Source organism: Schistocerca nitens, chromosome 2 (assembly GCF_023898315.1).
Source record: "Schistocerca nitens isolate TAMUIC-IGC-003100 chromosome 2, iqSchNite1.1, whole genome shotgun sequence".
Taxonomy (NCBI): domain Eukaryota; kingdom Metazoa; phylum Arthropoda; class Insecta; order Orthoptera; family Acrididae; genus Schistocerca; species Schistocerca nitens.
The window spans coordinates 599,370,362-600,368,941 of record NC_064615.1 but is presented as its reverse complement, the minus strand read 5'-3'; the positions used below and the strand labels follow the sequence as shown (position 1 = coordinate 600,368,941).

General features: G+C 43.1%; 2 protein-coding genes, 1 long non-coding RNA gene and 2 pseudogenes across 4 annotated transcripts; 2 read left to right on the top strand and 3 right to left on the bottom strand.

Annotated features, from left to right (window-relative positions):
• Positions 1 to 61,612: 61,612 nt before the first annotated feature.
• LOC126234512 (uncharacterized) lies at positions 61,613 to 148,102 on the top strand. The gene is made up of 3 exons (XR_007544742.1): positions 61,613 to 61,797; positions 140,156 to 140,275; positions 147,599 to 148,102. It is a non-coding gene; the product is annotated as an uncharacterized LOC126234512 (long non-coding RNA).
• Positions 148,103 to 183,687: 35,585 nt separating this feature from the next.
• Positions 183,688 to 704,454, bottom strand: LOC126235186 (transcription factor GATA-6-like). Its single transcript, XM_049943916.1, has 8 exons — positions 704,391 to 704,454; positions 435,543 to 436,494; positions 346,105 to 346,211; positions 332,890 to 333,306; positions 218,172 to 218,341; positions 208,452 to 208,616; positions 197,005 to 197,140; positions 183,688 to 187,106 (listed from the first exon to the last, which is right to left on the bottom strand). Exons 1-8 carry the CDS (start codon positions 704,422 to 704,424, stop codon positions 186,568 to 186,570), a joined length of 2,520 nt encoding a protein of 839 aa, XP_049799873.1. The 5' UTR covers positions 704,425 to 704,454; the 3' UTR covers positions 183,688 to 186,567.
• On the bottom strand, positions 232,141 to 232,258 carry LOC126238199 (5S ribosomal RNA; annotated as a pseudogene).
• Positions 703,905 to 975,016, top strand: LOC126236678 (uncharacterized). 2 transcript variants are annotated; one of them, XM_049946164.1, is made up of 6 exons: positions 703,905 to 704,306; positions 835,589 to 835,713; positions 926,939 to 927,175; positions 944,485 to 944,586; positions 954,733 to 954,857; positions 974,811 to 975,016. In XM_049946164.1, the coding sequence occupies exons 3-6, from the start codon at positions 926,963 to 926,965 to the stop codon at positions 974,860 to 974,862; spliced, it is 492 nt and encodes a 163-aa protein (XP_049802121.1). In that variant the 5' UTR covers positions 703,905 to 704,306; positions 835,589 to 835,713; positions 926,939 to 926,962; the 3' UTR covers positions 974,863 to 975,016. The 2 variants fall into 2 exon arrangements, with proteins under 2 accessions (XP_049802121.1, XP_049802122.1); XM_049946165.1 differs by lacking the exons at positions 703,905 to 704,306; positions 835,589 to 835,713 and adding an exon at positions 853,966 to 854,677.
• LOC126237651 (5S ribosomal RNA) lies at positions 766,539 to 766,656 on the bottom strand (annotated as a pseudogene).
• Positions 975,017 to 998,580: the final 23,564 nt, after the last annotated feature.

The window sequence follows — 998,580 nt, the reverse complement described above, 5'->3', positions numbered from 1 at the left end:
GGCTGAGTTGTAAGTCGTTTCAGATGACGCCATACTGGGCGATTTGCGTGTCGATGATTATGAAATGATGATGAAGACGGCACAACTCGTAGTCCCCGAGCGGAGAAAATCTCCAACCCAGTCGAACCCAGGCCTGCTACTTGGGAGTCAGACGCACTGACCACATACCTAAAGGGACGACATCAAGCCTTAATAGGCTACTTTTGTGTCTTTTCGAATGCAGGGGAGTAAGAACGTGTTCTTAGACTTCTCCGAAAATGCGTTGTCTGCAAGTGTTCAAAGCAGCCTTAGAACTGAGGACAGGTTTACTTTATCGTGATCGCAGAACAATCGTCTGAATGAAGGTATGCTGCGATGGTAGTGTCTACGTGCTCTCGCTTTGTTATAGAATACTGTGGGTACTATCACAATGCCGTAATAGGCTGGATCGAAACGCGACCGAGCGAGTTTGGGTGGTGGCTGCCACTAATTAGCCTCATTCTGGAAAACCAAAGTTCGAAATCCCCAATCGCCTATCTAGGTTTTGGTGTCCGCAATTTTCCGAAATCCCTTAAGATGAGTGTCGAATAGTTTCTATGGAAAGGACCCGGCCGATTTCCATACCCAACCACGTGCAGTTCTTGCCTGTGCCATGTTTACAACGATTTCATCGTCGGTACGATGTTATACACTAAACTTTCTTCATAACGCATCGTAAACATTAGCATTAAAGTGTTACTGATTATAGATCATAATCTGTTCATACAGTGGTATCTTAAACTGTCACAGCATTTCATATCTTTGCATTGTCTTTTAGTGAAAAAACTTAGAACTTACCAAATTTGTAATGGTAGTCAGGACTCGTCCTTTTTCTTTTTTTATTTCTCACGTTTAGTTCCGTAGGACCGAGCAAAGGAGCAAATGTCCATGATCAAGGAACGATTCAGTACATGAGACTAACATAAATAAAATAAAATTTAGACGAATCTTATCAGTATCAACAATACATCACAACAGAGTACAATATTAGTAAATTTTTTCCAGGACCTTCCCGACAGAAAAGAGGGAAATAGCCATAAAGGAAATTCCTCGGTTTAGACTTGAATGTGCGAGGATTACTGCTAAGATTTTTACGTTCTTGTGGTAACTTATTGAAAATGTATGCAGCAGAATACTGAAAGCCTTTCTGCACAAGAATCAAGGAGGTGCTATTCGAATGCCGATTAGATTCTGCCGAGTATTAAGTTAGTGAAAGCTGCTAATTCTTGGGAATAAACTCATACTGTTAACAACAAACGGCATTAAAGAAGACATGTATGGAGAAGCCAATGTCAGAATTCCCAGACTCCTGAACAGTGGTCAACAAGAGGTTCGTGAAATTACACCACATCTGCTCGAACTGGTACCGCGCAACCGCCACGGTCGCAGGTTCGAATCCTGCCTCGTGCATGGATGTGTGTGATGTCCTTAGGTTAGTTAGGTTTAAGTAGTTCTAAGTTCTAGAGGACTGATGACCTCAGATGTTAAGTCCCATAGTGCTCAGAGACATTTTGAACCATTTTGAATGATGGAGTATTCGATCTGCTGGGAAAACTTGAAGAAACTGCTGAATTAAGTTTTTGAGCAAAATTCTGAACACGGGCTTTCCATAACAATTTACTATCTTCTGAACTGCTAGAAATTTGAATCGTTCAGACTCGCTAATCATAGCCCCATTCTGTGTATTAAAATGTCAGTTTTAGTTGAATTGTGTGTTACAAACTCTAGAAGCTCAGTCTTGCTGTGATTCAGCAACATTTTATTTTGTAAAAGCCATGAACTTATGTCTCGAACTGTAGTATTTGATACATTGCCTCGATTGCATTCAAAGTCTTTCGATAACAGGCTAGCACCAAACAGAAATATTTTAGAACAGTAATGGTCCCAGGACTGACCCCTGAAGTACAACCCCACTTAACTTTGCCCCAATCAGACGCCACCTCATAGCTGTCCTCATTACTCTGAAGAATTACCTTTTGCTGTCTGTTCTTAAAGTATGAGAGGAACTAATTGTGAGCTACTCCTCTTATTTCATAATGGTCCATCTTGGGCAGTAATATTTTGTGATTCACATGGTCAAACGCCTCTAGTGCCTCACCGAGAAATTCTTAAGTCTCAGCTGAGGCCAAAGTGCACGTTTGACAGCAAATAATGTGAACTTAAAAGCTCAATTACTCTTACTTCAATAACTTTTGCAACCACTGCTGGCACACAATTGAGTCTAAAATTGTCTACCTTATTCCTTTCTTTTTTATCAAGTGGTTTTACTGTTGAGTACTTCAATCATTCAGGGAACTGACCATTCCTAAAGAAAACTTTACAAATGTAACAATCTACAGGGCAACTAGGCTAACATAAGCAGCGCAAGATTTGGTATGTAGAACATCCGCAGCTGGGACGCGTGATAGTAAATTCAGCTAACTAATTCTTTATTCAAACCAATAAATAATTAATGCTACTCAAGTGGATCTTTCTAAATTTATTATATGAAGTACAATGCTCAAGTATCCTGCTCGATGCCCTATCATATCTATAAGAGTCCCTAGTCTTCGGCGATTTAATTGTTAACTCAATCTCCTCCATGTCAGCATCAAAGTGATGTAGTTGGGCTAGAAGTTTGGAAAGCCATTTTCTGAGAGTGTTCTTTGATTCCCTGTAGTACAAGCCACTCTTAATGAAATAATGTCGAAAGATGTAAAGGAAATTTCAGAAGTATTCCAAGGAAGTGTATTAGGACCATTATTTTTGTCGTTCTGGGGCACATAAAAACGATGTAGTGGATAACGTCGGAAACTCCATAAGGCTGTTGGCAGATGACGAGGTTGTCTGTAAACAGGTAGCAACTCTAGAAGATTGTGCCGTAGTCCAGGATGACCGGCAGAGGGTGAATGGTGCAAGGACTGGCAGTTGACCCTGATCGTAAATAAATCAGACATAGTTTGCATAAATAGGAGAAGAACATTTGTTCGCTAGATTCTTCATTGTTGCATTAACAGAAGATGTAGGCACGATCAAACGAAGAGCGGCACATTTGATCACGAGATCGTTTAGTAGTCCCGAGAGTGTTAAGGAGATGCTGAACAAACTCAAACTCAAACTAGAGGCGTTGCGCATTAGTGAAGAATTTCCTAAAGAGTGGTCGTACGTCCCAGGAGCAGTCGGCCAACATATTACTTCGACCCACAAACGTTTCGCGAAAGGACCACAAGTAGGAAGTCTGAAAAATTAGAAATAATGACTAGCTTAACCGACAATCATTCCCACCACGCACATTCTGCGAATGAAAGATTGAAGGGAGTATTGCATGATGAACCCAAAAGCATTCTTCGCCACACACCTAAGGCGGCTTGTAGGTGTACAGGGGAACGGATGGTGATATCAAAAGTACCCTCCGCCACATACGATAAGGCAGCTTGCTCTGTATACAAGTCGTTTGACTGTCATATGGAGATACGAAAAGGCCGAGTAGAGGAAAATGAAACAAGCAAGTAATCCTCATAAATATAGTTCCGGAAACGAATGGCTTCTCCAATATGACGTACGAAGACTGACTGTATGGTCACTCTTTATACAGTCCCTAAGGACCCCAGCTGCTGATATGCACTCGAGGACAAACATTTTACAACAGGTTTTGCAAGTGGGCACCGTTCATGTGAAGGCAGGCAAGTGTCTTCATCGATACACGTGCACGTTCAAAAATTCCATGTGCGTTTGAAATGCATTAACAAGCATCCGCAGCGGGTTTCCAGAGTTCATCGACACTATCATTAGATCGACGGTACCGACAGGGCTCGACTACACGAAAGCTTTTAAATAGCACCACAGAAAAAGACTATAAACTGTTCACGTTGGGACACCACGATACTGGAGAGGCAAGACCGATACACTTGTCGGCGATTCGTGCTACGCATTCCTGAGCAGCTTCATGAAAGTGTGGCAGTACACCATCTGCTATCTACTAAATACGCATCCTTTCACCCAAAGCTCCAGCTTAACGGATTGACAATGTGGTAACATTGGCATGATTGCAACTGCGCATGCGCCGTACCGAGGAAACCATAGGTTTCTGGGCCTATGTTTACTAGATTTTTCTTCTTTCATTGTCCTCTGCTCTCCCCATTCTTTTTTTCCTATAACAGTGGCACACTCTGTAGATGGAGAGAAGTGAAGCTGTCTGTTCCCGTGTGGTTCGTACTGTTTCGTTCAGCGGTAGTTGCTGCACACGCCGGCTAAGATGGCGGCGCCGCGTCGCGCCGCCGGCGTCGCGGCAGCTGGCGGTGCCCGTGCCCGGGCTCCGTGCCGCCCCTCCCAGCGCCGCCGCGGTGCGCCGACAGCGCCGCGCCGCGGGATCGATGGCCGTCCGGCGGGCCGATATGGTAGCCAATCGCGGCCGCTGGCGCTGCGGCCATGCCGGGCCACGCCCCGCGGCGCCCCGCCCGCCCGCACCTGCTGCCGCTTATCTCCGCGCACTGACCGGAAGCTGCGGCTGCCGCGTGCGGCGGCCACTGCCAGCGCCACCGCGTCTGCATTTACAGCTTATACCTATCTGGTAGTATCTTCTCTAACGCAAAGTGAATCTCTCGGCGTGCTGGCTACTAAAATGGGAACACCAAGAAGGACAGCAAACTACGAAATGTCACTTATAGTATGAGTAGGATATTTGAGGGTATACTGGGTGTGAAGCGTAACACACAGATCTACCGCCGCTGGCAGCAAGGATGCCTCAACCCGGATGCGTATCTACATCTACATCTACATGGATACTTTGTAAATCACATTGAAGTGCCTGGCAGTGGGTTTATCGAACCACCTTCACAATTCTCTATTATTCCAGTCTCGTACAGCGCGCAGAAAGAATGAACACCTATATCTTTCCGTACGAGCTCTGATTTCCCTTATTTTATCGTGGTGATCCTTCCTCCCTATGTAGGTCGGTGCCAACAAAATATTTTTGCATTCGGGGGAGAAAGTTGGTGATTGGAATTTCGTGAGAACATTCCGTCGCAACGAGAACCGCCTTACTTTTAATTATTTCCAGCCCAAATCCTGTAACATTTCTGTGACACTCTCTCCCATATTTCGCGATATTACAAAACGTGCTGCCTTTCTTTGAACTTTTTCGATGTTCTCCGTCAGTCCTATCTGGTAAGGATCCCACACCGCGCAGCAGTATTCTAGAAGAGAACGGACAAGTGTAGTGTAGGCAGTCTCCTTAGTACGTCTGTTACATTTTCTAAGTGTCCTGCCAATAAAACGCAGTCTTTGGTTAGCCTTACCCACAACATCGTCTATGTGTTCTTTCTAATTTAAGTTGTTCGTACTTGTAATACCTAGGTAGTTGAATTTACGGCTTTTAGATTAGACCGATTTATCGTGTAACCGAAGTTTTACGAGTTACTTTTAGCACTCATGTGGATTACCTCACACTTTTCGTTATTTAGGATCAACTGTCACTTTTCGCACCATTCAGATATTTTTTCTAAATCATTTTGCAGTTTGTTTTGATCTTCGATAAACGACAGCGTCATCTGCAAACAACCGAAGACGGCTGTTCAGATTGTCTCCCAAACGGCCTCTACCAATACCATGGCGAACGCCAGAAATCACTTCTGTTTTATTCGATGACTTTCCGTCAATTACTACAAACTGTGACGTCTCTGACAGGAAACAACAAATCCAGTCACATAACTGAGATGATATTCCATAAGCACGCAATTTCACTACGAGCCTCTTGTGTGGTACAGCGGCAAAAGCCTTCCGGTATCGAGGCGAACTAAGCTTGGATGACACATACTATTGCATCATTCCACGCTGCTTCACCTCTATGTGACTGTTCATTCCTACTGGATGGCGAATGACTGCGTGTTATTCTCTCGGTAGGTCAAGACAGCGCGGGTAACAGCTGGTCTTGCGTTATCTTGTTGAAAGCTAACTTCATGGATACCTCGAACTTAGGGCATAGCCACCAGCACTAACACTTCAGAAATTCGGCGTGGTTATAATTAAAGTACAGCTACTCACAAAGGTCCAATGCGGGCTGTAATTATCATATGGCAGTGAAACTTGGTAGATATTCTAATGCGTTAATGCGGAATCGATTTACACTGGAATAAAGTATTTTCAGTTTTGGCCAGCAGGTGAAAATCTGGCGCTGTGAATGCGAGAAAGACGTATAGAAATCTTTCCAAATATAATGGATTAGGAATGGTACGTGAACAGAAAAGGTAATACAGGTAAGGAAGGCATAACGTTGATTTTATTATTAGCTGCTGCTTGCACAGTTTTTCGGTAAGAGCACCAGAGACGTCGACAAAATGCTGTACAGCGCCAGATTTGCACCTAGTGGCCGAAATTGCAACTGACTGTTTCCAGCATAAATTGCTTCTGCGTTTTACGCATTAGCATACGTTTTGCTGCCATACGGTAATTACAGCTCTAAAAGGATCTCCGTAAGTAGCTGCACTTTAATTATAATCCCCCCGGTAGAGTCCGCCGCCGGTAGCTGAGTGGTCAGCGCATTAGAATATCAATCGTATGGGCCCGGGTTCGATTCCCGGCTGGGTCGGTGATTTTCACCGCTCAGGGACTGAATGTTGTGCTGTCCTAATCATTTCATCCCCATCGACGCCCAAGTCGCCGAAGTGGCGTCAAATTGAAAGACTTGCACCCGGCGAACGATCTACCCGACGAGAGGCCCTAGTCGCACGACATTTATATTTTTACCCGGTATAAAGGCTGCTGTCTAAATTACCGGCTACGGGACGAAAGGTTTTGTTGTGTACGAAATGTGCACCTCATACTATCGCACAACGTGCTGGGCCCGTATGACGATGAGAAATGCGATCTAGTGACGTTCGATCTAAGCCTCGACAAACTGATACGTCAATCGTGATGCTGTAGACATACACAGAACCGAGGCTTCTGAAAAGACGACGTGGTGCGGCTTTTGTCTCCCAGTGCTGGCGTCGGGAAAACCAATCCCTCCACGCTTCTCTCTTTTCCCACGTCGAGGGAAGGCGCAACTATGGTCGCTGTGCTAATTGTCTGTGATAAACCAGGCGTCGTCGTGCTGTTCATGTGGGTGTTTCAATTCCAAGTCCCGTCCATCCTGGAGTTGACCTTCTGATATCTCAGGTAGAACTCGGTAAAAATAAAAAAGCACCCGTGGTCTAAGCGCAGCATCTTTGATCAGTCACCCAAATGTTCACAGTTCCGTGTTAGAATCCCATCCCTGTTTAAATTTTGAATAAAAATCGTCAGTAATGGCGGCCGAAAACTTTCGGCATGAGAAGTCACCCTCGTTTGCTACCGGTCCTGTGGAAAGGCGGAGGAGCGAACAGAGGTTCAGGGCACTCTCTTGCCCCTGGGGTTGGAAGATGCCCCTAAAGGAGGAAGAATCAGCATTGATCAAAGGCATGAGAATGCATAAGGCAATAGAAACCGAAAGATTACAGACACATAATGTGTATTCACAGGACATGTTGCCTGTAACTAAAAGAGTCATGATGATCTCCCCATTGTCAAACGATTCCGGACTAGTCCCCCATTCGAATCCCCGGAGGGGACAGCACAGGGGGAGGTGACCTTGAGAAGAACGAAAGGATAATGTTCTACGAGTCGGGGTGTGGAATGTCAAAAATTTGATGTTGGTAGGAAAGCTAAAACATTTGAAAAGGGAAATGCTAAGGCTCACTCTAGATATAGTGGGGGTCAGCGTATTGAAATGGAAAGAAGACGAAGATCTCTGATCAGATAAGTGTAGGGTAATATCAACAGCAGCAGAAAATGATATAATAGGCGTAGGATTCGTTATGAAAAGGAAGGTAGGACAGACATTGATTCATTGTGAACAGTTCATTGATTCGGTATCTCTCATCAGAATCGACATCAAACCAACGCCGACAACGATTATTGAGGTATACATGCCGACGTCGCAAGCGGAAGATAAAGAGACAGAGAAAGCATGAGGATATTGAACACGTAATTCAGTACGTAAAGGGAGATGAAAATCTAATAGTCATGGGGGACTGGAATGCGGTTATATGGGAAGTAGTAGGTAAAAGATTACGGGACAATATGGGGTTGGTACTACGAATGAGAGACGAGAAAGACTAATTGAGTTCTGTAATAAATTTCAGCTAGTAATAGCCAATACCCTGTTCAAGAATCACAAGCGGAGAAGATATATCTGGAAAAGGCCGGAAGATGCTGGAAGATTTCAGTTACATTACATCATGATCAGGCAAAGATTCCGAAATCAGATACTGGACTGTAAAGCACACCCAAGAGCAGATAAAGGCTCACATCACAATTTAGAAGTGAGAAAGAACAGGCTGAAGCTTAAGAGACTAGACAGGAACACTCAGTGCGGAAAGAAGTGGAATGCAGAAGTACGGAGGAATGAGGAGGAATGCTTGTAGTTCTCTGAAGCTATAGATACTGCTACAAAGGAATAGCACAACAGCCACCTCAGTTGAAGAGGAATGGACATCTCTACAAAGGGTAAACTCAGAAGCAGGGAAGAAACACATAGGTACAAAGAAGGTAACTGTGAAGAAACCTTAGGGAACAGAAGAAATATTTTAATGAAAGAAGGAAGTACAAACAAAATGGTTCAAATGGCTCTAAGCAGCATGGGACTTAACATCTGAGGTCATCAGTCCCATAGACTTAGAACTACTTAAACCTAACTAACCTAAGGATATCACTCACATTCATGCCCCAGGCAGGATTCGAACCTGCGACCGTAGCAGCAGCACGGTTCCGGACTGAAGTGCCAAGAGCCGCTCGATCACAGCGGCCGGCTGAAGTACAAACATGTTCAGGGAAATACAGGAATACAGAAATAAAGGTCACTTGGGAATGAAATAAATGAAAGGTGCAGGGAAGCTAAGCCGAAATAACAGCGCGAAAAATGGGAAGAAATCGCAAAAGAAATAGTTGTTTGAAAGACTGACTTCGGTGAAATTAAAAACAAGGGCAGTAAGTAACCTTAGGAGTGCAATGGGAATTCGCCTCTTCAAAGCAGAAGAAAGCACAGGTGGAAGAAATACACTGAAGGCCTCTAAGAGGAGAAAGATTTGTCTGGTGAAGTGGTAGAAGAAGAAACAGGATTCGATATAGAAGAGATAGGGGATCCAGTATTATAATCAGAATTTAAAAGAGCTTCGCAAGACTTAAGATCAAGTAAGGCAGAACAGATAGATAACATTCCATCGGAATTTCTAAAATCATTGGGGCAAGTGGCAACACAACGACTATTTACGCTGGTGTGTAGTAAATATCAGTCTACCGATTACTATCAGATTTTCGGAAAAACATCGTCCACATAATTCATAAGACTGCAAGAGCTGACAAGTGAGAGAACAGTTGCACAATTAGCTCAACATCTCATGCATCCAAGCAACTGACAAGAGTAATATACAGAATAATGAAAAAGAAAACTGAGGATGTGTTAGATGATTAGTTTGGCTTTAGGAAAGGTAAAGGCAGCAGAGAGTCAGATCTAACGTTGCGGTTGATAGTGGAAGCAAGACAAAAGTAAAACTAGGAGACGTTCACAGGAATTGTCGACCTTGAACAAGCCTTTGATAATGTCAAATGGTGCAACAAGATATTCAAAATTCTGAGAAAAATCTGGGTAGCTATAGGAAAAGACGGGCAATATACAATATATGCAAGAACCAAGAGGGAACAATAACAATGGAAGATCTAGCACGTACTGCTCGGATTAAAAAGGTTGTAAGACGGGGATGTAGTCTTTCGCCGCTTCTGTTCAATCTACACATCGAAAAAGCAATGAAGCAACGACGGTAATAAAAGAATGGTTCAAGAGCGGAATTAAAATTCGAGGAGAAAGGATAACATTGCTATCCTCAGTGAAAGTGAAGAAGAATTGATTCTGCTGAATGGAATAAATAGTCAAAAGAGTGGAGAATTTGGATTGAGAGTAAATCGAAGAAAGACAGAAGTAATGAGAAGTAGCAGAAATGGCAACAGTTGGAAACTTAACATAAGGATTGGTGATCACGAAGTAGAGGAAGTTAAAAAATTCTGTTACCTAGGCAGCAAAATAGCCCATGACCGACGGAGCAAGGAGGACATCAAAAGCGGACTAGCACTGACAAATAGGGCTCTCCTGGCCTAGCGAGGTCTACTGGTATCAAACATAGGCTTTAATTTGAGGATGAACTTTCTGATAACGTTATGTGGTAGTGAAATTTGGACAGAGAGAAAACAGGAACAGAAGAGAATAGAAGCATTTGGGATATGATGCTATAGGAGAATGGTGAAAATTAGGTGGACTGATAAGGTAAGAAATGAGGAGGTTCTCCGCAGAATCGGCGAGGTAAGGAACACACGTGTGTGGAAAATACTTACCAGAAGGGGGACAGGATGGTAGGACATCTCTTATGACAAAAGAGTATAACTTCCATGGTACTAGAGGGACTGTAGAGGGTAAGAACTGTAGAGGAAAACTGGAATACATCCGGCAAATAATTGAGGACGTTCATTGCAAATGCTACTCTGAGATGAAGAAGTTGGCACAGGAGTGAGATTCGTGAGGTGTCGCATCAAGCCAGTAAGAAGACTGCTGGGGAAAAAAAAAAACGGGGAGCCTGAGGGTGTAATATCTCGGCAGCTGCGAATTGATCGTTCTACGGGTTACAGATTCGATAGCCTTCCCCGCGGTATGGCTAACGTTGTGAGCGATCAGCTAGGTGGCGCCACGTCCACTTCGGTCTCCGTGGGCGCTGTTCCAGAAGTATTCGTTCCTGGCGGTGGCGAAGCACGTTCTTCAATTGAAGGTCCAAACCCCAAAGAATGGGATAGTTTTCCAAGGCCCCGTCCCAGTGGCGAAAGCAGCAGCTAGATAGTGGTATTGTTTTCTACTGATACCTCCAGGGGAGACTCATACAGCCAGCTCACTATATTTTGCCAGAAACCACAATGCTTATTAGTAAACGATGTTCGCCACCGCAGACCGTGATACAATCGACTGTCCGTCTGGATACTTGTATTGCTACAAACAAACTCATTTCCTGACTCAAGGGACGTGGCTGCACGGTCCTCTTGCACGTTCGAGGGAACGCTGAGTCTGTCCTCTCGGGTGCCAGTCGCGTGGAGCCGTTAAGATATTACATGGCGTTGAGTATGGCTCTCCTGAACCCATAGATTCCATATTCACATGGCAGCCGTGGGAACCTAACCGGCGCGAGTCATAATATCGAGGAAGGATAGTAGCAGTTTCTACAGCCCACCATCATGCCGCTGTAGAATACTGGCACTTGCTGGTGAATCATTCTCTTTCTTACGCGGAGCAGAACAGCATCTACACACAAACAACCAACACTCTAAATCTGATTTTAGAAAGAGGAGCCCCCCACGTAATATTTGTTCTCGTACTGAATGTAGATGGCGTTCCCAAACCTACTTTTTGAGGAGCCAATGGCATGCTAAACATTTGTATATCTAATCACACAGTACACTTCAAGCCAATTTCACCTACGTTGCATACCGCCTTCATGGTGTTACGGTTTCACGTCCAGCAGTCATTTTCAGAAATATGTGGGGGAAATCACCTCTATTTTGAGTCACGATCTCTTCAGCCGCAGACGTAGTGTGTCTGATTGCTACGCTGAACAAAAATAAGTCGAGAAACATAATGTTTCTTCCTAAAATAACTGATTATGGACAGTAACGCTCATCGGGGAGGGAAGGGGCTATCGATAGAATAACTGCGGAAGGGGAGAGGAGGTGGAAGAAATACTATGTACTGTCCGCCGCTCAGCACACGGCTGTCTGCGTTGTATAGATAGGAATGAAGAACCGGAGAGGGCAATGGAATGCGCTGCACACAACTGAGGACCTACCTGAACGAAAAGTGCCGGCTACCGGTAGCTAAGTCGACATGAACGATCTCTATAGAGCTGAGCCCTTAACGTGTTAGCTGTAGTTAAGTCCTGATGACGTGTTGGCAGATGACATGGCGGCTGGCTGGCACCACGGGAATCGGACAGCTTATAAGTTATGTAGCGGTTCTGAAAAGTCTCATAAAGAACATCTCAAACAAGTATAGGCTGTGCTGTGATGTTCACGGTGAGCATACTTCTTATTTTTTTTTTTGGGGGGGGGGGGGGGGGTAATTTGGCTGTGCACGCAGGTTAGTACTACCCCAGATGCAGCTTTCAGTGGAGTAGTGTGCTGCCATAATGGAGAGGTCCTAAGCATTCACATACTAAGTCGACTTACTCTGAAGACTTAATGGAAAGACATTTCTTTTGAAGTCAAGATCGCTAAAAATTATTTATTTCACGAAGACCGGTTTCAACAGAATTCGGAAATTTACAGTGCATACATATCAGTCACGTAGCGGGATCACGGTCCACTCATAACACAGCGTAGCACTTTGGTTTGTATCATGACTGGAATGTATTTCCGCTATGTGGCTGGTATGTACGCATTTTAATTTTCCGCAGGTCAGTTGATGACAGCAGGCTTCTGTCGAATCCGATCTTCGTGAAATAAATAATTTTTAGTGGCCTTGGCTTCAGAAGAAAGTCGTTTAGTTAAATCGACAGATAGCTCCCATCACATCAATTTCTGAAACCTGTACTCTCTTTGGTCATTGTCAAAGTAAATACGTAACAAAACTAATGTTTGTTCTTTAACACTCACCAAGAAGCCTGTAATATTGCCTTGTTTTTCTTTTCTCCTTTGTTGTTAAAACATTATGAATGTACTTCAACTGCTCTGAGAAAATCTTCATTGCCTGACACAAAAAGTGAGGCGCTCAAAAGACTTCGTACACGTACACACCGTCGGCGGGTACATCTGGTGGAAGATGCTGGTGGTTCAAGGAAGGCTGCACACTCCTCGTTCTGGTTACGAACTGCGAAGGCATGTATGTACTCACGCAGGCTGTCGGAGCAGACGAGCAGCCACTGCTGTTCACAGAGAAGACGCAGCACATTTGGGACCAATGTTTCACAGAGACAGTCCGAGAGGACTACCGAACCAGTTTCTTGGCAGATGCTTGACAGCCTTCTTGACACAAAGCATCGCCGTCCATCCCACCTCTGATGGTGTACCTAATGACCCAACGGAAGAGATAAATCGTGCAAAATTGGATATAATCATGAGAGTAGATTCTTCCTTGGTGTCCACGATGCTCCTGTAAGTCGCGGCCCCGGGCAGTACTGTAATAACAGCATTATTCTGGACCAACGGCGTACTCCATCCTGTGGTAGCCTATGAGTCAGTACAAGAACATCGCACAAGGCCATCATTTAACTCTTTCTGTTACTGCCCCTGCGACGTCGCGCAGACGATCTCTTTCAGTAGAACAGTGTCCTTGCACATCCATCTTGCGCACTCTGGCATGCTGTCCGAGGTGTTGTTCACCTGCCCGGACACTGAAATGACAAGCGTTCACTTCTTACAAGTAATACACCAGATCTTGGTTGCTCTTAGTCAGGTGGTGGCGTTGGCAAAACCACAAACAATTGCTACGAAGAACGAACATTTAGGATGGTTGGAGCTCATAGTGGAGTTACAAAACGGGTAATGGTTTGCTTATTGCCACTTCCAGGCCCCAAAGGTGGCTTCGTTATCGTATTGTATATTTTCATGGCATGGCTAAGTCTTCTTAACTGATCATCGTCTTCAGTTGCTGGGTCAGCAAGTAAATCTATTGCAATTTCTCTCCTTTAGTCACTTCTGGAATTTGTTATGAATTATCTGTCACAGTTAAACATGTATCTACATCACAGGGCAAAAATTAATTTCAAGTAATTTCGTTACTGAAACAGATGCATTTCACTGAGGATAAAATTATCAATTCCTGCCTACTGACGTTACATGTTGGACGGTTAGCAAAGCTTCGAAAATTAGTTTATTCCTTATTCTAATACTTTTGTACCATCTGAAACAGTTGTATAGATCCTATCTACCACCCCCCCACCCCCAAAAAAAAAATTGGATTTACTCATACGTAAATTGGTAGCCCATGCAAATGTTAAAAAATAAATTATTTTCAATATCTGCCATCCTCTGCACCTGAGTGGTCATCAAAACTGACTGCCATGCAGAGAACCCAGATTCAGGTCCCGATACTGCCAAGAATTTCTCTTACAATGGCGCAGGATACCCTCAGTCTCGTGACGCCAGTCGAAGAGCTACTTGACCGGCTCCAGGACGCGAGAATTGACAACGGCCTGGAGAGCGGCGTGCTATCCCACCGCCACTCCAAATCGCACCCAGTAACACCATTGGCATAAGATGACAAGGCTTTCGGTCGCTAACGACGGGCCCGCTAGAGCCAGTGGACGGATTTCAGTAGTTTTTATAAAACTAGTCATTTATTCTACAAGTATATCGTCAGGATATCGCCTCCAAATGCAACGCAATGACCACAGCATAAATGTAATGATTTAGAAGCATATACCACTAGGACAACGAAGATACCGGCCCTAGGAAAATTGAAAAGGCGTGTGGAGAAAAGAGAAGGAGCTATGTGAATATCAAGAGCTCAGATACAAAACCAGTCCTAAACAAAGAAGGGAAATTTGAAAGGTTGAAGCAATATATCGAGGGCCTATATAAGAGAGATGAGCTTGAAGGCAGTACGATAGAACTGAAAGAGGACGTAGATAAAGATGAGATGGGAGATATGATGCTGCGAGAGGACTACTGATAGACCTGGAAGAACCAGTCACAACAAATCTCTTCCACATGATATGCAAGATGTATGAGACAGGCGAAATACCTTCATACTTTAAGAGGAGTATAATAATTCCAGTTCCAAAGAAAGCGTATGCTGACAAGGGTGAATATTACCGAACTATCAGGTTAATAAATCATGGTTGCAAAATACTATCACGAATTCTTTTCAGAAGAACGAGAAAGCTGGTAGAAGTAACCTCGGGGAAGATCAGTTTGATTCCGGAGAAATGTAGGAACAAGAGAGACAATACTGACTTCTCTTACAAGATAGGTTTTAAAAAAGGGAAACATACATTTATAGCAATTTTAGAGTTAGAGAAACCTTTTTACAATACTGACTGGAATACTTTCTTTGAAATTCTGAAAGTAACAGTGGCAAAATACATAGAGCGAAAGTCAATTATAACCAGGCAGCATTTATATCTGTTGAGGGGCATGAAATGAAAGCAGTGGTTGAGAAAGGAGTGAGACAGGATTGTAGTCTGTGCCGATGTTATTGAGTCTGTACACTGAGCAAGCATTAAAGGAAAAAAATTGCAGTAGGACTTGAAGTTCATGGAGAAGAAATAAAAAATTTGACGTTTGCCGATAACACAGAAGTCCTGTCAGAGACAGCAAAGAGTATGGAAGAGCAGTTGAATGGAATGGACCGTGTGTTCAAAGGAGGATATAAGATGAACATCAACGGTAGAGGAGGATATAAGATGAACATCAACAGTAGAAGAGTTTTGTTATTTGGGCAGCAGAAAAGCTGACGATGGCCGAAGTAGAGAGGCAATGGGAAAAAAATGGTTTCTAAAGAAGAGAAATTTGTTAACATCGGTTATAGATTTAGGTGTTAGGAAGTCTTTTCTGAAAGTTCTTGTATGTAGTGTAGCCATGTATGGAAGTGAAACATGGATGATGAACAGTTTAGACAAGAAGAGAGCAGAAGCTTTTGAAATGTGGCGCTACAGAAGGATGCTGAAGATTAGATGGGTAGATCACGTAACTAATGAGAAGGTACTGTATATAAATGATGAGAAAAGAAATTTGTGGCGCAACCTTACTAGGAGAAGGGTTCGGCTGGTAGGACACATTCTGAGACTTCAAGTGATCACCAATTTAATACTGAGGGGGAATGTGGGGGATCAAAATCGAAGAGAAAGACCAAGAGATGAATACAGTAAGTAGATACGAAAGATGTAGGTTGCAGTTGTTACTCGGAGATGAAGAGGCTTGACAGGGTTGAGTATCATGGAGAGCTCCACCAGACCAGTCTTCAGACTGAAGACCAGAACAACAAAATGCAGTGAATTACTAATTGTAATGAGTACTTTCGAAGATGAAAATATGCCATTTCACTAGACCGTAATAGCTACCATCAATGCGACATAAGATGTGCACGCACGGGTCACTCAAACCATGTAAATTACGCGCCAGAGGTTTGTTGGCGCAGAGTTGCCGTCCGATAGTGGACAATATGTGTTGCCTCGGGTTCAGAGTAGGGCGAACTGGGTGGTCAAGGCATCATCGTGAGTTCACTGTCATGCTCGGATCTCTGTAGCACGATTCTGGCCTTGTTACATGGACAGTTATACTGTTGTACGATGCCGTAGCTGTAGCGAAAGATATAAAGCTGTATTTTCCGCCTACAGCCGTCTGAACTTCGTAGTCTTAAGCTGGCAACAGTGTCGCTAGCTGCGAGGCATCAACTTACGCCGACTTAACTATAACCATGTGCGCAGCGACAAAGGACCAGCGTTTGTAGGGCGGTTGGCAGGACATCCCTACACTCGGCACAGTTTGTTGGATGGAGTGGTCAAGGGGCCGGCTGTCGGGTGATCCTAACCGCCCGACATCCCGACAAGCAAATTTAACGGGTCGGTCGGTCAAAACACCTCCATTTTTTCGATCGGTCGGTTGGTACTTATGTACGGTCCTTAAGCAACGGTTTCGGGTGTGTCCCCACATAGAACGTGTGCTTCGAGTTCCGAGCTTTGTGAGCGTGCACGACGAGGCGACGTGGGCTGTTATACATCAGGCGAGGAGATTGCCGGGTCGCGGGAGCCGGTCAGAGGAACACAGGTTTACCAGTGGCCAAGTGGGACAGTCCATGTTCAACCGAAAGAACTATACTCGATGAGTACGTTTCAGAACTTTCAGTGTCGCAGTGAGCTTGAGCCGCGAAATCGGCTTTAATATGCACTACAGTCTGTTCAGCGCCGTTTGCCAAATCTTGTTTCGATTAAGTGCAGTCGACATTTACTTGGTGATCAATACTTGTCGACGACTTGAAGACAGTGGACTATTTGTCATGTTAATTGGTTTCCGCACGTTATTTGTTTTCGTCGTTTCTGGTTGGAACTAAATGTTTTGTCTTGTGGCTTAAATTGGCCATTTATCAGTTTGTGTCGCAGAGAGGATGGCGAGAATAATTCGTGTGGTACAGCTCGTCAGTTTGACCTTAGCGAGTGTGTTTGGTCTTAAGTTTGGTAAAGTGATATCTCGTAACTTGTCTTATTTGTCTCTCTGCCTCGTTCAGTTTTATTTTGATGAGGCTCCTCTCATTAGCGCTGTCCTTGCAAGTTTCAAGCTAATTGTGTCATGCTTGTGCCAGCTTTACCAAGACTTCCTGTTTAACTGTTGAACAACAGAATGAAATTTTAACTCTGCAGCGGAATGTGCGCTGATATGAAACTTCCTGGCACGTTAAAACTGTGTGCCGCACCGAGACTAGAATTCGGGACCTTTGCCTTTCACGGGCAAATGCTCTAAGAGACGAGATACTGGCAGAATTGAAACTGTGAGGACGGGTCGTGAATCGTCCGTGGGTAGCTCAGTCAGTAAAGCACTTGGCTGCGAAAGGCAAGGGTCTCGAGTTCGAGTCTCAATCCGGCACAGTTTTAATCTGTCAGAAAGTTTAGTGACTGTTAAACAGTTTACAGCTATTGCTGTCAGTTAAGAGTACTTTTGTCTTAACTTCTTCATCTTATTTGCGGGGATTAAACTATTTAAGGACCGGTTGTTGTGATTTGCCGTCGCATAGAAACACTATTTTATTTTCTTCTTGTTTTAATTTACAGGGTTTAAATCATTCAAGCACTTGTTGTTTTTGCTCTGTTACTCAAGGGTTAAGAGGTAGTTTCATAACATACAAGCACTGTTGTTTTAAATCGTTTGTTTTATTAATGGGGTTTAAATTATTTATTAGTGGCTTTATTGGTTAATCTGTAGTACACGCGATCTTGAAAGATGTATTCGTTTTGTCAGCTATTTACTGTGTGTATCTGTTAAGTGTATTTCCGTTTTATCCTACCAGCATCTGCGCTGCTTGTCCAGATCCTGTTCTAAGGCGCGTCCATTATTGTGAACTAGTGTCGGGGTTGAGTCCTGTTCAAGTTTGCATCATTAGAAACTCTAATGTTTTGGGCACCTGCTGGTACTGGTATTTAATTGTTTTGTCATTTATTGTTGTGCACAGTGCTGGAAAATTTAAGTACAATTTTCTTATAATGTGCGAATGTTGTTTGTTTGATGGCCTCAGACGAGTGTGAATCCCTAAGGGACCAAGCTGCTGAGGTCATCGGTCCCTAGACTTACACATTATTTAAACTAACTTTTGCTAAGAACAACACACACACTCATGCCCGAGGGAGGACTCGAACCTCCGGCGGGAGGGGCCGCGCAATCCGTGACATGGCAAGGGCGTCGTTGTACCACTCCCCAAGCACCTTGCTCTATGTTCATTTTACGATGTATTTAAATGTTTTAGACCATTCTGTGTTTCTATTGAGAATGCGAAGTAGTTGTAGCAAATTTGGGTTCTTATTGGAGATGTAGGATTGCTTTAGTCTTATCCAGATTCAGCTCAAGTTGAAATTAATGGCACCTTTGGATTGTTAGCTTCAGTTGTCCTTGAACCCCTTTCGTCTCTACTCTTACATTCCTTACCGCGTCTCGTGCCCGCAACACCAACAGACGACATTCAGAGTCGCGTTGAGCAGTGGTCATAATGTTTTGTCTGACAAGGGTATGTCTTGGGATGCTGCCCGCACCAGACTGCTGAAACCATGCCTCAAACTACACTCATGCTCATAAATTGAGGATAATGCTAAGCCGGCCGGAGTGGCCGATCAGTTCTAGGCGCATCAGTCTGGAACCACGTGACCGCTACGGTCGCAGGTTCCAATTCTGCCTCGGTCATGGATGTGTGTGGTGTCCTTAGGTTAGTTAGGTTTAAGGAGTTCTAAGTTCTAGAAGACTGATGACCTCCGGTGTTAAGTCTCATAGTGCTCAGAGCCGTTTGAACCATTTTTGATAATGCTGATACATGGTGAAACAACGATCTGGTGGGCGGTTTGCGTGTTTAAATCACCTCGGGGTATGACCATGCGGTGCATTTGACCTGTGGTCGTCGCACGGTGGCGCTGGCAGCAGTCCACATATGCAGAGGTGTGTTGGCGCATGTCACAGTACGGTGCAGCGAGTAAGTATGAAGACGTATTCAGACATGCTAATGGTGAGTGTGTGTTGAAAATGGCTCAAAGAACACATATTGATGACGTTATGAATGGTAGAATACTAGGGCGAGTGGAGGCTGGTCAAACACAGCAGGTCGTAGCACGGGCCCTCCGTGTGCCACGAAGTGTGATCTCAAGATTATGGCAACGATTCCAGAAGACAGGAAACGTGTCCAGGCGCTACAGTACGGGACGTCCACAGTGTACAACGGCACAAGAAGACCGATATCTCACTATCAGTTCCCGCAGACGGCTACGGATTACTGCAGGTAGCTTTGCTTGGGACCTTACCGCAGCCACTGGAACAGTTTTCTCCAGACACACAGTCTATAGACGTCTGAACAGACACGGTTTATTCGCTCGGAGACCTGAAAGGTGCATTCCACTGACCTCTGGTCACAGGAAGCCCGTAAAGCCTGGTGTCAAGAACACAGTACATTGTCACTGGAACAGTGGTCCCAGGTTATGTTCACGGGCGAGTCCAGGTATAGTATGAACAGTGATTCTCGCCGGGTTTTCATCTGGTGTGAATGAGGAACCAGATACCAACCGCTTAATGTCCTTGAAAGGGAACTGTATGGAGGTCGTGGTTTGATGGTGTGGGGTGGGATTATGATTGTTGCACGTACACCCCCGCATGTCTTTGAAAAACGGTCAGGTGTATCGGGACGTCATTTTGCATCGGTATGTCCGCCTTTTCAGGTCCCACCTTCCTGCTGATGCATGATAACGATCGGCCCTACCGAGCTGCCATCGTGGAGGAGTACCTTGAAACAGAAGATATCATGCGAATGGAGTGGCCTGCCTGTTCTCCAGACCTAAACCCCATCGAGCACGTCTGGAATGCTCTCGGTCGACGTATCGCTGCACGTCTTCAAACCTCTACGACACTTCAGGACCTCCGACAGCCATTGGTGCAAGAATGGGAGGCTATACCCCAGCAGCTGCTCGACCATCTGATCCAGAGTGTGCCAACCTGTTGCGCGGCCTGTGTACGTGTGCATGGTGATCATATCCCATATTGATGCCGGGGTACATGCGCGGGAAACAATGGCGTTTTCTAGCACATGTGTTTCGGAACGGTTTTCTCAACTTATCACCGATGCCGTGGACTTAGAGACCTGTGTCGTATTGTTGCCTATGTGCCTATGCAATTAGCGCCAGTTTTGTGTAGTTCCACGTTGTGTAGCACCACATTCTGCAATTACCCCTTAATTTATTAACATGAGTGTAGTTCAGCGAGGATCCCAATAGTTTGCTGTGTAGAGCCAATTACACCGACGTAGGTAGTATGTAAAACGTGAACTGTCTCGCTTTTTTTTGGTATCGATAGCTGTTTTTTTTTTTACCCACCTCAAATTTTTAGAGAGTCACATCTTACAACTTCGAAATTCGTGATGCAGTTTTGATTTGCAGTTAGGCAATGGACGTATCCGACACTTAATGGATATTTTAGGCGGAAGTCAGCTTGCATTCGCATCACTGTGTAAAAATACTCTACACAGCCACATTAATCTGAGCTGCTGTCAAAAGCCTGAATAACTGCCTTTTGCAGCGCGGCCCGCTGGGAGACGTGCAGGAAGATAGTCAATGAGTTTCTGGAAGCTACCGACATCCATGCCAAATCCAGTGCCATGGCCAGCTGCGCCAGGTTCCTCGGTTGAAGGTCCATGGCGCGGACAGCCCGATCGAGGTGATCCCACATATTCTCGACTGGGTTTAAATTAGGGAGTTTGGTGGCCAAGGGAGTACAGTAAACGCATACTGGAACTCTTTTAACCACGCACGTACGCTGCGAGCTGTGTGACACGTAACATTACCCTGTTAGTAGTTGCAATCGTGCCAAGAAAAAACAAATTGCATGTTAGGGTGGACATGCTCCCCAAGGATATATGCATATTTGTGTTGACCCATTGTGCCTTCCAGAATAACGAGATCACCCACGGAATGCCTTCGGCCTGGATCCTTCCGACAACTGTCGCAAGATATTTGCTTTCAGACGTTTCACGCCGTACGAGCCAACGGCCACCTGTCCGATGGGGCATGAAATGTGATTCATGTAAAGAGGCCAATGAACAGCAGTCAACATGGGTACATGAACCACGTGCCATACGAAGCAACTTCCGCTGACTGGACGTTGGAGAAGACACTGTTGGTAGCTCCTTCGTTCATGTGGGCGGTCAGTTGTTCAACACATCTCCGCTGCCGTCATTCAGCTCTGCCATCTACCGTCCCTGGAGTATCACCGAGACTCGAACTCGGGACCTTTGCACTTCGTATGAGAACAGATCTTGTGTCGTGCTTGGGTAGCCCACTCGGCACTTTGTTTTCCCTTCAATACAAATAAAATTGCCGCCTCAGTAGCTGAGCGTGTTAGGTCAGAAGATTCGCAGCCCTCTGTAATAACAAACTGAGTGCGGTATTCAACGATCAACTTGAAGAGGGGTCATACGACGTCCACCCACACCAAATGCCGAGAACAATACCGATAAAAAATTTTAAAAAATGGTAGAGCAGTTGCCTGCGAAAGGTAAAGGTACCGTATTCGAGTCTCGTTCCAGCACACAATTTTAATCTGCGAGCAAGTTTCGTATCAGCGCACTCTCCGCTGCAGAGTGAAAATTTCATACTGGAAATATCCTCCAGGCTGTGGCTAAGCCATGTCTCTGCTATATTCTTTCTTGCAGTGGTGCTAGTCACGGAAGTTTCGCAGAGCGCTTCTGTGAAATGTGAAGGGTCGGAGACGAAGTACTGGAGGAAGTGAAGTTGTGAGGACTGGTCGTGAATCGTCCTTTGGTAACTCATTTGGTAGAGCACTTGTCCGCAAAATTCAGAGGTCCGGAGTTCGAATCTCGGTCCGACACAACGTTTTAATCTGCCAGGAAGTTTCAACAACTGCACGCATTTCCGCATTTCCCCTCCCACTGCTAATGCTGTCACCTGCCGTCTATGAGTGGTTACTGCACGTTGACATCGAAGATTGTAGGTGGCCACATTAATGTGACTGGACCATGAATATATCTAAAAATTACTTCGGTTAGTAATCAGAGACAGAATCATGCTCTTTCAGTCTCATTTACGAAATCTGGTCACGTTACTGTCCACTTCGGTCCCTGGAATGATAAGCTGCACTTGAGTGGATAGCAAAAATAATTAATTAAGAATCCCGCATCTGGCTAAACACGTGTGTCCCATTACGGTATGGGACACTCTCTATGAAATCTCTGCATCAGGAGCTATGAAAAAACTAGAATGGGGCGAGAACACCAATCACGTCATATATATTTCCGTGAAATTACCGAGTGAATACGACATCGAGCAGTAATAGTACGTTTGCGCGCGAAAAGTTGTTCTGTTACGCAAGATGACGCCATATGGCGCTATATATTAACGGTGACAGCCGTGAAGCTGTTGCCACAGGCTCCCGTACCACGTCAGCAAATTAGAAGTGAGCTACGGGTTCATTACACACAACGTCGACTACAATACCTGGATGTGTTCAGCGACTGCGATGAGGAAAACCGGCTCCGGTGTGTGTCAGCGATGAAAGCTTGTCATTTCAGTATAGCGATGTATAATTGTAACAGACCAAGCTTGCGAGCAACGTCGCAAACTGTTACTGTGTTTAGTAAATATAAATTAGGGTTACAATTGTAAAGCAGCCACAAGCCGCCTGTCCTTTTCTTCATTTTTACATGTCTCATTCGACCAGCGCGAGCATCTGCAGAACTGTGGAAATGCAATATGTTACATCAACATACAATAAGATAAATTCACACTATCAACTTACGAGGTAACTTACGTATCCGAGAACCACACGTTTCAAATATTTTGCTGTATAGTGCCGCCGCGATACATGAAATGGAGTAAGCTGGTTGTGTTCAGCTAATTTAAACTCTCCGGTCAGGTAAATTTTAAGATTAAAGAGCACCACAAATCAGTTATTGTTGGAAAAACCTTGTCGGTATGCGCTTAACCACTTGAAACTACCTCACGAAGCCTAGCCGGCCGTTGTGGCCGTGCGGTTCTAGGCGCTTCAGTCTGGAACCGCGTGACCGCTACGGTCGCAGGTTCGAATCCTGCCTCGGGCATGGATGTGTGTGATGTCCTTAGGTTAGTTAGGTTTAAGTAGTTCTAAGTTCTAGGGGACTGATGACCACATATGTTAAGTCCCATAGTGCTCAGAGCCATTTGAATTTTCACGAAGCCTAATCTAATACAAAAAGCGGTAATATCACTAACCTATGGCAAAATATCCTCCCTATGAATGTGTGGTTGTTCAAAAGAACAGACAGCACCCGGAATCAGCGGCTGTAATACATTTTATGTAAATTAAAGGTGGAGGGGGGGGGGAGGGAGAAAAGAAATATATGGGAAGGAACTGGTAATGTCAGCTGGGGATTTTACGCACGCATTCATATAATCCATTAACCTCGATGGGCAATAAATCCACAACCCGCAGTGTGGATGCACAAAATCGTTCGACCCCCAGCGGGAATCTAAAAATTAGCGAGCATGGAGGACATGTGGGGGAGCTGCGGATAGGTGGTGCTAGGTGGAAATGTGAATAGACCGGGGAGTGTGCAGAGATATACTGTGCGCTTACGATAAATAAATGTGTCCGGAAGGCGCAATGGTTAACGCAACAAGCAGGAGATCCCTTGTTCGAGTCCGGGCTCGTCACGTATTTTCATTCGTCGCCGCTGGTTCCGCATAAAGTCCCAATGCAGCTGCTATCATTAGTTCCTTCCCTTCCCTTTCCTTTCCCTTGCCTCCACGCTCAGTTAATATAAAATATCCTCTGCTTTTCGTGCGTTCGAACATAAAAGCTAAAATACATGGTACCTGGTTATTAAAATAATTTTGCAAATATATAGTGAAATTACAAATTAAAATTGCCACTTTCATGGGCGTTAATACACATATAACATTTACATAACAGGTTGTTAAATCCATTGAAACTAACACATAAGCGTAGATGAAAGATACTATTCAGACACGGTGACGTGATCCCTCATGTCTACAACCATTACTTTAACACTCGTATATGTAGAGGAAGACATTTCCAACATATATATTTATTTAAAAGTTCATATTTCGTACATATTCATATTTGCGTATACTCATGAAGGCAACAAATTTAAAATTGCATGGAACTTCCTATTTAAACAGACGGCGATTAGGAGCACCGTTCATGTTGGATCTGCTGACCTCACACGTTTTTAATGTTCATAACTACCTCTTAAACTAACATAAAAATAAATTAAAATTGAGGCTTTTAGACATTGACTTACGTATGTTGTATTTGTAAAATCTCACTAAAATCGTTAAGCGCCACCTACAACAAGGCGTAAATGTTCGCAGAATTCGAGCATAGAGACATTATTCGTCTAAAGATTTCAGTTCATTAAGATGAATCTACGCTGATATTTTCAAATCAAAAGACCCGAAGTTGTGGAAAGTTGTGTGGTACAAACTGAACGACTGGCAGACAAACTAAGAAACACATACCGAGTCATCCTAGATGCCTTTCTAAGGTTGGCAATGAAGTGGTTTAGAGTTATTTACACTTGCAGTTAGGTTAAAACTTAAAGGGAGTGCTTTAAACGTTTAAATCCGTTACAAATAATTTTGGCCAGGATTTCGATACAAAAACTCCACTGTGCGGCATTAAGGTGGCAAACACAATAAAACAGTCAAGGTGGCCACCGTTAGTCTCCTCAATTATTATTGGATATGACTCATTATAATTATAATGTGAATTGCGGTTATACATACTGGGATAGTTAGTTTTCAATGTGGGACAGTGAAAATGATCATCAAATACTGTCAGCTGTAAACATGAATGAAAAGCGACATATACCACGCTTTATCTTCTGTCTGAAAGCCAGCTGAAAGCGCCAAGAACGTGCATGAGGTAGATAGAATAATAAAGTCACATTTTCACTATATACAACGAAAGGATAACGTTCCACGAGTCGGGGCGTCGACTGTCAGAAGTTTAAACGTGGAAGGAGAGCTAGAAAATCTGAAAAGGGAAATGCAATGGCTCAATTTAGATATAGAGGGGGCAGTGAAGTGAAATGGATAGAAGACAAGGATTTCTGCTCAGATGAGTATAGGGTAATATCAACAGCAGCAGAAAATGATATAAAGAAAGTAGAATTCATTATGAATAAGAAGCTAGGGCGGAGAGTGTGTTACTGTGAGCAATTTGACATTGTAAATAAACAAAAAAAGGGGGGATATGAGGCGCGTGAACAATACACACTGATGTCAGCATTTGAGAGAGGATGTGTAGTTGGGCTCAAAGAAGCCGTTTGGAGTAATCAGTGAATCGCTCGACATTTGTATAGGATCGACGCCCGTGTTCGACGATTTTGACAAGAACGCGTGAACCATGTCTGAACATAGCGTCAAGAAGGAAGCGGTCGACCTAGGGAGGAACGAGTAATCGTCAGAGAGACATTTAGAGACACGGATTCATCATTATCATCGATGTAAGGTGCAATTGGTGCTTCAGTGACCACAAGGACTATTAACAAGTGACTCACAGAAAGGGGCTGAGGTCACGGCGCCCCATCCGCCGACTACCATTCACCTCTGATCTCTAACAAGCCTGTCTGCAGTAGCGTCGGTCACACCCACCGTGGAATCACGTTGACTGGAGTATAATTGTCTTCAGTGATTAGACCAGCTTCAAACTGAGCCCCGATGACGCCTCGAGACGCCCTGGACGGCGGTAGGTTATCAACATGACTGTCGCCCACCATACCGCCCGAGAACCAGGAGTAACGGTCCGGAATGCCATTTCATTTCGTAGTAGGACCTGTTTGGTTGTCACTCTTACAGCATAGCGGTATGTCGACGATACCCAACGCCCCGTTTTGTTTCCCTTCATGGCAAGCCATCCTGGTCTTCATTTCAGCAAGAAATGCCCGCCCGCACACGAAGAGAGTTTCCATTGCTTATCTCATGCTTGCCGAAACCTATCTTGGCCAGCAAGATCGCTGGGTCTTTCCCCAAATGAGAACGTATGGAGCATTGTGGGCAGGGCCGTCGAACCAGCTCCGGATCTTAACGATTTAACGCGCTAATTAGACAGAATTTGGCACGATATCACTCAAAGGGACATCTTACCAACTCCAAAAATCAATGCCAAGTCGAATAACAATTTACATAAGGGCCAGAGGTGGACCAACGCGTTATTAACTTAATCACTTTGTGAAGCTCTTTAATATATCATCTAATTTTTCTGAAACTGTTATCATTTGTTTGTTCGTACGTTTACATCACATCTGCCGAGTTCCGTCCCATTCGGATAATTCCTTCGTGGTGCGTCTTTGTTTTTGTCTTACAGTATATTTGGCAATCAATAAAGCACTTCTATCTTTTGCACTGGAGCATTCTGAGAGACAGCATGTACTTTGCCACTGGTTAAAACATTGGATTCAATATGCTAGGTGCCCACAAATCATCTAAGGCAAATGTTGGAATCATTCCTTCGAAAATGACGTGTTTGACTTGTTGTCCCATTCCTGTTCATTCCGAACTCTTTAATGACCTCGTCTTCGACGGAACACAAAACTTCATTTTATAATTTTTTTCCTAACCTCCTCTTATAAAGGTCTGTTTCAGGAAAAAGTTTAAATCTACGTTTTATTCCTCTCTCTCTGTCTGTTTTTCTTTTTCTCTCTTATGTCTCAAACAAGGTCTTCGGCTCTGAGGAAGAAAGTACCTAAATTTGACTGATAGCATCATATGACTGTTTGAGAAAACAACATGAACCGAGAATCTGTGGTCTACATTATAGTGGAATAGTAGAGCAAAGATTCTCTGAAGACAATTTACGTAAATTGAGTCAAATGGTATACAACTTTATTGAGGAACGTGCGTTAATAAAATAGGCTTGCTCTCTAAGTTACACTACTGGCCATTAAAATTGCTACACCAAGAAGAAATGCAGATGATAAACGGGTATTCATTGAACACATATATTACACTAGAACTAACATCTGATTACATTTTCACGCAATTTGGGTGCATAGATCCTTAGAAATCAGTAGCCAGAACAACAACCTCTGCCCGTAATAACGGCCTTGATAAGCCTGGGCATGGAGTCAAACCGAGCTTGGATGACGTGTAACCAATGGCATCCCATACCACCACGCCGGGTGATACGCCAGTATGGCGATGACGAACACACGCTTCCAATATGCGTTCAACGCGATGTCGCCAAACACGGATGCGACCACCATGATGCTGTAAACAGAACCTGGATTCAACCGGAAAAATGACGTTTTGCCATTCGTGCTCCCAGGTTCGTCATTGAGTACACCATCACAGGCGCTCCTGTCTGTGATGCAGCGTCAAGGGTAACCGCAGCCATGGTCTCCGAGCTGCTAGTCCATGCTCCTGCAAACGTTGTCGAACTGTTCGTGCAGATGGTTGTTGTCTTGCAAACGTCCCCATCTGTTGACTCAGGGATCGAGACGTGGCTACACGATCCCTTACAGCCATGCGGATAAGATAGCTGTCATCTCGACTGCTAGTGATACGAGGCCGTTGGGATCCAGCACGGCGTTCCGTATTACCCTCCTGAACACACCGATTCCATATTCTGTTAACAGTCATTGGATCTCGACCAACGCGAGCAACAATGTCGCGATATGATAAACCGCAATCGCGATAGGCTACAATCCGACCTTTATCAAAGTCGGAAACGTGATGGTACACATTTCTTCTCCTTACACGAGGCATCACAACAACGTTTCACCAGGCAACGCCGGTCAACTGCTGTTTGTGTATGAGAAATCGGTTGGAAACTTTCCTCATGTCAGCACGTTGTAGGTGTCGCCACCAGCGCCAACCTTGTGTGAATGCTCTGAAAAGCTAATCATTAGCATATCCCAACATCTTCTTCCTGTCGGTTAAATTTCGCGTCTGTAGCACGTTATCATCGTGATGTAGCAATTTTAATAGCCAGTAGTGTATTACAATGGAGCAACAACCTAATGGGAACTGCTAAGTTTGGTTACTTGCTATGGGTGTCGGATAGGAAACTCCTAATAACGATAAGTTTCGCGATGAACACCGTCTCGGTAGCTGTGGTATCAGTGGAGCAGATTGCTAACCGAATGGGCGTTAGTTCGATTCCCGGCCAGATCTGACTCAGTTTTATGTTGTTCTTACATTCATATAGTCATTACTGACACAAAAGTCGCTTCAGACACACTGTCGTATCATCTTTCCGCTATTGAGATTGCTGCATGGGCATGACCCAAAAGCTAATAACTAGAAATAAAAAATTAATAAGAACTTTGCGATAAGGTGCAAAGGTATACCGCACCAAATTCCGCATCGCATACTAGAAATTGTTATACCTAGTACAGCAAAAATCTACACACAGTCCGTTTCAAAGTTGTTAAAAACAATCAACTGGGTTTTTTTTTACGACAAAATTAAAGACTTTTATGTGATAGTCTGTCACGGTTGCTTGCTCATGCTGTTTTCAATACGCTATTTCAGTTCACCGCTTACTACAGTGCACAGTCGAAGGCTCAGTTACTAACAATCTGCCTCTAGCAACGCCACATTATGTGCCAACTTCCTGATACTGCACACCATATTAGCCAACGTCGACAGTCTGTGTTTCTAAAAAGTCTGTAACTCCAAGAAAGTCTGTTGTTATGGGTTTATTTTTATACAGAATATTCGAATGCAGTGATGTATTACATTTAAAAAATTAATTTTAACCTTTTTCTTACAGCGCTATCGAAACTGGATAATGAAAACAAGTAGGAGACCAACGCTACTTAGTATTTAGCAAAGGATAGTTACAAGCAGTAAAATTAGAGGGTTCTCACTATTTAAATAAAGTTAACCACGTTTACATGGGTTCAAGGTGCATAGCCCATCAAAAAATTTGAAACACCCAGAAGATATGGACGGGTGTCAAACTAAAATTCAGCAGTTAGCGTATGTACGATGGATTACGACTTCTGGTTTTATGTATGTGACATAAACGAATATGACAAGCACTATATGTAATACATGGCATATCAAATGTTCTTGATAATGGTTCACTGCCGAAATTAGCTAATAGCACGATTTTCATAAAAGCACAATACAGCCTGCAACGGACAATCTATTCTTTTATTGAACAGTCCCACGTAAGTAAAATCGTACACGACGCATAATCGGATTGGAGAGGTATTTAACAAAGATAAGAGTCATTCGTATTTCGTTTCTACACTGAAGCGCCAAAGAAACTAGTATAGGCATGCATATTCAAATACAGAGATATGTAAACAGGCAGAATACGGCGCTGCCGTCAGCAACGCCTATTAAGACAAGTGTTTGGCGCAGTTGTTAGATCGGTTGCTGCTGCTAAAATGGCAGGTTATAAGGATTTAAGTGAGTCTGATTGTGGTGTTACAGTCGGCGCTAGAGGTAGCGTTGAAGTGGGGATTTTCGCATATGACCATTTCACCCTTGTACCGTGAGTGTCAGGAACCCGGTAAAACATCAGATCTGCGACTTAGCTGCGGCCGGAAAAAGATCCTGCAAGAACGGGACCAACGACGACTGAAGAGAATCGTTCAACGTGACACAAGTGCAACCCTTCTGCAAGTTGTTGCAGTTTTCACTGCTGGGTCATCAACAAGTGTACCTGTAGTGGACTGACAAGGCAGCCAGTCCACAGTGACGGGTAGCCGAAAGGGCACACGTACACACACGCCGACTGGCGCGAAGTCTGGAACAGGATTCGTAATGAATGTGATAAAGAAAAGAACGTAGCTACTAGAACACTTAACTTTTATATCGTCCTTTGGTATACAGCATTCTTGATGATACAAGTGAGACTATCTTGAGATACATGCAATGGTACAAATGGCGCCTTGCTAGGTCGTAGCCATTAACTTAGCTGAAGGCTATTCTAACTGTCTCTCGGCAAATGAGAGAAAGGCTTCTTCAGTGTAGTCGCTAGCAACGTCGTCGTACAACTGGGGCGAGTGCTCGTACGTCTCTCGAGACCTGCCTTGTGGTGGCGCTCGGTCTGCGATCCTGACAGTGGCGACACGCGGGTCCGACATGTACTAATGGACCGCGGCCGATTTAAGCTACCACCTAGCAAGTGTGATGTCTGGCGGTGACACTACAGTACCATTCAACTAAACATCATCGATATGGGCTTTCGGAGCCAAGGCCCACTCGTGTACATTTGATGCCTGCACGACATAAAGCTTTACGCGCCGCCTGGGCCCATCAGTTCCGACATTGGACTGTTGATGACTGGAAACATGTTGCCTGGTCGGACGAGTCTCGTTTCAAATTGTATCGAGTGGACGGACGTGTAAGTGTATGGAGATAAGTTCATGAATCCATGGACCCTGCGTGTCGGCAGGGGACTGTTCAAGTTGCTGGAGACTCTGTAATGGTGTGGGGCGTGTGCAGTTGAAGTGATATGGGGCCCCCTGATACGTCTAGATTCTGCTCCGAAAGGTGACACTACGTATGCATCCTGTCTTATCACCTGCATCCTTTTCATCTCCATTGTGTATTTCGATTGACCTGGGCAATTCGAGCAGGACAATACGACATCCCACACGTTCAGCATTGCCACAGAGTGACTCCAGGAACACTCCTCTGAGTTTAAACACTTCCGCTGGCCACCAAACTCCCCAGGAATGAACATTATTGAGCATATCTGGGATGTCTCGTAACATACTGTTCCGAAGAGATCTCCACCCCTTCATACACTTACGGTTTTATGGACAGCGCTGCAGTTCGCTCCAGCACTACTTCAGACATTATTTGAGTCCATCGCAAATCGTGTTGCGGCACTTCTGCGTGCTTGTGGGGGCCCTACACGATTAGGCAGGTGTACCAGTTTCTTTGGCTCATCAGTGTAGTATGCCCTTAGTTTTAAGGATTAGGAATTGTCGTAAGATAAATGAGGGTGAGGCAGTTGCTATTTGGTTTAAAGGTGATTTAAATCGGAAAAGTGTTAAGATTTTTGGTGATGTAACATTTTATTAGTGTAGTTGAGTAATAAACGTTAATAAAACAACACATTGGCCTTGCCAAGGACCAAGAGGTGATATTTATTCTTTTGTTGCACCTCTGGGCCCCTGGCTTCTCTGGGTCCCAGGGTTCGCAACACAATACCCTGATGACATATTGTATGTGTTGACAAATGTATTTAGGTGGTTTGGTTAGATGGTGGTGTGGGTGGTGAATTCGTGTACACGCTACATTGAGCGTAACTACGCTTCGGAGAGTACATGAGGGGCGTGGATAGCATGCAGTGTTGCCCCGAAATATACGCCTCATACCAACTCTGAATCCCCCCCCCCCTCTGCACCCCCGAGGACCTCACTACCCTTCCTCTCCCTCATCCCACATCTCCTCCTTCCCCCCCCCCCTTCCCCGTCCAGTCGCTCGCCCCTCCCTTTTCCTTCGAAATTCAACCCAAATGCCATCTACCTCTCTCTCCCTGTCCCCCAACAGCCATCCCTATCACATTGTCGTTGCTACCTCTTACTAGCGCTGTCCGCAGCTCGTGGTCTCGCGGTCGCGTTTTCGGTACCCGAGCACGGGGTCCCGGTTTCGATTCCCGGCGGGGTCCGGGATTTTCATCTGCCATGAGATGACTGGGTGTTTGTGTTGTCCTCATCATTTCCTCATCATTCATGAAACTGGCGAGATTGGACTGAGCAAAGGTTGGGAATTGGTATGGGCCCTGATAACCGCGCAGCTGAGCGCCCCACAAACGAAACATCATCTTACTAGAGCTCAGTTCTAATCCCCATCACTCTCCTCGCTCCATCTGTAGCTCCTTTTCCTATCGTCTACCATCCCATGGCAGATCCTTCCGAGTTCTAGTGAAAGTGTACAGTGCTCCGTTTTTAATGGACAGTGTCTCTTCTGTGTTGTTCGGTTTTGTTCCAGTCTTTTATGTAGTGTTTTAGCGTTCTTCATGTGTTTTTTTTTAACTGTGCTGTCTGACCATATTTCTACCACTGCTGTTAAATTATAGTCTTTCATGATACCCCCCTCCTCCACTACCACCCCCGACACACATCGTGTGAGACAGCGTTAGAAGCACCCTCACGGTATTTGGAATGGGCCTCGTTGTGGGCGGTCGGCTGGATAGTCCCTTATCCAGATTCGTGGAGGATTTGGATGTGACAGCGACCCCATGGTAGACCGCGCGGGAACGTGAGGGCATACATATTCGTCGTCACGTTACTGGTCGACAACATCTGACCTCCACAAGGGAGGAGAGTAGCGGCAGCCGGATTAGGGAATTACCATCCCATGCTTAGGCTGTCGTGAACACCACAACACATACGGTTGCGTTTGGAGTGGTGCCGTGGCCGAGAAGCATGCGCCGCTGGTAAGTTGCAGCTCACATGGTTCAGCGATGCTTTGCGATTTGGCGCTACCCTTGATGATCGTCATCGGCGAGTATGGTCGTGACTTCTGGGAAGGTCCCATTCTTCCATTTTGGAGAGGCACAACGGTGTTGCTCAAGGCTTCATGGTGTGCAGAACCATTGGATATCACTTCAGGTACCGACTGCCTTAGTTCAAGATGACACAACGGTACGCGAAGGATGTGTGTTAACATGTTCTACGTTCCATGTGACATATCGTTGTTCCAGTTTTCAACGGGACAGTTTTCTTCCACGTACAGCACGTGTCTGTAAGAAGTGTCTATGTGATGTTGAGGTGCTGGCCGTGTGGCCAAGCGGTTATAGGCGCTTCAGTCCGGAACCGCGCGACTGTGTGTGATGTCCTTAGGTTAGTTAGGTTTAACTAGTTCTAAGTTCTAGGGGACCGATAACCTCAGATGTTAAGTCCCGTAGTGTTCAGAGCCATTTGAACCATTTTTTTTATGTTGAGCAATAAAAGTGTTAATATTCTTGGTGATCTAAAATTTTATTACTGTAATAGAATAATAAACGTTAACAAAACAACACATTGATCTTGCCAAGGATCCAGAAGTGATATTTATTCTTTTATAGCAGCTGTGGGCCCCTGGGTTCTCTGGGTGGCAGGATTCTCAACACAATACCCTGATGGTATCTGTTGACAAATGTATTTAGGTGGTTTGGTTAGATTGCGGTGTGGGTGGCGAATTCGTGTACACGCTACAATGAGCTTTAGTCTCGAAGGTTAGTGTAAACAGCGTTCTCGTGTTTATTACTGTTACTACGCTTCGGAGATACCTAGATCCGTCTCTGATAGGACATATGCGACACCAGCTCGGACGTCAGCTTCGTCCCAGTACAGGTAGCCAGGACATCACGGACGAGTTACAACAATACGATATTGCAGTGGCTGTGTTATTCCGAATTACGGTGACTACAGATGTTATGAAAGACATGAAATGCATTCGCAGTTCAGTTGCGAATGTGGACTACCATCAGCTGTATAATGGAATGACGACAGTGAAAATTTGTGGCAGACCGGAACTCGAGCCCAGATTTCCCACTTATCGCTGGTTGACACCTTACCATTTGGCTATCCCAGCACGACTCACCGCCAGACGGTCCGGTACAAATCTTCGTTGTTGTCATTCCATCTCACAGCGGAATGTAGTCCGTATTCGCAATTGCGAATACATTTCATAATTGACAAGTGTGGGCAAAGTTCCCTCACAAGGAGATGCAACGACTTTAGATGGCTGCCCTTCCAACCGAATCAACGCCTGTGAGCAGGCCAGATGCGGAGCGTCGCCATAAACATATGTTGGCTCATACTGGCACATTCTTTATAAATTTCACCCGATTTTGTAATCACTGAAATAACATCACATACCCTCTCAGCTCGTGGTGTTTAATTACCGCCTCGCCTTTTGGGTACTTCACCTACTTTGCTAGGCAGTGTATAAAACCATTCATTAACGTCTCCTCTCCGTTTGCGTGGGACTTCTTTACTGGTAAACATTGACAACTGCTAGAAAGCTGAACGTAACCAGAATTCTTGGGGGCTTCGCACTTCGTCAGGCGATGACGCAAGAATATGTTTCTCTCTGACAGACGGCACAGTTTCCGATTAAAAGTAATCGATCGTTAGAATTATTCCTCTCTTCGTGCCAAGTAGACATCCATATTTTATTTCACTCCCTCTTACTTTCTGTTAAAATTATTATGATGTTAATAATTGTCTTTTGTCCCTTTTTTAACAACCTGTGTCGATTGTCCAACTCAACAGCAGCTTTTTAGATGCATTACCTACAAATGCGGAGTAGACATCATCAGAAAAACAGGTTCTTCTGCAACTGACTCACGTAAGTAAGCAGCTGATATCCAGGCCGTCCTAGAAGCGACATGCCGAACCACGAACCAGACATGGCTCCAGCGCCACGACGAGTGCCGTTGCTGCGGTTAGTATACACTCCTGGAAATGGAAAAAAGAACACATTGACACCGGTGTGTCAGACCAACCATACTTGCTCCGGACACTGCGAGAGGGTTGTACAAGCAATGATCACACGCACGGCACAGCGGACACACCAGGAACCACGGTGTTGGCCGTCGAATGGCGCTAGCTGCGCAGCATTTGTGCACCGCCGCCGTCAGTGTCAGCCAGTTTGCCGTGGCATACGGAGCTCCATCGCAGTCTTTAACACTGGTAGCATGCCGCGACAGCGTGGACGTGAACCGTATGTGCAGTTGACGGACTTTGAGCGAGGGCGTATAGTGGGCATGCGGGAGGCCGGGTGGACGTACCGCCGAATTGCTCAACACGTGGGGCGTGAGGTCTCCACAGTACATCGATGTTGTCGCCAGTGGTCGGCGGAAGGTACACGTGCCCGTCGACCTGGGACCGGACCGCAGCGACGCACGGATGCACGCCAAGACCGTAGGATCCTACGCAGTGTCGTAGGGGACCGCACCGCCACTTCCCAGCAAATTAGGGACACTGTTGCTCCTGGGGTATCGGCGAGGACCATTCGCAACCGTCTCCATGAAGCTGGGCTACGGTCCCGCACACCGTTAGGCCGTCTTCCGCTCACGCCCCAACATCGTGCAGCCCGCCTCCAGTGGTGTCGCGACGGGCGTGAATGGAGGGACGAATGGAGACGTGTCGTCTTCAGCGATGAGAGTCGCTTCTGCCTTGGTGCCAATGATGGTCGTATGCGTGTTTGGCGCCGTGCAGGTGAGCGCCACAATCAGGACTGCATACGACCGAGGCACACAGGGCCAACACCCGGCATCATGGTGTGGGGAGCGATCTCCTACACTGGCCGTACACCACTGGTGATCGTCGAGGGGACACTGAATAGTGCACGGTACATCCAAACCGTCATCGAACCCATCGTTCTACCATTCCTAGACCGGCAAGGGAACTTGCTGTTCCAACAGGACAATGCACGTCCGCATGTATCCCGTGCCACCCAACGTGCTCTAGAAGGTGTAAGTCAACTACCCTGGCCAGCAAGATCTCCGGATCTGTCCCCCATTGAGCATGTTTGGGACTGGATGAAGCGTCGTCTCACGCGGTCTGCACGTCCGGCACGAACGCTGGTCCAACTGAGGCGCCAGGTGGAAATGGCATGGCAAGCCATTCCACAGGACTACATCCAGCATCTCTACGATCGTCTCCATGGGATAATACCAGCCTGCATTGCTGCGAAAGGTGGATATACACTGTACTAGTGCCGACATTGTGCATGCTCTGTTGCCTGTGTCTATGTGCCTGTGGTTCCGTCAGTGTGATCATGTGATGTATCTGACCCCAGGAATGTGTCAATAAAGTTTCCCCTTCCTGGGACAATGAATTCACCGTGTTCTTATTTCAATTTCCAGGAGTGTAGATACATGCGGAGTCTGTCACAAATTAATAATTTGCACGTCTCAGTTCCATAGCGAATCCACAGTGTACTTCCTCCTCAGTACAATAATGGAACTAAGCTATCCTCACTACAATCAGAGTACGTCATTGCCTTATGTCCCACAGCTACGTTCTTAGACAAGAGGGTTCAAGCATTCACCTGTGTCTTTAGCTTGTAACCAAATCTAACCTCCTCATCATCTTTTAAATGATGTATATTACTAGGTGGCGAAAGGATAGTAGTTACATTTCCTGAGGGTCTACTATCAATTTTACCTGACATCATCGCGGAAGTTGTGACAGTTTTAAAATTTTATGTTGCGTCAGACATCATCCTTATGCAGCTACGGAGGAAATATTGATGTGTGAGAGAGTAGCGTTTTCATCTAGTGATGAGTAACACAAATCTGTAGCAGTATTTTACCGCAGCTCATTCTCAAGTTTTACATTATTTGACTACATACTTCCTTTTGTTCGTGATCACGCATTTGCTCACTCAGAAAAACGTAAACCCACCCACACGGGCTGATATTAGCACACTACCAGCTACGACCTCCGGCCAAACAAACATTCTAGTTTAACGACGTTGATACATCGAACAGAAGCCACTTCAGAAGCTGAAAAACTGCCAAAAGAACTGAGCCACTTACGGAAAGTTTCAGAAAAAACGACTACAACAACCAACAAATTTCGCAAGCTATTTCATCAAAGACACATAGGCAGAAGACCCCGAGGAGAACACGAAGAAGCAAGCGTCTTTGCCGGTCTGTGGCTCAGGAACAGGAAAGATTGGCTGGCTCACATAGAGGCAATTCATGAGGCCTGTGAATGATGATGTTGGCCTCAGGACGATACAGATACGCCAAGTACCTCGTAGATGTAAACAGTTTTGTGTTGGAACGACTGTGAGCAGTATTGAACAACGGCTTATAGAACATGAGATGTATTTCCGCCGACGGTATCCTGAGAAATCATCGGTAGCAGAGCATACTCTCAGAAACAGACACCGAATTGCATACAACGGAACATCTATTCTGAGACCGACAAATTGTTTCTGAGATAACATCATAAAAGAAGTAACCAAGATAAAAATTGTGTGACAACACTCTCAATAATGGCAGCTGTCCACAGCTAAGTGCAGCTTGGGACTCGGCCATCAGAAGGTTAAAGCGGGCGCCGCAGTCTTGAAACGACAAATTACCTGATATGGCACTGGGCTGGGCACCAGTGACGTCATAGGCGGTGGCGCGCCTGTATAAGAGAGGCAGCAGCAACCAACCGCGCCATAGTCACCAGTTGACAACGCTGAGGAGTATTTGGCAGAAACGTCGTGGATTTTAAACCACCTGCTGCGTTGTATTGCATTGCTGGTTGCGATACATTGTGTGGTTATTCAGCAGGCTAAATGGAAAGGCTCTTCTTCCTCACGTGCGTTGGCAAATTTCCTTCGCGAAACAGACCTAAGTGGCGCAGTGGCAAGACCTGCACTCGCACATTGGACGATAACGTTCTATTCTTCTTCCGGTCATATAGATTTGCCTTCCCCGGAGTTCCTTAAATTGATGAAGGCAAATGTCGCTTTGGTTCGTTTGAAAATGACTCAATTGGGTTTCCAGCTAGTCCTTTTCCAATAACGTCACCGTCGACGAGATGTTATACCTAATCTTCATTTCTTCAGTTCTTCATTCCCTTCTTCCTTTGCGGGGTGTAATGATGGCGCATCTCTCTATTGTCATGTTACTGTTGTGAGCGTATGTAAATTTAGTAACAAGTTTGAGCTATCGATAAGAGTGGCACATATATTACTTTTTGGCCTTGAAGAGCACTAGGGGGTCCACCGAACTTAACGTCTCGATTCGACGGAGGCTCGCTAATAATAAATTTATAAGTCCTGACTGCAGGAGATGCAGTGAAGGTGTCCGGAAGCTAATCTGCCGTATAGGCTCAAAGACTGCTGATCAGGAACTTGACTTCACCATTAGCCTTCCTGTTTCTGGCTAAATACAGCATCAGGATATAAATAGGCACCTCCAAGGCGAGCGTCACTCCACAGTCGTACATTGAGCACAACAACGGAGGCGGCTGGCGATTTTGAATAATAATCTTTAAGGAAATTAAATCATCTGTGTACTGTATATGGACTGAGAGTAGACAGAAGAATGACGCAAATACTGAGTAGCGGAACTGAGATTAGCGATAAACTTAAATTTCAAATTAGGGTCCATGACGTAGACGAAATGAAGGAAGTTTGGTACCTTGGAAGCAGAACAACACATGATGAACGAGCAACGAGAATATAAGGAGTAGACAGACAGTGAGGGAATTCTGCGATAAAACAGATCTACTGGCATCAAACGTAGATCTTCATTTGAGTAAATAATTTTTAGGAATGTTGATTTGGAGCACAGCATTGTAGGGAAAAAGATCATGAACTTTGGGAAAAAAGAGAATAGAACTTTCTGAGATCTGTTGCTGTAGAATGATGTTGACAACTGAGTGGATTGTTAACAAAATTGCAGCTTCTCCGCAGAATCGGTATGGAGTATATGTAAAAGACTGAATAAAAAGATGGACAGTGCGATGGGACATGTGGTGAGACACCAAGGCATAACTACCATGGTATTAAAGGGAGACGCAGAGAGCAAAAACTGTAGCGGAAGACAGAGATTGGTATTTACCCAACAAATAATTGGGGATGTTGGGTATAAGTGCTACCCTGAGGTGAAGAAAAATTGTTCAAATGGCTCTGAGCACTTTGGTACTTAACATCTGAGGTCATCAGTCCCCTAGAACAGAACTACTTAAACCTAACTAACCTAAGGACATCACACACATCCATGCCCGAGGCAGGATTCGAACCTGCGACCGTAGCAGTCGCGCGGTGCCGGACTGAAGCGACTAACCCGCTCGGCCACTGCGGCCGGCTGAGGTGAAGAGGTTAGCGCAGTAGACGAAGTAGTGGTGGAACGCATGTGTGGTGTCGTCCGCAGAACGAGGTCTCATGCAGAAGTTGGTACCTCGAGACGGCACTACAGGTAAAGACGGCCCCTGCCAAGTGCAGCAACGAACCAGAAGGCGTAGACACGGCCCCAAGTGTTCCCTTGCGCCGCCGCATCCAGTGTGGTGCCGTCCGGAGAACGGGGTGCCAAATCAAGGTCGGCACCTTGCAACGAAACTGCAGAAAACGATAGTCGCAGCATGCCGCACCGAGAAAACCGGCGTAGCTACGCCTCCCAGATCTTCACTACGCCACCACAGTCCATGGTGTGCTTACAGCTGAACAGAGGAACGCTCGGTCCTGTTCGCAGTCACGATCAAGACAACAGTATCGTCTTATATTCGTCGCCAGTGTATTAACTGTCTTAGGCAGAACTAATAGGAACATTATGTCTTCAGCCGGAGAGTCGTGTAAATTTGTCTGTATCAAGTGATACTTTAATATTCAGAGAACGTTCCTTTGGAAATGGGTTGTACTAAGTGGTAATGGACTGTACTAAGTAAACCTTCATATCCATATTGTAATAAAGTGAACTGATATTTTATGTGTTACATACAGAATGGGTGAGCGGCACTGCGGCCGCACGTGTAACTTTCAGGCTGCTGTCTCGGCGAGTGTATTTTGGTACGGCACAATAGCCTCTAAGTTACACGTGCGACTGCAGAGCCGCTCATCCCGTTCTGTATGTAATCAGCGGCCAGTTGTAAACATCGCTTACAACGACAGTATCGTAGTAGAGATCCGACAGCGTGAGATTAGAACAGTTATCCCGAGTGGAAGAATTGCACTCTGATGTGTTCTGTAATGAAGTGCTAAATGTTGTACGTGTCAGCAACAGTATCAGTTTCAGTTCATCTTTGTGCACACTATTTATTTCCAAAGTTAAGTATCTACCACGTTCAATTTTTAATAAGTTACTAATAATTTGTATGCATGTTCTTCCTGAAACAGATCTGCTACAATACGCCACGCACTATACCAGCGTGAAGACTACGTACAAGGGGTGATCAACAAATAACGCAACACTTTTTTTTCTGGAGGAAGGCTTTATTCAGGATTCCAATACACCGTATAATTCCCCCCTCCTTTGGCTACAAAACCGAGTTTTCCAACATAATCTGTGTTCAATCCGATGGCCTAACGCCAAATTACTGATATAAATCTACTGGTCGACGTCGGATCCAAAGCCTTGTTGCATGAATAACCTCCCCATAATCTACGTACTGCTTCTCGCAGAGTGCATCCTTCAATGGGATAAACATACGGTTTTTCGTTGTTCCTTATGATCTTCTGTTAGGCACATACAATTGGTTCAAATGGCTCTGAGCACTATGGGACTTTATATGTGAGATCATCAGTCCCCTAGAACTTAGAACTACTTAAACCCAACTAACCTAAGGACATCACACACATCCATGCCCGAGGCAGGATTCGAACCTGCGACCGTGGTGGTCGCGCGGTTCCAGATTGAAGCACCTCGAACAGCTCGGCCATAGCGACCGGCAGGCCCATACATTTCTGAGTAACCGAATTGGTGTCAGCACTGCCAACAGAGATGTTCAGTTGGGCAGCGAGATGTTTGATTGTGATCTGTCGATCGGTTCGAATGAGAGTGTCCGCACACTCCAACATTGCGGGAGTCAAAACTGTGTGTGCCCTGTCAGCAAGCGGAAGATCAGACAGGTTTGCGCGACCTCTTTGCGATGAAGAGAGATGTCTTGCCCAACGACTCGCCGTGCTTTTCTTCTCTTCCAGGTCTACGTAGGCATTCTGCAAGCACCTATAAATACTTGCTATGTTCTGATTTTCCGCCAAAACAAACTTAGTGACAAATGTCTGCCTGGAGAGCACCTTCATTATAGCCGTCATTGTGAAGGCTATTTGTAGCGCCCCCACCCATCGGGACTTCATGAAACTCCAGGGGCTGAAGCACGATTACTCCACGACGCCCCGCAATCTATTCCGCATTTTTTTCAACCTAACTTGGCCCTCATATATGACGACACAGCGATCTAAGCTGTCGTGTTCCCCCGACCGAAGGCACCACTATCACTTGTTGGAGAACAAAGAAAATCGCGCCGTGTTTAAACTTGTCCATTATTTCGTTAACTGCGGTCCTACGTGTGTCCACCAGTCGTTGTAAGAGCGAATTCATGCCCCTTGCACGGGTTAACGACGCCTTAAAGATGTCGTGTGTCAGCGACCAACGAACTTTAGATCCGGACGGCCGAATGTGGGTCAGTCACACCAGAGCGCAGCGTGTTTGCTTTTCCTCGATAACGCGCCGCCTGCGGGAGGCACTGCTCGCCTGGGGCGTTCCCCGCAGGCACAGGCAGGGGCACCGGGACCGTTACCCTCAGGCGCTGCTCTCTGTTGCTAAGGCATGTACTACTTGTTCCTTAAGCTACCCAACCAAACTATTTAAGTTAAGGTTCATTGCAGTCCTTATGACATTATTTTTTCCAAGTACCAACCCGGAACTAATTGAAAGTTTGTACAGCGAGCTGGACGATACAGGTTTCAAAGACACAAATGTGAGTACACAACACTGCATCTTGTAAACTTTATCTTACACACAGAAACTAAGTGTTTATCTTAGGAATAGTTCTAAGTTGCCGATTCATGTAGATGGTGATAATGGTTCAAATGGCTCTGAGCACTATGGGACTTAACATCTGTGGTCATCAGTCCCCTAGAACTCAGAACTACTTAAACCTAACTAACCTAAGGACAACACACATATCCATGACCGAGGCAGGATTCGAACCTGCGACCGTAGCGGTCACGCGGTTCCAGACTGAAGCGCCTAGAACTGCACGGCCACACCGGCCGGCTGATGCTGATAATAGTCTCTCACTCTTTTTTTATCCACTGTGTATAGAGTCGAGATGACGATAACACAGCAACAAGTGGCGTTTGGCATTCTCCGTTTCAACAGATGCAATTCACTTAACAATTATGACAAACGATTTTCTCGAGAATACGGCCCTGCAACTTTTACATCTCAGGTCATTCGACGATGGCACCAGCAGTTACAAGACATTGATCGTTTATTTAAGGGTCGCTCGCACGCGATGGTTCAAGACGTTGAGTTCATTCATCTCAGTTTGGTACGCAGTCCACAGAAGTCGCCTCGTCGTACCGAAGGTAGTCATTCCTCGTAAGACCAGTGTGTTCTGTAGTGAAGTCTATGTTTCAGACAATACAGTATTCGAGAAACTTCCTGCAAATTAAAACTGTGTGCCGGATCGAGACTCGAACTCGGGACAAGCCTTTCGCAGACAAGTGCGCTACAAACTGAGCTACCCAAGTACGATGCACGATCCGTCCTCACAGCTTCACTTCCCCCAGTACCTCATCTCCTACCTTCCAAACTTCACAGATGTTCTACTGCGAAACTTCACCACTCCTGGAAGAAAGGATGTTGTGGAGACATAGCTTAGCCACACCCTGGGGGATGTTTCCAGAATGAAATTTACACTCTGCAGTGAGGTGTGAACTGATGTGAAAGATCCTGGCAGATTAAACCTTTGTGCCGGACTGAGACTCGAACTCGGGACCTGGAAAAATCCTCCAAGCTTTAAGGTTCGCAATAGAGCTTCCGTAAAGTTTGTAATGTAGGAGTTGAGGTGCTGGTGGGAGTGAAGCTGTGACGTGATCGTGAGTCGTGCTTCTGTAGGCCAGTTGGTAGAGCACTTGCCTGCGAATGTTAATAGATCCAAAATTCGAGTCTCGGTCCAGATCATAGTTTTAATGTGCCAGGAAGTTTCATTTCATTCTGGAATTCAGTACTGATTTGCTACAATCCATCGTTACCGTGATCAACAACAACGTGTAGAGCTCTGGGAATTCATTTAGGCCACAGAGATTGAAGATAACAATATCCCTTATCGTTTAGCGTTGAGCGATGAAACTGTTTTCCATTTAAGTTGGGGAAGGCAGCAGCGACATATTTTAGTCGTGCACGGGAGAGACTCTCCAAAACTTCATATGCCTCTCGAGAAAAGATTTATGGCCCATACTTTTATTACACAAAAGACAGATACAAGGATCAAGTAATTGGATAAGGTGGAGAGCTACCTTTTCGCAAAATTCTTAGAATAAGCCGAAAATTTAAATTTTCAACAAGACGGAGTACTGCACGGGCATCTCCGTGTACGAACAGTGAGACACTGAGCTGTCCCAAAGATGGATCGACCGTAAGGGGCTCTCAGATCTCGCACTTCAACACTGCCGACCAACATGTGATGCTTTTTACTGTGAGTTTTTCATCAACTTTGAGTGAACTGCGATATTGCTCTGCAACAGCAGCGAACTCAGTAACATCTCACTTGATCAAAAATAACTTGATCAAAAATACACTATGTGATCAAAAGTATCCGGATACCCCCAAAAACATATGTTTTTCATATTATGTGCATTTTGCTCCCGCCTACTGCCGGGTACTCCATATCAACGACCTCAGTAGTTCAAATGGCTCTGAGCACTATGCGACTTCTGAGATCATCAGTCGCCTAGAACTTAGAACTAATTAAACCTAACTAACCTAAGGACATCACACACATCCATGCCGCATGCAGGATTCGAACCTGCGACCGTAACGGTCGCTCGGTTCCAGACAGTAGCGCCTAGAACCGCACGGCCACTCCGACCGGCCTCAGTAGTCATTAGACATCGTGAGAGAGCAGAATGGGGCGCTCCGTGGAACTCACAGACTTCGGACGTGGTCAGATTATTGGTGTCACTTGTTTCACACCTCTGTACACGAAATATCCACACTTAAACATTCCTAAGTCTACTGTTTCCGATGTGATATTGAAGTGGAAACGTGAAAGGACACATATAGCACAAAAGCGTACAAGCCGACCTCGTCTGTTGACTGACAGAAACCGCCGACAGTTGAAGAGGGTCGTAATGTGTAATAGGCAGATATCTATCCAGACCATCACTCAGGAATTCCAAACTGCTTCAGGATCCACTGCAAGTACTTTGACAGTTAGGCGGGAGGTGAGAAAACGGATTTCATAGTCGAGCGGCTGCTCATAAGCCACACATAAGTGGGTAAATGCCAAACGACACCTCGCTAGGTGTAGGGAGCGTAAACATTGGACGATTCAAAACGTTATGTGGAGTGACGGATCACGGTAAACAATGCGGCGATCCGATGGCAGGGTGTGGGTATGACGAATGCCCGGTGAACGTCATCTGCCAGCGTGTGTAGTGCCAACAGTAAAATTCAGAGGCGGTGGTGTTACGGTGTGGTCGTGTTTTTCATGGAGGGGGCTTGCACCCCTTGTTGTTTTGCGTGGCACTACCACAGAACAGGCATAAATTGATGTTTTAAGCACCATTTTTCCCACTGTTGAAAAGCAATTCGGGGATGGCAATCGAATCTTTCAACAAGATCGAGCACCTGTTCATAATGCACGGCCTGTGGCGGAGTGGTTACACAACAGTAACATCCCTGTAAAGGACTGGCCTGCACAGAGTCCTGACCTGAATCCTATAGAACACCTTTGGGATGTTTTGGAACGCCGATTTCGTGCAAGGCCTCACCGAACAACATCGATACCGCTCCTCAGTGCAATGCTCCGTGAACAATGGGCTGCCATTCCCCAAGAAACCTTTCAGCACCTGATTGAGCGTATGCCTGCGCCATACTGAATTCCAGCATTACGGAAGAAAGGCGCCACGAACTTGTAAGTCATTTTCAGCCAGGTGTCCAGATACTTTTGGTCACAAGTGTATATGAGACGAGTTCGACTGACATTTCGACTTTCATCCTAAATCTAATTCTGGAAAGCACCCCAAAACTGTATGTACATGCATGCAATAGACCGGACTAATCTTCTGAAAATGGAAGTAGTTGCAGTCTCTTCAGTAAGTTAAAATTTACTCCAAGTTCCAATGTTGATTAAGATATCTATAGGCCTTCAGGAATCCCCGTTCAATATTCTTCCTTAATACTTTCGGTTTCTTCTGAAGCGTTGTCGTCATCAAGTCGAATTTTGACGCTGGAGGCAAGTGTTAAATAAACTTAATTCAGTTGGTACTGGTCGCTAAATACTGCATTTACTAATGCGCCGTATAAGAAGAAAGTGTAGTGGCTTTGAAAACACACTGTATTCAATACTATCATGAAAATAAAAAGTAAATAACTGTAGGTGAGACATCTAAAAACTTACCTTTTGTTTTTAGGGCATGATGTTGTCACAGCAATCTATTTTCATTTAACTTTTTTATATGCAGTGACTGATTTTTCCCCATCCTTCCCCTATTCGAGTTTGTGTTGCATCTGTAACGACCTCGTCGTCGACAGTATGTTACACCTGCATCTTCATTTTTGTTATTACTGGCCGTCAATCCACCGAAACCGACGTGCAGAACCCGCTACTGGATAATTCGAAGAATACGCCTTATCACACGAACCTCACTGCGTATTCGTCAGAACTGATGTAACTAAACCACAGTAAGCCTAAATCAAAATATCCAGGCAGGCAAATTAATGTGTATCCTCCCAAATACAAGGACTGTTTGTCTCAACCACTGTGTCACATCACTTACACTTCATAGGTGATTCCATGAAGCGAATTCAACAAGAACATAAGATTAAAACTTCAATTTAATCTAAAATGAGTTCGTGTATCTGTAAGAAAGCTTGTGGTAATGATCTCAACCTAAACTGACGCACCCATCGTATTGGTTTTTCGAAGTGTACTGGAAGACTGTTAATGGAAGACTGTGTTATAGGTTGAAGTTTCATCTGATCCACTTTACGATCAATATAATTTTTTTTTCCGGTGTTACTCACAAGCAAGAACATCAGCCTGTAAATAAGGTAATGGATCATGAAAACTATTGTTTTGCATGTGGCCTTATACGGGTGTGAAACATGAACGATGGGAAAACAGAAACAGGTGCCCATGGGGTCGGGTGCTACAGAAAGATGGTGATCAGCTGGAGAGGTAGAGTTACCGATGAGGACGTGCTGAGAAGAATACACGAACCCAGACCTCTCTGAGGCATCTGTAAACAAGAAGAGACGAATTTGTGCGATATATTCGAAAAGACAATAACAACATTCACAAAATAGCAGGAGCAGATACTGAGTCAAGGAATCGCCAGGGACGACCGAGGCTGTCATAGATGCAGAAAATTATGAGGGAAATGGGATGCACTAAGTACGCGCGAATGAAGACGAAGACAGTAAGATGAGTGGAATGGCGTACTGCTGCAAACCAACCTCAGGATTGTCCAAGCCCGCATCTCGTGGTCGTGCGGTAGCGTTCTCGCTTCCCACGCCCGGGTTCCCGGGTTCGATTCCCGGCGGGGTCAGGGATTTTCTCTGCCTCGTGGTGGCTGGGTGTTGTGTGCTGTCCTTAGGTTAGTTAGGTTTAAGTAGTTCTAAGTTCTAGTGGACTTATGACCACAGCAGTTGAGTCCCATAATGCTCAGAGCCATTTGAACCATTTTTGATTGTCCACTAAAGACGAAGAGGTAAACACTAACAGAGAACACCTGCTTAAATTTTCTTGTTGGTGGCCAAGGTCACCAGCGGCATTAACAGCTCCTGCAAATGTTACGTCGGGCACAGATTTTTGACACTGCATCTGCGAGACATTACAATAATGCTACTGATGGTTACCGTCCCATTGTATATCGAACATGGATCAGACGAAACAGCAAATCATAAAAGATTACCATTTAACACACACACTGGTCACATTGTCTGCCCTTTTGCGCAATATTTAGTCTTACAGTGCGTTTCAGAGCAAGTGGGTATCACAAGCGGACCCAAAAAAGTCTGCACGTCTACATTTGCACTCCGCCTACTGCAGCCGAGGAGGGGCTAAAGGTGAGCAAATACGCTTACGTTACGCAACCAGCAGCAGCGACGAGAATGAACTACTCTTCAGGCGCATAATCGACCCTCTCGTGGTACGTGAGAAAAAAAATGATAACCTAATAAGAAGAAGTAGGTACTTAAATTACAAAATTTGTTACTGTTGCGTCTGATCTAGTGCAGCTGTGAAGTCATTAAGTCACTGAACATGTATTCAAGAATAACGCTGATCAAATCTACTCCCAGACATAACTGCAGTCGAGCGCTTCAAAAAGAGATACGGCAGATGTCTTGTCCTTTATTTGTCTCGTTCGGGTTTCTCATCGTTAACAACCTCGATGTCGACGGAAGTCGTAGGTTCCTTACTTACTTTTCCTACTGCATTTTAATGTCCCAAGTTAAAAATAAATGTCCATTAGGATTTGACATCTAATCGAAGACGAAAACTTTAGAAGTGAAAAATAAGATTAAAGTGGAGAAAAAGATCGGAAGTAATATCTACCGTGTGCTGTTCAAAGAAATCATGGCGGTATTCGCTTTGACTGATGTAGAGAAACTAGAGAACTCCCGTCTCTAGGTAAGAGGACAGGGAATTAATCCCGAACACAGGAAGTGGCGCTTTAAACGGCTTTTATTTTTATTTTGTTCGTCTTTGTTCTCTTCATTTGGTCTAGCCGGACATTACTTGACACCCCTTCGAGTTGAGAGCTGAATACTTCAAGCAGGGTTTTTTTTTTTTTAATATTACAGAAGGCCAGCAGCATTCTAACCGAACACGCTGAACTACCACGCCGTCAGCGCTCGACTAGCCATACGGGTCGTCGGTATGCGTGCGACAGCATGTGTACCTAACACGTTCCAAAATGCTGCCCATAAAAACAGGAGTTTCCGGTGCTCATACCTCGGGTCCTGTTATAAACAAAACGGTAGCGTAAAATGTTTTGGATAGCCCTTGGGCTAAGAACCTTTTTTATATGCCCAACAGAAGGAACGTCTTAGTGTCACTATCTTACAGTACAGGGCCAAAGTATGAATATTATGCACTTCCTGCTGCTTAGGCAAATGCAGCAAACCCGCTGGTCCTTTTGCATTTGACATGATCTGTAGTGAGCTTGAAGAGACTTATGAAGGCATCATTAATTCATGTGGTGGTCCCTCGGAAAACTCCACAAAAAGGGTTTTTACTAAATTTTCGCCGTCACCAGCGGAACGAAACCCAGCCGAGGATTCCAAGACGGCTATGCGTGGAAAAGGCTCAAATTTATACATTATATTACTCAGACGCCGATCTCGAACAACCTTGAAAATTTTCTTGATATCTTTATCCATTTGCAAGATACAGAGGTTCAAAGTTACGCTACTTCTACAAGTAAAACCGGAATGAGGCGAAATCTGAATTAAAAATTACCGCAGAAAATTGCTTAAAATTTAATGGTGTATTATCTAGGCATTTATCTAGAAGAGCCATCTCCCCGTTTCCAAAATCCGTTAACAAGAAACTCTTAAAAACTTGTTTTTTGAGTACCAAAACCCAGCAGCGGATTTCGAGACGGCTATGCACAGCAATTGACTGTAATTTTATAGTGTATTCCTAAGATCTCGATCTCTAACAGTTTTGAAGATTTTGTTTGTATCTTTATCAATTTATGAGATACACAGGTTCAAATTTACCCTGCATGTAAATGGAAAGAGTGCATGTAAAATCCGGTGTGAGGCGAAAACGTAGGTTAAAACGTGACGTAGCACGGAGAAATATGCTGTGTAATGACTCCATTATCATCTAGGAACCGTATGTTGTAGTACTGAAGCACATGCAAAAATTTTTTGCAAGTTAAATTCCGGTCTGAGGTGCAAAATAGTTTTGCTTTATTTCAGGTTCACACAAGCAAACTATCTAAATCTTACTGACAATACATTTATTTTGATATGAGTTACACGCGCTGCTGTAGCACGAAAAAGAAAAGAACCAGCGGAAAAATGTTTGTATCGGAGCACGAAGAGTGTGAATGTGTTCCTGTGTATTTAAAAGACTGACTGAAAAGAGGGGTATCAGTTGCCTCATTCTACGTTCCTCACCTTCCTTAAAAGTTTTGGCCTACGAACATATTCGCGCTTTTTTATGCTGGAAAGGAAAGGGCAGTGGCAGTGGCAAAGAGACGGAAAAGTAATAAATACTAGATGATAGTAGACAGTGGTTGTGCTATAGAAAGAGCGAAGGCGACAGTGACGCTGTGAGAGAAAGTGAGGGAAACAGTGGCAGTGGAACGTAGTTGACATGACAGAACAGTGATAGGAAAAGAGTGAAGGAGACAGTACCAGGTGGAGGGGCAGGATATAGAGAAAAAGAGAGTGGAAGTGGGTACGAACCAGTGATAATGAGAGACAGAGTATATGACAGTGACGATGAGGAAGAGAGAGATAGTGACAGTGCAGCAGCAGGAATGAAGGAATGAGACGGTAGCAGTGAGAGAGAACAACAGGGAGGCAATAACAGCGAGAGGAGGCTGTAGTAGTAGGATAGAATGAAGGAGACTGCGGCTTTGACACAGCAGACAATGAGCAACTAGGAGTGGATGGGTATGACCGACTTATAGCAGTGGACTTGTGGGTGCGAGTGAATTACAGTTAGGGGAGCTTGTAGACGTTTGAGGTGAGCTGCATGTCAAAAAGGCGCGAATATGTTAGCAAGCCAAAATTTTTGGGAAAATATTTAAAAGTCCTGAAGAAAGTAGAATGAGGTAACTGGTACCCCACTTTTGAATCAGAGTCTTTTAAATAAACAGGGACATATTCACATTGTTTCTGTGCCGATAGAAGCATTTTTACATTGGTTAAAATCTCATTTTCTTTTAATTCAGTTATGGCTGCGCAGACATTTTCAAGTGCTTTGCTATGAACTATCATACGGGAATATTTGGGTGACACTCAGTACTTCCATCTAGTCAACCCAAATATATCCGTATGAGCGGTTATTTTAATATTAAACAGTGAGAAATGGATAGGTAGCGGACACTATGTAGTGGAGAATTCAATAAATGTATATTTTAATCCAGTCAACATATCCAGCGAGGCAGACTGTTGTCATTCAGAAAACTTGTTTTGAATGTGAACCCGATTGCAAGTAACGTATTATTTATCAGTCACAGTCACAACATTATTTATGCAGCCATAACCGGTTTCCACATCACTGACATTGTCAGATTGTACTTACACGAACATTGCTATCATGTAACCTGTCCTGAGATTTCATCCTCAACGTAAAATCACGAAGTGGCTCCGATAATCACAGCAAATAAAAAACTATCTGATGTCAGATACTCAGAGCAGGCTACAGCTGTCTACATAACAATGTAATTTTGACTAATGCACGAAGATATTAAACGTCTATTCACAACCCTTGTTGCTCTGTCAATCTGTGGCAAAGGCAACCATTCAAAAAATTCCACCGAGGGCAGCTCCTGATTGGAGAAATAACTGAAAGATACACAGTTTATTCTAGTTCATTACATTGGAATATAAAGTTGTAAAACAATACATGATAAAAGTGTTGATGTTTATCTTATTATTATCGAATACACTGTAACAAAAGCTTAAGTATTTTCATATAATTTGAAGAATGTCTGTTTGGATTTTCCTCACTGCAGTAGGATCAGTTCGCTTTTAAATTGTACAATATTTCCAACATGGCGTATAATAATCTCTGAAGTATTGTTAAAAACTATTTTAGATATCGTTTAATCACGGTTTTATACTGATGTTCTATAACGTTTTTGCTAACATTCTGAGTATTTTAAAACTTATTAGGCCAATAAGTAGTTTTTTTCCAATATGTATTCTGAAACTTACTATTGAGCGTAAATACTCAAATTATACTGGTTTCCTCATTCCTAAATCAACTCAGCTATAACAGCCCGCCTCCATAACTGAGAAGTCATTGAATGTGACTGCCACATGGTGGGCCGTAGTTCGCTTCCATGTAATTTTCAGGATTACTGTTTTATGGGATGACGACAATGAAGAAGATTTCGGATTGGCAAGTAGAGGCCCCAGATTGAAAAGAATCAGATGCGTGTCAGAGCAGTGTGCTACCCACGTGCCAGTTCATTTTGATTTCCAGATGATGCCATACGCAGATGACCGACAGAGGCTGGTCAACGTATGGGACCTACACAAGACCTAGTTAAGTTTTGTGGCTATAGCCACGTGTACAACAAATGTAACTGAACTTAGCTGCTTCAGTGAATCTGGTGTTGGTTTCCCATATGAGCTTGTTATTTATCTTTACACTTAAAGACAGAATACTATCATCCTCTTGGGTTACGTTGTTTTAACCTTTTCATACCCCCAGTTACACTTTTAACGGAAATTTACAAATTAGAGCATTTTCATAATAAAAATATTCCTATAATGACACATTAATTGATTAGAAATGTATATTTTTACTTTTCCGCAAAGATATAGGGCTCACACAGTTGTGTGTGCCAGGACAATCTTACATAATTCAGTCCATTCTCACGGTGATATTCGCGAAGGTAGTTACAGTGTTACTTGACAAATAAGGTAATTATTACACTTCAGACATCTTGTTCTTGTCCTCATCTTGCAGTTACATTGCCTGCAGCAAAAAAATGAGGTGGAAATCATTAACAGTAGGCCAGGGCAGATACCCGCGTGATTTCTTACCATCACATGATACATTTGCTGGTTGATATATTTGGTGGATGTTCATCAGATCAGCTTACGTGTTCTTCACCGAAGTATGAAGAAATTAGCGCTTCTCTATTCACCTGTTGTAAACTCAGTGAAGTATTCCACTTTGAATTCATCAAATAAAGCTAGAATTTCCTTATCTATAAACCCTAAAAATAAAAAAAAACCTTAGGCATGTTACAAAAATGTGTAAAGCTAGTGGTAATACGATATATGGTGTGACAAGTGACCGTCGACTCTAAGTCATGAAAAGTTTAAGCTCACCCAAACTACACTGAAGCGCCAAAGAAACTAGTATAGGAATGCGTATTCAAAAACAGATATATGTAAACAGGCAGAATACGGCGCTGCGCTCGGCAACGCCTATATCAGACAAGTGTCTGGCTCAATTGTTAGATCGGTTACTGCTGCTACTCGTAGAATGCCAGGTTATCAAGATTCAAGTGAGTTTGGTGTTATAATCAGCGCACGAGCGATGGGACATAGCATCTCCGACGTAGCGATGAAGCGAGGATTTTCCCATACGACCATTTAACGAGTGTACGGTGAATATCAGGAAATCCGGTGAAACATCAAATCTCGGACGTCGTTGCGACCGGAAAAGATCGTACGAGAACGGGACCAATGACAGCTGAAGAGGATCGTTCAACGTGATAGAAGTGCAACGCTTCCGCAGACTGCTGCAGATTTCACTGCTAGGCCATCAATAAGTGTCAGCGAGCGAGTCATTCAACGAAACATCATCAATATGGTCTTTTGAAGCCGAAGGCCCACTCATGTACCCTTGATGACGGCATGACACAAAGCTTTACGCCTCGCCTGGGCCTGATAACACCGACATTGGACTGTTGATGGCTGGGAACATGTTGCCTCGTCGGACGAGTCTCGTTTCAAATTGTATCGAGCGGATGGTCGTGTACGAGTATGGAGGCAACCTCATGAATCCATGGACCCTGCATGTCAGCAGGGAACTGTTCAAGCTGGTGGAGACTCTGTACTGGTGTGGGGCGTGTGCAGTAGAAGTGGTATGGGAGCCCTGATACGTCTAGATACGACTCTGACAGGTGACGCGAACGTAAGCATCCTGTCTGATCACCTGCATCCATTCACGTTCATTGTGCTTTCAGGAGGACTTGGGTAATTCCAGCAGGACAATGCCACACCCCACACATCCAGAATTACTACATAGTGGCTCTAAGAACTTTATTCCGAGTTTAAATACTTCCGCTGGCTACCAAATTCCGCAGACAGGAACAAAAAAATGGCTCTGAGCACTATGGGACTTAACTTCTGAGGTCATCAGTCCCCTAGAACTTAGAACTAATTAAACCTAATTAACCTAAGTACATCACACACACCCATGCCAGAGGCAGGATTCGAAACTGCGACCGTAGTGGTCGCACGGTTCCAGACTGTAGCGCCTAGAACCGCTCGGCCACCCGGCCGGCAGACAGGAACATTACTGAGCATATTTGGAATGTCTTGCAACGTGCTGTTCAGAAGAAATCTCCACCCCCTTCTACCCTTACGGATCTATGGACATCCATGCAGGATTCATGGTGTCAATTCCCTCCAGCACTACTTTAGACATTTGTCGAGACCATGCCACGTCGTGTTGCGCCAGTTTTTCGTGCTCGCGGGGACCCTAAGCGATATTAGGCAGGTGTACCAGTTTGTTTGGCTCTTCAGTATAGTACAAAAAGAAGTCCATTAAAGTTCGGTCATTCGATAAGTCGCACACATGTAAAGGCTGTTAGTTCAACTTAATACCTAGGAATTACAACTGCGATCGACTTAAATTGGAACGATCATACAGAAAATGTTGTGGGGAGGGGGAACCAAAGACTGCATTTTATTGGCATTAGACATAGAACATGCAATGAATTCACTAAAAAGAGTGCCTACACTACGCTTGCCCGTCCTCTGCTAGAGTATTGCCAAGCGGTGTGACATAAAAAAAGTGTAAAGGAGTGTAGCTCGTTTTGTATTATCGCGAAAGAAGGGAGAGAGTGTCACGGATATGATAAGCGAGTTGATGTGGCAATCATAAAAAGAAAGGCGTTTTTCGCTGCTGCGAGATCTTTTCACTAAATGTCAATCACCGACTTTCTCCTCCGAATGCAAAACCATTTTGTTGACGCCCACCTGCGCAGAAAGCAAGTATCGTTACCTTAAGATATAACAATCAGATCTCGCAAGGAAATGTTTAAGTGTTGGTATTCCCAAGTACTATTCGGGAGTGGAACGGTCGGAAAAAAGTGTGAAAGTGGTTCGATGAACCCTCTGCCAGGCACGTAAGTTCAAATGGTTCAAATGGCTCTGAGCACTATGCGACTTAACTTCTGAGGTCATCAGTCGCCTAGAACTTAAAACTAATTACACCTAACTAACCTAAGGACATCACACACATCCATGCCCGAGGCAGGATTCGAACCTGCGACCGTAGCGGTCACGCGGTTCCAGACTGTAGCGCCTAGAACCGATGGCCACTCCGGCCGGCGGCACGTAAGTGTGAACTGTAGAGTAACCATGTGGATGTGGACGTACTTGAAAACGATTTCAGACTGTAACAGTGTTCTAGAATTCTCCATATTATAGTTTCGTATGCGACTTCTTTTGCAGATGCATCACAATGCCCCATTCGACTATCCTAATACAGATTTTACTTGACCGTCCCATTTTATATAGCTTCCTAGTGCTATCCGTAAGAACTTGTGCGACGTCACGCAGTTAGGACGTTCACCACTACTGTTGTAATCAGATACTATGCGGTTCTTTCTCCTTGATAAACACATTGTGTTATACGATGGTTATCCAGAAAGTAAGTGGCGATCGGTCACGAAATGGAAACCACTGGGAAAATCCGGTAAAGCTTTGCACAGTTGTGTTGGGCAGAGTCTCTAGTATGCCCGTCGATCGTTTCGCGTCGCTCTTTTCAGTTTTGAGTGAACAGTGAGCACGTAAAGATGCATAGAGAATAGCGTCTCCCGCCAAGTATGAGGACCTGGTTAGAGATTTCGCCTGTGTCATGCAGCCCACATAACACAACTGTCGAGCAGTTCCTTCTTCATGCCAATTCTCGGCCACACACTGCAGGGGCAATGAAGGCGCTCCTGCAGCGTTTCCGATGAGACGTGTTTGATCACCCACAATACAGTCCGTAATTGGCTCCCCCTGAGTCTCATCTCTGCTCACAAGAACCGCTGCCTATGAAGACAAAAATTTTCCACAGACAACGAGCTGCAGATAACTGGCCGAAAGCACAGGCGGCTGCTTTCTACGGCGAGGTTGTTGGAAAGTTGATACAACACTACGACAAAACTCGAAATTTGAGCGGAGACTACGTAGAGAAGAAGGTGGAAGGTGTACCTAACTGTTGCAAATAAAACGTTTCTGGTTTTTACTGTGGGTTCCATTTCGCAACCGATCGGAACTTACTGTCTGGGCAACCCTCGTATTTATCGCCATTTAAGGAGAGACATTATTCAATACACCAAGTGTAAATGATGTCCAAGTAATTCTGGATTTCCTTACTATCGTCTAACGGCAATACTTTTTCTGTACACAACTGCCTCATCAACGAACTGTCTTGCAACATTCGCTGTCCAGTGTAATGTACTGGGTTTTAATAGGGATATTTAATAAGTAGTGAAACACATTTTTTTCTCGGTCAGTTCGTTTAAGAAAACTGTTGTGGGACATCGTGGAATACTCCTGCTTCAACCACTATAGTTTCACGAAGTTCCGATAGGTGTGGGCGCTATACGTGGCTTTCAAAATATCTCTGTTGCGGAGCTGCAGAGAGCTGTCATTGAGTTTAGTTTGGTGGAAAACCAGAGCATCGCAGGTATTTGTAAGCGCTTACAGAATGTCGACGGAGACCTGGTAGTGTAGCAAAGCTCGGTGAGTCGTTGGGCAAGGCGTCTGCCATCATCGCAATAAGGTCGCACAAACCTGTCTGATCTACCGTGTCCCGGCCGGCCGCACACAGCTGTCACTACTGCAATGTTGCAACGTGCGGAAAAACTAATTTGAAATTAAAATTATATATTAATACCTTCAGCTGCTGACGGGTGTTGATATATATCAACGGGGACAGGTGAAAATGTGTGCCCCGACCGGGACTCGAACCCGTAATCTCCTGCTTACATGACAGACGCTCTATCAGGCTGAGCAACCGAGGGCACAGACTATAGTGCGACTGCAGGGACTATCTAGCGCACGCCTCCCGCTGGACCCACATTCTCACCTTATATGTCCACACACTACATTCATAGTGGTCCTACCCAACTCACTCATTACTCGTGGAAGACATTGTTACCAAGTCCCGTAAGAGTTCGGGTAATATGTATGCATCCGCACAGAAGAGGAAGGTCATGACCGGTATCGCCAGAACTATATACTTATATGGATATGGTGTCTGTTCTTTCGGACACCTCCGAAAGAACAGACACCATATCCATATACACTGCTGGTCATTAAAAATGCTACACCACGAAGGCGACGTGCTACAATATCGAAATTTAACCGACAGGAAGAAGATGCTCTGAGATGCAAATGATTAGCTTTTCAGAGCATTCACACAAGGTTGGCGCCGGTGGTAACACCTACAAACTGCTGACATGAGGAAAGTTTCCAACCGATTTCTCATACACAAACAGCAGTTGACCGGGGTTGTCTGGTGAAAGACTGTTGTGATGCCTCGTGTAAGGAGGAGAAATGTGTACCATCACGTTTCCGACTTTGATAAAGGTCGGATTGTAGCCTACCGCGATTGCGGTTTATCGCATCGCGACATTGCTACTCGCGTTAGTCGAGATCCAATGGCTGTTAGCAGAATATGGAATCGGTGGGTTCAGGAGGGTAATACGGAACCCCGTGCTGAATCCCAACGGCCTCGTATCACTAGCAGTCGAGATGACAGGCATCTCATCCGCATAGCTGTAACGGATCGTGCAGCCACGTCTCGATCCCTGAGTCGACAGATGGGGACGTTTGCAAGACAACAACCATCTGCACGAACAGTTCGATGACGTTTGCAGCAGCATGGACTATCAACTCGGAGACCATGGCTGCGGTTACCCTTGACGCTGCATCACAGACAGGAGCGCCTGCGATGGGGTACCCCAAAGACGAACCTGGGTGCACGAATGGCAAAGCGTCATTTTTTCGGAGAATCGAGGTTCTGTTTATAGTATCGCGGTGAACGCACATTGGAAGCGCGTATTCGTCATCGCCATACTGGCGTATCACCCGGCGTGATGGTATGGAGTGCCATTGGTTACACGTCTCGGTCACCTCTTGTTCGCATTGTTGGTACTGTGAACAGTGGACGTTACATTTCAGATGTGTTACGACCCGTGGCTCTAACCTTCATTCGATCCCTGCGAAACCCTACATTTCAGCAGGATAATGCACGACCGCATGTTGCAGGTCCTGTACGGGCCTTTCTGGAAACAGAAAATGTTCGACTGCTGCTCTGGCCAGCACATTCTCCAGATCTCTCACCAATTGAAAACGTATGGTCAATGGTGGCCGAGCAACTGGCTCGTCACAATACGCCAGTCACTACTCTTGATGAACTGTGGTATCGTGTTGAAGCTGCATGGGCAGCTGTGCCTGTACACTCCATCCAAGCTCTTTTTGTCTCAATGCCCAGGCGTAGGCCGTTATTACGGCCAGAGGTGGTTGTTTTGGGTACTGATTTCTCAGGATCTATGCACCCACATTGCGTGAAAATGTAATCACATGTCAATTCTAGTATAATATATTTGTCCAATGAACACCCGTTTATCATCTGCATTTCTTCTTGGTGTAGCAATTTTAATGGCCCGTAGTGTAAATATAGAAACTTATTTGCACAATGAAATTCCTCGCTGCTCATCTGGACGTTTCTGTTGGTACTGCTGACACACTAGTCCACCAATTGGGGTACCCGAAGTATGTGCCCGCTGAATTCCTCGCCGCCTAACAGGCCGTAAAGAACAACGAAGGACCGTATGTGCCGAATTGCTTGAGCATTACAAGGCTGATCGTGACAACTGTTTTTCGAACATCGTTATAAGCCATGAAACACGGGTTCGTCACTACGAACCGTAAATAAAGCGCCAGTCGTTGGAGTGGTGCCACACCATCTCTTCTCCGAAGAAAAAGTTCAAAGCTGCACACTCAGCAGGTAAAGTTGTGGCGACGGTCTTCTGGGACTCTTAAGAGACGCCTTCAACGTGTTAGTCGTTACAAAAGTGCCAACGAATGTTTCCTTGTCCATGAAATCGCAAGACCTCCACACAAGTCTGCGCAACCGAGAGTAGATCACAAAACGTCTGTTCTTCTGTTCTTCCTCATCCACCCTGCAATTCGCATCTCGCACCTTCCGACTTTCATCTGCCTGGCGCAATGAAGGATGCAACTCCGCAGGAAGCAGTGCCTGGATGATGAGACTATTGATGCAGCAAGACGATGATTCCGAGCCGACCAGTAGAGTGGTACCATGCTGGCATACAGGCCCTCCCAGTAGTGGGGCGTAAGGCTATCGCATTCAACAGAGATCATGATGAAAAATAGAATTTTGTAGCCAAAAGAATGAGAATAATATGGTGTATTTGAATCCTGAATAAAACCAATCAGCTCTCAGAAGAAAATATGTTGCATTAGTTATTGAACGGCCCTGTATTAGGCAAATACTACTACAGCTATCTGTCTTGGTGATCTAGTGGTAATGTGCGAATCAGTAACGTCGCGGGACAGAATCCCAGTCATATATCGGAATTTTTCAGTCTGCCTCTATGCTAGCCTTCACCTCTCAACCATGACCGCCCCGATAGCTGAGTGGTCAGCGTAACGGATTGCCGTCCCACGGGCCCGGGTTCGATTCCCGGCTGGGTCGGAGATTTTCTCCGCTCAGGGACTGGGTGTTGTGTTGTCTTCATCATCATTTCATCCCCATCCGGCGCGCAGGTCGCCCATTGTGGCGTCGAATGTAATACCTGCACCAAGGCAGCAGGACCTGCCCCGCAAGGGGCCTCCCGGCCAATGACGCCAAACGCCCATACCATACCTCTCAACCATGCGAAGATATGCCAGGAACAACTGCTTCGGATTCCACGCTAAACTGCAGGTCCCGTTTTCCCTGTAGGATTACTGGGATAATTTAAGAGCGCCCAAGCCTAATTGAAAAAACTGCGGGTGAACATCATTATTGAGGGCCTGCCAGCTCGTCATGCCATACGAACTTAGTTTCTATTCCTCCAACAATTCACATATTTGCGAAGACACTCTGTATGATCATACCTTTATTAATAGCTAGTCGACGATGTGGCACAATGCCGCATGTCTATGAAACCTAGAAAGATGAAATCTACCTGTTCAGCTGCATGTATAGTTTGCACTAACGAAGCAAGCTGTGTTTCACGTGATCGGTTTTTTTTTCTGAATCCATGCTTTTTCTCTGATAGATGCTTGTTTTCTTCCAGGAACGTCATAATTAGAGTTGTGAAACTACCGTAGGCTCTCGTAGACTACAACAAGTAAGTGTGGACTACAGCAGTTTTCCTAGTCGCTTTGATCAGTTAAGGCCGTAGTATGTGTTGCATACCTATACGGCGTCACTTCAAACTTTCTTTACGTATGCGATCCGTGTCTTACTTAATTCCTCTAAAAACCGGAAGCGGTGAACTGTCTAAAAACTGAATGAGGACGTATAAAACAGCCAGGTAACCAAAAGACCCGGCCAGGGTGTCCGAGCGGTCCTAGGCGCTACAGTCTGGAACCGCGTGACCGCTACGGTCGCAGGTTCGAGTCCTGCCTCGGCTATGGATGTGTGTGATGTCCTCAGGTTAGTTAGGTTTAAGTAGTTCTAAGTTCTAGGGGACTGATGACCTCAGAAGTTAATTCCCATAGTGCTCAGAGCCATCTGAACCATCACCCAAGAACGCTTTTGTTCTACATCGCTATCCTCCTGTCTGTTACTTAATACGAGTAAACAGTATTTATAGCAAAACTAAAATTGTCAATGTTTAATTCAGGTTTTACTGGAAAATTGTTGATTTGTTACATGAAAAAGAGGGATATTGTAGTAAAGATAAAGAAAACAATACAGATTTATCACATACCGCTCGAAAACACAATTTTCTTAGCAAAGTGGTAAAATTAAAAAAGAGAAAAACGCGATACAAAAATGTACCAAATATCGCTTCAATACTTCTTTGAACTTACGTAAAATATGTTTCTGTAATTTAGAAACAGCTTTGGCAATTAGAAACGTAGGCTTCCGTGACCTTTGTCACAGTTAATAAAATTTCTCAGGGTTTTTGACCGCATTGTCAATATGTAAAACTGCCAACGTTTCAGTCACTGTTATCAGTAAACAAAAAAACTCTGAATACGGTCACTTGCAACAGTGTCCGAAACGTCGGTAGTTTTATATATTGATAATGCGGTCAGAAACCCAGAGAAAAATTTATTGACAGCTTTAGCAATAATCACTAATAACAGGAAACTATTGCGTTTGATCATGCTGAAGAAGGTTCTATTGAGTACAAAATAGCGGTAAGTATTATATGTCATTATACTTTTTTTTAATTTCTTCTAATCCATCTTTGCGACTGGTACTGAAATCAGTGTAAGATTTTAGACAAAAATACAGTCTTGGTTGTGGAGGTTTTTATTTTCAAATATCAATGACGCGTTTCGCTTGTGATAGGCATCTTCAGAGTGTCGAAACGGGTCACGGCACATGCCATCTATTTTACCGATTTGTTTGCATCGTTCTATGGACGGGGTATGTCGTGAACAATTTCAATAATCTGAAGATGCCAACCGTAAGCGAAATACGTCATCGAAATTTTAAAATGAAAACCAAGACTATTTTTATCCGTATTTTTTTAAAGTTTGGGCATATAAATTGTACTTGCACCAGAAGTAATTGCTTTGGTTACATAAAAGCTCAGAAGTTACACGGTGGACAAATTGTTATTACTTATAAAGTCCAACTTATAGCCGACCAGGGTGGCCGAGCGGTTCTAGGTGGTACAGTCTGGGAGCGCGCGACCGCTACGGTCGCAGATTCGAATCCTGCTTCGGGCATGGATGTGTGTGATGTCCTTAGGTTAGTTAGGTTTAAGTAGTTCTAAGTTCTAGGGGACTGATGACCTCAGAATTTAAGTCCCATAGTGCTCAGAGCCATTTGAACCATTTTTGCAATTTATATTCTGTAGGGATATAAAATACACAGTGGACTGACAGTGAATGTGGTTCTAGTCGTGAGCAAAACAGACAACCAAACAAACAAACAAAAAAACAAAGGGAAATCGTCGGCTTCCATTTTCTCCCTTACACGTTCATTTACGTTTCTTTCCGTACCAATTCTACCAATACTACCGGTAATCCTATCAATTTACTACGCCACTTACGTAGTGCACGAAGAATACCGAATTGTAGTTTTGGTAGATATCAACTCTAATCATAACGTTTTGGCTTAGGATATGGTTTAGTATCCTGCAACAGATGGACGTTAGGGATACTTGGCTATAATTTTGTGCATCCGATGTATAAATATTAAAGTTTCATCCTGCATCAGAGCAGACGGAAAGTCATTAACGCATGAGAAACAACGAAGGATCCAAAATAGAATCCTATGATACATCTAAATAGCACTCAAGTCACATCCGTAACCCCTTCCGCTACCTGTGAAGTGTGAATGATGATGAGAGCGCAATGAAAGGTAAATAACTGATTCGCACAGGTTGCGATCTTGACTTGTCATCATGACAGGCCACCCCTACAGCAGGGGGTGGGAACCTGGGGTTACCCCTTGGCGGTAGCAGCGGCTGCTCCGGCGGCGCATCCCGGCTGTGTACACGGCGCGCTGTGTATGTACCGCGGCGTTGTATGCGTGCCGTGATAAGTTTATCTAAGTGAGATTGTGATGCTGGTAACCTTAACAGTTTTAGACTCAGTCGCGTCGCGCTGCCGTGTGGTTAAGGAGCTCAGCCCGTTGGAAGCGGCGATGTGGTGGGTGGTGGTCGGCGGGAACCCCGCCCGAGTGCGGACCAGCTGGCCCAGCCACGGCCCACGGCGGCCCCGGGGGCGGCGGCGGAGCGCCGGGGCCGCTTCTGACGACACCGGCCGACTCGGCTCTTCTCAGAACTGCCGCACGTAAGCAAGCAGCTATGCGTTTTTACTCAGCCCGCAACGGCTCCCCTTACGTTACAGCACATGCTTCACTACCTGCCAGTTACCTAGTGTGTCAAACATGTCCTCAAAAATGGTTCAAATGGCTCTGAGCACTATGGGACTTAACATCTGAGGTCATCAGTCCCATAGAACTTAGAACTACTTAAGCCTAACTAACCTAAGGACATCACACACATCCATACCCGAGGCAGGATTCGAACCTGCGACCGTAGCGGTCGCGCTGGTCCAGACTGAAGCGCCTAGAACCGCATGGCCACTGCGGCCGGCAAATATGTCCTCAGTTGATGCAAAATCTCCGGGGCGTGGGCAAATGCAGAAGTTAATCCGAGGGCGGGTGAGATTCTAAAATTACCGTTTTCGTTCTAACCGATTCGATGATTTTCGGCATATATAAGCATGTATAAGAACTAAATTTGGCAGAAGTCAAACAAAACGTAACCAATCTCAGTCGGTTGATAGGTGAGTTTTCAATGTTTTTAGGTGGCTTGGTTTGATTCCTAGATGGTAACCATATGTCACTATCATACGCTATGTATATATCTTTATATTATTAATATGAATACGACTGCCTCTACTTTCATTCAGAGACCTGAAATGAAGTCCTCCTTACGATTAAGCCCAAATTGACAGCATATCGTCGACGTCTCGTGTGCTCATATTTAACAAACTGCGTAAGCGACCGTTAATACAAACATCAGCATTATGCTTATCTAACTTGTTTGACCCTTTCTGCCCACTCCCGATCGTAATGCGTTGCATAAAGAAAAATTTCTGTACGACTTTCTTGCTTCCACAGCTCCAGATTTGAACCTGGTGGTCAAAGTTTGAACTAAATTTTTTTCCAGCGTCAATTAGTTCCGCTTTAACGCGTCACAATATCTACCAAGTTTCACTGCCATCTGATAGTTACAGTTCACATTGGACCTGTGTGAGTAGCTGCATCTTCATTATAACCATCTGATACTAGTAATGTTAGGTAGCCAATGAAAAATAATAACCTGAAATAGAAAAAATCAGAAATATTGAGAAAATCCCACTGGATAGTAGCAAAATTAATAAAGGAAAAGTATCAAATTAATACTCCAGAAAGTGGAGAAAGTGGAGAAACGGAAATAAATTTTTCAAAACCACAGTATTTCCCACATCGTTCGACAATGTTAAATCTCCCATTTACTAGAATGGCAAGCAATCACTGCAAGAAATGCGGGAGAATTTTGTAATAAAAATTAAGTCGATGCTCTCAGTTCCAGAAGGAGGCAACTGTTGTCCCTCTAGCCCCCTTTGCGATAGCCTATGTTCCGAGGCCTGCTGTTTACCGTCGCTGGTTTTTACCGGTGTGGTCCTACGTTTGATTTTCGGTGCTCACCTCGAATTTTTATGTGGAAGAAATGCCCGCAAAGAGCAACTCTTCGTGAAACGGACTGAGGCACTGATTCATTTTAACTTGAGACTGAATTTCATACTACAGTCAACCTAAGTCAGTCTAGTCTCCCAAGTACTAGAAAGAGCCATTATGGTGTTAACACCCATGCTCATCTCATTCGCATTCCGATATAAGGGAAATATTCCTTATAGGTTAGAAATGTCATCTTCGACCAAAAATACATAAATGCCACAATTTCCAGGTTTTAATAAATTTAATAATTTTAATAAATATAGCACAAACTAACCTCGAAACAACGGATCCAACAAATGTTTCCACATACAGCAGGCAGACAAGACACAGTACCTGCCATCTTCCAAAAATACTGCAGTTGCTCTATTTACACTGCGTGTGGACTGGGATGAAGCAGCTATACAGCCGTTGAAATTCTTAGTAACACCTGAGGCACGTGCGATATCAATTCGCTTAATGAACTTTTTTCATTTCATGTTATTTTTAAAATCAGTAATACACAATGATCTGACATGTAGCTCAATGGAGTCTCGACTATGGAGTAATACAGATATTTATCTGTATTTCTATGTGTTATTTACTTTTGGCAGTATCCTGTATACAGGATAACGTCAAAATTACGCCATGATATGGTTCTTTCAATAAACTATAGCTCCTTTCGTAATTGCTACCGTCAACCGGTCACTGCGTCTCATGACTTCCTGCATACATCACTTTCATTGAGAATTAATGTGACTCAAGAAGCACCGCGATGTTAAGATCAATCTTAAGAGCCGTCATTACTTTAATTTTAGCACTATGTAAAATTTCAGTACTTATTACTTTGTTGTGTACTGATCAACGCACGTTGAAATAAAAGCATATTAAGTTGAAGGCCAGTGCTGTAGAACGTTTGTATTAATAGCTGCAGAAATCTATTAATGAACTCGAAACTCCTAAATCAGGGCCCTTAGAGATGAACAGAAATCGCGTATGTTAAAGGGTGCGTCCAATATAGTTTAAACAAAAAAGAAATTAATTCGGAGTGAATATTCTTGCAATTTTGAATGTCTGCGTTCCGTTTAGTTCTGTGGATGTCTTCACAATTGGAATTCTAGCGGAAGATGAATGTCGCACTACTTATTGATAAACGGTAATAATATTTATAAAGGCTACGTTTATTGATGTCTGGATGTATTTTCAACGTAAATATTTTACGCTTGCTTGCAACACACTGATGTTCCCATCTGTAGCTGATGTAAGCTACAGTAATGTTGTTACGTGCGTTTTCTTCTCACTCGGAGAGACTTGGAACTTGTTGACATCTTGAGGATTTTGGATATCGTTTTAGTCCCAAAGACCTGTTCGGTCGGGATTTAGCGCAACTTGTGTTAGGGTATATTTTCGTTACCTTCTCAAGTTCTTTTTTTACGAATAAAGGTGTTATGAATATTCATCACGCTAAGTTAATCCTCCATAGTTTCTTGCATCGACCCACAAAAATTGTCATACAAATTTGTCAAATTATATGTCGTGAAGTACAATAAAATAGTAACGTCAAATAAACATTAAGTTAATAGACCCAATGTTAATTCAAAGAGACAAAAGCAAACTTCGAACTTATATCCAACTTAATCATAATTCAGCAAGATTTTTCAGTTCGAGATATGCCAACAGGTCAACACTACTCACTTAAATGGGCGATTATGAATAATGAAATAAATTGCATGTCAATTGTTAATAGTAATATTAAGCCCTCTACGTGTCACGGAAGATATCAACATTCAACACAACAGCCTCCTGCTGAATATACGTTATCCATTCGAGCCGCTGAACACTACAACTGTAGTGAAAGATTTAAAATCATCAAAAAGCGACTCCTCGTAGTTCTGTTACCAGTCATCCGCTATTCCATCTGCTACCGTACTTTTGGAACACACGTTTTAAGCATTTAAGAAGAATACAGGCCCTCATGGCGAATTATTTCTGTGTTAATACCGTTGTTAGTAATATTAACAGCACTTGAAGATACTTGTTATCATCATCTCCAATTTTTTGTCGGCATTTAGTTATTTGTTGAGAATCTGTCTACAACAGCGACTAGATAAAACCGAGCTATTCCGCTGCTGCTTTGAGTAATGACTCGTCACAGAGAAAGCACAGACATTAAGGCACAAGACATGAAACAGCGTGACGCAGCGTACCGCACGTCGGCAGAAGGTCGGTCGTGAGCGCGGTGCAGGCCAGATGCAGCTGGGCGTCGCTTACCGGTGTCGCTCCAGCGCCGCCGGCACGTGCGGACGTCGCGGCGGCGGCAGGTGGTGTGCGTCTGTGTGTGTGCGCCGCGTCTCCCCTCCCCTCCGACGCCTCTAGCCGCCCCCCCCCCCACAAGTCCCCAGCCCACCTCCCCACCTCTCTCCTGTCACTCAAAGGCACGGCGGAGCCATCTTGGCCGCCTCACGCCCACCTGGCGGTCTCCTTTAATAAGCTGCGCCGGTCTGCCAGGTGACTCACTCTCGGCGTCAAATTATCGGCGTCATAATCTAAAGGGCTGCCACTGACGCACCGGACTTTATTTACGGCAGTACTTAATACGCACTTCCCTCATTTTACCTTCTCGAAGACACACACAAATTCTCCGTCCTCTTCTGTACATAACATCTCCAGTTCACTGCGAATGTACACGTACCTCATTATGCAGGAAGATCTGCAGCGGATAGGCACTTGGTGCAGGGAGTGGCAACTGACCCTTAACATAGACAAATGTAATGTATTGCGAATACATAGAAAGAAGGATACTTTATTGTATGATTATATGATAGCGGAACAAACACTGGTAGCAGCTACTCCTGTAAAATATCTGGGAGAAAGCGTGCGGAACGATTTGAAGTGGAATGATCATATAAAATTAATTGTTGGTAAGGCGGGTACCAGGTTGAGATTCATTGGGACAGTCCTTAGAAAACGTAGTCCATCAACAAAGGAGGTGGCTTACAAAACACTCGTTCGACCTATACTTGAGTATTGCTCATCAGTGTGGGACCGTACCAGGTCGGGTTGACGGAGGAGATAGAGAAGATCCAAAGAAGAGCGGCGCGTTTCGTCACAGGGCTATTTGGTAAACGTGATAGCGTTACGGAGATGTTTAGTAAACTCAAGTGGCAGACTCTGCAAGAGAGGCGCTCTGCATTGCTGTGTAGCTTGCTGTCCAGGTTTCGAGAGGGTGCGTTTCTGGATGAGGTATCGAATATATTGCTTCCCCCTACTTATACCTCCCGAGGAGACCACGAATGTAAAATTAGAGAGATTCGAGGGCGCACGGAGGTTTTCCGGCAGTCGTTCTTCCCGCGAGCCATACGCGACTGGAACAGGAAACGGAGGCAATGACAGTGGCATGTAAAGTGCCCTCCGCCACACACCGTTGGGTGGCTTGCGGAGTATAAATGTAGATGTAGATGTGAGGCAGGCTGCAACTACACATGTGAGACGCCATTGGAAGTGTTCCTTTCGTGTGTCCACGGAATTCTCGTGGCGTCATAGTGGCGAGCAGAATCTACGTATTCTTGGCGATGTGTGGCGCACGAGACAAATTAGCAGAGCACTACTTCGCTGATTTACGTTGTTTAGCAGCCCTTTTTCTGTTTTCGCTTTTTCGTCCAATAGATGAAAGTTTGATTTTATTTTTTACACATTGTCATTGAAGGGTTTTACTTTTATTTAATATTGTCCCGGCTAAGTATCAGTTTGATTACTTTTAAAACCAACTGTTAAACGTGGTTAACTACACGTATAGTCTTCCCAACTCTGACAAGGAAACCTCCCCAACGCTCCCCCATCAGATTTAGCTATAAGTTGGCACAGTGGATAGGCCTTGAAAAACTGAACACAGATCAATCGAGAAAACAGGAAGAAGTTGTGTGGAACTATGAAAAAAATAAGCAAAATATACAAACTGAATAGTCCATGCGCAACATAGGAACGTCAATGACAGTGTGAGCTCAGGAGCGCCATGGTCCCGTGGTTAGCGTAAGCAGCTGCGGAACGAGAGGTCCTTGGTTCAAGTCTTCCCTCGAGTGAAAGGTTTACTTTCTTTATTTTCGCAAAGTTATGATCTGTCCGTTCGTTCATTGACGTCTCTGTTCACTGTAATAAGTTTAGTGTCTGTGTTTTGCGGCCGCACCGCAAAACCGTGCGATTCCTTACAGTTTGGAAAATATTCATTGACCTTGTTATTGAAGTCGCGAGCTATATTTGCTGGATTCATATTGCCCACGGAATACATCTCACGTATTTAATGCCCTCTCGTCTAAAGCAGCGAACAGTCAACTGTCAGCCAGGGAGCCTCGTCAACAGGAATACTCTCTCTTCCGTGTGCTGTAGTCGACTGACGTCGTGTGTTTCGATGTTTGTGTAGTTGTAGTGTCCCCATACTACGGCGCAGTTACCTCGCATCGGACGGACGGACTGACAGATAATAATTGACTGAAAATGAAAAATTAAACTTTTCACTCGAGGGTAGACTTGAACCGTGGACCTCTCATTCCGCAGCTGCTCACGCTAACCACGGGACCACAGCGCTCCTGAGCTCACATTATCCTTGATGTTGCCTATCTTGCACTTCGACTACTCAGTTTGTATATTTTTCTTATTTTTTTCATAGTTCCACACAACTTCTTCCTGTTTTCTCGATAGAGCGGTGTTCAGTTTTTCAAGGTCTATCCACTGTGCCAACTTATAACTAAATCTGAGGGGGGTGCGATGGGGAGGTTCCCTTGTGAGACAAAAAATCTTTAGTAGCTTTACTACCAACGACGAGACTTTAACCTTTCGTTCAATTGTTTTAGTTACCAATCGCTAATTTGTTCTTGGCAGAGACCACGTAACCATAACGTTTATTAATCTCAGTTAAATTAATGTTCAAGACTTGCATTATGTTTCAAATTAACAACGTCAGTTTATTGACAAGAATTATTAATAAATAGGTTCACTCACACGATCTCATTCATAGAAGTTCTTTAATTAGATATCTAAGTAGGATTCCCGCTAGCATCACAGATGTTAGATAATATGCTGTCACTTTCGGTAAATAAGTTATTTCTATTTAATATCCACAAACTGTCATTAACTATGATCACTAGTAGCGTGAAGTTAAAGTTTCCCCACTATCACAATTCAAAGTCGGAATCCGGTTAAAATTCTCAATTCAGTAAAGCGTTTAAATATTCACACGAATTGACATTAAAGCCAAAGAGATTACTATTCACCTTCCCGTTTATCTAATCGATAAATGTCCAAATTAAAGTCTTGAATTGACAATCATCCAAAACAATCTCGTCACGATCTATTCTTCATCCCCGTTTAATAAAGTCCCAATTGTTGTTCTCTACAGCTGCACGTCCTAAATAACTTCCGAAATAGAACAGACTAGAGACTGGAGTATCGTAATTACAACGTATGGCTATTTATACTTTAATAAACACTATCATTGGTGTCCCAGACCTACGTTCTATGACTATAATATTGATTTTCTTACGTATTGGAATAACTAATATTCTAATATTTTCTACTGTTTTCCCCCTTCCAATGTTTCTAAAATTTATAATTAAATTTTCCTTTTCTTTTGCTTTCTTCACTAGATATTTTCCTCTATTTGTTTTTTAGTTATTTTTCGTAATTACTCCTTGTGGAGGGACTTGGGTCATTTTGTGAATTGATATTTTAAGGACATGGGAGCTAATTTGGGAGCTATTTTTGTTTTTCTCAACAGCGAGAGGCGGTGTAGGTGTTACAGTTGCAATGTTTACCAGCGGAAAAATGCTGCTTTCGGAGCACAAAAAAAAAAAAAGAAAATGCGAATACGTTCTTGTTTATTTAAAAGACTCTGAGTAAAAATAGGGTACCAGTGCTTCATTCTACCTTCCTCAGTATCTTTAAAAATGTTCACAAAAATTTTGGCATGCCAACACATTCACGCATTTTTTAAACATGCAACTCATCTCATGCTTCCACAACCTCCCCTAACTATAATTCACTCACACCCACTAGTCCATCGCTACATTTCACTCCCAGTTGCCCTTTCTCACTCACTCATTCAGCCCATCTCATTCTCATTATCTCTTTGTGTCTCTCTCTCAATGTCTCCTGTGCCACAGCCACAGTCCCCTTCGTTCTGTCCTACTACTACTACGGTCTTTTCTCACAGTCACTGCCTCCCTCTTGTTCTCTCTTATTGCTAATATCTCATTCCTTCCTTTCTACTGCTACTGTCTCTTCTCACTGTCGCTATCTCTCTCTCCTTCGTTGTCAATGTCATGCACTCTGTCTCTCTTTATCAGTGGCCCTCACCCACTATCATTTGCCCTTCTTTTTATATGCCTCTCCCACTGGCACTGTGTCCGTCACCCTTTTCCTAGCATTATTCTTTCACTGTCAGCTATGTTCCTCTGCCACACTGTCACACTGCCATTGTCTCCTTCGCTCTTTCTACAACACAACCTTCGTCTACTATCTTCTAGATTTATTACTTTTCCATCGCTTGTCCAATGCTGCTGTCTTCTCTCTCAGCTTAAAAAGGCTTGAATACGTTCGCATGCCAAAATTATTGGAAAAGCTCTTTAAAGGTGCTGAGAATATATTTGCATTTTTTGTGCTTCGATAGAAGCACTTTTCCGCTGGTTCCCTTTCTTTCCCTGCTGCAGCAGGACATGTAACTCATATGATAAGAAATTTGTTTGGTCAGTAAAATTTAGACAGCTTGCTTATGTGAAACTGAAATTGCGCAAAACTAATTTGACACCTCAGGCCGGATTTTACGAGCAGAAAAAGTTTCATGTGCTTCAGCGCTATAACATGGAGTTCCCACACGATAACAGAAACACTTTACAGCATAATTCTCCGTGATACGTCACTTTATAAACTACGTTTTCGCCTCACACCGGATATTAGGTTCGTATTTTATGTGTACAAGTAGCGTAACTTTGAACCCGTATATCTCGGAAACCATAAAGGTATGAAGAAAGTTTTCAAGTTTTTTCTAGATCTGGATCTTAGAAATACATTGTAAAGATTACAGCCAATTCCAGTGTATAGTCGTCTCCGAATCCGCGTTTGAGGTATGGTACTCAAAAAATAAGTTTTTGGTGTATTTCTTGATAATGGACAAAGAGTTTTGAAAACAGAGAGTTGGTTCTTCTAGATAAATACCTGGAGTATATACCGTTTAAATTTGAGCAATTTGTTGCAGTCATTTATTATTTATATTTCGCCTTATACCGGATTTTACGTGTAGAAGTGGTGTAACTTTGAACCTCTGTATCTTGGAAACGGATACAGTTATTAAGAAAATTTTCAAGTTTGTCGACATCGGTATATTAGGAATATGTCGTAAAAATTTCAGCCATTTGCTGTACATAGCCGTCTTGGAATCCTCGGCTGGGTTTTGGTCCGCTGGTGACGGTGAAAATATAGTTCCTTTTTGTGGATTTTCTGAGGAACTGCCCATCAAGCTCACCGTAGACCACATCAAATGCAAAAATAACCAACCAATTTTATCCATTTTTCTAAGCATGAGAAAGTGTGTAATATTCATATTTCACCCTGTACTACAAAATAATGACATTAAGATGATTATTCTGTTGGGTACACAAATGGCCGCTAGTCCATGGGCTATCCACAACACTTGGCCCCACCTTTTTATCGCCAACGGAATCTGAGGTATGAGAACCGAAAAACCTGATTTTTATGGGCGGCGTTTTGTAACACATTAGGTATTCAAGCTGTCGCATGCATACCGGTTGTTAGACAGTAATTAATCCTCTTCGCTATCAGATTGACGTAAATAAGGGCACCACCTCGCTCCGAACCGCGAGCCAGCATTAAACTTCTGACTACTCCGAAGCCAATAATTATAAGACCTGTAGTATATAACTACATTGCGGAAGATTGTGAGATCCGACCTATGAACTGGAAGTGCTAGGGCTTACGGACTGCCAGCTGTTCATACACCGCCTACAGCTGGCTCGTAATAGCTTCCAGCGACGATCTCCACGAAGGTAAAATAGGACAGCAGTTTAAATTCAAAGGGAGGAATGAGATTTGGTGCAGCACAAGGATGTTGAAAATAAGGTGGGTGGAAAGATAAGTAATGAGGATGCTTTCCAAACAATAGGTGAAGAAAGTAACACATGGAAAGCAATGATAAGAAGGACTGTACATGTGTTAACACTTCAGGAAATAACTTGCATGCTTTTATGGAGAACTGTAAAGGGTAAAACCTGTAGGGTAGGTCAAGATTGCAATATGTTCAACAATTAATTCACGACGTTCAGTGTAAACGATGCTGTGAGATAAAGAGTTTGACATACAAGAGGATGTTGTGGCAGGTTGACTGGAACCAGTCAGGAGACTGATTACCAACGTGAAAAAAATACGTGTAAGTGCTAGCAGGACTCACGCACCGAGGGTTCCGTACACGCTTAATTATGCGTGTAGATAGTTCATTCATTACAGGAATTGAGAATATCGATCATTTTTGCCTGTTATCAATATCGATACTGGCAATATACTGCTGCTGAGAATTCCAAGACTTTCAAGAATGACAAAAATATATATTTTTCCTGTGAAAATTAACAATTTACAAGATGTGCCATTACTTGTACTTTGAAACGTTGCTTCATGTCAAATTTAATGATTCCTGGTCAAATGCAAGTAGTCAATAGGTTTTGATAAGTGAATGTGCGAGTATCAAATTTGTGACATAAATGGCCGTATCTTTTGACTGCGTTGTTTCAGAAGCTTCACTTTTTTACACCTTCAAGGAACCGTAGACCTCAGTATGTTACGAAAATTTCACATTGATACTTTTGCCCATTCATGAAAAAAGGGGTTTTTAACAGTCGATCAGAAAGACAAACAGAGAGAGGACAACGAAGTGATACCGTGAGGGTTTCGTTTTTACCGATTGAGGTATGGAACCCTAAAAAGACGAGTAGGGAAAAGTCACAGAAAAACACCACACTCCAATTTTACCTAAATGAATGGAATGTATGGATTTCATTGAACCTTCCCGAATTCGCGTCGTTCAGGGGACATGAACTGCAGCTGGCTACTGGAAGCACCATCTGATATAAGACCTCTTCTGCTGAGCGATTGCACGGTCACTGAACCACAACACTCACCAAAATACTGTAGGGTTAGGCGGAACTCCATGCCCGCGCACGGGAATACACTGGCTAATTATTCCAATTTTTCCGAGACAATTTCACTGATCACTGAGAATCAATCACTCCTGAGTTGACTCATTCAACACAAAAAATACTACTTCCACACCACTGGGCCTATTAATTTATTCATAAGAATAACCTCTCGATTCTTCCAGATCCAGTCCTCCAGACCACACCATAATATTATTTTACATTTAGACCTTCCTGCCATTTACTTAAGGCGCTCAAAACAAGCATTTCTATTGGCCTTCCCTGCTGCCACTACTCTGTAAAGTGGTGCTCCCTGCCAAGACTTAGGAAACTGCATTTCAACCTGTGCTGGGAATGCTGGGAAACACCTCTCGTTCTGGGAAACTCACAGCCCCTTAGGCCGTCTTCACGCCTTGACCACCACCTACGAGGGCAATTCAGAAAGTAAGGTCCAGTTGGTCACGAAATGGAAACGACAGTGAAAACCTGATGAAGCTTTGCACAGACGTGTCGGGGAGTGCCTCTAGTATGCCTGTCGATCGCGTCAAGTACCTCTTCTCAGTTCTGAGCACACAGTGAGCACGTAAAGATGCCTAGAACAATTGTGTCTCCCTCCAAGTACGGGTGCCCGCTGAGAGCTTGCAACTAATCTGCAGTACACATCATGTACGTGTCATAGATTTCCTTTTTCTTGAAGCTTCTTGACCACAACAAGGACCCTCCTGCAGCGTTTTCGATGGGAAGTGCTTGTTCACTCAAGATAAAGCCCGAACATGTTGGCTCCCTCTGATATTCGGCTCTGCTCACATGAGTCGCTGGCTATGAAAGGAACATTTCGGCACAAACAACGAACTGCAGACCAGCGTAATGAAGTGGCGGAAAGCCCAGGCGGTTATCTTCTATGAACGAGGGCACTGTAGAGTTGGCACAACGCTGCAGCAAATAACTAAGTTGGAGCGGCGAGTACGTAGAGAAGTAGCTGGAAGGAGTAGCAAACTATTGCAAATAAAATATTTTTAATTTTCTCTGTGATTTCCACTTCGCGAGCGATCGGACCTTACTTTCCAAATAGAAGTCTATTTGTAAATATTACAGGACAACCAGCACATCATCTCCAGGCTGAACAAAAGCCTCTGTCCACTGGATAGGCTATGGGAAACCGGTTCTGGTATGCACATTAGTGAACAAAAGAGCATACACGCGCAGCCAGGACATAGTGTGTTGCAAATTATGTGGACAACATGGTTTATTCGGCTACAGATTAACATATAATGCTGGCATCGTGTTTTCCATCCCGTCCTACTTTTCACTATGACTTACCAAGAAATACTGCCAGAATAAATATGACACTATGTAGCCTAGTGTGCAGCCCTGTGATTCATCCTCAGCAGATTAAAACTGAGTGCCAGATCAGGTCTCGACTTCTGCAGGCCACACAGTTATCCACGGAAGTCTCACGACTCTTCTCAGCTTCATTCCACCACCACATTTTTGCTACATTCTGAACGCTTAAAATGGTTTCCTGCATACATTATTTGTTCAACAGCATCTGGACATCCTATGTAATGCGTAATTAACTTGAAGAAGTCACACGAAACGGAGCTGGCAGTATAAAACGGGGCGACGGATACTGTGTATCAGTAGAGAAGCAGCAAGATCACAGTTGGGCTAGGCATTGGATGAAACCTGAGTAACAAATACGTCATGGACATTTCAACCGTTATAAAGCTGCCCAAGTCAACTGTTGGTGATGGCGCTGATTAATGGAAATGCGAAGGAACAGACACAGCTAACTAACATCTTGAAGAACTCATGTACTTATGGACAGAGACCGTCGCACATTGCTGAGGATACTTGTAAAAAATTGCATAAAATTAGGGGAAGGAATCACTCGTGAGTTTCAGAGTGCTACCAGCAGTCCAGGTAGCACAATGACTGTACATAGGGAGTTGAAAAGAATGGGGCACAATGGTTGACCAGCTCCTTATGAGCCACACATTTCTGAAGTCGATGCTAAGCCACGCTGGAGGTGGTGTAAAGACCGACCACTGGACCGAGTGGAAACAAGTGATTTGGAGAAATGAATCACACTATATCCTGTGGCCATCGTGTGGAAGGCTTGGTGAATGCCTTCACGTGTACAGTGCGGGCTTTCAATTACACATGAGGTGGCTCTTAACTTCGTACCCTCAGACTTGAAATATTAAAGGTTTTGGCTTGTTTCGTTGTCTAGGGGCTGGGATACGTAGTAGCCACATTATAAGCCAAATACTGCTGAGTCTACAGTATACAATATGAATAGACACATGAATCGAATGGTCGAAGGTTCCTATCACTCTGCAATTGCGAATTTTGAATGTAACATAGAAAGTTATAAATGAAAGACTGCAATTAAATAAAATCTGCAGGTACTATTTCGAACGACTTTAAATGATGAGTACAATAGCAGAAGTATCTTTCAGAATGCCGTTTATTACTGCAAAACACTTATTGGTGTCGATGGTCCAGCAATTAAATAAAATATAAGTTGAATAAGAGGGAAACAATGGATTCCTACTTCACGTAATCAGTTATGAACAACAACATAGCTCGCGAGATATTCACTTCCAAATACATACTACGTCTTCACTGCAGAAGCCACGGAAATCTCACAAGTGCACAAGTCGGCACGAAATATTTATATCTCCCGCGACCACTTGCAAACTGCTCCACTCTCCACGTATTTCCTGCGACCGTCCATTGCGCCTTCCTGTCCAGCCCTCCCCGTGTCCCGTGCGACCCGATGCTCCTTCCCCACTTCCATACAGTCTCTCCATTGTTCGGTAGTCGCCTACCGTAGTAACGACCACTGTGATTGGCTAGAGCACTCCCGCCATGTCTCCAAACCAACGCACACTCACAAACATATTGAAACACATACGAAATACTGGATTTACATTTAAATAACTTGAAATTAAATAAATATTCCTATGGCTGGTCCATAAACACGCTCTGACACACATTATTAAATACATAAACAAATCAAATAAACAAATATCAAAGGAATAAAAGCAAAAGTAGGCCAGTAGCCTAATGTCTATGTGCTTTCTAAAACACAGTAAATATGTGATGAATTTCTTCATTAATAGTATATATCGGATATAAACAAAGACATAGACGAATAAATATATATACAAGCATTCTGCTACCGTCTTTTCGTGTAACTGTGGAGTACTTATAGCCTGTCGCGATCAATAGTAATCGGCCACTTTGACCTCCAATAACTCATGTACTATTCAAATTACATGCCTGTAATTCATACCAATTTAGGCTTACACTAGAAGCTTTCTGAAGACATGTCGATCGACAAACTCGGATGAACCGTTTAGATGTTGGAAATTCGTTGCTGGGTGTTACTTGTATAATTTACAGTCAGATACTACGCTTTAAACTAATAAAGATATTGAAGATCTGATTACACCATCAGAATCATCGTGCAAATAATGGTAATGGACATGTTTCTTTTTGAGGTATCATGATTCCTCTGGCTACTATTAATTTTTACATGAACTGTGAAATGTCTGCCATTATGGTTTCACAAAGTCCGCCATCTTTGTCACTCCTCGCATACAAAGCTCCTTCATCGACAAAAACCATAGTCCATGACACCGCGTCAACATGGAATTCCCAGCCACGCGGTCGGCCTGGACCACGCGCTGGGGCTACCCCGCTTGTCTAACGTTCGGAACCACGCGGTTGCCGACGAGCCCTGGCTCGCCGAGCGGCCCGTGTGGCCACACCAACTCTGAACTTAGAATAGTTTCAGGCCGCCACAACTCGCCTGTTACCTCACAATAGCCAGCAGTGAAGTACAGTACGGTGGTGTTTTTCATGGTTACGATGTAACACTAGCGATGATGGTGCGTTACCTACCCTGTAGACGCTATCACTCCCCATTTTATCCCAGCGCCGGCTGACAGTTGGCCACGAGCTCGTCCGTGCCGGAGACGACGGAGACTACGTGTCCACTGCTCCAGGAGACCGACAGAAGTAAGGCTGAGTGACGCTATTGCAACCCAAAAGGCCGTTGTTATGACGTCTGTCATATCATCCAATTCTGAGGGAACTCTCCAGGTCTATTAGGTGGTCATTGTGTGGTTGGTCCTAGCCACCAACTACCACTCTTGGCATCCTTATTCAAACCAAGGAGCTGCCCAAAAGGTCACCACCGTTTTGATGACCATACTTGAGTATTGCTCATCAGTGTGGGATCCGTACCAGATCGGGTTGACGGAGGAGATAGAGAAGATCCAAAAAAGAGCGGCGCGTTTCGTCACAGGGTTATTTGGTAATCGTGATAGCGTTACGGAGATGTTTAGCAAACTCAAGTGGCAGACTCTGCAAGAGAGGCGCTCTGCATCGCGGTGTAGCTTGCTCGAGAGGGTGCGTTTCTGGATGAGGTATCGAATATATTGCTTCCCCCTACTTATACCTCCCGAGGAGATCACGAATGTAAAATTAGAGAGATTCGAGCGCGCACGGAGGCTTTCAGACAGTCGTTCTTCCCGCGAACCATACGTGACTGTAACAGAAAAGGGAGGCAATGACAGTGGCAAGTAAAGTGCCCTCCGCCACACACTTTTGGGTGGCTTGCGGAGTATAAATGTAGATGTAGATGTAGATGTAATTACCGTTTGAGAGCCGTGGCTCTAAAATTAACCTGGCCTAAAACTACTCATGCACAGAGGGATTAATGATAAGTAATTTCCGCCTCACTCTCGTCTTAGGGATACACAGAAAATCGAAATGCAGAGTTTTTAAAGGCTTATAGCTTAGCATACAACAATACAAGGTAAATAAATAATACAAAGTATATAAGTATACAGTTATTTGACGCCATTGATTTTGTGTCGCCTTGTATGTCGTTGTTAAATATTTTATTATGCCTGATGATGATCTGTGGTCCGAAACTGGTTGTACAATAAAGAAATTTTATCAGCAGCCCTTGGCGGCGAATCATGACGCTTTATAAATACCTTAATACTGCTGCACCTAGCGTTGAACGATTCTGTGTGCAGTTTCCTTCACAGCCAGTCTCCATCCCCAGACGATCATCATTACCTCACACAGAAAATAAGCCAACATACCTCATATTACAGTCAGATATATTTTTATGTTGCAGTGGTCTCTATCGCACGGGCAGTAATCATTTACTCTTCTTATTGCTATTGCAGTTACTACAACTTCTGCAAGTTTTGTGATCGTTAGCGGATGTATGCCTGTAGCTACCATACAACACCAAGAAAAATAAGACGCTGAATTCACACTGGAAAGGAGCAATCTTCAGATACCTAGTCAGCCTAATTAGGACGATTCTTACAAATCATGAAGCCAATTGTGGCAGGAAAGTATATAATCGCAGTTACCAAGTACATGGTGTGTTTGGCGACCTATGCTTTCTGACACGTTTTTGCTTCTATTATCGTGTAGATTCAACTGTGTCAGTTGTCCACCGTTAGTTGTGACACCCAAGTGTGTGACCATTGATACAGCAACAAAAAGTGACTCGAAAATTTGCCTTAGTTGGAAATTTGCTCGGTCCGATTCGATGGTAAATGAACTACGATGAGAAAGACACTAACAATTGTCATTTCCACACTTGAAACTCCCTGGCAGATTAAATCTCCAGTGTCGGAACATACTTTCAGATTTCGAAACCCATGTAGGAGGCCATCCAACTGAGAAACACTATCAGATGCAAAGTATCCGGACTCCTATTAGTGGATATTAACGTAAGGTGTGTCCTCTCTTCGCCTTTAAGACGACCTGAACTCTGCTGTGGACACATTTAGTGAGATTTCTCAATGTCTGTGGAGGCTTGGCAGCTGATTCTTCTTCAAGAACCGAAATCAGACGAGGTAGTGATGTTGGGTGCAGGGTTCTGGAGCGAAGTCGGCGTTACAACTCATCTCTTCATTAGGTTCAGGTCGGTACTATGGGCAGGCCAATCCTTTTGAAGAAAGTTGTTTTGTGTGTGTGTGTGTGTGAATTCCTAAGGGACCAAACTGCTAAGATCATCAGTCCCTAGTCCTACACACCACTTAAACTAACTTAGACTAAGTTATGCTAAGAACAATGCACATACCCATGCCTGAGGGAGGACTCGAACCTCCGACGGGGGGAACCGCATGAACCGTGGCAAGACGCCCTAGAGCGCGCGGCTATCCCACGCGGCCGAAAGTTGTTTTCCGTAAACCACTGCCTCACAGGTGCTGCTTATGACAGGATGCATTTTCATGCTGATACAATCAGCCATTGTCTCCGAACTGGTCTTCTGCTGTACGCATTAATCAGTGCTGTAAAAATTGTTCATATCCTTCCGCATTTAGTGTTTCCTTAAGCTCAATGCCACTAGTGAACCATTTCCTCTTGATTTCAGTATTTAATTTTTGTTTTCTGTTGCTTTGCAAATCTTGAATGCATAACATATTGCAGTTAAGGGGTCGAATTTGGAATCCTCCCGTTGTTACGATTGTGACACTATCCTTCCTGTTCTCCTACATACCCGTGATTAGTGTCGATTAAGCACTGTTCATAGCGAGTGCTTGATCCACATCTGAAAGTGGGACACAGATTCTTCTAAGGTCCTTCTTTGTTCCAGTCGTTTAGTGGAAGTGGTGAGCAGGCTAGGTGCAACACCACAAACAGCAAAGCATCTACGAGTATTTTACAGAACGGTAAGCTGGGGGACAGTCTTAGTTGCAGGTTGAGTATCTAACGGCGCCCAGGGCAAAAACAAAAAATTAATTTTCAAAATTTCATAAAATTATTGACGCAATTTAAAATTGTTAAGTGCTCTCATAATCTACTCATTAAACGTTTAACATAGCAAGTCAATACGATATTGCAGTGCCTTTGTTGTGCTCTACCGGGACTCGAACCCAGATTTACCGCTTATTACGAGAGGCAGTCTTACCATTAGGCTACCCGAGCACGACTCACGACCAGAGCCAAACTTCCATATGCGTTAACCATGTGTCTAAAACCTGCACTCGTTTTCGTCCTTCCATTATACAGCTGATGGTTGCCCATATTTGCAAATGCGAATAGTTTTCATGTATACTAAGTCAACTATTACAGAAACTGTGTATACGTCTAGAGACAGCAGAACTCAGGGGGTAGAAATCACACAGATTATATTCATCCAGTATTTAAGAATGATAGCACTTAGTGAATTGCAACAAACTTAACACATAATTTCAGAACTCTATGAAACTTTGTCTTGCATTTTCGCTGTTCAAGCAATTAAATTAAAGTATCAGTCATGACGTTTTAATTTATTACTATTTTACTACCAGTATTATTCACAATATGTTTTACAGGCAGTTTTCACATATATCATTGAAGGCACGCGCACAATTATATCATTTTACGATTGAGGCTTTTGGAGGTCTGACGTCATAATATGCCTACAAACGTAGCTTTTGCTTATAACGGACCGCACATTACCTGGACTATACCCGTCTAGTGTTTGATAATGAGATGACTCAGGCTTTAAACGTAATTTGACAACTTTCATAAACTTTTTCTCGCTCATATGCTTAACGTGAAACACTTAAGACAGCAACACTTTTGGAAAGTAATCACCCGAGTGAAGTTGCTTTGTACATGAGAGTTCGATTATTTGCATAATTGGGGCACGGCGGTACACCGTTATAAAACTGTAACTGAAAAATATTTCTGCTATTTATGAATTGCTTCTCAAGCACTAAGCGTTGTTACCCGAAGTGTATATTTAATGTTAAGTAAGTCTGCTGGTGCAACAGCGGCCGTTTGACACATTTAATAGTTCTGAAACACTTCTATTAATGAAGTTAGCACTCTAACAATCGTGTTAATGAAGCTGAGATCAGATTTAAAATTTATCTGTTCCTCGTGATGACAAGTGGAGCGCTGCATGTGAAGACTGAATCCTATCTAAAAAAAATATAAGAAAAATTAAATAAAATATATGTAAAGCGTGTTAATGACTTCTTCTTTTTCTGTTTGATAGAACAAAGTCGTAGTTAAGAATAAATGGGTATGTTCTAAGGTATATCTTCATCCTCTTTTCGGCATGCACAGAATCGTAAGACAATAATTTGGCGTTTCAAGTCGAAAACATGTTACCAAGATAAAGTTCACAGTTTGTTTTTTCGTTCTGAAGTAAACACCCAAAGAAAATTATTGGAAGCGATTACGTGGAAAAGAAGTGTCTGCTACTCTGAGAGACAGATCATAAAAGTGCAAATTTGTGTCTCCATTATTTCTAACCTCTGGAGGAACAAATATCAGCGACATTATCATTAATGGCACAAGGAGAGTAGAAACTTCACAGGAATATTCTGTGTTCTTTATTGCACATTGCAACGAAATAAACAACCAAGAACGTCTGAAATAGAATTGTCATTATTAAGGCTCACTCGTGTGTTGTGAGCACAGTTGTCGCTTGTTTTTTTAGCAGTGAGAGTAGGTAGACATAGAGATGCAGCAGACTGATTAATGCTATGGACCTCTATTTGGCAAGGGTGAGGTTGAAAGTCTCACCCGCTAATTCTAATAAAGAATTTCCGTGATTTTCCTAAATCATTTCAGGCAAACATGGAGATAGATTGTTCTGAAAATATTGCGGTCGATTCCTCTTTCCCAGATATCTACGAGACATTATAATATAAACTTACTTGCTTTTAGTTTTAAAAAAAAGGCCTTCAGTTGTGTCTTGGAGTATTCCAGCAAATATAGAAGTAAATACCTATTTCAGAAATACTAAACCAGATTATTTCAATTTGCAGAGTTTGCATAAGTTTGTGATTTAGATAAGCTCAAAATATTTCCCAAATTACGAGGTGGGAGGAAATGTAGCTCAAGTGCGTCTGTGCTCATTTATAAAAGGAATATTTACTAAACGTATTGCTAAATTACTCTGACAGTCAACAGCAGCTGGTGGAGATCGCATGTTAAAAATCTCAGATCGGTTCTGCCGGTGATTTTGAATCAATAATCATCTTGATATTTACGTAGTGTCCCTGTCTACATCGGAAAATAATAATTTATGATCCATCCCAGAGATATATATGCGACTCTATCAATAAAACCATTCCACAGAATAAAGTTTCATTCATTGTAAACTATTAAATAAATATAGAAAGAATAACAGTTTACTGTTTGTGTTATACCCACGACAAACCTAATAGTAAACACAAAGCGGAATGCAAAGAGCAAACAGTTCCGACGGCTTTTCCTGTAAGTGTTGTGAGTGTGTACTGAGACACGCAAGAAGTTCTTCCGTGAATTCTTTCCCGGCGTGTAGCAACCAAAGTTTACTGCCGCAGACACACTTCGCGAACGCATTTCATGATAAATGACCAGGAAGAAAGTACCAGTGCACGCAATCCACTGACACCACCATAATTGTTTCCCAAAAGCAGTATTGTAAGGCTCTTCAGCACGCCCTATTCCCTGTTCTTTGTTTCTGTTCTTCTTTCTGCAGCCACTCTCTAACCTTCTTCATACAGCACTGTGCTGCAGCAGAGACTAGATGACTTTAAAAACATCTCATTAGATCTTTTAGAGATGCAACCTCGAACACACATTTTGTGAGTTAGCGAACGACAAACAATGCAGTAAAGTGTTCCGAGTTCCAAATTCTTCGAGCTGCTCGGAAGCTTGGAAAATTTCAGTGATGCAAATTTCACCAAGTTAACTGTGCAGTAGTTTGCAGAACAATTATTTGAATAACTGTAGGGTTCTGGAGGACACACAGTGTATATGTTTTTGTTGCGGTCTTCAGTCCGAAGGTTGGTTTGAAGCACCTCTCCATGCTATTCTATCTTGTGCAAGTCTCATCATTTCCGAATAACTACTGAAACTACATCCTTCCGAATCTGCTTACTGTACTCCTCAGCGTGTTTGCAACGATGGCGTCTGTGAAATTGGAGGACGTCAGTAATGGCTGAGTTGAGATTCATGTGTAAGGCTCTCAATTTTTTGGCTACTACTTTGTAAATTGAGAGTGCTGAGATATCTGGTGTTTCCGGTTTTCCTTAATAGTGCTGAAACAAGGCCAATAAGTGGAGAGGATCGCAATTGATGCTTCTGAGATGTGGACATATAGGAAATCGCTGAGAAATTCAAGGATGGAGAAACGGACGAAGAAATCAACCCTTCAAGAACTCAGCGTGGAGAAGAGTGTGTACAGTATTTGTTTCCAACGAATCCTGTAGTTCTTTTATCACACAGTTCGACGACAGGAGGATAACTTGGGAAAGATGTTCACCCAACGCAAAGTCTAAATGAAAAAATTGCAGGAAGGAACACCGAAACGATGGATGGTCCAGATAAAGTGGAAGACTCATCAAACATGGAGCTAGCTACTCCGAGATGCAGAAGACCTGGAAAATGGAGACAGACTGTTAAGAGGATTGTGTGATGGAATATCGATGATGATGAAGTTTGACTTCCGAAGAAGGATATCCCAATGTGGAATTGCTACGGAAAAATCCACTGAAGTACGAATGCCGTTGAAGGGTCGCACAACAAAATAAACAATATTACTACCAAACCTCCGTCTCGAATCAACTATTTGCTGGAATGCTTGAAGAAGGGAGTGGAGCTCACAAACTGCTTCAGCATGAAGTTGGAAAACAATCTTGAAAGCAAGAAGAGGAAGAAGTACTTTAAGACGGACAACAGAGTGGAGAGAACTGTAAAAAACTGTGAAGAATCTGGCGACTTCAGGTCCTGCTTGAAAGCTATTGCAAATATTCAGACTCTAAGATCTATTCATAAGTAGTGCATTAAAATTCTGTGAAAGCTAGCGAGTCTTCGGAGATTACTTGGTTAAAATTATTAACTATATTGAGGAAACATTATCGGCATTAATTTTAGCTTCTATTAATAAAAAGTAATTCCGTTGTAGAATGGAAAATGATGAACCCTATGAAAAGAAAACTGTGAATTATTCGTCATTGATACCGATAATTTTCCAGTGTAGGTAATGAGTTATAAAATTAAAGGTGACACGATATTTACGAAAAAGGTGTTTGTTTATTGTTAGCCTTAAATATAGTCTATCCTTGAAATGGTATATCCTTTGACCATTTTTTAAAGTTTATATTCCGTATTTTTCGATGTCCACAATAACTGTTCATATGGTTGTGTACTGCTTGTCTGTTTGTTTAATTTTTATCATACCTATATTTCTTCCTTACGGGCAGCTTTCTGAAATCATCTTCCATGTTAGATAAGTCGACATAATCATTTCCACCACAAAATTGATACCAAAATAGACATGATGTGTTTAACTCGAAAGAGGCAAAGTGTTCAAATAACAGCCCATGTTTTCTAGTACATAAACAAGCCGAAAGCCTATTTTAGCACCCATCACCTCCCACTCATCTTGTTCCTTATCGCTGAGTGGATTGTGCAAAGTTCCGAGTAATATTTCATTCACATTGTGCAGGAAACTAAATTAACTTGAGACCCTAAAGAGTGGCACTTCATTACTTTCCTCTTAGACGACGCTGGAAGCATTTACGGTGGAAATCTCGTTCTTTATTTCATGATCTACTGCATGCATAGCGTTTCGCTCTCCTTTATCCAGTTTTTGATTTATCTGAACCTGGAACATGACATTCACAGTTTCGGTCTCCACAGGTTCCCGAGCTCTTAGGATAACAGATCAAACCGCCGGGGACGGGGGGTGGGGGGGGGGGGGGCAGAAAGAAGACAGTTAGTACATCGAAAGCGATGTTATTATTTTAGAACTGACAAAGAACTGTTGGATATGTTGGGCTACAGTTTCAAGAAGCCCAGACATCCATATCAATAACTGCAAGAAGGAAGAAGAGTTGGGGACATCTCGTCGACAACGAGGTCATTAGAGACGGGGGTCAAGCTCGGATTGCGGAAAGACGGCGAAGGAAATCAGTTGTGTCACTCCAAAGGAACCATCCCAGCATTTGTCTCGAACGACTGGGGGAAACCACAGAAAAGCAAAATCTAAATAGCTGGACGGAAATTTTTAACTCCACTCTTCCCAAATCCGAGTTCAACTTCTTACCCACTGAGTGACATCGAATAGCCCAAACGCTCATCCTTAATCGTCTTTTCTGAAAATCTACAAATACCTGCATGGAGTATAAAACTTCCTAACATAAGAATAAGAACATTAGACTGACGCTAAAAAATCGATACTCCAAAATATAATTAATTAAGAGTAATGAAATTTCGAGAATATATTAGTCTATGTAACATATTTAAGTGATTAACATTACAAGATCACAGGTTAATGTAAGGACGAGATTATAAATTGCAAAGTGAAATGCTGGTACATTAATTATCTGTGTAACCGTCAGAATGTTGAATGTATGCATGCAGACGTACATGCATTGCGCTTTACTGGTAGCGGATGCCAGTTTGTGGGATGGAGTTCCATGCCTCTGGCACCTGGTCAGTTAATATAGGGGTGCTTAATGCTGTTTGCAGATGACGCTGAGTAGTCGTCCAATAATGTCCTGTATGTGCTCGACTGGCGACTGCACTAGAGATCGAGCAGGCCAAGGCAACGTGTCGACTCTCTATAGAGCATGTTGGTCTACAATAACGTTATTATGCAGGAAAGCGTTATCCACGTAGAAAACAGGCCATGTAATGCTGTTCATGAGTGGCAGTACAACAGGTCGAGTCACTAGATTCACCTACAAATTTGGAGTCATGGTGCGTGGGATAACCACAGTAGTGCTGCTGTAGGACATCGCACCTCAGACCATAGCTACAGGTATAGGTCCAGTGTGTCTAGCAAGCAAGCAGGTTGGTTACAGGCCCTCAACTGGCCTCCTTCCAACCAACACACGTCCCTCACTGGTACCGAAGCAGAACCTGTTTCCATTAGAAAGCACAACAGACCTCCAGTTGCTCTCCAAAGAGCTGTCCCTTGACACCACTGAAGCTTAAATGGCGCTGTTTTGGGGTCAATGGAATCCAAGCTAGAGGAAGTCTGGCTCGGAGCTGTCCTCGAAGTATCGATTTGTAACATTTCGTTGTGCAACTGTGGTGCCAGCCGCTGTTCACATTGCTACTGTAGAAGCAGTACGCAAGCCGATGTGACCGAGTGGTTCTAGGCGTTTCAGCCTAAAACCGCGCGACCGCTACGGTCGCAGGTTCGAATCCTGCCTCGGGCATGGATGCGTATGATGTCGTTAGGTTAGTTAGGTTTCAGTAGTTCTAGGGAACTGATGACCTCAGATGTTGTCCCGTAGTGCTCAGAGCCATTTGAACCATTTTTAGAAGCAGTGCGATGCGCCAGAGCCATATGCCGAACATGACAGTCTTCCCTTTCGTTAGTGCCACTTGGCCGTCCGAAGACCAGTCTTCTTGCGACCGTACATTCTCATGACCACCGACGCCAGCAGCCATGTACAGTGGGTACATTCCTGACAAGTCTATCTGCAGTACCGCGGAAGAAACATCCAGTTTCTCGTAGCCCTGTCACACGACCTCATTCAAACTCAGTGAGATGTGGATAATGGTGTCTTTGTCGTCTTCAAGGTATTCTTGACTAACATCAATCCATCACGTCCTGTCAAAGGTAACCAGCGCTCACGACCACTACAGCGTGTTTGCATCCTCACAGTGCCTCATGCCACTATCGCGAAATTTGAATAGACATCATCTTTCAGATGTAGAAATACCCTTACCGAATTTAGTTTTTCTCGCACAACTCTTTCTTGGTACTGCGATTTCTTTCCGTCAGTGTATGTATTTGTAGCGATTGCTTAACTTTGTTATACGATTCGTAGGACACATGAGAAATGAAAAAGTTTGAGCATGCAATAATGAACAAAGACACACACACATCCGAGGGCAATTTTTATGGCCGTGAAATAACACATCTGAACAATTACGCTTTCAAAAGGGTCTGTATAATGCTGACGAACGAATTACTCTCTTTCACATAAGCTTCTGCCTTCATATCATCATAAACTGCGCTTTATTAAAGATAAAAAGTAGTACAGATAAATTCGTGCAATGTTCTCTTTTTTTAAATACTTGCAACATTTACAGCAATGTCTTCCTAAATATTGCATATTGTAAATAAAAATTTAAATTTAACATACATGCGAGGATTTAACACGATAGTAAAACATAGGAAGCGCTGAAAATAGTTCTGAGCCGATATATTTTCGTTTCAAGTTGATGTCTATTTACAACATAGTTACTTTCCCACATAAGCTGTCTCACTTTTATGAGGCCAGACAAGATTTTTTTTCTTAAGTTAGCAGTGCAGAACATAATTACTTTCACATACAAACATTCCAGACGACCTCAGTTTTCGGCAGTCTCAAAGTCGCATTATCACCGCTTGTTTATCTCCCTCGTTATCTGCAAAAGTCTTATTTCCCAAATTTGGAAGCACGTGAAAATCGCGTGAAGTGTGCTGCGACATGGATTGCACGGGGGCTACGTCAGGGCTTTTGAGCCGAAAGGCCGAAGCGGTTCCTGCAGCATGTGAAAGTAGATCGTCGCACAGTAAAGAGATCACTCCGACAACGTTATTGGCTGTTTGGTTGGAGCGGCAGGCCGCAGCAGACATCTGCACAGTGTCGTCTAACAAGGGTCTCGGAAGTTCAGTTCTTGACGGGACTTCGCAGGGTTGTAGTATGCCTGAAATGGTGTAGAACTTGGACAGAAAAATTCTGAGAAAAAAGGCACTAAAATTTTAGTAGCAGTTCATATACCAGTCAATTTATACCTTACGGCAGGACAACGAAATGTATGCGTATGTAGCGACCTCGTCTGCCATGCAGACAATGCAGGTTCGATCCTACGTTTGGGTAACTTTTGTCATTGTTTTAAAAATCATAACAACTTTTAAATAAAGTTAATGACCTAAAATAGTATCAATTAGATTTTTCAATTATTTTATTTATGACATGACTATTACAGCTAATCTGGGAAGCTAACGACAGGACTGTATATTGACTTTTTCAACCTTTGCTTAAAGTCTTATGTGGAAAAAGGACAGTTTCTATTAATTACTGACGCCTGGGGTGGAAAAGCAAAGTCTGAATTATGATGAAAAAAAAAGTACTCCTTTTGTTCAACCTTGTGATGCCTATTTTTGTACAAATCTAAACAGTCTAACTAAGCGAATACTATATTGTGCCTATCAGTCTGAAAATAATAGAGAAATAAATTCCCGTAAAGACTGTATAGAAATACAGTCAATAGTACGTCATCAACTGTCAGAGCCTTTTAATGTAATCATCCGGTATTCCTTGTACTCTTCCAGGCTTTCTGATGAAAGAAAAATTTTTATGAATGTTAACGAAATATCTTTTTCAACAGATCTTTTAAGGAAAGGTTGTTCTTGAAAAAAATAGTTCTTCATAAAATGTCCAAGATGTAAATTTTTTGTTTTCTGTGTTTCTATGGTAATTATCATTCTGGTTTCTGTATATAAAATACGATATTGACAAATAAAGACGATACTGTAAAATTTTTTATTTCAATAAAACTCTACCTGAAATTTCGTTACAGGGTAATTAAGCTTTAATTTACATCCATTAAAATGTATTTGAAATTATTCAACTTTTTAAAAAAATGATATTGCTTTCACCTCAAATATAATGTTGGTTAGCTATACAGTCATTTCATTATAAAATAAAATTCATTGTGATTTAATTGGTAATATTTTAGGTCATTAACTTTATTTAAAAGTTTTTATAATCTTTGAAACAATGTAAAAAGTCACCCGACGGTAGGATCGAAAATGGATTGCACGTGTGGCACGCAGGTCAGCCGCTGGCGCAGCCATTTTGCTGTGCGGTCGTAACGTATATATTGACCGGTATATGAGCTGTATGTAAGACTTAGAGCCCTTTTTCTCGGAAGCTTCTCGCTAGCACGCTTTAAAACTTTTATGAGCGGCCTTTGGAATCAAAACAGCTACATTAAACTTACTTTTCCAACACAACAGTGCCATAACTGAGTTACCGTGAATTTTGTATGACACGTCAGACAGACGAGGTCAGAAACAGCTGGGCGTCTACACTGACAAAATAACTTCTCTTGCGTTTTTATTATCTGTACTTTTCTTGTGTGGTAGCCATTTGTAAGGAAAGCAATTGATTTGCAGCTTTCGGAAAGTCACGTATAAGGAGCATTCAAATGAAAAACGAATACCCGCCACGACGAGACAATCGAATGGTTCCGTTCATAAATAATCACCACATGCTTTCAGACATTTATCTCACAGGCAGACGAGACGATGAATTCCTGTTTGCCGGCCCGGGTGGCCGGGCGGTTCTAGGCGCTACAGTCTGGGACCGCGCGACCGCTACGGTCGGGCATGGATGTGTGTGATGTCGTTAGGTTAGTTAGGTTTAAGTAGTTCTAAGTTCTAGGGGACTGATGACCTCAGAAGTTAAGTCCCATAGTGCTCAGATGCATTTGAACCAATTCCTGTTTCGTAGAACTCTATCCGTTGCTGACGGATACGCGACTTCATCCACTCGTGCACTTCCTCGTCCGAATGCAACCGACATCCAACCATGTCTTTTTTCATGTCACCAAAGATGTGAAAATCACACGGCGAAAGACCCGGGCTGCAGCAGCTTTCGTCCGACTGGTAGTGTGGGGAGCGGACGTTATGGAGCAACAAAAGGCTTCGTCAGCTCGTAGAGGTCCTCGAGTGTGGAGCCAGAACCAATGCGCAGCGCTATGGATACACTTTGCTGATGCTGTGAGGCGCCACAAAGTCAGAGTGCCCAGGGATGCTGTCGGACGGAATCATCCCGTTGCACGACAACGCCCTCCCCTACACCGTCAATCACACGAAGACCACGCTTCAGTGATTTTGTTGAGAAACGTACTTCGTATAAATGCTCAAATGTGTGTGAATTCCTAAGGGACCAAACTGTTTTAGTCGTCGGTCCCTAGACTTACACACTGCTCAAAGTAACTTAGACTAACTTATGCTAAGAGCAACACACACACACACCCATGCCAGCGGGAGGACTCGAGCCTCCGGCGGGAGGGGCCGCGCAATCCATGACACGGCGCCTCAAACCGCGCGGCCACTCCGTGCGGTATACTTCGCATAGCCCGGATCTTTTTCCACGTGGTTTTCACATCTTCCGTGACTTGAAGAACGACACGAGTGGACGAGGGAGTACATGAGTGGGTGCGGTTGTTGATCCGTCAGCGGCCCACCCCGTTCTATGAAATAGTAATTGTTCGTCACGTCTCCCTGTGGGTTAAATGTCTTAACGAGTGTGGTCATTACTTTCGAGTGGAACCATTCCAAGGTCCGTTGTGGCGAGTGTTTGGTTTTTGACTGCCCCTCATGCAAATTTCCGTCGTGCAATGTCTTTTCTTGCGATTTTGACTCTTCTCTCCGCAGTGCTGTTGCTCCAGGTCTCCTGAAACAAGTAAATGCCTAGCTAGCGGCTGCGCATATTGGCTCTCTGCGCGTAAATCGTTATGATTTGGCGCGGAACACAAGCTTATGGCGCAGTGCGAGGCGCCAGCCATCGATCTGTTCCAGGAAAAACAGTCTGGGCGGCATAGCGGCGGCGATATCCCGCAGACTCATACACTGACTCACCTCGGCACACTCGCCGCCATGGCGACAGCCGAGCACGTGACGAAAATATCAGCTGTCCTGAGCAGCAAAGTTGTTGCTCAGAGAGGGTTATCTCTTTCAGATGGAGTTTAAATTCGTATGAAAAATGACAACGCCGTTTTTACTCCAGCTGAAAGTAAATCACATTTCATTCCTTTCGCACCCACCCCCCCCCCCCAAAAAAAAATGATAGTTCATCACGTTGACTGTAAATAAAATTCTTCTCAGCTGAATAATTCAAGGAAAACGTTATAGTCCAGAAGCGTTTATTGTTCCTGTGAAAATATTTTATATGGAATAAGAAAACTAGACCTGTTTTTATAAAATTAATCGCAACAGGAGATTCAAGGCGAACATTACTACTGTTTGGAAATATCAAAAGATCTTCATGAACAACCAATACTTACAGTTTTACATATATGAAAAGTAATATTGAATTACCCCTAGCTGCATACAGGCGTTGATATAAGTCAACAGGGACAGTTGAAAATCTGTGCCCTTACCGGGACTCGAACCCGCGATCTCCTGCTTACATGAGAGACGCTCTATCCATCTTCTTTTCCTTTTTTTTCATTTTGTTCGATATAGTTCGTTGCGTTTGGTCTGGACGGACGTCACAAGACATCTGTTCCAGTTGATTGTTGATTCCTTGACTTTTTTTCTCTTAATTACAGAGAGCACGCAGCCCTCTGACCAAACACGCTGAGCTACCGTGCCGGCGATCCATCTGAGCCACCGAGGACACACAGAGGATAGTGCGACTCCAGGGACTTACCTCTGGCACGCCTCCCGTTAGACCCACATTCCCAACTTATTGTCCCGCACAATATTTATAGTGCCCCTGCCCATTATACTCATTACTCGCGGCTTTTTGCCGATTCCCGTAAGAGTTTGGGCACTGTTTGTGCATCCACACAGTAGAAGATGGTCAAATGGCCGGTGAGGCTTAGTGCGGGACAATAAGTTGGGAATGTGGGTCTCACGGGAGACGTTACAGGGATAAGTCCCTGCAGTTGCACTGTTCTCTATGTGTCCTCGCTGGCTCAGATGGATAGAGCGTTTGCCATGTAAGCAGGAGACCCCGGGTTCGAGTACGGGTCGGGGCACACATTTGCATCCCCGTTTATATATATCAACGCCTGTATGCAACTAGGGGATTCATTTCATTGTAATTTCATTCTAACGAGCTGCACGGTCACCGATGGTATCTGTTCTTTCGGACAGATACCATCTTCATAAATACAGAAGCTAACTCATAGGTCACAAAACCATATATGTAGGAGGACCGTTCAATTAGGTAATGCAACACATTTTTTCTCAGCCAATTTCGGTTATAAATGCAGGATTTTCTGTGGAACATCGTGGAATATTCCCGCTTCAGCCCCATAGTTTCATGAAGTTCCCGTGTGTAGCCACGCTATTCGTACCCTTCAAAAAAGCGTCCGTAACGGAGGTGCGTTCCATGCAGAGATCTGTCATTGAGCTTCTTTTGGCGGAAACCAGAATATCGCTGATATTCATAGGCGCTTGCAGAACGTCTACGGAGACGTGGCTGTGAACAAAAGCATGATGAGTCGCTGGGCGAGGCTTCTGTCACAATCATGACGAGCTCGCGCGAACCTGCCCGATCTCCCTCGTGCCTGCCCAGCCGCACAAAGCTGTGACTCCCACAATATGTTGGAATGTGCGGGCACTCTCATTCGAGGTATCGACGGATCACAATCAATAACCTCGCTGATCGATTGGACGTCTCTGTTGGGGTACTCAAACCTGTGCGGCTGCGGGGTTCATCGCTGCCAAGTATAAGACCATAAACAGCGTCGAAGGATCACCTGCGCAGAATTGCTTGCACATTGCGAGGCTGACAAGTTTTTGTCGGATATCGTCATCACAGGTGATGGTTCATCACTTCGAACCGGAAACAAAACTGCCATCCATGGAGTGGCGCCACACCACCTCTCCTCCGAAGAAAAAGTTCAAAGCCGCAACCCTCAGCCGGTAAGGTCATGGCAACGGTCTTCTGGGACTGAAAGGGTTATTTTGTTTGATATCCTCCCTCCTGGTGCAACGATAAACTCAAGCGTATTGTGCTATCCTCAGGAAATTGAAGAAACGATTTCAGCATGTTCGTCGCCACGAAAGTACAAACAAACTTCTCTTTCCCATGACAACGCAAACCTCGCACAAGTCTGTGCTCCCGAGAGGAGCTCACAAAACCCCATTGGACTGTTCTTCCTCATCCAATCTACAGCCCGGATCTCGCATATTCCGATTTCCTTCACATGCAGCAAGACCTTGGCTCCGATTTCGACCAGTAGAGCGGTGCCATTCGGGCATACTGGCCCTCCCAGTAAAGTGACGGATATTATGTTGACAAATGGGGTTTGTAGCCAAAAGAGTGGGGACTAACATGGTTTATTGGTACCTGCTTTCAGAAAAAAAGTCCGTCGCGTTTCTTATCGTACGCCTCTCGTTGATTATTTATGGAGGTAAACAAAAATAAAGGCACATGTTGTACACGAAGATTATATCGACACAGACATAAGGGACAACTAATTAATAAAGAAACACAAACAGTAAATGATGTTGCAGAAAAAAATGGATATTTTGACTATCAAAGAGGAGTATTTCGAGTCGCCAATAGTAGTAACATAATAGACTTCACTGAACCAAACGAAATTATTGGGAAATGTCTCCGAGAGGTTCCAAGATTTTTCTGTATGTTTGTAGGTTCCAAGAGATTGATCAGAAACACAGTTAATAATAAAACCACTGACAACCCGGACGTAACGCTAGATGAGAAGTATGTTGCAATTTGAGTAATGAAAAAAAAGGCACCTGAAAGGAATACCTTTCCAATAAAAGTGATTAGGTTGGAAGAAACTAATACTAAAGGGGACTTCAGAGGGAAAATATTCAAAATGCAAATGAGCCAAAGAAGACACCAAAAGCTGTAGACCTATGAGCCTCCCTTCAGTAATGTACGGTATCATGACGTCGCGAGTGCTATTTACGGCTGACACTGCTTCTCAAATTCCTGTTTCCACCCCCCTGTTTCAGCCAGTCTTCTTCGTAGGGGCCTATGACCGCCATTGCCTCACGGTCACTTTCCTTCTGTATTCAAAGTTTGGCATCCTCTCTTCCTTCTTCCTTGTAGCGACCACTTCCAAATTCGTTTTGACAACCTGTCGTCACACAATAACTGGTTTGTCTCTATTGCATCAGTTACGTCTTACTGTCCCCCAAAGTACGTCCTACTGTATTATTTTCCGCGTGGTACATCCACTAAATACTAGTATTTCTTCGAAACTCCATTTACACGTCCCTGTACGTGATGAGGCAATGTTCTCAACAATGGCCTTACAAATGATATGCTTTGTATTGTTTGTTACGTTGGTATTCTAAGAAACAGAGTTGTGCTGTCTTATTACTATTTTTTCGTTACTACTGGATTGTCTACATCAGCTGTGCTTCTGCTGTTGGATAACAGCGATACTCTCACTTACCTGAATGCATCACACTCCGGACTTTGTCAGTTCAGTGTCTAGGTCTTCCACATTTCTTTCTTGTTCTAGTTACTAAACATGTTAATTCTCAGTCCGCCTTCTTTTCCTTCAACTTTTGAAGTACCGGGGTATGTATCTCGTGTCGTTATTATCTACAGGCACAACAATCCGATCATCAGCAAAGAGAAGAGTGTACAAATTGTCAATTCCCATGGATATTGCCACTGTGCAAAATTGTTTCGTACATTTTAACAAAATATGTACCATTTGCATTTAGACTTGACGGCGCTCTTCAATTTCTGCAAATAGTCCACGAACCGGTATGCATTAATTGTGACGACGTGTTCCAAAAAGTCAATGACCTTCGGGCCCTTGCACTCAACGAAAAAGGTTGACTTTCCCGGAGCTGTCGTGCCTGTTATTTCGACTTCGCTGCAGAAGTTTCGCTGAGAAATCCTTACACATCCTTAAACAGTACCTATCTCTGCCCGGGCGATTTCCATATATTTGAAGCTCTGAAGAGGGACATTCGTGGCCACCGATATCCTTCGGGCGAAGTGCACGCCTGAGTACTACCATAGTTCCGTATGAAACCGTAAATATTTTATCATGAAGGCATTAACCGTCTTGTTTGACAGTGGAATAAATACACTGAAGCGCCAAAGAAACTGGTATAGGAATGTGTATTCAAATACAGAGATATGTAAACAAGCAGAATACGGCGCTGCGGTCGACAACGCCTATATAAGACAACAAGTGTTTGACGCATTGTTAGATGGCTTACTGCTGCTACAATGGCACGTTATCAAAATTTAAGTAAGTTTGAACGTGGTGTTATAGTCAGCGCTCGAGCAATGGCACACAGCATCTCCGAGGTAGTGATGAAGTGGAGATTTCCCGTAGAATCATTTCACGAGTATAACGTGAATGTCAGGAATCCGGTAAAACATCAAATCTCCGACACCGCTGCTGGCAGAAAAAGATCCTGCAAGAACGGGACCAGCGACGACTGAAGAGAATCGTTCAACGTGACAGAAGTGCAGCCCTTCCGCAAATTGCTGCACATTACAGTGCTGGAGCGTCAACGAGTGTCACCGTGCGAAAAATTCAAAGAAACATCATCGATATGGGCTTTCGGAGCCGAAGGCCCACTCGTGTACCCTTGATGACAGCACGACAAAAAGCTTTACATCTCGCTTGGATCCGTAAACACCGACGTTCGACTGTTGACGAATGGAAACATGTTGCCTAGTCAGACGAGCCTTGTTTCAAATTGTATCGAGCGGATGGACGTGTAGGGGTATGGAGACAACCTCATGAGTCAAATGGTTCAAATGGCTCTGAGCACTATGGGACTTAACATCTAAGGTCATCAGTCCCCTAGAACTTAGAACTACTTACACCTAACTAACCTAAGGACATCACACACATCCATGCCCGAGGCAGGATTCGAACCTGCGACCGGAGCGGTCACGCGGTTTCAGACTGAAGCGCCTAGACCGCACGGCCACACCGGCCGGCTCCTCATGAGTCCATGGACCCTACATGCCAGCTCGTGGAGGCTCTGTAATGGTGTGGGGCGAGTGCAGTTGGAGTGATATGGGACCCTCCATACATCTAGATACGACTTTGACAGGTGATTCGTACGTAAGCATCGTGTCTGATTACCTGCATCCATTTGAGACCATTGTGGATTCCGACGGTCTTGAGCAATACCAGCAGGACAATGTGACACCCCACACGTCCAAAATTGCTACAGAGTGGCTCCAGGAGCATTCTTCTGAGTTTAAACACTTCCGCTGGCCACCAAACTCCCCACACATGAACATTATTAGGCATATCTGGGATGCCTTGCCACGTGCTGCTCGTAAGAGATCTCAACCCCCTCGTACTCTTAAGGATTTATGGCCATCCCTGAAGGATTCATAGTGTCCATTCCCTCCAACAGTGCTTCAGACATTAACTGATTCGATGCCACATCGTGTTGCGGCACTAGGCGTGTTCGTGGGGGCATTACACAATAATAGGCAGATGTACCAATTTCCTTGGCTCTTCAATGTATATTAACAGTAATGGCGACTACTTTTGAAATAACAAACAGTTTACCACATTTTTTCCAGTCTGTACCGTTTTCATTGGACTATGCCTTTTACTTATGAAAGCACTATTTATCCTAGTTACAGTTGAATTGAAACGCTAATCATTTCAACAATACCCTACATTAAGTCTCTGCTTCTGCTAACGTTGCACTGTTGCTATTGCGTGTAGTAGTAGTAGTGTGTGGATGTGTGTGATGTCCTTAGGTTAGTTAGGTTTCACTAGTTCTAAGTTCTAGGGGACTGATGACCTCAGCAATTAAGTCCCATAGTGCTCAGAGCCATTTGAACCATTTTTGCGTGTGTATGTATGTGTGCGTGTGTGCCAATGTGTGTGTGCTCTGCCTGAGTGTGTCTCATGTTACTGCCACACTGAATAAAGGGATTCCACGACAAATATCTATGGGCACACTTTCTACTTGTCGCTAGTCCATTACACATTCTGGTTTTCTTCAACCAGATATTGTACGACGAGTTCCACCTGTTTCGTGTGGCGGGTTGCAACCATTTAAGAACCTGGACAGATCAAATAAATGGGGGAAATCAAAATTCGAGGGCGTGTTTCTATGTTTTTTAGTCCATTACATGTTCCGGTTTTCTTTAACGTGATACTGTACGACTAGGTCTGTCTGTTTTGTGGGGCGGGATGCAACTGTTTAAGAACCTGGACAGGTCACGTAAAAGGAGGAAATAAAAATTCGAGGGCGTGTTGCTATGTTTTAAAAGATCACTGACAGCAAGAGCAACGTAATGCAGATCAGAGGAGGTAAATAAGCATGCGGGTGGTTCGTCATACCCTACCATACTCGTGCGTGGAACAAGAAACATGGCGGTATAAAGCACCCGCAACCGTGCGGTACAAACTGTTGAAGAGATCTGAGTGATCGTAAATCGATGGACGGATATCTAAATATTTATAATACGGAGGGGCCGGACAAAAAGTAGTCCTTTCGCTCTCCGGTAATGTAAGGAATGGTATGGAAGGTAAAAAGCTGAAATTAATTCATGAGCAACTGAATTAAAGAAACCTGTCAAGTATCGTATAGCACCGACTCCTCGTTACTGACGATCGCATGTCGTGGGAAGACGTCCACGAGACATCGAAATCATTCGGCAGCCGTCCTGAATCATGACTTCTTGGCTATTACTGTAGGCAGCCGAAACATCGATAGTTAAATCACATCACGGCGCGGTTATAACTGAAATAGTTTCCAGTCGAGAAAGCCTATGCCACTATGTGGATGAGACTGGGAAATTCGGAACCATTGGGTCGTGAATCGTCGTACTGCAGTTGTAGAACGCTTGCAGGTTGCTGTAGATGAACAAACGGATGTAAAAGGTCGATTCGATAGTACTTTTCTACATCGTCTCCGGTGAGGCGTAACACAGACACAATTTCATCCAATGTAGACAATTTTTTTCCACGTCCGTTTAACAGCGGCTGTGGAGGGGCTCACCATACAGCGTTGAGAAGGTGGTACGTGAAAAATTCCCTGTCTGTACGACTTCGGAGATGGAATGTCCAACGCGGACCTACGATGTTACTGCAATCAGGCACGCAGGTTTCGCACTCCTCGCCCAATTCTCCGTTTGAATGTTCCTGACCAGTGCAAGATCTGGGAACGCGTTACAGCACATCACACGTAGAACTGTTCACTTAACTATGACGATAGGAATACATTTCTCTCCTATATAGCAGTTATGTAGAATTTCTGATCACCAGATTGTTTGCCCATACCTCGATTGTATTTAAAAAATTTCCAATGATTTAATGCGTGTGGAAAAGAGACCATTATTGGTGAAGATCTATCCAACTGATGTGGGTTGTTAATCTCGATGACCTTACGTTTAACAAGTTACATGACGAAGCATCTGACATTTAACCCGCTGGTCAGTGTAGAAGAGCTGACTCGACGAAGACTTAACCAAGAACGGTTTTTTCTAAGAAAGGCTTTCTTTTTTTCCATTTACATCTGGCGATGAGTAGCATATGACGCTGGCTGGGCACCGCCTCGTACTATATCAACGGCGTCGTTTGGAGGTGGTATGAGGCGGCTTGTGGATCAACATCGCTCTCCTAGTCGTTGCCCGTTTTCCAAACCCTATGCTTCTCATTCAAGCAGCTCCTCAATTAGCTTCATGACCTGACTGCATCGACTGCAGCCTTCCCACCAAGGGGAAAAAAACCACTGGCAGTATTAGGAATAGAACCTGCACCACCCACATGAGCTACAGAAACGGTCGCCGCTCAGCTACAGACTTCCACAAAGAGTACAACACAGAAAATTGAAGCACAAAATTAAAATTGAAGAACACATTTCTGTCGCAGAGCGCTTCCTAAGGACATTTATTGACACATTATTTCAGGAAAGCTTTCTTTATTTAATTGTGTTCAGATGGGACACATGTATTGTCACACTTATGGCCCTAACACATCAAGAAAGTCAGAATATATCGGTTGTTGGCTAACGGTTGCATTGAAAAAACTAAATGTAGATCACTACGTAAATAATGATCTACTCTACTGGCTATTAAAATTGCTACACCACGAAGATGACGTGCTACACACGCGAACTTTCACCGACAGGAAGAAGATGCTGTGATATGCAAATGATTAGCTTTTCAGAGCATTCACACAAGGATGGCGCCGGTGGCGACACCTACAACATGCTGACATGAGGAAAGTTTCCAACCGATTTCTCATACACAAACAGCAGTTGACCGGCTTTGCCTGGTGAAACGTTGTTGAGATGCCTCGTGTAAGCATGAGAAATGCGTACCATCACGTTTCCGACTTTGATAAAGATCGGATTGTAGCCTATCGCGATTGCGGTTTATCGTATCGCGACATTGCTGCTCGCGTTGGTCGAGGTCCAATGACTGTTAGCAGAATATGGAATTGGTAGGTTCAGGAGGGTAATACGGAACGTCGTGCTGGATCCCAACGACCTTGTATCACTAGCAGTCGAGATGACAGCCATCTTATCCGCATGGCTGTAACGGATCGTGCAGCCACGTCTCGATCCCTGAGTCAACAGATGGGGACGTTTGCAAGACAAAAACCATCTGCACGAACAGTTCGACGACGTTTGCAGCAGCATGGACTATCAGCTCGGAAACCATGGCTGCGTTTACCCTTGACGCTACGTCACAGACAGGAGCGCCTGCAATGGTGTACTCAACGACGAACCTGGGTGCAAGAATGGCAAAACGTCATTTTTTCGGATGTATCCAGGTTCTGTTTACAGCATCATGATGGTCGCATCCGTGTTTGGAGACATGCCGATGAACGCACATTGGAAGCGTGTATTCGTCATCGCCATACTGGCGTATCACCCGGCGTCATGGTACGGGATGCCACTGGTTACACGTCTCGGTCACCTATTGTTCGCATTGACGGCAATTTGAACAGTGGACGTTACATTTCAGATGTGTTACGACTCGTGACTCTACCCTTCATTCAATCCTTGCGAAACCCTACATTTCAGCAGGATAATGCACGACCGTATGTTGCAGGTCCTGTACGGGCCTTTCTGGATACAGAAAATGTTCGACTGCTGCCCTGGCCAGCACATTCTCCAGATCTCTCATCAATTGAAAACGTCTGGTCAATGGTAGCCGAACAACTGGCTCATCACAATACGCCAGTCACTACTCTTGATGAACTGTGGTGTGGTGTTGAAGCTGCATGGGCAGCTGTACCTGTACACGCCATCCACGCTCTGTTTGTCTCAATGCCCAGGCGTATCAAGGCCGTTATTACGGCCAGAGGTGGTTGTTCTGAGTACTGATTTCTCCGGATCTATGCACCCGTTTATCATCTGCATTTCTTCTTGGTGGAACAATTTTAATGGCCAGTAGTGTAATGGCCAGTAGTGTAATGTTCCAGTACAGCCGGCCGCGGTGGCCGTGCGGTTCTAGGCGCTTCAGTCCGGAACCGCGTGACTGCTACGGTCGCATGTTCGAATCCTGCTTCGGGCATGGATGTGTGTGATGTGCTTAGGTTAGTTAGGTTTACATAGGTCTAAGCTCTAGGGGACTGATGACCTAAGATGTTAAGTCCCATAGTGTTCAGAGCCATTTGAACCATTTTTTGTTCCAGCACAGCAGCTAATCTGCCGTCGGTAGGCGATTTTCCATCCCTGTGTTCACGCACGCCTCAACTTTGACCTAGAAACGCAATACACGGATAGTTAAAATATTAAAATACACAGAACAAAATGTATAAGATTCTCAGGCAGACTGAAGATTTATCTTCGATTAACAAATCAATGTGTCAACGGAACACAAATCCACAAATAGAAAGTTATGTTAAGTCCAGAATGAATTAGTACCACTCACACCTAGTAAGTATCCGGACACCCGTATCTAAAAAGGCGGAGGGGAGTACTGTTTTGACAGTAAAGAACAGCAGGAGCGGGCAAGAGACGTCAATGACTTCGAATGTGCACTAATCATTCGATGTCACCTGAGTAACAAATCAACCAGGGACATTTCAACTCCCCTAAAGCTGCGCAAGGTAACTGTCGGTGACGTGGCAGTGAAGTGGAAACGCAAACAAACACAGGCCAACCAAAACCAGGCAGACCTCTTGCACTGACGGACAGGCACTGTCGATCATTGCGAGGAGTGGTGGTAAAAATCGCATGAAAGCAGCGGAAGGAAACATACGTGAGTTCCAGAATTTCGGCTAGTGCGATGACTGTGCATAGGGAGTTGAAAAGAATGGAGAGCAATAGTCAAGCAGCTCCTCATGAGCCAAATATTTCTGTATACCATGCTAAGCGACTTGAGATGGTGTAAAGCATGACGCCACAGAACAGTGGTTGCCTGGAAACGAATGATTCGGAGTAACGAAACACACCATACCCTGTGGCAATTTGTTGGAAAGGTTTAGGCTTGGTGAAAGCCTATACAGTGCTACCTGCCATCACGTGTAGTGTCAACAGTGAACTACGGAGGAGGTGATGTTACGGTATGGCGGTTTTTCGCGGTTGTGGTGTAGTCCTCTTAAGGAGCCTTTTTTTCTTAAAAAAAAACTCTAAATGCGGATGGATGTGAACACTTTTTACAGCATTGTGTACTGCGTACAGGAGGGGAACAGTTCAGAGACGGTGATTATGTCAGCATGACAATACACCCCGTCATCAAGAAGCATCAGTGAATGACAATCTCCTACGACTTCATTGTAATGTTGTACTGGAAGTCCTTGCTAAATTGACGTGATAACGCGTTGATAAAGAGACTCTATCTCATACCATGACATGTGAAACAAACGTGTCACACCACTAGAGGCACTTTCGTCTCGGCAGTCACACGAAGAAATAGTTCTAAATTGAATGTCCAATGGTTTGTGGAAAATAACATTCCTGAAATGGGCTGGTCTGCCCAGAGCCCCGGCCTCAACCTAGTCTAAAACCTCTGGGATGAGTTAATAAATCGACCTCGCTCCAGACTTCAACGTCCAACCACTACCTTCTGTGGTTTCGCCTCTTAGGCAAGAATGGGCTGTTATTCCTCCACATACATGCAGACACCTCATCAGAGTTCAAGCCGTGATAAAGGTGAAGGATAGATACGCCTCATATTAATGTCCACCAATAGGTGTCTTGATACTGTCGATCAGATAGTGCATACATTTTTCAAAACACGACGGAAACAACAGCGGTAGCTCACGATAAACATGACCATTTACCGACTGTGAAAGTTACTGGCAATTTTTGGAAAACGGAAAATAAATCGTGCAACTGATCTGTTTTAGACTACTCTGAGCATGATAGTACGCCAAAACCCGATAAAGTACACAGAGCACATCAATCACATCATTTTCGTTCTGAATTGTTACTAAACGACAAAGGGTCTTACATTTTGTTTATAAGTTCCTCACTATTTGCTATTGTTCAATTTAGATCTATTTCTGCGTGTGACTGCCGAGACAAAAGGTGAAGGTCACAACCAACTAAATCTTGAGGAGCATATCTACAAGCGTCACACTTTTGTTTCACTTACCATGGTGTGAGATAGAGAGTCTTTATCAACGCGTTATCACTTCAATTTAGCGAGCACCCCGAGGACAACATTACACTGACGTCTTAGCAGATTGTCACCGCAGTACTGAAACGTGTTCCGTCGCCTCCAATGTCACATATAGCAAGAGATCGTGAATAATGCTATGAAATGTATTTTTGTGTTTTTTGTTACAATGACCCAGGAGACTGATTACAGGAACCATGTCGAAAGGGGTCCAGATTCTCACGATGCAGCAAAAAATTTTATATGAAAGAAGTCATTAGTTGTAATAGTTCAGTTTACTGCACCATTTTTATGGGTTTGTGGCTTGGGTTTTTGTTGTGTTTTCTTTCTTCTTCAGCTTAAATGCCGAAGGATATTTTTATTTTACTGTCATTATAGGCATACCTTCACTAATACAAATATTTTCATTGTGCACACGCAGAAGATACCAGTATATATTAATTTTAATCATTATTAATATTAAAACGGACAAATAATGGAATTTAAATGATAAAAGTAGAAAATTTAAGAGAAAGTAGCAAAAAAGCAGGCAAAAGGACATACAGAAATCTCATAAATGATAAGCACAGCAAGTGCAAAATAGCGAAACATTAATGGTTAGCTCGAACCATGCTACATTGTGGAAGTATCGATGACTGTGGGATAGCTTGTGCAGTAAGGACGCTGACCATATGATTTATGAGTCTGCAAGTCGGTGATTCAAGGGTGCTCACTATGGAACGATGGGATGTGCTATTCTTACGAACTTTTGGAAGCCATGCCATGTAGGTGGTCGAGGTGCCTGAGGCAGGAGATATTTAATTACATTCTCTTCCAGTGAAGACCGCTTGAGAAGTTCCGACGTATTCCTCATTATTCTCGATGTTTGGTCCCGTGATAATTTTTTATACGTCTCTTTCCCCTCCCTCTACTGCATCTACGCATCATAGTCAGTTCGTGACACAATGACAGTTGCCTGCCCTTACCAACTGGCAGGTCTGCGATGAGAGTTGCGGAACTCGTGAATGCCACTATGCTCAGCTGTTATTACGTTCGAGGTTGGTCGCATGAGTTCTGAAAGTAAGCGGCTCGTTTTACTGGGGATGTTGTGAACTGCTTACTCCACTGCACTTGTTGTGTCAGCAGAAGGGATACTCCGTGGCAATGGTGCAAAGATAAGTCCCTTCTTCATTGCCGACGTGGCACCCTCGTCACTGTTTCTCGTCGTCATGCTGATAACGGCAAGTTCTGTTGTTTTACGCTCTAGCCCATGTTGTTGCTGTGACAGCCGGCTTTTCCGTGGTTTTCCTCTGTGATGACATCTGCTGTGCTGTTGTGGCTGTATCAGTCCAGTCCCAGTGCAAAGCTGGGAGGGACTCCGTCAGCTGCTATTTCATGTGTGCTGTTCCTCTCTCACAAAAGAGCGAAGACTAGCGAAATATCTGGTTAGTCTTCTTAGTCCGCAAACTGGTCACTTTGTATGTAGAGTACGAGTGATTCCATCAGCCTAATTAAATGCTTGCATCTTGAAGAAGGAGGTATGATGGTCAACCTCGATGTGGTATCACATTCCCATCAAAGACTTTAGGGATCTGCTCTCCCTGTTATCTGATGGCACTGTTGTGGATTTACTTAAGAACACTCTGACGTCATCGTGTTTTTTTTTTTTTTTTGTATAACGGAGCAAATTTTAATCAGACGGATAGCGTGGTGATGGGAATCCCGTTAGCTCCAGTTACAGCCAACTTTTTTATGGACTATTTTAAGGGCATCACCCTGGGCACGACGCCTGCGAAGCCTAGTTGCTTTTATTGTTACGTTGTCAACGACGCCTCCGTTGTCTGGTCTTATGAACGTGAAAAGCTGGGAGAGCTCTTGGACTTCCATCGGCAACAACCATGACGAAACAAATTCACGATGGAGGTAGAGGCAGGTGGCCCCTTGCCGTTCCTTGACGTCTCCTCCGCGTTAGTGGGTATCTCAGCTACGGTGTTTCCCGGAAACCCACCCAAACGGATTGATATCTCCACGCTACCATCTACCACCACCCGTCGCAGAAATGTTCAGTTCTAACGATCTTGCTATGCTGAGCGGAAGCCTAAGCTCCCAAGTAACTGAGCGATTTACGGAAACCGTTCAAAGAAAACAGCTACAATAACAGCAAAATTTCGCGAGCCATCTTTCCGAAGACACGTAAATACAAGCCTCCCGAGGAAGACACGAAGAAGCTTGCGTTTTCACCGTTCTGTGGCTCAGTAACAGGAAAGATTAGCCGGCTCCTAAAGAGGCATAACATCGGTTTGGTGTGTAGAGCTCCAGCAGAAATTCGATAATTCATGAGACCTCTGAAAGGCGCTGTAGGCCTCAGAACGCAGATCGTATATAAAATAACGTGTAGGAGTGGACAGTACGTACTATTGAGCAGCGCCGAGTAGAACACGAGAGTTGGTTTCGCTACCGGTATCCCGAGAAACCAGCGGTAGCCGAACATGCTCTATAAAGTGGTCACTGTATCGCATTCGATGAGACATTTGTTATTAGACGAATTAATACGTATACTTTCTTGGATAGCGTCACAAAAGAAGCGATCGGAATTAGAATTTGTGACAATGCCCTCAGTAAATACGTGCAGCTAAGCACAGCTTGGGATCCGGCCATCGGAATGTCGAAGCGGGCGCGCCGGGCGTACAACGAAAACACTACCATGTGTGGCGCTGGAAGGAACACGAGTGACGTCACAGAGGTCAGCGTTTCTATATAAGGACGGCAGCAGCAGCCATGCGCCACTCAACCACTTGACAATGGCCGAGGAGCACTCGGCCGAAAGCTCGTGAGTTTTAGGCCACATAACGCGACTGGAAGCCCGAGAGAATTTCAGCAGTGTATATTGGCGTGAAACCATGCTCCTGTATGTTGATGATGCTGCTGAAACGTAGTAACCGATATGGATATAAATAAAAGCGGTGAAACAGTCCTCAAAGTACAAACTGGCAGTGGCGGCAGAATCATTAGAACATAGAATTCGAGGTGCAACATAAATGCTTAGTCTGATCTGAATTCGTCACTCTGTATATAATTTCAGTAATCAAAATTTTAACAAACAATTTTTCATACGTTTGTACAAATTCTGAAGTATTACGTTTCAATGAACAGACTAATGTGGCACAAAGTACGAAATTCTTCTTGGTCGTTGTTACCAAATAGAATACTGGTTACTCTGTCTACTGGAAGTGTGAATAGCACAAATATATTTCGAATGGTGTAACAGCTCTCAGGTACCGATAAGACAGAGTGCTGTGATCTAAAATTTAGATTCACGTTGTTAATCTCCACTGACTTTTTTCGTGATGGTTCAGAACTCATAATTTATTTTTACCTTATGACAATGATTGTCTCTCTTTGGCAGATACACACGCAAATAATGGTTTTTCACGATAAGTTAATTTTTCTTTTATTTCCTTGTTTCAAGTAATATACAATTATTGGAGCAACAAATTTAACAAAAATTCTTGCAGTTAAAATTAGAATTGTTTTTACTGATCAAGAAACAAACTTATTTCTTTTCTATTTCCTACAGTAAATAGAAAAAAGCCATTCTACATCTATAAAATGTCAGCATCACGCATCAGCTTCCAATTCAAAGAAGTGTTGATGATGGTTTATTATACTGAATGGCGAAGTAACAATTTTGATAATAAAACTCCTCCAACAATAACATATTGTTCATAGATCCTGTTACAGTTGAAAATGTTCATCCATAAATGCCATCTGCAATTGTGAAATGTGCTTCTGTGAGGGGTCAACTGAGCTTTTGAAATACCCCTTCGGATTTCAGAATGATCTGTATTATCTGGACTGACCGATAGTCGGATCGCTGATACTACTTAATAAAACTGTAGGGACGGGATTAATAATGGGAAATTAGTGGCTAGCAAACATGCTACTTGGGTGTTGCACCAAGGAAAAGAGAGAAAACAGGAGAATTATCTAACTAATAAATGGAATACTGGTCCAAATTAACACCTATTTATTATAAAGGTCACTGTTGTCACATACACGAACAAGAAACAAATACAGGACATATTTTTCTTGAAAAATTCAGGGGAACATGAAAATTGACATTTACTGACATGGAGAAGTTCAAATGTAATACTTAAATGACCTGGCAGTGACCAGTTGGGTTAGGTGAATAGGAAAAACCTGGTACCTTGCACATTAGTTATGAAAAATCAAATCTGTGGTGGACGCACAGTGATTGCGAGACTGCGCCACGAGGATGAAAAACTGTGACATGCAAATAACATCACTGGTCGAGTCATGAGTGAACCTTTAGTCACTCAAGAAAAGCATCAGATTTGTGGAAACTATTTGACGCTCACGACGCGCCCACAGGTACTCGATAAGTCTCATACATTTCCTGCCAATGCTGCAATTATTCACCATATTATGCATACATTTAAAATGTGGCAGGGAAATTTGCGTGCCTGTTTCATTTTATTTTGTTATCGATTCAATAATTTAGAGAAAGATAATGATGTTGATTGTTATGAACATTTTATTAATGAACAGGTACCACAGTTACTGGTAGTACGGTGCCCCATGTAAATGTTCTGTCCTCTAACGTGGTGAAGGACTCAAAGTTTAATGAATAAAACGTTCTCGGTTTTCCAGCCGTGTCAGTTCCAATAAAATCTTCGAGCTTTCGGTGACCATCTCCACCATCGTCGTCAGGAGTTCACTGACTGCAGAGGCTGCTACTGTGTCTCGCTTACATAGGCATGATGACATCATCAGCAGCTTATCACACAGACCCAATGTGGCGAGCGCGCGTTAAGTCGATCCGGGCAGCTAGCGGAGCTATTGCCCGTGGCAGCACTGGTAACGTCAGGTGGCGCCAGGGGCAGGCGCCACGTTTGAAACTGCCGCTCCCGCGTCGCGCATCTGTCTTCGCTTTCTTTCAATGTCCAGCGCCCACCCCCATGCCCTGCTGAGTGTGTATCCCTGGTCTTTGTTGAAATTGTTGTTGTTTAAACGAATCTCGGCCGCTTCCTTTATAACGGAGTCCCAATATGTAGACGCATGTGCCAAAACTTTTGTATTTTCTAACTGTATTTTATGTCCGTTTTGTAGGCAATGCTCCGCTATTGCCGACTTGTCAAGCTCCCTTAGTTTTATATGGCGCTTGTGCTCAGTACAGCGCTCCGCAACCGTGCGAATTGTTTGTCCGATATACATGCTGCCACATTCACAGGGTACACCATACACACCGGACACTCGAAGAGTAATGTCGCCTTTAACAGGGCGCAACATATCTCGTATCTTGTGGGGCGGGCCGGAACACTGGTCTTAGCCCATGTTTCGGCAGCAGACGTCCTAACTTACTACTAGTCGCTCCACAGTATGGGAGGAATACAGTCCGTTTGGCCTCTTCTACTGATTCTTCGTCGGTGGCCCTTGAAAGAGTTTGCGATGTCTCTTTTGCTGTATTTATTTTCCCCGAAAACACGTTTTAAGTTCTGCAATTCAGACTGTACGTGGTCATCGTCCTAGGCGACGTGCATGGCGTCGTCGCTGGCGGCGCAGCGTTCCTGTGTATCGCAGTTTGAAGGCTATTGACATTGATTTGGCTGGACAGTTTAATAAACAACAATTAATTGGAGGTCCAAATGTTTTTCGTGGACTCCATTTGAACTTTACATGTGATGTACAAGCAGTTTTTGGAGGCAGTACATGGCTCACGCTTGCTGTTGTATGGGGCAATCATGCGGATTATGGTGGCCTTGAGGCCTTTCCAGATGCAAATATTTTGACATGGAAGACATGGAGTATAGCAGAGACAACAGGACTTTTGGCTAAACAGCCTTATGGTACACTTGTTCCAAGCTAGAGGAGTGCGGACGCATAGCTCTGGGTGTCTCGCTGGGCGTTGGCTTGCTACGTTCACTTGTGTTAACGTGCCACAGCAATGCCTAGGCGACGTGCATACACTTGGCTCTATGAACCAACGAGTTCAGGGCATTTTTCTTGTGTACGGGGTAGTGGAAACTATTGGCGTTCAAATACCGATCAGTGCGTGTTGGTTTCCTGTACACTGAATGACCAAACTGGCCTCCTGCCTTCCGCTCAACCAAAACATCCAAGAAGGGTAGCTAGCCGTGCATTTCCATCTCGACAGCAAATTTAATGTTGGGATGAACACCATTCATATGATCGACGAACTGCTGTAGTGTATCTGTACTGTGAGGACTCAAACGTTCTGAATGTTTTTGGCGTTATGCGAAGACAAAATGTAATGGAGCTAAGTCTGGGGAAACAGGAAATGTTGCCGAGAGTGGTACTGTGCGGGGGAGACCGGAGGGCCATGTGACGAATTTGTGGAACTGGGGCTTCCAATGTGCGCCAGGAGTTCACTAGGTTTACAAGCTCTGGCTGTGTGTGAGGGACGCCGAGGGCGGAGGCCCCACGAGAAGGTGGACGGGCCTGTTTACACATGTTTCTTCAGAGCCGCTTTGGGGATAGCGTTCGACGCTTACAAAATAATGGGCCAGCCTCGCGTGCAGCATTTCCCCCAATTAGGGAGCTCTCAGATGCAAGTCTAGCGCCATAATCGGAAATGCATTGGACTGGAGTGACGTCACGATCACACAGTGAGCACTCTCCTTTTTTAGTAGTAGGGGAGCGCTGTATGACTTGATGAATCTGATGGTAATGCGCTATTTTTGACAGGACTGTGTTCTCAATGGAAACATCGCTATTGGGCTGCAGTGCTTTTGTAGTTTTTTTTTAAATTGGCATAGGACACTACTTGGCAGGAAACAGATCACATGCCAGAGAAGAAAGAAAGACATTTTTGAAGGTATTCGGCCGCCGACCGTAGGCGCGAATAGTCAGACGCTCAGACGCGGATTGGGTGGAGGGGAGTTGAAGATTCGATTGCCGACTTCGGTTGAGGTGGACACCGGCGCAGCTAAGCAGACCCGCAGGAGACTCAGCTGCGCTGTCGCCCTCATCTTCACTGCAGAGCCGCGTACACTCCAGTGCCATTCGTCATGGCGTACGGGAATTCACGGTGAGTGTCGCAGGTGGCACCGGTGAGACAGGGATTCGATACGATCGCTAGTCTCAGGATCAGGGTACACGTGTTGAGTGCATGACTTTCGTCAGCAGTAACCATCTTCAAAAATGGTTCAAATGGCACTATGGGACTTAACTTCTGAGGTCATCAGCCCCATAGAACTTAGAACTACTTAAACCTAACTAACCTAAGGACATCACACACATCCATGCCCGAGGCAGGATTCGAACCTGCGACCGGAGCAGTCGCGTGGTTCCAGACTGTAGCGCCTAGAACCGCTCGGCCACCCCGGCTAGCAACCATCTCGCAGTCACTGTTTCGTTGCGACGAAATCTTTTCACAAAATTAGGATCACAAATCTTCTTCTCAAAATTCCAAAGTATTTGTTGATTCTCACCTACAAAGGGGGAAATGACAGATAAAATAAGAAAAATTTGAGTTCGCACACAAAAATTAGGTCTTCGTTTTTCTCACGTGCTATTCGAGAGTGGAATGGTAGAGAAACAGTCTGATAGCGCTTGTGGGAAACCTCTGCCAAGCCCTTAAGTGTTAATTTCAGAGTACTCACGTAGGTGTAGACCTCGACAATATGCCGGTATTTGTTCTACTAGTACTCGCAGCGGTGTCTGAAAAGGGCAAATATAGATGACTAGTAGTTAGTCCCTTGATCGCAGGGCCATGAAGTTACAGAACAGTTAACCACGGAGGCATTCATGCGTGAGGTTCAGAATGAGAATGAACACGTCAGTTGCAACACCTTGCGTAATTTCTCCTGGTACGCTGCATAATGAATGTACGAATTACATCGAAACGTAATGCACAGAAAAACATATTTCTTCTTCTTAAAAGCGCAGGGCGTGGTGGTGCATTGAGGAAAGCAGCTCAGAGCCCCATCTGTCAACCCACATTTAGGTTTTTGTGGTTCCCCCAAATAACTCAGGGCGAATACCAGAATGGCTCCTTGGAAAGGGAACGGCTGTTTTCCTTCTCCCTCCTCCCAAAATCGGAACTTATACTTCGTCACTAAAGCCTTCATCCGACTTTAAACCTTAACCTTCCTCTTTTTCACCTTCAAAATAACCTTCAACAGTCAAAATTAACTTTGGATAACTTTTGTGTGTCACTTGGAAGCTATCAGTGAAGGACTCTTTTGGAGTACATAGCAGCATTGCCGTAAGTCCGTTAACTTGGCAAAATATGTCTCAGCATTTTACTACTTGGATAAAGGAGAGAAGTCTGCTGGTGTCTGAACCAGGGGGCGCAGTGGATATGTGAGACTAGTTACGCAGTGCTCAAGCAACAAGTTTCACACAAGTATCGCAGTGTGTGAGTGGAAGTTCTCCACTTTTTGGTCATGTTAATATATTCCTCCATATGCGCATGTACTTGCAACGCATTGTAATATAAGATGTCACTGGCCTATTTACTAGTCTTTTGTACTGTCCAGCTGACATCGCAACCACTCACAACTAAATGCTTCCAACACGCCAGAGGCGGGAGAAAGCTGGACTCATATAGAGCCAATAATCACTAAATTCATACCGTTATCAGAAGATTAAAACTTCGTTTCTCACTCCAACCAGTTTCTAAATCACCTACTACCCTCCCAGTAATGACGCAGGCGACTAGCCACCTGCAGGAAGTCCAAACGTCTATAGAAGCGATGGCTCTTCATTACCTAAGTAAGAGAGTGAGTGAGTGACAGAGAGAGAGAGAGAGAGAGAGAGAGAGAGGGGGGGGGGGGGGAGGGAGGAAAGGAGACAGAGAAAAAACAAATAATGCTGTCGATCTCGTCATCTGATGTTTCCAGCAACATATACACACATTGTATATGTCGAGGAGATCATCGACTGCACTCTATAACATATAAATAAATATAATTACACACACATTAGGGTGCATATTTTGTCTGGGAGATTTTCCCCCAGAATTGTAGAGACAGACTGTCATATAGAGGCAACACTGCAAAGACAGCGAGGCGAAGAGTCCTCCGGCCATGTTTTATGTCACCAAATAAAATTTGGATGGTGTATTATACTGGTGGATAATGTGTGAAAGAACTACAAAATAACATCAATGTTCGGTAGTTATAGGAATAAACGAAATTACCCCTGATTGATGTCCATATTTCTGTAGTGACTGTAACGTGTGCATTTAAATACTATAGTCTGAGATGGTCAGTTGAGTACCATTCATAATGAGAAGATACAATCTGGAAAATTAGTCTTCGCGAGGTTTTATAGACCTTTTACTATACATAACATACATGCATTACAGAACAAAAAGCAAAATCATTAGGAGAAATCCACCGATGCAGGGAATTGTTGGCTGATCGTAAGTCTATGAAATTAATACTTACGACACTGTCTATCTAAACATCTTTCTCCTGAAACATTTTATCATTCACTCATTATATAGACCCAAATTTTCCAAAACGACTATCCCTTTACAAAAAGATAACAAGATTTTTTCGTTGAATAATTTACACTTTGAATTTTTTACTTCGGGTATAAAGGGCTCCCGTTGTATTTTGAAGTTATAATTTAAAACCAGTATTTGTGTATTCACAGAAAATTATAGGCCATGCTATCCGTAATCCATAATTTCTAATGCGAATCAACAGTTCGTTTAAAATTCAACAGAAAGCAGCAAAAAATCATTGTAATAATGCCTATTGCAACTGTTAAAAACTGAAGCAATTACTTCAAAACGCTCATACAAAAAAGATGCTGTTTACCGTACCCTCCATCCAGCAATTACGTTTTCAATCACAACAAGAACGTACGATCTTATACTCCTGACGTTTAGGATATGTTACAAAGTAAATTGCCAGCCTTTATCAATATTTCTGGGAATGTCATAAGACAAAGTATGTGTCAAATAGAACGTGTATGAAACAAGCCTTACCTCACAAGCAGACAAATGCGTCTCCGCACACAAATTACAATTCAGTTACAGAAGATAAGTATAAATATGTACACCAATCTTCAGTCTTTTTTCCAGATGTCCGTTTAACTACACCTAGCGCACAGGGTGGGCATAATTCCGAAAAGGAATTCATCAACTGTACATCTTACAAAACAGTATAGCAACTCTCTCCTTTTTAGAAATATTGCAGAATGACAACATAATATATAGCGGCTAATTCCATTTGCAACAGAGATATTAAAATTACAAGAAACTCTTGCACATTCAGGCACTATTCCTTTCCATTCCTGGCGTCGATTTTAAAGAGCGTGCCATCATTGTGAATGCTAAAAAAGTGCTACAGCCTCTGTAGGTATCCTCAATCTCTTCGAACAGAACGCAACACTACTTGCAACAGTTGTCTACTAGAAACTAACATTGCTCCATACAGTACAAACTCTATTTTCCTCATGTTGTTAGAAGCTGCGAAATGTTTATAAACTCATTTAGATTTGGCTAATTCGTCACATCTGAAAATAATTAACTCCCATTTACTATGGAATCATCCTAGTCAGTAAAAAACAGATCGTTAACTGTCAGTCGTTTAATTGATTAACAAATTCTATGCTAGAAACTGATGGGATAAATGCTGTAAGAAGTGACGTTACAATCCGTTTGTAATAAATTCTTCTGATATTAATAGTGATACGGATGGCTCTCAGCCTTTCCTTCGATGTCAGAAACAGTCTTAGAAAGACTTGAATGAAAACTGGGAGGTGTCAGATAAATGTAAAAGACAATTACATGTCTCACCCAAACCAGATGTTCCTCAACTAGCCTAGTTTGGCTGCTCAGCAAGATATCGATGGGCGGTCACGCAAATTGTTGCTGTCCCGTGAACACCTCCGTCGCCTGAACTTAGGTGCTGGCAACGAACGCGAACGCGATAACTATGTCGACTGTATCCGTAACAGAAGTCGTGGTTGTTAGACTCCATGATAAAATATCGGCCAAGCCACCAACCTTCCCCTTCCTCTATAAAATCACTAAAATTTACGCGTTTCGAAGGTCAAGCCTTCATCATCAGAATTATTATAGAAGAGTCGCTAAAAGCGAGAAAAAGATTCTTGTATAATAATTCTGATGATGAAAGCTTGACCTCCGAAATGCGCAAATCTTAGTGTCTTGTACATTGTGAATAGGTGGTTGAGCCGACATTTTAACATTGGCTTCACATTTCACTACGAAAAAGAGAAGCAAGGGAGATCCACATACAACCTACAAAATTTCGACATATCCTTTCTGATGAATATAATGTATCTTCTGATACGTAGGAATTTTAAAAAAAGTTGCGAATATTTATTGGGATGTCTTTTATGGAATAAATTAAAATCTTAACTCGATATTTTGTTATTTTCTTTCTTGTCTTAACCGTTTTCTTAACAATACTTGTAACTTTTAACTGCTGTTTTCTGGCATGGACTGGATAGTGAAACGTGAACTTATCATAGTCCTTGTAAAATTTTGTGCTCATGTAATTACAGAAATTGATGAAAATGTAAGGAACGGGGAATATTACATTCGGTGCCACTTGCCTGGGAGTGGTTGACTGCTATATGAGGCTTTTTGCGGATGATGCTGTAGTATATCGAGAGGTTGTAACAATGGGAAATTGTACTGAAATGCAGGAGGATCTGCAACGAATTGACGCATGGTGCAGGCAATGATAATTGAATCTCTATGTAGACAAGTGTGATGTGCTCCGAATACATAGAAAGAAAGATTCTTTATCATTTAGCTACAATATAGCAGGTCAGCAACTGGAGGCAATTAATTCCATAAATTATCTGGGAGTAGGCATTTGGAGTGATTTAAAATGGAATGACCATATAAAATTTATCGTCGATAAATCAGATGCCAGACTGAGATTCATTGGAAGAATCCTAAGTAAATGCAGTCCGAAAACAAAGGAAAGAGGTTATAGTACAATTGTTCGCCTTCTGCTTGAATACTGCTCACCGGTGTGAGATCCGTACCAGATAGGATTGATAGAAGAGATAGAGAAGATCCAACGGAGAGCAGCGCGCTTCGTTACAGGATCATTTAGTAATCGCGAAAGCGTTACGGAGATGATAGATAAACTCCAGTGGAAGACTCTGCAAGTGAGACGCTCAGTAGCTCGGTACGGGCTTTTGTTGAAGTTTCGAGAACATACCTTCACCGATGAGTCAAGCAGTATATTTCTCCCTCCTACATATATCTCGCGAAGAGGCCATGAGGATAAAATCAGAGAGATTAGAGCCCACACAGAGGCATATCGACAATCTCTCTTTCCACGAACAAAACGAGACTGGAATAGAAGGGAGAACCGATAGAGGTACTCAGGGTACCCTCCGCCACACACCGTCAAGTTGCTTGCGGAGTATGGATGTCGATGTAGATGTAGATGTAGATATGGTATAATAAGTTTCTGAGGTATGACCCCGTTCGTAGCCACATTTTATATCTGTAAATTCGAGAATCGTGTTTCACTATGAGCGTGAGTAGTTCGCGACGTCCGGCTGCCACGAACGTAGTAGTGGTACTAATACGAACCTTCCCCTTCCTCTATAAAAGGAGATTCCATTTCCAACAGAGATATTAAAATTACAAGAAACTCTTGCACATTCAGCCACTATTCCTTTCTATTCCTGGTGTCGATTTTAAAGAGATTTTCTCGCCAAAATTTGATTTGGCAGAAGCCTAACTGTTCTATTTTAGATTATATTTGGCGAAAACCGACAGCAAATGACATGATATTATCCGAGAAATATCTCTGAAATGGAGATTTATAACGGCTGAAAAGTTCATAGAGATATATTCCATCTTATCAACTAAATGGAAGGCAGTTTTTTTTTGTCACACGCTTTTCGCTTTTTTACTCGTTTAGCATCTTCACTGACCCGTAATATATGTTTATTTTATGTAAATAATAAACGAATTATATAGTAGTTACAAATATGTTACTGTATTATTTTTTCTAGTGTTAGGTTCTCCTTTTGCAGCACAAGTTTCGTGAGGTTAAATCATCATTTGGTATTGCTTACGACTTCTGATGTTGTTAATCCATGTGTGTCGTCCAGCATATGGCAAAAGAACAAACTGCCTTTCATTTAGTTGCAAAGACGGAATACGTCTCCACGGATTTTTGAAGCAACTAAGGAACGACGGAAAACGAAAAAATAGACGATCTTATAAAGTTGTTTACCGTTTACAGTTCGGAATGTCACTAAAGCAAGGAGAACACTCGAATCAGTAATAATCTTTTATCGTATTTGTCACGATCGTTATAAAACAATCTCAGAGGAACACACACAAGAGTATCTGCCGTAATTTATTGTGATTTTGCCGGAAAATGGAACTATAAGATTAATTTATTGCTTGTTATCGTTATCATAACATTTGTAATATCATAGGAGACAGACGTATTGTTTTCAAATTCCCGAGGCATATCCTCACTGTTGGGATCGTCACTGTTGGGGTAAGCGTATTAGCTTGTTAACGGTCACTGTATTTTTTCTTAAACAATTACGGTAAAGTTTTGATCTCAAAATCATATTTATCCATCCATCATTTACAGTTTTAAGACCGTTTACCTTCGTCTGAATAACGATATCATAATAATGGTGAACGCAGTAAAACGCGAAAGGTGACGACAAATAACGACACTTAGCGATCAAGACAGTGTCGTAATCCTTTTAGCACTAAGATGACTGTGGCGATTTGCAGTGCCAAGTAGTTGAATTGCGCTTTGTCAGGAGATGGAAAGTTCCCTGAAAAAATTTTCAATTTCGCTAACCGTATCTTTAAACTACAAACAACGCTGTCCTCAAACTACAGGCAGCAATACAATTGTTCTGATCACGATAATAAGCAACAAATTAAGCTTGTTATATTTACAGACACAATCATCTGTGACAGAGAGAGCACGCGGTAAGCCCAGGATATGTGAAAGGCCACAAAGACTATGGAAGAAGGTTCTTATACTGCTTGTGGCTAGAAGATAGAGTTGCTTACAGTTTAAAAATACAGTTACCAAAGTGAGCGTTGCTTGTAGTTTAAAAATACAGTTAGCGAAATTGAACATTTTTGTAGAATGTGAAATGTCCTGATAATGCGAGATTCAAGTGCTAGGCACCGTCAACGGCCACAGTTGTGTGTCCTGGATTCCTGCAAGTCCAAGTTTCGCATTTATAAGAATACCAATATACCGCGGCTTGAAAGGCGTCGTAATCTGTCATCTTACGGTTTGATTCATTCTGTCTCCTTTGAGGATACGGCCGCTGGTCAGCGATATATCTCTAGGCATCAAACCGATTATCCGTATCATTCGAAGACTGAAGATAACCTATAGCAAGATGGCATACCACCTCACTGCGACATGTCTGGTTGAACTTTAACGCCAGGTACTTATCACGATCTACAAACAATGCCTTTGAATTTCCTCCTACGTAGCACCTTCAAGGTCAAAGCTTAAGTGTAAATGCAAGTTTTTAATGAAAGCGCTATGAAGCTGCAACATGTACCACGGTAACCCAGACTGTGAAGAGCCTCGGTGACACCTGGTTTAGGCTCGCTCTGGCTTGATTCCATGAAGTTCTCTATATCTTTGTAAAATTTTGGGGGTTTCTATGTGAGCTATGAAATAATAATTTTAACAAAAGGCATTCTGTGTCACTTGTGTGTAGCAGTTCATGTACGTCAAACAATTCACACATACTCGTAATAAAGCATACGCTACATTACACTGTATGATATAGTGATGTACAGTTTCTCATGTATGCTTTATAGATCACTAAATTCGTAAAACAGCCTTCCTACCTTCCTGCCAATTATTGTATCATTTAGTTCGTTAAAGATTAATTGAGGAGCCAGGGCTGATTCCACACCATGTACTCTGAAAACTTATGAGCCGCACCCATTGTCAGTTGAAGAACCCAAACAGTATTAGAGGAAGCACTGCATTTAGCTATCGTTGGTCACATAAAAAGACTGCGGCAAGGAATACGAGTACCCCATAAACCGCAATACGCCTCGTAGTCAATTCGACAACAATACACCGAAGAAGGCAGTTAACTCCGTACGACTGTTATTAATCCATTTATTTTGCTTTTTTCTTTTGACTTCCACTGTTCCGCGTTACAGCGGCGATGTCATTAATATGAATGGAAGAATGACTCGCGAGCGAAGTACTCGTAGATGGGTCTCTGTACACATGGATCAAAAAAATCTGGCCTTTCGTGCTGCCCTTTTTTGTATACGTTTAACATTCAGTGTTCCTTTTATTTCGTTGATTGGTTAATTTGGGGGAGAGCAGCAAACAGCGAGATCATCGGTCCCATCGGATTATGGAAGGATGGGGAAAGTAATCAGCAGTGCCCTTTCAAAGGAACCATCCCGGCTTTTGCCTGCAGCGATTTAGGAAAATTGTGGAAAACATAAATCAGGGTGGTCGGACGCGGGTTTGAACCGTCGTCCGCCCGAATGAGAGTGCAGTGTGCTAACCACTGCGTCACCTCGCTCGGTGTTTTATTTGGTATGGATCTCACGCTCGTTAACAATATGCTGTGATGGGTCGTGTTTTGCAAATAACGTCCTTTGGAGACTGACTGCATCTTCTTAGTTTCCTACTAATGAACCGAAATATAGCACATGATTTACCTACAATCGACTTTTTCTATTTAATGCACTCTAAGACGAAAGGAAAAAAGAAAAGAAAAAAGGCGCACCTCGAAGGAATTGTCAGAATCGAAAAAAAAAATCGTTCTATGTGATCTACATGTTCAGACAAACAAATCACTACAATTTCACAAAAATTAGATTATTTATTCAAGATAAAGAGCTTCACTTATCGAGCACATCGATAATGCGTTGGTACACATCTGGCACTTGTCCAAGCAGTTATTCGGCTTGTCACTCACTAGCAGACTTATTGGAAGTACACCTGAGGGATATCGTGGAAAATTCAGTCCAGCTGGCGCTTTAAATCATCGAAATCCGAAGCTGGTTGGAGGGCCCTGCCATAATGCTTCAAACGTACTCAAATACGGAGAAATCCGGCGACTTTGCTGGCCAAGTGAGGTCTGGCAAGCACGAAGACATGCAGTATAAACTCTCGCAGCATGCGGGCGGGCTTTATCTTGCTGAAATTTAAACCCAGCACGGTTTCTCTGGACATTGGCGCTCACTTAGAAGCGGGACTCATCACTGAAGACAATTCTCCTCACATCAATAAGACTGCAAGCCGAATACGTGTGGGGAGGCACCCCAGACAGCAGTGAGATGCCAATCTGTTGACCGCCATACGGTCTGAAAGCCAGGAGGTACGGTCTGGGGTGCCATTTCAGTTCGTAGCAGAACCTCTTTGGTTGTCATCCGCGGCACCTTTTCAGCACAGCGGTATTTCGGCGATATTCTACGCTCCATTTTGTTGCCCTTCATGGCGAGCCATCCTCGGCTTATATTTCAGGAAGATAATACCCGCCCTCACACGGCGAGAGTTTCTGCTGCTTTCTTCGTGCGTGCCAAACCATATCTTGGTCAGCAAGGTCGCAGAAATTTTTCCCCATCTGGGAATGTTTCGAGCATTATGGGCAGCGTCCTCCAATCAGCTTGGGATTTTGCGATATAACTCGCCAGCACGACTGAATTTGTCACGATACCCCTTAGCAAGGAACCCGACAACTCTATCAGTCCATGCCGAGCCGAATAACTACTTTCATAAGGGTCAGAAGTGAACCAATGCGTTATTGACTTGTTCAAAAAGTACGTGAAGCCATTTTTGTTGAATAAATTTTTCAGAAATTGTAATCACTTGTTTGTCTATACATGTACATCACGTCTACCGGTTTTCGTCCCAGGCCGGTAATTCCTTCGTGGCGCGCCTTTTTTTCTCTTGTAGTGTATTTTCATGAGTTGAGTCCTGCCGTGACTCACTGATACTGCAGTCATGTGATGACGCGTTTGTGCGTTTTTCGCATTGTGGAATTTCACATTTATCAACATTTAAACGTATTCCGAATCTTTGAACCACATTAAATTTTACGAAGCCGTGAATGGGTGTCTGCGCAGCTATCTTCAGATATTATTTCACTGTAAATAGCTGCAAAAAGTCTAAGTTCTCTATAAATATTGCCTGCCACTTTACTAATATTGGGTGTGGCAGGAGGAATAGTCAGTATCCGAGGGTATGACAGGAACGATCGTTCGAAACAAGAAAGTTTAGTAAACGTGGGCTCTAAAATACATTCTTATAATCTGTTAACAACTCTTCATTTTCGATACTGTGAAAAATACCTCTTCTACTGCAAGCTCCTGGTTTACCACAATTTGAGAGATGCTAGTATGGACCAAGATAAGAAAAAAATGTCCCGTACTCATGGGCTATAGAAATACGAGCACTTGTTTATTTTCGCTACTGTGAATCACGTATCTTCTACTAAACAAGTGTACATGTCTCTTGAGGTACGCATTTTAGTGGCCATTTTGCTACACATTTTTTGCTTCGAATAATCGAAAATTCACATGATGAGAGGGTGACTGTGTGCAAATACAGATTAATTCTTACAGTAAAAACCCAACACACTTTTCTAGAGCACGCCTAAAGCTACTTCTACGTCTATCGATGGCTCTCCATACGATTTAACATTCTCCGTCCCCCAAACTAAAAATCCTCACTCCATTCAAATATTTCATTTTATGCCTCATAGGATCATACTTTTGCTAACAATGATCTTCCATAATCCAGAGCCTGAAGCTACTCTTTCTACTTTCTATCTCCGAAATGCCGTCGTTATTGCCATAAACTGAAACTTGTATAATTCTTTAGAAAATGTTCAACCAATGTACTAAATCGATCTCTTGCAGCTGGTGTAGTTCGCTCGCAATTTCGCTATTTAGCGTCTGGTAGTGTTCGCTTCGAGCGCCTACAGCAGCTCAACAAAGACGCAACATTGTTTCCTCTGTTTTTTTCCGATATGGTTAGTGTTGTTATTGTTGCTGCTGATAAGATGTGGGACGTGCTGTGTGATGCAGATAACATTGCACGTTGTTGGCGGCTATCAAGTGGATGAAAAGTATAAAAACCTACGCATCTACATCTACATCCCTACGTGATTACTCTGCTATTCACAACAAAGTGTCTGGCAGTGGGTTCAATGAACCACCTTCATGCTGTCTCTCTACCGTTCCACTGTCGAACGGCACGTAGGAAAAACGAGCACTTAAATTTTTCCGTGCGAGCCCTGATTTCTCTTATTTTATCGCGATGATCGTTTCTCCCTATGTAGGTGGGTGCCGACAGAATATTTTCGCAATCGGAGGAGAAAACTGGTGATTGAAATTTCGTGAGAAGATCCCGTCGCAACGAAAAACGCCTTTGTTTTAATAATTGCCACACCAATTCACGAATCATGTCTGTGACACTATCTCCCCTGTTTCGCGATTATACAAAACGAGCTGCCCTTCTTTGTACTTTTTCGATGTCATCTATCAGTCCAACTTGATGCGGATCCCACACCACACAGCAATGCTCCAGAATAGGGCGGACAAGTGTAGTGTAAGCAGTCTCTTTGGTCGACCTGTTGCACCTACTTTGTGTTCTGCCAATGAATCGCAGCCTTTGGTTTGCTCTACCCACAATAGGTTATTTGTAATTGTAATCCGTAAGTATTTAGTTGAATTTACAGCCCTCAGATTTGTGTGACTTTTCGCGTAATCGAAATTTAGCTAATTTCTTTTAGTACTCATGTGACTAACTTCACACTTTTCTTTATTCAGGGTCAATTGCCACTTTTCGCACCATAAAGGTATCTTATCTAAATCATTTTGCAAGTCTGATGACTTTACAAGACGGTAAATGACAGTATCATCTGAAAACAATCTAAGACGGCATATACAAATCACGGCACTCCGCATTACGAGAAGAACTAGATCTGGGGCAGGAGCATCAGGGGCGAAAGAGGTGTTAAAGATGGTGAGATAGAAAGGTCAGAGGAAGAGATAAAATAGTTAAGGAAAATGTTGTAGCTATGTGGAAGCTACCGAAACCAGTAATTCTAGAGTTATGAGAATTAGTGTCAACCTGTTATGGAAGTAATTAACTCTTATACTGCCCATACATGTTTCGGCACATTTGGGTCATCATCAGTGGTGCACTGACGAGCCTAATGGTGCCGGCACGACAGCTCAGCTTGTTCGTTTCTGTCTAGCGCTATGAGCTAAGTTTTCATCGATGGTATTTGAAAAATACCACGCGAAATCTGCACACAAACACTGACGATAATCGAAGAAAAAAGGAAACTGAAATAAAAGCTTTAAAGCTAGTGTCTATACAATGATCAGCCGGAACATTATGAACAACGACCTACTATCGATTTAAACCCGTCAAGGCGATAGCAGCGTCATGTGGCGAGGAATGACTGCTAGTCAGACAAACGCACGGTGCAAGTAGTGTCACTGAGTGTGCTGTTCGTGTGTAGAATGGGGAAGCAACTCGATCGTTCTTAGTTTGACCGAGGGCAGATTGTGATGGCCTGGAGGCTCGGCACGAGCATTTGTCGGGTGCTGTGGTGAACGCCTTTAACATGTGGCTAAACCAAGGTAAAACCACGTCCAGAGGTTGTGAGGTTGGACGGCCACCCCTCATCAGAAGTGTCGGACGTTGTAGGCTAGGCAGACTGGTAAAACAGGACAGGCGGCGAACAGTGGCGGAACTAACATCAGACTTTAAAGTAGGGCAGAGTACATGTGTGTCTAAACACACAGAGCACCGAACACTCGTAACGAAGGACATCCGCAGCCGACGACCCATGTATGTACCCAAAGGAGCCGACGACCCTTGCATGTGCCAATATTAACTCATCGGCAACTACGACCGAAATCGGCACGTGACCATCGACAGTGGGTGTTGGCGCAGTGGCAGAGCGCTGTGTGGTCTGATGAATCCTGATACCGATAGCTTCTACATAATGCGGATGGGACGGTGCGAAACCATCATATTCCGGGGGAACAGCACCCTGACACCTGCACTGCGAGACGGAGGCAAATGGTGGCGGCTCCAATATGCTATAGGCAACATTCACATGGGCATCCATGAATCCAGTGGAGCTCGTGCAAGGAACCATGACACCCAAGGAATATCGTGCACTGTTTGCAGATCACGTACATCGTTTCATGAAGACCGTGTTTCCGGAAGGCAGTGGCAGTTTTCAACAAGATAATGCGCCATGTCACAAGGCCAGGAGTGCGACGGAGTGGTTCGAGGAACACAGTGGCGAGATCCAGTTGAGGTGCTAACCCCAACTCGGCAGATCTGAACTCGATTTGACACATCTGGGATGTGACAACGTGTCATCGGAGCCCATCGGCCCGCTCCGCGAAATTTACTGGAATTACTTGGTTTCTGTGAGCAGATGTAGTGCCAGCTCCCACCAGCGACCTATCAAGGCCTTATTGCTTCCATGCTATGATGCGTGGCCGCTGTTATGCGTGTCAAAGGTAAACATAACGGCTGATAGGTAGGTGGTCATAATGTTCTGGCTGATAAGTGTAAAAGAAGAGACAGCGGCATCGAATGGCTGTCACACCTCCAAAATTTTCGTTCTGCCTTTAATCTTGCCTTCACCGCTCAACGATATGAGAAGTGTCTAGAACACACTTGGTTCGGATTCCGCGTTAGGCTGTAGGTACACTAACCTTGGATGGATGTCTAGGGTAGATTAGGGATATGCATGTCACCGAAGTGGCGTCCAATTAAAAGACATGAACCTTGCCACTGAGTAAGATAAAATTAGTTACGGAGTACATTGTTACTAATGTCTGTAAAAAGCACACACGAAATTTTAGGCCTACAGATATTTTTTGTTTACTGTGATTATTACATTTTTTTCTAGACTGTAAGGTTTTCCAGATTATTATTGTAGTGGCGTAGCAAGACAGCCAAGCCACTCGGAGGTAGCCGAAAGGCACGCGTTAAGTTCACGCAGATTGGCGTGAGGTCTGGATCAAGGTAAAGTAATTATCCTATAAAGAAAAGAACGTAGTTCTTGGAATACTTAACTTTAATCCACAATTGGAGAACATCGCTCTTATTTAGACATTATTACACTGAATATAAACTGGTAATGGCGCCTCGCTAGGTCGTAGCAAATGACGTAGCTGAAGGCTAAGCTAACTATCGTCTCGGTAAATGAGAGCGTATTGGTCAGTGTAGCTTCGCTAGCAAAGTCGGCTGTACAACTGGGGCGAGTGCTAGTCAGTCTCTCTAGAGCTGCCGTGTGGCGGCGCTCGGTCTGCGATCACTGACAGTGGCGACACGCGGGTCCGACGTATACTAATGGACCGCGGCCGATTTAAAGGCTACCACCTAGCAAGTGTGGTGTCTGGCGGTGACACCACAATTATATAGCTTAGCACGTGCAACAAAATAACGTTTTTATAACCAGACGATAATGAATGTTTACATTGTCTGTTGAAACTGAACTATACAGGATTTTTGTTTTTAGGCTGAGACAGCTGAATATCTCGAAAATGACGCATTATACGAAAAAAATGTTTTAGGTGAAAAGTGGATATTAGTAAAGTGGACATCCGTCTGTGCTACAACTGGCCACCTTCTAACCACCCCTCCTGTTTGGGTGGGGTCAGCTTTGTATTTTCAAACGGGTACCCTCATTTTAATTGCGTATTCGAATCCTACGACAAAAAATACGTAAGGTTTACCGAAGCCATTGTTTCTCATTGTGGTAGATGGCGCTGTAATTAACAAATATCAGGTGTGCCTCTTTTATAATTAAGAGCTTACGTATTTAATTCTACATTTGATTTGCGATGTAAATGTAAATCTTTGTTTTCTAACTGTTAATATGTATGCTCGAAGTTTACTTTTCTGTGAAAAATTTAATTGTACAGTACAATATGGTTAGCCGTTTCACTGTGTGGTTAGAAACTACGTTTAGCGTGATCCAGGAGCGACGGCATGTATGTAACAGTTTTCTGTTCTCATCGGGATGTTTGATATCGGCCTCTCAGCATTAGGTTGCCTGATTTCGGAAATTATCCACGGTTAAGTGCGCCTGTCACTGTCACTTTTATGGGCATTTCACCTTAGTATAATGGTTGTGGTATGTATTCCACTGGCAGCCGCGTAGTGTCCAGCTTGACAGTTAGTACGGTCGGATGGAAACACACACCGAAATCAGTCACCCTGACGACGAGCTTCGAGGGCGTTCACCGAATTCAGGAATTCCAATAGTTTGGGATTCACCACAACGAACCACGTGGGGAACAGAAAACTGCATTACCATATAAGTAGATTACTTGTCGGAATTGTCAATGCCTAGCCATATTACTTGTACTATACAATCACTTGTACTATACAATCACACCCCCCGTGAACCATGGACCTTGCCGTTGGTGGGAAGGCTTGCGTGCCTCGGCGATACAGATGGCCGTACCGTAGGTGCAACCACAACGGAGGGGTATCTGTTGAAAGGCCAGACAAACGTGTGGTTCCTGAAGAGGGGCAGCAGCCTTTTCAGTAGTTGCAGGGACAACAGTCTGGATGATTGACTGATCTGGCCTTGTAACATTAACCAAAACGGCCTTGCTGTGCTGGTACTGCGAACGGCTGAAAGCAAGGGGAAACTACAGCCGTAATTTTTCCCGAGGGCATGCAGCTTTACTGTATTATTAAATGATGATGACGTCCTCTTGGGTAAAATATTCCGGAGGTAAAATAGTCCCCCATTCGGATCTCCGGGCGGGGACTACTCAAGAGGACGTCGTTATCAGGAGAAAGAAAACTGGCGTTCTACGGATCGGAGCGTGGAATGTCAGATCCCTTAATCGGACAGGTAGGTTAGAAAATTTAAAAAGGGAAATGGATAGGTTAAAGTTAGATATAGTGGGAATTAGTGAAGTTCGGTGGCAGGATGAACAAGACTTTTGGTCAGGTGTATACAGGGTTATAAATACAAAATCAAATAGGGGTACTGCAGCAGTAGGTTAAATAATGAATAAAAAAAATAGGAGTGCAGGTAAGCTACTACAAACAGCATAGTGAACGCATTATTGTGGCCAAGATAGACACAAAGCCCACGCCTACTACAGTAGTACAAGTTTGTATGCCAACTAGCTCTGCAGATTACGAAGAAATAGATGAAATGTATGATGAGATAAAAGAAATTATTCAGGTAGTGAATGGAGACGAAAATTTAATAGTCATGGGTGACTGGAATTCGTCAGTAGGAAAAGGGAGATAAGGAAACATAGTAGGTGAATATGGATTGGGGGGAAGAAATGAAAGAGGAAGCCGCCTTGTAGAATTTTGCACAGAGCATAACTTAATCATAGCTAACACTTGGTTCAAGAATCATAAAAGAAGGTTGTATACATGGAAGAATCCTGGAGATACTAAAAGGTATCAGATAGATTATATAATGGTAAGACAGAGTTTTAGGAACCAGGTCTTAAATTGTAAGACATTTCCAGGGGCAGATGTGGACTCTGACCACAATCTATTGGTTATGAACTGTAGATTAAAACTGAAGAAACTACAAAAACGTGCTAATTTAAGTAGATGGGACCTGGATAAACTGACTAAACCAGAGGTTGTAGAGAGTTTCAGGGAGAGCATAAGGGAACAATTGACAGGAATGGGGGAAAGAAATACAGTAGAAGAAGAATGGGTAGCTCTGAGGGATGAAGTAGTGAAGGCAGCAGAGGATCAAGTAGGTAAAAAGACGAGGGCTAGTAGAAATCCTTGGGTAACAGAAGAAATATTGAATTTAATTGATGAAAGGAGAAAATATAAAAATGCAGTAAATGAAGCAGGCAAAAAGGAATACAAACGTATCAACAATGAGATCGACAGGAAGTGCAAAATGGCTAAGCAGGGATGGCTAGAAGACAAATGTAAGGATGTAGAGGCTTATCTCACTAGGGGTAAGATAGATACTGCCTACAGGAAAATTAAAGAGACCTTTGGAAAGAAGAGAAGCACTTGTATGAATATCAAGAGCTCAGATGGAAACCCAGTTCTAAGCAAAGAAGGGAAGGCAGAAAGGTGGAAGGAGTATATAGAGGGTTTATACAGGGGCGATGTACTTGAGGACAATGGAAATGGAAGAGGATGTAGATGAAGACGAAATGGGAGATAAGATACTGCGTGAAGAGTTTGACAGAGCACTGAAAGACCTGAGTCGAAACAAGGCCCCGGGAGTAGACAACATTCAATTACAACTACTGACAGCCTTGGGAGAGCCAGTCATGACAAAACTCTACCATCTGGTGAGCAAGATGTATGAGACAGGCGAAATACCCTCAGACTTCAAGAAGAATATAATAATTCCAATCCCAAAGAAAGAAGGTGTTGACAGATGTGAAAATTACTGAACTATCAGTTTAATAAGTCACGGCTGCAAAATACTAACGCGAATTCTTTACAGACGAATGGAAAAATTGGTAGAAGCCGACCTCGGGGAAGATCAGTTTGGATTCCGTAGAAATATTGGAACACATGAGGCAATACTAACCTTACGACTTATCTTAGAAGAAAGATTAAGAAAAGGCAAACCTACGTTACTAGCATTTGTAGACTTACAGAAAGCTTTTGACAATGTTAACTGGAATACTCTCTTTCAAATTCTGAAGGTGGAAGGGGGAAAATACAGGGAGCGAAAGGCTATTTACAATTTGTACAGAAATCAGATAGCAGTTATAAGAGTGGAGGGCATGAAAGGGAAGCAGTGGTTGGGAAGGGAGTGAGACAGGGTTGTAGCCTCTCCCCGATGTTATTCAATCTGTATATTGAGCAAGCAGTAAAGGAAACAGAAAAATTCGGAGTAGGTATTAAAATTCATGGACAAGAAATAAAAACTTTGAGGTTCGCCGATGACATTGTAATTCTGTCAGAGACAGCAAAGGACTTGGAAGAGCAGTTGAATGGAATGGATAGCGTCTTGAAAGGAGGATATAAGATGAACATCAACAAAAGCAAAACGAGGATAATGGAATGTAGTCAAATTAAATCGGGTGATGCTGAGGGGATTAGATTAGGAAATGAGACACTTAAAGTAGTAAAGGAGTTTTGCTATTTAGGGAGTAAAATAACTGATGATGGTCGAAGTAGAGAGGATATAAAATGTAGACTGGCAATGGGAAGGAAAGCGTTTCTGAAGAAAAGAAATTTGTTTACATCGAGTATAGATTTAAGTGTCAGGAAGTCGTTTCTCAAAGTATTTGTATGGAGTGTAGCCATGTATGGAAGTTAAACATGGACGATAAATAGTTTGGACAAGAAGAGAATAGAAGCTTTCGAAATGTGGTGCTACAGAAGAATGCTGAAGATTAGATGGGTAGATCACATAACTAATGAGGAGGTATTGAATAGAATTGGGGAGAAGAGGAGTTTGTGGCACAACTTGACAAAAAGAAGGGACCGGTTGGTAGGACATGTTTTGAGGCATCAATGGTTCGCAAATTTAGCATTGGAGGGCAGCGTGGAGGGTAAAAATCGTAGAGGGAGACCAAGAGATGAATACACTAAGCAGATTCAGAATGATGTAGGTTGCAGTAAGTACTGGGAGATGAAGAAGCTTGCACATGATAGAGTAGCATGGAGAGCTGCATCAAACCAGTCTTAGGACTGAAGACCACAACAACAACAACAACATACAATCACATTTGCAACTCTAAAGTAAATTTCGAAAATGAATGTCAACCTTTAGAACACGAAAGTTTACATTTACGTCATAAATGAAATGTAGGACCAAATGCGCCTATTCTTAATCGCAAAAACAGTTAACACTGAATATTTTTCGATTACAACACCATCTGCCACGAATGGGAAACAATGTTCTGAGTAAACAACATGTATTTTTTGGTTGTAGAATCTGAATATGCAATAAATCTGGGGGAGGGGGGAGATTCCATTTGAAAATACGAAGTTGACCCCGTCCTCCAGGAGGGGTGGTTAGGTGATGGCGAGTTGTAGCACAGACATATGACCCCTTTACTAATATTAACTTTTAATCTAGAACATATTTTTTCGTTCGATCCGTCGTTTTAGGGACGTTTAATGGCCATGTCAGAGCAAACAAGCTGTACGTGAGGTATTAATTTTAAAGCGTGCCGAGTAGTCTGTATTTATTCCAAGAAATAGTTACACAAATAAAAGTGGAGGAATTTGAATAAAATCGTTTTGGGTGCAAGGCCACTTTGTTACAAAACACTAGGACAACCATCCATGAAGAATGCTGCTGCATACACGGTCCAAACTTTGGTATTGTAGTTGTTCTAGGGTTTAATAATGAATACTCAACATTATTTTAATTCATGGCGAGTAGTTCACGGGTGAATGGTCCGATGTCAATGTCCAACGGGCACAATTTTTCGGCAAGGGACCACGTTGCCATCGTTAGTGTAAGTGATGATAGCAACGTAGTCTCTTGCCGAAAAATTGTGCCCGTTGGAATGAGACGTCCGGTCGTTCACCAGTGAACTACTTCGTCATGAAGTACTCTTTCAGAAGCTGAAAAATAACATTATATTATTTAGATGCCATCGCAGCCTACGAACTTATAAAAAGGGTACAACTTTAGAGATTGAGGGTGTTGTGCGCCCGACTCCAGACTGCAAGCTAACGCGCAAAGAGTCTGCAGGCGTTTCCCGTAACATGGGCAGCGCGGCGGCGCCGGGACGCGGTGGTATATTACTTGGGCCTCCTCTGTGTGGGGATCAAAGGTGTATGTGCGTAAACACACAGAGGTGTGTGTTCAGGAACGGCCTTATCTGGCTGTCATATTTACCCAGCGAGATAGCTGGCGTGGCCGTCACAATAAGGTCCAAAATACGCGCCCGCTGCGCGCAGCCACCAGCCTTGCGCGTTCCGCCAGCGTCTAGGAATAGGCTGCGCTTCACGAACTATCTACTGGGCATTTCTGATAGCCTCTGTTAAGGTGATGAACGCATATCTCAAATAGCTACACGGGGTGAAAGATTGAATCTTCTCGTTACAATCTTCGTGTTTTGGAACTGTTTGATTCGTTTGAGTTAGGGCGTTCAACTCTAGGTCGTTAGCTGTGAACTCTCTGTGCTTTCAATGTTTGATTATATCTCTCCATATATTTTCAGGCGCTATTGTACACAAATATTGTGACTGTAGGTTTCAATAAGAAAAGCTACCAAACCATTATATGTTGTACTAGGCCGTGCTGAAAAGTAATGCCTCCGACTTTTTTATGCAGAAACCCTTGAAACTTTTTAAATAAAACAAACGTTTCCAGAATGAGATTTTCACTCTGCAGCGGAGTGTGCACTGATATGAAACTTCCCGGCAGATTAAAACTGTGTGCCGGACCGAGACTCGAACTCGGGACCCTGCCAGGAAGTTTCATAGCAGCGCACACTCCGCTGCTGAGTGAAAATCTCATTCTGGAAACATCCCCCAGGCTGTGGCTAAGCCATGACTCCGCAATATCCTTTCTTTCAGTAGTGCTAGTTCTGAGAGGTTCGCAGGAGAGCTTCTGTAAAGTTTGGAAGGTAGGAGACGTGGTACTGGCAGAAGTAAAGCTGTGAGGACGGGGCGTGAGTCGTGCTTGGGTAGCTCAGTTGGTAGAGCACTTGCCCGCGAAAGGCAAAGGTCCCGAGTTCGAGTCTCGGTCCAGCACACAGTTTTAATCTGCCAGGAAGTTTCAAAACAAACGTTATTGTCATTCTACACATTCACAGTCTTCTGCCACTAGAGGACTCCGGATTGTAGCGTGTAACACGGCGGTGTGTAACCTAACTATGTCGGTGTTTGAGAAAAGCGTGCTGCAATCGAGCTTCGAATTCGAAGAGTTCTTCCACATACGGAGCACCGTCTCCTTCAACACGACAAGGCCAGGCCACACACGAGCGCTGCGAAATCTGCGACAATCCGACGCCTTGGGTTCACTGTTGTCGGTCATCCTCCTTACAGTCCCGACTTGGCCCTTACCCATTTTCATTTGTTTCCAAAACTGATGAAACGGTGTAAGCAGAGGTGGCGTTGTGGCCCCGTCAACAAAGTCAAATATTCTACAGTGAGAGTATCAACAAAATGATGTCTCGTTGTGAGAAATATGTTCGTCACCAGGGTCATTGTGTTGAGAAATAAATACGTAGACATGAAAAATAAAGGTGTAGACCGTCAATAACGTTTGTTTTGTTAAAAAGCTTTAAAAAATTTTTGAGTGTATTGTCGGTCATCAGAATCAAAAGTCCAGGCTTTAATTTGAGTTACTGCTTCTTTCCTCTCTCTTAATGATTTGTATTTGTGGTTAATGCCAAGCTGTACCTGCCTGAAACCAACGTTAAAATGTAGATCCCGCACAACTAGATGTGTAACTCAGTTGAAAGTTCGGAGGATGGCGACGGCATACGATCTCCGAAAGGACTGCCTCTGCTAAACTACTGTGTGTTTCAAACAGTCCTCCGGGTTAACGACATCTCTGGTTTTTTACATAAATGTTCCTGCCACGCGACATTCCCCAAAAATGATATACTTGCCGAATATTTTCATGCAGCAAATCATCAGCGACAGCTTTTTTTAGAGTAATATTTTATTTCGGAGCTAGCTTCTGTCGTTCGATCATCTTCTAGCTAGCAGTCATCCAAATGTTGTAACCGTTGACAGCCAAGTGCTTTCGGCAATAAATACGATCAATACAGTAGACTCCAAATCATTAACTGCCTTTACATTAGTCTCATATCTGGTTTTTCTACTGGCACTTGACACATACTTTACCTTACTTTCAGGCGTGTGTATAGAATCTCAGAACGCCGTTATTTGGTAACTTGCATGTAAAGTACCAACGTAAAACTAGATACGGAATTTGTAAAATGCTAATGAACGCGCTATGTAACAGTTTGAAGACTGCAGTACTTTTATTTACATACCTCAAAATATTAGAGTTTCGCATGTGTACTGCCCAAACTACTCCAAAAATTAACTACTAGCTTTAATAGCAGTTTGTGGCGCTTTTTCGGCAACATGTCATCCATCACGTGCCTCGAGGCTAGGAGCAAAATTTACCGTACTTTCCTATTATAGATGGTGCACAAAATTCAAGCGAAGTTTCGTTCTAGTTAGCTTCATCCATCTTTCATGTTGAGAGATGAGATGTGGTCTTTAAGGCACTAAAGCTGTCGTCTGACGTAGCAGGGCTCAAACCTCCTTTCCGCGATGCTCACATAAATTTCGTGAGTTGCTTCAATCACTACAGACAAGTGTTGTTGTGGTTGCTTTCACAAGTTCACGTCCAGCTTCCTTCCCATTGTTTCCTGTCGCTAATGATACTGTCGTCAACAGCAAATTAAACAGGAATCTTCCTTCCCATTTTTACATTTTTACCTTCGGAATGAAAAGTACTGTCTCACGCCTTTCGTTCTATTGATTAAATGCGCTTTTGTAAACAAGACTGCTAACGCAGGATAGGGCAATGACCTCGATTCTCATTTTCGAATCCGAATAGTAATGAAATTTACATCCGAAAAGTTATCAGGTAATAGAGCTCTGAAGAATCGTGAGGATTTTTATAAATGTTCACGATCCAAACATTATTGTTTTCATCGTCCTCTTCCTTTGAAAAACAATAATAGTGATATAGCACGTTTACTGAATTGAAATTTCAGACCAGAAAAACACTTTTAGTAAAAACAGTGCATCGTAACATAACGCTTTAGTGATTCGGTTTGTTTACAAGGTGTGATCGAAAAGATTCGTTCGAAGTCCGTAGAGTCCAGAATCGAAATGTCAATCAGGCAAAATCTCCGTGAGCGCTGAGGCAATCATCCCACCGTGGCACCAGGTTGAAGACACCCGTATGGTAGAACACCACGTCCTGCTGTGTGAAGAAGTCCTTTATTGCCTTCTGCACATCATTGTCGGATAAGAATAATCGAACCTTCAAGGCCTTTTTTTAAGGTACCGAAGGCGTGATAACCGCATGGGGAGAGATCAGGACTATAGGGCGGGTGCTCAAGTGTCCCCCACTTGAGGTAGCGTAACTTCTGCGTTATGGCATTTGTTCTGTGGATACGTGCGTCATCATGACGCAGCAACACCCTGTGTCCCAGTTTTCCCAGAAGTTTCGTGTTAGCTGCACGTCATGAGTTCTCCAGTCTTCCGCAGTATCTTTCCCCAGTGATGGGGACGCCAGGTTACTTGAAACTAATAACCATTGGATGAGGCTGCCCTCCCAGATCGACAGTGTCTTGTGTTGAGCGTGACCAGCACTGAACTTCACGCACGATTCTACAACGGTGGAAATATGCATACATATTCTTCATTCTCTGATAGATGTCTACCGGTGTGTGTCCTTTTGCAGCAAGAAAAGAATAACGGTACGCTAGCCCTGTTTGGATGCATTTGGTAATAACCTCGTCGCCGGCCGCGGTGGACGAGCGGTTCTAGTCGCTTCAGTCCGGAACCGCGAGACTGCTACGGCCGCAGCTTCGAATCCTGCCTCGGGCATGGATGTGTGTGATGTCGTTAGGTTAGTTAGGTTTAAGTAGTTCTAAGTTCTAGGGGACTGATGACCTCAGATGTTAGTTCCATAGTGCTCAGAGCCATTTGAACCGTTTGAATGACGTCGCCATAGTTCAAGTTTTCGCATTTTCCGCGCGCACATTGCAAAGACACGAATGCCACACTAATCTTATACTTACATGGCGGTATATACCCGTATTGGAGTCGTGATATGTTGCATATACGCTGCAGCAGTACCCTCAAACGGAAACTTTTTGATCATCCCCTGCCCATTTTATTCCGGTGAACCTCCGTACCTATGACACACAGTCACGTAATATGTCATCACATATCCAGAACTTATTAAAGAAAAAATGTAGCTAGGGTGACAGAAATATTCAATCCCGTTTATCTCAAAGAGTAAAAGACAGTTCATAAATAAAACACTCACACATAACAAATTCTTTTCTTTGGAATAAATGTGGTTGTCGCTAGGATGTGAATGTTGAGAAATAAATGTGTAAACTTGAAAAATAAAGATGTAGAATGTTAATAATGTTTGTTTCGTTTAAAAACCTTCAAGAGTTTTCACACAAAAAATTCGAAGGCATTACGTTTCAGCAAGCCCTCGTAGATTACTCTTCCAAAAGGCAACAAAATGAAAACTGCTCCTCAGCCACAGAATTTTCTAAAAATACAGTTTAGTTAAACAGGCACGAAAAGATGGCAAACATAGAGATGAAATTATTAAAAGCAGTTGATATAGATGTGACGATGATTATTTCCAACGTGTTCCGTTTGGCTTGGATGTTTGTTTAGCTTCTGTATATCAGTGAAGAATGGTGTGTAGAGACTCAATCAGCTATGGGTAGTTGATAGATTTTTGGAATGCTATCAAAAATGGCACATGGGACAGAAGTAGAAGGTTACGATAACGGAATGTGTAATAGGACAGGTTCAGGGCATGCTTATGATGTAGTTTCGTTGTAGTAGGATTGCGATGGTAAGGTGCAAGGGGATCAGACAAGAGTATGCAGGAGGAAGAAAGTGAAATGGAAATGATGATGGAATATGTGCCAATTGTACTGAGACGAATACGGGAAGAGCAGTTAGTATCACCTGATGAAGACTGTGGGTCGTTCGAAAGGATACATGTTTTGGAGGACGGTTCTGATGGTGTCAAGGCAGACGGGCACAGTCAATTCATTTCTTGTGTGAGAGGCTTTTCCCTTTTAGAAGAATGGATCAAATTTGATGAAAGTATTAAACTAGAGTGAGACAGCAATTTCAAGTATTGTATGAGGAGATGATTAGATATGCAGTGGGGACATGACAACTACTTTACAAGAAGCACTTGGTGTCATGCCGTTAATTGAAAAGTCCGGGAATGTGGTAAGATGACGTTTTATATTATGTGGTTCTTAATCGTAAGTGAGTTCCCTTTTGTTGCATGTTAAGTCGACTCTCTGCGAATACACTATTACTTGTGTGATTTGGGGATTTCTTGGACTCTCAACCAAGCACGGCAATTCTAATGTGTTGCACTTACGTAGGTGTTCTTTTGTAGCTTCTTTGGCAGTAGAACATGTAGCCGTTTTATATTTTAACTATATATACTAATACCTTTTACAAGCCCACAATTTAAAATGGCTTCAGAACCGAAACTATACACTGACACGTTCCACATCATTACGAAGTGTTGTATTCATGATCTATGGAACAAGTACTAACCTAATCTAATCCAATCTAATCTCCCCAGTGTCAGACGGTGTGGTAAAATTTGATCACATATACAATTTTTGACGCCTGTGGACCATGATGCAACCAAAATATACTAAGTCGTTCAACATAAAACTTCTGAAACTCACTGAAAGTCTTCGGTTTGACAAGCAATGTCTACATTTGTGTCAAGATAAATCCCGAATATAATATTGCTAAGTATGGAATAAACAGCCGGCCGGGGTGACCGAGCGGTTCTAGGCGCTACAGTCTGGAACCGTGCGACCGCTACGGTAGCAGGTTCGAATCCTGCTTCGGACCTGGATGTGTGTGATGTCCTTTGGTTAGTTAGGTTTAAGTAGTTCTAAGTTCTAGTGGACTGATGACCTCAGAAGTTAAGTCCCATAGTGCTCAGAGCCATTTTATGGAATAAACGTACGTGGGGTATGGTAAGTAATGCACTTTCACATATGTACATTAAAGTTTTGATTTCTCGAACTTTCTATTTTTTGCCGTTTTGTTTCGTATCCTTTCGTATGCGCCTTTATGTTGTGGCCTCACTTGAGAAGTTGCGGAAGTTGGCTAAACACGTTTTACATTAAACCAACAGCCACATGCGGGCACTTACTATATTTAAACTGGCTCAAAATGCCTTAGCACAAATGCTTCTCTAGTTTGCATTCTCGGGGCTCTCCGATGTACAGTGCCTTTTGTTGTTGTACATTGTTCTTGGGCGCATTTCTTTTTATTTGAATCGGATTACGTTCTTAGAATTTGTGCCAAGACCGAACAATTGTGTTCTCGCACTGAAACAAAAGGAAGAGAAAATAAATCTAAGGATCGTAAGCCAATGGCTTGTGTATTTAAAATGTTAAAATTCTCAAATTTGCATGTGTATAGGAATTTTGCTTACAAACCTCAAAACATCACTGAAGTACGGCATTAAAGGTACGGCAGCCACGTGTACGTCTCAGATATGAATCATTGGAAGAGTCCCATGTGTCAAGGCACACGTCCGCCCCTGTGGCCGTGTGTACAGATGTCAGCGGACGGCAACTGTCGTAGCAAGAGACTGCAGACTTCTCCCGGCCGGCGACAGTGGCAGCGGTAGATAGGCAGACCAGTCCATCACACGAGCAGAGCCTGCGCGGACGGCCAGTCAGCCACGGCTGCTACCAAAGTACTCCACATCATAGGCGCTGCCATTTATCTGCTGTGTCTCCTTTCTTCCACAGGTGCTAGCCCACAGTTTAATGAGAGCCTCTGTGCAGTTTAAAGGAGGTATAGTGGAACTAATAATAAATACGAGGGGCGTTCAGTAAGCAATCCAAACTTTTTTCTTTTTTTTTCCTCAGCCAATTAGGATTGAAAACATGCGAAATCTGACATCCTGGAATATTCCCGCTTCAACCCTATAGTTTCATGAAGTTAAGATAGATGGAGGCGCTGTACGTAACCTTCAAAATGGAGCCTGTAACGGAGGTCTGTGTCAAGCTGAGAGCTGTCATCAAATTTCTTTTGGCAGAAAGCCAGATATCTGACAGTGAACAGAAGCACAGTGAGTAGCGAGGCGTCTGTCCTCATTGCAACAAGATCGCGAAAACCTGTACGATCCCCGCGTGCCGATCGCACACAGCTGTGTAATATTCCAATGTGTGGACACTCTCGATCGAGATGATCGACGGATCACAATCAAACACCTCGCTGGTCAACTGGACGTCACTGTTAGTACTGCTGACACACTGGTACACCAGTTGGGGCTACTAAAACCTGTGTGCCCGTTCGGTTCCTCGCTGCCTAACAGAAGACTATAAAGAGCACCGAAGGATCATCTGCAAGGAATTGCTTGCGCGTTACGAGGTTGACAGTGACAATTTTTTGTCGAACATCGTCACAGGCGATGAAACATGGTTTCATCACTTCGAAACGGAAACATAATTACAATCCATGGAGTGGTACTACACCACCTCTCCTTCTAAGAAAATTTTCAAGATCACATTCTCATCTGCTAAAGTCATGACGACAATATTCTGCGACTTTGAGGGAGTTATTCTGTTTCATGTCCTCTCTCATAGTGCAATGATCAAATCGAAAATGTATTGTGTTACCATCAGAAAACTGATGATGATGGTGATGTTTGGGTTTTGGGGCGCTCAACTGCGCGGTTATCAGCGCCTGTACAAACTCCCAACCTTTGCTCCGTCCAAATTCACCACATTCGTGAATGTTGATGAAATGATGAGGACAACACAAACACCCAGTCATATCGAAGCAGGTGAAAATCCCTAACCCCGCCGGGAATCGAACCCGGGAAACTGAAGAAACGACTTCTGTGTGTCCTTCGCCATAAAATTACAAACGATCTTCTCCTTCTCCTTCTCCATGACAAAACGTCATTGGACTGTTCTCCCTCATCCACCCTACACCCAGTATCTCGCACCTTATGACATTTGTTTGGCCCAATGAGAGATGCACTCCGCGAGAAGCAGTATGAGCATGTTGGGTAGGTTATTGATACAACAAGACTTTGGCTTTGACGTGTCCGTCGCGCGGAGTGGCCACGCCGTTTGAGGCGCCGCGTTACGGATTGCGCGGCCCCTCCCGCCGGAGGTTCGAGTCCTCCCTCGGGCATGGGTGTGTGTGTTGTACTTAGCATAAGTCAAAGTTAGTTTAAGTACTGTGTAAGTCTAGGGACCGAAGACCACAGGAGTTTGGTTCCTTAAGAATTCACTCATTTGAACTTTTTTTTTTTTTTTTTTTTTTTTTTACGTGACCGGTACAGTGCGGGCATTCAGCCCATCCTACTAAGCTGGAGCAAGGTCGTTTCATTGAATGGAGATTATATGGAAAAGTAGGACCTTTGGGCCTTTGTAGGAAGAAGAGTGCTGAATGGTTTGGTGTATTTGGATCCTGAAAGAAACCAACCCGCTTTCAGAAAAAATGTGTTGCGTTAGTTATTCAACGCCCCTCGAAATTTCTTCTTGTCTGTGCTGTTTGACGTCCATATTTCATTTCCGTTCAATGTTACATTGCAGACAAGCGCACTCAGAAAATACTTCCTAACATTTACAGCGTGACGAGTGAAGAAGTTCCTGATTCCAACATTAAATATCTCCAAAACTAAGATCGACACAGGAATGTAACAAACGGTATATTTATTCTGAAATCAGCAAGAATTTCAGACAGAAGTTTCGAAATAGTTCGAAAAGCTCCTAACAAATGGCGCTGTATTCGTAATATATAGCACCTATAAATAGTGTGCCCTAGCTCAGAGCGATCAGTTCCATCGCTGAAACGCAAAAGGTTAGCATACCGGAGGAACAGGAGGAAATCATCTGTTCCATTGAGAAACGCGTTTCCTGGTACTCGAATACTAGAGGTTAGAACACAGTCCTACTTCAACAAGGGAAAATTTTCAAACAGGTTTTAATGATCGAAAACCATTCGCATACTTCTAGCCAAATTCGAAAGACAGGCAACGGTGGCTGATAACCTAGCGGAGAATGTTGGCCGCAGGCAAACTCTAGCTACTACTGAAAATGTCGCCATCGTTTCTGTAATTATTCAGCAAAATCCAAGGAAATCCTTGCGAAGAACGGCAGCAGAGACTGGTTTGAAGCGTTTCAGCACGCAGAAAGTGCTTAGACAGAGCCCACACATGTTTCCATTTAAAATCTGAAGTCACCACGTCATTCCTACGACCTGTGTGACAGAGGGTTGACTTTGCGAAGCAGATTCTCACAATGATTGATAATGATGGATTTGATGTTGGCCGTATCTGGTTCGCAGATGAAGCACTGTTCCACCACTTTATCACCACATAGTTAGCGTTGGAGGGTCGACCAGGCACTGAGTGGTTTATGCATAATGGCACCAGACCACATCACAGTTCGCCCAATCTGACTCCCTGTGACTACTCTTAGGAAGCACGTTGAAAGCTAGTGTCTACCGGAACCATCTTATCATGCTGGACGAACTTGATTCGACAAGTATAGTTTCTGAATCTTTTCCGCTGAGACGCTACAGGATGTGATGGCAAATTTCATTGTTCGTTTGGACCACCTCCGTACTGTGAGTGGTGGACAATTTGAAAAGATTGTAATATGATTACAAAGACTGCATGCAGAGGAAAGCCGGCCGAAGTGGCCGTGCGGTTCTAGGCGCTGCAGTCTGGAACCGCGAGACCGCTACGGTCGCAGGTTCGAATCCTGCCTCGGGCATGGATGTGTGTGATGTCCTTAGGTTAGTTAGGTTTAACTAATTCTAAGTTCTAGGGGACTAATGTCCTCAGAAGTTGAGTCCCATAGTGCTCAGAGCCATTTGAACCATTTTTTGCAGAGGAAAAGTTTACTTATGCGCGCTGATACTGTACGAGCTGCACATCGCACAACGCCATCTTTCGGCAGCTTTTCGAATTATTCCTAAATTTCTGAATAACATCTGTATAAAATTCTAACAGCGTTCACAATCAACAAACTTGTTGTTGCACTCATCTGTCCATCTTAATTTTCGAGATATTTAATTTCTAAATCAGGGACAACTTCACTGAACACTCTGTAGATTCATATTCAGTGTCAAGAATTCTCTCTTTTTCAGAAATACTTTTCTTGCTACTGCCATGCTACTCTTTGTATTCTATGTACTACGGCTATCGTCAGTTTTTTTGCTGCCCAATTTATCTACTACATTTTTTGTCTCATTTTCTAACCTAATTCCACGATCATCTCTTGATTTGATTCGACTACTTTCCATTATTCTTTTAATTTTTTTAATGTTCATTTTACAACCTCTTTGCAATACACTATCCATTATGTTCATCTTCTATTCCAGGCTGTTTGCCGTCTCGAACACAATTACGATGTCATAGGCAAACCTCAAAGTTTTCTATTTTCTCACCCTGAACTTTAATTCCCCTTTCAAAATTTCTCCTTGGTTTCCTTCACAGAATAAATAGTGACAGCTCCACTGAGAACTCACCTGATCGGTGAAATATAATGTCTTCTGGATTCCATGAGCCGACAGTACACACGTGGACTTTTCGATCAACTAACACGCCTGAGAAACAAGAATAACAACACGGGGATAGGTTACAACCTTGTCTCATTTTGTTCCCAGCTAGTGCGCTTCTTTCATGTCCTCTGACTCTGGTAACTGCAGTAAGCGTATGTTTTCTGTGAAGATTGTTTTATCCCTGGTACCTTCGGAATTTCAAAGAGCTTATTCGAGTCGAAAGCTTTCTCTAAATCTACAAATGCTATAAACGTAGGTTTTCCGTTCTTAAACTTAAGTTACGTGGTCAGTTTTGCCTCGCATACTGCTACATTTCTCCGGAACCGATACTGATCTTCATCGAGGATGAGCTATGTAAATGATAACAACAGCGAAGGGTATACAACATTTTCTCACATTTCTTTGCTTTTCCAGATGTCGTATTAACTAATTTAAGGTCTTTTCATGTCAAATATGCAGAACATTTATTCACTGATCAAGAGCGAGTGATATTTACCCCCAACGAGGGATACGAATAATGGTGAAATCTGTCCAAGCGAATCATGTCCGTGCTTCTTATAGAGTGTAGCAACACTGAAATTGAAGATAATCACTAACCCTTTCAATGCAAATGTCGGATCTCGCCCGACATATTGATTTTCCGCTCGTATGTAGAAAGCAAGCAGAACGCGAGTAACGATGATGGCTTACTATTGAGAATGGAAAGACTTCTTCGCAGTATTTATTTCTTTTTCATACGGACTACATTGTTCGTGAAATTACAGCAACAATAAATGAGTACGCCTTAGCAAAATTACAGGAAATGATTCCACTAAAAATATTTCCAATGTGACACTCTTTCAAAGATGTTATCACAAAAAGTAAAGCCATTTCTTGGCTTAATGCTGAAAATAGCTCTCAATTCAACAGTGGAAGTAGGTGACTGTTTTACCAAAGACTAGCTAGACCGAAACCGTTTATTTAAGAGTGTTTTCTCTTGGATTTTTCATGCATCCACTAACAATGTTTCAAAACCAAAGCTTGGGAGTACACGGTTGGCAAAATACTAACAGAAAGCACAACGACTTACATATTTTCTAATTATGTAATATCATTTAGGAGAGGCATATATGAAAATATTTTAGAATATTTATTTGTAAAACAGTCTCTGGATTTCTCTGTAGCAGTTAGACTTCCATTTTTCCAATTTTTTTTATTTTCTTCTGTGACATATTTTAATGTTCATTTTAATGGGCATTATATTATGTGTTTCAGGCGTAAAATGAAGGGCTTGAAGAAGATGTAAAATTCAACAGTTCAGCCAGTGATTGGAGTGTCGCGAAGTTGGAACGCAGCTACATGTGGATGCTGATCAGCCTGTGACACTCATCCCAGGTCAGTACTTGCAAAGCTAGTAACTGCCAAAGCAGACTGTTACTTTATCAAACTTTCTTTCAGAAAGGATGTATTGTACAGCAGTTAGTCTGGACGCTGAATTTTTTTAAAGCGCTGAATGCAACATAGAATTGTGTTGTGCGTGGGATGCGTCGTTTTAGTAAATGCGACATGCAGCGGGAAACAGAGTATTTTTTACTCTCCTTAACAGTTCGCTACGTAAGAGATTTTCGTGATACGAACAGTTAAGGAGTGGCGATGTCACAGTTACTGATGAAACTGCATTCGACACGAAATACATACTCAAACGACCTAAAATGTATGGCAGTAGGAATGAAGATGTTTAGAAGCCATCAATTACAAGTTACTAGAGTTGTAAAAGTACCGTAGGCATTCATAAACTGTCAAAAGCAAACGCAGACTGCGGTAGTTTCCCTGGTATCCTTGGTTGGTTAAGACTGTAACCACGTTAGCTGTACGTTGGGTGAGTTGCATACCTAGTGGGCACTACTTCATCTGGGTCGTTTTGTTGGCGTACGCGATCATTGTCTTAGTAGATTCCCCTAGAAACCAGGAGCGGTGGACCGTCTCGGAGCGGACTTAGTATGTATAAGGGACGATGTAACCTACGGAATCCTTTTGTTCTACATAGTTTTCCACCCGTCTGTTTCTTAAAAGTGAAAGTGCTTATAGAAAATTTGAAACTGTCAATGTTAATTCAGGTTTATTCGAAAATTGTTGATTTGCAACTTGAAACAGAGGGATGTTTTAGTAAAAATAAAAAAAAAAACACGGATTTATCATATAGTGCTAGAAAACGCAACTTGCTCAAAGAAAAAGAAAAAAATCATATCAAACTTAACTTCAATAGTTCGTTGAGATTGTAAACCATGTTTCTCCTATTCAGAAACAAGTTTCTCACTTGCAATAATAACAGGAAACTCTTGTCTTCGATCATGCTGAAGGTTCTATTGAATACAAAATAACAACAATAATAACATAGATTTTTTATGTTTGTGTATGTAAACTGTATTTGCATCAAAAGTAATTTGATTGGTTACATAAAAGCACAAACATTACGCGATCAATTAATTTTTATTACTTATAAAATGCAATTTGTATTTTGAATAAACATTACGTACAAAACAAAGGGAAAAAAATAATAAGGAGAAGTAGTCGGTTCCCAGTTTCTCTCCCACACATTTGTCAATGTTTATTTCCCTATCAATGCTACCAATTGTATTGACTGTATTGTGCATTATAGCGGGGACCTAGAAACGACAGAGAAGCTTCGTCCCGCCGTAGCCCTCAGTGGTTCATAACCCCACAACAGGCCACAGCAGTCCACCCACCCCACCGCACCCCATACCGAACCCAGGGTTATTGTGCAGTTCGACCCCCAGTGGATCGCCCCCCCCCCCTCCCGACCCCTCTCCAGCCCCAGTATCTTCTCATACCAAACGAGTGTAACCACAAATGTTAGCGTGGTAGAGTGATGATGGTATACGCGTGCGTGGAGACAGTGTTTCCGCAGGAATCGTCGACATAGTGTAACTGAGGCAGAATAAAGGGAACCAGCCAGCATTTGCCGAGGCAGATGGAAAACCGCCTTAAAAACCATCCACAGGCTGGCCGGCACACCGGCCCTCGACACTAATCCGCCGGGAGGATTCGTGCCGGGGACCGGCACGCCTTCCCACTCGGAAAGCAGCGCGCTAGACCTCGCGCCTAGCCGGGCGAGCTAATGCTACCTACCATTTACCACGTCATTTATGTACTGTACCAAAACTACCGAACCTTACTTTGGGTAGAACGAAGACATGTTACATTTAATGAAAATCGTTGCAAAAGCAAAATATACGCAAGTGTGGCTATCTGAACCTGTATTCAATATTCTTTTATTTGAGGTTGTAACAATGTCTTACGTTTTTAAATTGTAGTCCAAATGCTAAAGGTTTTTAATGACACAACGGTAGAACGACAGAAGGAAGGTTAGGGTTTAACTAACCACCGATTACGAGGTCATTAGAGATAGACCACTAGTTCAATGTCCTCCTCCGCAAAGTAATCATACGGTCATTTTAGGCAAAACATGGAAAACTTAAATCTGAATGATCGGACGATGATCTGAGGCGGCGTCTTTCTGTATGCGAATCCAGTGCCTTATCACTGCCCCAATTCGCTTGGTCCTATGATACAGATACATCTGGAACGTAAAGCAGCTTCTTTGTGAAGCAAATAGGCCAAAATTTCCTTGATATATGTCAGGCCCAATATCCTGACTACAATGCATATGAGACGCTCAGTGCGAGTTTTTTTTATAATCGAATGAGCCGCATCATATGTCATCATTATAGCGTTCGTGGATAAATGAATGAGAACTCCACTCACAGAATTATGATTAAGAACAACAAAATCTAAAATTGCCATGTTCATAATCAAAATCCACTGAAAATAGAGAGACATCTAAAGATACGTTTAAGAATAGCCCTGCTAGAGCCTCGTGCAGATCATATAAGTAGATATGTTGGAGTTTTAAATGAATTGTTAAAAGTCTGCAATTCTGATTGGTCATTTGGAAAGCTAGAGTACAATGGCTACGACTATAACGTCCCCTTCGTGTAGATCTTGTGAACCAGCGTATTCATTTGCCACATTCGCGGATGACTGATCGAGGCAGTTTCACTACGGGCGGATAATATGTCTAGCGACCAATGGACACCACATCTCCGTCGGAGACTCTCCGTAGACGACAGATGTCCTAGTCCAAGACTCTCAACGGCAAGAGCCTACTGGAGCGCTTTCACGGAAATATAATTGCTGTCTGTTTTGTCCTTACCTTACACATCACTTAAATTTACATTCTGATACTGCCTAAATGGTTAAACATTATACACCAGAACGAACATGAAAAATTATTACCAGTAACTGGAAACAGTGTAAGTACGTGTACTGAAGCAAATAGTTTGCAAACCACTCTTAATGCGACTTGTTTCATTTAGTTGTCTCTGCCAAGTAGTAGATTTTCTTAAAGCTTCTCACCTGGATTACAGCTTCTCCACGAACCAAGTACGAGCGAGAGGGCGCAGAGGTAAGACGGCGGGGTTCGTACGCGAGAGGGCACCGGTTCATGACCCTGATCGACCTTACGGATTTAGGTTTTCCGTCGTTTCCCTGAAGAGCGTAATGAGAATACCGATATGGTTACCGTGAAAGGACGCGGTCGATTTCCATCTTTTTCAGATCGAGCCTTTACATGCTGTCAAGGGACCGCTTATGGTAGTTTGTAGAGGGAGAGGAGGGGGAGGCTAGACCATCCACCGGTTAGTCCCTCAGCCGTTAGGGGTAAAACCCAATGGGACTCGGGGCAAGTAAGGCTAGCAACCTGCTTCCCTGGTACTTTAAATATGATGCTGGCAACAATCAGAGCAAAATGCCTCGGACCTTTGGAGGTGACGGAGTCCCACCTCTAACTGACAAACCAGGGACTCCTAAGATACGACTTGGCAAACAAATGGTAATGAGATGGGGAGCTATTAATATCAATGGGGGCTACTCTGGGAAGAAGGTAGAGCTGGCAGAGGCTGCAAGTAAGATGGGGCTGGACGTTTTAGCTGTTAGTGACATTCGGATAAGGGGTGAGAAAGAAGAGGAAGTGGGAGAATACAAGGTCTACTTGTCAGGAGTCAAAGCAGGAATAGCACAATGGGGTGTAGGGCTTTACATCAGGAAAGAAATGGAACCCAGCGTAGTTGCAATAAGGTATGTAAACGAACGACTGATGTGGATAGATTTGACAGTGTCTAGCAAGAAAATTAGGATTGTGTCAGTATATTCGCATTGTGAAGGGACTGATCAAGATAAGATGGATAGTTTTTATGAGGCACTCAGTGATGTAGTTGTTAGAGTAAAGGACAAGGACAGTGTTCTGCTCATGGGTGATTTTAACGCCAGGATTGGAAATCGAACCGAAGGGTATGAAAAGGTTATGGGTAAATTTGGAGAGGATATGGAGGCCAACAGGAACGGGAAGCAACTCTTGGATTTCTGTGCCAGTATGGGCTTAGTAATCACAAACTCCTTTTTTAAACATAAGAACATTCACCGGTATACTTGGGAAAGCAGGGGAACCAGATCTGTCATTGACTATATAATAACAGATCAGGAATTCAGGAAGGCTGTGAGGGACACACGTGTATTCAGGGGATTCTTTGATGACACTGATCATTATTTAATCTGTAGTGAAATTGGGATTGTGAGGCCGAAAGTGCAGGAGGTCAGGTCCATATGTAGGAGGATAAGAGTGGAGAAACTTCAGGATAAGGAAATCAGGCACAAGTACATAACAGCGATCTCAGAAAGGTACCAGTTAGTTGAATGTAGTCAATTACAGTCATTGGAAAAGGAATGGACAAGGTACAGGGATACAGTACTAGAAGTGGCTAAAGAATGTCTTGGAACAGTAGTGTGTAAAAGTAGGAGGAAGCAAACAGCTTGGTGGAATGACACAGTCAAGGCAGCCTGTAAAAGGAAAAAGAAGGCGTATAAAAAATGGCTACATACTAGAACTCAGGTAGACAGAGAAAGTTATGTTGAAGAAAGAAACAAAGCCAAACAGATAATTGCAGCATCCAAGAAGAAATCTTGGGAAGACTTTGGAAACAGGTTGGAGACATTGGGTCAAGCTGCTGGAAAACCATTCTGGAGTGTAATTAGCAGTCTTCGAAAGGGAGGTAAGAAGGAAATGACAAGTATTTTGGACAGGTCAGGAAAACTGCTGGTGAATCCTGTGGATGCCTTGGGCAGATGGAGGGAATATTTTGAAGAGTTGCTCAATGTAGGTGAAAATACGATCAGTAATGTTTCAGATTTCGAGGTAGAATGGGATAGGAATGATGATGGAAATAGGATCATGTTTGAGGAAGTGGAGAAAATGGTCAATAGATTGCAGTGCAATAAAGCAGCTGGGGTGGATGAAATTAAGTCGGAACTCATAAAATACAGTGGAATGTCAGGTCTTAAATGGCTACACAGGATAATTGAAATGGCCTGGGAGTCGGGACAGGTTCCATCAGACTGGACAAAAGCAGTAATCACACCAATCTTTAAACATGGAAACAGAAAAGATTGTAACAACTACAGAGGTATCTCTTTAATCAGCGTTGTGGGTAAAATCTTCTCAGGTATTGTTGAAAGGAAAGTGCGAGTATTCGTTGAGGAGCAATTGGGTGAAAATCAGTGTGGGTTTAGGCCTCTTAGAGGTTGTCAGGACCAGATCTTTAGCTTAAGACAAATAATAGAGAAGTGTTATGAGTGGAACAGGGAATTGTATCTATGCTTTATAGATCTAGAAAAGGCATATGACCGGGTTCCTAGGAGGAAGTTATTGTCTGTTCTACGAGATTATGGAATAGGAGGCAAACTTTTGCAAGCAATTAAAGGTCTTTACATGGATAGTCAGGCAGCAGTTAGAGTTGACGGTAAACTGAGTTCATGGTTCAGAGTAGTTTCAGGGGTAAGACAAGGCTGCAACCTGTCTCCACTGTTGTTCATATTATTTATGGATCATATGTTGAAAACAATAGACTGGCTGGGTGAGATTAAGATATGTGAACACAAAATAAGCAGTCTTGCATATGCGGATGACTTAGTTGTGATGGCAGATTCGATTGAAAGTTTGCAGAGTAATATTTCAGAGCTAGATCAGAAATGTAAGGACTGTGCTATGAAGATTAGCATCTCCAAAACGAAAGTAATGTCAGTGGGAAAGAAATATAAACGGATTGAGTGCCAAATAGGAGGAACAAAGTTAGAACAGGTGGACGGTTTCAAGTACTTAGGATGCATATTCTCACAGGATGGCAACATAGTGAAAGAACTGGAAGCGAGGTGTAGCAAGGCTAATGCAGTGAGCGCTCAGCTACGATCTACTCTCTTCTGCAAGAAGGAAGTCAGTACCAAGACTAAGCTATCTGTGCACCGTTCAATCTTTCGACCAACTTTGTTGTATGGGAGCGAAAGCTGGGTGGATTCAGGTTACCTTATCAACAAGGTTGAGGTTACGGATATGAAAGTAGCTAGGATGATTGCAGGTACTAGTAGATGGGAACAATGGCAGGAGGGTGTCCACAATGAGGAAATCAAAGAAAAACTGGGAATGAACTCTATAGATGTAGCAGTCAGGGCGAACAGGCTTAGATGGTGGGGTCATGTTACACGCATGGGAGAAGCAATGTTACCCAAGAGACTCATGGGTTCAGCAGTAGAGGGTAGGAGGAGTCGGGGCAGACCAAGGAGAAGGTACCTGGATTCGGTTAAGAATGATTTTGAAGTAATAGGTTTAACATCAGAAGAGGCACCAATGTTAGCACTGAATAGGGGATCATGGAGGAATTTAATAAGGGGGGCTATGCTCCAGACTGAACGCTGAAAGGCACAATCAGTCTTAAATGATGATGATGATGGAAGACGAATAACGACTTGTAAGTATCCATAAAAAAATTTCCAGTTCATACTCCGTTAAAAACGTGCGCAATACTGACTTTTAAATAATTTTCTTGAAAGAAAAACACCTGACTACACTATATTTTTTCCTTTCCCCGACAGATATGGGGAGGGGTCGCCTCCCCCCCCCCTTCCCTCCGTTGCCCTGGACATGAGCTGCCTTGCATCCTGTCGAGGAGATACTTCCCTCCGTTATGAACTGCATCTGTAACTTTGACAAGTTTGGCGGCTATTGTATTGGCCTTTCATACATACTACATTGAGAAAACTCAATTCCGAATACAATTCGCAAAACACCACTTCCTCTTAATAGTGCGTAGCTGAACTAACTTTATCTCGGCGGATTGTGCTCTAAGAAAAATGTCACCCGATACGGCCTTATAGGAAATGAAACTTAGCTAAGTAAAACCACGTCCTCTGACAGGGCGTGAATTTCGGACCCTACACTCGATTTTAGAATTATACTTGCAAAAATTCAAGAATAAAAACTCTTTCAGCTTCATCCGTGTCAACATATGTGTAACAGTAGTAATCGTGTGGTGCAACAGACAAGACAATGCTGAACGTTTCATTGTAGGTGTGTAACTGTGAAGCATTTCTTGGCAAATATTTTAATATAATGCCGTTCACATCATCTGCACCGAAGCATGGAAAGTTAGACTCACTTCCGTTCTTCATTATTCTCTCCTTTTAAGTTTGATGTACACATGATAAAAAGTGGCTTACGTATCCGTAAACTGTGGTCCATATTAATCATATTGAACTCACATCAATTATGCTTCCGTTTAATGTGTAACAGCCGTATTCTCTTCCTTTCAGGATGCCGAAGACATTCATACTTCTCAAGAAACAAACTCGCAAGGATCGGAGGATACAACATTACCGCTGTCGGCCACAACAAGCACAAGTTGAAATTCTAAGCAGTCTGCGAGGGATAAGGAATTGTTGCATTTGAAAAATGCAATAGATGCCCTGAGGACAATATTAAACCATCCTGGCGAACAAGCCAGCTTCCTATGAGCACAGCTGCACAATATTCGGGGTCTACTCAGAGACTACAATACGGAGGCAATGGCGGATGTACAGAAAGTCATATCAGCGAAATGAGAAAGTTTCAAGTCTGAAAGTCGGAGAAAAGAAGCTATTGGCTACAAACACTATCGTGCTAAATATGTATATAGATAGCAGGCATTCAGATACGTTTACGTTGGTTATCGGTTTATCATGACACTGTTTAGTAAGAACTGTAAACGCTTTGTGTTATATCTGTATGTCAATTTCTATCGTTGTTGTATTTTATTAAAACGTACATGGCATAGAAAACACGTGGAAGAAATTTTCCAATGTTACATTTTGAGTTGAGTCCTATCAGAAAGAAAAAAAAAATACTATCTTTAATTTCGTTTTTGTAAATGATGTTACCACGTAATAGTATCTTCTTTTGTTATTAAATCTTGAGTTGTTTTAATAAGATACATACATTGTTCTGTACCATTCTTCGATGGCTAAACAGATTCACGTATCTTAACACAATAATTTATTTCGACAAAGCTTCCTAGCACCCCAGCCGGTGTCTCTTCTCCTTGCAGTAGCGGATTTGTACATTTTTTATTTCTGTTACCTAATACCATTTTCAAGCAGAAAGGGTCAATCCACTATATCAAACTTACGTACTAAAACCTTCATTTCAGAGACAATAATGGCGTTTCGGCATCTACAGACTGCCGAAACTGAAATGATTGCTGATTTAATTGTGAAAACAACAGTTTACGAAGCTATGTAATGTCTGCTGGGTGAGCAAGCCACATCATTTCCGTTTTGTGCTTCATACCAGTGTTCAGCCACAGACACCTGTAGAGGATCCCACCAGAAGGACCGAAACGTCAAGTTTGTGGAAGAGACGGAAAACGACGCCGACTAATAACCCGGAAGATTTTACTTTCGTTGACAACGGCTGCAATGGTCTGCCGCCTTACACTCACAAAACTAGTTTCGCAACGCTTATTTCTCAAAACGAATTTCGCAACACATTGTCACCGCGCAAATAAGACTTAAGTCTCTTGCATCAGGCATGCGGATATCGTTTAGGACTGCCTATATTTGGCTGGGCTAGAGTATGAGAAGACATTCTGGTTTTCCGCACGTCGCATGCTGCTCAACGATAACGGCGCCTCACCTAGCACTGTGACCGAGAAAATGGTTCAAATGGCTCTGAGCACTATGCGACTTAACTTCTGAGGTCATCAGTCGCCTAGAACTTAGAACTAATTAAACCTAACTAACCTAAGGACATCACACACATCCATGCCGAGGCAGGATTCGAACCTGCGACCGTAGCGGTCTCTCGGTTCCAGACTGTAGCGCCTAGAACCGCAAGGCCATGACCGAGGAAGATCGTGTAAGATAATACCCCCATGTAACAGCCCGCTGTGGTAGCGTTTTTCTACGTCACTAATTCTTTATTTGTCCCATCTCACCCAGTACCCTGTCAAATATAGATTACCGTTAGTCAAGGAGTCTTCGACGTATTCGTAACAATTTAAGACATGAGCTTAATCTGTGCATTAAAAGGTAACATGACACAGTGATAAGAATTTATGATAAACAAGAAACGGACCATAGAAGGTATTTAGTGTGTATGATGTGTTTCAGGAGGAATAATAGGCTAAAAAATTAGGAGGCGGTCATCATCATCATTCGTATGTCCCACACATACAGTATATTTATAATATATAATAAAAGCAACTGCATGAAACAAAAGCAAAACGACTAAATATTATCATTTAGGTTTCTAATCCATTCCATTGCTGTGACACTAGCATTCATAAAATCATTCTGTGCGCTCTTAAAGCATCGTAGGACGCACTCCTCTGTTATGTGTCTGATAGATTGTATCAATGCTCAACCGTCACAAGTCAGCGATTCCACAGTACTCCAGTTACAGAGTGAGTCAGAACACCAACCACACCCAGTGCGGATTCTGTTTAATTTCACCCACATTTTTCTGTCAAGTTCGACACCCATAGTTATATTTCTCGAACCACTTCTGCTCTTGGTAAACTCCGATGTGTTGACACTTCTTGTTCCAGAGATCTCTTACTTTGGTGTTAGCTAGCTGGTCAGCGTACAGAGGTGGCGGGTGTCTTGAACGAAGCCTTTTTCTTCGTAAGACACGTAGACGAGATGAAAGGGTAGTTCCTTATTCTCTTTTACATTGTGATCCTAAGCAACGTCTCAGTTCTACGAGCCTGTGGTGGTTATATATTGCTTAGCAGGGGAAGCTAGTAGACAGGAGTTGCTCTGATTGTACCAGTAATCACGTGCGTCCTGTTGCTGAGCTGCGCAGCGGTGAGCTGGTATAACAACTATTACACCACACTGAAGCACAATACTCTGCGACCGAAAAAACCATTGCAAGAGAAGATGTACGGAAAGTCCCCACTGGCTGTCCCGCAAAGCCACTGAATGATGTTGCTACGAGTTTTTATCCTGGTTAATGTGTTTTCCTGACGTTTTTTAAAAGGTGTAGTGTGGTCAAGTGTGATGCCAAGATACATGGGGTATTTGTTGTGATGGAGAATATGGCCATCAAGCTGCAGCTTGAGCTCCGTATTAGCTTGTTTGTTGTTGAGGCGAAACGCACTTACCTCGCTCTTACTGGTACTAGGCTACAGTCTCCATTTTTTTGATATATGTTGAGGGCCCCTAAGTTCTGTGTCAGTGTTCTCTCCGACTGGCCAAGCTGATTTTATAAACAAGCGAGAGCGGTATCGTCTGCGCAGCAGAATTTCCTTGCAGGTGTTTTTCGAAGTTCCGAAATGTAAAGCCTGAATAAGAGAGGTGCGAGAACTGAGCCCTGCGGAAGGCCATTATTTAATTTCCTTATTGGGCTTATTTTTTCACCCAAGCAAACCAGCAAATATCGATTGCTTATGATGTTATTAATAAGACATGCTGTTTTTCGGCATTTAATTATTTTCTGTAATTTGCAGATCATCCCTTCCCTCCAGCTGATATATGCCGCCGTAAAGTCAATAAAGGACACAGATGTTTTTAGTTTCTCATGGAAATCGGCCTCTATGAAAGTTGTGAGAGCTAATACATGATCGTTGTAGCTTCTGTGAGGCCTAATTAAACCTAACAGAGAAATCGGCCGAAAGCTTCGGGGGAGATCGGGTGGTTTGTTAGGTTTTAAGATTGCAACAATTTTTGTATTTTTCGGTTCCTTCGGAAGTGTTCCTGTCTACAAAATAACAGGGAAGAAGCAATTAAACCAGTATTTGGCATTTTCCCCAAGATGGAATAATAATTCTGGATTTATGTTATCAGACCCTGAAGTCTTGCAGCTTTTAAATTCTGCTAAAGCAACCTCTGTTTCATGTCGGTTGAATGACGAAGGGAATTTTGAATCGCTTGCAGAATGAGCTTTTAGATTTGTTAGCTCCTTTCTGATCCTGGAGGTATGCTGTTAATCATTGGGCGATATGGACGTCTTTACTATATGGTTAGCAATATGATTAGCTGAGTGAGATACCAAGCGTCTGATCACATTTATTAAAGGAACCACTCAATTTACGGAGCGAGGACCAAGCCTCCCTCTCGGACCTGTGAAAGACTATGAAGAAGTTCATCCGCAGTGTCACTGTCTCCACTTCTGTTATATTGTTCACACAGGTGTTCACATCTTCCATTCCACCCTAGGATATATTCTCTCCTATACCCACGAGGAATATATTTCTTAGCCGACTGTATCTCTGGATTCTGGTGGAATGAACCACATTTTTCCAGGTGGTCCGGGAAACCCTGTCAGTTCGACTTTCTAAAATTACATCTAGGCCGTGGAACTGTCTTCACCACTGCGATGGATAAGCCAATATTGAGAATAACAGATCTGTGTTGACTGTGTGGGAACCCTGGCAAGACTTTTCTTGATGCAGTAATCTACGATCGTGTCAGACAATCTGGGTTACGGCCACTCTGTCATGTAGCTGATCTGAATGTATCCAAATCCTTGACGTCAGAAACTATGAAAGGCTGTTATTTTCAGCCCAACCAACACGTGCATTACCACATTCATTGTTCCGTGCATACTTCCACTGCTCGTAGTAGCTGTTTAAATCACAAGCATAGACTGATGGATGGACATAATATGGTAGAACATCTGGCGGCCCCCCTACATTGGGTGATTTGTGGATGTTATTCATAGTGCGCTTATAGAAACAGTAAGAATTTCATCAGCGGTAGTTGCTGAGATTAGGTGTGTAATTAGCAACGCCATTAAAGTTGTAGTAAGTTGCACCAATAAGCCCATAGCCATATATCCTTCCTCCTTTACGATCTTTTTCGTCCGATTAATTGGTTTCCTTGATTAAAAACAGATTAATACTAAAAAGACAGTTTGACAAGTAGTCGCTTCTAACTCCTCAATTCCTTCTATATTTAGTTGCGAAACAAGGACTGAAGGTTCCAGTTTTTTAGACATTTGGTCCTGAGAAGGGCCCTTTGATAGCGTTTGGTTGCCTAAGTTAGCCTGCGTGCTTCTAGCCAGGAAGCCCAATAAAGGTCTGGCTGTCGAGACGCTCTAGCCCCTTCCAGTGTTACGCGGGGCGCACGTGCTGTATTGTACTGTGGACGCGAGCTAGAGGTGGTAATATCGACTGACTCAAGTAAAACATTCCGTTTAACATGTGTCCAGTTTTTATTAATTAGAGAGATACAACTGTTGGAATGTAACCTAAAGAATACTCACAGATGGTGTTAAGCAAAGATGAATGATTGAGTTCAAAGTCGATTTTCGTAAATTCCACTTCAGACTTCAATGCTCTCTCGGATTTTCTTTACAACACCACGTTTAGCTCCTCTGAGGTCGTCTTCACATTCTTTTATGGACGCAGCAGTATTCATAATCCGAACAATCAGTTCATATCTCGTGTTTACTTGTCCTTTGTAGCTTAGTTGGTAGATCTGTTTAAGGCAGATGACCATGAGGCAGAGATATCGAAATCAGATATAAATAAAGGATGTAAAACAACAATATATACATTTTAGAGTGATTAGAGGAAACATAAATTAGCACTTTTTAAGCGACAAAAATGTCGCAACTATACTGTTTTCCTGCTAGAGGTCCGTGAAGTTTTTGACGCTAGTGATCCGTAAAGTTTTTGACGCTAGTGATTTTCAAAGATGGTGTTAATATTACCGTGTGATGAATATTGGTGACCACCTCTGAATTTCTTTCTGCAGGGGTGGATAATAAAAATGTCGTGTGGCTAGGGCCTCCCGTCGGGTAGACCGTTCGCCTGGTGCAGGTCTTTCGATTTGACGCCACTTCGGCGACCTGCGCGTCGATGGGGATGAAATGATGATGAGTAGGACAACACAACACCCAGTCCCTGAGCGGAGAAAATCTCCGACCCAGCCGGGAATCGAACCCGGGACCTTAGGATTGACAATCCGTCACGCTGACCACTCAGCTACCGGAGCCGGAGGCAGGGGTGGATGAAGCGTTTATTGTACGACACACAGTCACCGCAGAAGAACTGGTTACCCGTTTGCTCAAGCTGCAGCCATGTTAGTGGTTGTTTTGAGCGTATTAGACAGTCATAAGCATGCAGGTTCCCGTTGTGCATTAATGTAAACGGATGGCATTTTCAGCGACATCTCTAAAACAATATTCATCACACAGCAGTTTGAACATCGTCCCTGAACATCACTACATCTAAATCTACGTGGCTATTCTGCAAATCACATTTAAGTGCCTGGAAGAGGGTTCATCGAACCACATTCACACTAATTCTATGCTATTCCACTGTCGAACAGGGCGCGGGAAAAGGAAAGAAAACTTATACCTTTCTGTGCGACGTTTAATTTCCCTTATTTTATTATGATGGTCGTTTCTCCTGTAAGGCTCTCATACGTTTTCTGGTGTTGCAAATAATTCACCTTTACTGTACTGGGACAAAGATGAGCGCACCGGATCAATAGTGAATGAGACCCTTGGCTCTGTGTTTAGTTCTATCTGTAGCTGACTTCTAGTCAGTCAGCTGCGCAGCGCTGGGGCATTCTTATTTGAGGTATAGTAGCTAGCATTTGAGTTCTTCGGAAAAAGAGATCTTTTTCTGTGAATTAGGGAGTAGCTATCTTGAATTGTTATGAAGATGAAAACTCATTTAATGTATAATTCTTTGTCGTTCTTTATATTGAGGGAGAAGAATATGGAGAAATTTTAAACGTAACGAAGCCATGCACAAAAATGAAATGTTTGTCAGAACTATTAACTGTAGAAAATCTTTGTCCCTTAGATAACTAATAACTTCCATGATTTGTATTAATTTGATCTCTTTGCTTTCCATTGTGTCACAAATTTCGCAATTGGTTGTGATGTAAGTAATTTTCGTAATGAGAGAATTTTGTAATTAAGAGGATCTACTCAAGTTGTGCAACCTTCGTATCAAAAATTAGAGCTTGATTTCTCAAGAAGGATTTTCTTTAGATCCACCTCCATGATTCATAGTAAAGCTGTGAAGATTTTGTCGTGTGTACATTGCGCCTTACGCAACACGAAGTCACAGATTTCTGACAAAAAAAAAAAAAAAAAAAAAAAATGGCGTATATTAAAAAGCTAAAAACCGCTTCGATTGCGAAAAAAGCACCTAGTGTTAAGTGTTAACCCAGGTTTCGGCGTAGATAACTATACCTTCCTCAGAACAACAATAAAACCCACAAGTGCCTAAGAAGACCTTTGTCAATGATTAAAAGAAGACCATAACTATACATCTTCTTAGGAACTTGTGGGTTTTATTGTTGTTCTGAAGAAGGTGTAGTTATCTACGCAGAAACATGGGTTAAAACGTAACACTAGGTGCTTTTTTCGCAATCGAGATGGTTTTTAGTTTTTATTATATTAACCAACGATTTCTGACGCGCTGCGATGTTGAAGGTTCTAAAATTTGGAGTAGATTGTTAATTTTTAGCTGCTGCATCTGCTGATTTGTATTTGCTTTACAGAACGTCAGTTCTCCAAACACAAAAAACAACATGATGAGCAAGAAGTAAGTTACTTTTATTTGAGGGCAAGTCTCACCTTGCATTCTTGTGTAGTCAGGATTGTCTGGCATCGTGCTAGCAAGCAGGTTAATTTTCAGTGAACAATATTGGTAATTTAAAACTATTATTTTCTTCCACATGGAGCAATAATTTATTTTTGTGAATATTTCTAATCAAACATTGTTCTTCATATCACGTGACGTTCATAATGTACGTTGGTGCTGAGTTTTAGTTACATAGTTTTCATTGAGCACACAATTATTTTCCTTTGGCAGCTAATTTGATTCATTTTCATTACTTCTAATTCTGCATTTTATTAAGTTCAAAGTTTTATTTCACTACAATGTTCACAACCGCAACACTGGGCCAACCAACAGTCAGTTTTGCTCAATAAATGAATACGATATCTAAAGTGCACGTTGCATGAGAATGAAGTTTTTGAAAGCTGTATATTCTGTCTTCTCACATGAAGAATATTTTTTATAGAGAGCTTACGCTCATTCTGTAGATCTGCGTTAGCAAAATACTTTCGCATTCGGAGGATAAAGTTGGTGATTGACATTTCGTGAGAATGTCCTCGGCAACGAATAACTAGTGTCAAAACTTTCATGGGACCATAACGAGGAAACGGTGGACCTGTGACTTTATGTCACGTAAAAAAATTTCCTTTTATCTCCTCGTAACACTCTAAAATTTTGCTGCGTAGTTTTTTAACATCCTACACAGCTGCTTCTGGCTACACCGTACACTCCAACATCTGGTTTAATAATCTCTGTCTTACCATGACGTAATCTAGCTGGTATCTTTTTATCTCCTCTAAATACTGTAATTTTAATATGTAGGTTTTTAAGAGTCTGAAAATTCAGATCACAGCTTAGCAATGCTAAAGATTAAGAATTCGTCCGGAAGAACTACTGTGAAAGGAAATGGGATACTCAGATACTGAGAAGTGATGACGTGCGTCATCTGCGGGTGTAGATTCCGTGATGAGTAGCACAATCGGTATTTCAGCTGAGGAGAAATCCACATCTCTAAAAAAGCCATGGCACCTGTTAGTGACCTATAAGAAAGGTAAGTACCGAGAAATTATAAGTAGCGGAAGGAACGCTTCAGCTGGTTGACGGAAGAAGGAAATACAAAAATGTTCAGGTGAGGCAGTCTTCCTCGAAAATCGGTTCTCTACATTTACCCAACAGGGTATCCCGACAACCTGCCGTCTTTTTTTCCAAAGGTTACCATTTACGTTCCTCGAGCATCTCCGTCACACTTTTGCATGTGTTACGACGACCTGTTACGATCACAGCAGCGCACGCCCGAATTCTCGATGTCCGTTATCACGCATTCTTGATAAGGAGCCCAGACGCTGGAATGATACTGTGAACTGATCGTACATGCACTTTGTGTACTATTCCTTTCAGAAATGCACTGCACTTTCACTAATCCGTCTAACAAATCTACGTCTTCCTTAATATTGATTTTGTGTGATCGTTTCATCTCACAACAGTATTTTCCCTAAATATTTAATAGATTGACGTGCTCTTGATGTCAGGGATCAGACACTTTTATGCTCTCTTTCATTGTTTTAGGCAACGGCTCGCATTTATCCGCATTCGTAGACACCATTGAACACACCAAGTGGAAATATAGTCAAAGTCTTTTTGCGTTTCCTTACCATTGTCTAACGGTGAGGCTTTCTTGGACACATCGGCATCATCAGATAACAATCCCAGACCTGTAGTGTGATGATCGTATTTCATAAATACCATCCAGCCATGTGTACAGATGGCACCTCCGCTCACTGCACATGACATCGTAATGAGGCCACCGGGCACAGGAACCCCATCTGTGAACACTCTATACCTGCATAACGGTAGCCTGGAATGGTCAGTCGAGGTACACGATAGAACACGCTGATAAAATTTGGAGAACGTGCCAAACTATATGAGGTGTATAAATTGACGCGAATGCTAGATAAATGGCACGCTGATGAAAAAATATTTCAAAGTTAGATTTAAGTGCTGGAGCTTTGAGCGCAGGATAGCAGTCGAGAGTTCTGCTGGCGATACCGTGCGTGGGAGGATTAACATGATGGCCACGGAACAGGTGCCGGCAACTCGCCTGTTCTCAAGTGAGTGAATCCGGCCACTGGCAAGAATTTAAGACTTACAGAGGATGGACATTCGTAAATAGGTTTGAGATCTGTAATGATTCAAGAAAAAATACTAGAGCAAATCCAATAATATCAAAATAAACACTGCAATACGATGCATCGAATAAAATTTCAATTTTATGAATGAAACATAGAAGTTTGAAACTGAAGCAAAAATAATAATTCCAAAGACATTTCAAGTATTAAATACCAGACAGTGTAGTCACGTATAAACAGTCAGGCGTTGGATAATAGCGTAGTACCATGGCAATTATCGCAACAAGCAGAAATACAATACATTCTTCAGTTCCTGCATTTTAAGTATTTCACTACGTAACCGTCGAACCAGAAGATTCCCCCAGATTTACACAAAAAACAGAGCGGTATGGCGTTTCTTATTTTCTTTTATTTTTGCTTGATTGTTTCGCTTATTCTAACTTTTTTGTTGTTGTTATAAGCACATGGACAGTAGATTCTTGCGTATTTATTTAAGTCGAAGCTGTGATTTGGGAAATATTGCGTTTACTATCGTTGGAAAAGAAAGCAAGTAAGTCTTCACTTCAAATATATATATATATATATATATATATATATATATATATATATATATATATATATATATATATAGCTTGTAGGATTTTTAGCATTAAAACGTTGGTCCATTTCGTGCATTTTATGACATTGTAAGGAACTCTTGCTTTCGGTAGTGATATCTCAAGTCCTCGCTGGGGAGAGCAGTAGGTGACTGGAGAATTCTGGGAGTGAAAGAGCTCTTGGTCGCAATGGAGAAGCGAGAACGACCCTTCTTTATGGGCAAATTAGAAGAGACGGTAGCAGAGGTTTACTTTGATGTCATGCTATAGGACGGCATAGGATTTGGTAATTTACTCATGCCAAAGGAAAGTTTTATAAGACTTCTCTTCTGAGGAATCGGAGATGCAGTCTTGTACTTACTAAAATTCGGCAATAAGTGGGATTTGTAACTTTCGAACTACCAATGAACGGTTAAAATATTGTGGACTGTACCACCATTCATGCTACGTTTTACGGAATATCAACTGTTATTCAATATTTATTATTCTGTAACCTTGTTTCAGTATATTTTGTAGGTTCACCATTTCTGAAGAACGTTACTTTATAATCTGAAGCACCTGTCAGAGTTAGGAAAGATTAAACTCTTGGTGCTTCCAACATTAATTTGCAAGTATTTTCCAGCTTTATCATTTTTAACCATTGCTCATATACGCAGTTTATTATTTTTAATTAATTGGCATAACTTTCCTGTGTATATCAGACTGTAAAATTACAATTTACTACACATTCGCTAGCTATCTGGAAGAGTAACAAACCCAATAAGTCGCAGGTGATGGGAGCAGTTAGCCAGCAGCCGCTTTTCAGTGAGGTGGTGGCTGTTTTCAGGTGTCTATAGTGTTCACATGGTGTAGGTGGGGCCCTGACACATGATACAGGAACCTACGGTCCGATAATATGCATTCACTTTTCATCTACAGAACACCAAGGGCGATCTATATCTGCAGCGAGCCAGTTCACCACCTCCAACACTCTTCACTTGTTTCAGTATGGTTTGAGAGGCCCTCCACGCGCATGAAAAAATTTGAAAGCTATTCTGGATACGTTTTTGTAAAATAATTTGTGGAACTTTCATTCGATATTATATCCTCTATAACGGTTTGCAAACAGTATCTCTTTCTAGGAAGAAATGAATTTCTAACTGTGGAGAAGTGCGAGTGATTTTATATTCCTTTTTATTTTAGACACGTTTATGCAATACAATATCAACAGTAGCCGGTTTCGGTCATACGTCGCCCATCTTCAGATTTTCGCATCCTAATCGGTACTTTTTACCAAGGAAAATTGCCAAACAACCGTATGTTTTAAGAAGTTATTTTATTCAGACAACCAGTTTCGGCATATCGTTAATGCCACCTTCAGGCCCCTACACACTCCATGTGTACACGGTCAGATATATCGATGGTGATTATCACACATGGACAGTATAGGGGCATGAAGGTGGCATTAATGAGTTCCCGAAACTTGTTGTCTAAATAAAATAACTTCTCGATACATACGGCTGTTTGGCAGATTTCCTTTGTATCTGACCTGCCGCTGTCCCGTATCCACATTGGATCAACAGAGATTTAATCGGCACTTGGTCACACAGGCATGTACGACAAGGCATTTGTGAATGCCTTATTCAACAAAGCCGCATTTGATGCGTAGAATCTGAAGAGCGCCATTGAATGACTGGAACTTGTTACTGTTGATCTCGTATTATATGAGTATCTGAAAGCAGTTTGGTTAACATTCTATAGAAAGCAATGCATAGGCTACAGTTTTTTTTTTAATTCAATTGACAGCATTTTGTTAATCAATTGACAGAGCGCAACATGGGGGGGGACAGGCATACGCTCCGCTGTTAGGAAATTTCCACTGTAGCGTGTTGACACTTTGCGCACCCAGCTAAACAACTGAATCGTGCTGAAATCGCGAGGCTCATTGAGTACATCTCAATAGTTTAGTCGAAATGTATCCGACCTCGAGTTGCAAGCGGTAACCATATGAGGCACTCTTTGCAAACATGTATGCTCGGCGTCAAAGCGTGATGTGGTCGACGCTAAAGCAGGTGTTGCGTGGATCTCTCCGCCTGCTCCCAGACGGAGATGTGACGCTGTCCTGGCCGCGACACGTGATCGCAGTGTGGGAGGCACAAGCGTAGCCTGGCGCCAGCGGAGTCCCCCTTGTTTGCCGTGCGCCTGGGCTCTACTCGGCCTGCCCGCAACACAGTGTGATACGCAAGATGACTATCTCACACCGTGCTCCACAATTTCCATTCCCCTCTATATCTAATCTTATCAACTCCTTATCGAGAACGGCTCTCCGTTTACAGCCTTATTGTATAATAGAGGAGAGAAAATATTTGTGCTGCATAGTAAATGATTCAGTAGTGCTGTTATCCTTACGAAGATAACGGTAGAAAATCTAAAGAAAATGTTAGTGTACCGTTCCAGTGTTTGGATACTGATATTTCAAAGCGTAGAGACGACCCTTAGCTATTCTGAAATTAGGGACTCCTGTCGAACAACGTACAACTACGGTAGGACTGTAGAAATAATATACTAGCAATTGAAGAAAAAATTTTAGTAGTACTGATAAGAAACGTTTCTGTTTTCATCTGAAGTGGTTTCTTCATGTATATACTCCTGTCATGAAGTTGTTCTGCTCTCTGCACTGCTGCATGGAGGAGTTCACGTAACAAACATATGAAACGCAAAATCTGCTCGAATTTGTTTTCCCGCAGCATTACGTAATTAGAGAATTGACGAAAACACTGAGTGGAGTACATGAAATAAAGTGCTGTTTAATAGATCAGTTCACAGACCGGTGGTTTTTCTTATAAACCTTTGAAACTTCCCCCTAGAAAAATTTTAAAATGACAGTGCTGGAAAACCTCTACGTTATTTGATTTTCAAACAGCTGAGCAGAACTGAACGTACTCAGACATTTCTCTCTTTACTTATTCTGATCAACACAAAACTGACACACAATATTTTTAGCGCAACGCAATCTGACTTTCAATAATCCCTACAAAAGAAAGGCCCTGACTATCAATAACCTATACCTTTCATGAATCACTTACCTCACAAAAATCTTCGTTACTCGAACTACTGCAATACAGCGAGCGCCAATAGTGCGAGCTAAATAAAGGATTCTAACTACTGAAGGCACTAACTACTGATAGGCATAGTTAGCAAATGAAAGATTTTGATACAGGACAAACAATGTGTTTACCTTAATAATGTTCAAAAGTGATATATATATACTACTTACACCTTTACAAAATTAACCTCTTTCGTGTAAATATGAGGTAAAGCAACAGGCAGTTCATGAAGTAGTAAAAAAAATTACAATCAAGTCAACAGAGCATATGTTCATGATATCCAGTATTACAAATTTACTCTTTCTGATGGACATACGTCCAGATCGTCCGCTCTCAAAATTCTACCATCTCTCTTCCCACGTCCACCACTGCTGGTGGTTCACCTCCAACTGCGCAACGCTACGCGCTGTTCACATCCAACTGCCCAACACTACAATAGCAAATATTCCAACAAAGCAAACCAGCCACAGACTTCACACAGCACAGTCAGTGATTTTCATATAGAGCGCTATGTGGCGTTACCAACATAAAAACCAAAACAGCCTACTTACACCTTTACAAAATTAACCTCTTCCGTGTAAATATGAGGTAAAGAAACAGGCAGTTCATGAAGTAGCAAAAAAATTACAATCAAGTCAACGGAGCATCAATCAAAATATGTCCGAAGTGGCAACCCATATGCACTTCTCACCGCTCGAGTAACATTACATGACACAGTAGACAGTAATTCCTCTCGATTATAGATAAGGTACGGTTTCTACACTTTTGTACGTTATCTTAGTACTTATTCGGTCGTGGTTGATAATTAAAAGAAATTTCATCATTATTGGCTTCGCACATTAAAAAGCGAGTCCTGGCCAATCATGATTAAACACGCCAAAAGTGTATTCCAAAGTGTATTTGCTTGTTGTTCAATTTTCTGGTCCTTCCACTTGCAGCTGCTACTGTAGTTGTTCTGATTGGTTATCCTCCTCTATATGAGGATCTGTTCTTATGGGATTTTATATAATTCATAAAATTTTATGCTTCGCACTAAAAGTTCTTTCCCGATATTTTTATTTCATTCTATACCTCCTATTTCAAATTATAAAATCCATGACTTAAAGTATTTAGTTACTCTCTCTGCCCTGTTTGCTGTTGAAATTCACAATGAAAACAAACTATTATGGATTCTAAATTCTCCAGAAGTGTTCTAGTACGTGTCTAAAAAGCTATCTGACAACGGTGTCCTTCGTGAGCTACCCCAGAAAATAGAAATCAGATGCCAAGTCGGCTGCACTTCATCTTATGTGATTCGTTTTGAATCCCCTCGACAGCGTCAGTTATAGGTGAACTGTTAGTTACAACACACAAATCCTCCACTCGAAATCTGCTAACTCACTGTTTTCCCTCAAGAGTAGTGCTTCATAGCTTTCTACCACGTACCAGTTTTCACACCAAGCTGTGCGTTCGTGCAACTTCGGCGTGACATCACTACGTCGGAAACGGCTGCGTTAATGTTTGCATTTGTATGTTATATTTTAACTTGTTCTCTGATCGGCAGAGAAGGGCTTTATGACTTTTAAACAAATACAAATATGATCTGGCAATTCACAAAGTGGTTGAGGCGTCACGTTAAAGGAAAACCTATTGTGTTAACTGATTCGTACGTCGCTTCTTAGTACAATGTAAATATAAATGAAAAATTATTGCATTTCACTTACAAACTGTGGTAATAAATGCACTAAACTAAACCATACATGCAGCAGGATCGTTATTGTTCCCATTCAACGTGAGTGTTACCAGTAACTCTCAGTCTTATAGTCTTAGGTGGAGATTTCAATTTACCAGGTATAGACTGGGACACTCAGATGTTTAGGACGGGTGGTAGGGACAGAGCATCGAGTGACATTATACTGAGTGCACTGTCCGAAAATTACCTCGAGCAATTAAACAGAGAACCGACTCGTGGAGATAACATCTTGGACCTACTGATAACAAACAGACCCGAACTTTTCGACTCTGTAAGTGCAGAACAGGGAATCAGTGATCATAAGGCCGTTGCAGCATCCCTGAATATGGAAGTTAATAGGAATATAAAAAAAGGGAGGAAGGTTTATCTGTTTAGCAAGAGTAATAAAAGGCAGATTTCAGACTACCTAACAGATCAAAACGAAAATTTCTGTTCCGACACTGATAATGTTGAGTGTTTATGGAAAAAGTTTAAGGCAATTGTAAAATGCGTTTTAGACAGGTACGTGCCGAGTAAAATTGTGAGGGACGGGAAAAACCCACCGTGCTTCAACAACAAAGTTAGGAAGCTACTGCGAAAGCAAAGAGAGCTTCACTCCAAGTTTAAACGCAGCCAAAACCTCTCACACAAACAGAAGCTAAACGATGTCAAAGTAAGCGTAAGGAGGGCTATGCGTGAAGCGTTCAGTGAATTCGAAAGTAAAATTCTATGTACCGACTTGACAGAAAATCCTAGGAAGTTCTGGTCTTACGTTAAATCAGTAAGTGGCTCCAAACAGCATATCCAGACACTCCGGGATGATGATGGCATTGAAACAGAGGATGACACGCGTAAAGCTGAAATACTAAACACATTTTTCCAAAGCTGTTTCACAGAGGAAGACCGCACTGCAGTTCCTTCTCTAAATCCTCGCACAAACGAGAAAATGGCTGACATTGAAATAAGTGTCCAAGGAATACAAAAGCAACTGGAATCACTCAACAGAGGAAAGTCCACTGGACCTGACGGGATACCAATTCGTTTCTACACAGAGTACGCGAAAGAACTTGCCCCTCTTCTGACAGCCGTGTACCGCAAGTCTCTAGAGGAACGGAAGGTTCCAAATGATTGGAAAAGAGCACAGGTTGTCCCAGTCTTCAAGAAGGGTCATCGAGCAGATGCGCAAAACTATAGACCTATATCTCTGACGTCGATCTGTTGTAGAATTTTAGAACATGTTTTTTGCTCGAGTATCACGTCGTTTTTGGAAACCCAGAATCTACTCTGTAGGAATCAACATGGATTCCGGAAACAGCAATCGTGTGAGACCCAACTCGCTTTATTTGTTCATGAGACCCAGAAAATATTAGATACAGGCTCCCAGGTAGATGCTATTTTCCTTGACTTCCGGAAGGCGTTCGATACAGTTCCTCACTGTCGCCTGATAAACAAAGTAAGAGCCTACGGAATATCAGACCAGCTGTGTGGCTGGATTGAAGAGTTTTTAGCCAACAGAACACAGCATGTTGTTTTCAATGGAGAGACATCTACAGACGTTAAAGTAACCTCTGGCGTGCCTCAGGGGAGTGTTATGGGACCATTGCTTTTCACAATATATATAAATGACCTAGTAGATAGTGTCGGAAGTTCCATGCGGCTTTTCGCGGATGATGCTGTAGTATACAGAGAAGTTGCAGCATTAGAAAATTGTACTGAAATGCAGGAAGATCTGCAGCGGATAGGCACTTGGTGCAGGGAGTGGCAACTGACCCTTAACATAGACAAATGTAATGTATTGCGAATACATAGAAAGATCCTTTATTGTATGATTATATTATAGCGGAACAAACACTGGTAGCAGTTACTTCTGTAAAATATCTGGGAGTATGCGTGCGGAACGATTTGAAGTGGAATGATCATATAAAATTAATTGTTGGTAAGGCGGGTACCAGGTTGAGATTCATTGGGAGAGTCCTTGTAAAATGTAGTCCATCAACAAAGGAGGTGGCTTACAAAACACTCGTTCGACCTATACTTGAGTATTGGTCAACAGTGTGGGATCCGTACCAGATCGGGTTGACGGAGGAGATAGAGAAGATCCAAAGAAGAGCGGCGCTTTTCGTCACAGGGTTATTTGGTAACCGTGATAGCGTTACGGAGATGTTTAGCAAACTCAAGTGGCAGACTCTGCAAGAGAGGCGCTCTGCATCGCGGTGTAGCTTGATGTCCAGGTTACGAGAGGGTGCGTTTCTGGATGAGGTATCGAATATATTGCTTCCCCCTACTTATACCTCCCGAGGAGATCACGAATGTAAAATTAGAGAGATTCGAGCGCGCACGGAGGCTTTCAGACAGTCATTCTTCCCGCGAACCATACGCGACTGGAACAGAAAAGGGAGGTAATGACAGTGGCAAGTAAAGTGCCCTCCGCCACACACCGTTGGGTGGCTTGTGGAGTATAAATTTAGATGTGGATGTATAAACTGCTTCGGTCCGTGTATAAAGATATCATCGTTGACCTGTCGTTAAACCTCAATCTTCCTTTTGTTCTGTCTCAAGGAATAAATTCCGTAACTACAATTCAGTAACATTTCGTGTGTTTTGGGACAGGTAGCATTCAAGTAGGCATAAAATTTACACTTAAGAAAATAGAAACTGACTTTTGCGTGTCGCATGCCATTTTCAAGTTCCTGCTGAGACAGTCGGACAGTTCACCGTGCTAGCTGTACAGTTCGCAAACGGAACGTCCTATGCGTCTTCCAGAACACAGCCATACCACAGACAAAAGCTTAACATGTCTTATGTAAACATTTACGAATGAAATTATCATATTAAATGAGATATAACGACGCTCGTTAACATGTAATTACGGAATATACGACTTTTAAAACAAAAATATGAAATATTGTACAAAATAGTATTTATCGAAGATTGTACATCTTATGTAAATCGTTAAATGTTTCAAAAAATTTAAAAAGTTGTGAAGCACAAATCCATGTTTACTTTGCTGTCCGTTCATGACTTTCAAAAAGCAAATATTTTCCCTACTCTCATTTTTCCTGTTTTTTTATGACTAGTGCTATAGACACCACAGTCTACATTGAATATATTGGTAAAAATTCCCATTTCACAATTAAATGAAAATCATCTAAATTCCCAGTTTCGCACATAGCAAACTCGAGCGCTATTTCATCACTGATTAGACGTCATAAATTTCTTTGACTTGAGATTCTCAACTCCCACAATAACCATTTTACTGTAAATCCACTATTTTTTGATAATGATTTAACGACAAGTTATTTTTGTTGCATTTTAAATAGAGAGCTGAATAAGGGTTTCATTGGTAGATGTTTGAGAAAAAAGTTACAAAGTTTCTAGATTTAATCAGATGTCTGTCCCACCTCTACATTCACCTATATGAAGAATGAGATCCTACCCACTTCTTCGGTTTCCATTTATCGCCATATTAAACTACGTATGCTATCACTGTTACAAATTAAACGGCGTTCAGCCATGAAGACAACGGGCGTTCATTCAACTGTATTTCAGTGTATTTTTGAGTGTTCTTCATCTGAGTCATTTCCCAGGTAATATTAATAGAAATAACACAGAAGAAATCGTTTAGCAATTACAAAACGTCTCAGATATGTTCATCCACTTGCAGCGCAAGACGTTTGGACTGAAGCGTTCTAAGCCCCGGAGAGGAGACGTTTACTGAAAAAATTCCGAGAACGTACGTTCAATGTAGAGACTGGTCTATGCTCTCATCCATCTTCTACTATCTTGTGTAATGTCCTATCGCTAAGTAATTATTGAACTGAATTTCTGGTTTGCATACTGTAGCATTTTTTTGTCCTTACTATTTAACCACTCGTGAATGACTTAGCTGTTCTCACAATGACCTGTGAGTTCTTCTGGTAAAGGTGATTCATTTCTTTGCTCATCTCTTTTTCTTACTAGTTCTTCATATCGTGCTGTATCCATCAACCTAATTTCTAACATTTTTCCATATACATACTCCGAAATGAAGATCAAACAATCAGAAATTGGATCTCACACTCTGCTAGCCGATAGCCATTCTTCCTAGGCAACATTCTCGAATGTAACACGAGAGAGGGATAAATCATTGCAGCAGACGATGACGATATAATGTGGTTTTCGGAATACAGACGTACATCTATAAATAGATAGAGATATTTATTTCTGTGTATCCATTGCAGACTTTCCGTCTTGTTACGATCGGAGAGCAATAAGCACATAAGTGGTCATCTCGCACACATTTTACCTTCTCTTAGTCTTCTGCGCTTAATAATCGACTAGATCGTTCTTTTAGTGGTTGTAGCATTGGCCAGACATAGTTCTGACGTGATTGTGGTCTTTTTTCTTTGTGAATAACAATAATATCCGACCACGATGCCCGATATAGCCCTCGGCCGACCCTACCTCATGCAGCAGCAATTGCTAAACATTCTTATCACAAACCATGATTGCCGGCCGCTGGTGGCCGAGCGGTTCTGGCGCTACAGTCTGGAACCGCGCGACCGCTACGGTCGCAGGTTCTAATCCTGCCTCGGGCATGAATGTGTATGTTGTCCTTAGGTTAGTTAGGTTTAAGTAGTTCTAAGTTCTAGGAGACTTATGACCTCAGCAGTTGAGTCCCATAGTGCTCAGAGCCATTTGAACCATTTGAACAAATCATGATTGACAGGACGAACGTTAACGCCAACTTAAGTATGAGTTAAACTCGCCTCCAATCCTGCAATCCTGTAATTCTGTGCTCCATCGCCGTTTGTCATGCAAAAGACGCCACAGCGTCTGCATCACAAGTTCGCTGCCCCAAATCCCCGCCATCACTAACTGCCGCCCTAGTCTCAAACATGAAGTTGTTTACTATGTAGAGATGACGCAAGCGGACCGCAGCGCCGCACCGCCACTTTGTATGAGCTGCTTTTGTGCAGCATTAGTTTCGTAACCACACAGTCTGCTTCGAAGTCAAATCGTTCCATCTACATCGACGTCGATTACACAGCCTGCTTTCCATTTCCGTCCTTTCTTAAGTGTCCCCTAGTTACTGCTGTGTACGTGATTATCTGTCCACCAAAGAACGATAAGGACACAGAAGACACGGCCGGATGTCAATGTAACTTCATACAAGCACACAAAGTCGGATGGTGTGTAAATTATAAGAGTTGCAATTCTCACAGGTAGAAGAGCCACTAGAGCGCATTAGTACTTTTCGTGGCTAGTGTTGTTACCAGGCCTGTTAGAGTATGTAATGGGCGTTTATAGAATCAGATGCATGGTGATCACTGTGAAGGACACGGGCATGCCGAGTACTTGTTTGAGTCGTCATTATCAGCACCTGAATGAGATTTAAAGGGGACTCGTTGTGGGGCCCCATTTGGCCGGTTAGTCGAATCGTAAAGTACACACGTTTGTGGGGCATTCGGGTATGACAGTGTCGCGGTACCGGACTGCATGGGAAAATGAGGGTAGGCATACTTATTTTCAAGGTTCCAGTCGACCACGTCCGGCCACCTCAAGGAAGGATCGCCGTACTGTACACCAAAATATCCCAACCCCTTCATATCCGCCCCTTCCATTCTGAACCTTTGGTAGGTGAGGAACAGCAGTTAGACTAGGGAATTACCCTCCCACGCGTAGGATGCCTTAATACCGCAACACAACCGGTTGTCGCCGGCCGGACTGGCCTAGCTGGCCGAGCGGTTCTAGGCACTACAGTCTGGAACCGCGCGACCGCTACGGTTCGAGCATGGATGTGTGTGATGTCCATAGGTTAGTTAGGTTTAAGTAGTTCTAAGTTCTAGGGAACTGATGACCTCAGAAGTTAAGTCCCATAGTGCTCAGAGCCATTTGAACCATTTGAACTAACGGTTGTGTTTATGGTGCCGTCGAGACCATAAGCAAGGAGTGTTGTCGGATAGCTTCGCATTGCGTTCAGCAAAGAGCCGCGGTTGTGCACCACACCGGAGGACCATTGTCGACGATTATGGCGGATACCTGCACAGTGATCTCACTCTTCCAATGTTTTGGAGATGAACAGCGATGTTATTCCAAGCATCATGGTATGGGGGTCTTGTGGCCGGTAGTGATTGAGGGAACACTGACAGCACAAGGGAACGTCACCGATATCCTCCGTCCTACATGTTATGTGTCATGCGACATTATCGTCGTGCCATTTTTCATCAGGGTAAAGCTCGCCCACACACGGCACGTGTGTGCACGGACACACTGCGTGATTTTAGGTTCTCCCGCGCTCAGCTAGATCCCCAGATCTGTACCCTGATGGATTATGTGTGGGGCCAGATCGGGCGTCAACTTCGTTCCAGTGGCAGTTCCGGGATATCAAGACCCAGGTACGACATCTGTGGGCGAGCTTGCCTCAAGAGAGGCGAATGGTTCAAATGGCTCTGAGCACTATGCGACTTAACTTATGAGGTCATCAGTCGCCTAAAACTCAGAACTAATTAAACCTAACTAACCTAAGGACATCACACACATCCATGCCCGAGCAGGATTCGATCCTGCGACCGTAGCGGTCGCTCGGTTCCAAACTGTAGAGCCTAGAACCCATGGCCACTCCGGCCGGCCCTCAAGAGAGGATACAAAGGCTTTGTGACATCCTTGCCAACCGAATCAGTGTAGGCATCCAGGTCAGAATGGGTGCAATGTCAAACTAGCTCATACTGACAAGTTCTTCGCAGGTTTGACTCGATATTGTAATAACAGTTATTACATAAGATATCCATTTCCTTCTCCACTTTAGGTGCTTCACGTTTTTTTGTCAGGCAAGCATTTCTCTGATTTAAGGAAACGAGTGTAACTGGCTAGGTGTTTGTTGCAGTTTCCCTCTGTGCGACTGTAACACTCGAGTGCGCGCTCGCCTGTGTGCACAGTGGAGGGGCACGCAGGCAGCTACCACGGCCGGCGGCAAACAAGGCGCGCTGCGCTGCCAGGCGTCGGCGTCGCGCTGGCCGCCGCGCCGCCTTAATTGCCGCTGGCTTTGGCCCGGCAGCAGCGCCCCCGCGTCACGTGACGTCTCGCACGACGGGGATTGCAACTCGGCTTACAGCGAGGTCGCGGCGCCCACTCACGTAATGTGCTCCGCCAACAGCACCTATTTTTCACCGTCACTTCTGTGTCGAGTCAGGATTTTCTTGCCTCCAAGCAATGATCACACTTTTGGACTCGTCTGCACAATGTATTTATCCGGGGATTGGTTTAATCAGGCTCTCTCAAAGCTAGTCCATCATGTGGATGTCTCTTCATCTCTGCTAGGGATCTACAATGTTGGCTGATTACCGATTCTGTTTCCGGTTTCACATCGAGATCGTCAGTTCTCGATTATAATCGACCGCGAAACATTGATATTTTTAACATCGATTTTAAATGATGAATATAAAGGGTGAACGAAAACTAAAAATTCATTTTCACTGTAACAATGTAATCAGTTCTTCTTTCGTAGGTCTCTGAAATGCTCCCTGCGGGAGGAACAGTAGTTATTGTTTCTTGAAAACTTGATGCTAAAACATCCGAGGAGATGCGTGAATAGCTCCGTCAAAGATGTGAAAAGATCCAGCAATAAGGATCAATATCAGACTTCTTATACACTCAAGCGGCATGCGTATTCATATGCAGAGATACGTGAACAAGCAGAATTCAGCGTTGCTGTCGGCAACACCTATATAAGACAACAAGCGTTTGGCGCTGTTGTTATATAGGTTTCTGCTGCTACAATGGCAGGTTATCAAGATTTGAGTGAGTTTGAATTTGGTGTTATAGTCAGTGCACGAACGGTTGGACAGAGCGTCTCAAGGGCTAGCGATGAGGTGGGGGTTTTGCCGTACGACCATTTCACGAGTATACCGTGAATATCAGGAATCCAGTAAAACATCAAATCTCGGACATCGCTGCGGCCGAAAAAAGCTCCTGCAAGAACGGCGAGTAAAGAGAATCGCAGAAGTGCAACCCTTCCGCAAATTGCTGCAGATTTCAATGCTGGGCCATCAACACCTGATAGCGAGTGAACCATTCAACGGAACGTCATCGATATGGACTTTCGTGTACCCTTGATGACTGCATGACAGAAAGCTTTACATCTCGCTTGGACCCGTCAACGCTGACGTTCGACTGTTGACAACTGGAAACATGTTGCCTGGTCAGACAAGTCTTGTTTCAAATTGTATCGAGCGGATGGACGTGTACGGGTATGCAGACATCCTCATGAATCCATGGTCCCTGCACGTCGTCAGGGGACTGTTCAAGCTGGTGAAGGCTCTGTAATGGTGTGGGGCGTGTGCAGTTGGAGTGATATGGGAGCCCCGATACATCTAGATACAACTCTGACAGGTCACACGTACGTAAGCATCCTGTCTGATTACCAGCATCCATTCATGACCATTGTGCATTCCGACGGTCTTGGGCAATTCCAGCAGGACAATGCGACACCCCACACGTCCATAATTGCTACAGAGTGGCTCCAGGAGCACTCCTCTGAGTTTAAACACTTCCGCTGGCCACTAAACTCCCCACACGTGAGCATTATTGAGCATAAAAATGTTCAAATGTGTGTGTATTCCTAAGGTACCAAACTGCTAAGGCCATCAGTCCCTAGACTTTAACACTACTTAAACTAACTTATGCTAAGAAAAGCACACACACACACATGCCCGAGGGAGGACTCGAACCTCCGGCGGGAGGAGCCGCGCGAACCGTGACAAGACACCTGAGATCGCGTGGTTACCCCGCGCGGCTGGATGTATTCCAATATCTGTCTTCCTCTTTAGTTTTTGTCCTGTACAGCTCCCTCTAGTACCATGTAAGTTAATCACTGATGTCTTAACACATGTCCTATCACTTTTCCATCCTCGTTACTATTTCCCATATGTTCCTTTCTTCGCCAGTTCTGCAGAGAACCTTTTCATTCCCTTTCTTATCAGTCCACATAAATTTCATCATTCTTCTACTGGGCCATATCTCACTCGCTTCGACTTTCTTCTATTCCTGTTTTCCCACATATCCATCATTCACAACTAGTGCTCCAGACGTACATCCTGAGAAATTTCTTCCTCAAATTGATGCCAATGTTTGATACTAACAGACTTCTTTTGGCCAGGAATTCCCTTTCTGCCAGTGCTAGGCTGCTTTTTAAGTCCTAGTTGCTCCGTGCGTCATGAGTTAGTTTGCTTCCAAGAAAACAGAATTCCTTAACTTCATGATCACCAATTTTGATGGTAAATTTCCCATCACTCGAGGTATGAATAAAAAACGCCTTCAGTCACAACTTTTCGTGTTTTATTCAGTACACGATACATTTCGGATCCTGTGGGTCCATCTACAGGTGTAAATTGTCTTAATACATGCTTTATTTTTTCTCTTGAATGAGATGAAATGCATATTCCTGTCACGAAAAGGTCTGATGTTAGGTTACGAATTTCTTAAGTCGAACGCGGAAAAAAAAGTGCGAAATAGTGAAAAAGATGAACGATGTAAACTTACCAAATAATCCAAGACAATGTACATGACCACACACTAGTCATTACAGAATTGTACATGATCTCCGACTTCTCATTTAGTATGGCTGTAATCCCCACGTGCAGCTATCAGGGCGTCGAGATGTTTTGACGAAAAAACTGTTTCTGGGGAATCTCCCTCACAAAGTTAGGTTTTATGTCATGCCACAAAGACACGACAATGGTTATTACAGAAGCCAGTTGACGACCAGTCATCTTCTTAACATGTTCAGGCCACCGTTTAAGCCGTGGAGGCGGCAGCAGCCGTCTTGCTTCAATGAAGAATTCCAAATTCCTCGCCACATGCATCCAGGAATAATTGTGCTGGGAAATGACATTGAGTTGCATGGAGTGAATCTACCTGCAGGTTCATTGGACTCTAAAATCTGTCTAGTGTAGCCGTCGCTACTCAGATTGCCGGCAGTACGCAGTAGTCGAGAACGCATGTTGTGTCCAATGCCACCCAAGCGCCATCACACTTCGAGCTTGCCTGATTGGTGTCGCCACCTTTGCAACTTACCTGCAAGGGTTCATCATTGTTACGATGGACTGACACAAGGCATGTTCGAAATGGCTACAGTTTGACACTCAGCACACCATCGGCGGGGTTTTAGTCCTCCTTGCCTTTACAGCCGTTTTTGGCTTCTGGATAATGGAATCTGAGGCAACAACATGCTGTCCATCAATAAAGCCGCGTCAAATGGTCGACGCAGTCCGATACACATTCTTACCGTGGGCTAAGACGTAGCGCTTTTTATAGCTGTAGTATCTCTTATGGACACTCAGAAGAAACGCGGTTACTCTCATTGTATGGTCATATAGTATGGTTCAGTAATTGTTCGTCTGCAGAAATGACGATCTTGCTACATCTAGTTCCACATGCCTATCACTCTCTTACCACATACAGAGCCAAAGCGTCATGGTTCGACATGTCCATTTTCCAACGGCCTATCTTTCTTCCTGTTGAGTTCACACAGACAATCAGATGACAAAAATCATGGTACAGCGATATGCACCTATAAAGCTGGTGGCAGGATCGCATACACAAGGTATAAAAGGGGCATCCATTGGCGGAGGTGTGACTTGTACTTTGATTTGTGATTCACGTGAAAAGCTTTCTGAAGTGATTACGGCCGCACGACGGGATTAACACACTTTGAAGCCGTAATGGTTGTTGGAACTAGACGCTTGCGACTTTCTATTTCGGAAATTGTTCGGGAATTCAATAATCCGAGATCAGCAATGTCAAGACTGTACGGAGAATACCAAATTTCAGACACTACCTCTCACCAACGATAACGCAGTGGGCGATGGACTTCGGTTAACGATCGAGAGCAGTGGTGTTTGCGTAGAATTGTCAGTACTAACAGACAAGCAACACTTGGTGAAATAAACGCACAAATTAATGTGAGACGTGCGACGAACTTATCCATTAGGACAGTGCAGCAAAATCTGGCATTGATGTGATATGGTAGCACGTGACCGACGCAAGTGCGTTTGTTAACAGCACAACATTGCCAGCATTGCCTTTCCCGGGCTCGTGACCAAATCGATTGGACCCCAGACGACAGGAAAACCGTGGTCTGGTCAGATGAGTCCCAATTTCAGTTGGTAAGAGCTGACGGTAGGGTTCGATTGTGGTGCAGATCCCACTAAGCCATAGACCCAACTTGTCAAAAAGGCAATGTGTAAGCTGGTGGTGCGTGGCGTGGGCTGTGTTCACATGGAATGGACTGAATTCTCTGATCCACCGAAACCGACCATTGACTGAAAATGGTTATCCTCAGCTACTTGGAGACCGCTTGCAGCCATTCGGGGACTTCACGTACTCAAAGAACGATGGAATTTTTATGGATGATAATGCGCCATGTCACCGGACCACAATTGTCCGCATTTGATTTGAAGAGCATTCTGAACAATTCGAGCGAATGATTTGGCCATTCCGATTGCCCAACATGAATCCCATCAACCATTTATGGGACATAATCAACAGGTCAGGTCGTGTACAAAATCTTGCACCGGCAACCCTTTTGCAATTATTGACATATATAGAGACAGCATGGCTCAATATTTATGCAGGCGACCTCCAACGACTTCTTGAGTCCACCCCACGTCTACTGCTGCATTACGCAGGGCAAAAGGATGTCAAACACTATATCAGGAGGTATCCCATGACAGGTCACCTCTGTGTAGGGGAGATGGTGTCCTTTCGAGACGAAGAATAATACTGGATCTCGTTTTGAAGTACCCTGTTAGTCTGGCAACTTTCCAGCAGATAACCCTGCCACAAAACAGACGTTTTTATCGGACAAGAGAAAATTTGCTGTTATAGGCATATCACTTCACTACAGTCGTAAGTGATTGTTAGTACATTTCTCCGTGTTTGTATTCACTCTAGAAAAACTGTCTAGTTACTGCAATATTCGCAACCGTTTGTATTCTCAGACTGACTTAAAGCATTTCCTCAGGTAAGATGATGAGATTTATTTCTTATCATGGGTTTTAGAGCGACGGTTAACTTTGAGAGATCCTCGTCATTGATATTCACGTTTGAAATCTACCAAATTGTTTGAATTGAAATCTACGTCTATTAGCGAGCTACCTCGCAATCTGAATAAACCGGACAGTAACAATTGAAACCACAAATTCTCTTTAACGAGTCGCAGCTTGTTTTTATTTTCGTTATTCATTTCAGAGGCTGTAACCTCCATTGGCAGATGGATCTATGTCAGGTAGCAAAACATGTATGGATTCTGTGTAACAGTTTTTGGCAGCTTCTGGTAGTGGTTGGAATCAGAAGATAAAAATCAAAACACTAATTCAGCGCTGGCTCAAAAGTTTTGTGGAGTTCTTTGATTGCAAATATGGACAGTAAAATAAATCTACAAACCTCGAGTGGGCAAAAGGTCCTTTTCCAGTCGTGCTTACGCCACACACACTTTATATCACAGAAGAACACAAAGATGTTACATTACAGGTTAATAAAGAATCCTGAATGCTTTGTGCTCCGCAAATTGTTAAAGGACATCTTGTAAACACCATGAACTGCACATCAAGTTGAACGTTATGAAGAATTTATAACTGACACTCATGTCATTGATGATACATAATATGCCACTGACGATGGGGTATATACACCGCTTTGGCTAGTAAACATTTTATGAGCAGCTTATGGTGTTACTCCCCAGTCAGTCTGGGCGTACTCATCGCTGTGGTGAGGGCGAAAGGTGATGCTACATGCTACTGGATAGGTTCCTGTAATTCATGTCCTCAAGAGCGTAATTCAAACTTGCAGTCTTTCCACAGGCTATCTAACGGCCACATTGAAATGCCTATCCAAAGATTTATGGAATGGTTGTCAAATTGTTCTAATAGTCATCTACATTCAGTAACCAACCAACAGTGACTAAAATATCTGAAGACATCCCCCATATATCAAAGAATTTATACACTGATGTGACAGAAGTGATCGGACACCTCCTAATGTCGTGTCAGAATTCCTTTTGCCTGGCCTAGTGCAGCAACTGGACATGGTATCGACTCAACAAGTCGCTGGAAGCACCTGCATAAGTACTGAGCCGAACTGCCTCCACAGCCGTCCGTAATTGCGAAGTTGTTGCATGTTCAAAATTTTGTGCACGAACTGATACCTCGATTATGCTCCATAAATATTGTATGGGATTCATGTTGGATGATATGGGTGGCCAAACTCATTCAGCCACATTGTCCCGAACGTTCTTCAAACGAGTCGCGAACAATGGCGGCCCCGTTGTCATCCATACAAATTCCATCGTTTAATGGTTTCAAATGGTCTCCCATTAGCCGAAATAACCATTTTCAGTAGATGATTGGTTCAGTTGCACTAGATGACCCAGCCCATTCTATGTAAACACAGTCCACTCCGTTATGGAGTCACCACCAGCTTTCACAGTGTCTTGTTGACAGACCAACTGGGATTGGGACTCATGTGGCCGGGCCACGGTTTTTCAGTCGTCATGGATCCACGAGCCCAGAGAGACCCTGCAGGCAATGTCATTGTAATGTTACAACTATGTAGACGATTAATTCCTCCACCTATGTCTGGGAGCTTTGTTTATTTGCTGGGCTGGGTACTAATAGGGGAGACGAGGACATTACGCTATCACCCTAGGCTAGCTCCAATGAGGTGACCAGGAGCGCGTGGCCGAAAGCAGGGAAGATTCTTTACTGGTGGACGCCTTTGTGCAGGAGATACTCCAAGAAATGGCGGAGTGTCAGACTATCTTAAAGATGCCTTAGTGACAACTCTTTGAGATCTGGCTATAACTCACATAAAATATTAATACAAATCTGAATACAATGGTGATGACAGAAATTAAGGCGTATCCATTGACACAATAGTGATTTCAGTATCTTTAAAACCACAAAAGTTAATAATTTGCAGTGAAGAAATATTTATGCATTGAACCTCTGAATGAACAACTTTTAACAGCTTCATGTGAGTTCAACAAACGTTATCACAGATCGTAGGATTGCACTATAGCTATCATTCCTAAAAGCTACTTAACTGTATTTTATTTATTGATCTACGACGTCTTTCGTAACTTTTTACTATGCAAATGTTTGTCAGAACGTCGTATTCTCCACACACACACAGTATGACATACTTGTCATACTTGTGTTTCTATTGAATGAACAGTTTGTTATTTTGCCAATAACTTTGAATGTTGGTTGCAAGTATTATTAAAAATTGTGCTAATTTAAACGGGGTTAATCGCATGTGTTAACAGGCACCACAGTTCAAAAGAGAACCAAAACACACTTCTGTCAAGAATGCAAAATAATTATTTAAATATTATTTATCTACAATTCGTTGTCATTTAACGCGAGAAAATCTGTGTAAGAATACTGGCACATATACTTATGGACAAACCTCTATTTACAGTTTTAGTAAATTAACTGAATGTGACAATGTTTCTGACATTTCTTTATTTGAATATTATTGCACTACATTATTTTATTCCTGAAATTCGTCAAGATGAGTCAGATCATGTCTAGATAATTGATGGGGATGGACTTCAGGCAACGGAAAAGCAGACAGTAGAAGAACACTAAGGGAGTCAGGTGTAGACTGTGACTTTTCGAGTGAAGAGCTCTAGGATGATTGTGAATAGCTTTACGTCCGTTCTTGTAGAACGGAGACCTGCCCGTCATATTGTGCTTCATTCAGCCGTGTGATGGATTCTGAGTGATTGACAGCTGCCACGAGACTTTAACTTTTGAGGATACTTTTATATCAAGTTCTTGAAGAAGGCAGCCCTGCACGAGGTAATGTGCGTGATTCTGACATGGAGGTGATAGATTCTAGGCGGTGAACGGCCGCTAATGTATTTAAATTTCTCAAGGGACTTTTATATTTCGAGGGGTCTGAATATGCTCCAGTGAAGTATTCTAGCTTTCACCTTTTGATTTACAGAACTAAGAATAGACAGAGTATGAGAAGCAAAGAATGGTATCATGTCTGATAATTTTTGAATCATCATGTTGTAATCTGAACTGATTTGAGCTGGTGAGCATTTCCCGTATTGTGATCACAAAATTGACTTATTTTTTGCGTGTTTGGTTTGGATTTTTGTTAACATTCTCATAACGTTCTCAGCCTAACTTTACTGCATATTATGAGGGTATTATTTTCTGTATTTTGACTGAATATCGTAGAACCACTTCCCATTTATGTGAGATGTCCATTCTTGAAAAAACATTCTTCAACATAATTGTCTGTTGCCTACATCAATTGCAGATGTTAGAATAGAACCCTTGTTATTAAATTATTCATTTAACTTTTATTTTGTATTTCTTTGTATTTTATTAACTGGCAGTTGTAGCCTGCGCACAGACAATTTGACTGCCGGATCACAGCTGCACGTCATTATTTAGCTTTGGAGCACGAAAGAGACGTGCTCGACTCTACCCTATGACTGCATCGCGCTATTCTTTCTTAAACAAAGCCGTGCATATACCAATTAGCTAATGTAAGAGCAGTACAGGCAAAGTCGCAGCTAGTTTGCTCGTATGGGCAGCTGTTAGAAAGAGCAACCACAGGCAACCACTGGGTATCGTCGCATCGTGCTGTTAGCAAAGGCGCGTCGGTCGTCTGCTGCCACAGCCTATTAATGGCAAGTTTCGCCGCAGTGCTAACGGATACGTTCGTCATACGCCCCACACTGATTTCTGCGGTTATTTCAAGCAGTGTTGCTTGTCTATTAGCACTGACAACCCTGCACAAACGCCGCTGCTTTCAGTCAAGTGAAGGCCGTCGGGTACTGTGTTGTCCGTGACGAGAGGTAATACCTGAAATTTGGTATTCTCGCCACAATTTGACACTGTGGGCCTCAGAATATTGAATGCCCTAATGATTTCTGAAATGAAAAGTCCCATGCGTCTAGCTCCAACTACCCATTCCGCGATAAAGTATGTTAATTCTCGTCTTGCGCTCATAATCACATCTAACACATTTTCACATGAATCACCCGAGTACAAATGACAGCTCCACCAATGTACTGCCTTTGATACATTATGTTTGCTATATTACCGAGATGTGTATATGTGGATGTCGCTATCCCACGACTTAGACACCTCAGTATACAGTCTATTTAAACAGCTGAGACCCACAATGTGAAGACAGTGGATGAACGGATTAGCTCATTGAAGCCATATGTATTGTTTTATCTTAGTAACCCTCGTCCTATGAATGAAATTCTTTGTAATGTAGGCAATGGAGAGAGGTTGTTTAAGCTCTTGGTTCTACCGCACAAGACTGTGCGTTCCGCCTGTCAGCGGCAAAGCCAAAATATTTAGACAGAGTTACAGAACAATTATAAGACTGAAATTACAATGAAATCCAGACCATTAGCTGCTTAAATCTGTTAACAACGAATATAGATTTAAGTGTCAGGAAGTCATTTCTGAAAGTATTTGTATGGAGTGTAGCCATGTATGGAAGTGAAACATGGACGGTAAATAGTTTGGACAAGAAGAGAATAGAAGCTTTCGAAATGTGATGCTACAGAAGAATGCTGAAGATTAGATGGGTAGATCACATAACTAATGAGGAGGTATTGAATAGAATTGGGGAGAAGAGGAGTTTGTGGCACAACTTGACCAGAAGAAGGGATCGGTTGGTAGGACATGTTCTGAGGCATCAAGGGATCACCAATTTAGTATTGGAGGGCAGCGTGGAGGGTAAAAATCGTAGGGGGAGACCAAGAGATGAATACACTAAGCAGATTCAGAAGGATGTAGGTTGCAGTAGGTACTGGGAGATGAAGAAACTTGCACAGCATAGAGTAGCATGGAGAGCTGCATCAAACCAGTCTCAGGACTGAAGACCACCACAACAACAACAACATAGCTGCTTACAGGCGTTGAGCAATATCAACGGGGACAGTTGAAAATGTGTACCCTGACCGGGACTCGAACCCAGGACCTCCTGCTTACATGGTAGACGCTCAGTCTTTCTTTTTTTTAATCTCATTTTTTTGCGTAATTGATCGTTGTATTTGTTCGGGGCGGACGCCCTACGACAGTTGTTAGGGTTCATCGTTGATACATTAACTCAGTATTCTTATTACAGAGGGCAGCTAACACTCCGGTCGAACACGCTGAACTACCGTGCCGGCAATCAACTGAGCCATCGAGGACACAGAGGATAGTGCGACTGCAGGGAATCATCTCTGGCATGCTCACCGTGAGACCCACATTTCCAACTTACTGTCCACACACTACATTTGTAGTGCCCCTACCCACTATACTCACTACTCGCAGCAGTCAATCTACCGATTCCCCTAAGAGTTTGAGCAATGTGAGTGCATCCGCGCTGAAGATGATCATTGGCCGGTAAGCCTTATCTATATGAAGATGGTATCTGTTCTTTCGGACATGTCCGAAATGTCCCCGTTGATATTTCTCAACGCCTGTAAGCAGCTAATGGTCTGGATTTCATTGTAATTTCATTCTTCGAGAGCTGCAAGATCACCATTGATATCTGTTCTTTTGGGAAGAACAGATACCATCTTCATATAAATTGTAAGACTTGTTTTCACCTTCATCTTGCATAGGTGTCGCCGTTAGTCACATCACAGTCTAAGGTTTTTGTGTGACCATATTGAAGAAAACTTTAACTAGAAGAATTAATTTAGTTCAAAAGCTTTTGCCCTTCGTATAATTGCTAATATTGGAAACAAGCGAATTAGCCTTTTGAAATATTTTTCGTATTTTCTCTCAATGATGTCTTATGCAAACTTTTTATTGCGTAGGTAATTAGTTACAGTTAGAAAGAAAATATTGATAGCACAATGTCGAACTGTAAGAATGTGTGTTCAACCACGGTCGTCAAGTAGATACTTCTTGAACTGTTAGGCATTTAACTGCACCATAATAAACATATTCTCTAATGAAATTCGTCGTAAATAATCCATTACAATTTGAAAAGAATAGTGATTTCCATACCTACAACAACAGAGGAAAAACAATGACCTGTATTACCCACAAGTAAAGCTGCCAGTGGCTCAGGAAAGGATTCAATATGCAGTATCAATAATTTTTGATTATATGCTGTAAAAAAATAAAATGTCTGACAGCTAGTAAAGCAAATACAAATCTAACTTGATATCATTTCTGCTGGATAACTCCTTCTATTCCATGAGCAAATTTTTATTTAAAAACTGGTAGTATGTAAGAAAATAAGAAAGAGAGAGAGATAACGTAGCGTGTAAGTGTAGTTGCAGGAGTAGAACTAAAACAGATGTTCATTAATGTTAAGGCTAATCATGTATATATATCCTGTGAACTTACTAGTTCCACATCATTTCTATGAAAGAATGTTCCAAATGATCTGTGCAAAATGTAACTAACTTCTAAAGCATCAAGGCTGCAGAGCGTTTTTGCTTCAAAACATCTGTATTTACAGCATATCTATACCTCGAGTACGTTACTCGTTAAGTTACTTGAACAGTCGATATGCCGGGAGAAGCTCAAGTTTTATGAGTGAACTCTGTATCAGTAAACATGTGAGGCAAATGAGCGAAACTGGAATTTAACAACGAGGTCATCAGAAACGGAGGACAATCTCGTACTGGGGAAGGCTACGGAAGAAAATCGGCCATGCCCCTATATAGGAACCATACCAGCATTCCCAGAATAGAGAAGTCACGGAAAATCCATACCTGCACGGAGATTTGATTGGCCGTCCTCGAGAATATGGTCCAGCTTCTGTCTTTTCACTGCGCCACCTCACTCGGTACCCGCCAGATCTTCAAATGGTTCAAATGGCTGTGAGCACTATGGGACTTAACATCTGAGGTCATCAGTCCCTTAGAACTTAGAACTACTTAAACCTAACTAACCTAAGGACACCACACACATCCACGTCCGAGGCAGGATTCGAACCTGCGACCATAGCGGTCGCGCGGTTCCAGACTGAAGCGCCTAGAACCGCTCGGCCACCGCGGCCGGCCCGCCAGATCTTTCATATGCAAGTGGTAATGTCAGACAGGCAATCCGCTTTCAGCTAGTAAATTGTACGGTAGAAATCTAGTTTCTATGGTGCCTGTGGAGTGAATGGATATGACATATGATCTCAACTGTAAGACTTTGTGGTCATTAATTGCCACATAAAGGTTACCCTTCCTTTAAAAAAAAAGGCCCAAATTAACAAAATACAATACAATTATTCTCAGTTTCGGTTCTACCGACACCCATACTTGTATAACGCAATGTAACATTTTGTTTAATATCTGTAATAGTTTATTATTGCTTTTGGTTAACCTTCCTTTTCCTGAATCCAACATGAATCATCCTAATAACATTTAATGTTTACCTAGTAAGCCAGACAGAAACCCAGATTTATGCTTTCGTATATGAAGTTGTTATATTTCGTTAAAACGAACATGCAACACCACAGTGTCGCTAATTCAGTAAATAAAATATAGAGTAGCCGCCGCCTCGAAGCTCTCGAGGTAACTTTCTCTCTCTTAATTGAAAATAATTTATCAATCCGTCTGTGAGATGAAAATAATTTATTAATCTAAAGAGTGGTTTTTTGTGAACATCTACTAGGAGTTGAAATGGCTTTTCTTTAAAAAGTTAATTTTAATTAGTCACGAGAATAGACAGTGTGCTGCACCTCATGCTTACTCTCTTCTATCTGATAAAAGTGTCACCTCAGTTAAATAAATTTACGAAATGTGTGAATCTGAAATAAGGAAATGAGATTTGTATTAGCTCTGTAATTATTATTCGGCTTCAAAATTACAAGGTCTTACGCAGTTCAAACTGATTAAGATTACTCAAAGCGCCTGCTGCACTAATCGCAGTCATTCAAAGACCAGGTCATTAACGTACTTTAGAAAAGGAATTGAAACAGGAAAACGTACTTGGTAAATGAAATACCGACTGGCTGAAACCCATCGCTAATTTATCAAATAAAATTTGTAAACAAAAAGAAGTCTGATCCACTGAAGCATAATCAAGTAGGCCACATTGCCGTAACTATCACTGTTTTTGGAAGATGAATCACGAGAAGCAAACATGGCGCGTCACACATTTAGTGATGGAAAAAGATTACTTTCGATTCAGAATAATCTTTCAGAGGAACTTTACAGTCACTATCAGTGAGACACCATTTCACACTGGGACAAAGTTCACCTTCGAAACTCGTCTTCGTCAAAGTGTGCCTAACATCTGCTCGTCTTCTCAGTCTTGCCTAGGCCGCACACTCATGAGAAAAGTTCAGCAGAAACATAAGCACTATCATAGCAGACACTACAGCGAAAGTCGATTAGAGGGTTCATAGATAAAAGCAAAAGCTGGAGCTCATCCAAGATCATCCTGCAGATACTTATTTAAAGAGTTAGGGATCTTCACTGTAGCCTCACAATATATGTATTCACTTATGAAATTTGTTATTAATAATCCGAACGGATTCAAAAGTAATGGCAGTGTACATGGCTACAACACTAGCAGAAAGGATCATCTTCACTACTCATTAAATCTAACTTTGGCTCAGAAGGGGGTAAATTATGCTGCCACAAAAGCCTTTGGTCACCTACCTAATAGCATCAAAAGTCTGACAGATAGCCACATAGCACTTAAAAGGAAATTGAAAGAATTTCTTAATGGCAACTCCTCCTACTCATTAGATGAATTTTTGGATATAGTAAGTGGGTAATTTCCCCACCATCCACAAAAAAATTAAAAATATTAAGTGTCATGTAATAGTTTGTGTAATGTAATATCTTGTATAGACACCTTTTATTAACCCGATACATTCCACATCATTACGAAGTGTCGTATTCATGATCTATGTAACAGGTACTTATCTAATCTAATCTTCTCATAGATAATCGATATGGAATAAGCTGAATTTATGAAAGTACCCAAAATACAGAACCAAGACAAAATTCAGTTTCTTCTTACCCATCTGTTGTTCTTCCATTGGCTTACTGGAGGATACTATGATACAAGTGTTATTTTTGACGAGAAACTTACTTTCTTATCCTTAAATTATTTCTTGGTATTAGTTTTACACGCTGTTGATTTCGAGGCAAGATAGATTGATCACCAGTGTGTGTGTGTGTGTGTGTGTGTGTGTGTGTGTGTGTGAGAGAGAGAGAGAGAGAGAGAGAGAGAGAGAGAGAGAGAGAGAGAGAGAGAGAGTTTGTAGTTACTTAAGTACTTAAAAGAAAGACCACCTGGGAGACATTTGTTCAGTCAATTACCTGATCTAAGATTATAAGCAATATTTTGAAAACATCATCAGGAAACAGGTTTTATTATTTATTGTGAGATACAGTCTGCATAGTAGATAATTCATGATCCAGACTAAAATTTTATCACCACATAAAAAGAAAAAACTAGAATAAATCACTCAGCTGTAAAGTTATAAGAATAATGACAGTAACATACGAGTTGCCAATGCAGTAAACTGTGACGTGTGCAAAAATGGTTCTAATCTACAAAAAAATTACAAATAGACAGAATGAGCAACTTAACACTATATTTAAAAAGTTTTTTCTGCAGGTTTGCCACAGACAAACAACAGTAAAATCAGATCACTTATCTATCAACCAACGATCCCCCTAGAACATGTCTTGTTCATCTTTCTTATTACACAATCAGCAATAACAACGCAAAAAAATTTATCACTACTTTACAGTCTGTTTTATGTTTTACTCTAAAATAATTATAACAATAACAACAAAAAATGAATAATGTGAACAACAGATCAATAATAGGACAAATATTAAATGTCTGTTAAATTTCCCTGCTTGTTGCAATATTCGTCAATTCTTAGATCATTTTCTAGGAGACAGTCTACGCTGCTGGCCATTCATGTTCGTGCGAGGTCACTGTATTAATGTTCCACTCATGATACCATTCCAGACAACTGCAAAACCGTCACAACGTCCATAATTTCTGCAACAAACCATTGCCTTTGTTTCTGGTATTGCCATGTAGTGTACATATGTGGTGCATAACTTCAGTGAAAGAAGTTTGCAAAATATTTTCTCAAATTTTCTTTGATGTTAGATTTTGTTCCTCATCTATTACTAAGGATACTACATGCTCAAACCAAGAATGCATCTTAGGACCAAAACTTATTAACTGATTTAATGAAATGACGAATTCCTTTTGTGGGTAATTGAAGTCATCCATAAATCAGTTTCTATTTCTGTATTTACACTGTGATGTTGTATGACGCTTGAAAACCTGCCCACAAACACCACCTTAATTTCCATTTAGAAAATGAGACATCTTTTTCAATAAACTCAAGTTTTCTGTTCCAATGTTTCCCAGAATGTTGTGTCATTACTATCTATTAAGTTGCAGCTAGCATTACAACATAAAGCACTTCACTAAATTGCTAGAAACTGAGAAGAAAAAGAAATATCTAGCTGAAATGAAAAACACAGTAAGTCAAGTACAGAAACACAATAACCTTCAATGTGGAGTACAAACCGGAATGAAATCATAATGTCTCTAAAACTACCGTTGCCTTCATTTTAATTCTGTATCATGGAATCTATCTACAAAAAGAAATTATGGGTGAAACTGCACTACATAAACAAATATCTCGGATGACAGCTATTTAATTCTTGTACGTCCTCATTCAGAAGAACGTTGACTCACTACCTGCAAACCAAGTGAGTGAAGAAATCATAGATGCCCTTCACCTTGAGTAAAGAATGGAGCTAACCTTTCTTCATCCATACTGCCATTACATGGTTGATGTTGCTGATATCGATAAAAGGAAACAGAAGCAAGCTGTGAAGTGAGTTAGAAAGAGGAGCACACATGAGTACAATGAAGGGGAGAGAGAGAGAGAGAGAGAGAGAGAGAGAGAGAGAGAGAGAGAGAGAGAGGAGGGGGCCGGGGTTAAGCACAATAGAGTACAAAGAAGGACACACACATCAATAGAAAGAAGTACAAAGAGGGAGACACACAAATAGAAGTGGAAACAAAGAAGGGCACACCTCGTCAGTGATGAGCACGCACACTCATACACAGGATGTGGTGGTGTTGTTTGTATTTCTGTGTAGTATGAGTAGGTCTTGCTACTGAGATGGGTGAAGAAGGAAAGGAAGATGTATCGTTTTGATTTCTCTGACTCATTCACACTAGAAATACATTCAGAGTGAAAAGGAGCTATTGCACATTGAAAATTTGCAGGCGATGAAGTTTAAGTGAGAAAATATTGCAGCCCACTGTTGTTACGCAAGTTAACGTTAATCTTCAGTCAAAACAAGATTTCTGCTACCGCAGTAACACATTAGTAGTTGACATCTCCTCGTCAGTATCTCTGTTTCCATCTACGTTTACTTAAAATGATTATATTTTGGCGAAATTACAAAGTACTGGAGAAGAGCAACACTTAACAAATTCTGGCAAAGACCCAGTGGCATGCTGTTAAATGCACTGAACTCAAGAAAACGTCAGTCTCTCGGCCGTTAAACCACCACTCGTAATGGAAATTGACTAGAAAATTATAGCTACACATATTACTGAACCTTTTTGGGAATCATTTTTACAGGTAATTGGTGTAACTGGTTAGTTATTATAACAAGATGAAAAGAAATTGGTAAGGACTTGTCTCGTCGGGGCAACCATGTGACGTGCTTCTTTTAAAATTAAGGACCAAGTGAAACATTTTACAGGTGCCACAAGTAAGTGTGAAACTAGCTCCTTTGAGGGCAACAACACGTTGCATTCTACTGACAAGTTCCACAGAACTCCTGTCGACTATGTGACAAGCTCTGCATACAACATCACAGTACAGCGACTACGAGATCATGCAAAACAAGCGCGTTTCGTGAGGGAATGTTACCAAGTACCTCGATCACGACAGGAGACCGTCGCTCGTATTTGTCCACAGCCCACCGGGAAACAGGCAAGAATGGGAATTAACTTCCTTACGACAGCCATAAAAACTACACAAAAGAGAGAAGGCTCACTGCCAAGCGACAAGGACACAACAGAGCGTAACAAAGTCGCACAAATGCAGGCACAGGCAGCAGTCTAACACGGTCACGATAAGTGAGACTTTTTAAGGCAGAAGCCTGCAACCGTGCCCGCCACTAAAGAACACACGCTGGCGAAATTACAGTTTTCATTACCACAGCTGTACCAGCAGGCCTATGAAGTCATGGAAACTACGGATGGGCGGTCCATGTTTTCCTGAGATATCTTGGTTGCGCCGCTGGCACCACCGTTGTTATTATTGTTGTTGTTATTATTGTGTAGGGAGACGATGTGCGGCGCGACGGAGACGGGCGACTGCGCAGGCGCCAGCAGCGGCGAGCGTTCCGGGGATTCGAGGCGTGGTGACTGCGGGGGCGGTTGGTGCTGTTGGTGGTGGTGCTGTTGGTGATGGTGGTGGTGATGTTGCTGCTGCTGCTGTTGGTGTTGGTGATGGTGGTGGTGGTGGTGCTGCTGCTGCTGATGTTGCTGCTGCTGCTGTTGTTGTTGTTGCTGTTGTTGCTGCTGTTGCTGCTGCTGTTGCGCGAACGTGTCGTAGAAAGCAGCGGTGGCAGAAGGGGTCGCGTGGTAGGCGGCCGGCGAGCCGTACAGGGAGTAGCCAGACAGCGCCCCCGCGCCGCCCCCGTTCAGTCCACCCACGCCCACACCGACGCCGACGCCCACCACGGACCTAACGTCGCCGGACACGAACGAGTCTGCAACAGCCACAGAACACACACATCAGCTGCAAGCTGCCCCAGCCCAAGTGCGATAACATGTTCGCAGAATGAGAGGAAGAACAGGATGTCCAACGAAGAACTACCTGATGTTACACTAAACGTGTCTATAAATTTATGAACAGCGTTCAGTGAAATTTTACTCCATTCCTCGTTAAGAAACTGATCCAGTGTCTTGGAAGATGCTGGAGTGTGGTAACGAATGTGCAATTGTTTTTCCAAATACAAAATACAATGCTTCCTTAATATTCAAAAAATGGTTCAAATGGTTCTGAGCACTATGGGACTCAACTTCTGAGGTCATTAGTCCCCTAGAACTTAGAACTATTTAAACCTAACTAACCGAAGGACATCACAAACATCCATGCCCGAGGCAGGATTCGAACCTGCGACCGTAGCGGTCTTGCGGTTCCAGACTGCAGCGCCTTTAACCGCACGGCCACTTCGGCCGGCTCCTTAATATTCATTTCTGGAGATATAGAGGAGAGGGATAATGCAGTCTTCAATCATCATACTCATATTTTTTTTTTACATTTACAGGCACGTGAGTGGGCATCGCCTTGGAAGATGCAGTTCACTTCTGGGAACGCTGTGTGCGTCATTGATATAAAATAACCACCTACACTGCTTTTCTGGACCTTGATAAAAAACTTTTATTCCTAGTTTGACGAAAGTAATTACTTAAATATACAATATAACTACCCAAGACATTACCGTGTAGGAAGATGACCATCTGGATTGCAAGATTCTCCTGTTTTCTATTGATAAGTCGTGGCTTGCGTCAAGGAACTGTGAAACTACATCAGTTGGATCAGTTCATGCGTTCCCATTAATTGGTAATCCATCTTTTTCCGTCCAAGCATTAGATTTACATTATGATTAGGAACGGAATCCCTTATTTGACTGCCTTGTTTATACTGTTTCCTACCCAATTATTTTTATTGTCATTGTACGCTAAAGGGGTATTTTAAGCCCAACACTGACTCCCATCGTACGCTGGTCTTCTGCTTAGATGAAAGTAGTTACTATGTCTTTCTGTTAGGAATGGGTCGTGACACGCGGAAATTTTTGCCAGACTCTTATTCGAATAAGTGTTTCCTGCTTTTCGCGAGTAATCGTCCTACCCACTAGACTGTCTGAGTTCTCAAGGGGCATGTGTGAATAGCGCAGCAGGGCAAACGGTTTTGGTGGAGAATCATGACTTGCTGTAGCACATATACATGTAAACTGCATTAAATTCATTGCTGTAAAATGGGCCATAAGGATGAAATCAGTCAAGATGAAATGAAACTATAAATCACTGAAGACTATTCAGAAGTGCTGAATCTGCAATGTAATGAATATGTCGTCACAAATGATAATTTTTTTCGTGAGCACTTCGTGATGATAAATGAGAATCAAACATTCGCTTACGTTCTATAGTGCTAATTTATTTCGTTGAGCAATTTTTGGCTCCAAAGGTTGTCAGAGTCTGATGATGGCCATTTAAACCGAAAATCGGTTAACGAAATAAATTAATACTGTAGAACATCCAGAATTTAGTGTTCTTCATATACAATTTATTTATTTATATATATATATATATATATATATATATATATATATATATATATATATATATATATATATATATATATTTTCTTTGTGTAGTAGGATTCGCGTTTTTTAATGGATACTTCTTTCCGATCTATCCATTCCTTTCATTCCAGTGAATGTAATTCACTTATGGACAGCCATTGAGAAAAATGTGGATCTGCACGTGCAATCGCTGTGCGATGTGACTGCCGACCACGCAGATGCATGAAGATTTGCTGACAAAGCAAATAATCTTGGGGGCAAACAAACTCGCGTCTACGATAGTGTTCCACGAATCATGTTGTGTACGTGAATAAGAAGCATGCGTATGATGCCTTCTACAGCAATCACCAACGGTAATGGAAAAATTTGCTACTCAGTATCAGTGATGGGGTTCCACCAGCCTGCTCCGTGTTCTGCCTAGGAGACTGCAAGTGCGTCTGTAACAAGCAATATGTCAAAATACGATCTTGTAGGTTATCACTCTCTCGATAGTTTATTAGTTTTAATCTGTGCATTACCGCGTGATCACAATAATTTGATCTCATAATATATTATCTGTACCCAGCCACATTTGACAAACTTTAAAAACACAGGTAGCAATAAAAGTAAAAGGTTTGTTTCCATATATTGCCAGAAAAGCGACAGTAATTATTTCGTTAGACAAATATATCCTCTGAAGAATTTAGAATTCCTTTTGTAAAAAACCACACTTTCTCCAGGTGACATATACACCTTACAACATTAAATTCATTGTAAAATAATCTTTATTTGAGAAATAATACGTCTGTCCGAATGTCTAACAAATCCTACGGCAATTCCCGTACTCGACTTCTGCCGCATGAAATTATTGCGAAATGACTTACTTAATTAGACAAACTCTCTCTAATTCTACATTTCGTTCTTTTCCGTTGAGTGCGTAGTTATTATGAAACTAACGATTAACAGATGAGTGTGGTGATCGATACACAATCAGCGGTCACATGGCCGCTGTTGAACGTGAAGGTAAGGAGACAGCAATATGCCCCTTGCTGCATACGCAACCAGCGTGACAAGGAAGAAACTTCTGTTGCCTACACGTCGCGGGGTATACTGATTGAAATAGAAGCAACACAAGCTTTCTACAGAAACTTCATAAACCAATGACTCATTTCCACTGGATGTAACTAAAATAATACCATATATATGGAAAATATAAAATGGTAGTGAGATTCCTAAACAAATATTATCCTGAGCAGGATGAAGTAATTAATGTCGCGGTTTGTTCTCTATTTTCTTTCCGGCTGAGGGAGCAAAAAATTAACCTCATCAACAGATATTAATAACAGCACTGTCGAGGGAACAACAATCGTGAGACAATTATTAATAAATTAGTTATATAATATAACTAAATATTGCTCAGTATTTTTGTTTATCGCGCTAAAGACACAGGATTTAGTAAGAAGCGATCGCAACACTTTCAATTGTTTATTTCTTCCCAGAATTGTTTGTGCAGTATTTTGAATAAAGTTAATGATTCTACCTCCTTTATTTCGTGACGGAGGCGAGTCCTAGCTATTTTAACTACAAAAATTTTATCTCGAGACATAGTGTCCATATTCTCTCATCAAAAAAATTATCTGACACGTACACATCCTTATTTGCTACTAACGACAGCTAGTAAGAAGTATCAGTTTCAAAATGGAGAATGACTATAGCTCAAACATATTCAATTATATATTTCTGTGGTTCACAGCAAGTATGTTGCAACTTGCACTCCCAAAATGTTGTCCACCGCCCTTAACTTACGAACTTCCTAGCGTACAGCGCAATAATAGCAAATATTCTCAGTGAATAGTCTATATGTCTCATACGCTTAGAGTTTAATAAGTGAAAGGTATCCAGAAATCAGTTTGCATTTTTTTATGTTAGTATCTCACTAAAACTCTGATAGGAGTAAAAATTTTAACTGTGTGAGCGGAGAGGGCGGTCCGCATCTACAAAGTCACGAAGGAACATCCAGTTTAATCTCCCTCGTTCTTTAAACTGAGTACACGAAGCTGTGAAACGCTTAGTAAACTGTGTTTTTAAGTAAAAATTTTATCAAAACTTACGTCGGTGGCACCGAACCGTCTACAAAAAAACGTTTCCCCATGAAAAGGACACGCGCACGCCTGAACCAGTGCAATATTCGAAACGGTGACAACGACATCACCTTCTGGTCACTTTCAAAAGTCACCAAGAGACCGAGTGCATGTTCAACAACGTCAGCTACACAGAGTTTAAGGAATGCAGAACTAAGAATCATGTACCTGTTCTTACTTGAAAATATCCTTTTATGAGAACGAATCTGGTGGCATTTTTCAAATTATGAATCTTTTAATCAAGTTGCTATTACTGGCACTAGTAGCACCAACTACGGTTGTGAGGCCCCGAGCCCTCCACACACACACACACACACACACACACACACACACACACACACACACACACACACACACACACACACACACACCGGTTCCAGAGGTGAAACAATACATAAGCTGAAAAATTCTAGGACTGAGCAGAGGGTTGATCCGTAAACGTACAGGTCCACTGTGTAATCGGAAGTATACAGAGTCCGATAGGTAATGCGAAATCGAACACTAGACATCACTAGAAACGGACACACCTGCAGAAAATGAGGTATGGAGTATTCTGTTGTGAGTAGAGAAGCAGTAACAGCAAAATGGATCGTCGGAGAGGACTGAGTGACTTCGAAATGGGAGGTTACCTAACAAATCCATTGGGGAAATTTTAACCCTTCTAAAGCTCTCCAAGTCGGCTGCTGGTGATATAACCGTGAAGTGTAGACACGAAGGAACAACCATACCTAACTGCTAAACGAGACCCAGGCAGACTTCAAGTATTGACGGGCAACAATCATCGAGCATTGCTGAATGTAGTTGTAAAAAATCGCATGAAAACAGTGGGAGGCACCATTCGTGAATTCCAAAGCGCCACCAGCAGCGCAGCAAACACAATGAGAGAGTTAAAAAGAATCAGGTATAATTGTCGAGTAGCTCCTCATAAACCACGCATTTCTATAGTCAACGCTAAGCGATGCTTGAGGCGGTGTAAAGGGCGACGCCATTGGCCGGTGGGCACTGGAAACGAATGATTGGGAGTGATGAATCACGCTGTGTCCTGTGGCCGTCGGATGAGGGAGTTTAGGTTTGGTAAATCAGTATCAGCAGTGAAGCATGGAGAAGATGTTTTACGTGGTTAGGGTGTGGTCCCTTTATTGCTCAACGGAACGCTAAATGCATAAAATATTAAATTTTGTAAAATTGGGTAGTGTGTATAGAAGTGGAACAGTTCGGAGACGATGCAAGATGTTTAAACCTCATCTTCCTTCCCTTCTTCCTTCGGAGGCGGTGATTGATTGTATCAGTATGGCAATGCGCCCCGTCAGAAAAGCAGCATCTGTGAGGAAATGGTCTGCGGACAATAATACTTCTGAAATGACTGGTCTGCCCAGTGTTCCGAACGATAGGCAGAGGAACACCTTTACGATGAGTTAGAAGGTCGACTTCGCTCCCGTACCTAGTTTCCAACCTCTGGTTTCGGATCTGAGGAAGAATGGGATGCCATTCCACCACAGACATTGAGACACTTCATTGAATTTGTCCCCCAGCACAGATAAAGTCGTCATAAAGGCGAAGTGTGGACACATCCAATATCAATGTGCGTAGATGAATGTAGTTTTAAACTCATTACTTAGCAACAGAGCCAGACTTAGAAGATAACTACCAATTGCAAATGATCCATAAAAGAACTATGTTCTTTGCTTTCAAGCTTCAAGTGGATACATTCGGTGAATTAACCTCTGTGTTGTCCATGTTGGACCGTCATTTGGAAACTTCGGCTGCTTATGGTGTCGAAGACCTATTAAAACAATAATCTGTTGTCAGACACTTATCTTTTCTTCCAATACGTGTATCGTGAGCTTACATTCTGATCTTAAGATGTTGTGTGGATTACATCATAATTTATTTTCGCTACAAACCAATAATTACTTACCACTTGTTATCATAACAGGGCACTGGAGCCCTACATTACGGACAATGACAAAGTTACTGACGAGCTATTTCAGCAAAAAGAACGACCTTGAATGTTCTTTCTGCTGGAATCTCCCATAAGTAGCTTGATTAGTGTTCGTAACTTAATGACTTCAGTGCTTCATTATGAGTATTAGTGACACAGATTGAGGAAGGACTTCCAAAAGTAAGCTATACCGTATTATGGCATGCGAAGTAACTCATATTGAATGCTGCACTACACTTCAAAGTGACGCAGATACATGATACTACTTTACAACAAATCCACTAAGTATCGATAAATAATGGTGATAAAATTCTGCCAATCGCTCAATTCCTCGATGATAGAAATCCATTTCTTGGTCAAAGAGGCATTCGATAATCCCTGCGTGGATGTCTTCGTCACTGAAAAAGCTGCGATTTCTGAGAATCAGTTTCTCGATTGCCTGGATATTGTCGTTTGTGGCGGACGTCGATGACCTTCCTCCCCCGTCAGCATCACCCTAGCCTGTGCAGCCCTGGTAGAATTGTTGGCACCATTTCTCTACGAAAGGTCGTGACACTGCATTTTGTCCATATACTACCATAATTTCATGGTGAGTCTGTTTGCAATTTAGACGTTTTACCCACCAGAATCGTAATGTCCCACGTATTCCAACTTTGTAGTACATTTAGAATTGCCGCGACCTATTACTCGCACGCCCGGACGCACCTGTTACGTGTCTGCACGGAAAGCGGAACATGTGCTGTCTTCTGACAGTGCACAAATCTTGTTGGGCAATGGTCGCAGCGTGGAACGACATGTGTAGCTTCATTTTTGAAATCCTCTCGTAACTTATTTGTACTGAAATGAAGGCTAAGACAGACAATTGGTACATCAAGAGAAATAAGTTCTAATGTAATGCACTGATCCACGTGAAAAAGAGGATGTATGCCCTCGAATCACGTCCTGGAAGAAAAGGGATGGACACAGATTATTGTTTTAATCTGTCGTTTACATTCGGCGAGAATCCTGCGTGTGGTAAGTCGTGCTTTAAATTATGAAAGCCGCGTTGCCTCGCAGAGCAAGGACTGATTAGCGGCTGTCGTGCGTCATGGCGTGTGTGGCCTAGCCAGCTCTCGCTGATAGCCAACCGGTCGCCGATATGAAACCTGCTGCACAGTCTCGGAGCGGGTTTCTGCAGGTAAGCCCCGCGATAACACCGACTTTGCAGTATTTCTTTCGCAGAGGACGTCAAGTTCGTTCCTTTTTTAAAAAAATTTACGCCGGCGATATGCTAAACACTAATGGCAACAACCGCTGGAAGACCAAGTCCCTGTTTAGAGGACATACTAGTTTTCTCGCATACAGTCGTAAAATTCAGTTACGCGACCCTTACAACGCACTGCTGCACATTACTTGAATCGCTTACGTGCCTTCACTTCAAAATAGTAGACCCTGATTCGAGAGTCAGGACATCAGCACTCTTGCTAGGGATGACCCATTTCCAAAATCTGATCCAAATGCGTTCCAGTGCTTTCCAGCTGCAGCACATGCATTCACTCAGTAAACGAAATCTTCTCATTCATTTGTACTGCCGTAATGCATCAGTCTGTTTATTGCACGAATGCAGACACTACTAGCTACAGGATATTTATTACTCAAATTCTTCATAAAAATAACTTTACTAGGGGATAACATCTCAGAGGTGACCAATTCCATGCCGTGCTACTGACGCGAAGATCTGGGTTTCGATTCCCGAAGACCGTTTCAGATTTCCATGGGAAGAAAAGCTCTCACGAGGAAAGTTGACAATTTACTGGAGTAAATATGCAGCGAAACTAGTAGACAAGCAGCCCAATCGAAAGACTTGCACTAGGCTGGAAGCGATACTGCGTGCATTTATTTAACTTAAAATTATACCTTTTGGTCATCAACTAATAAAGCCTTGCAACTTGACTTCATATTTTACGTCTTTCGGGGAGGTATTTAGTGTAGCGATTACAACAGGTACAGTGAACGCACGTACACTACCTGCTCAAAAGTATCCGGACATATATTCGTGTACTTAATAATATGCAGTGTGTCCACAGTTCGCCTTTTGACGGCTTGAATTCTCCTGTAGACAATTTCAGTGAGCCGTCTGAGCGTCTGTCGAGGACTTCCGGAAAGCGTTTGACTCGGTGCCCCACTGCAGAGTCCTAACTAAGGTACGAGCATATGGGATTGGTTCCCAAATATGTGAGTGGCTCGAAGACTTCTTAAGTAATAGAACCCAGTACGCTGTCCTCGATGGAGAGTGTTCAAATGGTTCAAATGGCTCTGAGCACTATGGGACTTCACATCAGTGGTCATCAGTCCCCTAGAACTTAGAACTACTTAAACCTAACTAATCTAAGGACATCACACACACCCATGCCCAAGGCAGGATTCGAACCTGCGACCGTACCGGTCACGCGGTTCCAGACTGAAGTGCCTAGAACCGTACAGCCACACCAGCCGGCGATGGAGAGTGTTCATGGGAGGTGAGGGTATCATCTGGAGTGCCCCAGGGAAGTGTGGTAGGTCCGCTGTTGTTTTCTAACTACATAAATGATCTTTTGGATAGGGTGGATAGCAATGTGCGGCTGTTAGCTGATGATGATGTTGTTGTGTACGGGAAGGTGTCGTCGTTGAGTGACTGTAGGAGGATACAAGATGACTTGGACAGGATTTGTGATTGGTGTAAAGAATGGCAGCTAACTCTAAATATAGATAAATGTAAATTAATGCAAATGAATAGGAAAAAGAATCCCGTAATGTTTGAATACTCCATTAGTAGTGTAGCGCTTGAACAGTCACGTCGATTAAATATTTGGGCGTAACATTGCAGTGTGATATGAAGTGGGACAAGCATGTAATGGCAGTTATGGGGAAGGCGGATAGTCATCCTCGGCTCATTGGTAGACTTCTGGGAATATGTGGTTCATCTGTAAATGAGACCGCTTATAAAACACTAATATGACCTATTCTCAAGTACTGCTCGAGCGTTTGGGATATCTATCAGGTCGGATTGAGGGACGACATAAAAGCAATTCAGAGGCGGGCTGCTAGATTTGTTACTGGTAGGTATGATCATCACGCGAGTGTTACGGAAATGCTTAAGGAAATCGGGTGGGAGTCTCTGGAGGAAAGGAGGCGTTCTTTTCGTGAATCGCTACTGAGGAAAGTTAGAGAACCAGCATTTGAGGCTGACTGCAGTACAATTTTACTGCAGCCAACTTACATTTCGCGGAAAGACCACAAAGATAAGAGAGATTATGGCTCGTACAGAGGCATATAGGCAGTCATTTTTCCCTCGTTCTCTTTGGGAGTGGAAAAGGGAGAGAAGATGCTAGTTGTGGTACGAGGCACCCTCCGTCACGCACCGTATGGTGGATTGCGGAGTATGTATGTAGATGTAGATGTAGAACGGCAGCCTATTCTTCTTCTTCTTCTTCTTCTTCAAGATCCGAAACCAGAGATAGTAATGCTGGACGTGAGGTCTTGAGTGAAGTCGACATTCTGATTCATCGCGAAGGAGTTCCATTCGATACCGGTAGGTGCTAAGGGCAGGTCAGGTCAGCCCCTTTCAGGAACGTTAGTGTCCACAAACAATGGTCCCACATGTGAAGTTTTATAAGAGAATATACTGTCATACTGATATCGTCTCCGAGCTGTTCCTCTACTGTACGCATTGAACAATGCTGTAAAATGTATTAGTATCCTTTCGAATTTAACATTTTATTCTGAATAAAGGAACCACACCATAACCACGAAAAACAGCCGCACACCATACCACCACCTCATCCGCACTCCACTTTTGGCACTACACATGGTGGCAGGCAATGTTCTCTAGGCATTCGACAAACCCAAACCCTTACATCGGACTGTCACAGGATAGAGTGGGATTTATCACTCAACTAAACCAACATTCACTGTTCGGTGTAATCGCTGGGCGTCAAGCGTCGCTTAATATTGACCACAGAAATGTGTGGCATATGAAGAACTGTTCGACCATTGTACGCCGTTTTCTAACTCCCTGCGCAGAGGCACTGTGCTATCGTAACTGCTGGTAGCACTTCGTAAATCTCAACTGATTCCTTCAACTAAGTTCTTGCCATCCCTGTCCGCCACTACATGACTGTTTAAGGAATATTCGCATCGCCTTTGAGGAACGCTTGAGAGGATGTGCCGCTGAGACAGACAGACAGGCAGGCAGGCAGGCAGACGGGCAGGTAGGTACCTGGGTGCTCCATCTTGACGATGCCGGATGCGGCGGACAGGACGCTCGGAGTGCTGCTACCGCCCCCGCCTCCGTTACCGCCCCCGCCAGCGCTGTCGCCCTTGGAACTGGAGCTCTTTGGTTTCCGCTTCCGAGTCTGTAACCACAAGAACACCAATGAGTCGCGTGCGCTGCTTTCTCTTCATAGTAGAAACATAATTATCCTCAATCATTTCTTGGTTTACAATGTACACAACAACTCTCAAGATGAATTCATTACAATAATCCTGAAAGATGTTCTTTCTTTCTGTGTTCTGTTACAGGTACAAGCAAATCCACATGTCTGCAACAGTAGGTCAGAATTCATGAAATGTGATCACTTAGCAAACCAAATATTCTCCGTAACTAATATTTACCCTATTTTTCGTCTTACGATTGTTAGTGAGGTAGTAATCAAAAGTCCTAGGTCCCAGATTCTACCGTAGCCACTACTTAAATATAGAATAAAAAAGAAACCAATAGCAAAGATGGCCTAAAACTTGCTGTACAGTCACGCTCATCTTGCCAAGCGTCTCCTCCAAGACGGTGTAGGACAGCGTTCCAGGGCAACCTTTTACTCTTACGAGATAGAAACAACCCCCAAAAAGCGGGAGAATCTGCAACGATCAACGGGATTATGATGTAGATGGCAAGAAAACCACTGTATGAAAAACACATCAGGTGTATCCACATGACATCCTTATAACTGAGGAAGTGTCATGATATCTCCATTGACAAAAGATTCCAGACTAAAACCGGTAGTGCACTTGCCCGCGAAAGGCAAAGGTCCCGAGTTCGAGTCTCGGTCCAGCGCACAGTTTTAATCTGCCAGGAAGTTTCATATCAGCTCACACTCCGCTGCAGAGCGAAAATTTCACTCCGATTCCAGACTAGTTCCCTATTAGGACTCCCGGGAGGGGACTGCCGGGGGCAAGGTGACCATGAGAGAAGCTCTGAATGACCAATGTAGCGATAACATCCTACGAGTCAAAGCATGGCATGTTACAAGTTTGAACATAGTAGGAAAGTTAGAAGATCTGAAAACGGAAATGCTAAGGTAGAATATAGTATGGATCAGTGAAGTGAAATGGAAAGACAAGAATTTCTGGTCGGACGAATATGGAATAATAGCAACAGCAGCAGAGAATCGCATAACGGGAGTAGGATTCATTATGAATAGGAAAGTAGGGCAGAGAGAGAGCTACTGCGAACAGTTCAGTGATAGGGTTGTTCTCGATAGAATCGACAGCAAACCAACATCGACAATGATAGTTCAGATACACATGCCAATGTCGCAAGTAGAAGATGAAGAGATGGAGAAGCTACACGAGGATATTGAACGGGTAATTCAGCACGTGAAAGGAGCTGATAATTTAATAATTGTGGGGGACCTATATCACGGTGGCAGGGGAAGGAACAGAAGAAAGAGTTACGGGTGAATATGGGTTTAGTAGTAGAACTAATTGAGTTGTGCAATAAATTTCAGCTGGTAATATCGATAACGCTGTTCAAGAGGAGGCGGTAAACTTTGAAAACGCCGGGAGATACGGAAAGATTACAGTTAGATTACGTCATGGTCAGGCAGAGATTCCGAAATCAAATATTGGATTAAAAGACATACTCAGGAGCAGATACAGATTCTAATCACAGTTTAGTAATGATGATGAGTACACTGAAGTTCAAGAGAATCGTCTAGCAGTGTCAATATGGTAGAGAATGGGATACTGAACCACTGAGGAATGTCACACGTTCGACGTTTGTTGACATCTCTAAGAAGAGCAGTCACAATCGTTACTCTGTCAGACACAGGTGCAAGGAAGGTAACTGCGAAGAAACCTTGCGTAACAGAAGAAATACTTCAATTAACCGGCGGAAGAAGTACGTACAAAAATGTTTAGGAGAAGACAAAAATACAGCAATAACACCTAGGAATGAAATAAACAGGAAGGACAAGGAAGCCAAGACAAAATGGTAGTAGGAAAATGTGAGAAATTCTAAAAAGAAATGGTTGTCCGAGAGTCTGAGTCAGTGCATAGGAAAGTGAAAACAATTTTGCGTGAAATTAATATCAAGCTCGGTAACTTAAAAAAGCAATGGCAGTTCCACTGTCAGACGCAGAGGAGGCAGCGGATAGGTGGATAGAGCATATTTATGACCTTTACGAGGGAGAGGGCATGTCTGATGATAAAATAAATGGGAGTCGTTATGGAGGACAGTCTTGAGAACCCGCATCACGACGAGAATGAAGGTGGCTAGGAGTCTCGGACTAAGGGGAAGAAGGTAGAGGAATGGAACAAACTTATTCATTGCAGATGTTGAGAATACCGTTGTTCGTCAGGTAAATCTGTATAATCGGTTTAGCTTAGGCGTCAGAAGTTCTTTATCATACTCCATTAAGACGACTGCCTAGATAGAACATGCTGTCCCTCTTCAAATATGACCCAAATCTACATTCGTGCTGAAACATTGTTTCCGAATTACCGTAGCTGCAGTGACATTGTTGTACGAGGCCGTAAGACATTTAGTCGGACTCAAATTCCATTACAAGTTACATTAGAGAGATTGTTAGTTTGGTGCCGCTGTCAGATACTACGTAGGCCCATTAACTACAAAGCAACAATCATAATCACGATTATCGCACTCATTCACTGTTTGTGTATATGTTCTTTGACAACACAATGATAACTGAAAAAAATGACCATTTTTTTACAACTTGTTACTATTAAGCTAAAATATATAAAACATGCAGGAGAGCTAAAGGCATTTGACGCAAAGATAGTAAGAGGAAAGAAAGAACGAAGAACAGGAATATATGTCGGGAAGTACTGACCGTAGCAGCTGCCGGTTTTTGTCTTGGAATGTATGTCGAGTCTACACCTCACAGCCACTTGCCTGCATTGTATTGCTGTTTCCACTGGCATGCGACCTTGCGACTGTGGCTCAGGCTCTGAAGATCATTGTTCCCCTTACAGAGCTCTTGTTAGTACTCACTAAGCAACATTATACAGCACTGTAAAGTTACAACTGAATTTTCACAGAAAATGTATTGTAACTACTGATATGCAAATATAGCACAAATCTACAGTTAGTTAAACCTAAGATTTTGAACTAAGGTAGATGTGATAACAACACTTCTTTGTTTATTTCCTTCACGTATTGTACAAAAATGAGTGCCACCAACGATATGGAAGCCTGATCATGAGGGTAGGAGGAACACACGCATAACATCGTCATTGATCAGTTCCCTTTTACCACGTTACACTCCACTTTACTCACAGTCTCTATGGGACCCTCTCTGTTTTGCACTCTTGAATCTCACTTTCCTTGTATTCTATTAAAGCTCTGAGATTTCATTTACTAGACAGATAGTTATTTGTCATTTTCGAATCCGATTGACTCTGCTGGGTATCAACCCTCGCGTTTTTAATTGGAGTTTACTTGTGATGCTAACACCATTTACCTTCTTTTCAGAATGAACTTTTAAATTGCTATTATGTTTCCGCAACACGTGTAGAATATTTCAGACCAAATTAAAATTTGCTCCTGACCGGACTCGAGCCCGGATTCCCCGCTTGTCGCGGGCGGTCGCCTTAACCACTTCCGCTGTCTGAACACGCCTTCAGGAGAGGCCCAAATCTCCATTTGTCAACAGTGTCATTACTAACTTGTGCTGGCACTATATAACCCTTTCCAAGAATCACAGTAATACACTGAGGTGACAAAAGTCGTGGGATACCTCCTAATATCGTAAGGAACCTCGTTTTTCCCGGCGTAGTGCAGCAACTTGACGTGGCGTTGGCTCAACAAGTCGTTGGAAGTCACCTGCAGAAATACTGAGCATGCTGCCTCCATAGCCGACCATTATTGCGAAAGTGATGCCGGTACAAGATTTTGTGCACCACCTGACCTCTCGATTAAGTCCCATAAATTTTCGATGCCGGGCGACCGTGGTGGCCAAATCATTCGTTCGAAGTGTCCAGAATATTCTTCAAACCAATCAGGAACAGTTATGACCCCGTGACGCGCCGCATTGCCGTCCATAACATGGTGTCCATGAATGGATGCAAATGGTCTCCAAGTAGCCGAAGATAACTTCAGTTATCCGTGCATTGGACCACAGGACCAAGTCCATTCCATGTAAACACAGCCCACACTAATATGGAGCGACCACCAGTGCCTTGTTGACAATTTGGGTCCATGGCTTCCTGGAGTCTGGTCCTCACTTTAACTCTACCATCAGCTCTTACCAACAGTAATCGGGACTCATCTGAGCCCCGGCCGCTGTGGCCGAGCGGTTCTAGGCGTTTCAGTCCGGAAGCACGATGCTGCTACGGTCACAGGTTCGAATCCTGCCTCGGGCATGGCTGTGTGTGATGTCTTTAAGTCAGTTAGGTTTAAGTAGTTCTACGTGTAGGTGACTGATGACCTCAGATGTTAAGTCCCATAGTGCTTACAGCCATTTGAACTCATCTGACCAGGTCACTGTTTTCCAGTCGTCTAGAGCCGAATCAATAGTCATGATACCGGGAGAGGCGCTGCAGGGGATGTCGTGGTGTTAGCAAACACACAAGCGTCTGTCGTTTGCTGCCACAGCCCATTAACGCCACTATCATGACGGATACAGTCGTCGTACGTCCATATTGATTTCCGCGGTTATTTCACGTAGTGCTCCTTGTCTGTTAGCAGTGACAACTCTTTTCAAACGGCGTCGGTCGTTAAGTGGAAGCCGCCGGCATCTGTGTCATTCGTGCTGAGAGGTAACGTCTGGAATTTGGTATCCTCGGCACATTCTCGACCCTGTGGATCTCGGAATATTCAGCTCCATACGACTTCGGAAATCGCATGTGTCATGTGTCTAGCTCCAACTGCCATTCCGTGTTCAGAGACTGGTAACTCCCGTCGAGCGGCCACAATCAAAAAATGGTTCAAATGGCTCTGAGCACTATCGGACTTAACTTCTGAGGTCATCAGTCCCCTAGAACTTAGAACTACTTAAACATACCTAACCTAAGAACATCACACACATCCATGCCCAAGGCAGGATTCGAACCTGCGACCACAGCGGTCACGCGGTTCCAGACTGTAGCGCCTAGAACCGCTCGGCCACTGCGGCCGGCGGGCAGAATGTGTGCAAATGAGTTCCGCCAGTACACAGTCCTTTTATACCTTGCGTACACGCCATCTGTATATATGCAGATCGCTATGACATGACTTTTTTCCCTTCAGTTTGTTGAGAGCACAAGGGAGGGAAGACAGACTGAGATCGGGTCCACTCCTGGAGGCGTACTCGCATAGCCGAAGTGGTTAAGGCGACCGGTCGCGGCAAGCGGGAAATTCTTCTTCGAGTCCCGGTCCGGCGCAAATTTTCATTTGTTCTAAAAAAATTCTCCAGCAGACGCAGAACCATAATCGCAATTTGCACTTCTTTCTTAATAGATTACAGGAGCTTCTTGTTAACGCAGTGTTTCACACTACACCGTAGTATTTACGTTCTGGTCATTTTCGATATTTCCTTGTTTTAGCCTTTTTAGGCAGAACGAAGCAGCGTGCTAGAGAAGCCAGGGGATTCGTGGACAGTCGGCGGCATGGCTGTGACGAGCGGCCGTGCAGTGCTGCGCCGCGTGTTTCCGCGGCGGTCACGAAGCCGGCGGCGGGCACGTCCGCCACACACGTGCCGACAAGCCACGACGAGTCTGCCTGTTCCCGCTCTAAATAACAGAAAGGCTTGCCAGCCGTCATCTGCGTTCTTGGCACCGACAGCGTGTGGCGCCCGACAGACCGGCAGCTCAAGCACGACACATTCGATCCTGCCAGTTACACCGACCACTGCAGGTCTACCACTCACCACTTTCTTACGTCGCGGCAATGTGGCAACCATGCAGTGCATGCAGTAGCCAGAACACACCACGAGTGCTGTGTCCTTAATGTAACCAATCGTGCAGTAACATAGCAGCGGAAAAATGTTCATATCGGAGCTCAAAAAAGGCTACTATGGTCCCGCTTTAAAAGACTGAAGTGCCCGAGACCAGCTGCCTCCATTCTTCTTTCCTCAGCGCCTTCAAATATTTTCATTAAAATTTTAGCGTGCGAACATATTCGCAGTTTTTTTAACATGTAACTCAATGTCTGTCTCCCACAAGATCCCCTAGTTGTAACTCGCTCACGCCGACTATTCAAAAAATGGTTCAAATGGCTCTGACCACTATGGGACTTAATTGCTGAGGTCATCAGTCTCCTAGAACTTAGAACTACTTAAACCTAACTAACCTAAGGACATCACACACATCCATGCCCGACGCAGGATTCGAACCAGCGACCGCAGCGGTCGCGCGGTTCCAGACTGTAGCGCCTAGAACCACTCGGCCACCCCGGCCGGCGCAGACTATTCCATCACTGTAACTCGCTCATACCCACCCGCTCACACTTACCTTACCCTTTCTCACTCACTCATTCAGCCCAACTCATTCTCATCAACTCTTTGTGTGTCTCTGTCACTGTCTCGTATCTCATAGCCAGTGTCCCCTTCCTTCTGTTCTACTATCACTGTCTCATCTCACTGTCACTGTCTACCTCCTGCTCTGTCTTATTGTTACTATCTCATTCATTCCTTGTTTCTATGTCTTCTCACTGTCATGGACTGCCTCGTTATCACTGGCTCTCGCCTACTACCACTTTCTCCTTCTCTTTATTCTCCGGCACTGTCTCCTTCACGCTTTTCCTATTACTGTTCCATCAATGTTGTCTCACTGCCAATGTGTCTCTCCCTTTCTCTCACACTGTCATTGTCTTCTTCGCTCTTTCTATGGCTCAACCACTGTCCACTATCTTCTAGTACGTATTACTTTTCCATCTCATTTCCACTGCCACTATATCCGTCTCTCAGCATAAAAAACCACGAATATGTTCGAATGACAAAATTGTCGGGAAACTTTTTTCATATGAAGGCAGAATGAGACGGCTGGTACCCCACCTTTCAGTCAGAGTCTCTTAAATCGGGAGCATATTAATCTTTCTTGTGGTCGATAGGAGCAGTTTTTCGCTGGTTCCCTTCTTTTCCCTGCTACAGCAAAGCATGTCACTCATTTGAAAACAACTTTATGGGTCAGTAAAATTTTGGTAATTTACTTACATGAATACAGAAATCATGCAAAACTAATTTTACACCTGAGACCGTATTTTACTTACAATAAAATTTTTCGTGTGTTCAAGTACTACAACGTTGGGTTATGATGATGATGAAAATACTTTATAGCATATTTCTCAGTGTTATGTCACTTCATAAACTACGTTTTCGCCCCGCACCAGATATTACGTGCGCATTTAATGTGTACAAGGAGGATAACATTGAATCTCTGTATCTCGTAAACGGATGAAGGTATCAAGAAAATTTTGAATGCTGTTAGAGATCGGGACCTTAGAAATATATCGTAAAGATTTCAGCTGTCTTGGAATCCGGGCCCAGTTTTGGTACCCAAAAACCATGTTTTTCGGGTTCACAGCAACCGCCCAGGAACAAAATGGTGCCTCCGTAAGCCCCTTAAGGTGCACCATAGGCCCCATATAATGTAAAAAGAACCAACCGATTTGTTCCAGTTGCCTGTGATGGACGAAGTGTGTAATATTCAAACTTTGACCCTGTATTGTAGAATAGTTATAGTAAGTCGATCCGGTGCTGGGTATACAAATTGTTAGCAGCCCCAGGGCTTTCCAAAACACTTGACCGAACATTTCTATTACCAACAGAACTCTGAGTATGAGGCTGAACACGTTAGATAGCGCTTGCTGTCGCATACTTGCCGATCGTCAGAGTGATACTATCTGATACTAAGTAACCGGAAATCTATTAGATATCTATCAGTGCACATTAATAAGGAGTGTGTCCACCCTATGCCTTTATTACGGTTTGACTCCTGCTGTGGACACTTTCAATGAGGTATATGAGTCTCTGTGGGAGAATTGAAATCAATTCTTCCTCAACAGACGAAACCAGAAAAGGTGGTACTGTGCACACTGGGGTCTGTCGCGAAGTGGACATTGTAACTCGCCCCAAACATGGTCCACGTGGTTCAGGTAGACACTCTGTGAAGGACAACCCATTTCAGGAACGCTACTGTCGACAAACTAATGCCTCACAGACGCTGCTTTATGATAGGGTGTACTGCCATGCTGAAACGAACAATTATCGTGTCCTAAATGTTCCTGTACGTGTTACACAAGGTGCTGAAACGTGTTCAGATTCTTCCGTAATTAGCGTTTTCTTAAGCTAAATAATCGCACCACACCCTAACCATGAAAAACACCTTAGAATCCTAAAACCACATCCTCAATACTTCACTGTTAGCACTATACATGATGTCAGGTAACGTTCTCCAGGTATTCCCTTCTATCGGACTGCCACAGGGTATAGCCAGATTCATCACTCAAAAACATTTCCAGTCATGTACCGTCCAGCGGCATTGCTCTTGACACCATCTCAAGCATCGCTTAGCACTGACCACAGAAATTCGTGGCTTAGGAGGAGTTGCTCCGCCATTGCATCCCACTCTTTTTTAACTTCCTACGCGCAGTAATTGTGTTGAGTTTGATAATGGCTGCTCTGTCTTTCATTATACCTAGTGATTAGTTCCGTGTTCCATAGGGGAGTTAGGAGACTTGTGATGAGGTACTGTATAAGCCCTGTACAGTTTCATGACTTAGGATGCAGATCTGTGTGTGCTTAAAGAACAGAAAGCTGGATAGTTTCACAAGGTGCGTTTCAGATACTCTTACCATTTTTATATTTCTTTGAGTCACTGTAAACGATGGCAACAAACTGAAAATTTTCGTCATCCTAAAAGCTGCTTACAAGTATTTACATTATTCTCCGGCTTACTGAGACAATACTGATTTTCTACTACCAAACGTAGAAATGTGGGAAATTAACTGCTCTTTACGACTGTAATACAACTTAGAAGTTTCAGCATCATTCAGTAGAGAAATTCGTAAAACTGTATCAGTTTCTTAACTCTGTATATATTTTAGGGTACAGTGAATTTTAAACATGCACTGTTGGAGATGTAGAGCTACGGTTCAGCACTGAGTGTATTGTCTATTAGGAGCGTTTAATGAACCAGAAGCAATTGGGGATCCAGGATTGAGTTATGGGGGACGGTGCTGTAAATTGAAAGATTTACCCGTAAATAGAATTGGTGTTACTTTTTTGTTTTCAGTCAAGTAACAAATACTTATGACTTGCAATATACTCATTAATGCAAAAACGTTAGCATCTTTGGATCATTTAGACACGTGGCACGTGGATAAAGTTGTTATTTTGTCTATAAACTTCTGTTTACAACAGTTTTTGTGAGTTATGCTGATAAAAACACACAGTCAGAATAGATGTAGCGCTGTTCCATAAAATACTGCAAATAATTAAAGAGACAGCAGTGGTTCTACTCTTTGTATCTCTCACTGGACAGCCTCGAGCATGTATTTGTCCGCCATTTTTATGTGTATAGTTGATGTAACTATTGATCTGTCACAAACTAGTCAGTACTTCTTCAGAATTCGAAGTAAACAGAATAAGGCTACACGTCAAACGATACCAACCTCAAAGACTATCACCTTGGAAAGTGTACACATAAGGAGAAATGGTCATTTAAGATGCACATATCATGAGAAATGTCAGTTTATTTGGTATATTTAACAGTTTATTTGGAATGTGTACTACTATGAGCATCTTTGCATGGCTAGAAAAATGAGTGACATGTATTCTTTGGCTACCAGGGGTTGTATTACTGAGTAGAACTCGGGCGAGCGAAGGAGCCGGAAGCAGTTATCGGCCAGAGACGGAGAGAATGTGTTGTGTCGTTCCAGAGTGAGGAGCTTAGATGGCGGAGGAGCCGCACAGAAGGTAACTTTATTTGATAAGCTCCCTGATGTGGCTGATGACAGAAAATTATTCTGACAGGATTTCATAGCGAGACGACACTTTTGGAACAAGGTAGTCGCGAAGTATTGTTATGTAAATATTTCATTGTATCCAACAGTACCTACCTGTTGGTATCAAGGGTGAATAATCAGTCATGTGTTCACCGCTAGTTAAAATATTTCAGTAAGGAAGGTGAAGAGTTAATCTCACGTAATTTAAAAATTGTACACAAAATTAAATTTTACGGCGTGTGGCAATGTCAAGAAATTGTCATAATTGGCGTTAGTGCGAGTGTTTGAAAATGATTCAGTATAATTTCAAAATATTTTCCCATTCATTTATAAATATCTGATGAAACTTACGCCCACTATTAGATGAAAGAAAGATTTGGTAAAACTTGCACTGTCACGTCTTGAGCTGCTGCGTGGACACTCAACAATATTTTTAGAGACAGAACGGACGTAATCTGGTAATGCAGCTGGATAAATTAAAGTAAGTAAGATAAGGCTGTTTGCCGCGCAGTGATTTATTTCAGATACTTGCAGTTTAGCACTTCATATCCTTGCAGTATGCAGACAGAGTAGGGAAGAGTTACCCTTTGGAAGGTAAGAAACAATTGTGGAGCCTAAACGAACCTTTTGAGAGAAAATTAGAAGCAGTATTCATTTAAATAATTTCACATAAATTCAGTAGACGTGTCTTTATGATATGGCATATTTTCATTACGCAACGTAACATACAGCCACGTTTGTGATTGTCTCATGCCAAAGCCATTGTGATTATTATTGATAAACATTCTGTACACTGAATCTCAGTTACAAATAGTCAGATACAGTTTAGATTACTTGATATCACACAAATTAAAAGTAATTTCCACAGTAATGTTCGTGTTTAAAAGTAGGGTAGCAAAGGCGATTCTAGATAAAACACTGAAATCGGAATTTAAAGGTATTCAACTTTTATGTTAATAGCGATAGGCTTTGTCACACGCAGTACAATCTTTTTAATTTGTTTCAACCTTCATACCTCAATTAATAAAGACGAAGATGTTAGTGGCGTAAGACTCAGATTCGATCCCGGTAGCCCCCAGTAATTTTGAAAAATCTATTTTGGCAGCCGAATGCCCGCGAGATAAGGAGTCAACTTGAAATAGGTGTCGGCCTCTTAGAGAAGCTAGTGGAGCGAGAAGAAATTACGATATACTTAGTAGAAAGCAAGAAATGATAGCGTGTTTCGTTTTAGATACACGTCAGCGCAGTTCTTTGGTCTCACCCTCGACAGCTATCGCTCTCTTATCAGCTGTTCAACTTGCGCAGAATGACAACTCGGCTAAGCCAGTAGCAGTTCGTCAAGGTAGGCTGTTCACGATGTACAAATCACGCAAAGAGCCGTAGAAACGCAGTTCATAGTGTGATCTACCTTCACTGTCTCCCCGACGTTGTCCGTAGGGTACAGACAGACGGAACACATACAGCGTCGGGCATTTAATGTTTGTAAGCGTGAAGTGGCCATCACGCACCTGTATGCTGTCCTTCTTCATGGCGAGCGGCCGGTTCACACCGTGCAGCTTGAAGTAGAGGCCGCAAGCGTTGCAGACGGGTTCCCCGGTAGCGTTACGCCGCCACAACGACGTTGTCGACGTCTGGCAGTTGGAACACGACAGCCCCACACGCCGCGATGCAGACTGTGGGCACAGGCGGAGGCTGCACTAACATAAACACACACACACACACACACACACACACACACACACACCAATACCACAACAACCATCACCATGACCACCACCACCACCACCACCACCACCACCACCACCACCACCACCACCACCACCACTCTACAGTAGCAACGAACATGTCAGAAATGGTGAATGCGAATTTCACTTGCCTTCTTGAATTTTCTGTATAACTCTGACCTAGAGTTATTCCACTGTCACCTACTATTACGTCCTGTTGCTTCTTTGACATCCACTAATTTCGTCTAACGACAAGGTGGACCGCGTGTTAGAGGGGTGTGCTGAAAAGTAATACCTCCGAATTTTGTACATGAACTCTTACAGCTTTTTAAGTAAAACAAACGTTATTAACATTCTACTTCTTTATTCTTCGTGTCTACATATCTGCAGCCGTCTACCGGTGACCAGAGAAGACGTGGCTGGAGACATTACTATTGCCCGCCATACGGTCCAACAGCCAGGAGTTGTGGTCTGGGGGGTCATTTCTTTTCATAGTAGGAACGCTTTGGTTGTCATCCGCAGCACTCTCACAGCACAGCGGTTCGTCGACGATATTCTGTGTCCTATTTTGTTACCCTTCATGACAAGTATTTCTGGGCTTACATTTCAGCAAGATAATGCCCTCACGCACACGGCGAGAGTTTCTCCTGCTTGTCTACGTGTTCGCTAAACGCTACCCAGTCAGCAAGATCGCAGGATCTCTCCCCACTTGACAACGTTTGAAGCATTATGAGTGGGGCCGTCCAACCAGTCCGGGATTCTGACGATCTAACGCGCCAATTGGACAGAATTCGGCACTATATCCGTCAGGAGGACATTCACCAGCTCCACTAGTCAATACCAAGCCGTGTATAAGGATAAGAGGTCAACCAACGCATTACTTACTTGCTCAATATATGAAGCTATTTCTCCTGAATAAACAAACAAATTTTTTTCTGAAATTGTAATCATTTGTTTGTCTGTGTATATACATTACAACTACCAATTTCCGTTCCATTCGGGTAAATCCTTCGTGAGGCGTCTTTTTTCTCTTTCTACCAGAATTAGTTTCTCTTTATTGGTTGTTGTATTAAAATTCCCCAAGAGTGGTTCTCTCGAAAGATTAATTAGACAGAGTCCGCCTGCTTAGCGGAGTGGTACCTCACGCAGCGACCCCGGGTTCGATTCCTGGCCGTGCTGGAAATTTTCTCCGCCCGTGGACTTGGTGTTATGTTATCATCATCATCATCATCATCACCTCATCACCACTGACGCTCAAGCCGCCCAACGAGGCTTCGCCTGAAATAAGACTTGCAACCCGGCGGCCGAACTTTCCCGGGCGTGACTTCCCGGACAACAATGGCACACTATCATTTCATTTCCATTAGACAGAATTCACATTTTGGAGAACACTGTACTGAGAACAGCACTGGAGGTAAAATCATGTAAGTCTGACAGGTGAATGAAGGATCCAAGTAAACTCATGCATATTTTAACAGTGAATTACGTTCAACAGTACGTTGTCAAGCAGGGTTTGTCATTCCATATTCTCTGAGTCGACTGATGTAATTTGGTTGTGTTCGGCACCAACACAATTGTTAGATTCGCAGTGTAAATTCATCTGACAGGGAAAGGGTATTACAAATGTTACAGTTCGTGTGATTTGAGCTTGTCAGGTATTTTTTTCACCTAGCTGGTTCAGCTATTAATTTACCCTTTGCAAGGCAATCAGTAAGAATAATCTCTTTCTTCTGTATCCGAGGAAACAATGACACTGTCTCATAAGACTTGACTAAAAATTGTTTCCTTTCTCGCATGAAGCGGCACATCTATAGTAGCAAGTCCGATGAAAATAAAACAGTAGGATTGTTGTTAACACATTGCTGATAGTTGGATTTCGCGTTCGCTTTTCGTCAGTATTGAACAAATGCGGCATCCATCTTACACAAACATTTCTCATAGAGAATTCTTCACGCAAAACGTAACATATTGTTTGTTCTGATATGTCTATGATGTGTGCTTTTTCGTACACCTTTAAATCGACAATTGTCGAATAGCGCATTGTGCATTTTCTCGAAGTTTTCGGGTGCGCTACTGTCGTGTACGTCCTTTAGATGGACCATCATTAAGAAATAAACGAATTCAACCACACATTGCTTAAGGGTTGAAAATTAAGGAGCATATTACCAGTAGCATTCACCGACTTTGGGTGGTAATTAACAGTCAGAAAAGAATTTCTATGAAAGCTCAGCATTCCACGAGATTCATTAGAACGAAAAGTACACAAGACGACTATTTTAAAAAGTTGCGTAAAGGAAAATATTTCGCAGATCAATTAGAAACTTTGTTTGCAATACTAACATACACTAATAAAACATAAAAATTCTTCCTGTTCTCTTACTCTAGCACATAGAATTACCATTCAATTTTAATTGTTTAATATCTTTCTAATCATTACATGCATTACATGAATTAAGGCTGATACAAAATTACGTTTTGTTATAGCTAACTTATGAAGCAAGGCAGTTTAAAAGACTATAGAAATATGCAGAAATGTCTGCTTATTAATAAGATAAGCAAATTACAAGCAAATACACGAGAGAAGAAGCTACTCAGCAGTTTCTACGCTACACTACGCAACACTACACTACACTACACTACACTAAGCTACGTCTACGACTACGACGAGCAGGCAGACAATGAGAGATGCAGAGACAGAGAGAGAAAGGGAGAGATCTAAGAGAAGCCTGGAGAGAACACCTACCAAGCGCCGGCCGGGCTTTTCTTCCAAAGACGCGTGCCGCGGGACCCCGTTTAGGGAACAGAAGCCTTTGTAGAAATCCCCCGCATCGTTCACTGAAAGACACAACAACGAACCAGTTAGAAGAGGAGCAGGCGCTGCGGGAACAGTGGTTTGGGGGGGGGGGGGGATTGAGCCCTTGGCAGAGCCGGGGGATTCCCACAAGGCACCACTACACTACATCTCTACGTTACCTTCCTGGTGCTCAGTGTAGCGAGCTGGTCACCACTTTCGGTACCTCTTTAATCGTCTGCGAACCTTCGAAGCGAAAAATACGAAACTACGTGTCATATGCAGCTCCATTAAGAGATCACCGGACCCGAATGGGGAGGTATTTCGAGTGCACATCCAGTCCGGTCTAGCCTGGGAGCTGACAAGGAGGTGTGGTATGAGGTTAGAGTTCACAAGGATCTCCTACGAATTATTTTGTTTATTTACTTGTTTGTCTGTTGTGCAGATACTAGGCATTCGTGACCAGCAACGTTAGACTTCGAAGTATAACTACAACGAAAAGTTATTAATATACAGCTGTAAGCTTGACAATGATCTGTGAAGCCTGTAATGGAATCGCCAATAATTTGAAGTACCCATTTATTCACATTTCTTTTTCCTTCGGTATATGGACAGCAGTATATTAAGGTACAAACTTTAGGACTTACACCATTCGGCCGTCGGCTACTGTGGCGTACGAAGTACAGGTCCGAGCCAGGTACTCAGTACGCCTAGTGGCGCCACGAAGACAGCGCTAGAAATATCGTGTCTTCGGTGTCATCTTGCACGTCGCAGACGAAGCGAATGCTAGCTATAGAGTCAGCTATGAAATTTGACTAACTGCAGCATATAAAACTTATTTCTTAACTGAATATTCATTTTCCACCACAAATTTTCCATCGCATGTCAGTGCGAAAACGAATAACGAAATTAAAAATGTCTTACTAACGGTTACCTAGTTAGTGGGCTATGTAGATCCGCAGGATGTATTTTGGACCTATCACATCCAACACATCGGTTGTCCTATACAGTAAACAGGAAATATTTCTGTTTGGAGAATCAGCTTTGGGTTGTGTATTATATGTTGTGGGGGAGATTCTTTGAATTGAACAGAATGTGAAAAAGTAATATTAACTAAAAAACTGACAAGGTCCTTCATAGCTATCATTTAAAGATTATCCACAGCTATCTTTTACAAATGATCTTTGATTCACTTTTGTGTTATCGAAATTAGAAGCTTTAGATGAAAACTCGACAACGTTTAGAAAAAGCAATTTTTTTTTCTTCAACTTTCAACGACATAGGAAGAATTTTATGGTTTTCCGAGGTTGTGAAGACTGGATCACTTCCCGCAATACCTGCGGTATCTAAGAACAACATTACTGATGAAGTGTTGCCAGTCTGCGAATCCAACGACGAATGCGGAAACTTACCACTCATAATCAAGATTTCTGTCTCTACACTCTATCAAATGAGACCAACAGTATCGTAGTCAGCATTGTACCATGATGATGAGATGGCGCACATTTCAGTATGTCAGGCAACAACAAATTGCCAATAATGACAAATCATTTCTGATTTGAAGCGAGGTAGTTGATTGTGGATGCTCAAAACAAACATTAATAACTATCCAGCGAGCTACGGAGCCACATTTAATAATCTTGAAGATAATCGTATAAGTTTTGAATTGCATTCAAAGGCAATTTACTACATTCCTTGTGAAGATACTTTTCCAGTTCCTTGAAATATGCAGGAGCATGGTGGCGGGCCTTTTCAAATGCAAACTGTAATGGCTCTACAATATTCGTTTCTGAAGATTGTGCAGTATTTCGTGATCATGCTCAAAAAATCAGTCTTTGGCATTTACAGTCCAGTGGATGGGTGATGACTATCGAAAATTCATTCCCCTAACTGGAAACAATGTTAACGCTATTTGAATAACACGACCACCTGCACTGGTTTCGTTGATCTTGATAATCACCTCTCCTCCCGGTTTGACTATACGAACCGCTGGAAACCAAGATTTGACCCATAAAACCATTACGAAACATACTGTGTTTCTCATAGTTGGTAAAAAAAAATTCTATATTCTACGCTTCCCCTAATGTTTTCCACATGTAGATCATGTCCTGCAAGGACAGTAGTCTAAACCCGTTATGGAGCCCCAATTTATCTGTGGTCCTGCTGTGGTATTCTACAAAGTTTCCAGACTGAATTAATAAGAAATAGAAAAACATTGTGGTTTTAATACTTCAAGGGCTGTACATAGTCTCCATTCACTTGAGTAAAACGCGCAGAATGTTCACATAATCATTCAGATACAATCATTCAGGTAAGTCCTTCTTCGGGACGTTTTCAACTTGCACGTCACACTGACTCGAATGTCGGTTATGCCGCCAAAGCACTGACTCTTCGTGTGAGTTTCTGCACTTCGTCGTTTTGTGGTAAGCTGCGTATTGATAACAGCAAGTCTGCTCACTCGTGATGAATTTTCCAAACAAGAACTGTCCGCGTTCCGCATTTCAGTCAAGTCGCTGTAGGCATCCATGAGTCGTGGTTTGTTTTCTGGAGTCAAGGTGTGCGAAACAAACTTTGCACATTTCTTCTCTTCTTCAAGACATTTTAGATAATTTTTTGAACTCCTGATATAGAGATGTTGTTCCATCGCGACTTATGGCGACAGCAACAAAAACCTACAACATTGACACACTACTGTCTCACGTCCACTACTTAACGCTACCGAGCGAGGTGGCGCAGTGGTTAGACACTGGACTCGCATTCGGGAGGACGACGGTTCAATCCCGCGTCCGGCCATCCTGATTTAGGTTTTCCGTGATTTCCCTAAATCACTCCAGGCAAATTCCGGGATAGTTCCTCTGAAAGGGCACGGCCGACTTCCTTCCCCATCCTTCCCTAATCCGATGAGACCGATGACCACGCTGTCTGGTCTCCTTCCCCAAAACCAACCAACCAACTTAACGCTGCTTACTCACAACTAATTCTGTTTCTGTGAGGATCTATAACCTCTAAATACTTTATAAAAAGAAAACATGGTCCACTGTAGGCTATAATGTAAACGTTCTTTATTTAAATCGTGTGATTAACTAATTTCGACAGTAAGTTAATTTCAAGCACATGTGTCATGTCACTTATTACGGAGTGTAATTATCAGGTTCTTTCTCCTTATCGATTCAGAACCAGACTCATATTCCTTAATTACATTAGGACTGAATCGACATCAAAAGCGTTACATCATCACATGTCACATATTGATAACTGTACTCCGAGTGTTATGCAGTGGACATGGAGTATAGTTAGCAACTTGTGACATGCGATGACGTAACGCTTTTGATAGCGATTCAGTTCTAACGTAATTATGGGATCTAAGGTCAGGTTTTGTATGGATAAGGAGAAAGAATCTGATAATTACATGTCGTAATACGTGACATCACGAACGTGCTTGAAAATGACTTCTTGTCAAAATTACCTAATCGCACGATTTAAGTAAAGAACTTTTACGTTATAACCTACAACGGATCATGTTTTCTTTCATTAAGAATGCACATCTGTTGTTTACAGTTGTGGGTTCACACTAATTCCGTAGTTACTGCGTTGACGTCGCTTATACGCCAGGCGTAGCATGCGTCTCTGAAATTTTTGAAAGCACGGTGGTCTATTTATGCAAGTTTAGCGAGAACAGATCGCTAAATGTATTCTTCCTCTCCCAATATAGTTGGCCGTAGAAATATGTTAAGTCCAATGCACACTTTCAGCATAGTGGTCTTCTGATGGAACCATATCCTGTCACTTTCTGTGAGAAATATGTCGTCTTCACCATTCAGGCTTCCGAGCGCGTTTCCGCGTTTGACTCAAATTTTCATTGCCACTGATGCTTCTTTCCACCTATGATATCCGAACACCACTACAAGAAATGCTCCCATGGAGTATTTATTAATTCACCTCTGCTCTATCGGAGTCAGTGGAAGAAAATGGTTTACCCTACACAAAGGACATACACGACAATTACATGCACTGGATCGAAGCGGTGGAACTTGACTATCGATATCTCTAGTAGACTTGTGACTGTTGTCACTCATGGACCCATCAAGCAGGCAGCGACAATTTGTCGTTGTTGGAAGTCCGTGACGTCCTGTATGACGGGTGATGAGCACCATGCCACAACGATCACAAAGACAGTGATTGATAGCTCAGGACACTTTCCAAGACTTTGTACTACGTGATAACAGAAGATAACTAATAAGGACGCGAAACAGGTTAAATTAAAAAACAGGCTCCGTAAAGTGCAATCATTGCATCTCTCGCTACTTCTTGCAGTGTAGAGGGTGACCCAAAAGTCCGTTAATGTTTGAAAATTCCTAATTCGCGAAATAATGTCGGTAGAGAGATACAAATTGAGACACAGGCCCGAAATGAAATGCCGTTTCATTTATTCTAAAAACGGGTGCAGAAACCGGCCAACAGATGGCGCTGGACAGCAACACATCAGGGACGCTACGTGGAAACACCCACAACTGCAGACTTTGGGCTACCGAAAATCGTAGAACTACCTTGGAAGCCCCACTGCATGACGAAAAAGTCACGGTGTGGTGTGGTGTGGATTTATCACATCAATCGTGTCAGTCCCTTTTCTTCGATGTAATGCGGAGTGCTGCTTTTCAAACGAGGTACGCCGATATGTTACAGAATCCTATCACCTCTAGCCTGGCCATTAGACACCTGCCGGAAGGTACAACCTTTATGCAGGACAGAGCTCCAACCCATACTGCTACATGTATGAAACACGACTGGCGCACATAGTTTGGTGATGATCGCGTGCTGAGGCGCCACTCCCGTCATGCTTGGCCTCCCAGTCGTCAAACCTCAATCCGTGTGATCTGGTTGTGGAGAGAGACTCAGAGGGCCATAGGCACGGGTTCCCAGGTAGATGCCGTGTTTCTTCACTTCCGCAAGGCGTTTGATACAGTTCCCCACAGTCGTTTAATGAACAAAGTAAGAGCATATGGATTATCAGACCAATTGTGTGATTGGATTGAAGAGTTCCTAGATAACGGAGAACGCAGCATGTCATTCTCAATGGAGAGAGGTCTTCCGAAGTAAGAGTGATTTCAGGTGTGCCGCAGGGGAGTGTCGTATGACCGTTGCTATTCACAATATATATAAATGACCTTGTGAATAACATCGGACGTTCACTGAGGCTTTTTGCGGATGATGCTGTAGTACATCGGAAGGTTGTAATAATGGAAAATTGTACTGAAATGCAGGAGGATCTGCAACAAATTGACGCATGGTGCAGGGAATGGCAATTGAACCTCAATGTAGACAAGTGTAATGTGCTGCGAATACACAGAAAGAAAGATCCTTTATCATTTAGCTACAATGTAGCAGGTCATCAACTGGAAGCAGTTAATTCCATAAATTACCTGGGAGTACGTATCAGGAGTGATCTAAAATGGAATGACTATATAAAATTAATCGTCGGTAAAGCAGATACCAGACTGAGATTCATTGGAAGAATCGTAAGGAAACCCAGTCCGAAAACAAAGGAAGTAGGTTACAGTACAATTTTTCGCCCACTGCTTGAATACTGCTCAGCGGTGTGGGATCGGTACCAGATGGGGCTGATAGAAGAGATAGATAATATCCAACGGAGAGCAGCGCGCTTCGTTACAGGATCGTTTAGTAATCGCGAAAGCGTTATGGAGATGATAGATAAACTCCAGTGGAGGACTCTGCAAGAGAGACGCTCAGTAGCTCGGTACGGGCTTTTGTTGAAGTTTCGAGAACATACCTTCACCGAGGAGTCAAGCAGTATATTGCTCCCTCCTACGCATACCTCGACAAGAGACCATGAGGATAAAATCAGAGAGATTAGAGCCCACATAGAGGCATACCGACAATCTTTCTTTCCACGAACAATACGAGACTAGAATAGAATGGAGAACCGAGAGAGGTACTCAAAGTACCCTCCGCCACACACCGTCAGGTGGCTTGCGGAGTACAGATGTAGATGTAGATGTAGAGTTACCTCAAGTCGTAAATCTAAGTGATCGTTCGATCTCATTACAAATGCAAAGAGACAACATCCGATGGTAACTTATCATACTTACTGATATGCTTTACACTGCTATTTACAGCATTGCTACGTGACCACAGTAACGATGACGGCCTACATTTCAACATTTGTTCTAAAGAACACCGTCGTTTAGAAAAAAATCAATTGTTTTGCTAATTTTTGCTTTTGTATTATATGAAGCGCCATCTTTCTGTCATTTTGTGCAGTTTTTTTTTTTTAGTTTCAGTCAAATTCAATGTGGTTTGAAGCAACAGTGTCAGGTTTTACTTGTCTACCTAGGGTATTCCGTGAAGTATGAATTTTAACATGTACACCCTGTACATCAATGCCATTCCTGACGAAGACCACAAGGAAGAGTGAAATGATGGAGCCTTTCATAAAACAACCCTAGCTGGAACCTAAGGTGCTGGCCACGAAGCTACCTCGCACGCATAGAAAGGCTGAAGCTAACGCCAGACCCGGCATACTCGCGTGTGTACCTGCGAGATCACTGCTGGCGCGGTTCCTCCGGCAGGCTCCTCCGGATGAGGAGGGAGAGGGACCGGACACGGGAGGGGTGTGGGAGGGAGGGAGGGAGGCAGGAGAGGAGGGCAGAGGAGGGCCGTGCGCTGCTGCTGTGCCTGTGGGACCCCGGCCTTACCAGGCGGCGCGGCTGCTTCACCAGCGGCCGGTTCATGCCGTTCATCTTGTGGTAGAGGCCGCACGCGTTGCACAGGTAGTGGCCCGTGCCGTCGCGCCGCCACAGCGGCGTCGAGATGGCGCCGCAGTTGACGCACTCGCGGCCCTCCGTCATGAAGTCGGCCGCGTCCACTGCAGCGCATGCCGACGCTCAGCCACAGCGCAACACAAGTACACACAAGACAAAGTAGACACACACTGCTGCCAGATCGCTGCTCGTTGATGACTCCCTTCCGTGTTTTGAGACCTGCCTGAAACTCTTAACTCTACCTGCTAAAATACTGGACTTAACAATGAAACGACATTCCTCTCATCAAATTTTTAGTTCAGATTGTTTTTCTGGCTGTTGTACTGCAAAAGACATTTTATTTGTCGTATTTTGAAGGGATAGTGAGAAGCAGGAGGATCATAAATTCCACATTGCACAAAATAGGTTGGTTAGATGGTGACTAAGGGACCAAACAAAGTGCTCGTCAGTCTCTCGATACACGAGGTGACTGGTAAGATGATTAGGGGAGGAGGGAGGGACCAAACAGCGAACTCATTGATCCTACAATCGAAGGTGACAAACTAAGCTAGGATCAACACAAACGTCACAGTCTATGAGAAAAGAAAAATGGCAAACAAAGAGACAAAGGGAGGGTCAGGTGGCAGGAAGAGTAAAGAACAGGACCGATGGTGGGGGGGGGGGGGGAGGAGGAGGAGGAGGTGGAGATGGAGGAGTATGAGTGACAGCAGCGGGCGCCCCAGAGGCGCTGCGCTCAATGCGGTGCCAGCACCGCCGCCGTCACATCTGGATCCGTACCACGATCACAACACAATTGGGACAACACATGAGGAAGATGACACGAGAAAAGGATAAACAAAATGGTAAAAAAGACAAGACAAAACGTAGGGAATAAGTGGGCACCCTTGTGGCGTGCCTTAGAGACAAGGCTTAAGGTCTCGCTAACCAACGCAAACACTAACCAAGGGGATGTTTCCAGAATGAGATTTTTCACTTTGCAGCGGAGTGTGCGCTGATATGATACTTCCTGACAGATTAAAACTGTGTGCCGGACCGAAGCTCGGACTCGGGACCTTTGCCTTTCGCGGGCAAGTGCTCCACCAACTGAGCTACCCGAGCACGACTTACGACCCGTCCCCACAGCTTCAACTCTCCCAGTACCTCGCCTCCTACCTTCAAAACTTCACAGAAGCATCAGTGAAGTTTGGAAGGTAGGAGACGAGGTACTGAGAGAATTGAAGCTGTGAGGACGGGTCGTGAGTCGTGCTCGGGTAGCTCAGTTGGTAGAACACTTTCCCACGAAAGGCAAAGGTCCCGAGTTCGAGTCTAGGTCCGGCACACAGTTTTAATCTGCCAGGAAGTTTTACTAACCAAGGAACTCCAATTCCGGAAGGAAATTCAGCTACTTAAATCTGGGAGGACGAACTACTTCAGCAAAGAAAACAGAGGACAAACAAAACCATGTAAGGGTCCTCTGCTAACATCTGGGACAAGATAGATGGCAGGGCATATTTAGCATGTACAGCCAAAATGTTGGAGCAGTCCAGGAAAACATTGATCACCACCCCACAATTACAAAAGATGGCAGCTCATCACAGAGTAAAAAACCACGACTCAACGTGGTACGGCCGATACGAAGACAGCAGAGGACGGTAGATTCCCGCCAGCAGAGACAGCAGGGCGGGGGATCGGAAACAGGGAAGCCAGTTCGATGTGTAAAATATTTGACTTTAGCCTAATAGGTCTACACGAAATACGTTTAGGAAAGGTTTGAAATTATGCTTAGATTCTGTTGGAAGTCGCTCAGTGCTCTCCTATGGAACACTCAGTATTACAGCCTGGGTAATTTGCTTTCCATTTTAAGCACAACCTAGTTTTTTCACGCATGTCAACGTTGATGACACCATGTCTCCTGAATTACGAGTCGTACAGTGATGTAATTTTGCAGTTACATTAAGTGACAGACGCAGATATTGTCTGAAAAGTGTGCTGCAAATAGAGTCTGTAATAAATAAATAATAAATTACGGCGTCGAGCCCGACGCAGCAGTTTTACTGCATGTACAGCGAAAACGTAGCAACCGATTAACTACTTTTCTTTCATCATTTTGTGGGAGGGTTCTGAGACGAAAAGTTTCATAAAGGTTTGAAATTATGTGTAAAGTTAGTTACAAGTCACTAATTGCTCTAATTCTCAAGCACTGGATGACTAAAGTCTGGGTATTAATGTGCGGTGAGTTACGCTGTCTCGAGACGTACATGTAGTTTCTAACTTTAATACCTGTCTTATTGGCGCTGCAGTCTGGAACCGCAAGACCGCTACGGTCGCAGGTTCGAATCCTGCCTCGGGCATGGATGTTTGTGATGTCCTTAGGTTAGTTAGGTTTAACTAGTTCTAAGTTCTAGGGGACTAATAACCTCAGCAGTTGAGTCCCATAGTGCTCAGAGCCATTTGAACCTGTCTTATTGCACAAAAGTTTTAAGATAACATTATATTCCTTCATGAGGACATTATACTAACATCACAAATTTTTAAATTCCGTCAATAATCACGCGAAATTTTGAAAATCAAAATTTTGTTGACCCTGTAGGCCGTCAGATTGGCAAGCAACTCATATCGGGTTAGCAGTTTAATAATGTAGATAGGGAGGTATACCATGACGATATGTAGATATACCAGCCAGGATTTTTCCTATGTCTGTGTCCCCTGTGTTCACACAGTGTCCCTGTCACGCTACACCCAGAGCGAGCGAGGAAAAGTAGAATGTAACGATCAGCCGAGGCCAGCCCACCACGGAACGCGTCGCTCCTACCCATATTGAGACGCGCGAGTGCGGACGAGAGTTAGTTTGAGCTGCTCAGCTATCATATTTGCCAAATTATAGGGCCGTTTACTGACTTTTTTGTTAGATTAAGGATTATTGTGGTTGAACTCGCAAAAAACTGACTAACTGATCACTAATAAACGATTTAAAATACCTAATTACTATTTTTATTTGAAATAGGTATTCCGGCTTTTGGGCAAAATGTCCGGCCATGTCCGGGTAAATATAACGCAGAGTTCTACTTTTCTGTTTTCGGACCTGGCAGCCCTAGTTGCAGCCGATTAGGCGCTTACCTGAACAAAATGTATTTATTTTCACTTGGCGCTAACACAACACGAAATAAACGAAGGTAAAGTACGGTATCACCCTCTTCGTGTGTCAGTCTTATAGAGCAGACGCAAGTCAATAAGAGCGCTCGTAATTGACACAGATCGATAGTAAAACGTGAGAGTTTCAAATACTTCTATTGCTAACTTAATTTAAAAATTGTCATTCACATTTATTTCCTTGCATCAATAAACGCAGCCAGTTCGACACCCGTACGTGGGAAGGTATGAATGTCCTAAAGGGGCGTTGTTGTGAAATGAAAATAATGTAATGGACCGTCAGTGACACAGCAGACAATCTGATAGCATGTTCATGCGTCTTGTATTGCTTTAATTGGTTTGGAGAGGAGCTGGAGGGTTTGTTGCTCCCGCTTCCTGCAACAGAAATCCAGACCAGATCACTTGAATCATGCAGAGGACCACCTCTAAAGATTAAGAACGACGAGCGTACCTGGTGAATATTTGTATGTTCCATTCATTCAAATACAACATTGTCTTTCGTACTATCAGATAAACATTTCTGGCAGTATTTCTTTTCAGTTAGAAACGATTATTACAATAGTTACACATATACAACACAGGGAGAATTCAGCAGTGTATAGAGTCGTAACCCTCGCAGTCTTTGTAAATGGGAAAGAACATAGGAAATGTGTAGAATTTTCAAAAGAAATTAACGTTATAGAGTCTGTGCATGTTGCCGAGGAGACGATATTGGTCGACGTCTGAATGGATTTCAAGAGACTAATCACGAAGGACGAGACCATGCTGCCAGTTCGGAGCATTAACTTGCTAACAGAAGCCTTTCCTCTTTTCTTATTCTAAGTGAGTTGTTTAGTCTTGGTTTCCATCATCTGCCAGCGTAAGAAGTTTCTCACATTCCTTCTTGGAGTTTGACCAATAAATAGCTTTCAAAAGTCCAGGGATTTTTCCGTTTTGCGAAACTTTCGTCAAACTTCTCTCCTCGACGACGAAAAGCTGTACAGTGTGTATCACTCAAACACGTGTAATTTTGTCCATGCTCTCTGACGCAGATGAGTATAATTTACGCCGACTAGAAACAGGTAACAACTTGGTACCCTGAAATTCATCTAACATGTTTTCGTAAATTGTGTTCTGTTTTCATAAATTATGTATTGTGACTGTCTGAAGTCCACATTGGTAGAATATATGATGGAATGAAACCCTCTGCGCGAACTATCACGGACATCAAACTTAGAAAATTAACGTAGTAATTGTGAGACGAGTACTTATTTTAGAAACGTTTTATTTAATCCGATGACCTTACAAGATTACTACGGGTGGGTTCCACAATTGCAAATAGATCATGCGTACAAACATGTCTACATACATTTAAAATGCTCATTCTTACATTTCCTCATTTCATAACGTAACGAAGATGGATGGCACGGCCAGGCGAAACAATTTTTTGTCCACAAGAACAACAAATTTTCAAACTTCCGGCAGATTAAAACTGTGTACCGGAGTGCGACTCTAGCCCAGACCACGAATTTAAAGTACCAGGAAGTTTCACGTCAACGTACAATTCGCTTCAGAGCGAAAGCTCATTGTGGCACCCTTGCAGCATAGCGGGTCGCCGACTACATTGTACGCACCATTTTGTTGCCTTTCATGGTAAGCTAACATGGTCTTACATTTAAACAAGATAATGTCCGCCCATACACTGCTTGTCTTCGTGCTTGCTAAATCCTACCTTGGCCAGCTAGGTCGCCAGATCTCTCCCCAACTGAGTACGTTTGGAGCATCGTGGGCAGGACCCTCCAACCATCTCAGGATTTTGACGACCCAATGCGCGAATTGGACAACATTTGGCACGATATGCCTCATCGAGACAGCCAGCGTCTGTAAGTTAGTGTCAAACTGAGTAATTGTTTGCATAATGGCAGACGTGGGCACTCAATTTGTGAAGCTGCTTATCTTGAATAAAACATCCATTTTTTTCTGAAAACGTAATCTTTTGTTTGTCTGCACATGTGGATCACATTTCCCGGTTGCCGTCCCATTCGGATAATCCTTTCATGATGTGTCTCTTTTTTGTCTTAGAGAGTATATTTTTAAAAAAGTTGTTACAGGCGGTAGGGAGAAAAGTCGGGGTTTAGCGTCTCATCGGCGGAAGAGAGACGGAGCGCAAGCTCGTATTAGGTAAGGAAATGAGCCCTTTGCCTTCACTGATGCAGGCGGCGGTTGAGGAGTGCTCCGAGCACGGACTGACGCCTGTCGCAGAGGCTACTGTGGCGGGTGCGGCGCGTGTAGCGTCGAATGTTGTGCTGACAGCAGCGCCGGCGCCCTGCAGGCAGCAAAGGGACGGGAAGGGAAGGGAAGGGCCGGGCAGACACGGTCGCGGGCCTGAATGGCGCCTTTGTGCTCCACCTGCTGGGGCGCAGGTGCCACACAGCGGCGACGCCCGTGCCCTCTGCTCTGCTCTCGACGCACTCAGGGTCCACCAGTCACTGCATGGGTCGCGTTCGTGACACGCTTAGCTTACTCCCAACTGACATCAAAATGACGTGTCACTCGATGCGACGGCTGCAGTCGGCGACTTTGGGGACGCCTTATTGATTTCCTATTACTTGATTCCTCTTGTACTTAAACTTACGTGTTATGGCAGTATGCCATTTGAAGGCAATGACACATCGAAGATTTCGCATAAACACGTCATCCTTGGTACCACTTATTATAATTAAAAGTCAATTAATGATGCATCGACGGCAACAGCATTCAGGAGACCCTAAAAAGAATGATAATTTTGTTCTGAATGCTATATATTTGCAGTGGTGTTGTGGTTAAGGACGTTGGGTGAAGGAGTTGCGTTCTCGCTTACCGCGCCCGGGTTCCCGGGTTCGATTCCCGGCGAGGTCAGGGATTTTCTCTGCCTCGTGATGACTGGGTGTTGCGTGATGTCCTTAAGTTAGTTAGGTTAAAGTAGTTCTAAGTTCTAGGGGACTGATGACTATACATGTTAAGTCCCATAGTGCTCAGAGCCATTTTGAAGGAGTTGCAGAAACAAATTCGCAATCTCCTACATGCTTTAAGAAAAGCTTTTTTTTTTTTTCATCTTCACTTTTGCAACAGATTCTATGACCTTATTAATGAAATACAAGTATCATCTGCTATACTCGATGTTATTTACATACAAGAGTGCACACACTCTGCAATGAGTTCCTTCCGTTTTGTGACTTCTGTCTGACTAAAAAACGAAGAACGACATTGCGCAACCACCAACAGTAGCATTTGCATTCTTGCTTGTCACAAATATCTTGCCTTTTTTTCTGAAGATGTACCGATTTACGAGGCTGTGGTTTAGCAGGAACCTAAGAACACAGTGTAAATTGCTGCAAGTGAAACGAGCAACAATAACATTCATGTTTCTCCTAGTCACAGATATTTAGCAAATTAAACCATATGGTTCCAGAGACCTTTTCAAGTCTCAAACATCTATGATGTATACATGCAGAACGAAGCGACGAAACAAAGTTTCTACCAAGGATAACGAGACCCGCGTTCGAATCCCGGATTTGGTACAAATTTCCATGCGTCACTTCAGTTTGCATATATACATCATATATTTGTCTGTTTTTCTGCCAATGTGTTGCGATTTCTGAGGGTCGACTCACGCACGGAAGAAGCTGTGTCCGTGTCAACTTCGTTATACTCTAAATTTTCTGCTGGACGCGTACAGGTCATTTTGACGTCAGCTCCGAGTAAACTGTGCGTCTCATGAATGATAGCCGTCATTGCACAGCGTACTCCCATGTGCCATTTGCACTCCACCTAACATCCAGATGATTCATTATTATCTGTTTCTAGCACGACAACGTTTTACGCAGTAGATAACGGAACCGACTTTCATCGCGAATTTATCGACTTCTGAAAATCTTACGATAGACTACTCCAATACAGATTCGCACTGTGTAACTCGCTCTTACAGAATGGGACAGCACGAATGTAAGTGGAGTGAAAACTATTTAGCAAAGGGCCCAATGCAATACACACAGTATTCAGCCAAATCATACCATTCAAAGCGAGTAATTTGATATCGAGTGTGTGTGAGAGAGAGAGAGAGAGAGAGAGAGAGAGAGAGAGAGAGAGAGAGAGAGAAGTGAGAAGCAGTCACACAACTCAGAGTCTGCAGCAGACACGTGTAGATGTAGTTTTACGTGTAGTGTGATACAGTTCAGTATTTAAAACATTGGGTTCCGAGACAGAGGACACACTCATTCGCAAAAATCTGGAAATACCTTAAAACTGGTCATCGAGAAATGGCTCTTGTCAGGATCTTAGAAGCTCAAAACGATCAGATATTTATTTCACACTTATTTTATTTAATGAAGTTCTGCTTTTTAGCTTTTCATTCGATAAATGCTTTTTATTCTTGTAGTCATTTGTGTGATTTTCGACAATACGTCTACAGAACCGCGCGAAACAAGGCTCTGCTAAAGACGACCTTGGTGCTTTGATTTCTCTCCTCCAGTTTTTAATGATGAAATGAATATTGAAACAATAGTGATTACAGGTTCTCCAACTCTGAAACGATGTTAAAATATAGTCCACTTGCTGTCTGTCTGCGAAAAAAAAAATTAACAATAGCTGCGACTGCCCACGGTCACAGTGAGATTTCCTGTTATCAGGCTTCTTCTAGAAAGGGGTGTCCCCTCCCAAACATTTGCAACTAATTTCCTCTTCGTCCGACTTGCAGTTCTTAGGTATTGTAATGGGAAGAAACGAGTAATCCACACAACCCGACCTACCCACTTAGGTTCGTAAGGGAAGTGTCCGCATCAATCGTCTGCAATTAGTAAGTAATAGTTTGACAAATATGAGTGAAGAACTGTAACCGTGTCAGTATTTCTCTATATTTCCTACATTTTCAAGCAGCTAATATTGTACATCTCTCCGATCTTCCCTTAAGCGCCTGCACTCAATATCCGTGGAGCTTCGGACCGTTTAAATTGAAGACTAGTAACTAAAAGAACGTTAGAAGAGCCTTGTGAACATCACAAGCATCTTTTCTGTTACAAGGCAAAATTGGACATCAGGTTCTGGAGCCAATTAGCTAGCTGGACGGTGGCGTGTTAGTGAACCAGACGGACGTGGCGAGGTTTCATTGAAAGAATTAAATTCCATTTCCTTCCTCGGAAATTTGAGCGTTGCGTTTCTGTGATACTTTCTCCTTTACTGACAAATAAACTGCATCGCTATTTTCTTGTGCGGAGCCTCGAGAAGTGTTAGGGACAATTGGAAGCGATGTACCACCTGTTACAGGATGAATATTTTCCAGTCCAGCACTCGGATCTCGGAATCATCGTGAAAATAACTGGATTGCTACAGGGATTTTAACAAATGACTTGGAGTGGTGAAAAGCTAAACTCTGTCTCGCTAGTCAAAAAGTGGCTAGCGAGCCTTATTCAGACTGAGTTCATAGTGTAACAGCGTAGAGAATTAACCTGAGTCCGCCAATAAATGTTTCCAATCAAATCCGTGGAGCAGAACGACGCAAAAGTGAATTCTGACCACGAAGGCGAGTGTGACTGCGTGACACCACAGAAGCTCCGAGTTAAAGGACGTAAAGAATATTCCAGTATGATAACCGAAGCTTTATGCAAATTTGTTTTTAAAGCTTTCCTTGATTTTAGTACTTTTACCTGTTACTAGTTGACATTCTCCTTACTTCAATTAATACTACATCACAGATGTGAGATGAAATAATCTCTCTTCCCCGACGCTAAGCAATACACTTGACGGAGCGCAAGCAGCACAGTTGTGCACGTGCTGCCACCTGTGCGGCGGAAGAGGTAACTGTCAGCTGACAGCGAACTGCTATTAGCGAACTTGCGGCCGCCGCACGTACCACGCCAAGCCGGAGTGGCGGGGCTTCCGGCCGCCTGCACCTCTGCTTGTACACTTCCCAACGCTGCAGTTACACAGTGCGGAAGGGTTTAGAGCTCCGTCATTACACCCCACAGTACAAGAAGCAATCCACAGGACTAACGAGAATTTCTATTTGTTTCAGTGCCATGGTGAAACAGTTTAAGAAGTCTAAAAGTCAATTCCGTTAAAACTCGTTTAGCCAGTTAATAGCGTACGTTACTTGAAACAGTCCCGCTCACTTATATCGAAAATGGTAATTTTACAGTCTTATACGGCCGCCCAATTTCTGCGGACGCCCTTGTGTAGAGCTATTAAAATACCTTAACTCTTGTAATTATGCTGTGGTAGTACTGAACGCGCGCTTATTTTGTCACTACTTCTTTAACAGTGTGATAAATGTGTGGACATTTCTGGCCTGATCGGTGAGCAAACACTTGAGTAGCGACACAGTGAACAAAAGCCGGCCGGTGTGGCCGTGCGGTTCTAGGCGCTTCAGTCTGGAACCGCGTGACCGCTGCGGTCGCAGGTTCGAATCCTGCCTCGGGCATGGAAGTGTGTGATGTCATTAGGTTAGTTAGGTTTAAGTAGTTCTAAGTTCTAGGGGGCTGATGACCACAGATATTAAGTCCCATAGTGCTCAGAGCCATTTGAACATTTTTTTTTAACAAAAACCTTAGTTGAACCATTGAACACTCCATGCAGAAAATGACTGGTTGCCTCAATCTGTGGTAAATAAGTGCATGTGAATTTCAAACACAGCTGTGCGTTTATTTGTTTCACAAACTGTCGCTTCTGTTGCACCAGTTCACGCTATAATTATACTTGATAATTTTGGGTAATATTTGTCTGCTTGTGCAAAAAGCATTAGAGTATAGCAAAATAGTAATTACAAAAATTGTTTTAAAAATAATTTACTTGCGTAATTGAACAATTTTTATTTCTACTACCTCATGAAATATCATTTAAGAATCTAGCCCCTCCCCCGCCCCTCACGGGTGATTAATTACCCCCGGATTGGAAATGGAAACTATTGCTCTATACGACACACACTGTGAGATCTCCCTGGCCACCCCTGTGGTGGATGACTTCACCTGCGAGTAAGTCTTCCTCCACGGGAGCTCGACCGTCAGTGAATAAGTAGTCGCAACCTACCGCATATTGGAAAAACTGATGTCATACGTGATAGCATTATCGCAAATCTGATTTCCAGGCATTAACAGATCCCTCTGAAGAGGTGAAGCGCCGGACTCTCATAAAAAATGTTTCCCGTCCGTGAATCCCGAACAATACAAATGAAACATAAGCATTTCGTAGATAAACGAGATTCAGCAATGAAGGCGTTCACAAATGTCGTATTTCGACCACCAGTGGCTCCTGATACATAAGGCTTTATTTACAGCTGCTATCCATCTCTAGACAACCTTCAGGTATCTTAAGGTTATTTACACTAAACCGCCAAAGAAACTGGTATAGGCAAGCGTATTCAAATACAGAGATGTGTAAACAGGCAGAATATGGCGCTACGGTCGGCAACGCCTGTATGAGGCAACAAGTGTCTGGCGCAGTTGTTAGATCGATTTAGTCCACGCACGAGAGATGGAACGCAGCATCTCCGAGATAGCAATGAAGTGGGGATTTTCCCGTAGGACCATTTTTCGAGTATAACGTGAATATCAGGAATCTTGTAAAACATCAGATCGCGACATCACTGCGGCCGGAAAAAGATCCTACAAGAACGGGACTGACGACGACTGAAGACAATCGTTCAACATGACAGAAGATCCCCCTTCCGCAAATTGCTGCAGATTTCAATCTGAACTATCAACAAGTGTCAGCGTGTGAACATTTCGACGAAACATCATCGAAATGGGCTTTCGGAACCGAAGGCCCATTCGTGTACCCTTGATGACCGTAGAACACAAAGCTTTACACCGCGCCTGGGCCCGTCAACACCGACATTGGACTGCTGATGACTGGAAACATATTACCTGATCGGACAGGTCTTGTCTCAAACTGTATAGAGCGGATGACGTGTGCAGGTATGGAGACAACCTCAAGAATCCAATGGACCCTGCATATTCAAGCTGGTATTTATGGAGTGGGGCGTGTGCAGTTGAAGTGATATGGACCACTGATACGTCTAGATACGACTCAGACAGATGACACATAAGTAAAAATCTTGTCTGATCATCTGCATCCATTCATGTTAATTGTGCATTCCGATGGACTTGGGAAGTTCCGGCAGGATTATGCGACACCCAACAAGTCCAGAATTGCTACAGAATGGCTCACCGGAACACTCTTCTGAGTTTAAACACTTCCGCTGGCCACCAAACTCCCTAGCACATCTAGGATGCCTTGCAATGTGCTCTTCAGAAAAGATCTCCACCCCCTCGTACTCTGATTTATGGAGAGCCCTGCAGCATTCATAGTGTCAATTCCTTCCAGCACTACTTCAGTGAGTCCATACCACGTCGTCTTGCAGCACTTCTGTATGCTCGCGGGGCCCTACACGATACCAGGCAGGTGTACCAGTTCCTTTGGCTTTTCATTCTGTATCAACTGAGAGGGCAGTATTAAAACTGTGGCGTCATATGGCATACTAGCCATCCTATGTCACTGCCGTCAATAATAAATTACATTACCTAGTCAACAGTTCAGTGTACCAACACTGTTAATCTTATCTACATGTTACAGTCAAGTTACACATTTCGTATAGAGGTACTCCATGTACTAGTCTGTATCTTTATGTTGCCCACCATGCAAGTTGTTGCAAATAATCTTACGATACCTGAGGATCACCTAGAGTTCGAGTCAATTATAAAAAAAAAATTGTTTACCAGCAGCTCTTGGTGGTTGCAATGTGACGTTTTTCAAATGGTTCAAATGGCTCTGAGCACTATGGGACTTAACATCTGAGGTCATCAGTCCCCTAGAACTTAGAACTACTGAAACCTAACTAACCTAAGGACATCACACATATCCATGCCAGAGGCAGAATTCGAACCTGCGACCGTAGCGGTCCCGCGGTTCCAGACTGAAACGCCTAGAACCGCTCTGACGTTTTTCAGATACATTATCTGACAATAAGTAATTGGACACTTGTTAATGGGGCGTGTTCACCCTTCTTCCTTATGACGGTTTGAACTCTGCTGGGGACACTATCAATGATTTGTCTGAAAGCGTGTAGACGAATCGTAGCCCACTTTCCCCGAAGAGCGAAAAACTGAGGAGGCAATCAATTTGGACGCTGGATTTGGCTCGAAATTGACGTTTTGACTCGTCCCAACTGTGCTTCACTGCGTTCAAGTTGGGGCTCTGAGCAGAGGAGTCCATTTGAGGAATGTTACTGTCCGCAGAACATTGTCTCAAGATGCTGCTTTATGACAGCGTGCGTCGTCATGCTGGTACAGTCAATCATCGTCTCCAACTGTTGCTCTTCCGAAAACAGTTCACAATCCTGTTCATAACGTACATTTAGCGTTTCCTTAAGCGCAATAAGGGATTCGCACCCCAACCACGGAAGACACCGAATACCGTAACACCACCTTCCCGGTACTTCACTGTTGGCACCACACCTATTTACAGTGAACATTCTCCAAGAACTCGCGAATTTCAAATCCTCCCACCTGTTTTCCGCAGAGTATAGCGTGAGTCATCACTCCAAATCAATCGGTTCCAGTAATCCACTGTCCAGTGTTGTCGGTCTTCACACCACCTCAAGCATCGCTTAGCGTTTCCTACAGATAGGTGTCGTTTATAAGGAGCTGTTAGACCACTGTGCTCCATTCTTTGTAACACTCTACGTACAGTCACTGAGCTAACTGGACTGCTGGCATCACTTTGTAACATACAAAGCGATTTTTTACAGACACCCTCCGCAATGCACGACTATCCTTTTCTGTTTAGCTATGGTTGCTCCTTCGCGTTTCCACCTCAGAATCGCATCAACAGTCGATTTGCGCAGCTTTAAAAGGACTGGAATGTCCGCGATGGATTTGTCACTCAGGTGACATCTAACGATTAGTCCACGATCAAAGTCACTAACCTCCCCTGACCGACCTACAGCGCTGTTTGTGTTTCTCTACCAACAATGCTCCCCTCGTCCTTTTATTGTTTCCAGTCCGCCTTTCTTGACATAAAGGGATGTATTCCGCATTGCATACGGGTATCAGGATACTTTTCATCAGACAGTTGTGCTTACGAGCTGCGGTAGCACTGCTTTGGAAAGTCCGAGTATTATGTGGGTCTTCAGACTTTCCTGGCGAGGCGTTGTCATCTTGGAAAATCGGATTTTCTGCCAGTATTCCGTGTCGTATTTTCACGATATTTTGACTGCGTAACTCGCAATGTTCATCAGGTGCTCCCTGAGGCCCGCGGACCACCTGTCGAACAGTGCGAATTACACGGAATATCGTGTAAATACGACGCGGATTACCGGCAGAAAACCCAGTTTTCCATTATAACAAGTGTATTACCAAAAATCTATTGTTCCATTCATTTATCTTCCAGTCTCCATGTTACTGACTTCAGAATAAATTATTTCGACAGGATGAGCTTTAAGTAAGCACTCATTCCGTTATCAGGCCACGAGTGGCCTACCGGGACCATCGGACCGCCGTGTCATCCTCATTCCGTTATCAGGCCACGAGTGGCCTACCGGGACCATCCGACCGCCGTGTCATCCTCATTCCGTTATCAGCCCACGAGTGGCCTACCGGGACCATCCGACAACCGTGTCATCCTTAGTGGAGGATGCGCATAAGAGGGGCGTGGGGTCAGCACACCGCTCTCCCGGTCGTTATGATGGTATTCTTGAGAGAAGCCGCTACTATTTGGTCGAGTAGCTCCTCAATTGGCATCACAAGGCTGAGTGCACCCCGAAAAATGGCAACAGAGCATGGCGGCCTGGATGGTCACCCATCCAAGTGCCAACCACGCCCGACAGCGCTTGACTTCGGTGATCTCACGGGAACCAGTGTATCCACTGCGGCAAGGCCGTTGCCGTGAGCTTTAAGTAAGTCTCATCCTTTTCTCGAATCACATTCCTTATTATAGATGGTGGTTCAAATTTGTGTACGGAAGAAATCTTGACAGCCATTTGTAGTGATCAATTTCTCCGTCCATTTGTGTCTGATTCTCAGCTTTCGGCCTCTAGAGCTGTCAACTTGAGGCAAGACCGCGACTACGCAGTACCGGTACCCGCAACGCGGCCTGGAGATGCAGACGAAGTGCTGACGGCGCCGCCGGCACGCCTAGAGGTAGGGAGGCGGCAGAGGCAGAGGCCGCGACTGCGCACTTGCTGCCCGGGCGGAATGCCGACCACGCAGGCGCGCCCACAACACACACTCACTCCCACGCGAGCCACACACTGTCGCTGCGCATCACTTACTGCCACATGCAGGAGCCGCCGCCACCGGGTCGTCGTCCAACACTCAGTTTTAAAAATCATTTTGTCGCTCTCCGCTAGGTTCTCGAGGGTCCATTCTCCTCAGTCAGCCACACAACGAGAGATTTTCATGACAGATTTTATCTCCAGCTGACGCAATGTCTTGTGGTCACGCTAAAAAAAATGTTATTGTTTTTAGTCCTGAGACTGGTTTGATGCAGCTCTCCATGCTACTCTATCCTATGCAAGCTTCTTCATCTCCCAGTACTTACTGCAACCTACATCCTTCTGAATCTGCTTAGTGTATTCATCTCTTGGTCTCCCTCTACGATTTTTACCTTCCGCGCTGCCCTCCAATGCTAAATTTGTGATCCCTTTATGCCTCAGAACATGTCCTACCAACCGGTCCCTTCTTCTTGTCAAGTTGTGCCACAAACTCCTCTTCTCCCCAATTCTATTCAATACCTCCTCATTAGTTATTTGATCTACCCATCTAATCTTCAGCATTTTTCTGTAGCACTACATTTCGAAAGCTTCTATTCTCTTCTTGTCCAAACTATTTATCGTCCATGTTTCACTTCCATACATAGCTACACTCCATACAAATACTTTCAGAAACGACTTCCTGACATTTAAATCTATACTCGATGTTAACAAATTTTTCCTCTTCAGAAACGCATTCCTTGCCATTGCCAGTCTGCATTTTATATCCTCTCTACTTCGACCATCATCAGTTACTTTTCTCCCCAAATATCAAAACTCATTTACTACTTTAAGCGTCTCATTTCCTACTCTAATTACCTCAGCATAACCCGACTTAATTCGACTACATTCCATTATTCTCTTTTTGCTTTTTTTGATGCTTTCAAGACACTGTCCATTCCGTTCAGCTGTTCTTCCAAGTCCTTTGCTGTCACTGATAGAATTACAATGTCATCGGCGAACCTCAATGTTTTTATTTCTTCTCCATGGACTTTAATACGTACTCCGAATTTTTCGTTTGTTTCCTTCACTGCTTGCTCAGTATACAGATTGAATAACATCGGAGATAGGCTACAACCCTGTCTCACTCCCTTCCAAACCGCTGCTTCCCTCTCATGCCCCTCGACTGTTATAACTGCCATCTGGTTTCTGTACAAATTGTAAATAGCCTTTCGCTCCCTGTATTTTACCCCTGCCACCTTCAGAATTTGAAAGAGTATTCCAGTCAACATTGTCAAAAGCTTTCTCTAAGTCTACAAATGCTAGAAATGTAGGTTTGCCTTTCCTTCATCTATTTTCTTAGATAAGTCGTAGGGTGAGTATTGCCTCACGTGTTCCAACATTTCTGCGGAATCCAAACTGATCTTCCCCGAGGTTGGCTTCTACCAATTTTTCCATTCGTCTGTACTGAATTCGCTTTAGTATTTTGCAGCCGTGACTTATTAAACTGATAGTTCGGTAATTTTCACATCTGTCAACACCTGCTTTCTTTGGGATTGGAATTGTTATATTCTATCCTTCTGAAATTTGGCTGAATTACTCCACGGGCATATCCGCAAGGAGTAATGAGGTAATTTTTTATTTTGATTTATTCATTAGTTATTGTAAAGAATGTGGCCAGGAACCCACGACAAAACGACATCTTTGTTTCAAACGTCCGCTACTTTATTCATTGTTTCTTTCAAAATTTCAAAAAACTGTTATTACTCCATGCGTAATATGCTACAGATTAAGAAAATTGTTCGCTTTTTGTTGTTTTTTTCAGATAATATTTGCAGACTCCAGGACTTTTTTGGGGTATCACCTTCGACCAGATTTGCGAAACAAGCGGCGACACTTTCTGCGCAGCCCACCCATCATTTTGCACGACAATGTGCGGGCGCATACAGCGCAAGCTGTGGCTGCTCTTTACGGTCAATGGGACCGTGAAGTACTGTACGTGAGTCCTTGTGACTGATTTGATTCCGAAGATGAAAGAACCACTTCCTGGCTTCAGAACTGTTCCAGAGATTCGACAGGCAGTACACCGCTCCATTCGCACCATCAAAAATTATTGCATCAAGAAAGCAACAGAACAGGCTCTGCTAACGTTATACTACGCCTTCCACATCACTGGCAACGGGTTCTACAAAACGCTGGTGACTACTATGAAGGACAGTAACAGGTGGACACGTGTAACTCTTTTGTATCGGTTGTTAATAAATAGTTGCCACTATTGAAGTTCCAACCTACGTACAAAAAATAAAACAACAACAAATGGCTAATCCATCTTCGACACCTCGGACTCTCGAAATCCCGTAGATAATGGAAATGGAATATAACTATCGACGGCGCAATGGTGGCTTCGTAATATTGAAGCAGTGGCAGTACGGTATCCCGAATAAATTATAAGTGCGAAAGTTTGTATGTTTGTCGCTGCATCGTGCTAAAACGGCTTGACATGGCGAGATCTTACGTCCTGCATTAACGCATAGGCTACTTTTGAATAAAGTGCGAAATTTGGAACAATAATTACTCTTACAGAAACCTATTTATTCTTTGAATTTTGAACTGTATCGTGTTTGTAAAACGCCGTTTAATATGTCATACATGATTCGACTGAATTTAATGAATTCAATCCTTGTACAGCCCTTAAAGATTCAAATGGCTCTGAGCACTATGAGACTTAACATCTGAGGTCATCATTCCCCTAGAACGTAGAACTACCTAAACCTAACTAACCTAAGGATATCACACACATCCATGCCCGAGACAGGATTCGAAGATGCGACCGTAGCGATAGCGCGGTTCCAGACCGTAGCGCCTAGAACCGCTCGGCCACACCGGCCGGCAGCCCTTAAAGTGTTAATCCGTATTTCCATACAAGCCCGTTGCATTTTAATCGCTGAGCGTCAGGCGTATCATAGCTTTTGAGACTCCTGAAGAGTCACAACGACAGTGTAATTCAAATGTTGTACGAGAGAGAGGCATCGGGCCTTTTATATGTAGAACGTGGTAAGCTTTTATTGAAGCTGGATTTCATCATGATATGCCAGCGTATCCGTTGACAAGAGGCGCACACGTGAGGGCAGATGACGTGTTGCACGTAAAAATACGTGTATTATAAAATTTACACTGCACCGAACTATAAATTGCTTATTTTTCTCTCTCCTTCGAGTTAGTATGTTATACAATCACATTGAAGCGGATGGACGGATTTCGATTAAATTTGACATGGAGATACCCTGTACTCTGAATTAACACGTAATGAACCTTTTCTGCCGAAAAAAATGATTGTTCTCGTGGAATTGTCAACGTTCCTGCTGTTCCCGTGCGATGTGTAACGTGATTAAAAATCCATCCATGAAAGTCAGCTATCAAATGACTGCGCTAAGTTAGAGGTAGAGTTTAGTTTTTTCCCTTGGTAAACGAGAGTATTGTTAGCGGTGTGTATCCTGTCAGCCTCTCCCATTGCCTCAAAATTTGGTGTTTCTGTCGTACGGTTTACTGGGCCGCTAGTAGCTCGCGCCTCAATACCCCCAAGAGATAACCTTTGTGATGGCGCACACGCGTGGATAGTGAGTTTCGGCATTAGTTCTCTTTATAAATAACTGTTTAACCACGGGTAACATTGCGCGGCGAAGCTAGTTGTTAATAAATATTAAACTTATGGAGGCCCCGTATGCACTGGGGGAGTAGAAAAAGATTCATACACGACGGCTTGAAAGCAGAAATTTGCGGACATCGATAGCTCTAGGAAGGCCTCCTCTCGTCTCGACGGATCGCTGTCGTAACTACCTGGCACAGGAGGTGTCCACAGATCTCCGGCAAACTCTGCTGCCAGCATAGCTCCGTGTAAGAATTTCTTCGGCATCCTCACTTTTTCGAGACCAGACAACGAGTTGTTACATCCACTATTGTACTCACTGCTTCTATCTCGCACTACATAAGGCTTTACGCACCTTTGATTCACTGAACAAATGCTCGGTAACTGTGAAAGACCTCTCAAATATAATTCTGGAATCCGAAAAAAGGAAAAGCCTGTACGCAGATGTTCTAGTACCACCTGATGTCGACAAGACGAATGCAAATCCGAAAGTGCAACGGCCGGTAACCAATATGTCCGACCCGATGAATTATGACCGGATAAAAAACAAGTGACCAAAGTATTGAATCCACAGAAGGCTATATTGACGAAAACAGTCATTTGTGCTGGGCTGTGCGAATCAGCTTGAAAAATTTGAGGCAGTTTTTTATATGACTTAAGAGGCATGTAAATCCAGTTCTTCCACACTCTCGCTCGATCTGGCTGGCCAAAAACTTCTCTAAGATCTTTGAATCAGCCCAATTGCCGGTCTTTGATCAGACATAATGGACATTGCACTTTTTAGACGTGGCCGCTGCTTGTGAACAGGAAGGGTTATCATACGATGTTCAGAGCCAGTTGCTTACAATGTTAAAAACTACTACCAAGTGGGTAACTAAGCAAGAATGCTGTCGACTTCCCGAAAAAAGAAGGATGGAGGTGACAGGCGTTTAATCGACGGAAAAAATGCCACAGTAAACGGTCTGAATGCACCCCGTATGTAACACACGTTCCCCAGTAACAGGTAGGATGAACCGCTTGATAGCTGAAAGGCAGAGGAGGTCACTTTCAACGCAGCGTCGCACGGTCTGCGACGCCTTGTCACCGTCCTCACGGCTCCCCCCGTCCGAGGTTCGAGTCCTCCCTCGGGCGTGTGTGAGTGTGTGTGTGTGTGTGTGTGTGTGTGTGTGTGTGTGTGTGTGTGTGTGTGTTGTCCATAGCGTAAGTTAGTTTAAGTTAGATTAAGTAGTGTGTAAGCCTACGGACCGATGACCTCAGCAGTTTGATCCCATAAGATCTTACCACAAATTTCCAAAAATTTTCAGTGCAGCCAATAAGGTGAAAATTCGGTATTTTCTGTTAGAAAATACTAATACGGGTCGATTCTATACGAATGAAAAATAAAAGTTCGTAGAGTACGAGGCACTTAATTAGCAAGCAATGAGTAGCTCTAAAAATTAGTAAATGGTGCATAACTTCCCCTATAATAGAATTTAAAGCGAGGTTCTATTAAGGACAACCAGTGACGGATACACTGCACAAAACCAACACCGTCGACCTAGGCGCCTTTCTATCTGTCAGAAGACTATAATTAATTGTGTAACTGCAATGATTAGGTGGCCATAATGGGTAAAGGTTACGTACAGCACTATGTTGCTGCTGTGAATGTGAGCTTTGGAACGTGAAGTAAGTATAGTTATCGAGATACTTTAGTTTTCGATGAAGACTTCAGTGGTCATGAGGTTTAACTACCCCTACACACAGACTGATCACCAGCACGTTTCTGCATCCTCACATCATGTGACACTGCAAAATCGTTTGGCCTTCAGTTCAAGACGCTAATACAAAACGTGATAATCTAGACTTTCGTGACAGCTATTCTCTTTCCCTCTTCGACAAATTCCATTAATCACAGTCTCTTTATCGATAACATTTGAATCAGTTACTTCTACTTCGAGAGTCAAATTTCTGCAAGAGTTAGTACCTCGTAAGGAAGGAAAGGGCAACGTGTACTACCTAAAATATTAGAAAGTGCACCAAGAACCCATTTTTACGATTGACCAATAATTATGCCAGCTCTAAATGATATAAAGGATTTTCTACGTGAAATACTGATCTGTGAACGTTCTCCTTGCTAGCGGTTAGCAGTTACATTTATGAGGGCTTATGCAGCAAGTTTCATTAATCTACTCTTTCGCAGAGTGCAAGATGCAGTGGTAACAGATGGAGTCCTTAGGTAACATTTCTGCTCCTCACACGTCATCAGCAAATACTCTAACTGATTGATATAAATTAATGACCACTGACAGTCAGTGCCTTTAATTCCTTCCTGTTTTGATTCATAGAGGCTGCAAGATCAACATAGTGTCCTAAAGAACGGACGCCACGTATATAAGACGATGACGACCAGTAATCCCTTCAGTGCAGATGCACACCAAGTTCGGACCCTTACGGGAATCGGCGAGATTCCGTGAGTAATCAGGGGCACTAAGTTGAGAATATGGGTCTAATAGGAGATCTGCTATTGTAGTCGATGCGGCTGTGGTGACCACTGTGTCCGGATGGGGTAGTGGTCAACGCATCTGCCTAGTGAGTAGCAAGCAGGGTAGCTCAGCGTGTTCGGTCAGAGGGCTGCGTGCTCTCTGCAATAAAAAAAACTGAGTCGAGGAATCAACGATCAACTTGAACGGATGTCTTGTGACGTCTGCCCAGACCAAACGCAACGAAATATATCTAACAAAATGAAAAAAAAGAAAAAGTGAGCAGGAGACCCGGGTTCGAATCCCGGTCCGGCACAAATTTCTAACTTCCGAAGTTGATATAAACCAATGGCCACTGGCAGCCAATATCTTTAATTCCTTCGTGTCTTGACCCTAAATGGAGACAAAAATATCCGTATCAGATGGCTGGCATAGACGCAGTTGACGGAGGCTGGCGGTGGCGCGGAGCGGCTGAAGGACGGGACGCCGTCTTGAGTGGTGTGTTTCGTCAGCCGCGGCACGCCCGACTGGCCAAGTTGTAGAGCAGAGGCACGCCCGTTCTGCGTGCGGCTAGAGCCCCAAGGCTGCACGGGAGCTTCATTATGACTCACGGTCGCACAATCACGTCTTTATCGTGTAAAAACGTGATCGTACGCCTGCCGCTTCTCCACATTCATCGCAGTACGCACGTTTTGGACATGTCAAGAGTAAGGCGACTTCGAGGTAGGTGGACAGGAGCAGCAGCAACGTACATGTGCTATCTCAGTGGCTTTGGACAAGTACCTGGAATGCAGGCGCTCGCTGCGAGGAGAAAGACATTTTAACAACACTATCTGCCTCAGACTGAAATCGGAAAAGAAGAGACGAGGTCAGCTGGAAGGCGTTGTGAGGTGTGTGTCCTTCTCATCAAAAGAACCTTCTAACAACCCTACCACAACAAAGGTCAAAAATTAATTATGACTGTAGTGTTGCTCACGCTGCTAAATATTGCATTTTCGGGCAACAACGAAGTTATATTATGTGGCAGGCGTCATTAGAGCACAGTTAATAATCATTTCTTGAAATAATAGATAAACTAGGCACTCATCTTTTCGTGTTTCCCACGCTGGTCTCGTTGTGAACTCATGGCTCAATCGTCGAAAATGTAGGTAGTGATGATTCCAAGCCCGGATGCAAAGAGGCCTAGGTGTTATTCTGCGATATTCAAAAGTTTTATAGATGGAAACCATTCTTGAAGATTAAACTTTTGCAAGTTCGGACAATGGTGATGTAAAGAAAGTAATCAGCACTCCGAATTTAAGTTACACTTCTCTTTTATTACTTTTGTTGCAATATCACGTAATTCGTTCCAAAACATCACTTCACAATATAGAACATACTTGAAAATATCTTCTTCACTGTTAATGTTCACATTTCATAAACTGACTACAATTTGCGTCTTTTTAACATGATGACCAAAGCTTGACTCTCTAATAACCGCTTACGCGCCCGAAAAGCAGAGTTACAAGTACGTCAATGATCATAGTGACAAAAGAAAGAATACACATAAGAGTAATATCATTGCAATATATACATATCGATATATCGAAGTACCTCTACATTAATGAAATCAAATCTGAATGTTGTCACAGAAATATGTTAACTATTTTACAGAAACACAGTAGAATATTGCTGGTATCGAGAGGTTCAGGTGAGGTGCCGTAATTGTTACGTAATTCAAGTACCATTATAACCTCCGTAAAATTCTATGGCAGAATGCAAAGCGAAAGCACGCGAAATGGTCCTACTTTACCCATACGCAGGTGATTGTAACAGATCGTATTTTAAAAGAACGGATAGGTGTTTCATTACTACTGTTTCACTTAGGTCAAATGGAAGACAACCGGAAAGAGAGAGAGAAAGAAAGAAAGAAAGAAAGAGAAAGAAAGAAAGAAAGAAAGAGAGAGAAAGAAAGAAAGAAAGAGAAAGAACGAGATGAAAGTCCTCTCTTCGACGCATCAAGTATTTAAAGCCACAACTACAAAACGCAGTTGCAGTCCTTCACATCCATACCTGCACCGACTCAAATGGTTTCTTGGGTTGTCGTGGAGGTATGTTCCGTATTTGAGACTAAATAAAAGACAGTCTGTTTGCTGTCATATGCGTTTCGCTTCTTTTATTTAAGAAGCATATTCAGTGACGATTTCCAATGTTGCAGTCGGTGTGTGTGGTCCTGAAGGTGTATTCATTCGGTCTCTACACTCCAGATCGCTGATTATCGGAGTTCATAAATAAAAGAAGTGAAACGCGTTCGTAAGAAACAAACTGCCTTTCATTTAGTTGCAAAGACGGAACATACTTTACTCGCTTCGAAGTATTTCCAAAGAGGCGGCTTCACAGTATATGATTACAGAGACCAAGCAATGAAAAATTGTTTTACTGTTTCGTAGATACGATCCCGATATGCCTTAAGTGTACTCGTATACACACACACACACACACACACACACACACACACACACACACACACACACACACACACACACACACACACACACACTGCTACGGCACAGTACGAATGTTAATTGAAGTTAATTGAAATAAATACGCGATGTGACGAATAGAAAGCTCACTTTTATTTAAAGCAATGATTATAATAATTAAACGCGATTCATGTTGGTCCTCTACATCGCAAAAGGCGGGACATGGTTCCTTTTAGTGTGTGCGGTCACCACATGCGGCAATGTACGCTCTGCGACGTGGTCTCATACTATAACCCGAACCTTCAGAGCGATAATGTCAGACAATGGTGGACGTCCCCTCATATGGTGAGAGGTGGGAGCACATAATGCACCCAGGAACACTGTCGAACGTAACCGTTTTGGTGGTCCAGCTGTTATGTGCAGAGTGGCATAATGTTCTCACCGACCAACGTGACGTGATCCCGTACTCCTTCCCCATGTACATCTGTTCGGAGAAGCGTTCGGCGCTGACTTCATTTTTGTGGGTGATAATGCGCGACCGTATCGGACAGCGCAAGTGGAGCAGCTTTTTGATCGAGGGGATGGTCGGCGAATGGACTGGCGTTCGCGTGTCCCCTGATTTAAATCGCTCAGGGCAGGTGTGGGATGCTTTCGGGAGACGCATTGCAGCACTCTATATGCACCAATGATGATGTAGCAGCTGTGAATCACGCTGGTGGGGAAATGGAACCCACTACCACTCCCTTAGGACATATTTTCTTACGATAAAGCAATCCGCCTTCAAGTGCAGGTTATGGAAGAAATTTTCATTATTAGAACTGAGCCAGGAAAGGAGACGTAATCGGTAATGGTAACAGCATGATTTACAGATTGAGAGGAACCGTATGGATATTGTTTTACAACGGAAGGAAATTAAGTATCGTATAGTTATAATTACGCTGTTCGCCATTCTCTTGGCTGGCATGCCAAACTTTTACCGTGTGTTCGAGAGTACAGGCGTGGGATACATGAGAGTCCGTCCTTGGGACGAGGACTTTAAGGCCGGAGGCTTCGTTGCAGTTTTGCGAGGAAAGCAGGCCGTGTGTCAGCGGGATAGCTTGTCTTCAGTCGCTGAAGCCAACAGAAGCACGACACTTCACGTGACATGCATTAATCAGAGAAACTGAAACTACAAAAGTTAAAACTGAAGCACGATGATAAAACTTCGGTAAGGAAGTACACGAACTGTGCGCGAAGAAAGAAACTTTTCCAATTAGGCTGCTGAAACAGCTCGTCGCAGACGCAAAGTCAACAGCACAGCACATCCTACCGACTGGGTTATGCGCTGGTAGTGTAAAATGCAAGAGACACTAGTTACGAGTTAATGCGATGTTTCACTATGTTTTAAGTGCAGTTCGGACTGATTATCTATTTCATCAAGGGTTTGTATGTGGAAACGCCTCAGCTGTTTACTTTTATTACATTGTCCTCAAACGGAGGACTTACACGTAGGGAGTTCAGAGAGTAAGTTATACATGTTGTCCCACGCTAAGAACATTGTGCAACGCAAGTTCCACATTGTCAGAAGCGAGTATATGTTCCGGGTTTCCTCCATACGTAGTTCTGATGCGATACGTTTAATAGTGGCATCACAGTGTGGGAGTGAAATGACACGACAACTTCGAAAGTGTTCCTGAGTTGACGTACGCGGGACAATACGATAGTTGCGGTCAGATCGTTTAAATTGCAAGCGGGGTCATTGTGAAATTATAGCTAAAGTGGATCAAATGCAATGTCGTGTGCCGCCGTGGTGAATTTGTGCCAATAAGATCACCAAGGCCGCACAGTCGTGGGTGATTTTGATCGAGAAGAAACGTCAACGACCACGGAGGACAATATTCAGGCGATCGAGAGAGTACACATATGGAAGAAAGAGATTTTCCAACGACGAGGACGTTCACACAACCGTTATCGAATGGGTCGGTGGCGAAGGAGCTGATTTCTATTGTCGAGGAGTTGAACGATAGCTAGAACGTTCACAGTGCTGTTTACAGAGACTTGGTCACTATCTTTGAAAAAATATAGTGTCACGTATATGTGCCACTATGAAGTGTAGTTACTTCACTGGCCATAATAATGTGTAACACTTTTTGAAGTGCGCTCGTAGTATATTGACGCCAAGTCAAAGTGAGATCATGCTCTCAGTGACAGATAATGTTGGCAGTATACGTACGGTTAGATACATTCAAAATGGAAAATATATATGCCGTTAGAAAAGAACATAGGACTGAAGGAATAAGGAGAATGATGCTCAGTTTCAGAACGTAACTTACTTTTCTCGATCACAGCATACTTAGTATCCCACTCACGATATACTGCCTAGGCATCTGTAGATTAAAAGAAGACTTTGGTGTACAATTCGGAATTTTGGTCAGTCCGCTTCGCCTCTCTTAACTTGAAAAGACGATTTCCTGAACCAGCCGAATTTGAGTAAGTTATTCTTGCTTCCTGGTTCACTCAAATACTGCTACAAACATTTTATTGAAAAGATAACAGCTATGAAAAGAGAAAAGCAGGCGCCAAGGTAATGCCATGTACCTTGACTTGCGAAAGGCGTTCGGTGCAGTTCTATACTGTCAAAAAACTTTCGTCACTATTGCCGAACAGTGGGGTAGAGTCATTGAATATGTGAGCTTATACGTACGGAGCGATTTAAAGTGGAGCGATCACAAATGGTGGTGGTGGTGGTGGTGGTGGTGGTGGCGGCGGCGGCGGCGGCGTTAAGTTCCTATGGGACCAAACTGCTAAGGTCATCGGTCCCTAGGCTGACACACCACTTAATCTTTCTTACGCTAAGAATAACACACACACCCAAGCCCGAGGGAAGATTCGAATCTCCGACCCCACGGGGAGGAGCCGCGCGGAGAGAGAGAGAGAGAGAGAGAGAGGGGGGGGGGGGAGTGGAGAGGGGGGGAGAGAGTGGGCAGGGGGCGGGGCTCCAAAGAAGAGCATCGCACTTCGTACTGGTTGATCAATAATCGAGAAAGCGTCACGAGATGCTAATCCAACTGCAGTAAGAGAGACTGCAAGATTGGACCAGTGCAGGACGGTATGGTTTATTTTTCAAATTCCGAGAGCGTACGTTCCTAGTGGAAACCACCTATGCTTAGAACACAATGAAGGCAAAAATCAAAGAGATTCGAGATCATACGGAGTTTTACCAACAATCGTTCTTTACGAGCCCTAGATTTATTGTGTTTGGTAGGGAGGACGCTGCATCTTGAAGTACTATCTGAATCAAGTTACATAAATATTTAGTCAGAGCTTTCTAAGGTTTGAAAGTGATACAAAGATTGTTAACTTGCTTTAAATGTTCAGAAATGTAAAAATATGCACTTCACAGATCTAAAACAGATAGTATCCTATGACTGCAGGGTCAACGAATCGCAACTGGAATTGGTCATAGAAATATCTGGGAGCAGCTTTTTATAGGGATATGTGATGGAACGAGCAGAGCAGGTTGTAGAAGTCAGTTAAATGATAGTATAGTAGGAAAGCGCATTCAGTCTAAAGAAAAAAAAACGCTGCTTGCAAATCATTCGTGCGGCCTCTTGTCAATATTGTTTACGTTTGTGGGACCCGTAGGAAATGGGATTAACAGGGGATACTGAAAGTATACAAAGAAGGGCAGCACGAATGGTCACAGGTTTGTTTGACTCATGAGAGCGAGTGACAGAGATGATGGTGCTGAACCTCAAGTGGCAGACACTTGTGCGTAGTATGCGTCTGTACAGAGACAGCCTACTTACAAAGTTTCAACAACCAGCTTTAAATGATGAATCTAGGGATATACTAAAACTCCGTAGCTCTCGCACCCAAATGGATCGTGTGGATTAGATTAATTTCAGCGAGCAAAGACACATTTTAACAGTCGTTCTTCCCGCTTTGCATACGTCCGTGGGAAGAGACTAACAAGGGAACCTGGCAGTCTCGGAAATTCAGTTCGGGATCAGAGTTCGTAGGTTAGCAGGATACCTCAAGTATGTCTATCCAAAGTTATAAAACCGCACTAGCCAGAATATTCTGAGAAAAACGGCTCTGAATTTTAACACACTACTGATATACCGATCAATCTACACGCTATGGCTGCACAGCGAAATGGCTAAGATTGTAGTGGGCTCACCTGCCAAGCCGGCGACCCAGGTTCGCTACTGCCGACGGGTAGCTTTTTATATTGTTTTTTACTTGTTTTAAAAAGTCACAACTTTTACATACACTTAAATAAAATATCTTCAACATCTGCGGTACTAGCGACAGGACTATGTTCTGACATTCTCAACCGCTGTTTAAAGTCTTATGTGGGAAAAGAACAGTTTCTATTAATTATTGGCTCATGTGGAGGACAAACAAGGCCTGAATTATATGACAAAATCTTTTGAGATGACGAGAAATTACCGATATGTACAATGAAAATGATTCCTCCCAAAACCCACTCCTCTTGTTTAACGTCGTGACGTTTATTTTCATAGACAGATAAAATTCTAAAAGCGTATACAAAAAATTGCGCTTATCTGATTGAAAATAATAGAGAAATAAATTCCCGTGAAGTCTGTATAACAATACAATCAAAGGTGCATCATCAAATGTCATCGCCAAGTTTTAATAAAATGATCCTGTAAGGCTGGTACGCCTGAAGGCTTTTTGACGAAACAGAAGTTGTTATGAATGTTAGCGGGGTATGTTTTCCAACAAATTTTAGAAAAAGGTTGTTCGTGCAAGCAAACATCCTTCATAAACTGAGCATGGTATCAAAATATCTTTTGGTTTCAACATTTTTATGATAATTATCATTCCGCTGATTGTATGAAAATACAAATTGACAAAGACGGTGGTGTAAACAGTTTTATATAAATAAAACCATATCCGAAATGGTTTTACAGTGCTCCCATCATTAAAATGCATTTGAAATTATTCAGATTTTTAAAAAGAAAATGTTTTTGTTGTTGTGGTCTTCAGTCCTGAGACTGGTTTGATGCAGCTCTCCATGCTACTCTATCCCGTGCAAGTTTCTTCATCTCCCAGTACCTAATGCAACCTACATCCTTCTGAATCTGCTTAGTGTATGCATCTCTTGATCTCCCTCTACGATTTTTACCCTCCACGCTGCCCTCCAATACTAAACTGGTGATCGCTTGATGCCTCAGAACATGTCGTGCCAACCGATGCCTTCTTCTAGTCAAGTTGTGCCACAAACTTCTGTTCTCCCCAATCATATTCAATACTTCATTAGTTATGTGATCTACCCATCTAATCTTCAGCATTCTTCTGTAGCACCACATTTCGAAAGCTTCTATTCTCTTCTTGTCCAAACTATTTATCGTCCATGTTTCACTTCCATACATGGCTACACTGCATACAAATACTTTCAGAAACGAATTCCTGACACTTAAATCTATACTCGATGTTAACAAATTTCTTTTCTTCAGAAACGCTTTCCTTGCCATTGCCAGTCAACATTTTATGTCCTCTCTCCTTCGACCATCATCAGTTATTTTGCTCCCCAAATAGCAAATCTCATTTAGTACTTTAAGTGTCTCATTTCCTAATCTAATTCCCTCAGCATCGCCGACTTAATTCGACTACATTCCATTGTCCTCGTTTTGCTTTTGTTGATGTTCATCTTATATCCTCCTTTCAAGACACTGTCCATTCCGTTCAACTGCTTTTCCAGGACCTTTGCTGTCTCTGACAGAAGTACAATGTCATCGGCGAACCTCAAAGTTTTTATTTCTTCTCCATGGATTTTCATTCCTACATCGAGTTTTTCTTTTGTTTCCCTTATTGCTTGGTCAATATACAGATTGCTTAACATCGGGGATACGCCACAACCCTGTCTCACTCACTTCCCAACCACTGCTTCCCTTTCATGCCCCTCGACTCTTATAACTGCCATCTGGTTTCTGTACAAATTGTAAATAGCCTTTCGCTCCCTGTATTTTACCTCTGCCACCTTCAGAATTTGAAAGAGAATATTCCAGTCAACACTGTCAAAAGCTTTCTCTAAGTCTACAAATGCTAAAATTGTAGGTTTGCCTTTCCTTAATCTTTCTTCTAAGATAAGTCGTTGGGGGAGTATTGCCTCACGTGTTCCAATATTTTTACGGGATCCAAACTGATCTTCCCCGAGGTCGGCTTCTGCCAGTTTTTCCATTCGTCTGTAAAGAATTCGTGTTAGTATTTTGCAGCCGTGACTTATTAAACTGATAGTTCGGTAATTTTCACATCTGTCAACACCTGCTTTCTTAGGGATTGTAATTATTATATTCTTCTTGAAGTCTGAGGGTATTTCGCCTGTCTCATACATCTTGCTCACCAGTTTTGTCAGGACTGGCTCTCCCAACGCTTTCAGTAGTTCTACTGGAACGTTGTCTACTCCCGGTGCTTTGTTTTGACTTAGGTCTTTCAGTGCTCTGTCAAACTCTCCACGCAGTATCATATCTCCCATTTCATCTTCATCTACATCCTCTTGCATTTCCATAATATTGTCCTCAAGTACATCGCCCTTGTATAGACCCGAAAATTTGTTATAATTTTTAAAACAGTTAAAAAAAGAAAGTTATCCGAAGGTAGGATCGAACCTGAACCGCCCGCGTGGCAAGAGCCCGCTACGGGCACAGCCATTTCGTTATCTTGTCATAGCGTGTAAAGTGACCAGCATATGAGCTAAGCGTAAAAGTTTAGAGCCCTTTTTCTCGGAATCTACTAACCTGCGAGGTACAATACGAGTAAACTCTGCATGCAGAGCATGCGGCAAGCAGAGTAGAGGTAGATGTAGAGTAGGAAAGAGAGAGGGCGAACCGAGATCGGCTGCATGTCGTGAGGAAGCTTGCGGAGTATCGACGTAGGTTGTAGTGTGTGAACGCTGGACTAGGCGCGTGTCGTCTGAATGTGTGGCAGGGAATACCAGCGGCGTGGAGCCGCGCTGCGGCGACGGCGGGTCCGGCTGACGGCACAGCAGGCTAGGGCAGCCAGGCCGGCTATGCGTCGTCAGCAGGCGGCGCTCGGCGCTGCCACGTGAGACGGGTGAGTCAAGGCGCCGCGCACTGACCCAGCTCACCGCCCACACTGCTCGCAGCCCACGTACACACCGCACGCCTCGCCTCTCCACGCCTCTCTTCAGTGCGTCACTCTCATAAGCCCATCACTGAGCACTCATTGCCGGTAGGTAACGAACTGGGACGTATAAATGCAAATACGTAAACAATAGATTCAGATCATAACGGACAGATCGTAACTTTGCGAAAATAAAGAAAGAAAACCTTTCACTCGAGGGAAGACTTGAACCAAGGACCTCTCGTAACGCAGCTGCTTACGCTAACCACGGGACCATGGCGCTCCTGAGCTCACATTGTCCTTGATGTTCCTATGTTGCGCATGGACTATTCAGTTTGTATATTTTCTCATTTTTTCATAGTTCCACACAACTTCTTCCTGTTTTCTCGATTGGTCTGTGTTCAGTTTTTCAAGGCCTATCCACTGTGCCAACTTATAACTAAATCTGAGGGGGGTGCGATCGGGAGGTTCCCTTGTGAGCACTATGGGACTTAACTTCTGAGGTCATCAGTCCCCTAGAACTTAGAACTAATTAAACCTAACCAACCTAAGGACATCACACACATCCATGCCCGAGGCAGGATTCGAACCTCCTACCGTATCGGTCGCGCGGTTCCAGACTGTAACGCCTAGAACCGCTCGGCCATCCCGGCCGGTTTACTGAGTCGAGATTGAGAGTAAATCGAAGAAACACTAAAGTAATGAGAAGTAGCAGAAATGAGAACAGCGAGAAACTTAACATCAGGATTGATGGTCACGAAGTAGATGAAACTAAGGAATTCTGCTACCTTGGCATCAAAATAATCAATGACGGACGGAGCAAGGAGGAGATCAAAAGCAGACTAGCACTGGCAAAAAGGGCATTCCTGTCCAAGAGAAGTCTACTAGTATCAAACATATAGGAAGAAATTTCTGAGAATATACGTTTGGAGCACAGCACTGTATGGTAGTGAAACATGGACTGTGGATAAACGGGAACGAATGAGAATCGAAGCATTCGAGATGTGGCGCTACAAACGAATGTTGAAAATTAGGTTGACTGATAAGGTAAGGAATGAGTAGGTTCTACGCAGAATCAGAGAGGAAAGGAATATGTGCAAAATACTGACAAGGAGAAGGGACAGGGTGAAAGGACATCTGCTAAGACGTCAGGGACTGACTTCCATGGTACTAGAGGCAGCTGTAGAGGAAGACAGAGATTGGAATACATGCAGCAAGTAATTGAGCACGTAGGTTGCAAGTGTTGCTCTGAGATGAAGAGGTTGGCACAGGAGAGGAATTGTGGCTGGCCGCATCAAACCAGTCAAACGACTGATGACTCAAAGAAAACGCAGTTGTACTAACAGTCACAACCCAAAATAATCAAAGTCCCAACACGCAACAAAGCGTCACTTACTGCTGAAGTATTTTTCAGGTTACCAGCCGCGTAGAACCATTGTCTAGGAGCAAAGTGTAGACACGTTTTCTCCTCGTCATCTTCATCTGAACTTCGACTGCAGATGATTGGCAGGAGACTTATCGAGACTGATTCGAAAGTACGATCTCGCTCTTTAATAACACGGAAAGAAATTGTCTTAACAACATAGTCTCGTAAGATGAGCTATTACGAGAAATGGGATGCCAATTTTTAGCATTGTTAACGCCTCTAATGTAGATACTACTCCTAACGACAATATAACAGAAAAAAATTGCGTCAGGATCTTTATAGCTTTTCCATGAATTTTTCCATTAAACAATGCCAGCTAGTGATTCGTTGAAGTCATTACACTTTGCTCCTCAAATAACCATTACACACTATTTCACTATGGAACAAGGTGGTTAACTAGATACAAGCAATAACGTCACACCGAACTGCCTTCTAAACTCACATACCGAAGGAAAAAATTAACTGTTTCCTTCTAGAAGCAAGAACACGTCTGAGGAAACATTCTCGCAGCATTAGTTTTAAGCCCACATATTGAATTTACAGCCCAACGAAATCGGGCTGGTTAGGCACCGCATTCTCATTCCTGAGGCGCAGTAATTAAACCCTGTCCGGCTGTCCTCATTTACGTATTCTAGGGCTCCGCTGAAATTTGTACTTATTTTCGGCACGGACGATTCCAGTTCCAGTGTGCTCGCACTCTCATGACCGGAGTCCTATCAAATACCTCTCTTTACAGACCCCTCCCCCCTAGCTCTCCCTGTCCTCAAACGTACAACTCGCATCAAATGGCAGTCTGTGTGGTATTCAGGTTCGACAGGTATTTCATAACAACTAATTTCATGTATTCAGTTACTCCTAAAATTAACGTTAATAGTAGCTTTTAAGGAAGCGTATAGTCGGCTTTCCTCTTCGCTATGCCACGAATGCAATGGCAAATAAACTAATATCAAAGAAAAAAAAGTGAGTCAAGCAGAAGACATGATCGACTGTCAAGGTAACTTTGTACAAGTACACATGGGAAGCTAAGTGAATGTCTAGAGTTGCAGTTATCTATGACACACACAAACTGGCCACCAGAGTGCATTAATGTTGTCAAATTCGTTGTTGTTTTCAGGTTCCGTACGGTATACCAGGTGAGTCAGATATGCACAGGGAGATGCCGAGTACTGCTGTCAGACAGCGTTATCAGAACATGACTGACTTCGTAAGGGATCTCACTGTGGCTCTCCATTTAGCATGCTCGTCGAATTGTGCAATAACCAGATTTGTGGGGGATTCGTATGTGAGAATGGCCCGATCTTGGATTACAAGGGAGAGTAAGGTCAGGAAAACTCGTCCTCAAGTTTCCGGTCGACGTCGACTGACCATCACAGTGGAGGATCGCCGTAGAGTGCACGATGCGCATCCTAACCCACTTCACTTCTGCGCCTAACAACCAATAACATGTAATGGACTTCGTGCAACATCGCGCATCATCCCTCACCATTGGTCGCAGACTAACAGCGGATGGACCAGGGAATTATCGGCCCATGCGTAGGCTGCCGTTAACACCGCTGCACATACTGCTGCTTTTGCAGTGATGCCGTGACCGTGAGGCACTGTTGATGATTGGCGTCACATTCTGTTCAGCAATGAATTGCGGTTCTGCGCTTCTCCGGATGAACATTGTCGGCGAGTGATCTGGGGAAAGACTCCATTCTTCCCTCATGTTGCCGGCCGGTGTGGCCAAGCGGTTCTAGGCGCTGCAGTCCGGAACCGCGCGACCACTACGGTCGCAGGTTCGAATCCTGCCTCGGGCATGGAAGTGTGTGATGTCCTTAGGTTAGTAATGTTTAAGTAGTTCTAAGTTCTAGGGGATTGATGACCTCAGATGTTAAGTCCCTTAGTGCTCAGAGCCATTTGAACCATTTTTTTCCCTTATGTTGGAGAGGCGCAGCGATGATACTGCTGGTGTTATGGTGTGGGGGGCCACTTGTATGACTTCAGGTCATGGCCGGTAGTGAATGAGGAAAAACTGACCGCACAACGCTACATCACGGAGATCCTGAGACGGTATTGTTGTGCTATTTTTCAACAGGATAATGTTCGTCCGCACTCGTCAAGTGGGTCTGTGATGTTGAAGCACAACCGTCGCTAAGAAAGATTCCTACATCTGTTCAAAAATGGTTCAAATGGCTCTGAGCACTATGGGACTCAACTGCTGAGGTCATTAGTCCCCTAGAACTTAGAACTAGTTAAACCTAACTAACCTAAGGACATCACAAACATCCATGCCCGAGGCAGGATTCGAACCTGCGACCGTAGCGGTCTTGCGGTTCCAGACTGCAGCGCCTTTAACCGCACGGCCACTTCGGCCGGCTCCTACATCTGTCTCCGATAGAACATGTGTGGGACCGACCCGAACGTCATTTCCGTCCCAGTGCCAGTATCAAAGACCAGTTACGACAGTTGTAGGCCAGCTTGCCCGGGTACAGGATACAAAGACTTCATGATATTCTTCCCAACCATATTACTGTACAGATCCAGCCAAAGGGGTGCAACGTCCTACTGCCAAATTCTTTTTAAATTTGACACGATTTTGCAGTCACTCTCTCAACCCATGAGATTTCTTTTTCTCGAGCCCTTTGGGTCCTTCACTTTTTTGTTCAGGTAGTGTATAATTTCTAATGCTTATGTGATTGTCATCGCAAGAAAATAAAAGATAAACAGTCACTTCTTCACCAATTACAGTATGTGATACCATTTTGCGTTCCTCCTAATGAAAGAGAGCCGCCGTACGCTGCAAGAGGCAAACGGCCATTCACGGTGTTACGTATTTTCTCGCGTGGCACGGTAGCCGCGAACTGGCTCAGAGGCACAGTATGCGTGTTCGAGCAACGGCTTCTCGGCCGTAACCTCTGCCTTGCCTCAGGACACGCAGTGCCGCGGTCCAGTCTGCCCGCCTTCACAGTCGGCCGTCCGTTGCACAGCCATCCCACCCCCCCCCCCCCACCTCCCGCACCCGTCGCTCACCGCTCTCCCTCCGCCCCCGCACGGCTCACCGTTGACGCGGCGCAAAATTTACTGCGGCCTCCGCGGACACGGGCTCGGGCTCGGTCTCGTCCCGCGCCACCCTTTTGCAGGCTGTCGCTTCGCGTCGCCCGGCCGGCCTGTGCAGGACGTGTTTATGACCGGCCGCGACACGCCTCACTACCTTCTCTCCTCGCGCTGTGTTCAGGCAAAAACAGACTCCAGCTGCCACACTCGTCAAGCTCCAGACAACGCCCCCAATCTGCTCTCGCTTTTGCCGTGTCGTGTAGGTGGAACTTTACTGCTGAGGGTGCGTAACCTTACACTTCCTTGAACTTGATACTTTCGCCTCCTTATCACCTCGGTCGAGGTTGGGGGGTTGGGTTGTTTTGGGGGAAGAGACCAGACAGCGAGGTCATCGGTCTCATCGGATTAGGGAAGGAAGTCGGCCGTGCCCTTTGAAAGGAACCATCCCAGCATTTGCCTGGAGCGATTTAGGGAAATCACGGAAAACCTAAATCAGGATGGCCGGACGCGGGATTGAACCGTCGTCCTTCCGAATGCGAGTCCAGTGTGTTACCACTGCGCCACCTCGCTCGGTTCGGTCGAGGTGGTGGTGGTTAGTGTTTAACGTCCCGTCGACAACGAGGTCATTAGAGACGGAGCGCAAGCTCGGGTTAGGGAAGGATTGGGAAGGAAATCGGCCGTGCCCTTTCAAAGGAACCATCCCGGCATTTGCCTGAAACGATTTAGGGAAATCACGGAAAACCTAAATCAGGATGGCCGGAGACGGGATTGAAACGTCGTCCTCCCGAATGCGAGTCCAGTGTGCTAACCACTGCGCCACCTCGCTCGGTCGGTCGAGGTCACAAACTGGCATGACTCTTGCACTGTTGTCTCGAAATTTCAATGCCTTCCGAAAACCACATCAAATACTGACGAATCGATTCCACAGACCGAACGTGAGGAGAGGGGCTAGTGTAATTGTTTAATACAAACCATACAAAAATGCGCGGAAGTATGTTTTTTAACACACACCTACGTTTTTTATAAATTGAACCACGTTAGTTTTGTTAGCACATCTGAACATATAAACAAATTCGTAATCAGTGCCGGTTGTTGCATTGTAAAATGTTAATTACATCCGGAGATATTGTAACCTAAAGTTGACGCTTGAAACCTCCGACGTTCAGTTGCGTGTTGTAACAAACATGGGCCACGGTCGGCGAGCAGCATCTGCAGGGACATGTTTACGATGACGACCGTGTTTACGAGTGTGGCTGTAGTGCACTGTCGCAGTGTTCGCATGTAGCGCTTGCTGCTATTGTTATTCTGCATTCGTCTCCGCACGCAGACCAACTGTAGTACACCGTGTTACCAGACGTCTGTGATAGTGTAGTGTTGTAGGAACTGTGACCATGGTGTATTCGAACTCTGAAAAGGCGGAGATGATACTCATCTATGGCGAGTGTCGACGAAATGCAGCTGAAACCTGCATGGTGTATGCAGAACGGTACCCGTACAGAGAGCATCCAACGTGCCGCACATTGCAAAACATCTACCGCCAACTGTATGCAACAGGTATGGTCGTAGCACGCAAACGGGTCCGTAACAGGCCCGTCACAGGAGAAGCGGGTGCAGTTGGTGTGTTAGCTGCTGTTGCCATGAACCCACACATGAGTACACGGGACATTGCGAGAACCGGTGGACTGAGTCAATGTAGTGTCATGCGCATACTGCATCGTCACCGCTTTCACCCGTTTCATGTGTCGCTACATCAGCAATTACATGGCGATGACTTTAATCATCAAGTGCAATTCTGTCAATGGGCATTAACAGAGATGCGTTGCAGTTCTACCTGTTTACCGATGAAGCGGGTTTCACAAACCACGGGGCAGTGAATCTACGGAACATGCATTACTGGTCCGTGGACAATCCTCGCTGGCTCAGACAGGTAAAGCGACAGCGACCGTGGACTGCAAATGTATGGTGCGGAATCATTGGCGACCACCTCATTGGCCCTCACTTCATTGCAGGGGCCCGAACAGCTGCAACACACATCGCGCTTCTACAGAATGATCTGCCAACGTTGCTCGAAAATGTCCCACTGGAAACGCGTCGACGTATGTGGTATCACCATGATGGTGCACCTGCACATTCCGCAATTAACACTAGGCTGACCCTTGACAGGATGTTCCACGGACGTTTCATAGGACGTGGAGGACGCATAAATTGGCCAGCCCGTTCTCCTGATCTTACACCTCTGGACTTCTTTCTGTGGGGTACGTTAAAGGAGAATGTGTACCGTGATGTGCCTACACCCCAGAGGATATGAAACAACGTATTGTGGCAGCCTGCGGCGACATTACACCAGATGTACTGCGGCGTGTACGGATTACGCCAGAGATTGCAATTGTGTGCAGCAAATGATGGCCACCACATTGAACATCTATTGGCCTGACATGTCGGGACACACTCTATTCCACTCCGTAATTGAAAACGGAAACCACATGTGTATGTGTACCTCACCCCTCATGGTAATGTACATGTGCGTCAGTGAAAAAGACCAATAAAAAGGTGTGGACGTAACGTGCTGTTCCAGTCTCTTCTGTACCTAAGGTCCATCACCGTTCCCTTTGGATCCCTACGTAATTCGGTGCTCTCCGATACACACGATCGAACAGCGGAGGAGTGGTACTCAAGCGTCAACTTTAGGTTACAATATCTCCGGATGTAATTAACATTTTACAATGCAACAAACGGCACTGATTACGTATTTGTTTATATGTTCAGATGTGTTAACAAAACTAACGGGGCTCCGTTTAAAAAACGTAGGTTTGTGTTAAAAAACATACTTTCGTGCATTTTTTTATGGTTTGTATTAACCAATTACACTAGCCCCTCTCCTCACGTTCGGTCTGTGGAATCGATTCGTCAGTATTTGATGTGGTTTACGAAATATATCCAGCGGTAATGTTAGGTGACTCACCCTATATATATATATATATATATATATATATATATATATATGAAATTCTTTTCCGGGAAATATTTTTTCTTGAAGCACTTTCAGTACAACACCATGTATTTTGGATCGCGTGTTTTTTCACTAGGCAATTTTTCTCAAACGATTGCAGAGAATCTTTTGGTTATAAACATTTGATTTTTTCCTATTTTAAGTCTCACAACACAGCTTGATGATAAGGTGGTTGTCTTTTCTTTATCGATCGTATTTATGAAGATTCTTTAAAAATCAGATAACTCTCTGCCCGTTGCTCGAAGAATTTTCGATGAATTAGGAATATTAATTGCGATTGGTAATCTAAGCGAAGCAGAAACTGGCAGTCTGAAATTGTCGTTATATTTCGAAATGTGCCCCTCAACCATCTGTAGAAGTATTTCAAAATCTTGTGAATTCATCTGGAAGGAATTAATTAATTCCATTCATGAAGACTGTTCCCATGTCTGTATGATCTTTACATGACCTATTTTTTTCTGCTAGTTGAAATTATTTTTCTAGTCTTTGTATAATTTGAAAGCGTCCAAACAAATAATATCTATCGTCCCACTAGAGAGAGACTCGTGTTCGTATCTGCGTTTGACTCAAGCAAAGGAGGAAGCCTAAAAGAGCAATCATTTGGTGTACTGATGCAATACGTACTTTCCATAAACGAAGTCAAGCTGCAACCCGTGCTGCGTTTTACACTATACGTAAATAATTAAAAACTACAGGTTTCCCTATGCAGTGATTCTGAAACGACTGCAATGAACTGGATACCATTCGAGCGACTTCAATGTTCCTAACCGGTTATCAAACCAGGAAAAGGGAAGCTACAATGTAATGTAGAATGCGAGCGACATTTCTTTTCTACCAGATCTCCACATCATCGACAGATGAACGCTTGGTTAAAAAGCAAACAGGAAAAAATTGACGAAACCTGGATTCGATACTACAACGTTCTGATGATTCTTAGCCAGACGCTCTAACATTGTACCACCTCGCCAGATGCAAATAAAGTAGGCCTGCGCTTTTTGGTAACTTTCTCGAGTTATGGCGGCTGTTCGCTACGTGGTAGTGACCTCGTTTCCACAACTCAGCTTTAATTCATCGCAATTCAGACCATTTATACTAAATGCTTATAAATTGCATACAAAAACATTTCTCGTGTATCTATTAGTGAAAACGGGTCAAAATACATATAGCAGTTCCTCAGATTAGCCTGCGTATACAGACAGGTGCCAGGACGCGACTTCAGTTTATGTACTTACATAGAAGAGAACATAGATTACAGTCCAGTGAGCTTTCAAGGTCGATAGATATAGAGGGGTTATCAGATTGCACAAACTTCGGGAACGAAACGGCAGGATCCTCTTCAGAGAGAACCTGTTGGCATTCATCTGAGTGATTTGGGAGATCTGCAGAAAACCGAATCTGGTGTTTTCTTGTGGATGAGACTGGAATTCAAGGTTGGAGGAAGACGGTAGAGCCGAGTACAGCTCGGTGCCCACGAGCTAAATGCAACCGGCCTATGGACTTGTCACCGACGGCTGTCTTATACGACCTCACTTCACCAGATCCTGCCGGGAGATTTAGGATTTTACCAAGAACATTGATACAATGGCAATCAGCAGTTCCATGCCACTACTTGCCACACCGTGCTGCATAAACATAGGCGATAAAAATGCTTACTGCCAAAAGGATTTGAACCAGTTATCTGTCGATCTAAGATCAGTTCTTTGACATACGTTAGCAGCTGCTGCTGTACAAAAAAGTGATTTATTAATTGGTCTCAACACCATCATTAGGAAGATTGCGTTATTCGCTTGAACAGTTTAATTGAAAATTCATATTAAGTTTATTTGATAAGCTCTTTATTTACGTCATTGTTTGCATGATAATGAAACAAATTACAACCTCCCACAGAAAGTATCGATTGAGGTAAATCACTATTTACAAATACTTGTAGCGATAGGATGGATAGCTAGATAGTTCGACAGAACTTCATTCTCTACTCGGACAAATAAGGAAAATTAACCAAACTTTCCCTATCGTGTGCAACGGGCTAGCCGCAATGGATACATCGGTTCCCGCGAGATCACCGAAGTTAAGAGCTGATCCAGAATGTTACGCGAGCAGCAAGATGGTGTAACATTCTGGATCAGAAACAAGGTGCTAAAGCTTTGTTTTTCTGTGTAAAAAACAGCCACACGCCATCCAACGAACACGACATGATGTTCGCTAAGAAAAAAGATGGCAACAGAAAAAAAAGAGCACTGAAAATATGTCACAAACAGCGTCAATAATAGCTTAAAACGTGCTGTAGCATACAATAAATAAGATTAAAAAAACCCACTGATGATGGTGATATTTGTCGCCGAAACTAGTTTGGGATAATAAAGAAATAAACAAATAACACGGTGTTTTGCATCAAGGCGGACTCAATTTTTGATATTACTGTTTTTCTATGCAAACACGGACCAAATGGAAGAGTTCCAAGATAATATTATTGGCTAAGATATATGTTTCTCAAGAAAGTCAGCGAAACAAGTGACAGCGACCTTTTACACAAGACGAGAAGGAATGTACTGTTGATGATACGAGCGGAACATGTTATGGCAAACGCTGATGAAGTTACAACTGTGTTTCGCTCGAGGCGACACCGCAAAAAAATATTTACACGTTCATTAATTACTTTCACATGAGACTGGAAGTTTAAAATGAGTTTTCGCAGGTCTGCACGGCTGGGTTTACAGTTTTCGACTGGCAACAGTGCTCCGCTGGTAATTTGTAGCCGACGATACGTAGGCTTATTCAACCCGGGATGTCGAAGAAAGCAATAACTGCACCAGTGGTGGCGTCGTAAACGTGCAAGTTTTCTGGCGACAGGCGCGGCGTTTTAGTGCGCCGTTAAGCGGGCTGTGACTAATACAATGGGGGCGATGCGCGGCCAGGTCGGGCGGCTGGTGGCTCGCTGCAGCGCGGACCTGCTGGTTCCAGGAAGAGCGCGCCCAGCCGCCCCACACTCTCTCTTGTGACACGGCACGCCGCGCAGCGCCGCCTCAGCTCGCGTAGCGTCGCCAGGCGGTAGCGGCGGCAGCCGTGGGTGGTCCTGCGCCTCCTCCGGCTCGCACAACACACCGGGCGCGAGCACACGCACACCTCCGAGTCTTTCTTATCCTGCGTCGCAGCTTAGTTCTCTCAATTTCCTACTAGAAACTGTTCGTCAGGTCTAAAACTGTCTCCTACCTATGTTTACATCGACTTCCCCTTCATAAATGCCCCATAAGAAGATTCCACTCCAAAGCTGTCTGCGTCTGCATGGTATAGAGGTCCTTAAAACAGAGTACTCGAGATCAATATTACCGTTCAGCATTGTGTACTCATAAGGAGACCGTGCGAACTTCCCCTCCTCACCAATTTGATTCATGTTTGCGGGATGTTCGGGGCACGACTAGAACTTCAACATATGCGAACAGGAAAACCCAATTCTCCACACTTTTCGAGAACATCGAGGCTGTAAGTTTTAGATGTGCTTGTATATCTTGCATGGTCGCCATTAACCAAAGAATCCGCACCCGAGCGGGATCTAATCTGACTACTGGTGCATCTTTTTCTTTATTCTCCCGTTATTCCAACAACAGGTTTATTGTGAGTGTGCAAAGTATCAATACTTAATGATGTATTTATTATTTTCATAATCTTTGTCTTGTAAAAAGGAGGAAGAGTTTTTTCCTAAATATAATGGATATAAAAACAGGATCCACAAAAACTTTCAATCACAGAATCACGTTTTCACTCTGCAGTGGAGTTGCGCTGATATGAAACTTCCTGGCAGATTAAAACTATGTGCCGGACCGAGATTAGAACTCGGGACATTCGCCTACGCGGGCAAATGCTCTACCAACTTTTTATTTTTTATCTCATTTTGTTCGGTATTGATCGTTGCATTTGTTCGTGGCGGACGTCCCATGACGCTTGTTCAAGTTCATCATAGATCCATTGACTCAGTTTTTTTTTTTTTTTTTTTTTATTACAGTGGGCAGCTAACCCTCTGACCGAACACGCTGAGCTACCGTGCCGGCTACCAACTGAGCTACCCAAGCACGACTCACGACCCGTCCTCACAGCTTCAATTCCGCCAGTAGGAGACGAGGTACTGGTGGAATTGAAGCTGTGAGGACGGGTCGTGAGTCGTGCTTGGGTAGCTCAGTTGGTAGAGCACTTCCCTGTGAAAGGCAAAGGTCCCGAGTTCCAGTCTCGGTCCAGCACACAGTTTTAATCTGCCAGGAAGTTTCACTTTCAATCACATCAATAAAGTCACTTTACTTATGTTACCGTATCTACATTTGCAGAAAATAGAAAAACCGCATAAAATTATTTTTAATCTCAATAATTACTGTTCAGAACCACCTGGTAACCAACTGCCTCATTGCGTTCAAGTTAATTATTGGTACTATTGTAGTAACTTTACTAATACTGTCTATAAAGCCATTGAGAGGTTTGAATGAAAAGTAATGTCTCCACCTTCGTAACTCTTCAACAGTTGGCAGCATTGGTATGCGGCTGGTACTGGCTTGTTCCGTAGCCTCTTATCTACAGCTCCAGTTGGCGGAAAGCCTTAGCAGTGAACTGTTGTGTTGTAACACTGTTAAGTATGGAACAATGCGCAGACGGTCGGTGAATTCGATTTAAGCAACGTGCAGTCACTGAATTCTTGACAGCAGAAGGTGTCACCCAAAGGAGATTCATCAGAGAATGAAAGCAGTTTATGGTAACTGTGTTGATGGGAGTACTGTGCGTCGTTGGGCGAGTAAATTTAAAGATGTTGAGGCGGGAACATCTGACCTGCGTGACAAACAAAGAGTTGGACGTCCTGTGACAGCAACCACCGTGTGACAGATTGATGAAGGACGATAGTCGTATCACTCAGAGAGAAATCGGCATATCACAAGAACGGGTGGGTCACATTATTGCTTTGCTTGACTGTCGGGAAGACCTGTGCACGATGGGTACCCCGGATGCTCACTCCTCAAATGAAAGCGCGCAGACTTTGCCAGGAACTCCTCTCGCGTTACGAGAATGAAGGTGACGCCTTTCTCCATTCAGTTGTGGCAGAGACGAAACGTGAGTATACCATTACGACCAGGAGACGAAACGACAATCTATGGAATATGGACACAAAGACTCGCCCCCAGAAAAAGAAATTCAAGACGCAGCCCTCAGCTGGAAAAATCATGGCCACAGTGTTCTGCGACGCAGATGGTGATATCCACGTTGATTTCCTTGATCGTGGAACAACAATAAATTCAGAGCGCTACATCACAACGCTGGGTCCGAAAGGAAAAGGGAAATTTTTTTGCTGCAGCATGACAATGCCTAACCACACGTTTCACGTACCACCACAGCAGAACTTCAGAGACTGAATCTCACCACAGTACGGCATCCTCCACCCAGTCCAGCTCTAGCACCGTCTGACTTTCATCTGTTCCAGATAATGAAAGTCCATCTGAGGGGACATCATTATGCTTCTAATGAAGACAGTGAGAGAACTGTGAGACTGTGGTTGCGGACAAGTGTCGACTTCTTCCGTAATGGCTTCAGAAAACTTGTTCATTATTGGCAGAAATGCATCCAATTAGCTGCTGATTATGTGGAAAAGTGGCCGGCCGGACTGGCCGTGCGGTTCTAGGCACTACAGTCTGGAGCCTAGCGACCGCTCCGGTCGCAGGTTCGAATCCTGCCTCGGGCATGGATGTGTGTGATGTCCTTAGGTTAGTTAGGTTTAATTAGTTCTAAGTTCTAGGCGACTGATGGCCTCAGAAGTTAAGTCGCATAGTTGGTTGGTTTTTGGGGAAGGAGACCAGACAGCGTGGTCATCGGTCTCATCGGATTAGGGAAGGACGGGGAAGGAAGTCGGCCGTGCCCTTTCAGAGGAACCATCCCGGCATTTGCCTGGAGTGATTTAGGGAAATCACGGAAAACCTAAATCAGGATGGCCGGACGCGGGATTGAACCGTCGTCCTCCCGAATGCGAGTCCAGTGTCTAACCACTGCGCCACCTCGCTCGGTAAGTCGCATAGTGCTCAGAGCATTTGAACTATTTTTTGTGGAAAAGTGAATATTGGTAATTAAAGATCACGTTCTGAGGATTATTTATGCGTCTGATTTATTAAAATATTCCCATCCAAACCCAATTAACGAAGGTGAAGGCATTACTTTTCATTCAACCCTCGTATATACCATGTTTGTAAGGAAAAAAATGACGAGGAAAACACATTTTCTTTTATCGGTTCTTATCCTCTGATAAAACATCATTTTATGCCTAGGAAACATACGACAGTACTCGTATACAATGTGCTTCCATTGGTCATTCGTAGGTAAATTATTTATTGTAGATCTCCATCAGCATGAAGCTTCTCTCAGTTAGATCGTTTACGCACTTGTGCTGGTGACGAAATATTCATTTCCGAGCAACTAAACTACGAAAGTTGTCTCAAGGAACTTGTCACTGAAATCAAATCTGGTAAAATATTAATTTCTATTAAAAACGAAGTGTTTGATCCCACTGCTGATTACTTTTTGGATTTGATCAGTTCTTACTTCAATCCTTTCAGTGCACTGACCATTTTGCTTTTTTATACTATTAAGATGAAAGCTTTCCACGCAGACAATAGGAAATAGGTACATACATTATTTTTCAGTTTAGTTCACGTAAGATGTATCACGAGCAATAACATGACATTTATAAACTTTTGAAAGAATAGTGAAATCCATACACGATGCCCTGGCTTCAGAATCAGCACAGAAACGTTTTTAGACCTACATAATGGCGCATAAAATACAAATAAATCTAATCTTCTTCTTGTGATCGTAATTCACATAAATATTTTCAAGCAATAAATACCTTTGACACCCACCTTGTTCCATGAAGCACGGAAAGAAACTGTATGAGATGATGCTTCGACAAGAGAGACTTGCAATTAGATCTAATAATTCAGTGATATTCTCGTGATTAATTCCAGTTTGGAATTCGACAATGTCGATTCCAAACGAAGAATTTTTCGTTTTTCAATACTGAAATAGCCATTCATGTGTTTTTACAGCTCATGTTTGCCTCAAAATAGGTTCTGAAAATGTTTTCATGTATCTGATGTTTGTATGGTAAATACAATACGTCCTTTTCCAGAACATTTTCAGTCTGAACAGGCGCATCTCTTATAGTGATCATCCTCAGTGGTAATGATTATCAAAGCATTAGCGTGTTTTATATCCTCAAGATTCTTTTCGCTCATCCAGCCTAATTTTGTAGTTGCTTACATCGCTCTTACAAAGCTCCTAATTTTGGTAAGCAGTTCCTCAGCTCCTGTTACGGAATTGTACTTTTTCCAGTAAATCACAACATGCTACACAGCCAGTGTGCCACTTTTATATACAATTAATTTACACATCCGTAAATTATAAACGTTTGTTGACAAATGGCAGTTTACTGCCGACTATTTCATGTGAATAATAGTTTAACGTCCCGTCGACGACGAGGTCATTAGAGATGTGAATAACACCCAAGTAAATGTATTCAAATGAACTCGAGGGAAATACTGCTAGATTCCCTCTAAAGTAACAGACTTCTGGAGCGGACCGAAAAGGAGCGCCACGGCTCACTCTACACCAGTCGTAAGGCCACTGAGCATGTCAGTCGACCAATCTGATCTGAGAAATGAGGACGCTTTCAGTGAAAGAAAATTAAGTAGACAACAGGCCTACATTAAGTAATGAATGGTTTTATCAGATAAATGTAATATTTTACGAAGTTGATGGCTTTCTTTTTTTCCGATTTTCTTATTTTGAAGACTTAGGCGCACCTTTCCCCTTGCCCTGATGACGTCATGCCTCGCAACAAGTGTTTAAAAGTGACAAGAGAGACATTCTTCGTGTAGATGGACGAGTTAATTTCCTCGTGTTATTTTTGCGTCGTTACAGTGCCTGAATAGCTTTATCTATCTTCCACTTTCCATTTCCACTTTGCGCCTTAAGAACTGTCAACAATAAAGACATCAGTAATCAATTTCCAGCTTAATTGATCAAGAACAATGTAATCCGGTGTAACAATACTGAACAAATTATCTCGGAAGTAGAATAAATACGGTCGATGCAACGAAAACGTGATAGCAATGACTGTATGAGGCAGACTGGCATATGTAAGGGAGGAAAAAACTGTTAACTTCCAAAAATATGCATCATGAGACCAGAAGAGGGGCTATGAAAAGCTGAGTATGGGTGTGAAACAAGGGCATTGGGAAAGAAAATGATTAGAAACCTTTCAGATGTGATGTTACAGGGGAAAGATTGGTCGACTCATAAATAGGAACGTGCTACAAAGAGTTAACGAGAAAAAATCCTGATGCAGAACGTGATGGATCGAAGAGAGAGAATGGCTGGACACACATTAAGACATGCGTTTTTCTGGAAACTGTAGTTAAAGAGACAGTGGTATAAAGTACTGGCACAGAAATGAGTATCGTAGAAGGTTCGTCGATTATGTGGGGTCCAGCAATTACGATAGAATGTCGAGGATAGGTGAAGTGTGGCAGGAATGGAGAGCCCCATAAAACCACCCATACCGTTGATGACCGAAACAACAATATTGTCGAAGGCGTCGGCTGGCATTTAGCCGAAGAGGTATACCGAAACTCTGAAAACTTTAACTATAATGGCACATCACAGACATGATTTCAGGACGTTGTCTTGATCGGCAGTATTCCTTCGTCTCATCCATAGTTGAGTAAGTGACTGCAAATGGTGCGTTGTACACCCTAGTAGATTTTTTATTTTCAACAATACAAAGAAACAAAAAAAGAAATTTTTAAGACAATGGTGCCTCTGGGATGAAAGGCTCAGCCAGCACTTAATGAAGTCTCCCAGAGAACGCCTGATTGAACTCTGAACTCAAGTGTGATTATGTTTGGCTTTGCACCAGTGTTTCCAGACGACGCATACAATATCAGCTGTCGAATGAGTCGTTTCCAACTAATCTCCTGCTCTTATCTTGGAGTATTTGTCTGCTGTTTCCCTGCTGCAGACAAGATGAAACAGGCTGACCGGTCGCTAGTGGAGTATTTCTGCTAGCAACAGTCACTGGTGACACGACAAACGAGCCGCACTACACATCGTTCCACGACTGATTCAGAACAGAGATTTGATCAACTAAGCGTTTTACTAAATTAATCCTTCTAGAACTCTTGTCTTTATGAAGTACTAGAAGTTTATAATATTTATACCACGTCAGAATATTCAGAAGTGCTCTGTACTGTTTTTTATTTAGCTCCCATTTTCCCGTTTTGGAACAAATTAGCAAATAACAGTATCCAATGTATACCGTTCAATAGTATACCTCTAGAATACTTCAGCAATAGTATCCTGTTTAATAGTATAGTATGCTATTCGTATGGGATATTACACTATTCGAAAAATTGTGTCATTCTTATCGTCAAGACATTTGCTGCTGCCAGTCACCTTTTTTTTACTCCCCCTTGGGAATGAAAGACCGCTATTTGCCTCTATATCATGCACGTGAATACTTTTTCAACACACTGATGTTTCACTTTTGCATTACTAAACCTTTACAGAAACGTGTAAAGATTCTTACATGGAAAAAGCTACGCTGATTTCCTTCCAAGAAAAATACCAAATCAATACTTAAGTAGCTACGTGAATTTGCCCACATGAATCAGTAGCGTTCTGAAGTAATGCGAAATTAAGACAGTAGCCAGCAGAAAAAGAAATCATAAAGTTGTTTTATAAATAACCTCACAGGTACAATTAGGAGGAAAGATAATCATGTAGTTCTTATACACTCGACGAAATAATAACTACACTCTGTTGAAGATATTTATCTTAGCTCAGTGTGTGATTTGCTGCCATTTTTGCTCTTGATGAGCGAAAGTAAACTGTAGAAGTGATGATTACCATAATTATGTGAATATCCAAGCCACAGGGCGTTCTAAATTCTGCATGTAAAGCTACAGTTCGCATCTTGTTGCACCTTTAGAACACGACAAGAAAGGAGCTGTAATCTGTCGCTATTGTACATTACACCGGTGTTTGTATAACGCTACAGAAAAACACACTCAGGAAGCATCACAATGTAAGACTATGATAAAATTGAAATGGAGGTTCGCGGCACGCGTATGACAGGCGGAGGAAGGAAATTGTGTTGTGGATTCAGATAGATGTAAACTTAATACCAAGAGTGCTTCGAAGGAGAGTTAAACGTCCCTTTCTATTTATAGTATACGAATATATAAATGATCGAGTGGATAACAGGAGGCCTTATCCAGCTTGGTGACGCTGTGGTTAGCACACTACAGTCCAGTCGCATTCTGGAGGACGGACGGTTCAAATCCGCGTCCGACAATTCTGATTTAGGTTCTCCGTGATATCATTAAATCACTCCAGGCAAATGCCGGGATGGTTCCTCTGAAAGGTCACAGCCGGTGTCCTTCCCCGTCCATGAAACAATTCGAGCTTGTGCTCCGCCCCTAATGACGGGACGTAAACCCCTTATCATCGTTCCTCGTTTCATGAGGCTTTGCAATCCATGCTGTTGTCTGTTGGGCTGAAAAGACAGAAGACTGTAGCGAAATACATCGAAAACAACCGAAGGCTCGATGACAGGTGTCGGGACCGGACGTAGATACTGCGCGAAAATAGGCGGAAAGATCCATCACTGTACGATTTCGCCCTTGATAAAAAATACCGTTACAATGCTTAGGAGTAACGTTCCGGAGCGACCTGAAGTGGAATGACTATACAAAACAATTGTAGGAATTCGAAACTTCCCCCGTCGTATCCACACTTTTTTATTGTGTGATAATTGCCTTGCGCGGTTCGATATTACATCATTTCCGTAGGCTGCAAAGAAGTATATACAAGATATCATGACTAAGTAATGGTTACGTAAATGTTAAAATGACACCGCAAAGCTTACTGGGAAATCTTACTAAATTTTAAAAATATAAATAATCTTCATGCTAAGATACTGTTGACAATACTGATATATGAGTATAATATCCCTCGTCGTATGCCGTGCACCACAGCCAGTACAAATTGATCATAATGCTATGTGGGGTTAATGCAGGTCATTCATAAGAGAGCGCTAGTGTAGGTAGTTCCAATAAAAAGCGGCGCGCTTCGCCGCGAGGGCATTTAGTGAGCGTTACGAAGATGTTCCACGAGCGCTAGTCGCAGTAAATGCAGGAGAAGTGTCGCGCACCACTGCCGACAGGTTTAATGGTGAAGTTCCGGGTCCGTGCGTTCGGAGAGAAGTCAGACAATATTTTACTGTCGGATATGTCTCGAGAAATCCCCTCGACGAGAAAGTCAGTGAAATTAGGGCTGATACGGAAGTTTGTTGACAGACGTTCTTGCCACGCACCATTCGAATGGAACCGGGAAGGGGAAACTGACTGGCACCAGAGGTGGTATCCTCTGCCACACACCGTAAGCTGGCTTACGAAATACTGATGTGCGAGGGTCGCCCAGAAAGCAACGCACCACATTCTTTTTCTTCGACAGTTATTTATTGAACACAATGAAACTTAAACACAAGAAAGAACGATGTTTTTTATACGCTCCCTACTTCTCCATGTTGTCTCCTTTCAGTTCAATGGCTTTCCTCCAGCTACACCCAAGGGCGTATATACCCTACCAGTACCACTTTCTTGATTGTGTAAGTCACCTCTTTGTCATCCTCACAATGTCTTCCAATAACGGCATCCTTTAATGAGCCCAACAAGTCTGGAGTAGCTACATCAGGTTTGTAGGGTGGATGAGGTAACACTGTCCAACCCAGCTTACCGATGTGTTTCCAAGTCATCAAACTTGTGTGAGGCCGAGCGTTATCATGCTGAATCAATAATGTGCGTTGCTGAGTGCGTCCACACTTCTTTTGCCTATTTACAGCTCAGTGTCAGCTGCCGAATCGTTATGCATCGGTTCTGGCAAATGAGCACATCAGCAAGCTGCTTCTTGTCAGATGTGACAGCCGTGAATAGCCTCCCCGGACCATCTTAAGTCTTGGAACTCTGCCAAACCGCCTTCTCGTAATAGCGTCACCCTCTTTTCCCAGCGACTAAACGTATTTCTGTGGACCGTAGTTGCTCCATACACTGCACACAAATGTTTGTGAATGTTCCCAACAGTTCAGTGACGACACGCTGCTTATAACATACGTCACTTATAAACGCCATCTTGAAACATTGCTTCAACTCCGCTATCGGTCAAAGAAAACGGAAAAATTGCACGTGCATTTGGGAAATTTCAAATAAAGCATACCGAAAGTTTCACGTTAGTACCATTGTTGATGACTGAAAAAAAGTGTTGCATTAATTTCAAGGTAGCCCTCTTGAATAAGAAAAGAGCGACAGTATGATCTATGGAAGATAGGTTCACGATATTAAAAACTCACAGGAATGTCATGTATGCATTTGGCCAAATACCACAGAGCACTTGATAAACAGAATGGTCAAACGGCCAGCACATAGTACTAGTGCTATCGGATACAGCATGTGGAAGTTAAGAAGATACTTCGTTAGGGGGAGCAAGGGGTGGTGCCAATTGTTGGGAAATAAAGTAGGTAAGCCCAACTCCCTCCTCCAAGCTCCCTGACCCTGTTGAAGCAATTCCTTCACACTTAAGGGAAGACCGCACTGGCGGTGCACCACGAGGCGGCTCTGTTCAGTATGCCGCATTTGCACTGCAGCAGCGCGACAATACGCAGCAAATTTTTTTAGTCGTACACGAACCTCCGAGCAAAATGGGCTAAAGTGACGCAGATCTGATAATAATTTCTCTGTAAGGTGAGAAAGAAGATTATAAATTTACGTAGGTGAACGTTGGCGACCTTGGAAAGAGTAACGATGCGAATATCTTTTCACGATCAGATTCAGCAACAAAAATAGAAACAAATACAGTGAATATATTCGTACGTGATGTTTACTCCATTTACTTGGCAGTTTCTTTCCAAATGCTGCTTTTTCTGGTACTATTCACGTAATGTTCATTTTAAGGTTATGTAATTCTGGATAGCCACTTATACATACAATTAACTTCTCATCGTCTGACGGCATTTTGGTAAACAAACTTTCATTTCGCACTTCAAAATGGCTACGTTGGGAAAGACGTGCAGAGTCGCGACACTTGCTACACCGCACTAGCGTCATCAGAACTACGCTACGCCGCACGACGCGTCCCCAGTTGGTCATCTTTCCCTCGCAGTGCAGCACCACGCAAGTCCGCTGCCGTCTAGTGCGTTCTGTCTCATACGATTTAATGTTAACGATATTTGGTCGCATTGTGCCGCACCGATCTGCTGCACTGTAGCTCCTTTCAGTACGGTCTTACCTTCACTCAATCACCCAACTCAACAAAAGAGTTAGCTACCATAAACGGACGAGGGGTGGACTTGGCGGGGAGGAGGCGGGGGAGGGGGGGTGAAGAAATTCAGCAACATCACGGTCGTGCTACTGCCGGGTTCCGAAATACTTTTGGGGTCGGCTTGTAAGGAAGAAGGATTATTAAATTTTCTCCCTCGTAAACAGCGTTAGGTATACGCCTGTTTCACCATTTGTTAATACGAGGGTAAACAGGTGTTTTAGCTTCAGTTCCCTGTTCAAATTGGTGAGGTTGGTGCAATCGGTGAAAAGCATGAGTCGCAGTTAGGGAATAAGCACGCGTGTGGTTTCGTTTCGATGAATAAATCTGTGAGATCATCTGTGTGGGGTCAACGCGTGGCATACACACTGCAAGGACTCCTACCGGAGGGACCTCCGCCAACAGCCAAGATCCCGTTGATCGTTGCCTTTTGCTATGGTTACTGGTCCCAAGTTTTTAAGCATGTCGGGCTTGGTTGTCTAGCGGTAAAACGCCTGCCTCGGAACCGAGAGCTCGTGGAATCTAATCTCGGTCGGACTACGGACTTTTCAGCCTTCGTCTTGACATTTCCATCACCGCAATAACGTGAGGAGTCGCTAGAAATGAGACGCGGTTCGGATTCTGCATTAAGCTGTAGGTCTCCTTTCCGCAGTTGGATAACTGGGTACGTTATGGACATGCAAGTCGCTGAAGTGGTGTCTAAATGCTGCAGTTGAGCCAGACGAAATTACTATTATCATTATTAGTATTACTGTGGAACGCCTCACTTCTAGTCGTGCAGTGTGTTGAAAGACTGCGGTTCAGTAGCGTCCGTGGTCTTCGGTCGGTACGTTACAGTGAGATAACAGTAGCTATCAAAGAGTAACTTTCACATTATTGAGAGTGTCATTTATATAAATCCATAATGAGCGAAAGGAGGCGAATCCTCTTTAATTTATCATTTTTGCAAGCACAGGAACAGAGCTTAAAATCTACTACGATACATAAACGCAACTGTGAAATGATAGCGCTGAGGAACGTCTTTCGCTCATTAGCAGTCGTTGCGTAACGTCGAGCGGTGGTGTCCTGCCAGGGATCACCGACTTGCTTCGCCGCTGGTGTGTGCGGGGGACTACCCTCTGTCTCTGATCTGTGACGGCAGTTGCGTAGCCGCGTGCGTGTCGTTGCTCAGTGACTTTCGTCATCTCTTATTATAATGCGAAGGAAACAGTGATCTTGTCTTTATCCCCACATTCATATCTCAGCCTAACTTCACCCGCTGTTTACGGTTCGTCGCATTGCCTTTAATTCCTGCGCATAGCCTCTTTCCTGTATCGTAATTTACGTCTAAACTTAAAAAATCATTTCAGTTTAGTTACTTCCTACCAGGTCACTAAACAAAGTGACAGAACGTAACTATGCTCCCAGAAACAAAGGACAGCCGGATAATTCTACTACTGTACAATTACGCCCTTAGAGACAAATCGCTGGAAACACTAGCTACTGAAAACCACTTCCAGTAATCACCCACAACGGTCTAAAGTGGAATTATCACACAAAGCAAATAACCGGGAAAGCAGAAGCCAAACTGTGATTCACAGGAAGAATTAGCCTTTACGTGAAAGAAGTGCCTTGCGAAACACTTGTTTCACCAATTCTTGAATGTCTTTGTAATCAGTCTAGGATCGTTACCGGGTTGGATTAATAGAGGAGAATGACGAGACCCAACGAAGAGCGGGCCGTTTCGTCACGGGACCGATAAGTCGGCGGCAGAGCGTCACAGATGTGCTCCGCAAATTGCAGTGGCAGACGCGACAAGAGGGGCGCTGTGTATTGTGGCGCCGTTTGCTATTGAAACCGCAGGCGGGTACGTTCCAGCAAGAGTTTGGAAACCTTCTACTTCCTCCCATATACGTGTCGCGAAGGTTTCTGGCAATTATTCTCCCCACTCACCATTCGCAAATGGAACAGGGAGGGATGGAGGAAGGGAGGGACCAGATAGTGGTAGCACATGCACCCCCACCAAACAGCATCATATAGCTTGCTGAGTATTGACGTAGTTGTAGATCGGGTGTGCCTCAAGAAAGCGTAGTGGCACCTCCAATGTTCTGAATATACATTAACGACTTATCAGCAAATGCTCTTGTGTACGCAGAAGTAAAGAAATGCAGAAATACTTGTACAAAATTTCCATCCTGCGCAATAAATGGCGGCGCTCTTCAGATGTGGATGAATTTAAGGTAATATCATTGACAAAGCTATAGAACATTACAAAGTCTGCTAACAAGTTGACGTAAGCATCTTGAGCATGTGATATCGAATAGATATTTAGGGGCGATACTAAGAAGCTATGTGAAATGGGAAGATCATCTAAAAGCAGTATCATAGAAGGTGAATGGAGATCTTCCTATCTTTTACATATGTTTCCATATGTAAACGCAGGAACGGGAAGTGGGCAGAAAAGGTCAAATAAGTGAGAAAGGCATAATGTTGATATTATTAACCGCCGAATTCACAATTCGTTCAATACGACGGCCGGAGACGTCTATGAGATGCTGTACAGCGCCAGATTTGCACTCATGGTCAAAACTGGAAGTAATTTTTTCTGGCTAATACCGGCTCCGCATTAACGCATTAGCAGCATATCTACCAAGTTTCACTGCCATACGATAATTACAGCCGACAATGGACCTCCGCGAGTAGCTGCGCTTTAATTATAACCACCTGGTAGTCGTCGCGAAATACTATTGGATTTCGGACTATCATGCTGCCATCATTGTTTAGCCGCACGGAGTGGCCGCGTGGTTCGAGGCGCCATGCCATGGATTGCGCGTCCCCTCCCGCTGGAGGTTCGAGTCTGCCCTCGTGCATGGCTGTGTGTATGTTTTTCTTAGGATAAGTTAGTTTAAGTAGTGTGTAAGTCTACGGACTGATAAACTCAACAGTTTGGTCCTTAGGAATTCACACACATTGTTTATATCGAGTAGAGATCGTGAGAATAAGGTAACAGATCAGGCTCAGCACAGAAGTATGTAGATAGTCACCTTTTTCGTATCAATACGCGAAGGGAATAGAAAATAAAATCGATAATATCGGAATGGTGCACCCTCTGTCATGCACTGCAGATTGGCTTACGGAGCAATGTATCTCCGTTGACGATGAGCTCACTCGTGACGGAGCATAAGCTCGCGTTGGGGAATGATAGAGAAAGAAATCGGCGGTGTCATAAAAAAATTACTAATCCTGCATTTACTGTAATGGATGAAGGAAAGCCACGGAAGATGGCCTTACGGAGATACGAATCAATGCGAGTCGAATGTGTTAACCACTGAGCCATCTCGTTCGGTAGGTGCATAACACTATATACACATTTTTCACCTGCCTCGAGATGACTGGGTGTTTGTGTTGTCCTCATCATTTCATTATCATTTATGAAAGTGGCGAGATTCGACTGAGCAAAGGTTGGGAATTTGTACGGGCGCTGATAACCGAGCAGTTGAGCGCCCTAAAAACCAAAAAACACCACCACCACCATCATCATCATGATCATCATATTCAAATGGAATTATGAGTCATTCAGACAGCGTGTATAGTTTTTGTATCTACTCATACTACTGCAGGCAGTACAAAACTGAGTGCATTGGACAGTAAAGATTACTACGGTCAAAACTCATAATTATTAATATGGCTTTACTGGTTTCGCCTGGGCAGTCATTTTCAAAGAGCCCACGGCTTGACTCTTGGGGGCACTGGCTTCTCGCCCGAGTCCCACAGTCATTAACTTCTTTCGACCCCAGTACACAGCGAGTGGTGCTGTGCAAGCGAGCCGTCTGTTGGTGGTCCAGTGGCGCCCTTGGAAATAAAGCGCAGCCAGTAACAGTTTCAGCGGAATTATGAGTGCCGGCAGGACTGCGCAGGCGACCACAGCCGCCAGCTCTGGAATGCATTTCGTGGCGTAAGCTATTTACGAGCCCAACGGCGGGTCGTAATTCCGGCAGCGCCTCCGCGCGTCGCAGCTGTCGTTGCGAAAGTGCGGATGCAGTCGACGGATGACTGGCGCGGCGGCGAGGCGGCATACGAGCGGTTAGCGCTGCGTGCGCACTTCTGTGGCGGGAAGACAATCAGCAGTCGGCGCGCGGGCTGTGACGCGCTGCGGGTCGAGCACAGTAGGTAAACAAACGACTCTGAGATATAACGGTACAACCAGGTGCTGAAGTGGCTCTTATCAGGACGTCGGTGGAAGAACGAAGCGTCCCAAAATGATTTGGAAAACCCGCAGGACATTCTCGTTTCATGTAAGGGTCGTCCAACAGACGCACACATCTATACGCTTATATCTCTGACAGTCTGTAGTAGTTTTTCATTGGCGTATTGTTCAGGTTAGGTTAGGTTAGGTTAGGTTCCTTCCAGGAGGGCGAATGTCTCTGTACTAAATCGACGCTCACTCCACAAGCGACAGTGCGAATTCACAAGACGCAGAAGGCAGCAAATATTGGCGGCCAGGTTGATGCCATGTTCCTTGACTTAGGGAAGACATTCGATACAGCTTCACGCTGTCGCTTAATGAAACAAATACGAGGTGCGGAATATCAGACCATCTTTCTGATTGAAATGAAGAGTTCGTATCAAACAGAACACTATGTCGTCCTTAACGGAGAGAAATCTTCAGATGTGGAAGTAACACTGGGCGTACTCCAGGGAATACTTAAAGGAAGCTGGATGTTCGCGGATTATGCTGTTGCATACACAGAAGTCTTGATGCTACAAAACTGTAAATAAGTGCAAGAAGACCTATAAAGAATACATGGCTGGTGCAGCTACTGACAGCTGACGATCAACATAAACAAATGTATGACGCTGCACATAAATAGATGAGAATCCCTGTTACTGTATGTTTACACGATTGCAAAACAGTCACTGCAAACAGTTATATGGTTCAAATGGCTCTGAGCACTATGGGACTCAACTGCTGAGGTCATTAGTCCCCTAGAACTTAGAACTAGTTAAACCTAACTAACCTAAGGACATCACAAACATCCATGCCCGAGGCAGGACTCGAACCCGCGACCGTAGCGGTCTTGCGGTTCCAGACTGCAGCGCCTTTAACCGCACGGCCACTTCGGCCGGCAAACAGTTATAAACAACTGCTGTATGAGAGTATACGTATGGAGCAATTTAAAGTGGAGCTACCACATAAAAAAACTCGTAGCAAAGGCAGTTTCGAGACATATTCACTGGAGAAATCCTCGGGAGTATAGTCCATCAACGAAGGAGGCAACTTGCAAAACCATCATTCGACCGCTACATGAGTACTGTTCGTCGGTCTGGGACCCATACCACAAGGTACTGATAGAGGGTATAGATAAGATCCAAAGATAAGCAGTGCGTTTTGACACAGGTTGCTCTATTCAGCGCGCAAGCTTCACAGAGAAGCTAATCTCACTATTCCAGTGGCAGTCCTTACAAGAGCGGCATTGTTCGTCACGTTGTAGTTTACCGTTAAAACACAGAGAGCGTACCTTCATAGAAGAGTCAACCAGCACATTGCTTCCTCCCACTTACACATTGCGAATTATCGCACACGCAAAACTACACAGATTGGAGCTCATACGGAGGTCTTCTAGCTGTTGTTCTTCGCACGCACCTTTCGCGGCCGGAGCAAGGAAAGAAGAAAGTTAAAATAATACAGAGAGTACCCTTCACGACACACCATGAGGTGGTTCGTGGAGTGTAGATGTAGAACTATAGTGTATGTAGTTTGTCTAAGTAGGGCTCATAACGGGAAAGGTATTTCAAGAAGGTGACTGCCACTTCCCTTCCATTGGCCTTTAAAACTTGACGGTGGTTTTCCAGTAACTTCGACACCAAACATCCGACCTTTCTTCCTTCCTAGATGAACGTTCCACAATTGAAGACTTTATTAGCGAAAGAGCATTTGTTTGGCAGGCTTGCCATTCTGCAGTAGTTATCTTGTAACATACGTGAAACAAGACAGAGTAAATAAATCAAATCTGGGTTGATAGGTTTTCAAATACATGTGCTGTTCCACTTCCCTTTACCAGCACTCCAATGCCCCATTTCCGTATAGTAACTCATTGGCAACAAATCTGCGAAAACAGCAGACAAGTGGCTGATTCCTAGTTGACGCCCACTTACAGCTCTTGCTACATAACTGCCAACTGACGCAACACTTTTTGTGGCCGGAACCTACACCAGTAGTTTCTAAGAAACAGGACGTACTGAACTATTTACACATGTATAACAGCCAAAAATGACAGGAAATAAAGAAATGGAAATAACACATGGGAAACGAGAAGAAAGGGAAAGATAGAAAAATGGAACTTTCGATGATTTAAAGGAATACAGGAAGAAATGAATACTCTTCGAAACGCTCTGCAGCGGTCCGCGAAGATACAGTGGTACAGTAATTGCGAAGTTATCTGAAGTTACGTACATAACACAGACTTACTTACAGTGCGACATATTCATCCCTTTTTTTTAATAAATTGCATACGCTGAAGCAAAAAAAGGAGTATCTTGCAGTGAATAAATGGTGTGTCGTGGGGCGATCACTCTGTTTTTAAAATAATTGAAAAGCCATCATCCGGTGTAAGGCGGGCAGTGGTAGTTTCATCTGGTGACTTCAGTTTGATATTTTATGGAAAGAACGACCATGAGAGGAGTTTTTTATATTGTTATTGGTTGTGACAATGATTTTATCAGATGGTCTGGCTCATATGCCATGATGTCCATATGGTTTTGTAAATGTTAATCCACGGTTCAGATCTGGTGATGGCAGCGTCAGAGTGCTGAAACCGGTCATCGAATAAACGATTGAAGCGATCGTGGCTTTTCAATTATTTAAAAAAAAAGGAGTATTGCCAGTCACTTTTTGATTGGTTACTGACACCAGTATTATTAATAAATCGAAATTGAATAATTTGAATCAGTAGACAGAAGTGGGCGGGGGCGGGGGGAGGGGGGAGGGGGGAGGGGGGAGGGGGAGAGGAAAAAGGAAAATGATTCCAAGGGGTTATGAGCAAGTCCAAACTAATGTGTTTCGTTATGACTTCGGGAATAACCATGTTGTTTCCACACGAATGATGAAAGAAAGTGTAAGTGGTAAGAATGAAGCAACAAAAACTTTGTTTATATATATTATTTGTTTCGTATGATAGATGAAAGCAAATACAAAACGTATTGCACGGCTTATTCTGTAACTACCACATTACTACTCAAACAATCAGGTGGGATTAAAGAAAAAGACTCTTAAAGTTTTGTTGTTTGCTGTATGTCTATACTGGGCACGAGATTATGAGAAGACGATTCGCTTCCCAATGAGGAACCGAACAAAAGTCTCTCTATCCAAATATTCGTAAACTGACGATAGTTCTCGTGAGCAGAATCATTCCGAGAAGCAATCATTTCGTCGGGGTATGGACTATAACAGCTGGTGACCACAACATGTCTGGTTTGCTTTGGTTCAAGGCAAACTAGTAGAGGCCGATCATTGACGTTCCAGGTTTAAAGGAGGTGTCCAGGTACAAATGTGATTGTGTTAGACTATCTGTCACTGCGGTAGGGTGAATCCGGCCTGTTAAGGAGACACGCCAACGCCAGATAAGCGAGCTGAGTGCCGGCCGCCGTGCCTTCTTTTCCGTGTGGCACGCGAGCCCCGCGTAATCTGGCGTCTACCCTAATGACGTGTCACCGCCAGGCGCAGCGCTGACAGCGACGGATCTGTTTCTCACCTGCTGTCGCCTCTGGAAGGGCACTCCCATCACGTAATTCAGACGGATGTGCCCCGGGTGGTTGAAGAACCGCGGCGCGCAGTTAAATACGTCCGTACTGATCACGATCAATGTTAGGGGACTGAACAAAACCATACAGAGCCATTCAGATGAAATAGGCTTTAAGCCTGGCAGATGAATCCAGCCAGCGGATGAAGATGAACAGAATATAATTAACAAGCCACAGCCTAGAGTGATACCGTGCAAGACAGAAGAGCGTGAGAGAGTGGTGTTGCAACGCGTTAACAATTATTTTCCGGGAGAAACTCAAGAATCAAATTATTTTCCAGTTATCCAGACAACTTCCTACACCAAACTACGCAAATTCGGGACTCTTCTTTCTTCCTCAGAAATGCAACACACACGTACGGTTCAAACAGAGAAAGACGATATTCGTAAGCAAATCATCAGATCCCAGAAACAATATAGCATACGAAGTGCTGAATCACTAGCTACGTCTCAGTGTTTTACCTTAATTGGCCGTGTAAAAGCCACCACAAAAGCTGTTTCAGACGAACAAAGCAAGTGTTCTAAAGAATGTACGCAACCTTCGCAAACCAATGTATACTCGGCTCTATACTAGTGACGTTTGTAAGACGCTTGCTTCAAATAACTCTAGAAAGACGTCAATTACTCGAACTGCATTTTTTCCAATAATAATATTGTAGTGGGATTTCTTACGCCAAGTCTGGAAAATCTATAAAGCAGATACGCATAATGAAGACTACATTTGAGCGTACCGCCAACATCGACGTCATATAGTACGAGCTCGGATTAGCAAAGAACCTGGTCGCGGCATAGTCTGCAGAACCACTCCAGTCTGCCTTGAGTGTTTCAGGAACAAAAAAAATCTTGAAGAATGTACCACTCTTTTTTTCGTAGTTGCTTCAGTTTTCTGTCAATATCTGCCACTACGGAATTGTAATCAATAAAAGAAATACACATTACACAAATATTACAACCCAATTGATACGAATTATCCTTCGAAATGAACCTCATTAAAAGAATTCAAGTAACAGTTTCAGAAAATTTGGAATCAAATCAGCCATTACAAAAGAATAATTTTAACAGGATTTTGTCCAGTTCTTTTCTACATCGGATTAAACATTCCTGTTCCCTGCACGTGTCGAAAAGTTGCCCTATTATAATTCCAGCATAAAGATATATCTCGTTTCTCAGTGACAGCTAAACTTCGAAATTCATCAAATTTTCGATAGGCATTGTATTTCTCTGTTGCAACTTCAAATTTTAACACCTTCAAATTATGTCACTATATTTCAATTAAGTATTTTTGGGTTTACACCATTTATGCTGTTCGCTCAGCACAATATCGTCCTTAACGTAGACAATAATGTGGCTTTGTATGTCTCCGTACGTAATTTATCCAATAGGACAACGCCACCTTATCCCAAGAGTTCCCTTTTAAGCTCCTTGAGCGGTAATATATACTAGACCATGACAGCACATTTGGTGAGCGCTGCAATCAATCGAGCAGTACTCTAAATTGTCGTAATAGTACCATGCATGCGTTTTCTTAACACACGAAATGCACTTCCGCAAGTGCTAATTTTTGCCTTCCCATTCATTCCGCGAATTTGGCCCATTTAATATCGTTCTGTGGTGCTACTTCCAGGTATTTAAAAGACATGACTTCCTCACTGTTGTTCACTACCGATGTTGTAATCAGATATTATCTGCCTCTTTCACCTGTGTAGGTGCCTTGTCTTACAGTTATACATGACAAGAAAGCTGCCATTCAGGGCAACACGTAGCTGTAGGGTTCAAGTTATGTATTTCTACTAGGGCAAAGTCCGTTGGCAGATAGACATTCGTTGGGTGCTGACAATACGAGTATACGATTTGAGCATCTTGTTAGTCCCGCTTCTAGTAGTCAGTGTAAGTTCTGTGTGGCAAGAGGAGGTTGGCAGAACTGCGAGAAACCGATTTACATGGAATGGTAAGGTAAGGTAAAGTTCCGCGTTCTGGACCTAGACTGGCCAATGGGTCTCCACCGACCGCCAACGCAATGGCGTTATTGGATGATGTGTGTAGGGCCATATGGTCAGCACACCACTCTCCCGGTCGTTATATTTCTGTACCTTGGAACCGCTACTTAGCGGCCGAGTAACTTCTCAGTTGGCCTCATGTGGATGAGTGCACGCTGTACCAGTCTTCGCACCACGGACAAATCTCTGACAGTGCCTGGAATCAAACCCGAGTGCTCCGCATAGTTTCAGCCGCGCTGACCTCTCAGCTACGGGGGCGGACAGTATTGAATTGTACTGAATCGAAAGTGAAATTAATGTCAACTAAAGGTAAACATTGGAAATGGGCTGAGAATATAAATGTTAACTAGCATATTCAGAGTAAATGTGGCAGTAGAATGTTATTTAAGGACTTATGGTCTGATCTGAAGTGGCAAGGTGAACGATAGCGTGTGGATAATTAACAAAAATTATCTTGAACGATGTTTCACCTCAACTTTTACGATTTTAATGGGAAAATATGGCAGAATGGTGCTGATCAGATTGAAAATAGTACTGTGGAAGTAGTGGCGAGAGCGAGAGCGTACTGAAGCTGAAAATCTAAACGAGGACAAGCGATTGGGAATAGGTAAACGCTGACAACTCTTAACCCTCTCTTCTTTACATGTGTATGCGTTCTTCTCCCACAGCTAAGTAATTTCTGACTATTTTAAATTAAATACACTGTCTGATTCAAAGTACGTGGACACTTACTAGAGAAGATTCACTTTCAACGACGTGTCTGAATCACCACGGAGTAAAGGCAGCACATTGTTTCTAAAGAGCCGAAACCAGGGAAGGTAGTGACGCTGGACTCTGCAATGAGGTCAACGTTCTAACACATTCCAAAGGTGTTCCATCGCGTTAAGGGCGGCACTCTGAGCAGGCCACTCAGTTCCCTCAGAGACGCTGCTCTGTGAAATGCTACATTGTAATGCTGGTACAATCAGTCATCGTCTCCGATCTGTTCCTCTACAGTACACAGTACAGTATCGTGTAAAAATGTGGACCATCCCTCCACATTCAGCTCTTTCATCAGCACAATAAGGCAACCACACCCTACCCACGGCAAACACCCCAATACTGTAGGATCACCTATTCCGCACTTACCTGTTGACACTATACACAGTGGCGTGTAACATCCTCGAAGCATTCGCCAAACTCAAACACTTCCATCGGGTTTGCACTTGGTACAGCGGTATTAATACGTCTAAATCACTCGTTTCCAGACATCCATTGTCCAGTAGCATTGCTCCCTAAGCTTACCTTATCGTCGACTACAGAAATGTGATGAGTAGCCAGCTCGATCATTGTACACCAATCTGTTTGGCTCCTTACGCACAGTCTTTGTGTTATCTAGACTGCTAGTAATACTTTTTAACTGCGGAGTGATTGCTTCCGCTGACTTGACGCGATTTTTTACAAGCGCCCTCCGCAGTGCTCGCCAATGTTGTCTGTTAAATTAAAGTGCCTCTATCCACAGATGTCCAGTGTGGACTGCAGATACAGTATGGCACCGAAAGTTGGTAGATATTCTAATGTGTTAATGCGGACCCGATGTACGCGGAGAGAAAATTAGTTCCAATTTTGACCACCAGTTGCGTATTTGGCACTGTGAATGCAAGAAGTCGTATCGAAATGTTTCCATATGTAGCGGATCGGAAACAGGACGTGGACAGAAAAGCTCAAAGAAGTGAAGAAAACATAATGTTGATTTTAAGTAAATATGTTATACAGAACTGCAACCAGTCACTTTTTTGAATAATTATGTTTTATTCCATGAACCGGTTTTCGAACGTTTTCAGGTTCATCTTCAGATGGTTTCAGGAAGTTATATCATTACTGGAAGCATAATGCTGGTTGCTGGCTTGCGATAGTATAGGCGGCTTTTTTCGGTTAGTGTCCATCTGTCTGCCTCCATTTTGATGTCCAGCATGCTGGAAAAGTCTCGCTGTCAAAGTGTAAATTAATATAGTTTGTGTATAAGTGTGTGTACTGATATAACTACTGGACATCAAAATGGAGGCAGACAGATGGACACTAACCGAAAAAAGCCGCCTATACTGTCGCAAGCCAGCACCCAGCATTATGCTGCCAGTAATGATGTAACTTCCTGAAACCATCTGAAGATGAACCTGAAAACGTTCGAAAACCGGTTCATGGAATAAAACACAATTATTCAAAAAAGTGAGTGGTTGCAGTTTTGTATAACTTATTTACATTCAATATACAGTCACGATTCTAAAATATCCTTAATAGAAAAGCATAATAGGTTGATTTTATTATTAACCGTCGAATTCACAGTTTGTTGGATATGAACACTGAAGACTCCGATGAGATGCTGTACAGCGTCAACTTTTCACCTGGTGGACAAAGTTTTTCCTAATTCTTTCGAGCTTAAATTGGTTCCTGATTAACGCATTAACATATCTACCATCATTTCGCTGCCATAAGGTAATTATATCCAACATCTGGCCTCTGAGTAGCTGCACTTCAATTACATCCACCTGGTACACGAGGTCTGTCCAGTCTTGGCTTAGTTGTGGGTGTGTTCCTTCTCGTTTCTACTTCAGAATCACATCACCAGTAGACGATCTGGACAGCTTTAAAAGGGTTGAAGTGTCCCTGATGGATTTGGTCCTCAGGTGACATCCAATGATTAGTACACGTCCCGTGTCACTGAACTCTCCTGCTAGATCCATTCCGCTGTTATTGTTTCTCTAATGACAACGCAATACTCCTCACCTGCTTTTATACCGGCGAGCCCAACACTGGTGTCATCTAGTGGTCAAATCCACATGACTTAGACGTGCCCCGATATTTCTGTTAGTGTAGCAAGAAGAGGACGGAAGCTTAGAGTTGGCTTACAAGGGAACCTCCCCATCGCACCCCCCTCAGATTTAGTTATAAGCTGGCACAGTGGATAGGCCTTGAAAAACTGAACATAGATCAATCGAGAAAACAGGAAGAAGTTGTGTGGAACTATGAAAAAAATAACAAAATATACAAACTGAGTAGTCCATGCGCAAGATAAGCAACTTCATGGACCGTGTGAGCACAGGAGCGCCGTGGTCCCGTGGTTAGCGTGAGCAGCTGCGGAACGAAAGGTCCTTGGTTCAAGTCTTCCCTCGAGTGAAAAAATTACTTCTTTTTTTTCGCAAAGTTATGATCTGTCCGTGCGTTCATTGACGTCTCTGTTCACTGTAATAAGTTTAGTGTCTGTGTTATGCGACCACACCGCAAAACCGTGCGATTAGTAGACGAAAGGACGTGCCTCTCCAATGGGAACCGATAACATTAGATCGCAAGGTCATAGATCAACCGATTCCTCCACAGGAAAACACTTCTGATTTATTCTATACGACACTGGGACGGCATGTGCGTCACATAATTGTCTGAAAATAAAAAATTAAAATATTCACTCAAAGGAAGACTTGAACCAAGGACCTTTCGTGCCGCAGCTGCTCACGCTAACCACAAGACCATTGCGCTCCTGAGCTCATGTTGTCCTTGATGTTGCATATCTTGCACATGGACTACTCAGTTTGTATATTTTGCCTATTTTTTTCATAGTTCCACACAACTTCTTCCTGTTTTCTCGATTGATCTGTGTTCAGTATTTCAAGGCCTATCCACTGTGCCAACTTATAACTAAATCTGAGGGGGGTGCGATGGGGAGGTTCCCTTGTTAGAATCGTCAGTCGACGACTCTCTCCTGTAGACAACAGCGAGTAATGAGGGAGTAAGCGCGGCTGGTGAGTTGTCAGAGCTGGGGGTTTGGCACAGTGCGTGGTGTGGAGCCGGCGGCGGCGGCGAGATAAGCGCGTGCGGGCAGCGCTATCGGCGCCAGCAGGCGGCAGCGGCGGCCTCCGCTCACTTCCTTCCTGGCCGGCCGGCCGGTCGTCTGGGTGGCGCAGCTGCGGGCGACGCGACACGACACGCCGTGTGACGCCGCCACTCATTGCGCACTGCCGCGGCGCCGCGCGCTCGCTCGCCGGAACAAACTACTGTAGCGAGGCGGCCGTGTTACTTAAACACGGAAACGCTGTATGTTGTTCGCTAGGTATGCCAGGGAGCTATGAATCATCCGCAGGCCAAAACTGCTGAGTGGAACCACACACCTGTTTACTGCTCTCATTTACTACACTACTGGCTTTTAAAATTGTCACACCAAGAAGAAATGCAGATGATAAACGGGTATTAATTGGACAAATATATTATACTAGAACTGACATGTGATTACACTTTCATGCAATTTGGGAGCATAGATCCTGAGAAATCAGTACCCAAACACCTCTGGCCGTAATAACGGCCTCGATACGCCTGGCCATTGAGTCAAACAGAGCTTGGATGGCGTGTACAGGTACAGCTGCCCATGCAGTTTCAATACGATACCACAGTTCATCAAGAGTAGTGACTGGCGTATTGTACGAGCCAGTTGTTCGGTCACCATTGGCCAGACGTTCTCAGTTGGTGAGATATCTGGAGAATGTGCTGGCCAGGGCAGCAGTCGAACATTTTCTGTATCCGTACAGGACCTGCAACTTGCGGTCGTGCATTATCCTGCTGAAATGTAGGGTTTCGCAGGTATTGAATGAAGGGTAGAGCCACGTGTCGTAACACATCTGAAATGTAACGTCCACTGTTCAAAGTGCTGTCAATGCGAACAAGAGGTGACCGACACGTGTAACCAATGGCACCCATACCATCACGCCAGGTGACACGCCAGTATGGCGATGACGAATACACGCTGCCAATGTGCGTTCACCACGATGTCACCAAACACGGATGCGACCATCATGATGCTGTAAACAGAACCTGGATTCATCCTAAAAAATGACGTTTTGCCAGTCGTGCACCCAGGTTCGTCGTTGAGTACACCATCGCAGGCGCTCCTGTCTGTGACGCAGCGTCAAGGGTAACCGCAGCCATGGTCTCCGAGCTGATAGCCCATGCTGCTGCAAACGTCGTCGAACTGTTCGTGCAGTTGGTTGTCGTTCTGCAAACGTCCCCATCTGTTGACTCAGGAATCGAGATGTGGACGCACGATCCGTTACAGCCATGCGGATAAGATGCACGTCATCTTGACTGCTAGTGATACGAGGCCGCTGGGATCCAGCACGGCGTTCCGTATTACCCTCCTGAACCCACCGAGTCCATATTCTGCTAACAGTCATTGGATCTCGACCAACGCGCGGAGCAATATCGCGATACGATAAACCGCAATCGCGATACGCTACAATCCCATCTTTATCAAAGTTCGAAACGTGATGGTACGCATTTCTTCTCCTTACACCAGGTATCACAACAACGTTTCACCAGGCAACGCCAGTCAACTGCTGTTTGTGTATGAGAAATCCTTTGGAAAATTTCCTCATGTCTGCACGTTGTAGGTGTCGCCACCGGCGCCGACCTTGTGTAAATGCTCTGAAAAGGTTATCATTTGCATACCACAGCATCTTCTTCCTGTCGGTTAAATTTCACGTCTGTAGCACGTCATCTTCGTGGTGTAGCAATTTTAATGGTCAGTAGTGGATGAAAGTGGACTGGTGGGGAAAAAACTGATCACGATAAATTTGCCTCAGGGGAAACTAAGATTATGCATGAGGTGAATTAATTTCAAGATGAATTAATTATGTCGATATACTGAATTTCTGCCACTGCAGACACTATGCCTGCCACGGTGGCCAAAGATCCTGGACATCAGGACTCCACACAGTTGTTGTTATAATTAAAGCGCATAGTGTAATCTGACTGTAATCATGAAGTCTATGATTCGAATCTGGCTGCAAGCTTTTTTTTTACTTTTTTAATTCAATACTTACTAACAAATAGAAATGTTAATTAATAAATATTGAATCAAACCATACATATTATAAAAATGGATATACGTATGTACGAATCTGTTTATTATGTACGTAAGTACCACATCTCCTCCTGAACCACTGGACCAACTTTAACCACTCTCGGGACACTCGTCACTTACTGTGTGGTGAGAATCGCTGTACCAATCAAAGGAACGGAGGTAAGAATAAAAAAAGTAGCGTAGCCCTCGACGCACGAATTCACAGCATTTATTCAACCAGTATTTGAGAATGAGAGAATTTAGTGACTTGCAGCATATTTTACACATAATTTCAAACCTCTACGAAACTTTCTCTCGCTTACAATCCCGACAAAATACTGAAAGGGAAATAAAGTTATCGCTAGTGCATTTTCGCTCTTCATGCAGCAAAACAGCTGCAATAGGCACGTCGTTTTAATTTATTACTTCTTGTGACTGCTGCCTGTATTCAGGACACATTTTTCACACGGTTTTCACCTATGTCATTGAATGTATCTGCAAAATTTGATCATTGTATAGCACATTTTTAAAGAGAGATGATGTCAGAGATTGTGCTGCGTGAAATCGCTTTCACGAATGAGCAGGACGAAATTCGCTACGGATACAAGTGAAATATGAGTACAAACATATGTGAAATATGTTAAATATATGTGAACCAAACGTGGAACACATATTACTATCTGGAAAGAAATACTGCTGGGGTACGAACCTGAACCTCCTTTTAGAATGGGGGTGATAATGTGGAGAGAGAAGGGTGAGGAACAGATGGATAGAGACGTGGGAGAGGACATGGACACAGTTATGAGGGAGGAAGAGATGGACAGAGGAAGGGAAGAGGAAGAGATGGACTGAGGGGGAAGGAGGAGGAGGAAGAAGAGGAAGAGGAGGAGACAGAAAGGCACTAGGAGATGAACTCGGGTGGGGGAGACGGAGACAGGGCGAAGGAGTGATGAGGATCAGGTGGGCAGAAGGTGGGTGGGGTAGCAGAAGGACAGGAGGAGTTAGACGGTCGTCGGTGGAGGTGGTGGACAGAGAGGGAGGAGGACAGGGAGATGAAGAGAGAGGAGGATGGAGGACATGGATAAGGAGAAGGGTAAGGAGGAGAAGAGCTAACAGAACTGGAATAAATACATATCTGGGCAACGCAGGGTGTTCAGCTAGTTTTTAACAAAAATAACATTTCTTAATTTTTAATCATTTTTCACGTGAAAAATAAAATTTGATACAGAAAAATTCGGAAAATTTTCCCTATCTTCTAGAGGGAGGACATGAGAGTAACACGGGCGCTTCGCAACAGAATGACTCAGCACTGTACTTACAGTCCTGGGTTCGTCTCATGAGTGGCTTGAAGGAGCGACCGTCCACGGCGCGAAGTTTGCGAGTAGTTCACATTTTCTTCCTCCAGCCCTTCCCCACCCTGGACCTAATCCTCACGGGTATTCTATGACTTCAAACGTATTCTACTGTTCGTCTGTGTGAGTGAATATTCAAGAACGGGCAGCTACGGACGGTGTGACATCACAAACCCTGGGGGAGGCGGAAGGCAATCAGACCAGTCTCGCGTCACTAACGTCTCTCTGTATTTATTTATTTATTGTTTTTTGCTGTTTGCAGCTTCATCTGTGTAACTGAAACTGACTCCTGTCGACGAACGGTGTCCAGTGACTGACAGGATGTTAAAAGAGGGTGGAGCTGCAATTCGCACAATGTTAAACGACATTAAATCCGAGAAGGATATTTGCAACACATCCGCGGAGAAAACGGGCAAGTACAGGCCTTGTGAAACAGACGGTACGTTATACTGTACTAGAACTGCACTGTGACACCATGCACCATGCAGCTACTATCACTTCATATTGAGGAACCTCTGTGCTATATCCTGCGACTGGATAGAGAGCTCTAAAAAGAGCGCTTGTTGACTGGACACATCAACACACAAAGTTTCGCCAAACCGCAAAATACGCCCGACTCGAAACCTGAATGTGTGACAATTTACCACAACGACGCTACGTGTTTAATGTCACGGACAGGATTTTAGACGACGCAACGGTTTCGGTGTTCTAGAATGGTCTGCACTTTGCACCAACTCCTAGGACATCCTCAATCCTTCATGTGATAGCTGGAATAGAACAGGCAGTCTCTAAATTTCCCAGTGAGATTGCAGAAGAGATTAGGCTGGACACCTCCATAATTTCAGCCCAAGCTCCGCCTAAGAAGTTCAGCATTACTTCAGCCAAAAGACAGCCTCTGCGAAATTTGAAAGCAGATAAGAACCTTGCCATTTTATCTGCCGACGAGGAGAATCCCCTGTCCTTCTCTCATGAACGCAAGATAGATGCATTTCTTGACGACCCTATATGCCAAACCGGTAGAGGCTCCGACAGACAAGATTCAGACAAAAACTCTAGACCCCCAAGAAGAGCTGTATTCTGACTAACTTCACCAATGCCTGCGGTTCTCTCAAGACTGCACCGAAGATTCACAAGGATCGGTCCCGTTTTCACTCCACAGTTAGAGACTTTGGAGCACTGGCCTATTTGCTGACTAAACATCTTACTTCACTGTTGGGATCTCTCGTAAGCAAATGCGATCATCATTTTCGGAATTCAGGCATTTCATAGGGTGCCTGAAAACGCTTTAACTACTAGCCATACTTGTTTTTGTAGCCTTATTATGAAAGACACTCTATAGGCCTCATTACAGCTTACTAGTACCAGGTTCAGGAAAGACACTGCGGTACTGTTTAAAGATGTGCTTCAACCTATTTCTTGTTAAATAACCACTATTTTGAACAAGACGACGGTGTCGCCATGGTAAGTCCTCTCTCTGTCTTTCTTGGTGGCCAACTGTTTCATGGAAGACTCCGAGAAAAAAGGGCTGCTGTCGGTAACTCTCCCTGCATCTGACGGTGTACTGACGATACATTTGTGATGTGGTCCTACGAAGTGAACACAATATGTCTCTCCAGCACTTGAACTCGTTCCATTAGAATATTTAGTTCGCCATGGAAGTGGAAAGAAGATTTATGGATGTTATGGTTAGAACAAAAGCCGACGGAATGCTGGGACACATCGGACACAGTGTCTACCGCAAACGAACCCGCACAGTCATATTTGCAAGCCAAATGCTGTCATCAAGCTGCACAATGCGGTAGCTGTCTTATGCTCATTGATACGCGGAGTATATGTGTGGTCTCAGATCCCAAAAGCCTGCTACGTGAGCTGCAATACCTAAGAACGGCTATTCCAATAAACAGATACGTAATGATTTCCGATCAAAGCGAGTTCTATGTAGGGATGTAAATGAAAATTCAGAGGTACGAGCGTTGTACAAACACAATGTATTCCGAATGTATTTTCTCCGGCTGTAGAGAGTTACCTGCTGCGGTAGTCACCATTGTATACACGGAACATATACATGTGAAGCAGTCATGTCACGACGTTTCTTAATAACATAAAGTAGCTCGGGTAACTTTTTCAAAATAGCGAACGCTCACACAGAAAGAATAATTCTAATTAGAACAATCCCAATTGCAAGAAATGGACGGTGCACATCCTGGAAAGCTTCTCGAGTCAACAGTGAAGCAGGAGAGACCAACGACACACACACACACACACACACACACACACACACACACAGTCGCGATTAGTCTGTTTATAGTTGCTTGACAGAGCCGTGAAAAGCATTAAGCTGGGAATCCCGAAATGCTCTCCAAGCGTCTTCCGCCACCTCTGCGGGAAAAAGCGATTCCAAGGATTACTTCAGTTAGTTCTCCGAATTCTGCTGTCAAACATCTGGTCTGTACTCTGTTGTCTGTTGCTGGTATATTCCAAAACCGCCAAGTTCTCCACTGAGGCAAAAACAGTCAACATTACACTGTACCCTGCGATCAAATAAAACAAAACATACTACAAGAGGCGAACTACGGCAACCAGACACACTAGATGTGGATGATCTGTTGCAACTGGAAGAGCGTTTACCTGTCGCGAGTGAAATCAGTGGGCACAGTTACACGTTATCTTACACGTGAACAGTTGTAAGTCACATGAACAGTCTCTTAGTTCACAAGCTGGAAGCTTATCATGTTGGAAGCCGGCCACTGTGGCCGAGCGGTTCTAGGCGCTTCTGTCCGGAACCGCGCTGCTGCTACGGTTGCAGGTTCGAATCCTGCCTCGGGCATAGACGTGTGTGATGTCCTTAGGTTAGTTAGGTTTAATTAGTTCTAAGTCTAGGGGAGTGATGACCTCAGATGTTAAGTCTCATAGTGCTTAGAGCCATTTGAATCATGTTGGCACTCATCAACAATGTTCAGTTTAGATCTAAGTTTACTGACTATATAAGGCGAGTCAATAAACTGCGATGCAGATGCGGGCTGTAATTATCGTATGGCAAAACTCGGTAGGTATAGTAATGCGTTAATGCGGAGCCGATTGACGCTGGAAAACAAATTAGTTCCAGTTGTGGCCACCAGGTGTAACTCTGACCCTGTACGCTGTTTATATTAACGTATGACATCCAGGCTGTCATAGCACAGACCGTGCGCTGGTAGTGAAACTGTTTTATGCGAATGGCAACAATTACAGCGCTGAATTGAGCGAGAATCGCCGACAGATAGTTCTGAGGAGAGGCTTGATGTCCTTAAATAGTTATAGAATACGGTAATGGAATTCGACAACAGGAGGTCCTATCCTAGTGGAAGTGATTGAAAAGGTTTCTGTTGCTGTAGCTGCCCTTGCAGCACGTGCCCCGGGTAGTGCTAGAGCTCGCGCAGTGTTAGCAGTATTATGAATCCCATCGTCAACGGTACGGAAAGTTCTGTGGTCTATTTTACACTGGTATCTATGCAAGATATAGACATTGCAGCAACTGAAACCTCACGATCCGTAGCAACATTCTGAATTTGCTCTTTTGTTTCCGGCATGGATCGACGTTCACGACATGAGGCCGGGCAATATTCTATAGTCACGAGGCCCATTTTACGCTACAGGTTGCAGTGGATACACGGAACTAACGAATTTGAGGTACTGTTAAATCGCATGTTGCGCATGAAGAGACGCTACATTCGCCGCATGTGACTGTATGGAGTGGATTCACAAGCTCATTTATTCCTGGTCCGTTCTTCTTTGAAGAGAACTTGTAACAACAACAACAACTGTACATATAATAATTTTTTCTTCTGATTTTCGATAAATTAGTGTAAGCAATGTTTTGATTTCATTTCTTTTTCTTTTCGTGTCATTATGTTAAAGAAACTGTAAGCAACTTTCGATGTGAATATTAATATTTATGTCAAATTTCAAGCAATGCTATAACAGAATTGAAGTGTAACCCATGTTGAATCTATTGTAACATGTTTAAAATTGTAATTGTGCGCCTGGTCCATACGTAGGCAATGTATTAGGATATGTGGAATGCAAAACCTTTGGTGAATACCCTGTCTGTAGGGGAGCGATAAAAGGTGGATGGCAGGCGAGCGCGGGAAAATGCACACGGGCGCGGCACGGCATAACGGGTTCAGCAATATAGTCGGAGTTGGGCATCGGTCTGAGAAACACGTTCTGGATCGAGGAGGCTCTCCTGGAAAACGTGATTTCATTGGGCCTCGGATGTGCCGTTTCCGACGACTATACAGCATGGCTATATTCTATAGGCACTAAATTGAAAAGGATTGCGACGCTAAGAAGAAGCAAAGTGCCGATACATCAAGAGCCACAGCTGTGATTGTATGTGTGCTTTGCGCCTCGCCATCTCGCCGCCCGCCAACCGCCGCATCGACACGAAAAGGTTGAATCTTTAGAATTGTATTCGTGTGGACCAGTGTTAATTTTGTTCCTGACTGTTCAATAACAACTTAACTTTTACCAGAATTGTCCTATCAATTAATTATCCTCATCACTAACCTAGACAGGGTCCTTTCCACATGTTGTGCAATCCGAGTATCCCGAAATGAAGATTTAAAGTTTATGTTAATAAGAATTACCTGCAGACCTATCTATGCTAGAAAGATGTTTAAGGAGCTTTATTGTTAATGAAAATATAAGCAAAGAACAAAGGTCTGACAAAGTTGGAAGATAATTTTGGAATTGGTTTAGTAATGAAGCTTAATTAATTTGAGACAAAAATAATGGTAGTTAAATGAGTAGTAACTCATATATGGTAAATCTTGAGTGCTTAATGCTTTCAATAGTTAATAGTTTCAACACAGTGATCATAACAGTTTCAGGGTCCCCCCTCCACTCTCTTCTTTTCTATTCATTTAAATTCTGAAGTGTACTGAACTGATTTGACCAGCAAAGTTAAAGTCAATATAAAACCTAAATTTATCAGTGTTTTACCCTTATTAAAATTGACATTGTATGTGTGTTTCAAAAGTGCTATTTCTAGGTTAACCTATGCCCGATTTCAGTCGGATCAATAGACAAAACGCAGTTTGTAGTAATCATTATAGTGTCATGTTGTGTATTTATAGCTTGTCCAAATTAGTACAGAAAGGGAAAATATTAGTTCAGTAGATTTTTCTGGTTCTAAAATTTTCCATATAATGCAGTATTACTACGTGTTGTTATGCTTGTACGTACATCCACTTGTACAAGGAAAAAACTCACTTAATGCCTAATTAGGCTGGCGACCGTATTATTAACAATTGGTAGCATCTGCTGTGTATGTTTCTTGCCCGTCCTAACGTGTAGTTGCACTTTAGACTTGCTTGACGTATCATTGTTGTTACTGAGTGGAAGTCTGATTGTGCCTCCATTCAGGTACACGCGGTCAACATATTTACTAAAATCCTTTCTTATAAGGTGAAGCCCGTCAACTTACCATAGTACAGGCTTTAAAGAGTTAACGTACGCCTGAGCGTAGACGTTACAAACTCACCTGGAGGGCCTGTCAGGTGTAGCTTTACGTCTGCACGTTATCGAGACCACTTTGTACAGCGTGTGATTCCTGATTTAGAAGAGAGCAACTGTTTGGAAATCGATGTTTTCATGCAAGGTGGAGCAACACCTCATGTCGCTGCTCAGTGAAAGAACTGCTCAGTGCAATCTTCCATGAAAGTGGTATTTCCAGTGGTTTTCCAGAGTCATGACCTACAAGATCACCTGACCTGAATCCATGATACATTTGGCTCTGGGGTATCTGAAAGAACCTGTCTATCAGAGACACATGTGGTCTCTACCTGATATGAAGGCCAGTATAAAGTAACACGTTGTACAGATTCCACTGGAACTGTTGCGCGAACCCGTTGGCTCAAAAAATGGCTCTGAGCACTATGGACTTAACATCTATGGTCATCAGTCCCATAGAACTTAGAACTACTTAAACCTAACTAACCTAAGGACATCACACAACACCCAGTCATCACGAGGCAGAGAAAATCCCTGACCCCGCCGGGAATCGAACCCGGAAACCCGGGCGTGGGAAGCGAGAACGCTGCCGCACGACCACGAGCTGCGGACGCGAACCTGTTGATCACATCGTTTTACAGATGCAACATCACGTTGCCCATATGTAATAAATTGTGGAAGTAGGGCTTAGTAACAAAGTCAACATTGTGATCTCTCAGTTGTTTGACGTTTTCTACTCACATCCCGTTCCTAACTCCTAAATATGGACACATCTACATAGGTGTTTCTTGCATTCAGTGTCAAATTAGCTCCTGGTGGGGGGAATTAATTTTTTTTTTTTTTTTTTTTTTTTTTTTTTTGCGTAAATCGTTTCCCCATTAATGTTTAGAGTATCTACCAAGTTTCGCAGCCAAACGACATTCACAGTTCGTACTGGACCTCTATGGGTAGCTGCCCTTTAATTATAACCACCTGGTATGAGTTCTCTCAATTAGGGGAAGCAAACACCTCCGAAGAGTCCTGTGTAACCGACAGAGGCCCTTAATTTCACACCAGTAACTGCATTATTATTATTATTATTATTATTATTATTATTATTATTATTATTATTACTGTTGTAATAATCAACACACAGGCCCAGTGTCTGTCAAAACTGATATGTCTTTTATTCCGGTGCATTCCTCAGGTGATGTCTTTGATATACAATTCTTCTCACCTTATGTTGCGTTGCTAGAGGGTCGCAAACAGAATCAGTTATCACAGCATTAGTCCTGCAGAGACTGTTTTGCAGCGAAAATGATCAGGTCATCTATTACCATCATGCTACTTTGAAATTTGTCGAGACTGGACAGACTCTTCATGTATACAACAGGCGGGAACAACATAGATTGACGAGCACACCGTTCGTAGCGGAGCTGCGGAGGTTTTCCCGCCGAGAGGCCGTTGCACGGTACTGCGACATTAATGGGGAATAATGACATCACGCAACTCTTACATTTGTAGTTTTCCTTCCTCGCGGGAATATTTTCAACAGCAGTGTATCAGTCAGAACTAGCCACCCTTAACTTCGTGAAATACAACTTCTTTGATATACTACGTCTTTTAAAAGAAAGGAAAGAAGTCCTGGGTTTAGGGCACAGGTTCAGACAGGTAATAGATAAATAACTTTTCCTGTCTTGAAACAAGGAACATATTGACCACTAATATTTGAATCAACACCTTACCGACGTTATTTATAGTTCCTTAAAAAATTGGATTCTTTAGTCGATATCTAAGTAATTAAAAAGGGGACATCTCATAAATGTAGGCGACTGTAGAAGCAAGGAGCCTTTGTTCATGCTCACCAACCTTGATGTAATGAAACTACGAAAACACCAGTTGTTTGATTGGGCTCAATTTAAACACTAGTCTACGGGAATAGAGTGCGGCAGTCATTCAAGATACAGGTTAATTCTTACAGTCAGCTGTAAACTGTTCGACAGTGACTAGTCGGAATTAATCTGTATTTTCACACAGCCACGCCCTTCCCGTGGCACTTTTCGACAAAATAGCATCAATCCAAAAGTAGTTCACTCACTGCTTCTCTATGGCCTGCATAATTTCCCTCTTTCACCATTTTCCGTACCTAAAACATGTTAGGAGGACTGATTTTACTGAAGTAGGTTCTGTACCTTACCTCACTAGAATAAAAATTTTAACGGCTCGTAATGTTAACAATTGACTAGAAGTGCTTGATTTAAAAAATCGATTAACACGGCGAAATCGCGAGAGAAAAATTAAACATGCTACAAATGGCACAGTGTTATGACATTAAAATAAGTTTAGAAGTGGACTTTAAGAAATAACTTTATGTATATATCTGAGTGGTGCCTGTTCTGTCGATATGTAAATTCCTGAAGAAACAGGGGGACGGTTCCACGATTTTTGTTTCAGCTTGAATGCACAAATATCGCCACAATTCCCACGGGAATCAGGACTTGCGGACAAAGTGTTTAATGGACGAGGAATGCTGCATTGCAGCGTGCGGTAAGTTCCAAATTTGAGTCGTTCAGGGACCGTGTCCCGATGGCCGAAGGCGTTAAGACAAACGCTCATGAGAAACGGTGAAATCGGGGTTCGAATCTCGGTCCAGCACATTTACCATTACGACAATGCCCTTGCGGCAGGCCCCCACTATTTCCCACCAACACTTTCCTTTTGCTTAAGTTTCTCCGTCCTACATTTCATGTATGCACGTAAGTAATGTTATGGCGTAACTTCCTGTGGAAACCGAAGTCCTTACTAACAGGCGGGTGGACTGAAGAAGGAAAAAAAGTGTCCGTGGTGTTAAAAGAATCGTTCACCTATTCACTTTAAATAATTAATTACGTGTATCGATTTCAGAAAAAGTGGATGATTTGTTCAAGAGAGAGCCCGCATCTCGTGGTCGTGCGGTAGCGTTCTCGCTTCCCACGCCCGGGTTCCCGGGTTCGATTCCCGGCGGGGTCAGGGATTTTCTCTGCCTCGTGATGGCTGGGTGTTGTGTGATGTCATTAGGTTGGTTAGGTTTAAGTAGTTCTAAGTTCTAGGGGACTGATGACCATTGATGTCAAGTCCCATAGTGCTCAGAGCCATTTGAACCATTTTTCAAGAGAGAGAGCTTTACAAACTGAGCAAGTCCACCTATGGCCCATACACAAACAGTTGGCATTGACGGGTAGAGTTGTTCGAAATCCTCCTGATCGATGTCGTGCAAAATTCTGTCAAATTGGAGCATTAGATCGTCAAAATCCCTAGCTGGTTGGAGGGCGGCCCTGTCCATAACGCTCCAAACGTTCCCAATTGAGGAAGGGAGAGATCTGATGACCTTGCTGGTCGAGGTATGGTTTGGCAAGCACGAAGACAACCAGAAGAAATTCACACATTGTGCAGCCGGGCATTATCAAAGCCCAGGATGGCTTGTCATGAAGGGCAAAAAAAAGGGCGTAGAATATCGTCAACGTACTCTTGTGCTATTAAGTGTGCCACGGATACAAGCCAAAGGAGTTCTGCTATGAAAAGAAATGGCGTCCCAAACCATCACTCATCGTTCTTGGACATTATGGCGGGCGACAGTCAATTCGTATTCCACCACTCTCCAGAGCGTGTCCAGAGACTTCGGCCTGCAATCTAATTGACTGGAGTAGAAATGTCTTCAGTGATGAGTCCCAATTCAAATTAGCCCCAATGAGCAGTAAAGATGTTTCTGGAGACTGCCCAGACAGTGGTGCGAGGGACAGGTGGGGGGGGGGAGAGGGGGGGGAGCAATCTGACTGTCGCCCACTCTACGGACGAACAACCAGGAATGATAATTAGGGGTACCATTTCTCTTCGTAACAGGACGTCTTTATTGTCATCCGCACATCCTCACAGCACAGCGACACGTCGACGACATCCTACAGCCCGTTTTGTTTCCCTTCATATCAAGCCGTGCTTGGCTTACATTTCAGCAAGATATTGTCCACCCGCACACGGCGAGAGTTTCTACCGCTTGTCTTCATGCCTGCCAAATCCTAGCTTGATCGGCAAGGTCGCCAGATCTCTCCCCAGTAAGGAATGTTTGGAACATTTTGGACAGGGCCGCCCTACAACCAGCTGGAGATTTTGACGATCTGACGCACCGTTGGACAGCATCTGGCAAGACATTCCTCATGAGGACATCCAACAACTCTGTCAATCAATGACAAGGTGAATGACTGCTTGCATAAAGGCCAGAGGTGGACGAATGCGTTTCTGTCTTGCTCACTTTGTGAAGCCTTTTCTCTGGAATAAGTTATCCTATATTTTTTGAAATTATAGTGATTTCTTTATTTGCACTAGTACATCACATTTACCTATCTCCATCCCATTTGTATTTTCCGTGTATTTAAATATCTTGACGGGTGCCCCTTTATGGGTATGAGTATTTTATCAAGCTCTTTTAAGCATTCCTGTGACTCGTCTAGCTTAGCGGTTATAGAGAGACAAATGTCTCTGAAACTCCGAAGGAAAATGCTGTAGTGCCAATTTGTGTTTTTCTCCGCCCGTAGTTGACTGTAGCCAAAAACTGGCCACTATGAGCAGGTGACTTATTTCGAAAAGTGACACCACGCGCACCTGACCACTTGAAGACCTGGTAAAACCTTGGGTCTGCACGGAGTCGGGATCAGCCGTGAGTATGCAAGACGTGTCACCGACTGGTTGGAAGGCGGTGTCTGTCGGTGTCGGTGCGGAGCCTTGAGCCCGGAGCCAGCCAGCCAGTCAGTCACCTCTGGCTATCGCAGGCTGCAGGCGGGCCGTGGCTCATTAGGCCGCAGGAAGCTCAGCTCTGCGATAGCGCGCCGGCCCTTCCGCCTGCGCTTGGGAACGTGTGCACGTGGGCGCGAGCCGGCCCGAGCAGAGCTGGGCGCAGCCGCCGCCACAACTGGGACAGCCTTGCATAACAAAGCCGCCCGATAAACGGCGCAATCTCGGCTCACAGCATCAGCCGCGATACGCGCTCGCCGATCCACCAAAGTGACACCACCACCGTTCTCGACCGTACAACTCTCGAGATTGCTGTTACAACTTTCGTCACGAGGAGAGAGAAAGTAGTGACCAATCCTAAGAGCGTTGAACAGGAACGCCTTTATTCTAGTCAGCCTCTATATTTATCTACGCTCCACCGTTCTGGCCTCAGACGGTCCAATCGGGTCCGACCGACCGCCGTGTCATCCTTAGGTAATAGTGTCATTAGGACGCGATATGGACGGCGTGGATTTCAACATATCGCTCCCCCAGTGGTTGTCGGCTTAGCGAACCTTGGAGCCGTTATTTCTCACACAAGTACACCACGTGATCAAAAGTATCCGGACAACTGGCTGAAAATGACTTACAAGTTCGCGGCGCCCTCCATCGGTAACGCTGGATTTTAATATGGTGTTGGCCCACACTTAGCCTTGATGATAGCTTCCACTCCCGCAGGCATACGTTTAATCAGGTGCTTGGATGTTTCTTGGGAAATGGCAGCCCATTCTTCACAGAGTGCTGCACTGAGGAGGGGTATCGCTGTCGGTCGGTGAGGCGCGAAATCGACGTTCCAAACATCCCGAAGGTGTTCCATAGGATTAATGTCCGGAATTTGTGCAGGCCAGTAGATTATAGGGATGTTACTGTCGTGCAGCCACTCCGCCACAGGCCGTGCATTATAAACAGGTGCTCCATCATGTTGAAAGATGCAGTCGCCATCCCCGAATAGCTCTTCAACAGTGGAAAGCAAGAAGGTGCTTAAACATCACTGTAGGCCTGTGCTGTGATAGTACCACGCAAAACAACAAAGGGTGCAAGCCCCCTCCATGAAAAACACGACCACATTATAAAACCACCGCCTCCAAATTTTACTGTTGGCACTACACACTCTGGCAGATGACGTTCACTTGCCATTCGCCATACCAACACCCTGCCATCGGATCGCCACATTGTGTAAAGTGATTCGACACTCCACACAACGTTTTTCCACTGTTCAATCGTCCAATGTTTACGCTCCTTACACCTAGCTAGGCGTAATTTGGCATTTACCGGCGTGATGGGTGGCTTATGAGCAGCCGCTCGACCATGAAATCCAAGTTTTCTAACCTCCCGCCAGTCATAGAACTTCCAGTGTATGCTGATGCAGTTAGAATTCCTGTGTGATAGTCTGGATAGATGTCTGCTTATTACACATTACGACCCTCTTCAACTGTCGGCGGTCACTGTCAGTCAACAACCGAGGTCGGTGTGTACGCTTTTGTGCTATACCTGTCCTTTCACGTTTCCACTTCACTGTCACATCGGAAACAGTGGACCTAGGAATGTTTAGGAGGCTGGAAATCTCGCGTACAGAAGTATGACACAAGTGACACTCACCTGACCACGGTCGAAGTCTGTGACTTCCGTGGAGCGACCCATTCTTTTGTCTCCCGATGTCTAATGACTACTGAGGTCGATATGGAGTACCTGGCAACAGGTGGCAGCAAAATGCACCTAATATGAAAAAACGTATGTTTTTGGGAGTGTCCGGATACTTTTGATCACATTGTGTAGCTCCTCAGTTGCCATCACGGGGCTAAGTGCACCTCGTTACAGACCATCCAACAAGCAAAAAACCGTGGCAGTACCAGAAATTGAACCCGCATGCTCCGTATAGTAGCCAGCTGCGCTGAACACTCAGGTACGGAGGCTAAGTTGTCAAAATCTATGATTTGATCAACTTTTGACTTTCTAGGAGCTCGAGTGATAGGGACACGCAGCCAGCCGATCTTACTGCTTTCTCTGTGTTGCCTGTTCTACAGAGCTTTGTCAAACGTGTCTGGCTACACGCCGGTAATACTGCACCCAGCACTGTGATCTGTCAATCAGACTGTTATTTCAAATGGTTCAAATGGCTCTGAGCACTATGGGACTCAACTGCTGAGGTCATTAGTCCCCTAGAACTTAGAACTAGTTAAACCTAACTAACCTAAGGACATCACAAACATCCATGCCCGAGGCAGGATTCGAACCTGCGACCGGAGCGGTCTTGCGGTTCCAGACTGCAGCGCCTTTAACCGCACGGCCACTTCGGCCGGCTCGCTGTTATTTCATTCAAGCTTCATACAGCACTGGTCATTTGTGATACATTTGAAAATTGTGTCCTGGACCAGGACTTGATCGCGCTTCTCTGACTATAGATATCAGGGCTCTCCCGATTGTGCAGCCTGGGCAAACATTGCGAACTTACTGACAGCTTCAACTTATAGACTTCCTTGTCGAATTTCGAAGTAACAGAAATTCTGAAGGATCTAATTCAAATTGAAATCTGAAATCTAGCTTCCACGTGGTTTCACGAAATTGTCTCAGTGTAATGCCGATACGTTTTCTTCGAATACGCAATGGTGACTAGAAATAAGCTATTCAAAAAACACTTGCTGTCGTTTTATTCATTACCAAGTCAGCCACCTAACGGTATTTTAACAATGTACGACCAACCTAAGTTTGACTGTAACCCATACACTGATCAGGCAGACACTGCGATAGCAGTATCATCTAGCGAGGGGTGACTGTTAGTCGGACGCACGTACAGAGCATGTAGTATCAGGGTGTGTGCTGTCGTGTGTATAACAGGGAAGATATATTTGAGTTTGATCCAGGGCAGATTGTGATGGCTCAGAGGCTCGGCACGAGCATTTCGGACTGCACGACTTGTCGGGTGTTCGAAGAGTGCTGAATGTCTTCAACACTTGGCGAAACCAAGGTGAAACCACCCCTAGATATCGGGGTGTTGGGCGGCCGCGCCTCATTACGGATATCGGACATCGTAGACTGGGAAGGATGGGCAGACTGGTAAAACAGGACAGGTGGCGACCTGCGGCAGAACTAACATCAGAGTTTAATACTGGAAGAGTACAAGTGTGTATGAACACACACAGTGCAGCGAACACTCCTAACGATGGGCCTATGCAGCTGAAGACATACATATGCCAATGATAGCACCTCGACATCGACAACTTCTACTGAAATGGGCACGCGAGCATCGGCACTGGAGGCTGGAGCAGTGGCACAGCGTTGCAAGGTCTGATGAGTCCAGAAACCTTCTTCATCACGCCGACAGAACGGCGCGAATTGGTCGTCTTCCAGGGGAACAGCTCCTTGGCACCTATACTGCGGGACGGAAACAAGCTGGCGGCGGTTCCATGTGGCACATTCACGTGCGCATTCATGGGTCCAGTGGAGTTCCTGCAAGGCACCATGACGGCCAAGGAGTATCGTACACTGGCTACAGACCACACACACCCCTTCATGAAGATCATGTTTCCCGACGGCATTTTGCAACAAGATAATGGACCATGCCACAAGACCAGAATTGTGATGGAGTGCTTCGAGGAACACGGTGGCGTGTTCTTATTGATGTGCTGGCCCACCAATCCACCATATCTGAACCCATGTGGGATGTGATTGGTCATGGTGGCAGAGTTCATCGCTACCCTCCCCCGAATTTACGGGAATTGGGTGACGCGCGCGCGCGCGCGCGCGTGTGTGTGTGTGTGTGTGTGTGTGTGTGTGTGTGTGTGTGTGTGTGTGTGTGTGTGTGTGTGTGTGTGTGCGCAGATGTGGTGCCATCTCCCTCCAGCGACCTACCAGAACCTCACTGCTTCCATGCCACGACGCGTTGCTGCTGTTATCCGTGCCAAAGGTGGACACGCCGGCTATTAGGTAGGTGGTCATGAAGTTCTGGCTGATCAGTGCATACGCCCGTTTGCCGTGTTACACCGCAGACTTCCCAATTGGTACACAGACGAAACTGTGCCGTAATGAAAATATAAAATAAAAGCATATTCTAATCCAAGTTAAGACAGCCAGTGAGGCATATTATTGTGGTTTTAAAAAATTATTTCGGCTGTAATCTCCGTTGGAACTAAAATACGATCTCTGAGTTTCGTATACGGCGTATCTTTTAGTGTCCGCAAAACATTTTAAGATGTAAGCACAGATAAATGACCAAGATCAACTAAACACTTTACCTCTCTTCGAAGTTCTGCAGTACAGATGGAACATATACACTATCCTTGACGTAGCCCCACAAGAAAGAATCCCTCTGCGTCAAGTCCAGCGACCATGGCCGCCACTTCAGTAGTGCCACGTCCAAAGCCAAAACACAGTCGGTGGAGCCTCTGCCGGCTTTTGTCCAAACTTGCTGGCAACCGACATCGCGTGTAAAAAATTTTATAGAAGAGTTTGTCCTTCACGTACGTACCAATCGTTTTAGCCATTTACCTACAGTGGTTATTTAAAACGTTTCATGGACTTTATGCAGCTGAAGACATATGGCTAAGCAGGGATAGCTAGAGGACAAATGTAAGGATGTACAGGCTTATCTCACTAGGGGTAAGATAGATACTGCCTACAGGAAAATTAAAGAGACCTTTGGAGAAAAGAGAGCCACTTGTATGAATATCAAGAGATCAGATGGAAACCTAGTTCTAAGCAAAGAAGGGAAAGCAGAAAGGTGGAAGGAGTATATAGAGGATCTATACAAGGGCGAAGTACTTGAGGACAATATTATGGAAATGGAAGAGGATGTAGATGAAGATGAAATGGGAGATACGATACTGCGTGAAGAGTTTGACAGAGCACTGAAAGACCTGAGTCGAAACAAAGCCCCGGGAGTAGACAACATTCCAATAGAACTACTGACGGCCTTGGGAGAGCCAGTCCTGACAAAACTCTACCATCTGGTGAGCAAGATGTATGAGACAGGTGAAATACACTCAGACTTCAAGAAGAATATAATAATTCCAATCCCAAAGAAAGCAGGTGTTGACAGATGTGAAAATTACCGAACTATCAGTTTAATAAGTCGCAGCTGCAAAATACTAACGCGAATTCTTTACAAACGAATGGAAAAACTGGTAGAAGCCGACCTCAGCGAAGATCAGTTTGGATTACGTAGAAAAATTGGAACACGTGAGGCAATACTGACCTTACGACTTATCTTAGAAGAAAGATTAAGGAAAGGCAAAAATACATTTCTAGCATTTGTAGACTTAGAGAAAGCTTTTGACAATGTTGACTGGAATACTCGCTTTCAAATTCTAAAGGTGGCAGAGGTAAAATACAGAGAGCGAAAGGCTATTTACAATTTGTACAGAAATCAGATGGCAGTTATAAGAGTCGAGTGACATGAAAGGGAAGCAGTGGTTGGGAAGGGAGTGAGGCAGGGTTGTAGCCTATCCCCGATGTTATTCAATCTGTATATTGAGCAAGCCGTAAAGAAAACAATAGAAAAGTTCAGAGTAGGCAATAAAATCCATGGGGAAGAAATAAAAACTTTAAGGTTCGCCGATGACGTAATTCTGTCAGAGATAGTCAAGGACTTGGAAGAGCAGTTGAACGGTATGGACAGTGTCTTGAAAGGAACATCAACAAAAGCAAAACGAGGATAACCGAATGTAGTCGAATTAAGTCGGGTGATGCTGAGGGAATTAGATTAGGAAATGAGACACTTATAGTAGTAAAAGAGTTTTGCTATTTAGGGAGCGAAATAACTGATGATGGTCGAAGTAGAGAGGGTATAAAATGTAGACTGGCAATGGCAAGGAAAGCGTTTCTGAAGAGAAATTTGTTAACATCGAGTATAGATTTAAATGTCAGGAAGTCGTTTCTGAAAGTATTTGTATGGAGTGTAGCCATGTATGGAAGTGAAACATGGACGATAAATAGTTTGGACAAGAAGAGAATAGAAGCTTTCGGAATATGGTGCTACAGAAGAATGCTGAAGATTAGATGGGTAGATCACATAACTAATGAGGAGGTATTGAATAGAATTGGGGAGAAGAGAAATTTGTGGCACAACTTGGCTAGAAGAAGGGACCGGTTGGTAGGACATGTTCTGAGGCATCAAGGGATCACCAATTTAGTATTGGAGGGCAGCGTGGAGGGTAAAAATCGTAGAGGGAGACCAAGAAATGAATACACTAAGCAGATTCAGAAGGATGTAGGTTGCAGTAGGTACTGGGAGATGAAGAAGCTTGCATAGGATAGAGTACCATGGAGAGCTGCATCAAACCAGTCTCAGGACTGAAAACAACAACAACAACAACAACAACAACAACATGGACTTTATAATTAGCCTTAATTTCAGACGGTTCGCTCAAAAAGGAAAACCTTTCTCGCGCCAGTAAAAATAAAGTGTTGATGAAAATTGATTTATTTGACTCTCGACAGCATGAAGTGAACAAAGGGAAAATATCCGGTAAATGTGCAATCTACTCAGAGATGCTCTGAAATCATTTGGTTTGGTTGGAACAGAGTCTTGTTGATATGTGATCAGTCTCAGTTTCGTGTATATTTATACTCGTAAAATCAATATGAAGCATATGTCACCGGATATTCTTTTTAACCATATGTTTTTCTAACTGTTCTATTCACTGGAGAACCGGGATACGAGTGTCTTTTTTTATCTCCGCTGTTTTTAAGAGCTGCTGGATATTCGTAGAATCTGCCCTGAAATCTAATTCTTGTACTTTTCTGTTCAGGTTCTCGTGAGATATGTGGCGTCTTTCTTGGCGTGTATCGCAATTAAGAAGTCCAACATTTCTTACAGACTTTATCCAGTCAAATAATCTTGTGACTATTCGCTCCACCCTTATCTCAATATACACCATTAAAGAGGCTCGATACGTGTCCCGTACCATATGGTATATGGTTCAGTATGGGCCGTAGAAGTGTTTTGCAGGCAGTCCCTCTTGTATACAGGAAATACAGTTTCCCAGTACCTTAACAAAGAATCCAAGCCTGTAATTTATGTACATCTGAGCCTGCGTTATCGTTCTACTTTATATTCCCATAAACTCTCACTCTTAGATAATTCACTCGCTCCGGTTGCAATTCAACCATGTCGTCAAGGACTACCATATTTTTGCTATACGCAGACAGTTGCAGTCACATAAAGAATAGTGTTCTACGGATCTTCACCAGGTTTTTTGTAGACTTAAGTCTTACAACAACGTTTCATACCAATACTCGTCATCGGCGCAAAGTCTAAGAATCATGGCTTAGGGCGCGGGTGAGAGACTAACCTCCAGCTTGCATCGGTCGTGGTATCCGTGTAAGCAGGAAACAAAATGAATCCATGAAGAGATTTTGTTGGTAGCACGTGAGTTGCGCGACCAACTAGGAGACTTAACGGGGCCTGCAGTGTGGGCTGTATTGCATATGGACGCGGTCGCGCGCGGCACGTTTTTCCGCAGTACCTGTTGTGAAATTTAAACCGTCCGCCGCGCTTATCTGGCGTTCGTGAATGGTGTCTCTGTGTTTCTTATCTCCGACATGTCACCTGCATCAATAACGAAACCCAAACACTATCTACGGTAAACAATCTACAGAAATGTTAAGCGACCAGCACGCCATCTCTGCTTGCATTTTGAGAAAATATTACGGTCTTTTCTTCTGTACAATACAGTCGTGCTCGTATGGTAATAGTATTCAAATTAAGTCTGAGTTTGGTTCTGGTGCACCAGTCAGAAAACTGAACTTCGAGTTTACTAAGCGCATTGTTAGCAGATTTGATGTTTACATCTCTTCCATGTACGATCTCGTAACCTTTTCAGTAACTTTAATTACTAATCGTCAGTGAGCGACTCTGTAAAAACCAAATAGAATATAGAGCGTTTACCCAGCAAACAACCTGGAGAGAGGGACTCTGGGGAGCATCAGATAGTACTGTGTATAACGAGTGGACGTCACGGAAGATGGAGTGAAGGTAGGGAAAGCTGGGGAAGAGAGAGATATCGATAAGGCTCAGTATGGAGTGACAGCTGGGGATAGTAACACTCAATTGGTTCAAATGTTACCAGCGCACAGTTTCATTACATTAGTACTGTCCCCTTATTTGTGCTGTTTCAACACACTCGCCTAGCAGATAGCTTAATAAGCTAGCCCTGCTTCTTCTTTCCTTGTGAATTACGTGATAACTTTTTCTATTTCCCTTCAGATAAGCTGCGGATATCACCACACTCGCTAATGTTTTTTATGCTAAAACCTTTCTTTTAGCTATTAGGTAAGTGTACTTAATTGATATAAGACTGCATTTCGAATCATGCATTAACCACATGTTAATGTATCTCTTGTAAGTCCGACAGTTTATGTTTTTCCACCTCGTATTGTAAATAATCAAGAATCGGTATGTTCTGACCATTTTCCCGTGACAAATTGCTCCTCTAGCTTTCATCGTTGAAGTACGTCACCGATCCACTCACTTTACAAGTTTGTTATTTTTCTGGTAATGAATGACAAGTGAGCAAATTATATATCAAAAGAAAACGGTGGCAGCTAATACAGTGTGACGGGGCCTCCATAACTAACACATTCAGGATATAGCTGCTATTACCGAATTATCCTGAAATCCAGGTGACTACAAGTAAGTGGCTTCAGTGGCGCAAGTATCAAAAACGTTGGACTTCCAATGCGAAAATGTTGACTAGCTAGAGGATGGGCTTTATCGCTCGTCCCTTATTGCGAGGTTACTTCTAGTTAAAAAGAGAAGGCCGGAATCCTAGTAAACATGGTATTCAACCATTTTCTATCCATCCAAAATATAAAATAGATGCTGCACCCGGTAAAAGACAGATTTGGTAATGTGTAATATTCTTTGAGAGTACATCAGCTGTTACATCGATCACTTTATACGTGTAGCGTGCAGAACAACGATGGCAAATACATATCGATGCCTGGGATAATCAGTGGTTGTCGAACACAGTCTCACAAAGAGGTGCAAATAATATTTAATGCAAGACTCTTTTTTTGTCGATGGCATTAACTCATCAAGGGACAGCAGCTATACCCTGGACAGTGCAGAAGACGGAAATGCGCCCATCATTTACTCCCAGACGAGATCGGTGGAGCTACTAATATCTCTCTGTGGCAGACATCGATCTAATCTCTCTTTATGTGACGTCACCATAGCCGATACGGGACAAGGCAGGCAGCCCCTGACGACGATCACTGGCGAAGTTGTCAAAAGCGAGTGTTAGTTCAAGCCTGACGCATCAAGAATAGTGAAAAAATTTTGAACGGGAATGTCGTCGTTGGCGCATAGTGGTTACAGATCGTTTTTTTACAGTTCACTTGGGCAGAGCATGTTCCCTTATGAGTAACAACAGTGGAAGTGATCAGTAGGGATCTCGTTCTATCTCTGAAGCATTGTGGAGGCTGCGTAATGGGTAGTCATGTATTGGCCTGCAGTGATAGGAGAAGTTACTGTTAAACCACATAAAATCATTTTTGGATTCTCAGCAGAAAATTATTCACCGCGCCTCCATTCACATAGTTCTAAATAATCAGTTTTGTACTGACAATGCCGTGACACAATGTGCATGTTCGCAGTTTAAAAGATGTGGATACCATCGGCACATAGTGGTTTGCATTGAAAAAACAAAAGCCCCATTAACCAGCTCCGTAAGCTGTCAAGAAATCAGAATAGTTTCTTCGCAAGAAATGGTATAAAACTGCATTCAGTGTTTATATCCACAGATCTCTAAGAGAACCTAGGCCGTCTTGGACGTCAAATGTTCCTATATATCTTATTACGTGCGTGTTGGCAACATACGATACTGTATTATTTTGCACAGTCCTTGTGTATAAAGAGATTATAGATTACACTGTAATTTTTTCACAAAAAATAATCATTTTATGCAAAATTTTCTTTGCCGTGGTTAATCGACGAAAAAAAATGTTTTTTTTTTTTCCTTACCTACAAGCGACGTCAGCGCAGTAGCTACGGTAGCAGCTTCAACTAACAACTGTAAACAACGGATGTGAATTCGCCCACTCACTTGAGAAAAGGTAGTGTGAAGTAGTGAACGTAGCGTAGTGTGTCAACACACAGTTTGCAGTGGAGAAACATCTCTAAACCTTGCGCTCAAGACATTTTGCAAATAGCTCTAAGCAGTATGGGACGTAACATCTGAGGTCATCAGTCCCCTAGACTTAGAACTACTTAAACTTTACTAACCCAAGGACAGCACACACATCAATGCCCGAGGCAGGATTCGAACCTGCAACCGCAGCAGCAGCGCGGTTTCGGACTGAAGCGCCTAGAACCGCTCGGCCACAGCGGCCGCACCAAGACATTTTGCAGAGCGTTTTGAATAAGAGAACAGTATGTATAAAGCCTTTCCCGCGCAGCCTGAGTCCCGAACGAAAACAAGGACGCCTTGACGCCTGCCGCGACTTGATTGAAATGCAAAACATGGACAATTATTTTCTGGAAAAAATCATCATGGATGACAGCACTTGGCGTTACCAATACGAATTTACCACAAAAAGACAAAGTGCAGAAAAACATATGAAGGATCAACACTTTGACCACATAATAGACTTTCAACACAATGTATCGGAGTTGAACAATATTCCAAAGAAGAACTTAACTGACAATTTTACATGGTTGTACAGGCGGGGGACCAAAATAAGTAAACACCATAAACACAACACATTACCATGCCTAACACGGCATGTAGAAACGGTTGGCATCAAAAACAGCTTCCAGCCGTCTTGTAATGGTTAAATACAGTTCCAATATTATTTTCAAGGGAATGTTATACCGTTCTTCCTGAAAAATAGTGTGGAGCTCAGATACCGCTGGCGGAGTTGGATAGCGACCACGCACCCTTCTCTCCAAAGAAAATCACAAAGGCTCAATAATATTGACATATAATGGCTGTGGTGACCAGGGGAGATGCGACAGTCATCTCCGTGCTCTCAAGACCAGTCCTGGGCGATCTGCGTTGTGTGAACGGGTGCCCTGTCGTCTTCGAATACAGCATTACTATTGATGAACAAGCATTGCATCATGGCTTGGACATGGTCAAAATGGTTACAGAATCCTTGGCAGTAGGCCTAATGCGATCCTTGCAGAGTAACCATGGAGCATGATAAGATTTTACAAATCATCAACGAAAGCTCGACATGTTTCATTCGTGGGACGTAAATTCAGCCAGAAGTTGGAAGCAGTGTGCAAGAAGACTCTTTCGGCCAAATTACGTTCTCCCTGGCCACATAGTCTAGTTTCTATGGCTTCGGCACCTCGTTTTTCTGTTACAGGTATTTGCATCGCTGGTGTGTAGTTCTGGAATTCCAGTTCGCTTTGCGATTCCCTTGTTATGGAGCTTTCTTCATGTTGGATTGGTACCAACGTGAAGAGAGCTAAACCTACATGAAGAGAGCTCCATTTCCTGCAGTGACTTTTGCTGCTGTCGGCCTGTTTTTAGTCACAGTCTTTTCAGTCATGTCCGTCAAGATAATTCAAAACACCGTTGTGATGCATCGGATGTTTTTCCTCTTTCCCTGTGTGCGGTATAAATCTTTGACACGGTGCCTCTTGAAACACCACACACTTCATCTACCTTGATTACAGAAACACTCACCATACGGGCACCGACAGTTTGCCCGCGTTCTAATAGACTCATGAAGCCTGTTCTGGCCATGATTGATACTTGACAATACACAGACGCCGTTCCTGGTCAAATACAACAGTGCAACTTGGGGGCTAGCGTAGAATACGTATTTCCGTATTTTTGTCCAACGCCTGTATGAACGTTCTGTGCTTTGAATCGCGGAGGAAGGGGGGGGGACTGTTGCCTTTCTCTGTTATGAATCCAGATCCAGTCTCTGAACTTTGACTGAGGGGGTAGTTGTGGAGACAGAAGAAGACGGCGCAGTTTCGTTAAAGGGAAGGCGGCGAGTCTACTCAGTAGACTACAGAAAGCAGACGGGGTGGCTGGAGAGACGTACGCAGCCACTCGTATCTGTGCGAGGGTGCAGTCCTTGCATGGCGTGGTGCGGCGCGGCGCGGCGGTACAGAAAGGGTTGCGCAGCCACGAGCGGGGCTTTTAGGCGCCGCCGCCCACTCCAGATGGGCCGATACGGACGGCATTACCGCCGCCACGGCAGAGCCGGAAAAAAGCGCTACTGTGCACTCGCTAGGTGCGCCGCGCTCCCACGTCGCCCGCCGGCTGCTGACTGAGCGACCCGCATCCAGAGACCTCGCTGCACGGCCTCGATTCACGGAACAATTCTGTCTGTGGCGCAACTCGCAGAAACTTAGGCTCCTCGGACGAAAATAGCTCTTTCCTCGCTCGCTCGAAATCGGATCGGTTCCTCCATGACGGAACAGCTACGTAACATTTCTAGCCCTTGTCGGACCTACTGCTTTACTTAAACTAGCGGCAGTTGTTACATTCTTACACTGAGGTGACGAAAGTCGTGAGGTAGCGATATGCACATGTACAGATCGCGGCGGTATCGCTATACAAGGCATTAAAGGGGCAGTGCATTGGCGGAGCTGTCATTTGTACTCAGCTGATTCATGGGAAAAGCTTTCCGACTCGATTATGGCCGCAAGACAGGAGTTAACAGTCTTTGACCGCGGAATGGTAGCCGGATCCAGACGCATGGCACATTCCATTTCAAAAATCTTTAGGGAATTCAATATTCCGACATACACAGTGTACTGAGAATACCAAATTTCAGCCACTACCTCTCACCACGGAAAAGGTAGTGGCCAACGGCCTTCACATAACGACCTAAAACAGCGGAGTTTGCGTAGTATTATCAGTGCTATCAGACAAGCAACACTACGTGAAATAACCGCAGAAATCAATATGGATGTACGACGAACAGATCCGTTAGGACAGTGCGGCGGAATTTGGCTTTAATGGGCTATGGCAGCGGACGACCGATGAGAGTGCATTTGCTAACAGCACGACAGCGACTGCAGCGCCTCTCCTGGGCACGTGACCATATCGATTGGATCCTATATTAAGTACTGGAAAATCGTTGGCTAGTCAGACGAGTAGCGAATTCCGCTGGTAGCAGCTGATGGTAGCTGATGGTAGGCTTCGAGCTTGGCGCAGACCCAACGAAGCCATGGACACAAGTTGTCCAAGCTGGTGGTGGCACCATAATATGGTCGACTCTGTTTGCATGGAACGGACTGGGTCCTATGGACCAACTGAACCGATCATTGACTCGAAACAGCTATGTTCGGCTACATGGAGACCATTTGCAGCTATTCATGGACTTCACGTTCCCAAACAACGATGCAATTTGTATGGATGACAATGCGTCATGTCACCGGGCCACATTTGTTCGCAATTGGTTTGAGGAACATTCTGCTCAATTCGAGCGAATGATTTGGCCACCCTGATCGCCCGAGATGAAACCCACCGAACATTTATGAGACACAATCGAGAGGTCAGTTCGTGCTCAAAATCCTGCGCAGGCAACACTTTTCGCAGTTATGGACGGCTATAGAGGCAGCAAGGTTTAATATTTCTGCAGGGGACCCAACGACTTGTTGAGTCCACGCCACGCCGTGTTACTGAATGCCGGACAGAAGCAGGTCTGACACGATATTAGGAGGTACCCCATGACCTTTGTCACCGCAGTATGTATCTGTCTTCGCGAACTGCGAGCTGTTAATAATCTCCTTACCCTCAGACATATGTATTCCTCTAAGCCACTGTACGGATTGCGGCGGAGGGTATATAATGTGACAGTGGGTATAGTTAAACTTTCGCTACTTGAAAGTCTCTCCATGAGAAACGAGTGATAGCAGGACACTGAAATTTCGTGGAAACATTTGTTAGGACATGTGGTAGATAAGTAATGAATGAAGCATTAAAATAAATATTTCAGAATAAAAAGTCTTAGTTGCGAAACCACGACGCTTTTTATTCTGAAATAATGTGAATCTGGTTGTTTTAGCACCCTGCGAGAATGGAATCGAATAATTTTTACATTGAAAGAAAGACTTAAATTTTCGCAAGAGAGGGAAACATTTGTTAACTGCGTACCATGTTTAAGTTTCAGGTTACAAACGTTGCTCATTATGACGACCATCTGCATCCACGATAGTCTGGAATCGTAAAAAAGATTGCTCTAATGTTGCTCGAAACATCTCGGAAGGGATGTTGGATACTTCGATCGCTATGCACATTTTCAACCTCCAACGTGGGTTAGCGCGCCGTTGATTAACACCTCCCCCCCTCCCCCCTCCCCCCTCCCCCCTCCCTCCCTCCCCTCCTCCCCTCCTCCCCCCCCCCCCCCTCTCTCTCTCTCTCTCTCTCTCTCTCTCTCTCTCTCTCTCTCTCTCTCTCACACACACACACCACCTCGGTATTTCTGTCTGTATGTAAAGGCTAATTTCAGGAACTACTGTAGCGGTTTTTATTCAAACTTCACTGATAGACTGATTCACGAGGAAGATATGTATATACAATTTATACCCGCTTTGCCAAACGTGTCATCAGGCCGCAGATACATACTGTTACTGTGTATGGATGATTTTAAATTCTGCCTGACACAATTGACAATTTGTCCCATAGATGAAAAATACTTCCAATTACTGCACCTGGATTTGGCTATTAGGCAGATTCCTAAACTGTAAGTCTCATCCCATATATTCTCGATTGGGTTTCCATCCACCCCCATGCCCAGACTACTGGGATTTTTGGCTGAAAATAAATGCGACTCTGCAGTAAGATGGATGTCAAACAGACTATCTACTGTTTGGAGCAGATAATAAAAGGTACAAAAAATCCATTACTATGGGATAATCGCTTCGGGATGTTTGCGAAAGTACATGCCAACGAGATAGCAGAATCATATACTAATCTTAATATTTTTTGTGGAGAATGAAGCACTGTAAAAGACAAACATATATAGGGTTTACTCATCTACATCCAAATTCCGCAGGACACTGCGAAGTGCATGGCACTCAGTGACAAGACGCCAAACCATTCAAAGCAGAATTATATACTCTTCTCGAGGCAACATATAATAAAGTTCAGTACCAATACTGTGAAAAGCTGCTAACACGGAGTTCTCCATTAAATGCGACGAAGTACAGAAAACGGATGCAAACAAAAATAGAGTAGAATGCGAACAATATACTTACAGTGCATTTACATCCAACGGTTCACACAAGGATTCGTAATAAATAAAAGACACAAGAAAGTCCGCAGAACACACAAAAACAGATTTGTAGTCGTTTACCCTACCCAGTATTACGGATGCAGGAAGAACGCAATCATAATACGAGTAACAACATTTATAACGCAATTCAGAACAGGCGAGAAGTCGTAGTCAGAAGCACACTGTGATGAAATCAACTTCTCTTAACCATGAAACAAAAACAAACATAGAAGACTAGAAATCAGCCAATAAGAAAGCCAGATGGTGGAGTGATAAACTTGCAGCGCTGCAAGTGTCGTGGCAACAAACCAAGGGCCTATCACCAGAAGTCCCTATATGGGTTCTTCTCCGGGGTGTTGGCAATTTCTGAAACCGATACTGTCGCCAGGAGGCCTTCAGAGCTTTATATTTACATTGATGCGGCGTAAATATTAAAGGTAGCCAGTCTAATGACGAGAGCAGGCGGAACTAAAAGCTCGGTATCTGAGTGTGGGTGAAAGCGCATCCGGAAATGGCCGTCAATAGCGGCAGGCCGGCATCTGGACAAGGGCGGCGCCGCACACGACACCGAGAATACCCGGGGGGAGGGGGCTGTGGCGGGACAGGAGCAGTTTATTTTGGGGGTACTAATACGGTGCCCGGCCAGCAGACTCCGCAGGCGCCACGGCCAGCGGAGAAAAATGAGTGCCCGCCTGGGCCGGCCGCGGCGGCAAAAAGGCGGATCAATTTGCCTGCGGAGGCGGCAGGGGCGGGGGAGGCGGCGGCGGGGGCGGGCGAGGGCGAGGGGTGGAATTTATGGGAGCGCGTCAGGCCGCAGACGCTAGCCAGGCGCCCTCGCTGCCTCGCCTCGGCTCGCCGCGGCCCGCAGAGGCCGACCGGCGACGGCCCACAACCTGGCGCTCTGGCGCTGCGTTCCGGATCAGACGCCGCCGTTCGCAGAAGGTGCGGCGGAAGCCACCGCCTCTTGCCGGTCTTTCCACTGTGTCTTCTGAGAAAGTGCAGCTCGCCATTGTGTCCTCTAAAGTACTTCAGGGAAGCTGAGTGTCTCGCGTACAGAAGGCATAAAAGGGCAATGCGTTGGCGGAGTTGTCATTTGTATTCAGGTGATTCATATCAAAAGCTTTCCGACATGATTATGACCGTACGATGGCAATGAACAGTGTTTCAAAGCGGAATGATAGTTGGAACTAGATGCATGGGACATTCCATTTCAGAAATTGTTAGGAGTATTCCGAGATCCTCGGTATCAAGGGTGCGTAGAGGATGCCACATTTCAGGCGTTACCTGTCACCACGGAAAACGCAGTGGCCAAAGGCCGTCACTTAACGACCGAGAGCAGCGGCGTTTGTGCAGAGTTGTTAGTGCTGACATACAAGAAACATTACGTCAAACAGCGGCAGAAATCAATTTGGGACGTGCGACGACCGTGTCCCTGGAAAGTGCGGCGAAATTTGCCGTTAGTAGGCTATGGCAGCAGACGGCCTACGCGAGTGCGTTTGCTAACAGCACATCACCTGAAGCGCCTCTCCCTGGGTCAGTGACCAAATCGGTTGGACTCGACAGGAAAACCGTAGCCTGGTCAGATAAGTATCGATTTCAGGTGGTAAGAGCTGATGATAGATTTCGAGTGTGGAGCATACTCCACGAAGCCATGGACCCAAGTTGTCAACAAGGCACTGTACAAGCTGATGATGGCTCCATAATGGTGTGGCCTGTGTTTATATGAAATGTATTGGGTCCTCCGGCCCAACTGCACCGGTCACTGATTGATTCGGCTACTTGGTGCCATGTCAACAGACCACAGCTGTCTGCGATTGGTTTGAAGAGATTCTGGACAGTTCGAGCGAATGATTTGGCCACTATGATCGCCCGAGATGAATCCTATTGAACATACATGGGAAATAATCGAGAGGCCAGTTGGTGCTCAAAATCCTGCACCGGAAACAGTTCCGCAGTTATGGACGGCTGTAGGGGGAGCATGGCTATTATTTCTGCAGAAGACTTTCAACGACTTGTTCAGTCTGTGCCACTCCGAGTTGCTGCACTACACCAGGAGAAAGGAGGTCTGTCACGAAATCAGGAGATATCGCATGACTTTTAGCATCTCAGTGTATATACCTGTGTTCTGTTTTTCTTTACGCGCCCGTATTATACTTCGTAGTAGACTTGACACAGACGCCCTGGTAAACTCAAATGATGTTTCTGAAATCTGCCGTATCGGTAGCGACTATTTTCTCCCTTTGTTTCTTTCCGAAAAGCGTATCGAGAATACATCCGTTTCTCGTTTCTCCTTACGGATTGCACCTTGCGTTTCACTACATAGCACGAAGCAACTTGTTGTAAGGACGCACGTGAAGTACGATTGGTGTGTGTGTGTGTGGGGGGGGGGGGGGGGGGGAGGGGAGAATGCGACAATGCGGAAAGTGTTCTAACAAGAACTACATTAACCAAACGTTTAACAAAGTGACCGGCGTAAACAGTAGACTTCGCTGCTTTATGGTGCCTAGTTGTGACATTCGCACTAGCATAACAACAAAGTGACACCGAAGTAAGGCCTATTCCAAGCTACGTCACGATATGTGGTGTTAGTGCATTCAGCCAGACGACCTATGGCGATCATGAGTCGGCTAAGTATAAATCTTTTCAGGTCAATTCCTAATTTCGGAGTCATCAGGCGAAGAGACATTGGACTATTTAACTAACGTCCCTGTCTATTGAAAGCCAATATAAGAATCCTTTATCTGTTCTTAAGAGATGTTGAGAAATTATTCTCCTGCAATGGGCTGTCACTGAAAACTCAGTATCAGTTAGTAATTAAATGGCATCTGAACAAAACCGACTGCATTAACTGAGTAACTCAGCAGAATAATTTTTATTCTTCCAAGTACAAAAATGCCGCGTTTCTAGCGATCGTCCATGCTGTAACAGTCAGAGCGGAACATGAGTCTTTTCTTGTTTCTCTAATTTTTTAAGATGAAAAACATTTGATGATCGCTGACATGAGGCTACTACAAAGATTAGAATCATAGGAGCTACGTCAAGGATTGAAACAGCAAAAAATAAATAAATAAATAAATGCTAAAATAAATTATCGACACGAAAGAAGACAGACTGCCGTACGTATAGACGGGCGAGGACCGTCAAAGACTGTGGCGGATCATTGTATAAAATCGCATTAAATCTATGAAAGTAATCACTCCCGAGCTCCAAAATGCTACCAGCGGTACAGCTAGCACCGTGACTAAGTATGGACTTGAAGTAAATTGGGTGCAACAGTTAAGCAGCTCCTCATAAGCCGCACATTTCTGCAGTCAGCGCTAAGCGACGCCTTAGGGGATGGAAAGAGTGAAGCCTCTAGACAGTGGAAGACTGGAAACGAATGATTTGGAGAGATGAACCAAATTATATGCTGTGGCAATCCGAAGGAAGCGTTTCGGTTTGGTAAATGGCTAGAGAACGTTCGGAGACGACGATGATATCAGCACTGCAATGCACCGCCAGGAAGCACCGTACGTCAGGCAATGGTTTGTTGACAGCAACATTCTTAATACTGACTGGTCTGCGCGAAGTCGCTACTTGAACCCAATGGAACACCTCTGGGGTAATTCAGAACGTCGATTTCGCTTCAGATCCCAGCGTCCAACATCGATAACGGCTCTGCGTTCGGCTCTCTACGAAGAAGGGCTACAATTTCTTTGCAGGCATTGAGCCAAGTCACTGAAACTGTCCGTAGGAGAGTTCAAGCCGTCATAAAGGCGAAGGATGGACACACTCCATATTAATGTCGACTAGGGAAAGTCAGAATACTTTTGATCATATAGTGAACACATTACGTCGCTGCCATGACTTACGTTTGTTGCGCAGCCTCCATACGACCGTCTGGTGCCAGTTCGACACTCTCTGCAGCGTTGCAAAGCAGCCAGTGGGCTGTTGTAAGCAGGTGACTCATATGTTGTCCGATGAGTTTATATAGGACGAATTACTATTAGTGTTGAGCATAGCATGTACTTAGAAATAGCGCAGAATGGGGTAGGAATGGAGATGACCAGTATCAAGAGAGTCTCTTGGCTGTTTGGCTACAGTAGCTGACAAGACTGTCTTCTGTACTTGGGCCGGTTTTCTGAACTGAAAAGGGAACCGCATCTACTCGCCATAACCGATTTCATCCAGATTTACCGTGTATGCAGGGCTCAGCCAGAAATAAAAGGAACCGAATTGGGAACCCCTGATGGCCAATAGTTTCGGAAAAAATAGCACTTTTGGGGCGATTCGGGCCCAGTGTGAGCCATGTAAGTTAGCGTATTTTTCAGGCAGTGGCAAGAGTACGCAACAGCAATCGGAGAGTTCTTGAGTCGAGTATACATGGGGAATTTTCTTTTATATTTGTTATTTTCAATTGTTACGTTACTTACACTGCAAGCAAACCGGAACAATCCCCAATGTACAGTTTTTATTAATATTTTCATAAAAGGCATGAAAGGAAAAGCAAAGGAAAACTTGGTGCATGAGTATGTGGCAAAATACAGGAAGGTCGTCATTACTTCATGAAAATTTCAACCTTATTCGAATATTTTGTTACTGCTATGAAGAAGCTTAACATGTAGAAGAACTAATTTCTTCTGTTAATTGACTAGTGGGGAAGACAAACAAATCGACATTTATACAAAGAGATTTTGCAAGATGACGGAGGTTTGTCATTATGTAGTATTAAAATGACTTTCTTCAGGTAAAAAATGTGGTCAAAAAGCTTCAAACTGCTCCTGTCTCATCGAGAGAGAAAAGGAAATCACAACCCGAGAAGACTGCATCACAATACATTCCATTGCCAACATTTGGTGAAGTCATGCGTTAGTCGTGGTTCATTATCAACCAGTGCAATAACAGAGAATTTTTTTTTTAGACGTGTCATATTACCGCCTTGAGCTGCTAGTAAAATACTTTAATTTATAGAAGCAGTTTCAGTCGTCTGACAATCAGGTTCGTAAAAGTATTTACAGAATCATGTTAGGCGAAGTATAAAATCGTTACCGTCAGTTGGTAAAACCATAAATTATACACTTTTACCATATCTTAATATAAATTACGTCGTCAACCTACAAAACCTGTGCTCGGTAGTGCACCCACGCACGTTGAAAATGTAATTGGCATTAATGCTGTAGACCGATTCGTACCACGCAGATTCATTGTTTTACCACCTAATGATAACGATTTCATATTTGACCAGACATGATGCTGTGAATGCTTTTATGAACCAGATGATGGTTAGACCACTGGAATTGGTTGAATAGTAAAGTATTTTATCTGCAGCTCAAGGCTGTGATACATCTCACAATCAATAAAATGTTCCCATCTGTCATGCCGTAGTCGAATGGATTTCACCTTAAAACCCAACGTTTCGTCCCCGTCTGCCGAGGACTTTTCAAGGAGGCTCGTAGCTTCTTTGAATATCCTGGGTCGCTACTGAGTACAGGAAAATTCTGTTTCCGCGTGGTGGCGTGACGACACGTGTTTCTAATACGCCAGTGCAATTGGTCCCTGTCGACTGCTGTGTGTCCGCTGTTGCTTTCACCCCACAGTAGAAGACTGTGTGTACCAACACGCTACCTTGAGCAGCGCAATCGCGTCATTAAATTTCACGCCCTCCTCCTTCCTACTGCAATTCCTGGGGTATTTTGCCATCTCTATGGCCTCTCTATATAACGTTTCATGGTATCCGCTTGTGGCTGCTAGAACTTGAGCTCTATCGAAATGAATGTGGTGGTCTCCTGGCTGCAAAGCATTTTCCGCAACATCTGATCTGTCAATCTCCGCCGGCCGGAGTGGCCGAGCGGTTCTAGCCGCTACAGTCTGGAACCGCGCGATCGCTACGGTCGCAGGTTCGAATCCCGCCTCGGCAATGGATGTGTGTGATGTCCTTAGGTTAGTTAAGTTTTAGTAGTTCTAAGTTCTAGGGGACTAATGATCTCAGAAGTCAAGTCCCTTAGTGCTCAGAGCCATTTGAACCACACTGGCGTATCACCTGGCGTGATGGAATGGGGTGCCATTGGTTACACGTCTCGGTCACCTCTTGTTCGCGTTGACGGCACTTTGAACAGTGGACGTTACATTTCAGCTGTGTTACGACCCGTGGCTCTATCCTTCATTCGATCCCTGCGAAACCCTATATTTAAGCAGGATAATGCACGACCGCATGCTGGAGGTCCTGTACGGGCCTTTCTGGATACAGAAAATGTTCGTCTGCTGCCCTGGCCAGCACATTCTCCAGATCTCTCACCAATTGAAAACGTCTGGTCAATGGTGGCCGAGCAACTGGCTCGTCAGATTACGCCAGTCACTACTCTGGTATCGTGTTGAAACTTCATGGGCAGCTGTACCTGTACACGCCATCCAATCTCTGTTTGACTCAATGCCCAGGCGTATCAAGGCCGTTATTACGGCCAGAGGTGGTTGATCTGTGGACTGATTCCTCACTATCTATGCACCCAAATTGCGTGAAAATGTAATCACATGTCAGTTCTAGTATAATATATTTGTCCAATGAATACCAGTTTATCATCTGCATTTCTTCTTGGTGTAGCAATTTTAATGGCCAGTAGTGTAAGAGCCTACGGAATATCAGAACAGCTGTGTGGCTGGATTGAAGAGTTTTTAGCAAACAGAACACAGCATGTTGTTCTCAATGGAGAGATGTCTACAGACGTTAAAGTAACCTCTGGCGTGCCACAGGGGAGTGTTATGGGACCATTGCTTTTCACAATATATATAAATGACCTAGTAGATAGTGTCGGAAGTTCCATGCGGCTTTTCGCTGATGATGCTGTAGTATACAGAGAAGTTGCAGCATTAGAAAATTGTAGCGAAATGCAGGAAGATCTGCAGCGGATAGGCACTTGGTGCAGGGAGTGGCAACTGACCCTTAACATAGACAAATGTAATGTATTGCGAATACATAGAAAGAAGGATCCTTTATTGTATGATTATATGATAGCGGAACAAACACTGGTAGCAGTTATTTCTGTAAAATATCTGGGAGTATGCGTACGGAATGATAATAGAAAATTAATTGTTGGTAAGGTGGGTGCCAGGTTGTGATTCGTTGGGAGAGTCCTTAGAAAATGTAGAGCTTTAACAAAGGAGGTGGCGTACAAAACACTCGTTCGACCTATACTTGAGTATTGCTCATCAGTGTGGGATCCGTACCAGGTCGGGTTGACAGAGAAGATCCAAAGAAGAGCGGCGCGTTTCGTCACAGGGTTATTTGGTAAGCGTGATAGCGTTACGGAGATGTTTAGCAAACTCAAGTGGCAGACCCTGCAAGAGGGGCACTCTGCATCGCGGTGTAGCTTGCTGTCCAGGTTTCGAGATGGTGAGTTTCTCGATGAGGTATCGAATATATTGCTTCCCCCTACTTATACCTCCCGAGGAGATCACGAATGTAAAATTAGAGAGATTCGAGCGCGCACGGAGGCTTTCCGGCAGTCGTTCTTCCCGCGAACCACACGCGACTGGAACAGGAAAGGGAGGTAATGACAGTGGCACGTAAAGTGCCCTCCGCCACACACCTTTGGGTGGCTTGCGGAGTATAAATGTAGATGTAGAATGTAGATATACTATAAATTTGGAGGAAATCCGTGTTGATGGGTATGCGCGGTCCCTTTCTAAGTACGCTAAGTGTGTCATGTTTAGGGCTCTCGCACCACCGTTGGAAAGTAGGACGTGGCCCACAGCCGGGGCCGGCGCGCCCACTTTGGCGACGCACTGGCGGAGGTCGCGCCGGCGGTTTGTTTTGGAGCGAGCCGTGCCGTGTCGCCACTCAGGCTCCGCCGGGAGGCAAGGGCAAGGTGAGGCGTGGCGTGGCGCGGCGAGGCGGCCGAGCGCCGCCCGGTAAGCAACGCACTTCCCGGGAAGCCGAGCTGACGCGCCTAACCAGGCCAGCCGCGTCAGCGGAACGCCGAGGTGCCCCGCCGCTGCCGCCACCTTTCACTCCCATGACGGTCGCAGACGCCCGCGACGGCCCGTATCATCACGCGGCGGGTCACGTCTCGCCGAGATACGCTCTTTACGTGAGGCAGGCCGAATCCGTTGTCCGGCAGTGTTTACACGGCGTCACGTCCAGCCGGCCAGCCCCGTGCGTCGCCGCGGCTTCTCTCCGGGCTCGGTGGCCTTGAAACCTGCCGCTGTCTCTACTCGCTCGTTCGGACCCTACAGCGAATCACCAACGAGCCGGAGTAAACATCCGGAGCGACCTGAAGCGGAACAGACGGCATAAAACTTGTAGGAAAAGCAGCTACCGTGCTGAGATTCAGTCCACGAATCCTAACGATGCATCAAGAAGGTAGCTTACGAAACCCGATCGATTCCTGAGTATTACTCATTCGTCTATCTCCAAGGAAATAGGATTAACAGATGTAATACATTTACGTAAACATCAGTACTCCGACATTCACACTTATTTGGTAGAACGTTCGTAGAAACACTTTCAGACTAGAATGAGATTTTCACTCTGCAGCGGAGTGTGCGCCAATATGAAACTTCCTAGCTGATTAAAACTGTGTGCCGGACCGAGACTCGAACTCGGGACCTTTGCCTTTCGCGGGCAAGTGCTCTACCATCTGAGCTACCCCAGCACGACTCACGCGCCGTCCTCACATCTTTACTTCTTCCAGTACCTCGTCTACTACTTTCCAAACTTTACAGAAGCTCTCCTGCGAACCTGCGAGTCATGCTTGGGTAGCTCACAAGGGGAGGCCGCCAATTGTGAAATTCAGATTCGATTCATACTGCGCATAATAAAAGCTCATGGCCAGAGGTGTAATGTGGCAAAGCACCAAGATGCACTTCTCAGCCGTTGTCGAGAAAATTGACAGTTAAAAGAAACCGTTGCGGTGAAATACTCTCTACGATTAATAGTTTTCTACAGCGTCGTGGCGCAGCGGTAAGCGCTCGGGTTCGTAATCCGAAGGTCGCCGGATCGAATCTCGCGCCATGCAACATTTTTATTATTAGTTTTTTGTAATTCAAATATATATATAAACTATTAATGAATTGCTTATACATGTTGGTGAAGGCGGATCGCTCTCCAATTGTACCGCCTCCATTTTTGCGTTTGTTTAACAGGGTGTACCAAAACTCTCTCGTCCGCTCTGATTTTCGACGATGTTATAAGTTGCGCTAGGGACCGCATCTACCTTCTTTCGAAGTTAGCAGGCAACTACGCTATTCTGCGGTGGCTCGTTTCGGCCCATTCAACATCTGTCCTTCAAGTGTAACGAGCGAGTAACGGAGTTTATATTTCATACCTGCCACAGCAAATTTGTGTTCGTGGGGTTTCTATTCTAATTCGAACGTTTGACTTACGCTATACGTATTCGTTTCGGAATATCGTTTCTACGTCTTCCGTTAACTATACGTGGTTAACATTATGAAGGCAATTAATAACATTAATGAAATACAACTTTGTTTGCGGAAAACATAATGATGTCCGAAGTCGCCAGTTTTTCCACGACAAACGACTTTCAACAACTTATTATATGCATAATTGTTGCAATTGATTACCGGGAATTTATATATATATATATATATATATATATATTTATTTATTTATTTATTTATTTATTTATTTATTGTGTGTGTGTGTGTGTGTGTGTGTGTGTGTGTGTATATATACACACACACATTTGAATTACAAAAAACAAATACAAAAAAAAGTTGCATGGTGCGAGATTCGATCCGGCGATATTTGGATTACGAACCCGAGCGCTTACCACTGCGCCACGACGCTGTAGATAATTATTAATCGTAGAGAGTATTTCACCGCAACGGTTTCTTTTAACTGTCGATTTTCTCGACAACGACTGAGAAGCGCATCTTGGTGCTTTGCCACATTACACCTCTGGCCATGAGCTTTTATTATGCGCAGTATGAATTGAATCTGAATTTCACAATTGGCGGCCCCCCCTTGTCAGATGGTAGAGCACTTACCCGCGAAAGGTAAAGGTCCCGAGTTCGAGTCTCGGTACGGCACACAGTTTTAATCTGCCAGGAAGTTTCACTTTAAGACTATTTTGCGGTCGCTCCATTATCGAATAGCACGTGCAAAAAATTAACACTTGAGCACTACATTTTAAAGTACTATTTAAACCATTCTGTAATTTTTCATATTACTAATCAAAGCGAATATTTATCAAAGAAGCCAAGCTTCTGTAACTCTTCGAAACTGCTACGCTATACTGTTTATAGCAATCGAATGAACATCATCTTTTGGAGGAATGCACAGCCATTTATCTGTATATTTCCTATATATTTCCTCTGTATAACCTGTATTTCGGCTTTCACGCCGTTATTGAGATCAACGATCTTAGACTATTAACGTATTTCGGTGTGTACTGCGCAGGATGACATATTTCACGCCATTATGAGTATAGTGCTTTAGTCGTTGATATTTGGGAATGTATCTAAATTGCTGGACAGGTCGGTAAACTAGGCATCTGAGCATGTATTTAAATGCCAACGGCTAAAGCACTGGACTCGACAATAGCGTGAAATAAAATGTAATACCGAACAGTACACAGCAAAATACGTTAAAGGTGTAAGATCATTGTACTCGACAATGGCGTGAAAACCGAAATCTAGGTTCTACACAGTAAATATACAAAAATATACAGTAAAATGGCAATGCATTCCTTCAATATATGCTGTATTACTGTGGCTCATCACCATGGAATGTAATCATCTGTCTAAGTAATGTTGTTGCGCCTTTTTGCTGTGTGAGTTCCGAGAGGTCGGAAGTAATCTTATTATATGCCTGTTTGCTGGCAATAATTAACGTATTTCTTATACTTATCGTGTTCAATTATTTGTAATCAATTACCTTCCTCATTTTCTTTGCCACGGACACAATTTTCATTGCCCTTTTTTTAATTCCAGTGACCGACCAGGAGAAATTGGACGTGGACCATTCGAGAGAATACAACCGAACACTATCGTAGATTCTTCTGTTGCCGAAGACAGAATGCACTGAGATTATTTTTTTTTCTTTATCTTACATAATTTCCTGATAAAATCTGTGCTACCGCTTCAGACCCGTATGTTTTCAACTGATAGGTCACGCATCATGAGACAATGACGACACCCAACATACTCACTGGCATGACGTGTTTCCACCGTTAATTTTTTGACAATGATGTATTTAAACATTCACGAATCCTTTTATATAGAATTATCTGTTTACTTGCATTCCACGATATTTCCATGAAAACAATTTTCCCATCGTCATTGTAAGGCACTTTTGCCGTGTTAATTGACTTAAACTAAGTCTTCTGTCATTAGCAATATTTTGTATCGTCGCTTACTGAAAAATTTTTCATTGAAATACCTCAGTCGTATCTTCCTACGTAGGTGGAAGTCAACAAAACATCTTTGGATTCGGAGGAGAACGTTTCTGATCAAAATTTCGTGAAGAGATTTCGCCGCAACGAAAAATGTCTTCGTTTTAGTGATTTCCATCCCAGCTCCCCTCTCAATCCGTGAGTCGTCTTTCATATTTCGCCATAATATAAAACGAGTTATGAAGTTTTTCGATGTTCTCCTTCAATCCTATCAGCTAATGTAGTCACTAGTTAGTACGACCGCGTGCTGTCCCCGAATTACTTTTGTGAAACTCTTAAGGCTTTTTAAATAAAACAAACGTTTTTAACAATCTTTATCTTTGTCTACATATTTGCAACGTCCTGTCGCTAGCGGGCTCCGAATTGTAACTGTAACATGGCAGTGTGTAACGCAACTATGTAAGTGCGTGAGAAACATCGTGCTCTAAACAAGTTTCTGACTACAAAACAGTTCGTCCACTCATGGAGCACCCTCCCTTCGACATGCCATGCCAGACCACACACGATCTGTAACAGTCCGACGCCTTGGGTTCACTGTCATCCGTCATCCTCCATTGAGTCCCGACTTCGCCCCAGAAGATTTTCGTTTGTTTCCAAAATTTAAAAACACCTTAGAGAACCTCACCTTCATAGTGATGAAGCGGTACGAGCAGAGGTGACGTGGCTCCGTTAACAAAGTGGAACATTCTACGGTGACTGTGTCAACAAACAGGTTCGTCTTCTCCCACATCTGATGGTTCAAATTTGAGTTGTTTACAATCCCTGAGAATTTAGCTGAATCGACAACCTTTAAAGTTGTATGATGTATCGTATAACAGAAATTTAACGATTTTATTGGTAGTTATGTGGAGGACTTCATTTTTTATGATTCGCAGTCGATCGTCACTGGTATTTTGTCACTGGTATTTTGTCTAAACCATTTTGTAATTCGCAGTGATCTGCTGAAGACTTTACTAGACGATAAACGACAGCATCATATCCAAACAAACTGAGAGGACTGCTCGGATTGTCCTCTAAACCGTTTATACAGACTGGGAGCAGTAGAGGGCTTGAACAGTTACTTGGATATCACATCTGTTTCACGCGGTGATTTTCCGTCAGCGGCGTCAAAATCCTTCTGGCAACAGAGAAGGTCCAGACAAGTGCATGGCGTTTCTCATTGGATTGTTTAGAAACAGCAAGGGCGCCACAGAGGTATTGATCAAATCTCCACTGGCAGACGCTACAAGAAAGGCATGGTGAAGCAAGGAGACGTTTACAGTTAGAATTCAGAGAGTGCATATTCCAAGAGGAGTCGAGGCGTAGTTATAAAGCTTTATTCGCTTGCATGCAGGTACCTGTCTATATTTACGGTACTCATTGAAACCCCTGAGATACAGTTCCGTAGCACGGTACTAGTGCAGGCAAAACGAAACTATAGTACAGGCCACTGATACAGTGGACACGAGCTGCGTCATTTTCTTTTGGCTCCACTATTAGCATGCTGCGGTACTGTAGCGCGGTGATATCAGTAAGTACCGTAAGTGTGACACGAATCTACAAACAAACAAAAGATAACTATTTTTTCTAGAGGATAATTGAAGCTTTACGGTTACACCTCGTGTATTACTGCTGCTAAGTCAGACGTTGTCCTCAACGCCCAGAGTTCATCAGAGACAGAAGTATCGTCAATGGTGCCCCAGGATGCTAGGACCGCTGTTTATATATATATATATATATATATATATATATATATATATATATATATATATGGTGGTCCGTTGATAGTGACCGGGCCAAATATCTCACGAAATAAGCGTCAAACGAAAAAACTACAAAGAACGAAACTCGTCTAGGTTGAAGGGGGAAACCAGATGGCGCTATGGTTGGCCCGCTAGATTGCGCTGCCATCGGTCAAACGGATATCAACTGCGTTTTTTTTTTAATAGGAACCCCATTTTTTATTACATATTCGTGTAGCACGTAAAGAAATATGAATGTTTTAGTTGGACCAATTTTTTCGCTTTGTGATAGATGGCGCTGTAGTAGTCACAAACGTGTAAGTACGTGGTACCGTGGACAGTTTACCAAATACGGAAAAGGTCGATATCATGTTGATGTATGGCTATTTTGATCAACATGCCCAACGGGCGTGTGCTATGTATGCTTCTCGGTATCCTGGACGACATCATACAAGTGTCCGGACCGTTCGCCGGATAGTTACGTTATTTAAGGAAACAGGAAGTGTTCAGCCACATGTGAAATGTCAACCACGACCTGCAGCAAATGATGATGCCCAAGTAGGTGTTGTAGCTACTGTCGCGGCTAATCCGCACATCAGTAGCAGAGAAATTGCGCGAGAATCGAGAATCTCAAAAACGTCGGTGTTGAGAATGCTACATCAACATCGATTGCACCCGTACCATATTTCTATGCACCAGGAATTGCATGGCGACGACTTTGAATGTCGTGTACAGTTCTGCCACTGGGCACAAGAGAAATTACGGGACGATGACAGGTTTTTTGCACGAGTTCTATTTAGCGACGAAGCGTCATTCACCAACAGCGGTAACGTAAACCGGCATAATATGCACTATTGGGCAACGGAAAATCCACGATGGCTGCGACAAGTGGAACATCAGCGACCTTGGCGGGTTAAAGTATGGTGCGGCATTATCGGAGGAAGGATGATTGGCCCCCATTTTAGCGATGGCAATCTGAATGGTACAATGTATGCTGATTTCCTACGTAATGTTCTACCGATGTTACTACAAGATGTTTCTCTACATGACAGAATGGCGATGTACTTCCAACATGATGGATGTCCGGCACACAGCTCGCATGCGGTTGAAGCGGTATCGAATAGCACATTTCATGACAGGTGGATTGGTCGTGGAAGCACCATACCATGGCCCGAACGTTCACCGGAACTGACGTCCCCAGACTTCTTTCTTTGGCGAAAGTTGAAGGATAGTTACTATCGTGATCCACCGACAACGCCTGACAACACGTGTCAGCGAATTGTCAATGTATGTGCGAACATTACGGAAGGCGAACTACTCGCTGTTGAGAGGAATGTCGTTACATGTATTGCCAAATGCATTGAGGTTGACGGACATCATTTTGAGCATTTATTGCATTAATGTAGTATTTACAGGTAATCACGCTGTAACAGCATGCGTTCTCAGAAATAATAAGTTCACAAAGGTACAGGAATCACATTGGAACAACCGAGATAAAATGTTCAAACGTACCTACGTTCTGTTCAAAAATGGTTCAAATGGCTCTGAGCACTGTGGGACTTAACATCTGAGGTCATCAGTCCCCTAGAACTTAGAACTACTTAAACCTAACTAACCTAAGGACATCAGACACATCCATGCCCGAGACAGGATTCGAACCTGTGACCGTAGTGGTCGCTGGTTCCAGACTGCAGCGCCTAGAACCGCTCGGCCACTCTGGCCGGCTCCTACGTTCTGTATTTTAATTTAAAAAACCTACCTGTTACCAGCTGTTTGTCTAAAATTGTGAGCCATATGTTTGTGACTATTACAGCGCTATCTATCGCAAAGCGAAAAAAGTGGTCAAACTAAAACATTCATATTTCTTTACATACTACACAAATTGTAATAAAAATGGGGGTTCCTATTTTAAAAATAACGCAGTTGATATCCGTTTGACCTAAGGCAGCGCCGGCCGTGGTGGCCGAGCGGTTCTAGGCGCTTCAGTCCGGAACCGCGCGACTGCTACGGTAGCAGGTTCGAATCCTGCCTCGGGCATGGATGTGTCTGATGTCCTTAGGTTAGTTAGGTTTAAGTAGTTCTGAGTTCTAGGAGACTGATGACCTCAGAATTTAAGTCCCATAGTGATGAGAGCCATTTTAACCATTAGGGCTCGTACGGACGCATACATACTGTCGTTTTTCCCTTGCTCTGTCTGCTAGTGTCACGGGAAAGAAAATGACTAATAGTGGTCCAGGATACCCGCAGCCAAGCACCATACTGTGACTGGCGGGATATGGTTGTAGATGTAGACATCATAAAATTGCCATCACTGGACACTCAGAGAAATTTGAGGTTGTACGGACGCTTATCGACAGTCTTTCTTAACGAGCATTTTTTCGAGAATGCAGCGGAAAAAAAGGTGGAGGGCTTAGCGTGGTACCCGAAGTACTCTTCACCATCCACTCTAAGGAGGTTTGCGGCATACTCCGAAGAGGTGGCGCTTGACGTGAAGGACAGCTATGGCTCGTTCAAAGTCATCAACTCAATCAACTGGTTGACATGAAGAACAGTCATGCTAACAGTGTATACAGTTTATAGTCACCAGCCTGTGTACCAGTGACAAGTGAGCTCCGAAACAAGGCTGGAGTATCACAGTAAATGATGAGATATACACCAATGCTGCTGCTCTACTCAAATGATGCGTAAACCAGCAACCCCAAGACGTTTTCTTCTTCTCAACCATAACACTAATTTTCACATACTCTATACAGTCAAAACTCGCGAAGTAAAAGTGGCAATACACATAAATGAATTGGACCCTTTTCCCGTTTTATGACTGTACTGCGTTACTCACCTTCCCAACGACGTTCTTATACTAACTACCTTTCATTCTTTCTTTCTTTCTTTCTTTCCCTCGTTTCGCTGTAACAAGCTCTGGAAAGAATGCCGTAAGAGACTACCTTTTACGTCTCACTTCAACAAACGCTGATATGAAGCGAGCATCTGTAATGACACCTGCCGGATGCCACGTAAGTGACATCGCCTACAGGTAAGTCCCATTGATCAAGTTTCCTCTGTAAGGATAGATACTGAATGCTCTTTCAGGACAAAGGGAGATGTAGCTTATTTCACTTGTTTAACCGTGGCGGCGGTCGGTGTGGCGGAGAGGTTCTAGACGCTTCAGTCCGGAACAGTGCTGATGCTACGGTCGCAGGTTCGAATCCTGCCTCGGGCATGGATGTGTGTGATGTCCTTAGGTTAGTTAGGTTTAACTAGTTCTAAATTCCAGGGGACTGATGACCTCAGATATTAAGTCCCATAGTGCTCAGAGCCATTTGGATTTAACCGTGGCGTTCTCAGTCAGTTGGAGAAGCTACATACGGAAATCTAACACTCAACCTCCCTGCACAACATTGCAAACAGAACAGAAAGAGGAGGGGGGGGGAGGGAAGACGGGGGGGGGGGGGGGAATAGTGGTGGAAGAAGACAAAAAATGGTACCCTGTACCACTACTAGTCATTTTCTTTCATGTTCCATTCGAAAATAGCTCGAGGGAAAAACGACTGACTGTTTGTCTTCGTACTTATCTTCGTGATCCTCAAGTGAAATGTGCGTTGGCGGCAATAGAATAGTCCTAAAAACATTTGATAGTACCAAATTTGTATTTCAAACAGAATCACAGAGTTCTGCCTTTGTAGGTTATAGGGTTTAAATTCGCAGATTGAAGGAAAACGAGTGAAAAGTTTCCACTAAATGTACAGACACGTTTAATTATCAGAACTGCACAGGGTGTTTAATAGGAAAAGGGGACATACACAAAGGGGAGCCAGTATTTATCCACAGTTTCTTTAGCAATATCAGAAAGGAGAACGGTGTGCAGGAGGTACTTATTGCCCCATATACTCGTAGGTAGCGGCGAGGGAAAGTGGAGAGAAGAAACTGCTACAGGGTAAGTGCCACCACCGCTATACAGTGCTGGTAACCATATCTACGGAATGGAAAATTGTTTTGTTATTCGTTAGGAACAATTAACGCTTAGGTACTTCATGTGAATTGAAACCTCAGAATACTGAAATAAAAATACCATGAAGTGATGGGCAACATTACAAGAAAGTACGGTCTTTCTCTCATGGTTTCCGTGCTCTATTGTTAGCTATTGGTTCCCTGAGTCTAAATCGGTAAAGCGGAAAAATGGCAGTCGTCAAATTATTAAGTGAAGCGACGTCTACCACTCAAATAAGGTGTTAGATATGACGTGATACATCCTGAGTATTTGCGTCATTTTCACGTGTAGGTTATTCAGGAACTGTGCTCCTGAGTAACACCTCAGCCTCGGGGCGGAAGCGTATTCATGGAGTACATTCTCAACTTGACTGTGACTACACTTAAAAGCTTAGAAGGTTTTACAGTGCACGACAACAGCCAGAAAATGCGAGAAGCGCACAGCAAAAAGAATTAGAGTAGACCTGGAAGAGAAAAATAGTACGAGCGTCATTCAGAAAGTAATGCCTTCAGTGTTTTTGTTTTGATTGAAAGTCTGTGGCAGACTGTCATGCGTAGTACTAATTTCTGCATCTTCCCGCTAATGTCATGTTGGTTTCAATGTCCTGCGACAGATAGCAACAGCAGGAAAGAGTTCCAAACTGGTGTATGATTTGGAGATGAACCATTGGATTCATCACTGATGAAAAAAGTGCAACAACTGAAATCCATCGGCGTTTGCTAAGGGTGTGTATTGTGACGATACGGTAGACGTGGTTACGTCAGACGAAGGTTACTTCTCTTCAGTGGTGATGAGAAGTGTACGAATGACGAGATACGTCCCAGTCGACTCTGCTCAGCTACCACCTCTCGTAATTAACGGCGTCCCCATCATCTCACAAGTGATCGTCGGTGGGTTACGACCAAGGAATCGTGTGCCCAGCAGAATGGCGCCTGTATACCATAGACAAGATGGGACGCGACCTTGGCTATCGGGAAGTGTCTATGTGAGTTGGGTCCCACGAATTTTTTAAAAAAGACTGTGAAAGGAAATTTGTTGGACTCTGCTGGACCATCACGAGAGTGAAGGACACCATTTTCTGGAACCATCATCCCCAGGTATGACATCACCACTAAGAGCCGGAATCGAAGAGGCATTCTATGGACTGGCGTCATGGGAACTCTCCAGCAAATGATCAGTCCAAGATACAGTCATCCGAAGACAAAATGAGGTGCGCAGTTTTAAGAGTTGGGAAGGGTGTGATTGTATTGGATGTCTCTGAAACCAAATCAAATGCCTGTTCGGTAGACTACGCTAAGATCGCAAATTTCTAGTCACGCCACAGAAGATGACAAACTTCCGCTTGCAACACGATGACGTTACCAGAAAGACATTTTCACTCTGCAGCGGAATGTGCGCTAGTGTGAAACTTTGTACCGGGGTCTTTACCTTTCACGAGCTAGTGCTCTACCATATTCATCTTCATATAAGGGCACACTACGCCGCAAAGTGAAAATTTCATTCTGGAAACATCCCTAACATTGTGGCTACGTCATGTCACCGCAATATCTTTTCTTCCAGAAGCACTAGTCCTTCAAGTTCACAACAGACGTTGTGTGAACTTTCGAAGATAGGAGCCCAGCAACTGGCGGAAGTACATAGGTCCCTAGTTCGGGTCTCAGTCCGGCACATATTTTTAATCTGCCGGGAAGTTTCGCGATAAGGTCAGATCGCACAACAATTTCATGACTATGGAACACATCGACAAATTTTGCTGGACTGTTCTACGAAATCCAGCATACAGTCCCGATTCAGTAACTTTCAGACTTCCATCTCTTTGGGCCTTAGAAAGATGGACTGCGTAGCCAACATTTTACAGACTCAGGTTCTGTTGTCAAACTGCAACACAGTGGCTAGCTTGAGCAGATTCAGGTTTATACGCGAGCGGTACTGTGGAAAAGCTAATAACGAATGGTGGTACGAACATTTTAATTCATTACCATACCTAATGAGGCAATATTTATACATACGGATTCGAGACAGTCTATGACTTGAGCGAGGGCACACTTGGCGAAACATGGCCCTTGATAGTGTGTCGTGGGGAGTGTTGTACAACCGCCGCTGCTGCTTAGTTCAAAGGTAATGTAAGTCACAGGCCTCGTGCAGAATGGACCATCCCACGAAACTTAACAGAGAAAAGTTCTTCTGTCGTTACTGTGGGAGGAGTGTGCCTACAACATCAACTGGGTTGTCAACATGGAAGGAGCCAGCGCAGGACACACACTGATGCCAGCAGTCGAAGAAAGGTCAACGGGTTACGTGGTAGAAGAAGTCACTTCTGGATGGACAGAGCTGGAGAGTAGGAGTGTCGTGCAGCCGTCTCTGAAGGATGAGCGAGGCCACGATAGCTGCAGTAAATCAGGTTCCAGTGTGCGGGTAAATTCCCCGTTTGTTGTAAAACTCTGATTTCTCCCACTTCTTTCGTCAGCATAGCTTGTGCATTGAAAGTCATTAAGAACACATGCATTTTTTACCCGAATTCCTGTGTCAATAAATTCTTTTGCGCGACAAGATCAAATAATAGCCTGTGTGTATGCTACCTTCATCCATCGAGAAGCTTTAGAATTGATACCTGATCACAATACCGCTGCTTAATCTTGCCAGTAGGACTAAACCATTGTTCTCCGACCCACAACGTTTCTGCGAACACTATTTCTATTAGAGTGAGCTTTTACAATTTTAGAGGATTCGTTGAGTAATCTAGGTACAGTACTTTATTGGGATATGGTATTTCAGTTAACCACACTGGCACAGACTGTGGAAATAATCAATGAGCCACGGGCAAATAATTAATCGTAGATGGAGGGGGTAAGTGTGAGGGTGGAGGGAGGGGGGGAGGAGGCCTGGGAAGGTTTATACCACAGTAAATATGTGGAAAAATGACAGTATGTAGCCAAATGTCATGTTGGGACTAACCTGATGCAAGCCTTTCTATTTAACGCCACTTCGGTGGTTACATGTCGATTTCGCTGCTTATTTTGTCAAGGGTTTTCCGAGGAGGACACTGGGCAGTGGACCAGGGACTTTGGTGGTAGTAGCCAGCGACGTTGACCACTTTTTTTGCTTTCTTTAAATCTGTTTCTTCGTTGTTATCTCGCCAGTGGTTCTTTGCGGATCTCACATGACTTCTTTCAAATTCCCTCGACGAGGAAGTCACTCGCAAGGAAACATCGCCAAATCGACAACATATTTTATTTTTAACGAGGAAAAACACAGACTTGTAAGATATCAGCTGCAGAAATACATAGCACAAGAAAGTTTCGGGCATAATTATAACAGTACGCAGCTTCTAAATATACAGCTTTCAAACCTCGCGCGCACTTTTTATTTTCCACTATCTCCGCCCCACTGGGGCCGCTGAATGCCCGCTCGCGAAGTACGGCGCTGCGAAGTGACAACCAGCAACTGAAGAGCTATTATCAAATGGTCTTCATTATTTTCGATTTGCAACTTAATCATGCCAATCACGTTGAAGAACACTGCAACTCCTACAAACGTATTTTATTACAAGGGTGTCAGCTCTTCAGTCCAAAGAAAATAAACGCCTGACAGCGATGTTAATGGCTGAATAGCGATACGACACTACTTTAACGACAGATCATTTCATTAATGTGCACTGCATTTGTGAATCGCAACGTGAAAGTGTTCAGAACAAAGACATCTCTGGCAGCTACTACAGGGTGCAAACCGCGCACTTTGACTAAATAAAGGAAGCACTATCGCTTCTTTATTCGTCGACATTATGTGCAAGTACCTGTCACAAATAGCTGCTCAGTAGTTCGCGTTCAGGTAGTAGGAAGTTGCGATGGGTGTGGAACGAGTGAAAAACAGCCGGTACGTACGGAGTTTAAAAGCTGTACATTCCGAAGGTCTTAATAGCGCATTTTTAGAATTATGACCAAAATTTTTGGACTGAACTCTTGCAAGTGTGCTTTTTTCTCCTTAAAATATCAAGTCGCGTTGGTGATGTTTCCTTATCAGTTCTTTATTATCGATCTGCAGTTTCCGTCAGCTCAATTATGACGGTGAGCGTGTGAAAAAATGACAGTATGTAGCTTAAATACTGCTTGTTTTAGTTACGGCGCTTTTCGTAGCTGTTGTAGCTTCCATAAAAAGAACTGGGAGGCATTATTTTCTGAATGACCATCGCACGAAATACACAGGGCAGAACAGAGGAATGTCGTGGTGCCGATGCAGGCAGGCAGGTAGCGAGCGGTACTCACTGGCAGTGAGTGCCGGCACGGACAGGGGCGAGGGCGAGGGCGCGGCGGGCGCCGAGGGGTTGGCAGCCCTGGCGCGGCTGGAGGCGGCCAGCGACGACACGCCGTACTGCTGCAGCGGCGACGCCTCGTACCCCCACAGCGACGCCTCGAACGTCGGGGCGCCGCCCCCGGCGCTCGACGTCGCGGAGGCAGGCTGCGTCGGCGCCGCCGCCGGTGACGGCGTGTAGGGCGAGGGCCGCGCGTGCGACAGGTGCGCCGCCGACGACACCGACACCGCCCCCGGGCTGCTGGCGCCGCCTCCGCCGCCCCCACCGTTGCTTCCCATCGACACCAAAGAGTTGAACCGCTGCGTGAACGGCGGCAGCGACGGCGCCATCTGGCTAGCCTTGTTGATGAGGCTGTAGTCGTCCAGCCCGGCTGCACGAGAAAAATGCAATGCCTCAGTGTGTGACCATATTCCTATACAGCTAGGGAAATTGGTAGAGTTACACCAAAAAACCTTGACCGGATCCTATCAAATACATTCCGATTTAGGAAGGACTTCATGTAAGACAGTAACTGCCTGGAAAATATTGACGCAGAGGGATTAAAGGCATTAGCTGCCAGTGGGTATTGATTAAAATCAATGGAGGAAGTTCAAAATTTGTGCCCAATTGGGATTCGAGCCCGGGTCTCTTGCTTACGAGTCAGATGCTCTGACCACTGTCCGCAATCATTGCAGCTGCACGGACTACCATAGCTCGCCTCCCATCAGACCCAAATTTTCAACTTATTAACACACTATTGATGTAGTGCCCATTATCACTACTCGTAGCATCACGCTGATTCCTTTAACAGTTCGGTCTTGCGGTCTTTGAGTGCATTCACATTGAAGGGATCATTGTTTGTTCGCGCCGAATTATATAAGTGGTGCCTGTTCTTTTGGGCATATTCAAAGAACAAACGCCACATATATGCAAAATATTCGTTTCTAAACATCCAGTTCCAATCAGAAAGAATTTTCTAACACAGCTTTGGTAAGCAGCAGAAGTTACTTTCGAATACAGGTCCGTCAAGAAAGGGGCAAAATGTCAAAAATTCTACTGGAAACAGTCTGGTTAGTAGCCAAGTACATGTGGTGTAGAATACGTAAACAAATAACTTTTGGTATTAACCAGAACTGTGCTGGAAAATGGACTTTGGCAAAACCCGGTCCAATATTAAAGAATATTTTTATCACAGCCTACTTGGTGTCATTTCTAAAGTTTATCAAAATCGAGGAACACAACAAACAGAAAATTTATTCTACTGGTTCCATGCCTGCGAGAAATGTTTATTAAAATATCATCATTATGCAGGTTTATTTTCAAAACAAAAAACAACCCGTTCCTGCAGGTGATGAATGGTTGAAGTATGTGATGGCTGTTGGGTGTGATGTTACTGGAACTTTTTAGGTCGAGATCTTACCACAGCGTACCTATCATATGATGAAATCCTCAGAAAGTTTGATAAATACCCAACTGGTGTTTCATGGTGTAACACTTTCCATTTCCATCAGTGTACTTCCTCGAGTCGAGATTTATCAACTGCTTACGGGATTTTTTAGACCTATGAACACAGTAGCCATCCCATAGTTTCCTATAGCTGTTCCACTTCAGAGTACAGAATTTTATTACAGAAACAGTTTTGGCTTTCTAATTTCTATCTCGAGTGAATATTTGTTTTTGCGATTTCTAACTCTGAGGCAATATACTCCTCCAGTCGGATCTCTGGTTGGATATCTCAGTAGAATATCGTCATCAGAGAAAATAAGATTGGCATTATATGTGCCGCAGCGCAGAATGTTGGATCCCTTAATCGGATAGATAGCTTAGAGAATTTAAGAAGGGGCGGGGATAGATGGAAGTTAGTGAAGTACGGTGGCAGAAAGAACAGGACTTCTTGTCGGGTCATTACAGGATCATGAATACAATACCAGATAGGGGCAGTGCAGGAGTAGGCCTAATAATAAATAAGAAACTAAGAATTGGGTAAGCTGTTGTGAACAACTTAGTCAACGCATTATAGTACTCAAGACAGACACAAAGCCAACATCCATCATAATAGTACAAGTCTGTAAGTCTACTAGCTCCGCAGATGAAGAGAAAAAAATAGGAGGAGGACATGAACTGGGGAACCACCTGAAGCAGGAGACACTTGATGAAATTCTGCACACAGTATAATTTACTTATAGCTGTCAAATGGTTTCAAAATCTTTCAGAAAGACATCTGAAGACACCGTAAGGCTTCAGATTTATAATATAACTGTCACACAGAGGTTTACAAATCAGATTCTATCCTGTAGACGTTTCTAGTGGCGTATGTTGACTCTGATAACACTTATTAGTTATGAGCTGCAGACTAAACCTGAAGAAATCGCAAAAGTTAGGAAATTAAGGAGATGGAACGTGGACACAGCTAATAAATCAGAGATTATGCAACGTTGAACTGAATGGTAGTTTTGTGAAATTATATACTGAAAGCAGCAGAAGATCAAACACGTAAAAAGTTCTAGTAAAAATCTCTTAAAAACTTAGAAGATATTGAATTTAGCGGAAGAGAAGAGAAAACATAAAAAGACAGCACATGAAGAATGCGAAAGGAATACAGACGTCTAAAAATGAGACTGATGAAGTGCAAAATTGCTAAGCAGGAATGGCTAGAGGGCAAATGTAAAGTTGTAGAAACTAACGTGACTACGGGAAAGACAGGTGCCGCCTACTGCAACAGTGAAGAGGCTTTGGAAGAAAGAGAAGCAACTGTATGAATACCAAAAGCTCATGTGGCTAGCCAGTATTAAGCAAAGAAGGGAAGCCTATATAAGGGAAACAAACTTGAGGACGATATTGCAGAAAGAGAAGAGGAAGCAGATGAAGATGAGATGTAAGAGATGATACTGAGAGAAGAATTTGACAGAGCACTGGAAGACCTATGTGGACACCAGGGCCTGGATAGGCCACATTCCCTTGAAATTATCAAGATCCTTCGGAGAGGCAGCCGTGACAAAATTATTCCACCTGGAGTGCAAGACACACGAGAGAGCCGAAATGTCCTTTAACTTTAGGAAGAATTCCAAAAAAGGTAGGTGCTGACAGGTGTGAATGCTGTTAACACTACAAAAAATTAACAAGACTTATTTGCAGACGAACGGAAAAATTGGTAAAACTCAACCTTACGGAAAATCAATTTGGATTCAAGAGAAATGTAGAAACACACGAGGCAAAACTGACCCTACGACCTATCTTAGAGGATAAGTTGCAGAAAGGCAAAACTATCTCCGTAACATTAGTAGATTTAGTGAAAGCATTTGACAGTGTGGACTAGACTAAACTCTTTAAAATGTTGAATGGAGCAAGGAGTGAAAAGTTATGAACAGCTTGCTTATAAACTAGACTGCAGTTATAGAGTGTCTAAGGACGTAAAAGGGAAGCCGTACTCAATAAGGGAGTGAGACAGGGTTGTAGCTATCCCCACTGTTATTCCATCAGTACATTGAGAAAGCTGTGAAGGAAACCAATAAAAAATTTGGAAAACGAATTAAAGCTCTTGGAGAAGAAATAAAAACTTTGCACTTTGTCAATGGCATTGTTATTCTGCCAGAGACAGCAAAGGGCTTGGAAGAGCATTTCAGTGGAATGGATAGTATCTGGAAGAGAAGTTATAAAATGACCGTTAACAGAACACGAATAATGGAATGTAGTCAAATTGAATCAGGCTATGCTGTGGGAATTAGATTAGCGAATGAAACGCTGAAAGTTGCGGATGAGTTTTTGTTATTTTGGCAGAAAAATAAATGATGACGGTCTAAGTAGGGGGGAGAAAAAATCCAGACTGACAAACAGCAAGAAAAGCATTTCTGAAAGAGAGCGATTTTTTAACGTCTGAAGTCGTATGTCCGGATTGCAGCCGTGTATGGAGGTGGAATGTTGGCTGTAGGAAGTTCAGAGAAGAAGAGAAGCTTTTGAATGAGGTGCTGTAGAATAATGTTGAAGATTACATCGGTTGGTCTAATAATTAATGGAACTGGGAGGAAAATTGTCGTTTTTACAGTGTCTGTGTAGGTAAATGCAAATATCCTTTACAGATGCCGGTCCAGTACAAGTTTTCACGTGTTTCTAGTACATGGTACAGCTTATTATGCATGAAGAAAATTGTGGCACAATTTGACCAAAAGAAGGGGCCAGTTGACGGTACACATCCTGAGGCACCAATGAATCGTCCGTTTGGTGATGGAGGGAAGATTGGGGGGTAGAAATTGTAGAGGGAGACCAAGGCGTAGATGAAGTTAGTAGGTTCAAAATGGATGTAAGTTGTGGTAGTTAAACAGTGTTAAAGAGGACTGCACACGATAGAGTAACGTGGAGAGCTGCATTAGACCAATCTACGGACTGAAGACCACATCAAGAAAAACAACTAGTGTGTATTACGATGGTCATTTTGCGACACTTTCCACCAGACGAGTGACGTTTATCCCTGTTCATAAGCATGCAACAAGCCAATCAGTGCTCGTGGAACATGTGGGCTGAAATTCCTAGAAACGGTGGCGCCAGATCGATCCAGCACACGTTACTGCTTTCGACGGCCACTTAATGCTCGCCCATTACGAGGCAAAACGAGATCGCTATCTAAACGACCCGCACACGGACAGTATTTTTTCTTTTCTTTTCTTTTCTTTTTCTTCTTTTCTTTTCCTTTTCTTTTTTTTCTTTTCTTTTCCCCCCTCCAAGTTCTGTTGTCACTTTAGGTCACATGTGAGCGTGAAGTGCAGAAACCTTGTTCAAATGGCTCTGAGCACTATGGGACTTAATGTCTGAGGTCATCAGTCCCCTAGAACTTAGAACTACTTAAACCTAACTAACCTAAGGACATCACACACATCCATGCCCGAGGCAGGATTCGAACCTGCGACCGTAGCGGTCACGCGGTTCCAAACTGAAGTGCTTAGAACCGCACGGCCACACTGGCCGGCGCAGAAACCTTGTTGTTTCCAGATAGTACATCTACTAGACATTTTTATTATTATTGGTCGTTTACCATTTTAACCTTCTTAAGAACCCAAGAACTTCTTCCTCTCTTCGGGTCACTTTGTGGCAGACTTAGCATGGCAACATCCCATTTTTTAATTATGTTTTCTAGCATATGTCTGTATCCTCGGTTCTTGTTCTCTTATGCATTTATGTGGTAACTGTATTCATTAGACCGTTCACGCTTTCCTCTCCCTCACACATTTCAAACCGACGTTGGTTGACTTCTCACCTATCACGCACAGATGTTAAATGGACATCAGCCGTCTCTTCCGTTTTCCGTTCTATGTTCTTCTACTCCACGGCGTGCTGAAAAGTAATGCCTCCGAATATTTTATGTAAAAACTTAAACTTTTTGAATAAAATTAACGTTATTAACATTCTATCTCTGTATTATTCATGTCCATGTAGTTATTTTTCAATGCAGCCCTCCTCGCGACGGAACATTTCTCCCAACGAGAGAGAAGTTTGTTCATACCGCTACTGTAGAATGTCTGACTTTGTTGACAGAGCTACAGTCTCACCTCTGCTTGCACCACTTCATCACTATTGAATTAAAATTCTCGAAAGTGTTTTCTAAGTTTTGTAAAAAGATGAAAATCGGATGGTTCCAAGACTGTATGCAGGAGGATTAATGACAGTGAACCTAATGCTTCAGATTGTTGCCGATACAGTAGCGATACAAACCGTCATATTACATACTACAATTTGGAGCCCTCTGACAGCAGATGGCTGAAAATATGTAGACGTGAAAAATAAATATGTAGAATCTTAATTTTTTTTTATTCAAAAAGCTAACGTTTTAGACCTCATAGCAACAAATAGACCGGAACTTTTCGACTCCGTGAATGTAGAAGAGGGTATCAGTGATCATAAGTCAGTGGTTGCATCAATGACTACAAGTGTAATAAGAAATGCCAAGAAAGGAAGGAAAATCTATTTGCTTAACAAGAGTGATAGGGCACAAATCGCAGAATATCTGAGTGACCACCATCAAACGTTCATTTCTGAGGAAGAGGATGTGGAACAAAAATGGAAAAAATTCAGAAACATCGTCCAGTACGCCTTAGATAAGTTCGTACCGACTAAGGTCCAAAGCGAGGGGAAAGATCCACCGTGGTATAACAATCATGTACGAAAGGTACTACGGAAACAAAGAAAGCTTCACCATAGGTTTAAGAGTAGTCGAATCATAGCTGATAAGGAAAAGCTGAACGAAGCGAAAAAGAGCGTAAAGAGAGCAATGAGAGAAGCATTCAACGAATTCGAACATAAAACATTGGCAAACAATCTAAACAAGAACCCTAAAAAGTTTTGGTCATATGTAAAATCGGTAAGCGGATCTAAATCCCCTATTCAGTCACTCGTTGACCACGATGGCACCGAAACAGAGGACGACCGAAGAAAGGCAGAAATACTGAATTCAGTGTTCCGAAACTGTTTCACTGCGGAAAATCGTAACACGGTCCCTGACTTCAGCCGTCGCACGGACGCCAAAATGGAAAATATTGAAATAAACGATATCGGAATTGAAAAACAACTGCTATCACTTAGTAGCGGAAAAGCATCCGGACCAGACGAGATACCCTTAAGATTCTACAGTGATTATGCTAAAGAACTTGCCCCCTTTCTATCAGCAATTTATCGTAGATCTCTGGAAGAACGTAAAGTACCTAGCGACTGGAAGAAAGCACAGGTCGTTCCCATTTTCAAGAAGGGTCATAAATCAGATGCGAATAATTATAGGCCTATTTCACTTACGTCAATCTGTTGTAGAATAATGGAACATGTTTTGTGTTCTCGTATTATGACGTTCTTAGATAATACAAATCTCCTTCATCATAACCAACATGGATTCCGCAAACAGAGATCATGTGAAACCCAGCTCGCCCTATTTGCCCAAGAAATTCACAGTGCCGTAGACACTGGCGAGCAGATTGATGCCGTATTCCTGGACTTCAGGAAGGCATTTGATACGGTTCCGCACTTACGTTTAGTGAAAAAAATACGTGCTTACGGAATATCGGACCAGGTTTGTGATTGGATTCAGGATTTCCTAGAAGAAAGAACACAACATGTCATTCTTAACGGTTCAAAATCTGCAGATGTAGAGGTAATTTCGGGAGTACCGCAAGGAAGCGTGATAGGACCTTTATTGTTTACAATATACATAAATGACTTAGTTGACAACATCGGTAGCTCCGTGAGGCTATTTGCAGATGACACGGTTGTCTACAAGAAAGTAGCAACATCAGAAGACTCGTACGTACTCCAGGAAGACCTGCAGAGGATTAATGAATGGTGCGACAGCTGGCAGCTTTCCCTAAATGTAGATAAATGTAATATAATGCGCATACATAGGGGCAGAAATCCATTCCAGTACGATTATGCCATAGGTGGTAAATCATTGGAAGCGGTAACGACCGTAAAATACTTAGGAGTTACTATCCGGAGCGATCTGAAGTGGAATGATCACATAAAACAAATAGTGGGAAAAGCAGGCGCCAGGTTGAGATTCATAGGAAGAATTCTAAGAAAATGTGACTCATCGACGAAAGAAGTAGCTTACAAAACGCTTGTTCGTCCGATTCTTGAGTATTGCTCATCAGTATGGGACCCTTACCAGGTTGGATTAATAGAAGAGATAGACATGATCCAGCGAAAAGCAGCGCGATTCGTCATGGGGACATTTAGTCAGCGCGAGAGCGTTACGGAGATGCTGAACAAGCTCCAGTGGCAGACACTTCAAGAAAGGCGTTACGCAATACGGAGAGGTTTATTATCGAAATTACGAGAGAGCACATTCCGGGAAGAGATGGGCAACATATTACTACCGCCCACATATATCTCGCGTAATGATCACAACGAAAAGATCCGAGAAATTAGAGCAAATACGGAGACTTACAAGCAGTCGTTCTTCCCACGCACAATTCGTGAATGGAACAGGGAAGGGGGGATCAGATAGTGGTACAATAAGTACCCTCCGCCACACACCGTAAGGTGGCTCGCGGAGTATAGATGTAGATGTAGATGTAAGAGTTTTTACAAAAAAAATTAGAAGGCATTACTTTTCAGCACGCCCTCGAATTTTAATATGTCTTAATTACTAGATTTCTGCTGTTGTTAAATCTAATATCCTCGTAACCAAGCTCCTTTCATTTATTTCTAACTTGCTTAAAATATAACTCAGTTCATCATATTTGTTCATATACACGCACTCTGATTTCACTACTGTACTATAGTGTACTAATTCAATTTCTTCTGGTAAACATGTTTTGTCGTAATTTTTCCTTTGTTCCGTACGCTCTCTCCACCTATTATTTATCCAACTATTATTTATCCACCCATTATTTTCATTTATTTACTTTCTCTTTGAGATCTGTAACTGCTGTTAATTTTTTCATGTATGTTTTATAACTGTCAAAAATTTGGTTACTTCTTCAGATATTCTTTAGATCGAAATTCAAGAGGATTGATTCATATGGCTGTTGTATTTGTATGCCTAAATCCTCCGCAAATCTAAGGTATTTTATTCTGTCATTTATATCCTTCCACCGAAGCATAGCTGGTGGTATTCTACATTCTTCTAGTTATTAATTCCAGTTCCTTACTATTATCTCGAACACATAACTGGTGACAAGTGGGGATAAACCACCACTTTACCAAATAGTTCAGTAATCGTGAACCGTATAAGTATTTCGATCAGAAGTTTCGAGAAGCCTCGTGAACCGAAGTTATTTTAATTTTCTCCGTTAAGAAATCCAACAGTGTTTTTAAAAACCATAAATGATGCTAATTTGTATTTGCATTACAGTGTTCTTTGGAGATAAGTATCCAAACATGCTTTGCAATTTATTATATCGTCAGCATATCGTACATTATATATGTATTTGAGTGTTCATCACATTTATAAAAAAATGCGTTTGCTAGAACTCCAGGAGCTTTTCTACTCTCTCGTTTCAATCCGTCATCGGTTATCTAGAAGACTTCAAAGACTTAATTGATGTTAGAAAGAAACTGCAACACTTACAGGAAGAATTCTATGCATGTATATGGGATCAACTAAGGTTTGAGTAATGGAGAATGCAGAGCATTTACAGAGAACGCTAACGCCAATTTTGAAAGGTTTCTCTGACCCGCAGGAGCGAATAACATTAAATGTTCTTCACTGCTCTAGGTTTCCCTCCCTTAGAAGATAAAATCTGACTAATAACAGCTTGCACAAGGGGCGTATAAGTAATCGATTTTTCGGCACCCCATCCATGAAGGGGCAAAAATTTGGACATTTGGTTGAAGGAAAATACACTTTTGCCGCGATCTTAGATTGATATGGAAATTAGAAGTCTAGTCAATATGTGCGACACACCGTCTGCTCTTAAATTTTCTGACTTTGACTGTAGTAAACAATTATAAGTTTGGTGTCTAACAAATGTGCTTTTCAACAGTATTTAAGAATGATGCACGGGAATTATAGTAAATAAGAACACGGTACTGAAGAGAGAGGAGCCTATTCGCAATTAACTTACAGAAATGACATGCAATATCTCAAGCACCGTCAAAGGAAACATGCGTTCTATTGCAAACCTAGATAAACAAATGGTCTGATACACGTTTTCCTCAGTTCAAGACAACAGTGGTTACTGGGATACATTTCTTTTACGATACTTCAACTAGCGGCCCAGTCGTCTTCTTCGGATTCGTCAAACATAGTCTGAAGCTAAATAGCGGTAATGGCATAATATTCTACAAAAATCATGTGTTAAAAAATGAGGTTCTGCAGCTTCGACCTTACAATTACCTGCCCTTGACCCTGTCTGCTCAACAGCAGAATAGTGGAACATACGCAACTGAGTCAAACGGCGGATTGTTGCTGGCACAATTAATTCCACTGCCGCATTCAGGTTACCTACAAGGAGCCGTATTTCAGCACCAAACCTGGGAACAAAGAATAGCTTACTGAGGGAACATAAGAAAACCTGCAACAACCAGCAGCTGCCAATTCATCCGAATCAACAGACTCCGCTCCAGGCATTCACCACTCAAAATAGCTAGCTGCATGGTGGGCCGTAACTTCAATTCCAGGAAGCCTGGACCAAGAATGCTACAATAACTCCCCATCGGAGTCCTTAGCTTTCTCGAAGTCAACAACAAACCGTGGGAACTTGATACGCCACGTAGGACTAACCATGGGAGATGGGATAACTTATTATAAAGATGAGGAAAAATTACCACTGCAGAGGGCACATGTGGCTTCCCAAAACGGACTTCAGATACATTGTAAAAAATAAGCAAACGCCGTCTTGGTCTCAGATCGTCTTGAGGCATCGCGCTGCGAAGTGCGGTTTGTCAAAACTGCACTTTCCGGCTCCAGACGTGAAGATGATATGCACCGCAAACTGCAACCAGTAGTCGATAAATAAAAAGTTATGATCCTGACGGTGTTTTCTTGGTTATTATAACAAACGGGTTACGGTTCTTTAGACATGGCGCCAATTATGGAGTTCAGGCATATTGCTGGAAAGAGTCATCAAAATTCGTTTCTTGGAAACCTCTCTGACTTCTTCGACTCTACAGCAGATGTGAACAACTATGTAAAAACGGTGTGTCTGTAAATTTAGAAGTAAAAATAAAATATGTACATCATTTACAAAGTGGTTTCTAAATGACATACGATTACTAACAACAATTGAACCCTCCGCAAAAGATAAGATTTTACGACATCTTTATTTCCATAGATTTCACACTTATGTTTCACCACGGTACTGACCTCGTATTTCGTAATAGTGAAAGGAAATAAGACGAGACCAGTATCGTGGTGGAAATTTAAGTTTCTGGGACACGAAAAATATGTCGGGAGGACAAGGCTCAGGGTTCGAACCACAATTTGTTGAGATGTCCAGGCCATATCATTCATCACAGCTGGAAAACACTGAGAGAATGAGAGTTTCAGGGAATTACAGTGAGGTGTCGGAATGGCTGTGGAGGAATGATAACTCATTCTTCCTCAAGAATCGAAACCAGAGAAAGCAGCGTTGTTGAACCCTGGGGTTTGTAGCGAAGTTGATGTTCTAACTCATCCCAGAGGATTTACACTGGGTTTAGGTCGGGGCACTGAGCAGACCGGTCTATTTTTGGAAAGGTTATTGTTCACAGACTATTGGTCACAGATGCAGCTTTATGACAGGGTCGTAAACTGCTGACACAGTCAGCGTCTCCGAATTGCCCCTCTACTGTATGCAGTACACAATGTTTTAAACCGTGGTCATATCCTTCGACTTTAGCGTTTTGTTGAGTACAATAAGGGGACTACACACTAACCACGAAAAATACGCCAATACTGTAACACTGCTTCCTCTTTTCTTCACTGTTGTTACTGCACTTGACGGCAGGTAACGTTCTCCAGGCATTAGTCAAACCCAAACTCTTTCAGCGCGTTGCCACAGGATATTAGCGCGATTCACCACTCCAAATCACTCGCTTCCAGTCACCCACTGTTCATTGGCGTCACTCTATACGCCACTTCATGCATCACTTAGCACTGACTAAAGAGATGTGTGGCTTGTGAGGACCTGTTCGGCCAGTGTAGCCCGTTCTTTTTCACTCCATTCGCGCAGTGACTGTGCTAGCTGGACAGCGGGCAGCAGTTTGGAGCTCAGGAGTGATCCAATTCCGTCGATTTATTCCTTTTTTTTTTTTTCAGCCACCGTCCACAATTCTCGATGGTCCCTGTGTGTCAGTACATGAGGTCTGCCTGGTGGTGATTTGGCTGGGCATTTTTCCTTCGCATTTCAAGTTCACGTCATCAATAGTCTTTTTATGTATATAGACTTAAGCAACGAGTAAAAATCTCTGCTCTCATGCTTACTAGGCTGGTGCGTTATCCACTAAGACACCTTGGCACAGCGTTTCATACAACTGCACGGATTACCCTGGCACGCCTTCTCCTCGATCCAAATTCTCACTGCCGCCACAGTCAACTTCAGATTTCCCCTTGTACACGAAAAGAATTGCTGAGGCTCTCAATGTTCTGAAAAAAATTTGGAAATTTATGGTAAATTCCTATAGGGCCAAACTGCTGAGGTCATCGGTCCCTAGGCTTACGCACCACTTAATCTAACTTAAACTAACTTACGCTAAGGACAACACACGGCCATGCCCGAGGGATGAGTCTAACTTCCGACGGAAGGAGCTGCGCGAACCGTGACAAGGCGCCCTAGACTGTGCGGCTACCACGCGCGACTCCATATTCTGGAATAGCACCTCCTGTCAGCATCGAACGTAAATGGGAAATCCAGTCTGAAACCCAGGTGTGGGAAGCTATACAAATTAAATGACACAATTTCAGAGAATTTACTGGACTCATGCAGATATGACTTTGTGTGTGTATGAACTGAAGCAGCGAGTGAAAATTTGTACCAATTCCGGAAAAACAACAGTCTGTACGGTAAGCTTTATAAGGGTTGGAATGTCCCTGCTGGATGTGTTACTCAGATGACATTCAACGACTAGTGCATATTCGAAGTTCTTGACCTCTCCTGACCGACCCATCTGCTTCTCTACCATCAACACAACACTCCCCGCCTTTACCGAGTGAGGTGGCTTAGTGGTTGGCACACTGCACTCGCGTTAGGGAGGACGACGGTTCAATCCCACGTCCGACCATCCTGTTTTAGGTTTCCCGTGATTTCCTTAAGCCGCTTGAGGCAAGTGACGGGATGGTTCCTTTGAAAGGGCACGCCCGACTTCCTTCCCCATCCTTCACTAATCCGATGGGATCAATGACCTCGCTGTTTGGTCCCCGCCTGTTCTCATATTGGCGCATGGCCTCTTCTGACGTCTAGTGGTCAATCCACATTGCTTCCGGATACATTTGATCAGACAGTCTAAACAGCTGCGAGACACCAACAGTACTTGACAGTCTGGCTGCTGTCCAGTCCGCGACTTCTAGTAACACATTTCGCAACACTTGGAGACGACAATGGTTGGGTCCGTCGTCCAAATATCGTGCATGAAATGTAATCAACGACCTTGCTAAACCCCGGGGAAACCTGTGAGATCTCAAAGGCAATAGCGAATTTGGCTGTCAAGTGTGTACTTGAGTAGTTGCAGTTTCTGGACAATTATAGCAAGTTGTAAGTTTACAGAGACTGGATGCGGTGAATTAGAGACGTACCTTGCGTCCACATGGGCGACGTTGCGACGGCCTGGCCGACGTCGGCGGCGCTGGTGGTGAGGTAGGACATGGAGCTGGGGTACAGCGTGCTCCGAGAGTACAGCGGGCTGCAACACCAACACAAGTAAAGCGTCAGAATAATCTGAACTCGAGGCGTCCAGGAGCTAGCGCCCTAAATCACTCAGTTGGAGGGCAGCACGATGTGGCGCCAACAATTACTGCACACGACAGTTACTCCTAACCAAAGCAAAGCATAGAGGCGGTTTCCTGGTTTTTAAGGGGCAGCCTACCTCAGCCCTCTTCTCCACCCCTGCTTGTCACGCAACAGTCTAGTCTCCGTTCTCTCTACGGTTCATGCTTCCTACATGTTACACAAAAAAGCGGACCAGATCCGACGATCTCGTGACTATCGGGTGTTACATCAATCGTGCATCACCCTACATTTCTACATTGAATTTAACAGTTTTTACTAAAATTATTTCAAATCATCAGCTTCAATAAAACATAACATATCGTAAAAAATTTTCAGAACCAAGTACCCCGATACTGTGGTAACGCCATATGTAATTCTTTTATCTCCAAACAGTATATTTAATTGGGTACGGAGATGTCTTTTATAGTTGTTTCCGTCGTTCTTTTTCTGTAGATGGTTATCTACAGTAGCTTTTAAGTCGATTGGCTGCTAAATTTCGTTTGATCACTTATTTTTTGGGAGTTTTTGCTGATGCCTGTACCTGCTAGGCACCACAGAGAACTTAAATGTGTTAATATTTGCAGCTTTTCAACACAATACACAGCAACCTCAAGCATTGATTACAGCCTGACAAGAACTGCTACGAGAGCGTAATTACCGTCCTCAGGTTCAAAGTATGCAATTGGTCCTCTCTTAAACTGTCCATGTTCTTAGTATTGTCAGTCTGAAGACTGGTTTGACGCAGCTTTCTCCGCTAGTCTCTACAGTGCAAGAGCCTCATCTCTGCGAGTGGCTACGAAGTAGTTCACCAAGATCCGACATAACAGTGAGATAACGAAAAGCACAAAGATCCAGCTTGTTAAAGCGCTCGTGTTTTTAGTCCTCTTTTACGGTTGCGAAACACGGACCCTTAAGGTCAGAAACAAGCAGCGTATTGAGGCAAGAATTGAGCGTTGGCGCCAGGCCCGCACGCTGTAGGTGAATGGGCGGGGGGAGGGGGGAGGAATTCTCGCTCTCTCCCCCTCCCCCTCCCCCCCACTCCCAAAATGTTTGGGTTTGGGCTTATACTAGATACAATGGAGATTTTCTAGTAGTATTGAGACTGACAATGCAGTAACACTGCTGTAAATTAAATCAATATTTATCTAGCAGTTATGCGGAAATTTGAGCTATTACCACTTTTATGAATATTTTAAGGCGAATGAAAACAGCAAATCAATTCTTGACCACTGCTAGTCTGATCTGTTAAAAGGTTCAATTGAATCTGTATATCATAGTTTAACAGGTCACACTAGGTAAAATTAGCTTTCCGGTTTGCTGCCTCGTTCCCCCCTCCCCAAAAAATCTTTCGTGGGAACCTGGCCGGTGTTGATGCAGGACGCTGCGTATGAAATGGTGTCACTAGAAAATAATCCTGGAAGGAAAGGTCGAGGGCACGAAGGAGGTACCAGCGACCAGGTAGATATATCAAATCAAGAATATCTCTAGTCAGTCTCTTCAACAGACTCAAAGAAAAGCTGGTAACAGTCCGAGATGGAGACGCTTGGTTCGTGGGGTCACAACGCTCAGCAATGAGCACAACGACCTATGATGAAGGTGACAATCCTGGCAATTCCTTGATGTTTCAGGATGTGTTCTATAAACCGATCCCTTCTTTTAGTCATGTTCTGGTATAAATTACTTTTTCTTCGGTTCGATTCAGAACGTTATTCTCAGTTACTTGATCTATAAATCTAATTGTTAACATTCTTCTGTAGCACCACGTTTCAAAACGTTTTCTTCTTTTCTCGTCTGAATTGCGTATCGTCCACGCTTCCATTCTGTACAAGGCTGTACTCCCGACAAATATCTTCACAGAAGATTTTCTAACACATTCGGTTTTAAAATTTTCGTTTTTTTCGTAAACTTTTTCTTGACATTTCCAGTCTATATTTCATATCCTTTCCATTCAGCTATTAGTTATTTTACTGCCCAAAAGGCAAAACTCATCATTTCTTAATCTAGTTCCCTGAATATCGCCCGATTTAATAAGTCTACCTTTACTATCCTTGTTTCTTTTTGTAGATATTCGTCTTACAGAATTTCAAGACACTGTTTATTCCGTTCAGCAGCTCTTCCAAATCACTTGCTCTCTTTTTTTTTCTTTTTTTTCTAGGGTGGAGCTCTTCTACACCCACACCGGTATGATGGCCAACACAAAGGTCAACTACCATCTCTGCATATTGCTTAGTTTCCACCAAAGGATGTGGATACTGCGGTTTTTGCATATGTCTGGTTATGATCAGCCATTAATACGTGCTCATCTGGAGATAGATTGGTCGAAAGTTGAACGAAGGGTACTGGTTTGAAGGGCAGAGGAAAAAAGTGCCAAGATAAGGCCCAAGGGGAAAAAAACCTCTGCGAGAGTCCTTTGCTGTTTGTGACAGAATTTTTACAATGTCATCAGTAAATTTCAAATTTTTATTTCTTATCCCTGAACATTAGCTCTTTCTCCAAGTTTTTCTTTGGCTTCCCAAAAAAACATGCTTAATGAACAGATTGAATAACGTCGCGAATGTCCCACAATACTGTCTTAGGCCCTACTCAACCACTACTTCGCTTTCATGCCTTTCGACTTTTCCGAATGACGTCTGGTTTCTGCACAAGTTGCGTATATATATTTCTGTTTCTGTATTTCATCCGTGCTACCTCCAGAATTTCATGGACTGTAATCCAATCAACGCTGTCAAAAGATTTCTCTAAAGCGTTCTCTAAATCTTCGTCTGCTTCGATTATTATTTTGTCCTGTATTAACTAAACGAAATACTTCTTTAACCTTGCTTCACAAACTTAAATATTACTGCGCTACCTAGGTATAGGGTTGTGAGTCCATTTTCTACTTGCATATCTGGTCCCAAATATGAGAAGCAGGCAAAGATAAACGTGTCAACTTTTTAACCTATCGATTCTAGACTTAAGCTATGAAATTTATCTGTGTTGACAATTTTGAGAGTATGTGGTATCTGTATATGGGAATGAAACTAATAGATTCATTTATTTTTGTCAGAATACAATTGGGTATTGCCGGCCATCAGCGCCGTACGATCGTTGCATTTCATTTCATTTCATTGCGCTCATCGGCAGGTACACTCATCACATGGCCGGACAAAGTACCTATTGACTGTGTCAGTCTATAACAAAACGAAACCTTGTATAGCTCAACTAACAAAAGTACTGAAATTATTAAAAACAACATAAAATAATAAGAAAGCACACGAATGATGAACGCTTTCCGCCAGTTTTTTTTTCTTGATTCAGAATAACAACTGACTTTTCATCGCTTGTTCTCTCTTAAAAAAGCTAGGTGTGTGACATAAAAATGCAGACATTCTCAGCTAATTTCGCAGGTGAAATGAAGGTATCTGTGGGAGAATGCCGACCCTGAACTCAGCAAGGATTCTGTCTGCTTCATAAATTATCTAGGCATATTCAATGTTCTTGTCTTTGAATTTAACCATTATATTACATGCGGTAATTGAAAATGTCTCTCTTTCTTAATCACTTTGTTCTGCCAAGCCCTTCAAATGTCCTCGTGTTTTCAGCTGAGTGCCACAGTCTTCTTCGATCAGCGTTGCAAATAGCTTATTAATTGTCATCGCAGGCGAAGGTGAGTAGCAGGGGACGTCGCTTCAAGATGACACTACAACTGTTCAAATAATCGGAGAAGATTTCAGGGAAGTTTATATTTTGTGATTATCGCCAGAAAAATGTCTAATATCCTCCTAGGTCAATAAGTTTTATAGGAACTTTGGTTTAAGTATTTGCCGGCCGGTGTGGCCAAGCGGTTAAAGGCGCTACAGTCTGGAACCGCGTGGCCGCTACGGTCGCAGGTTACAATCCTGCCTCGGGCATGGATGTGTGTGATGTCCTTAGGTTAGTTAGGTTTAAGTAGTTCTACGTTCTAGGGGACTGATGACCTTAGAAGTTAAGTCCCATAGTGCTCAGAGCCATTTGAACCATTTGTAAGTATTTGAAATTCTAAGACATGAATTGATATGTGCAGCCAGAAGCTGTATTTTCAGAAACGAAACGTAACAGCTTTGATAAAATAGGTTTGAAAACCGTTAATCACACTTCGACTTTCCGGATTTTCTCTATCGGGGAGTGTCTTGTACGTTGTTCACATTGCTGCCCATCAAGGATCGTGACTACGCAGATAATAGAGCCATTAAGAGGGGTCACTGAACGAGGGGGTAATCGCTTGTACAGTGAAAATTAATCTGTGTTCCGGGGGAAAAGTAGCGCCTTGACAGATAGAGCCGGGGCCAGACGATGCCAGCTCACCAAACGACTAGCGAGATAACGAACCCAAAACGGCGCTCGGCTGGCTGCGGAAGCCACCGTCACGAGAAGGCCGCGTTGACTCTGCTGGCTGACTTTGGCGGCCATTGCGAGTAAGAAGGGTCCTTGACGGAGCGAGTAATTTTCACCAAGTTTCATCTACGACCGATCAAGTACAAAGGCGTTTAGCGAAAACAGTACAAAATACATATAACGACTGCGATAAAAGAGATGACCCCGATGTCAGTGTCAGAAACTAATAAGGAAGCTCCAAGTTCTAGTCTGCGAGTGTAGTTTCGATAAACGTTTTAAATGGAATTAAACGCAATTTGTGGATCTCCGCCGCTCAGAGCTTACATATCCCCTGCACTCCACCTCGTCTTCCGTGTCGGGTTGCTTTGCACAACTCGCATCCTATACCATGTCCTATGTTTCCCCTCCGTGCTCTTCCTGGAGCACCTACTAATCCAGTACCCAGACGGGGTAATCCCGTCCGACTATTCACATTCACTCCTCTTATCTTCAATCCAGATGCCATGCCTCACTATACACCCCAATTCGATGTCACATGCACTTTCCAGCCTTGTCTATGCTCTCCTGACGCGTGTGAACCAACTCCCACTCAACACTGGTACCCGTCCTCACACATAAGCCCATTCTACCAATCATAGATAAAAATACAGTATCTCATATATTCCGTGATGTTTTTCCTTTCTACTTCTACCCCACCTTCCCCCGCAATTAGATTAATAAGGACCCCCCCCCCCTTCATGGTTGTAAACATAATCCCATCTTCAATGTGGTCACATTTAATGCACAAATAAACTTCCAGAAGCAGCGTGTGTGTTGAATCATATTATTTTTTCATTCTTTTATTTTCTTATATTTAAGCTATATGTAAACTGAATGGGTTATAGACATCGATAAATAAATTAACGAGTTGTTTTGTGGCAATGATAATGTATTGAAACAAAATAAGAAATACGCTCTTCAATTTATTAATTCCTGTATCTTCACCTGTTTTTATCGATAAGTGGTAACGTGTGGATGTATGCATGGATCCGTCGTACCAGCATTGTTAAAAAATGTGTATTTCAACCGTAATTTAAAAGTGTTATAAAAAGTTATTAGGAAAGCAAAATTTAGTCGTACATTTCAGATGTCCTATCTGTTCATCGTTTCACTCGCCGCCGAGATCCTGCATCAAGATGTTCGGAGCAGACAAGAAGAATTTACACGATATGGGAAACAGCGACCCTGCATCGACATTGTCACTATCACAACTGAACACAATGGAATTAATGTGAAGCCGTACGTAATAAAAATTATGTTTTTGACATTGAATGTTTTGATACTGACGGTCTGTTGATATCGGTATTAGTTAAAGTTCACCCAGGATTGTGTGCAGATTCATGAATTACCTTAAAATTTCTTTCAACTAGTCTTCCAATCAATTTTACCATTTATTCAAGCAATTATTATTTCCATTTCCCAACGGCCCATATATACCTATTCACGTGTAATTTGATTTATTACTACTTCCGCTCATGAAGCATCTTCACATATCGATTGCCTTAATGGCGACACATTAAAGGTTTAAACCTCCATTCGGCACATCAGTCAACACACCACACCTACGCGACTGGGAAGTGATCATTTTTTTTGATTGCAGTACCTCTTGAACAAGATACTGTTGCACTTGGCCTCGCGTGGCCGTTATAGGAAACACGTGGTGACGTTATAGTAACAAGTACAGTGATGACTACAAAGAACACACGGAACTGTGCAGGATTTCAAGACAGTTGTGGCTAAACTATCAAGTGTATCATCGTGTACCCGTGAAATATCAAGATAAAAATTCACGATAAGCCGATCGAAGCGCCTCCATTTTCAGGTGCAATAATACTGTGATCGGCTTATACCACCATCATCACCTGCTGTTGTTGTTGTTGTCGTCGTTTTTAGTCCGAAGACTGGTATGATTCAGTCCTCCTTGCTAGTTTATCCTGCAAGAGTCTTAATCTACACATGACTACCGCAACCTGCATATTTTTATATTTTCTTACTGTATTCGTGCCTTGAAGTCCCTCTACAATTTTTAACCCAACCCCCTCGCCCCCCCCCCCCTTCCCACGTACCAAGTTCTTACCATCACCAAATTAACGATTACTTCAAGCCTTAGGGAAGTGTCGAATCAACCAACCACTTCCTTTAGTGGGGATATGCCGTAAACTTCTTTCACTAGATTGATTCAGTACCTCCTCGTTAGATTTGATCTACCCATTTAATATTCATCATTCTCCTGGAGTATAGCATTTGTAAAGCTTCTATTCTATTCTCATCTCAACTCTTTATTGTCCGCATTTCACTTCGGTACGAACTATACTCTAGGAAACACCTACAGGAAAGGTCTCCTGGCACTTAAATTTATATTCGATGTTAACAAATTTCTCTTTTGCAGAAATGCTTTTGTCGTTACTTTTAGTCTGCATTTTATACTCTTTCTCTCGTTCGGCTATCACTTATTTTACTAACTAAATGCTAAAACTCGTCCACTACTTTTAATGTCTCGCGTCCTAATACTTTCGTCATCGCCCGAGTTAATTCGACTGCATTCCCTTACTCTTGTTTAGGTTTTGTTGATCATCTTGGTTCAAATGGCTCTGAGTACTATGGGACTTAACTTCTGAGGTCATCAGTCCCCTAGAACTTAGAACTAGTTAAACCTAACTAACCTAACGACATCACAGACATCCATGCCCGAGGCAGGATTCGAAAATGCGATCGTAGCGGTCGCGCGGTTCCAGACTGAAGCGCCTAGAAGCGCTCGGCCACCCGGCCGGCGTGATCATCTTATATCCTCTTTTGAAGACACTGCGCATTCCCTTCAATAGCCCTTTCACGCTCCTTATCTTCTCTGACTGAATTACAATGTCATGGGCAAACCTGGACGTTTTTATTTCTTCTTCCTTCACTTTAATTTCTTCACTTCAATTTCGCGTCGAAATTTATCCTTGATTTCCTTTACTACTAGATTAATATATAGATTTGATAATACTAGGGACAGTCTACACATCTCTTATGTCATGTAAATCACCTGTGTGTAACAAAGTTTTATAGAACTGTCACTAATGTATAGCTTTAAAATCAAAATTATCACCTTATGTGTTTTTTACTATAAGCCGTTGTAAGAACATTGGCCAAACGTAGCCCCATCCGCTTCAGGTACCAGTTCGTGGGGATTTGAAATAAGAAAACAGAACAAACAAATTTTCTAAGATAAAATTCCTACTAACAGGAGTTAATATTACTGATACAAACGAAACAACGTAGTCAGCAGGACCTGTAAGTTTAAGATTGTAGTCCATGTAACTACATTAAAAGATAAAACGTGACAATGAGAAAGGTGCCCGTGCGTAGATGAAGGGTGAGGTGATGCCGCCTGACAATGTGTGCTCTGTTAGGCAGCGTGGCGGCCGCACAAAAAACGCGCGGGAATGGCGGAGCGGAGGCCATCGCGTGGCGTCGGTAGCCGTGGACAGGCGGCGGCTGATAACGGGGCAACGTGAGTTGACGAGGACGCGCCTGTCCTCCGGCTGCGGAGAACGTGACGCTGCGCGATCCGCACCGCGAGATAGCAACAGTTCAACGCTCCATACATTCCGCCGGCACTGGCTCCGTACTCGTGCTAACAACGAGTATACGCTGACCGGCCCAGGTCATGCACATGATTCTACACTGCACAAAAGAAAGGAAGGGCCGCTGTTTTGAAACCCTGTTACTTTCCCCCATTGAGACGAAGAAGTATGAAATTCGGCTAGAAGGTGCCAACAACTTCCCTTTGACGTCACCGTCGGGATAGGCAACACTTCAAGGAGTAAGGTATCGACTCATACAAATAAAGGCCAGAGCTCAGAACATCGATTGAGGTGTAAGGAGGAGTTAGTGAGGTCACATTGGCAACAAATTTCACCATAATTCTGCCCGACGCCATTGCGGACGTGTCACACAATGGGAAGGTCACACCCCTCTTAACCCATCTCTTCCCTTCCCTTGCAGCCTTTCCGATGGAGATCAGAACCGTGACGTCTAGCACTGATATCAGGGGCTGAAAATTTATCAGGCACACCGCCGTTGAGTATCGTCAAGAAAAGACCTCAGGAGGGAGCATAAAGGGCGTCAATGAAACTACTACTTCCTCTGGGGCGTTTATTTACACACACTTCTTGTGCAGTGCGACGTGCAACAGAACTACGCTCTGGACACCCTTTCACTCTGCCGACAACCCCCAGGCGATTCACCCCTTCTGTAAGGACACTGCAGGGCTGAAACCCCATTGAAAGCGACCTAACCCCTTTGGAGTGTAGTGCGAATGTAATTTTTGCTCTGGCACACAAGGCAGAACCACTATGGACCCCTCAGGAGTGAAATGAAACCCATGGTTGTACTATTGACAGGCCATGGGAATTTCAAAAAAACGCCTACGTGAAATTGGGATAACAGAAGAAGACACCAAATGTAGAATGTGTGGTGTGGGCGAGGAAACCGCATCACACTTGATTTTGAATGCGAGGCATTGGAGATTAAAAGATACAGAATATTCGGATCAACCAGACGTAAAGAAACTGTGTCTAGCAGAGCACTGGTAAAGGACCTCCCTGCACTGTTCACGGCCACTGGTTGGCTTTACTGAAGATACAGGGAACGATGCCACAAAATAAACTCTGTTTCGGTGCGTGCAGCAGGGGGCTTGACCAATGTTGTTTCTGTTTTCCTGATAAAATCAAATCAAAGATCCCTCAAAACCATTCGGTGAAATTTGAACGTTATCCGAAGCAGCAGGCTTTTCAACCCTCTTGCGTTACATCCTCTTGTGGCGTCCAGTTCGGCAACACCCTAGGTATCACTTGCACACCTGTTTTGATCATTTTAAAAATGTACCTGTACAGAGAGAACTCTTGACCAATTCGTAGGGGCCTGCAGACAGGCAACCCCTTTTAGAACCTACAGCTGACTGCTGCTCCACTGCCACTAGCACCTGCTTGTGGGCATGAAGCATCTGAGATGTGTCTACAGGTTGCTTGCCTGCAGGCGCCTATGAATCGGTCAAGAATTCTCTCTTGTACAGGTACATTTTTAATATGCTCCACAATGGTGCAAGGATCGTACTGAGAGTTTTGTTGAACTGGGGGATCTTTGAGGCAACCTTTTCTGTTTTATTCATGCACATGTTATTGTCACACCCCTCGAATGTGTGTTCCATCCAATAGGAATACCATCTAAACAAATCCATATTTCGTGTTGTTGGTAGTTTGCTGACAATTACGTTAGTCAGCATATGCAAGGTGTTGTAAATAGTTTAATGGTACAATAATTTGATTCCCAAAATTTCATTAAACTGTAGCCTTTTTTAAAGATTACTTTGTGAGAGCCGTAAACATGACTTTCTATCAAACCAACTTTTATTCTACATTCAAGCTGAAGCAGAGTAATAATAAATGGCTGTAGGCGAACCGTAACTGCTGGACTGCCATGCAACGTTATCAGGTTTATTGTGAATTTCAAAACATTCCTGGCAAACTGAATATTCAGACACGTTTCGGGCTCGCAGTGAGTCGTCCTTCACCTCACTACACGATATTTCGACTTGGTGCTAATTTGTAAAAAAAAAAAAAAATTGAGGCAGATGTCACTATGTTGTTTCACCGCACTCTCAACTTATTTTACATTGGACCAAAATTTCTTGCGCAGGCTGACAGTGTCTCCATGGTAGCCATCTTTTTCCCTGCTAGCCAGCTTTTTTAAGTAGTACTAGCACCTCTTGAACCAAATTGTTTCGGAGTTATGCAAACGATACTTCCACACTTCTGTTTTGAAAATGATAAAATAATGGAGTTTTTATATTATCCCAACTCCACTCACAACATTATTCAATTTTCTATGGAAATACAGAAAGATGGTTGCCTGTCTTCTCTGGACGGTTTGACAAAATACTTCCAAACAGAGCTCACACAGTCTCGAATGTAAATGTTTTGCCTAAAGAGCTCACTTGTCTCATGACAGTTTTCAGAGGAAATGAATGTTCCACTCTGCTGACTAACAGAGCAGTATCAGTTAAAGCCAAAAACTAGGAAAAGGATCTGTTTGTTGACAATATTTCGTTTAAGACAATCATAATCGCCCAGTAGTCTCAAGCTAAAGTAGTTTCCGCTTATCATCTAAGACTATAGATCTTCTGGGCTCAGTAAAGTATGATACACTATGTGATCAAAAGAATCCGGATACCCCCAACAACATACGTTTTTCATATTAGGTGCCACCTACTGACGATATTCCATATCAGCGACCTCAGTAGTCATTAGACATCGTGAGAGAGAGGAATGGGGCGTTCTGCGGAACTCAAGGACTTCAAACTTGGTCAGGTGATTGTGTGTCATTTGTGTCAATACGTCTGTACGCGAAATTTCCACACTCCAGTGTTTCCGATGTGATAGTGAAGTGGAAACGTGAAGGGACACGTACAGCACAAAAGCTTAGAGGCCGACCTCGTCTTTTGACTGACGGAGACCGCCGACAGTTGAAGAGGGTCGTAATGTGTAATAGGCAGACGTCTATCCAGACCATCACACAGGAATTCCAAACTGCATCAGGATCCACTACAAGATAGTTGGGCGGGAGGTGTGAAAACATGGATTTCATGGTCGAACAGCTGCTCATAAGCCTTACATCACGGCGGTAAATGCCAAGCGACGCCTCGCTTGGTGTAAGGAGCGTAAACATTGGACAACTGAACAGTGGAAAAACGGCGTGTGGAGTGACGAATCACGGTACACAATGTGGCGATCCGATGTCAGGGTGTGGGCATGAGGAATGCCCGGTGAACGTCATCTGCCAGTGTATTTGGTGCCAACATTAAAATTCGGAGGCAGTGGTGTTATCGTGTGGTCGTGTTTTTCATGGAGGGGGCTTGCACCCCTTGTTGTTTTGAGTGGCACTGTCACAGCACAGACCTACATTAATGTTTTCAGCACCTTCTTGCTTCCCACTGTTGACGAGCAATTCCGGGATTGTGATTGCATCTTTCAACACGATCGAGCATCTGTTCATAATGCACGGCCTGTGGCGGAGTGGTTACACGACAATAACATCCATGTAATGGACTAGCCTTCACACCTTTGCGATATTTTGGAACGGCGAATTCATGCCAGGCCTCACCGAACGACATCGATACCTCTCCTCAGTGTAGCACTCCGTGAAGAATGGGCTGCCATTCCCCAAGAAACCTTCAAGTACGTTATTGAAGTACGCCTGCGAGAGTGGGAGCTGTCATCAAGGCTAAGGTTGCGCCAACAAGATACTGATTTCCGGCATTGCCGACGGAAGGCACCAAGAACTTGTGATTTTCAGCCAGGTATCCGGATACTTTTGAACACGTAGTGTACGTTACTGCGGAAGGCTGAAATTTACAAAATACTTTGGCATTTTCGTATGGCTTACCAGACGAGGCGCGCTTCGAGAAACGCTGCGCCGAACAGTAAAGCTGCAGTCGCCTCTTACAATGATCCACGTCTGGCATTGCTGAACACTCTGTATCCGCCGGACTTGAAGCGAGTGCAACAGAACACAACCGTTTTGACCACGGAAAGAACTTTTTGGACTTCATTATAGTACATACATATAATTTCGTTTCGCCCTCTATGGAGCACGTGGATGTCGGACTTTCTTGTCCTTCTTATCCTTCCAAAACTTCCTCATCCTTTCACTTCTGGCCTGTCTTGTTTCTTGGCTGCATGCGTTTTTAAGTTTCAAAATTTCCTTCCTGTGGGGTTCTTGGTCACGACATTATGTGTTTATTATTTTGTGCCTGTATGTAGTCGGTGTAGTTAGTAGTGGGTCGATACCTATCTCTATGAGGTCACTTTGGGTGACTACCAGCAACTGTATTTTGGAATGTCGGGCTCCGTTGATGATGTGTAAGATTTTCTTGGTCAGATTCAGAATTGTTCAAAAATGGTTCAAATGACTCTAAGCACTATGGGACTTAACATCTGAGGTCATCAGTTCCCTAGACTTGGAACTACTTAAACCTAACTAACCTAAGGACATCACACACATCCGTGCCCGAGGCAGGATTCGAACCTGCGACCATAGCAGCAGCGTGGTTCCGGACTGAAGCGCCTAGAACCGCTCGGCCACAGTGGCCTTCAGAGTTGTCCATTCGTACAATACGACCGTAGAATTTCATCTCTCTTTTCTGTGCATCTGAGGTAAAACGCTCAGTCAGCGAATACAATTCTCCTGACATTTTGCGCCTTCAGATACCATCTTGAGTTTTGGGCCAAAATATTCTTCTGAATTTTTCTACTTCTATTTTTTCGATGTCTTTGACGTTGGTGGATAATGAAGATGTCTGTAACATTGGTAAGTAAAGATGATTTGTCCACTGTGTGCAGTGCTGCTGTAAGAACAATCTTGTGATAGTGAACAAGTATAACTTTTATGAACTACGATCTTTTTGTGCTTCATTATTAGAGAATCCGTGGCGGCAAATCTGATGAGCCGTTATAGCGGGAGGGAGAGAGGAACGATGGAAGATTAAGGTTTGACGTCTCGTCGACAACGTGGTCATTAGAGACGGAGAGCAAGCTTGGATTGTTTCAAGCATGTGAAAGGAAACCGGGCGCTCACTTTCAAAGGAACCGTCTCGGTATTTGCTTCGAGCGGTTTAGGGAAATCAGGGAAAACCTAAATCTGGATGGTGGGATGCGGATTTGAACAGACGTTCTCTCGAACTCCAGTGGAGCGCGCTAACCACTGCGCCACTTCGGTCTGTCGTGATAGTGGGTACTACATGGATAATACCTGTAACACCGTCACTTTCACTGTTTGCTCTAAACGAAGACAGAGTTCGCCGATGGCCGCGGCGAGTTCCGCAGCTCCACCAGCGAGGCCACCGTCCGCCAGGTAGTGTCACCATGAACTGAAAGCATCGCGGGGCAAGAGAAGTCTTCGTGTCTTCGTCGGCTCACTTCACGACGACTGGAATATGCCCAGTCGAGATATTGTGGCTTGTAGTAATGACTGTCAGCTGTAAGCCAGATACTCGGCGCTTGTCGGTGGGAGGGCATTGTCATTACAGTGCACTGAGACTGGCAGGACTGTTGTCAACTGCTGTATTCCAACGGTCGTGCTGCCACCGCCACTCAGGGGATGCGCTGCCCATCGGGCGTGTCTGTCGCACCGAAAACCGGCGGCGCCCGCATATGCGCGCGCGTGCGCTCGTGGCTTATTACCTGGGCGCGAGGCCGCCGGCCGGACCAGGTGCGACGCCGCGACCGCACAAGGCGGTTTTTGCGCCACGGGCGACAAGCGCGCCGCGGCGAAGGCGCCTCCGTGACGCCACCGTAAATACGGCTGGCCTCAGCCCTCGCGCAGAGGTCGCGCGCAGACCCACTCCTGCTCGCCCTCCTGCCTGCGCGCTCGCCGTTTCCAGGTGTTGCACTACTCGAAACGGTTAGAACGGTTTTTTGCAGCGCTCTCGAGTTTGGAGATATAGAGGCTCTACCTGAATTTCACCGACGAAATTGCGGAAACTGGTCCGGGATAGTTTGAAAAGTTTGCAGAATCACCGCCAGGTGTTAGCGCTGGCGTACCTAGGTTTCCGCATAATAATAGATCTTCCTTTACGAGCCAACAAACGACGCGTTAGTGCTTACGTATAGATCCGTGGTATGGACACACTAACCGCTCGGGGTCCAAGGCGCCTTGCCACGGGTCGCGCGCGGCTCCCCCCGTCGGAGGTTCGAGATCTCCCTCGCGCATGGGTGTGTGTGTTAGCGTTAAGTTATTTTAAGTTAGATCAAGTAGTGTGTAAGCCTAGGGACCGATGACCTCAGCAGTTTGGTCCCATAGAAACTTTTACGTTTAAGTAGTTCTAAGTTCTAGGGGACTGATGACCTTAGAAGTTAAGTCCCATAGTGTTCAGAGCCATTTTGAACCACCACCAATCTTACGGTGTATGGTAGGATGTACCTACGGATATCTATTCCTTGTAGTGATTTACGACGCTGGGGGAAAAAAGAAAAGCAGTGATTAAGAACTTCATAAAGAAAGGTACGAAAGCAATGGAAATTCATGTCGATTTTCGCAACACACTAGCGGGACTCTGCTCCTTCATAAACATCAGCTGCCAAGTCGACAAACGAGTTTAAATTTGGTTTGGGGGAGCTTAGATCACGATTCACGTAATGGCCGGTCAAGATGTGCCATTTCCTCAAAAACTACTACAAAAGTGAATAAAATGGTCATGGATGATCGCAGACTGACAGCGCGAGAAACTGCTGAAGCTGTAGGAACGTCATCTGAACGGGCACGTCACATTTCAACAGTAGAACTGGATATGAGAAGTTATCTACCAGCTGGTTGCGCCGACCCTTGATGCACGATCACAAACGCATCACAATGGGAACGTCCGAACAATGTTTTACATGTTTTCAGAGCGATGCACAAGATTCTTTTGCTCCAGTTTGTGACCACTGCAGAAACTTGGGTCCACTATTATTCCCAAAGGCAAGTCAGTTCAAAGCAGTGCAAACATGTCGATCCACCACCACCACCACCACCACCACCACCACCAAACAAAGCAAAATACGGGCTCACGGAAAGGTCTAGGCGTCAGCTTTCTGGGATACGAAGGGGATTCTGCTGATAAATTATTTTCTCATGGATCAAAAAATTACGGGACAATACTACGCCAACCTCCTGTACTAATTACATCAAAAAATACGCGAAAATGCCAGGTTTGGCAAGGAAGGAAGCCCTCTTTCTTCAAAACAGAGCGCGCTCACACACTAGTGGCGTTGGCGTGGCAAAAACACATTCTCCCGATTTGGCTCCATCAACCTGCCATTCCCCCCATAAAGCTCAAAATTTTCCTTGGATGGATGGGCATTTCCTTCAAATGAGGAACTGATAGCCGAAGTTGGCGGGTATTTTGCAGCCCTGGAGGAATCTACTTTTTGATATGCGACAAGGCACTGGAAAATCGCTGGACCAAGAGCATTAGTCTACAGAAAGAATATATTGAATAATAAAATTTTACTGAGGTAAATCGCTTCTTTTTATTTCATTCCGAGAACTTTCCAAACTACCCTCATTATTATCTGAGTATAGTTATACAACGAACCACTGGTATCCGGTGACTCATTAAAAATTAATAATTTAATCATAGTTTATGCGTCTTAACACTCCAGTTACATCTGTTCCTGCGAAAGTACCTGCCAACAGTGAACATGGCTGTAATACGCAGCCGGCCGGAGTGGTCGTGCGGTTCTAGGCGCTACAATCTGGAGCCGAGCGACCGCTACGGTCGCAGGTTCGAATCCTGCCTGGGGCATGGATGTTTGTGATGTCCTTAGATTAGTTCGGTTTAATTACTTCTAAGTTCTAGGCGACTGATGACCTCAGAAGTTAAGTCGCATAGTGCTCAGAGCCATTTGAACCATTTTTTGTAATATTCAATTACCAAAATTTGCAGCACAGAGAGTAATCTAGCAACTCTCAGAGTACTAGTAGCATTCCGTGAATCCATACGCGATTTGTGTACCAGCCAACGCTTCATTGGTAAAGGTATCCCTACTACTGTGTATCGCTGTTGACAAACAACCAACACTGACGGAAAAACAAACCAGAGGCTGAACTGAGTAGTACTGAAGACAAACTTGGGGCGAAGAGTAGAGTGGGCATTATTGTTGTTAACAGCAAGTACCGTGAAAGAATGAAACAACTTTGTTTTCCGAACAAGACAGCACATGCCGTCGATATCTGCACTATACCGCAAATATTTGCGGTGCAGTACAGACACAATGATAAATGGACGCGATAAATGAAACGGAACGCAATTACTCTGCAACGAGGCACCGGAAACAATGTGCGCCTTGTATCAAAAGCCCTCAACAAACTTCGAAATTTCGTCAGTTAACTTCGGGTCCACCTTGCATAATGGGTAGCTCTTAACGGACTTGTCAGCGTAGGAACTTCGAATCTTGCCTTCAAATCACCTCCCCACCCCTCCCCAACTAATTCTCTGTGTTGCCACCAAAGACACACGTCGTTACCATTATTGTCGTACGGACAGCTTGAGTACCTAACAGCTCGAAGATTTTCTTCAAAGGCCTGAGTGGTTTGCCAGACATTGTACTAATGTTAGAGGTGGTGCGATCTGTAATTATATTGACTTGTGAAATGATTCACCTACCTGGCTGAGAAGAGAACTTACTCTTTAAAATGCAATCAACATTTGATGAAAACTACCAGTTTTCACACAGGGTGAGCGCTGAAAATCCTCAAAGCAATGCCAGTTAAAGCCTTACCAATAACCGTAACTCCAAATTATAAGGTTTGAATTTCTAGTCTGACGCTTTCTTACGCATCGGACGATTTGCTTTTACAAACTGTGTAAATGTACCAAAAACTGCTCTATGACAAGGAAGGATCTGCAACAACAATTAAAAACAGTCACGCTTTACAGAAAAGACGTTTCTATTCCTTTTACAATAAGCAAACAGCTTAAATCTTAAATGTTAAGTAAGATACGCATTAAGGTGAAGTCAGAAACAAAGCGTTCTACAACTGTGAAACATCTCACAGTGGAAGCGCAGCAACTAATATGTTTGAAAAGGCTGCGCACAGAATAGCGGTTTGGTGGCGTCTTTTATACCCGGTGCCTATTTGAGCTAGGAACACGGGGTGAAAACTCTTTGGTTTAACCGGGACCAGCAACCATTTATATAGCCATTCGAACAGGTGTCTTACCGTAGCTACGTGACAGTGTATTCAGCAAGGTTGGAACGATGAACCGGAGCTGGTGCCTATACAGATTGTGCGAATCGATTAATTCCTTTTGCTAAAGATTATAACTGGACTGAAATCAATGCCCAGCTAATGGCAGTATTTTTACGCGCACCGTTCTAATATTACTTGGGTTTTATGTGCTAAAACACTCTCCTTAAATAACTTCGGAGTGGAGCGAGACATAGTTCTAATTTATTCCTCTAGCTTATAGGACCTTGGTCTAAGATAATTTTCAACCGTTTAAAGAATTGTGCTTTGTTTGGATTTTACGTGCAAGAAATACATTTTCTGTAAATGTTTTTCGTCCGCCACTTTTTGTGTTTCAGACTTGAGTGAATCGGTTCAAATTTTGTGAGAAGGTAGACAAATACTTGTAATTAACGGTTGTCTAGAAATAGTGAATATGTCCTTGGCAGAGTTAGGGATGTGAAAGAGAGGAACTATCTTTTCTACTTATCTGGCAGCTTCAAAGACATTTGAATCAGAACATATACTTGCGTTTTTTGTGAGTTAACCCTACTTCTCTAGCGCAGTGAGCTCTCTTAGACCGATCCCTTGTTACATGCACGGTGAGGGGTGTAAGAATAAATAGTCACAAATTTACGTGCTTCTAGAGAGTGGGAAGCTTCTACAGTATGAAGTATCAGGGAGTGGGGGTGCGACTACAACAGGAAGGATCCAAGAGTGGGGATTCGTTCAGCCTAAACCTTAATGACACGTTGTGTTATAGTACACGATATGTCAAATGCCATGTGGGATGGTAGGATTGCATGAGTCGTATTATAGGATATAACATCATGTTACTTGACACGATTCATTATATTACATGACATGGTAACTAATACTAACAAATAATTAGCGGGAATATGTCAAGATGTTTTGATTTAAATGTCTTTGAAGCTGCCAGGTAAGTCGAAAAACTACTTCCCTTCTTTTACATCCCTAACTCTGCGCAGAACACAGTCGCCTTTTTTGTCCTACGGTAGGAACATTTTTCATTCTGGCATTAATAATGTCTCAGATCACATATCTTAAGCAAATATTCGACAAAATCCGTAATTTGTTTTCCGAAAGAGTAATATGCATATAGCAAGAAATATAGTGCTGACTGTTTCTGCAACCGGCAGCCTCCCGAATGAGAGTCGAGCGTCTTATCACTAAGCCACCTCACTCAGTGGGCGTGACTAAAGGAAAGCTAGTTTGTCTCTGATCCGATTTTTATTTTTGATTTTTGAAAACATTTTTATAATCGTACTTTGGCTCTTACTAGTACGTGGGGTTAATTCGAACGGGCGAGACACCAAGGAAAGCAGTATTAATATTAATCCTAAACTTTTACCGATCCTTTAAAAGTGGCCACTTTGTTCGACAAACAGCAGACACACACAGATGAATATGTGTCGTGTTAAGTACATATCCTTACATTATTCTGCTATTTCAGCATATTTGACGTAAGCTATATAAAATTACATGTCTCACATTATCTTACAGTATTTCGTTTTAGATTTCTTGCATCTCGCAGTGGCTTCTTCGACTGCACCTAAATTCACATATCAACTACCTTAAGCTACCGGAAAACTGGTAACGACACGTATCAGACAAGGCAGGCAGTACGTGCATCTGTGAGTGTATTAACTTGCTTTGCGTGAAAATAATATTCTGCAGAGTTCTTTTGGCTGAGTGACATTTAACGAGGCTTCGTCAGTGACGCTACTCACAACTGATCGTTCTGGAACTGTTTGACGCATTAGAAAGCCAAAAACATGTTAATGAAGAAACATCTACAGGCTGACTGCTTTTGCGGTTTGGAGGAAAGGAAGCTAATCAGTGTCACTATGGGTACCTTTGGAACTGATATTGTTTTGACAAAAGGAAAAATTCTCTGCAACAACAACAACGCTATCGAGAAATCGCCTGAAGAGAATCCATTAGAGATATTTCTGAATCATATTTTTCCAGACATATCCCAACTTGCTTGTACTTCGGCATACAAAACTTCGTTACTGCGAATAGGAAAACTTCATAGTTGGGGCATTCGTCTAAGACATTGCTAGGTGCCATATGCCTTAATGCCTGTTTTTTTTTTTTTTCCTTTCTGCTCCTTATAACGCCACAATACGTTTTCTGGAAGTTGGTGGTGAACCGAAGACACCTCAGGCTGCAATATGTTCATCAGCAATCCCGACTATTATGAACTACCATTGTTTCCAGTACCAGTTCTTTCGCTTTGAAAGTTGTAGAAAGTTAAAGAACACCACTGCTTTTAAAGATCCTTGTACATGTGTTATATTAAGACATTTGTCTTTCAAAATATCACGCCCTTTTTCGACGTACAACCGTCATGTAAGGAAGTCGCACCCGATATCCTCTAGAAATACGAGGGCGTGCTGGAAAGAAATGTCTCCGAATTTTTCATTTGAAAACTCTTAAAGCTTTTTAAATGAAACATTCAACATCTTTATTCTTCATGTCTAAATATTAATTTCTCAACATAGCCACCATAGCGACAAACACATTTCTCCGGGCGAGAGACCAGTTTGTTGATACCGTCACTGTAGAAAGTCTGACTTTGTTGACGGAGCCACAACCTCATGTCTGCTGGCTCCGCTTTATGAAAGTGGAGTCCTTGAAGGCGTTCTTTAAGTTTCGGAAACAGCTGAAAATCGGATAGGGCCAATTCGGGACGGTAGTGATGAGAGCGAACCAAAGTGTCGCATCGCTGCAGATGTCGCAGGTCTTATGCGAGATCTTGCGTTGTCATGCTAACGGTGTGAGAACGCTGAGAATTCCTAACTAGATTATAGCGCGCTGTTTCTGACGCACTGAGATAGTTACGTCAGACACCGCCCTCTAGTGGCACAGAGCTGCAGTTATATAGACATGAAGAATAAAGATGTAGCCTATAACGTTAATAACTTATTTTATTTAAAGAGGTTTAGAATTTAACCGGGGACGTTGGTCTACATTTGATTAACATTTATTTCATCTTCAGCAATCGATTCCCGTCATTTTATAGTTTAGCGGGCAGCGTGCCTAGATGGTACGCTTATTCCCCGGTTGCTACCCAGTACTGTGAGGAATTTTTCAATAGTGTGAGAATTTCCACGGGCTTCAATCACCCTCGTGACGACAACCCATGAGCTACATTTTGAAGCAGCAATTCCTGTTAGGAAAGAAGACGTTACCAACTGCGAGATCTGTGCGTTAACCATACGCCTCCCAAATACCACCGTCCAATGAGGGCTTAGGAAGACATAGCTTTGTTGGTCATCATCGTCTGGTCACCTAAATCTGATTTTGAAATTTAATCCGTCTCCGTAGCTGAGTGATCAGCGCGCTTGCTGGCAAGCCAAGAACCAGAGTTTGATTCTCGTTACTACCAGTGATTTTTCCTTGGTGGGAGAACAGGTACGGTGTGCACTCAGCCTCGCGAGGTCAATTCAGGAACTTCTCGACCGATTAGCAGTGGTTCGAAGGTCAAGAAACCCACGACGACTGAGAGAGCAGTGTGTTGATCACATACCCCACCACACCGCATCCAATGACGCCATTGGCGGAGGATGACGTGGCCAGAATGCAGAAATTTACTTACCTTTACCAAGATTCGAAACGATTACCTCAGAATAGAAAGCCACGATAAGGACACAGATTAAATTTGTTGAGTAAGAGGGGCGTTTACATTCATGATTTATTTATATAAGCTCTTGGGGTGCAGTATTATGCACCCACTTGGAAAACCACACTGTCGCTTTCGAGTGATTCAGATGGCGTAGAAGTGGTATTGTGCAGCTTTGTGACCCTGCACCAAGAACAGAAGTGATGTCAGTGAAATGTTTTGTTTAAGCGCCAGTCGACTGCATAAGTGCGACGCAATGAGATGGATCGACGTGAAGACGAGAGAGGAAGAAAAAGTAGCTATCGCGTTGGGACATGCACATGGCCACAACTTAAATGAAGTCTGATTACTGGTGCCTCAACGCCAACTGTCCACCGTGTCTTCAAAGAATGGTGCTGGACTCAGAGCGAAGTAACACAGGGGAGAACAGTGGTCGAAAAAAATATCCTAGCCGACAGAGACAGGAGACGAGTGGCACGCATTGTCAATGATAATCGGTTTGAAACCCGACAGGAATTGATGATGTCACTAAATGCAAATACATCTCTTCCAGTTTCCGGACAAACATTGCAAATGGAACTGCGTACAATGGACATCTGGAGTCTGATACCCCGGCAGAAACGACACACAAAGCCTGATGTCTTCAATGAACCAAAAAAAGAAACAGAAACTGAACAGTTAGCTCACTGAAGGCTTGTAGTGTGGTCAGATGAGTCCCGATTTTGCCTCTTGACGGAGCATAGAGGGTCTAGTTAAAACTGGGAGAGGTTCTGTGTTTTGGGTTGTTTCCGTGCTAACTGGGCTTATTCAGTCGTGTTACCACGAATATGGGCCAGAATATTTCTGCATTCTCGGTGACCAAGTGCTGATTTTTCGTCTACGTGTCCACGATCAGTATACTGTGGACACGCCCATCCTCCTAGATGATATATCAGCTATCTTCATTGAACATACTTGCAATCTGGTAGCTCTACGTGATCAAACAGTGGTTTAGCTGGATGTCGTACTTTAAGAAACTTTTGGACTTTCTTCCTCGCAGTATTGAGATACTCACCTAGGCTACAGGTGAAGTTGTAAGGTGTTGGCGTAATGTCCACTAGGGATGGAAATTTTTTTAACTGATGCGCTCACACACTGTGTGCCGGACCGAGACTCGAACTCGGGACCTTTGCCTTTCGCGGGCAAGTGCTCTACCAACTGAGCTACCCAAGCACGACTCACGCCCCGTACTCACAGCTTTACTTCTGCCAGTACCTCTTCTCCTACCTTCCAAACTTTACAGAAGCTCTCCTGCGAACCTTGCAGTACTAGCACTCCTGAAAGAAATGATACTGCGGAGACATGGCTTAGCCACAGCCTGGGGGATGCTTCCAGAATGAGATCTGCACTCTGCAGCGGAGTGTGCGCTGATATGAAACTTCCTGGCAGATTAAAACTGTGTGCCGGACCGAGACTCGAACTCGGGACCTTTGCCTTTCGCGGGCAAGTGTTCTACATACTGAGCTACCCAAGCACTACTCACGCCCCGTCCTCACAGCTTTACTTCTGCCAGTCCCTCGTCTCCAACCTTCCAAACTTTACAGAAGCTCTCCTGCGAACCTTTCATATCAGCGCACACTCCGCTGCAGAGTGAAAATCTCATTCTGGAATACTTATGTAATGCTGAATTGAGTACTAGATGTCACTAGAGACGGAGCCACCAGTATAAGAGCAGGCGAGGAGTATTTGTTGTCAGTGGAGAACAGCGGAATGAATCAGCGAGGTTAGTAATTTCGAATGTGGAGTACTTGTTGGCTGTCTCTTGAGTGACAGAAGCATTAGACATTTCGACCCTTCGAAAGCTGCCAAATCGATTTTTGTTGATGCGAGTGTGAAGTGGAAACGAGAAGGAACAGTCACAACCACAGCTAAACGAAACCAGGCACGCCCCATGTACTGACGGACAGGAAAACACAAAAAATGTTGTGGAGTAGTCTAACCAAAGACTGCATTTTATTAGCAGGACACTTAGAAAATGTAACAGATCTACTAAAAAGACTGCCTACACTACGCTTGTCCGTCCTCTTTTAGAATACTGCTGCTCGGTGTGGGATTCTTACCAGATAGGATTGACGGAGTACATCGAGAAAGATCAAAAAAGAGCAGCTCATTTCGCATCATCGCGAAATAGGGAGAGAGTATCACTAAATGATACAGGATTTGGAGTGGACATGACTGAAACAAAGGTGTTTTTCCTTGCAGCAGAATCTTCTCACGAAGTTTCAGTCACCAGCTTTCTTCTCCGAATACGAAAATATTTTGTTGACCTACATCTGGAGAAACGATCATCATAATAAAATAAGGGAAATCAGAGCTCGCATGGAAAGATATAGATGTCCGTTTCTTCTGCGCGCTGTGAGAGACTGGAATAATAGAGAATTATTGTGAGGGTGGATCCTTGAAACCCTCTGCCAGGCACTTAAATCTGATTTGCAGAGTATACGATGTAGATATAGGCCGTGGGACATTGCATTGGGTGGATCTAAAAAATCGGACGAAATCAGCGGAAGGGTTCACTCGTGAGTTTCAGAACGCTATGAGTAGTCTAGCTTACAAAATGACTTTGCATAGGGAGTTAAAAAGCGTTGGGTACAATGGTATAGCAGCTTCTCGTGGGACACACATTTCCAAGCGGCACTTGAGGTGGTGTGAAGTCAGACGCCAGTGGACAGTGAGCGATAGGAGTGATTTGATGAGTCACTGTAGACTCTGCGGCGATCCGGTGGAATTGTTTGGATTTGGCAAGTGCCTGGAAAATATTATTTGACGTCTCGCATAGTGCCAAAAGTGTTGTACGAATGAATTAGTGTTACTGTATGAAGTTACGTTTCGTGGTTGGGGTGTGGTCCTCTCATTGTACCTAAGAAGGCTCTAAATGAGGAAGGATAGGAACACACAGCGTGATTGATTGTATTGCGCACTCTGTCGTAAAACAACATCTGTCAGGCAATGTTTTGTGAACCATAACATTTCTGATAACGACGGGCATGGCCAGAGTTCCGACAGCCGGCTGGGGTGGCCGAGCGTTTCTAGGCGCTATAGTCTGGAACCGCGCGACCGCTACGGTCGCAGCTTCGACTCCCGCCTCGCGCATGGATGTGTGTGATGTCCTTATGCTAGTTAGGTTTAACTAGTTCTAAGTTATAGTGGACTAATGACCTTAGAAGTTAAGTCCCATAGTGCTCAGAGCCATTTGAACCACTTTTTTAGAGTTCCGACATGAGCCCAATGGGACATCTCTCTGATGAGCTAGAACTTCAACTTCACACCGCGGAGTCCAAGATCACTAACTTCTCTGGTTATGGCTTTGCAGGGAGACATTACTGAAAGTGTCCCCAATAGATTCCAAGCCTTCATAGAGGCAAAGGGTGCAAAAGAATCGTGAGAACACTACGACTGGTTCACCGCTTCCGGCTGGGTGTGCCGTAGGAGCTGCGAAGCCCGTCGCCGGTGGCGGTAACAAGAGAGGGCCGGCGACGGCCTGTACATGTGGACGTGGATGTGCCGGCCGCATCCGGCAGCTGGGCGGCACGCGCTGCGTTTAAGTGCAAAGCGTAATCGCGCAACGGGAAACCTGGACACGCGCCTTGCCACGCCGTGACGGCCACGGCCCAGCCGAGACAGGCGCTCGCCGGAGCACATCCCGCCGCCGCGTCGCCGCCACAGCCGCCCCTAACGGCCACCTCTTGTCTACGTCTACGTACATACTCCGCAAGCTACCGTGCGGTGCGTGGCGTGGGGTACCCTGTACCACGACTAGCCATTTTCCTTCCTGCTCCACTCGCAAATAGAGCGAGGGAAGAAACGATTGTCTGTCTTCGTGTCTCCGTACCAGCCCTAATCAAAAAATGGTCCAAACGGCTCTGAGCACTATGGGACTTAACATCGGAGGTCATCAGTCCCCTAGAACTAAGAACTACTTAAACCTGACTAACCTAAGGATATCACACACATCCATGCCCGGGGCAGGATTCGAACCTGCGACCGTAGCAGTCGCGCGGTTCCGGACTGAAGCGTCTAGAACCGCTCGTCCACCGCGGCCGGCCAGTCCTAATCACTGTACTCTTATCTTCATGGTCCTTACGTGTAATGTACGTTGGCGGCAGTAGAATCGTTCTGCAGTCAGCTACAAGTGTCGGTTCTCTGAAATTTCTCAGAAGTGATCCTCGAAAAGAAAGTCGCCTTCCCTCCATTGATTACCATTTGAGTTTGCGAAGCATCTCCGTAATACCTACCGATAGCAAATCTAGCAGCACGTCTCTGAATTACCTTGATGTCTTCCTTTAATTTGATCTGGTGTGGATCCCAAATACTCTAAAAATAGTCAACAATTGGTCGCACTAGTGTCCCATATGTGGTCTCCTTTATACATGAAACACACTTTCGCAAAATTCTCTAAATAAACCGACGTTCACCTTTAACCTTTCCTACTACAATCCTTACATGCTCATTTTATTTCATGTTACTTCATCGTCACTGCTAGACATTCAGTAGCAGCACAATACTGATGCTGTATTCGAATATTACTGCCTTGTTTTTCCTACTCATCTGCATTAACTTACATTTTTCTACATTCAGTATTAACTCCCGTTCATTACATCAACTAGAAATTTTTTCTGAGTCATCTCCACCAGCGCTGTTCGATGCTGTTCCATAAAACTGGAGACCGGGCGAATTCAATCCTGAAAAAGAGTCACGTGGGGAAGGAGTAATGTGTCACAATAATGTTGAACAGTGAGTATACATTAAGAATTTGAGGTCAGTGCACCGATGCAACATTATGCCTCACCAGAACGTAACACTTGGACCAACGAAACGATCATTTTGAACAACGTTGGAAGTATCCTAATACGACGAGAGGTGGGAATACGTAACACACCCTGCAATATTGTTGAACGTCATCATTTTATTGGTCCAGCTGCTATGGTGTGGGGGAGGCGTAACATTGCATAGGTGTACTGACTTCCATCTCTTTGAACATAATACACCCGCTGGTCAACGTCAATGCGACACTGGCCTCTTCCCCTACGTGCTTCTTTCCAGGGGCGCATTCGGCAATGATTTCATTTTTATGGATGACAATCACGACTGCATAGAACAGCGCTGGTGGAGGAGGTCTTGTACAGAGGATAACCGGCGAATGGAGTGATCTACCCGTTCTTTCACCTTTAATCCCATCGAGCGCGTGTAGGATGCATTGGGCAGAGGTACTGCATTGCGTCCACATGCATCAACGACCATCGGTAGCGCTGGTGGAGGAGTGGAACGCCCCATCAGAAGAACCCCTTACCTGTCTTGAGGCCAGCGAGCACGTTGCGGAGCATGCATTTCTGTCCGTGCTGACCATACAACTATGTTGTTGTTGTTGTGGTCTTCAGTCCTGAAACTAGTTTGATGCAGCTCTCCATGCTACCCTATCCTGTGCAAGCTTCTTCATTTCCCAGTACCTACTGCAGCTTACATCCTTCTCAATCTGCTTAGTGTATTCATCTCTTGGTGTCCTTCTACGATTTTTACCCTCCATGCTGCCCTCCAATGCTAAATTTGTGATCCCTTGATGTCTCAGAGTATGTCCTACCATCCGGATCCTTCTTCTTGTCAACTTGTACCACAAACTCCTCTTCTCCCCAATTCTATTCAATACCTCCTCCTTAGTTATGTGTTCTACCCATCTAATCTTCAGCGTTCTTCTGTAACACCACATTACGTAGCTTCTATTCTCTTCTTGGCCAAACTATTTATCTTTCATGTTTCACTTCCATACATGGGTACACTCCATACAAATACTTTCAGAAACGACTTGCTTACACTTAAATCTGTACTCGATGTAAACAAATGTCTCTTCTTCAGAAACGCTGTCCTTGCCATTGCCAGTCTACATTTCATATCCTCTCTACTTCGACCATCAGTTATTTTGCTCCCCAAATAGCAAAACTCCTTTACTACTTTAAGTGTCTAGTTTCCTAATCTAATTCCTGCAGCATCACCCGATTTAATTCGACTACATTCCATTATCCTCGTTTTGCTTTTGTTGATGTTCATCTTATATCCTCCTTTATATCCTCCTTTCAAGACGCTATCCATTCCATTCAACTGCTCTTCCAAGTCTTTTGCTGTCTCTGACATCGGCGAACCTCAAAGTTTTTATTTCTTCTCCATGGATTTTAATACCTACTCCGAATTTTTCTTTTGTTTCCTTTACTGCTTGCTCAATATACAGATTGAATAGGATTGGGGAGAGGCTACAACCCTGTCCCACTCCCTTCCCAACCATTGCTTCCCTTTCATGCCCCTCGACTCTTATAACTGCCATCTGGTTTCTGTACAAACCGTAAATATCCTTTCGCTCCCAGAACGTTATCCTGCCTTTTGTCATGGCCAGAGGACCATCAAAAATCGCGGTGACTTCAGTATAATCGTTGTCTTTGAATAAAAGTGGCACTTCTCTTCGTCTGATTGTGTATTTCTGTTACGAACCATACTGTAGCACTTCATTCTATGTATGGCCCAAATTTCATCGAGCTACGTTAATTGGCAGTGACACCTCATCCAAAAGTTAGTTTCAGCATTAAGTTTTGCACACCAGTGTAGTGTGCTAGCAGCACTTATCGAGCGGAGCCATCCGGTAAGTGAAGCAAGAAAGGCTTCCTGTTAGCTACTGCCAGTGTCGTTTTAGACTGCGCCCACTTTGGCCCACCGTAGCAGCTGACGAGTGGCTACTTTGGCGCCAAACTGTGGAGGCAGGCTTTCTCCGGCTTCCGCCCGCTTTCAGGTCAGGTCAGTGTGTGGAGCCGCGGCAGGAAGATGCTTGTAGCGGCCCGAGGAAGCGCCATTAGCGGGCGCGTGCCGCTAGCACGGCCTCTTCCTGCCCACCTGGACGAGTCTGCGGGCGCGGTTCCTCTCCACTCGACGAGGTCTCGGCAGCGTACCGCGTCGATCACTCTAGGGCAAGGTACAGCGCCAATTCTTTTTTGAACAAGATTTTAGTTTTGAAGTAAAAATACCTCGCTATTTTTTGGATCGCACGCCAGTCGTTTACGAGTTGTTTCTTTTCCAGAGGAAGAAACTCCCATTAGTTCGCTACATTTCAAAATATCAGCCAGTGACAGGAAGAAAATGCATTCTTAATTAAATTAGCTACCGAGTGAGGTGGCGCACTAACCCGATGAGACCGATGACCTCGCTGTCTGGTCTCTTCCCCCCAAAAAACAATCCAAACAACAATTAAATTAGCTATTGAAACACTGCGTGAAGAGTTTGACAGAGCACTGAAAGACCTAAGTCGAAACAATGCCCCGGGAGTAGACAAAATTCCATTAGAACTACTGATAGCCTTGGGAGAGCCAGTCCTGACAAAACTCTTCCACCTGTTGAGCACAATGTATGAGGCAGGCGAAATACCCTCAGACTTCAAGAAGAATATAATAATTCCAATCCCAAAGAAAGCAGGTGTTGACAGATGTGAAAATTACCAAACTATCAGTTTAATAAGTCACAGCTGCAAAATACTAACGCGAATTCTTTACACGCGAATAAAAATTTGGTAGAAGCCGACCTCGGGGAAGATCAGTTTTGATTCCGTAAAAATATTGAAACACGTGAGGCAATACTGAGCCTACGACTTATCTTAGAAGCTAGATTAAGGAAAGGCAAACCTACGTTTCTAGCATTTGTAGACTTAGAGAAATCTGTTGACAATGGTGACTGGAATACTCTCTTTCGAATTCTGAAGGTGTAAGGGGTAAAATACAGGGAGCGTAAGGCTATTCACAATTTGTACAGAAACCAGAATGCAGTTATAAGAGTCGAGGGGCATGAAAGGGAAGCAATGGTTGGGAAGGGAGTGGGACAGGGTTGTAGCCTGTCCCCAATCCTATTCAATCTGTTTATTGAGCAAGCAGTAAAGGAAACAAAAGAAAAATTCGGAGTAGGTATTAAAATCCATGTAGAAGAAGTAAAAACTTTGAGGTTCGCCGATGACATTGTAATTCTGTCAGAGACAGCAAAAGACTTGGAAGAGCAGTTGAATGGAATGGATAGCGTCTTGAAAGGAGGATATAAAGGAGGATATAAGATGAACATCAACAAAAGCAAAACGAGGATAATGGAATGTAGTCGAATTAAATCGGGTGATGCTGCAGGAATTAGATTAGGAAATTAGACACTTAAAGTAGTAAAGGAGTTTTGCTATTTGGGGAGCAAAATAACTGATGATGGTCGAAGTAGAGAGGATATAAAATCTAGACTGGCAATGTCAAGGAAAGCGTTTCTGAAGAAGAGAAATTTGTTAACATCGAGTATAGATTTAAGTGTCAGCAAGTCGTTTCTGAAAGTATTTGTATGGAGTGTAGCCATGTATGGAAGTGAAACATGGACGATAAATAGTTTGGACAAGAAGAGAATAGATGCATTCGAAATGGTGTGCTACAGAAGAATGCTGAAGATTAGATGGGTAGATCACATGACTAATGAGGAGGTATTGACTAGAATTGGAGAGAAGAGAAATTTGTGCCACAACTTGACTAGAAGAAGGGATCGGTTGGTAGAACATGTTGTGAGGCATCAAGGGATCACCAATTTAGTACTGGGGGGCAGCGTGGAGAGTAAAAACCGTAGAGGGAGACCAAGAGATGACTACACTAAGCAGATTCAGAAGGACGTAGGTTGCAGTAGGTACTGGGAGATGAAGAAGCTTGCACAGGATAGAGTAGCATGGAGAGCTGCATCAAACCAGTCTCTGGACTGAAGACCACAACAACAACATTGAAATATTAATAATAGTTATGTTCTCGTTCGTTGAATAGCTGATTAGTGCAGTGATGTAACGCTTGATAAATATGCCACTAACATATTCCTATAGAAAGATGGGGGGGGGGGGGGGGGCGCAAGAAACGTAAAAACTGTGAGAGTCAACGATGTTCCACGCAGACGTAACGACAGCAAAACGAGGGTTGAACCCTTGTCAGAAAAACCGTTGCTTTTGCGAAAAATTTTACTCCAAATATTAATGAGCGGTTGTACCCGCCAGGATAGGTGAGAGCGCTAACGCGCTGCTTCCTGGACTCGGGTAGGCGCACCAGCCCCGGATTGAATCCGCCCGGCGGATTAACGACGTGTGCCGGTGTGCCGGCCAGCCTGGATGTGGTTTTTAGGCGGTTTTCCACATCCAGCTAGGTGAATAGTGGGTTGGTCCCCACGTTTCGCCTCAGTTACACGGCTCGCCGACATCTGAAAACGTTCGCATTACTCCACGAATTACACTAGATTTAGACAGCTGGGGTAGACAAATTTCGTCCCGGGGGTACGGGGTGGTGGCAGGAAGGGCATCCGGCCACCCCCTTCAATCCTAACCTTGCCAAAATCCGTTCCTAACAATGCCGACCCTGCGTCAGTGCGGGACATGCCACCAGTGAAAGAAAGAAAGATTAATGAGCGGTTGTAAAACTTTAATTCTCTTTTCACTATGTCTCTAACGCAATTTCAAAAAGCGCAAGGAAAAAAGGAACAGTAAATATTACCAACACTTCCGTACGTAAGTCTGTGAATATTATCTATATCCCAAAATATTTTTCCTTCTTTCGGATTACGAAACATTGGAAATATTTTTTCATATTTGAACCGTTTACGTTACATTAAGTGTGTCCATTTTACCGGGCTGAACATGCCCGCAGATAAGAAAATTAAGTCACCAAACGTGTGGTCGACTGCATACCTGAATGTAAAGAAAGACGAGAAAAACGTTGTCACACAGGCACTACAGATTACGAGTGTATTCTTCTTAACAAAAATATTTCGATTCCTGTGTTTTCCGACGCAATCCCAAATCATTTACTGGAATCCTCGATTTAAAAAAAGACAGGATCTGGTACGACTGATGTCAGTTTTTCAGTCCAGACTGATCCTGTCGACAAAGATTTGACAACCTTTACAGTCGCAGAGATCGATCCGAATTTTTTCCATTACGCTTCGGATCGTAGGTTGCACAATAAAGAAAAATACATGTCAAAAAGTTACAATTACGTACACATTTTTGCCAAAATGCATGGTTCGAACGCCAAGTAATTCTTGCTATGTGTCTTCTTGTAACTTACCCAATATGTGCGTCGATATAATAACGAGACAGACAGGTCATAGCGTAAAGAAATTTAAAAGTTACTGTTTCCAGGATTGCCGGCCGAAGTGGCCGTGCGGTTAAAGGCGCTGCAGTCTGGAACCGCAAGACCGCTACGGTCGCAGGTTCGAATCCTGCCTCGGGCATGGATGTTTGTGATGTCCTTAGGTTAGTTAGGTTTAACTAGTTCTAAGTTCTAGGGGACTAATGACCTCAGCAGTTGAGTCCCATAGTGCTCAGAGCCATTTTTTGTTTCCAGGATTCCGTATCTCAATCGGTTTAAACGGAATCTTTATAGGATCACTTCCTTCTCCATCTGTCTGTCTGTCTGTCTGTCTGTCTGTCCGTCCGTCTGTTAAGACCACTTTTTCTTCGGGACGGGTAAACGTATACAACTGAAATTTATTTTACAAACTGAAGTCGTCGTTCTCTTGGCGGAGTAAAAAAATTATAAGGGTTCTACGTCAATGCAGTCAAAACATAGGGCCAGTTTTTGACATCTTGCCAGTATCGATATCGGGAACAGGGATAACCATCGAAATTCTTGATTCCCCGGATGGATCAACTGTCCATATGCAAAATTAAGTTTTTACGAAACCCTCGCCGAACGAGTTCTCTTCGCTCTTATCGGGATTTATTTAAGATATTACAGTCGCCTTTGAGTGTTACAATTATTTATTTATAAAATACATTATTGCTGTTTCGGCCGTTCAGTCTTTTTCAAGCGGAACACAGCGAAAATCTTGTAGTTCACCACATGTCAGAAATTATTAGGTATGAAGCAGAAGATTTTCGCTGTGGTGCACTTGGAAGTTGCTAAGTGGCTAAAATTGCAATAGTGGAAGTCGTAAGTCAGTAATCTTAACAGTCAAATGCGACGAATTTATCTTTCAAGAAGCTGCAGTGTAAAAAGAGAGACTAATTGCTCATCTCGCTCAACGATAAATAATAAACTGTGCAGTTTCTTGGTCATAATTATGTACCAGAAAAGCTACAGTTGGGAAGTCGTTCTCCTTGAATAACTACTGAAAATCCAGTCCGGAGATGTTACGAGATCAGCAAGTGGGCTGGAAACTTACTACTTCAGTCCTCTTGTACACTACTGGCCATTAAAATTGCTACACCACGAAGATGACGTGCTACAGACGCGAAATTTAACCGACAGGAAGAAGATGCTGTGATATGCAAATGATTAGCTTTGCAGAGCATTCACACAAGGTTGGCGCCGGTGGCGACACCTACAACGTGCTGACATGAGGAAAGTTTCCAACCGATTTCTCATACACAAACAGCAGTTGACCGGCGTTGCCTGGTGAAACGTTGTTATAATGCCTCGTGCAACGAGGAGAAATGCGTACCATCACGTTTCCGACTTTGATAGAGGTCGGATTGTAGCCCATCGCGATTGCGGTTTATCGTATCGCGACATTGCTGCTCGTGTTGGTCGAGATCCAATGACTGTTAGCAGAATATGGAATCGTTGGGTTCAGGAGGGTAATACGGAACGCCGAGCTGGATCCCAACGGCCTCGCATCACTAGCAGTAGAGATGACAGGCATCTTATCCGCATGGCTGTAACGGATCGTGCAGCCACGCCTCGATCCCTGAGTCAACAGATGAGGACGTTTTCAAGACAACAACCATCTGCACGAACACTTCGACGACGTTTGCAGCAGCATGGACTATCAGCTCGGAGACCATGGCTGCGGTTACTCTTGACGCTGCATCACAGACAGGAGCGCCTGCGATGGTGTACTCAACGACGAACCTGGCTGCGCGAATGGAAAAACGTAATTGTTTCGGATGAATCCAGGTTCTGTTTACAGCATCATGATGGTCGCATCCGTGTTTGGCGACATCGAGCTGAACCCGGCGAGATGGTATGTGGTGCCATTGGTTACACGTCTCGGTCACCTGTTGTTCGCATTGACGGCACTTTGAACAGTGGACGTTACATTTCAAATGTATTACGACACGTAGCTCCTACCCTTCATTCGATCCCTGCGAAACAGCAGGATAATGCACGACCTCATGTTGGAGGTCCTGTACGGGCCTTTCTGGATACAGAAAATGTTTGACTGCTGCCCTGGCCAGCACATTCTTCAGATTCTCAGCAATTGAAGACGTCTGGTCAATGGCGGTCGAGCAACTGGCTCGTCACAATACGCCAGTCACTACTCTTGATGAACTGTGGTATCGTGTTGAAGCTGCATGGGCAGCTGTACCTGTACACGCCATCCAAGCTCTGTTTCACTCAGTGCCCAGGCGTATCAAGGCCGTTATGACGGCCAAAGTTGGTTGTTCTGTGTACTGATTTCTCAGGATCTATGCACCCAAATTGCGTGAAAATGTAATCACATGTCAGTTCTAGTATAATATATTTGTCCAATGAATACCCGTTTATCATCTGCATTTCTTCTTGGTGTAGCAATTTTTATGGCCAGTAGTGTAGATACCATGGGCTTCTCTGTAGTGACGAGTATAGGGTATGATAGGAGACGGTAGGATGGCTAGATTGGGATAGGAGAGGAGAGACGGCCACTCTAGGTGGGCCCTTGGGGTGATCCACCGCGCATTACCTACGGCGGCAGTCAACAGGCTCGTTAAAAGCCGATTGCCGCGTCTGGGCGCAGCCACAGCCGTGATATCCCGCGGCTAATGCGGCGCGAGGCGAGAGAAGCGTCCAGCTGTTGCACAACGCGGTAGCTGCAGCAGAAACCTCGCCAGAAGACGCCACGCCAAGTCAAGTTCAGCTGAGGGAGCCTGTTTTGTCGCCGTCGCTGCTCGGGCGTTTCCCGCACACTCACACCGCCGTCCCCGAGGACGAGTATTTCACGGTCACCGCGCGCTGTCCTCTACGTAAGCTCACCGGACAGACACATTAGTCACCCCTAGAGCTGTTTATGAGCATCATTTAATGCCGTGGAGTTCCGCCCTATCGAACGAGGTGGCGCAGTGGTTAGCACACTGGACTCGCATTCGGGAGGACAACGGTTCAAACGCGCGTCCAGCCATCTTGATTAAGGGTTTGCTGTGATTTCCCTAAGCCGCTTCACGCAAATACCAGGCTGGCTCCTTTTAAAGGGTACGGCCGATTTCCTTCCCTATCCTTTCAACATCCGATGGGACCGATGACCTCGATGTTTGGTCCCTCCCGCAAATCAACCAACCAACCAACCAATTCAGCCCCTGTACTTGTTACCAACCTGGACTCCGTTAGGAAGTGAGTCCAAAAGGTTGTGAAGGTACGTCGCAGCCAGGTTAAGCCAATCGCTGAGGAATTGATCCTGCACTTCCACGAAATTGTGGGAATACTGACGTCTCCGTTTTACCCACTGTTCCACACATTTTCTATAGAGTTCAAGTCAGGTGATTCTGCAGGGCAGTCTAAATGTAGTAGGGTGGGGGAGAGTTCAGGAAACCAGTCACATATTCTACCAGCCCGATAAACTTTGCTGTTGTCTGTACGAGCCTTTGTGAGCAATGGCCTCGTGTGAGGTGACAGACTCCAAATGTTCGTTGCGTGTAGTTCCCGTCGTAATGTTTTGTCACTAACAGTTTGCGATGGACCTTTATTCACTGACTGCAGCAATTCCTGTCGGGATTTTGAAGCGATTTTGATTCACAAGCAGGTCACCGCGACGCCTGTCCCTCTCAGTCAGGACCAGAATTGTGACGGCGTGTTTCGTGGTCACATGGGTTACACCACTGCTTGTAGGCACGTTGAACAATCCGCAGCGAAACACTAACACATCCAGCAACTTCATACACTGTATGGTCATCGGTGTGGCCAAATACGATTGCCCCTCTCTGCCACTCTGTCACGTCCTTACATTTAGCCATGAAAAACATGGATGCCTCAGTGATTGCCACTGCCTTAAGCTCACGTAGAGGCAGTGCGCGCGCTGTTGAGCACGTGGTACGAATGCTGCACCATCTGTGAAGGCTTAACGATATATATGTGCGTGAACACTGATGTGACTTTTTTTTTTTTGTCCTTTGAGCTTGTTTCCTACACATCGGTACCTGGCTTTCTACAGCTCAATTAGAGACAGTTGCTGTGTTGAAAGAACACCAAGCCTATCTCCAGGGCGCGTGTTCCCCATGTCACGCTGGTTCCACAACGCTTTCAGTGGCACAACGTAACGCAGCCATCGGGACTGAAGGCTATGCTACACGCTGTTAGGCATACACAATAATTAAATTGTCACGAATGTGTATTTGTGCTTCGTAAGACATTATAGCGTGAAACGGAGGTTACAAGTTGTACAACTGTATTAAAGTTTCATTTTCCGAAACTTTCTTATACCGTTACTGCGCGGTGTACGAGAATAAAGACTATCGGTCCATTTACATTAAATCCGACTCCCTCTGAACTTATATGAAAGTAAATAATTACTTTCTTGCCACATCTTGTAACACACATTTCGGGAATTGTAGCAGTAAACTCATCGTCTTTAAAACAGAAATAAAAACACAAGTGAACCACTTAACACATTTTAAGCCTTTTATTTAAGACGAGTTTCGGAGGCTACGCTTCGTGACTGGGTGACAATTCCAGTGCTCACCTCAAGTGCGTTGCTCGAAACGCCTATTGATGGAGCAAAGCCTCCGAAAAATATTAAAATTTAATGAGTGTTTACTACGTGTTTTATTTATATTTTAAAGACGATGAGTTGGCTGTTACAATTCCCAAATCGAATGCTTCAAGATATATCAAGAAAAGAAACTCTTTCTCCCACATACGTTATCAGGAATTTCTGAAACAGCCTGCCTCCTCCGCCTCCTCCTCCTCCCCCCTCCTCCTCCTCCTCCTCCTCCCCTCTCCCACGCCCCTTTTCTCTCAGAAGGTAAATTCATGGACTGATCTCACCCGTTCGTATCTAACGGCGCAGCTAATGTGCGAATCTTCTTTACCTCTTCAGTTCATCGAACTTCGTAATGCTCACAAACGATCAACATTCAACTGTGAATTTGGCCAGTTTGAGCCTTTTACATACCTGTGATACTGTGGGAAAGTGATGAAAGAAATATAAATTGTTTGCATACAAATACTGCAGTTGGAAGCACTTAGGGCCTATTTAAGATACGACGAAGATAGAAATTACCTGCTCTAAAGCCAGTAGAAGGTACGCTATAATGGTCACATTACTTGTACACTCCAGCGAAGGTGATGTCTGTCTCCTTAACGGAACTAGCCGTATGAACATCGACAGTCTACTCTGAAAGACTATGCCTGAGTTATTCTTAAGAGAACAGGATGTATATATAGGTCCATATCCATAGCTGAACGGTCGCTAACACGTGGAGACATCCGGTTACAGTCTCCATACTGCCAAGAGCTTTTGCCGTGCTTGTCTGGGGCAAACAAACTCGTGTGGACACATCAGAACCAACTTTAACGAAAAACAGCGGCACCGATTTTGATTGAAAGAGAGGAGAACGATGTGTAACCCACATTCTCATCTATTCTGCTGTCCAAGTGATAATGCAGGCAGATGATAGACACGAAGTCAGCCTTTATCGTTTGGTCTCCTCTTCTAGGTGTTTTAGTGGGTGCTTAGAATCTGGAATGTTCAGTAGCCTTTAACAGTTATTCGCTCTACGTAATACCGGAGTGCTATGAAGCTGCAGCCTACACTATCGTAGCAGGACTTCCATTTGTAACGGTAAGAAGTGGGCAGTCCGAAGTAAAAGTACAGTATTGGTATTCGATACATGTCCACTTCTTCGCCCTTAGAAGCAAAATGTCTCGACGAACTATATAACTACTTTTTTTAAAATAAAACTTACATCTACTTGTTCTCCTTACCTTCATATTAAAGTGTTTTTGACAGTAATAGTAGTTCGGGAGATTCCTGCGCGACCAAGAGACTGAGTTTATGCTACTCGTGCAGACAGCAGTTGCCGAAATGGTTTGTTCGAAAGACCCCTAGTGTTGCAACATCCTATTAGCCGACCGCAGCTCCACGTGCCTTAATGAGATGACTAAAATTCTGGCATCGCATGTACATCCTCTGAATGTGTGGTGGGTTTTACCAGACACGTCAGCAAATGGTGAAATGTCCGACGCAACAGAAATTAAACTGCCATCGTTGTTGAGACGTGAGCTGAGGAATAGCATCGTTAGAGGTTTTCAAAGTGTTACCCTATACTTAAGAAGAAGAAGACGACAGTTTCGTAAAAATTTCCGACATAAAACCATGGGCGTGAAAACCAACTTCCCACATTTCCTCATTGCTCTGATAATTTAAGTTAAATTTCACTGTGTAGACATTCGGGGTTACTGCGTTCCTCTTTCAGCCAATTTAATTAAAAAATTCATCTCCCTATGATTTCATTCGTGCAGTACGTTCATCGTGACTATTCTATTTACTTTTTCTCCAAAAAACTGCAAAATAATATCAGAGTGCTTTTTACATTCAGCTTCTGAACTTTATTATTCGTAAATTAAACTAAAAAATATTATCCCTTTATTTACTTCCACTAGACAAGTTTCCTTGGTCTCAAGGTACCGTCACTGGTTCGAGCGTCCTGTTAGATTTAGCTGTGGGATTCAAATGTACGGCAAAGACATAAGAATGTTGATAGAAAAACGTTAGATTCTACGTTAATGTGCTGTATAAATACATAGAGTATTCGCAAAATCTGGTAACTTCGCAAAACAATTAATAAGCTAAATGTCTGGCTAACTTTCTGTACATAAATTAATGAAAATTACTTTAAGTTCACCTCCCACAAAAATCGACTCTCTCATTCTCACATACCGTATCATTGTTACTGCGAATGGAGCTGAACAAAAGATTGCCATCCTAGTCGACTATAGTGTCTAGCGTCCCATACAAGTTCCGCATTCCCCGCTGTTAGAAAACCAGCTGTCATCTTTGAGTGTTGTCAGTCCTATCTAATTTCTCTGACCTTTCAATTTGTGGAAAGATATGCATTCCACCTCTGGCAAAATTATGTACAGCATATTTAGTGTTTAGTTCTGTCGTCACATGTCAGTACTAGGAATGCTCTGCACGTAAAGTCTAAATAGACTATTTCATGTACCCAATTATGTACATAATGCCACGGACATCCTCGATACTGCCATCACAGGAGAGACGTTTTGTTTAGTTGTTGGTGCGTCAAATCCCTGTTTATCGAATAAGAAGGAAAAGTCGGAGAACTTAACGAGAACGAAAGCGAGGCAGTTACTGTCTTCTCCTCCATTGTTAGAAATCTTACCGGTGTTGTGGCAGTGCCAGTCATTAATTGCGATAAATAAGGTTCCACCTTTATAAATAATGCTATTAGTCTCGGAGCACAACTCTATGGCTTCAAACAAACAAGTTCCAACGTGGCTTTACGGCCTGCAGGAATTCCCATCGTCTACTAGGGATTGCTCGGATTCCGAAAAGGAGAGGGTTGGCTCTGAGCACTATGGAACTTAACAGCTATGGTCATCAGTCCCCTAGAACTTAGAACTTCTTAAACCTAACTAACCTAAGGACAGCACACAACACCCAGCCATCACGAGGCAGAGAAAATCCCAAAGGAGAGGGTAAAACGCCCCAAACTGTCAGCATCATTAGTAACAGAAGTTATTGCGGAGATGGAATTTCATTTACTGCAATAGACTAGTAGTCTGAGGTGTTAACAGTAAGACAGCACGATGGCCGTGTGATATAGGTGCGCCGGTCTTCGCGTTTGGACTACACAGAGCTTTTTCGGCACATGTGGGCGGTACCTAGGACAGGATGTCAGAGAATTGCGGGTTTTGCCTAATGGGCAGTAAGAATTTCCCCAATATAGGTGTCTGGGAGCTCGAGGTAAGAGCTGAGCGAATGCCCGCAAGGCCACAACAAAAGTACACCTGACGTCTCGACGGGGTCATTGACTGCCATTAGCCGTGCGCAGGTATCTTATTTATCGGTTTGTGGGTCAGTGAGGCGACGTCGCGGGCGCCTGCGCGGTCGGCTCTAAGCGCGACATCGTTCTGCATTGCAGTGCTCCTGGCATACGCCGCCAGTTCTTGCAAGCCAGCAAAACAGAGCTGCAACGTGCATGCCATCCGGCGCTCGACGCGGGCTTCCAGCAACAAGCTAACTGTAACGCCGGTAGTCGTAGCGACTCCTCTAATGTGGCTATTAACTGGAGAGAAAACACTTCAGCTACCACATTGCCTTAAATCCTCGCAGATGCGCGACATGATACTTTATAAAAAGAACGAGCTTCGGCACGTCGAAAACGGGAAGAATTTTAATTAATTTACAGTATTGTTTTCGGTGTCTATTTCAAAAGAAATGTATAAACCTTTTCGCAACAGACATTCTGGGAATGTACTACTGCCGATTGCCATCAGTGAAATGTGTGTACTAATCGGGAGCCAACCCGCTACACGGAAAACTGTCATCCATGCATTGGCCCCTTTCTCCTTTAACTCTTTCATCGGGTTTCATCAAAGATCGAATATTTACTCGACCTTTATTTTACCTCCTGGGCTCTCTAAACTAACAATTCTGATTAACTCGTTCTCGCAAATGTGACATCTAATTACTGGCACGAGTTGAACAAGAAACTGGTGGTCGATTCCTCATATTATAGTCTTCAGTATAAAGACGTTTACCAAGTTACAGGAATAAAAACTGAGGAGAAGCGGTGTCAGAGAGAATCTGCGTGATTCCTTATGCGATTGTATAGTCATTACATGAGCATCACGATCGTTCAGTTCGCAGCGGAAATGTTTGATCTTAACTCACAGTGCAAATTTCATTATCAGTTAGTTTACTATTTGCTGGGCTGGTGTACCGATAATCTTCCTTCCCATTTGGTATATGTTTTCTTCATTATTAATGTTATCCCCTACAAGTGTCGCTCTACAAGTTGCTGATTTGGAAACACTAAATTACATAGTGACGTGAAGTTCAATCCTTAAAACACATTAATTCAGACATATTTTGTACCGTAACACGTTTATGTTCCGCTCAGAGCTATAGAATGTTGCGTCTCAGATTCATGAAGAAAATTTAAGAGAAACACCTCATAATCGTGAATATTTGAGAGAAAATTAACAATTTTAATAAAGAATAAAAGTCTGGGAACCTGGATCAGTTTTCGGTATCACTTAACATTGATACTCAGCACACTAAGTAATTAATATAATATAAAAGTCAATTTCGACTCACTGTTGCAACTACATTTTCATCAGGCGTGTTGCTGAGACGACGTTGAAAAACTACTGAAAGATAATTTCATTTCCTGCCCTGGCTGTTACACAATCACCGATTAGCTGATTTCGGCTCTTTATCATTTTCAAGCAGAGTAGAGAATTAAGCCCGGGAAAATAATGTCACATGCAACATATGCGTTTTTATGTTTACGTACGTATGCAAAAATCTTACATTAAAGCGTTCACTAATATGAAACGTGTTCTCGCTCGCGGTTACTATGACAGTGGTTTATGTATTAAAAAGATCGAAAAATGTCGTCGTAAATTTATGTGCATAGGAGCAGGCACTTGAAAATGGTCAACACCCAAAACTATCTGTTCGTACAATAAGTGACAGTGATTGTCTAACAGTCACGGCTGAAAATGGAAATGTCTTTCAATAAATTTTTGCTGTGGCTCCCGAAAAGTAAAATCTTATACCCGTATTAGAGTAAACGTAGATCAAGGTACCTCTTTGCTGAAGAAAACCGCACACTTTCTATTATTCTTTGGTCACAAAATTTCTGATTTGCTGCGTATAGGTAGAGATCAAATCAATCTTCGGGACGCAGGGCAGTACTGCAAAAAGTGCATATTTTGCAACGACAGTAACTCGGTTTGAAAATGACTAAGGAATCTATGTATACCCCATTTGCCAGTATACAGGGCGTTCCAAAATTCACGTTACAAACTCCTAGGACTTGTAGACGGAAGTGAGTACATGTATTTTGAATAGGAATCCATGTCCGGGAACACTGCTTCCGTTGTACGACGGTTTCAATTCCGTTATTTAACTCATCCATTTCTGCTTGAGGAACTGAATGACGCGTGATGCAGTACAATTATTAGGTAACAATTCGAGAAGAAACATAACTATACATACATTTATCACTAAAGCACATTCGTCTGTCTTAAACTTAAATATTACGTGTTTACATTATACCAAAACAAAAGGAACTCAGCATACCGTAAGTACATAGAAGTACTGATGCATTACAACAGCGGCTCGGTGCACGAGCAGTGACCACCAACGTTGTTGCAGGCGCACTGCCTACGAAGCACGTTGTGGTACTCACTCTCCATCCCACTTCGTGTCTCTCCAATTTGTAGTGCAGCGGCCAGACTTCGTGCCAGCAGATTCTCAGATCTTCCTCTGTCTCTACAGGAGTCTTGTAAATTAAACTTTGCAAGTCAGACGTTAAGTGACACCAGGTGACCGTCTGACGCAGTACACGTCATCCTGTCTATACTACTGCGTAACAGGACGAGCAGCGCTGAGACTATTCTCCGTCCCTCAGCAGACGTGGACGCTTTACACGTCTGAATTGAAACTGTCGTAGCACGGAAATGGTGCGTTTCCGGACATGGGTTCCTATTCAAAATATTATGCACTCACTCTCCTCCACAAGTCATAGAAGTTTGTAATGGGAATTTCTGAACGCCCTGTATATTAGCAGGATAAAACAGTTCCGTTTTTTAAAGACACCTAATATGTTCTCTTAAAGGAAAGGGTTAGTTCTTACTTATTTAACCAGACCAGGCAGTCAGGTTGTTGATGTTTACTTGTGAGAGTTCGATCACTCGATTAAAACACGAAAATACACGAAAATAACCCATCTGGGCAGACAAATGCAGAGACTAGAAAAAAAACCTTGAACTGGTACTTATGAGAGAGGGTATAGCGTCCCCAGTGCTATATTACGAAAGACTTAAAAAACAGTATTTATAAAGAAGAGACATTTAAAAATTGAATAATATATTTTTATCATGTAGCCGTAAAACAATAATTTCTCTGTCGAGAAATGCAAAGAAATGCAATGCAAAGAAATATAACAAAGTGATCTAAAGAGACGACAAGATACGCTCTTTTGTTAATTTTTTTTAGTCGTCTTCACTTCTTCTCTTGTCTTGATTGTGTATAGACGGACATCTTGCGAGTGCTGGCAAATGTAAGCATACTTGTATGAGTTAAGCAGATATGTCCGCCTTCCTTGAATTAACCTGCATTCAAGTAATTGACAGTTCAACAATCGCAGCGGCCGATGCAGCCAACGACGCCATTACGTGGCGATATTAACTTATGAAAAATTAGCGGAAGCGAAATACTCGCCCGCTATTAACATAATATCAGTTTTTCTCCACAGCCGCACGAAGTTGCAGAAATACTTAGCTTTAAGATTCTTATTTTCAGTACCATAGCCGAGAGCCAGAGCCAGGACTCCGACTACAATACAGTTGTTAACGGAGGCAAGAAAAATACACTCGCGCGTGTGTGGGCCGCAATTGTAATTAATAACTAAAGATTTCTTGCTTTAAAGTGAACTGACTAGCCGAGGAAATTAATATGAAAAGTTTATTACATTGTTCAACTTATATGCTCATGTTTTAAGATTCAGCGAGTCTAACATTCATTAACGTAACAAATAATTTGAAATTAATATTGTTAAAAAGGAGAACTTCAGGAAAGCATTTAATCGTAAAATCAAAATTAAATGAAATATCATTTTTATTAAGGCCCACCACGTAAGTCGGCAACAATCAAAAAATAATAATAACAATAATAATATATTAAATTACGACGGCCGACGGACGCGAGAAAGGTTAGGTTAATGTGTAAGGAAACGAGGATCGACAGCAATGGAAACAATGACCTGATAACAAGTGCATCGAATTTAATTAAGTAGTGTTAGTGAAAGTATTTTTCTCTTTAACTGTACAAGACAAAACGCTGTCTACTCTTCTATCAAATGACAATAGCATATGTAATAGTGTTAGTTAATAAGATGCTGTCTTTTTTATTTTCTTTTTAACTGTAATCAAGGGAAGACAACTTGTGTAAGCTCATATGCGAACCGTCAAATGTCAGAACCGACATGAAACGGTCACGTCAATACATACGGGAATATGTTTTTGGGTGAATAGTTAAACAGAAAAAAAGAATACTGCAGAAACTGGATATTCATAATGTTCCAAACGAGGTGGTTTCTGGGTGTGTGTGTGTGGGGGGGGGGGGCGAGGGAGAGGGGGGGGGGCGGCAGGCGAGATGTGCGTGTGCACGCGCGCGCGCTCACGAACGAGGCAGCTAGCTAGAAGCCGACATTGTTTATTGCGTCTGTGGTGAGTCAATGTTTGTGAACCCTAATGACCACCCATTCTCTCGCTGTCTCCACTACATCTCGACTTCTGGTGCCGCGGAATTGACAGAGAACGGTACATTTCATAACTACCGTACACAATACTTTTTTCTTTATCTAGACATTTACTTTAATGTGTATTTTTAAAGTCTTCCACATTAAAACTGTCTGCCGAACCGAGACTCGAACTCGTGACCTTTGCCTTTCGCGGTCAAGTGCTCCACCACGAGACGAGGTACTGGCAGAAGTAAAGCTGTGAGGACGGGGCGTGAGTCGTGCTTGTGTAGCTCAGTTGGTAGAGCACTTGCCCGCGAAGGGCAAAGGTCCCGAGTTCGAGTCTCGGTCCGGCACACAGTTTTAATCTCCCAGGAAGTTTCATATCAGCGCACACTCCGCTGCAGCGTGAAAATCTCATTCTTCCACATTAGTTTCCATGCCTCTCTGTTACCGAGTTGCCGGCCTATGTGGCCGAGCGGTTCTAGGCGCTACAGTCTGGAACCGCGCGACCGCTACGGTCGCAGGTTCGAATCCTGCCTCGGGCATGGGTGTGTGTGATGTCCTTAGGTTAGTTAGGTTTAAGTAGTTCTAAGTTCTAGGAGACTGATGACCTCAGAAGTTAAGTCCGATAGTGCTCAGAGCCATTTGAACCATTTGAAGTGGCTGAGTTCCGAAGTCCGGCAAGTTTTCTAGATCCCTCTAAGACATTATCTTCGACCATCTGTAGAACAACATGAGCGATGACTGCAGATAAATTTTTAGAGAAGAAAAGGTACAACCACAAAAAGTATTCTTCAGCTACGGGAATAGCCCGAACTGTGTTGGACTCGAATCCAGACTATGACTTAACTTTAGTTTTACATTTTCGCTATGTGGGACAGCGTTGTCGTCAAGAGTGGGCGATCTAACATGGGTAATTTATGAGGTTTTATGCATTTTTTCTTTCCGTTCCATGTGAATCACTGTTACAAAGTGCTACGACATTTATTCGAAATGGAGCACTGGTGCGGTGATTGAGTGATGAACGTAATCAAGTATCATTCTGTGGACCTGATAGGGCAGGTCGTAAGGAAATTTGATCTGTTCGGTTGTCACATAGACTTCGATTTCAGATTTCTGTGCCAAGTATCTGACCCACGTCTGATTAGCGACGGTAATTCGATACTGAAAACGGTTGACCTCCGGTTTCTAATCTGCTTTCGACAAGTGTTTAATGCCCCGTAATTTCTGTTTGTATTCTGCAATGAAACATCCAGGGGGCATATGAACGTAAGTTCACTACTTCTCTAAATCACTTGTATAAAAATCAGATTGGCGGAATTCTTACGATCTCAGAAAATCTCTTATGTCGTACAACGATCCTCGACAGAATCTGTTCCAACTTTCAAACATTATATGTTGATGTTTTTGGTCTACCTAGTCTTCGAAGGTCGTTTATAATCACACGACCACGATGAAAGCTATTAGAGGGACAACAAAAGTTGACCGTTAACTCACTGCAAACTTTTAAATCACTGTGGATGAGCGAGGTAATGCAGTCGTTATGGCATTGGGTGATCGTTCGTTACGGTAGCGGTTTTGACCCTTGTCCATTTGCCCAAATTTATGTTAAACGTTGTTTCCCATAAATCGGTTAAGGCAACGTCCGGAATGATTTGTCTGAAAAGAATACACAATCCATTTCATTCCGCATCCTTCTTCAATACTAGCTTTTGCTCTCTCTCTACCTCGTCGTCGACGGTACATTACACCCTAATTTATCTTCCCACATTTTTAACCAATATACACTGAAGAGCCAAAGAAACCTATACGCCTGCCTAATATCGTGTAGCAGCCCCCGCGAGCACGCAGAAGCGCCGCAACACGACGTGTCATGGTCTCGACTAATGTCTGCAGTAGTGCTGGAGGAAATGGACACCATGAATCCTGCAAGGCTGTCCATAAATCCACAAGAGTACAAGGGAGTGAAGATCTCTTCTGATCAGCGCTTTGCAAGGCATCCCAGATATGCTCAATAATGTTCATGTGTGGAGAGTTTGGTGGCCAGCGGAAGTGTTTCATCTGAGAAGAGTGTTTCTGGAGCCACTCTGTAGCAATTCTGGACGTATGGGGTGTCGCATTGTACCTCTGAATCCAAAGTGGACATGAATGGATGCAAGTGATCAGACAGAATGCTTACGTACATGTCACCTGTCAGAATCGTATATAGACGTATCATGGGTCCCATATCGCTCCAAATTCACACGCACCCACCATTACAGAAACTCCACCAGCTTAAACAGTCTCCTGCTGACATGCAGCGCCCATGGGTTCATGAGGTTTTCTCCATACCCATACACGTCCATCTGCTCTATACAAATTGGAACGAGACTCGTCTGACCAGGCAACAGGTTTCCAGTTATCAACAGTCCAGTGTCGGTGTTGACGGGCACAGGCGAGGTGTAAAGCCTTGTGTTGTGCTGTCATCAAGGGTACACGAGTGAGCCTCGATGATGTTTCGTTGAATGGTTCGCACGCTGACACTTGTTGATGGCCCAGCATTGAAATCTGCAGCAGTTTGCAGAAGGGTTGCACTTCTGTTACTTTGAACGATTCTCTTCAGTCGTCGTTGGTCCCTTTCTCGCAGGATCATTTTCCGGCCGCAGCGATGTCGGAGATTTGATGTTTTACCGGATTCCTGATATTCAGGGTGCACTCGTGAAGTGTTCGTACGGGAAAGTCCCCACTTCATCGTTACCTCGGAGATGGTGTGTTCCATCACTCGTGCTTTCGAACGCACTTAAATCTTGATAACCTGCCATTGTAGCAGCAGCAACCGATCTAACAACTGCGCCAGACATTTGATGTCTTATATAGGCGTTGCCGACCGCAGCGCCGTATTCTGCCTATTTACATATCTCTGTACTTGAATATGCATGCCTGTACCAATTTCTTTGGCGCTTCAGTGTAAGTTTATATCAGGCTTGTCAAGGTTCATTCTGTAGGTAAGGCTTTGGATCTACACTAAGCATCATATCCCAGCACTGTTTCAAACATGTATTGCTCAAAGTCGCATTACGCAATGCTCGAATCAAAGCATTTGCGTTCCCCCTCCCCCACCCCCCACCCCCCACCCCCCTTCACCACCTATCGTTCAACAGCGGTCTTAAGTTATCATTATCATTCTTGCGACACCCATTCTACATTGTTGTTAAGATGTAAATTATTTATGAAATGGCCTTCGCATAATCCATATTCGAAATCGGTGAGAGTTTAATATGCGTTATTTTCCGATTAGTTCCCAGGGGGTTTAGGCGGTGTGGTCCGAGGCGTCCCGCGGGAACTTAATTGCTCGCCGGCTGGCAGTTGGCCGCCTGCGGAACGCTAGGTGTGTAGCCGACGGGATTTCGCAGCGTGGCGTCGTCGACGCAGACAGCGACGCCCGGGGGTGTGGTATGCGCGCCGTCAGCGACGCTCCCACGGTCCAGAGGAGCAACGGCCGCTCCAGGGACGTCACGCTACACCATCCCACCACTGCTCTGCACCAACACCTTTCCGAATCACCATACACAACGATATTTGTTTCGAGAGCACTAGCTCACGGTGCGTAGTTGCTTAGCGACAAGTAGCTTCCTTAACATCGGTTTGTTGCAGAAACCATGAGCGTACTCTCAATTCGAATATAATAGATTGCCTGGAGACCGAAGAGCTTCTGTTCACAAATCAGCACGGGTTTCGAAAGCTTTGCTCGTGCTAAACTCAGTTTTCCTTTTTCTCAATGGATATCTTGCGAAATATGGATTTCCTCTCAGAGAGGTCACAGTTCGTAGTGATAGACGGTAAATCATCGAGGAGAACAGAAGTGATATCCGGCGTCCCGCAAGGTGGTGTCATAGGCCCTCTGCTGTTCCTGATTTATATAAATGATCTGGGTGATAAACTGAGCAGCCCCCTTAGATTGTTTGCAGATGACGCTGTAATTTACCGTCTAGTAAAATCATCAGACGATCAATTCCAATTACAAAATGATCTAGAGAGAATTTCTGTATGGTGCGAAAAGTGGCAATTGGCACTAAACAAAGAAAAGTGCAAGGTCATCCACATGAGTACTAAATGAAATCCGATAAATTTTGGGTATACGATAAATCGCACAAATCTAAGGGCTGTCAATTCGAATAAATTCGTAGGAATTACAATTAAGAGCAACTTGAATTGGAAAAACCATATAGATAATGTTGTGGGGAAGGCGAAACAAAGACTGTGCTTTGTTAGCAGAACACTTAGAAGATGCGACAAATCCACTAAAGAGACAGCCTACATTACACTTGTCCGTCCTCTGCTGGAATACTGCTGCGCGGTATGGGATCCTTTCCAGGTACGATTGACGGAGGCCATCGAAAAAGTGCAAAGAAGGGCACCTCGTTTCGTGTTATCGGGCAATAGGGGCGAGAGTGTCACTGATATGTTACGCGAGTTGGGGTGGCAGTCACTGAAACAAAGGCGGTTTTCTTTGCGGCGAGATCTATTTACGAATTTTCAATCACCAACTTTCTCTTCCGAATGCGTAAATATTTTGTTGACAGCCACCTACGTAGGGAGAAATGATCATCATAATAAAATAAGAGAAGGTGTTCCTTTTCCCACGCGCCATTCGAGAGTGGAATGGTAGAGAAGTAGTATGAAAATGGTTCGATGAACCCTCTGCCAAACACTTAAGTGTGATTTGCAGAGTAACCATGTAGATGTAGTTGTAGATGTAGAAGGATAGCAGTCAGATTCGGTATTCCTAGATTCCTGGAAAGTGTTTGACATGGTGCCCCACTGCAGAGTACGAGCATACGGAATAGCTTCTCAGACATGTAAGTATCTGACTGACAGTGTGAGCAGCAAACTGCGGCTGTGTGCTGATGATGTAGTGGTGTAGGGAAGGTAAACTGTGCAAATAAGTATGGAAAACAATCCCGTGAAGCTCGAATACAGCATTAGTAGTGTGGTGCTTGACAAGTCTAGGTGTGAATTGCAAAGCTATGTGAAATGGGACGAGCACTTAAGGACGGTAGTAGGAAAGATGAACGCTCGACTTCGGTTTATCGGGACAATTTCAGACAGTGTTGTTCGTCTGTAAAGAATACTGCGTATAGAAAACTAGTGGGACCCATTTTTTAGTATTTTTCCAGTGTATGGAATTCCCAAGAGGTCGGATTAAAGGAAGACGTCGAAGCAATTCAATGGTACACTGCTGCATTTGTTTACGATACGTTCTGTCAATGAGCGAATATGACGGAGATGGAATGAGAATTTCCACTCTGCAGCGGATTGTGCGCTGATATGAAACTTCCTGGCAGATTAAAACTGTGTGCCGGACCGAGATTCGAACTCGGGACCTTTGCCTTTCGCGGGCAAGTGCTCTACCAACTGAGCTACCCAACCACGACTCACGCCCCGTCCTCACAGCTTTACTTCTGCCAGTACCTCGTCTCCTACCTTCCAAACTTAACAGAAGCTCTCCTGCGAACCTTACAGAGTGAAAATTCTCATTCTGGAAACATCCCCCAGGCTGTGGCTAATCCATGTCCCCGCAATATCATTTCTTTCAGGAGTGCTAGTTCTGCAAGGTTCGCAGGAGCGCTTCTGTTAAGTTTGGAAGGTAGGAGACGAGGTACTGGCAGAAGTAAAGCTGTCAGGACGGGGCGTGAGTCGTGCTTGGGTAGCTCAGTTGGTAGAGCACTTGCCCGCGAAAGGCAAACGTCCCGAGTTCGAGTCTCGGTCCGGCACACAGTTTTAATCTGCCAGGAAGTTTCAAGACGGAGATGCTTCGTGAACTCAAATGGGAACCCCTGGAGGGTAGATGTATTTCCTTTCCCTGAACTCTACTGACAAAATGTAAAGAACCGGCATCTGAAGTTGACTGGAGAACGAGTCTACCGCCGGTGGCGTAGTACCTTTCGCATAACGATCAAAAGATAAGAGAAACTGAGACTCGTACGGAGGGTAGCTGTTTCTCTCTCTCTCTCTCTCTCTCTCTCTCTGCTTTTGAGTGAAATAGGAAACGAAATGAGTAGTAGTGTTACAAGGTACCTTCTGCGCCGCACCATGCTGTGGCGTAAGGAATGTGTATAGGGTGACCCAAAAGTCCGTTAAAATTGGAAAATGCACGAATTCAGGGAATAATATTGACAGATAGGTGAAACGTGACACACATGCCTGAAACGACACGTGGTTTTGCTGAAAGCAAAAACCGGCCAACAAACAGAGCTGGACAGCAAGACCTCAGTGATGCCGCATCAGAGTCGTGTATAAAATGAGCTGCAGTGAGAAAGGGAGTCATATGCGCCGGCAATCTCAGCGTGTTGACTTTACCAAAAGAGCCACTGTTAGTGAAGCTTTACTATCAGGATGAAGAATGCAGTACTGCATCTTTACGGTCCTATCACCATGAGGATAGTCGAGTGGGTAAAGGTCCTGTGACAAGTATCACTGCGAATAAAATTATCACTAAGTTCGAAACCACAGGTTCTTTAGACGGTCGGTCCCGTAGTAGACGAGCAGACAAGTTGTATTGCTGCTCGGATAATTCAGGAAGAAATGTAGACTTTAGCGGGTTCATCTCCGCGTAGTGAAGTAGATTCGCACGTCGCTCCGGCATTCCACATACCACTGTTTGGAGAGCGCTAAGGAATACTCTCGAATGCTGTTCGTACAAAATTCAGCGTCATCATGAACTGTTACCCACCTATTTTGTGACGCGGGGAGCATTTGCGGTGTTGGCACTTCAAAAACGGGGGGAAGATGATGATGATTGATTGTCTAATGCGTTGTGGACCGACCAAGCCCATTTCACACACAGAGGGTCCGTCAGTACCCACAAGGACACGATCTGCGCTCTCAAACATCCTACAATTGTCACGGTCTGGTTTGGATTTACCACATCAATCGTTATCATACCCATTTCTTCCAAAAAATGCGGGATACTGCTTTCCCAACAGACAAATTAACGTATCCGAGGTACGAGTATTCCGATATGTTACAGAATCGCATCATGCCCAGCGTGGCTGATATGCTCTTGCGAAAGGTACGATTTTACTATTTTTAAGCAAGATGTCACTCCACCCCATATTGCTAGACGTGTGAAAGGTCTCGTGCGCACATCGTTTGGTGGGGATCGCGTGCCGAGACGCAACTTACCTCATGCATGGCCTCGCAGTCACCCACCAATCTGTGTGATTATTGGTTGTGGTGTTACCTGAGTCGCGAGTCTACCACGATCGTCCGATCTCATTAGGGATGCTAACAGACAACACAACTTTGTTCCTCAGCTACAGATACCGTCGATGAATGACGACTGACATGTTAAGCATTTGTTAGGAGACCATGGTTCTTGCTAAAATCGATTGTTATTTTAATTATTGCTTTTGTGTGATATGGTACAATCAGATTTTCCGATGACATCGTAATTCTGTCCGACAGCAAAGGACTTGGAAAAGCCCGCATCTCGTGGTCGTGCGGTAGCGTTCTCGCTTCCCACGCCCGGGTTCCCGGGTTCGATTCCCGGCGGGGTCAGGGATTTTCTCTGCCTCGTGATGGCTGGGTGTTGTGTGCTGTCCTTAGGTTAGTTAGGTTTAAGTAGTTCTAAGTTCTAGGGGACTTATGACTACAGCAGTTGAGCCCCATAGTGTTCAGAGCCATTTGACTTGGAAAAGCAGTTGGACTGAATGGACAGAGTCTTGAAATGAGGGTATAAGATGAACAACAACAGAAGCAAAACAAGAATAATGAAATGTAGTTGAATTAAATCAGGTGACGCTGAGGAAATTAGAGTAGGAAACGAGACAAAGTAGTATATGAGTTTTGCTGTTTGGGTAGCAAAACTGCTGATGATGGTCGAAGTAGAGAGGATATAAAACGTAAACTGGCAATTGCAAGAAAAGCGTTTCTGAAAAAAGGAACTTAACATCGAATATCGATTTCAGTAGTTGGAAGTCTTTTCTGAAGATATTTGTCTGGAGTGTAGCCCTTTATGGAAGTGAAACATGGGCGATAGACCGTTTAGACAAGAAGAGAATAAAAGCTTTTGAAATGTGGTGCTATAGTAGAACGCTGTTAGATGGGAGGGAGGGAGGGAGGGAGGGAACGAACGAGAGAGAGAGAGAGAGAGAGAGAGAGGGAGAGAGAGAGAGAGAGGGAGAGAGAGAGAGAGAGAGGGAGAGAGAGAGAGAGAGAGAGAGAGAGACGGAGAGAGAGAGGGAGGGAGGGGGAGAGAGAGAGAGGGAGGGAGAGAGAGGGAGAGAGAGAGAGAGAGAGAGAGAGAGAGAGAGAGAGAGAGAGAGAGAGAGAGGGAGGGAGGGAGAGAGAGAGAGGGAGGGAGAGGGAGAGAGAGAGAGGGAGGGAGAGGGAGAGAGAGAGAGAGAGAGAGGGAGGGAGAGAGAGAGAGGGAGGGGGGGGGGGGAGAGAGAGAGAGAGAGAGAGAGAGAGAGAGAGAGAGAGAGAGAGAGAGAGAGGAGTTGCTGATCGGCATGTAGTGTGAATGATGTGGTGGTTTCCTTCTATTGTTAATTTTTGTTATAGTCTGTTACAAGTGGCAAACGAACACACATCACTGTGCAATAAAACCCTCCTTGCCACAATAGAAGAACTATATAAATAACATCAACCCCAGAACTCCCTACGTCCAGTCTCAAAAATAAAATTCCCTCTTCCCCGTTGAGCCATGCGTGGCTCGTGTTCTCGCCATCATGTATTTAACCCTGTTTTTAACGTACTTCCACCTCACTACGTTAATTTAAATTACTTCTGTCACTGAGTTGCTGCTTTGCCTGACAATGAGCTGTGTTTGCAGCGCGTGTCGATATATCCCCTCTCGTAGTGTCTTTGCTCGACTGCTATTACTTCCCGGTCGTTGTCTGTCGTAAGGGAGTTCGGATCGCGAGTTCGAGCCTGCCAGTCAGTTGAAAAGAGTCTGGAGCGCAGTCCGGACCTGCCAGTCGGGGAGTTGCAATGTGACACTAGTGCAGTCGAGTTGGAGCAGCAGTGAGATCTGCGTCGACATGGCTCGCCCGACCATTGCCGCCACGCATCACTTGAGCTGGCCCACGGTCTTGGTGGATCGTCGGTCGGTCGTCCTACCAGATGTCGCGTTTTGGCTCGCCGATCGATCATGAGTCGGGTGTGTGTGTGTGTGTGTGTGTGTGTGTGTGTGTGTGTGTGTGTGTGTGTGTGTGTGTGTGGTGTCATTTCCACTGACGACTTGTCTTTACTGTTGTCGGCGTACTGGCAGCGAGTCGGTCGGTTGCTGTGGATCAGGGAAGTTATCTCCGCGCGTTTCAGTCGGCTCGATCCGCTGGCGGTCCCTGCGCAGTGTCGGAGCGCGTGTGGAGCTGTCCGATCGCTACGAGCTTCGTGGTTCACCGACCCAGGACGTCAAAGTTTAGTAGTGGTTTCAACTACCCAAGCCACGTCCATTCATATTGTGTGGTTCGTTTCGGTGGTTCGCTGTTGGGGAGTTTTCTTGTGAGCAACAACGAATGAAGTGTTCGGGATAGCTGCCGTCGGGTGGAATTGATCAAATTAATTTACCCATAGTCAAGTGCACCAGCGGAATTTTCTGCCTTGTAGCCGTTAGTGTTCTTGTTACCTGCCCTGGCCGCTAGCGTAGTTTTTAGGCAGTGTCTTTTCCTCACCTGTTGTTGCTGCCCAACATAGCATGTAGTTTTGGCAGCTCAGTTCACATACGCGTTTGTTTGGGGATAGTGGTACTTGTAAACTTTTTGGGGTCTTGAATTCTCGTGTACTCCGTCGTGGCAAGCAAAAGGTTGGTCGGTCGGTCCGTGACTGTCCCTTGGTTGGGTTCGCACGAATTAAGTGTAGTTGGACTTTTGTCTCGCCTAAGTGAAGAAGGGCAGACCGATCCACTGCAGACTCCTGAGTGCCGTTCTCTTAATTATCCTTTTGTCAGTTTTAATGTTGTTGTAATTTAACTGTATTTTATATTTTTTAATTTGGCAAGGTTAGTCGTGGGCCTTCAGCCCTGGAAACATGTTCTCAGAGTTTCCTTCAAGTCCAAACATTATCGCCTTCTGCTCTTGAAAGGTTATTGTAATTTCCTCTGAAAGATTTTACAAGTTACTGTGGGCCTTCCGCCATTGGTGTTGCAAAAAGGAAATTTTTAAACTTAATGTATTGTTTTACCGATGGTTGCAATGTATATTTCCTTAATTTGCAGAATTTAACTTTGCAGCCTTCAGCCATCTTATTGCGTTTGATTATCTCTTTCTGTGCACCTTGTGGGCCATCAGCCCTGTTAGCATCTTAAAACATTTTGGCCTTCTGCCTTCAGTAATCATCATAGTATATCTGGGATTTTGAAGATTTAATCCGGCGGCCTTCAGCCGCTCCGCATGCTGATCTCATATAAGTATACGATTTATCTTATTCCTAAATTTGACTGTGTGTCATGTCTTTTCAGAATTGAACTTATTCTACAGCATCTGTTTGGAGGCCTTCAGCCGCGAAGCAAATTTAATTCTTTCAAAAGTGTATTTGTGAACTAAATGATAATAAATTACAATTGTGAAATGAATCCGACCGCAACTCTCTTGGCCCTTTCCACAATCCTAATTACCTGTTATCCCTGCGTGATTTAGCGGGGGCGTTTCACCCGTACTACACATCATTCACTCTACATGCCTATTCAGTACTCTGCAAACAAATCGCAAATTTGAACGTGTGACGACAAGAGCGCAAGAAACAAGCATGTTACCGCGACGGAAACCACAATCACATTAAAATTGTGGGTAACATGCCAAACAACGTGATACATAATGATTCACGATCGGAAATACTCAATAAAGATAAAAATGTAATAACGTTTTTCTGTTGCAAATGACAAGCTGTAGACTGTGTAGCAAACACAAAACCACTAATATAAATATCCAATAGCTTCTTATGAGGTATGTGAACAAATGCATGCATCCATTTTATTTCCAAACTTACTCTAAATTTAGGAACTTTAGACATATCACAAATAAACAGCACAGAAAGCCTCAGCTCCGTGATACATGGCCCAACCCTGTTTTGTATGCAAATCAAACCAAAATATTTGATAATAATTGCTCATTTTACAAACGTAATTGTTTTGTACCAAAAGTTTCTTTAAAGGTTAACATGTAATAATTTTGTTGAAGGAAAATAAACAAATAAACCCACTGAAGATAGCACAAAAAGTGCTGAAACGTATCTGGGTGAGAACGAAAAACAAAGGTGTCTTGCATAAGACGGAATTCCTGTCCTTAGCAAGCACAGGAAGAAGAACTGCAACGTCCTCAAGACGATTATAAACTGTTTAATTTCAGCGTTATGAGACAGCGAATTCAATTTTAATCTTTATTTCAGAGGTTTATTGACAGTTCGCGAACAGTTACCGTTTGCAGCCTGCTTGACTTCAGTGGCGGAGCATCTCTTCTTGTGCAAGTAGGGGAACCACAAGGTAGACTACAGTACGTACCCTGCTAAGTGTATCTGAGATTATTATGTACCACTGCAGCGAACTGCTTGCTATATTCAGGCCGAGAACAAGCCCTTTTTAAATCTGTGTGGGAACATCAGTCTTAAAATGAAGGAAATGACAAATAGTAATCAGTTTTTGAAGTGACATACAACGCTTTTTTCTTCTTCTTCTTCTTCTTCTTCTTCTTCTTCTTCTTTTTCTTGTGCCTTTGCCCGCATAGGTGCAGGTCAGCATTTTAAGAACGGATTTGTCATGGTTAGTTTAAAAGGGGCTGGATGGCTTTCCTGTGCCACCCTGTTATCTCTCCCCCACTCTGTCCCCATCCCCCGTCACCCCAGAAGGTGTATGTGTACCCCAATTGTCTACATGTAGTGTTATCCATGTGAAAGTGAGCGAAAGTTTTCTAAATGTTTGCCGGCCGCTGTGACCGAGCTGTTCTAGGCACTTCAGTCCGGAACCGTGATGCTGCCACGGTCGCAGGTTCGAATCCTGCCTTGGGCATGAATGTGTGTTATGTCCTTATGTTAGTTAGGTTTAAGTAGTCCTGAGTTCTAGGGGACTGATGACCTCAGATGTTAAGTCCCATAGTGCTTAGAGCCATTTTTCTAAATGTTTGCTATATTCAGTGAGACTGCTATATTCAGTGTAACTGAGGCGGTACCTGGGTACTAGCCTGATATTCACTTAGTGGGATGTGGGAAACCGCCTAAAAACCATATCCAGCCTGGCCTGCACACCGTCCCTCGTCGTTAGTACGCCGCCATATTCGATCTGGTGCCGGCGCTTTTCCCCTCTAGGAAGCGGCACTTTGACATCCACGGCTACCTGGACGGGTTGACAGACAATGCTTTAAACCTCGTAATTTAGAAACTAATCAACGTTGAGACAAATTTATTTTCTTATGCTTCATACAAAGGCCCCATTGGTTTAAGTATTGGCCTTTGCTTTATAGACTCCCGCGCAGAAGGTAAGTGAAGGAAGGAGGGTATGGGGAGGGGGAGCGGGGTGTGGGGTGTGGGGGCACGTAGGATCGGCTGGGTGGTGGTCAGAGGAGGTGAACAGGACACTGCATCTTCAGTCAGGGATCATATTTAGCCTCTGCAAACGTGAATTAATTGATTCACCACGCTACATGTTTCCGAAGGCTAGCCTCGATACTCAGGTGCGTATTGGCATAGAAGAAAGAATCAGGAATATTTTGGCACTAAAGCAGCAGTGAATTAGAAATTAAAAAGTCATTTATGGTAAGCTGCATAACTGAACTACTCCCATAGGGGCACAACCAAGTTACGTCACGGTAGAAAGTTTTTAGGACGTGTAACAAACATATGGCTCGACTTAGGTAACCATAAGACATTTTTTTCTGTAGAAAAGCTACAATTTAAATCTTTCAGTTATCTACCGAGGGCACAAAGTGAAGAGTAGAAAATCTTCTGAAAATTAGAGAGAGAAGAACAAATCATCTCAAAATGGCAGCGACTAAACATTTCTGTTATCGGTAGTTGTTTGGGGTTACCACTGTTTTCACAGTTCCATTCTTTTTTTCAAAATGAGTAAGTTTGTCAGTTACACTACTGGCCATTAAAATTGCTACACCACGAAAATGACGTGCTAGAGAGGCGAAATTTAACCTACAGGAAGAAGATGCTGTGATATGCAAATGATTAGCTTTTCAGAGCATACACAAAAGGTTGGCGCCGGTGGCGACACCTACAATGTGCTGACATAAGGAAAGTTTCCAACCGATTTCTCATACACAAACAGCAGTTGACCGGCGTTGCCTGGTTAAACGTTGTTGTGATGCCTCGTATAAGGAGCAGAAATGTGTACAATCACGTTTCCGACTTTGATAAAGGTCAAATTGTAGCCTATCGCGATTGCAGTTTATCGCATCGCGACATTTCTGCTCGCGTTGGTCGAGATCCAACGACTGTTAGCAGAATATGGAATCGGTGGGTTCAGGAGGGTAATACGGAACGCCGTGCTGGATTCCAACTGCCTCGTATCATTAGCAGTCGAGATGACAGGCATCTTATCCGCATGGCTGTAACGGATCGTGCAGCCAAGTCTCGATCCATGAGCCAACAGATGGGGTCGTTTGCAAGACAACAACCATCTGCACGAACAGTTCGACGACGTTTCCAGCATCATGGACAATCAGCTCGGAGACTATGGCTGCGGTTACCCTTGACGCTGCGTCACAGACAGGAGAGCCTGCGATAGTATACTCAACGACGAACCTGGGTGCACGAATGGCAAAAGGTCATTTTTTCGGATGAATCCAGGTTCTGTTTACAGCATCATGATGGTCGCATCCGTATTTGGCGACATCGCGTTGAACGCACACTGGAAGCGTGTATTCGTCATCGCCATACTGGCGTATCACCCGGCTTGATGGTATACGGTGCCATTGGTTACACGTCTCGGTCACCTCTTGTTCGCACTGACGGCAGTTGGAACAGTGGACGTTACATTCAGATGTGTTACGACCCGTGGCTCTACCGTTCTTTCGATCCCTGCGAAACCCTACATTTCAGCAGGATAATGCACGAGCGCATGTTGTAGGTCCTGTACGGGACTTTCTGGATACAGAAAATGTTCGACTGCTGCCCTGGCCACCACATTCTCCAGATCTCTCACCAATTGAAAACGTCTGGTCAATGGTGAGCGAGCAACTGGCTCGTCACAATACGCCAGTCACAACTGTGGTGTCGTGTTGAAGCTGCATGGGCGGCTGTACCCGTACAAGCCATCCAAGCTCTGTTTGACTCACTGCCCAGGCGTATCAAGTCCGTTGTTACGGCCAGAGGTGGTTGTTCTGGGTAGTGATTTCTCATGATCTATGCACCCAAATTGCGTGAAAATGTAATCACATGTCAGTTCTAGTATATTTGTCCAATGAATACCCGTTTATCATCTGCATTTCTTTTTGGTGTAGCAATTTTAATGGCCAGTAGTGTATTATTGGTGATTGTGTCTCCAGACGGACCTGGTATCTGAAGCATTCCGTGTATGCCTAGTTCTTCGGCGTAATTGCCAGACTACCTGTTAGCGTCGTTTTAGGGTAACGCGAAGTGCAGGTCTCGGCAGGTTCCGTAGGTGGCAGCGCGCGGCGGAGCACCGGCACCTTTGACAGGACGGAGGTGGGGGGCGAGGCTGGGGACGCGGTCGATCGGCGACGTCAGCTCTGGAAGGCCGGGAGGGCGGATGTTTACCGGCGGCGGATGGGCCAAGCAGATAGCGTGGGCGCTCTCCGGAAACCTAGGCGCTGCCTTCCTCTGGCCTCACGCCGGCTCTCCTCTCTCCCTCTCTTTCATATTGCGAGAAATAATGTGTGGTAACAAACAAATGTTGAGGGAAAGACGATGGGAAAGGGATTTAGGACCGCTACTGTCGCAGGTTTTAATCCTGCCTCGGCCATGGATGTGTGTGATGTCCTTAGGTTAGTTAGGTTTAAGTAGTTCTAAGTTCTAGGGGGACTCATGATCTCAGATGTTAAGTCCCACAGCGCTCAGAGCCAAAGAAATTTAAGAGGTAGCACAATAAGACACATTGACTTAGCCAAACTGTCGGGCTTGGAAATCACGGGGAAGACTGACAGAGATACAAACTTGAATTACGATGAAACTTCCTGGCAGATTAAAACTGTGTGCCGGACCGAGATTCGAACTCGGGACCTTTGCCTTTCGCGGGAAAGTGCTCTACCATCTGAGCTACCCAAGCACGACTCACCTCCTATCCTCACAGCTTTACTTCTGCCAGTACCTCGTCTCCTACCTTTCCTTTCTTTCAGGAGAGCTAGTTCTGCAAGGTTCGCAGGAGAGCTTCTGTAAAGATTGGTTGGTAGGAACGAGGTACTGGCGGAAGTAAGGCTGTGAGGACGGGGCGTGAGTCGTGCTTGGGTAGTTCAGATGGTAGAGCACTTGCCCGCGAAAGGCAAAGGTCCCGAGTTCGAGTCTCGGTCCGGCACACACTTTTAATCTGCAAGGAAGTTTCATATAAGCGCACACTCCGCTGCAGAGTGAAAATCTCATAGAATTACGATATTCGAGAGCGAACTGTGGTTAATAAAAAGAGCAAGGGGTCTCTCTTCTCATAAGTCTGCACCATGATTTCCATGGCTGACTTCAATTACGTTGGTACGTCTTACTAGTCTACCCCGTATATACCTTGCCATCGACTTCATCATTTGTTTCTTTTTTCACGCGTTATTTCTCGCAAAGTGAAAAGGAACTAGTGGAAAGTAATTGAGAAGTTCGGTTTCAAACGGCCTACACATTCATTGTCCATAGAATTCTTAGTATTATATCCAACAAATTACTTCCAATACGATAGTTCGCGTGATTCATATGTGCCATTCACACTGAAGCACAGTCAATGGTTATGTTAGGATAGGAAAAATGCACTATTTCTCTTTCATTCCTTTTACAGATACTATTATTCACAAAACCCCCTCCATAGATGAGGTCGCTGACACATGCTTGACCAGTGGCTCTCGACTCTGAGGTACCCTGGTTCGAATCTTGGTGGTGGAAAATTTTCACTGTTAGTATTTGGTCATCAAGTGGGAGAGACGTGGTACTGTAAAATTCCTGATTACCAGACTTTGCGCCAATGCCCTGGGTTAAATTCCAAGCCTCTTCACAATGTCTCATGAAAAGCCTTTCTTGTATGTGCATAAACCAGTAACCGTGTACCTACCTGCTTCACGTGAAATGTAAACCTAAAGTCTCTAAAGCTAATCCATACTATGTTTATTATTACATCAAGCATTCAACGATAGCTCCGTGGAATGTTGAGTAATAATATTAAACGTCCTGACACTATTGAAGGTAAACCGTCCCTGTGATGGGGACCTTACTCTCGACGGCCCTCTTCGAAAGGAATAGGCTATGTCTTGGCACTAGGTTTCACCCTCTCCCTTCCTTTCATCTATAACACAAATCGGACACTCGGCCCAGTCATACGACGCATGTACACATAACACTTCGTAACAGGTTGCGAGATGACGAAGGCAAATCACCTCCACTAGGCCCCTGCCTAGAACGACGATGTAGGATTCTTGCATCTGCTCTCGTACGCTCATACGCTGAGTATCCGACTGCTTTGACTTTTGATTATTCATACACGTACGTTACGCGGTGTCGCCCTCGTAAGCGTGCCAGTATACGTGTAAGAAGGGCTATTCCATCTTAGCCCAAATCCGTGGCTTACGCACGATTGTGCTGTGGCGTTCAATCCGAAAGTAGCGAGCGATTTCGAATCGTAGCGAATATTTGGTCAACAAGGAGAAGAGAGATGGTGTCGTAAGGCTCCTTATCACCAGGCGTTGCTCCAGTGCCCTGGGTTAAACTGTAAATTTCCGTGTTATGCATCACTGTGTGAGGGCGTGTGTCGATGTAGTTGATGATGCGTAGGTCGAATGGGACGCTTAGTATTGAGATGAGAAGAGCATCTGCCAGCACCTAGTTTTATCCTCACTTCCTTTCAGCCGTAACAACGTTACACAGGCACTCAACACGGCCAACTACACAACAGAGCTGCAATCCAAGCACTGTTTAACAAATCGGAGGAAGTCATTTAGAAGCCACCTCAAAATAGGTCGGGACAGAAATAAAACGATTCTGCACCTGCCACCAACACGCTCATTTCCCAGAGTATGTGATGACTTGCCAGTGTTTAGAATTCAGCATAGCGAGTAGGTAATCCCTAGTCGTCGTGTACGTATCGAGATGATAAGCAGTTTTGCACGGTTTTAAAGTATCCTGTTGCTAGTTGATATTGCCATGAAATTACCTCCAATGTTTGTTTGTGTGTATGAAGCCTTCTCGTTCCATTTTATAATTATTTAAAGTTGTAACCATCTGTGTTCGATAAACAAAATTGTTCCATCTGTGGCTGGTTTCTTCTTCGAGCATAGTTACTGACTGTTCTACTTGTCATTAGTGACGAGATTATATCACTGTCATCTGCGAAGCGCAAACTGCTGCAGGCGAAAACTACAGCTATCTATAGCACTGCGAAGAGGCGTCATCATAGAGAAGTTTACAAAATCGCGTTGTAGTTATGCGATGAAGCTGCCTCCAGCGTACAGTAACGGTTCGGGATCGTGTTTCTTAATTTTGATACTGCACTTTTACATTAGGCACAATTTCAAAGGTGTTTTCACGAATACAAAGAAATGAAGTTTCCTCGATCCTTCACTACAGACACAGTTCATTGTTTCTGTTTCTAATAGAAAATCGGCAAAATGAGTATCTGGGCAATCTCGGGTTTGTCAGTTAGTTGCGTATAAATTGTCACACTTCCACGTTCAGTCGTATTCTAAAACGAAGACGTGTTCGCCTTGGTAACGCTGGTACTTTTACTACTGTCTGGTGTAATGAGATTAGCCGTTTTTTACTATTGTCACCAGAGATAGCTGGGAGAGGGAGAGGGAGAGAGAGAGAGAGAGAGAGAGAGAGAGAGAGACGCCCCCTTCCCCTGCCGTGTTTACCAATAGCCCGCCGGAGCTGACACGGCGCGCTCGCTTCTAAGGTAAGGTGGTGTGGTCGCCTTTGTGTGCCGTATCTGAAGAGGCGGCGGACCGTGGATAGTCAGCAATCGCGGGCGACCTTCACCTGGCAAGCGGTAATACCTCAGAGTTTCAATTGCACTATACGAACCAGAGATGGTAAAAGAAAAACGATTAAACGCAACTGTTGAAGATCCAGAGTTCTACCTCTACGTGAATACTCAGCAATTCACGCTTAGGTTGCAGGCATAGGGTTCATCTAACTACTTTCACACTATTGCTCTACCGTTACAATCTCTAACAGAGCGCGGGAAAAAATAACACAAATCTTTCCGTGCGATTTCTCTTATTTTACTACAATGATCATTTCTTCCTACGTAGATGAGTGTCAAAAAATAAATTTCGCATTCGGAGGAGAAAGCTGACGATTGAAATTTCGTGAAAAGATCTCGCCGCAACGAAAAACGCCGTTGTTTCAATGACTGCCACACCAACTCGCTTATCATACCCGTGACACGCTCTCCCCGGATTCGTGATAGTAGAAACGAACTCCCCTTCTTTGAACTACTTCGATGTTCTCCGTCAATCCATTCTGGTAAGGATCCTATGCCGCACAGCAGTACTCTAGCAGAGGAAGGGCGATCCTAGTGTACGCAGTATCTTTAATAGACTTGTTGCGTTTTCTAAGTGCCTATAAAACGCAGTCTTTGGTTTGCGTTCCCCACAACGTTATCTTCGTGACTGTTCCAGTTTAAGTTGTTCGTAACTGTAATTCCTAGATATGTAGTTGAATTGACAGCCTTCAGATTTGTTATGTAACATATTTGTTGGATTCCTTTTGGTACTCCTGCGTATGACCTCTAATTTTTCGTTATTTATAGTCAGTTTCCACTTTCAGCACCATAAAGATAGCTTGTCTAAATCATTTTAAAATTGATTTTTATCTTTTGATGACTTAGGCCACAGTAAATTGCAGCATCATCTGGAAACAATCGGAGAGAGCTACTCAGATTATCTCCTAAATCGTTTATATACATTAGGGAGAGCGGAAAGCCTATTTACACTTCCTTTCCGAACGCCCGAGATCACTTCTGTTTTCCTTTATGACCTTCCGTCAATTACTACGTACAGTGGCCTTTCTGAAAGGAAATCAAGAATCCAGTCACACACCTGAGAAGATACTCAATAGGCATGGAACGTCGTCATAATCCTCTTGTGAGGAACGTTATCAAACGGCTTCTGGAATCCTTGAAATATGGTATCAATTCGAGATCCCCTGTCGATAGCATTCATTACTTCGTGAGAACGAGAAACTAGTTGCGTTTCAGAAGAACAATATTTTCTGAATCCGTGCTGTCTATTTTTTTCGAAGTAATTCATAATATTTGAACACAGCATAGTTCTAAAATCCTACTGCAAATCGACGTCAGTGATACGAATCTATTAACTCATAGGATTACTACTACTCCTTTCTTGAGTATCGGTGTGGCCTGTGTAGCCTAACTTTCCAGTCTTTATGTATGGATCTTTAGCCGAGGTAGCTGTTCTGGTAAGTACGGTGCTCTCATATCAGCTTACTCTGAAAGCAATCTAACGGGTATATAATCCGGACAGGGAAGAATTCCGTTTATTAAAATGATTTAAGCTGATTTGCTACACCGAGGAGATCTACTTATAAGTTACTCACGTTGGCAGTTCTTTATTCGAATTCTGATGTAGTTACTTCGTCTTCTTTCGTGAAGGAATTTCCTAAAACTGTACTCCACTTTAGTGGCACTGTCACCGGTAAATTTACCTTTTCTGTCGAGCAGTGAAGGTATTGATTGTTCTTGCTGCTGGCATAGTTTACATAAGACCAGAATCTCTTTCGATTTTCTGGCAGATTTCAATACAGAATTTCCTTCTGTCTACACATCAGTAACATGGTATGGTGACAGGTACCGCGGCCTGTTTGTTGCATTGTAACTCAAATTCACTGAAGATGGCTATTTATAGCCGAAATCTATATATGGAAGAGTAATTAAAACTATAGGTATTGAGACTGATTGCTGTATGCCTCACCTTGCTAATAGTCTACGGTCGCTGTACACAACAGCTCCTTATGGACTAAAAATTGGTTTAAGTTATAACTTATTTTCTGCACTATCTACTAATTATTATGGTCGCAAGAGTATTTTACACATAAAATGAGTAGAGTGTCTTCTGCTTTGTAAAGTATTATTACGATCTAAGTACGACTGTCTCGATCTTCCTCGATTACCCAGGGATCTTCTTCAGATTCCTCGTTTTCCTCGTTTGTTGCTTCAAAGTCTGGGTCTACATCACTGTTATATATAAACACAGTATTATCTTCTTCAAGAAAATCTTCCTCTTCACTAAACTGTCCACCATCTGTATCTTTATCAGCTTCTTCAAGCAAATCACCCAGTGTGTGTCAAAATCAAACTCAGCACCACCCATATTGCGCTGATTTCAGTACAAAAAGACGATATTAGCACTAAAAGACGTCCATTGTGATATAAAATAACACACTTCTGACTGTGACTGAGTCATATTTTACCTATGATGACACGCTAAGATAAACCTAAACGATAAAATATATATGCCAACTATTAGAAAACAGGCACACCTAAACATCCGTAAAATTTACAAGAGCACCAGTGTCAGCAAACCGCTGGAATAAGGAAATAAATTATTCAGGCGTTGGTAACAACAATGTTTGCCATGAAGATGTTGACGAGCACATGTCGCTCATGTACCAGATTGACGGAAACCGCGAGGAGATACCAACTGCAATCGTAAATTTACTAGCGTTTAGTAATCCTGCGTTGAATTTCTTCCATTGTGAAAATGGTTCTACAACTTGCAAATCTAATGGTTACATGCTGTGGTAGTTGGTATGTAACGGAACTGAACCATCACTTCCACTATGGTGGGGAATATATTTAATACTGGTGGCCAACTAACACAGTGTGCGGCTCAGTTTTACATCCTTTCCTAACCCGGAATGAATTATGGTGATGAGCTGATCCAGATCGCTAATGTGTTTGGCACGTGCCAATACTCGTAGTTTCTGAAGCGTTTAAGTTTATTGTTTACAAGGCCTCAGTAACCCCACGTGGAGGAGTCACGACAATGGATGTTTACAAAACTGATTCAGCCCCCGTTCCGTGCTGACTCACCTCCCCAAAGCTTGAACACATCCCTTAGGCCACGGTAAACAAATTATCGGTCTCGAAGTGAGAGTTTCTGGACCCACTTTGAAAGGTAGTCTTTCTTCCGGTTAAGCATGAAATGGTATTCTTTATTATGCTCTATTTTCTTTGGCCAGCTACAAATAATGGAAAATATAAAACCAAGTTTCTTCAACCTAGACATAATCGTAATAATAGCAACACTAATAATAAGCTATAAATAGTTATGCTATACCAATATTGACCTACTCATTTGGAGTAGTGAAATGGAGTAACACAGACCTAGAAGCACTCAATACACTTACACGATCACAATGCCACAAATACAGAATACATCATATACATTCAGCAACAGAAAGATTCACATTAAGCAGAAAGGAAGGAGGAAGGGGATTTATCGACAAAAAAACCTACATTATGGACAGGTAGACAATTTAAGAAAATTCTTTATAGAACGAGCAGAAACTAGCAAAATACACAAAGAAATCACTCATATTAATACATCGGCTACACCACTACAATTTCATAACCACCTCTATAACCCTTTAGATCACATAACATCAACAGATACGAAGAAAGTAAATTGGAAAAAGAAAACACTACATGGCAAGCACCCGTATCATCTAACACAGCCACACATCGATCAAGACGCATCCAACACATGGCTAAGAAAAGGCAATATATACAGTGAGACGGAAGAATTCATGATTGCAATACAGGATCAAACAATAAACACCAGATATTACAGCAAGCATATTATTAAAGATCCCAATACCACAGCAGATAAATGCAGACTTTGAAAACAACAAATAGAAACAGTAGATCACATCACAAGCGGATGTACAATACTAGCAAATACAGAATACCCCATAAGACATGACAATGTCGCAAAAATAATACATCAACAGCTTGCCTTACAACATAAACTTATAAAACAACACGTTCCCACATACAAGTATGTACCACAAAATGTACTGGAGAATGATGAATACAAATTATACTGGAACAGAACCATTATAACAGATAAAACAACACCACATTACAAACCTGACATCATACTCACCAATAAAAAGAAGAAATTAACACAACTAATCGAAATATCCATACCCAATACAACAAATATACAAAAGAAAACACGAGAAAAAATTGAAAAATACATCCAACTGGTTGAGGAAGTCAAGGACATGTGGCATCAGGATAAAGTTGACATTATACCAATTATACTATCAACTACAGGAGTCAGACCACACAATATCCACCAGTACATCAATGCAATACAGCTACATCCAAACTTATATATACAACTACAGAAATCCGTAATTATTCATACATGTTCAATTACCCGAAAGTTCCTAAATGCAATGTAACATATACTGTACAGTTAAAAGGAAGTCACGCTTGATGAAGGTCCGCGTCTCTTTCCATTTTTGACCAGACATAACGTCTGAGAGAAGAAAGAAATAATAATAATAATAAATTTTTGTATTGTACACGATACACAGGACTAAGTGTATAGATGAAATTACTATAGTGCTACTCAGAAGTGAGAAACATTCTAACTGGGAACTATGGAAAAGACCAGTGAGCATCCTGCTTTACACCAGGTACCAATTGCATCAGTTGTTTAATTCAACCATGAAAAAAATCACATCAGCCGGTGATGAGCGATCAGCAAGCACGCGTCGTTCGTACTCCCGTGGTTTAAGCAGTACCTTCGCTACACTGAAGACATGGGTATAGAGTAAGACGCGAAGAACTCTACGGTTGTTTTGTTCGGATCAACGCCGCCACACTTTTTAATGAACTCCAATGTTGCAATAATTTCATTTTCAGCGCTTAGTTTCATATGCACATTGTTCCGGTTAAAGACTGCAAAAATACACAATTTAATTTTTTTGTCTCGTATGAAATTATTACAAATACCAGTTATTAGCACACACTTTAGTCTAAGAGCATCCGGACGAAATTCGTTAACCAATGACCATCGCACATAATTCTTCCAATAAACCCACAATTCCTAAGCAAATTTTCTTCTGTTTAAGTGAGTATCCTATGTATAAGATGTTGCAGTATAATTCCTGTAATAACACTTCTCTTTATCAGTTATGAACAAATTCATTTGTTGTGTTCGAAAGCTAGCCTTTTTGTATGTGAATAAACTAGTAACGCTGTACCTACCTGGTTCATGTGGTATGCAAACCTAAAATCTCTAAAGCTAATCCATACTATGTTTATTATTACAGCAAGTATTCAACAACAGCTCCGCGGAAAGTTGAGTAATAATATTTAACGTCCTGTGCATTCTACATGTGCGTTTTCTGTGACATTGGTTTTATGAGGATTCCTTTATTGATTTTAAGTGTATGCAGCCAGTAATAACTAAGTAACAGAGTTAAATTGGTAGGAGACATGGTTTAACGTTCTGTCGACGACTAATTCGTTAGGTAATATCATCAGATCTTCTAACGATGCTGCAAAACTTGGTACAGCGACATGGAAGTAAGCTCTCCTTTCACAGACGCTGGAGAATACGCGAATTCATTCTTAGCAAAAGCAGGAGTCTTCCTGCTGCTGTCTGTTACCTCACGGTATCACGGGTGGCGTAATCACTTTCATGTTTGGAAGAGGGATGCTGTTTTATGAAAATATAATATACGGGGACAAACAGTTTAGTACAGAGACCACAATTCCTTGTCACTCACTTATTAGCTGATTAATTTCATTAATGAAATACGACAAATCGAACGTTTTATCATTTCCAGTATGAAAAACTTACGTTTATCTTAGTTTGTCGTCGTAGGTGAAATATCACGCTGTCATAGTTAGAAGAGTGTTTTTTTGTATCACATTGGACGCCTTTAGTGCTAATCTCGTCTTTTGACACTGAAATTAGCACTATATGGATGGAGCTCAATTTGATTTTGACACTAAGACAATGGGTGATTTGCTTGAAGAAGCTGATAAACAAATGATGGAAAATTTAGTGGAGAGGAAGATTTTCTTGAAGATAATATTGTGTTTTCATATAACAGTGATGTAGATCCAGATTTTGAACCAACAAATAAGGAAGAGAAGGAATCGGAAGAAGAGTACCTAGGTAATCGTGGAAGATCGAGACAGGCCGTTTTTAGATCGCTATAATACTTTATAAAACGGAAGACTCGCTACTCATTTTGTCTGTAGAATAGTCTTGGTCTCATGATAATTCGTAACTAGTGAAGAACGTAAATTATAACTGAACCAATTTTGATTCCTTAAGGAACTGTTGTGCACAGCGACCGTAGACTATTGGGGAGGAGAGGCACACAGCAATCAGTCTCAATCCCTATGGCTTTAATTACTATTTCATCTATATATTTCGGCTATAAACAGCCATCTTCAGTGAATTTGAGTTACAATCCAACAAACAGGCCGCGGTACTTGCCACCATACAATCTTACTGGTGTATAGGCAGAAGAAAACTCGTATCTTGAAACCTGCCAGAAAATCCAAAGAAATTCTGGTCGAATGTGACTTACGCCAGCTGCAACACACAATCAATATCTTCACTGCTCGATAGTAAAGGTAAAGTTTCCGATGACAGTGCCACTAACGCGGAGTTACTAAATACAGTTTTACGAAATTCCTTCGCCAAAGAAGACCAAGTAAGTATTTCAGAATTCGAATGGAGAACAGCCAACATGATTAACTTGGAAGCAGATCTTCTCGGTATAGCAAAGCAGCTTAAATCTCTTAATAATGCTCTTAATGGTGACACCATAACGTCGATTAATTTGTCAGTTCCCTTGTCCTTTTGGATTCTGTCTTATCTGTGTATAAGTGCCTCATGCTACCGTTTAAGATCGGGAAGGGATTCGCAAGTAGAATCACTATATAAGTGAATAATCTAACTAAAAATTTGCTCTGTTGTGTCTACCTAAGAACGTACTATGCCCTCACAAACGTTTTTTGAGGACGTTGCAAAGTTTTGCCATAACTCAAAGCGGTAACTTTCAGCTACCATTTTGATAGTCGCTGGTGATTTTAAGTTAACTTATTATTTCAGAAGATCTACAACGGCCACAAGAAGTATACCTTGAAAGGAAATGTCTGTCATCCACTTTAAACTTTTTGCGAAAAGAAAATTCCAAAGGAAACACTTCGAAGACGTTACAAGTAATTTAGCTGCATAGATGCGAGCAACTTTTCAATACATAATACGTTCTTGTGAAAACTGTTAATGTATGCAGTAACTGGTTGAATGACATCACCTCGTGAAAAATTAATCAATCAACAATATTTAGTTCTAAGTGAAATGCGCTTCATTTACTGAAATGTCGGAAAATAAATTCACATTGTACACAGCCAAGCTGGTAATGCTCCTATATGGACACAGAAACAGTGTGATTCCGTGATGTTACGAACTTTCTGGGATGACGAAGAAGGATAAACGCATCAATCTGAAGTAAGGGACACTGTTCCGTAAACATCCGACACGAAAGTTATAAGCGAGAATCGTTCTGACACTTCTGACAGTGCAAATATTCTACTGCAAACTCTTTGCTTCCATGTTTTGGGAGGAGGTAGTATGGACCAAAATAAGAAAAATCGTCCCGTAAACATGGGCTCTAAGGTGCATACCATAATAGCTATGAGCATGTCCTGATTTTTGCTGCTGTGAAACATCACGGTCCTACGGAAGAAGTGCTCATAGCTCTTAAAGTACGCATTTTAGAGCCCATGTTTACTAGATAATTTTTTTCTTGTTTTGGTGTATACTACACGGACCCAAAATATGGAAAGCAAAGAACTTGCCTTGGAAGAGGTCACCTGTCAGAGGTAAAAGAACGATGTTTGCTTATAATTTTAGACTCGATCGTTTCCGGATCGGACCGGGGTTCCTGACCTCAAATTGATGCGTTTACCCTTCTCTATCAGCCCTGAAAGTCTGTAACATAATCACGGAATCGCTCTGTATGCAACGCTACAGGTTGAAAATACTATTCGATTCGTGTTCTGCTTTCCCAGCTATTCAGAGTTAACAATACCGCTAGCAATCTAAAATTGCTTTCGGGCACAAGACGAACGTAAAGCTACTGACCTGTATATCAACTGCCTCTACTCAACATCTTACACCGAACAGTCTTAAAAGATGATATACAGTATATGCCGTTTTCTATCCGAAATCTTACGTTGCCTTTATTTACTTTTAAAGTAAGCTGCATAATTTATGAGCAGCAGTTAGCTGAAGCGAATAAAAAAATGGTTCAAATGGCTCTGAGCACTAGGGGACCTAACATCTGTGGTCATCAGTCCCCTAGAACTTAGAACTACTTAAACCTAACCAACCTAAGGACATCATCACACACATCCATGCCCGAGGCAGGACTCGAACCTGCGACCGTAGCGGTCACGCGGTTCCAGACTGAAGCGCCTAGAACCGCAAGGTCACACCAGCCGGCTGAAGGGAATATGCTGAAAGCAGTAACGGTATGTAGTAACCCAAGCACGCAAAGTAGCACCATAAAGACATTATTTGTCTGAATTATCGGATCCGAGAAACTGTAATACGATCAAGTTTTGGATGGAAGAACTACTGGCGTTCTGGCTAGCCTGAACAGTGCATAACGAAGTCGAGTACCGCCAGAAGAGATCATCTAGTGTTTTAAGTCTCTCAAATCAGACAAACAGTAGCATTTATGTATATCGTCCTACCTTCTGCATAAACTTTCGCTGCTGAACTGTGCCTTCGTATAACTTTCAAGATAACGCAGAGGATACAATCGGAATGCCACCGTCTACCAATAATAGGAAAATTACTTGAATAGCACATCACCAATTATGTCGTATTCTTTGCAGCAAAAAGATCGTGGTCTCCACTCGATGCAGGCACGAACAAACACACACCCGCTGCCGATGTTGCTCCCTGCGGGTCGTAGCCGGACTTTAACCCTTGTGACTCCTCAGTCGCTAGCGCGGATTCAGCTGGCAACGGCACTGAGTCACACAGATGACTCACATGGTGTGAAATTTGCTCCAGGTTGTGCGTTGTGTGGTCAACAGCTCTGACCATATCTTCAAGAAGAATCACATTTTTTCGATTTCTGAGTTTGCTCTCACAATCAACGGAAATCTGTATTTTTTTAGAACACTTTAAACTACGGAAATCTGTTCGCACTACCGTTTCCTTCCTTCAACGCTGTTGTCAACAGAAAACTCTTAAACAGTATAGCTCCAGTGCGGCAACTATATTTGAGTTTTTTTTTTCCTCTCCTGCTTGCTGTAACACGCGTCAACCATACGATTGCGCATGCTGTCCGTCTTATCAAGTCTTCCACTGAAACAAGGAAATACCCGAATTGTTGCTTCAACAAACCAGTGGCAACTTTCCATTCGATATCTATCACAGCGGCGACCAGACAGACACAAAAGCTCGCTTAGCCATTACGAAGGTTGCGAAACACTGGCTCCAAACTGCTCAGTGGACACTAGGAACGTGCTGTTTATGTGGTTAACAATAGATTTTAGCAGAAGGCTTAAGTCGGATTAATATTTGTCTTTAACAATTACTTCTAATTAACAAATTAACACGAAAGTGAAAAGGACTTCACTGCAAGAGTCAGAAACGACAAAACAGTCTTATTTTCCTATCACGTATTTCGAAAGTATACTTCTGTCTAGAATACTGATGACATGTAGAGAAGAGGTTCCAGTGCGTATTTACACCAGAAAATGTCTATGCTTTATCAGAAATGGAATACGTACTGGTGTCAAGAAACAGGACCAATAGATACTTGACGGATTTCACTGTCACAAATTTTCTATTGCTCTCTCTATCTGTAGAGAGAAATGGTTATAAATTGGATACGAAAAGAAAGGCCGGTAGTCCGTTTTCTGGAAAAACCAAAGTACTGGGCACAGGCAACGCAGCAATCAAGAGCATGACTACAGAAGGGCAAGTACACAACGGGGAACTATTTTAGTTACTTTGAAGATTTGCCTGAGAAATTAAATCCTTGCAGATCTGTAGAAGGCCATAACCTGTTATTCTGATGTGTACATATTACGATCGTTGACTGTATATAGTTTTTATTTATTTAATAGTCTTTTAATGGTGTATAGATGAACGTCTATCGTAAACTCTTTCTAATATAATTATCTTCGGTAAATAGCTTGGTTCACAAATTAACGCACAAACAGACGTACGCACGCACTAACACTCCATGATAAGGGAAACTTGTACTACTTCATTCTAAAACCAGTTGCTTACAATAACTGATTCTCTCACTGCCATTAGATCACCTTTGTTTTAAACACTCTCGTATCAGAATTTCATGCCATATGACCATTCCATTTCATTCTACACTTCTAGTCCCACCCAGGATGATACCCGACAGACTTTGAAATATTCATAGACTAGACTTGCAAGACGATTTGTAAGGGTTTTTATGCGGGATATAGCGTGCTTATGGACTCCTCTGTTCCGAGTCCCTGCGGCCTCTTAATGGTCAAACAAGGCAGTGAATAATCGCACTGTCCTTCGTTATTTACTATTGATGACTCTCGTTAGCCAAATATTATAGAAATTTCACGCTTTGGAACAGAATTAAAGTATACGCCGTAGATGTTTTTTGAAGTAATAGTCTGTAGTGTAGAACTACATTTCCTCAGCATCTTACCAATGAACCGACGCGTACTCTTTTGTTACCCAACGCTGAATTTATTCGATCACAGTCTTACAGGCTTGTGGAGAACAGTAGTCTAAACTCTTTGTAAAGGTACCCGGCCAGTGTTTCGTTGATTTTTAAGGAAATCTGACAGGTGGCGTGTCTCACCATTTAAATGTGCTATGCAAATTGTAAGATCTATCTCAACCTGTAGGGTGATTTGAATACCACACTGCATTTCTTGGAACGCTTGTGTTATGGGCAATACTCTTTTGCTTTCCTCAAGGTCCTAGGTGAGTGCCCTCTAAGAAGTACTTGTAACTGTCGGAACCCGTTACTTTTGTAAAACTTGACAAAGGCAAGTGCATCCCAGGCACTTGCACACTCGTAGTCAATCTTAGCACTTCGTACTCATGGAAAGAGGGGGAGAGGAAAGCAGGGGTGGGTCCCGGGGTGGGGGAGCAGGGTTCTGGGAGCTGGTATTAGCGATCTCTACCATCCAAATCGTTGTTATATGAACGAAAACAGATAACAGATGAAGGCGACGTCCGTTTAACTGGTTTTAAATAGACGAAATTGAAGTCTTGTAGCTACAAATTACAAAATACAGTGCTACTGTGAACAATATAGTTTGCTTATTAATGTTGACACCGAGTGGTAACACCTCGTTTTCAGCATTCCCTGTTACACGTGCTAAATTGTATTACGAGTATACTCGCAGTAAGCTTAACGCCATGACGAGGTACAGCCGCGTTGCGATGTTCTTTGTTAACTCTTACTACAAGAAGATTTCAAAAAGGAAGTTACACATTACTATGGTAGGGTAAGTAACTCTGAATGCTGCACTACAGCTCAAAGTGACACATATACATGATACTATTTTTCCAACATAGTTGCCAAGTCTGTACACAACGATCGGAACGTACTGCCAATCGTTCAGTTTCTCGACCTTGAAAATTTCTTCCTTGATCATGGAGCCTTTCGAGAACCGCTGTGTGAGCGACCTCAAGGTTGGAAATTCTCTTCCTCTCCCCCTCCCCCTCCCCCCCCCCCACACGTTCCCCATACGTTCTTTCACATTTCCGAGAAAATGGAAGTCGCATGGGGCTGAATCTGGACCTTGCGATGGCTTCACCCATGTCTTTGCGGTCTTAGTCGAATTGTTGGCACCATTTCACTACAGCTCGAACGGTATTTTATTTGTCTATATATTGCCAGAATTTCAAGGTGAATCTGTGAGTAGTCTAGACGTTTCTACCCACGAAAATCGTATTGTCCCACGTACTTCAACTTTCCAGTACGTTTCCAGTGGGTGTGTTGGACCTTCCATCGAGCTACGGACCCCCTTGAAGATTTCTCCTGCAGTCGGAGAAGAAACGTTGGGAATCGACACAGAATTCATCAACCGACCACGGCATAACAGCCCGGATAATTATAATGGACCTCCAAGGAATATAGTGAATCAGTCATCGAACAGTCCAGACCGAAATCCAGAACGGCTTAATTCGAATCTAGCAAATAATCTTTCAGACATGAGCTAAAAATGATCTTGTTTTCTTTTGCATTCATTATGTCAAATGAAAAACGGCAGAGGATACGATGAAAATGTCTTGTCATCGTCAACGTGTGCTTCCACTGACGATAAAACGCAAACATATAAATGAATTGTAGCAGGCCCTAATATTGCTTAATTTTCATTCATCACTTCAGATTCATCTTCAGATGAGGGGTCGGGAATTTTGAATGATCGTTCTTAAAACATGATGCTGGACACTGTATGTTGATTCATTGTGACCAAGGATATGAACAGCCTTAACATAAGGCCATGAATTAAAGTATTCCCTGTGTTTCGTAACATTCAGCGCCCAGCATCGTGCTCTGAGAACCATCATGTCAAGTTCTACACGCCTTATCTGATGGTGAACCTGAAACTTCACGGAAACTAGCTAATGAGAATACAGTAAGAAGCAATAAGTCACTGCAGCTATCCGAAGTTGTAATTTATTTAATACGCAGATATTAATTTTTCTACTGTGTCCATAGTTGAGGAGGTTAAAAGCAAAAGGATGTAAGTGATAAAATAACGATTCAGAGGAAAAGAACTTTAAAGTTTGTATTACATTCAAAATACTATGTTCACGTGTTATATTAACTACAGTAACAATCATATGGAGTGGTTATTAATGAAGCAATAAACACAGTATCAGTCAAACTCAGAATGTTGTGCTCAATAACCTAGCTAGCACTGAGACCCCTCTGCCTCCAGGTTGTCACCAACATCCCTTTGACTCTCATTAATATCAGGCTTGAGTGATCCACAACAACGTAATACAATATCTCCTCCGATTTTCACGTATTACATTAATTAATACACTCGAATTTTACAGATTATAAATATAATGGATTAAAGGAATAATCTATGTTACATACAAGTACATAATTTTCAAGCATTCTCTTAGTGCACACACACACACACACACACACACACACACACACACACACACACACACACACACCTCTTTGTTTATCTCGTAGGCAGATTTTGTGCTTGGCCCTCCACTATGACAAAAGCATGTATGTGCACTTGGACCTCTTTGTACCCAAGGGCAAAACACTTCTTGTTAAGTAGTTCTTTAAATAACCGATAGGAAGCAGTTTAGATCATCTGGTAGACCCTTCTCCATCAAACAGATTAGTTCTTCCACTGCAATATGGTGCATAGCTCTCCAAATACTTTGTTTTGTCACTTACACGCCTCTACTTCGAGCCGCCTCAACTGAAATACTGACGTCACTGGGATGTATCTATTGCAAAACTGTTACTAACCAAAATTTTTCTGCTTCGATGCTATAGTGTTTTTATTAATATATGACTCGTATCAATACCCTAGGCAGATATAAAATGCTTGGCCACTAGTAGAGTAGCAGCGTGAACTGCAGTATCAGAAGCAACCAGGCATTGAAACCGCCCTTATTTTAATAAAAAATCTTTCCGATTGAAACAGTATTTTTTTTACTAATATATCGATAAGTGACAAGCTCAATCAAAAACGTAACAATAACAAATGGCACGTACCCACGGCTATCACTCGCGACTGAATCGATGCAAGACAGAAGAGCGGTGACGTGTGACGCCATCAGAGAGGAGTGCGGGCGAGCTGTCGCGTTGCCAGGGGGACGGCGTGGTGTGGCGGCCGCGCGCCGCTGAAGCGACATTTATCAGCACGCTGCCGTGATTCATCGCCCAGTGCGACACGGATCCAGCTGCGCGAGCTCAAGGCGACACCTTGCAATTTTACAGCGAACGCGCCGTCTGTTTCGCAGAGGCGACGAAGCGTTTCTATGACGCTGCACTCGCGTTCTGCCACAGGCGCACTCCCAATAGGAGTCACTTGACCGGCGCTGTCTCCGTCAGCACAATCTCAGCTAGCTCGCATTTGGACCTGTAGCTCTTATGCAACTTGGATTTTCCAAACAGAGTACGACTTCTACGATGCGACACTATCGCCTCCGTAATATAGACCCCCCCCCCCCCCCCCAAACAGTCGTCGTCGTATCCAAATTTTTCGTGAATGGAGAGTGCTACAAAGCGGTCTACTCATTTGCAAGACGCCGACTTTGAATCTGTTGTCGTAAATAAGCATAGACTCGCGAACCGCTGAAGTGATGTCTGATCGGAAGTTAACATCAGTGAGCCATGGGACATACAATAAGGTGACAAAAGTCATGGAACAACGATATTCCCATATCCAGATGGTGGTAGCATCACGTACACGCAGTATAAAAGGACAGTGCGCTGTCGGAGGTGTCATTTCTAATCAGGTCATTCATGTGAATTCGTGTCAAAACGCTCCCAACGTGACTACTGGCTGCACGACGGGAATTAACAAACTTTGAACGGGCAACGGTAGTCGGAGCTAGGCGCATGAGACATTTCATTCCGGAAATCGTTAGGGAATTCAATATTCCGAGATCCATAGTGTCAAGAGTATGCCGACTCTACCAAGTCTCACACGTTACCTCTCACCGCGGACAACGCAGCGGCCGATGGCCTTCACATGCCAACCGAGAACAGTGGCGTTTGCGAAGAGTTGTTAGCGTTAACAGACTGCGTGATATAACCGCAGAAATCTATGTGGGACGTACGACGAACGTATGCGTTAGGACAGTGGGCGAAATTTGGCGTTAGTGGGCTATGGCAGCAGACGAACAGCGTGGTATCGCCTGCAGTGCCTCTCCTGGGCTCGTGACCAGATCGGCTGTATCCTAGACAACTGGAAAACAGTGACGTGGTCAGATGAATCCCGGATTCAGTTGGTACGAGCTGATGGTAGGGTTCGAGTGTGGCGCAGACCCCGAAGCCATAGACCGAAGTTGTCAACAAAGCACTGTGCAAGCTGGTGATGACTCCGTAATGATGTTGGCTGTATTAGTATGGAATAGACTGGATACTCTGGTCCATCTGAATCAACATTGACTGAAAATGCTTATTTTTGGCTAGTTGGAGCCCATCTGCAGCCGTTCATGGGCTTCGTGTTCCAAAACAACGATGTCATGTCACTGTGCTGTAATCGTTCGTAATTGGTTTGAAGGACATTTTGCCCAATTCGGGTGAGTGATTTGGCCACCCAAACCACCCGACATGAATCCCATCGAAGATATTGGCACATAATCGAGAGGTCAGCTGGTGCACAAAACCATACACTGGCAGCACTTTCACAATTACAGAAACAGCATGGCTCAGTATTTTTGCAGGGGACTTACAGCGACCCGTTGAGTCCATGACTCGTCAAGTTACTGCATTACGCCGGGTAAAAGGCTATCCGACACGATATTGGCAGGTATCCGAGGACTTTTGTCACCTCCTGTATATGCGGAGGAAGGCAGACTGAGGTTTAAGGCTTCGTCGACGAGGTTATTATGTACTTGTTCCGACTGGGCGAGGAAGACGCAGGAAGTAGGTCGTGGTCTCTTCAAACAAAGCGTGTCAGCATTAGGCTTACGTCGTTCAGGTAAACCACAGCAAAAGCTACATCTGGATGGATGTGGAACCCCGCCTCTCCATAATACGACTTCAGGGCCTTAAAATCAGTTTTCCACATTTGTAGATTTTCTTTTATGACCTTAAAACTGAATGGTTATCCCATATGATCAGTGATATTCGCTTCTGAGTTGTCAAGAGTAAACTGCAACTAAGTCTCATTAGAAGATTCATTGAAGTTTCGAATCCCAAAAGGGGCGTACCCAGCCAAGGGCAGGGATGGCAGCTCCATTACTCTCCTTCCCTGTCCAAAAAAAATTTCGCAGGCTGAGCCCGGGTCCTGCCCCGGGAAATTAACAGACGCATCGGTTCTACATCAGTTTGAAGAAAGGCAAAACACGCAATGGACGTCAACTAGTAGCAAACATACCCACAGCCGTTCTCATAAAAGCCCAACAATTCCGTCACTCACCGTGAAGATAAATTAAGCAATGCCTCCCCTGCTCGGGATTGGGTCCGCACTAGAAGCTTTAGATTTTTCCGGAACAGAGAAAAGATGGAAGAAAGAAAGATTTAACATCCTTTTCACGACAAATTCTTTAAACACAAAAAAAGGCAAGGATATCAGCCACGCCATTTTCGCCTTAATCCGCTAAGGAAGGCAACGGAAGTCGTACATCAAGATAACCGCGCTGTCGTTTGAACCAAACTCCTCGTAGTTGCAAGTGCGCAATATGAACTGCGAGGCCTTCTCGTTCAATCTAGGACAAGGAGGTAAGAGACAAAATCCAATAACGCCAGCAAAACCGAATCAGAAAATCCCGAATAAAGAAGTGGAACAGTTTGTTGGAACAAAATTAATCGTCCATTCCATATGAGTGTACTCTGGGGTGCAACTTCAGGTGTGAACATGCATGCTGGAGCCTTCCTTTCACATGCCGAGCTCGATTCGTCGAAGTTGTCTAGGTTCCTGATCAGAATGTCTAGCCTATGATGTAGTTAATATCCGCCAAATGCACTTTCACCGACGTGCTATTACTCGTGAGCACGCAGCTGAGTTTCTGCGGAGTTCGTAAGTTATGAAAGAGTAAGCTACCCAAAACACAGAAACGTGAGCTGGGCCACATGATGTGCCAGAATAGCTCTGTCGTTTCTTGGCACAGGTTGTGAAAAGCAAAGGTCCAAGTTCTAATCCTTATTCGGCACGCAGGTTTAATGTCTCAAGAAGTCTCAGGGCTCAAAGTATTGACACTGTGACTAATAACTGACGGCAGCCGCTTTCATCCTAAGGTGAAATATAGCTGTGATCAGTCAGGAGTTAAATGGTGCAGATCTTAACTGAGGAAACGTGTATGTTGTCAGAGCGTAACCGAAAAGCTGAGTTACTGACTGGCTGACCACTTACAAAAAACATGAGTGAGCCAGTCACCCTGTCAGTACATTAAAAACGTCTCCCTAAAATTTTGTGGAAACAAGTTGTTCATGTCGCAAAACCTTAAAACTCTAACCATATTTGTTTGGATGTCACTTAAAATAGAGGGCAGATCTGTTGGCACATCTGCCACAGACCTCTGATATAAAAATAAAACACAATCTAATAAAATGTGACGCACTGTTCGGACCCATCACTATACATAGCTACATAGTGTGATGGCTATTAAAAATCTCGGAAAATATTGTATTAAAAGCAGAAGTGCAGCCTCTCTTGTACTGCACCATATCTAAAATCACTCTGAGCCTTTCCAGTAACCAGGGTGACACTCGGTTAAAACCATGGGTTTGGGTCTGTACATACATCACACCAAGGATCTCCAGCACACATTCCGCGCGGATCCCAAACGGCCTCGTCGTCCGTGGTCAGCTGGTAGAGAGGCGTTCCATAGGTGGACGAACAACGGAATGGTACCCTAGTGAAGTGGTAGTGTCGCAGAACTTGCTCTTCCCATGCACCATAAGGAATTGCTGCAGGATGATATGTGGTGGTTCTTCGGCCTGGGTACAGAGACAGGGTATTGGGCTGACCCTGTGAGCGCCTGTGGCCAACCTGATACCCTCAATGTGTACAGCATCAATGATCTTCAGGTAAGAAGGCCTTGTTGACCTGTACACCGTGTCCCTAAAGTCTAGCAGCGATCGCACGAAGGTCTTGTAAACTTGGAGCAGACGCACCCTGTCGGCTCTCCAGGAACTGCGGCTAAGACACTTCAAGATGTTCAGTGCCTTCTGAGCCCGCAAAGCGGAAGTATTGTAGTCAAAAGTCCCTGAGTACCTGAGCGGGAGCCTACGTCCTTACTTGTATCTCAAACATCTCTGCAATTCTTCACGGTGTGCGGAAACGTGAGGATTTTGGTGGTGAACCTTCTCTCCGATTAGGACATTAAGAACGCTGTCCTATGTGTTATTCTGCAGTAACCGAGTCCCAACATTAACCATCTTTGCTCGTTGTGAGCATTATCGACCTCATTAAAATCCTTCTAGATGCACGGCCTCGTCGACTTAAACAACACTTAAAATGCTATGACCGATGCAACACGGACGAAACCTCTCTTATTCTTTTATTTTGCCGTTATAAAGACAGAATTAAACAAAGGCTTTTCTTTCTTAAACAGTTTCGAGAACAGCGATTCCTCCATCACTCATCGCGTCCTCCCCCCCCCCCCCCCCGCTTCCTCCACCACCACCATTTTTCGTCTCATTCTGTCTTTCAATATGTGGATGTACTTAAGATGGCATTTGAAGACTAAGCCATATCCTCAAACGGGCAGTAACAGTTCCAATAGTAAAAGTAAAGTGACTGATGCAGTAAAAACGGTTTTATTCCGTTGGATATTATTACATCCAGTATCACAGCTGAGTACAATCGTCACTTAACGCAACTGTGCTGGATAATCACAGTCAGTGATCTTCTGCGAAGGTAGATGACTATTGTGGCTGTCAGTAGGTGCGGCTGAGTCTCTTATCAGCGAGCCACTTGTCAAGGGGAAGCGCAGCGTCAGAGGATTTTGATACTCGGACCTACGTCATTCTCCAAGACTCCTTCAGTGAGCATGTACTGGATCAGAGAATTTATTTTAAATATCTACACACATTTCTACGATTGACATATTTTACTCTAGTGCAGCCAGGTGGGATATTGAACTTTTCACACTTAACACTAATACACAATCACAAATAGGTTCGTATTTCATCAGTATCTTTCCGTGTTCCATTGTTTTTAGGGTCTCCTTCGATAGAGGCCAAAGACAAACGGCCTCCGTTAACATACCTAGAGATCCAGTGCTGGGTCTCCGCAATTCAAACTTGTGACAGGGACCCCAGAGACGTTTGCTTAAGTTCTTATAGCTTATTTATATTTGGAGTAGAAGTTACAGTATTAAATGTCAATTACATTTGATGAGTGCCCTGACCACCAGCTTTCAAATCTCCGTCTATTCATTTACGTTTACCGTGGTTTCCCTGAAGCACTTGATGAGAATGCTGATATATTTATAAGATCAGAACCGTTGTCCATTTCTTTTCTTTTGTGCTCCTCCATATGAGCTTGAAGTCCGTCATTAACAACCGCGACATGGATGATAACATCTTCTCAGATGGTCAGCCGAGTGATGGCGCCGTCTTGTCCCAATATTTCAATGAGTTTCGTACCCATCAACTTCGCCTGAAGATAATGGTAACGAAACTAGTTGAAACGTTGCACAAGACGACGCTATCACTCGGCTGATCATCCGGGAAGGTTTGGTCATTTCAATTCGCCGAGGAAGCCTGCAATAACATAAATCTCGACACCGATGAGGCATTGAACTCTATCGTTCGTCTTCCTTACCATTGTGCAACCAATTACAAATAGAATTAGCCAGAAAGTTAAGAAACACTGGAGAAGGTTAAACGTTTATTCAAGCATACTGTGCGCGACTCTGATGATGCAGTCCAGTTACATGAAGGAAGAAAGAAAGAAGGGCTGGGTTTAACGTTCCGTCGAGCACCAGGTCATTATAAATGGAGCACAAGCATAGGGAGAAATCAGCGGGATCCCCAACAAAAGAGCTATCCTGGCATTTGCCTTATGCGACTTATGAAACCACAGAAAATCTAAATCCCTCTGTAGGGAGTTCAGCCACCTTCCTGCCAATTACGAGCCCCAGTGACTGAGCGCTGCATGCGCAGCCAAGCTCGATCCACCTAAACGTAAACTTAATATCGCATCATTGAATGACAAACATAATTAGCAGGTACATTAGCGGGTGGCTGGAGACAACGTATCGTCAAAAAGTAAATTTACCAAACAGTATAAAAACTTATGACCGAGTGTCCAAACAGTTTCATCTCATGGAGCACTCCCCTGTATTAGTACAGTTTCATCTCAGGATATACACTTCGTATCAGTACAGCCCTACTGCTTTGTTTCACTAAACGTCATGCACACGAAACTGCAGCAGCTGTAACAGGAAGATCTGCAGCGGATAGGCACTTGGTGCAGGGAGTGGCAACTGACCCTTAACATAGACAAATGTAATGTATTGCGAAACATAGAAAGAAGGATCCTTTATTGTATGATTATATGATAGCGGAACAAACACTGGTAGCAGTTACTTCTGTAAAATATCTGGGAGTATGCGTGCGGAACGATTTGAAGTGGAATGATCATATAAAATTAATTGTTGGTAAGGCGGGTACCAGGTTGAGATTCATTGGGAGAGTCCTTAGAAAACATCAACAAACGAGGTGGCTTACAAAACACTCGTTCGACCTATACTTGAGTATTGCTCATCAGTGTGGGATCCGTACCAGATTGGGTTGACGGAGGAGATAGAGAAGATCCAAAGAAGAGCGGCGCGTTTCGTCACAGGGTTATTTGGTAACCGTGATAGCGTTACGGAGATGTTTAGCAAACTCAAGTGGCAGACTCTGCAAGAGAGGCGCTCTGCATCGCGGTGTAGCTTGCTCGCCAGGTTTCGAGAGGGTGCGTTTCTGGATGAGGTATCGAATATATTGCTTCCCCCTACTTGTACCTCCCGAGGAGATCACGAATGTAAAATTAGAGAGATTCGAGCGCGCACGGAGGCTTTCAGACAGTCGCTCTTCCCGCGAACCATACGCGACTGGAACAGAAAAGGGAGGTAATGACAGTGGCACGTAAAGTGCCCTCCGCCACACACCGTTGGGTGGCTTGCGGAGTACAGATGTAGATGTAGAAAAATATACACTGCACTGCCCTGTACTGAAAAGTCGAATGATTATTCTGCTTATTGCCCAATGTGAAACAGTAATTAGTGATATGCCATTTTATGGTATCTGCTAGTAACGAAACATTAGTATAAATCTGAATTTAGAAGTAAGTGTGCAGATGTCAACGAAACACTAAGAAACAGGCAGGGATGAATGCTTTTGTGAAAATAAGCTAAGAAATGCGTAGAAAATGCATATTAATTTGAGATTTGTGGAAGTGAATGAGAAATCCTCTTTGGAACCTTTTTTGGGAATAAAGCTGTCTAGTTAGGTTAGTATGTTCCTCTTTGGAACATCACGCCATCTTAACAAAACATATCAAAGTATACAGAACTACACCGAAGCGCCAAAGAAACGGGTTAGCCATATGTATCCAAATACAGAGATATGTAAACAGGCAGAATACGGCGCTGCAGTCGGCGACGCCCATATGAGACAGTTGATATATCGCTTACTGTTATTACAATGGCAGATATCAGGGAGTTTGTTATAGACGGCGCACGAGCGATGGGGCACAGCATCTCCGAGCAGCGATGAAGTGGGGATTTTCCCGTACGACCATTTCACGAGTGAATACCACGAATCCGGTAAAATATCAAACCTCCGACATCGCTGCGGTCGGAAAAAGATTCTGCAAGAACGCGACCAACGACGACTGACGAGAATCGGTCAACGTGGCAGAACCGCAACCCTTCCGCAAATTGCTGCAGATTTCAATGCTGTGCCATCAACAAGTGTCAGCGTGCGAACAATTCAACGAAACATAATCGATATGGGCTTTCGGGGCCTAAAGTCCACTCGTGTACCCTTGATGACTGAACGACAAAAAGCTTTATGCATCGCCTGGGCCCGTCAACACTGACATTGGACTGTCGATGACTGGAAACATGTTGCCTGATCGGACGAGTCTCGTTTCAAATTTTAGTGGTGGTGGTGGTTAGTGTTTAACGTCCCGTCGACAACGAGGTCATGAGAAACGGAGCACAAGCTCGGGTTAGGGAAGGATTGTGAAGGAAATCGGCCGTGCCCTTTCAAAGGAACCATCCCGGCATTTGCCTGAAACGATTTAGGAAAATCACGGAAAACCTAAATCAGGATGGCTGGAGACGGGATTGAACCGTCGTCCTCCCGAATGCGAGTCCAGTGTGCTAACCACTGCGCCACCTCGCTCGGTTCCAAATTTTAGTGAGCAGATGGAAGTGTAGGGGTTTGGAGAAACCCTAATGAATCTATGGACCCTGCGTGTCAGTAGGAGAATGTTGAAGCTACGTAATGGTGTGAGGCGTGCGCAGATGGAGTGATATGGGACTCCTGATATGTCTAGATATGACTGACAGGTGACACATACGTAAGCGTCCTGTCTGATCCACCTGCATCCATTCATGTCCATTGTGCATTCCGACAGACTTGTGCAATTCCAACAGGACGATGCGGCACCCCTCCCCCCCCCCCCACGCGTCCAGAATTGCTATGGAGTGGCTCCAGGAACATTCTTCCGAGTTTAAGCACTTCCGCTGGTCACCGAACTCCCCAGACATGATCGTTATTGAGCATGTAAGAGACGCCTTACAAATGCTGTTCAGAATAGATCTCCACACCTTCGTACTATTACGGATTTATGGACAGCCCTGCGGGATTCATGGTGTCAGTTCCCTCCAGAACTACTCCAGACATTAGTCGAGTCCATGCCACGTCGTGTTGCGGCACTTCTGCGTGCTCGCGCGGTCCCAGCACGATGCACGACATTAGGCAGGTTTACCCGTTTCTTTCGCTCTTTAGTGTATTTGCTGAACTTAAATCTTCTTGGATAGGTTGCAGTAATCTGTTATTAAAAACGTGTATACAGTACTCTGTAAAACTTATGCTATGACTGATGACCTCCGATGTAAGTCCTATAGTGCTTAGAGCCAAAACCTATCCTATGACGAAACCTGATTTTATCTTTGGTACATGCAGCAACACGCATACCCTTTGCACCTCGTTTCTTCTCATTTTCCAGTGCATTGTGGAGAATACCTTGTACCGATAATAAGAACTCCCCGACTCATTTACGTACGGAGGAGAGAAAAAATTAAGGTTGGATTTGCACCGTACGCTCTTTAATCATGTTATCCCCACGATCCCTGTACTAGTTAGATATACAATGGCGAAGCAGGGCTGCTGGAATGTCTACCTTCAATACAAGAACACTTACGGGTTACAGCAGCTTGTTGTGGCATCATAAGTGCGACTCTACATTCTGTGACGCTTGCTGTCAGCACTGCTTGATAAGCATCCCAAACAGTGGAGGCAGACCCTAGGACGGCTCACGTTATCTTTTATCCGGTCACCTCAGCAGATAGTCCAATTCATGCCGTAAAATCAGAAATGAAATTCGCCTTTCTAATTTTGATTTAACTTTTCCGTTCTGTTTCATATCAGCATTACCATTTGGCATTCAAAGCACATGACAGACTCCATGAGTTTATTACTTTCAAATTAATTGTGCAGAGGTCCTTTCACTATTAAAATGCATTTACTTGCATTTATACGCATTTAAAGAAGGGCGCTATTCAGTACACCTAATGATAATAAACAGGCATTTTTGATTTTCTTACAATCATCCAGGGAACAATATTTCCCTGCAGACAATAGCGTCATCAGCGAACACTGAAGAATACTGCCACGGTGCCGTTACGATTCTTTCAGGCATGCCGGACGTAACTATCCATTCTATTGAAGATTCGGTATCAAGTGTAGTGTACGAGTCACTAGCAACGAAGATCTGCTAGTAGCTGTGACATTCTGCCAGATACTCAGTGTAATAGTGCGAAGTGATATGAAAGAGACCGAAAACACTAAATCATTATTAGGAAGCCGAATGGAAGACAGCTATTTGTTTTGAAGACTGAGAAAATTTGTTGAAGTCGTCCTGAGGAAAACGCACATAAGATAGTGCGAGTTATCCTTGAGCAGTGGTCTAGTGTTTCGGGTGCTTATCAAGTAGAGCTGACCACAGGCGTCGAGTGCATGAAGAGGCGCGCTGCTAGTATCTTAACTATCCCGTAAGTGTGCTAGTGTCCAAGGTAGACTGTGTAACAGAGCTACAGCACTCATCGTATTCCTGGAACAGGCATCATTAACATAAGAAGATTAAGGCAAAGTGTGTGTGTGTGTGTGTGTGTGTGTGTGTGTGTGTGTGTGTGTGTGTGTGTGTGTGTCGACAGCGAGTTTATTAGCGTCCTTGCTCAAGCAGTCTAAGGCGAATGCGCTTGGAAAGTGTGTAAAAAGTACAAGATAAACTGAGACATAACAGGACACACTAATATTTCACTCACCTTCACGCATCCTCTTACACTATCACTCAAATTGCCTGCACTGTCGTTATTGTAAAACCTACTTAATAACAGAGTGAAGGCGAAAGAAGCATGATTACAGGTTAATTCTTACAACAAAGTAAGCAACCAGCCAGTTTCAGTGACGCATTTCTTAAGAAGAAATAACGCTGTTAACGTCATCGTGCGACAACTGTTTCTGTTTAAAATGTATATATAACTTATGCTGTACGTGTGATGAATTTCTTTGCGGCCTAAGTTCCTGGAGATGGCAGTGCCATCGGAAACCGTGAGGGCTATAACACCACCACCTTAATCATCAACTTTCGTTGAAACGAAAATCAGTCAACGTCACATGTACAGCATAAACTGTGTGCAATTTCAAACGTGAACAGCTGTCTCACGATGAACCAGTCGGTTCTTAAGATACAGCATTACTAGCAGTGGCTGAGTGCTGACTTTATTGGAAGAATTAACCCGTATTTTTAAACAACCACGGTCTCAGCAAGTCAGTTTTCGACAAAATAGCAGTAAGTGTGACTGTCTCTTTAGGCTTGCTGTTCGCGTTGTGTATCAATGATCTTGCAAACAATATTAATAGCATCCTCAGACTTCACGCAGATCATGCAGTTATCTATAATTAAGTACTGCCCTAAAAAAGCTGCCAGAGAATTATGTCTTGACAAAATTTAACAGTAGCACCAACACTGGCATCTTTCTATTAATGTTCAGATATTTAAAAATGGTGCCCTACACAAGACGAAAAACCTAGTATTCTGTGACTACAATATCAATGATTGAGAAATGGAATCTGACAACATATACAAATACCTCAGTGTAATAGTTAGTAGGGATATGAAATGATAACATAGGCTCAGTCGTTCTGGTTGACTTCGGTTCATTGGTGTGATACCAGTGAAATGCTGTCAGTCAACAAAGTAGATTGGTTACGAAATAGTAGTGCGACCCGTTCTACTTTACTGCTCAAGTGCTTGGGATCCACGTCAGAAAACTATCTGACGATATTTACCGTCGACGAAGGAGGGCGGTGCAAGTGGTCACATGTTTGCGTGACTCGTGGAAGATCGTCAGGGAGATCGTGGAAATACTGAACTGACAGATACTTTACGACAGACGCAAACTACCCCGTGATAGGCAACTTGCGAAGTTCAAGAACCAGTTTTAAGTGAGGAGTCTAGTAAAATACCACAAGCTCCTACGTGTCGATCCCTTATGGATCGCGAAGGCAAGATTAGATTATTTTCAAGCGGACAGAGGGGTTTAAGCCCTTATCCTTCCTGCGTTCCATATGTGAATGTAATAGGAAAAAGCTGCGATCCTCGACTACCAAAGGCGTCGATAGCTGCCTATTGTCACGGCACCGTCATCCTAAACTGTTGTGGTCTAAAATGGCAAACGAATTAAAGCAGCAGCTCATTATGCAGTTTTGCAAGCTATTACTGCTTTTTCTTTCTTTGAAAGTGAGACCCTGTCAACTTCATACTCATCAGTTACAGATATATTACGAAAAATAACAGTAATGTCCCCAGTGGTAAATGTGTCTGTTAAAGCAACGTTAGCTGTCGAGGCACCGTGGTTTGGTGGGGAAGTGCTGCTCCCATAGTAACCCAGTGTTTTAACCCTCTGTGAGGTTAGATTTATTCCTTTCTGTGAAAAATACAAATTTGCACCGTCGTAAAGAGTCCACACTGCGCTCAATAAGTTAATTCCATGGACTTTCTTCCTGCTAGAGCTAGACGCAGGTGGTATTCAGAGTATACAGTGTGTCCCAGGAGTAATGGTCAGCATTCCGAGATAAAACGCGAACGCTCGTTTGAAGCAGTGAACTGCACATGACGATATGCCCTGTTCGGAATGGTTTCCAAGCTAGAACACATTTAATGTACATTGTTATTTATGAAACTGGAGCCTTGCATACGATGGTTTCAGTTACACTTAATAAACAGAATGCAAAAACTTGTGCCGAATGATTCAAAGAAAGATAGAAAATTTTAGTGATTATAGAGAAATCGCAAAGGGAATCCCACAGGGTTCAGTTTTGGGTTCACTCCTATTTCTATGGCAGAAAGACGCCCTGAGCAAAGAGTCTGAAAGCAACGAGGTAGGTTGGGCTGGAGTAGAACGCCAAAGAGGTTGGGTGGGCAAGACGCACACATGCGCATCACTCGCCCAAAAAAGAGGTACACTGAATGTGTCCCATCTCGGAAATCATTTGGAGTAGGGCATATGTGCATACGAAGATTCTTTGCTTCAAATGAGCGTTCCTGTCATATTCCCGAATATTGACCGTTCCTCCAGGGACACCCTTATTCTTGGAGTATACATGGTGGTCCAAAAGTCCGTTTACATTTGAAAATTCAATATTTCACGGAATAATGTAGGTAGATAGGTAAAAATTTACACACATGCTTGAAGTACCATGGGGTTTTATTGAAACAGAAAAGTGCATAAATGAGCAAAAGATGGTACTTCATCTAATAGAAAAGTAATAATTTGCAAAAGAAAAGAATTTTTATAACAAATGCCCAACATGTCGGTCATCATTCATCAACAATAACTTTAGCCGAGGAACAATGTTGTGAACAGCGCTGAACAGCAAGACAGTAGGTACTGCCGTCGAATTTTGGCTATTAGAATCTCTAATGAGATCGGATGATTGCGGTAGAATTGCGACTCCAGGTAACCCCGTAACCAATGATCAAACGGATTGATGTCTCGAGACCTGGGAGGCCCAGCACGATGACAATGGCGGCTCAGTACGCGACCCTCACCAAGCGACGTGCGCAAGAGATTTTTCAGAAGTCTAGGAATATGGCGTGGAGCGCCATCCTTTATTGAACTATGTCATTTCATGTCTGTCAAGTTTTACTTCTGTGCCTACATTATTCCGTGAAGTATTGCACTTTCAAGTGTTAATGACCTTTAGGGTCGACCTGTAGATGAGTGTCATGTAATGTTGTACGCAGAAAGTGGAACCGATAGTATCCGATTTCAGCATTTGAGGTAAGCATTTTGGAGCATGTCACGCCGTTTAAATACCTAGCAGTTGCACTAGAAAGTGATATGAAATGGGATAACTATGCGACATTAATGGTAAAACGACTAGGAGTGGTGTGGGAGAAATGCATCGCCCGTGCCAAGGAAACTTGTACAGAATTCTGTTGCGACGAATCGTAGTGTTTTGCTCCGTGATCTGAGGTCGTTATCAAAGGTATAGATGTAGATTTAGATGTCTAGACCCTTGGAAAATCATACTGGGTGCCCCAGTAGGCTGACAAATGTTAGATCAGGGCTGTCCAACTCGAGGACCAAGTGCTGCCCAAGAAGTAAGCATCTATCACACGATCGGTAGAAAGTTCCATAAAATTGGGTTCATGTGAAGTTACGATAAATTGAGTATTCTAGATTTGAAGCTACAACCACTTGATGCTATTCTCTCGTTGGTACATCTCGTTTTCTTTCTTTTTACATAGCTTATTTTTAGTGCTGCGAATATTGTGTACAATCCAAAAATATTCTTCTTCTGTAGGGGCCAAGGTAAGCTAAAAGGCTGGATACCCAGGTTTGGTGAGCAGTGCAGAGAATGTGAGTGAGGCAGCGGGTTACCTGGTGTTGAGGCTGGTCTGCGCGTGTATGAGGACGGAGGTGGCATTGCTGACGGCGACGTCGTGCGGGTGGTGGTAGCCGTGGTGCAGGTGGTGCGCGGCCGCACCGTGGTGCTCGAGCGCGCCCGCTGCCGCGCCGGCGCCGTACATGTCCCTCTGCGGGTCGTGGCGCTCCTCCGGAGAGCCGGCGGCGCTCGGCTGCAGCGTCGTCAGGTGCGTGAAGCGCGACTTGTCCAGCTCGCCCACGGGCGACGCCGCCTCGCCGTTGCGCGACGACACGTCCGGGGACTCGGCCGACGACACGGAGCCCTCGTGCTGCGCGTGCGCGTGCCGCAGGTACTCCTCGGGCAGGTACTCCTGCTGAGGCGGCGGCTGCTGCTGGTCCTCCTGCTTGAACACCGAGCGGAAGACGTCGTCCTGGTGGCGCGAGTCACCGTAGTCCTTCACGGGCGAGAAGAGCGCGCCCAGCTGGTAGTGGTGCTGCGGCTGGTGCTGCTGCTGCTGCTGCTGAGGCGCGGGTGGCGGGGACAGGTGGTGGTGGTGCCGGGGCGTGTGCGGGTGGTGGTACGGCATGGCATCGTCGTCGTCGGCGCGCGCCTGCGAGACCACCCTGAGGTCGCGCACGCAGTCCAAGTACTGGTACTCCGCGGCGGCGGCTTCGGCTGCGGCTGCGGCGTGCGCCTGCTGCTGCTCGGCCGGACTGGGCTCCCCCCCAGCCGCCGCGGCCGGCCCGTCGTCCGCCGTCGCGGGGGGCGGGGCCAGGTAGTCCTGCTCCACGGCGCATGCGCCGCCCGCCTCCTCCTCGTCCTGCGCCGCCGCTTGCGGCTGCTGCTGGGGACTGCCCTCGGCCATCGCCTCCTGCTGCTGCTGGAGGCTGTTCACTTCCTCCGCGTACTCCAGTTTGTCCTCCCCGTCTTCCACGCGGACGGCGATGTAATCGCCGACGCTCGGAGCTAAACAGAGAAAGCATCGAGTACGTCAACACGAGGAAAGGCCAGCTACCGTGCGGTTACAAGATGTCCAGACAATCCCTCGAAACACTCGAAGTCATTAACTATCTACCGAGGGACGTGGCGCATTGGTCAGCACGCTAGATTCGCATTCGGAAGCGCGACGGTTCAATCCCGCGTCCGGCCATCCTGATTTAGGTTTTCCGTGATTTCCCTAAATCGCTCCAGGCAAACGCCAGGATGGTTCCTCTGAAAGGGCACGGCCGAATTCCTTCCCCGTCCTTCCCTGATCCGACGACACCGATGACCTCGCAGTTTGGTCTCTTCCCACAAACAACCCAACCAATTAAATATCTGTCAGAATGGTTACGCAGTAGTCTGAAGTGGGACAACAATATAAAACTAATCGTAGGTAGAAAGATGATGAATGAAAATTGTCTGAGATGAAAACATTGCTTGAGGGTTTTCATCTTTCACAAAACCCAAAGAAACTCTGGTCGTATATAAATTTAGTTCAAATGGTTCAAATCTCACTAAGCACTATCGCATCTGAGGTTACCAGTCGCCTGGACTTACAACTACACTACTGGCCATTAACATTGCTACGCCAATACGAAATGCAGATGATAAACGGGTACTCATTGGACAAACATATTATACTAGACCTGACATGCTATTACATTTTCACGCAATTTAGGTGCATAGATCCTGAGAAATCACTACCTAGAACAACCACCTCTGGGCGTAATAACGTCCTTGATACGCCTGGGAATTGAGTTAAACAGAGCTTGGATGGCGTGTACAGATACAGCTGCCCACGCAGCTTCAACATGATACCACAGTTCATCAAGAGTAGTGACTGCCTTATTGTGACGAGCCAGTTGCTCTGCCACCATTGATCAGACTATTTCAACAGGTGAGAAATTTGGAGAATGTGCTGGCCAGGGCAGCAGTCGAACATTTTCTGTATCCAGAAAGGCCCCGGGACCTGCAACATGCGGTCGTGCATTATCCTGCTGAAATGTATTCTTTCTCACGGATCGAATGAAGGGTAGAGCCACGGGTCGTAACGCATCTGAAATGTAACGTCCACTGTTCAAAGTGCCGTCAATGCGAACAAGAGGTGACAGAGACGTGTAACCAGTGGCACCCCATACCATCACGCCGGGTGATACGCCAGTATGGCGATGACGAATTCACGCATCCAATGTGCGTTCACCGCGATGTCGCCAAACGCGGATGCGACCATCATGATGCTGTAAACAGAAATTGGATTCATCCGAAAAAAAATAACGTTTTGCCATTCGTGCACCCAGGTTCGTCGTTGAGTACACCATCGCAGGCGCTCCTGTCTGTGATGCAGCGTCAAGGGTAACTGCAGCCATGGTCTCCGAGCTGATAGTTCATGCTGCTGCAAACGTCGTCAAATTGTTCGTGCAGATGGTGGTTGTCTTGCAATCGTGTTGACTCAGAGATCGAGACGTGGCTGCACGATACGTTCCAGCCATGCGGATAAGATGCCTGTCACATCGACTGCTAGCGATACGAGGCCGTTGGGATCCAGCACGGCGTTCCGTATTACCCTCCTGAACCCACTGATTTCATATTCTGCTAACAGTCATTGCATCTCGAGCAACGCGAATATCAGTGTCTCGATACGATAAATCGCAATCGCGATAGGCTACAATCCGACCTTTATCAAAGTCGGAAACGTGTTGGTACGCATTTCTCCTCCTTACACGAAGCATCACAACAGCGTTTCACCAGGCAACGCCGGTTAACTGCTGTTTGTGTATGAGAAATCGGTTGGAAACTTTCCTAATGTCAGCACGTTGTAGGTGTCGCCACCGGCGCCAATCTTGTGTGAATGCTCTGAATAGGTAATCATTTGCATATCACAGCATCTTCTTCCTGTCGGTTAAATTTCGCGTCTGTAGCACGTCATCTTCGTGGTGTAGCAATTTTAATGGCCAGTAGTGTACTTAAACCTAACTAACCTAAGGACATCACACAAATCCATGCCCCAGGCAGAATTCGAACCTGCGACCGTAGTAGCAGCGCGGTTCCGGACTGAAGCTCCTAGAACCTCTTGGCCACAGCGGTCGGCCATAATTTTGGAGACACCATCTTTGTTTAGAAAGTTTGAAGCATACATCTGATGTATGGCGACAGAAAAAGAGACTGTGACCACAGGAGACAGTGCCACAGGTTACCCCAAAGTCTGAACACAACACACGTCACGTTAACACATACAAATCGCCATGAGCTATCGATATAAATATAAATTGACTGGTCACAGTAAACTTGTTGCGTCATTCGCTATGCAGAGGCACCAAAATTAGTCTCCAGTCATTCGCAGACGAGGCAGGTATTGAAACTGCCTCAGTGCAAAAGCACTGCTTAACCCCATTTTCAAATATCCCTTTACAAAGGAAACCCCAGCAGAATTGTCCCAGTTTAATCCTCGTAGCACTGAAAAGGTGAGTTAATTAAGTGAAAGTCTCAGTGATGTTGAGAAACAGTTGAAATCGTTAAAACTGAACAATCCTCCAGGGCCCGATGCAATCCCTATTAGATTTTATACTCAATCCGCGGCCAAGTTAGCTTTTCTTGTAACTCAACTCTACCTTGATCTCTCGAACAAGAAAATGTGCCCTCTATTTCGAAAAGTACAGGCCGCATCCACTTACAAGAAGGGCAATAGAGGTGATCCAGGGCATCTAGGGGAGGCTGGCAAAGCTTATAGGTGACAGTGTAGTGGGTGGTGCTGGGATCACTCATAGAAAAATTCCTGTACTAGTTGGCGCTAGAGCTGCACCTGTTTTAGATTGAAGTCAACTGATAGGTATACCTGCTTAAAGGAAGTCCCTCTAACTAAGGAATTACCTTCAGAGGACGTCATGTTTGCAAGTACAGAAGAAATTAGCATATTTCATCAAAATATAAGACGTATTAGAGATAAAGTTAGTGTACTGCTTATAGATGTTGACTCTGAAATTGTTGGTATATCGGAGCATCACTTACGTAATTTGACAATTCAGAGGCTTCCTTTACCAGGATACAGGTTAGTTGGCTGTTTTTCAAGGAGTTCCTTGCAGGGTGGGGGAGTGGCTGTGTACGTAAAAAACATTATTCCATTTGAGTCCATAGACGCATCACGCCACTGCACTGAACCGATATTTGATTGTTGTGCAGGGGCAGCTGAACTTACTGAAACTAAACGTCTAATTGTTGTTGTTTAGAGGTCCCCTAACTCTGACTTCAAAGCATTTCTGCGCAAGGTAGAGAGCGTGCTTGATTCACTTTGTAGGAAGTACCAGAAATTAGTTATATGTGGTGACTTCAGTATAAATTTTGTAATTGATGGTGCAGGAAAAACGATGTTGGTAGATCTGCTAAATTCATATGATCTGATGCAGCCTGTGTTTTTTCCAATTAGGGTGCAAGGGAACAGTAGCACAGCCATAGATAATATTTTTATTCATTCTTTATTACTACATGGGCATTCTGTTAGTATAAAGGTGAATGGCCTTCCAAACTATGATGCACAAATTTTAACACTAAAAGGCTTTTGAACTCAAACAAATGTCACATATAATTACAAACTATGTACGAAAGTTAATCCAACATTAATAGAGAGTTTTTTAAACCTTGTCAAGGAACAACTTTGGCAGGATGTTTATAGTGTCGATAACATAGATGATAAATATAATGCTTTCCTCAACACATTTCTCATGCTCTTTGAGCGTAGCTTTCACGTTCTAAACTGGGCATTAACAGTAATAGGCAGCCCTCGTGGATGACTAGTGGGATAAGGATATAATGTCGAACAAAGTGGGAATTACATCAAAATGTTAGAAGTGGTCACTATCAAGCTACAGTAGCCCATTACAAACAGTATTGTAAGGTGTTTAAAATGTTATAAGGAAGGCAAAGAGTATGTGGTAAGCAAATAGAATAGCTAATTCACAAGATAAAATTAAAACCATATGGTCATTTGTGAAGGAAGTGTGTGGTCAGCAGCACAAGGTCGACGATATAAAGTCAGTTCGTAGTAAAAATATTTCTCTTACTGATAAATCAGATATATGTACAGTATTTAACAATCATTTTATGAGCATTGCTGGTAAATTTAATAAAAATTTAGTTTCTACAGGGAATCATAACTTTCTTGACAAATGCCTTTCTGAGATTGGTGTCTGAAATACTCCTCTGTGATACAGACAAGGGGGAGACTCAGTCAATAATTAAATCACTGTAGACTAAGGACTCTCATGGATATGATGGAGTACCTAGCAGAATATTAAATTACTGTGCTGCACATGTTAGCACTGTATTTAGCCATATTTGTAATTTTTCTTTTAGGAATGGTCAGTTTCCTGAACGGTTAAAGCACTCAGTAATAAAGCCACTTTATAAAAAGGGAGAAGGAGATAATGTAGACAATGTTAGACCTATTTCTAGGCCATCAGTGTTTGATAAGGTTATTAAAAAGGCTGTGTATGTAAGGATAATTGATCATTTTATATTACACGATTTGCTATCAGATGTACAGTTCGGCTTTAGAAGTCGTTTAAAAACTGAAAATGCTACATTCTCTTTTCTCTGTGAGGTACTGGATGGGCTAAACAGGTACTGTCAAGTGGGGGGGGTGGCCCACGGATCAGTGTTGGGGCCACTCCTGTTCCTTATTTATATAAATGATATGCCCTCCAGTATCACGGGTAACTCTAAATATTTCTGTTTGCTGATGACCCTAGCTTGGTTGTAAAGGATGTTGTGTGTACCATTGGCCCTGTTTCAAATAGTGCAGTTAATGACCTAAGTTCATGGCTTGTAGAAAATAAACTAACGCTAAATCACATTAAGACTCAGTTTTTGCATTTTCTAACACACAATTCAACAAAACCTGATGCTTTAATTTCACAGAATGGGCATATGATTAGTGAAACTGTACAGTTCAAATTTCTAGGTGTTCAGATAGATAGTAAACTGTCATGGAAAGCCCACGTTAGGATCTTGTTCAAAGACAATGCTGTCAGCTATACTATTCGAACGGTATCTGAAGTGAGTGATTATTCAACAGGAAAATTAGTCGATTTTGCATATCTTCATTCGCTTATGTCGTATGGTATTATATTTTGGGGTAACTCTCCCCTTTCTAAAAGGATATTTTTGGCTCAGAAACGGGCGGTTCAGGCAATAAGTGATAAGTTCACGGACCAGTCGACCCCTGGAGTTAGGTATTTTGACATTGGCCTCTCTCTCTCTCTCTCTCTCTCTCTCTCTCTCTCTCTCTATATATATATATATATATATATATATATATATATATATATATACACCTTAATGTCATTTCTTGTTAACAATATTAGTTTATTCCCAAGAATAAGCAGCTTTCACTCAGTTAATACTCGGCAGAGATCAAACCTACATTTGGATTGGATTTCCTTAACTTTTGTGCAGACAGGTGTGCAGTATACTGCTGCATCCGTTTTCAATCAGCTACCTCTCGGATTCAGAAATCTTAGCAGTAATCCACTCGCTTTCAAATCTAAACTGAAGAGTTTCTTCAAGGATCACTCCTTCTATTCTGTCGAGAAGTTCTTTGAAAAATTAAGTTGATTCTTGTTGTATTGTTGACTGCGTTTACTTAAACTTATGGATTGACTTTTTCGGGTTCATAAACATTTTATTATTATTTTTTATTCCTTTTATTTTGTAATTTCATGTACTGGCATACTTCACGACCTGGCAGATTTGCTCCTCAATTTGGTCCTACGGGACGTGACGTGGATTCGTTGTTGACTCTTAGGTCATATTCCGAGCTGAAACACAGAGAGGTATCTCGAACAAACTGACCTCCTCTTAAAAAATTGGTCATGTGAAACACAACTCGAATTGTATTCACTTAACGTATTGAACGCTTTGAATCGAAACAATCAGGTCTATGCAGTACTCTTTATTTCCGAAAAGAAGTTGAATCAGTACCACATCTACTCTTATTGTCTAAGCTACGATCATATGCGGGTATCAGGCGAAATTTGAGACTTGATTGAGGATTTCTGGTATGTAGGACGCAGAAAATTATTTTGGATGGAGAGTCCACGACGGATATAGAAGTAACTTCGTATACGTCCTAGAGAAGTGTGTTGGGTACCTTGCTACTCACTGTGTAATACTAATGACCTTGCGGACAATATTAATAGCAACCTCAGACTTTCTGCAGGTGATATAGTTATCTGGTACAAAGACTTTCTTTAAATGTTCAGAAACGCAAAACTTTACTCTTCACAGAACTAAAAATCGTAGTATCTTGTGATTATAATATCAATGACTCACAGCTGGAAACGGTCAACTCATACAAATACCTGGGTGTAACACTTTGTAAGGATATGAAATGGCGTGATCACATAGGTTCAGCCATAGGTTAATGCAGGTGATACACTTCCATTTATTGGTAGAATATTAGGGAAATGCAATCAGTCAACAAAAAAGAGAGCTTGTAAATCACTCGTGCAGTCAATTGTAGAATATTGCTCAAGTGTGTGCGACCCATACCATATAGAACAGGGCACAGGGCGTATACAGAGAAGGGCAGCGTGAATGGTCACAGGTTTATTTAATCCTTGGGAGAGTGTCACAAAGATGATGACGATGAAACTGAAGTGACGGATTCTTGAAGAAAGATAGATGTAAACTATCCCGAGGACGCCTACTTACAAAGTTTCAAGAAACGGCTTTCTATGATGACCCTGTGAGTGCACTACAAGTCCCTACGTACCGCTCCCACAGCTATTGTGAGGATAATATTAGATTAATGACAGCACGCACAGAGATATTTTAACAGTGATTCTTCTCGGGCTTCATACGTGAGTGGAACGGTAAATCAAACTAATAACTAATACAGTCGGACGTACCCTCTGCCATACACTTCACATTGGTTTGCTGAGGATATATAGGCTGTATATGGAGAAAGAGAAACATATGTATGTGAGAGACTGTTACTTCAGTCATTGGGCAGTTTGTCTAGTGCGAGAATTTAAGGCCTCACTGTCTGCCTCCCGTCATTGTAGTCCAATGGTAGTCAACCCGGTCCCTACTGCACACTAATGGGCGTTCCAACTTTCATGATAGGTGGCTGGCGGTACGGCTTTTCAAAACATCTTCATTAGGTTTTCATAAAATATTCACATAAAATATATGGCAAGTGATTATTGTTATATGCTTTAACTTTCTATTAATTTGCTTTACACATTTTATACACTAAAAGCTATTTCTCTGCTATACAAATCACGACTACTCTGGAACTGATGGCCAGTTAGGAAGTTTCGTTACTAGCAGAGATACAAAAATGGGCGTTAGTAAAGAGAGTTGACTATCCCTGCTGAGGTTAATTTGTTCAGAGATCGCTGACTGGAGTCTCTCGTATTCCATTTGTTGAATTCTTTATCATACTTCAGTATCAGCGCAACTATAGCTGTCATGGTCTTTTACACATTCGGTTGATGTTACTACGCAGGTGGCAGCTGAAACAGCAGACCGCTTTCAGCGATGCTCATTAGTTAGTGCTTGGTAACATCAGTGATGAAACTTCCTGGCAGATTAAAACTGTGTGCCCGACCGAGACTCGAACTCGGGACCTTTGCCTTTCGCGGGCAAGTGCTCTACGATCTGAGCTACCGAAGAACGACTCACGCCCGGTACTCACAGCTTTACTTCTGCCAGTTCTGTAAGGTTCGCAGGAGAGGTTCTGTAAAGTTTGGAAGGTAGGAGACGAGATACTGGCAGAAGTAAAGCTGTGAGTACCGGGCCTGAGTCGTGCTTCGGTAGCTCAGATTGTAGAGCACTTGCCCGCGAAAGGCAAAGGTCCCGAGTTCGAGTCTCGGTCGGGCACACAGTTTTAATCTGCCAGGAAGTTTCATATCAGCGCACACTCCGCTGCAGAGTGAAAATCTCATTCTGGAAACGTCAGTGATGGGTAATGTGAGACTTGTGTCGCTTTACAGACTTACAACAGAGCGCTAATGAGGTAATTCTATAAATGATATGCAAAACTAACATTTTTATGCCGGAAAATGTTTGGAGTGTTCTTCAGCACACGCCGCGGCTTCAGTATCACTGATGCGAGAAAAACAACTTACTTATACGTTAAATTGCTGTGAAGAATGTCTTAACGATGAAGTTCACGGCTCAAAATGCAATGCGTTGTACACGGTTCCCACAAAAATATGGAAACACCATGAGAAGTGCATTCTGGAATATAAATGCAGATGCTAGCTAAGCCTGCTGGTTGTGCCACTTTATTCGAGCAGAGACGGCACCTGTACAATGTCCACAATACGATGCAAGTGTCAGTCGTGGTCGAAACAGTGTTCTTTGTAGCTGTGAGAGCATTTTGTCGGAGCTATGTGAATTCGAACGTTGGCAAATTGTTGGTACTCGTATGTTGGATGCTTCGGTAACCAAGGTAGTGTTTGGGTGTTTGGTGTTTTGAGAATCACCATATAGAAAATTTATACTGCATACTGGGAAAGCGGAAAATAATCATTCGCTTAGTCACAACGCGAACCAAAGTGTGTATTGAATGATCGTGTCAGACGGTCGTTGAAGATGATTGTGACGAAAAACGAGGGCACGAAAGCTGCTAAAGTCACTGGAGAACTGAATATCCCGTACTCGCGAGCCATCTCAGCATCAAAACAACAAGACGGGAGCTCCAAAAGCAAGGAATTAAAAGGTGAGCTCGTATTCAAAACCACTCGTCAGTGACACAAACGTCCCTAATAGAAAAATGTGGTGCCGAAGCCATAAAATCTGGTCTGTGGAGCAATGGAACGAAGTCGTTTGGCCGGATAAGTCTTGTTCCACACTGTTTCGAGCTTCAGACCGAGTTTAGTCCCAACAGTGAAGCATGGCGGAGTACGGTGATGATTTGGCCAGCCATCCATGTATTCCGTGGACCCATGGTTACTCTGCAATGTCGCATTCCATGGTACACTATTTGTTCACCAACAGTGGTGCTGTATTTCAAGACGACACGGACCCTGTTCACACAGCACAGATCGTCGACGCCTGGTACTGCGTGCACAAGTATGGATTCTCGCGTCTCCCCTGGTCAACACAGTCAACACATCTCAGTATTATGTAATCTTTGCGGTCTACTTTGGAAGAATGGTGCGTGATCTCTATCCACCTCTGTCGTCAATGCCTGAAGATGTCACTGTTTTGCGAGATAGTGTTAAAACATTACTCTGGAAACCAAAAGGACCCGTATTCATCCATTTTTGTATGACAGATTTCCTACACCCTGTTAGGCGTGATTAAGTGTTGTAGTTCTGGTCATCCCCTGTATAACTAATTCATATAACGATTATTATAAAGGTATTAATTAACTAAAACAAACAGTTAAGCCGGCCGGAGTGGCCGAGCGGTTCTAGGCGCTACAGTCTGGAACCGTGGGACGCCTACGGTCGCAGGTTCGAATCCTGCCTCGGGCATGGATGTATGTGATGTCCTTAGGTTAGTTAGGTTTACGTAGTTCTAAGTTCTAGGGGATTGATGACCTCAGAAGTTAAATCCCATAGTGCTCAGAGCCATTTGAACCTTTTGAACCAAACAGTTAAATCGAATAGGGAATATATGGCTACAGGCTAAGACTACCAACTCGTAAAATGTTCCGACTCTACATGACTGTGCCTGAGTTTCTGTATGGACTTCTACAGATGGTTTCTTGATATCGGATTATACTCAGCCTTCACAGAAAAATAGGCTGTATTAAAATTTACCTTGAGTGTTTTACGAAGCTCGTAAAAGAATAATGCGTTGGTTGCAACGCTTATTACTATTGCAATAAGTTTTTATCTCCACCAAACGCAGTCGTACAGCTCAATGGGTGTCCGCCATACTGGAAATCTTCACGTGGGGAGCTCTATTCCTCGTCTATTCAAGAAATTTTTCCGCCATTTATCGGTTTTTCGCGTATGCTTGTGATCTGTATTTCAGAGAAGCCCTAAATTGCACCGTAGAGGTTCGGAGTCAATGTCTCTTGTAGGTGTCCCTGTAAGTGGCTGGGTAAGACAGTTAGAATGCTGAAGGAAGGAAAGGGCGTACGACCTTCAATGTAAATGTTTCTATCAATGCAAAATTGCGACATTACCCAGACAGTGATCCGCCATGAAGCCTCATACTGAGCAGCAAATCTGAGCCTAGTGAGAACAGGAGACTAGAGCTTTTGGAACTAAGGTTCCTAGAAGAATACTGCGACCTCCAAGTGCGGTAGACAGTCAATACAGAAGACGAGCGAAGCAAGAAATGTTTACCCAGATGGACAGAATTTTGATCATCATCCGTAATAGGAGCATATTCATCAGGCACATACTTTTAATGGGCCACGGGAGGTTGAAGAAGAAGAAGAAGACGAAGAAGGCCTATCAAAGCATTCCAGTAACCGAACCAGCTTTCGTGTTAAGGACAGCTTTACGAACTTCAGATCCGTGATCAAACTGTCATTTGCTTACATTTCTTGGGTTTATTCTCTCACAACACCAACAGCAAATTGTCACAACAACACCGCACTTGCAGCATAAAAAGTGCATGGGCTCGTTACACAGCCGCAAAATTTTAATAATAAGTTACAGAAGCCTGAAAATCGTTTCTGCTACGATTCTACAGGTTGAAGAGTGTATTATTTCCTAAATGACACACCAATACGATTAAATGATATGTACTGTAGTGCTGAGTAATCAAATACTATCGCCATTGTTTTGGAGAAAACGCTACATCATGATCTTTGATGACTATTTGAAATTAATAGGAGACATACTGCAGTCGCGAAAGACCCGACAGCCACGTAATGTTTATTTCACGATGAAGCAAATATCATTTACTCGGTAAAGAATTTTGGACCGATAGTAAACTGTATGTTGTCAGGACGAAGAGCGCTCATTCGCTATTTAAGGTCAGAAGCGCTCCAAGGAAGGGTAACAGACTCTTGTTCTCAGTACAAAGGTTGTTGCAAAGCTGTTCGTTTCAATTAAAACAGTGGGTATTGAGCATACGATTTTATTATTCCACAACAGCAAACATGACTAAAAAATGGAATCTCTGAGAAAAAATTAGACATGGAGAAAGATATTCCAACACTTGCGAACTAACAGATAATTGCTATCCGAATACACAGAACAAATCCTCGGATGACGACGTGGTAAGCTGTAAAACGATCGGTAGTAGTTTTACAATCAAATAAGACACAATGAATCAATCACGGAAGTAAAAGAAAGATTCAAGAGTTGAAATTAAACTTCAGGGTGAAATGATGACATGGTAAGGATTTGCTGGTGATATTGTAATCCTCTGAGAAAGCTAGGAAGTATTACAGAACTTGCTCACTCAAATCTCGGTCTACTGAGTACAGAATATGGATTAAGAGTAAGCAAAATAAAGACAAAATTGTGGAGAAGTGGCGATCAGCGACAAATCTGATTTTAAAGTTGGGACCTTGTTGTAGATGAAGTGAGGGAATTCTGTTGCCTAGGAAGCAAAATAACGTCTGACACACTGAGCGTGGAGACATAAGAAGCAAAACAGTAGAAGTTAAGAGAGCGTTCCTCTCTAAAACGGATTCATTGGTATCGAAGAGAAAGGAAAATATCGAATATGAGAAAGAAATTTCTGAGATTGTACATTTTGACCGCACAGTACTGTATGGAACTGACAATATAAGAAATGAGAAGACCCTGAGCAGAATCAGTGAGGAAAGAAGCATACGGGAAACAGTAACTACAAGACAGGACAAAGCATTAGGAAATGTCTTCCATGGTACTAGACAGGGCCACGGATGACAAAGTTGTAAGGACGGCAATATATCCAACAACAACTTGGGGTGTTAAGTGCTATTCTGAGTTGAAGAGATTGTCACGAGAAAGGATCGACAGAAGACTGATGACAAACAAAATTACAAGGGTGTTGAATTCTATCAGCAAGAGATAACCCTTTCATGAGATGACAAGATACCAGTAAAAGCAAAATTAACTATGTTCCACAGCAACTTTGTACCAGTATTGACCACGGTATCGAATTATGTGCCCTCACGAAGAGAAAGTGAGAGGCTTCAGGCATCAGAAATGAAGTTTCGTAGATCTACCCCCTAGAAGACTAAGAGCGCAGGTAAAAGAATGAGGAGGTGAGGAAGAAAGCCGGAATCAAGGTGTCCGTTTTAGACAGAATCAGCTCATCCATACTACGATGGTACTGGCCTGCAATGAGGTTGGACTTTAGAAGAACGGCTCGAATAAATTGGGGAAGAGAGTTGGAAGCAAAATGTCCCGTAACAAGACCCAGAACACGTTGGTTGACCAATGAAGACCACGTGCCAGAGGAAGGACAACGGTTTATGTTCTCCGTAATTTATACATGGTCAGAGGAAAGTGGAAGCGGCTCAAACAGTACCTGCGAAACTGGAACTGTACAATTATGATGATGATGCTCGTGATTCCATTCGCTAAAACCAAAAAGTATAATAAAGTGTAATTAAATGGGGAGAACTTTTGGATGGTCCAGAGTTTCAACTACGTACTGCACCAGCTTTTTGAAACTATTGGGTCTCGGGGGGGGGGGGGGGGGAGGGGGAGGGGAGAGAGACAGCTTTATTTTAGTTACCGTACGTCTCATCAGTTCGGTGACCTTAGCTGACTGCCATGTTCTTTAAATCATTTTCTGTATCTGAAACCCGACTCTGGAATAATCTTGCTTAAAGGATTAGAGAAATTAAAATCGTTTCAAACTTCAAAAGACAGCTAATGGCGCACCCTCTATTACAACAGCTCTCTCTTCTTACAGCTCACTCTCTTTAACCCTCTCTCCTCCTCCACTTTTTCCTCCCCTTGTCTACAGAGTTCTCTACTGAAATTCTCTTCTTTCCTGGCAACAACTGTCACTTTCATTATCCCTTACACTTCTTCTAATACCAAACAAGTCTTCGAAAGTGCTAAACTAAACAATATTCATCATTAATGCCTCCATTATTATTATTATTTCTTTCTTTTCTCAGACGTTATGTCTGGTCAAAAATGGAGAGTTACGCGGACCTTGATCAAGCGTCACTTCCTTTTAACTGTACGGTATATGTTATATTGCATTTAGGAACTTTCGGGTAATTGAACATGTATCAATAATTACGGATTTCTGTAGTTGTATATATATAAGTTTGGATGTAGCTGTATTGCATTGATGTCCTGGTGGATATTGTGTGGTATGACTCCTGTAGTTGATAGTATAATTGGTATAATGTCAACTTTATCCTGATGCCACATATCCTTGACTTCCTCAGCCAGTTGGATGTATTTTTCAATTTTTTCTCCTGTTTTCTTTTGTATATTTGTTGTATTGGGTATGGATATTTCGATTAGTTGTGTTAATTTCTTCTTTTTATTGGTGAGTATGATGTCAGGTTTGTTATGTGGCGTTGTTTTATCTGTTATAATGGTTCTGTTCCAGTATAATTTGTATTCATCATTCTCCAGTATATTTTGTGGTGCATACTTGTATGTGGGAACGTGTTGTTTTATAAGTTTATGTTGTAAGGCAAGCTGTTAATGTATTATTTTTGCTACATTGTCATGTCTTCTGGGGTATTCTGTATTTGCTAGTATTGTACATCCGCTTGTTATGTGATCTACTGTTTCTATTTGTTATTTGCAAAGTCTGCATTTATCTGTTGTGCTATTGGGATCTTTAATAATATGCTTGTTGTAATATCTGGTGTTTATTGTTTGATCCTGTATTGCAATCATGAATCCTTCCGTCTCACTGTATATATTGCCTTTTCTTAGCCATGTGTTGGATGCGTCTTGATCGATGTGTGGCTGTGTTAGATGATACGGGTGCTTGCCATGTAGTGCCTTCCCCTTCCAATTTACTTTCTTCGTATCTGTTGATGTTATGTGATCTAAAGGGTTGTAGAAGTGGTTATGAAGTTGTAGTGGTGTAGCCGATGTATTTATATGAGTGATTGCTTTGTGTATTTTGCTAGTTTCTGCGCGTTCTATAAAGAATTTTCTTAAATTGTCTACCTGTCCATAATGTAGGTTTTTTATGTCGATAAATCCCCTTCCTCCTTCCTTTCTGCTTAATGTGAATCTTTCTGTTGCTGAATGTATGTGATGTATTCTATATTTGTGGCATTGTGATCGTGTAAGTGTATTGAGTGCTTCTAGGTCTGTGTTACTCCATTTCACTACTCCAAATGAGTAGGTCAATATTGGTATAGCGTAAGTATTTATAGCTTTTGTCTTGTTTCTTGCTGTCAATTCTGTTTTCAGCATTTTTGTTAGTCTTTGTCTATATTTTTCTTTTAGTTCTTCTTTAATATTTGTATTATCTATTCCTATTTTTTGTCTGTATCTACTGCGACAGTAGAAGACACATTTACATGTTAATGGTATTACGATCGTTTCGTAAGCAAATGACGCTGCGGCAACAAACTACAAGTGCAAAATATATCTGCAAAGGTCACTGAAACTTTAGAATATAGTGTGATGAAATTAAAGAATGTTTAATTTTTCAAAGAACAGCACCACGCAACCACTAAAAGCTGTTGTAAATAACATTAATTCACAGACAACAAGTTTCAGTCAAGCGACCATCATCAGGTCACGGATGAACACTTTCTTTACACAAATGACAAAGTCCCCCGTCGCATTTTTCTTTTTCCATGTGAAGGACAATCACATGAACTATTGAAGTGTTGATGATACGGATTTCACCAACGGATAGACTGATTCACGAAAATGGTTGGTTTGTATAATTTTTTACCGTAGGCTACGCCAGGCAAGTCGTGCGGCCATGTGAAGTCGAGGCGGGCAGATTGTCAAGTTTAAAAAAGGGAGGAGACGGCGGTCGTAATGTAATTTATCGAAAATTTCTTTACTGTAAATAACTTTTTAGGCCTAGATCGCAATTTTCAGTATACAGTTACAGCACAATGACTTGTTATGGCTGTTTCCTACAGTAGTCTTCAGATCGTTTACAAGGGTAAAAATGTGGTGAACATGCGATGAAAATAATCATCATTAATTGTAGTCATGTAGTGGATGCATTCGTATTGTGGGTCAACGAGAGTATGTAGTTGGATTGTAAACAATAATCATAAATGTAAACGTCATCTTGCGAGATTATGGTTTAGCACCAGGCACGTTCATGATGAAGATTTTAACTTCGTACTGTCACAATCTTTTTGCCCAAAAATACGTTAAAATAGTTCCAAAATAAGTAATTCAGTAGTGTAATATAACACAACAGCTCCTACAGTGTACCAGTGATGAAAACGAAGCGTTGAGGCGTCAAACTCTTAAGTTAACGACTGTCATACAAGAAAGTGTATCACACGATTTTCGCAGAACAGCTGGCGCACAACTATCAGCATCTCACACAGGGTGTGCTGCCAATCACAGTAAACACCGAGACAGACCCTCACACCAACAGGCATCACTAGACAATTTCAGGCCAACCACTGCTTCCTCTCCCCTGCCCTTCCAAATTCCCCAACAGCCACTCCAACAGCGAAAAGTAAACAAAAAGTTTTATGTTAATTTAGATTAAGACAATCTGTTTTTAAGGAACGATTCAATGTATTACAAACGCCTGAAGAGGAGCAAAACATGTGTGAACCGCACTGTAATTCATTTAATTTAACGCAAAATAAATAAAAGTGACATGTAACAGATAAGACAAATAATTGTTCTAAATAGTTACGGTTCCCAAACTTAGCCAGTATGGCCACAATTAATTAAGAATGAATTCCATATTATTTTGAGGGTGTATGTACAGAAATGGCAAATTCAAAACCGACATCAATGCCCGAGCGAGACTCGATCCCGCGTCCTCTACAGAAGCATGTGAAGCTAGCCCCGTATCACTGAGTCCGGCTATTACGATAGTCAAAGGAACATAGATCTTTGCAACGTATATGAGATAGTATTTCTTGTCTTATCAGGTGGCATAGGCCCATTGTTATGAACCACACGCGGAAAGAAAATATCCATTCGTGAGTGTATTTAGAAAGTGAAACACGAACGTTTTACCCCTTCAAATATTCTAACCGTTCTTCCGAACATTCTGTAGCATACCTGAAAACGTCCGCAGAAAATCACCGACGTGGTGAGGTATATCCAGATCAACGTTGAAGAGTTGCTGCGTAGAGTAATAACCACACTGGAGCATGGATTAGTAAACACACTGGAACAGTCACAGCGGCACAAATACTGGCTCGGGGCTCGCCCGCGAATGAGTAATCTTCCCGACTGTTTGACGGCTGCAGGATCCCTTCCACCCTCTCCGTGTCTCTCTTAGCGCTCACTAGACGGCCACAATCCGGAGGAACCGCTGGGTGACTCACCTCAAATACCGGTATTGTGCCTACTCCGCGTGTTGTCCAAGCGGCAGTCGAAATGTAAATGACGAGTGGTAGCAAGACTCCCGATATTTTTAAGATTCACTTTTTTCCTTGTATGTCCACACATGTGACAAGCAAAACTATCTCGAGAAAGAGGCTGGGTCTGTCCCGCCTTTCATTTTCTGTGACTCATCGCGCGACCGCAGCTTCTTATCAGGAACCGGCGCAATCCTGTGCGTCTCGACATGTGCCAATTGCAGGATAACTACTTCTCTGACGGCTAGTGAGTAGTGTATGCGAATAGGCAGGTGAAGCTGAAACATCTTTGGAGTGCTCAGTAATACCGAGCATACAACGGGGAGAGGGAGGATATAATGTGTGGAGAGGAGGGTGGGGTGGAGGGTGTAGCGAAATATTTTTGAATTACTTTGGATAGATCTCTGGCGCTCAGACAACAAGGTCTGCAAACAAGGAACGTGACGAATACCGTAAGCAAACTCTATAAATTGAGAAAATCTTGGGAAGGTGGGAGGGATGAGAGAGGAGGGTGGGGGCGTCCTGTGCAGTGGGGCTCGACTCCGAGGTAAACTGATTCTAATACTGTAAATGGATGAAATTTTCTCAACATTTGGCCAACTATTGAGGTAAGGGACCCTGATGCGGGAACGACTGAGTCGAAAGGTATAACTCAAAATAATTCTTATCCTTTAATAGTAAAATACGTTTACCGGTACTCTTGTTGCTAAGATTGTAGGGTAGGCAACGTTCAAAAGTGATAGTATGGACCCAAATAAGAGAAATTTAATCTGTAAATATGGGCTCTAAAACCCATACTTGAAGAGCTATAACCACTTGCTCAGTAGAAGAAATGTTTTTCACACTAGCGAAGATGACCAAGTGCTCCTAGCTCTTAAGGTATGCAGTTCAGAGGTCATGTTTATTAGACAGTTTTTATTGCTTTGGTCCATACTGCCACCTCTAAAAGTAGCCTAACCATTAATCTTAGCAACAGCTATGCGGCCACACGTATTCCACTGTCAGGGGTGTCAGAAGAATTTTCGCTTACAACTTTCGACTGTGTCATTTCCGAACCAGGTTTCCTTGACTCAGATTGATACATTTGCCCTTCTCCTTCACCCCTGAAAGTTTGTATCATCGCCAATAAATCATCCCGTAAAACTATGGGCAAATTTCCCCGAAGAAGGAAGCGCCAAGTTTGGAGAACTACAAAATGCCGAACACTTATTGACTTGTACAAAACTCAAACAACCCACACAGACGACGAACTGTCTATAGTAAATACCAAATATTAGTTGAACATTATATAATTCTGGAAAGAGAGAGATACACGAAATATCGAACAGAACTACATTAAAATCATAACATTTACAAAATATTTTTGTCAATTAACTATGAAACACATTTCATTGCGTCATTTACTGCGTCGTAACCAATATTTATCATTAAAATATGAGGGCATTGTACATTACGCGAAGACAAGAAGTCCTTTGCAAAGTTACTTTCTCACCCTGTGATGCTTTAATCATATTTCCGATGCCAAAACTTACTGATTAATTTTATCTATGCTCCTCCTCACTATCGATGAACATTGCTGTCAGTGTTGGTTTTTCCGTTGAGAATTCTGTCACGTATAAATATATATTCGCAACAAAATAATGATGTAATCTATGGTCACCGGTACAAACAAATATTTCCGCTTTTACCTTTCTGCTTTTCTCCTTTCCCTACTACGTCCAGTATGCAAACTGTACTCCTACCTGAATGTAATTTTATCTTTCGACAGTGTGTCAGGCCATTTCACATTTTGGCACAGGAGCTGTAGTGAAATTTTGTATTTGTACTCTAGATCCCTCCAATATGTACTCGCATTTATCCACGATCGTTTGCTTCCGTCTCTTTGTCTATGTTGGAACAAACCTTCGAAAAACCTATTACTGACCTCGTCAGAAGTGATACAGAACACTGATCCTGAAGGCCCTGGTGTTCACCATTATTTAATCCAAACAAATCTTTCCTAGGACAAAGGAAAACACTAGATTGAACTCATCACATATAAAATTTGTGGCTGACTACTTTTTCAGTAAACATACTGTCAAATAACGATATTGATGTTACGAAATCATCCGCGAATATCGGTCAAAAATTGTATATCACTCTACAACAAATATTTCCAGTGCGTTTCCAGAATGAATTTTTCACTCTGCAGCGGAACGTGGGCCGATATGAAACTTCCTGGCAGACTAGAACTGTGTACCGGACTTTGAGTCGAACTCGAGACCTTTGTCTTTTTGTGGAAAACGCTTTAGCAGCTGAGCTTTGGTAGCTCAGTCGGTAGAGCACGTGCCAGTGAAAGTTCGTCTCGATCCGGCACACAGCATTAACCTGCCAGGAAGTTTCATTTCCAATACGCTTCCATTAGAGTTGAAGTTTGTTACTGACAAACAAGAGATCTTCAAAGGGAAATTGAATGATGTTCTGTCGAGAAACAAATTTCCCTGCAGATTTCATTTATGCGCGTTTTCTGTGTAGGTTCATTTAGTAAGCAAGAAAGCATCATAGAAATGGCCAAACAATTCCAACGGCAGACGCTGCAAGAGAGGCGTTCTGCATCATGGTGTGGTTTATTGTTAAAGTTCCTACAGCGTACGTTCCTAGAAGAGTCTATGATAGTTATCAATTTTAAAAGTTTGCTACATGTATTTTACATAATGTGTTTTTATCAGATTATGTTCTTTGCGTAAATGATGACTACATCTAGGCCGACAGTAGTGACATCTAGGGATGATGTAGGCAAACAGATTTCTGGTAGCTACTGTACTTCAGTAGCCAGTTGCAATAATGACTATGTGGACGATGCGGCCTATTCTACATCTTATTTTAGATCTATATGACGATGCTATGCTGATTATATTTATATGTTTTGACGATGACATTATGGCCATATCACTTTAGGACATGGTGTAAAAAAGGTACGTTTTACCGTATTTTCTGTACATCTCCCTGGTTGTATGATAGTATATTGTGATACGTATTGCTGTATTATGGTGAAAGACACACTGCTCACTAGGTGTATATATTTGTATATTATAGATCTGAGGATGGTCATTACGGACTGAAACCGGTCATCGTGTAAAGAATTCATATTGTGATCAAAGACCTGGAATAAAAAATATTGAACATTAATCAACAAATATATTGCTTCCTCCTATGTATGTCACGCGAAAAGATCATGAAGATAAAATTAGTTAAAATCTATATCATATGGATGCTAACCGGTCATCTTTTTTCCCGAGAACCATTCGCCGCTGGAACTGGAAAGGGGAGGAGATGGCAGTGGTTTGCGAAGTGTTGATTTAGGTTACATTAATTTTAACTCAATAAAATTCACAGTAACGTAGAATTTTTGATTTAAGCAAGATTCAGATCTGATGACCTAAACCGCCACTCTAATTTGAGTTTTCCAAGACATTTGCACATCGTTCCAGTCGAGTGCCGAAATAGCTTCTATAGGAAAGTCATGGTCAGGACCGTTCCCTTTCCCTGTCCATTATTAATCTTTGCAAAGTAAGTAAATTCTTACGCTTAATTTTTAACAACAATAAGCATCACTTGAGGGTATTTTTGTTCTGTCGTTGCAACTACAAAAATGCGTGATTTTTTCACCAGACGCGTTTAGCTTTATTGAGGTAAAGCATCATCAGTGGTCTGTAATTAAGTTATTTACATATTGATTTGCTTTGTAAATAACTTAATTACAGACCACGCATGATGCTTTACCTCAATAAAGCGAAACGCGTCTGGTGAAAAAAATCACGCATTTTTGTAGTTGCAACGACAGGACAAAAATACCCCCAAGAATTACAAAGCAACTAAGGACACTACGGCCACACAAATGAAGAAAATAGTCATCACAATTAAAACAACAGTTTCATCGTTATTATTTTCATTCCGACTTTCACATTACATCATTTTGATATTCTTGATTGTTTGTTCAATAATACTTCGGATATATACTGAAATATTGGAACCGTTATTATTTTCATTCCGACTTTCACATTACATCATTTTGATATTCTTGATTGTTTGTTCAATAATACTTCGGATATATACTGAAATATTGGAACCGTTGGAATAAATAATTGTTCTTTTATCAAAATAATTTTTTGCTTGACAGAAGCTTCAGAAAAGAGGAGACATGACCTTAATTACGGAACCGCAGAGGCGTTTCGCTGTAGAGATGGCTGGTACATTATTCTGCAAAAATCATTGCATTTTCGCGACAGGCTCAGCGGTTTATTGCTGCCCCACATCGGTCAATGTGATTAGAATTTCGAAGAAGGCTTTATTTTAACGTTCCATCACAGTCGACGTCGTTAAAGCCACAACACAAAATTGGGTTGGGCAAGAAAAAGACAGCAAATCTGACCCGTAATTTTTTAAAAACTTCCTTTTTAACTGTCTTTACACAGATACAAAACGGCGAATCAGGACGACTGTGCAAGAGTGGTAGCACCGCTTTTATCAAATAGCAGACACCTTAACACTGTGTCTCGTCGCTGCTGTTTAGGTCTAAGCGTCCTCCAGAAACGTCTGTACGTGCATTTTCGAGACGTGCCACGGGTCACGTTAACAGCACCTTACCGTCAGGAATGTGAGGTCAGATTCTGCTGCCTCTAGAGAGCGCACGAAGGCAGGCAGGCGGCGGACACACACACACACACACACACACACACACACACACACACACACACACACACACACAGAGAGAGAGAGAGAGAGAGAGAGAGAGAGAGAGAGAATGTAGCACTTTAGTTGACGGATTTGAAGGAAATGAAGCTGACGGCACAGGAGAAACCGTAACTCGCGTTTCAAACGTGATTGCAAAAAAAAATGGTTCAAATGGCTCTGAGCACTATGGGACTCAACTGCTGTGGTCATCAGTTCCCTAGAACTTAGAACTACTTAAACCTAACTAACCTAAGGACATCACACACATCCATGCCCGAGGCAGGATTCGAACCTGCGACCGTAGCAGTCGCACGGTTCCGGACTGCGCGCCTAGAACCGCGAGACCAAAACGTGATTGCCGGTACACTATAAAGAGCTACTGGCATGGTTCAGATCACACGTCTTCGTAAATTCAACAGATCCGCAGGGAATTTTTCACCCGTCTCTAGGTTCCTGCATTTGCATATCAACGAGATGGACCGAGTTTGACGCCTCGCATTGCGATGTCCAGTACTTTCAACGTCTCCACACACCCGCCACAAATACACACTGTTAATTCAAAGTGTGGGGCCGCTAGTCCCCCATCGGGCGCCTCCCAGGTGGCGGATAGGGGAAAGCCTCTCAGATATGGGTGGCACCGTGGAAATGAAATACCCGGTGGACCAAAACTAGCAACGTAGTGGCGTCTGTTCTCTAGTGTAGCGGCCTACCAAAGGCGTCTGCACCCCATGTCAGGGGCGGCCTGGAAATTATAGCACCAATCCGTTCTGAAGCAAGCGCTGCGATTATGCTTCTCACCTTTGAGTCATGATGTGTGACATTAATGGTAAATTTTCCGGAGTAATAGCCCCACAGTCGGATATCCGGGTGGGAGTAACTTTGATGTCCCAAACACCAAGATGTGCTGAGAAGAAGATGCAGATTTTTCAAGTCTGTCGCTCTCTAATCAGCAACGAAAGACTAGAAGAGATCGAGAAAGAGCTTACAGAAATCAACTGCAGTATTGTTGGTTTAAGCTAAGTACGCCGAAAGGGGGAAGACTGCCTCCGTTTGCACTCTGGCAACTTGCTTTACTTTTGTGGCGACCCGGAAGGAAATCTCAATGGCGTTGTGTTCTTAATTAACAAGAATATCACTGATAGAGGATTTGCCTTAGAAGAAACTTCAAGCAGGATAGCTCGAATGGTCTTTAAGGTGTCGAATAGTTATAAAATACAGATTGTTCAGGTTATGATCCCACCTCAAGCCACCCTGACAAAGAAATGGAATCTTTTTATGAAAGCCCGGATAGCACCTTGCAAAAAAGGCACCGATTGTCACTTACAGTTGGTTATTGGCGATTTTAATGCAAAAGTTGGCACCAAGAAACAAGGTAACACAGTGATGGGCAACTATGGGATTGATGACCGAAAGGTCAGAGGTGAGAGATCAGTTCAGTTCGCTGAGTACACCATCATGTCCATCATGAATACGTTCTTTAACAAGCACCCTGACCGAAAATGGACTTTGAGCAGCCCAAATTTCAGTGTCAAAAATGAGATGGACTTTATTCTGTCAAACATTCCGCAGATTGTAAAAGGCGTATCGGTGCTAAATCAGGTCAACGCCGACAGTGATCACCGTCTGGAGAGAGCAAGGGTCGAACTCAATGTAAGAGATGAAAGGAATAAAACTTATGAAAGGGAAGAGAAGTGCAATCAACCTCAAAAACCTGGAAGAACATTCGTCGAAATTCCAAGAAGTGCTCCAAAGCAAGTTCTACGCAACTAAAGATGAAGATTTGGCGGAAATGATTGATTAAAGTGCACAAGAAGTTGGGCAGATGACATCCGGTTTGTGACGCAGGTTAAGGACATCTTTGAGAGAGTAGACTCCTTAAAATGGCAGTGGGCTGGTCACGTCACGAAAAGACAGCAGTTGGAATAAGCTACTACTGGAGTGGAGTCCGAGAGAGCATCGGAGGCCTAGAGGAAGACCACCGGACCGATGGGACAAAGATCTCAAGAAGATCACTGGTAGCACGTGGCAGAGAACTGCCCAAGACCGTTCCACTTGGAGAGGACTGCTGAAAGCCTACCTGAATCCACGACTCGAAGAGGCCACATCATTTAATGATTGAACTGACTGATAATGATAATGATGATGATGATGATGATGATGATGATGATGATGATGATGATTATACACCTGCAGAGTCAGCCTGTTTGTCGGCGACTGGAGAGTACCGAGATGTTGAAAATTTCAGCACAAATTGGCCTAACTCCTGTACTGTAGGACATTGTGCTGACGGATTTAGAAAGCTTTTCACACAGCGCAGTAGGATTGTCTAGCTGCACATGTTGACTATTTAGGGAATTCACGAGAACGTATATAACATTTGGAAACACTAAAGCCGTTTTTTAACTAATCGTTCTCTTTTTCTTTTGTAAAACGCCTCAATTATTTCTTCGTAAGTTCTTACGAATTTTTTACTGTCTACCCGTATTATTTCTGCTGGAAGCTTGCTTAAATTTTTGTACTTCGCCTTATTTCAGTTGCTACGTTTGATTAATTTTCTGAAATATGCACTCCTAATATTATAATTGTGGCCAAAATGTGATAATCGATCAGTCGCAGCGTTACTGAAGAAACCTACCTAATATTCGCATTTCCCAAATACGAGTCCAGTGCATTATTAACAGTGCTGCAGCGATAGGTAAAATTGTACATTACTATCCTCAGAGTAATTTAAGATAACGAATATGGTAAACGAGAATCAAAACTGGATGCTAATCTCATGTAAATGTTCATGCACAATCATGGTTTCAATAGGACTTTCGGTCCTAAATCTAAGCTCCACTGCTCCTACTGCGTTACTTTGCGGCTCCGAATTTCGGCAGGTTACTTACTCTCGTCTGTCTTATTCCTAACGAAAGTGAAATGGCGCATTGCCAAAATCGTTTCTACCAAAAAAGTTAGATTTGTGAAAGGTAATCTAGAGGTTTAAAAGACGTGGTCTCATGTAATGTTTGTCTCAATTAAGGGTGACTATGGACACAGCTGATGTATATTGTGCATAATACATCATCTCCAATAGCTTGCCGATGTAAAAAATGGTACCATCTTCTTCGATCCCTAGCGAATTATCGCCATTACTGTTTGACGTTGCGCCCACAGTGATGTCGCTTTAAACGAATGCACAAGGGTCGGCGAAAGATCTGGCAACGGCTTTGCTAGATGGGGCAAACGTCATCAGCTTAAGCTATCCACAGAAACAAACAACTTAAGCTGCGTCGCACGTCTGTTCCTCGGCCTGCAGCATCGTTCAGAAACAGGATACAGCTTTGGCCCGTTCATGTCAGGCCCTTTCAAGGTAAGACATCAAATACGGCTGCAGAATGACAAAACTGGCAGAATACAGTCTTTGTAGCATTCCTCTGCCACCTTTTCTGACAGTGAAAATCACGTTTATGTTTATAATCGTTCCGCCGGGCCATAAATCTTAATGGTATGGTGGCTAAGTTAACTAAAGAAACAAAAGGACTAAGGACAAACTAAGAATCCAGAGATTTGGAGTTCCGCTCTTGTTCGGTCCTATAATTTTGTCTCTTATCGCCTCTTTGAGTTCTGTCAACTAATGTGGAAAAAAAAATCTCTCTGCACCGTTGTTCTGTGTCCAAGTTAAATTAGAGGTCCTCCTAAAACTGACTGGGTAAGTCAAGCATCCCACTTCGAGTACAATCACGAAGGTGGTGACGTGTTCGCTTTAGTTTGTAGTTTTAAGTGCTGGAAGCATTCGGTGGGGTAAAGATCAGTCTGTACACTCTGGCCAAAGCAAATTGCCGAGTCATTCCTTTATTCTCTTATGTGAGGTTTACGTTTTGCATTACCTTTGTTATCACTTCTATTCAGACAAGTGGCCATTCTAGAAAGTGGATCACTGTGTTTGCTAGCCTTTCTGATTTATTTTATTCCATGTTTCACTCGATAAGTCTCCATCACGCCACTGATTTAGAAATAACCGCCTTTTTAATTCTGTTTCAAATGACAAAAATTGCTGCATGTGACTGTTTTAGACTCCCCAGATCTCAGCGCATGCACTTATTTGTGCTGTATCTGCAAGAATGTAATAAGTCTTGCTTTTCCTAGATTCCGACGTCTCGTAATAATAATGCTTAGACTTCCAATATTAACTTCATCTTCTTGTTCTTCTTGTCCTCCTATTCCTCAACCTAAACTTCGGTGTACTCGTTCATATTTTCTACTTTATTGCAGTTAGTCTTGCTGTGTTCTTAACTTTTTTTGCATAGAAGCATCATAGAAAACTGGCAACAGGAATGGGAAGTAATAATAGGAAAAAAAGACAAGATGTACGCGATAATTCATCCGTCGGTCCCCCATTCCACGAAATCTCACACAGTCCCAGTGCATAGGCACCCCGCCTCCGAAATTGCCAGACTCAAATTTTACAACGGATGGTTGCGTGAACATGTTCACAAGCTGCATGTTGTAAGCCAACTTTCTGCACTTGGGTAGAATAAGAGGATGCAAATCGTCTTTTCTTTGTGTGGTCCAGAGTACTCAGAAACACCATACTGAGGTGACAAATGTCATGGGATAGCGATATGCACATGTACATAAGGCGGTAGTATCGTGTACACGAGCTATAAAAGGGCAGTGCATTGGTGGAGCAGCCATTTGTACTCAGGTTATTCAGGTGAAAAGGTTTCAGACGTGATTATGGCCGCACACAGACTTTCAACGCAGTATGATAGTTGCAACTAGACGCATGGGACATTCCATTTCGGAAATCATTCGGGAATTCAATATTTCAAGATCCACAGCGTCAATAGTGTGCCGAGAATATCAAATTTCAGGTGTTGCTTCTCACCACGGCAAACACAGTGGCCGTGGCATTCACTTAACGACCGAGAGCAGCGGAGTTCGCATAGTGTTGTCAGTGATAACAGACAAGCAACGCTGCGTGAAATAACCGCATAAATCAATGCGGACTGTACGACGAACGTATCGGTTAGGACAGTGCGGCGAAATCTGGCGTTATAGGCTATGGCAGCAGACAACTGACACGACTGCCTTTCCTAACAGCACGTCATCGCTTGCAGCGCCATTCCTGGTCTCGTGGCCGTGTCGCTTGGACCCTATGAGGCTTGAAAACCGATTAGTCAGACCAGTCCCGAATTCAGTTGTTAAGAGCTGATTGTAAGATTCAAATTTGGCGCAGATCCCACGAAACCATGGACCCAAGGCACTATGTTAGCTGGTGGTGGCTTCATAATTGTGCGGGCTGTGTTTACATGCTTTCCCCGATCATTTACTGTAAATGGGTATGTTCAGCTACTCGGAGACCATTTGCAATCATTCATAGACTTCACTTGTGGATGATAATACGCCACGTCAACGGGCCAGAAATGTTCGCGATTGGTTTGAAGAACATTCCGGAAAATTCAAGCTAATGTTTAGGACACCAAGATCGCCCGACATTAATCCCATCGAACATTTATGGGATATACTCGCGAAGCCAGTTCGTGCACAAAACCCTGCCACTGCAACACTTTCGCAATTATGGTTGGCTATAGAGGCAGCATGGCTCAATATTTCTGCGGAGGACTTGCTATGACTTGGTGGGTCCATGCCACATCGAGTTGCTGCATTACGTCTGGCAAAAGGAGGTCCGACACGATTTTAGGAGGTATCCCATGACTTTTGTCACCTCATTGTATTACAAGAACTTGACCCGCCAGGTTAGCCGAGAGTGCTAATGCGCTGCTTCCTGGACTCGGGTAGGTGCGCCGGCCCTGGATCGAATCCGGCCGGCGGCTTAACGACGGAGGCCGGTGTGCCGGCCAGCCTGGATGTGGTTTTTAGGCGGTTTTCCACATCCCACTAGGTGAATACCGGGCTGGTCCCACGTTCAGTCTCAGTTACATTGCTCGCAGACATCTGAACACTATCCCATGGATTACACAAGCCACAGACAGTCGGGGTACACCAATTCCGTCCCAGGGGGTACGGGGTGTGGCAGGAAGGGCATCCAGCCACCCCTTAAATTAACCTTGCCAAATCTGATTAACCATGCCAATCCTGCCTCATTGCGGGAAAACGGCACAAGCGAAAGAAAGAAAGGTCGTATTACAAGAACTTGTGAAACTTGGACATCTATTGGCAGTCTGCGTGACAGCTTTGACAGAAACATAGGATCATAAAATTTTGTACCCATCATAGAATATTTCACGCCATGTACAGATTCACTGCTGCCGCAGGTATCCATATTTAAGACTAACATGGACAGACAATGGTCTGCACAAATATGTTCTATAACTTTTGATTTTACACTCATTGTATGGTGTTTGTATAACGATAATTTCTTATCAGTACCTGTACATTTTATGTAAGTATGAGCTGGATTTAATGTGTAAGCTAAAGGCCAATAAATTCAATTTTTTAAATAATTATAATGTCTCCTCTACTATGATTATTGTATTTCTCCTTAGTACTTCTGCTCTTCGAAGTATCTTGTCGGCCGAAGCTGTCTGTCGACGATATCTTCAACATTCTCTCCCGGTTGCACGTTTCAGGAGCCTACTATCTTTTCTTTCCCAGGTTCTTTAGAATCAAAGCTCTTGACAATATAACACACATATGCTACGCTTGCAGTTCGTTCCGAACCGTTTCCTGATAGGCAGGCAGGCTTTGACTGACGTCATCAGTGTACCTTTCTACAGAAATGTTTTCTTTTACCTGGGCTTTATTGTCTTCATACACGCTGTACTTTTCCACAGCCTACTACGTAATTTATCACGACAGTTTCTCGCTTTCAAAAAAATGGTTCAAATGGCTCTGAGCACTATGGGACTCAACTGCTGAGGTCATTAGTCCCCTAGAACTTAGAACTAGTTAAACCTAACTAACCTAAGGACATCACAAACATCCATGCCCGAGGCAGGATTCGAACCTGCGACCGTAGCGGTCTTGCGGTTCCAGACTGCAGCGCCTTTAACCGCACGGCCACTTCGGCCGGCCTCGCTTTCAAAAATAGACGATTGCATTTGGTTTTTCGTATCTTGAGAATTTCACTTTTTCTCCTACTCATTTTAACCACGATAAACTGGGCCACTACCCGTGAAAGAAACATTTGAGTTCTCTAGTTCACCACGAAACACACATCTCTCTACCTTTTACATGAAGCTCTGCCCAGGTGACAGACATTCATCAGCTGAAATTACTTACCCCTTCTGGAACCTGTCTGTCAACTGTTCTCCGCTTTACCATGTCATTACACAACTCCAGAGATCTTTCATTTTGTCGTATGCACATTTCCCCCAACACAGTAATTTTAAATTACCGCTTTCACACTGCGTCGATATTATATCAATACTTTTATCGTTATTTTTCTTTTATTAAAGATACACTCTCATTCACCTAATATCTGTTTGATGTGCGCACGAATAAAACCAAAACGGACCACTACAGTTTTAGGATAGCCGTGTAGTTTCGTTGTATTCACTATTAAGTGGTCGTCTGGGCGTATATCAACTCCTCACTTGTGTACGTGGAAGAAGGTGGGAAAGAAAACAGCTGAAAACGAGTCAGTATGAAATTCAGTAGACAATGAGAAATTAGATAATTTATAATATCCTAATTCAGACTAGAGAAGCGCTACGCTGCCAAAGAAAATGAACGGAGCAGTAAGTGACGTAAGAATAAGACACCGTCATAAAGGCGCTGCCAATTTGTCTTGCCCGCATCTCGTGGTCGTGCGGTAGCGTTCTCGCTTCCCACGCCCGGGTTCCCGGGTTCGATTCCCGGCGGGGTCAGGGATTTTCTCTGCCTCGTGATGGCTGGGTGTTGTGTGCTGTCCTTAGGTTAGTTAGGTTTAAGTAGTTCTAAGTTCTAGGGGACTTATGACCACAGCAGTTGAGTCCCATAGTGCTCAGAGCCATTTGAACCAATTTGTCTTGCCATCCAAAACAGAGCGTACGAAATCTTGAAAGCTGTGTCGATATAATGCAACGTGATTTCTCTTTCGTTAGCTTAACCTTCCCGTCCCTTAAACAAAATGTAATACCGTATTTCTTACTGTTTCTACTGGTCTCACTTTGAGGTTAAATCTGGTTACGATGTCATTGGCAGGTAATTTCCCACGCTCGATACCTCATTCCACTCCAACTAATACAGCCCTTTTGTGTACGAGAAGAGTATAAGTTTCGCCAGGCACGAGTAGCTTAATTCTGTTTCTTGGATTAGGTATTTCCAGGCATTTGTGCTGAAAAATTGAGAAGCTGACGATATTGGCTAAACAGTATTTCGTATTAAAGTGAACGAAAAATATGAATTGGGAGCTACCGAATCCACAATTGAGCGTTGTTCCCAGTATGTGCAGTGTTTTCATTAGCTCTCCTCGTCTGTTGCCTGCTACCTCAGGCCGTTCTGATATTTATAAACATAACAATCTACGTTTCTGCAGTTGACTCTTTTATCTATAAGTCACTCACGATCGCTCCATGTTGTCTGAACTAATTTATGACGACATTTAGCTTACTTTTCGTTGGTATACGGTCTGCGTTTCAGAAATGAAACAGTTCGTTGTTTCTATAAGTCGTTACAAAAGCTTATTTTTGTATATCGCAATCTTACTTTAAAAACTTATTTATCTCTTATTCTCACATCCGAAAGAATAATTTTAAAACATTTTTCTGCCATTTGTTTCTTTTTTCAATCTGAGTGGCAGTATTTTAACTGGAATTATCATTATGCCATGGTAAGTACGCAAATTATTCCTTTTCGTAACAGCATTATCTCGTTTATCCTTGTACCGTTCCCACTTGCAGGGAGACAAATACAATACCTAGAACTGGGTTGGCTTAGAATGTATACTACTTGATTTCTGTGAGATGTCTCGAGACGCTGATTTTCCTTGGAAAAAAGTATAAAATGTATTATTTGTCAAATTCCTCGTTCACCATATAGTATTCTACAAAAAAAATACAAATTCGCTACATTAAATGTTTTATACACCTGTATATGTGTAGGGTGAGGTAAATGAACGTGATCCAAGTTGATACTGTACATGGAAAATCAAGTACCTTTACAGGATGGTCAGAAACTGTCTGATAAGCTTGCAAGGCTGTTGGAGGGTAGGTTGTGCTGAGAAATGACTGTTAAGAAAAAAATTCAATACGTTGCGCCGTTTACAAGTTACTTAGCATTGAAGTTAGCCAATTAGGCCACTGTCTGCGCAAATTTAAGCGGCCAGCAGGCGACTGTGTTGCCAAACGTGTTTTTCCTTTGATTCCTAAAACCGTACAAGAGAGCGATACAAAAAGTGGACGTGAGATGGTAGTAAAGATCGTATCCGAGTCAAAAGCTGACCAGCCCCGTGCACTATCATCTACGCTATGACAACAACTGACACTAATTGTACCTGGCGAGCCGCTTCAACTTGTGCGCACAACGGCCTGATTGACGAACTTCAGTGCTAATTAACTCGGAAACGGCGCAACGTATCGAATTTTTTTCAACAATCATTTCTCAGTACAACCTAACCTGCAACACCCTTGAAAGCTTATCAGACTGTTTCTATAACCACCCCGTGTATTACTTCAGCGTGCCGAATGAAAACCAGACACAAAGCATAAATGCGGGCAAGTGTTGGGCTTGTGATTGTCCAGTATTAATTAGACGATGTATTGCTGAATGAGCCAGAAAAAGTCAGATCACAAAGCTGTTTGTACATGTTTTTCCTGATCACCTTCAATATTAATCGCAAGTTCATTATCTACATACGGTATGTAATGTCGAACTTTCTGTCATATCACAAACGATAAAAGTATGACAACCTCAGCAGTGACAACGCCTCCGAGAGATCCCAGGACGTCGTAGTTTGAAGTGTCTTGTCGACCTTTCAGCGTACCAAACATGCGTCTGTGCGCGCGTGCGCTGGAAGAAATGTGGAGGTTAGAATTTAACGTCCCAAGATATTAGTGTTCCGAGATCGAAGTCATGTCTTTATCATTGCAGCAGCCGGTCCGGTGACTTGCAGAATAAATATGTAGAGTACCGGTACCTCTGAGTGAAAGTTTCTCTTTTATGTTAGTATGAGTTATCAGTACGTAACTGTAATCTTGACTCTAACATGTTTCATTCACGGTGCAGTTCCTGATGTAATGATACACCTCAACTGAAATCTGGAGTTTTTGATGTTGCACTGCATTGGCAACTGGACATTAATAGCCAGAAGCAGCGGAAGATTTCAAAGACACTCGCGTGATAATCTGGACGCAGACTTTAGCTTCACAGGCACTGTCGGACACGAGATATTTTGTGTAGCGGGAGAATACGCAAAGCCGAGCGATCTCCGAAGGCGATGACGGGATGTGTGCCGTATTTGCAGAGTGTAAATAAGAGTATCGTCTCCAAACAGACGATAAGGCGGTGTGTAGCTGCTATCTGGGACCCGGGTCGGAATGTCACACACTGCCGCCCAGCGTCATCTCCGCGCGGCGCCGTTCGCATCAGCGCGACGAACAAAGGACCCCGAGACGGTATGGAGCCCGCCCTCAGAGCTACCCGTCTGAGCTCCACCACTCATGTGAGAGATAAGGTTCATGCTGAGGACGACCCTGGGCTCAGAGTCTTATTCCTTTTTAAACACTTTTTGTTGAGTGTCCCATGGATGCGTTTGGAAGACGCAAGGATAAGCAGGAGGGAGGGAGAAAGGGGAACAGAGAGAGAGAGAGAGAGAGAGAGAGAGAGAGAGAGAGAGAGAGCGAAGGGAGTCTATTTGGGAATCATTCAGAGATCTAAATTCATTCTGAAGAGCCAAAACATTCCGATCAGCCTCAAGAAAGAGGTAATCAACGTGTGTTAACTCCCAAACATTGCTCAAGGAGTGGTCTCTGTAACACAGACTCGGCGCAACACAAGTTATCTTATGGTTTGACATGGTTAAAACGCAGATACTCCGTCTGTTGTACTGAAGCTTTCGATTCAGGAAAACCCTTTCTAGTAATCAAACAAAATAAAATTGTGATCTGGACTATCAAGGGTTTTTCTGAATCCACTGCTTCACTAAGGAAGAGTTGAAAGGCGTCTGATTGGGACCTCAGTTCCCAGTAATATACCAGACCCGTAAATTCGTGAAAGAATCAAGACAACATGTGCGATAAGCATACAGTGGCACTCAAAGTGTAATCGAGGTGAGATTACAAGACGGAACGCGAGTACATGCGTTCACAAAAATATTGGAGTGCGAACTCCTGATATGACATAGTGCTGGAAGGCCCAATCTACGTCTGCCGGGCTACAGAACTTGATCCAGACGCTACAAACTGCGCACCTTGGTGTGAAACGAAAGGACTAAATTCAGGAGTCTGTGAAAAGAGTCAGAAGTTGAACAAACAACAACAGCAGCAACTACTACAAAGTATTACTACTTACTGATGACGCCATGTAAAACAAACTGCACTGTGCTTTATTCAGCTGTTATTCTTCATGAAATGTCGGAGCTTTTAGACGACAGCAACTCTAAGAGGACGTACTTTTATTATTTAAAACAACCCAAAAATGGCGCTAAAGTTTCTAGTGCAATTATTTATCCGTGAAACAAACCAAGACGGATAAAAAATAGGAATTTGATTTCGCCCGAATATGGAGGATGAGCGAGTGTCTCGCAAAGTAAGATTTGCAGATTTTCAAATACTACGGTGTAATATTTGTGGCCCTATATGTGCTGTTTATCAGTTCATTTATTCGACCTGGATGTAGTTCTCAGCGTAAATTAAATCATTGGCTATTGAATCGAGAATATTGCGTGACATAATTTAACTTGCACATAGAGATTAAACTTCATGTTTGGTAGCAACATGTAACATTCAACATGATCTATGAAGAACACGTGGGCTGAAGGTGGCGACGTACTGCCGTAAACACCGTGACAAACTGCTTTGGAAGAAGAGAAAGAAGACGAAGAATAAGAATAAGAAGAAGATAACGTAAATATGTTAACACTATCTTCTGTAAAATGCGTAAATTGAAGTGCAACAGCTGAACTGTACAACGTAAAACGCAGTTCGAGATCCCGTTTATTCCCTGCGTATCTTAACTTGATCGAGCTGCTTCCAAAAGCAAGATGAGAAAACTGCAGAAAGATTTCAATCGAACGGCAAAAAATGCTGTCGAGGAAAAGAAACAAGATTCTAGAGGAAGACCGATAGCGAAACAAAGGGCCGCGAAACGAGAACTTAAGTATATGTTCCCACAACATATCAGCTGAAAACCTGTTACGGCTGGTGACGTCAGCAGCTAATCGTTTCCACTGCTGTCTCGCGATACCAGACGGGCCACATACTAACGGCTGGACGCGGTCAATGTAAGCAGGTGCCCCTCTGACACCTTGTCCCATGTTTCATAATCAGAATGGCCCAAGCATAATAGTTCATTATGTGTACACACAGCTTCCCAAAGAATTGTACTTCAATTGTTTTTCTTTTCAATTACACTCTAGAGCAGAATACCGCTTTCAGACTATGGCTAACAGTTGACTGCCTGGAATGGAAATAACCCGACCTTCCAGGTTAGTTACGTGCCTTTGGTTATTGCAAAAGGAGTTTTCCGTTGGCAAATGTTTGTTTCCAGTGGCAAGACAGCGTGCACAAACTTCATTATCGAAAATATCAGTTAGTCGTATATGAATTTACGGTTGCAGTGAGACCTTCCATGGTGCCACTATCAGCATTGTAACCCTTAAGTAATGCAAATTATTTGGCAGCGAAATGGAATGCTGTATTCTCGCATGTTGCTACAGATTTTTTTTTTTTTTTTTGAGCTGATTTCACTTACTTTCATCTTCAGTCCGAAGATTGGTTCGATGCAGCTCCTCACACTAGTTTATCCTCTGCAAACTTCTTTCCCTTTGCATAACTGCTGAAGTCTATAATCATATGAGTCTTAACTGAATTCAGCTCGTGGTGTCTCTGTATAATCTTCATCTCCCACCCGCCAACCTCTACCCTAAATTACCTTCCTTAGCAAAATAATTATTCCTGGACGGATCTTATCAACTGAACCTTCCCATTAGTTACGTTGTGCCATAAATTCTTTTACCCCAGTTCGATTCAGTACCTCCTCAATAGTTATTCGAGTTATCCATCTAATCTTTAGCACTTTTCTGCAACATCAGATTTGAAAATCTTCTATTGTCTGCATGTACAGTATGTGTAATAGAATGGCCTCGATGAAGCAAGTTTTTCCATGGAAGATTGATCTGCGAGAGAGAGTGCTGCTCATGCTACTTCATAAATTCTGAATCAAAACAGTTTGTAACTGATAGTTTCGTTGTAGAGAAACAGCTTAGGGCAGTGTATATTGATCGTTAGATTGTAGAATACTGACACTTAGATTCTGATGTGAAGTCGCGCAGTCCACCTTGACTAGCCAGATAATCCACGCATCCCAATTTCTGCACGGTCTAGTAGACTGTGATTTGTTCATGAATTGCAGTCGGAACTATCACTAACTTTACGTCTGAATGAGGAAGTCTTCCTCAACACCGCCTGCACATAAGTCGTCTTAAACTGCGTTCCCTGCCTCTGTACGTTAAATTACCTGTGTATTCATCGACTGAGACTAACAGAGGCTATCAATGGGCAGCTGTTGGTGCCGTAAGACTTCGATCCAGAATATGACTTTCGTTTTGACAGTACTCACTTCCGAATTATCAGTGTTGTATACATTATGTCATATGAAGAATGGGGAATGCTGAAACGTATAATTTCGTAAAGCGTGTTTTGATCAGTAAAATGTTTACGCAGATGTCTAGGAACATAACGGAACACATTGTCATCATGCTCAAATATGACTAGAAATATAGTTTTGCCGCCACCTCTGCCATCAGGTGTTGTCCTGGGTCTTTCCAACGATCATTTCTCGTTAGTTTTCCAACGCGCATCATGCATAAACATTCATACTGAAGTCTCTTATTTCTTATTACTTTTCACGTTTTGGAGTCAACTCTTAATTTCATCAGCTCAGATATGAGGATCATACTTTAGTGGTTCATTTCTCTTCATTAGTTCTTTCTAATATCTTCTCAAAACTGTCAAATTAATGTCACATGTAGCTTTTAATGTTGTCCTTGGCAAGAGAGTTAAGGTATTTCCATAAAGTATCATACTCAGAACTAAATATCTGGAAGAGGCTGTAACAGTTTGTGTGTTTCCTTAATTTTTCACTTTATCATATTTATCTGCACTTCCCACAATATGCCAGTTACAAATTTACGTTGTATTGAGAGTATACCCAAACCTGAATCTTAATTACATGCTACATATTTTTTATTTGTAATCCAAATTACAAAACTGTAGGCTCCAGCATGAATAAAGGTCATACAAATTGTTCGAGGCGGTTTCCCAAACATGAGATGGGGTGAACAGTGAGCAGTGTTAGTCCACAGAACCCGTACACCTAAGCAAACAATGTAAAGGGAAATGCAAAAACGCTCAGTTTATCCGCGATTGTTAGGATTTCAGAAACCACCTTTTCTTCTTTAAATGCATATGTACCAATAAATGTTTGTGACCACATTGTTCATAGCTTTTTTGCCTCCTGCTCTGTGTGTGTGTTTGAATGCTATGCAGTTCCATTCACTGCCTAACATTTCAGTGAAACGATCTCCTCTTTACTCTTCCTTGAATTATCAGCTGCAAGAAGAGATTTGTTTCATGTAATATGTCCTAAATAGCCACCTCTGCTGTACCGAGTCTTAACGCCTACTTTATCAGCAACCCACAACACATTAGCGCTTTGAAAATGCCTAACATACAGGGGACAATTTTCTGGACGACAGATGGCGATGCTCCAGCCGTCCACGAGAAGGCGGCCGAAGTGTCATTAGAGGCCGAGGGCCACATGGGCCTATTCTCTTCCGTAAGGCATGAGATCTAAAATAGGCCAAACTCTATCCTAGCACTGAGTAGTACCTACAGCAGTGCTCGGGCCAGACTAGAGAAGTTCACACCAAGTAAGTCTGCTGGGCAAGGTGCCAATTCCGCAAGGTTTCTATCAGTCAGGATTCTCACTCAAGAGCCACATCCACGATATCGCTGCCATTCGCATCTGACTTCAGGAGCTACCAGCTGCGGACTTAGAGTGTTCAAGGCCTCCTCACTGAAGAAGATGTGGAGTCTGTCGTTGTGGTAGACTTGTGGACTTTTAAATTTATTCCTGTTTAACTTACAAATGGCTACACTCTGGACAGACAGTTTTGCTCTCTACAGGACTCTAAACTTTTACAATGTGTATATTTATTGAACTTAGACTTAGTGACAATCTAACTGGTCTTCATCACCGAAAGTATTACTCTTCTGTTTCAAGAAGTGACTTGTGTTTCGTTTCAGTCCACATCGGAGTAGATTTGCTATTAATTTTTGATAAATAAATTTTTTCAAACATCGCTAACTGGGTACTTTTTGTGCCATTTTCGGCAGACATGTCAATCTCTTTCTTCTTAATTATACTAGACAGTTACTAACACCAGGTGCGTGGCCGTGTCCAGACACGCTGTCATCCATACACACCGCTGCTCGATGCATGCACCGCCCGATGGACGCAGGCCTGTCGGGGCATTACTATGATAAGGGTAACATTCACCTGGGCTACCAGGAGGCCTGTGGCAGTAATCTAAAACACCATGACAGCCCTGAACTACGAGAACATTATTGCGGAGTACCAGTATCCTTTCACGCTCGATGTCTTCTTCGATGGCGATAACATCTCGTAGCACGGTAATTGTTCTTGTTACAGGGAAAAATTGAGCTACAGTGGTCTGAGAAGCATGGTAATGAACTCGCGCTGATATCTTGGCCACTAAATTCGCCTGATCTGAACCCGATGGAACACATCTGTGACACTATCGGACAGAAACTTTGTATCCACTAATCACCAGTGCTCCAATTTATGAAAATTGCGTAAACTGTGCGTAGGCGTCTGGTACAACATACCAACCCCCCCTCCCCCTCCCAGAAACATGTTCATGACTTGTAGCACCTATTCTATTCCGTTAAGCAGATGGACAATATGTTTTGACTTATACGCATATACACCGAAGACCCAATGAAACAGTTACACCTAATATCGTGTAATGCCCCCACGAGCAAGCAGAAGTGCCGCAACACGACGCGGCATGGATTCGACTAATGTCTGAAGTAATGCTGGAGGGAACTGACACCATGAATACTGCAGGGCTGTCCAGAAATCCGTAAGAGTACTAGGGACTGGAGATCTCTTCTGAACCGCACGTTGCAAGGCATCCCAGATATTTACTACCAAAAACAGTCTTTATCACAATTTATTTATTACGGTGACCGGTTTCGACCACTACTGTGGTCATCATCAGACCAATGTAATGGTCGAAACCGGTCGCCGTAATTATTTGTAACACATTGATCACTGTTCACTCCCACAATGTATTCAAAAGTAACATCCCAGATATGCTCAATAATGTTCATGTCTGGGGAGTTTTGTGGCCATCGGACGTGTTTAAACTCAGAAGAAGGTTCCTGGAGCCACTCTGTAGCAATTCTGGACGTGTGGGGTGTCGCATTGCCCTGCTGGAATTGCCCAAGTCCGTCGGAATGGACATGAATGGATTCAGGCGATGAGACAGGATTGTTAGGTATGTGTCACCTTCCAGAGTCATATCTAGACGTATCAGGGGTCCATATCACTCCAACGGCACACGCCCCACACCATTACAGAGCCTCCATCAGCTTGAACAGTCCCCTGCTGACATGCAGGGTCCGTGGATTCATGAGGTTGCCTCCATACCCGTACACGTCCATCCGCTCGATACAATTTGAAACGAGACTTGTCCGACCAGGCAACATGTTTCCAGTCATCAACAGTCCAATGTCTGTGTTGACGGGCCCAGGTGAGGCTTAAAGCTTAGTATCGTGTAGTCATCAAGAGTATACGAGTGGGCCTTCGGCTCCGAAAGCCCATATCGATGACGTTTGGTTGAACTTGTTGACAGTCCAGCACTGAAATCTACAGAAGGGTTGCATTTCTATCACGTTGAACGATTCTCTTCAGTCGTCGTTGGTCCCCTTCTTGCAGCATCTTTTTTGGGACGCAGCGATGTCGGAGACTTGCTGTTTTATCGGATTCCTGATATTCGCTGTACACCAGTGAAACGGTCGTACGTAAAATCCCCACTTCGTCGCTATCTCGGAGATGATGTATCCCATCGCTTGTGCGCAGACTATAACACCACGTCCAAGCTCACTTAAATCATGATAGCCACTGTAACAGCAGTAACCGATCTAACAACTGCACCAGACATTTTTTTTCTTATATAGTCGTTGCCGACCCCAGCGCCGTATTCTGCCTGTTTACATATGTCTTTATTTGAATGTGCTTGCCTATACCAGTTTCTTTGGCGCTTCAGTGCAGATGTAGCTGTAGATGTAAATTACCTGGAAGGAGAATAATAACTTAAACCTAAAACTAGAAATATTAGTACTATCGTATGGCGTCTGTTCTTTCGGGCATGTGCGAAACAACAGACACCATACATATAATAGTAATATGCAAGTCTTGACAATATGTCATGATATATTCAGTGTGCAGGACCCTGACCTCTTGCAGGGAGCCTTGTGAGTGCTGCAAGTAATAAAGGCGGCGGTCGGGGGGGGGGGGGGGGGGGGGCGCGCTACGGAAATAGTGTGCGACAAGCTGGGAATTTGGGCTGAACGAGAAGCGTACTTGGATTGCCGAAACGTTTAGGACGACCAGCACAAATTTTCACCTGTCACCACTGAATTATTTCAACGCCTTCATGCGGCTGATATCGGTAGTTCGTTTTGATCACACTATAAATAAGTTAGTTATACGTTCCAGTGCATTAGAAACACTGTTTTCCCGAATAAGAACACTTTGATATCACGTTCATGGTAAATAAATCCGCAACAGTTGTAAAATAGTTTTATTAATGTAAGTCCTACACGGCAGAAGTTACTATATACTACCGATTTCTGTTGTCTAATATTTCGATCGATGAAGCCATTTTAGAAATGAGGCGGATTTTTCTACCTTGAACAGGTTGTACGAGAAACTGTTGTGGATGTCCCACAAATAAACATTTACACACTGGTATGAGGTAGCGTTGATCGCTTTCACCACACGAGGAGGCATGGTGATGAAGCTGAACTCGCATTCGGGACAACGGCGGCTATAATCCGTGCTCGGCCATCCAGATTTAACTTTTTCGTTCTTTCTCTTAATCTTTTAAGGTAAATGCCGGATTGGTACCTTTGCAAAGGTCCTGGCTCGTTTCCCTTCTAAGCCTTCCCCATTCCGATCTTGTGAAGTCTCTCCAATTATTTTGTCGTCGACGGTACGTCAAATCCCGTTCTCTCGCCATTCAGTTGCTTTGACGAGTGACAGCGTCTTGCTAGGAGACAAGTGAGGGTATCCGCTAGTGTCGTGTCACGGAGTGTGGGCTGCTACGTCACGCCTGGGCACATTATCTCCAGGCTGACGTCGCAAGATACTGGATATCGAGCTCGCAGCGTAGCCTCTTAATCATGCGCGTCGAGACGAGTTAAGGGAGTTACCGTTGGCCCACAAGCGGCTCGCGAGACTAAGCGACGTAGGCCTATGAACAACTGGCGTCGAATGACACCTGCAGTTGCATCCATCATCCAAAAGTCGTAGTGAGGCAGGCGGAGGTACAGAAGGGAATTCAGTGTTTTCTGCAGCTAGCACTGGAAGTGTCGCAGAAAGATCGTCGATCGTATAAAGGTGAAACGTCCCCAGCGTAGCCGTGACGATCTAAAATTATAGCCACTTTTATTGGTGGCTGCGTTTCGTTTATCTCTTTTTTCCCTTGGATGGACCTCGCATAGGCGGCAGCCAGCTCGGCCGCTGGGTTCAGGGCTGGTCTGGGTGCAGGCGATAACCCCTTGCGCTGTTTCCATTTCAGTCGGAGCCAGGTCGCGTGACCGTGCGTGAGCACCAGTGTTGGAGTGCGGGCCGCACAGCTCCTTGCCCTATATCTGTGCAGAAGACACAGCATCTCGCTCAAAAGCCATCAAATGTCGACAGTCGGTTCTTTTGTCCCCAGTGGACGTTGTTGCAGTGCAAGCATTGAATACCATACTAAGGACTACACCCTGTAACGGTGCGGCAATTGGTGAAAGGAAAACGTAACATTTCAGCACACATTTTGGAACGTAAATCATTGTACAGAATCTTATATTCATTGTTCATCTTCATTATCACCTTCATTTTCTGTTTCCTTAAAATTAAAAACCCACTACTGGTAGTAAAATCTAGCTAAAACCATCTTTGAAATAGAAAGTCTCTTTGATCAAAAACAAACCCAAAAAATATTAGATCATTTTGTGCAGACATCAGACAATCAAAATAAGAGCAGACACTATTACATGAAGTAGCCTTCAGTGAACCCAGAAAACACACAATGAAGGTTTTCAAAATGTCTTCCGTATTTCTTAAAGCTGGAAGATTCGCGTTATTAGAGGAAATGTGTATTTCCTAAATGAAGATTTCAAGAGAGGCAAAATAAATGAAAAAACTGTGGGACAATGAGGAAAGCATGAAAGACAGCCATCCGATATCGACAATTGTTCTACAAACCATCACCTAACGTCAGCTTATGACAACTAAGGGACTGCTCTGAGACGAAATAGCGTCACCGATTTCTGAGGCTTGGAAAGTCAGCGATCACACATCCATCCAGCAATATTATCAAAGTGGCTATCACCTATACCGCATCTGGGTAATATGTCTGGCATTCAAATTGGCGAATAGGCATAGCGTTTTCGTAAGGGATGCGTGCGTATTGTTGAGTTTGCACGAAAGGTATTGATGCAGCTTCGATCTAAATAATCGATTATTGGTCCATGTAATATGCTTAACTATTGCAATACCAAGGGTCAACGGTACTTTGTTCCCTCCATTTGAAAATACTGTAACCTAGTCAGTTACTTTATGGTTAAAATTTTGTAAAAAAAATGGTTATAATGAATACTTCTGATTCCTTAAATGAAAGAAAGTTTTCAGTTAAACTTTAACTCAAAAATTTAAGTTTCAGCAGTAGATGCTTTTCTCTGCGAACATAAATTCAGTGTTTTCAGGTTCAGAAGATTGCTGACATTAATCTCTCTTTGAAAAGTATGTTGCGAATAAAAGTCGACAACAATTAACGAAATTTTTCATTTAAAAATTTATTAGGGCGAGCACTAAGAGCCCCCTCCCCCCTACTTGGCAGTACACATTACTGAAAAAGTGTTGGTGTTGCTATGAGTGTGCGAAAAGATATTTTCATGTTCTAGATCGCATTCTGGAGGACGACGGTTCAAACCCGCGTCCGGCCATCACGATGGCTCAAATACGCGTCCGGCCATCCTGATTTAGGTTTTGCGTGATTTCCCTGTATTACTTCAGGCAAATGCCAAAATGGTTCCTTTGTAAGGGCACGGCCAATTTCCTTCCCCCTCCTTCCCTAATCCAATGGGACCGATGACGGTGGTTGCCCTTCCTCAAATCAACTAACCATCCATATCCTGGACAATACTAACAAATCATTACCTCTTTAATGTTCTTAGTCAACAATACTTAATGAATTTAGGTTATTTAATTTTGGTAAAGGACGTTATGAAAAATACCTTTGTGTTGCTAGGGTTAATGCATTAATTAATGGTTTTACATTGTGAGGAATACCATCCCTCTGTCGTATATTGCCGAGGAATGATTTGCAGCACCGACATCAAATTTATTTCTTTGTACTGTACGGGTTTCGGATGTTTTCACGCTTATTCGTTGTAGGTACATGCTTAATTTGTTACACAAGACAAATAGGAGCACTGACATTAGTTCTCACCACTCGAGTTTCTTTTCTTTCGAATGTCACTGCATTAATTTTTTTTCACTATGGGACTTAACTTCTGAAGTCATCAGTCGCCTAGAACTTAGAACTACTTAAAACTAACTAACCTAAGGACATCACACACATCCATGCCCGAGGCAGGATCCGAACCTGCGACCGGAGCGGTCGCATGGTTCCAGACTCTAGCGCCTAGAACCGCTCGGTCATCCTGGCCGGCACTAAAATATTAACACAATAAATTTTCAACTGAGTTTTCATGTATCACATTGGTAAGGTTATAACACAATAAAATGTTATACGAACCAAGAGTTACAGTCAATTTTTTACCGTCATTTTCAGATTGTCTCAGAATTAATCGATAGACTGTTCTTTTTGACTGGTGTAACATCAGGGACTTTATATAAGGTAATAACGAAAGGATAAGTCTGGAACGTTATTTAATTTGTTCTCACAGCCATCTGATAAATTTTGAAATATCATCAGTCTTCGCGTGAACTCATGTAACATTAAAATTCGCAACATACCATCCGAGATGGGACTCTTAACTGACTGCCTTCTCATGCGGCCAACTGGCAGACCGACGCGCCTTAGGAAGGCAGCGCCACGGGCTTTAGTTTGCAAGTCAGTTATTCAGGGTAAGCTGGCTTAGGTGCTATGGAAGTCACTTCCCACCTGTATTCAAAGAGAAGGACACTGTATCACGTTCAAACGATTGGCCAGCGTTACTCGTGACTGGAAACAAGTGAAATCAAAGGGAAACAATTACTGCACCCGAGCACCCCTCTCCTTTGACGTGCTACTCGCATCTCTCAGTTGCTTCCAAACATCTAAGGACCCGCAACAAATTTTTGGTTAAGCTATCAACAAACTGCGCGAAATACAATTACCATAGTACTTTAAAATATAGCACACGCAAAACGCAGTACGAATTCCTCCTGTGAAATGTTAGCGTTCATCTGTTAACACAGGGTGACCCCGGAGGAGTGGCCAGTATTCAGGAATATGACAAGAATGTCCATACGAAGCAAAAACTTTATATGGGCATATGCTCTAATCCGAATGGTTTACGAGATACCACAAGTTTAATGTACATTTATTTTTGGTCCAACGGCGTGCACGTCTTTGACGTTTCGTTCTAGCCCAATCTATGTCGTTGCTTTCAACCTTTCTTCGGTTAAACTAGCCCGTTGAACGTGCAGTTGTCCATGGTGTGTTGCGAGTGAAGTATTGCGAGGGATAAAAGCGTATCAGAGAGAAGCATCGGTTAACTGTGTTTATGCACTCTGTCTAAAGCGCTGGACATGTTCACTAATGAAGAATATGCAGATGCGGTATATGTTGATGACTCCTGCGGCCGGCCGGTGTGGCCGTGCAGTTCTAAGCGCTTCAGTTTGGAACCGCGTGACCGCTACGGTCGCAGGTTCGAATCCTACCTTGGGCATGGATGTGTGTGATGTCCTTAGGTTAGTTAGGTTTAAGTAGTTCTAAGTTCTAGGGGACTGATGACCTCCGATGTTAAGTCCCATAGTGCTCAGAGCCATTTGAACCATTTTGATGACTCCTGCGATGGTAGTGCTCTTGCTGCTGTATGAGAATACCGTCGGCGCTTTCCGACGCCAACTCCTGAGCGTAGAGCGTTTACCATAGTTTTCAGCACATTGTGGCAGATTGAAAGTGTGCAGGAACAGCAGTACATTGTTGAATTCTGACGTGCACGCTAACGCTTAGAAGTGAATGTGTTAAAAATGTGTATTTTTCCGTAGATCCTTTGTAAAAGTCATGTTGTGTAAGTTTACTAACTGCTGCACATGTCTAAACCTGACAATGTATTGAATACTAAAGAAAAAAAATAACTGTGTGTGTGTGTGTGTGTGTGTGTGTGTGTGTGTGTGTGTGTTAAATGTTTTCTATATCAGAAACCATTCGCAATAGGGTACGTGTCCACATCAAGTTCTTCACGTCAAATGATGGTTCCCGTCATATCCCTGATTATTCACCATTTTTGCTAAGACATACTGTACAGTCCATGATTTTTTCGTCAAACTGTGATTCGTTAAAGATTAACTCCTCATAAACACTAACAACAATGCTCCAATTATTCGTGACAATCAGTCGGTAATAATGTAGTTCTCGGGAATAGTAAATTACCTGTTCTTTCTATAATGATACGTCTGTTATATCAAAAGAACAAGAATGCAACAGAAGTGACCAGATTTAGCTGTAACGCGTGGTCTTGAATTTATGTCTTGCAGCTAATCCAGGCTGTACTCATAAAAGACATGAAAGGGAGGCAATAACGGAACGGAGTGAGACAGAGTTCCTCTTGCCTATCCTCAATTTTATTCAATCTACACATTGAGCAAGCAGTAAAAGAAGCTAAGAACAAATATAGAAACCGAAGTGAATCTCAAGAATTGAAATGAAAAGTAAGATTTGCGGACGTCATTGTTTGTCAGAATCTGTTGGAAATTCGTTCTGTTCAACTGGATCGTGTCTTGAAACGAGGTTGTAAGACGAACACACACACAGAAGAGTAAAGGTAATAATGTGTAGTCGGATAAAAGCGAGGAAACTGAATTAGGAAATGGCACTTTGAAAGTGGTAGACGTGTTCTACGTGAGGAGCAAAATAACTGACGACAGCAGAAATAAGATAATATTGCATGTAGACTGACAACGTTAGCAAGAAAAGACTTTCTGGAAAATAAAAATTTGTTAAAATGTAATATAAACTGAAGTGCTAGGAAGTCTCTTTTGAAAGTATCTGGAATGTAGCCTTGTACGGAAGTGAAACATGTATGATAAACAATACAGAACAGAAAAGAAGAATTGAAATGTGGTGTTACAGAAGTATGCTAAAGATTAGATATGTTGACAGGATAATTAATGTACTGAACTGAATTGGGGACACAAGAGCTTTAAGGAACAACTTGACCGAAAAAAAGGGATACACTTATAGAATACATCCTTAGACACGAAGGTATTCTTAACATTGCACTAAAGTGTGTAGGGGTAATAATTGTGGAGGGGAACCAATGGTTGACTGCAGGAAGCACGTTCAAAAGCATGTGGATTGCAACATTTACGTAGATATGAAAACGATTTGCAAAAGATAAGCTAGCACATGGGGCTGAATCAAAGAAAGTCTTCGGACTTCCACTACCATGTGAACGGATTCCCAAACGAGATTTTCGGAATTTCCTTCGGGAGTAAAGGAAGGGAATGTATGTTCTTCCACCGCATTCCCTTCCCCCACTTTCCACGGCAGAGCCTATATCGAAATAATCTGATGTTAAGACTCTCTTGCTGCCGCTATAGGAGAGATATAATCGAAAAAAAAGCTTTTTTGCAGGCCATCAGCCACATTCGATCAAACCAAAATGTCTGCATTTTTACACAACAAAAATTCAAATAAAAAAGGACCGTTCTCTGAGTGGCAGGCGATTTATCGCACAGAAGGCCCTGCAGCGGTCGCGGCCGCAGACGCAGCCGCAGCCGAGGCTGTTTGCATGCGGCCGTTGCTGACGTCACGGAGTGACCTCTGACCCCGCAGCTGCCTGGCCTCCACGCGGCGTGGCCGTCGGATTTTTCCTCGTGTCAAACACTTCACAAATCTAATAAATTAGCATCTCGAAATACTAAGGCACTTTACGTAATAGCGAGATCGATTCTTGAAATTATTTCGCCGTTTATTTATTGGACCGCTTTCTGCAAGGGTCTGATTTCTTCAAGAATCAGAAGGAGCTTAAGTCTTTGGAAAAATCGTTTAAAGTACATTTCGAATACTATGTACGAGAATATCAATCACTGCGCAACATGATACCATATTGTTTTGCACAGGACTTTGCCGAATCACATATACGAACAATCGTTGTAAAACACTTGCTGATGGTGGGGCAGTGTGATACTCTAGCCTTAAGAGCACGTAGGGGCAACGCCGTAGCCATTCTGATACAATTAGTCAGCCCTAATTCTATTAAGAATGGTTGAAACAAAGCCAAAAATGTCCGCAGTTCGTGGTCTCACAGTCGCGTTCTCGCTTCCCCAGCACGGACTCCCGGTTTCGATTCCCGGCGGGGTCAGTGATTTTCACCTGCCTCGAGATGACTGGGTGTTTGTGTTGTCCTCACCATTTCATCATCATTCATAAAAGTGGTGAGATTGAACTGAGAAAAGGCTGGGATTTTGTACGGGAGCTGATAACCGCGCAGTTGAGCGCCCCACAAACCAGTCATCATCAACATCATCATCATCATCATCATCAAACCAAAAATTCTGCGAACTGGCTAGGCGAAGACAGATGACACTCAAAACTGTATAATGTTTGCGAACGTTTAAGAGAGAAGCGACGTATTTTATCCGAAAATATCCATTGTGTAATAGAAGAACCGCAGTGAAAGAATGACATGTAGTATTTCGTTTTATTTGGTCAGTTCCAGTTCTTTATTACATTAGTGAAGCGACCATGCTATATCTTCCGCCAACGTTTTTGGGCATACAGCAAGATTTTCATTTTGCACAATGTTTCGACAACTGCCATAGCTGTCTTCATCAGCCGCTGGGAGCAACCAATTGGATACCCGAGAAAGTATTCTATCGTACAGGGAAGTTTACTAAGCGAAAACGGGAAAGCTGAAAGGTGGCAGGAATACATAGAAGGCTATACAAGGAATATGAATACTATGTTATAGAAGGGAAAGAGGAAACAGACAGAGATGGTATGGGTGATACGGTACTGAGAGAAGAATTTGACAAAGCACTGAAAGACATATGCCGAAACAAGGCCTCTGTAGTAGACGACAATCACTCAGAACTGTTGATACCCTTCGGAGACCAAGCCGTAATAAAACTATTCCACCTGCTCTTTAGGATGTACGAGACAAGGAATGAACGTAATAATTCCAATTCAAGCAGAATGTAAAAATTCGAATTCCAAAGAAAGCATGTACTGACAGGGGTGAACATTACCGAATCACTTTAAGAAGTCATAGTTGTAAAGTACTGACACAATTATTTGCAGAAGGATCGAAATACTGATATACGCCAACTCGGGAAACATCAATTTGGATTCCGGAGAAGTGATGGAACACGTGAGGTAATACTGACCATACTCCTTATTTACGAGGGGCGTTTGAAAAGTCCATACAAAGTCCGAGCGCTGGCACCACCGGCGCGTATCGAGGTCATGTTTAGTTAGTAGCGTCTTTGGAAAGGACACAGACCAATATGGCTGAAACTTGGTGTATTTCTTTGTGTTTGACATTCGTGTGAATCAAGGAGGTCGAGTGATTGTCAAAAAGTGGACGAAAAAGAATTTCGTGTGGTGATTAAACATTACTTTAAGAAAGGCAAAACGCCCCAGGAGACTAAAGAGAAACTTGATAGACATTACGGTGACTCTGCACCTTCGATTAGAACAGTTTGTAAGTGGTTTCAAAATTTTCGGAGTGACCATATGGGCATAAGTGATTCTGAACGTTCTGGATGCCCTGCGGAGGCTACGACCCCAGAAATTATTGATAAAATCCATGATATGGTGATGGATGACAGAAGAGTTAAGGTGTGTGAGATTGCTAATGCTGTGGGCATCTCGAATGAACGGGTACATAATATTTTGCATAAACATTTGGAGATGAGAAAGCTATCCGCAAGATGGGTTCCGCGATTGCTCACGCTTGACCAAAAACGGTATCGTGTGAAGTGTTGCAAGGATGGTTTACAGCTATTCAGAAAGAATCCGCAGGACTTTAAGCATCGTTTCGTCACTGTGGATGAAACATGGACACATTACTATACTTCTGAGACCAAACAACCAAAAAAGGCGAAGACCATTTCTTCAGCCGGAAAGGTTATGGCTACTGTCTTTTGGGAATCGCAAGGGATAATCCTCATAGACTATCTGGAAAAGGGTAAAACTATTACAGGTGCATATTATTCAGCGTTACTGGACCGTTTGGAAACCGAGCTGCAAGAAAAACGCCGGCGATTGGACCGCAAAAGACTCCTTTTCGACCACGACAGTGCACAAGCACACACCTCAGCAGTTGTGGTCGCAGAATTAATGGAAATAGTATTCCAACTCGTTTCACATCTCCCCCCCCCCCCCCCTATTCACCAGACTTGGCTCCCTCGGACTACTATTTATTCCCCAATTTGAAGAAATGGCTGGCGGGACAAAGATTTTATTCAAACTAGGAGGTGATTGCAGCAACTAATAGCTATTTTGCAGACTTGGACAATTCCTATTATTCGGAAGGGATCAACAAATTAGAACAGCGTTGGACGAAGTTTATAAGTCTAAAAGGAGACTAAGTCGAAAAATAAAAAAGGTTTACCCCAAACACGTAAGTGGTTTTTATTTTTGTACGGACTTTTCAAACGCCCCCGTATATGTATTACTGGACTACACACTTTAAATTTTTGAATGTGGCAGGCGTAGAAAAGAGGAAGCGAAAGACTGACAGGTCGTACAGGAACCTTACGACAGGTACAGGAGTCGAAGGGCAGGAGAAGGAAAGCTGTAGCCTATTCCCAGTGCTAGCCAATCTGTACATTGAGCAAGCCGTGAAGGAAAGCAATGAGAAATTTGAGAACGTAATCAACATTCAGGGAGAAGAAATAAAAACTTTACAATTTGTCGATGCCACTGTAATTCTGTCAGCGTCAACTAAGGACTTGGAATAGCAGGTAAACAGGATGGACAGTGTCTTGAAACAAGATCATAAGATAAAAATTACCAAAACAAAACAAGGGCAACAGAACGCAGTCAACAGTGTCGCATATCCACATTTCCCGTGACGAAAGAGATGGATAAAATGGTTGGTGACTAGGTACTGTACCTCGCCATCTCTGTGCGCCGGAAAAATTGCAGTGGCAAGAAATTTCTTCTACCACCAGGTGTAAAGGCTCCATGTTCCCTCCCGTGTACAAGCACTACTTTTCGCTTAATTTCGTTACTGTGAGACTAGCTAAAGAGCGTATCAGATTTAAATATACACACATTTTTTTGCTGCGAGCTAAATACGAGTTCCTCGCGCGAGATCGCCCCCCTTTATGTGGGACCGTAAAAACACGCCTTTCAGTGGACACATTTTTTTCCCTTCTCTTGTCCGCCGCCTTCATTTTTCTTGCCGGTAGCCAAGGAGGCGGACGATGGTTTTCCACAATTTAGAGGGGGGCGTGCTGAGAGCAATATATCGGGCGATAAGGGCGGCGCACGTGTCTGGTGGGCGGCGCGGGCGGCGGCAGTGGGCCGCGTTTTTGTGGCAGGTCGCCGCCTTGACCCGGCGGTGCGGCTCGGCGCGCTATCTCATCTCCGCTGCCATCGCATCGATGCGCGCGTGCAGCCAGACCTCCTGGCGCCCCTACTGCGCTAAACGCCTCCACTCCTCGCGGGATGTTGTGCGGCGCCAACGCCAAGTTTTGTTTCGCGAGGACAATGTTTGGAGTCTTTACAGTCAATGTACGCTGATACACCAACGATTTCATTAATTGCATAGGACCACGTTTATTGCTCCCCTTACTCAGGCAATAACACGCTTCTGATAAAGTAAGCCGCGCGGGATTAGCCGAGCGGTCTCAGGCGCTGCAGTCATGGACTGTGCGGCTAGTCCCGGTGGAGGTTCGAGTCCTCCCTCGGTCATGGGTGTGTGTGTTTTTGTCCTTAGGATAATTTAGGTTAAGTAGTGTGTAAGCTTAGGGACTGATGACCATAGCAGTTAAGTCCCATAAGATTTCACACACATTTGAACATTTGATAAAGTAATTATACAAGGTGCCGTCGATAAAAAAATGCAACACATTTTTTTCTGAAAGCAGATTGATGTTATTCAGGATTCCAATACACCATGTTATTCACCATTCTTGGGTACAAAACTCTATTTTTCAACACAATCTCCGTTTAATGCGATGGCCTGACGCCACCTTACTACGTCTTGCTTCATCAGTAACATCCACTTACTGCTTCCCGCGGAGTGAAACCTTCATTTGGTCAAACAAATGGAAGTCGGAACCTGTGAGATCCGGGCTGTTGGATGGATGAGGAAGAACAGTCCAATGACGTTTTGTGAGCTCCTCTCGGGTGCGCAGACGTGTGAGGCCTTGTGTTGTCATTGATGATGATGATGTGATGATGATGATGATGTGATGATGATGATGTGATGATGATGATGATGTGATGATGATGATGATGTGATGATGATGATGATGTGATGATGATGTGATGATGATGATGATGTGATGATGATGATGATGTGATGATGATGATGATGTGATGATGATGTGATGATGATGATGTGATGATGATGATAAGGAGGAGGAGGAGGAGGAGGAGGAGGAGGAGGAGGGGGAGTTCGTTTACATTTTTTGTGGCGACGAACACCCTGAAGTCACTTCTTCAATTTCCTGATGGTAACGCAATACACTTCAGAGCTGATTGTGGTACCGTGAGCGAGTACATCAAACAGAATACCCTCTTCAGAATACTAGAGGACTTTACCGGCTGAGGGTGCTGCTTTGCTCTTTTTCTCCAGAGGAGAAATGTTGTGGCACCACTCAATGGACTGCCGTTGTGTTTCCGTTTCGAAGTGACGAACCAATGTTTCGTAGTCTGTGACGACATTCGACAAAAATTGTCACGATCAGCGTCGTAACAAGCAAGCAATCCAGCATAGATGGTCCTTCGTTTCCGTTTATGGTCTTCTGTTAAGCGGCAGATAACCCAGCAGGCGCACACCTTTGAGTATTCCAAATGAAGGAAGAGTGTCTCAGCATTACTAACAGTGACGTCTTGTCCTGCAGCGAGATGTTGTTGGACTGTGCTCCGTCCATCACCTCAAATGAGTTTGTCCGCACGTTCCAACAATGCAGGACTCTGTTATAACATATGTTTACTTTTTTACTAATAACCAAGTAAAAACGGAAATAACAATTAGCCATACCAGCAGTGCTAAAATTTTTCGTTTCTAAATAAACCTTTTTTTAAAAAAGGAGTAATTTTTATTCGTAAAATTTCAGTTGGTTTGAAATACGAAAATGAGAAAAGCGCCGCTATTTTTAATAACAATGCCGACAGAAACTAGCAACAAACACGTGGCATAAGACTTGGTACAGCATTACTAAGACAATAAGGTTCATGTCACCATGTGTAATGGTTTAAGGTACACACGATCATGCAGTGAGCAGGACTTGCCGCCACTGGTCTATACTATCGCTGTCTTTGCCGGACATCCATTGCATTGCATTGCAAAATGGCGCCAAAGCTAGTCTAGAAATATTTTTATGAAGTGACGTGGCAATGCAGTACAGTGCATCATTTCCTTTGAAGGACTTTTCTGTCATTTCTATGAAATAATAAAAGACGGAAATTATGGTAGTAGTAATAAATTAATAACTTAACAATAGTTATTCACAATATTCAATAAAAATAGAAAGTAAATGATCTACTACCTGTTTCTACACAATATGCCTTTAAGTGCTTGTAGCCTTTGAAGACGGACAAATTAACACGAAATAACGGAGTTATCCAACCTCATTTTTCGCCATTTAGCACTGACTGTTCAAAATGCCTAAATAGTGGTATGATTCCCGATTACATGATCAATCGGTAGTAGCAACTGGTGATTTTTTGTAGTATTCTACCATTTATCACTTTTCAAGAAAAGCAGCGAACGGTGTACGGACTAAGTTTTCTTTTATTTCCCTATTTAATTAAATATTTTGATTCTATGCATCTTACAACCGAGGAAATCAAAATTTTTCAATCTTTGTACGATTTCTAAGTTTATTACAGGAATTAATAAGAATAAAAACTGAAACTCGGTTATTTCAGAAACCGGTTATTTGGAGTTGTTGTTGTTGTGTGTGAAATCTTATGGGACTTAACTGCTAAGGTCATCAGTCCCTAAGCTTACACACTACTTAACCTAAATTATCCTAAGGACAAAAATATACACCCATGCCCGAAGGAGGGCTCGAGCCTCCGCCGGGACCAGCCGCACAGTCCATGACTGCAGCGCCTAAGACCGCGGTTATTTGGAGATGTTTTAACATTCATGTTAAACTGGAGTGAAAAGAAAACGATACAACAGAAAATCTGTTGTTTCAGAGATACCCGCAGTTCCTACTATACGATATTGTGCTCTAACCTTACATTCTCAGAAATTTCTCTTCAGATTAGGGCCTATGTTTGCTATTAGCAGACTTCAGTTGGCGAGAAATGCCTCTTTGTCGGTGCTAGTCAGCTTTTTACCTCCTCATTCTTGTGTGTGTCAAGTGTTATTTTGCTTCTTTTATTCCTTTACTTCGTCTATTCCGTAGTCATCAATTTAGATGTTAAGTTCATCGCTAATTTCATTTTTGCTACTCCTCATTACTTTTGTCTTTCTTAGATTTGGTCTCAGTCCATATTTTGTACTCACTAGACTACCATTCCATTCAACTTGTCCTGTAATTCTTCTTCACTTTCACTGAGGATAATGTCATCCAATGACTTATCATTGATATCCTTTCACACTGAATTTCCATCCCACTCCCTAACCTTTCTTTTATTTCTGTCATTGATCATTCGATTTATAGATTGAACAGTATGAGCGAAAAGACTGCCCCCCTGCCTTCCACCCTTTTTAATCCGAGCACTTCGTCCTTGGTCTGAGTCATTGTTCCCAGATACCACTCTCTCCTTATACCTTATTCCCACTTTCTCACAATTTCCTACACCTTGTAACATTTTATATTATCGAACGCTTTTTCCAGGTCGACAAATCATATGAGGGTGTCTTGATTTTACGTAATTCGCGCTTCCATTAGCAATCTTTAAGGCTTCTCTGGCGTCCTTACCTGTGCGAAAGGCATGTTGACCATCTAATAGATCGTCAATTTTCTTTTCCATTACTTTCCAGTTTCGACAGCACGAAGAAAATCCGTTTCCTTTAACGTAGCCACAAAGTCGTCAGCATGGCTATAGAAATCTCTGCTTCGTAACATGACTGGCAGCAGCGTTCACTAAACTACTGTGTTGTGGCCGAGTTTGTTTGTCCTCTCGGATTAATTCGGCGGTGAGCTGCACCATTGTCGATCAATTATATGGTAGCACCGCATATGCTGCCATGGCAGGCTGCAGTTCTCCGTGAAGCATTAATTGTTTTTATTTCAGTCCCTGTATTACTACTTTTGATACTTTCTTAAAGACATTCCAAAGCTATGAAGCATGAGTTAGATTATATTTAACCTGATGTCTTGTAGAAAATGGCAGGAAGAAACATCATTAGGTAGCTAATAGTCCATTTCATTGACATATCTTTTTCCGAAACATCAGTTGACAGAAATGATTTGAAATTAATATAATGGCTACTTGATAAAAGGCCTTTCTAGTCAGCTGAATGTACTTATGATGACTCTAAGAACTTGAAGATAGTTGTTGAATGATAATTACAGCAGGAATTGAGGATTTTTACCCTGTTCTAACAGACTTGTGGCCTTTCTCATCACCTGAAAACATGTTCAGAATTATGTGACTTCTGTACTCTGATGGAAGACAAAGCTATCGAAATATCCATTCAGATTCTGATCAGGTTTCAACGTCGTGCAAAGACTGGAATATTGATTAAGTATTATGAAATGTAAAATTGTGAAGTTCACGAAACGAAAGAATGACATCAGTATCAGCGGGACACAACTGGAATCAGTCAACTCCTACAAATGCCTGGCTTAACGGTTTGTAGGGACAGGCAAAGTCTTGAGTGAAACAAGTACTATGAAACCTTCGTGCGAGCTGTCCTAGAACAATGCTACAGCGTGTGGGACGCATATCAAATATGGTAAACACAGGGTCTAAAAAATGAAATTAAATGATCGTATGGCATTGTTGGCCGGGATGTCCCATTCGTGTTTGGGCGACATGTCGGCGCCACATTGGGCGACTTGCGGCCGATGATGAGGATGCAATGATGAGGACTACACAATACCCAGTTCCCGATCGGAGAAACTCTCCGAACTTGCCGGGAATCGAACCCGGGCCGAGTGCATGGGACACAACCACGTTACCACTTTTTTTCTCATTTTTGTTCGCTTTTGTTCGTTGTATCTGCTCGGAGCGGACGTCATAAGACATCCGTTTAAGTTCGTTGTTGATCGATTAACTCAGTTTTTTTTATTACGGAGGGCAGCTAACCCTCTGACCGAACACGCTGAGCTACCGTTCCGGGGTAAAAAAACAACTTCATTAGGACAGTGACGCTACTCATTACGCTAAACCAACATCACGTCTCAGCTAAGCAGGCGAACACATAGACAAAGAAGAGTACGAAGTGTAGTCGCAGGTTTGTTTCACCACAAGGGAGAGCATCATAGATATGCGGGGAAATCTGAATTGGCAGACGCTAAAAGATACATGCAACTATCCCGTGAGGACCTGCTTAAATAGATTCAAGAAGCAAATTTAAGAGATGAATCTAGAAATATTCTACAATCGCTACGTATCAATCCCTTGGGGCCCGGTAAGACGAGACTAGAGTAAGTACAGCAAAGACCTACCATTCATGGTTCGCTCCATACGCGCCTGGAACGGGGGACAGCTCGAACATGTAAAGTGCTAAGTACGCTGTGCCATGCACTTCAGTGATTTGCAGAGTAGACAGCGACAACTTTTGTTGAATAAATTAACTGTTTGGATATTTCGGCATTGCTTAAAGTTGTGGAAAATGATATCGGAGAAATAGAGCGTGATTCAGCTGTAGCTACAGATGATTTATGCAACCACAATCATATCTGGCCTACAAACAGCACGCAAGAGATTTTCGTATTGTCTCGCTCGCACCGCGGGTGCTATAAGCACAACAGAAAAAATGTAAGGACGTACTTGCAAGAAATTTAACGTTGTTACATCTTGAACTGGGATACGTTTCCGCGTGAGGCAACGGCATTCGAGTAGTTCAAGGAAAAAATGCACAAAAGTGAGCTTCAAACGCGTCTCCACCCCCACACATTCGTCCCTAAGAGTCAGATTTTATACTATGCTGCTCGTGGCATTCCCTCCTACCACACCACAAAAATTTCAGACTATACGAACTATTCCTATTAACCTTTCTTCGTCGCTGTTGATTGGGCTATTATGGCACCTGCATAGTGGGCTGTTTTGTTAATATTATTAATTTAAATATGCCCTTTAGGGAAACGACTTCTGTAAACTTTACGTTAAAATTAATCAAGTCGACAATTCGATCCGAACTTAACCCTTACGAGCACAGTAGTTTCGTAGTTAGAAGGCCTGGCGAATACAATGAAGTACGTGTTTAATTTATACTGTTAATTGTTAGATAAAATTTATCATAGACGTCTGTTTTACAATTTTTAAATGCTCGACTAAGGCGGTGGCGTAGTAAGACCAGTCAGTGAAGATCAAAAACGGTCGGATGTCGGAAATAATTTGCAGTCGCAAAGTTTTGTACAGTGGTAGGAGGGAAATGCTGACAGGTGGCGACTGAGTGTGGGAATGGGGATGAGTTTGAAATTCACTTTTGTACGATGTTCTTGGATAAATCGAGAACTACGACCTCTAGCGAAAACTTGACCCAGTACAAAATTTAACTACATTGAATCTGCTACAAAAAAGTTACAACGATGTAATTGTTTACTTTATACAGTCAAAATTCACAAAACTGTTAGGTAAAATTTAAGGAAACAAGGAGTTTACAATTTGTAAGTGCTCAATTATGCCGGTTCTTTTTGAGGCCAGTCAATGAAGAACAAAAAAGGTCGAATGTGGGAAGAAATTTGTACCGTTGCAAATTACTGTAAAGTGATAAGAGGAAGTTCCGTAAATAACATACATCTGTGGGGGCTTAGAGGGGGAGTAAGCGGTGCGTTTGAACGTCACTTTTGCACGTTTGTCTTGAATAACTATAGAACTGCGACCTCTAACGAAAACGTAACCAAGTACAAAATGTGTTGTTGTTGTGGTCTTCAGTCCTGAGACTGGTTTGATGCAGCTCTCCATGCTACTCTATCCTGTGCAAGCTTCTTCATCTACCAGTACCTACTGCAACCTACATCCTTCTGAATCTGCTTGGTGTATTCATCTGTCTCCCTCTACGATTTCTACCCTCCACGCTGCCCTCCAATACTAAATTGGTGATCCCTTGATGAATCAGAACATGTCCTACCAACCGATCCCTTCTTCTAGTCAAGTTGTGCCACAAACTTCTCTTCTCCCCAATCCTATTCAACACCTCATTAGTTATGTGATCTACCCATCTAATCTTCAGCATTCTTCTGTAGCACCACATTTCGAAAGCTTCTATTCTCTTCTTGTCTAAACTGTTTATAGTCCAGGTTTCACTTCCATACATGGCTACACTCCATACAAATACTTTCAGAAACGACTTCCTAACACTTAAATCAATACTCTATGTTAACAAATTTCTTTTCTTCAGAAACGCTTTCCTTCCCATTGCCAGTCCACATTTTATATCCTCTCTACTTCGACCATCATCAGTTATTTTGCTCCCTAAATAGCAAAACTCCTTTACTACTTTAAGTGTCTCATTTCCTAATCTAATTCCCTCAGCATCACCCGACTTAATTCGACTACATTCCATTATCCTCGTTTTGCTTTTGTTGATGTTCATCTTATATCCTCCCTTCAAGACACCATCCATTCCGTTTAACTGCTCTTCCAAGCCAGTTGCTGTCTGACAGAATTACAATGTCATCAGCGAACCTCAAAGTTTTTATTTCTTCTCCATGGATTTTAATACCTAACCCGAACTTTTCTTTTGTTTCCTTTATTGTTTGCTCAATATACAGTGAATAACATCGGGGAGAGGCTACAACCCTGTCTCACTCCTTTCCCAACCACTGCTTCCCTTTCATGCCCCTCGACTCTTATAACTGCCATCTGCTTTCTGTATAAATTGTAAATAGCCTTTCGCTCCCTGTGTTTTACCCCTGCCACCTTCAGAATTTGAAAGAGAGTATTCCAGTCAACATTGTCAAAAGCTTTCTCTAAGTCTACAAATGCTAGAAACGTAGGTTTACCCTTCCTTAATCTAGCTTCTAAGATAAGCCGTAGGGTCAGTATTGCCTCATGTGTTCCAGTATTCCTACGGAATCCAAACTGATCTTCCCCGAGGTCGGCTTCTATCAGTTTTTCCATTCGTCTGTAAATAATTCGCGTTAGTATTTTGCAGCCGTGACTTATTAAACTGATAGTTCGGTAATTTTCACATCTGTCAACACCCGCTTTCTTTGGGATTGGGATTATTATATTCTTCTTAAAGTCTGAGGGTACAAAATGTAGCTACACTAAATTTCCTACAAAAAGATCGTGTTTATTTTTTCCATAGTACTAATAGTTTGCACATACCGAAGGAAGAGAACACGAAAATTTCGCGTGCGGTTTTCAAAGGCCAGATATAGACTACTGGCCATAAAAATTGCTACACCAAGAAAAAATGCAGATGATAAACGGGTATTCATTGGACAAATATATTATACTAGAACTGACATGTGATTACATTTTCACGCAATTTGGGCCTTGATACGCCTGGGCACTGAGTCAGACAGAGCTTGGATGCCTTTTACAGGTGCAGCTGCCCATGCAGCTTCAACACGATACCACAGTTCATCAAGAGTAGTGACTGGCGTATTGTGAAGAGCCAGTTGCTCGGTCACCATTGACCAGACATTTTCAATTGGTGAGAGGTCTGGAGAATTTGCTGGCCAGGGTAGCAGTCGAACATATTCTGTATCCAGAAAGGCCCGTACAGGACCTGAACATGCGGTCGTGCTTTATCCTTCTGAAATGTAGGGTTTCGCAGGGATCGAATGAAGAGTAGAGCCACGGATCGTAACACATCTGAAATGTAACGTCCACTGTTCAAAGTGCCGTCAATGCGAACAAGAGGTGATCGAGACGGGTAACCAATGGCACCCCATACCATCACGCCGGGTGATACGCCAGTATGGCGATGACGAATACACGCTTCCAATCTGCGTTCACCGCGATGTCGTCAAACACGGAGGTGACCATCATAATGCTGTAAACAGAACCTGGATTCATCCGAAAAAATTACTTTTGCCATTCGTGCAACCAGGTTCGTCGTTGAGTACACCATCGCAGGTGCTCCTGTCTGTGATGCAGCGTCAAGGGTAACCGCAGCCATGGTCTCCGAGCTGATAGTCCATGTTGCTGCATACGTCGTCGAACTGTTCGTGCAGACGGTTGTTGTCTTGTAAACGTCCCCACCTGTTGACTCAGGGATCGAGACGTGGCTGCACGATCCGTTACAGCCATGCGGATGAGATGCCTGTCATCTCGACTGCTAGTGATACGAGGCCGTTGGGATCCAGCACGGCGTTCCATATTACCCTCCTGAACCCACCGATTCCATATTCTGCTAACAGTCATTGGATCTCGACCAACGCGACAGCAATGTCGCGATACGATGAACCGCAATCGCGATAGGCTACAATCCGACCTTTATCAAAGTCGTAAACGTGATGGTACGCATTTCTCCTCCTTACACGAGGCATCACAACAACGTTTAACCAGGCAACGCCGGTCAACTGCTGTTTGTGTATGAGAAGTCGGTTGGAATCTTTCCTCATGTCAGCACGTTGTAGGTGTCGTCACCGGCGCCAATCTAGTGTGAATGCTCTGAAAAGCTAATCATTTGCATATCACAGCATCTTCTTCCTGTCGATTAAATTTCGAGCCGGCCGAAGTGGCCGTGCGGTTAAAGGCGCTGCAGTCTGGAACCGCAAGACCGCTACGGTCGCAGGTTCGAATCCTGCCTCGGGCATGGATGTTTGTGATGTCCTTAGGTTAGTTAGGTTTAACTAGTTCTAAGTTCTAGGGGACTAATGACCTCAGCAGTTGAGTCCCATAGTGCTCAGAGCCATTTGAACCATTTTTTGATTAAATTTCGCGTCTGTAGCATGTGATCTTCGTGGTGTAGCAATTTTAATGGCCAGTAGTGTATTTTTACGGGTTGCGTAAAACGACAGCGGGAGGTACATATGAATCATCCTGTGCATATGTGATACTTTAGCGAAACTGTTTAAATTTGGCAAGTGCGACCGCTGTATCAATGTTCTCGAGTAGCGCCACAGACCATCCTTCGTCTCAGCAGCGTTCAGGCATACGAGTGTTTCGGAGAGCTTTGTCTTCCGATGATGAATCAGCTCCTCAGAGCGGCGGCACGAGACGTGCTTCTTTTTTTCTGCTGTCCGGATACTGTCCAAGTAGAAGATATAATAAGCTCGAGGAATTATTAGAAAGGCTAGCAGCTGCGACGAAGGCGGCTCCCGTTTAGTATGCGTTTACGGGTTTTATGGGGCCGAACGACGTCCCGGATGGCTCTATAAAGCAGGCAGGCTGCGGAGGGTGGGACGCGGTGACCCCTGGTGAGCCCGCGAGAGAAGGCGCAGCCGGCGCCGGCGTCCCGCGCCGTGGGAATGCCGCGGCCGCGGCGGCAGCGGCAGCAGCGGCGGCGCTAAATCAGGGATCCGGCGCATAGCCGCCTGGCCGCACTGCACTCGCCCGGCCGCCTTTTTTGAAGACTCGACTCGCGGCCGGCTAATTAATGGTTATTGGTCGTATACGCTCGTTTAGCGGCCGCAGCGCCATCGTTAGCAGCCCGGCTGAGCTGTCGCCTTCTTTTTGAATTAGGAACGCGCAGTCACCCGGTCCGGTAATGAGCGAGGCGAGACGGAGTGGGACGCACACACACACTCGCGGGATGTACAAATCGGAGAGGCGTGGGCGCGCTGCACGCCGGGAAACGCATCGGCCCATTAGCATCCGGAGCTTTTTGTGCGCGCTCCAGTCGGTCGAGACACGCGCAGCCGCGCCACGACACCCGCGGAACTAGCGAGCGGAAATCCTTGTGACCTGAGACCACCAGATGCGCAACTTACACAAATATGTGCGTCAATAAACAGCGCAACCTGGAAAACACATTTTCTTTGATGGCGAAATTGAAATTCTGATATTTGCGGCAGTCGGGCATCGAAACAGGTTCAGTGGCGAAAAGTGAAAATTTTCCTTCGGCAAATCACCGAACAGCCTTATGCTTACAGAAGTTATTTTATTTACACAACCAGTTTCGGCATCTCATCAGTGCCATCTCTAGGCCTCTGCGAACTCCTTATATAAAGAACCACATACATCGATGCATGCATACAGCAGGAGGTATCAATACCTCGATTCCCTGAATTCTTTTGTGGAGTATGTACTTCGAAGACTTGAGTTTTGTCAGGTCTTCGAAGTAGAAACTCCACAAGAAAATCCACGGATTCCAGGTACTGATGACTACTGTTACGCACGCATCTATGTATCTCATTCTCTATTCATGGAGTGCACAGGGGCCTGAACATCGTATTAATGAGATGCCGAAGTTTGTCTTGTAAATAAAGTATCTTCTGAAAACATACAGCTGTTTGGTTATTTTATTTATTTTTTTATTTTGTAAATATCTGACCGGCCTTTGTTCCTAATCCACGACGGATCAACAGATAGTACCGTACCAGGACTCTAAGCCGGTTTCCCCGTTTTACGCGAGCGGTCGCCTTAAGCACTTCGGCTATCCGAGCACGCTTCACGCCCAACCCATCCCAAATTGTTAACTTGTCGCACGTCCATTATCCTCATTGCTCGCAGCCTCACGCTGTTTACCGCGTGAGGTCGGACGAACAGTGCATCTGCACTGAATGATCATTGATTGCGGTCAAGGCGCGTGTATTTCATGTGTCATCTGTTCTTTCTTGTGCACTGTGTACCCAAATGGGGATTCCTAGCATACGTTACGAAATTCCTTCATGTACCTCTCATCTTTCGGGGAGGTTTCAGTGGCAAGACTTCCACGCGTAATACCCTTTTAATGCAACTGGGTGGAACGACTTCTTTAAATGAGCGTCTGTAGCCACGCGACTGATCCCACTCCAGTCGTACGACTCGAGCTTCAGGACTCTACTGCGCTGTCTGTCACTCAAATCATAACAGAGCCCGCCTTCGGAAGACCAGTCGCTACTGTTCTCTTCCTCGAGGTAGTAACCACAAATATTCTTGTACGTAATCTCCGACTCCATAGTTTAATTAATGTTAAATATTAAAATTGTCTACCCAAGCTGCATCTCCTTAACTCCGCGGCCTAATGACTATTCGTGGCTCTAGCTTTATTCACTAACACTTTGAAAAAGTTTTTTTTTTTTTTTTTTTTTTTTTAAGGTCATAGCCTGTTTCACGGTATCATGCCTATCTTCAGATGGCTATCATTTCCGCTTACATGATTATTTTCGACAGCAGTATACCGTCCGCTCCTTCACTGTACAAAAATACTTTAATATTTCATGCTACTTTCTATGTCATTTTGATACTAAAAACATGTTCATGCGCCCGCCTTTACTTAGATATAAATGAAACAGTTGTATACGCTTTTCAAGAACCATGTAAAATGGTTCAAATGGCTCTGAGCACTATGGGACTCAACTGCTGTGGTCATCAGTCCCCTAGAACTTAGAACTACTTAAGCCTAACTAACCTAAGGACATCACACACATCCATGCCCGAGGCAGGATTCGAACCTGCGACCGTAGCAGTCGCACGGTTCCGGACTGCGCACCTAGAACCGCGAGACCACCGCGGCCGGCAAGAACCATGTATACGACCATGTATGCGCTGTTGCGGTATAAACGAAACACATTCTAAATAAATCAGTGTATATAATATTCTTCGTGTAGTTTGAGCTTAGAAATTGTGCTTCCCATTAAACTATTTTGATATAGTGCAATGAGTATCCAGTAAGCAAAAATATCAGTTTCCTATTCATTAAAGATCCAAACTAAGCAAAGAAAATGTCTAATTTGTCTTATGAAATGTAATGGCTTCATAATATTTCGTTAGAAGAATTTCCACTCCGGTTGGTATACCTCCTGAAATGAACTCGTGGTATAGTTCTCAAATAATAAGCTCATCCTAAGAGTAAAAGCATTTTTCTGTTATTAGCGTGTTGCAGCTCACGCACATTTTCTTCGCTTACTTTAGACCTTCGCTCAATGGTAAATTAGCTTTGCTTAGTGGATGCTCTTTGCATTGTATACAAAAACATCGAATGTAAACAACATGTGTGTAGCTCTATCTGGCATGAAGCATATTTTTTAAGAAATAAAACGTAGTATGTTGTACCCTATGTATTCTCTGTGCCATTAGCTAATTTAGACAGTCAGTCATTTTCAAGCACTTATCACAAACCTCAAGCTTCACATCATCTTTGACTTAATAGCCGGTACATATGTAACGGCATACAACTTTTTTATGCACGTGTGTAGCACAAAAACTATCCATTAGATTACGTCCACTAGTGACAGACACACGGAAATCTGCCCGTGTTATGATATGGGAGTCTTCTGTGTCTGTATTACTGATGGACGTAATCTAATGCACTTCTGAATTGTATTTGTGCTACACAAACACATGAAAATGTTGTGTGCCGTTACATATGTACTGGCTATTTAGCCATCTGAAGATGGGGCGTTCAAATAAAGCGTTTTAAAAGTATTTGTCGCTCGTAGCATTATTCACCCTTCAGTTTTGGCAAAACTAAGACCGCGACTTGAGTGCCTCCCCGCCTCACACTAGTACAATCTTTCTGAGGCGCACACAGATAAAGCGATATATTGAAGACAACGTTTTCTAGGTTGTTAGGCCATATCATGCTCCGCTTCAATTTCCTCTACACAATCGATGTTTCGACCCTTCTGTTGGGATCTACTGGTGTTCGCGGGTTAGATGACCACTGCCAAAGACCATTGTCGTATTGACTTATGTAGGGAGCTTTTCCACTCTTATTTTGAAGTGAGCTTATTGGGTACAATTCTTCCGGTTAGTATTGGTGGGCTATCGTCATTGGACAGAAAGCGAAATACGCGAAGAGAGGGCGAAATTTTGTTATAACACTATTGGCGCGCTGCAGAGATGGGTTCCTGGACTTTTTTTGTGTATATAGCTGCTTATATACTTATGGCGGAAAGATGCGAATATGCAAGACCAAGAATTTCTCCCCTATTGAAGTTAGATTCGTTCACGGAAATTTCAAGCACCTCCTTGACTTCTGTTCTATAAATGGTTTCCTTGACTACCACACGTACGTTGTTGTAATCAATGTCTCTGCTGCATTTCTACATTTGTTCTGCTACCAGAGATTTCAAATTTTGTTTTAACGGTGTATGGTGTTCATTCTCTGTAACACTTACTTTTGCTCTTCTGCCTGTTTCGTCTTCATTGCGCTCTCCCATAACCACACATTATTTCATAGACTCCCGCAATGTGGTAATCAGTTACGTTCGTTTTTGGTTATTTTGTGCTGACCGACAAATCTGGTCTACATATAATTTTTGTACAGTTGTGCTTGCTGCGATCAGTAACTAGAAAAGAACGGTAATCTAACAGAGTCAGAAGGTGGCTCCTCGTCCTGCTTATTAGCACAAATAATATTTCGTTCGAAATAGCTATGAACAAATTATCATATCCTATGGCCTTCTTTAAGAAATTCAGCTACTATTCTAAACTGCTATTGTCCCTGATACGGGAGACACGCCAAGACTGCTGAGCACTGCTTGCTTCTGGTCTGGGCGGTGGTCGCAAGCGATATCTAAACACCTACTTGTGTCTGCAGGCTTTCTATGCACTCTGTGCTCTAGACTCTTCTCAGATCTTCTGTAGACTGTCGCATCTAGGAAAGGGAGACCGACTTCATTTTACGCTTCCGAAGAGAAGATTTTGGGACGAAACTGATTTAAGAAATCGTGTAATCTATGAAACTCTCCTTTACTGTGTGGCTATACAACAAATATGTCATCCATATATGGAGCCAACGAGAAGTCTTTAGTGGCGAGTTATGTAATGCTTATTGTTCAAAAAGTTCCACAAAAATATAAGCTGCTACTGGTGACAAAGATAAGCTTACAGCAACAGCGTCAAACTGCGTGCGAGAACGACGTAACATCCAGCAGAAATCCCTTTTTTTTTTTTTCAAAATGTCAGCAAATCGCCAGGAGAGCCTGAAGAATTACATCAGCCTCAAACTGTTCATAAAATTCGCTTCCTCGAGACTATTAGATACTAACAGCGATGTATCTGCCGCGACTTTCAAGGAACAACAGACAGCCGTGGCACTGGAAGTTGAGTTTGGGACTCTGAATGCGCTGTTACGGTTGTCTCAGTCGTCCAATTGGAATGCACCCTTTAGCAGGTACCAAAGAGAAACAAGATTCGTCATGTATTCACGCTCACCTGGGTCCTGCCAATGTAGCTCCGGGAAAAGCTACCTAACCTACAGGGCGCTGGGGAAGGTGGACAGAGAGCCTCTGCAATTCTATACGAGCTTTAACCGCAGCACCACCTCACCAGCTCAGGCAGGTAGAAAAAACTGTCCCGATTTTCATACAAGCTATGTTTTTATTAACAATTTTGCAAGCTCTGTTCATTAAAAAATTAAAAAAAAAGAAAGAAGGTGTCAATCTAACTAGCATCTTCTTCATAAAGGTACAAAAATTACTCGTCTCTCTTTGGTTCGAGGAGTCCGCACTATTCGATTTCTCTGGAGCAATACCTGTTTCGTCAGAGGAAGTCCTTTAAATCCCCCATCGAAATTCCGCAAATTGATGGGGGAATTGACCAAATTCAGTGGCACTTTGAGAGAGGTCGTCTGCTGGAAAGACATTAAAATTCTGACAACATACTAATTCCCATTGATATAACAATGTTAATGGTAGTTGAACTCCGTGGAGCATTGTGTTACTTTAAAAAAATAAAGGAACCACACACTTCTTGTGCAGCTTTATTTACGCCAAACGCGTTTCGGACTTTCGGTCATCTTCAGCTGGCGTAATAGTAGATTTTCACCAGTTCAAAGTTTTCATCGACTGCTATCGAACGCTCCGGTTGCCGTTTTTTCTGTAATTCTGCGCTACACAAAAAGAAGCAGTGAAACTATAAGTGTTTGTGGTTTACTTACAAAGGCGTAAAAATGAGCTACATATTACATAACAAAAGGCAGTTGCAGCGTTCAAAATGCAGAAGATAAAAACGTTACTCTGGCGAAGATATAAATGTACTACGCCAATTGAAGATTGGTAAAAGCTCGAAACGCACCTTGGCATAAATCTGAACAAAAAGTAGCTCGTTGCTGTATTTCTTCAAGTAAGCCGATCCTCTTCGACTTCCTTGTACTGTATCTTCTATACTACATTCATAAAAAAAATTATTAGGGAACACAGAGGAATAGATTGACGTTTCGTTTCTTCCGATTATTTTAGGAATGTATTAGATAATTCGATAGACTGAGCACCATCTGTGTTGTACTGAGCAGTAATACGTGGTGTTTGTACGTATAAATTTGAGGATCCCTTGGAATCGCGAATTTGATGTCATTTTGTGTACGAGGATACTCTATTGGCTAGTACATCCTGATAATCACATTTTCCTCGAATCAACTCTTCGATGTAAATAGATTAAGTACGGCTTTTTCTGATTTAAGTGTTATGGTGCAGTAGCAAAAGTGTAACTTAAGCAAGTGCCACTAGTATAAGAAAAGTTTCCGGGAAACATGTATTACGACAGGTACAGCAGTCGCAGAACTACTTCTCAACGTACCAATCGCGTGGGTCAGGAACTTATTTCGTGGAGTAACGCTTGAGTTGCCGCGTTATAGAAGTATGCCGCCTGAGACGGGAACAAGTGAGTCGCAGCTGTCTGTACCTCTTGGTCGCTGTGGGAATGTTCGCCGGACAGGAGTGTCTTTAGACGCGAGATGTAATGAATCCACTACGGAGGACTAAACGGCCGCGTAACGGCGAGCTGAATCACCGTCACATGGCACGACACCGCCGAGCCATAGACCCGCTCTCAGACAGGATTGCGCAAGCCACACACGCGCTACCCAATGACTTACTCATCGATGCTTGTCAATGCCACACTTCGAGGACTGCATTACCTCTTGAGCCCAGTCCACTCATTCTCTTAAATTTTCTTGCAGGTGTCCGCTATGTTGATGGATCAGAATTTATACCGAGCTTCACACTGAAAGCCGCCGATACAGCTCTCTTAGTTTGCAAATGAAACACTTCTTGCGTGAAACTTTTGTCACGAGTTAAAGTTCACTTCAGTACTGTGGCTCGAAACCGCTACCTTGCGTACTGCAAGAGTGGTCACTCAGTTGAACCGTCTGGGAGTAGGTTTCAATCTACCTACTATTCTTTTTCATTTCTTCCAACCTACATAGAATTCCCCAACCAGCTATTCAAAGCAGCTAATGAAAGGGAGGGATGAAGAAATGTCATCTCCCCAAGAATCCTACAGAAGGAAAGAAAATACGTAAGAAGCTTACACCACGACTTTGGGATTGTTAGAGGCTGAGTATTGGCTCAGTTGAACAAATAGTACACCACGGGAAAACTGAAACTACATGGCCAGACGCGGATTAAAATCTATCTCGTCATAAGAGTCCTCAGTGTTAATGACTGCGCCACTTGTCTCTTAGCTGCACTTGCTCATTGTTTCGTATCATTTCCCGCAGGAGTGCTAGAATTCAACATCGCTGCGGAAGAGCAGCTCAGGAATGAGAGAGTGATACTAACGCGAAGAACCAGCTACAAAGTAGATTTTACTCGAACTGATAAGAGAGCGAGGATTGTGTAATTTGACGAGCATCTTCTACTAAGTTTTGGTGTGTGTAGATTGGAATCCTGAGCCGGTATACAGCCGTAGCTTGCTGCAAATGTGCAATGAAGCAGATATTTCGGTGAAAAAGAAGTTTCATCGAGGAACTAGAGTAACTTTACCCTGAACGTCTTTCTCCTCTGCAAGCCACCTCCCTTCTCTAGTATGTTCGTCACCCCATGCTTATGAATGTACATAATGTTAACAAATCGTCGATGGAGGACTGCAGTTAAAGGTTTTAGTAACGTGCTAATGATTGGGGAAAATGCACTCCATCAAAAGGGACGCAAATTTTATAAATCTTACGGGACGTACAGGTGGCGTTGATCCATGACAACGATTGGACTACCAGATATCTTTCTTGAACTGTTTTATCTCTAAACTGTAGATTATACGGGGCCTAATGGTATTTCTAGGACTTGGTGTGAGAGTTGAGAACGTGAGAGAATAACTTCACATAAAAAAATTCCACAAAGCTCCCGTTGTAATTGGTATTTCCAGAATTTTTTCGTTCTCTGTTGAAGAGAGACGCACGTGTTAAGGAAATGGACTCAGCAGTTATGGGACGAAGACACATAGCATTCACAACAATGTAATATAGAGAATAACTGTATACGTAAATACTAGCTTAGAGCCCGCTGCTTCACTTGCGTAGACTGTGTGGTCTACACGCATTCTAAACTTCTGAACATTTCACACTAATTAAAGCCATAGAAGCATGGTCTTTCGCTAACATACAATTGCCCAAAAAACGATTCTGGTAGCTGGAGTCTGAGGCATTTGTTAAACCCGCCATTTGAGTTCTTGTCGTGACATTTTCGCAGACACTTTTATCCCCTACCAGATATCTCTTTGGAAGACAAACATCAATTTTCATAGATTTAAATTTAAAAATGATTTAACATAAAGAAATAGTCATAAAAATGTTCATCCCCTACTCCATTCCCTTAGAGGTGAATTTCCAAAAACAGCCTCCCTTTTAATTCTAGCCGAGAAGTCAAATACCTGTTTTCTTAGATGTAACTTTTAAAATGTTTTAGTAGTTCTTTAGGACTGATTTATTTTTAAAAATCTCATCCACTATTTCAGGAGTTATGAATCCACAAATGCTGAAACCGGTACTTATTTCTTACCGAGTAACCAAATACCAATTTTCGTAGTTCTAGCTCCAAAATTGCATTAATAGCGACATATTTCAAAAAAAAACTTTTTATCCTGTATTTCATCCCCTTAGAGGGGGAATTTCCAAAAAATTCTTCTTAAACGATGCCTACAGTATAAGATCAACACCCTCGCTAACTTTCAAGTTTACTTCCCTAGCGGTTTGTGCTGGTCGATGATCAGTGAGCCAGTCAGTCAGAGAGGACATTTCCTTCTGTATGTAATAATCAGGCTCTACTCGAACCACATTGATCACAAATTAGAATTTGTGTAGAAGACATGAACGTAATGGTCACAGGACATAAGGGTCCTTCAGTAATTTCCTAATCCGCCATTTGGGTGTGTTTGCTGTGCATATTATTCCCTCATTTTCTTTTAATATTAACAATAACTTGAATTACTTACCTTGCCACTGGCAGGTTATCAAATCGTACAACAGAAGTAGCAGACTAATTGGTGTTACATCAGCTACTTTTGTTTCGGCAGGTTAATTACTAAAGGAAAGAGACGTTTTTATGAAAGCAGTCCTTAATCCGAAGGTTTCTGTCTTGACGCTGGAGTGCTTTACAAGGCATAGTCCCTATTGGAGCAGCAGTGCTAGTTGCACCCTAATAGCGACACACTAGAGTACTACCGATAGGTCTACCGATGAAGAGTTGGCCGATTTGAACATCGTTTATGGCTTCACTGGACGCAATGCTGAGCTGTTACTTCATCGACGGCAACCACATCACAATACTTCACTACGTAAGGCAGTCGATGGTGCGTCGCTATACGCACTACTGCCATCATGGTTGTAGACAATACCTCTTAGGGAGCAGTTCTGCATCTGTTCGTACTGTACTTTACGCTGTCAGAACAGACTGAACACACCATATAACAACATAAATCAATTATAGATCAAAATACAACGTTTCTCTACAAAGAAGTTCTTTAGAACCTTATATTCTCGCAGATATTGCTCGCCTTAGGAAAAAACATCAGAGTTTTCATGGAGTTCGAAATCAACAGGTTTCACATCCTCGAAACATCCTGTAAGTCTTGTTAGCACTGGGCAACTCGTACACTTGATAATTATGCCATTTTAGTATTTTATTGACCTCGTAATATTTCTTTCACACTGGCGTAAATGTCTATCGGCTCTGTGTGGTAACAAAACAGTATTCGTACGCTACCGCTATAGGGTGGAGATACGTTACCGCTCCCTATATACTCACCATATTTTCTGCGGTTCTCATCTTTTTATGATCCGTTTCTCTGTTCGTATCAGTGAATTTCAATTTCCTTGGCGTATTAAATGTGGAACCTTCTCGTCGTCCTCCTTCCACAAAATCTTTCACAGTCCATAAAAAAGATAGATTAATATTGGATTATGGTCGGTATATTACGAGAAAATTAGGATGGGAACTAATGTACCTAAATACCTGCGGACGGCGTACGATCAAGAGACATGAAGTGTGGTTTCCTTTCGATGATTGATTGCCGACATACGACAAGCAACGCGGCTATAGGGCAGCAGCTGTTATGACAAATGACAAATTTATTTTTGCTACGGGGAATTATACAACAAGGGCAGGATCAGCTGGGCCTAATGTATCAGTTATAGAACTTTTTAGTAACGGTAGGACAGCAGGCCAGTATTTAGTCATGGAAACATGACACCGGATGGTCCATGTGAGAAAAGTTAAAAATAACAGAAAGTCCAAGCGTGTGAAAATGGAACTGCAGGATAAATCGCTCTCCAGCGGCTTTCGATGTGCTAGGACAGTGATAGGCATAGACTGATGAAGCGCAACTTTTGAAGCGTCTCGCCATGTCATGCTAACGTTCACTTAGAATGAATTCACTACAAGTTGCTGATGAAGGGAGCTTCACCGCTGGTACATCCGTCACTAATCTTTTCAACATTGTCGCTCATTGTCTCAATGGCCTCCTTCATTATGTTCTGGGATAGTTCCCAAGCATTAAGTCCTTGTGGTATGTATTCAATAACAACTAAATCAGAAACTTTAGAATCTTTCTCTCAAGCTGTAGGATTGAATTGTTACGAAGTGTGCCATTTCATGAAATGGGTAGCTACATTTCCCACATTTGATACTGATTAAAAACATACAATGTTTCACCTAGACAGAGCTTCTGTCGCTTTCAAATCCATTTTTTTAATATTTATAGTTATGTGACAGTAATAGGAAGCTAACTCAATGCTAAAGTCTGGGCAGTATCAATTGGAATGAAATAAAAGGTGTATTCTTGCAAATGAAACTATATCTTGAGGTAAGCACAGGATCGCTCTATACAACAAAACTCTGTGACGGGAGTACAGAGAGCACTATTCTGCTTATTTTATAATTTATTCGGAAGCAAATCACAGCTTGCAACTACTGAGAAGCTACACAAAAATTATTCACTAAATCCGCGATTTTTGACACACAAAATATTTTTATTCACCGCAAAGGCGATCTTAACTGGTCACAACACGTTTTTCGTAATGGTTTGAAAACTACGTCTTCTACATAAAAAACGACATAAATTTAATTTACGCCTTGAAAATAATAGTTTACGTAGGTGCCAGTTGCGAACTGCGAGTTTTCGTCTCACGTGGCTGCCAGTAGCCATCTCATTGGTGCATGTAGCTCGCTCGCGTTTTGCGTTCATTTGTGAACAACTGTAATTTACTTGCAGCTGTGCGGCGAGATTTTCGTCGAGAATACAGCAGTGCTGCCCCTAATATGTAAGTGACGTATGGAACTCTTATTGCATGCCTCCAAGATAGCTTCAATACAGCCTTTTTTCCTGGATTTGTCTCCCCTTCCAACAATTTTGGGTGAAATGCGGCGCCGCATAGCAGAAACAGTTAATGTAGCGACTCCAGACATTCTCGAGGAAGTATCGGACGGATTTCACTTTCGTCTGGATGTCTTCCTTGTCTCTGTTCAAGAGAATATTGAACATTCGTGAAACATAACTAAAGACTTTGACCCTAAAGGTACTGTAAAAAAAGCTGCCATCGTTGTGGGTGCATGCATGTGAACGACAGACCCTTAGAAAATTAGATGGTCCACTTGTAAATAAAAGCTTTTTTGTGAGTTAACATTTAACCAAGTTTCTATTTGCATTCGTGTAGAAGATACACCGTTAGTCCAAATAAGTTTAAGACTGGATTTATGAAACCTAGAGAAACGTCAACATGATGGTTTTAATGCATTAGGTCTGCACCCCCTTGAGTACAACTCACACAACTTTCATACAACCAAGTGAGAATGCCGGAAGAGTCCTTTCGGATACTGTTCAACTAGCACGTCACATTGGGTTCAGAATCGCTAATGTGGTCAATTCGTTAACTATTCACTTGAATTTCTGCACTTTTTTTTTTAATGGTGGTTTCTCCCAGAAAAGAACTGTCCGCTTTATGCATTTCAATCAACTCGCGGTAGGTGTCCACGCGTCATTGGTTTTATTGCGAATCAAGGTGTGCGGAAAAAGCTTTGCACACACTTTTCTCGTCTTGAGAACAGTCTGCAGAATGTCTCAACACGTTTATTGAGAGATGTCGCTCCATTGCGATTTGTGACAAGCAACGTTGACACTATGGCCGTACCTGCACTGCTGAATACTGCCAGCTCACAACTGGCTGGTGGAATGGTTGATTGGTTGGTTGGTTGGTATGGGGAGAGGGACCAAACATCGAGGTCATCGTTTCCATCGGATTAGGTAAGGATGTGGAAGGAAGTCGGCCGCGTCCTTTCAAAGGAATTATCCCGGCATTTTCCTGAAGAGATTTAAGGAAGTCACGGAAAACCTAAATCAGTATGGTCGAGCGCGGATTTGAATCGTCGTCCTCTCGAATGCGAGTCCAGTGTGCTAACCTTGCGCCACCTCGCTCGGTGCTGCCCGAATGCGCATCTATTATTTGCAGTTGTTACTTGAAGCTGTCATCCTAATTACTGCGCTGATGTCGCTTATACAACAGGTATAAAATCAGGCCTCCGAACTTTTTTGGACGGACAGTGTAGTTTTCCGAAATCGGACAAATCATTTTGAAGCACCCCGCATTATGCAGACAGCAGGGCACAACGACCACGACGGTTGCCTAACCCGCTAGGGATGGAACCGGTAAGACCATGGTCGTCCCCTGTGACCGCTGTTTATAGAAGAAAGATCGAACATCGAGCTGTTTCCATCTGTTCCTTCCGATTGCCACTCAGTTTGTGCGGTAAAAATTGTGAACTGATCGTCTGTATATATAAACCTTCGTGTATGATATCAGCTATTTCCTATACTTTAAGACGTCTTGTTCGCCGTTGATTGTAGACAGTCAATGGCGAACATGTCATTGAAAAAATTCTACTTGACTGTGAACCTGGGCTATGAGGAGTTACTTCCTAGTTAGTTCCAATTGCTTTGAGATCGACATCGAAGATAGTCACCGAGCTAGTGGCAGAAACTGTCGCTCTCGTTCAGTGTTGTCAGAGCATACGTGGCGCCCTAGGCGGTTTCTGCACGTGTGCTGCTTGACCGCTGACGGCAGGCAGGTGTCGCCGGGTTGGCAGGCCGGGCCGGGCCAGGCCAGCAACCTCTTATCTGGGTACGGGCGGCGATGCCGCATGCGAATGCGGCGCCAACGATAGCCGGCCCGGCGCGCTTGTTCCGCCGCGATAGCTCTCGCCTGCATGCCCCGCACCACACCACGCAGTTTGGCTGCAACCGAGCGGCTCCACTCACTCGCAGCAGCGTAGACCAGCCCAAAGAGTAGCGCACCACACACACACACACGAGAGAGAGAGAGAGAGAGAGAGAGAGATAGAGATAGAGATATTGTTTCAAATGGCTCTGAGCACTAAGGGACTTAACTTCTGAGGTCATCAGTCCCCTAGAACTTAGAACTACATAAACCTAACCAACCTAGGGACATCACACACATCCATGCCCGAGGCAGGATTCGAACCTGCGACCGTAGCAGTCGCGCGGTTCCAGACTGTAGCGCCTAGAACCGCTCGGCCACCCGGGAAAGCTGGGTGGTGGTGGTGGTGGTGGTGGTGGTGGTGGTGGTGGTGGTGGTGGCGGCGGCGGCGACGGCAAGTTTCTATGGGACCAAACTGCTGAGGTCATCGGTCCCTAGTCTTACACACTACTTGATCTAACTTAAAATAACTTACGCTAACACACACACCCATGCGCGAGGGAGATCTCGAACCTCCGACGGGGGGAGCCGCGCGCGACCCGTGGCAAGGCGCCTTAGCGGTCGCGCGGTTCCAGACTATAGAACAGCTCGGCCACACCGGCCGGCGGTTTATTCAACAAAGTGTCAATTCTAACTTTACTGCAACGGTGCTGTTCACAGATGAGGAATCGTTTCAACGAAATAAGACTGTAAATTTTGACAATCGGTATGTATCTGCAGACGTCAAACCTCACGCAACTGTTGAATCAAGTCATCAACAAAGTTTTTCCGTCAATGTTTGGGCCGTCATTGTCGTCGACAGGATCAGCCTCACTTTCTTCCACCTAGGCTCACGGGATGAAACTGTTAAAATTTCGTAAAGAACGTTCTATCTGATCTGTTAGCAGATGTGCCGCTCCATCGATCAGTGTAAACACGGTCTAATACCTCCCGTGCTTCAGCTATATAATGCGCTGGGGAGCCGTCATGCTGAAACCACATACGATGTCGAACGTCCAGGGCCACATCCTGCAGTAGTACCGGTAGTTCCTGTTCCAAAAACGTTCGATATTTGCGACAATTCAAAGTACCGTCGATAAAATACGAGCCGTACGTTAACCTACCAAGGACGTTGATGGTCAACTTGTCTTAACAAGTGGGGATTTTCTACACTCCAATAACGCATGTAATACCGGTTAACAGTGGGGATCGTTTGCAGTTGCTGGCATGCCCATTCACGAAACACTACCCGGTTTTGGAAATCGGCGCCATGCAGTTCTTGACGCAGTGGCACGTGATATGGATTATACTTCCAACGACGCAGTATTGTGACAATACTACCTACGGACATACCGGAATCGCGGTGTAATTGCCTGGGCACTTATCCGTGCGTTGCGGTGATCTGCCGCTAGTGCAGCTATTTCAGTAGCTTCTGTAACACATTTGTTTCGTTTCGTTTCCTTTCGTGGGGCGGTGAATGGCTGCTACCATTCTTTAACTTCTGAATTGACTTTATATTTCGAGAGGTCTGAATGTGTTCCCCAGTAGGGCTCTAACTTTTCCCCCTTTTATTACGGAACTGAGGATGGACAGAGTGTGAGTTACTATTCCTTGCATTGCGAGTGTTAATTTGTGAATCACCATGTTGAATTCTGAATTATTTTGAGCTAGTGAATCTTTCATGTATTGTGATCAGTAAATGCACTTAGTTTTCGAGTATCTTTGATTTCAATTTAGTTTTTGGATTTTACTGCCATTCTCGAGACGCTCTGAACAAAACATAACTGCATTTGATGAAGGTATTTTCTGAGAGTATTTTCGCTGAATATTGTGGGACCACTTCCAGTTTGTTTGAGATATTCTTTCTTGAATAAATATTATTTAACATAATACTCTGTCGTCTGCATCAATTATACATACAACCATTGTTATTAAGTTATTCATTTAACATTTATTTTGTTCTCTGTATATTTTATTATCTCGCACTTCTAACCAATCGGTAGCCTATTTGACTGCAGGATCACAGCAGTGAGTTGTTATTTGCAGCGAATTAGCTGTGGGGCATTAAACCAGATTTGCGCAGTTCGATCCTGTGACTACATCGAGCTCTCTCTTTTAAAGAGAACCGTGCATAGCACAAGTACTTTATGTCCGATAACCACAGATAAGATGCCGCTGGTTTGCTCGTATGGGTTGCTGTAGAGCGGCTCAGCATCAGAAAACTGTTTGGTGCCGTCGCAGTATAACGGTCCCCATTGGTGTAGTGTAATATTTGGTTTCTCGATATGTATTAACAGCGACTGTAAAACAGGAAGACTAACCAGTACTCCAGCAACGACTGATCAGCGCTGCTGCATGGCGTTAGCAGTTGGCGTGGGCGAAGGCGCGCTGTCACTGCAAGAGTACCGGATATTCTTCGTGTTTTACAGTCGTTGTTAATACATATCGAGAAACCAAATATTGTTCTATACTAATTTCGGGCCGCTGTATCGAATGGGCTCGTAAAATTCTGATTTCACAATCGTTTCGTTTGTAATGGATAACAAATCGACGCTTTGCGTCGACACTGGCTGTCACATGAAAGATATTTATTTAAGCTGACTCTTGCTACACACTGCAATGATGAAAATGCAAAAATCTGCCGAAACACCAGAGAAAATTCACAGGACGATTCTTACAAAGGACACTATATATACAATTATATAAATGAAGGAGGAGGGGAGGGGAGGGGATGGGGAAGGGGCGGAAGCGGGAGGGGGAAGGGGGAGGGCGAAGGGGTGGGGGGAAGGGGGAGGGCGAAGGGGTAGGGGGGACAGGAGAGGGGGAGGTGGACAGGGGAAGGGGAGGGGGAGGGGGAAGGGGAAGGGGGAGGGGAGGAGGAGGGGGAGGGAATTATTGATATCAGCTGCATCAAGGCTCCGTGCAGCATCAGCGGCGACGAGTGAAAACGTGTGCTGGACCGGTATTCGAACCCGTGATGTCCTGCTTACTAGACAGCTGCGTTAACCACTGCGCCACCCGAACACTTTTAATGGCAGTTGCACGAACTATCACAGTACACCTGTCGGCCGATCCACAGTCCCGCCTAGCGCCACCCATCCGTAGTCACTGACCCTGTCCATGTACTCCATGATCCCTACTTAGATATTACCACAGGAGGTCGGGCGTAATAGTGCATCCTCACTGAATATGGTTGATATATTGCCCATCGAGGTAGAGCAGTTATACAAATGCGTGGTGTCTGTTTTTTTCGGTAGTAAGCAGGAGACGCCGGGTTCGAATCGTGGCCTGGCACACATTTCCTCTCGTCGTCGCTGATGCTGTATAAAGTTCTGATACAGGTGATATCACTAATCCCTTCCCTTTCCTTTCCCTCCTACTCCGTCAGTTTATACAGGGTGGTCCATTGATAGTGACCGACCCAAATATCTCACGAAATAAGCATCAAACGAAAAAACTATAAAGAACGAAACTCGTCTAGCTTGAAGGGGGAAACCAGATGGCGCTATGGTTGGCCCGCTAGATAGCACTGCCATAGGTCAAACAGATATCAACTTAGTTTTTAAAATAGGAACCTTGATCTTTTATTACATATTCGTGTAGGAGGTAAAGAAATATGTATGTTTTAGTTGGACCACTTTTTTCGCTTTGTGATAGATGGCGCTGTAATAGTCACAAACGTATAAGTACGTCGTACCACATAACATTCCGCCAGTGTGGGCGGTATTTGCTTCGTGATACATTACCCGTGTTAAAATGGACCGTTTACCAATTGCGGAAAGGGTCGATATCGTGTTGCTGTATGGCTATTGTGATCAAAATACCCAACGGGCGTGTGCTATGTATGCTGCTCGGTATCCTGGACGACATCATCCAAGTGTCCGGACCGTTCGCCGGATAGTTACGTTATTTAAGGAAACAGGAAGTGTTCAGCCACATGTGAAACGTCAACCACGACCTGCAACAAATGATGATGCCCAAGCAGGTGTTTTAGCTGCTGTCGCGGCTAATCCGCACATCAGTAGCAGACAAATATCGCGAGAATCGCTAATCTCAAAAACGTCGGTGTTGAGAATGCCACATCAACATCGACTGCACCCGTACCATATTTCTATGCACCAGGAATTGCATGGCGACGACAGTTCTGGCACTGGGCACAAGAGAAATTACGGGACGATGACAGAATTTTTGCACGCGTTCTATTTAGCGACGAAGCGTTCAAATGGCTCTGAGCACTATGGGACTTAACTTCTAAGGTCATCATTCCCCTAGAACTTAGATCTACTTAAACCTAACTAACCTAAGGACATCACACACATCGATGCCCGAGGCGGGATTCGAACCTGCGACCGTAGCGATCGCGCGGTTCCAGACTGTAGCGCCTAGAACCACTCGGTAGCGGCGAAGCGTCATTCACCAACAGCGGTAACGAATGGCTGCGACAAGTGCAACATCAGCGACTTTGGCGGGTTAATGTATTGTACGGCATTATGGGAGGAAGGATAATTGGCCCCCATTTTATCGATGGCAATCTAAATGGTGCAATGTATGCTGATTTCCTAAGTAATGTTCTACCGGATGGATGTCCGGCACATAGCTCTCGTGCGGTTGAAGCGGTATTGAATAGCATATTTCATTACAGGTGGATTGGTCGTCGAAGCACCATACCATTACCCGCACGTTCACCGGCTATGACGTCCCTGGATTTCTTTCTGTGGGGAAAGTTGAAGGATATTTGCTGTCGTGATCCACCGACAACGCCTGACAACATGCGCATTGTCAATACATGTGCGAACATTACGGCAGGCGAACTACTCGCATTCGTATTTCTTTACGTACTACACGAATATGTAATAAAAATGGGAGTTCCTATTTCAAAATCGCAGTTGATATCCGTTTGAGCTATGGCAGCGCCATCTAGCGGGCCAACCATAGCGCCATCTGGTTTCCCCCTTCAAGCTAGTCAAGTTTCGTTCTTTGTAGTTTTTTCGTTCGACGCTTATTTCGTGGTCCGGTAATGATCAGTAGACCACCCTGTATAATACGTTTCACACCTGCGGATTCCGCGTGGTGTCTATGCTTTCGGACACGATCAAAACAGGAAATGTAAAAAAAAAAAACCTACTCCAGCAGCTCAGTCAAAGCCATGAGTCTACCTTAACAATATTTCTTTTGGAGTGGAGACGCATTACTGCGTATACGCACCATTGAAGCATTCTTGTGACGTTTATTGAGGAGTCTTATGAAGATAACGGAGATGGAAATTTATTTCTTTTGATAAAAAATTTCGTCGTCTGTACCTGTTTATTCCAACATTGGATGTAAGCAAAATCTAAGCACTCGAATAAAGTTCTGAACTTCAGCGAATGTACGACATTACCTGCTACAACACACCGCGACGCACACATCTGTAGTATCCTCCTCATTTATCAGAAAGGCAGTTTGTGTTCTGATTACAGCGTGTGGAATTTTGAACTCTACGCCAAAGCCTGAAATGTTAATAAACTCCATGCTGTTATAGTATAAGATGAGAACGAGGCACAATGCTGTTACACATTTATTTCCCTGGTGCCATAGCTAATATTTGGACTGTCACTGCATGCTAAGAAACAAGTAACATTTCCTAAAACGTCCTCCATCTTCGCCAAATAGCAGCTGACAGTGGCGGTATAAGGAAACTTGGTATTCATATAAAACCAGAGATTTAGTCAATGACTATCTGGTACTTTGGGATAGGGAAGCACGTAATACATCACGTCAGAGTAATTAAGTTCGTAGAGAATGACACAGCTCGTTATCCGGCCTACTCACCGCAGGCTGCCACAGGTACAAACTTATACGAAGCTATGTTGAGCTATCTCCAACAGGAGAAATAAAATCCGCTGCTAATGTTCGAAAGAAATGTGCTAACAGAGACCCTTCGACAAACTGAAAATTTCGCAAATTTAAAACCAAGTACAGTTATTTTTCGTAACTCGTCACACTGCCTGCAGACACTTTACGCTGAATAGCCTCATTAGTGTTTTTCAGGTCTACTAAGAAGCCACTTTCTTGCCAGAACTAGTTTTACGGCAATATTTGAATTTTCTTATCTTTTGAGCGCATTCTAAGTGTAACGTAGCATTTTGCAACGCATCTTCCTGTGCAGGACAAAAAAAAAAGGGAAAGAGACCACGCTAGTTACGTATGTGCTTATTACACCAATTACAGAAACCGGAATTTTGAAGGTTGTAATGACTTCAACAAGAGACGATTTCGTAGTATATACAGGATGTTACATAACGATACCGACGAACTTCGAGGGGTTGTAAAGGGTATCTTGAACAAATTGAGGACAGGAACCCGTGTCCAGGAACGTCATCCAACGATGATACAGGACACTGAAGTTACAGGCGCCGTGTCTCCTGCCGCCAGGCCACCCCTTCGGCAGTAAAGGTGACTTTGTACGCTGACGGACCGTAGGCGGTACATCTCGCAATGTTGTCAGTTATCCTGTGATCGCGACTGAATACCACTATCGCCAGTGGAGATGATGCATTGACAGGCCTTGTTTCCTGTGGATGGGATGCTTTATTGCCTCGATGGATGACAGTTTCGGACACGGGTCTCCATCCGTAGTTTATTTTTCTCATGTATACCGGAAAACATAGGTTTTAGATGGTTTCAAGGAAAAAAATAAACCTCTGTTCGAAACTGTCTTCTACTGAGGCAACAGAGAATCGCATTCATAGGAGATAAGGTCTTTGTAGGCAGCAACTACCTCCATCTTTTCCCTGGCGATCGTAGCAAAGTAGCGTTTGCTGCCTACCGGCAGGTGCCGGCATCTGTAACTTCGACGCTCTATATCGTCGTTGAATGTTGCTTTTGGACACGGATTCCTATCCTCAATTTGCTCAATACACCCTTAACAACCTCTCTAAGTTTGTCGGTATTTTTTCGTGTATACTGGTGCCCCTCCTAAGAATCGATAGAGTCATTTACTTTGGTGTTTCGGCAGATTCTTGCGGTTTTGTTCTTGCAGTGTGTAGCTGGTTTCAGCCGAGACGAATAAAACTCATCACGCCCAATGTCGACAGAAAGCGTCTGTTTATTTCCAGTTGCAAACAAAACGGTTTCTAAAGCGGAATTTTATATATATACCCCTTCGACAGTGTGGTCCTAAATTAGTCTATTGCGAAATTCATTACATTAATGAATTATACATCCTGAGAAAGCAATATTATCACAACATCATTAGATAAGCAATATTTTAAATCTACCAGACTTCTATTTGTATGCTGGAATATTACTTCGCCACTTTTCAGTCCCACTTGATAATGGATTAACAAAAAACTGTAACCGGTAGTGGACTCAATAAAGTTGTACAGAGCAACTGGAGCAGCCTTTTCATTAAGTAGGCGATTTCTGTCTACAGAATACATGCATCTGTTTCAATAGACGAAAAGTGGTGGTTCCCAGCCATTAAATGCTGTACGAAGATGGAGAGAAGCTGTCACTCTTCAAAAGTCTCTTGTTTTTTGCACACCTAGTTCCAGGATTATTCCATGTTTGTCCTACATAGTGGCATTGACACCACACCAGTTTCAGGTGAGACGGTATACGCTTGCATTTGAGATTTAGTCTGAGACTCAATATTTTCTTCTGCATTACGTTTTCTTTACTTTTTGGTATTGGGATCACCAGCTAATTCATAGCGGTACAAGTTATATGTACTACTTTGTTGTTATATATTCATAAAGGAATGGTTCACGTGCCACACTGTAGTATCTAATTCTTCTGCTTTGAACTTTTAGTACACAAAGATTTTGTTAAGGCACTTGCGGCCGTTGTTTTTCACGCACTTCACTTATTGTGTCTACTTAGTTAATTTCGTAATCTTATTTCTGCAGCGGTTTCTCTACGTTCGCTTGCTGAAGGTTCTGCTCGATCCTCTTCTCTAACAGTAAGTTCATCTCCTTCATCTCTTAAGTTTTCTCTCTATCTCTTCATTCTCTTCCACTGTAAACTATAAGCGCTTCTCGCTCCTCATCTGCTCCAATTCTTGGCTTTCTGTTTCCTTCTTTCTGATTCACCATTGACAGTATATTAGCAGCCTGTAAAATGTTAATATCACTCAATACTCTAAAATACTTTTTATTGATCCACTCAATCGACCTTACAAATAATGCTGGCGCATGCATCTCGCCATGGCGTACCCTTTTAAGATGGTTCGTATCCCCTGCACAACAAGATAATGGAACATTGTCGAGCACTCTCGAAAACTTTAGAACATTCTCAAATCTTTTGGAACATTCTACAATTTTCTCCTACATTCCCTAATATTCTAGAAGAAACATTCTGGTCAATCTCTGCCACTTCGGCACTCTATTCTCAGCTGCTTCATCGACTTTCCGTAAGAATCGATTGGTGCGATGCCCTCTGCCGACACCCTTGTGTCCGAACCCAGCCCCTGCAGTTGCAAACAGATACCTTCATAGATGGGGGCTGGAGGGCTAACACACCATACAGCCCGAATTAAGGACCAGCAGAACAATTTGTTGACCTCAAATACCACCTTACAATATGTCTCAGCAGAGTATAAAGCAAAAATTGGTCGATATTCACTGTTATAAAGGGCGACAGGGTCATGGAGTTTAATGTAGTTTAAGGAGTTTATTAGTGACAATTGTGTTTGTACGCTTTAACTGAGCAAGAACTTTAGAATTTTGAGGCGCATTTTTATTTAAAAAATGGCAACTGCCAAAAAGAGTACAATAAACAAGTAACATATAATCACATTGAAAACATAATAAATAAATGCAAAACTTCTACGTCGTGGGTAAGTGAAAGTAAAGAAAGAACAGCCTGCAGAAAGGATTTTAGTTTTCAGTCCCGTGAATCAAACCTTCATGGGCGTAAATACAGAAGGCTCAAAGGAATTAAATTCGTAAGCATGGCTCTTTAGCACGGAATGGTGTTTAAGAAAAGTCAACCTTAATGAAGCAACAGATTTCTAAAATTCTTCGAAGTAGAATTACCGGAGGAATCATATCTAGGAAGCAAAATGTGTAAGATGTCGAAGTTAGGAGAGCGGAGAAAGCAATGTGCCCTAGCGAAGAAAGATTTAACAAAAACTTGTTCCCGGCCCCTAGGTCATAATAACGATTCTGAATATCTTAAATTGCACTGGACCGAGTAGAAGTGAAACGAGGATACTAGGACAAATTAAGAGGAACAAAAACTAAAAGTAATATTTTAGTGCAAAACGATACTACTTACTAAATGTGTACATGATGTATGAAATGGAGCTAGAAGTTTCTGGACGAAGCTTAACAGTGGAAGGGAGAGTCTGATAGGACCCAATCACGGCTACAAACTTTGCCAATGAAATGAGTGGTAGAAGGTAAAACTGCAGCGAAAGTGAAATATGGTATAATTTCGAAGACGCAGAGTACACTATGTCCTCATTTGTGCAGATGAAGAGATTGGCAGCCAGCAGAAGGAACAAAATGTTTCCAGTTTCGGAAATTTTCGTACTGTGTCACCAGTGTCGATGTACTGTGATAACTACCCTTTATTTTATTTTGGCAGTGGGAGTCAGTAAGGTGAATGAAATGGCAAGTGACAAACCCCACTAACTGTCTCAAGAACAAAACTTTTACTAACCGAAAATGCATACTTCGAAAGCACAACTTCATCGTCAACGCTCCAACTTATTTCTCTGAGAACTTCAAAGAGACAAAATGCCTGTGCGACTAAATACAAAACTGTTGATTGTAAGCGACAAATTTGAGAGAGCAACCGTATAGTGATGTGTATTAGGCAGCAAGACATTTATACACACAAATTTCAATCGCTATTGCTGGATAATGAAGGTGCCAAGATGTATCAAGGTGAAATTACAAACATGATTTATCCTGGATATAACATCGAGAGATAATGAAAACATATTTATGACAAACGATGGAATTTGATAATACGTTTGTTTGCATGGCAACTTTCCGCAGCAGCTGTTAGAATCTGTTACCACTGGTTATCTGTCTTGAGCTGACTGCAGTTTAATTAAAAATAATTACGCCAGACGCGTTTCGCTTTTGTTTATAAAGCAGCTTCCGTGGTTATTCTGCAAATTGGAGATATGTGTTTGTACATTTTTATTTTGTTTTTGAAAGGCATGTATCAAAGTACAGAATAACCACGGAAAAAGCTTTATAAATAAAAGCCAAACAACTCTGGTATAATTCTTTTTAATTAAACTGCAGTCAGCTCAAGACGGATAATCAACAGTAGCAGATGGAATTTGAATTTCTTATTTAACATGCAAAATTTACTATACATATGCCTATTTTAAAGATACTGCAGCTTAGAATATAACTGTGTGGACATGCGTAAGTTAGTCTGTCAGGGAACCTCTGCTATGACGCATATGGATGTGGATGAATGTGTACGTGTCCTCGTTTCAGTACAGGAAAAACAAGAAACACTTCAGACCATGCACGACCAAGACATGAAAAACAACGAGTAAATTCTGAATTTTTCGGCCGATAGATACGAACAGGCGGGAGTGCTGAGTGCGCACGTTTCGAACCGGTCTGTTATCATCAGGTGCCCCATTTAGAAACCAGTAATTATGCGCGGCCCCCGGGCGCCTGCAGCGCAATTTGAGCAGACAAACACGTTGCCGCAACCTGCGATAGCTAAACTTGTGCCAAGTGTCTTCCTACGCTAGTCGTCGAGGATTTAGTAAGAAACAGGACTATATATTTATAAGCGGGCTACAAATTCCACTGTTGACGTGAGAGGAGAGAGCAGATAGGTGGAAAGAGCGCACTGGATGCCTCTACGAAAGAGATGACTTGTCTGATGACGTGATAAGAGGTCCAGATCAGAATCAGAATTTAAAAGACTTAATTTGGAAGACTTAAGGTTGATTAAGGCAGAAGGGATAGATAACTTTTCATCAGAATTCCTAAAAAGATTGGGGCAGTGGCAACAAAACGACTATTCACATTGGTGTGTAGAATGTATGAGTCTGGTGATATACAATCTGACTTTTGGAAAAACATCACCACACAATTCCGAAGCTTGCGAGAGCTGACCAAGTGTGAAAATTACCACACAATTAGCTTAACAACACCCGCATACAAGCTGCTGACAAGAACAATACACAGAATAATGGTGGAAAAAAAACTGAGGATGTGTCAGATGATCAGTTTAGCTTTAGGGAAAGTAAAGGCACCAGAGGGCAGTTCTCACCTTGCAGCTGATAATGGAAGTAAGACTACAGAAAAATCAAGACACGTTCATAAGATTTGTCGATCTGGAAAAAGAATTCGACTGTGTCAAATGGTGCAAAATGTTCGAAATTCTGAGAAAAATAGGGATAAGCTATAAGGGAAGACGGGTGTGTGTATACAATATGTAAAAGAGCCGAGAGCGAACAATAAGGGTTGAAGAAAAACGCAGTGCTCGTATTAAAAAGTGTGTAAGATAGGCATGTAGTCTTTCGCCTCCTACTGTTCAACGTATACATCCAAGACACAGTGACAAATAAAAGAAGGGTTCAATAGTGGAGTTAAAATTCAACGTGAAAAGCTATCAATGAAAAGTTTCGCTGATGACATTGCTCTCGTCAGTGCAAGCGAAGAAGTTAATTACTTTTGGATACATCGTAGGAGCAGACAGTGATCAATGTTATTACTAATAGTTACTATTAAAATGTCTTGATCGCAAATTTATTTATTCTGGTAACCGGTTTCGACCACTCTGTGATCATCTTCAGACCAAAATGCTGTATGAGCGGGAGCCTCCTTCCGGTGGTAAATCACCAGCAGGCGGCTCCTGCTCATATAGGATTTTGGTCCGTAGATGACCACAGGCGTGGTCGAAACCGGTTACCAGAATAAATAAATTTGCGATCAAGACTGATTTTAATAGTAACTATTAAAGCGAAGAAAAATTACAAGATGTGCTGAATGGAATGGACAGTCAAATGAGCACAGAATATAGACAGAGTAAATCCAAGAAAGACGAAAGTAATGAGAAAAAGCAGAAATGAGAATAGCGAGAAACTTAAATTCAGGATTGGTGGTCACGAAGTAGATGAAGTTAAGGAATTCTGCTACCTGTGCAGCAAAATAACCCATGACGGACGGAGCAAGGAGGACATAAAAAGCAGGCTAACACTGGCAAAAAGGGCATTCCTGGCCAGGAGAAGTTTACTAATATCAACCATAGGCCTAATTTGAGGAAGAAATTACTGAGAAAGCATGTTTGGAGCACGGTACTGTATGGCAGTAAAACATTGACTATGGGAAAACGAGAACAGAAGAGAATCCAATCATTTGAGATACTGTTCTACGGAAGAATGTTGAAAATTAGGTGGCCTGATAAGGTACGGAATGAGGAGGTTCTGCGCAGAATCGGAGAGGAAAGAAATATATGGGAAACACTGACAAGAATAAGGATGACAGGATATCTGTTAAGACATCTGGAAATAACGTCCATGGTAATGGAGCTGTACAGGGTAAAAACTGTAGACAAAGATTCAATACACCCAACAAATAACTGAAGACGTAGGTCACAAGTGCTACACTGAAATGAAGAGATTGGCACAGGAGGGGAATTCGTGGCGGACCGCATCAGACCACTACGAAGACTGAGGACTCAAAAAAACAGACAGTACCACGGAAACACATGCGCCAGTACGGTCCTACATCATTTGTTCACAAAATATTTAAGACGCTCGGTGAAACTCCATACTCCATTGTTGCTGAACACCGTGCTTCAAGTAAGTAGTTTTTAACACACGTACACAATTAGTAAACCATTGCCAAGTCATGATCGACTTGAGAAGTGTTATTACAAGAGGGCTATTTTTCGAATATGCGTGGTCCCACGAAATCTGATCCTTAAAAGTCAGTAAAAATGTTAATCCTTGTGCTTATTGCCTTAAAATTGATTTTACGTCCCAAGAAACCTCCAACTAGGTAATACTTACGGAATTATCATTTTGATTTTACGAATTTACAAGTATCATGTGCTACTGATGAGTCAGTACGCAAGAGTAAATATTTAAGAAATCTTTTCCTCTCCATCTGCCAGTTAGGTGATAAAAAAGAGGCATTATTCTAATTTAAAAACGATCACTGGCAAATATTTTTTCCACGTTGTTATAATTTCTATATATGTTTATTTTGTGAGCTACTGTGACAACTACCGTTATATGGAAACGGAACATCAGTTGCACGTCTTTTTCGGGAGATGTTGGCAGTGATTATCATGTGAGATTCACATCGTATACCTTGGGATGTCATGCCGTTGCCGACTGTATGTTCGTCACATGGCTCGTATTAACGATGAAGATCCACAATATGATTACCCGATTGTTTTAGTCTTACACCGATTACAGTTCATACAATAGTCACTCTTATTACGTTATGGGAATTAGCATTGACAGATACTATCGAATTTTAATATCATGGTCTACTAAAACTGCTACATACTCCACCAATACCTGGATCAAAGTCTAGAGAGTGCGTCTTACAGTCAACATCTGCACTAAATACGTTATCCAAGCAAGCCAGAGAAAGCTGTTGGCAGCCAAAATATGTCATGTCCAAGAAGGGTTAAAGCCAGCGCAGAGCTTACCAGCCGGACACAATTACGATTCGGCCACATGGAGTTCACTGAAGAGATTACGAACGGGTGCTGGAAAATCTAAGGACAAACTAATGAAATGGGGATAATGACAAGGGCCAACACTGAATGAATGTAAAAAATACAGACAACGAAATAGCTGTGTGGATCGAACAACCTTCACGATTCTCTGTTATTCCAATTCCGTATAGCGCGCGGAAAGAATGAACACCTACATCTTTCCGTCGAGTTCTGATTTCCCTTATTTTATCGTGGTGATCGTTCCTCCCTATGTAGGTCGGTGTCAACAAAATATTTTCGCATTCGGAGGAGAACGTTGGTGATTGGAATTTCGTGAGAAGATTCCGTCGCAACGAAAAACGCCTTTCTTTTAATGATTTCCAGCCCAAATCCTGTATCATTTCTGTGACACACTCTCCCATATTTCGCGATTATACAAAACGTACTGCCTTTCTTTGAACTTTTTCGATGTACTCCGTCAGTCCTGTCTGGTAAGGATCCCACACCGCGCAGCAGTATTCTGTAAGAGGACGGACAAACGTAGTGGAGGCAGTCTCCTTAGTAGGTCTGTTACATTTTCTAAGTGTCCTGTCAATAAAACGCAGTCTTTGGTCAGCCTTCCCCACAACATTTTCTATGTGTTCCTTCCAATTTACGTTGTTCGTAATTGTAATGATGGTTCCCAGTTGCGTTGAAGAAAAATTGCTTATCCGTTGTTACTTGTTGTAGTATTTCCTTGAGTCTCCATTATATGGGCCATTAATTGGTGGCCGAGCGGTTCTAGGCGCTTCAGTCTGGCACCGCGCTGCTGCCACGATCGCAGGTTTGAATCCTGCCTCGGGCATAGATGTGTGTGATGTAGTTAGGTTAGTTATGTTTAAGTATTTCTAAGTTCTAGGGGACTGATGACCTCAGATGTTAGGTCCCATAGTGCTTAGAGCCATTTTAACCATTAATTAGAACATTAATATGCAAGGTAACGAGTTTCTGACGTCAGAGCATGAAAATTCAATTTTCTTAGTGTTTTCGGATTTTGAAAGCTGTGTTAATCATGTCAGGTATTCTGAACCCGCATTCGTGAAGTTGATCGTCACCTAAGTCACACGTAGGTCACTTCTACACTCCTGGAAATTGAAATAAGAACACCGTGAATTCATTGTCCCAGGAAGGGGAAACTTTATTGACACATTCCTGGGGTCAGATACATCACATGATCACACTGACAGAACCACAGGCACATAGACACAGGCAACAGAGCATGCACAATGTCGGCACTAGTACAGTGTATATCCACCTTTCGCAGCAATGCAGGCTGGTATTCTCCCATGGAGACGATCATAGAGATGCTGGATGTAGTCCTGTGGAACGGCTTGCCATGCCATTTCCACCTGGCGCCTCAGTTGGACCAGCGTTCGTGCTGGACGTGCAGACCGCGTGAGACGACGCTTCATCCAGTCCCAAACATGCTCAATGGGGGACAGATCCGGAGATCTTGCTGGCCAGGGTAGTTGACTTACACCTTCTAGAGCACGTTGGGTGGCACGGGATACATGCGGACGTGCATTGTCCTGTTGGAACAGCAAGTTCCCTTGCCGGTCTAGGAATGGTAGAACGATGGGTTCGATGACGGTTTGGATGTACCGTGCACTATTCAGTGTCCCTTCGACGATCACCAGTGGTGTACGGCCAGTGTAGGAGATCGCTCCCCACACCATGATGCCGGGTGTTGGCCCTGTGTGCCTCGGTCGTATGCAGTCCTGATTGTGGCGCTCACCTGCACGGCGCCAAACACGCATACGACCATCATTGGCACCAAGGCAGAAGCGACTCTCATCGCTGAAGACGACACGTCTCCATTCGTCCCTCCATTCACGCCTGTCGCGACGCCACTGGAGGCGGGCTGCACGATGTTGGGGCGTGAGCGGAAGACGGCCTAACGGTGTGCGGGACCGTAGCCCAGCTTCATGGAGACGGTTGCGAATGGTCCTCGCCGATACCCCAGGAGCAACAGTGTCCCTAATTTGCTGGGAAGTGGCGGTGCGGTCCCCTACGGGACTGCGTAGGATCCTACGGTCTTGGCGTGCATCCGTGCGTCGCTGCGGTCCGGTCCCAGGTCGACGGGCACGTGCACCTTCCGCCGACCACTGGCGACAACATCGATGTACTGTGGAGACCTCACGCCCCACGTGTTGAGCAATTCGGCCGTACGTCCACCCGGCCTCCCGCATGCCCACTATACGCCCTCGCTCAAAGTCCGTCAACTGCACATACGGTTCACGTCCACGCTGTCGCGGCATGCTACCAGTGTTAAAGACTGCGATGGAGCTCCGTATGCCACGGCAAACTGGCTGACATTGACGGCGGCGGTGCACAAATGCTGCGCAGCTAGCGCCATTCGACGGCCAACACCGCGGTTCCTGGTGTGTCCGCTGTGCCGTGCGTGTGATCATTGCTTGTACAGCCCTCTCGCAGTGTCCGGAGCAAGTATGGTGGGTCTGACACACTGGTGTCAATGTGTTCTTTTTTCCATTTCCAGGAGTGTATTTTCAGTATGGCGAGATCACCATGGCTGCCTGTAAACTCCAAGGATGTTGTGTAAAAATATTGTGACCGAGGACGGAATATCAGTAATAAAAATGTCCCTGATTTAACAGTTAAATTCACGGCCAGTGCAGAAGTTAATGGTAGATACATTGATAAAAGGGCAATGGCTGTACAAATCAAATGTACATTATTACAATAAACATTGTCGCACGGGTGCTCAATATCGTTTGTTTGACCAAGTGAAAATCTAGTTTACTCCTGTTCGTTTCGAAATCTCGCTCGTCATTTGTACCGCCCACAGTCACCGGAGCGCTCTCTGGGCTGCAAATAATCACACCGCAGCACACGTTCCGTGTGAACGACCTGAAGTGTTTCTAAGCGTTCAGCAGTGTGGTGGATATCACGTCCTCGTGTTTAAAGTTAAACGGGATGCGACAGTGATGAGTCCATCGGGACTGAGAGGCTCGGTCCAGCTCGTCGTACAGTTATTGTTTGTGCTCCCAGCATGTGTGTCCGGATGTCATACTGGTTAGCTCACAGCCGAGAGACAGTAGTGTGGGAGCGAAGGGCAGTATCTGTGGCGTTTCCCGGAAGCCGCGCTGGTGCCGGCTTATCAGGGCAGTGACGGCTGCGCTAATCCCCCAAAAGGCCCCCTGGGGGAGGTCGCGTTTGCACCGGCCTGTCAGTGATGGAGGGCGCATCCCGCCGCTGTGACATCTCTGGCAGCAGGAGGTTCCTCCTTGTCAAGCAGAGACCAGGGGCGGTGGTTCGTTGACGTACGTACAAGTATTTCTGTTTTGGAATGAACACAACTCCACATCCCCCATTTTTGACCAACGTAACTGCGACATTTCTCTGTCACAACTGATTGCATATCTCAGGAAAGCGTGATAACCTTTGGAATGATGAATAAAAATCACCGCCCGGATAACACTTTTTTAATTAACTGTCACCGGTTTGGATACGACTTGCACATCATCTTGAAGTCAATACAAAAATGATCGTAAAAATGATCGAATGGTCCTGCAAATAACATTACAACCTCAAGAACTTATTCATGCCTAGTGTTTCAAGGTGCAGGTTGTCATTAGTAGTAAAGTATATAACATGAAACTACTTAAAAATGTACAGAGGATGAACGATTACATAGTCTATCACGTGTCATGTGCACAAGTCAACATCCTCGCAGCAGAGACTAGATTAGATTTACTTTCATTCCAATTGATCCGTAGTGAGGAGGTCCTCCAGGATGTAGAACATGTCAGGAAAACAATACATGACAAATATTTACAACACAAACAAATAAGCTAATGTAACATTTTACAGGTCCCAAGTGGAATGGTCGTTATTTTTTAATGAACACTGTATGAAAGGATCATTTTACAGATACTAATGCACTGAATTTAAAATAAAAGTTTTTTATTTATTTATAAGGTAATAAACGGGTAATGCAACTACTATAATACTTATTTACATTGAACATATTACTGCACTGAAATGGTGCAGAAGTTAGATTGTACTTACACACACACACTTATTTGCAATGAACACATTACTGCTCTGAAATTGTGCAGTTGGTTCTACAGAGAAATTCATCAATGGAGTAGAAGGAGTTGGCCACCAATAAATCCTTTAGGCTTTTCTTAAACTGAATTTCATTGGTTAGACCAGTATATCCGTACAGTGTAAAGTGCATTGTTTTTAACGTCACATTTATATAATGTTTATATTGTCGTGCCTCATTCTTACTTTCCCAAGTTACATCTGAAGATAAAATGCTAGTAAGAACGAAAGCGTTCATCATTAATAAAAAATATTGATTTTGTAGTGTTTTCCATTCATTACAGGTTTCTGTTGGTCCCAAGACAGTTTCATTTCCGTACCGCATACGCAGTTGATACGTACACCACTAAAAGTACTCTGCGATGCGCTATAGCAAAAGACAGAAAATATATTGTACATATAAGGCACAAAAAGGCGACAGCGAGACGGGCCAAGACAGAAGCGCTGGAATAACAAGCGTGGAAAGTAGGAATACAGCCTTTCACCCCTACCACTCAACCTGTACGCCGAAGAGGCAATGACCGAAATAAAAGACGGGTGTAGAAGTGGGACTAAAATTCAAGACGAAAAGATATCAACTACAGGACTAACAAAGACATCGTTATCGCCAGTGAAAGTAGGGAAGAAAAAGGACTTTTTGAATGAAATCACCAGTCTTACGAGTACCGAATATGGATCGAAAGTACACCAGAGAAAGACAGGACTAATGAGGGATAGCAGCAATGAGACCAGCGACAAATTTGACATCGAAATAGGGGTGTCGTGTAACAGGCGAAATGAAGGGATTCTATTACATCGAAAGCAAAATAATACGTGATGCACAAAGCAAGTACGATATATTAAAGAGGTTTGTAGGAGCAAAGAGCGAATTGTGGGCAAAATAAATGTAAAAGTGTCAAACATAGGTCTTAATTTGAGGAAGAAACTGCCGCGAATGTACTCCTAGACCACGGAATTGTACGGTGGGAAAATCGGAGATGACAATATAAGCGCCTGGAATGTGATATTTTCAGAAGAATGCTGAAAATAATGCGTATGGATAAGAACTGAGGGCAACGATCAGAATCGCCAAGGTGTGTAAGAAACACTGCCTGGGAAAAGAACGGCCATGATAGAAAATATGTTGAGACATAAGGCAATAGCTTTTCACGGTACAACTGGAAGCCTTACACGCCAAAAACTTGAGGGAGGGGAGGTTGCAGGGGCGAAGAGGACAGTGATTTGAACGTGCTCAGCAAATTATTGCGGGCCTTGGGTATGTCTTACTCGGAGATGAAGAGGTTGACACAGGAGAACTTCATACCATGAAACCAGTCGGAAGACCAATGATTCTAGAAAATGGAGGATTATTTTCAAGCACTTATCAGCGCGCCCTGCTGATAAGGAAAATATCAAGATTTCATGAACCTAAAACGTTTAATGGACCTCTTACACTTTTCATCAATTTTTATGGGTTTTTCATTCCCGACGATAATAGTATGCGGCGACAGATATTGTTTTACATACATAGAAGTCACCATTATGACCGAGGCCCACTTCTGTTACTTGAATGTGTGAGAGAATTTCCCGTGTCACTAATCGCCCTACCCAGCAGAGAGGTCTAGCAGACAAGTATGGTGCATGATGGAGTTAAGACTACTTGTAACTCCATCTTCGCCATACTATTCAAGGAGGTAGCAACGTGAAACTAAGTTAAATTAAGGTTCAACGTCTAATCGATAGAGGGGACAGTAGAGCAGGAGAACTAAACCTGTATTTTCGAAGCAGAGATTAGAAAAGTTTAAGAATTCACCAATTTTCGCCCGAAAGACTGTACGGCTATCTTGAGAACCGAGCAGGAAAGGGAACTCTTCGATTAATTCAAAACTTAGTGCAAAACGATTTAGGAAAGATATCTGGTTATGAACTGTAGATTCAAACTGAAGAAACTGCAAAAAGGTGGGAATTCAAGGCTATGGGACCTGGATAAACTGACTAAACCAGAAATTGTACAGAGTTTCAGTGAGAGCATAAGGGAACAATTGACAGGAATGGAGCAAAGAAATACAGTAGAAGAAGAATGGGTAGCTCTGAGGGATGAAGTAGTGAAGGCAGCAGAGGATCAAGTAGGTAAAAAGACGAGGGCTAGTAGAAATCCTTGGGTGACAGAAGAAATATTGAATTTAATTGATGAAAGGAGAAAATATAAAAATGCAGTAAATGAAGCAGGCAAAAAGGAATACAAACGTCTCAAAAATCAGATCGACAGGAAGTGCAAAATGGCTAATCAGGGATGGCTAGAGGACAAATGTAAGGATGTAGAGGCTTATCTCACTAGGGGTAAGATACATACTGCCTACAGGAAAATTAAAGAGACCTTTGGAGAAAAGAGAGCCACTTGTATGAATATCAAGAGCTCAGATGGAAACCCAGTTCTAAGCAAAGAAGGGAAAGCAGAAAGGTGGAAGGAGTATATAGAGTGTCTATACAAGGGCGATGTACTTGAGGACAATATTATGGAAACGGAAGAGGATGTAGATGAAGATGAAATGGGAGATAATATACTGCGTGAAGAGTTTGACAGAGCACTGAAGGACCTGAGTCGAAACAAGACCCCGGGAGTAGACAACATTCCATTGTAACTACGGACGGCCTTGGGAGAGCCAGTCCTGACAAAACTCTACCATCTGGTGAGCAAGATGTATGAGACAGGCGAAATACCCTCAGACTCCAAGAAGAATATAATAATTCCAATCCCAAAGAAAGCAGGTATTGACAGATGTGAAAATTACCGAACTATCAGTTTAATAAGTCACAGCTGCAAAATACTAACGCGAATTATTTACAGACGAATGGAAAAACTGGTAGAAGCCGACCTCGGCGAAGATCAGTTTGGATTCCGCAGAAATGTTGGAACACGTGAGGCAATACTGACCCTACGACTTCTCTTAGAAAAAACATTAAGGAAAGGCAAACCTACATTTCTAGCATTTGTGGACTTAGAGAAAGCTTTTGACAATGTTGACTGGAATACTCTCTTTCAAATTCTGAAGATGGCAGGGGTAAAATACAGGCAGCAAAAGGCTATTTACAATTTGTGCAGAAACCAGATGGCAGTTATAAGAGTCGAGGGGCATGAAAGGGAAGCAGTGGTTGAGAAGGGAGTGAGACAGGGTTGTAGCCTACCCTCGATATTATTCAATCTGTATATTCAGTAAGCAATAAAGGAAACAAAAGAAAAATTTGGAATAGGAATTAAAATCTATGGAGAAGAAACATAAACTTTGAGGCTTCCCGATGACATTGTAATTCTGTCAGAGACAGAAAAGGATCTGGAAGAGCAGTTGAACGGAATGGACAGTGTCTTGAAAGGAGGATATAGGATGAAAATCAACAACAGCAAAACGAGGATAATGGAATGTAGTCGAATTAAGTCGGGTGATGCTGAGGGAATTAGATTAGGAAATGAGATACTTAAAGTAGTAAATGAGATTTTCTATTTGGGGAGCAAAATAACTGATGATGGTCGAAGTAGAGAGAATATAAAATGTAGACTGGCAATGGCAAGGAAATCGTTTCTGAAGAAGAGAAATTTGTTAACATCTAGTATAGATTTAAGTGTCAGGAAGTCGTTTCTGAAATTATTTGTATGGAGTGTAGCCATGTATGGAAGTGAAACATGGACGGTAAATAGTTTGGACAAGAAGAGAATAGAAGCTTTCGAAATGTGGTGCTATAGAAGAATGCTGAAGATTAGATGGGTAGATCACACAACTAATGAGGAGGTATTGAATAGAATTGGGGAGGTGTTTGTGGCACGACAAGAAGAAGGGACCGGTTGGTAGGACATGTTCTGAGGCATCAAGGGATCACAAATTTAACATAGGAGGGCAGCGTGGAGGGTAAAAATCGTAGAGGGAGACCAAGAGGTGAATACACTAAGCAGATTCAGAAGGATGTAGGTTGCAGTAAGTACTGGGAGATGAAGAAGCTTGCACAGGATAGAGTAGCATGGAGAGCTGCATCAAACCAGTCTCAGGACTGAAGACCACAACAACAACAATAACATCTGAATAGTGCGAAAAGTGGCAGTTGACCCTAAATAACGGAAAGTTCATCCACATAAGTGCTAAAAGGAACTCAAATTTCGTTTACACGATAAATCAGTCTAATCTGAAAGCCGTAAACTCAACAAAATACCTAGGTATTACAATTACGAGTAATTTAAATTGGGAGGAATACTTAGAAAATGTTGTGGGGAAGGCTAACCAAAGACTGCGTTTCATTGGCAGGACACTTAGACAATGTAACAGACCTACTAAGGAGACTGCCTACACTACGCTTGTCCGTCCTCTTTTAGAATACTGCTGCGCGGTGTGGGATCTTTACCAGATAGGACTGACGGAGTACATTGAAAAAGTTCAAAGAAAGGCAGCACGTTTCGTATTATCGTGAAATATCCGTAATGATATAGGATTTGGGCTGGACATCATTAAAAGAAAGGCGTTTTTCGTTGCGACGGAATCTTCTCACGAAATTCCAATCACCAACTTTCTCCTGAGAATGAGAAAATATTTTGTTGACACCGACCTACACAGGAAGGAACGATCACCCCAATAAAAAAAAGGGGGAAATCAGAGCTCGTACGGAAAGATATTGGTGTTCATTCTTTCCGCGCGCTATACTAGATTGGAATAGTAGAGAATTGTGAAGGTGGTTCGACGAATCCTCTGCCAGGCACTTAAATGTGATTTGCAGAGTATCCACGTAGATGTAGATGCACTAACTCATATGACAATCTTCGGCGAGCATGGTATCTACTGGGGGAGAGACCTCATGCTTCCAAATGTTTTGTAGAGAAACAGCGGTGTTACTCGCGACATTCTAGCGTGGGGAGACTCCGGGTATGACTTCAGGGCACTGTTGGCAGTGGCTGAGGGAACCCTCACGTTACAACGGTACGTTACGGACTCGTGTTGCCTCTCTTGCGACAGTATCGTGGTGCCATTTTTCAACAGGACAGTGCTCTCCCACACATGGCACGCGTCTCTATAAACTGTCTGCGCAATGCTGAGTTACCCCTGTGGCCAGCAAGATCCCCAATCTCTCCCTGACAGAACATGTGCGGGACCAGTTCGCACGTCTATTCTCTCCCAGTGCCGGTATTCGGAATACCAGGGACCAGTTAACAACAGTCGTCGTGTACTTTGCCCCAGGAGAGGCACAACAGCTTCACGACATTTTTCCCAACCGACCGAATGGGTACATGCATCCAGACCAGAGTTGGTTCAACATATACCCTCTCAACCCGTGAAGTTTCCATTTCGTTTCCTTGTCCTCTTCCGGGAGTTTCATTGCTTTTATCAGGCATTGCATCGCTTAGAAGCAGAAATACTGCGGCAGTTTTTGACCCGTTTAGCCTGCGCAGTTAAAGGGACATATGACAAACTTAGTGTGTGTACCGTCCTTTACATGGAAGCGGATAGCAGACTTACGGCAAAATTACTTACTGAAAATGTATTCACCACTGATTTCGCTTCCGGCGAAAGAAGGTCATTGGACGAGTACTGACGTAGCAACTAACGCTCGCGTAACGTAATGACGGCTGTCAGCGTGGCAGCAGAAGAGCCGTTACGAAACTTTCTGAGAGATTACTGCTCTACCCCAGAGTCGTGTCTTCCGAAAACAATCCTTATAACGACTCAGCTATCCAGGCATGATCACAGCTTCAGTTCTACTAGTACCACCCGCCTATTTCCCGAACTTCCTTCGTTTCAGGCATGGTAGTCCAAGCAACGTATGCAGGAGAGATTATCTAAGTTTGGAAAGTGGTAGAGAGGTAACAACTAATTTGAGATTGTCAATATTGATGTGTCTACATGGCACTGCGGTGAGAGTATTACCTACGAACGATTAAAGGTACCCGTTGAAGTCCAAGCTGGGCACATAGTTATTATGTACAAACCAACTAGAACATGAGATAGGCAAGTGGTGCGCCTAACATCTATATCAACATGAAATTCTTTTTCTTCAAGTTCATTTAACCATTCGAAACGAATAAGAATGAAACAATTTGTTTTGGTGTTGCTGCATATATGTCGGTCTTTTTGTCAGCACAATACTTCCTTCAGTATACACAATATGCCTCTATTGCTTAATCATTTTCGTTCCTCTTGTACGGAGGAGAATAAAAGCGATTCTGAAAAGTTTATGTTACCACTCCAGTCTCCATCTGCGCCGAATACCTAAGTAGCATCTCTGTTGTTCATAACTAAACACAACAAGACACTGTACTGTCTCCATAGAGACACGGTTCACGTGGCCGATACGTGGTTTGAAGTACTGTTAACGTCGCTACTATTAAGGACTTCTAGCACGAGGACGAAGATAGCAATAAACGATGCGAGTATTCAAGAAACAGACTTCGAGTAAGTCACTGTAAGTATTAATCGCGATAGCTGGTCCATGTTTCACGTGATAATGAAGCGTATTTCTAGCCCGTTACGAGCGTAAGAGCTTTCTTACACATTTATTCCAGATTAAAGTGTTCGTTGCCTTCTGCTTATCTTCTTCTTACGTTGCTCTCATTCTTCACTTAATACCGGCCGTGAAAACCTATGTCGCTGTCGTCTCACTCTCTCTCTCTCTCTCTCTCTCTCTCTCTCTCTCTCTCTCTCTCTCTCTCGACGCTAAACTCTAAGCTGCATTTTTTCTCAATTATGAACTCCATGTTTCCGATTTACCATTAATAAATACTCTGCGAGGAACTCTGTAAGATGCATAGTTTCGTTGTTTCGATTCTGTCACAGCTCAGGACCACCTACTGTGCAGAATGCTTTATTTAACACGGTATGGCTACTTTTGTCAGTGGTAAGTCGAAATACTATAGAATCGCATTATTTGAGTGTTGGTGTAGGTTTCTCACCGATGAACTTTGTTATAGGAGTCCCTCCAGTTCCGCGGAATTGGAGAACAAACAAGCCACCAGGAAAGACTCTATTACAGCGGAATTGTTGAGAAATGGAGGACAAATCCCCGTAAATGTCCTAAGTTGAGAGTTTTGGAAAACTGGAATAATATCTACAAACCAGTGACCGCGTTGACGCAGTCTTCATTAACGTAGGGAAGGCATTCAGTACATTTCCCCAGTGCCACCTAACAAACAAAATACGAACGTACGGAATATCAGACCAGGTGTGTGATTGGATTGAAGAGTTTCTATCAAACAGAACACAGAAATCTTCAGGCGTAAAATACATATAAATGACTTAGTGGATAATATCAGGGAAGGTTGGTGGAGCAAATAGATCACCCAATTGGCCAACATTAAGCTGGGTATCAGAAAAGGAAGATCTTGCGTCGAGATGATGTGGACTTTGTCACGAGTAATGGAAAATTACACGTCCACAAATGTGGTCGTTGCCTTCGTCGACTTCAAGAAACCCTATGACTCTGTCGATGGGGAAGTACTATTTGACATTAATAGAATGTCGAGTGGACCCAGAAACAGTAGAAATTATCAAGCAAACGCTCAACACAAACATTCAAAAGTAAGATTCGTAGGACAAAGAATTTTTATTTAAAATTTGAGTCCTACTGAATCATGGACGTTCCAAATTGTCTTAGACTGCCTCTTAGAGATTGCCATCCGAGGAAGAGAAAAGGAATTAGCCTGGAAAGACACAGTACACAAAAATGGTCATATTGTCAAGAAACACAAAAACAGCTGTGGAACAGATAAACACGCTGAATGAACAAACAGAAAAGCTGGCCGCCAAATTTCTTTCCAGAGAACATACCAACATCCGAACAGCGCCCTATCACTTAATAACAGCAGTACGGCAAGATAGAAAGTTTCAGGTACAGCAGAAGAGAAGCTAGCCGTTGATTTCCATTCACGCATGTGCTATAAAAGACAAAGTGTCATTAAGAGCTAACCTTGGGCACTTTAACACAGCTATCAAAAGCAAATGTCCGTACGAAATCGAATGCCTCAATGATGGGAAAGGCTGGACTGAGAGAAGTCGAGGTTTTTGAGCGCAACATCCTTCGGAATATAATGGGTCCTAAGTCAAGACATCGAGGATGACAAGAGCTATCCAGTGATAATGAACTGCTGGTGGATTGAATAAGAAAATGACTAAAATCCTACGGACATCTCTTCAGGATGGACGCAACCTGATTAACAAGTCCATTTTAGTTATACTAGACACTAGACCTAAAGCCTCCAGTAAATGGTTGAAAGAGGAAAGGGAAGACCTAAAGAGCAATGGACTGAATCACGAAGACATCTCCCACCAATCACGGACTATCAACTTTAAGGACTTTCATGGTGAGCAGAAGCAGGACGGCGGCGGGCAGAGAAAGAATGCAACTCTTTTGGGCTGCAAAAAATGTTTCCAGAAACGCCTTTTATTATTAATTTTATTTCGATTGGCTGGTGAAATTAGTGAGGCAAAGCGATGGCGCTTGCCTTGCTTGTAAGGAGAGCGCCGCGGGACCCGGACATCCTGGCCGGGAAATGACGTTTCAGTACTTCCTGCACAACATTCCCCTCAGCGGCACGACACTGTCAGTGCGAGATCTAGACCGATTCTCCTGCGTCAAGTGACATTTTTTCGCTTTGCTCAGTGGCGTGTTGGTAGGCGTTAAATTCTCTCCGTGGCATTTTATCGTTCACATGTCCTCACAGTACAGCTGAATTGCCTACAACTATGAGCTTAATCGGCATCTCGGACGCACTAGATCCCGAATGCTTCAACTAAAATGTTCTCTAGCACAGCCTTTCGACGAACCTAAAAGTGTCAGCAGCAGCCATACTAAGGCACCGCAAAACCGGGCGTTGCAGATTGCCTACATTCGCTAACATAATAGAGAGATTAAATGCCACCGTTATTTATGCTCAATAAGGAGTACAATACAGGGTGTTTATAATCAAACTTTCGCTACTTGAGACAGCGTAAAGAGGAAACTTTTTACCGCATGGGTACCCAACTTTATAGAAATATTGTTCAGACTGACTGCTTGTAGGATTTGCGTCGTTAGTAGTGCTAGTATCATGACTTTCCATTAGGCGACGACACTGGTACGGCAACGTGATGTTCGAGCTTAATCACCTGCGTGCATCACAGTTGCAGACAAAGTGAGCAGGACTTTACTTGTAAGCTGCTTTATCAAAACAACGGCAGTAGTGCTACTGTTCTTCGCGAGTATCGGCGCATTAAAGGAATATGGAGAGGCCCTCTATCCGCATTGGGGTTGAAGAACATGATCCGGAAGTTCAAATTAACTTGCGATTTGCGAACTGCACCTGGGACAGGCCGCCGGCCAACTTCGCCACAAATTGTTGACGTTACTGTTGCCGTGGCTGAGAATGCTGGCAATGCTTGATCTCCGAGCAGTGCAGCAGTTGTGGCACGACTGCTGAACATTTCAGTGCTGCGAATAATTGTGAAATGAAGTGAAATTATAAGGTTCCGGAGATCTCTTCAAGTCTCAAACATCTGTGATGTACATATGCAGACTGAAGCGGCGAATGAAAATTTAAATCATGGCCTTGGTATAAATTTTCATTCGTCGCTTTAGTCTACATATGTACATCAATTGTGAAATGGTATCTGTGCGGTTCCATGCTGCCGTCGATGCAGATGGTCGCCACTCTGAGCAACGTTTGCTAACTGCAAGTAAACATGGTGCGCAATTGACAGATGTTACCTCTCTTCTGTGGAAATTAAACTGTCTTTATTTCAATGGGTTATTCGTTATTTCTTTTCTGCATGTCCTTGCAACTATTTTCGTAAAGTTTCATGGTCCTATGGCCACTCGTTTTTCACGGCGGCCCTCTTAAGCAGCGAAAATTTAATTATAACCTCCCTTTATATCAGCATTACTCCATCAAATGTGCTGAATAAACAGACATGGAGGACGAAACTTCAGTACCTCAAGAAATCGGCATTATATAGAATTTAAGATTACCACACTGCCTTAATAAACCGAAGAGTAATAAAGTACGTTCACCTTATTTACATCTGGATAACAGTGAATGAAATCATCAAAGTTACTGATCTTTGCTAAAATATCACCATTTAAAACGTACGTCCGCAGCTCGTGGTCGTGCGGTAGCGTTCTCGCTTCCCGCGCCCGGGTTCCCGGGTTCGATTCCCGGCGGGGTCAGGGATTTTCTCTGCCTCGTGATGACTGGGTGTTGTGTGATGTCCTTAGGTTAGTTAGGTTTAATTAGTTCTAAGTTCTAGGGGACTGGTGACCATAGATGTTAAGTCCCATAGTGCTCAGAGCCAGCCATTAAAACGTACAGAAGTAGGTACGTTGTAAGTACCGATTTTAAGGAGCTACAAATAAACAGGAGTGACAATACGTACTAAAGCTGTGTCTTCTAGACATTACTTCCACAGAATGAAACGTCTAAGAAAATCAAAAGGACGAATAGGAAGCTAAAACTTCTGCACGATCATATTAAATCGAGAAAGGATCGAATCGTCATATTTCGTATATGCCATATCTGGAGTAAAAACTTTAATAAATGTGAATAAGTGTAAACGAATGACAGACGTAAAGAACAGTGAATGTTGCAACGGAAAATGTTACAGGTATTGATTACTGGAAATAAACCAATGAATGAAGAAGAAGAAGCATGTTCTGACGGACTTGCAGTGTTATCACACGGCTGGTCCAGAATAGTTCAAAAAAATGGTTGAAATGGCTCTGAGTACTATGGGACTTAACATCTGAGGTCATCAGTCCCCTAGAACTTAGAACTACTTAAACCTAACCAACCTAAGGACATCACACACATCCATGCTCGAGGCAGGATTCGAACCTGCGACCGTAGCAGTCGCGCGGTTCCGGACTGAAGCACCTAGAACTGCTCAGCCACCACGGCCGGCCCCAGAATAGTTCCGTACTGTTCACCACTTACTGGGCGATAAGCGAGTTTTGGGTGACAATTATTAAGACAAAGTCTTTTTCGTTGCAACGAGATATTTTCACGAAATTTCAGTCTTCAATTTTCTCCTTCCGGTGCCATAATATTTTGTCGACGCTCATCTACATTCGGAGAAAGGACTACCTTAATAAAATAAGTGAAATCAGAGCTCGCCCAGAAAGATTTAGATGCTCATTTTTCCTACGTGGAACGGTAGAGAAACAGTCAAAGTGGTAGTATGAACCCTCTGCAAAACACAGAAGTGTTAATTGCTGAATGGTCATACAGACTAAGATTTTTTTTGCGAGGCAAAAGGCAGTACTTTTACATCCCAGAAAAACCTTGCTTCAAACTTTCCTCTAAATGAAATGGCCTTCACGTTTTTCCCATCACTGTTTTATTTGGCGTCTCAATAACAAACTGATACAACAAACTGGATGCATTCTTTTTAAATCGATCTTAACTTTCGTTTATGCCTCTGCCTTTGCTCAACGTTCAGTAAATCGCTACACTCCTTCTGTACAAAGGCACACCACAGTCACTAAGTGCTCTTGCTTCTGGTACCCCTAAGGTGTGAGACTAAAAAGTAGGTGGTTTAAAAATTAATGTCTCCTGAGAATTAGGGCCTGAACAGCCCTCTGCACAATACCATCGTTCAACAAAGTCCCCATGTATTTTTGTATACTTGCGCCATCGTTAAACCCAGGCATCAAAACCAGATTGGAAAAATTCAGTGTTTTTCTTCTTGACTTAGGATTTCAAAGCTGTTGTAACCTCATCCGCGAAGAAAGCGTATGGGGACCCTGTAATGCGCATGCCTATACCGGTTTCTTTGCGCTTCAGTGTAGTATTTCAGTAATATTAAAGGTGCTACTCACCTTTAGTTTGTTAGTGATTCGTATTTTGTACACGCCAATAAGTGAAGTACCTTTGACACCTGCAAAGAAGCTATATGCTTCACACATCCTAAGTTTATTAGCAGTTTCCATTCTTCCCTTTTGTCAGATGTACAAGTTTCTTTGGTTTGTGGGCACAACGTCGAGAACAGAAAATACGCAGGCAGTTTTCGAGGACAGTGTCGACCGAAGGAGAGGCGCGGCTCATACAGTGGTTGTTGGCAGGAGTAGGGGGGGAGGGGGTCAGTATGAGCAGGAGGAGGCATCCTGAAGGACCACCGCCACGCTGCTTCGCCGCTCGTTGCAGTTATGCAACCGCCGGGCTGTGCAGTGTGCGGCCGCCTTGTGCTGCGCTCCGAGCAGAATGGGCGCCGACAAAGAAGCTCTTCACGGCACAGTTCTTGCCCGCCTCTCGCCTCTGCTTAACAGGGTCGACGCTCTCCTGGCGGTACCGTGTCGGCAAGAACTCAGCGCACACCTAATATGCACCACGTGTTCACAGTCGCCACAAACCCTGAGACCGGGGTGTGGCGAAAAAGGAGTCGCCCAGTTCACTATTTCGCCAGTCGCATTTTTCTTTACATTTCGACACGGATTTCAAAATTTACGTACTTACCTGAAGTATCTCGTGAGTTTTTCCTTACGCATATTTTCCCCTAATCCTTTATTTTATAAGTTCAGAGAATTGTTTTATTATAGTTTAATATTGTACGATGTTCCCTCGAACCGGTCCCGTCCCCTTCTGCTACCATATTTGTTTATCTCCTTCAGTTATAGCATGAAACAATGATTCACTGATACAGTTTATAACGTTAGCTTACGGTCAAATGGCTCTGAGCACTATGGGTCTTAACTTCTGAGGTCATCAGTCATCAAAGGACATCACACAAATCCATGCTCGAGGCAGGATTCGAACCTGCGACCGTAGCGGTGGCGTGGTTCCAGACTGTACCGCCTAGAACCGCTCGGCCACCCCGGCCGGCGCTTAGGGTCACCACACACTGTATTACAATATTTGTTAACTTAGAAGAAGCATCTGTAAAGTTGATAATTGCATCAGTGCTGCTTTACGTAAGTGAGAACTTCTTTCCAAATCGAATCCGCTTTTCTGCGTATTGACGATTGCTGAACAACGTGCAAGCACCCGCAGTGTAATAGATTGTTAAGAGAAAGTAATCAAATATCCCTCCGACAGTGAGGACCTTAGAAATCGAAACTGATCTCCATCGAGGCGCCCACTCGAGTCCAACATAATGCAATATATTACTGATAACTGTCTCTAGTCCTTGAAATTGATGTCAATTTTACAGCACTGTTGAATAAAACATGACAAACTACACTTAGAAAACAAGTGAAAAATCTTTAATCTACGATGAATCATCAAATATCGACTGTATACACACACACTTGTTGACCTACATGTGCAGCAAGTACACCTCAAAGGGCAAGGCACTCCCAGTTAGCGGCGATGTATCGGTTGGTTATAATTAAACTTTTTTCTATTTAACACGTTATAACACAGTAACTAATTACCGTACGAGTATCAAATTTGCTAGCATTAATCTCAAGAGTATGGTGTGCATGATTTCCATGCATTACATCACCACCGTCCAGTTCAAACTATGGCCACCAGGTGCCGTGATCAGTCATCGAGATTCACAGTCTCACACACCTTAGCAGTCGCAGTGCTCTTGTTGACGTGTCAACATAAGCCTGGACAAAAGGAGCAGGGTATTATTGTTGAAGCTCTGTTATCAAAACAACAGTAATACTGCAGCTGCACTTAGATAATATCTCCGGCTGAAAGGATTACGGAAGGGTCCTCTTTCTTCACCTGTTGTGCACGGCATGATAAAGTTCGAATCAACTGGAGAACTGGGTGTCGCTCCGGTTGCACCACACGTGGCTGATGAAATCGCCGTTGCTACGGCAGACAACTATGCGCGCAGTTCCCAATCAGGCAGTGTGTGTTCTGTATCACGACAGTTGAACATCCCGTGGTCCACTGTATGAAAGGTGCTTCGAACCATTCTAAAATGGTATCTGTACGAGATCCATATCGTGCAGCAGCTTGATGCACAGGACGTACAACGACGTGTTGACTTCGCTCTCCACTTTCTCGCAAGAACTGACGACGGCTCATTTTTCTCTGACGGGTGAGGTGAACACACAGAATTGCCGAGTGTTGGCATCTTCACCTCCGAACACTGTGTATGAAGTCTCACTGTATGGTCACGGCTACATTCATTACTGGCCCATTCGTTTTTCAACGGGTTGGCACTCAAGGACCAAAGATGTGCAGTGTGACTGGCCAGTGCCCCTGCAATATGGTTCGCCAGCATGTCATACCCTCCCTACAGGAGAGGGACGCATTGAACTCGACAGTTTTCATGCAAGATGGGACCGCACCGCACATCACCGATCGTTTCCAAATGTTTGGTAGGTACCACCACCTGAGCTCACTCCCTGTGATTTCTGGTTGTGGGGCTACCTGAAGGACAGGGTTTACCAGGGGAACATTCATACATGTGCTGATCTGAAGAGCAGCATATCAAGACAGACAGACAGCATATCTATGGGCATGCTTCTTTCTGCTGTGCAGAATGCAATTCTGCGCTTTCAGACTCTTCTGGACACTGATGGGCGCCATACTGATCCCCTTTTGTAGCAGTAACGGCACCGGTATGTAATGGTATGATGTACCGTAGCAGCGCATTGAAAGTGCTTCAATTGGATTGATTCTGCCTTATTTCTCTTCCCCATGTCCTTGAGATTAACGCTACCAAGTTTGATCCTCGTACGGTAGTTAGCTTCCGTGTTATATCGTGTTGAATAGGGAAAGTTTAATTATAACCAATCGGTATATTGTAGAGCTACATCCTGGTACGCTCGAAGCTATTTTGCCACGTGAATACAGTGTATTCTTTGTCTATATGGCTTCCAGCACTGCGATGAAAACGGTGGAGACTACTTGCCTTTCATTGAATGGACTGGAGCGTTGTTTTGAAGGGAATACAAAGTTAATATGCTTACATCTCGAATAACTCGAAAAATAGGCAACATGATTTTGTGCTTGCAATGCCTCTAACTGTCCTGAATATAGTATTTACTTCCATACGACCTTTGCTTGTGCACCAGGATTTGCCCCATACGATAATTCCATACGAGAGGTGAGGCTGTGTGGCGTGGACTGGGCGGTTTCTTTAGGTTAGAAGGCCTCGGGAATGTACGGAGTGGGCTGCAATCTCAAAGGGTGCATGGCAAATACTGGACGTGCTTGGATCAAGGAACAGTCGGAATTGTAGTTGTAAATTGTTGCAGTTATGCTGGGAAACTCCCTGAGCTGCAAGCGCTAATAGAAAGCACAGAAGCTGAAATCGTTATAGGTACAGAAAGCTGGCTAAAGCCTGAAATAAGTTCTGCAGAAATTTTTACGAAGTCTCAGACGGTGTTCAGGAAATATAGATTAGGCAGAATTGGTGGTGGAGTGTTTGTGTCTGTCAGTAGTGGTTTATCTTGTAGTGAAGTCGAAGTAGATACTCCGTGCGAATTGGTATGGGTGGAGGTTATACTTAACAGCCGAACTAAGTTAATAATTGGCTCCTTCTACCGACCCCCAGACTCCGATGATATAGTTGCTGAACAGTTCAGAGAAAATTTGAGTCTCGTAACAAATAAATACCCCATTCATACGGTTATAGTTGGTGGGGACTTCAACCTTCCCTCGATATGTTGGCAAAAATACTTGTTCAAAACCGGTGGTAGACAGAAAACATCTTCCGAGATTGTCCTAAATGCTTTCTTCGAAAATTATTTCGAGCAGTTAGTCCACGAACCCACGCGAAATGTAAATGGTTGCGAAAACACACTTGACCTCTTAGCCACAAACAATCCAGAGCTGATAGAGAGCATCGTGACTGATACAGGGATTAGTGATCACAAGGTCGTTGTAGCTAGGCTCCATACCGTTTCTTCCAAATCCACCAGAAACAAACGCAAAATAATTTTATTTAAAAAAGCGGATAAAGTGTCACTAGAAGCCTTCCTAAGAGACAATCTCCATTCCTTCCGAACTGAGTATCCAAATGTAGACGAGATGTGGCTCAAATTCAAATATATACTAGCAACAGCAATTGAGAGATTCATACCTCATAAATTGGTAAGAGATGGAACTGATCCCCCGTGGTACACAAAACAGGTCCGAACTCTGTTGCAGAGGCAACGGAAAAAGCATGCGAATTTCAGAAGAACGCGAAATTCCGAAGATTGGCTAAAATTTACAGACGCGCGAAATTTGGCACGGACTTCAATGCGAGATGCCTTTAACCCTCTACTGCCCACCGTGACTCTGAAGTCACGTCAAATTTTATCGTTATATTTCGCATTAGGATCGTTATTTCTTTCTTGACCAGTGTGACTTGAGTGTTACAATATGGCTGCTTTATACACAAACAATGTAACTGCCCACTGTGACCTCAGAGTCACAGAACTATTTTTAAAAAATAATTTTTTTCAAAAACAAAAATTCACCTGATATGTGTTAAATACATTATTCTCTAACATTCTGTGCATATAAATATTTTTTTCTACAGGAAATAATAATTTGGGCAATAGAGGGTTAATAGGTTTAACAACGAAACATTGTCTCGAAATTTGGTAGAAAATCCGAAGAAATTCTGGTCGTATGTAAAGTACATAAGCGGCAAGACGCAGTCAATACCTTCGCTGCGCAGTGCCGATGGTACTGTTACCGACGACTGTGCCGCTAAAGCGGAGTTATTGAACGCAGTTTTCCGAAATTCCTTCACCAGGGAAGACGAATGGAATATCCCAGAATTTGAAACACGAACAGCTGCCAGCATGAGTTTCTTAGAAGTAGATACCTTAGGGGTTGCGAAGCAACTCAAATCGCTTGATACGGGCAAGTCTTCAGGTCCAGATTGTATACCGATTAGGTTCCTTTCAGATTACGCTGATACAATAGCTCCCTACTTAGCACTCATATACAACCGCTCGCTCACCGATAGATCTGTACCTACAGACTGGAAAATTGCGCAGGTCGCACCAGTGTTTAAGAAGGGTAGTAGGAGTAATCCATCGAACTACAGACCTATATCATTGACGTCGGTTTGCAGTAGGGTTTTGGAGCACATACTGTATTCAAACATTATGAATCACCTCGAAGGGAACGATCTATTTGATACGTAATCAGCATGGTTTCAGAAAACACCGTTCTTGTGCAACGCAGCTTGCTCTTTATTCGCACGAAATAATGGCCGCTATCGACAGGGGATCTCAAGTTGATTCCGTATTTCTAGATTTCCGGAAAGCTTTTGACACCGTTCCTCACAAGCGACTTCTAATCATGCTGCGGGTCTATGGGGTATCGTCTCAGTTGTGCGACTGGATTCGTGATTTCCTGTCAGGAAGGTCGTAGTTCGTAGTAATAGACGGCAAATCATCGAGTAAAATTGAAGTGATATCAGGCGTTCCCCAGGGAAGCGTCCTGGGACCTCTGCTGTTTCTGATCTATATAAATGACCTGGGTGACAATCTGAGCAGTTCTCTTAGGTTGTTCGCAGATGATGCTGTAATTTACCGTCTAGTAAGGTCATCCGAAGACCAGTATCAGTTGCAAAGCGATTTAGAAAAGATTGCTGTATGGTGTGGCAGGTGGCAGTTGACGCTAAATAACGAAACGTGTGAGGTGATCCACATGAGTTCCAAAAGAAATCCGTTGGAATTCGAATACTCGATAAATAGTACAATTCTCAAGGCTGTCAATTCAACTAAGTACCTGGGTGTAAAAATTACGAACAACTTCAGTTGGAAAGACTACATAGATAATATTGTGGGGAAGGCGAGCCAAAGGTTGCGTTTCATTGGCAGGACACTTAGAAGATGCAACAAGTCCACTAAAGAGACAGCTTACACTACACTCGTTCGTCCTCTGTTAGAATATTGCTGCGCGGTGTGGGATCTTTACCAGGTGGGATTGACGGAGGACATCGAAAGGGAGCATAAAAGGGCAGCTCGTTTTGTATTATCACGTAGTAGGGGAGAGAATGTGGCAGATATGATACGCGAATTGGGATAGAAGTCATTACAGCAAAGACGTTTTTCGTCGCGGCGAGATCTATTTACGAAATTTCAGTCACCAACTTTCTCTTCCGAATGCGAAAATATTTTGTTGAGCCCAACCTACATAGGTAGGAATGATCATCTGAATAAAATAAGAGAAATCAGAGCTCGAACAGAAAGGTTTAGGTGTTCGTTCTTCCCTCGCGCTATTCGGGAGTGGAATGGTAGAGAGATAGTATGATTGTGGTTCGATGAACCATCTGCCAAGCACTTAAAATGTGAATTGCAGAGCAGTCATGTAGATGTAGATGTGAAGCTAAAATACATAATGTAGGTTTTACTATATTGCAACGTGGCTTTATTATGAGATCTGATAGCCAGATAGTATGTCCAACTTTTTTTTTTCTTTCGCGCCACACTATTGGTCAGAAATCCATCGTAACAAGAATTAGATTAGTTTATTATATGAACTTAGAGAGCAAGACTAAGTATACTATTAAAACAGCGGAGGATCAAGTAACGGAATATTTCGGGCCCTTTGCGGGAAGTGCACATACTAGAATCCACAAATAAAGTTTGTTTGATACTACCAGTCGAGCCTGAACACATACGGTCGTAGCCAATGATGTATTACAGGATAATATGACATCTAAATGCGTTCTTAGTGGCAAACTTCACAAATTAAAGAAATGTTTGAGAAAAGCTTGTGCAGTTTTGAGGTACAGCTATAGAAAAATTGTCTCTTAATTTATATGCGTGAATGAAACATATGAATGTCTGCTCCGGAGCAGAAACTGATTCATTTACGGTGTGCAGTCATTTCAAAGTTTCGTGTATTTGCAATGTAGCTAGGAAATGTTACCCTCTGCCTGGGAAGGCCCAGTGGGGATTATAAAGACGTATATGTGTCTCCTACACACATGTGGCACGCACCCTGTAAGAAACGGAAGCAAGGTTAGAGCTGAACTTCCCGTCAACCACAGGGGCATTAGAGACTGATCGCAAGCCAGACTTGGTATAAGGAGTGGGAAGAAATTCGTCACATACGTTTCAAAGAATCGTCCCTTCGTTTGCCCAAAATGCTTTAGGTAAAACACCCGTAACTTAAACCTGGATGACTGGACGGGGTTTTGAACCGATGTTCTCCCGAATGTGAGTCCAATGTCTTAACACTGCGCAACTTTGCACGGAGTATCCTTTGAACACGCATGGGAAATGAATTTTGGTTTTTTCTACCACATGGAATTCAGCTATCAGGAATACCTGCTGTATTATCAGCATCTCCAGCGGGATAGTCTAAACTTACAAAAGCGAGGACTCTGTACGTAACTGAACTATTAGTACAGCAACCAGTCTGTTTGTAACTATTTCATTAAATGCATTTTCCCTCCTCGGCTTCTCATACCTTTAGCAGTAGCGTCGTTCGGGTTGTTGCAATACTTGTATCGTTCATCTGGGCGCACTACTGCTGGCAGTCGTCAGTGTGAAGTTACTTGTACGGAGGTCTGAGGTTCCCCTTGACAGTAGTCACACCATGCTACACTCAGGTGACAAAAATCAGGGATTATCTCCTAATATCCTGTCGAACCTCCTTTTCCCCGACATGGCTTTGACTCAACAAGTCGTTGGAAGTCCCCTGCAGCAGTATTGAGCCATGCTGCCTGTACAGATGCCCGTAATTGAAAAACTGTTGACGGTGCAGGATTTTTGAGCGAAATGACCTCTGGCTTATGTTCCATAAATGTTCTATGGGATCCATGTCGGACGCTCGAATCGTGCAGAAAAACTGTGGCCCGGTGACATCGCACATTGTCATCCATAAAAATTCCATTGTTGTTACTGAATGGCTGCAAATGGTCTACGAGTAGCCAAAGATAACCATCTCCAGTCTGATCGGTGCAGTTGGACTAGAGGACACAGTCCATTCCATGTCAACACAGTCCACACCATTGTGGAGCCACCACCAGCTTGCCAGTGCCTTGTTGACAATTTTGGTCCATGGCCTCATGTGGTCTGTGCCACATTCTAACCCTACCATCAGCTCTTACAAACTGAAATCGGGACTCGTCTAACCAGGTCACGGTTTTCCAGTAGTCTAGGGTCCAACTGATATGGTCACCAGCCCAGGAGAGGAGCAGCAGGCTATGTTGTGCTGCACTCGCGTCGGTCGTCTGGTGCCACAGCCGATTAACTCCAAATTTCGCCGTAGTGTCCTAACGGATACCTTTGCCGTTCGTCCCACATAGATTTCTGCGGTTATTTCACGCAGTGTGTTGTCCCTGACAACCTGAAAACTCTACGCAAACGCCACTGCTCTCGGTCGGTAAGTGAAGGCCGTCGGCCACTGCGTTGTCCGTGGTGAGAGGTAATGCCCGAAATGTGATATTCTGGGCAAACGCTCCACACTGTTGATCTTGGAACATTAAATTCCGTAACGGTTTCGGAAATGGAATGTCCCGTGCTTTTAGCTCCAACTACCATTCCGGTTTCAAAGAGTATTAATTCCTGTCGTCCATCCATAACCACGTCGGTAACCTTTTCCCATGAATCACCTAAGTACAAATGACAGCTCTGCACTCCCATTTTATGCCATGTGTGCGTGATACTACCGCCATCTGTATATGTGCACATCGCTGTCCCATGACTTTTGTCACCTCAATGTTTACGATGGAGACGGAAGCTTTCGTTAAGACTTTAAATCAGAGGCGTCCTAGTAGTCGCTGTCTATTTCCAAAGTGACACAAAAATGTCTCCAGAGGAACTTGTAATAATCGGTAATCCCTTTATGCTCAATGTTTCGCGTTGCTCATTACACCAGCTGTCTACAACACGTCGCCGTGCATGCTGATTCTCTCCTGCCGCTTTCGTCGTTTTGTAGACGCCGTCCTCGGCCGGCTGGACTGTGAGCGCGTCGTTCCTCCCACGCTCGCTAGAGGGAACCGCCGCCTGCGCAGCACAGCTTGCGCTCGCCAGCGCGTCCATTGTTTCACCAGAGTGGCGAATGCTCGCGCACATCAAAAATTACAGCACCATTTTGTAGATATCCTATGGGCTGACTTTTAAAAATTCTGGTGCGTCTTCCGTAACACGTTTTTTGCGACACACATCTTCACTCACAAATCTCTTATCATTAGAAGTGCGTGGGGAAGTGAGGACGAAATCACCACAGTAATTAGTTCACCTAGACAAAAAGATTTAATTAAGGATCCATCGAGTGATCTTTGCACTTTGGCAGTTTCTATTCTTTATGTCATAGTTCCCATCGTGACTGATGTTTTCGTTACACGATGCTTTGGAGTCCCTACCTCGTCTTAACTGCTGAAGATGCCAAGCTCCCTCAGCACCTCTTTGACCGTTTGGTTAACGACGTGGTCTCTCTCTCTCTCTCTCTCTCTCTCTCTCTCTCTCTCTTCTTCCCCCCCCCCCTGTAGTCTGTACGCGAGTGTGTGTGTGTGTGTGTGTGTGTGTGTGTGTGTGTGCCGTGGATGAAAAAGAGACTTCCCTACAGAAATTGTAGCAACCAAACAGAAGGGTGGTGCGAAGACTGACAAGTAGTGCTCAACGTAGTAAACTGTAAGGCTGCAAAATTAGAAAGCACATTAATGGGCAGATAAGAGTGCGTGTTCAAATGGTTCAGATGGTTACAATTGAAAGAAAACAGCCCTCGGTCACTATTTTTAACGAATTAACCGGGTTTCAACACTGCTAGGAGTGTCTTTCTCAGAATTTAAATCAAAGATTCCGTACTTATATTCTGTATCAAATGTTTATAGTCATAATTCTGTGACCATGTTATAGACCATTCTTTGATTTAAATTCTGAGGAAGACACTCCAAGCAGTCTTTAAATCCTGTTAATTCGTTAAAAATAGTGACCGAGCGCTGTTTTCTTTCAATTGTAACCAATCACGGTCTCTGAACGTGCAGCCATGTACAAAATTTTGCGGTTCAAATGGCTCTGAGCACTATGGGACTTAACATCTGAGGTCATCAGTCCCCTAGAACTTAGAACTACTTAAACCTAACTAACCTAAGGACATCACACACATCCCTGCCCGAAGCAGGATTCGAACCTGCGACCGGAGCAGTTGCGCGGTTCCGGACTGAAGCGCCTAGAAACTCTCGGCCACCACGGCCGGCAGAGTGCGTCTTGACATAACGGGATTCAGTTGTATTACATAAATTCCTTGAAGTAATTATGCAGTGATAAGATCGACAGGCTCAGCTCGAAGTAAGGGAAATGATAGGTTTCTGTCATTGGAAGGATGCTGGGAAACTTCCGGGGAATCTGTCGATTGTCTTCGTGTAAGAGTGTTCGAGAATTCCGAAAAATTCCGTACGGTGACACGCTTGGCTTGGAAATGTCTATTCGTATTTAGCTTCATCGTAATGAATCCTGAATTTAATGAACAGTACTCGTTTTACGTATAAATAATTAAAAGATAATCAACATTACAAAGAGAAATAACCCGACATCTGGTCTTGCCACACCTTTTAAGTAGGTAGAGAATGCTACGAAGCGACCCAAAATAGAAGAATCACGTGAAATCTTTAGTAGACACGATGAACGGTATACAGGTGTATCAGAAGTATTCTGAGAAAGTGTAGAGCATAATGTTAACAAAATCGCATTCAAGACGCTGGCGCGTTATTGTAGAGTATGCTCCAGACCATGTGGCCTTTCGCAATTATTACGCTTGGCGAAGGATATCAAAGGAGGTTTGCTCCTAGGATAACAACACATCGGAATAACTCTTGTGAAAGCTTAAGAGGATTAAAGTAAGATTAAAGGGTAGCTGTACAACAATATCCTACATCCGTCATACATGTCTCGTAGACACTTTAAGAATAAGAGATCAGACCTCGTACCGAGATATGCACTCATTTTTTGCCTTGTTTCATATGCCAAAGGAATACGTCGAACTGCAACTAACACGAAATGTTATCTACAGCTTGTACATAAATTCGACTGCAGTTATAAGACTCGAAAATAATGAAAAAGTGGTGGTAATTGAGAAGGTAGTGTTATAAGGTTGTAGCATCACCTCATGTGATCCCATCTACGCATAGAACAAGTAGTAAAGGAAACTTATGCTCAAATATGAAAAACTGTGGCAGAGGACAGAGAGAAGATACAAAAATTTTAAGGTGAGAGGATGACACTGTAATTCTGTCATAGGCGACAAACATTTCACGGTGTTAGCGGAATGGATACTGTCTTGGGAAGACGTTATAGTCAACAAGACGACCACACACCAATCGGATTTTTGTAATTTTTATGGTGTGTCAATTTCAATACTCATATATCGATATCCCAAAACAAGTCGATGCAACTCCCCGAATTTTTACAGGAAATAGACTTTTAAGTTTTCCGAGCTCCTTTGATTGCCTAAATCAAAGGCAGTGTTTGCAAGTGCTGTGTGGCATTGTGATATAATGATCGCCTGCCAATTGTGCGACCTCGGTTCGATTCCCCACCGATTTATATTTTTAAATGAAGGTGTGTGTTCTACGATCATTTCCAAGAAGTGTAAAATATATAAAAATGGAAAAGAAGAAAATATCAGTGGCGCTCAAGACTGGTCATCGCTTTTTAGTCTCATTTAGGTCATATTCTTTTTCTTTTTTCTATTCAATTCGAATACTTAAATATATAATTCACCACGTATATAATTGTAATATACATGAAAATGCACGCCTTCTTGTTTCTAATTACATATCGCACAAAAATATCCAGTTTCATTGCAAATACAAATTCTGAACTGATTTTTTAAATAAAATATCAATAATAAAGCATTTTTTTAATTAAAAATGATTACGAACTAAACTTTTTTATCTTTACGGAAATACTCCTAGGAAATGCACTTTTTTTTTTTAAATTGACGACGGTTAGGTATCGAACCTAGGCCGCCCACATGGAAAGCTAGCGTACTAATCAAAGAGCTCCTCTACCCGGCGAAAAATCTGTCTTCATTTAGGGAATTAAATATTGTTGGGAAAACTTCAAAGACTGTTTTCTCGAGAGTTATTGAGAATGTCTCGAACGGCTCAGGGGGATTATTATTGGAGTTCTGAACTCATACAAAATATGGCGTAAAACAATGGTAATGCATTGTAGTTAAATTAATTCAAGTGAGTTGACTGAATCAGGTACTAAAAGTAGTTGGTCGTATTTGGTCAGCAAAGTAACAGATGGTAGAAGTAAAAAGGATGGAAAATATAGACCGGCACCTGAGAGGGAAAACTTTTCTGAGAAAAAGGAAAATGATGACATCAAACATAAATTTAAATGTTAGCAAGTATTTTCTGAAAGTATTTGCTTCCACTATAGGCTTGAAGTGAAACATGGACAAAAACGGAACAGAAGAGAATGTGTTGAGATGTGTTGCTACAGAAGAATACCGAAGATTAGATGAGCAGATCGAGTAACTAATGACGAGGTATTGGGTCGAAATGTGGAGAAAAAAGCTTTATGGTACAACTTACCTGAAAGAAGGGATCGGTTGATAGGACAGATGCTGAGCTATCAACGAATTGTCAATTGGGTAACCGTGAAAAGGGTAGGGGATAAAAACTGAGTAGGGAGACTAGGGCTTGAATACAGTAAGCATGTTTGAGTGGATGTAAGTTGGAATAGTTACACAGAGACAATAAGGTTTTCCATGGGGTGGTGAGCAAGGAGAGCTGCATCAAACCAATCTTCCGACTGATGATAGCAACAACAATAACAACCACTACCCATATTGCTTCCAGTCGATCATATTGCAGTCTGTCTTCAGGCGAATCTCTTCAGTTCTGGTAAATCAAATAACCACGCATAACAAACTGTTAAGAGAAGGACAAATCCGTGCGGATCGACGTGTTACGAGCTTAAGGACTAATCCTTTAATGTCGGATGATCAATGTTCATCCTGTGTAGATGTCTCACGCCACTGTGGGAGAGAGAACATACACATCAAAAAAAGTTTTGTATCTCCAAAAAATGGTTCAAATGGCTCTGAGCACTATGCTACTTAACTGCTGAGGTTACATGATGCGCAACTTCACTCCCGACGTCCATGGCGAGGTCCATCTTTGTAACCACGACACCATGCAGCGCGGCACAAATGGGCGCAATAACATACCGAACGGACCGCTCAGGATTGGCATCAAGTTGTTTTCCCCGATGAGTGTCACATATGCCTTCAACCAGACAATCATCGGAGTCGTGTTTGGAGGCAACCCGGTCAGGCTGAACATCTTAGACACACCGTCCAGCGGTTCTAGGCGCTCAGTCCGGAGCCACGCGACTGCTACGGTCGCAGGTTCGAATCCTGCCTCGGGCATGGATGTGTGTGATGACCATAGATGTTAGGTCCCATAGTGCTCAGAGCCATTTGAACCATTTGAACACCGTCCAGCGAGTGCAGTAAGGTGGAGGTTCCCTGCTGTTTTGGGAGTGATACTATGTGGGGCCGACGTACACCGCTGGTAGTCATGGAAGGCGCCGTAAGGGCTGTACGATACATGAATGCCATCATCCGACCGATAGTGCAACCATATCGGCAGCTTATTGGCGAGGCATTCGTCTTCATGGACGAAAATTCGCGCCCCTATCGCGCACATCTTGTGAATGACTTCCTTCAGGATAACGACATCGCTCGACTAGAGTGGCCAGCATGTTCAGAAATGAACCCTTTCGAACATCCGTGGGATAGACTGAAAAGGGCTGTTTATGGACGACGTGACCTACCAACAAATGGCTCTGAGCACTATGGGACTCAACATCTATGGTCATCAGTCCCCTAGAACTTAGAACTACTTAAACCTAACTAACCTAAGGACATCACACAACACCTACCAACAGCTCTGAGGGATCTACGCCGAATCGCCGTTGAGGAGTCGGATAATCTGGACCAACAATGCCTTGATGAACCTGTTGATAGTATGCCACGACGGATATAGGCATGCATCAATGCAAGAGGATGTCCTACTGGGTATTAGAGGGACATCTGAAGGTCTCGCTGTATGGTGGTACAACATGCAGTGTATGGTTTTCGTGAGCAATAAAAAGGGTGGAAATGATGTTCATGTTGATCTCTATTCCATATTTCTGTACAGGAACTCTCGGAACCGAGGTGGTGCAAAACTTTTTTTGATGTGTGCATTTTTCAAGACACAAAGGAATGAAAGACAGGAGCTGCCTGTGGGCGTTAATTTACATCAATGAGACAAGTTGAAAATTTGTGCCGCACTGGCTGTCTAATTTCTTTGTGTCTTGATTCATAGTGGCTGTAGGATCAAAATGATCACACAACATACGGATTATATTTTTGTTGATACTTAGCAGATACAGCACGTGACCTGGACTCCTAGCGTTCAGGCTGAGCTAAGGCAGCTGGTGATCTGCACGATTTGTAATTTGTTCTCGCGCAATTTCAGTACTCTGAACACACTCTCTGTAGTATGTGAATGTGACGTAATGCAGTGGATCCGAAATGGGCTCAATAGAGCAAGGAGCAGGCCTTTTCTGTTTCTGGCAGGCAAGAAGGCAACGTTTCTGTATTTTGTGGTAAACAGTGCGTTTGAGATTTATTGTGTTCCCATAAGAGTTGAACTTTATTTCATCTTTCACGACAGTTACGTACATGAAATTTATGTAATATTAGTTAGTCATTTATCGTACGTATTGTTAAGTCGAAGGATAGGAAAACAATATTGAGTAGTCAGAAATCAGCCCAGCAATTAGTGTAGAAGCTGGTTTGTTTTATAGTATTCCAGTTAAAGCTGAGATCCAAGTACTCAAGGAAAAAAGCATGTAGCGCAATCTACAATGGACTTACAACGTTCTACCACTGTTTTACTAATAAATGGTAAAAGTGTTCGAAACATACAGGGTGTTACAAAAAGGTACGGCCAAACTTTCAGGAAACATTCCTCACACACAAAGAAAGAAAATATGTTATGTGGACATGTGTCCGGAAACGCTTACTTTTCATGTTAGAGCTCATTTTATTACTTCTCTTCAAATCACATTATTCATGGAATGGAAACACACAGCAACAGAACGTACCAGCGTGACTTCACTTTGTTACAGGAAATGTTCAAAATGTCCTCCGTTAGCGAGGATACATGCATCCACCCTCCGTCGCATGGAATCCCTGATGCGCTGATGCAGCCCTGGAGAATGGCGTATTGTATCACAGCCGTCCACAATACGACCACGAAGAGTCTCCACATTTGGTACAGGGGTTGCGTAGACAAGAGCTTTCAAGTGCCCCCATAAATGAAAGTCAAGAGGGTTGAGGTCAGGAGAGCGTGGAGGCCATGGAATTGGTCCGCCTCTACCAACCCATCGGTCACCGAATCTGTTGTTGAGAAGCGTACGAACACTTCGACTGAAATGTGCAGGAGCTCCATCGTGCATGAACCACATGTTGTGTCGTACTTGTAAAGGCACATGTTCTAGCAGCACAGGTAGAGTATCCCGTATGAAATCATGATAACGTGCTCCATTGAGCGTAGGTGGAAGAACATGGGGCCCAATCAAGACATTACCAACAATGCCTGCCTAAACGTTCACAGACAATCTGTGTTGAAGACGTGATTGCACAATTGCGTGCGGATTCTCGTCAGCCCACACACGTTGATTGTGAAAATTTACAATTTGATCATCTGAATCGGGGAAGCACAGTACATACTGACGAAACTAAAATGAGCTCTAACATGGAAATTAAGCGTTTCCGGACACATGTCCACATAACATCTTTTCTCTATTTGTGTGTAAGGAATGTTTCCTGAAAGTTTGGCCGTACCTTTTTGTAACACCCTGTATAAATAACTAAGCGAATATCTGCTTGGTTACCAGTTCACAGTAAAAGAGTCGATGAACATAGTAACTCCAATGCAGATTGCACTACGTGTATTTTTTCTTTATTACGTGGGTCTCGTCTTTAACAGGGAGATTGTAAAGTAAATGAGCTTACGGACTAATCGCTAGGCTGATTTGCACCAACTTACTACTATTTTCGTATGCTTCGACTTTACACTTTCTATGCACGCACAGATCTTCATCTAAGCTCCTACCAAGTTCATGCGGTTGGACAACAAAAGCACGGAGCACTAAATCCCACGAGCTCATCATAGTCCCGCATGAAATGCTTAAAATAATTGCAACTTTAGTCTTTTATACAAGCGACTTTCCGATCAAAATCAACTACTCATTGGGACGCGCGTCACGTACCTATGCGTAAATGAGCAACCTACCACGCCGCGACTGCGTCAATGACGTCAGTGGACAGCTGACTGTGCCAAGTGTGGCGTTCTCAAATCCTGAATACGCAGCAGGCTGTGGCGTCGTCTGTTAACCTCGTACGTTAAGCTGTGCTAGCCGAGCTCACTTCCTTTGCGCGACACCAGGGCGCGGTATTTTTCCTACTAGTCTCCTCCTCCAAGAAAGACGAAATATCTGAAAGCTAAAAGGTACCGGTATTTACGTTTTACAATAACGGTACGTGGATGAGGAAAAGGCCTACCTCACGCATGAGTAAGAACGTTATAATAGATTGCAGGTTTTAAACGAAAATGGTTGCAACAGTAAAAAAATCATATCCATTTAAGAGGAAAAACAATTTTTTTATGTTACTTAGCACTTAGAAGAAAAACAGATACAAAGGATAAAGTAAAAGGGCGCTAATTATTGCTCTTTAAATATCGTTTGATGTGTTTGTAAATAGATGTCTTCTCGATTATATAAACGTAGATTTTTTTGCATGTTTGGACTACACGTTTGCTATTCTTCCAGTTTTCAGGGGTGTGGAGAATCTATCAGGCCACCTTTGTCAAGAAAAGACACTATGAATTTTGTGTCGGTCAAGAGCAAACTGCATTATCATTCAAGTGAACTATATGGTAGCAAGGACCTTTTTAAGTCTCAAACGTCTATGATGTATATATGCAGGCTAAAGTGATGAATGAAAATTTGTACCAAGGGCAGAATTCGAACCAGAGTGCCCAGCTCAGTAGGCAGAAGCGTTAACCACTACCCCATACTGGCACAGTGGCTTTGCACAACTGCACTGAGTACCTTAGTACGCCTCCCTCGTCAATCGAAATTCCCATTCACTTTGTATTCCCCATAAATGTCAGCCCACTTGGTTTTCCCAGTAAACTCTAACAACTTTTCGATTTTAGGGGGAATACCCAAGGAGGCTGAGGTGTGAACAGGAATTGGAATGAGGAGGGAGGCAAACAAGGCTAGTCCGTCCAGTTGTGCAAAGCCAATGTGCCAAGATGGCGTAGTAGTTGACGCTTCTGCCTACTGAGCAGGACACTCGGATTCGAATCGCGGTCTTGGTAAAAATTTTCATTCATCGCTGTAGTCTGCACATCTGTTATCATTGCTTGCTCCTACATCGTGCTACTATATTTCAATTTTTTCGTAAAGAAGATACTGCTTCAAACCCTCGCTTTCCCCATTCTGGTGCAAAACTGCAGAGCAGACAACTCTTACAACACAAGCAATTTGACGCTGACGTGTAAACGGAAATGATTGCTTGTGACCAACGGGATACAGGAATAAAACGAGCAGCACCGCAGTAGAGTGACTTGAGACAAGAAAATCGGTGGTCTAAAAGGCGCTTTACGTTGATGCGAATGCTCAGCGCCATGCACTGCACGGTAGATTGCGTACTATTAAGGGTGAACCGGTAGGTAGTACTCCACCGACACACTTTCAGAAGTAATAGAATGGACCAAAACAAGAAAATATTGTCCAGTAGACATGGGCTCTAAAGTACATACATTAAAAGCTGTGAGCACTTTTTCCGGCTTTGCTCCTCTGAAACACCTCTTCTACCAAACAAGTGCTCATAGCACTGAAGGTATGCATTTCAGAGCCCATATTTGCCAGACGTATTTATTCCCAATCAAAACTTGGAAATCAGCGTGCAGTAGAAGAGATGTATGTTTCACAGTGACAAAGATGAACAAGTGCTCATAGCTCTTAAAGTGTGAGTTTGAGATTCCACGTTTACTGGACATTATTTTGTTGTTTTGGTCCATATTATCACCTCTGAAAATTTCTGAGTGGAGTTCAGGTTCAATCTCTATATGTAGATGCAGAAAGTGATTTTCGTGGGATTAACATTTCGTACGCGTGCACGCCGTGTGAGATGCGTCCCAGAAGCGGTGACGGGGCAGACAGCGAAGGTGTCGGCCGGGCGAGCGAGTGCGCGCGGTGCGAGATTTACGAGCGCGCAGCGCAGCCTCTGCCGTCTGTGGCTGACAATGCGTGCCGCAGGTGGTTGCTCCGCTCCGGGGTTCAGCGGCCGGCGCGCTGCCGTGCTGTGCTGCTGCTGCTGCTGCTGCTGCTGCTTCTTTTACGCGTGAAACGTGCGTACGGCCGGCAGGGGCACGGCGCGCCCTGACCCGCGCAACGCGCAGCCTCTGCTCCCAGGACACAGCGGCTGCTCTGCTGGCGGGGCTCCACTCGGTCACTACCTGCATCCACTCCAACTCCTACACGACGATTCAGTGACCGAGGGTACAATGCGTACTCTCGCTATGGTGTACTTCATTTACTGATTCCATCTAAACGTTTCTTCACGAGTGCATTGGGAGAATTACTTGACACGAATAAATAAAAAAAAAAAGGAAGGAGGAAAGACCCCATCGACGACGACGTCGTTACAGGAGAAACACAATGTCAGATTGAGGAAGAGTGCGGCAGGCGCTGCTCCCCATTCTGTTCAAGGAAGGGGGTTGGGGTCATCGTATGTTACTCAACCCCCCTTCCCGAACCCCCCAAATGTAAATTTAAGTCACGCTCACTTTTAGCGAACACCAGGTACCTACGAATTTGATAGTTAAATATTTTTTTCTTGAAGAAATAATAGTCAATCAGTTGCAAAATGGAAGGTTTAGTTAAATTCCTTGACCTTGGTTTCAACGTTTATAATAATGTCTTCTTTAAAAGGACATGATAACAACATCGTTACGTGTTGTGGAGGTGTACGTGGAAATACAGCCGAAAGGCTTCGAAAAATATAAAATTTCACCTCTATAGTAACTAAAATATGCACACTATTGTTGTACAGTGGCAAGGTAATAGTAAATGACAACCACCATGAAGGGTATGATTTAATTCTTGTTGTTGCTGTTGCTGTTGTTGTTGTTGTGATCTTCAGCCCTGAGACTGGTTTGATGCAGCTCTCCATGCTACTCTATCCTGTGCAAGCTACTTCATCTCCCAGTACCTACTGCAGCCTACATCCTTCTGAATCTCCTTAGTGTATTCATCTCTTGGTCTCCCTCTACGATTTTTACCCTCCACGCTGCCCTCCAGTATTAAATTGGTGATCCCTTGATGACTCAGAACATGTCCTGCCAACCGATCCCTTCTTCTGGCCAAGTTATGCCACAAACTCCTCTTCTCCCCAATTCTGTTCAATACCTCCTCATTAATTATGTGATCTACCCATCTAATCTTCAGCATTCTTCTGTAGCACCACATTTCGAAAGCTTTTATTCTCTTCTTGTCCAAACTATTTATCGTCCATGTTTCACTTCCATACATGGCTACACTCCATACAAATACTTTCAGAAACGACTTCATGACACCTAAATCTATACTCGATGTTAACAAATTTCTCTTCTTCAGAAACGCTTTCCTTGCCATTGCCAGTCTGCATTTTATATCCTCTCTACTTCGACCATCATCAGTTATTTTGCTCCCCAAAGAGCAAAACTCCTTTACTACTTTAAGTGTCTCATTTCCTAATCTAATTCCCTCAGCATCACCCGACTTAATTCGACTACATTCCATTATCCTCGTTTTGCTGTTGTTGATGTTCATCTCACATCCTCCTTTCAAGACACTGTCCATTCCGTTCAACTGCTCTTCCAAGTCTTTTGCTGTCTCTGGCAGAATTACAATGTCATCGGCGAACCTCAAAGTTTTTACTTCTTCTCTATGAATTTTAATGCCTACTCCGAATTTTTCTTTTGTTTCCTTTACTGCTTGCTCAATATACAGATTGAACAACATCGGGGAGAGGCTACAACCCTGTCTCACTCACTTCCCAACCACTGCTTCCCTTTCATGCCCCTCGACTCTTATAACTGCCCTCTGGTTTCTGTACAAATTGTAAATAGCCTTTCGCTCTCTGTATTTTACCCCTGCCACCTTCAGAATTTGAAAGAGAGTATTCCAGTCAACATTGTCAAAAGCTTTCTCTAAGTTAAGTCTACTAATGCTAGAAACGTAGGTTTGCTTTTTCTTAATCTAGCTTCTAAAATAAGTCGTAGGGTCAGTACTGCCTCACGTGTTCTCATATTTCTACGGAATCCAAACTGATCTTCCCCGAGGTCGGCTTCTACCAGTTTCTTCATTCGTCTGTAAAGAATTCACGTTAGTATTTTGCATCCGTGACTTATTAAACTGTTCTAATTATTATGGAGGTGAAATTTTACATTTTACGAAGCCTTCCGGCTATATTTCAATGTAATTTCTCCAGAACATGTAATCCAGTTGTCACTATGTCCTTCTGAAGATGATGTTTTTATAAACGTAGTAACCATGATTGAGAGGTTTAAATAAACATTCCCTTTTGCAACTGATTGGCTGTTCATTATTTCTTCAAGAAGATTTCATTCTGCGGTTGCTACTCCAGCTAACTATAATATTTTAGTATATTTTTAACATAATAATGATAGTAATACGAGAGACGTTCATTACGTAATGCAACACATCGTTTACTCGGCCAATTTCGGTTCAAAAAAAAATACGGAATTTGCTGTGGGAGATTGTGCAATATTCCCACTTCAGTGTCTATAGTTACGTGAAGTTCCAATAGGTAGCGGCGCCATACGTAACCTTCAAAATGGCGTCTGTAACGCCTGTGCGTTACAAGCAGAGAGCTGTCACTGAGTTTCTTTTGGCGGAAACCCAGAGCATCGCAGATATTTACATGCACTCGCAGAACTTTTACGGGCACCTGACAGTGAATAAAAGCACGGTGAGTTGTTGGGCGAGGCCTCTGTCATCATCGGAACAAGGTCGTTTAAACCTGTCCGATCTCCAATGTACCATCCTGCCGAACACATCTGTGTCTCCTGCAATGTTGAAACGTACGGATCTTCTTATTCAAGATGACTGACGGATGCAAACGAACTTCTTCTCCATGGAAAGGCAAGACCACGCATGAGTCTGCGGATTCGAGAGCACCTCCACAAAACTCCACTGCACTGTTTCTTCCTCACCTACCCTATAGTCAGCAGCTGAATGTGCGCCTTTACCTGGCTGGAATGTTACAGATCAGGCCGAACGCGCAAACACATGGGCATGCTCTCGCTCAGTTAACTGAATAGTATCCCATGTTAAACCTAGCGCGCAGTTACTAGAATTTCTTTCCAGCTCCGAGTCACTTTAGTTGTAAGAAATACCAAAGATATATATAGGGCAAGTGAACTATTTTAGAAAACACTGTGAGAATGTTGTAAATTTTTTATTTTATTTTTCGGCCTCAGGTCACCAAAGAGATGCCATTAGTAGCTTCGACTTGGTGAAAAATCATCACTAGATGGTACTAGAAGCGGTATAAATGACGACGCGTGCATACGAGATCTGCCAGTCGCCAACTAGCTGCTGCTTCTACTCTTAGTATCATATAATTACGACTTGGGTGTAAGTCGAAACCGCTAATCGTACCACTTGTGTGACCTGAGGTTGGAATACATAAAAAAAATCAAATATTTACTTGTATTATCTGTATCTCCAGCATGTTGGGATTGAAACAGGCCTGCATCGTTTATCTGGTTAACGTCTGAAGTCGCACAAGAAGTTTTGTTTCTTTACTGATAACTAGTTCCGGACGCCTTGTCCATTATCAAACCATCCGTCTACACAATCTTGAATTACAACGAGACCTGCGCTTAACTTTACATTTTGACATGCGATGATGGTCGTGGATACCCGATTCTACATTGCCACGATTATGTTTTTTGTGGGCAGTAACTTACATGCACGTCTGGCTGTAATGCAAAACTTATTTACAAGGTGTACAACTCTGCTTCCGCCGTTTGCCGATAGGTGGCGACAACGGTAAGTAGCGGTCGTAAGAAACAGATCACAAACGTCAGGCAGTTAGCTTGGACCTCGGTCAAAATGACCTCATTAAAACATTAGTCGATTCATGTCTGCATCAAAGTTGTTCTTGATTGAAAATGTCAGTTTTCGAACCTAATTCTCGTCATTTGCGGGAGGTGTTACTGTTTTTGTTTCAGTGTGAAGAAAACAACGGTTGAGTCACATCGAAAGCTCTCAAGTACGTATGGTAAGGACGCTATTAGTGAAAGAACGTGTTGTGAGTGGTTTCAACGCTTCAAGAACGGTGATTTTAACTTCGTAGACCGGCATAGTGGTGGAAGAGACAAAGTTTTCAAAGATGCAGAATTGAGACATTGCTGAGTGAAGACTTTGGTCAAAATGAAAAAAAAAAAAAAATTGTTCAAATGGCTCTGAGCACTATGGGACTTAACATCTAAGGTCATCAGTTCCCTAGAACTTAGAACTACTTAAACCTAACTAACCTAAGGACATCACACGCATCCATGCCCGAGGCGGGATTCGAACATGCGATCGTAGCGGTCGCGCGGTTCCAGACTGAAGCGCGTAGAACCGATCGGCCACACCGGCCGGCCGCGTCAAACTGAAGAAGTATTGGCACCATTAGTGGAGTGAGACAGCAAGCCATTTCAAAACGTCTCAAGGCTATGGGCATGGTTCAGAAAGAAGGAACTTGGGTCCCATGTCGGCTGAAACCAAGAGACGTTGAACGGCGTTAGTGTGTTTGTGAAGAATTGCTTCAGTGGCTAAAATGGAAGGGATTTCTGCATCGCATTGTGACCGGGGACGAGAAATGGGTTCATAACGATAACCCTAAACGCAAAAAATCATGGGGATATATCCCGGCCATGCTTCCACGTCGACGGCCTTTGCGAATATTCACGACTCCAAAATCATGCTCTGCATTTGGTGGGACGAGCTCGGCGTCATACACTAAGAGGTGCTAAAACCAAGTGAAAATCACAGGTGGTCGTTATCGAACGCAATTAATGCGTTTGAGCAGAGCATTAAAAGACAAACGGCAGCAATACAGCGAGAGGCACAATAAACTGATTTTGCAGAACGACAAGGCTCGAGCCCACGTTGCAAAAGAGGTCAAAATGTACTTGTAAACGTTAAAACGGGAAGTCCTACCCCGAAAAAAAATGGTTCAAATGGCTCTGAGCACTATGGGACTCAACTGCTGTGGTCATAAGTCCCCTAGAACTTAGAACTACTTAAACCTAACTAACCTAAGGACATCACACACATCCATGCCCGAGGCAGGATTCGAACCTGCGACCGTAGCAGTTGCACGGTTCCGGACTGCGCGCCTAGAACCGCGAGACCACCGCGGCCGGCGAAGTCCTACCCCGCCCGCCGTATTCTCCAGACATTGCCCCCTCTGATTATCACCTGTTTAGATCAATCGAGCATGGCCTGGTTGACCAACACTTCCGATCTCATGAAGAAGTCACAAATTGGATCGATTCCTGGATCGTTTCAAAAGATGAACAATTTTTTCTATATGGGATTCGTACACTACCCGAAAGATGGGAGAAAGTAGTGGCCAGCGATGGAAAATACTTTTAATGGTACATGTGTAACCAATTTGTGTCATTAAAGCCTCAAATGTTGGGGAAAAAACGGAAGATGCAAAGTTGTACACCTTGTATATGGACGATTTGATAATAGAGAAGCCGTCAGAAACTAGTCATCAATAAATAAATAAAACTTCTTACGCACCTTCAGACCATTCCCCTAATAGTTATTGTAATTTTTTATTATCTGAAATCTGCTACTGGGTTTCAAAACGGCGCATCTTCCAATATAGATTAAAGATTCATTCTAGATTAAGCTGAATATTCAAGTTCTATCAACTGGCTAGCAAATGTGTGGAATACAGACGACATCTTATTTCATAATTTTCCAAATTAATAGTACTTCGAACTTAACGGTTTCAGAATGCCGAGACGCGTGACTGGACGACAACGATACAGAGCGCCGTCGTGACGCCTGACATCTAAACGTATAACATGTCAACTCTGACAAGGTCGATCTCTGGTACTTCAATCAGTAGGGAGATGAAGAACATCAAACAGTTGGTTTGTGTAATAAATAAGTCAGTGTGAACAGCATCTTGAAGCTGTGAGAAAGGTTTAGAGGCAGGAAGCGCAAAGCGGCAGCAGCTAGTTCACCTACCGGCCGGAGCGGCGCTGTCGCTGGGGCGCTGTGTTTACACTGGGGACGTGCCCTCGAGGCGCTCGCCGTTCGCTGACCTGCCGCACGGCACAGCTCTGCGCTTCCGTGTCTCACAAAACGCCGGTTTTCTCTCTGGGCATACAATGTTTCAAAACTGCTAAAAAACACGCACTCTATCGAACGGTAAAAACCCAGAAAGAAAAATGGCAGGAATGGATGAAAACTTTGGGGATGTGTCAATAAAAGCTGGAGGATTAGAATTTTGTCGTTCACACTATGTGTAGCAACTATGCAAATAATCGTAAGTCTCTATTACACAAACCTCAGTCACAGAAAAGTTGTCAAAGCGAAAAGAAGAAAGCAAGTACCAATATGCTTCAACGATTTTGAACAGTAATATCGATGTTTGACAGAGTTTGAAGGAGACAGTATGGAGCATGTATGATTTCACGACCGCTGATGAAGTGGTAATACGCATCTTACGTCCCGAGCGACGTTCTGAATCGACAATCGCGGCATTAATTAGTGTCCACAATGGCGACGCTATTACAAGTAAAACAATGCAATGACTGCACGTCATAATATTCTTTGGAGTTCATAGTATGTTCGGAACTATGTTAAACCAAACATTTATCAAAATTCAAAAAAGTACAGCAGAAACCGAATATTAGGTTCAGTGTTAAAGTTATGGACCGAGAATCCTATTCGAAGGGCTCTGCGCCGGGCGCCTGCGATTCCTCGAGCATGTGCAGTAGGCGCGATGTGTCAACAGCCACCGGTATCCAGTAGCTGCAGGCGCCAAGCCAGAAAGTATTTATTTTATTTATCATTCTTTTGCTAGTGTTCAGTGTATGTTGCCAGCTGAAATTTGGCTTGTGAAGAACGTTAACTAATAGTGGCATAGTGGCAAAAAAAAAAAAAAAAAAAAAAAGGGCGACCGATTTCGACATGGCAAGTCTGAACATTCCCTTGTGAAGTCAGGTGTCAGGCTATAGTAGTGCTCTAGAAGACGTCGCACTGTCGCCAGTCTCCTCATCACGGGTACAAAGCTTTCCCAGAACTCTCAACTAATCTGCGTCCTATTCGCACACACTACTGATTACACGAATTTGTTCCTCTCAAAAAGGAATCTTTAGTCAAACACCCAGTGGTTTGACTATGGGAACTGCACTTAACGGGTCACAGACAATGTGATCATCACCGCTACTGAACCGCAACCGTCTCAGAGGAGCTCTTCTGGGATACACTGGAAATGAGCGTTTGGCGTCATTGGCCAGGAGGCCCCTCGCGGGGCAGGTCCGGCCCCCTTGGTGCAGATCTTATTACATCCGACGCCACCTTGGGTGACCTGCGCGCCGAATCGGAATGAAATGATGATGAAGATAACACAATCCCCGATCCAGCCGGGAATCGAACCCGGGCCCATAGGACAGCAATCCGTCACGCTGACCACTCAGCTATCGAGGCGGACTCTGGGATACACTGTGTCTGCGTGAAGCACGTTAGGACCGCGTCTGTTGGCAGTACTGTCCTTCTCTAGTGTGTCCAGTTGACACGAGTCATAGCGAAGAGGCGGAGACGTCAGAAGTTACCGTGGTTCGTGATCAGCGGGCCCCCAATACTGTTGGTACACTATGAGATCAAAAATATCCGGACACCCCCAAAAACATACGTTTTTCATATTAGGTGCACTGTTATGCCACCTACTGCCAGGTACTCCATATCAGCGACCTCAGTAGTCATTAGACATCGCGAGAGAGCAGAATGGAGAGCTCCGCGGAACTCGCAGACTTCGAACGTGATCAGGTGATTGGGTGTCCCTTATGTCATACGTCAGTACGCGAGATTTCCACACTCCTAAATATCCCTACGTCCACTGTTTCTGATGTGATAGTGAAGTGGAAACGTGAAGGGACACGTACAGCACAAAAGTACACAGGCCCACCTCGTCTGTTGACTAACACAGACCGCGGACAGTAGAAGAGGGTCGTAATGTGTAGTAGGCAGACATCTATCCAGACCATCACACAGGAATTCCAAATTGCATCAGGATCCCACTGCAAGTACTATGACAGTTAGACGGGAGGTGATAAAACTTGGATTTCATGGTCGAGCGGCTGCTCATAAGCCACACATCACACTGGTAAATGCCGAAAGACGCCTCGCTTGGTGTAAGGAGCGTAAACATTTGACGATTGAACAGTGGAATCACGTTGTGCGGAGTGATCAATCACGGTACACAATGTGGCGATCCGATGGCAGGGTGTGGGTATGGCGAATGCCCGGTGAACGTTATCTGCCAGCGTGTGTAGTGTCAACAGCAAAATTCGGAGGCGGTGGTGTTGTGATGTGGTCATATTTTTCATGGAAGGGGCTTTCACTCCTCGTTGTTTTGCGTGGTACTATCACAGCACAGGCCTACATTGATGTTTTAAGCACCTTCTTGCTTCCCACTGTTGAAAATTAATTCGGAGATGGCGACTGCATCTTTCAATACGATCGATCAGCTGTTCATAATGCACGGCCTGCGGCGGAGTGGTTACACGACAGTAACATCCCTGTAATGGACTGGTCTGCACAGAGTCCTCACGTGAATCCTGTAGAACATCTTTGGGATGTTTTCGAACGCCGACTTCGTGCCAGGCCTCACCGACCTACATCGATACCTCTCCTCAGTGCAGCACTCCTCAAAGAATGGGCTGCCATTCCAGCACCTGACTGCACGTATGCCTGCGTGAGTGGGAGCTGTTATCAAGGTCAAGGGAGGGCCAACACCATATTGAATTCCAGCATTACCAATGGAGGGCGCCACGAACTTTTAAGTCATTTTCAGACAGGTGTCCGGGTACTTTTGATCACATAGTGTATCTCTATGAACAGCTGTTGCTTTGCTCATCCACAACAAGTAATGTTCATTTGGAAAGAGACGACGACGACGCCGACGACGATGACGACGACGACAATGAAAGGTCTCTGTTGGATTCCTTTCATGTTAATTTCTTAAATCTGTTGTCATTTACGGCATAAATTCCTCCTCTAAAATTACTGTGGTGTTTCTGACTATCTGGGAAGAGACTGAGCAGTGAAACGTGTTACTTTTACACATAAACAAGAACGATCTGTCACACTACTACACTTTAAAACACAGTTTATATGTCATTCATGCACACAGTCTCATTCGGAACCTACATCCGCTTTCTTTTATATCCTGTATATAAGATACTGTCATCCCCGTTCCATTCTGTGTGAAAGAATGAATGAGCAAATGTATTTCTAGTTGCATGCTGGATGGTAGCAGACAAGCCTGTCTGCTAGAGAACAGTAGGACCAACGTCGGAACAGGTAGCTACGCTTTCTTTTAAAAGCAAAGAGGTTTCTATCCTTAGTATGGCCCTGTCCGTCCCTTGTCATGTTGGTATAGGAAGCTGCCTCTCTGGTCACTTCCGTTGGTATTTGTGAGCCACCCTCAGGAAGGGACCACGGCAGTCTGTCCGCAGCGAGCGTCTGAAGTGGTAAGATCTCCGGCTAAGCGCGTGTCTGCTAAGTCCGTAGGACAATGGATTTCTTAAGATCAGCCTAACTGAAAATTTAATCACCTTTATTTCAGGTTTAGCTCTAAAATATCTTATGTTATCTTAAATTGCAACGCAGTGTAATTCGAGTGTGAAGTTCAGAATTTATTCCGGTAGTTGCTTTGTCACTACTTTGTGAGTAAAGTGGAACCACGTGTTGATCAGTAACTCTAACTAGCATCATCAATCTCCAATGCGAATGTGCGTGAGATTATAACGTCTCGTCTTGACAATATTTTTCAATATAGCAACTTTTCTTTATGTTCAACCCACGTGGGGTGTACTTTGTGAGACCAGTACCACGCGCTTATACAATTGTTTGACCCATCAGGTTAACAGTAAGACGATAGTAACTAGTTCGAGGTTTTTCTTTTGTAAATTGCTTTTCGATCTAATTTATTTTAATTATCAAAATTGTTGTGGAGTTACACTCTTTGTGTAAACCAAGTTGACCACGTGAAGCATGTGGTGTAATCATCAAAGTAGCCCTCAGCTATTCTTTTCGGGAAGATTTCACAGGGAGTTAGTATGAATTTAGTATACCAGTGTGTGGTAATTACATGAAGGACAGGATTGCGCTACAAACGTAACTTCTTTGGGGAAAATTGAATCGGTTGGTTGTGGTTAATTTCCTCTTGCATATGTTTCAACGTTCTTCGTGTGTTATTTTATGAATGCAGTGTTGTATGCAGTCTCCCAATCTTGGCTCCCTATTTTCACAGTCCTAAATAAGGCACCAGTTTAGTTATGAATCAAGTTTAATATGCTGAAATTTCAATGATCAATGTTAAAATAAATTTCCAAATATAAACTGATTTATTTCTTTTTATTTAAATTCTCTTTTATATATATATATATATCACCGGTTGTCGTATGACTATTAAAAGATTATAATTAATGTTAGTCTGGTTGGGAATTTGGTAAGCTAGGCTGGATACCTGGTGAAACAGTTGCGCAGTAATGCAAGGTTAACTTCCCCACATAGCTCACAGCTTTTAAACCGCTTTTATTGTTTATCAGTACCGCTTTCATAGCAAATTAAAACAACAACATTACAACGACGACGACGACGACGACGACGGCGGCGACGAAAATAAATCATCATCATGGTGAATTAGCGGCGGGGTATAACATGGAGGCCGGCCGAAGTGGCCGTGCGGTTAAAGGCGCTGCAGTCTGGAACCGCAAGACCGCTACGGTCGCAGGTTCGAATCCTGCCTCGGGCATGGATGTTTGTGCTGTCCTTAGGTTAGTTAGGTTTAACTAGTTCTAAGTTCTAGGGGACTAATGACCTCAGCAGTTGAGTCCCATAGTGCTCAGAGCCATTTTTTTTTATAACATGGAATTATGATGACATGATCATTTATTTATGTATACATTCGTGATTCGTGATGCGTTGCAAATAGTGTGTGCTATTCAAAGAATGTATACCCCGGTATGACTTTACTGCGGTACGGGCCCAAATGTATCAAAGATATATAAAAAGTGACTTACGTATGTGCCGCATCTCCTCCTAAACCATTACATCGATTTCAACCAAACTTGGTAAACATAACTCTTACTGTCTGGAAATAAGAGCTGTGGGTTAAGAACCACCCAGCTTCCATTGGGGTGGGAATGGCGTAGGAGGGTGGGAGAGAGGGCGAGATAGTACAGAAGGGGGAGGAGATGGACAGAGATATGGGGAAGGGAAAATAATGTGAGTGCAATATACAATGCTGCGACGGAAGTCTTGCAATACCTCCTAATATCGTGTGGGACCTCCCGTTACCCGGCGTAGTGGCATGGACTCAAAAAGTCGTTGGAAGTCCCCTACAGTAATATTAGCTACGCTGCCTCTCTAGACCTCCCTAATTGCGAAAGTGTTGCCACAGCAGGATTTTGATTACATCCCGTAAACGTTCGATGGGAATCATGTCGGCCGATATCGATGTCAAAATCATTTGCTCGAATCGCCCAAAATGTTCTCAAAACCAGTCGCGAACAGTTGTGGCCGCTCACATGACGCATTTTCATCCATAAAAATTCCATTGTCGTTTGGGAACATGAAGTCCATGATCGGCTGTAAATAGTCTCCAAGTAGCCGAACATATACATGTAAAAACAGCTCACACAATTGTGGGGCCAGCAACAGCCTGCATGACGACTTGTTGACAAATTGGGTCCATGGCTTCGTGAGGTCTGCGCACACTGGAACCCTACCATCAGCTCTTACCAACCGACATCGGGAGCCATCTGAGAGGCCACGGTTTCCGAGTCATCTAGTCCAACCAATAAGGTCACGAGGCCAGGAGAGGCGGAACAGTTAACGTTCTTCACAAGCCAAATTTCAGCTGCCAACATACACTGAACACTAGCAAAAGAATAATAAACAAAATAATGTCGTGCTGCACTCGCTTCGGCCGTCTGCTGCCGTTGCCCATTTCGCCGTACTGTCACAACGCATACGTTCGTCGTACGTCCCACTTTGATTTCTGGGGCTATTACACTCAGTGTTACTTGTCTGTTAGCACTGAGAACTCTAAGCAAACGACCCTGCTCTCGGTCCTTAAGCGAAGGCCGTCAGCTGCTCTGTTGTCCGTGGTGGGAGGTAATGCCTGAAGTATGGTATTCTTGATACACTCGTGACACTATGGATCTCGGAATACTCAATTCCCTAACGATTTCCGATGTGGAACGACCCATGCGTCCAGCTCCAACTACCACTCTGTGTTCAAAATCTTAATAGTGCTGCCATTAGCACGTAGGACATCTTTCCACATGATTCACCTGAGTGCTCCGCCAATGCTCTGCCCTTTTATACCTTGTGCGCTCGACACTAACGCCATCTATACAAGTGCATATCGCTATCCCATGACTTTTGTCATTTCAGTTTTTGTGACAGTCACGTAAGGCGACAAAGCCGCGAGTATAAACTAGCTGGTAAAAAAGCGTTCTTCTCATCATAATTCCTTATTATACCCCAATTATACCTTGCCGTTAACGCATCACAACGATTATCATTATCATCCAAACGAACATTATTCGCTGCAGCCATACAAGTATTGGTGGAAGATAATTAAAAATAGCAAATGACGAGACTCCGAAACAGTACGTGTAGGCATTTAGTGTACCGCCTTGGCCAGTTGCGCTAATCCCGCTTCTCTAGGAATTCAATAGGCGAGTAAAACTTTGAACATTAATTTCTGGAAAGCGCCTGAGATTCGCATCGTAGTAGACCAGCATTTGTTGCGTCTAAATATGTATTATAATCGTGTGAAAGAGGAGCAAGATCAGCGACCCGTTGGGTGTATATCTCGCATGTTAGATAAATTTTGGCCTCGCCGAGATTACATTGCAAGTTCCGTCGAAGTTACAATGTGTCTAGGGTAGATGTAGGGCAAAACAGCGAAAACATTCGAATTTTTTATTGTTTAATTTATTGGATTGATGCTGCTAGAATGACATCCGAAAGTTTCATAATCGAAACCTATCCATTAATAGTTTTAAAAAATTTCCTTTGGTCACCAACGCTTGCCATGCCCCTTTTCCGGATCTGTGATTCGCGCCTTCTCTATGCCAGACATCTTTTTGTGTTAATTTTTCCGTCACAAAGTCGAAACGAACTGCAGATGTATCTAGAACGCCGTGTCAAAGATTACACCCTTCTTTTCCTTTGTTTACAAATTAGTAACTTAAAATTAGATTGCCATTGTGACGTGCTAATAAACTGACAAAAAATACACTCATTACAAATATATTATGGAAAATTCATCAGGGACCATGTACATAGTGTGACAATTCAGCAAGGAGTGTAGGTAATAGCCTTCCACAGATGAGAATTCTCAGCACTTCATCCGTGACATATCGTGCTGCAAATATCTTCAGACAGAAGCAATACAAAGCCGTACGCCCCTAAGCATGGTTTGGCACTTGCTGTTTGAAATGTTATAAAGCCAATTTTCAGGTATCTAGCCTATCCTCAACTGCTGAAAAAATGTGTACATGGAAAAACACAAAATACCATTGAGAACTAGAATCATCTTAGATGGATGCATTGTTCAAAGAGAGTATATGTTCCCTCAGATGTGAAGCAGACTGTATGTGATGCCTGACTAGTGTCTAATAGTGGACATGTAGATAGGATTAACTGCCTGCAGAGATTAGGCTTCCATTCTGGTGCATTCATACTGAAGACACTCGGAACCATCGATGAAGCACGACTTGAGACAGATCAGGCAGCAGAAAAAAATGTACAAACAATTGTTAGGAAAAGGAAGTAGAGGAAGAGAATATTGCAGGAAGACAAGAAACAGAATGAAGATTACGGCTATGGACAGCATTAATGACTAGAGGTACGGCAATATTGTTGAAATAAAAACTTTAAATGAGATTTGCCGTAAGTAATTTTTTTGACATACATTACACCTTTCTCCGAAACTATAAAAGCTAACATAGTGAAATTTGGCAAAATACTTAAATATCGCTTACTGAATAATCCTCTGCAGCAATTGTCCTTTATCGTTTGTCTTGGAAGAGTTCTCCTTCACAGTATGAGGAAAATAAGGCAGTCTCGCTTAACATATAACTGAAAAATTAATTTGATAGTAACTATGAGCTTGAACAAAAATCTGTTGCACACTTTTTACCACCATTTATACTGAGGTAGCTGTAAAGTTTCAGCTCTAATACTTGATTAGTTTATGAGAAAAGGTACATTATATGTACACTGTTACGAAAACTTCTAATCGTCGTAAAATTGACGTCCATGAAAATTATCAAACAAAAACTGCACAGAATATAGTATTACCATGTTTTAACATTTTGACTGTGGTGTCGTAGGAGATAGCGGTGTTTATATGTCAGTGTGCATTTTGGCATACGTCTGCCCTTAAGGAGCAGTGTATAACAGAAGTGCCGCTCATAGTCGACTTGTAAGAATTCCGAAACTTATTGCGGATGCTGTCTCGGTCCTTTTCCCCCTTCCCCCCCCCTCCCCTACCCCTCAATGCTATGCTGCAACCGCGGCTGGGACATCGGTGTGCTTTGTCAGGTGGCACCAGCGGCGGCGGCGGCAACAGTCGCTCAGAATCGCAAACATGGCCGACAGGCGGCAGGAGAAGACGCGCAGCGCCAGGTAAGAGCAGAGGCAATTCCAGCGCGCGGTCGTTACGCGGTGCGGCGGCGCCGCTATTTATAATGGACGCCGTCATAATGCAGGCGGACTCACAAAGCGGACGTCTGCAGCCCGCTGTCCTGCCTTATTGTGTTAACGGCGCTCTGCCGGGCTCCCTGACTCTCCAATATGAAGCCGAGCTCAAAGAAGATTCTATCCTGCCTGCAAGACCCTCAGTCGTCCAAGGGCTGCGGGCATTCGAGTGTCCCGCTAACGACGACCCCATTTAGGTTCCTCTTATTTTGCATACTTGGCCAAATGCGGTTAATAACGTATCTTTTCTTGAAGAGCTATGTGTGGTATGGCTTGTGCGGAGCTCACACACAGCGTTTATGAGGACCAGGTAACGTTGTTCTCTAGCTGGCACAGAGATGGCGTTCACATCAGTAAGACTGCTTTTGTTAGGTTGGTGCATGTTGCACAATAAAATAGTGAATGAATTTTCATTTACAGAATAGTTTTGTGCATGCGAGTATTTAAAGCAACCATGTTTCTTTCAAGTGGATAAATTGGAATGCCGCACTAAGATGAAATCCTTTGTCCCTACGCCGTAAGGCCGACTTAAATTCATCCGTGGTTTAGTGAAAAAAATGCTCCTGTCAGCGTGCAAGTAGGCGAATAAACCCCTGTTTAAGAAAGACAGACTGGAATATGGGGTATCAGCTGCCTCATTCAAGCTTCCGCAGCACTTTAAAAAGATCTCCCCAAAAATTTGACATGCGGAAGTATTCGCGCTCTTTTTAACATGCAACTCACTTCCACAAGCTCCCCTAACCGAAAGTCGCTCACATCCACTAGTCCATCGCTGATACCAATCCACTACTAATTTCCCATCCTCACTCATTCATTCAGCCAAACACATTATCCCTGTGTTTCTCTGTCCCCTGCTTGACAGCCACAGTCTCCTTCGTTCTGTCCTCGGCCTACTACTACTATGACTACTACCACTGTCTCGACTCACTGTCATTGTCTCCCTCTCGGTTTCTCTTACTGTTACTATCTGTTTCATTCCGTCGCACTACTGTTCTCTCTTCTCACTTTCACTGCCTCTCCCTCGTTGTCACTGTCGTAGACAGTCTCTCATTTCAAGGACTCTTACTTGTTCCTCTTTTTTGGTTCTGCCACGTTTAGTCTTTTCCTACCACTGTTCTGTCATTGTCTGCTATGTTCCACTGCCACTGCCCCCCCCCCCCCCCCCTTTGTCTCACACTGCCATTGTCTCCTTCGATCTTTCTATACCACAGTCACTGTCTACTATCTTCCTGGGTTTATTACTTTTCAGTCTCAGTCTCAGTCTCTCTTTCTCTCTCTCTCTCTCTCTCTCTCTCTCTCTCTCTCTCTCTCTCTCTCTCTCTCTCTCAGCATAAAAAACTATGTTGGCATGCTAAAATTTTCGGGAAAACATTTAAAGGTGTGGAGGAAGGCAGAATGAGAGAGATAGTACCCCACTTGTCAGTCTTTTAAAACAGGATTTGTGCATTTTACCACTGGTTCCCTCCTCCTCCCTGCTACAGCAGGGCATGTAACTCATAGGAAAAGAATTTTACGGGTCAGTAAAATTTTGACAGTTTACTTACGTGAAATTAAAATAACGCAAAACTAATTTTACACCTCAAACGGGATTTTACGCGCACAAAAAATTTGCTTGTGTTTCAGTACTAGAACATGGGGTTTCCAGAACCTTCTGATACTACAAACGGACACACTTTACAGCGTATTTCTCCGTGCTATATCACTTTATAAAGTACATTTCCGCTTTACACCAGATTTTATGTGCGTATTTCACGTGTAAAAATAGGGTTTCTTTGAACCTTTGTACCTCGGAAACGGATGAAGATATCACGAAATGTTCAAGGATGTAGAAGTACATCGTTAAAATTTCAGCCTTTTGAAGTGCGTAGCCGTCTTTGAATCCGCGGTTCGGTTTTGGTACCCAAAAACCGTGTTTCTCGTGTTTTATCAGGAACCGCCCATAAGCCCCTTAAGACCCACCAAAGGATAATGCGAAAAGAACCAATCGATTTCCTCCAGGCCGGCCGCTGTGACCGAGCGGTTCTAGCCGCTTCAGTCTGGAACCGCGCGACTGCTGCGGTCGCAGGTTCGAATCCTGCCTCGGGCAAGGATATGTGTGATGTCCTTAGGTTAGTTAGGTTTAAGTAGTTCTAAGTTCTAGGGGACTGATGACCTCCGATGTTAAGAATCTGCGCCTTCGGTTGCAAAAGTTAAGAAATGTAACGAGGCCGCACTTATCTTTGAGAACATTAACGTGAACCAAGCAGACTAGTGCAGCGGAATAAACGAAGCTTCATAAAGAAGGACTACTGCGAGAATAAGGAGAAAATCTCTCTGCCAGGTATCGAAAGGTACTCAGAGCCATTTGAACCTTTTTGATTTCCTCCCCTTTCGTAAGCTGGAGGAAGTGCATAGTATTCAAAGTTTGGCCCTGCACTGCAGGATAGTTACAGTAAGACGTTCCTTTCGTGGGGTATACGATAGGTCCCTAGCCCAAGGGATATTCGAAAAAATTGACCCTACCTTTCTACCACTAGAAGAATCCAAGTTATGTGCCACTTAAAAGTCTTGGCTCTATGTACGGCTTTGGAACATATCAAGTAGCGCATACTGATGCATGCGTAACGACACACAAGAAATCTGCGCCTTCGGTTTCAAAAGTTAAGAAATGTAACGAGGCCGCACTTATCTTTGAGAACATTAACGTGAACCAAGCAGACTAGTGCAGCGGAATAAACGAAACTTCATAAAGAAGGACTACTGCGAGAATAAGGAGAAAATCTCTCTGCCAGGTATCGAAAGCCTGCATTTTCAGTAAAAAATGCACTTTCTTTCCGGCGTACTCCTTCTCTTTGAAGAAAATGCCATGTCAGGCGCAGACAAGGAGAGGTTACGATGTGCTCGGTGCACAATCGACGACACTCCCTTGCTGTGGGCCAACGTTGTCGACAGGAATCTGTAAGAGAATGCCTGGCCTAATGTACCCTTTTAGTCAAACATCGGGCCACTGTCACAACCGAATGCTCCACAAATCTGAATGCTGGACTATTCGACCAACCGGCTAAATGGAGACGCAGATCGCTTTGAATGTGTCAGGTGCCGACAACGTCGTCTCAGAAGAGTATGGAGCATTTACGTGTCCTCAGGAATCACACAACATCTGACGATGTTCATGCTTCTTGCATACCCTACCCTGCTCGGCAGCAACACTAAAAACGAACAACATTAACGCACTATGCCGGTCCCTCTGTCTGAAACTTACCTTTTCATTCAGCACTTTCATCTCTCTTAATTTTATTTTGTTGTTAATATACATCACGACAGCTTTCTTTGCATTACTTTAGGCGTATCGATTATGATTAGTTCGATTAATCGATATAATCATGATGAGCAGCCTTTCCCACCTTCGCTGTAGTGATTCCATTTATTTGTCAGTTTCTTTTTTGACCAGTGGGAAGCTTCTGCGGGTTTGCAAACCACGACTCTGTCCTGGTATGGAGGACTATTCACCACTCTGTTCCGTTCTATGATCTGTTCCGGGTTTGGTTGGTTGCTAGTTCGTGCATTCATCTGTTTGCGATCTGTGTTGTTGTGGAGACTCTACAATGAATAAGGAATTGGGTAAGGCTGTTTCATTTACTGCTCATGGCTGACTTCATCTAAAGTGGTTAGGTTACTTGTCACTGCTCGGTCACCATTACTCCTCGAGTCACAAGCGGGTAGTGTACTTGTCCGTAGTAAAACGGAAACTTGTAGGCTGCTCTTATTTGATGGAACGGATGCTGAATATAGCGCATTATGTTATCTTTTACATCGTCGTGAGGTAAATTTAAAGTCATCGGCCACTCCTGAATTATTAAATAGTTTCTGCTTTGTTCAAAATTGTGAACTGGGGACACGAGCTTGACTTGTGTACCTGTTGCTCTGTGCGCCAAAGTCGGCTTGTAAATCATTCGTCTGTGTTTAGTAACAGCATACACGTTTATCGATCTACTCGTTCTGGAATTATTTCGATCCAAAGCCTGTCGTTCTTTTCTATCAATGCTTGATATCACACCAAGCTGCGTCTTCTCTAACATCGTAGACTCGCTTCACGATCTGTGACGGTTTAGCAGTTTAGCGTATCGGAGATCAACTGTTGATTTCCAGTCATATGACATTAGTAATAAGTAACTTTTCTTTGCGTGCTGTAAGATTACGGACCCACACAAGATTGGTCGACAGATGCTATTTCGACGACTGCTGTTTGTTACATATCGTACAGACTCAACTCGCTTATTGCTACGCTTGTACATAAAGTCGCTATTGAGAATTCGTATTAATTTAGAAGGTTTGATTTTTTATAGTCAAAGTGAAAGATTACAAAACTGAGGAGACAGCCTCATTGCACAGCTGGACGCTCAAGAAGAAAGCAAACAGTGGTCCAATCTGGTTGACGATATTTACATATCCTCACTATGTAACATTCCAATGGAAGGGAAATCAAAAAGTCTCACTAAAGCCACACTAACACCTCGCCTACATGTCGGTGCTTATACAATCGCATTGGAATCGTGCTGAGTTGCATATATGCCACATCAGCACCCTCAGACTGAAATCTTTTGATCACCCCTTGTACGTCCATGCAAGCCCGTTTTCTTAGTGAAGAAAAGTCAGTTTCTAAATGGAAGGTCTATTTAAACCCCTTGACTATGGTTTCAACGTCTGTAAAAACGTCTTCTTCAGAAGGACATTAGTGAAAACTGGGTTACAAGTTGCAGCGGACGCACGTTAAAAGTAGCCGAAATGCGTAAGAAGTAGTTTTTACAAACATTGAATAGTGGAACGGTATAAATAAACCTTCCAGTTTGCAACTGATTGACTGCCTATTATTTTCTCGCGAAGATTTCATCCTACTGTTGCTGCTCGAGCCATGTACAAAATTTTAAAACCCTTTTCCATAGTTGCGCAGGTTTATGAAAGTGAGCGCGGTACTTTCTGAGCTGGAAGAATTATACTTTAACATAGCTTGGAGCTTTCAGGGCTTAATTATCGCTACTTATGGGGCATCGTTTTTTATCAGAACACACGTCCATCAGACTTTGATACCGGCCGACTAATTTACATTTACATCCGACCGTATCTACTGGGTGCTTCACTGTTTTTATCAGGAAGTGTGACGCGCGGGGTAGCCGCGTGGTCAAGGGCGTCTTGCCACGGTTCGCGCGGCTCCCCCAGTCGGAGGTTCAAGTCCTCCCTCGAGCGTGTAACTTAACACAAATTTCGATTCCAAGAAGTGTATTTGTCGGACTGGGCTAGAACCTGGAATCTTGACTTTCGCAGAGCTATACAGCTACGCTTCACAACCTAATGTCACAGCTTCACGTCTACCTATGGCTCTCTCCTACTTAAAAAAACTTCGCATACGCTCTCTTCCCCACATTCCTGGATTAGCACACCTGGAACAAAAATCATTTCTTCCAGGAGTGTTGGTCCAGCAAGGTATGAAAGAAATTATCTTTGTGACGAGATTTTTCGAGCTTTGCATGTGCCACTATTTCAAGGGTCTATTGTGAACATGTCAATCGGGGGAAAACCCTGTGAGAGTCAACTGACGTGAGTAGCTGATGACAGAGATCGCCTCCACTATCGCGAACTGTAACAGCGGACAGAGTTCAGACAACTTGAAAACAGCCACAGCACCCAGCACTACTTCATTATGGGCTACAGACGCCATTCGTTATGGGCTACAGTCGCCACCACTCCGCTGGTGCCACAGGCCACACACACACCACCTGCGCCCGGACGTTGGCACTGGACGCCCCAAGTATGGGATGAGGTCCGCGCTGGTACACGCCGCTGGCAAGGCACGATTACGTCGAAAACAGCGTGAGCCAAACAGCTCGCCAGAAAGGCACAGTTCTGGCAGGTGGGCGTATTTTCGTGTGGTGGTGCACGATACGGAAATCTACCGATCCATTTGTTTAGATACAGCAAGCCCTTAGAAGACCTGCAACTTCAGTACGACAACGCATCTCTTTACCGTTCCTTATTCATGGCAGAACGATTTTAGAAACACTTCACGAACATGAGAATGCTTGTGTGACTCTCAGAATATCTCGCCTCAGTCGTACTGAGCACATCGGGAACACCTCACGTGAGCTGAGCACTCCTCAGAATCAGCTGTGAGTAATATTCGTGCCTTTTGGACAGCGGTTGAGCAGTAAACTATCAGAACAGTTACCCAGCGTTTTTATTTTTTTATGCATTTATTTAATTTCGCAAGTCTGGTGATTCAGGCCCACCAAATGAAACATCCACAATCACTCAGCACTACAATTTTTATATCGGTAATACATGAGAAATAAGCAGAAAATTCAAAATGTAGACACTGCATAGAAGCTGACGAAATAATTGTCCGTGTCTTGGGAGTCGCACAAGCTTTTACAAGCAGAGATTTCTCCGAAACAGGAGGCTCTACTAACCAGGTGTGCTGTATACTACCTAAGCCACTAAATTGATACAGTGATTTTCGACAAGAAAAACTTAAGAGTGAGTGTCTCTAAGCGGAGGAAGATATTTTGGAAACGAATCAAGATCGGCGATTATTTCTCAGCTCACCATGGTACCTATGTGTTTCTGGGCAAGGAAAGACTTGCGAACGATTTCAAGAACACTGCTAACAGATTAGTAAAATCGAAGCTACCACTCAAACTATCTGAAGCCAAAGTATTTATTTTATAAAAAAAGAGACGAAGGTAGTGCCATCTGTAAAATCCAAACAACACACTTTCCTTCTCCGATCATTGTTGAAGCGAAGAAAACTAACAAATAGTTTCGAGGACACTGTTCGATCAGCTGTAATAAAAGCCAGAAATAGTGTAAACGTCAAAAAGCTCATGACGTGAAGACAGTAGACAGAGTTTTTGATACCTCAGAAGTAGTTAGAGTGTTCTATGGAAAGTCCCTAGATTGTTGCGATGAACATGGCAAAAAAAAATGAAGTACAGTACTTTAATGAACCAATTTATTAAACTATTATTTGTTCTGTAGGTTAACTAAACTAGAACATTACTGCTATAAAATAATCTGTAGTTGTACAGTTTATAATTAACCTGTAGATGTTCAGTTTTGGGTGGGGGGGGGGGACAAGATTTTTACATATTTTGCAATTGCAGCTGAAAGCTCTTAAGACATGTTTTTACATTATTGTATTATGAATCTTGAGTTTATTTGTGAAACATAATTTTGTGAGACATCAGCAATATATACCGTTCAAGGAATTCAATAAAATGTATTTTCTGAAAATTCTGTTGATGCTTACTTTTGTGAAAACTGTCCTCATGTTTGGCTGGTCAGAGGAAGAGTGGCGTGTAATAACAAGATTAAGATATTAGATGGAAAGAAGATAAAAATAGAATGGGATGAGAGAAGCATAGAGAGGGAAGCAAGGGCGACGATAAAAGATAAAGCTTTAATCTGCTCTTGAACGCAGAACCATTTTGACTAAGAGACATGTTATAGAGTGATATGTTCCATGGGGAGTAACCTTTTGTGTTGTGCAAAAGGTGCAGCTGACATTCGGGACGTAAGCTATATGGTACTTCATTTGTCAAACAGTGACAGGTATTTGACATGTGTTGAGACGTACTGAACACACTATTGAGAAACGATCCTATGAAACAGAGTGAGTGAAAATCACTCCGCCAGTCTGATCGCGTCCAGCCTAGTACTAGAGATCTGAAAGCACTTAAGATTGGTCTAATTTTGTTTCATTTGAAGTCGACATATTTTTCTAAATTTTTGGACTGCATGGAGTCAGGAGGGAGGTTTTCTGCAAGCTGCAAGAAGATAATTTCACGAAAATGCCCACCCACCAACTTTCGGCGAGATCTAAGGCTGACTAATTACGTTTTAGGGTTTAGTTTGAGATCGAGGTACTGTGTCCATTGTAATACTGAGCAAAGATCGCCATTCATGCCTGATACTGCAAAATCAATTTCTAAGGGCTAGGTTATATACAACTAGATAGCGTCAGCATATAAGTAGTAGTTACAAGAGCGAAACACAGTTGAAACACCGCTCGTATACAACGAGATAAGCAATGGACCTAGTACGGAACCATGGGGCTCTTTAAAGAGCACAGTTTTCCGTGAGGATTTCACCGATCCACAGATGATTTGTTGACGATATAAATGTTATGTGTTAAGATTAGTTGCTGATATCCACAGAGGGAACGTGGGTGCTGGAATGACGAACTCATTGGCTCTTCTACAGATTCACGAGGGTTCCGCAGGAACACGTTTGTGTTGTAAGTTTTCCCCAATAACAGCCTACAGTTTTTCTGCACAAATACCACGTTCAGTGCGATTTCTGTTTTAACTTTCCCAAATACGACGCGGCAGTTCAAATCCATTTGTCATTTCTGACTGGTTCTTTGATTTGGGGCGGGAGACCAAACAGCGAGGTCATCGGTCCCATCGAATTACGGAAGGATGGGTAAGGAAGTCGGCCGTGCCCATTCAAAGGAACCATACCGGCATTTGCCTGGAACGATTTACGGAAATCATGGAAAACCTAAATCAGGATGCCAGGATGAGGGTTTCAACCTCATTTATGATAAGTTTCATAGGTTACGTAGATTATAGTGATAGCGTTCCTTCCCCAATTCCAGGAATTTGGGATTTAGACTGAAGCTTCTAGCGGCGACGAGCTTTTTAACAAGGCGAACCGGTGAGTTTCGCGATCGTAGCCTATTTATTTCTAGTTGAGGTGTGTCAAGCTTTAGGTGAAAGCACTCGTCTCAGTGGCGAAAATTCCACTGGAGCTCTGATCGTCTCTTGTGTCGCCCTTAGCGTGTTAAATGACTTTACTGGCTACGTTGACTAACAGAGCTCGTCGATACAGGTCGGAAACAATACAACACACGAAGGGGGAAACCATGGCCCGCGGGCCACATGAGGCCCGAAGCAAATATCAATGCTTTTTTTTTTTCCTTCAAAGAAAATTCCGCACTGGCTGTATGAATGATTTTTATTAAAACTGCGACCGGTTTCGCACCACTTATCGGTGCATCCTCAGGCAATATACGCTATTTATAATATAGTAAAGTTGAACATTGCCCTGTAGCCCTGCACCGATAAGTGGTGCGAAACCGGTTGCAGATTCAATAAAACTCATTCATACAGCCAGTGCGGAATTTTCTCTGAAAAAATGTCGAGGTTTGACTGTGGTTGCCCGCCCTACAAAACAAGTATCAACGCGCCCACAGAAGTGGACACCATCACATGACCGGAGAAAAATAACTCCAAAACATTCACTTTATGCAAAACTGTTACAAATAGTATATTTTCAATGTGAAACTCCCGCCACACGATGATGTTCTCTCACTGGTCCATTCTGTTGTTAACACTGCCGCCCGTGCTATACTCAAACTCCTAGTCTCTCGTTCTTATAACTAGCCGACCTGTCAGATGTGCTGTCATCTTACGGCTACTCCAAATATAAAATGCAAAATTAATCATAAATTAATCATAAATTAATTAATTTTAAATTACGGAATTAACTATATACCTCCGACCACCCCCCCCCCCCCCCGACCCCGGCCACCAGCTTTTATTTTCTCCCCTCGGTGGTTATTGTTAGTGTTAAGTATATTATGTGAGTCCCAAAAATAGTAGTCTTCTTTCAATGCGGCCGAGGTAAGCCGAAAGGCTGGGCAACTTTGCGTTACACGCTGCGCTGCCCTTAGCAGTCGGCAACGTTAGCTTGTTGCACGGGTATGTTACGGAGTCATTCATTTGCGCCCCCGCCCCCACATCCACCCCCTCCTGTATCTAGTACCTGGATTGTTGCTGCCTCGGCTCGCGGCTGCAGCGACTGGCGCATTTATTAATTAAACGCGCCAGCGGCAGACAAAGAAGGACGGCAGACAACGGCAGTGTGTAGTCTAGGCGGGTTCCTTGAACCGGTCTCTGCGCACGCCGGCCCGCCGTGGGATAGGGCAGGTACATCACCAAGGCTGCTGGCTCCAGCAGGTTCCGTGAACCTTACGGGACGGCAGCCGGGACAACGCCTCCAGCTCGCCTTATCACGCCATCTCGCTTGCGCTGCCGAGTCGTAAAAGGCTCACACTTGTGCTTGTGTGTGTGTGTGTGTGTGTGTGTGTGTGTGTGTGTGTGTGTGTGTGTGTGTCATCGCACGTTTCGCAGTCATAAATCTCGGCCTCAGCGTGCTTGAATCAAATGCTTTTGTAAAAATGTTAACTGAGCAGCTCCCTCACCACTTTCACATAAAACGGCGAGCAAGTTCACTCACTCTCTTGTCTACTGAAGAAGCACTAGATAAAGAGCCTGCCACTCTACCACTATGCATTAAATGCGCTCTCGCTCTCTGCATAGATTAGATATGAAAAACATCCCTGGTGCTAATGAATGAAACAGCTTTTGAGGAATGAAACAACTGTTAAATGACTGAATGAAAGTGATATCTACAGTCTGGAACCACGCGACCGCTGCGGTCGCAGGTTCAACTCCTGCCTCGGGCATGGATGTTTGTGATGTCCTTAGGTTAGTTAGGTTTAAGTAGTTCTAAGTTCTAGGGGACTGATGACCTCAGAAGCTAAGTCCCATAGTGCTCAGAGCCATTCGAACCAATTTTTTGAAACCTCAAAGTTTTTATTTTTTCCCTGAACCTTAATTTCTACTCCAAATTTTTCTTTGGTTCCCTTTACTTCTTGTTCAACGTACATATTGAATAACATCGGGAATAGACTACAACTATGTCTCACTTCTTTCGCAACCAGCGCTTCCCTTTTATGCCCCTCAATTCTCATAATTGTCGTTTGGTTTCTATACAAGTTGTAAATAGTCTTTCGCTCCCTGCATTTTTATCCCTGCTACATGTTCCTACATTTCTCCTGAATTCAAACTGGTCTTCCCCGAGGTCGGCTTTCCCAGTCTTTCCATTCTTCTCTAAAGAATTCGTGTTAGCATTCTGCAATCATGACATATTAAACTGATACTTCAGTAATTTTCACACATGTCAGCAACTGTTTTCTTTGGAATTGGAATTATTACATTATTCTGCTTTCTTTGTAATTATTACATTCTTCTCGACGCCTGATTGTATTATGGTATTTCGCCTTCTCATTCATCTTGCACACAAGATGGAAGAGTTTTGTCGTGCGTGTCTCTCCCAAAGCTACCAGTAGTTCTGACGGAATATCGTCTACTCCCGAGGCCTTGTTTCGACTTAGATCTTTCAGAGCTCTGTCCAATTCTTCTAGTAGTATCATACCTCCCATCTCATCTTCATGTACGTCCATTTCCCTTCAAGAACGTGTCCTTTGTATATAGCCTCTATATACTCCTTCCACCTATCAGCTTTCCCTTCTTTGCTTAGGATTGGTTTTCCATCTCAGCTCGTGATATTCATACAGCTGCTTTTCGTATCTCCAAAGGTCTCTCAAATTTTCCTGTGCGTGGTATCTAACTTTCCCCTAGTGAAATATGCTTCTAAATCATTACATTCGTCCTCTTGCCATTCCTGCTTAGCCATTTTGCAGTTCATGTCAATCTCATTTTTTAAAAGTTTGTATTCCCTTTCGCCTACTTCACTTGCTGCATTTTTATATTTTCTCCTTTCATCAATTAAATTTCAATATCCCTGGTGTTATCCAAGGATTTCTACTAGGCCTTGTCTTTTTACCTACATGATCCTCTGCTGCCTTCACTATTTCATCCCTTAAAGCTACCCATTCGTCTTCTACTGTATTATTTTCCACTGATCTAGTCAACCGTTACGTAATGCTCACTCTGAACCTCTCAGCAACCCCTGGTTCTTTAAACTTATCCAGGTCTAATCTTAATTTCATACCTTTTTACGGTTTCTTCGGTTTTAATCCACAGGCCATAATCAATAAATTGCGGTCCGAGTGCACATCTGCCCTGGAAATGTCTTACAATTTAAAATCTGGTTCCTAAATCTCTGTCTGACAGTAATATAATTACCTGAAACCCTCCAGTGACTCCAGGTCTCTTCCACGTATACAACCTTCTTTTATGATTCTTAAACTACGTGTTAGCTGTGATTAAATTACGCTCTTTGCAAAAGCCAGGCGGCTTCCTCTTTCATTCCTTTTCCCCCAGTCCATATTCACCTACGTATAATTTATCTTATCTCGTCATATATTTCTTAAATCTCTTCATCACATGCGGAGCTAGTTGACATATAAACTTGTACTACTTTGGCAGGTGTGGGCTGCGTGTCTGTCATTGCTACAACAACGCGCTCACTATGCTGTGTGTAGTAACTTACTCGCATTCCCATTTTCTTACTTATTATTCATCCTACTCTTTCGTTAGCTCTATTTGATTCTGTATTTATAACCCTGTATTCACCTGACGAGAAGTCCTATTCCTTATGCCACCGAATTTTTCTAATTCCCACAACATTTAACTTCAACCGACTCATTTCCCTTCTAATTTTCTAACCTATTTGCCCGATTAAGGGATCTAATATTACACACTCCGATCCAAAGAATGCCAGTTTTGTTTCTCCTGATGACGACATCCTCCTCAGTAGTCTCCGCCCAGAGATCCAGATGGGGGACTCCGGAATATTTTACCCAAGACGAAGACATTATCATTTAACCATATAGTACGGCTGAATGCTCTCGGGAAAAATACGGCTGTAGTTTCTCCTTGTTTTCAGCCGTTCGGAGTACGAGCACAGCACGGCCGTTTTTGTCGATGCTACAAGGCCAGATCAGTCGATCATCCAGACTGTTGCCAATGCAACTGCTGGAAAGGCTGCTGCCCCTCTTCAGGAACCACACGTTTTTCTGGCCTCTCAACAGATACCCCTCCGTTGTGGTTGCACCTACGATACGGCTGTTTATATCGCTGAGGCACGCAAGCTACCCCCATCGACGGCAAGATCCATGGTTCATGGAGGGACCTCATAAGATTTTTTAACGTGGAGGAGAAACGATGATCGCCTGTTTCAAATCTGAATAAGGGCACCTCCTTTAAGTGTTCATGATTATTTTAACCTCGTAGATATATTTCTTTAAAAAATCACGATCACTTAAAGGAAGTACCCTTATTCGAATTTGAGACGGGCTCTTATCGCCACTCCCTGGATCCCTCGCGTTTCATTCCTGCTACCACGCACGCCCTCTGCTCCATCTCAGTCGATGCAGTGTTAGATTCACTGGGAGACAACTCTAACGACAGAACGTAGCACTTTGTCGCTAACGGTTTCATTGTTTAGTGAAAGAGTGAGTTTTTTCTCAAAATAAGCTACAAGTTAGTGATAAGGGGGAAACAAATTTTGAGAGGAGAAAATAGCAATGAAATACAGCACCCAGAATTTTGCGGCGGTTTTCGTCAGATGACAACATTTCACTCCTGTTTGGTGTAAACATCCTGTTGCTGTGGCAAAAGTAGGTCGGCCTCTTATCTTAATGGCAAGGCCCCTTTTCAGCAATTTCATTATGTTGTATGATTTTCAAAGCCATTTCCGTTGATATCGTAGTGTAAGCTGGTTCCCTTATCTCTTACGGTCCTGCTCCGTCCTTAATGGCTACTAAAATATGTCACCTTTAACTTGGTTGTAACAACCTGGCCCATCTGCGTTACAGGTTTACGAGAAGCGGCAACCCTTTTCGCATCTGCGGATTCGCAATCTACCTTTTTTTCCCTTCAATCGAAGAAGTGAAGGTTCACGAAGTGAACGGCAGAGCAGATCCTTTCTTTAATCAAGCCACGGCCAGTTCTCTTCTGCGACAATCTCAAAGATGAGTTTTTCACCTTCTCTGATTTATTTTACTGTGGGCGCGACATCGAAATTTAAAATGAAAAAGGAACAGTATGTAGCACATAGCACGGCGTTGAATACATGTAATGAATTTTCTGCAGAGCAAGATACATTGGTGCAGTGGTTCAACGCATACTATTCTTCGGTACAATATTCTTTTAAATTTGTGTAACAATTTTTTTTCCTTGTACAGGTGACTTAGTTGATAAGATAATGAGCCAAATTTTTAGCCAATACCCGTCGTTGTTCAATCTGTACATTGAGTAATTAGTAAGAGAGACCAAACAGAATTCTGGAGAGCAAATTAAAGTTAAGCGAAGAGAAAGAAAAACTTTCAGGTACGTCGATGACTTTATAATTCTGTCAGAGACGACAGTGAATTTGGAAGAACAGTGGTCGGAGTGAATGATGATGATATCTTCTTCAGTCCGTCGACTGGTTTGTTATCCTGTGCAACCCTCTTTATTTCCGCATAACTACTGGAAGGTAATTAATTTGAATCTACGTACTGTAGTCAAGCCTAAGAGTTCGTAACGGAAGAGAGGAAGATGTTCGGAAGCGACGATGTTGTCTACAGTGAAGTCGAAACGCTGGACAAGTGTAGTGAAATGCAGAAAGATGTGCATAGGATCGACGCTTGGTCCAGGGACCGACTATAACTGCCACTCAACATAATGACTTGTAGAATATTGCATGTAAATAGTTGGCAACAGCCGTTATTTTGTGATCAAACATGTGCCGAATAATCACTGGAAGCTGTGATATCCATTGGATACCTGGGAGAATACGTACAGAGCGACTTAGTGGAACGACCACATAGAGCTAAAAGTAGGAAAGGCAAATGCCGGACTGAATTCGTTGGAAGAAACGTCAGAAAGTGCAGTCCACTCACGCAGGAAGTAGAACAGAAAATCCTCGTAAGACTAATACTTTAGCATTGTTACTCATTCTGGAACGCTTAGCACAAACATCAAAAAAAGTTTTCATCACCCTGGTTCTCAGAATTCCTGAAGATAGACCTTGACTGTGGATATTGTATCACAGACACAGTCCCTTTGACTGTTCATAGATGTCAATAAACCCGCTCAAAGATGTAAACAACGATGCATGATCAAATGGCTCAGCACTATGGGACTTAACAGCTATGGTCATCAGTCCCCTAGAACTTAGAACTACTTAAACCTAACTAACCTAAGGACATCACACCACACCCAGCCATCACGAGGCAGAGAAAATCCCTGACCCCGCCGGGAATCGAACCCGGGAACCCGGGCGTGGGAAGCGAGAACGCTACCGCACGACCACGAGAAACAACGATGCATGAGCAGCACCTATTAGACGGAGGGGGTCCGACAGCCGATCAGTTCCAATCATTCCACCAGGAAGGAGGTATACGGCTCGTGTTGTCTGTAGTTCAACCATGCCTAAACGGTCAATACCACGGTTCGATCGGATCAGCATTGTTATTTTGTGTCAGGAAGGGCTCTCAACAAGGGAAGTGTCCAGGCGTCTCAGAGTGAACCAAAGCGATGTTGTTCGGACGTGGAGGAGATAGAGAGAGATGGGAACTGTCATGACATGCCTCGCTCACACCGCCCAAGGGCTACTACTGCAGTGGATGACCTCTAGCTACGGATTAATGCTCGGAGGAAGACTGACAGAAACGCCAACATGTTTAATAATGCTTTTCGTGCAGACACAGGACGTCGTGTCACGACTCAAACTGTGCGCAATAGGCTGCATGGTGCGCAACCTCACTCCCGACGTCCATGGCGAGGTCCATCTTTACAACAACGACACCATGCAGCGCGGTACAGAGGAGCCCGACAACATGCCGAATGGACCTCTCAGGATTGGCATCACGTTTTCTTCGCCGATGAGTGTCGCATATGCCTTCAACCAAACAGTCGTCGGAGACGTGTTTGCAGCAACCCGATCATTTTGAACGCCTTAGACACACTGTCCAGCGAGTGGAGCAAGGTGGAGGTTCCCTCCTATTTTCGGGTAGCATTATGTGGTGCCGACGTACGCCGCTGGTGGTCACCGAAGGCGCCGTAACGGCTATGCGATGCGTGACTGCCATTCTCCGACCGACAGTGCAACCATATCGGCAGCATATTGACGAGGCATTCGTCTTCATTGAGACAATTCGCGACCCAACCGTGCACATCTTGTGAATGACTTCCTTCAGGTTAACGACATCGTTCAACTAGAGTGGCCAACATCTTCTCCAGACATGAACCCTATCGAACATGCCTGGGATGGATTGAAAAGGGCTGATCCACCAACCACTCTGAGGGATCTACGCCGAATCGGCGTTGAGGAGTAGGACAATCTGGACCAACAGTGCCTTGATGAACTTGTGGATAGTATTCCAAGACGAATGCAGGCAAGCATCAATGGAAGAGGACGTGGTACTGGGTGTGTACAGCAATCTGGACCACCACGTCTGAAGGTCTCGCTGTATGGTGGTACAACCTGCAATGTGTGGTACTGATGAGTAATAAAAAGGACGAAAACGATGTTTTTGTTGATCTCTATTCCAATTTTCTGTACAGCTTCCGGGACTCTCGGAACCGAGGTGATGCAAAACAGTTTTTTGATGTGTGTAGTTAGGACTGATACAGGAAATAGAAAAGATCCAAAGACGAGCAGCACCTGTGTTGTGTTCATTTAGTAAGAGCGAAGGAGTCTCTGAGATGACCATTCAACACCAGTTGGAGACGGTAAAAGAGACGCTTTCTGCATTACGGTGTAGTTTCCCACTAAAATTTCGAGAAGGTACTTTCCTTTAAGAGCGAAGCAATATATTGCTTCCTACTAAGTATATCTCGCGGAAAGACAATGAAGGTAAACTTAGAGTCGAGCTCACTTGGAGGCTCACCAACGATCCTTTTTCGCGCGCACCATTCGTGACAAACGGGAAATGGGAGAAACCGAGAGTGGTATACAAAATACCCTCCGTCGCATTGGGGGTGAACAGTGAGTCTGCGGCTGTTTGCTGATGACATTGTGGTGTGCTGGAAGGTGTTGTCGTTGAATGAGTTTAGAAGGATACAGGATTAGTTAGACAATGTTGCTAGGTGATGCGATGAATGGCAGCATTCTTTGAATGCAAAAAAAAAAGTAAGTTAATGCAAAGAGAAGGAGAAACAATATAGCAACTTTACAGTATTAGTGCTGTTCTGCTTGCCATCGTCACATCGATTAAATACCTAGGTATAACAAAGCGATGTGAAATGGAACGAGCACGTAAGGACGATAGTGGGAAAGGCGAACTGTCGACTTCGGTTTATTGGGAAAATTTTAGGAAACTGTAGCTGTTCCGTAAAGGATATCTCGTGTATAACACTAGTGCGGCTCATTTCTGAGTATTCCTCGAGTGTTTGGAATCCCCACCACCATGTCTGACGGCAGGGAGACCAAGCAATTCGGAGGCGGGCTGGTAGATTTGTGACTGGCAGGTATGATCAACACGAGAATATTAGGGAGATGTTTCTTGAGCTCAAATGGCAATCCCTGGAGTGTAGAAGACGTTCTTATTGCGAATCACTATTCAAAAAAAGAACCAAGATTTGAAGCCGACTGCAGAACGATTCTACTCCCACCAACACACATTTCTATTTAGGGCCACGAAGGCAAGAGAAATCACGGGGCATACGGAAGCATATACACTACTGGCCATTAAAATTGATACATCACGAAGATGACGTGCTACATACACGAAATTTAACCGACAGGAAGAAGATGCTGTGATATGCAAATAATAAGCTTTTCAGAGCATTCACACAAGGTTGGCGCCTGTGGCGACACCTACAACGTGCTGACATAAGGAAAGTTTCCAACCGATTTGCCATACACAAACAGCAGTTGACCGGCGTTGCCTGGTGAAACGTTGTTGTGATGCCTCGTGTAAGGAGGAGAAATGCGTACCATCACGTTTCCGACTTTGATAAAAGTCGGATTGTAGCCTATCGCGATTGCGGTTTATCGTATCGATACATTGCTGATCGCGCTGGTCGAGATCCAATGACAGTTAGCAGAATATGGAATCGGTGGGTTCAGGAGGGTAATACGGAACGCCGTGCTCGATCCCAACGGCCTCGTATCACTAGCAGTCGAGATGACAGGCATCTTATCCGCATAGCTATAACGGATCGTGCAGCCACGTCTCGATCCCTGACTCAACAGATGGGGACGTTTGCAAGACAACAGCCATCTCCACGAACAGTTCGACGACGTTTGCAGCAGCATGGACTATCAGCTCGGAGACCATGGCTGCGGTTACCCTTGACGCTGCATCACAGACAGGAGCACCTGCGATGGTGTACTCAACGACGAACCTGGGTGCACGAATGGCAAAACGTCATTTTTTCGGATAAATCCAGGTTTTGTTTACAGCATCATTATGGTCGCATCCGTGTTTGGCGACATCGCGGCGAACGCACATTGGAAGCGTGAATTCGTCATCGCCATACTGGCGTATCACCCGGCGTGATGGTATGGGGTGCCACTGGTTACACGTCTCGGTCACCTCTTGTCCGCATTGACGGCACTTTGAACAGTAGACGTTACATTTCAGATGTGTTACGATCCGTGGCTCTACCCTTCATTCGAACCCTGCGAAACCGTACATTTCAGCAGGATAATGTACGACCGTATGTTGCAGGTCCTGTACGGGCCTTTCTGGATAGAGAAAATGTTCGACTGCTGCCCTGACCAGCACATTTTCCAGATCTCTCACCAATTGAAAACGTCTGGCCAATGGTGGCCGAGCAACTGGCTCGTCACAATACGCCAGTCACTACTCTCGATGAACTGTGGTATCGTGTTGAAGCTGCGTGGGCAAGTGTACCTGTAAACGCCATCCAATCTCTGTTTGACTCAATGTCAGGCCAGAGGTGATTGTTCTGGGTACTGATTTCTCAGGAACTATGCACCCAAATTGCATGAAAAGCCGGCCGCTGGTGGCCGAGCGGTTCTGGCGATACAGTCTGGAACCGCGCGACCGCTACGGTCGCAGGTTCGAATCCTGCTTCGGGCATGGATGTGTGTGTTGTCCTTAGGTTAGTTAGGTTTAAGTAGTTCTAAGTTCTAGGGGACTTATGACCTCAGCAGTTGAGTCCCATAGTGCTCAGAGCCATTTGAACCATTGCATGAAAATGTAATCACATGTCAGTTCTAGTATAATATATTTGTCCACTGAATACCCGTTTATCATTTGCTTTTCTTCTTGGTGTAGCAATTTTAATGGCCAGTAGCGTAGTTAGTCGTTTTTCCCTGCCTATTTGTGAGTGGAACAGGAAAGTAAATCATTAGTAGTGGTACAATGTATCCTCCTCCATGTTTCTGGTGCTTGTTTATGGATTCAGATACCGTAACGTGACTTACAGAGTTGAGATGTAGATTCGAAGCCCAACTGCGTGATTTGGTTTGTTTAGCACGCGTAAACGCGTTATTGAAATGCTCAACGGACCAGTGGAAGACTCTGCAGAAATACTGTGCTCGAGAGATTGAGCGGTACTTTCAAAATTTTGCGAGCTCGGAGTAAAAAGTCTGTCAGCAGCCAGCGTGAGTGATTGCCGACGCGATGTCAGGACGAGACGTCTCCGGCGGTGCTCCCCAGGGGCTGCGCTGCGGAGCGAACGCTCGTTGACGGCTGCCAGAGGGAAACGCGGCGCCTCTCCCGGGAGCAGAGCAGGACAGGGCAGAGCGGCTCGCTGCCCGCTGCCCGCCATGTGGCTATCGCGTGTCCCGCTGCGCCCGGCGCCACGCGACGCGACGCGACGCCCGCCCCCGCCTCCGCCCCCGCCCCCTGACACGCGATGCCGGCCACACGCCCACCGCGGGGCTCCCCAGGGAGCGCGGGACCGGCGCACTTGCCTCCCGATAGCTACTGCTGTGCAGCGCGCTGGAAGAAGCATCTGCCAGCCAGCCGAAACAGTCATTCTGCAGTCCCTGTCATCGCCGTTACGGCGTAACTCGCCTAAGAGGAGGCCATCCCGCGTCTCGTCGATTTCAGCACGAGTCAACGCACCTTTAGATGACGGGAGGGGGAGGGAACAGAGGAGGGAGAGACGTTGGTTGGTTGATTCGTGGGAGGAAACCAGTGACAGGAGTCATCGGTCACGTCTGATTAGGATAGGACGAGGAAGGAAATCGGTTGTGCCCTTTCAAAGGAACCATCCGGGAATTTCTCTGAAGCGATTTAGGGAAATCATGGAAAACCTAGATCAGGATGTCCGGACGCGGATTTGAACCGTCGTTCTCCCTAATGCGTAATGCGAGTCCAGTGTTCTAAACATTGCGCCACCTCCCTCAGTAGTGTTAGGGAGGAAGGGAAGAGGTGGTTGTGATTTATGGTGAACCTGAAGGTATCTCAAGTACCATTTTCTTCATGTGTGTATGGTATCACAGCCCAGTACCTGTTAAAGGACAAGCTAGTGGCTCCACCTCGGCTGTTCTCTAACTCCTTACGTTTCACGGGACTGGCCGGTTCTGAAGTGCTATGGGTACCGACTCCAAGTCGTAGCATATGCGACTATAAGCAGGAGAAATGGTAGTTCCAAATACAAGAACATGGACGTGCAGGGGTCAAGTTCAAGATATAATATTTGTTGAATGCAAAGGGGGCTCTGAGCACTATGGAACTTAACATCTGAGGTCATCAGTCCCCTAGAACTTAGAACTACTTAAACCTAACTAACCTAAGGACATCACACAAACCCATGCCCGAGGCAGGATTCGAACCTGCGACCGTAGCGGTCGCGCAGTTCCAGACTGAAGCGCCTAGAACCGCTCGGATACTCCGGCCGGCTGTTGAATGCAGTAACAGTCATTATTGCGGCTACAGGCACATTCTTGGAAGCTGTATTAGTAAACATCTAGTGTCTGGGAATGTGCCGCTAGACTCAACAATGACCGTCACTGCATTCGATAAATATTATATTTTAAAATGCACGTCCATGTTCTTGTTTTTGGAACTACCATGTCTCCTGCTTGTAGTCGATGATATTACAAAACGCTGTTTGTGGCTGTAGCACTTGAAATTGACCTGTATGGTTGAAACTGGCCAATCTTTCGAAAGGTAATAAAGTAAATTGGTTTGGTTTTGTTTTGCTTTAGGGCAAAAAGTAACTGGGGGTCATACGCGCCCAAGTGAAAACTGTAGAACACAAAGACAGAGGCGAGTTAAAAAACGACTATATGTCAGTCTCAATTGACATAACAGAAGACAGCTAAAAAGGGGCACGTGGAGAAACGGCTAAAAAGACACGATACAGAAAGGGATGTCCAAAACTAGAAATTACATGGCCTTCGCCATATTGCTTTGGCGGGTAAAAAGTAAAACGCGTCACTCGCTAAAACGGCCGATAACTCAGACGGCAAACCCAAGCGGGAACGTAAATGGTTAAAAAATGGACATTCCGTCAGGAAATGGCGGATAGTTAAAAATGGTTCAAATGGCTCTGAGCACTATGCGACTTAACTGCTGAGGTCATCAGTCGCCTAGAACTTAGAACTAATTAAACCTAACTAACCTAAGGACATCACACACATCCATGCCCGAGGCAGGATTCGAACCTGCAACCGTAGCAGTCCCGCGGTTCCGGACTGCGCGCCTAGAACCACTAGACCACCGCGGCCGGCAAGTTAAAACTTTGGCGCAATGTGTACAAAGTGGAGGGATAGCGCCATTTAGCAAATGACGATGGCTAAAACCGCAGTGCCCAATACACAGCCTGGTTAAAATGACCTCATCCGGGCGGGAGGGTCGTGAGGAGGTCGTCCAAGCCGCTGGGAGAGGATTAATAAGCCGGAGCTTATTCCCGTGAAGGGAGGACCATTGGCGATGCCAAAGGGACACCACCTCCTGACAGACGGCAACGCAGAGATCATCGGAGGGAATATAGGAAATAGCGGGCTGCGGTACGAGGACTGCAGCTCGGATGCAGCGTCAGCAGCCTCGTTTCCTGTGCAGACCGACATGACTAGGAACCCAGAAACATCGCACCGGCTCCACCGAGAGTGAGCAAGTGAGTTTTTCCTGGAGCCGCTGCACTAAGACATGGGCGGTTTACAGCGCACATAGACTTTGAAGGGCGCGGAGGGAGTGTGAGCAGAGGACACAACTGAAAAGGCTGTGTCGCCTGATGTACTCCGTGGCCTGACACAGGTAGAAGAGCTCCGCTGTAAATACTGAGCAATGTGCCGGAAGACGATATCGAAAGACACGAGTGTCAATGACGAAGCGCCACCCCCCCCCCCCCCTACAGTCAGTCAGAGAGCCATCAGTGATAAAGTAAATTGTAAATAAAAAAACAGCCGAGGTGTAACCATGAGATTGTCGTTTAATAGAATCTCAAGTAGTTCTCGTAACTCAACTTCGTTTATGTATGAAAAAATACAGTGTTGCGAGGCAAGATTCATTTCAGAACAGATGAAATCCGTAGAGCACGTACAAATAATACATGTAAATTCCCTCGATAAAACAAAAAGTGCAACCAGCCGTCCTTAATAACGCTATTTATTGAGAACAAGTAGCGCCGTTACCGGTTTTGACCCGACTAGTACGAGTCTCATTACTTTATTGTGAGTGCTACCACATTTCCTTCGCGTTTGAAATTACGTTTAAACTATGGCACACATGTCAAGCCGTCTGATTTTCGTTCCGGCCAAAATTCCTTAGAGTTGTGCAGTTTTCTAAAACATAACTCTGAGTAAACGATTATTTGAAAATGGTACAATGAAACATCGCTAAGTGACAGAACAGTTTATTTACTGTATTCATGTTTTTCCTGGTTCATTTTTTAAAATTATCCACTCAATTTGTTGACTACATCGATCCATGTTTTTTTGTATGAATCCTGTCTGTAATTTTGTACCCCACATGCCAACGTGCTAACAGCACAGCTGTGGAAATACCCCGCAGCTTCTCGTTTGCCGTGTGCCACTCGGGCCCGTGTGGAGTCGTTCTGAAAGCCGCCTTATGGCTTTCAAACCACGTCCGTGCCAAACAGACGGGAGACGAACAAGTGTGGAGACAGGCCTTTGTGATTAGGATCCTCCACCGCTTACATAGTATACTTGGGGAGTTAAGCCGTCATTGTCTGGGTGGTGGCCAAATGTCCAACATTCGCGTCTAACGTCTTCGCTACCGTGGGTTAGATTTTCTGTGTAATTTTCTCTGTTCCTTCTGTTTCATTTTATAAATATGTATTGCACTTTTACTGAACTTACAAAATCAAATTCTTTCCATGCAGACACGGAGATGAGCCACTTATAGTAAAAATACACTCCTGGAAATTGAAATAAGAACACCGTGAATTCATTGTTCCAGGAAGGGGAAACTTTATTGACATATTCCTGGGGTCAGATACATCACATGATCACACTGACAGATCCACAGGCACATAGACACAGGCAACAGAGCATGCACAATGTCGGCACTAGTACAGTGTATATCCACCTTTCGCAGCAATTCAGGCTGCTATTCTCCCATGGAGACGATCGTAGAGATGCTGGATGTAGTCCTGTGGAACGGCTTGCTATGCCATTTCCACCTGGCGCCTCAGTTGGACCAGCGTTCGTGCTGGACGTGCAGACCGCGTGAGACGACGCTTCATCCAGTCCCAAACATGCTCAATGGGGGACAGATCCGGAGATCTTGCTGGCCAGGGTAGTTGACTTACACCTTCTAGAGCACGTTGGGTGGCACGGGATACATGCGGACGTGCATTGTCCTGTTGGAACAGCAAGTTCCCTTGCCGGTCTAGGAATGGTAGAACGATGGGTTCGATGACGGTTTGGATGTACCGTGCACTATTCAGTGTCCCCTCGACGATCACCAGTGGTGTACGGCCAGTGTAGGAGATCGCTCCCCACACCATGATGCCGGGTGTTGGCCCTGTGTGCCTCGGTCGTATGCGGTCCTGATTGTGGCGGTCACCTGCACGGCGCCAAACACGCATACGACCATCATTGGCACCAAGGCAGAAGCGACTCTCATCGCTGAAGACGACACGTCTCCATTCGTCCCTCCATTCACGCCTGTCGCGACACCACTGGAGGCGGGCTGCACGATGTTGGGGCGTGAGCGGAAGACGGCCTAACGGTGTGCGGGACCGTAGCCCAGCTTCATGGAGACGGTTGCGAATGGTCCTCGCCGATACCCCAGGAGCAACAGTGTCCCTAATTTGCTGGGAAGTGGCGGTGCGGTCCCCTACGGCACTGCGTAGGATCCTACGGTCTTGGCGTGCATCCGTGCGTCGCTGCGGTCCGGTCCCAGGTCGACGGGCACGTGCACCTTCCGCCGACCACTGGCGACAACATCGATGTACTGTGGAGACCTCACGCCCCACGTGTTGAGCAATTCGGCGGTACGCCCACCCGGCCTCCCGCATGCCCACTATACGCCCTCGCTCAAAGTCCGTCAACTGCACATACGGTTCACGTCCACGCTGTCGCGGCATGCTACCAGTGTTAAAGACTGCGATGGAGCTCCGTATGCCACGGCAAACTGGCTGACACTGACGGCGGCGGTGCACAAATGCTGCGCAGCTAGCGCCATTCGACGGCCAACACCGCGGTTCCTGGTGTGTCCGCTGTGCCGTGCGTGTGATCATTGCTTGTACAGCCCTCTCGCAGTGTCCGGAGCAAGTATGGTGGGTCTGACACACCGGTGTCAATGTGTTCTTTTTTCCATTTCCAGGAGTGTAGGTTGATTTCTCATGCGAGTATACCTGCAAAATTTCTCCCTAACGCCTTAAATTGTCAGTGATTACAGTGTACGGCCTGTTGTCACCACAGTACAAGGTATAGCCTTTAGCCTTCACGTCGAAGACACTGACGTCACGATGAAGATGGTCCGTTTATCGAGCCTGTGCCGCCTGTACTGAAACTTATCAGGTCAGAGAGGAAGCCAGTAATGCAGTAAAAACTGAGAAATTAAAATCATGCTGTTCATTATCTATTAGTTGCCTCCGTTCCGGAATTCCGAAAATCGACGATCTATTACTTGTACCGAACAGGCAGCGGCCATCAGCATCAAATGGACTGGGGCCACTTCTCGTCCTTGTTGAAGACTGCTCTCGCTCGTGACGCCAAGTCCTCCCCACATGATTGCTTCTGCAAAATTCTAGAAAAATCTCTCTTGCCTCAAGACTTCACATGAAACTGTTTACCATCCAGCATCTCTTCGTTGCTTACCGTCGCTCCTTTCCCACAAAAACTAGTGCCTTATCGTCTTCTTGAGAATTGCCGTATGCTATAACTCAAAGGCAAACAATGTTAGCAAATGATAGTATGGTCGAAAGGGAATGGTGGTGACTGCGGTGTACTAGTTATTCTTAATCGACGATGGAGGAAAACTGTGAAGTTTCTTCCTTGAAAGCTAGAACACTATGTTCAATATGTCACCGTCAAGGTCGCCCGAAAATAAGCACCAGCTAACTAGTAGAAAAAAAAGGTGCTGACCTATTTCAGTGGATTCGCTAGGCGGTGACTCACTAAAACCAGTGATTTCTGAACTCGGCCCGAACAGGAGCTCATCGTGTTACGAACCCTATCAAGAACGCCACGTGCAGTGGCGAGCGAGAGGGGGCCCGCGAAGGCCAGGAACAAAGGTTGAGTCGAGAAGTAACTAACGAATATGCAGTCAGGTGACAGGTCTAGGATCTTTTGATGAGGAACAAACCTCTGTTCTATCCATAATTTGCCTATTAGTTTTATTTCGCTGTGTCTAAAAACTCAACAGCGAATTAAAGCTTATAAATAATCACAGGAAGTACCTGTAGATACAGGAAACAAAATCTGTAAACACATTTCGGCTACCGTCGTTTTGAGAGTAGTAAATAAATTTCTTAATGTGACGGAGGCCGTTAAAAAGATTTAAGTTCAAACGGAGCGTCTCCTTGGTCTTCACACGCGCACAAATACAGAAAAGCCGCCGTTCCAACGGCCGAGGCTGGTCCAGGTTAGGAAACTTCTGGGGCAAGAAGGAAACATCCAGTTCTGTGGCTCAGCTGGCGACAGCTAGCTTCTTGACTACCCATAAGCTGGCACCGGATCTACTTTTCTCGGCCTTAGTCACACTAATGTGAGGTGCCGAGCAACTTACAAAACCTCTGAGCATCGCGCTCCAGGACTTTCTGCAACATCTTGCACCAGCTGCCGGATCGTCGTCCACCGTCTCTTGTCCGTGTATTGTCTATACGTACGCTCCGCTACGTTGCGGTAAAGATTAACGTTCGACATAATGTTGCTCGTATTCAATCGACCTTACGGTCGTTGGCAATCGCAAGTATTTCGCGATACTGCGGGAGATCAGCAGCGCCAGACATGGGTAAGATAGACCTAAGTCTGAACCTCTTTTTGTAACGGAATCCTAGTTCTCATGGTTAAATATTTTCTCTCCTAACCGTTATCGAGTTAAACTTGTGTAGTTACATGTGACTTCTCTTTCTATATGTCAGTGGAGGTTGGCCTCGGTTAAAATTACGTGGAACGGTACTAATTTCAGAATATCTCTGTGTTACTAAATCTTATTTGTGTTGCGATTTCTACCACCTTTTCCCTAGTATCCATCCACATCAGTGTCTCTCTGCAAGTAGGGTCGTAGTCCATGCCTTTCCACGGCTTGTTACTGGGTAGTATACGAGATCCCGATGGCCTACCAATATTTATCTTGCCCACTAACCGAGACAAGTCCTTTTCATTCAGGTCAAAAGTGAGAGAGGAGCCGTTACGATAAACTGTCACTGTTTTTTTTTTTTTTTTTTTAACAGCATACACGTCCTTGGGGATTTCTGAACTGTCATACCAAGAACAGCAGGAAACCGCGTGCAAACCACGCAGCATTTCCAGTGGCACTTTGAGGAGGACCGTCTCCAAGAAGGGTTCCAAACAAACAGCGTGCAGGCCGGGGTGTGACAGGCGGGCAGACAGGAAGACGGACTATCGCTACAGCAGCCAAGCCGTGGCACGAGCCGGCCCGCGGGTCCCCAGAGCTGCGTCCTCCAGAGACCAGCGGCAGCGCCGGCGCGGCGTGGTGCCCGCTGTCAAGGCGCGCAGCTGGGCTCCAGACGCCGCCGCAGCCACTGGGCGAGCTGTTTGCCTCGCAGGGGAGCACCCGCTCTAATCTCCAGCATACCGCTGAGCAAAAACAAGACGAACTTAACTCAGAGCTCGAGTTAGGCAATCCAGAATTGCTGGAAGACTGTTATGATGCGAGTAACAGCAGTAGCCTACCGGTATTCTTTTTCTCTCTAACGACCTGAAGGAGAATGCTGAAGTGGTTAAGGTAGACTCCACTCTCTCGGAAGAAAGAAAGATGAGAACGTAGCCATCACTCAACACTGAGGTCAAAGCATTGAGAACACTCTTGAATTTTATAGAAACTGCTAAGGAAACTGGTTGCATCTTGGTAGAGGAACCATCACAGCGTTGATAAGTGACTTACGGAAATTCCACTAAACCTAACACGGAGGTTTCGACGTAGGTTTGATCTCTGGTCTGCTGACGACGTGTCCGATAGCTTAAGGCAATGTACTAGGGCTGTTCGGATAGTAAGGTCCGATCGGTCGCGAAATGAAAACCACAGTGAAAAATCAAAATTTTTTTTATTCGTCGCAGCTAGCCACACCTTCCAGCTACCGTCGTCACAGAAAGCAGCCGCCTGTGCTTTCCGCCAATTCTATACGCTGACCTACCTTTCTTAGTTTGTGCCAAAATGTTGTCTTCGTGGCCAGCGGTTCATGTGAGCAGAGATGAACGACGGCGGCAGCCAATTAAGAGCTGTATTGTGGGTGATCAAACACTTCCCATCGAAAACGCTGCAGGAGCGTCTTTATTGGCCGTGCAAAATGCAGCTGAAAATTTTCTTGAAGAAAGGAACGCGTGACATTTATCTTATGTGGGCAGCGTAGCTTCAGGCGAAATCTCTCACTGTAACCACATACTTAGCGGGAGACACTGTTATTTTAGGCATTTCTACGTGATCACTTTGCGCTCTGAACTGGAAAGAGCAACGTGAAGCGATCGACAGGCACACTAAAGACACTGCCCAACGCATCTGTGCAACGTTCCTTCGGATTTTCTCTGTGGTTTCCATTTTGCGCCTGATCTGACCTTACTCTCCGAATACTCCTCGTACTGTCTCGCCCAGTATATTCCATACTGCCTGATCTGCTGTCATACTATATGATTATAGCCCGCCCGGTTAGCCATGCGGTCTAACGCACGGCTTTGGGAAGGAGCGCCTGGTCCCCGGCACGAATCCGCCCGGCGGACTTGTGTCGAGGTCAGGTGAGCCGGCCAGTCTGTGGATGGTTTTTAGGCGGTTTTCCATCTGCCTCGGCGAATGCGGGCAGGTTCCCCTTATTTGCCCTCAGCTACACTATGTCGGCGACTGCTGCTCAAACTAGTTCTCCATGTACGCGTACACCACCATTACTCTACCACACAAACATAGGGGTTACACTTGTCTGGTGTGAGACGTTCCCTGCGTGGCGGGGGGGGGGGGGGGAGGGGGGCGGTCCACCGGGGGTCGAACCGCACTATAACCATGAAAAGTGGACTGCGGTAGGCGTCGTGGGGTTGTGGACCACTGCAGCTGCGGCGGAGACGGAGCCTCTCCGTCGTTTCTAGGCCCCCAGTTAACATACAATACAATTTGATAAAAAGTATCTGGACACCCCTATTTAATGAGCAATTTACCACTAGATGAAGTGAGAGACAGACCCTCCAGTATGAAAGGAGGCGGGGGGTATCATACTGTCAGTAGGGAAGCAGTAACTGCAGAATGGGCTGATCAGGAGATGTCAGTCACTTCGAGAGCGTGAACTCCTTATCGGAAGTCACCTGAGTAACAGATCCGCCAGGGACATTCCAGACCACCTAGAGACACCTGCGTCGACTGTTGGTGGTCTGATTGCCAGGTGGAACCACAGCTAACCAAGACTAGACAGACATCATATACCGACGGACAGCGACCACCGAGCATTGGTGAGGATGGTCGCGCAAATTCGCATGTAACCTGCGGCAGGAATGACTCGCTAGTTTCTAAGTATTATCAACGTGTCATCTAGCGCAATGACTGTGCGTAGGGAGTTAAAAAGATGGGGTACAATGGTCGAGCAGCTTTTATAGTCAATGTTAAGTGACACATAAAATGGTGGGAAGAGTGACAAACGAGTGATATAGGATGAGGTATCACACTACAACCTGTGGCAATCCCGCTTTAGGTTTTGAATTTGACGATTACGTAGAGAACGGTAACTATTATCAAGTGTTGTGCCAGTGGTGAAGAACGGAAGAGCGAGCGTAGCTGTGGACGGTTGTTTTCCATAGTTAGGGTGTGGTTCCCTTACTGCGCTGAAGAAAGCGCTAAATGCTGAAGGATATGGGCACATTTTACGGAATTTTTTACTGGGTACAGTAGAGGAACAGTTCGGAGATGATCACCGTATCAACATGACAACTGACCTGCCCAAAGTCCCGACATAAACCTAATGCGACACCCCTGGGGATGAATTACAACGTCGAGTTCACTCCAGACCACAGCTTCCAACATCACTGCCTTGTCTGGTTTCGGTTCTTGAGGAAAAATGGGCAACCATTCCTCCATAAACATTTAGACACGTCAGAGAAACTGTCCCCAGTGCAGTTCAAACCGTTATAAACGCGAAGGGTCGACTCATCTCATATTAATGTCCACTAATATGGTGTCCGGATACTTTCTATTAGCTAGTATAGGAGTCTTACCACGCAAAACATGCACGCATGCATCGCCGCCTAAGCCCTTCAATTTTTTTTTTTTTTTTTACTTACTCCACTTTGTATTATCGCAAGCAATTTTTGCCCCTCTGACAATCACCCTACTAGAAACTTGACTAATACTGGAGATCTTCCGACGTGTTCCACTAATTACGGAAACGTTACTGGGCGTTCTTATTTTCACCTTTATTCTAAAAATCTCCCATTTCATAATTCTTTCACCATCTATAACATGCTTTTTGTAACACTAAATTTCCATCTTAGGCACGTCTTCTCGTTCCCGACTTGTATATTGTCTCTGCATCACTACTCCGTATTTGCTTTAGAATTATTACATCACTGTTGGCGAGGAATTTTCTTTCGTAGTGAGCGAGACGACAGTGGTTCATACTCGGGAGCATCAGCAGCCACAACCAACCTCACGGCGGTTTCGATGTTATTCATGAGATTTATAAATATTGTGTGAACTAGCGATGAAAGAAGCAATTCTACTGTGTCCCCTTAGATTCATTTATCACTGCTAGGTACCAGGAACTTAAATCTTCTAATTACTTTAGTCGAATGGAATGAGTCAGTTGTTAGCTTAGGTTAGCATTCTTGAGAACAACTCTGACTCAGCAGGTTTCGGTCTCCAAAGTACTTTCAAATTACCTTGTGAAAATGTTTCCTGCAGCATGGCTCTCAATAAAGCTGAACGTCTTTTTGAAACAACAGCGCATTATGGCGCTGTCTGTCTCCTCGTGGTGACTTTACGCTTATCCATCGAAAGCCAGTTTCCACGGAACTTATTTTCTGGAGAAAGCTTCCCAGTACGGTAGGCTGGAAAAGTAGGTAGAGTTTAAATAGTTTGTGTGGAGTAATTAGAATCAGAATACAAGGTAGACTTGGACGGCGGAGAAGAAAATTGGTTGTGGACTTGGGTAACAAACAATGCCGTCATTCGCCTGAACAGATTTTGCAGAAGCGAACGGGAAAACTAATAGGAAGGTCAGCTGTGGACTAAACTCCAGTTCCCCTCAACAGGAATCTGGTGCATTAACTGTCACGTCAACTTACTTAGTGAGATACAGAGTGTTTCAAAACGATTCATGCGATCTCACAAGAGTATATCTTCTACGTGAATTTGAGGTGAATTTTAAATCACGCATTGGATTACAAAGTTTTAACTTTCAATAGAAATTATCTGATTTTACGAGGACATACCTTTTAGATGCATCCACTTACAACCTTGAGGAACTTTTTACAACTATATTTAGGAACAAAGTTTTCATTTACCCTTCACAAACTTTCAAGCCCCAGTCCATCGGAATTACGTCCAACACCCAATCGACAGTCAAACTCTATCCATACTTTTACGAACATTTTCGGTGTTACTGCAGTTATTACTGTTGCTGTACATTGTCGCAGTTCACCCAGTGTTGTTGGGGCAAACATACTGAGTCTTCGGCAACCCTCCACAAAATCACACACCGTGGCATCAGGCTACCTTCGGGGCCAACTGTGCAATGCAACATCCGTACGTCTCTTACGGCTAATCCACCGGTACGACAGCTCATTGTTAAAAATGCTCTGACATGCTCGTAACGGTGCGGAGGTGCTCCACAGTCTTGTGAAATATAATGACTCCAAAAATGGTTCAAATGGTTCTGAGCACTATGGGACTTGACATCTATGGTCATCAGTCCCCTAGAACTTAGAACTACTTAAACCCAACCTAAGGACAGCACACAACACCCAGTCATCACGAGGCAGAGAAAATCCCTGACCCCGCCGGGAATCGAACCCGGGAACCCGGGTATAATGAATCCTCCTGAAACACACAGACGCACGGAATACATTGCGTGACAAAAACGGTGCAGCACCCAGAAGACATGGTCGGACGTCAGTGTAACTTCGTACGCATACACACCGTCGGCGGCTATGTAAATAAGAGGCGCAATACTCTGACAGCTAGAATGGCCACCAAGGTGCAATACAGTCATTGGTCTTAGTGTTGGTACCAGGCCTGGGAGGGTAAATAAGGGGTACGAACAGCGTCAAATGTTGAAGCACACAGGCATGTCGCATACTCGGGTGACACAGCGTTATCTGCACCTAGCAGAGTTTGAAACTGACCTCCTTGTGGGAGTCCACCTGACCTTCTGTTCGAATCGTGCATTATCCGGATTCGTGGGGCAGTCGGGTGTGACAGTGGCCTGATGTTGGACTAAATGGGACCAAAAGGGTGTGTATACTCGTCATCAAGGTTCCGGTGGACCAGGTGTGACAACCACAAGGAAGGAGAGTTGCCTCGCACCATTGATCAGACAACAGCAGTAGCTGCAGTAACGCAGTGCTGTCCTATGCGTATGTCGTCGTTAACTCCCAATACACACAAGGCTGCGTTTGAAGTGGTGCTGCAACCGGTAAGCATGGACTGCTGGCTTCGAATTGTGTTCAGCGATGAACTGCGCCTCTGGACTAGCCCGGATGAACTACCTCGGCAAGTATGGTGACGACCTGGGGACAGGTCCCATTCTTTCAAATTTTTGGCGTCTTAGCGAACTGACGATAACGGTACGTCACGGACACCCTGTGTCCTCGGTGTTCCTTCTCATGCGACACTATCTTGGTGCTAGTTTTAAACAGGACAACGCTCGTCCCCGCATGCCACGTGATCCTAGGAACTGTATACACGATGCTGAGGTACTTCTATGGCCAGCAGTATCCCCACATCAATCCCCGATGGAACATGTGTGGGACCAGCTCGGACATTATATCCAGGATATAGAGAATCAGTTACAACAATTGTGGATCAGCTTGCCTTAGGAGAGATTGCAATGGCCTTAGGACACCCCCAACAGAATCAGTGCACGCCTTCAGTCCAGACGAAGTGCAGCGTCATACTGGTAAGTGTTCTGATACTGCCAAGTTCTTTGTACATTTGACTCAATTTTGCAATCACTAAAGTAACGTCACACACCCTCTGAATGCTGAAATTTCATTTCATTCCCTCCTCCCCTATCGGGTGCATTGCTTTATTTTTGTGAGGCAGTGTACGTCCACCTTCTCAGATTCGCAGAAGTTGTGATTAAGACGTGGAACCGAAACGGCGAAATGAATGGGCACCGCGTCGCGTGCCATGCATGAATGGTCCCGCGCAGCGACAATATTATCTCGGGGCCCGCGATAGCGGCGGAGCGCGTGTGCGGCGCGGCGACGATAGCGTATCACGGCGCCGGCCGCAGGCAGACTCCGCTATCTGCCGGCCCTAATGACCACAATACCGCCGCGCCGCATTAATTGTGCCGCGATACACTTATCTCAGCCGTCTTATCGAGCCTCTTCTGTTTATAGGCTGCGACCTAGCCTAAGGACGCTTCCTTTTTACAACCTGTAGTATGCTCGATGACTCAGACGGCGGCTACCACGCCGTATCTTTCGGCCGAACAATATAGAGGAGCGCCTAACCATTTAATTTACCAGTAGGCAGTACACTATCCAGACACAACAAAACCATGTTTTTACCCACAGCTTCGGCCGCGGACGCTAACAGCACATATATTGCACACGTCTCCTCCTCCTCCTCCTCCCCCCCCTTCCTTTCCATCTCCTTCTTTCTCCATCTTTCTGTCTATCTCATCCCTCCCCCCCCTACCCCCTTATTTCATTCCATCTCTTCCTGCCGCCTCTCAGTATATTTCCTCCCATCCTCCTCTCTTTCCAACTCCCCCTTCTCTCTCTATCAATCTCCTACTCCCCTCCCTATCTGTGTCTATATCCTCCGCTCATCCTTTTTCAGCTGCCTATTACGCCTGTCCGCCTCCCAACTGCTTCCTACACCTCCACCCCCCTACCCCTCCTCCTGCCCCATCTCTTGCCTCTCTCTTCCTTTTCCACCAGCCCACTATGCCTCTGCATCTTCTATCTGCCTCTTAAAAGACTCCTCTCTCTTCTTATCATTCTTTCTGACAATGTCTTCCTTCCCACCCCCTCCCCCTCACTGACCATCCCCTCCTCCATTCTTTTAATTCCTACAATTGAGTTTTTCACACACCTCCCATTTAAGTTGACTCCGCTACCAAGACGACTTAGTCAACGTATGTACAGTGATGCTGTCCCTTTCAGCTAATCGCATTTTAAGTTGGAATGCAGACACATGAGAAACTGACTTGTCGGAAGTAATAAACAGCTAAACGAGAAATAAATTAAAGGCACATGAGGATACCCAAAGAAATCTTTGACTAATGAACTCTTTCAGGTCTAAATATTAAAATGGAACTAAAAATAAATAACTGTGTAAATGTATGTCCATTAACATCGCTATACGGAAGTGAATTAGGTACAACTCGAAAATTTGAGATGAAGCGTATGTTGTATGTTAGCTCTCTCACGAGTATTCTGTACAGAAATTACCGGAATTACAAGCAACAGTTGTATTCTATCGTTCGGTTATTTCATCCATTTGTATTCCACTAGAAGTAGGGTAATAATCCCCAGATAAGTGCGTGTTATGAACTGGTTTCAAGCTGAAAGAAGAATTCAGAGGAGAAATACTATAATAATGAACAGCTGTTACTGACAACGACGTTAAAGAGATTTTACCAACAGCAGTGGCGGTCGAAGACTTCCGGCATAAGAACTCAGCCTCGTTCTGCCAAGGGCCTACTCCAAGAGAGAAAAGAAGCAGACAGAGGTTGAGGCGGCACACTGACCCTTGGGATGAGAAACTGCCCCTAAATCACCAATGATACACGGCATGAGGATGCAGAAGGCAATTAAAACCACTACATTGAAGAGACACAATGTGAGTCGACAGGACATGTGGCCTGTAATTAAAAAATTAATTTCCCATTTGGATCTCTGGAAGGGGGCTGCCAACGGGGAAGTAAATATGAGAAAAAAATTGTATAACTAACGAAAGGGTGACATTCTACGTGTCGGAGCGTGGAATGACAAAAGTCTGAAAGTGGTAGAGAAGCAACAAAATGTCAAAAGAAAAATACAAAGGTTCCGTCTAAATATAGCGTGGATTTGTGTAGAGAAATGAAAAGAAGATAGGATATCTGGTAAGGCGAATATAGGGTAATAACAGCAGCAGAATGTGTTATAACGGAATTAGGATTAGTTATGAATAAGAAAATAAACTAGGTGAGTTACCGTGATCAGTTCAGGAACAGACAGCAAACCGACACCAACAATAATAATTCAGGTATAAATACTGATGCATAAACAGAAGACGAAGAAGAGATTGTGACAGGAATATGGTACACGAATTATAGTGGCAATCAGTAAAAAAGAGGCTTTATCGTTGTGGCAGTATCTTCTCATGAAATTTCAATTATCAACTTTCTCTTGGTAGTGTGAAAATATTTTTTTTGCGCCCACCTACATAGGGAGAAATGACTATCATAACAAAATAAGAGAAATCAAAGCTCGCACGTAAATATTTAAATATTTAAGTGTTCGTTTTTCCCGCGCATTGTTCGAGAGTGGATCGCTAGAGAAGTAGCTTGAAGGTGGTCCGATGAAGCCGCTGCCAGACACTTAATTGTAAACTGCAGAGTAATCAGAGGGGGCATGTGAGAATATTGAACGATTAATTCAGTACGTAAAACGATATAATTTGATAATGATGGGGTACTGAAAAGTGGTAGTAGAGGAAGGAATAGAAGAAAGAGTTACGGGAGAAATAGGGATGAGAGACGGACTAGGACTAATTGAACTGTGCAGTACTGTATGGTAGTGAATAATGGACTGCGAGAAAAACGTAAATGATGACTATCGAAGCGACTGTGGAGTGATGCTATGGAAGGATGTTTGAAAATAGGTGGGTTGATAAGGTGAGGAACGAGGAGATCCACCGCAGAATCGACGAAGAAAGGAATATATGGAAAACACTGACAAGCAGGGACGAGATCATAGGACATGTGTTAAGACATCTGGGAATAGCTTCCACGGCACTAGAGGGAGCTGTAGAGGGTAAAGGCTATAGAAGAAGACAGAAATTGGAATATATCCAACAGAGAACTGAGGACATTGGTTGTAAGCGCTCGACATCGTGAGCTTTGGCACCCATACCAAAATAGGTTAAGTTGAGCAGAGTCAAAAACGACGGAAAGCTTTGGCTAAAGTAAATCTAAAATATTCCCTCCTAAAACATTGACAGTTCTGCACGAACGCACATGCCCACAAAATAAATACTTTTACTAGCCAGTTTTTGGGCGTTACACGAAAATGTGGCAAAAGGTTGGTGAAATAAAGACTACAGTATAACTAGAAATTAATGAGGCAACCATTCTGCAACTTCAACTTCGTGTATCACCGTAAGAAAAAACACTAGGATTATCAGTGGATTACTGCAGATATTATCGATACTAATTACTGTCGAAGCAGAATGCTTTCAGGCTCGAGAGCGGCATTATCCCCAATGCGATGGTTAATAGTGCTGACGAGCTCACGACCACAGAGAACCCTTTCCTAAATAAACAGAGAGTAACCGTAGGGCTTTCTGCTCCGCAGAACCAACAAAACTGGTTCATGTGTTGGAAGCTTACAATTGTGTCATCGCAAATGCCAGTGTATTGTTTTTGTTGCTTCTGGAACCGACTTCTGTGTTAAAGGTTCTGAAACTGTTGTTGCTTACGTAAATAATGTTATACCACATACACATAATTGAATACTAGTTGTATTTCACGCACATAGTACATTGTAGTGAAAGCGTTCTACTGTATAGGCTTTGTTTTTAAAATAGAACGATACAATAGCGTATTATGGTGGGTTGAACGTACGAATGCAGGACGTTCTTTCTGACCGGTGAGAAAAATGTATTTTAGCGTGTAACGTTATACAAGCGCAAACAGAGCAAGGAGGGAACACTGGCAATACTTATTTTGCTTCTATATTTTTCTTTTCTAATGTAGGTTGTGATACATGGCAGTTTGGTTGTGAGTTGACGAAGCCAACAAATGTGATGTCATAAGAATGGCTATAATATTTGTTTTAGCACTATTTTATGTTTACTGAATTTTGACAAGTAGTTTATGTCAGCCATTTTGATGACGCCGAGGGTCAAAGCAAACAGCTGGTATCGGTAAGTTCAAGATTTCCTCAACAAACAAACAAACATCGAAACAAATTCATTCTCCCAAGCTGGTCGAATCAGCTAGAAGAGACATAATAGACGAGATGACAATATTGTTGCCCCTGGAAGCTAGCTAGCCTAGAGTCGACAGTTGACATCTCTAAATGCAGTACTTGCCGGATTTGCATGGCCACGTGTAGAAGTCGATGGGGGTGTCAGGCAACAAAGGTAAGCGTTCTGGCGACAGCGCGGCCGCTGCCCGCGCAAAGCAGCACCAGTTGCAGATGTGGGCCAGTTGCGGCATGCTGGTGCGTTCGCCCTCACTCACAAGCCCAACAACACTGAGCCGTTTGCAGGCCCGTTCCCGAGCGGAATCGCTGCTCCTGCCCTCTGCTGGCGAGTGGACAAACCACCACTTTTCACTGATCGACTACTCACTTACTTTTGAGACAATTTGGATGTTGTACCCCAAAAGTAATGAATGATGTGCGGTGTAACGTGACCGACACGCCTTTATTTACCTAGCTATTTATGTATACATTTATTGCCACCTATATCTCTCTGGGAAGAGCGGGCTGTCTGAGATCAGGCAGGTAGTAGAACTCGGTCCTTTCTTGTTAGTCAAATTCCAGTAAGCTTGGTGCCAGCCGCGGTGGTCTAGCGGTTCTAGGCGCGCAGTCCGGAACCGCGCGACTGCTACGGTCGCAGGTTTGAATCCTGCCTCGGGCATGGATGTGTGTGATGATGTCCTTAGGTTAGTTAGGATTAAGTAGTTCTAAGTTCTAGGGGACTGATGACCACAGATGTTAAGTCCCATAGTGCTCAGAGCCATTTGAACCATTTTTTTTCCCAGTAAGCTCCGACTAGCACGATGGGGTTCCCTATCGGAGATACCTGGATCGGGTTTTCCAGTTGCACCATTTCCTTCACAACCATGAGAATCCGCCTGGAAACCTCGATTGTTATTGGGGTGCAGCACTGCATCTAATTTTAGCTTAGAACTGGTCATTACCGTCTTATTTTATGAAAGGGAGCTGATATGAGTGCACAGCCTCTCCGTAAAAATCTTTGTGGTTTTCTGGTATGTTCGCGCATGGTATTCTGTGTGGGAATCGGGAGTAAGGAACAAGTCTGGCATTCGACAGATTATATCCAGAAGACTGTGTGAAGAATACGTGACCGCTGTCTGTTAAGGGGGGTAGGACGTCAGACGGGCCGACTTGGAGCAGGAGAGGCAGCACAGGACATTTTAATTTCCACTGTCTATACCTTTACAAATACATCCACAAAACTTCGCCAGAATGACCAGAAAGGATTCAGGATTCATACTCATATCAGTGGAAGGTCAAAAAAGTAACAAAATACATTTTTTTAACATGTGAAATTTCATCATTTTTTCACTTTCTATTGGCTGCATTTGTTGCTATAGGTACACTTTTCTTCATAAGTAAGAGATATTCTTCGATGAATTTTGCACAGCATACAAATCATACTTACAGATGTATGAAACTCTAGAATTTTCCAAATCTATTAAAAACTGAGGTAAAAATTGAGATAATTAACTATAAAAATTTGAGTTTTTTTCTAAACATGAAGTTTAAAATGTAACAGCTCATTCAGTTTTTCATAAATTAAATAAATTCTAGATTTTCATACACCCTTAAGTATGGTTTGCATGCTGTGCAAAATTCACCGAAGAATCTCTCTTACTTATGAAGAAAAGTGTACCTATAGCAACAAATGGAGCCAATAGTAAGCGAAAAAATGATGAAATTTCACAGTTTAAAAAAATTTATGTTGTTACTTTTCTGAACTTTCACTGCTATGAGTATGAATCCTGAATCCTTTCTGATCACGCTGGCGAAGTTTTATGAATTTATTTGTAAAAGTATAGACAGTGGAAATTAAAATGTCCTTTGGTGCCTCTCCTGCTCCAAGTCGGCCCGTCTGACGTCCTGCCACCCTTAAACTGGAAGAATGATCAACGTACGGATTCAGACGTGTCATTCACCAGTCTAGGAGACACCTAAACAGTTTCCTGCACGCAAGCACCTCTCCCGCCACTGTTTATTATTACACTGAATTGTAATTTGTCCGCCTTGATACTTGCAAAATCACAGAATAGTCAATGTACAGATCAGGACACTGGAATAAGGAAATTGCAAGACACTGAAGAGATGGAGTAATAATTTAGGATAAGTTATGTCTCAGTAGTTTCTCCTGGAGGTAGCCGGTGAGAAAATTATTGGCATTTTCATCATTAGTACTTGGTCAGGAAGAAGAGGAGATATGGTGCTTCCTGGACATGACTCCTTACACCAATCTCTCGGGTATAATCTCCAGCTCTTCAGTACTCGTGTAATGCTGACTTGGAGCACACGTGACGGTTAACCGTCTGCCGAATGGGAACCTAAGCTCGCGTCTCGTTAATTGCTGGTCCAGAAGATTTTAAGTCGTAGCCGCCGTTTAGTGAAAGCGGACTCGCTTTCTCAAGTACTTCTCACACATCGTCTGAGCATAAAACCTACGACTGAGCTGTCTGTTCTAGAAAAGTGTACTTCCGAAGTCTTATGCTGACACTGTCTGGTGATTGTTGAAACAACAGAAAAGAAACAACGTAAGACACTTAAAGATCTTATCCCTATATTATTTATGTAACGCCGTCGTAGGGTGCACGATCATCAGAAGAGAGATGCGAGGTACAATCTTGTCCGCGTCGAAACAGAACAACATTCGGCATGCATTTTAGGCTTTCACATTTTCATATCTCAGTGCTTACCACATTCCACTCACAATCTTGGTTCCACTAATTAGTTACACATTACAAACGCTTTTACTAAAGCTAGTTGTCTAACTTGTGTTCTTCCTTTAACATTCCAGAATAAGTCGGGAATCTGATAATGCCATTGTTAAACACTTAGAGATCAATGGAACATTACACGAAAGAAAAAACAGTCAGTAATGAGTTTTGACACGAATAAGACTAACATAAAAGATTCAAATTAACAAGGCACCATTATACTCAAGGATAATTATGCTAATTACTCGAGCTTCGAATCGCAGACGTGATAAGAAGAGTAAAGTCCTTAGAAAGAGTAATAACAGAGCGATGGGAATGATATATATACAAGTGTGGCTTCAGAAAATGATTAATTCATTTCGTACATGACATACTTCTTTCTTGCGTGGAAGCAGTTTGTATTTCTTTTAGCAGCAGACGATTTTCTTATCTGGAGCGTTACGTAAGTTCCAGTCATCAGACGTTAGCTCGACAGTTTTTCGTATCGGCTAGACTACGCAGATCGAGAGTGACTGACGTCCACTATTTTGTGTCTTTCGATCAACAAACAAGTTTCACGTGACGCTTATAATTTGATGCAGGGCGAATAAAAACAACAGCCTAGTGAATGTATTTAGAAAAGAGAAAGTAGAAGACGAAGATGTTCAGCTGTTTCAGTGAAAACTTAACAATTACTCTTCGTAAAACAGAATTTGCATGCCTTTGCTTTTATGTGACACGAACGTGGAGTATATGTTAAAGGACATAGAATGATAATTACTCGTATTTAATTGAGGAATGTGTACAACACTTTCTTCCAAACGTTTGATTTACAACTAACTTTGGACCTAATCTATTGGTGATAAAATGGGGAGCGAATGATTCTGAAATGGAGAGATTCCCACAATTCGAGAAATGTAACACGGAAAGATTAAAATATTCCTGACCAAGCTGGGAATTATATTACTTCCGTACAGAGAAGTAGTGTTTCTTTTACACTGTGAGGACTCATTGAGTCAGTTTTCTAAGATTTATTCCTATACACACAAAACAAATGTAAAACAATATTCGTGAGAAAAAACGACAGAACTGCAGATAACTAATCTCAAAAAAGATGCACCTTTACGAGCAGTTAGATAACAATTATAACGATTCACCGACATAATTTTATTTCCACGAAGTGTTCGAAAGTTTGACTATATTTTTGTCTCATGAAAATTGATTTTGGGATCTAATTTCAAATTTGCTCTCTGAAGTTTCTCTGTTGGTTGTTTAAGTTTTCCCGCAGTACAGGGAAACAGTGGATTGTCATCAGCGAAGGAAAGTGGTTCAGCTATATTCAATGATAATTTCCCCAGTGATTGTTAATAGTAGTTTTGGTGATATGGAATCTTCTTGGTGCCATGTTTATCTATTCTGAGTTTCTAGCCGTCGAAATAAAGTCTAATGGAAACTCTAATACTGTCGTATATTTTCTGCAGCATACTGGGAGAAATTGCATCAGTACCATATTCCTCTATGGCTTTTAGTAAAATTTTATTAAAATGAGCCAAAATGTTTTTGAAAATCTATTAATACAGTGAAAATTGGTAATTCTCACTGAAACTACCTGGCATATGTAAAATGTGTGCCGGAGCGGGACATGAACCCGAAACCTTAACTTTAGTGGATAATGCTCTTACCAGCTGAGGTGTCCAGGCGCTACATCACGACCATACGATGCCCCACTCCCGCTTCCCGGCTTTAAAGTTAGAAGGGCGATCGCCCGTTGTGTCTGGACAGCGCAGCTGATAAGAGCATTGGTCGCGAACGGCAAGCTTCCGGGTTCATTCCTCGGTGCGGCACGTGTTCAGCTGCCAGGAAATTTCACAATAGCGTGAGAGTGAGGACTTGAAAATGGCCCACTGAGTGCCTATACGATACCATCACTTGATTTCACACGAAGACCTCAATTTTACACCGGTACGATAGTCCGAGACTACCTCTACGCGACGATCTGAGGAAAAGCGCATGTTCGGCCGACGAGATCCGCGAGTACGATTGGCCTAGGCTTTTTCTTAAGGTGCCACTCGAGGAGACTTCTTTAGTAGACCACTGCAGAGGCGGAAGAACACCTAGACTTTGTGTAATGTGTACAGCAGAAAGAGTCAAGCGTACGTCAGATTTTCTTTACCAAATGTATCAGAACTCATTGCGCAGATGCAGTTGTTTGTGCAACAAACATGGTGGTCACAATATCAAACCGTTTTTGTAGTTACTGGGCAACGGCCGTGCCGCAGTGGATACGCCGGTTCCCGTCAGATCGCTGAAGTTAAGCGCTGTCGGGCGTGGCCGGAACTTGGATGGGTGACGATACGGGACGCCATGCGCTGCTGCCATTTTTCGGGTTGCACTCAGCCTCTTGATGTCAACTGAGGAGCTACTCGACCGAACAGTAGCGGCTCCGGTCAAAGAAAACCATCATAACAGCCGGGAGAGCGGTGTGCTGACCAAACGCCCCTCCTATCCGCATGACATGGCGGTCGGATGGTCCCGATGGGCCACTTGCGGCCTGAAGACGGAGTGCTTTTTTGTAGTTAATTACGCCAGAGAGGTCACACTAGCACCAGAGTTAAAAATGTGGAGCAGCCATATTTCCTTGAAACATGGAAACGGATTGTTTGCGGACATTTATTCTTATGTAAAGATTTTTCTGCTGATTCCTCCTTGCATCCTCTAGAATAGTGTCATAGGAATTTTAGAACGTCATACCCAATGTGAACCACAGTTGTGAGAAGATATTTCTTGTTGTTTGTTGAATGTGCGCTGCGTTGGTGATTTGTGACATGTTAAATACTCATGCGAGCTGTGCTGAGTGCAGCGTGGCGTAATGGTTCATGTCACTGGTTGCGTTGCAAGTTTCCAGTTCCGGCCCGCCCACCGGCAAATATTTGTTCTTCAGTATTTATCAGTTCTGGAATGTTTTGGAAAAATATTTTGTAATGTTTTTACATTATGGAGTATTCGGTGTTTGTATAAATAGCAGCACTCTCTGTGCAGGAGCTCTGCTCGATTCTGTTCTGGCTGTACGCTGGCGCTCGTGATGAACTTTCTTTCAGTGCTAAGCGTTGTGTTTCATTGAGGACCCTGTTCCGTGATTTGGACTTGCGTGCGTATTTATGTTCCAGGCTGATTTAGGTATCTGAGAACTGTCTTCCGGTGGCAAAGCTTCTACAACGAGGCTATCAGTGTGTGCCTCGCCGAAAGATAGAGGCTGCAAGACGTCACTACTGCATTCCATCCCCCACGGAGACGCCAACTATAGGACTACCTTTGGGAGAAAGGATACACCCGACAGTTTGGCCTGACCACAGCTTCGGTCTCTAATCACCTCGATGCCTACGGGGCATTAAACCCTAATCTTCCTTCTTCTTTTTTATGATCATAGCTTCGCAGTTATCACTGGCAACAAAACTTCTCACTGTTTCCCAATACATTCGCTGTTGCCGGGGATCCATCTGTGCAAAGGGCAGGAATGGCCAGGTAAAAGTGACGTGGAGAAACGTTGAGTTAGCCTGTGAGGCGTCTGTGGACTGTTGAATTTCGTGAGTCATGCCTGTGAAGTGCAAAGGCCTGAGTTCGAACCTTGGTCCGTCAGGTTGGTTTAGTTTGTTTTAAACTCATCTAAAATCGTTTCATAATATATAGTGAATTAGTATCAAAATGTCCGCCACGATAGCTGAGTGGTCAGCGCGGCGATCTGTCACGCCAAGGGGCCTGGGTTCGATTCCCGGCTGGGTCGTAGATTTTCTCCACTCAGGGACTGGGTGTTTGTTGTCTTCATTATCATTTCATCATCATCAGTGGAAGGCAACGGGAAACCACCACTGGAATCACTTCCCTAGACGCTAATGGGGTGGACCTCTCTGGCGTGACTTCCCCATGACAAGACCTGCCATAAGCCAGAACACATAAGTAAAGAAAGTATCTAAATAATATTTATTGAAGTGCGTGTTACTTGTAAAAAAAATCGTGCTATCTGATAAGGCATAGCATTTGAGTTCGGTTACGGAAGTGTGGTTGACAGTCTTGTGACACCAAGCAGAGCATCCATGCCACAATAAAACAAAGGTTTATAACGGATGTGAGACAATAATCGGGGAGAATTACTTACAGTTACGTGTTATTTATTGTGGTCTTCAGGCCGAAAACTGGTTTGGTGCAGCTCTCCATGGTACGCTTGACGTAATTTTTTACAACTGGAATTAGGTACCAAATTACACAGAAACATGTGCGATCTACATTGTCTGTGTAAAACTGGCTTTCGTAACCTCGGTTTAATGCAGGACTTCCAGAAAATTTTAGTTAAATAAATCTCTTGTCGTATGCGGACTGGAAGTACTTAAAAATGTGGAATACTTGCGGGTTAACGTCTCAAGGACGCATAAAGGTCATTATAACCCATAACAGATGTTTTGCATTTTCACAGTGAAGTTAGTACACACCTTCTGACAGCACCTTTATGCACTATGTGAACATTTCCCCGTTATTCACCTAATATCCAACGTACTTACGACTGAGGCAGTACTACAGTGATACATTTAACAGCAGTTTGACGAATCGCAGTATTCACATTGTCAATATAGCGTACACAATTTTATTATATCTATTATAATACGCTTTTTCTTAACTCAGTTGTTTAGGAAAACGCTTGGAAAAATATTAGTTTCTTTCTTTCAATCTGTTCATTCATTTATCGTCCGTTCTCTCTCTGGAACTGTCATTGTGCCCTTTCTTTAAAATCTACTTAGTTTATTTTCTGCATGCATATGTGATTGTCTCTAAATGTGAAACCGGGAACAACTCTGCAAACCTGTTATAAATGTGGGCGTTAACGAATTAATAAGGTCTTCCATGGAAAGTTCGCCCAGTTTAGTCTGGATAGTGGGACATTATACACGTCGATGAAAGTTGTTTCTAGGATGTCTGCAACTTCAGCTGCCTTTCTAGTGAGTCAATTACTGTAATATCTTGTTACTGCTGGAAAAATTGCTGTGTACGTTTTGTAACCCGAGTTGTTCTCCATTTTCCCTATGCGCAGCCTGTTTAGGGAACGCTTGTGATGCTGAATCACGATCATCAAAAGCGGCAGAGAGAATCACGGTAGCGCAGCGTGATCAGAAACGTCCGGAAAGATGTAGACAAAATGACGTAAGTGACTCGTAGAAGGGACTGATAACAGCCGCAGTCGCCACGAGACAGCGCGACAGGACGCAATAAAGCCCCCAGTGGAGCTCACTGGCTTCCACCACTGTCCGCCCAGTAGACGCCGCACATGTAGCACGTCGGTGCAGCAGCTCTCATCAGTGCACACGCAGATCGACTGTTTAATGTCAGGAAACGTAGAGGACATCCTCGTTTGGAAAGCAACCAGGCTCTGTCCTGCAAATACAATCAAGGAATAAAGAGCATTGTGCTGGACACCTGACAACCATCCGTACCGGTCGAGACACGGAGAAAAGTGTTTAGAAATCTTAACGGTTCCTCATAAGCCACATATCACGTTACAAAACGCAGACCTCGCGTGAGGTAGTACATGTAGAGAGGCCACAAACTGCATGGCAAGAAAGTTGTAGACTGTGGTAACAATTTTTTAGTGATTATCATGCGTGGATATTGCCTTATGATGAAATGCAGCTACCGGCTTGCTTCCACCCTATGCCTAGTCACTATCTCGAAACGTAAGGTCTCCATCCACATTCTTGGGTTGTATATTTTTCTGCCGCAGTATGTTTGTCGAATTGCTACGTCACGTAGATAACTACGAAGTACTTGTACAGAGTAGAGCTGTATTTGTTTTTTAACGGATAATTACGGGAGTGAATGGAGTGGTAGAGGGTGATATTAGTGCCTGCACATAAGGCAACTCTCTCAAATACTGTAGCACAAAGAAGACTGCTAGGTCTACTGCCTGCGTCATCAACAATAAAGTCGCGTGTCGTATGTTTGTGAGCAGGGTAAGTACGCTCTCATCTTTTCTTCCCATCTGGTTTAAAACTGAAGATGAATATATCTTCCACCACTAAAAGTTGAAGGGGATATTCCTGTGCTGTACGTTCTCCAAATAGCTAACAGAAACCCCGGTTACAGAGCTACCTTGTTACCTGCGTGATATTTGCAGATGTTACAGTTTAATCTTGTTTCTCGTTGCGCGAATTTCAGCTTTTTAACACTCGGCAATGCAAAGTAACGGCAAGTTTCAACGACACTCTAACCGTTCGTAGCCCCCTACTATGAGAGATGATTCCAAGAACGAGCATTTTTCGTAACAGTGTGGCGGTGCTCTACTTTTTACGGTGGCACTAACGAGATATAAGTATGCTAAAGGCCCGGATTTGCAACCCATACTCATTTATTATGAAGATCTCGTCAAGCCAGGAAAGAGCTTACTGAACAATTTAAATGTCCTGAAACTGGTTTCAAATAATAAAAAACAATGTCGATGTCCGCGTACGGATGTTCCTTTACCATACCACTCACGTGAGTAAATGTATCGATGCCTGCTCACATCGACAGTTTTTTAATTTTTTATGCAAATGAGGTATTGCTGAGTAAATGTGATATTTTGCTTTATTGCTCATTTTTTGTAGTCTAAAAATACAAAAAACATTTATTTCTTTGTTAATGATAACCCTTAAACAAAAAGTCACATTTTGGGGAGTTTCCCAAAAAGAGCAATTGCTGCAAATATTTAGAGGGCACTTTATTTCTGTTCTGAGTCGTAGGTGCACAAGATTTTGAAAATAAACACTTAGTAGGCACAGTCGTTCTAACGACGATAAGACATTGTTGAGAAAGTTTGTACAGATACGGAAAATAATTTTCATGTCTTCCATTCTGCAAATGAGTTGCTTTTTAAAGATATTACAGTGTTTGACAAACAAAGAGTCACTTCGTCGCTTTGGTTTGTTTCTTTTTACTTTCCGCGGCCTTGCGCTAGCCGTTTATGATGATTCCAAAAGCCGTATTCCTGTGTTACAGTAGACGAAGCAGTATCTTCCTCCGATTCACTTCGGCAGTGCCGGCCGGAGTGGCCGTGCGGTTCTAGGCGCTACAGTCTGGAGCCGAGCGACCGCTACGGTCGCAGGTTCGAATCCTACCTCGGGCATGTATGTGTGTGATGTTCTTAGGTTAGTCAGGTTTAATTAGTTCTAAGTTCTAGGCGACTGATGACCTCAGAAGTTAAGTCGCATAGTGCTCAGAGCCATTTGAGCCACTTCGGCAGTTTTCTTGCTCACAAACCATACTTTCGAGCTATCGTATGGCTCGTCCTCATGCTGCTGGATCTTGAAATTGAAGGTTTTTAAATCTTGGATCCAATACAGCAGCAATGGCTGCATGGTCATTTAATTCAATCAACCCATACCTTTTCTTCAGCTCTCTCAATAAAACGTTTTTGCGTTCTTTGACAATTGGTGAGACTGGCGGGAATACTCTTCAGTTGTGTTGAAAACTAATAACTAATCGTATAATTTTGGGTACTGCAACATACTTTTGTGCTGAGGCTTCTCTTCTGGCATATTCAAAAGGCTTTACTTAAGCTGTAGGTTGGTTTATTTTTTCCATCTCTACAGCATCTGACATTTCAGGTGCTGAAATACTATCATTTGCGATTTCATATACCACTTTTCTCAAATTTAAGAAACTCTCCAACATGAAAAAGACCGGGTTCCACCTTGTTTTAACATCAGCAACGAGAGTCCAAACTGTGCCTTCAGAAGTCTTCTTTCGGATTTGTTTTATTTTTATTTTGTCTTACTGCGCAACACTATTTTAATCCAGTGCACTACTTCTCGAACTATAGATACAACTGTTTTAACGCCAGGTTCCCATTCGATACTAGCACTTTTCTTTCAATGCCGAGTAAGTGCTGAAAGAATGGTTCGATTCTAAAAGTATTCGTTACCGAAACAAAAGTATGTAATACTTCCTTGTATCGGGACGTCCCTATGTCCGCGCTCTCATTACAGCGCTAAACGAAACACGACATTCGGATCTTAGTTAAACTTCTTCATTTTCCATGCATGCATTTCTATGGGCTGTTTCCGTACCTGTCTGTTTCAAACATAAACAGAATCACAACTTAATCAGTCAACAAATTAAAAGTCTTTTTTAATTTTTGACGCGTTTCCATTCTTTTTTCTTTTTAACACTGAGTTTATACCATGCCGGGTCCCGTCCATGACGAGCCGTTCTGCGAGGTATATATACATAAAGTGCAAGGCCAATTATTCTTCTAAACCTGAGCAACAGTTCTTCTACATGCTCCTCTCCAGAGCCAAAAGTTTCGAATCCATATTGACTTACGACCCTATCTAGTTTGCTGAACATGTCAATAAATTAAACTTCGTCTGAAGTGGCCTTTGAAGGCCCAACGGTACCGCCCGCCCGCCATATCGTCCTCAACCGATAGGCGACACTGGATGAGGATATGGAGGGGCATGTGGTCAGCACATCGCTCTCCCCACTGTTGTCAGTTTTCGTGATCTGAGCCGCTACTTCTCATTTGAGTACCTGAGGGCACCCCGATTGCTAAGAGCGCTCGGCAGACACCCATCTAAGTGCTAGCCAAGCCCGACAGCGTTTAACTTCGGTGATCTGACGGGAACCGGTGTCATCACTGTGGCTAAACATATAAATAGTTCGACTACAATACATGAACGTGATCTCGAGTGATATTCTGGTAAGCTTTGGTATTGTACCTTTATTTACTGATCCCTGAAAACCAAGCTATTTCAATATAGCAGATATTTTTTAGACTGATATAGTAACTTTATTTAGACATTGTGTCGCTGAATGCTAGTTTCAGTACAACAATAAAATGTATGAGCAAATTGATGATGTGTTCATAAACAATCCATTTGGTCCAGCTGTTGCCAATTTGTTTATGGAGATTTTCGAACAACGGGTGCTGCAGACAACCAGTAAATGATTAGCTAAGTGTTACCGCTACGAGGATGACACCTTTGTATTATAGACTCATGGTGAAGAGGAGTTTGAATCCAAAAAAGTTGATTTACGATGGAGAATGAGGCAATGCGTAATTTAATTTCCTGGATGTCTAATGTGATCAAACGAGTGGACGGGAATTTTGGGCCATCAGGTGTACAGGAAAGTTACGCAGACTGATCGACACCTCCCTAAGAACTCCAACCACCACCCTAGACGGAAAAGAGATGTCATGAAAACTTGGCAGACAGGGCTTTTAAAATCTGCGAGTCAGTTTATGTACAAGACGAGTTTAATCACCTACGGTCGCTTTAAAGCATAACGGTTACTTCAGTAACCGGATCGAGCGCTCCTTCTAAAACGAGAGAAAAACAAGCTGATGAGGAAGAACGATCGCAAATTGGGGATGTTTTTCTGTCGTTTATTAAAAAGCATTGGGAAGCGTTGGCCAAATATGGGGTTGAAACTGTCTTTAGACCTATGAAGAAGATAAACGATTAAGAACTGCAGAAGTAGTACGGCATCCCTAGCGACAAGTATACATTGGAACCACAAAAATTAGTCTTAACACCCACTTAGATGAATACAAACAAAACTGTTACTGAGAAATTCTTATAAACTGCCCATATCAGAACATATTTTCGGAGATATACACCATAAAATGAAATTCAGTGAGATGAATGATTTATAAAAGACAACGCTTTACATGCGCGCAGATACAGAAGCTATGGAAATTTACAAGCAGCATAATAATTTTAACATATGAGAAGAAGTTACTAAGTTAGATAAAATATTGATGTTGACTTTGGGCCTATAGAACAACGATCAGTTTCCTTTCAAGAGAACTATGGCCCCAGCCAGAGATAATTACGCTGGTGACATCACGTGATGGTGTGTTGGTGTCCTATATGCGGCTCTGTGAAGTAGGGGAACACTTGGTCACTGCTACAGTTGCCGTTATACCTCCGAATATGTCCCCCAAAATGTTAGGGGACAGTTTTATATGCCGGCCACGGCTTCTCAGCCCGGGAGCTTTAAATGTGGTAAAAACATCGGTAGTAAAGTCTACACTATATGTCCAGAAACAAGCCTCATAGCCGGACGCTAATGCTTTCTTTTTTCTGAGGAGACAGTTAAAACTTTGTGATCATCGTTCGTGGGAGGTAGGTGATGACGAACTACCCTTACCAATGCGCGGCCAAGAGAACGAGGAAGGCCTCCCATATTGCCACCATGCCCATCATTGCCTGTATATAAGAAGGGTAGAAGGACGGATCCTCAAAATTACAGACCAATATCCTGGTTTGTTGCAGGATTCTCGAACATATTCTCAGTTCGAATATAATGAATTTCCTTCAGACAGAGAAGTTGCTGCCATGCGTCAGCACGGCTTTAGAAAGCATCGCTCCTGCGAAACGCAACTCGCCCTTTTTTCACATGATATCTTGCGAACCATGGATGAAAGGTATCAGACGGATGCCATATTCCTTGACTTCCAGAAAGCGTTTGACTCGGTGCCCCACTGCAGACTCCTAACTAAGGTACGAGCATATGGGATTGGTTCCCAAATATGTAAGTGGCTCGAAGACTTCTTAAGTAATAGAACCCAGTACGTTGTCCTCAATGGTGAGTGTTCATCGGAGGTGAGGGTATCATCTGGAGTGCCCCAGGGAAGTGTGGTAGGTCCGCTGTTGTTTTCTATCTACATAAATGATCTTTTGGATATGGTGGATAGCAATGTGCGGCTGTTTGCTGATGATGCTGTAGTGTAGGGGTAGGTGTTGTCGTTGAGTGACTGTAGGAGGATACAAGACGGACAGGATTTCTGATTGGTGTAAAGAATGGCAGGTAACTCTAAATATAGATAAATGTAAATTAATGCAGATGAATAGGAAAAAGAATCCCGTAATGTTTGAATACTCCATTAGTAGTGTAGCGCTTGACACAGTCACGTCGATTAAATATTTGGGCGTAAGATTGCAGAGCAATATGAAGTGGGACAAGCATGTAATGGCACTTGTGGGGAAGGCGGACAGTCGTCTTCGGATCATTGGTAGAATTTTGGGAAGATGTGGTTCATCTGAAAAGGAGACCGCTTATAAAACACTAATACGACCTATTCTTGAGTACTGCTCGAGCGTTTGGGATCCCTATCAGGTCGGATTGAGGGAGGACATAGAAGCAATTCAGAGGTGGGCTGCTAGGTTTGTTACTGGTAGGTTTGATCATCACGCGAGTGTTGCGGAAATGCTTCAGGAACTCGGTTGGGAGTCTCTGGAGGAAAGGAGGCGTTCTTTTCGTGAACCGCTACTGAGGAAATTTAGAGAACCAGCATTTAAGGCTGACTGCAGTACAATTTTACTGCAGCCAACTTATATTTCGCGGATAGACCACAAAGATAAGAGAGATTAGGGCTCGTACAGAGGCATATAGGCAGTCATTTTTCCCACGTTCTCTTTGGGAGTGGAAAAGGGAGAGAAGATGCTAGTTGTGGTACGAGGCACCCTCCGCCACGCACCGTATGTATGTAGATGTAGATTAGTGCAAGGAGTCGGTCTATCAGTCACACTGAAAGCAAAAATATCGACAGATAAAAGGAAGATAAGTGAAAGAAAGAAGAACTTACGGGAGGAGGTTTGGTCAGAAAGAATCAGATTCAATGGAATCCACGGTTGATTTAAAATGTGAAACATCCCCTTAGAAAAATTTATGAATGACTGTGCTGATAAACCTCTTACGTTATTTGATTTTCAAACAGCTGAGCAGAACTGAACGTACTCAGACATTTCTCACTTTACTTATTCTGATCATCAGTAAATTGACACACAATATTTTTAGCGCAACGCAATCTGACTTTCAATAATCCCTACAAAAGAATGGCCCTGACTAACAATAACCTATACCTTTCATGAATCACTTACCTGACAAAAATCTTCGTTACTCGAACTACTGCAATACAAAATGGTTCAAATGGCTCTGAGCACTATGGGACTTAACATCTGAGGTCATCAGTCCCCTAGAACTTAGAACTACTTAAACCTAACTAACCTAAGGACAGCACACACATCCCTGCCCCAGGCAGGATTTGAACCTGCGACCGTAGCAGCAGCGCGGTTCCAGACTGAAGCGCCTAGAATCGCTCGGCCACACCGGCCGGCTACTGCAATACAGCGAGCGCCAATACTGCCAGTTAAATAAAAGATTCTAACTACTGAAGGCACTAACTACTGATAGGCATAGTTAGCAAATGAAAGATTTTGATAGAGAACAAACAATGTATTTACCTTAATAGTGTTCAAAAGTCATTATATATATATATATATCAGTTCATGACATCCAGTCTTACACATTTACTGTCTCTGATGGACACAAGTCCAGATCGTCTGGTCTCAGAACTCCGCCATCTCTCCCCCCACATCCACCACTGCTGGCGGCTCACCTCCAACTGCGCAACGCTACGCGCTGTTATCAGCCAACTGCCCAACACTACAATAGCGACTATTTCAACAATGCCCACCAGCCACAGACTGCACACAGCACGTCCAATGATTTTCATACAGAGCGCTAGTTGACGTTACCAACATAAAAACCTAAATAGCCTACTTACAAATGGATTAGAAGTATTTGAGGTTGATATACAGGTATTGTACCCGACTCACTATCAGCAGTTCAGAGAGGCCACTGGAAAAAGGGGTTCTTTAAACGAGTGCCCAGACTGTAACGTTCCGAGAAGGACAGCCCGCTCTTTGGGTCCTCTCACAGCGGAGCCAATTGCTTGTGTCAGAAACGGCCGGGCCCGCCGGGTACTTTCTCCTTTATTATTTCCTGCGCGTCCAGGCGAGCTCTTCCGCCCGGGCCGTTTTTGCCGTTTGAGGCGGGGCGCGGGCTATCTGCGCCGGCGTTATCACGCGCCATGGGAAGTCACCCTCGTCACGGGGGCGGAAGCGATAAGAGGCCGCGAGCTGAGCCGCCGCATACGGGCGGAAGCCGCGCGCCTCTGCCTGCGTCCGCTGCCCGCTGCCCGCTGCCAGACCGCTGTCTGCGTGTGGACACACCCACTCTCCTAGGCCGCTCCGTGTCCTCACGGATCGCGTGCTGCGTCGGGCGCAGACACTATTCCGCACAAACGGTGCAATCTCACATCATCGACAAGGAGCTCACTGCCAACAGGCTCTATGATTCAGAATACCGTCTCGAGCTGATCTTACAATGGAAATGAACGTTTGGCGTCATCGGCCGGTAGGCGCCTTACGGGGCAGGTCCGGCCGCCTTGGTGCAGGTCTTATTACATTCGACGCCACACTGCGCGACCTGCGTGCCGGATGGGGATGAACTGATGATGAAGACAACACAACACCCAGTCCCTCAGCGGAGAAAATCTCCAACCTAGCCGGGAATCGAACCCGGTCCCCTTGCGACGGCAGTCCGTCACGCAATAATCTGTACTGAACAAACTAACAGTATAAAGGTACGGCCAAACTTTCAGGAAACATTCCTCACACACAAAGAAAGAAAATATGTTATATGGACATGTGTCCGGAAAAGCTTACTTTCCATGTTAGAGCTCATTTTATTACTTCTCTTCAAATCACATTAATCATGGAATGCAAACACACAGCAACAGAACGTACCAGCGTGACTTCAAACACTTTGTTACGGGAAATGTTCAAAATGTCCTCCGTTAGCGAGGATACATGCATCCATCCTCCGTCGCATGGAATCCCTGATGCGCTGATGCAGCCCTGGAGAATGGCGTATTGTATCACAGCCGTCCACAATACGAGCACGAAGAGTCTCTACATTTGGTACCGGGGTTGCGTAGACAAGAGCTTTCAAATGCCCCCATAAATGAAAGTCAAGAGGGTTGAGGTCAGGAGAGCGTGGAGGCCATGGAATTGGTCCGCCTCTACCAATCCATCGGTCACCGAATCTGTTGTTGAGAAGCGTACGAACACTACGACTGAAATGTGCAGGAGCTCCATCGTGCATGAACCACATGTTCTATCGTACTTGTAAAGGCACATGTTCTGGCAGAATAGGTAGAGTATCCCGTATGAAATCATGATAACGTGCTCCATTGAGCGTAGGTGGAAGAACATGGGGTCCAATCAAGACATCGCCAACAATGCCTGCCCAAACGTTCACAGAAAATCTGTGTTGATGACGTGATTCCACAATTGCGTGCGGATTCTCGTCAGCCCACACATGTTGATTATAAAAATTCACAATTTGATCACGTTGGAATGAAGCCTCATCCGTAAAGAGAACATTTGCACTGAAATGAGGATTGACACATTGTTGGATGGACCATTCGCAGAAGTGTGCCCGTGGAGGCCAATCAGCTGCTGACAGTGCCTGCACACTCTGTACATGGTACGGAAACAACTGGTTCTCCCGTAGCACTCTCCATACATTGACGTGGTCAACGTTACCTTGTACAGCAGCAACTTCTCTGACGCTGACATTAGGGTTGTCGTCAACTGCACGAAGAATTGCCTCGTCCATTGCAGGTGTCCTCGTAGTTCTAGGTCGTCTCCAGTCGCGAGTCATAGGCTGTAATGTTCCGTGCTCCCTAAGACGCCGATCAATTGCTTCGAACGTCTTCCTGTCGGGACACCTTCGTTCTGGAAATCTGTCTCGATACAAACGTACCGCGCCACAGCTATTGCCCCGTGGTAATCCATACATCAAATGGGCATCTGCCAACTCCGCATTTGTAAACATTGCACTAGCTGCAAAACCAGGTTCGTGATGAACACTAACCTGTTGATGCTACGTACTGATGTGCTTGATGCTAGTACTGTAGAGCAATGAGTCGCATGTCAACACAAGCACCGAAGTCAACATTACTTTCCTTCAATTGGGCCAACTGGCGGTGAATCGAGGAAGTGCAGCACATACTGACGAAACTAAAATGAGCTCTAACATGGAAATTAAGCGTTTCCGGACACATGTCCACATAACATCTTTTCTTTATTTGTGTCTGAGGAATGTTTCCTGAAAGTTTGGCCGTAGCTTTTTGTAACACCCTGTATATGCACAATGCAACAGTTCTTCAAGGTACCATTTAAACATAGCCAGCCTGTGTGGCCGAGCTGTTCTAGGCACTTCAGTCTGGAACCGCGCGACCGCTACGGTCGCAGGTTCGAATCCTGCCTCGGGCATGGATGTGTGTCATGTCCTCAGGTTAGTTAGGTTTAAGTAGTTGTAAGATCTAGGGGACTGATGACCTCAGCTGTTAAATCCCATAGTGCTGAGAGCCATTTTTTAAACAAATACAAATGATTGTTAGGTAAACAAAAATATTAGAATAACATTAAATACAACAAAATATAACACATTTTTTCCCAATGCATGAGAACGTGGATAAGAGTGTTGCAGCATGATGTGACGGGTAGGCATGGCACACCCCAACTTTGAGGGTCAAGGAAGACGCTGCGGAGATAACCGTCAAAAGTTTGTCGGTAAAAAGGGTTTCTGGTGAAGGTGCTATGCGCGGTCACAACTTTGTACCAAAAGTCAATGACTGTATGCGGACCACTCTGAAATAGGTATTCTAAAGCCTGTCCTCGAAATCAGATTAGTGTATGGTGTTTCGCAAGAGGGTAGTGAAATGTCTGGGGCAACAACAAGGAATCTGGCGTTACCGTCGTTGGCGGGGCACGGAGGTAAAAGCCCACGATTCGTTGGATGAGGAGCCATACGTTTCGTTTGAGGGGGCACGTAAGACGGTGCTCGTCGGTGTCTTCGAACTGACAGTCAGGGCAGAGTGGGGAGGTGGCCAGTCCTATGCGATAAAGTCGACTATTAGTCGGGAATTTGCCACAGAATAAAATATACCAGAATGCAGACACTGACGACGGTAAAAAGTGTGCATGCACACACCCCCAAACCGTTCGCCAGTTAATGTGGGCTCTGAGCACTATGGGACTTAACATCTATGGTCATCAGTCCCCTAGAAGTTAGAACTACTTAAACCTAACTAACCTAAGGACATCACACAACACCCAGTCATCACGAGGCAGAGAAAATACCTGACCCCGCCGGGAATCGAACCCGGGAACCCGGGCGCGGGAAGCGAGAACGCTACCGCACGACCACTAGCTGCGGACGCCAGTTAATGTCAGGGTACTGTAGCACCATGGGATCGCAAGGGTTGGACAGCATAAACAAACGATAATAATCTTTTGTACGGGTAGGACGTGTGACTGGAAGATCGGCCCGAACGTAGCTGAGTTCTATGAAACAATTGGCGACGTGGTACAATAATGAAGAAATATGTGCCACATTGATCGGTGGAATCTTATAGCTATCGGGACGTGACAGAAGTCAGCGATATCCACATATACAGATGACGTTGGTATCGCATATACAAGGTATAAAAGGGCAGTGCATCGGTGGAGCTGTCATTTGTGCTAAGGTGATGGGTATGAAACTGTTACCGAAGTGATTATGTTCGCACGACGGAAATTAAAAGACTCTGAACGCGGAATGGTAGTTGGAGCTGAAAATATGACACATTCCATTTCGTAAACCGTTAGGCAATTCAACACTCACAGATCTTCAATGTCAAGAGTGTGCTGAGAATTTCAGATACTATCTCTCACCATGGACTTCGCTCAACGACGAGAAAAGCGGCGTTTGTACAGAGTTGTCAGAGCTAATGGACAGGCAACACTGCGTGGAGTACTCGCAGAAATAAATGTGGGACGTGCGACGAATTTGTCGGTTACGATAGTGCGGCGAAATACAGCTTTAATGCGCTATGGCAGCAGACGACGGACGCTAGTGCCTTCGCTGACAGAAAGATGTCGCCTGCAGCGCCTCTCATGGGCTCGTGACCATATCGGTTGGACTCTAGACAACTGGAGAATCGTGGCCTGGTCAGCTGAGCCTCGATTTCAACTGGTAAGAGCTCATGGCAGGGTTCGAGTGTGGCACAGTCCTCACGGAACCATGGACCCAAGCTGTCAACAAGGCACTGTGCAAGCTGCTGCTGGTTTCATAATTAAGTGGGCTGTGTTTACACGGAATAGATTGTGTCCTCTGGTTATGTTCGGCTACTCGGAGACCGTTTGCAGCCATTCATGGACTTCACTTTTGGATGATAATGCGCCATGTCACCGGGCCACAAATGTTCGCGATTGGTTTGAATAACATTCCGCACGATTCGAGCGAATGGTTTGGACACCCAGATCGCAAGATATTAATCCTATCGAATATTTACGGGATATTCTCGAGAGGCCAGTTCGTGCACAAAATGCCGCTACTGCAACACTTTCGCAATTATGGATGGGTATAGATTACATCATGGTCAAGAAGAGATTCCGGAATCAGATACTGCACTGTAAGGCGAATCCAGGAGCAGACACAGACTCAAATTGCAATTTATTATTGATGAAGAGCAGGCTGAAGCTTAAGAGACTAGTCAGCAAGAATCAATACGCGAAGAAGCGGGCTACGGAAGTTCTAAGGAATGAAGGGATACGCTTGAAGATCTCTAAGGTTATAGACAGTTCAATAAGGAATAGTTCAGCAGTCAGTTCAGTTGAAGTGGACTGCACATCTCTAAAAAGGGCAATTGCAAAAGTTGAAATAAAACGTGGTTACAAAGAAGGTAACTGCAAAGAAAGTAACAGAAGAAAACTTCAGTTAATCGATGAAAGAAGGAATTACGAAAATGTTCAGAGCAATTCAGGAATACAGAAATACAAGTTGGTAAGGAATGAAATAAATAGGAAGGTCAGGGAAGCTAAGCCAAAATGGCTGTATGGGAAATGTGAAGAAATCGATAAAGAAATGATTGTCGGAAGGGAAGGACTGGCTCAGCATACAGAATAATCAAAACATCCTTCGGTGAAATTAAAAGCAAAGCTGGTAACATTAACAGTGCAATAGGAATACCACTGGTAAATGCAGAGGTGAAAGTGAATAGGTGGAAAAAGTACATTGAAGGCCGCTATGAGGGGAAATAGCTGATGACATGATAGAAGAGGAAATAGTAGTCGATATGGAAGAGATAGGTTATCCAGTATTAGAATCAGAATTTAAAAAAGCTTTGGAAGACTTAAAATCAAATAAATCAGAAGGGACTGATAACATTCCATCAGGATTTCTAAAATCGTCGGGGGAAGTGGCAAGAAGACAAAAGTTCACATTGGTGTCTAGAACGTATGAGTCTGGCGGCATACCATCTGACTCTCCAAAAAATATCACCCACACAATTCCGAAGAATGCAAGAGCTGTAAAGTGGGATAATCATCGGACAGTCATCTTAACAGCTTATGCATCCAAGTTGCTGACAAGAATAATATACAGAAGAGTCGGAAAGAAAACTGTTAGACGACGAACAGCTTGGCTTTAGGAAAAGTAAAGGCACCAGAGATGCGGTTCTGACATTGCCGCTGATAATGGAAGCAGAACTAAAGAAAAATCAAGACATATTCATGAGATTTGTCGGCCTGGAAAATGCATTCGACCATGTCACATGGTGTATGATGTTCGAAATTCTGAGAAAAATAGGACTGATCTATTGGGAAGGAAGGGTAATATATACAAGAACCAAGAGGGAACAATAAGAGTGGAAGACCAAAAACGAAGGGCTTGGATTAAAACGGGTGTAAGACAGGGATGTTTAGTATAAATACCGAAAAAGAACTGACGAAAATAAAAGAAAGATTCGAGACTGGAATTAAAATTCAAGGTGAAAGGATATCAATGATACGATTCACTGATGACATTGCTATTCTCAGAGAAAGTGAAGAAGATTTAAAGGATAGAATGAACGGTGTAATGAGTACAGAATGTGGACTGAGAATAAATCGAAAAAAGGTATTAGTAATGCGAAGTAGCACAAATGAGAATATCGAGAAACTTAACTACAGTATTGGTGATCATGAAGTAGATGAAGTTAATGAATTCTGCTACCTAGGCAGCAAAGAAATCCATGACGGACGACAAAAAGAGGACATCAAAAGCAGACTAGCAGTGGCGAAATAGGCGTTCCTGGCCAAAATAAGTCTACCAGGATCAAACTACTAGTATCAATCATAGGCCTTCATTTGAGAAAGAAATTTCTGGGAATGTACGTTTGGAGCACAGCATTGTATGGTAGTGAAACGTGGACTGTGGGAAAACCAGAACAGAAGAGAATCGAAGCATTGTGATCTGCCCGGGTTCCCGGGTTCGATTCCCGGCGGGGTCAGGGATTTTCTCTACCTCGTGATGACTGGGTGTTGTGTGATGTCCTTAGGTTAGTTAGGTTTAAGTAGTTCTAAGTTCTAGGGGACTGATGACCTCAGCTGTTAAGTCCCATAGTGCTCAGAGCCATTTGAACCATTTGAACCATTGTGATCTGGTGCTATAAAGTAACGTTGAAAATTAGGTGCGTTAATAGGAAATGAATGCGGAGGTTCTCCGGAGAATCGGCGTGGAAAGTAATATATGAAAAACACTGACAAGAAGAATGGACACGACGGTAGGACATCTGTTAAGACATCATGGAATAACTTCCATGGAACTAGAGGGAGATGTAGAGGGTAAAAACTGCAGAGGAAGACAGGGGTTTCAATGTATCCAGCAAATAATTGAGGACGTAAATTGCAAGTGATACTCTGAGATGAAGAGATCGGCACAGGATAGCAATTCGTGGCGGTCCGCATTAAACCAGTCAGAAGACTGACGGCTAAAATAAAAGCAAAAAAGGCAGCATGGCTCAGTAACCCCGCAGAGCACTTCCAACGATTTGACACGATATTAGGAGGTATTTCACGACTTTTCTCACCTCGGTTTATGTTCACCTCCTTGTCTTTGACTATTGGCTAAGAATTTACTTTCGTCTTGCACTTACAGAACGCAGCAAAACATACGAAGATTTCACCACAGTATGCCAAAGGGTTTCCAGAGAATTAGGACGTACCTCCATCTGATATATTCAGTTTTGAATGTACATATACACTAACTGATCAAAAGTTTCCGGGTACCTGTTAATGAACGTTAATACGGGATGTGGCCACCTTTCCTCTTTATTACGACTTGAACTCTGCCGGCGACACTTTCAATGAAATGTTCTGAATATATGAAGAGGAGTGGTTGTACATTTAGCCTCAAAAGCCGTAGAGATGATGTTTGATGTTGGACACTAGAGTCTGGAGCGAAGTCGACATTCTAACTCATTCCAGAAGTGTTCCAATCGGTTCACGAATGTTACTGTTCGCAAACCAATGCCTCACTGAAGCTGCTTCACGACCCAGGGAATAGTGTGATTCCTCACTCCAAATCATTCGTTTCCATTCATCCACTGTCAAGTGTCGTACTTCTTACATCACTTCAAGCATCGCCTAGTACTGACTACAGAAATGTGTTGCTTACGACGAGCTGCTCGACCATTGCTCCCCATTATTCTTAACTCCCTACGCAAAGACATTCTGCTAAATGAACTGCTGGTAGCACTTCGGAACTGTCTAACGATTCTCCCCTGATGCCATGGGAATTTTTGCAACAACCGTCCACAACAGGAGACAGTCCCTGTCAGTCAGTATATCTTGGTTTATCTTTGGTTGTTCCTGCGCGTTTCCAATTCACAATCATATCACTTGAAAATATGCTAACGGACTTTCTTTACTGAGGTGACATCTAATGACGAGCACGCTATCGAAGTCAACGAGCTCTGCTGACGGGCGCATTTTGCTATTACTTCTCTACTGACGTCACAAAACTCCTCGCCATGTTTTATTCTGCCGGGTCCAGATTTTGGGACATCTAGTGGTCAACTCGACATTACATACGGTTGTCCGGATACTTTTGATCAGATAGCGGACGTGTGTAACATTTGTGCGACTTGGTGGCTAAGCTGTTGTAAGACTACAAATTGAAAGGTTCAGTTCTCAGATAGTCCAGGAAATTTCTACCAGCTATCTCTGGTTTGATCTCTGGAAATCATTCGTATAAGTCGAAAATGCCATCTTGCACAGTGATTTGGAGCGTACATAAACTTTACGTCCTCCTTTAACAGTTTGAGTAAACCAGCGTACAAGTCTGAAGATAGCAAGGGCATACCACCTGCGAGGAATCATGCTTAGTAAGCTCTGACCAACTTTCGTGTTGGGAAGACCTATTTATGTAATACCATTCGAGTTGATACAGCTGAACTCAGCAGCATTGTTCATAAAACTGACGAAAATCGTTACCAGGATGTTATTTTCACCGAAATTATAATAAACGTCTTATGCGGATGAAGGCTGTCGTTGCGTTCAGTGCAGTAGGAGGGGACGGAAGAAGAGGAAGCTGCCTTACGAAACGACGCGGACACACTGCGGATTGGTGCGCCAAGATACCCGAAAAGATTCATTGTAATAAAATTATTGTCAGTCCTTTTTTAAGACTATCATTTGCAGCCTCTGATGCTAACAGCAGCAACCCATGCCCCCTTGCCGCTTGAGAGTAGTTTAAGAGGGTGAGGATCCTTTCTTTGTTTAGGAGGGTGAGGATCCTTTCTTTGCCCTGGTATCCAACTAGAAGTGGTTGATGCGGCAGTATTGTGAATGTCTGTGGCATCGGGATCCAGTGTACGATACATAGCTCGCAGACGTTTTCGAACTTTGGAATATTAGACAAAAAGAAAGAGGGGAAAGGAACTCTGTTGTGTAAGATGTCCTCGTCTGCTATGCTACATCAGTGCACAATTTATAGTAAGAGGTGAATCTGCTCTCAAGGTCTTTTTGACATTACATCTCTGAGTTAAGCCCAGCCAAAAGCAGTTATCTAATCACTGACGGGCTCTGAGGGCAAATGAGAATTCAGTGCTACTTTCTTGTCGAGGTCCTAGTAGAAGTCGCCTGACATTAACTTCTTACAACATATGAATGAAGTGGGCATATTACAGTGTGGACGACTGTAATGAGTTGCTCGCGAGGTAGTTTTTGTATTCTTGCTGGGTAAAAGGTGTAACGCAAAATCAAGGGACGGTTCCCAGGCGAAAACCACTCAAATAGCACCAGTGGAGACGACAAGACCAGAGTCTCTGTCCTGCTGAAGGATCGCCGTCAAGAGAGTCACGCGCTCCCACTCCATTAGTGACTGCTGATAGATTTCTATTTGTGATTTAAGCCCACTCAATTGAACGGCAATAGTGCAAACCATTCATTCTCTTCTTGGTGATCAAATTATGGTCATTAAAATCTGTTCCTCTACCGTATCCGAACGTGCTACTTCTGGATAGAGCTACTGGATCAGAGTGTTTCAGAAATCTTGCATCCGAGAGCGAATTACTCTGGGAATTCCTGCCTAATGGCTATGCAATACTAGGACGATGAATTTAATGTTTCTTCACGCACACCCGATAGTTTCTTCCTTTTGTTTTAAAAAGAATTTTGAGACCTATTTTGTTGAACCTGAAGACCAGGAAGTCACGCCACAGTGACCGAGAAGTTGCATAATGTCTCCTCCCGAAAAGGCCTTGAAAGCCCAACGTTACCGACCGGCCGCCGTGTCACCCTCACCCCACAGGCGTCACCGGATGTGGATACGGAGGGGCATGTGGTCAGCACACCGTTCTCCCGGCCGTATGTCAGTTTACGAGACTGGCGCCGCTACTTGTCAAAATCAAATGGTTCAAATGGCTCTGAGCACTATGGGACTCAACTGCTGCGGTCATCAGTCCCCTAGAACTTAGAACTACTTAAACCTAACTAACCTAAGGACATCACACACACCCATGCCCGAGGCAGGATTCGAACCTGCGACCGTAGCAGCAGCGCAGCTTCGGACTGGAGTGCCTAGAACCGCACGGCCACCACGGCCGGCGCTACTTGTCAATCAAGTAGCTCCTCAGTTTGCCTCACAAGGGCTGAGTGCACCCCGCTTGCCAACAGCGGTCGGCAGATCGGATGGTCACCCATCCAAGTGCTAGCTCAGCCCGACAGCGCTTAACTTCCGTGATCTTACGGGAACCGGTGGACCGACTGCGGCAAGGCCGTTGGCGTCATGTCACTACTTATTGTTTACTACTGCTTATGCGCGTGATTGACTGCTATCGGCTGCCAATAGCCCACTGAAAACTTACATTAACTTCACTTTCCGCCGCATCTTTTATCACCTTGAAATTTTTCGTAGCCTCTTTGGCTCTAAAATAGGGAGTGTAATAATCCCAGGAAAAGGAGTCTTATTTAATAACTAAATCTACGCTTAACTTCTTCAACATGCCCAGCCTCTTGACTGGGCTGAACTCAGCACTCCACAGCAGAGCAAACATTTCATTCTGCAAACATCCCCCAGACTGTGGCTAGGCCATGTCTCCGCAATATCGTTTCATTCAGGAGTGTTAGCACCGCATGTTGAGCAGGAGACTTTCTGTGAACTTTGGAAATGTCGAGATGAGGTTCTGGCGGAAGTAAACTGTGAGGACGGGGCGTGAGTGTAGCTCAGTCGGTTGGGCACTTGTCTGCGAAAGACAGTGGTCCCGAGTGCGAGGCTCGATCCGACGCACGGTTTCAATCCGGCAGGAAGCTTCACATCAGCACAGACTCCGCTGCAAAGTGAAAATTTCGTTCTGTAGTGTGGTAACAGTACGCATAAGCAGTAATAAACAACACCTAATGGCATTACACACCTTTTCGGCCACTGCCGCATGGGTTCCTCGTCTTCAATTTCAACAAAATAGGTCTTAAAATTCTTCTTAAAAAAAAAAGGAAAACACTAGGGCGTGAGCTTGAAGAAACAGGAAGGTCTAAAAAATAAACACCGCGCTAATGCAATACATTTTATCGTTTTTATAGGAAACCCAGCACAAAACACTTAATCTGTGGGTGTTCAGCTTACTTTTTTCCCCACGATCGACTTGAAAAACGAATTGGATTAGATGTGTTGTGCTGTTATCAGTGATTCCTTCATCACAAACTCTTCCCTGTTATCGGCGCTCTGCGCGAACCGAACAGTCGCTTGGTTGGTTGTGTGTCGCCACTACTGCAAGATATGCCTCCCGCTATACATCGGTGCGTGAACCGTCTCCTTAATCGGCTGGCCGCAACCGCGTCGGGATCAGGTTGTTCAGGGGAGAAAGTCACAGTCATTTGTCTGCAGCTTCTCCTTTTCCGAAACTGTTGGTTATTTTAAGTAAGGACAAATGGTGTCCACCAAGCACTGTGACAGCAGACAGCTTACGCAATAGCAATGTCGCAGTTCTACTTCAACACGTGTAGAAGCTTTACTACGGTGCTACGCTATGTAACACGTGTTACTGCTGTTATTTTGCAATCTGAAACTTAATGTAACCACTACTTCTTTCTAATGTATGTAGCACAGTATTTTTTGCGCGCTGCGGTGACGTGGATCTCCAGTATTCCATCAGTTGTAAAATATTTTTTCCAGTTTATACTCACATTACCCTCATCGCTTAACCAGTGGTTTTAAATTTATCCGAGCTTCGGAATGGAAGATACTATATATTCACATTTTACTGACTGGAGGAGAAAAGGCACGGCAGGCTAAGGCATGAGTGAATTAAAATTGTCAGTGCATTATAAAAATGGTTCAAATGGCTCTGAGCACTATGGGACTCAACTGCTGAGGTCATTAGTCCCCTAGAACTTAGAACTAGTTAAACCTAACTAACCTAAGGACATCACAAACATCCATGCCCGAGGCAGGATTCGAACCTGCGACCGTAGCGGTCTTGCGATTCCAGACTGCAGCGCCTTTAACCGCACGGCCACTTCGGCCGGCTAGTGCATTATACTGATTTAAAACAGTACGAGGGAAGAATACGAATATCGAGACACAAGGGGAGAATTAAGTACAGTAGTCACTAAAAATCGATTGTTCAGTCGTTCTAGAACTCAATAACCTGTCTGGTTTTGCGATCGCGACAAGATGCGACACTTTCGTTCACTACCCATTGGGTAACCTTGATGCTTTAATAACGCAGCTCAAAAGAAGATTCTTTTCTTTAATTTGATGAAATGAGTCATAGATACGCGTGGCATATACGTCCAACTAATCAACCAATATCGCAATTTCAGCATACCTTGTATTCCATACGTGCCGAGGAGCATATTAACTGCCTAACACCGAAAAGAGGCCAGTTTTTACGACATACATGCACACACTAATAGCATTATGTCAGAAATAATTAATACGATCTACATGGGAGTGGTAAAAACCAGACAAAAATGCCACCAAAAGTACTTTAGTTATGTTACAAGCAGCTGTTACAATACATCACAGCTTTTTTCAGCTAAAATATGATAAAAATTCTTTACAGACGAGTGGAAAAGCTGGTACAAGCTGACCTCGGAGAAGATCAGTTTGGATTCTGGAGAAATGCAGGAACGCGCGAGGCAATACTGCCCCCACGACTCCTCTTAAAAGAAAATAGAAGCACACGTTCATAGCCACATTATTTTATCCGACTAGAGAACACCGCAGCTGTTTTCTTAAATTACACTGTGGAAAATACTACTACCATCACAAGTTTTCTGAGACGCTTTTATTGTAGCATTACTAGTTACAACCTGAGTCCATCATCAGATGGTAGCGTTGATTTCTTTGCAAGTTTTACGTAACGACGCTTTCGTTACGCATAGTTTATAGACGGTTTTACATTTGCGTCCTAAAATATAACAAAGTTTTTGTGAATACGTAGTTTTACACTTATATATGCTCTATAAAACGTACTTACTTCATCAAAAGCCCTGATTTACATATCACAAGACAGAGGTTTGATTTTCTTTTACAGTCCATACTGATCGATGAACTGACTAAATACAAGAGGGGGGCCAGCCGCTGTGTCCGAGCGGTTCTAGGCACTTCAGTCCGGAACTGCGTTGCTGCTACGGTCGCAGGTTCGAATCCTGCCTCGGGCATGGATGTGCGTGATGTCCTTAGGTTAGTTAGGCTTAAGTAGTTCTAAGTCCAGGGGACTGCAGACCTCAGATGTTAAGTCGCATAGTGCTTAGAGCCACTTGAACTATTTGAACAAGAGGGGAGATACATTTGTTTACATCATCTGCTGATCTGATGTACCAAAGAACGTGATATGTGTACAGATATGGCCCAAAGATATTTCTTCAAAGTACAGATAATTTTATACAGTTAAACATTTAGTTACTTTAGTTTGAAAGATACTGGTATTGGACAAACAAGAATTTTTCTCTCCGTTAATTAATTATAATTTCTATAATTTCAAATTATACTCCTTGTATGAAATTTTGGAGTTACATTTTTTCTTATGCAGTCACGCTTTTTGTAAATGGGGCTGCCTATTTATAAACTCTCCAACAAATTTACCAGTACTACTTTTTCGGCAAAATATAGTATCTCTAAGTTTTCTTCGATGCTTAGTTCTGTGTTGGGACAAGTGAGTAGCGAAAATTCATTTATTTAGGTTGTTGAGCTATTGCTTACACAAAAATTATCTTCACATTCCGATGTATAGAATAATTTTCTATTTGAATCTTTGCTTGTAATCGAAGTTTTGGGGCTGAAGGGTTCGTTATTGTGCTTTCAGATTTTTCAAATGAGGTTAGGAGGAAGTTGTACTCCTTGATAACTTTTTAAACTTAGCCTATAATTTTAGGGTTCTTAAAAGAGCTTAAAAAACTCACCGGAAAGATAAAGTTTCCTTTTGAGGATGAAACCGATAATTGCATAAATTTCTCGGCTCTAAAAATTAGCAAATACAATTATAAACATAAATTTAAAATATGCATAAAACCCACTACAACAGATGACACAGTCAACAGCTCATCATGTCACCGCAGCAACACAAAATCGCATATTATATGACAACGCTCAACAGAATGGAAAAAATCCCTTTGAACAATGAAGATATACTACGAGAACTAAAAACAATCAAACTAATAGCCCACAATAATGGTTATAGCTCTGACACCATCACTAAACTTCACAATAGTAACAAAGCTAACTGTAAGTTCAAATAAAACCGTACTTTATCGCAAATAACTCCCCAAAACTCTGCATACCGATCATTGGTAAAGTGTCATAACAGATTGCAAACTCATTCCGTGTCAAAAACATCGAAATTAATATTTCCACAAACAATAAACTGAAAGGTAAAATTGTTCACAGCTTAAATTTAAAAACTCAAGTGCACCACAGGTCTGGCACTTGTAAACTAAATTGTTCTGTGTGCCCCAAATTTTACATTCACTAAACTGATAGGAGTTTCAACGTATGATACCTTGAATACATGGGTGCTCTAAGGCTCAGCAACCTAAATAAGTCAACTTTCGCTGCTCACTTGACCCAACACGAAAACACAGAGATAAGAATCGAAGAAAACTTAGAGATATTACATTTAGCCGAAAAAGAAGTACAGATGGTTTAATACAGGAATTAGAAATATGTAACCACAATCACAAAAAAAAATTGACTGCATACTGAATGATCAACTAGAATTATAAAACCAAATGTAGCTCCAAAATTTCATACAGCTCCTATAATTTGGAATGATACAAATAATAATTAATTTAGTGAGGGAAAACTCTTCGTTGTCCATTACAGCATCTTTTAAGCCGTAATAATTAAATGTCTAACTGTATAAAATTACTTGTACTCTGAAGAAGAATCTTTGAAGTAACTCCATGAGTTCTTTGGCACATAAAATCAGCAGCCGATGTAAACTAATGTATCCGTCTCTAGTATTTAATTCAGTTCATTGATCAGTATGGATTGTAAAATAAGTCTATATATAAAGGAGGGCTTTGGTGAAGTAAGTACGCTGTATAGAGCATTTATAAGTGCAAAATAATGTAATCACAGAAACTTCGTTATACTTTAGGGTACAAATGTAAAATTCGCACAGAAGGCAACGCTACCATATGATGATGGGCCGAGGCCTGAAACTAGTAATGGTACAATAAAACCATCTCAAAAAGACTTGTGGCTGGTTGTAGTATTTCACACAGTGTAATTTACGTTTATAACTTTTGTACGGTTAGATAAGCGTTTTGACAATGTTGACTGGAATATATGGAATATACTCTGAAATTCTGAAGGTAGCAGGGGTAAAACACAGGGAGTGAAAGGCTATTGCGAGTCGTTCAGAAACCAGACGGCAGTTATATGAGTCGAGGAGCATGAAAGGCAATCAGTGGTTGAGAAGGGAGTGAGACAGGGTTACATCCTACACCCTATATCATTCAATCTGCACACTGAGCAAGCAGTAAAGGAAACCAAAGAAAAATTTGGAGTAGAATTAAAGTTTAACGAGAAGAAATAAAAATATTGAGGTATGCCGATGACATTGTAATTCTGTCAGAGACAGCAAAGGACGTGGAAGAGCAATTGACGGAAATGGACAGCGCCTTGAAAGAAGGAAATAAGACGCTCAATAAAAGCAAAACAAGGATAATAGAATGTAATCGAATTAAATCAGATGATACTGAGGGAATTAGACTAGGAAACGTCACATTGAAAGCGATATATGAATTTTCCTACTTTGGCAGCGAAATAACTGAGGATGGCCCAAATGGGGAGGATACAAAATGTAGACTGACAATGGCAAGAAAAGCGTTTCTGAAGTAGAGACATTTGTTAACATCAAATATAGATTTAAGTATTAGGAAGTCTTTTCTGAAGATATTTGTCTGCAATGTAGCCATCTATGGAAGTGAAACGTCTACGATAAACAGTTTAGACAAGAAGAGAACTGAAGCTTTTGAAATGTGATGCTACAGAAGAATGCTGAAGATTAGATGGGTAGATCGCATAACTAATGAGAAGATGCTGAATCGAATCGGGAAGGCAAGGTATTTGTGGTACTACTTGACTAAAAGAAGGAATCGGTTAATGGGATACATTCTGAGACACCAAGGGGTCACCAGTTTAGTATTGGGGGGAAGTGTAGGGGGTAAAAATAATAGAGGAGACCTTGAGATGAATACAGAAAGCAGATTCAGAAGGATGTAGGTGACAGTAGTTACTCGGAGATGAAGTGGCATGCACAGGGGAGAGTACATGGAGAGCTGCACCAAACCAGCCTTCAGACTGAAGACCACAACAACAACATAGAAGTTAAATGATGTGAATTTGTTCAAAATGATTATGAACATGAATAATATAATTATCATGTACGACCTGTCATTCGTAACCGGAATAACAGGTCAGGAACAAAATTATTAATGTTAAAAAAGAAAGAGGGGAAGAAAGAAGATGAGATTTGCAAATAAACTTGCATATGCGGAGGGGACGAAGTCAAAAGTAACAGAAAGCTCAGTTGGGTAAAAGTTTCATTAATGCTCAGAATTTAATTGATCATTTTACTTGCTGCTATTCAGCTGTTAACATTTTAAGGTTATAATCGATACACGTATAATTAATCAGGTAAAAATTTAAGTCCCATTCGTTGTTCTGATTGCGTCTTACATTAGAGCTATCTGATCGCCTTAGTACTTTAGCCCATTTGCATTTACGAATATTTGCTCAGCTTAGGATTAATATGAAACAGACGCTAATATACACACACACGCACACACACACACACACACACACACACACACACACACATACTTTTTAATGTTTATCTCGAACAATGCAGTTACTGTGTCAAATATAAATTAAACTTAGTTCTAATCCCCTAGTTCTCTACCAAGGCAGGAAGTTTTTCTTGGTTGTAAGGCGAAGGCCCTACACGAACGAAGTTCTCCAGCAACCTGCTCTGCTCTCATGAGTAGAGAAGGCAAGATGTAAAAAATAATAAAGAAATAAACAAAAATAAAAAAGTTTCAAAATAATGTATAGTTTTGAAACTTCCTGGCAGATTAAAACTGTGTGCCCGATCGAGACTCGAACTCGGGACCTTTGCCTTTCGCGGGCAAGTGCTCTACCAACTGAGCTACCGAAGCACGACTCACGCCAGGTACTCACTTCTTTACTTCTGCCAGTAGCTCGTCTCCTACCTTCCAAGCTTTACAGAAGCTCTCCTGCGAACCTTGCAGAACTAGCACTCCTGAAAGAAAGGATATTGCGGAGACATGGCTTAGCCACAGCCTGGGGGATGTTTCCAGAATGAGATTTTCACTCTGCAGCGGAGTGTGCGCTGATATGAAACGCGAAAGGCAAAGGTCCCGAGTTCGAGTCTCGGTCGGGCACACAGTTTTAATCTGCCAGGAAGTTTCATATCAGCGCACACTCCGCTGCAGAGTGAAAATCTCATAATGTGCAGTTTTGTTTGATGATAAAATTCAGCTGTGTAAGAACGCGATTTATGTGACTAATATGTCACGAAACTCTGATTATCTTCTATTCTACAATTCATCCTGAATTTGCGTTGATCATAGGCTCTCTTTACATGCAAACATGTCATGACAGCAAGGCTATATGGAGGCAGCAGAATTGGTGACACTGTCATATCGAATTTCCTATGGTCAATGGTTCCACTTCGTGAAATCCTGCGGTTTCGAATGAACAGCAACATGTTGGGACTGCACATGGACCTAGTCCGTTGGCCTTCCTTTGCCTATGACGTGGAAGTTTTTGTTCTCATCAGGACAGGATGCCTTCTGGTATCTCACAACTCGACAAACAGGCCTACGTAATGACATGAAACCATACGGATTAATCTGAATAGCAGTCATGACGATTTTGACAAGATGGGCACGGAACCTCTGTGCGTTAACTGCATACTGTGCTGGAGGCCGAGCGACTGCGCCTGGCTTTGTGTCCCAGTAGAAACGCCGAGCCGGAGTATGCAGACAAACTAAAGCGACAGGGACGGGCAGCCCGAGTTGGCCGCCTTCCCTGCTGCGTTATCGCGGCAAGGTCAAGGTTTATCACGGCTCATAGCCAATCACAGAAGGGCCCCGCGGTCAGGCTACTTAGAAGAGAGTGTCTAGCGGCTAAGGCCTCGTTAAATATTGGCCCTGGCACGATGCGGCTATCTGGCCTGTAAACAATGCCCAAGGGACACTTCGGCCGGCTCATCACAACTCAGCTCATAAGACGCATTCAGAGTTGCAGTCTGAAGTATTTGTCACACTCAGAGCATCACGATAGGACGTCCAGTCCTATATTTCTTACTAACAAACCCTACAATCATCTTGCTGATATCAGAACTCCTGTTGTCGTTTTTCTGTGCTTGCTAATTAAATTGGGATTTTAAAAATTTCACTTTCTGCAAGACCTTACGTTTTTTACTTTTTCTTATTCTTTACCAAATCACGTTTCGACACCTAGGGGTCATTGACAGTAAGCCCTAAGTGTCATTTTATGCGGGATGAAGATGAACAAAACCGACAAACTGAAGGGACGGACTTCTGACTGGAAATGGAGCAAATAAGGGCCTATGAACATAGATCCGGAAATGCAGGGTTGCCACAGTAGATGGCGCTGACGAATGACAGTTCCTCTGGCCACGTACCGCGTGTTCTTCGTGTGTTGAAGGCTCGGTGATTGACGCACCGTACTGTAAGCAGCAGAATGATTCGGTATTGATATCGGGCACAAGCCGAGATGGTGTTTGGTACGGCCAAGCAGATGAAAACGGTCGACAGGCAGCACGGCTATACCAAAAACAAGTACCCTCACAGACACCAGCCACATCGCACAACATTTCGAGTCCTTTTTAGGCATTTCTGTGATCAAGGGTCCTTTCAGACAGACGAATGTGCTGGGAGGTGGAGCACTGTGCATACACAGGATATGGAGGACCAGGTTCTACAGGATATTGATACAAATCGTAGTACAAGCTCCAGGCAAGTGTCCCGCCAACATGGTGTGTGCCAAAGAAGATATGTATATCTTACATGACAACTGCCACTATCACTGTCACCTGCAACGAGTGCAAGGATTATCAGCAGCCGATTCCTCTCTGCGGGAAAGATTTTGTCGATGGTTTTTGCACTGGACCATCACAATTATTGGATTTCTGTCATCAGTCCTCTTTACCAACGAAGCAACCTTTGCCAGAAATGGCGTCATCAATCTCCATAACCGTCATCTGTGGGCTACAGGCAATTCTCGAGGAGCGGCTGAGGCGTCTCATCACCACCGGCATCAGCGTGTTGGCAGGCATTCTTGGTGACCACATACTTGCGCCAGTTCATGATGCGACGTGTGAACGCGTGCATTGTATTCCATGGAGGCCACTTTGAACACCAATTGTGACGTGGATGCGATGCAGCTCTGTACTGTGTTCTGGGACGACTTGTTGTCGTTGCACGTACACCATGTCCGGACACCACAAGACATTTTTCCCTCTATTTCCAGCGAGGAATCCCTTCCTACAGTTTGTCGGTTTCATTAATTTTCACCCTGTATTCTGTAAAATTTTTTTGAGTAAATAATTTATGGAGCTCTAAAACTATATCACGTGCCTTAATTTTTTTATTCGCGGGAAACTGATTAATTTTAAAGACTGGATTGTACAGGCTCGTCTTCTTTTGTGCGTTTTATGACTTGATAACCTGTCATCTAACTACTTTTATAGCTTGAGAGCATGTCAGACGATTATTTTGCAGTTGATATTCTGCCAAGTCATGAAACGCATAAAATTAGGACAACCTTTACAACCTAGCGTTTAAATTAATGTTTATTTAGGGGACAAATACAAAAAAATTAAGTACCCATGTTACAGCTTTTAGGCCTTAAAACAGAGAACAACCTTGTAGTTTTGCATATATTTTACAGAAACAAAACGATACCCTCTGAAGATGCGTCGAAACATGTTTTGGCAAGGAACAAGAAAATGAAAAACATTATGTTTTGTACAATACGAAGATTTTACGAACTGTGTTCAACAGACACTGTTCAGGACTAATATATGTGGGGTGCCCGCGTGCGCGCTGTATTTCTGATTGTAGCATTACGTAACATGTGTTCCTCGCCAAAGCTACTATTCAGCGAGAAAGAAAGTATGGAAGTAAATGATATCAGCTTGTTACGGTACTGACAGTTGCGCCCTGCGGCGGATCAAGACAGTAATATGAACGGAAATTAACGATGAATTCCATTTTTTGTCATTGCAATAGCTTATTTCATCAGCCAACATACATTTCGAAACATAGCTTCATTTTCAGATTTTTGCAATTGTCTGCTGAAATCCTGAAGACGAAGTTGTTCATCGAAACGTACACAGGATAACAAAATAAGCTATTGTAAATACAACAGACGGATTTTGTCATTAATTTTCACAAATGGCAGCATGTTGCTCCAGTCTTGAACGTGAGGCTTTTGAGCCCTTTGTATAAATATCGCTATAGTTGAGACTGTGAGGTAATGTTCGCGGAACGCAATGAAAACGGCAATGAATATGAAATGTAGTGTAGTTGCCTTACATTTTACAGCAACCTTTTAAAATCCAATCGCTGATATACAGTAACACAACTGCAGAGATATAATTTAAAAGGAAGGGTCACGTGTTTCTGGAGATGTTTTCTGAAAACTTTTATGGAAACCATTCCAGTCATAAAAGATGCCTAGCTGACAGTCTCCAAGGACCGAGTATGAGTTAAACCGTGCCACAAAGAGCCACTAGTATTTGTCTGTTGCACCTCAATAATTTGCAAACCTTTGTGTCATCTATGCACCGATACAGTTCCATTTAGTGGTAGTATTTGATAACTATAAACACAACTTCTTCAAATTATTACACACAAGCTAAGTGCTACACTAATCCATTTCTTTTCAACAATTTTAGAAAATTTTTAAAATTGAGGTAATTTAATCAGACGTTAAACGATTTACGACTTAGTTATAAGTTTATGATAATGAATTAACTCATATAATAACCGAACTGTTCCTATAAGTTCAAGCGAGAACATGTCGCCATTAAGCTCCTTACAATACGTATCAGTTGTTATTCGTTTTTCTTGTTAGTGGTCTCTTCTAATAATAAATTATACCCAAATTACAGTACGGGACAAATTTCCTGAGAAGCTGGTCTTGGCTAAACATCAGTTGCGACTCTCTCGTACTCAACGAACGCCGCAATGACATCCCGCCACAGGCAAATTACAGCAAAACAGTGCAGTACTAAAGTCTCTCGCCAATAATGTCTTCCTTGAACCACACACACTAACAAGAATATTAGACTTTAACGTCCAGACGGCGTTGAGATAATTAGAGATGGCCTCAGTCCACTAGAAACGCGATTCAGTCTCTCAACCTCAAGGAAAGACAGAAGTGTATGGAGCGCGAGACAAGAACAGCACTCAAATGTACAGCGAACAAATTACCTCAGTCGTTAAGCAACATAAATAGCATTTTTAAAAAAATGGTTCAAATGGCTCTGAGCACTATGGGACTTTACATCTATGGTCATCAGTCCCCTAGAACTTAGAACTACTTAAACCTAACTAACCTAAGGACATCACACAACACCCAGTCATCACGTGCATTTTAAGATTTGGGGTACGTAAACAAGTGAATGGTCAATTTGCAAAACGACTGTAGCCTACATTTTCATGATTTTGAATTACCAGTACAGCCAGTTCCAATTCCTAACTTGCAACGTTTCATAGCAAAATGACATTAGCTGGTATTTTCTGTACAGTATTTTCGGTAATAAAAAGGTCGTGTTTACCGACAAAACAATCTAAATCCACGACTTAAGTCGTTTTTGTTTTTTGAATAATTATAATTATTAACAGATTCATTCATAGCTTTAAGTTGGTTAAGTGGCTATATTACTTACGTTTATGTGGTAAACCTGTCATAAGTAAGTAGAAAACGACAATAGCATTTAATAGCAATGAATTACGTATTTGTGTTTTTGAAAAAATTACGAAAAAAGGAAGAGAGGAATTAAAATGAGTTCATAACGCACTAAAACGCGCAAAGCTGAACGGTTTGGAGCACGTAAATCACGTACGGAAATTAGTTTCAGTAACGCAAATAGCACCTGCTTTCCGGCAAGAAATCTGAATTTAATTTGGTTTCACAATATTTGTTGTAGATCACAATGCTGTAGCTTACAGACAGTGGAAATGTAATCAATAAAAGTCTTATTTACAATATATTTTCTCATATTTCTGATGCAGGAAAACATTTTTAAACTTGATTATTGAAAAACAGTTACCATAAGCAGTTAATTTCACGAGTCAGTTTGCAACTAAGAACGAACAAAAGTTGTTGTTACAGGGACAAATTATAAGTACTGCCTTTTTGACAAAGAGGACGGAAAGAAGAGCCTAGTACTAGTTGAGCTTTGTTCATTTATTACGTTAAGGATTCAGATAAACGGGTAGAGGTGTGAAAGAAAGCATTCCTCAGTATTCATTGTTTTACCGAATCAAGTGAAGGGATTACGTTAAGTTGCTGTTCATTATTGGCAAGTCTCCTAGACGCCATCGTGGAAAACATAAAATGCAAAAAGACGCCGGTACTCTTGCTTCTGTTCATTCTCTCGTTGCCTCTTTACTAAATAAACAAGCCCAGTCCGAACACTGACGTTTACCACTTGAACAGTGAAATAAGTGTAGAAAGTCCATGAAATGTTTCTTGACGAAGATCCTAACAGTGTTCCTAACCACTATTATCACAGCTACTTCAATAACCATTTACGTTTAAGGTTTGGTGGGGTCAGTGTAGACACGTGCATTTCGTGCGAAGAATTGAACTTCAAAGTGGAAAGCAGTCCTAAAAACGTGTAGCTGTAGCGAACTCCTAGTTCACAGCGTTGCAGTAAAAGATACCAGTTCAAACATGTATCATGACTGCTCCAGTTTGCTCTAGGCATAACATGAAAACTAATTCAGTATCCTCCCATCTAGCATGAGGGGCAAGCTAAAAAAAAGTCGAAAAGAGATATAACATTTTCTCCTCCATTATTTCTATACCTGTGTTTCATCTATTATTTTTGCCGACTGTTTAGGCCAGAATAACGGCAACATCGTCAGGTTTTAGAACCTGTAAGAGCCCGTAGGCGTTTTTTAACATAAGGCTTTAACATAAGGCTTTTCCTATCAGAGTACATTACTATCTGCCATCAGAGATGGACATTGCAGTAGTGAAAAGAATACTGAGACGTGTGGACAGACACTACACAGTGAAGGACCTATGTGTTAATGGAAATTTTACCATTACTATCGTTGAAATTGAAGACATTTATGGCTAGAACAGCTGGTGTCCACATTCCTAAAAAAATGCCAGTTGCCTAAAGACTCTGTTAGGGATATCCTCCTTGGTACAACCATTCATTGCAGGAAAAATTCAACATTCTTTCATCGTTGGGCCAAAATATCCACGTATCCCAGACCCACCTACCACACATGCTCATCCAAATGACATACGACCTCTCAGTGAAGGAAGATTAAGGATATACACAAAATGCTGAAGTGCTTCCATACAATGATGAACCCAAAGTATTTTATGAAAATAATTGCACTCTGAGAAATAAAGGTAAATGAGTAAGGTTGTAATTTGATTTGGAAACGTTTTTTCTGTATCGTAATGTCCCTAATGATTTAATTTTCTGTGTATTCTAAATGTGTTTTTCAATAAACAAAGTACACTGGGTGTCCCAGGAGGAATGGTCAACATTCAGAAATATGACAGGAATGATCAGGTGAAGCAAGATAGTCTGGTAAACATAGGCTCTAAAATGCAAGCCTTAAGAGCTACGAGCACTTCTTCATCTTCGATACTCTGAAACATATCTCTCCTATTGCAAGCTCTTTGCTTGGTGGTATGGACCAAAGCAATAACAAAATTTCCAGTAAACATGTGCTCTAAATTGTATTTCTTAAAAGCTATGAGCATTAGCGAAGGCTTTGCGTCTGCGAAACACGTCTCTTTTACAGAACAAGTGTTCGAACCTCTTACCGTGTGCATTTTAGAGACGATGTTTACTAGACTTCTTGCTTTGAATGATAGTACCTGACAGATCCCTGAATATTAACCGTACCTCCTCGGACGCTCTGTATATTATCTGCTTATAAATCAGAATTCTGCCATATAAAAATCACAGCTGAAGTTTTTAAACTAACTGAAAGTGAAGAGGTATATACAGTAATGTACTTGAATAACAGTTTTATGTAATTTAAGTATACGTGTCACAACTTATAAAAATTTAGTGCACTATCCACTTCAGAAAGAAAACAAACGGTTCATTGTTATTTCTGAAAAATTACTTCTTGAACTTACTTTTTTTTACAAATTCATGTTTCATATTTTAGCATTCATCACCAAGTTTACAAATAACGGCAGTTTCAGCAGAGAATTGCACAGTAAGACCTTTTACCAGTAAAATGTGCAATAAAAACGTAATCTTTAGAAATTATCTGTAGCGTGGTAGTGTTCAAAAATGCCGGATCCACAATAGGTTGATGTAACAGGTGACGTGCTTATGCGAGTCGGAGAACAGTGAGTGAACACTTGAAGAAATAAGTCTGTTTTTCGTAAACAGCCATGCGCGTTATAGAAACGGATGCATTTATGTGTGAGTGTGTGTGTACATGTTCCACATCTCCTCCTAAACTACTGGACGGATTTCAGCCAAACTTGGTACACATATCCCTTACTTTCAGGCAACACACGCTGTGGGGGTAATAAACAACTACTCTGGTTCAGGAAAAATGACTTAATGAACAATGTGCTATGTGAAAAGCTGCTGCATCAGGCATAACGTTTAAATTTATTACTTCTGTGCCACTAACTCTATTCGCAACATATTTCGTCGACAGTATCGACATATGCCGTTGAATGTACCTACAGAAATATACCATTGTAAGACACATAGTACAAGAGATATGATATCATAAACATTGAAGTGTGTGAAAAACGCTGCATCATGCATGAAGTTTTAATATGTATATTCGTTACTACTAAGACACTCTTAAATTGAGTCAACTTAATAAAATCCCAGGGATTTCAACTGCGAAGCGCAAATGCCTGTAGGCGAAAACAATAGCCGTCTATAAAGCTCTGAATTTCAAAGGTGTTTCCACGAATAGATGGAAATGAAATTATTTCGATATTACCCTACAAACTCTTCAACTGTCGTTTTTGTTTCTAATAGAAAATTAGTAAAATGAATATCCAGGCAATGTCACGTTTGTTAGCTAGTCTACTTACAAAATTCCAGAATAGTTGTTCATTAACACTCTTGGGAGCTTACTTACAGTTGCCGGAGAAACTGTAGATTACACTTACAGTCTGAAGCATTAACACAGTAGCTACGATTAAAGGGTGTCTTAATAACCGAACACTAGCGAACATACAAATACCAGCTGCATTTCGTTGATGATAGTCATCATGATAAGAATAGTAGATTTGCGATATAAAGATGAGCGTAGATGTCCGAAATCTACATCCCGATAAATTGTTTTTCAAAAGCATCAGTGACGGGTGTGGTCTTCTGCAGTAAACTTAAATTGACAAAAATCCAAGAGTTCACCTATATTCATAAGGGATAAATTAGCCTTCGGCTTATATTAATGACAGAGGCTTATATACAGCCATTCTACCCACACCTCTTTTGTGAATGATACATGTAGAAAACTTACATTGATTTGCAGAGCATCAATCCGTATTAAACGTTCACAATAACTGCAGTATTGTTTCACTGTGATTATGTCATAACGGAGGTTATACATATGTTTAGCAGACAGAAATACCGGGTGGTTATAATGAAGGTGCAGTTACTCACGGAGATCCAGTGTGGGATGCAACTATCGTATGGTAGTGAAACTTGATAGATATGCTATTACATTAATTCAGAACCTATTTACGCTGGAAAAAAATTAGTTCCAATTTCGGGCACCAGGTGCAAATCTGGCGCTGTACAGCGTCTAATCGACGTCTCCAGTGTTCATATTGACCATATGAAACGTCCCCTTCGGAAAATTATGTATTACTGTGCTGGTAAACCTCTTACGTTATTTGTTTTTCAAAAGATGATCAAAACTGAACGTACTCGGATATTTGTCTCTTTACTTATTCTGATCATCACTAAACTGACAAACAATATTTTTAGCGCAACGCAATCTGACTTTCAATAATCCCCACAAAAGAATAGCCCTGACTAACCATAACCTATACCTTTCATGAATCACTTACCTCACAGACTGCTACGGTCGCAGGTTCGAATCCTGCCTCGGGCATGGATGTGTGTGATGTCCTTAGGTTAGTTAGGTTTAAGTAGTTCTACGTTCTAGGGGACTGATGACCACAGCAGTTGAGTCCCATAGTGCTCAGAGCCATTTGAACCAGTTTTTTCACTTACCTCACAAAAATCTTCGTTACTCGAACTACTGCAATACAGCGAGCGCCAATACTGCCAGCTAAATAAAAATTCTAACTAGTGAAGGCACTAACTACTGATAGGCATAGTCAGCAAATGAAAGATTTTGATAGAGAAGAAACAATGTATTTACCTTAATACTGTTCAAAAGTCATCATATATATATCTATCAATTCATGACATCCATCTTTACAAATTTCCTTTTTCTGGCGGACACACGTCCAGATCGTCCGTTCTCAAAACTCTGGCATCTCTCTCTCCACATCTAACACTACTGGCCGCTCACCTCCAACTGCACAACGCTATGCACTGTTCACATCCAACTGCCCAACACTACACAAGCGAATATTCCAACAATAAGTCCAACCAGCCACAGACTACCTACAGTGCAGTCAGCGATTTTCATACAGAGCACCACGTGGCGTTACCAACATAAAAACCTAAACATCCTACTAACAACCAAATTGTGCAATCCGGATCAACGGTTGGAACAATCTACAAATCCTCCAATTTTTCGACGATAGGAATCCTCTCCTTGATCACGGAGCCGTTCGAGAACCTCTGTGCGAACGTCGTCGTCTCTGTAACATCTCGTACCCTCCAGATATTCCTTCAGCTTGCCGGAAAGATGGAAATCACATGGTGCAAAATCTGGACTCCGAGATCAGTACCGCCCACATCTGTGCGGCCTTGGTCAAATTGTTGGCATCATTTCATTACAACTGGTCGTACAATGCGTTGGTCTGTACATCGCCAGAATTCGCGGTGCGTCCGTGTGCAATTTAGACATTTTGCCCACACAAACCGTACTGTCCGGTATACTTCAACTTTCGAGTACGTTTCCAGCTGCCGCGGCATTTCGATTGCACACTGTGATACAACTGTTTTTTCATACCCGGAACGTGTACTCATTTCGGACAATGGGCCACTCTTGTTGCGCAATGGTCTCAGGGCGGACGACGAATTTAACTTACTTTCTGGAGTCCTTGCGTACCGCAGTCAAAAGTGTTTGGTACAGCTTTTGGGCGCCTGGAGATGAGTACCCGTGGCCCAGAATACACAGCTAATTAATAAATGCGACTGACTTCGGAAATTGTCTGTAACCTTTTTACACAAATGACATTTTTAACGGTCGTGTTTAGCTGGATTGAGTATATTATTATAACAGAGTGACATGTCGAAGTTTGCATATGTCTGCCGATGAAAAGAGAGCTAGGAAAAGCGCTGCCTTTTGAAACGAGAAATACCGACTGGCTCCGGCCATTTTGGACAGGTGAAGGGGACGAGGCGGTCGCTGCGGGGAGTGTGTAGTGGGGGCCGGCGCCTGCGCCTGCGTTTTACAGCCGGTTCGGGGACGGCAGGTAGTGTCCACTGCCGATTGGTGCTGCCGGCGCCCGGCGGTCCGAGAGGCCGCCCTCCAGGCCAACCGAACAACCACCTCCCACGGACTCTCTACACGGCTCGTTTCCGAGTAGAACAGAGGCAGCTGTCGTTAGGCGACACCTCAACGTCCCTTCAAGTACTTCCTTAGATGCAATGTACATCTGTTAGAAAAATTTATTTTCTGACGTGACGGAACATATTTTTTAGACATGTTTCCATTTCTCTTTGCGAAAGATACCCTAGAAACGGCTTGAACAGTTATATCCTGTCGCTCTGAAGTCCTCTATTTTCTTTTCCAGAGCTACCATACAATAAAAACTATCACCTTCCTGCTACCGTTTCTGCAAATAAAGCACTTTGCTCACTAGTACTGAATATCTTCATCCATATTTTAATAATGTCCCTTTTAGAGTGACACGGCACCAAAAGATAGAGGTACCTTGGCTTCACCAGTATTCTATGCCTCATTACAAAATCAGTCCCGATTACTTATCGCCATCATGTTCATATGCACCACACAATTTTAGCTTTGTTTTTATATTTTACCTTCAGCCAGACGGCCGTGAGGATTTCCGTCAGTTTTTTCATCAGACGGCCGTAACTCGCCAAGTTTTCAGTTCAGCCAACTTCTGGTGACTTCAATGCACGTACAGAACACGAACTTTTGTCCTCATCGAAACTCGCTCACGAGGTTACAAGTGGGATTAATTTTCCGAGGTGCCGTACTTCCAGTTTTATAAAGTGAATAGAAGTGTGCGGAAATTGAGTTTTCTTCTTTCAGTTCACTCAGTGGTTCGTTTACAAAATACTGGCATTATAATCAGGAAGAGCAGCAACCAAGACGCAGACACGACAGTCTTAAGGATCTCAAAACTGATTATTACACGTATAAATTTCGCGAATATACTTAAACTCCAACGCAGTTGGAAAGTATAATTATATATAACGCTATTATCAACATAGCCAAAAAACTATTCCTTTCTTGGTACATATTCAAGATGGCCACTCCACTACTGTGTTGCTAGGATTCAACGAAGGAACTTCCTCGCTGGCTTGCAGGTTTGTTTATCGTATATAGAATCAACAATTAACTTTGATTTTCCTGAACATCGTAAAGATTACGTCTTTTTATTAAAGGGGCAAACGAAAGGACAGACATTTACATGAAACGGTTTACTGAAAGAGATTTCTAGTTTTTCATCTTGCAGTTTTGGAAGCTCGCTATTTACGTTCGCGTTTGCTTGGCAATAAAGTTCTTTGTGGTTACTGCCTTGAACAAACTAACTTTTCGGTTTTTACTGCGAAAAAAATGTCATTGCTGTTGCACCATCATCACTGGTTATTTACAATTTCTTTATAAAGTAAGTTGTATAGTAACCAAGAGCATAAAGGTGTGGGAAGGATCATCATTTGCACCGAAAATTTATAAAGGGCTTACCTTCATTCCGCTCTTAGCTTTCTGTATCACTGTATTTCTTGGTTGGTGCAGTAATGACTTTATTACAGTTCTACATTTGCAACTGACAAACCTTTTGTTTTTGTATGCTCTATGTGAGAAATTTAGAGCTAAAAATGAAGTTACCAGAATGTGACTATGTACTGTTCATCAACATGTTGTATGCAGTCTTTTATTATTTACTTTTCTCAACCCGGTACTGTTAAAGTTGGTTTAGTTCCTGTTCTTTTTCAGGCACGAATGTATGTCTTCGACATAACTTTAACAGCAGTTTCTCTGGAAAGAGAAATAAACCATACACAAACCGTATAAAATCAACTGAAATAATCACTCGTAGACCTGACTTTGGTCAAGCACTTTCTGTATTTTTTTTATTGGAAATGATGATTGTTTCCATTCAATTATGTACTAGCTTTCACCATCTCTTACTTCTCATAGTCGTCAAAAAAAACCACTGAAATTTACAGCTTCAGTGAAAAATGTCTGGGTCGAAGTAAAAATAACAGAAACTATGTCTTATTCCTGGAGGTTGTTCACAAAATGTATAGCATTTTTAAATTTTTACAAGCGATCAATAGGTGACTATAGACAACAGATCATGACACCACTCAATACAAATACCTCTTTTTTCAAAAATCTGTCACTTCTGTCCGTTGTGTCGAACAAATTCATCGTTTCCTTATATGATGATTATTGATTGATTTTCATATCAAACGACCTGTTTCGTCTTCGCATGGGTAGCATCTACGGCCGAGACTGTAATAAATTATATACACAAACCTTCCTCGTCAATCAGTCTATCTATTGATGAAAACTGCAGACAGGAAGACGCTGCGGGGGACTTAAATTCATCATAGTTCAGTTAATTTGCACAAAATATTTGTAAATGATATGCATAAACCTTAGTCATGAGTTATTCTATTAGTGGAAACTGTATCCAAATCCCTACAGTAGCCTGAGTTTACCACAGAGAAAGAAAAAGGCGGCGAGCGATTTTACTTTATGCCAATTCATATCAAATACTGTATCAGTGGTCAACCACAAACGTTGAGAACCGGGAACAGCAGTCATTGCTTCGCGAATCAGTGTGGTGATTTGAATGAACAACGTATTCTCCACAGATGATTCTCACTTTTTTATCGTTACGTCCATAGAAAGCTAGACATTTCAAAACGATGTGTTTCGAAGGAATGAAGATCAATGGTCAACGTCCCATCGAAAACGTGGTGATCTTAATTCCTAGGTCGGTGCTCATCACTAGCGAATTCAGACTTTTAATTTTATAGTTATTGTACCATTAACATTTCTTTAGGGAACATCAAGGTAAAACTTCATCATATATTATTTTTGTGTCAAGTGCTCGCATCTAAATTTCTATTTCTGTCCATGGACAACACCGAAAAAGGAAAATGACCCAAAATAATAATTAAGTATTGACTGCGTTGAATAGACCTCACTATGCTTATGCTAATATAGTGCAAGTGTCTTAGCATTGGCTTCTTGCGAAATGCGTGGTATGGGTCGTCAGACTTGTAAGTGTTGGTGAATGTAACCGGTTGAAACGAGGGAAGCAAACTGAAGTGAGTGAGAGTAGAAGAAAAAATCTACCCTGCTCGGCTATAAAAGCAAAAAGCAGCCACCGTGTTATGGTACCTCTCCATCAGATGTCTCACAGCCAGCAGTGCTAAGTGGCCCCATTCAGCAGGACCATGTTTGGAAAAAGTTTTAAAAATCCAGACAGCGAGAAAACGAAAAAAATGCTAACTTTGTCATCATTATAATTATCATCATCGTCATCATCATTACCCAGAAAGTTCGGTTTCCAGTCGGAGGGACGGAAAGGCTTCCATGCCTAATAAGGTATTTCGCCGTTTTGAAATTCATCATAATAAACTTCTCTCGTTGCCCCGCAGGCCTTGCCGAACCAGCTAGGATCTTGGAGCGCCTTACTGCGCCAGGGTGATCTGCATCTGGGTTAAAAGTAACATGGGTGGTATGATGCAGCAGTATTTCCTTCGTGTAATGAATGGTAGGTCCCTTTCAACGCGTGTCAATGCAAAATCATATCCTTAAACAGAAAGGCAGAAGTAAATATATAGCATTTGTGAGATTACTACGTTACTTTGTTTAATTATTTAGTGAACGTACTATGAAGCGTTATAAATGAAATGAACACGTGAACCCATTGGAAGGGGAGGTATATGGAAGATGAAAAGTTGTTGGATGAATACTGAGAAATTTGCAGTATTTTTGTTCAGGGAATTGTATACAAATGCTGACACCAGCTACAATGGAGTTTGAGATCATTGGTTATACATGTGACAGTAGACATCGAAGAAAGGAGGTGACGCGTTCCTATGATATACATAAGCCGTTGAAGGAAAATAGGAATCACTGGAAGAAAGATAACGTTGGCTCCTGATATACTGTTGGATAGGTTTAAAAAATCGGTATTCATGGTGGAATGTGTCACAATTCTACAACACATACCCTTTAGAGGCCATGGAAGTACGACAAGAGTGATTAGTGCACACTCAGAGTTTTACAAACAGTCAGTATCTCCTCACCTCATACGTACATAAAATTGAACGGGAATTAGCTAATACTGCTACAGTGTACTCTCCTCCACGATCTGTACAGAGGTTTGTGGAGCATATAGGGTGGACCATTTTAGTCCATAGTGAGAAAAAATCGGGATGGACAAGAGATACAGCAAAATGCTTTAGATAAAAGTTGTAGGTGACAAATAGGGTCTACATCTATATCTACATGGTTACTCTGCAGTTCACACTTAAGTACCTGGCAGAGGGTTCATCGAACCATTTTCATACTACTTCTCTACCATTCCACTCTCGAATGGCTCGTAGGAAAAAGGAACACCTAAATCTTTCTTTTCGAGCTCTGATTTCTCTTATTTTACTATCGGAGGTGACCTTGAACGAGATTTTCAAAGTGATTTGATCGTTAAAGTGATTTTTTAAAATGTAAATCCTAATCTTTGATCCAAGATTAGAAAAGAGCCATGGCAATGTTCAATCAAGGCCAAATAAGCAAATATGTTTTTAGTTCTATTGGAGATTAACTCAAAATAGACGAGGAAGACAGCAAAATACTATGTTAAATGCAGACTGGAAGGAACTTAAGCGGACACGTATCGTTACCAACAACCATGATTTTAGAGGTAATTGTCGAAGGTCATGGGAATGCTGAATTTTGTTTCATGTAAACCTCTATTTGTAACGTCGGATTTGGAAAGGGCAAACAGAGATTCGAACTTTAAGTTTTAAGTAACGTGTTTATTGGCAAAAAAAAATACAACACAGCTTATAAATGTCATTGTGGCATTTGCAAGACAGAACAGAGATAAATAAAAGATAGGTCATTGATTTACATGTCATCGAATGAGTCTCCTCGATTCTCGTTCCTCGTGACGCTCCTTACAGTTTGTATCTAACATTGTATTTTGCTGTATCCCTCCTCTGTCCTAAGTTAATCCCTACAAGAACTAAAAAAAAAATTTGGATAGTTGACCTTCATTGAACTATCCATGACCTTGAATAAATGTTCCATTTTATACGTAAGATTTCTCGCTCTTTTCAAATCTTGAATCAAATATTAGGGCACTTAACTTTAACCTCCAAACCGCCTTAAAAACCACGTTCAAGGTCCATTAGTAGCAATGCGTGACTCTCTTCGCCACCTACAACGTTTATATAAAACATTTTACTGTATTTCATCTCCATCCCGAGTTAATGCACATTATGGGTTAAAATGGTCCATCCTGTGTACGATCATTTGGGTTTTGGTGCAGATACCAACCACTAATTAATGCTGTGTTACAGACAGATCTGTTTGCCTTTTCATCAGTTTGAATGAAAATACGTTGTGAAATTATTAAATAGTCACTGCGTTCACTCTTCTCAATCACGATGGACAGGTTTTTCACTTGATTTTCATTTTCCGTGAATGTGTATCAACATTACTTATATAAAATGTGCTACAAACAAATCAAGTACAACGACATTTACAGTATAATTAGTGAATAGCTATGACTGACAGCGTACTTTGCGATAGTAAAGATAGATGGGACATTTTGTTTGCTGTAAGACAATCTGTAGGCTCGCACAGGCAGGTGAAGTCCCCCCTTATTGGCTGCGAAGTGTGCGCATCACAGCTTCCGTCCAACACATATCGCTGAGCATTAGTGGGAAATCCCGTTTCGCGTCAAGTTTAAAAATTATTCCCATATAACATCTTTCAAATTTTAAGTACGTGATCTTTAGTAAATTAGGTACATGCTTGGAACTATGCAAAAACATCAGTATCTCTTTATGTTAGTAATGGACAGAAGTGTTGTGTATACCAGAACTTGCGTATTGCACAAACCAAACACTCCCGTTTCATGTAGATATACCAAATTTCCAGCTAGTCATCTTCGGTCAAGACGCACATCTCAGATACATTTATATTTCATCCTTGAAGACAGTACAAACAAATCGTGGACTCATCGTTCCCCAGTCGTCCTCTCGAGCTCATGTCGTGCATTATTGTAAGAGTCCCGAGTTTAGATTTATCATGGCGGGTGTGGAACCAACTGAGCAGACCAAGGGCGTGTGAACTGAGCGGATATGCAACGTAAGGAGATTAAGAGGATACCAAAGCGTGGCTGTGCCTAGCAAAACTTGAAGAGTGCCCTGCTGACAGTGTGAGATATCCGAGAGCTGTGAATTATTTATTAAATTTAGATACAAACGTATAGATTATTCTGCTTTTCTGCTCTTTACCTCGTTAAATCTTGTTGTGAGTCGTACCATAGCTCTGTTTTTTCCTTCAGACCTCTCTATGACCAAAAGACTAATAACTAATGAATTTTGTGAGTTCTGTCTATGTCAACAACTAGGGGCGATCTGAATTGTTATATTATTCTGAAACATCAGGTCAGCCAAGATGGCTTGTAAATCTTTTATTTATTACCGGTTTTGACAGATCTGTGCTGTCCTCATCGAATCTGAAAGTTTAATAAACAAACATTACAAGTCAATGTGGCTAATACACATTCAAATGGTTCAAAAGACTCTAAGCACTATTGGACTTAACATATGTGGTCATCAGTCCCGTAGAACTTATAACTACTTAAACCTAACTAACCTAAAGACCTCACACACATCCATGCCCGAGGCAGGATTCGAACCTGTGAAATAAACATACACTTCGTGGTCAAAAGCATCCGGACACCTGGCTGAAAATGACTTACAGCTTCGTGGCGCCCTCAATCGGTAATGCAGGAATTCAGTACGGTGTTGGCCCACCCTTAGCCTTGATGATAGCTTCCACTCTCGCAGCCGGGCAGGATAGCCTCACGGTCTAAGACGCCTTGTCACGGTCCGTGCGGCTCCCCACTTCGGAGGTTCTCCCTCGGGCATGGGTGTGTGTGTGTTGTCCATAGTGTAAGTTAGTTTAAGTTAGATTAACTAGTGTGTAGGCTTATGGACCGATGACCTCAGCAGTTTGGTCACATAAGACCTTACCACAAATTTCCAAATTCCCACTCTCGCAGGCATACGTTTAATAAAGTGCTGGAAGGTTTCTTAGGGAATGGCAGCTCACTCTTCATGGAGTGCTGCACTGAGGAGAGGTATCGATGTCGGTCGGTGAGGCCTGGCACGAAGTCGGCGTTCCAAAATATCCCAAAGATATTCTATAGGATTCAGGTCAGGACTCTGTGCAGGCCAGTCCATTACAGGGATGTTATTGTCGTGAAACGACTCCGCCACAAGCCGTGCAGTATGAACAGGTGGTTGATCGTGTTGAAAGATGCAACCGCCATCCCCGGATTGCTTTTCAACAGTGGGAAGCAAGAAGGTGCTTAAAACATAAATATAGGCCTGTGCTGTAATAGTGCCATGCAAAACAAGTGGTGCAAGCCCCCTCTATGAAAAACACGACCACACCGTAACACCACTGCCTCCGAATTTTACTGTTGGTACTACACACGCTGGCAGATGATGTTGACTAGGCATTCGCCATACCCACACCTTGCCATCGGATCGCCACATTGTGTACCATGATTCGTCACCCCGCACAACGTTTTTCCACAGTTCAATCGTCCATGTTTACGTAACTTACACCAAGCGAGGCGCCGTTTGGCATTCACCGGCGTGATGTGTGGTTTATGAGCAGCCGCTCGACCATGAAATGCAAGTTTTCTGACCTCCCGCATAACTGTCATAGTACTTGCAGTGCATCCTGATACAGTCTGGAATTCCTGTGTGATGGTCTGGATAGATGTTTGCCTATTACACAATACGACCCTCTTCAACTGTCGGCGGTCTCTGTCAGTCAACAGACGAGGTCGGCCTGTACGCTTTTGTTCTGTACGTGTACCTTCACGTTTCCACTTCACTATCACATCGGAAACAGTGGACCTAGGGATGTTTAGGAGTGTGGAAATCTCGCGTACAGATTTATCACACAAGCGGCACCCAATCATCTGACCACGTTCGAAGTCTATGAGTTCTACAGAGCGCCCCATTCTGCTCTCTCACGATGTCTAATGACTACTGAGGTGGCTGATATGGAGTAGCAGTAGGTGGCAGCACAGTGTACCTAATATGAAAAACGTATGTTTCTGGGGGCCTTTGATCAAATATTGTATATATTCTCATTTAAACACTATATACCGTTACCGAAATATTACAGCGTGGCTTGTGACATATTTACAGAAGACAAATTGCATGTCACATAGTATTACTGCGTAGTTTTACAATGAAAGGCAGCAAGGAACATCAGATGTCAAGTATAAATACCACAAATATAATACATACATCATGTTGTACTGATGACATTGCTATCCTGAATGAAAGTGAAGAAGAATCACAAGATCTGCTGAATGGAGTGAACAGTCTGGAATTAGAAGTAGCAGAAATGAGAACAGCGAGAAACTTAACATCAGGATTGATGGTCACGAAGTAGATGAAGTTAAGGAATGCAATAAAATAACCAATGACGGGCGGAACAAGGAGGACATCAAAAGCAGACTAGCACTGGCACAAAGGCCATTCCTAGCCAAGAGAAGACTACAGTATGAAACATAAGCCTTAATTTGAGGAAGAAATTTCTGGGAACGTATGTCTGGAGCACAGCATTGTAGTGAAACATGGTCTGTGGGAAAGCCGGTGCAGAATAGAATAGAAGCATTTGAGATGTAGTGCTAGAGACGAATATTAAAAATTAGGTAGACTAGTAATGTATGGAATGAGGAGGCTCTGTACAGAATCTGAGAGAGAAGGAATGTGTGGAAAACACTGACAAGGAGAAGGGACAGGATGATAGGACATCTGTTAAGACATCAGTGAGCCACTTCCATGGTATTAAAGGGAGCTGCAGAGGGCAAAAACTGTAGAGGAAGACTGAAATTGGAATACATTCTACAAATAACTGGGGACGTAGGTTGGAAGTGCTATTCTGAGATGAAGAGTTTGGCACAGGAGAGCAATTCGTGTCGGCTGTGTCAAACTAGTCAGAAGACTGATGACTCAAAAAAAAAATCACCGCTAGAATGACATCCTGTTCGTCGCTGCTCCGCTTATACAGGGTGTTTCAAAAATGACCGGTATATTTGAAACGGCAATAAAAACTAAACGAGCAGCGATAGAAATACACCGTTGTTGCAATATGCTTGGGACAACAGTACATTTTCAGGCAGACAAACTTTCGAAATTACAGTAGTTACAATTTTCAACAACAGATGGCGCTTCGGTCTGGGAAACTCTATAGTACGATATTTTCCACATATCCACCATGCGTAGCAATAATGTGGCGTAGTCTCTGAATGAAATTACCCGAAACCTTTGACAACGTGTCTGGCGGAATGGCTTCACATGCAGATGAGATGTACTGCTTCAGCTGTTCAATTGTTTCTGGATTCTGGCGGTACACCTGGTCTTTCAAGTGTCCCCACAGAAAGAAGTCACAGGGGTTCATGTCTGGCGAATAGGGAGGCCAATCCACGCCGCCTCCTGTATGTTTCGGATAGCCCAAAGCAATCACACGATCATCGAAATATTCATTCAGGAAATTAAGGACGTCGGCCGTGCGATGTGGCCGGGTACCATCTTGCATAAACCACGAGGTGTTCGCAGTGTCGTCTAAGGCAGTTTGTACCGCCACAAATTCACGAAGAATGTCCAGATAGCGTGATGCAGTAATCGTTTCGGATCTGAAAAATGGGCCAATGATTCCTTTGGAAGACATGGCGGCCCAGACCAGTACTTTTTGAGGATGCAGGGACGATGGGACTGCAACATGGGGCTTTTCGGTTCCCCATATGCGCCAGTTCTGTTTATTGACGAAGCCGTCCAGGTAAAAATAAGCCTCGTCAGTAAACCAAATGCTGCCCACATGCATATCGCCGTCATCAATCCTGTGCACTATATCGTTAGCGAATGTCTCTCGTGCAGCAATGGTAGCGGCGCTGAGGGGTTGCCGCGTTTGAATTTTGTATGGATAGAGGTGTAAACTCTTTCGCATGAGACGATACGTGGACGTTGGCGTCATTTGGACCCGAGGCCGCTGTTGGATCACCTGCTGCACTAGCTGCGCGTTGCCCTCTGTGGTTGCTGTACGCGGTCGCCCTACCTTTCCAGCACGTTCATCCGTCACGTTCCCAGTCCGTTGAAATTTTACAAACAGATCCTTTATTGTATCGCTTTTCGGTCCTTTGGTTACATTAAACCTCCGTTGAAAACTTCGTCTTGTTGCAACAACACTGTGTTCTAGGCGGTGGAATTCCAACACCAGAAAAATCCTCTGTTCTAAGGAATAAACCATGTTGTCTACAGCACACTTGCACGTTGTGAACAGCACACGCTTACAGCAGAAAGACGACGTACAGAATGGCGCACCCACAGACTGCGTTGTCTTCTATATCTTTCACATCACTTGCAGCGCCATCTGTTGTTGAAAATTGTAACTACTGTAATTTCGAAAGTTTGTCCGCCTGAAAATGTACTGTTGTCCCAAGCATATTGCAACAAACGGTGTATTTCTATCGCTGCTCGTTTAGTTTTTATTGCCTTTTCAAATATACCGGTCATTTTTGAAACACCCTGTATACTTTCCTTGCCACATCACGTGCCAGCAAGGCCACCAGGAGACGTCCAATCTCGGTATGGGAAGTGATCATAATGTTATCACCCATCAGTGTAGCGTGTGGGCATTAAGCGACGAACGTGTAAGAACACACTTTAAGTGATGTATGGTGTTGGATACTACGGATAGCGAAGGCAATCTTTCATGACCTTATTGGTACAAAAGCTCCAGCAGTTTTCAGGTGCGAAACCACGGACACATATACCAGGCTGTCCTAACGAATATTTACACGGCCCAGTCAACTTAATGTGACCACCGCTTATGCTCGATGTCACAAAGCAATAAGCAGTCAAGGGCGCTATCCAAAACCGGCGCCAAAAAGGCAACTGTTGTGCACCCCGAGCCATAGACAACAGGGGGTGAACAACGGTTACGGTCAAATAGACGTGCAACTTTTGAGGAATTGACTGCCCAGATGAACCAAAGGACTTCCAACACTGTCACCAAACGACCATTCAGCGAACGTTGCTGCGTATGGATGTCCGCAGCAGACCCCTGGTTCATGTATCCATACTAACGGCTCTACTTCAGCGGCAGAGACTGACATTTGCACGACAAAATCGCAACTGGCCGTCCACTGATCTGCAACAGGTGCCCTTTTCAGATGAATCACGTTTCACACAACATCGTACAGATGGCCGTTGGTGTTTACAGCGTGAAACGTCTGAAAGCAAACACCATGCATGCGTTATAGTCCGGGGAATGTTTTCGTGGCCCTCCCGGGGTGATCTCCTCACCCCCTCATTATGGAAGCCACAATGGATCAACACAAGTAAGCATCTATCCTTGGGGACGATGTCCATCTCTACATGCAGTTTGTTTTTCCTCGGCACGATGTCATCTACCAGCAGGACAATGCAATGTGTCGCACAATTCGCAGTGTACGTGCGTGGTTCGAAGAGCACCAGGATAAGTTTACCATACTCCCCTGCCCACCAGACTCCCCGAATTTAAACCCAATCGAGAATCCGTGAAACACTTCGATCGGGAAGCTAGCGCCATATCAACCGAGAAACGTAGCGCAGATGGCCGAGGCATTACAGTCGGCATAGCTCCACATTCCTGTCAGTACCTCCCAGGACCACATTGACTCTCTTCCTGCATGCCTCGCAACGATCCGCGCTCCAAAAGGTGAATGTTCAGGCTTTTGACAGGTGGTCACATTAAAGTGACTGGACAACATAAAACTCGTTCCTGTAACATAAGAGTCCAGTGTCTTAATCACTTTGCGTCCACCTCTTAACTCATATGTCGCTTCAATTTTAATGCGTTGTGTTAACAAAAGGAGGAACGTAACCGCTGGATCTGTATATAGCCCCAGTTATTCTAGGATCTTTTTTTTCACATATATTACACGAAAGATATTGTAGATAACCAAAGTTATATGTTGCTGCCTGCGTGTTTCCGTATGAACCAACTGTCAGTTACGTTTATAAGATCACCGGGTAAGAAATTTGTCACGGCAGTGTGCTCGCACAGACAAATCGTTAAGCCTTTACAGATGGCGCAGCGATCGATCCACGTGCTCAGCCACACGCGCACTGCCTCTGCATGAGCATAATGCAGTAGCGATCAGTGAGACCTTAATGTTTGCAGAAGACATTTTACATAAACGCGGGTAAATGCGAGGACGTGACAGAGTGGTGAAAAGGGGCAATCGTGTTTGGCCTTGGCTGTGGCCTTGCAGTGTGTAAAGTTAGTGGGTTTGTTGGTGTTTCGTGGAGAACTGTTCAAATTATCTACAAGCAATTTTGTAACACTACGTCAGAATTGTGGCCGGAATAAGATCCTAACTGAGAGGGACCGGTGACGTCGGTTTGTGAATCAAAATCGCTTCCAAAACTGGCAGAAATCGCTGGAGCCAGTGAATAATGGTCCATGCCCATCTGTAAACGACAAACCATTGCGACGGAAACTGCATGCAATGAACACTTGGAGTCTGTCACCTCGCAGGAGGCCATTGCTCACACAGACATATAAAGGCGACAACAGCAAAGTTCTCCGCGCTGGAAGAATATGTGACTGGTTTTCTGAATACTCTCTGACCGTATTAACCGGCCGGTGTGGCCGAGCGTTTCTATTCGCTTCAGTCTGGAACCGCGAGACAGCTACGGTCGCAGGTTCGAATCCTGCCTCGGGTATGGATGTGTGTAATGTCCTTAGGTTAGATAGGTTTAAGTAATTCTGAGTTCTAGGGCAAAATAACTGATGATGCTCGAAGTAGAGAGGATATAAAATGTAGACTGGCAATGGCAATGAAAGCGTTTCTGAAGAAGAGAAATTTGTTAACATCGAGTATAGATTTAAGTGTCAGGAAGTCATTTCTGAAAGTATGTGTATGGAGTGTAGCCGTGTATGGAAGTGAAACATGGATGATAAATAGTTTGGACAAGAAGAGAATAGAAGCTTTCGAAATGTGGTTCTACAGAAGAATGCTGAAGATTAGATGGGTTAGATCACATGACTAATGAGGAGGTATTGACTAGAATAGGGGAGAAGAGGAGTTTGTGGCACAACTTGGCAAGAAGGAGGGACCGGTTGGTAGGACATGTTCTGAGGCATCAAAGGATCACCAATTTAGTACTGGAGGGCAGCGTGGACGGTAAATATCGTAGAGGGAGACCAAGAGATGAATACACTAAGCAGATTCAGAAGGAGGTGCAGTAGGTACTGGGAGATGAAGAAGCTTGCACAGGATAGAGTAGCACGGAGAGCTGCACCAAACCAGTCTCAGGACTGAAGACGACAACAACAACAACAACAACAACAAGAACAACGACAACAAGTTCTAGGGGACTGATGACCTCAGCTGTTAAATCCCATAGTGCTCAGAGCCATTTGAACCATTTGACTGTATTACATTGCGACTGGCCTGCAAAAGCACCTGACTTGAACCCCATAGAAAATGTGTGGGACATGTTGGAAAAACGGGTAAATCGCCGACATTAGCATTACCAAAATTTGGTTGGATTGCGCAATATCAATCGTCAGCGATTGGCTTAACCTGTATGCGGCGTACCTGCACAGTCTCGTAGACTCACTTCTTAAGGGAATCCAGGTGATTATCGATTCCAGAGGCGGAATTACACGTCATTAAATGATACTCATTATTGTTTCTCTAGGTATGACTAATTTCTTGTCAATTGAGCTTACTTATTGTGTGATGGACATTTATTTTAATAATTTCAGATGTGTAATGGAGTCTTCATAATTGTGCTGCTCGCGCAAGGCGACTGCCGAGCTTGTCACCTACTCGGCAGCCACAGTTTTGCGTCAGCCTCTCGGCTGGTGCTTGCAAGCGCCGCCACATGTTTACGAAGCGGCGGAAATCTAGCAGCATTTTCCGCTTCCTGCTGCACGGCGGGTGCCTCGTGCGTTGCTCAACGCATCTTGTTGCGCTGTTCAGCGTGCTACAGTTCGCGTTGCTTGCCTCTCCGCCTTACGACGCTGCTTTCGCCAAAGCAGCCTAGCGAGGTTTGCGCGCAACCGTCTCGGTCGAGTAAGCGTCGAATGTCTAAGATTATGCTGTTTGTGAAAGAACGGAAAAAAGGAAATACTGAATGCTCTAAAACTGTCATGCAATTTTATTCGGAAAGTACAATTCTTACGTAATCGCTCACCCGCAGTCGTACTATTGTAACTCCCCAAACCAACCAATGACAAAAATCGTCTCAAACAAAGAAACCTTGTATTACACAATAACACAGTAGATGAGAAGCACATATCACGCACATACTTTTGCTCAAGAAGTAAATGATCAAATACCTGATTATAACAAAGTTTTGCAGCAAAATGGCAGGGGAAACGTTCATATATAAAATGACAGCTTACTGATGACAATAACATTAATAACCAATACATGTACGTCGGAGAACAGTATAGAGTACGCTCCATTTAGTAACAAATTAATGAAACGCCAGTGCATTCTGTTTTGCTGCATCTGCAGTCATGAAAACCATAGTTTCATCTACTGCTCCTATGTTTCCAATGAATTTTCCATATTAAAAGTTACGTAAAAATTGCGAAAAAGAAATATTATCTGCTTGACGGCGTCATTCACAGAAATTTGCTATGGATATTTTTCTTACCAATGCTCTTCTAATCATATAAGTAGCTTCTCTACTGCACAAAACTTTTACCATTTTTACCTTCACCCCTTCTTTCCTTAGCAGTTTCCTCAAAAGTAATAGATGTACCTGTTTCGTAAACGCAAAAATTATCTGTATGGTTATGGCATATATAGACTCTTTTTAAACGCTTATCGGTTGCAGAACTGCCGTAAGTCCAACATGACTAACCTAATTGTAATGCAACTATATATTTGGTGATGTTTGCAGATAATTTTCCTCGTTATTTTCTGTGATCTTCGATTTCCACAACTGTTTCGTCCTGAAACACCGAATCACATAATCACAGCGAATGAGTTTTTTGAAACCTGCATCAGGGAAAAAAATTATAATTACTGAGGTTACATATAGTACTGCAAACTATTCCGAAAACGCTCTTTTCAAAACAGATGCCTACAAATTATGCAGCGGCATGTCTTAATGCGAGCTGTAGACAATACATAGAAAATATCAAAATGCTGCTGGAACTATACGGAAACTACAGAACGAACGGTACACCGGCGAATTGTCAGAGGGGCTAATCCATACCACATACGGTACTTCGCTCGAAAGTTACAATGAAGCATCACAAGATATTTTATTTTATTTCAAGAATACATAACACCTGATGGAAAAAAGTCCTAGAACTATCGATTAGTACAGACAATACTAGATTTTAGAACGGAAATATATCTCCGAAACAAGAATCTTTCAATGACAAAGATAAAATAAAAAATAGGTGTAGATAATTTTATACTAGCACAAGTGCCACATTTCTGTGGGGTCTATTATTGCTGTAACTAATTAGGAAACAGTTAATTGCTCAAGAATGAAGTGAAAACAACTCTAGGACAGGATACTAGAAGAAACATTCAAATTAAATGTTACAAAATGAAGGTTACAAAAAATCTCAGATCTTCTCAAAAGCGCGAATTGTAACAAGGAGAAACCCGCCTTTCCTCTCTTCGCAGGAGAAGGAATTTCCTACCACCCCCCGCGGACCACCGCGTCATGCGCCGCCGCCCTGACGTGCGTCAGCAACCTCGTCTGCGGAGGACAGCTGTGGAAAAGTTTATATCAACCTAAAACCGTATATGTTCGTTTTATAGTGTCAAGATACATTTTTCTTGCTGCAATATAATATTTATTTACGTTCCAGATGCGTTTCCCCTATTACTTCAAACGCGTTTCCCGTGGATTCATTCTGGAAAATACAGTTCTGTGTATACTTATATTTCTAGGTTCCAAAAGTGCACATTATAGTTTTCACAGGACCAAAATGTTACAGCTGCTAATCTGTTTTGCAAAATCTGTGTTTTCCGTCTCTTGGTCGTAGGTTAGATGGTGCAGTTTCGAGATATTTTGATTTTGAAATTCCCAAACGTCGTTTTTCGTAATCTATATTATGTGAACTGTTTAACTACTAATCTGGAGGGAAGTTCCAATGTCTTTTACGAAACCCGTCAACGGTGTCAAGGTAGCACTGTTACAAGACATCTCTTGCCTCTTGCCTTATTTCTTTGCATACGTTTCTATTCATTACTTCTCCTTTGTTTGTTTGTGCGTGTGTGTGTGTGTGTGTGTGTGTGTGTGAATACGTTTGCAGATGTGAGGACTCTCATATTTTATCGATATGGATGAGTAACTGTATTGGTGCAAAATTATGGTGTGAACTGTTTCGAATCTATAAGTGAAAACAAAAGAGTATTTCCAGAATAAATTCATTGCAGAGTCCCTTAAAATAAAAGGCGACACGCGTCAAGAATGTAAATAAATATTATGTTGCAACAAAGAGAGAGCTGAAGTCATAACAATAATATTTATATACTTTCTGTGGAAAACGACCACACAAACAAACTCATAAAGAGTATGTATTAAGAAAGAAAATGATAGTCAACCGGTAGGCATAACGTAACTACCAAATTCTTTGGTAGCCCTACAGGCATTGAGAGTTGTAGGGTTTTTGGCTTCGAGTGCTTGCGTTTTCATGCAGTCAGCGGGACGCCAGGGTCTCGTGGAGGGAGTCGAAGTTTCGTGGAAGGGTTAACGTGAAATATTAATGAATATAAAACTTAAAATTAATGTAGATGATAAGTAAAGAAGGGAAATGTGATGAGCAGAAGAATATTAACTTCTAAAGCAGATTAAAACACGGTGGTTCAGTTGGTTAAAGATTGTAATTGCATGATGATAAGAAACGGTAATTGTCACATACGATATCTTATGTAATTTTCGTGACTTTCACGGGAAACCGTCAAGTATGACACTGGCCTTAGTAAATATTGTATTGCAAAAATACTGATGAGTGAGACTACCAATCAATGCTAAACGAATAAGTACTGTATTTAAGAATTTTGTTCGTTCTGAATTATTGAATATAAACCATACGCGTGCTATTATCTAACTTACCTGAAATGAATTATTACGTATACGAGGCACGAGGTCGGAGCCCTTAGGCCATCGATGTTTACCTGTATATAAGATCTATCCTCCAAACAATTAATTAAATTAATTAAATACAGGATAGATATCGTCTATCGATACATAGGAAGGCGAGGGGGATGGAAGCTACAAATGTTAAACCTAAGGAATAATGGAACAGCTAACGTGACACACTCCAGCAAAAGTTTGTCTAATGAGGAACAACTTACGATAGTGAGCCCGTTCGACGAGGTCAGGTTGGGGGCAGCACCTGTAGATGGGCGCCACTGTACTTGGTTTGAGCCGCACAAATCTTTACCCGATAGCAAACTTGACGGTAACATCGATTCGGGAGGCAGAGGCAACCCCGTTTGCACGTGTCGTGCGCGAACTTGTCGGAAGACTGACAGCACGGGGAAGTCACGTGTTAGCTGGCCGCCCGCACTTCGTCGTTCCCACGGAGATAACGGAAGGTGAAGCACATTTCCGGCCACAACAGCGTACAGATATCCACGCCCTGACAAGCGCCAGCGAGCTCGCCCAAATTTGCCACCGCCACTTCCCTTTTCCTGGCCGTATCGCCGAAGTAGGCGATATGCAAAACAAGGAGCGCAAATAATTTGAATCAAATGTCTGCTGCTCGAACCGGCCTCCAGTTTACACGTCAAGTAGATTTCACGCTGCATCACTTCATTGAATCATTGTAGGAACATTGTGATACTCGTATCAGGCTGAGCTGGTTTTATAGATCGTTATGCAACTCTGACGACGGACTGGCCAGCAAAAACAAGCTTATCGGCGACTGGTAGTGGAGAAAAATAAAGGCGGGAGAGTGGAAATAAATCCCAGCGCGAAGCACTTCATTAGGCGGGATGAGGAGCGCCTTATCGCGCAGGGGTTGCGGTCAGGCGAGCCTCCTGCTGCCGCAGGTCACCGGCAGACACACTTCTTGGCAACCGCCCGCCGACGTCTCCCCTGGCTCGCGCACGCTACTCTACTTGCCAGCAAGTTGCACTACTCTCCATGGCAATTGGACAGAAATATGGAAACACCAGAAACACGACACATTGCCATGGCTGATAGGGTGCAGGAAATCCGTTCGCACTCGGAACAGCTTCCAGTCGTCTCGGGATGGAGAGATGCAGGTCCTGTACGGTTCCCAAGTAAATCTTACACTATATTTCCTGCAAAATAGTGCCACGCTCGATTAATGATGACGGTGAATAGGAATCACACCACTTTCTCTCCAAAACAGACCTCAAAGGATCAATATCACTGACAAGGAACCCCTTGAGTGCGAAGTGGCAAAAGGCCAATGATGTTCACGGCATTCGACGCCCCACAAATTGTCTACCGAGCAAGCACAATATTTGTTGCTAAATGCAACAGGTAGTGGGATTGGAGGTATCCAGTGGTGACCAGAACACGAGTCTTCGGAGAATAGTTGAAATGCGTAGTCGACGAGTTCCTCATAACAGTGCTACACTGCTAGTGGTGTTGGTACAAAGCAGAACAATGGCAATGATAAACAAAGCAAACATTGCGTTATATTTACAGCAACAGTTGCCGAACTTGACATTTAGTCATAAAGGAACCCAAGGAATTTCACAGAGTAAGGAATAAGTGGCAGATAGAATATTAACGTGTAAGTAGGCTGTTTATGTTTTCTCATTGGCAACGTTACGTAGCGCTCTGTATGAAAATCACTGGCTGTGCTGTGTGCAGTCTGTGGCTAGTTTGCATTGTTGTCTGCCATTGTAGTGTTGGGCAGCGGCAGCTAGATGTGAACGGCGCGTAGCGTTGCGCAGTTGGAGGTGAGCCGCCAGCAGTGGTGGATGTGGGGAGAGAAATGGCGGAGTTTTGATATTTGCAAGAATGGATGTTATGAACTCCTATATATATTATGACTTTTGATGACTATTAAGGTAAATACATTGTTTGTTCTCTATCAAAATCTTTCATTTGCTAACTATGCCTATCAGTAGTTAGTACCTTCCGTAGTTTGAATCTTTTATTTAGCTGGCAGTAGTGGCGCCTGCTGTATTGCAGTAGCCCGCATCTCGTGGTCGTGCGGTAGCGTTCTCGCTTCCCACGCACGGGTTCCCGGGTTCGATTCCCGGCGGGGTCAGGGATTTTCTCTGCCTCGTGATGGCTGGGTGTTGTGTGCTGTCCTTAGGTTAGTTAGGTTTAAGTAGTTCTAAGTTCTAGGGGACTTATGACCACAGCAGTTGAGTCCCATAGTGCTCAGAGCCATTTTTTGTATTGCAGTAGTTCGAGTAACCAAGATTTTTGTGAGGTAAGCGATTTGTGAAACGCATAGGTTAATGTTAGTCAGGGCCATTTTTTTGTAGGGATTTTTCAAAGTCAGATTGCGTTGCGCTAAAAATATTGTGTCAGTTTAAGCACAGTCGTATATAAATTTTTAAAAAGGGGACGTTTCATATGTCGACCCTTAGCCTAGGATACCTCACTGGAATCTTCTGATTTTTTTTCTTGTAGTTTGTGTAATTAGTGTAACTATTGTTTATTGCTAGCGCGTAATTATAGAGAGAATTTCCTTTGTAGTTGCAGTCTTTCATTGTTGTACAGTAAAACAGGTGTAGCACGCATGTAGATTTGCACCAAGTATTTCGCAGCTGCAATTAACTAGATATTATTTTCAGTACTATGTTAATGTGTTCTCTTATTTTTGATCTTCAAATTGTGCTTTTCTGTGTTATCGTGTGAAATATTGTGACAATAATGGCGTGTGAAAAACGTAACACTAGGCTCCAAAGTAAACTGAGAAATAATAGTGACGACGAGCGTAGCTTACCAGCACCACTGTGTAATGAATTAACAGACATTCAAAGTAGTAATTTGATAATTGTGCATAGGGAAATGGAGCGGGCGGCAAATAATGGTGTAGACAGTGAAACAGGTAGTGAACAGGGATGCATTATCGATCGATCGGTCGGCAACAGCTCGCCTCAGGAATCCGAAATGACAGGACACAGTCTTGCAGATACTGTAGATTCAGGTTTTGGGGCCTCACCGTTTTCTCAAATAAGTCAAAACACATTTTCTGCTTGTCAAAATGTGAATGCTGCCGGTGCAAATGCACTGCCGAAATGCATAGAGGAACAGATTCCAGACACTAATACATTATTACTGCAATTAATGCAGCAAATGAAACAAAATCAGAGACAAACACAGCTACAGTTAGACACAATGGAACAAAATCTTCAAAAGTTAGACACGATGGAAGAAAATCTTCAAAAGTTAGACACAATGGAACAACACCAGAGGCAAACACAGCAACAGTTAGACGCAATGGAACAAAAGCTTCAAAAGTTAGACTCAGTGGAACATAAGCTTGAACAAACACGTGAAGATTTAACTACTGAGTTACATAACATTGAATCGAAATGTCAAAAAGTCTGTAATGACGTAAAAACACAAATTTGTGAGCATTTTCATCCTATTTTTTCGCGGCATGAAAATGCATTACAGAATCACGAAGCAGCCATAAAAGAACTGCAAACTATTGTTCATGAAAATCATGAGACCTTGCAAGCTAAAATTGACTCAGTTGCATCTACCGATTCGGTTACGCAACTTGCAAAAACTCAAGAAAACTTAAAGGACATAGTAGATACGATTTCAACACAAATCGACACTCTGAAACTTGGTACAGAAAAACACACTGAGGAAATAAGTACACTATCGGAAAAAGTAGCCGAACTTTCGGATCAGTTCACTAACTTATCTGCAAAGGTAGATGATGATCTGAATGACACAAGACCTGCAGCCATCACTGACACAGAAGAGTATGAACAAATTAAGAAATTCAAACAAAATCAGAATCAAATTAATACGCAATACAAAAGAGAAATCCGGGAAGTACAAGATCAGTTGGCACAAGTAATACAAAAATTTCATATTTCAGAGGACACTCGCGCCCCAATATGGAAAGAGGGACATAGAAATACGGAGCAGCCACAAAATAATAACACAGCGCATTTCGGAAATTATGAAAGAAATTGGCAAGGTGCACCGAATTTTGAAATAGAACCGCAGAAACGACGTAACAATGACCGATATGCGACTCGCCGATATGATGACTTTGACTATAAGCTGTTCATTACTACACGTAAATTTAAAACATTTAAGAATTCTGACAACGACATTCATCCACAAGCGTGGCTCCATCAATTCTCTCATTGTTTTCCTCCCAACTGGTCATTAGAGCACAGATTAGAATTTATGTGTGGCTATTTAGAGAATGAACCAGCTGTAAGAATGCGATCGGTCATTCACGAGTGCCACAGTGAAGGAGAATTTTATCATGCCTTCCTGTCAGCATATTGGTCTCAAGCTACACAAGACCGAGTAAAACATAGCATCATAATGATGAAACAGTTCGAACAATCTGAATTTTCCAGTCTTGTGAAATATTTTGAAGACATGTTGCACAAGAATCAGTACCTGTCAAACCCATACAGCCCCTCAGAACTCATCCGCATTTGCTTAATCAAATTACCTGAACATTTACGACATATTATTTTGGCAGGACGTTGCAAAGACGACATTGAAGCTTTTCAGGGACTGTTACAAGAACTGGAAATTGACACTGACAATCGGGGAACGCGAAAACAGGAGCACAACAATTACAGATCACATCCGTCAATTCCGCGATGACAGAAATAATATACGACAAGGCTATTCTTTCAACGTAAATCGTGACCGAAACAGACACCACCCGTATGACAACCGTTGGCAGAGTAGTAATAATTACAGGGAAAGATCACCTCTCCGCTGTGGTGACTATCACAGAGACAATCAGAGAAACAGACAATATGGTAACCAGAACTATTATTATCAAGGGAGACAGAATAATATCAGACACAACAGTTCAGCGCGCAGCTACGATTCAGGGAGAAATTCTCCACCACGTGACCGACAAGAAAGAAACTGTGGAATCTACCGACATGACGACAGACGATATGATCGTAACGACAGACCTGAATTGCATCAGAACTGGCGGGATTTAAACAGGGCAGGGCCTTCTCGGCAAGGTGAATTTGTAGAAGTTAGGTCTCCTAATCCCAATAACGACGCGCGCCAACAAAGGGACAGACAATGACTCGCACCGCAGGCAGCCGCATGCGCCAGCTGGCTCAGAGAAAAATAACATAGACGCTAACCTTGAGAAAAATTCCAGTATTCTTTACCGACGTATACCGCATGATAATTGCGTTGAAGTTGAAACTCTTCGTACTATGAAGAGTAAAGGTTTACACCACATTTCACATGTAAAACCGTTTATTGAAAGATAATCTGTTTTTTAACTTTGTCTTTGCCATAATACTTTTCACTTCACATTTCTAGTATGCATTGTCAGACTTAGAAACTGTTACCATGCAACAATGTTTGAAGTTAAATATCCAATCAATAACCAAGAGAACTTATTTAGACAGTAATTACGAATGCATTATTATAGTGAACAGACGACACAGTGCTATTGTGTGTGTACATTCTTGCATGTTAGTTGCACGATTACGTAACGACTATAAGGCTTACATACTTAGAACATTTACCAGTACTGCTAATGAGATTTTAATGCAACATTTTGGTTTACTTGAAAATACATTCTGGATTTAAAGTACTTTCTGTGAGATACCAGATGACACAGTGGTTAGTTTATGTGACAGCTACACGATTTTATCACGACGCTACTAATGAGTGACAATATACACTGTTGCTTTTGCAGTGTTTCTGTTTTATTTCTGCACAGTTTTTCTGTATTATTCTGGAAAGTAAAACATGTTTTAGTAGTAACTTTTGTGGTATAACTACAATGAGACAGCCTTTTTCGTAGCACAACAATACGTTACATTATAGTGCTTTTGCAGTGTTTCTGTTTTATTTCTGCACAGTTTTTCTGTATTATTCTGGAAAGTAAAACATGTTTTAGTAGTAACTTTTGTGGTATAACTACAATGAGACAGCCTTTTTTGTAGCACAACAATATGTCACATTATAGTGCTTTCTTGATCACGGTAAGGTATGTAATAACTACGATATCTATATGCAAAGCATTTCACTTTCGTTTATGATGAGGTAAGTACATTGACTTCAGCAGAACTTTGCTTACAGAGGACGATAACTACGACAGTTCCACAGAATTATCTTACAGCAAGACGCACAGTTTAGCGCTACAGGACACGTATTTGAGTGATTAATTTTGTACTTAAATCATTTATTTTTAAAGATATTTGAAGTACAGTGATACAGAGGTTTTCCGTGATACATTTCATTCCATTGCTGTAATCTGTAACACCTGAGGGTATAATTACATTAATCCTCAGGGGGGTACACGCTTACTTTGTGTACCATGTGTTTGGCAAGCACAAGGAGCCCTAGCTAATATGATATTTGCTTATACAACTTTACACATCGGTACCATATTTCTCTAACACACAAATTACACAGCTATCTGATCATTTAACTGAGAGATAAACTTTTTTTTACTACATCAGTGACACATGTTTACGCAATTACACAGTTGGGTAACTTCACACTTACGAAATTGTATTTTGTCTGTACTTTGTGAACTGTTCATATTTTATCGGACCCATTGTGATATTATGAGAGCTTCGAATGATATATTTGGTATGGGATCACGATTTTTAAAATACGTTTGAGGCAGATGACACTTTTGACATGAGCAGAGAATTTTTTTTAGGTTTTGAAATTATTGGAGGAAGCTACGACGATTTTGATATTTGACTGAGGTGTTATGATGTTATTATTATGATGACTATGTGTATTATGCTGTTGCGGTATGTTTATGATCAATAAGCTGATGCTATATGAGTTATTTGAGTATGCTACGTATCTGTTATCATGAAATATCGAAGAAGTGTCGACGAATAAGGTAAGGAATAATGAGTAGTGTTTAGGGACTCTGGTTTGTGAAAAAGGTTGTTGGAAACCAAGAATCGTACTTTAAGAGTTATGAAATGTATGTAAATGCGTGAATGTATTACAATGCCGACGAAAATTTTATGGACACTGTTATATTCATAGGATTTTGTTTCTACACATTTGCAACGCAAATTCTTGACCTGTGAAATATTTTTTTATGAGACTGCCACTGTAGCGGAAACTGCTATCGTAAATATTTCCGTAAGAAAGTTAAGTGACCACCTGCATGTAATGCATCGTGGGCACCCAGCTGTGTCAGACGCCTGGAGAAAAAGCCATTAGTGTGTGCCTTTTCAGAGGCACAGGTAAAAAAAAGAACAAAAGGGAGGCCATTATCCTTGCTATTGACATTCCTTTGTAGAAAACATCGTAAATACGACACCTTCAAACTTGAAAACATATCATTATACTGTGGAGCTCTTAATTTATGATATTTCCTAAAATGCCTAATGAAACGATGAGAAACATTTCACGGCTATTGTCTTGCTAGTTGAGAGAAATGCCATATGACTTGCTTTATATATTTATTTACTCACTTTGTTTAATATCTAGTTTCTAGCTGCAGCAGCATTGGTTAAAATAAAATTTAATAGATGTACTAATATAAATATTTTATGCATAAAGATCCAGTAAATAGTAACTTTATGATGGAATAAAAAAAACGAAGGAGCACAAAAAAAAACATTTCCCTTCACAGGAATTGCATACAGAATTTTCTTTCCAAGTACTTGGTAATTTCTTTTGTAGAATAAGTTGTGGTGCACCACTTTAATTACATAGATATTAAGATGTGAACAGACATTTCCCTTATCTGCATTGTTGTCTTTAGTGAAATATTTTTCTGCTTTTTCTGCTTTTTCATGATTAGATATAAGTTATTGCATTTGCTGCTGCTGCTTGCCAGGCATAGTACTACTAAATTTCACTTTACATTACTCTGTTAAGCCAGTTTTACTACTGATTTATTTCTCTTGTTTGCTTCTCATTGCGTAATATTAGTTGTAATATTGCAATTGCTTTGCCAATTTGAATTTTTTGTCATTGATGTTTGTGTTAATTGTTTTGTGCTGCTGCATTGCCTCATCCCTTAGTTTAGCATCTGAGCTCAGTAGATTTAAGTTAGCTTAAGATGGGGTAGGCCATATAAGAGAACAAGTTGTGATGAATTGGAAGAAATACATTGAGAAGCTATAAGAAAATGGTTTGGCCAAAACAGTATTTTGAAAGAGGATATGAACCAAAAAAGTAGCGTTTAGGGACAACAGGTTTAGGTGGGATTTTCTTGGAAATAAATGATGAAGTAAGATAATGGAAAATAAATAATGAGGTAAGAAATATGTGAACATATGTATACAGAAAGCATGTTTGAATAGGATTTTTTTGGTGGAAACAAATGTGGAAATAAGACGAAAGATCTATGGAATGAAGTTTTGGGTTGGACTGCAGTACCAAATGTTACACTGAAAACAAACCCTGTCCATTCCTTTTGTGTTATCCCACTATGTGTTTGTGTACCCTTGTGTATTTGTTTTCTTCCTGTCTCTGTGTAGTTTCATAGAATTTTTTCTTCTTCTAATACTAAGCTACATTCACTATGATGAGGAATACTGTTATCCTCAAATATAATTGGCATTAATAATATGTTATTTACCTTGTAAATATGCTTAGCATTATTAACTCTGTTTTGTTTTAATGCTTCTGTGTAAAGTTGATGTTTCAAAGTTATTCTGATCTTTTATGTATTTAAGTATCTCATAATTCCTGTAACACTCATGTATATGTTTATTTCTATTATTTTGTAAAGCCTGTATTACTACAAATGTTATCTGTATTATTATGTCTTTAATGATGTATTTTGTACCTTTGTAATTGTATTCTTATGTTATACAATTGTAATTGACACCAGTTCATCAAATTAAGTAACTTGTAAGTTCCATTTCACTGCACACGTTTCTGTTGGTCATAGTATATGGACAATATGTGAGAAGTAGGGACTGTTAGTGTTTGCATGTGTGTTAATAATTCAGCAAGGGACTGGATGACAGCATTGCTGGTTCTAAGGACAATTCCAAAAAAACTTTGTGAGTGCACAAGTGGTGGCTTATGGACTTGCTATATTGTCCGCAAGACTCTTCGATGGTGATTGTGCACCTGCACAGTTGCAACAGATGGCTGCTGGTCGTCTCTACAAGGACTGCAGTGGGTCTGCATCTTTGATGGCCCACCATTACCATTATTTCTACAAGGACTGCAGTGGGTCTGCATCTTTGATGGCCCACCATTACCATTATTTCTACAAGGACTGCAGTGGGTCTGCACCTCTGGTGGCCCACCAATACCGTAATCTCTACCAGGACTACAGTGGGTCTACTCTGTGATGACCTACCTACCAATACTCTTCAAAATTTCGACTGACTCTGCTGTGGGTTTGCTCTGTTCTGGACCAATACCTGTCTGCATGTCAAGAGTCAGCACTGTCTTTTCGTTGGAAGGACAACACTACTTCTTCAAGACTGCATGGAAATCTACTACTTCCGTGTGCATTTTCTTCTACTGCTCAGACTTTGAGAAAAACACTGCTATTTTACTGTGATGAACGATCAGGACTGTCTTTATGGACTGTAAGAAAATTTTAGCTTTTGACCAACATTGTATCAATAAGTGTGTGCTTTTGATTTCTTTGTTATTGTAATTATGAAAAATTTTATCAAATCATTATTGGCCACTGCCCAAAAGAATTTGTAAAATTTTTTGTTGGGAGCATGGGGGCTATGTAAGTAGGCTGTTTATGTTTTCTTATTGGCAACGTTACGTAGCGCTCTGTATGAAAATCACTGGCTGTGCTGTGTGCAGTCTGTGGCTAGTTTGCATTGTTGTCTGCCATTGTAGTGTTGGGCAGCGGCAGCTGGATGTGAACAGCGCGTAGCGTTGCGCAGTTGGAGGTGAGCCGCCAGCAGTGGTGGATGTGGGGAGAGAAATGGCGGAGTTTTGATATTTGTAAGAATGGATGTTATGAACTCCTATATATATTATGACTTTTGATGACTATTAAGGTAAATACATTGTTTGTTCTCTATCAAAACCTTTCATTTGCTAACTATGCCTATCAGTAGTTAGTGCCTTCCGTAGTTTGAATCTTTTATTTAGCTGACAGTAGTGGCGCCTGCTGTATTGCAGTAGTTCGAGTAACCAAGATTTTTGTGAGGTAAGCGATTTGTGAAACGCATAGGTTAATGTTAGTCAGGGCCATTTTTTGTAGGGATTTTTGAAAGTCAGATTGCGTTGCGCTAAAAATATTGTGTCAGTTTAAGCACAGTCGTATATAAATTTTTAAAAAGGGGACGTTTCAAACGTTTCTGCAAGATGAGTCAGCAAAATGTGTGGTGTCGTGTACGTTCGACTGTGCGGAAAGTGAACATGAGGAGTGCTTAACAAGTTAAAATGTTATTGAAACAAGTGTCGAAGCATGTAGTTCGTCATCCTTGTCAGATAGGGAGCCACAAAGCCCGTCTTCACTGAATCGTACTAAAGGGTAATCGTTGTCCAAGGAGCAGGTACTAAACATAATTATGTTCGTGGATGATAATCCGCAGAACAGCAAAAATAATATTATGAACAAATTTAGGATTAGTTCGTAGCAATATGATCGTGTGGTGCATAAAAAGAAGTACGGATATTCAATGCAGGACAAGGCGCACTTGTTACAAAACCTGGTATTTGAGCGTTTCAACGACGCCCGACACAATTTACGGGATGTGTATGGTAGTGACCTACTACGTCATGCACATCAAACTGCGCGCGACATAGATTACAGTGATTTCAAGGGATGCAGGGGATGGTTGCATAACTTCAAACAGAATTGGAAGACGAAATTTCAAATGAAGCGTCAACTTGATGATGCACTGCAAACTGCGGAGGAGGTCCGAAAATTTGTAGGTGAGGTAAACAAACTTACGCCATCCTTCAGTAAGGAATGTGTTTTCAATTCCGACCAATCGGGATTTGAGAAGGAAAGGCATCTGAAAGGAAACCTGGAAATTAGAGGTACCCCGAGAGTTGTATCAAGATCAACTACATCAACGCCTTAATTAATTCGTATACACTTATGCCAATTGTTAATGGGGATGGTAAATTGGCTGAAAAGTTATTCATTGTACTGCGAGAAGTTGGAGATTCTCTGCCCCCTACAATTCTTTCTCGTATGCGTGATCTTGCAAGGACAGTAGCGAATATTTATGTCACAGCAGGCAAGAGTGGGAAAATGAGTGTAAGTGAACTACAATTACGGTATGAGCATTGCTTCTAGCCAGTAGCTAGTCGAAATAACTTGCTTCTGCTTGATTCAAACGGAACACAAGTTGCAGAGGCTACACTCATCCTATGTTTGATAATGAGAGTCCTTAGCGACTTGCAGAAAACTTTAAACACAATTTCAAATCTTCTTTAAACTTTTCCTCACTTACATGCTGATCGTCACATACTTAACGCATTAACTCATTTGTAAAATAATCAGACGTTTGAAGCTGTTTTCCGCATCGGCGCTGCAGTCATGGACTGTGCGGCTGGTCCCGGCGGAGGTTCGAGTCCTCCCTCGGGCGTGGGTGTGTGTGTTTGTCCTTATAATAATTTAGGTTAAGTAGTGCGTAAGCTTGGTGCTGATGACCTTAGCAGTTAAGTCCCATAAGATTTCACACACACATTTCTACATCGGCGCTCGATTCGGAAGTGGTGAGTTCACTAGTATCCAACTGAAACTACTCATTGGTGATTAGGTTCCATAAACTTACTAAGTCGTGGGGATGTTGAATGCTGCAGTTAACGTAGTCAATTTCCAAGGAATTAAGATCGAATGATTTAACCATCCAGTCGTGGTGTGACAGGATGCCTAACTGTTCGTCAAACCAGAAACGTACGCGTGCAACCCCGTGAACACAGATCTTGTCATTTTGGAAGAGGGGAGTCTGCACTGTATGATCATCATAATGATGTAAATAAAGTGGCAACCCTTGATCATTGAGAATGATGAAATAACCGTCCTGGTTCACGCTCACGGTATCCTGAATGAGTGAGTATCGACTATACCACACACACACTGTGATTTAAACGTCTCATCTGGTGGTCGATGCACTCGACGCCTTGCACCACTTGAAAAGCGGAAAATCAGAAAATACGCAGCTACTCAGCACGCAGATAGAACCAGCAAACAGAATGTGGTAATACAAACTTCGTACGTATTGGTGTTTATTCCCATAAACAGGAATAGATGAAAGTTTTTTTCGCGCGCAACACGTGCCTCGCCGGACAACAGAAGACGCCTCCGGTCAAGTAGAGGCCAATTTCCGTGTCATTTGGCCACTGAAGACGTGCAAATAAGAGCAATGGCCTCGTGCGAGATACTCGGCTCCAGTGTCCATTACATGTATATTCTATCGGCATGCTTTTACTGGTAGCAGCAAATTCAGTACGGTTTGAAACAGATTGTCATTGACAAAGTGTGACAGTCATCTCCGCTGCCTCTCGGCTAGAATCCTTCTTCGGCCACTTTTCTTAATCCGTGATACATGGCTGCAAGTGTTACACCATTCCTTGAAGACTATTGGACAGTCCTCGTTGATGTATCAACAAATCGGGCAGCTTCATTCATGGTGTGGCCATGGGCAGGCCAGACACTAGAGCTCCTTTCCGCCCTTCTGTAACGTTTCCATATCGATCCATCTTACTGCGGTGATAACACGGAAACCACTGGTACCTTTCGCAGACAAGGCTTAACGTCAGCAGAGGAGGGACAAGTGTGTCCTTTTACGGAGTTGACTGATATTTTGTCCGAAATACCAATGTATACGTCTTTTCATTCTGCCAACATCCAGTTGAATGGAATAGACGCAAGGGTTGGCCAAAAATATGGAAACGTTGCGAAAAATGCATGCTTGAACATGCAGATGCTAGGCAAGTTTGTAGGTTGTCTTTGACCAGGAACGGCATAGCAGACCGTGATGCACGGAATACAGGCGAGAGAGCGCCCAGCAAAGGGTAGCCTTAACTGCACACTCTTTCGCCTATCTATCACCGTCTGTTGAATTTTTGGAATTTTTGATGGATTCTAACTCTCGATCTAATGGTTAACTGGTTATGTTCGGCCTATTGTCGTCCTTTCCGGATGCATATATTATGTGACGTGTGTATTCCACACCTGACTGAAAATGACTTGCAAGTTCGTGGCGCCCTCCATCGGTTATGATGGAATTCAGTATGGCCCACCCTTAACCTTGATGTCAGCTTTCACTCTCGCAAGCATATGCCCAATCAGGGGCTGGAAGGTTTCTTGGAGAATGGCAGCCCATTCTTAACGGAGTGCTGCACTAAGGAGAGGTATCGATGTCAGTCGGTGAGGCCTGGCACGAAGTCGGCGTTCCAAAATATCCCAAAGGTGTTCTATAGTATTCAGTTCAGGACTCTGTGCAGGACGTCCATTACAGGGATGTTATTGTCGTGTAACCACTCCGCCACAGGCCGTGCATTATGAACAAGTGCTCGATCTTGTTGAAAGATGCCATCGCCGTCCCCAGATTCCTGTTCAACAGTGGGAGACAAGAAGGTGCTTAAAACATCAATGTAGGCCTGTGCTGTGATGGTGCCACGCAAAAGAACAAGGGGTCCAAGCCCCCTCCATGAAAAACACGACCACATCATAACACCACAGCCTCCGAATTGTGCTGTTGGCACTACATACGCTGGCAGATGACGTTCACCGAGCATTCGCCACACCCGCAGCCCGCCATCTGATCGCCACACTGTGTACCGTGATTTGTCACTCCACACAAAGTTTTTCCACTGTTAAATCGCCAATGTTTACGCTCCTTACACCAAGCGAGGCGTCGTGTCGCTTATGAGCAGCCGCTCGACCATGAAATTCTAGTTTTCTCACCTCTCACCTAACTGTCATAGTACTTGCAGTGGATCCTGATGCAGTTTGGAATTCCTGTGTGATGGTCTGGATAGATGTCTGCCTATTACACATTACGACACTCTTCAACTGTGGGCGGTCTCTGTCAGTCAACAGACGAGGTCGGCCTGTACGCTTTTGTGCTGTACGTGTCCCTTCACGTTTCCACTTTACTATCACATCGGAAACAGTGGACCTAGGGATGTACAGACGTATCACACAAGTGACACCCAATCACGTGCCCACGTTCGAAGTCCGTGAGTTCCGCGGAGCGCCCTATTCTGCTCTCTCATGATGTCTAATGACTACTGAGGTCGCTGGTATGGAGTACCTGGCAGTAGGTGGCAGCGCAATGCACCTAATATGAAATACATATGTTTTTGGCCGTGTCCGGATACTTTTGATAACATAGTGTAGCACGCTTCAGCAATTGTGGACCCAAGCTATTTGCTTACCTGACCGTTCTCTAGTTGTGTCATTTATTCAGAGACAAGGATTGTTCAATCCCATCCATGTCGCAAGTTGATGTCATGACAACATATCTAACCTGATGATGTGGTTTCTAATCTACTTAACCTGTCGTTAAATAAATTATTTACAGAAGCAGCTGAGCCGTTATTAATCAAGGCGTCTACTTCTAGCTGCGGTTGTCCCTCATACAACATAGCTACGCTCTTTTGAGACTGCAAATGTGTAAAATTCTAAGACATTACACGAAACTATGATGTAAAGAAAATAACGAGTCACTTTATGATATATTAACAATCACAGCGTGCAGTCAGGTGCAAACATCGCCGTTTGCTGTATAGCATCGCCGGACGGAATATTAGTCGCCCTTAAAAGACCACATTGGTCGTTTTAACTGTTATGGAAGTGATATCAAGCACCCACATTACCCCCACTGCCAAAAAAAGTCACGAGAGCGAAGTGGGGTGTATGTGCCAGGCGGTCGTACGGAATCAGGGCTGTCAAAAGTCGACATGAAGACATGACACCAGAGTCAGTAAGGAGCTATCGTATCTGGACGTGCCCATCCAACGTAATGGGTGTGTGCAACGTAGTATCTTGTTCGTGTTGTATCACAATGACAGAAGGGAGAGAGTATAAAATTCGATGTCCGCAGGGAGCCTACTCCCCTCAGATAGCACCAAGGCAACCACTGGGTACTGATGAGAACAAGCGAATGTAAACAATCGAATCAATTGTTTGATGGAAAACATGCGGCTCATTCGGTTGTAGTTTTACGTATCGGTTAAGTCAGTCATTCATTCTTTTGGGTGAAATTAGCTTGTGATAGGAACCGAATGAAAACATCGTTTCCATAGGATTATTATTAATTCTTTTCGTTGGGGTGGAACCAGTGTGTGGAACCAACAGAAAGAAAAAAGTCGACACAGTCTGGCGCATTCAGTTCTGAGCAGAAACATTTGATCGGTTTGATATTGTTAAATCAGCATTGTTGACGGCATTCTATTATTACCGCTCGTCACTGTTATTGCTGTTCCGATATTTCCTTTTAGGGAATGCCACTAAGATTTTTTATTCAGTTTTTCGTCCATGTTCATGAATTAGATGTTTTCTCTATAGTGAACTTCGCGTCTAGATCAAAATGCCGAAACGCTCAGTGGTTTGGGGATGGAAGAAATAATACGACTAGACAACAAGGATCGTAAGATATGAAACCGAACTAATTCAAAAAATTCAACAAAAAATAAATAAAGATGACAAATATTCCAGAATGAGATTTTCACTCTGCAGCGGAGTGTGCGCTGATATGAAACTTCCTGGCAGATTAAAACTGTGTGCCCGACCGAGACTCGAACTCGGGACCTGAAGTTTCATGACAAATATTTCTCGCGAAAAGAAATACTTCCGACAAGTGACAGTGTATGCTGAAAAAGCAAGTGATTAAGCCACCAAAAAGCTGAAAAAATTTGTCTTTTAAGCTTTCTGTTCACGCTGCTTCAGCGTTTACTGACAGAGAATTATCGGTGAAGGATGCATACCAGCGGGAAGAGAGAGAGAGAGAGAGAGAGAGAGAGAGAGAGAGAGAGAGAGGCATAGCTTTAATAAATTTCAATAAAAAATTATTATTCATTCGTTTAAGCATAGATTTATAACGTAGAACCAATTACTAACCGTTAAAAACCAACGAAAAACCCACATTTAAAGCAAGAATATCGGAAATTTCGTATTTAAGTAAGAAATACATAAATTTTGAAAATAGTTCATTTATAGAAACATATTTTTATTCAACACTCCTTAAAATAAGATACGACGTTCTTATTTGAAAAAGTTGGCTACGCTAGACATGGTATAACCGAAAACGTTCAAAAAGTAAGTAAATAAAATCACTCAGACCAGGAGACGGAGTGAAAATATTCATATAGCTGACACTCGGTTCCCTCATATTAAGTGAAGCCACTCAAAGCTGGAGGGTCAGTGAAAGCATTTATATAGCTGGCGTGGCTCCAGAGACTAGTTTAATTCGATTGTATCATTCGACTCAGAAAACGGACTGAATGAAAAAAAAACAATGATTTTTGAAAAGGCAAGTTGGCTTTAGCTTTATTTACAAACACGATCCGTATCGCGGCATTTTAACTGTTTCATCAGATGCAATAAAATCAAGTCACGTTCCGATCGAGAAAAGTGAATGGGAACATGACTTGATTTTATTACACATAATGATGCATCTAAATGCTGCGAAACCTGTCGTGCCCATAAATAAAGTGACATTATCTTTTCAAAATGATGTATCCAGGCCGTAGCTGCACTGACTACAAGGTCTGCTGCGCAAAAACAATCGACTGATCAGTCACTACCGCTAAGTTTAATTTCCCCATCCGATGGTTGGATCACTACCAACGGTTCATGAGGTTAGGAATTTAAATCAGGATATTGACGTAAAGTCTGGTGATTAAGAATTTTACACCCCCACTTCACCACTCTCCCTCCCTGCCCATGCCAGCCAGATACTAATGATGAACATTTGTTCCATCGCCAGCATTCGGACCGATATCTCCGAGTCGAGCGTCAGCGGCCAGGTGTACTCGTTAGCAACATCGGCTACTGTGGCGGTTCTGCTTTCAGTAAATCGTTCATTAGTTCCTAACCTCTCTGTAACGTCCCCAAACTGTGGACATTTCCTTAGAATTATACTTTTATAATAAAGTCTTCGCATGGTGGACCAAAGAAAAGTGTGCAACACTGGAGTTCTTCTCCAGGCGTGCCCGAATTTCTAAATTCCTGCGGCTTAACCTTTGACGCTGACGGCGTATATCAGAGGTGCACTCCGGCCGAGGAAGACATGAAATACTGCGGCGAGCGGCGAGCGCAGGCCGCAGCGCAGGCAGCGAGCAAACAGCCGTGCAAAAAGAAGACCTGGAGCAGCCCGCGCTGGGCACACAGCGCTCTCCAGAATCTGGGACAGCGCCGGCGGGCTGGGAGCTGGAGCCGCCGCGTAACGGCCGCCTGTCCACAAGCGATTCGACTCTTGCCCCCTCTGGACAAACACAACCTTCGGACGGAGCATGATGCGTCCCTCAGGATAGCAACCGCCGCCCGGCAGCTATCGACAGTGGCACGATTCCATCATCACCGCAATCGTCCGACAATACCAAACCACTGTGCTGCTAGTAAGCTTCCTGGCGTTGCTTGGCACGCACAGCGGTCAGCAGGATGAGTTATGCTATTTTTCTGGTACGTTGCTGTGACATGCTTTTACAATGTTGTGGCAGAAGTCATGGGATGCTACCCGTCATCGTGTCGGGCCTCCTTTTTTTTTCAGCTTAGTCCAGCAATTAGATGTGGCATAGACTCAACAAATCGTTGGAAGTCCCCTGTAGAAATACTCCAAACACTGTTTTTTTTAAATGCATCTTTTATTCTACATGTTTGACATTTTTACAGTGTGTAGATACGTCCTTTAGGAACAGTATTTTCATTTCTCCACATAATTTCCATCCCTCTCAACTGCCTTACGCCATCTTGGAACCGGCGCCTGTATACCCGCACGGTAAAATTCTGACCCAACATGTTGGAGCCACTGTTTGGCAGCGTGCACAAGGAAGTCATCTTCAAACCTTGTTCAACGAAGAGAGTCTTTCAGTTTCCCAAAGAGATGATAGTCACATGGAGCCAGGTCAGGACTGTGAGGCGGGTGTTTCAGTGTTGTCCATCCGAGTTTTGTGATCGCTTCCGTGGTTTTTTGACTGACATGTGGCCGTGCATTGTCGTGCAACAGCAAAACATCATGCTTTTGCTGATGTGGTCGAACACGACTCAGTCGAGCTTGAAGTTTCTTCAGTGTCGTCACATATGCATCAGAATTTATGGTGGTTCCACTTGGCATGATTTCCACAAGCAAGAGTCCTTCGGAATCGAAAAACACTGTAGCCATAAGTTTTCCAGCAGAAGGTGTGGTTTTGAATTTCTTCCTTGGGTGAATTTGCATGATGCCACGCCATTGATTGCCTCTTCGTCTCTGATGAAAAATGATGGCGCCATGTTTCATCACCTGTCACAATTCTTCCAAGAAATTCATCTGCACCATTCTCGTACTGTTCCAAAAATTCGCTGCATACCGTTTTTCTTGTTTCTTTGTGAGCCACTGTCAACATCCTGGGAACCCACCTAGGACAAACGTTTTTTAACACCAACACTTTCAGTATTCTGCAAAGACTTCCTTCCCCTATCCCAACGTAGTGTGACAATTCGTTCACTGCGATGCGTCTGTCAGCAGTCACCAATTCGTTAACTCTCTGCACATTGTCTGGAGTGTGTGCAGTACGAGGCATGCCGCTGCGAGGACAATCCTCAATATTGCCGTGACCGCTTTCATCACGTAACCTGCTTGCCCACCGACTAACTGTACTGCGATCGACAGCAACATCTCCATACACCTTTTTCAACCTCTTGTGGATGTTTCCCACTGTCTCGTTTTCACAGCGCAGTAAGTCTATGACATCACGTTGCTTCTGACGAACGTCGAGTGTAGCAGCCATCATGAAGACATGCTGTGACGGCGCCACTCACGGGAACAGGTTGAACTAAGTTTGAAAACAAGCGGGAAAGATGTATCTACACACAGTAAAACTTCCACACATGCAGAATGAAAACTGTATTTTTACAAAAATAGTGTGCATTTCTTTTGGAGTGACCCTTCTATTAAGCCACGCTGCCTCTATAGCCACCCATAATTGGGAAGGTGTTACCAGTGCAGGTTTTCGCGCACTAACTGACCTCTCGATGGGCGACGGGATATCTGGGTGGCTAAATCATTCGCTCGAATTGTCCAGAATGTTCTTCAAACCAACAGCGAACAATTGTGGGCCGATGATATGGCGTATTCTCATCCATAACATTTACATCGTTGTTTGGGAACAAGAAGTCAATGAATGGATGCTAATGGTCTCCAAATAGCCGAACATAGCTATTTTCAGTAAGTGACCGGTTCAGTTGGACCAGTGCACCCAGCTGATTCCATGTAAACACAGTCCACACCATTATGGAGCCACAACCAGCTTTGGTCACAACTTAGGCCCATGGCTTCGTGAGGTCTGCGCGACACTCCAACCCTACCATCAGCTCTTACCAACTGAAATGGGTACTCATCTGACCAGGTCACGGTTTTCCAGTCATCTGGGATCCAACCGTTATGGTCACGAGTCCAGGAGGGGCGCTGCAGGTGATATCGTGCTGTTAGCAAAGGCACTGACGTCGGTCGCCTGCTGCCATAACCAATTCACGCCAAATATCATCGCACGGTTCTAAAGGAAACGTTCGTCGTACGTCCACATTGATTACTGGGGTGATTTCATGTAGTGTTGGTTGTCTATTGGCACTGACAACTCTACGCAAATGCCACTGCTATCGGTTGTTAAATGGAGGCCGTCGATCACTACGTTACCCGTGGTGAGAGGTAAAACCTGAAAATTAGCTTTCTCAGCACCCTCTTGTCACTGTGGATCTCGGGGTATTGAATTTCCTAACGATTTTAGAAATGGAATGTCCCATGCGTCTAGCTTCAACAACCATTCCGCGTTCAAAGTCTGTTAATTCCCGCTTGCGCCCATAATCACGTCAGAAAGCTTTTCACATGAATCACCTGAGTACAAATGACACCTCTGTCAGTGTATAGCCGTTCAGAAAAACTCATAGACTATGCAGTGGTAAAAGCAAGTAAGGTAGAGTTCTGCGTTCTGACCCTACACAGGCCAACTGTGTCCGACCGACCGCCGCGTCATCCTCTTGCCAATGGCGTCACTGGATGCGGTACCGAGGGGCACGTCGTCAGCGTACCGCTCTCCCAGTCGTTGCTGGGATTCTTGGCCTTGGAGCCGCTAGTAATCTAGCTCCTCAGTTGGCCTCGGGAGGCTGAGTGCACCCTGATTGACGGAGTAAATCGAGAAAGATCACAGAAGGGCAGTACGTTTTCTATTGTCGCGAAATAGGGGAGAGAGTGTCGCTGAAATTATACAGGATTTGGGATGGACATCATTAAAATAAAGACGTTTTTCGATGCGGAGGAATCTTCGCACGAAATTCCAACGACCAACTTTCTCTTCCGAATGCGAAAATATTTTGTTGACGCCGACCTACATAGGGGAAAACGATCACCGTTATAAAATAAGGGAAGTCCTCTCACGGAAAGATACAGATGTTCGTTCTTTCCGCGCGCTATACGAGATTGAAATAATAGAGAATTGTGAAGGTGTCTCGATGGACCCTCTGTCAGGGACTTAAATACGATTTTCAGAGTATCCATGTAGATGTAGACGTACAGCTCCTGCCACCAAGGAAAAATCCCTGGCGATATTGGAAATCGAACCTGGGTCCCCTGCATGGCAGTCAGCCGTTCTGACCATTCAGCTACGGAGACGGAGGAAGGCAATAATCATCGTCACCCGTTAATGTCAATTACATACTGATCTGTGACCGCCGAGGTACCCCAGCAGATTAGCAGCCTACATCAGAGAGTTATTCTGCTTTATAGGCAGCCATTAGGCACAGAAGGGCCTAAAGTCTTTCATGTCAGAAGGGAAAACCTTTTCCTGGTACATATTATTTACAAATTTTGAAAATTTAAGATAATTCTGGTTTATTGTTCGGTTTTGTTACATATTTTTAATTAGATTACATTTTTCGATCACTCTGGATCATCTTCAGATCTAAGTAGTTGTGTCAGCAACACGTCGTGTCTACTCAGAACCTCGTGTCAGTGTATTCTGATGAGTGGTTCCAAGAAGACAAGACTGGTTACTGATGCAACCACTTAGATCTGAAGATGATCCAGAGTGATCGAAACATGTAATCTAATTAATAATATGCCACTGAGACGGGATAATACATAAGAATTGTCTTAAATATCAATACAGTTGCGGAATCTCTCAAGATGATTAGCCGGCTGTAGTGAAAACCTTACTTGCTCATCGTTTCCTCCGGTAAGTTTTTACACTGCACTTTTAGTACCAAGTCAATGTTACAAGCGTAAACAAATGAACAATATAATTACAGTAAAGTATATTTCCATATTCCTAGATTTTACGTTTACCCTGCATTTGTGTTATTTTCTGTTGGTACTGTCGTAAGCCCTAGTCTTTCAATTACCCGATTCCCTGCCGTTAAAGGTTTCTTATTTACAACATCATCCGACGCTCCAACAATTTAGTTGCAACTTCCTATTTCTTTACTCTAGTTCATTTTATACTTGACTTTACATGTGTTGTATATCTTTTTACGTCGTTTTATCAATACTTCAAGTCATTTTAGTGATAATTTTCCAGGTATTTTAAGTCATGAAATCTGGAGGCTGTGGTTACACGTCTATTTTCATATTCATAAACTAAATTAATTGTCACTATAACCAACTGCTCCAAACTGCTCCAACTGGCCAAAACTAGAACTATCCATCGTAAGTCGATTCCGCATTAACCCTTTGGAAAATCCAACAATCTCCCTTACCACAGGATAATTACAACCCACAATGGACCTCCATGAGTAGCTGCACTTTAATTATAGCCACCCGATACTTTATTGAAAATATTTATTTCGAATCGCAGCAAATGTAAACAATTTGAATGAGGCTACGTGCTAACTGGATACGAGGGCGTGCTGAAAAATTATGCCTCCAATTCTTTTATGTGAAAATTCTTAAAGCTTTTTAAATAAAATAAAATTTACTAACACGCTAATTCTTTATTCTTCATCTCTACACTTTTATTTTTCAACATAGTTTTGGTACGAACTCATTTCCTCCAACCAGAAACCACTTTGTTGATACCGTCACCGTAGAACGTTTGACTTTGTTGACAGAGCCACAACATCATCTCTGCTTGTACCGCTTCATTACTGTCGAAGTGAAGTCCTCGAAGTTTTGGAAACAGATGAAAATCGGATGGGGCCAAATCAAGACTGTATGGAGGATGATCGATGATCCGCGGCGTCGGATTTTCGCGGATGCCGCAGAGCTCTTGTGCGCTCTGGCATTGTCATGCTGGAGGAGAGGGCGCTCTATGTGTGGACGAACACTTCGAATTCGTGCTTTCAGTTTTCTGACGGTTTTCTGAAGTAACTAGACTTACAAGAGTAAACATCAGCTCGCTTACGTTTTAAAGTTACGTTACGATTCGTAAGAAACGCATCGCATATATTTCTTTATTCTGTATGTTTATTCATACATTAAAGCGCCAAAGAAACTGGTATAGGCATATAGGCATGCGTATTCAAATACAGGGATATGCAAACAGGCAGAAAACGGCGCTGCGGTCGGAAAAGCCTATATAAGACAACAAGTGTCTGGCGCAGTTGTTGGATCGGTTACTGCTCCTACAACGGCGGGTTATCAAGATTTAAGTGAGTTTGAACGTGGTGTTATAGGCGGCGCACGAGCGATGGGACACAGTATCTCCGAGGTAGCGATGAAGTGGGGATTTTCCCGTACAACCATTTCACGAGTATACCGTGAACATCAGGAATACGGTAAAACATCGGATCTCCCATGTCACTGCGGCCGGAAAAAGTCCTGCAAGAACGGAACCAACGACGACTAAAGAGAATCGTTCAACGTGACAGAAGTGCAATACTTCAGCAGACTGCTGCGGATTTCAGTTTCTAGTGTCACCGTGCGAACTTCAACGAAACAACATCGAATGGGCTTTCTGAGCCGAAGGCCCACTCGTGCACTCTTGATGATCGCACGACACAAAGGTTTACGCATCGCCTGAGCTCGTCAACACCGACATTGGGCTGTTGATGACTGGAAACATGTTGCCCAGTCGGACGAGTCTCGTTTCAAATTGTATTGAGCGGATGGACGTGTACGGGTATGGAGAAAACCTCATGAATCCATGGATCCTGCATGTCAGCAGGACACTGTTCAAGATGGTGGAGGCTCTGTGATGGTGTGAGGCGTGTGCAGTTGGAGTGACATGGGACCCCTGGTAAGTATAGATACGAGTCTGACACGTGACACTTACGTAAGCATCCTGTCTGATCACCTGCACCCATCATGTCCATCGTGCATTTCGACAGACTTGGGCAATTCCAGCAGGGCATTGCGACACCACACACGTCCAGAATTGTTACAGAGTGGCTCCAGGAACATTCATCTGAGCTTAAAAACTTCCGCTGGCCACCAAACTCCCCAGACATGAACATCATTGAACATATCTTGGATGCCTTGCGACGTGCTGTTCAGAAGAGATCTCCACTCCCTCGTGCTCTTACGGATTTATGGGCAGCCGTGCAGGATTCATGGTTTCGACACCGACTATACATGTATTCATCAGAAAATCCAAACAATTATCTGTATTAACAGATGAACAGATTTTCGAGCAAGAACCTCTCGTATATAAAATACTTCATAAGAAGTAAAAATTACAATTATTGGAACTGCCATAAAATTGGTAATTCTCAATAAAGTTGTAGCTACATATCGTATATGAAAGCCGTAAGAGGAAACAGGCACTGCAGGTAGCATCAGAGTCTGAACTCACCTCGAATAGAAACAAGGCGACTACCCAGCTTACCTTTCCCACCCGACGGACGGCTCAGCATCTACAAACCTTCACTTCAGGAGTATTTGAGGAGAGATTTGGAATGTAACCAGGGGGTTGGCGCAAAGGCTGGTGATCAGGAACTATACGGCACCACCTCTCTTCCGCTTGCCGGCCAAATACTAGGAAACATCTTGCACCGCTAAGACTCGAACCGGATACCAGCGAGTCGACTGCCAGTGCAGACGCATGCCTAAGTGATCCCAGCTATGGGTGTGGGTGGTATTGCTTGTATCTAACACATATCAGTATTTAACCTATACAAAACAAAATAAGCTGTGAAGCGAACAGTGCTGAAAGTCGAATAGTGTTATTCTTTCAAGAATTCGGTCTTGGCGATCGAGTGGTAAGGAGCGTGCCTAGGTATCGAGAGATTGCGTGATCGAGTCCCGGCCGGCCCACAGAACTTTTTCGTTCTGCCTTTAATTTAGCCTACACACTTCAACGAAGCAAGGAGTTGCAGTTCGTATTCTTTGTTGTGAACTATGGATCCCTTTTCCCCTGTTGTATAACTGGGGTAGATTAGGGACACACAAGTCGCCAAAGCGGCGTCCAATTGAAAGATCCAGCGATTGAATTACACGAAATTATTATTAATTACAATAGCACTGATCCGGCAACTGCACAAAAACGGCTGAAAATATGAACAACACGCAGAGAAAGTTACATATGAGATGGGAGAATATTAATACTGCTCTACAGATGTAGAAGAAATATGAAATGTTTACAAGAATCTACGAACGGCATACGCATTATGCTTGTGAGTTAGGACTCAATCCAGAAGCTATTTTATAGAGTCAACTGCCAGGGTTCAGTGAGAACTTGTCAGAAGATAAGCTGTCAAATAACGAATTCTGTGTTGCTGTAGAAAGAAGAAAAAAACTTCTTCATAGGGATACTTTCTGATTCCAAGGTGGACGAAAATGAACCAAAAACGAAGACACAGAACAATTGTAGTCTTCGTAAAACGTAAAGGTAGGCTTCGGCGACCATTTTCAAAGTCAATAAAATTCTTCTGGGTTTGGGACTGCATTGTAGTCTTTGTTTAGAAATATATCGTAGGTATTCTCGTGATCATGGATTTCCAGCGGACAACACAGCGCAAAACAGTGCCTGAAAGGAAATACATCGGAAATTCCAAAAATGTTTGAAAGAGGTACAAACAGACTCGTCATCGCCAGCTTTAAACACTTACGTCATCTGAAAGAGGCGTCAGCAGCTCTAAAAGAAAACAAAAGTGCCATACTTCTCGACAGGCAGTAATTTTCTTTTGCTTTAAAAGCATCATGAACACGGCCTTCCACAGACGTGTTCGCTTCGCTGAATGCTCCTAACAGCGATCTCTCCTACAACGAAGACTAGGAGTTGACGAGTAACTTGTAGGCCAAGGAATTCGTGACGGTAAGTGAACTATGTCCCACTTCTTGTTACATTTTAGTGAGACAGGTAACGAATAAAATTGAAATTGGCATGACTTTTCACCTTGTTTCACTGAATCCGTAGCTGCAATTAGAACACGAATTTATCTTTTTTTCTATTTGTAAAAATATATCGGTTAATTTTTCTCCTCCCATGGATCAGATGATTAGTCTTTTAACTGTCAACAACTAAAGTTTGCACAATAGACCGTGTGTGGTTGTGCTGCAGGAAGTTAACGAAGTAATACACAACGTATTTCCTAGCATAGATAATATGCCATGATCTGTATATTGTTTAACAAGGTAAATTTTAAGAGTAGTGTAGGTTGCGAATTTCGTTATTAAGTTATTCTGCGTCGTATGTAAGACTGGAGCACAAAATGTGAACGCAGCAGCCATTCTATGACCAGAACTCATATTGCATCTTCAGTCTTTTTGTTATTACAACTCCAGAACTTCTTTTCAAATTTTTAGAGAATGAATTTTTGTGAAAAAAATTCAGATTTTATTAAAAGTCCACTAATCACCAAATATTATTACTTTTTTATCTTTGATCCTGCACCCTTAACGGCAGGGTGGTCTATTATAACTTGGTTTTTCCGTTTCTTAGGTACTTATAAACGTAGTCATTCTGAAAAACTTTTCGTTCCATAACCGTGTGGTCACGGCGGGCTGTTTGAAATCCGACCCATCTTTGCAGCCAAATGCCTTTATGCTGGTGGAAGGGCGAAGAGACTCACAAACGGAAATGTTTGGGAGGGGAGTACTACTTCTGGCATTTGCCTTGCAATCAACGAAAATTTCCCGAAACTCTTTATTGGAATAGGATGATGTGAGTTATTTTTAATTTGATCCTGGTGTTATGTGCAGTATTCTAAAATGTGATTGCCAAAGGTCATGTTTATATGCATTGTGACGTGACGGATCTAAGTAAATGATTCGCTCGATATACACAACAACGTATTTTTTAAAATTTTTGTAAGCTTATTTTCATTCTCTTTGCCAAAATGTAGAATGGTCTGTTTGAGATATATTCCATTATGGAGTCTCGGTACTTTCCAGCAAAATACAAGGCGAGCTAGTATTGCAACAGAGGCACTCCTAGTTGGCAATATGTGAGAGGGGATTACCAGTTCTGGTATATGCCTTCCAAGCAAGGCACCCCCCCCCCCCTCCCGACCTTCTCGCCCCAAAATAATGTGTGTGTTAGTGTGTTTGTGTAACTGTAGTTGCACAAGTGGCGAAGATGGTGAAGAGAGGGATTCATCGTCTGTTCAAACAACAGCTTACAAAAGTTTCCTTTGTGGCTTCTTTTCAGGGATAATATTCAGAAAAATCTAGTGAAAAATATTAATTTCATTTACCGTTACGTATCCCGGTGGCGCTCTATTTTCAGTGTTCAGAACTGATCATTGAATTTATGTCCACTGTTCCCCACATTTACACATCAGTATACTGTTTTTCTAAAGATACCGTGTACATCCTGTAGAACATAACGCATGTTTTCAATACATTTACGTGAAAAATCGCGTTTGCGTTAATTCGTTGCGTAATTCGCCTGTTACTGTATTATCAGCAGTGTCATTAGTATCGAGTTAACATAAATATCGTAAACATTAAAATTCATGTGCACGACAGGTCAGGCTAACCTGTTTCGCATCAGTCCACAAGAACGACAAGTAGATATGTCCTACCGAAGTACGGATATACATTCAGATTTCTGCAACTATGGAGTCCCTTTTAAAATACACAGACTTAACGCTCTTCCTAATACCTGCCAACTGTAACGTCCCCTGTAATACACAGGATGTTCAAGGTATCCACGGTACTGCAAACAGATTAAATAGCTAGAACTAACTGCATTCAGTGTCTACCAGATCTTTTGGCTTATATCCTCCTACAACGTAGGTTATAATTATATTTACGTACGATCGAGGAAATTACAAATTTTGTGACTCTGTATTTTTTCTGTTGTTCAATTCTGTATAGTTGCTGACACGTGATTATTCAATATAGAACAGTCACATTGAATCATTCGTAGGTAAAGCTGGTGGCATGTCAGACTTCGGATCATTCGTAGAATACTAGGGAAATACACTCAATCTATATAAAAGACTGCTTACAAAACATTCATGCTACCCATCATTTAATATTGCTCGTGACCATGCTCAACATTCTGCATCAGCGTATGTATCGCTCGCCTAGGCGTGTAAGCAATTATTCTACCCGCAGCCTATCAGTGGATGGCACGGGAAGACACCCTAATGTGTGTACCACACATGGGACCTATTTTCTGCCAGGGAGTTCATGGTGATTTGCAAGTTATAGATGTAGATGTAGCCGCTAGCTCTAAACGACAGCCATTTGTGTGTGTCTAGTAGGCCGTGCAGGCAGGGAAAACATCAAACCTTTCTGTCTTCTAATGCAAGCTGAGGCAGCGATCTTTCGTACACATGTATCACAACTATCAGACTAGAGTACTTCATCTTTCTTAGATTCATTCCCGTTGGACGACAATTTTACATTCTAGTAGTTACTCTTAAATAGGTCATATAATCGTCAAGGAGTCAGCAAGTCGGATGCATCTAAGGCACTACACTTTTAAATAGTAAAAGAAGTGGGATAACGTTGACAAACGCACTTTTTTCAACTACAGGTATTGAAAAAATCTGTATAGATAAGTCACAAGTCACCAAAAATTTACCTATGACTGCTTCGTACATAAACACTTGCTCTTGCAGCAACGTGCGGGATCGTGGAAGAGAGCAAAGCTCCAGCCTGCTGCATGTTACAAACTCAAAAAGAGTTTCTGGTAAGTTTATTTCATATTTTGCTTGCATGCCAAACAATTTGTTTCTTATGTCACGACACCCGTATTTCAAGATCAAACACATGAGCATTATATAACAGCAATGTCTACTGCTCAACTCACTGAACACCAAAAATCAGCGAAAATAAATAAGTTACACCCGAAGAAGAACCAAATAGGCTCTAAATGAGTAACCTATCGCATATTTTCTCGTAATTTTATCTCACATTTCCTTAAGTTTCCTTTCTCTTCACTTGGTATTCTGCGATTCGTGTTTTTAAAGATGTTAACACAATACCTATGAGTGATTTGAATGTCCATTTCCCCAAGCTCGGCTCACTCTGAAGCAAACTAAGGGAGTTAAATGAAGAATTTACACCTGAAATGGAAATACAGGGACACAAAAGCACTGTATAATGCACTACAATACGTATTTGGCTGAAGATGATGTTTAGCACACTTCCTGCATACATACACCACAATTCCGAATCAGTGATGTAATTAATCCGCGTTCGTTGGCTGAGAATATACGAATTCCATGTCGTCAAGAGAGAAACCTGGTGGATAATTATGTCAGATTGGCAGTAGTGCCAATGGTTTCTTTTTTTTTTGTTTTTTAATAAGTGTAATGTTAGCGAAATAAATCGAGCGACGGTTGGGGAATCAGAATAGATAATTTAGTCGATGTTATTGGGGTAGCAAAATAACTGAAGATGGCGGAAGTAGAGAGGTTACAAAATGCCGACTGGCAATAGCAATAAAAGTGTACAAAAGAGAAGTCTGCAAATTCCGAATATAAATTAAGTCTTATTGGAAGATATTTGTCTGGAGTGAAGACTTGTAGTGAAATGAAACTTGGACGATATACAGTTTAGACAAGAAGAGAATAGAAGCTTTTGCAACGTGTTGCTACAGAATAATGCTGAAGAATGTACAGGTGTGGACAAAAATATGAAAAAAAAACATAACCATGCCTAATACGAAGAAGAAACACCGTTGCCGTTCAAAACAGCTACCACTCGTCTCGAAAATCTTGAGCCATTCTTCCTGCAAAACAGTGCTAAGTTCAAATAAAGGTGATGGAGGTGTATAGCGATCTGGCACCCTTTTCTCCAAACTAGATCACATAGGTTCAATAATATTGAGATCTGGTGACTGCGGTAGTCAAGGAGGATTTGGCGAGTCATTCTTGCGCTCACAAAACCAGTGCCGGGAGATGTGAGCCGCGTGAACAGACGCCCTATCGTCTTGCAACACAGCACCACTATTTGGGAACAAAGACCGTAGCATGGGATGGATCTGATACCCAAAATGGTTACATAATCTGTGGCAGTAATGCGACCTTACAGAATAACCACGATATGGCTGCCCATATTAAAGTCGAACCTCGGCCATTGTTCACTCTTGGGACGTAAACTCGGCCAGAAGTCCTGAACAATCTGAAATGAGACTCGTCGTACCAAACAACTTTCTTCCACAGCTCCACACTCCATGTTTTATGGCTTCACCACTACGATTTTCTGTTACCGACATTTGCATCACTGATCAGTGCTAGTTCGCCCTGCATTTCCCTGGTTATGGAGTTCTATTCGAGTTGTTTTGGTGCTGATAGAGTTCGCGAGTGCGGCATTAAGTTCTGAAGTTCTGCAGGGAATTTCGCATCTGTCATCCTCTTATTTTTCGTCAAAATCCTCTCACACAACACACAGTTTCACCCGCGTTGTGATTGAGCGGGTGATGTTTTTGCGCTTGCCCTGTATGCGGTATAAATCTTAGATAACTTGCCTCTTGACATACCAAACACTTCCACTACATTGTTTACGGAATCACCTACCACACAAGGACCAACAATTTCCCCTCGATCAAATTTACTTACCTCCGACATAATGCACTCACAGCTGTACAGGACATTGCTATGAGCACTACTGACACTTGAAAAGTATTGAAGGCATTGAACAGGTGCTGTTCGTGGTCAAATACAACAGCACAATCTGCAAGCTTGGTTAGAATCTGGATGTACGTTCAAGCACGAATTTCTCTCCGTAGTTCCATATTTTTATCCAACCCCTGTGCTGCTAGATTGGGTAACTAATGAGGAGGTACTGATTCGAAATGAGGAGAACATAAATTTTTTATGTTGGAATCCATGAGATCCCGTAATGCAGCGGCCGTTGGATTTCGAGGAAGAAAGAACAGTGCTCAGTCCCGAACAGTCTGAATTTTGTTGCATATCGATTTCAACTAGTCGTCACCAGTGCATGAAACACCAGATGTGATCACACTGACGTGAAGTGCAAGTTCATGTAGTGCACAATTTGAATACAGAAATATACATAGCAATCATAAAAGATACAGGTAGTGGAACCGAAGTGATCGAAATTTAATACAAAACTGAGGCCTCGACCACTTTGATTACACTACCTGTATCTTTTGTAATGACACCCGTATGCATTTCTGTATTTAAAGTGTGGGCCACATGCGCTTGAACTTGACGTCAGTGTGACCACATCAGGTGTTTTTATGCAATAGTGACGACTATTCTATAGTTGAAATCGCTATGCAGTACATTCAGATTATTAGCGATTGATCGCTGTTCTTATTTCCTAAAAATAAATTTATAGCATAACATACTAGAAGAAGCGATCTGTTGATTGGACAAATGCTGTGGTATCAAGCAGTCTTCAATTTCTTAATGGAGGCTAGTGTGGGAGGTAAAATTGTTGAGGGAGATCACAGATTGACTGCAGTAAGTAGGTTGAACTGGATGGAGGTTACAGTAATGATACAGAGATGGAGATGCTTTGCTCGAGAGAGAGGAACGAGGAGGGCTGCATCAAACCAATACTCTAACTGAAGAACACAACAGCACTGAGGCATAGTTGAGTGACATTGTTGTTAAAGAACGGAAATTTTCATTTAATTCGAGGGTTAGGGGAAGGTAATGATGCAGTGGATGAGGCGGGTGGTGAGGGATGACAGAGGGCATCCCTAAGTACGCTTCTTTAAGTACGACTGTCAAAGAGAAAGATCTGGGGAAGCCACCACTCGGTCTACAGGCCACAAGTGCCCCATTGGGACCATCCGACCGCCGTGTCATCCTCAGTGGAGGATGCGGATAGGAGGGGCATGTGGTCAGCACACCGCTCTCCCGGTCGTTATGATGGTATTCTTGACCGAAGGCCCTACTATTCGGTCGAGTAGCTCCTCAACTGGCATCACGAAGCTGAGTGCACCCCGAAAAATGGCAACAGCGGATGGCGGCCTGGATGGTGACCCATCCAAGTACCGACCACGCTCGACAGCACTTAACTTCGGTGATCTCACGGGAACCGGTGTATCCACGGGGAAGCCACAGAAATGCAATACATTCTAAATTGACATTACAGGTGCTGTCGTTCATGTGTCAGGGACATGCGAGGGGCGCTCAATAAGTAACGCAATAAAAAAATTTCTCGGCTAATTTCGCTTGAAAAAATGCGGAAATTGTTTTGGGACATTGTAGAATATTCCCGCTTCTGCCCTTATAGTTTCACGAAGTTGCGATTGGTGGCGGCGCTATACGCATCCTTGAAAATGGCGTCTGTAACGAAGGCTTCGACCATAAATATAATAGACTGGCCCTGACGTCATTTTCGTGGCTCCAACATCTCTGGGCTAAAGTCACGTGAATGTTGGCAAAACATGATTGTTTCGTGTTGCGCTTATGGCTGTACTCAGCGTTTTGTCGGGGGAAATGGCATTACATTTCACGTGTGTTTCTATGGTAGTGCAGATGCGTTTATTGAAATCTGCTGATGTGACTTTTATATGTTTTTTACCCTTGAAATAGAGTATCACGTAAATTAAAGTGTTGAAAGTGATGCCTGTAAAGTCAGACTCATATTACATTTTGGAAGGTATCTGTGATAATTCGGTTACAGAACTAAGTATAACTGTTTCTCGTTCCTACTCATAGGTTCCCTAAGGACGAAAACCGAAGACTGATTTAGATACAGGCCTTGAAACGGAAAAACTTTAAGCCATCTGTACGTAGGCGCCTTTTGTATATACAAGGAGATTATAATAAGGTAAGAGCACCTATAGTCGACACATGAAGAGAATTTTTTTCTACCTTCTAATACTATTAAATAAATGTAGGCTCCAAAGTTATTTTCTGAAATTTCAAAGTCTCACCTTTCATCTAAAATAGCATTTTTTTAAAAACTGATAGTTTAAACTTTTGTAAAAATCGTAGGAACTGAACCTTTGAAGTGCACCTAAAATTGATACTCTAAAATGGACCTGCTCCTAAAGTCGACAATTTTGGCACCTATAGTTGACATAATTCCCATATCCCATTTTCTTTTATAAGTGACTAGAGCTCAAAACGCGGCGAATCCAATACTTTAAGTTTTGACACGAGCCTACTCTTACTGTTTAAAAGAATTTTAACGACATTTTACTTTAATTGATAGTTTATAGTAATTTCGTCCCGCTGCCCACCAGAGGGGCGTTCGATGTATTTGTTAGATTTTAGAAATGGTACTGTGAACAAATCCAGGTCAAATATAGTTCTGACATAATTTTTCGCAAATAAAAAAGTAATTTTTGTTGGAAGCGTTTGGCAGTCAATTGAGAAATGTGGGTAAAATACGATACAGACATAGGATGGCAGACCGCTGATTTGAAATCCCGCCACGTTTTGCCAACAGTCACGTGGCTTATGTTGGAGCTACACCAGCCCTATGGCTTCTGCACAGCAAGGCCAGTCTACTAGTATCTATGGTCGAAGAACGAAGGTACGTTCCAAGCAGAGATCTGTCATTGAGTTTCTTTCCGCGGGAAACCAGAGTATCGCAGATATTCAGGTGCCGCTTTTAGAATGTCTACGGAGGCCTAGTAGTGAACAAAAGCACGGTGAATCGTCTGTCATCATCAGAACGAGGTCGCGCAAACCTGTCCGGTCCGTATTTTTGCTGGCCGTAAAAGTGAACAACAGTATTTCGCGGGACTTGTGGGGAAGATGAACTCCTGGATTCTGGGTTCCAACGCTCTGAAACCCTACAACTGGCAGCAAAAAAGTCATTGGCAGAAATACGTCCGAACTCTGTATCAGAAGAGTGAAACGAAGTCCACCAGTTCAAGTTGGTAGGCTTCCACGGTCGGGATTAATTCGAATAAAACCGTTTAGAAAGAGTTATTATAAAACGGCGTCGAGGAAAATTATATTTGCTGGGCGTAAGAACTGGCAGTGAGTCGGGGCGCTGTAACAATACCAGTCAAGATAGATGTAACGGAACTTGAATAGCGTATTTGCCTCTATTGGTTACGGTAGAGAGATCGATCTTTTGGTCCTGTCTGTATATTTATATATAATATTGCATGAAAAAAGGCTGGGCGAGTGTAAAGCTATCGTTAAAAACGCCCGCCGCGCGATTTGTTACAATTTGGTCGTTCATAATAATAATAACATGCCTTTGAATACATTTAAAATATAACGGCGATACCTGTTTAGTGTTCTTGGAAATAATATGTAGTAAATTAATGAGTAAGGTAGCCGATCCTATAAGAGGAGGTAAAATTGGGCACATTGAGGTGTTTTTCCTTATATCGACGAAGCCGATGATACGGCGTCATTTTTCGTTTACTCTTAGAAATAAACAAGTAAAGAAGTGCTAATTAGCCGGCCGAAGTGGCCGTGCGGTTCTAGGCGCTGCAGCCTGGAACCGCGAGACCGCTACGGTCGCAGGTTCGAATCCTGCCTCGGGGATGGATGTGTGTGATGTCCTTAGGTTAGTTAGGTTTAACTAGTTCTAAGTTCTAGGGGACTAATGACCTCAGAAGTTGAGTCCCATAGTGCTAAGACCCCCCATTTTTTTTGAAGTGCTAACTGTGCGTAGTGAAAAAATATGGGGGCGAGTTTTAAATAACGACGGTATACAATCAGAGTAACAAAAGGACATTTAGTTACACGAAATCGGGGATAGCGAAGTGTGGTCATGAAATTGAGTACACCTACAGGGCGGTCAATTCCGGGATAATTCTATACGCATCTCACGAGGGACGCGGTATTGAGACCGCTTTTTTTTTTAATTATTTCGCGGAGAGCGGACTCCAGTTTCTGAAAAGGAGAAAAACTGTATCATTATCATTGACTGTTGGTGTCGAGCAACCAAAACTGTTCATCAAAGGGTTTCGATGGAACTTGGGACTAGTTAGGGTTGAGGCACTCGCATATACTCCACATCAGAGTGTGAATGAGTGGTGAATGCGAAATAAAACTGTGAACAAAGTTACGTTAAATAAAACAGAAGAAACGAGACAGTTGGTCATATTTGTTATTATTCCATAAACTGTAACATTTCTCATCGTTGTACGAAGCATTTATAGACGATCGTTATGACAATTTGCATCGAAGGGATCTCGTTACGAGTTAAATTTTGGGGACCTGGTCAAGAGGGGATAGTTCGTAGATCCTAACTACTGCAGCTATTCTGGAATCAGGTGCTACCGTGACTGTTGTGTATTGTCAATGACTAAAGGTTACCATATCTCATGCTCTAAGATCGACGCGCCTTTCCTCTTGGTATAACGGTGCCTCACGGCAACAACGACAACGCCGACGACTAAGGAAGATACGGTAGAGCGCCACCCCGCAGGCTCCGGCGCCAGCGACCCTCGCCCGTCGACCGCCGCCTGAGCTGGGAGCGCGCGAGCAACCGGCGCGGCGCGGCGCGTTCCGCCGTTGTCCGCGGGCGGCAGCAAATTTCCGTTTTACGGCGAAGTAAAGCCGCTTATCGCGGCAGATAAATGCTGCCTGCGGCGGGAGCGGCGGCCGCGGCCGGTGGCGGGACGCTGTCGTACGTGAGGCTCGCCGGGCTGCACCCGCTGCGGTGCGCTGCGGTGCGGGCCCGCTATCGGCAGGCAGCCCGCGCCGAGGCGAACGAGCGCGCGCGCCCGCGATAATCACCGCCGCAAGGCCGGAGTGGGGGATGATAGTGGCCAACAATCTCTCTTCTCGTGCCCAGTTGGGCCTAGTTTTTCCCCGGGTTCGGAGGCGGGAGGTCGCAGGACCGATCGCCGCCGCGGCCGGGCCGCTCCGCGACTCACCGCGAAGGGATGTCTTCCCCCGAGAGCAGACGTCATCGCGTCGGAGGGCGACGACCGCGCGGCCGCAGTCAGTGATAGCTCCAGAGTGATTGTGAAGTGAATTCGTGGCAGTGCGTCACCTTCCAGGATCAGTGATGTGCGTAGCGAGGCGTGGAACTACGTGAGAGGTAAGCACCTGTCGTGTGTACCGAGTCGGCGACGTCGCGCCTAGCGCCTCGGTGGGAGCACGTGCCGGCAGCGCGGAGACTTACCGAAGAGGCGCAGATAGTCCTGCCGGGCAGCCATGGTCGTCTGCGGCTAGTGCGGTAGTGCAGGGCTTACTGCGCGTCGCCGCCGGCGCGTCCCGTGCTGCGGCCTCTGGAGGGAGCAGGGAGGGGGGGAGGGGCAGCACGCGGGGCGGGGGGAGCTCGCGGGGCCCGCGGTTCGCCGACCGCCAGCCACCACTCCGGCTCTCGCACGCACACCCGCCCTTGCCAAACAAACGTAGCGTCCACCGCATTTTCATCCTTCGCAAAAAAATATCTGATCGAGTGAACATCCGCAATCGAGGAACACGTTTATAGAACAAAAGTCTGCTTCAGTTGCTAGTAATTTCTTAATTCATTCCACGAACGGTTTCTAACAGTAAAGCTTCATCTTCAGGTGCCACCAAATAATTGTGGGAACATAAACGTGCAGTGATCGGGTCAGTCAGTCATGGGGGTCACAACCATCTTAAACAAACGCGGACCGGTAACCACATTTCCGGTCGTGCTATCCAGTCGCGAGCTGTGGTTGCTGCCTTACGCTCTCACGCGTTTGTTTGACGTGGGTGCGACCCCAATGAATTACTGACCCGGCCGCCATACGTTTACGTTTCCATAATTATTTGCACGATTTTACGAAGAATTGCGCTAGCGCAACATATTTTTCGGCCTAAAGCCGCATATTCGGGCTACCTGTCGCTCGCCATAGTACTAAATGGTGCAAATGGCTCTGAACACTATGGGACTTAACTTCTGAGGTCATCAGTCCCCTAGAACTTAGAACTACTTAAACCTAACTAACCTAAGGACATCACACACATCCATGCCCGAGGCAGGATTCGAACCTGCGACCTTAGCGATCGTGCGGTTCCAGACTAGAGTGCCTAGAACCGTTCGGCCACTACGGCCGGCTCGCCATAGTACTGACGATATTCACTGAATAGTAAATGTTTACTAGGAGCGGTGGGTATACCTATGACGTCTTGACGTTGTTGCACACGATGATACAGCTTTACTCCGCGAAACCGGTTGCGTTTCAATAAACAACAATTTTGCCAGCTGTTAGCTGAATTCCTCCTAATATCATGCCTCTCAACAGTTGCGGATGCCCAGAACATAAAATATACTTTCTTATAATTATTTGAAGATGAAGCTTTATGCTTCGAATCCGGTCGTGGAATAAATTAAGAAATTATTGGCAACTAAAACGGATTTCTACTCTAGGCCGCGAAACCGGTTACGTTTCAATAAACAACAATTTTGCCAGCTGTTAGCGGAATTCTTCCTAATATCGTGCCTCTCAACAGTTGAGGACGCCCAGAACATGAAATATACTTTCTCATAATTATTTGAGGATGAAGCTTTATGCTTCGAATCCGGTCGCGGAATAAATTTAGAAATGTGTGGCAACTAAAACCGATTTTTATTCTATAAATCCTTCACAAAAATTGACATAGTTTCTCTTCACTCAACTTTTGCTGTCCTTTTCAATTGCATGGTATGTTACGTTATTACGTTCTAAAATTGTTCAAATGGCTCTCAGCACTATGGGACTTAACATCTGAGGTCATCAATACCCTAGAACTTAGAAGTAGGCCGGCCGAAGTGGCCGTGCGGTTCTAGGCACTGCAGTCTGGAACCGCGAGACCGCTACGGTCGCAGGTTCGAATCCTGCCTCGGGCATGATGTGTGTGATGTCCTTAGGTTAGTTAGGTTTAATTAGTTCTAAGTTCTAGGGGACTAATGACCTCAGAAGTTGAGTCCCATAGTGCTCAGAGCCATTTGAACCATTTTGAACTTAGAAGTACTTAAACCTAACTAACCTAAGGACATCACACACATCCATTCCCGAGGCAGCATTCGAACCTGCGACCGTAGCGGTCGTGCGGTTCCAGACTGTAGCGCCCAGAACCGCTCGGCCACATCGGCCGGCTTATTACGTTCACATTTTCACGTCAGGTCCGTCTACATGCAGCTCTATAAAACCAAATTTGTCAATCCATATGCTTTTCGCCTTCAATTTTTGTAAACGGCACCAGCACGTATCCATATTTTATGTTTTTATTATTGTATCAAATGGTGCATATTTGTCACAGGGAGTTATCCGCGATCCTTATTTATGTAAAATTTTCGATTTTTCTGTCCCAAATTTCATTTTATAACGACTTGTTTTGGGGGCGTTTATACAGTCGTTTTCCCTTCGCTCTATTTGCGAATGGAACAAAATAGGAAATGACTAACAGTGATACAAGATACCCTCCACCACGCAAAGTAAGTTGGCTTGCGGAGTATGTATGCAGATGCACATGAAGACATAGATGTCGAATCCGACCCATATTCACATCTGTTAAACAATAAAAATAAATTACAATTGTATTCTAATCACATGTTTACAGAAAAAATTCTAATTGCAATACAAAGTTGTAAAACGTCCGCGCCTTGTTGTTACAGAGGAGCCTGTCCTAACGGAACAATTACGTCACTCCCATATGAGGCGGTCTGTTCCAAAACTTGCCTTATCCATGATAAGAAATTTTACAGGAGACACAAAAAACCAAAAAATTCTTAATGCCGACAGAAACTGAACTCTGAACTAGGAAAGCATAATTTTAATAAATAAAGTCGTGATTAGTTGGGAATATAATAAGCTAAAATCATAGCTGCATGCAGTCGCGTTATAGTAGAATTTTTAAGGAAATTCGATTGATGCACAACGCTTGTAACGTTACAGAATGCCCTGTACTCGTACTGACGGATCTAAAATACAGTACTTAAATGTGTCATTTATAAAATATTCTAAAACGTTAAACACAAAATCTTAATGAGGAATGCTTGGAAATCTTTAATGTTCTGTGTATACTGTCTTGGAATATTTTACATATTAATTATTTCAGTATTGTATTTTATATTTGTTAGTACGTATAGAGGGCATTCTTTAACGCTCCAGGAGTTTTGCACGAAACAAGTTTCTATTAAAAAATGTTAACGTTTTTTTGTTGTATTAGGTTTTTAAAGCTAGGCAGTTCTCAATAACGTTTTATGTATAATGTTTTGCAAAGTTTTATGAATGAATTTCTCCTGCCTTGCGCTAGCACGTGCAGAGGCTACAGGCGTTTTGCACCAATCAAATTTCTTTTCGAGCTTTAATATAAACTGACTGATGCAACTATGGTTTTAGCACATGACACTGAATTGATTATTCCGTTAGGATGTGTTACTCTGTAACTACGAGGTGTGATACAACTATTGTATTGTAACTACATTAAAAAAATTTAGTTTTTGTAAACACAGGAAAGAATACAATTGTGATTTATTTTTGTTTTTTGAATAGATCTAAAGCTAGGTGGCGTTGGACAGAGCGTCATATTGAAATAAAAATAGAGATCAACACACACAAAAGAAACCAGTTTATATATTTGACAATGACACTTGACACTGTACTTTTACGTTAAAAACAGTTCTGGGACTTTCTGACTGTTTATAACCTGTATTCCAAGTAAATAAGTAAACATTTGGAATATTATTACGCTACAAAAACACAGAAAGCGTTGGAACTGTTTTTCACCTGAAAATACAGTCTACAGCATTTTATAGTATGTAAAGCAAAATAACGTAGACGTTAATACATAAGAATATATCAGGCCACTGATGAGACTTTTCAAAAAAATAAAGGCGTAACACGTGTGGCATAGTTAAATTTGTTTTAGTCGGTTGCATATAGACAGACCTAATGTGAAAACCATCAGCATTGCCAAGAAATTTCGCAATCGTGGTTCGTACAACGGATTCTGTCGTGCGTCTGAAGTTTCTGTGGTTTTAAGATTGTAACCAGTTTCGGTTTCACACGAACCATCTTCATATCTGAATATGTTTCTTACAAGAACTTTTATGTTAAAAACAGTTCTGGGACTTTCTGACTGTTTATAACCTGTATTCCAAGTAAATAAGTAAAAATTTAGAATATTATTACGTTATCTGAGAATACAGTCTACAGCAGTTTATAGTACACGTAGTAGGAACCTTGCATCTCATCAGTAAATTTATATGCTATGTCACAGAATAATATGAGATGGACGGGTTATTCATGTAACAAACGAACAATTTTAAAAATGCAAGCAATCTTGGATAATAACATCAGTTGTACGTATACACCCGATACACCATTGCCCTGGACAAAAATCGATTTTCAGAAACTGACTTTCGCCGTCGAGTGCATGTTAGTCCTAAAATGCTATCGATTTCTAGGTCATATGACTCAAGGCAGCTGCTAAAGATCCCTTGTGATAGAATATGGAGTCATATGATCCTGAAATAGATAGTATTGTGAACGGAGTAGAATGAGATCACAGCAAGTCACATGGATGGCTCGATGGATTTGAGTGTAGGGCGCGCGACATGTGTGTCATTGGCGGTAGAAAGGATAACGTCAGAACGGCTTCGAATGGCATTTTCAGACCATGTGGAATAGGACCTAAAATCTTTGAAAAGTACCAATTGCAGAGGCAAGTTTTACAGTACTTCGTAACTAGTAGCTGCTTTATAAAAATAATCATCATTATGTGGAATTACAAACCATGTATATCAGACAGAGAGAGCATGATTGTCTGCTGTCAGTCGTTGCACACCAGATAATGACATAAAGTTATTTATTTCTTAATTTCATTGATCGTACTCGATGGTTTTTGAAAACCAGCAACTATGTCTTTCATATCTAAACAATGAAACACTGCGCCAGTTGCAATTTTTCTTATCTAGTACGACGCGTTACGAGAATTTGTTCTCATTATCAAATGCAAATGTTTGCATAAGTATTTTATAAGCATGTGAGGTCTGCTTGTGTGTCGTTCTGCCTCTCCTGCCCTGCAACCGTCATTTTGTTGTTTTTGACTTCATATAAGCAGAAAGGCGAGTGATGGTGTGTGTCGATTTCCGCTCAATAAAGAAGGCACAGTAGGCTTAAAAAAATTGCATGACAAGAGAGGCAGTACAGCACAGACGTCCACCATTAGAGACACCTCGTTAGCTGAAGATTAAAAATCAGGCAAGGCGGAAAAGTCATTTGAAAATTTTTTTTGGTATGTCCGGACGAATAGAAAATTCTTTGAAATGCACCATCATTCTGAGAAAATAACAGACGCTTTTATAACGAGGCGACTGAAATTTAATAACAATTTACAAGAATGAATAATTCTAGCCTAAGCAAATTCTCACCAATTCCTTTTCAATGAAATGTAAGAAGTACCGACTACTTAAAACTGAAAGAGAAATACGCTTTTACAGAAGGCATTATACTCGATATAACTAATTCAAAGTAATAAGTGGTAGTTTGTGGTTTATACGAAATAGACGCTGCACACGAGAAAGTATGGGAAAACATTCGCAGAAGAAATAAAAAGCAATTGGGAGAAAAAGAAAGTAAAAACATTAATTATGAGTTATTACGTTTATTGCGCCTCAGTAAGGAATAACGATGTAAACAATAATACAGTGTGAAGTGTGGTGTAAGCGAGTGGGTGTAAAGCTTTTCATCTAAAGCCGGTTCAAGGTCTTCGGTTCTGTGTCCATTTGCTCCTAGAGATTTTTTAGTATTTTATGTGACTTACATCTTTTGACAAGTCTTGTGTATGTGTGAAGAAATAAACATCCGACTGCAAATTAAACTCTAGATCTCCTCAGTAACAGACTATGTGGAGGAAGGCAAGAATGTATCACCTCAAATAACTCTCATTCACAGTAAAGTATTTCACGTGAATAACAGCTGAATTTGCTGTTATGAATCAGACAGTTTAAGCCAAACGCTTCCATTCGTAAAACCATCGTCACTGCTTTGAAATGTCATTACAGTCACAAATGTCTTATTTTACTTACCATATACAGCGCGATATATACAAAAAAAGGGTCAAATGACTCTGAGCACTATGCGACTTAACTTCTGAGGTCATCAGTCGCCTACAACTTAGAACTAATTAAACCTAACTAACCTAAAGACATCACACACATCCATGCCCGAGGCAGGATTCGAACCTGCAACCGTAGCGGTCGCTCGGCTCCAGACTGTAGCCTAGAACAGCATGATCACTCCGGCCTGCCGATATACACAAAAGAAATATTGTTTAAGTTATCAAGATAAGGATTCTGAACCGTAAGAGGGCACAAAGAGGGGGATATTTTTGGAGTTTATGGTGGTGAAAAGGCATAAGAAGGAAACAAGTCAAATCAATAGACGACTGGTAGATTCTCTACTACGAGTTCAACATAGATCATCTGCCCTCAAAATATTGCGCCTTACTTTCTTCTCTCGATTATTTTTTTAAGTTTCTAATACGCGGTGAAGTGAACTACAATGACACTGTTCAGACAGCATTAAATTAAATCTTGACCGCCACTAGACTATGGTCGCTGGATAACAGTATCACTACGGTAGGGTGCAGACATTGCTATTTAAAACAAATAAGGTAAATACCAATACTCAAAATGTTACAATTCAATAACTGAGCTACTGACGCTACAAGTTTTACTATCGTTCCATGCTAGTGCAAATCAGCAGATATCATTACTTGCTTGGAGTCCACTTTCAAAATACGAGTACCAAAAAATACATCCCAGCTTCGAAATGAATAGAGATAACTGTTCAGACAATCTGGCTTTATGTGAACCACGTGTCAATACATATACGAAGAAATATACAGTGCACAACATTTCTCCTATTTTCTCCGTGTGACTTCATTTTCATGTTTATTGTACCTACAAACATCCTAAAATAGATGAAGTTGCCCCTGTTACGTATTGCTTTCCGTTCGGCACTGATTTTCATTTTCGAACAGTAGGCTTACTCTCTGAGAGCTCTTTAGTGACTTTTGTGTTTCAACATAGCTCTTCTTCGCAGTCTATATGAACACTACAACATGGATGGATCAATTTTTAACTGAAGGAGTAATTATACTGCAAACTTTTTCTAGTAGAAAGTTAAGTAATTCATATGAGATTCGAATTAAATTTTCTGGAAAATTAAAACATCAAAAGCCTTAGAGCTAAGTTTATTTTAAACACGAAATTGTTTTTTTATGAAACGTCGTATGAGATGTAGCGCGCTTTAGTCTTTCCCGAGCTGAGGATCTGTCCACCCAGACATATGGATTCATGACCCAGCCTGATTTTTTTTCACATAAAAAGCCACTACTGAGGTTTACGTCACGTAACCGACAGGAAAAACTTAGCGTGTAGTAAGTCGCTGGGATGTGTAAAAAGACGTTTACATGAACACCCATGGTAGCAGAATCAAGATAATTGTAGTTTTATAAATATTACGAATATGTACTGTTTCTTTAACTCATGAAATGCTCTTCTTCTGATAAGTGCCGTGACAGTCCAAGCACCTAACACAAGATAAACACTGATACTTTGAAAAGGGATACGAAAGGACATTTTTTCAGCGGATATTGGTTGTTATTTCACAAACAATGATGAAAATTAAATAACGAAAGATAAAATACTTCGCTGATCAGTTACTAGGAATATACAGTAGTATTTTATTTTAAATGTTGAGTGTACGCCGTCCACGATTTATAGTGAGGTCGAAATACCGGTATGTCAGGTAAATGCTGCTTCATGCTAGGTACCATCTAAGATTCATAACGAATAAAGAACATTCTCGCTGTCCTAAAATGAAAGAAGTGAATAATAATTTGCAATCGCATAACCGAAAATGGACGATTAGAATTTGACGTTCAGTCTAGACGGAATCAATAGAAATAGAATACAAATGTAGAACGGATGAGGATGTAGAACGTAATAAGTCGGGTTCTAGACAAATGAATAATCACTGCATCTTCCGTAAACGATTTATGCAAACAAAGGAGAGCCTTAATGTGGAGGGCCGGACGGGGACTTGAACCGTGGTCCTACCAAGTACGAACCTAATATGATAGCCAATGTGTCACTTCGCTCGCATTAGTTACTGGATTCAGCATCATAAGACTTCGACCGGTATTCGAACTGCCAGTATTTTGTTGCAAAATAGAGACAGTAAAAAATTAAACCTTCAAATAAAAACGCAGCTGATACAATACACCCACAACAATATGACAGCACCATAAAACAGCAAATCATAAAGCGGAGAACGACATAAAAGGTATACCAACACATGGCACACATTGACATTTGACGGCAAAGTAACCCACAGAATAGTAAACATTATGAGAAAACAAGGAACACGTGAGGCATACAACACGAATAATACACAACAGAAAAGATGACAGACACACAACACAATCTCAAATAAGCGTGGCAAAGAAGGTAGATTTCATTTAACCTCCAAAGATTATGAATCACAGGATGTGGGACATACATATAGACGTTTCAGAATAAGAAACTCTGAACATTTAAGAGCACTGAAAGGTGATAGCACACTCCCCACATTTGCAGACCACCTCGTTGAAAATAACAACCACCCTAGCGGCATTAAAACAGACCCTAAGGCACATTAACCATCATTACCATTTATTAACAAAAGAATAAAATTTTCATATCCATAACGATGTTACACAGAGCAAAAAACTCACCAATGATCTAACATTACGTTGCAACAGAACAATATTGAACACTGTAAGTGAGCTATCACACAACACACAAAAAACGTAAACACACACACGCGCGCACAAAGTGAAAATACAACTGAACCAATGCAAATTTCGCAGCTAACAATGTTAAACAAAATAGCGAGACAAATGACTGCCAACAGCATACCTCTAATGTAAAAGTGCGGCAGGTGTAACACAGCAGCGAAATGAGAATGTGTCAGTGGGTTAGAAAAGAGCGAAAAATAAACGTTGTTACAAAAATAGCACACGGTCTATAAATGCCACATCGTAGGAGATACATCTCCAAAACAAAATTAAGGAAATTTTATTGATGGCCACCGGTCGCTTTAAATATAGAAGAAACAACAACTCACTTAGTGGCCATATACTAACTAAGTACAGCTCAGAACAGGCTAACTGTACCTATGGTACACGCAAATGAGGCATGCGCCAAATTTTTATCTAAATAACTAGTTTTGTGATAACGCTCTAGGCAAAAAAGTCAATACAGATGTCGCCCTAACAGCCCTGCTTGCAGATGACGCGCTATATTAATATAGAAATGAAGCGGACTTCATTTGACAGCCATAGAGTGCACAAAATGTAAGAAAATGTAAACTCTAGCTGAAGTGTGTAATCTAAACAATAAAATGTAACTCTGATGTCAATATATCCATATTCCTAACCCAGATACATTTTTTATGTACATCTTTCAGAAGCAATAAAAGAAAAACCCATTAAAAATACTGCAAATGTTGTGAAACATGTTTGGGGAATAAAACAAATTGTGTTCTTGCAAAAAGGAGGAGCCTTTAATACTTTATTGTTAATGGTCAAATTTGTTAAGATTCTCCTCGCTGAAAGAATATCCATTGGTAGTCAATAACATTAAGTTATACCTTTCACGTAGAAATTTTACAGGGACAGTCTATGCGATGCTTTCTCAGTCCAATTTTTGCGTAGTCACATCAAAAGTGGCTTACTGCTTCTCTTTGCACTTTGTTTTCTCTTGCTTCAGTGCTTCAGTCGATAAGTAACGTGTATTCTATTCCACTGAACGTGATCGTCCCAGAACGACTTATGAGTTGACCAACCGTAAAACAACTGCCGATACTGCAGGGACGGATAGCGTTTCCAGTTGTTGTGCCACTGAAGAACGTAACTGCTCAGATTACATAGCATAAGAAATGTTCTGACACAGTCACCCGCCTAGGTCTACCTAAACACTTTTGTAATGTACCTGAAGAAACTAGAAGTTCTAACATTTTTAACTGAAATAAGAAAACCACATAAGAGAGAAGGTATGGCTTACAATGGAGAATACATTAGAAACTTGTCGCCTCATCTGATTTCTTCTTTTTGGGTTGCTTACTTCCCCGCGCGACGAATCATTTTTTTTTTAATACAAGTAACTCTCTCGGGTCAACAAACGGCTTCAAACCACCTACCGTTTTTCTGTCAGTTTATTTCTCTGCAATAAATATTGTATAGTTCTAACGTAAATAAGAAGCTGAAACACGGAAAACGAGCTATGCGAATTTTGTGCTTTTAATTTGTAATTCAGCCTTTTGAGTAATCGTCCATCCGAGTAGTTTTATACGTAACACTATTAGTCAACTCTTTAGAATAACACAATGGAACCACCAACGAAGCTATACTGAAATCGTGGTAACGATTTCATGTGTAACATACCACATATTCGCCAACATTTTATTTTCAAATAATGATCGTCAGTTGCTCCTTAAGCCGGTTGCGGACGTAAAACCCAGCGTGCCACGTAGTTCGCGCGCCTTCTCTGCACCCACACGTGTGATGGCCGACAGACAATACACGACGGGAATTTTTATTTGTTGCCCGTTGTCAGGTTACGAGCAATATACTGGACTGCCTACAGGTCACGGGAGTAGTTGTCCCCCTTGAATATACGTCGGAAAGCGGCTAACTACCGGCGTGTTATCTCCGATAACGTAAGCAGCATAGTTTCTGCCCCAGTGCTGTTTCGTGCCTGCCGACAGAAAAAATGTTTTCCGGGACAAAGTCAGGCTGACTGAACCACTAGTCTTGACTTTTCTACTTGACGATTCTTCTTGATGCGCCACCCGCTGAAGCTCCAGTATACTTGCAAGAAGTACTGTATTTCCTGCATTCAATTTTATAACATTTTTCAAAACAGAACAAGATAAAATATAATCTTCAGTGACATCGTATCCACTCTTGAATCAAGGTTCAAAACCAAAGAAAAATAAATGGCTCTAATGTGTATTGCATAGTAAGGACGCTATGACAGCCACTGGTTTATGAAGTTATTTTGATTGTCAATGGGAACATCTTTACTCATTACTCAATACCGTATATTTAACTTATAATCATTCAAGCGGTTCTGTCAATCACTAGCTGCGGTTTTTATCTTACTTTTGGATCTTAGCCATAACATTGCGGCAGTTTTTGTCTTCCCCGCTCATTAGTAGTCCAGGGGGTCCTTCATACCCTTACGGATAAGACCGTTTCCATCTCTCGTCACTGTCTGTTACCATTTTTCAAAAGTGTATTTCATTGTGTTCTATTAGTTATAAGTTCATAATGTTAACTAATAACCCTATGAATTATTAAAATCTTTCATAAATTGTCCAGATACCACAGAGCAGCAGTGTGATTCAAGATTCCAAGCGCCACGAAACAAATTACCAAGCATTTACGCCCGATGTTATTGCTTAACAAATTAAATTTTGTGACAGTACTATTACTGTTTCTCGACGATCAAAGTTGCTCGAGATTAGCTACACAAAGACGGAGAAAGAAATTTGCCGCGTGCTTAATGGAGCAACCAGCCAACTTTCACCTGGAGTGGTTCAAGAAAATCACGGGAACCTACGCCTGGATGGCCATAGAGAGATTTGCATCACATTTCTTCTGAATACGAATAGGAACTGAAGTATATTTTTTGCCAGTGTGTTCCAGATAATATTGATATTTTAGCTCATTGATGACTGTAACAGAAAGCACAGTTTGTTCTTATAGGTTTATTCAAATCATACATGACACTCAAAAGCCATGGAACTAACCGTTATCGCAATTGTCAATAAGCGAATTATACAACAGTTTCGCGCAGTCGGACAGGGTCATTGTGGTCGCCCATGACAAGTGAAGCTGAATGCGCCTCTCATAGGCGTCTTCCCAGTGTTCCATATGAGCTTCGAACCGAGACCTTCAAAAATGTTTACACTTGCATTACAGCTGCTGCAAGCATTGAAACCTGTTAAAAGGCAACGAAGTGTACAATTTTCTACCGACAATCATGAGAGTTTAAATGAGAACTGTCATTTCCAAACCATCGGTACATTTTGCGACGCATTGGCCCTTCATGTACATGTACCATTGTCAATGAATGCGGTAAAGGCATTAAAACAATCCGCGATTATAATATTGCATTAGACAATGCAGTATTCGGTCTTCATAGAATTTTATTATATAAACTTTACAATTTTACTCGTTTCGCTTTAAGCCACCTTCAGAATTTGTCAGATAAAAAGACACAAATGAGAAGTAGTTATCAAAAAAATGGTTCAAATGGCTCTGAGCACTATGGGACTCAACATCTATGGTCATCAGTCCCCTAGAACTTAGAACTACTTAAACCTAACTAACCTAAGGACATCACACAACACCCAGCCATCACGAGGCAGAGAAAATCCCTGACCCCGCCGGGAATCGAACCCGGGAACCCGGGCGTGGGAAGCGAGAACGCTACCGCACGACCACGAGATGCGGGCGAAGTAGTTATCTTACGGAGCACAAAGTATTACATATATGTACATGAAAGAAAATTTTACTTATTAAGAGGACATCGATACACAGTATCTCGTCAAGTATTCCAGTGTACAAGAACATTAAAGCTACTGTTTGTGACATAGACCGCTGTAAGTAAACCAAACTGTGGCCGTTAGGTTGCGTTCGCGCAAAAACGCTTTCGAATAGAGCATCTTATAGTTTTAGTGTTAGGCATACAGTCATTTTATAATATTGCGTCATATTTTAAGGTGGTTCCACGGCCAGATTAGTTCATAGTACATTTTATTACGTCTGTAGTTTTATTTATTCTACAGCAAATGTAGCATTTTGAGCTCTGTGTAGTAACTACTTCTCATTTGAGTCTTTTTATCTGACCTGAAGATGTCTTATGCCGCAACGAGTAAAACTTTAAAGTTTATATAATAAAAAGCCATCAAGGGAGGATGTTACATTGCCTATTGAATAAACAAACATCACACTCCCATCTGGGCACAACCATTCCACATACGTGTATGCTAAAGGAAATAGTTCATGCCAGCCCTGGAATGATTGAGTGTTTTTTTTTATGGTTTATCCACTTATTGGACAGAAAAGTGCATTCCTTCAATCATTTTTACACGGTAACTCTGTACGCTTTATCACAATAGCCCCACAACGGTTTCCGCAAGCACCGGTCGTTTGATATCCAGCATGGTGTGTTCATTCATGAGATCCAGAAAGTAGAAGGCAGTGGAGCTTAGGTGGACGCTGTGTTTCTTTACTTGCAGGAAGTGTTAGATGAAGTTTCGTACGGCCGTGTGGCTGTGTCGGTTCCCTTGCTTAAAATGAGGCTTGGATGTATTTAAGATATATATAAGATATAATAGAAGGAACATCAAGTAGAGTAGCAAGGCTGGATATTAAAATAACAAAAAGATACAAACTACAAATAGTCCAAGTATACGCTCAAATGGCTCTGAGTACTATGGGACTTAACATCTACGGTCATCAGTCCCCTAGAACTTAGAACTACTTAAACCTAACTAACCTAAGGACATCACACAACACCCAGCCATCACGAGGCAGAGAAAATCCCTGACCCCGCCGGGAATCGAACCCGTGAACCCGGGCGTGGGAAGCGAGAACGCTACCGCACGACCACGAGATGCGGGCTATACGCTCCTACAGAAAGTTATTCGGATGATGAAGTAGAAGCATTTTATGAAAAAGTAAAAAATGCACATAACAAAGGACGAGACTGCCACTTTAAACTGGTAATTGGGGACTTAAATGCCAAGGTTAGTATCAAAAAACCGTGTGATATCTCAGTAGAATCGATGAGAGGAACGAAAGAGGTGAAAGGCTAGTTCAATTTGCGGAAGAAAATAAATTATTCATCATGAACACCATGGAGAAGCCCAAACCATGAGACCCACAATGAAATAGATTTTATCATCTCAAATCACACCTAAATAATCAAAGATGTTTCACTTTTAAATCATTTAATACTGATAGCGACCATAGACGTGTAAGAGCGAAAATAAACATTAATACTCAACAAGACAACTAATATCACAGAAAAAAGGACTTATAGGTATGGATAAATTAAACGAAACGAACAAAGATTTTCAGTATGACCTTCGAGTGAGATTAGAAGAGTCAACAGAAGAAAATCTAGCTGAAACGATAATGGAAACTGCAGAACAAATAGGTGGACTGACAACAATTACTAAACAACCAGGAAAGTTAAGGGCGGTATCCAAAGCTTTACCCGTACAAAGACGAGTCACTTCTTGTGACAAGATGGAATATTCAAAACTGTTTAAGTGTATAAGGAAGAATATGAAAGCCGACATACAAAAATACAATGAATACAACATAAAATTGGCATTAGAGAATAAAAGGAGCTGCAAGAAAGCTAAACAAAAGCTGATGATTGGTAAAAACGACATCATAGTAACTGACGGCGATAATGGGCGCATAACGGAAAAGGAAGGAATTCTAAAGCATATAAAGAATTTCTGTAGTAAATTATATGAAAGAACACATGAACCACTAGGGAAACCATAAGCAGATGATGATGAAGTCCCAAAATCCTCCCCGAAGAAACAAGAAAAGATATAAACGAGATGAAAAATGGCAAAGCAGGGGGTCATGATGGTCTGACAATTGATATACTCATGCTTTCAGAGGAGGAAACAGAGAAAACATCTGGCTAAAGTCTTTAGTTCGTGTATACAGAATGGCAGCATCCCAACCTGCTGGAACAAAGCAAACATAATCTTCTGCATAAGAAGGGAACTATTCACGATCTGGAGAACTACCGCCCCATTAGCTTACTTTCTATTATATATAAAGTGTTCACTTAAGTCCTGATAAATCGCGTTAAAATGTTAGTGCAGACTGCACAGCCCATAGAACAAGCTGGATTCCGCAGTGGTTTCAGTAAAATTGGCCATATAAACACACTGCGTGAGGTAATTAGTCGAGCTAATGAGTATGAAATGCCACTATGCATAGCCTTCATTGACTTCGAAAAAAGTCTTTGATTCTGTCAGCCACATTGCAGTCATCCAAGCACTGGGCGAGCAAGAAGTATAACAAAATATATAAAACTTCTGCCAGTATCTCGTCTCCTACCTTCCAAACTTTACAGAAGCTCTCCTGCGAACCTTGCAGAACTAGCACTCCTGAAAGAAAGGATACTGCGGAGACATGGCTTAGCCACAGCCTGGGGGATGTCTCCAGAATGAGATTTTCACTCTGCAGTGGAGTGTGCGCTGATATGAAACTTCTGGCAGATTAAAACTGTGTACCCGACCGAGACTCGAACTCGGGGCCTTTGCCTTTCACGGGCAAGTGCTCTACCATCTTTTTTATATTTTTTTTTCTTTTTTTACCTTTTTTAGCGCGTTAGACCGGTTTTTTTTGCGCACAGGAGAAAGAAAAAAAATAGGCTGCTGATAGAGAGGATAAACATGTGTAAGGAGAAAAAAAACTTAGAAGAGGAGGAGAAAAGAGAAGTGAAATAAAATAGGAATACTTTCCGCGCCATGCTCCACTTTGGCGCGCCATCAGAACAAAATGCATTCTATCATTGACCATTGAAGGGGAATATGGAATCGTCCAGTCTTGGCTGGCACGGTTCGTTGAGATTCCAGCTTTGAGGCGGGTTGGTGAAAATACTCTGTAAATAGTTCGCGAAAGTGGCCCGATAGTGTCGATGTCGGCGAAGGGTGTGGTGATGTACTTGGAGGCGTGTCCAAAAGTCCGCCGGATCGACGATGTCGTCCCGGAAGAGGTAGTTGACAGCCATGCCACTGATCCATGTGATGGCGTGCCACTTAGCCGATGGAAAGTAGGTCGTGTCGGGATATATCATCATGGTAGGAGAAACGTGATGTGGTGGTACTCGGAGGTAGAAAGCCACAGTCTTCTGTACGAGGGTCCAGACAGCTGCTGCTGGCCCACACTCAAAACGATGTAAATCTGTATCTTCGACATTGCACTTGAGGCACAGGGGTAAGTCCACCAGTGCGATGCGATGCAGTTTCTGTCTTGTAGTATACTTGCCGTTGACGAGAAGGTACCACATAGAGGTGGTGTCAGTGGTGTGATATGGTTGGTGGATCGTTTTCCAAACTGTAGGCCATGAAACCTGGGGGTGACGTGTTTCGACGGGGTTGCGGGGTGGAGACTTTCGGAGAAGGCGGTAGATGTCACGGGTGGTCGTCTTCCTGGTCCTGGGGAGCTCGGTGCATATGTAGCTGTACTCCAAAAAGAAACGGCCGATATGTGACATCGGAGGTGGTATGTGTGCCAAAGATGTCGGTGGACGTCTCGAAATTGGTGCGAGCTCGGTGGTCAACATTCCAGTAACACTAGCATTTTGGCTTTTCCATAACCGGAGCATAGTATTGGTGTAAAGTGCCGTAGTCCTGGCTCTCACATTAACCAGATCGAGGCCACCATCCTGCTTCGGTAAGGTGAGAGCTCCGTACTGGACTTTGAAGATGTGTCCAGAACAAATGAAATAGCCGAAAGCCGCCTGTAATCTGGCTGCCATTGTCGCAGTGATGGGCAGAATCTGCGCTATATGGGGTATCCGGGCTGTCAAATGGGTATTGACGAAAGTGACTCTCTGGCACATATTCAGCGGGCGTAGTATGTGATTTTGTATGTTGGCCCGGATGCGTTGCAGCAGCGCCCGAAAATTGATCGCCTAGGTGCGACGAATGTCTCGCGTGTACACCAACCCGAGACAGCGAAGGGTGTCCACCAGCTGAAATGGGACTACGCTGTCTGCGGGAAGGCCGCGGCCGATCTTCATGGCGCATGATTTTGCCACGTTCATAGCGCTCCCTACCCCTGCACTGTACCGGGTAATCCACTGCATCTCAGCATGTACGTCGGCCGCTGAACGTACGACGAGGGCCAAGTCGTCCGCGTAAGCTCGGCAGCGGAACATATGATCCCGGAGTGGAATACTTGTCAAACGTCGCCGTAATCCGCAAATTAGTGGTTCCATCGCAATGGCATAAAGCACCGTCGACAAAGGGCAACCCTGCCGTACTGAGCGTTCAATCCGTATAGGTTCTGTAAGTCTGCCGTTGACGAGAAGTCTGGACGTTGCTCCACGAAGGAGCCGCATAATCACTTGCGTGAACGTCGGGGGAATTGCCATTCGGTCCATCACTGCGTTGAGGAATGCATGATTGACGCGGTCAAACGCTTGTTTGAAGTCGATGGAGATTAAAGCGCCGGGCAGCCGCGAGTGTGTTGCCACAGCGATCACATCTCGATATTCACTGAGGGCTGTCTGTATATTACCATCGCCGCCTAAAGATGTTTGTTCGTGGGAAACAATGTCTCGTAAGACATGTTTGAGTCGCACTGCTAGAAGGCGTGTGAAAATCTTGAAGTCGGAATTGAGTAACGTGATCAGCCGATAATTGTCGAGTCGTGTTCCTCCTGCGGGTTTCGGGACTGGTACAAGTAAGCCTTCCATGAACATTGGTGGCGGGTTCACCGCGCCGGACAAAAGTTCCCAGTACATGTCCCTCCATCGTGGCATCATCAAATCTTGGAAGGTTCTGTAAAATTCAAGAGGTAAACCATCCGGGCCGGGAGATCGATTCAGAGACCCCTTGGCCACAGCGCCTTGGACGTCGTCGGTGGTCACTTCAGAAGTCAGGAGGGTTGCAGCTGCTGCGTTTAGAGAACCAAGCGTCTCCTGGGCAACCTCAGCAATGGCCTCTGCACCGGCAGGTACTTCTTGATAGAAAAGTCTATAGTGCGTTGTGAATGCATCCGCAATGGCAGCTTGCGAAGTCAGCCGTCGTCCATCAGGTGAGTCTAAAGTTGTCATTAAAGTCTGTCGGCGTCGACGAACATTTTGAATGATATGATGCATAGAAGGTTCTTCACCGTTAATCCTATCTTGGCTGCGTGCTCGTACAATGGCTCCCTCTAGACGGCATCTGGTCAAGGTTAAAATCTTTGCCTTGATGCGTTGAGCTTCTTTTAGACGATCCGGGGATGGAGGGTGATCCATGAGTTCACGTAGAGCGCTATAGTAGAAATCAGTTGTATGGTGATTCCACCTGGCTTTGGCTCTGCCAAAGTGTGTCAACGTGCGTCGGATGGCCGGTTTTGCGCACAGCAACCACCACTGCAGTGTGGTCTCGTAACGCATAATGCGTTGAACACAGGTGTGCCACGTGTCGGTGACCTGTTGTCGACATTCAGGGTCCCGCAGTAGCGCGACATTGAGTTTCCAAGGTCCTGCACTGCGCCATATAGATTGTCGACGTAGGTTCATGGTACAGATGTAGATGTCATGATCCGAAAAGGCAGACGGCCAACGTTCCGCGTCGAGGAGAACTGATTTTAGAGCGTTAGAGATGTATATTCAATCAAGTCGGCTGGCGGAGTGGCTCGTGATGTGTGTATACCCTGGGCGGTCGCCGTGTAACACTCGCCAAGTGTCGAGGAGACGAAGGCGGCGGACGAGGAAGCGAAGTTCCGGACATGTGGTGAAATGGGGGCATTGGTCTGTGCGCTCGAGAACACAGTTGAAATCTCCACCTACAATGAGATGATCGTATCGGCCGAGCAATAAAGGCGTGATATCTTCTGAGTAGAACTGGGAACGATCCCTCCGCTTATCAGTGCCCGATGGGGCGTAGAGATTTATGATTTTGAGTCCTTCAACTGTTATGGCCACCCCTCGCGCTGTTGGGAGGTATGCGACATCGGAAACTGCAATCCCTTCTCGTAGGAGGATGGCTGCGCCTGTGTGTTCCATAGCTGCAGGGGCGGCGTACGTCTCATATCCATAACACCCAGTCCAAGTTGCTGTGCTCAGTTCTTGTAACAGGGCGATATCGATGTCCGCTGCTCTTAGCGTGTCACGGAGCAGTTGAAGTTTAGCGTGGGAGCCGATATTATTAGTATTGATAGTAGCTATTCGGTACGCCTGATGGGAGATCCGTGCTGCCGATAGGTTCGTAGCTGGTGAAGATTGTTGTGGTGGATGCTGGAAGCCCATAGAAGTCGCAGGAGTCGCCGTAGAAACTTCCCCCATTTTTGTGTTGGTCTAACGGAGAAACAGATCTCATGTACGCATCACATGGAGGTGGGAAATCCGTGTCATCCGCCCATGAAAAGTGTCCGACAGGTTTGACATCGGCGAGAGGTGGCAGCGCTGGCCGAGTCGGCTCAATTGCGTCGGTGACAACAGGCGTGCTATGTTCCATGGCTTCTGGGCGTGGGGCTTGCGCACGATCTCTGTTGGACGGTTCACCGTCTTGTGGATGACGCGTCTCCGTGGCAGAGGAGAAAGTGTTATCGTGTTCTCTGGCAGAGTGATGTGCCATCTCTTCGTCCTGCGGAGGGGGCTCAATAGTCGGTTCTGATGTCTTGCGGCGTTTTTTTCGTCGTTTGGGAGACTTCTGCTTTCGGCAATGAGCTTCGGTGTCTGGGGAAGGAAGAGATTCACATCGTTCCGGTACAAACGCCGCCGGTGCTATGATGCGGTCGTCATTCTCCAGAACACTCTCATTGGTATCCTTGTGATCTTCTAGCGTGGGTGTGTCGGCTGGTGGACATGTTCACGGGCGGCATCGCCGGTGTCAAGGTGCTGGGACGCCTCCGGGTGTATCGGACCAGAGAGACGCTCAGGAACGGCGTCTTGTGTGGGCTGGACGTGCAGTGTCGCCGCTTAGGTGACTGGAAGGGTGGTCGTGGTTCTGTCGGTGTTCGTATCGTCGGGCCTTAGTTGTGTGATGCGGCGTTGCAGGCATTCATTACGGACGTGGCCTTCTTTGCCACAATCGGAACATGTTCGAGGTTGTCCGTCGTAAATGACCACTGCACGGCAGCCGCCGATAGAAATGTACGATGGAACGTGCCGTTTGAGATCGATTCGGACTTGTATCACACCATTAAGCACCGGATACGTCGTAAACTGTGCCCATGTCTCGGCTACGTGGCTCTGGACTTTTCCTAACGGGCTTAGCGCCGATATGACTTCATCTTCATTCACCTCGAAAGGCAGTTCGAATACACAGATCGTCCGAAGGCCAAGTCCTGCATGGTCGACATCCACAGGCCCGACGTTTCCGTCGGAGTGCCGAAATTTTAGTCCATGTCGCGTCCTTTGAATAATCTCGTTGCAGGCAGCGTCGGAAGTCACCTTAACATAAACGACGCTGGTAATGATCGATAGGTGTATGCCGATGAGTTTGTCACGGGGGATCTTCACGTCTTCGCGTAGGAAGCGTTCGACGGCCAGTGCTTTGGGTCGTGCGTATTCATTTGAGAAGGTGAACTTAAGAGTGTTCCTCCTGTAAGAGTTGGCCATTAGAGCTTGTTCGACTGAGAAGCGCGGTGACGAGGAAGTAAACAAAACACTCCGCGCACGCAGCGGCGTGGACGGCCGAGCGCGGTGCGCACTGCTGCCCTGCCGAACGCAGACTGCGTCTGAGCTACCGAAGCACGACTCACGTCCGGTACTCACAGCTTTACTTCTGCCAGTATCTCATCTCCTACCTTCCAAACTTTACAGAAGCTCTCCTGCGAACCTTGCAGAACTAGCACTCCTGAAAGAAAGGATACTGCGGAGACATGGCTTAGCCACAGACTGGGGGATGTTTCCAGAATGAGATTTTCACTCTGCAGCGGAATGTGCGCTGATATGAAACTTCCTGGCAGATTAAAACTGTGTGCCCGACCGAGACTCGAACTCGGGACCTTTGCCTTACGTGGGCAAGTGCTCTACCATCTGAGCTACCGAAGCACAACTCACGTCCGGTAATCACAGAAGTTTCAAATCAGCGCACACTCCGCTGCAGAGTGAAAATCTCATTCTGGAAACATCCCCCAGGCTGTGGCTAAGCCATGTCTCCGCAGTATCCTTTGTTTCAGGAGTGCTAGTTCTGCAAGGTTCGCAGGAGAGCTTCTGTAAAGTTTGGAAGGTAGGAGACGAGATACTGGCAGAAGTAAAGCTGTGAGTACCGGACGTGAGTCGTGCTTCGGTAGCTCAGATGGTAGAGCACTTGCCCGCGAAAGGCAAAGGTCCCGAGTTTGAGTCTCGGTCGTACACACAGTTTTAATGCCTCTGAGCACTATGGGACTTAACTTCTAAGGTCATCAGTCCCCTAGAACTTAGAACTACTTAAACCTAACTAACCTAAGGACATCACACACATCCATGCCCGAGGCAGGATTCGAACCTGCGACCGTAGCGGTCACGCGGTTCCAGACTGTAGAACCTAGAACCACACGGCCACTCCGGCCGGCTAAACAGTGTTACAGAATACGTTTATCTGGGGCCGTTAATTGACACAAAAGGGATTTGAAACCTGAAATTTTTCGTCGAATTAAACTGGGTTGGAGAGCTTATGGAAGGAATGCAACAGTTTTCAAATATAACATGCCAGTCTACTTAAAGAAGACAGTTTTTGATTAGTGTGTCCTGCCGGTTTTAACGTACGGGTGTGAAATGAATTTTAAATGAATTTTTCAAAAGGAAACTTAGAACTGCTCAGAGAGCTATGGAAAGGTCAATGTTAGTCTCACTAAGAAAGATCAACAGAAAAGTGAAGACATACGAACAATAACAGAGGTAACATATATTATAGAAAGGGTTAAGACTCTAAACAGGCAGTGGGCAGGACATATTGCACGAACGAAGGATGGAAGATAGACAAAATCAGTTTTAGAGTGGAGTCCCAGAGAAAAACGAAGACTACCAGGGAGACCACCTGATCGCTGGGATAAGGTACTCAGGAAAGCTACGGGCAGAAGACAGCAGCGGACAGAGATGCATGGAAACCACCTCTTAACAATGTATTTCATAACTTAAAAAGGTTACATTTTGTATAGATTGAATTAGCTGAACAATAAATAAATAAATAAATATTCCCCTGCAAACAGCGTCACTACTGTTCCGCCTAACCGTATGCCCATTTTGTAATTTGACTCGAGTGAACCACCGCAATAAGAAGCCTAAAATAAAATTCCCCTGGAAAACTCAAGTAATCAGTATATGTATTATATCCGAGGCTCCATATTTAGCATCTGACTGCATTAAAAGTGTTCAGCCGCTACGGGTGTCTTTAGCCAAATGAAAGAACACAAAACGTAAAAGCAAAGAGTAAATGTTTGTATCTGCTCCAGGCGGTTATTTAAAGACGCACACTACGCAAAGCTATCGAAAATAAATTACCACACTGTCATATGAATTTATTCTAGGTAAAAACATAATACAATTTTCCACTAACGTTACAGGCACTGCGGCTCGTAAAACTAACTTCCTGGAAGACATTTAAAATGCCAATTATAGCTGCTACAGGCCTGGCGCAATTATATATCGATCAGTCCAGAATGAAAACGATTCAACAACTAACTGTTACTATTTATTTTTCTTCTTTCTTCCGTGACAAAGACGAGTTGTGGATGCTGTGACTCTCATACCACCATTTCACCCATCCACTACATTCACATGTCTCTCGTGTACTGCATTCTCCGATACGCGGAGCTGGGTGACGGTTTGGAAATTCTTTGAATTTTACGTTAAAGAATTTTATTTCAAAATTCTTAACAAAGGTGTTTTTCCTACCTACCGTATTTCTCCCACGGCTCAGTAGCAGTTTCATACTTTTTATACTAGCTTTAAATTTGAAGGTCATATTCTAACAGAGGGAAGAAAAACGTATCTGACTGAATTGTTACACGCGTTCAGAATATCCTAATAAATATGTGATGGGACTAAAGACTGCCTCGTGAAGGTAATGCAGTATCTCATTCAATACAGACATCACCTGAAGCGAAGGTAGCGTCTGCCGTGCATCAAAATAGAGTGACAGGCCCGCAGCTGTTCAAAAAATGGTTCAAATGGCTCTGAGCACTATGGGACTTAACTTCTGAGGTCATCAGTCCCCTAGAACTTAGAACTACTTAAACCTAACTAACCTAAGGACAGCACACACATCCATGCCCAAGGCAGGATTCGAACCTGCAACCGTAACGGTCGCGCGGTTCCCGACTGTAGCGCCTAGAACCGCTCGGCCACCTCGGTCGGCTCCCGCAGCTGTTGACGACAAACGTAAGTGACATGGTGCATCGAGTCTGTAGCTCTGTGAGTGCACTCGCAGGCAACTTGATACGCAAAGAAAAGATACGCTACCGTTCGACTACTCGACTGATCATCAGTTATTGGACTCAGTCAGGTTTGGTACATAGTGGTATCCGCCCACGAAAATTTAAAGTGAGTCGTGTAGAAGGTAGACGCCAGCCTCAAAATTATCAGATTAATCCTAAGGAAATGCCATTGACGCATGAAATAGATTGCTTACGAAACATTTTTTTCAAGCAATTCTTGAGTGTTGTTCATCGATGTGGAACCTTTACCTAGTTCGATCAACGGAAGGAAAAATTCACAGAATTTCACGACTCGTCACGGTTTTTTTTAATCAAATTTGGAAATTTGTGGTAAGGTCTTATGGGACCAAACTCCTGAGGTCATCGGTCCCTAAGCTTAAACACTACTTAATCTAATTTAAACTAACTTACGCTAAGGACAACACACACTCCCATGCCCGAGGCAAGACTGAAACTTCCGATGGGGAAAGCCGCGCGGACCGTGGCAAGGCGCCCAAGACCGGTCGGCTACCCCGCGCGGCCTTTTTTTATTTTTTTTATTTTTATTTTTAAATCATTGTCAATAGTATCACAGAAGTACTCAACGGACTGCAGTGTCAGACGTGCCAAACGCGAAACGTGCAGGAAGAGGGAAAAAAACGTACGCTATGCACCCTGCGCCATGCACCGAACTGTAGTTGCGGCGAGCAGATGTAAATGTGGGGATAGCTGACCTGAACCAACACTCGATTTCCGACAAGATGGTGCACAGCCACAATGAGCCAAGACCGTACGAGATGTGCTGGACATTGTACTGTTAAATTTTAGTGGCAGTACGACTCCCGTTTCTCCTAAGTATTACGTCTTTCGGGATTAGCCGAGCGGTCTGAGGCGCTACAGTCATGGACTGTGCGGCTGGTCCCGGCGGAGGTTCGAGTCCTCCCTCGGGCATATGCGTGAGTGTTCGTCCTTAGGATAGTTTAGGTTAAGTAGTGTGTAAGCTTAGGGACTGATTTCACACACATCTGAACATTACGTCTTTGTGGTATTTTTCTTCTGGAGCTGTCGCAGACAAATGTCACCAAATCCTGTGAACGGCATCACTGATGTGATGACGCGATCCACACAAAATTAACGCGAATATCGTTTTGATGGAACTTTTGTACAGGTTACATGTTGTATATGCCACTAAGGGAAAACATACTGAAAAAAGTAGAAAATCTTCTTGAATTTATGAATTACATTAGTGGAAAACAGTTCCTACGTTACTTTGTTCTGATCGTATGATACATTGAATTTTTGAAGTAGCTTTTGAGAAACTGTGTAATAACTTTTCATCTTTGTTCGAAATAATCTCTAATGACAGTTTTCTGGGCACATATCCAAAACCAGTGGTGTTGTTGATATTTTTATTTAGCGTGGGTCATGCGCTGTAGATCTAATGGAGAGAGATGGTGAAGTAAATGATTGTGGATTGTTTAATGAAACATTCGAACATTTGTATGCATTGATTTAGGGAAACTATGGAGCTATTAGCACCATTAAGGTGATGTGTATCCCTACGAGTTCTTACTGCCGAATGATAATCGCGAAACGAAACTATAAGACAAGATATCGTAGGTAAAAGCGCAAATATTTTATAAAGTTATTATTTTTATTTGCATACGGCGTGTCATCTTGAGGGATGATGCGTGTCTTCGACATGAGACAACGATCGGAGCAACTTCGTGAGAAGATATAACTGTTCAGAAGAGAAAATAGAAGCTCCAAGGGTTGCCAGCCTGCTTTGATGGGGCGCAGAATTTTTAAAATGATATACGTATATTAACAATGAAGATTACGAAATGTGAAAAAAATGTAATGTTCTCTTAAAACTCACAGTATACCAGACTTCTGAGTTTGATCTATCGTGTTGACAGAAGATCTGATTGTAATTGGTCTGACAATGTATAGCTGAGAAGTCAGTATATGGGTTATTGATTAAAAATTGACTTTTTACGTTATTTGATTAAAGCTTCAAAATGTAGTATAGATTCTCTTAACAGCAACTGAAGTGCAGTCGAAGTAGGAGTCCGAGAAGAGCCTTACAATCTAATGCAGTCAAGAACAAAAGGAAAAGCTAACGAAGAAGTGAATTAATAATATTCCACGACACCTTCATCCTGCCAAATGGCTCCAGATTGTTTAATGAGGCACCCGAGCGTTTGTCGGTATTGATTTAGGAAAGCTATAGAAATACTAGTATCTGTATTCTCCACTCATAACGTAGATTTGGAAGAGACTATAAACATCCCGTAATAGACCAGGAAAAACTGCGGTTTTGTAAGTGACGCATGTGACAACACTTCCTACGAAGAAGTCATAAAAGGTTATCCCTGAAAATTACGTAGAACAAATAATTCAGGAACTCATTCCTGAAGGAAGTTTATCACATTTTTTTGTGACAAACTTACCTGATCGTTCAGAAGATGTTCACATAGAAACTGGGATCAGCGATCACGAGGCAGTTGTTCCAACATCGTTCACCAAGGTACAAAGAGCTACGAAAACAAACAGGAAACTCTACTTGTTCAGTAAACTAGATAAGGAAGAGCTCGCCTCGTTTCTCAAACTGGCGTTAGAATCGTTTAATTCAGAAACGAACATGGAGCATGTAGGGGAACTGTACTATAAGTTCGGACGAGGTGTTGGTTCCCACAAAAATTATCTTTCTTCCAAAATCCTAAGAAATTCTGGACAGATGCAAAGGCATGCCATGGCGTTAAAATAAGTATCCTGATACTTTATGACGACCCACGGACCTAATTAGAAATATCGAACCGAATAACTAAATACTGATTCCGTATTCCGGTGGGCACAAAGAAAAATTAAGGGATTTTGCAACCATTCATTCAGTGTAACTTCGTAATGATGAAAACTATCTTAATGCGTCCTAATGGTATTGAGAAGCAGCTGAAATCGCTAAAACCTGACAGTTCTCCAGCGCCTGATAGTCCCTGTCAGATTCTATATGGTATTTTATGGTCAATTAGCTCCTGTTAAGACTCTTCTTCCCCTGCGGAGAGAAAATGACATGTAAAGGAAATATCTTACCGCTGATTCTTTGCCCAGGTAACTGTTCCCAGTGACTGGAAAAGAGCACCCCTTTCTACAGGAAGGCAGCATATGTGAATCATAGAGTTGTTCTACGTCATTTACCATCATTTGTAGCGTTGTACTAGAAAAGCTTCTGTGTCCAAATGCAGTGAGCAAAATGATCACCTCTCGCGAGAAACTCCTGTTGACGTACAGTATCCGAAGAGGGATTGGCAATCAGGTGTATTTGTGGATATAGGCTTTTGTCAAGCTATCGATTGGGTACCCTACCGTTGATGCAAAAGAAAATACGTTAGTACAGACTATGAAGCTATGTTTGCACTTGTATCGAAAATTCGCTAACTTATTATCCTCGATGATGAGTCCTTCACAGACAAAGAAGTAATTTTAAGTACGCTGGAAGAACTATGAAAAGATAATTATTGTTCATGTAATATGTTTGTGACGTAGAGCACTGTATTAGTAGTAACCTCACAGTTTTCGCAGACAGTGGGTGACTACAGGATTAATGAATCACAGCTGCAGCCAGTCTTATCACAGAAATGCCTCGGAGTAACAATGAGGCAAGATCCGAACTGCAACAATCATACAGTACTAGATGAACCAAATGACAGAATTAAATATGCCCGCATCTCGTGGTCGTGCGGTAGCGTTCTCGCTTCCCACGCCCGGGTTCCCGGGCTCGATTCCCGGCGGGGCCAGGGATTTTCTCTGCCTCGTGATGGCTGGGTGTTGTGTGATGTCCTTAGGTTAGTTAGGTTTAAGTAGTTCTAAGTTCTAGGGGACTGACGACCATGGATGTTAAGTCCCATAGTGCTCAGAGCCATTTGAACCATTTTGAACAGAATTAAATATGTCGGTGGCTACTTAGAAACGTTAGTAAGTTTACGAAGTACATAGTATGTACGGCCTCTGTTAGACTCTTGCTCGGGTACTTGAGATCCCTGTCACGGAACGGAGGAAGCAGATTAGTCTGTAACGTCCCATTGACAACGAGAATACCACAGATGGAGCACGAACTAGGTGTGGGGAAGGTTGTCGAAACAAAACTAATAAACAGTGCTGCAAGTGCCAAATAAAGCAAACCTTGAGGCGGGGTACCTTATTCACTCAAGAATAGCCATCCACCAATGCCAAAAAACTCCAAGAAGCTTGTGTGTTTCACACGGAAAATCAACGAGGACGCGGTGAAACAAGTGCGCATCAAAGTGAATACTGGAGGTCGAGGTAGGTTGCTTATAAACTCGAACATTGGTTTGAGAACTGCAATGCTTTACTAGGTATTGACTTTCTGCAGGTTCTATGATGCAGTCTTCCTACGATGTAACTGACTTAGCCAGCCAGTAATAGGAGAAAAATTACAGTATAAAGTGGACCTCGAACCACAGTGCAACACAGAAATTTCTCATACATAAACCACCGTCAGAGGAAAAGGAAGTTTTACTGGGACTGAATGAGGACTCAACTCTAAATTGGATTTGTACCCAGCCTTTGCACGGAAGTACATACCCTATACAGAGAAGCGCAATATCAACAAACCTCACAGTCCGGTGAAGGTAAAAGTAGTGAAGTTGAACTGAAACTTAGGTATATAATTTGCTTAAACAGCTAAAATCATAGTGCCTGTCGCTCAAGCCGAGAAAAATATCGTTTGTAAACAAATTGATGTGGTTTCACGTTCTTTCTTCATGAAGAAAATATGAGTGTATGGAATATCACACTAGCTTTGAGATGGGATTAAGGTGTTTCTAGCAAATATAACATAGCATATTATTCTTATCTTCAGATGTAAAAGTTAATTCGGACATATCCCAAATCAGTGTTATTACTACATATAAGGAGTTAGGGGCATAAGTGTAGATATCGTGACCATTGGTACCTTAACATGCACCCACTTCATAGCGTTAGACTACCTGATCTTTTGTATGGTCGTAACTGCACCACTAAGTGGACTATGTCTGTCAGTATAGACTAAACGTTTTGCACCCACATGTCCACACTTCAGCAGCTCACCTGCTGTTCAGGGGAAAATAAGCATTAATGGCTTCCTCTTGCCACACATACTGAGAGGGGTAATAACCAGCCTAAAAACATAATACTACTAATAGCTACAATTTTAAGTCCGAAAGTGAAGCAAATACTGATGTAATATTGATCAGTAGACTGTCCTCAGTCACCAATAAAATATCGGCACTTATATCCCTAACATCTTGTATAACACTGCCTTGGGATAGCCAATTAAACTTTTACATCTGAAAATTTCGCTCTATTAAGGATGAAATGTTATGTAGTATTTGCTAAGAACGCCTTAAACCAGTCACAAAGCTTGACCGATATTCCATTCGTTCGTATTTTGTTCATTGTTTCACATACGATGTAGGGTGTGTCAAAGTAGTTGCATCAAACATCTAGGGGTGATAGATCACGTCATGGGGAACGGCTTCTGTTAGGAACAAAACGTTGGCTGACCCATCCCAACAGGAGTCCATTTTAGTATTCGCCAGCTCTGCAACGACGATATTTCATTGAACAGCCAGGGTCTACTGACCAAGTGTGCTGCGTACTAACTACCCCAGTAAATTGTTAGACTGATTTTAAGCAAGAAAAGCTTAAAATTAGTGTCTCTAAGCAGAAAAAAGATACACTGAAGAGCCAAAGAGACTGGTACACCTGCCTAATATCGAATAGGGCCCCCGCGAGCACGCAGAAGCGCCGCATCACGACGTGGCATGGACGCGACTTATATCTGAAGTAGTGTTGGAAGGAACTGACACAATGAATCCTGCAGAGCTGTCCATAAATCCGTAAGAGTACGAGTGGGTGGAGATCAGCACGTTGCAAGGTATCCCAGATATGTTCAATAATGATCATGTCTGGGGAGTTTGGTGGCCAGCGGAAGCCTTTAAACTCAGAAGAGTGTTCCTGGAGCCACTATGTAGCAATTCTGGACGTTTGGGGTGTCGCATTGTCCTGTTGGAATTGCCCAAGTCCTTCGGAATGCATAATGGACATGAATGGATGCATATGATCAGCCGGCCGGTGTGGCCGTGCGGTTCTAGGCGCTTCAGTCTGGAACCGCGTGACCGCTACGGTCGCAGGTTCGAATCCTGCCTCGGGCATGGATGTGTGTGATGTCCTTAGGTTAGTTAGGTTTAAGTAGTTCTAAGTTCTAAGGGACTGATGACCACAGATGTTAAGTCCCATAGTACTCAGAGCCATTTGAACCATATGATCATACAGGACGCCTACGTAGATGTCACGTGTCAGAGTCGTATCTAAACGTATCAGGGGTCCCATATCGCTCCAACTGCACACGCCCCACACTATTACACACCCTCCACCAGCTTGAAGAGTCCCCTGCTGACACGCAGGGTCCATGGATTCGTGAGTATGTCTCCATACCCGTACGCGTTCCTCCGCTAGATACAAGTTGAAATGAGACTCTTCCGACCATCAACATGTTTCCATTCATCAACAGTCATATGTCGGTGATGATGGGCCCAGGCGAGGCGTAAAGCTTTGTGTCGGCAGTCATACAGGGTACACGAGTTGGCCTTCGGCTCAGAAAGCTCTTATCGCTCATGTTTCGTTGAATGTTTTTCACGCTGACACTTGTTGATGGTTCAGCATTGAAATCCGCAGAAATTTGCGGAATAGTTGCACTTCTGTCACGTTGAACGATTCTCTTCAGTCGTCATTGGTCCCGTTCTTGCAGTATCTTTTTCCGGCCGCAGCGATGTCGGAGATTCGATGTTTTACCGGATTCCTGATATTCACGGTGCACTGGCGAAATGGCAGTATGGGAAATTCCCCACTTCATCGCTACCTCCGAGATGCTGTGTCCCGTCGCTCGTGCGCCGACTATAACACCACGTTTAAACTCACTTAAATCTTAATAACCTGCCATTGTAGCAGCAGTAACCGATCTAACTACTCCGCCAGACCCTTGTAGTCGTATATAACCGTTGCCGGCCGCACCGCCGTATTCTGCCTGTTTACATACCTCTGTATTTGAATACGCATGCCTACATCAGTTTCTTTGGCACTTCAGTGTACTTTAGAAGCTTTACTCTTTGTTGAGCCTCCCCCTTTCAGACTTGTTCAACCTATACTTGAGTACTGCTCGTCATTCTGGGACCCTGACCATACAGGACTGACAGAGGAAACAGAAATGATCCAAAGGAGAGCAGCGCGCTTCGTCACAAGTTCTACAAACGACTTTCTGTGGAGGGCAAACACAGCTCAGAGATATTGTGAATAACAATTGAAAGACACAATAGTCATTCAAGTCATCATAAAAGTTATAACAATTAGAAAGTCCAGAATGAAGAGATGTTTTCAAAAGCCGCATAGCTGTATAGAGGTGCTTTATTCGCAGCTACCAGTTTCACGAAGGCATAGACGCATCACACAAATGAGTGTGTGGATTTTTTGAAATGGCAGAAATACAGAATCATAGTATTGGCATTCGCCAAAAAACAGCGACAGGAACTCACAGTGATTATATTTCCACAATATAGATGGACAACTACGGAGTCCCAGCTTTCGAGAAGTCATCCACATTAAGAGTCATAACACACTGGTAGGTTGTCATAATAAAATTGAGTACACCCAAAAATGCTTGTCAAAATGTATGAAGCTTGACTGCTGAAGGAGACAGGCCCAGAAAAAAGTGGGAAAAATATGAATGGGGGATAAAATGCCTAAAAATTAACTGACGCCTAGGGAAAGTACTATCAGTACATGGGAAATACCATGCAAAAAATGCTGCTCTAGTATGGAAGCGAAACGTCGAGAATGGAAGAAATCTGAAAAACAGCTTACCGGATAACCCCGCGTAGGATACGTTATAAGATCCGGTAGACACCAGCTGTATAAAATCAGTGTAAGTAAAACTTAAAATCCCGTGTGATGTGCGCACTTCCTCCGTATTGCTAACAGGTCGCTGTGATCTAATCAGCACATGAAGCGTCCGTAATTGTCCGTCCACATTATGGAAATGTAACCACTGTGAGTACTTATTACTGTTTTTTGGTGAATGACAATTCTATGGCTCTGTATTTCTACCATTTCAAAAATTTCACACAGTGATTTGTAAACTTGAAGATGAGTGTATACTGATTTGAAACTGGTAGATCCGAAGGAAACACCTTCACACAGCTATGCTGCTTTTGGAAACATCTCATCATTCTTGACTTTTTAAGTGTCACAATTTTTATGGTAATTAGAAAGGTTATTGACTGTTGAGAGTTGTTAATGTTATTCACAAGTTTTGCATCTACATATACATCTACATGTACATACACAGACCACAAGCCACAGTATGGTGTGTTGTTCGGCTAGTAAGGTCGAAAGCGTGTCGGAGATGATCATCCAACTCAATTAACAAACCCTACTGGAGAAGTGTCGGTGTACTGTTAAGATTCCGAGAGTATACGTTGCTAGAAAAGTCAACTATATGCTGCTTCATCATACGTACATCTTGCGAAAAGACGATCACGATACAAGTAGAGAGATTCGAGCGCATACAGAGGTCTGATAACAAGCGTTCTCCTCTCGCCATTCGCAACTGGAACAGGAAGAGGGGGAACGACAGTTGTACATAGAGTACTCTCCGCCGTTCATCATAACAGGGCTAACTGCATATACTTTTCAATCTTTCAGGGATGATGGAGAAAAGTGAATGTATAAATTTGAGATAAGGGACTTTGATCCGGGAAAGGCCAAGTCGAAAGTTATAAGCGGAAAGCCTTCTGATACCTCTGGCAGTGGAATACACGTATCGGCACAGTTGTTGCCAAGACTGCAGAGTGGGAAACTTTCAGAGGTGGTATTATGGACCAAAACAAGAACAAAATGTCTTGTAAACGTGCTCTCTAAATTGCATACCTTAAGAGAAATTACTTACTGGATATTTTTATATTGCTTTGGTACACACTACCTTCTCCATAAATATGGAAACCAAATACTTGGCAGTAGATGTGTTTCACAGTACTGAAGATGAACAAATGATCATAAATCTTTAAGGTAGACATCTTGCGAGCTCATGCTTACTAGGAATTTTTTTCTTGTATTGATCTATACTACCACCTCTGAAAGCAGCCTGCCCTACAATCTTAGCAACAACAGTGCCGGTACTCGCATTCCACTGTCAGAGGTATGATAACGATTTTCACTTATAATTTTGGATTCGGTCGTTTCCGGACAAGGGTCCCTTGTCTGAAATTAATACATTTGCTCTTCTCCGTCATACCTGAAAGTTTATAGTATAACCACGGATTCACGCCGTATATACAGGGTGGTCCATTGATCGTGACCGGGCCAAATATCTTACGAAATAAGCGTCAAACGAAAAAACTACAAAGAACGAAACATGTCTAGCTTGAAGGAGGAAACCAGATGGCGCTATGGTTGGCCCGCTAGATGGCGCTGCCATAGGTTAAACGGATATCTACTGCGTTTTTTAAATAGGAATAGGAACCCCCATATTTTATTACATATTCGTGTAGTACGTAAAGAAATATGAATGTTTTAGTTGGACCACTTTTTTGCTTTGTGATAGATGGCGCTGTAATAGCCACAAACATATGGATCACAATTTTAGACGAACAGTTGGCAACAGGTAGGTGTTTTAAATTAAAATACAGAACGTAGGTACGTTTGAACATTTTATTTCGGTTGATCCAATGTGATACATGTACCTTTGTTAACTTATCATTCCTGAGAACGCATGCTGTTAATGCATCATTACCTGTAAATACCACCATTAATGCAATAAATGCTCAAAACGATGTCCGTCAACCTCAATGCATTTGGCAATACGTGTAACGACGTTCCTCTCAACAGCAAGTACTTCGCCTTCCGTAATGTTCGCACATGCATTGACAATGCACTGACGCATGTTGTCAGGCGTTGTCGGTGGATCACGGTAGCAAATATCCTTCAACTTTCCCCACAGAAAGAAATCTGGGGTCGTCAGATCCGGTGAACGTGCGGGCCATGGTATAGTGCTTTGACGACCAATCCACCCGTCATGAAATATGCTATTCAATACCGCTTCAACCGCACGCGAGCTATGTGCCGGACATCCTTCATGCTGGAAGTACATCGCCATTCTGTCATGCAGTGAAACATCTTGTAGTAACATCGGTAGAACATTACGTTGGAAATCAGCATAAATTGCCCCATTTAGATTGCCATCGATAAAATGGGGGCCAATTATCCTTCCTCCCATAATGTCGCACCATACATCATCCCGACAAGGTCGCTGATGTTCCACTTGTCGCAGCCATCGTGGATTTTCCGTTGCCCAATAGCGGACACTATGCCGGTTTACGTTACCGCTGTTGGTGAATGACGCTTCGTCGCCAAATAGAACGCGTGCAAAAAATCTGTCATCGTCCCTTAATTTCTCTTGTGCCCAGTGGCAGAACTGTACACGACGTTCAAAGTCGTCGCCATGCAATTCCTGGTGCATAGAAATATGGTACGGGTGCAATCGATGTTGATGTAGCATTCTCAACATCGTTTTTGAGATTCCCGATTCTCGCGCAATTCGTCTGCTACTGATGTGCGGATTAGCCGCGACAGCAGCTAAAACACCTACTTGGGCATCATTTGTTGCAGGTCGTGGTTGACGTTTTACATGTGGCTGAACACTTCTTGCTTCCTTAAATAACGTAACTATCCGGCGAACGGTCCGGACTCTTGGATTATGTCGTCCAGGATACCGAGCAGCATACATAGCACACGCCCGTTGGGTATTTTAATCACAATAGCCATACATCAACACGATATCGACTTTTCCGCAATTGGTATACTGTCCATTTTAAGACGGGTGATGTATCACGAAGCAAATACCGTCAGCACTGGCGGAATGTTACGTGATACCACGTACTTATACGTTTGTGACTATTACAGCGCCATCTATCACAAAGCGAAAAAAGTGGTCCAACTAAAAACACTCATATTTCTTAACGTACTACACGAATATGTAATAAAAAATGGGGTTCCTATTTAAAAAAACGAATTTGAGATCCGTTTGATCTATGGCAGCGGCATCTAGCGGGCCAACCATAGCGCCATCTGGTTTCCCCCTTCAAGCTAGACGAATTTCGTTCTTTGTAGTTTTTTTTTCGTTTGACGCTTATTTCGTGAGATATTTGGCCCAGTCACTGTCAATGGACCACCCTGTATACACTGTTGGGTCATATTAATGAGACCACCTGTCAAAAGTCAGAATAATCACCTTTTGCAGCGCCGACCACTGGCGAGACGTGCAGGAAGAGAGTCGGTGAGGTATTGGAAGGTACCGACAGCGAGACGGAGCTATGCTGACTCGAGTGCCGTGGCCAGCAGCGCTGGGTTTCTCGGTTGAGGATCCATGGCACGAACAGCCCTGTCGAGGCGGTCCCACAGATTCTCGATTGGATTCAAATCCGGGTGGTTTGGTGGCCAGAGGAGTAAAGTAAACTCATCTTGTTGTTCTAAGAACTACGCACGTACACTGCGAGCTGGGTGACACGTTGGATTGTCATGCTGGTAGATACCATCGTGCCGAGGCATAGGAAATTGCATGTGGAGGTGGTCATGCTCCCAATGATAGATGCATACCTGTGTTGATCCGTTGTGCCTTCCACAATGACGAGAGTACCCATGGAATGCCACGAAAACATTCCCCAGACCTTAAAGCTCCCTCCTTCGGCCTGGACCTTTCCGACGTTTGCTGCACGGTGTTTGCTTTCAGACGTTTCAAGCCGTATAAGCGAATGACCATCTGTCCGATGGAGCATAAAATGCGATTCACCTGGAAAGGTCACCTGTCGCTACTCAGTGGAAGTCCAGTTAAGATATTGGAGTGCAAATGCCAGCCTTCATGACCGATGAACAGCAGTGAGGGTGCGTTCGTGAACCAGGCGCCTGCTGCCGAGGTCAAAACACAGCAGCGTTCGCTGAACGGTCGTTCAGGAGACATTGTTGGTAGCCGCTCAGTTCATCTGGGCGGTCAGAAGCTCAACAGCTGCACGTCTGTTCGCTCGCACCTACTGTTCATCCCTGTCGTCTATGGCCCGTGACGCACCACAGTTGCCTCGGCGCCGTGTTTCGACAGCACCACTTTGCCATGCACGGTATTCTTTAACCTAGGCGACGAACAGGTTAGCCGTCTTGGAAATGCTTCCACCGTTGGCCCGAAAGCCAATTCTCATGCCCGGTTGGATGTCAGAAACCGCCCCGTTTTCTCATTACGACAACGACTGCACTGTGTTTCTGCATTCCCCCAAATGTTCAAATGTGTGTGAATTCCTAAGAGACCAAACTGCTAAGATCATCGGTCCCTAGTCTTACACACTAATTTAACTTAAACTAACTTATGCTAAGAAGAACACACACACCTAGGCCAGAGGGAGGACTCGAATCTCCGGCGGGAGGGGCCGCGCAGTCCGTGACATGGCGCCTCAAACTGCGCGGCCATCCCCCGACACGCTTTGTATACCCTCCACTGTTAGTGCTGCCACTTGTCGTCTGAGAGTGGTTATTGGTTATTGCGCTTTGACGTCGAACGAAGGTAGTGGTCACATTAATGGGTGGGGGGTGGGGGGGGGGGGGGGGGGGGGGGTAGGACGTCAAACGGGCCGCCTTTGCGAAGGAGAGGCCCCACAGGACATTTTAATTTGCACTGTCTATACTTTTACAAATAAATTCATAAAGCTTTGTCAGCATGACGAGGAAGCATTCAGGATTCACACTCATAGCAGTGTAAGTTCAAAAACACGAAAAAATAATATTTTTTAAACGTGAAATTTCATGATTTTTTTTCACCTACTTTTGGCTGAATTTGTTGCTATAGGTACACTTTTCTTCATAAGTAAGAGAGATTCTTCGATGAATTTTGCACATCTTACAAACCAAACTTACAGATGTATGAAACTCTAGAATTTATTTAATCTATGGAAAAACGAATGGGCTGTTACGTATTAAAATTCGTGTTTAGAGAAAACTCGAATTTTATAGTTAATTATCTCAATTTTTACCACAGTTTTTAACAGATTTGGGAAATTCTAGAGTTTTCTACACCTGTAAGTATGGTTTGTATGCTGTGCAAAATTCATCGAAGAATCTCTCTTACTTATGAAGAAAAGTGTACCTACAGCAACAAATGCAGCTAATATCAAGTGAAAAAATGATGAAATTTCACATGTAAAAAAAAATTGTTTTGTTATGTTTGTGAACCTCCTCTGCTATGAGTGTGAATCCTGAATCCTTCCTGGTCATGCTAACAAAGTTTTATGAATTTATTTCTAAAAGTATAGACAGTGTAAATTAAAATGTCCTGTGGTGCCTCTCCTGCTCCAAGTCGGCCCGTTTCACGTCCTACCCCCCCTTAATGTGACTGGACCGTGTAGATGGAGGCCACATTCTCGTTGGCGAGTGGGTTGAGAGCAGTACGCAGCGACACAGTGAAGTGGTGGTCGTGTGCAGCAGTCTGTGACAAGCGACGTAGTGGACAGGGCACGGCAGCAGGCGGCGTGCTGCCCGCTTGTTTGCGCGAGGCGTTGCGCCGCGCCGCGCCGCCGTGTGTCAACCCGCAGGCCCCAGCGGCGGTTATCAGCTCGTGAGCTGCGCCTAGCGCCAGCCGAGCGCGGCCTGCTGTCTCCCTCACCGACGTGCGGTTCCCTGCTGTGTGCACAAAATCGTAGGACCTATCTCTACGTACGATATTATACTTGCAGGTCGTACTGAGATCTATGGCTTTTCTGCGTCAAGGAGGGTGTTTTTAGGCCATCACTACCAAAACTTAGGGATGGTCGTATTTTTGTCAAGGAACACAATATTTTTAAACTGCCTTTTGTGAATGATGCGAGCAAGTCGTTCGTAAGATTCTGCGAATTAATAACAACTGTACAAAATTTACGTTCCATTAAAGAAATGAAACTTAGTGGCAGATTAGAACTGTTTTCCAGGCATGGATACCTCCCTCGATAAGAGCATTGCGCTTGTTAGCCAAGTTTACGGGTTCGAGTGTTAGTCTGGCACTCAGTTTCAATGTACCACGAAGTTCCAAAATAGCAAGTATTTCACTAGATATCAAAAGGATACTCGAACAAAGAAACAGCATATGTTCAAACATTTAACATCGAGCCGTACAGGATCCTTCTTATCTCCGCAGCAAATAATCATTTCACTCTGTAAAGCACGGCAGGATTTCGTTTCATTTCATGAAATGTATACTTCACTGGGGCAGCCAGCTCAGTGCAGGGGATAATTACAGACTTATACACTTACATGCCCCCCCCCCCCCTGGACAAAAATGGGGAGAGGGTGGACAGCAGATCAAAGGTCCACCAGGTTCTTACATCACTACTGAAATGTGCTGAAGCTAGATCACGCTGAAACAAAGTGTTGCGGCGCACACCAAGTGATAAGCCGCCGAGCAATTCTCTAAGTTTGGTACGCACAAAGTAAGGTAAATTCCTATGGTCAAGGGTGCTGACAGAGTTCCTGATACCAAAATACATTTACCAGTTTTTCCTCCTCAAATGCTTTCGGAAACTTTTTGTTGTTGAGATGTAATGACAATCACACATGTGTTATCACAGGTCCTGATCTGACTATTCCGGCGGCTTAAGTAATAGGTACATAAGCATTAGTCCTCACACGTGAATAATGTGTGCGTGTGTTTGTGGAAGGGGGGGCAATTGGGATGGCCAGGCGAATGGATGGGAGAGAAGAAGTTGAGGGGTACGAATGTATGAGAGCAGCATTAGCATTTTGATGACGAAACGATTGCGCAGTTTCAATACAACATGCTAAATGAGGCGGTCTTAAGCCAGCTATATACGTCAGCGTTTTGTACTTCGTGAAAGTTTGGCACTCTCAGCGGTGATTCGCAGTAGTGTGTACTCGAGGAACATTTATTTTGTTCGTAGTTACTTTCTGACAGTAAGTGTGAGAGAATATGAATGAATATCTGAGAGCAGCCGATGTGTTTCCCTCATTACTAAATTGGGAGCTGAGAGCTCTTCCCCGCTGAGGTGCTTCAGCTTTGCCTTCCACGCATCACTAAAGCCAGATAGGGACTTTAAAATTTGATACTCTTTATGAGTTTGACATCATTTTCTGCAGAGAGTGATCGCACCTGTCCCGACATTGCCGGTATAATTTTCTTTATTTGAGTTGTGAGTTGCTCTTTAGTGGCGAGTGTTCCCGTTCACACGCCAAACTGCAACTCGCAAGACGTGACTATCATAGAGAGGCCTTTAACATACGTACTCGGAAGATTAGCAGAACAGATCACCCAGTACTTAACAGGATTAGCTAACGAGGCTTTCAGGCTTGGCAGGGTCCTACATTTTGGAAATCCTGTAACGCAGTAATCATCCAAAAATCGGCGTAGAGAGATTAGCCTCACAAACACAGTGCAAGAGAAGCTAATGTGCAGCTGCACACAGGCTCACAGTCCTCTTCAGTGCCTCAACCCACCACAGATCGGATTTAGGCAAGGAAAATCAATAGTCGAAACAATTAATCAAATTCTAGGAATTGTCAAAAACTCACAAGTGCGCCATCGCCATCACAATAGACAGTTCAGGTGCTTTCGACAACCTGCAATGGTTTGTAATGTTTGGCAAGGTTGAGACAAATGGATATACTACCGTTTCTCTGCAACAGTTTCTTAGACTATCACAGAGACTGGGTAGTAGAATGGCAGGTAGGCAACCGCAAAGTAGTTAAAAGGTTACCAAGAGTTGCTATCAGGAGTCGATCTGCGTCCATCTTCGGTCGCAGGTTCGAATCCTGCCTCGGGCATGGATGTGTGGGTTGTCCTTAGGTTAGTTAGGTTTAAATTGTTCGAAGTTCTAGGGGACTGATGACTCAGATGTTAAGTTCCATAGTGCTCAGAGCCATTTGAATCGTTTGAACCATTAAATTTTTATGAACACAAAAAGTGAAATACAGATAAACAGTAACAATATTACACCAGATGGAAAGGTTAAACTCGAGGGAATACATTTACCAGTTACACTAACATACCATGGTACAATACTTTACTTTTGCAGCTAGTACATGGGCAGACCTATTAACTCTCGTCGCAAATAGAACAGCTGTTAGACAATGACAAAGGGATGCACTGATTAGACCGTCAATGGCGTACGGCGCCACATCAGTAGTAGTACTGTGCATGGTGCCTGGAATATATCCGACGATATTTCTGTAGGTACCGAGGTGCAATGTGCTGGTTAAAGATGGGTGTACTGATGATGATGAAGTCCCATACTTCTTTACAGAGCGTATGGGAACGATGCGGGAGACCCGCAGCGCCGTACTAGGCAAGGTCCTAGTGGAGGTGGTCTGCCATTGCCTTCCTCCGACCGTAATGGGGATGAATGATGATGATGCAGACGACACAACAAGACCCAGTCATCTCGAGGCAGGTGAAAATTCCTGACCCAGCCGGGAATCGAACCCGAGACCCCGTGCTCAGGAAGCGAGAACGCCACCGCGAGACCACAAGCTGCGGACTGGGTGTACTAGATCAGGCTAACGAAAAATAATCACCAACCTTACTTCTGGCCCATGGAGACCTGTCAAGGCGATTGCGAAATCAGCGCTAAGGGGCGAAGAGTCTAAACATTTTTCCCCGACAGCTCGGAGACGTTGAGACTGAACACCTCGCGACTGCCGTTTAGTGAAAAAAATATGAGATTACCGACCATCGGACCAGATTTGCGACTGGATTCAAGGCTCCCTTGCAGATCGAACTCAACACGTCGCTCTTAGTGGAATAAAATGTACAGATGTAAAGGTAATTTTTAGAGTACCTCAAGGAAGCGTGATAGGGCCTTTACTGTTTACAACGTATATAATTGACTTAGCAGAAAGCGTTGGAAGCTCCTTAAGACTATTCGCAGATGATGCCGTTGCGCCGGCCGCTGGTGGCCGAGCGGTTCTGGCGCTACAGTCTGGAACCGCGCGACCACTACGGTCGCAGGTTCGAATCCTGCCTCGGGCATGGATGTGTGTGTTGTCCTTAGGTTAGTTAGGTTTAAGTAGTTCTAAGTTCTAGGGGACTTATGACCTCAGCAGTTGAGTCCCATAGTGCTCAGAGCCATTTGAACCATTTTTTTGATGCCGTTGCCTGTAATAAAATAGCAACGCCAGAAGGCAGTATCGATTTTCAGAACGATCTGCAGAGGATTGATGAGTGGTGCAAGTTCTGACAGTTGACCCTGAACGTAAATAAATGTAACATATTGCGCACACATAGGAAAAGAAATCAACTAATGTATAACTACGCTATTGATGACAAATTGCAGTAAAAAGTATTACCGTAAAATAGCTAGGAGTAACTATACGCAGTGACTTTGAGTGGAATGACCACATAAAACAAATAGTAGTAAAAGTAGATGGCAGACTGAGATTCATAGGAAGAATCTCAAGGAAATGTAACTCATCGCCGAAGAAAGTGGCTTACAAGGCGCTTGCTTGACGGTTTCTTTAGTATTGTTCATCAGTGTGATATTGTAACCAGGAAGGACTGATAGAAGAGATGAAGAGGATCCAAAGAATAGCGGAGTGTTTCGTCACGGGATCGTTTAGTCGGGGCGAGACCGTTGCGGAGATGCTCAACAGTGTTGAGTGGCAGACGCTACAAGAGAGGCGTTTTGCATCACGGAGAGGTTCACTATTGAAATTTTGAGAGAGCACCTCCCGGAAAGAGTCGGGCAACATATTACTTCCTCCCACATACATCTCACAAAATGACCACAAGAAAAATCGATAAATTAGAGTTAATAATGAGGCTTACGGACAATCATTCTTCCCACGCGCTATTCGCGACTGGAACAGAGAAGTGGGCATCAGCTAGTGATACCAGTAGTACTCTCAGCCACAATGCGTTTTTGCGGAGTATGTTGTAGATGTAGGTGAAACACGCCGAACGTAGCCGAAGCATGAGGCACTTCTTAACTGAACACGAATTTCATCCTTGGCACTTAAATCGTGAGACACTAAGTCAGACAGCAAATTGCACATGTGGTGAATTAGGAACCCCAGAATGTACAGTGCCCTTCTGCGGTAATTACAAAAACACCAGAGACTCATCACAGATACACAAGGTAATCACCGAGAGTCAAATATACGAATCTATTAGTACTGCAACTCTAAATCCACTGAGTAGCAACAGGTGGCCTTTTCAGATGACAGACCGCCACTGGCGTGTATGGCGTGAAACGTCTGAAAGCAAACAGCCTGCAACTATTGTAGGAAGGGTCCAGGTCGGAGGAGGAAGCGTTATGGTCTGAGGAATGTTTTCGTGGCATTCCTTGGATGATCACGTTATTCTAGAAGGTAAAGTGGATCAACATAAGTATGCATCTATCGCTGGGGAGCATGGAGTTGGTTTTTCCTCGGCAAGACTGCATCTGCCAGCAGGACAATGCAATGTGTCACACAGCTCGCAGTTAACAAGTGTAGTTCGCAGAGCATCGGGATAAGTTTACCGTTCTCCCCAGGTGATCAAACTCCAAGGATTTAAACCCAAACGAGAACCTGTGGGACCACCTCGATGTAGCTGTTCGCGCCGTGGATCTATGAATCCCCAATTGAAGTATCTAAACGAAGTAGCGGACGAAATCTCTAAAGCAAGTTACAAAGAATTTGTACCTACTAGGCCACAGGCTACAGAAGGCAAGTCATTATACAGCAAAAAGAGAGGATTCATGGGATGGAAGAAGAAGAAGAAGAAGAAGAAGAAGAAGAAGAAAGAAGACACTTAAATATTAACTGAATATGAATTTCAGAAACTTTGAGATCAGTTATATAACATTTAGATACATTAAGCCAAATAGTGATCGATTACTGTTACCGAAAGATCACTTTAAAACTGTACGAAAGTGTAGGTATTATTTGTAACAGTGCCGGTGTTACCTAAAGCACTATAAACTTGTACATAACCTTAGTTAGATGTAGCGAAATCAAATTACACTACAAATAACACATAATCAAGTATGGTTCTGACAAATACCGAGAAATTCACACTCAGATATCAAGGTGGCGTCTCTGACATCTATCATATCTTCTGTTTTTTCCCTTCTAAATCATCAAAATATCAACTTATATTTCCGTTTCACGAAACTGTTATTTTATTTTAAATAACTTTCTTTAACGAAAAAGAAACAAAAGCAAAAGAAATGGCCCTCCTCAACGTGGCGGACACGGCAACGGTGCGTGTGCCACACAGGAGCTGGCGGAGGCCAGCTTCGGCTCTTCCACGCTCGGCGGACAGGTGCAGTGGCCAAGAGGCCACAAACGATCCACCTCAAGAAATCAGGCGGTGGGTTTTATATCGACGGGCAAGTGGGAAAAAAACATCGAATAGTGCCGGAGATCTAATACTGTCGCCGTTTACGCGGGAAGTAGGACTAACAAATATTTTTTGAGGGTGGAAAGTTCTCACGTGTCTGTACGTCCTACAGAAGGTACAGGTGTAGACTGAAATACTTTCCAGACGGTTACATAATAATAATAATAGTTCAAAAATGGTTCAAATGTCTCTGAGCACTATGTGGCTTAACATCTGAGGTCATCAGTCCCCTAGAACTTAAAACTACTCAAACCTACCTAACCTAAGAACATCAAACACATCCATGCCCGAGGCAGGATTCGAACCTGCGACCGTAGTGGTCGCGAGGTTCCAGACTGAAGTGGCTAGAAACACTCGGCCACACCGGCCGGCAATAATAATAGTTCAGTGTGACTCAACGCCCAGTGCAAGTCTTTCAATTGGACGCCACTTCGGCGACTCAGGTGTCCCAAATCTACCGCAGTAATACTGTCGCTGAAAGAGGACCCACAGCTTACTGCGAAATCCGATCCACTTGCCGTTCCGGGCGAAACTTCACATCATTAGGAGTTAAAGGCTAGGTTAAAGACAGACAGAAATGTTCTGTGGTCCGATCGGGATGCGATTCCGCGACCGTTCGGATTCCAGGCATGCATTTGACCACTAGACCACCGGACCCGTAACGTGTGACCACAGTACATACCACAGCACACGCACTGAATGCAGGATAATTACTAAAAGGCATCCTCCAAATGCGCTGTTCTCACCTCACACCTTTCACAACCGCCGGCCACGGTGGCCAAGCGGATCTAGGCGCTCAGTCGGGAACCGCGCGACTGCTACGGTCGCAGGTTCGAATCCTGCCTCGGGCATGGATGTGTGTGATGTCCTTAGGTTAGTTAGGTTTAAGTAGTTCTAAGTTCTAGGGGACTGATGACCTCAGATGTTAAGTCCCATAGTGCTCAGAGCCATTTGAACCATTTGAACCTTTCACAACCAACATTCTCACCAAGAAGACACTGTTTTTCTGGAGGGAATCGATAAAGTGCATCAAAAATAGTGCGCTGCAGGCACACTGGAGCACCAAAGAAACTGGTATAGACGTGCGTATTCAAATACAGAGATACGTAAAAAAAAAAGAAAAAAAGGCAGAATACGGCACTGCGGTCGGCAACGCCTATATACGACAAGTGTCTGGCGCAGTTGTCAGATCGGTTACTGCTGTTACAATGGCAGGTTATTAAGATTTGAGTTTGAACGTGGTGTTATAGTCGGCGCACGAGCGACGGGTTACAGCATCTCCGAAATAGCGATGAAGTGGGGATTTTCCCGTACGACCATTTCACAGTGTACCTTTAATATCAGGAATCCGGTAAAACATCAGATTTCCAAAATCGCTGCGGCCGGAAAAAAATCCTGCAAGAACAGGACCAACGATGAATGAGGACAATCGTTCAACATGACAGAAGTGCAAACCTTCCCCAAATTGCTGCAGATTTCAGTGCTGTGCCATCAACAAGTGTCAACGTGCGAACCATTCAACGGAACATCGCCGATATGGGCTTTCGGAGCCGAAGGCCCACTCGCGTTCCCTTTACGACTGCACGACACTAAGTTTTACGCCTCGCCTGGGCCCGTCAACACCGGCATTGGACTGTTGATGACTGGAAACATGTTGCCTGATCGGACGAGTCTCGTTTCAAATTGCATCGAGCTGATGGACGTGTACGTGTATGGAGACAACCTCATGAATCCACTGATCCTGCATGCCAGCAGGGGACTGTTCAAGCTGGTGGAGGCTCCTTAATGGTGTGGGAAGTGTGCAGTTGGAATGATATGGAACCCCTGATACGTCTAGATTCGGCTCTGATAGGTGACACGTACGTTAGCATCCTGTCTGATCACCTGCATCCGTTCATGTCCATTGTGCATTCCGACGGACTTGGGCAATTCCAGCAGGACAATGCGACACCCCACACGTCCAGAATTGCTACATAGTGGCTCCAGGAACACTCTTCTGAGTTTAAAGGCTTCCGCTGGCCACCAAACTCCCAGACATGAACATTATTGAGCATATCTGGGATGCCTTGCAACGTGCTGTTCAGAAGAGATCTCCATCCCCTCGTGCTCTTACGGATTTGTAGACAGCCGTGCAGTATTCATGGTGTCAATTCTCTCCAGCACTACTTCAGATATTAGTCGAGTCCATACCACGTCGTGTTGCGGCATTTCTGCATACTCGCGGGGGCTGTACACGATATTAGGCAGGTGTACCAGTTTCTTTGGATGTTCAGTGCGTATCCTGGTAAGATGCTGATGCGCACAGATACTACGAGCGTCTTTCGAGTTGTCTTTCGCCTCATCATAACACATAACCTTATAGTGAGCTCAACGATTCATGCTCCGTACTGGGTCCAGAACCTGGCAAATAACAAACAATGGGTAATGCACTCTGAAGGTTTAGACCCATTGCGACGCTGGTGCTACAGAACGTTACCATTTACATACATCGGGAAGAGTAGCGGTAATTTCCAGAATAAAGGGACAGGTAACCTTACGGGCTCCAGTCCTGGTCCGATACACAGTTTTAATCTGTCATGTAGTTTCGAAACAGCGCACTGCACAGCGATATATTCATCCTGGGAATAGTTCCCTATGGCCTTAGCTGTGGCTGAGCTATTTTTCTACAGTATCCTTTTTCTGGCATTGCTAGTTCCACATGGTATGTAGAACTGCTCTGAAGTTTGGAAAACAGGAGAGAGGTATAAGCAGAAGTAAAGTTGTTAGAGCGAGTATTGAATCGCGCCAGGATAGCTCAGTCGGTAAGAGCACTGCCTGCGAAGGCGAGTTTCCGAGTTCTTACCCCGGTTCGTCACACTGTTTTAATCTTCTAGGGTATTTCATAACAGTAACTGTCCTGTCACATTTCCTTGAGGTACGGCGTCCGCTACTTTCGCTTCTGGTGATGTCTTACAACTAAGAATGACGTCTTGGATTCTGTTCGGTAGAAAATCATCAGTTAGTAGTTTCGTAGTGTCCAAGAGAACCGCTGTAAATCCATCGAAACACCAAATTTTTTGTATTGTTCTTGCTGTCTAGTTTCACACTACGATGCAGCTGAATGTCCAAAGGAATTGTATTAATGTCTCAAGCTCATCATAATACCATTTCCTGTATTTCGTATACCACTATTTTACGTACTATGCAATGGATCGAAAGTGTATTGGAAATCAAAACACATGGAGTCAACTTGAGTTTGGATCTTCAAGTACACATTCTATTTATTTACAGAGCGTTCTTTCATTCTTGAGCGTTTTGAGCTCACGAACATTTGCATACTAATTGCAAAGTTATGGTGTAAAAGCAAATAAAATTAGACGAAAGAAAATATGAATAAATCTTATCAGAAAACCACATACAAACATTACTTGTTTTAGTGGCTGCCTCTTCTAACTTCCTCCTCATTCACTTCCCCATTCAGTTATTTCCACAATTAGAGATCTTACATCCAGACAAGTGAATTCGACTCTTTCTAGAGAAAAAAAATCAATGAGAATAAATAAATTGTACTTGAAGTTAGATCCAAAAGGATCCTATATGTACCGAGCAAACACAACATAACGCGTGTGATCAACCTGACAAATAACACACGCGTCTTTCGATTCAGATTACTCCAATCAGTATATGTTTTTGTATGTGAACGCGTTTTGTTGTTCTCCTATAAACGCATACATTTTGTATTCAAATCAGTATTTTCACTGCAGTTCTCTGATTATCGACCCATGCCACATTGAACTCAGTTCCACAGCAATCACTAGTTTTCTTTTGTACCTTTCATAGGTTCAGCTTCAGTTTTTATTCGTACAGATAACATTGGGACTAAGACTGCACTACAGAAGGAGCCATCCAATATTAGATGAAAACTTCGTCCTTTTTAACTTCTTTCTAACTTAACGTCTTCAGATGGCAACTGTAATATGAACTATGTGATTAATCTGTGAAATTATTTTGTAGTCACCAGTTGTAGTATAGAGTAGTATGCTACCAGGAAGCTGAGATCAGTGTATTCTTAGCGTTGGGAAATTTCACAATGTAACTTTCACATTAGGCGTCACCATATCGTTCAGATGTCAATCCTTATCGCTGAACGGGCTAAGAATTTGTCTTCCACTGTATCAATAACTGTTAACGGTACACATCATGTACAAAGAAATAAAACTGAAAACGAAAGAATTGCTGCACGCCACAAGTTGTTTCCATTGTGAAATACTAATGGTTGTTTGCTTTTTTTCCATCAGAAACGGCAGCTGCCGTTTGAATGAAATTACGGAGCTACGTCGTAACATTTCTTACTCGATTCTACACACAGGATTTAATTTAATTACGTTGTTCAAGTCTGTTGAGTTAGTACTCACAGATTTTCGATCATCGTTTGTGGTTGTCTCGTACTGTCAGTCTGCTGCTCTCACGCTTCGTATCAATCAAATAACATTTTCAATTGCCTGCTGCTTTTATCACTATGGTAACTCTTTCCAGCTCTATTAGCTGTTGTGCTTTAACACAGGAATGGTCTTACATGTATTTTTAGAAACAAATCTCGATTGCTGCAAAACTTCAGATTTCTCCAAATAAATAAGTGCACATTAATTGTTTCATCCTATTGGAAATGAGATATGCTACAAATAGTTATTTGTTTATACTCGTTATTTGTTTTTACTCTCCTGAGGGCGGAAAAGCTTCTCTAACTGCTAATTTGTTTGCAAATTGTAACAAGTTTCTTCACCCTCTTTACTGTACATACCGGTTCCGCTTGTAATTACTGTTACCATATTAGAGCACCAACAACAAGACTTTTACGTCCCAGATTGTCCAACAAATTCCTTTAATGCTGTTCTGTGAGTGGTTGTGTAACGAAAGTCGCTAATCACTTCACCCATCAATTCCTTAGATTCTCTAGCACGACTTGAAATCACGTTCCTATTTACTTCAAAAACGTTCTTTGCTTCAATCGTAGTAGACCAGCTATAGAAATGAATTTCGCCATTGGCTACCCTTAATATATTTTTCCTTACAAGCTTGTAATAGGCATCAAGAAGTCTGTAAGTTAAATCACATAAAATTACGTAACATTATTTCTTTAACTTGGAAACTAAAAACACCAGTCATAAACGGTAAATAATCTTCGTTTCTTAAAAAATTAATGATAAAAAGGCATAGGTCAGGTGTCGAGCAAGTAATAATACAGTAAAAGTGTGGTGTATCGGACAATAATTTTGTTAATCGAACAGACATACAGGAAATGTAGCAGTGTGCTTCGTGGTTTCTTTAAGCGCTAGACTAGCAAACAGTCGTTATTTCGCAATCCCGTCTTGACGTTCAGAGGGCTGATAAGCCAAGAGCGGGCAGCTCTCGTCGACCCCATGGCCTTGCACAAGAATATTCTCAAGCAAAATATTCTCAGAACCACGCTACTCGAGAAGAAAACTGCTCCCCGCACTGTCAATTGATACAAAACAGAGAATGTCCAACGATGTAAGATGCATTCAGTTACTGCAGAAACTTGTTTCCATAGACTTGGTAGATTTATTAACTACTAAAATAACCATTTTTTTCGAAAATGCTGCGGCTTTTCTTACAACACAGATTCTTTTCTGAAAAGAAACAAAATTTTTATATTTGTTTATTTATAAGACAAATTATATTTAGTAAAGGTTTTTCTAGGCAGGGATGTAAACCAACACTTCATATGAAATAAACTGCGTAATTACTCAAGGCTATATAAAAGTGTAAAAGGTAAACTGATTGTCAAAGATGATATGCAACCGAGGCTAATGTTGCGTGTTACCACAGAAGTGAAAACTGTGTTTGTAAAGTGAAAGACAGTGCCATGTCACCATTAGAAATGTCAACCACTTATGGTCAATGACGTTCGAAATAAGCGTAAGCTTCAGTGATTTCTATCAAAAATCTCTATACTACCTGGATGTAGATCTCTGATTTCAGAGCATGGAACTTCGACGTGCCTGCAGATTCTGTCGTCTGCATGGTCCTTCACGTTGTATTCAGGCAAAAAAAATTCCATCGGTCTGTAAGTGATAAGGAATTCTGTACTTATTTCTGGCTTTAAACTTTATTTCAGTATGCAATGAACAGGTTTGTAGTAGTCCATGGCAGGACTCTTGCTGAATGAAGCACTAACTGATATAAACTGTGAATAATGCTTTTATTGCTCTTAAAAAGAACCAACATACAAGAGTCCGTTGCTCGCAGAGCCGTACAAAACCAGACGAACTAAACACTAAAAATATCTCAAACGTCACTATTTTTTGCTCTCGTATCCGCAGTCGTCTATATCGATACTATTTCATCGTTCCATTGCATCTTGCTGGGGGAAGGCGCCACAGGTTGGTGTGGAAACAGAATCGAAAACTATTTCCATTTTGCGTTCTCATGACATTTAGTCGCAGCCATGTTGTAATTAGACAAAAAGTGAGTATCTCTGACCGGTACATTCGGACAGCTGGAAGATCGACAATCTGATAGAATAGATTTCACTGGTAAGCTTGCATGCTTACTGGAATCAACTGAACAGAACAAAACGAAACAAAACAAAAAGATGTCTATGGTCAGTTACAAGGCTGCCCCTTGGAAAGCAAAAGCAAGTACTTCAGAATAATTACCAAAATAATTATTGGGAAATTGATCTTATTGCCATCTTTATGAACATTCGAAACTGTCTCCCAAATTTCTTTTGACATTTTACCCAAGCGTTTATTTTCTTATTCTGTCGGTTTCAGTGTGTACCACCATAATTTTCACGATGTTGGAAGATGTGAACGTAGCAGACTGTGTGAACAAATGAACTCGACGCAGTGCGCTGTACGCTGCTTGGACATTGGACGGCGAGCAGGCATTTTCTGGTGTGAACTGGCAACACTGCACGACTGGTGCGCCGCTGCCGCTAGAGTTGACAGTCTGCCTCGTGATGGGGGCACTAAGTACATTCTGACGCTCGTGCAGGGACGTTGGTGTCCTTGTGCAATACAGCAATGGGACTGAATTCAGTAAAATTTCACTCATGCAACATTCTCACAGCAAACGAGGAGCAAATCAAAATCATTTCTTTGGAAGAGAACGTCTTGTTGTTTCTTGATCTATCTGAAGACGGTGTCTATTTTTTTTCACAGGGTACACGACACTGAATCTACCTCTCTCTATCGTAATTACTTGATGCCTTCGTACCACACTCACGATCATTTGGGGCTGCTGTTGGGATTGCTCTTGAGCCTGCTCGTAGCTTCTAGCACCACATCCATCTCCCCCAGCCCCCTCCCTTTTTCTACCCTTCGTCAGCTTTGAAGCCTGTTGCGAATGCGTTGCTCTATCATCCGTTTGTTTTCACCTTTAAAGCGGCCAGACCCAAATTAAGAAATAATTTATCACAATTGTAGTTGTGGGATTCATGCATTCAATTAAAAAATTTTACATGTAATAAGGAAATAATTGTAATTTCGAACATATAGGAAAGGTATGCGTTGTTCAGATCAACCTTTGGTTGAGGACATTTTTAGTTTAACTGTAAGATAACTCTTATTTAATATATTGTTGTTGAGCTGTATTTTTGCCAGCTCTGTACATTGCTAATATAATCACTTTTATTTCTAAACTAGTTGCTTTCATCATCTAAGAGTGATGTTTAGCAAACTGGAAAGGAATTTTGAGTATATCGAGTATAACTACCGTGATGTTCACGAAGTTTCAAACTAAAAACGAGAGGGAATCGACGATACACACAGAAAGCGTTGTGTCTATGTCAATAGGCTATTCCCGACAATATGTGTTTGGCGTTTCTGTGAATCTGTATTCTAGAATTAAAAAGAAGATGCGATAATCCAGCGGCTACAATGGCTTTATAATGTATTACAGGACTGTTTGTATTGTTTGAAATGCAAGCATGACCAAGCATGGGCGACCGCAGAAATTTATCCAAAAAGGGTAAAATTCTAAAACTGCCGTTTTCCATACAACTGATTCGATGAGTCTGAGGAGATTTCGCCACCAAGTAACTGCGCAGAACTTACTGTATCTTAATCGATTGCCACTTACCCTTCAACATATTTTTGAAGGTGGATAACTAAACATCCCAAAAGATAAACATATTTCATTAGTGTATCTAAAGTGCATCATTTTGTATTATTAATATGATTATGAATGCCACCGTCTTCTGTGTAATGATTACGTTCCCAAACGATTAAATCCAGCGTATCCAACGAATTAGGAATGACAAGGTTTTCGATGGTTGGTTGATTTTGGGGGGAAGGGGGACAAATAGTGAGGTCATCGCTCCCATCAGATTGAGGAAGGATGAGGTAAGATGTCGGCTGAGACCTTTCAAAGGAGCTATCCCGGCATCTGCCTGAAGCGATTTAGGGAAATCACGGAAAACCTAATTCAGAATGACCGGACGCTGGTTTGAACAGTCGTCCTCCCGAATGCGAGTCCAGTGTGCTAACTACTGCGCCACCTCGCTCGGTAATGACAAGGTATATTTTATATCAATAATGTTAGAATCTTCTTCTTCTTTTTCATTATTTTTATGCTTGTATTAGGTATTTACCTGTTGCTTCCTCTTTATTGAAATTATTGATTTTTCCACCTTTTCCTCGGTCTTTCTAAAGATCATCTGGCCATTGGCTAATAATTAATCATTAATTTTGACATTCTATCATCTCTCAGTCTTGTGATACAGTCTCTCCAGTTGTTCCTGTATCCCTTAATCTGTTCATTTATTCTTCTCACTCCCTGTTCTTCCCTGATGTCAACATCACTCCTCATGTCGTGTGCACCCAGCTCCTCTTCTTAGGAACTGCATCTCCGATGCTTGTGTTCTTGGTTCATTTCTGTTTGTTACAGTCTGTGACTCGATTCTACGCGTTGGTCTTGATATCGTTTTGTAGACCTTAAGGAGACCTTGCTTTCTTACTTTGGTTCTGAGGGTTCTATATATTAGATTGTTCTATTAATGGAATTAAATCTTTCTACTTTCATTTATATTTCCATTTCTGTCTCATCCATCGTCAGTGTGAATATTAAAAAGAATCAGAAATAGAATGCATCATTGTCTTAATCCCAAAGTTGTCTTCTTATAATGTTGTCACTGAAAATAAAATGATAAAGAAATGAAATGAAGCTTGAAAGACTGAGAAAATCCTGTTAGATACCAACAAAAAATTCCACTTAGTGTATTCGTCACAATGGAGATATAGGAATTAAACTATAGATATCGATTATTCAGTTTTGGTGATATTTGTAACACTTCAGTTACAAAGCTTCACATCTCATCCATTTGGATACTTATCTGAAGCATACCTGGAGACACTTACAGTGTATTAGGTAGTGGTCTTCAAAATCTACTACAATTGCTCTGGCGTATTAAGCTGGGCGTTGCCTCAGCAAACCGCCACAGGTATAGTTTGCCCCGTACGAAAGTAATGTGTAGGTTGTACATTGGGGTACGTGGGTAGCCCTGTGGGAAATGTCGTCGACGATAGTGTGCTGGTGAGAAAGGAGAGGAATGTCTTGCGAATTACAGTCAGCCTCTGTGCACCAGCATAGTGGACTTTTTCTTTTTCTGCATATCGATAACGGGTTGTACGAGGAAGCGACAAAGAAAAGGTTAGGCGCCTATTGCGGCAATGTTCTGTAACTTGACTGTAAGATATTGACCAGTATTGCTGTCTCGGATCAAGGGGAAACGATTTAATTTTCCGTCAAGAATGTGATAACCAAACAAGTACAAGTGACGTAGTGATTGCTGAAGCCCTCGTGTTGCCCACCGCAGCACTGCTGGATCTACGCATCAATAGAATAGCAACTGTAAACTGCCCTCCTATTTCGAATATCTACGAGTGTTCAGTGAAAGTGACGAACGCACTTTACGTCCTGAAATCTACTCAGAGATAGTGAACGTGACGCAAACATAGCGCGATCTGAGCTTTTGGCTAACGATAGAAGATGCCAGGCTCACACGAAGAACAATGAAAAAGGCGGAACTTACTCGGAAGAACTCATTTGAATACTGAATTACCACATGAAATTATTAACCACAAACTTCACCACCTCGAAGTATAATAAACAGCATCTTATAGGTCAGATTTGTGCAAGGATAATAGTGCGTTGGTCGTCTGTCACCTACTTTGCTCAATAACCTGCTAACGTTTCGCAAATCTGGTGAGAGCAAGAGTTGCAGTTACGCAGTCTCGGCAGATGGAAATCTGCGAGTAGCAGCTATAACGGCAACTTACTTTCTTAGCCTAAAATATTTCACAAGGCAAGAAATTCAGTAGGGAACGCACATACAGCGTAACCGTGAATCAGTTGCAATACAAATGCAAGAAACACCTTACCCCATGAAAACACACTGCATAACACAGTTAAAGGATCACTTTTGCGAAAACCTGTAATTATTTCTCATTGCGACGTATGGTTTTGAAATTTGGCTCATAGATGCCAACAACTTTCCTCTGTCATGGTGAAAAAACATGGCGCCGTGCGACTTCACCCTCGGTGTCCAACAGCAATGTGTCGACACATGCGAAAAGATCAGAAGTTTAAGTCAGCGGGAAGGTGGATTAATGATGACACATTGGCACAAAATTTGTCGTAATTCTGTCCAACGCCACTGTGGACGTGTCACACGATGATTAAGTTGTCGCACCGTCCCTTACGTACATTTTGCCCCATCTTTTGATGCATTCGCGATGGAGATCAGAACTGCGACGCCCAGCGTTAAAATCACGTTGTTTGCTATGTGTGGCCGGGGAAAACGTTTCAGACACACCAGCGTTCATAATCCACACGAAAATCCTTCAGGGCGTGGCATAAAGGATGTCAATGAAACCACCCCTTCCCCTGAGGTCTTGATCCCCATACATTTTGAGGTCTAAAACGACAGTTCACAGTGCTCTAAGGACGTCGTGGGGAAAAAAAACCCCAGTGAAGGTAATTACACCACTTTCGAGTGCACTGCGACAGCAATTTTTGTTCTTGTGCACGTCGTGGCACGGAAAGACACCATTCAAAACCATTCAACGAAATCTGAACACGATCCGAAGCAGTAAAGGTTGCTTATACTCTTCCCGCCCTCTGTTTTGTTTCCTCCTTTGGAGGGGTGTGCAATTGACATATGCACGAATAAAATGGCGAAGGGTTCCTCTGAGACTCGCCCAGTTCAGCAACGCCGTCAGTGCCACCCGCCCACGTTTGTAGTGGACTTTAAAACTGTACTTGTGCACAGAAAACCCACGACCTGAGTCCTGGTCACCTGCTATTATGCCAGAAAGGAGAGGTGTCAAGTGGCTGCCTACCTGCAGGCGCCTACGACTCTCACCATGGGTTCCCTCTGCACAGGTATATTTTTAAAGTCCTCTACAAACATGGTTGGGTGGTATTGAGGGTGTTGCCAAACTAAGGCATTTTAGAGGGACCGTTTCCGCTTCACTCACACATGGGTCAATCTCGCATCTCTTTGTGATTATCCCACAGGAGGGCCGAAAAAACATAAGCACCTTTTATTGCATTACATAGCGTTCAAATTTCGTCGAATGGTTTTCAACAGTCCCTCTGCACACCAGAGCAAAAACTGCACTTGTACTGCTAGCCCTGGATATGGTGAAGTGTCCGTGGGATGTCAGCAATGTCAGATCGTCAGATTGTCAAGAACGTCGCTCTGTGAACTGTCGTTTTCGACCGAAATTTGTGAGAATCAACGAGTCAAGGGAAGGGGTGGTTTCATTGACGCTGTTTATGCCATCCTCCTGAGACCTTTTCGTATCGATTCCGAGCGTTAGTGTGTCTGAAACGTTTTCCTCGGCCACACATAAGATAATGGCGTGATGTTAACGCTGGACATCGCAGTTTTAACCTCCATTGCGGAGGCGTCGGAAGAAGGGATGAAATGTGGGCAACAGAAGATGCGACGACGTAGCCATCGTGTGACACTTCCACAGTGGCGGTGTGCATAGTTGTCTTGTGACTGGGTCCCAATGAGACATCATTAACCCACTTTCCCGCTAATATGGACTTCTGATCTCTGGCCTTTCTTTCGCATGTGTTGACACCTTGCTGTTGGAGCGTCACCGACACCTAGGGTAACGTCGCAGGGTGCCACGTTTTTGCATCATTACAGAGGAAGACCAAATTTCAAACTTATACGTCGCAAGGGGAAATAATTACGGGGTTTCGAGGAAGTTATTCTTTAGTTTTGTTGTTCGGCGTGGAGGCAAGTATACTTGGAGAAAGGCGTGAATTAATGAACTCACAAAATCTAAATGCAGTGAATAAACAGTGTAATTCACAAATAGATTAGTTACACAACTTCACCATGGTGGCGATGAATAAATATCGAAACGGAGTGTACTACATTGCTTCCGAATAACAACTTGCAATCACAAAAGAAATAATATCGTAGATCCTCTGAAAACTTTGTCGAGAGTGAAATAAGCTGCTTGTAAGTCATTCTAGTTTTCAGATGCTTAGCACAGGTCACCAAGTGTTCTGAATCAATGAAATGTGAGCAAAGAACCGACATCCTGTATGTGAAAACTGCATGTAAGAAAGACACACGGAAGCGATACAACATTACCTAACCTGACTTCCACATAGTTCCCTTGGTTACCAATCATGTGAAAGTTATTGCAGCACTTTCGGCTTGCTGCTTTCTCATCATTCTACCTAAGTTTGCTAGTGGAATGCGTTGTATTCACACCAGAGTCACCAAAATGGTTCAAATGGCTCTGAGCACTATGGGACTAAACTTCTGAGGTCATCAGTCCCCTAGAACTTAGAACTACTTAAACCTAACTAATCTAAGGACATCACACACATCCATGCCCGAGGCAGGATTCGAAACTGCGACCGTAGCGGTCGCGCGGCTCCAGACTGTAGCGCCTAGAACCGCTCGGCCACTCCGGCCGGCCTAGAGTCAACAAAACTGGTTGCTACAGTGTGTTGCTCCCGGTGACGAACAAGGAAGAAGAAGTGTCGTCATTTGTCCAGCCGAGTGTGGTGGAACAGAAAACAAATTCTGTCGCCTAGCGATCTCACTGGCCGAAGGTGGCCAAAATTCTCCCCTATCGGTAAGACAGGCATGCACTTTTTCATTTTCGCGACGGTACCTCGCTCTAGAAGAAAAAGGCGACATGTCAATGAACGTCTATGATTTAAACCGAGCGTCGTGAAATTTTGCGATGAATGAATGGCGTCCATTCCAAAACGGCCGTCTTTCACATTATGAAATGAATGAAAGGTCTGTGTAACAGATCCCTCCTTTGCAGCTGCCTATGTGTCCAATACCGTCACAAACGTTTCCCAACCTGTATCTATACTAAACACTGGGAAACCGTCGCATCTGTCTGTATGTTTGAACAAGCTAATCTGCAAAACTCCTAGATGAGTTCTCAGGGAGTTTTCATAGGTAAACAGAACGTAGCTTGGAGCAACGTATAGAATTTGTTTCATCAAAATCGGATCACGAAAAAAAGATATCTGATCTAAGGTTTTGTCTAAAATCGTTGTGTCTCTCTGTTTGTCTGTTCGAACACCCTAATCTCCAAAACTATTACATAAATTTTCTTGGTGTTTTCACAGGTAACTCGAGTGTAGTTTGGGGCAGCATACAGACTTTATTTCGTCACAATTGGATCAAGTAGCACAAAGATATTGTAATTTAAAGTTTTATCCATACTAATATTATTAATTCGAAAGTAACTCTGTTTTGTTAAGTTTTGACGACTAAACTGCTGAACCGATTTCGGTGAAATTTTGGTATGGAAATAGCATTAACCCTGAGCAAGAACATAGGTTAGGTAACAAAATACAAAAAAAAATGACACCTAAGAGAGTGAAGCAGGGAATAGAATACATTTTTTGCGTTAATAAACATAAACCACATAAAAACTTATTAAATTTATTGCATAATGCACACATTGTACAATGTATATTTACTTCAACAGCACGATGCACAGATTCTAGGGCTGTTGATAAAATGTTGATATATCGATATTCCCCCCAGAAAATATCCTTATATATTGGCAATATATTCTTCCCGGATGTATGGATATCAAAATGACAGTAGCGAGTGCGAAATTTTTATTTTATATCATATTTTTTCACGGTTTTTGGTAAATATTTGAAATTGTTCTTTCGAAATTGCACTGGAATATAATTTTATTACCACTGTGTGAAGGAGTTTTACTTCTTCTTGAGCTTTTATCACGTCCATTCTTTCTCTTTGAGTGTGTGAAGAAAGTATAGGTGGCATAAAAGAAGAAGTCGGATTACTATGGGGACGGGGGATGGGGGCGGGGGGGGGGGGGCGGGGGGGTGACAGTTTGAATAGAATAACGAGATATCTGGTGTGAAGAAACAGCAAAGCAGTTGCGTGAAAAAACAATTTTAACTCAACTAGCGTGCTATTCCTTCACACCGGCATTCTTCAAAATCAGTTGCTGCAAATGATGAACGAAAATCTAAATGGCAAGACTGGTCTTTGCGGCGGGTGAACACGTATGAGGGGAAATGTTGACGCATTCGGCGCTCGGCGCTACTAACAGAAACTGCAACGTTTAGCTTCACTACGCAGTTATCCTATATCAGCGTGAAAGAGGGTTTACTTCGACATGTATCCATTGGCAAACTAAGAAAATATGGTATGAGACGTTAACTGGAATGATATATTGCATGACAGTACACCAGATACACAGTTGTTAATTAACAACATAAGAGTCGACTAAAACAGTATTGTAACACAGGCTTTTCATCTGCGCCAAGTCCCATTACTAACTAAAAATTTTCAAGTTAAGTGGGTTTTTTTTTTTCCTCTAAGGGGGATAGATAGGCTGCTAGCTTGTTGATGTCGGAATATCTAACAATAAATCAATACTTAAATAAAGGACTCTAAAATCGACAGTACATTCACAATGCCCAAACGATACTTTTATAGGCCGATATGTCAACATCTCCTTCCTCCGATATATCAGTACTTTTTGTCTGCGTATCGTGAGCCGATTATGATACGTTTTTAAATATCGATATATCTGATTCCCGATATTTTTAAAAATATCAGCAGTCCTAAAAGCTACCACTCCTACCCGTGCCCCTCTGTACGCATAGCCTGGCAGCGAGGCTGCGCGCACCGCCGCATCGGGCGTAGTGTACCAGACGTTATTGGACGTACAACAGCTTGGTTATTGGCAATTACTCATCATAACAAAATTACTTATCTAAGAGCGCAGCCGCACTGTAAAGATAGTCTTATAAACATGTTCCATCTTACGGGGCAGCTAGTGAGTCTAAAATGGTTACTTATTAGAAACGATCATGGATACCAGTCGGTGTTGTCGCCACTGTCGTGACGTCCGCTGTTGTTACGTAGCATCGCACGTGACAGTCAAGGCCGCCATGCACTTGCGACATCCCAACTGCGTGCCGGAGGGGACGCTATACCGCATTCGCAAAACGCCGTCCAAAACGTAAGTCATCCTTGAATGTGCTTGTCTGCATACTCTCGACTCTGACTGTTCTTCTTACGTTGTACGTCTTCCTGCTCGACGAAGTGAAGACAGTAAACAATAATAATAAGAAATATTAGCAGTTTCTGCACGTAGACTTACCCAAGTACATGCTGCTGGAAATTTAAGTCAGTTGCAACAGGAAGCTCCGTTTGTCATACGACACTGTGCGGGAATAGTCTCGAATTGCGACATGACCCTGGTGTGTATTACAGGAACCTTCTTGTTGGTTGGTTGGTTGGTTGGCTGATTGATTCGGGGGAGGGGACCAAACAGCGAGGTCATCGCTCCCATCGCATTAGGGAAGGATGGGGGAGGAATTCGGCAGTGTCCTTTTTCAGGAACCAGCCTGGCATTTACCTGAAGCGATTTAGGGAAATCACGGAAAACCTAAATTAAGATGGCCGGAGGCGGGTTTGAACAGTCGTCTTCCCGAATGCGAGTCCAGTGTGCTAACCACTGCGCCACCTCGCTCCGCGAGCCTACTCCTCACAAAGTCCAGACTCCTTTTTAATCATGAAACAATTAGACAACACCTTTATTGGCTACAGTGGACTAAATTAGCCCTGCAAAGAGTATGGCGAGTAGGACTACACTAATCACACCTTTGAGGTGTACAGGTGTCCCAGGAAGAATGGTCAGTATTCATGAATACAAATGAAACGATCATTTGAAGCGTAAAACTTCGTATCGACATATCAGCTGTTCTGAATAGTTTCCGAGACAGAGTGCATTTAATGGTATTTTCTGCATTACACACATCAAAAAACGTTTCGCATCACACCGGTTCCCAGAACTCCTGAAGACAGACGTTGACTGTGGATATTGTATCACAGACCCAATGACTTTCACTTTAGAGATGTCACTAAACCCGCCCAAAGCTATAAACAACTATGCATGAGCAGCGCCTATTAGACGGAGGGGTCCAACAGCCGATCAGTTCAATTCATTCCACCAGGAAGGGAGTACACTGCTCGTGTTGTCTGTAGTTCAACAATACCTAGACGAACAATATCGCGGCTCGATAGCGTCCGCAATTTAAGTTTGTGCCAGGAAGGGCTCTCAACAAAGGAAGTGTCCAGGCGTCTCGGAGTGAACCATTGCGGTGTTGTTCGAATATGGAGACAGGAACTGTCGATGACATGACTCGCTGAGGCCGCCCAAGGGCTACTACTGCAGTGGATGACCGCTACCTACAGATTATGCCTCGGAGGAACCCTGACAGCAACGCACCATGTTGAATAATGTTTTACGTGCAGCCACAGGACGTCGTGTTACGACTCAAACTGTGCGCAAGAGGCTGCATGATGCGTAACTTCACTCCCGACGTCCATGGCGAGGTTCATCTTTGCAACCATACAGGGTGCAGATGGGCGCAACAACATTCCGAATGAACCGCTCAGGATTGGCATCACGTTCTCTTCACTGATGAGTGTCGCACATGCCTTCAACCAGACAATCGCAGGAGACGTGTTTGGAGGTAACCCAGTCAGGCTGAACGCCTTAGACACACTGTCCAGCGAGTGCAGCAAGGTGGAGGTCACCTTATGTTTTGGGGTGGCATTGTTTGGGGCCGACGTACGGCGCTGCTGGTCATGGAAGGCCCCGTAACGGCTGTACAATACGTGAATGCCATCCTCCGACCGATAGTGCAACCATATCGGCAGCATACTGGCGAGGCATTCGTCTTCATGGACGACAATTCGCACCCCCAAAGTGCACATCTTCTGAATGACTTCCTTCATTATAACGACATTGCTCGACTAGAGTGGCCAGCATGTTCTCCAGACATGAACCCTATCGAACATGCCTGGGATGGACTGAAAAGGGCTGTTTATGAGCGACATGACCCACTAACCAGCCGGCCGTTGTGGCCGAGCGGTTCTAGGCGCTTCAGTCTGGAGCCGCGCGACCGCTATGGTCGCAGGTTCGAATCCTGCCTCGGGCATGGATGTGTGTGATGTCCTTAGGTTAGTTAGGTTTAACTAGTTCTAAGGGACTGATGACCTCAGATGTTAAGTCCCATAGTGCTCAGAGCCATTTGAACCATTTGAACCCACCAACCACTCTGAGGGATCTACGCCGAATCTCGGTACGGGAGCGGGACAATCTGGGTCAACAGTGCCTTGATGAACTTGTGGGTAGTATGGCACGACGAATACTGGCATGCATCAATGCAAGAGGACGTGCTACTGGGTATTAGAGATACCGGTGTGGACAGCAGTCTGGACCACCAGCTCTGAAGGTCTCGCTGTATGATGGTACAGCATGCAATGTCTGCTTTTCAAGAGCAATAAAAACGGTGGAAATGATGTTGATGTTGATCTCTATTCCAATTTTCTGTACAGGCTGCAGAACTCTCGGAACCGAGCTGATGCAAAACTTTCTTTGATGTGTTTAATCAGTACATTACCAGGTTACACATGTACACATTTACAACTGTTAGTAAACGTTTCAACATGCATTTTACAAAGTATCAATTGAAACGTACATATTTTTGACACATTCACCTCAAAGCATTATCGTAAACGTTCCATTACAGCTGTTGTACGCTTCACAATAAATTTACGAACATCCCACCGTCAACTTCAGCGCATTTGTGCTCTCTTGGGAGAATATGTGTATCTTGTGTGAGTGCCTCCACACGTTCCCCAATGACGGCAGCAGCTTCCACCACGCGACGAAGCATTTCATCTCGCGTGTTCATCTACCGTTCGTACACTTCAGACTTCAGACAACTCCGTAACCAAAATCTAATGGTGTTAGGTCAGGCGATCTTGGTGGCCAGTTAATTGCACTACCAATCCAGCGATTAGGATAAGTGCTGTTCAGATGTTCCCTCACACGACTGGTAAATTGTGCAAGGGGTCCGACATGCTGGAAGTACATATCAGTGCGCGTGGCAGACCGTCCTCAAGGTGTTCAAGAAATTAATTTTTCCAAAAATGTAGGTAATTCTGTCCTGTCATTCGTTCTTTTAAAGTTACTAGACCTATCATACCGCTACAAACATTGATCAAAAGCCGGCCGGGGTGGCCGTGCGGTACTAGGCGCTGCAGTCTGGAACCGCGAGACCGCTACGGTCGCAGGTTCGAATCCTGCCTCGGGCATGGATGTGTGTGATGTCCTTAGGTTAGTTAGGTTTAAGTAGTTCTAAGTTCTAGGGGACTGATGACCTCAGAAGTTAGGTCCCATAGTGCTCAGAGCCATTTGAACCATTGATCAAAAAACAAACTTGGAAATTGATTTCCTCTGTAGCGTGTGGATTTTCCTGTGATGATTATTACGTAGGTTGTTGACTACATTCCGTGTAAAAGTGGCTTCATCATTTATTAGTATTCATGGAAGCAAACGACGTTTCTCAATTAACCAGTGACAAAACTCAAGTCGTGAGGCACTGCCACCATGTGAATATTGTGGACACGCTGTGTGTGAAGTGGATACAAGTTTTCCGCATATAATGGTCGCTGTACACGTGCTCATGGGACATAGATACGTACAGAAAGTCACCGTTTGCTGGTAGTAGGACAACGCTGCACCATTTGATAACGTGCTGCTGTTCCTGCACAGGTTGCTGAACTACACGTTCAGAAAGAAAAATTGGAACTTGGAAGAATACCTGTTTCACACAGTGTGCTTATAACTCTGGTAAACACTCTAAGGTAAGAAATTCGACGTATCCGAAAAGGATGCTAGATGACAGTGAACCCAAGGCGTGGGATCGTTGTGGGTGTCGCAGCTTTCTTGTGTGTTCTGGCATTGTCATACTGCATGAGAGGGTGCCCCACGTCTGGACGAACTTTTCGAATTCGAAACTCGATTGCAGAGCGCTGTTTCCCATACACCGACGTAGTTACGTTACACACCGCCATATTACACGCTGGGATTTGGTGCCCTCCAGCGGCAGAGTGCTGAAAATAGGCAGACATGAAGAATAATGATGTAGAATTTTAATAAAAACTAAACTAAACTCCTCCCGAACAGGTCATAAAGGCCGTGTCATCCTCAGCCCACAGGCGTCACTGGATGCGGATATGGAGGGCATGTCGTCAGCACACCGTTCTCACAGCCGTATGTCAGTTTCCGAGACCGGAGCCGCTACTTCTCAATCAAGTAGCTCCTCAGTTTGCCTCACAAGGGCTGAGGGAACCCTGCTTGCCAACAGCGCTCGGCAGACCGGATGGTCACCCATCCAAGTGCTAGCCCAGTCCGACAGCGCTTCACTTCGGTAATCTGACGGGAACCGGTGTTACCACTGTGGCAAGGACGTTGGCAGAATTTTAATAACGTGTTTTATTTTAAAACCTTAAAGATTTTCACATAAAAATTCGGTGGAATTACTTTCCAGCACGTCCTCATAATAATTCATAGCCACTTTCGAAACAATTTAACAAAAGTCTGTCGCATAGGGAACTGCTTATCACGTTGAACGGAGCACTGTACTCCAGGCATCTGTCAGACCAGCCAGATAGCTCATATGTAACACCCGTTATTCGTGCCAGCGTGAAGAACATTAGCGCTTCTAGCAATGAGTATGTGAACTACACAAGCAGACCTGAAATTTATGGACAAAAATTTTCGATTTGTAACAAAATAAAACGCCTACAGCAGTCCTTATGATCTTATTTATTGTGTAGCTACCAGTTTCGGTGCTTCAGTGCCCCATCTTCAGTCTTAAGTTGATGCTAAAGGACTTATCACGATACATATATACGATGCATCAGTGGCCAACATAACTGGTTTACGCCGACTTCCTGAAACTGTGATATTGTCTCTCCAACAATCAACTGTCAAGTGCTCAAACAACTCAGAACATCAACTTTTGGTCTTCTTATAAATGCCAGTTTTGGAAACAATCAAATCAATAACTTAACATACTTCACATATTTTCTCTTGTTAACCTTTAATGACAAATTTTTCCAGGATAAGTCATCACTCAGAAAGAAAGTACTGATTACACAACAGAGGGCATTGAAAATAGTACATGGTGTTGACCCACCATCATTTTATAGATACCTCTTCAGTGAGTTAGTAATTTAAACCACTCCTTCGCTATATTCATCAATGAAATTTGTTATATGTATTCCATCAAACTCTGAGAAGGATAGTTCTATCCATAGATGCAACACTACAAGTAAAAAACATCTACTAAAAAAACTTACATCAATGCAATGCTAGCTGTCAAAGCCACCCCTTATACACAAAACACATGGATTGTGGTGGAGGTGAAGTGTGCTACAATGTCAGTTATCACTTTGTAGGCAGCCGTGTTTGACTTTAGCTGTCTTAAATACAGCTTTATGCTTACTTCTTAGTAAAAAACCTAGCTCCATGAGCTCCTAAAATGGTGACATTGTGGTGTAACCGCCTCACTGGGGATAATATCTGCCGAAAAAAAAAATCAACGTGAAAGTCTTTACAAACATTAATCTTGGAGGAGGTAGCTTAAATAAAAGTTCTTAAGCCAGGATGGATGTAACTCAAATTGTTCAAAAATTTTGCCACGAACTTAACTTGTTTCTGCTGTCTGCTGCAGTTGATTCTACCAGTAAATTTCTTAAGTATGATAGTGGTTCTCCAGTAATGTGAAAGGTAAAAATGTGAATGAGGTGTACTCAGATTTAGAACTCTGAATGTTGACTGAATACTACATCACACAATGCAGCTCAAAATCTCACAATGTACTGGCCCCCTCACGAGATTTCTAACCAGTCTTACATACATTTGCTGACAACTGGAACATTGTTACACATGGTAATATCATTAATTATGGTCACAGAAGTTGTTCAAAATCAAAGGACATATTATTCAGTGGCTACAACTCAAATACATGAAATAGGATACAAGGTGGAATACATATCTGTCGTATTCATCGAAAAATGCGTGACATGATTCAAATAAACAATGATTACTACATTTTTATTGTACTAAAACTAGATTATTCTAAGTATGCCTATCATGATTCTTGCTTCAAATATCATTACATTATTTTTTAGTGTAGACAGGATTTCAGTATATAATCCAGTAGCTTAATAAACACTTTGCATGTATTATCAGTTTAGTTTTGTGTTGTGAACTGCAGTAATTACCAAGTAATTATATCCTGTTATGTTAAACAATAATATAGCAAGTTGACAGTATGACAAATAGAGTTGTTACAGGCTTCTAACATTATAAAATGCAGCATATTTGGTGCCTTTTTTGTCATTCAGTTGTTTGCAAATGAACAGAGTTAATCACAATTAAACAAATTGGCAATACATTTTCCTACCAATGGATGCACGTACTATTAGCGAATACTTTGACATGAAATTGTTGAAAATCTCACTTCAGAGTTCAAAAGACGAAATTATATGTATTGGTCTAATGACATAACGATTATTCAAACAATGCAAAAGAGCTTCGACATTGTATGAGGAATGGACTGTCGCATTTCAATAACCCCCACCCCCAAAGTATTGTGCAAAACCTTTGCAGGTAATCCATGTTATAGCTAACCACACATGATAACGTATACTTTCATACACATGATAGTAATTAAAATAAAACAATACATCATCTAGAATTGATGGTCATATGAAACAGTAATACAATGTTATAAAAAATCTCTATCTACTTTTTCTTATATAATACCGAATCAGAAAAGAAACTGCTAACCAAAAATGCTCAGTAGTTGAACACTGAAACATGCCAAGTGGATACTACAGTATCAAGGCCAATATTTCACACACGATATCTGTCCAACAGATTTAGTCAAAACCTCTGAAATTTCACCAAGCAGTCCTCAACAACATCTGCTATCGACTTAGCTCACCAATAACTCAAACACTAAGTAATTCTTCATCTTACACATTATTTTTACTGGTACTAGTAACATGACCGTCCGTGTTCAAAGCTAGCGAGCGACCCCTTTCTTCCAGCTTCACTCCCAGTATAACTATCAGATAACGAGCAGGAACCGTACCAATTCTGATTGGCTGACCATACTGATGGCCAATCAGAATACTCGCTCATGATCATACTCACGCCAAACCTGGCCTGCACCAATCCTTATTCATAGTCACATTTGCTTCATTCTGACATGCAAATGTTAAAGTAGTGCTTATTAAACGAAAACGAAAAGACAATAATTCTGGAAATATTCTTTAAATACAGATTTTACTCCGGCTAACTTTCTGGCTGCTCTGTTAAAATAGCATTCACACCTAGACATGCATCAGCAAAGTGGGTAAATCCCCTACGATCATTTTCCCACGACAGGCTTGTGTAACTCTTGCAGGTTACTTAAGACGGTATATAATGCACTATTGAAATTTGACTAATGTCCCACATACGCACTCTCATTTACTTACAGGCTCACATAACACATAATAAAATAAATACTGATTTTATGAGTTCTTTCTGAAGTTATTATAGATTTCATACTACGAAAATTGTAAGGTATTTGAGATTTTTAAACTAAATTTCAGTTAAATACCCTGATACTTCAGGTGAGTATTTCAACTGACAATCAAAAACAGGTCTTAAATGTTCCCAGGTGAATTTCCTTTCTTAAGTGTAGTTTTTCTAACTTTAAAGTAAATTGTTATATCTCCGATAATGTGTCCGCTAAAAAGCTCAGATTTTCACACCACCTTTCTATTAATAACAAAGTGCAGTATACAAATTTTGAAAGTGATTAAACAAAAACTACTATCCTTTATTTAGATTCTTATAGATGTTGAATGTACGAATTCAGCAAGAGACATTGAATAGCTTTCCCACGGCAGGCAGTGACAGCAGTGACAGATGCACGTGTTTCTCCGGGGTGGGCTGCTAGATGTCAGCCCCTGAAGTTGCAAACAGCAAGCTATCCTAAAACAAACGTTCCCTCGGAACAACTTGCGACGCTACAAAGGCTTAATGAAAAACAGGTCATGAGGTTTCAGCTAAAGCTTACATTGACAGTTCTTCACTCTCCTGATCTCTCATCAAAAATATCATTACAGTGCCATAAAAATTTGTCTAGTTCCTCTTTATCCTCTGTACTCAAAGCCTCAGCTTCCCCTATCCTTTTTACTAAAAGTTCAGTGTAAGAGCCATTAGTCATTTTTATTTATTTATTTATTGTTTAGCTAATTCAATCTATACAAGATGCAGCCTCTTAAAGTTATTAAATACATTTTAAGAGGTTTTTCCATGCATCTCTGTCCGCTTCTGTCTTCTGTCAGTTGAAGCCCGCAACTTTCCTGAGTTCCTTATCCCAGCGATCAGGTGGTCTCCCTGGTGGTCTTTGTTTTTCTCTGGGACTCCACTCTAAAACTGATTTTGTCCATCTTCCATCCTTCGTTTTTGCAATGTTCCGGCCCACAGCCATTTTAGAGTGTTAACCCGTTCTGTAATATCTTTTACTCCTGTTGTTGCTCGAATGTCTTCACTTTTCTGTCGATCTTTCTTAGTGAGGCAATTTGTCAGGATACACACCCAGAATGGGTGTATATATCATAGTATCCTCTATCATTAAATTTCTCTCCCCCCCCCCCCCCGATCTGATTCCTATTACTGTTATTTATCATCAGAATGTCTGTGTCCCCAGAAATTCGCCTCTTAGGATCAGTAAATGACAATTTCAACTCACTCCAATTAAAACTACCCAGTATTAAACTTTCATTTAAATCTTTAACCAACAGAGTTCCCTGCACAAAAAATATCATTTATCTTTGAAAACAAAAAACTTGTCTGGTAATCACTTTGTTCCTTTCCCTGTGGCACCTTTAATTTTTAGTCCGCTTACAGGGAACTCAGCAAAATTCTCTCCCTAATTTACTCTAAGGTTTTTGTTTTAGTTCCACCATAGGACTTCAAACGCCAGCCAGGCAAATACACTTGCAATTCTCAGTTTCAACACTCTAGAGATTCTCCACTTTCCATAGGCTGTAGTTTTGGAACTACAGTGTAATCTGCTGGCTCTTCATTAAGATCAAAATTCAACAGCCCTCCCCCCCCCCCCTCATTCTGGGTGTATATCCTGAAATATTGCCTTCAAAACATCATGCATTTCACTACTATTACCAACATTATCAAAATAATCGTAAGTAAACTTCAAAATTTCATCACTAATCAGCTCACTTTACTGGCACAACAAGTGGACACTGATGCACTGGTCTCAGCTGTATATGCAGATCATCATGTACTTCTCTATTCTTCACTAAATCATTATAAAGACCTACAGTTGTACTCTTATCATCATCTTTCACCAATCTCTGCTCTGTAATCTCAACATGAATCATCCCATGTAATTACTCACTAAGCATGACATCATCACCTTCAACATCAGAAACATCATCAACAACATCATTACTTAATCATCATCAATAACATCACTATTCGCAGCAAAAGTATCATCAACATCATCATTATCATCACACCTACTACTTATCCTATCTCCTGCTCCTTGAGCTACATGATTCTCAGAGTTAACACATTCGACCTCAGCACAAATATATTCACGATCCTCCTCTATATCTTCATCATTCATTAGCCCCACAAGATCACCATCACCATCACCATCACTAGTATCTTTAATCAGAATTCTGTTGTTGCTACAATATTCATCAAATAAGTTTGTCGAAACAGCATCATCATGATCATCATCAGCTCTTTGCTTCCTATTCTCTTCCTCTTCCACTTTCATTAATATATCTTCCCAAAGTTCCCTGCTAAACTCCATCCTATTTACCTGGTGTGAACTGCTGTAATCTCCACAGTAGGAACTACCTCTAAAGATTACTCTTCCTCTCCTAAAATTATTAGTCTGATTTTGGTATTTATTTTTTCTCACACCAACCCAACAGGCTCTCCATGAGACACTTAAGTTTTCCATTTCATTCTTTCTATTTTCAAAGTTCCTGTTATCAAACCTGCTATCATTACTTTCCCATTGCCTACTTCTTTGCTCATGACCACTTTCATAGTCCCTGTGTGTGTCATTCCATTTATTATTTCTTCTGTCTTCATCCCTGCATCTGTCATTCCAATGGTGATGCCTCCATTCCTATCATCATGATAATTCTTCCAGTCATCTCTTCTTCTGTCTCTGTCCTCATGATGATCATTCAGCCATCCTTCATTCTGATAAAATCTATGTTCCCTTTGCCTATCTCTCTGTCTCTCATTTATCCCCCATACTCTATCTAGTTCATCAACATATGTTAAATATTTTTCAGTAGGGTATTCTTGTCCATGTACTAACCCCCACTGTTCTTTATGTGTCAGTCGCCTCTTCAGTGCATCTATCTGTATTATCTTAGCAAATGTTTGAGCTCAGTGTACAAGTGATTTAAGTTGTTGTGCTCACAGAAATCTTTCGTATGAATGCTGCCTTCGGTGCCTTCTGTGTAACATGGTCCAGTCAAGAATTCTGATTTGATCCTAGCTTGTTTGGTTTCAGACCAACATTTTTCAACAAACACTTTTCAGATGCTGTGAAAGTCATATCTGTATGTGTATTCTGGTTAGGCTATGGAAGTGCCTCCCCATCTAAAAATTTCTTTGAAAATTTAATTTGCAAGTTGTCTGACATACTATTAGTAAAATTATCCCTACAGTGGCAAATGAAGTCCATGGGAAGGAGTTTCCTTTCCCTGGTAAAATTCTTTATGTTTGCGCTATACCATGTACTACCGTTGTTGCTATAAAAATTTCTTATTGCACCGATTGCATCTATCTTTGTCCTAACATTTGAGATATTGCTAACACATGAACCAACGTCACCTGACTTCATTAAATGTTCCATTTAATGCATTCAGTTTCAAATTAATACAGTCGTTTTCATTTTTAATCATAGAACATAAAGTTTGTAAGTTCTTTTCATTTCTCTCTATCTCACTGATCAGATCGTTCTCCATCTTCTCAGTTTTGTTTTTTGTGGAACTAATACGAGTTTCAAACTTACTGCGCTCTGTGTTTTAGAATCATTTAAATACATTTCCAACCCCTCAGTTACCTGTATAGTTTTCTCTGCCTGAACTCTGACATTATCTAAATCTTTTCTGATACATTTTAGTGCTTGACCTTGTCTTTCCAACTTTTTATCCCAATTATCTAATTTTTTCCTTTGTCTAATTTCTAATTCTATTTTTTAAGTTTTTCTCCAATTCGACTTTCTAACTTCTGACTTTGTTCATCTAATATCTCCCCAATGAGTCTTTCAAGCATATTAAAAAAGGTTGGTACTATCACCAACTATTTCTTCATTACTGATGCCTTAAATCAGTGAACAGATACTGTCTGAATCTCAACCTACTGCTTCTCCTTCTGATTGCATATCACTAATATTATCTTGAACTTTCTCCTCATTATCTTGTATCAGTCCGCGGCTCGTGGTCTTGCGGTAACGTTCTCGCTTCCCGCGCACGGGGTCCCGGGTTCGATTCCCGGCGGGTCAGGGATTTTCTCTGCCTCGAGATGACTGGGTGTTGTTCAAATGGTTCAAATGGCTCTGAGCACTATGGGACTTAACTTCTGAGGTCATCAGTCCCCTAGAACGTAGAACTACTTAAACCTAACTAACCTAAAGACATCACACACATCCATGCCCGAGGCAGGATTCGAACCTGCGACCGTAGCGGTAGCGCGGTTCCAGACTGAAGCGCCTAGAACCGCTCGGCCACTCCGGCCGGCGACTGGGTGTTGTGTGTCTGTCATCATTATTTCATCCTCATTCACTCGCAAGTCGCCGTAGTGGCGTTAAAGAACTTGTGGAGCGGCGGCCGAACTGCCCCGCGAGGGGTCTCCCGGCCACCAATGCCTTACCCTCATTATTATTATTATTTTCTTGTATCAGATTTACCACTTCCTCCACTTCCTGATTCTTGACCTTAGTATCATCGCACATCATGAAAATATTATTCAAAATCCCACAAACAAGAAAAAAAACACTCTCTAAACAAAACATTCATCATATAGCCTACTGAACTGATGAAGTTGAAGAAAAGATGAAACAATAGTAGATGATATACCTCAGCTGTTGTGATTTACAACTTGATTGCAACCAATGGTACTCACAGTTCCATAGTCCAGTTTCCTCATCCTCATAATTTTTTGGTCTCAGAATGTTTCAGCGTCCAGTCCATATTTTACTTGTCATATACAATCGCCTTTCAGCTTGATGTTAGAAAGGTACACCTGAAACTCAAAAGACGACTTCAGCACTTTGACCTGAATTAAATCACGAATCCAACTGATGTACCATACTGCGGTATAACCGCCTTGTTGGGGACAATAATTGTCGAAAAAATAAATAAAACAAAGTAGTAGTCTTTAAGAATGTCAGTCTTGAAGAAGGTAGCCGACATAAAATTTCTTGGACAGATGTAATTCAGAAAATGCTGGTGTGCACTAACTTCTCTTTGTTGCTCCAATGCAGCTGATTCTTCTTGTAAATGTCTTAAGTGCTAATAGGCTAGAGAACACCATGGTTCTCCACTAACGTGGAAGATCAAAAAATGTTTCACATGTCCTCAGGTTAAGAACTCTGAACGCTGACTTGATGTTACATCACACAGTGCAGTTCAAAATTTCACATTGTCCTGGCCCCCTCGCGAGATTTTTTTGGGGCTTAAATACATTCGCTGACAATTGGAACATTGTTACACATAGTGATTTCGTTAATTACCATCACAGAAGTTGTTCAGAATAACAGAAAATGTTATCATTCGGCGGTCACAATTGAAATACATGAAATAGGATACAAGGTCAAATTCGTAACTATCATCTTTATCGAAAAACGAGTGAAATGATTCAAATAAACACTGCCGATTACATTTTTGTTAATTTCACTAAACCTACATTATCCCAGGTATTCCTAACATGTTTTCTTCTTCAGATATGAGTACATTTTTTTTTAGTGTAGACGAAATTTCAATACATAATAAAGTAGCCTAAATAAATACTTTGCTTACATTCTTAATTTAGTTTCATATTGTGAATTACAGTAATTATGAAGCAATTAGATGTCATTATGTTGAACAACAGTATAACAAGTTGACAGTATGAAAAATAGAGTTGTTACAGGTTTCTACCACTATAAAATACGGTGTATTTTGTGCTTTTTTCTTATCCGGTTGCATGTAAACAAACTGTTCTAAATTCAACTAAATGAATCGATGGTACATATTTCTACCAATGGATGCACATACTATTAGTGAATACTTTGACATTAAGTTGCTGAAAATAACATTACAGAGTTCAGAAGACGAAATTACATATATGGGTCCTACCCAGTAACATAACAGTTAATCAAGCTATACAAATTAGCTTCGAAATCGTATGGAAAATAGGATGTTAAATTTCAACACAGATTTTTACTTTCTCATGGGTTGATAACAGAGAATGCTGATCAACTGCACCTTTCAAAGCTTCGTACATACTCTAAACATCCGAGATGTACGTAACAGACGGAAATAATGTTCGAGGAACAATAGAATATGTCTTTGGAAGGGAGGTAGACTGCCCCTTTCACTTGCCACCGTACCCCGCGCAACGTAAACCCAGTATCTTGTTGAAATATAGTGCTTTACTATACAGTCCAACTAAATTGTTGTACTATCCCGTCTGGGTACCGCATTCAAGTACAGCAGCAAGCTATGCCATCCGTCTAAAGCGCTTTACTATCCTGTCCGGGTATCACATATGGATACAGTACTACGCTATTCCATCCGGCTAATGCGCTTACTATACTGTCCACGAGTTGCTTACGGGTACAGCGCCATAATACGGCTTCAGTCTATCCCATATATAAGGACTAAAGAAAATAACTTAGATTTTCTTCTAGGACGGTTCCCTTCATATTTTTTGCTATGTTTTGATACGAAATGGAAGCATATGGTTAAACTTCGCCAGCAATATTCAGTTGTTGACGTTACTGTTCTAGCTCCCAGCAGACCTTACCAGTGGCTTTTAAACTGTATCATTGACAATGTGTGGAAGTCTATACCATTTCTTTGTGGCTAGTGAAGATATGGGCAGTTTACATGTCCTGGGAAGATGACAGACAACGCAAATGTGTTATTCTAAGAACTAGAAAGTTAGCAGTAAAAAGTTAGTAAATTAGAACGGTAGTCAAGAAAAAAGTGAATACAGAACGGCAACATAAAAGCTGTATGATTGTTTCCCAAAAGTGAACTGAAAGGAACTGATACGAAATAGCGAGATTCAAATGTAATTTTTAAGTAAGTTGTCAAGTTTCCGGCTAATAATGCGCGCGTAATGCAGTGGGTTTCTAAATTTGATTTTTTAAAATTGTTAAACAGACGTTTTTCTGCTGTCCGGACAATTTCGATTATGTGTTATTCTGGATAATGGAGAGCTCGCTATGTAGATGTAGATGCGTCCCGAGAGGGTACTGAAAACTTTTTATCTTTTTTACACCACATTGCTTCAAATTACTCGCGGGCGCCCATTATTCCGGTGAAAACGACTTCCATTATTTATTCATATGAGTTTCTGAAGTCCCTTCTTTGTTTTCAAAACGCATAAACCATTTCGGTACATATATACAAATGTACACTCCTGGAAATTGAAATAAGAACACCGTGAATTCATTGTCCCAGGAAGGGGAAACTTTATTGACACATTCCTGGGGTCAGATACATCACATGATCACACTGACAGAACCACAGGCACATAGACACAGGCAACAGAGCATGCACAATGTCGGCACTAGTACAGTGTATATCCACCTTTCGCAGCAATGCAGGCTGCTATTCTCCCATGGAGACGATCGTAGAGATGCTGGATGTAGTCCTGTGGAACGGCTTGCCATGCCATTTCCACCTGGCGCCTCAGTTGGACCAGCGTTCGTGCTGGACGTGCAGACCGCGTGAGACGACGCTTCATCCAGTCCCAAACATGCTCAATGGGGGACAGATCCGGAGATCTTGCTGGCCAGGGTAGTTGACTTACACCTTCTAGAGCACGTTGGGTGGCACGGGATACATGCGGACGTGCATTGTCCTGTTGGAACAGCAACTTCCCTTGCCGGTCTAGGAATGGTAGAACGATGGGTTCGATGACGGTTTGGATGTACCGTGCACTATTCAGTGTCCCCTCGACGATCACCAGTGGTGTACGGCCAGTGTAGGAGATCGCTCCCCACACCATGATGCCGGGTGTTGGCCCTGTGTGCCTCGGTCGTATGCAGTCCTGATTGTGGCGCTCACCTGCACGGCGCCAAACACGCATACGACCATCATTGGCACCAAGGCAGAAGCGACTCTCATCGCTGAAGACGACACGTCTCCATTCGTCCCTCCATTCACGCCTGTCGCGACACCACTGGAGGCGGGCTGCACGATGTTGGGGCGTGAGCGGAAGACGGCCTAACGGTGTGCGGGACCGTAGCCCAGCTTCATGGAGACGGTTGCGAATGGTCCTCGCCGATACCCCAGGAGCAACAGTGTCCCTAATTTGCTGGGAAGTGGCGGTGCGGTCCCCTACGGCACTGCGTAGGATCCTACGGTCTTGGCGTGCATCCGTGCGTCGCTGCGGTCCGGTCCCAGGTCGACGGGCACGTGCACCTTCCGCCGACCACTGGCGACAACATCGATGTACTGTGGAGACCTCACGCCCCACGTGTTGAGCAATTCGGCGGTACGTCCACCCGGCCTCCCGCATGCCCACTATACGCCCTCGCTCAAAGTCCGTCAACTGCACATACGGTTCACGTCCACGCTGTCGCGGCATGCTACCAGTGTTAAAGACTGCGATGGAGCTCCGTATGCCACGGCAAACTGGCTGACGCTGACGGCGGCGGTGCACAAATGCTGCGCAGCTAGCGCCGTTCGACGGCCAACACCGCGGTTCCTGGTGTGTCCGCTGTGCCGTGCGTGTGATCATTGCTTGTACAGCCCTCTCGCAGTGTCCGGAGCAAGTATGGTGGGTCTGACACACCGGTGTCAATGTGTTCTTTTTTCCATTTCCAGGAGTGTATAATTACCTAGCATTACGGTACATGCTGTGCAGTGATGCCAGCCTGCAGCTTCTGTAAAAACGCAGCCATTGCACGATTTCTTGTGTGGTAAATACTTCAAGCGTAATCGAAATTTTAGAGTAATCTTAACTAAATCTGCTTTCTCTCAGTCAAATTATTATTTGGATAGTTATTTGCCTAGTATGTTCATTACTGACCTAAATTTCCGTTTATCGCAGGACAAGATCTTTATACTCCAAGTTCATCCTCAACTCTCCGAAAGGCTATAATGTTTATAGCGCTACTGTTTCTAAGCTGTGTCTTGTTTCCAAAACAAAGAACGGCGCCAAGTCGGAGCGCCTCCCCTGAGCGTTATTAAATACAGCTGTAACTAAGCTCCGAAGCATCCTGCTTTATCTCTTGTGAGCCGTTGGAAAGAAGGAAACATAAAGGACCCCTCAGCGGATGTTAACCATTTAGTCTGCTGGCTGACACCGAGAAAAAGGAATCTTAGTGTTTAACGTCTCATAGGCGATGAGGTCAATGGGATCGTTTGGAGGAGGACGGGAAAGGAAATTTTCATTAGCCGTATCGAAGGAATCATCCTAGAATTCACAAGAAATGATTTATGGAAACCAGCTTGTTTGCAACAAATTATGTCGGGATTCGCCAAATGTAACTGGGGCTACTTTTCTCAGTATCCTCGACACCGAAATGTACACAAAGACATTACAGATTTATGAAGTTATTCGCAACTGCCATGTTAAATACATTAGGTGTGAAAATATTACCTATTGGTGACACGAATATTTCTGCCGGACCGCTACTCAAACCCGGATTTCCGCTTTGTCGAGAGCTTTCAGAGCACGCTTCCGGGAGCGACCTAAACTTTTAAATGTCGCACAGTCTACGACCCCATGGCTCTAAACTTCGCTTGGATTCCCACCACAGGGTTTCAAGGAAACAAAGGTATTCAACGTTTATCCTAACGATCGTCACTTTGCCCGTCGAGGCTTGTAGTACTTATTATAATATTAATACGTGAACACGAAAATAGAAGTACCGATTTTAATATTAAATGTACAAGAAGACCAATGATCCTTATATAATTCGAAAGGTACTTTGCCAGAGATGTGAACAAAGAAAAAATAATACACATATATGTAGCCGTTAAGAGTGGTAAAAGGAAGTACAATCATTCACGTCATATCACTGATATTTCAATCTCTTCAGCATTAAAATCTCCAATACGTGAACATAGAAATCTGAAGGCCTACCAAAACTCAGTTCAAAAATGGTTCAAATGGCTCTGAGCACTATAGGACTTAACTTCTGAGGTCGTCAGTCCCCTAGAAATTAGAACAACTTAAACCTAACCAACCTAAGGACATCACACACTTCCATGCCCGAGGCAGGATTCGAACCTGCGACCGTAGCGGTCGCGCGGTTCCAGACTGTAGCGCCTAGAACCGCCAACCTCAGTCCTGCGCACCGATCAAGTGCTATGGTAGAAATGACACGAAAGTAACAACTTTTCGTGAAATGGCATTCTAGGGGCTTTCATGTTTACATGGTTCATTTGCAGTGAAACATGCATGTCGGGCAACTAAAATGCGACAACTGCTAGATCGATGATGTTGTCAGCAGTAGTAACGAAGTCTGTAAATAACGTTGTATATTGGCGTCGTTATTTTGCTTACTCTTCTGTAAGAGTGACTGCGTGGTCATTTACTGGCTTTTTCAGAAAATTTGAAGTTCCTATATCTTAATTTCTTCATTTTGAATAACTACGACTCCCGACTTCCCTTAGTATGCGGAAAGTATATTTGTATTAAGCTAAGCCTCGAAGGAGAATGCTAACGGGTCAGAGTGGAAGACGCAGAGCTAGAAAGACACTATTTTTGTGTAGAGAAAGTAACAGCAATGTGGACATTCATAATGGTAATGCAGTCTGTTTTTAAAAAAATGGTTCAAATGGCACTGAGCACTATGGGACTTAACTTCTGAGGTCATCAGTCCCCTAGAACTTAGAACTACTTAAACCTAACTAACCTAAGGACATCACACACATCCATGCCCGAGGCAGGATTCGAACCTGCGACCGAAGCGGTCGCCCGGTTCCAGACTGTAGCGCCTAGAACCGCACGGCCACCCAGGCCGGCGCAGTCTGTTTTATTTAACGAACATAATATTAATAGTGACCACCGGAAATTGAAGTACCGATTTTTAAAATTAATTATACAAGGAGTCCAATGAAACTTATTCCAAATGAACTTTGCCGTGGATGTACACAAAAGAAAAAATCATGTGTATACATAGCCAGCAGGAGACGTAAAAGGAAGAAGACAAACACGTGTGAGAAGTTCTCCTTTGTCTCTGACTTTGCTACCTACTTCTACCAAGCGCAACGATCAGGTGCTATGGCAGAAACGACACACGAAAGTCACCACCTTTCGTGAAGTTTCTTCTAGGGACGTTCATTTTTAGATTTTGCAGTTCATTTGCAGTAACACACGCATTCCGGACAGCTTTAAGGCCGCAACTGCTACATGGTTGATGTTGTCAACAGTGGGAGACGAAACGTAGCAACGAAGCCGTCGAAGACAACAAACCTATTTTATTAGCACCCTTTTTTTTACTTACTATAGTCTAAGAGTAAAAGACTAACTCTGTTTCTGTTTTCCGCTGTCACCACAAAAATTCGAGCGTTCCTAATTACCAGTATCTTCATTTTGAGTAGCTATTAGCCTCGTATGTCTGGAAACTGTATTTTCTTTAGGCTGTGCCTCAAAGAAGAACATGGCCTGAAAGACGAAGAGCTCGATAGGCACTATTTTTGCGTAAAGGAAGTAATAGGAATAATGCAGATGTTGATAACGATACTTCTATTGTCTTTCTGAAAGATACATTTAAATGTACACTGAACACAATTCCAAATAAATTTGAGAAATGTAATTGCAGTTTGACGAATTTACAGTCCAGATTTTGTGAGGTGACTTTACGCGATACAACGGCATTCACATTGTGTTGTCATTAGGGTAAAGTTAATTTGCCGCCATTAACACAAAATTTATTTTTCAACGCAGTGTATCAAAGACTCTCTTCAAATGACCGAACAATTAAGTAGAAATCAAAGAATTATTTCAAGAATAAATGCAGCATTTACCACGGGTCAGTTCTGCGCCTAAAGTTTCAGACACTTTAAGATACATGACATTTGCTATCACACATCAGGTCCACTGATCCAATTTGTCGAGTTTCGATCAAAGGTGATGCTAGTTTTTAACAGTCTGAAGGAACAGACCATGGTGACGATCTTGCAGCTGCTGTAAATTTATGAAATGTATTCGCAGGCTTCACACTTAATGCAGTTGTAGGAAAAATTCCTCAATTTCAAATAATTTATGAAATTTATTGGGTCTTCATACCTAACGCAGTTGTCTGAAAAATTCCTCAGTTGCAAATAAATTTCACAGCCTCTTAGAGGCATTCCTAACTTCAAAAGGATTGCGTCGTATATATTATTACCACTAGGAAACATTTCGTCATTCTATCAGATTTTTCAAGAAAGTAAGTAATATTACAGCAGTCAGGTACTGCAGAATAAAATTTTTATGAAGAACTACAATGAATAATAAAGGCGTATTCACGCATTTATATACCGTTACCTGATTTGGTCTTGTAAAAAAGGTTTTCGTAATTCCTTTACGTGGAGCCACTAAAGTAACTTTCTTATAACATTAAAATTAGAATAAAAGTTCAGTTTCTAGCACACAAAAAACAAAGATAAAACAAAAAATTAACAGAAAAACGAGATCGGAACAGCAGCCAATACAAAATAGCAACAGCACAGACAGATATACATACATACTGCACGCATATTGTTACTGTCAGTAACGACATATTAAGTAAGTTCTTGAGAACTGTACATCATGCTGAAATTATCTGTATTGTACTCTTCTTGTGAAAACTAATTTATTTGCTAAGATCGCTATGCTAACACAGCTTCTGGATTTCTAGTTTCGGCAATATATATTTCCACCTTCAGATCCATAAAAGTGGGCAGTGGAAGTTACATCATACAATGCTTAAACCACTAGGTTACCTTAGGACTGTACAGTATGCATAAGAAAGTCGATACATTACAATGATATGCCAGATGTGCTATTAGAATGTATGTACAATTTGGACTAGGAATGGTACGAATAATCAGATACTTACAGTTGTACATACATTATGATATGTACCTGGCATGCCATTGTAATGCCTCGACTTTCTTATGCATATTATATAGTCCTAACGTGACAGAGTGATTTAAGCATTGCATGATGTAACTATCTCTGCCCGGTTTTGTGGATCCAGAAATAGTAATGCATACTGCCGACAGTTGTAATCCAGTGTTCTCCGAGGTGTTGGTCTCGTTACACAGAAATTCCCAGCTTTACAAGTGCGAATGAAAACGTTTTGTTGTTCCGAAATTGAAATATATTTTTCTTCATGTCTTAGTCAACTTTAGTTGCAAATCGCCGGCCGGAGTGGCCGAGCGGTTCTAGGCGCAACAGTCTGGAACCGCGCGACCGCCACGGTCACAGATTCGAATCCTGCCTCGGGGATGGATGTGTGTGATGTACTTAGGTTAGTTAGGTTTAAGTAGTTATAAGTTCTAGAAGACTGATCACCTCAGCAGTTAAGCCCCATATTGCTCTTAAAAAAAAAAAAATTGCAAATCCCTCAAAAGTAATTTCCATTAAAATGAAGTTAGATTTTTCAAAATAACAGGATATCACATCCATAGAACTTCACAGTTTCGTACAAATAAAGCTGAGTAATCAGCTTGGAACCGCATAGCCAGAACAAAGAAACTAAATAAACGAAGAACTGACTTCTCTGAAAAGAGCTAAGGAACTGTCTCTGTAAATGCGAACTAAAGCGGCCCCTCAACAAAAAAAATTTTCAAATGTGTGTGAAATCTTAAGGGACTTAACCGCTACGGTCATAAGTCCCTAAGATTGCACACTACTTAACCTAAATTATCCTAAGGACAAACACACACACACCAATGCCCGAGGGAGGACTCGAACCTCCGCCGGGACCAGCCGCACAGTCCATGACTGCAGCGTCCCTAGACCGCTCAGCTAATCCCGTGCGGCGCCCCTCAACGGTCGATAATATTGCGTAGTATTTCCTGAAGCATAATAGTATTCAACGTGTTGGTGTGAGACTGAGAGACTGCGCAGTAGTATCGAAAACTTCAAAAACTTTTGAAGAATTTTGAGTTATCCGGAAATATTGTGCCGATTGTGGGCAGTATTGCGCAATATCCTTCAGAGTCTCGCGTGCTACAGACACTGGATATCTTTGTGTCCCTCTTGGTTGTCGAAAATGGTTTCAGAACTAGACGAAAGATCGTTGTGATTAGAGTACTTTGAAATGAATAAATGATTGCCAGGATTGTGGGAAATAAGGCCAGAGGAGTACAAAAAACAGAAATGTTAAGAATGAATCATATGATTTGTTGTTCGGAAAATACGGGGAAAGTCCACGAAGGGCAATGTTTTCTTTAAAAAAAATATTGATGTAAAATTATAAATAAAGTATATATGGATAGAAGCCGTTTAGTGCACGTACTATTTCATGACACGTTTCCATAACTATATATCAAAACACCTGCACCTGTAAATTTAAAATCTTCGAAAGAAAGTGTTGTAGCAAATATGCAGACGATGACTTGGTGGAATTACGTCACTCATTAAAGTATTTTGATTTTTGATCATGAGAATTTGAGCGTCCGCCGAAATTTAACCAGGAGGGAGGGAGGCAGTGCTAGATTCTAAAATTTATATTTTTTTATGTAAAAGAGTTGGTCATTATGTCCCAGAGAACTGATGATTATCCACTCAGAATTTGCTACATGAACATTACTTCGAAATGGTACTTAGAACAATAAAAAAACTCTTCCCCAACAGGCCATGAAGTCCCAACGTAGCGTCATCCTCAGCTCATAGGCGTCACCGGATGTGGATACGGAGGGGCATGTGGTCAGCACACCGCTCTCCCGGCCGTATGTCAGTTTACGAGACCGGAGCCGCTACTTGTCAATCAAGTAGCTCCTCAGTTTGCCTCGTAAGGGCTGAGTGCACCCCGCTTTCCCACAGCGCTCGACAGACCGGATGGTCACCCTTCCAAGTGCAGGCGCAGCCCGACAGCGATTAATTTCGGTGATCTGACGGGAACCGGTGTTACCACTGCGGCAAGACCGACTTAGAACAACAAACGAACGACTATACACCAATTGCTAAAGCCGTAGTATTTTCTCACTGAGATCAGCCACGTACTGCCACATTTGGCTTACTGAGAAGCTTAGCAGAATCACAGGAGATCATTTCTGGAAGTATATAAGAATTTTGTAATGAATAAAAACACCGTATACCAGATTCCATGAGGGTGAGGGGGGAGAGGGGAGGGCAGGAGCAAATGCCTATATATGCGGACGCCTAAGTACGGTGATGTAGTTGTTGTTGTTGTGGTCTTCAGTCCTGAGACTGGTTTGATGCAGCTCTCCATGCTACTCTATCCTGTACAAGCTTCTTCATCTCCCAGTACCTACTGCAACCTACATCCTTCTGAATCTGCTTAGTGTATTCATCTCTTGGTCTCCCTCTACGATTCTTACCCTCCACGCTGCCCTCCAATACTAAATTGGTGATCCCTTGATGCCTCAACACATGTCCTACCAACCGATCCCTTCTTCTAGTCAAGTTGTGCCACAAACTTCTCTTCTCCCCAATCCTATTCAATACTTCCTCATTAGTTGTGTGATCTACGCATCTAATCTTCAGCATTCTTCTGTAGCACCACATTTCAAAAGCTTCTATTCTCTTCTTGTCCAAACTATTTATCGTCCATGTTGCACTTCCATACATGGCTACACTCCATACAAATACTTTCAGAAATGACTTCCTGACACTTAAATCTATATTCGATGTCAACAAATTTCTCTTCTTCAGAAACGCTTTCCTTGCCATTGCCAGTCTACGTTTTATATCCTCTCTACTTCGACCATCATCAGTTATTTTGCTCCCCAAATAGCAAAATTCCTTTACTACTTTAAGTGTCTCATTTCCTAATCTAATTCCCTCAGCATCGCCCGACTTAATTCGACTACATTCCATTATCCTCGTTTTGCTTTTGTTGATGTTCATCTTATATCCTCCTTTCAAGACACTATCCATTCCATTCAAATGCTCTTCCAAGTGTTTTCCTGTCTGTGACAGAATTACAATGTCATCGGCGAACCTTAAAGTTTTAATTTCTTTTCCATGGATTTTAATACCTACTCCGAATTTTCCTTTTGTTTCCTTCACTGCTTGCTCAATATAAAGATTGAATAACATCGGGGAGAGACTCCAACCCTGTCTCACTCCCTTCCCAACCACTGCTTCCCTTTCATGTCCCTCGACTCTTATAACTGCCATCTGGTATCTGTACAAATTGTAAATAGCCTTTCGCTCCCTGTGTTTTACCCCTGCCATCTTCAGAATTTGAACGTATTCCAGTCAACATTGTCAAAAGCTTTCTCTAAGTCTACAAATGCTAGAAACGTAGGTTTGCCTTTCCTTAATCTAGCTTCTAAGATAAGTCGTAGGGTCAGTATTGCCTCACGTGTTCCAACATTTCTACGGAAGCCAAACTGATCTTCCCCGAGGTCGGCTTCTACTAGTTTTTCCATTCGTCTGTGAAGAATCCGCGTTAGTATTTTGCAGCCGTGACTTATTAAACTGATAGTTCGGTAATTTTCACATTTGTCAACACCTGCTTTCTTTGGGATTGGAATTATTATATTCTTCTTGAAGTCTGAGGGTATTTCGCCTGTTTCATACATCTTGCTCACCAGATGGTAGAGTTTCGTCAGAAATGGCTATCCCAAGGCCGTCAGTGGTTCTAATGGAATGTTGTCTACTCCCGGGGCCTTGTTTCGACTCAGGTCTTTCAGTGCTCTGTCAAACTCTTCACGCAGTATTATATCTCCCATTTCATCTTCATCTACATCCTCTTCCATTTCCATAATATTGTCCTCAAGTACATCGCCCTTGTATAGACCCTCCATATACTCCTTCCACCTTTCTGCTTTCCCTTCTTGGCTTAGAACTGGGTTTCCATCTGAGCTTTTGAAATTCATGCAAGTGGTTCTCTTTTCTCTGAAGGTCTCTTTAATTTTCCTGTAGGCTGTATTTATCTTACCCCTAGTGAGATAAGCCTCTACATCCTTACATTTGTCCTCTAGCCATGCCTGCTTAGCCATTTTGCACTTCCTGTCGATCTCATTTTTGAGACATTTGTATTCCTTTTTGCCTGCTCCATTTACTGCATTTTTATATTTTCTCCTTTCATCAATTAAATTCAGTATTTCTTCTGTCACCCAAGGATTTCTATTAGCCCTCGTCTTTTTACCTACTTGATCCTCTGCTGCCTTCACTACTTCATTCCTCAAAGCTACCCATTCTTCTTCTACTGTATTTCTTTCCCCCATTCCTGTCAATTGATCCCTTATGCTCTCCCTGAAACTCTGTACAACCTCTGGTTCTTTCAGTTTATCCAGGTCCCATCTCCTTAAATTCTCACCTTTTTGCAGTTTCTTCAGTTTTAATCTACAGGTCATAACCAATAGATTGTGGTCAGAATCCACATCTGCCCCTGGATATGTCTTACAATTTAAAACCTGGTTCCTAAATCTCTGTCTTGCCATTATATAATCTATCTGAAACCTGTCAGTATCTTCAGGCTTCTTCCATGTATACAACCTTCTTTCATGATTCTTGAACCAAGTGTTAGCTATGATTAAGTTGTGCTCTGTGCAAAATTCTAGCAGGCGGCTTCCTCTTTCATTTCTTACCCCCAATCCATATTCAAGTACGGTGATAAACTATTTCAAATGTTCAAATGGCTCTAAGCACTATGGGACTTAACATCTGAGGTCATCAGTCCCCTAGACTTAGAACTACTTAAACCTAACTAACCTAACGACATCACACACATCCATGCCCGAGGCAGGATTCGAACCTGCGACCGCAACAGCAGCACAGTTTCGGACTGAAGCGCCGAGAACCGCTAAGCCAAAGCGGCTGGCACGTATTTCCAGTAAATGTATCAAATGTTGGACCATGAACACACAAAAAGTTATGAAAATCTTTTTTTTTTTTTTAGCTCAATTCTGTCAACAAGTTTTCGTTAGTGATCTTTGACACTCCTTTATCCAATTTTTCATGCACCTTTTTTCTGGTTGCAACAAAGTAGAGCAATCCTCACAGCAGAAGCGTCGTTTCGTCAACAGTCCGAACCTCCATATTATTGCATAACATTATTGAGCAATCTAGGGAGAACGTCGTTAAAATTTCACAATACTATTGCGCAGTATTCCTGACCGTCTAGGGACCGCGTAAAAACTGTGTTGAGGAGCGCTTGAATGACAGTTGACGTGCATGTTGCGCGGTTGGAATCCAAGAACAAACTGAACTGTAGCTGGCGCGTTTTTAAGTTATTTACAGCTTATCTATTCTGGGAAAACATTCCGGAAACACCTGGTCACTGATAGGACAACCGACCGGTTTCAGCAGCCGATTGGCCAGTCGACTGTTTTTTTCGTTCGAATGAAACAACAGAAACCAGTCTCTACGACCATGTCAGCTATATGCTTGTTTACACTTATTCTGCGGGTTTGAATGGTTTCAGTTAATGTGAGACAACCGACTGACATAAGCCTTTGACAGTAACCGTGGATGAAGGTTTTCACTCAGTCTCGGGGTTTGAGTGATTTAATTTACATACTTTTTCGGCCTTTCCGGCTATACATGAACCATGACCATTAGAGATAAATTACATGTGTTGTTTCAGAGAGAGGTGAATAAAAAGTATATTTCTAAAAATGTAGTATTTTCAATATTTACGTATTTATTTACATAAATATTTATTTACTCAAATACTAATTTTTCGTAGTTCTACCATTAAATATGGAATTTTGGTTGGTTTTAAAAGGTTAATAACTGGTTCTACGTTGTAAATATAGGTTTCAATTAATGAGCTATTACTTTTTTGTTTAAATTTATTAAACCTCTCTCTCTCTCTCTCTATTCCACTGGTTTACAAGCATCATCAATAATTATATTTCGGTAAGTGCTGAGGTGACTTAACGGAAGGGATATAATTTTTTTAAATTGTTTAGCGACTTAATCACTTGCTTTTTAAGCATATACTGTGACTTGTTCGAAGTTTCTTTTTACGATAAATATCCGTCATCACTCTTTAATTTTTCGAAATCCGTTTAATGAATGTAGTTTCATAACATGAATCGTCCTCGCAGATACTGTACATCGCACTAAATTTATCTTGAAGATCCCTTTTTATTCGGTCCTGTGATTTCTTCCGTTCCCAACCAACTGCACATTTTGGCATTCCAGCCCACTCACTGTTAGGAAAACTCCTGTTCATAAATGTGGACGAAAAACTTTACTAACACTACTTATTAGCATTCAATAAAAATCAAATATCGGAAAGACAGTAAAAATGACGACGGCGACAACGGAATGGACTCAATAACAGTTACCTAGAAATGGCAAAACCATCAAATGTTTAAGCTCAGAAATGAGCTCGCCAAAGTGTGTCGATAGCTTCCATTCGGTACACACTGGTTTCACTCGAAGAAAAAGAATGAATAATTGTTCGACCATACGTAAAACTACAACACACCGAATAGACTGTTTTCATATAGTTGCTCTCATAGTCTGGTTTCACTCAAAACCCGCCACCAACTTCCCCCGAAACGTAAAGCTACGGACTGAACCGATTGTTTCTATAGACCGGTTTTACTTAAAAGAATCATCCGGTAGGTACTTGAAATTACAAGCGAATAAGGCAATTGTTTTCTAACAACCGACTGAACCGACTGTTTACATTCGTTTGTTGCCATGGACTGGTTTCACTCAAAAGACTGCATGAATAGTGCAAATGATAGGTAAGGCTACAATAGACTGAATGGAATGTTTTCGTTCGTTCTTCTCATCACTACCCTTAGCGTCACTTAAATTGTTTTTACAAGATTATCTTGAGTTGCGGATTTCGTGTCGTGACTAAAAAGATTTAGAAGAATAACGGAATGGCTTCTGTTGATTATGAATGGCGACTTCCTGTCCTTCCTCGTCCAGTGGAAGCTTGTGCTCCGTCTCCAACAACGTAACCGTCAAAGGGACGTACGGGAAAGGCAGTGTCATTTTGCTGGTTGGCGAATGAAGTGGGGTTGTGCAGAAGTGAGCAAGCTGTCATGGCAGCAGTGGATGCTTGCAGCTGAAGTTGTGTGCTGCTACGATCTGTCTTTGTGGGTGCTACCATCTCTCTGTTGAGAAGAAACGTCCAATGTTTAAGATACTGAGCGACTAGATGTAGAAAGTCATGAACTACGGCATCTTAAGGCATTATACATGGTTGTCATTGCAAGCATTCTTTTGAGTCGTCATTGCCACTGTAGAGTCTCATAACAGGAGAAGCAAGGAAAGGATGTTGTTTGGTGGTCAGTATCTTCTTTCTACAATACCACCTACTTATCTTTAAGCACGTTGTTGTGGTACAATTTCTTCAATAATAGTCCATGTTAGCCCCACTGCTGGTGAAGTACCAGTCCCGGTATAAAAACTATGCTGTGGTCACTAGATACTGACTGACTCACAGCTAGATACTGTGACTCTGACTGACTGCGACTGCGACTCAAACTGCAACTGACTGGGCCCTCCAGTCTGTGGTGGCGATCTAAATACTGGCGGTCGAGAAAGCGTTGGCAGCACGTTTCTTGCAAGTCTGTCTGTGGCCTCTCTCATGATTGGCGCACTTGATTCAGAGACTATTATTGATCTTCTTGCAACCTCTTTGCCGACCGGTATGCTGGCGACAGCTTACGGCACACGACACTTGAGTCCTGCTTCTGACAACACTCGAAGAAGAGTACGCAAATTGGCAGTTTAGTCCTCTGATGTACGACCTGAGACGATAATATCGGCAAGGTAGTTTGAACGAAATGGTACTTTTGCAGTCAGCTGTTCCAAGTAACGTTGAAAAATGGCGGGTGCGGAAGCACTGTCGAATGGTAAACACAAATACTTGAACAGTTCTAAGTGTGTACTTACAACGAACACTTTCTGTGACAATTCATCCAATGGAATCTTCAAGTAGGCATCACGAAAATCTATCTTAGAAAAGTAACGTCCTGCACCAAGACTGTCAATGAGTTCCTCAGGGCGAGGTAACGGATAAGTGTCAACTACTGTCTGTGGGTTGACTGCAAACTTGAAGTCAACACAAATGAGGATTCGACGAGAAGGCTTAGACCATAAAACGAGAGGACTTGCCCACTGACTGGCTTGAATGGGAGCAATTACACCATTATCTTGCAATTCTTTCAATTCGCTGGCTAAAGCAATTGGAATGGGGCAGGCCCAGAAAAACTTAGGCTGTGCATTGTCTTTCAATGTAACATGCGCTATAAAGTTATCAGCTTTTCCTGTACTTTCTGGTCATAGCTGAGGCCGTCGGTAGACGGAACTAGGAATAGTTTTTGTATTAACCTGAACACTGGGGACCCCGCAATCGAAAGAAAGTATTGTAGTTTTCCAGTACCTTGAACACGATGAACTCGACAATGTGCTTGGAACTGGTCAGGTATGCGAGCGATTCTTCTTATGAGTCGTTATATTGCCGGAACGTTGGTATGCTGGTCAGCAACACTCCTTGGGCTGGTTGGTCGGTTGTGGTTGTGCGGTCGACGCAGCTTGTACAACCAAAAGTTGTTGTACCGTCGTTAATAGGGCAGCAATTTGTTAATTCTGAAACTGCAAACTTTTGTTAGATCCACCACATTGGCCATTTGCGGCTGAGGCGCAATGGCAAGGGGGGGGGGGGGGGGGGGGGGAACCAAGGTTTACACAAGTACGTTATAGCGAAAGAGCAAGCATAGCCTCTGAAAAGAGGAATTTTATTAGTTCTGCGGCTCCCCTCCTGAAGTACATGCAAGAACAAACAACAACTAATTAGCAAAATGATCACCCCTGCAAGCTAAAATGCCAGAGAAGCAAACAAAATCGTCGGCCCAGTTGATTGACTTTGATTTGCATGAATTATTCTCGTCGCCACTTATATGTTGTCGTTGCCATTGTAGAGCCTTGTACCAGGATGTTGTTTGGTGGTCAGTATCCTCTTTCTGCAATACAACTGCACACATCTATTAACAGAACAAGAATCTACTTATCTTTAAGCAAGTTGTTGTGGTACAATCTCTTCAACAACAGTCCATGTTAACCCCACTGGTGGCGAAGTACCAGTCCCATTATAAACACTACACTGTGGTCGCTAAGTACTAATTGATTCTGAGCTAAAGACTATGACTCTGACTGACAGCGACTGCGACTGCGATTCCAACTACAACTGACTGGGCCCCCCAGTCTGTGACGGCGATCAAAATACTGGCGGTCGAGAGGGCTTTAGCAGCACATTGCTTGCGAGTCTGTCTTTGGCATCTCTCCTGATAGGCGCGCTTGAATCAACGTCTATTACCGATCTTGCAACCTCTCTGCCGACTGGTGTACTGGCGACAGCTTACGCCAGCACACGTTCTCTCGTCACACATCTAGAAACAAGTACCTTCAAACTTCCTGGCAGATTAAAACTGTGTGCCCGACCGAGACTCGAACTCGGGACCTTTGCCTTTCGCGGGCAAGTGCTCTACCAACTGAGCTACCGAAGCACGACTCACGCTCGGTACTCACAGCCTTACTTCTGCCAGTATCTCGTCTCCTACCTTCCAAACTTTACAGAAGCTCTCCTGCGAAACTTACAGAACTAGCACTCCTGAAAGAAAGGATATAGCGGAGACATATCAGCGCACACTCCGCTGCAGAGTGAAAATCTCATTCTGGAAACATCCCCCAGGCTGTGGCTAAGCCATGTCTCCGCTATATCCTTTCTTTCAGGAGTGCTAGTTCTGCAAGTTTCGCAGGAGAGCTTCTGTAAAGTTTGGAAGGTAGGAGACGAGATACTGCCAGAAGTAAGGCTGTGAGTACCGGCCGTGAGTCGTGCTTCGGTAGCTCAGTTGGTAGAGCACTTGCCCGCGAAAGGCAAAGGTCCCGCGTTCGAGTCTCGGTCGGGCACACAGTTTTAATCTGCCAGGAAGTTTCATATCAGCGCACACTCCGCTGCAGAGTGAAAATCTCATTCTGGAAGTACCTTCAAGATTTTTTAAAACAGATCACTACTGTTTGATTTATTCCGTCTTCTGTAGGTGGAAAGGCACTTTAGTCTGCAGTGTTTGTGAATATTAGTTTCGTTGTACAACATTTTGACGGATTTGCATTTTGTAGTCGGAAATGAGGTCATTACTGTGTCTGAATAATAATCTGGCCTTTATTTTCGGTGTCAGTGATATGATTAATGAAACTTGACGTTGTCAGCTTGGAGCGCGCTGCCTATTCATTGTCGACTTTAATGAGTCGTCATCAGAACCAAAAACCCAGAAATGACAAAAAATTCAAAATTACTATTGGATATGAACAATTACAAAAATGTTAAAAATATTTTAATATTTAGTGTTTATATTTAGTAGTAGCTGATGAATCATTAGAGTCGAAGCCGGGTAACTATCATAAGTCAACCAAATGTGATCAAGACATTCGTGAATAAAAAAAAGTATCAATGACATAAGTCTTGAAAGGGTTTTAACATTTTGTGTCTAATTATAGACAGCGTATGTATCTTAATGTGTATCAGTTTTATTAATATAACCATTTATTTCAGTTGAAATTTTCTTCGCTCCATGATCAATGGCCCAAGTCAGTCATTGAAATCGTTTATTTACACTTCTGAGTGCAGCACTTGCCTTCTTAGATATATGTTTTTTTAGACATACGTTTTTTTCTTAGTACACCTTTGTGTGATTATAAACTTAAACCTCACACAGTAAAAAAAAGTCCGGTTACAAGCGACTCAGTTATTGTGCACACTAAATGCGAAGTAATCATCATCTGGTTAACCCCTAATCTTTATTTCTGTATTCTCTGTGAGCCGCGACTGCTCTCGCCACTATTTCTCTTCGGACAAAAATTGCGACAAAAATTATTTTATCGACGGGAAAGCGGGTCTGTGATGAAGGAAACAAAATAATATTCAGAATTTAGCCGGCCGAAGTGGCCGTGCGGTTAAAGGCGCTGCAGTCTGGAACCGCAAGACCGCTACGGTCGCAGGTTCGAATCCTGCCTCGGGCATGGATGTTTGTGATGTCCTTAGGTTAGTTAGGTTTAACTAGTTCTAAGTTCTAGGGGACTAATGACCTCAGCAGTTGAGTCCCATAGTGCTCAGAGCCATTTGAACCATTTTTTTTTTTTTTTTTTCAGAATTTCACGTCCCACCAACGACGGAGCAGAACGCAAGTTCGGATGGCATAAGAATGAGTAACAAAATCAGCCGTGTCCGTTTCACCGGAACCACTTCGACGGTCACCTTGGTCGAATTAGCGAAAAGCCGCGAAACTTAAATGAGAATGGTAGGAAGGGGCGTTTGAACCATGCTCCTACCGAATGCAAGTCCAGGGTGCACAGTAGTGCGACACCTTACTCGGCTGCCCTTCTGTGACTCTCCCCTATCTCTCCCTCGCTCCAGCTTCTTAATGATCCCGCGCTGTCAACCGCCAGTCAAGAATCGGTCGAACGAACGCTTTGCAAGCGACCTCCTTCGTGCGTGAATTTCTCTAGCTTCGGTCAGATTTATGTGGTCATTCCATCTCACATCGTTAGCAGACCATCCTGACTCATGGCTCAGTAATAAAGGTATGGTTTATACATTGAGTGTCAGCTGCCAATATTTGTACCATGTGCTGATCATTTACATATCTCTCTGAAATACGATGTCAATTCCGTGTATTGCAAAGCATCGTCTGCGAACACCGTCAGAGAGCTACAGACGTTATCCGACAGATCATTTACAATGTATTGTGGCCACCAGCGGCCCTTTGATTGTCCTAGTGTACACCAGACGCTATTTCTCCTTTTGACGACATATGCCAGTGACGTACTCAGTTCTGTTTGCTAGGAAGTCTTTCATCCAGTCGCTTATTTATTCGATACTCCGTACGCAAGTTCACTATCCGATCAAAAGTATCTGGTCACCATTATGTAAGGCGGCATTGACCACTAGGTATCGGGAGAAGCGGACCCACCATTATAAAAAGAGTGGGAACCATTGTGTTGTCAGTAAGTAGCAGTAACTGCAGAACGGGTCGTACAGGAGAGCAAAGTAACTTCCAACGCGGCCTAGTCGTTGGAAGTAACATGAGTAACAAATTCATCAGGGACATTTGAACCCTTCTAAAACTGCCCGAGTCGACTGTTGGTGATGCGATTTTGAAGTGGAAACGTGAAGGAACAGCCACAGCTGAACTAAGATCAAGCAGACCTCACGTACTGACGAACAGGACTCGCCGAAAATTACGAAAAGTGTTTGTAAAATGTCGCATGAAAACTGTGGAAGGAATCGCCCGTGAGTTCCTGAGTGCCACCAGCAGCCTAGCAAGCACAATAAGTGCGCGCACGGACTTAGAAGGAACGGGGCACAATGATCAAACAATTCCTCATAAGCCAGGCGTTTCTGCAGTCAATGCTAAGCGACGCTGTAGACGGGGAGGGGGTTTTAATTCGACGCCACTGAACAGTGGATGATTGGGAAAGAGTGATTTGGAGGGATGAATTAAGCTAAACGCTGTGGCGATCCGATGGAATGGTTTGGATTTGGCGAATGCCTGGGGACCGTCGCCTGCCATCATAAGTGGTGTCAACAGTAAAATACAGAGGACGCGGTGTTACGGTATGGTTTTTCGTGGTTACGATGTGGTCTCCTCTTCCGCTTAAGAAGGCTCTAAATGCGAAATGATATGAACACATTTTAAAGTGTTGTGTACTTCTTACAGTAGAGGAACGGTTCAGAGACGATGATCGTTTGCATCAACATGTCAGTGCACCCTGTCATAAAGCAATATCTGCGGGACAATGGTTTTTGGACAACGTCATTCCTGAAATGAACTAGCCTGCTCAGAGTTGCGACCTGAACCAGTGATAGAGAATGAAAGGCACGAATAAAATATAACTAAGATGAACTAAAACTAAATTTTAAAAAAATAATAAAAATTAATAAATTTAATGGCCACCCACATGGGTATGTGTAGACTCGAGATAAGCCGAGGCACATTTATCGTAGTGCGGGCAATGTACAGGGTGCCTCAAAAGGAAGTTTATATTTGAAGAGCTCTCTGCGTTTGTGCACCAAATCGGAGTAAGGAGGGGAGGGGGGGGAGGGGGGAAGGTTCACCGTTTGCTTAGCCTTTAAGAATCCAGGCGATAGCGAGCTTCTCGGGAGCGGAGCGTGCGTTCTGTGTGGGAGAATTTTACAAAAACGGTGATTTGGCGACTGTAGCACGGAGAAAATTTTTTGCAGTGAACGTCGATTGCATAACGTAAATGCTGCTCCAAATGTTCCCCATTTCCGGAAGGATCAAAACGTTGAAGGAAACCGGTCCAATACCGGCAAAACTGAAATGTGGGCGACCAAGGTCATCAAGAACGGACGAATGCGCGGGGAGTGTAAATCAGTCTGTTCGTGACGAGCCGAACCTCTTCACTCGTAAGCGTGTAAGTTCTTTAAATGAGCATACATCATCACTGTACCGTGTTCTGAAAAAATATCTTAAACTGCCCTCCTCATAAAATCCATTTGGTGCAAGAATTAAAGCCTTTGGATGGCAGACATAGGCTGCAGTTCGTTAAAGATGTGTCTGTGTTCCCTTCCCTATTTTCTGACGAGACTCACCTTCACCTGAAAGGTTACGTCAATAAGCAAAACTGACCCTACTGGAGTGCAACGACTCCTAAACAGCATCAGGAGAAAACCCTTCATTCCCCAGAAGTTACTCTATGAGCTCCGATATCGGCCGGAGGAATAACTGTCCCGTTCCTTTTCGAGGACGAGAGCGGTCGTGCGGTTCCAGCGAATTCGGAACGTTATGTGACGATGTTAAAAGACTTTTTGGTGCCTGAATTTCAAAACTTTCCTGGTTATAACCAGAGAACATAGTTTCAGCAAGACGGAGCCACAGCACATACGTCCAATACATCTACACTGTGTGTTCAAGAAATTTTACTTGTCAAATTAATCACCAAGCAGTGACATAAATTGGCCCCCACGCAGTCCAGATTTGAGTCCCATGGATATTTTCTTATAGGGGTATGTCAGATCTAAAGTGTGTGTCAATAACCCGGCTTCTCTGCAGTAGCTGAAAGAAAATATTCGTAGCGAAGTGGCAGCCATCCCAGTGTTTATATGTCGAGTCGTCATGCAAGATGTTAAATGACTGTCCCAGGCGTGCTGGAGTCGATTTAAATGGCATTATTTGTATCAAGTAAATTCTTCAACTGTATGTTTCTATACCAAAAAATTACTTGTCGATAGACTGTAACCTCTATTTTCTTTTGATACACTAAGAACAAACTTTCTTTTGAGACTCCCTGTAGAGCAGCGTAGCAAGAATAGGTCAGGGTGTAGGTATAGTTGCAGTTAGTCGGTAAACCTCAAAGTCCTCCGAGGCTGCCACTAACAGGTGTAGTAATATAAACTGGAAGTTATTCACTTGGAACTTTAATCAAATCCCTTTCATTTTATGCTGTGTTTTATTTTATTATTTCTACACTGTTCTTACCATACTTTGTAACTAAACATATAATATATTGCATTGTATGTTAACATAATTACTTAATACGTACAACTTGTTTGAAGTTTAAGACGACAAGTCTGAAACTTACGGCAATAAGTTGAATTGAATTGATTACAACATGTTTAAATTCCGTATGTACTTGTTTGTGGGCAGCAGAACGCTTGCTGCGCCACTCGCATTTGCACATTATATAGAAATTTGTATAGTATGTTATTCCCAGGAAACGTATTAGACACGCATGTAAACGTTTTTGTGTCTGGTAAGCTGTGGTTGGGAAACCTATTACGGGGTCCTCCACAAACAATAAGAGAATTTCCAATACAAAACTCATTCGTCACTCTCAAGTCAGAATGCTCTTTGTACGTGGATATGCGTAGCTTTGCGTATTATCACAGCATGTCGTTGTATTTGGATTCAACATCAAAGTTGCAAGCGCTTGACATGAGTTTCAAACTTAGCATGAGCAGAGTAAGGCCAGCGTCAAGCAGGTGTTTCTCAAGACATCTGAAAACTGGAAACGTGATGTATTTAATTATTTAAATTAAAAAACCATTTTACTGTCTCCTAAAATATTGATAGTGGAACCTTAAACAAACTACACACACGACTGTTTATAATACTGTGTAATAGCTTGTTGGTGCGATATATGAAATCACGAACATACGCATAAGATAGTAATCGGTTTCATTTTCCAACCAGATAAATCTTAAGTTCTAAATATTGCAATTACTGAGAAAATAGTAATCGGATTCTGAAGAGAAAACGCCGTCGAGTTCGTCTCTTATAAATACGATATTAGCAGTAGGAATTGTTATAGTTCAATTCGAAAAAGTGAAGCTGATATCGATATCTCTGTAATTAATACACTGCCTGTCAGCCTGCCTCTTATGGTTTTTCCATCGGAAAGTTTCTAGTCTCTCAAACTTTGTTTCCACTTCCTCAGTCTAGTGCCAATCCTCTTCTGGACATAGCCGACAAATTCCAGTTTTGAGATAATCTTATCACCATAAGGCTGAGCGGCTACTACACTGTTATATGCTTTTGAGTCCCTATCACCTAAGAATTTTGTGTAATAGACACCCTTTTTTTCACAGATTTTAATAGCTGCAGATGCGTCCATACTACCACTTGTTTCTTCATAATTTCTGTCATAAGTATGTTCTTCTTCGTTCCCTGATTTACATTTATAACAATATTTTGTTACAATCTGGAAGTCTATTACCTTTCCAGTAACCACACTGGTCACCGTAGCAACAGAATTCTTAAAACTGCAGCTGCACTTCTGCCAAATGTCGTCAAAAGCTGTGCTCAGTCATATCATCATTTCAACAACTTCGTTTGCAACACCCTTCTTTAACTCACATGCAACAGATTCCACAGCAACTCAAATAAATCCTTTATACTTGCTGATTTTACAAGGTGGGGGTGGCATATTCATCACAGTACACACAGTTTCTGCTGCAGTGTGTACTTTGCCGATAGTTCTTAACCCATAAAAATCATCTAACATTCACCTCAAAAAATTACCTTTACACTTATGAAATTCCAAAAATGAATTACTATGTTTTCAACTAGCATAATCAATGATAAGTTGCCTGGCTAGTCGATTTGATGCCTCACTGTTTTCACCTAAATTAACTAGCCCTCTGCGTACTTTACAACATACACATTCACCTAACGTCTTTGTTAGAATGTTAAAATCTATCTGAATAGAAACTAACCTATATTTTACATCACTTTCTTTTTCAGAAAACTGTGTTTCGCGACGTTTTATTTTTATCTTAGAAGCACTAATGGGTGTTTCTGTAGACACTCACGAGTTGCACTGCGTTTCGTTGTCTGTAACTTCACACGGCGCATGTTGAACATAATTTTTCCCTTTCTTGGATAATCTGTTACCAGGAAATCCACGTTTCTTGAAAACACTTCGTTTTGACGTCATACGTTTTGAGAAATGTATCTGTTTATTCGTCACTTTTCCTCAGAAAAACGTTAGCATTTCCACATTCAACGCACGTTCGTACCATCAAACGATACGATACTGATTTCGATAGTGATATCAATACAAACAATGTAATTTCACCTTAATAACACTGTGATCCTCAGATTTCTATATAAAAATTTACCGATTTTATCTAATATTGAAATAATGCATATACAAATTTTAAAATTTTCAACAGATGTAGACGATATTTTAAAAAAATAGTTCCAGTGCGAGTTTATAATATATATACGAGTGGTCCATTGATCGTGACCGGGCCAAATATCTCACGAAATAAGCATCAAACGAAAATCTACGAAGAACGAAACTTGTCTAGTTTGAAGGGGGAAACCAGATGGCGCTATGGTTGGCCCGCTAGATGGCGCTGCCATAGGTCAAACAGATATCTACTGAGTTTTTTTTAAATAGGAACCCCCATTTTTTTATTACATATACGTGTAGTACGTAAAGAAATATGAATGTTTTAGTTGGACCACTTTTTTCGCTTTGTGATAAATGGCGCTGTAACAGTCACAAACATATGGCTCACAATTTTTGACGAACACTTGGTAACAGGTAGGTTTTTAAAATTAAAATACAGAACGTAGGTACGTTTTAACATTTTATCTCGGTTGTTCCAATGTGATACATGTACCTTTGTGAACTTATCATTTCTGAGAACGCATGCTGTTACAGCGTGATTACCTGTAAATACCTCATTAATGCAATAAATGCTCAAAATTATGTCCTTCAACCTCAGTGCATTTGGCAGTACGTGTAACGACATTCCTCTCAACAGCGAGTAGTTCGCCTTCCGTAATGTTCACACATGCATTGACAAATCGCTGACGCGTGTTGTCAGGCGTTGTCGGTGGATCACGATAGCAAATATCCTTCACCTTTCCCCACAGAAATTAATCCGGGGACGACAGATCCGGTGAACGTGCGGGCCATGGTATGGTGTTTCGACGACCAATCCACCTGTCATGAAATATGCTACTCAATACCACTTCAACCGCACGCGAGCAATGTGCCGGACATCCATCATGTTGGAAGTACATCGCCATTCTGTTATGCAGTGAAACATCTTGTAGTAATGTCGGTAGAACATAACATAGGAAATCAGCATACATCGTACCATTTAGATTTCCATGGACAAAATGGGGGCCAATTATCTTTCCTCCCATAATGCCGCACCATACTTTAACCCGCCAAGGTCGCTGATGTTCGCTTCTCGCAGCCATCGTGGATTTTCCGTTGCCCAATAGTGCATATTATGCCGGTTTACGTTACCGTTGTTGGTGAATGACGCTTCGTGGCTAAATAGAACGCGTGCAAAAAATCTGTCATCGTCCCGTAATTTCTCTTGTGCCCAGTGGCAGAACTGTACACGACGTTCAAAGTCGTCGCCATGCGATTCCTGGTGCATAGAAATATGATACGGGTGCAATCGATGTTGATGTAGCATTCTCAACACCGACGTTTTTGAGATTCCCGATTCTCGCGCAATTTGTCTGCTACTGATGTGCGGATTAGTCGCAACAGCAGCAAAATCACCTACTTGGGCATCATCATTTGTTGCAGATCGTGGTTGACGTTTCACATGTGGTTGAACACTTCCTGTTTCCTTAAATAACGTAACTATCCGGTGAAAGGGCTTGACACTTGGATGATGTCGTCCAGGGTACCGAGCAGCATACATAGCACACGCCCGTTGGGCATTTTGATCACAATAGCCATACATCAACACGATATCGACCTTTTCCGCAATTGGTAAATGATCCATTTTAACACGGGTAATGTATCACGAAGCAAATACCGTCCGCACTGGCGGAATATTACGTGATACCACGTACTTATACGTTTGTGACTATTACAGCGCCATCTATCACAAAGCGAAAAAAGTGGTCCAACTAAAAAATTCATTTTTCTTTACGTACTACACGAATATGTAATAAAAATGGGGGTTCCTATTTTTAAAAAAACGCAGTTGATATCCGTTTAACCTATGGCAGCGCCATCTAGCGGGCCAATCATAGCGCCATCTGTTTTCCACCTTCAAGCTAGACAAGTTTAGTTCTTTGTAGTTTTTTCGTTTGACGCTTATTTCGTGAGATATTTGGCCCGGTCAAAATCAAAGGACCACCCTGTATATATATAATTTCTTCAAAAAATTTCAAATTTTATAATGAGATAAAATCAAAAAAATGCGATTTTTTTCCCATTCTAACTCATTGTAAGTGATCTTTGATTCCGTATGTAATCTCATCTTGATCATTCCAAACAGCTATTCTCATCAGCCACCCTGGCATACCTCTTCTTATAGTGAACAATTGATAAGTGACAGCGTCTTGGGTGATGAACAGAATGTTGTAATGAGCGAAGAACGAAAGCGCTTAAGTAAAGGAAGGAAACGTAAAGCTAACATTTGTGAGTGGAAAGACAATAAACGCAAGAAAGTGAGACGTGGTGGATCCTAATGTATCGAGAGGAAATGGTTCCGTCCCTGAAAAATTGCCTCCTGATGGTGTGAATAGGACAAACTTGTAGCAAATTTTATCCGACAATCACTAAGGAAAGGAAAAATTCATAACATCTTGCAAAGCACTGCAAAAAAGTTGACACGTAACAGGACAGTAAATCTTCTACCCATTTAACAAACTGCCAATTAAAAGTGCCAAGAAGAAAGACTTCAGTCACATCTGTCAGCATATCCCAGCTGAAAAGCGGGATTTCTTTCTGTAACTACCAAGTGAATAGTGGATCAGCACGTTAAACAGGAAAAATACGCGAGGCCATGTATCTAAGGAGGCTGGCAGCGTGTAAAGCCGTAGTGATGAGACAGCGATTAGTGTTAGAGAACATTTGGACATGAAAAAAGCACGATCTTTATGTTCGGAGGACTGTTGCACCTCCAGTGCGAGTGATACGTGAGTTGTCGTGCTGCACCATTCAGGAATTCCTGCTGAGGTCGTTGGCCTATGTTACGGTGATTAGACGCTCACAAAACGTTTCCGAGACCGCGTCAACGTCACGGTCGCAATCTTGTCGGTGATAAGTCCCTGCGGCTGCGATAAGCTGACTCGCCCGTGAGCTAGGTCAGGCTCTGCACAGCCGCGCGTCGGCGATCACCAGCCCGCGGGCAGCTCACACTTCTGGCGATGAAACGCAGATGTTGCCTGCACGCGGCAGACATCACTCCCGGGTCACGTGAACACAGGACTCTTTATTACTAAGGACGGGCTCACAACAATTTCTCGAATATGGATGCCAATAGTCAGTCATGCTTTCAATGATAAAATGATTCACGAGTGTAATGCTGGCTATTGATGTCCAAAGGGCACAATATTTCGGCGATCGATCCTGCCACAACCACTATGTCCACTAATGAAATGACCACCTGACAGCTCGAGATCAGTTATATCAGCGCTTTCCCTCTCCATCCCTTACTCTGCATGGGAGAAAGGGGAGAGGGGAGTTGAGAAGGGGAAAGGAGGAGGTAGTGAGCATAAACATTCCAATTTGAGACAGCAGATGGTTATTTTATCAATGCATCTCATATTGTCCAATTTGGACACCAACAGCAGGCAGTAAACTCGTGGATTACTTTGTCATCAAATACGACGGTAGAAAGTGAAGAACCATGCTTTCACTGTTCTGTTTATTTGATCTCGTGGTATGACGAGCGACTAATTTTGAGTATATACCAGAGTCAAAGTACTGAAATCGATATGAATGGTAGCAAGAAGGAAGGAAATATCAGAAGGGACAATAACAACAATGACAGAAAATACTACTGGAACGAAATGAACGGTACGCATATTCACTGCATCAGATTGCCGCTGACACTGCTATGTTGGCAGACTCAGAGAAGCAACTAAATAAAATACTTAAGGCCTTATGTTAAGAGATAGCAAAACAAAAAACAAATACCAAGAAGACAAAAGCCATGGTTGTAAACAAGAAACGAGGTAGAGGTAAGGCCTACATAAGAACAAGCAGCACGCAGCTCGAGCAAGTAAGCGAATTTCACTACCTCAGCAGCACTGTAGAGACTTCTCAAGGAAATCAAGAGAAGGATGGCACTGGCCAGGAGCGCCTTCCGAAATACGAGAATTATACGGAAAATAAGGTCCGACAGATCGTAAAATGGGAACGACAGTGAAGATCCGATGAACCTTTGCTCAGTTGCGTTGGGTAGTGTCTCTAATACGTCTGCCGATCACGTTACGTCAATTTTTTCAGTTCTGAGCGCTCAGTGAGCACATAAAGATGCCTAGAAAACAGTGTCTCCCGCCAAGTATGAGTGCCTGTGAGAGATTTAACCTCATTTCATGCAACGCACACAACGGAACTGTCATGCATTTCCTTCTTCATGACAATTCTTGGCCGCACATAGCAGGGGAAATGAGGACGCTGTTGCAGTGTCTCGGATGAGTAGTGTTTGATCACCCACCATACCTCTCGGACTTGGCTCCCTTTCATTTTCATCTCTGCCCACATGAATCGCTGTGCTACGAAGACAGCATTTTGGCGCAGGCAATACGCTGAAGCTAAACATAGAAACTTGGCAGAAACCACAGGCTGTGCCTTCTATGACGAGGATATTGGGAAGTTGGTACAACGCTACGACAAACGTCTTAGTCGGAGCGGCGACTATGTAGAGAAATAGTTGGAAGAGGTGGCTAACTGTTGCAAATAAAACATGTTTGATTTCCACTGTGGTTTCCATTTTGCGACCTGTTGGATCTTACTTTCCTAGTAGCCCTCGTAAAAAGAATCTTCCGCTGAACAAGCACATAAGCATACTAAGAAAATATTTGTAAATACCTTTGTATGGAGTGTCCTGACATGCGGATGTGAAACCTGGACGTTAGCAAAGCAGATGAAACCTCCCCTTGAAGCTGGGGAAATACTTACAGGTGGTAGTTGGTCTGACAAAAAAAACCAGTGAGATGACTGTTCAAGAAATAGGAGAGAAGAAAGAACTACTGAAAGTTATAGGCCAGCGCATAGCGTAATTCACTGGACTCTTGATTAGACACGATATTCTGTTACCAAACATCTTAGAAGGCAAGATTGTACGGAAGAAAATGAAGGGACGACCGAGAACAGCCTATTTGAAAAGTATGTTCAATGAGATGGAATGGTCTTCATACATGGAGATGAAGAGGACTGCTAAAGAGCGGAAGCTGTGACTGCAGAGACAAGGCTTAGCTTTTTGAAACAAGAAAAAGATCTCTTACCTTGTCAAACTAAAGTCTCTAATTATAAAAAAGGCTCTATAAATGTCGATGAATGTCATTGTAAAGCAAAGTTAAGAAAGATTTCGAACAAAATACCTTCATTAGACTTCGAGATACTCTCCATTATTGAGCAAAATAAACTTTTGAAAACGTTTATTAAGTTGCTGCAAACTTTCAGTGAAGGTTTCTTTTGCAAGTGATCGGAGTGTTGAGTTCTCATATCTTTCAACGTCTGGTTAAGTCGATGAAGACAGCTGTACACTGCGACTATGATGTTCAGATCAAACTGATAACATTAGTGACGCGTTCTGTTCAAAAATCAGGTCTCGAACAGATCCTTCCCTTACTCTCTTCGTTAATAGTAATACCATTGAGCACAAAGATCTATGATGTGAACATAGCGCAGAGCGGACGTTGTCAGCATCAAACGGGAAACGTTACATGGTGTTTGGTACGACGCTGACAGTTTGAGCAAAGACTGAAACTTTAATGTTAATCATACTTGCCCTGTTTCACATTTGTTTATTAGTAACAGCGAACGAGCAAATCTAAATACGTGAAAGGAGGAACAGTTGGTTTCAATGGGTACAGGGGTTGGAGATAATATGGAAACACAAAAAAGCACAGCTTATTACCATGCCTAGTAGGGTAAGAAACCTGTTGGCATTCTAAATATGCTCGAGCCCTCTTCGAATGGGTAAATACAGATCCTGTACGGTTTTCATGGGAATCTTGTACCATTCTTCCTGTACTATAGCAGCAAGTTTAGGTAACGGTGATGCAGGGGGCAGCAATCACGCACCCGTCTCTCCAAAATAGAAACAAAGGCTCAATGATATTGAGATGTGGATACTGTAGTGGCCAGGTGTGATGTGACAGTTCATCCTCGTGCTCACAAAACCAGTCCTGTACGATCCGAGCTATGTGAACAGTCCTGTACGATCCGAGCTAGGAACACAGTATTACCATTTGGGAACCAACACTGTACAACGGGACGCACCTGATCGGCCGAACTGGTCACATAATCCTTGGCAGCAAAGTTATCTTCAAGAGCAACCAAGGGTCCCATGGAATACCGCGATATGACTGCCCAAATTATGACTGAATCTCCGCTATTGTTCATCCCTGGTACGTAAATTAGGCCGGAACTTGGAAGCAGGGTGAAACAAGACTCACCCGACCACATAACTTCATTGTTCAATAGTTCGCCCTCATGTTTCTTGTAGCGGGCGTTTGCATCACAGATGAGTCGTTTCGGAATTGCAGCTCGCTCGGCAATCCCCTGCTTATGGAGCTTCCTTCATGTTGTGTTGTGTTTTTTTTTCCGGTGTTCGCGAGAGCGACATTCATTTCCGCAGTGCCTTTTGCAGCTATTGTTCTCTTACGTTTCGTCACAAATCTCTTCAATGGCCGCCTGTCACCATCAGTTAGCGCTATAGTCGGTATAAATCTTCGATACAGTGCCTCTTGGAACACCAAACACCGGCTTCCTTGGCTACGGAAGCATTGCGAGCATTGCGAGCACCAACAACTTGTTCACGCTTAACTTTACTTATCTCCGACATAATGCTCTCACAACTACACAGTACACTGTTATTTCACGACTGCAACGTATTAAGAACAATGGAAAACTTTTGTTCATGGTCAAATACAACAATGCAACCTGCAGGCTTTGCTAACATCTGCATGCGTATCTCGCTGTGCTTCCACATTCATCTAACCCGTGTAAATACTATAATGTCACGTGACCTGGGAAGCAGTGTGTCTAGGCGACAAAAATCCTGGCCGGCCGCGGTGGTCTCGCGGTTCTAGGCGCGCAGTCCGGAACCGTGCGACTGCTACGGTCGCAGGTTCGAATCCTGCCTCGGACATGGATGTGTGTGATGTCCTTAGGTTAGTTAGGTTTAAGTAGTTCTAAGTTCTAGGGGACTGATGACCACAGCAGTTGAGTCCCATAGTGCTCAGAGCCATTTGAACCATTTGAACCAAAAATCCTGTTATGTGCTTCTGAATACTCAAGTCATGGAAATTCGTACTCTGCTGTTAATACTCATATCTCTGGCATCAGTCTCATGGGTGACTGCCAATTTGTGCCAGATTTAGTCGTACTTTTTCGGTGCTATGTGTCATTTTAGATGTTGACAGTCGGCAGAAAAGTGATCAACAGTTTCCTTTGCACCTTGAAACCATTTTTTTAATGATATTGACCATCTAGGATCACGTTGACAACTTCAGTTCCTCTTCTTCCTTTGTTGTTGTTCCCTATTTTTCCATCATTGCCTCATTTTCTCCCCATGAAGTCTTTTCCTTTCTGCGCCGGCCGAAGTGGCCGTGCGGTTAAAGGCGCTGCAGTCTGGAACCGCAGGACCGCTACGGTCGCAGGTTCGAATCCTGCCTCGGGCATGGATGTTTGTGATGTCCTTAGGTTTAACTAGTTCTAAGTTCTAGGGGACTAATGACCTCAGCAGTTGAGTCCCATAGTGCTCAGAGCCATTTGAACCATTTTTTCCTTTCTTCTGTCCATGTTGTTCCCGATTTTTTATTTATTCTGCTTTGAAAGCCTTCCAAATTTAGTATTTTATTTTTAAAACGGTTTCTTTCTGCTATTTCTGGTTCTTTGATGTTGTGTCGTTCTAGATCTTTCCTTACTTCTGTAATTCATGCTATTGTCGATTTCTTCTTCCAGAAATATAGGAGTATTTGTTTTGTTTGTCTATTTCCATTCATTCTATAGAGATGTCCGAAAAAGGTTAATCTTGACCATTACTTCAGATATTTTCTCTATATTTTTGTAGATTTCCTCACTACTTCTTATTTTCGAACCATCTGCGGTTTTTATTGCGCCCATTATTTTTGTAATAATCCTTCTTTCCAGTACCTCTACTTTGCCGATATTATAGTTCATCGTTAGGCATTCAGATTCATATAAACATTCTGGTGTACCATTGTGGTGTAGTGTTTCAATTTTGTTTTTCTAGATATACATTTCCTGTTGTAAATATTTTTGGTCAGACCATATGCTCTTTCCAGTTTGTTAATTCTTACATCTCTTGCAGATTTTCCTAGTCCATTCTGTTGTATAGTTTCTCCAAGATATTTAAATTTATTTACTCGCTCTATTTTACCTATGTGTTTCTATGAACGTTGGCGCATTTTTTTTATATTTGTCATGAATTTTGTTTTTTCAGCTGAAGTTTTGAGACCAGTTCTGTTTCCTATTTTTTCCAGAAGGTTTATTTGAATAACTGCTTCTGTCAGGTTTTCTAAAAGTATTGCAAAATCATCCGCAAAAGCCAAACAGTTTACCTTAATTCCATTTGTTTTCCTTACCAGAGTTATTGGTTCAATTTTGTGATTTTTTTAGATCTGAATTCCAGATCCTTACAATTTTTTCTAGAACACATTTAAACAGTAAAGGTGATAAACCATCACCTTCTCTAGCACCAGTGTTTATTTCAAATGGCTGAGATACTTCTCCCATAAATTTGGCTTTATATATTGTACCTGTTAGTGTTTCACGAAATATATTTGCTAATTTTGATTTAACACCAAATTCTCTAATGACCTTATCTATTGTTTCTCTGTCTATACAATCAAACGCTTTCTTGAAATCAATAAATGACACTGTTACTGGTTTGCTGGTTAACATTCTATGGCAAATTATTGACTTTAAGTTAAAAATTTGTTCTGCACAGGATCTTCCCTTTGTAAAACCACCCCGATATTCTCCCAGTTGTTTGTCTAAAGTAACTACCACTCTGTTCAGGGGAATTTCTGATAATATTTTGTATGCCACTGGCAGAAGTGACATTCCTCCTTAATTATTGACATTTTTGTCTTCCTTTTTATGTAGAGGGTGGATTAATGCTGTTTCCCATTCAATTGGAATCTTTTCAGTTTTCTAGATGTTTTAAAAAAACAATTTCTTTTATAAGTAACCATTTAGTTTATAAGTAAATACATTTTATACTAGCGGTTTCGTGTGCCAACGTTGCAAGTACCGCCATTACCGTTTTTGGCAGTTTCTAAGAGAGACTCATGCTTACGTCTTGTTCCGTTGCCCTACGACACGACTCTTCCAAAATCAGTTATGTTCAGCTGCAGTGGCGGCTGCTGTGTAAGAGCACAAGAGCACATGAACACTCTAACTTTCGACACCTTGTGGATTTATTGATTATTTTTCTTTGAATGCTGTTAAACGTAACATAGATGCTTCAATCTGAAAGATACGGCACTTACATTTACGGCGCTACTGTTGCTCTAGACTCCATGAAAACTGTCAACAGGATCGCGAGCATACCTTTAGTTGTGCACGTTTAAAGGAGCTTTTGCGCGCGAGTAACTTGAGTGATGTAATTGCCTTAAGCGCCAAATACATACGGATTTGATGGTTCACAATGTCCACAGCTAGCCCTTGCCACTCAACTAGAAGTTTACATTAGCGCCACCAGGTGGTAGTATACTTTAATTCCCGTTCGCTAGACATAAATCCTACTAGATATAGCACATTCCTCAGATATGCTAATTCACTCACTCTTCCACTGTACTGCGGAATTTTTTACTGCCCTGACAGATCAAAACTGTGTAAAAATTCTACTCGTATTGCAGCTAAAAGTTAAGTAGCAGACAGTCAATATCAGTTACCCAGAAGAGCAACAATAAATAAATTATTTAATCCAACAGTAAACTGTTTGGGTAACGGTACAGAAACTCCTGAACGTCGCTCCAGTCAGTTCGTAGCTGGAGTGCAGTCCGATTTTTTAAACGAAAATATTTTGCCTCTACGTGAAACTATTCGTTATTCATTTTTACGAAACTCCTAACGTCGGTCACTCTACGTAGTTGCCAATTAAGAACAGCCCGTTTCACAGTTCTGAAAGTTTAAACAAAATCGCAAAATGCATACGCTTACCAAGCGATTTAACAAAATACCTCGCTGTCATCGTAGACATTCACCGCTCTTATCAATCAACCCTTACGAAATGAATATGAATTTCCATTTCAATAACGATGTCGAGCTTTCTCTGAAGTGAACACTGGTTGTAATTTTTCTCACAAGGTGCTTTCCTGACGAGCACATGCGGCGGTCGCAAATGCTCAGCGTTATTCATCTCTCTTACTTGTTTGGTTTTCGAGATGAATTTCTTTAACCGAACTTTTTGCGCCCAAAATGCCTCCAATAGATACTGATGACCTCCACTTTCACTGTTTCATACCAAACGTTGCTTCCGACGTCATGTGCTGTGTTCTTAGTAAATATGACAGAGATGTATTTGGTAACCATCGTTTATATTGCAGACTTGGTGCTGCCGCAGACACGGAACTGCCGCTCATTTTTGATATACACTGCGGCAGCAGTGCTCCACGCAGACACTAAGCTATTTTTCAATTCGATATCGGATGAGTACGAACTATATCGTTTATACTGATTTGTAACACAGTTTTTACAAAAGGGAGCGTATGTAGTGCAATAAAAATTGCCGATAATCGAAAAACGTCAACTGTTTTTTTAGTTTCCTTAAGGTTCTCGTTCAAATCGTTCAAATGGCTCTGAGCAGTATGGGACTCAACATCTGAGTTCATCAGTCCCCTAGAATTTAGAACTACTTAAACCTAACTAACCTAAGGACATCACACACATCCATGTCCGAGGCAGGATTCGAACCTGCGACCGTAGCGGTCGCGTGGTTCCAGACTGAAGCGCCTAGAAACGCTCGGCGACATCGGCCGGCTAAGATTCTGGGATCTATGAAAGGGTACATTATGAAACGGTACATTTACGGTCTCTTGTAACGTACAGCTATTTACTGAAGAATGTCGTTTCCTTTATGAACAAAAATGGGTAGCGAACAGCACAAGACCTGCCCTTTTGCAGAAAGACGTCGTATATATTATACAACAACGTGAAGTTTTGTTCACTGCACTTCCGGCCAAATCGTTGAAAGTAGAACGTAGGAAATTTACAAGACCTACATCGTTCAACGTACGAAAGAAGTCACCACAACTGCAGTTGAATAGATAACCTCACAGAAGTGATAATAAAACGTCAGAAGCAATAAAACCATTTCCCAACATAGAAGAAACCAGTTCTACAATTGTTAGTACCTCCGAGACAAGTATTTTCAACCCAGTCGCCTTTTTAAGAAAAATTACATTTACAAAAATATACATGTATTAGAAATTTGAGTGAAGTGCAAGAAAATGCGAATGATTAGACCCTGTACAAAATTAAGTGTCAAGGAAAGTGGCTATCATAATAACAGCAGGAGAAATATATGCTTCTCGGACATGAGATACTGTGTTTATATTCTATTGATTTAAAAGGCGGAAGCCGCAGTTATGAATAATTTGCAGCTTTTGTCACTGACTCAGTGAGATTCGGCTTCTTTTACATTTATTTCACGATCGTTCATGGCTCTTAATAATTTGCTGATGCTTGGGACGCAAAAATATAATAACCATTTCGTTAATCAAGTAGAAAAAAACTGAAAACAAACATTAATGTTACGGCTCGCCCTCTTGTCCCTAGGAGCGCTAGTGTCGTTTCAACCGTCAGACGATAACAACTTTCACAGCAGTGAGCGCGCAACAGTTCACTCGTATGTTAGTGTGTCGTGTTGTCAAGAGACGGGAAGCAATGCTAGCCGCTGTTAACATGGTCTACGGTTGGATCTGGTTGTTTGGCAGCAAAGGCAGTATTGTGGAACAAGAAAGACCTTGCTGGACGACGACCTTATTTATTTCATTATATTTGTTTTCAAATGTTATCATTTCATCGAGAGTAAATCTCATCATCATAGACTCTGTCAACACTGCAGAGGAATACGTATCGGGATATTTAATATATTTCAGTCTGGTATTATCCTGCTTGTCGTTGCCACACGTATTTATTTACGGTGGAAACACCAAGTTGTAATTACTACAGTAAGCTAATTTTGTAGATCAAGCAACGAATATCTATGGAAGAAACGACAACTGACTGTGTGAATGCGAAACCGCAAAGCGGCCACAAGTTACCGCGGCACACATCCGTTTCCTCTTTGGTTACTGTGAACTGTGACGAGGCTCTTTCTGTCTCGAAAGCGAACTGTTTTGAGAACAGTATTTGTACTTATAAACATGAAGACATCGGTCGTTGGTTCTGTTAGAAAATTTGAACCATTACAGTTCTGTAAAGAAGTAATGACGCTTTCAGTTGTATCGGAGAATTGGGAGTCGAGAAAATATTTAACTAAATAATAACAATTTCTGGTGTTGGAGGCGCAAAGTCTGCCTTCGGAAACTAGAACAACACATGACTTTATAATGTTGCAGACCAATGATTTTTATAACGCTAAGAATGCAGTTTCACAAGTTAATGAAATTTAGCTCACATATAGTCTATGGAGGAACAACGAAACCATTACATATGCAATGAAATAAAACATACCTCCAAAACAATTGCTGATAGCACCACATATGTACAGCAGTGGCCGGCTGCGGTGGTCTCGCGGTTCTAGGCGCGCAGTCCGGAACCGTGCGACTGCTACGGTCGCAGGTTCGAATCCTGCCTCGGGCATGGATGTGTGTGATGTCCTTAGGTTAGTTAGGTTTAAGTAGTTCTAAGTTCTAGGGGACTGATAACCACAGCAGTTGAGTCCCATAGTGCTCAGAGCCATTTGAACCATTTGTACAGCAGTGTATAACCATCGATAGCCTTGTCGAGAAGCGCCATGTCGTAACGAACATTTTTTAAGTGAAGCATATTTGTCGGCTCTGGTCAGATGAACAATGGCGGCTCCTGAGAATACATTCTGGGTGTTCCCAAATTTTTAGATGCAGATAAATTTGAGAGTGTGAAATTAATAGCATCTGCTGAATAACAGTTATGCTTATCAACAAGTTTATACAACTACAGCCACTGCCAATAATAATACCAACACTAATAATAATAATAATAATAATAATAATAACAATAATAATAAGATGCATAACTTATCTGATAAAAGAAAGCATTGTTTTTGTGGAATTTTGCTTTGTACGTAATTAACTACAGTTTAGGGCAACAACGAAATAATGTGTAAGCTTTCGCAACTTTCCATTTTGGATTTGTCTGTAAGTGGGAGTTTTCCTGCTTTTCCATTTTTCCTTTTTGGACAAATTTATAAGATCCCTAAGAGATATATGAGTTCACGAATTTACTTGGGGGCTGAAAAATGCGATATTCTTACGCTGCACCCACACAACAACTTGTGCTAACTGTACACTTCCTCGTTAAATGCTTTCTTGTAATCACGCTGTTTTGATTTCGTCATCCTCTCAATCAAAGGATCTATTCTCGGACGCCCTAGTTCCTTTGCGACTAACTTTTCCTGGTAATTTTCTTTTCTATTCCCAGAATTAGACTTTCAATCTGCAGCGGAGTGTGCGCAGATATGAAACTTCCTGGCAGATTAAAACTGTGTGGTGGGCCAAGACTCGAACTCGGGACCTTTGCCTTTCGCGGGCAAGGGCTCTACCAACTCAGCTACCCAAGCACGATTCACGAGACGTCCTCATAGCTTTACTTTTCTGTTAGCATTTAAAACAAATTCAACATCGTTCATGTTTACACTGCACGCGAAAGCCGATTCCCGCACAGTAAACAACCAACTCCAAACACAAAGTGTCGTTTGTGGAAATGATTAAACTCAAGTAGTAATGTCTACCAACATGGTCACATGACTAGAATACAAATGAGTCGCTGAGAGCCATAGGGGCCTAAAGCACACAGCCGTCGATCCCACATTTAAATGAACATCAGGGAAACCAATGATACAGCTTTTACTGAATTTTCGTATCTGTAGTGTGGGCCTACAGCACAGATAAATCTGACTCACCATAAAATCAACAGATTTCAGAAGCATGAATAAATGCCACAATCTCACAATCGATGGTGATGTGCTTTAGGCCCTTATGATTGTCAGCCTCTGAAATGGATTACTGGATTATAAAATTCGTAACTTAATATATTCCAACTCATTCAGAAACCTACAAAAAGATTTATTTTCAGTACAACTTTAACATATACGTCCGATCTATTTTTACTGCAATATATAGTGAGTATTTGTACAGTCCTACATTTTTGTATAATTTCTTAAACTTTTTAGCCTATGGTTGACCTCGCGGAAATGTGCGTTGATCTGCATATATAACTTTTTATATAATCGATGGCACCTAACTCTTACTAATTTACCCTTTAAAACTAACCATCATCTAATATTTTAAAAAGAATCTAATCATATTAGGAAAATAACCTACAAACATTGAAAAGTGATGTGAAGAGAAGAAATTTAAAAAAGTATATGATGACGGAAATAATGGAAAGATATGTCACTATTAATGAAATATATACAGGGGACCACAATTTTACCTATAAATTGACATACGAATGCTGCATTTGAGGTCCGTATCAGGTTCAGGCTCATAGTATGGACCAGTGACGAACAGTTGTTATATTAATATCCTGAGTGTGAAAAACAGTTCGTCTCAGCTACAGTGATTTGCAGCAGCTTGCTCCATCACTACCCTCGTTCTTTTGCGCTGTGCACTTTCAGGAAATTGGGTGTAATTATTTTAGTTATTAAAATTAAAGTGGCGGATGCGGGCGCCAGCTTAGGAAACGATGAGCCAGAAACACTTAATCTGACAATTTAATTCAGTCCGCGACAGTCGAGTCGTTCGTAGGTATATTTTATTCTTCCAGCCCATAAATCATATCCTGAGCCTCTAGGTCTTCTTCTGATGCTACATCCTCTTTTATAGAAGTCCATCATATAGATTATCTTTGCCAATGCATCTATGTGAGGACGACTGCACAGATCTTTCTGGAAACTACAGTACGAAGATTCTGGAGGGTTGCAGGTGCATTCCGGAAGATTCTCTCCTTTTGTTAATCCCAAAAGAAGGCAGCCTGAAAAAAAAGAAAAAAAGGAAAACATTAGACAAAATACATGGAGAAGCTGTCATTCCGGATAGTGCTGTTTTTGAAGAAATAAGGTGTTGAATGCTTATCTCACCATAGCAATACGTCCAGGATTTGTGTAAAATGTCTTTATGATATACAAACGCTGTTCAGATGTTCATGCTTCCATTCTGAAAAGTGAGTTGAAGTACTGTTGAGGGAGTTCCACAATTTTCAGAGCTACAATACAACAATATCACAAGGAGATTCATTTATGGTATACGATTAAACCAGAATATAGACACTTCCTGTCACCGACATTGCACCACCCTGTATTTGCTACAGCGTGTTTCCCTGCAAATAAGAGGATGCATGTCGTTTGCGGTACGATGAGTCTCCAGCACGTTTTGGATGAGTAGGTCAAGACTAGTTTCATGCCTCGCACGTTTCCTCGATCTTAAGCGTTTGAAATTTGTATGTGGTATTACCTAAACAAGTGGTTTATGAAGTGGACAGTGCTAACGCAGACACACCCTTCATCAGCGTGTCGTGGAAGCAAGAAGGGGGAGTTGGGGGGGGGCGGGGGGGGGGGGAGTGGGGCAGGCAGTCCATGACCCGGCTGACGCATGAATGTGTAGGTTCAAGCAGAGGACATTTTTTTAAAAAAATTGAGTTTATAGCTTCAGGGCTTTGTAAACTATTGGTTTACTTCGCAGGTAATATATATATAGATATAAGTATATGGACACATTTCCCCGGTTTTGGTATGAAGGAACCGTCCCCAAATTTCCTAAAATTATTTACGATACACCCTGTGTATAACTGAGCCTTTACACCCTATATACAAGGTGACTCACCTAAAACTTGCACCGCAAATATTACGGAAATGGAAAGGGTTATTGATGTTCGTTTTTCACAGAATGGATTGGTACTCAGGGGCCCGTCTTGTTAACCAGTCGACAGACTGAAATAATACTTAGAGAGTGCATTTTTTGTGCAAACATACACTTTTTAAATGGAACAACGCCTATTAAAATTAACAAACTCGATATAGGGTAAATTATAATGTCAGTGGTGTTTGTTGCAGGATTCTGGTGCAAGTCGTTTACGAGATATCGCACTTTGAAAAGTTCCTACGTCAACATCTGTAGAACAGCACAAGTTCATACACTAGTTATGTGGATTCTGACAAGTAACGACAAAACTGACCATCACAGCCGCGCGGGATTAGCCGAGGGGTCTAGGGCGCTTGAGTCATGGACTGTGCGGCTGGTCCCGACGGCGGTTCGAGTCCTCTCTCGAGCATGGGTGCGTGTTTTTGTCCTTAGAATAATTTAGGTTAAGTAGTGTGTAAGCTTAGGGACTGACGACCTTAGCAGTTAAGTCCCACAAGATTTCACAAACATTTGAATATTTGACCATCACATGCTGTGTTCAAATTAACTACCGCAGCGGCAAAACACACTTACAGTCTGGTATCGAAAGACTGCTGCCCATGTGCTAGCATTTCAGCGGAGATGTGTGAGCAGCCTGCATACACTGTGTGATCAAAAGTATCCGGAGCCCCTCCCCACCCCCCCCCCCACCCCCACCAAAAAAAAAAAAAAACACATACGTTTTTCGTATCAGGTGCAATGTGCTGCCACCTTCTGCCAGGTACTCCATATCAGCGACCTCAGTAGTCATTAGACATCGTGAGAAAGCAGAATTGGGCACTCCACGAAACTCACGTGCTTCGAACGTTGTCAGGTGGTTGGGTGTCACTTGTATCATACGCCTGTACGGGAGATTTCCACACTCTTAAACACCCCTAGGTCCACTGTTTCCGATGTGATAGTGAAGTGGAAACGTGAAGGGACACGTACAACACAAATGCGTACAGGCAGACCCCTTCTGTTGACTGACAGAGCCGCCGACAGATGAAGATGGTCGAAATGTGTAATGGGTAGACATCTATCCAGACCATCACAAAAGAATTCCAAACTGAATCAAGATCCACTGTAAGTACTATCACAGTAAGGCGGGAGATGAGAAAACTTGGATTTCATGGTAGAGCGGCTGCTCATAAGCCACGCATCACGCCGTTAAATGACAAACGACGCCTCGCCTGGTGTAAGGAGAGTAAACATTGGACGATTGAACAGTGGAAAAACTTTGTGTGGAGTGACGAATCACGGTTAATAATGTGGCGATCCGATGGCAGGGTGTGGGTATGGCGAATGCCCGGTGAACGTCATCTGGCAGCGTGTGTAGTGCCAACAGTAAAATTCGGAGGTGGTGATGTAATGGTGTGGTCGTGTTTTCCGTGGAGGGGGCTTGCACCACTTGTTGTTTTGCGTGGCACTATCAGAGCACAGGCCTATATTTACGTTTTAAGCACCTTCTTGCTTCCCACTGTTGAAGAGCAATTCGGGGATGGCGATTGCATCTTTCAACACGATCGAGCACCTGTTCACAAAGCACGGCCTTGGCGGAGTCGTTACATGACACTAATATCCCTGTAATGGACTGACCTGCACAGACTCCTGACCTGAATTCTACAGAACACCTTTGGGATATTTTGGAACACCGACTTCGTGCGAGGCTTCACCGACCGACATCGATACGTCTCCTCAGTGCAGCACTCCGTGAAGAATGGACTGCCATTCCCCAAGAAATCTCCCAGCACCTGATTGAACGTATGCCTGCGAGAGTGGAAGCTGTCATCAGCGCTAAGGGTGGGCCAACACCATATTGAATTCCAACATTACCGATGGAGGGTGCCACGAACTTGTAAGTCACTTTCAGCCAGGTGTCCGGATGCTTTTGATCATGTAGTGTATCATCGGGTGTACTTGTTATGTCTTTGTAGACAGCATCTTTCAGCTTTTCCCACAGAAAAAAGTATATAGGTGCCAAACCTGGGGGACAGGCCGGCCGAGGTATAGGTCCTCTGTGTCCAATCCAATGATTTTGAAACTATTCGTGAAGACATACTGTAATGCTTCGTGCGCTGTTGGCTGGACAGCCATGATGTTGGTACCTCAGGTTCACCTAGTCTGCAGATGAACGTCTTCTAGCATCCGTGGAAGATGGTCTGTTAGGAGGCCGCGATTCTTGAGCGCATCCAGTGATCTATCTCTCACTATACATTCGCGGTCCATGGACGCTGAGGTTCCAACTCACGAAGCAACGGGGACGGTCAACAGACTAATGATACATGTTTCGGCAGTTCACCTGATCATGATTGGTAAATGTGGCTTCATCACTAAACAAGATGCTTGATACTCCTCGAGTATCCTGTCTTAAATTAACACAACTCTCATTATCGTTTCCGTCCAGCTCTTCATGGAAAGAGATGTGATACGGGTGGAAACCATGTCGATTGAGAATACGTAGAACACTTGCCTGACTCATGTCACTTCCTCGTGCAATTGCTCGGGAGCTAATGCGCGGATGGACAACAACAGCAGCACGGGCGTTAATTCCCCCTCGTCTGTCGTCACTTCTTTCCTTCTGTTGCTTTGTCTAGGTGTTACGCTATCACTTTCAGGTAATTGGTTGAAGAGGTTGATAAATAATTGCCGAGACGTTTGACGTCTGTTGGGATATCTAGCCGCACGCACTGTACGTGAAATCGAAGTGCATTCCTCCTACTCTCTCCACACACCAGACCATGTCGGATTTTTCTGCACTGGTAAATCCAACCGTCCATTCACTATCCACAGCTTAGACTGTCACGCACTGACTGACTAGCAGGGTGTAATGCACTCAAGGAACACAAAAGCACACTATAAGCAAACATAACAATAACCTACCTAGCAACTACGCGTGTCAAATGGCACAAACAAGCGTCGGTGTGACATCGTTAGAAAATATGGTACCTTGTAAACGATTCGCATAAGAATCCTGCAAAAGAACACCACTGACGTTCTAATTTGCCCTCCTTTTAATTTGTTAATGTCCACAGGCATTGTTCCATTTAAAAACTGTATGTTTGCACAGAAAATGCACTTTTTAAGTATAGTTGCAGTCTGTTGTTATGCTATCAATACGAGCCCCTGACTACCAATCGATTCTGTGAAAATCACACGTCAATAGCACTTTCCATTTCCTCAAGATTTGCGCTGCAAATTTTAGGTGATTCACTCTGTACAACCGAGCCTTTGTCGTCACTATGCAAAAAGCACAACCAAGGGCTCACTACATCTCTAGACTCAAACAAATAGCCTTTTTTTTTTACAATGTATAGAATACGCTAACTTAGCGCCGCTACTTAGCACCCGTAGACTGTATGGCCCGCAGAGATTTTTTTGTTTTGATTTAATCGAATTTTTATGTTGTTCACAAATTGTAACACATTCTAAGCTTTTCGCGCTAATTAAGGTACTATAAGCATGGTCTTTTCCGAAAGTACTTCTAACCAAAAAGCGACTCCGTTAGATAGAGTTCGAAGTTTTCTTTTAATCGTGCCTTTTGCGTTCTTATGGAGGTATTTTCATAGCAACTTTCACCCCCTAACAAATATTTCATAATATCTAACCAAGAAGTGATTAACAATTTTCATAAATTTACCTTTAAAATTTTTTATGTAACGAAATATTTTCTTAAAAGTTGGCATCCCCCGTTGCACTTCCTTAGGGGTTGAATTTCCATAAACACTGAAACACGATTTTTTTAATTTCAGATAGGGAAGTCAAATACCAATAGTCACTGATGTAACCATAAAAACGGTTCTTTAGTAATTATTTATTTTCAAAACACTTTAACGCACTATTTTACCCCCCCCCCCCTTGTGGTTGAATTTCCAAAAATGTGGAAAGACATATTTTTCAATTTGCGACTGAGAAACCAAATACCAGTTTTCGTAGTTATAGCTTCGAAACTCCCTTAATAGCGACATAGTTTCAGAAAACCTTACGTCCCCTATTTCACCCACTTAGGTGCGGAATTTCAGATAATCCCTCCTTAACCGATGTCTCCGGTATGAGAGCCACATCCTCTCCAAGTTCTATCCTTTGCGGCTTGTGCTGGGTAATGATGGGTCAGTGATACATTGTGACCCTAGTTGAAGGTCCGAAAACAGTAAAACATGTATTTTTTATTTCTAACTGAGGAGTCAAATTTAAATTTGCATAGGTTTATCTTTATAAATGCTTTCATAATAAAATATTTTCATAAAAAAAATCTCATCCCTATTTCACTTCCTTAGGGTTCAGTTTCCAAAACCACTGAAACACTTATTTTTTCATTTCTGACCGAGATGTCAAATACCAATGTTAACATATACTTTAAAAATACTTTAGTAGCGCTTTAATAATCATATATTTTCAGAAAAAGATTTCGTCCACTGTAGTGTCGGCAGACTTGCCAACACTACGCACACTAATTGAAAGAGGCGGCCAAGATGCACGCGCTAACTCACGAAGGATGGAGTGAGGTCTGAAACAGGATTCGTAATGAATGCTATAAAGAAAAGTACGTAGCTCCTTGAATACTTAACTTTTAATCCATCCTTGTGTACATCGTTCTTGATGAGCCATCTGGAGATTGTGGCGATACAAGTGAGACTCTTTAGATACATGCAATGTTACAAATGGCGCCTTGCTAGGTCGTAGCCATGGACTTAGCTGAAGGCTATTCTAACTGTCTCTCGGCAAATGAGAGAAAGGCTTCGTCAGTGTAGTCGCTAGCAAAGTCGTCGTACAACTGGGGGGAGTGCTAGTACGTCTCTCTAGACCTGCCGTGTGGTGGCGCTCGGTCTGCAATTACTGACAGTGGCGACATGCGGGTCCGACATGTACTAATGGACCGCGGCCGATTTAAAGCTACCACCTAGCAAGTGTGGTGTCTGGCGGTGACACCACATCCACTATTTCACCACGTAGGGTTAAATTCCCAAAATTGCTGAAACAAGTATTTCCTCTGAGCGAGAAACCAAAAACCGAATTTAGTAGGTCTGGCTTAGAAATTCCATTAATAGCAACATTTTTCAAACAGCCCTTCATCTCCTATCACCCCCTTAGAGTTGGAATTTAGAAAAATCCCTTCTTAAGTGATGCCTACACTACAAGATCCACAACTTCTCGAGATTGAAAGTTTATATCCTTCGCGATCCCCCCATGAACCATGGACCTTTCCGTTGGTGGGGAGGCTTACATGCCTCAGCGATACAGATAGCCGTACCTTAGGTGCAACCACAACGGAGGGGTATCTGTTGAGAGGCCAGACAAACGTGTGGTTCCTGAAGAAGGGCAGCAGCCTTTTCAGTAGTTGCAGGGGCAACAGTCTGGATGATTGACTGATCTGGCCTAACCAAAACGGCTTTGCTGTGCTGGTGCTGTGAACGACTGAAAGCAAGGGGAAACTACAGCCGTAATTTTTGCCGAGGGCATGCAGCTTTACTGTATGGTTACATGATTATGGCGTCCTCTTGGGTAAAATATTCCGGAGGTAAAATAGTCCCCCATTCGGATCTCCGGGAGGGGACTACTCAGGAGGACGTCGTTATCAGGAGAACGAAAATTGGCTTTCTACGGATCGAACCGTGGAATTTCAAATTCCTTTAATCGGACAGGTAGGTTATAAAATTCAAAAAAAGGGAAATGGATAGGTTAAAGTTAGATATAGTGGGAATCAGTGAAGTTCGGTGGCAGGAGGAACAAGACTTCTGGTCAGGTGACTACAGGGTTATAAATACAAATTCAAATAGAGAGTACAAGTTTATGTGCCAACTAGCTCCGCAGATGACGAAGAGATTGATGAAATGCATGATGTGATAAAACATATTATTGAGATACGGGAGACGAAAATTTAATAGTCATGGGTGACTGGAATTCGATAGTAGGAAAAGGAAAAGAAGGAAACGTAGTAGGTGAATATGGAATGGGAATAAGGAATGAAAGAGGAAGCCGCGTGGCAGAATTTTGCACAGAGCATAACTTAATTATAGCTAACACTTGGTTTAAGAATCATGAAAGCAGGTTGTATATATACAAAAGGCCTGGAGATACTGGAAGGTTTTAGATAGATTATATTATGGTAAGACAGAGATTTAGGAACCAGTTTTTAAATTGTAAGACATTTCCAGGGCCAGATGTGGACTCTGTCCAAAATCTATTGGTTATGAACTGTTGATTAAAACTGAAGAAACTGCAAAAAGGTGGGAATTTAAGGAGATGGGACCTGGATAAAATGACAGAACCAGAGGTTGTGGAGAGTTTCATGGGAGAGCATTAGGGAACGATTGACAAGAATGGGGGAAAGAGATACAGTAGAAAAAGATGGGTAGCTTTGAGAGATGTAATAGTGAAGGCAGCAGAGGATCAAGTACGCAAAAAGACGAGGGCTAGTAGAAATCCTTGGGTAACAGAAGAAATATTGAATTTAATTGATGAAAGGAGAAAATATAAAAAGGCAGTAAATGAAGCAGGCAAAAAGGAATACACACGTCTCAGAAATGAGATCGACAGGAAGTGCAAGATGGCTAAGGAGGGATGGATAGAGGACAAATGTAAGAATGTAGAGGCTTCTCTCACTAGGGGTAAGATAAACACTGCCTACAGGCGCTACAGTCTGGAGCTGCGCGACCGCTACGGTCGCAGGTTCGAATCCTGCCTCGGGCATGGATGTGTGTGATGTCCTTAGGTTAGTTAGGTCTAAACAGTTCTAAGTTCTAGGGGACAGATGACCTCAGAAGTTAAGTCCCATAGTGCTCAGAGCCTACAGGAAAATTAAAGAGACCTATGGAGAAAACAGAACCAACTGTATGAATATCAACAGCTCAGATGCAGACTCAGTTCTACGCAAAGAAGGGAAAGCAGAAAGGTGGAAGGAGTATATGGAGGGTCTATACAAGTACGATGTACTTGAGGACAATATTATGGCAATGGAAGAGGATGTAGATGAAGATGAAATGGGAGATATGATAATGCGTGAAGAGTTTGATAGAGCACTGAAAGATCTACGTCGAAACAAGGCCCCGGGAGTAGATAACTTTCCATTACAACTACTGATAGCCTTGGGAGAGCCAGCCCTGACAAAACTCTACCATCTGGTAAGCAAGATGTATCAGACAGGAGAAATACCTCAGACTTTAGGAAGAATATAATAATTCCAATCCCAAGGAAATCAGGTGTTTACAGATGTGAAAATTACCGAACTGTCGGTTTAACAAGTCACAGCTTCAAAATACTAACACGAATTCTTTACAGAGGAATGGAAAAACTGGTAGGAACCGCCCTCGGGGAAGTACAATTTCGATTCCATAGAAATGTTGGAACACTTGAGACAATACTGACCCTATGACTTATCTTAGAAGATAGATTAAGGAAAGGCAATCCTACGTTTCTAGCATTTGTAGAATTAGAGAAAGCTTTTGACAATGTTATCTATAATACTCTCTTTCAAATTCTGAAGGTAGCAGGGGTAAAACACAGGGAGCGAAAGGCTATTTACAATTTGTTCAGAAACCAGATGGCAGTTATAGGAGTCGAGGGCCATGAAAGGGAAGCAATGGTTGGGAAGGGAGTGAGACAGGGTTGTAGCCTCTCCCCGATGTTATTCAATCTGTATATTGAGCAAGCAGTAAAGAAAACAAAAGACAAATTCGATGTAGGAATTAAAATCCATGGAGAAAAAATAAAAACTTTGAGGTTCGCCGATGACACTGCAATTCTGCCAGAGACAGCAAAGGACCTGGAAGAGCAGTTCAACGGAATGGACAGTGTCTTGAAAGGAGGATATAAGATGAACATCAACAAAAGCAAAACGAGGATAATGGAATGTAGTCGAATTAAATCAGGTGATGCTGAGGGAATTAGATTATGAAATGAGACATTTAAAGTAGTAGATGGGTTTTGTTATTTGGGGAGCAAAATAACTGATGATGGTCGAAGTAGAGAGGATATAACATATAGACTGGCAATGCCAAGGAAAGCATTTCTACCCATCTACATCTACATTCATACTCCGCAAGCCACCCAACGGTGTGTGGCGGAGGGCACTTTACGTGCCACTGTCATTACCTCCCTTTCCTGTTCCAGTCGCGTATGGTTCGCGGGAAGAACGACTGTCTGAAGAAGAGGAATTTGTTAACATCGAGTATAGATTTAAATGTCAGGAAGTCGTTTCTGAAAGTATTTGTGGGGAGTGTAGCCATGTATGGAAGTGAAACATGGACGATAATTTGTTTAGACAAGAAGAGAATAGAAGCTTTCGAAATGTGGTGCTACAGAAGAATGCTGAAAATTAGATGGGTAGACAACATAACTAATGAGGAGGTATTGAACAGAATTGGGGAGAAGCGAAATTTATGGCACAGCTTGACTAGAAGGAGGGATCGGTTGGTAGGACATGTTCTGAGGCATCAAGGGATCACCAATTTTGTATTGGAGGGCAGCGCAGAGGGTAAAATTCGTAGAGGGAGACCAAGAGATGAATACACTTAACAGATTCAGAAGGATGTTGGTTGCAGTAGGTACTGGGAGATGAAGAAGCTTGCACAGGATAGAGTAGCATGGAGAGCTGCATCAAACCAGTCTCTGGACTGAAGACCACAACAACAACAACAACATCCTTAGCGGTTTGGGCTGGGCGATGTATAGTCAGTCAGTCAGTCGATCAGTTATGCAGGACATTGCCTTTTGTGTATGAAGATTACCGTTAAGCACCATGCAGAATTTGCACGTATCGACTACAAGGAGGACTCCACTAATTTTTAATGCTATAAGTTGTCCTACTACATAACAGATGAAGATCGTTTATTTTTCTGGGCCATGTAAGTTATCAAACTACGTCCTTCGAACGACTGCTTTTCTTCTGATCGGAGTATGTGCAGCTTTCGAATGAAAATCTCTTAAGCTTCTCCCAAAATGATTTATCTGATGAAATATCAACAAAATTAATTAAATAATGTGATTCTGAGTTAAGTAACATGTTAAGCTATCTGTGTAACCAGTTGTTTATCAATGGAATATTTTCTGAATGGTTGAAATATGCTGAAGTTATGCCACTGTTTAAGGAGGGAGATGAAGAAATAGCGTCAAATTTCCGTCCGATCACTTTTGCGAGCATTCTCAAAATTTTTAGAAAAGGTTATGTACAATCGGCTTTATAACCATCTTATCAGAAATAACGTACTGTCAAAGTCGCAGTTCAGATTTCTAAAGAGTTCTGATATCGAGAAGGCTATCTACACTTACAATAAAAATATACTTAGTTCATTAGACAAAAAATTGCAGGCAACTGGTACATTTTGTGATCTGTCAAAGGCATCTGACTGTGTAAATCACAATATCCTTTTAAGTAAACTAGAATATTATGGTGTAACAGGAGGCGCTACAGTATGGTTCAAATCTTATATCTCTAACAGGAAACAAAGGGTGATATTAAGAAAGAGACATGTATTAAGCTATCAGGCATCATCCAACTGAGAACTAATTATATGTGTGGCCCCTTTTTCTTGTGTATATCAATGACCTTTCATCAGCAACATTAGCAGATGCCATGTTTGTTTTGTTTGGTTATAACACAAACATTGCAATAAATTGCAAATCAAGTGTAGTCTTAAAAAGATCGGCTCATAAAATATTTGTGGACATTAATCACTGGTTCATAGCCAATTATTTGTTACTAAATTCTGTAAAAACATACTACATGCAGTTCAGAACTTATAAGGGGTGTCCCACGAGTATATGCCTAACATATGATGACAAGCTGATAGAAGAAGTGGACAGTGTTAAATTCTTGGATTACAGCTTGATAACAAATTCAGCTGGGAGGAGCACACCACAGAACCGCTGAAGCGTCTAAACAAATCTCTATTTGCAGTGCGAATTCTGTCAGGCATAGGGTTCAAAAATGGTTCAAATGGCTCTGAGCACTATGGGACTCAACTGCTGAGGTCATTAGTCCCCTAGAACTTAGAACTAGTTAAACCTACCTAACCTAAGGACATCACAAACATCCATGCCCGAGGCAGGATTCGAACCTGCGACCGTAGCGGTCTTGCGGTTCCAGACTGCAGCGCCTTTAACCGCACGGCCACTTCGGCCGGCCAGGTCAGGCATAGGGGATATTAAAATGAAAATGCTGGCATACTATGCTTACTTCCACTCAATAATGTCATTTGGGATTATTTTTTGGGTAACTCATCAAGCCAAGTTAAAGTTTTCTGGGTACAGAAACATGCAATAAGAGTTATATGTGGTGTGAACTCAAGAACATTCTGTAGAGGCCTGTTTAGGGAACTAAGGATACTAACTACTGCTTCCCAATATACTTATTCCTTAATGAAATTTGACATTAAAAATATATCACCTTTTCAAACCAAAAGCTCAGTTCATGGAATCAATACTACAAATAAGAATAATCTGCACAAGGGTTTAAAGTCACTTACTCTTGTACAAAAAGGTGTGCGTTATTGAAAACACACATTTTAAATAACTTGCCAGCAGCAATAAAAAGCTTAACAACCCATAAAATTCAGTTTAAGAGAAGCCTAAAGGATTTATTGGTGGCCAGCTTCTTCTACTCCGTTAATGAATTTCTCAGTAGAACCAACTGATTTCTTTTTGTGTGTGTGTGTGTGTGTGTGTGTGTGTGTGTGTGTGTGTGTGTGTGTCTATACAATCTAACTTCTGCACCATTTCAGTGCAGTAATGTGTTCACTGTAACTATTGTAGTAGTTCTATTATATCTTTATTACTTCATAAATAGTTTTTAAAAATTTTAAATTCAGTGCATTAATGCGATCTTAGTAAATGAGTGTTGTAAAATGATCCTTTCATATAGTGTTCATTAAAAAAAAAAAAGACCGTCATTCAACTTGGGGCCTGTGGAAGGTACATTAGCTTATTTGTTTTAGTTGTAAATATGTGTCATGTATTAGTGCTTTTCTGACATGTTCTACATCGTGAAGGAACTCCTCACAACGGATCAATTGGAATGAAAGTAAATCTAATCTAATCTAAACTCGCACTTGAAAACGCGGGTATTGTAACTTGTAGTGATTAAAGGTGACAGCACCGCCGAACGAATGAAATTTTCACTCTGCAGTGGAGTTTGCACTGATATGAAAAACATCCTGGCAGATTAAAACTGTGTGCCGTACCGATAATGTCCGGCAGCTTGCTTTAAAAATTCATTAATGTAAAACTGTGAAATACATGGAAAGCAGCAACGTTGGACCCATGACTACAATATTAATAAGTCATAATTTGGATCAGTTACCTTATAAAAACTCTTGGGTATAGTAATTTGTATGAAAATGAAATGAAATGATCACGTAGGTTCATTCCTAGGTAAATAAGGTGGCTGACTACCGTTAATTGCTAATGACCTAGGAAAGTGCAATGAATCTACAAAGGAGATTGCTTACATAATATTCGTGTGATATACCCCAAAATATCGCCCTAGTATGTGGAACCCGCATCAGATACGATTAACGGATTATTTTGAACGTATACAACTAAGGACGCACGAACTGTCACAGGTTTATTTGATCTGCAGGTGAGCTTTAAGAAACCTGAAACAATAGACGCTTGAAAATAGACGTCAGCTATACCACGAAAGCCTGCTTGCAAAAATTAAAAAAAAAAAAAAAAACAGTTTTAAGTAAGGAGTACTCTACAACTCCCTACATCTGGCTCTCGTAGGGAACACGAAGACAAGATTAGACCAATTACGGCATGTACAACAACCATTCTTCCCACACTCCCTACACAAATGAAACTGGCAGAAGCCCTGATATATGATACTATGGATAGTACCCTCTACGTTGCACCTCACAGTGGTTTGTGGAGTATAGATGTAAGTATAGATATAAAAACATTTATTTCGTTTATCTCAGCCTATTACTGAATGACAGAAGCATCCACATTTCTTCTACCGCACGCAAGATGGGAAGAAATGATAACACAATGTACAATAAGAAGCATTCTCTGCTACGTATTGGCAACGATTTTCAGGGCATAAATATTGAAACGTTGTCCATCTCCTCAATTCTGAGGTTACGTTTAGAGCTCAGTTGCCGATACGAGAGCGTAAATGATTCATTCATCTCCCTCAAAGATTTGTACGTATAACTTCGGGGATTAGTAGTCAATGTGCCGGAGACGTTACGGATATTATCTCCAAAATTCTCTGAACAGTGTTGAAATAAATTTACCATTGTTTTGATTAAGTAATCACGAGAAGAGAATTGTTTCTCTGATTGCTTATAACTACTATTCCAAGATTTCTAATTGAATACGTCGGAGAACACGGGCAGAAACTTTTTAAGATTCCATATCGCCAAAAACAGTCGGTTTTTTGTTTACTTTCTGTATTATTGTACAAAATTTAAAAAAAAACGCGTTTAGCAACTGTAGACCAAGGTTCAAAGAAAATCATCAAAACTTTATTGTTGATTCGGTAGCCACGGCAACGATTTAAACTATGAACTCCATAAATTCTGACTGTTTTGCGGTCCGGCATCGGTAACTCAAGAGTGGGGGAACGTCTCCGCAATAACGCAGACATCTTTAGCCGTCACGTGACCATCCACCGCGGGGCTTCATTGACACCATGGGATCTGGTGAGAGTCTAGCAATTACAATCCTTTCGTTCTCTTCTGTATTTGAGATCAGATAAAATATACGACACACGCACGTGGCTCCGTTCATTTTGCCACGAACAAGGTTGCAAACAGAAGATATCTCTAGTTGTAATGATTCGTAATGAAGTATTTCAGAATTAATTACGACAAGAATGCTTACTTATAGAAGTCGCAGGGTCCAAACGATACATATTGAAAGTGCGGTCTGAAATCGATCATGCGACTCTGATGACGGGTGTTATGAGTATGTTTACGTTGATCACTACAGCAACGACGAAAGAAGGGCGTTACAAAAATACTTGTAATTGTAAAGGAGACGACTTACCTTATTCGTCGTCGGTGTTGTCATGTGAAAGTCCATTACGGCGGTCTGGATGGATAATTTGGAAGAGTCGAACCATGTATTCTTTCTGACACTCGTTCGTTTTCCGCACTGTCCGCAATGAAATTGTAACGGTATTTCAGCATCGAAACTGTTCTTAGAAGTTTTACACTCTTCGCACACCGCAGTGTCCACAGTCCCTTCTTTCCTCCTCCGGTAGTACTCCATATTTGCGACAAAAAGTCGAACAATTTTCTAATCTGGATAAACATGGAACTAGATTCTTCCATGTGAGAGGATCCGCCGAAAAAACGTCAAGAACACTAGACATCCCACTCACTAACGACATAAATCGTCTGGGTTTCCCTAGCAACTCACAAATAATTCGCGGAGGTATGTAATTTAGAGCAAGTAAGGGAACGGCGGAAAACAGTTAAAAATGACGATCACAAATAATTGATCACAACGCCCGCCACCGGTGTCGCATTATCGACTTCTGGTCGCACGTTCGATATGTATCATTTGGACCCAGCGATTTCGATAGGCAATCATTCTTGGAAATTACCGGTCTTGGGTATTGGAGCACCTTCGGTGGTGGAGAATATTCCGATCCGACGCACCCTGTGCGTCAGTCCCCTAGAATATGCCGAAACATCGAATAGGAAGATTCTACAACACTGACACCGAACCAGTGTCTGATAACTTTTAACATTAGTAACAATGATCGGGATTCTCGTGATACACAGTAAAATTTGTATAATTTATTTAATGTCTGTTACGCTCAACTCTTACCATAGTACCGTTAATCATGAAGTTGTGAGTGTTTTTAAGTATCTCTTGAAGTATATAACGTGTTTGCTGATCGCTAAATATCGGTACGTTAATCATGCAGTGTGTGCTTATAATGTAATGTAATAACACATAAAAGGCTCCATAATAGATATAAAAGAAAGTTAGAAAACCGAATTAAAAATTACGTGCAGAAATTAGTCATACAGGCCCAGATGGGCATCTCACAGAAGAATACAATGAAGTAAAGAAAAAATTTTAAAAAGTTAGTTGTATCTTGTGTTTTACGGAACTTCCTGCAAATTTCCCTTGGAACAGTTGTCACTTCTTCATTATCTCTCTTGCACTAGATTTTGAGGAATGTTCTTTTGTTAATCACAAGCGTAGGATTTATGTACGTCAATCATTATGCCCCATGTTTCTTCATTAGTTTGCGAGGAACCTGTCGCCAAAATTTTTAAAATTATTTCTTTCGCACTTTATATATTACGTTGTTTGCTTACAAAAATTCACATCTGATCATAACGATGCATGGTTTACATTATTTATATGTGTTCTTCTTTTTAAGTTTGAGCGACATAAGTGATGTAGAACAAAGATAAGTTGTAAACTGCATGTTGTAGGGTGGGTAGTGTTAACTTTAACCCAGATCCAGATTTCGTCTAGATGCTTGTGATAAACTTCCAAGACATGCTCTAAAACTAGACAGTACGACAAAAACAGAACGGCCTAGGGTTGAACCAAACAGTTCTCGCTCGTACCTCCAGTTTGACACATCATTGAACAGCCCTGACAGTGTTTCATAGAATTATGTAATTCTTTCTCTCTTGGGCGGTATGACGAAAATTTCATTCTTTAGTATTGGCGCAGTAAATAGGATGTCCTATCTCCAACATTTAGAGCGCTACATGAAGCACAGAAAATCAGACCTACTGCATAAAATGGCCGTTTCTTTCAGCGTCTACTACAGTCCCTCTGCAAAGCCGCAAAGTACTAGGTTGTGCATGTGCGTAGACAAACAGTGCGTTCCTGTGATTATTAAGTTAGTGCTGGGTGGGAGGTGGGGGGTGAAGGGGAGAAGATCCTAGCTACTGGAGACTTACTACAGTAAGTTCCAAAGGAATTTCAGGCTTTGGCTGCGAGCGGCCATTGATTGAAATCAGTGGAGAAATTTGAAAATACGTGCCGAACCGGGATTCGAACCTGGATCTCTTGCTTACTAGGTAGATGCTCTGACCACTTTCTACCATTCGTTTTCTTTTTTTATCTCCCCAAAAGGTCCACTTGCCACCGCCACATGTGTCAAAAAAAAAAAAAAAAAAAAGTGACTGCACCTCTTCAGGCGTTGGAGGCTGTCTATGCCTGTCCCAAAACAACTAACACATTACTGAAAGGGGGTAGGAAAGGAAGGAGTTAGAGGAAGAGAACACACAGGGGAGCGATGAAAACCGAAAGCAGGTGTGTGTGGACATCCTTTTGTGTACCAGAATTCCTTGAGTCGCTCGCGCAATCAGATAGTGGAACATCAAAACTTGTCTTCCCGAAATTTTTATGGAGATTCCGTTTGTAGTTCGTTCAGAGCATCATGTTGGCAAAATAACCGTCAGCACCTCATGGTTTGTATGCTCTAGCTGGAAGGCGGGTCATGAAAGACACACCATAGAAAATTTGGAAAGAACTGCTTGTATCTAGGGTTGTGAACAAGTGTACAGTGTCGATCATTAAGGTATGTCCAGTAACCCTGTTTCGATTTATTGTCGGGATCAAAAAGGTAGAGGACCGTATGGCCTTGTATCCAATACACAGCATCAGTTTCCGTTGCAGCGTAATGAATCACATTTGGGAATAAAAGCGCCTGGAAAGCGATCTGAGCAGGCGTCTGTCGGGTAAGGAAAGCCAAGGTACGCTGCGTGAGCCTCCAGACGTCAGACGACCGACCACATGAGTATCGGTGGACGTCTCTGTCGTCCACACCTCAGTGAACACACACGGGGTGCGTCAGCGAGGTGGATACGAAATGGATTTGATGCTGATGTCAAGAAAGCCTGCATGCACTGTCGTCCTTACACGACGCCATATGATCTGGGGAAACTTGTGTTTAATGGGATTGGGGGGCCGATGCATTTGTATTGCGTTGTGTGTCGGATCCATGGAGGCGATAAGAAGTGGAGGACGTAACTTAATTCCAGAAATGATATCTGAAAATGCTAAAAGGGGCATGGAATGTCTGGCAACATTGATAACAAGACTGGGGCTGACATGGAGACACGGGCATATTCATGTAAAAGTAGTTCAGTGAGACTCGTTTGGCAACGGCGCCGGACTTTCAGTTGGTAGCTAACAAAAAGTGCAATAACTCAGTCTGGCATGTGGAATAAGCCAACCCCACAACGCTCCTGTGGAAGGAGAAGGGGGTCATGTTGAACTTTGAATAACATCGCGCTGCAGAGAAAGGATCCCATCGCCTTCAACATACGACAGTCGAGGGTAATCAGGACTGGAAACACTTGTGCCACACGAGGGGTGCGAGAGGCCTGGTAGACATTCACGTATCACACACGCTGTGCAGTGTCGAAGGATCTAAGCCAGTGATCAACAAAGTCAGCCCTGATTGTTTGGAGGAGGTGTCTGGTGTTTGTTGCCGCCGAACGACGAAGATCATTCGTAAAATGAGTGCTCAAGCAGTGGATAGTGGTGGCCACACTGAGAGGAGCTACACATGCCTTAGGTAGGCCCTCACCACTGAGCAGAACCTCTATTTGGAAATGTTAAGAGAACTGCTCGATGCCTCACCTTATGTCGTCACCAATGTCAGAGCCACGCGGACATCATCTTCACTGTATACATAGAGGTCGAGATCATCATCATAGTCCCTGAAGTATACAGTATACAGTATTCGTGGACAGTGGATAGCCCTGTTGAATGGAGCGCTTGATCGCTGGAGACGCGGTGAGGCGTCTGTTATAGAGTATTCTTGAATTCACGCTGCTCAAGAGGCGCATTAGCACTATTGCTATACGAGCCAGAAAACCCATGTGGCTGAAGGAGCGTCTGCAAAAAGGTGTGATTGATATTGTCGAATGCCTGAATGAAACCAAGCAATGCCAATGCACCAGGCAGATGTCGAGACCTGGCGAGTGCAGTATGTCGCTGTAACGGCAAAGGGGCGTATGAATATTGTTGTCACCACCCAGGGAAATCTGGTCAAGGGACGTGATGCACTGTGCTGCCTTCTTCAGTCGTGATTCCAACAAAAGGCTGAAAATTTTCATGTCGTTGTTGAGTAGAGTGATGGCCCAGTAATGACAGATCTGCGATTGCCCTTTAATCTTTTATTTCTGTAGCCAATGTAAACAAACATATCTATAGCATGTACAACTTCTTTGAAACGACAATGAAAATATAATGTGCAGTGAAGAGGACGTACATCTGGCACAGCATGCACCTTTTAAAACTCTTCCGTTCTTGTGAGTACAATACACTGTTAGAAACTCATGTTTTTTACCTCTAAAATGCCTTTTCTAATTCAACAATTTTTATCATTAGCAAAAGACGCAAAATAACATACACTGCCCTTGGTCTGCAACTGTGAAAAGACGTCTATACTCTTCACTAACAAAAATCATGTAAATAAACAATACTCCACCTGAAGATAATGGTATGGACGGTCGAAACGCATAGTGGCAAAATAAACAAGTGACTGACGCTGAAACTTTTTCGTTTGTAGTAATTATCTTGGTCCAGTTTTTTCCACCTTGAAGAAGAGCATGTATACCTATGCTGTGAAAATCATGATCCTGCTTTCTCAGCCACTGGCGCACGGAATTTTCCAAGGTCTCTGCAATGAGCTTCTTTGAGCGGGCCAAACAGATGAAAGTCTGATAGTGCAAGATCCCTTTTTTTCTGGTCGGTGAATATTTTCGGTACCCAGCGTGCACAAATCTTGGAGTAGTCCAGTTTTCTTCATAATGGCCATCACACGGTCTCTATCGTTGGATACATTTGTAGTTACGCGAGAGTCGTCACTGCTGATTTGATCGACACGCTGAATGTTGTGTGAAGTCAGTGCAGTCGCTGACCCGGGCACTGCGTTGCGTCAGCCAACTGTGTTTGCCCTTCAGCTTCACTGCAGCGACGAAGCCATTGTCTAACTGTGCTGACGTCAGTCGTAGCTCCTCTCCACACACCATCTTCAGCCTTCCATGAATACAGTAGGCTGGAGCGAGGAATTCAATCACAGAACGCTGTCTTATGAATACATCAATGTCGGCCATTTTCTAAATTTACGCAGTGCAGCCCGTCGGTTGATGTAGGCCGCCGTCACTGGGGTGGTCTGTATCAGAAGGTTTGCCCAAGTGCCCCAAATTCATGATTACTACATTTCCTGACTGGCTAAAATATGCAGATGTTAAGCCTCTATTCAAGAAAGGGGATAAAGAGACACCATCAAACTACAGACCGACTTCACTTTTGCCAGCATTCTCAAAAATTTTAGAAAAAGTAATGTACAGGCAGCTTCTCAACCATCTGACCACAAACAACATATTATCAAGAACACAGTTTGGATTTCTGAAGGGTTCTGATATCGAGAAGGCTATTTACACCTACAGTGAAAATGTACTTAATTCATTAAATAACAAATTACAAGCAGCAGGTATTTTCTGTGATTTGTCAGAGGCGTTTGATTGTGTGAACCACAACATCCTTTTAAATAAATTAGAATTCTATGGTGTCATGGGCAGTGTTGCAAAATGGTTCAAGTCATACCTAGCCAACAGGAAACAAAGGGTGTCAGTACAAGGGACTAGTGAATTAAGTCATCAGTCATCATCAGAATGGGAAGAAATTGCATGTGGTGTCCCACAAGGATCCATCTTAGGGCCATTGCTTTTTCTTGTGCACATTAATGATCTCTCATCAGTTACACTGCCAGAAGCAGAGTTCGTTTTCTTTGCAGATGACACAAGTATTGCAATAAATAGTATGTCGAGTGTAGTTATAGAAAGATCTGCTAATGATATTTTCATGGATATTAATAAATGGTTTAAAGCCAACTCATTGACATTAAACTTTGAAAAGACTCACTACATGCAATTCAGAACCTGTAAGAGGTTTCCACCCAGCATATGCATAAAGTATGAAGAAGAGCAGATAGAAGAGGTTGACAGTCTTAAATTCCTGGGATTACAACTTGATAATAAATTCTGTTGGGAGGAGCACACCACAGAACTGCAGAAACGGCTTAACGAATCTGTATTTGCAATTCGAGTGTTAGCAGACATAGGCGACATAAAAATGAAAAAGCTTGCATACTTTGCCTACTTTCATTCCATAATGTCATGTGGTATAATATTTTGGGGTAACTCGTCAAGTCAAACAAAAGTTTTCAGAGTCCAAAAGCGTGTAATACGTATTATTTGTGGAGTAAATTCACGGACGTCATGTAGAAACCTCTTCAAAGAACAGCGTATACTAACCACTGCCTCTCAGTATATTTACTCCTTAATGAAATTTGTCCTAAATAATATATCTCTTTTTCCAACAAACAGCTCAGTTCATACATACAATACCAGGAACAAAAATGATCTGCACAAAGACTTAAAAGGACTTTCTTTAGTTCAAAAAGGGGTCCACTACTCAGGAACACTCATCTTCAATAATTTGCCAGCAAACATAAAAAATTTAATTACAAATAAAGGTCAATTTAAAAGGAGCCTGAAAGACTTACTAGCGGCCAACTCCTTCTACTCCATAGACGAATTTTTTAATAGAAACAAATGATGTATTGTATATATTCATACTATTAGTATTGTTATTTCAGCTAAAAAAAAAAAGTTGACATGTTCCACATCCACGAGGATCTCCTCAGCATGGATCTATGGAACGAAAATCTAATCTAATCTAATCTAACTACATTACCTGTTTAATGAAAGAGTAAAAAAATACGAGGCATTACTTTCTGACTGGCCCTCGTACAAATGGGGAGAATGTTGATCTTTTGCCGTTTCCACCTAAGTTCGGAAAAGTTAGTCTGTCAATTATTTTTTCTTAGCGGGATTTGCCTTCCCTTTTGTCTTCCCTTCCCTCAACTTCCCGTGGATTCCCGATTCCACGAACAGTGTTACATTTGTTGTTGGAAGCAGCTATCGTCATCCTGTGAATAGGTGCCTTTCCTGACTCGAATGTTTTCCACAGCCACTTAAGCAGCAAAGAAGTTTCGATTTTTTTAGTTTCTTGCTGTTTTCAATATTTTTATTTCGCGCGATATTGTATTCTCCGAAAGTTACATAAAAATTTGTAAATTAATACATGTAGAAATATAAACACTTTTAGTAAAATGTGGTTAGGGGGCTTAATGACAACGACCGTCATGACACTACCCCCATCCCCAAACCCCCCCCCCCCTTCACCCCCCCACCCCCCACCCCCCTAGCCGCGCTCTTCTGCGCTTGCACCCTGTGTAGTTCATGTAATTATTCATTCGTCAGCTGTGACCTGTCTGACGACATAAGGGACTGTCCTCCGTATTTCTCATTATTGAGTAGAGCTGATTTTCTGCACGTTTTCACGAAGTGAACCGGTCCTTTCTCAGGGCATGTATTTATCACTTGTATTTTCTTCTTGCTTCCAGAAACACCGACGAACCGGACTCCGACAGGCTCACTCGCTGAGCCGAGCACTCCCACCACCTCCATCGAGACGGGGTTGGACTTCCTGGTGTCTCCGCGATGCTACCAGCTGTATTCCGTCGCCCTGGTACGTATCCTGCCGACAATCGGTCACGAGACACTCATCCTCTGATGACTCTTCATGTCGCCTCTGTATTCTTAAAATCGCTATAAGTCTGTATCAGAGATTAATTTTCATGTTTTGCAATTCTGCATCTTCCCGTACCATTCGAAAAAGATACGAGAGTACAATAGCATGCTAAATGAAACTTCCTGGTAGATTAAAACTGTGTTCCGGACCGGAACTCGAAACCGGTGTCTTTGTGTCTTGCGGACAAGTACTTTGCCAATTGAACTACCCAAGTACAACTCACGACCCGTCCTCACAGCATTAAGCTTGCCCGCGGAGCAGTGTTCATGGATCCAGCCCGGGTCAGGCACAACTGAACAGCCGGCAAATGTCAGTAAATAAAACTTTACTTTGCAAAGCTCTAAACTACTGCGAGTAATTCCTGTACAGAGTAAAAAAGAGTGCTCCACAAATTTACCTTTCAACTTCGATTCTAAAATCGGGGATATATCATGCTTCTTTCAATTTTACTGGAAGCCTATTGAAAATAGAACCCGCAGAAAAGTGTTCTCCTTTCAGTACTATAGTTTAAAAAGGGATTATACAAGAGGAAATCTTTTTCGCTTTAAAATTCGTTGAGTGTCTGTCGCCTTCCCCATTTGAATGCATCCACGTTATTAACCACAAACCCCATGAGGAAGTAAATACAGGATAAACCAAAATTGGAGCAGTCAGACGCACCAGTGCAATTCACTGCATACTAGCAGCACAAGAATGTCTGTAACAAAATTTCGTCTCGTGCATATTTTTGGTAGATAACGCTCGTCAAAGAAAGGCAGTCTGTCAACACTGTAATCACATGTCCGACAAGCATCTTCATACAATATTGTGTAGCTGTTCGACACAGTTAGTGCAGTGATTACGGATTTGCGTTAGAATACTCGAGTTGAGTACTATTACAGGTTGGTTCAAATGGATTTGAGCTCTATGGGACTTAACATCTGAGGTCATCAGTCCCCTAGAACTTAGAAAAACTTAAACCTAACTAACCTGAGGACATCACACACATCCATGCCCGAGGCAGGATTCGAACCGGCGATCGTAGCGGTGGAGAGGTTCCAGACTGAAGCGCCTAGAACCACTCGGCCACACCGGCCGGCACTATTACGGGTCTAGGTGCATTTATTGTTCTAATTTTAGACTATGTGATGTGATTTCTCTCTCCTTAACCGTTATACAGCAACTACAGTACAGATTGCTGTTCACCCTGTCCGCCAAATAATTTATGTATATACAGGGTGTTACAGAAAGGTACGGCCAAACTTTCAGGAAACATTCCTCACACACAAATAAAGAAAAGATGTTATGTGGACATGTGTCCGGAAACGCTTAATTTCCGTGTTAGAGCTCAATTTAGTTTCGTCATTATGTACTGTACTTCCTCGATTCACCGCCATGATTTCATACGGGATACTCTACCTGTGCTGCAGGAACATTTGCCTTTACAAGTACGACACAACATGTGGTTCATGCACGATGGAGCTCCTGCACATTTCAGTCGAAGTGTTCGTACGCTTCTCAACAACAGATTCGGTGACCGATGGATTGGTAGAAGCGGACCAATTCCATGGCCTCCACGCTCTCCTGACCTCAACCCTCTTGACTTTCATTTATGGGGGCATTTGAAAGCTCTTGTCTACGCAACCCCGGTACCAAATGTAGAGACTCTTCGGGCTCGTGTTGTGGACGGCTGTGATACAATACGCCATTCTCCAGGGCTGCATCAGCGCATCAGGGATTACATGCGACGGAGGGTGGATGCATGTATCCTAGCTAACGGAGGAGAATTTGAACATTTCCTGTAACAAAGTGTTTGAAGTCAAGCTGGTACGTTCTGTTGCTGTGTGTTTCCATTCCATGATTAATATGATTTGAAGGGAAATAATAAAATGAGCTCTAACATGGAAAGTAAGCGTTTCCGGACACATGTCCACATAACATATTTTCTTTCTTTGTGTGTGAGGAATGTTTCCTGAAAGTTTGGCCGTACCTTTTTGTAACACCCTGTATATATTCACTTATGAAAGTTGTTATTAACAATCCGAACGAATTCAAAAGTAATAGCAGTGTACATGGCTACAACACTAGGAGAAAGGATGATCTTCATTACTCAAGGTTAAATCTAACTTTGGCTCAGAAAGGGGTAAATTATGCTGCCACAAAAGTCTTTGGTCACTTACCTAATAGCATCAAAAGTCTGACAGATAGCCATATAGCATTTAAAAGGAAATTAAAAGAATTTCTTAATGGCAACTCCTTCTACTCATTAAATGAATTTTTTTTCCTCAACCCCCTCCCCCCCCCCCCCCAAAAAAAAAAAATTAAGTCTCATGTAATATTTTGTGTAATGTAATATCTTGTATAGGCACCTTTTATTAACCTGACACGTTCCACATTATTACGAAGTGTCGTATTCATGATCTATGGAACAAGTACTAATCTAATCTAATAGTTGCTACTAACCACATCTAACTATAGGCAGTTACACCGTACAAATACACTGACGGGAAAAAAATCGCAACACTAAAAAATAATTTATGTAGAGTAATGGAATTTCGAGAATACATTTGTCTAGGTAACATATTCAAGTAATTAACGTTGCAAGATCACAGGTTAGTGTAAGTGCTAGGTAAACCACTGAAAATGTAATTGCTGTTACCTGTAGAATGTTGAGTGTAAGCACGCAAACGTGCTTTCATTGTGTTGTACAAGTGCCGGATATCAGTTTGTGGCGTGGACTTCCATGGCTGTTGCACTCGGTCTCTCAATACATGGACGCATAATTTTAGTTGTGGATGGCGCCAGAGTTTTCGTCCGATGATATCCCATACGTGCTCTATTGGAGACAGATCTAGTGATCGATCAGGCCAAGGCAACATGTTCACACTCTGTAGAACATTTTGGGTTACAACAGCGTTATGTGAGCGAGCGTTATCATATTGTAAAACATTCCCTGGAATGCTGTTCGTGAATGGCAGCACAACAGATCGAATCAGCAGATCGACGTACAGTTTTGCAGTCAGGGTGCATGGGATAACTACGAGAATGCTCCTGCTGTCATACAAAATAGCACCCCACACCATAGCTCCAGGTGTAGGTCCAATGTGTCTAGCACGCAGAGAGGTTGAGTGCAGGAAATGGCCTCCTTCTAACCAACAAACGGCCATCAGTGGAAGCGAGGCAGGACGAGCTCTCATCAGAAAACACAACAGATCTACACCCCGTCCACCAATGAGCTCTCGCTTGACACCACTGAAGTCATAAACGGTTGTTGTTTGGGCTCAGTAGAATACACGCTACAGGGTGTCTGACTCGGAGCTGTCCTTGAAGTAACCGATTTTTAATAGTTCGTTGTGTCGCTGTGGTGTCAATTACTGAAAAAATTGCTGCTGCAGATGCAGTAAGATGCGCTAGAACCATATGCCGAACACGATAGTCTTCGTTCTGAGTAGTGCCACGTGGCTTTCCGGAGCCCAGTCCTCTTGCTACCGTACATTCTCGCGACCATTGCCGCCAGCAATCATGTACAGTGGCTACATTCCTGCCAAGACTTCTGCAGTATCGCAGAAGGAACATCCAGTTTCCCGTAGCTCTATTACACGACCACATTCAATTCAGAGACGCTTTGATAATGGCGTCTTTGCCGTCCTAGAGGAATTCCTGGCTAACGTCAATTCGGCACGTCCAACTCACAGGTAGCTAACGCTCACGACCGTTACAATGCGACTGGCGAAAAATTTCAGTAGACACGATCATTCAGATGTACACTACTGGCCGTTTAAATTGCTACACCACGAAGATGACGTGCTACAGACGCGATATTTAACCAACAGGTAGAAAATGCTGTGATATGCAAATGATTAGCTTTTCAGAGCATTCACACAAGGTTGGCGCCGGTGGCAACACCTACAACGTGCCGACATGAGTAAAGTTTCCAACCAATTTCTCATACACAAACAGCAGTTGACCGGCGTTGCCTGGTGATACGTTGTTGTGATGCCTCGTGTAAGGAAGAGAAATGCGTACCATCACGTTTCCGACTTTGATAAAGGTCGGATTGTAGCCTATCGCGATTGCGGTTCATCGTATCGTGACATTGCAGCTCGCGTTGTTTGAGATCCAATGACTTTTAGCAGAATATGGAATCGGTGGGTTCAGGAGGGAAATACGGAACGACGAGTTGGATCCCAACGGCCTCGTATCACTAGCAGTCGAGATGACAGGCATCTTATCCGCATAGCTGTAACGGATCGTGCAGCCACGTCTCGATCCCTGAGTCAACAGATGGGGACGTTTGCAAGTCAACAATCATCTGCACGAACAGTTCGACGACGTTTGCAGCAGCATGGACTATCAGTTCGCAGACCATGGCTGCGGTTACCCTTGACGCTGCATCACAGACAGGAGCGCCTGCGATGGTGTACTCAACGACGAACCTGGCTGCACGATGGCAAAACGTCATTTTTTCGGATGAATCCAGGTTCTCTTTACAGCATCATGATGGTCGCATCCGTGTTTGGCGACATCTCGGTGAACGCACATCGGGAGCGTGTATTCGTATCACCCGGCGTGATGGTATGGGGTGCAATTGGTTACATGTCTCGGTCACCTCTTGTTCGCACTGACGGCACTTCGAACAGTGGACGTTACATTTCAGATGTGTTACGACCAATGGCTCTACCCTTGATTCGATCCCTGCGAAACCCTATATTTCAGCAGGATAATGCACGACCGCATGTTGCAAGTCCTGTACGGGCCTTTCTGGATAGAGAAAATGTTCGACTGCTGCCCTGGCCAGCATATTCTCCAGATCTCTCACCAATTGAAAACGTCTGGTCAATTGTGGCCGAGCAACTGGCTCGTCACAATACGCCAGTCATTACTCTTGATGAACTGTGGCATCGTGTTGAAGCTGCATGAGTAGCTGTACCTGTACACGCCATCCAAGCTCTGTTCGACTCAATGCCCAGGCGTATTAAGGCCGTTATTACGGCCAGAGGTGGTTGTTCTGGGAAGTGATTTCTCAGGATCTATGCACCCAAATTGCCTGAAAATTTAATGACATGTCAGTTCTAGTATATTTGTCCAATGAATACCCGTTTATCATCTGCATTTCTTCTTGGTGTAGCAGTTTTAATGGCCAGTTCTAGTATAATATATTTGTCCAACGAATACCCATTTATCATCTGCATTTCTTCTTGGTGTAGCAATATTAATGGCCAGTAGTGTAGTAACAGGCCTATTAACTTTCTTTTATGTCGCACAAACTCCTTCCTGGTGTTGCGATTTTTTTCCTGTCTGTGTGTTTTCATAGAGATATTAAATGGAGCAATCACTTAAGCTCAGCTGTATATAACGGAAATGGCACACATTGAATCGCTGATAGGGTACTTGGAAACTGCAATTTCTGAATAAATACAGCTTAAGTGTATGAGACCCATGTGAAGTTGGTCAACTAGGGCTCATCGAGCGCACACAAAAAAGTCCGATGATAATGGTCACAAGTTTGTTTGCCTCGTGAGGAACTGTAACAGAAATGTTAAAGAACCTACTTAGAAAACTCAGAAAGCAAGGATGAATACCCTTCAGCCGTCTACATATCGATCTCTTATAGAGGGGGCTCAGTCCGGAACCGCGCGACTGCTACGGTCGCAGGTTCGAATCCTGTCTCGGGCATGGATGTGTGTGATGTCCTTAGGTTAGTTAGGTTTAAGTAGTTCTTAGTTCTAGGGGACTGATGACCACAGATGTTAAGTCCCATAGTGCTCAGAGCCATTTGATAACATTACAAGTAGCCATTGGTTTTACTCTCCAGCCTTATTATATGTCGCAAATAGATGACATTCTGCCAGAGTATTTACAGAGTACAAATGTAAACGGTGAAAATATAAGTTTTTACAGAGATGTTCTGAGAATTAAGGTGGAATGTTGCAAGAAAGGCAACGTTTTCGTGTAACGATCAGGATGAGTTTAGAGAACCAACATTCCAGACATATTCTAAAATTATACAACTCCCGTCATGGAACATCAAGCCAGTAAAGCTGTGGTAAAATAATACACACATATTCGAAAAGACGGTGATTTAGATTCCCGTCTGACTAGATTAAGGTTTTCCGTGGTTTTCCCAAAGCGCTCAAAGCGAATGCCGGGATGGTTACTTTGAAAAGAAACAGCCGATTTCCTTTCCGAGCTTGGGCTCCGCCTCTACTGAACTCGTCATCAGCGGGGCCTTCATCGAACGTCTCGCGTAAGTAGCAGGAAAACAAAATAATGTCTATTACTCAGCGTACGGAGGAATGCAGTTTATTTTTATCGCACACTGTTTGCGAGAGAAATTGAAGGGTACTGAAATATAGGTACACCGTTTTCTCCGTTATCCTCTGTTATATACTTTATACTGGATTGTGGCGTGTATATTAAATATTTCGACTTTCGTTTTTCGTTAGTTGATCTCTATTTACTCCTTACGGCAAGTCGAGTAATTGAGATTTGTGTAAATTATTACCAGGAACCGATAGTCCCGAAGTCTATAACTAACGGGATCTATAGCAAAAAATTTTGTTTTCGGTTCAAAAAATGATGTTTCGTATGTTGGATTGACATTTAGATATAGAGCGTCAAGGACGCTGTCTCCGAAAACTGCAGCTAACCCACTCGTACGAGTGAAAGTCCACGAACAATCGTATTAGCCCGAAGACTCTTTTATGATTTTGATTTCAACATAGAGGGTCGGTGAGTAACGCCCTTTTGCCGTCGATGTCACTGTAGACTAGTTCAGGTTTACAAGGTCAGAGGAGGACATTAGACGTGGCCTTTCCTAGTATTTACATCGACATTGCCTGAATCGATACTCACCTGAAGCGGTTTTGGGACGCCGCGGAATACCAAACCCTCTCCCTCCAAATACGACTACCGAGTCCATTGTCTTAATCACTGCGACACCACGCTCGCTTTTTGCTCAACGAAATTACGTTGCTACGCTTCTGCCAGCTGCGAGTACAGACGTTACACAGCTTACCCGCATACCTGAACGGCTGCAGACGATGGCACATGGCCGGTCGGCGCATTTATGCCTGCACCTGGTCTGCGAATCTTCAGAGCAGAACGAGAACGGTGTAACGGATACGTGGCTTACCCGCATCCTTTCCCCGCGACTAGACCCGTACAGCTTTCATCTGTATACTACACTCCTGGAAATGGAAAAAAGAACACATTGACACCGGTGTGTCAGACCCACCATACTTGCTCCGGACACTGCGAGAGGGCTGTACAAGCAATGATCACACGCACGGCACAGCGGACACACCAGGAACCGCGGTGTTGGCCGTCGAATGGCGCTAGCTGCGCAGCATTTGTGCACCGCCGCCGTCAGTGTCAGCCAGTTTGCCGTGGCATACGGAGCTCCATCGCAGTCTTTAACACTGGTAGCATGCCGCGACAGCGTGGACGTGAACCGTATGTGCAGTTGACGGACTTTGAGCGAGGGCGTATAGTGGGCATGCGGGAGGCCGGGTGGACGTACCGCCGAATTGCTCAACACGTGGGGCGTGAGGTCTCCACAGTACATCGATGTTGTCGCCAGTGGTCGGCGGAAGGTGCACGTGCCCGTCGACCTGGGACCGGACCGCAGCGACGCACGGATGCACGCCAAGACCGTAGGATCCTACGCAGTGCCGTAGGGGACCGCACCGCCACTTCCCAGCAAATTAGGGACACTGTTGCTCCTGGGGTATCGGCGAGGACCATTCGCAACCGTCTCCATGAAGCTGGGCTACGGTCCCGCACACCGTTAGGCCGTCTTCCGCTCACGCCCCAACATCGTGCAGCCCGCCTCCAGTGGTGTCGCGACAGGCGTGAATGGAGGGACGAATGGAGACGTGTCGTCTTCAGCGATGAGAGTCGCTTCTGCCTTGGTGCCAATGATGGTCGTATGCGTGTTTGGCGCCGTGCAGGTGAGCGCCACAATCAGGACTGCATACGACCGAGGCACACAGGGCCAACACCCGGCATCATGGTGTGGGGAGCGATCTCCTACACTGGCCGTACACCACTGGTGATCGTCGAGGGGACACTGAATAGTGCACGGTACATCCAAATCGTCATCGAACCCATCGTTCTACCATTCCTAGACCGGCAAGGGAAGTTGCTGTTCCAACAGGACAATGCACGTCCGCATGTATCCCGTGCCACCCAACGTGCTCTAGAAGGTGTAAGTCAACTACCCTGGCCAGCAAGATCTCCGGATCTGTCCCCCATTGAGCATGTTTGGGACTGGATGAAGCGTCGTCTCACGCGGTCTGCACGTCCAGCACGAACGCTGGTCCAACTGAGGCGCCAGGTGGAAATGGCATGGCAAGCCGTTCCACAGGACTACATCCAGCATCTCTACGATCGTCTCCATGGGAGAATAGCAGCCTGCATTGCTGCGAACTGTACTAGTGCCGACATTGTGCATGCTCTGTTGCCTGTGTCTATGTGCCTGTGGTTCTGTCAGTGTGATCATGTGATGTATCTGACCCCAGGAATGTGTCAATAAAGTTTCCCCTTCCTGGGACAATGAATTCACGGTGTTCTTATTTCAATTTCCAGGAGTGTAATTTTCTTACTTTTCTCAGTATCTCACTTTCAATTCATAACTAACACAGCCATGAAAATTTACAAAAGAGTCCTCTATTATGTTAATAATCCTGTAACTGGCACTTTATGTTGTCAATGATCCTTTAGACATGGTATCCAGGACGATGTGTTGCATAAACCATCGTCGGCAGAAGTTTAATCTGTTCCTGTACATGTGCTGGTGTGTTTACTTCGGAGTTTTAAAACAAGAATAGCCGGCTAAATGACTGCATCCTTCACCTTTCAGCTTGCGCCGGCTTACTTTATCAAATTAATTTCCTTCTATTTTCAATTTCTCAATCCTTTGTCGACTTCCTGAAGATTTTTGCGTTACAAGGGTTGTCCAGGAAGTAATGCACCGAATTCTTTTCCTTCGTCAATTCTTTATTGAATATAGTGAGAATTACACACACGAAAGAACGGTATTTTATCTAAACATCCTGTTTTTCCATGTAATCTCCAGCCCGATCCATGGCCTTCCTCCAGTGCGAAACAAGAGCGTGTGTGCCCTGTCGGTATCAATCCTTGTCCTGGTGGCGGAGCCAGTGCTTCATTGTGTGAATCACCTCCTCTTCGTCGTCAAAATGTCTTCCACGAATGGCATCCTTTAATGGCCGAAACTAGTGGAAGTCCGAGGGGGCTAGGTCAGTTGTGACAGCCGCGGATGGTCTCCCCGACCGCTGCAAATCGTGGAGCTCCACCGAACCGCCTTCTGATGGCTTCACCCTCCGTGCTCAGCGACTAACAGTACTTCTGTCGACAGCTGATGCCCCATAGACTTTGCACAAGCGTTTGTGAATATTGCCCACAGTTTCTCTCTCTGCAGTGAGAAATTCAGTGACGGCAACGCAACGTACATCACCTACAGACGCCAGTTTGAAACTGTCCTGCAGCTACGCTATCTGTCGGAAGGGACGGAAACTTGGCGCGCTCACTCAGGCGACTTCAAATAATACATACGTAATGTTTCGCATTCGTAGCATTGTTTTCGGCTGAGAAAAAAAATGCGGTGCATTACTTTCTGGGCAACCCTCGCAGAACAAGCACAGTCTAGCTGTCAATTATCATTATCATCTTCAACATTTCTTTCCATCGACGAATGTTTGTCAGTGCCGTATGTACATAGATTGTAATTGATTGGGATGATGATACATTCGGCACATACTTATGACACTTGAAAAGTTTTCGAGAACATCCTGGCTAAGTTTTACAGTAAGCAGATATTTTGCCCCAGAGCACTTATGAAGACATTGAAAAATGTTTTTCAACGACTGCGTGGAAATTAAAATGTCAAATTGCAAGGTAAGCTTACAAGTTTACATTTGGAAGCGTATATTGTATTTTCTCTTTAAATACATTCTTTTTGTTTAATATCTTCTCTATCTCAATTAAGTAAAGTCCGAAACTATTCTCCTTTCTTTGAGAAGTGAAGGGTTTACTCGAAGTGAAACCGTCAAACCAGTTATTGAATTTAATAAAAAGATTTGCTATAGATTTCCAGAAATTTGTAAGGAAATCCTCATCGCAATAATGCAAAGCTTTCATAGTTGAATGAGAGAACATTTGTGCAACAGATTTGACCTTTTGTTTGTCTTTCATGAATAAACGATTGTCCTATACTTTGTACAAAAAATCACTTCTTTGTGTGTGATGCAACAATCCGAAGAGGCAGTCTTCTGTATTTCCAAACCTTTGTCCAGGAAATGGTTGTTGCAAGTGGTAAATTTCAATATGTGAGATGCATCAGCAAAGAAACTTGCGGGATTGGTAAAGATAAAATGCTTCACTGACGTACCTTCTGACTTCCCGTAGCGTATTGTGGGCCCGTAAACAGTTCAAAATGGTTCAAATGGCTCTGAGCACTATGGGACTTAACATCGATGGTCATCAGTCCCCTAGAACTTAGAACTACTTAAACCTAACTAACCTAAGGACAGCACACAACACCCAACCATCACGAGGCAGAGAAAATCCCTGACCCCGCCGGGAATCGAACCCGGGAACCCGGGCGTGGGAAGCGAGAACGCTACCGCACGACCACGAGATGCGGGCGTAAACAGTTCAGTTTGGCATGTTAACAAAGAATAAACGACTTTACACATTTTTCTCGAACGCTCGCAGATATTTGAACTTGCTTTAGCTCGCCCGTCACAGTTCAGCAGTTGCAGTGAAGGTGAAAACATTCGCAATAGCACACCCATGTTTCTGTTCACCGTGCTCACGACAGTAGCGGCAGCTGTCTCGCGATCGCAGAATTTTGCCCTTCATCGGAGTAGAGGTTGCGGTCAACGTTTGTGACAGGCTGAAATTGTATTACTGGCAGAATATCGACGATTTGCTAACAGTGGACGATTGCAAGAAAACTAGGAAATAGTTGGACAAAAGATGCTATTCGTGTAATAAGTATTAGCTGTCTTTAAAGAAGGGCCTTCGAGGAGATAATACCTCGTTTTCATGAACGTCCTTTCCATGGAGTATGGTTCGCTAGTCTTTTCGCTTACATGCATCCACCGGCCCGTTTCCACCTCCGTGGTTAATAAGAAGAGTTGTCCTTGCTTGAGAAATGCTGTTTTAAATCATCCAAATTCGTTCCCTGTTTAGTCGTACTGAAGTCATTTAGTCAGATTCTATGGACATTTTCGCATTAATCTCAGGGTACAGTATCATGTTCTCTTACCGACTTCAAACTATATTGCACAGTAGAGAGGCACTGCTTGCTCTTGATAGGGAGCACAATAGCTCCACCAAGTCCATTTGATATGGCGGAAGGTGTATCCCAGTTACTGTTAAAGTTCAAAATTAAGGTTAAATTCAATCAATCCAATCAATCAGTTATTAAAAGCACAAGGGGGCACCTTTTATATGTATTTCAGTGTCTCGACTGGTTGCACTGCCATAGCCACATCTAAAGATGAAATTGTGTAGTCTTGAAATCGATCATGTGAATTAAATCCACCAATAAAATGGCTGAACGCATTATCCAATAACAGTATATTAATGAAATACAGCTGAATGTACACAAGATTTTATCCATGAAAATTAAATACACGAGAATTGTATGTTTCGTTTCTCTACGTTAAAGTAATTTCCCAGAATTTGTTATCAGACAGAATGGGCACCACCAGACCTAACGCAAATTTACATACACCTGGGTTGGGAGTTTCGATTGTCACAAGACGAAGTGAGGCGGAACCTTCAAGCAATCAGTACACTTTGCTTTGTCTGTGCTGGTGTAGTGTAATGGAGCACTATACCTGCTATCTACCAATTACGAAGCATATTGCAAAATGATCAATGGAATATGAAGTTTATCACTTGTAGTGGGTTTCACCCTACCGCAATGCTGTAAGGGACCTCTCCTGAGACCGGTATGCTAATTTTGATACTTACATCATCATTTTGATTAGGTTAAGCGGCCGATATAGCGCCAGTCCCTACCGTGTTTGAGGTGATTGCACGAGCCACGCTGAATGAAGGAATGCTATTAGCGGCGTTGTCATGTGAGAAAATGTGGGCCACATTTGAATATATGCAACCTTTAGGCGGAAAATCGTAGATTATTACAGTTACTGTATAAATAATTTTTCATATTACGAGAAATCAGGACTTCAGTCGATTATAGGCACTGAAATAAATCAATGGTGAACACTGAAAATGTGTGCCTGACTGGGACTCGAACCATGACGCTCCGCTTCTCTAGAACGGTTGCCTTAACGGCTCTTGTTTTGGAAACGAAACAAAAGAACCTTTTTTTGAGTTTACAACGATATCATCCACCGCACGCTTTCACTAAGGAAGTGATACGCGTTCTCAAGTGACTAAGAACAAAAAAATCTCTGCTGGTGCGTTAGTATAAGCCCATTCCTCTCCGGCGCTTCTGCCTCCGGGCACGTCGTCTCGTAGAACTGAAGGAAATAAGCGTTTCATCATGGTCAAAGTGTGCCTCTTCGTCGTGTTTAACATCAGCTTCTCATACCCGGAACGATCCAACTGCGCGGAGGATCTCGTGACGCACTCCCCAGGAAATCAGAAAAATATTGTTGGTACTTCGGGTTGCACACAAGTGCTGTACGTCGTTCATGCAGGTGTTTCCTAAGTTGAGCACATTCTTCGGCCCGTCGCGAAGCTTGGGCTCGTAGCCATGTCGCCGCATTTGTCTTGGCTCGTGCGTAGTACGTTCTGACCGGGAAAATAACAATCGTAGGGCGAATGGTTTGTTTCCTATGTGGAGAAGGAAGGAAATCACCTTCTTCACTAGATGCCACACTTCTGCAGAGGGGCCACACATAAAACGGTTGGCGTCATCCTCTCTAATCTGACACACCTGGCATAGTGGTGAGTTCAGCATATTCATGGCGGGGGCAGGGGGGGGGGGGGATCTGGTGGATTATTTGCCGTTAATTAGCACGTTGTCAGTGTTTCTATGTGAAGGGTGTTATGGTGAATTGTGGAATGACGTACTGCCACATGGTTGGCGGGGCGCTTGCTCATGATTGTTCAGTAGATGTGGCGCACTGTCCCCGGCCCATTGGCCGGTAGATCTGTCATAACGCAGCTGTATTCAAGGGGAAAAGTCTATAATCTGATGAAATGGTTGGGAAATGTTCTTCATCATCAGCGGCTCATTTCGAGAAGCTGGTGCCAGTTCGTCGATCAAGAGTCCCGACAGACGAATCTGTTGTCTACCCTAGTTTCAATCACGCTGAGTTAAATTGCTAAAGTGCTATCCTGTACGTGTACGAATCCGAGGCCGTCTCTAGCAGTGGGTAGGGACCGCCTCGGCTATCCGGATACGATTCCCGTCCAACCCAAATCCTTAACCTGTCACGTGCAAGTAGCACATCATCCATTACCCCGACTACTCGTGGCATTCGCTAAGTTCCACAGGGATTCGGAAGATATGGTGCGTCCACACTGAAACTACCTAAAGCCATAGTCGTTCATACATATATGTGGTGTCCGTTCTGTCGGACATGTCCGACAGAGCCGGTCCTTGTGGCCGACCGGTTCTAGGCGCTTCACTCTGGAACCGCGCGACCGCTACGATCGCAGGTTCGATTCCTGCCTCGGGCATGGATGTCTGTGATGTCCTTAGGTTAGTTAGGTTTAAGTATTTCTGAGTTCTAGGGGACTGATGACTTCATATGTTAAGTCTCATAGCGCTCAGAGCCATTTGAACCATTTTTTGTCCGACAGAGCAGACACGACATATCTATATAAATATTTTTTCGTCGGCTAGCTTGGCACCTTGCATCATTTGAAGAGAGGCAAAATGGCGACTCGTCATACCATACTGCGCGCCTCCAGTCAGCTAGTATCCAGTTTCTCTGTTATTTGGCCCACTGAACACGTGCTACTTTATGTGCCTTTGCAGTGTACCCGACTCCAAATGTCTACTGCTTTCAGATTCCTACGCAATGTTGTCGATACTCCGACAAATCGGGCAACTTCTTTTACCGTATGGTATGGGCACACCCAAGCGACATATGTGGTTTCTGTCATTCTGTCACGTCTCCGCAGCGGTCCTTATTACCGCGCCGATTCTATACGGTATGCTCAGCACGCACTCACCACTTCACATCCGTGACTTAGGTCGGTGGTGGAGGACCAAGTGACACTTCTCCACCAGCTACAGCGCTCCGAAACGACCAGTGTGCTCTTTCAAGGGGATGAGTAATATTTTGTCTACTGAGCTTATACGCCTACCAAACCAGGACGGACGCTGACTAAGAGGATAACTGCGAAACTACGTGCCAGCGCTCTGGTAGTTAGGCATCAGCCGATTTCAGGTAGTACGTCTGTGATACGAGGTGTGGCTGTAAGTAACAATACCGATGCTGTCACAGAGTAAATACGCACGCCTCAAAGGTAAACGACCAATAGGTATGAAGCGTGAAGCCTTCTAAGTCGAATTCGGCATCAGTGTGACAGTGGTCTTCGTTTGTGTATGCGCTGTTATTCCATTTTGCCGGAAAATTGATAAGTGAAACAGTACAGCAACGAATTGACGTGAAGCTTCACGCGGAACTTGGAAAAACTGCTACTGAAACCTTTGTGTTACTAAAAAAGTGTATGCGGAAGACAGTTTATCACGTACGCCGGTTTTTAAGTGGTTCTAGCGTTTCCAAGATAACCGACAACATGTTCAAGACGATTGTTGTCCGAGACGTCATTGACCTCAAAAACGGATCAAAATATCGAAAACGTAAGTAATCTGATTCGATCTGACCGTCGCTTGAGTATTCAATCGTTTGCTGGAACTGTAGGTATTTACAAAGAATACGTAAGCCATATTCACAAAAACAAGTTAACATGAGAAAAGCGCCTGTAAAACAAGAGCCGAAAATTTTCACAATCTAACAAAACGAAGCTCGTGAAAATATTTAGAATGACACTTTGAATACCACTGAAAATGATCTGAATTTCTTGGAAAGAATGATAACACGTGACGAATAATGGTTTTTCACTTACGATCCGGAAGCTAAGCTCCAGTTGATGCATAGGAAGGGCCCCAGCATCACCGAAAGCGAAAAAAGCTCGAATGAACGATGACGATTGTTTTCTTAGATATTCATGAAATTTCTGTCTCTTCATTGGGTTCCTGAAGGTTAATCTATTAATCAACATTACTACCTTGAGGTTCTTGCTACACTCGTTGACAAAGTAAGAAAGAAATAACACGAATTATGGAAGAACAAGTCATGGGTTCTGCATCACGAATACCGCATTGTCTATTAAGTGGTATCTGGCGAAGTACAGCATCCTACCTTATTCGCCTGACCTAGCAACATGTAACTTTTATCTATTTTCCTAAGTCAAATTTGCATTAAAAGTTGCATTTCAAGTTGAAGAAGTGAAAGAAAAAAGAGCACGCACCACAAGGAGCTTGCAGAGGAAGACTTACAGCACTGATTCCACAATGGAAAATTCTCATGGAGCGTTGTAGGGATGGAGCAGGCGTGTAACTGGGGGTGTCAGTAGCTAAATATGTATGTTTCTGTAGTGCAATCCTTTACAGCAGTAGTCTCATTATTTTATAACTACACCTAGTATGGGATGAAAGTTAAGAAGTTCAGTTTAAGAGGTTATTTTCATAGGAAATATCGGCGACATTGTGAGCGCAATAAAAGAGTATTTAATGGCATCCATGATTTATTTGAAGATCCTACACAACGCTGGGGGGACACTGCAGGAGCCTCCACGAAGATTGCGTTCACCACTCGAACAACAAGCAATCGGGCGTCCCCTGGAAACGACCTAGTCGGCCAATCCTGCAAACACCGGAGCACCAAAACCAAAGATGACAAAACAACTCTCCGAAGAGACTCAAAAAAGGCCTTTATCAAGACCATCACTAGTGACAACTTCCTGCAATATTGAAGGCTTATCTGTAAATAAAGAAATTTTACTATCTGACATGTGCAAACGAAACAACTGTGATGTTTTAGTGTTACAAGAAACGCACAGAGCACCAACTAGCCATAGACCAAAAATACAGGGCATGAAATTAGTTCTCGAGAGACCACACGAAAGGTACGGAAGTGCTATATTTGTGAAACCGAACTTAGACGTATGCTCCTGTGCTCTGACCTGCGAAAAAAATATAGAAATTTGAACTATTGAGCTACATTCATGTACTGTAACATCCGTGTACAAACCACCCAGTGCGAGGTTCAAATTTACGGAGCCTGGAAATTTCCATTCAAAAAACATTAAAGTTGTACTAGGAGATTTTAACTGTCACGGTCTCGCATGGGGTTATAAAGAGACAAATGATGATGGCGAAATGCTGGAGACCTGGGCAGACCAGGCTAAACTGAAATTGATACATGACCCAAAGTTGCCTGCATCATTTAACAGCGGAAGATGGAAACGAGGATTTAATCCAGATAACATCTTTGTCTCCGAAAAGGTATCCCTGCAAACTGTAAAGCAAATCGAGGACCCAATTCCAAGATCGCAACACAGAGCAATAACTTGCTGCATTACTGCAGTAATCAAATCAGATGTAATGCCCTTTAAGAGACGCTTCAATTTCAAAAAAGCTCATTGGGAACTTTTTACAGAGGACCTTGATAAGGAGATCTTGGAAATTAAACCAGAGATACAATCATATGAAACTTTTATAGACCTCGTCAAGAAAATCTCTCGACGGCGCATACCTAGAGGGTGCCGCACCCAGTATATCGCTGCACTAAATGGTAGCAGCAAGGAAGCTCTGAAAAAGTATGAAGAACTATACAATAAGGACCCCTTCTCAGAGGAAACGATCCAGGCAGGTGAGACACTGATGTCTGGTATCTCCGAAGCGAGAAAGGAAAAGTGGTGCAACTTCCTACAAGAGACGGACATGAAGCACAGCAGTAGGAAGGCATGGAAACTGGTCAAAAGTCTCAACAACGACCCAACAGAACCACAACCAAATTACAGCGAAGTTACACCCGATCAGATAGCTCACCAACTACTCATGAACGGAAAAACTAAAAGGAAGATCAGGAATGGCAAAATTAAAAGAAAATTGAACGAGGAGATTAGCTTCCTAGCTCGCCCGTTCTTCATTCAGGAGCTACAAGATGCCATCAATGATTTGAAAAACAATAAGGCCGCTGGCCTCGACGATCTGAGATCTGAGCAAATTAAAAATTTTGGACCGGGAGTACAAGCATGGATCCTAGAGCTAATGAATAACTGTATTACAACAATGCAAATTCCTAAACTGTGGAGGAAAGCTCGGGTTATTGCGTTACTAAAACCAGGGAAAGACCCAGCTGAAGCTAAAAATTTCCGGCCTGTATCACTGCTTTGTCATTTATTTAAAGTGATGGAGCGAATGGTCCTCAAACGCATAGCTGATTATGTGGACAAAGCCCTCATTAACGAACAAGCTGGATTCCGACCAGGAAAATCATGCTGTGGCCAAATTCTTAATCTCACACAGTACATCGAAGACGGCTATCAGAGAGGAGAAGTAACTGGGGTCGCATTCCTGGATCTCAGTGCTGCATATGACACAGTTAACCATAAGTTGCTTACCCAGAAAGTGTATAATGTCACTAAGGACTACACTCTTTCTATGTTCGTGCAATGTCTGCTACAAAACAGACGCTACTATGTAATCTTACAATCTAAAAACAGCCGTTGGAGGACACAGAAAAATGGACTTGCACAGGGTAGTGTCTTGGCTCCAATATTATTTAACATCTATACCAATGATCTTCCCATCAGCCGCCAGACACGAATGTTCATATATGCTGATGATGCAGCAGTGGCCACACAGGATAAAACCTTTCAACAAGTGGAGGAGAATCTCACATGAGCCTTAACAGAACTTGCTACCTATTACGACGGCAATAATCTCAAACCAAACCCTAGTAAATCTCAAGTATCCGCCTTGCATCTTAGGAACAAACAAGCCAAACGGAAACTCCGAGTCATGTGTCAAGGGGAAGAGCTGAAACATACAAACAGCCCAAAATACCTGGGAGTAACATTGGACAGAATACTTACTTTTAAGCAGCACTGTCACAACACTAAAAAAAAAGGTCTGTGCCAGGAACAACATACTGCGGAAGCTAACAGGTTCATCGTGGGGAGCTCAACCACATGTTTTGCGCACCACGGGTCTGGTGCTGAGTATCTCAGCAGCGGAATATGCGGCGCCAGTTTGGAGGAACTCTGCCCACACTAAGCAAGTTGACGTCGCCGTAAACGAAACTGTACGTATTGCCACAGGATGCCTCAAACCAACTCCCACAGACATCATTTACCCCATCGTAGGCATAGCACCACCCACTATCCGCAGACAAGTAGCCGCCGAGATCGAAAGATCAAAACAAAAGAATGATCCTCGACACCCGATGCATATGCACCGAAAACAACGTGTCCGGCTGAAATCCCGCAGGAGTTTCATTGAAACTACTGAAGAGCTCGCCACCAAGCCCGCCGCAAGACGGCTATCTCTTTGGGAAGAAATGGTGCCACACTCCACAATGGAACTACTTGAGGAGGGATCTGCAGGATCTCAACTACCCTTTACAACTTGGAGGTCATTAAACCGGCTGCGCACTGGAGTAACTGGGTGCAAATCAAACCTATTTAAATGGGGTTACAGTGATGGCGACAGGTGTGAATGCGGAGCAATACAGGACTTGGACCACCTACTGATCTGCCCAGATATGTCTATGGCATACACTAAAGATGATATTTTGAAAGTCAATGACAAAGCAATCTACGTTGCTAATTTCTGGGAAGGGAAGATATAATTGGTGCATCCGGACACGGAAGAAGAAGAACACAACGCTGGCTGGTATGTACACTCCTGGAAATTGAAATAAGAACACCGTGAATTCATTGTCCCAGGAAGGGGAAACTTTATTGACACATTCCTGGGGTCAGATACATCACATGATCACACTGACAGAACCACAGGCACATAGACACAGGCAACAGAGCATGCACAATGTCGGCACTAGTACAGTTCGCAGCAATGCAGGCTGCTATTCTCCCATGGAGACGATCGTAGAGATGCTGGATGTAGTCCTGTGGAACGGCTTGCCATGCCATTTCCACCTGGCGCCTCAGTTGGACCAGCGTTCGTGCTGGACGTGCAGACCGCGTGAGACGACGCTTCATCCAGTCCCAAACATGCTCAATGGGGGACAGATCCGGAGATCTTGCTGGCCAGGGTAGTTGACTTACACCTTCTAGAGCACGTTGGGTGGCACGGGATACATGCGGACGTGCATTGTCCTGTTGGAACAGCAACTTCCCTTGCCGGTCTAGGAATGGTAGAACGATGGGTTCGATGACGGTTTGGATGTACCGTGCACTATTCAGTGTCCCCTCGACGATCACCAGTGGTGTACGGCCAGTGTAGGAGATCGCTCCCCACACCATGATGCCGGGTGTTGGCCCTGTGTGCCTCGGTCGTATGCAGTCCTGATTGTGGCGCTCACCTGCACGGCGCCAAACACGCATACGACCATCATTGGCACCAAGGCAGAAGCGACTCTCATCGCTGAAGACGACACGTCTCCATTCGTCCCTCCATTCACGCCTGTCGCGACACCACTGGAGGCGGGCTGCACGATGTTGGGGCGTGAGCGGAAGACGGCCTAACGGTGTGCGGGACCGTAGCCCAGCTTCATGGAGACGGTTGCGAATGGTCCTCGCCGATACCCCAGGAGCAACAGTGTCCCTAATTTGCTGGGAAGTGGCGGTGCGGTCCCCTACGGCACTGCGTAGGATCCTACGGTCTTGGCGTGCATCCGTGCGTCGCTGCGGTCCGGTCCCAGGTCGACGGGCACGTGCACCTTCCGCCGACCACTGGCGACAACATCGATGTACTGTGGAGACCTCACGCCCCACGTGTTGAGCAATTCGGCGGTACGTCCACCCGGCCTCCCGCATGCCCACTATACGCCCTCGCTCAAAGTCCGTCAACTGCACATACGGTTCACGTCCACGCTGTCGCGGCATGCTACCAGTGTTAAAGACTGCGATGGAGCTCCGTATGCCACGGCAAACTGGCTGACACTGACGGCGGCGGTGCACAAATGCTGCGCAGCTAGCGCCATTCGACGGCCAACACCGCGGTTCCTGGTGTGTCCGCTGTGCCGTGCGTGTGATCATTGCTTGTACAGCCCTCTCGCAGTGTCCGGAGCAAGTATGGTGGGTCTGACACACCGGTGTCAATGTCTTCTTTTCTCCATTTCGAGGAGTTATATGTGAAAAAGTAAATGATTTGTTAGATTCAGAAGAGATTATTAATGATTTATTAGTGTTAGGACTTACGTCCGACTGCAGCACATCAAGGAAATAAATGCACAGCAAGATGACAGAAGAAGGAACTGACTCAAAAAGATAAGGAAGTATTATATCCAAACAAACCTCTCTATGCAAACTTGTAATTTTATTGGAGCGTCAGCAACGAAATTTTTCTTAAAGGAAGAATTTCTTAGGAATATTAACCTTCAGAAGATGAGAATAAGTTAGGAAATTATCCTGATAGTGTTGAGGTGTAAAACTAAACAGAAAAGTCAAGTGTTGTTCTTTGTTCATAACTATGGCTATTCTGTGTCATAGCCTAAATTTGTATATTTGAGAGCCTTGTTATTATAACACTTTGATTTTGAAAGGGAGAGGTGGGGTTTTAATAAAGCAGAAAAGAATGTTTCATAAGGATAAAAGCCTGACATTTATGTACCGTAAAGGAAAATGCACCGAAAGTAATTTGCGCTAAAAGACTGAAAATGTCTAAATTGTAGAATCAAAATTTCAGTATACTTTTATAACTTGTGTGTAATTGTGATTTCATTGTTTTAATACGAGGCCTGTTCAGAAAGTAAGCTCCGATCGATTGCCAAATTGAAACCACAGTGAACATCAGAAATGTTTTACTTGTAACAATTAGCTACACCTTTCAGCTACTTCTCTACGTAGTCGCCGTTCTGACTTAGACTTTTGTCATAGCGTTGTACCAACTTTTCAATAGCCTCATCATAGAAGGCAGCCGCCAGTGCTTTCCGCCAATTCTCCACGCTGGCCTACACCTCGTTGTCTGTGTCAAAATGTTGTCTTCAAAGACAGCGGTTCATGTGACCAGAGATGAAACTCAGGGGGAGACAATTGCGGACTGTATTGTGGGTTATCTCACATTTCCATTTGAAAACGATGCAGGAGCATCTTCATTGCCCCTGCAGAATGCGGCTGAGAATTGTCTTGAAGAAGAAACAGCACGACAGTTATGTAATGTTAGCTGCATAGCTTCAGGCGAAATTTCTCACCAGGCCCTCGTACTTGGCGGCAGACACTATTTTCTAGACATCTTTACGCACTCACTGCGAGCTCAGAAATGAGAAGAGCGACGTGATGCTAACTGGGGTTATACTAGAGACACTACCCAACACATCTGTGCAAAGCTTTATCGGATTTTCATAGTCGTTTCCATTTCGCGACCGATCGGAGCTTACTTTCTGAACGCCCCTCGTATTATGTCTGTATGCATATGCACATAAACTGAAATGAATTTCCAGCTATGTATTTTTATGGGCGACGACAAGCAGTTGGCTCTCGCGTAACGTCACGCGCAGACAAAACGCAACTTCGGCTGAGTGAGTGGCACCCCGCTGTTGTTGCGAGCCAGAGTGTGGACTGGCGAGACAGGCCCCGTGGCCCCTTCCAAGGGCGCAAGTTCCTGCCTTCCTCCTTCGAGGAGAAGCCTTTCACTCGGTCCGCGACAGTAAATGCACACTGTTATAACAGAGTCGTATCGTCAAGTTGTATCATAAGGCGGCGACGACTACCAGACAGACATCTTCCACCAACATGGTTTGTATGGCAACAGTGCACTTGATTCATACAGCTGCCGCCTACACAACGTTCATGTTCCGCAATGAAGTTCTTACTGCTACTTCACTACTGTGTCGTAGGATCTCAAAGGTCGGAGAACGCGTACTGAAGAAAATATCATATTTGACCTAAGGCATCCGATTTCTATAGATTTCTGGAGACTGAAGACATGAGCGAAACGTGAAAATGGAGGAAACAAGAAAAAAAAGGTGGAGGAGACACGTAATTTATATCCTCCTCCAGGTATTGCTTTCATTGCTACCGAGTTTCGGTTGGTTTAATGTGCTGCGTAAATAACAAAAAAACCAAACAATAAACCTTTTGTGGCTGAAGAGTATTATTACAGGACTTGTTAGTCTTTGTTCCTATAGAAAGCTATACTCCGTTCTTCTCCATTGCCCCCCCCCTCCCCCCTCCCCCCCCCCCCGGTTAAAATAAAATGTGTACGCTCTGACATTGGTCATGGTCAATAACATAAAACATGAGTCTGCTTCACTGAAAGAAAGGAAATGCTAAGTAAAATGATAACAAAAACACAGATATTGGACAGGGACATTTTCTCAGCTAGTAGTTATATCCCTGTTCCTCTTATTACTGATTAATTGCTTTGTAAGTTGTGATCTCTCAGGTTTTCTCCGCGAGATAGATTAATAGTATTCTCCAGGGTGTTCTGCCGAGTTACTTTTTCCGCGCCATGCACTAAATTTCGACGACCGACTCAGCCCGTACTGATATCCAGCGAAACTCAAACGCTCTCTGCGTCCTCCCGGTATTGTGGGTGTGATGGCCAGTGAGATTTTAACAAAATGAGTGACGGACCACAAGCATTATTTGAACTAAAACCTCCATCTCTGTTTATTAGGTTTTTTAACATATTTATTTCGATAGACCTCTTAAATGTACTGTCACATAAATTTGGCATTTGCACCATGATACTGGTATCATCGTATTTCATTTCATGATTACTTTCGAGGCAGTGCTCGGCAACAGCTGACTTGCTCGGTCGTCTTAGTCGCGTGTTTCGCCGATCTTCCTTGCATCTCTCCTTGACTAGTCTCATAGGCTGCCCCACGTAAGACACGCAACATTCCATGAACTGCGATACACATCCGGATTTCGGAGACAAAGATCGTCCTTAACGTTAGGTACAAAAATAACGGACAACAGCGAGCAGAACTCACACTATAATGCTTCCGCACAAACTGAATTACGTATACCGATGATAATGACAATAATTTCGTGTGTGTTCATCGGCCTGGTACAAGGCTTTCAATTGGACGCCATTTAGTCTACTTACGTATCCCTAAACTACCCCAGTTATCCAATCACGGAAGGTGAACTACAGTTTAACGTGGAAACTGAATCACATCTAGTGTTTTGCAGCTCCTCACATCGTTGTGAGGCTACCCTAGGTTAGAACGAACACTGAAAAATCCTGGTCCGGTTGAGATTCTATAACGCGACTTCTCCGTTCCCAGGCACGCACACCAGCGATAGATAACCAGGCCTGACATTTACACCTGTAGTTCATCTACTATTTTTGATGAGTGATTTTGTATCAAAGTATGTGACATAATTGGTCACATCTTTTGATTTCATTGACTTGCAGGTTTAAATTTTTTACACCGTCAACAGACCATAGACCTTCGTTTGTTACATAAATTTCAACTTGATACCTGAGGAAATGCAGGCTTGGTAGACGGATAGCACAGTGATACTATAACAACTCCGTTTTTACCGGTTGCGACAAGGAATCTTAAAGAGATCTTAAAGAAATCTTTATTGAACGGAGCGAAAAACACTGGATGACATGTTTACGGAGGAGCCTACCGAAATTTCAGTATATGGTAGATAATTTATCCTTGGCTCCTCTTCTTATGTCTCAGTCTCAAATTCACGTTCTTGATGTAAACTGCGACACCTGTTCAGTGTGACGATGCTAGTACCTGTGTATTTGGAACATTATTCATAGCTGTAGGAATTCTTCGGCGAGGCTCTTATTGTCTGAAAGTATTCCTCTGTGGACCAAAATATTTTGCATCCCGCATCTCCTTTTACATTCGATGGTGAAGTCGCCAGGCGTGTGCGGTGTCTGTAGGTTTTCTATATATTCTGCGACCCAGGAATCGTCCGTTCTTCCCTTAACTAACAAACTGAGGATCTGGCCCTCTTTTTCTGGTTCCATGTGTATTACGCTGTATGCTACGCTTTTCAGACTTTAAATGTTCCAGGAACTCTTCACGTTTTTCCTCTTCATGTGGCCGCACCACAAATGTGTCACCCACATACCGATAGAAAAATATTGCTTTCAGCTTGGCAGGACTACCCATTACCAGGCCCTCGGTGTGTTCACGTTTTCCGTCGATCAGGAAATAAGTTGATGTCAGAACGTACCTGATAAGTTCTGTGAAACAGTCATGAAACTTTTCCGTCATTAGTTCCAAGGAATCAGAAAGTGGAACTCTCTTAAAGAGGAGACTACATCGAAACTGACCATAATATCCGAATCATGGGGTAGCAATTGACTGAGGCAATGCGCAAAGACAGCGGAATTGCGAATGTGGTGTTCATGCTTCTCCACGTATTCGCTGAGAATGCGTTTCAGGTATTTTGCCAGCCGGTATTTAGGTGCGCCAGTGTTACTAATTATGCCCTCAAAAGCCTTACTTCCTTGTGTACTTTAGTCGTGATAGTATGGCTGCACGTGTTTTAAGACCCTTAATTATGCTGCACTGTAATCTTGACTCATTGAGAATGGTTATCATCATCTTCTAAATTTTATTTGAGTATCGACATCTATCCGGCTCTATCCAACGTCATTCACAAGATCGAAAATATTATCGTAATCCACATGTGGCATGACAGCCGTAGCATTGCCCTTGTCGGATGGCAGAACTACTGTTTCTTCGTCCCCCCGCAGATTTCTCAATGCCACTCGTTCTCTGTTGGAGAGCTCACAGCACCAGAGCAAGAGAGTTGGGCCGGTCATCCAAATATTGTGCATAAAATTGGAACAATACCTCTGCAGAACACCTGGAAGCGCGCCGTTAACCAGTCGCACCGAGAAAACGTGAGACACTACATCACTTACATTCGACAGGGAGGAGATGCTCCACCATGTACACAAGTTGAATAAGTTCCGCCAAAAGAAATGGCGATTTCTCAGTAAGTGGACCTTCCTAATAAGCTGTCGTTATGAACAAGTTGTAGCTGTCGAAGCTGCATTGGTAAAGTACCGGAACTTCAAGCGCTGATAGAAAGCGCCGAAGCTGAAATCGTTATAGGTACAGAAAGCTGGCTGAAGCCAGAGATAAATTCTGCCGAAATTTTTACAAAGGCACAGACGGTGTTTAGAAAGGATAGATTGCATGCAACCGGTGGTGGCGTGTTTGTCGCTGTTAGTAGTAGTTTATCCTGTAGTGAAGTAGAAGTGGATAGTTCCTGTGAATTATTATGGGTGGAGGTTACACTCAACAACCGAGCTAGGTTAATAGTTGGCTCCTTTTACCGACCTCCCGACTCAGCAGCATTAGTGGCAGAACAACTGAGAGAAAATTTGGAATACATTTCACATAAATTTTGTCAGCATGTTAAGTCTTAGGTGGAGATTTCAATTTACCAGATATAGACTGGGACACTCAGATGTTTAGGACGGGTGGTAGGGACAGAGCATCGAGTGACATTATACTGAGTGCACTATCCGAAAATTACCTCGAGCAATTAAACAGAGAACCGACTCGTGGAGATAACATCTTGGACCTACTGATAACAAACAGACCCGAACTTTTCGACTCTGTAAGTGCAGAACAGGGAATCAGTGATCATAAGGCCGTTGCAGCATCCCTATATATGGAAGTTAATAGGAATATAAAAAAAGGGAGGAAGGTTTATCTGTTTAGCAAGAGTAATAGAAGGCAGATTTCAGACTACCTAACAGATCAAAACGAAAATTTCTGTTCCGACACTGACAATGTTGAGTGTTTATGGAAAAAGTACAAGGCAATCGTAAAATGCGTTTTAGACAGGTACGTGCCGAGTAAAACTGTGAGGGACGGGAAAAACCCACCGTGGTTCAACAACAAAATTAGGAAACTACTGCGAAAGCAAAGAGAGCTTCACTCCAAGTGTAAACGCAGCCAAAACCTCTCAGACAAACAGAAGCTAAACGATGTCAAAGTTAGCGTAAGGAGGGCTATGCGTGAAGCGTTCAGTGAATTCGAAAGTAAAATTCTATGTACCGACTTGACAGAAAATCCTAGGAAGTTCTGGTCTTACGTTAAATCAGTAAGTGGCTCGAAACAGCATATCCAGACACTCCGGGATGATGATGGCATTGAAACGGAGGATGACACGCGTAAAGCTGAAATACTAAACACCTTTTTCCAAAGCTGTTTCACAGAGGAAGACTGCACTGCAGTTCCTTCTATAAATCCTCGCACAAACGAAAAAAATGGCTGACATTGAAATAAGTGTCCAAGGAATAGAAAAGCAACTGGAATCACTCAACAGAGGAAAGTCCACTGGACCTGACGGGATACCAATTCGATTCTTCACAGAGTACGCGAAAGAACTTACCCCCCTTCTACCGCAAGTCTCTAGAGGAACGGAAGGTTCCAAATGATTGGAAAAGAGCACAGGTAGTCCCAGTCTTCAAGAAGGGTCGTCGAGCAGATGCGCAAAACTATAGACCTATATCTCTGACGTCGATCTGTTGTAGAATTTTAGAACATGTTTTTTGCTCGCGTATCATGTCGTTTTTGGAAACCCAGAATCTACTCTGTAGGAATCAACATGGATTCCGGAAACAGCGATCGTGTGAGACCCAACTCGCTTTATTTGTTCATGAGACCCAGAAAATATTAGATACAGGCTCCCAGGTAGATGCTATTTTCCTTGACTTCCGGAAGGCGTTCGATACAGTTCCGCACTGTCGCCTGATAAACAAAGTAAGAGCCTACGGAATATCAGACCAGCTGTGTGGCTGGATTGAAGAGTTTTTAGCAAACAGAACAATGGAGAGACGTCTACAGACGTTAAAGTAACCTCTGGCGTGCCACAGGGGAGTGTTATGGGACCATTGCTTTTCACAATATCTATAAATGACCTAGTAGATAGTGTCGGAAGTTCCATGCGGCTTTTCGCGGATGATGCTGTAGTATACAGAGAAGTTGCAGCATTAGAAAATTGTAGCGAAATGCAGGAAGATCTGCAGCGGATAGGCACTTGGTGCAGGGAGTGGCAACTGACCCTTAACATAGACATATGTAATGTATTGCGAATACATAGAAAGAAGGATCCTTTATTGTATGATTATATGATAGCGGAACAAACACTGGTAGCAGTTACTTCTGTAAAATATCTGGGAGTATGCGTGCGGAACGATTTGAAGTTGAATTATCATATAAAATTAATTGTTGGTAAGGCGGGTACCAGGTTGAGATTCATTGGGAGAGTCCTTAGAAAATGTAGTCTATCAACAAAGGAGGTGGCTTACAAAACACTCGTTCGACCTATACTTGAGTATTGCTCATCAGTGTGGGATCCGTACCAGATCGGGTTGACGGAGAAGATAGAGAAGATCCAAAGAAGAGCGGCGCGTTTCGTCACAGGGTTATTTGGTAACCGTGATAGCGTTACGGAGATGTTTAGCAAACTCAAGTGGCAGACTCTGCAAGAGAGGCGCTCTGCATCGCGGTGTAGCTTGCTGTCCAGGTTTCGAGAGGGTGCGTTTCTGGATGAGGTATCGAATATATTGCTTCCCCCTACTTATACCTCCCGAGGAGATCACGAATGTAAAATTAGAGAGATTCGAGCGCGCACGGAGGCTTTCAGACAGTCATTCTTCCCGCGAACCATACGCGACTGGAACAGAAAAGGGAGGTAATGACAGTGGCACGTAAAGTGCCCTCCGCCACACACCGTTGGGTGGCTTGCGAAGTATAAATGTAGATGTAGATGTAGAAAAACCAAACATCACATTAGCAGACCTGCGACGAGTACTCTGGCCATCACAATTAAAGTGTCACTCTTTCGAAACCCCGTAATTGTCTCCCACTGCTATACAGAAGTCTGAAATTTGGATCAACGATGCCTACAACAATTGTTCTGAACGGTTCTTAGTGGTTCCGCCCTGTAACGAAAGCAAAAATTGCTGTCGCGCTACACTCCAAAGTGTTCATATCGTGTTCAACGGGGTTGTAGCCCCACGATCCACGATGTCCTTAGAGAAAGGAGTGGGAGGGGGGTGTCAGCAGTGTATGAGGCTGTCAGGATCGTCGTCCTGTTGCTCATCACAGTGCGGACTGTCGTTTTCGACCGCGAAATATATGGGAATCAGTGCCCCAAGGGAAGGGGTGGTTTCACTGAAGCAATGTATGCCTTATCCGAAGGCCTTTTAGTATCGATTCTGAGCGGCAGTAAATGCTTTCCTCGGCCACCCATAAGAAGAGTGCGTTATTTCAATGGTGGGTATTTGTGGTCCCGACCGCTATCGCAGAGGCGTCAAAAGAAGGGGTGAAACGCGGATAAGAAGGATTATGACGATCTTCCAACACGTCTATGGAAGAGTTGTCAGAATTTTGGTGAAACTTGGTGTCAATATGACATCATTAACCACCCTCACACCTCACATGGACTTTTGAGCTCTTGCCTTTCTTTCACATGTGTCAACACCTGGTTCTTTCAAGCGTAGCCGGGTTCGAGGATGGCGTCTCAGGGCGCAACGCTTTTGCACCTTTACAGGGGAAGGTTGTAGTCTTCTGTGATCCAGATTGCAAACTTCTGCGTCGCAATGGGAGACAATTAATGGGTTTCAAAAATGTGACCCTTTAATTGCGTTGCTCAGTGTAGGATTAGGCGCCGTGCAAGCCTACCTCCAGTACGAGTGAGAATATTCTTGACACTCGATGAATGCTATATGTCACTTCGAAAAAGCATCTGCAGCTCCATGCCAAGCCAACTAAACTCTCCGCCAATTATTGGGAATTTGTTGACAATACAACATGGCCACAAGTATAATCAATGCAGATGAAAACGTCTGCATGCCAAAAAGCAAAATTCAGTTGCTTGCACAAAACGCCAAGACAAGATGCAAAAAGCCGTAATGTGATTTATATCACTACAAGCATCTGGACGAGGATACAACGAAGATCCTTACAAAAGCGCTAAATTTCGCCTCACTCCTATGTTGCTACCAGTAAAAAATTACCTAAGCCCCGTGGAACATGTAGCTTTACTCCCGTCAGAAGCGGCAGAAGAGTTGTTGTTGTTGTGGTCTTCAGTCCTGAGACTGGTTTGATGCAGCTCTCCATGCTACTCTATCCTGTGCAAGCTTCTTCATCTCCCAGTACCTACTGCAACCTACATCCTTCTGAATCTGCTTAGTGTATGCATCTCTTGGTCTCCCCCTACGATTTTTACCCTCCACGCTGCCCTCCAATACTAAATTGGTGATCCCTTGATGCCTCAGAACATGTCCTACCAACCGATCCCTTCTTCTGGTCAAGTTGTGCCACAAACTCCTCTTCTCCCCAATCCTATTCAGTACCTCCTCATTAGTTATGTGATCTACCCATCTAATCTTCAGCATTCTTCTGTAGCACCACATTTCGAAAGCTTCTATTCTCTTCTTGTCCAAACTATTTATCGTCCATGTTTCACTTCCATACATGGCTACACTCCATACAAATACTTTCAGAAAAGACTTCCTGACACTTAAATCTATACTCGATGTTAACAAATTTCTCTTCTTCAGAAACGCTTTCCTTGCCATTGCCAGTCTACATTTTATATCCTCTCTACTTCGTCCATCATCAGTTATTTTGCTCCCCAAATAGCAAAACTCCTTTACTACTTTAAGTGTCTCATTTCCTAATCTAATACCTTCAACATCACCCGACTTAATTCGACTACATTCCATTATCCTCGTTTTGCTTTTGTTGATGTTCATCTTATACCCTCCTTTCAAGACACTGTCCATTCCGTTCAACTGCTCTTCCAAGTCCTTTGCTGTCTCTGACAGAATTACAATGTCATCGGCGAACCTCAAAGTTTTTATTTCTTCTCCATGGATTTTAATACCTACTCCGAATTTTTCTTTTGTTTCCTTTACTGCTTGCTCAATATACAGATTTAATAACATCGGGGAGAGGCTACAACCCTGTCTTACTCCCTTCCCAACCACTGCTTCCCTTTCATGCCCCTCGACTCTTATAACCGCCATCTGGTTTCTGTACAAATTGTAAATAGCCTTTCGCTCCCTGTATTTTACCCCTGCCACCTTTAGAATTTGAAAGAGAGTATTCCAGTCAACATTGTCAAAAGCTTTCTCTAAGTCTACAAATGCTAGAAACGTAGGTTTGCCTTTCCTTAATCTTTCTTCTAAGATAAGTCGTAAGGTCAGTATTGCCTCACGTGTTCCAGTATTTCTACGGAATCCAAACTGATCTTCCCCGAGGTCGGCTTCTACTAGTTTTTCCATTCGTCTGTAAAGAATTCGTGTTAGTATTTTGCAGCTGTGGCTTATTAAACTGATTGTCCGGTAATTCTCACATCTGTCAACACCTGCTTTCTTTGGAATTGGAATTATTATATTCTTCTTGAAGTCTGAGGGTATTTCGCCTGTTTCATACATCTTGCTTACCAGATGGTAGAGTTTCGTCAGGGCTGGCTCTCCCAAAGCCGTCAGTAGTTCCAATGGAATGTTGTCTACTCCGGGGGCCTTGTTTCGACTCAGGTCTTTCAGTGCTCTGTCAAATTCTTCACGCAGTATCGTATCTCCCATTTCATCTTCATCTACATCCTCTTCCATTTCCATAATATTGTCCTCAAGTACATGGCCCTTGTATAGACCCTCTATATACTCCTTCCACCTTTCTGCTTTCCCTTCTTTGCTTAGAACTGGGTTTCCATCTGAGCTCTTGATGTTCATACAAGTGGTTCTCTTATCTCCAAAGGTCTCTTTAATTTTCCTGTAGGCAGTATCTATCTTACCCCTAGTGAGATAAGCCTCTACATCCTTACATTTGTCCTCTAGCCATCCCTGCTTAGCCATTTTGCACTTCCTGTCGATCTCATTTTTGAGACGTTTGTATTCCTTTTTGCCTGCTTCATTTACTGCATTTTTATATTTTCTCCTTTCATCAATTAAATTCAATATTTCTTCTGTTACCCAAGGATTTCTACTAGCCCTCGTCTTTTTACCTACTTGATCCTCTGCTGCCTTCACTACTTCATCCCTCAAAGCTACCCATTCTTCTTCTACTGTATTTCTTTCCCCCATTCCCGTCAATTGTTCCCTTATGCTCTCCCTGAAACTCTGTACAACCTCTGGTTCTTTCAGTTTATCCAGGTCCCATCTCCTTAAATTCCCACCTTTTTGCAGTTTCTTCAGTTTTAATCTACAGGTCATAACCAATAGATTGTGGTCAGAGTCCACATCTGCCCCTGGAAATGTCTTACAATTTAAAACCTGGTTCCTAAATCTCTGTCTTACCATTATATAATCTATCTGATACCTTTTAGTATCTCCAGGGTTCTTCCATGTATACAACCTTCTATCATGATTCTTAAACCAAGTATTAGCTATGATTAAGTTGTGCTCTGTGCAAAATTCTACCAGGCGGCTTCCTCTTTCATTTCTTAGCCCCAATCCATATTCACCTACTACGTTTCCTTCTCTCCCTTTCCCTACACTCGAATTCCAGTCACCCATGACTATTAAATTTTCGTCTCCCTTCACTATCTGAATAATTTCTTTTATTTCATCATACATTTCTTCAATTTCTTCGTCATCTGCAGAGCTAGTTGGCATATAAACTTGTACTACTGTAGTAGGTGTGGGCTTCGTATCTATCTTGGCCACAATAATGCGTTCACTAAGCTGTTTGTAGTAGCTTACCCGCGTTCCTATTTTCCTATTCATTATTAAACCTACTCCTGCATTACCCCTATTTGACTTTGTGTTTATAACCCTGTAATCACCTGACCAGAAGTCTTGTTCCTCCTGCCACCGAACTTCACTAATTCCCACTATATCTAACTTTAACCTATCCATTTCCCTTTTCAAATTTTCTAACCTACCTGCCCGATTAAGGGACCTGACATTCCACGCTCCGATCCGTAGAAGAGGTTCGCCACGAAACCTATGGAGCACTTACCAAGCCACCAATGCTAAGAGCCAACGTCTCCAAGAGAGAACTAGCAGCTTTGAGAAATCTGCAGAAAGACAAGGAAAATTTAGTTCAGTCATCCGACAAATGCAACGCTACGGTCCTCATGCCACGTGTAGACTACAGCAAGATTTTCGATCTTGAATGAAGTTGCATACAGACGGATAAATTCGGAATTCATTCGACAGCGAATTCTTTGTCATCCGCTGTACTAGCTGTAAAGTACTACCTATTAGTGACATATGAAAATTTGTGCTGGAGCGGGATTCAGAGCCGGCCGCGGTGGCCGAGCGGTTCTAGGCGCTACAGTCCGGAACCGCGTGACTACTACGGTCGCAGGTTCGAATCCTGCCTCGGGCATGGATGTGTGTGATGTCCTTCGATTAGTTAGGTTTAAGTAGTTCCAAGTTCTAGGGGACTGATGACCTCAGATGTTAAGTCCCGTAGTGCTCAGAGCCAGTTGAACCAGTTTATAAGCCATAAACAAAGAGTGGTAGTCGTGATGTAATTCCATATACTTTGCTTTTCTATTATGTCTTTGGCTGTATTATGTTGATTACTGTCGTATGTTTTTTATACGTATTATAAAATTCATGTGTTACAACTAGATTAAGAGGGACGCTATAAATTGAAATACTTCACTTGCATGTCTGAGAGGACAGACATTACTGACAATCCACAGCGATATGAAATAATTCGAAATTTATTCCCCTACTGCCAATTCCTTGACATCAGCTGTATTACGTATCGATGTACTACCTGTGTTCCGTATGAAAAATTGTACCAGATCGGGACTCAAACGAGCACTTGCCCTTATCACGGGCGGTCGCCTTAACGACTTTAGCTATCCGTGCACATTCCCCGCTCCGAACCAAACAGGGGACTATGGCGTAAGGATGTAGGCAATGTGACATGTGGAGGTTTGGGTCGGTCCGGGGAGCGTGTACAGATAGCCGAAGTGGTTAAGGTGACAGCTCGCGATACGCAGGATATTTGGGTTCGAGTCCCGGTCAGGCACAAGTTTTCATATGTCACTGATAGGCAGTACATCTATGCCTAACACAACTGATATCAAAGAATTCACAGTCAGCGAATAAATTTCGAATTATTTCATGCTGTGAATAGTCAATGACGTATTTTCTTGCTTACATGAAAGTAAAAACAGGTACAAGTCGACCCTACGAATATAATCGAGAGGAAGTTGTTGACCTTTTTCAATGATTCAGGCTTGTGACGTAATGTCATTTTTTGTCTTAAAAGACGAGCAGCATTGCCACCATGCACACGGAAAGAATTCCTCTAAGGGCCATATTTAATAACCTACATTCCAACTGGAAAAATACCTAAAACCACTCTCAAGAGATATGTGGAGACTTGTGAACACTGTACACGCATCAGTGAATTGCGGCTTCAAGATAAGGATGTTATGCTCAGTTTTGATGTAGTCTCCCTCTTTACAGGAGCGTACTTCCAGGTTCCGTGAAACAAATCGCGGAAAATTCAGATGATTGTTGGTGTACTACGGGAAATATTATGAACAAAAAAATGGTTCAAATGGCTCTGAGCACTATGGGACTTAACATCTGTGGTCATCAGTCCTCTAGAACTTAGAACTACTTAAACCTAACTAACCTAAGGACATCACACACATCCATGCCCGAGGCAGGATTCGAACCTGCGACCGTAGCAGTCGCGCGGTTCCGGACTGAGCGCCTAGAACCGCTAGACCACCGCGGCCGGCTATTATGAACAGTCCGATGGCGTAGCTACAGGTAGTCTGTTATCTTTCGTCATGGCGAACCTGTACAAGGAACACTTTGAATTAAAGGCAATAAAATCCGCCAAGTTAAAGTTTACGTGTTTCTGTAGGTATATGAATGGCACTTTTATGGTGCAGCCACATGGAGTGAAAAAATTTCAAGAGTTCATGAAACATGTAAAATTTATTCATCCTGTTATTCCCCAGGATAGTATCCCCAGAGGACACCACAAATTCGTCCAAGTTCTAGATTGGCAGCTCCCGGAAGCCGAACCGCCTGTGCCAATGTCCAGTAGACTGCCGGCTAGGAGGAAATGCTAAGCGAGTTGCGGCAAACAAGGAAGCTATCGCAGCACAGGGAAATGACCGAGTGCCCAAGTCTGCAAGCGAAGCATAATCCCTTCATGGTTGGTTGGTTGATTTGGGGTAGGGGACCAAACAGCGCGGTCATCGGCCCCATCGGATTAGGGAAGGAAGTCGGCCATGACCTTTCACAGGAACCATCCCAGCATTTGCCTGAAGTAATTTAGGAAATCACGGAAAACCTAAATAAGGATGGCCGGACGTGGGTTTGAACCATCGTCCTCCCGAATGCGAGTCGAGTGTGCTAACCACTGCGCCACCTCGCTCGGTTTAATGACATCCTGGGAGCCGAGAGATACCGTCATACCAGTGACAAAGAAGAGTTTCGTATGGAAGGCCATGCACAATCCAACATTAAGTATTCAGGTGTCGAGTCAGCAAAAAAGAGCCTCTTGGGGGTGAAGTTGTTAGAGTCTGACGTCGCTAGGAGACCTGACAGCGAGGGAAAACCGGGATACATGATACATGATGTCACAGCCATCCCCACCGCCGCAAAGTGCATGGGACAAGCCAACATAAATAACCCACCCCTTCTTAACAAGTACCTAATTGCTGAGTGTTGATTGCCAACTGCCCAGTGCTTAGTCTCAGCCCCTGTGTTAGTTGCAGCTGTCCAGTGTGAAGGAAGGCTGTGTAGGTCACCCTCGGCACACCTAGGTGTCTTCGATCATCTATAGAACCACGAGCCCTGCTGGAAGGACACCGCTGCTGCCAGCTGCACTGCTAACTTGTGAGGTCACACTGATGGAGTACAGAGGCTGCCATCACCCTGCAGGCCTGCTGGAAGCTTGACCTGAGTGACCTGGACACTGTCCATCATCTGCCTTCGAAAGTAGGGACGTTGCTGCTGCTCATCCAGTTCCTGTGGCAGACACCAAAGCTGCTGTCTCCTGTATCCTAAACAGGGATTGAGAGCCGACCCCTGTGAGCCAGGTGGTACTTCAGCTGGACCTGGGCCGAGACTCTTGAGTGCAAATCTTCGACGTCAATGAGAGCACTTTGAAGATCAATATGCAGAGCTGGAGGCCACCGGATTCTGTAGATCGACAGCCCCCTCGTGACGAAGCAGCCACTACCCAACGTTTTGGTATGCTGTTGGTACTACAAGTTGAACACGAGTTGGCTTTCCACTGCTGACAAGTCACTGCACCGCCATCCCGGCTGCGGTGCGCCGCTTTGGAAGACATTCCTACATTACTGCCTAATAAATGTGGTATTGTCGGTGATTTCTTCTTGGCGCTCTCAAGCAGAACCAGAACATTACTACTACATCCCAGCCATTTCTCTCCTAACGACTGCAGGAGTCTGAGACTGGACACCTATATTCTTAATACGAAATTCACGATTGAAGTTGAAAAAGACGGCCAACTGCTGTTCCTCGATGTGTTAGTTAAGAGACGAATGGATGTAGTCCTGGATCACAGCGTAAACAGAAAACCTATGCACACTGAGCTCTTATCTCCACGCCTCGATCCATCACTATCCATAACAAACAAATTCGGTGCTAAAGACTTTGGTTCATAAAGCTTGAACAGTATGAGACGAGGATAGTCTTGCTGAAGAATTACAACACGTACGAATAGTGTTCCAAAGCACAGATACTCAAAACATCAAATTGAATGGGCAATGCTATTAAAGTCAAGAACGCCTGAGAAAGAGGTTGAAACTGAGACCGTGCAAGAGAATCCAAAAATCCTGTATCTTCATGTTGGACCAGTAGGCCGGTAGACTCCTACAGAAAAATGGTATACAACGTGGTTTTGCTCCCTTCAACTATGATAAAAAGTATTCTTTGTAATGTTAAGACGACCTAGGTCTCTAGGTCATTCCATGCGAACGTGGCATGCTTTGCGTGGGGCGGACTATCAGAGCTGTCAAGGAGAGATGTGACGAACATCACGGACGCATGAAATGAAATACAATGAGAAGAGTATCGTGGTGGAAACTTCGAGTTTCTGGCACAGTATAACTAAGAAGTATATCGATATAAATGTGTCAGAAAACCTAATAAACATGGACGGAGATTTCAATTTAAATATCGCTTATGGTGTGGCACTCAGTTTCTTAAAAGCTCGCCGGCCATCACAGAGTAGGAAAACGGCGAGAGATCTTGCATTTCACGGAATATCAGTGCGATCTCTGAAAAACAAAAGAGCATCAAAGTGCGTCGAGAATATCGAGAATCAAACTCGTCTAGAAATAGCAGCGCGTGGTTAATAGTAGCTCACAGGCTGATTGGAGTCAGACAGCGAGTACATACAACAGCACAACTCGCAGCACCTGATGAAGGCGGCTGAGTGGTCATCAAAATACTGTGCAGTAAACGGAAACAACTCGTCAGAAGATCGGGAAACACGCCTTTACTTCATATTACTTTGCAAGTTATGTACTGTGTTGTGACCGGTCTATTAACGTGAGCGAATTCATTAAGCTCTGATTGAAGCCGTGCTCTGTAGTATGAATATTCATGATCCATTAATCAACTTTCAAACACTATCTGACTGAGAATAAATCTAAAGAAATGAACACAGTATCACACACAGTAGTTCTACGCAACGCAAAATTTTTATCCGTAACTAAAGTAAGTGTCATGTGACTAGGGCCTCCCGTCGGATAGACCGTTCGTCGGGTGCAAGTCTTTCGATGTGACGCCACTTCGGCGACTTGCGCGTCGATGGGGATGAAATGATGATGATTAGGACAACACAACACCCAGTTCCTGAGAGGAGAAAATCTCCGACCCAGCCGGGAATCGATCCCGGGCCCTTAGGATTGATGGTCTGTCGCGTTGACCACTTTTTTTTAATCTTATTTTGTTCGTTTTCGTTCGTTGTATGTGCTCTGGGCGGACGTCGAAAGACACCCGTTGCAGTTCGTTGTTGATCCATTAACTCAGTTTTTTTATTACAGAGGGCAGGTAGCCCTCGGACCGAACACGCTGAGCTACCGTTCCGGCGACCACTCACCTACCCGTAACTAGTACAATCGAATATGAAAAGTTCTGTAATCATTCTTAAAAGCCTCTCAGAACCATAGAATGTAATGCGGTTCTCTTCTAGATAGCTCGGTGTCAAGATATGATTTCCTTTGACAGTAATCGCGCTAGTTTAACCTCTGTATGATCTACCATAGAAAACACTTCACTGAAGTGACTGAATAATAATTCGCTCAAGTACAAAACCTACACTCACCACTGCAAAAGTTGTATGTCTTTCTACCATGTTCTGCACAAATTATTGCATGAGAAAAACATACATAACACAAAAATCTGCCACAGCAAAGCTTCGTCCCAGCATCACTGGTAAAAGTCACCTTTCAAAACTTGGAAATTATAGGTGGAGAGAGCAGCATGCACTCTACGTCACAAAAAATACGATGTGCTATGAAGGAATCATCCGAAAGGTATGGAAATCGGAAGACGTGATGCACATGTACAAGATAAACAAATGATTACAATTTCAGAAAAATTGTTGATTTCTTCAACATAAAGAGCTTCACAAATTGAGCAAGTCAAAAAAATGGTTCAAATGGCTCTGAGCACTATGGGACTCAACTGCTGTGGTCATAAGTCCCCTAGAACTTAGAACTACTTAAACCTAACTAACCTAAGGACAGCACACAACACCCAGCCATCACGAGGCAGAGAAAATCCCTGACCCCGCCGGGAATCGAACCCGGGAACGCGGGCGTGGGAAGCGAGAACGCTACCGCACGACCAAGAGATGCGGGCTGAGCAAGTCAGTAATGCGCTGGTCCACCTATGACCCTTATGCAAGCAGTTATTCAGCTATGCGTTGATTGATAGAGTTGTTGGATGTCTTCCTGAGAGATACAGTACCAAATTCTGTGCAATTAGTGCGTTACATCGTCACAACCTCGAGCTGGTTGGAGGGCTCTAAACATATTGCTCCACACGTTCTAAATTTGGGAGAGATCCGTCGACCTTGCTGGGCAACGTAGGGTTTGGAAACACGAACAGAAGTAGTATAAACTCTCGCCGTGCGTGGGTGGGAATTATCTTGGCGAAAAGTAAGCCCAGGATGGCTTGCCATGACAGACAACAAAATGGGGTGTAGAATATAGTATCGTCAAGATACCGCAGATGACAACCAAAGGGGTTCAGCTATGAAAAGAAACTGTATCTCAGACCATCCAGTTTGTTTGTTGGGCGGTATGGCGGGCGACAGTCAGGTTGTTCAGGGCGTCTCCAGACACGTCTTCGCTGGTCATCGGGGCTCAGATCGAAGCGGAACTCATCACCGAAGACAATTCTACTCCAGTCAATGAGTTCCAGGTCGAATGTGCCCGACGCCACTGCAAAAGGCCTTGTTGGTGTACGGAGGTCAATGGTAGTCGGCGGAAGGGGCGTGTTGAGCTCAGCCCCCATTTCAGTGTACCGCCTATTAATGGTCCTTGTGGTCCCTGAAGCACCAGTTGGATGTCGGTTCGATGACAATGACGAATCTGGGGCTCAGAGTGCCTCTCTGACTGCTCGACCCTCACGCTCTGTCGTCTCTCTAGGTCGACAGCTTCCTTCTTGGTGCTGTGTCTGACCATAGTTCACCCATTCCTGCCAAAATCGTCGAATAATAACATCGCTCCTATTCACGTGATTCGCCGATCGGTCCAAGCGCCTTCTGTGAGCCCAATTACTCGCCCTCTCTCAAATTCTGGTAACTGGGTATCTTGCTCAGCCTGTCTGTGAGGCACAGTTATTATCCAACTGAGTACACGGAATGAAATTCGCTAATAGTTTATGCCCTGGTATCGATATCCCCCTTGTATCCTATCTTTGCCAGCTGCACTAAGAAATTGCGCTCCACAGTCACCTTCATCCACCGACTGCTAAAGTTTACATTTCTGCATTTTCCATCAATACCTCTATGAATATCAATTTGAGACCAATATGCATAACCCCTTCGTGGTGCGTCGTGGTTTTCTTTATCGTCAACATGGCGTTGGTAACGTGATTCATTATTATGCATTAAAATTAATTTAATGATTGAGAAGTTGCGCTGTTCCCGCCATTGTAGATAATTTATTTGTTCGTGAGCTATATCTTCTGGGTATTAGTTTGCTAACATTTTTGTCGCTTCACAGCCACCAGTCTTGAAGAGCTCGGATTTCGTTTCGAAATTCTGCAGTAAGCGCTGCAAGTACTGCACCTAGTTTACCATATATGTAACCCAGTGAATGAACACGGCTCTTCTCCAATAAATGTGACGTTTATTGTTGGTTTCAAATTCGTTAACTCTCAAAGTTGACATCTCTTTATGAGGAACTCCACAATAATCTCTCATCCTCAATGTAAATATCAACTTGACAGCACGAGATATAACAAAAAAATGCTTATATCTCTTTCAGTCAAAAATCTTGTTCTCTTTCTTCCGGTAACATCAACCGCATTGTCACGGTGCGTTCTTTATTTGATGGCGCGCCCAGCTTCTCCAACCCGGGTTGCCGAACCACAGGATAATCAAATGGTTCAAATGGCTCTGAGCACTACGGGACTTAACTTCTAAGGTCATCAGTCCCCTAGAACTTAGAACTACTTAAACATAACTAACCTAAGGACATCACAAACATCCATGCCCGAGGCAGGATTCGAACCTGCAACCGTAGCGGTCGCGCGGTTCCAGACTGACGCGCCTAGAACCGCTCGGCCACACCAGCCGGCACAGGATAATCGCCGAGACAAAATGTTTAAATGTGTGTGTATTCCTAAGGGACCAAACTTCTAATATCATCGTCCCTAGACTTACACACTACTTAAACTAACCTATCCTAAGAACAAAACACACACCCATGCCCGAGGGAGGACTCGAACCTCCGACGGGAGGGGCCACGCATTCAGTGACACTTCGCCTCTAACCGCGCGGCCACTCCGCGCTCTCCGAGAGAACAGGTACCGCAACACGTGATGGAAATCTGCTATCATCAGCCCACCTTGAAGATGTGCTGCGTCCATCTGTACCATTCTACATTTAACAGTAATAAAAATTGCAGTTTGCTGTTTTAAGCTACTAAACTAATAAAAATACACTGCCGGAAAAATGGCAACACCAAAAAATAATTAATGTTGAGTAATGAAACTTCGGAAATACATTTGTCCAGGTAACATATTTAATTTGTTAACATCGCAAGACAACAGGTTAATGTAAGCTCAAGATAAACCATTGGAGATGTGAAATGCTGGTACAGTAATAACCGGTGTAACCACCAGAATGTTGAATGCAAGCGTCCAATGTGCATTCATTACATCGTATAGATGTAAGTTGGTGGGATGAAGTTCTACGTCTGTTGCACCTGGTTGGTCAACGCAGAGACGGTTAATGCTGGTTGTGGATGACGCTGTGGATGTCCCAAATGTGCTCGATTGGAGACAAATCTGATGATCAAGCAGGACAAGGCAACATGTCGACATTCTGTAGAGCATATTGGGCTACAGAAGCTGTATGTGAGCGAGCGCTATCCTGTTGGAAAACACCCCCTGTAATGTTACCCATGTATGGCAGCATAACAGGGCGAATCACTAGACTGACGTACAGTTTTGCAGTCAGGATACATGTAGGATAACCACGAGAGTGCTGCTGCTGTCATACGAAATCTCACCGCAGACCACAGCTCCAGGCGTAGGTCCAGTGAGTCTAACACGCAGACATGTTGGTTCCAGGCCCTCAGCTGCCTCCGTCATCACTGGCACCGAGTCAGAACCGCTTTCATCAGAAGGCAGAACAGACCTACACCCTGTCCTCCAATGAGCTCTCACTTGACACCACTGAAGTCACAAATGGTTGTGATTTCGCCTCGCACTACAGGGCTCGAAGCTGTGCTTGAAATAACCGATTTGTATCAGTTCGTTGTGTCACGGCCAAGTGCTGCTCAGATTACTGCAGATACCAGATGCAGTAAGATGTGCCAGAGCCATATCCCGAACACGATGGTCTTCCCCCTCGGTATTACCACGTGGCTGTCCGGACCCCGGTCTTCTTGCGACCACTACCACCAGCAATCATGTACAGTGACTCTTTCCAAGTCTTTCTGCAGAATCGCATAAAGAACATCCAGCTTCTTGTAGCCCTATTACACCACCTCGTTCACAGTCAGTGAGGTGTTGACAATAGCGTCTTTGTCGCCTAAAGGCACTCATGACTAACATCAACTCATCATGCCCAGTCACAACGGCAACTAGCTGTCACGACCGATACAGGGTTTATTTAAAGCAAACCTGATCTGCATCCTCCTAGTAGCGCCACTCTTATGCGACTGGCGTGAAACTTGAATAAACATTATGTTTAAGACGTACAGACGCGCCTACCAACTTTCTTTTATGTTGCACAACTCCTTCTTGGTGTTGCGATTTTTTTTTCCGGCAGTGTATTTTCAAGTGTGGCCACCATCATTCGTCAGTTAGGTAGACATTGGGTAGCACATCGCTTCACCACAGAGTGCATCATGTGTAACACAATACTGAATTAACACTGTTTATTAACCTTATAGTATCTAACAATGGATACACCGCGTGGGCTTTTAACATAAATGACATGAATCGAATGTGTCCGCAACTCGTAGACTAGTGGTGCCGGCACGGTAGCTCAGCGTGTTCGGTCAGAGGGTTAGCTACCCTCTATAATAAAAGACTGAGTGAACGGATCAATGAAGAACCTTAACGGCTATCATCAGACGTCCGCCCCGAACAAATTCAGCGAACAATGTAGAACAAAATGAGACAAAAAAAGTGGTTAGCGTTAGTGCCTCGGGATCAAGGGGTCCCGCGTTCGATTCCCGGCTGGGTCGGAATTTTTTCCGCCTGGGGACTCGGTGTTTGTGTTGTCCTCATCATTTCATCACCATTCCTGGAAGTGGCGAGACTGTACTGCGTAAAGATTGGGAATTTATACGGGCGCTGATAACCACGCAGTTGAGCTCCCCACAAACCAAATATCATCATCATCATCATGAATCGAATTCATAGCAGCGACAGAAATTTAAGTTTTCTGTACGTTTTCCAACGGTGCGTTAAGTAACCCGACGGATAGGAGAGGATGACTGAACTGAGTGCATAAAGCATTAGACTGAATAACTACAAGACGGTCCTGTGATCAGCTTATGATGACAATACGAATAGGTCCACACTTGTAATTCAACACCAAACTATCAGGCGAAATTTGCAAATACTAATATCTCTTGATGGAAATGTCTTGCACGCTGCGTATTAATAGTCACTACAAATAGCTGTAACGATCGCATGAAAATGCCAACTGCAATCATCAGCTCTGATCAGCTTACAATTATTCATGGCCGCGTCCAGGACGTCCGTCTAGTCTATTCAAACTTCGTCGGCGTCGTGGACCACTCAAGCACTTTAGCGCATCGTTGACCGAACCAAGCAGAACTAGCCAAAGGGTAAAACCTCTACTTCAGCAGTTTCTCACGAAGAGATAATTCCAAAAGCTTGCATATCCTATCAACACCTATTACAGGATATCTTCGCAAAATGCATGCAGAGAAGATTTCGTGATTTAAGCAAAACAAAACTTTGATCAAATGAAAGTGCTGTTTATCACACTACTTTCTACTTGTGATATTTCCCATGTCTGCAGACTTCTTCTTCACTTGTTATTTCAGTTATTTTTATTATATAGATATTATAAATTCAGACTTTTTAGGACTGATAGTTTATTTTGTTTTCAAGCGAACGTATTTTATCGATTGCTGCTAGGTATTATAAACTGTCTATAACATAAAGAGAATTATTTATTTGTACATATACTCTAAGCCAAAAAAAAACAACACACCACGAAGGAATTTCCCGAATATAAAAGTTCAAATAGAACAATTATCTGCGTCAGCCACTCTTTTCATTTTATCCTACGACATGATGTAAAGATATCTCTCTTGCCTCTCTGAGGCAAGGCTCTAAATCTTTACATTGTTATGATCTTTAGTTTGATAATGTTATTGATTCGTGTTCTGTAAGAAAAATTAAATTAAAAATGTAGATTTACGAGGAACTGCAGGGTTCTGTGCACTAGAACAGATTGTAAGTAACTCTACCACCGTTTAATATTTTTAATCTTGGAGTCACATAACTCTAACAAGTGCCTGTTATACTTTTTGTAGCCGTGTTGGGGCGGTCATTGTCTTGCTGAATTCTAAGTTCTGGATGGCTTGCTATGAATGGCAACAAAACGGGGTACGCTGTGCTGTGCTGTAAGGGCACTGCTGACCACAGCCAAATGGGTCCTGCTGTGAAAAGAAATGGCACTCCAGATAGTCACCCCCGGGCGTCGGGTCGCGTGGAGGGCGACAATCGGTTTGGTAACCAACCCCTGTCCGAGTTGTCTCCAGACACGTCTTCGGCCTGGTATCTCATTGACTGGAGTGACTGGAATAGATGTGTCTTCAGTGCTGAGTCCCGCTTTGAACTAAGCCCCAATGATCAGCGAAGACGTGTCTGGAACGTCCCAGACAGTGATGGGATACCAACCCGATTGTCGCCAGCCACATGGTTAGACAAACAGGTGTGTTGGTTGGGGGGCACCAATTCTTTTCAAAGTCGAATCCTTTTGGTTCTCATCCACGGAACTTTACAGCGCAGCTTTACGTCGACGGTGTTTTACGCCCCGTTTTGTTGCCCTTGACGTCAAGCCATCTTGGGCTTACATTTCAGCGAGAGTTTCTACTGCTTGTCTTCGTGCTTGCCAACCATGCCTAGGCCAGGAAGGTCGCCGGATCTCTCCTCAACTGAGAACATTTGGAGCATTATGGCCATAGCCCTCCAACCAGATCGGGATTCTGACGATCTAAGTCACCATCTGGACAGAATTGGCACGATATCCCTCAGGATCACATCCAACGACTCTATCAACCAATGCTAATTCGAAAACGGCTTGGATAAAGGCCAGTGGACATCCGCATTATTAGCTTGTTCAATTTGTGAAGCGCTTCCTCTTGAATAAATCTTTTCTTTTTTCTTAGAGTGTATTTCGTTAGAAGATTTGTAGTGTTTAGTGGCAGCATATTTAAATTATCTCTCAATTCGCGACTATGCAGCTGTCATCATCAGCATCAGCTTCTTTTCAAGGATAGGCTACTGCTTGTTCCGAACTCACAATCAAAATCATTCCCTTCTTTTTCAAGGCCTTCCAGTTTTCTTTTCCCTCTCAGCTTTTAGTTTAGGATCTTCTTGGGAATTATGTGACCTGGCATTCTCATGAGACGTTGTCTCCAATTTTCAATATACTTTTTTTATTTTTTTCATTCGTGTTGAAAATATTTAATTGTGTTCTGATACCTTCATTTCTGTTGTGTGGCCCTCCGTCCTCCTTAAGAACCTCATCCTGTTGTTTGAATTTTATTTCTTCGTTTTTTTTATGGTAATCAAGTTTTCAATGAATTTTATCCATAGTGGATGCTGTTGAACTCCGTGACTGTTCCTTTATAGTGAAACCTTCCCGTCTCCTCTCTACCTCTTTTGATACTCAATAACCGTCTCCTCTATATCTGTTTTGTTACGCAACCTTCCCTTTTACAATAACCTGTGAAACATTTCCTTGGGATTTCTATCTCTTGCTTAATAATAACAAATGAAATCTTCCCTTTGAAATTTATTCTCTTTCTCTATCTTCGCATACAAATTTAATTGCTCCTTATTAAAAGTGATTCTCTGATTATTTCGACGAAACATAGAATGTGTCGTCGTCGTGGCCCTCAGTCGTTGTCTGCAATAACCCAAAACTGTTCCTTACCTTTTTTACTGTTACTGGATCGCCATCTGATTGCTACATCGAACTGCGACATGAATATACTTGCTCTGTTTTACTATACTCTATTAGCTGCTGGTGGGCTTTCATAATAAATGGCTGTATTTATTACCAAAGCTGACGTTATTCTTTAATAGCAAAGCTGACGTTATTCTATAATTAATTTGACTGAAATTAGGTAATTCATAGTTAAACTTTTTCTTGACAACAATAAAATTTTGCAAAGTTTTACGTTGATGGTTTTTGGGATGGATTATAATTAGAAATGCAATACTGCTGGCAAAAGTTAATTATATTCTGAATGAAATGATTTTACAAACGTTCAAATGGGACTTACTTTTTACAATAATCTTACAAATAGCAATGCGCAAACATACCTTCAGTAGTCTTGAGTTTCTCAAAAAATTAATTCAATAATATTAGTTCCTCTTATTATAATAGTTAGCTGATGTCTCTCTACATCCGTTTATAATCTCTTGTAAATCATAGCTAGTGGCTGGCAGGCACACCGCTCCTCTCAACCTCTCGCTTCGGACCTGCTACCGACTCGCTTCACTTCTCGCTTACTACTGACTTCCTACGAACGCTAAAGTGCCGTTTCTCCTGCCAACAATGCTTTCTGGTGCAGACAATCCCTGCTACCATTACAAAATGTATCAATGCGCGGTCTTTCCCGCTCTTTTCTTAAAATGTATCCATACGCGGTCTCTCCCGCCCTTTTTAAAATTATATCAATTTGCGGTCTCTCTTGTCAACAATACTTTGGTGCAGACATTCCCTGCTACCACAATTATTTCGAACATGACAAATATTAATTATTCCTACTTAATCCTATTAATAAAATATAAATATCTTACATAAACTGTGATTTAACAATAGACAAGAGAAATATACACGTATTACAATAGGGTGTAGAAAAATTTCCGCTACCAGTCACAATAATCAAGTTTTCGCTTCCATAGGATACCACAGCAACTGCCGTCACTTTATAAAATTTCATGATGGTCTCTTTTTGCACTTTACAGACCGATGTTCTGCTAATGGTGCCACTTACAGCTTGTAATTTGTGTATTTTATTTTCAGTATCGGAACTAAAGTCAAAACTTATAGTACAGCCTAAATAAGAGATTTGAGAGACTTTTTCTAAAACCGAATTATCTAAAACAATTTTTGATATGTGTCTATATTTTCCTCGGAAAGACATTCTTTTCGTTTTATTACTAGAAATATTTTAAGTTCTGTTTCTTACATATGTCGTTCAGTTAGTACACTGATGTTTGGAGATCATCTTCATTCTTTTGCGTAATAATGACTTCACTTCCAAACGAAGCACATTCAGGTATTCCTCATTCGCTGTCTTAATTTGTCTGTTTACTTTACGTTTGCATTTGCGAAGTATGAAGGCAATGTAAATATTAAAAAAGGTAAGGGATAGTCCATAGCCTTGTCTTACAACTTGGTTTTTAATCAGTTCTTCAAATTGATTCCTACCTGTGATTATTACTATGCGTGCATTTTCGTAAAGACTTTTCATTACCTCTGTTAGGATATCCACATTCGGTCATAATCTTCTAAAGCCAGTTTAAATAGTCAAAAGCCTTCTCAAGGTCGATAAACGCCGTATGAGTTTATATACTAAATTCTCTTTGTTTTTCTATAACGATTTTAATCACAAACACGTTGTCTGTGTATGGAAGATCTCATCTAAATCTATAACAGCTTCTGTGATATTCATCATACAGTTATTTTCTATCTCTGAATGTAGTTTGCAGGCAGTGTTTAGAAGACTGACGCCATGATAGTTTCTGCAGTCATTGTGTTTCCCTTTCCTGAAGAGAGATATTACTTCTGCTGTGTACCAAGGGTCTGGGATATTGCAGTTTCTCCCAAGTTCACTTATTAATTGTAAAAGTCTTTTATCTAGTGATAAGTCTCCATATTTAATCAGTTCGGCGTTCACTCCATCTATTCCGATACCTTCACTGTTCTTCATGCCTTTAAAAGCCTCTTGTAGCTCCTCCATAGTAACTGGATATAAAGTTTCATTGCACATACTTTCTCCAGTGTAATCTTGGGTCTCCTGTGTACACTACAAGTTTGTATAAATATTTGTCCTTTGTTCAATGAGTGCAATGTTCAGTGAAGCAATGTCTGTTTCTCCCCTGTTCAGGGCTTTCATGACTTTCTATGAACATTGCCGTCTACCATGTACGACGTGTCCTAAGACACTTATTAACATATACCATGCCTCCTGGTGTGTCTTGTACACTGTTTGTTTCGCAGTGGTTCTCAAATAAGCTACCTGTTTTTCTTTAATGATATCTTTAATTCCTGTGTTGCAAATTCAGAGTCGACTTTTTCCATCTGTTTTCGTCCTTTTACCGAGTGCTTCTGAGGATGCTTCTACGATGCAGGTCTCAATACACTACTGGCCATTAAAATTGCTACACCAAGAGGAAATGCAGATGATAAACGGGTATTCATTGGACAAATATATTATACTAGAACCGACATGTGATTACATTTTCACGCAATTTGGGTGCATAGATCCTGAGAAATCACTACCCAGAACAACCACCTCTGGCCGTAATAACGGCCTTGATACGCCTGGGCATTGAGTCAAACAGAGCTTGGATGGCATGTACAGGTACAGCTGCCCATGCAGCTTCAACACGATACCACAGTTCATAAAGAGTAGTGACTGGCGTATCGTGACGAGTTAGTTGCTCGGCCACCATTGACGAGGCGTTTTCAGTTGGTGAGAGATCAGGAGAATGTGCTGGCCAGGGCAGCAATCGAACATTTTCTGTATCGAGAAAGGCCCGTACAGGACCTGCAACATGCAGTCGTGCATTATCCTGCTGAAATGTACGGTTTCGCAGGGATCGAATGAAGGGTAGAGCCACGGGTCGTCACACATCTGAAATGTAACGACCACTGTTCAAAGACCCGTCAATGGGAACAAGAGGTGACCGAGACGTGTAACCTGTGGCACCCCATTTCATCACGCCGAGTGATACGCCAGTATGGCGATGACGAATACATGCTTCCAATGTGCGTTCACCGCGATGTCGCCACCACGGATGCGACCATCATGATGCTGTAAACAGAACCTGGCTGCATCTGAAAAAATGACGTTTTGCCATTCGTGCACCCAGCTTCGTCGTTGAGTACACCATCGCTGGCGCTTCTGTCTGTGATGCAGCGTCAAGGGTAACCGCAGCCATGGTCTCCGAGCTGATAGTCCATGCTGCTGCAAACGTCGTCGAACTGTTCGTGCAGATGGTTGTTGTCTGTCAGGGATCGAGACGTGTCTGCACGATCCGTTGCAGCCATGCAGATAAGATGCCTGTCGTCTTGACTGCTAATGATACGAGGCCGTTGGGATCCAGCACGGCGTTCCATATTACCCTCCTCAACCCACCGATTCCATATTCTGATAACAGTTATTGGATCTCGCCCAACGCGAGCAGCAATGTCGCGATACGATAAACCGCAATCGCGATAGGCTACAATCCGACCTTTATCAAAGTCGGAAACGTGATGGTACGCATTTCTCCTCCTTACACGAAGCATCAGAACAACGTTTCACCAGGCAACGCCGGTCAACTGCTGTTTGTGTATGACAAATCGGTTGGAAACTTTCCTCATGTCAGCACGTTGCAGGTGTCGCCACTGGCGCCAACCTTGTGTGAATGTTCTGAAAAGCTAATCATTTGCATATAACAGCATCTTCTTCCTGTCAGTTAAATTTCGCGTCCATAGCACGTTATCTTCGTGGTGAGCTATTTTAATGGCCAGTAGTGTATTATTCCTGTCTATATTGATGTCCCTATTGACTTGTAGTGAAGCAAGCTTTTCTTGGAGTCTGTGCTGATAAGGTTTTCTAATTCTGTCTTCCGGAATATACGGTTGTAAGAATAGAAAAATGTGCGTAAGTGATAAATTGCGACCACGTATTTGTAAATAGTTAGATAATTAAATTATGCCAAGAAACCCTACATATTCCTGGCAAAATATGTATAATTTAATAATTTTCTTTATATTATAGACTGCTGGTGGTGTCTAGTATGCATAGGCGAAACGTGTTTGATCGAAAACAGAATAAACATTCATTTACAAAAGACGGAATGTACACGACAAACATAAGCTCACCGCACAAAAAATTAATCACTCTACCGTGCACTCGCAGATGAACTGTTAAACCTTTACAGATGGCACAGTGGTCGAGTCACGTGCGCAACTGTTAGCACACAGCACCTGCGTGACATAAGGCATTAGAGATCAGTGAGACGTTTGTATTTCAAGCAGTGTTCGTAAACATGGATAAATATAAGAAAATGGCGGAGTGGAAAAAAGATGAAATTGTGTTTGGCCGTGCCCATGGCCACACGACGTGTGAAGTTGCTGGATTTGTTGGTGTTTGCGGCGGACTATTCAATATGTCTACAAGAAATGGTGTAACACACATGGCAATGAAACTAAGTCGTCACAATTGTTGTCGGAAAAAGATCCTGACTGAGAGGGACCGGAGACGCGTTTGACGGGTTGTGACTCAGAATCACTTCCAAACTCTACAGGAATTTATGCAGGCAGTGAATGAAAGTCCACCCACACTTGTTAGCGAGAGAACATTGCGACTTGAACCGCATGTAACGGACGTTTGGAGTCGTTCATTCAAGAAAGGGCATTGGTCACACAGGCACAAAAGACGCAAAGCTCATCGGACTGGAAGAATATGTGCCTGGTTTTCTGAGCGCTCCTCACCTATTACATCTCGACTGGCTTGCAAAATCACCTGACTTGAACCCTACAGAAAATCTGTAGAATATGTTGGAACATCGGGTAAAACGCCCACATAAGCGTCCCCCCAGTTTGGTGGAATTGCACGATCCAGTCGTCAGCGACTGTCTTATATGGATACGCTGAACCTGAACAACTTTGTGAATTCAGTTCCAAGTGGAATCCAGGCTGTTAATGAAATCCAGGGGCGGAATTGCACGCTATTAAATGAATCCTCTAGGCGTGGCTAATTTTTTGTCCAGTGAGCTTACTTATTTGTAAACTATTAATAATTTACGAGGAGCAAATAACATCTCTTTTTACTATACAACACACTAAACCATTTTGTAGTGGCTGCCACAAACAATAGGGCTTTTTCTTTTTACTTTCAATTCCTTTGCGAGGGGCGTTTAATAAGTAATGCCGCATTTTTATTATCGGACAATTTCGGTTGAAAAAAATCGGAATTTGTTTTGGGACATGGTGAAATATTCCCGTTTCAGCCCCCAAAATTTCACGACATTCCAATAGGTGGCTGCACTATACGTTGCCTTCAAAATGGCGTCTGTAATGTAGATGCGTTCCAAGCAGACAGCTACCACTGAGATTTTTTTTCTATTGATCATTGCAGATGTTCGTCGGCGATTGCAGGATATCTGCGGAGACCTGGCAGTGAACAAAAGCACGATGAGTCGTTGGACGAGGCGTTTGTAATCATCGCAACAAACCTGGGACGGTCTCTGTGTGCCGACTGGCCACACACAGCTGTGACTCCTGTAGTGTCGGACTTCAGTGTGTTCGTCGCCACAAAAATGCAGACGAACGTCTCCTTCTCCATGACAACGCAGGGCTTCAAATAAGTCTGCGCAACCGAGAGGAGCTCACAAAACTTCAATGGACTGTTGTTCCTCATCCACCCAACAGTCCGGATCTCGCGCCTTCCGAGTTTCATCTGTTTGGAGCAATGAAGTATGCAATGCGCGGGAAGCAGTACGTAGACATTGGGGAGGTTGATGATGCAGCAAGACATCGGCTCCGACGTCGACCATATGGTCTCACAGGCCCTCCTAAAAAAGTGGTGTACGGCCGTCGCATTGAACAGAGATTATGCTGAAAGATAAGGATTTGTAGCCAAAAGTGTGGAGAATTATATGGTGTATCGTAATCTTGGGTAAAACCAACCGACTCGTGGCGATAACATATTAGACCTCCTGGTGACAAACAGACCCGAACTATTTGAAACAGTTAACGCAGAACAGTGAATAAGCAATCATAAAGCGGTTACTGCTCGATGATTTCAGCCGTAAATAGAAATATTAAAAAAGGTATGAAGATTTTTCTGTTTAGCAAAAGTGACAAAAAGCAGATTTCAGAGTATTTGACGGCTCAACATAAACGTTTTGTCTCAAGTACAGATGTGTTGAGGATCAGTGGACAAAGTTGAAAACCATCGTACAATATGCCGACCGCTGTGGTCTCGCGGTTCTAGGCCCTCAGTCCGGAACCGCGGGACTGCTACGGTCGCAGGTTCGAATCCTGCCTCGGGCATGGATGTGTGTGATGTCCTTAGGTTAGTTAGGTTTAAGTAGTTCTAAGTTCTAGGGGACTGATGACCACAGATGTTAAGTCCCATAGTGCTCAGAGCCATTTGAACCATCGTACAATATGTATTAGATGAGTATGTGCCAAGCAAGATCGTAAGAGATGGAAAGAGCCACTGTGGTACAACAACCGACTTAGAAAACTGCTACGGAAGCAAAGGGAACTTCACAGCAAACATAAATATAGCCAAAGCCTTGCAGACAAACAAAAATTACGCGAAGCGAAATGTAGTGTGAGGAGGGCTATGCGAGAGGCGTTCAATGAATTCGAAAGTAAAGTTCTATATACTGACTTGGCAGAAAATCCTAAGAAATTTTGGTCTTATGTCAAAGCGGTAGGTGGATCAAAACAAAATGTCCAGACACTCTGTGACCAAAATGGTACTGAAACAGAGGATGACAGACTAAAGGCCGAAATACTAAATGTCTTTTTCCAAAGCTGTTTCACAGAGGAAGAGTGCACTGTAGTTCCTTCTCTAGATTGTCGCACAGATGACAAAATGGTAGATATCGAAATAGATGACAGAGGGATAGAAAAACAATTAAAATCGCTCAAAAGAGGAAAGGCCGCTGGACCTGATGGGATACCAGTTCGATTTTACACAGAGTACGCGAAGCAACTTGCCCCCCTTCTTGCATCGGTGTACCGTAGGTCTCTAGAAGAGCGTAGATTGGAAAAGGGCACAGGTCATGAGTGATTTCAGGTGTGCCTTCGGGGAGTGTCAGAGGACCGTTGCTATTCATAAAATATATATATATATATATATATATATATATATATATATATATATATATATGACCTTGTGGATAACATCGGAAGTTCACTGAGGCTTTTTGCGGATGATGTTGTAGTATATCGTGAGGTTGTAACTATGGAAAACTGTACCAAAACGCAGGAGGATCTGCAACGAATTGACGCATGGTGCAGGGAATGGCAATTGAATCTCAATGTAGACAACTGTAACGTGCTGCGAATACATAGAAAAAAAGATCCTTTATCATTTAGCTACAGTATAGCAGGTCAGCAACTGGGAGCAGTTAATTCCATAAATTATCTGGAAGTAAGCATTAGGAGTGATTTAAAATGGAATGACCATATAAAGTTGATCGTCGGTAAAGCAGACGGCAGACTGAGATTCATTAGAAGAATCGTAAAGAAATCCAGTCCGAAAACAAAGGACGTAGATTACAGTACAACTGTTCGCCCACTGCTTGAATACTGCTCAGCGGTGTGGGATGCGTACCAGATGGGGCTGATAGAAGAGATAGAGAAGATCCAACGGAGAGCAGCGCGCTTCGTTACAGGATCATTTAGTAATCGCGAAAGCGTTACGGAGAGGATAGATACTCTCCAGTGGAAGACTCTGCAAGAGAGACGCTCAGTAGCTCGGTACGGGCTTTTGTTGACGTTTCGAGAACATACCTTCACCGAGGAGTCAAGCAGTATATTGCTCCCTCCTACGTATATCTCGCGAAGAGACCATGAGGATAAAATCAGAGACATTAGAGCCCACACAGAGGCATACCGACAATCCTTCTTTCCACGAACAATACGAGACTGGAATAGAAGGGAGAACCGATAGAGGTACTCAAAATGCCATCCGCCACACACCGTCAGGTGGCTTGCAGAGTATGGATGTAGATGTAGATGTAGATGGTTTCAGAAAAAAGAAAGTGTTGCATTAGTTATTGAAAGTCCCTCGTAGGTGGTGTATACAATTTGATATGATCCATTTAATTGGTTACGTGCAATATTTGCCATCAATATAGTTCGTTCAGATAATATTTTTCGATGATGGTTCATTTTTATTAAACCTACGTACAGTTTAATAAGGTGTTCGCAGGAGGTAGGCGTGCTATTGGCTCAGAACCAGCCCTGTACGGCTCTATTGTGAGCACCGAGCGAGGTGGCGCAGTGGTTAGCACACTGGTCTCGCATTCGGATTCCGGCCATCCTGGTTTAGGTTTACCGTGAGTTCCCTAAATCGCTCCGAGCAAATGCCGGAATGGTTCCTTTGAAAGGGCACGGCCGACTTCCTTCTCCGTCCTTCCCTAATCCGATGAGACTGATGACCTCGCTGTTTGGTCTCTTCCCCCAAACAACCCAAACCTATTGTGAGCAGATGGTGGCGCTGTGGTTGCAGAAGTCGAGCCAGTCGCCGGTGCCGGAGGACTGGAAGGAGCAGCTGGCGAGAGCTGTGGAGGACCTGCCGGAGGACGCCACGGTGCACGAGCTCATCAAGACCGTCGCCGCCCTGTCGCCGGACCGCGCGCGCACCCTCATACAGGTAGCGGCCGTTCTGCACATCCTGCGGTTACAACAGCCGAAGCGCATGAGAGTGGGACGGGGGAGTGAGACAGTCTAGCAGGATACGATCAATCTGTACACAGACCAGGAAGCAAGAGAAACCGGCGACAAATTTGGAAAGGAAATTAAAGTTGAGAGAGAAGAAATAAAAAAAAATGCGGGTAATTAGGAGTAGGACTTGAGCATCGAGGGTTCCGTGCAAATAAAATTATATTTACAGATAATTCATCCATCCTGAGGATAGAGAATATCGACGATTTTTGCTTGTTATCGATATCGATACAGGCAAGATATACTCTACCCATTACTGAGAAAAAAGGGTCTTGACAGACGGTCAGACAGAGAGTGTGATATAATTACAAATTTAGAATTACAAAACTTTTTCCTTTACTTCTACTGTGAAACCTTCGTTCTTGTCCAATTTCATTGTTGTAGGTCAGCGGGAAGTACGCTACAGGATTCTATTAATGAGTCTGCGATTATCAAAATATGTGATACAAATGGCCGTATTTCTTGACTGCACTGACTTAGATTTCATTTATTACACTGCCAAATAACTATAAACCTCACCAAGTGATGTAAATTTCAACTAGTTACATCAAACCGTTCCTGAGAACAGAAGGTTTTAAATGATGGATGGACATACAGATAGACGAGCAACAAAGTGATCCTATAAGCGTTTCATTTTTACCGACTGATGTATGGAACCCTAAAAAGTAACTTGTTTCATTATGTGGGACTGAAAATATAAAATATGTACAAAAATCAAGACGCGGCAACAATAATACAAGAATAAAAATGAAGTGCTCGGATTAAAAAAGGTGTAAGACAGAGATGCAGTCTTTCTCCATTATTGTTCAATTTGTTCGTCGAACAAACAATGACGGAAGTAAAAGACATCTACATCTACATGGATACTCTGCAAATCACATTCAAGTGCCTGGCAGTGGGTTCATCGAACCACCTTCACGGCCTTCCAATCTCGTATAGCGCGAGGAAAGAATGAACACCTATATCTTTCCGTAAGAGCTCTGATTGCCCTTATTTTAATGTGATGATCTTTCCTCCCTATGTAGGTCGGTGTCAACAAAATACTTTCGCATTCGGAGGAGAAAGTTGGTGATTTGAATTTCGTGAGAAGATTCCATCGCAACGAAAATCGCCTTTCTTTTAATGATGTCCATCCCAAATCCTGTATCATTTCTCTGACACTCTCCCATATTTCGCGATAATACAAAACGTGCTGCCTTTCTTTGAACTTTTTCGATGTACTCCGTCAGTCCTATCTGTGAAGGATCCCACACCGCGCAGTAGTATTCTAAAAAATGACGGACAAGCGTAGTGTAGGCAGTCTCCTTAGTAGGTCTGTTACATTTTCTAAGTGTCCTGCCAATAAAACGCAGTCTTCGGTTAGCCTCCCCCACAACATTTTCTATGTTTTCCTAGCAACTGAAGTTGTTCGTAATTGTAATATCTAGGTATTTAGTTGAATTTACGGCTTTTGGATTAGACTGATTTATCGTGTAACCGAAGTTTAACAAGTTCCTTTTAGCACTCATGTGGATGACCTCACAGTTTTCGTTATTTAAGGTCAACTGCCAAACTGCCACTTTTCGCACCATTCCGATATTTCTTCTAAATCGTTTTGCGGTTTGTTTTGATCTTCTGATGACTTTATTAGTCGATAAACGACAGCGTCATCTGCAAACAACCGAAGACGGCTGTTCACATTGTCTCCCAAAACCGTTTATATAGATAAAGAACAGCAAAGGGCCTATAACACTACCTTGGGGTACGCCAGAAATAACTTCTGTTTTACTCGATGACTTTCCGTCAGTTACTACGAACTGTGACCTCTCTGACAGGAAATCACAGATCCAGCCACATACCTGAGACGATATTCCACAAGCACGCAATTTCACTACGAGCCGCTTGTGTGGTACAGTGTCAAAAGCCTTCCGGAAAATCATAAATACGGAATCAATCTGAAATCCCTTGTCAGTAGCACTCTGCACTTCATGTGAATAAAGAGCTAGTTGTGTTTCACAAGAACGATGTTTTCTAAACCCATGTTGACTGTGTGTCAATACACCGTTTTCTTCAAGGTAATTCATAATGTTGGAACACAATATATGTTCTAAAATCCTGCTCCATATCGACGTTAACGACATGGGCATGTAATTTAGTGGCCGGCCGGGGTGGCCAAGCGGTTCTAGGCGCTACAGTCTGGAACCGCGTGACCGCTACGGTCGCAGGTTCGAATCCTGCCTCGGGCATGGATGTGTATGATGTCCTTAGGTTAGTTAAGTTTAAGTAGTTCTAAGTTCTAGGTGACTTATGACCTCAGAAGTTAAGTCCCATAGTGCTCAGAGCCCTTTGAACCATTTGTAATTAAGTGGATTGCTCCCACTACCTTTCTTGAATATTGGTGTGACCTGTGCAACTTTCCAGTCTTCGGGTACGAAGATTCAGGAGTGGGATTACGATTCAAGGTGAAGGGATATCAGTCGTTAAGTTCCGCTGATGACATTGACATGATCACAAGGGGAAGGCCTCAGACACGACCAACCAATTCCGTTCATTTGTGGCAGGTCGCTTGAGTACAATTAAAAATTCTTAAAATATTTTAGTTCAGTTCTCCCCCTCCCCCATTTTTCAGAAAACCACCCCTAAAGTTCATGACGCACAATCACCTCAGAATTGACAAGATCGATAGACAATTGAAAACTGAGCACTTTTCATAATGGTATACGGAGTCCGCAAAAGAAAATTTTTCTAGAAATCGAGGGAAAAAACTTTTTTGAATGCCGCTTATGTGCCCTTACCTGTAATGCTAATGCCGTGCAATGGACGTGCCACTGGCGTAGCGACCAAGGCATTTGGCTAGAGAGCGACTAGGCCCTACATTCATTTTTTCATTTGTAGTTATACCGTTTCAAAAGTGGTATGAATAGCAGGTAAATAAGGTGCTTAAATCAATAAGGAATAATAAAACGTAGGCAAAAAATTCTCAAACTACTTAGATTAGTAAATAATTAATATTTGAAGGCTCGTTACGTCAAAACAATTCCGAGTGAGAGTGCTTCGAAGACGAGTGTTCGACACACGTTATTGCATAAAGGAGAAAAACGGACTCTTGTCATAGCTTGTAATATACATAAAGCAACGCATTCGTACACGGTGCAATATCCCATCACGGTGCTAATTTCTCCAGTGCTTATAGGGAACGAATTATTATTAATTTCGTCTTCGGGGTATAGAAAAGGTCAATTGTTTACCGGACTCATTAAAAAGGTTTACGACACTCCCTCCAAATCCGGGAAATTGTCAAATTCACTTTACAAAACTCTACCTTGAGAAGATTTTAAAACCGCATGTTGCTGATAACAAGGTAATACCGCCACATTGCAAACCTATGTGCCAGCGATATGATCTTTATTTTTACCATAAGCTAAAAACTTTATTTCGAGGCTTCAAAATTGTAATGCGCTTCTGGAAACGCAGCCGGAATTACACATCCGCGTTGATGACGACTTACAGCATAACTCATAATCTAGTTTCAGCATAGATTTTTCAGGTAATGTTATCGTATGCGTGGTACGTATCAAACTGAATCCCAAAATTAAATCTTTTTAAATGTATACAAAGTCTGTTTTCTGCCGAATCTTCCAAAGGAATACTGTAATTTCATGAGTACTGCATTCATCAGATGTTCTTGGTGCCGTGGGCATATTTGCTTCGAATGTTCGTATGGCAGGTATCATCCATCTAGTTGTTCGAAAAAAATGGAGAATACATAACAGCGACCAGGACTGAATTTTTAATTCTTTACTAATCCAATTTGTTCGAGATATTTATTTCGTGACTTTGTTATTATTTGCTATTGATTTACTTACCTTATTAACTCTCCTATGCCCACCAATTATGAAACGGAAAAAATACAAATGAAAAAATTGAACGCACTTGGGATTCGAACACAGGTTCCTTACTCCACTGCCAAATGCCTTTTCTTTTTTTTTTCATGGGAAGGATAGCGCGTGAGGTTCAAATGGCTCTGAGCACTATGGGACTTAACAGCTATGGGCATCAGTCCCCTAGAACTTAGAACTACTTAAACCTAACTAACCTAAGGACATCACACAACACCCAGCCATCACGAGGCAGAGAAAATCCCTGACCCCGCCGGGAATCGAACCCGGGAACCCGTGCGTGGGAAGCGAGAACGCTACCGCACGACCACGAAATGCGGGCTAGCGCGTGAGGTGGAGGAGTGCAGAGTGGACAGGGGTAGCAACTCGACGCCTGGCCGTGGTATTCCCCTAGCCGTTAAGGGATTAGGACTGGTGAGGGGGAATCAATAATGGGACCTTTTTTATGCCACACCTAGAATATGTGCTACTAGCATCGTGCATTAAGTAAAGATAACAAATAATCCCGAGATTATTCTACGCCGTAGCAATACATATGCGGAAAAAGAAAATGTGCTACGTAGCACGACGCAGAGGGGTGTACCGCTGCTCTCCTTACGCTTGATCATCACGCATGCCGTGGGTTATTCCACCAATAGCAAGTCGTGTCCTAGTAAGCTCAGTCAGTGGGTATCTTCTCCTACCTGCTGACGTTCCACCTGCGTGAAAGGTTGCGTAGGGCACTCCCTAAGTAATTAGAGAAGTATTAGCTGTAATTCGGGTTCCGTATAATCTTACTAAGATCCTCTTGTAAGTACTTCCAAAAGTGCAATACATCTTTAGGTCCGTCGTGAAACAAATAATTAACCGCGTGCCCATGAATCCACATGACTGCGTTGGTTTTGGTGCGCGGGAAATGCAGTACATCTGGGAAAAGTAGAAGTCGAAGTTCAATATGCTCCTGGGTCACTCGTACAAAGAATACCAACATTTTTAGCACCTAGAGCGATACATATCTTCTGCTGCATCCCATCAGACGCTGCTCGTCCGTATGTGGTACACCGCATTTCGATAACTGGGGCGACTCAGCCATACGTATCTTGTGGAGCCGCGACCTGTATACCGCTGACTGTGACGTACCATGTCGATCGCTCGTCTGTAATCAGTGTAAATCGCGTGTATCGTCCGCCACACCACATTCCAACTAACTTGAGGGTTCTTTGCCTCCAGGACGTTTGGTGGACGCCTCCGTTGTAGGACGCGATACATCTCCCGTGCCGTCGCCTATTTCGTCATTGGTGATGTGACACGGACAAAACTGTGTTCAATGTAGAAGCGACCGAAGCAGTAAAACCGCGGGAGTATGTCTTTCGCCGTCAGAGAGGACGTAAGGGAGGGCAGAGCCAATGACTCCAGAAACAAACCCGTCAAACTTTCCGGGCTATGGCGCCACGGCTTGATATGCGAGCTGACAAACAGTGCCACCACTCTTTCGTGGATGTTAGCTTGACCAATACCCCCTCTGACTGGGGGAGGCGTCAACGATTCTTACCTGTTTTTGAAGAGCATGCCGGTACTAACATAGGCTCCAAATGCTGCTAATATACGCCCAGCCATCAGTAACGGTATTCGAAGTACATAGCGCTATGATCAAGTACGTCCTTTGAAGGCAGTAGAGCGTCCGTTGGCGATCTTGACCCGAATTTGTTGTAACAAGCGGCTGTAGTTAAGGGCCGCAGTATGGCGTACGTCTCGTGAAACTCTACTCCGAGCCGTTTGATAGTATCACTAAGCCGCTGTTGGTCGATACTCGCTGGGGCTAACCTGACTCTTCTGTCTATAGCAACCGATTTGGTGACACTGAAACAGCTGCCGGAAGCCACACTGTATGTGTCAATTCATTCTAGTGCGTTCGTTACATCATCAACGGCTGGGAGCACGAGCACCAGATTATCTGCGTATTCTGTAGAGCAGTCCCAGTGCCAGGGCGTAGACTAAGGTTGACCCATCGAAAGCTTGGCTAAAATCTAGTGACGCCAGCTCTCCCGGAATGCGGCGTGCCCTCTTTATAGCCGTTATGTCACGGTATCGACTCAGTGCTGTGTGGATGTTATTGTTGTCTCTAGAGAGGCCTGATCTAGTGAGATGACTTGAGGCACTGTCGACTGTATACTGGTCGCTAACAGTCTAGTGAATATCTTCATGTCGCAGTTTAGGAGTGTCAGCGCGCAGTTATCGTGTACTCGAGCGCCACCTGTCGATTTGTGGACTGGTATAATCGTTCCTTCTACGAAGCCTGCAGAGAGCGACAACGCGGGGGACGTAAGCTACCGACAGATATCCGTGCACTTGGGAGCCAGTAAATACTTAAAGGTTCCATAAAACTCCACTGGGAGTTCGTCGGGACATGTTCGACGCTCCTTTACCTATGACATCGATAACTTCTCATTCCATAATTTCATATTCCGTAATTTCATCCAGAAGCTAAGTTTGAAGTCATGTGTAACAATGTCATAAACCAGTCGTGAGATGCCTGTCACTGTGTCGGATGGGAACATTGAACCGAATACGGTCGTGCGTAATGGTGGAAGAAAGCAGTGTCAATAGCACGCTGCGTGGTGAGGAGGTAACCGTCTGCAGTAGTGAGGTCTCAATCAGCGCCCGTCGTCGTCGTTTACGTACTTGAATGACGTGGTACATTGCAGGTCGTTCCGTTGCTATTCTGTTGTGTGTTCACATTCGGACGATCGTCCCTACTATCTGTCGGCGCATAGCGGCTACGATCTGCGCCTTATCATGGTGAACAGAAGGAAAGATGAAAAGCAGGGAGGAAATGACACGTGAATTCGAAAATGATGTTGCTGGGATAAAAGGATGATGTGTGGAATTACAAGGAGTAAGATGAAGAAATGCACTTATACAAATCTGGTGGGAAAAGGAGTGCTGATAACGCAACTAAGTGAGATAAGTAAAAAATGGAAAGAGTAGTTTGACAAACTACTAAATGTGAAAAACAGCACTGAAATGGGAATAGAAGTACAGTATGAGAAAGTGGTCCTGGAAGAAGAGAAATACATTACGAAGTTATAAGTAGAAATAGCTCTGGGAAGAATGAAAACAGGAAAGTTACCCGGAATGGATGAAATAAGTGTGGAGATGATGAAGTCAGTTGGACCTATTGGACTACAACGGTTGCATATATTACTAAGATGCTTATGTGCCTGGAGAATGGGAAAAGCGAATAATAATTCCAGTGAAACTTACTGGCAGATTAAAACTGTGTATCGGACCGCGACTCGAACTCGGGACCTTTGCCTTTTGCGGGCAAGTGCTCTACCAACTGAGCTACCCAAGCACGACTCACGGCCCGTCCCGAGTTCGAGTCTCGGTCCGGCACACAGTTTTAATCTGCCAGGAAGTTTCATATCAGCGCACACTCCGCTGCAGAGTGAAAATCTCATTCTCGAAACATCCCCCATGCTGTGGCTAAGCCATGTCTCCGCAATATCTTTTCTTTCAGGAGTGCTAGTTCTGCAAGGTTCGCAGGAGAGCTTCTGTAAAGTTTGGAAGGTAGGAGACGAGATACTGGCAGAAGTAAAGCTGTGAGGACGGAGCGTGAGTCGTGTTTGGGTAGCTCAGTTGGTAGAGCACTTGCCCGCGAAAGGCAAAGGTCCCTAGTTCGAGTCTCGGTCCGGCACACAGTTTTAATCTGCCAGGAAGTTTCATATCAGCGCACACTCCGCTGCAGAGTGAAAATCTCATTCTAATAATTGCACTGTTCAAGAAGGGGGACGGAAAAATGTGTCATAACTATAGAGGGATCACACTCATAACATAAGTAGCAAAAATAAAGGAGAGGATATTGGATAGAAGATTGAGGGAAAAAGTGAAAGGTCAGTTAGAAGGGAAGCAGTATGGCTTTCGATATGGTAGATTAACAGTGGACCCAATCTTTAGTATGAGACAGTTGATGGAAAGGCATTGGAAATATGGGAAACATCTGCTGATGATGTTTCTTGACTTAGTAAAGACTTACCATAGTGCCCCGGGGAAAAGGTTTGAGAAAATCCTGGACAGAAACGGAGTTGGAAAACAAACAACTGAAATGCTTCAAGTAATGTATTACAAAAGTTTGAGGTGTGTCGAACCCAAGCTGGAAGAACTGATTGGTTTAGGAATATTATGGGGTTTAGACAAGGAAGAGTGGCGTCACCATTATTATTTTAATAGTGATGGATGAAATTGTGAAATATATGAGAGCTTCTCAAAGAGGACGGGAGATGAAGTTTTGGCCATTTGCCGGGGAACCAACAACAGGGAGGTACTGATACTAGAATAAATAGACATCTACAATGAAAACATCGGAAGATATGGAATTAAATTCAGTGTAAGAAGGAGCAAGGCTATTGTGATAACTAGAGGAGAAAGGGAGAGCAAAGAAAAAATTATCATTAAAGGACAGGATATTGAATTGTGGATAACTTTAAATATCTTGGAAGTGTGATACTGGAAAATGCAAGAATGGAGGCTGAAGTTCGCACAAGGATACAACAGAGCAATACATTTTACCTGTGTGTGAGGGGCTTAGTCTGGGGAAGGGGGATACCAATTAAAAGTAAGGGATGCTGTACTAGACGAACGTTAGACCTATGCTGACATACGCATCGGAGACCTGGCTAATGACAAGAAGAGAGGAGAGTAGTATTAAAGCTAGTGAAATGAAATTCGTAAGAAGTATTTTAGGGAAAACAAGGAGAGAGAGACAGTGAGAAATCAAGATGTTATGAACGAAACTGGTGTAGAAAAGCTGAATGAGAGAACTGAGAAGAACAGGTTCAAATTATTGGGACATGTAAAGAGAATGGAAGATGGAAGTAAACCAAAACGAATGATAGAGACCAAGTTTAAGGATAAGAGAGAGACCTACAGAAAATATACTGGTCAGCCAAAACATTGTGACCATTGTCGACCGCGGTGTTGAATGCCGCCTGGTGGCGTTGCGGACACGTGACTCGGTAACAAAAGTATGTAAGTGGAGCAGACACGGACTGGGGATCACTCTAGCGAAGATGGTGGGCTGCAAGTAGGAAAATCCATTGAGATAAGCGACTTTGACATTATTACGCAGACCCTGTGAACGAGTGTCTCTAAAATGGCGTAGCTGGTCGAATATTCACGTGCTTCTGCCGTGAGCATCTACGGGAAGAGGTAGAAGGACAGTGAAACAACCACTATTCGCTGAAAGGTTCGTCGTCCCCGACTCGTCACAGTACGAGGAGCTCGGAGGTTTGTCTGCTCTGTAAAATAGGATAGATGGTTATCTATGGCATCCCTGTCGAAAGAGCACAATCTTTCAGCATTGCAACTGTCCGAGTCTCAGAGCCAGAACCGAGGAGCATTAAAGTGAACTCATGTTGATGTCCCGACGACGAAATTTACCTAATGTAAATCCTGTGGAACCCATCTGGGTCGCTATCGGGCGCCATTGCCGCGTACGCTTGTCCGCGGCACGTTATTCGCACGAATTACATGACCTGTGCGTAGACATCTAACGCCAAAAACCTACCAACAAACTGCCATATCCCTGATAAGCGAAATCAGTGGTGTATTTCGTTCCACAGACGGATAAACAAGTTATTAAGCAGATGGACATAAAGTTTTGGCTCATTAGTGTAATTCATTCAATAAAAACGAGTTTAAGAAGAAAGAGTATGGACTGCAACAAAACAGTTACAGAAGAAGAATGCTGCAAAGACAGAGGAAATTGTAGTAGTATCATTAACGTACTACCCTGGTCAGATGCTGGATAAAAAGGAAACGAAAGCGATGACGACGACGACTACGACGAGCGGAAATGAAAAGTGTCACGTCAAGTACACACTGACCAAACGCTACCAATGGTCCAGTATTTCCAGGCCCTTGACATATGTTGATTAAAATTTCATGCGAGCTTATTTTCAGTACAAGAAAGAACCATTCCTACAAATGGAGGTGTGGGTACATCATGGATGTTGAGTGTGTTTACGGATCGATCACAGCATCCTCGGAGGCCGTGTACATGCAGCTTATCGCAAAGTTTCGGAATTGCATCATTGACATGATGAACATGGGAGCATTGTACCGACAGGTCGCACAGAAAGTTGACTGCAGTGTACTGACTGCAGAACGAATGGTGACAAAATGGAATCGGCGCAAATGTATGTCACAAAGGGTAGGTACGGGTTCTTCCAGAAGGCCTAAACCACGACAAGACTGTAGCACTGTTCTACTGGCCCTGACAAGTAGATGGACAAGAACGTTTGAAATCTGGAAGAGGTGACAGGCTGAGTGTCACCCCGAATCATCGAGAATAGAGCACTGGAAGCTGGAAGGAGATCTCCAGTTGCAATTTTCGTTTATCACTGTAATTACACCACAGACAACAGAGACTTGCTTGATGTAGAGCCATCGTCAACTAAGACCCTGAGTGGCATTCTGTGACGCTCTGCGATGGCTCTCGCTTCTGTTTATGGCGGTCGTATCGATGCCAATGTGTCCATAGACAACTTGGTGAAAGTTCACAGGAAGCAGCTATTCTTGAGACCTTTACCACTCCAACTCCTGGAATAACAGTAGTGTGGGGAGTTATGGCATATGACAGCATGACTGGTATTGTATTTGTTCAAGTGAAGCTGAATGTTCGTCAGTATTTGGCAAGAATGATAAACTCTGTACCAAATGTGGTATACGAGTATGAAATGACCAAGCTCACACTGCAGTTCATACCACAAATGTCTTGAGGAATGTACAGATCCTTGTGACTGTCCTGCCGGTTCCCTGATTTCTCATGTATGGGATGTGACTTACACACATTGCAACAAATAAATTAAGAATTACAATAACTGTTGAAAACTTAAACTAAAGGAACAGATATCCATTCTGTCTGTTGCACTTTTTACCACAAACGCAGGTCAGCCATTCCAGTGTTTCTGTGGTGAAGTCGTGCCTGTCTTGTAATGTGCCCCTTAACGATGTATCGAGGCGGACCAGTACCAGGTAGCCATTGTTTGCTCTTTGGCTCCCTGTCGGTAGCATCAGGGGCACCCTGAAACTTCCCCTTGAGACAGGCTCTTGTTGGAGATATCAAGGTCTGTGAAACTCCTGTTAATGTTGCATCACTGTCTTATGGGAAGAGAAAATGCTGGTACCCTCAAAGCTGGACCTGTTATTATGTGGGAGTTCATGACATTCTGATGTTGTCAAAGTGATGTCCAGTGATTATTAATGTTGAAGTCGTTGTATCGGTTGGCGACTGTTACAGGTGGATGTCTTGGCTTCAGTCTCAGCTGATGCCGTTTAAGAAAATCTGCATTGGCATGAATGAGAAGGGACGAGTTTCATTACATTTTTCCAAGTGTGATTTGAGCGTTACCAGTCGTCTGGTTTGTGACAGTGCCATATTATTCAGTAATGATGGCCACTGAAGCGGAGTCATTCAAATAGTTCCAGATACGGTTCGCATTCCCTGGTTTAGAGATATGTTGAGAAGGCTGGTATGGCTGCTACTGATCCAGACAGAAATATAGTATTCCGCAGCTGAGTATCAGAGGGCTAACAGTTGTAGTTTTGATTTTTGCTAATCATTTTTTCAGATAGCTATTTAAAGGCGAGTGTTCTGTCGAGCATGACACCAAGACGCGTAGGATGTGGGCTATGTTTCAGTGTGACACCATCGGAGTGAGCGACAAGATTTCTTTGAGCTTCTCTGTTGTTAAGATGAAACGATGTGACTTCAGTTTTGTTTGTATTCGGTTGGAGCCCGCATTTTTAAAAAAATATGCAATAATTATGCCAAGGTCTTCACTCACTACTTTCTCAGTTTGGACGAATCTCGAACGGCAGGTAGCGATGGCAAAATCATCCGCATTCATGAATTTCCGAGATGTTGTTGAAGATATATCTGAGATGTATACAGGGTGTCCCAAACCTTTACGGTGAAATTGAAACAGGTGATAGGGGGACGACAACTGATTATACTGAAATAGGAAACGAATGGTTGGAAATGTATGTTTATTGTGTTATGGACATAAACAACTACACCGCATAACAACAACATAGCTCATAGTAATGGTTCAAAGCGACTGCCTCCAGGCTCAGTGTATGTATTGCAACAGCTCTCGCAGTTCTGCCGCATTCTCGCAAAGATTCCGGGTGTCTGTTGAACGCTGGAACCGGCAGCAGATGATAAACTGCGTATACACTGACCACTAAACAGAAATATTGTACATAACTCGTAGCTCGTCTGTCATGTAACGACCGCATGCATAGCACTGGCACATTGATCTGTGTTGCACGCACACCACTAGGCAATCCGCTAATCCAGATTCGGGCGACGGCAGTTAAATGTGCTCGTCATAGGTGTAATTGAAATCAGTGTGTAGGAAGCAGGGCTTTGCTGGCTCCAGCCGACCACTGGGAGAACGACAGCGCATTATTGACCTTTGGGGGCGGGGGCAGATAAGGACGCCCTCTGCTCGCTTCCTCAGTCAGGGAGCGGAACTCACAGGCTAAGAGCCAGCTTCGACACCGACTGTGCTAAGAGCTTTTGTTAGCTAGAAGAGCACGCGTTTTACATGTCATTTCCGTGATCTGTGTCGCAATGATATGGAACGAGCAGTTGAGGGCTATCGTATTCTGAGCTCCAACAGAACGAGGTATCTCGAACAGAATGACCTGCTCCATACCTACAAACACGGAGACCGAAAACATCGATAATGTGAAACTCAACTATCGCATTTCTCACGAGACATCCTAAAAGCCATTTATCAAGGCAGCCTGAATGATTTACGGAAAGCATTTTACTCTGTACCAGACAACAAGTAGTAGCAAAAGTACCATTATATGAGGCATTAAACAAATTTTCTGACTGAATTGAGGATTTCTTGGTAGCAACACGCAGCAAGTTATCTTGGATGGCGAATCATCGTTAGAGGCATAGGTAACGCCATGTCTGCCCATGGAAGTGTGTTGGGACCCTTCTTGTTCGCACTGTATATTAAGAATCTTCCAGATAATACTTATAGTGACCTCAGACATTTCGTAGATGAAGCAGTTGTTTGTAATGAACTGCCTAACAACAGTTGAAGAAATATCCAGTCAGAACTTGATAACATTTCAAAGTGGTGCCAAAACGTAACTTATTTTATTTGTTCAAAAACGTAAAACTGCGCATTTCACAAAACGCAGAAACATAATAAACTATGACTGCAACATCAATGAGTTACAACTGGAATCATTCGTCTTCTACAAAACAAATACTTGGTGCAACACTCTATAGGCATATGAAATGGAATGATCAAGTAGGCTTAGAGTTGCGCTCTACCAAAACTACGGTTCAGTATTTTTCGTGCAGCACATAAATGATATGGTAAACGGTAGGATTACCTGTAGTATTGGTAATACAGGTAGAGAAAGAAACATAAATGAATGTGTGCGAGAGAAACTAGAAGCTGACGACTTCTCCTTGTTTTTCGTTCGTTTGTTTGTTCGTTTTGCAGATAATTTTAGGCACTCATAGTTCATTGTTAGTGTTTTGCGTATTTTACATCGTTACAAAATATAAATTGTATTTTAAAGTGCTGATAATTAGCTGATCGCCTAACTTCTGCGCTTTTGTGCAACCAAAGCAATCATTTTGATGTAAGTACATTTTGCTTCCAGAAAGATATAAAAGTCTATAATATTATTGTTGTTATTTTGTCTTCAATAGAACGTTCTTCATCTTGATCGAAGGCAGGAGTTTCCTGTTACTATTTATAAGTGCAAAAGTTGTTTTTGAATAGCAGAAACATGTTTTATGTAAGTTCGACCAAGTATTGAAGCGATCCAGAATGCGATTTTCGCTCTGCAGCGGAGTGTGCGCTGATATGAAACTTCCTGGCAGATCAAAACTGTGTGCCGGACAGAGACTTGAACTCGGGACCCGAGTTCGAGTCTCAGTCCAGCACACAGTTTTATTCTGCCAGGAAGTTTTATTGAAGTGATGTTTCATATACTTTTGCTTTGCGTTTTTTTTTTTTTTTTTTGAGGAAATTGGATTTTCTAGCGTTATACGATAAATCTGCGTTTTTTTTTAATTTTTACAGCAACATCCCTCTGTTTCACGTTACTAATCAATAATTTTCGAATAAAACCTGAATTAAACATTGACAATTTCAATTTTGCTATATATACTGTTTAATTTTAAGTAACAAATAGGAGGATAATAATGTAGAACAAAAATGTTCTGTAAGTTATGTGGCCCTTTAAGTATCCTCACTCAGTTTCTAGACGGTCCACCGCTTCGGGCCATAAGGAATCTAATACACACTGATCGCATACGCAGAGAAAGGGATCGAAATGAGGTAATATCCGATAGGTGTGAAACTCAACTAGCGTACAGGTAACCCGATTACGATCTTAACTGGCCAAGGCTACTGGGAAAACTACCGTAGTCTACGCTTACCTCTGATAGTCTACTGCAGCCTAAAGTAGTTTCGCAACTCCACGTAGGCTCAGTCGTAGCTAAGGCCGGTAGCAGACCTCGGATCATTGATATGATGCTGGGAAAATGCAGTCACTTTGCAGAAGAGACAGTTTACAAATCATGAGTGCATCCCACCTTAGAATGTAACTCAAGTGTGTGGGACCCATACCAAATAGGAGTGACAGCGGATATTGAAAGTATATGGTAAAACGCCGGGCCGCACGAATAGTTACATGTTTGTATGATTACGGAGGAGAGTCAGAGAAATGTCGGTAAAATTAAACTGACAGACGCTTGATGACAGACTCTCATGAAAGCTGAGTTACGAAGTTTCAGGAAACAGTACTAAGAGAAAAATCTAAAGATATACTTCACCCCCCACCCCTGTGTATCACTCAAGTAGGGACCGTGAGAACAGGATCAGACTAACTGCAGCACGCACGGAGATTTCTTCTTCCCAAGAGCCTTACGCAACTGGGACGACAAGAAATTCTAACATGTGATGTCATGCTAAGTGCCGTTTGCTACAAACTTCACAGTGGTTTGTGGAGCATAAATACTGATGTAGATATAGACCAGGAACGGTAAACCGAATTTCTGGTGACTATGGCAGTATTGTCTTGTTTGCACGAGAGAGAGAGAGAGAGACGGAGATAGAAACAAGATACACTCCAGTGTCCTTAAAACCGGAGTGCTACATGTGCACTGGATTAAACCGTGATCGATACGTTCTTTTCGAGAGTTCGCTTCGTATACTCTAGATCTGACAGTATTTATTTACACTGCGATGTGGCCGCACCAATATCTCTTAAAAACCAGCGTTCAAATTCTCTAACTACATTAAAAAAAGAAACTAAATTCTAATTTAGTAAGTTTTTTCTCTTCGTATCTGTGTTCTGTCATTCACACACATAATCACGCATTTAATCTGGTATCCTTCAAAATTTCATTCTTACATACTCAGCATTCTGAAACAATTATCTCTATAACTGAAAGTTCAAGAATGATAATGAACTCGTTAGTAAACTCCAATAAGAAGAAAAATTATTTTATTCGGTTTTAAATTACCTGTAGCTGTAATCATGCATACTGCAAAGGCAGCTGAACCAAGAGCTTTTAGTAACCATAGGATGCGAGTTTTCGAGTTCAGTCTGTAATCTATACGCAGCCTCAAAAACGGAAAGCAGTATACACTTTGGATTTCTTTGTTAAAACAGATTATATCTGCAAAATATGGCGCTCTAACAGGATCACCTTGTCATATTTTAATGATAATTGTTCGTCCAGAATTATTACGTAAATTTTTCTAATAATTCATTAACTATTCTTTCACTAGCAGAAATAGCACAATTTTTATTTTTACAGCAGTATTTACATTGCTTGCAGATTAATAATTATAGCGATCACAAGTCACATGTTTTTAAGTTGGTTAGTACCTCCAGGAGCATGTGGCAAGAGCGGGCCATAGATGGTTATTTTCCCCCGAGCAGCAGCTCAGGTTTGAAGTGTGGACACGTGGACGCAAGACGGTCATTCTACACTGACAAGAGAGTACACTTAGTAGAGCAGTTAGGACCGTGCAGAAAATATCAGTTTCCAAAGTTTGCGAAATATCTGTGCGAAGACTGTTCGCCACAGAGAAAAAACAACTAACACTTTAATGTATGTACATATTAAGGTACCACATGAAAATAATTGCACTTTACTCGTTACACCCTTTATATCCTAATTCTGTGTGCTTCTGATCTTTCACTCATCACATACTGCAAATTTGTATTCCTTTTAATTGCAGTATTTTGCTTATATATTATATATGTGCTGCTGCCATGTGCCATACGACAAAAAAAAGCAGGGGTTCAAGGATGCAGCTCAATTGTTGGATGTTTTTACCGGCCACCTGATTCCGCTTTGACAGTTCTAGAGTCATGCAAAGAAAGGCTACGATCAGTAACGCATCTACCCAGATGATGCAATACTAGTTGGAGGCGACCTTAACCTATCGAGTGTAGACTGGATGTCCACGGATTCATTGCAGGGGATACGGACAAACAGTCGTTCGAAGTACTTTTGAAAGCGTTTCTTGAAAACTGTCTTTAGCAGCTAGCTCGGCACCCGCACGCAATGGAAATACCTTAGACCTTTTAGCTACAAACAGGCCGGACCTTATCGACGATGTCAGAGTAAAAACGCGGATTAACAATCATGATGTCATTATAGCAATTATGGTTATGAAAGTTAAAATCAGCAAAGAGGGCTGGGAAAGTGTTTCTGCTAGAAAGAGCAGATAAGCAGTTGTTCGCATCTCACTTAGATAATGAACTGATATTACTTAGTTCCCAGTAACATTGACTTAGAGGAATTACGGGCAAAGATGTGGAGAGTTATGTGCGTAGTATGTGGATTAAGGATGGAAAAGACTCAGCATGTTTCAAATACGAAGTTCGGAAAATGCTGAGAAAGCAGAGGTTGTTGCACTCTCAGTTCAAAAGAGAACGTACAAATGACGACAGGCAAAGTTTAGTAGAGATTCGTGCGTCTGCGAGAAGATCTATGGACGAAGCTTACGACAACTACCACCGCTATAGCTTAAAAAAAGATCTAGCAGAGAACCCAAGAAAGTTCAGTTCTATCCAGTCACTTGTTGACCAGTCTGGCATTGCAGTTGAAGACAGCACAACGAAAGCCGAAGTTTTAAATTTCGCCTTCAAGAAATCAGTCATGCAGGAGAATTGCACAAACATACCGTCGCTTGACCATCGATCAGACTCCCGTATGGACGAAATGGTAATACGCACCCATGGCGTAGAGAAACAACTGAAATATTTGAAAACAAGTAACTCACCAGGTCCGAATGGAATCCCAGTTCGGTTTTTCAAAGAGAACTCTTCGGCATTGATCCTTAATTAGCTTGCATTTGTCGCGAATCTCTCGCCCAGAAATGGAAATGAACGTTTGGCATCATTGGTCGGGAGGCCCCTTACGGGACAGGTCCGGCCGCTTTGGTGCAGGTCTTATTACATTCGATGACACAATGGGCGACCCGCGCACCGTATGGGGATGAAATAATGATGAAGACAACACAACACCCAGTCCCTGAGCGGAGAAAATCCCCGACCCAGACGGGAATCGAACCCGTGCCCGTAGGACGGCATTCCGTCACGCTGACCACTCAGCAGAGCAAAGTCCCAAGCAACTGGTAAAAAGGGCGGGTAACTCCTGTACATAAGAGCGGTAAAAGAAAGGACCCGCTGCAGACTCCTTGAACACATTCTGAGTTCAAATATAATAAATTTTCTTCAGACCGAGAAGCTTATGTCCACGAATCAGCATAGTTTTAGAAAAAATCGCTCGTGCTAAACCTCAGCTTGCCCTTTTCTGCGAACTGTGGATGAAGGGCTACAGGTAGATTCCATATTTCTAGATTTCCGGAAAGCATTTGACACGGTGCCCCATTACAGACTGTTAACGAAGGTACGAGCACATGCAATAGATTCACAGATATGTGAGTGGCTCTAAACTTTCTAAACTGTAGAAAAGATTATGTTGTACTCGACTCGTAGTGTTCACCAGAGACGAGGGTATCATCAGGAGTGCTCCAGAGAACTGCGATAGGACCGCTGTTGTTCTCTACAGGGTGTTACAAAAAGGTACGGCCAAACTTTCAGGAAACATTCCTCACACACAAAGAAAGAAAATATGTTATGTGGACATGTGTCCGGAAACGCTTACTTTCCATGTTAGAGCTCATTTTATTACTTCCCTTCAAATCACATTAATCATGGAATGGAAACACACAGCAACAGAACGTACCAGCGTGACTTCAAACACTTTGTTACAGGAAATGTTCAAAATGTTCTCCGTTAGCGACGATACATGCATCCACCCTCCGTCGCATGGAGTCCCTGATGCGCAGATGCAGCCCTGGAGAATGGCGTATTGTATCACAGCCGTCCACAATACGAACACGAAGAGTCTCTACATTTGGTACCGGGGTTGCGTAGACAAGAGCTGCAGGAGCTCCATCGTGCGTGAACCACATGTTGTGTCGTACTTGTAAAGGCACATGTTCTAGCAGCACAGGTAGAGTACCCCGTATGAAATCATGGCGGTGAATCGAGGAAGTACAGTACATACTGACGAAACTAAATTGAGCTATAACATGGAAACTAAGCGTTTCAGGACACATGTCCACATAACATCTTTTCTTTATTTGTGTGTGAGGAATTTTTCCTGAAAGTTTGGCCGTACCTTTCTGTAACACCCTGTATATACATAAATTATTTGGCGGACAGGGTGAACAGCAATCTGCGGTTGCTTGCTGATGATGTTGTGGTGTAAAGTAAGGTGAAAAGTTGAGTGACTGTTGGAGCGTACAAGATGACTTAGACAAAATTTCTAGCTGGTGTGATGAATGGTAACTAGCTCTAAATGTAGAAAAATTAAGTTAATGTGTATCGTAAGAAAAACAAACCCTTAATGTTCGGATACAGAATTAGTAGTGTCCTTCTTGACACAGTCACGTCGTTTAAATATCTGGGTGCAATGTTGCAAAGCGGAATGAAATGGAACGAGCATGTAGGGACTGCGGTAGGGAAGGCGAATGATCGACTTCCGTTTATTGGGAGAATTTTAGGAAAGTGTGGTTTGTCTGTAAAGGAGACCACATGTGGGAGGCTAGTGTAACCTATTCTTGCGTATTGCTCGAGTGGTTGGGATCCGTACCATATTGGATTAAAGAGAGACATCGAACCAATTCAGAGGTGTGGTTCATATGTAAAGGAGACCACATGTAGGAGGCTAGTGTAACCTATTCTTGAGTATTGCTCGAGTGGTTGGGATCCGTAACATGTTGGATTAAAGAGAGACATCGAACCAGAACCAATTCAGAGGTGGGCTGCTAGATTTGTTACTGGTGAAATCGAACAATAGGTGAGTGTTACGGGGATGCTTCGGGAACTCAAATGGTGATCCTTGGAGGGAAGGCGACGTTCTTTTTGAGGGACACCATTGAGAAAATTTAGAGAAGCGACATTTAAAGCTAACTGCCGAACGGTTCTACTGCAGCCAACATACATCGCACTTAAGTACCACAAAGATAAGATACGAGAAATTAGGGCACATACGGAGGCACATACAAAGTCGTTTTTCCCCCGTTCTATTTGCAAGTGGAACAGGAAAGAAAATGACTAGTAGTTTTACAGGGTACCCTCCGCCACGCACATTACAGTGGCTTGCGGAGTATCTATGTAGATGTAAGGCAGTACAATGTGCTTGATTCCTTCAAATTTAAGTTGCCAATTGCTGTTCGATGGATGTGGAACTGATACACACTATCTTCTGTCATAATGAGAACGAGATATTCGTGAGCCAGTTATGTACGCTTATTTTCTTTCTTCCGTATTCGGCCACCTACAGATCACATGGAACATAAGGTTTCTTGGCCTTTCCTTTCCTCTCTTCCACAACCTCTCCATTCTGTCACTTCACTTCTTGCTCTACTTCTTGGAAATGTAATGTATGGACCTGCTCGTTAGTGGTTTCTTTTCAAATGCTCAAATGCTGTTCACCTTGCTTCTGAATACTTCCTCATTTTTGATCACCCCTAGTGTAATACCAGTTTCTTGTGTATCTCTTCTGACCTCTTATACCCACTTAGAGGTGAACTTTAATGGTGTGAAGTATTTGAAAATATTTTGCTTCGTCTGTGTTCGTCCTTTCTTGCTAGGTACCCATACAATTTCGACTGTCGTTTCCGCATTGTGTTTACAGTCTTCTAAGTAGTCTTCTGAGGTTCCAGAATTTTCCTAAGAATCTTCCTTCTTTCTAAGTTATTCCAACTATGCCATTTTATTCAGAATAAGACACTCCGAAGCATAGGGTCCCCCTAGTTTTATAACTGAATTATGGCGCCTGATTTTAACCTTGTAGGATATCGCTAGTTTATTGTGCACACTATTCAGTAGCTTTTTAACTCTCTTATTACAATATCTCTGGAGACCAAAAATCTCCTCTGTCGGAATCATAGTGGATTTCAGGACCAGAGGTCTTACAAAACTCAGCTTGCTCTGTTCGTCCATAAAATCCACTACGCTGTAGGCAGCAACGCCCATGTTGGTGTCGTGTGTTTCAGTAAAAGTGTTTGCTTCTATAACTTACAAAGTAATACGTGACAGGAAAATTTAATGCGGTAGGTCAATAGAAACGTTAAACTTTCTGCGGAGCTATGAACATAGTTTGTGTTATTTTCCAAAGAGTTACAGCAAATAGATACAATTTTTTAAATGGAACAATAGTTGTTTTTATCATGTACTGGAATCATTGAAACGAGCTATATACAAATCATTTTAAGTCACATTTCTATCACGTTTAGCTTGGGAGCTACAATCCTTCAAAGTTTCAGGTGCGGATACCACACGCTGTTCATAATACTTGAGTGTGTGGTGGTGGATGTTCTGATGGCGGAGTGTTGATATAAATGATGTGTTCAAATGTGTGTTCATGTTCCTAAATGCGCAATGCAATCCGCCTTCTAAAGGAGCGGCGGACGAGACGTAGCGTCGCCTGTGTCACGGAGCGACGTGCTTCCTCGATCACCTAGGATGACATTAACTCGATTCTTTAGATATCCCCACAAAAAGAAGTCTACTGGTGTTAAATCAGGCGACTGCACAGGCCATTCATGAGGACCACGGCGCCCCAGACATCTTCCAGGAAATCTGTTGTTCAGTTCTTACACAACAGTAAGCACAGAATAGGCTAGGAGACAATCGTGCTGTATCCACATACGGTGTCTGATGTCTAGACACGTATGTTCGAGGGGAGCAGCCAAACTGTCGACCATAAAAGCCCGATACATTTCACCTGACAGTACCTGTGAAGTAGTGTGGACCGATGATTTCATCCCCACGGATTAAACACCGTACATTAATGGACCACCGACGTTGATGTTCGTTCGACGGGTTGTACCCACCGAGGATTTTCTGCGTCTCAGTAGTGCATGTTTTGATGGTTCAGCGCACCATAATCTGTGAACGCGGACTTATCAGAGAATATAACACTCTATAATGAGTCCAGAGTGAAATTACGCATGGCCCATTCGTAAAAATTAACTCTCCGATTGAAATCGTTCCCATGCACCTGCCGGGTCAGTTACAGGGGGATACGGGTGAAACCTGTGATCCTGTACTACACGCCACACAGATGTAAGGCTGATACCAGCGACTGCAGCTACGTCTCGTAAGTTGAAATGGGGATCGTGAGGTATTGCAGCTAAAACAAACATCTCCGTATCCTCGCTTCTTGCCAGTCTTAGTCTGTGACTGCTACGCCTTCCCAGGCTTTCTCTTTCCTGAAGTTCACTTAAAACTTCCGGGCTGATAGGCCGTGGTCGAAGTATAAAACTGTCTCCTAAAGTTTCGTCTCCGACTGCGGGAGACATCATCCGATGATGTCTCCCGCAGTCGGAGACGAAACGTTAGGAGACAGTTTTATACTTCGACCACGGCCTATCAGCCCGGAAGTTTTAAGTGAAGTCAATACCGGCCGTGAAAGTTTACATTGTATGATCCTGAAGTTGTTGTTCAGCACGTAAGAACGTAATGGTTTCCGGAGCTCTTCTCCTGGGATATCTCTCGGCATACGCCATGACTGCTTCTGTGGCATCGTGTCGGCATTCGTAGATCATCAGCAACATGTCAACGTACTCGTTGTATGTTTACGCCATCTTCAAGTAGTAATCGCGGCACGCTGAACCCCGTTTGTGTGTGTGGTTCAACCTGTCGCGTATACGACCGCTTACGGCGACAATCGGCAGTCTAACAGTCTAACAGCGCAACAGCAGAGCAAAGATGCTTGCTCCATGACACCGACGACGTTACATTTCGTCCGCAGCACCTTCAGAAAGCGCGTCGCATTATGTACAGCGTGTGGTATTGAAACTTTGAAAGGCAGTAGCTCCCACACTAAAAGTGATAGGAATGTGGTTTCAGTAATTTTTCCCAGCTGGTTTCAATGATTCCAGTACGTCACAGAAACAACTGTTCTTCCATTTAAAAAATTGTATCTCTTTGCTGTAACTCTTTGGAAAACAATAATAAACTATAAATAACTTCACAGAAAGTGTAACGTTTCCTATGTTGACCTATCGCAATAAATGTTACGGTTACCTACTAATTTGTAAGTTACAAAGGCAAACACTTTTACTGAAGCACCATATAGATATATACAGGGTGATGCGAAATTCGCGCACTCGGGCTTCGCAGCGCGACTCATATGCCAGCGATAAAAAAATGTCTGTCACAAAATTTCGTCCTGCGAGTACATCCGGCAGAGAAAGGACATTAAACGGTAGCAATCTGGCAACACTGTAATCACATGTGTGGTAACTACCTCTGCCCGCACACATACGTTTTGCTGTACAGTTGGTGCAGTGGGTAGAGTTTTGGGTTAGCATGCAGGAGGTAGATGGTTCGATCCTGGGTTTGAGGCATATGCTTTTCATTTGGTAAATGTAATCCAGGTGGTATGGTATCTCTCATCTTAATCGTCAACAGCGATTGCAGCGGGTCTCTAGAAATCATTTGCACTTATATACAACAATTGTAAAAATGGAAGATTGGTCAGCTTTGAAAGAAGCCGTTTCCTCGTCGTGGGCGTGAATTTACTCACACCACTTCATCTATTAGGTGCGAAACCAGTTTTCTTTGTACCCTTCTCCAGTGATCATATAGATCATTTCCAACTATTATTCTTGCCTCGTTCAGGTCCATTACATTTTGTTAGGGTCTTACGTTACCAGCATGACTAGCAACATGCCCTGCGAAATATGCCCAAACTCGGTTACTATTTGTATATGTTATCACCATGGTCCCACTAATTATGCCTTTCAACACTGAGTCTGGTAACCGCATGCTGTTTAGTATGTATCTCGATGCATTATTATCATTATTCTATCGATGGGATTGTGGAAATATCATGTCTATTAACATTAGGGAAACAGTGTAATTCGAAACCGAACATTTCACAATTAGCGGTGTCGGGATGAATCATGCAGAGCAATATCTGTCACAGGGGTAATGCACGTCAGGTGGAACAGTGTGTAGGACTGACGGCGTGGTTTTGGTTCAAATGGCTCTGAGCACTATGCGACTTAACTTCTGAGGTCATCAGTCCCCTAGAACTTAGAACTACTTAAACCTAACTAACCTAAGGACATCACACACATCCATGCTCGAGGCAGGATTCGAACCTGCGACCGTAGCGATCACGCGGTTCCAAACTGAAGCGCTTAGAACCGCACGGCCACACCGGCCGGCACGGCGTGTTTATACTGTATGTGCTGTCCACCAGAAAGGGAAGTTGCGAGTAAAGTAATGCCTCTGTGACAGTCTCCAATGATAAATCAGTCTAATCTAAAAGCCGTAAATTCAACTAAATACCTAGGTATTACAATTGAGAACAATTTAAATTGGAAGGAACACATAGAAAATGTTGTAGGGAAGACTAACCAAAGACTGCGTTTTATTGGCAGGACACTTAGAAAATGTAACAGACCTACTAAGGAGACTGCCTACACTACGCTTGTCCGTCCTCTTTTAGAATCCGAGCGGTCTTAGGCGCTGCAGTCATTGGCTGTGAGGCTGGTCCCGGCGGAGGTTCGAGTCCTCCCTCGGGCATGGGTGTGTGTGTTTGTCCTTAGGATAATTTAGGTTAAGTAGTGTGTAAGCTTAGGGACTGATGACCTTAGCAGTTAAGTCCCATAAGATTTCACACACATTTGAACATTTTTTGATCTTTTAGAATACTGCTGCTCTGTGGGACCCTTACCACATAGGACTGACGGAGTACATCGAAAAAGTTCAAAGAAAGGCAGCACGTTTTGTATTATCGCGAAATATGGGGGAGAGTGTCACGGAAATGATACAGGATTTGGGCTGGAAATCAATAAAGAAAGACGTTTCTCGTTGCGACGGAATCTTCTCACGAAATTCCAATCACCAAATTTCTCCTCCGAATGCGAAAATATTTTGTTGACACCGACCTACATAGGGAGTTACGATCACCACGATAAAATAAGGGAAATCAGAGCTCGTACGGAAAGATATAGGTGTTCATTCTTTCCGCGCGCTATACGAGATCAGAATAATAGAGAATTGTGAAGGTTGTTCGATGAATCCTCTGCCAGGCACTTGAATGTGATTTACAGAGTATCCATGTAGATGTAGATGTAGACATGCGTACACATATCGAATTTTCTCATTGTAAACCACTAAACCAGAATGGCAGACGTATGGCATACACAAACGATGAATATGTGGATATGCTTCTGGTCTTTGGTTCATATGATAACTGGGCTAGTATTGCCGCTCGTGAATATGCTGCTAGATATCCTCGTGACGCCATCCAGATAAAAATGTGTTTCGTCATCTGGAGCTGCGCCTTCGGGAGTCAGGTTCTCTCCTTCCACCATCGCGTGGCAGAGGTCTTTCACGGACTTGCCCTACTCCAGCTACTGAGGAAGCTATTCTGGAGGTCATACACAAAGAATCTCAGCGAAGTACACGTAGCGTAGCAAGGCAGTTGCGTGTCTCGCAACGCACTGTCGTTAACGTGCAACATGAACATGGGCTGCAACCCCATCATTATGCTTTCATGCAACACCTGCATCCTGCAGAACGCCATCAGCGGATGCAATTCTGTGACTGGTTCCAATAACAACAGGAAGCCAACGATGACTTCGTGAACACAGTTATATGGTCAGAAGAAGCAGCATTCACTCGTGAGGGTGTCCTCAATATGCACAATGCCCACCATTGGTGTGAGGCTAACCCGCACATCATCCGTGACCATGGACATCAAGTTCGCTTTTGTATCAACGTCTGGGCCAGAATATTGGGCGACAGGAATTTGGGCCTCTACATGTTGCCTGACGGGCTGACCGCAAAAAGGTATCATTCATTCCTCTTAAAGTATCTGCCTGAAGCGCTGCAAGATATTCCACTACATGTTCGGCAGAGAATATGGTTCCAACATGATAGTGCACCTACTCATTCTGGAATCAATGTGCGATGGTATTTGGAATGAACATTTCCAGGGAAATGGTTCGGACATGGAGGTCCAGTTGTACGGCCACTGCGTTCACCTTGCCTAAATCCTCTGGATTTCTTCCTGTGGGCACACCTGAAGGAGCGCGTGCACTCTACTCTGCCGACGAATGTGGAAGAATTGGTAGCGCGTCTTCATGTTGCTCTTGTTGCTGTGGACGCAGCTTTGCTGCGTAGGGTCCAGAGCTGCATGATCCGGCGGGTTGCACAATGTTTGGACTGCACGTCGCTTTGAGCATATGTTGTTCTGAGGAGAACGTATCCTGTTGCGAAGATCATGCGGTCATTAATATAGACATTATTATTGTCACTGGTTGCTAATATGCGACATCTGATAGCTCACATTACATGTAGTATAAATGACAAGTAGCTGTTGTGTTATTGTACTGTACTGTCATCTTTAGTACCTCAAAATTGATATTGCTTTATAGTTATTCTGTCCTATGACGAGTCATTTGTTTCAACTTTCTATTTCTTATTTGTCTAACCACGGTGTATATTACAGTATGAAATGTCAGAATGAAATTAGCAAATAAAAGAGGCTCGAACCCTCGACCTCCTGCATGCTAGCTCAAAAAACTTTATCCACTGCACCAGTTCTACGGCACGATTAACATGCCCTGACAGAGATAGTTATCACACATGTGATAACAGTGTTGCCAGATTGCCGTTCTTTAACGTCCTTTTTCTGCCCGATGTACTCGCCGGACGAAATTTTGTGACAGGCATTTTTTTATCGCTGGCGAAGCCCGAGTGCGCCTATTTCGCTTCACTCTCTCTCTCTCTCTCTCTCTCTCTCTCTCAAAAAAGTTTTGCAGCTTTTCGGTTCCGAGAGTTCCGGAAACTTGGAATAGAGATCAACATAAACCTCATTACTGCCCTTTTCATTGCTCATGAAAACCACACATTGTATGGTGTACCACCATACAGTGAGATCTTCAGAGGTGTGGTCCAGACTGCTGCACACACCAGTATCTCTAATATCCAGTAGCACATACTCTTGCATTGATGCATGCCTGTATTCGTCGTGGCATACTATCCACAAGTTCATCAAGGCACTGTCGGTCCAGATTGTCCCACTCCTCAACGACGATTCGGCGTAGATCCCTCAGAGTGGTTGCCGGGTTACGTCGTACATAAACAGCCCTTTTCAATCTATCCCAGGCACGTTCGATAGGGTTCATGTCTGGAGAACATGCTGGCCACTCCAGTCGAGCGATGTCGTTATCCTGAAGGAAGTAATTCACATGATACGCTTGATGGGGGCGCGAATTGTCGTCCATGAAGATGATTGCCTCGCAAATACGGTGCCGATATGGTTGCACTATCGGTCGGAGGATGGCACTGACGCATCGTACAGCCGTTACGGCGGCTTCCATGACCATCAGCGGCGTACGTTGGCCCCACATAATGCCACCCCAAAACAGTAGGGAACCTCCACCTTGCTGAATTCGCTGGACAGTGTGTCTAAGGCGTTCAGCCTGACCGGGTTGCTTCCACGTACGTCTCCGACTATTGTCTGGTTGAAAGCATATACGACACTTATCGGTGGAGATAACATGATTCCAATCCTGAGCCGTCCATTCGGCATGTTGTTGGGCCCATCTGTACCACGCTGCATGTGTCGTGGTTGCAAAGATGGACCTCGCCATGGACGTCGGGAGTCAAGTTGTGTATCATGCAGTCTGTTGCGCACAGTTTGAGTCATAACACGGCGTCCTGTGGCTGCAATTAAAGCATCATTCAACATGGGGGCGTTGCTGTCAGGGTTCCTCTGAGCCATAATCCGTAGGTAGCGGTCATCCACTGCAGTAGTAGCTCTTGGACGACTTGAGCGAGGCATGTCATCGACACTTTTTGTCTCTCTGCATCTGCTCCATGTCCGACCAACATTTCTTTGGATCACTCCGAGACGCCTGGACACTTCCCTTGTTGAGAGCCCTTTCTGGCACAATATAACAATGCGGACGCGTTCGAACCGCGGTATTGACCGTCTAGGTATGGTTGAACTACAGACAACACTAGCCGTGTACCTCCTTCCTGGTGGAATGACTTGTCATCGGCTGTCGGATGCTCATGCATAGTTGTTTACATCTTTGAGCGGGTTTATTGACATCTCTGAACAGTGAAAGGGACTGTGTCTGTGATACAATATCCACAGTCAACGTCTATCTTCAGGATTTCTGGGAACCGAGGTGATGAAAAACTTTTTTTGATGTGTGTATATGTGTGTGTGTGTGTGTGTGTGTGTGTGTGTGTGTGTGTGTGTGTAGGGTGGTCAGTATGGAAAGCTGGTAAAGGTCTTACATAGTAGGTAGCGCTTAGAAATAATTGTTAAAAGAATTCGATATTTTGCGCCGCTTCCAAGTGAATGAACATTAAATTTAACCAATCAGGCCGTTGTGTGCACAAATTCAAGTGGCTTGCCAGATACAATTAGTGTCAGTTGTTCTCAGAGCGTAGATGATAGTGCACGAGACTGCTCAGTTCGATCCTTACTATGCCACGTGCCCAGTCTTTGTATCACACTCTCGTTCGATTTTAGGAAACCAAATGAAGAACACATTTGGCGACACCATCTCTGGTTGTACCCATGATCTTGAGCACATAATGGCCTGATTGGTTAACTTCAGTGCTAATAAACTCGAGAATGGAGCAAAGTATCAAATTTTTTTATTAACAATTATTTCTCACACAATCTTCCCTGCAACACTTTTACAACCTTTTCACACTGTTTCTGACCACATTGTCCATATACAGGGAGTTCCAAAATGATGCTGACAAGCTGTGATGAGACGTCATCCAATGACGTTACAGAGCAACGAAATTGTAGGCGGCGGCCCCTGCATCAAGACCACCCCTTCAGTTCCAAACGTGACTTTGTACGATGCGGACCGTAGACGGCCCGTCACGCAATTTTGCTTGTTAGTCAGTGATCGCCACTGATTGTCACGATCGCCAGTGGAGAAGATGGAGCTAACTGCTGCGTAGATAGACCTCGTCTCCTATGAATGCAATATTCTGTTGGCTCTGTGGGCGACACTTTCAGAAAAGGGTTTCATTCTTCAGTTAATTTTTCTCCTCTGTACTGAAAAACATTGGAGATTTTAGAAGCTCCCAGGACGTGTGGTTGGTCACGTGTTTGTTCAGTAAGCACAAGAGCGCTATGGATATGTTCATCAAACTGCTATGACAGACGCTCAGGAGAAGTTTACCGTTAAAATTCTGAGTGCTCATTGGGACTTACTTTATTCCGTCGTTGTGGTATAAAAGCCTGATCCCTGTCAGTATATTCTCAAATTCTTGTGGCGTCAGCCAACCCCTATGTCGTAATTCCGAAGTGTCTTATGAATCAAATTATCATTTGCACAATTTCCAATGACAGTGAAGGCCAGTTTTCGGAACAATTCAGTGAATCAAAATACACTCCTGGAAATTGAAATAAGAACACCGTGAATTCATTGTCCCAGGAAGGGGAAACTTTATTGACACATTCCTGGGGTCAGATACATCACATGATCACACTGACAGAACCACAGGCACATAGACACAGGCAACAGAGCATGCACAATGTCGGCACTAGTACAGTGTATATCCACCTTTCGCAGCAATGCAGGCTGCTATTCTCCCATGGAGACGATCGTAGAGATGCTGGATGTAGTCCTGTGGAACGGCTTGCCATGTCATTTCCACCTGGCGCCTCAGTTGGACCAGCGTTCGTGCTGGACGTGCAGACCGCGTGAGACGACGCTTCATCCAGTCCCAAACATGCTCAATGGGGGACAGATCCGGAGATCTTGCTGGCCAGGGTAGTTGACTTACACCTTCTAGAGCACGTTGGGTGGCACGGGATACATGCGGACGTGCATTGTCCTGTTGGAACAGCAAGTTCCCTTGCCGGTCTAGGAATGGTAGAACGATGGGTTCGATGACGGTTTGGATGTACCGTGCACTATTCAGTGTCCCCTCGACGATCACCAGTGGTGTACGGCCAGTGTAGGAGATCGCTCCCCACACCATGATGCCGGGTGTTGGCCCTGTGTGCCTCGGTCGTATGCAGTCCTGATTGTGGCGCTCACCTGCACGGCGCCAAACACGCATACGACCATCATTGGCACCAAGGCAGAAGCGACTCTCATCGCTGAAGACGACACGTCTCCATTCGTCCCTCCATTCACGCCTGTCGCGACACCACTGGAGGCGGGCTGCACGATGTTGGGGCGTGAGCGGAAGACGGCCTAACCTAACGGTGTGCGGGACCGTAGCCCAGCTTCATGGAGACGGTTGCGAATGGTCCTCGCCAATACCCCAGGAGTAACAGTGTCCCTAATTTGCTGGGAAGTGGCGGTGCGGTCCCCTACGGCACTGCGTAGGATCCTACGGTCTTGGCGTGCATCCGTGCGTCGCTGCGGTCCGGTCCCAGGTCGACGGGCTCGTGCACCTTCCGCCGACCACTGGCGACAACATCGATGTACTGTGGAGACCTCACACCCCACGTGTTGAGCAATTCGGCGGTACGTCCACCCGGCCTCCCGCATGCCCACTATACGCCCTCGCTCAAAGTCCGTCAACTGCACATACGGTTCACGTCCACGCTGTCGCGGCATGCTACCAGTGTTAAAGACTGCGATGGAGCTCCGTATGCCACGGCAAACTGGCTGACACTGACGGCGGCGGTTCACAAATGCTGCGCAGCTAGCGCCATTCGACGGCCAACACCGCGGTTCCTGGTGTGTCCGCTGTGCCGTGCGTGTGATCATTGCTTGTACAGCCCTCTCGCAGTGTCCGGAGCAAGTATGGTGGGTCTGACACACCGGTGTCAATGTGTTCTTTTTTCCATTTCCAGGAGTGTACAATTCGGGGTCTGCACAGGTTGTCGGTTCTGTTTATGTGTATTTGACTGAACCAAGCTGAATGGGGAATGGGGTCAGAACGTCTGGAAACATACAAAGACGAAAATCACTAGAAAACTGCCAACCTGAAGGTCAAACAGTATCGAACGATTACATTTTAATCAAATCTGCATTGGGATTTTCCCATCTTGGCAAAATATTTCCTAAATTATCGATGCTTCTGCATAAATGTTTTAATTACTTAGTATTAACTGAAAAAACTAATTACCTGTATCAAGATATTTCCCCTTTCTTGATCGGCTGTCATAGTTCAGCTTTTTAGGAATGCATTTCTAAGAAAGCATCGGAAAACAAGTTCAGCAGGTCTCTCATATGAGACTTCGTAGGATTTTTTTTTAATTATTGGCTTTCGGGTCGTGCCCATACAGCCATCATGCAGATGATACGTCAGTGCGTTGCGACAGAACGTACATCAGTTACGACTCGTACGAAGTTACACGGGCCTTAGACTTGTCATGTGACGCCAGGTAGGCGATTTTCGTGTCAGTAATGAGAATATACAGATAAGGAACAGACAACACTCAGTCTCCGAACAGAGAAAATCTCAGGCTCGGACCGGAATCGAACCTGGGCTCGTTCGGTTTCGCGGAATGACTTCAACAGAAGAACATGAAAGTAACATCGGAGATATGAGTATGACGAGAAGGTTCTCTTCACCTGGGTTTGTACATTTATTATCAGGTCAGGTACCATATCCTACCTATCTACATAGAATAAATAAGAGAACGGACGGAAAATGTGTGTGTGTGTGTGTGTGTGTGTGTGTGTGTGTGTGTGTGTGTGTGTGTGTGTGTGTTTGTATGTATGTGTGTGTGTGTGTGTGTGTGTGTGTGTGTGTGTGTGTGTGTATGTGTGTGTATGTTTGTGTGTGTGTAGTGTAGTGTAAAAGGGACACCAGAGCTCTAGTTTTGAACTGTGTCTGAACTGTAATGATCTGGAGTCGATTAGAGACGATGAAAATAAGGTAGATATGTTTACAATATTCTATACAGTGTGAAATTGTGCACGGTGCTGTGTAGGCTGGCAGATAAGTTCCCCGTAAGGGAAGACGCAATGTTCTTACAAAAGCCCCTGTAGGTGGGCCACGAACAACGTTGCAGCAGGCAACTTTGGCGGTAGACAGACCGGCAGCAAGCATTAGAGCCCAATTCCGGGGAGGAAGGCACGGACTTTTGAGCTGTCTTCAGATGAACTAGAGCTGCAGTTGTAGTTTTTAGTTGATCTCTTTACAGTATCTGTTTTGTAAGACTTCAAGTGTGGTATTTGTAACTTCATGAGGTTGATCTTTGCTGACAGTATTGGTTAAGTTTGATTCCGGTTACATGCAAGCGACGGAACCGGCCCGCAGCCATTGGTGCCACATGTGACTAGAACGTCGGGACACGTTCGAATTAATGAGTCACTGCACTTTCACCTGATGTTTTTTTTACGTCAGAATTTTTATTAGAGACTGATATAAAAATCTGAAATAAATCGGTCAAGAACTTTTCGAGATTTTTGGTAACAACGTTACCCAACATCTTGCCTTTATACAGGGTGAAAATTATTTAAACCGACAAACTCTGGGAGGTTGTAGGGCACATCAAAACAAATATTTTTCCCTAATGTCGTTTTTTCCTATGACGATTATTTAAACCGGTGGAGGCCGTATTACGTACTACGTAGCGCACCACAACCGACGAGCTGCACAGCGGGTTTATCAACAACAATATCCTAATCGCCGTATCCCGCATCATACGATCTTTGCTGCTGTGTACCAACGTCTGCGTGAGACCGGGTCATTTAGCAGATTACCTGGACAGGGACGCCGTCGCACGGTAAGAACGCTGCGATTTGAGGAAGCTGTCTTGCAGCACTTCAATCAGCACTCGTGAAATTGCACGTAACATGGGGACGAATCAGACGAATTTAAGAACAGCCCTTCGAGAAAAATTGTTACGTCCATTTCACTTACAACGTGTTCACAACCTGGAACCAGTTGATTATCCACCCAGAGCACAGTTTTCGCAGTGGTACCTGGAACAGTGTGAAATGTGTGGTGTCACCGCCAGACACCACACTTGCTAGGTGGTAGCCTTTAAATCGGCCGCGGTCCATTAGTATACGTCGGACCCGCGTGTCGCTACTGTCAGTGATAGCAGACCGAGCGCCACCACACGGCAGGTCTAGAGAGACGTCTTAGCCCTCGCCCCAGTTGTACAGCCGACTTTGCTAGCGACGGTTAACTGACAAATACGCTCTCATTTGCCGAGACGATAGTTAGCATAGCCTTCAGCTACGTCATTTGCTACGACCTAGCAAGGCGCCATTACCAGTTTATATTGAGCATATTAATGTACCGTCAAGAGCGATGTACACCAATTATGGATTAAAGTTAAGTATTCCAGCAACAGCGTACGTTATTGGCTATATTAATTACATTTCACTGTTCCAGACCTCACGCCAGTCTGCGTGTAATTAAACGCGTGCATTTCGACCTCCTCTAGCAACACGGTGTTGGCTCTTCTGCCAACACAGCAAAATGCATCCTACATTTCCATCCTCTGTGCTGTTTACCGTTGAAGCAACGTTCGGGCGTGATGGAGTCTTCAACATGCACAATTCGCATGTTTGGAGTGAGGATAACCCACATGCCACAGTTACTAGCGATCATCAAGTGCGGTTCTTCGTTAATGTGTGGGTCGGTGTTGTTGGGGACTGTTTAATTGGACCGTATTTGCTGCCTAGGCCATTAAATGGCAGGCACTATTACAATTTTCTCTCCAGAGAATTGCCAGAATTGCTGGAAGACGTCCCGCTCCCTACAAGACAACGCATGTGGTTCCAACATGACGAGGCACCAGCACATTCCAGTCGTCGTGTGAGTCGATTCCTGGACCGACGGCTCCCAGAAACGTGGATTGGCAGAGGTGGTCCTGTACCATGGCCTGCTCGATCCCCAGATATGTCCCCTCTGGACTTCCTTGTGTCGAGAGAGATGCGCAACCTTGTTTACGCAACTCCTGTTGCATCAGAAGAGGATCTGGTTGCCCTGATGGTAGCAGCAGCAGGAACAGTTCAGGATACTCCTGGGATTTTTGCCCGTGTCAGACAGAGCATGATCCGACGGTGTAACCTTTGTTTACATGTCAATGGAGGCATTTCTGAAAATCTACTGTAATAGAAATTGAGTTGTGTTAATGTGTTGTCTCTTGGTCATTAAAATATAGAAAAGTGTTTGTTGGTTTAAATAATTTGCCGCCAGAGAAATCTTCCTCTACCGGTTTAAATACTCCTCATAGGAAAAACTGGCATTAGGAGAAAATATTTGTTTTGATGTCCCCTACAACCTCCCAGAGTTTGTCGGTTTAAATACTTTTCACCCTGTATAGTAACATAGATTACAAGCTACACGGTTGCCTGGTACAGTCTGTCGTTACCAATGATAATCGACTGACCCATTCTTGCCGTAGGTTGAATTTAGTATATCTTAGATTGGCAGTGGGATTATACGCTCTAAGACAAGAAAACAACGCACCACGATGGAGCTATGAAAACTGATCACAGATTAATATTCGTACAGGTATCGACGGAAAATGCAAACTGCAAACCTTGGCAGTTGGCGGATGACTGTGTGACATTGCAACCCAATTTCACCCCACACCTGGCAGGGATAGTTGGAACATGTCAATACCAGAGCATAAAGTCTGCGAATTTCATTCCGTGCACTGAGCTGGACAGTAACTATGTCTCAAGCTCGTGAACAATATACTGTAACACCCCACCTGTCACTTATCTGGTTTTGGTGTGTGTTCACCCCAGGTAATTGAGTAACAGATCAACAGAGAGGGCAAAACTGCCGCAATGTCGGATAACGCAAAGAAAGTAATAAGGCCCTGTGACTCCTGATTGAACTGCGGTGGCAGTGTTGACACTGATTGATTCAGAATTGATCCCTTTTAATTAAAAAGGGGTGCACATTGATGTTATATTCAGCTATAGAACACCAGATGCAAATGTTGAACATAAAATTAATTAAGAAAGTGACTTGGGATTTCAACTACTTGATTGAAAACAGATGCAGTCGATTAGCACAGATTTATTTTAACTCACGGCCTTCAATCATCACATTACATGACTCTCCTAACAGGCAGTGGTAATAAATTGCCTTTGCGTGGAGTAAAGCGCGATAAATCAAAAGTAATTCCTATCGACTGGCCCAGGCATAATGCGAAGTACGAGAAGAATTCTACAATACACGGCCCATGAAACCCTCGTGGAAACTTTGCCGATGTGATCCAACAAATTAATCAGTGGCCGGAACGGCCGCAATATCACCGAATTCAGCGTGGCGGGGCGGGGTCGTTATGCGGACATCGGCCGACCTCGTGGTGCTGCAAGGCTGCACTCGTCTGTTCACTTCTAGCTATCTTGCTCAGTACATAGCTGAACAAAAATTTTCTATCTCCAAGCTCAATCGTTCCGTTTGCTAAGTCCTAAATTGCAGAGATGCCCACTCTCTCTCAGGCAAGCTGAGTAAAGAACGCCACGTCTGCACTCTAGGCAAGCTGGGAACTGAAGACCTCTACAGGGACTTCTCCCAGTCCGCTCTTCGCCTCGGTTTCCCCTCCAGCAAAATCAGTTACGCCAATTGCAGCGCAAGTCGCGTTAATTATGCATCGCTTCCCAGCGCCGACCAATGCCTGCTCTGGGAAGTGAACAAATTCCCACAAAATTTCCCTTCTTCTTAACTTCTGCTATTTAGCTCCTCCCAGGCCACCCATCAAGGTTAGCGTCTGCACAAAACACTAATTTTTCCACAATTCTGACTCCCAGGAGAGTGCTTCAAATTCCTTGGTCCTATGTTCCCATCGGAGGCCAGCGTATTTCATTCTGTCGTTCTTCACCTGATTTAGTACAGACTGTGCAGACCGTGAATTCAGCGTGAAGTTGCTATAGTCACGAACATGCATATTTTGGCCTCTGTTGACCACTCCATCGTAGCTTTGCGTGGCTTACTCACTTGTTTCACTGAAAACGGGACGATGGATATTTATCAATAGGCATACAAGTTCTCTGTCTTTAATGACTTCATGTAAGGGGCATAGTTCTTGCCATCTTACAATACACCAGATGTCAGCACTTGAGAGGCGACGTGTAGTTGGGCTCAGGGAAGCTGACTGGGGTAAACGACGAATCACTCGACATTTGAATAGAAGGGATGCCACTATTCAATGGTGACAGCAGGAATGGGTGAACAACAGCTGAACACAATGTCAAGAAGAAAGCGACCGACCTAGAGAGGCGACAGAACGTGAAGACTGAGCAGCCAGAGAGGCACTCAGAGCCCTGGATTCATCATACCATCGATCCGACATGCAACTGGTGGTTCAGGGACCACAAGGACCGTTAAGAGGCGGCTCACAGAAGGGGGCTGAGTGTCGGCTACCATTGACCTCCGTAAACCAAGCCCGTCTGCTGTGGTGTCGGGCAGACTCGGTCTGAAATCTCATTGACTAGAGGAGCACTGCATTCATTAATGGGTCCCGCTTCGAAATGAGCCCCGATGTCCAGCGAAGACGTGTGTGGAGCCGCCGCGGACAGCGGTTGTATACCAACCTGACGTCGCCCACCATATGGCCCGACAGCCAGAAGCAATGGTCTGGGGTGTCATGTCATTTCAGAGTAGGATCCCTTTGGTTGTCATTTGCGACACCTTTACTGCACAGTGGTACATCGGCGATAATCTACGCCTCGTTTTGTTGCACTTCACGGCAATCCGTCCTGGGCTTACATTTCAGCGAGGTAATGCCCGCCCGCACATGACGAGAGTTTCTACAGCTTGTCTTCGTGCTTGCCAAACCCTACCTTCGCCAGCAAACTCACCAAATCTCTCCCCACACCATCTACATCTACATTCATACTCCACAAGCCACCTGATGGTGTGTGGCGGAGGGTACCTTGAGTACCTCTATCGGTTCTCCCTTCTATTCCAGTCTCTTATTGTTTGTGGAAAGAAGGATTGTTGGTATGCCTCTGTGTGGGCTCTAATCTCTCTGATTTTATCCTCATGGTCTCTTTGCGATATATACGTAGGAGGGAGCAATATACTGCTTGACTCCTCGGTGAAGGTATTTTCTCGAAACTTCAACAAAAGCCCGTACCGAGCTACTGAGCGTCTCTCCTGCAGAGTCTTCCACTGGAGTTTATCTATCATCTCCATAACGCTTTCGCGATTACTAAATGATCCTGTAACAAAGCGCGCTGCTCTCCACTGGATCTTCTCTATCTCTTCTATCAACCCTATCTGGTACGGATCCCACACTGCTGAGCAGTATTCAAGCAGTGGGCGAACAAGCGGACTGTAACCTACTTCCTCTGTTTTCGGATTGCATTTCCTTAGGATTCTTCCAATGAATCTCAGTCTGGCATCTGCTTTACCGAGGATCAAATTTATATGATCATTCCATTTTAAATCACTCCTAGTGCGTACTCCCAGATAATTTATGGCATTAACTGCTTCCAGTTGCTGACCTGCTATATTGTAGCTAAATGACAGCCGGATAATTCCCTTGTGGTGTGCCGTATTTTTTTCCTTAGAGTGTATTATCTAGCCTATTGCTTTAGACTTGTGTATTTTGACGCGCCAATTAGACAGAATTTGGCACGATATCCCTAAGGAGGATACCAATCAATGCCAAGACGCATAACTACTTGCGTAAGGGCCAGAGGTGAACCAGCGTTACTGACTTGCTCAGTTTATGAAGCTATTTCTCCTGAATAAATCATCTAATTGTTCTGACACTGTAATCGTTTGTGTGTCTGTACTTGTACGTGTCATCTACCGATCTCCGTCCTATTCGGATACTTCTCTTGTGGTGTGCCGTATTTTTTTCCTTAGAATGTATTATCTAGCCTATTCCTTTAGACTTGTGTATTTTTTTTATTAAAATTATTATTTGTACATTTGTGTGTCATTTGTACGACCTGCGTAGTCCCTAACAGCGGGTCTGTATACTGAAGTAAGTACATAAAGCCAGGCGCACACTGCGATGGTGCGCAGGTGCTGGAGGAGGAGGTGTCGGTGATGGAGGACGTGGTGGACCACGAGGCGCTGGAGCGGATCAAGCGCATACGGCGCGAGCAGCAGACGGAGATGAAGGCGCTTGCGGCCACGGCGAAGCAGACGCGCGTCGCGGCTCTGGACGCGTACCGCCAGCTGATGACCCTCTACCCGACCTTCCAATGGGACCCCTACTATAGCGACCCCAACTACCTGCAGAACCTCGTCTACGAGCGGGTCAGTCGCCACTCACGTCTAGCAGCTGCTGCGAAACACATCAAAAAATTGTATCACACCTGCATACTAGGTGCTTCTGAAAACCTCTGTCAGCTGGGAAAACAAATAGAAAACTTGCTATCGACATAACCCACGATGTAAAGGAAAGCTCTCAAAGAAATTAATATGTTGTTGTTGTGGTCTTCAGTCCTGAGACTGGTTTGATGCAGCTCTCCATGCTACTATGTCCTGTGCAAGCTTCTTCATCTCCCAGTACCTACTGCAGCCTACATCCTTCTGAATCTGCTTAGTGTATCATCTCTAGGTCTCCCTCTCCGATTTTTACCCTCAACGCTGCCCTCCGATACTAAATTGGTGATCCCTCGATGCCTCAGAACATGTCCTACCAACCGATCCCTCCTTCTAGTCAAATTGTGCCACAAATTTCTCTTCTCTCCACTTCTATTCAATAGTTATGTGATCTACCCATCCTCATTAGTTATGTGATCTACCCATCTAATCTTCATCATTCTTCTGTAGCACCACATTTCGAAAGCTTCTATTCTCTTCCTGCCCAAACTATTTATCGTCCATGTTTCACTTCCATACATGGCTACACTCCATACAAATACTTTCAGAAACGACTTCCTTACATTTAAATCTATACTCGATGTTAACAAATTTCTGTTCTTCAGAAACGCTTTCCTTCCCATTGCCAGTCTACATTTTATATCCTCTCTACTTCGACCATCATCAGTTATTTTGCTCCCCAAATAGCAAAACTCCTTTACTACTTTAAGTGTCTCATTTCCTAATCTAATTCCCTCAGCATCACCCGACTTAATTCGACTACCTTCCATTGTCCTTGTTTTGCTTTTGTTGATGTTCATCTTATACCCTCCTTTCAAGACACTGTCCATTCCGTTCAACTGCTCTTCCAAGTTCTTTGCAGTCTTTAACAGAATTACAACGTCATCGGCGAACCTCAAAGTTTTTATTTCTTCTCCATGGATTTTAATACCTACTCCGAACTTTTCTTTTGTTTCCTTTACTGCTTGCTCAATATACAGATTGAATAACATCGGGGAGAGGTTACAACCCTGTCTCACTCCCTTCCCAACCACTGCTTCCCTTCCATGTCCCTCGACTCTTATAACTGCCATCTGCTTTCTGTACAAATTGTAAATAGCCTTTCGCTCTCTGTATTTTACCCCTGCCACCTTTAGAATTTGAAAGAGAGTATTCCAGTCAACATTGTCAAAAGGTTTCTCTAAGTCTACAAATGCTACAAACGTAGGATTGCCTTTCCTTAATCTTTCTTCTAAGATAAGTCGTAGGGTCAGTATTGCCTCACGTCTTCCAACATTTCTACGGAATCCAAACTGATCTTCCCCGAGGTCGGCTTCTACCAGTTTTTCCATTCGTCTGTAAAGAATTCGCATTATTATTTTGCAGCCGTGACTTATTAAACTGATAGTATCAGTAATTTTCACATATGTCAACACCTGCTTTCTTTGGGATTGGAATTATTATATTCTTCTTGAAGTCTGAGGGAATTTCACATGTCTCATACATCTTGCTTACCAGATGGTAGAGTTTTGACAGGACTGGCTCTCCCAAGGCTGTCAGTAGTTCTACTCACGGGGCCTTGTTTCGACTTAGGTCTTTGAGTGCTCTGTCAAATTCTTCACGCATTGCCGGAAAGAATGCAGCACCGTCAAAAACAAGGTCGTTTCATTGACAAGTGAACTGACAGTGTAGTGCATCATCGTAGACATATATGATAACGAATTCAGACCAAAACTCAGACACACGTCGGAGCAAAGGGTCCTCAAAAAGTCGGATCAATACAGTTTACCCCCACTCCATCGTTCCCCCCCCCCCTCCGCGCCCCGCCCCACCCACCCCCGGCACACACACTCTGGTGACAGGTGTGTACTCTCGCATGCGAACTATCATAAAGTTGTCGAATGGCATCCTTCGACAGATTGTCACAAGCATTTTGTTCCTTTTCTCGCAATTAGTCAATTGTTGTGAATGTATGCTTTCCCGGCGTATACAGCTGGCGAAGAGTTCTCGGGCTTCTCTGGCCAGAAGATGACGAGTATGTCACTCGTCGAAACGTCGCAGTTTGAAGACACCGCCACCCGGCTGGAAGCCCGAGAACTCTTCGCCCGCTAGTCAGTTGTTTTTCCAGGCCCTGGAGAATCATTAAGTTCCCACTTAATCACGTCCCATACGTGTTCAGTTGACGTTCTTGTTGGCCTGGAAAGTTGTCGTACACCACGAAGGGCACGTTACGTCGCATCAGCCGTACGTGGATATGCATTGTCCTGCTGAAAAGACACATCACCTTCCTGTCGAAGAAATGGTAGTAGCAGGAGGATAACAGCCGTTCAATGTAGTGGGCACAGGTTGCTTTACCCTGCATAAACACCAAATGTGACCACGAGCTGTAACTAATGGCCTTCGAGACCGTGTAGGCCATGGTGGTAGCTGTGTGTCTTGGGCGAATGCTCTATGGAACAGGCAGCTCACTATATCTACGCCATACACTTGCGCATCAATCACTCGCATACAGACGGAACCTACTCTGATTGCTGAAGACAACAGAGCACCATTCCAACCTTTAGTCAACTCTTTCACGACACCAGAACAAATGGCTCTGAGCACTATGGGACTTAACATCTGAGGTCATCAGTCCCCTAGAACGTAGAACTACTTAAACCTAACTAACCTAAGGACATCACACACATCCATGCCCGAGGCAGGAGTCGAACCTGCGACCGTAGCGGTCGCGCGGTTCCAGATTGTAGGACCTAGAACCGCTCGGCCACCCCGGCCGGCACATCAGAACAGCCATGCTTGATAGTGTCATGGTGTTAGTGGTAGCCTGGCCAGAGGGACACGCGATCTCAATCCCGCTGCAAGTAGGCGGTTCCCTACGACTCCTGATGACGCATTAGGTGCAAAATGAGCCCGGATTTCGTCCCTGGATGATGCGTCGATCTTGGCATGTCTCTGTACTACACGCACATCCAGAACCTGGTCTGCAGGTGTGGGAAAGTTCTACAGACCACTATTGAAAGCAGCGACACACCACCGATACATTGTGCCCAACAAATGCAGTAATCCGTCGATGGCTCTGAGCACTATGGGACTTAATATCTTAGGTCATCAGTCCCCTAGAACTTAGAACCACTTAAACCTAACTAACCTAAGGACATCACAAACATCCATGCCCGAGGCAGGATTCGAACCTGCGACCGTAGCAGTCCCGCGGTTCCGGACTGAAGCGCCTAGAACCGCACGGCCACCGTGGCCGGCCCGTCGATACATCCATCCAGCTTCCGGCAGGCCCATAATGCGACCACATTCAAATGGCTGGAGTTGTTAAACAGGATAACATACTCATTAGCGGTTCATGGTTGTACCCTAAAACAGAAGCCCGCCCGGCTAGCCCCACGGTCTACCGCGCTGCTTCCCGAGGGAGAAGGTGTGCCGGTCCCCGGCACGAATCAGCCCGGTGGATTAGTGTCGAGCTCCGGTGTGCCGTCCAGCCTGTGGATGGTTTTTAAGGCGGTTTTCCATCTGCCTCGGCGAATGCGGGCTGGTTCCCCTTATTACGCCTCAGTTACACTATGTCGACGATTGGTGCGCAAACACTGTCTCTACGTACGTGTACACGATAATGACTCTACCAAGCAAACATTTGGGGTTACATTCGTGTGGTATGAGAAGTTCCCGGAGGGGGAGTGGGAAGGGCGGGTGGGGATTGCGGGCCGAACAGCACAATAATCCTGGGTTCGATGTGGGGCTGCGGTGGGGTGGGTGGACTGCTGTGGGCTTGTGAATCACTCAGGGCTACGACAGGACGAAGCCTCTCCGTCGTTTCTAGGTCCCTGGTGTCACACACACACACACACACACACACACACACACACACACACACACACTAGAACGAATGTTGTAAACACAGTTCACCTCTAAACTCAGGGTAGTACTGCCTGCAGAGTCAAAACAGAGGGCCGTGGTGAGCGCCATCTGGTCGCCGATGACCGTGACAAGTGAATGGCCGGCCGCGGTAGCCAAGCGGTTCTAGGCGCTTCAGTCCGGAACCACGCGGTTGCTATGGTCGCAGGTTCGAATCCTTTCCTAAACATGGGTGTGTGTGATGTCCTTAAGTAGTTCTAAGTCTAGGGGACTGATGACCTCCGATGTTAAGTCCCATAGTGCCTAGAGCCATTTGAACCATTTTGAACAAATGAATAACACTACAGCCCCTCAGTATGCACATATTTTATACCTTGGTGCCACTGAACACAGTCTTTCAGATTGTTGCATTTTTTTCCAGAAGTGTATTTAGGTGCTTTGGTTAACAGTTGACGCAGACGTTTTATGTAACGAAACAGTAAACTAGTTGGCCCAGAAAGCTGCTAGGAGCTTACCTTGATACCCAGTCACAAATCACTGGCTTTTTACTTCAAGTAAAAATGGAATTCAAGTCCCAGTGTGAAGACGAATGGGAAACATCAAACGTAAATAAGGAAAACGTAAATAAGGAAAATATTATGGTTCGATATCTACTCTACATACCTCGTTTATCTTGGTTTCACTACATGTCAGTATACCGCATAGCTGTCTCTAAAATCACTCTGATGAGCTTCATTCGCGCCAGCGTCCCTTTTCATTTGTTTCGCCTACAAATAAGAAATTTTGATTGCATTAACTCCGACGATGGCGATAATAGTCATTTAACCTTCGCTTGTTCCACGTTGCCGGAACATAGAACACAATTCCTTGCAGAAATGAGTATCATTCCGTCCAAGCATTACTAGTGTTTCACTGCATCATATTAAAGCAGTTTTTAGACGTCTGTTAAGGTGTATTTCCGCAATTTTAAAATCTGGTCGCAGACGTACAGAGAAGGTGTAATCACCATTGTAATGGTTAATTTAAAAAGTTGTTCATATTTCAAAGAGTATTGACTGTACAGACAGGTATGAAAACATTTTTTGTAAGTAAAAATTTAATTATCACTTCTGTGTTTATAAATTAGAAAGTTGCTCCTTTTTTTCCTAGTAGTGAAGAAATGTTCCTCAGTTATTTGAAACTAATATGTTCATTTATACGTTTAAAAAATAAGTTCTTTCCTAATTGTTGATTGCTAAATGTGTACTCACGCTGAACACCAAAAAAAAAAAATATTCTGCGAATGGACCGACACCGAATCGACATAACGACTCACCCCAACTACCCCATCCCATTTCCGAGCTCTCAGAATACAGGATTATTCAAAAAAAGGAGCAGATTTCAAGCATTTATTCCTCGGAAAGCATAAAGGATGGAATCACAATCCTAACGTTCCTGACATCGAAAAATTCAGATTGCAAGGTTCAAACAGTTATGCGCTCATTCTGAGCACAATGTTTTATGGGAAAACCATAAAAACATTATCTCAATCCTTACTATGCACGATTCACTTGGTCTCTATCGAATTCACACCTTCAATAATTCAGTGTCACAGATCGTGAAGAGTTTAAGGCATAGATTAGATAAAAAATTTTCTTTCATGTGCCCCATATACAAAAATCGAAGGAGGTGAGATCTGCTGTCCACCGACAATGAAATTGATCATTTCCTCCTTCTCTAATCTAACGTCCTGCAATGGCCTTGTCCAGGTAACGTTAGGCGAAGTTAGAGAAGTGAGGAAGTGAGGCGGAGCATCATCTTTCATGAACATGAAATTACGGTGGATCACTTTGAAGTTGGGGAAATAGAGTGTTCATAGCATCTCTAGATACGAGATTCCTGTGAAACTGTTCTCAATAAAAAGGATTGGTTCATTTTGTTCATGATATAAGCGCAATGACGACATTGGACGAAATGTGGCTTTGAACCCCACTAGTCACTCCCCCCTCCCCCCCTTACCATCCCCTTTCAGTAAGACAAGTCCCTTCCCAGACCCCCCCTCCCGCCGTTCAGCTTAGCCAAGCCCCTTTCTTCCAAATAACACAACAGAAAAACATCTAAGACAACATTTAGCTCTCCAATTAACAGCTCAATATTTTGCTGTCCAATCACTTTTCTCAACTCCTTCTTAAGTCACACACCTTTCTCGGAGGTAGACCAATCAGAGAGCATCCAAACCAACACAGACGTTTAGCTCTTCCAGCCAAATCTGAGTCTTTTACTCTTCAGTCATATTTCTCAGCTCCTTAAGCCTTGCTCTCTTGTTTGGAAATAAGCCAGTCAAAGAGCTTCTAATCCAATTGCGTTACACATATTTAGATCTCCTGTTAAATCTCAGAATTTTATTGCTTTATCAGCTCATCCAGTGACATTTCTCATCTCCTTCTTAAGCCGCGCTCCTTTCTAAGAAATAGGCAAATTGGAAAGTTTCTAAGCCAGTTGTGTTATACATATTTAGTTGACACAATAACAGCTCAATATTTTGCTGCCATGGCAATAAACAGTTCATCAAATAGCTTCCTACTATTTACAGCCCTACGTATCAAAAAATGGTTCAAATGGCTCTGAGCACTATGGGACTTAACATCTCTGGTCATCAGTCCCCTAGAACTGAGAACTACTTAAACCTAACCAACCTAAGGACATCACACACATCCATGCCCGAGGCAGGATTCGAACCTGCGACCGTAGCAGTCGCGCGGTTCCGGACTGAGCGCCTAGAACCGCTAGACCACCGCGGCCGGCCCCTACGTATCATGGTGGTAATAGTATTTGTCGACTGTGAGAAGTTACATTTTTCACATTCTTCTTGTTATTCTAACTCTCGTTCTCCATCTTTTGAGACAAAACATGCATCTTGTATAGGATCCCAAAACACTTTCTGAAGTGTGGCCGAACAGTTATTTCATCACTGTCGAAATTTACAAGATTTTCGTCTTGATTTCTGATTATATACTTCATTCTGAAACGTATCTTGCACAACTGTCAAGAAAATGGGTAAATTTAGTGATTCCACAATCTCATATCCAGTTGGTACTGTAGGCCGGAACTTACGTAACGCGTGTGTAGGAGCAGCATCGTGTAATGAATCTCCAGAAATATTACAGTCAAAACACAGTACGTTAACATTCAAAATATTTACTGGACGTTCTGTTTCCTCTAAGGCTTCTTCTCCGATTATATTTCTCTCAAAACCTAAAACTATAGCCGGCCGCGGTGGTCTAGCGGTTCTAGGCGCGCAGTCCGGAACCGCGCGACTGCTACGGTCGCAGGTTCGAATCCTGCCTCGGGCATGGATGTGTGTGATGTCCTTAGGTTAGTTAGGTTTAAGTAGTTCTAAGTTCTAGGGGACTGATGACCACAGATGTTAAGTCCCATAGTGCTCAGAACCATTTTTGAACCTAAAACTATATTATTATCCAGCTTGAAATCAATATACAGGGTGTTACAAAAAGGTACGGCCAAACTTTCAGGAAACATTCCTCACACACAAATAAAGAAAAGATGTTATGTAGAAATGTGTCCGGAAACGCTTAATTTCCATGTTAGAGCTCATTTTAGTTTCGTCCACCTACGCTCAATGGAGCACGTTATCATGATTTCATACGGGATACTCTACCTGTGCTGCTAGAACATGTGCCTTTACAAGTACGACACAACATCTGATTCATGCGCGATGGAGCTCCTGCACATTTCAGTCGAAGTGTTCGTACGCTTCTCAACAACAGATTCGGTGACCGATGGATTGGTAGAGACGGACCAATTCCATGACCTCCACGCTCTCCTGACCTCAACCCTCTTGACTTTCATTTATGGGGGCATTTGAAAGCTCTTGTCTACGCAACCCCGGTACCAAACGTAGAGACTCTTCGTGCTCGTATTGTAGACGGCTGTGATACAATACGCCATTCTCCAGGGCTGCATCAGCGCATCAGGGACTCCATGCGACAGAGGGTGGATGCATGTATCCTCGCTAACGGAGGACATTTTGAACATTTCCTGTAACAAAGTGTTTGAAGTCACGCTGGTACGTTCTGTTGCTGTGTGTTTCCATTCCATGATTAAAGTGATTTGAAGAGAAGTAATAAAATGAGCTCTAACATGGAAAGTAAGCGCTTCCGGACACATGTCCACATAACGAATTTTCTTTCTTTGTGTGTGAGGAATGTTTCCTGAAAGTTTGACCGTACCTGTTTGTAACACCCTGTATATGTCACTCCACATCTTACCTTGAGAGTAGTCCTTGATGTTGTATGACACTATATCCTCAACAAGTCGGAAAGAATGTCATGGGGTTCAAAAGTTTCATTTTTTAAAGTATCTCTGTGCAGAATTTCCTAATTGCCCACTTGATTGTAGAAGTAATAATTATTGATTCTTTAGAGAATTTTCGGTATGGAATTGGTGCTAAATAAGTTGAGTAAGGTAAATTCGTACACGTAATGAGACAAATTTGGTGTGGGATTGAAAACAGCAGTTACAATTGAGTTTTCACCCGATCACATTCCTCTCCCAGACCATGAACACATCCCTGAAATCTACCCTGCCTTCCCATCATAATCCACCCTACCCAACCCAGTCACTTTCCTTACTCAGCTGGCGTCCCGCTCATCTCCTAACACCCGCATTCCACCCGTTAGATCCTTCCCACATAGACATCGCAAGGCCTTTTCCATATAACATCTTTCCCAATACTGCCTACAGTTACTAGGAGCTCCAATCATCTCTTACTCATAATTAAGTGACAGTAGATCGTTTGGTCATAAACATCATGAAGTATTTTATCTATTAATAAAAAATTATATCGAATTTGTAAAATTGTACGAGGGGTTGCAGAAAATGTGTCTTAATTTTTTTATCTGAAAACTCTTATAGCTTTTTAAAGAAAAGAACCCTATTAACATCCTACATCTTTATTCTTCATTTCTACATGCTTATTTCTCACACTCACTCTGGCGACGGCCCGCATCTCGTGGTCGTGCGGTAGCGTTCTCGCTTCCCACGCCCGGGTTCCCGGGTTCGATTCCCGGCGGGGTCAGGGATTTTCTCTGCCTCGTGATGGCTGGGTGTTGTGTGCTGTCCTTAGGTTAGTTAGGTTTAAGTAGTTCTAAGTTCTAGGGGACTTATGACCACAGCAGTTGAGTCCCTTAGTGCTCAGAGCCATTTGAACCATTTTTGAACTCTGGCGACGAAGATATTCCTTCTGTTTATTTGTAGATACCGTCTCTGTAGAATGTTTGGCTTCGTTGACGGAGGCACAACTTCACCTCTGTCCGCACCCCTTCACCACTATCAAAGTGAAGTCCTCGAAGGCGTTCCTTTAAGTTTCGTAAACAGATGAAAATAGGATGGGGCAAGGTCGGTCCTGTATGGAGGATGATCAGTGAGAGTGAATCAAGGTCTCGAATTGTCTCTGAAGAGCTCGTGTGTAGTCTGGCATTGTCTTGCTGAAGGAGGGGGTGCTCTATGTATGAATGAACTCTTCTAACTTGAAACTCTGTTTCTCACGCATCGACATTGCTACGTTACACACCGCCATGTTAAACGCTGCAATTCGGAGTCTTCTAGCGGCAGAAGACTGTGAATATGTAGAATGACAATAACGTTTGTTTTATTTAAAAAGCTTCAAGAATTTTCACATAAAAAATTCTGAGGCATTACTTTTCAGCTCACCCTCGCATAATGGTGTGGCTGAATGAATAGTGGCAATTCATCCGCTGCCACCTCTAATGAAAATGACTGCCATACAAATAAAAAAATGGAATCTAAATGGTGAAAAGCAGAGGCTGTCATTAATATTTCATCAGGGATTATTTTTAACTTTTTTTAATTTTTGGATTTGATGACGAACTACAGTCTCAAATATTGATATTTATTCCAGAAATTGAACTTAACTGTAAAAGGTATAGATGTACTACCTAAAGCGACATATGAAAATTTGTCAGGGACTCGAACTGGGACTTCTCGTTTATCGCGAGTGATCGCCTTACTACTCAGGCATCTCCAGACTGATTCAGACTTTCACATGTCTCACACACACACACAAACACGCGCGCGCGCGCATACACGACGAAGACGGTCTGTGACGAAAATGTCAACGATAGTCTATGACTTCTCGTTATCTTAAGTCAAAAGCCTATCACGAGATACGCGAGAGTGTGCAAATGAATTAATGATCTGTGAGAAGAAAGAACTATGTGTATAACATGTGGAATTCTGGATCGGTCCGGAGAGAGTACTCGGATATCCAAAGCGGCAAAGCGACCGGTCGCGATAAGCGTGAAATCCAGGTCCAAGTCCCGGTACGGCACAAATTTTCGTATGTCGCCTTAGGTATTACATCTATACCTACTACAGTTAAGTTGAATTTCAGGGGAAAATCTCACTTTTTAACCATTTTCTAAAAATGGTTCAAATGGCTCTGAGCACTATGGGACTCAACTGCTGAGGTCATTAGTCCCCTAGAACTTAGAACTAGTTAAACCTAACTAACCTAAGGACATCACACACATCCATGCCCGAGGCAGGATTCGAACCTGCGACCGTAGCGGTCTCGCGGCTCCAGACTGCAGCGCCAGAACCGCGCGGCCACTTCGGCCGGCAACCATTTTCTGTTTCAGTTTGAAAACCGTGCTTTAAACAACGTCTTTCAAATCAATTATTTTTGTGTGAGTTGTTAGTCGCCGGCGACGTGCAAAGACACTATGCTCTATGCTAAAGCATTGCACAGTCTTTAGTAGCCTCACGCTATACTTTGGAGGAGTAGTTGACTAGCCAATCAGGTGCCTGCGCGCTGGAGTTTGTAGGAAGCGTGGTCAAGTAACAGATGACACAAAACATTCTGTATTCTGCTTTCCGATTCTGCGTGCTGTTCTGGGCTCCTTGTTTCCGGAGTCGTTGGGACTACAGCCATTGCGAGGACGACGCGTGTACTCATACGGTGATTTGTATGATGTTTTATTTCTATGGCTATTTCTATGCTGCAGGACCGTTACAATCAGGCACTGCTTTGCGTAATATTTTATTGCAGAGTTTCAGTTTGATAGCTGTAACTTCATTTGTATCCAAGAATTAGATCCGTTGTTCAAACAGAGGGACTTTTCGTTCCGTGTTCAAGGACCAATACCGGTATTTCATTTATTCATCATCGACGCGCAAGTCGCCGAAGTGGCGTCAAATCGAAAGACTTGCGCCCGGCGAACAGTCTACCCGACGGGAGGCCCTAGTCACACGATATTTATTATTATTTATTCATCCGTGAGTGTATGGCACGGCATGTGTTACCTCGCCACTTATTTAACATTACTATGGGAATTTCTTTTTGTTCTGATTCTATGGCTGGTTCAAATAGCTCTGAGCACTATGGGACTCAACTTCTGAGGTCATCAGTCCCCTAGAACTTAGAACTAGTTAAACCTATCTAACCTAAGGACATCACACACATCCATGCCCGAGGCAGGATTCGAATTTGCGACCGTAGCGCGGTTCCAGACTGTAGCGCCTAGTTCTGATTCTAATGTTAGTGGGACTGTACTACGCGTGGTCCATTGGCGGACGAATGTTATCCTGATATTACAATTTCTTACTGAATTATTGAATAATTACATAATTTTAATTTTAGTTTCTCTTGATTTATTTTTCATTCCACAATCAGTTATGCGATTTATAAGTATTTCATGAGTTATGCGATTTATAAGTATTTCTGGCTTTTTCCCATGTGCTCTTCTATTCTTGTGCTGATATAGGTACAAGCTGTTAAACGTATTTTTCCTTCATCAGAATCGTTTTTCAAACAAACTGCCACCAGCAGAAAGATTTTCCAATTTTTGAAAAGCATTTCACAGTCAGTATAAAGTAAGTTAGTGGTTTCATGAAGTTCGAGACTTCATGCTGATCGAGACTGCGTGCTGATCTTGAACATGTTTAAAGTGATTGCTGTATTTCAGATACATTTGTGAACAGGTTCTAGGGTCTACAAAATGAGATCTTAAATCCTCATAGCACGTGTCCTTTCTATAAAGGAGGACATAGGGACACTAATAAATTTTTCCAAGAAATTACAAGATTTGAATATACGGTTGCGGTCAGTTAACTATAGAATCAACAACAGTTTTGCATCGTCCCCATACACTGACCACCCAGAACATTATGATCACCTACTTAATAGCCGGTATGTCCATCTTTGGCACGGACAACATGGGCTACGCGTCATGGCATGGAAGCAATGGGGTCCTGGTAGGTCGCTGGAGGGGGCTGGCGCCTCATCTGCACACAATCAAGTCACCTAATTCCCTTAAATTCTGGAGAGGGCGATGAGCTATGACGCCACGTTCCGTCACAGCCCAGCCTTATGAAATGGCGCATTGTCTTGTTGAAAAATGCCATTGCTGTCGGGAAACATGATCGTCATAAAGGGGTGTACGTGGTCTGCAACCAGTATACGATACTCCTTGGCCGTCGTGGTGCCTTGCACGAGCTCCACTGGACCTATGGGCACCAACATGAAAGTTACCCAGAACATAACGGAGCCGCCGCCAGCTTGTCTCCGTCCCGTAATACAGATGTCAACGAGCTGTCCCCTGGAAGACGACGGATTCGCTCCCTCCCACAGGCATGATGAAGAAGGTATCGGGACTCATCAGACCGTGCTACGCTCTGCCACTGCGCCAACGTCCAGTACCAATGATCACGTTCCCATTTCGGTCGTAGTTGCCGATGTCGTCGTGTTAACATTGGCACATGCATTTGTCGTCGGCTGCGGAGGCCCATCGTTAGGAGTGTTCGCTATACTGAGTGTTCAGACACACTTGTACTTTGCCCACCATTAAAGTCTGATGTAAGGTAGGCTTCCGCGGCCGTTGTCACTGTCAATAAAATTCTTCTGGCTTGTTGACTGCATTGTCAATATACATTGACAATGAGCTCAACATCCCAGAAGAATTTTATTGACATTAAAGTCTAATGTTGGTTCCGCCACAGTTTGCCGGTTGTCCTGTTTTACCAATCTGCTCAGCCTATAACGCCCAATATGTGTAATGAGGGGTGGCCACCCAACCTCACGACGTTTGGAAGAGGTTTCACCTTGGTTTCGCCACATGTTCATGAGACACACCACAGCACTCCTTGAACACCCGTCAAGTTGTGCAGTTTCCCAAATGCTTGTACCGAGCCTCCGAGCCATCACAATCTGCCCTCAGTCAGCCTCAGACAGATCGCGTTGCTTCCCCATTCTACACACGGACAGCACGCTCACTGATACTACTTGTACCGTGTGTGTGTGTGACTAGCAGTCATTTCCCGCCAGATGACGCTGCTATCGCCTGGACGAGTTCATTTCGGTAGTAGGTCGATTCTCATAATATTCTGGCTGATCGGTGTACGAGGTGCTTTCAAGTTCTAAGGCCACCGATTTTTTTTCTCCGGACTGGAAAGAGATAGAAACATGTGCATTGTTTTAAAATGAGGCCACGTTCATTGTCAACACGCCCCAGAGATGGCAGCACCGTACGGCAGATGGAATTTTACCGCCAGCGGTGAGAATGAGAACTGTTTTAAATACTTAAAATGGCGACGTTTTCCTTACTTGAACAGCGTGCAATCATTCGTTTTCTGAATTTTCGTGGTGTGAAACCAATTGAAATTCATCGACAGTTGGAGGAGACATGTGGTGATGGAGTTATGGATGTGTCGAAAGTGCGTTCGTGGGTGCGACAGTTTAATGAAGGCAGAACATCGTGTGACAACAAACCGAAACAACCTCGGGCTCGCACAAGCCGGTCTGACGACATGATCGAGAAAGTGGAGAGAATTGTTTTGGGGGATCGCCGAATGACTGTTGAACAGATCGCCTCCAGAGTTGGCATTTCTGTGGGTTCTGTGCACACAGTCCTGCATGACGACCTGAAAATGCGAAAAGTGTCATCCAGGTGGGTGCCACGAATGCTGACAGACGACCATATGGCTGCCCGTGTGGCATGTTGCCAAGCAATGTTGACGCCCAACGACAGCATGAATGGGACTTTCTTTTCGTCGGTTGTGACAATGGATGAGACGTGGATTGCATTTTTCAATCCAGAAACAAAGCGCCAGTCAGCTCAATGGAAGCAAACAGATTCACCGCCACCAAAAAAATTTCGGGTAACCGCCAGTGCTGATAAAATGATGGTGTCCATGTTCTGGGACAGCAAGGGCGTAATCCTTACCCATTGCGTTCCAAAGGGCACTACAGTAACAGGTGCATCCTACGAAAATGTTTTGAAGAACAAATTCCTTCCTTCCTGCACTGCAACAAAAACGTCCGGGAAGGGCTGCGCGTGTGCTGTTTCACCAAGACAACGCACCCGCACATCGAGCTAACATTACGCAACAGTTTCTTCGTGATAACAACTTTGAAGTGATTCCTCATGCTCCCTACTCACCTGACCTGGCTCCTAGTGACTTTTGGCTTTTTCCAACAACGAATGACACTCTCCGTGGCCGCACATTCACCAGCCGTGCTGCTATTGCCTCAGCGATTTTCCAGTGGTCAAAACAGACTCCTAAAGAAGCCTTCGCCGCTGCCATGGAATCATGGCGTCAGCGTTGTGAAAAATGTGTACGTCTGCAGGGCGATTACGTCGAGAAGTAACGCCAGTTTCATCGATTTCGGGTGAGTAGTTCATTAGAAAAAAAATCGGAGGCCTTAGAACTTGAATGCACCTCGTACTTCGCACAGGTTCGTTGCTATCGACTGTTCCAGTCAGAAGCTAACTCCTGTCGTTGTTTGTAAACGTTACGCATGGGAAGATTCTGTCAGTTGAAAGATAGCCAAAAAAGGTGCGATTCATAAACATGATAAATTTAGAACAGTTTACAAAATTATTGCGGAGGATTTCGCAGATCGAACAGCACAGAAGACGTAGTCAGAGATCGTGTTCGATTTCAGAGGAAGACTGAACACACAGTCTTCTAGTGTCATTTCTATAAACCCATAACACAAGGCAAACGCCTTGCCCTGTCTGCTCTGTCTGAAGAGGTTTTCAGGTGCACGTTTGTGTTATCAAAACGAGAGCCGACCATCGCCAGTGCATAGCAGCTTGGCTGGATATCACTGCTTGTTGGCCTACCTACTCCGTCCTTCAAGGCGTCGGATAGTTCATTCAGAATGGATTGTAGCATTTCAGTTGTAAATAAAGCACCAGTACGGACGTATAGCAGAGTGAACATCCATTATGCCTCGAAGAACATTCGCGATCACGATCGAGACCGCGCCAAAACATTACTTTCAGAAGGTTTGTGAACCAGGTAAGTAGCTCGAAGTAATACCGGACTCAAAGTGATATGGTGCGGACATGGGACAGATTGCCATTGACGGGTAGTGTTGAGGACTTACAACGCATAGGTCGTCCATGTTCGACATGTGCCACGATGATCAATGTCCTCGACTTCTCAGTTAAAGCAATCGTGGACTGAGTGCTCTGAATGCTGCAGAACCAATTCGGCGTTCGAAAAGGCTACAGCACGTCATGTAGGCCTATCGTATCAAACTCTCAGGGGACGATTGCATGAAGGCACAACTGCATCGACTTCGTTACAGATGGTCAAGAAATCATGCAGAATGGATGGCGGTGGATGTTGCTTATGGACGAAATCTGATAACCTCAGTCAATGTGTTTGGATACAACCCGGTAATATTGAACGCCTCGAACACTGTGTCCCACATATGCAACAAAGCGGCGATGAGTGATGTTGTGGTACGGCATTACATGGGACCAACACACATCTCGTAGTTGTTGAGGGCAGTCTCACTGCTGTTCGGTACGGGGACGAGGTTCTGCAGCTAACACAGGACTGTGTCGCCAACATTTTGGTAACAATCTCTTCTTTATGGATGGTGACTCGCGTGCTCATCGCACTGTTCTCGTTAACACATTGCTTCAGCACGCTAGTATCGCCAGAATGGAGTGGCCTGCCTGTTCCCCGGAGATGCAACCAATCGAACATGTGTGGAATCGATTGAAACGAGCTGTTTTTGGACTTCGACAATGCCCACGTATTCTGCGTGACTTACGCAGAATCGCCATTGAAGAGTGGTACAATTTGGACCAGAGCTTGCATGACGATTTCATCGATAGTACGCCTCGACGTATTCAAGCCAGCTTTCGAAGAAGAGGACGTTTCACCAATTACTGAAATTTCTCGGGAGTGCTGTGAAAAACCCGCCTTGGGAACGAGGCAACTTTGCCGTTACACTTTTTTTTTCATTTCGCGCTCTGGACACACCGCAAACGAATGTATACGCATGTTTCAAAGACAATATTTATTTTCCGCTCCATGAATTTCGAAATAAACGGGTGATGCAAAACTTTCGTTTATTTGCGTATTTCAAAATGGCTCTTAGCACTATGCGACTTAACTCCTGAGGTCATCAGTCCCATAGAACTTAGAACTACTTAAACCTAACTAACCTAAGGACATCATACACATCCATGCCCCAGGCAGGATTCGAACCTGCGACGGTAGCAGCAGCGCGGTTCCAGATTGAAGCGCCTAGAACCGCTCTGCCACAGTCGCCGGCGGCAGGAATGTGACTGCAAGTTGTGTGACGGTTTTAGAAGGACGGTATGTGTCGAAAAAAAAAATCCATGACTACAGTTACATGAAAATTCTAACTGTGAGTGATATGAAGAGATTTAATTTGCATAAACAAGTTAAATCATCACGTATCTTCATTTCTCTGATACTTCCGAAATAATGTCGGTTAAATTCTCCATTTGTATACATGGTATCAGAAACTGCTGCATCAATAGTTTACGGTACTGTGTAAGCGACTACACAAACGTGTTTTTTTCTTATGAGGCACATTTTGTTTTATTCAATTAAAATACAGCCAGTGGTAGGATTGTATCGTCCATTTCTTACTTTTATTGTGGCTTTAATGCCTGCATTTACGTTTCACCACAGTTTTCGTCTTTGGCACTGAAGTTGTAAATAAAAATGAAAGTTAGTGAGAGAACATAATCGACGAACAATGGCACACAATACAGTTAACTTCTCTTTGACACATCCAGGAATATAAGAAATTTAAAATACCATCCTCAATAATTGCATTCATTTTTTAGCAAAAGAAAGACTCTCAAATATGTAGAACTTCTAATGAACCCCGTAAATCTTAACAGGCACTAGCAGCTCTATGCACAAGTGAATTATTTATTTGCAACAATAAGTTTAGTAATTACATGCACGAGACAATACTTGACCTATATCTTACCCTGAATTGCTTTCTTGGAGATTAGGGTAGTGAATGAAATCTCCCAATAGACTATAGAGAACATTTTATTGCAGTTTAAATATTAACATATATCTTCAACTATCCACAGGATGCCGAGGAGAGAAGAGCAGAGCAGGAGAAAGTGGAGGATACAATTGAGCAGAACCTGGCAGAGAAGAAATTCTTGATGGCTGAAATTAAAGAACTGCGGGTGAGTTATTTCTTGTAAAATTTTCCAGGTTTAAATCACTTTTTACTGTAAATAAAACTGGTATAGTGTGCTGGAGAAAGTCATAGGACTAAAAAAGAATATAGCTGTTTTTGCTCTCAAGGTTCAACTTACTGATCAAGTTAACTCTGACACCCAATAAATCAGTCACAGCCGTATTGGATAGGAGTATATGGTGCCATCATTTATACCTTTTCATGAGTTGGCTCCAAACAATGTCTAGCAAACATACATCTGCATCTACCATTCCATGTGTGGTGGTGGTGGGGGGGGGGGGGACGGGGGGGGGGTACTTCATAGTAATAGCAACAGTTTTCCGTACTGTTCCACTCGCATACCGCCTGAATAAAACAATGATCTTCTATATGCCTCTCTCCGCATCCTAAACTCTCTTATATTAGTCTCATGATCCCTGCACAGTGTATACAGTGGAGGTAGACGCATGATCTCTCTCCTTCTCTTCCTCACATTTGGGGCTCTTAATTTACTGAACAGTGTTACCCTTCTTCTAAACATCCTCATGTAAGTTCACTGAGCATCTCTTTTAAACTTGCGTATCTACTACACTTGCCTATTTTTCCGCCAACTTTGAAGTCTTATTTGGGTCCTATTTTGGAGTCGAATTTTCTGCCAACTATGTTGTTGGATTTTTGTACAGAGTTTATAGTCGGGATTTTTTCGCCATCTTTAAAGTCGGATTTTTTCGCCGTATTTGGAGTCAGGTGTTTCCTGACAACTCTAGAGTTGGCTCTTCTACCACCTTCGAAGTCAGAGGTTTCCACAAAGTTTGGACTCTGTTTTCCCCATCAGCTCTGGAGTCGGAATCTACAGTCAGCTTGGGAGTCGGATTTTGCAAACAACTTGAGAGATCCCTATGTGATGTATACAATGGTGATAGCAAACAGTCGCACAGTCTTCCTTAAATATAGGTTCTCCAAATTTACCAAAGAAGGTTTCCTGAGAACTATATCAGGATTCTTTCAAACATTCCCATCAACTTCACAGAGTTTATCTATTATATGGACGTCATCCTGTCATGATTCTAGCAGTTTATGTCTGAATTCATTCTATATCTGTTGTCACCCACACTTGATACAGGCTTCAAACAATGGAGCAATACTCTCATACTCTCATTTAAATAGAGCTCTCGCTCATTATACAGGGTGTTACAAAAAAGTACGGCCAAACTTTCAGGAAACATTCCTCACACACAAAGAAAGAAAATATGTTATGTGGACATGTGTCCGGAAACGCTTACTTTCCATGTTAGAGCTCATTTTATTACTTCTCTTCAAATCACTTTAATCATGGAATGGAAACACACAGCAACAGAACGTACCAGCGTGACTTCAAACACTTTGTTACAGGAAATGTTCAAAATGTCCTCCGTTAGCGAGGATACATGCATCCACCCTCTGTCGCATGGAGTCCCTGATGCGCTGATGCAGCCCTGGAGAATGGCGTATTGTATCACAGCCGTCCACAATACGAGCACGAAGAGTCTCTACATTTGGTACCGGGGTTGCGTAGACAAGAGCTTTCAAATGCCCCCATAAATGAAAGTCAACAGGGTTGAGGTCAGGAGAGCGTGGAGGCCATGGAATTGGTCCGCCTCTACCAATCCATCGGTCACCGAATCTGTTGTTGAGAAGCGTACGAACACTTCGACTGAAATATGCAGGAGCTCCATCGCGGCAGCCGGCCGAAGTGGCCGTGCGGTTAAAGGCGCTGCAGTCTGGAACCGCAAGACCGCTACGGTCGCAGGTTCGAATCCTGCCTAGGGCATGGATGTTTGTGATGTCCTTAGGTTAGTTAGGTTTAACTACTTCTAAGTTCTAGGGGACTAATGACCTCAGCAGTTGAGTCCCATAGTGCTCAGAGCCATTTGAACCATTTTTGAGCTCCATCGCGCATGAACCACATGTTGTGTCGTACTTGTAACGGCACATGTTCTAGCAGCACAGGTAGAGTATCCCGTATGAAATCATGATAACGTGCTCCATTGAGCGTAGGTGGACGAAACTAAAATGAGCTCTAACATGGAAATTAAGCGTTTCAGGACACATGTCCACATAACATCTTTTCTTTATTTGTGTGTGAGGAATGTTTCCTGAAAGTTTGGCCGTACCTTTTTGTAACACCATGTATATAATGAAAATTTTTTCCGATTCTTTCTGCATTTCCTTATGTTCATGTAACGACGATACTGTCGCCTAGACAACAGTAAGTATCATGAGTGAACGATCCTGTGTTGCTGCTGAGAGAAAGTTTAAAAATTCGATCGCTGTGCAAGTGCAGTGAATTCAAAGCCTGCGCCTGCGCGTTTATGCGTAAGTGAAAACTTCTATGTTGTAAGTGAAACTGGCGGATCCTGTACAGAAAACAGTTACCTGGATATGCCTGTGCAACGGGTGATGCCTCAGTTTCATACAAATTCCACAAATTACACCTTCAGCAAGACAGAGCAACATCACACTGGGGTGCGGAGTTGCGCACTTTTTTTAATCAACTTCTTCCAACCCACTGGATCGGTCGTACATGACATGATGATACTGCCTTTTGCTCTTGCCCACATAGATCTCTGGAACTGACCCCCAAGGAGTTCATTTTATCGGATAGTATGGAAGTCCCGTTATGGGTCTCCTTTACAAAAAAATAATTCCAAAACTCAAAATGCACATTTCTGATGCATTCCCGTCAGCGATTCCACACATACTTCAGACTGTTTGGCACGAAATTGATTACGCTTACATGTTGTCCATGTTACCAAGAAGAATCATATAGGACGCCTATTAGGTAAGCAAAAAGAATTCGAATTTATTTTGGATTTTCTGTAATTGTTATGAAACATCCCCTTGAAAAATTATGAATGACTGTGCTGGTAAATTTCTACGTTATTTGATTTTCAAACAGCAAAGCAAAACTCAACGTACTCAAACAGTTTTTCTTTACTTATTGTGATCATCACTAAACTGACACACAATATTTTTTAGCGCAACGCAATCTGACTTCCAATAATCCCTACAAAAGAATGGCCCTGACTAACAATAACCTATACCTTTCATGAATCACTTACGTCACAAAAATCTTCGTTACTCGAACTACTGCAATACAGTGAGCGCCTATACTGCCAGCTAAATAAAAGATTCTAACTACTGAAGGCACTAACTACTGACAGGCATAGTTAGCAAATGAAAGATTTTGAGAGAGAACAAACAATGTATTTACCTTAACAGCGTTTATGACATCCAATTAAACAAATTTCCTTTTTCTGACGGACACACGTCCAGATCGTCCGCTCAAAACTCTGGCAACTCTCTCTCCACATCCATCACTGCTGGCAGCTTACCTCCAAAACTGCCCAACGCTACGCACTGTTCACATCCAACTGCCGAGCACTACACAAGCGAATATTCCAACAATGAGCCCAACCAGCCACAGACTGCTCACAGCGCAGTCAGCGATTTTCATACAGAGCACTACGTGGAGTTACCAACATAAAACCCTAAACAGCCTACTCATAGTTATCGCTGTATAGCTATGTGTTAAATAGTTAGTAATTGCTTTATTCTTTTTGAATAGCCCTGTACTACAATGATGCAAAATATTTTGCTGGCTTCTGCGTACTCTATTGCCTACGTGGAACCTGTTGTGGTTGCGGCCTTCAGTCTCAAGACTTGCTTGATGCAGCTCTCCACGCTTACCTGTGTAAGTGTCTTCATCTCTGGATAAGTGCTGACAACCTATGTCCATTTGAACCTTCTTATTGTAATCAAACCTTGGTCTCCTTCTGCATGTTTTTTCTCCCAATCCTTCCTTCCAGTGCTAAAATGATGACTCCTAAATGTTTCAGAATATATCCTATCAACTGACCCCTTCTTTTAGTAAAGTTATGTCCGTCCCCGGTAGCTGAATGGTCAGTGTGACGGATTGTCAATCCTCTGGGCCCGGGTTTGATTCCCGGCTGAGTCGGGGAATTTTCTCCGCCCATGGACTGGGTGTTGTGCTGTCCTCATCATCATCCTATCATCCTATCATCCTCATCGACTGCAGGTCGCCGAAGTGGCGTCAAATTGAAAGAGCGGCACCCGGCGAACGGCCTGCCCGACGGGGGCCCTAGCCATACGATTAAATTTTTAAAAAAAGTAAAGTTATACTACAAATTTCTTTTCTCCTCAATTCTATTCAGTACCTACTCATTAGTTACGTGATCTAAGCACATAAACTTCAACATTCTTCTGTAGCAGCACACATCAACTGCTTATTATCCATGTTTCACTTCCACGTTAGGTTATAGTCCAGACATGAAAAGACTGCGTAATGCTTAAATGTTGACAAATTCCTCTTCTTCAGAAACATGTTCTTGCTATTGCCAGTCTGCATTTTATATCCTCTCTACCTCGGCCAGAATCATCTACTTTGCTGCCAAAATAACTAAACTCGTCTACTACTTACAGTGTCAGTTTATTCCCAAAGTCTACCATGATCTGTTTTGTAATTTAACATGCAGATCCCAATAAACAGTCAAGTAAAATCAAACCAACGTTTCCTGGGAATTTGTTCATTTCAGTATTCTATTATACCATCTCCTCCTCCCCCCTCCCTCTCTCTCTCTCGCTATTCATCTCCTCCTTCTACTTCTTCTCTCTATCCTGCGGCCTGCCCACCTCCTCAGCTCCCTTGACCTGTTCACTCCCACCTGCCCCTTCTCTGTCCATCAGTCTGTCATAACTGCCACCGAATTGGGTAACTAGTGGTTGGTTTTTACGCCCACAGTATTTCGTACCAGATAGTAAGTAATACATGTATCAAATTTGATTGCAGTAGGTCCATGGGTTCAGGTGGAGATAAAGACGTTTGCACACGTGACATATATTACACATATGTCTCATTCTCTGCTGTTTTACTCCTTACAAATACAGAGAGGATGCGAATGCTGCAAGTAACCTTCATTACTGCCAATGACTGCACTTCTAATTACTTCTATATCTCCTTTCCTCTTGATAAAGTGAGGGAGTTTTATTTTGGTAGCCTTGGGGGCTTTTAGCTAGTTCACGAAAGGGAAGTTCACTTAAGGGAACGGAATAGATGTAAAGTTGTCTGCTGCTGAAAGCCATTCTTCGTGCAGATAGGGAGCAGAGGTGGTCAGCCGTGTCATCCCAGCAGATGCGTCGAGGAAGAGCAGCTTGCCCTAAAACTGAATTGTGTGAGAACGAAAAGCAATCCTTTTTATCTAAGATAATAATCTGATGTGCAGGAGAAAACGCAAGCCTTCAATGCATGGGAGCAACCGTTTAGCCCAACACGGCCTGCTATTTCAAATTCTAGTACCAAGCTCTCTGTTTGCCTCAAAGTCATTATTTCAGTAGTAATAGAAAGTTCTCGCGTATGCATGTAGAGATATTCTGCCTTCTTCCCCATGCGATAGGAGAAATACAGCTTATTGGTTACTGAGAAAAACCACGAAAGTAGGAAATTGTTAATCTTGTTTCTTAAATTATCATTGGTCGGAACTTGCAAAATCTGTTGCTATGGCCGGCGAGATCCTGACACTGGCAAGTCCTCTAAGACTCGTAGAGTAGATCTAGAAAACACTTGCTTCAGGGCGATGGAAGAGAACTGTAGTTGGAAGGCAGCTGTAGCAGATACTTGCCACAGGTCATTGCAGAGAGTTCCAGAGAGAAATGTCTCTGACTTAGAGCAGCATACAGAGGCCGTGCTCAACTTGGAATTTTTGAGCCACCGCTTCAACCATCTTCTACCCTTGAACAGCTTGCGCCAACGTTGCAGCACGAAGACGAGGTGAGTGTGAAGTCAGTTTATTTGTATCAGCGTTACATTCAATGAAGTCAGTTAATTCGTATAAGCATTACATTTCGCAGATCTGATTTCCACAGCCAGGTTGTTGCACCCATCTTGGGTTTAGGTAAGGGTATTAGTGTCCTTGTCTTTAATTCCCTTTCCCAATTTCTCCTTTTCTTCCTTTACTGCTTCTTCAAAGTACAGACCGAATAACATCACGGATAGGCTACAACCCTGGCTCATTCCCTTCTCAACTACTGCTTTCCTATCATGTCCTTTGACTCTTTAGAGCTGTACTCTGGTTTCTGTCGAAGTTCCAGATAACTTTTCGCTCGTCATAGTTTATTCTTGCTAACTTCAGAATTTCAGTGAGTGCATTCCAACCCATATTGCCGAAAGCTTTCTCTAAATATGGAAATGCTATAAAAGTTGGTTTGCCGCATTTAGAACGTAATAAATAACTGAAAATCGATTTGCGCTTGACAGAACCGGATGGAATGAAACGTGGAAACATTCCACACTGCATTTACTCCGCCGGCTTTCATACAGGCCGTCAATGGAATGGAACGGGATGGGACGAGACGTTAATGCTGGTGATGAGAACTGTGTTCTCGTCTTTCCAATCGTGTTATGATAGTGGATTTCGTGCTTTTGCCTCTTCTTAATCTTTTTATTATTTTGTGTTCTTTTCTTGACACATTCCCAATGTTCCATGCCTATTTGAATATATTTCCCATTGAGTGTTCTCACACAAGAGAGGCCAGATATATGAAATTGAAAAATGATTTAAGTTTTACAGTAATAACTGGTAGGAGAAAAAGCTTACACAGTGTACGCAGTTTTCAGGAAATATACTTTTCTAAATAGCGAAAAAGTCAGCTGCACTCGTATTGAAGGAGAAAAGCACAGTTCTGCTTTACTTTATTTGATGCTTACAAATAAAAGACAATGGACATGATAAACAGGCTCTATGTATTGGCTTATAAATATTATTTCATGCGATTATATCTACATATTTTCGCTAACAAATAAACTTCGACGCTTCCGAATATTTCGACGATACTTTTTCTGTTGTTCTCCTGCTCAGTATCTTATTATGCAAAGTTTATCAAGACCATACGCTATGAAGTTTTTTCTGATCATTAATAAATTCCAATGTAGCTAGGTTCTTAAATCTGATACTACACACATTAAAAAAAGTTTTGCATCACCCTGGTTCCCAGAACTCCTAAAGATAGACATTGATTGTGGATATTATATCACAGACACAGTCCCTTTGACTGTTCATAGATGTCGCTAAACCCACCCAAAGACGTAAACAACCATGCATGAGCAGCGCCTATTAGATGGAGGGGATCTGATAGCCGATCACTTCAAGTCATTCTACCAGGAAGGAGGTACACGGCTCGTTGTCTGTAGTTCAACCATGCCTAAACCGTCAATACCGCAGTTCGATCGCGTCCGCATTTTTCCTTTGTGCGAGGAAGGGCTCTCAACAAGGGAAGTGTCCAGGCATGTAGGAGTGAACCAAAGTGATGTTGTTTGAACATGGAGGAGATACAAATATGCCTCCCTCAGGCCGCCCAAGGGCTACTACTGCAGTGGATGACCGCTACCTACGGATTATGGCTCGGAGGAACCGTGAGAGCAACAACACCATGTTGAATAATGTTTTTCGTGCAGCCACAGGATGTCGTGTTACGACTCAAACTGTTCGCAATAGGCTGCATGACGCGCACCTTCGTCAGGGATTTTCTCTGCCTCGTGATGACTGGGTGTTGTGTGCTGTCCTTAGGTTAGTTAGGTTTAAGTAGTTCTAAGTTCTAGGGGACTGATGACCATAGATGTTGAGTCCCATAGTGCTCAGAGCCATTTGAACCATTTGACGCGCACCTTGACTCCTGACGTCCATGGCGAGGTCCATCTTTGCAACCACAACACCATGCAGCGCCCACCAACATGCCAAATGGACCACTCAGGATTGTCATCACGTTCTCTTCACCGATGAGTGTCGCATACGCATTCAATCAGAAAATCGTTGAAGGCGTGTTTGGAGGCAACCATCAGGCTGAGCGACTTAGACACACTGTCCACTTAGTGCAGCAAGGTGGATGTACCTGCTGCTTTGGGGTAGCATTATGTGGGGCCGACGTACGTCGCTGGTGGTCATGAAAGGCGCCGTAATGGCTGTAAGACACGTGAAAGCCATCCTCTGACCGATAGTGCAGCCATATCGGCAGCATATTGGCGAGGCATTCGTCTTCATGGACGACAGTTCGCTCCCCCATTGTGTACATCTTGTGAATGACTTCCTTCAGGATAACGACATCGCTCGACTAGAGTGGCCAAAATGTTCTCCAGACATGAACCCTATCGTACATGCCTGGGATAGATTGAAAAGGCATTTTTAGGGACGACGTGACCCACCAACCACCATGAGGGATCTACGCCGAATCCCGTGGAGGTGTGGGACAATCTGGACCAACAGTGCCTTGATGAACTTGTGGAAAGTAGGCCACGACGAAAACTGACATGCATCAGTACAAGAGGACATGGTGTTGAGTATCAGATGTACTGGTGTGTACAACAATTGGGACCACCATATCTGAAGGTCTCGCTGTATGGTCATACAATATGCACTGTGTGGTTTCCATGAGCAAGAAAAAGGGCGTAAATGATGGTTATGGTGATCTCTATTCCAATTTTCTGTGCAAGTTCCAGGAATTCTCCGAACCGAGGTGATGCAAAACTTTTTTTGATGTTTGTATATTGCGCCTTTTGTATCAGGGATAGTATTCCATTATCTCTTTTCCACTTTTCTGTATTGGGCTTAGCGAAGTTATGATGTGTTGTCGTTGCATCTAATATGTATACACCACCATATGTCAGCAGCCATTCATTTCAGTTCCATTGAAAACTGGTGTGAATTGGCCTTATTGGGCTACTGGACACTAAATGAAACGGCAAGTTTACTGTTTATTTATCTCCACGACGCGTTTCAAAGGTTTAAGCCTCCATCATCAGGTGGATTTACATTTGTTATTATGACATTCGTGTGTGTGTTGTCTTACGATTTTTTGGAGGAACTTGTGGCACTGTCTAGTGGAGGAACAAAACACTATTTCAGCCAATATGATTATTGTACTTAAAGTTTGGAAACTTTCACCTGATTGTATAAACGAGTATGAAGTTTAAGCTATTTTAACTAGTCAAATTTGGATTTATTTGCCACCTGAAGTATGTATTCCAACGCATGTATTCGACACCTCAAACCAAACATCTCCAAACCCTTTAAAATTTATTTTATAATAATGTTGTTACGCTGCATATTCTTAGTACTTTATGTTAATGTTTTCTCTTCTGCTGAGGAAGTATTGAATAGGATTGGTGAGAAGAGAAGTTTGTGGCACAACTTGACTAGAAGAAGGGATCGGTTGGTAGGACATATTCTGAGGCATCAAGGGATCACCAATTTAGTATTGGAGGGCATTGTGGAGGGTAAAAATCGTAGAGGGAGACCAAGAGATGAATAGACTAAGCAGATTCAGAAGGATGTAGGTTGCGGTAGGTACTGGGAGATGAAGAAGTTTTCACGGGATAGAGTAGCATGGAGAGCTGCATCAAACCAGTCTCAGGACTGAAGACCACAACAACACATACGATCCTTGCACCCAATAGTTTCCACTGGGTGTTGTGTGCTGTCCTTAGGTTAGTTAGGTTTAAGTAGTTCTAAGTTCTAGGGGACTTATGACCACAGCAGTTGAGTCCCATAGTGCTCAGAGCCATTTGAACCATTTTTGAATAGTTTCCAGACGCCATATTTGTTTACGAAATATGACAGTATACATGTGAAGTCTTTCGACACTGAAAGGAACCTGTGACCACTGGAGGTACTCTGTTTTACTTATTTTACGTTTGCCGTTAGATTTACGTTTAATATTTTGTCAAAAGAAACCCAAAACGATGTTCTGAAATAGTGTTTTGTTTTTCCACTAAGCAGTGCCACAAGTTCCTTCGAATAATCATAACACAACACACACACAAATGTCACAATAACAAATGTAAATCCACCTGATGATAGAGGTTTAAACCCTTGAAGCGCGTCGTGGAGATAAATACACAGTGACTGGTAACAGTAAACTTGTTGTTTCATTTACTGTCAATAACAGTCACTGTAAAGCCTAACCTAAAATGTTGGCATTTAAAGTTACTGGACACTGTCACCTGGTTGGAGGTAGAACCTATTGCGCGTACTTTTACTAGTTTAGTCCATCCATGGCAGGCGCCGCACAGTGGTGACAACACAGTACTCGCCGTCTGTTGCAGGAGCAGCGGGCAGTTCTGCAGAGCCGCTTGGATGACGGCTGCGAGCTCGACCTGGAGGAGGAACTCCGCAAGGCGCGGCGCGAGAACCAGCTGCTGCGCGACCACTACACCCACCTCTGCAGTCTGTAAGGCCCTGCCTGTATATTTCCGGTCTCCACTGCCCTTCGCAGCCTCCTCTACCTAGTTCCTGCTCTTTGCCGGTACCACGTGAGATCAGAGGGGGCTTATCCATGTCCATGCGTGTTTCCATAGGGGAAGGAGTCTCGTGCAAGTTCAAAATGGTTCAAATGGCTCTGAGCACTATGGGACTTAACATCTCAGGTCATCTGTCCCCTAGAACGTAGAAATACTTAAACATAACTAACCTAAGAACATCACACACATCCATGACCGAGGCAGGATTCGAACCTGCGACCGTAGCGGTCGCGCGGTTCCAGACTGGAGCGCCTAGAACCGCTCGGCCACCAGCGGCCGGCCTAGTGCAAGTGTTTATATTCTTACATGCATATTGTCCCAGGAAGAATAATCTGTATTCTGGGGATACGACAGCAATGATCATTTGGAGGAGAAGACTTCATATGGACACAGATCCTATTCCGAATGGTTTCCAAGTTGGAACGCATGTAATGTACGTTGTTATTTCTTTTCTGTGTTATTCAATAAATTGTCCTGTTTACACATGTATGTGACAACATTTAGTAAACATTACAACATTCATTATAGGATATGGGTTCCACCTTTACGCAAATACATTATGTGGTTTTTCAGGATCAACTCTGTCGAGTCCTGCACTGATAACTTGTCATCTGCAAACCAAGCGATGTAAATGTTAATTTCATCGGTGATACAACACATCCCTTAATTTTTTAAAACGTGTCTTTTGGCGTGTCAAAATGTTTTGCGAATGTATTTGTTACTATTCACATTTTGTTTTGACCGATCCTTCTTGTTTTGGATTTCGAGGACATTGCACGCACATCTTAACGTAATTTATTTCTTTATAAATGAGGAGGTATTGAATAGAATTGGGGAGAAGAGGAGTTTGTGGCACAACTTGACTAGAAGAAGGGATCGGTTGGTAGGACATGTTCTGAGGCATCAAGGGATCGCCAATTTAGTACTGGAGGGCAGCGTGGAGGGTAAAAATCGTAGAGGGAGACCAAGAAATGAATACACTAAGCAGATTCATAAGGATGTAGGCTGCAGTAGGTATTGGGAGATGAAGAAGCTTGCACAGGATAGAGTAGCATGGAGAGCAGCATCAAACCAGTCTCAGGACTGAAGACCACAACAACAACAACATGCCTTTTAACTTCGCAAGATGCGGTGAGCACTACGTTGTGTTTCCTAACCCCAGTCGGCATTCCTATGTTCCCGAGAAAGCTTGGCGCCGAATTTGAATTTTATTTACTTTTTCTCTTTCTTTCTGTGTGTGTGTGTGTGTGAGAGAGAGAGAGAGAGAGAGAGAGAGAGAGAGAGAGGTGTGCGTATGTGTATAAGGTCCTTTAGCTGTTTGTGTTGCTTTTGCTGTAAAGTTCCTTTAATGTGTTAAGTAATGTGCCTTTACAGAGTGTAGTGTTTTCATTTAAAACCTGTTTGCCTTCTGCTATTGCCTTCAGTATATGGAAGTTCTGTTCTATTGTTAGTTTGCGGTACAGGCTGTGGCTAGATTTCAGTATTTTTATATCTGTTTCTATTGTAATTGGTTGGTGATTATGGGCCAATAGGTTGTCAGCAAATGTGCTCTGAAGTCTTCTGATAGCGTGCTTTAAACTTCGTGCTTGTTTGTCCGATGTATACTGATTGACAAGTGTTGTATGTGAGTTCATATATTCCTGATGTGTTGAACTTATCTGTGGGTGTCTTCTGTCTTCTGAGTTTTTTCTATGTTGTGTTGTCTGTCCTGTATCCTACTTGATGTTCTTGTTTCTTCAGTATGTTGCCTATTTTGTGAACAATTTTGTTATCGTAGGTGAGAATGTGCCATTCTGCTTTGTGTCTGTGCTGTGGTACGCTTCTTTCTCGCATGTGGTCATTGTGTGTATGTTGTGTTGCTCTGTGTTGTGTAAGGTTTTTTTTGTGTGTGTTGTGCTTTCCTTCCTTAACTGTTAAAAATTTGTTGGTTTAATTTCTCCATCATGTGGGGCTTGTAACCATTTTCCTCTGCTGTCTGTTTTACTGTGTGTAATTCAGTTTGTTTACGGGTGTTCTATTTAATCTGTTGAGCATGAATCTGAAGCTTGCTTGCTTGTGTGCCACCGGGTGGTTTGCAAAACGGCGGAACCTATGTCCTGTAATTTAACTGCAAATGCGGAAAGAAAGGACGAGAGCCGCAGATCCAACAGATGAATATTACAACACGCATTTTGCAAGGTATCAATTGAAAGTTACGTATTTGTAACACATCCATCTCTAAGAATTTCGTACACGTCACTTGACAACTGTATGTTCAACGGGCTAGTTTGATGGCAGAAAGACGTCCGAGCAAAGAGGTTCAAAGGTACGAGGTGGGTTGGGCTAGAATAAAACGTCAATGACGTTGTTTGGATATGACACATACGTGCATGCCACTAGCCTAAAAACAAATGTATATTAAATGTGTTCTGTCTCGGAAACCAGTCGGAACAGCGCATATTTCCATATGACTTTTTTTTTTTTTTTTTTTAAATAAGCGTTGCTGTCATATCCCTGAATATTGACCACCCCTTATGGGACACCATGTATATCATATTTCGAAATTTTGCAGCCAAATTTCGGAGAATAAAGCACAATGAAAACTAGGTTCTCGAAAACGGCTAGGAGTTCTACAAATTAAAAGTTAGAGTGAGCCCAGAATAGCTTCACCGATACCGGTACTTATGCAGTTGGCGCACGTATGGGTGAGAATAACGGCTGTGGTGAGGGCTCCATTATGAGTGGCCATCGCAGGTACGGCAGATGCAGTTCGGCAACACAAATGCTTGTTTCTCATTACTTGAAAGCTATAGCTAGGGAGTCTGCAAATGACGGTATTAACAAATTAGGCAAGTACGGCCAATTATTCGACAAGTACATACCTTCAATGAGTAACAAAAAAGAATAAGTCGGATAAACAAAGGTCCAGACACAGCAAAACAAGTCTGACAACGTGACGCCAGAAGGAAATCTCATAAAACAAAAAATGGACACGAATGTAGCGTAGCAGAAATCATCTCTTAATGCAATACCGACAATATACACTGAAGCGCCAAAGAAACTGGTATAGGCATGCGTATTCAAATACAGAGGTATGTAAACAGGCAGAATACGGCACTGCGCTCGGCAACGTTTACATAAGACAACTATGTCTGGCACAGTTGTTACATCGGTTACTGCTGCTACAATGGCAGGTTATCAAGATTTAAGTGAGTTCGAACGTTGTGTTATAGTCGGCGCACAAGCGATGGGACACAGCATCTACGAGGTAGCGATGAAGTGGGGATTTCACGTACGGCCATTTCACGAGTGTACAGTGAATGTCAGGAATCCGGTGAAACATCAAATCTCTCACATCGCTGCGGCCGGAAAAAGATCCCGCAAGAACGGGACCAACGACGAGAGACAGTCGTTCAACGTGACAGTAGTGCAACCCTTCAGCAAATTGCTACAGATTTCAATGCTGGTCATCAACAAGTGTCAGCGTGCGAACCATTCAACGAAACATCATCGATATGGGCTTTCGGAGCCGAAGCCCACTCGTGTACCTTTGATGACTGCATGACACAAAGCTTTACACCTCGCCTTGGCCCGTCAACACCGACATCGGACTGTTAATGACTGGACACATGTTGCCTGGTCGGACGAGTCTCGTTTCAAATTGTATCGAGAGGATGGTCGTATATGGGTATGGAGGCAACCTCATGAATCCATGGACCCTGCATGTCAACAGGGAACTGTTCAAGCTGGTGGAAGCTCTGTAATGGTGTAGGGCGCGCAATTGGAGTGATATGGTACCCTTATATGTCTAGATACGACTCTGACAGGTGCCACGTATGTAAGCATGTAACGCCAGGAATGCATATCCTCCTATTTCGATCTATTGTACTATAAAATTTTTCCTTATTTTGTTACCTGAATATATAACATTTCTGTGTCTTTGTATATTGTAATAGTTTTACTATTTGTATATATATATATATATATATATATATATATATATATATATATATGCATTTATGTCGATGTTTAATTGGTTTGTTTTGTGAATATTATTTGTATTTATACACTGGGTCTGGCCTAGGGAAAATGCATTTATGTCGATGTTTAATTGGTTTGTTTTGTGAATATTATTTGTATTTATACACTGGGTCTGGCCTAGGGAAAACTATACTATCGAACGAATACATCGATAGGTCGTGTGGAGAACGAAAGTGTTTAGGATCTTTGGTAGTGTTAACTCTGCCGCGTGGAGCGCGGGCAGAGGGAGTCTGGCAGGAGTAGTGCGGTTGAGCAGGTGTGTTGTGTGACGCTCCCGCGAGTTGCCGCGCTTTCGGGGTTTGGCAGCATGTAATTGCGCTCGACTGGCTATAATAGTTTCTAGCACGGTGTCGCGGATGGGAAGCATTAGCTGGCACACATCAAGAGCCCGTTTCGGCTGGTGACCGTGTCGAGAAGAAGGCGCGCCAGCATCCAGCTTCTGCAACAGCGTTGGCCGACAATGATTGACTGTCGCCACCTCCTCGATCGACGACTTCAAACCTTCAATCAACCAACAAGGAAGACTAAAAGCACGTAAAGTTTCAGAACTGTATGGCAGACCTCATCTTTTAAAATTGTTGCATCACAAAATTACAGCAACTTAGCATGAACCTTTGTTGCTCATTGTCCCAATTGCATTGCCAAGCAGGGTCCCTTCCTTTTCCGAAATGAACCCGAGTGTCGTTGAAATTCAAACGCCAGCATTAAAATAATATAATTCAATTTCACTGCCTTAATTTCAAAGTTCAATTAAAGTATTCATAGCTGGCTACAATATTTAGATTACACGAGCACAAATTAAGAGTGCGAGTTTTGTTAGCATATTTTAGCTTACCTGTGACTGCAGCTCAGCTTGGTACGTACTAAATTTTACTATTGTTAATTGTTCAGAATCATTTAATTCAAGTTCGAAGTTAAATCTCTTATTTCTAAATTGCGTAGATTCAAGTAGCTTCTGAAATGATTGTTGAGGTAGCCCAAGACTAAATGTATTTTACTGAATTTCGATATGCTTCAGAAACAAAGTTCACTATTAATTTCAGTCACTAAACTAACTTTCAATTTTCCAGTTTTATTAATTCTTTTGCTAAATTAAGTCAGGGTGTAGCGAAATTTATTACTTCAGACAAAAATTCAGTTTTCACACAACACGTGTCAACCTTCAGTTGCCACGCTTTTAGTGCTAATTATATGTGCAATAACCTTTCTTTTTCAGTTATTATAGTAATTGTCCATAGGACTGGCGACCGTAATTTTCCCCAAATCTCAAATATCTAATTACCGCTAGTTAATTGTTAACGTAACGGCCGCACATTTACTTTCTTTATTAACTTTACCCCATTTCAAAATTAATTTCCACCAGTTTCATTTGTATTTTTCCTTTCATTTAGATGTAACCCTTTCCTCCCTCTTTACCGACAAATTAATTTAGGTGACGATTGCTTTTCCCAAATTCCCATTAGGTACATGCGGTTTAATTTTTCACTGTCATTAAGGTCGATAAGTGAGGGGGAGGTTACAAGCATCCTGTCTGATCACCTGCATCCATTCGTGTCCATTGTGCATTCCGGCAGACTTGGACAATTCCAGGAGGACAATGTGACACCCCACACGTTCAGAATTGCTACAGAGTGGCTCCAGGAACACTCTTCTGAGTTTAAACACTTCCGCTGGTCACCGAACTCCGCAGACGTGAATATTATTGAGCATATCTGGCATATCTTGCAACGTGCTGTTCAGAAGAGTTCTCCACCCCCTCGTACTCTAACGAATTTATGGTCAGCCCTGCAGGATTCATGGTGTCAGTTCCCTCCAGCTCTACTTCAGACATTAGTCGAGTCCATGCTACGCCGTGTTACGGCACTTCTGCGTCCTCGCGGGGCCCTACACAATACTAGAAAGGTGTACCAGTTTCTTTGACGTTTCAATGTAAAAGAAAGGACATGCGTCTTGTGGAGATTATGTGTCAGACGCCTGGCAACTTGTTCAGCAGTATTACGAAAATACAAAATTTTCTTCTCAATCTTTCACATCTGCCTTGAAACAATTATGTATTGGAAAATACTTCTATCTATGTCTTCCTCTCCGTCTTGATTCTCTGTATATTGTCATTGGATAGCTAGCAATTCCTGCAACCCTTTCAGAGTTTTTAAAGAAGGGTTTTTGTTTTCTACTTTACCTAATTTGACATAAATTTACAGGCATACTTATAATAACGCATACCTGATTACGAAGAACTTTCCCTCCACCTACGGAGCACAGAGACTGAGGTGCCATGATATCTAGTGGATGGTTATAATTAAAGTGCAACTGCACACACAGAGGTCGAGTGTGGGCTGTAATTATCGTATGGCAGCGAAACCTGGTAGATATGCTAATGTGTTAATGTGGAACCGATTTACCTTAAAAAGATTACCTCAGGTTTTGGCAACGAGGTGCCAATTAGCACTGTGAATGCACATGACGTGTCACATTGTCCTGCTGGAATTGACCTAGTCTGCCGGAATGCACAAAAGATTACCTCAAGTTTTGGCAACGAGGTGCAAATTGGCACTGTGAATGCAACAAAGACATATAGAAATGTTTCCGTACGTAATGGTTGAGGAACGGGACATGGGGAGAAGCGGCCAAACAAGTGAGAAAGGCTTACACACTTTGTTCAATATAACACCGGAAATGTCGACGAGATGCTGCGTCCGTAAAACTACGTGATTAACAGTTGCTCGCAGCAGTTCCGGTGGAATCTGAACAACGTTGTCCTGTCTATTAATCTTCATATCGGGTGGAGGACGAACGAGTCCATGGTAAACGCTTTCTTGTAGATATCTCCAGAGCGAAGAGTGGATTCAGATCTTGCAGGCCACGTGTCTGGAAAACCTCTTGGGACAATACGTTCATGGAAAGTTGCATTAAGAGGGACATGAAAACAGTGGTTTCCACACTGTTGCGCTCTTCCGAAGCAGGAATTGCATGCCGTAAAAGGAGGTCTCGATAACGTGCAAAGTCACGGTACATTGGACAAGCCCTCTGGCTGTATTCACTTCGAAACAGAACTGACCGAGAGTATAGGTGCTTCTCAATCCACACCACACAGTCACCTACGGTGAGTTGCATTGGCTCTTCGTGCACAAAATGTGCTTTAACAGTACCCCAAATTCGGCATTCTGTGTATTCACTGTACACTGTGGTGTAAAATGTGCCCCATCACTCCATAGAGTCTTGCCGTTGCTGCAGATCATGAGGTCTCAGGTGCAGCATCGCCTGTATCTTTTACGGGCACCACAAAACTTTCCATACTGTTGATCAGGGGATGGACATTTGTTTTGACTCTGCACGAGCTCTTGCACTATCTGGGACACGTGCTGCAAGGTCAGTCTTCTTTAAACCATTTAATGACATCTATCCTCTCCTCAGAACTTCAGTCGACGATACTCCTTCAGTGCACCACTGTAACTGATACCGTTCACATAAAACAGTTTCACTAACAGCACATGGCCTCTCTTCTCGATAGGCATACTATTCGCTCAATTTGTCGCTTGTCAAATGACAGCTTGAATGTCGTACCGTCATGCAGTGTACTGCCCCAGACTTTCACCTGATGGCCACAACTCGAACTAATGTTTTTTCCAGCTTAAATCGGTTACACGTTAACACATTAGCATATCTACCGAGTTTCGTTTCCATACGATAATTACGGTTCACATTGAACGTCCATGGGTAGCTGCACCCAGTAGTAAAGAGAGAGCAACGAGAACGGCCGCGCTGTGTAGCCGTGCAGTCTGGGGCGCCTTGCCATGGTTCGCGCGGCTCCCCACGTCGGAGGTTCGAGTCTTCCCTCGGGCATGAGTGTGTGTGTTGTTGTCCTTAGCGTAAGTTAGTTTAAGTTTGATTAAGTAGTGTGTAAGCCTAGGGACCGATGAACTCAGCAGTTTGGTCCAATAGAAACTTACCACAAATTTTCCAACAAGAACGCCGTAAGTGCGCAGGTAGGCAGGCGACAGGGAGGTGAGGTGGTCGCCCCTCAGAACAGAGAATGGAGTCGCCCGCCACTCAGGACGATAATGTGTTTCAGCACAAGAGCCACGTTATTTTACTCGAGCTCTACAGTGGCACAGGATATTTATCAGTTGTTTGCGTGAGAGTCTATCCACGTGGATGAGCTTGCAACCTGGGTGGAGAAGCATTCAAGCCAGGTAAAGCGCACACTCACAGGCTTGCCTGCCATCGACAACAGATCCGATACAGTTCTCACACTGTATCTACAGGTAAAACCACAGGAGTTGTGCGACGCGAGACAGAAAAGACCATCCACTAAGACTCACTTCACGAATATAATCGGAAATGGGAAAAAAACAACATTCCCCTTATTACACGCACCCACAACCATAGTACCGTCATCTGTGTTCATACTTGTAGCGTTTAGTGAAACACTGATAAAGGAGAGTGCACACCTAGATTTCATACTGTACACTCATCAAAAAAAGTTTTGTATCACCTCGGTTCCGGAAACTGTACACAAAATTGGAATATATACCAGCATAAATATCATTTCCGCCCTTCTTTGCTCATGAAAACCACACAGTGCATGTTGTACCACCATACAGCGAGACCTTCAGAGGAAGTGGTCCAGATTTCCGTATACACCGTTACCTCTAATACCCAGTAGCACGTCCTGTCGCATTGATGCATGCCTGTATTGGTCGTGGCATACCATCCACAAGTTAATCAAAGCACTGTTGGTCCAGATTGTCCCACTCCTCAACGGCGTTTCGGCGTAGATCCTCAGAGTGGGTGTTGAATCAAGTCGTCCGTAAACCTATCCCGGGCATGTTCGATATGGTTCATGTCTGGAGAATGTGTTGGCCACTCTGGCCGAGCGATGTCGTTACCCTGAAGGAAGTCATTCACAAGATGTGCACGATGTGGGCGCGAATTGTCGTCCATGAAGACGAATGCCTCGCCAACATGCTGCCGATATGGTTGCACTATCGGTCGTAGGATGGCATTAGCGGCGTACGTCGGCCCCACATAATGCCGCCCCTAAACAGCAGGGAACCTACATCTTGCTGCACTCGCTGTACAGTGTGTCTAAGGCGTTCAGCCTGACGGGGTTGCCTCCAAACACATCTCCGACTACTTTCTGGTTGAAGGCATATGCGACACTCATCGGTGAAGAGAACGTGATGACAATCCTGAGTGGTCCATTTGGCATGTTGGTGGGCCCATCTGTACCGCGCTGCATGCTGTCGTGGTTGCAAAGATGGTCCTCGACATAGACGTCAGGAGTGAAGTTGCGCGTCATGCAGCTTATTGCGCACAGTTTTAGTCATAACACGACGCCCTGTGGCTGCACGAGAAGCATTATTCAACATGGTGGCGTTACTGTCAGGGTTCCTCCGAGCCATAATCCGTAGGCAGCGGTCATCCACTGCATTAGTAGCTCTTGGGCGACTTGAGCGAGGCATGTCATCGACGCTTCCTGTCTCTCTGCATCTCCTCCATTTCCGACCAACGTTATTTTTGGATCACTCCGAGACGCCTGGACACTTCCCTTGTTCAGAGCCCTTTCTGGGACAATATAACAATACGGACGCGATCGAACTGGGGTATTGACCGTCTAGGCATGGTTGAACTACAGGCAACACGATCCGTGTAGAGAAATAGTGTGAATGAAAATGTTTCGATGAATCTTCTGCAAGGCACTTAACCGTTCATTGCAGGTAGTCGTGTAAATGTCCAGTGTGACCCGGAAGTCCATTAACATTTGAAAATGCGTTAATTCAAGGAATAATGGAGGTAGAGAGGTAAGACTTGATACACTTGCCTGAAGTGACGTGAGGTTTTACTTAAACCAAAGACGAGTGCAAAAACCGGCCAACAGATGGTGCTGAACCAACGAAGCTCATTTCACCCTCGAAGGATCTGTTAACACCCACAACTGCAGAATATCGTAGAGCTGTCATGGAAGCCCCACTGCATGACGAGAAGGTCACGGTGTGGGGTTGACTTACCCCATCGATCGTGATCGGAACCTTTTTCTTCGAGGAAATGCGAGGTGTTGCTTTTCAAACTGTCAGCGTGACGGGTGCAAGGTACCCTGATATGTTAACAGAATCATATCATCGCTAGCCTGGCTGATAAACACCTGCTGCAAGGTAAGACTTACAGAAAAAAAATGGTTCAAATGGCTCTGAGCACTATAGGACCCAACTTCTGAGGTCATCAGTCCCCTAGAACTTAGAACTACTTAAACCTAACTAACCTAAGGACAGCACACACATCCATGCCCGAGGCAGGATTCGAACCTGCGACCGTAGTGGTCGCGCGGTTTCAGACTGTAGCGCCTAGAACCGCTCGGCCACCCCGGCCGGTAAGACTTACAGAGGATGGCGCTCAACTCCATATTGTTACACGTTTGAAAGATCTCTTGCGCACATCGTTTGGTGAGTACTGCGTGTTGGGCCGTCACTTCCGTCATGCTGGGCCTCCCAGGTCCCCAGACTTCAATCCGCATAATTATTGGTATTGGGGTTACCTGAAGTCGCAAGGCTACTGCAATCATCAGACGTCATTAGAGATGCAGTTTTTCACCATACCTACTAACATGCTGTGCAGTGCCGTTCACCTCGTTGTCCCTCGACTTACACGTTTTTTTTTAGTGAATGACAGCCGATAGTTGAGTATTTGTTATAAAGAGCATCATCTTTGCTAAAAATCAGTTGATATGCTAATTACTGGTTTTGTGTCATACGAAGCTCTGTCGGTAATTTTGTGCAATCTTTTTGTTTCAATAAAATCCGATGCAATTTCAAGCATGAGCGTCAATTTTTAACTGTCTACTTACATTATCCCGTGAAGTGTTGAGTTTTGAAATATTAATGGATTTTCGTCACCCTGCAGACGTTAAGTGTAGATTATTAGCTTTCAGGGCAACCGCACAAAGTGGATAGGAGTAGCGCCTTTACACTATAACTAAGGGAAGATTATGCAGAGGCTTTCTCGTTTAGTAATCGCAGGTGAATATTGTTGGTTGCGTGATGACGTGCCTCGCGAAGAAGGGGAAACGTCTACCTGCACGTGTCGCCATTTATTAGCAGCAAGATCGTAGCCTACTGTGACTGCAATTTATCGTTCCACAATATTGCTACTCGCGTTGATCGCGATCCTACGATTGTCAAGCGAATGTGGAAAACAATGGTGTCAAGAGGACCATATTCAACACCATGCATGATCTCAAGCGCCCCACGCTACTGCTGTACGAGACGACAGACATACAGTTTGCTCGGCCGTGCATAACTGTACAGCCACTCCACGGACGTTGAGTCAGAGTGTACGTTTCCTTGCAACAAGACAAGTATCCGTACGGATAATACGATGTCGTCTGGAGCAAGGTATATGTATGGAGCACCATGAACTGTCAACACGGTGACAGCTGTTGCAGCTTCAAGTGATGCGACACAGACACAGGTGCGCCAACAGTGGTGCCACAAACAGCAACACTGGGCAGCACAGTAGCACTACCCTTTCTTTTCAGACGACTCCCGAATCTGAGTACACCATTACGATGGACGTGTCCAAGTGTGGAAAATGCGAGGAGGACTGATTTGCCAGATTGTATTTGCCATCGTCATATGTGCCTAGCAACTGGCGTGTTGGTACTTCTTCTTAACATAGTTGTTACATTTCTACGGTGTTATGGCCAGAAAATCACCTTACATGAGGTCCCATCTTCCAACAGGGTAGCAGCAGACCTCACATTGCCCATGTTGTCCTGACCTACCTCTTTACAGAAGGTGTCTGACTGTTTTCCTGGCCAGCACGTTCTCCTTTCTCAAGGTTTCTCTCCCTTTGAAAACACCTAGCCATTGGTTCCCTATAGTCTGGCACTCCACCACTTGCCAGGCACCAAGACTGATGAACTCTGCAATAGAAATGAACCAGTATGGAATGACATAGCCATAGCTGTCATCCGAGCTTAGCCAGGTAAGAGCAGTTGTTGCTACTGGAGCTGACGGCTCTGTGTACTAAGTATTTGCACACTATATAGCTCCTATTCACCTGCAAATTTGCTCATGCATCGTTCCTACTGAAGCCTGCGGAGGATGAATGGTGGGGTCGAAGTGGCCCAGTCAAACACCTTTGCCAACAAAACAGCGTCTTAATTAGCTTCTGTACGTATTATTTAGCGATCCACGGAAGAAGACATGCCTCTTCTCATTGACCCTGGCCATTAGTGAGGTATGGGTGACAGTATCCACCCAGAATGCTGTGTCAGCCCCAGCAATTCTGACAGAAGGCCCATGGACAGCTGGCAGCTTAGTAGGCCAGCTGTGTCATCAGCAGCGCACTTCTTCTCTTGACGATGACAGTGACCCTCTGTTCAGCCCCCTGTGCTCCAATGCCATTCACCGGGCTGGGACACAGAGACAGCTCTGTTCGGGATTCGACCCATTGCTCCTGCACAGGAGTCAGATAGTAGCTGGTGGTTTGGCAACAAGTTCCTCTTAGAATTCGGTACTGGCAGCAGCAAGCGACAGTGGCAGGCTGGCGCTGCTGGGGCACCAAGTCCCACCAGGAACTGCACTCAAGGCAGGGGGTGCAGCCCGGACTCGAATCTGTGGCTGCTGCTAACAACAATGCTCTATTGTCCTGTAGCCTGAGGTGGCTCTGGCATCATAGTGGTACTACAGAACTCAGCGGCGATATGGAGAAGATGGCTCGATGACGAGTCAATGACGAATCTGCTCTGTTTCAAAATACAGCACTAGTTGCACGTCTCCTCTCTCAGACATATTTTTTCCCTAAAACTCGTGGCTAGTCATGACGTTCATAACAGAGACTAGCCCCTGTTGCAGTGACATCGCCTCGTCCATCGCGGTGGCCATTGCTGTGCTGTGCTATTTTCTGCTGTGGTCAGCTGCCTTCGTTAAGCAACCTGCTTGCCTTTCTATTTATTCTGTCCTATGTGTTGCCAAACAGGTGGCTTCCAGCCTGTGGTAACTAATGGATTCCTTCTTGTGGCTCACTTACCAATTCTTATTACTTTTTCGCTAAGACTTAGACCTGTCGCTACACTGCTGTAATGTACCGGGTGATCAAAACGTCAGTATAAATTTGAAAACTTAATACACCACGGAATAATGTAGATAGAGAGGTAAAAATTGACACACATGCTTGGAATGACATGGGGTTTTGTTAGACCCAAAAAAAGTATTTCTAGACGCGTGAAAGATCTCTTGCGCGCGTCGTTTGGTGATGATCGTGTGCTCAGCCGCCACTTTCGTCATGCTTGGACTCCCAGATCTCCAGACCTCAGTCCGTGCGATTATTGGCTTTGGGGTTCCCTGAAGTCGCAAGTGTATCGTGATCGACCGACGTCTCTAGGGATGCTGAAAGACAACATCCGACGCCAATGCCTCACCATAACTCCTGACATGTTTTACAGTGCTGTTCACAACATTATTCCTCGACTACAGCTATTGTTGAGGAATGATGGTGGACATATTGAGCATTTCCTGTAAAGAACATCATCGTTGTTTTGTCTTACTCTGTTATGCTAATTATTGCCATTCTGATCAGATGAAGCGCCATCTGTCGGACATTTTTTTAACGTTTGTATTTTTTTGGTTCTGATAAAACCCCATGTCATTCCAAGCATGTGTGTCAATTTGTACCTCTCTATCTACATTATTCCGTGATTTATTCAGTTTTCAAATTTATACTGACTTTTTGATCACTCAATATATGCACAGTAAGTAAGATTACATTATTTGCTATCCTTCTTGATGCTGAAACTACAGAAACAATTGTGTGTTTACAAAACTCTTATGGACACATCCAAAAAAAATTGATTAAGATGTTATTCTGTCACTAAAGAGAATGTTATTTCTCTATGAGTAAAAGTTTTGACATCTTTACCATATCAGAAGAACATGATACAACTGTAATTTGAAAGCTTTGGGAAAAATGCTAGTCTTTGATCTCACTCAGAACATTAATCTGTTTATAAACTGATGGAGCTCATTGGTATGTCTGTCTCCTTGCTGTTACACAAATTTTAAGGAAAGAATAATTGTTAATCATACTTCCAAAATGTTAACATTTAATAGTGATGTTTTGCCATTTAAATATTTTATCCTATGGTTGATACATTCAGTAAACAAGCCCTTCATAAACCCAAACAGGAGGTAACCTAAAATTAATGTATTTTCGGAAATGAACTTAACTTTTTCAGAACTGTGTACGATTTTAATAACTAAACTAATTAATGGATATTCAAATATATCTCAAGAATAAGCATTACAACTAGGAAAAAGAAAGATCTGTAAGTGATTTTATTATCTGTATGAATAAGGATGACAGATCTGCAGGATAATTGACTTTTAAAATTTTATTTAAAATATTATCCACTTTGTGACAGCTTTGATTGAAACAGAGCTAATTGTTTTGATATTTCTAGAACAAAATAGGTTAGACCAACATAAAATTCATTTAATTCTTTCTTGTATATATTTCAGTAGACCATCTTTTGAGCTGTTTGTATAAGTTTTCTGCATTGAATTAGAGTGATTATTGAGAAAACTTGCTGTGCATATATTATTATGCTAATTTATTTATTTTTTTATGTTAGCTCATCATACTGCAGTTTGGTTAATTCATCAGTTTTCCCTTTCAACTACACTTGAGAATTTTTTAAACTGGGTCTCTGAAGTAATAATTTTGAATCAATTTTTCAAATAGAGAACATAATCTGCTATAAGATCTGTTGCACAATTATATTTGTGGTAAGCAGTTTTAACATAATAATTTTGTAGATAAACGTTTTTATATTGATTTATCTGAAAGTGTTTTAAATTTAAAACTGACAATCACATATAAACATCTACACCTACATCAATACTCCGCAAGCCACCTGACGGTGTGTGGCGGAGGGTACCCTGAGTACATCTATCGGTTCTCCCTTCTGTTCCAGTCTCGTATTGTTCGTGGAAAGAAGGATTGTCGGTATGCTTCTGTGTGGGCTCTAATCTCTCTGATTTTATCCTCATGGTCTCTTCGTGAGATATACGTAGGAGGGAGCAATATACTGCTTGACTATTCGGTGAAGGTATGTTCTCGAAACTTTAACAAAAGCCCGTACCGAGCTACTGAGCGTCTCTCCAGCAGAGTCTTCCACTGGAGTTTATCTATCATCTCCGTAACGCTTTCGCGATTACTAAATGATCCTGTAACGAAGCGCGCTGCTCTCCACTGGATCTTCTCTATCTCTTCTATCAACCCTATCTGGTACGGATCCCACACTGCTGAGCAGTATTCAAGCAGTGGGCGAACAAGCGTACTGTAACCTACTTCCTTTGTTTTCGGATTGCATTTACTTAGGATTCTTCCAATGAATCTCGGTCTGGCATCTGCTTTACCGACGATAAACTTTATATGATCATTCCATTTTAAATCACTCCTAATGCGTACTCCCAGATAATTTATGGAATTAACTGCTTCCAGTTGCTGACCTGCTATTTTGTAGCTAAATGATAAGGGATATATCTTTCTATGTATTCGCAGCACATTACACTTGTCTACATTGAGATTCAATTGCCATTCCCTGCGCCATGCGTCAATTCGCTGCAGATCCTCCTGCATTTCAGTACAATTTTTCATTGTTACAACCTCTCGATACACCACAGCATCATCTGCAAAAAGCCTTAGTGAACTTCCGATGTCATCCACCAGGTCATTTATGTATATTGTGAATAGCAACGGTCCTATGACACTCCCCTGCGACACACCTGAAATCACTCTTACTTCGGAAGACTTCTCTCCATTGAGAATGACATGCTGCGTTCTGTTATCTAGGAACTCCTCAATCCAATCACACAATTGGTCTGATAGTCCATATGCTCTTACTTTGTTCATTAAAGGACTGTGGGGAACTGTATCGAACGCCTTGCGGAAGTCAAGAAACACGGCATCTACCTGTGAACCCGTGTCTATGGCCCTCTGAGTCTCGTGGACGAATAGCGCGAGCTGGGTTTCACACGACAGTCTTTTTCGAAACCCATGCTGATTCCTACAGAGTAGATTTCTAGTCTCCAGAGAAGTCATTATACTCGAACAAAATACGTGTTCCAAAATTCTACAACTGATCGACGTTAGAGATATAGGCCTATAGTTCTGCACATCTGTTCGACGTCCCTTCTTGAAAACGGGCATGACCTGTGCCCTTTTCCAATCCTTTGGAACGCTACGCTCTTCTAGAGACCTACGGTACACCGCTGCAAGAAGGGGGGCAAGTTCCTTCGCGTACTCTGTGTAAAATCGAACTGGTATCCCATCAGGTCCAGCGGCCTTTCCTCTTTTGAGCGATTTTAATTGTTTCTCTATCCCTCTGTCGTCTATTTCGATATCTACCATTTTGTCATGTGTGCGACAATCTAGAGAAGGAACTACAGTGCAGTCTTCCTCTGTGAAACAGCTTTGGAAAAAGACATTTAGTACTTCAGCCTTTAGTCTGTCATCCTCTGTTTCAGTACCATTTTGGTCACAGAGTGTCTGGACATTTTGTTTTGATCCACCTACCGCTTTGACATAAGACCAAAATTTCTTAGGATTTTCTGCCAAGTCAGTACATAGAACTTTACTTTCGAATTCATTGAACGCCTCTCGCATAGCCCTCCTCACACTACATTTCGCTTCGCGTAATTTTTGTTTGTCTGCGAGGCTTTGGCTATGTTTATGTTTGCTGTGAAGTTCCCTTTGCTTCCGCAGCAGTTTTCTAACTCGGTTGTTGTACCACGGTGGCTCTTTTCCATCTCTTACGATCTTGCTTGGCACATACTCATCCAACGCATATTGTACGATGGTTTTGAACTTTGTCCACTGATCCTCAACACTATCTGTACTTGAGACAAAACTTTTGTGTTGAGCCGTCAGGTACTCTGTAATCTGCCTTTTGTCACTTTTGCTAAACAGAAAAATCTTCCTACCTTTTTTAATATTTCTATTTACGGCTGAAATCATCGATGCCGTAACCGCTTTATGATCGCTGATTCCCTGTTCTGCGTTAACTGTTTCAAATAGTTCGGGTCTGTTTGTCACCAGAAGGTCTAATATGTTATCGCCACGAGTCGGTTCTCTGTTTAACTGCTCAAGGTAGTTTTCAGATAAAGCACTTAAAAAAAATTCACTGGATTCTTTGTCCCTGCCACGCGTTATGAACGTTTGAGTCTCCACCCAGAACTATAACATGGTGGGGAAATCTACTCGAAATATTTTCCAAATTATCCTTCAGGTGCTCAGCCACAACAGCTGCTGAGCCCGGGGGCCTATAGAGACATCCAATTACCATGTCTGAGCCTGCTTTAACCGTGACCTTCACCCAAATCATTTCACATTTCGGATCTCCGTCAATTTCCTTCGATACTATTGCACTTCTTATCCCTATAAACACGCCTCCCCCTTCACTGTCCAGCCTGTCTCTGCGGTATACATTCCAATCTGAGTTTAGGATTTCATTACTGTTTACGTCTGGTTTCAGCCAACTTTCTGTCCCTAGTACTATATGGGCGTTGTGACCGTTTATTAATGAGAGCAGTTCTGGGACCTTTCTATAGACGCTCCTGCAGTTTACTATTAGCAAATTAATATTGTTATTCCCTGTTGCATTTTGCCTGCTCCTACCTTGCCGCGTCTCAGGAGGCGTCTTGTCGGGCCTAGGGAGGGAATTCTCTAACCTAAAAAACCCCCATGTGCACTCCACACGTACTCCGCTACCCTTGTAGCCGCTTCCGGCGTGTAGTGCACGCCTGACCTATTCAGGGGGACCCTACATTTCTCCACCCGATAGCGGAGGTCGAGAAATTTGCACCCCAGATCTCCGCAGAATCGTCTGAGCCTCTGGTTTAAGCCTTCCGCTCGGCTCCAAACCAGAGGACCGCGATCGGTTCTGGGAACGATACTATAAATAGTTAGCTCTGATTCCACCTTCACCAATTCCGCCAACCGCCTGTACGAACTGAGGATGACCTCTGAACCTTGACGGCATGAGTCATTGCGGCCGACATGAGCAACAATTTGCAGTCGGGTGCACCCAGTGCTCTCTATCGCCGCCGGTAGGGTCTCCTCCACATCTCGGATGAGACCCCCCGGCAAGCAGACAGAGTGAACACTGGCCTTCTTCCCCGACCTTTCCGCTATTTCCCTAAGGGGCTCCATCATCCGCCTAACGTTGGAGCTCCCAATAACTAATAAACCCCTCCCCCAGTGTGCCTGCTCGGACCTTGCTGAAGGAGCAGCCACATGTCCACTCACAGGCAGAGCGGGCGATGCCACACGGCCATACTCCACATTTACCCTCCGCCTCGTGCGCCGCGAACGCCGCTGAACCCGCCACTCCCCTTGGGGAGAGGGCGGCCCAACCGCGCCCGGTACCCGCGAAGATGTCTCGACAGCAGGGACAGTGGGTGAAGCATGTAACACCTGGGGTGTACCTGGCGACGCACCAGACTCCCCACTGCCACTACAGTCCGAGGCAGCAGCCTGAAGACGGCTGACCGCGGCCATCAACACGCTCAGCTGTTCGCGAACAGTGGCCAGCTCCTCCTGCGTCCGTACACAACAGTCACACATCCTATCCATCCTAAGGAATCAATTTACTGACGAGAGTTAATCAACTTTTAACTAGACTGCTAATGCACTAAAGGCGGCTGATTATTGACTAAATTGTGATTGCTAGCCACTTCTTGTAGAAAACAATGAAAATAGCACTACCTGTCTCTGGACTGTATTGAAAACAAACACTACCACTACTGGCACTATGGTTGAATAAAGGGACTCTCTCTGACTGTATTCAAAACAAACACGAAATCTATGGAACACTATTAATAGCACTCGACAATTAAAGCTTCCTAAAAGCAAAAACACACGGAAGAAGAAGTGATAAGTAAGAAAAATACAGTTAATACTTAAATTAAGGTAGCTCGCTGCACAGCAGACGTGAAGCAGACGGCGGTTAGGACGACATCAATTCAGGTAATGTTTTTAAACGACGTCTTTTAAAAACAATAACTACTTTTTCCAATTAAATATTTGATTGTGAATTTTCTACTATAGATAACTGAGTATTGTGATTCAGGTTATCTCTGCAAAAGATCTAATTTTAATTTTTGTATCCCCATATATAAAACAAACTATCTGTTGTCAGCCGTGTACATTTATGATAGAAGTGTTTGCAACTTATGTCAAATCGTATAACTCATTTGTGTCCTCATATATAAAAAAAATTATCTATTGTTAGCTGTGCACTGTCATGATAGAAGTCTTTGCAACTTATGTCAAGTTGTATAACTCATTTTTTCTGTGACCCTCTGAAAACTATTAATACTGCAATCATCGTAATTTACAGCATCTTTTCTACTGACTGCAGCCGACACTACAAAATTCAAAACTTTCCACAAACATAGTGAATTGCTATGAACTTGCTCCAAGTGGTAACTGTTAAAATTATATAGCTAAACACTACTAATTTATACATACATACTACTACATGTTTTGTTATGAAAAAGTCACGCATTCTTATTGTTATGGTGTGTTGTTTTTTTTATTTTAACTATGGCTTCTTTCTTCTTATTATTATTCCTTTTTCATTAACTGTTTTTAATATGTACTCCTCTACTTCTCACATCTGCATCTATATTTTGTGTGGTTTCTTAGAAGCATAGATCTTAAGTAAGCTTCTCTTTTTAGTCCTCTCCAGCTGACAACATTATTATGCTTTTCATTTATCACATAACTAAGAAATGAAAAATTATTTCTAAAATACTTCATAATCTGTGTCTAGAAACTTGATTTCTTTGTTTTCTTTGCAGTGTTGAACATCAGGAACCAAGAAGCCCATGTTCACCTTCAAGTGATTACTAAGTGATCTCACGACAGACTTGAGTCAGTGATGCAGTCTTCCTCTTGATCTTCTCCTGAGAATTGCTGTAAAAATATGTCTTCATATGCTTAGTGCTTGTCAAATCAAATGTTAAAAGTAGCAGTAATACAAATACTTACAGAAATTTAAAAACCATTTTCTATTTTAATTAATTTATAGTGTTTACTGGAAATTCTGTTGCTATTACAACTATATATTTCCGCACCAGTACTATAATGAGCGTCTACTGATAGTACTCATAATCTTGATATATACTAGGACCTATTCCTTTTCAGTTCTAAAATTAGAATCATTACTATGTGTCACAATATTACAAATGCACTCATTTATCATTTGTATGCAGTTGTTTTATTCTGGATCATATAAACTCAATCCAAACAGGCCTTGGAAGATCCAATAGCACCGATTGACTGTTGTGTTATCCTTGGCCAATAGGCATCACAGGACACAAATTTGGAGGGTCATGTGGTCAGCACACTATGCTCCCAGCTGTTCTCAGTTTTTATGACTGGAGCTGTTACTTCTCACTCAGGAAGCTGTAGCTTCTTAATTGTCATCACAAGGGCTCAGTGCACCCCATTTGCCAAAAGTGCTTGGAAGTCCCAGATGGTCACTCACCAAGTGTTAACCAAGCCCAACACTGTTGGATCGTGTTAATAAAAAATATCTATGAAATGACTTTGAATAAACTTCCTTTAGCAATATTTATTCTGGATAAAATGTAGCAATGCATTTGTATGTCCATTGCAAAATATGACCCATATTCAAGAAAAGGAAAGCTCATTGCAACAAAAATTATGAGGAAATAGTATTGTCTGAGTGTCATTCATAAAACAATCATAGTCTCGGTTTTGTGTTTTAATGTGCTTCACAAAATAAACTTGACTTTTTAAAATGCCTTCTTGAATGTTTTAAGTTGAAATATATTTTTTGTATCTGTATAGTACTAACAAGGCAACGGCCTTGCCGCAGTGGCTACACCGGTTCCCGTGGGATCACCGAAGTTAAGCGCTGTCGGGCGTGGCCGGCGCTTGGATGGGTCACCATCCCGCCGCCATGTGCTGTTGCCATTTTTCGGGGTGCACTCAGCCTCGTGATGCCAATTGAGGAGCTACTCGACCGATTAGTAGCGGCTTCGGTCAAAGAATACCGTCCTAACGGTCGGGAGTGCGGTGTGCTGACCACACGCCCCTCCTTATCCGCATCTTCCTCGGAAGATGACACGGCGGCCGGACGGTCCCGGAAGGGCCACTTGTGGCCTAAAGACGGAGCTAAAAAAGAAAAAAAAGAAAAGTATAGTACTAACAAGCAATATCGTTTGGAAATACGTCTGGATTGCTTCCTAATATTTCATGTTAATTAATTTTTTCCTGCTATAAATTGCTAGTTTTTCAAAAATTAGGACAGGAACATGTATGAGAAATTTCAGAATCCTACTGATAGTTACTAATTTTTTTACAATATTATTAAAAATATTGCTAAGTATTTTTGTTGGATAAACATTTCACCCTCCCCCCCCCCCCCATGAACCATGGACCTTGCCGTTGGTGGGGAGGCTTGCATGCCTCAGTGATACAGATAGCCGTACTGTAGGTGCAACCACAATGGAGGGGTATCTGTTGAGAGGCCAGACAAATGTGTGGTTCCTGAAGAGGGGCAGCAGTCTGGATGATTGACTGATCTGGCCTTGTAACACTAATCAAAACGGCCTTGCTGTGCTGGTACTGCAAACAGCTGAAAGCAAGGGGAAACTACAGCCATAATTTTTCCCAAGGGTGTCCAGCTCTACTGTATGGTTAGCATGGAGATCTGCATCAAACCAGTCTTTGGACTGAAAACCACAACAACAACAAACATTTCACAAGAGGATTCTCTGGACCTAAGTCCATGCGTTAACTTTATTGCTCTCTTCTGTAATACTAATATTCTATTCAGGTGCAACTCTGCTGCACAGCCCCACAATTCAATACGATAATTAAGGAATGGATGAATTGTTTCATAGTATGCAGTTTTAGAGTTTGGCTTGGAACTATTTTTGCCAGTTGGCTTTCAGATACAAGCTACTGCTTACAATTTAAGAGGGCATTTAAGAGACTAATTACAAGGGATTAATGTGGTTTATACCAGGAAGATTTTATTTTGTAGGTGACACCATGAAAATTAATGTTATCTGCTGCTTCTGATGTTATACCACATGTATTGTTTATTTCAACATCATGTGCCATGGAAATTTATTGTATCTTTCATTAACCAGGAAGAAAGTTCATAGTGACATTCAATAATTCATTGAAACCACAGACTGCAATCATAACAGGTCAATATTATCAGAAGCTGAATCTTAGGATAATCTGTTCCTCCATAGTAACCAGCAGCCCATAAAAGGGCAAGAGACTGTTAGACAAGCATTTCTGAGAACAGCTGATCCAGTGTATTAAAACCAAAAACATATAAAGTTATCGAAATTCTGAAAGCAGCTGGATCCTGACTTAAATTAATAAACTTCCAGAAGTGACTTGGCCATAAAATAAGCAACAATAACCTTGTTTTATATTTCTAAAATATTCATTAACGAATGCTTACACATACATACATAAGACACTGCAACAGACTTATTTACTCAACATATCTTTAATTTATGAGATTGTGCATCTGGCTGAATTCCATAATCATGTCTCTGAGTGTGACCATTTCAAACAAGTCATGCATCCAACCGATCAAGAACAAGTAGTGCTTCACTCACAATACTAAGACCTTCATCCTCCCAGCTCTACGTTCCAACAGGACAGATCAAAGATTCCTACACAAGAACTCAAATAACATGTGCTCAGTCCAACACTCAACTACATCTACATCTACATCTACATTCATACTCCGCAAGCCACCCAACGGTGTGTGGCGGAGGGTACTTTACGTGCCACTGTCATTACCTCCCTTTCCTGTTCCAGTCGCGTATGGTTTGCGGGAAGAACGACTGTCTGAAAGCCTCCGTGCGCGCTCTAATCTCTCTAATTTTACATTCGTGATCTCCTCGAGAGGTATAAGTAGGGGGAAGGAATATACTCGATACCTCATCCAGAAACGCACCCTCTCGAAACCTGGCGAGCAAGCTACACCGCGATGCAGAGCGCCTCTCTTGCAGAGTCTGCCACTTGAGTTTATTAAACATCTCCGTAACGCTATCACGGTTACCAAATAACCCTGTGACGAAACGCGCCGCTCTTCTTTGGATCTTCTCTATCTCCTCCGTCAACCCGATCTGGTACGGATCCCACACTGATGAGCAATACTCAAGTATAGGTCGAACGAGTGTTTTGTAAGCCACCTCCTTTGTTGCTGGACTACATTTTCTAAGCAATCTCCCAATGAATCTCAACCTGGTACCCGCCTTACCAACAATTAATTTTATATGATCATTCCACTTCAAATCGTTCCGCACGCATACTCCCAGATATTTTACAGAAGTAACTGCTACCAGTGTTTGTTCCGCTATCATATAATCATACAATAAAGGATCCTTCTTTCTATGTATTCGCAATACATTACATTTGTCTATGTTAAGGGACAGTTGCCACTCCCTGCACCAAGTGCCTATCCGCTGCAGATCTTCCTGCATTTCGCTACAATTTTCTAATGCTGCAACTTCTCTGTATACTACAGCATCATCCGCGAAAAGCCGCATGGAACTTCCGACACTATCTACTAGGTCATTTATATATATTGTGAAAAGCAATGGTCCCATAACACTCCCCTGTGGCACGCCAGAGGTTACCTTAACGTCTGTAGACGTCTCTCCATTGATAACAACATGCTGTGTTCTGTTTGCTAAAAAATCTTCAATCCAGCCACACAGCTGGTCTGATATTCCGTACGCTCTTACTTTGTTTATCAGGCGACAGCACCTCACTCGCTTGTCGCTGGTAGATATTCATAAACTGAGAAACTGCCTGTCTCTATCCCACCACACAGTGTTCTAAAAGCCAAATGACAACAGGATACTCATCAATACAACTTGTATCAACTGCTGCCCACTACCAAAAGCATCCACGGTAGTATCAACTGATCTTTGCGCTACTTTTCTAAAAACCACATATCATATGATTTCATACAGGTTCGGTTCTGTAAGGTCAGAATATACGACAGCACTCAATGGCATATGGTAGTACATCATCACGATTACACTTTGCGAACTGAACACCTTCCTCCAGTCAGCTGTTACTTACCACAGTGTGGTAAACATGCTTTCTGCTGTGGTCACTCAGAGGCTCCTTTCCCAACTGCCCAACAGCATTCAACTCTGTCCCTGTGAAAAAAAACTGCTAGGCAGCAATCGATAGCAAAACCCCAGTCGATTTGCAGAATCTTGCTAGCTGGCACACTCATGATAGCTAGTTGTTTTAAATGTTAGTAGCTGGCAATTACTGATGTTGGCGTCTAGGCCTTGGCTTGGAAAAATATATGCTACTTCTGTTACACCATTAGTTACAACTGACTGTAATGCCTCCAAGTCTTCCTCATAAAACAAGAGCGAGATGCCATCAGGGTTGTGTCAGTGACAACTGACACAAACAAAGAAGAGCAAGGGACCAAGGATTGACACCTGTGGCACCCTTGGATTACTACAACTGTAGAAGACCAGAGTTCTAGGACCTTATTAACTATTTTACGTAGAAGCTTAGTACACTACTTGCTGTTTGTCAAGTATGTGGACAGTAACTGCATAGATAAGTCTTTGATGTTGTATGCCATCAGTTTCTTAATGAGCAGCCCATGGCTGATTGAGTGGAAAGCTTTGGAAAGATATTAGAATACGGCGATTGTATTCATTCCGCTGTCAAGGTGTCTGTACAGGTTATGGAGACATTCATTAACTTATTTGTTGTGCAGTGATCTTCCATAAAACCATGTCATGTTTCTGTTAACTGTTTGTTTTTTTTTGTAAAATAAGTAGACATCTGAGAAATCCTAACAATTTCAAAAACCTTAACAAAGATGGGAATGAATGATATTCGCTGGTAATTTGAAGTCTCTTTTGTATTTCCATTCTAATACACTGGTTTAGACTACAAGGATAATCATTTTCCCTAATACTACTTATATGAGGTATGTTAGTGGTTTAACTATTTCCTTTATGCATTTTTAAATGTAGCTCTCAACATTCCATCTCCCCCCCCCCCACAGCCGAATATTTTTTTTTATATGGGGATTATTTCATTTTTCTTAACTTCATGAAATTCAAAATCCACTGTTTGATTGATGTGATTCAGTGTCTCCCTGATTATCACTGTTCTGGCGCATTTTGTAAGATGCCTACTCTGTTATTTGTACCTATCATGACAAGGTTCCTCTCTAAAATCAGTTGTGTTAATATAACCAAGGCGACTGGACCAGCTTTTATGCTGTGCAGCTGAGAGTGTTCATCTTAATCCCAAGGAACATACACCTGAAGCCTAAAAATATGACCATATGCCTACTGGTATCATCATCATCATCAGTTATCTGCTATATTAGCAGGTCCTTTGCCTCTCCATTTTCTGCGATCCATTGCTTCCTTCTTAAGGCTGCTGTATGTTGTACCGTCCATCATGTCATCCAGTATCGGGAATCTCTTCCTTCCTCGCTTCTTTTCCCTTCTACATAACCTTCTAAAACTGTTTTTATCAGTCCGTCATTCTTTCTTAATATATGCCCAATCCAATTTCTTTTTCTTCTCTTTATTACATCTAGTAACTGTCTTTTCTCTCCCACTCTTCTCAGTACCTCTTCATTTTTTACTCTGTTCATCCAACTTATTCTTTCCATTTTCAGCCATGTCCAGATCTCAAAAGCCTCCAGCCTTTCTCTGTCTTTTTCCCTCAGCGCCATATAGAAGAACACTCCATACAAGACATTTTATGAGTCTCTTTCTGAGTTCTCTGTCCAGACCGCTGCAGAAGATTCTCCTTCTCTTATAAAACGCCTCTTTTGCCATTGCTATCCTTGTTTTAATTTCTGTGGTGCACTTCCAGTCGGTGTCTATCCTGCTTCCAAGATACTTAAAATTTTGCACCTGTTCTAGTGTTTCTCCACTCAGCACAATTTTTATTTTCTTATTTCCTCCTAGTGCCAATACTTTTGTTTTATTTGTGTTAATTTTCATTCCATATTTTTTTCCGCTAGTTGCAATGGTGTCCACCAAATCCTGTAATTCTTTTTCCCCTGTGGCTAGAAGGACCATGTCATCAGCAAATCTCAAGCACCCTACTCTTCTTCCTCCAATTTCTACTCCTTTTTCATCTAATGAGCATTGGTCAATCATATTTTCCAAGTACAGGTTGAAAAGAGTAGGTGACAAACAGCATCCTTGTCTTACTCCTTTCCCTAGTCTGATCCAGTTTGTACTTTCTCCTCTCACTTTAACTGAAACTTTTTGATTAAGGTACAATGAGTTTATAAGTCTTCTGGTTTTCCAGTCCACTCTCTTTTCCCTCATAATAGTCGCCAGCTTGCCCCAAACCACATTTTCAAATGCCTAAATTCATACAAGAGCTTCTGGTATATTCCCTATCAAAACCATCACTCTCACCATTAAAAATCTTCACACTCAGTCAATTCTAATAGATATGAAAAGACTTCAAAAGGAGTTTCTGACTTCATAGAACTGAAAGTTTATTGTCTCTAGTACATGTGACAATACTTAATGGTTACTGCTGATTGAGTTGCTGTTCTAATCAGCTGCACATACAAGGAAACCAGTTGTGACTTTGCCTGATATTGCCAATACCATAGGTACCTGGGCTATGCACGGCTCTGTTGAAAATGAATAGCTCATTGTAGTCATAGGATGAACGATGTACATTGGCTTTCATGCCCTGCAGCTAATTTGCTGCAAATAATAACCTTTAGCTGTGATCCTGCAATCAAACAGTCTATGTATTGATAAGATTTCGAGTTAATAAAATACATAAATACAAAGGAAAAATTAAATGAATAACTTAATAACAAGCATTCTTTTCTAATGTCTGTAACTGATGTAGCCGGCAGAGAATTATGTTGAATAATGTTTATTTAAGAATATTATGAGAATAGGGGCAAAATCCTCAAACTAAATTGTAATCAAAGATAGGCGAAAACTAAATTCATTTTGTAACCACAATATACGAAATATACATCAGTTCAAAAACAGTTCAGAGTTCAACATGATGCTTTACATATTGACACATGCAATACAAAGAATACTAACTCATACTCTTTGTCTGTCATCAGTTGCGTAATACCAGCAGAATATATTAGAGTTCTACTCTGGGGCACACTCAGATTTTCTAAATATACAGTCCCTTGAGAAATTAAAATATGCCATTCACCGCCCATATTTATCATCCACTCTGTCAAAACCACGCTATTCCACAGGCAGGTCTGCCATCTTCCAGAACGAACATACAAGTGTCCGCTTCCAGATCTAACCGAAAAATGCCCTCAAAAGTTAACGTCTCATAGAAGCTGTTCGTCGCCCTGTATCTATCAACTATATGTCCGAATCACCTACAGTACCACAGGCAGGTCTTTCTTCTTCTAGCTCAAATATAAAAGTGTCCAGAATCGGTCCCTTGAGCTCTTCACTCGGAAGTTTTAGTCTCCACTTGACTTCCATTATGTTCCGCTAGTGTCTGATTTTTTACGTAATCAGTATGAGATTTATAATTACCTAAGGGACCTTTAACAATGAACGATAAAAAATTGCATTTGCAAATGAAATCATTAATAAATGGGACAGCTATGAGTTTATAGGAGACAAGGAGCGGCCTTCTGTCTACGACCAGGATGCCGCAGTATTCTCTGCTGTAGTAAAGGCTGCTTGACATTTATAAAAATAATATGGCATGGAGGTAAAAAAAATATAAAGGAAAAGAATAGAATACGGAATCTGGTAAACACTAAATATATTCAAACAATTCTCACAAGAAATTAGGGCTTATTTATAAACAGTATAACTTACATAAGTACTTTTCTAACTGTATGGTGCGATCAGATTTCAGCCTGTCCTCTGCTGTCTCCTTGGTTCACGTTTTTGTCACAAATTACAGTCATTACTTTTCTCCTTCGTTAAAGACAATTCTTGCTCCGTTCAACACCTTCATAACAATAATTTGCCGATTTACAGTTTAGAACATAAATTACTTGAATTTTATTAATTAATCAAGTTGTCTGCACACTGGCAAGACCGCTCACTTTTATAGTTTAAAGACGACCTTCTTTACGTTTTCACATTACAAGCAGAGGTACATTAAATCTGAAGATCTACCAAAGTTTTTTTACTGTCATCTTTTATTTAGATCGAAGCGGAACGTCAGTTCAGCTTCTGTTAAAATGTTTCTTGATTGCGCAATCGATGTATTAGCGTCCGCGCTAGATGCGCATCTTTACAGTTCGTAAATTATATAAAACAAATGTCTTTCAAAGAATAGGTCTCATATCATAAGTTGATCATTTAATATAAAGATAGGTGAATGCCTTTCCAAGGGTACTCTCAGCTTTCATACTACGGAAATCCCAATAATATTACAGGGCCGATGACCTCAGCGGTTTGGTCCCTTAAGAACTCACACACATTTGAACATTTGAACCAGATCTACCCCATATGCTTGTGCATCAATCAGTTGCATAAAGACGGAACCTACTCAAACACATTTGAACAGCCATTATGCTGCACAGCTTAGAGTGGGCATCTAAATTCGCAAGGGCCATGTACCTGAAGACTAAAAATGGAACCATGTACCCACTGGTTCATGCCCTATCACAACCACCATACTTGCCATGAAAACCTTCACAGTCAGTTAGTTCTAACACATATGAAAAAAATTCGAAAGGAGAAACTGACTTCATATAACTGAAAGATTTATTGTCTCTAGTATAAACCACATACGTTCCTAAAATTTCTACACATACATACTGATGTTCAGTCTTATTTCAGCTTTTTATTATCTTTATGAGATAACCACTGCTTCTACTGATCTTTGATAATCGATGAGTTCTCAACTCTGTCCATGGACACTGCTACATTTAACAGATTTATCGAACTTCTTACCGCACTCTATCATGTATCGTCCAACTGAGTTTGACATCCAGCCACGACTCCCCACTACTCAGTGCCTTCTGCACCACCCGTAACAGTTGGCGCCAAATCGAGATTCTAGATCAGGCCATTCTCTCCCCAGGCTGCAGTGCTGCCTCACTAGTCCGCTGTTTGTAAGGTGTATATATGAATGGGTTTGTTTATAAATAACTTTCTGCTACCAGTCACGATTTTCTTTAATGTTTTATATGTCGCTTTTTGGGAAATTATTCCCATTTCAAAGTGTTTATTTCTTCGTACTATGCCATTGTTTTGTAATGTTTTCAATGTGTCAAGTTCTGCTTTGTTTTGCTGTCTTTACTGCAATATATAAAAAACGCGTAATTTTTAGTTAGTTGTCAATTTCTAGATGCAGTTAGTGGCGAAATTTGGGAGAACTTGTGCTTACAGTTTTCTCATGGTCCCTTTGTGCAGAGTCTCACACACGTTAAACATCACTCACTACTTTCAGTGCAAAGTACACATCGAGAATAACTTACAAAAACGAACAGTTACAAAGACGTTTCTAGAATTAGCTGACAGAAATAATATTTTGGTACAGAAGGCATTTATCTTAAGGATATGGATTTGCTTACATCTGTTTTACAATGGCGTTTGTCTGTATGATTTATTACTTTTATTTAAGTATGTTGTCAAAGCATCTGAAGAAATTCATTGATTAGCGAATCAGTAAATTTTCTGTAATATGTACATAACTCCAGTTCTTCTAACAAATCCATTTCATGCCCTTTATTTAGTTGGTGGAGCACTTTGACATTTTGTTCTGCTTTTCCAAATGGGTGTCCTCTGTTGTGTGTGTGTAGCTATTGCTAATGTTGTGTGTCTGTTGTGCATGTAAGTTTTAATGTGCTCTGTGTATCTGGTGTTGAAATGTCGGTGTTTGAGCTAGGTAGAACATGGAGCATTCCTGGCATGTTACTTTCTATATTCCAGAGTCTGAGGATAGGTCATGATTACACTTTATATTGTGTATTAGTTGCCATTTCAGTTTATTTTATATAGAAACGTTGTGGGGATGGCGAACCAAAGACTGCGTTTTATTGGCAGAATACCACAAAATGTAACAGATATACTAAAGAGGCTGCCTACACTACCCTTTTCTTTCCTCTACTGGCGTACTGCTGTATAATCTGGGATCCATACCACATAGGATAAACAGAGTACATTAAGAAAGTTCAAAGAAGACCAGTACGTTTTGTATTATAGCGGAATATGGTAGAGAGTGTCACTGATATGATATAGGATTTAGGATGGACGCCAGTAAAACAAAGGGTTTTTTTTCTGTGGTGGAACCTTCTCTCCAAATACAAAATATTTTATTGACACAGACCTACATAGGGAGAAACGCTCATCATAATAAAATAAGGGAAATGAGAGTTCGCATGGAAAGATAGAGGTGTTCGTGTTTTCTGTGCACTCTTCAAGATTGCAATAATAGAGAATTATTGTGAAGGTGGTTCAACGAACCCTCTGCCACGCACTTAAGTGTGATATGGAGAGTATCCATGTAGATGTAGACAGTATCGATAGCACTTATGCGAAATTTGGTGGACATTATACAACATTGATTTATGCAGTTATCTTGTAATAAGTTAAGTGAAATTGTTCAAATCATTTGGTATTGCTTACAAGGTCAACAATGAACGAAACATCATTTAGGTTCGGTGGTGGCAGTATTCAGTCTTCATTTGTGCATTACTGGCTATGAAAATATTAAAAAATGTAAATATAAAGAACTTTTGTTATCCTTTATTATTCACTAAGTAGTGACACGTACAGCAACGAGTTGCATTGTCGTAATGGTGTTACTGTATTTATTAATATCCTATCAATTTCGATCAACTTCATCTTTTCTTCGAATAGTATAATCATTATAGAATTGCTTCTAGCAGTAAAACTTGCTATTTGTCGTAGATGACAACTGTTCTTACGGAAAGTACAGGCTACTTTAAACATATATGTATGTAACTTCATGTTCTGCTCATAACACGATTCTACAGAATGTGTTAAACTCAGTTAATATGGGAATATCTCAACTACTTAACTCTTTTAGTCCACCTCAGAAAGGTCAGTTCGTGTCATCCATCATGTCATGGCACTGTCACATTAGGGTGTATTCACATTGTCCACAATATCACATCACACTAATTTGCTTAACCCAGTAGCAGGTTTATAATACTGGAATTGAGGAACTAGCAATGACAAAGTTCATTATTTGCCAAAGAAAACATCATAACAGATGTTCTTTATCAATTTTGTTTGATATAGTTCTAAGAAGTGAAACAGCATCGCCAAATATCTATATTTATTTGCTAGCGAAAATATATATACTCAAAAAAATCAAATCATGTTTATAATGGAACAAATGAAGCCTGCTTACCTTATCCATTATGTTTTTTTTTTCTTATGCAGTTATTAATCCCACAAACAACTGTTTTTTATCCTTCGTTAGAGCTGACTTTTACATTCAAACCGTTATTTAATGACAATTGCGTCATCATTTTAATTTCTTGTTATTCTAGAGTTTCTAGCAGTGTATTTGTCGATCGATCAATACTGGGTCAGTAGCACTAGAGAAGCTATCGAAATTTGCAGCAAGGATAGTCCTATCGATTTGGTTGCGACTATAATCCCAGCAAAGCTCGGGATCCAGTACTGGCTCTAATGAACAAGACACTCAGTAAACACAACGATCTGGCAACCAGGGTAGACAGAGTGGCTACATCGACTTTGCCACAGACACCGATGCAAATGAATCCAGCAGTGCCAATGCGCGCACTTAGGTGTAGACCGTGGAGGGGATAAAGTCAGCTGCAAGCCCTTATGAGCTGTTTGTCAGTGCACCTGACAATGACAACATATCTGACTGCCAAAATATTGCGTCTGTTGGACACTACGGACCAGCAGAACACCTGTAGGCTGTTAGATGAAATGAATTCCTAATTTACATACATTGTGGGCAACAGCTCTGGTCTGTAAAAACCTAATAATCTTTCGCTTTCTTATATATATATATATATATATATATATATATATATATATATATATATATATATAGAGAGAGAGAGAGAGAGAGAGAGAGAGAGAGAGAGAGAGAGAGAGAGAGAGAGAGAGAGTAACAAGACGCAGAAGCACAAAATCCGCCACTATATTATCAATACTATAACACAGTGCACGCGGCAAAATTGGTCTATCTTATGTTAACAGACTAGGCCACCGTCAGAACTTCCTTCACAAGAAGCCTTGACGTGACGTGACGCGAGTGTTCGTTGATGCCATGTGTGAGTGCCGCCATTTGAAATGCATTGTGGAAAGTTTTGACATGACATGATGTGACATGATGTCCTGTCTGAATTGGCCTTGAAGCTTACAACGTCATTTCGTATTAAAAATCGTAGTAGTAGCGTACAAAAACTTCTTGGTATTTGTTGAGGCAAGATGGCGGCCTCAGGCTTCAGTAACAGATATGTCTTTTCAATCAAGTAATGTGTATAGGCTAATTCAGGGACAGTTTGCACTGGCCATAACGTCGCTTCACGTCACGGCACACCAAAACATTCCATAATGCATTTCAAATGGCAGCTTTCACACTGGATTTCATGTCAAAATATTGTCAAGGTTTCTCAAGAAGAATGTTTCGATGGATGACGTGATAGTCCATTGTTATCAGGTAACCCGCCCCCTCCCCCCCAGCTCGTTTCCTTCCATTGCGTACACTACAGATCCATGTGCTCACTCCAAATTTCGTTTCATTATGCTTTCGTGGTTGATATCGGTTTTTATTCTAAGTCTTTGTTACTCGATAGTTTTGTTGTTGTTGTTGTTGTGGTCTTCAGTCCTGAGACTGGTTTGATGCAGCTCTCCATGCTACTCTATCCTGTGCAAGCTTCTTCATCTCCCAGTACCTACTGCAACCTACATCCTTCTGAATCTGCTTAGTGTATTGATCTCTTGGTCTCCCTCTACGATTTTTACCCTCCACGCTGCCTTCCAATGCTAAATTTGTGATCCCTTGATGCCTCAAAACATGTCCTACCAACCGATCCCTTCTTCTAGTCAAGTTGTGCCACAAACTCCTCTTCTCCCCAATTCTATTCAATACCTCCTCATTAGTTACGTGATCTACCCACCTTATCTTCAGCATTCTCCTGTAGCACCACATTTCGAAAGCTTCTATTCTCTTCTTGTCCAAACTGGTTATCGTCCATGTTTCACTTCCATACATGGCTACACTCCATACAAATACTTTCAGAAACGACTTCCTGACACTTAAATCTATACTCGATGTTAACAAATTTCTCTTCTTCAGAAACGATTTCCTTGCCATTGCCAGTCTACATTTTATATCCTCTCTACTTCGACTATCATCAGTTATTTTACTCCCTAAATAGCAAAACTCCTTTACTACTTTAAGTGTCTCATTTCCTAATCTAATACCCTCAGCATCAACCGATTTAATTTGACTACATTCCATTATCCTCGTTTTGCTTTTGTTGATGTTCATCTTATATCCTTTCAAGACACTGTCCATTCCGTTCAACTGTTTTGTTTTGTTATTTATTTTGCTAAAATTTTTGATTTTGTAGTGAATGACGAAAAATTAATCGAAGCAATGAGACATCTGTCTGAATTATGTGACATGAGCAATAGAAGGTATTCAACTCTGTTAGGAAAGAAGCATTGTGGAACAAAACAGAATTAAAGAATGTGCGAAGTCTGATTCATGAACGTCTTAAACCTTCTCACATTTGTGTTGTAATTATTGTGTGCCTGCAGTGAAATTTCAGTAGCATTTCTTGTTGTAAATCATTAAGTCTGAACAATACAGCTTCATTTATGAATTGTATTTTTTCTTAGAGTACAGCTTTACTTCATAACTAAAACGAATTCCAAAGAAGATATATAAAAAGACATATATTTCCAAAAACTACTGAGGAATAACGCTTTACAGTGAACGCCAAAATATTTTTCCCTTATCACACCACTTCCTCCAAAAGGGAAAAACAACAAGAAACAGGTCAAATAAACAGATAAAGGGTTATTATTCGACTTCCTGCATTACAGTCTCTGCTTGCAGCAAATTAAATTGAGCTCAGTTAAGTTGCTTTGTCAGAATATCAGCTGATTCTTTCCATCTATATGTTCCAACAAAGGTTCACCATTCAGACATGTTTCACAAACATAAAAGTGTTGAACCTCTACATATTTTGACTGACGATGATATTCTGGGCTTTTAGCTATTTTTAATGCACTGATTGTCATAAAGTACTTTCACCTGTTCTGGAATGTCAACTATTTCACATAATAAATGACATAACGAAATTAATCTTTGTCTCCTTCACTTGATGAAATAATTTCTGCCTGTGTTGTAAATGTAGCCACCACTTTCTGCAATTTATTTGTCCATGTTATTGCCCAACCAGAGTATTTTGCCTCAATACCAGTCTTTTACTATTGTCCCCAGCGAAATCAGCATCATTGTAATTACTCAAATTATCTTCTGGGTCATAAATAATACTACCATTTAACATACCTTTCAGATACCAGAATATGCATTTCACTCGATTCCAGTCCCCAGTAGTTCGTTTTCCATACCTCCAGCTGCTTTATCCACTGCAAAACTTATGCCTGGACAAGTTGCTATTGAGAAATATATAAGACATCTAATTGCCTCACAATAGGGGATGGAGGACGAATCTGCTTCATCTTGATCATTTTCTTCATATTCTGTAGGAGTTGAAATCATGTTGGATTCTGCCATTCCAACTCTTTCCAATATTTGGTTCATGTATTTTTCTTGACTTATCGTAATCGTTCTATCTTCAGTTTGCTTTATTTTTTGTACCAAGGAAATTATCAAGAGTCCCCATTGTTATATCAAATTCATGGTCTAAAGGGTTCAGAAAGGCTGTAATTTCTTCTTTGTCTCTGTTGACAATTATACCACCACCAACGTAAATTACTACATAATTCCTGTTTTCATTATATTTGCGATAAAACAAACAAGGATCTGTAGCATCGTTTCGAAAACCCACTTTCTTAATTACTCTCATAAAACGTTTGTTCCAGTAGCGAGATACTCGTTTCTGTCCATAGAGACACGGTTTCAAGAGACACAATGTGTATTATCTCTGAGGTCTTATGGGTGTTACATATACACTTCATCTTGAAGTATTCACAGTAGTGTGTCACAGGCATATTTTTCGATCTTTCTATGGCGTTTAATACAGTCGACCACAAGATTCTATTAAATAAATCAGAAGCATTAGGAATAAGATGGGTTGCTAATGATTGGTTTCGATCATACCTAGCAAATAGGGTACAATCAGTAGAGGTAACACATACTTCAAATAGATCAAAACACTTAGTAAAACACTTATCAGAACCAAAATACATTTATATAGGTGTTCCACAAGGTAGCATATTAGGACCAATACTATTCCTGATATACATCAACAACTTTCCCACTAGTGTTACTCATGGTGAAAAAATTCTCTTCGCTGATGGCAGCAATATTAAAGTCACTGAGAAAACAAGAGAACTCCTTGCTGAGAAAGCAAATGAAACTCTCAAGGAAGTTTATAATTGGTCGATAACAATAAAGTGACATTCAACATAAAGAACACTAATAGCATGAATTTCAGTTTGAACAGGAAAAATGACAATGTTAAATTAAATGTAGATGACACCTCTATACACTATGTAACAAATGAAAACTTTCTAGGAATGAATACTGATTCTCAGTTGAAGTGGTGTGAACACACAAAGGTACTTACAAACAGAATGTCATCAGCATGTTATGCCCTTAGAATTCTATCATCAGTGTATAACATGCAGTGTCTTTTAGTTGTATATTATTCATATATACAGAAAAAAATGCACAAGCTATGAACATAATTTTCAAACTCCAGAAAAGAACCATAAGAATAATAACCAAAAATACTAGTCGAGCTCATTGTATAGATCTGTTCACAACACTGGGAATTTTAACTGCTCCATGTGAATACATTCACCAGTCAACTATACACATCAAATATAACATTGTAAATTACTGCACAAACAGCTCTGTCCATGACCATGCAACAATAGATAGACTCAACTTACATTTACCAAGAAAAAATAAAAACATAAAACTCAAAACACCATTTTCTACCAAGGAATAAAACTGTGCAATAAATTACCAGAACAAATTAAAGAAACTGCAAAAATGAATTTAGTTAAAAAGGCAGCTAAAAAGTACCTGTTACGCAATACATTTTATACATTGAAGGATTCTTAGATAAAACAGAGTAGGGGTTTGATAAAAAATGTTATACAAATAAATAATAATAATAGTAATGATTATAAAACATCCAACATTCCACATAACACCTTTACTTCATGTTTTTTCCCTTCTTTTTACCTTTCTAGAAATCCTTACCCTCAACCTGTACATAGCACAATACATCTCACTCATTATGGACGGATGCTGACTCAGTTTTACAGGATAGCAAATGGGAAGTACAGAAAATGGCCCAGAGATCACCAAAGAGTGTGTGTGTGTGTGTGTGTGTGTGTGTGTGTGTGTGTGTGTGTGTGTGTGTGTGTGTAGTGAGTGGAGTGTTATGAAACAATGTGTGTATAGTGTGTGCAGTGACTGATAGTGAGATAGGAGTGAACAGTGTGGCATTACATTATTTAATAAGTTATTTGTAAAAAAAGGTATTGAATACCAGGAGTAAATCTAATGATTATGTCTAACTAGAAGTCTGTAAATATATGAGTGTATGAATCAGCTTATTTTAAATTGGTCTAAACTTGTAAATACTTTGAGATGTCCTATATACTTGTAAAAAGAGATCTACAGATGAATAGAGCTACTACTACTACTATTCCATTCACAAACATCGTCTTTACATCAAACTGTTTTAACATCGTCTTCCTTGAAGCAGATACTGCTAGGTAAATAAGAATGGTGTCATAACGTGCAACAGGACTATATGCATCTTCATAATCAATTCCTGCTTTCTGAATTTAACTTTAGCAGCTAATCGAGCTTTGAAGTGAGTGCTTCCATCAGCTGCAAATTTTCGATGTAGAATCTCTGCAACTTTACAATACTTTGGCATTCGTGGTACATCCAGCTAATATCCATGTATTGTTTCGCTTCAGTGCTTCTATTTCTTCATTTATAGCTTCCATCCATATTTCGTATTCATTTGACTACACCACGTCAAAAAAGCAGTGCAGATCTGTACTCGTATGTTCGCCAGCACTAACTTTTGTTATCATCAAGAAATCATCACTTTCTATCCAGCCTGGCGTTCCTTATTGTGGTCTGCTCTCCAATTTATCTTCATCAGAAAATGCAGAGGAGACAGCTTTCAGGAATTCTGCTGATTCCATGTTATTGATGAAAGTTGGACATCTATGATTCTGCTGTGTGCATACACAGACTCTGAGTCTGACATATTATTATCGCGAGTAGCAGCGAGCGAGCAGTTGTTGAGAGGAGTCGGAAGTGGGCTGACCCACCCTGTGCTGGAGAGAAGTTGTGCATCATAAGAGTTCCTAACCTGGTGTGATCGTGCTAGTAGCGATGGAGGAGACTTTGCTATTAATTGTGGAGTTTTTGGTAATTTACCTCTTTGCTGCACATAGTTGTTGGCTGCTTGCACACTCGAGAAATTTTGTCAGATTTGTATAAGGATATATTGAGAGTAATATTCGTATCTTTGTTGTGGCCAGAAACGTGTTTGTTGAGCATAGACATTGTGGAACAAAGTTTGAGTAAAGTTTGTCAGTGTTTGAATAATATATTGCAAATATGATAGACTATAGACTTTATTGGTTTCTTTTATTTTGTTTTACACCATTTAACGCTAGTTGACCAAACCCCTCCTGATCATTCAATTTCTATGTGTAAAAATATGGCAGTATTTGTTGCGATTATACTGACCATGCATTGCACTCTTTAGGGTTTGAAATATTGTTTTTGAAGTATTTTGGCAAGTTGCTGATCATGCGGTTGCAGCAGCAAGTCGAGGTAAGTTGTCTGTTGAGTACAGGAGCATTGTAGAACAATTGTTAGTAGACGTCAGAGAATATTTTAAAACTCACAGTGTGATGGTTGAGAACTGATTTCCTTATAATTCATAGGAGGAGTAACAATATTCTGTTTCTTTCAGTTTCTTTTGTTGTTAATCAAAATTCTATTATTGTCACTGACGCAACGTCACACATTCCAGTATGTCTTTTAAAATAGTTATGATCACCATTTCACCTGTTGACCTGCCTGCCAAGATTTCGTATCGTTGGATGATTTTGCTACTGCATTTGCAAAATTTTATGCAATATTCGTTGGTCAATAGTTGTTGCTTAGCAGTTTTTGTTGCTTGAGCACTGCTTTGCGACAATTGATAACTTCTTATTTCAGCAGTTTTCTTGTTCAGTAATTATTTTGTAACAGTGAAGTTAACAGTTTTGTGTTAAGATAGTTGTATAGCATCTTCATGCCATTTTCTTTATTGCTACAATGACAATGAAAACTAGAGCACAGGCAGGAATGGACAAGACTGTCGAAGCAACTCCAAATGAAATTTCGGAAAATTTGAGGCATAGTGTAGAAAATTCTTCTCAGTTTAATGACGTCAGGGAACTTTCGAACAATACCGTGAACAATGAGAGTATAGGTTGTTATTTTCCAATCATGCATGGTGAACTGCAGGGAACTACACATATTTAAAAAGATCAGAATATTATAACATATTCCGATTTTGTTGTGAGAGATTCAGGTATCGATTCTACTTCTACAGAGCAAAATAATTTTGTCTTCCCCTCTTTCAGTAATGATGTTATGCAATTAATACTAGCTCAATTTCGTGAGAAATCTAGTAGAAGACATGCACAAAATTTCAAGCTGCAGGAGGAGAACTTCAAATTGCTTTGGGATGAGGCTAATGACAATTTAAATCGCAAATTCGAGGAAATATCAGAACTGTTGAAAATTCAGGTATGTGAGGAACTCAAGTCAGATATTAATAGTCTTGAGTCCAGTTTTGATCATTTATAATCTGTTAATATTGCTGAGATGAGACAACAGACATCAGAACAGGTACTGCAAATAGAGGAATTAGTACAAAAGTTTGCGTCATTACAGTTATAGACTAACACTGAAGTTTCAAAGAGGCAAAATCAGTGAGTGATGTTGCAAACGTGTTCAAGAATTATCAGAGAGAGTGACGCAAATGAACACTGATTCAGATAAAAGGTAAAACGATACTCAACCAGCTCCATTCACTGATACTGATACTCTGTAACATTTTAAAGAAGGGCAGATGACAATTAATCAGCAAAATAAACGTGATGTAAGAAAGATACAGGAACATCTTGACAATATCGAAGAAAAGATCAGCTGCAATAATGATGACAGTAGGTTCAATCATTATCATGTTGTAAATCATAATGAATGAACTAATTCTGGAAATGCTGATCACTTTCTCTGCAGGACATAATGACTGGATTGCAAGACATGGTGTGAGAGAAAACTCATCTGTTCATAAATATGGTGGTTTTGATCAAAAACATTTTCTCGCAGTTAAATTACAGGAGACATGTTACTTCAACAATATGGAAAAGCGAATTTGTACTGTCTTAGGCAATAACCACCTGCTTCTATGCACCGAACACGACTGTTGCTGATCATTCCTGTGAAAATAAGAGAACTAGCTGCTGTTGACATTTTCAGTCCTGTTACGAAATCTAAACATGGTCATTCATTTGTTTTCGTACTTGTCGAGCTTACCAATAAATTTGTGTCATTTGCACCTTTATGGAAAGCTACCGCAAAATCTGTTTCTATAGCAATCATAAAAGATTTTCTGAAAGAAGTAGGGAATTTTGACAAGGTAATTTCTGATAATGGCCCACAATTTTCTTTTAATATGTGGTTAAAAGTTTTTGAGACAAAGAAGAATTAGACCAATATTTGTATCACATTTTATGCCACCTCGTAAACCCTCAGAACGCATCATGAAAGAATTAGGTGAACTTTGCAAATTGTATTGTCATCGTTGGCACAGAAACTGGGATTCACACCTACCTGATTTTGAAAATATCATTAAGGAAATACCGAATGATTTCACAACTTTAGCTCCACTCCTTATATTAAAGAATAAACCACCACCAGATCGTATAAGACCGTTAGTTGCCTTCCTGACATAACAACGTTTACCACAATGAAATAAATAATTTGGCATTGGAAAACATCAAGAAAGCTGCAGAGTAAGGGAAGAAACTACAGAATCCATAAGTGAACACCAAGAATTTACAGGTAGGTCAGAAAGTGTTGCTCAAATCACACCATTTATCTCGTAAAGGAAAGCCTTTACACAGCAAGTTTTTCTTGGTGTATGAAGGTCCTCACATACAGCAAATTGCACATGCAAATGCCACAGAAGTTGAAACCATATGACACATAAATCACGAGTTCTTCATCATGTATCAAACATCAAAGTGTACAAAGAATAATACCCTATGGGATTTACTGTACTTTGGTAAACATGTGCAGTGATGGGCATATGTGCTCCAGCTGTTGCAGTGCATTTTCTTACTTTAGCTTTCAGTCCTGTTTCATACTCTTCAACTAACACATATATCTATGTATCTCTTAAAGTCAATCTACTTATTATGGAATTTTAAAGAATAGTGAGGATCTATGATTTGTGTTGTGTGAAGAAAAGTACTTTGAATTTGCTAAGCATTGTGTGACAAGCTGATAATATAGTGGAAACAGACAGTAGTTTTGCATCTATATTTGCACTGTGACAATATGGAATGGTATGCCATCTGTGAACGATTTGAATTCAGCTGGTATTATTCTGAGTTTACTTATGAAGTATCTGACTGAAATATAATACTGTTACCTTTTGAGTTTGGAATTTTTCTTTTGAGATCTTGGTATAGCAGGGTATGCTTGGTTTTGAGGTTCTAAGATATTCATTTTTTTCTTCAAGAAGATAGTTTGCACATATAATGAAGTTTCTAGTGAGTTGTGGTATCTTGTGATGTACATTTTGCTTTACCTTCACCAGACAGAATACTGTGCCATTTTTGAGGAAAGTGCATGAGATGACTTTTTCTGTAAGTGCATATTTTGTAAAAGTACATCATAACTGTAGAAGTATAGCTGCTTACCTTATTTTGAATGAGAGACTGTGTATGAGTGTTTCTGAATTGAGACCTGTATTTCTGATGGCCAATAGTTTAATTAGGTACATTTCTGACTGATACTTGTGCTGCCATTTATGAAGTATATTGATAAGTGAATCTAGGGAATATTGTGCGATATAGATGTGGAATATGATGAGGAATTTTGCTTTAGGATTGCCATATGAGGCTTATGATGTTATTGTGGGTTATTATGATGCAACTATTATACATTATGGTGCAATTATGGTATATTATGTTAAGTGGATTATGATTCATAGGATATAATGCTGAATGTTAATGAAATATGTTGTTCTGAGAACGACAGAGGAGGTATTATATACGATTTAGTGAGGAAACACTTTTTTGCAGCTATTTTTGGATAAGACAAGTTATGGAATGTACACTCTTTTAAACAATGCAACCCACAGCTGTGCCACATACATGGAGGTTCTGACTGTGCATGCTTTATCGAAGGTAGAGTCACAGTGATATCTTCATAAGTGATTTATTTTGTCGTATAAGCATTTCTGAGATGATGCTAAGAGTTATCGATTATGGAGAAGAAACGAATTACAATTTGAGATACCAGTCAAAAAACCTGCTATAAATATCGTAAACTCTAGAAAATATGGAACTTCTACCTATATGAAACACCAGCATTTGCAGATGACGTATATTCATTTTGCGTATTTGGAGGTAAGAGTGCACATGTGTAGGTATATGTTGAGTACAAGCAAGGATAGTTTTACAAAGACTTTTTCTCTACTGCTGAAATATGTGAGATATGCATGAAATGCATTTTCTAGCTTTGCAGAGTTGTGGAATGAAATTGCCTCAGAAAAAAATTTGGTTTCCTACTTAATGCTGTTTACATTCACTATACTATTTTTTTGTATGTGTCAGGATCATAATTTAATTTTTCTCCACTGCAGACATAATCAAAAGAACACAGAACTCTATGCATTTGTAGGAACTAAAGAATCTTTTTACAGGTCAGATTATGACATATATAGTGAGCGAGCTACATTCTAACAATACGAATGTTGCAGTGGTCTGTTATAGAGAACTATATATTCCAGAACTACCCAGCCATGCTAAAACCATTGATCTGTAATGTGTATATAAATATGTTATGCACTTTGAAAACCTTTTCTTTGCTGCATGTAGCATTTTTACGTCTGCATGCAAGATGACCAGCTACATTTTTATGCATGTTCTAAATAACTGCATTAAATAAGTTACTTCAATAAAAATTTTATTTCTGTCTTTCTCTTATGGTTTTGCTACAGCAGTGATCAATGCCGATTCGTACATATTAAGTTACTGATTATATGATGATTTTTTCTCTTGTCTTTAAACAATACTGAAGCTCAAAAGAAGTTACTTGTGTGTTGTAGCTTAGAGTAAGTTATGTTATTATTAGTTCCTTTATAACATATGTCTTTTGAATGTCATATTTATTTTGCTGTTGAGTAACTACATATGGCCATACAAATCCGAACCCACACACAGGCAAATTGGCATATGACAGTATTGACCTTATGTTGTTACCTGCTATTGACTATTCGATGATCACCATGTAAAAACTACTACAATTTAAAACATGAAATAATTATGTTGTAATAATAAGGAAGTACTTTTGATAAACACAGACCCATTACTCAATGACTTAATATGTAATAAGTTACAAGAACTAAACTGAATATGCAGTCATAAGAAATGACATTCTGTACTATCTTATGTTGATTGGAGCTCGAAACACGTATACTTATTAGAAGGAATTGCAGGTACACTCACATATAGTATTTCTGAAATATCGCCCATAGAAACTGGATTGTATGAACTTCATATTTTGATTGTTTACCTGTAGTTTTTACTGTGTATGTAAATGTATATTCAAACAATGCTAATTTTATGTTGTATGATAATTTAAAAGATATAAGTATGTCACTATTAATATCTTTGAGAAAATCTGTATGTCATTCAATGATGTGTCACACATTTTCTATCTTCTAGATCAAGACGTGCAGTTTATGGTACGCTATGTACTGTACCAACGGAAAATGAATTGTCACTATGTGATTGGCCACATGTAATTATCTGCAGTCATAAACATTTCAGTCATTTATTGAGCACTGAGCTAATGTGCCTATTCACATAATGTTTACTTTTATATTCAAGTGCACATAACTCTTACCACTATTCATTTATTCACTATGATTTGTTGATGTAACTGTGCCATATTTTGACACTTTTTACACTCTTGGAGAACTATAAATAACATTTTGTTATCCTGTCAAATTAAGTACTATTAATGTCAGCTGGAGATGAGCGCTTATAGGCACAAGATGATAGTTGTATTTTTTTCCGTGACTACATTTTGCTGCTTATCAGTTTCCTA

Bases quoted from the DNA above. Each gene is read 5' to 3' on its own strand.
- LOC126235186 (XM_049943916.1), bottom strand. From the start codon at position 704,424: ATGGCTGCCCGGCAGGACTATCTGCGCCTCTTCG. The intron at 346,212-435,542 runs GTAACCCGCTGC...TTGGTGTTGCAG, and splicing joins CAGACCAGCCTCAACACCAG to CCCGCTGTACTCTCGGAGCA. The intron at 333,307-346,104 runs GTACGTCTCTAA...TTTCTCGTGCAG, and splicing joins GTCGCCCATGTGGACGCAAG to CCGGGCTGGACGACTACAGC.
- LOC126236678 (XM_049946164.1), top strand. From the start codon at position 926,963: ATGGAGGACGTGGTGGACCACGAGGCGCTGGAGCGGATCAAGCGCATA. The intron at 927,176-944,484 runs GTCAGTCGCCAC...AACTATCCACAG, and splicing joins AGAACCTCGTCTACGAGCGG to GATGCCGAGGAGAGAAGAGC. The intron at 944,587-954,732 runs GTGAGTTATTTC...CGTCTGTTGCAG, and splicing joins CTGAAATTAAAGAACTGCGG to GAGCAGCGGGCAGTTCTGCA.